This window comes from Felis catus, chromosome A1 (assembly GCF_018350175.1).
Source record: "Felis catus isolate Fca126 chromosome A1, F.catus_Fca126_mat1.0, whole genome shotgun sequence".
Classification (NCBI taxonomy): domain Eukaryota; kingdom Metazoa; phylum Chordata; class Mammalia; order Carnivora; family Felidae; genus Felis; species Felis catus.
In genome coordinates, this window is record NC_058368.1 from 3971526 (window position 1) to 5060000 (window position 1088475).

General features: G+C 45.6%; 7 protein-coding genes, 10 long non-coding RNA genes and 1 pseudogene across 72 annotated transcripts in view; 6 read left to right on the plus strand and 12 right to left on the minus strand.

Moving 5' to 3' along the window:
• Nucleotides 1-3810: 3810 nt before the first annotated feature.
• On the minus strand, nt 3811-89895 carry SACS (sacsin molecular chaperone). Of its 5 annotated transcripts, none has more exons than XM_045040956.1 (11): nt 89776-89895; nt 74746-75277; nt 45442-45592; nt 40738-40825; nt 39763-39848; nt 36139-36250; nt 31477-31623; nt 27373-28855; nt 26655-26746; nt 20791-20817; nt 3811-16723 (listed from the first exon to the last, which is right to left on the minus strand). In XM_045040956.1, the coding sequence occupies exons 2-11, from the start codon at nt 74763-74765 to the stop codon at nt 5166-5168; spliced, it is 13764 nt and encodes a 4587-aa protein (XP_044896891.1). In that variant the 5' UTR covers nt 74766-75277; nt 89776-89895; the 3' UTR covers nt 3811-5165. The 5 variants fall into 5 exon arrangements, with proteins under 5 accessions (XP_044896891.1, XP_044896921.1, XP_006927228.4 ...); XM_045040986.1 differs by lacking the exon at nt 89776-89895 and adding an exon at nt 89553-89649; XM_006927166.5 differs by lacking the exon at nt 20791-20817.
• Nucleotides 89896-183999: 94104 nt separating this feature from the next.
• Nucleotides 184000-203027, plus strand: LOC123381086. Its single transcript, XR_006587593.1, has 3 exons — nt 184000-184229; nt 195928-196059; nt 202507-203027. It is a non-coding gene; the product is annotated as an uncharacterized LOC123381086 (long non-coding RNA).
• Nucleotides 203028-222666: 19639 nt separating this feature from the next.
• Nucleotides 222667-316254, plus strand: TNFRSF19 (TNF receptor superfamily member 19). Of its 9 annotated transcripts, XM_019819168.3 has the most exons (11): nt 232674-232976; nt 243044-243136; nt 244955-245065; nt 259004-259182; nt 269735-269820; nt 304155-304319; nt 304766-304891; nt 308002-308104; nt 308679-309084; nt 311516-311563; nt 313324-316254. In XM_019819168.3, the coding sequence occupies exons 1-10, from the start codon at nt 232938-232940 to the stop codon at nt 311552-311554; spliced, it is 1347 nt and encodes a 448-aa protein (XP_019674727.2). In that variant the 5' UTR covers nt 232674-232937; the 3' UTR covers nt 311555-311563; nt 313324-316254. The 9 variants fall into 9 exon arrangements, with proteins under 9 accessions (XP_019674838.2, XP_019674800.2, XP_023105702.2 ...); XM_019819279.3 differs by lacking the exons at nt 232674-232976; nt 311516-311563 and adding an exon at nt 222667-223310; XM_019819241.3 differs by lacking the exons at nt 232674-232976; nt 311516-311563 and adding an exon at nt 222669-223343.
• On the minus strand, nt 315427-515985 carry MIPEP (mitochondrial intermediate peptidase). Of its 10 annotated transcripts, XM_045041638.1 has the most exons (20): nt 515698-515983; nt 512836-513009; nt 509557-509645; nt 506480-506566; nt 501123-501186; nt 496611-496793; nt 495395-495551; nt 490121-490169; nt 488454-488514; nt 485005-485057; nt 459368-459521; nt 457786-457863; nt 455643-455847; nt 453255-453364; nt 424931-425005; nt 421755-421874; nt 386870-386991; nt 383732-383805; nt 318975-319067; nt 315427-318441 (listed from the first exon to the last, which is right to left on the minus strand). In XM_045041638.1, exons 1-20 carry the CDS (start codon nt 515884-515886, stop codon nt 318347-318349), a joined length of 2232 nt encoding a protein of 743 aa, XP_044897573.1. In that variant the 5' UTR covers nt 515887-515983; the 3' UTR covers nt 315427-318346. The 10 variants fall into 10 exon arrangements, 8 of the variants coding, with proteins under 8 accessions (XP_044897573.1, XP_044897644.1, XP_044897725.1 ...); XM_003980259.6 differs by lacking the exons at nt 315427-318441; nt 318975-319067 and adding an exon at nt 357713-357974 and having other exon boundaries at nt 515698-515980; XM_045041709.1 differs by lacking the exons at nt 421755-421874; nt 424931-425005 and having other exon boundaries at nt 515698-515985.
• A 51-nt stretch (nt 515986-516036) lies between these two features.
• Nucleotides 516037-521926, plus strand: LOC111559532. Of its 4 annotated transcripts, none has more exons than XR_006588457.1 (4): nt 516037-516788; nt 516888-517141; nt 519838-520412; nt 521696-521926. It is a non-coding gene; the product is annotated as an uncharacterized LOC111559532 (long non-coding RNA). The 4 variants fall into 4 exon arrangements; XR_002740578.2 differs by lacking the exon at nt 521696-521926 and having other exon boundaries at nt 519838-520153; nt 520246-520622; XR_006588465.1 differs by lacking the exon at nt 521696-521926 and having other exon boundaries at nt 516916-517141; nt 519838-520622.
• Nucleotides 521927-522053: 127 nt separating this feature from the next.
• Nucleotides 522054-538579, minus strand: LOC101095540 (complement C1q and tumor necrosis factor-related protein 9A). The gene is made up of 4 exons (XM_011280638.3): nt 536577-538579; nt 528117-528303; nt 525064-525126; nt 522054-523095 (listed from the first exon to the last, which is right to left on the minus strand). The coding sequence occupies exons 2-4, from the start codon at nt 528280-528282 to the stop codon at nt 522326-522328; spliced, it is 999 nt and encodes a 332-aa protein (XP_011278940.2). The 5' UTR covers nt 528283-528303; nt 536577-538579; the 3' UTR covers nt 522054-522325.
• Nucleotides 538580-539279: 700 nt separating this feature from the next.
• On the minus strand, nt 539280-888552 carry SPATA13 (spermatogenesis associated 13). 14 transcript variants are annotated; one of them, XM_045041126.1, is made up of 15 exons: nt 888237-888550; nt 843035-843070; nt 622165-623907; nt 596823-597188; nt 595032-595176; nt 560196-560332; nt 558873-559052; nt 558090-558275; nt 555985-556164; nt 553608-553840; nt 550222-550351; nt 548111-548483; nt 545559-545633; nt 541730-543349; nt 540144-540277 (listed from the first exon to the last, which is right to left on the minus strand). In XM_045041126.1, the coding sequence occupies exons 1-14, from the start codon at nt 888246-888248 to the stop codon at nt 543174-543176; spliced, it is 3972 nt and encodes a 1323-aa protein (XP_044897061.1). In that variant the 5' UTR covers nt 888249-888550; the 3' UTR covers nt 540144-540277; nt 541730-543173. The 14 variants fall into 14 exon arrangements, with proteins under 14 accessions (XP_044897094.1, XP_044897061.1, XP_044897033.1 ...); XM_045041098.1 differs by having other exon boundaries at nt 540163-540277; nt 541693-543349; XM_045041159.1 differs by lacking the exon at nt 541730-543349 and having other exon boundaries at nt 539280-540277.
• On the plus strand, nt 563199-564715 carry LOC123381459. Its single transcript, XR_006588474.1, has 3 exons — nt 563199-563385; nt 563736-563815; nt 564243-564715. It is a non-coding gene; the product is annotated as an uncharacterized LOC123381459 (long non-coding RNA).
• Nucleotides 584021-590517, plus strand: LOC109494916. Of its 3 annotated transcripts, none has more exons than XR_006588426.1 (3): nt 584021-584386; nt 586910-588374; nt 589747-590517. It is a non-coding gene; the product is annotated as an uncharacterized LOC109494916 (long non-coding RNA). The 3 variants fall into 3 exon arrangements; XR_002740360.2 differs by having other exon boundaries at nt 584048-584386; nt 586910-587106; XR_002740359.2 differs by having other exon boundaries at nt 584047-584386; nt 586910-590517.
• Nucleotides 689906-718916, plus strand: LOC109494931. Of its 4 annotated transcripts, XR_002150101.3 has the most exons (6): nt 689906-690228; nt 708376-708530; nt 710732-710808; nt 711548-711595; nt 717981-718129; nt 718447-718916. It is a non-coding gene; the product is annotated as an uncharacterized LOC109494931 (long non-coding RNA). The 4 variants fall into 4 exon arrangements; XR_002150109.3 differs by lacking the exon at nt 710732-710808 and having other exon boundaries at nt 689921-690228; XR_006588402.1 differs by lacking the exon at nt 708376-708530 and having other exon boundaries at nt 689923-690228.
• Nucleotides 888553-935999: 47447 nt separating the features above from the next.
• On the minus strand, nt 936000-945676 carry LOC109494958. 3 transcript variants are annotated; one of them, XR_002150190.2, is made up of 6 exons: nt 944338-945676; nt 943914-944011; nt 942230-942342; nt 937810-937947; nt 937092-937261; nt 936000-936678 (listed from the first exon to the last, which is right to left on the minus strand). It is a non-coding gene; the product is annotated as an uncharacterized LOC109494958 (long non-coding RNA). The 3 variants fall into 3 exon arrangements; XR_002150148.2 differs by having other exon boundaries at nt 936000-937261; XR_006588507.1 differs by lacking the exon at nt 942230-942342 and having other exon boundaries at nt 936000-937261.
• A 6-nt stretch (nt 945677-945682) lies between these two features.
• On the minus strand, nt 945683-975538 carry LOC111559449. 2 transcript variants are annotated; one of them, XR_006588522.1, is made up of 5 exons: nt 974023-975538; nt 954266-954385; nt 952765-952938; nt 947235-947424; nt 945684-945814 (listed from the first exon to the last, which is right to left on the minus strand). It is a non-coding gene; the product is annotated as an uncharacterized LOC111559449 (long non-coding RNA). The 2 variants fall into 2 exon arrangements; XR_002740363.2 differs by having other exon boundaries at nt 945683-947424; nt 974023-975524.
• LOC123381472 lies at nt 960858-966808 on the minus strand. Its single transcript, XR_006588486.1, has 2 exons — nt 966054-966808; nt 960858-962111 (listed from the first exon to the last, which is right to left on the minus strand). It is a non-coding gene; the product is annotated as an uncharacterized LOC123381472 (long non-coding RNA).
• LOC109497857 lies at nt 970949-972869 on the minus strand (annotated as a pseudogene).
• A 14248-nt stretch (nt 975539-989786) lies between the features above and the next one.
• AMER2 (APC membrane recruitment protein 2) lies at nt 989787-1000479 on the minus strand. The gene is given in 3 exon segments (XM_045042655.1): nt 989787-997828; nt 997831-998342; nt 998721-1000479. Coding segments are annotated over 3 exon segments (1791 nt in total). The 5' UTR covers nt 999613-1000479; the 3' UTR covers nt 989787-997441.
• A 4193-nt stretch (nt 1000480-1004672) lies between these two features.
• On the minus strand, nt 1004673-1012930 carry LOC109495032. 5 transcript variants are annotated; one of them, XR_002740366.2, is made up of 4 exons: nt 1011194-1012928; nt 1009946-1010027; nt 1009670-1009866; nt 1004673-1008176 (listed from the first exon to the last, which is right to left on the minus strand). It is a non-coding gene; the product is annotated as an uncharacterized LOC109495032 (long non-coding RNA). The 5 variants fall into 5 exon arrangements; XR_002740367.2 differs by having other exon boundaries at nt 1009670-1010027; nt 1011400-1012930; XR_002740364.2 differs by having other exon boundaries at nt 1009670-1010027; nt 1011194-1012930.
• Nucleotides 1012931-1026793: 13863 nt separating this feature from the next.
• LOC109495042 lies at nt 1026794-1032416 on the minus strand. 2 transcript variants are annotated; one of them, XR_006588625.1, is made up of 3 exons: nt 1028416-1032416; nt 1027632-1027787; nt 1026794-1027023 (listed from the first exon to the last, which is right to left on the minus strand). It is a non-coding gene; the product is annotated as an uncharacterized LOC109495042 (long non-coding RNA). The 2 variants fall into 2 exon arrangements; XR_006588633.1 differs by having other exon boundaries at nt 1028400-1032416.
• A 3562-nt stretch (nt 1032417-1035978) lies between these two features.
• Nucleotides 1035979-1088475, minus strand: part of MTMR6 (myotubularin related protein 6) — a 72519-nt gene continuing 20022 nt past the window's right edge. The window contains exons 6-20 of one of the 6 annotated variants that reach the window (XR_006588669.1): nt 1086031-1086165; nt 1085263-1085376; nt 1083714-1083846; nt 1082640-1082749; nt 1082090-1082215; nt 1078691-1078740; nt 1078063-1078263; nt 1075753-1075884; nt 1075541-1075667; nt 1068819-1069853; nt 1067203-1067266; nt 1059609-1059786; nt 1043969-1044299; nt 1043255-1043375; nt 1035979-1038918 (exon numbers count right to left, since the gene is read on the minus strand). Coding sequence is in view for 2 of the 6 variants with exons in the window: in XM_006927171.5 (XP_006927233.1) it covers nt 1073073-1073333; nt 1075541-1075667; nt 1075753-1075884; nt 1078063-1078263; nt 1078691-1078740; nt 1082090-1082215; nt 1082640-1082749; nt 1083714-1083846; nt 1085263-1085376; nt 1086031-1086165 (1389 nt within the window). In the remaining 4 variants the exon portion in view is untranslated. Of the gene's footprint in view, nt 1038919-1042754; nt 1043376-1043968; nt 1044300-1059608; nt 1059787-1067202; nt 1067267-1068818; nt 1069854-1071107; nt 1073334-1075540; nt 1075668-1075752; nt 1075885-1078062; nt 1078264-1078690; nt 1078741-1082089; nt 1082216-1082639; nt 1082750-1083713; nt 1083847-1085262; nt 1085377-1086030; nt 1086166-1088475 lie in introns of those variants that run through there. The other 5 variants (XR_006588665.1, XR_006588683.1, XR_002740371.2 and 2 more) reach the window with 5 other exon arrangements.

Consider the following 1088475-nt stretch of genomic DNA (forward strand, 5'->3'; position numbering starts at 1 on the left):
AAACACCAGTTCAGATTCATTTTCTGCAGTCTCAAAACGGAAAGCAGAAAAGGGAACCCTGTTTCTAATATGTTAACAAGGTGTTCATCTAACAGTGTAGCCCACTTACAACAAATCCTGGATTTTCAAATTGCTATGTGCGTAAAAACTGGAAAGTACAGGGGCGCCTGGGTGGCTCAGTCGGTTAAGCGTCCGACTTCGGCTCAGGTCACGATCTCGCGGTCCGTGAGTTCGAGCCCCGCATCGGGCTCTGGGCTGATGGCTCAGAGCCTGGAGCCTGCTTCCGATTCTGTGTCTCCCTCTCTCTGACCCTCCCCCGTTCATGCTCTGTCTCTGTCTCAAAAATAAACGTTTTAAAAAAATGGAAAGTACAGAGTGAAAATTACGTGTGTCCTGGTTAAGAGCAAACTTGACTAGGGCCGCCTGGGTAGCTCAGTCGGTTGAGCATCCAACTGTTGATTTTGGCTTAGGTCACGATCCCAGAGTCATGGGATCCAGCCCGGAGTCAGGCTCCACACTGAGCTGGATTCTCCTTCTCTTTCTGCCCCTTTCCCCCATTTGCTCGCCGTCTCTAAAAAACAAAAGAAAACAAAACAAAAACAAAAAACACAATCTCCAGTTTCGTAGGGGATGGGTGTTTTTAGATTTTAAATTGGTATTTCACCTTTTTCCATTTAGTTAAGTCCTGATTTTTTTAAGTTAATGTCTGCTTTCTTGTGACAACATTCCTACTGTCACGGTAAATAGTGTTGCCTTTGTTTTGTTTTGTCATATGCTCTCCTGCTCCCTGTTTGTGCAAAACAAACGTCTTCAAGCTCGGTTGACGCAAGGTCAAGAAAAAGAATCAAGGAGAAAGTATGGGGGATAGAACCCTTTGAATAAAAGACATAAATTAGGTGTTTTTTCGCTCTTTTGCTATCTGGAATCATCATGAAAGAAATTGGTATGGGTGGCTGCATTCTCCAGAGTGGCAAGGAATTTATCCTTGCTTAGAATCAAAGCTTTTAGATAGGCAGTATTCTCAGATGTATTACATACACCTGTCTTTTTGAACACGTCAATGCAGTGTAATTTAAATTTTCATTAAAGGTGTAAGATCATGACGATGACCATCCCTAACGGACATACCTGATGAGTTATGTGCACGGATACTCCCGTATACCGAGTGGTTGTATGTAGACCGAGTGTTGATATGTGACCTCAAAAGTAGCCCCTCTTTTTCCATTTCCAAGCCAGCTGAGTGGACACGAGTCAGAGAGGTGAAGAGCAAAATGTTAGCTTTCATAGTAGAAACAATTTGATTTGCAGCAAGATGGACTGGCCTCCCTAAGCCTTGACAGCTGCGTATCCCAGGAAGCTCTCCCAAGCCGGGCGGGACGTGGGCCCCTGCCTTCGGTAGCTGGCCATGCCCAGGCCAGACGGAGGCACCTGTTCCGAAGGCAGCCACATGCCAGGTAAGAGGAAGGGGTGAGCTGCACGTGCACGGGTCCTTCCGGCCCATCCACCCACCAGGTTCGTCTCGGCTTTGGGGGTCGGCGAAAGAGCAGAAGCTGCTCCTTTCAAGGCAGAGCCAGCCCCTCACACTAAGGCCGTTAGGCGGTGGGAGCTTTAGGCTTTTGCCCCTTCCTTCCCCAGAACGCTCCCTACTCAGTGGTAGCAGTTTGCCCTACGTTAGGTTCCACTTCAGACTTCCTGTGGTTTCAAAACCAAACGCTTGTTATCAGGTAGAACAGGTGGCCCAAAGGGCGGCGCTAATTAAAATCCATTTTTTACCGTAGAGACAGTGCAACTTCGATTTTGTCCTCCTAGATCCCAGCTTTGCGGTCAGAGTATATGAGGGTATTTCCCGAGCTGCTTACCAACCATGAGAGAAAGAATATGCATTTTAAACACATAATATTTTTAAATAAAACCTCATGCTGGCTTTAGCATACGAGTAGACTGGGCTCTCAGTGCAGACAATTCTCACCGGTCTGTGCAAACCGACAGCCAGGATGGAACGCGGGCCTTCACGCCTCCAACACCTGCCCTAACGCCTGCGCACAATGCTGAGGGGCTGTTGAATGAGTGAATGAATGAATGGCACTGCTTTCAGCCATATCTGCTCAATGGAAAAAGCTTTGGAAGCCAAAGGGTGAGGACGGTCCACGGGCAGACTGTCTCGGCTTGAGCCCCGCCTGGGGGAGTTGGCCGCCTGTGGTGTCCCCCTGCCCTCTGGATTGCACGCTCGCCAGCCCCCACAATCACGGTCACTTCCCGGAAATAGAGGTCTTCACGTATGTGTATCCGTGCACCTTCTACTGGTCCTGGGTTCTCGGGTAGCACCCTGCTTAATGCATGACTAATTAAAACCTGTAATTGCTCTCCCAGCACTACAAATTTTAACCTTGAGATCTGCAGAACGTCTTTAGTAGGGAAGATGTCCATGGGCACTGACGGGAGAGAATCCCACACACCTGCTCATCAGACCCGTGAACCCCTCATTTGATTAAAACGATTTGTACATTTTTGCCAGCATCATCCTTGGGCTCTCGGCGTTCCCCCCACTCTCCCCGCTGCCTTTGAAACTATCTGGTTTGCAGGGGGTCACCCTGAGTTCCCCGTGGACGCTGTGAACATCTCAGCCTGCAGGGGGCGCTTCCCTCCCCCCCCCCACCCCCCCCCACCCCACCCCCCCCCCCCCCCCCCCCCCCCCCCCCCCCCCCCGGCAGCGAAGAACCAGCCTACTCCTTCCTGGACTGCAGCTGCTGCACACGCAGGCCCAGTTTCCATTTTCCAAAAGGAGGAAAAGCAAATAGGGGGAAAGCATAAAATAAGAAAATACAAAAATTAGTTCACGTCAAATATTCCCTAACCCTGAATTTCAAAGTCCAAAAAGCTCCAAAAATCCGAACACTTTGCAAATGCGTCTGCTGCAAACTACTGGTGGCAAGATCTGACCTAACTTAAGGTGAGGTTATTTATCACGTCTGCACGTTCAGCTTAGTGTGAGTGTCCATGGGTTTCCCGGCAGGAATTTAATGTGTTTAAGAGCGCTACCCAACCCTGATGGGAATGCTCATATTAACTTTCTAAAGTCTGATTTCTGAAATAGATTTGGATCCAAGGGTTTTATATAAGGGATTATGAACCTGTTTTTTTTTTTAAATAAGTATAGAAAAAGAACCCCAACTAACCTCAACTAGCATAATGGCCAGACAAGGTTTTCTGTGTAAATTTCAGTATCAAAAAACAGTAAAATATGTTCCAAGTGCTAAGTGTGAGTTTCAAAGGAGCAAGCTCTTCTCAAGACAGTTCCAGACAGCTAGCCATCCAGAATTTGCTAAACCCCAGAACAGTAAACTCTTAGCTCTGGTCTACCTAGCCTTGAAGACCTGTGCCTCAGGTATTAATGATGAACATTTTCTGTTAGGGCTCAAGTGTAAATTAGCCCCAGACATGCGGCCCTCTGCTGGGGCAAGGTCAATATCAATTCGGCCTCCACCTATGGAAGAACCGTTATTTACTGGGTCTACTTCCGAAGATACATATGTATATATGCATATACACCCATAATGTATACGTCAGCTAATCATATTCCCTAAAAAGGAAAAATGAAGTCTTAACAAAACCAGTGAGCACCTAATAAACTCAGTATATATCAAGTACTTTATATTCAATCATAAAAAAGAGCCTACTAAAATGCTAATATAAAATGTAATAAAAAATTCTATCCTAAATATTTCCAATAAACATACATATATGCACATATCAAAAACTTTATATAGGAAGGTACTAAGTTTGCTTTTCAGGAAATACCAGTTACAATAATTTCATATGTACATTTGCTTTATTAAAAGTATGGCACTTAATATAATAGCAGAAGTAATTACATAGCTTCACATCCAGAAGCAATACAATAGTGGAGGCACAAACATTCCTTATTACCAATAAAAGTAAAAAAGTTTTAATATGTTCCATAAGCCCTTAATTGCATAAAATATTATATTTAGCATCATTTACAGCCAGCACACTTACATAAACTAATAATTATCATTACCTCTCTTTTACATTCTGCCAAAGAAATATGCCGAAGTGAATACAATATAGGAGGACACTCAAGCATGAGAAAAATCAAATGTCAGTTCTGAATCATTCATGGGGAAAATGCAATAAACTGTCACAAGCTACTGGACATTGTCACAAGGATTTCACACTGATTTTTTAACGTCTTCAAAAGTAAAATCCAAGAAACTCCGCTAAGTGCCATGTGGAAAGAAAAGCTTTGTTTTAACTGCAGCACCTTTAGACAACAAAAGATTGCATCCTGTTCAGTCACGCTATATAAATTATGATATTTGTGGAAAATATGTACAAACAGAAAGCGAATGTTCTAACAGTTGACAAATGTCGTTTTGGTACGCAGTTCTTGGACGCGATATTAACATCTGGTGATGAGAACTGCCGCCGTTTTGAGTTTTCCAAACATCATCTTCATGAGATAAGGAGCCTGTAAACATAAGGTGTAAAAAACCACTTAAAAGAAAGATGTAAAGTGCACTCAGTGCACCCTAAGGAGTACTATGTGCATACTCTTAATCAAGTAATATTCAGGATTAAAATACTGTACCATTTTTTAAATGTACTATTTACGATGTAAAATTGCAACAAATTCATAATCAGATCCAGCTGATAATGATGCATCCAAAAGAGGATCTAATTAAAGAAACGATCAGCTCCAAAGACTTGATTCCCCTTATTTGTTGAAACCAGTGATATGTCCAGTGTTTCATAAGCTCCTTCAAAAATACCGCGTTAAAAACATAAAAGATACCTCCATCCTGATCACGGACACACACAGACTCGCACCGAACAAACCGCTAAGCTTTGGTTACATAAAGTGCAGTTCAGTAATGTGCCATCCTAGCCATTCAAACACATCTAGCAATTCTGCAGCTTACCACCTTCAAAATAATTTTCTTTTAATGTCGGCTAAGGTCCTCTGTTGATATGCATGTTAACAACAACTCCAAAGTTCTTCCCAAACAACCTGCAATGTGCTTTACCATTCTTAAATAACTAACTGGCAATGAAGCCTAAGGACGTACAGCATTCATACTTGTGCTACAACACAGTCAAGGTCTGGCTCTGCTTTTTTTTTTTTTTTTTCTTTTCCTTTAAATACCTCACACCTTCTGTTGTATAAAATTTTCAAGTTTTATGATGATACAGGCGGTACATTCCATCACCCTCATGGCAACCTCAGAAGTGAACCTGTCGTTTGGGATCTGCGGGAAAGGAAGCAGATCAGGGTATCTTGTTTTTAAACTGTCTACGCCATAGGCCTCCAGCGTGTGGACATCATTCGTCAGTCCTTCAAGCTGCTGACTGTACTCCTCTATTTTCTGTGCGAGTGCGGTGGGCTTTACATCTTTATCGGACTTCCCTCTCACAGCGTAGTCAGCGGCGATCAAAGCTAACTTGGTAGAGAGGTGACATTTGAAACACACCCATTCATTGGCGTTTTTATGAAGGTCATTCCTGGCAGCTGAAAAATTTGCTCTGGCCTGTCTTAACCATCTACGCGCTTCAACCGGATTGCCAACCGACTTGAAAGTGGGAGGGACAAAGAACCTCTGAGAGTAAGTCTGTCCAGCTGAAGGTGTGCTTTTTTCTTTATTTTGTTGTTGCCTTTCAGATTTATGGCTCGTTGCTTCTTGATTCCATGAAGTATAAAATCTTTGAAACGAGTACTTGTCTGACTGAAATCGGGATGCTGAGGTTGAAAATGTTCGCCTTGAGGTTCTGTCTGCATTTTGATCTAGAAAAGCCTGCTTCTCTAGCCTGTTGATTTCATTCTGCAAATGTTTAAAAACTTCATTAGCAATGTCATGATTCTCTGGATTTTTGTCAGGGTGCCATTTCAAATACAACCGCCTAATAATCTTTTTCCTTTCCGATTCTGGAAGCTTCCAAGCTTGCTCCACCACTGATGTCACTTCTCTTAAAATTTCTGGTAAAGAATTCACCTTGAGCTTTTTGGGGGACGGATGCTTCGAGGATGAGGTCTTTTGGCTCTCTCTGCCGGAGAAAAGAGGAGGAATGGTTCGTAGACCAGGGGCTAGGAACTCGGTAGGGCTGGTCGGTGTAGAAGGGGCACTGTCTCTGCTTTGAGAGCTTTCCTCGGGCCTTGAAAACTTATAGAGATCGAGAGAGCTAACTATTTTATATTCACTGTAACCAATATCAATCTGATAGATCTTTCCCAGAAAACTAGAATTATCAGCATCTTCTCTTTCAACTTCTTGTACGATAATTGCATACGTATACGTTGGCTGGTACGATCCATAGATATCACCACCTTCAGCATCAACAAGGTACCCAACGTATTCTCCCGGGTAAAAAACATTCATTGGATCCATAAGCAGAGTATAATGGATTTCAGCAGGTATTGGAGTGCCGGGCATCGGAAGTTCAAGTTTCGATGGTTCAGAAGAGTCGTATTTTACTCCTAAACTGTCAAGTTTCTCACTGATCCTGTAAATATCATTGCAACCTAGCATAGCAATTAAATACGAAGTGTCAGAGATCAGATTGTCCGTCGCAGACTTCAGCGTCATTGCCAATGCTAACAGGAAGTTAATGTCCTTGCTGTCTGAATGCTGTATGTATAGCAGAATGACCGCGTTGCCAAATCTCTTCAAAAAAGCAAAAGTTTCACTTCTGCTGTGGGGAATAGGGTTAAAACCTTTAACTCTCAGTGTGGTTTGAAGCTTTTCAAAACAAGACACTTTCAATCCTTCTCTTAGGGCTTTGCAAAGTCTTATGGCTTTTTCTTCATTGGCCAGGAAAGCATTATCATTTTCATGCTTCATAATTCTAATCAGTCCTGTGATGAACTGTTCCGAAGACAAGAGTAGCTGCAATCTTCCCTGAAGAGAACACAATGCTCCAAACTGACAAACTTTGGGAGTCTCCTCATCTAGCTGTTCTTCAAGTATACTGCTCAGTAAACGAGGTCTAAGTTTCTGAGGAAAGAGCATTATCAATTTAGTGTGAAAGCCATGGTCCTTCCCTAGGTAGCACTGGCTAAGGTCAACCAACATCTGCACGCCGATATTCCCCTGGATTCTACTTTTGTAATGTGGCGCGTCATCAAACACTAAGATGCTCGACTTCACCAGTCTGCCATCCTGGCTTGGAAGGTACAGCGCGAGGTCTCGGACGTTCTCGAGATCACTCCTCACCTTGACCGAATCATTTTGCAGACTCTTGAACAAGCCGGAAACTACTCTCTTAACCGTGCGCATTTCATTAGGATCTAACTGTTTTCCTTCAGAATTTTTGAATATGCGGCTCAACACTTCAACATATTGCTTGGTTGAAATAATATCTTCAGTACCTAGGTGTTTGAACAACTGGTGAAACGTGCCAAGTTCTAAAGGCAGCTTGTACAAGTAAGGTTTAAAATCGGATTCGTATTCTAGATTTATCACTACCTCCTCAGGCTTCAGGAGTTTCCAACCATCTTCCACCATTACAAAAGCAACACCCCGCAGCTGAAACCGAAACTCCCTTTTTTCTGCACTGAGAAATTCATATATGCTCCTTAAGACCTTTGCTCTAGTTTTTACCATCTCTTCATCCAATGTTGTTATGTTGCATATGTTTCTGCAGTTATTAATGACCTTATCAAGAGGAGGATCCAGGTTAACATTAAGCATACTTAAAACTTGTTCGAGCTGTTCCTGCGGACCAAGGTCACTACCTTCCTGTTCTCTGATGCTCAAGGGTGTGGCCTTCTCTGGAAGAATAGGGCAGGATGTCCATAAGAGCTGGAGCACATCACACTGCTTGAATTTGGGGTTTACTTGTGCTCCATTGAACTTTATGAGAGGAAGCGTTCCATTGACCTCTTGATATTGAGGATGAAACCTAATGAACTCTGCAGGGGCCCGCTCAGGACACAAGAACGGTATTAGAGAAAGTTCTTTCAGAAAATTGCCAGATAACAAATCCATTCGTTCTTGGAATATGTGATGGAGAAGGATATCAACTGTATTTTGCAGTGTTTCCTTAGACCAGTTTTCTGTATTAGCTCTCACGCTGATTTCCTTAGCAAACTGCAGCAACTGTTGCTGAGATAGGATGTACTTTAGTCCAATGTTTCTCAAGAATTCCACCCAGGAGGTCATAAACGTGGCTTGATTTTTGGGCTTTATAAGCTGTTCCAATTTTTTAAAGAAGTCCGTAGGAATAAACAATTTTTCGGGAAGCATAACTTCAAAAACTCGCACCGTTCTATCATAAAAATGTTTCGCTTGCTTTAGTCGACTGTTCGCATCGTGGATTATCAGTAAACTTTCCAGTTTTTCAAAAAGTTGTTCCTTGATCTCTGACAGTTCCTCAATACTTGACAGCCTATTCTTAAGATAGATCAGGTGCTCCAATTTTGCATCGTAAGAGAGATTTTCAATTTTGGGTAAGAGGTGCTTCAAATATACCTCAAGATCATCTACAGGTACACAGCCGAGCAACTCATAGAGTTCTTTTAGGTGTATTTTTTCTTCAAGAAATGCAGATGACGACGACTGTGTCCATTTTTCCACTTCAGCTGAAGGAATACTTTTTGTGAGTACATAGCATGTTCCGAATTTTGCGATGCTCATGTAGCGACCACTGATGGATTTGTAGCATGGAAGTGACTTCAAAATTTTTATGTCGTCTTGGGACATCAAGTGACTGAGATTGCAGTTGAAATACATCAGAAGTGCTTCAAAGTCATTTTCTACTAATTTTTCAGTTCTAAAGGTTGATGTTTGAACCATATAATGTACGGCCTTTAAAATGCTTGTGGGGCTCTCTATGTTTGCAGTGTGACGGGACAACAGAGGAACAAATGCACTGTCTTTGGAGCAGATTTTGTTCAAAGCAAGCTGGATACAGCCAGCTTTCATGAGCGCGTGAAAGACTTTATCGCTCTGGGCATTTGGAAAAACTGCAATGTGCATGAGACTCAGAGGAAGCAGAACATCACCTTCAGGGACTACAAGCTGGTTGGCTGAAACGGTGAACTTTGTTCCTGGAAGCAACGCCCAGTCTTTTAGGGTATCGACAACAATGTCAAATGTCGGTTGTGTTTCTTCTTGATCTTCTTTCACGTTTACAGCCTCGCTGATAAAATGCCACGCATTCTTAAGCCAAGACTCACTTGCAAAATTGTCCTTCCACTTGGTACAATTTTTGGTCTTATACTCACGAGGCAACACAGAGGATAACAAATCAGCAAAGCTGGAGATGTCAAACACTTTTGCAACCTTACAGTTCAATAAAATATTACTGTATTTCAAATATAACGTATTCATGAACAAGTCTTTGCGGGATGGAATCAACTCATGGTACGTTGTTAGAAACTTGGGTCGTTTTGCGTCAAAAGTCTGCAAAACACTGTCCAGTGTAATGAGAAGGGGCAGTCCCTCCACTTCAATCTCATTTTCTTCTGTGTCCTTGAAACAATAATCCACTAAAAGTTTCAAACTATGAAAAAGCTTTAGGTTGGTCTGCTGGAGACGACAAGGCAGCTTCCCAATGTGGCAATTAGTGTCAGGAGAAGAAAAGGTCATTAAAAAAGATCTAACATCAGCAGGGGTGACGTAACTAACAGGGATATCCGCATCTATAAGGCAGTGGTACAGATTGGCAGTTTCATCACAGTTATAAACCAAGTTGAAACCGATTTCTAAAAGGAGGTGTTTCAGTCTATAGACATTCTCTGCCACCGTCTTGCGGGTCGTGATGTTATAATCTGCATTCTTCAGGTGTTGCAATTCATCCTGCAGTAAGTTGTCAAAAAACGGTCTGGTTTTATTTGAAGTAGACATATTAATCCAAGTAATTATAACCGCAGAGTGTAAATCCGAGCCATCGATATTTGGAGCCCGTACAACAGGTAAAAGGCGTTTCATGTCTTCGTGAATGCAGCTGTAAAGTGCTTTCACTAGACAATATAAATCTGGTTGTAGGTCAAGCCTGTTAACTGGGAAAAACGATAAAAACTTCTTTAAAGTATCCTTCACCACATGAATCGGTGTGTTCTGCAAAACCGACAGTGTTGGGTCAGAACCAGGGAAATAGCGCTTTTTTAGCTGGATTAGCAATTCAACATATGCAGGAGCTATTAATGCTGTCATTAAACTGTTATTCCAGTCACTGCGAACACCAACTCCATTATCGTCCCGCCACAGATTTCTTCTGGCTGAATCTAGAGCAAAATGGCCGTTCACGTGGAACGGCAATCCCGTCTCTAAAGAGAGGGGCAAGAAACAGAAGGCCCTGTGGGGTTTTTTGTAGTTGTGAGTAATGCAGGCAGCTACTCCGCCACGTGGGAAGAGAGTAATATCTTGGTTCTTGTGAGCCGATATAACGCTCTTAGACACTTTTTCCATACTTGAAAAACCCGACCTATTACAAATTAGCCACGTAGTAAGATTTCCTTCGGAGTCTTCGGTATCCATAGTATAGGTTATCTGTTGGACTGGTATGTCTTTGAGCTGTCTCTTTTTCGTAACGCTATCGATTACAGATGCGTGAAACTGTTTCCTTTTCAGTCTGTCCCCGTCGGTGATTTTGCCCTTTACAGAATACAGCACATTCAGGGCTCCAGTACCTTTGTCTATTTCACAAATAGAAATCTTTTCCATGTGATTAAGAAACATTAAAAGTTCTGCCCCATCTGACCGCAATTTGTCCAAAAGGTTCTGGACCATTCTGTCTGATGACGGAACTGAAGAAATTTCCGAAACTTTTGCCATTTCTGCGTTACGAAGAGGAAATCTAAACATTGTGCAATTATCCAATTTAAAGTGGGTTCCCAAGTAAAGATCCAGGACATCTGAGAACTGTGTCCTAAAATCTGCATCCAAATCTCTAAACATGCGTCCAGGACTAACGGATGTGGCTCCTGGTGCGTATCTGGCATGAGGATCAAAGATACACAGGATGTCATTGCCAGAAATGAAAGAAGGGCAGTCGGTAATATGATACACAGAATTGAATCCTATTCCGTACTGCCCAGTTTTACAGGGATTTCCTTCTTTGGTGCCTTTTCCAAGGTTCTGAATTCCCCTGACGTCATCCTCCGTGAAAGGTTGGTTGTTGTACACACAGAGCGCTGGCCCTTGCAGGGGGGCCCACTTATCATCAAATATTCTGTCAACTGGATGCTGTCTAGGATCAAACACAAAACAGATTTCTGTGGCCTTTGCATCATCGGCATTCTGAAGAAGTTCTTTCAACATTTCCTTTTCTGAAGGATAGGCGTTAAGGATACTCTTGATTCTGCTGGTCAGCTTCTCTTTCTGCCCAAATTCCGTGCCAAGTGTCGTGAAACAGATGTTGGAGGCGTACCTCTCCAAGGCTTTGTGTCGCTTTGGGACGGCTCCTAGTTTCACGGCTACTTCCCTGGGTATATCAGCATGACAGTATTTCACGGTGGTGTCCTTAACTTTTATCCAGGGACAATCGTTGTAGCATAAAGATTTAGCAGGGAGAAGCTTAAGATTAGTATCTGGCAGTAATATTTTGCCATAATTTTTCTCACAAAATTCTTGTTTCTTTTCTCTAATGAGACTCCATATTCCTTCACTAATTATTCGCCGGCAAAGCTGAAAATTCTCTTCTGTTATTTGCTTTGTTCCTTTCTCCTGATCAATAGATTCCAAAACAAGGGCAAAGTCCTCAACAGTAAATGACTGCCGCACGCCCACACTTTCGAAAAGCTCACGGAAATTGTTTTTGTATTTGTTAGGCAGCTGATAAAGGTAGGGTGCTGCCTCGAAATTCAAGTGAAAAGACACTTTTTCTGAGTCAACATATGCATTCTCAACTAGAATGAAGCTAAAGGGCTTTAACTTTTCAACAATTGACATCTTAGTGACCTCATTTTGCATCATTGCATCATGAAGGTATTTGTAGCAAGCATTGGTGATGTTCTCCTGGTACAATGTGATCCCATCGTCAACTGACTTTGCAACTTCTTTCAGCTGGTTCACAACCAGATCAACCGTCGGCTTCCTCAGTAATCCCAAAAACTCCTTAACAGCCAGTGACACCGAACCACACCCCCTGAAGGAATGTGAGTTTTCATTTAGAATTGGTTGCAGGAGACAAACTATATCTTGGTGCTCAGCCGTGTAAAGATCAGTTGCTGCAAACATGGTTTCGGGCTTAAAACTGTTACCTTTCCAGTCCAAAGAAAATCCTGCCGGCTTTGTCAGAAATGGAAGGAAGGGGATTGTTTGATATTTTGCAGCAAAATCCTTTGCCCTAGGATCCCTGATTTTCAGCTTTTCATCAATGAGACTTAACAGGATGCTACTTCTCAGACAAGCAGCAGCGTGATCGCTTTTATTAATTTCAGCCACTGACTGTGCACGTTCTAGCATGTCGTCCCACAGAATGTCATCTTTGGCCATACCTAACTGAACCAGCTTAATCAGAATAATAGGATTAAGATAATCCTGAGTGGAGCCATAAGGAAAGCGTCCATCTTTAGTATCAAACAACTTGGCGACGCGTCCTTCAGGGTGGATTAGCCTTGATGGCAAAACCAGAGGATGCCCCTGCAAAGAGCAAGGGATACATGGGGTAACACGAAGAATTCCTGAGAACTCATCAATTTTCTCATTTAGAACAAAGTTCATTAAAGGATCTCTGAGCTCTGCTTCGATTTCTTGGATATTTGGGAAAAACACTTCAGAAAAAAACTGCTTCTCTGAAAAGGTATTTTCAAGCAGTATCTGTTTGCAGCCAGCTTCTTCAAATCCTGCTTTCACTGAAGAAGGAAGTTCAACAGCACAGAGGTTCTTTGACCCGGTCTTCTTGAGGTATTTCAAAAATATCTTGAAGGCTGCTGGGCCAACATCTTTTCTTTTAAGTATAGAGTCATCCAGAAATCTCACATTCTTCATGGAAACCCACGTAGATCCGTCAGAGAAGACTTTGGTCAGTTCTTTCCCTTTTCCATGAGCTATATCTTCATAAAATCCTTGGCAAATGACAGAAAAATCATCATGGACTAATTCAGGATCGGGCCACACCGAGTAGTAAGTATAATCCATTAGCTCCCCATTAGTAGCCAGGTCGCGTAGGACGCTGAGGGCCTCCAAGTAAGCCCGCACAATAACGTGCCTCATGAAGGTGGCGTTCCATCGCCCTTTCGTGTCTGTCTTCCAGATTTCTTTTCTGTTTGAAGTAACAGCAAAACACCCATTGATGTGAACCGGCAATCCTGTTTTTATTCGTAAGGGTAAATAGCAAAACACTTCTCCCACGTGTGGCTTCACAGCCCACTTCTGGTCCTGGATTTCGGACAGCAGAACCCCCACGGCCCCACAGGGAACCAGCCCTAGTCTTCGCCCACTTTCATTCAGGGAAAACTTTAGAGCCTCTCCTGTGTCCATGCAGGTGCATATCAGCCACGTGGTACACTCTACTGTTTTTTGAGGCAACTCATCTGACGGCTTTTTCGACTGGCCAGACTTAGCCATCTCGAAGAGAGCCGTTAGGTCATCCTCTGGACCTCTGAAAAGCGGTGACTGCAAATCAGCAATCCTCCTGAACACATGGTGAAATTCTTCAACTGTGACCTGAAGAATGCAAGACGACTTGGGGGCATCGGCAGGAAGCTTTTTATTACTGCTGCTGCAACTCTTCATGAGCCTAGAAGCTTCTTTTAAAACACTTAAGACAGGGGCACTCACTGCTTTGGAAGAGCAGGGGCTTTTCTTAATGATCACCGTATCTTGCGCCAAGCTGGGATTGCTCTCCTCGATTTTCAAGTACTTCAAATACATGGAGTTCACACTCTGAGTGAAAATGATAAGCCTGTGACCACAGAGACTAAATTCATCCACAAGAGAGTAAATATCTGCCGTATTGTAGCAGGTACTACTAACTTCACTCACTTTGGCTTCCTGTTGCGTTCTAAAGGACAGTCGGAAAAGAGTTCCATCGTAGCTGTAAGGGGCTTCTACGGTCAGAGGTAACCGACAGCCAAATACGTCTATAAACGGTTTGAACTGATTGGGAAATTTCCGAAGTCTTTTCTGCTGTTTACTCCAATTAATCTTGATCCCAGGATTAGATTTGTCTTTAATGTGCTTACTGATGTGGTTTATGTTCGGATCGAACATTATCATGAATTCTCGACTCATAATGATGGGAATGTCTGTGATATGGTACACGGAATTAAATCCCAGACCAAATTTTCCAACTTTGTCAACCTCTTCCCTCTTTAAAGATTCTCCTAACCTAGTTATGTTCACAAAATCTGAATCGGAGAATTGAGAATTATTGAAAGACCACAGAGCAGGTCCGTGGCAAGCCGCCATCCCCGGGTCTAGAAGATTCTCTCGAATGTCCATATTTCTTCGCATATCAATCATGAAACTGCACTCTGTTGCATTTGCGTCATCGGCATTTTGGAGCAGTTCTTTAAAAATGTCTGACACTGATGGGTATTCTTCCAGAATATTTTTAATTCTTACAGTAAGCGGTTCTCTCTGACCTGACTGCTCAAATCCCATGTTCTCAGGATTGATCAGTCTTGTGCTGAGGCATGGAACTTTCAACCATTCTGCAGTCTTCATGGGTATGTCCTCGTGTACCAGAATGATTGGCTCCACCGAATCTTCCAGTAGATCATTGAGGTCATCAACTTTGATGTCACAGTAACAGCATTCATGAATTGGCTTCATGACAAGTTTAGAAGGGTTTTTGCTGTGATGTATAGGAACTGGTGTGTTGGGACTGGCTGGAATCTGATTGCTATACAGCCACCTGATGATATTCAACATAAGATGGAGATTTTGCTTGCTTTCCTGATCGCTGAGATCTTGGTCACTTTTGAGATATACCTTCTGAATGACTACGGAAATATGATCCGACGTCAACTCCTCTATCGAACCACAGACCTTAAACAGTTGGTGGAATTTTGCCATGGTTTTAGGCACACCGTGCAAATAGGGCTGAAGATCAAGATCATGGAATGGTTTTATCACAGCCTGGGCGAGGGGACAAAATTTCTTGCCAGTCCAAACCCACGGAAATCTTAAGGCCCTGAAAGCATCCTTCCCTTCATTTAAATGATCATGCATGAAGCCGTAAATTTCCAGCAAAATATGTTGAAACTGATAGTAGTCCTCATCACTAAAGGTTTTCGAAGTATACCAATCAACAACAATTTTAAAGTGTTTTAAGACCGCACTGATGCTAGGTTCTGTGAAGATGCCCAAAGCTTTCTCCAAGTTCACATGGACGCTCTCAACAAGAGGAAGTGACGAGCCAACCAGGATTGCATGGGCTACATCACACATATCTGGTGGGGCACAAAGGTCGCAGACATCTCCCTTCCAGACTAACGAGCCTGGATAGTTTGGTGGCCTTTCCTTGCAAGCCGGGACCCATTTTATTTTCTTCAGGGTCATCTTTCCTTCAGATGACTGCAACAGCGTATGATTCTTGTTTAAAACAAGTAAGAGTGTTTTGGCTTTCTTTACAAGAACCTCCTGATTCGGACAAGAACTGACCTGTAAGGCTTCGATTTTTTTTGCCACTTGCACAACATCAGCTTCTTCGAGGCTGGCTTCGTTTTTTAAACCAATCTGTCTTAAAGAGTGCAGGATATCTGGTGAGGTAAAAGCTACGGGTGGGAAACAGGTTTCTTCTTCACTATAAAAGAGATCCTTTAGTACTTCTAGATCAGGATCAAAGAGTTCGCCGGCTGACACCATCCGATCCTGCGAAATCTGAATGAATTTTAACGGCCTTAACCAATCAAGCACATTCGGATTCTCGTTTTTAAGGGAGGACAGATTCTCAAGGGTCCATAACATAAGGCGTGTCAACTCATCATGTGAATAAAATTCATTTTCAATATCTTTTAAGATGAGCTTGAAGCAACTGGTGGTCTTTAACTTCTCTACCTTCAACATGTTTGCCAAGCGAATGGTAGCTTCGTCACTACTGTCTATGACTGAGAGAGAGAGTCGCAGATCTGGTGGAAGCTTGGCGGTATGGTGCAAGACCTTACAGCCTTTTAGTTTTGTATACGAGGAAATGCCCTGACCAGATAAGTGGTTAATCCGCTTGAATATTGGCAACTCCTGAATTATTCTTTTCTCTTTTTCACTGCTATCGGTTAAGGTAGCTAAAAACTTCCTCAGGGCATCTTTGTGCGTGGGAAGTAGCGAAGCTATCTGATTACACAATTTCTGCAGCGGCATCTTCTCCATGATCTGCAGCACAGCACTTGGTAACGGCGAGTGAATGTATTTTTTAACAAGTGGATGCTGTATGGAGGCATCTAATTTCTTAAGGACAATCCCTCCGAGTTTCTGTATGATATCTGCTAAAAATTCAGGAAGCTGTGCTTCGGATTCATCATCTAAAATGACTAACGATGGAGTCCTGAGTCTAATGAGCTCCACGCACGCCTGACCATCTTCTAGCGTAGTTCTGGGGATAAGTGGCATCTCATCAAAGAGTGTCAAATCCTCTGAAAAATGTATATAGAGATTCTTCCACACCATTTTAAGCCAAGAAACAGATGGGTGATTTTTGTCTTCATCAGACGGATACCACTGAACAACCAACTCTCGGCCAGGCCAGAATGTATTCATTACTTCTTTGATAAGACGTGCAAATCGTTCTGGATTTAGAAGCTGCAGCTGGGTACACGGTCTTCCTGTAAATCATACACAGAGATGTTATAAATACATACAACCCTACTCTAACTTGTCTAGCCTTCTAGTCTTACAGATTACGTAGTACTACGAAGCCATTTTTAGAAGGTTTAAGGACACTGTAAAAATGCGAACATTCAGCATTACTGGGCTAAAATAAGTTTTAAGTAACGACAGAGAATCTGCATATGCACTTGTATTTATGGGAGAAGTGATTCTCTTTGGAGAGTGCTTATTTTAAATCAATCCATAAAATGCATTTACATGCATTTTTAGAATGATCCTGTAAGTTTCTACAAATAGAATCAACACAGAAAATAACTTTCAGTGGTTATCTGTCCACCAAAAAAAGCATCAAAGATAATGTGGGAAAAGCTTAAACAGGTACCATTCTACTTAAGGCTACGTAATTTATAAGGAAACGCAATACAAATTTTCCTTTCTCCGTGTCTCCAGGAGCTGCGCAGGATGAAGGGAGGGCATGATAATGGGGTCCCAGATGCAAGTGACCAGCACTCTCTGAGGCTGAGGCCGTGAGGGGTCTTCCACAGTTTCCTTCCACGTACTAACTGGATGCCTAAGGTAGGGGTCACTCAATCTTGTGGGGCCCTGAATCCTCTCATCCGGAGAGAGGATGTGGATGAGGTTCTAGGTCCCAAGACTGCTCCGTTCACATGCCCGAGTACAGACCACATTCACAACTTTTCCCGGCAGCTTTTACCTCTCTACTTCTGACTGACTCCGGTGGGCTCTTTGGAGCCCTGGGATTTTGTGGAAATGCTTCGGGGAGAAACAAGTGGGGCAGCCAGGTGCTGCTGGGCAGGTGGGACTGTCCCCAGCCAAGCGGCTCTACTTCCAGGTGGCTTATAAATAAGACTCTAAGATTTTCGTCTCGGGGAAAAGACTGTTGCTGATTTTTTAACCACCGGTCCAGAAAATAACATTCGGGCTTGCCACGGCTTGTGTACTTAGTGCACAAGCATTTGCACCAAGTGCATTTAGTGCCTCAGAGTAGTTATAACACCAATGGGAAAAAATGTTTAAATAATACTGTGTACCTATAGGTCTGTGTCAGCAAATTAAATAAATAAATAAATAAATAAATAAATAAATAAATAAATACATGGCATTTCAAATTCAATCTTCTGGAAACCTAACAATTTTCTTCCAATGTACATACGATTTCTAGACTCTAAAAGGGTAATTTTGGGGGAAAAAAATGATAAAAAAAAAGGGCACACCTCAAGCCCCTTGAAACTCTGGTTTATCACTATTTTTTAACCGAGAAAGGACACCCTTACCTCACAGTCTTACACCTCAGGAAGATGACTTTACCTTCTACCAAGAAAAGGATCCCTCGTGTTACAAGGAGACATTTTAAAACGACTGCCACAGAAATTGAAGCCAGGGCACAGTTTTGCAACCTTTGGGAGATGTCAATACCCAAACGCTGAACACCCTCAGTTTCTACATTGTGTCATTTAGGGGAAGTCACGTAGCTACACTTAAGAAATCCTAAGAGCTCGTCAGCAATTTGGCCAGTATAGCCTCCTTGACCTATGTGCCCCATTAAAATAGACTTTGTATAATTAAGTTTTAACAACATTGTTCTTAAAAAAAATGTTTACTGAATTAATAGACTACCCAAGGCAAGGATATGATTTTGCAAGGATACAAAAAAGAGTTAGAAATTAAAATTGAGAACACTTTGAAACGAAACATTAAATATGCACCACACGGTTCTATGTTAATAGGGGCCACATGACGTGCATTTTGTAGATACTCCCATCTAGTATCCTTGCGCGCAACCGGCAACTTATAAACATATACCCACCTTCAGGAAAACAATCTAATATTAACATATAAGTAAAATGCCAATAAAGCACCCACACCACATATAACATGCAACTAACACACCAGTCATGCTCAACTGAAAAAACGTACGAGAAAATAAAGGAGAGAGAAAATGAAGTTAAGACACAATTCTAAGTGCTTCAGATGGATTCGATCTGAAGTTCCGATTTCTATTTAGTTTGTATTTAAGCTTTCCACCCTGAAGTATGAATGTTAACGCAGAAAAACATCTTCACGCCCCGGGTCAGAAAGCCGCTGAAAGGCTGAAGCGCCTCCAGCGGTATCAGCCAAGTAAGTCTTGTGCCATTTTGATAAACCACTTGGCTTTTCTCGCCTCGGCCTTTCAAATCATCAGCACTGTCAAAAGAGGTCAACTGTTCAGGACTCAAGGAGTCCCTGCAGACAGAAACGTTTCACCTAACCTGTCATCAGACAGGACTGTCTAACTCCGAAGTGACTCTTTTAAAGAGCGGTTTTTGCTTTACTGTCCATCTTTCCAAACTAGTAACATCAACCCGCTGAATCACTCTTTGAAGACTGCGCTGATTTGTGTTTATATTTGTTCACTTGTTCCCGTTCACTACTAACTTCGGGACACGTTTGTGACACGGACAAAAGGATACTATAGAGACTACTTCCACGTTTACTTTCCAAGAGACCCCAGTCCTGAGCGCTCTCCTTAACTGGGGGCTCACTACACTTGCGCCGACCGGTCGGGGGCGCAGCTGGCTGGCCACTCTGTGCATCGCGGCCGCGGGCACGGCGACAGCTTTCCGTGCTTCGCTTGCACAGAAGGCGGCAGCGGCAGCTCTGACGGCTGGTGGGTTCTAGCCACGCTCCGCTGCGAAGGGACACCCAAATCTCCCTGCAAACACACGTGCGAGTGCAAGTCCAATGCAACGGTAAGCTAGAGGGGGGTCACTCCTTCCGAGAAACAAAAAGGAAGGAGGCGAAGGAAGGACCAAGTCAAGAAGGGAAAGGGAAGCGCCACGTCTGCCCGCCATCACTCCATCTGGCACCGGGCACGTCTAAGTGGCAGCACCGCGGGTGCCACGGGGGTCCGGGGGGTCGCTACTCTAACACGGGCCACGCCAAGGTGGCTCAAAACTCGCACTGGTGACCAAATTTCTTCCCGGGAAGTCCACGCTGACACTCTGCGGCTGCCTTCCTGGAGTTGGTCTAGAAGAGGAGAGTGACCGACTGGAGAGGTCACTCGCCGGCATCACCCAGAGCGCCCCCACGGCAGGCGGAAGCCACACCGCCTACTCCTACCGCCGTCGCGCTTCCCTCTTTGATTACACCTCAAAACTACAGGCCCCGTGAAGGCTTCAAAATATCTAGTAATAGTAGCTGTGGATGACACGTCACTTACGAGCTAGAAACCAAATTTCGTATTTATGGGAATCGTCAATATAACCAATGACTTGGTTTCCCAATCAGTTTGAGCACGGGTATACGTTACTTCAAAGAACTGAGCCACTCCAAAAATAGTATTTACCATAAAAGCAATTTCCATAAAGCAAATCTTGCAACCTCTAATTTTCCAGGTGAAACGTGAACTGGGGGAAAATAATACCAGTTGGGTCAAAATATTTTTATTAAAAAAAAAAAAAAAAAAAGACGGTCCGTAAAATGACACACTAGGCTCCGTAAGAACAATCGGCCGACTGCTCCTAAGGAGCGCGGTGTCAGCCACTTTGCTTTCCTGGGGGGGGGGGGGGGGGGGGGGGGGGCGCGAGGAGGGGGTGCTCTCTGCCATTCCTTCCTGGCTGCGGCACAGGGCGCCAGGCTCCACCAGGGGCGCCGTAGGGCTCCTCCCCACGGTCCCTGGTCCCAGGACTGGCTCCCCTCTAGCCTTTTTAATCGCAGACATTTATGTGTATCATGTAAGAAAGGGGTGTTCACTCTCCTACTCCCCCACTAGAAACCACAGCTTAAAATACAAATTTCAGCAGAATTCTTTCATTTGAAACTAAGTGTTCTGTGAAATGGATGTTTTCAAGTCATTTAGGTATGGTTTTACTGTCGTATGTCCAACCCCCATCTATACACCTATATTGGTACAGTTTCCTCTCTCCTTTAATATTTATTGGCATCAGAAAAAAAAAAGTTAACATAATTTCTAGCTACTTAGGTAAATGAAAAAACAAGATTCAAAGAATCAAATGAACAAAAACATCAGGCTACAAATAAACACAACATTCAGTTATCATACCTGAATATCCCCAGAGTAGTTGTTGTGCTAGAATACAATTAAATCCGATCTTAGAAAATGCCAGAATTGTCACAATTTCACATGACGGCTACAGAAATTATTCTATATCTTAAGATAACACTGTCTATGGAATCTTACACAACATATGTAAAAGAAAAGCCATACACACAAGTCCAAATATAGCAGAATATACATTTAAGATTTAAAAATGTATTTCAATGCAAACTAAATCCAAACTACATAAAGGTGGCGAATCTTAGTTTAGAAAGAGAGCAAAGACAAGAGCGGTAGGAACTCTGTATGTATAAATTACATTTCAACCACATAAGTAAAGTCATTTGATAAGCTCCCAATGTGCTTTTGTACAGATGACCATCATGTGACATTCAGATATACTAGGTAAGAATTAAGAAAGGGAAGACATGTGATTTGTGGAGCAAATCACTCCATAAACTGGGGTGTCTCTACAAAGTAGGTGCACGAGTTTTGGAGTATCTCTATGAAGTAAATAGAATTCTGACTCCACGATAAAGTAAGGGAGGCTTTATCATACGTTTTCACCGTTTGCCTATGGTAACCATAAATAATTTCAAACTTCAAAGAGCTGCTCCATGGCCATCTAAGCCATGATCAAGTACAACTCCACAGCTCTGTAGATGTGTGCATATTTGGGTACCTTAGGCTACACTTGGCAGCTAACACAGAGACCACGCTCTTACCAACGGAAGTTAAGCTCTCCTAACCTGAATACCCTTCCAATTACATGAGACGCAATACTGACTGTTAGAGATGGAGAAAAAAACAAGACCTCGCGCCACGTCTCACAGTCTAATGGGGAAGGCGGGCCTTAGACATGATTATAAACGATTAAGCAGGTACGCGGGTATGGGTACGAGTGATACGAGGAGCTCCGTGCTCCATGGGGACACGCGGGCCATGAGACAGACGAACACGAGGGAGCCAGATGGGGGGGGCAGAGGAAACCAGGTGTGCACCTAAGGGAAGACAAGGACAGGCTGTCTGCCAAATATGAGAAACATCAAGGGAGACAATCAAGGAGACTATTACAAATAATCACAGTCGGGGCGCCTGGGTGGCGCAGTCGGTTAAGCGTCCGACTTCAGCCAGGTCACGATCTCGCGGTCCGGGAGTTCGAGCCCCGCGTCAGGCTCTGGGCTGATGGCTCGGAGCCTGGAGCCTGTTTCCGATTCTGTGTCTCCCTCTCTCTCTGCCCCTCCCCCGTTCATGCTCTGGCTCTCTCTGTCCCAAAAATAAATAAACGTTGAAAAAAAAATTTTTTTTAAATAATCACAGTGCCAGCCAACACTGATATAACCTTTCCATGTACCAGGAATCTTTAGAACACCCAGAAAATGGAACCACATAATGCAGGGCCTCATCAGAAACGTTAAGAATTTTGGCCTTTGTTCAAAGGCAAAAGGCAGAAGCCTTTGAAAGATTTTCAGATAAGAAGTGGGAAAAACTTCAGAAAGATCATCGTAGCCGTACTGTTGCTGTATTAACTAGAGAGGCAAGGCCGGACGTGGGGAGACTTTGAGGTCATGCCGTATTCCAGGTGAAACATAACGGTGGCCAGAAGGAGGGTGAGGTGGGGTTGGGAGGCGTCCTAAGACAGGGCCCTTCTGTCCAAAAGGCAGCTGTGAAAGTAGGAACCTAGAGCATCCTCACGGCACAAATCCTGCACCAAAATCTTTGGAATACTGCTGATCTATGTATCTGAGGTTGGCACCTGAAATTGCTTCTTCTGAAAAGTTCTGCATATATATATATACGTGTATACATATGGATATATTTGTGTGTGTATATGTATACACATATATGTATATGCATATACATACATACATACAGGACTGTCTCCACAATGAACTGTAAATCATTGCAAAGTAGTGTCAACGTGGACCAGGGGAATACACAGCCCCTCCAGACACAACGTCTGCAGTCTGTCCCCTGAACGTCTGAGAGGGAACACGGGGCCAGCTCTTCCGTGAGGTCCCCCACCCACCCCGACCTGCCACACCCTGCTTGCACCGACTCTGCTCTCAGTGTTTGACACATGACCCGTCACACTAACTGGCAGGGTTATTTGCACTGCTGTCCCCACTGGGTTGTGAGCTCCTTCCCTTCTACTCTTCTTTCTGTTGCTTCCGTTCAGCATGATGCCTGGTACCCAGGGGGAAATTCAGACAAATGGTTACTGGGAGTCTTTGGTCATGGAACGGAGCAAGGCAGGAGGCCATATGTAATAAGCAAGTATGAAAGTATTTTAAATAAATAGGATCCTGCTGCTAACCTAACAGGCTTTCCTGCCATTTGTCTGATTTAACTGCTTTTTTCCTCCTGATGTCCTCCAAAATCCATCTATCCGCTCTTCTAACTACTCTCTAAATTCTGACAGTCAAGCGTTTACTCGAGCAACGTAACACTCAAACGACTCCAATGAACACGACAATATACGGAGAGCAAGTGAGAGGACAGAAGATGCTCCTTTGAGGAGGAAGTACTAAACCACGGGCACGACCCCAGGGATTCCTCTGCCGCTTCATCTTCGCGCTCCTGCCTGCTGCAACACCATCCCCAGCCCCGCATACGGAAGCGTGAACGTGTCCAAGCAGGCTTGTCAAACGGGCACTGCGAGTAAGAAACAAAATAAGGGATCGTCCCTGCTCTCAGGGATTTTCTAGCCCAGCACGGCAAAGTTAGGACTGTGAGAAGGCCAGGGGGACTAAAGGGACCACGTCCTGAGCTCCCCGAGCAGAGGAGGGGCATCTACCCCCGCTGAGCAGGGCAGGGCACGCAAGGGGCGGCCTGTTGGAGACACGTGTGGGCTGAAGAGTAGGCGACGAACACAAGCCAGCGGGGCAGGTACAGGACAGGGAGGGTGTTCCAGGCAAAGGGAACGCGGTGCACAAAACCACAGACAAGACAAAACTTTCACTGGGGTAAAAGCAATTACCGAGCGGCCGCCGTGACGCGGCTCTACGTGCTACGCGGCGGTGGCAAGTGTCACAGGGCACAGGGCCCTGCGCTCGCCGAGCCTCTCAACCTACAAGTGCTTATGACGGCGAGAACAGAAGGGGGACACTGCGGGAACCAAGGCAGGAGATGGCGAGGTCCCCACCACAGAAAGCCCTGTCGCCCGCACGAACCACACCAGGTCGGCTCGGGAGGAAGCGGCGTCCACTGGGGATCCCGAGCAGGGGAGGGGTGCGTTCGGTGAAGAGCAAGCCCGGGAGCGAGGGGCTCTGTGAAAAGCCGCCTCGGCTACCACGGTGGCAGCACAGGAGGAGGAAGCCCGACGGACAGAACCGGGAAGCAGGGGCAACGGATCTGGGGGAGGAGGACTCGAGTCGTGAAAATGTTGATTTCGAGACACTTGCAGACCTCCGAGTCCAACGCGGCAACGGCGGCCGTTCCGCCGGTACTCACGACGTGCCCGGGACGGTGCTGAACCGTGTGCACCGCGGACACGTCACGCCGCGGTCACAGTCATGACTCCTGTGAGTGAACAGCACGGCAGAGCTCTTCTCGAACGAGCCCTGCCGCGGCACCGCAAACGGGACAAAGTCCAGGTAGTACGTTGTGACTGCCCACCTTCCCTGACCCACCCCGTGTTCGCCTGCCATTAACCTCGAAATAAAGCCATCTTGCATCGGGTATCGCTGAATCTTGAGGGCCTCAGCTACGCCCTCGTGGAAGGATGTAACTGTATTACCAAGTTACTGATCAGGAAACACAGGCTAAGTTGTTCAAAGTCACACAACGGAGGAGGCAGGAGTGAGCCCAGATCTGCGTGACTCCCAAGTCCTGACACATAACCGCTACGCCACACTGTCCCTCCTGGGACTGGGATGGTAACTGGAGATCAGCGGCTCTTACACACACCTGGCAGTGGGGGCCCGGGGCCACCTCACTCAAGGACAGCGAGGAGCAAAACAGAAGAGCGCAGAGGCGCCTGGGTGGCTCAGCTGGTTAACTGTCTGACTCTCGATCTCGGCTCAGGTCATGATCTTTCAGTTCGTGAGCTCGAGCCCCGCATCTGGCTCTGTGCTGATAGCTCAGAGTCCGCTTGCGCTCGCTCTCTCTCTCCCTCTCAAAATAAGTAAACTTGAACAAAAAAAGTTAGCGCTGAGAAGAGCTCCTGAGCTGGCCCAGATGCGGTGGATAAACTCAGGTACAGAATTCACAAAGAATTCTGGGAAGCAGGCATAAGAACAAGGACACAGAAAGAGAATGGTGTCATAAAAGCCAAGGAGTTCAAAGAGGGTGTGAGCAACAGCATCGAAGCTTCAGGGAGATGAGGGAAAAGTGACAAAAAGTCCACCGGATTTAACAAAAAAAAAGTCATTAATGGGTGACCTCGGCCCGGCAATTTTATCAGAATGCTAGCAGAAGCAAATGTTCATCTGCAGTGATAATGGATGATAAGGAGGTACAGACTTGATAAGCACGCCCCACTCGCTCTAGAAACTGGACCGGGACAGACTGCAAGAAAGGAAATCAAAGTCAGGCTTTGTTCTGTTTTCCTCAAGAAGGAAGAGACTGGAACACGTCCACAGCTAACAGTAAAGGGGCAGTCGCAGCAAAGAGTGAAAACACAAGCAGTAACTTAACGTTTAGCTCCGGATTCTAGACGTGATACAAGTAAAACTATCAACTAATGAGACAGATTTTACTTGAGCTATGAAATCAGAGAAGTACCCACAGCAGACAAAAAACCCTGATGTTTTAATTCTATGCCCAGAACTTCCAAAAACGGGCAACGGATGGTTACTGAGAGTCCAGTTCCTGGTTCACAGCTTTAGATCCTGATGGTAACAGCACTGCACACTCATGGAACTTGACTCCTGGAACTTGGACTCATCTTTAGTCTGCCACCCCCATCCCAATTCCCTTCCCTTGTATTTCAATAAATACGTGTATGATCGGTAGCAACTTGTCCTTTACTCATTATCCTCAAAAACACCATATACTGTAAAAGACACATCACAAAGAATATGCTTTATACCCTTAACCAATGGGACGAATCCAGAATTTTTCAGGCCAATATCCAACTTCGAAAAAGTTCAGGCAACAGTTCCCTAATGGAAAAGATGCTGGTGGAAGTTGAAAGGTGACATTAAACTGAGAACCATGGTGATTTTGCCCCCCAAGCCCTTCTGTCTTTTCCTAAAAAGAATTCTCAATATAAAGGACACCCATCCTTTGCCAAGACCTCAGGAGCCCCCTTTCCTGACCCTTCCATCTGTCTGCAGTCCCCAGAGCTGACAACACACAGCTGCACACAACTCGGGAGGGCAGGGCGGTATGGGTGACATAAGGCTGGCAGGTGCGAGACCTGAGCTCTGGGCACACGGGAGCTCCTGACCTTGAACCGAACCTCTCTCTCCTTCCTCTGTGCAATCCAACCGACCACAGCTGCGCCCACTACTACACAGGCTATGAGATAGGAGATGGGGGGGGGGGGCGGTGGGGCAGGGGAGGGGTCACGTGACAAAGGAACTGGGAAAGCATTAAAAAGTTGTGTAAGAAATTACCATAAAGGTACACCACCCGACCGTGACAGGAGAGGTTCTGAAATACGATACCTGCCACCTTTTGATTCTTTTAGATGTCAGAGTGTAGCACTGAAACACCTTAAAATATAACAATTACAACAGGCTGAACCATCTGAAATCATGACTTACAGATCTAGAGTGGGGAACTCCGGGCAATTTCATATTGGTACAACTTCATAGAGAACTTTTAAAAACTTTGTATTTTTAAAAATAGGTTTATGTAAAAAAAAAACTTTATATTTTTAAAAACAGGCTTATATATAAAAAAAGAAACTAAACAATTAATACCTCGGGTTTGGGCAGCTTCCTTTAAAGCAGCTATAAGATGAGGCTTCAGGCTATCCAAAATGAACCTTCCTTCAAGACCTGGGAAAAGGGACCTAAAACGTGAAAGGAACACAGCAGTGATAACCTTCTAACATAACAACTACAACATATTCATTTATTATGTCATTTCAAGGCAGTTAAATGTGCTAGCTTGCATAAATCACACTGCCCGCGGTGTGATCACACGGCAATACCTTTTGAGCAAATCTTAGCCAGGCTTCACTAACTTAAAATGTCGGCAGGCACCAAACCCAAGTCCAGAGGGGTCTAAACATCTCAGAATTCATTTTGTTTTCTGAAATGTCACACACACGCTCAGGTAGTTGACTTCATGTACTGTTCCCATTCAATCGAAATTGCCTCCAAACAATTCATCGCTAACTCCCCTTACTTCGTTATTCCTAGCACTTTAGGACCATGGCTTTCAGTGGCCCGCGCCTGCCACTCCGGAGAGCAGCAGCAGCTCGGGACACCCTCCGGCGGGCCCAGCCCCCAACGCTTTTGCACTTCAGCGGGTGCAAAGGGACCCTCCCGCGGGTGCAAAGGGACCCTCCGGCACGTTAACAAATGCTTCCGCCAGACGGCCCCTGACCGCCGCCTCCCCGCCCCCCACGCGGCCGACAGGTGGATTCCCACTAAAGGGGTCTGGGAGTCGAGGTGGGCAGGGGCGGGGCCGTACCTGGGATAGTCCTCTGAGGTAATGTAAATAACATCTTGATCTGATACAGATGACGAGAAGGGCACAAAGTTCCCGTTCTGCACGGGCAGCAGCTCCAGCCCCAGCAGCTCGCTGTAGGCCTGGTCGGAGAGCACGAACTCCAGGAGGTGGAGCTTCTCCCGGGCCCCGCCCGCGGGCGCGCTCTTCCGCAGCACCTGCCGCACCCACGCGGGCGTCACCTTGCGCACCGGCTTCGCGGGGGAGGCGGCCAGCTGCACGGCGGCCGCCAGGTTGGCCGGGACCTTGACGATGTGCTTCCCTGAGCTCTGGAGGTAGTTGAGCACGGCGGCGGTGCACTCCGCACTCTCGTCCAGCTCTGAGAAGTACGCCTGCTCCAGCCGGACCCACTGGTTGCTCGCGGAGTACAGGACCGCGTTCTGGAACAGCTCGTTGAACAGAGGCTCTAACACGGGCTGCCAGTGCACCTTGACCTTGCCGGCGTCGGGCCAAAGCCTGTAGATGAGGTCCGCCGACAGGGGGAAATCGGCGCTCCTCTCCGTCTCCAGGCGCTTGATGGAATCTAGGATGAGAGTCGCGTAGGCTTTGGGGACGACGTTCACGACCAGAAACTCGTTCCACAAGGCCGCCGGGTCTCTCCACTGGTCCAGCTCCCGCCACTTGATGCTTCGGCGATTGTCGGTCAGGCCAAAGAACCCGCTGATGTGAACGGGGAGGCCCGTTTTGCTCTCCTCACCCGGCGGTAAAGGAAGAAAACAGAAGGCTTTTCCTGAGAGATCAGCTGTGGCTCCTTCTTCGTCACCATCTCTCGATAAAGACATGGCTATTCCAATGATGGGGACAAACTTCAACTCGTCAGCCAAAGAATCAAGCTTCCCGCTGATCCCTCGCCCGCCCACACTGTTACACACCAGCCACGACGTTTTCTGGGCGTCCTTCCTATCCTCATCTTCTACAACTATATTTATATGATACGTGACACAGGTGATGCTGTTGCTTGGGACCTTCTTACAATAGTTGCTTATGGCAGTCTCCAGGATCTTTACAGAATTCGGCCGCTCGTGTCTCAGGGCCTGATTCTCGCTCGCAGTCACTCTGAACACCAGTTTCTCGGTTCCGTCGGCCTCTCGGACGTGTAAGGAGACGTCCTGCACGCTTTTCAGGAAGAGCAACACCGTGTCGGCGTCTGCCCTGAAAGAGTCGAACAGCTCGAGAACTTTCTGCTTATTGTACAGGTTACTGCTAAGCTGTGAAGGCTGGAGGCGAAGGGGGAAACGGAAAAATGTTCCCGGAAAATTGGCATTTACAAACGTTTCCTTGGTGCTTCCAAAAATGCCGATAAATGGCGCAAACTGGTCTGAAAGTTCACTCATTTCTTTGCTGTCGTCTTTGAGATTCCAACACTGGCCTGATTCGTGGGGACCAAAAAGCGTCTGATGAGGATCTAACATCCCAATCTGGTCACCACTAAAGATACAGGGAACATCTGTAAAGAAAAATTCGACACTCATGAACAACTCTGAAATTTGATAGACAATTATAATTACAATCAGACTGACTATCAAAGCATTACGTGTGGAAGAGCACAAACCATAAAGAGACTCTAATGCGGATTTGTCTAAAAACAAACTAAATTTAGCTTCAGAAATTTAATTTCTCTGAGCATGAAACATAATGGTTTCTCTTTTGATTCCGTAAGTATCAGGCAGGGAAACTTCTAATGATTACTGAGAAAATGTAAGATGTATCTTCAGACACCCGTTAAACGAGATATGCAACGACTACCTGGGTATTTATGCTCAGTCTCCGCAGCCGCATGAACCCAATTATGCAAAACGCAACTTCATCCCAGGCTCGCAATAAAAATTTCAACCGCAGATTCTCTGAAAAGCGGGGGAGAGAAAGCACAGCACAGCGACTGCCCGCCATGCTCCTCAGAGAGCAAAGGCCCCCGAGTGAGTCTGCAGTGAGCCCCGGGTTCGCCTCCACCCCCGGCCGCTCACACTGAGCGCATCTCAGAACCACGCAGAACCCAAGTGCGGTGCTGCAGGAGGCGCACTGCGGGCACAGCGTGGCTCATAAAACCGCTACCAGCTGCTTCGCCTGTTTCTCAACCAAAGACGGAATGACACTTAGACACTGGCAAAACGACTAGAATGTCAGATGCTCCGTACCTACAGAAATTCTTCACCACGGTGCCCCTGTAAGGACTCCGTGAGAGTGATTTCGACACGTTTTTCCGCACATGCTGACGTTAGCACCTAACCTTCAGGCAAGACACACCTTCAGTATCAACGGTCACCAACAGCAGGCTGAGCCGTCACCGACACTGACTCCTAAGCTCTCAGGTATTTTAAGTATGAAATGTGACGTCCCCCAACCCAGCCACTAAATCGATCAACAACGTGGTCGGATGGCACTCTTGTCTGTGCTCCCTTTACACCGTGTCCACACTCCCGTCACTTAAATTATGTCAGGGAGACTCCTGACAGTTATAAAGCATGATGCCGGACCTTTGCAAATCCTGTGTTTAGAGAATAACACTCCAGTTAACAATGTCCCACATAAACGTGCTCATTCTCAAACAGGGAACAAATCCACAGCATTTGCTGGCAGTCAGCCAGACTCTCTGACTAAACAATTCATTCCTGTACAACAGTCTCCACACTCATGCAATTCACGTCGGTGCCCCCATAAAATTTTAAAACTTCCATATGTCAGGGACCTACGGGGTACCACGCAAATGGCTGAACACGTGATCTTCGCATTCGTGTATAATGGTTATATAATGCTGTGATATATGATTTAGTGTATTATTTACTTACAATACTATATAATAATATAAATGCAATTTAAAAAACAGGCTTAGTAAAATTGGGCTATATAGTGAGTGTGACCCTATGTCCCCCCACCTGCCAAGGGTAGTCCCAATTCAGGCCAGCTGGCCAGCTGTTTGGGAACAATACCACCCTCTTGCACTCCGACCAGTGTCCCAATGTGAACAATGAATTATATGGTCACCCTAGCTATAGCTATAGCCCTGCCAGCTCCATCCTTCCTTCTCTTTCAAGTTCAAAACGCAAACAGAGTTTTGAAACTAAGGTGCCAATTACATTAAAAACAAAAACCTTTTACCACAAACTACAGTAAATACCGAGAGCTTTGACTCTGGAAACATAGTCATCCATTCTTAGAGATGTCTATACCACAAGTTCCAAGTATTTCCTGCTCTAACTATGAACCAGAACCCTCATATTCTTTCTAGATTCAACACATGATTTCAAAGTAATCTTTAAAATACTTCGGAGCTGGGGGCGCCTGAGTGGCTCAGTCGGTTAAGCGTCTGACTTCGGCTCGGGTCACGATCTTGCAGTTCTTGGGTTCGAGCTGGTTCGAACCGAGTTCTTGCGGTTCATCGGGCTCTGTGCTGACGGCTCGGAGCCAGGCTGCTTCAGATTCTGGGTCTCCCTCTCTCCCCACCCCTCCCCCACTCACACTCCATCTCTCTCAAAAATAAATATTTAAAAAAGTGCTTTAAAAAAATAAATAGAACAAATTAAAATACTCAGAAGTTTGAGAAGAGCAAAAATTTTATGAGGAAAATGTAGAGAAGCCAGAATCAAAGATCTTCACTTTGGCCGTCATCAATACTGCTGGGTATTACACTTTCGTCTTTAGTCGCTTGATATTTCAAAATGTGTACAAGAAAATCTATCAAAATCAGTTGGTCTCAGAGGTTCAGTGTGAAAATTCTGAGAGTAACAATTTGTGTGGGCATTTCAAGGGCTACATTTCAAACCTCACGTGAAGTGACTTAATAGATACTATCACACCGATCCCACTGGACTGTGAGGATATTAACTTTTGGCATCACATGGTGACGCTTCGGTGTGGCTACCGTGGCAACTTTAGAAAACCCAAGACACGCTGATAGTTCACTGGCATACTTCTCGCCGCTGCCAGAGAATTCGGGAGATGCCTCTGAAACCGGTTTCATCTGGAAACGATGCCTTTAAAACAGTATCATCTCCAAAGTGAACCAAATAAATTACAAAACATAGGTGAAAATACTTGGCACTGGTGTGACAGAAAAGGCGAATACTCTACCTGTTATATGGTAGACAGAATTAAACCCGATCCCGAATCTTCCCACCTTCAGAGGGTCGTCCTTCTTCCTGCTCCTTGCGATCTCCTGAATGCCATGCCAGTCCTCGGGGGTGAATACTGCATTGTTGTACACGTAGAGAGCCGGCCCTGCGGGGGAAATGCACGTGCAGGCGTTCAGAGAGAAGTAAGCCAGAGCGTTCGGCCCTCTTCCAGGAGCTTCCTCTACATAAAACCGCTTACTTGATGGCAAAAATGGAAAAAAGTGAAGGGAATGACTGGATTCTGCACCGTAATTCCAACGCTCACGGTAAAAACAAAAACATAAGCTAACAGCAAAAATTATTAGCAGAACAAAACATTATGGCTGGTCAAGAGCCCAAAAAGGAAAAATTAAGGGTGTTATGATACTTAGACATCCGAACCACAGGGCACACAAGGAAATTAATCAGAGTACACTATTACTGTGCAACATTCCTTCCTAAATAGCATGTTTAAATTTTTGTTTTGTAAATGCGATAGCCTGTACATGTACGGGAGGCCTTGCTATCTACGACAACCTTGTTCATATATTATTTCGTAAGGAGGAAAATAATCCTTCAGTCATGTTAATAATCACCTTGTTTGTTTTTGTTTCCATCAGCCTTTGGATTTTTCTATTCAAGGCATTACTTGTCTAACTACTGTAATCATTAATGTGACAAATTTTAAAATCAGCACCTCAGAATAATGCTACCCTGTCTCTAAAGTAGTTCCTTTAAAAAGTTCTCAAAATATTTGAATTTATAATCTGGATTTATAATTCAACATATTTTGGGGGCATCACTTTTTGAAACTTCTCTTCAGAATCTCTAACATTGTTTGAGTATGTTCAACTATAGTAATTCATCATATTTAAAAATAATTAACATTTTTCTTTTAAAAAGCTACTGAAGTAAACACCCACAGTAAAGTACAAAGACCTTACATGTGTGGCCTGGATGAACTCTGACAAAGTGAATAAGCCTGTGAAGCCTCCAACTAAATACAGAGAACATTCCAGCACCCCCCAGAAGCCTCTCCACGCGCACCTATAAATTCCAGCTCCCATACGGGGATGGTTGGCCATTGTTCGCGTTACAAAAACGGCCTGACGGCTGTGTGCAAACCAGTCCAAGAAGGGAGATGAGAGTTCCCAAGCTTGTCTGAGGAGGAGAAGCCCACGGCGGGTGAAGGGGACTCTGGGGCCAGGGGAGCTGGACGTCAGACCCGGATCCACCACTGCCAACTGAATCACTTCAGGCAAACTAAGGCCACTCAGGCTCAGTTTCCTCGTCAGTAAAATACGGATGAGAACAGCACCGCACTCGCAGATGAGATCATACAAATGAAGGCCCCGGCCCAACAACTACCACAGAGGAATCACCTACACAGTCAGATGTTGCTGCTGGCACGTACAAGCATCGGCGACTAACCAAATAACCGTTACAGGGATCTATAAAATCAGTACCGTACCACCCAAGAGCTAACGACAGCTGGTTTAGAATGGCATCCAGTGGGCAATGTCTGGTTCTGCCTCCCCCAAATCTCCGTGAAACATACCTCTGGAGACACAGAAACGGGGACCACAAAAACTGACCACACAGAACACGAGGACCGGGAGCGAGGCTCTTGCCAGAATCCAGAAAGAACCTGCGTAACTAGCAGGTCTACGGAGGGGAATTAGGAACCCAGCGGGAACACATCAGGTCACAGCGCCAGGAAGGAGGCACAGCGGGCCAGCCTGCAGGAAGACCCGCCTTCCTCCGTGCCAGCAGCCAGAAAATCCCTTGCTGCCCAGCTGCTCTTACAAGACATTTGTCAAGTTACCAAATAACAGATGCACGTTCTTACGAATCCAAGCGGAGTGCTTCACGGGAAAAGGAATTTCCTCCTCACATCCTCGATCTTCAGGGTTTACTGACACATCAGAACTGTTCCGATGCTATACATCCACAGGTGACAGACCCCCTGCACGTGGAACCGCCCTTACTCACTGGCTTCTGGAACATTCCTTCCACGAGGGCCAGTCGGTGTCTGAACGGGGTGGTGCGCAGAGGAGCGCCCCCACCCCACCCCGCACAGGCAGCAGAGAACTGGGTGAGTCAGCTAGACGCATCGGTCCTCACGGGCCTCCACACCCAGCAGGTATCACCCAGTTCTTTTTTCATGGTTTCGATCGAGGTGTTATCTGATCATACGCCTCCGGGACTCAGGAGGAAACTGTATGTATTCCACCTCTGTGTTCATCTTGAATCTCACCGAATCTCTGCCTCCATCGTGCAGATCAATTTTAAAATACCCCAATCTACCCTGATCAAAAGAACATCTCCTGGTTCTGAGAGTGAGATAACAAAACAATAAACCTCTTGAGAGAGAGAATTTTCTCTAACAAAAGTTGCAGTTATCTGGGAAGGAAAGGTTAGCAGCAGGCCTGCAATCTACTTTCTCCTTTTAAAAGGGAATATGGAGGTTGGGGGGGGGGGGGAGAGAGAGAGAGAGAGAGAGAGAGAGAGAGAGAGAGAGAGAGAACACAAGAACCCAGCCCAATCTCCTTGCAAACACGCTGACGACAGACCTCTGGGCAAACACACTCATGCTGTTTGCTAGCCGAGGAGTCTAGTGGAGGCTTCAGAACTTGATTATAAATAAACCTGGAATTTACAGATTTATGAAACACAACGTCCTGAAAAACTCACAAGCTACTGAACTACCGGAGAAAAACGTGTACGTGTTTTATGACCGTGTAGGTGCCGGCCTTCGCGCATCATTCCCAGGCCACCTCCGCTAACTCTAGGCCCAGGTGTGCCCTAACACAGCACGAACAGACCCAGCAGGAAGAGCGGGGAGTCCGACCCTTCTCCAGCCTTCCTTCACCATGTCTCTTAATTAACCACATCCTTGAAATCCTTACTGCTGGGACACTGGGTGAGATCTCCTCATTCTTATGCACCTGATTTGACAGACTGAGTCTTTTGTCATCTGGTTATATAAAAATATAAGAACAAGAATAAGGTGGACTGAAAAGTTCTCATTTGCAAAACTAAGTATCAATAAAGGGGAACAAAACTAAGATCCAAGATGACACCAGCTAAGACAATATTCACATCTGAACATAAAAGACAAGCTCAAATATGCAAGAACATGTAGGGCCCTCAACAAATATTTGTTAAATTAAGAGATCGGAGATCACTTCTACCTACTTTTATGTGGCCAAGTTTATTTTAAATCGGCTAATCTGATAATGCTTTCAAGAGCCCATCTACGTATACAGCTGACCCTTGAACAACACGGGTTCGAACTACACAGATTATACATGGATTTTTTTATAAGTTCTAAAAATGTATTTTACTTTTCTTATCATTTTCCTTACGTTTTCTTTCCTCTAGTTTACTGTAAGAATACAGTATAGAATATATATAGCATACAAAATATGTGCTAACCGACTGTTTATGTTACAGATAAGATGTTCTGGTCAACACTAGGCTATCAGTGGTTAAGTTTGGGGGGAGTCAGAAGTCATAGAGGGATTTTTGACCGCACGGGGTCAACAGCCCTAACCCCCATGTCCCCCCAGAGTCCACTGTACTTGATTCGGTTAAATAATTTTTATCTCAAATACTTTTTCAAATGAGGTAAAGTCAAGGCTGGAAGCAAAAATCCTAGATGCTGGGTCGGAGTTTGAAGCAAAATACTTCTAGGATCTCCTCACACTGTCCCCTTCGTGCCTCTAAGGTACACACATAATGACTAATACCAGTGTGACACCAGCCGTAAAACATTATCACACAGAGGAGCTCTCTTCACCCACAAAATCACCGGGAGGCAGGTTTTGTTCTTATTACCATTTACAGGAGAGCAGACTGAAGCGAAGCGGGGCCAGGCCGTCCGCTCGGTCACGGTGAGTGAGCAGGTGGATCGGAGCGGCCGCCAGGCGAACCGGTGCCCGGGGGAGATGTGCCAGGGGGTGGGCCCGTGCGGGACCAGGACCTGAACCAAAGACCCTCCCTCCGATCCACGCCCGGTATCTTCCAACCACGGCTACAGGATCAGGAATGCCAGAACCAGGACGCCTGACCCGGCAGCCGTCATCATGAAACCGGACGACGGCAGAGGGGCCTCCTGCCCCCATCACCGAGGGAGGAGCAGCCCGGTCCACACGGGCAGCCGCCAGGCATGGCAGGTCTCCTTGCGCCTCGTCACATGACACACACGTGCAACCTGCCTGTCCCAGGTCTGACCAGAGAACGATATATCAGCTCTAGTAAGTGTTAACTATATAACGTTTACGTAGTTAACAACAGTTTTGATCACCCTCCTAAATCCTAAAACATGTTTTCAAAAATAGAGGGCCTGCACCTCTTTAAAATATATTCAGGGATGTCAGAATCAATCCTTGTTATTTTCAATAACTTTCTACCATGTATAGTCATACACAGTCACACATGTCCTCCGTCTGACTTGTAAGTTGCACTCAAAGTTATGAACGTTCTCTTGAACACAGCACGTCCCAGAGCAGGACCGAGGTGTCTGGGGTCTATTGGTCACGGTTATCTTACTGTCTTACCTTTCGTTGTCCTTATTCCCTTGTCTCCTTCAAGCCCTCTTCCCACCCACATCAATCAATAACCGATTATCGATTCTTACCCTGATACTGTGCCATATCTTTTGACCAAAGAGTCTCCGTTCCATACTGAGTTTCATCGTATAAAAATTTAACTTCTGTGGCCCCTGCATCTTCTGCGTTCTGAATTAATTCCTAATCAAGAAAATACACCAAAAAATAATATTTAATAACACACAATCTATTGCCCATCTTTGAACTTCCCATACTATTTAAAAAGTAATTACATTTCAGTCACAGAAACCAACGACCGCATCACTACCTTTAAATCCGGTGGGGACATGACCGCAAGTAACTGTCACACGCATATGAGAGCACGGTTGAGAGCTCGTGAGTCCCTCTCCAATGACACACTTAACATGCAACCTTTCACTTGCCATCTCCTGTCCCCCAGTACAGATCCTGACACTGTTTACAACGCTGACTTACAATCTCTACAAGCCTTCATTCAAAAGAAATGACTCCACCTCTGAAAGGCGCACGGGTGGTTCTGGTTCTGGGACGGGCAGCTTGTTCTCAAGCAGCTACCAAAGACAGACCTTTATTTACCAGTCCCTTACCAAACCCACCTCTTCTGAGAAAAAATGTATTGGTTCATATGTACCGCTTAGTAGTCTGCATGCTTGAGAAGTTGCAATCTGACCCTGTCTTTCTCCTGCACTGAAGCTAAAAGCTTCTTCACAGTCAGGGCTGACTCATTCCTTTCCCATAAAGAAGGCAGCAATGTTATTTGTTTGGCGGATTTGTTTCTGCAACGCAGAAAGGAAAGAGGAAACTACAAGGCTTACACGCCCATCGGTAGTCCCCCCAAAATCCTTTTCCTCAACAGCCCCAATCACTCTGGCGTGCCCACCAAAAACGTCTTGGGCTCTGGTCCATCTGAAGGGAGCTCTGCCAGACTCTGAAATAGGAGTCCAACTCTTAAAGCCAACACCGGCATCATGCATCTAAAGTAAGGAAAAGGCAACAGATGACAACTCCTGGATGAGCTCTGACACAGACTAAACCAAATCAACTGGTTTCATTTTTGATGGATGGGTCTTTAAAACACAGTAATTCAGTCTGTAATATTCGCCCTGAAGGAGAGGAGGGAGCAGTCAAGGATGGACGAGAAGTGAAGAGAGCTTATACTGATCCCATGGCAATGCCAACAGCAAAGCCTTTATCACGTAGGGAAGAGATACGGTGCCCACGGGACACGACACCACCATGGCCGAGTGAGGGGACACAGCAGAAGTGGAGAGCTAATTCTGAGACCAGGGATGGCGTCAGGGTTCACCCAATGCACACCGAAAGGTGGGGGGATCTTAATCCCACCTGCTGTTCAACCCCAAACACGAACATTTGAACCATGCCCTTAGCTACCTCCTTATCGTCTACAAATTCCTCCTATTTACGCAAGTGTCTATTTCTAAAAAGATTTTCAAGACCTATCCCTACCCTATTCAATCTAAAAGAATCCCTAAAACATAGCAATCTTATTTACATTAGGAAATTATAATATAAAAGACAGAAATAAGAATTTTCGGTAGCAAAATACAACGTTCACCTACAAAACGAATAGCACTTTAGAAGCTGGATCTTGTTTCCATTTGGATATCTGTGAGTGATTTCTGTGTATTTTAGGGAGCAGAGAGGAGGAACACTGGAGATAAAACCTGTTAGGTCCCAGGCCCCAACTAACAGTCTCAAGTTGAACAAAAAATAGGATGGGATGCTTTTTGTCAGGGGATCCCTTCCAAACTAATTCTGAGAAGAGGCAATAAATGTGCCAATTTGCATATGATCTTGGGCAAGTCACTAAACTACGTCCAGACTTGTTCCAGCAAACATCACAGAGGACAGTGACCCGAGTGTAGGCAATTTCTATGATTCCTATTAATTAAATCTCTAAGTGCCGAATTCGACCACAATATCCAAAGAACAGAGATGATATGGAGCCGGCTCGCACACAAATGCACGCAGTAAGGAGAGCGAAGGACCGCGGGCTGCTTGCCAACTTTAAGGTGTACAAAGACCTCGCCCAAACCCCTGCCCTGTGTCCCCTCAGTCCCCAGTCACTTGCTTCTGAACTGACGAGCCCCTACTCCCATTACCGCCAACTAAATCTTCACTTAAAGTCGCTTAGCTTTGGGGCACGTGGGTGGCCCAGTGGGTTACATGTCCGACTCTTGGTTTCGGCTCAGGTCATGATCTCACAGTTCGTGAGTTTGAGCCCCACATCGGGCTCTGTGCTGACAGCACGGGGCCTGCCTGTGGTTCTCTCTCTCCCTCTCTCTCTCTGCCCCTCCCCTGCTCACTCACTCTCTCTCTCTCTAAAAATAAATAAACTTGAAAAAAATTTTAAATGGATTCTATTCACCTCTGTCTACCCCCTGACAACCCACACTTTTCCCATACTGTCCGAGCATCTTGAAATAAAATAGTTTCCAAGCTCACTTTCTGTGAACCACTGAAGGTTCTGTGAACCTTCTGTGAACCTATGCTGAAAGATGACCTTAATTTGCTCCAACATACCGTCATTAAAATCACCAACGATGGGAGCAATCTGCAACCAGCACCTTTCCAAGAACAACTACTTAAGTTCAATTAAATACACCTAATCCTTACTTTCTAGAAACTTACCACCCAAACTAAAACATATAATGAAGACCAGGATATGAAAGGCAATAAACATTAAAATAAATTAGGGGGGAGAAAAATGCATAATAGTTGATCTACTTTTACAGTTAATTGAGGAGGTTTCTTATGAAGCTTAAACACCAAATAATTTTTGCAGGTTCTTCTATTAGTGCTTTCTTTTATGGTTGTTTGGTTTTTTGGTTTTTGGTTTTCAGTGAGTGTATTCAAACTAAAAGAATACACTGTAAATAGAAATAAACAACTAAAACCATTTTGTAGCAACGTGGATGGAACTGGAGAGTGTGATGCTAAGTGAAATAAGTCCTACAGAGAAAGACAGATACCATATACTCTCACTCTTATATGGATCCTGAGAAACTTAACAGAAGACTATGGGGGAGGGGAAGGAAAAAAGAAAAAAAAAAGGTTAGAGAGGGAGGGAGCCAAACCATAAGAGACTCTTAAAAACCAAGAACAAACTGAGGGTTGATGGGGGGGGGGGGGGTGGGGGTGGGTGATGGGCATTGAAGAGGGCATCTTTCGGGATAAGCACTGGGTGTTATACGGAAACCAATCTGACAATCAATTTCATATTTAAAAAAAAGAAGAAGAAGTAAACCTCTTTCTAAACCCAGGGGTCAAATGTGCTCATGGCCCCTGAATGTGGGTTTGCATTATTTTGTCCATTCGGTCAACCAGTTGGTTTGCAGCGGCCCCACACGATGTTCCACAAAAGTTATAAAATTACATTATGTATTTACATAAGATTATTGAAAAAAGCGTTCCTAGAGCCACACTGTGCTTGACTACAGCACCCAGCAACCGAGCGGGCTCCTTTGCCTCTGAACCCTCGCGTCCTTACGACGGCCGCACTCACAGCCCGGCCGAGCCAGCAGGCGCGGAGGGAAGGAAGTGCAGCTGTTCAAATCTAGACAACGTGTTTCAAAAGTCAAACGCCACCGGGACTCCCAACTCTTTTTTTTTGCCAAAGTGAGTTCACACACGTATACAACACACGCCCTTACCTTAAGGATCTGTCCTCCTTCCGGATATCTTCTTAAAATGTCCTTGAGAAAATCAACAAGCGGTGGGGTTGTTTGACCAAACCGACCTAAAGCACAGAACGCACTTAAAAACTGATTTTAGAAGAAAAATCCCCCGGCTGTTGCCCACGTGCTGTTTGGTTCCAAGACCTAAGGAAACTTGGACAAGTTATGACTTCACATGTGCTGTTGCAGCTCTCGGCTCTGAACGTCTACCTGGCTAGACACAGTACGGAGCAGAGCGGACTCATTTATCAAATCTCCACCTTTTTAATGAAAGTACAAAATTCGGTTTTTAAAAAAGGCTCACAAACAGACCATATATCACAAAAGATTATTCATTCAAAGACGGAGAGCATGGGGCGGGCTGTCGCCAGGCTCCAAAGCAAGCGAAGTCGATGGCAGTCTTTTGTGGGTGCTCTTGCCACTAAGAAATAAGCCAGAGATAGTGGCGGCTACTAGGCCATGGTTGATATTCTCAAACCCAACTGACGTTCTGATTACGCGGAAATCGGCCCAGTCACTGTCCCAATAGCTGTCCAGTTCAAATACCCCTAGGCATTTCCTCACCGAGAGATGCTTAGAATTGACTGACCCGGTGACCTTCGGAGAGCTGACAGGGAAGTATAGAGAGGACGGGGAAAGGGAAGTAACTTCTCAGACGCACAGAAAAACACACAAACAAAACTGGGCGTAAAATAGCGAAATCATCACTACAAATTTATCTGCATCGTCGGGGTGCAGCACCCAGTGGGCCCAAGCCCCAGCAGGACTCTGCTTCGCAGGGTACTATACCCCGCACGTTCTCATAGAAAATTTGCTAGCTCCGCCCACCCTGGTTTTCCAGCCTGATACAGCCTCATCACATCCCGTGGAATACACCTTCGTTGCACTTTTAAAACATAACCGTTATGCAACTAAAAATGGCACAGGCTCCTGGTAAAATCAGTTCAATACCTCCCCCTTTTAAGCCTTTTGATTGAAGGTTTACAAAAAGATGACAGTTTCTGAAAGTCAGATCTCCAATCTTGATCCAGTCAGATAACTGAAAGAAAAGAAAAGACAAGAAAACAGTGTGTATGAAGAGCAACGTTGTTCACTCAACACTACCTCCATCATTTTTCTCACTTAAGAAATAATGCTTGTTGACCTTTCTTATTAGGAAATCAGTTACTGTGGAGAAGTGAACATTTCAAGGAACAGAAATTTAGTCAAAAAGTTTCCTTAAAACCTGACAGGGCTTTTCCTTAACTAATTACAAAACAGATAAAGATACATATCTGCTTTGAAACAACGTAAACTTTTAATGATAAATCGGGATCGTCAACATAAACAAAATCTTCCTTTTTACATTTCCAAAATGTACCGCTCAGAAGCCAAGGCCAGATCAACCTTCTCCCCAGCATTCCTCAAGTGCTAAGATGGGATGACCTCTCACAGGTCAACAGCCTGCAAAAAGTCACCCAAAAGCTCACCTGCAAGAATCTTCCTAACTTAACACTCCCCAACAGGGTGCGAATGACCTCACTCACCGTATTAAAAAGTCAGTGTTTCCAACTGTCTACCATCATCCCACACAGAGATCCTCCAAGGTTCCTAAAGCTCAACCCGTCAAAAGTGACCTCACTGGGTTTCCTTCCAAACCCTCCTCTGCTATCTTTTATTGTATATCTCTATTAATAGGGGCACCTTCTACCTCTGCACCTCGGAGGGACGCGGGGAGAAGCGCTCGCGCGCTCTCTCTCTCGCTCTCTCTCTCTCTCTCTCTCTCTTGCTCTCTCTCACTCTCTCTGCAAACCACATGGCCAATTAACCTTCCAGGTGCTACCAGGTCCATCCCCAATTTCCCTCAGACCTAACTTGCTCTTCTCCGTTTCCAAGTGCTCATGCTCAGATTCTCAGTATTTCTTGGATTTTTATGACAATCTCTCATCTGGCCTCCTTACTTTCTGTGTATCATCATTCTAGTCCCCATTTCTAAAACACAAATACATATCATTTACATGTATTACATATTATATAGTGTATATATAGTATTATATACTATTATAGTATAGTATATATAGTATTATATACATATAATATATACAATATATATAATACTATATGCATGGTATTATATATAATAATTATATATAATTTATATTATAGTATTATATATACGTACGTATATATATATATATATATATATATACACACACACACACACACTCCCACTGAATCTTAAAGCAAGCCTGTAAAAACTAAAAACCCCCTGCACAGGAAATATGAGTAAGAATAATCCTAGCAGTACTGTTGCTAACCACAATTATTTTAGAAACAACCCCAATTCTGTAACATATTGACAGAGCGGAACATCATCCAGCAATGAAAAAATGGGTTAACTAAGCTGCACATAACTCTGGGTGAATATTCATAACATAATACTGACTTTAAAAAGATAATTCCAAGTTACCACATATAGAATAATAAGCTTATAAAGTTCACAAAGAACTGAAAGTAAACAGTGTATCACTCAGGTTATAGACTTAGGTTACAGACCCACACATACACATATAGGGACATATATGTTCCTAGGTATACATATGTACACACATAAATATACACACTTATGATAAAACAACTGAAACAACTACAAAAAACGCAACAGAATAATAAATGCAAAGGGGTAAGGGAAAAGAGGCACACGGGCTGGGGCGGAGAGGAGCACACAGGTAAATACAAACTACCAACAGTGTTCTTCTCCAGTTGGATGATGTCATCAAAGTTGTTCGTTCCATAGTTAGTTAATTAACTACTTAATTACTAAGTGAGAGCCATGCATAAACCAAGGATTACTAGTCCAATTTAGCACAGCTGAGGTTTATCTGAAGGAAGAAAGGCAGGAAGGGAGGAAGGGAGGCAATTTTTAATGCAGGAAGAAGTTTGCAGGTCTTAAAGAGGCCTTGAAGAGGAAGAAGACAGGGTAGAATCGCGTTCGTAAACACAGATGTAACTGGCTATGTGAGTCTGACAGCGAATGCTTTTGGTGCAGTGTCATCAGTGACCTGTCTACAGGGAACTGATTCTCCCAAAGAGAAATCGAGCAGCACAGATAACTGACCTCAGCAGGGCTCTCAGCTTTCTCCTCCAGAGTCTGCCAAGATTAAGGAATTTGGCTTGGGCCTCTCTCCTTCCTAGACCCTACACCGCTCCAACCAAGCAAAGTAACATTGGTCCTACTCCTCTCCAGAGGCAATGAAATCTTAAAAGTTGCCCAGTTAAGTATATACAGACTTAGTATATAGACTAGTATACAGACTCCCTCAAAAACTTCAGAGATGATCATTTCCATGGACTATGAAACAACTCTTTCCAAATTACTAAGCAAACAATACGATATTAATTACAACCTGGATCTCCCGACCCTTCTTCCTTTGTTCAGTTGTCAAGGACACAAGGAGTTGTGAGACTCAAGACTCAAGAGTTGACAGAAAGGACATTTTTGATCAATTAAAAGACAGGAAAGTCAAATCATGCTTCACACCTCCTGGTTTGAGGCTCGACCACATTCGGTGCAGAGGAAACAGCTATAATGAGACAGTCTCTTCATGAGACCGGAGGCAAAGTGAAGAACTTAGAAATTCCACTTCCAGGCCAGGGAAGGCAAAAGAGGGACAAGGACAATGAAGGTGGCGGATGGCCCGGAAAGACTGAGGACTGAGAAAGTGCCTGATGCCAACTATGTCCCAAACGGACCCAAACCCGTGAGTGACAAGGAGTCCTCAACAGCCTTTGCTTCCTGCTTACCCTGACATATTTAGGATTCCATTATCTCTGGGTCTGACTCAAGGCTTGTGAACTTCCCTGGCGAGACCTTCTGCCTCTCTACATCTACCCCTCTACCCTGCGCACATGCACACACGCACATCCATTTGTACCAACTGCCGTAATCATATCTTTCCAAAGCCTCCTGTATATCCTTTCCTTCTAGTTTCACTGTGATAGTCGGTCACGATCTAGAACCTCACTAGCTCAGGACAGCACAAGCTTCCTAACCAGACCCCCCCTCACCCAGCCACTCAATCTGAAACTCTCTATGCACCACGGCCACATTCACTATCCCGTACCAATGCTTTGCACAGACACCTCCGAAAACACTTCTAGAGGCAAGACTGAGCCACGACTGAGCCTTAGGGTTTGACCACATGTAGGGGACAAGATGGCAAAGCAGACCCAGAGGAATAACCAAAGTGGGTACAGAACCAGGAGACTATAGACAGGAAAGCTAAGAGACAGAGATGGGCCCAGAGAAAGAGGTAAGAATGACAAATATTTATAGAAGAATAAGCTTCTTAAAAAGTTCATAATTTGCTCCTCAATTCTGTCCAAAGTCCTCTAACGAGTCACATGTCTACGTGCTACCAAATACGTAAGAAGGGCTGAGCTGTGGAGGAACATAAGAACAATTTAACTGTGAACCTGTGTCTAAATGGTCAAGAGACCATGGTGTGGACCCAGGTGCACAGACGGTCAAGATTACATTGAGGGATTTAAAAATACCAATGTTTGTACCGGATACAAATCCGATACTTGTAAGGTTATTCTGTGTGGCTCAGTATTCCTTGTATATCTGTTTAACATTTTTTTTGCCTCTTCTAAATCCTGGAAAGGCTCTTTTATCTTCTAAAAAGTGAAGGTATTTATTAGGATAAAAGAATGGGTTAATTTTCAGTAAAATGTTTCCATTTAACTCCTTTAAGGAAATTAAGTTTTTTCACAACTTAAAGAATATATAGATCACAATATGAAACATTCCCATCTTTCAAAGTTTTGATTGCAGCCATTCATTTGCACCCCAGAAATTTTAATGTGAAAGAATAGTTTCTATAATATAGTCTGAAGATCCTTTGCCTAAATTTCTGTGATTCAAAACTGGGGGGGGGGGGGTAGGGGGGTGTGTGAAGGTGAGGATTATTCCAGTTAAGTATACAACACAATTAGAAAAATGTGGGGGCACCTGGATGGCTCAGTCGGTTAAGCCGCGGACTTCAGTTCAAGTCATGATCTCACCGTTCATGATGAGTTCGAGCCCCTCGGGGGGCTCTGTGCTGACAGCTCAGAGCCTGGAGCCTTCTTTGGATTCTGTGTCTCCCTCTCTCTCTGCCCCTCCCCCACTCGTTCTCTCTCTCTCTCTCTCTCTCTCTCTCTCTCTCTCTCTCTCTCTCTCTCTCCCCCCCCTTCCAAAAATAAAAGATTAAAAAAAATTTTAACATAAAAAAAAAGAAAAATCTGACTAATGGTTAAGTCACTTCAAAACAAGTAAACCAGCACAAAAACCCTCTGGCTACAATGCCCGTCGAAAAAGTACCTTAATTTCAGGAAGTGAAGATTCAGACGAAACGGCGGGCAGGGGGCAGGGTGACACAACCGCTGAACCGGCAAATCAATTAAAATTGCCACTCACGAGGGGAAACCCCGTGCGCTTTTTGATCGTGTTACTCACAAAGCATCACGTCCCGGGTGATCGCTAAATCCACCTCTGCCCTCAACCACGCGAGAATGAAACCCGCCCAGTTTCCCTCTCAGCGAGCCCACTGACTTAGCAAGTGGATGCGCTACAACCCCGAGCACAGAGGCGGGCCCACCGTCCTACAGGGAGAGGGGACCGGCGCGCCGTACCTCCCTGTCGCCGAGCCACAGCCGCTGCTCCGACACCGGGAAGCCCGTCTCGGCCAAGATGCGCTCCTTGATGTCGCGCACGGTCCAGGACGCCCGGACGGCCACGGTCCTGCAGCCCACGCAGCCGGGGAGGACGGTCACCCGGAGCCACCTGTGCAAAAGGCAAAGGGACCTTCAGTGGGGGCCACGTGGGGGCCCTCCCGCGCGGGGTCTCGGGGGGCGGGGAGCCTCGCGGCCCTGGGCTCGGCCCGGCCCGGGCGGGGTTACCTGTCCCCCATCGCGAGCGTCCCGGCCGAGCGCGGGCCCGCGTCCGCCCCAGCGCGCCGCGCCCGCTCACGGCCGCCTCCGCCGCCCCGAGAGGCCCGGGGCGGGCACCGAGCGCGGGATCCTCATGGCGCAGGCGGGCGCCGCCCCGGCCCGGCTCAGCCGCAGCCCCGGGAGCGGCGGCACGAGCCGAGCTGGAAACGCGAGAGGAAGCGGCGGCCGCGGAGGCGGGGCGGGGCGGAGCGGGGCGGGGCGGGGCCGGCGGCGGCGGCGCGCTCCCGGCCGGCGGGGCCCCAGGAGGCGCCGCCCGCGGGCACGCGCCCGCCCGCCTGGACCGTTAGCCGCGTGGGCGCCCCGCCCTGCCCGCAGGCCCCGCCCCGCCGCGCGCAGGCCCCGCCCCGCCGCCCGCGTCCGCCGAGGCGCCAAGACCCGAGGACTTGAAACACTTAATAGACCGCGCGGAGCCCTCGCGGAGAAGGCGCGTGTGTTTTCCCCGGCGGGGTTCAACAGGCCCGGGAGAGGCGGAACTAGACGTTCCTGGGGGCCTACGCCTCCGTCGCCTTTAATGACTTTTCATCTCTGGCAGCGTCTCCAAATAAGACTTCTGGTGGCCTCGCAGGCACAAGCTACCGCCGTGGTGGCTGCAGAAAGAAGAGCCTTTCGCGGTTTCGTGATTGTTTTTAAGGCACAAAAGTAGGATCAGTGATTCAGTCGGCTGGAGGAAGGAGCAGAAAGAAAGGAATAGAAAGTAATAGATGACGATATACATGAACATATCCTATGCCGTGTTGAAATATAGGTAACTTATTTTGGCCATATTTTATGGTTGGTAGCCTGTTTTCCCATGACGCCTGCAAGCTCCTTGATATCAGAAACAGGCCTTAAGAGTCGATGGAGGGGCGCCTGGGTGGCTCAGTCGGCTAAGCGTCCAACGTCGGCTCAGGTCATGATCTCACAGCCTGTGGGTTCGAGCCCCGCAACGGGCTCTGTGCTGACAGCTCGGAGCCTGGAGCCTGCTTCCGATTCTGTGTCTCCCTCTCTCTCTCTTCCCTTCCCCCACTCACGCTCTGTCTCTCTCTGTGTCAAAATTAATAAACATTAAAAAAAAATTTTTTTTAAAGAGTTGATGGAATCACCCAAGAGTAACTAATGTTGCCTTGTAATTTGAAAGCGTGCTAGCTTGACGAAGCTTCAGAACGTACCATTATTTTCCTCTGGCTTATTTCTCAGAGGTAAGGATGAGACACATCAGGGGCCGGAGGGGGCAGGCAACATCTATTGCGACAACTCAAAGGCTATGTCCTGAGGAAGTAAACTTGTGTGCTCCTTGTTTAATACCAGGAATAGAATTAAATTTTAGTGTTGGCGCAAAAAAAAAAATGATATTAATGACTGTTTTTCAGTTATCACTTTTCCCCCTCTTGCACAAAAAAATATTACTCAGAACTGTTATCAGCAATAATAGAGTACCCATACAGAATATTCCATCCCTTCCTTCTAACCACATTTAAAAAGGAAAGGCTGGGGTGCCTGGTAGCTCAGCCCGTTAAGGCTGGGACTCTTGATATTGGCTCTGGTCATGATCTCACCATTGGTGGGGCAGAGCCCCGCATCAGGCTCTCTGTTGAGAGTGCACAGCCTGCTTGGGATTCTCTCTCTGCCTCTCATTCTCTCTCTCTCTCTCTCTCTCTCTCTCTCTCTCTCTCTCTCTCACACACACACACACACAAAATAAATAAACATTTGAAAAAGGAAAGTCTGTAAATCATGCAGCTCTTCCCCTACTTGGAACGAGTATGCACAGTCAATCAGAGAAGAGGCCAGAAAACCCTAATGGATGAATATTCGCTTTCTCAATCAGGCAACACTGTACATGCAAATGCATTAGAATATCACCAAGGAGAAAATCTCACTGAGCTGCTGAGCACGATCCCCCAGGGTAAATCCTCCACGCATAAGTCCTTTGATAACCCCCGGGTCTACCTGCTTTCCTTATGGTCTCTCCCAGGGAGACAGGCAAACGTGATGTGGTACAGAGTTAAAGCCTTGAGGAAGAGAAAGGCCCCTAATGGAGGGGATTTCACAAGAAGTGAAGCAGATCTGGCTGGGAAAGGGGGCTGACCGTAAGTATCTTCGAACATCTGGAGTTCGAAGTATATTCAGGATACACTCTAAAGCGTTAGTCTGCATGGGAAATATAAACCTGGAACTCAAACAAGATGTCAAAGCTAAGGATATAGATTTAGAAATCATTTGTTTAATCATTCAGATAATATTTGTTAAACCCCTCCTCTGTGCTAGATGGACACATTTCTAAATGACGAGAATAAACAATGAACAAAACAAAGTCAACATCTCATGCCTGCATTCTAGGGAAGGAAGCCGATTAATAAATAGACAAAGGATATATGAATGCCTCCTATGGTGGCAGCCAAGTAGGGGTAAGTACTATTTAAAGGCGGGGGGAGGGAGTTGGGGCAGGACAAGATAAGAGAGGAAAAGAGCTAAGATGGTCGTAGAACTTTCTAAATGACATATGAGAAGAGGCCTGAATGAAACACAGGAGAAGGAAGTTATCCAGAAGGAGGTTATATGAGAAGGAAGGGGGGCAGAGCAACACTTGTAGCCCATGCATCCATCGTCTCTGACCTGGATTTGGGGTCATCCCTTCCTACTTGTTGCCTCCCCTCTATTTCTCTCCTCTCCAACCCATGCCCCAACTGGCCACAAAACCAAAGTTGGAACTGACGTCTGTTCTGTTTGCTGATAGCTTCCCAGAACCTAAAAGAGGTCCTCACACACAATAGGTGTGCAGTAAATATGAAGAAAGGAAGGAAGTGTTGAGGGAGGGAGGGAGGGAGGGAGGGAGGGAGGGAGGGAAGGAAGGAAGGAAGGAAGGAAGGAAGGAAAAACAGAAGAAGGAAGAAAGGACAGAAGGAAGGAAGGAAGGAAGGAAGGGAAGAAGGAATTACATAAAGGAAATGAGGGGAGAAAGAAAGGGAGGAAAAGGAATAAATAAATATCTGGAAAATACAGAAAAGTAGATAAAAGCTCAAACATTATACGTAATTCTAACACCCCAATACAAACAACATTTTTATGGCCATTAATTTAAGGGCTTTTTATATGATTACAGTAATACTATGGGTACACAGTGTTTTTCCAATTTTTATCACTGTAATAATTGTATTGCTAATAATTGCCGAATTTTCCATTGAGAAGAAATATCTTAGGCTACTCAACCCTACTGATAAATACAAGGGCATTTTAATTTTTCAGAAGTGCACAGACCAATAAATATCTTTGTTCATGAACTTTCACCACTATTTAAGATAAGAAAGAAATTTGTAAAAATGATGCATTCCAGTAAATGTCTAGCTGAGCCCTAACTCATTCTGTAGGAGTATATTATAAAATTCAGAACAGCAAAAGCCAAAACCATAGTCTCTTCTTTTAGAATGAGTCCAGACACAATAAAAAAAGGGGGGTGGGGGGAGTCCTGGGACCATCCTTTCAGCCTATTTCAGTTGTAGAGACGAACAAATAAAATTATTTTATTGTACAAGCCAGATTCAGCAGGACAGAAGCAGAAAACAATGTTGTTCTCTCTCACGAGCCCTGTTTTAATTTGTCCTGGTACTTATTTCTTTCCCTTTCCCTGGATGACAGAGGACGGCAGGGCTTGGACCCTAGATTCCCCATCACTCCTGGCTGATAAAAATTCTCCAGTTCCTTCCAGTCCCTAAAATGACTCATCTTAGTAATTGAAAACCCTCTCCAGGGTAACAACCAAACCACCAGTCCAATCCAATGTAAAAAATTCTGAAATAATAACCGGGCTTTATTCCGTCTCACCAAGTCAACTGCAGTGTGGAAACGTAGCTCAAGGCTGAGCTAATTTCCCCTGAAACAACATTTTGTGGTTTTATGAAATGGAATGTGCCTGATAGCATGTCTTTGATCAGAGGGAAACAAGAAATGAGTCCCTTCTGGAGAATGTGCACCAGTTATGTAAAGACCGAAGAGTGACAAATCATTGTCCCTTTGTTTAATGAGTCAGCGTAAGGCTGTTTGGCTTGAAAATAAAAAGATGAGAATATTGTGGATATGTGAAGTCCTAGAAAAATGAGTAAAACCTTAAGCCAAACAGAAAAAGGAAAAAATCTCTCAGGGAGAAGAAATAGGACCTCTAAAATCATGGAGTCAAAAAAACAGCAATAAAGTGAGGCATCCCAAGTAGCTTCCTATGATGGAATCCGAGGGGAGGATTCACGCAAAGGCACAGAAATGTGATCCGAGAGCACCTGCAGGGATATCATGAAATCCTTACACTACATCTGCAGTTACATGAGGGGAACGGGAGCCACTTTCGGATTTGAATCAGGTTAGGTGATCTAATTTGCATTCTAGAAAGACTGAGGATGACTTGGAAGGAGGCAAACTTAAAATAGGAACAAAACCAAGAAAAAAATGCTATCCGTGAGATGAAAACCTTCAAGAACAGTATCAATCACGTGGATAAAGTGGATAAAGTGCCCGTAGGATTTGACAACGAGGAGGCCATTGTTGGTTGACCTCTATGCTCCAGAACCTGCAAGAATTTCCTGATGACTGTAGGATCAAGTTCAAGTTATCCTGCATGGATAAGGCCCATCACAACGGAGCCCTGGTCAACCTTCTCAAATTCCTCTGAGGCCATCCCACTATCTGTCTCCATGACCAGCTGATAGTAACACGTAAACGTTATGGAATACTTACTATGTGCCAAACACCTACTAAAATCCTTATGTGGCTTAGCTCATTGGATCTTCCCCCCAAACCCTACAAAGTACATAAACCCTTAATTTCCAGGCGAGGAAAATGGAACCACACGCCTTACTTGTAGCTGCACAGCTGTTAGTGGGTGAGCCAACTCCATGAGCCCGAGCCCTATTACTATTAAACTATAATATTCACAGAATACAATCACTTCACGTGGCCTCGCTGCCCCCTACCTGCACTGTCCTCACCTACTTGCAGTCCCCTTCCCATCACTTTCCATCTGATAAATCTCTAAGTCGTCCTCCAAGATTGACTACTTGTCCCAGTTTCCCCCGTCTCTTCCGGGGTCCTTCTTTCTGCATGATGTGTACACTGCGTATTCACTGTTGCTATTATGGCACATATCATGTTTTTTAGTAACTATGACTCATTTTTATTCATTGCAGTGGGAGCCCCATTGCACTCCTCTTGGTACCCCAAGGGCCTAGTACAGAATACTAGTCCGTGACTGTTGCTAAGATGTTTGAGATGAATGAACGGGCTGCATATAGGGAAATAGCAACTTCACTCCTAACACCAATCAGGCTTTGTTTTGTTTTGTTTTGGGGTCTGTTCAAAATGCTTTGGGCTGCAAGTAACTGATTCCGCGACTAGCAGTAGCTAAACTGATAATGGTTTGTTTTTCTCACGGGTCAGGAAGTCTAGAGGAATGCCATTGTTCACCAATCTCAAGACTAGCATTCCAGTGATGTTTTGGGACTTTCCTTCCTCGTCATAGAATGGCTCATCCAGTTCTAATACTTCCATATTCGATGTAGGAGGATGGGAGAAAGGGAGAAAGGGAAGAAAACAGTTTTACCTCTTTTATCAGAAAAACAAGAATGTTCCCACAGACTTCTGCTTCTCATTGGCCACCCCTAGCTGCAAGGAAGGCGGGCAAAACCAAGCCTCTACAATAGAAGGTTCTAGAAGGAGAATAGGGATTTGCAAGTGACTGTTGGGTCAGCCTACAACACTATCTACAACATTGCTCTAATATGCATGGCAAATGTATTTTTTCTAATGTTTATTTATCTTGAGAGAGACAGAGACAGAGAGCAAGCAAGGGAGGGGCAGAGAGAGAGGGAGACACAGAATCCAAAGCAGGTTCCAGGCTCTGAGCTGTCAGCACAGAGCCCCATGTGGGACTCGAGATCACAGACTGTGCAAGATCATGACCTGGGCTGAAATCCGACGCCCAACTGAGTCACCCAGATGTCCCGGCAAATTTATTTCCAAAGTGTCTACAGAAATATTGGAAAACGATGTAACGGGTAAGTTTTTCATAGCCTGATTAGTGACATACCAAGGCACATCTTTTGAAAGGATAGTAGGAGAAGTGTTTCATGCAACTAATCTTTCACTGCCTTGGGATGGGGATTTGGGTAAATCCTATGATTTTTCTGTTCACTTTTCTATAATGACAGTCCCTAAAGTCATTTTAAGTTACAAAACAGAATTTCAATTCTCTCATTGGGATAAGTTCCAGGCAAAATCATTAGATAAGATTTCAACCTTCTGTCTTCACTCAAAGGTCACCTTCCTCTTTCTGTTGCCATCACCACCCCACGCTAAGTAAGACCCATTGTCAGATGCCACCCACCTTCCAGGAGGTGACAGCTGTGGAGCCAGGAGAAGGCAGGAGGACGGGCTGTTCGTTGGCTGTGTGGATCTGAGCCCTACGGGTCTGGCAGGTGATTAAGCTCACCATTTCTCCCGTGGGGCTCTTGGGGAAGTCCTGTCACTGGGGACCCCAGCGGGAGTGGGGGGCGGGCAGTGCCTCTCTCCACTGAGTGATCACTCACGACTGCTTCCACAACCTTCTGAGTCCACACCACCTCCCACCCCTTGCTGTTCTGGCCCTACCTCAAGCAAACCACATTGAAGAGGCCCCGACCTGATGCTGTCCCACATAGTTCAGGTGTGTTCTATGGAAAATTCTCTCCTATCCCTTGCCCAGCAAGCTTGGGCAGTGCAGGCCAGAGACCACGATGGCCGCCTGCTGCCTCAGAGTGCTTGGTCCCCAGGCCTGAACTGGCCTTGAACCCAGTCCCAAGTTCTTCCTGTGGTTCACCAGGCTTGATGTAAAGGAGATAAACCCCTCTAATCCTGTCCACTTGGCAACATCTTTCTCCAAAGAAATCGGTAGCAAACTTCTCTTCCCTCCCTATACTCTCACTAAAGGGGATCACACAACAGGTCCTGAGGCTCTTTGTAATTGTATATGAGGGAACGTCTGTCCCCCAAACACTTTCCAAACTGAGGTAGGAAGCACTTACTTTTAAGCACTTTTTTTACCTTCAATACGCATCAGCCATCGGAATAATTCAAATCGCATTCACAGAGACCAACAGAAAAAAATACATGAATAGCATGTAAATCAAAAGAATATATACGCGAGACATGCATCATTATATATTCATCAATTCAAAATTCAAACACCACAGTATACCAGAACCATGGCAGTTAAACAAAACACCAGCTCCTATGAGGCTCCCATTCATAATGGGGAGGCAGAAAATAAATAAATACACAGATATATAATATGCAAAGCAGAAATAAGGCCTATGATGAAACATGGTGGGCAAGGGACGGAACATGGCATGGGCTGGGGTGCTGTCATCTGAGAACGGAACCGAATATGCAAAGTGAAAAAGCATAGAGAAGGAAGCCTTGGGATGAAGCTGGCGATTGAGAAAGCAACCCTTACCCAAAGGCAAAGTGTATGGTCTCTTCCCCATAAAAAACAAAATTTGCTATTCTAGTTCACTCTGTTTAACTCACCTCACCTTATTCCCATAACTCTGCTTCAAATATTTTAAATTAAGAAAGTACTCATCAGAATCCTAAGTATTTCACCCACTACAAATTTCCAAATGGAGTATCTCTTCTAAAGCCAATTAAACTATTAAAATGAGGTGTTCATCCAAATGATGAATATTTTGTTTCATATTGGTTTTCTCAAGCTTATTTATTAATTTTGAGCGAGAGAAAGACAGCATGCATGTGAGTAGGGGACAGGGAGAGAGATTGGGAATCCCAAGCTAACAGCACGGAGCCTGACACGGGGCTTGACTGCATGAACCATGAAATCATGACCTGAGCCCACATCAAGAGTTCAACCAACTGAGCCACCCAGGCGCCCTTATTTAATATTGGGTTTTTTTTTTCATGTTTATTTATCTTTGAGAGAGAGACAGAGAGACAGAGACAGAGACAGAGCGTGAATAGGGGAGGGGCAGAGAGAGAGGGAGAGACAGAGAATCCGAAGCAGGCTCCAGGCTCTGCGCTGTCAGCCCAGGGCCCAACACGGGGCTCGAACTCACAAACCACGAGATCATGACCTGAGCTGAAGTCTAAAGCTTAACCAACTGGGCCACCCAGGTGCCCCTGATATTGGTTTTATTTTTATTTTATTTTTTAAATCTTTTTTTAATGTTTATTTTTGAGAGAGAGAGAAAGACAGAGTGCAACTGTGGGAGGGTCAGAAAGGGGGGAGACACAGCATCCGAAGCAGGCTCCAGGTTCTGAGCCGTCAGCACAGAGCCCGACGGGGAGCTCGAACTCACGAACCCCAAGATCGTGACCTGAGCTAAAGTGGGACGCTCAACCGACTGAGCCACCCAGGCGCCCCTTAACATTGGTTTTAAATTCACTCAGTGAGACTTCAAGGCGAAGCACTTCGTCTTTGTCAATATTCGTACAAGCGGCCGGTGGGTGCACCACGTTGTGTGTGCAGTGGTGAGTGTGTATGTTTGGGCGGGTGGAAGACAGCCGCTCCTGCTGTTTAACACGCCGTGAGTCTCTGTGCAACTGAATCCTAATGCACAGTCATCACTGATGGAAGCAGGACTGTCCACTGTCTGTGCCCAGAGACACTGTGAGCAAGTGAAGGGAGGAAACTTACCTCCCCGCTCATCTCCCGCACGACCTAAGACGCCCAGTGCGGTTATGGCAGGATGTCCCAGCAATCAGGGGAAAGGTGGCAGGTGGCACCGAGACCCATGACATCCGGGCTAGACGGTGCGTTGATAACGCTGTTGCCTCCGCTGGCAGAAAGCCGCACGTCTGCAGGCTCCTGTCTAGACCCTTCTTCCCTCTGGAGCCTTCCTTCCTTCTTCTCTTCCTTACCCCTGTTGTTACCGACCCGGCTCGGTGTGATAAGCCCCTTCCAGCGCAGCCTTCTGTCCGATTTTGTCAGGCTGGCCCTTCAAGGTCATGGTAAGACCTTGGCCCAAGTCAGGCTCGTGGGCGTTCCCCCCGCTCTGCCTTTCTGCTTTCTTAGGGCACCCCCACCCTCCCCCCGCTACCGCCCCCGGCCCTCCCACCACCCGGCTGCTCTGGTAGCATCATCAGCCTCCTCCTCTTCCCGCTCCTACACCTTTCTAGAAACATCCACTCACGTACAAATTCTGTTTTGACAATTTTGCACTCAGCACGTGACTGCGCGGGAAATGACGACCCAAAGTCCGAATACAAACGTGACAGAGGACCGCAGGTGGCGGTCAGGGTCTTGGGGAAGGTGTAGCTGCCGAACACAGGGGCAAAGTCCAGACAAAATGGTGGGCTGAAGATGGAAATTCCTGTACCGATGGCTTCCCACGTCACTGAAAGGTAAAGTGAGGGTCCTCGGCGAGCAAGGCCTTAGTGGTCAAGCCCCCTGTCCCCGGGCTCGTCTCCTCCTCGCTCGTTGTCCCCCTAGCCCCTGCCTCCCCTCCCTCTTGCTCATTCCACCGCAGCCCTCGGCACCCTTCAGTCCTGAACACGGAGCCACACTCCCTGCCCCAGGGTCTTTGCACTTGCTGTCCCCCCGGTTCGGCGTGATCTTCGTGCAGATGTCATTTCTTACTCCCTCACCCCCTTTCTGTCTGCACTCAAACGTCCTCTTTCTCAGGATGCCTTCCCAAACACCCTGTACAAAATAGCAACACGCCCCATGCCCCGCCTTGAGTTGCCTGATCCCTCTCTACAGCACCCATGACCATCTGCTACATACCCAGTTGTTTATCTGTTCGGTATCTGTCTCAGCCCAATGTGTTGTCCACTCCGTGAGAGCAAAGCCATCGTCGGTTGAATTCACTGCTCTCTTCCCAGCATGAGAGGGGTTCAGCCACGCCACAGGCACTCGGGAAATATTGTTGAACATACAAATGGACAAACACTCACTCTACGGGCATCCTGGACCCCGGGCCGATGCCCGGGGTATCTCTTCCCCCACACCCCCCACCCTCATTCCGAGCTTGGCTTCCAGCCCCTGCCCCCAGGGCTCCGGCACTGCCAGGCTCACTGCAGCCACAGCTGGGGCGTGGCTCTGACCGTGTCCTGCCTCACGCGGTGGCTGTCCCCCGGCCGCACCCCTCTGGCCAGCAGCTCTCCACTGCGCCCCAGGGAGCCCGTGACCTGCTGTCCCACACTCACTCTGCAGGTGCCAGCTGACCCCAACTCACAGGTCACTTAGCAGGACAGGTTCTGCCACTTTGGCTTCCTTCCCAGGACGCGTAACCACCAGCGGATGGGGAGGACAAGGTCACCTTCACGTTTTACTCCCTTGATGGAGATTCTCGCGTCTGCGTGAGAACCCACAGCGGAAGCATTCAGGAAACCTGTGCCTGGGGTTTAAGGTGGAGAACGTACATCCTGATGACTCTCGCTGAGAGACGTTCCTAAGAGACGCATCTCTGTAGGAGAGACCGGTTTTGTCACACCAGACACTGCTGGCTCTTGCATTGTGCTCTCCCTAGGTCCTCCTAGGGAGCCCCAGAGTCCCTTCCCGTCTGCAGACACGTCCTGCGCCTGCCCCCGTGCCAGTCCCACTGGAAGGGAGGGAGTCCCAAAGCCCTGGGGCACGTTAACAACCCCCTGCAGTGGGTGTATCACTAAACGACACTCTTCGCTCCCCAATACCGCAACGTGTACTGTCGCAGCCTCAGCTAGGGCGAGCCCTCCACCACCAGTTTGCACCCTCCCCCCACTGCTCCCATCTTGTGCTGAAAAATCTGTCCACGCCCGGAACACAGCATCCTCAGCGAAATGAGCCGAGCACTCAGGACCACACGTTACAGGCTTCCGTTTGTATGAAACGTCCAGAGGCAGCAAACCCACAGACACAGCAGGTTGTCAGGAGCTGGGGAGGGGGGCGGTCAGGAGTCACGGCCAACGGGCTTCCCTGGGGGATGCTGAAAATGGTCTGGAATAGTGACACATCCTGGTGAGCATCCTAGAAGCCACTGAATTGGACCCTTTCAAGTGGTGAACCGTCCGGTAGGTGAATTTCAGCTTCCGAAGAAAACTAATACGAGCATTGCAGTTGATGGAAATACATCGCTGTACCACCACGTGTAGAATCCCTCTGGGCACAAAAACTCTTTAATGCGGCTACCTTGACCTTCCCGGTGGTTTATCGAACTGTCTTCTCGAGATGGTCTCCGTCGCTTTCCAGAACGGTCAGAACAGACGGCTCTGTCCCGAAGACACACATAAACAAGACACGATGCAAACTCCCTATCGGCTCATCCGAGTTCTCCTTCTCGCCCTCATCTCTCACTGGCTCCGGGTGACTTTCCCCACCTCCCACCTACCTTGCCACGCCACGCTCCAGCCTCCTCAAATGAACCCTCTGGGCCCTTCGTGTAGCCTCCTTCCCTCCTCAATGTCCACTCCACCTTCAGACCCAACCTTCTTCAGGGAGCCCGATGCTTCACAAGGCAGCACAGCCACGAGCCTGTCTTCTAGCTTCTCCATCACTCACGTCATTTGCGTCTCCTCCCCGAGCTCGCGAGGTCAGGGCACCGGGGTCCTGAGCTCCACTTTCAAAGCCTCATGCAGAGTAACCTCTCTAAGGGAAAAGGAGGTCTTCAGCCGGCACTGCAGGTGGCTCAGGCAGAATTTATCCAGCCCCACGTAAGACCCAACAAGCCAGACAAATGACAAAACTTCCCTTCTCTTTGTGCTAGTGTAGACACAATTGCTTGACTTCTATTTTTAGTTACATTGGACGTGCTCTGGGAAATGAGGTCATGCTTCTGAATTAACATTCCTGCCCGTTCTGCTTCCAACGAGGGTACTACGAATTCCCCAAAGTGCCGTCAGAACGATGAGAAAATCGGCTTGTCCAGACTCTCTTTCCCTGATGCTTTTGCATCCATATCGCTAATGGGAATAAGGGCTAGTTGCTGGGTTGCCAAAAATCCTAGGTGATTCACAACCAGCTTTGCCAAAGCAAAATTAACCAGTAGGGGCCTTATGTGTAGTCACGCGCACATATACCCATTGACTGATCCAAACGGACGTCGCATTAGAAAGGGAAAATAAAATAAAAGGACTCGGCCCCCTGGATGTCAGAGATGACACATCTTGGGCCACATTCGCCATTCTGAGGACGACTAGAACCACATGTGAATTCCTCTGAATTCTGAATTGCTCTTCCCTTCATGGCGACCTCTGGTTAAACATCCTCTCCTGGAACATTTTGTAGGAAGCGCGGAGGCAGCGTGAGCCGACGAGAGCAGTATGCACGTTAATATAAACGTGCTGCTTGTTCATAATTAGAAAGTTTGAATGGAGTCTCAGCCCCAGACACGGCAGCAGGAAATTCATGATACAAACCTATCCCCTTATAAAACTAAACAAGTTGAACACAGAAAAGGAAATGGTAAGGGCAACAAATACCACGGCTCATGTCTTCCTTTTTTCTGCCTCTCCCGCCTACGGTTCTTCTTCCGGTCAGTTGGCTTTCCTTCTTCTACTTGTCCTTTGTTTTCCCGCGTCGTTGTCCTTCACTTTCTGCCCTTCTCCATCCTCTGCCCCTTGTGTGGTAGTGAATTGAGGGTGAGCCTGCCCCACCCCCCTACCTCACACCTGCCAGCCGGGGGGATTGACACGGGTCTGAGCTCACTTTCCCACCTGCCCACTGGACTGATTGTCAGGTTACTGTCAGGTGAAATGGGGCACCTGGGAGGTGCTCATTTATTCATCTAAAAAGAAGCGTAGCATCCACGGTGCCCCGGGCACTGGTATCAGGCTAAAAGAGCACGTTCCTGCCTAGGGGGCTTGTCACCTCCCGGGAACAGCAATCAGGCAGAAATTGCAAGATGGCGGCCTCCACCCCCTTTTCTTTTTCTCACCCCCATTCTTTCCCTTCATGCTTCTCTCTTGCTTGGGCATCTGAATGGCCAAAATCAACATTGACGGGGCTTTCCTGGACCAGCACCATGGTTCATGAGCCAGTCAGGAAAGGGACTGCCCTCCTGGTGGATTTTATATCTGGAATGAAATCTGTTTCGTTTTGTTCTTTCTTCCCCCATTATCTTCGTGCCCACGCACACCGCAGAGTTCAGCTTCCAGGCAGATCTATCTAAGACACCGGTGGTGGCTTACGGCCCAGTTAGGGCACACTTCAGGTCCTCTACATCTTTCCTGCGCATGAACAAAGTCCCAGTTGAAAGTGGTCCTGGCATTCCCTTCCCCCGCATCCTCATTTGCCTGTGCGTGTTTGTAGAAATGATTTGTCTTTCCACCTCTTCAGACCTTCCTGAGGAAGGACAGTGCAGACAGAATAACTATCACCAGCACACTCCTACCACTCTCAGGGGCCAGGGAGCTGTCCTTTGATCACCGCTTGCTTCTTCACACAGGAGGGCAATGACAGGCTATTCCCATAGCTAACACCTCCTTCCCAAGTATATTTGTATTTTAACAGGGGATTCTTCATTTCTGCTGCTGGGTGGGAACTGGGTTCATATTGGGGGAAGTTTAGTTACCCGATTCCCCCTGAAGTCATATCTCGAGGATAGTTGTTCATTTTCAGTAGCAATGATGACGGTGAGAAACTCAAAACAAGGCCTAATAATAATCCCTGCCATTAATTAAGTACTTACCAGCCACCAAGTGCTTATTTAAATCTTCACTAAAACTCTATGAGGCATTTTTATTACTATTTTATTCCAAAGGATGATGAAAGATTCAAAAAGGTCATAACTGCCCAAGACCACACACAGGGCCAACATCTAACCCCACTCGAAGTGAACCCCAAACCTGGGTTTTTAATCACTGTCCACATCCCCATACGGGGTTGTGACTGACAGAACTAGAGATGTTTATCCTGGAGAAAAAAAAAAAAAAAATGACTCCCAGGGACGTCTTATGCTATCTAAATAGAGGAACGTTTTTCATGTATAAATATTTCTGTGGCTCCAGAGACAGACAAATTTGGGGTTCACTCTGATGAAACACATCCCAACAACTAGAACAATTCTCATTTTTATTCATTTACCACCAACTACCTGTCAAATCCACATCCACCCATCATATTCACTCCCCCCATGTACCTACAAAGAAGACATCATCCACACTTAGAAGTCAGAGAAGATAAATAATCTGCCTCAGGTTTCCTTGCAAATGCAAGTGTCAACATTGGGATTCAGGTCTCTGCTCAATTTCCCTTATTCTGTGCTGCTCTCCAGAATTGAGTGAGGAGAAAAGGCTTTGCTTGAGATTTTAAAAACCGTGCATGATCAGCATGCCCTGGAGACAGCAAGGTCCTAGGTTCTCTTCTTTAAAAAAAAAAAAAAAAAAAAAAGTTCATTTATTTTTGAGAGAGAGAGAAAGCACGGGGGAGGGGCAAAAAGAGAGGGAGACAGAGGATCCAAAGTGGAATCCATGCTGACAGCAGAGAGCCCAATGCCAGGCTCGAACTCACAGGCTGAGCTGTGAGATCATGACCTGAGCTCAAGTTGGACGTTCAACCAACTGAGCCACCCGGGGGCCCCTAGGTTCTCTTCTAAGAGCTGATCACGGTCTTGTATTTCAAACAGATGGCAATTTTACAGGCTGGCCAGATGTAGGCGCGTGTTAGCTCTCACACATACACACGGGGGAACAATTCTAAACATAAATTTACAAGCATGAATTACACAATGAAGATATAGACACTCGGCCAAAAAGGGGAGATTTTACAAATTAACTACGTCCTTTCAGTTAGTCATTTAAAACACACTCCGCTTGGGGCGCCTGGGTGGCGCAGTCGGTTAAGCGTCCGACTTCAGCCAGGTCACGATCTCGCGGTCCGTGGGTTTGAGCCCCGCGTCAGGCTCTGGGCTGATGGCTCGGAGCCTGGAGCCTGTTTCCGATTCTGTGTCTCCCTCTCTCTCTGCCCCTCCCCCGTTCATGCTCTGTCTCTCTCTGTCCCAAAAATAAATAAACGTTGAAAAAAAAAAAAATTTAAAACACACTCCGCTTTATTGAATGGTATCTCAAATAGAATCCCGAACGTAATTCGATTAAACTAACATCCTATAGTCATAAGTACGTGAGAAACAGTTTATTTATGAAACATAAATGGAAATCTTATTGATTTTTTTTTATTTTGACTAATTCCTGTTTATATTCACTAAAGATTTTGAAAAAAAAAAAAAAAAACACGTTCTTATGAATCCCATTCCTAAACATCTGGGCTCAGAGTGGTATGGCCAATGAGGAGTTCAAAGGGTGAATTATTTTATCTCTGTGCAAAGCCAATGCCATAACTTGGAAACCACACATCTGTGAATTTGTGAGAAGGAAGACTGTATTTTTTTTCCTTTGCTTTATAGTAAAAGAGGAGAGCCTGGACAGTCTTCCTCACCCAGAGGGTTTATAAATGGCCGCACACACATGCTGTCTTAGGGAACAATTATAGCGGCTGGCAGGAAGCCTCTACTGGAGGGGACACAAAGAAAATGCTAGTTAGAAATAGGTCAAGGGAGTTGTTTAAGGACAGTGACAGTGAATCCATTAAAAAACAAAACAACTGAATTTTACACGAGCGCTACAATCCAATAGAAGCTTCATCTATTAAAATTCTACATTTTGCTCATTTCCCAAACCATTTCAAATTTTCTCTTGATAGGATCTCGTTGGATGAATTAAATTGTCAGACGCTGGAAAAATGAAGATGTCTGCTTACTCACTGCTTATAAAAGTGAATATTTCTTAAGTACCAAGGACAAATTTTTAAATAAGAAAAGCATAGATAATATTCAAATGTACATTTTTTTCAGAAGCCACCCAAATCAGAACTTAAGTTCATCCAAAACAAACCAAATGATTGCGCACTATTTATATCCTCTTTATAAATATAATGGCTAAGTAACCGACATATAAAACTCATCAATTAGAAAACTATTTAAGGCAATTGAATATGGTTCAGAAAATGTATTTTTTTTTAATTTTTTAATGTTTATTTATTTTTGAGAGAAAGGGTAGACAGAGCGTGAGTGGGGGAGAGGCAGAGGGAGAGGGAGACACAGAATCTGAAGCAGGCTCCAGGCTCTGAGTTGTCAGCACAGAGCCCGACGTGGGGCTCGAACCCACGAACTGTGAGACCGTGACCTGAGCCGAAGTCGGACGCTCAACCCACGGAGCCACCCAGGCACCCCAGGAAACGTATTTTTAATCGCATTGGTAATTAAAATTTTATGTGTGTTTGTCTTTTAAGTCATTGGTCACCTTCTTGTTTTCTAAACATTTTCCTTTTTTTGAGTAAATAACCTGCAGATATCGTAAATATAAGACAAATATTCCAAAAAGGAAATATTGCGTATTCTCTGCAAACCCTTCACCTACGCGTCCAATCAGCTGCCACGTCTGAGTGCCCCATCACACTAGCTATCTTTGAATCCGTTCCTTCCTGGTGTCCATATTAGTTTGGGCTTTCCTCTCTCTTGCTCAGACCATGAGGTCAGGGCCCTAACTTTCCTCACTGCCCCAAATCCTTTCCCTTCAGTCAATCCTTCACAGTGCCATTGAGTTATTCTAGAATGGAGTATGACAAAGCCTCTCCCCTTCATAATGATGTTCAGTACTTCAAGTTACCCGCATGATCAAGGTCAAATGCTTCAAAGACAGGCTCACTTTCTAGCCTTGTCCCCTCCCCTCCTTCCTGAACATCCCCCCCCAACCCCGCCACCAAGAACGCTGCAGGCACGTTCACGTCTTTGTACTCGTTTTTGCACATTTCTCGCACATTCTGTTTCCTCCCGCAGCATCTGCCTCCTCCCTACCTCTTAAACTCAGTACCCATCCTTGGTGGCCCAGCTCAAACGCCCCTCCAGTTTTCCCTCTCGACCCAACACTGCCTAAGGAAAAACGGGAATGGGGCCATGACAGATAAGGCTGCCGGGCCCTTTCTTATTCTCTTATAATACTTATAATACCGTGTACTTACATGGCTGCATCCCACTCTGGAGACCGGGAACCTTTTAAGAACAGAAAGCTGGTGTCGGTATCCCTCATCCACCCCCCCCAGAGACTGGCACACAATCCAGCCAGTGCTTATGGAGTGAGCGAGGACCGACGAAGGTAAGCTGGGCAAATGCAAGATCTTTCTCTGAACGGCTGATGAAAAGCCAGAACCTTAGACTCGGGCCGTGCATCAGGGAAGAACTGATCTTATATTGAAGCTGTTAAATGGGTGAACAGGGGACGTTGGAAACACTCCTTCGCATTTTAGGAGACAGCTATAAAACACTTGAGAGATGGGAAGAACCTGATAATCACGACTACCCAGACCCTACCCGTCCATCGATGCCCAGCCAGCAGGGCAGAGGGCTTCCTCTAGCGGAGGCGATGAGAAGAAACCTCTGTCTTCTTGAACATCGTTAGCACTTAACTTTCACGTATGGGTGACTGAAGAAGGAATGGATTGTCTTTATTCATAAACTATGGAAACGTCTCTCGCTCACAACCTCTCCCGTGTCGTTCCATGTCCCACAACATTCACGGCTGAAAACGGGGAGCCCGAGTTTTCATATACTTGGTTGCTCATGACCATTCCCTAGAGGCACTTCCCCACCTCCATACAAAGCAAGAACTAGAAGAAACGTGGGTTGTTCTTATCTTTTTTTTTTCTTTTCTGTAATACTCCTCTTAACGGACAGATATTAATAGGTGGCACCAGAAAAAACTGGGAGCTGGTCTAACCTTTCATCGCAAACTCCAAAACAGTTTCTCACAGCCTGGGGAGAGGTACACTCCTTCACGACACAGAAGTTGGGGGAAAGCAGTGATTCAAAAAGAGAAAAGAAAAGCAACAGGGCCAAAGGGAAGTTGGGACTCAGCCTATGGAAGATCAGACGGTAAGGAGTTATTGGCATTTGTGCGGAGTCTAAAAAATGTTTGTGGTCAATGCTGTGAGCATTTACTGGTCACTTCCTGCACTAAGGGCTTCCTTCAGGAGCTAGAAGTCCTGGTACACATCAACTGATTGCTCTACTTGCCACATACACTTTAAAGTACACTCTATGCCCAATGTGGGCCTTGAACTCATGACCCCAAGATCAAGAGTCTCATGCTCTACCAACTGAGCCAGCCAGGCACCACTAAACATTTCTTTTTTGTCTTAATATATCGGTGGTACCAATCCATTTACACGTGAAAGTACCATCTGCCCACGTAGGATGATGATCTGAGATCTGGTGACGAAGCCGCTGGGGAGGATCTCTGGAGCAGAAGACCCTCGGTGGGCCATGAAGTTCAAGTACGTAATTCCTTACTAAGTCCTTGCAACTGAATTTGTTCCTAAAACCTAAACTTCCTCAAGCTTAAAAAGTCTTTTCAAGTGTGAGAATAATGAATTTTAAAACTTCCATTTTGTAATAGATGACTACCCACGAGAAAGATATTAAATTAAACAATGTTAGTTATTCCGCTTTAATGACCTTACGGTAGAAATCAGCCACCAACACTAGGCGTGGCTTCAACAGTCGACTGACTGGATGCAGGAGGTTCAGAAGACAGCTTAATTCATGGAGAATCCACTTTACCCATGACGGGCATGAACTAAAGAACCTTAACCCTTGGAGCAGACTTCGCTAAATAAGTTTAGGCAAACTGATAACATAACTCGGAAAGCGCTTACTTCCAAAAAGCAAACTAACAATTGCCTGTTTCAGAATTGGAAATAAGGGTTTGTAACAAGCTCTTACTGTGACATGACCTATGGATCCACAGAGTATGACGATAGGCACCGCTATGCAGCAAAATGTAGATAGGTTTGCCTTTTACAGTGACTGGTCAGTGGGCAGAGAGAAATGATCATTTGCCTCTGCACTTAATACGATGTCTGCAAAGCACGTGTTGTCCTTGAAAACCTGTCCTCTCCTATAACTCAACCGGAGTTTTAAGCTAAGCCTTCCCTCATTAGAAAAAAAAAAGGAAAACAAGACAGTAGACGTGTACAAGGGGTCTGGAACGCATCCTTCTCTTTGAAGAACACGTTTGCTTTGTTCTTCTGCATGCAGGTGGAAAGAAGGGATAAATTACAGTGTCTGAACTCTGTTCCTTGGATTCTGCATTTAGTCACCATTTCCTTGCAACATGGCAAGGGGCAGTTCCTTTAATTCTTTTGGGGAGAAGGGAGCAATTTACTTTTATGTCAGAATGTCATGGGGTGCCTGGGGGGCTCAGTCGGTTAAGGGTCTGACTCTTGATTTCAGCTCAGGTCATGATCTCACCGTTCATGAGTTCGAGCCTCACATCGTGCTCTGTGCCGACGGGGCAGAGCTTGCTTGGGAGTCTCTCTCTCTACCCTCTCTCTCTCGCCTCTACCCTACTTGCTCTCTCACCATAAATAAATGAACTTTAAACAAATTTTTTTAAATGTCAAGTTGTTTGGCCATGCCTACCTATGCCGGAGGTCCCAATAATACAGAACCACTTTTATACAGCTTTTCTGTTTTTCATATTTTAGAAGATCTTTCAAGGGATTTTTTTCCTATTCATTCTATGAGAGATTTTATATAGAACCTGTTACTTGGTCTAGAAGCCGCTGTAGGCTTCCGATTGTGTCTGGCTCTGAAAAGAATTAATGTTTCTGTCTGCACTGTTTTTCTTATGGCTGTGGCTTTCAATCATAATAAATTAGAAAAAGCAGAATAATTTATGTCAAGAATTCATATATAGAGCATTTTTCCTACTGTTTAATTAAAATTTAAGATATACAAAATAAATAAATAAATAAATAAATAAATAAATAAATAAATAAATAATAAAATAAAATTTAAGATATATATACATATATCTTCAATTTGACTCTAAGTTATCATTTCCAAATGACATTTTTGTCCCCTTAAGAGAGTCAGTAAATGAGATTATTTAAAACCCTAGTGTCTTGGGGTGCCTGGGTGGCTCAGTTGGTTAAGCGTCTGACTTCAGCTCAGGCCACGATCTCACAGTTCGTGGGTTCGAGCCCCACGGCCGGCTCTGTGCTGACAGCTCAGAGCCTGGAGCCTGCTTCGGATTCTGTGTCTCCTTCTCCCTCTGCCCCTCTCCCACTTGTCTCTCGCTCTCTCAAAAATAAATAAACATTAAAAAAAATCTTTTAAAAATAAAAAAATAAATAAAGCCCTAGTGTCTTATGCTGGGTAATAAATTAACTCTATATTCTTCTCAAGAAACATCTACCAGTTGATTTTTCAGCGAAGAGTGCCTTCTTAAGCAGTGTTTAAAGGGTGATGATTCCGGGGCACCTGGGTGGCTCAGTCGGTTGAGTGTCCGACTTCGGCTCAGGTCACGATCTCGCAGTCCGTGAGTTCGAGCCCTGCGTCGGGCTCTGTGCCGACACCTCGGAGCCTGGAGCCTGCTTCAGGTTCTGTGTCTCCCTCTCTCTCTGCCCTTCCCCCACTTGTGCTCTTGTGCTCTCTCTCTGCCTCTCAAAAATAAAATAAATGTAAAAAAAAATTAAAAAAAAAATAAAGGGTGACGATTCCAATGCCTACAAACGTTAAATAACGAACGTATTTCCATCTCTGTTAATGCCCCCCTCTCCTTCCCGATCCCTCTGGGGGATCGCAGGGAACTTCCTCTGGCACCACCCACAGAACTCCCTCCTTCCAAACGCACCTGCCTGGAGTGGAGAAGCCTTGAGGGCTCTTTCGGGGTGACCCCTGCAGTTTGAGAAGGGCCACTACACAGCCGCACCCGCCAGGGCCTTGCCGTGGGGACCGGCACAAAACAGAGGGCAGGACTGGCTCTAACGTGCCGAAGTAAAGAGAAAGAGGGGAAGGAACAAATTCAGCAGAACGTCAGTAAGTATTCAATCCGCGTAATGAGCGTGTGGGTGTTCATCGCAATGGTGTCTTCTACCTCTACGGATGCCTAAGAGCTTTCGGGATAATATATTTTGAAAGGGGGCACGGGGGTCCGAGGGCCAGGCACACGACTTCTGCCAATCACGGGTAAAGAGGGTGAAGGCCCAGGCTCCATTCCACCTACACCGAACGGCCTCTGCCTCTCACGTCCACTCTCCACTTGGCTCACCTGGTCGGGTGAGCCTCAGGGCACTTTCGCCGCAGGCTGAGTCCACCAACAGGAGGGTCAACGCGAGAGTGACGTCAGAGAACCCATTCCCCCAACACCCATCCCACATCCTCACCCCACGGCCTGACGGTGTCTTTCAACCAAAGGTCACCTCTCAAGGGACGTTGTTCCTTGTCCTTCAAGGTTCAGGCAACCGTTTCCGCCCTGGTTCCCCTGGCCTCGGGAGGTAACGGTGCCTCGGCTGTCAGGTTCCTCGGCATTTGCCCGTTCCTTTTCACCACTGCATGTAAACCCTTGGCTTATCCTAAGCTGACTGCGGGGACCCTGTCTGATAGAGCGCTCACCAGAGCGTGATTGCCTATTCTGTCCACGAAGGAGAAGGTGAATCCGACTTACTATTCTGAGAAGCAGCAGCGTGCCTGGCTGGCAGGGAGCCCCTGCAGACCATTCCTGAGTATGTCTGTCCCTCCTTCCCTCCCCAGATTCCTCCCCTTGCTCACTGGCGATGGATTTCTTTTTTTTTTTTTTTAATTTTTTTTTAACGTTTATTTATTTTTGGGACAGAGAGAGACAGAGCATGAACAGGGGAGGGGCAGAGAGAGAGGGAGACACAGAATCGGAAGCAGGCTCCAGGCTCTGAGCCATCAGCCCAGAGCCCGACGCGGGGATCGAACTCCCGGACCGCGAGATCGTGACCTGAGCTGAAGTCGGACGCTTAACCGCCGGAGCCACCCAGGCGCCCCTGGTGATGGATTTCTTACTGCTCTGAAGCTGATAGCTCCGGATCAGCCGCAGATCAGCCACTAGGCTGCAAGTACCCCACGGAAGGGCTTAGAGCCGCACACGCAGGCTGAGGTCGCCCTCCCCCGGGAGCCAGAAAAATGGAAACCGCAGGGAAACCACGCTGGCCGTTTCGTCACCACTCGGTGACGGCCGCCACCCGTCTCGTCCTCCGCGGCCTCCTGATGATGATGCTTTCCCTAAAGATACCGTGTGGTCTCCACCAGGATTCTGCCCCCCGCCCCCGCCTCTTTGCGTCTTGTGTTTTCCATTGGATGGCCAAAGACACTGGAGAAGCCCCTCCCCAGGCAGACCCTGGGGACACACGCGGACACACCGAGGGGATGATAGTGGCAAGAAGGAAAATCCCTGCAACCGACCTAGAGGGGTAAGACAGACCGGCTTCCGACGGTTCCTTGGGTCAGGAGGGCAGGAGGCAGCACAACTCCTGTGACAGCTGTGTGATGGCAGAAGCCGTCGCGGAGGGCTAGATGTCGTGCGACTTTCTGGATAACGGAGAGTTAGAAAGAAAACCCCGGGCCCAAGCGGGCTCACTTATGTTAAGAGCGTCACGTCAGCAAACCAAGACTTAATACCTAACCCAACTGCAGTCTCACCCGCCTCCGAAATGTAACCTTTAACCAGTCAACAGGAAATTTCCGCTCAGCGCTAGCAAATATGCTGATAGACCCCTTCCACTCTCCTTAGGAGGGTGACCTTGCCTACACCAATGCATTCTTCACTAATAACTTCGCTTTTTCCACTCCGTCTCTGCCTTCAAAAACCTTTCCTTTTCTAGACCTCCTTTCTATTTGCTACATGGGATGCTGCCTGATTCGTGAGTTTGATCTTTTAAATTACCCCGTTGAATTTTCGTTGCTTAACAGAAGTAATCGTAACAAGTGTTACCTTTTCTTGGGCATTCTGGGTCCGATGCTACGCTAAGTGTCTTACGCTCGTGACTTCTAACATTGTAGGCACTATGATCACCATACTAAGAAAAAGTAACGTACTCAAGGCCATGTAACTGTAAATATCAAAGCTGAGACTCAAACCAAATATGTCTGGCTCAAGAGTTAATACTCTTTCCATTACACAATTTGTTTTCTCTGAAAGGAGGTGGAAGGATATCTGTTCCGAGTTTGTTTTGTTTGGGTGCAGAGGTATCTAAGGAGAAGAGAAGAGAAGAGAGAGAGAGAGAGAGAGAGAGAGAGAGGATACGGAAGAGGCAGGACAGGCCCCATCCTCCTCTCTCTGCTCATACATAAGGGACTGGTTTTGAGCCTATGAGGACAGAAACTCAGGCACAGTGCTGATGAAAAGTTGAACTGGATTAAGTCCACACAGCACTGCTTTCTCCCTTAGAGAACAAAACCAGCCCAGGCTTGAGGAGAAGCCACTCCTCTCCCCTCACTGCCCTGTTCCCATGTTTCAGAGTCGTTTGGGGCTCAAGGTGTCCACAGGGGATAATGTCTTACAGAAGCACCTGCTGCAGAGACCTTGACAAGTCCCCTTGACCGAGAGGCTCAAGAGGAAAGAAAGGGAGCAAATTCATTTCTGAGCCCGTATAAGACGTCACCACCCTGAGGAGGCCCCGACACGGCCAGGGAAGAATTTACGCAGACAAGAGGAGCATGGGGGGGTTAAGGTCTGATCAGACAGGTGAAGGCTTGGAGCCATGGAGATATGGATGTAAATATTAACTGACCTTATTTATACTCGTGAACTACTGGAACCGAGGAGGTGTGGAATAGTGACTAAGCCACATGTTCTTTCTTTGGACTCCTAAAACCCTGGCTCTTTGTTGGGGTCACTGCCATTAGACCCATGGCTTCAAGCCTGCGTCTGCTCCCGCCCCCTCGTGAGAACGCCAAGGTCTGGCTTCTTTTCCTGGCCCTCCGCCGCCCACCTGCTCTTCCCTTTCTCGGCTTCGTTTCATACACTAGGTCTCAGCTTCCTTGTCTGTTCTCCTGAAGACTGGACTCCACTCTCCCATCTGAATTTTTCTTACTTCCTAGTGTGTTCCAGGGGGAAAAAAACAAAACATGCATTTGGTTTTTGTCTCCTTGGGCCTGGGACAGAGCTTGGAAATTTCCTGAGCCACAGGGCTCGTTTGGGTATGCTAATGAGATCACTTGTGGCAGAACTGTTACGTAGGTTCAAGAAGCAATCGTGTGATTCGCGGTTTAGAACTTTCAGCTGCCCACCCCCCCTCCCGACCTCCAGGGAGGGGAGAGGGGCTGCAAATTGACTTCGGCCATGGATGACTTGACCAATTTTGCCTACCAAGTCAAACTTCAGTAAAACCCCCCAAAACAACGAGGCTCAGGAATCTTCCAGGTGGGTGAACACACTAAGGTGACGGGAGGGCCCGGAAACTCTGCACACCCCTTCCCCCCAAGTCTTGTCCACTGCTTCTCTTCCACTTGGCTGTGACTGAGTCACTTGCGAGTGAAGTGCCGAGTTCTGAGTCGTTCTACTGAGACGCTGAACCTGAGGGAGGGCATCATGGGAATCCCTGAATTTGTAGTTGGGCAGCCTGGAGATCCCACTTGTGTCTGGCCCCTGAAGTGGGGGGCCAGACTTGTAGGGTCTGTGCTAACTCTTGGTAGTGTCAGTTGGAGAATTAGGAGACTGATTGCTTTGGGAAAAGATGGCGCAACATCCACCCAAAGTAGGTTGCTGTCGATACTCGTCTTGATTGTATTTAACGTGGTAAGGATATTCTCGCAGCCTTGGCGAGGACACTGACAAACACGTGCACGAACCACCACGGAGCCATCAGGCAAGAGCCTCCAACACCCTTCTGTCCCGCCGAGAGCCGTCATCATCTCTCGCCTGGATTGTTCCGGCAACCCATAAGGGGTCTCCCCACTTCTATACCTGGCCCTCTACGCAGCAGCTAGAGGGATCCTCTAAACACGTAAATCAGAGCACATCACTCCTTAAAACGCTGCAGTGGACTCCCAGTTCCTTCACAGTGACCTGGTGCCCAGCTCCTGTTCAACTGCATCATCAACTGGCCATCATTCACCTCACTCCATGCCTGTCACCTCCTTATTCTTGGAACATTCCAGGCAGCTCCCACCTAGAGGCTTTGCACGGGTTCCCCTATCTGGAACCTTCTTCCCCTAAATAGCTTGTGATTATTGCCTCCCCTCCTTCAAGTGTTTGCTCAGATTTCACCCTTCTCCGCGAGGTCTGTCCCGACCTTCCTATTTAAAATTGTGACACATCTTCTCATACAACCCCTTCAGACTCCCACCTCCTTGTCCCGGCCTAGCGTTCCTTTTGTTCCGTCATAGAAGATAGCATATAATGTAATCATGCATTGCATTTGTTGTTTCTTTTCCCTCTTTCCTTGCTAGAATGTAAGAGTCACAAAGTCCACATTTCCTTGCTAGAATGTAAGAGTCACAATTCTTCCCCTGATGTATTCCAAGTGCCCGGCACATGATAAATGCGCAATACACATTAGGCGAGTGGATGATTTTAAGAACAGAGGTCTGTCTGAAGGACCCTGATGGACAGTGCTGCCCTGTAATCCCCAGGTTAGATGTGGAAGTGGCTGCATTTGGTAGACCCTGGGAGACGCTGGGAGAGGCAGGTCTAGTCACGCTGGTCCGGAGCTTGCTTGAACCTGGGCTCTCTCCTTGACCAACCTTTAAAAAAGCTCCTCTGAGCCCTCTGTTCAATGAGGACTTGCCTTTGGGCTGTGACCTTGACTTGTCTAACCCAGTTTTAACAAGAATCCACTAAGTCAGTTTAGCAAAAATCTCCCTCCCCTTAAGATGTGATTTCCCTCAATATTTAACCAAATTCCTTAACCCCTACCCCTGATACCCGATCACCATGGCCTGCCTTCAGCAAGAATTCTGTCAAGTTGGTTTAGCAAGAATCCCCCTACACTGGATATCTTCTCTTATTAATTTTCCATACCCTGGTCCCCTCACTCTGCTCATTGGCTATAAGCCCCCCGTTGCCATTGCCGTATTTGGATTTGAGCCCAGTCTCTCTCCCCTGTTGCAACGGTCTTGACATCTCTTTCAACAGTCCTGAATAAAGTCTTCCTTACCATTTTAACAAGTGTCAGAATAAATTTTTCTTTAACCAACCCTATTAGTTTGAGCAAGTCACATAATTTCTGTGTCTCATCTGTCAGACCCATAAGAGAGGATCCCAGACATCGCCACTAGCCTGAATCAATACCAAAGATGCCAAGCTCATTAGCACATTGTAACTAGAATTGTTTCCTAGGCATCACTGGGGGCAATTTCCCCAAATGTGGCCCACCCTTCCGTATCCGGGAATCTGCTTTTACACTGTCACACGCTGAAGCTCCAGAAGCTTCCTGACGGCAATAGAGAGAGAACCAATCCCAAAGTGGCCTTCAACAAGTGAGATCAAGTCTCAACTTTTAGCTCAAATATTCATATGGCACATTCAACGATACATCTGCCTTAATTTTAGCATAACACTTGATATCGCTTATTAGATAGACAATGTAACTGACTTCTTTTCCCAAAACATTTACATAAATCTAGTACCTTAGGAAGGGCCTGACTTGTTGACACTGTGACCGCATGACCCCCACCACACACACACACACACACACACACACACACACACACAGGGTTCGTGATACAACCCCCCCCCAACCAGAGCTCAAGAAGCCCAGACTAGATCTTTTCAGCTTTAAAAATTATCTTGCCCCAGGAACAAGGAGACCAGGCAATCAAGTTTTATAGATTTATGGTCTTAATAAGACAGGTTTTAAATGCCTTAATAAAAGTGTGTACTTATAAAAATGACCTTAAGATAGATACGTTGACCCTCAACTCATGTACTCCACTCTACGTATTCATACATGTTGCTATATCCAGTCACTGACATTTTGGCTTTAAAAAAATTTTTTTTAATGTTTATTTTTGAGAGAGAGAGACAGAGTGTGAGTGGGGAAAGAGCAGAGAGAGAGAGAGACAGAGAGGGACACAGAATCCAAAGGAGGCTCCAGGCTCTGAGCTGTCAGCACAGAGCCCGATGTGGGGCTCGAACCCATGAACCAGGAGATCATGACCTGAGCTGAAGTCGGATGCTCAACTGACTGAGCCACCCAGGCACCCCCAACATTTTGGCTTTAAGTAAATAAGTAAATAAGCTTCAAGTAAATAAATACATCAGTTGTGAGGAAATTCTAAAACACCCAAAGCCTACATAATCTGCAAAGATATACCCGAAGTTAATATACTTTTTGCTAGCTATAAATAGAATTTATCAGCCAATGACTACAAAGACAATTGAACATGTTGTTTTCTCAACATCTGTCAGATGCTTTCAAATCAATCCTGACTGTTGAAAAGTTGGACTTCAGTATAACTGTACAGCATTAATGCTTTATTTTAAAATAAATTTATAAGGGAGCGTGGGGGGCTCAGACAGTTAAGTGTCCAACTTCAGCTCAGGTCACGATCTCCTGGTTTGTGAGTTCGAGCCCCACATCGGGCTCTGTGCTGACAGCTCAGAGCCTGGAGCCCGCCTTGGATTCTGCGTCTCCCTCTCTCTCTGCCCCTCTCCCATGCAAACTCTGTCTCTCTCTCTCTCTTTCAAAAATAAATACACATTAAAAAAATAAAATAAATTTACAAATGAAATTATTTTTAACCGATCAGTCAACTGGTAAGTTGAATGAATTCACCTTTAGTTTGAAAGGCAATGACTTTCATAACTAAGAAGACATTATACAGAAGCACTTTAAAAGGTAAAAAAAAAAAAAAGAGGGGCACTTGGGTGGTTCAGTCAATTAAGCACCCACTCTTGATTCCCACTCAGGTCATGATCACAGGGTGATAAGATCGAGCCCTGCATCAGGCTCTGCACTGAGCATGGAGACTGCTTAAGATTCTCTCTCTGGCCCTCCCCCACTGGCATACGTGTGCAGGCACGTGTGTGAGTGCACCTGCATACACGCGCGCTCTCTCTCTCTACTAAAAGAAAGGTAAAAAAAAAAAAAAAAGAAGAAATTCAGAACTACTGTGAGAAAACACGTACAGTGATACATAAGTATATTTCTCTCACGTCTAAGCAATTTAGTATCAGTAAGGGTCCGAAAATCCATCTTAGATGGCTTCTTATTATACTAAAAAATACAGAAAATAGTCAGATATTCCAATTGGGCAATAAAAATCAAAACCATGATGTAGTCTCAATTCGTGTGTACATTCACATATTTAGATAACAAGCAGTCGCAAAATTAATCCTGATTTGCTAGAAGGCAGGTACTATTGAAAAAGTTACACTTACCTCCACGGCCTAATGAATAAAACACTTAAGAATTTTTATTTTGGAAAAATTTGAAAGAGAAAAACAAATACTGGGCTTTTTCAACGGGAAGCCAAGTTTGAAAGCCAACTTGGAAAAGCCTTCCATCCACTGATATCATTAGGTTATAAGATGTGAAGCCGTACGTGGTCCCTGTGGCACGAAAATTTTATTTCTTGAACATAACTATTTGAATACAGCATTCAAAATCAATGAAAGAATGTTTTGCTATATGCTTAAGAAAAAAAGAATACATGGAAATTTAAGGGGTAATTATAAATATTATATTTTTGCATAAATCCTCAAGCCTGCAAAAGAAGCATATATTCTCATAAAATAGCAATTAAATTTCAGGAAAGGAGTGAACTTTGTTGTTATCATAGTTCCCAAAGTCAATGCAGACTGCGTTCCCTCTCTCTCTCTCTCTCTCTCTCTCTCTCTCTCTCTCTCTCCCCCACCCTTTCCTGGGTTATCTGATACAATTTCAGGTACTTCACAATTCTTTATTTAACATTTTCTGAATAATCATATGGCCAGTAAGAGGCACTAACATATACACTTGAAGAAGGAGAGAACGGGGTAGATCCAATCAACTGTCCCTTACAGCAGCCACACCAGAAGACAGAAAATCAAAAACCATCTGGACGAAGGTAAGGAATGGTTTTCAACCCTTGGCTTGAACTTTTACACAGGTAATTCCAGTTAGAACTAAAGTATCTATAGTTGATTCACTTTCATCTCTAGAAAGCTTTCACCTGTTTTTGCCTACCTATGTTTCACTTGGGAAAACCCAATAAACCTTGAAATATCAGTGCAAATTGTCGTAATTGAAAACATGAGCTCATTTACCTATTATCCTTGGCCTCCATTATCACTTCCGGAATATGTGTCGGTGAAAATCATGAAACTCTTTTCCTGTCTTCTAAGTCTTTCGTTTGTGGTTCCTTTGAATGTGTACTCCAAGCTCAGCTCTGCCTGGCCGGTAAAAAGCCCGTGTTCCCCTCAGTGTCCATTCATCATCTGACGCCCGGAAGCATGGCTGCGTTTTGTGGTGTTCCCTCACGTGTGACTCTCCAGACTGAAAGCTGAAAGTGGTTGCCTCGTTGGGTTATGCTCCTGATCGAGCAACCCACAGAAGTTCTTCAGGTAAAATAGTACTGGTTGGGCAATGGTTTTTGGCTATTCCCCACAGCACAAATGAGCTATTTTCATCTGAGAATCTTCTGTATTTTCTTCACGAAGGTGGTGAGGAAAAATGTCACAGAAGCTTTGGGGCTCGGTGTTCCTCCCCCTCATCTCAGCAGATGTGAAATGCTCACGGGCAAGAGCCTTTCTTCTTGCTCTGGTGATGATACCTGCGTTTCCACGTCACTTTTGGACCCTGAGAGAAAAATCAAGGAAGGTTAAAGGAAGGAGTAAGGAAAAGTACGCGGAGTAAATGCACTGAAAATGTAATTCTTCCTGGAAGACAGCCACGGTTCTTATTTCCAGCGACTTTCTAATTATAAACTGCTGGTTGCACTGTGGCCCTGCCAAACAGCATGGCATTTATCCCTCCCTCACAACCAACAGACGCACATGGCGGCCTCGGTAAATTTAAGAAAAAAAACCTACTTAATTTAGTTTCCTGTTCTCACTCCCTATGCATTTCTTCTCATTTCTCTATTTCTCTGGCTTCTTTCAAGTGAAATATGTGCTTCACATGATGTGCCTTTTGCCGGGCACAGTTCCATTAAATCCAAAGCTGAGACGTTACATATAACACAACTCACGTTTGAAAGTAAAACATCTACATCAGAAAGAGAAAAGAAAATGTGTCTTTCAGAAAGCCTTTCTTTCTAGTATAGTCTCAATAACCACTAGTACCTGCCAGCAGTCTAACATCTTAAGAAACAAACTAGAAAAAAAAAATGACTAACTTTGACAACGGTGATAAGCCAGAGGGACACATGAGACTGAATTTTCTACCCGTTCATACAACGCTCTTGAGTATAAATGCTTGATAATTTTAGACAGTACCACACTTCAACAGTTCTTTGGAGTAGATAGAAGAGAGGTAGCATTGCTAAGATGTTTAATATGTTAACGAAACTTGAATGCAGAAAGGTAAGTAACTGTGTTCAAGCTCACTCAACCAGGAACTGATAAACCAGAAACTGGAAAAACAGCTCCTGGACTCCTATTCTACTTTTTGTTAGCCGACAATATTTCATTGCGGACAAAAGTCATTTAGAGAGAGTAATCTAAGCTATGCTTATAATACTATAGATTCTTGACTTCATGAAAACCAAAGAACTCAAAACTCACTGTAAACTATTTCCCGAAAACACTTCCCCAATAACTTGTTATAATAAAAATATTACCAGGCATCATGAGTGAGATTAATTGAAACAAACCAAACCAAATCTTAATGACGCTTTCATATAAAAACGTGTATAATGAAATTTGAATGCCGTGTGTCAAGAATTAGAGAAACTTTGTATTTAAATTTTTAATTAAAGAATTAAAATTAAATTAAGAATTTATAGGGCGCCTGGGTGACTCAGTCGGTTGGGTGTCCGACTCTTAATTTCGGCTCAGGTCGTGATCTCAGTGTCGTGAGACTGAGCCCTGCATCGGACTCCGCGCTGAGCATGGAACCTGCATGGGATTCTCTCCCTCTCTCTCTCTGTCCCTCACCCCTGTGCATTCTCTCTCTCTCTCTTCCTCTTTCTCTCTCTCTCCGAAAAAGAAAAAAAAAGGAAATTACATAACAAGAAGATGAAACCCTTTTGTATGACAATGGATTTCAGTAATTACACTCTTCAATTTGAAATGTTCAGTTTAAGAGAAGTTATGTGTAATAAAGTGGAAGATTCGAATCAGTTTCTTTACCTGTAAAACAAGGAGCTGGAGTAAGTGTTGTAACTTCTTAACACCCGTGAAATTCTACGATTCGTTCTATGATTTAACTTATAACAATTCTGAGCATAGGAATTAATCCAGATATGTCCTCTGACTAAAAAAGATTTTGTCGGGGCGCCTGGGTGGCTCAGTCAGTTAAGCGTCTGACTTCAGCTCAGGTCACGATCTCGCGATCTCGCAGTCCGTGAGATCAAGCCCCGCGTCGGGCTCTGGGCTGATGGCTCGGAGCCTGGAGCCTGCTTCCGATTCTGTCTCCCCCTCTCTCTCTGCTCCTCCCCCATTCATTCTCGGTCTCAAAAATAAATAAACATTAAAAAAAATTTAAAAAAATAGGGGCGCCTGGGTGGCTCAGTCGGTTAGGCGTCCGACTTCAGCTCAGGTCACGATCTCGCGATCTCGCGGTCCGGGAGTTCAAGCCCCACGTCGGGCTCTGGGCTGATGGCTCGGAGCCTGGAGCCTACTTCCGATTCTGTGTCTCCCTCTCTCTCTGCTCCTCCCCCATTCATGCTCTGTCTCTCTCTCTGTCTCAAAAATAAGTAAACGTTAAAAAAAAATGTTTTTTTAATAAAAAAATTAAAAAAATAAAAAAAGATTTTGTCAATTAAAATGTCATGTTAAATATAAACATAAAATATAAATGTATTGTAGAACAGACACAGGTTTTATATAAATGTTTATGATAAAATATGAAATTCCAAGGGAAATCTGGAATCACTTATACTCAAACAGAGGCCTTCAGCCGCACGTTTTATGTGCTCATGGTGTTCTGCCTCTGTGGAGCATTAGAGAAAAACAGAAGTATTGATTTAAGTGTAACATTGCAAGTTCATGCTTATTAGCCTCACTGAAGGAGTTTCCAGCTCTAATTCCGGTTTGTCAATATCTTTTGAAAAACATACTCTGAGATCTGCAATTTTAATTAGCTTTATATCACCTGGCACGTTTTGCAAAATTGCAATACAACGTAGGAGAACCCTGTGGCAAATTATTAGAACGTTCCTCCAGAGGGACAATGATACGTTGATGACAAAAAAAAAAAAAAAAAAAACCCGATCTCTGAATAGTTTTTACTATACATCTCTGAGCCCCAATGAAAGTCCCATTATCAAGCACATCAAGCTATCAATATTAGCGAGATACAACAGCTTTGCCCAGTGTATCACCAAGGCCAAGGTACAGTCTTTCTGCTGACCCCTCCACGGTGCTGCCAGTCTAAAAATGTTGTCAAAGGGGACACCGACATGACATGTTCTTGATGAACCCATGCTGGGTCCCAGGGATAACCGTGCCCTTGTCTAACAGCCCCTTAATTCTCTTTCAATGCAATCGATTTTAATATGACTTCTATAATTAACATCTAGCCTACAAGTTAGAATTCTAACAACTATTGTTCCTTTTTGGACACTGGAACATTGGTACGTGTGCATCTCCCCAGGACTTGTCTTTTTTCTCCAATTGTTCAGAACTTACCCCCTGTGAAAAGGCACAGCATAGGCAATACGGTCAATGATACTGTAATAGTATTGTATGGTGACGGGGGGAGCTACTTTTTGGTGGACAGAGCAGAATGTATAAACTTGTTGAATCGCTATGCTCTACACCCAAAACTAATGTAACATCGTATGTCAACTACACTCAAATTTTAAATTTTTTTTAAAAAATTTAAAAAGAAATTACCCCCCGATGATATAACAATTGTATACGCATATTGATGAGAGAAGACAGCGTGTTACCTGGAAACACCAGTTGCCCGAACTGTAGTCACTGATGAGTCACCCTTATGGTTTTTTTTTCATATTTGAGGATCTGTGGCCTAATTGGGTACCATCCATTTGTCACTTACTTAAGAATTTTTAAAGTTACTCTGTACTTACATAAATGTATTATGAAAGGAAACTATTCACAACATACATGGAAACCCAGTCCTATGTGCCACAAATAGAGGGCAACTCTAAAGATAAATAAGATGAATACAAAACAAAAGGAGTCTTTCTAAATTCTGGTTGGTCTCTCTTCATTAAAAAGGGGGTTAGTAAATGGATGGGGACATTTAGAGCCTTTAATGATTTCATTTAGAAAGAAGAAAGACTGAAAAGTAAGTATCCACTTCAAGAACTTAGAAAAAGGTAATGGGACAAACCCAAAGGAAACAGAAAATAATGATGAGAGCAGAACTAATGAAGTGGAAAACAAAGACACAGAAGAAAATATCAGCAAAGACAAAAGTGAGTTTGTTTAAAAGACACACTGGCAAACTTGGGGCAAGTCTGATCAAGATAAAAGCAAAGTCATTCACACAAAGGTAGTGCTGGGAATGAAACATGAGATGCATCAGAGATTAAAAAGGTAAGAGATGATACAACCTTTCGGGTAATGAATTTTTAAATTTTGAAAATGGACAAATTCCTGGAAGAATATAAAGTACCAAAACGAATTCAAGAACTAAGTCAATCCAGGAAATAGACTCGATCACTGATATTTAAAATCTTTTCACAGAGAACACATGAGGCTGGACAGTTTCACTGGTGAGCCGTACCAAATGTTCGATAAACAGATTAACTCTAATATCTTACAGACTCTACCAGAGAACATGAAAACAGACAATATGTCCAAGTAATTTCATGAGGCTGATAATATCCCCAAATTAAATGATCTACACCAAACTGGGACAATTATGAAAAAGAAAAAGTAATGGCCAATCTCACTCATGCAAAAATTTGAAATACCTATTAGCAAGTTGAGTCCAGCAGTGTGTATGTGTAATAAGCATAATGCCTTATTATTAAGCTGATCAGAGAATAAAATTCAGTATCCATTAATAACCAAAAAAAAAAAAAGTAAAAGGAAAGAAAACAAAAAACTTTAGGTCAATGAGAAGTAGGTGAGCACTTCATTAAAGGGCAAACATACCCTCCTGTCTTAATTTCTATTCCCCATTTTACGGGAGGTGCCAGCCAGTGAAAGACAGAAAAGGGGGGAGAAGAATGAGAAACGAGGGTTGCAAGAGAGGAAGCAAAGCTGTCACTATTCACAGATGGAATATTTAAAAAAAGAAATTTAGGCAAATTACCAAAATTAATAGTAGAGCGAATCAAGATTACTGATAAGTTCAACTGCCTTCTACATACCAACAAGAGTTTGTGGATTTTTTTAAGGTGTTCTTTTAAACGATAGCCATTTATAATAGCCCGGGGGGCGGGGGGAAGCAGTTACCTTGGAAGAGTTATAACGAAAGAACTTGTATAAAACTTCTAGGAAGAAAATCTGTCAACTTGAACAAAAAAACATTAAAGAGGCCCTTTTAAAAATGGAGATAATGCATGTAATGCCATGTCAGCTCTCCTCAAATTGATCTTTTCATGCAGAGGAATTCCCACTAAAATCCCAGTAAGTTTTTAAAATAAAACTTGACAAGCTGATTCTCAGAGTTTTAGGGAAGAACAAAGGGACAAGAATTTTTTTAAAAAGACTCCTTCAGAAAGCTTTTCTAGATGTTGCATCTTAATGTAAAACTATTATAACTAAGTTGCTATGGCATTCACCCAGGAACAATCAGAATAAAAAGCTTAGCAACAGGGCCCTGCATTCATGGAAACTTGATACATGACAGAGGTGTTTGTAGAATTCGGTGGAGAAAGCGGACCATTCGGAAAATGTTACTGGGACAAGCGCTTAGCTACGTGGAAACAAAATGTATCTGTACCTCCCACTGTGCACAAATACCAACACAAACTCTCATGAGCGAGAAGATCAAACCTTAAGCTTTTTAGAAAGAAATAGAACACAATATCTTAAGGACTTCAGAGTAAAGAAGAATTCTCCAAAGAACAAATAGAAGCCACGGATCGTAAGACAGAAGATTGTTACAGTCAAACCATATTAAAACTAAGAACTTCTGTTCACCTAAGGTAAGCCACAAAAATCAGGAGAACGCATTTGCCACACAGATAATTGACAGTTTTGTGTCCAGAATAAAGAACTCTTGAAAATAAAAAAGAAACAGCCCCCCAAAAAGTATGCAAAATTCTCTAATTTATATATACTCTTTCGTATGCATAGTATTTTCATTTAAAAAATAATAAAAATGATGGGGCGCCTGGGGTGGCTCAGTCGGTTGGGCGTACGACTTCCGCTCATGTCATGATCTCGTGGTTCATGGGTTCGAGCCCCGCATCAGGCTCTGTGCTGACAGCTTGGACCCTGGAGCCTGCTTCGGATTCTGTGTCTCCTTCTCTCTGTCTCTGCCCCTCCCTGCTCGCTCTCTCTCTCTTTCTCAAAAGTAAACATTAATTTAAAATAAATAAATAAATAAATAAATAAATAAATAAATAAATAAATAAATAAAAATTAAACGTGTACTATAAATTGTGTCTTGTGCAGGGGACAATATTAAAAATAGGTTTATAACATGACGGAGGGCATTTAATGACATCTTTGCTTAAGACAGTCTTTAATATCTTCCATTTATTGCTAGAACAGCTGTTAATTAAGAATGAGGTTCTGATGGAAAAATAGAGTCTACGTAATAAGGTTTTTACAGGAAGAAGGAAGGAGAGGAAGAAAAGAAGAGGGAGGGGAGGCAAGGAGAGAAGGAACTTGCAAAAGGGGTCATATCCTCACTGAATAATCTCATTTTTTTTGATGCCTATTTGAGTCACATCACATCTCCTCATTTCCCCAACACCGACCATTCCCTCCGTGATCAGGGCATGTGGCCTCCACGTTGTGAAATGCTCTGTGAGAACCTGCTCCCCCAGCATTCCAAAGTTTTCCTCAGAGTTGCGAAGATCCATGTGGTGCCCATGAGCCCTTCTGAATTAATATGAAATTCTGCATGTGGCGTTTAAATGACAGCACCTTACCCGTGTAGTCCCATACAATCGCATCTGTGGTTTCACGCAATCCTCAAGCCTACTTGAGGAAAGAGGGAGACCAGCTGGTTTCCCCATTTTACAGGTTAAGGGACCAAAGCTCAAAACACGTTAAGGCATGTGCCCACGCCACAAGGGGATATAGAAGGGAACGAGGTGACACACGTCCCCAGGGCCAGTCTATGGCAGATGTTGTCCATGTGAGTTTATAAATATGAAAACGTTCGTTTGCGAAGGCGTTAATCTTCGCGAAATGTAGCTCTGCGGGGGCAGGGTTAGAAGGGGAGACACTGCACCTGCCATCACAGGGTCCCGTGGGCCACGAGGGCACCACAAAGGTCACACCGAGGAGGTGACAGAGCCCCAACACCAGCTCTAGCCCCTTCGTTCAAGAGCTTCTCCGATAAACCCAACTGCTTCCCATATAATGATATCGAAATGTCTGCAGCTCACCAACATTCACAAAGCACTTATTGTATATTCTTCTCTTTATTCTCATGATTATTTTGTCCTAATCCAAGATCAAAATATATAGGTGAAGGAAACATTAAAATGTCTTTTTTATTCCCAACTCATGATGGCACACACACACACACACACACACACACACACACACACCTTTACTCAATTCAACAAACATCTATTTCTTGGTGTGTGATAATTTCACATTGTAAAAAAAAAAATTTTTTTTAATGTGTATTTATTTTTGAGAGAAAGAGACAGAGCGTGAGCAGGGGAGGGGCAGAGAGAGAGGGAGACACAGAATCCGAAGCAGGTTCCGGGCTCTGAGCTGTCAGCACGGAGTTCGATGTGGCGCTCGAACTCACAAACCTCGAGATCATGACCTAAGCTGTAGTCCGGATGCTCAACCCACTGAGCCACCCAGGCGCCCCGATAATTTCACGTTTTAAATAAGCCTATATAGGAACACATCTCTGCTTGTGATTATGTATTTAGTTCTATTTCATGTTCATTATTTTAAACTCAGAAATGCTTTTTGTGCCTTACTGATGGTAACATTACGTGGGATTTTTATACTTCCGTGTTTAACGCTTCTCTTGCATATAAATCTTCACCTGATGATGCATCCATTTTTGAGTGCTCCATTTACTTCTACAGATCCTTAACAATGACATCACACGGAAGACAGAAGCCTTTTTTATGGCATCAGCCGTGAATGAACAGCAGTCCAATGCGATTTAAGACAGCTTTTCAGGACGACCAAATTAACCATGAAGTGTTAACTCTGGTGTTTTTTACTGCTTTCATGATGTTGTGTTAACGTAGCTCATTAGCATAGCCAAGAAAATCAGTATATCCTACGTTTTGTGTGCCGTTGAAATGTTATTGATAGTAAAATTATAATGCAGTACGGTAGGAGCGTCTTGCAAAGATAAAGTCTCTTTTTTTTTAATTTTTTTTATGTTTATTTACTTTTCAGAGAGAGACAGAGACAGAGTGTGAGCAGGGGAGGGGCAGAGAGAGAGGGAGACACAGAATCCGAAGCAGGCTCCGGGCTCCGAGCCGTCTGCACGGAGCCCGACGCGGGGCTCGAACCCACAGACCGCGAGATCATGACCTGAGCCGAAGTCAGAGGCTTAACTGACTGAGCCACCCAGACGCCCCAAGATAAAGTATCTTTAATTCGTTGAAGTGACTCCATAGATATTATCTTTTTGCAGTTTCATAACAGCCTGGTAATTCGGTAGAAAATTGTTAATTCTGTTTCACACGTAAGGAAATTGGTGCACAGAAAGTCAAGCGACATCCGACCCTGGGACTCAAACACGGGGTCTTCGACTTCTAGCTCTTACCTTATTCACCCAACACAACATCCGTACTCAAATATGATTTCCTTCTCTCCCATTGCTTCTCCCCCTAAAGGAAAGAAAGCCGCTTCCATCATATCAAGTCCGGGGTCGGGGGTTAGGAGCGCACGAGGAAGGCCGAGGCTGGAGAATCACGTCATCTCTCTGCGCCTCATCTGGCCTGCCCCTTCCCTGTGCAGGTTCATCAGAAAGACCACCCGGAACTATGTCTAAAAGTACTCAACAGACTGCAGATGACGTTTGCCAATCTTGGATGTCCCTCTTCATGTTCGTGTAATATTCTCCAACACATGCAGGGCCAGGAAACGCACGCATGATACCCTCTGCCGCCTGACTCAGGCCCTCGTCCCGGGCGTCGGGCCCGAACAGTTGGCTCTCTGAACTTGCTACTTGGGAACGGGGATTTGGACATCCATCCCGCCAGCTGTGGAATCCGTTCGTCTGGCTCTGAAAGCTGAGGCCGCTGCCCACGGCTGAGAGAGGCACGGCGTGCCGTTCAGTGACCTCTCCGCCTTCCCGGCAAAAATACCCTGTTCTGGCAATCAGGGTTTTCCCCACAGCGGGTGAATTTGGCACCACCTACGGTCTCCTTTAAGGAGGAGGAAAGATATATGCCAGTCCCGCTAACTCACGGAGGTGAAGCTCCCTTCGAGTTGCTCTGCACGAAGCAGAAACGGCCCAGAGACTCGGGGTGGAAATCATGGCCCCGGTGGAGACAAGTGGTGACGTCCCCTCGGCCCAAAGCCGTCCTTTGGTGGGTAGGCGGGGAGGAGCGAGGAAGACGAGGGGATTTCTAAGGTAGACTTCGCCAGAAAGCAAGAGGACAGAACAGACTTCCCAGGAGCTAGAACACAGACACCCAGCTGCCACCCGTGGGAATGAAAAGAAAGGTCTTTCCTGCAGGGAACGAGATAGAAATATCAACAGGGCCTACCCCTTGGACTTCATCCCCAGGATGATGTCCCTTCTCTTTGGCTTAGCGTGTCCGTTAAATACAGAACCACATGGGCTCGGAACTAGTAAAAGCCCTTCTTCATGGAGGGAGAGGAAGTGGCCTGTGGCCCCGAGGAAGCGAGGACATCTCGGGTGACCTCTCCCCCTTTCCACTGTTGGCCGTGCTGCCATATTCACAGGCATCGCGCTCTGCAGCTTTACTTATCAGAATAACGTTGGTTTCCCCAGAAACGGTCCTTCAACCCACCTACAGCAAACAACAGGGTCAGAGCTGCCCGTGGTGACTTCCTGAGAACGGCATCCACATTCATCTAAAACTGGGAACTAACAACCCACATTACTGTGTATTGCGTCTGACCAAAGCCACTGGTAGCAAAATCCTCCGGCATGCGATGAAAATTCACCCTTGAAAGTCCCTCACATCACGAGAACGGGGAGCCAGCCACAGACAGACTTTGGGCCCGCAGAAAGCCTCGATTGGCACTGCCCTCAGAATAATTGCCTGGCCCTCCTTAATGTCAGAACAAAACAGGAGTCAGCAGAAGACTTTAAAATGGCATCTTTGCAAAATGGAGAAATCAGATTCATTCGCCCTGTACGTGAATGGAGCAAACTTAAGATTTTAAGACGTAGCAACTCTTTTGAGTGTCGCTAATGACAGGACTGCATCGGCACGATCTGTTGCAGAAAAGGCCACGGTCACTAGTCATCATCTGACCTCAAACGCACATCCCTGTGATTGAAAGTGTCCGTAAATGCACTTTGTGGAGCACCAAAAGCAAAGTGAAAGTTGGGCGATAAGTAACTGGTTGGTTGTGTGCATGTGTGCGTAATTGAAGATGTCCGTGTACAATGCATAACAGAAAAGATACCGTATTTCAAATGGAATAAGAAAAAACTATGAGCTGCTCCCTCAGATTCCGAATCTCCTCTGTGTTACACAAATCTTCCTCCCCTACTTTGTTGAACACGCCTCAAGAGTGTTTTCTTCATCGTTGACTCTCTCACTCAGTGAGATCTGGGGCCATGGATACGTAAGGCATTCAACAGAGATTGAATAATTTAGTCGCTTTGGCCAATTTCCAGCTAATAAAAATACACGTACTTTTATAGCGTATCTTGGATCGAATTGAGGAGGCTCTGTTTTCAGTCTTGTCAACTAATGGAGCAGATTGTCTGAGGCAGGAGTCTGGGGAGGGCTGGAACTGGAACGGGACCTCCTCAGAGTCTTGGGTTTATCTTTGGATCAATGTTATCAAAGATAACGTTTCACCCCAAAATAAGAGACCATATAGATGAATTATATGGCATAGGAATTAGATCTCCATAAAGCTTTTAAAAAATAATGCATGAAAAATAGACTGTATGATTAAAATACATCTCACTTCATATTATCTGACTAATATCATCATCTGGGTTTTTTGCAGGGAGAAAGAATATTCATTCATTCCCTTAAAAAAACAAAGGGAGCTTGCCATGGAAATCCACACCAGAGGCTTTACTCACCTGTCATCTGACCTCTGAGGTGGTGATTGTTAGCCTATTATCAGTGCCACTTAAGGAGGAGGAAACTGAGGCACACCCGAGTAGCTCAGGTCATGATCTCATGGTCTGTGGGTTCGAGCCCCGCGTGGGGCTCTGTGCTGACAGCTCAGAGCCTGGAGCCTGCTTCGGACTCTGTGTCTCCCTCTCTCTCTGCCCCTCCCCCGCTCACACTCTGTCTCTCTCTCTCTCCCTCTCTCTCTCTCTCAAAAAATAAATAAACATTTAAAAAACAAAAAAAAAGGAAGGAGGAAACTGAGATTCCAAGAGGTGAAGTATCAGGTCTAGTATGATGCAGAGTCAGTTTGCAAAACCAAGTTTGACTCCAAATAAATATATTTAAAATCTTGGGTATTTTTTTTTCCATTCAGTAGCAAGGCCTCTGGGGAATACGAGGTGAATTGGACATAATACGGTTTTCAGGATCAGGATTTTCTTAGAATGGTCACTTATTACACATTTAATAAACAAAAGCATTAATAAACAAAACTAGTGAGACACTTGCATATTATGAGAAACTGATAAAGGTTGGATTTAATGTATGTTTTAAGCTTTAAAAACCTAACATTAATATCTTTATGCTCAAAGTAAATGACACTCTAATTTATCAGTTAAGGTTCTGTTTATCTAGGGTTCCTAGATTTAGCAAATAGAAATGTGCCTAGTTAAGTTTGAATTTCAAATAAACAACAAGCAATTTTTTAGTGTATGTTTACCTTAGGCCGTATTTCCTGTAACGGATCTGGTGACCCTATTAGTCATTTATTAATGCCCCTAAGAATTAATAATGACCCTAATCATTTCTTAATGATTAAATTGATCACTGCATTAAAAACAAGGAGAAAGAGCTAAGCCTTCACTGCTAGAAGTAAAGTCGTGCACAAATTCTAGATACCTGAAAAATGCAAATACATGCGGCTCTCTAGCACTTGGTACTCAGATGAAACGTAGGAGATCTATGAAGTGTAAGTGATCACCCACAACATTATTTGGGTCTTTGACTTATTTTAATGTGTTGTAGTTTCAGGACACATGAAAAGGAAAATGGGGATTACATTGCCCTCATTTTCTAATTTTCTAACCCGGAGCAGAATATTTAAATCAAATCTTTGGACACGACGTCACTGTAACCAGACCATCGATGCCCCCTTACAAAAGCGAGAACCGGTGTGCACTGGATTTCAGGCCACTGTAAGCTCTAAGTGCTGTGAGAGGGGACACGGGGGTACAGGGGCCAGAGCTCAGCGTTTGCAGGCTAAGGACTCACTGACGTCTAGCGAGAAAAGTCAACTTGGATACCACCTGGTCGACCTCCCCTTTTTACAAATGAGAAATCGTTGGGGCTCTCTTCTCCCTTGGTCTTACGTTTTATCATCGGCAAAACAGGCCGGCTCTTCCTCGAGGCTACTGTGTCGAGGACAACGGACAATGGAGGTGAAAGCACGTGACTTGATCAAGTAACTGTTATACACCAAGAGTACCCCAAAGACAGGGTGTATTAATTGTGCACCCAGGACTTGAAGGAAGCTTAAAGGGTATCTATGTCGTGCCTCTGATCGCAGAGGTGAAGTCAAATGACTTTCCGGTTAGTGCAAAGAGAAACCAAGGCCCCGGAGCTAGCACCACACCCCTCGATTCCCGCCCAGTACTTCCCAGTTCACCACCACAGTGGCTCCGTCCTAGGCTCTAACGTCAGACGCGATGCGCGATGCATAGAGTTTAAGGAAAGAAAAGGTGGCAAGGAGGAAGGAGAAAAGCCCATACGAACAGAAACTAAACCAGCGACAGGCTGGCAATACAAAAAGCAAACTGCTGCTCGGGTTGTCCAAGGTCAGAAGAGCAACGGGATCTGTTCTGGTTTCCAATTTGGCACTGTTCGCATCAGTCCCATCTAGCGGCCCCCACTTGGACAGTCAATATCATCATCACCTCTGCCATCGTCAAGGCTTTAACAGGAGCTGTACAAAGACACTTGGCCTTCCCTCCTCCAATGAACACTCTTGTGGCAGCGTGGAAACGTCACCATTACGCTTACAGGCAAGAGATCCTAAGCAAGTACCGGGTATGTTCCTTATATCTACTTAGAGCTGATTAAGATGCACTTGATCAAAAGATCATTTCAGAGTCCCTTCCTTTAAGGAAATGCTATGAGAAACCACGGTAGCCTGCTTCCCCACAGATCGGGGAATAGGAAGGTGGGTAGACCGAATGGGAAAAGTCAGAACTCCCGCTAAACAACAATACGGTGCACGTTCGGTGCTGATGCCCTCATGTGCATGACCTCATTCGAACCCGGGGACAGGTGTGTGAAAAACAACAGCCCACATCTCTAATATAGGAAGGTACTGAGACCCACAGAAGTTAAGTGAGTTTTCGGCGATCAGAGCTACAACGAAGCGTGGCTGAGATAAATACCTGAAGCTCCTGAGAACCAATCCAGCATAAACAACAATACACCAGATGCTTCCGATGGAAGGGAACCTTGGTCTTTCAAAGAGCGTGACTGGGCTTTTCCTCTTATCATGGGAAGCATAGAAAACACCGTCTTCATCATGGAAAGCATCTCAGAAACCAAGCAAGGCACGAGGGAAAGACGGGAACGTGGAACATGTGGCTTGGCGTGTTTGAAAGGGAGACTGAAGGAGCCTCGAACGCCAGAGACAAGAAGGGGGGAAATCGGCCAGCCAAACAGCCAGAGAAGGTACGGAAAGGATGAGTAAGACTTTGCGGCAGGGTTAGGGAAAGGAGGCTGGTTAGTCATAAGCAAAACCACCGGGGCACCATGGTCACATACTGACCTGGTGCGTACCTGGTTATCAATGGGCAGCTTGAAAAAAGACCAATATAGGAGATTTACTTCCCACGTGACAAAGGCAATGGGATTACGCGTCGATTACTTTTCTCTGCTTTGGAGGAGAAATAAGGCTTGCATGGAACTCGAGGGCGGTTCGTGCTGGGGAAACGCGTGGAACGAACCTGCTTTTGCCTTCCACTTACACAGAGCAGGATGAAACGAAAGCCCGGACCAGTGGCACGTTAGAAACCAATCCGGCGGTCTGTCCTGAGGTTATTAACCTTGTTTCAAGAGAAAGAACAAGACGGAGAGGTTTCCTCCTTGTTAAAACTGGGATACTCTTTCTAAGAATGTGACGATCACTCGCTGGAAGAAAATGGAATGACTTGGTAAAATGCTGCTCAGTAAAAGCAGGATTTTCAAATCCCGTTATGTAAGGTACGGATAATATGTGGAGTCACGCAAGGGCGTGCTGTTTAAAATGAGGACAGCCAGTGTAAATTCCACCAGAAGCCGCTCTGAGAATCCCACTTGGTATTCAACAGGGCTCTTGACCCCCACACCCCGTTTTACAGCAAAGGACCCATTGTGACCAAACACTGCAAGCCCAGGGTGGAAATTAAAATGACAAAGCCGGGTGGTCTGAGCACCGGGACCACCGTGGATGTCTCTAGTAACGCGGCCGGCTGGCGTCTCCCCCCCCCCCCAAACCCGCAGGCTGCCAGCCCCAACGGCACGTTTTAAAAAGAGCCCATTACTCACAGGTGCACGACCCACGAAAGAAGATTCTCTGCCTTCCACGGGAGGCAGTGTCTTAGGAGAGCGGTCAGTGCTGTCCGAAAACAACTGCAGTGACTGACCGACCTGGTTCCAGCCCAGCTCTCGGAGGACCCAAGAACCAATCACACCGTGGGCTCGCCGATTTCTACAAGCTTCTTCCCTTTCCCTTCCCGTTCCTTATCTAACCGGATCCTCAGCCACTTACCGGTGGCCGTCAGCGTCCATCTCAGCGCCTTTGTTTTCCTTTTGTCACATCAGCAGGCTCCAGCGTGACTGCCACCGCAGCCGCACTGGGTCCAGGGGACTGGATGCCGCAGTCAGCGGGGCCCCCCGCCCCCACCCAGCAGGCTTTTTTTTTCTTTTTAAAGAGATAGGACCATCATCAACCTTAGGCTTTAATAATGCTGCAGAACGCAGCGCGGGTGCTCACGCTGGTCGTGCGAAATAACAAGGGCAGTTTCTATTCTCACCAAATTGCCCAGATTAAGTTTCGGACGTAGGCACGGCTGACAAAAGCCCGCTCTGTTAAACGCGAGCCGAGTGGCCTTAGACAAGTCATTGGTGGGTCTCATTTAGCTCATGGAAAATGAGGACTTGCGACCAGGCGATAGTCTGGAAATGCTATCATTTACTAACATCAAATACAAAACAGCAGCCACATACTCGCATATAAAAGACAATAACACGCTACGTTGGCCTTGCAGGTTATGGCTTACAAAGCGCTTTTCTTATTTTATTTGGATTTGGCTGTGAAGTTCCAAGGGTTAAAAAAAAAAAAAAAAAAGAGCATTTACCCAAAATGCTTTGTAAATTAGGAAATGTTACCCAGCTATAAAATGGTCTAAGTTTTCACTGGTAATGTCAGTTTAGTAATAAAAATATGGTAAGAATAAATTTAAAAAGAGCTCTATCTTCTTGCTTCCTAGAACGGGGGTTGAAATACCGAGAGAGCCTGTTTTTGTAAATAGCTCTCCCCCGCGACCCTTGGGTGCACCATATTCCTCATTATAGCTTCCTCGTACAACCGCCTACATCAGTAGAAATCTAGAATAGAGGCTTACCTAGAACCCCTTGAGCTTTGAAAGTCTGGGTCGCTTGACGTCTGAGCAAAATACCTGACTCCACTCAGCAAACTCCAGACCTGAAAAGGCTAAACTCTTACCTCTCCTGCGAAGACCAACTGAGGCCCAAAACAGCATCCACTCCAGAAGCAGCGTCACTGTCTGCAGCAGGGGCCTCCGTAGGGCCGCCGCTGAAGATACCAAATCTAATTTCCTTTGTGTCCTAGACTCACAGATTCAGGTATAGAGCATGCCCAGGAAGTAGCAGGGCAATGTCTTATTCCAATAAAATCACTGTGTACCAACAAGGGAGAAATAGCGTCCTGACGGCCTTTTGTCTGACCCTCACCACAGCGCTTTGTGGGCCGCCAACAGTCTGGTCCTCAGGGGTATTACCCCCGTGGGGGTGAGCTTCTCCCCTCCAAGGGTGCCTCAGTTCCGGCAGCGCCATCTTGGATGCCATCAAATTAACTCAGGGCACATCTGTGGAGCACTGCCACATAGTTAGGTACAGGGGGCTGCGAGACGAATCTTCAAGTTTCTTGTTCACGTAATGTGGTCATCTACACACTCCCATCGCTGAGCTCCTGGAGCCCCGTGGGCGCCAAAGTTATAAATTATCAGTATTTGTAATTCCCGGTTCCTCCACCTTCCAAGGAAAATGGGTCCCTAAGGAGATCATTTTGTTTGGTTCAGTTGCCACGCTGCTGGGATGTAACAGAAACAAAGCGATAACGACTGTTACTGTTTTATGCTAATGAGAAAGACCGCGTGTGATTCTCTTAGAAAATAGGAGACACGGAGCCCATAATCCTACCATCTGAAGCAACCACTTTTTATCTTTTGGTATTTGATATATACACATTATATACATATTTTATACATATATATACATATATCTGGCTTTCCCGCTTAACATTGTATTGAAAACATTTTCCTCTTTCACTCTTTGAGGACATACTTTCTTTTTTTTTTTTAATTTTTTTTTTAACATTTTATTTATTTTTGAGACAGGGAGAGACAGAGCATGAACGGGGGAGGGTCAGAGAGAGAGGGAGACACAGACTGAAACAGGCTCCAGGCTCCGAGCCATCAGCACAGAGCCCGACGTGGGGCTCAAACTCACGGACCGTGAGATCATGACCTGAGCCGAAGTCGAACGCTTAACCGACTGAGCCACCCAGGCGCCCCAAGGACATACTTTCTAACGCCTGCGTGATAACACTTCTTACAGTTGTACCGTAGTGTATTCAACCGATTCCCTACTGTTGGTCTTTTAGGTTGATATGTGCTTCTCTCAGAAATGTTATGCCGTTTTGCCCACCTACTCAACACTGAATGAAAGTGCCCAGTGACACACTGGTTGTGCAGAAATGACCAAGTGACGCAGAGGTTGGAACTTCAGGACCCCCACATGCACCGCACCTGACATGCCTTTCACTGTCGCGAGGATGTGCCCGTGTGTGTGTGGGGGCGGGGGGGGTGGTTCCACATGCACTGTGAAGGTGGTCTCACATGAAGCACAGCCCTTGACCTCGCCCCAGTCCAGACACACTAGCGCACTCAGTAAACCATACGAGCCACTTAAAGTTGTGGTACGATTTATGGTCTTGAACACTGTGGTCAAAAGATTGAGGCTTTGTCCTAAACATGGTAAGGAGCCAAAGGTTTCTAGATAATCCGTGAATCACAAATCCCGCATGTTCTGGTCAAAGATTGACTGTTGACACACACGGTTTAGAGGTCAGCACATCTTTCCTCGCCTTAAGCTCACTCTGGCAAGCGGCATATGAAAACATCGTCTAGTACCTCCCTTGCCCAGAACCACGAAGACTTAGCCAGAGGGAGAAGTCTTTGCCACTTTTCTAGGGCTTTTAAAGAGCTGGCACCAAGTCTCTGGCCTCTTCTCCTGGACGACTCCCAGCCATGGCTCTCGCCATGGCCCACTCTTCCTTTCTAGCCACATCATGTGGCCTGGAGTCCACGGGGCCTTTGTGGCCCTCTTCCATAAAGCCGTATGGGTGTCAGATGTTCATCAGCTCAGAAACAGCCATTGTTCCACCTGAGAGATGTTAGCTCAACCCCGACATCTACTCCTAATTCTAGAACCTTAGCCTTAGTGTCTTTGTCACAGATTCTGTTAACTCGTGTCTGTATGATGCCAGTACTCTCTCAATCTCAGTAACTGCGTTTAGCAGCTCAGTAGGCCAACCATGGATTCGATCCCTATAAACCAGTACATGTCCACGCGAAAAGCATGTATGCTTTTTGACCTTCTGTTTCTCCTTCTGTGAAATGGCAATATTAACTCTCCAATATGGGGATACACAGTTCTTGGCAGGTAATAGGGATCCAAATTAAAGAAGCTATTAGTTAGTTTTTTTATCTTATTTTTTCTGCTTTAAGTCACTTTCTCAAATCGAGAAGTATAATTTTGGAACTGAGAGCCAGACACTTGCCCTTAAAAGATATCTATGTAACCTCAGCTCAAGACTTTTAGAAAATTCCCAGCTACATTTCTAATCCCAGCAGCAGTGTGATCCCATGACATGTTCTAAGAAGGACACACAGACTCTAAGTTATGAAAATATGGAGGGCATCAGATGACAGAAATATGACCTCATAAGCATCATGGCTCCCAAGTACAACCACGCGGCCATGGTAAAGGCACCCGCCATTTTGTAGATTTCTTAAAAATCCCCACAGCTTCTAGTCCAGGGTAGGCATGTAGTAGACGTGTGGCCAATGTTAGCTGAGCAGAGAACTTGGGGGCAGAGCCCGCTTCTTCCTTGGGCCAATTTTATTCTCATGTCTCACTATCAAATTTAGGGGACCAGAATATGTCATCCTAAAATACTCCACTTTGTCACAAGGATTATTTTGCACTGAAAACAACTGAGAAGCAGCAGACACAGAAAAAAACTCTTTATCCCTGTGTTAATCACCAGGGAGGAGCCCAGAGGAACGTACATATCTTGCTACAACCCCCCTTACCAGCCATTAGTTTTCCCACAATTTGCCACCCCTAAAAGCCTGAGTCCCTTCTCCTTTGTCTTGTCTCATCTCTACAAACTTACCGTTCTTTGCGAAGACCCTAGATGGAGCCCCAAGTTCTAACCACCCCTTTGAGTCACTGCTCAGCGTTGGGTTCCTCCAGTGTTACTGCACATCGCACACACTGTTAAACTTTGTGTGCTTTTCTCTTGTTCGCCTGTCTTGTGTCAGTTTAATTTCCCAGCCCCACTTGTAGAACACGGAAGGAGGGAGGAAAGGGGTGTCTACTTCCCTGCCTACAGTTACAGACTGGCGACTGGCTCCCTGAACTAGCTTCCAAGAAGTCAGTCCCCTAGAGCTTAGCCCTGACAACATTCCCTTCAGTTTTCTAGTCCTGTGATGTTCCAGGAAAACACAGGCGTCTTGAGGCGTGGCCACACAGACAGGTAGACCAAGACCACAGTGCACAGCTTCCTTACAAGTAGCTTTCTGTACACAGCCACGGTGGTGTTCCTTTGTCCCTTCTTCACCCCTCACAACATTGCAATGAAACCTTGCAGACTCCGTGCTTCTTAATTACAGCGTGCCCCGTTCTGCCACAGGATGCGGTGGAGGCAAAATCACAATCAATTTTTAAGGTCGATGATTAAAGTCATCCTGGTCACCTAAAAAAAAAAAAAAGAAAGAAACTGCACACCAATTTACAGGATCATCAACTCACTGGAAAAGGATACTATCATCAACAACCCACACCTCGCTGAGACCACAGAACAGAGTCTCAGCAAGCAGAAGTGGTCTCAGATGAGCCCCCCCTGCTCCCACATTTAAAAAAGAAAACTTCAGGGGCCCCTGGGTGGCTCAGGTGGTAGAGCACCCGACTTCGGCTCAGGTCACGATCTCAGGGTTTGTGGATTCGAGCCCCGCGTTAGGCTCCGTGCTGACAGCTCGGAGCCTGGAGCCTGTTTCAGATTCTGTGTCTCCCTCTCTCTCTGCCCCTCCCCCTGCTCATGATCTCTCTCTCTCTCTCTCTCTCTCTCTTTCTCTTAAAAATAAACATTAAAACTTTTTTTTAATTAAAAAAAAGAAAACTTCATTTAAATATGCAAAAATCAACCATCCTACCACTCAGAAAAAAACACTCTTGGTACTTTAGTGGGTGTAACTCATTCCACGTTATTTCCCGGGCATGTGTGTGCACCGCCACCGAGTTATTAAGGCACCGTGTGGCTTCCAGGTGCAAGGCCCTTTTCCACCTGCTGCTACAGTCAACAAATGGCGGAAAACCAAATAGGCAAGGGCCCTCCCATGGGGAGCTTGTACTGCAGTGGGGGGAGACCAAATAAAATAAACATGCATATGCCAAATGGTAAAAAAATAAATGAATAAATAAATAAATAAATAAATAGGAAATTAAGCACCATGAAAAGGTGTTGTACAGGCGCTATTTTAGACGGAGACGGAACTCAATCAAGTTATCTACCTCAGGGGCGCCTGTGCGGCTCAGTCAGTTAAGCTTCCAATTCTTGATTTCGGCTCAGGTCATGATCTCCAGTCGGGGGATTGAGCCCTGCATTGATCTCCACACTGACAGCGTGAAGCCTGCTTGGGATTCTCTCTCTCTCTCTCTCTCTCTCTCTCTCTCTCTCTCTCCATCTCTCTCTCTCTCTCTCTCTCTCAAAAATACAGAAACATTTATTTTTTTATATTAAATATAATTTATGGTCAAATTGGTTTCCATACAACACCCAGTGCTCATCCCAACAGGTGCCCTCCTCAACGCCCATCACCATAAGAGACTCTTAAACAAATTTAGTACTTAATTTAGTGCATGTAATACTTAAAATGTTAGTTTATTTTTAATTGCACAAGTCACATATAATTGGGTTTTTCTTGGACGTGATCGGAACCCCGTGGCTAGAACGAACTTTCTACTATAAAGCCCATCCTCTGTTTCTCGTCTCAGAATAAGTGACCACCGTCATACGTCTCCTTTCAGAGTAAATCGTCTCAATAATGCATATGTGCATGCAGACATACTGACAGCATGTTGCAGTGAATCTTCCAACGGACATAAATTCTACTTTCCTTTCTGCAACTTGCTTTTCTGACCTAACAATCTGCCAGTAGATATTCTTATGTTTCCATGCCAGTGCCCCATTCTTTCTTTCCCTTTAAGTAGGCTTCACTCCCATTGTGGAGCCCAACGTGGGGCTTAAACTCACAGCCTTGGGTTCATGACCTGAGCTGAGATCAAAAGTCAGACGCTCACCCGACCGAGCCACCCAGGGGCCCCAGCGCCCCATTCTTCCTAGCTATTGCGTGGTATTCCATGGTTAGGACACATCATATTGTATTTAACTCTTCCATTTTGATAGATACTAAGGTGACTTCCAACTTGCATCATCAAAAAATAAAACCGTAGGGGCGCCTGGGTGGCTCAGTCAGTTAAGCGTCCCACTCTTGGTTTCGGCTCAGGTCATGATCTCACGATCCAAGATCGAGCCCCAAGTCGGGCTCTGGAGTGACAGCTGGGAGCCTGCTTGGGATCCTCTCTCTCTTCTCTCTCCACCTCTCCCCCGCTCACACTCTCTTGTGCTCTCTCTTTCTCTCAAAATAAATAAACATTAAAAAAAGAAGAAAATGAAATCTGCCTGTTTATGTCCATGTGACTCAGGCAGGTAATATGGAGTGGAATGGCTGGATCATAGGATTTGAGTTTTAATACTATACTGCCTGATGACTCTATCCGTTTAAAGTGCTTGTGTTGGTTTAAAATTCCACCCGAGGTGTACCCTTTGCAAAATTAGAGCCACAATATACCTACTGTTTAAGACTGTATTTTCTCCCCTGTAACGAAATACCATGAACATCTTTCTATGTATTTAAGTGTCTTTTATTTTAAATTTTTTTAATGTTTATTTATTTTTGACAGAGAGGGAGAGAGACAGAGCATAAGCGGAGGAGGGGCAGAGAGAGAGGGAGACACTGAAGCCGAAGCGGGCTCCAGGCTCCGAGCCGTCAGCACAGAGCCCAACGCGGGGCTCGAACTCACAGACCGCGAGATCATGACCTGAGCCGAAGTCGGACGCTCAAGTGAGCCACCCAGGCGCCCCTCAAGTGTCTTTTTAAAAGACAATTTTTAGTGGAGGCACATTATTCTATCTCGGTTGTATTAAACTGCTTGTTTTAAATCAGTTTCCTTACTGTTGAATATTTCAGATATGTCCCACTGCAGCTATAATCTTTGTATGCATTTGGGATCGTTTCTTTATGGGACGTTCTTTGACGTTAACCCTGGACCAAAGACGACGCACACGTTTAAAGCATCTTACCCAGGAGTGGCCAAATTACCCTCCAGGAAGACTTCACCAGTCGACATTCTCACCAGCAGGCGGTCGGAGTTAACACATTTATGTTCAGATGCACATTCCAGGTGTTGCTCGGGATTTACAGGGCCTGAGGAAGTCCGGAAGGACTTTACGAAAGTGCTGACCTGCCCACGATGGACGGGCCCCGCTCCGCAATGTGGGGCAACGTGGCAGAATGGGCGAGCGCACGTGCCAACCGTGTCCAAGCCCCGGCTTCCCACTTCCCACCGTGGGCCCTGGAAACACAACCTGATGTCTTCATGCCTCAGCTTCCTCACACGTGAAACAGGAATGTTGACAACACCCCAGTGGGTGTTTGTGTGCAATAAACGAGTCCATGGATATAAAGCTGTTCGCACAGCACCTGGTTCGGCTCTCTCCTCGATACCCGCAGGAAGTCACCAGAGCTTTGCTGTTTTCCACGGTGTTCGATGTCAGCAGCGTTAACATCTGATATTCACTCGTCCAACGTGTTCATTGAGTCCCTCCTGTGAACCAGACACTGTGATAAGCAAGTATCTTTGACCATGTGACAAATCTATTTGAAATATGAGGAAGACTGTCCGCTGGAAGGAGCACTGTCTCTTGTGAGCGGTGCAATTCTATATGCACACGGTTTGCCTTTTTACCTTTGTTCTTGGGAAGTTGAGAGGGAATTATAATGCTCTGTTATGATAATACTGACCCCATTTGTCTCTTTATTTAGTATGTTAATGCTTTCTCATTCTGACACTTTTCTTTTCACTTTCCATTTTCCACAGTCATCGGCCTTGCTTTGAGTAGCTTTTATATAGATATATAACCATATACTTTTACTTAAACACCTGTACGTTCTGGGGCGCCTGGGTGGCTCAATCGGTTAAGCATCCGACTCCACATCAGGTCATGATCTCACAGCACGAGTTGGAGCCCCGCGTCGGGCTCTGTGCTGACAGCTCGGAGCCTGGAGCCTGCTTTGGAGTCTGTGTCTCCCTCTCTCTCTGCCCCTCGCCTGCTCACACCCTCTCTCAAAAATAAATAAAACATCACAAAAATAAAAACCATTCTAAGTTATGAGTATGGAAGCTTTTCATTTAAACAGATATAGAGGTTCCCCAAAAAAGGCCAAAGTGTAGCAAGGTACAAACTACAAAAAATACTAAATAAAAGGACTGATCTTTGTGATGTGTATCTATTTGGAACAGTTCAGAAAAGACAAAAAGCAAAAATGGGATGAGGGGCCTTGAAACTCCTGACCTTTGGTTTCCTGGGTACCTGAGCCAGGAAGGGCTAGAAACTGCCTTTAAGGAGAAATGGAAACTAACATTTATTTCACAATCTGCAGAGCTCCAGGCACCACGTCGGTTCCTCTCATGCTTGGTCTTCGCAAAATAGTCCTGCGGGGTAAGTATCATCCCCCCCTAGATGCAGAAGCTGGTGTCTAGAGTGATTCATTCCCAGATCTTGGTTAATTACCGCCCCCATTCTCAGTAAGGAGCAACACGCTGGCATCCCCAGGGTTGGGTGAGAAGGAAGACGAGGGTAGGGCTCTCTTCAGGAGCCCTAACGCTGAGTAATCGTCTTACTGGTCTAAAAGAAGGAGGATGTGTAGTACTTTTTAATAGGAAAAGGGAGAAACGTTGATATATCAGAATATAGTAATATGAGACATAAAAATGTACATGCCACGGTCCATCAAACCCACAGCTGGAAATTACCCCGATGAATTTAACAAAACAAGACTCTACAGGCATAAAGATAGTTTTGCAACATTGTCTGTATGCAATACAGCTTAAATGAACATAGAGTGAATTATGAAATAACAGTCATAAAAGCAAAATAAAGAGAACTAGGGCCAGCTATGTAATTTGCCAGTCCCACCACCAAATGAAAAACATTAGTCGGGGCACCTGGGTGGCTCAGTCGGTTAAACGTCCGGCTTTGGCTCAGGTCATGATCTCGCGGTTCGTGAGTTCGAGCCCCGCGTCGGGCTCTGTGCTGACGGCTCGGAGCCTGGAGCCTGCTTCGGATTCTGTGTCTCCCTCTCCCTCTGCCCCTCCCCCGCTCATGCTCTGTCTCTCTCTCTCTCTCTCTCTCTCTCTCTCTCTCTCTCAAAAATAAATAAAACATTAAAAAAAATTAGTCACCTAGTTCAAAACTATTAAGAATTTCAACATGTTGACAACTGGTCATTAAAGCAAGTACAGGGCCCTTCTGAGCACGGGATCCCGTGGTCCTTCATGAAGCTGACCTTGACAGAAACGTAGAAAATGTTTACAATGTGTCACACAGGAAACAATACGTGAAGCAAACGCGCCATGATTATAGTTAGATAGAACACATCTGCACGGGCAAAAAAAATCTGGGAATTAACGCCAAATAACCCAAACAGTTGTTAAAGGAGGTAAGGTCACGGGGAAAAACCTTCCGTAATATTTCCATCGTATGATTTGGGGGATAGAAATGTTTTAAATAAAGCAGCTAGGTTAGAAATTCTACATAAACAGAAAGTCTACGTAAAAAATCTATAGATACAGGATAATGAGTGATGAGGCCCACAGCCTCTGCAGGACCGTGTGCCTCCTCTGACAGATTTCCTGCCGTCCCCACTCAGGTCACTCCAGTGGGGCCTGAGGTCACGTGAAGAGACCGCCTGTGCCTGCCATTCCGCATATGACTGCCAGAATGGTCCAGAGCCGTCTTGGCTGGTCATCGGGAGCCTACCTGGCCCAGGTTCCTATCTGATGCTACCTGAAGGGCGGCACTCAGGGCCAGTGAGACAACAACCCAAAAAAAAAAATGGCGGAGAATGGTTAGGCGCAAAATATCACATCAACTAAGCTGGTTTATAAGATACAAACTCGATGCCTCCAGAAAACATCTCGGTCCTGGTCCTTACCTCCTCTGAGTCTGCCTTGTACCATCTGTGTCCAGACGTCTGTGGTCACCACCCAACGTTTGCCCTTTGGTGTCTGAGGTTGTACAACGCCCACCAGTAGAGAGCCTGGTGGTGCGTCCCCGGCCGGGCAACCCGTGACCGGGTGACCCGGGTGGGCAGACCCGTCGCCATATGCAGGATGTGGGTGGCTCCGGGAGCCTGTCAGGCCACTTACCCAGAACATTCCCCAAGCCCGAGCAGAGCCAGGAAGGCAACACAGACACACGGTGTGTCGGGAGGGTGGTGAAACCAGACCAAGTGGCGCACGAGGCGGTGGGGGCACGTATTTTTGCCGGGCGGCAAGGCTAGGACCCCGGGGGGTTCATCGGACAAGGTCTCCCGTACAGGGTGAGCGGGGTCAGCGTTTCAGGCCAGCCCGGCTGGAGCATTCTGCAGGCCGGCTTCCTCCCCGGATGTTGGCCTCTCTGTGCTCGAAGAAGAGCCTGAAAAGATAGGGACTGCCAACAGTTGCATCGTGGGAGCCTTCGGATTTTGCGGGCGATTTCGTTTCCACCACGAGACACTTCATAAGGTGAGCTCAACACGACCAAAAGCGTGCAGCCTCGTCCCAGCGGCTGACGGTGGGCGCACAGCTTCTGTTCCATCCCTTCCAGTCACGAGCCTGCCCAGTTTGTAAGAGCACGCAGAGCCAGAGCTCAGACCTTCCTCGGTGCAGACCACGTCCACCCAAAGCAGCCGCCATCTCTGTCCGCTGGCGGACGTTGTGTCGCCTCTCGGTGCACAGCCTCAAGCTCTCCGCTAATGATTGTGTACGGAATCCCCCCCCCATTCTTTTGCCCTGCAGTGAGCACCCCGTAGAAGCGAGGCATTCAAGCTCTCTTAGGCGGTCAAGATCTCCTGCCTCCCCGCTGCTGACACCCGTCCGGCTGACCCAACTGAGTCACCACCGGCTGCACGGCCATCACGGCTGACCGGCTCCTTTCAGGGCCTCTCTCTCCCATGGTCCTCTCTTCTGGTATGTGGGTGGCCCTCCCTGGCCACCCTGGCTGGCTATTCCTGGAAGCCACTTCCAGATTCCACGGCCACGTAGCAAACGCTTCCCGCTTCATCCGGAGTTGGGTCTGAGGTCACGTAAATCAGACGTTCCACCTTTCGTTGAGAAACCTGCTGGCAGAGAAACAGGATACCTTTCCACTGCGTGTGCTTGAGAAATCTTTAAATATCTTACCTTAGGCTTCTCCGGGCTCATTATTGTAGGATCGTAGGATCGAACACCTTCTAACTTTATGGATATGAAAATGAGGCACAGAGAGGTCAAGTGACTTCAAGGGTAACACAGTTAATAAGTGTTGAATAATAGGTCTCCAGAGAGCCCCAATCAGAACCTGTACCTTGTGATTCCCAATCCAGAACATTTTTCTTTTATTCCTCCCACCCCTGCCCCTGACACCATCAAGCACTGACATAGACAATGTTAGGCATCCACTGCAACCTCTATTGTCCAGATTTACCGAAACACACGAAACGATTTCTTTTGTTGTTGGTTTTACACTGAGCTGATCCTTCCGGTCATGAACGTTTCCAAAAGTGTTGCATTGGATTTTGCAAAACAGTTTCCATAATTTGTAAAAAATTTTTCCGTATCCTTGTTTATGAGTAGCTTCTAATGACTAGTTTGTAATTATGTTATATAGTGGTGCTTTGGACAAGGTAGAAAATCAAAGACGACAAATGATCTTTGAAACTCACTTGTGAGTAAATGGTCACTGATGACACAGAATAACAGTAGGGGACAGGCTCTGGGGGCTGCAAGATGTAAATAGTGGAAGGGGCACCGACAGCTTTCCTAGAGTTGGAACTGGGTGTTTTGTTTCCGCCTTGTTGCTTTTCACTTGTTCACTGTTGGTGGTTCAGTCGGGTAAGCATCCGACTTCGGCTCAGGTCATGATCTCAAGGCTCATGGGTTCGAGCCCCACGTCGGGCTCCGTGCTGACCGCTCAGACCCTGGACCCTGCTTCAGATTCTGTGTCTCCCTCTCTCCCTCTCAGCTCCTCCCTCACGCTCTGTCTCTCTCTCTCTCAAAAATAAATAAACATTAAAAAAAATTTTTTTAAGAAAAAAAAGAAGTAGACAGTAGGCTGTCTGCTGTAAGAAATTGATAAATTAGATCTCTTCTCCATTTTTCAGGGAAATGGTGTCCCTGCTGTGCGGGGAGGGGGGAAAGCAGGGAAGCTAATGGAAGAACCTAGTAATACCTGCAGACATCTCCTACTGCCGTATTGCAAAACCATAACGGTTAATGAAAGATCCACATCCTACACACACAGGCTCAGATCCCTCAAAAAACGAAGGTGTGAATGACTCAAAGGAGGAAAGAACCCCAGCTGTCAAGATGCTCCCTGAAGACAAAGGGGATCCAGAATGAGCAGCAAAGAAGGAAACTCTCAAATACGAGTTCTAGCCTCGGGAGCGTTTGCAGAAACGGGGACCATCACCCACCCATGTTTAGTATTAACATATGGGATGTTGGTGGTAATGGAACTTGCAATCAGATCCACAAGTTACAGATCATAACCTGAGTCTCAGAGAACTTACAAAAGAAAGCAGATCGGTCAGACATACAGGACCTGGGTCTGAGTGAGCATATGAGGGTTTGGTTTGTCTCCCTCTACAAAAGGTGTCGCTTTGGTCAGATGACCAATAGGAGCAGCATACAAGGAGAAAACGTTTCTTTTCACAGACTGTAAATATGGAAAGAAGGGAGCATGCGTCAGTTACCTATTGCTGTGTAACAAATTATCTCCAAACTTAGAGGCTCGGAATGACAAACCTTTATTATCTCATGGTTTCTGGAAGTCAGGAATCTAGGCGTGGTCTGGGTGGCTGTGGTTCAGGGTCTCTCGTGAGGTTCTAGTCAAGATGGGTACCGAAGCTGCCGTCTTCTAAGCCCTCCACGTGGGCTCTTTTCACATGTTGTGGGCTGGAGACCGCATTCCTGCCCACGTGGACCTCTCCATAAGGCAGTTTGGGGGTCCTTCCGTGCATGCGGCTGGCTTCTCCCAGAACAAGCAATCCAAGAAAGAGAATAAGGAAGAAGCCACAGTGCCTTTGGTGTCCTAACCATCATGATCATTCTGTGCGTTAGACACGAACCACCAAATACAGCCCACACTGAGTGCAGTGGCTTACCCCAGCCGTCCTTGGTTCCTGCCCGTTCTCCAAGTCTTCCCAGCAGTGCAACGAGCTACCAGTACCTTCCAATAATTTTCTTTTCTGACCGTTGGTCAGACTCAGCTGGTCTTGCCTGGCACCTGCTCTTGACAAATACAAATATATTGAAGTCCCAGCAACATGGTCTACTCAGAACCCGCAATGAAATGCCTCCACATACTTCCCGCTAGACCTTGTCTATGAATCTGTTTACTTGTATGTTGTACATAACCATCCGAATAACAGCTCTATAAGAACATCTCATCCATTTTATATCTTCTCATCTTTTAAAAAATAACTTTAGGGGCACTTGGGTGGCTCAGTCGGTTAAGCATCTGACTCTTGATATCGGCTCAGGTCACGATCGCGCAGTTTGTGACTTCAAGCCCCCTATCGGGCTCCAGGCTGACAGCATAGAGTGTGCTTGAAATTCTCTCTCTCTCCCTCTCTCTCTGCCCCTCCCCTGCTGACACACACACACACACACACACTCTAAATAAATAAATAAATAAATAAATAAATAAATAAATAAATCTTAAAGAAATTTAAAAAAAAAAAGAAAAATAACCCCGGGGGTGGGGCTCACTCTTGATTTCAGCTCAGGTCATGATCTTACGGTTCGTGGGATCAAGCCCCGCATCAGGTTCTGCGCTGACAGAGCAGAGCCTGCTTGGGATTCTCTCTCGTCCTCTCTCTCCACCCCTCCCCTGCTGACACACTCATACACACACACACACACACACACACATACATACACACGCACACACACACTTTAAATAAATAAATACATACATACATACACTTCAAAAAAGAAAAGAAAAATAACTTTATATTTTGAACTCATTTGTGAATTACAAGAAGCTGCAGAAAATGCTAGAGAGAGTTCCTATGTACACTTCGCCCACTTCCCCAGGGATAGCATCTGCATACGCGTGTGGCACATACTCAAAACCAAGTAATATGACATTTGTATCATTGGTATTGTACTACCAACTCAAATGCAAATATTTTTCTCCCTTTAATTTTTTTAATTGAAATATAGGTGACATAGTGCTACATTAGTCTCAGGTGTACAATATAGTGAGTCAACAATTCTACATATTTACTCAGTGTTCATCAGGATAACTGTACTCTTTTTTTTTTTTGAATGTTTTTATTTATTTCTGAGACAGAACAGGAGCAGGGGAGGGGCAGAGAGAGAGGGAGACACAGAATCCGAAGCAGGCTCCAGGCTCTGAGCCGTCAGCACAGAGCCCGACAAAGGGCTCGAACTCACAGAGTGTGAGAGCATGACCTGAGCTGCAGTCGGACGCTTAACCGACTGAGCCACCCAGGGGCCCCAGGATAACTGTACTCTTAATCTCTTTTACCTATTTCTCCATCCTCCCATCCACCTCCCCTCTTGTTTGTTCTCTGTATTTAAGTCTGTTTTTTGTCTCTTTTGTCTTTGTTTTTTTTTAATTGCACATATGAGTGAAACCCCATGGTATTTGTCTTTCTCTGACTTATTTCACGTATTTCACTTCTAGATCCATCCATGTCATTGCAAACAGCAAGATTTCATACTTTTTTTTTCTAAGCAATATTCCACTATATATATATATATATATATATATATATATATACCACACTAATCAGAGAAATGCAAATTGAGACCACAACAAGATATCACCTTACACCTGTCAGAAAGGCTAGAATCAAAAAGCCTAGAAATACCAAGTGCCGATGAGGTTGTGGGGAAAAGGGAACCCTTGGGCACTCTTGGTGGGAATCTAGAGCAGCTAGTGTAGAGAACGGTATGGAGGTTCCTCAAAAGTTTAAAAATGGAATTATCGTATGATTCAGTAATTCCACTACTGGGTATTTATCTACCTAAAGAAAACAAAAACACTGGGGCGCCTGGGTGGCCCAGTCGGTTGAGCGTCCGACTTTGGCTCAGGTCATGATCTCACAGTTTGTGAGTTCGAGCCCCGTATCGGGTTCTGTGCTAATGGCTCAGAGCCTGGAGCCTGCTTCAGATTCTGTGTCTCTTCTCTCTGCCCCTCCCCTACTTGTGCTCTGTCTGTCTCTCTCTCTCTCTCTCTCTCAAAAATAAACATTTAAAAATGTCTTTTAAAAAAAGAAAATGAAAACACTAATTCAGAAAGATATATGCATCCCTGTGTTTATTGCAGCATTATTCACAATAGCCAACATGTGAAAGCAGCCCAAGTGTCCATTTATAGATGAATGGATAAAGAAGGTACAGTCTGGTATCTTCAGGACCCAGGTAATAGTGCTTGGCACATGGTAAACACCCAACCAATTCTTGCTGAATGAACAAACGGGTGAATAAGTGAATCAATTATAGCAGTACTCAGTGAAATAAAGGGAACACTTTTAATCCCAGGCTGTGGGATGTGACCTCACATGGAGAAAGAGAAAGGGAAAGAAAGAAGAATGTGGGGGGGGGGGTCCTGGAATGTAAGGGAGTTGAGACAAGAAGTGAGATTTTTGAACAGCCTCCAAAGGGACTGATAAATTTTAAGGATGTTTTCCTATCAGATGCACTGTAGAAATCCTATTTAAAAAAGAAAAAACCTACACTAACATTCTACGTTACACTTTGAAGTCATATTTGACATTGAAGGCTCTAAAGTCATATTTGAATTTCATTTCAGCACATCAAGTGGAGATGATCCTGAAGGCACTGCAGATATATCTGGAATATGCTAACTTACTCAACACTATAACCTCGTTGGAGGAAGAAAAGATCGGTAACGTCCAACATACACTGATGTACTGGACTGTTATGGAGGGAAGTGGGGCACTACTGCACTGGAAGGGGAAGACTCCCCCAGTTCACCCTCATCAGTGGAGGCCTGTGAGGGTAGCAGCAGGATACAAGGGGACCCCCAAGAGACACCTAAAGACTGCAGATCATAATCAACCATCACCTTACATCGTTAGTGAAGTAAGCTGGGACCCATGGAAGAACAGAGAAGAGTTTGGAACTGGGAAGAACAGAATGAAGTTAAAATTAGGTTGATTAAGTCACCGATATTATATTCCATTCTTTTTTTTTTTAATGTTTATTTTTTAATTTTGAGAGAGAAAGAGAGCATGCGCACGCACGAGCCGGGGAGAGGGAGAGAGAGAATCCCAAGCAGGCTCCGCACCGTCACGAACTGTGAGATCATGACCCAAGCCAGAATCGAGAGTTGGATACTTAACTGACTGAGCCACACAGGCGCCACGAGAGTCCGTTATTTTTACAGCAGCAGACCCACTAGGAAATTATTCCAAACTGAAAACTGCATATAATGAGTTGAACGGTAGCTCCCCTCCCCCGAAAGACTGTATTCTCCAGAATCTGTGAATGTAAACTTATTTGGAAAAGGGGTCTTACAGATATAATTTAGGATCTTGAGATGAGATCACCCTGGATGATTTAGGTGGACACTACATCCAATGACAAGTGTCCTTACAAGAGACAGAAGAGGAGGTGACACGGACACAGAGGAAAAGGCCAGGGGAAGACAAAAGCGAAGATGGGAGAGATGATCTACAAGGACGGCACACCTAGGGCCACCAGCAGCTGGAAAGGGCAAGGAAGGTGTCCCCCAGAGCCTGCGGAGGGGTACGTCTCTGCCGACGCCCAGATACGGAACTTTTGGCCTTCACGCAGCCTCCACATAAATGTCACAAAGTCTGTGGTAATTTGTAACGGCTGCCCCAGGAAACAAATACGCTGCCTAAGGACACACAGTGTCAGGTTTGAAAATGTGGGCTAGTACAGCTTTCAAGACACGGAGTAATAGCGTCTGTATCAGTCAGGGTTCAACCAGTCCCGTAGGAGATAATGGGATTTGTTGGAACGAATGGCTTATGCAATTGCCGGGGCTGGCTGGGACGGTCTGAAATGTGGAGGGCAGGCTGGAGCCCTTGGCACAGGCTGACAACGCTGTCCTCAGGCTGACTTCCTTCTTCCTCTTAAAGCCTTTTCACTGGTTGATCGGCCCACCCAGGTTACCCAGGATAATACACTCTTGTTTCAGGTCAGCTGACTTTGGACCTTTATCACATCTACAAAGTACCCTGGGAGCATCACCTAGATTGGCGTTTGGCTGAGTAACTGGGGATGGCATCCTCCCCAAGTGGACACATTGACAAGACCACCACGACACCCCTGAGCTACTACTTTATGCACTGCCGTGCTGGAAGTCTGCACCCTCAAGTTGTTCCTGCACGTTCTGGCCCAGAAGTGACTGCTCCCACCAAAAGGTCTGGCCATAACCTCATCACTCGTTGTCCCCAAAGCGGAAGACCTAGAATCCAAGACAGAGCAAAAACTCAGTTAAGAATGGAGTTGGCCAAAAATGAACTACTGGAACCTCGGCAAAATAAAAAGCTTCTGCACAGCGAAGGGAACAATCTGCAAAACTAAAAGGCAGCCGACAGAATGGGAGAAGATATTTGCACACGACATATCAGATAAAGGGTTAGTACCCAAAATCTATAAAGAACTTACCAAACTCAACGCCCAAAAAACAAATAATCCAGTGAAGAAATGGGCAAAAGGCATGAATAGACACTTCTCCAAAGAAGACATCCAGATGGCCGACCGACACATGAAAAAATGCTCCACATCACTCATCATCAGGGAAATAGAAATCAACACTACAATGAGATACCACCTCACACCTGTCAGAATGGCTAACATTAACAACTCGGGCAACAACAGATGTTGGCGAGGATACGGAGAAAGAGGATCTCTTTTGCATTGTTGGTGGGAACGCAAGCTGGTGCAGCCACTCTGGAAAACAGTATGGAAGTTCCTCAAAAAACTAAAAATAGACTACCCTACAACCCAGCAATTGCCCTACTAGGCATTTATCCAAGGGATACAGGTGTGCCGTTTTGAAGGGGCACATGCACCCCAGTGTTTATAGCAGCACTAGCAACAATAGCCCAAGTATGGAAAGAGCCCAAATGTCCATCGAGGGATGAATGGATAAAGATGTGGCATATATATAGAGTGGAGTATTACTCGGCAATCAAAAAGAATAAAAGCTTGCCATTTGCAAGTATGTGCATGGAACTAGAGGGTATTATGCTAAGTGAAATTAGTCAGAGAAAGACAAAAATCATATGACTTCACTCCTATAAGGACTTTGAGAGACAAAACAGATGAATATGAGGGAAGGGAAACAAAAATAATATAAAAACAGGGAGGGGGACAAAACAGAAGAGACTCATAAATATGGAGAACAAACTGAGGGTTACGGGAGGTGTTGTGGGGGGGGGAGCTAAATGGGTAAGGGGCACTAAGGAATCTACTCCTGAAATCATTGTTGCACTATATGCTAACTAACGTGGATGTAAATTTTTTAAAAATAAAATTAATTAAAAAAAAGAAGAAGAATGGAGATGCTGTGGGGTGCCTGGGTGGCTCAGTCGGTTAAGTGTCCAACTTTGGCTCAGGTCATGATCTCGCGGTTCATGGGTTCGAGCCCGGCATCGGGCTCTGTGCTGACAACTCGGGGCCTGGAGCCTGCTTCAGACTCTGTGTCTCCCTCTCTCCCTACCCCTTGCCTGCTCATGCTCTCTTTCTCACCCTCTCAAGAATAAACAAAAAAATATTTTTTTTAATAGAAAAAGGAATGGAGTATGATGTATTAAGAAAAACCTGACAAAGCCGTGAATCGAAAAGTGAACGTAGAAACAAACCTCTGGTTCTTCTCACCCCCACCCCCGCTAGGGTGGGCTTTTCAACTAAAAAATGAAAAGATAGTTTCTCCTCTTTCACCTTTCCCTCACAGGGAAAAGAGTCTTGTATAACTGATACCATGGAACTATGGACAACATAACATTTTTATTTCCAGAGCTAACCGTAAAGAGTTGTTGCCCGGGAGGGTAGGGTCAGACAGAGGCAATTCCTGCCAGGGTTTTCTGTGTAGAATTTAGACAAGAGGTTGCAAGTTGGCAATAAGGCTGGTGACAGGAGCCAAGCCAGCAAGGAAGGCAGAGCGGCAGGCTGGAGACAGCCAGGCCCCGAATGGTGTCACTGAACAACCGAACCAATGCCAACCACAGCCTAGACCTCTGCTTATGTGGGAAAAACATTGAGATCTTAACCGGGAAGGCCGATATCTGTGTCTTTCCTTTTATTTGCAGAACAAGAAATGTGGCTGATCTGACAAAAACAACACTTAACGCAAAGTCTGCCCTGCCTGCCTCAGCAGGTTGGTATCTGAATTAAATGAGCTAATGTGTCTATAGACACAACAGTAAGATAAGGTGTTTTAATGCAGTGCCCAGCCCGTGACAGCTGCCCAAGAAATGTGTGTTGATTTGACACACAACTCCCATGAAGCCAATGGTTTGCTTGCGAGTTTTTGTTTGTCTTTGTTTTTTAAAATAAAAGCAGATGAAAAAAAAAAGGATTGGAAATCAAAATATTTCTATTTTTCGATCCAGGGAAACAATAGCACATTTTTTTTTCACAAAGAGGAGAGAATATTATTGTTTGTGAATTCGCAACTTTCATCTAAATGTCAATTTCCATGTCCTGACACATTTTGGAAGAGGGATTAAGCAAGTCGAGGAGGGGTTCCCAATGCCATGCTGGCCCACATAACTCAGGGAAGGCTGAAGTCCCTTTGATCAGCTCATTTGCTGCCTCCCTTTGTGTCAACCAGGAGGAAGCTACGGGTCCATGAGGATCCGTGGAAATGAGAAAAAATTATGTCAGGCGCCCAGTGAACCTTGGAAGGTCATCAATGACCATCTCTGTGCCTCAGGCCAGCCAAAATCTAAACCATCCATGGGGCATGAGGACTCGCCTGAGCTGTCAAGCCACCTGCTCCCCATTAATCAGGATGACATCTGGAGTCAAACGTACCCTCTTGAATTCTGGAAAGCATTCTGGTGCGTGATGACGGCATTTCTCCTTGGATCATGGAAGTGAAGTGTATTTAGTCAAGTTGCAATAGTAACAATGCCTTCATGTGAATCTTGGAGAGCTGCCCCCATTCTCTGTAAGGCCATTATACAGGGGGCAGGTGAAATAGGTGAAGGGGCTTACAAAGGGGATTGAACTTCCAGTTATAAAATAAATAAGTCACGAGCATGTAATGCACAGCACAGGGAATAGAGGTGTTTTTTTTTTTATTTTATTTTTAAGTAATCTCTATACCCAGCGTGGGGCTCAAACCTACAACCCTGTGATCAAGAGTCGCGTCCTCCACCGACTAAGCCAGACAGACGCCCCGCGAGAAGAGCGTTACTATTGTACTAACTTTGTGTGGCGAGATGATAACTAGACTTATTGTGGGAATCCTTTCATAGTATATGCAAATATTGAACCACTCTGATATACACCTGAAACGTATAGGAGCATGTCAATTATATTTCAGTTAAAAATTAAAACAAAATAAGACACTTCAAAATTCCTCCCCCCAAAACCTTTACTGGTTTGTGAAGAACTGTTTGCCGTAATCAGTGAAGTGAACCCTTTCACTTCACCACTTTTAAAAAGGTCCACCTTAACTGGAGAGAGTTATCACAGTGGCTAAGCCCAAAGACTGTCCCTCGACTGAATGTCTAACTTCATCATTTAGCTGTGTGGTCTTAATGCAAATTACTTACCCTCTCTGTCAAAAGGGATATATTAATCCTGTTTTTTATTTTGTATGTTTTAGGATACTTTGACGTCTCGGGGGCCTGGCTCGCCAGGGGCGTGACCACCCCTTCCTGGGTTAGCTAATTCCTACAGATAGCAAGCTGCTTCCCTCAGAGTACGACTTTCCTACGCAAACCAACTAATCCAGAGCCCATATTCCCCAACGCCTCCTTTATCACACTCTGTCACACCAAGCCAGTATTTCCCTGGCCCCACATCACCCAAGAGCTAGGTGCTGGACGACTAGAGACGCCCTCTATAGACAAAGCCGATCAAAATTATTCAAGGTATCCCATCCACATCTGCTCAAACTGGCCTACTCTGCCTTACCCATTCCTTCTCATCCCCATAAAAACCATTGTAAAGACTCTGGGCCTCCACACCTTCTTCCCGTTGACCCTGGGACTTCTCTTTGTGGGCCTCTGTGGTGTGGCGTGCCCCTCCTCTTGGAAACTGTGAGAAATAAAACTTTTTTCAATGGCATTGATCTGTGCTGTCGCTTGAACACCTCTATCAGTTAAGCCCTGGGCACAAATGAAACAGGGAATGTTGAAGGTTCCCACCTCTAGGGCCAGTATGAGCATTAAGCAACTGAAAGCCTGTAGAGCATCCAGAGCGATGCTGGTGCTTCGTATGCCTGTCATGGGTTAGCTGTTACTAACTGGGCCCACGCTGCTCCCTGGATGGAGTCTAGCACGACTCCTCACTACCCCTGCCCGGGTCCAGGCTCCTCTCCATCCCTGTCTTATGATTGCAGTCTCCCTGCCTCCAACATCATGTCTCGCTGCACTGTCCTCCTTACAATAACCTTCTTCCTCCTCTCTGATTCCCAGACTCCTAAAAGCCTGCTGTCTGGTAGACCAAGGCCAAGAGCGCACACTTCTTCCCGAGAGGGCCTGGGCTGGCCCAGGCACCCACCTCCTCCTCTGCCCAGCACACGCACCTGTCCCAAGGTGCCTTGAGGATTCAGTCACGCGCCTCTCCAAGATACCAACAGAGGCATTGAATAGACTACTCCCCACGGTACCATTTTGGACACAATCGCCACAAAAGCCGCCAATAATACGGATGCGTCTCCTGGGAGCCAGTGCTTGGCTCACTTTCATTGAGATTTTCCTTCTTAGTACAACTCTTGAACCCGGTACCATTTTACAAGTTAGACAACCATTGTACGGAGAATTTAAGTCATCTGCCAAAAGTCCTGACCGCTGGGGGGCCGAACCATATTTCCAACCCAGAGCTACCCGACCCTTAGCCGTGCCCCTATCACATTACTTACATGAGCCGCTTTTGATATTGTTGGGATACTGTTGACCATTATTGTTAGTCGTGTGGTTCTTATCGCTATTGCTGCTTCTAGATTACTGGCCAACATCACAGAGGTACGTTTTTTATCATTCCAGGTATCCTTCCCACCAACAAAGAATCAGACTTCTAGCATAAGCAACAATGGCCACCTCCATGTGGAATGCTAGCAAGTTAGAGTTTTCTTGTGAAGACTGGTTTCATAATTTACCTCACCTCTAGCGTGTACTGTTTATTGTAGAATCACTCATGCTTCAATACCATTTTTTTTTCCACTGAGAGAATAATTCTGGAAGTGAAACAGCAACGACTCTCCATGTATGAACCAGATGGAGGACTGTTAGCCAGTTCCCAAGGAAAAAAAAAAAAACCTTCCCATTCTGTCATAATATTTTCCAGTTAATTATCTAGTTCAATTATCAATCGATAAATATCAGTTATCCAGTTAATTGTGGAAATTGAATGGCCTGATTTACTAATTAAATTTTCTAGGCAAAAATATAAAACTCTATGGGTTTTCTAGGCGCGACTACTCATCTTGTGTAAGCGTAAAAATTATTTTATAACAAGACTAAGCTGATAAAAGCATTTTCACATGCGGCCAGGGTTGGATTCCGGCCTTTGTTGAAGCAATTTATTTTATTTAGAAAATTGTTCTTTCCATACGGGCATTCAGGACCTCCTCTGACTCAAGCCCAAGCACTGAAAGATGATGCCTGGAAAGGCAGCACGCCACAAATAAGCAGTTAAAATTCTAAGATAAGCTGTAAAGACTAATTACGGTTAGAAAGCTCGGCTCAGTCGGTCAAGCATCCACTCTTGATTTTGGCTCAGGTCACCGTCTCTCAGTCCAGAGATGGAGCCCCACGTGGGGCTCCACACTGAGTGTGGTGCTTACTTGGGATTCTCTCTCTCCTCTCTCTCTGCCCCACACCTGCTCGTGCTCTCTCTCTCAAAATAAATACGTAAATATTTAAAAAGAAAGCTCATAGATCTCTAACTGATAGAGCGATTTCTTTAATCCATTTTTCCAAGGGAATAAACCAGGTTCAGACATGATGTGTTGTAAAGCTCATGGCCAGATAATGCAGACAACACATTTTTTGTTTTAAGTTTATTTATTTTGAGAGAGAGATAGGGAGGGGCAGCGGGAAGGAGACAGAGGATCCCAAGCAGGCTCTGCACTGACAGTGGGGCTTGAACTCGTAGACCATGAGATCATGACCTGAGCTGAAATCAAGAGTCAGACGTTCAACTGACTGAGCCACCCAGGTGCCCCCAGCCAACATGCTGTTATAATGCTTAGCATGAACACTGCTTGAACGGCAAAATTCACCCAACGTTTCTTATGGCCTTCAATATGCCAAGTGCTGTATCAAGCCTTAGGGTGAGTGAGAGGAGAGACACATTGCTATGTTCAAAGGTTTACAGTCTAGTGGGGGAGCTGAGCATGTAAAAGTTTAAAATACAAGGTGATCATGATATATATGATGGAGGGACCATTGGGGTGCCTGCCGTGGGGCTATAGGCGGAGACCTAATTCAATGTGAGTGGCTGAGAACCATCACCAGGGCAATTCTTACCCATTGATGGGTCTACAGACCCTTTGGAGACAGGACGATGCATTTTCCTTCTCATGTGTATACAATCCCCACCCTGCACACTGTTTAACGTGCCTCTCCAGCCTCAACTCTGAGCACGCTCACTTGCTTACGTCCTGCCACGCTGACCTCTTCTCCTGCCCCAAACACCCTGCCCGGCCTCTCTTAGGCAAGTTCCCTCACACCTACCGTCTTCCTTCTATGCCCCTCTTACCCGATCTTTTTCTCACCTGCAGGTCTTTGCCAATGTCACTCCCACGTGATGTGTTGGGCCACACATCAACCCTCACAGGAACAAAGGGGTCTCTGGACATCCTTGGTCTGGGAAGCCATCGCTGGCTCAGCCAAGACCACATGGGTGCCCTCTCTCTGCTTCCTCAGCTGCTCAGTGACCCAGCCCTCTCTTTTCTGCCCCAGCCCAGGGGTGGATTCAGCGACCATGCCACCAGTGCCCAGGATAGATTCACTGTAGACATGCAACAAGTAGTAATAAAGGCAGCTTTTCAAAAATTTATATAAAAATTCCGTTTCCACTTAAACAATTATACAAACAGAATGGCATGTCCCTTGAACTCCCATAATTCTTTATCGAAAATGCACACTACCAGGGGTTCAGGTTTATTCACATCTGTAAACTAGAAGATGCTAAAACCCCCCAGTTTCCAAGCACAGGGTGACTCTCAGAGTATTCGAGGGGTTTAATGTCTCTAAAGAACTTTTGTGCAATGGGGCGACCGAGTGGCTCAGTCGGTTAAATGTCCGACTCTTGGTTTTGGCTCAGGTCACGATCTCGTGGTTTGTGAGCTTGAGCCCCATGTTGGGCTCCTCCTCTCTCTCTCTGCCCCTCCCTCTCTCTCTCTCAAAATAAAAAAAAAAAAACACTTTGTGCTATATTGGGTATAGCATATGTACAAGGCATTCAGATATTAACCAACCTTTTTATATGATGATAGTAATGATTATGAAGTGGGACAAAATGTACTTGTCAATTGTGAATCAGTACACAAAAGTGAGGGACCATGAGCATCAGGACTCTACCAGGCCTAGGACCCCTTGGATACCCCGTCGTGTCCGGTTAATCTCAGACTATCGTCCCTCCTTCTCTCCAGGCCTAGGACCCCTCGGATGCCGCCCTGTGCCCGGTTAATTTAAGACTGTTGTCCCTCCTTCTCCCCAGGCCAAGCCTAACCTAGCTGAACACCTTGCAGTGCCCAAGAAAAATCCCCCCAAGTGAAGAATGGCTCTAAGTTCAGCAACAAACAACGATTAAGACAAGCATCAAGGCCACTGTAAAGCTTGACATGCTCTCGCCTTTCCCAGCTTGGTGATTGCTTCTATTTGGGACTTCCCGGCCAGCCCACCACCACCACTGATGAGCTAGAAATGTGTGCTCCCAACATAAGGGGGGAAGGGCGGGGGGCACCGTGTTCATCATCCTCACCAAACACTAGAGCACAGAGAGGTGGTTCAGCCCCTGGGAGGAGCTTGCTTTATGGCCAACTGCCTGAGCTGACTCCAGACGCTGCCTCTTCCCAGCTGTGTGAACTTGAACATGTATGCTAGCATGGCTTCGATGCTTCTTCTGAAAGATTCGACAACAATAAAACTTCCTTTGTAAGATATTTTGTGAACCCTAAGGGGGCTAACAGTTTTCTGGATCAGAAAAGTGCCTAGTGTGCAGAAACCGCCCGATACATTTGCTGTCATTACCAGCACCATCATCGTTCAGCTGTTTTTCAGGAAACTAACTCAAACTAGTGTAGGCAAAAACTTGGGCCTCAGGAGTATAGAAACCAGAGCTGGAAATGCCACAAGGACTCCCTCTTCGTCTTTCGTCTCTGCCCCTCTCTTTGGCCGAGCTAATTCTCTTCGAGTGAGACACTCCCCACTTGGGCTCCTGGGTTTGCTCCGGCCAATCCCCATGGACAGGACATGGCATTGAGGACGATAGTAGCTCTCACTCAAACCTGAAATAAAGGAGCCTCTTGAAAAGGGACCCTCTTGCACCCAGATGAGTCCGTTACCACGCTCACTGCCGGCTTCTACAGAAGCATTTCTATAGGAGACAACCCCTTCCCCTTCTGGAACACTCTTCTTTCTCATTCATTCGCCCTCACATCTGTCTGTTACCCTCCTATCTATTTAAACAAATATTTAATCACATTTCTGCAAGGTGCCAGGTGCTGTGCTTCGAGGTGGAATCGGAGATGAAAAAGACATAGCCTCTCAAGACTCTAGATCTCCTTTTCTCCTTATAGACGACGACCTGGCCAGAACACATCCATTGGTTAATAAGAGAGAAACTGCTTCTGCCCAAAGATTGATGCCTGGCCATGCTCCCTCTGAAACAATGAAGACGGCAGCTGTTGCCCCACAGAGGCCACCTTGTCCATCAGACGGTGACTTCCGAAGGCCCGGGAGCAGCTGCCTCCACTCACGGGTGACATGTGACATAATTCAGGGAATCCTACAAACGACGACGGGGCAAGTGTTGGTGTAACCTCACCATGAATGAGTGTTTGGAATGTGCTGAAAACACGAAGCCCAGGTCTGTGACGTACAAACAGCTGCAGAGTCAGATGAGCCTGAGAGAAGCATGTGAGAGGTCAGACTGGAGAGCCAGAGTGAGGCCAACCCCTGGCCCCCCTTCTACAGCCTGCCCCGAGTTCATCCTGGGCCATTTCCTTCCCTCGCCTCAGCCTTCTCCCCTCTGTGTATCACTTTGGAACACTTCTGGAGGTCCCCTGCTCCGGACTGAATGTTTCTGTCCTGCAAAATCCGTACGTCGAAGCCCTAATCCCCTCCATGTGATGCTATTTGGGGGAGGATGATATTTGGTGGCTTTTGAGAGGTGATTAGGTCATGAGAGCTCCGCCCTCAGGAATTAGAGCCCTTACAAGAAGAAATGCGTCAGAAGTTTTCTCTCTCTCTCTCCACCAGGTAAGAGCACAGAACGAAGGCTGCCATCCCCAAACCGGGAGCTGACCTGGCATCCTGATCCCAGACTTCCAGCCTCCGTCACTGAGAAACACATTTCTGTTGTTGAAGCCTCCAGCGTGTGGCATGCGTTACAGCAGCCCACTCTAAGACATGTCCCTCTAGTGCCGAGGCTGAGGTGGGTGCTGGGGTAGAAGGAAAAGCAAGAATGGCCTCCTGCCCCAGACCAGCATGGATCGCCCCTCAGGAGAGGCACACAGCCTGAAAGATGGTGTGGAATTCAGAAGAGTGGCTTTTGCGCCTCAAAATATGACTCAACTGTGATGTTCATTTTTAAAATTAATGTTTCATTAAAGTTACAAATTTTAAAATTTAATTTTCCTTTAGTTTTTGTGGGTTTTTTTTTTTGCAAGTATTCTGTTCTTTTTTAAGTTTACTTATTTATTTTTGAGAAAGAGAGAGAGACAGAGAGGGAGAGAGAGAATCCCAAGCAGGCTCTGTGCTGTCAGTGTGGAGCCTGACATGGGGCTCGATCTCAAGGACCATGAGATCATGACCTGAGCCAAAATCAAGAGTCGGGCACTTACCCAATTTTCCTTTAGTTTTTAATCCAACTTCCAAATCTTACTATTCTACAGCCATGAGTGGCGTGACTCTAGCAAAGCGAACTCTGACATCTCATTGAGACCACCATAAATAGTTCAAACTTAATTATAAATGTGAAATGTTCACTTTTTTAAGTGCTACAATAAACAAAATCTTCTTATTTAAATAGCTCCTACAAATCTTATAAATGTAATGATTCCTAAGGTATCGTAACTGTCTATCATGTTAGTAAGACTTCAGTATAAAACAGCAAGTCAGAGTGAACCAGTCAATGGCAAATTTTTAATAGAATCACAAAGCTAATCCATTGCTTTGGGACACCAAGCTCTTTCAAACATTACAAATCCTTAAAATGTCAAACATACACAATTAATTTTCCAAAGGTCAACTACAAATACCACATGGTTGATGCATTTCACCTCCTTAAATATTTCTGTATGTCACACAACTTTCTCAGGATTAAGAGATGCTTATCCACTAAGAAGGCAATGGTTATCAACCCAACATTTTGGATGTGTTCTCCTCTGCTTGCTGAGGGTGCATAACAAAGGAGATGTGAGCTAAGCCTGAGCCCAGAGGATTCACAGGTCTATTTTCCTAAGATCTTGAGTACCAGGCTGAGCCATACAAAATGAACTCTACGCCTCAAAGAAAGGGTGTTCAGGAAGCCCACATTCTTGGATCTGCATTTGACGCATCCACTTACCTTTACTTTTAATCGCTCATGGAAGTCTACAACTGCCAATCAGGATGCTACGCTACCTAATTAGATTTTGTGTCCGATTTCCTAATTGGTTAAGGTTATATCTTTCACGTCTGGTAGAATAACAAACACTAAGAAAGCCTTGTGGAGAGAGAGGGGCCTGAGCTATGTTTAGAGAAACCTCCTCACGCCATTTTCTGGCGCCTCATGCCTGCTTGATGTCTGCTCACTGTCCAAGACCCCACCGTGGTGGCCCAGGGGGATGCTAGAAGCAGCCGTATACATCCCCTCCTAGTGCTGTGCTCAGCAATATCACATTGGTAGCTTTAAATCGGCCACAGTGAAAGTGTTTACTCCATGAAAATAGGCAGATGCTACTAACAAGAGCCTTCAGGAAGCTAGTTGTCACTTACCAACACCCAGTAGTCTCCCGCCTTATCTGTACCTTAGCCTTCATGGTTTCAGTCACCCGCCATCAAGCCTGGAGGCAGATGATCCTCCTGTGACGTATGGCCAGAAGGTCAACAGTAGCCTAACGTTACATCACGATGCCTGTCATCCATTGCACTTCATCTCATCAGGTAGGCATTTGATCATCTCACATCATCACAAGAAGGACGAGCATAGAGTGGTAAGATATTCTGAGACAGGGAGACCACATTCAGATAACTAATATTATAGTATATTGTTATAATTGTTCTATTTTATTACTAGTTGTTATCATTAATCTCTTACTGTGTCTAATTTATAAATTCAACTTTATCATAGGTATGTCCGTATAAGAAAAAATTCGTATATATAGGGCTCAGTACCATCCACAGTTTCAGGCACCTGCTGGCGGTCATGGAACATACCCCCTATGGATAAAGGGGGCTACTGTACTGTTGGTGGTACTCCAGTCAGGCTTGTGACCTCTGGTCAAGCTCTGTGTTCTAGGCCAATCACTTGATTATTCTCTTCTTCCAACCAAATTTGGTTTATGCCAAGTGGGAGTATTCCAAAGCTTTGTACTACTTTCTTTAATGGAAAAGACTAACCTAATGATGGATAAACTATCAGTAACAGGTGTTTACAGGCAAGCTGAGAGAGGACTCTTCCATAGCACAGTGAGAACATAATTATAATTTTTTAAGTGTCACCCTTGCTTTCCATGATACTTTCTCCAGTATCTTTTTGGTTTTATTGGTGATCATAATCTTTAAAAAAAAAAGTGTAAACGTATTACTGTCTTTAAAAAAAAAGGCCACTTAGGGGGTGCCTGGGTGGCTCAGTCGGTTAAGTGTCCCTCTGTTGGGTTTCGGCTCAGGTCATGATCTCATAGTTCGTGGGTTTGAGCCCCGCATTGGGTTCTGTGCTGACAGTGCAGAGTCTGCCTGGGATTCTCTCTCTCTGCCCCTCCCATGTGCTCTCTCTCTCTCGATCTCAAAATAAATAAATAAGAATTTAAAAATAAATATATAAATTTTAAAGAGGCCACTTACAAAATGAAGAAAAAGAAATCTCGGTAACATCACTTTCCAGAGACCCCTGCTATTTCATATTTTGGTTTTCCCCCTCTCTATTTTCTAGCTATCCATATTTTCACATAGTATTTAAATTCTAGACACAGTTATCATGCTTTTCACCAAGGACTTCTCCAGCCTCAGTGAACATACTTGACGCCAAAGCTACCTGACCTCTCTGGCCACCAGATTCAAGGGTAGCCTGTTCTTAGACTGAGTAAGGACCTCTGAGCTGGGATCTGACTCAAAAAGACAAGCTAGGCCAATCAGTCTAGGAGTTTGGAATTGGGAGACTGAGAACTGAAGCCAGTGAGTAATGAAGCTGAGATGAATGGATATGAAATATGGCAGAAGCTAAGAAGAACCTTTTGGGCTACATGCACACTGAAATCCTGAGACAACAAAAACCACGTTTAAGGAGAAGAGGTTGGCATGATAGAGAAATACAGAAAAGGCATGCAAGGACAGTGAGAAAATTCGGCAGCCCAAAAAAGGAGACTTACGCTCATTGATCTTCCAGATTCAATCTCCAAGAGACCTGTCTTTCTTCCTGAGCTTTGATTCTCATGAGACTTCTGAAACATACTTCAAGCCCCCTTTATCCAAGTTGGGTCAATGATACTGGCAACCAAAAGAGACCCGATGCCAACCATTTAAATTTGAATTGACAATTTTGTATTGACTATTCTAAAGTATTTCCCGGGTTATTACGTATGCTTTAAATACATAGTTTTAAATGGCTAATCGTATTTCATAGTACAGATACATGGGGTAAGAAAGCTGAAGGGCAAGGAAGTTGACCGTGATGCTATTAAAATTATCCCATAGGTACTAAGAAACCTGTGGTTGCCCAAATGATTTAGGAAAAGCTCCAAAAATTTTTAAGAATCTTTTTACCCACACCGAAGTGGTGTCAGCTCATAGATTGACATCAATATGTAGTACACCCCTGGGCCAGCTCTGAATAATCTGAGCTCCACGCTCTTCAAAATATTATAGTAGGTTTGGAAATTGGGAAAAAAGGTTAATCACCTTTCCTCACTCAAATTGTATCTACATGTACCTAGAAAAAGCTTCTGTAGCTCCTTTCTCAACATAATAGGATAGTTAGCCTTTCTAGCTCCAAACTCGTAACCTCACACTAATCGTCCCACAAAATTATACCCATACAATATTACCAAATACGGACAAGAGAGAACACCCACAGGTAAAACTTAAAAAAACAAACAAACAAACAGAGGCATCTATGAACATGAACTAGCCTTTCTTTGAGTGCTTTGCCTTATGTTTTTTTCAGGGAACGGATGATGCTCTGATGTAGCTAAACCACCGATGAGGTTAGGGACTTAAAGTTTTACTATTTATTTAGTATTATTTAGAAATGATCACGGGCCCGTGTAATTCAAAGGCTAGTTCTGGGAAAATGGGATATCAGGTGTGTAAAAGCATTTAATTACATTTTAAGCAATTTACAAATAAAATGATTTCCTTTTGCTAGAAGGTCAAGTAAGGGAAAAGGTCTAGTGACCAGAACAGGCTGAAATCTCACAGACTTGGATTCAAATTCTATTTACTTGACCCTGAGAAAGTTCCTCACTGCTCTGCACTTGGGTTTCCTCATCTGTATTGCAGTGTTACTGATATATTATGTATTTCATCAAAGTTAAATGTATCCTGTATGAATAATGCCTTCCTCACCAAGTTAATGAGAAGATTCAATAGGACTTGTGATGTGTCTGCAATAAATGTGGTCTAGTAGTGGTAAGAAAAAAAAGGTGGGGGGGAGCACTTTCCAAGTGGTCTTGCTCAGAGGTTTGATCATTCTTTCTACTACTCCCCTAGTTTCATTTGACCTTTATATTTTTTGGCCAGCACGGTGTTTAATAAGTAATTGCCACATTGAAAAAACATTGTCAACATTCAAAAGTTGGAAGGCTTCACTTACAGTCAGATTTCTGGCTTCTCTTGACAACTGGAAGATCTGTGAACACACTGACCCATATTCTCGAATGGCCGATGGTCAACAATGGGCGCAGGCTGGGAAGCAGAGGCTCCTCTTTAAATGGGTTATGTTGGCTTTAGCTCATCACAGTGCTGATCTGACCTACTTCTCCCTCACTTACATTTACTGCCCGGAACGGGTCTTGGAAATAAAGATAACGTTTCAAGCAGAGTGGCAGGCCGATGGATGTTTTTCTGGCATAACGCGGGCCTTCCTGAGGGGAGTGTTGACACCCTCTGATAACACAACGCGTTGCCCGGATGATAAAACTACAGCCCTTTCTAAAACTATTCACTCCAATGTCCTGAATCTCCAGGCCAGGCCACAGATTAGATCAGCATGCACACAGTGCTTTCTCTTAGACAGAATCACAGACTCCCTGGGATGAGAGGAACCTTCGTATAATCTGGCCGAGGATCCACGTACTGCTTGAAACCTCTCTTCAAACATCCTTGCCGGAGATTCCCAGGGATCTTCAAGCAGCTGAGATGGTATCATCACCTCCAAAGGTAGCTCTTGTGACTCCTGAGACCCTCTTCATAAGCTGGACAGAAATCTGATGTCCCTGATATCTCACCAAACGTGTACAGCGGTGCAACCTGCAGAGTTCAACCACAAATGAACTCTCTTCAATGAGAGTCCTCCGCAGGACTGCGTTATTATTTCTGTCGTTGCTTCTTTACAGATGGGGACGTGGAGGCTCAGAGAAGTTGCGTGGCTTAGCTCAAGTCACAGAACGATGACCAGTAGTGGCAAGAGGTGGTTTCCTGATTCAAATGTCGATACTCTTGACGTAGAACCATCAGTCTAAGTCGCTTTCCTACGAAATAATACTGCACCTCTAATTTCTCTTTTCCGTAATACACCTTCATATGTTTCAACGCAGGTAGGATGTCTCCCATGAGCAGCTCCTGCTTCTAGGTAAATAGCCCACTTCCCCTGAATCCAGACTCATGTGACAAAGTTTCTACACTCCTCACCATTCTCATTTCCCTTCCAAACACGATTGTGATGATTACATTGATAGGTCAACTTGACCGGGCTGAGGGATGCCCAGATAGCCAGAAACATGATTCCCGAGTGCGTGTGAAGGTGTTTCCAGAAGAGATTAGCATTCGAACTGGTAGTCTGAGTAAAAAAGATGTGGAAGAAGAGGTGGACGGGCCCACCTCGCCACCTCACCAAGGTCGAAGGGCATCATCCAATCTGTTGAGGGCCCCAAGGGAACACTGTAGGCAGAAGAGGGGTGAATTTGCCCTCTGCAGACATTTCTCTGGTCTTGCCCTCAGACATTAGTGTTCTTGGTTCTCAAGCCATTGGTCCAACACCTGGACTTACCCAATAGACCCCTTGCTCCTGAGGCCTTCAGACTCCGAATAAATTACACCACTGGCTTTCCTGATTCTCTGGCTTCCCAAATGCAGACAGTGGACTTTTCAGCCTCTGTATTGGATGATGATCCAATAAGCCAACTCATATAATAAATAAATGTACATGTCCATCCTACTGCTTCTATTTCCCTGGAGAAACCCGACCAATACAACAACCGATTGGTTTTGAAGTTCAGATGTGAACACACTACTCCAGAGGCGGCCAGACCATCACAAAGGAGAGTAGAGCTATCTTTTTCATCTTTCTGAGTATTACACACGTGGTAATTCAGCCGAAGTGTACCTCAGGGTTTGGACTCCCATATCAATACGTTAAGCTACATGTACAGTGATCATGGGTCGTGTTTCACCCAGGACAGTCCCTGATTCTGCTTATTGTCCTAAATTATCAAGACTGCCCCTTTTTACTCTCAACTGCCCCACTTTGGGTGATTAATTGTATGGTCGCCTTATCTACATGAAACATGGCGGCAACTACATCTTTCCTAGATGCCGTTTCCAGATGCCGTTGCTCAGGCCTGTCTTCCTGGGATAAAATTTGAACCCAAGTTACAATAAATTTATCCGTGATACGTTTCATCTCAATGGATTCAACCTATCTAGATTGCGCCAGAGGTCCCAATTCTTTAGCGTTCTTGGTGCCTTTTACCACGTAACTTTGCAGGGCCCTTACCTTATGGGCTTGCTGTCATTCTCAGACCCTCAGCTTGGCCATGCAGTTTGCTTTGGTCAATGGCATGTGAACCCGACATGAGAACAACGGCGTCTTGCAAAGCGTTCCTGTGACCAGGCTTGCATGCTTCTGCTTCTGACATCGCTGTGAAGTGACTGTGTCCCGGGTGGCTGCCGGTCCCAAGAGAATGAGAAACACGTGGAACACAGCTGCCCCAATCCAACGACCCCAGCCTTGAGCTGCGGCCAGCGGACATTGAGTGTTAGCTCAAGCCACTGAGTTCTGGTGGCTTTTCAATGCAGCTGTGCATCTACGGTCCAGGACCTGACTCTCACATGGTATATTTGCTTCTCCTCAGCTAGGGAGCTGTCACCTGAGAGTATGCACATCGTTCACGTCCTCACTCAGGTCACTTTTACATTGTTGAACAGGACACAACTTAGAATTCTGTAGCCCTCTAAAAACAACATTTCAGGGGTGCCGAGGCGGCTCAGTGGGTTAAGTGTCTGTCTTCGGCTCAAGTCATGATCTCACACGGTTCACGGGTTCGAGCCCCACATCTAGCTCCGCACTGACAGTGCGGAGCCTGCTTGGGATTCTTTCTCTCCCTGTCTCTTTCTGCCCCACCCCCAGCTGCGCTTTCTCTCACTCTCAAAATAAATAAATAAACTTTAAAAATAAATAAATAAATAAAAACAATGTTCCAGGTTCATATTGATAATTTAATCCATATCCTTTGGGCAGACCATTGATTTATTATACATACTAATAATAACTACCTTTTATTGAACATTTGCCATTTGTATGTCTTAAGCATTTTATATGTATTATCTCCTTTAATCCTCTCAATTCTGTTTTAGGACAAAGACACTGATGAACCCATACGTCAAGGAGCATTTCCAAAGTCGTACTGCTGGGAGTAAAGCCCAGATCCCCCTTCTCCCCCCAGCAGCACTCTCACTCACAGGTACCTCCTCCTATAGTCTCTTGGCTACTAACCCCCCACATTATGATCAGATTACAGGAGATCTTGGCAAACGGGGTTTGGGGGAGTTGGGAAATACATTTCTGAAATCTTAGTGGGAGATCACTCACCTAAAAGTAGTCATGGTGGGGGCGCCTGGGTGGCGCAGTCGGTTAAGCGTCCGACTTCAGCCAGGTCACGATCTCGCGGTCCGTGAGTTCGAGCCCCGCGTCGGGCTCTGGGCTGATGGCTCAGAGCCTGGAGCCTGTTTTCGAGTCTGTGTCTCCCTCTCTCTCTGCCCCTCCCCCGTTCATGCTCTCTCTCTGTCCCAAAAATAAATAAACGTTGAAAAAAAATTTAAAAAAATAAATAAATAAAAGTAGTCATGGTGAACTAAAATAAAAGAACACACTCTTTGGAGGTAGCCAGACAGATGCGGGCTGAGGTCTGAGCTCCCACCAACTGTCTAACCTGTGGGCCACCTATTTGATCACTCCGAGCCTTGGTTTTCTCACCAGGGAAATGAAGATAAAAATGCGAACTTCCCACGGCTGTTGAGAGTGCGTGAGGCCCCTAGCTTCAGAGATATTTGCACTCTTCCCCTTCTTAGGTGGAGAATGAGGTTGGTCTGCAACCTGCCACGTGGTCTGTGAGCAAGGTGGGTTCTGCACTCATGCCCACACTTGCTTGCTGGAGACCCTGTTTTGTGTTCACGACGCCCCCTCTTTCTCTCGCCACTGCTGAGTTTTACTCTGACTATTCAGCTCGTCACTTACTCCAAAAAGGACAATGCAATCCTCTTTTTGAGCTAGCTAAGTGACTAAAAAAACAAAATCTGGAGAAGTGAGAACCAAAAGAAAAATCAGCAAAAGTCATTTCAAGAATTCTAACTATGATAAGAGATGGAAAACTCACTCTCCAATTTTGGAAAGTCCTCCATCATTTGAACCTAAGTATAGAAACGAACTCATCATTTCGCATGCTGCACAGAACTCTGCCATGGTAGGTTCTGAGTAGCCGCATTCTGACCAGATATCAGTAGAGGCGAAGATCACCATCCCAGGTGTTAGTCCGGAAAATTCCAAAGCGGCTTACTGGCTGTGGAACCTCGGCTACTCAACCCATCTCTGCTCTAGTTTTCTCATCCATAAAATGGAAATCACAACAATGCCACATGTCCAGTGGCAGTGAGGATTCAAGTACCTGCAGAAACCTTAGCACGTAGTAAACTCTCGAAAAAATCAGTGGGGATTTACACTGCAAAGATTTTATTCAATTAAATGTGTCTCTGGAACACATTTTAAATTGCGTGCAAGCATTACTACAGCAATCCAAGGCAATGCTATAAGAAATGGGAGAATCTAGGAGCACCTGGGTGGCTCAGTCGGTTGAGCGTCCGACTTCAGCTCAGGTCATGATCTCACAGTCTGTGAGTCTGAGCCCCGCGTAGGGCTCTGTGCTGACAGCTCAGAACCTGGAGCCTGCTTCAAATTCTGTGCCTCCCCCCTCTCTGTCCCTCCCCTTCTCATGCTCTGTCTCCCTCTGTCTCAAAAATAAATAAAAACATTTTTAAAATTTTTAAAAAGAAAAGAAATGGAAGAATCTAGAAATGGAAGTCATCGAACCCCACCTATAACTATTCCTAGTAGACACCATAAAATGCTCTAAACTCCCTTTCCCTGTCCACCTCCTCTCTCTCCACTTTTCCTTCTCTCTCGCCACTGAAACAGGAGTCTAACCGGCTATTAAGGAAGGTCCCCATGGAGGTGACAAAGAATAGGACATTGACATAAATGTCAAATATCTCTCCCCAAACACTCATCAAATACAAAGTGCAAAAAGTCATGATAAAGTCATGGAGGAACTGGGCAGACACCCACTGGGCCATTTCATCAATATTAGCATCATTCAAGTGGATCAGGTGACCTCTAAGAGGAACACGGCATAACTTCTGATTCCTCCCAAGTCTGGTCGTGCGAAAACATCAGAGAGAACCAAGTCGGCGTCATCCTACACAGAAGACCTATACTTTTTTGTTATTACTCTCCAGATATAATCGACAGAGAACATCGTTTTAGCTTCAGGTACACAGCATAATGATTTGACATACGTATCTACCGCAACACGATTCCTACAATAAATTTATAATTATTGTACCACCGCAGTTACTCTTTCTTGTGGTGAGAACTTCCAGGATCTACTTCAGGTCTGTACTTTTTAACCCTCTCAAGGACCCTGTTATGAGCTGAATTGGGCTTCCCCCCTCCAAAAACATCGTATTGAAGTCCCAGCCCCCGGTACCACAAAATGTGACTGCGTTTGAAGACAGATCCTCATCCAATCTGACTGAACGTATAAAAGGAGATCAGGACACAAACTCCTACGGAGGAAAACAACACAAGAAGATGACCGCCTGAAAGCCAAGGGGAAACGCATCGGAAAAACCCACTCTGCCAACGCCTTGATTTCAGATTTCTGGCCTCCGGAACTGGGAGGAAGGAAGTTGTTGTTTCAGCCACCCAGGCCGTGGTACTTTGTTATGCTGGTGCTAGAGAGCTAATCCAGACAAGAGAGGGAAAAACTGAGCGTGTTCCAGAAGGAAACTAACCACATGTGACAACCAGGGGCCACACACGATCCTGATCCTGGACCAGAAAGGACAAAGAGAAATACACTGGTGAAAGAGAATGGCTCCTCTGCCCCAAGAGGATAAATGTCCTATGATTCCTCTTACATGAGGTTCCTAGAGTAGTCATACCTCTCAGAGACACTGAGGGCTACCAAATTATGCCACCCCCAAAATATGCCTCCCTGGCAATGGACCCTTTTGAGCTTAAAGTCCGTTGCGAACCGGCAGATGCAAGGAAAGGCTCTAAAACCAGGGGACCAATTTTCCTTTTGGGAAGCGAATGTGCGTCTATAAAGGACATTTCCATTTGTAAAAGGCATCCCCCTTCAGAGAGCAGGGAGGAGGACTATGAACAAATCTCATCAATGGACCAAGTAAGATCTGTACCACAGGCCGACCAAACACCCTTCTTTGCCACACTTCCTGGCTACCTTCCCATAACCCGCCTCCCCCACCAGGAAGCCCCAAACCCCTTTCCCTTTGCTTGGCCTACGAGGGGGTCAAAGCCCAAGCTCTCGCCATCGCTTTGGTTACACACTGCTAGGCGTTGCCCTGTGTCCATGCGTGATGCACATGCTAATAAACTTGTGTTTTTCTCCTGTTCATCTGTGTTTATAGGGCTCCGGCTGGAAAATGTAAGTGAAAGTGGACCTCAACCACCTCCATGTTGACCTCCAACTCTCTCATTGATTCTTTCCAGCTTGTTTCTTAACTCAGGCAACAGACCCTGTGGGCATGACCCCGTGACTGACCTCAAGCCAATGAGGACTTGACCTTCCCTGCCCACCTGCACGTACTCACTAACCTTTATCCCACATTTCCCTCACATAAACCTGGACATATTTTCGCGACTTTGGGACGCTGGCCGGCTGTCTTCCCCGTGTTGTCCTCCCTGGAATCAATCCCTTTCTGTGTCATCACCTCTCATCCCTCTGCCTTTGGATTCTGTCAGCGGTGAGCGGCCGAACCTGGTCTGTTTGGTCCCCCAGGGCCAGGGGCCCTTGCACCCTCGGGTCCCGGCTCTAGGAGGATAGGAGGGAAAAGGAAATTTCCCTCCTTACGAGACCACGTAGAATGTTGCCAGGAGCCGGAGGAAGAGGGCAAAGCAGAGTTGTTATTTAATGAGGACAGAGTTTCAGTTGTGCAAGACGAACAGTGCCCTGGAGGCTGCACACACAACCCTGTGAACATTCTTAGCAAGGCCAAATTTACAAAGAACGAAACCAGTAAATTTTCCTGTTATGTGTATCTTAGAGATTTAAAAGTCTCTAAAAGATCTCGTGACTATCACTTCTGTCTTTATATATCTGCCTTTTCTTCCTTAGCTAGAATAAATCTTATGGAGGCAGAAAACATGTCTTAAATGCACTGCATCTTTCAGAATCGAAAGCCAGGTCCCAGAAGCTGACCCGTACAGGTTTGCTTACGGGAATCCTGAGAGTGAATGTTTGAAACTATAGCTGCCTTGGAAAACCTGGCGTATGGGGTTTCCTTACTTATTCTTCTTAACATTCCCCAGCATCTATCACAGCGCCCCATACATAGTAAGGGCTCAATAAATGCTCATCGGTGACAATGATAAGGACCCAAAGGCTTCTCTGACTCTTTCTTGCACCCCTAGCGGCAGGTGTAGGGACACAGGGGGCTCTGGCTGAGTGGCCATTCTCACGGTCTAGGAATATGTCTGCCACATCATATCCTGCAGAAGTTATTTAGACTTTGACTAGAAGCCAGCTCTTCATGTGCGTTTTATTTTTCTTGTCCCCTTAATGACTTCAATAAACGCCTCATTTTTACTAACTTTGTAAATTCAGGGCTCCACGGGAGGCATCCAGAAATATGTCAGGACACCCGGAGGTGCCCAAGGGGACCTAAAATTCATGGAGTGCCAAAGGCTCTGCATTTGTTATTTCATTTCAAGCTCCCAGAAAACCTCATGATTCAACCAGGCTTCCAGCAGAGAAAATGGCGGCTCGCAGGGGTTAAGTAGCTTTGCCACCAAGTCCCACGGGGCGAAGAGCAGAACCCATGCTTTCTCCGGCACCCACAGGTCTCCAGTGGCCGGTCAGCGGGGCCACTCTTCCCATCACGTGGGTGAGACCATGGCTCTGGAGGCAGCCAAACCAGGAAATAGGGGGACTTGATGAAAAGGCCCTCCAGCAGGGTGGCTCATTCGGTTGAGTGGCCAACTTCGGCTCAGGTCATGATCTCACGGTTCGTGGGTTCGAGCCCCACGTCGAGCTCTGTGCTGACAGCTCGGAGCCTGGAGCCTGCTTCTGATTCTGTGTCTCCCCTTCCCCTGCTTTTTCTCTCTCTCTCTCAAAAATAAATAAAATAGGGGCACCTGGGTGGCTCAGTCGGTTAAGCGTCCGACTTCAGCTCAGGTCACGATCTCGAGGTCCGTGAGTTCGAGCCCCACGTCGGGCTCTGTGCTGACCGCTCAGAGCCTGGAGCCTGTTTCGGATTCTGTGTCTCCCTCTCTCTCTGACCCTCCCCCGTTCATGCTCTGTCTCTCTCTCTGTCTCAAAAATAAATAAACGTTAAAAAAAATTTTTTTTTAAATAAATAAAATAAAAAAATTTCAAAAAGGCCCTCCAGCAAACTGTTAGGTGTCCATGTGGGGAAGGCACAGGTGGGGGCGGGGGGAAGGGTCATGTGAGTACTGGCTTCACCAGGAAGAGAAAATGATTCTCAGAAGTGCGTCTGAGAGATTCTTGAGAAGTAACTGACATCACCTGTTACCCAGGCAACAGCGGGACTCCGTATTAGGTCTGGTATCTCCGGGCTGGTGGCTCCCAGGGCCTCTCAGTCGTACTTGGCAGTGAGTCTACCTGGCAGTGCAGCGCTTTCTGGAATGGTCAGTTGACTTGGGCCACGCTTGCCTGCCCCCGCTTCCCCAGAGCCCTGCCATCACACTGGGACCGCTTGATGGCCCCACTTTCAACCACAGGAGGGCGCAGTGGTATCATTAAAAAAAAAAATTCCCCACCTCAAAGCCGCCGCTCAAGACGTGGTTTTGCGAAAAGACCCACATTTGGGGTGGGGGGTTGGGGGGGCTCGGGGGCTGGGAGTTCATAAGAGATTGTTCTAACACAGACACAATCGTTGCCAACAGGAGTGTGTTCCAATGCCCTCATTGTGCAAATAAGAAAACTAATCCCAGGAGGCTCCAGTCCTTCCTTCGCCCACAGTGCAGATGGCCGGTGACCAGGGGTATCACTCCAGGTTTCCCCAGAGAGTCCAACCATGACCCGGCCGGGGTCCAGCGGTGGAGCAGGGGGCCGCTCATGACTCAGAAAGCACACAAGAAGGGGCACCCGGGTGGCTCCGTCAGTTAAATGTCCGACTTCAGCCAGGTCACGATCTCGCAGTCCGTGGGTTCGAGCTCCGCGTCGGCGTCTGTGCTGATGGCTCAGAGCCCAGAGCCTGCTTGGGATTCTGTGTCTCCCTCTCTCTCTGCCCCTCCCCTGCTCATGCTCTGTCTCTGTCTCAAAATAAATAAACGTTAAAAAAAATTAAAAAAAAAACAAAAACAAAACAGGATAGGCTCATGAGAGAGGACTGAGGGCAGCGGCCCTCTTAGACACAGAAACGTCAGGGAATAGCTACCAAGTCCCGTCCCAGATGGCGAGATCCGTCCTCGTGTTCCAGGGCCGAGTTTCTGAGTCTGTAGGTGGCAAGGACCCAGCCAGCTTCAAGCCCGAGCTCCTAGGGCAGCACCGTGCACTGAAAGAGCTCTGTATACCATTGGTGGCTAAAGCTGGAGGCTGCTGAAGCAAACCCACAGATGGACAGAGCCTCAGAACCAATGGCCTGGGCTAGCACGTGTCTAATACTCAGACACACGTCCCCACCTTTAAATTTCATTTTATTTACGACTCTGATCTATTTAGTCTTGATGATTCACACTTAAGTACTGTTGTCTGTGGAATTTCATTAAACACCTGTTCTCAGATAATAAGCTTGCATACCTGTCCAGAGTAATGTAGGAAATAAAGAGGACCAAGAACCAGAGGGGCGCCTAGGGGGGTCTCAGCTGGTTAAGCGTCCGACTTCAGCTCAGGTCATGATCTCGCAGTTCGTGAGCTCGAGCCCCGCGTCGGGCTCTGTGCCGACAGCTCGGAGGCTGGAGCCTGCCTGCTTTGGATTCTGTCTCCCTCTCTCTGCCCTTCCCCCACTCACGCTCTGTCTTTCTCTCTCTCTAATATAAATAAACATTAAAAAAATGAATTAAAAAAAAGGACCAAGAACCTGAGAGACCGAGGTACTGAGAATCTGTAAGAAATGTTTTCTGGTTAACAAATGTACTGCTAATCAGGCCTCGGGCATTTGTATCAATGTGGATGCTACACCCACAGTGAACCTCAGGAGAAGCGAGGTCTCTGCTTCTCGAGTTTTTAAAGAGATACAGTCTGTTTCTTCTAGAAGCATATAATCTAAAAACAAAGGTGATTTCGTTGGACAATAAAAGATGGTTATGCTTTATTGTTTATATAAACCCTGTCTTTCTCCAAAGTGGTTTTGATATTATTTACAACAAAAACATACGATAGGCTTAATAAAAGAACAGAGATGGGAACTAAGGACCGAAAGGAAAAAAATACAGTAAATACAATAATACGAACACGTAACGTAGTTTCTATAACTGAGTATAAAACGTGGCTCTGAGCTCCCTATGGGCTGAGGCAAAAGTAGAGACAAGAGAAATGTATAATATCAGTAGGCAGACGAAAGAATGTGGATTTTTAAAAACAGGTTTTTTCCCTAGAAACCAAATCTAAAAAGAACTGCCATACGCAAGGATTCATAGGGCTTTACGTGAGGATGTGACAGACAATACCCGCCCCCCAAGAGTTTTGACACAAGTTGAAGGGAATAAGAATTGCCATTAAAGCACCACTCAGTAAAGGCACTCCTCTCAGGGGCTGGGCTGCCACGAGCAAACTTATGAAGAAAAACTTAGAATTTCAGCAAACGGACGCAGGGAACGAAGGCCACCTACTCATTCAACCTACAGCGTGGCGCACGGAGCCTGGCTTAAATGTTGACGACGGCTCCTTCCGCAGAAATTCAAGTGGGGGTGTTCAAAACGGGAGTCTGCAAGGAGTCCACATCTCTGATTTGAAACTGTGAATGGGTTTCATCAGCCGTGTATCCGGCCCCTTCGCAGGCACCCTGGGCCCAGACACCAGGCTGTTTGAGCGTGTCCTCCGTCAGGCTCGGTGCACGAACGGAAGACGTCGACGCAGCACACGCGTATCACCTCTTTATTTCCCAATCTCATTGCTTGATTGAATTTTGAGCAGATGTGCCTTTCTCTCTTTTTTTTTTTTTAGGGTAGAAAGCAATGGAAAATGCTGTGGTTTTAAAATTAAGTGAGCACTTGAAAAACATTAGCTCTAGTTTGCTTCAGGTTTCTGTCCTCTACGAAGGCTTTCTTCCAGGCAGCAAAATGTCCAGTTGAAAACGGTGCAGCCACTGGCCACAAGCCTGCGGAAAGTCTCCACTAACTGAAAGAGAGAACTTCTTCACAGTTTGGTTGGTTGGTTGGTTGATTTGAGAGAGAGAGAATGAGCGGGGGAGAGGGGACAGAGGGAGAGAGAGAATCCCAAGCAGGCTCTCATGCTCAGCGCAGAGCCGCACACGGGGCTCGATCGCACAGCCCTGGGACCATGACCTGAGCCAACATCAAGAGTCAGACGCTCAACCAACCGAGCCACCCGAGTGCCCCATGAACTTCTGCCTCATCAAAAATGTAGCAACCAACAAAAGAAGCAATCCCTACTTTTTGCCTGATGTGGAATATTTCTTTTTGCGCAAACGTTTATGATGACTGTTGAGGGAAGGTGTATGTTCTGGAATTACCAACACGACCGTCGAGGGCAGTGTGGCTGCCAGCTTCATCCGCCTCCCTATTTCACGGAGTGCCCTCGACAAGCCAGTGGACAGAGACCGGGCAGCAGCAGAGATCTCATTTAACAGGTAAGATCTTGCGTTCAACTAACAGACCTGCTACAGTCCCCAATATCAGCTTGACAAACCCTTGTTAAATACCAGCCACGGCCGTGTTCTGGGCAGTGTGGGATGATTAACAAATGGTCGCTGCCCTTTGGGCAGTCATTGTTTTATAGGGAATTCTAGAAGCAGGGAGGAAGGAAGGTCTCAGGGGGGTAGGCTTTGAACTGAATCAGTCTTTAAAGATAAATTGGTCAACAGAATTAGAGAGCGGAAGAGAAAAGACCGTTTTGAAGGTGGACCTTTCAGAAAAAGCAAATAACTTGAGCAAAAGCATGGGCACAAAAAAGCCAGAGCATTTGGAGAATTTCAAAACATTTTGCATGACTGAGTATAAGGAGCACGAGAGGGTCTTTTGAGAAATACGGCTGGAGAGGTAATGAGGGGCCAGACCTTGTGTCACACAAAGGACCTCTTATGCCACACAAAGGAATTTGGATTTTTTTTTCCTCCTTAGGCATAAGGAAGCCATTGAAGGGTTTTAAACAGGCAGCAATGTAATCAGATTTAGTCTTTGGAAATAAGACCTCCTGATTAGTTAATGAGCTCGTATTTCTTTTCTTGTATGTTAACCATTGTTTTATTGCTTGGTCTTTAGACTCTATTATTGATTGAAATAACAAAATGATGGGAGTTAAGAGGCTGTGCCACTTAACCTTCCAAAGTCTGTTTCATCTGCTTTACCTTACTGGTTTGGTGTAAAATTAAAATAAGATAAAGGCAGAGAAACTAGCTTTGCAATGCTATTGCTTTGATTTGCCTGCTGGACTCCATGAGTTAGCTAAAACCAAGTAGCGTACAAATGAATCAATATTTATAATTGGGCCACTTGTGAACAAAATCAGGAAATATTTCATCTAGCATAAATTTTATAAACCACTGAGTTTTTCATTTTGCTTTGCATTTTTAAATATTGACAGCTACGTCCCAACTGAGAGATTCTGGTTTTGTTCATTAGGGCTATAGCCTGGGGTCGGGATTTTGAAAAGCTCTCTGGGTAATTTGAATATGCAGTTAGGTTTGAAAATCATCAGTCTAGTCTTTTGTGGTGTTACGAGTAGGTCTCTTAACTTTTCCAGTGATACATAATTCACATGCTATATAGACTGTACTAAAACACACAGAAAAAACAAAGGAAGCTATTGAATTCATTTTATGAAGCCAGAACAACCCTAATAACAAAAATTAAAACTTAAAAAATTTCATCCAAAGACATTAAGCTGTAAATTAGCCTGTTATGAATATAATAGAAATCATAAATAAAATATTTAAACTGTACATTAAAGGAATAGGCCAAGTAGGATTTATTTTAGGAGTTTAAGGATGGCTTAATATTAGGAAATTTGTAATTGTAATGGGTCATGATTTACATAATACTTATTGAGAAATATAAAGTAGCAGGTACTGTGTGAAGCAATGGATATGTAAGAGAAACTGTATCCCACAGACGTACACAGCAGTGTTAAAGATAAATAAATATTAAATTAATCGTATACACCAAAAGGCCAAATAAGAAAAATATTAATAAATACCGAGTGATATTGGATAAATTTAAATACCAAAATACTATTAGAGCTAGGAATAGAAAATACATTTTTATCATGATATCAGAATGAAATATATTTCCTTCTAGTAGCCAATATCTTATGAAAATCAGGAACAAAAAGTTGCCTGTTGATGTCATTATGATTTTCATTGTTCTAGAATTTCCGGCCAACAGAAAAATAAATAAGTCAAAAATAAGAAAGGATACTAAATCGCAATTATTTGAAGAAAACCTGATTTTCCACTTAGAAAAACAGAGGGAATCATCTGAAAATTATTAAAATTAATTTCTGAAGCTTAGTTTAAAAGCTGAATAAAAAAGGGGCACCTGGGTGGCTCAGTTGATTGAGAGTCTGACCTCGGCTCGGGTCCTGATCTCACAGGCAGTGAGTCTGAGCCCCACATTGGGCTCCGTGCTGACAGCTCGGAGCTTGGAGCCGGCTTTGGATTCTGTGTCTCCCTTGCTCTCGGCCCCTCCCCCACTCATACTCTGTCTCTGTCTCTCAAAAAATGAACATTAAAAAAAAATCTAAAAAGAAAAAGAAAATGCAAAGGCAAGTCTCAAGCTGAGAAAAATACTTGCAAACCATATATCCAATAAAAGACTGGATCTCGTATAAAGAGCTCCGTAACTCCATAGAGAACTTTATAATTCCATAGAAAAAAGGCAAATTCTCCAATTAAAATTGGGCAAAAAATGGAACAGATAATTCACCAAAACATATTCTGGATGAAAGATAAGCACACGAGAGCAGCTCAGAGAAATGCGAATTAAAACTATAATGAGGACTATACGCACACAGTAAAATGCCTGTAATCAAAAAGACTGACAGTCAAGTGTCGGTGAAGATATGGAGAAATGGATCTTCACACACAACTGGTGGGAACATAAAAACCATACAGTCACTTTATAAAACAGTTTGGCAGCTGCTCAGTAAGTTCAACACATGCACTCCTAAATATCTACTTAAGAGACAAGAAAACTTGGGCTCAGACATGTCCGTGTAAACATCCGTAGCAGCATCATTTCTAATAGCCGCAAGCTGGAAACGTTGCGGATGTCCATAACTGATAAACGGATAAACGATATATGGTATATCAATATAATGGGATAGAGTAGTAAAGAGAATGAATTGCTGATATGCACAGGAACACCGATGAACTTTAGAAACACTATGCTATGTGAAAGGAGCCCAACACAAAAGACTATATACTGTATGATTCCATTCACATGATATTTTTGGAAAGGCAAGGCTATAAGTGCAGAAGGCAAACCAATGCTCGCCTGCCACTGGGGCTGGGAGAAGGAAATGGCTCAAATAGGCACAAGCGAAGGGCTCCTGGGTGGCTCAACCGGTCAAGCATCTGACCCTTGATTTTGGCTCAGGTCATGATCTCACAGTTTGTGAGACTGAGCCCCACATCAGTGAAGAGACTGCTTGGGATTCTCTATCTCTCCCTCTCTCTTTGCCCCTCCCGTGCTACCTTCTCTCTTTCTCTCTCAAAATAAATAAATAAAGTTTAAAAAATAGTCACAAGAGAACTTTTTGGAGCAATGGAAGGTTTCTAGAACCGGACTGATGATTGCACACCTTTACAAATTTATAAAAGCTGTACACAACCATACAGTTACAATTGGTGAATTTCATCATGTGTATAGTATATCTCAATAAAGTTGCAATATGAAAAAAGACAAATAAGCAGAGGAAATAATGACAGCAAACATAATGGAAGAATTATTCACTTTAAATATGCTTATTTTTAAAATGCACAAAGTATCAACAAGGATAGCATTATAACTTTTTTAAATTATTACAAAATCTTCAAGCACACAGAAGAATATAGGGAATGATGAAACAAAAACTAGTATATTCATTAGTCAGTTTTGTCAGAAGATAATATTTTGCAATTTTTTGCTCTAAATATTTTTTTACCGAAAAGGACTGTAGAGAAAATAAACTCTCAAGCATTACTATTACAGCATTTCTGGGAAGAAATCTGATAATATCTGATACAATCTGTTAAAGCTAAAAATATACATACTATTTGACAAGCAATCCCACTCTTGGGAAAATATCTATTAGATAAAATCATCTGTACATAAGGACGTGTGTTCAAGGTTATTATTGCAAGGATGTGCAAAAGAAGAACCAAAGAGATTATTCATCAATAGAGGAATGATTGAATAAACTGTGGCCACGTCCATAAAATACATAAACTCAGACTTTTCCAGCTAACTTGGGGATTCTCAAACACTTGTATTTAATTAAAAAAAAAATCAAGATTCAGAGATAGGTGAATTAAAATCCAAATGTTACGGAGGTCCAGTATACGATGGCAACGTAGGAAGACTCTGAATTCACCTCCTCCACAGAACACGCCAAATTACACCTATGAATAGAACAATTCGTCCTGAAGAAGAACCGAGGCGTGACTGAACAGCTACTGAGCAGCCAAAGATAGAGGGAACCGCAAGAGAGACAGAGAGACACGGCAACAAAGGGAACCGACACTCCCAACGCTGTGAATGGCCGTCGGGACACATAGTCTTGAGGTACAGGGAACTTTGTCCTTGGGCACAGAAAAAAAAAGCCATAATTTAAAAGAACAGCTAGCATATGAAAGAGACAACACTAGAACTCTACCAAGGAGCACAGGAGCAGTGAGAAGGCTCTCCAGGTCTGGGGACGGGAGGACAGCACAGCTTACACTCCCCCCCCCCCCCCCACGTTAAAAGCCTAGACCAGAGCTGGTTCTGACACACACTTTGCATACAAGACACCATACACAAGACTATTCCTTTCAGTTTAGGAAAAGTAACCATTTTGCCTAATCCATAGAAGCAAATGCAGAAACTCAAGCACAATGGGGACACAGAGGAATATGCTCCAAAAGCAAAAATAAGAAAAAAAAAATAAAAAAAAAAACCCAACCCTAAATGAAACAGATAAACAATATGCTCGATAAAGAATTCAATGTAACGATTGTAGACACACTCACTGGGCTGGAGAAGAGGGTAGAAGAACTCAGTGAGACCTTAGATAAAGAGAAAATATTAAAAAGAACCAATCAGAGTTGAAGAACACAATAACTGAAATAAAAAACCCACTACAGGGAATCAACAGTTGATTAGAGAGTTCCTAAGAACATACCAGTGATCTGGAAGACAGGGTAATGGAAACCACATAAGCTGAATGGCAAAAAGAAAAAAGAATTTTTAGAAATGAGGATAGATTAAGAACTCTGTTGAACAACATCAAGTGAACAAATACTCACATTATAGGGGTCCCAGAAGAAGAGAATGAGAAAGTTGTAGGAAACATATTTGAAGAAATACCTGAAAACTTCCCTGATGTAGGGAAGGAAATAGACATCCAAGTCCAAGAAACACAGAAGGGCCCAAACAAGACGAACTCAAGAAAGTCCATGCCACAGAACATAATAATTAAAATGTCAAAGATCAAAGATAAAGAGAGAATCTTCAAAGCAGCAAGAGAGAAACAAAAGGTTACCTACAAAGAAAAACCTATAAAGCGATCAGCTGATTTTTCGGTAGAAACTTTGAAATTCAGAAGGGAATGGCATGATATGTTCAAAGTGCTGAAAGGAACAAATATATCACCAAGAATACTCTACCCGGCAAGATTATCACTCAGACTTAAAGGAGAAATAAAGTTAACCAGAAACACAAAAGATAAGGAAGTTTATCACTACTAAACTAGCCTTACAAGAAATGATAAAGGGATTTCTTTAAGTGGAAAAGAAATGGCCATAATTAGCCATAAGAAAAGTATTAATAAAAAGATGTAAGATATGACAACATATACCTAAAATGTAGAGAAGGGAGTAAAAAGGGAAGTGAAGGGAAAAAAGAAAAAAAATATATTTTTCTGTTTTTAGTTTAGTTTTGGGTTTTTGTTAGGATGTGTTTAAATAAAAATGACCATCAAATTAATACGGGCTGCTGTTTACTTAGGATGTTACATATGAACCTCATGGTCACCACAAACCCCAAACCCATGATAGATACACAGAAAATAAACAGAAAGAAAGAAAGAAAGAAAGAAAGAAAGAAAGAAAGAGGAAAAGAAAAGAAAGGGGGAAAAAAGAAACGCTAGACACACTCATTGATCACAAAGAAAGAGAGCAAGAGAAGAAAGGAACAAAGATGAACTATGAAAACAAGCAGAAAACAACTTTTTTAAATGGCAATAAGTACATACCTATCAATAATTACTTTAAATGTAAATGGCCTAAATGCTCCAATCAGAGGACAGAGAGTGGTGGAATGGATAGAAAAATAAGGTCCATCTATATGCTGCCTACAAGAGACTCACTTCAGACCTAAAGACACATACAGACTGAAAATGAAGGAGTGGAAAAATATCCATAATGCAAATGGAAGGGAAAAAATAGCTGGGGTGGCAAGACTTAATATCAAACAAAATAGAAAATAAGACAAAGACCATAACAAAAGAAAATGAAAGGCAACACATAATGAAAAGGGATAGATCCAACAAGAGGGTATGGCAGCTGTCAATATCTGCATACCCAAAATTGTAATGTTCGTGGACATAAAGAGAGAAATCGATGGTAATACGATAATAGTAGGGGGACTTTAACGCTCCACTTACATCAATGGATAGATCATCCAGGCAGAAAATCAATAAGGAAACAATGTCTGTGAATGACACCTTGGACCAGATGGACATAACAGATATCTAGAGAACATTCCATCCCCAAACCACAGAATACACATTTTTTCAAATGCGTATGGAACATTCCCCAGAATATATCACACTGAGGCCATAAAACAAGCCTTAATCCATTTAAGAAAATTGAAATTATACCATGCATCTTTCTCACCATAATTACATGAAACCAGAAATAAATCACAAGACAAAAAAACTGGAAAAACACAAACAGGTGGAGACTAAACAACATGATACTAAACAACCCATGGGTCAATGAAATAAAGAAGAAATCAAAAAATACATGGAGACAAATCAAAATGAAAACACGATGGTACAAAATCTCCAAGACACAATGAAAGCAAGTTCTAAGAAGGAAGTATATAGCAATGCAGGCTTACTTCAAGAAAATAGAAAAAAATCAAATAAACAATCTAAGACCTAAAAAAAAGAGAAAAAAAAAGGAGAAAATAACAAAACCCAAGGTGAGTAGAAAAAAGGAAATAATAAAGATTACAGCAGAAATTAATGACATAGAGACTAAAAAAATAATAGAAAAAAAATCAATGAAACCAAGAGCTGGTTCTTCGAAAAGATAAAATCAACAAACCCTTAGCCAGACTCAACAAGAAAAAAAAAGAAAAAGGACCCAAATAAATAAAATCAGGAACAAGAAAGAAATAACAACTGACACCCCAGAAATACAAAGGATTATAAGAGAATGCCATGAAAAATTATATGCCAACCACCTGGACAATCTAGAAAAAATGGACAAATTCTTAGAAACATACAATCTTCTGAAACTGAGCCAGGAAGAAATTGAAAATCTGAACAAACTGATTACAAGTAATGAAATTGAATTGGTAAGTCAAAACTACCAAAAAACCGAAGTCCAGGACCAGATGGATTCACGGGTGAATTCTACCATTTAAAGAAGAGTTAATACCCATTCTGCTCAAACTGTTCTAAAAAATAGAAGAGGTAGGAAAGCTTCCAAATCCATTCTGCAAGGCCAGCATTAACCTGACACCAAAACCACACAGACTCCACAAAGGAAGAAAACCCCAGGCCAGTATTCCTAATGATCATAGATCCAAAAATCCTCAAGAAAACATTACCAAACAGCGTATGACATTTAAGCAAACACTCACCATGGTCAGGTGGAATTGATGTCTGGGATGCAAAGCTGGTTCAATATTTGCAAATTAATTAATGTCACACACCACATCAACAAAGCAAAGGATAAAAGTCATCTGATCATCTCAATAGATGCATAAAAAGCTTTTGACAAGATTCAGCATCCATTCCAGACAAAAACTCTCAACAAAACATGTTAGAGGGAACATGCCCCAACATAATAAAAGCCACATATGAAAAACCCACAGCTGACCTCATACTCAATGGCAAAACACTGAGAACTTTCCTTCTAAGATGGGGAACCAGATAAGGATGTCCACTCTCACCACTTTTACGCAACATAGTCCTGAAAGTCCTGCCCGACATAATCACACGACAAAAAAGAAACAAGAGAAATCCATATTAGTAAAGAAGTCAAACTGTTTGCAGATGACATGATATTATACCTGGAAAATCCTAAAGGCTCCACCAAAAAACTACTGGAAATAATAAATGAATTCAGTAAAGTGACAGGATACAAAATCACAAGCCAGAAATGGGTAGTGTTTCTATACACTAACAATGAGTTGCAGAAAGAAAAATTAAAAAAAAAAAAAACAACACCATTTACAATTGTACCAAAAAGAATCAAATACCTAGGAATAAATTTAACTGAAGAGGTGAATGACCTATACTCTGAAAACTATAAAACATTGATGAAAGAAATTGAACAGGACACAAAAAAATGGAAAGATAGTTCATGCTCATGAAATGGAAGAATTATTATTGTCAAAATGTCCATATTACCCAGAGCAGTCTATAGTTTGAGTGCAATCCCTATCAACATACGAACAGCATTTTTCGCAAAACTGGGACAAATAAAACTAAAACTTATATGGAACCACAGAGGACCTCAGGTAGCCAAAGCCATCTTGAAAAATAAGAACAAAGCTAGAGGTATCACAATTCCAGATTTCAAGATATACTACAAAGCTGTAGTGATCAAAACAGTATGGGCGCGCCTGGGTGGCTGAGTCTGTTAAGCTTCCGATTCTAGATTTCGGCTCCCGTCGTGATCTCACGTCGTGAGATCGAGCCACATGTTGGGCTCTGTGCTGACATTGTGGAGCCTGGTGGGATTCTCTCTCTCTCCCTTTGCCTGCCTCTCTCTCTCTCTCTCTCTCCCTCCCTCCCTCCCTCTCTCAAAATAACTAAATCAACGTTCAAAAAAACAGTACGGTACCGGCGCAAAAAATATACACATAGATCAGTAGAGCAGAATAAAGACCCCAAAAATAAACCTACACTTATATGGTCAAGTAATCTATGACAAAAGAGGCAAGAATATACGATGGGGAAAAGGTAGTCTTTTCAGTCAATGGTTCTGGAAAACTGGACGGCTACATGTAAAAGAATGAAAGTGGACCACTATCTAACGCGATAAACAAAAATAAACCCAAAGTGAGAGGCACCTGGGTGGCTCAGTTGGTTCAGCCTCCGACTCTTGATTTTGGCTCAGGTCATAATCCCAGGGTCATGGGATTGAGCCCTGCATCAGGCTCCATGCTATGCTAAGATTCTCTCTGTCCCTCTGCCCCTCTCCCCAGCTTGTACTCTCTCTATCTCTCAAAAACAAACAAACAAACAAACAGACAGAAACAAACAAACAAAACAAAACAAACCCTGAAAATGGATTAAAGACCTAAACATGAGACCTGAAGCCATAAAATTCCTAGAAGAGAACACAGTTAGTAATTTCTCTGATAGTGGCCGTAACAACATACTTCTAGATTTGGAGAGGGAACAAAAGCAAAAATAAGTTACTGGACTGCATCGAAATAAAAAGCTTTTGCACAGCAAAGGAAACCATCAAGGAAACCAAAAGACCACCTACTGAATGGGAGAATATATTTGCAAATGATATATCTGATAAGTAGTTCATATCCAAAATATATAAAGAACTTACACAGCTCTACATCAAGACAAAACAAAAACAAAAAACAAAAACAAACAAACAAAAAAACAATTCAATTAAAAAAAAATGGGCAAAAGACTTGAATAGACATCTTTCCAAAGAAGATGTATAGAAGGCCAACAGACACATGAAAAGATGCTCAACATCACGCATCACCAGAGAAATGCAAATCAAAGCCACAATGAGATATCACCTCATGCCTGTTAGAATGGCTAAAATCAGAAGACAAGATAAAGGACTACTGGCAAGGGGATAGAGAAAAAGGAACTCTCGTGCTCCATGGGTGGAAATGTAGAGTGGTACAGCCACTTGGGAAACAATATGGATGTTCCTCAAAAAATTAAAAATAGAAATACCATATGATCCAATAATTCCCGGGTATTTGCCCAGGAAAAATGAAACACCAGCTCAAAAAGACACGTGTGCCTCTATATTTATTGCAGCATTATCTACAATAGCCAACACATAGAAGCAGCCTAAGTGCCCATCGGTAGATGAATAGATAAGGAAAATGTGGCGTGTGTGTGTGCGTGTGTGTGCGTATACCTACATATATGGACCTAGAGGGTACTATGCTAAGTAAAATGAGTCAGAATGAGAAAAACAAATATTATATGATTCCACCCATAAATCGAATCTTTAAAAATATAAATAAACAAAAAGCAGAATCAGGATTATAAATACAGAGAAGAAACTGATGGTTGCCACAGGGGAAGGAGCTGGGGGGGTTGGGCAAAATGGGTCAAGGAAAGAGGGAGATACAGGCCTCTAGTTATGGAATGAGTAAGTCACAGGACTAAAAAGCAGAGCATAAAGAACACAGTCAGTGGTATTGTAATAGCATTGCCATGGGACAGATGGTAACTATGCTTGTGGTGAACGTAGCATATCGTATAAACTTGTCAACTGCCCCCTCCCCCAAAAAAAAATTTTATAAAATAAGTAATGACCAAAACACTCTATAAATGTGCCTTCGTGCATGCATTTGTATTAAATCTAAGCATAAGCAATCAGTGGGAAAACGTTAAATTCCATTAGTCATAAAACAATAAAAATCTTAGTAATAATACAATATGCCATTTTCACCTATCACATTTTAAAACTTTTAAAATAGAAATAACTGATTCAGGAAATGCTTCTATGAAGCAAACATTCTCATGCATGGATTTTGGAAGAATAAATGTGTACAACCCTTTTGAAGTATGATTTGGAAATGTCGTTCTGAAAGCCTCAACGACACTATTATACTTTGAGGCAATAATTTCAATAATGGACTCGAGCCTTTAAAAATAAATCAGTAGGGAGGCGCCTGGGTGGCTCGGTTGGTTAAGCATCTGACTTTGGCTCAGGTCATGATCTCATGGTTCACGAGTTCGATCCCCACATAGGGCTCTGTGCTGACTGCTCAGAGCCTTGAACCTGCTTTGGATTCTGTGTCTCCTTCTTTCTGTGCCCCTCCCCTGCTTGCATTCTCTCTCTCTCTCTCTCTCTCTCTCTCTCTCTCTCTCTCTCTCTCAAAAATAAATAAATATTTTCTAAAAATTAAAAAAAATAAGTCAGTAGGGGCACCTGGGTGGCTCAGTCAGTTAAACATTTGACTCTTGATTTCAACTCAGGTCATGATCTCACAGTTCATGGGTTCGAGCCCACACAGTCAGTGTGGAGCCTGCTTGGGAATCTCTCTCCCCCCTTCTCTCTGCCCCTCCCCTACTGTGTGTGCTCTCTCTCTCTCTCAAAATAAATAAATAAACTCTAAAAAGTATATAAGTTGGGGCACCTGGGTGGCTCAGTCGGTTAAGCATCCGACTTCGGCTCAGGTCATGATCTTGCGGTTTGTGAGTTCAAGCCCCGCATCAGGCTGTGTGCTGACAGCTCAGAGCCTGGAGCCTGCTTTAGACTCTGTGTCTCCCTCTCTCTGCCCCTCCCCCACTTGTGCTCTATCTCTCTCTATCAAAAATAAATTAATGTAATGTAATGTAATGTAATTAATTAATTAATTAATTAATTTTAAAAGTATATAAGTCAATAGAGGCATCTGGGTGGCTGTTGGTTAAGTGTCTGGCTCACGATTTTGGCTGAGGTCATGATCTCTCGGTTGTGAGATCAAGCCCCACATCGTCAGGCTCCATGCTCACAGCGTGGAGCGTGTTTGGGATCTTCTCTCTCCCTCCGTCTCTGTCCCTCTTCTGATCTCTCTCCTCTCAAAATAAATAAATAAACTCAAAAAAACATTAAAAATAAGTCAATTAGTACACAACAATGCTCATTATAGAAGTAAGTATCACCCTTGAAACTACAAAAATATCTTATTAGAAGACTAGCTAAATATATTTAAAATTACAGTAATTATACAGCAATTACGTTATAAGTTAATATGTACTATAAACACAGTAACTTAAATGAATGACAATAAAGACTTCAGAATAACATTAAACACTGCTAATGTGATAATGTTAATTAGAAAGAAGAAATACAATTATAACGTGATATGAACTAGGCAAATACCTTTTTGAAGACAACAAGGAATACTCTAAAAAGATCACAGAGTCTGTTTCTGAGCTTTGAGTTTACAAGATCCACTGTAAGATGGAAATAATTGTAAACGGCCAATAATATTTCTCTGAATTGATAAACTTATTCCCCAGGGCTTTATATAATGGTGCCAACCTCTTCCACCAGTCACTTAATATCATCCTGTTTTATTTTCTTCATTCTACTTTTCCCTACTGAAAAATCTTATGTAAGTCACTCACTTATTTGCAGTCTCTCCTTATTAAATGAAAGCTCTGTGAAAACAAGAAGCTTTTAGTTTTCTTAACTCCCTCAACCTCAGCATCTAGGACAGCGCTTGTCCATAGAGCACTCAACACATATTTGTTGAAAGAATGATATATGTATAAAGACAACATTACAAATATCAGTCGTGGTTCTTTCAAATGTAGACGAGAACAATGATGAGTTAATCCAAGTAATTTACATCAAGGAAAACTTTTAATCTAAAATATTTATATATTTATTACATAGAACTGGTAAATTTCTTCTTCAATTATCTGGATAATATCTCAACTTGAGAGAAGTCGCACCGTGGTATTTTATATGGTATTTGTTAAAAGAATTTACACATGCGTCAAAGATTCAAACCTGAGGATAATCGAGTTCAAGATCATAGTGAACATATATCCACCTCCCATTCCTCCTGAAAGCCATAAAACGACAGCATAGACGCACGAAGAAGAACGTATTCACGCAACACGGAAAGCAAGGAAGAGGGGTATCGGTAGACCAGAAACTTCAACAAATTTCTGGAAGACAGAAAGCAGATGAACAGGAAACAAAGGAAGCTGGCGCCCAGAACTGTTGGAGACAGTGTCGGAGGGAGCCAGCCTCCCCTCTGGAGTCTTGGGCCTCAGAAATGGCAGATACAGTGAGCAGAAATGAAAAAGAGAGCAGAGAACCAGAGGAAATGATTGAATGTCTTCATAGACCTGTGCTAGTCTCCTCTCTTTCATACCCCATAACCCCTCCAGAGCATGTGGAAGGCCAACATCGTCCCTTCAAAGTACTAATAAAGGAAGTCTGCGTAAAAGAAACTGTACAAAACCCGGGAAGACGTAAACCTACTGTCGATACTTCATCACAGAGTATTCCTTCGGCATCAAAGAGCTAGGATGGACTCCAGTCCAAGTGCCCCATGCTGGGGCTTCTCAACCATCTGTGGTGAAGGACCCGTTCCTTTTCCTTCCTCCTGTTGTTTTTTAAAATACAATCGAAATAAATTACTAGCAAAATAAATATTTATAAATAAATAAAAATTTAAAGGCAAAGATGTACAAAGTACAAACACAAATGTTTCAAAATCCAAGAGACACAAGATTGCATTTCAACATAATCAGAATAAACTTCAGAAAAAAGTAGAATTACAAAAATGGTACACGCTTATTGAAAGCGAGAAAATAGGCAACTAAATAGAGAATTAATATTTAATAAGTTTTTGTCATTCTGGAGTCGTAACTAGAGTTATGAAAGAAATCGTGGTTAAAAAAAGGAAATTGTGATTGCCCATACAAAAAAATAGGGTCTGGGTCCAGCTTGTATGTCTAAAAGATAAATATAAAAAATGTATAAATTCATATAATTATTAAAAATATATATTCATATATGATATTTGTGTACACATTACCATGGTAATGTATATGTGTGCATAATATATATGCATGTGTATATTTTAATGATTATATTAATGAGAGATTAATATCAAAAAACTAAATATAAATGATGTTGATATGCTTACTGAATATGTATGCTGCATATCATACATAAGATTGAACCATAAAATTATATAATATACTTTGCTTCTTATAAAGAGGTATACTGCTATTTGTCTCTTTAGGTCTGTTAACATTTGCTTTATGTATTTAGGTGCTTTTATATTGGGTGTATAAATGTCTATAAATATATATTGTATAATATATTTTATATATAAAGGAGAAACAAACAGAAATACGATAATAGTTAGAAACTTTAATGCCCGACTCTCAAAAATGGACAGATCGTCCAGACAGAGAATCAATATGGGAACAGCGGACCTGAAAAGCACTACAGACCAAACGGACACAGACATATACAGAACTTTGTACCCAACAACAGCAGAATACACATTCTTCTAAAGCACACAGGCAACATTTTCTAGGACAGATCCTATGTTAGGCCACAAAACTAGTCTTAGCCAATTCAAGAAGGTTGAAATAATACCAAGTGTTTTCTCTGAGCACAATGATATGAAACAAAATCAATAAATAGCAGGAGAAGAATTGGAAAACACAGGAGTAGATGGAAATTAAACAGTGCTCTCCTAAACAACCAATGGATCAAAGAAGTAATTAAAGAGGAAACAAAAAAAAAATATCTTGACACAAATAAAACTGAAAATAAAAACAAACCATACCAAAATCTACAGGGTGCGGCAAAGGTTGTTCTAAGAGAGAAGTTCATAGCAATAAATGCCCACGTTAAAAGCCAAAAAAGATCTCAAATGAACAACCTAACCCCACACTTCAAGGAACTGAAAAAAGAAGAACAAATTGAGCATGAATTTAGAAGAAGGAAGGAAATAATAAAGACTAGAGTGGAAATAAATGAAATAGAAAGTAGGAAAATAATAGAAGAGATTAACAAAACTAAGAGTTGGTTCTTTGAAAAGTAAATAAAATGACAAGCTTTTAGCTAAACCAAGCAAGTAAAAAAAAAAAAAAAAAAAGAGAGGACCCAAATCAACAAAATTCTAAGTGAAAGAGGAGATATTACAACTGATACCACAGAAATACAAAGAATTAGAAGAAGTTACTGTGGACAACTATATACCAACAAACTGGACAACCTAGAAGAAATGAAAAAATTCTTAGAAACATATGACCTACCAGACTGAGTCAGGAAGAAATAGAAGTTAACAGACCAACTACTAGTAAGGAGATTGAATTAGTAACCAAAAATCTCCCAATAAAGGAAATCGTAGGAGACCAGATGGCATTACTGGTGGATTTTACCAAACATTCAAAGTAGAACTTATATCAAGCCTTCTCAAACTCTTCCAAAAAATCAAAGAGGAAGGAACACTGTGAAACTCGTTTTAGGAGGCCAGCGTTACCCTGATACCAAAGCCAGTAAAGAATGCTACCAGAAATGAAAATTACAGACCAGTATCCCTAATGAATATAGATGCAAAATTTCTCAATAAAATACTAGCAAACCAAATTCAGTAGCCCCTTAAACAAATTATTAACCATGATCAAATGGGATTTATATCTGAGATGCAAGGATGATTCAACATATGCAGATCAATCAATGTGGTATATTAATACAATAAAAGAAAAATATATGATCATTTTGATATCTGCAGGAAAAGCATTTCATAAAATTTACCATCCATTCATGATAAAAACTCTTAACAAATTAGTTATGAAGGAATATACCTCAACATAATAAAGGCCGTATACAGCCCGTAGCTAACAACATAAAGGCTGAAAGTTTTTCCTTTAAGATCAAAACAAAGACAAAGGTGCCCATTCTCACCACCCCCATTCACCATATTACTGAACGTCCTTGTCAGAGCAATAGGTAAGAAAAAGAAATAAAAGTCATGAGAATTGAAAAGGAAGAGGTAAAAGTATCTCTATTTCCAGATGACATGATTTCACATATAGAAAACCCTAAAGAGCCCACAATCTAATCAACAAATTCACTAAAACTGCAGGATACAAAATTACTATACAAAAATCAGTAGCATTTCTTTACATTAACAAATTATCTGAAAAAAATAAACTTATTTAAAATAACATCAAAAACAATAAAATGCTTGGGAATAAATGTAACAAAAGAAGTGAAAGAGCTTTATACCTAAAAGTACAAGATACTGATGAAAGGCATTAAAGGCGCTGAATAAGTGGAAAGAGATCCATGTTCATGGATTAGAAAAATTAGGTTGTTAAAATGTCTATGCTACTCAAAGCTATTCATAGATTCAACGTAATCCCTATCAAGATTCTGAGGGCATTTTTTACATAAGTAGAAAAAAATCCTGAAGTTTATATGGAATTACAAAAGACCCCAAATAGCCAAAGCAATCCTGAGAAAGAAGAACAAAGCAGGAGGCATCACACTTCCTGATTTCAAGCTATATTATAAAGCTATTGTAATCAAAACAGTACAGCAATTGCATAAAAACAGACACATGGACCATTAGAACAGAATCAACCCAGAGATAAACTCATAGATGGCTAAAATGAACAAATCAGGAAAACAACAGGTGCTGGTGAGGATGTGGAGAAAAGCGAACGCTCTTGCACTGTTGGTGGGAATGCAAACTGGTGCAGCCGCTCTGGAAAACAGTGTGGAGGTTCCTCAAAATATTAAAAATAGATCTACCCTATGACCCAGCAGTAGCACTGCTAGGAATTTACCCAAAGGATATCAGAGTGCTGATACATAGGGCACTTGTACCCCACTGTTTATAGCAGCACTTTCAACAATAGTCAGATTATGGAAAGAGCCTAAATGTCCCTCAACTGATGAATGGATAAAGAAAATGTGGTTTATATATACAATGGAATACTACTTGGCAATGAGAAAGAATGAAATCCTGCCATTTGCAGCAATGTAGATGGAACTGTAGGGTATTATGCTAAGTGAAATAAGCCAGGCAGAGAAAGACAGATACCATATGTTTTCACTCATATGTGGATCTTGAGAAATTTAACAGAAGACCATGGGGGAGGGGGGAAAAGTTACAGAGAGGGAGGGAGGCCGAACATAAGAGACTCTTAAGGACTGAAAACAAACTAAGGGTAGACGGGGAGTGAGGGAGAGGGGAAAGTGAGTGATAGGCAAGGAGGAGGACACTTGTTGGGATGAGCACTGGGTGTTGTATGGAAACCAATTTGACAATAAACTATATTGAAAAAAAAAGAAATAAACTCATAGATATACAGTTGTCACGATCCCTTGACAAGGGAGCCAAGAATATTCAATGGAGAAAAGACAGTCTCTTTAATACATAGGGCTATAATTTGGATATTCACATGTAAAAGAATGAAACTAGATCCCTATCATATAACTTAAATTCAGACTTAAATGTCTGAAACCATAAAACTCCTAAAAGAAAATAGGGGATAGATCTTTGATATTGGTCTTGGCATTTGGATTTGATACCAAAATCAAAGGCAATAAAAGCAAAAATAAGTATGTGGAACTGTGTCAAACTAAAAAGCTTCTGCACAACAAAGAAAGTGATCAACAAATGAAAAGGCAACCTAGAGAATGCAAAAAATATTTGCAAATCATGTATCTGACAAGGGGTTAATATCCAAAATGTATTAGGAATTCATACAATATAAAGAACTCCTACACAATAGCAAAAAATTAACCCAATTAAAAAATGGGCAAAGATCCACAGCTAATATCATTCTCAGTGTGGAAAAACTGAGAGCCTTTCCCCTACGGTTGGGAACAAGACAAGGACGCCCACTCTCACCATTACTATTTAACATAGTACTAGAAGTCTTAGCCTCAGCAATCAAAGAACAAAAAGAAATAAAGGGCATACAAATTGGCAAGGAAAAAGTCAAACTTTCATTATTTGCACATGGACATAATGTTCTATGGAATAGAATAGGAATTCTATTGAATTCTATTGAAAAGACTCCACAAAAAATTCATCACTAATACATGAATGCAGCAAAGTACAGGATATACAATAATCAACATGCAGAAATCTGTTGCATTTCTATACACCAATAAGAGGCAGCAGAAAAAGAAATCAAGTAATCCTATTTACAACTGCACCAAAAACAATAAGATACCTAGGAATAAACCTAACTAAGGAAGTAAAAGATCTATACTCTGAAAACTATAGAAGCCTTATAAAAGGAATGAAGAAGGAACAAAGAAATGGAAAAGCATCCCATGCTCATCGATTGGAAGAACAAACATTGTCAAAATGCCTACACTACTCAAAGCAGTCTACACATTCAATGCAATCCCTATCAAAACGCCCCCAGCATTCTTTGCAGAAATAGAACAAAAAATAATCCTAAAATTTGTATGGAACCAGAAAAGGCCCTAAATAGTCAATGCAATTCTGAAAAGAAAAACAAAGCTGGAGGCATCACGGTTCCAGATTTTAAGTTATATTACAAAGCTGTCGTCATCAAGACAGTATGGTACTGGCACAAAAAAACAGACATATAGATCAATGGGAAAGAATAGAAAACCCAGAAACGGACTCAAAACTAGGACCTGACTCTTTGTCAACTCATCTTCAACAAAGCAGGAAAGAATATTCGATGTAAAAAAAAGACGGTCTCTTCAACAAATGGTGTTGGACGGGGACATGCAGAAGAATGAAACTGGACCACTTTCTTACACGTGGATCAAAGACCTAAATGTGAGACAGGAAACCATAAAAATCCTAGGGGAGAACACAGGCAGCAACATCTTTGATCTTGGCCAGAGCAACTGCTTACTAGACACGTCACTGAAGGCAAGGGAAACATAAGCAAACTGAATTGGGACTCCATCAAGACAAAAAGCTTTTGCTTTCCAGTGAAGGAAGCCATCGACAAAACTTAAAGACATCCTATGGAATGGGAGAAGATATTCGCAAATGACATATCGGATAAAGGGTTAGTAATGAAAATCTATAAAGAACTCTCAAACTCCCCCACCCCGCCACAGAAAAACCAAACAACCCAGTCAAGAAATGGGCAGAAGACATGAATAGACACTTTCCAAAGAAGACATCCAGATGGCCGACAGACACATGAAAAGATGCTCAACATCACTCACCATCAGGGAAAAAACAAATCCAAACCACAATGAGATACTACCTCACACCTGTCAGAATAGCTAAAATTAACAACACAAGAAACAACAGGCATCGCAGAGGCTGTGGAGAAGGGGGAACCCTCTTGCACTGTTGGTAGGAATGCAAACTGATGAAGTCACTCTGGAGAACAGTATGGAGTTTCCTCAAGAAACTAAAAATAGAACTCTACCCTATGATCCAGCAATTGCACTATTAGGTATTTACCCAAAGAAGACAAAAATATAGATTTGAAGGGATACATGCACCCCTATGTTTATAGCAGCATTATCAACAATAACCACTTTGGGGAGAGCCCAAATGCCCATCAACTAATGAATGGATAAAGAAGATGTGGTGTATATATATACATGATGGCCATCAAAAAGAATGAAATCTTGCCACTTGCAACAAGGTGGATGGAGCTAGAAAGTACCATGCTAAGTGAAATAAGTCAATCAGAGAAAGACAAATACCATATGATTTCACTCATGTGGAATTTAAGAAACAAAATAGATAAGCACACAGGAAGGGGGGAAGGAGAAGAGAGGGAAACAAACCACAAGAGACTCTTAATGAGAGAGAACAAACTGAGAGCTGATGGGGGGAAGTGGGTGGGAGATGGGTATTAAAATGGACACTTGTTGTGATGAGCTCTGAGTATCGTATGTAAGTGATGACTCACTGAATCCTACTCCTGAAACCAATATTACACTGTATGTTCACTACAATTTAAATTTTTTAAAAAGTCCTACAAAAAGGAAGAAGAACTGGGGTGCCTGGGTGGCTCTGTTGGTTAAGCGTCCAACTCTTGGTTTGGCCCAGTTCATGATCTCACGGTTCGTGAGTTTGAGCTCCGCATCGGGCTCTGAGCTGATAATGTGCACCCTGCTTGGCATTTCTCTCTCCTTCTCTCTCTGCTCCTCCCCAGCTTGCTCTCTCTCCCTCTCTGTCAAAAAATAAATAAATAAATATTTTTAAAAAGGGAGAAGAAGTAATAATTATTTTTTAGAAAATGGACAAAGGATCTGAATAGACATTTTTCCAAAGAATATATGTGAATGGCCAACAGATATTCAAGACCACAATCCCCTCTACACCCCAGAAAAAATTTTCCTTAATGGTATTCCAATGCTGACTATAAGTTGGGGAGGAAATACAATCCTAAAGACAGAAAGCAGAAGCTGGGTTAGTATTTGATGAAAAATTAAAACTAACTATTGCTATAGAACTTCCATTATATTCATGATGTGGAAGATTGGGAAAGACACTTGTGCTTCTGTAGTTTGAAAAGTTTATAAACTCCAAACGGGTATATAACTATAAAATGATTTAAAGCAGACATCATACACTATGGAAAAACACGAAAAGCAGTTCCTTTAAAGTCAAGAAAAATGTAAGAATGGCCATGATCACCATTTGAATTCACCACTGTAACAGATATCCTAACTTGTTCAATTAGATAATGGACATAAGATACAAGGCATATTTTAATAATGTTATTTTTATAGATATTACAAATATAACTCTATAATTACAAGAACAACTACAAACAACTAAAACTTGTAAGAATTCAGCAAAGTTGCTTAGAGCACATAGTGATAAAAAGCTACCTTACTGTACAATCAGCTGCAAAATGTAACATTTTAAAAGCCCATTCACAAAGACAGAAAGCATCGCTTGTGATGAAATAGAAAAGAAATACAAGATGTATATAGAGAAATGTATAAAACTCTATTGTAGGACCTGAAAAATATCATTGGTGTATAGGTTCCTTATTTAAAAATTAAAAATAATAGGGGCACCTGGGTGGCTCAGTCGGTTGAGTGTCCGATTTCGGCTCAGGTCATGATTTCATGGTTCATGAGTTCGAGCCCCACGTCAGGCTCTGTGCTGACAGCTCAGAGCCTGGAGCCTGCTTCCGATTCTGTGTCTCCCTCTCTCTCTGCCTCTCCACCTCTTGTTCTCCCTCTCCCTCTCCCTCCCTCCCTCTCTCTCAAAAATAAACATTAAAAAATTATAAAAAACTAAAATTAAAAATAATAAAATATTTCTTCCCCAAAATAAAATTTACATGTGATGCCAATGAAATTTACAACATGTTTTTTCACTACACTTGCCTATTCCCGGAATTGAGACAGAAGGATAAAGAACACAGAGCCAACATTAGCCAAAGCAATTTGGAAGGAGGAATGGAAGGAATGGATTCATTCAGTTTGCAATCTATCAGGACTTATAAGTAGAACCATTAAATTATGGTGTACTACTTGTATGAGGATAATGAACAGAACAGTGAAATAAAAGAAAATCGGGAAATCCATCCATGCATTCATGAAGGCCCTATACGTAGCAGAGTTAAAATTTCAATTCAATGTGGAAACAATGGATCGATTATTCTACACACAATGTCAGGACAACTGGTTACCAGTATGGAAAAAATAAAATGTCAGTGAAATTTACTCCACATCTAATTTAATTTCTATACTATGCAAAATTCGTGAAAAGAGACTTTTAAAATACTAAAAGTGCATAGGAAAATATCTTTATTTCTTCAATAGCAGAGAATGAGAGTTTAAACAATGCAAAAACCAAAGGCATACACACATGCAATGAAACCAAAAGAAAAAATTGGTAATTTTATCACATCAAAATGAAAACATATTATCTTGGTAAGGAGCTCCTGAGACAGTCGCTTTCCCGAAGCTTGGGTCCTTCATGCAAATTCCTCCTTCCTTTTTTCTTAATTTTTTTTTAATGTTTATTTATTTTTGAGAGAGAGAGAGAATGAGGGGAGGAGAGGGGCAGAGAGAGAGGGAGACACAGAATCCCAAGCAGGCTCCAGGCTCCGAGCTGTCAGCACAGAGCCCAACTCAGGCCTCGAACTCACAAACTGTGAGATCATGACCTGAGCTGAAGTCGGGCGCTTAACTGACAGAACCAGCCAGGCACCCTTGCAAATTCCTCCTTCTAAAAAATATTTACTTTGTTTGGTCACTGCACTGTCCCTTGAAATTAAAGACTAAAACTATTAAGTACAAAAAAGGGTGATGAAAACTACTGACAATAAACCAACTGAGTTGAGGTATCCATTTGAAAACATGGGCCAAGGCCCCGAATAGACATTTTTCCAAAATTATATGAACAGCCAACAAGCACATGGAAAGGGGCTCCGCATCACTGATCATTAGGGGAATGCAAATCAAAGCTACGGCGAGATATCACTTCACACCTGTTAGAACAGTTACTACCAAAAGGACAAAAGAAAACAAATGTTGGGGAGGATGTTGAAGAAAGGGAACCCCATGGATGCACTGTTGGTGAGAATGTAAATTGGGGAGAATGTAAATCTCTCTCTGCCCCTCTCCCATTTGCAGTTTCTCTCTCACCATGGAGGTGATGGAGGTTCCTCGAAATTGAAAAATAGAATTACCATATGATCCAGAAATTCCACTTCTGGGTGTACATCCAAAAGAAAGGAAATCATTATCCCAAAGAGACAGCTGCACCTCCAAGATCACTGCGTTATTATTTATAACAGCCAAGTCATGGAAACAACCTAAACACACACACACACACACACACACACACACACACACACACACACAGGAATATTACTCAGCCATATCAAAGAAGGAAATTCTGCCATTGGAAACAACATGGATAGACTTTAGGGCATTATGCTGAGCGAAATAAGTCAGAGAAAGACAAATATCGTATGATCTCACTAATGTGTGGAATCTAAAAAAGAAAGAAAGACAAAAAACAAACGCAGATAAGAGGAGACCAGACTTGTGTTTACCACAGGCAGGGAGTGGTGGAGTAGGGTGCAGAAATTAGATGAAGGTGGTCAAAAATTTACAACTTCCAGTTCTAAGATGGTTAACACTGATGTATGATATATTAATAAGTTCTTTTTTTTTAAATAAGCTTTAAGCCCCACATGGGGCTTGAACTCACAACTCCAAGATCAAGAGCTGTGAGCTTTACCAACTGAGCCAGCCAGGCACTCCTTTTAACTTAAAAAACATTTGAATAAAACTCTACCCCCGACGTGGGGCTGGAACTCACAAGCCCGAGATCAAGGGTTGTCTTTTCCACTGACTGAGCCAGCCAGGCACCCCTAGCATAAGTTCTTAAGAGAACAGATCCGAAGAGTTCTCACCACAAAAGAGAAAAAAATAGTTTTTTCTTGTATCTGTACAAAATGAAGGGTGTTAACTAAATTTATCATAGTGATCATTTTATTTTATTTTTTTAATGTTTATTTTTGAGACAGAGAGAGACACAGCATGAGCAGGGAAGGGGCAGAGAGAGAAGGAGACACAGAATGTGAAGCAGGCTCCAGGCTCTGAGTTGTTAGCACAGAGCCCGACGCGGGGCTCGAATTCACGAACTGTGAGATCATAACCTGAGCCGAAGTCGGACGCTTAACCGACTCAGCCACCCAGGCACCCCCGTAGTGATCATTTTACAACACATTCAAGTCAAGTCATTTTGCTCTACACCTCAAACTTAGTGCCGTCTGTCGATTTTATCTTGATAAAACAGGGAAGGGAGGGTTAATCAAGAGAAGTTTGAAAAAATAAAATAAACGTGTTTGAAAAAAGAAATCCATAGTCTACTGATCTATATTCTATCGTAATCTCCTTAATGTGGGTAAAATATTTTCCTGCCAGTGCAGCAGTCATCAAAATACACTCCTATGTAAAATTTAAGTGCAAAACCACACTTGCTAACATTAAGCACGCCAGCTTGGGTTTCTCAGCAACGTGCTAAAATATCACAAAAGTGTGCGAGCAGTCTGAATGTTCATCCTGACCTCACTGCAATGAAAAAAAGGAGGATTTCATTTGGTTAGCATGATGGAGAGGCAGATAGATTCTAGGTTATAGCAAAGGTATATTATGCTTTTTCCAAGAAGGATAAAAATAATTTCAAACTCTAGGGGAAAACAAATGAAAAGGTATACAGGAATGGCCCAATGTAACAATCATACTATGATAAGCTTTTGAGCATTTAATGCAGGAACAGAAAGAGAATTTATGTGACTCTCATGGGCACGCTCTCCCGGAGCATCACCACCGCTCTGCCCTGGACACAATGGGAAGGAAACCTCACGCGGGCAGTCTACCCAGATTCGCACTGAGCAATATTTACAAATTCCTAACGGTTGCCCTTAGCTTTCTACTTTTGGAAGCAACCTATAAACATCAAAACTTTATAGTTCAAAAGATACAAGCTGAAATATCATCAGCCTTCACAGTAGTGAAATTAAGTCTTAACTGTCAGAAGTTGCCTGTGAACAAGGGTGAGGGAAATGAGAGAAGATCATGACGCGCTTTATATGGGGACAAGGGCATCAAATGACATTGACAAAAGTGGACAAGAAAAAAATTTAAAAGGGGTATATTGCTTAAAATGACAAAAATAGGGGCGCCTGGGTGGCACAGTCCGTTAAGCGTCCAACTTCAGCCAGGTCACGATCTCGCAGTCCGTGGGTTCGAGCCCCGCGTCAGGCTCTGGGCTGATGGCTCGGAGCCTGGAGCCTGTTTCCGATTCTGTGTCTCCCTCTCTCTCTGCCCCTCCCCCGTTCATGCTCTGTCTCTCTCTGTCCCAAAAATAAATTTAAAACGTTGAAAAAAAATTTTAAATGACAAAAATAACCAACATAAGACTTTTAAAAATAGTATATTATTGTCAAAAATTGGCAGACATGGGAGTGGGGGAAGGCAGTTCTATAAGTAAGGTAAATCTTTTGTATGAGAAAATTATTAAATATAGTCTTAAATTGATTGGTCACTTCCATTTCTATGAAATGTCCAGAAGAAGGACATGTACAGAGACAGAAAAATAAAATAGGAATTGCCTGGGGCTGGAACTGACCACGTGAAGTGACTGCACATGTCTAGGACGGATCTTTTGGGTGTGATAGAAATGTTCTAAAATTAGACTGTCATGATTCATGCAATCCTGTAAATTTACTAAAATTCATTTCGTTGTACATTCAAAATAAGTGAATTTGTATGTACATTATACATCAATAAAATTGTGTTTAAAAGAAGAATTGTGGGAATGCGAGCTGGTGCAGCCACTCTGGAAAACAGTATGGAGGTTCCTTAAATAACTGAAAATAGAACTACCCTACGGCCCAGCAATTGCACTACTAGGCATTTATCCACGGGATACAGGTGTGCTGTTTCGAAGGGACACAGGCACCCCCGTGTTTATAGCAGCACCATCAACAGTAGCCAAAGTATGGAAAGAGCCCCAATGTCCATCGATGGATGAATGGATAAAGAAGATGTGGTATATACATACAATGGAGTATTACTCGGCAATCAAAAAGAATGACATCTTGCCATTTGCAACTACATGGATGGAACTGGAGGGTATTATGCTAAGTGAAATTAGTCAGAGAAAGACAAAAATCATATGATTTCACTCCTATGAGGACTTTAAGAGACAAAACAGATGAACATAAGGGAAAGGAAACAAAAATAATATAAAAACAGGGAGGGGGACAACACAGAAGAGACTCTTAAATATGGAGAACAAACAGAGGGTTACGGGAGGGGTTGTGGGAGGGGGGATGGGCTAAGGAAGTAAGGGACGCTAAGGAATCTACTCCTGAAATCATTGTTGCACTGTATGCTAACTAATTTGGATGTCGATTTTAAAAAATAAAATTAAAAAAAATTTTTTTAATAAATAAATAAAAGAAGAATTGATAGGCGCCCCGGATGACTCAGTTGGTTAAGTGCCCGACTTCATCCCAGGTCATGCACCATCTCATAGCTTGTGAGTTTGAGCCCTGCATTGGGCTCTCTGCTGTCAGCACAGAGACCTCTTAGGAGCCTCTGTCCCCCTCTCTGTCTGCCCCTGTCCCATTCACAGTTTCTCTCTCTGTCTCTCTGTCTCTTTCTCAAAACTAAAAAAACACTGGGGCACCTGGGTGGTTCAGTCAGTTAAGCAGTGGGATTCTCTCTCTCTCTCTCTCTCTCTCTCTCTCTCTCTCTGCCCCTCCCCCATTTGTGCTCTCTCTCTCTCTCTCTCTCTCTCTCTGTCTCAAAAATAAACTTTAAAAATAAATAAACTTTTTTAAAAAAAGAATTGATAAAAAAAATTAATTGGTCAAAGCATAGACATGTAGACCTCTGTAAGTAACCAACAGGAGTGAAAACAGAAACGTTCTCAAGAATTATCTAGGAGCAGTGGGACAGGCTGACGAAGAGGGAGATGGGACTGTTCTTTTTTATTTATTTTTATTTTTGGGACAGAGAGAGACAGAGCACGAACGGGGGAGGGGCAGAGAGAGAGGGAGACACAGAATCGGAAACAGGCTCCAGGCTCCGAGCCATCAGCCCAGAGCCCGACGCGGGGCTCGAACTACTCACGGACCGCGAGATCGTGACCTGGCTGAAGTCGGACACTTAACCGACTGCGCCACCCAGGCGCCGAGACGGGACTGTTCTTTACCCGTTTTGCCTTTCTATACCGTTTCGATTTACCGAATACCTTATGAAAGTTTTTAACAAATAGATTCCCCGATGCAGAAAAAAATGTCCTGCTTGGAATCATTTACAATTTAAACGCGAGCAGTGATGTCATCTGGGCGGATGAGCAGAATTTATTTCTTCTCCTAATGACCCAGGCCAAGCGGCAGACTCTTGTACCAGCCGCCGCTCCCGACCCGAGGGGGCGCGGGCTCCACGGAGCGGAGTCCAAAGTGCACTTCGCTCCCGAAATAGAACAGGGTAAAAAGGAGACACAGCATCTGATCGTCCCGGGAACAGCATTTGCTAGAGCTGTGTGGGTGGTGGCCACGGATTAACGGTTGCAACGTAAGTACTTTTCGGGGAAGCGAGCACCCTGGGCAAACGAGACGGCGGAGTGAAGTCGCTAATGTCACCAGCCGTCTTCGTCTGTTGATGTGAGAACAGTGCCAAAGGAACCGGCTGTGAGCCTGGGTGTAAGCCTCGGGAGACAGCCCTCCTAACGTGAGCCGAAACCGACAGGGCGGCCCTCGAGAGACTGTTGACAGTGGAAACAGATACTAAGGACTTTTTGAGACAGGAAGTGATGGGGACGATCCTGAGGCCTTAAAGCTCCAAGCTGATGGCCTCGCGGTGGGTTCGGGGACCAACACACTCAGCGCCCAGCTCGCCACAAAGCGTGGGGGGGGGTAATTTCTGTATCATTTCATCGAGTAGCCAGAAACTTGAGACACGCGTTCCCCTGAAAACTAAGCGCTCCACGCCCAGTGGTAACAACAAGAAGCCGATCCCAGTGACTGCGTACAGCCAAGCAGAACGTGGCTTACACGGTGGCTCCAAACGTGAGACCAAGAAATGGGAATAGGCCTGCCTTTCTGCCAACTCCACCCGATCCAGTATTTCCCCGGTGAAAGTGAAACCAGACCTGCCAAGGGCCTGTCTCTTGCCCTGAACTGGCCTCAGGAGTTGGCACATTACCTGGATGGGCCCGTGGGGAGCCCTATAGGCACTGAGGATAAGGTTGGGCTGCCCCTGCCATCTGCACACCTCCGGGTCCCTGCTCCAGGGCGGAGCGAGCAAGAAACCTGAGGAGAGCAGTGGTGGTCAAGACGCACCTGTCAGACACAGTGAGGGTGGGAAGACAAGCATGATGTACAAGTCGGGGAGAATGCAGCACTCCCCGCCCCCCAAAGGTGGAAGCGATCTCCTAACTGTGATTCTGACACCCGTTGTGACTTGTGGGCCCTTTTTACCACACCACCAAGCAATCCATTCAATCCGGACACTCTCTACCTGGAGACGGCACCCGACGCCACAGGTTGAGGTTCAGTCCCACCGGACTGTCCCCTCCCCCACGTCAACTTCAGATGCCAAACAGTCCAGTTTACCGCTGGTGCTTCTGACCGACTGGCTATGGAATGGAGGGCCCGCCATCTTCTCCTTCGGTTTGACCAGTCTTGCTACAGCAACTCACAGAACTCGGAAACGTGTTGCTTACTAGATAACCAGCTCACTATAAAAGGAGGCAACTCAAGAAAAGCCCGACGGGAGAGATGACTAGGGCAAGGAACGCAGGAAGGGGCACCACCGCCCCCGAATCTCCATGTGCTGACCAGCCCTGAAGCCCTCCGAAGCCCATCCTTTTTTAGATTTTAGGTCTTTAGGAAGGCTACGTTACCGAGGCACGATTGATCAAATCATTGACCGTTGGCGACCAACTCAAGCTTCCCTCCCTCTCCTTTCCCCAGAGGTAGGGGGAGGGGCATAGGACTGAAAGTTCCAACCCCCCTTCTCAAGGTTGGTTTCCCTGGCAACCAAACTCCAGCCTTAGGTGCTTTCCAAAAGGCCACCTCATTCACAGAAATTTGGGTGCAGTTGACAGGAACGTCAAGACACCTTGCTCATGCTTATCACTTAGGAAATTCCAAGGGTTTTAAAAGTTCTGTGCCAGAAGGGTGCCTCGTGGCTCAGGGGGTTAAGCGGCCAACTTTGGCTCGAGTTATGATCTCGCGGTTCATGAGTTCAAGCCCCGTGTGGGCTCTGTGCTGACAGCTTGGAGCCTCCTTCAGATTCTGTGTCTCCCTCTCCCTCTGCCCCTCCTCTGCTCACACTCTGTCTTTCTCTCTCTCTCAAAAATAAATAAACATCTCAGGGCGCCTGGGTGGCTTAGTTGGTTAAGCGTCCAGCTTCAGCTTAGGTCATAAGCTCCCAGTTAGTGAGTTCGACCCCGCATCGGTCTCTGTGCTGACAGCTCAGAGCCTGGAACCTGCTTCACATTCTGTGTCTCCCTCTCTCTGTGCCCTCCCCTGCTCACGCTGTCTCTATGTCTCAAAAATAAATAAACATTAAAAAAAATTTAATAAATAAATAAACGTTTTTAAAAAATTCTTCTTAAAGTTCTATGTCAGAAACTGAATGAAGATCAAATAGTATATAATTATAAATTACAATATCGCAATAATCCTCTCAGCTCCTATTTATATCATGCAAAAACAAATCAAACCCAGCAAGTGTGCATATTGCTGTCCATAGTTGCTGATCAATCGTCACCCAGATGAGTCAGATATAAATCTGTTAGGTCCCACTTACTGTGGATGGCTAAAGAATGCTGCAGGAAAGAACTTCTTACCAATAACTGAGTCCCGATTCCTAAACACTTCTCGTTGTGTCCAAATACACGCTTTAAAAAAATGTTTATTTATTTGTGAGGGGAAGGGAGGGACAGAGACAAAGGAAGACAGAGAACCTGAACCAGGCTCCGAGCTGTCAGCACAAAGCCAGACGTGAGGCTCGAACCCATGAACCGTGAGATCATGACCTGAGCCGAAGCTGGATGCTCAACCGACTGAGCCACCCAGGCGTCCCAGATATTTGCTTTTTGTAAGTAGAAATATAAGCCAGATTCCTTTCATTTCCGATATCATCAGAAGTTTCTGACAGACGCCTCACGGCGATCAGATTCAAGCAGCCCTCCCCGTGGCATAACTGCAGATCACAGAACCCTTGAGCCTTCTTGGGGCGGACCAGTGGTCGAGTGGGCTCGTACTGGGCTCAGATACAGTCGGGGTTACCTCGCCGCTCTGGGATTTACTTGCTGTCCATAAACCTGGAAGGTTTCATCTTTTCCATCTACGTAACTTCCAGGGATGCCGTGAGCTTAAGGGTGCACACACGTGTAAAGGACATCGCATGGAGCTTGACGCCGATAATGGTGAATACTGTTACAATTACTCATGTTTTACAGTGGAGCGAACTGGGGCCCAGGGAGATGCAGTGGCTCGAAGTCACAAAGAGTCAGGTGGCAAAGCGGGGATCTGAAACAAGGCTCTCGGTGGTCAGGCCGCTGTACCTATCACATGAGCGAACGTAGGAAAATCCGGGTTATGAGAAAGCACTGGAAGAGCTCTCTCATTGCGACTTGATTTGCTTTCACACTGTCTAAGCCTTTCCCTTTATGTTATTCCAAGGAGGGGCTCGTATGTATGGGTATTCAAGTAGTCTTTAAGAATGATGACATTTGGGGGCTCCTGGGTGGCTCACTTCAGTATCCAACTCTTGGTTTTCAGCTCTCACAGTTTCGTGGGTTCGAGTTCCCCCTCGGGCTCCACGCCAGAAGTGTGAAACCTGCTTGAGATTCTCTCCCTCTCTGCTCCCTCCCCCTCCCCACCCCCACTGTCTCGTCTCTCTCAAAAGAAATAAACAAACTTAAAAAAAAAAAAAAACAAAGAGAATGGTGACATTTTGAACTTACTGCATATATACGAACCAGGCTTTTGAGAAAGCTGTATTTTGTGACGGGTGTGAAATAGAGACAGCATGTAGTGGAAATACACATACCAGAAAAACTTTTCCAAACAGGTGAAGTCATTGGTGAAGGAATAGATTCAAACCTTTATAAGCCTCCTGGGCATTCTAGTGGCTTCCTGAACAGTTTTTTTTTTTTTTTAATTTTTTTTTCAACGTTTATTTATTTTTGGGACAGAGAGAGACAGGGCATGAACAGGGGAGGAGCAGAGAGAGAGGGAGACACAGAATCAGAAATAGGCTCCAGGCTCTGAGCCATCAGCCCAGAGCCCAACGCGGGGCTCGAACTCACAGACCGCGAGATCGTGACCTGGCTGAAGTCGGACACTTAACCGACTGCGCCACCCAGGCACCCCATTCCTGAACAGTTTTTATGAAACTTGATAGTAATCATTAAATTTCTGAGCCATCCCACCAAAGTTACGGAGCTGTAAAACCACCCAAATTATGCACCTTGTAACGCTGGAGTAATGATGTAAGGAAATTTAAAAACAGAACGAGAGCCTTGTTTTCAGTTCGAGCGCTGGCCGATCTCAAGATTTACATAAATGCCGAAAGGAAAGAACGCTGTCCAACTGGGTATGAAAAGGACAAGGAATTCCTTTCCTCTTTCTGTCACCACAGCTGGGACACAAGTGCTGCTGTTCCCTGCTATTCTGGGAGGAGCCATGAGGAGGGAATCGGGGATGCGTCATGGATAAGTATGGTGGGCCAGTCCTGCCTGCGGCCCCAGCTTCAGCAGTTCCTAAGCGTCGGGACTTTGGGTCAGTGTCCTCATCGATAATATGGGGGAAATGATAATACCATCTAAGTTTGTTTTGCGGGACCTTCTGTTTGTTTTTGCTTTTGTTTTTTAAGTATAGTTGACCCACATTGTTACGTTAATTTCAGGTGTAGCATGTGGTGATTCAACATACTCGTACCTTATGCTGTGCTCCCCACAAGCACAGCTGCCATCTGTCACCATACGACCCTGTTATAACATCATCCCCCACGTTCCCTGAGCTGCGCCTTTCATCCCAGTGACTTATTTCGTCCATAACCGGAACCGTGTATCTCCCCCTCCTTACCCACTGTGCCCATCCCCCCTGCCCCTCCCCTCTGGCAACCATCCATTTATTCCCTGTACCCGGGGGCCTGTTTCTGCTTTTGCCAACCTCCTAACTTTGTGTGAGGATTACACGGGATGTGAGAAAACATTTGAAAACTGCCTCGTCCAGGGATGGCACACTGCCTGTTCACAATCGTCCAGCGGTACCGTCTTTTTTCAAAGCAGCGAAACGATACGCCTTTACGTTTGAAAAGATGTGGCCACCGTGAGGCGAATAAAGCAAATGGGAAAAAGTCGATGGGACCCCCAGGAACCCCAGCAGCGGGGGGGGTGGGGGGGGGGGCAAGGCTCTGTGCTCAAACCCTAGCTCTTCCCCGGGCGCCCGTGATGGATCAGCTTACAAGGGCTGGCCATCGAGTAGCAGCGAATTCCAGGTCCGTTATCTCCATGTCCTTTGAACTCGAATTTGGAACACAGTGCTATAAACTTTCTGAAACCACGCATGTCACATTAAAATGGTAATTGTCTTTTTGAAGCTACTTTTGAAAATGCTTATTTTCTTCCGGTGGGGGGTGGGGGGCAAGAAAACAACACCCCTTTTAATGTGGTTCCAGTGAAAGAGCAGAGCTTTGTTTGTTATGAAACCATCTGACTTAAAGAACAGGCTTCAATCATGATACACCATTTGGCCCAAAACAGTCTTTGTTTGCTTCTTTATTTATTTATTTACTTTTGGAATCCCATTTCTATTTAAAATTGTCCTCCAACCAGTTGGAAATGGAATTCTCAGAGAAAGCCAGTTGTGAACCAGAGGAGCCGGGAGCCTGATTTTCTTCTGGCTCTATTCATGAGCGCCGGGGGGCCCGCATTCTTTTCCCTTCTTTCCAGGGCCGGAGCTCTGTACACAGCGACTCCCTTGGCTTCCCGACAAGCCCCTGGAATGCAGGCATTCAGCATCTGCTGCTGTCACTGATAAACCCCCCCCCCCCCACCCTTCTGGCTCACCCCCACCTCTCCTCCAACTGCCTGGGTCACTTTTTATCCATATTTAACTTTCCACAGGGAGTTCTTTACCTACGCCGCCTCTCAAAATTGTTTCCTGAAGTCTCAAACTGCCTAGTCTGTGAGGAGAAAATGCAGAAGGGACTGTAAGAAAATACTATGACAAAAGGCATGGGAAATCTATCAACTCACTTTCTGCCCTATCGTCTATTTAACAACATTCATGCAGCGAGAAGGCACTTTGGACCCCAGGTTCTGCTCCCCGTGGCCGACCGTTGGGAAATCTGGTTGACGTGCAAACTGAGCATGACTAGCTCCTTCTGATTTTCTCTGGGGCATAAGGGGAAAGTACCTGGGATCATCATCTACTGCAAAGGCTTGTGGGCACATAAGGGGAGCGTGCCTGGTGAGGCAAGATGCAGAGCATTTTATGGGGCACAAAGTAATTACTTTGCTCTCAATGGCTTACACGGGGTACATTAATGAAATAATAAATAACAACAGAAACCAGCGTATTAAGGGTCAAATGTGTGTGTGTTGCTGTATACATATATAGATACATGTACACTATTGGGGCGCCTGGGTGGCGCAGTCAGTTAGGCGTCCGACTTCAGCTCAGGTCACGATCTCGCAGTCCGCAAGTTCGAGCCCCGTGTCGGGCTCTGGGCTGATGGCTCAGAGCCTGGAGCCTGTTTCCGATTCTGTGTCTCCCTCTCTCTCTGCCCCTCCCCCGTTCATGCTGTGTCTCTCTCTGTCTCAAAAATAAATAAAACGTTAAAAAAAATTTTTAAAAAAAAAGATATATGTACACTATGGATGATGGGTTTTGTTCAGTTTCACTTTGACATTGGTTACGTGAGCCCATCAGCACGCGTGTAGGTGTGCGTTGGAGATGATGCTAATGATACAGAACATCTTAAACACTGAATTAGGAAAATATAAGAATAAATGATCGGTGTTGCTTTCTTCTCATTCATTTATCTGCATTTGTCCAACCCAATCTGCTGACACATCTCTTCGTTTTAAGCCCCAGGTCAAGGTAATTGTTGAACTCCAAGATTTAGTTAAGCTCACCACAGACAATTCCAGAAGGTTTTAACTCCCTGACAATTCACCAAACCCAGCACCACCCAAATTCCCTGCTGGGACACATATCATCGGGCTACTCAGCCCCAAATACAGATGAAGGATATGGTTTTCTTTCCTTGCACCTTCACTCCTCTGTGCCCCAACAGAAAGTTACAGAAAGAGACTAAACATTCCTCTTCACCTTTATTTCAGTCCAATCATTTTATTCCTCCAAAAAGGAAAAGAATTGGAAGAATTATCACGACTTTCCCTGGCCCTATTTTGTTGCTGTTGCTGTTGACTTTCATTGAACATACATCTCCTGTCCTATTATTTCCTTTTCTTGACATAGCTAAGCAGCCAGACTGAAGAAGATATCCAATAAATCTCCTTTATTCCCTTTACTTTAAAAGTAAAAACTTGGAGATCTGTAAAAAGCCAACGGAAAATGGAGGAAGGAGACCGATCAAAGAAATGATGCAAGTATCTTTCTCAGAGCTAGGAGTCACTAGTTTCTGCATGGAAGGGGCCAACCAAGCAGTCGAGAATTAAAAAGCAAAATCGTATCAGAGCACATTATCAAACATTTTCAGAATCCCAGGACAAAGAGAAGCTACAGAGATGACAACAAGAAAACACCGTATTACTTCAGCCGTCTCAACAAAAGCAATGGAAGTCAGAAGGCGATGGCGAAATGCCTTGGAAACCCTAAAGGAAAATATTTTCATCCTAGAATTACATATCAAGCCCAACGACAAGTCAAGCAGGAGCCCGTAATAATCATATTTAAAAATATTTAACTTCTCAAAAACATTTTTTGTGTACCTTATAGCTTCTCACAAAAAACTTATTTCTTACCAGAAAATAAGTTCCACCAATAAAGAAGATCTGGAATAAGAGAAATAAGAGAAGAACACAGGAAGAGGCGAGCAATGGTTAAGAGAGACGCCAGGATGACAGCTGTGTACCAGGCGTGGAGGACAAGCAGTCTGGGTCAGAGGAAATAGGAAGGTTATAGAGGAGACCTGTCCAGAAAAGGGAAACTGATAGAATGCCTCCCGTATCTGGAAGAGGCAGTTGGGGAAGAATCTGGTTGAACTAACAAGAGGACAGAAAGCCCAGGGGAAAGAAAAGATCATTAGCGCTAGGAAAAATAGAACTCGGCATAGAAAGGAAAAAGTAACCATAATCCCCCACATAACTCGGCCTCAAATAACATTTGCATAGTCGTAATGATGTAAATACAAAATGTTGAGCTAATTGTTTCACAGCATAACTATTTGGAGTTTGGAGAGTCCGGAGACTAGGAACAAAACATGGCTAATAGGAGGAAGCGGAGTTAAATGATCATCTTTGATAGGAGGAAGATAACCTACAATACAAAGACAGAAAAGGAGCCATGCCATTTAGAGACACTGAAGGAAAGCAACATTTACCTAAAGACGTAGAAGTGGTTATCTCAGAAAACGAGGGGAGAAGGAAATGAAACCTATTGTTTTTCACAACCAGCTCATTGGCTTCAGCTATGGGCATGTATTATTTTGACGACAATTAAAGCTAAAACAAATATATACAAAAGTAATCCAACTAACAAAGGGGCTGGCACAGGAGATTTGCTTCTGATACCATAAAACCATGGAAACCTGGCATTTCCGTTGACGAAATAGTGATCCAAACTGCCTTCAATTAGGATAAAAAAAAAAAAAGACTTTAGACTTATATGTTTAAAGTGATTGTAGTCAGAACTCACTGGGATTTTCTGGAATTGTCTAGAATTATAAACTTCTGGAACTAATAAGAAATAAGAAAGAGTAGGGGCGCCTGGGTGACGCAGTCGGTTGGGCGTCCGACTTCAGCCAGGTCACGATCTCGTGGTCTGGGAGTTCGAACCCCGCGTCGGGCTCTGGGCTGATGGCTCAGAGCCTGGAGCCTGTTTCCGATTCTGTGTCTCCCTCTCTCTCTGCCCCTCCCCCGTTCATGCTCTATCTCTCTCTGTCCCAAAAATAAATAAACGTTGAAAAAAAAAAATTAAAAAAAAAAAAAAGAAATAAGAAAGAGTAGAAGTAAAACAATAGAGTGGCTCACATTCTGAAACAGAGCTGAGTTATTTTATGAAATACATATCATAATTTCAGGTTTATGGCTTCCACGTCTATACAAAGAGTTTTCTCATAAGACAAACCAGGCTATAGGTGACTTCTACCCAGGGCAACAATGAACTCTGCCTACATAATAATGGGTGATGTGGGAGGGAGTCACAGACTACAGGGAAGTTTCAGGAAGAACTCATCGGGGAAATGCAGTCACCTGATGGTTGAGAAGAAACTGTCAGTACGAAACTGGAATCCAAAATAAAAGATCCGATTTGAGTACCTTACTATGAGGCAGCAGAAACCCGAAACAAATGGCGTAAACAAAAGCTGACCTTACGTGGACTGACAGCGCATTCCGCTCCCATCCGTTTGGGTTTACTGAATGGTGCTTTGCCAGCAAAGCTGGGGAAAGGCATAAAAACAATTCCATCCCTTTTCAGGCAAGTAGTGTAATCAGAAAGAAAATATAATAAACCAATTCATGGCAATGGTGGGGGTGTATCCCGTAAAAATTCAAAGCCAACATATCCAAGCCAGGATTGACTTCTTCAATAAAATACTGCCGAGGTTCCCAAGACGGCACGTCTCCTTTTTTTCTCCCCAGAAGCATCCCAACCCAAAAAAACCTCTGGAAACAGTATCCTGGGCCAATTTCCTCACTCCGAAAACTCTACTGCAGATTGTCCTAAGATAACGTCATTAGAAATGCTAGACTAGATTCCTGGTGGATTTCATTATAAGTCTGATATAAAGTCATCTGCAATTCTAAAATAGAGCAATAAATCCTAATCTTGCCCCCCGAATAGCGGGGGGGAAAAGGGGGGGTGTGGTGGGACTGGATGTCTTTATTTATTTTTTTTTATTTTTTTTCCAACGTTTTTATTTATTTTTGGGACAGAGAGAGACAGAGCATGAACGGGGGAGGGGCAGAGAGAGGGAGACACAGAATCGGAAACAGGCTCCAGGCTCTGAGCCGTCAGCCCAGAGCCCGACGCGGGGCTCGAACTCACGGACCGCGAGATCGTGACCTGGCTGAAGTCGGACGCCTAACCGACTGCGCCACCCAGGCGCCCCTGGATGTCTTTAATAAAGCATGGACTTCTTAGTCTTTCACAAATCATAATGCGCGTGCTCCTTAATTAAAATAGGAAGTTTTTCTGTTCCTCTCACCCTACAAGCCATGGAAGCCTTTGCAGATAAAAGAGGTGATGCTAACCCCTTGTGTATCAGTCAGAATCCCAGCAAGAAACAGGGGTTCACGCAGAGGGCTCACTTCATACAATTTCAGCGCGAGGACTTTTCAGAGCTGTGGGTCTCACGAAGGGACCCATCAAAGATGCTGAAACACCCAGAGGTTAGCAACATTAGGGAGCCATCATGTCCCTGGCCTTGAAGTAACAAAGAGAGGAAGACGGTGACCAGAGGCCAGTAGCTACAATCTTTGAAGGGACAGTGATTACCTGCCTTGCGGGGCGACTCAAGACAGCAAGGGGGAAAAGATCCTCACCTCCCTGTCTTCCTGCTGTCCATCTGCTTGCCATGCATCAAAGCTACCTGGAAAAAAGCTAGAACATGAAATTTGAAGGGGCCAGTCTCCCAGGATTCAGGCAGAAGAGTAGAGATGGATGGGGGAGATAGGGGGAGGGAAGGAGAAAATGGGGAATGACCAGCACCCCTTGTGTCTGAACCAAAATGGTTGACTTAGTACCACACCTGAAATTCACTTTTCAGAAGCTCTAAAAGTATGTATATTTATGTGTGCATATATGTGTATATAAAACAAAGAGATATTAATAAATGTATGATACACATTAACAATCTCTGTATCTCTAAAGTGATCTCAGTTTGCATACAGTCATAAAGACACAAAATACCTTAGGTTATAAAATTTCAGATGTCATAGCATTTCCCTGCCCCCACCCCAAGATTCTCCTTCAGTCAGGAATAAGGGGCCCTGGTGTTTGTATTTTCAACAACTCAGTGATTGATTCATTGCACATACAATTCTGAGAACCATCCATTTCAATAGACTATTATCAGTCATTCACTTCTTTTTTTAAAAAATTTTTTTAATGTTTATTTATTTTTGAGAGAGAGAGAGAGACAGAGCATGGGCAGAGGAGGGGCAGAGAGAGAGGGAGACACAGAATCCAAAGCAGGTTCCAGGCTCTGAGCTGTCAGCACAGAGCCCGACGAGGGGCTCGAACTCAAGAGAACTGTGAGATCATGACCTAGGCCAAAGTCAGATGCTCAACCCAGCTGAGCCACCCAGGCACCCCAATCAGTCATTCACTTCTAAGGAAAAATTCATTTAAGCAGATTATTTTCCTCCTAATGACTAGGTTAGACCTTCACTAACTGCGAGGAGAAGAGCAAGAAATGGGGGGGGGGGAGTATTAAGAAAGGGAGAGAAGGTAAAGAGAGGAGTTCAAGTGAGCAAAGGTATTTTATGAAGGAAACAGAGAAAAAGAAGGGAGAAGCTTGGCGGGGGGGGTGGGGAATGGGTTCATAATAAGAAATGGGAATCAGAAATACGTATTTATATTAGAAGACTTATCTAGGATCAATTTAAAACCTTTAAAGATTCTAAGCACTGAAAAGATTATGACTTATCTGCTGAGAAGTTCTAAAGATGTTGACACCCTGGTGGCAATGAACATTCCCAGGGCCCTGACTTGGGTTTGTAAATACCATTCTGCAATAAAAGAAATAGGATTCCTTGGAGCTGATTCTAGGGCTGGGGCAGGGAATATGCAACATGTGCCTGGAACACCTTGTAGCATCAGAAGGTAAGAGAGAACTCAGAAGAACAAAGAATGGAAGTGTGTTAAAGGGACACAGGATCTAACCTGAAAGAGGTCCCAGTGGTCAAATCTGGAATAAGGAGAGCAACAGAATGACGTAGATTGGGATTATAACCCAAAGTATAAAATAAATACACATAATTATATAAGTAACACTGAATAAATAAATGAGGGAGAAGACACAAGGTTTTTGTACAGAAGAATTCCAAACAATACCAAGGAGGTGGAGTTTAATTGCCCTCCTCTGAGGATGGGCTGGGCTTAGTTACTTGCTTTCAAAGAATGAAGAACTGGAAAGAGAAAAATAATAACTTTGCAACGGAGACATCTGATAAACCCTACCTGAAGCAGGTGGGGAAGGGTAACGTCACCAGCAACGTCCCGTAGATATCACGTGCCCTCAGTATGACACATGAAAAAGACACCTGTGATATTCTTTCCAGAAATCCGTAATTCCAGTGCAATTATGAGAAGGACATCAGAAAGACCCAAATTACGGGACATCCTAGCAAATACCAGACTGGTACTCCTCATCACGTTCAAAGTTGTGAAAAATAAGGAAAGGCTGACAACTGTCACAGACCAGAGGAACCAAGGAGACATGACAACGAAAGCAATGTGGCCTTTGGGACGGGATCATGGAATAGGAAAAGTGAATTAATGAGAAAACATATTGAAATTGTAATAAAGTCTGGAGTTTAGTTAATAGTAATGTAACGATGTTAAATTTGAGTAATTTCAAAATTACAACACCTATAACAAATAAAAGATCACGTTTCTAGTAGGACTACTGATACTTTCTGTAATATGTAAAGCAAGGCATTTAAGACATTGGCTTGAGTCCTAACGTAATTAAGTTACGAACCATTTTTGGAAAACTAATATTGCACAAAACTATGTAAACCTTTCTGCTTCATTTTATGCACAGTAAACATCTGGATGTTTCCATTTACTTTACTGAATGAAAACCAGCTCATCCTCCAGGAAGCACAAAGTAACTACCATATGCACTCACTAGCCAAAAGTTGCATAAATGAAAGCTCATGTAAAATTTCTGAAACTTTCCTTGAACTAAAAATAAGCAAAATGAGTTATTGATGACTAGATCACTGATAAATTCACCCCAGGAGACATTCCAGAAGCTCTGGAGATAATCATCTGCTTCCACAATAAATGTCAGACTCTTGGCCCATGAGAAATTTCACTCTCTAAAGCGGTAACAGGTTTTGATTAATGCAAAAAAATTCTCTTTAAAGGTTCCAATAGGAAGCAAAATTTGGATAACTCAAGATACTCTGAGAAATTAGGTATTGTAATAGATAAGATGTTCATAAGATGTTCCATTTACAGGACCTTCATTCTTGATAAGTCCCAAGGTCCTTACACATAGCAGTGACACACTGTATACTTTTCTTTAGACACCTCCCTCTGGAGACAATTAACTGACTCAGAATCATTCTAGCTAGAGATCATTTATCCAGGGTTAACATTTGGTTATGTCTTTTTCTTCCTAGAATTATGAAATACTAATGATTCTCTGCAGCACCAGTTTCAAGAGAATACGCTAAGCCAGATACTTTCTGAATGTTTCTCATGGGTTGGCAAATGATTCTGGGGTATGGGAGAGACACTTCCCTGGGCATCAAGTCCCACATAGTGACCAAGAGCACTTTTTTCTTTATACAAGGCCTTCTGAAGTAGTAAAGGGCAGGGAGGAAAGGAGAGGGAGAGCACAATTATATAGAAACGTTCGCAGCCGATTCATCCTACTAGGCGACCTGGAGTGCAGAAGCAGATATTCCCCCAGGGGACTGTTAAGTGTTTTACCTATATAAATGACTGGTGCTATGGACAAGAAAAAGCTTCCGGGTGGCTGTTCTCTTTGCCATGCACCATGGCAGGAATTCTACCGTGTCACATGAATCTGTGCCTAGATATTTGGATGAGTTCAAAGCTTAACTTTGAGGAAAACCCAACCTCTGCCCACGGCTGCCCAACCTTCCTAGCCCACCTTGAGTTGGGATTGTCTCCTTTCATTCCAACCCTGGCCAGATTTCTCAACATTTGTAGAAGGAGGCCACTCTTCCTCGTTTGGTAGCCAAAACATACGGATTCTCTTAAAGACTCCATTGAAAGTCCCTAGAGAACAGGAACTGTGTCTTTTTATCCCCAAGTCTAGCACAGGCCTAGCCTGATGAACAATAAATATTCATTGGCTGATGAAATAAATACTATGTTATCACCCAAGCCCCTTGTGTAAAGTCTGATGCTCTCCACTCAGTACTGATCGCTAGGAAAAGGTTGTCTCTATTAAGGAATTTATGAACATCCAACATTAGAATTCTTTAACCCATTAAGCTTACGTTTCTGTCCTGGCTGCCCAGTCAGAACCAAATACAGAGGCCCTCCCTCATCCCTGCTGGGGAAACTTCCGAGCCCCCGGTGGATGCCTGAAACCACCGATAGAACCGTACCCTGTATTTACAGACAGTCCCCTTACTTATAGTGGTTTGACTTGGGATTTTTTGAGTTCACAATAGTGCCAAAGTGACATGCGTTGGGTATGAGCCATACTTGAATTTTGCATTTGGATCTTTTCCCGGGCTAGCGGTACGTGGGAGGGTCCTCTCCCGTGATGCTGCGGCTCCCAGCCAGGCACACCGTCCCCAGGCCCAACAACCGTTCCGCACCCAGACCTCCACGGTACCTGTCACTTTCAGGATGGCATTCGATCAGTTACGTGAGCTACTTAGCACGTGGTGAAAAAATAGGCTTTGTGTTCGATGATTTTGCCCAACCGTCAGCTAAAGTCAGTGTTGTGAGGTAAGATAGGCTCGGCTGTGACGTTTGGTAGGTTAGGTGTATTAAAGGCATTTTGACTTACAATATTTTCAACCTACCATGGGCTTATAGGGATTAACCATAATCAGCCTCTTCCATCTTCCATCATAAGCCGAGGAAGATCTGTACTATGTTTTTTTCCTATAAAAACATACCTATGGCTCAGTCGGTTAAGCACCCAACTTGAGGTTTCGACTCAGGTCATAATCTCACGGTGGTTCATGAGATCGAGCCCTGCATCAGGCTCCACACGGTCAGCAGGGAGTCTGCTTGGCATTCTCTCTCTCCCTCTCTCTGCCCCTTCCCCGCTCGTGCACACACAGACTCCTTCTCTTTCTCTCTCAAAATAAATAAATAAGCATTAAAAAAATACCTATGATAAAGTTCAGTTCATAAGTTAGACACCACATGAGATTAACAACAATAACTAATGACAAAATAGAACAACTCTAACGATACACGTAACAAAAGTTCCGTGAATGTGGTCGCTCTCGAAATATCTTATTGTATGGCTCTCACCCCTCTTGTGACGACGTGAGATGATAAAATGCCTCCGTGAGGAAATGAGGGAGGTGACCCAACGTTAGGCTACTACTGACCTTCTGATGATACAGGTAACTAAATACGGGTAACTGAAAACTGCAGATAATGGGGTCACAGTAACGAGACTAACCAGATATTTTCCTTTCTCATTTTGATTAAACTTACTGTTTAATTATATTCTATCCTAAGCTGCCTCAAATTTGAAAAGCGAGTCATCATTAAATAAATTAACCCATGGAGAGCTGATCCATGGTTCCAACAAGGTGTTCTGTTCTCCTCCAGGAGACACATGGAGACTTAGTTCCTTCCTCCCCTGTCCTGGGGGCAGGAGAGTTTTCCATTCTTCCCCTAGGGCAGTCAGGTTTTGTCTTTGCCTCTTCAGAAGCAGAAGTTCTTGCCTGCTTCCCCAGTAGAGACTTTGCTCTCCTCCCTTAACCATTAAGGCTTTTGCTTTGTAAGAGGAAAGGTGTGTGGGTGGCATTTGTGCGGGTCCCCAGAGGCAGCTGCTCACTTCTGTCACCCTGCCACTGACAGGGGCTCCCCCTGCCCAGTCTCCTGCATGAACAGCCCGTGAGTGAGCGCGTTCTCCCTTTAGGTCTGGGCCCCCAGTTATTCCAGACAGACACGCTCACCCCCGCTTGGGCTTTAGGAATCTGTCAAGATTGTAACCGATTCCTTCTTACTTGCTTGTAGGGTGGCCGCCTCCCTTTACGCACTGCCCAAGGTGCAGCAACTCACAGATCTGGCTGCTGGAAAGGGTGGTCCCTCTTTGAAATGCCATTCACTCAGTGGCCTTGTGACCTCAACTTTCTGACGGGCTTCTGAAAAGTTACCATGTTGTAGACGATCCAGCCTTTTGTCATCGGCAGGGTGGGAGCGATGCCTTTGGCGGTTTTCTACACGCTCCGTGGAAGCAGAACTCACCAGAAGTGGCATTTTCCACCACCATTGGGGTGTGTGCATCGACTGTTTGGCTAACTCCCTCTCAGCTGCAGGTTGACATTTCTATTCCTTGAGGCCAACGGCATCCACTGGGCCAGGGATCTGATCCTTTGCCGGGGCTCCCGTACCAATCAGACCCATGACTTGAGTTTTATTAGTTTCCTTAGTACCGTGCCCACAGCACCTGGGAAACCAGCCACCCTGATGTGAAGTCAGATTACACAACAGGGGCCGAGAATAGGTGCCTTGTACACAGCGATCGTTTATCATAGCAGGCTTCTATTGGGGCAGGATCTCATAAATTCTCATAACAGGATCTTTGGCTCACACAGTACAAAGAGAAATAGAGATGAAGTCTTCTAGTAATTAATATTTGGTAACTTGATCAACACAGTCCATCCGAATAATTTAAGCCTCCGTGATACTAGCTGTCTAAAGTTACAATGAACTCGGTTTATATGAATTAGCCCATGCAGAGTTATACTTTTTCTTAAGGTTTATCATTTCAGGAAAATCTGCAATGAAGTCCGTATGGAAAATGAAGGTTTAGTGCCTTCCTAAAAGTTATTTTTTCAAACTATAGAGGCCACTACAAATACATCTTCACTAATAATCAGCTTTCTTACTGTCTTTATGTTTCTGCGTTAACTTGTCCTTGTATGGTTACTGTTTCTGGCTGGTGTTATATCAGGCCTGGTAAAAGAAAGCAAAATGTCCATTTGAGTGATCATAAGACTACAGTGTCATTAACACCAACTTTCATGAAGTTGCCTAAAGATCGTACCCCCCAAAATTGTATTGTTTCAAGTTTTGAAGCAAGTAGTCTTAAGTCTAAATAATGGCAGATGACCGTTGGTTTCCCAATAAAAAGTTAACAATACAGTTACACTATTACGGGGGCCCATGCGCTCCAACGTTTTCTGAGGCAATTTTTTATAGTTTAAATTACAAATACCAGAAGTCAAAGGTTTATAATCAAAGCCTTACATTCTGGTTTCACGAATCCCAGACAGGGAGCCAAACAGGGAGCACATACCTTTTTAATTGAGTCTTCTAGCCAGAGCCCCCGGCAGAGCTGAGAGTGAGACTTCCAGTAACTGGGGGCAGGGGTAGCGTCTTCCGGTGGGATTCCCCAAGGGATCCTCCAAGGAGTGGGCCTGTGCCCAACCCAGAGGTGATAGATTATTCCCAAAGAGCAGCATGGGGGCGATCACGTCTGATAGAAAAAGCATTCCCTTTTGAATTTATGACGCTATGCTAGTTGAATAGAGCAAAAGCCTGTCTGACTTTCTTATGTACCCAACTTAGTAAGTTTTCTTTTGCAGTTAAGAATGACAGAGCAAGCCCGTGTTTCTAGAAGCCAAACCAGTCCAAACTTTTCTCCGGAGAAGAGACAAGGCACAATACTATATCTAAAATGAAAAGCTTGGCCAATCACTTGTTAGATCAGAAACACATGTAGAAGAAAAAAAAAAAGCCAGATACACAGGTATTTTATCTCAACCAAACGATATTTTAGACAAGGATATTAGCTTTCTTTAAGCATTTATAACAGATCACCCAATTTCACAATCTCATTTCTTAGGCTGTCTCTTATCAATTAGCTGAATGTTGATTTATTCTTTAATGATAAGAGTTATTTGGAATATAAACATTTTCAAAAAATTAAAATCCTCTTCTAGGCCTGTCCTCAATTTTTTCACTCATTTAAAAAAAAATTTTAAAGGTTTTATTTGATCGGAGACTTTCTAGCCGATGGAATAGAACATGTATTTTGCGAGAAAATATGCTCTTTGCAATCGCTTAAGTTCTAGGTCCGAAGCTATTGAGATTTTTCCATCACCTTGCTTTGTTCAGATTTGTATAAGCTGTTGCAAAATACCGCCGCCTTTCATATGAGTTCCTTTGTTTTAAAAGGCTACGTTTACTTACGACAGAATTGTAATTGATCTGAATTGTAATTGATCTAAGCAAGATCTAAAACTACAAGCCAAAGCATCGTTTCCAAAGGAGCCACTTGTGCTCTTAAACGTGGCCAGTTCACTCCACAATGGCATCTCTTCAATATCGTTTAGCCACATCTGTTTCACGGATTTATCTGGAAAACAAAAGGGTTATGAGAGCCTGCAAGGCATTGATGTGGCCACCAAACATGAATTCAATTCCTCTGTCTTTGAAATAGCCCTCCCAAGACACGTTCTATGCGTTTGATTCCATGTGGAACAGCTTAGGTAATTCAAGAGGACTTCAATATTAGATCAAAAGTGTATTTCCAGATGCCACTTTAAAATAACAAACAGAGCTCTGTAGCTTACATCCCAATAGAGGCAACATTTGGAACAACGCTTATCATCAACAGCACCAGCTTCTGCTGATTAAAAACGTGAATCTGTTCTTTTGAAAAGGCTACCAAAATATTTTGTACCAATCAAAACAGAGTTTAACGGAGTCTATTAAACGCCCACCGTCCCTTGTCCCTCTGTGAAGGCACCGTGCCTGTCCTGAGGAGAAGGAAACGCGTGACAGGAACAGGTAAGAATTTGTGTCCGGAAGAGTGACTTTCGTTAGAAAAAAATCAGAGACTAAATGGAAGTCAGTGAAAAGAGAGAATAAAGATTTCAGGTGTAGAGTTTCCTCGTCAGTATTTCTGCCTGGTTCTTTTTCTAGGCCCTTCTCTAGTTCACTCAGCCAACGTCACCCACCTCTCCTTGACGTTTCCAGGCACCTTCGTAAGTGATCCTCTGAGGACAGTGATATCATCGTACGAAGGAGATTTCTCTCCCAAAGTAGGCACTAGTTTCTTTGAGCATCTGTACCACACCTTCAGATTTGCGTGTCCCCTACTGTCTTCCAATTACAGATCTTCTACGTAGTCGCTGTTGACTGAATGTTGAGTTGAAGCAGAGGGGACGGAATGGAGGAAAGGGACACTAAAGAATAGAGATGGAAGAAGACGTTTCTTCAAAATCAAAAAAAGTTCACAAAAACGTTCTCCAAGAATGAAGAAATTCATTCCCATTATTCAGGGCCACTGACATAGGGAATGGAAGCACTATTCTTCTAAAGGAAAGTCTTTGCGTTCCATCACATGTCCTGATAAACCACTTCTCCATCTTATAAACTAAGGGTGCACGTGGAGCGGGGAGGAAGGGAACGCACCTGTTCTGAACACCAGGTGCAATCAGGGCTCCACTTATGGTCCTGCTCCCCAACCCAGGTTCCCAGCTGTAGAACATCAAGGAGCAGTGACGGAGATGAGCTGAATTTGACATCGTTATCAGTGAAGACTTCAGTCTGTCTTGCCTCCTATTAGCTTAGCTCAGAGTTTTCATCCATCCCTCCAGGAGAGGAAAGGAGAGGAGAGGGGAGAGGAGAGGAGGAGAGAAAGAGGGAAAGAGAGGCAAGAAAGAAAGACCAAATTCTTTCCAAAGTGGCAAAAACAGCACAATGAAAATGTCTCCATATATTCTTCAAAATCTCACCCAGAAAAGCCACTTCAAACACTCAAGGTAGAACATGATACTCTTGGATCATTCCCGAAGTGTGGCTCAATCACAAAAATCTAAATGGCTCCTTGGCAATAAAGAAACAAAAATATAAATAATGCTGCTTCAACGTTTCTAAATGATAGTAGCCTGGAAATGCTCCCCTCCCCCAAAAAGATTAGCCTGTGTGTTAGACAGGCGTATTGGAGGGACTGTCTCTCTTAATCACTGAAAATAATATTCCCTTTCTCACTAACTTAATCCAGAATAATCTTCTCACATTATTATGACACTTTTAGAAAGAAAACACCTGTGTGTATCACCTGGCACAATTTAAAACTTGTTAACAAGGTGGTGACAAGGAATTGGATGCCATTTAGCAGTGGTAGCTACATGTTTCCAATAAACAAAGTTGAGTTTGAGCTCCCCAACGGCTTGCTTGCCAACAGTTTAACTGCGTGCCTTTCCTTCAGTGAGAGGTAGGTCTTTGCCAGCAGGTGGTGCAAAAACCATATTGTAGAAAATATCCACAGAAGACAATAGGGTATCCCTAGCTGGGTATTCATGGTACCCATGGGCATTCCTTTTGGAAGAAGTGATGGTAGAGTTCCTGTTTTATCATCAATTGATATGCTATTGCCATAATGCGTCACCTCCTCCCAACCCGAGCCACCTTGCTGATTCTATACATTGGGGTGGACCTCACGCTGACCCATTTTAGCCATCATGACAAACGCCACTATTGGTTCGCGTTCGCCTCATTTGTTCTTCTTTCTCCAACTGCTTAAGGTTAACGCCAGACCCGCACAAGCTCATCAGCTGTCCCCAAGGGACACAAGTTATTTGTGATGTGACTCCAAGAGTGCCATACTCTTCTTCTCACTCCGCCCGGTAGGACTCACGATGAGGGACAGGGTCCTGAGATCTGATGGATCTTGTCTGCTAACTTGAGTGTCCCTTTCCCTGCCTCAGTCTCTGATTCCACTCGGCGATGAGATCCCATACAATCAAGACTGGTCCAAAGCAACCTATTATTACTAGTGAGTGACAGAAATACTGAATCACGGGATGCGTTATGGAGAATAAACAAAATCGGCCTAAAATGTAAAGCGCTTGGTAAGTTAAAATGAGCATAGAACTTTTTTTTTTTTTTTTTTCAACGTTTATTTATTTTTGGGACAGAGAGAGACAGAGCATGAACAGGGGAGGGGCAGAGAGAGAGGGAGACACAGAATCGGAAACAGGCTCCAGGCTCCGAGCCATCAGCCCAGAGCCCGACGCGGGGCTCGAACTCACGGACCGCGAGATCGTGACCTGGCTGAAGTCGGACGCTTAACCAACTGCGCCACCCAGGCGCCCCAAGCATAGAACTTTTGAAGAGTTTAAAATCTGATTCTTTCTTCTCTGACCTCCTCCAAATTCCTTAACCTTTCTGCACTTCAGTTTATTTCTTTACTTACTTATTTTTGCCACCTGAAAAGGGAAAACGTGAGGTAAGTCTAGAGAAAAAAGTCCAGAGAAAAAAGAATAAACTAGACCCAAATTTAATTCTTATTCCCTGTTCCAGGCACTGTGCTTTGGACTTTCACAAACATCAGTGAAACAGCTACGGAGGTATGGTTCTGGAATTCAGATCCAAGCCTTGGGTCTTCCAGTGTGTTTCTTTTCATATACGGATCCATAAATGCTAATTCAATCCCAGGTTACAGGCTCTAGTATTCAGACCCAAGTGATCCCACGGAGTGAAAGTGACGGCGGATGTATGGTTCTCCTTCTAAGGATGCCAGTGTTATAGGGACACTGATCAGAGGAAAATCCCCCTCCCAGACACACACACACACACACACACACACACACGGTTCACTTTATTATTTTTTTAAGTTTATTTTTATTTTTTCTGAGACCGAGAGAAAGACAGCAAGTGGGGGAGGGGCAGAGAGAAAGGGAGACAGAATCCCAAGCAGGCTCCACGATGTCAGCACAGAACCCGCTGCGGGGATCGAACTCACGAACCCTGAGATCATGACCTGAGCTAAAATCAAGAGCCCGACGCTCAACCAACTAAGCCACTCGGGCGCCCCTGCAGTTCACTTTAAAACGGACTCCAATCTTACACATGGTAGGATGATCCTAGAAAGCCTGGACATCCTGCCATGTGTCACGGAGAAGGCTTTCTGCCAGTGAATCTGTCTACTTCCTTTCAGCTCACCTCAGCGTAGGACCAAGTACTCCGACCCAAGTAGGAGAGTAGACAGTCTCCCTCATTCCCCACTCTTCCGTGATAGTCAGAGATATCCTTGGGTAACCTGGACAGGCCTTAAATGATCCCACCATTTGGATGGCCGCCTGGACCACTTCCAAGCTCTGCCCGTCAGCTTTCACTCCCCGCGAGCTCGCTTCTCCTATGTGCACCTGCATTCCACAGGGGCCCGCTGGGTCCCGCAACCCCGCTCAACCTGCCCTCCTCCACGTCTCTGTTCTCACCACCAAGCCCTTCCAGGAGCCACTCTGGGGACCTAACAGTCTCCTGCCCCCAACCTATAAGACTCTTGGGTTCTCAGACGAACCCTTACTTAGTTATGGTTGCGTTCAGTTGCATTTACCTGTCACAAAAAATTTAGGGCAGATCTGATTCATCCCCACCCTGCCACCAAATTATTTTCTCCAACCTAATTCTATCCAAACACAGAACTTTATATGCTCCATAAATGCAGGGTTTTTCTTTACCTGTAGTGAAAATCTAGGTTTTCTATATAATTCTTTACACTTGCATCAGATAGCATATTTCGTACTGATTCCCACTATCCACCGACTCTCATTATATTTGCAGACGCCTTACCTTAAGACACATTTTGTTCCTAATATGTTCTAATGTCACACATAAGAATGTAAATGTTTGGTACAGGTTTTATCCTTTTCATTGCTAATTCTACTTGGGCCTATTTTTTTCTACTCAACTTTTGCATCAAGTTTATCAAGTGAATGATCCGGATGACAGAAGAGCCCGTATGTCATTTTTCATATTACCCGTGTTATTCAGTACGTATTTACTAAACATCGACAAAAATGCAAGACACAAAGCCTAGCCCCAGGAAACAAAAAACAGTTGAAAAGTGATACGCTCAGCCCTGAAGGAGTCTATGGCCTCGAAAAGGGAAAAAATTAAGAGTGTACATACAGCTCCACTAGGAAGCAGAGTGAGGTAAGCCTGTCGCAGAGGCATAAACAAAGTGGTCGAGAAACACAGGGAGGGGGGATTTTTCTGGGAGAGTGCAGCCTCTGCTCTCTTTCGGAAAATGAACCAGGGAGGGGATGGGGCGAGCAGTCTGTGCCATTTGAGGATAATGGCATTCACACGGCCAAAACAAACAGAGGACACGTTCCAGGCAGGGGGACAGCATGCCCAAATCAGAGACGACCCGGCATGCTGGGGAGACGCGGTGAACTTTTTGCCAAAGCCCACCTCTGGCAACGGAGAACCGAGACAGATGACACCCGTAGGCACTGAATTGAAAAGGAGGGTGTGGGTTCAAGAGATATTTGAGCCAGGGGCACCTGAGTGATTCAGTGGGCAAGCGTCCGACTTCAGCTCAGGTCACCATCTCACAGTCTGTGAGTTCGAGCCCCGCGTCGGGCTCTGTGCTGACAGCTCGGAGCCTGGAGCCTGCTTCGGGTTCTGTGTCTCCCTCTCTCTCTGCCCCTCCCCGGCTCATGCTCTGTCTCTCTCTTTGTCTCAAAAATAAATAAACTTTAAAAAAGATTTAAAGAACAGCCTCCGGAATTTGGCATGTGGTTGGGTAGGAGATCACGAGTCCACAGAGTCCCTTCTAAGCAAAAGGCAAAGTTTTAAGTCTGCAGCCTTTATCAAATTGCACTGCATTTGTTTATACATATATCTTATTCCTTACTTACATTTTACTCCTAAAGGATCTTTTTTCCATTTTTGCACCTATGTTCAACCGTATTTGGTTGCATTGAGAAAGGGCTATAAATATCATCTTTAGAGCATTGCTAATTCAAGTCAGGGATCGAGAGGTGCCAAGGGAGAGAGGAGACAGAAGACCAAAGACAGATCTCCCCTCTAGGGAACACCTCCATTGAAAGGATAGGAGAATGTGGGAGACGTAGTTGAAGGAGGGCCCAGAAAGAGCGAGATGCCAGAGAGTGGAGGCCACTACATCTCACAAGCCATGAGGTCAGTGGTGCCTTGTGTTGACAAAAGGGAGGGATGAGAAACTCTCATAAATGCCTAAGGGGCCCCAGGATGCTGGGCATTGGCTGGGTGAGCTACAGCAGGGAAGCAGGGACCCCGGTCTCATCTTATGGGGAGCAGTCCTCAGCTCGAGGGAGTGTTGACTCGGCACATTCAAATCTTCCGAGGTTTGGGGGCGCCTGGGTGGGTCAGTCGGTTGAGCGTCCGACTTCAGCTCAGGTCACGATCTCGCAGTTGATAAGTTCGAGCCCTGCGTCGGGCTCTGGGCTGACGGCTCGGAGCCTGGAGCCTGGAGCCTGCTTCGGATTCTGTGTCTCCCTCTCTCCCTGCCCCTCCCCGCTCAAGCTCTGTCTCTGTCTCAAAAATAAATATAAAAAAAAAAAAAAAAAAAAAAAAAACGTTAAATCTTCCGAGGTTTTGACAAAATCCAGAATGCAGATAGACATGCAAATATTAAAGCTTAGCAACTAACTCGAGTTTAAAAACTAAACTACGATAGTCAACACTACGTGGACCAAACAAGTCCCACCTCACCTGGAGGCAGCCCGCGGAGGACATCCGGGCAAGGGCGATGACGGTGGGGAGAACAGGCACTGGAAGTGGTGTTCAGTGGTTAGTGATCGCTGAGACCAGACAGGACGCAGATCACGCTGCACGGGGTTAGCAGTGAGTTGAGAGTTGAGCAAGTGGAGGCACAACACGTGAAAAGCCGCACTCCCTTGCCGGCCTCTTGACGTCCTGAACTGCGCAGAACAGCCATCCTGGGAAAGCCTGGGACTCAGGCACCTGCTCAGAGCAGCTCAGGTGGTTCCTTTTTCTCATTTATAGACAGCTTGGCACAGAGGGAAAATAAAAGTTATTGTTTCTCTAAAATACCTGCAGGGGCCCGAGAGCTGAGGCTGGATTTAATCAGCGAAGGTCATGCCCATTAGCGTCCATTAATGTCATTGCTATCTGTGGTGCCTCTCGAAGCTCCGCCCGGTCCAGCAGATTCTTTCAAACCCTGAGGCGATTGTGTTTGGGCTGTTTCGGGCTGGGAAGCAAGATGAGAGCCCCAGGAGACTGAGGATACGATGCATCAGCTGGGTTCCTGCCATCACTTAGCAAACCCTCACAGCGAAAGGACTCCCAGTGAGGTGAGTCTTGCCTTTCAGAAGGCCTTTGCTTGTCAGCACACCTGGATGTTAGCTTTCCAGTGAGGACCGAATAACGAAGGCTAGTTGTTTATCTCTTCTAGAACTTGGTTGCCCCAACTATGAAATAGAAATAATGATCGCAAACCTCCCGATTCAGGAGGTTTCCTGTACTTATCATAGTGCAACATGCAACTGAATACGTGCGCGTGTGTGTGTGTGTGTGTGTGTGTGTGTGTGTGTGATTAATGGAGAAGTTCCATCACAAGTGAAAAAAGGTTTTTAAACTGAGGTTTTTTTCTTCTTTTGGTCCATTATCTCCGAATCACAAAATAGACACACACCCCATGAGCTATTTACAACCACATCCGTCATCTCGTTGGACACATTCATAATTGTTCCATTTCAAAGAGTGCTATTTAAAGGTTATGAAGTATCTCGTTGGAAAGCTCCAGTAAACATACCTTACTTCACTGAGCATTTCTGGAAAGTTACTTCGGAATTGTCCAAGATGATACAGAGCAGTTCTGGCTCACTCAAAAGAAACAAAGGGTAATTTAGTAGCTGTGAGTTGAAACCAAATAATGTTGCCAAAACAGCGTGGAGCCTCTTACTCAAGACCTTGCTTTAACCAATAGTGATAATTCTCATTTTCATGAAAGCTAAGTACAAGTTAGGGTTTCTGAAGTCCTCCCTAAACGCACAGTTGGCTCAGTTCATGTTTGATCTTCCCCATTGCTTTGATGTGTGGCTTTGTTTATTTTGTGATCATTTCGTTTAAAGGCACTCTGTGATTAGTTCACGGCTATGTCCATTCTTGAAATCCTTGGGATTTGAAAAAACTACCTGCCACAGTCAATCGCTAGGAGGATTCTGCCAAAAGAGAATAATGGGATTAAAACACCACACACATGCAGGGAATATCTAGGAATAGACAGGAGCCAATTTAAATATATACTAAAGAGAGCATAAATCATCGGACACCGTGCAGGTACAAGTTCATTCACACTCAAGGCTTGGGAGCCTCTTTCCTCCAGCTAGTGCTGCTGGCGGCAAAGAGCTGGTTTTTGGGTGGCCCCGGAGACATCCATCTCCTTTTGGACAATTCTACTTCAGGACAAAAGCGGGGCGAGAGAGGGCTTCGGGCAACAACACACTGTTTTAGCTTTCCACACATAAAGAAATATTCTTGCAGGCTTAAGAGGAAAGTGACCTGACATGCTTCCTCAGAGCAAAACCCTTCTGCCCTCGGGACACCATTTCCACCTCTACTGGCCCCAGTTTGTCTGTCTCAAAGCGAGGGGATGCCCTCGTGGTGACTGATGGTACCCCAGATAGGGGTGTTGCCGAAAAGGCACATGGGAAGCCGGTGACGTTTGCCCCTGAGACTGACTGTCCTCGGGAACTTTACACAGTTCTCATTTCGCCATGTTCCCGATTGAAATGCTGGCTATAGACCAAATACTTGTGTTCCCCCCAAAATGCATATGTTGAGATCCCACCCCCCCCCCGAAGGGATGGTATTAGGAGGTGGGGTCTTTGGAAGTCATTAGGTCACAAAGGTAGAGTCCTTGGGGCGCCTGGGTGGCTCAGTGAGTTAAGTGTCCGGCTTCGGCTCAGGTATTGAGCTCACTGTTCGTGGGTTCGAGTCCAGCATCAGGCTCTGTGCTGACAGCTCGGAGCCTGGAGCCTGCTTCGGATTCTGGGTCTCTCTCTCTCTCTCTCTGCCCCTCCCCTGCTCATACTCTGCCTCTCTCTGTCTCTCAAAAATAAATAAATGTTTTAAAAAATTTTAATATTGAACAACAGACATACATGACTGAGCACGCAAATATGTCTCTTTCATGACTAGACCCAGTGTCCGCAAATTTGGTATATTTTCCTGCTTCTTACTGATTTGCATGCCTAGGCTGAACAGAAATCCTCTCTAGCAAGCAGTGGGCTACATTTTGAAGCTGTGGTATGTCCCCGCCATCTCTCATCACTGTCTTTGTTCTGTAATGTCTTTGCCTCGGTTCAATGATTTTACAGTATCGCTGATGTGCTTCTTTACTGAGCCGCTTCTTGAAAAGCAAACTGCCCCGTGTATGCTCAGGAAAACAAAAAGTAGCCAATGGCGTGGCTGAGCCAGCATAAAGTTCTCCAGGGCTGATGGCTTCCATGAAGGTTTCTTGAGCTCCTGCTGGAGCAGCCGTACAGCTACTTAATTACGATGTTGTTTTTCTTGGTTGTCCCCCACAACAACCCTCTTCCTTCCATAACTCACGGTTTCCTTCGTCCAACAGTTTGGAACCATGATTTTCTATTTGTTCTCTTAATAGAACTGGCTCAGTTATATTATTTCATGAGCCTAACCTGATAGTTGAGGAAGTTAAAGAGCGGGATCGCCAATGATCCTTCCAACTCTGAAGATTAACGCCAGCAGGGAAGCGAAGGTACCACGTATGATTTGAAGTTGTTCATCTAGAGGGGAAAAAAGGCAAAGGGATTGCTTAAGAATGATTCGCAAGGTCTACGAAGCATGGCGTGCCCTTAGTGATGACGATTTAAGAGAGAAGAGGATGAGAAGGTCAAAATCGATGGCTCTCACAACCGAGGGTGCTTTTGCCCCCCCCAAAACACGTTTACGGTGTTTGGAGATATTTTTCACTACTTCAGCTGGAGCTTGGGAGCGGCTGCGACTCTCACGTAGTGGGTAGAGGCCAGGGGGATTGCTGAACATCCTACAATGCTGGGGACGGCCCCACTTCCAAAGCAAAGAAGGTCAGTAGTGTGAGACCCACACTCAAAGAGACTTAAATTAGGTGGAAGGAACAGCCATCCGACCACCACTTACTAGACTGAACCACACGATGGGGGGGGGGGGGTCCCAATCGTCTTTTGTTCTTTCTTTTTTTAAATATTAATAACATGCAGTGTCATATTAGTTTCACATGTACAACATATTGATTCAGCCATCCTGTACATCACTCCGTGCTCACCACGAGCAGTGTGGTCTCCATCTGTCACTAAACAACGTTATTACCACCTTATTGACTATAGTCCCTGTGCTGTACTGTTCACATCCGTGACTTATTTATTATTTTCTGGAAGTGTGTACCTCTTACTTCCCTTTAGCTGTTTTATCCATTTCCCACCCCACCCCCATCCCCCTCTCCTCCGGTAACTACCATTTCTTCTCCGTGTTTAAGAGTCTGTCTTGTCTCTTTTTTTCTTTGCTTGCTTGTTTGTTTTGCTTCTTAAATTCCACAGAGGAGCGAAATCACGTGGTATTTGTCTTTCTCTCCTGATTTAGTTCACTTGGTAGGGAAGATAGGGAAGCAACCCCACAGGGATGGAGCCTGTCCATCCATAGACGAAAGGATAGGAAGATGTGGCATATAAGACAACAGAATATTCCTGAGCCACGAAAAGGATGCCATCTCGCCATTTGCAACAACATGGATGGATGCAGAGGGTATAATGCTAAGTGAAATAAGTTAGACAGAGTCTTCCCCAGTCTTCTGACCTCGAGAACATGAAGAGAGATTTCACATTCTTCCGTCGCCAGTTGCTGACGCTGTAAAATCATTATAAACCAACGGAAGCATCTTGACGTCATGTACATGTTCATACATCAGTCCCTTCACATGTCACTCTTTGTCAAGATTTGGGGGGAAACTGACCTGTACGTGGTTTTCTGAAGACCCATCTCACTAGACATTCTGCTCTGGTTTTTTTTTTTTCCCTCTTCATTTTCTGAACTGATCTGACTGTGCATTAATGTTATTTTTACTCTGCTGTAAACTCTCAGAAGCGCTTTAGAGCATAACGTGTCATTTAGGTTAATAACCACAGTCGTCATTAGATGTGCAATGTGTTCTATGTGCCCACCATGCCTTAAATTATAGACTCCGTAATAACTAAATAACTAAACTATAAATAACTAAATTTAACTTGGAAATGTTTTCTGTTGAGTTTATATAACACGTTTTGACCTGCTCTGTCCACAGGAAGCCAGAAGAGAAAATGGTAAATAGATTTGAAGAAGCTTTTCAATTCGGTGCAAACAGTAATCCACATTCAGGGTTAAACCTTGAAATTCCAGAAAGATTTGAAGGTTTTATTATGTTAACTTCTTTTTTTTTTTTTTTTTTTTTAGTATCTACCTCACTCGCTTTGAAAGACAATTATCACAGTGAATGATTTTTTTAAGCCAAGATTTTGCCAATATACATAGCTTATTTCACTAAGTGTCAAATATTTGCTGCCTTTGGGGGATAATATCCTTAAAACTAAATCAGCAGTAAATCTGCCAGGATGCTGTCTTAGATGGAGAAGATTTCTTTGGTGGAACCTATGATCTAGGACACTGTGTGGTGTAGCATTTAAGATCCAGAACCAAAGTCAGACTGCTAAGGTTCAAATCCCCCCTCTGGGGGGATGGTGGGTGTGCAGCCACATTATCCATTTTCTCTGTCTCAGTTTCCTTGCACTTAAAATGAGAATAATAACAGTATCTCCCTCATAGGTATTTGTCAGAATTAAATGAGTTAAAACAGTGATTTTCTTTTTTCTTTTTAATGTATATTTATTTTGAGAGAGAGACGGCAGTGGAGGGGCAGAGAGAGACGGAGAGAGAGGATCCCAAGCAGGTTCCATGCTGCCAGTGCAGAGCCCGACCCAAGACTTGATCTCACAGACTGTGAGATCATGACCTGAGCCAAAACCAAGAGTCGGCCGCTTAACCGACTGAGCCATCTGGTGCCCGAAACCAGGGATTTTCAACGTGTGATCCACAAATCAGCAGCAACAGCATTATCTGGGGGCTTGTTAGATGTGCCAGTTTTCTGGCCCCACCCAGACCCACTAAATCAGAAGGCATCCAGGTTCGAGAAACCAAGAGTTCAAGAAACCAAGACAAACTGTAAAATGTCAAACAGTGCCTGATACATGATAAGTATTCAGTATATGCTAAATATTGTTATCAGCAAATCTGTGTAAGCTTTCCTAAGATACTTCACTAACTCCTTATTTATTTTAAAACATCTCTTAAAAACATCTATTTTTAAAACACCCTGGCTTTCGTATACTCTTGGCTTTTAGTCAAGCACAAAGTGATTCATTCCTCCCACATCCCTCTGGCTTTCTAGACTTCCTGATCACTCTGTGCCTGCCCTCGGAGACCGCCATCTTTCCTCTTTGAGTCCCATACGGGTCTTGTCGCTGTGGGATGAGTTCTTGTTGCTTTCTCCAGTCCCTATGATTATGTGAGAAAGGGAATGTACCCTGATGCCAGAAGGTGCACATACCTTTTAATAGTTTCCTTCAGGAAACAGACCACCCCCTTTGTAGTTTATCCCACGGCACAACTCCAGGGGGCATCATTCATACTATATTGTATAAAACCCTGCCCAAAGTGCCATCCCAAAGGACAATTTTAGGACAAATAAGGAGGAAAGATGATGCCCCAATGGCACTGACACGAATATTTTTGGTGAGGTCGGTCCTCTTGACATTCCTCCTCGAAGTGCTAACCTTGCTCATGCCGCCAAGCTGGAAAGACTCATTTGGGACACAGACACCAAAGCAAAGAGGCAATGTCATCGCTTAGTGAAGGACTTCTGATGAGAAAGCCTTGTGTGGGGGGCTCTGATACCAATGGGATTCCTACCCTCGCTAGGTTCACAAATCAATTTAACTGACAGAAAAGAGAAAAGCAAGCTTCCTTCCAAAGGGTATAGAATAGAGAGGGGGAGGACAGAAAATGGCTTTACAGTGGAGAAACCTCCCAAACACTACCTCAACCAGGTGACCTAGGTCAACGTCAACAGTCATAGACCACATTGATAGCACACACCCTTGATTATGTAGTCTTGTATTCTAGATCCAGCCTACGCTTCTAGCTTTACTTCTATTTAAACCTTATATGTTGGGCAACATGACTATAATTTTCTGAAGATCAGGTTTTCCTACATTGATTCTCCGCAGAGTCTCGTCTTCTTAATTCTTTGAGAAATTGACAGAAGGAAAGAGAGAAGAAGAAAGGGGGAGAAATAACCTTTTGGAAAAATAAATGGATTTTCCTAGTTTCTTAGAAGATACAGCAGATAGGGGTGCCTGGGTGGCTCGGTCAGTTGGGCATCGGACTTTTGATTTTGGCTCAGGTTATGATTTTGTGGTTTGTGAGTTCAAGCCCAGCATCAGACTCCATGCTGAGCGTGGAGCCTGCTAGGGATTCTCTCTCCCTCTCTCTGCCTCTCCCCTGCTCTCTCTCTCTCCTTCTTAAAAAAAAAAAAAAAAAGATTTATATATATATGATATATATATATATATATATTACCTATATATATATGTATATGTATGTATATATATGATACCTTATAATTTCTAAGTAAAATAATCATTAGGATATATTTTTGTTAATAAAGACAGAGAAATCATGTTCTTTCAGGCCATGGACATTTATGGACTTCATGTAGGATTCTCAGTAGTTGTGCCCTATATTTGGAACTTACCTACGAAAGGACATAGAAATAAGCTAAAATAGCAAGGTAATATTATGAAATCTATATTTTAATGACTTTGAAAATGAGCACAAAATACAAGCCACTCTAGAAGATGATTCGATTGACTCAAAACTTTTATAAATCTCAAAAGAAAAACCTTTATAGTCATTTTAAAAAGTCAAGTCAGTGGAGAAACAATAAAAAAACAACCATGACAGGGGCGCCTGGGTGGCGCAGTCGGTTAAGCGTCCGACTTCAGCCAGGTCACGATCTTGCGGTCCGGGAGTTCGAGCCCCACGTCGGGCTCTGGGCTGATGGCTCGGAGCCTGGAGCCTGTTTCCGATTCTGTGTCTCCCTCTCTCTCTGCCCCTCCCCCGTTCATGCTCTGTCTCTCTCTGTCCCAAAAATAAATAGATGTTGAAAAAATAAATAAAAAAAAAAAAACAACCATGACTAAACCAACAGGCCACCCTTAGACTGTTTTACAAACAAGTTTACTAAATTTTGGAAAAAATAGCCTTTTTAATGAACTATATTTGAAAAAGGAAGTGGAGAGCACATCATTTCATTTTGTGATGCTGCTATAATCCTAAAAATAATCAAATAACAGTGTCTCAGAAAGAAAAACTGCAAGCCTATCGTTGTTTAACACGGATGTAAAAATTCTGAATATTAACAGACTGAATTCAACAATGCAATGTTATATTTCTCTGTTGCTTAAAACTGTTGTCTTTTTAGATCAACTTTAAGGGAGTATAAGTTCTAGACAATAAAGTTTATGTATGTAATGTATATGTATATACTAAATATTATCGCTCCCTCTGTGGTTACCTTTTCATTTTTTACAATACTTGGAAGAACAGAAGTTTTAAATTTTTTTTTTAATTTTTTTTTCAACGTGTATTTATTTTTGGGACAGAGAGAGACAGAGCATGAACGGGGGAGGGGCAGAGAGAGAGGGAGACACAGAATCGGAAGCAGGCTCCAGGCTCCGAGCCATCAGCCCAGAGCCCGACGCGGGGCTCGAACTCACGGACCGCGAGATCGTGACCTGGCTGAAGTCGGACGCTTCACCGACTGCACCACCCAGGCGCCCCAAGGAAGAACAGAAGTTTTAAATATTGTTATTACTATTTTATTTTATTCTTGGTGTTTTGGTGTGCTAACAAATTTTTGCTGTCCCAAAGTCACAAAGGCTATTTCCTGTGTTTTCTTCTAGAAGTTTTACAGTTTTAAATTTCTGTTTAGACATATGATCTATTCTGAATTCATATTTTCAAGCAAGGGTCATTCAGAAGTGAAATCCATCTGTTTTCCATGTGCTGAAAAGACATCCTTTCTCCCATTGAATTGTCTTGGCATCTTTGTTGAAAATCAATTGACCATACATATGTGGGTCTATTTCCAGACAGTGTATCTGTGAATGTCAATGTGGGCTAAGATATGCCCAGGTGGCTGGTAAGCCATGATTTCTTGATGTGTCTGCAGAGGAGACTAGCAGCTGATTTGGTAGACAGAGGAATGAAGATTGCACTCACCAGTCCAGGCAGGCCTTGTCCCATCTGCTGAGGGACTGGATAGAACAGAAAGGTCAAGGAAGGGCAAATGTGTACTCTTTGCTTGAGCTGGACATCTATCTTCTCTTACCCTCTAACGTCTGTGCTCCTGATTCTCAGATTTTCACACTGACCAAGACTCACACCATCAAGCTTTGCCACACCTCTTCTCAGGCATCTGGACTCTGGCTGGTCTTTCCACTTTTAGCTACCTGGGTTCTCAGCCTTTGGATTCAGATGGCACCACACCATCAGCTTCCCTGGTTCTCTGGCCTGCAAATGGCAGATCATGGAACTTGTTGGCCTCCATGATCACGTCAACCAATTCCTGTAATAAATCTCATATGTAGACAGATATATATATCTGTACATATCCTATTGAGAACTCTGAATAATACAGTATTCTACCCCCCTGATTTCTACCTGTCTTAACATAATTCCACCCTGTCATGATTACTCGTTAGCAAAACTTGACATCAGGAAGGTAAGTTCTCCAACTTTATCTCTTAGTGTTCAAAATTGTTTTGACTATTCCAGGTTATTTGCATTTCTATATACTTTTAGAATCCGCTATTCAATTTCTACCCCAAAAGCCTGCTGGGATTTTGACTGAGCTTACATTAAATCTATAGATCAGTTTCAAGAGATCATCTTTTAAAAAACACTGAACCCTCTAGGAAGTTCTGACATATGCTACAACATAGATGAACATTGAGAATGTTATGCTGAGTAAAATAAGCTAGTCACAAAAAGACAAATACTATATGATTCCAATTATGGGAGGAATCTACTCAAATTTATAGAAACAGAAAGTAGAATGGCGGTTACCAGGAGCTGTTGAAGGAAGAGAATAAAGAATTATCATTTAATGTATATGGAGTTTTGTTTTTGCAAGATGAAAAATGTTCTGGAGATTGGTTGCATAACAATATGAATATACTCAGCACTACTGGACTGTATGCTTACAAGTGGATAAGATGGGGAGTTTTTTTAATGCATATTTTACTGCAATTAAAAATTTAAAAACACGTACTGAGTCTTCAATCTGTTAATACAATGTATCTCTTTATTTAGATAGTCTTTCATTTCTCTTGGTGAACGGATCTTACAAGATTTTGTTAAATTTATCATTAGGTAACTTTCTCTTTTTATGTCTTTGATGTCATTGTGAAAGGTATTGTTTAAAGACAGTTTTACTACTTCCCTTACCATTTATATACCTTCCTTTTCCTCTTCCTTCCTTTCTTCCTTACCTCTTTTCTCTCTTTTTTGGCAATGTTGAACTCAAGTGGAGAAAACAGACATCCTTGCCTTGTTCCTTAGAGAGAAAACGTTCAGGCTTTTTCCATTAAATGTGTTCTTAGCTCTGAGTTTTTCACAGATGATCCTTATCAGATTGAGGAAGTTTTCTTTTATTCCTTTTATTCCCAGTTTGCTTAGATTATTTCATATTAGTGGATGTTGAATTTTGTCAAACAGTTTTCCATGCATGTTAAGATTCTGGTGGTTATGTGTATTCTGTTAATATAGTGAAGTATTTTGGTTGATTTTTTTTTTTAAGGTTGAGCCAGTCTTACATTCCCAGGGCGAAGCCCACTTGAACATGATACATTAATCCTTTTTATATATTGATGGAGTTTGATTGGCTAAATTTTTTTAAAGTTTTTATTTAAATTCCAGTTAGTTCATATACAGTGATTGGCTAGAATTTTTATAAGGATTTTTTTAACTCTATGTTTACAATACATAGATAAATAATTTTCTTTCTTTCCTTCTTTCTTTCTTTCTTTCTTTCTTTCTTTCTTTCTTTCTTTCTTTCTTTTCTGGTAATGTCTTTCTGGATTTGGTATCTGGTTAATGTTCACATCAAAAAATAAGTTGAAAAGTGTTTTTCTTTTCCTCTGTATTTTCAAAGATTGATGGGAAGACTTGTGTAGAATTTGCCGATCGAAAACTACCTGGGTCTGAAATTTTCTTCCTCAAGAGATTCAGTAACACATTAAAATATTTAATAGCAAACTATTAATATTTTCCATTTCTTCTTGGATCACATTGACAATTTGTTTTTAAATTTACTACAAAAGGTCATTCATAATATCCTCTTATTTTTTTCGCATCTGTATGACCTGTAGTGATGATCCACTCTCATTCCTAACATTGGTAACTTGCCTGTTTTCTTAACCATTCGAGTATACTTCCCTTCACTCCATCTCATTGTTCGTGCTACTGCTGTCACGTGTTTTGCTTCTACACTTATTACAAGATCCAAAATAAAATGTTATTCCTACTTCTTTAATTTTTCTTGTCTGTTTATTTATAATTCCAGATAATTAACATACAGTGTTATATTGGTTATTACTTCTTCTTTAAGCTGTTGCATTCACTTACGTATTTACCATTTCTGGTGTTTTTCGCTCCTCTTTAAGATCCAACTTACTAGTATGATTTTACTTCAACCAGAGGAATTTCTTTTAACATTGCTTATAGTAGAGGCCTACTAGGAAAAAAAATCTTCCCAGAGTTTGTCTTCAATAAAAGTAAATATTTTGCCTTCATTTTTGAAGAGTATTTTCACTGGACATACACTTCTATGCTCTCACTTTTTTTTCAGAAATGTAAAGATACCATTGTTTTCTGGCTCTCACTGGTCCTAAGAAGTGTGGGACATTCTTAATTTGTTCTTGTGAATGTAATGTCTTCTTCCCCACTCTGGCTGCATTTAAGATTTTTTCCTGAATCATTGGTTTTTAGTAATTTGAGTGTGATATGCCTTGGTGTGTTTTTATTCATGCTTCTTCTGGTTGGTATTTATTGAACTTCTTGGATCTATTGACATACAGTTTTCACCAAATTTTGAAAAATATTAACTCATACTTCTTCAAAAATATTTTCTGCCCTCTTCTCATTCAAATGACATGTTGAACCATTTCATATTTTCCCAAATGCCACTAAAGCACTGTTCATTTTTGTTCAGCCTTTTTTTTCCTCTGTGTGTGCATCAATTTGGATAGTTTCCAATGCTATTTCTCCAATGTTACTGCCATTTTTCCTTCTGCAGTGTTTAATCTGCTGCTAATCCCACTCAGTGATTTTTCTTTTCAGGTATTAGAGTTTTCAACTCTACAAGGTTTCAACTCTGTAAGTTATACACACACACACACACACACACACACACACACACACATACACACATATGTATATGTATAATTTAATATCTTTTTAAGCTTATTTATTTATTTTGAGCGAGAGAGGTAGGGGCAGAGAGAGAGGGAGAGAGAGAATCCCAAGCAGGCTCCACACTGTCAGCACAGAGCCCTATGCAGGGCCCAATCCCATGACCCTGGAGATCACGACCTGAGCTGAGATCAAGAGTCAGATGCATAACTGACTGAGCCACCCAGGTGCCCCTAATATGTAGTATCTTAAATATATATAAGATTATGTAATTATATATTATAGATAATTATGTATAAATTATATATTATAAATACTTATATATGGTTATATATAATATATATAAAGAAATATATATGTATCTTCAATTTCCCTTCTGGTTATGTACGCGTCTTCCTTTAAATCCTGAACACAGTTGTGAGTTCTTCCAGGTCTAAAGCCAGGATGATAGTAAGTCTCACCCTATCTGTTCCCTTCCCTCAGGAATCGCAATCCCACACTCCCTGTACTGCAATGTGTTCAAGCACCTATTTCTTGATCTTGTCCACTTGTCTAATTGTTGGTGGCAGAAGGGTGAGCCCAGTGACCACAACTCCAACGCAAAGGAAGTGGAAGGTATTTATAAGCTTTTAACACACAATCTAACTTCATCTTTACCCCCCACCCCCCACCCCCACCTCCTTTTATTCGGTCTCCCTTACCAGAATGGCAGTTCTATCAGGTTGGGGACTTTGGTCTGTTTCCTTCCTGCCATATCTCCATTACCTAAAATATACCATAAATATTTGTTAAATTATTAAAGTAATTATTTATTATATCTGTAATCTTGTAATTCTTTAGCCAAGAAAGAGTGAGAGCATATTTGTTTCAGTAAATTCAAATTTCAACACGGCACAGTCAACTTTTATAATCATAAGTCCACATTTAAGGGTGTTTAGCCAGCACATGAAGAATTATCAATTAGCATAATGTGTGTGAAAAATGTGCTCTCGGGGCGCCTGGGTGGTTCAGTCAGTTGAGCATCTGACTCTTGATTTCAGCTCAGTTCATGATTTCACAGTCATGAAGTTGAGCCCTGCGTCAGGCTCTGTGCTGACACCACAGAGCCTGCTTGGGATTCTCTCTCTCTCTCTCTCTCTCTCTCTCTCCCTCTGCCCCTCCCCAGCTCACGCACACATGCACACATGCGCTCTCTCTCTTTCAAAAAAAATGCCCTCTCATTGATGGAATTAAACATATTTAGAATATGGGGATAGGCGAACATATTTCAGAGGCATTCCTCACCCTTATAGGACATAAGAATTCAATGAGTCTATCGTCTGAACCCACAGAGATGCTTTGAGGGCTTAATCTTTAAACAAAATACACTTGGAATCCAGCCACCGGTCCAAGCAAATATCTGTTTGCTTGACACAGATCATGGAATGTTGTCATGCATTGCATGCAAAGTGCTGCTCAGAGGACCCAAAGGTACAGAGGGCTGGAATTTCATCTAGAGTAGAGGACTGGGTGTACGAACAGTTTTATATCCACTTTTTAATCAATATTGGTTGAGTACATGTTAGTATGTGTACAGAATTTTGTCTAAGATACGGCTTCATTACACCTGGCGGAGAGATTGTGAGGCAGTAGTTAACCTGCTCCCACCTCAAACTTTTCAGAGGCTCCTGCTGCCTACCAGACAATAACTAAGAGTTATGCAGTCCCAAATTTACATAGGCTAGTTTGCGATTGACCGAGGTGGGTTTATTCTCAAGAAATTTAACTTCAGAGAAATCTGTTCATGTGATTCATCCTATTAGCAGACAAGATGAGGAAAATCTTATAATCGTGTTGGAAGATGTATCATAGTTCTGATATATAATTTCAAACAAATTCATAATTTAAAAAAAATAGCAAACAGGAAATGGAAGAGGCCCTTTCTTAAACTTCAAAAATGTTGTACCCAAATCTAACATTATTAGATGGGCCTATGGAATAAAATGAAAACCAAGGAAGAGTTTATTTTATGTATAACATATACGCAGTACTCTAGAGACAGCATTCTGGGTGGGGAAAGTATGAACTACTCAACAAATTGCACTCCTTTTACTACCTGGAAGGAATTTGACCTTGGTTGGTTTTTTTTTGTTTTTGTTTTTTGTTTTTCCTGTGGTAATCTAACAGTCCTAACAACCTTTGATAATATGTCTGAATTATTTTTTTTTTAATTTTTTTTTAACGTTTTTTATTTTTTTATTTTTGAGACAGAGAGAGACAGAGCATGAACGGGGGAGGGGCAGAGAGAGAGGGAGGCACAGAATCGGAAGCAGGCTCCAGGCTCTGAGCCATCAGCCCAGAGCCCGACGCGGGGCTCGAACTCACGGACCGCAAGATCGTGACCTGGCTGAAGTCGGACGCTTAACCGACTGAGCCACCCAGGCGCCCCTGTCTGAATTATTTTAAAAGAGAGTCAAAATGAGGGCATCTGGGTGGTTCCGTCGGTTGAGTGTCCAACTCCTGATTTTGGCTCAGGTCACGATCTCATGGTTGGTGGGTTCGAGCCCCATGTCAGGCTCTGTGCTGTCACTGCAGAGCCTGTGTGGGATTCTTTATCCCTCCCCTGCCCCTCCCCTGCTCACGCTCTCTCTTTCCCTTTCTGGTGCATGTGCTCTCTCTCAAAATAAATTAATTAATCTAAAAAAAGAAACTCAAAATGACTAACTACCTAATCTCTTACGAAAAGTATTTCAAATACAATCTTTTTGTGTGCAATGAGTTTTACTGCATATACTGGGACACTTAGCTATTCTCTGTGGGGGATACACTGCATCTATTTCACTCCAAACACAAAAATAAATTCCAAATGCATTTAAAAATCTAAGTGTGAAAAGCAAAACAGTGAAAAATAGGAGAAAAATTACAGAATATCTTTGCAACCTTGGAATAAAGAAATATTACTTAACCAAGACAAAAGAAAGCAAATACCTTATAATTCATCAAAAAGATATATAAATTTGGGGGCACCTGGGTCGCTCCGTCAGTTAAGTGTTTGACATCGGCTCAGGTCACGGTCTTGCGGTTCATGGGTTTGAGCCCCGTGTCAGGCTCTGTGCTGACAGCTTAGAGCCTGGATCCTGCTTCAGATTCTGTGTCTCCCTCTTTCTCTGCCCCTCCTCTGCTCATACTCCGTCTCTCTTTCTCAAAAACAAATAAACATGAAAAAATTTAAAGAAAAGATTTATCAATTTTATTATGTTAATATTATTCAACTTCAGCATAAAAAATATATCTGAGACAAAGATAAAAGGTGATCACTGCCTGTACAATCAGCCACGAATTAGTATCAAAATGTGCATGTGACATTCAGCAATTCAATAAGTAAAAGATAAACCAAGGTGGAAACCGGCAAAGTACATGAATGGGTAGTTCAAAAAAGAAAAAAATATAAATGGTCAATAAGCATTTCAAAAGATACCCAGACTCACTAGTAATCAGGAAATGGAGCTAAAAATAATAAAATATAATTTCATACTCACTAGCTGGCCAAAGTTTAAAACCAAGCACTGGGTGGGGTTAGCGGAGGAATGAGAACTGAGGGCTCACTGAGAATCAGAACAACCACTTTGGGAAACAACCTGATAGCAGCCGGCAAACCCCTAAATGCTGCATTTAAGGTATCCTTGTAAAAATCTCACATATACGTGTACACGTAGAGTCGTATACGAGTTCAGTGATGTCCTTTGCAGCATTTTGAAGTAGTGAAGACCTGGAAACAACCTAACTATGCATCACCAGGTCAATGAACAAACACGAACTGTTAACATCCATGTGACAAAGATGTTTGTCTCTTGCTTTTTCCCGATGCTCAGCACCTAGAACAGTGCCCGACTCTTAGTAGACGCTCAACAAGTTCTTGCTACATATACGAATAAATGAGTGTTCACACCATGTTATAGCATACAGCAGATAAAATAATCTACGTGCCTTGACACTGATGAGTCTCGAAGAAAAATGACCTGCCAGAGAATTCGTGGGGTATAAATCCATACATGTAAATTTTCAAACGCACACAATAATGTTATATTGGTGGATGGCGATGTAGGCACTTTCCACAAATTCAAAATCCATCTGGAATTCACCCAGTCCTGCCCGCATCCCTGCTAACTAGCCGGGCCAAGCCACCCCCAACCCCGCCCCGGATTATTATTGCTTCACTCCCCTAACTGGTCTCCCTCCTTGTGCTCGCGTCCTGCCTAGAATCGACGCTCCGCACGGTAGCCGGAATGAGGCTGCTAAACATTTGTCAGGTCAAGCCGCCCTTCTGCTCAAAACCCTCGAATGGCTCCTACCTCAAAAACTCCTTACGACGGACCGCAAGGCTGCACCTCACCCCAGCCCTCGGCCCTCTGAGTCTGTTCATTGCTCCAGAGCTGCCCCAACCTCACTCCTTGAACCTGGGTTCCCTTGGCCTGTCGTGCCTGTGGCCCTGATGTCTGTGTGCTTTATTCCTTTTCTTTCTCCAGATCTTCCTAAAATGTAATCCCGTCACTGAGTTGCTCCCTGGCGATCTTATCCCAAACTGAACACGCCCCTACCCCTCCTTGTTTTCTTTTCCTGGTTTATTTTTTTCCTTAGCACGCCTTCTCATCTAACATTCCACGTGTTTTACCTAGTTTTCGTTCATTGTCTGTCCCTACATTCTTTCAAATGTCAGCTGCAGAAGGGCAGGGACATTTGTGTGTTTCATTGCTTGCTACATCTCCAGGAACCAGAATATTGCGTGGTGCAGACTAGGCTTAGATTGAGACATAGGGGTCAGGATACAGACCTCTTTCAGAAGACTGAGTGGCTTTGGGGACTGAGAAATGTAGGTAGAATGTGGAGACAGTTCCAAATATATTGTATTGTTTTGTATTCTAATCAACAACAAAAAATGAAGCAGATATGGCAAATGTTAGCATCAAAATATATTGGATGCTATAGATAAGGAATATATGTTGTCTACTATTTTTCATACTCTTATTTAAATTGATGGATATCTGTATAATAAAGTACACCAATCTTAAGTGTACAGATAATCACTATTCTTTTTTCTTAATTTTTTTTAACGTTTATTTATTTTTGAGACAGAGAGAGACAGAGCATGAATGGCGGAGGGTCAGAGAAAGGGAGACACAGAATCTGAAACAGGCTCCAGGTTCTGAGCTGTCAGCACAGAGCCCGACGTGGGGCTTGAACTCACAAACTGTGAGATCATGACCTGAGCCGAAGTCAGACGCTTAACCGACTGAGCCACCCAGGCGCCCCGATAATCACTGTTCTGACTTCTATTATCAGTTACGTTTGCCTGTTTCTTGAAATTCGTATAAACAGATTTATACAATATATATACTCATGTGTCTGCCTTCTTTCACTCAACGTAACATCATTGAGATTTATCCACGTTTCGTATGTACCAGTAGATCACTTTTTAAAAGTTAAAGTAATAGTAATTACTATAGTATAGTAATAGTATTCCACTGCATGCATATACCGCAATGATTTCCCTCCACGGCACCCTCCCATGGCGGGCATTTGATTTTTTTCTCAGGGTTTGGCCATTATGCAGAAAGCACCTATAAATTTCTGGAACGTATTTGTTTACAAACGTATGCCCCCATTTCGCTTGCGTATATTCTAGAACTGGACCATCCAAATCTTGTATATGCCTGCATTCAGTAAAAATTGCCAAATAGTTTTCTAAAGTGGTTATACCATTAACACCAGCACCAGCAATGTCCTAACTGCAGTGGCCCCAATCCTGCCAACACTTATTACTGTCAGTCTTTTTAAATTGCAGCCATTCTGGTGGGTGTGTGGTGTATCTCAGTTCAGATTTTAATTTGCATTTTCCTGATGAGCAATGATGTTAAGCCCCTTTATTCACTTGTTGGCCATCCGGACATCCTCGTTTGCAAGGTGCTCCCTTTAAAATTTAGGTTTATTGTCTTTGCTTATCCTTTGTAAACCTTCACCTGTTCTGGACAAGTCTTCTGCAGATACATGTATCATGAATCTGGGGCTTGCTTTTATTTCCTTCCTGATGTTTTTTGATGAAGAAAAATGTCAAGTCTCGATGAGATCCAACTGCATGCTTTTGGATATTTAAAATATTGTGTAATTAAGGGGCGCCCGGGGGGCTCAGTCGGTTAAGCGGCCGACTTTGGCCTAGGTCATGATCTCGTGGTTGACCAGGTTGAGCCCCATGTCAGGCTCTGAGCTGACAGCTCTGAGCCTGGAGCCTGCTTTGGATTCTGTGTCTCCCTCTCTGCCCCTCCCCCACTCGCTCTCTCTCTCTCTCTCTCTCTCTCTCTCAAAAATAAATAAAAACATAAAAAAAAATTTAATATTGTGTAACTAAAAATGTTTAGTTAAGAAAAAAGAGAGAGAAAAGAAGGTCTTTCCCCTTCCCTTGCGGTTACACGGAACATAAATGGTTGGAAGATTTTTCCTTTTGCTTCTCTTTCCTTCTTCCTTCCCTTTCCACCTTTTCTTTCCTCTTTCCTCTTTCTTTCTTTCTTTCTTTCTTTCTTTCTTTCTTTCTTTCTTTCTTTCGTTGTTGTATATTGTATTAACTCATCTAACTCCAAGACCATCATGGGGGTTAATTTTTAAATAGGCACGAGCCCTACACCCTTCCGGTTCTCCACGGCTCTAACCTCCCACCCGCTGTGCCCCGTCCCTTGCGTGCCTTGCCCGCAGCGCCGCCCTGCGGCCGGAGCCAGCCTACCCTCCCCGTGGCCAGGGACTGGTGGCGCGCATGCGTGAGAGGGTGAGGGGCCTGGCCCTAGGCGGGGAAGGAAGGGAAGCCTTGCCAGCGCGCCGCCGGATAGCAGGTGCTGCTGGAGTAGAATCTGAGCCCCACGGAGCAGGCTGCAAAGGTTTGTGGGGCTCCTGCTTCATCGGGTTTCTGGAAAAGCCACCTGGCCAGGGCTGCCATAAACGTGCTGTGGATACAAGGCGCGCCCAGACACACTCACGTTCTGGGATAAATAGTTGAGATTCCACTTGAGACTAATTAAGTCGACTCTGCTTCATCAGCTTCAGGAAGAACGAAGGGAGTGAGACGAGCTTCTCCTGTTTGATCAGTGTGCTGAGAAGCCTGCCGCTCACCCAGAAGGAATAGGGAGGAAATGAGGGTTATGGTGCATGAACTTCATGGGCTTCGCGTTCGGCCGGATTTCCAATCTCGATGATCCCCTGCACGACACTGGAGAGCTAGAGATTGCAATCGTGTTTCATGCATGCGGGGGAAACGTCTCGCAAGATGAAAACAATACCTCCGACTACCTGGCACAGCCACCACTTGGTAGACTGGAAGCTACTGGAAGCATTTCAGTTTGGAATCTAAACCCTAACTTAGTCCACGCGGAGCCTTCATTTACACGCTTTCTTCCAACTCCCTATGTCTGCTCAGGATTATCTGGGTACACATCTGTCTCTGTCACCAGATATGAGCTTCCTTAAGGTCAGGGCTATGTTTTATGACCCTCCCCCCCCCCACCCCCCGTGTCTAACATAGTATTTTGCTTTTATAAAAAATAATAATAATAAATATTTTTTAACTGACTAAACTTCTGGCCGTCTAGACAAAATCTATTCCTAAACATTGTAGAAACAAAGAAAAACAAAGAAAGTTTTTACCACTTCTTTTTTTTTTAGATGTTGCACCTGCTTCTATTTGTTTGTTTATTTATTTATTTTCAAATGTTGATGCCAGGGGCGCCTGGGTAGCTCAGTCGGTTGAGCGTCGGACTTCAGGTCAGGTCATGATCTCAGGTTCTGTGCTGACAGCTGGGAGCCTGGAGCCTGCTTGGAAGTCTATGTCTCCCTCTCTTTCTGCCCCTCCCCCGCTCATGCTCTGTCTCTCTCTGTCTCAAAAATAAATATAAACATTTAAAAATTTTTATGTTGATGCCAGTATAGGCAACATACAGTATTGGATTAGTTGCAGGTGTACAATACAAGGATTCAACAATTCTATACATTACTCAGTGCTCATCGCGATAAGTGTATTCTTAATCCCCATCACCTATTTCACCCATCCCCCCACCTCCCTCTGGTAACCATCAGTTTGTTCTCTATAGTGAAGAGTCTATTTTTTGGTTTGTCTTTTTTTTTTTCTTCGTTGCTTCTTACCACTTTAAAACCAAGGACCGATTCCTTGTGGAAAATGTTCCAGAGATAGCATATGACGTTGCAGAGTAAATAGACTAGAAGGAAAAAAAAAAGAAAAATAGGTCCCTAACTTCAAAACTTTTTGAAGTGTGAATCTGCTGAAACTCCTATTGTAGATGCCACCATGGCATTGGTCCCTAAGCAGTTTCCAGCAGGAACATTTCTTTGGGAGTTTTTTGGCATCTCACTCACAAACTTCAACAGCTACCTCGAGTGGCAAGGTCTGCTTTGGAAAGCCAGCCACGAAGAATTCTGGAAAATCTGGCCTCCAACAGAAGGTTTCTATTTTACTTCTTGAGGTAACGCAAAGGGGCTGGTTTTAATCTACAAAACTCTGTTGTCTAGGTAAAAATTCCTTAGAAATCTCTGCATTCACTTACACACTTTTCCCTGTAATTAAGGTGCTGAGTTGTGTTACTGCTTATAATGCAAAAATACAAATTTCAAGGAATGTGAAGTTTGGTCTTGGAGAAGACAGTATCCTGTTAATAATCCCTTTATTAATTCACATTGGATTGAATAAGCACAATTCTGGATAACATGGAATCTGTCTTTTTTGGATGATGAAAAATGGAACTAGGTGGGATAGTGAAATTTTCACAGGAAACTGAAACATCACACACACAAAAAAATAGATTTGGAGAACAATGCTCACGAATTTATAGAGGAAAAAAAAGAGATAACATATTACAAAATAGGGCATAACTTAGAAAAGAGACTACGTACTCATCTACCCAATGAACGAGTAACAGAACCAAAGAGATAACAGATAATTCCCAACAAAAACTAGTCATTTAGTTATTCAACCACTCTTTCTTGGCCGTCTTCTGTGCCACACCCCATACGAGGTGCTAAATATGGCTTCCAATTTGTACAGGGCATTGATCCAGTCCCCAAAGGAGCCCTAAGAGCAGGACTGGCCCTAAGGCAAATGATGAAATCTACAATATAACATTTACCTGAGTTTTTCTTCTCTTCTTGTTGCACACTTCTCCCTGCCCCTTTCCCTTTCTGTGGTTAATTTTCTAATTCGAGGCCCCAGAATTAAAAACGTTCTAGGAGGGGCACCTGGGTGGCTCAGTCGGTTAAGCGTCCGACTTCAGATCAGGTCATGATCTCACAGTACATGGGTTCGAGCCCCGCGACAGGCTCTGTGCTGACTCAAAGCCTGGAGCCTGCTTCGGATTCTGTGTCTCCCTCTCCCTCTGCTCTTGCTCTGTCTCTGTCTGTCTCTCAAAAATAAATAAACATTAAAATGAATTTTTAAAAAAAGTTCTAGGAAATATATGTAGTCAGTGTGGTTACATCTTTGTGGAAATTGAGGTCAATGTATCCCCTCACAGTGGTATTCGTATTTTAAAGCTTATCTATTTCAATTGAAATGCTTGACCAATCAGGAGAAGGTGGACCCAAATTCATTAGCAGAAGAGGGTGATAAACAGCCCTGTTACCCCACGGGTAAAGCCACCCCACATTTTATTACTGTGAGAAACCAGAAGGGCTAGCCTGTTTAACTGTAAGCTTGAAATGACTTTAGTTATAGTCATAGAGAAAGTCTTGAGCCGGGCCAAATGCTGCAGAGATTTACATCACGGAACAGTAAAGGAATATTCTCTCTGCAATCTGCTTCTCCAAAGACTATAGTTGGACTGCTCGGAGCGATATTTGTTAACAGAAGTAAGTTGATACAGTGGAGAGGATCCCGAGCAAGGCACCAAAATGATCAAAGGAGTAACTTGTGCGTTAAGATCAAAAGACCTGGCGGTGTGTAGATTGGCCAAGTAACGGCGGAGAGGGGTACCTGGGTACTTGATAAGCGTCTACAAATATTTAAAAGGTGTTAACTTTTTAAAAGGTGCCTCCTTGCTAGAGGACGCAAGTCCTTATTTTGCGTGCTTGGAGGTGAAACAGCAAAGGTTAAACTAAAGAAAGAACAGCGTACCTAGAATAGCAGGAAATAGTCCCAAAAATAACAATAGAGGCTTTTGCAAAATGAGACCATGGGAAGCGTGAGATCCGCTACGTCCATAGCAGAAACTAAGCCTGAATAACTCCCTTTGGGAATCATTATATCTCACTGTACTTCTGGCCTCTGTTACCCATCATTTGATGGGCTCACTTACCTTCTCCTACCTGCTGCCAACGTCTTTCACATCCTTTCACGTCCACCAGTGACATTACATCTACTTTTTGGCAGAGTATGACTTATGCGGCAAAGTCATATTGACGTATACAAAGGGGAAAGCCTTTGAATAGTTGCCGTCACCGTATGTGTTCCCTACATAGCATCTCTGTTAATCAAACAATGCCCAGTTTAGGACGACAGAATTTTAAAAGCCAGAAACAAGCATCGGAGAGGCTGAGTGACTTCTCCAAAAGGCACAAGCCTGGTGACCAAACAGGGGCTAATCCCAGGTCTTTGCCACAACGGGACCTGATTCCCACCATATGGCAATACCTTTATCTTTAAAAAAAAAATGGGGGGGGGGGGCGCCTGGGTGGCTCAGTCGGTTAAGCGGCCGACTTCGGCTCAGGTCATGATTTCGCGGTCCATGAGTTCGAGCCCTGCGTCGGGCTCTGGGCTGACAGCTCAGAGCCTGGAGCCTGTTTCAGATTCTGTGTCTCCCTCTCTCTCTGACCCTCCCCCGTTCATGCTCTGTCTCTCTCTGTCTCAAAAATAAATAAACGTTAAAAAAAATTTTTTTTTAAATGCAACCCTCTCTGACTCCGTGTGACCATCTCAGTTTAGTGATTAGCAAATTCTAGGACATTTGTTCCTCTGCCAGACTTCCAAATTTTCACATTGTTATTCCAGCTTAGAATAGATGCGTTCCAAATCGCAAAATAGGTTCGTAAACAGCACAGCTTTTGTCCTAGCGGAAAAACGACGTTGGAGCCAGGCGTCCCTGAAGGTCAACCCACCTGTTGTCGGACACAGTGAGGTGCTTAGGCTGAGGCGCAAGGCCTTCTCCCTCACACACAAATGAGCAGTCCTGCTTGCTGCAACCTCTTCGCCTAGATCGAGCTTCACATGGGGCCCACCGAAGTCGGAGATGAGACCTTGCGCGGCCAAGAGCCATGAGAGCATTCTTGCCATAGTTCGTGACAACCCTACCGGATGAAAGTCGGGACTGTGTCGTTTCTTTTTACCTAAACCCTTCACCAGCCATAAGATGACTGTGGGGGGTGGGCTGCATCGTAAGGTAACGAGTGACGTGTTGCCGGCCTGATCTCACTCTTCATCGGCTGCCCGGTTGGTTCTCAGCTAGACTTGAGGGTGGTGGTATGAATGGGTACAACGTGGGTCCTGCCGTCAAAGGGCTCAGGGTCCAATGTGCACAGTGGGAGCGGAAACCACTTTGTAAGACTGAGAGAAATGCTACAACAGAGACAGTAGGGGTTGAAATGGGTCATTCAAGAGGGAGAGACAAGGGGTATCCATCCCCGGTGACGTTAGGAAAAGCTTCCCGAAAGAGCAGGCTATTCTGGTTGTCTACCACTCTTCCCGTTTTATTTCTCTCTGCATGTATGCAAATGTATACCATGCATATGGAGAATTTTTAATGGGTTTATAGCACAGATTGCTATGCAACTTGCTTTAAAAAAAAATCAACAAATAGCATAGATGTCTTTCCGTATATTTCACGTCATGTTTTCAAATAGCTAGAGAGTGTATTTCCACCATCTACTTAACCGTTGCTCTGTTTTGAACAATTGGGTTGTTTCTAATTCTCACTAATTCCTAAGGTACTCTAGATCACAGCCTCCCCCTCATTTTGGTCCCACAGAAGGTGGCTGTGTGCCCCCTGGGGGCAGGGGGGTGGACCGGGGAGGGCGTGCTTTAGTCCCTAGAGTTGGGGTCCTCTGCTGGCTGGCGTTCCCCTCTACCAGTGCACCCCAGCAAGATGACTGGTGCTTCTCAGAAGGCCCGTAGCTGAGGGGCTGCGCTCTTGCCAAAAATCAATACAACCTCCCATCTTTTTCAGATCAAACACACTCGCTTCCAAGAGCCCTGTAAGTAACACTTCCCCCGGAAGAATGAGTGAGCTAAATATCCTAAGGTTTTTCAGTTTGGTGGGCAGGATGGGAGGAAATTGAGTGAGGTGATGGCCAACAATCGCTCCTTTGTTCACCTAACTCCCTCTGTCGTTCCAGCCAAGACGGGCAATGTGCCTCTGTTTAGTTCTGGAGAGGGCGTTCCAGGTGCCCTGATTCCCTGGGCCTCATCCCTCAGTCCTCCTAGGTTCTGACATGAAAGCCCTCCACCCGCTGCCCCCACCCCTCGATCAGGAAAGTTGGCCCCCACTAGAGGGTAACGGAGGAGGCCTTCACCAAACTTCCGTGGAGCCTCTCTGTTAGGCTCCCATCTCTAGAGAGGTGGCCAAGCCCTTGTCCCACAGACAGAGGACGGACAGAAATGGGCAGCTCTTGATGTCTCTCCACCAGCGAAGCTGAAACTGATTAACCCCCTGAGGTACCTGAAGAAAACATAACTCATCACAAAACCATGTGAGGAGTTCGTGATCAAGCCTATTTCTCCTATTACCTTGACTCTGACCCTATTCCTTACAAAACAATGACCTTGGCCGAACTGTGTCAAAGTTGCATCAACCTCTCTCCTGGCCCGATTACTATTTCTAGTTCCTCCACATTAACCAAGAATGCCTCTGCGTGAGTCATTAGGGCAAACGGCACCACGAGCAATAATTTTTCTTCTCTGGTCTCCAAAAAGCGCAGGGGTGAAACTATCATTTCATCTGCCGCACAAATAATGTGGAGATGCCTACCCTTGTCGGTGGTCCTTGCGCACACGCATGGGTGCGTCCCCAGAACTAGACTAGATCAGTACAGCCGTGTTGCCAAATACAAATTTACAAACCTTCCATCAGGGTACAATCAATATCCCTTTCCCTCTGCATCGCCAGCTCTTCACAGGCGAAGGAGGAAATGCAAGGACGAGACAGAAGGAGGCAGGAAGGAGAGCAAAGGTAGGAGGAGCCCAGGAGGTGCCGTTGGACAAAACAGCTTTGAGAAGAAGACACAGGAAAGTGGAAGTTCCCACATATGAGAACTAAATTCATTCATCCACGCGCCCCCTCGTTTATTCATTCAATGAATGTTCTTTCAGACCCTGCTACGTGCCAGCTTTGGGGATTCGGTGTGCTGGGCATATGCTGGGCATTGGGTATGCATTGCCAAACAAAATAGGATTTATGCTCCTGGAACCCAAAGTTCAGACTTTTAAAGGAATTGTGTGGAAGCTCACGGAAGGTCAGATGACCCACTGTCTTAGGAGGAAGCTCTGTCTCCATCCTATAGGCAAGGGAAGTGACATGATGCTGGGGACTGAATGCTTGCGTCCACCCCGCCCCCCACTCATATGTTGAAAGCCTAATCCCCAATGTGATGGGATTTGGAGGTGGACTTTGGGGAGGTAATTAAGTCATGAGGGCGGAGCCCTCAAAGTGGGATTTGTGCCCTTATTAGGAGAGACAAAAGAAAGCTTGCTTCTGTCTCTGTCTCTCTGTGTCCCTTCCCCTACCCCGACCATGTGGGGGCAGAGCGAGAAGGCAGCTGGCTGCTGACACCCTGATCTCAGACTTCCAGGCTCCGGAACGGTGAGAAATAAATGTCTGTTGTTAAGCCATCCAGTCTATGGTACTTTGTTACGCAGCCTGGTTGACTAAGGCGCATAATCTCAAGGGAGATTTTGGACCATCCATATAGATCCAAATAGGCTCAAGGAAGCCCAGACTTCATGGCATGGTGAAGAGAAACACTTGTCTTTCTTCTCGTGGAAAAGGTGAGGAGCCAGCCCACTTATGAGGGGAAACTGAAGAATTTTTCCCTGTGTGTAAATTTAGGCTGCACCGTTGCAGAAAGAGACTATACCTTAAAAACAGTTGTCCTAAAAATATTAACATTGTAAGACATACAAACACTGAAAACCCTTTAGTACGTAAGCTAAGTATTCTGAAGGTGACTTGGGGGCTTGATATTGCTGTTGAAAACAAGGGTATTCTAACTCAGAGGAGATAGCCTTTCCTAATCATAACACGAACTCCAGAAATCCGGAAGAAAGAAAATATCAAATTGTTTCTTTGTGCATCGAGGTATGGTGTGCATACTGGGGAAGGGGGTAGAAAATGAAATTAGAAATGAGGGTAGGAGGGAAAATATGTAAAATAAAATGAAATGCAATTCAATAAAACACAATAGAGCAAAATAAAGTAATAAATGAGCAGAGTCTCAGATAATAGTACGCCACAAGCTAAAAATAATTGATTTGATTGATTGTGTTGTGTGCATACACGATATACGAACACAGACAAGTTTAAAACGCAAGTAAGCAGATTTGGCAACAATATTTATAACATATGAAATATATAAATTGTTATTTATAATATAAAAATCATTGTTTCAAATCAATCAGAACATGTTAAATAATAGACAAAGACAGCAAGTCACAATAGTGGAAACACAATGACCAATAAATTTGTGAAAAACTGCCCCTCTTCACTTCGACGCAAAGAAGGAATGAAAATTGAGGGGGGCACTTGTTGGGATGAGCACAGGGTGTTGTATGTAAGTGACGAATGACAGGAATCTACCCTCGAAGCCAAGAGCACACTGTATACTCTGTATGTTAGCTAACCTGACAATAAATTATATTTAAAAAAAACAGTGAGATATATTTTTCACCTAATTGGCCCCAGAAAGAAAAATGCTGATCAAATTCAATGTGAAGCAAAGCGAAAGTTGGAAAAAACAGTCCGTTTTCATATACTCCTGGCAATAATGTTAACTAGTATGACCTTTTTGAGAGTAATGTGGCATTACCATAAAACTATAAATGCATGTCACTTGACCTAACAATCTTCTAGAAATCTTTCCTACAGAAATATAAGCACATTCTGGCAAAAATATTACCTATGGTACATTTACATTAACAAAATAATTGGAAATACCCTACTAGCCACTAATAAACGAATATCACGCTAGCATTTTGGTATACTTAGGACAAAAGTAAGTTTTAAAATAATACAGCAGATGGGGAGCCTGGGTGGCTCAGTCGGTTGAGCATCCGACCCCCCATCTAGGTTCAGGTCACGGCCGCGTGATTTGCGAAATGCAGCCCACGCCAGGCTCTGCCCTGACAGCAGATTCTGTCTCTCTGCCTCTCCCCCACTCGTGCCCTCTCTCAAAATAAGTAAGTAAAACATTCCAACAATAAAACATGAAACAATACAGCGGAATGCAGCACGGTCGCCTTTGTGTGTGTGTGTGTGTGTGTGTGTGTATGTGTGTGCACAGTGCATGGTGTGTGTGTGTGCATGTGTGTGTGTGTGTGTGCACGTGCACAGGAGGCATGTGTGTTGCCCCCCGTGTGATGGATTTGGATTGGAAGTAAGGAGGGATCCTCTTCAGTGCACACATCTCTGTCTTTGAGCTCTCGTTACAGACTCCCGGACCCATGTTCTCGTCTCGGAGTCATGGTTCTCTTTTCACGCTAGACCTTCAGAGAGGACAGGGTGCAAAACCCATTCAAATTCCAACACAAGCGACCTTTTTCTTAGGAACCTCATCTGGGGACAGAGTCTTACTTTACAGCCTCTCCCCCGGTGTCAGAGACCTTCCCAATAAAGGGACCGATTGTCAGAGGCATCTGTTTCATAACGCTTTGCGCGCAGATACAATTGTGAGATAAAGCAGCAGAACGCATTTCCTGTATTAAATATCACACCGAGGCGGTACTTAGGGTAGCAACCAGAAGGTTAAATAAATAGGAGACGAGAATTGGCAGAAAACGGCACGTTCGCCACCTTCTCTAGTCGGTGTCCACCAGTAAGGAAAAGGGCAGCGGGGCTCGAGGCAGCAACTGGGAGTGGCCTCGAATCAAAAGGATATCTGTCTAGAAGTATGTTCAGTGAGCTGTTGGCCGGGGTCACTTCTGAGAGCAGGACGATACTTTTACTTCTTGCTTTAATTATCAAAAACTACACAGCTTTTCAAAAAAGAGAATAAATTAGAATTATGGGTGATAGGAGTGATTTTTTTCTTACTTTGTTTTTCTTTAATTATCCAAATTTCCATAATTAATACGTGTTGTTTTTGTAATCGGGGGAAAAAAATCCCAATGCTTGAAATTGAACATTTTTTCGGAGCCCGACACATAAGCCTCCTGTTGGGGATTCCTATGGCGCGAGAAGCCTAGATTAATTTACAGAGGCTATTAACACTTAGGTTGGCAGGACTCCCTACTTGTGAAAACAAAAACAGCGTTTTAGAGAGATATTTAATTAACAGAAAACAATAGTGAAATAGTGTGATCTTGTAACAGAACAGAGCTTAGAGTCATATGCTCTTGAGGTCGATTTTAGCCATGGGACCTGGGAAAGTGACATAGCTCTCCTGACCCTCCCTCTCGTAGCCTTCGAACTGTGAATCTAACAGGGTGCCAGGCGGAAGGGGGAGAGTTAACTGGGAGCTCTTGTCAATAACTCTGCAGAACGCATAGGAAAGCAAAGTGCCACCATGTTGCCAACCCGTTGGAGACCCCAAAGGAGCTGTCAGATCATCATGGAGACATTTGAGGGAGGGCTGGACACTTCACTGTCTCTGATGATAAAGGCTCTCCCGCCAGGTCCCATGTGCATGTGGCCCCAGAGTCCTTCACTTGTGGTCACTCTCCAGACTTTTTACCAGTTGGATTCCTCCACCTTTTACTGGCTGAAGTCCTCACCGTTCACCCATGTCATGCGCGTTCTTGCAAGACCACGCCCTTAATCTTAGCACAAGAATTCTTGTTCCTTCCCAGTACCTCAAGTTTTTGCCCCTCTCGGTAGAAGCCCACACCACACCAGGAGAGCAGAATCACAAAATGCTGCCCCCTCCCTCCTCCCTGACATACACAGATCACCCCTGCTGTGTTCCCAGTTATTCCTCCCTGCCTCCATGGAGAGTCTTGCCCTCCTCCATACGCTCAGCTTGGCACTTATGAAAGGCCAAACGTCCTTCTCTGTTTTGGGGGACTCTGCCCCTCTGAGACCGGAGGAATCACTCCTTGTCTCGCTGTACCTGTATATGAAAGTCCTACCAGTCATTGAACTTGGTACACACTTCACGTATTATTTTGAGAGAATCTTAATTATAATCTTAAACATTCATCTAAAGAATGGTGCGTCCTTGACCTTGACTTCTAACATGAACAGGAGTGAAGTATCCCCTTTAAAAACTATCATGAGGGGCGCCTGGGTGGCTCAGTCGGTTAAGGTCCGACTTCAGCCCAGGTCACGATCTCACGGTCCGTGAGTTCGAGCCCTGCGTCGGGCTCTGGGCTGATGGCTCAGAGGCTGGAGCCTGCTTCCGATTCTGTGTCTCCCTCTCTCTCTGCCCCTCCCCCATTCATGCTCTGTCTCTCTCTGTCTCAAAAATAAATAAACATTAAAAAAAATTTTTTTTAAATAAAAACTATCATGATACACTGAACTTTTTGTTTGTATAATACTGAAACGTCACAGCAGCAAGTTCTAAAACTCAAAGTTATCCACTTTCAGATTCTATAAAACAAGTTGCCTGCCAAAATGCAAAATATCTTTTGGCTTCAAGATGAGAAATGCTTTTAAAAAGAGGAATACAGAGTGCTTTCTCTCCTAAAGAGGAACAACTTTTTCTCACTTGTTACAGTCAGAAATAACATGTCTTTTTTTTTAGCAATGCTTAAAATAGTCAAGAGTTAACATGTGTTCCATACTTACTACGCGACGGTACTATTCTAATGTTGACAAGAACTAAGGAGCAGTGTTCTTATTATTCCCATTTTAGAGAGAGGGAATTTGAAGTTTAAAATGACTTGTTCATCCTCAGAAGTGTATGTCAAAGTATCGGACTTCAAACCAAGGGAACCTTGTGTGAGAGACCATCCACCTAAGTCATATGGTTCTAACTAGGACATTGAAAGGTGGTAAGTTGTCTAGAATAGTTTCCTTTTCCAAACTCTTTACATCTCTCACTTGCTTTCAATAGTCTATGAAATTAGAAAAAAAAACAATACTAAACTCTGAGACTCGTACAATCCGTACGTCTTGACTTTGAATCATGTTAGAAAAGTTCTAATGTAGTCATTTTTTACAAATTATAAATGGCAACTATGCCATGGTATATGCTTTATAAAAAGCTTTATATGCTTTATAAAATAGCAGATGAAGTAACTCATTCCCAACTCATTTTAGGAGGCCAGCACTGCCCTATACCCAAGCCATACACCAAACAAAGACATTCCAAGAAAAGAAAACTAAAAATCACTATGCATCATGAACACACAGGCCAAAAAACATCAACAAATCGAATCCAGCAATATATATAAAGAGCTCATATATCACAATCAAATCCCAAGAATGCGAGACTAACCTAACATGTAAAAATCAATCCACGTAATTCCCTATATAAACAAACTGAAAAAAAAAAACATATGATCACCTCAATAGATGCAGAAAAATCATATCCTACAAGTCACCATCCATTTATGATAAAAACTCTCAGAAAACTAGGGATAGAGAGGGCTTTCCCCAAATTGTTAAGCATATGAAAAAGCCCTATAGCTACTATTATACCTAATGGTGAAAACTGTGTGCTTTTTCTTTGAGAGCAGGGCAAAGGCAAGGATGTCTTCTCTTATTATTCTGATTTAACATCTAATGAAAGTCCTAGTTAGTGCAATAAGGCAAGAAAAAAGAAACAGAAGACACGCAGATTGGAGAAATAATAAAACAATCTCAACTTGTAGATAGCATTGTTTGTGTAGAACATCCCCAAAAGCTTTTTAAAAATCCTAGAACTGGTAAGTTATTCTAGCACGGTAACAGGATAAAAGGTCAGTATGCAAAAATCAATTGTATTTCTCTAGATTCGTAGTGAACAATTGAAATTCAAAATTAAGAAAACAACATAATATACAACAACACCAAACAATTAAATACATAGGTGTAAGTCTTGTAAAATATGTGAAGAATATTTATAGCAACAGATCTAAAACACTGATCAAAGAAAACCGAGAGAGAGAGAGAAAGAGAGAGAGAGGTCACATTCATAGATTGGAAGCTTTTGCAATGTCAATTGTAAGACCCACGCATTCAACACAATGTTAGTTAAAACCCCTGAGAGATTTCAACAAGCTTATGCTAAAATTTGTATGAAAATTCACAAGAACTGGAATAGTCAAAAAAATACTGGAAAAAAAAAAGTGGGAGGATTGACACCACCTGATTTCAAGACTTATTATAAAGCTACGGTAAATAAATGCAGTGCGATACTGACTAATAAAGACACGGGTCAACAGAAGGGAATAGAATGCAGAAATAGACTCACACAAAATATAGTCAACTGGGGTGTCTTTTGTTTTTTACAAAGGTACAAAGGCGGAGTGCCTGTCAGTCAGTTAAGCATTTGACTCTTGATCTACTCAGGTCATGATCTCGTGGTTTGTGAGTTCAAGCCCCGCATCGGGCTGTGTGCTCATGGCACCAAGACTGCTTGGGATCCTGTCTCCCCCCTTTTTTTTCCAATACAAGATTTTTATTTTTTTAATTTTTTAATTTTTATTTATTTTTTTTCCTTTTTTAAAAATTTATTTTTTAATTCACATCCAAGTTAGTTAGCACATGGTGCAACAATGATTTCAGAAGTAGATTCCTTGTGCCCCTTACCCATTTAGTTCATCCCCCATCCCACGACACCTCCAGTGACCCTCTGTTTGTTCTCGTATTTAAGAGTCTCTTATGTTTTGTACCCCCCCCATTTTTATATTATTTTTGCTTCCCTTCCCTTATGTCCATCTGTTTTGTCTCTTAAAGTCCTCATATGAGTGAAGTCATTTGATATTTGTCTTTCTCTGACTAATTTCGCTTAGCATAATACCCTCCAGTTCCATCCACATAGTTGCAAATGGCAAGATGTCATTCTTTTTGATTGCCGAGTAATACTCCATTGTCTATATATACCACATCTTCTTTATCCATTCATCCATCGACGGACATTTGGGCTCTTTCCATACTTTGGCTACTGTTGATAGTGCTGCTATAAACATGGGGGTGCACGTGTCCCTTCGAAACAGCACACCTGTATTCTTTGGATAAATGCCTACTAGGGCAATTGCTGGGTCATAGGGTAGTTCTATTTTTAATTTTTTGAGGCACCTCCATACTGTTTTCCAGAGTGGCTGCACCAGTTTGCATTCCCACCAGCAGGGCAAGAGAGAGCCTCTTTCTCCGCATCCTCGCCAACATCTGCTGTTGCCTAGTTGTTAATGTTAGCCATTCTGACAGGCGTGAGGTGGTATCTCCTTGTGGTTTTGATTTGTATTTCTCTGATGATGAGTGATGTGGAGCATCTTTTCATGTGTCTGTTAGCCATCTGGATGTCTTCTTCGGAAAAGTGTCTCTTCATGTCTTGCGTCATGCACTACTAGGTATTTATCCTAAAGATATAAAGATGCTTAATTCAAAGGGGCACGTGCTGAATGTTTACAGCAGAGCTATCGACAATAGCCAAAGGGCCCAAATGTCCATCTACTGATGAATGGATAAGGAAGATGTGATAGGTAGATAGATAGATAGATAGATAGATACATAGACAATGGAATACCGCTCGGTAATCAAAAAGAATGAAATCTTGCCATTTGCAACAGCGTGGATGGAACCAGAGTGTATTATGCTAAACGAAATTAGCCAGGCAAAGAAAGATAAATATCATATGATTTCACTCGTATGTGGAATTCAAGAAACAAAACAGATGCACATAGGGGAAGGGAAGGAAAAATAAGATAAAAACAGAGAGGGGGGGCAAACCATAAGAGACTGTTAAATACAGAGAGCAAACTGAGGGTTGATGGAGCAGAGGTGGGTGGGGGGACGGGCTAAATGGGGGATGGGCATTAAGGGGGGCACTTTCTGGGATGAGCACTGGGTGTTATATGTAAGTGACGAATGACCGGTTCTACTCCTGAAACCAGAACTACATCGTACGCTAACTAACTTGAATTTAAATAAATTTTTTGAGAATCCCAAAAAATAAAAACAAAAAAATATGCAAAAGATGTGAATAGGAACTTCACCAGAGAAGACGTACAGGTAGCATGTAAGCACATGAAAAGGCGTTCAATGTCATAGGTCACGAGGTAACTGCAAATTGAAATAATGAAATACCATGACACATTATGCTAAAATCCAAGAAAACTGACACCACTTGACAAGGATGCAGAGCAACAGAAACCCTTGCTCACTGCATGGAAGAATGCAAGATGGTGCAGTAACTTTGGAAGACAGGCAAGTTCTCTCAAGCTAACCGTAATCCCATCATATGATCCAGAAACCATGCTCCTAGGCATTTATTCACCCAGTTGAATTGAAAACCTACATCCACACAAACACCTGCACAAAGGTGTTCAGCAACGTTTTTCACAACTGCCCAAACTTGGAAGAGACCAAGTTTTATGTAGCCAATGTGTCAACGTATTTATGCGATATGTAAACAAACTATGGCACATCCATACAATGGAATGTTATTCGGCGATAAAAAGAGCTATTATGAAGCCATGAAAAGGCAGGGAGGAGCCTTCAATGCATATCCCCAAGTGAAAGAGGCAAATCTGAAAAGGCTACGCATTGTACGATTTCTATTATGTGACATCCTGGAAAAGGCAAAACCGTGGAGACATTAAACAGATCACTGGTGGCCAGGAGTTCAGGGCATTGGGGATGAACAGGTAGAGCACAGAGGATTTTTAGGGCGGTGAAGCTCTTCTGTACGATACTGTAATGGTAGATACATGACATTACGCATTTGTTAAAATCCATAGGCTGGTACCGCACAACGAATGCACTTCAGTGTAAACTGAGGATTTCAGTTCATGACAATGTATCAATACTGATTCATTAATTACAAGTGCGCCACACTAATGTAAGATGCAAATGATACGGGACAGTGTGTACAAAGCCTAGGGGTTCCGTGGGAAACCTCTGTATTAACTACTTGATGTTTCCGTCAACCTGCAGCTATGTCATAAAATGAGGTCTATCCGTGTGAGAAAAGTTAAGCACTGGCATCAGCAAATCGCAAATTCACACCATCATCAGGCCCCAATGGGCTCCGTTTGAATGGCTACAGTTATAAAGACTGATACTATCAAGTGTTATCAAGGATGTAGAGCAAATGGGAATCTCACACCTTGTGGACAAGAATGTAGAAAGATCTAACCACTTGGGGAAACAGTTGGGCAATTTCTTTTTCCTTTTTTTTAAGTTTATATTTTTTTTTGAAAGAGAGTGAGAGAGAAGGAGAGAGCTATGCCCTATAACCCAGAATTTCTCCTTCTAGGTGTTTACCTAAGAGAAATAAAAATTTATATCCACTCAAAGACTTGTCCACAAGGGTTCATTAGCAGCTTTATATATAACAGCCAAATTTTGTGCTTTAATTCCTGTCTTCAATTACTTTCAGCAGTGTTCTGCTTCACTCAATGGTACCCCTGAACTGACATTTTGGAGACGAAAGAAACTCTCTGCCCATAGGGGAGGAAGCAGTCCAGCCAGAGTAGGGGTGCCCACAGGAGCTGAGAGAGATTTCTAGGAAGTGGAGAGGAAGCTTTCTGGTGAGAACATAAGACTTTTGAAGTGTCGGGGGGGCTCTGTCTCAGTTCCTAGGACTGAGGTAATGTGGTACCTATTCTGGACTGGGCGGCTTAAACAACAGACATAGACCGTCACAGCTCTTGGAGGCAAGAGGTCTGAGATCGAGATGCTGACAGAGTTGGTCCTTCTGAAGGCTGCAGGAGAATCTCTTCTAGGCCTCTCTCCTTGGCTGATATGGTCGTCTTCTCCCTGGGTCTATTCACGTCATGTTCCATCTGTATGTCTCTGTGACCAAATTCCAGCCTTTATGAGGAAGCTGGTCATATTAGATTAGAGCCCACCCTAATGACCTCATTTTAGTTGATTACTCCTGTAAAGACCAGCGTCCATTCTGAGTTCCTGGGGGTTAGGGTTCCAACATACGAATTTGGGGGCTACAATTCAACCTCTAACAGGCTTGAAACATTTCTTTTTAAGGTCATGTAGAAGATAAACAGATAATGGAAGAGTGGTCCCTGGCCTCTAAAGGACTTGAGGACATCCGGGCTCACCTTGGACTCAGATTAACCAGACCCAGGACAGGGTGATGTTCTGCCCTGATCCTTCTGAAGATCGAGCCCAACTCAAATTTGAGTTTGCTCTCCAAATAAGTGTCAGTGCTTCACTATTATTCTTTAATCGTCACAGGGAACAAAAATGAAACTTAGCTTCTCTGTTGAGAGTTTTCTCTGCTTGATTCTCAATTTTTCTCCCTCTTGAAATTCTTGATAAAATACACTAACATTAAATTCACCATCTTAACCATTTTTAAGCGCACCCCTCAGTGGTACTAAATACATTTATATTTTTGTGTGACCATCACTGTCATCTCTGGATCTCTTTTGGTCTTGCAATACTGAATATCTGTCCCCATTGAACAAGAACTTCCAATGGCCCCCTCCCCTAAGCCCCTGGTAACCGATGTTTTTTGTTTTAATCTCCCCTTTCCCCCCACACCCCAACTTCTGGTAAGCACCACTCTACTCCCTGTTACTATGAGTTCAGTGGGGCTTTTTGTTTGTTTCTGGTTTAAGATTCCACGTATAAATGAGCTCCTGCAGTATCTGTCTTTCTCTGTATGGCTTATCCACTCCAGGTTCATCCACACCGTCAAAAATGTTAACTTTTCCTTCCTCTTTAAGTCTGAATAAGACCCCATTGTGCAGATATACCACATTTTCTTTATCCACTTATCTGTCACCAGACGTTTAGCTTATTCCTCTCTCTCGGCTGTAGTGAAAACTGCTTCAATGAACATGGGGACACGGAGCTCTTCCCTCTTCGATTTTATTTCCTTTGGATATACACTCCAGTGGGACTGCTTGATCAGCTTTACAGAAGCTGGTGGTCTCAACAACACCGAGGACGCAGATGCTGTCATCTTCTCGCAGTGTAGGAAAAAGAAGCTTTGTGTCTCGCCCACATCGTCCAAGCTGTCATGAAGTTACGGATTAAAAAGAAGTCAGACTCCAGTACCCTTGCCCCTCCCGCAGCATCGAGCTGCCCCCACACACGGAAAGCGTGTCCGTGAAACAAGTTCTAAAATCATTTCTCCCAATCTGCGTACCTACAACTATGTTAGCTGATGTATAACCCAGGATGTCGCGAAACAAAAAGTTGAGAAGAGACGGCGTTAAAAAAGAGGTCCAGGTAACTCCAAGAACTTTGAAACTTAGCGGGGGGGAAAAATCTGTTACCCGAAACTGTATCTCGCCATCGCAGGAGTGTATGTGATTCTCCTGTCAAAGCAGAGAAACCAAGAAGCATGTGTCAGCTGTTGGGAAGAAAATTAGCAGTGGGTGGTGACGGAGGGTCACGCGAGGCACCTGCTCCAGAATCCCAGGAAGCCCCCCCACCCCATCCTTTGATATGACAAGTGGAAGCTTCCTCCGTTTCAGGTGCAGTGAAACGTAGCAGGCAGCTAGCTCCTCAGCCGGGATCCGATCGCGGTCCCTGCACCACTCACAGCCAGGTGGCTGAAACGCCATTTGGGGAAGAGTGACAAAAGCCGCCCACGGGTGACGTGGCACTAGGAGTCATCGACAAAACGTTCTCACCTCGTGTTGTTGCAACAGGTAACGACGTAGAGCGGAGTGACGTATTTCTTATCACTGTGGCACCAGACTTAACGTCACCCGTCTAAGTTTCTTGGAGGGAAAGAGAAAAGCTTTGCTTTCAGGGTGCTGCTCACAAAGCACAATGGTCCAGGCCACATGTCCACAGTGCAGGGAGCTCCGTGGGGCCAAAGCACAGCACTAATGAGCCCCGGGTCAAGAGGTCCCTCCTCATTCCAGAAGGGCCTTCAGCCACACTCTGCTCCTGGCGACAGATGGGGCCCTAACCTCAATTTCCTTTCATCTCACGCGTGGGGGGCGAGGGGGACGGGTCTCGGCCACAGGAGGACCAATTCATCATAATGTTCAGTGACTCGGGGAATTAACCCTCCCATCGAAGACGTTACAGCATTGCTAGGCGTGTTTTGCACAGCAAATCTCCCTCGATGAGATTTGTGTGCATCAAGGATCATTTGCCTGGTTTTCGTGTGAGTCCCTGCTTTCAAACGCCTCCTGGAAGCTCCCGGTGAAACCGTAAGAGTCCTCGTTCAGTCCCTCACCTATTTCTGCCGGTGTTGAACTCGGGCAAGACCCTAGGATTACTTGCCGCTGCAACCAACCGTGCAGAGCACCAGGTGTTCTGACTCCCCGCGTCAGCTTCTAGGGAGGCCCTATTCCAGGGTGCAGGGGGATGGGATAGGGGTTTCATGCTAGTTGCAGGGGTGGGTGGCCTCCAAGAAGAAATGGGCACATGCCCACTCGGAACTATTTTGTCTTTTGAAATGTTTTCGTTGAATTCGCCTTAGCATCGCCAGAAATGTTACGTGGAGTCCAGGGATCCCAGGATTTTTTTTCCTGCCCTGCTTTTAAGAAGTCGTAAAGAATGACACCTGCACTTCAAACACCATTGGCGCTCTGGGCCTCTTTGAGCAATGATGTGTGCGGTAGAAAAGTTATAAAGGAAGTGTTGAAAAAGAAACGTGACTATTTAAATGTCATTTATACTGAGCTCAGTAGCTGTTCAAGCCAATGTTTTGCTATTAAATTTCGTTCGAGATTCACAGAACCCACTATAAAGTACACTTTCAGGAAAAATTAGATGAAACAAATTAGGGAGAGAAGTTACATAAAGAATGATTAGATTCTACTGTGTTCTCAGGTTTGCAAAAATGTTTTCACCTGACCTTCTAAAAGTTGGCAAATTTCCCTTAGAAAATAGAACATTTTCCTTCATTCCATGAAAGAGTGGTCTGTACCCCGGATTGTGATGAAGACAAAATTTCTGATGATCATCTGTTTTGATAAACACTAAAAATAAAATCATCTTGTTGTATCGAATCGGCCATTGTCAAGAACCGATTGTTAAGAGAACTCTAAATAATGTGCAACAGGTCTCATTTTAAATTACGGAGAATGAGACCAACGTGGTGATTTTTTGTGAGTTACAAGTGCAAACTATGCATTTAGGAGAAACAATCCCGAAGGCACAGATAGCTTTGGGGTTAGCACGGGGCAACGGCTTTCCTCTACCGAGTCCTTTTCTTTTGTGAATTTAAAAAATGCTCAACAGGTGTTACTGAATTACACCTATCTAAGAACTACAGGGGCGCCTGGGTGGCTCAGTCGGTTAAGCATCCGACTTCGGCTCAGGTCATGAACTCGCGGTCCGTGAGTTCGAGCCCCGTGGCGGGCTCTGTGCTGACAGCTCGGAGCCTGGAGCCTGTTTCAGATTTTGTGTCTCCCTCTCTGACCCTCCGCCGTTCATGTACTGTCTCCCCCTGTCTCAAAAATAAATAAACGTTAAAAAAATAAAATAAAAACTAAGAACTACATGTTGTTTTAAAATATAGTTTTCAGAATCCCCGATAAAGACCAAGAGTAAGTCTCTGCCCTCAGGCTTAAGGGAGAGAGTGGTACATATTTAGCCAGTGATTAATTGCTGGTTATCCGCGGAGTAATTACTTTAATTGAAACACCACCGTTTCGCTGGTGTTCAACCTCTACTAATTTAAGTTTCCAGGAAAAGACAGTTTGCTTTAAGTCTTTAAAGATGGGTCACGCTTCAGACGAAGACGACATTTTTAAAATGTTCCCCTCTCCTAGCAGCAGAGCCCCCTGGGTGTTGTCTGGAATGGTCTTAGAGTGCTATTTAACTACTCTGAATATCTGACACCCAGGCTTTGTGAAAAAATTGTGATTCTTATCAACGAAGAGGCAATTAAAGGCAGTCCTTTGGAACCCAGATGGATCAGGGATCTTATCACACTCCCGCAATCGCTGTCCTTCCCAACTAGGAAACAGATAACAGAAACTGTGCTGCGTGAGGCACACTAGCCTAACGTGATTGGAAATCAAGCAGACTCTGGCTTCTCCGGAGCTGTGCTCCCCCACAGGCTGAATTATAGCTCTCCTACCAGTCCCACGGCGCTGAATGATGTCATGGGATCTGCAGTTCAGCGAGATGAAAGGGATCAAGCAGAACCCGCTGGCAGTAGGCAAAGCCTCCAACACACAATCCACAACACGGCTTGGGAACCGAAAAGGCTACGGATCCAGCCACTCAGCTCAAGCTTAGGAGAGCCACGGGTATCGCCTGGTTGCAAAGGGGAAGGGGGAAGAAAAGAGAGAGAGAGAGAGGAAAACAACGTGATCCGTGTGAAACAAAAGAATTTGTGGACGAGGAGGGGAGGGCAACTACCTGCGGAAAGGGAACTTTCTTGATATCCATGCATATATATAAACTTAGCCCTGCCTTTGATGTTCTGCAACTGATCGCCGATCAGATTACGGCATTTCATCTCCCTGCTCGTCTGCCTTTGATCTGCATGGTTAATTTTATTTTCCTGGATTTGAAGTTTCGTCCGGGCTTGTGCTGACATACATTTTTGGGAAGGTAGCAGCACTTGGCACAGAAATGCTGCCACGGAGAAACTGAGTTGCCGAAAGGGTGAGTCCTGGAAAGAGTTCAGCACGTTTGCAGGTACAAATTTTATGTTTTGTCGTAGCTTTCACTTCACTTTTCCTGTGTGCTCTAAGGAAACGACGGCTTCAGTCAATTAAAAGCGGGCATTTCTCTGCTTGAATACCACATTGTGTTTCCTGGGTGTATCAGAGTAACTATGATTCTCCATGCCGTTTTTAGAGGTGATACAAAAGGGTTGGCAATGGGTCGTGCAAACTGCACTTGGAAATGAGTTGTTCAAACAGGAGAAAACAGAGCGCTAACTTTAGCATACAACCCGCCTTCGGAGCCTGAGATCTGTAAGCTGTAATTGCGTTGAGTGTTTACAGGTTACTTTATTTAGTAAACAGGCCGAAGAACTTTGCTAGACGCCCCAAGGCTTTCCTTATTTTCTTACCTAAAAGAGTATACTGCACCTTTGGCAAGACTGTTCCTTAGTTTATTTATTCTCTCACCTCCAAGACGTAAACCCATCAACTACATTTCCTTATGCAGTTTGCATCCTCAAGGGAATCACTGAAAAGGCATTCAAGTACGATTAAAGCCTTTTGGGTGTAAAAATGAAGGACTTTTAAACCAGAGAGGGTAAAGCTGTGCCAAGTTTTGTCTAAAAAACTCTCTAGTGATTTTCTGTAACCTTTGGAAATAGCACAAGCCTTGTTTACAGAAACGTTCCCGCCGTTGGTATTCCTAAATTAACATTTACTTTAAATTTATAGTGACAGCTGTTGCCAGTTAAAAGTTGCCAACTGTTTATGAAAACTATCTGAGTAATCAACAGTTGCCATGCTCCACACAGGTTTTAGTCAAATTCTCACTTTGGTTTATACTCCACTTGGCAAACCCAAAACATATCTTGCAGTGGGTGCCAAATTTGAAAGTTAACTGTTGTTTTTTGTCAGTTCACTGATCACACACACACACACACACACACGCACAACTCGCACACACACAGAGAACTCTTTACATGGAGAGGCAAGATTTTAATACAGTGCAAAAGAGTCTGTGTTCACATTAGTTCACTTTAGTGTTCTAGTCTTTATTTGGGTAAAATAATTATCATCACAATGGCATATTTTATGCTAGCTGAACCACAAAGAAATTATAAGTGATAAGATTAGTTGTCCTTTAGTTTGAAATTCTGATGAAACAGGAAAGGTCTAATGAGCCTCATTTCATATGTAATTAATTTTTCAGAGCCAATTAATTTAATTACTTTCTAAACTTTCCTCCAGATATTAGAAGGAGGGTAATTAGCACTGTTTGTTTAATTTTAAAACTGTGATAACTGTTAAGAGGATATTATTTAAAACCATACTAAGCTGACTATATTTTAGAGATGTGTCGGTAAGAATTTAATCTAAGAGATTTAACTGTTGTTTTTTAGTCACGACGCCAGGAGAGGCATTTAAATTTTTGTTCTGCTGACAGTGTAACAAAGCCAGTTCAAAATATCCTGGGGTATCAGTTTAGGTCGATTCTTTCAATTGTTTGCTGAAAAAAATCCTCTTTAAATTACAAAAGCAGTATTCATGTTCACATTCCAATAAAGAAAATTAAGCTTTTAAAGTAACCAGTGGAGAAGATGCCTGAAGAAATAACACGCCGAGGAACTTGATCATTTGGTTTACATTTGGGATTTATAAAATTTCTTAAATGATTGCTTATTCTGCTACTAGGTTCATTTTAACAGATACAAACACTCCTCAGCACTAAACAAAAGGGAGAATCAGCAATTATCTGATTAATTTCGGCTTTGTAGAAAACTAGCTTGGGCAAGTCAAGTCCTTGAAAATCCACTTCAGTGTCTGCATTAATTCAGTTAATTGTTTACTTCTTGGGTCCTGGTTGAGAAATGAAACAGATTGTATTTGATTTTAAAAGGAAGATGGCTATCGCTGAGCTGCAGGTATGGCATTTCTTAATTAATTGCCACATGATGATCTCAATCGTGACTTAAGTAGCCCTGATCCATAATACTTCCATGAACGACACCCTTGTATCGCATTTTTTTCAAAGCACTCTCCTATCTATCGCTTCAATGGCAGCGTTGTTACTGTAGAAGGACCAAGTCTTCAAAAGACTTTTCGGGTCCTGATTCGCTATGTGACCTTAAGAGAGTCACTTCACTACTTGTTTTTCTCCTGTGTTAAATGAGGGAGTTGACTATCTCGTTGTGAAATAAGCCGGTGGAATTTTTATAGCCATTTTGCAGAGGAGCAGACTGAGATTAGAGAAAAGTTAACTTGACTCTCCTAACCAAGGTCACATGGCTGGTTTTTCAAGTCCTAATCCAGTGTTCTCTCTATTTCACCACGCATCGTCTATTTTCTAACAACTGCACAACAAATTCAATGCACTATGTAGCTGAACAGAGAACAATGTTAGTCTGAAAGATAAAGAGTAAGATAGCCACTTCCTAATGGAGTATATATTTTTGTTTCCTCAATAGATGTCAGTTAGCTGGATTAGTCTGGTTATGTTCTACCTGTTCCTTTTGCTTCTGTATTTTTTTTTAACTTTTTTTTTTATTTATTTTTGAGACAGGGAGAGACAGAGCATGAACAGGGGAGGGTCAGAGAGAGGGAGACACAGAATCTGAAACAGGCTCCAGGGCTCCGAGCTGTCAGCACAGAGCCCGATGCAGGGCTCGAACTCAGGGACCGCGAGATCATGACCTGAGCCGAAGTCGGACGCTTAACCGACTGAGCCACCCAGGCGCCCCTGCTTCTGTATTTCTAAGCAGTCTGAACACATGCTGGACCATAACGTTTAAGATGATTTTTTTTTTTTTTTTTTGAGAGAGAGAGAGCGAGAGAGCGCACACTCAGGCAGGGGAGGGGCAGAGGGACAGGGAGAGAGAGCATCTTAAGAGAGAGAATCTCCATGCCCAGCAAAGAGCCTGACGCAGGGCTCAATCTCACCACCGTGAGATCACGACCTGAGCGAAATCAAGAGTCAGACATGTAACCTCCTAAGCCCCCCAGGTGCCCCTAAAATAATTTTTACCAAAAGTCGAAGTCTCAGCGCAATGTGCAATTCTATATATTTGTGTGAGTCTGCCTGTGTATGTGTGCATATACAAGTTGGGCATCATATAAGTAAATCTTTATGTGTTTTCCAGGAATTCATATTTTCCGAGAAGATGTCCCTGAAAAGTTTAATAGTGAATGAAATGTCGTTATTCATTGAGGGAGATTCCCTGTGGGATTTTTGTGAGATTTTACTTTGCAAATTTCATATGGCTTGTACATGATCTGTGTTCCATGCCACATTTGATTACATTAAGAATCCTTGAACAAGTTTTCTTTAACTCTTTCTGTTCCTTTTTTCCCTCGAGAAAGAAACATTTCTTGCGAATAAATTAAACTTATTGATTGACTATAAAGCTTGAACGTAGATACTGCTCTTAAGGCCAAATAGCCATCCCCAAGTCTTCTCATCCTCCTAAAGTTTTCATATAAAACTTTACAGATTATTATTCCATAACAGTCACTAATATTTCTTAATTCACTAATTATTAATTAATGCACTGATACATATTGAGGACTTGTGTGCCAGGCACTCTCACAGTGTTTTTTCAAACACTCTCTCATTTAAATTTATAATTGTCTCCTTCGTGGTACAGATGAGGAGAGTGAGTCTCAGAGAGACTCATAGACAACATGTGCGAGATCACAAGGATAATTAAGTGGCAGCACTTGAGCGTATCTGATTTCAGACCCTGGGTTCTTTTGTTCTAGGGCTAGACCGTTAATTGTTTCCATCACAAGAATTATATAGAGCCAACTTGATTTTGCCCAAAAAACAGGTTCTGTAGTTTACTTTCTTTTGATATATTTTATTTTATTTTATTTTTAAATGTTTTTATTTATTTTTGAGACAGAGAGAGACAGAGCGTGAGCAGGGGAGGGGAAGAGAGAGAGGGAGACACAGAATCTGAAGCAGGCTCCAGGCTCTGAGCTGTCAGCACAGAGCCCGACGCGGGGCTTGAACTCACAGACCATGAGATCACGACCTGAGCCGAAGTCGGATGCTCAACCGACTGAGCCACCCAGGCGCCCCTCTTTTGATATATTTTATAAGAGCTATTAGAAATTTTTGATAGAGCTTTCCATCAGTTAGCCTAGAATCCATAGCTATAAAGGATCTCAAGACATAAACCATTCTTCCTCTGCTTCACTAGACAGGACTCAGACATCTGCCACCTGCTTGGTCAGACTCTCTTCTCTGTGATGGCAGAGACAGTCCAAGTCGCCCTGGAGAAATTAATAATTTGGTGCCCCCTTGAGAGGATGATGCTTTATCATTTTGTCAGCCCAATTTAGAAAACGGGCCCTGAAAAGGAGGGCAGGGGAGGCTCCCTGGTGGCGGTGCTTCATTTCCCCTCTTCTGTCACTCGCCATTCAGTGTCGGCCCCTGAATTGTTCCTCAAACCCACCCACTGGCTGGAATCACCACTGAGAAGTTACCAAGTCTCCCATCCTTAGACTGACAGGTGGTTTCACAGCATCCAGGGTGAGTTCAGTTTGCTCTTTGATGAAAAAAGGGAGGGAGAGGTGAGATGGGCGGGTGGGGCTTTCCAGCAACTTTATCAAACCATTCCTTCCAGCATAAACCACCCTCTGCGAGAGGCGTGCTGATAAGTACAGCTTTCTGCATCCTGCTAAATGTCCCCATTCTTGGGCTGTTCCCAGCAAGCCCGGTCTTTCATTCAGCCACATGCGGAGGAGACTGCCATATTTATCAGGAAAGAGAGGAGGAGGGCCCAGGGCCATTTCTTTTCTCATTAAACACATGACAAGTCTAGCCAACGGGGGATGCCATAAATTCACAAAGATCACTGCAGCTGCTATTCACTCATAACAGCTTTGCTCTAAATAACCTCGTTGGCCTTTGCACGTATATTGGCTCATGTAGTGGTATGGTGAACATTATGTTAAGACTCAGGGGGCCTGGGTTCTGACTCCAGCTTTATTATGAACTTGGTGTGTGACCTTGAGCAAGTCACAGCATGTCTGGCCCCAACCCGGCACTCGTCATCCGGGATTGGCGGCAATGGGTGTTGCGAGTTACTTAAGTAGCTGCATCTTGGTTATTTTTTCCCTCATTTTCTTAACTATATTTGACAAACTTTATTCATCTTTGAGATCGTCACTCCCACTTGTTAACTCATTCAACAAATGTTAATGAGTACCTACTATGTGCCAGGCACTGTAAATTAAATTCCACTGGCAGACAAAATTCAGTACCTTCATGTGGCCTGCATCCTGTTGCCTTTTCCCAAGGACTAGTGATCTACACTAGAAATTACTAGGAAGTCAAACAATTTTCCTTGAACTTTGCTTTTAGTGAGCTGGCTGGTCACTAAAACTAATTTTTTTTTTAAAGTTTGTTACTTCACTAGTTTAAGGGGGGGGGGGGCGGGGCAGGGAATAGCTTCTTGTCTTCCAGCATCTGAATGAGTGTGGTAAAGTGGGCAGTATTTACTGAACTTAACCAGCCTCTTCTTTAAGGATAAGATGCGTGCAATAGCTAGAGTGCAGAATTCCAGTACTCTTTGCCCCCACTGTCCAATATCATTTCAATTATCATTTATTTACTGCTGCTAGGCTTTGGATGCCCTACAATAGATATCCTGCCATCGTAATAATGGCTGCCACTTAGTGAGCATTTACTCTGTGTCAGGCATGGAGCTGAGTGCTTTAAATGCCTTGTTTTATTGAGCAACCACCGATGAGACAAATTTTACAGATGAGAAAAAAAAAAAGGAAATTTAAGGAGGCTAAGTTCCTTTTCCCAGGATATGCAATAGTGGATGGCAAGTTGGCATCCAAGACCAGATAATCGGATGCCAAGGCCGATGCATGTCAAAAATAATGTCTCTCTCTATAGTGAACTAATAGGCTAACCGGGCAGATCAATCATACACACATGAAATGACGCAAGAACTAATGGGCTAAATAATGTCTTACTGTCTCCAAGTACAAAAGGAGGCCAGAGAACAAAAGAGCTTTTAGCTGAAGTCACAGAGGTAGTTCTCAAGTTGGCAGATTAAATTCCACGGAGAAAACATTTATTGAACATTTGCTTGGATGTTTGATATTATCAGAGATACAAGTTTGAACAAAATACACCCCTTCTCTGTAAGCATTTTTAACTCCTTAAGGCAGAAAGCTAAGTAAGTCCCACTTGGATGCAAGTGCTATCATTGTAGGAAGCCCACGAATCTTGGATAGACTCGTGAGAGCTGTGGCTTTCCAGCTGGTTCTGAGATACAAGTCAGGTGTAAGTGAGGAGTCAGAGCAGTAAAGGGGAATCGGTGAGTATTAAGAGGAAGAGAAGGGGAAGTTCGGGGCACATTTGAGGCAAGGCGAGCCGACCAGTTTGGCCAGAACAGAAAGTGTGTGGTCTAGAGGAGAGAAAGATAAGGCTGAAAATGTGGGCAGAGCCCCAAACACGGCAATCTTTGAATGCTAATTTAAGGAGCCGGAAAGCCGGTCTTAACAATGAGGAGCCTCTCGTAAACCTTTTAATTAGACACTGCCAGTGATGAAAGGCGGGAGGAAGCAGACCGCTCGCTGGACAGACCAGCGGAGAGAAAGGTTGACTGCGGCAATATCCCGGGGCAAGGTGGGGAGGGCCTGTACCTTGGTGGAGTTAGTGGGACAAAGGGTTTTCCCTTCCTCTTTTTAGAGGAAGAAAGGGTGACTGTGTGAGACCTCACAAAGGAAGAGGCAACAATTCAGCCTCACCAAGACGCTGAGTGCTCTAGGTGCCAGACCCGGGGACGTTAAGGAAGTAACACGTGCCCTCCAGGTGATTCAAGTCCAGGTAGGGAAAGGAGCGCAATCAAACAGGTGACTTCGGTATAACACGCACAGGAGTGCAGTCGTGTAGTTGCGCCAGGCGACGGCACAGATGGGCTGCGAGGCTCTCTTCCTATCTCCCGATAAATGCGGCAGACTGCTCTGCATGAAACTTCCCTGAGAAGCAGCACATGATGCTAGGCTAGGGCTGCCCGAGCCCGGGGACGTTTAGGAAGATGCAGAAAGCTGCACGTATCAGAACTCCTCTCACAGAGAGTGGTTTGTGCTGGAAGGAATGAATGGCTGCAAAGCCGAACCGTCCCCCCCCCCTTTTCATCAAAGAGCAAATTGACCTCACTGTGGATGGTGTGAAACCACTTCTCCATCTAAGGATGGAAGTCTTGCCGTGACGTTCAAATAAGATGGTGCATATCATTTGTAAGTTATTTACAAAGTTGATGTTGGGGTCTGTATTCAGACTGGGTTAGATTTGAAGTAGGTCATCTTGAGGTGTGACCCTTGGGAATGCTTTTGAATGTACTTTTCACAAGCACCTGGCCTAGCACTATGGTGTGCTCAAGGCCTCAAGATGTACTATCAGAAATTAACTAGAACAACTCATTCATTTATTCATCAACAAACATTTATCGAGGGGCTACTATGGGCTTTAAGGTATCGTAAAGAAACACAGGCTCTGGTTCCATCCAAAGAGTGGTGTCGTTGTGTCAGGAAAACAAAACCAACAGACAAGCGGTGGATGCCTCTTTTTACCAAAGTCATGAACACACAAAGTCATGTGTTTGAAGGAAATTTCCCCTTTTATTTACCCGCTGGCCAGATGAAACAATAGCTGCTTACATTTCTATGGCATTCTACTGCCGAAAAAGTATTTTTTAGGTACCTCATTCTTTTACTCCTTCCAACAAATTTGCAAACCGGGCACCGTTAGCTCCGTTTGATAAGTGCATAAACTCAAGTGCATAAGTTTCAACACCTTCCACAAAATACTTTGTTAAGGTGTGGAGCCAGCACTCTGTGCTCCCCCACATGGCCAGCGGCTTCCAGGTTATGGAGCGACCTTAACGGTTGGATTGGGCTAGTGCTGGCTTGGAGGAGGGGGACCCAAGCGTAGGTACAAGGATTCACCTCGTTAACTGATCCTTAGAGGTTTCTGGCCAAGGTGGGGGAGGGGGCGCCTTGGGTGAGTATCTGCTGGAAAAATGTATCAGTGAATGAATGAGACGATTATTGACGAGCCAGGTCATCATGATTTTGATCGACCAGAGCAAACGTGCCACATCGTTTTCTGAGGGGGGGGAGGGGTGTTTCCTGCTACGCAGAAGCAGGTGCTGGGTAGAATGCGACCAGGCAAGGGAAAGGTCCTGAGAAAATACGTCTAGAGTACAAACGGCGGCTCTCTCCCTTCGCCAAAGGCAGTTCCCCTCACACAGCCAAGCTTTTGCTGGTCTCGGGGCCCCGCTCTCCCCCCACCTCCCCCACCCCCGGCCCCTTAGCCTGCGGGACGCATTCGCCAGCTCCCGCAGCCTCAGGGGTCAAGCCTTCTGCGCCTCTGACCTCGGCTCGGCAGTGGGAGGGGAGCCGGGGTTGAGCACAGCTGGGGCGGCCCAGGGCCGGAGGCGGGGCGAGGGGACGGGAGGGGCCCTGGGTGGGCGGGGCCGGCCCTGGGTGGGCGGGGCCGGCCCTGGGTGGGCGGGGCCGGCCCTGGGTGGGCGGGGCCGGCCCTGGGTGGGCGGGGCCGGCCCTGGGTGGGCGGGGCCGGCCCTGGGTGGGCGGGGCCCGGGAGGCGGCTGCCGTTGCCGGGCTACCGGAGAGCGCGCAGCCCGCGGCGCAGGGAAGCGTCCGGCTCGCGCGCGAAGAGGACCCCCCCAGACCCGCCTGCGCGCCCGGTACCCTGCACCCGGCCCTTTCCGCGCGCCCCTTTGGCCGCAAGCCCGCCTGGACCTGCAGGGCGCGACGGGGAGCGGCGGCCGGCGAAGCCTCCCGGGTCACTGGGAAGGTAGGTGCCCGGCTCCGCCGGGGGCCGCGCGGAGGTCCCTCGCCCGCGCCCCCGCCCCCGCCCCGGGTGGGTCCCCGAGGCTCGGCAGCGGGGAGGAGGCGGCTGCCTGAGGCGAGGGTCGCCGGCGAGGGCTGCTCCCGCGCAGCAGAGGGGGGCGGGCGGACCGAGCCGGGCGAAGGTGACCCCCGGGCGGGGTGACAGCCAGGGGAGGAGGGAGGACGCTCTGCAGATGCCGGAGCTTTGGTCGCGGCCGCGAGGGGGACGCGGGAAAGCGAACGCCTCCGGGTCTCCGCCGGCGGTGGGAGCGGCGGGACTGGGTCCTAACATCCAGGGATCTTGGAAATGGGAAACGGCTTGTGAGGCAGACGTGTGCGCGCGTGTAGATGAACCTGCGGGAGGCTGAAGCCCGGCACGGAAAGGTGGCGCTGCAGCGTGTGCCCCGGGCACCTCGCAGCCGCGCGGCGCCCCTGCGTGGACGCGGCGCCCCTGCGTGGACGCGGCGCTGCTCGGGGGAAGCGGGCGCGGGCCTGGCCCGCCCGCCCCGCCGCCGTGGGGCGGGGCAGAGGGCACTCGCGGCCCTTACGAGTCCTCCGTAAACAAATTCCGTGGAAGCGGAATCTCGCAGACCTCGGACCATCTGTCAGGACGGTGATGGGCAGAGCAGGTCGTAGATGAGTGAGGAGGGTCAATGCTCGCGGCCCTCGTCTGGGTTGCGTCCCAGAGAAATTTACTGATCAACTCTCGGAGATGAAGTTTGGGAGGCTCGGCGTTCAGTGATCCGTTTTGATGGTAGCAAACTGTTCATCGGACGTGGGAGGAATCCATGTGAGTCTTTTTTTTTTTTTTTTTTTTTGCATTTTCACCAAAGGACTCGATCTGCAAACACGACCATAAGCCTCATGCCGTATTTCTTTAGCTGAAATAACTCAAAATATTTATGCAGGTGTAGTTTTCTACTCCATTGACGGTTTTCCTTTACTAGAAGACAGTTTCTTCACATAAACAGGAAACAGTTATTGTTAAACATGACTTATGCAAACGGAAGATTTTAATATGCTGTTATTTCATGATCCGGTACTGCTCTGCAAAAGGGAGGATTATGTTGCATTAGTTCAGGATTTGCTCAGTATGTTTTCTGTTGTGCAGTTTCACCTCGGGCATTTTCGCCAGTGCTGCTTTCGTGTAGTTTACAAATATTTTATTGCAAAGCGCTGCTTAGTCTCTGAGTTAAAGATTGGCAACTTGAAGGGGGTGAGAATGGAGTCCCACTGTGGAAGAAGAACGTGTTCCGCATTAATCATCATTCACAGAGATGTGGGTGCTTAAAAAGAATTTATCTTGAGTGATATTTATCGAGTTGTCCTGAAAATAATACAAAACCTAGAAATGCATTTCATTGCGAAAATAATACCTTGACATCAATGCATAGCTCTGTAAGTTCTTTATTTTTTGATCTCTGAAATGCCATAACATCTACCCTCTTACCAAGGCCACATGACTTTATTGACTTGAGAATTTTTGTTCCACAGTAAGTGCTGACTTTGAGATATTGTGTTAGTATTTTCTGGGACATTGATGGAAGTTACCATCCTTGACGAGAGTGTCTTTTGACTGGGAGTCTAGGCTGCATCTTGAATTTGAAGTTAAGGACATGTGAAGACGTTTATGCACTTGAAATTGCAGTCTTAAAGTACCTTTCCTATCCGGAAAATTGAGTAAGGAACACTCCTAATATAAGCTTTTGAAAAGAAAAAAGAAAAGTAAATGAAATGTCTTTACTTCAGGTAATCACTGGATTTCCTTTGTACCTACCTGCACACAACATATGAACGGAAAAATGGAGACATGTGAGGGTCACGTGTTGTCCTTGATATGTTAATTTAATTTACTGGTTACAGCTCTTAATACGTGAATCGAGGGCATGTTGGGAGTTTTCGAAACATGAGTGAAATATTCAGCTAACACCCACGAAGAGAATTTGATTCTCCTTTCTCGTGTATTTAAATCTCCAAGCTTAGCCCAATCCCCTGTGATCCCTTCCATCATCCAGAAATTACTAAAACACAAAAAAGCTGCAGGCACCGTGAACATATGAAGAAAGCAAGTCCTTTCAAATCTGCCGAGTCAATATTTAAAGTCAAGCATTTAAAATTCGGGGAAAGGCCAACATCCCCTATCTCTGTTGATGACAGGTTGAATAAGAATACCCACCTTGAATAAATGTACACTCCAAATAAATAGACAGCTGCTTATGTGATAAGAGCCGGGAGCGGTTCCACAGTGAAGTACATTTGTCTCATGGCAGCTGATTATTATGAAACGTTCATAGCCTTTTTAGAGTAACTTTCTAACTGAAGAAACAACAGTAAAGCAGTGTGAACACAGTTTCTTTTCGTGATTTACGTTGAGCAGTGAGTTCATTCATTGTATTTCATCCACCTAAAATGTTTACATTTAAAAGTAAGATGTTTAAACAGTATCGGGCTATCTTTCAGTCCACACATCACAGAATATGTGCCTTTCAAACTGAGGTTTTAAAACCTGGGCTTTACAAAGAGAACAGGCACCCATCAGCAATTAGATAAAACAAAGGAACTTGTGTATCTGGAGATTAAATATTACGGAGCCCCTCTTCAGTGGGCTTGGATGGGTTTAACACGAGGAGATCTAAAAGAATGGACGCCACTTATACTGGAAAAGAACCTTTGAATGTTTCAAAGAGAAGTTTTGGAACCGATCCAGACTTCTAAAATAAAAATTGAAACAGCTGTGTTTTAGAAATGGCTATGCGCAGTTCTCTGAAGATACGCCGTGTCGGCCTTTGAGGCCCCCACACTCCTTCATGCTACCGTTGTTCTATTTGCGTTTTGAGACAGAAAAACATTTATGAATTGCGGTGAGGTGGGGGGAGGTGCCCTAGTTACAGTATGCCACATTTCTCGAGAACCCTGACCGTGATTTTCCTAAGGCAAAGATGAGCGAGTCCACAACTCAGAGAAACCAAAAGAATTCATCTTCAAAAACCCTGTCCTGGGTTAAGTTCTTAAAAAAAAAAAAAGAAAAGAAAAAATTATTGTAGAAGCCTTGACAGTGAGTGGCCCCTAATGTTTTTGAACTTTGGGGGAATTGAAGGTATTGTGTTTGGCAACAGAACGTTGTAAAGCTTGTGGAGTTTTTAGTAGAAACTATTTCATGATCTGAAAAAGGGAAATCTTTCTCATTTCCCAGCCAACAACAATATGTATATCCTTATTACCGCATGCCTTTGTGAGGCTTCCTAGGCTACAAAGAGGCTGCCCACTGTATGATGTAGGAAGAATGATTTTCAGAACGTAAGGAAATGGAGGGCTAAGGTGGGAGGAGGCCAGAGGCCGGGGTCACTGTCCTGCTTGGAAATAGCCGTACCCTACATTGCTAACTAGTTTTTATTCTCTCAGCATCTGGGACTGACCTTATTTCTAAGCCATTTATGACTATGGTCCACCATTAAAAAGGCCGTATGCATAGCACTGGCTTTATTTCAAAGCTGATTTTTATAAATTGTAAGCCTGCCAGTTTACTTTAATGTTGATTTTTTAAAAAAATATTTCAGTTTATTGCATATTGGAAAAACGTATGAGTTGAATGTAGCCTTATTACATAATGGTAATACAGTTTTATGAGATGAAAACTGTTACCTATTGCGGGCACTGTATGTTGGATAATAAATCAAATAACCGTAAAAGGATAAAAAACTAAAATTAATTTATTCTGGAAAAAATATCCAGGTTATTCGAATTACTCTGAAATGCGTGCGTTCTGGTCATTTGTAAGACAAAAAATAAAGGTCATTCTCAGAGAGAGTTAATGGATTGTTAAAATTAGAAAAATAAATACCAGATTCTTCGTTAGTGATCTTTGTTAATATGATAGCACGATATTCAAGAAGTGGGGTCCTGAACTGAATCGTGTTCTACCAAAGCAATTTATATTTCAATCTCAAGTTACAGCTGCACATATTTTCAACACATATTGTTTTAGTCCTTATAACAATCATAAGAGCTAAAATGTTATAGCTAATTAGTGAATTTCTCCATTCATTCAATGTGTACTGGGCACATATTTTGGGTTAGAGTTCTACAGCGAAATCAGTTAATCTTGCCATTAAGTCCTCAAATCATAATTGGTGGTAAACTCAAGTGGGTTGGTTGGTGCTGAAGTGAAGGGAGGGTTCTCAGTGTGCATTAGGGAGTGGTGGAGACTGGGGCGCTAGGACGTATATGTTCTTCTGTGTAAGGGACAACTGATAGCTCAGCTCTCGCTCGTGCTGCCTTGATGTGGGACTCATGGTTGCTAGATTTTCTAGTTTTTCGAGAGAATTCTTTATTTTTGATATTGGAAACTTATTTTAAAAAATTAGGGGCGCCTGGATGGCTCAGTCAGTTAAGGGTCTGACTTTGGCTCGGGTCATGATCTCACAGCTGGTGGGCTTGAGCCCCGCGTTGGGCTCTGTGCTGACAGCTCGGAGCCTGGAGCCTGCTTGGGATTCCGTGTCTCTCTCTCTCTCTCTCTCTCTCTGCCCCTCCCCTGCTCACACTCTGTCTCTCTCTCTGTCTCTCAAAAAATAAACAAACATTAAAGAAACAAAATGAGAACCACCGTGACTGTAGAAAACAATGCTGCTGGCCAGATGCAGTAGCATCGGGCTGCAAAGAGAGTGGACCAACCGGGTAATTATGCTGCGGGGTGGAGAGGACCCCAGGGTGCAGGGGCGGTGCCGGGGAAGCACGAAGGAGAGGTGTCATCCCAGATTCAGGGAGAGCCCAGAAGAACTTTGACAGATTGTGGGCCAGGCGTGGCAGATAGAGTCACAGTACACGTAGGAAGGACCCAAGACAAAAGAGGGCTGGGCGGTCCCTGAGCCAACTGCAGGTGGAGACGGCTGCCGTGGTTTGGGATCCAGTGGTCTGCCCGGCCGATGGGAGGTGGCGCCCATAACTGCTCCTCTCTAGCGGGCTCCTGTGAACAGCTGCTGGGGGCCTGGTTTCTTGGCCTGAGGACACAGCAGCGTAGGTTTCCGTGATCTGCACAAGGAAGCAGAGGGCGTGTGCGTTGCCGCGCCCCTTGGATCTGCCCCCGTTAGCGGCTGGCCAGCTAGGACATATCGTGTGAGTTGCCCTCCGTTCGAATGAGCAGGCCGAGCAGCTTGACTTGATAAGCAGCCCCTTTCTGTGCCGCTGAGCACGACGTCTGCCAGCTCTGCCCCTGAGGCGCCTGCGCCTTTGTTCTGCTTGCCTGCGTCTCCCAGCGCTGCCGCTCTGTTGGGTGCTGTTGACGCAGCCGGTGGGGCAGAAGGGCCAGACTCCTCGAATACAGTAAACCAGGCGTCATTAGGCTTTTCCTCGTCGCTTAGCGATAGCCAGCTTCTCTGCACACGTTTTGCGAGAATGGTGGCTAGGTGGTTAGTAGGCGCTATCTGGTCTGGATCGTTTCGGCAAACTGTGAAAACCCATGATCCCGGTCACTTGTATGTCTCGTGGCTGATAAGTCATCTCCAAATAAGCAGAACACTGAAGTCGTTTTCTGTCTGGGCCAGACCCCGAATGCTCAGAAGCTAAAAGCCGTTTCAGTAAATACCTTTTTATTGCCTTATTTTTATTTTAAATATCATTCTTTGAACACTTGTTATTTCGTTACGTTTTCCTTCTTTTTATGAACGCCGAAGCATTTCACAAGGTATTTCGCTTTATTCCAGGAAGTGCAAAGTCACACTTATAACACCCTACCAGCTAAATTGTTTGTTTCCAAACAGCCCTTTGCCAGGCTAGACTAAAGGGTGCTTAGGAGATGTCCCCGCCCCTGCTAAGCTATGAGCTTCCTCAAAGTGCACCTTTGTACTGTCCTGCCCCAACTTGATACTGCCTCCTTTCAAGCACCTAATAACCGTTTAATCAAAGCGTGCTGAATAAATGAATACATCGTTACATGTGTTATTTGGTTATATAGTTTTGCTTTTGTTGATCAGTTTTGCTCAGGCACTCCTACTGTGCCAAATGACCATTGGGTGCCACGGCGTATGATGATCTAACCCTGAGTCGACCTGGCAGGGTGGCCGTGAGCCTCGCTTTGGAGTTACCAGGCGTGAACTCGATTCGGTTTTCACCTTTCTATCACGTGTCCTTGACCCCTGGTCTTCTCTCGTATCGGGTGGGAATAAATAACTACTTTACAGTGTGGGAGTAAGGGAAAAAATTATACTTTTCGTAAAGCCTTACCGCAACCCTCAACATATAAGTGCTTAGTGCAGACTTGGAATTGATTCTTAGTGTTTGAATGTTTTCTGCAGACCTGTGGGTCTAGAGATCTAAAGCATCACCAGCCACCGGACTGTGGCCATCTGAATAATGTCGCCTGCCTGTCTAACAGGTTACAGTCTTCAAGAACTGTCACACGCATTGGATCATATGGCCTCCAATAATAACGTCATCGACAACAGTAATCATCGCTAACACCGATGCAGCACTTACTAGAAACAGTTTGTATCAGTGCACTTTCCCCGGAAGTGCTTTTTAAGTGCTGTTAAACTCAGGAAGTTCAGGAGGTGTTGTCACTGTGCCCTATGTAGAGATGAGGAGACTGAGACTCAGATTAAGTAACTTGTCCAAGTTCACACGCTAATGAGTGACCTTGGCAGGAACAACTGCAGTAGTAATGACATCAGCCTCAGTCATCCGTTAAGCGTCTGTTCTGTTTTAGGTGCTGGGCTAAGCGCTTTATAAACATCATCTCAGGTAATCCCCACAACTCCCCTGCGAGATAGGTTCTGTCTTTGTGGCTGTGTAGTTTCAAAGTGACATCGCTAAGAAACGGGACTGAAAACCCACGCGTTCCGGTTGCCATTTTCCCTTGACAGTTTCCCCTAAGACCAGGGTGTTTTTACCCGTGTCGGGCTTACGTGCAGAAAACTGTTTGAACCTGGATTTTGGATCATCCCAACTGCTGTCAGAACAGTCGACCCAGTCGAAATTATTTCCCAGCCCCTTGGTATAAAAAAAAAACAAAAAACCAAGCTAAGAGAGAAGTCACAGAAAAGAGAAGTGACATATTCCAACAGCACATTTCAATCTCTAGCTCCTGGAAACCTGGAAAAAACAAAACTGCTCACATTTTTTGAAGTGAATTAGGATTTGTAGAGAGAAAAATCCTCCTTCAGTCCTGCCTTCTAGTCCAACGCACTTAATACCCCATAGATATTATGAGCTAGTAATAAGATATATCTGAGATGGAATGTTTATTCTCGTTCACCCCAGAATATGTGCAACCACCTGTCACCTGTTTTCCACAACACATTCATCGTTTTGTGCTTCTCCACGCATTTAATCCAGCAAACATTTGTGTGCCTGTGTGTGCCAGGCAGTATTCTAGGCAGCGGAAATACAGAGAGTAATGATGCGTGCTCCCTGTTTTCAAGGAACATACGACCTGGTGAGCGAAAATAAGCATAGCTGCTAGGCCGTACGATCGGTACGGTGCGTGCAGGCAAGAAAGGCCTCTAGGGCCGCAGGGAGCAGATCCTTCAGTGTGCTTGCTCGCGGACAGCATCTCAGCAGGGTGACAGTTGACCTGGTTCTCGGAGGGATTGAGGGAGGACGTCTGTCAAGACCAAAGTGACAGTCTGTGCAACAGGGCAAGACCACGGGCGTTCAGGAAGAACGTGGCTATTGGGCTGTGGCACAGCCAGAGGGGCATGAGAGCAGTGACCAGGCGGGCAGGCCAGCAGGTGAGACTGTAAGGGCCTAGGTCCAGGCTGAGGAGTTTCAAGGATGATTTGCAAATGTAAACCCACTCAAGCTATTCAGTTTAGCATATGTGTTGGGAGAGTAACACAAGTCAGCACATAGGCTATAGTTCCATTCAGTTTCTACCTTAAAAAAATCTGTCTTTCTGAGGCACAAATCATAGTACTGTATTTAATTTTGCTTTTTCCGTAAATAGTGTTTATGTGATTTTTATCTCGTCACTTCTTTTAATTTGTAGACTTTTCAAGCAGGACTCTGCAGTTTATCTCTTTGCCTGAAGAACATTATACGTGTATGTTTTTTATTTGCTTCATGAACAATGAAATACTTACACTACAAAGAAGTTTTAGGAAACAGGGGAAAACGTTCAGCCAGGATGCCACGATATGAAGGAACCTAAGCGTTGATGGTATCCTGGCTCCTTTCTTATTTTTTTAAACTTTTTTAAAGTTTATTTATTTATGAGAGAGAGAGAGCATGAGTGGGGGAGGGGCAGAGAGAGAGGGAGACACAGAATCCCAAGCAGCCTCCAGGCTCCGAGCTGTCAGCACAGAGCTCGATGCGGGGCTCGAAGTCACAAACCGTGAGATCATGACCTGAGCCGAAGTCGGACGCTCAACCGACCGAGCCACCTGGGCACCCCTGGTTCATTTATTTTTGTACGTAAAACAGGTGTACCTTCTGGATCGTATTGCCATGACTTCTCACTTGGTGTGCATGGTAGTGATCGCCGCGGCGGGAAGATGCTAAGTATTTGTGTTCCGCCCCCAGCAGTGGGTACGGTATCCCAGTATAGCGATCTGTCCAGACCAGTTGCCTGATTGTGCTGTACTCTGACTCTGTCAATCTCTTTTCTTCTCATGTTTTGTGTAAATGCACGGGTATTTATACCCTCTTTTCCATATTAGCTAAATCCGTACGGATTTTATGCTACTACTTTTAAAAATTAGCACATTTAAAAAAATCAGGACCATGTCGAAAAAGAGATAACCTGAAGCATACTTTTTAGGGAATGTGAGTTTATCTCACCCCAATCCCGTGTCTGCACAAGCAGGAAGCCGCATGGTTGGGTAATTGCTGGGTCACTCTGAGATATGCAAGGAGGAAAAAAGATGTGACCAAAAAGCTAGGAAAGCAAAAGCGAACAGACAAACAAAAACACCCCACAACACTTGGAATTCGCTCAGAATGGGTCATTCATTCAGCAAACGTGTAAATGATTCCTTATTGCCCCGATAATTGGACCTACTCGGGCGACTGGAGTGACCTTGTGGGTTGTTGCTGTCCCGGCTTGTTCAGGCTCACCCCTGGCTGGCTGCTTGGCCAGCAGTGACACGGCCACCCGCCCGGCCTCGCTCCACTTCCTTTGTTGTTGTCGTTACTGTCTTTCTTGAGGTCTTTGGCCCACAGTTCTGGTTCTCTGCCCTGGTTTGTTTGTTTCTTTTTTTTAATTAATGTTCATTTTTGAGAGAGAGAGAGAGACAGAGACAGAGTGCACGCATGGGAGGGGTAGAGCGAGAGGGAGACACAGAATCCGAAGCGGGCTCCAGGCTCCGAGCTGTCAGCACAGAGCCCGACGCGGGGCTCGAACCCACGAACCGCGAGATCATGACCTGAGCCGAAGTCGATGCTTCACCGAGTGAGCCGCCCAAGCGCCCCTGCTCTGATTTCTTTCTCAGTGGCCTGATTGTCTGCTCTGGGTGTCTGTTAGTTTTGGAAGATTCCACTTGGAAGGGAAACTGAAGCCTTGCCTCTCTACCTGATGGATGGAGCTGCCAGCTGAGTGTTCACTTCTTCTTTTTTTTTTTTTCAACTTTTTTTTTTTTTTTTTTTTTTTTTATTTCGGGACAGAGAGAGACAGAGCATGAACGGGGGAGGGGCAGAGAGAGGGAGACACAGAATCGGAAACAGGCTCCAGGCTCTGAGCCATCAGCCCAGAGCCCGACGCGGGGCTCGAACTCACGGAGCGCGAGATCGTGACCTGGCTGAAGTTGGACGCTTAACCGACTGTGCCACCCAGGTGCCCCACTTCTTCTTTTTTTTAAAAAGCATAAATCTCTTCTCTTGACGTTGTGTGGACCTATAAGAAAGGCAACCCTGTTTGTTGCTACATTTTAGGTCATTTCTCGCAAAGATGCAGAGGTTTGGTTTACCTTTTGTTGAAAGGTAAATGCCTCCAATTTCATCACTTGTGAATGATTTTTAGGTGTTTTAAAACAAATGCTTATTTTTCTGCCCGGAGATTACCTTCACTGTACTGGTTGGAGGAGGAACTCACGTGTGCCAGACAGTGGCCGTGTCGGCTTCTTAGTGGAGCTGAAGCCCCACCATCCAAGCGTCACGACTGTGTCGCCGGGGATAGTGACGCAGGGACACGGGAGCCAACCCACCTGGGTGTGCGCCCTGCCCTGCCTCTTACTAGCAGTGTGGCCTAGTGCAGTGGGATCCAGCCCTCTCTGAGCCTCAGCTTCCCCATCTCTAAAGCGGGGATAATGACGGTATCTCCCTTCTGGAGTACTTCGGAAGGTAAATGAGCTAATGCGCCGAAGACGGTACCTGGCGTAGAGTGGTTAGCACATATTTACTGTTGTTTTACCCCTATTATTCCCCTCTTGGCACTGACCAAACCCATCTCCATGGCGGTTTATGTAGTCGCTGTTTGAATATACCTCTCTGCTGGGTGGAGTAGTTTGGACACTATCGAGGCATGGGTAGAAAATAAAGGCATGTGTGGGGGCTCCCGGTTGGCTCAGTCAGTAGAGCACGCGGCTCTTGATCTTGGGGTTTTAAACGCGAACCCCACGTTGGATGTAAAGACTACTTCAAAAAATAAGATCTTTTTTTAAAAAAGAAGAAAATAAAGTCGTGGATAGCCCAGGAATTCGGAGCCAGAAAGAATTTTGGACCAATCTCAGAAGGACAAAGCTTTCATTCTCCCAACCGAAATTGTTAAAGGCTTACCTATTGTTTGTCTGTGTATCTTTTACAGAGCGATTTCCTTTAAAACATAAATAGTATTACCTAGTATATCTATTAACGGTAAACATTCTAGAGTAAATACAAGAACACGGTGACCAGTGTTATTCCGGTTAACTAGATCTTCTTGTCTTCTAGAAAACTCTTCAACAAAAGGGAGCCATGACTTTCAAAGCGCACCTGGGACAAGAGAGGGCATTCCGCACCGTTGTGGTTTTACTGGCCTATTTGGTAAGTCAGGTCTTTACTTTCATAAGAATGTGGGAAAGAATCGCTGTGAATCGTATGGAAACTGTTTTGTTTTTCCAGTGCCATCTTCTCAATTTTTCCTTCAAATTGTGTTTTATCAACGTCGCGTGTAATTAAGAAGCAAAGATTGCTGCCGAGTCTTGACATTTGTACTGATGGTTACAACTATTTTCTTCTTTTAAGTTTATTTATTTATTTTGAGACAGAGACAGCGTGAGTCGGGGAGGGGACAGAGAATCCCAAGCAGCCTCTGCATGCACTGTCAGCACGGAGGAACCCCAGGAGGGCCTCGAATTCACAGAACCGTGAGATCATGACCTGAGCCGAAACCAAGAGTCGGACACTTAACAGCCTGAGCTACCCAGGCGCCCCTAAAATTATTTTACTACATTTAGATGAAGCAATAAAGTCACAGCGTAACTTATAACCAATGACAATGGTGCTCCCTTGGGTTTATAGGCCGATGCCTCTACAATACACCCTAGACCCTGACGAGACCAGATTCTAATTGGAGTTCGTGACTTCCATGGTGTGTGTGTGAAGACACTAGAATTGACTTTCAAAAGAGCTGTTATTTTTATACGGTTACTTATATCCTTCTTGGTCCCAAAAAGGATTAAAGACAGTTGGAGAGTTTTAATGTTTGAAAACTTGACGCAAAGACCTATAAGATGTTCACAAGAATTGAAATTCATTAAATCTGGAGATAGGATCATCACCTGCAAATGTGAAAAGACTTATTTACCCTGAAGACGGTACCTGAAGTCTTCTTGAAAGACAAAGTAAGGGGAAATGGGTCACATTGGATTCTGAGGTTCAGGTACGGCAAGGAAAATTTCCTTTCTTTCAGCTGGGGCTGTTAAACGTTCAAATGACTGCTCTAGGAGGGAGGTCGTGGAATTTCTTTCGCAAAGCCATTGCAGTCTCTTTGTGGCGGAATGGAGTCTCATACCTCTCTTAAATAAAATCAGACTCCTTAAGATGGGTAGTCAAGGGGAGTTAAGGGAGGCGGGAAGATATTATTAGGCCTTTAGCCCCAGATCATTTCCTAGTGCTGAACTCTGCCTTGAATCCTCCCCTTCTGCCTGCTCAAGAGGTTCAGGCCTTGATTTTATTCAATTAGTTTGCAGGACATCATTGTAGACACTCTCGTGTCAAGGTGGAGGCAGTTTGTACTAAATAATGGCTCATTATTACAACCATCAAAAACAATTTCCGATACCCCTGTGTGTGACAGGCATTCTACAGAGCAACAGTCTGCTTGCCCAGTGCTTCTTACTTAGAAAAGGGAATAGGCCATTCATTTAAAAAAAAAAAAAAAAAAAAGACCTCATTCAGGGAATACAGAGGAGAATCAGGTTTATTGATTTATTTGTCCACTGACTTGTTCAGAAAGTGATTTTTCTTCCTAAAGTGAAAATTAAATCGGCCTCACTCAGCATTAACATTGACATTCAGTGCTTATATGAATAACACTGATAATGTTGCTGCTTTCTTGCAAAAAAAAAAAAAATGTGATGAACTTACTTTAAAATAACGTTTTTGGGAGGCACCTGGGTGACTCAGGTGTCCGACTTCAGCTCAGGTCATGGTCTCACGATCTGTAGGTTTGAGCCCTGCATCGGGCTCTGTGCCAACAGTTCAGAGCCTGGAGCCTGCTTCCGATTCTGTGTCTCCCTCTCTCTCCCCGTCTCCCGCTCACCCTCTGTCTCTCTCTCTCTCTCTCTCTCTCTCTCTCTCTCTCTCTCTCTCTCTCAAAAATAAAAAAATATAACGTTTGGGAAACTTTTCTTTTTTCAGGCATGTAGAGTGATTTGCGAAACAGGAGACTGTCGACAACAAGAATACAGGGATGGGTCTGGAAATTGCGTTCTCTGCAAGCAATGTGGGCCAGGCATGGAGCTGTCTAAGGTAGGTATCGGGTGCATGGAGAAGGGGTAGATCTGTGTTTTTAAAACACATTCTTTCTGGCTAGATTCTTTTAGTTAATTACTAGTGAAGATTTGACACCATGAGATAATTCTTGGATCATTAGGTTACTTTTTTTAATTTTTTGGGGGGGGGGGTGCGTCTGGTGGCTCAGTGGGTTAATCATCTGACTTCAGCTCAGGTTATGATCTCATGGCTCCTGAGATCAAGCCCCGCATTGGGCTCTGTGCTGATGGCTCAGAGCCTGGAGGCTGCTTCGGATTCTGTGTCTCCTCCTCTCTCTGCCCCTCCCTGGCTCACACTCTGTCTCTCTCTCTCTCAAAAATAAATAAACATTTACTTTTATTTTTAGTTTATTTATTTTGAGAAAGAGCTGATGAACAGGGGAGGGACAAAGAGAAAGAGGGAGAGAGAGAATCCCAAGGAGGCTCCGTGATGTCAGCACAGAGCCCGACTCGGGGCTCAGTCTCACAAATCGTGAGATCATGACCTGAGCCGAAATCCAGAGTCAGATGCTTACCTGACTGAGCCACCCAGGCGCCCGTCCCTAGGTTACTTTAGCCAAAGACTGCACAACTCTCTTTCCAATACCTTTGATTCATATGTCTTACTGAGATAAAGGAAGTAGGTTCCAATAATTAGAATTTAATACATGTTTTATGTAATTTGTGTTATCGTATTTCGTTGAAAGAATAGAATGATTAAGGTGTATTTGCATTAATTAAAAAGAATCGATGTTTACTAAAGATTTAAAAAGAAAGGAGTGATAAGAGAAAATGCTAGTGATACCTTCTCTTCCTGGACCTTCTTTTTCTTAAAATGAATATTCCCATTGCTGGTCCAAAAGTAGCACCTACAGTAACCACGTCCCATGGTAGCAGTTACTTTCCAAACCAGGGTTTTTCACATTCTTTTGACAACGTGCATGATTGTTAGTCTCCCCATGTTGGGTGTATGTTATTCCCAAGATCGTTTTAAATATATTCACCTTGACCACTGTGTGTTAAGAAGCATATTTCAGAATCGTGGATATTCTCACTGCCTTCCTCTTTTATGGGCATGTTTGGAGCTAAACATCCATTTGCTTTATTTTCTGACCTTTTGAAGATGTTACTAGTTGTGGACAATTGGTATCTCATTTTGTTCTAAATCCTCAGTCTTCCTCGCAGAAAAGGAACAAAAGGTTTTTCTTTTTACTTAGAGTGACGTTCCAAAGAGCAGTCCTTTTCCCCTACAGACTGCCCTCCTTTAGTGTGGAGTCTTGTCACGCATAGAGTTTTGACCAGTGATCTACAACCAGCAGGAAACAAAGTGTCATGCGTTCCCCAACTGATTCCCGGTGGATGGCTTTCCTCTGCTTGTTGTGTTAAGTGAGTGGTGCCTTTTAGTACCCAGGGGCTTTTACATTTGGATTGAAGCTGGCCGACCTTCGGATCCTGTGTTATGTTGACTGTAGCATTTCCACCGCTGGTATTTTTCAGTCCCTGTTGATTGTAGTAAGGTGCATTTTCAGGTGGGTTTTGTTGTGTTGGGCGGACAGGGGTTCTTTGGAGCCAACTGAAGGTCTGGGATCAGTGTGTAACGTAGTTTACAAATGCAGACAGTGCCCGAGAGGAAAATAGGTGATGAAGTTGCTACCCCTCAGAGGTTCCTCTTTTCCCAAATCTCTGGGCAAATCTGAGTGAAATGTCACAGATGCTGAGAGACGTATAAGACATTTTCGAGAGGCTGCTTCCTTTCCTTCATCCTTTGAATTTAGAAAATATAACCTCCAAGTAATTTCTGGGCAATCAGACCAGACGATGAAGGTTCTATGAGTTCTGAATTTTTTTTTTATTTAGTATTAAAAAAAAAACTTTTTAAATGTTTATTTATTTTGAGATAGAGAGAGTGTGTGCGAGCATGAATGGGGGAGGGGCAGAGAGAGAAGACAGAATCCGAAGCAGGCTCCAGGCTCTGAGCGGTCAGCACGGAGCCCGACGTGAGGCTTGAACTCATGAACCGTGAGATCATGACCCGAGCCGAAGTCGGACGCTTAACCGACTGAGCCACCCAGGCGCCCCTTTAGCATTTTTATCTAAGCTGTTTTATTAAAAATTTTTATTTAAAAACACCTAACTTTCTAATTGAAAAAATAGGATGAAGGTCCTATCAACTCTGATTTTTTTTTTTTTTAATAATCCATCTACTGAGATGATCTGGTGGTAGTTTTTCTATTTCGTAATTTTTCATGGATTTCCAGAGGAAATGTTTTTCTCTAGGTAGTAATTTCCCCCAAGTGTTGAAATAGGCGTTCAACCCTCTGACACTGGAATCAACCAAAGGGAAGCCATCTGAATAGTTCTGCCTTTATTACTTAGTGTATTTGTTAATATTTCTGTTTCACTATTTACTATCATTTTCTTCATTTAAAAAAGACCAGGACAAACTGAGTGAGAAAGAATAAAACTAAAGGCAATATGTCACTGAAAACTTAGGGTAAGACCCACGCGGGTGCGCAAATGTTACAAATGTATACGCCATGTCCCTGCACAGCCTGGGGTGTCCACCTTGAGGGTAGGAGTCTGGAGCTGACCTTGGCTTCCACCCCTGCTTAGCTTCTAGCAGGCAGAGTATACCTTTGCTAAAGGAGTGAGCAAGTCAGTCAACCTCAGATAGTTTTGGGGAGAAAAAGTGACACTTAAATCTTGTATTATAAAAGTTAGTGTGTGTGTGTGTGTGTGTGTGTGTGTGTGTGTGTGTGTGTGTTTTAAATTATGTATTTTGCCAAGTGTCTTATCTTGGTTTTAGCTTCTAGTAAATAAAGTTCCCAACTTAGCCTTGCTTATGGCCTAAGGGAGCAAAGGAGTCAAACACGTCATTGGAAGTATATATATTTGTTTCCTAGTTAACTAATCAAGACAAAGAGCTTGAGTTTTTAATAAGCAATCACCTTGGAGCCAGAAGTTTCTAAACTGTCCATTCATGATTTTACAGTTTCTTCTTTCTGGGCTGCCTTGATTAGGTCTTCTGTAATAACATACATCTTTCAGAGGAAATAAAATTAAGTTCTGAGTATATTAAAATCAGATAAATCACTTAAATTAGCAAATATATTCAACAGGTTAGTCATGATGTCCAAGTTTTACATTTCTGGCTAAGAGTAAGCTTTTTTTTAAAAAAATAGTGAAATATTTATAAATAATTGAATTGTTTTTTACTTCTTTCACGAAATGTAAGTTTGGATACCTGTTAATCTGTAATGAGATGACTAAGTTCAGTAGTCCTTAGCTTTTTAACTGAGGGTTAAAATTTTGGTTACCTGTGGTGCTTGAAATTTTGAATGCCCAATAAACAGTAAATATTTTAAAGTGAGTTATTAAAAAGTAGGAAAGCTGAATCAAATTACTGATAATCACAACTAAAGTTTTCTTTACATTAAGGGTAAAAAAAAAAAAGTGCATTTTCACCAGACAGGAAAGCTTTCAAATAACTATTATTCTAACATTATTAAGTTAATTGTTTTGCTGTAGTAAACATAACTTAAACTTGATGTCCATTTTCTAATATCATTTGTCTCTACCCAAAATACCAAAAGACTGGGTCATGAGGTTCTTCAAGTTATAAACGTGTTTATGTCTTAAACCTGAAGCCTGGAAATACTCTGGGTAAGCAGGTAGAGTTAATATTTCCATCTGTGGCTTTATTACTCCTAATGATTATTTTCTTTGGAATGCATTCAATTCTGGTTTGTTTTTTGTTTTCCTCAAGATGCCTGGGCTGACTTTCCCATTGTCAGGTCTCTGCCATTTAAAACATGTAGTTGGGGGGCGCCTGGGTGGCGCAGTCGGTTAAGCGTCCGACTTCAGGTCACGATCTCACGGTCCGTGAGTTCGAGCCCCGCGTCAGGCTCTGGGCTGATGGCTCAGAGCCTGGAGCCTGTTTCCGATTCTGTGTCTCCCTCTCTCTGCCCCTCCCCCGTTCATGCTCTGTCTCTCTCTGTCCCAAAAATAAATAAATGTTGAAAAAAAAAAATTTAAAACATGTAGTTGGGTTTGGGGGAAGTTACCGGAATAGCATTCCTGGAGACAGTATGCTTTTTGGTACACCTGTCATGTGTGGTCAGTGGTTCCTCTGACCTCTTTTCACTTCCTTTCAATTATTAGATAGTAAGAAGTCTGCACAGAAGCTCCAGGCTCAATAATAACTATCGTTGCTTGTTTAGATTGAGACCCTTCCCTTTGCTACCCACTTTTTTTTAAGTTTATATATTTTGAGGGGGGGATGGGGGGGGAGAGAGAGGGAGAGAGAGAGAGAGAGAGAGAGAGAGAGAGAGAGAGAGAGAATGAGAATCCCAAGCAGGCTCCATGCAGAGCCCAACGTGGGGCTGAAACTCACAAACCACGAGATCATGACCTGAACTGAAACCAGATGCCCCCAATTAGCCACTTTTTAAATGATTACCTAGTTTAACCTTTCACCCAGGATACTTTGGGTTATGTGCATGAAAAGGATTTCTTGTAACAAATATGCACTGCCTCTCAAATATGCTTTTAGTTGTTATTCTGCAATACATATCATGCAACCAATAGGTATTAGCTAGTGTTTATTATAATGAGCCAGGTTCTATGTGATATTTATATATTAACTACTGGAGTCCTTTTAACATATGTCTTAAATAGGGGGTATAACGCCTCCTGTCTTATAGATGAGGAAACAGACACAGAGATGGTTAGTGGATCAGTCCATTGTCACCGTCAGTAAGTGATGTGCTGGGAGAAGGCGGTGGGGCCACATGGGAGTGATGGTCTTTTTCTCATTTTGAATAATGCTCGAGTACGGTGCTACGGTCGAATTCGCTGCGATGACGGAATGGTCTGTGTCTCCACTGGCCAACACGGGGGTTACTAGCCGCTTGAAATGTATTCATGAACACCTGAAAGGTGGCTTGTGTCACCGGAAGCACTGGGTTTTACATTTTATTGCGTTGTAATTGATTCAATTTGAGTTTTGCCACACGCAGTTGTGGCTGTCGTATTAGACACTGCAGCTCTAGAGTGGTGAACGTTCCTCCCAAAATTCTGGTCCAGGACCGACTTCTAAAACAAAGGGATCTCCAAATCATGTTGACCTCATGCTTGTGCATTCCAGGAGCTGCCTTCCTGGTCAGCCTTCTTCCTCCCCTTCCTCGTCTGAGCAGCCCCGGGCCCGGCCACCGCTCTCCAAACACCCACCTGCTTCTGCTTCTGTTTGGTCCGGCCACATGGGCGTCCTGGGTACGGCTCTTCACACCGGGTGGTGCCCTCTGTGTCCCCCTCTTGTGCCTTCTGAGCTGTCTTCCGGCCTTAGCTCTTTTGGTTTCCAGTTCTTTCCCTGAAAGCCCCAAGCATCCTGGCTACTCAGTCATGCAGGCTCGCGGGTCGTCTTTCTGTGTCTTTGGAAAAGTGTAGCACAGGCCATGGAGCCGAGCGGGGTCGGCTTTGAGGACGCTCGCCCATGGAACCATAGTCGCTTCCTCTTCCGTGACGGGGCTTAGGTTTCAAAAGTGTATGAGGAAGAGAATTGATAATGCCTTCTTCCTACTTCTGAGGCAAAAAAATACAGACTGTTGTTTTCATAGCTCCATAAGCGGTACATGCTGGACGTTTGGAGCCACGAATGCGCACAGGAGAGCTACACGGCTGGCCTTGCGGCTCACGAAAATAAGCAGCTTGGCGATACGTGGGAGAGGATGACTTTTGTTTCCCCCGAGTGACCACATTGGCCTTTTACTTCTTACCGTCTAGAATCTGCGCGGCCACAGCCCCTCCTCCTCAGCGAGTATTATTGCCAACAATGTGCTTTTAACATGATCGCCTCCCAGCAGTAAACCAGGAAACTAGTTTTTGCATGAACCACTTGAAATAGTCTTCAAGCTTCTGGCACGGTTTTCAAAGGAAGCTTTTCTAACCAATTATTGGGAGGACTTTTGCTAATGTGAAAAAATGAATTCTCGTAAACAACAACACACTTGGCTCCCCACGGGTGCGTGCCCGGCTTCCGATTTTTGAAGACATCTACTTTTTGGAAAGCTGTTTTCGTCCCCATGAAGAAAGTCACACATGCACACAAAAAAAAATTAAAGTAATTTGCAAGCATGAAAAAGATTCATTTCTGCCATTTAATTACAGTGTTGCTCACTTTATTTCTGTTTAATTATACCTAATCGAGCCCAGCGGTGTTTGGCAGATATTAGCAAGCTCTAGCTTGTAATTTTTCTTTAAAAAACTCAGTTACAGATTTTCATAAACTGGAAGTTGGTGGAGGTGGGGGGGGGGGCGGGAACTGTCTTTGGTGTTGTTTTATTAAAGGAAATTAAAAAGCTGATTTCTAAATACCAGGCACATAAATCTAATTTGTCATATCCATTTGCATGCGCTAGACTTTCTCTACGAATAACTTCTTCTCGGTCCAGATTTGAGCTTTTAAAGTTCAAAGAACCAAAGTTAATAACTTACTGGCTTGCTTTCCAAGTGAATAGTGCTTTCGACCCGAGGCCCCCCGAATGTGCTTCCTGGCCAGTCGATGGTCTGTGAGCGTCTCCCCTCTGTCTGGGGAGCTGCTCCTGGAGCGTGTAGGTGGGATCCACTTGTGTTTTTGCTAAGTGCTGAATTTGCAGAGGGCGAAGAGAGAGAAGGGGATTTGAGGACTGTTTACTCTGAGTCGTTTTGCCACTGGAAAGCCACCAAATGTGGCTTAAAAATATTGGGCAGGGTGTCAGAGCTCCCGCTGCCGCCAGCTTGGGTGGAAATGGCCCAGCTGGACGCAGCCCTTCTCCTGCCTTGGAACCAAGATAAGGAAGCCGCTCACACACACACACACACATCCCACGCCGCCCACCTGCACCAGCCCACACGGTCTACGTGGCCTTACCACGTGGGACACTGCCGTGGCCTCTGTAGGCTAGCGCTGCCTACAATAAAGCAATAATGATACTACTAATGAAACAACAACAACTTAGGAAATGGTGCCTTCAACCATACTCGTTCATCCATTGTTTGGTCAGCAAACATTGCTGTGTTACTCACCGGCCTGGTATGCGTTGTTAAAGAAGAAGGTATTCCATGGCACTTTTTAAGGATGGCAAGGCAGGCTTTAGGGATGGAGGGGGACGGCCACAGTGGGATTTTACAGTGGAGGGGGGAGCCAGGGGGCTCCGTCCCCATGCAGCATGAGCTCACGGGAATGGATCGCCAAGGAGCAAGGGGCAGCGGGTAGAAGATCGCTGAGGGGAAGCAGCCGGGGGCAGGGGGGGCCTGGCCAACGCAAATGTAACAACTCTCTGCTGGAGATGATAAGCCAGGGTGACCGAGCTTCAAACGGAGGAGGAGGAACGTGAGCAGATGTTAAGGGTGGGTGGTTCTGGTGCAGCTGACGGAGCAGAGCATTTGCTAAGGCTGGATTTTGTAAGGAGGTACACAGATGGGCCCAGAGGAAGGTCAAGGATCCTGGCTGAAGTTTGGTCAGGCGAAGAAGCTTCATAAGTACCATGTACTCTGAGAGGCTCTGGGGAGAGAGTGGTGGAGGGAGGCGTCAGATACTGGGGATTGTTCTCTTACTGTAGAATTTGGGGAAATAGGTAGGACTCCTATAGCTGTGCTTTATTTATTTGTTTGTTTATTTATTTGCAATGTTTTTTTTTAATGGGTTATTCTTCACGTGTATATTTTCCCACCTCCAAGCTCATTAATAAAAAAGGTTCCCCAGGGACTCCGGGACATCGTAAGTATTTCTCCAAAGGTACCAAGTCGTAATTTCAAAACTAAAGACTCTAGGATTATGTTAAAGGCTAAACGCATTTCTACCACTGATATGAATGGCCAGACCGCGCACCATAAAAATAAAAGTCGTATCTCTAATGCGGACACCCAGGCTGATGACTAACGCCCCCACTCCCGTCCCGGTCCCCTCCCACGTATCCTCCCTCACCAAACACACATGTGGTCCTTCCAAGGAAATGGTGAGAGGGAGGGCTCTAGTTGTGACCTGGGAAGTTTCAGAGAACCACAGCAGGACAGAGGGGAAAGCCATAAAAACAGACTTCGCTCAGGAACTATCGCAATAGGGAAAGAGAGGCCTCAGTATGGAACTGGGCTCAATTCCAAATACAACATGAACAAGAGGGGATTTTAGCCAAGGGGCCAGGTGGGGGGCAGTGGACGGAAAATTCCTAAGAGGAAACATCAGGGGAAAGGGGATTGTGGCTAAAGCAGACCTAACGGGATTCTTGCTGAAGGCAGGCCAGGGTGGCCAGAGGGTGGAGGGGCAGGAAGCAATTTGACCAGGTGTGGAGGGTGAGCAGATAGGAGGGTAGGGGATTCTGGCTAACCAGGCACAGGAGCCTCAGACAACGGGCTCTTGAGCACAAGGCCCGAGGTTGGGGCCTAACTGGGAAGGCAGCTCCCAGGAGCCCGTGAAGGCTGCTCAGAAAGCTCAGCGGGGCCCCAGTCAGCACGGCCAGCTTACTCTCTTTTCTGAGGACTCTGTGTTTTCCCTCACCACAAACCCATTCCTACCATTTCTTTTCTCCCCAGCGGCAGTATACTAGCCTGCTGGGGAAAACCGCACGCCTAGGGGAGTTGCCCCCTTTCTACCCAAAAGTAATGGAGGGAAGGCCCAAAAGATGGCATGCTGTTGTCATCCGCGGCAGAGTTAGGCCACTGACCAGGGCCCGCGTACTTCAGCGGACGCCCACGGCTGCCCCCTCCGTCCTGGCACTTGGGGTGCAGGGTGAGTGGGCTCCAGCGGAATGGATTCAGCTGTAGCCGCACCATGGCGGGCTCTCCATAGGCAGACGCGGAGAGCTCTCCGAGACGCACCGAGGGGGGGAGACTGAAAAACTAGCTGCGGAAGAGCGTGTTAAAACACACGCACGCGGGGGCGCCTGGGTGGCTCGGTCGGTTAAGCGGCCGACTTCGGCTCAGGTCATGATCTCACGGTTCATGGGTTCGAGCCCCGCGTCGGGCTCTGTGCTGACAGCTCAGAGCCTGGAGCCTGTTTCGGATTCTGTGTCTCCCTGTCTCTGTGACCCTCCCCCGTTCATGCTGTATCTCTCTCTGTCTCAAAAATAAATAAACATTAAAAAAAAAAAATTAAAAAAACGCGCGCACGCGGAAGACATTGGGATGTTTCCGGGAGGTTCTCCCAAAAGCTGGTGGCAGTGTTTGCCTGTGTGGAGGGAACGGGACGTGAGACCAGGGATGGGAAGGAAGGTGCACTGTTTGATTTTTTTTTTTTAATACAAATCTTGTGTGCGGTGGAAGTTTTTCAGCATAAAAAGGGATGAAAAGACAGCAGAAACAGTCACTGGCCCTAGGGGAGTGGACACAGGGTTACAAAGGCACAGTCTCAGTGCTCTCTCAGCAGTGTTACTCTGGGTGGGAGGCTGGGGGGCCATTCTCTACGCCGGTTGGCCTTTTTCCTTTTTCTCTCGCTGGTTATTTATTGAACTTAATGGGAAAGGTTTCAAGGCATTTTAACCACCTACTTTTACTGAATGAAGTAAAAACATCAAAGTAGACATTTATATTGGGGGGTAATTTAATGTTTATATGCTGTTTACTTTATAGCCTGGATTTCAAATAATTGCAGGGTCTCTGTGTTTATGGTGCTTTAGAAATAAGACAATTAGCTCTAAAAGCGATTGCTGCCATGGACACCATGCTATCACTTAATTCCTGGGAAATATCTTCTCTGAATTTCTGGTTAATTCAAGATTTCTGGGTTTTTTGTTTTTTGGGTTTTTTTTAGTATAATTTATTGTCAAGTTAGCTAATGTACAGAGTATACAGTGTGCTCTTGGCTTTGGAAGTAGCTTCCCATGATTCATTGCTTCCATCCAACACCCAGTGCTCATCCCAACAAGTGCCCTCTTCAATGCCCGTCACCCATTTTCCCCGCCCCCCCATCAACCCTCACATTGTTCTCTGTATTTCAGTCTCTTATGGGTTTGCCTCCCTCTCTGTTTGAAACTGCTTTTCCCCTTCCCTTCCCCCATGGTCTTCTGTTAAGTTTCTCAAATTCCTCTCAAATACAGAACGATCGCTTCATAAGTTTCTTAGACCATCATGAAGTGCAAGCATGTTTTAAAAGTTTAAAAATAATATTAGGTCGGTGTTTTAATGTTGTCTTTCAAAAAATGACAAATACTTTAGAGAAAATATATTTTAAACTGAATTCCTTCAAATAATCAATCTCTGTATAAAGGTTCCTAGGAGACCATATGGTTCACTGTACCTGTTCAGTACATTTAGGTATTATTTTGTGATCAACCTCTCACCTAAATCTACTCCAAAATTACTATTGTTGCCAGTAAAACATGTAAAATCTAAGCAGAACTAGTAAATTAATATCCAGACAATGAAGGCAAAATCATGATGCATTAGGAGCCTGGCTTTGTTGTTTTTTTCTATATGTAATTTGGTCCAATATAGAATGGACTAGAAAGGAGCACCTGGCTGGCTCAGTCCCTGGGGCATGCGACTCTTGATGTTGGGTTCATCAGTTCAAGCCCCACACTGCGTAGAGATTACTTAAAAAATAAAATCTTGGGGTGCCTGGATGTCTCAGTAGGTTGAGCGGCCGACTTCGGCTCAGGTCACATTCTCGCGGTCTGTGAGTTCGAGCCCCGCGTTGGGCTCTGTGCCAACAGCTCAGAGCCTGGAGCCTGCTTGGGATTCCGCGTCTCCCTCTCTCTCTGCCCCTCCCCCATTCATGTTCTGTGTCTGTCTCAGAAATAAATAAGCATTAAAATTTTTTTTAAATAAAATCTTTAGAGTGGACCAAAAAAAAAGCTCCACAAAATCCTCATTCTATGAAGTATAACAACATGTAAATGACACACAATGGTATATGGCAGAAATACGGGGGTCAAAACCGTTCCCGTGTACCATTGTAAACTCTGGAATCCAGTCAGGACTCAAAAGTATTTGTTGTTTTTCAAAAGAGATGAGACCCGTCAAAACACCTACTTGTAGTTCTTTCAAGTTGGCGTCCACTTGGCTATCTGTCTAGTTCGTTTCTCAGGATGGAAGAGGAAGTGAACTGCTGGAGGCAGAGATACTGAGCAGGAGCAAGAATGATAGTTCACTGCCCGGCGGGGGAATTAAAACCGCAAACTGCCCACCCAGCGCACGCACTTGACCCAAGCAGGTGCGGCTAAATTGTATTCCACGTACCGTTGTTAAAAGACGGATAATTCCGTTTTAGACCTATTTTATTCAACGAAAATAATTTAGGTGGAAAGCGGTCTTTCTGGTAACCCGGCAAAACACTGGAGCCTGAAGGTCCCCAGTGGGGCTTTATCATACTTAAATCGGAACAGTTGGTTTGTTGGGCCGTAGAGAATCTAAAAGGGTATCATTTATCTGGTGAGCGCTCACCCTGTGCTCGATTTATAATTTACAGCTTGTCTATGTTTTTTTCCCTTTTATTCCTCAAAACAGCCCTGGAGGGCAGGCGAGTACTGACCCCCTCTCGCAGATGTAGCGACTGAGGGTCAGAGTTCCCCAAATAGCTTAGCTGATGAGTGGCAGCGTTGGCCTTCAAGCTCATGTGTCTTTGGCTCCATTGTCAGACACGCTTTTTCTTCCATATCAGCCTCGCTGGAAAAACGGCGTTTCACGTATTCCCAGCTGAGACACCTTCTTGTCTTTCTCATTTCTCTTTCCCTTTGTTTTGCCTCTTCTGCCCTCTTCCTTTTTCCTTTCTTTCTTTGTTGGGTTGTAACTTGTATATGAGACCCTTCCAGTCCCAGCCGCCTGGATCCAAGTGTGATTTTGAAACTTGGCTCTTGCGTGAACCTTTGACGTGGAGGTGCCGAACCTGTGGACAGCGAGGTCCCCACGCCCCTGCCCAAATGTCACACCTGCCACCCTTTGATCCCAGAAGATTGTGACAGGGCGGCTCCCATCTACACTGAAAGAGAGCCTTGGGATGCACTCGGCTCTCTCGGCAACTAACGTACTCGGCAAAAACCCACTTCTGCCCCCGTGCAGAAGCACAGCGCCCACGTACAAAGCACCAAAACCAGCAGGGACCTCCCTGCAAAGACCTAGTGTACCCCCCAAGAAATTCTTTTTGAATACGTATCTTTGTTGTTTTCCCGGTTGCCAGAGTCATAGATGCGTTTTGCCAAAGAGTAAATTATCAGAGAATTATGAAAATTCAAAACACCTCATAATTTCACTATCCCCCTCCCCCCGCCCAAAGATAATCTCTAGTGAATCCATTCTTCAAGTCAGATTGTTTTTTTCCTTCTGTCTGTGCCTTGGTTTAGGACACAAGGGATTAAGAAGGTTGTTGACCTTCTGCTTTCTTGGTCCCCTACCCTTTGTTGTGCATGTTCAGGGCTCACATGTGAAAGGCGAGCTGAGTAACTGAAATGAGGAAGGAACGTACTGCTCCTCTAAGACGTGAACGAGTTTATTAGCCAAAAATATTCTGAATATTTTATTCAGTAGCTTATTGAGTACAGGGACACTACCCTTTGTGTTCGTTTTGATTTCGTTTTTGACCGATAAATACCGCTTAGCTGACTGTGCATGTAACTACAGATCAAGGATTTTAGGCATGTAAGTTTTATAGGCAAATGGGCATTTTGAATGAGCGGGGATTTGCATTCTGCATCCAGAGTTTACAGGGGAGGGGGCCAAGAGATATTGGTGAGGCTCTTCTCTTCTGCTGCATTGAGCTGTGTTTGTGGGCTTGCTCGGTATGCTCTCCAGACGGAGAGAGAACGTACCCGACAGATCCCACAGTGTCGTGGTGTGGAATCTGATTCCGGAATTCAACTGGGTAGGTTCAAATCCTGCTTCTAACATTAGCTATGTCACCTGGGTTCAGGTACATACCTTCTGGGAAGCTCCCTACCCCCATTCATGAAATGGGAATAATGATGGTGGTTCCCTCATCGGGAAGAAGTACGAATTCATGAGATAATGTGCAGAGTAACCCAATCGATGTTATTGATTATTATTAACCAACTCAATGTCACTGAGTATAATAATTACACTAATTATTAATGCTTTTGTAAGAGACGGACACGTACTTCTCATTCTGTGTTATAACTTATTTTTAAAGCGACCGTGAACACGTGTCTACACCATTCTTCGTGTTGTTGCATCGTATTTGCATTACACGGCAGGCTATGATTTATTTGGTTCTGGACCTTGTGGAAATGAACCATGTGTGCTGCTCATCCTTGGACCTTTGGTGTCACACAGTTGAATCCAAACAAGAATTCCATATTCTTCTAAGAAATAGGAACCTTCCTACTATCACACAACCATAAACGGCTGAACATTTCAAGGTGCCCTCTTCTGGGTAGACCTTCCAGATCGTCAGCTTAGGAAATTTCTTACCTGGTTAGCCTCGGTTTGAAAATATCACTGTTGTTGTATGGAAACCAGTTTGACAATAAATTTCATAGTAAAAAATAAATAAATAAATGTATAAAAGTGGAAAAAAAAAAAACTATCACCGTTGCTATCAGAGTCCGTATTTCCTGCCCTGATAAGTGAGTAAGCGTCTGAGTTTTTCTCTGACTTCAGTTTCTGAACATGCACATGACTGGCTTAATTGGAGAAGAAGAAAGGGCTATAATTCTGCCATAAACTGGCCATAATGCAGCAGCGGGGGGTCCCGGAGGACCTTTCTTATGCAAATGCTCGTGGCTTCTTGAATAAAGTGGATGACTAAGAATACTTAATGCAGTAAGAGAGATGATTAGCAGCGGGAGACACATTTGAACTTGCCGGAAGAGCTGCCTTTGTGTCCAGGAAAACCCACTCCGTAGTTATTAGACCAGCTCTTCCTTTTATCCCCGCCGTCTTTTTCGTCTTTTCCGTCTTTTTCACGCTTGTGACGTCTGAATAGCGTTCTGGTACTTGTGAATCCCTGCAGGAATGTGGCTTTGGCTACGGGGAGGATGCCCGGTGCCTGACCTGCCGGCCGCACCGGTTCAAGGAGGACTGGGGCTTTCAGAAATGCAAGCCGTGCCTGGAGTGCGCGGTGGTGAACCGCTTCCAGAAGGCCAACTGCTCTGTCACCAGCGACGCCGTCTGCGGGGACTGCTTGCCAGGGTAGGTTGCACGATTTCTTTGCCTCGTAATTATTGGCTTAAGTTTTTTAAGGCTTTTTTTAATGTTTGTTTATTTTTGAGAGAGAGAGAGAGTGCAAGCACAAACAGGAGAGGTGCAGAGAGGAGGTGGGGGGGGAGGGGACAGAGGATCCCAAACGGGCTCTGAGCTGTCAGCACAGAGCCCGACGCAGGGCTCGAACTCACGAACCATGAGATCATGCCCTGAGCGGAAGTCAGACGCTTACCCCGACTGAGCCACCCAGGCCTCCCTGGATTATTTTTAAGCGGGCTTTTCCCTTGTTCCCTCCCAAGTGTGAACCCACACCGATGGGAAGCGGAACACATTTGTCGCATGGTCGTGACTCCATCCTTGCCCACTGTGCACTGTGGCAGGCGCTGGTTATAAACAAAGTGAATAAGCACACTAACAAAGGATTAGCGTCGCGAGACCCTAAAGCGTTCCCTATAAATCGATGAAAAAGAAAATGTGGACAAGTGGACAAACGAGCGGACGGGCAGTTCACAAAAGAGGAAACACGTGTGGCCTGTGATCAGATGGCGATGCTCATCCTCGTTCGTGATCAGAGAGATGCGAATCACAGGTGTTCGCTCATTTCCGCGGGTTTTTGTGAAGCGGCTTTGGGGGAAGCGAGGCGTTGCTGAGGTACAGAGGCCGAGCGCCCTACCCGCGTGAAGCTCGTGTCCTAATAAGGGATTTAGAAAGGGCCAAACAGTAAATAACACAGAAGTGAGTTCTGTTGTAGGAGAGGAACCTGGAGCGGGTGAGGCGAACCAGCCGTGCCCGGGGTGGGTGATCAGGGCAGGGGGCTGTGAGCAAGACTCAGAGCAGCTGTGTTGGGGAGGGGCACTGCTGCGGACACGGGATGCGGAGACAGGCCCTGTCGTGGACATGACCCTGGAGTTCGGGCCCCCGAGGAGTCTAGGCTCGAGGTCGCTGCAGAGGCGCGGCTCTCGCTGGACGTAGCGAGAGCACGCCACAGGTCACCGAAAGGCACCGTGGCTCTTGCTGAGGTCAGAGGGGAAGACAGACCTGTGGGCCTGAAGGGCAGAAACGGGGTAGGAAAGAGCCTTACGGGCTACGTGTGATGCTACGCGATGATTCAGCATCTGAACCGGTGCAAATTGTAATTGTGTAACACCGGAAACACGGGCAGTGGAAGGATAACCAGCTCGTGGCCTCCACCCAAATGAAAATCTTTTGTGCTCCAAAGGACATCATCAAGAAAACGAAAAGACAACCCGCAGAATTAGAGAAACTATTTGTAAATCATATAGGTGACTAGGGACTGTCTCATCTAGAATACGTAAAGAACTCTTACAACTCACTCATGAAAAGACCAATAACCCAATTAAAATATGGGTGAAGGATCTGAATAGACATTTCTCCAAAGAAGACATTCAGGCAGCCAGTAAGCACATGAAAAGATGCTCAGTGTCAGGGAAATGCAAATTAAAGCCACATACTTCAAGCCCACTAGAATGGCTGCGACCAAAAAGACAATGACAATGTTGGTGAGAAGAAACCGGAACGGTCATCCACACCCGTCCTTTCTCGATAGAGACAGAAATTCAATTAGTGGTTTCCTGGGGCTGGTGGCTGGGGAGCATGGGGAGGAGTGAGGGGTGACCACTCAAGGGTACAGGCTTTCTTTTTTTGGTGTGATGAAAATGTCTAACACCGGTCATTCCAATGGTTGCATGCCTCTGTGAGGACACTCAAGACCATTTAATTGTGTACTTCACGTGGGTGGATTATAAGCTATGTGAATCAGGTATCAGTAAATCTGCCATTAAAAAAAAAAGGAATGGTCTATAATCTCAGACGATGCTGATACCTATGAATATCATCAGCCGGAGTTCTGACCTTGTGCAAATCTGATTGAGGAACACAAACCCAACGTCTGACGCGTCTCCGTTGTTCCTCTTCTACGAGTCTGATAAAAGCACGTGGGTGCCCTTCATCTTTGGGGCAGGGAGAAGAGGTCCTGAGGAGATTCAGGGGGCAGCGGGAGTGCGGTAAAGCACAGGACCCAGGGTCTCGGTTTTTACAAAGAAGGAGCCCACAGGGATATGCCGTAGAGTCTGAGACAGGACGCACTCTCCCCAGGACCTCCCACCAGAAGTGCTTCCTCATGCTTAACCTCATTCGTTGTCACCTGAACCCGCTGGCTTAGCTTCTGTAATGTTTGCTCGTTTTTTAAGTAAATGCTTAGATGTGGGAAAGTCAGATACAAGGGAGTAGACATTTGAATGATGTTTCATAGTTTATTTATATGATTAGTTTAAAATTACATCCTTTCTAAGCCAGCATGAATGTATGAGGCAGGCAATAATTATATAGTGACTTTAACCCAGGCTTTCCAGAGTGTTTTAAAGTGCTCACCCAGGTTGACTCTATTTGTGTGAAGAAGGTAAACAGTTGGAACCCGTTTTATAGATAGGAAAACTGAGGCAGAAAGAAAATAAGCAAATGGCATATTGCTCTCAGAAAAATGATGCCGGGGCGCCTGGGTGGCTCAGTCGGTTGAGCGTCCGACTTTGGCTCAGGTCATGATCTCACTGTTCCCGGGTTTGAGCCCTGCATCGGGCTCTGGGCTGACAGCTCAGAGCCTGGAGCCTGCTTTGGATTCTGTGTCTCCCTCTCTCTCTGCCCCTCCCCCACTCACACTCTATCTCTTTCAAAAATAAACATTAAAAAAAAATGTTTTTAAGAAAAGGAATAAAAAGCAATAATTTTAAGAAAAAAAAAGAGTCCTCTGCTGTCCTAAGGCTCAGCCCCAGTAGGACAGCAGCTGCCTTTTCCCCACAAGCAGTAGGGCGTGGAAATAGTGTGTCCCCTGTGCCTCGGTGTGAGTGATTGGAGCCTCAGTGCCCTTGTTCCCAAATGTGTCCAACGACTTCAGGCCAGTTCCTTAATTTCTCTGACACCTGTTCTTCTCACCTGTACGTTGTCATCTGATAATACCGACCTGCAGCATCGCTGGAAGGATCGAGGATACACTGCATGTAAAGCGCCCAGCAGAGTGCCTGGCCCCTAGTAAGCAGTAAATACATATCTGACATCCTCACCAATTGGTGTTACTAGAAGCCAGTGAAAGCTTTATTTACCTGACTGCTTCTTTTTTGGTTTTTTTGTGAGGTGTTTTTAGAGTGTGGCCAGTGGGCCTGCAGCCACCTTCTCTGTCTCCCGTGTTCCCATCCCTTCTCTGCCAAGGGGACATGGGCCCCCGCCTGGAAGGATAACCCAGCCCCTACCAGTTCTTTGCTGCTTCTCGTGACGACGATAGCTGACGTTTATTGAGCATTTATGATGAGTTGAGCACTGTGTGCAGGTTAGCTTATTTAATCATCAAAACCACTCCGTAAACCAGGGATTAATATCAAACCCCCTTTACCAAGGGAAGATTGATCCTTGGAGGGGATAAATGACACGCCCAAGGTCACCCCGCTTGTCATGCTGCTGCTGAGCCCCTATGCCTAACCACATGTCTGGTGTCACAGGGAGCCCTCCCCTGGAGCCTCTGTGACTGAGGCTAACCATGCGGCCTGCCACAGCCCTTCTGTGCCCCAGCCCCAGTACACCCTGGTGCCCCGCCAGCCTCCTTGCTCCTGGAAGCTGCCTGAATTGCCTTGGTGGGCTCTCTCATCTTCACATGGGGCCCCCCTTGCCCATTCTCAGAGTATGGGCAGAGTATCCAGCGTGAGATCACTAAGCACCGCACTGTTCTTGGCCCTGACCCTGATGGTTCATCTCCTCGTAGGTATTTGTTCGCTTTCAAGGGGCCCTTGCTGTCAGTTGCTAAGGAACATAAACAGTAGGCTGTCCGTCGGTATGAAGCTGGGTGCCGGTGAGAGAATGGGAGAGAACAGAGTGGTCATCCAGTACGTAGAACATCCACTGCAGAACGTTTGACCGTGGCCTGACTGTAATACACAGGACATGGTGACTGCCTTCCGGGCTGTATTGAGCGAGCTCAGCATAAAACGAGAGCTGGACTGTGGTGTGTCTTTTTCCCTGCAGAAATGCTTTCATTGATTGAACAGTTGACGGTTTACAACCAGGTTTTCTTAAAATGGCCCTTTTCAAACATGGCGTTCGTCAGGCAAACTGGTGTTATTTGGATTGAGTTCAATTAAAAATTCTTTTCGAATTCAGTGTTGGAGAAAGTTTTGGGTCTAAAAGATGCATTTACTGTGATTAGGTAAAATCCAGCATGATTTCCTTTTTCTGTGTGCATTAGCCATGTGAACGCCCAGCGTAAAATTCGAAGTTCCCCTATGGATCCCAGTTTAGCCAAACACCTGTATATGTCCTGATCCCTTTTATTTCATTTTATTTTTCAAGTTTTTTATATGTTTTTAATTTATTTTTGAGACAGAGACAGAGCATGAGCAGGGGAGGGGCAGAGAGAGAGGGAGACACAGAATCCGAAGCAGGCTCCAGGCTCTGAGCCATCAGCCCAGAGCCCGACGCGGGGCTTGAACTCACGGACCGCGAGATCGTGACCTGAGCCGAAGTCGGACGCTCAACCGACTGAGCCACCCAGGCGCCCCTCATTTTATTTTTTAAAATTTGTGTCCTTTCTCACTTGGTCAGAAAGCAGAGTTACCAGTGTTTCTGTGTCCCCAAAACCATGGCAGTCTAAGCAAGAGAAGGTAAAATATTTTTTAAAGATTGATACGTTTCTTTATCCACTTAATACTTTCAGTTACATATTTTTTAAAGATTTTTATTTATTTTTTTTTAATTTTTTTTTCAACGTTTATTTATTTATTTGGGACAGAGAGAGACAGAGCATGAACGGGGGAGGGGCAGAGAGAGAGGGAGACACAGAATCGGAAACAGGCTCCAGGCTCTGAGCCATCAGCCCAGAGCCTGACGCGGGGCTCGAACTCCCGGACCGTGAGATCGTGACCTGGCTGAAGTCGGACGCTTAACCGACTGCGCCACCCAGGTGCCCCAAAGATTTTTATTTTTATTAAATGCTTATTTATTTTGAGAGACAGAGAGAGGAAGAGAGAGAATCCCAAGCAGGCTTCACGCTGTCAGCACAGAACCCACGTCGGGGCTCAGACTTACAAACCATGAGATCATGACCTCAGCCGAAATCAAGAGTCGGACGCTCAACTGACTGAGCCACCCAGGTGCCCCTTCAGTTACATAGGAAAACTCTAATTTCTATACCTTCATCTTCAAATTGGAGGATAATTTTGAGGCAACTTTTCTAACAATTAAAAGCACAATGTCTGTGATGGCGAGTACATAACTGGTAGTTTAGTAACTACTCGTTTTTAGAATTCTGAATTAATCGCACTTTGTACTAAACAGAAAAAAAGGAGAGTCGGTGGATGGTTTTAAACATTTTGTTACACTTTTTTTTAGTTGAAAAGTTAAATTAGAATTAAAAATTAAGTTTAAAAAATCTTAGATTCTGCCATTACGCCATTGGAATAAAGAAGCTGGCAGGGCAGATTCTGAATGCTTTGCTGTAATCTCCGTGCAGCTGCGGATAGGTGCTGTGGGTCACGTCCAAGCATCATCTGTCCGTGGGTGCAGCGGTTACATACGTGGGAGCCTCATGAATTGGTGTGTCCACTCCACCTCATTTCTAGTCAGCTTTTCAAGCTATTTCTGCTTAGTGTTTAATGGTCATTTAAACATGATGTGATTGGGGTGCCTGGGTGGCTCAGTCTGTTGAGCATCCAATTTTGGCTCATGTCACGATCTCACAGTTCATGAGTTCGAGCCCCACGTCGGGCTCTGTGCCGACAGCTCGGAGCCTGGAGCCTGCTTCGGATTCTGTCTCCCTCTCTCTCTGCCCCTCCCCTGCTCACGGTCTGTGTCTCTCCCTCTCAAAAATAAATAAACGTTAAAAAATTAAAAAAAAAAAACATGGTGTGATTTGCTCACCTTCTAGTTTCGTCTCCATAATGGCCCTCAAACTCATAACATATTTTCATCAGTATATTTTGGCAAATATATGTGGTTCATTTGTTAGGGAAAGCTCAGACCTCAAAAGCGTTTTGTCACGAGGAGAGGTCCTTGTTTTAAAAACATTTAATGGCATCTGCATTGGATTCTCCATGCTTTCCATTTCCTTAGTTTTTAAGAAGTTTTAAAATGTGTGTTTCAGTATCAAAATGCGATGCTGAAAATGTTGGGTGTAACATTTTTTTATTTCACTTTCTGTTCTGCTTATTTACAAAAATGAGTTTTCACATGTAAAACTATTTTAGACTGTGTCGATGTTTACTTGTAATTTGGCAGATTTTCTGGCCGAGAGGATAAATAATAGTAGTCTGCATATATTACAATGTTTAGTGAGAAATACATCTGTAATAATGACGTCTTACATTACGCTACGGTTTTTGCCTTACTTCACAAATTTTTATGCATTTTTGGTTGTGAAAAATAACATAAGGTTTATCGTCTTAACCATTTTTAAGTGTATAGGTTACTAGTGTTAAGTACATTTACGTTGTTTGGAACAGATCTCTAGAACATTTTCATCTTCCCAAACTGAAACTCTATACCCAGTAAACAACAACCTATCCCCCTTTCCTGCTCCCTTCGGCCCCTGGTAATCACTGTTTATATGAATTTGATTACATACCTAATCTGAGTGGAATCATGTAGTCTTTCTCCTTTTGTGACTGGTTTGTTTCACTTAACATAACGTCCTTAAGATTCATCCGTGTTCTAGGAGGGACTGGGACAGGATTTCCTTCCTTTCATGCTTTTTTTTTTTTTTTTTAAATTAGAGCAGGTCTGTTCTTTTTAAAAAAAATTTTTTTTAAGTTTATTCATTTGTTTTGAAAGAGATGGAGACAGCATGAGTGGGGGCAGGGCAGAGAGAGAGAGAGGGAGGGACAGAATCCCACACGTGCTGCCAGCACAGAGCCTGATGTGGGGCTGGAACTCACGAAACCGTGAGATCAGATCGTGACCTCAGCCGAAACCAAGAGCCAGATGCTTAACTGACTGAGCCGCCCAGGCACCCCCAGGATTTCCTTCCTTTTCAAGGCTGGATAATATTCCATTATATGGCTATGCCTCATTTTGTTTACCCCTCCATTTGCCCCGTGGATATTTGGACCTGCACCTTTTGGCTGTTGTGAATAGTGATGCTAGGAATAAGGGTGCAAATATCTCATCTACACCCTGCCTTCCGTTCTCTTGGAATCAACCCAGTAGTGGAATTGCTGGATCATATGGCCGTTGTGTTTTTCGTGTTTTGAGGAACCTCCTTCCCGATCTCCGTAGCACCATCTCACTTTCCCACCAACAGTGCACAGCGCTTCCAATTCCCCTCCGAAGCCTCCCCACACTCGATGGTTTCTGTGTTGCTTTGGTTTGCTTTTCAGTAGCCGTCCTGATGGGTGTGAAGTGATACTTCATTGTGGTTTTGAAGTGCATTTTCCTGATGAGGAGTGATGTTGGCTGTCGGCCGTCTTTTCATGTGCTTATTGGCCATTTGTATACCATCTCTGCAGAAATGTCTCTTCAAGTCCTTTGCCCATCTTTTAATCAGGTTATTTGATTTTTGTTGTTGAGTGAATATCCTAGACATCAACTCCTTACCAAATACAGGATTTGCAAAGATTTTCTCCCCTAGTGCAGGTTCATTTTTCACTCCGTTGATTGTCGATTGTATCCTTGTTTTTTTTTTAATCCTGTAAAAGAAGATTATTATTTTATTATCATTTAAAACTTTTTTTTTGATGTGACCTACTTGGTTTTAACCAGTTTATTGAGGTATAATTGACAATTAAAAAGCTGTACGTATTTAATGTATACAACTTGATGAGTTTGGGGATAAGTATACATTGATTGTGTCCTTTGATGCAGAAAATTTCACGCAGCCCAGGGTATCAGTTTTTGCTTTTGTTGCCTATTTCACATATGCCTTTTGATTGCATTTTGACGTCACATGCAAGAAATCATTGCCAAATTCAAAGTCATGAAGTTTTTCTCCTGTTTTCTTTTAGGAGTTTTATAGTTTTGGGTCTTATGTTTAGGTTTTTAATTCATTTTGAATTAGTTTTTGTATAGGGTGTTAGACAAGGTTCCAACTTTTGCATGTGGATATCCAGTTTTCCCAGCACCATTTGTTGAAGACCTGTCTCCGTTTAGGTGGCCTTGGTACTCTTGCTGAAGATCATTTGACCCTATATGTGAGAGTTTATTTCTGGGCTGTCTTGTTCCATTGGTCTACGTGTCTTGTCTTTGTACCAGTATTGATTATTGTAGCTGTAATTGGCTATTGTACTGTATTGTATGTGGTACGCTGTGTTGTGTATTGCACTCTATTGATTATTATAGCTTTGTAATATGTTTCAATATCAGGAAGTGTTACTCCTCCACCTTTGTTCTTTGACTATTGCTTTGTGCATCACAAAATAGATTTTTTAATTAAAACCAGGTGGGAAGTCACCATATTACAATATGGACATATTTTCATAGTCAAATGAAAATGGAAGGTTAGGCAAACACTGAATGTACCTTAGCATTTGAGGTAATTTACCTGCTTTTAAAGAAAAATTTTGCAGGGGCGCCTGGGTGGCTCAGTCGGTTGAGCGTCGGACTTCAGCTCAGGTCACGATCTCGCGGTCCATGAGTTCGAGCCCCGCGTCAGGCTCTGTGCTGACAGCTCAGAGCCTGGAGCCTATTTCAGATTCTATGTCTCCCTCTCTCCCTGACCCTCCCCCGTTCATGCTCTGTCTGTCTCTGTCTCAAAAATAAATAAATGTTAAAAAAAAATTTTTTTAAGAAAAATTTTGCTTCAACCATAAATCATACAGATTTGCTACTACAATATCCAATTTCATAAAATAATTTCATCTGTCTTGCTCTTTATAAACTTGATCTGTAAATTGATTCTCCAAATCACTATTTTGTCATAGAAAAAAATATATTTTGAAATACATTTACAAGTAATCACTGTTTTCTTAAAATTTTCAAATGTTTATTTGTTTTTTGAGAGAAAGAGACAGAGTGTGAGCGAGGGAGGGGCAGAGAGAGAGGGACACAGAATCCGAAGCCGGCTCCAGGCTCCGGGCTGTTGGCACAGAGCTGGACGCAGGGCTCGAACTCACGGAGTGTGAGATCATGACCCGAGCCGAAGTTGGCTGCTTAACCGACTGAGCCACCCAGGCGCCCCTAAATAATCACTGTTAATATTTGGCATATAATATGCTTCCACATTTTTTCAGTGCAAATACATGTATGTAAATTATTTTAGCTGCTTTGGTAAAAAAAAAAATCTAAAAGGATCTATACCAGAGTGTGTGTTCGTACAAAATAGAATTATGTTATTCGCCTTTCTTTTTTTCACCTACTGATATTTCATGAGTTAAAAAAAATATGTATACTAGATCTACGTCGTATTCCACTGCCTCGGGACTACCGTGGCTAGTCATATCGACTGTTATGTACTGAAAGCGTGCCTAACTGGGTTTTTTCTTTTATAAATAATAACACGATTGTATTGTTGTAAATACCGCGTCACCCACTTGGTTGTTTCTTTAGGAAAAATTTCAAAAAAATGAACCTCCTGGTTAAAGGATATATAAACTATTTTATTGGGTTCTGATGGCGTATCGCTAAACTGCCCTTCTACAAGTGGCCTTTATGATGCCACTGGCATCCAGACATGTGCTATTTTGTCTGTACTCACTAGTGTTCTGAGTAAAAATGGTACATTTTCACTGCAGTGTGCATTTACTTGATTAGTTTCACAGGGTCTAACATTTCAATGTTAAATTTTTTTAACATTTAATTGCATCATGCTTTTTAGTTTTCACTGAAAGTTTTAAATTATGAAATGTTCTTCTTTTTGGGAGTTAATGTTCTTTGCCTGTTTCTATTACAGACTGAAATTACAGACAATGCTATGATTAGGACTATTTTTCAGGGTTATTTTGCCCATTAACTATGTTGATGGTGCTTTATTTCTTTTTGCTCTTCAGCAGTATTTTGTGTGTGTGTGTGTGTGTGTGTGTGTGTGTGTGTGTGTGCGCGCGCGCGCGCGCGTTTGTGTATGTGTGTGTGGTAAAAGCTGTTATCTCTTCCATTCCAGCTCCTGGGTTTCTTGTCATGCCTACAAAAATAACCCCGTATGAAAGTTGCATAAGTATCTCCCTACATTTTTCCATTGCATTTATGGTTTGCTTGGCTCTTTAGGGGCTCTGAATTTCGGGTGTTTAAAAACTAGCACTTGATTTACGAGGGGTTTTGTCGTTTAAGTTACAATAGAATTGCAAAAGGCCACTGATTTCCTATTCCCTCACCAGCACGACCATCTCAATATAGAGGGGCTGAGTAGAATTTACAATGTCTAGTGGAATTGATATTTCTTAAATGTTCACCGCATCTAAGGATGTGTCTGTCTAAGATACTGCTATGTTTAAGCCTTTGAATTGCTTTTTTAAAAAAGTAGAACTGGTAATTTGTAAATTATCATGAATCTGTTAGCTGCAACTTGGAGCTTAGAAGGAAGAGCTAATGAGGATTATTTTTGTTTCTCTTCTAGATTTTATAGGAAGACAAAACTCGTCGGTTTTCAAGACATGGAGTGTGTACCTTGCGGGGACCCGCCACCCCCTTACGAGCCACACTGTGAGTGAACTCCAAAGGCTTTTAGAAACCTTTCTATGGTTAGCAAATGGAGCACAGTCTTTCTCTACGGTGGGGCTCATAATGCGCATTCTTTTGTCAAGCCTCCAGCAAGATATAAAGTCCTTTTGTTGTGCGCCCCAGTCAGCCAACTGTGTCCCTTGGTTTGACTCTCAGAGGGAAATACAGACACTTTGCTGCCTCTTGTTTCATTCTAACTCTTATCTTCATTCTGGATATGGAACTCGGGCAACTCCAATTAACTAGGTGATCCAAATCCTAATGCGTAAGGTCTTTGCCTTGGCCCCACGAATTCCTGTGTTTTCCCTTCTTAGTCCCCAGGCACTGTCATGTGGCCACTTCCCTGCCTTCCCAGAGACATTCCTGTCCATGATTCACCACCCTCATTAATATATCATTAAGTTAAATACTGGCTCCTTTCATTCACTCCTTCATTTTTCTCATTTCACAGATAAATAGAAAACCCATTGCATGGCAGAAATACAACTATGAATGAGAAATTTTTGCCTTTTCTTCTCTGTATTAACATGGATCTTTTTCTATCATATTTTCCCCTTTGATATAAAAAATATTTGTTAGCAGTTCTCAGTTTGCATTGATTTTGAATAGGAAGGAGAGTGGCTCCTGGCTTTTCTTAATCCCACATACAGATCTGGCCAGTGGAAACTCACAGGTGATGGGCCAGGAAAGAAATCAGCAGATGGGCTCCCCCCCCCCCCCCCCCCCCCCCCCGGGCGGGCGGGCTCAAGGCTTGTCTTTGCTGAGCAGGCCTCTAGGGGGTTGTGCTTCCGTGTCCAGGAGGGAGAGGGTGGGAGGTGTTGATCCTGTGTGTAGGTCGCTCATGCCTTTCTGGGGAGCATTGGTAATAGACATGTATATATTTGGGGTCTCTTTGATGTGTTCTTGCTTCTTCTGTGACAAAAGCACCCTCTGAACTAACTGAAAGTGACTGTATTACTGATAAGGCCACATAGTGCTTGTGTTTTCAAGAATGTCACGTAATTTGCAATCCATATTATTACGTCCTTTACCGAAATGCATTACTTTCTATTCTTTGTTTAATGTAGTAGAAAGGCAAAAAAAAAAGGGGGGGGGGATTCTGAGCTTTACAGAAATGCATATTGGCCCTGTTTTTATAATATACAAACATTGGCCAAATAATTCATTGCATTTAACAAATGCAGTTTTGACTGTTATGTTTCAGCCATAATAGGGAAACCGTTGTTTTCCTTAACTTTCCCGCTGCCCTATCACCAGCCTAAATTTATCGATGAGGACACCAGGTCCAGAAAGAAGAATAATTTTTCATGGTTGGCTGGGAAACAGTGGAGACACAATTCAGACCCTAATCTGTCTGTCTAATGTCAAACGTTGTGTCCTTACCACCACACTCTGCTGTCTCCCTAAGAAAAACAAACATGTAATCTACGACATGTTGACTTTTTGTGTGCTTTAATATTCATCATTTAAACCAAAACTCTAAAAACCTAATGTAGAGGAGATGCTTTATGCTACACAGCCCGTAAAAGGACATGTCCTCTTGCCAATTAAAACAGGGCGGCGACCTGGTCATGCCTGTGGGTCAGCTCAGCCATCATTTTGCCCAGAAGGCAAATTAAGATCATGTATTTCATCCCAAAGTACCATTAAAAGATTTAGTAAAGTAACTGCTATTGCCCAGTTTAGAGTTGGAAAGTACTTGGGTTATTTTTTCTCTTTAATTTACTCGGTTTAAATTTAATATGATCTGGTCATAAGTCTGAGGCATTGGAATTTTTTGCCTTTGGGAATCTGGCTAAGCTCGGACATCATAAATTAGACTTGCAACATAGTTTTCACATTTAACTTCTAATGTGTTGTAAAGTCCTGAGTAAGTTACAATTTGAAGAGAAAGTTAACTGGTTTAATGTATGTGTACAGATCTATTCCTCCATAAATGCCACTTTTTAGAAAGCAAGGAAAAACAAGTTATTTTTCTAAGTGGGAAATGCCGTGTGCAAGGTAATAGCCTTCCAAATCATGAAACAATGGTCTGGTGGTCTTGAGTGAGTGTTAATCCTTATCTCTGTAAAGGAAGGTTTGCTGCCTTTGGCACAGTTCTTGGGAATAATTCCAGGGCGCACACAACTAATCTCCTCAGAAGAGATCTTGAAGTTTTTTGGGGGGTTTCTGTAAGGTACCTTATGTTTTCGTTTTTTCTACTTTGGGTGTTTCAACTCATCCACAAAGAACTACTTCTCTGGTGATTTTTTTTTCCTGCTGAAGAGTTCCTGTTTTATTTAGAGTCAGCTGTAAGAAAGTGGCACCACTCAAGCCGCCTCAAATAATGGGGTTTGTTTTGAGTCTCTACGTGGTAGTGAGAGGCTGGAACTTCCCTGAACTTGGGGCCTGGGGCAGCGCTGGAGTGTGGGAGCTGTCGCCCCCCTGTGGCAGGAGGCTGTGAGTTCTGCCCTGGGTTCTGGTCAGCACCACCATGGTTTCTCAGCCAGTGGGGACTCTGTTTATGTCTCCTCATTTCCCTCCATGCTTCCAAGGGGCTGCTTCGGTCTGTACTTTCGGTCTGTACTTTCGGGTCTGTACTGATTGGCCAAGTGAAATACCATTGTCCTGTGAGACAGAGCCTTGTTCATTTAGCTGTTGAACAAATATCTGAGCGCCCAATGGGAGCCAGGCCCACGATGATGGACCAGTAGACCCCGATTCTTATTGGAGCTTATGGTATAGTGGGAGGAGTTGTCAACTGACTACCCCACATGCAACAGTATTCACATCCTACCCACATGGCTGCAAAAGTGTGACGGGCCGGTCCTGTGCCTGGAGGGATCTGTGGTGCTCTAAGAATGTATAGTGGATAGGGGCGCCTGGGTGGCGCAGTCGGTTAAGCGTCCGACTTCAGCCAGGTCACGATCTCGCGGTCCGTGAGTTCGAGCCCCGTGTCAGGCTCTGGGCTGATGGCTCAGAGCCTGGAGCCTGTTTCCCATTCTGTGTCTCCCTCTCTCTCTGCCCCTCCCCCGTTCATGCTCTGTCTCTCTCTGTCCCAAAAATAAATAAACGTTGAAAAAAAAAATTAAAAAAAAAAAAAAAAAGAATGTGTAGCGGATAATGATGTAGGAACATTAGGGACGACTTTACAGAGCTATGACTTTCAAGCTGTGATCTAAAGGGTCGGTTAGAGGAGGATGAGCCAGGGAAGTCAGAAGAAACCAGGAGAGTATGTAGAGTCCCGCAGCCATTGGATGCTGTGTGCGAGTCGAGTCGGTTGACACTGGAAATGACCCTGGAGGTCTGTGGTGACATCGACATCACCGTCTTAGTGAGTAATGGAGATGCAACCAGGTGATAATGAAACGAGGGGAGGAGTCGAGACAGTTCTGGACAACTGTGCAGAGGTTTGCCTGCGAAGGTGACACGGGAGTGTGCCGCCAGTGAAGGGTTCTGTTTAATTTTGTTCCTTAGGTGAGCAACACATTTGCTTGTTTGCAGGTTGAAGGGAAAGGTTGAGAGAGGTTGACTATTTTATATGAGAAAAGACTGGAATGAGCAGTCGCATAAGGGCTGCTGGAAGAGGACCCTGAAGCATAATGGTTGGGTTGGCCCTCTCTGGAAGGAGGGAGTGCTCCCTGCTCTAACGAGAGAAGAGGGGAGCGGGGGCAGTGACCATGGACTTCTGCCTTCGGTGGCAGGAGGTGGGGGGCGGGGGCTCATAGACTTGGCTTCTGTGTGTGTGAAGTAGGAGGCACTGTTTCCTGCCAAGTCAGGCAGGAGCCAGGGAACTCAGAGGCTGGAAAAGCACAGGTCTTTGAAGTTCTCATTACGGAGTGTGGGAGGGAAGTCGATCGGAGAAAACAGTGGCTTTCCCGGTGGCACCAAGAGTCCAGATGAAGTTCGCGGTCATAGCAGGGCATTGTTTGCTTCTCCCGTGACGTCTGTAGATGCTTCTGCTACAGGGGTGACTCAGGCCACCTCTGAAGGTGCCCCAGAACATACGTAAGTGGTGCCCTAAATGTGCAGCTTATAGCAAGCTACAAATAAGTCTTGAAAATACAGTCCATATTAGTAACACAAGAGTACTTTGAAATAAATGTTAAGTACATTTTCTTATATTGATGTAATACCTGAAGCATACCAAAGTAACGACTTAACAGAAACGCAAGACTGAAAACTTCCCACGTTTCTGTCAACCACGTTTTCTTTATTCATCCATCAGTGGACACTTAAGTTGTTTCCTGTCTTGGCTATCATAAATAATGCTGCAGCGAACATGGGGTGCAGATATCTTTTTGACTTGGTGTTTTCATTTTCTTCAGATAAATACCCAGAAGTGGAATTGCTCAGTCGTATGGTAGTCCTATTTTTAATTTTTTTTTTTTTTCGGAACCTCCATACTATTTTCTACAAACTGGCTGCACCAGTTTGCATTCCCACCAACAGTGCCAAGGGTTCCCCTTTCTCCACATCCTTGCCAACATTTGTTATTTTTTGTCTGATAGTAGCCATTCTAACAAGTGTGAGGTGATATCTCATTGTGATTTTGATGATGAGTGATGTTGAGTTCGTGTACCTGTTCATGAGTGATGATGAGTTCATGTACCTGTTGGCCATCTGTATGTCTTCTTTGGAAAAGGTCTATTTAGACCCCTTGCCCATCTTTTAATCAGATTTCCTTTTGCTATTGAGTTCTGTGAGTTCTTTATATATGTTGTATATTAACCCCTTGGGATATATGATGTTTCTATCTTCTCCCATTCAGTAGGTTGCTTGTTCACTTTGTCGATGGTTTCCTTTGGTGTGCAGAAATTTTTTAGTTTGATGTAGACCCACTCGTTTATTTCTGCTTTTGTTGCCGTTGCTTTCGGTGTCAGATCCCAAAAATCATCACCAAGAACTGATGTCAAGGAGTTTACTGCCTCTTTTCTTTTCTAGGAATTTTATGGATTCAGGTCTTACATTTAAGTTTTTCATCCATTTTGAGTTAATTTTTGTATATGGTGTTAGAAAGTGGTTCAGTTTCACTCTTCTGCATGTGGCTGTCCACTTTTCCCCAACACCATTTATTGAAGAGATTGTCCTTTCCTCATTGTATATTTATTGTATACAATTGTATACAATACATTGTATATTTCCTGTGTCATAAATTAATTGACCCCCTATCTGTGGATTTATTTCTGCGTTCTCTATTCTGTCCCATTGATCTGTTTTTATGCCAATACCATACTGTTTTGATTACTATAGCTTTGTGATATAGTTTGAAATTAGGAAGCATGTTACCTCCAGCTTTGTCCTTTTTTTCTCAAGATTGCTTTGGCTGTTCAGGTCTTTATGGTTCCGTACACATTTTAGGAAGGTTTGTTCCATTTCTGTGAAAAATGCCATTCAAATGTTGATAGGAGCTGCATTGAATCTGTGCATTGCTTTGAGTACTATGGGCATTTTAACATTAATTCTTCCAGTATGTGAGCACGGAATACCTCATGCAGATTTTCGATAGAACTAAATTAAATCAGATCCAGAAACATACCTGCCACAGAGTTAGCTCAGTAATGACCGTTTACCTGCCGGCCTGCTCTAAGTGATGACCGCACCTGCCGTACATCTCCCGCCGTCCCACCCCAGCCCACGTGTGCTCCTTGGAGCATATGGAGGTTGGGAGTTGTCCCACATGGGGAGGATCTCAGGGTGCAGCTGGCTTTGATTGTTGTCTTGCTGTCTTCCACCCCCACTGGCAGGGGAGCAACAAAGGATACCCAGAAAGGGGCTGCGGTGGATTTTGTGTTTGATGACTGGAATGGCTAGACTACCAGGCTGCGGCAACCCTACATAGGCTGGTCTCTTTCCTCTCCGTCCCCGCTGCCCAAGGCCCCGAACCACCTGCCTGACCAGCGTGAGCTAATTTCAGCTTCCCTCCCCTCAAGCTAATACTGATGGATGTGTGAAGGCAATTGATTAGTCCACTGGTCACCTCTTTGTCAGCTCACCAATAGCATTGATTTGTGACAAGGAGCACAGGGTTGATTGGTGACATCAGTGTAAATTGCAGATCAATAAAAGGCACCATTTACATAAAAGTCCCTGCTTGGGGCTTTGTTCCTCATTGCTTTTATCTTCACTTCCTAAAAATATGCACCCATTCAGGGCATTAAGGAGAAATGGCAGGCGGGGGGAACACACAAGAAATTTTAGAAGAACTACATCCTGCCCTGGGTCTGATAAGAAATGCAGATTTTGTATGATTTCTTTGAGCAATGTTTACTTAATTTGGAACAAACACTGTGGTTGGAACAAATGGTTTTGAAAAAATTCAAAGCGGTTTTTCATCCAGCGCAGCTTTATTTAAGTGTGTTTAACCTAGATGTTTGCTTTGTTCTTGGGGGCTTTGTAAAACAAGCACGTGATTCCAAAGAGATAAGTGACCAGATAAGTCTCTGTGTGGGGGAAAGAGAGAAAAGAGGGAGCTATGCTGACCTGCAACTATTTAGGAGTTTTACGTGGCTTACCCGTCTCTAAACACAGCAGGTCTCTGTACCAATACGTAATAAATGGCAGCCTTAAAAAATGATTATTTTTCAAAAGAAACTTAAGATACCTTCCAAATTAACAGAAAGGTAACATCGAAATAACCTTTTAAAAGAAATACTTGCTCCTTAAAGATAACTTTTAACGATTAGTAGAAAACAAGAAGGGAGAATACCATAAGCAAAGCATTTCCCGCATTAGCGCATGCATACAAAACAAAAGCCAGCATCTGGGTGGTTTTCTCTCATCCTTTTTTGATCTTTACCACTGATATTTGAAAATTCGATGTCATTATGGTGTTCATACTGCTTTGCCTTTTTCTACTTACGCTATAATTTTTTTTCATATACTATCTAAGCATTATTTTAATGACATTTTTTTAAACGTTTATTTATTATTAAGAGACAGAGAGAGACAGAGCGTGAGCAGGGGAGGGGCAGAGAGAGAGGGAGACACAGAATCCGAAGCAGGTTCCAGGCTCCGAGCTGTCGGCACAGAGCCCGGCGCGGGGCTTGAACCCACGAACCGTGAGATCACGACCCGAGCCGACGTCGGACGCTTAACCGACTGAGCCACCCAGGTGCCCCAGTTTTAGTGGCATTATTGATTAAAGTACCATTTGGGTATTTGGGCTACAGTTGGATTGTAAGGCTGCTGTGTTACGCGCATCGTTGCTGTTCACATCGCTGTGCAGGAAGCAGTCTTTCCCCACGATCGCACTGCGGATGGGTGCCCACAGCTTCTGGGTCCAAAGGTATTCATGTGCAACTATCGTGAGGTTCTTCTAAAGGTAGGGTGCCTGGGAAAAGCGTCTTTTAAAGAAACCAGAAACAAGTTTAAAAGGAAGTAAGTTGGGGCGCCTGGGTGGCGCAGTCGGTTAAGCCTCCGACTTCAGCCAGGTCACGATCTCGCGGTCCATGAGTTCGAGCCCCGCGTCGGGCTCTGGGCTGATGGCTCAGAGCCTGGAGCCTGTTTCCGATTCTGTGTCTCCCTCTCTCTCTGCCCCTCCCCCGTTCATGCTCTGTCTCTCTCTGTCCCAAAAATAAATAAACGTTGAAAAAAATAAATAAATAAATGAATGAATGAATGAATGAATGAATGAAAGTAAGTTGCAAGTGTTTTGGAATCCGTGCCAATACGATGCGTCTTCAGGCTTTCTCTGAAAGGGGAGGGGGCAGAGGAAGAGACCTTGGCGTTCGGTGAATCGCAAGCAGACTTCAGCTTTTTTTCTGGACGTTTTCGGCACATAAACTGCTGAGGTTAAAAGCCCAGTTCCTGGCATGCACGGTCTAAAATAGTAGCGGCTAAAGGTTGCTTGTGTGGAGACCCAAGAAACAGAAATCAGCCAGCGTCCCTGCAGAATCCCCGCACAGCAGAGCACCTTTCCAGCCCTTCCGTGGAATCCACCCATTGTTTTTTTTTTTGTCCTAAGCATTGCTGTGCCAAGTGAAGCAGCCCCAGGGGAGGGAGGAGGGGCGGGAAGGATCTAGCAGAGTCAGAGAAGGAGAAGGCAGCAGCAGAGGGGCAGCCTGCGGTCCAGCGGGGAGGAGTCCCAAACATGCACAAAGCAGCCACAGGAGCTCCGAACCAGCTGAGATGTTGTGCCATTTAGTGCAGCGCAAACAGACCTACGCGTCCCAGTGCCGGACCCCTGAGGGTCCTGCTAATACCACTCCTGCTAGCCGTAGCTCTCCCTCTTCTTCCTGGGCCCCGAAAAAGAGGTCGGGAGATGATCCACTTGTATTTGTTGAAATGTTTTTAAGAAAGCAGAAACCCACTGTAATGGTTTTAGACGGATTTCCTTAGAAAATGATGAATCCTTTGTGAAGCTCATTTGCTTACGGGGTGAACAACGGGCGTCTGCAAATAGGTTGAAAATGGGCTAGAGCAAACTTCTCCTTTTCCAGGGACGTTGGAAAAATAGCTGGAGAGTCTAAATGGGTTGGCCTCGTTAGAGGAAAAGTGTGCTATAAATGCTACCGCTTTGTATGATCAGGTAGCTATTTCAAATATTTGTCTTAGCCCTAGCCTCATGCAAGTTATAGAAATCAAGACTTCTTCAGGGGCGCCTGGGTGGCTCCGTCAGTTAAGCATCTGACTTTGGACTGCAGCTCAGGTCACAATCTCCTGGTTCATGAGATAGAGCCCCACGGTGCTGGGCTCTGAGCTGACAGCACGGAGCCTGCTTGGGACTTTCTCTCTCTCTGTCTCTCTCTCTCTGTCTCTCTCTCTCTGTCTCTCCCCCGCTCGCGGTCTCTCTGGGGAAGTGCCTGTTTGCCTGTGACATCTGGGAGGCAGGGGTGTCCTGAGCTGGAGATACAAAAGGAACCCACAGGCTTTGATCCCGGTGGCTGTTGATTATTACCCAGTCAGCTATAAGTCGGACTTCTCTGCCCTTTATCTGCAGTCTCTTTGAAACATTTAAAGTCAGTGAGCCGGTTTAAATATTTACTCATGAAGAAACAGGTTGTGGTTTGTTAAAGGCCATCACTAAATTAAATGAATGTTAGATTAAGTACAGTTTATTTAAAAAATATAAAATCCAACAGGCCTGTTTCATGAAGTTGTGGACTTTTGTAAATGGAACAGTGATTTGTGTGTGTGCCCATTAAATGCTTAGCATCTAAATAAACGTGGAGAAAACATTCCAGCAGTTTGTGCCACACCTGCAGTGGAGATCCTCAGCGTTTAAACTTAGAAAAGCTTCCCCTTCCTACAGGGGAAGGGATTATTTTCAGGATGTAGTATGGAAGGGCTCACCTTGTGCCAGGAGACCAGGGTTTGGTCCCCTGTGGGCTCACATTCCAGAAGGGACTGGAATATGTCACCTTCACCAACGGATGGAGATCCTTTTTTCTCTTTAAACAAGGGTGAATGCCTCTGGCCACTTCCTCCATCAGCTGGAAGGGGATTTAGTTTGAGGCACATCATTTTGAGGAGGGAAAAGAGAATCACCAGGAGGGTTGAAAATAGCAAAGCCTGAATTCTGAAGGGGACCAGACATTTCACCTGCCTTTCCCAGCCTGAGCTTGCACTACTTCTCGGTGCTTCTCCAGTGCCTTCCCTTCACAGCCAGGCATCAGGCACAGAGAAAAGGAGCCAGGATCCGATCCCAGGTCGGCCTGACGGCATAGACCTGCAAGCTGTATATTCGCCTCTCCAAGCGAACTCGGAAGGACCTCTCTCGTGCCTATAAGAGAGCTTAAAAATAGTCGTTAAATTAAGACACAATTGTGAAACTATAAATGAAATGTAATCGAGTCGCTCTACTGGAAGAAAAAGCGTAAAATCACTCCAATTTGGAAAAGGTGGTCGAAAGTAAAAATTGAAAGGCTGAAGTCCTGTGTCAAATAGGAATTAGGGTTTTTCAAGATAATATCCCACTTTGGGGGCTTAAAACATTACTTTGACTGCTTTTTAAAATTATCTTGATGATCTCAGAGAAATTGTTTTAAGTTTTCATGGAAGTCTTATCTATGTTATTAATCATGTAGCCATTTTCTTAAATATTCAAGAAATATCTTTCCTTGATACGTACACAGTTATAATTAAAGGGAGGACAGTGCCTCTTCTTTTTAACTGCTACAAAATAATTTTTTAACTTAATTGAAATGTAATTGGCCTGCAAGCAAATGCACATAATTCGGTGAGTTTTGACAGATGTATATGCCCGTGTAATCATCTCCCTAATAAAGATGTAAAACGTTGCACCCTTTCTCTCAGAAGGGAAGTGCTGTTAACTGACAACTTTGGTGGAGTAGCCTCAGAAGGGTTCTTTTTATCTTACTTACCAGCTGCCTTGAAGATACGGTTTGGGCATCTTTTTGTTCTCTTGCATTTTCAAAAATTTATGCACGTATATATTAGTGTTTTCTGACCATGTTTAACGTTTCTACCATGAGACCCAAGCGTTATGGCATGAAACGTTGCATTTTGTCTTTAAATGAGCAAAATCTATCAGACTTGAAAATGTCCTTGAAAATTAATCATTTTTGGAAAGCTTTCCAGTGGTCACAGGAGGCATGCTTTTCTTTAAAATGAAAAAAAAATCAATACTTTTTGGTGTTGGGCTCTTGAACTCAGGAAGCGTGTCGGGGAAGACTTTTTGAGTGCCTGATGTAGTATGGATACAGCGGAATCATCCTCAGGGCATCTCTGTGATGTCGCGAATGACCTGTAGATCAGTCTGCCCTCTCGTTCATTGGCAAATATGTTGAATGCCTTCCCTGAGCACTGACGTGGGTACCGGGGACCCCACAGTGAAAAACAGATGAAATTCTCAGTCCCCAAGCAGTTGGCATTCTAACGCTCCAGAGAAGGGGTATCATTTAAAATAAGGTGGCCAGGGAGAGGCCCGTGTAGAGTGATCCTAGGACAGAGCCCTGAAGGAGAGGAGGAGAGAGTGAGCTGGGGGCTGCGATTTGGGGCAAAGCCAGCAACCCACTTAGCAGAGGCTGGAGCCCAGTGAATGGGACGGATGGGCCTGGGGAGAGGGCGTGGGCCAAGTAGAGCTGGTAGGCCATTGTGGAGACCCCAGTGTCACCACAGGAATGACACGACCTGACTTGACTTAAAAAGCCCTTCTGGTTGTGGTTCAGACTAGACTTCAGGGGGGCAAGGGAAGAGAGGAGACTAGTGGCACACGGCATGTTCAGCCGATACAGCAGATAAACAGGCCTTCGCCCTTTTCTCAAGATTTAATTACTACTTCATTTAATTTAATAAATTTCAACGCGTTTCATTAATTTAATTATTAGTTGTATTAATACTATAATACTTGTTACATTTTGCCGGCTCCCTGTGATGCCACAGCATTTGGTTTCTTCCCGAAAGTCGGGGAGGTCACAAATTGGGAAGAGGTTCACTTCAGATGTCACATCAGTATCATTAGATTTTAGTTCATCATAACTGTCGTCTGCTATTTTAGGGCCTCGGCAAAGATCTGAACCGCAAAGCCGGGGGAGTTTGTCTCTGACGTCTAGAACTAATTAGGACCGAAAGGACACTCACGTAACCACCCGCTTTGATCATCCCAGGACCAGTACGGACCAGTATCCGCCTGATGCGTCTTACACGATAGCTCACGTAACCTTCCCTGGGAAGAGGACGTGATTTGGAGTCCTGGTCCTTGTACTAACTTTCAAACCAGACATTTAGATTTTCTGTGACCCAGGTTTCTTCGTGTACCAAACGAAGATGCTAATAATTTGAAGAGAGGAAATAAAGCATTGGTCGAATTCCTGAATCTCCTCCATGTTCCAAGTCCGCAGAAGAGCGGGCTCTTTCCGACTTCACCCAGGGTTTTGTTCGTCACCATAAGTTCTGTCGACTCTAAAATTATATATAAATTCGTAAGTAGCAGAATCAATTCTGCTGGACTAGGCGACCCCAAGAAGCACAGCCTAAATCCCGATTTCCTTTTCAGTGTAGACCCAGCCGTATCAAGCTGTGCATAAATGTACATGCCTTATTTTTCCGTAGTTGGAAGTGAATGGGCAGAAATCATTTTGAGTTTCATCATCTCAGGGTAATTTCACAGGAGATTACTTCTTTAAATGCTGCAGCGAGGTAAATAAAAATTATCCACTTTGCTAATAACAGAGAAGCTCACAATTACAGGAGGCAGCGTCCTTAGGTAAAAGCTTGCCTCTTTGACCCCGCCTTCTCCACTCTGAGGCAAAATGAACAAGGTCATGCTTTTACAAGCATATGGAGTCCAGGCACCGAAATGGACTCTGGCACCCAAAGGGTTAAGCGTGCTGTTTCGTAAGGCCCAGTTTCGGATCTTTGTTCCCGTTCCCAGATGGCAACCCCGTCTGTTGGTCCCAGTTGAAGCAAAACTGTCTTTGAGCCTCTGTATCCTTCGGCACAGATGTTTAAGGCCATAATGATGTGTTTCTTCTATGGTGTCCTCATTGTGTCCCGGTGTGGGAGTTTAAGCGCTCCATCGTTTCATCGGTCCGATAAACACAGCAAGACCTTACAGGATTGTGGGATAAGAAAAAGAAGAAAAACATCCTCAGAGGCGGGAAAAGTCGCTTCGCTTTACTGTGGGCGCGGAGAACTGCCATAGACCATCCGCTGCCATTCTGTGGCTTACGATGTTTCCGGCGTTAATTATGGTGTTTATCACGATGGAAGCACCAAAGAGTTACGCTTGTAGTCCACCGAGTGCCCAAGAGAAGGAGCAGGGAGCTCGCCGTGGGCGTGACAGGCTTTCCCGGAACAGCACGTGGCGGCGACGGTCTTTAGTTGACCCGGCGGTCTCCACTGCGGGCGGCCAGCGGCTGTCTGTCACCTCCCTGCCCGGCCAGCCACTCTCCTGTGAGAGCGGCCTTCTCCGCCTCTCTTCCGTCTCTGTTTCTTTTCCCTCAGAGACACGCGTGATCATTTCCGTCCTGTTTTCCCTGGCGGGACACAGACCTCTAGGCCCGGGGATCTGAAGCCAGATGACGAACGGCAGAAACCAAGCCTAGTGAAGTAATTCACCGAGTCTCAGCCACTGTGACATCAGCCTCCAGCGACAGGGCCGCTGCCTGGGATTTTCTCCCTTCCCGAACGCTTCTTCACGTCCTGGGTGAACTTTGCCATGCTCTCTGACCTCCAGCCCCGCAGGTCACAGGTCACGCTCTTCCTGCCTCCCCGGCCTTCACAGCTGCCTTGCTGTCTGTCGCCAGACTGAATCCCTCAGCCAGCAGCCCAGCCCCTCTCTCAGCAATGCCCCTGACCCCTTGGTCTGCTCGGCCCTGCGTCGCACCTGCTCTAGTCCTGTCACGGGCTGCCGAGCGCCCTTAGGTCCCAGGTCCCTTTACTTTCATTGCTGCATTTCTGATAGCGCGTTCCATGACGTGTGCGTCTTAAAGAGCAAAAACTCTTTATCTTGTGCATCTATGATTCTCTTTTGTCCTGTTGGAAAGAAATACAGCTGTTTGGTTAAAACGTCTTATAAATACAGTTAATTTTCCTTTTCTGGGTAGAAACATTCACAAATTGGACTAATAAGTAAAATCCAAAGCCGCATGTATTTATGTATTGTACTTTTTTTCATGTGTATTTATTTTCGAGACAGAGCGTGAATGGGGGAGGGGCAGAGAGAGAGGGAGACACAGAATGGGAAGCAGGCTCCAGGCTTCAAGCTGTCAGCACAGAGCCCGATGTGGGGCTCGAACTCACAGACCGAGAGATCATGCCTGAGCCGAAGTCGGACGCTTAACCGACTGAGCCCCCAGGCACCCCTAAAGCTACATTTAAAGAAATTTTTAAAAATCTTTGCCACTCACTGTCGGTAACAGAGTGAGCCGTGATGGAGTGAGCGCTCAGCCACATCCACATGCTGGGTCGATTTGTCCCCCTTCTTCCCCTGGTGTCTCCCTCCCCCCACACCCAGTGCTGGGGAGCAAACCATGAAGGATCGTGGGTCTGAGTCCACACTTCTGTCTTCACGGCTTAGGCAACTCCCCAGCCAATACTGTGTGGTCCAAACAAAACAGGCTCCTGCGTCCAGCCCGTGGTCCACACGCCTGGCAGGACGCAAACCACTTTGGAGGCTGTGGTGTGCAGTTGAGGAAGGGGTGACAAGTGAGAACCAAGGTGGTGGCTGTAGGGGGGACGAGGAGAAAGACCCAAGTATTCAGAAAGTCGATCTTTGAAAGCACCATACAGTGTTGGATGTGAAAGAGTATTCTAAAATCAATGTTTCCAGCAGTTTAAATATAAAGCACTTACCAGAGCGGTCAGCATGAACGATGGTACTGTGTGTTTCCGGCTTAGGAGCAAAACTAAACTACATTGGCACGATAACAACCCTTTGCACTTACGAAGTACCATCACCTCCCTTTGCGGCGTGAGTCGGCGTCTGCACCATCCCGTGCGTCGGCGTGGCGATGTCTGGAGCAGTGGAGAGGGTTCTGGGTGGTGCAGCCTGAGAGGAGAGAGGAGCTCAGCTGCCCCAAAGACTCTTAAAATGTCAGAGGCCGTGTATTTACTTGGAGGAGGTTTGCATGGAAAATAATGGTCTGCGTTGAATAGGGAACCAAGCCCGTGTCTATACGCACCAACCACAGACTTGGTGACTTCTGCCTTAGTTTTTTAAATCAGGTTTTGTAAACTCACAGGTTAGCAGTTCAGGTCAGCAAATGCCCTGAGCCGTGTTGATGAGAATTTGAAACGAGCAAATCCCTGCTTTGTTTCATACCGTCAGCTTATTGCCGAATAAATGCTGTTGCAGACTTCCTTGACTACTGCAATGCGGCCAACTTTGAGGGAGAGCTTGACTCTCCCGGTAAAAATAAAAAGGTAAATCAAGGCATAGAGCAAAGAGGCATAGGATACATAGGATACAGTTTTCCATTGGTCTCTGTATCTTTCTGCTTACGGCTGCTCTGCTGGGCCAGCGGCCTTCCGTTCGTCTTTGTCCTTCTTTCTCTTCCTTCCTTTCTCCCTTCTCTTTACTCCTCCCAAGAGTGAGTCCTTCTCTTCCCGTGCCGGCAGTCCTCCACGTCGAAGATGTTCACCTGAGTGTCACCAACCCACCCTCATGAACGAACAGAGTCAAACTGCCCTGCCCACGTAACTGGTCTTTTTTTCTGCCGTAATCTTGCCAATTAAATATTGGCAGTAGAACCAGACAAAGGAGGTGTCCGTGAATAGACATAGACTTCCTCTCTGCGTCTTCCTTTCACACATCATTTCTGTACCTCTCTCCTCCTTCCCTACCCCTTTTCTGCATGTGATTTAAATGTGTACCCTTGTTTCTCCTTAGCGCTTCTTCTGGTTCTGTGTGTCTGTCACTAGGAGGTAATCAGTCCTGCTCAAGGAGCGAGGGAAGAAAGAGGAATCATTATTTGAGTTCATTCTCTCCAAATACATATGCCAATAATAACTTACTATAAGCCTTTGGAAGAATTTGGACACCTTGTACCAAGATTGCCCTCACTCATGGTAAGGTCAGCCTGCCCCTCACCCCTGCAGAATTCTCAACAAGGTGTGTTTGAGGAAAAGTAAGTACAGGTCCTGGCCTTCGTCTTCTGTATCCCTCGAGTGAGAACATGAACCGTAGGGGTTGCCTTCAACTCTTGGCGGTTATGCCCGAGTTCTGGATCCTCAGAGGTATCACCGTAACTAATAGGTAATTAATCTTTCTTATTTGCTTATCGGAGTTTTTTTGTTTGTTTGTCGCTTTTTGAGAGAGGGAGAGAGAGAGAATCCCAGGCAAGTTCCACACCCAGTGTGGAGCCCCACGCGGGACTCAGTCTCATGACTGTGAGATCATGACTTGAGCCAAAATCGAGAGTCAGACCTTTAACCGACTGAGCCACCAAGGTGCCCCTTGGATGTTTCCTTTTTCTTTCTTTCTTTTTTTTTCCCCCCTAAAGGATTTTCTTAGTAATGGTTTTACCATTGTAGTCCCAATATTCCTTGAGGTTTAGGTATTTTGTTCATTGTTGCTTACTGTTATTGAACATTGCGTAATGTTACCAGTTGGATCATATTGGTGAGATTCTGAGATACTTCCATAAAAGCAGTGGGAGCTATGTCTTTTATAAGGAATGCATCTAAACTTCTGGGGGGATCTAGTTTGGTTTGTTTTATTGTTAATTTTCTTTCTGAACTTTCCAGTGCTTTAGGGGTGCCCATCTACTGTGTAGGTGGTTTCAACCTGCTTAAAAGACAATCCAAATCCTGACATCATAATAATTACAATATAATGTCCGATTCTGAACGGTCTTGGGGAAAAGCATGGCTCACACAGAAATTTTACTGTGCGTGAGGTACTCTACTAATAATCCCTTTAAATGCATTATTTCATTTAGTTCTCACAAAAAGTCCCGTGAGGTAGCTGTTGTTCTCCCCTGATTTTATCCATGAGGAAACTGAGGCAAAAAGTTGTCATTGCTGGTCGTGACGCTGCTGCTAAGTGGCCAGGTGGGGATTCGAAACCCAGACTGTTTACTACAGAGTTCTTCACAATTACAACGTGTAGTGTTTTACAGTAAGTTCTAAAAAAAAAAAAGCAAACACGTTTTTATTTTAAATTTATTTTTTTGAGAGAAAGCGTGGGGAGGGGAGAGGGGCAGAGAGAGAGGGAGAGAGAAAATCCCAAGCAGATTCTACACTGTCAGCGTAAAGCCAGGTGTGGGGCTCAAACTCATGAACCATGAGCTCATGACCTGAGCTGGAGCCAAGAGTTGGATGCTTCACCGAATGAGCCACCCAGGCGCCCCTTTACAGTAAGTTTTAAAACCAGGAAAAGACAAAAGGAACAAAGGATGAACACCTGTTGATATACAGGTATCACAGCGGACCAGTGGAGGCAGGTTTCTGGCTTAATCCTTTTGAAAGATTTAACCTGTGAGCCTTCAGAAGCAAAGTGCTTAAACTGGTCAACAAGCAATGCCTCCAGTTCTCGTAGTACCTTCCCACAGCAGAGCCCCCAGCAGAAACAGCAGATCAGGCCTTTAGAGTACGTGCGTTCGCTGTTTTAGCTCTCACTTAGTAAAATCAGTTTCATGTACACACAATGTGAATATGCTCTCCATAATATGAGCTGTTTACCAGTAGAATCTGCTCATTCAGTTTGTTATTAGGTAGATTAATCTATCTGGACAGTCATTGGTACCATTTTCTGCTTCATCAGTGGGTCTAATGGAAAACGACTGTTCTACCTAATTAAAATATGCTGCCACCTTGTCTTTAGCCCTTTGATTCATAATAGTGTTGTGTCAGTACCAAACTATTAACAATCAGTTGCCTTTGTTTTACTCTCTGAGAGATGATTTAAAACTACTGGCTTCAGTGAAGGTTTAAGAGCGGAGATAAGATCGCAAATAACTGATAACTGATAGACCTGTTATTTAAAGAACTTTATACTTTTCCAATCACACATCTGTTCTAGGAAATTGAGCACCATGTTTTGGCGAAAGCTTTCCAGAATGCAAGATAAAGTTTTGATGGTCATAACTAATGTTGTAATTGCAATATTTGCACCTCTCCTGTAATTCAGACGGTGGTATAGCCATATATTTTTAAGTGTCTTACAGTAAGGAGTAATGTGTGTTATGAATCTAAGGGAAATTACTGTTTAAATGTCTTCATATAAGGATATGAGAATACACAGAAGTGTGGAGTGCACTCCTTGGTGCTTTAAATTTAGGAACGAGTGCAGTTATATTTCCCCCTCCCTCCCCGCTCCCCCAAGAAGGGCATGTCGCATTTTCTTCATGGCTTCCTCCCAGCAAACATGGTAACAGGCTGACAATGGCAATAAAACCTTGATGGGCAGGCAGCCCAGAGGAAGAAGAAATTGATCAAGTCAGGGCCGCCCACTGGGGAGAGGGTTCAAAGAGTCTTAGTGGGAACTCTCAGGGTCACCTGCTCCACAACACTCTAAAGAACAGAATAACCTTCATCCCATAATGCTACAGCTGCAGACCTTGTCAGTGCCATTGCAATAGACTGGGTTTCATATACCTGGATCGTTGGCGTTCCAAGGACATCCTTTCACATTCCACTTTCTTTATAGGCAGTGGCCCTTAGATACAACTTGGCCAGGCGGGGAATCGACTGATAAAAGTTAACTTCTTAGGGTTGGGCTCTGTTTACAATATAGCCATGTTTGTGAATCATCTGCCCAAGTATTAAAAGCAAGCAAGCCTGGGGCCCCTTTGGGATTCTGCCTTGATTCACTTGCATTTAAATCACGGAAGAAATGGTAATTAGTGTGCTGGCTAGAAGGGAACTCACAAGGAGTGAAGCTCAGAAGTTCTTTATCAACAGACATTAGTTACAATGTGTCTCCACAAAGGAGAAGGGCTTGCAGAGCTGTAGTGGTTTGGATGTGCTCTCAGTTCAAAAAAGAAAATCCGTAAAAACATTTAGAGCACTAACTTGGAAACTTGGCACTCAGAACGTGTTTGAAACCTGCAGACGTGGTGAACTTTTGATTGTATACACACACACACACACACACACACACACACACACACACACACACACACACACACACCCAACTGTCTGTCCTAGATACAGGAGTTAGAAGATACTCTGGACAATGTTTACTCGTCTCAGATGCTGGTAAACAGAGATGTCAAGCTACAAATGTACATATTTGGGTGATGCTTCAAAGTCAAGTCAGAATGACTCCTTAGGAAAAAGATGCAGATCCCGGTCTGATCTTTCTAGCATTCATTTGAAAAATGGTAACTTTTTTAAAGTAAATAATCTTGCATAAGCAGTGGGATCTTGCTTAAGTCATGATTACTATTTATTATGAACTTCCACCGTGCTTTGCTTGTATAATTTTACTTGGTGACATCGTATTTTTAAATCACATTTTGGTTTCATCTTAATTCAAAAATTTATTCAACAGTAGCTCCAATGAGCAAGGTCACTAGCTTTTGAAAATCACAAACCTGCTTAGCTTCCTGCTGGAATGTTAAAATTTCCTTTCTATAATTAGTCCCTAAAATAAAATACCGTGACGTAGCCTGGTTATTTAAGAGTCGGAAGAATTCATCCCAGTAAGCTTTGGTTTACCACTTCCTTCTTGAAACACATTCTTTTCCAGGCTTCCTTAACACCGTTCCTGCTTAGTTTTCTGGTCTCAGAGGCTGGCTCCTCCTCTTCCATCAGATTTCCTAAATTCACAGCGTACCTGGGTTCTGTGCTAGGTCCTTATCTTTGACTACGTTACATATGGGGGCGGGGCGGGGGGGGGGAGGATTTTACCAGCCCTTTGGCTTCAGGTGTTATCCGCGCACTCGGGATTTTCACATTTGTGTCTCCGGTTCCTGTCTCTCCTCGGTCTTGTTCGTCCAGCCATCTGCCAACTCCACAGCCCCACACGGGTAGAGAATAGGTATCTCGAACGTGACAGTCAAAACAGAATTGTCTATTCCTTACCTTCCTGCCACCTCCCCCCCCACCATCCTTCCAAGTTTTCACTCTCCCCAAAAATTAGCAAATGGACTAGGATTTGCCCGTGTTCTTCAGACACCTAGGCATCATTCTGGGTTCCGTCCTGCCTTGCATCCAACTGCCATTCAGTGTATCCAGCTGCTCTCACAACAAGTCTTTCGCAAATACAGCCGGTCGACGACACCGCCCTGGCTATGAGCTCAACCCGAGCCGTGATCCTTGTCGTCTGGACCCCTCGTGGTCCCTCCCACCAGATGTCCTCTCTCCCTCTGCAGGCGGCCCTCTTTCTAAAGTATAAGTCAGAGCCCGTCACCGTCCACCCTGAAACCCTCTAGTCACTTCCTCCTATCCTTTTCTATGGTGATAGAACTCGCCATTTGGACATGTACAGTTCGGCGGCACTAACTACGTCCACAGTGTTGTGCTGCCCACCCCCCCCCCCATCTGCTTCCCTAACCCGTCAGTCCGGACAGAAACCCTGGCAACTAAGCGGTACCTCCCTGTTGGCCTCCCGTCTCCACCCCTCGTGAGGTCTGCTCTGCTTTCTGACTCTGTCAACTTGCCTGTGATGGGTGTTTCATACAAGAGGAATTGTATCAATATTTGGCCTCGTGTCTGGTTTATTTCACTTAGCATAATGTTTTCACGGTTTGTTCACGTGGTAGCATGTACCAAGTTTTCACTCCCTTTTTAAGGCTGGGTGACATTCCATTTTATGTATACACCACAGTTGTGTTACCCAATCATCAGTTGATAGGTGACGGGGTTGTTTCCGCCTTGTGGCCATTGCTGTGAACACTGGCGTGGAAGGATCTATTTGAGTCCCCGTTTTCTATTCTTTTGAGTATATACTTAGGAGTAGAAGTGCTGATTGTATGGTATTTCTGTTTGCCACATTGTAAACAGAATGGTAAACAGAACAGGTATTTCTGTTTGCCACATTGTATCCTCCAGTGGCCATATCACTGATGTTCCCACCAGCAATGTGCACGTCTTTACCAACACTTATTTTCTGTATCATCATCATCCTGGTAGGTGTGAGGGGGTATCTCATTGTGGTTTTTACTTGCATTTGCCTAATGATTAATGATGTTGAGTAGTTTTTTCTTGGGCCCTTTGGCCGTTCATATACCTTCTTCGGAGAAATGATGTTTAAGTACTTTGTCCATTTTGGATCGCTTGCCTTTTTGTAGGATTGGAGAAGTTCTTTATATATTCTGAACACTGAACACTTCCCAGATATGTGGCTTGCAAATATTTTCTCACACTTTGTGGCTTGTCATTCATGTCCTTGATGGTGTCCTTTGAAGCACAAAACTTTTTTAATTTGATAAAGCCCAACCTATCTTTTTTCTTTCATTGCCTGTGCGTTTGGTGTATATTTAAGGAATCATTGCCAAGCCCAAGGTCATGGACATTTTCCCTTACGTTTTCTTCTAAGAATTTATAGCTTTCAACTTTCAGATTTAGGTCTTGGATTCATTTTTTTCGTTGGTCTTTTAATACAATGAGATACATAAGAACTTCATCCTTTGGCACGTGGATATCCAGTTTTTCCAGCAACATTTGTTGGAGACACTGTTCTTTCCCGCATCAAATGGTCTCGGTACCCTTGTTAAAAATCAGTTGACTTGTATGGGCTTATTTCTGGACTCTTAACTCATTTCCCATTGGTCTGTATGTCTGTCCTTATGTCAGTGCCATACTTTTCTGAATACTACAGCATTTATAGTAAGTTTGGAATTGGGGAAGTGTGGATCCTTCAATTCCTTTTTTCAAGATTCTTTTGGCTACTTAGGGTTCCTTGAAGTTCTATATGAATTTTAGGAATTTTTTTCATTCCTGCAAAAAAAAAAAAAAGCCATTGGGATTTTGGTAGAGATTGCATTGAATCATGCTTATCACTATGTTACTTTCTAGTGAGTTTTTAAATTTAAATATGTACTTTTTTTTTTTTTAAAGTAATCTCTAGGCCCAGGGCACCTGTCAGTTAAGCGTCCGACTTCAGCTCAGGTCATGATCTTGCGGTTCGTGAATTCGAGCCCCATGTCAGGCTCTGTGCTGACAGCTCAGAGCCTGGAGCCTGCTTAGGATTGTGTGTCCCCTTCTCTCTGCCCCTCCCCCACTCATTCTCTCTCTCTCTCTTTCTCTCTCTCTCTCTCTCTCTCTTTCTCTCTCTCTCTCTCTCTTTCTCTCTCTCTCTCTCTCTCTCTCTCTCCTTCTCCCTCTCCCTCTCTCTCCCCCCCCCCCTCTCCCTCTCTCTCTCAAAAATAAAGTAAAACATTAAAAAATAATAATGACAAAATAAAATAAAGTAAGCTCTATGCCCAGTGTGGGGCTTGGACTAATGAATGGCCTTGAGATCAGAGTCACATGCTTTATTGACTGAACCAGCTAGGCACCTTGTGTGTGTCACTGTGAGCAGTATTGTCATTTGACCAATACTAAGTATTTCAATATATGAAGACGGGGTGCCTTTCCATTTATTTTGCTCTCCTGTAACTTCTTTCAACAGCGTTTTGCGATTTCCAGTGTACAAGTTTATACCTCCTTGGTGAAATTTATTCTTAAGTATTTTAATCTTTTTGATGATATTACAAATGGAATTATTTTCTTAATTTTGGGGATTGTCTCTTGCTAGTGTATAGAAATACAGCTGATTTTTATGCGTTGATTTGTCTCTAAAACTTGACTGAATTTGTTTATTAATTTGTTCTGTCTTTTTGTGGAATCTTCTGGGGTTTCTACGTAGAAGGCCAAGTCGTCTGTGAACAGAGGAAATTTTGCTTCTTCCTTTCCACTTAGGGTGTCTCTTGTTTCTTTTCCTTGCCTAGCTACTTTGGCAAGGACTTCTGGCACGAGGCTGAATAGAAGTGGTTAAAGCAAGCATTCTTGTCTTCTTCCTGTTTTGGGGGGAAAAGCATTCAGTTTTTTATCATTGAATATGATGTCAGCTATGGGTTTCTCACATATAACCTTTATTGTGTTGAGGAAGTTCCTTTGTCTTCCTAATTCATTCAGTATTTAAAAAAACTTCTTTCTTAAATGTTTCCTTACTTGTTTTTGAGAGAGAGTGCACATGCACAAGGGGAGGGGCAGAGAGAGAGGGAGGAGAGAGAGAATCCCAAGCAGGTTCCACACTGTCCACACAGAGCAGGACACGGAGCTCGATCCACAAACCATGAGATCATGACTTGAACTGAAATCAAGATTCAGACGCTCAACAGACTGAGCCACCCAGGGGCCCCCTTTTTCAGTACTCTTATCATGAAAGGATGTTGGATTTCATGCAGTGTTTTTTTAGCATCATTGAGATGATCAGTGTTGTTTTTCTTTTCTCCCTTTCATTTCGTTATTAAGTATTTCACTGACTGATGTTTATTAATCATCACTGACTTTCTGGGATAAATCCCACCTGGTCATGGTGTGTGATCCTTTAACATGCTGCTGAATTTGATTTGCTGTGATTTTGTCGAGGGTTTTTGTGTCTATAAAGGATCTTGATCTGTGGTTTTCTTTCTTTGTAGTGCCCTTATCTAGCTTTGCTATCAGGGTAATGCTGAACTCATAGAAAGTTTGGAAGTAGTCTCTCTTTTTCTTTTTGGAATGGTTTGAGAAGGTCTGATGTGAATTCTTCTTTATTTATTTTTATTTTTTATTTTTATTTATTTTTGTGTGTGTGAATTCTTCTTTAAATGCTTGGTAGAGGGGCACCTGGATGGCTCGGTTGGTTAAACTCTTGGTTTCCAGTCAGGTCATGATCTCAAGGTTGTGAGATCAAGCCCCACATCGGGCTCTGCACTGAGTACGAAGCCTGCTTGGGATTCTCTCTCTCCCTCTCCCTGTACCCCTTCCTCTCTCGTGCATGCAGTCTCTCGCTCTCAAAAGAAAAAAATCATAAATACATACAGGCATACTTGGTAGAATTCACCAGTGCAGCCATCCAGCCTTGGGCTTTTCTCTTTGGGGAGGTTTTTGATTTCTGAGTCCATTTCCTTCCTTCCAATAGGTCTCTTGCGATTTTCTGTTCCTTCTGTTTCGGCTTTGTTGGTTTGTACGTTTCTAAGAAGTGTCCTTTTCATCTGGTTTATTTAATGTGTTGCTGTACAGCTGTTCACGGGATTGTCTTAGACTCCTTTTCATTTCTGTAAAGTCCGTAGCTGTGTCCTCCCTTTCAATTCTGATTTTAATCACTTAAATCCTTTCCATTTTTTTTTTTTTTTGGTCCATCTGAAGTTTTTGTCAATTTTGTTGATCTTTTCAAAGAATCAACTGTTGGTCTTATTGATTCCTGTATTGTTTTCTATTCTCCGTTTCATTTATCTCTGCTCTGATCCTTAGTATTTCCTTCCACCTGCTTTTGATTTAATTTGCTCTTCTTTTTCTAATGTCTTAAAAGCTGAAAGTTAAGTTATTGACTTTAGATCTTCTTTTTCTTTTTTTTTAATTTTTTAAAATGTTTTTATTTGTTTTTGAGACAGAGAGAGAGGAGCAGGGGAGGAGCAGAGAGACAGACAGACAGACACACAGAATCCGAAGCAGGCTCCAGGCTCTGAGCTGTCAGCACAGAGCCTGACGTGGGGCTCGAACTCACAGACTGTGAGATCATGACCTGAGCCAAAGTCAGACGCTTAACCGACTGAGCCACCCAGGTGCCCCTAGATCTTTTTCAATGTGGACATTTACTGCTAGAAATTGTCCTCTAAACATCGCTTTTGCTGTATCCCTTAGGTTTTGTTATGTCGTGATTGTGGTTTTGTTCATCTCAAAGAATGTTTCTAATTTCCTTTGCAGATTCTTCCTCAACCTACTGGTTATTTAAGGGTCTATTTCTTCATATGTGTGAATTGTCCAGTTTTCCTTCTGTTAGTGATTTCTAGTTTCATTCCATTGTGATTAGAAAAGGGACTTTGTATGATTTCAACTTTTTAAAAAAATTTTTTTAATGTTTATTTTTGAGAGAGGGTGAGCAGAGGAGGGGCAGAGAGAGAGGGAGACACAGAATCCGAAGCAGGTTCCAGGCTCTGAGCTGTCAGCACAGAGCCCCATGTGGGGCTCGAACCCACGAACTGTGAGATCATGACCTGAGCTGAAGTCGGGCGCTTAACCGACTGAGCCACCCAGGCGCCCCACATGATTTCAACTTTTAAAATTTATTGAAACTAGTTTTGTGACCTCACAAATGTTCTGTCCTGGATAATACTCCATCTACACTCGAGAAGAGTATATATTCTGCTGTTGTTGACTATATCCTGTTATTCTTGGAATAGAATCCAAACTCCTCCCTACGTGAACTAACCCTGAGCAGTGTCTCTACTCTCCGTCATCGTCATCCTCCACTGTCCTCTTAGTTCTTGCTCAGGAAATACTTTTATTTCCTGAGTCATTCATCGACTTAATGCTTTGGTGTAATAATAACGTGTCTTTTGATAGCATGTAAAACAATGCATCTTTGTGAAAAGTTTTAAAATATATGGGAAAAGCTTATATGTGAATCTTCATGGCGGCATTATTCACAGTAGCCCAAAGGTGGAGACAACCCCAATGTCCGTTATCTGAAGAAAGGATAAGCAAAAGCTGTATGTCCATACCGTGGAATGTTACTCAAGTGTGAAAGGAATGGAGTTCTCATAATAATACAAAACGGTTGAACCTTGAAAACATGACGCTAAGTGAGAGAAGCCAGACACAAAAGGCCACGTAATATTGCATGATTCCATCCATATGAAATATCCAGAATAGGAAAATTCATCGAGACAGAAAGCAGATTAGCGCTTGCCAGGAAGTCGAGAGAAAGGGGAATGGGGATTGAGTACTCGGTGGGTATGGGGTTTCCTTCTGAGGCGATGAAAACGTTCTGGAATTAGTTGTGACAGTTGCCCAATGTTGCGAATATATTCGATGTCACTAGTGGTAAATGTTATGTATATTTTACCACAATAAAAAAAATCAGTCCAGTTTAAATATACATACATAGAAACACATAGAAAAAGCTCATTTTGGACTAATATTCCCATCAGTTACTGCAAAACAAACCACATAGTTCTAAAACCCAAGTCTAAAATGAAAAAAAATAAATAAAGGTGATGACGTCTCACTCTTCTACATTTATCCAGTGTCCGAATGCTTGGTATAAAGTGGATTAAAAAAATCCAACTGTTTTCGCTTAGCGGCCGACTCTTGTGGTATATCTGGAATTCATATGTTGAGTGTTAACAGCGATAATTTTGTTTAGCCAGTTTAGATTAACAATATAAAGCTTGCACTCCAAAACTGTGTCCTTGCCTCAGTTAACGTTGCAAAGAGCTCTTTGTTAATACATTTTTTTTTAATTAAGAACATTGCCAGAAACAGATTCACTGGGCTTTAATCTCGTTAAACCTTCATTTGGTGTGGGATTTTTATTGGTGATGACAGGACAGCACAGAAAGCAATGAACTGAACTGTTTCCTTGGAACTAGAATGACCTGTCTGTCATAGGGCAGAAAACCTGATGTGTTATTTGCATGTGCTAAACCCTCTGATGGAAACACAAGGTATTAGTGAAATCTCGAAAATGGAACTTAGAAAGCATAATTCGTTTACAACTTGCTCTTCCCTACTATACCTATTTGCTACTCATCTAATTATATCCTAAAGACCTTAAAAATAAAGTTTAAAAAATAATGCTTAAGGGGCGCCTGGGTGGTGCGGTCGGTTAAGCGTCCGACTTCAGCCAGGTCACGATCTCGCGGTCCGTGGGTTCGAGCCCCGCATCGGGCTCTGGGCTGATGGCTCAGAGCCTGGAGCCTGTTTCCGATTCTGTGTCTCCCTCTCTCTCTGCCCCTCCCCGTTCATGCTCTGTCTCTGTCCCAAAAATAAATAAAAAACGTTGAAAAAAAATTTTTAAAAAAAATAATAATGCTTAAAAAGGGCATAAGTTATTTTTCCCTGCAGTAAAATGCAACAATAGCCTCTTTAATCTTGGGGATAAGACAGTTTGAATTTTTTTTAATGTTTATTGAGAGAGAGAGAGAGAGAGAGAGAGAGAGAGAGAGAGAGAAAACGAACATGAGTGGGAGAGAGTCAGAGAGAGGGAGACACAGAATCGGAAGCAGGCTCCAGGCTCTGAGCTGTCAGCACAGAGCCTGACATGGGGCCTGAATTCACGAACCACAAGACCATGACCTGAGCCAAAGTCAGATGTTTAACTGAGCCCCGCCCAGGTGCCCCAAGACAGTTTGAATTTGTGAAGCTAGATTTGTGTTTTGGATTAGGTCAAGTTATATTGTATATGTTAGTTAGCCAATTAACTAGAATTTACTCGTCTGTACAAAATTTGAGCCAAGAATCTTTCACACTGTAATATATTTTTTGCTCTAAATGGTTGGGGAAAGCATAGCATAATTTACAACAACAACAAAAAAAAAGCGAGCGAGCATAAATTTGAGTGTCAGATAAACCAGGCTCAAATCTAGATCCAACCACCCAATATTTGTTTGAAGTAAAAAAGCATACATACATTTATAGCGATGTATAGCCTTCTTCATCAACAAACCCTCACTGCAGAGGATTATTATGACATTTCGAACGTGAGTAAGTAAGGGGCCCGGCCCGCTCTAGGCGTTTGCCTGCAGACACGATGTTTGGCCTGTAGTGTTGATAAGCCGGGTAACTGTCTCTAGAAAATAATCACGGGTTCCTGTCATCAACAGTTCTCTAGATGCGCGTGTCATTTTCTCCACGCTTCTGCATAGTGGGGGGGGGGGGGGGGGGGCAAAAAAGTGTAAGTTGAGTACGTTTGATTTGGTAAAATGTTGGGAGTGCCTAATTGTTCCCTTTATCCGGTTCAGCTTAGAATCAGTTTCCAAAGTCGGCACCAAGGCGGCTTTCGCTGGAAGCTGAGGTGGTTGGCCTCCCGAAGGTCCTTCCCTTTGCTCGCTTCTTTGGTAATTCACCACAAATTAGTCATCACTGTATATGTATGAGTGACTTCAGATTACACTTGGCGTGTAATAACTAAAATAAGACGCCTCTGTGACCGGTGCTTGGAGCGCTAATTAAAACTGCTTGGAGAAGGTGAAGCTGTCATCTCCTATTCATTCAGCGATCTTCCAGGTTTGTGTATCGCCAGCCCCGAGCAACCCTTGCGCTTCCACCTGTGGTCACAGTGACGTCACACCCCGTGTCGCCAGCTGCCCGCACCTGCACCGTCACCAGGGGTGGAAGGAGACCCAAAAATACCGCTGCCCGCGTAAGACAGACGTTCCTCTCCCACCTCTGCGGTCGTGCAGCCAGTTCTGGGTGGTGGCACAGGCCCGCCTCGCGGCTGTCATTCAGAGCCCCCAGCGCTTTGCCGGCCTTTGGATATCTCCTTCATCCGTAGGCTCAAGACTGGGCACGGTCCAGCCGTATCCAGCTTCCAGCCCACAGTGAAGGCGGTGTCTGGGGCGAGCTGCTCGTCCCTCCGTCAGAGGTGACAGATCTGTCCATCGCCCCCCTTCCCTGTTGGCTCTTAGACATGGCATCATCTGGCTGCAAAGGAGGCTGGGAAACGTGGCCTCTTGCTGGGCCCAACCCCAGGGTGTGTTTGGGGGTGCAGGATACGTTCTGTTACCTCCGCCAGAGGGGAGAAGGATGATCAATCAAACAAATACATCAAGTGTCAGATGGCAGTAAGTAGTGGGAAGGAAAAGCAAGCAGAGAAGGGGAGTAGGGAACACGGAGCGGGGAGGCACTGCAGTTTGAAAGGGCTCAGTGGGGAAGCCTCGCTAAGCAGGTGATGTTTGCAGAGGGGCAGCCGAAAGAGCAATCGGTGCGGCCCAGGACGAGCCTTGCGGACCGGCAGTGATGGGCGGGAAAGGTCTGTGGGGAGGGTGGGGTGTGGGAGGAAATGAGGGGGTTGGGGCTGTCGGAGGTTGTCAGAGGTCTTGCTCTGGACTCAGTTTTGAGCCCGAGATGCATCTCCGTCCGCGCAGAGATGTCCGGTAAGCTGTTGGATAGATGAATCTAGAGTTCAGGGAAGCCATGCAGACTGGACGCACAAATGCGGGAGAGGGAAAGACAGCATCCTGCTTCATCTTGTTCTTTAATGTCAAGGCCACGGTCCTTCGCGTAGGAAGAAACCGGCCAGGCCGCAGATAGGTCACGGGACTTTCGTGATAGCGAACGTGTCCGAGGGCGCGCAGAAGCTAGCACCGCACTCACCCGGCCCGAGAGACACTCTCAGTGAGCCCTCGGCCTCCCTGCTGGTGGATGCTGGTGCCTGTGTGACCAGCCACCGACTCTTCCCTGGGAGGAAGCCGAGATTCAGAGAGGGGGCGAGTCTTGTCCGTGGCCAGCCGGAGAGCCATGAGAGCCGGAATGGGGAGACCAGTTTCCCTGCTCCCAAGCCAGCCCTCCCTGAACAGGGCCCTTTGTCAGGAACGTACTCGGGGAAGAAGGATCTTCTGTTCAGCAGGTTTTAAACAGACCACTAGGAAGCTGGGGTGGTTAAGCAGGTAGGGACATCTGCACGGAAGAAGCACGGAAATGCACACGAGACCTCACGGAGCACACACACGAGCCTGATGCTTCCGACCCTTCCCGGGTTCAGTTCCCCTCCTCCCCGCCTCAGTGATGCCCAGGCGACGCCCTGCGTGCCCGCCTGCAAGACCCACACGAGGCCGAGGGGCCCTGAAATATTCTCTCGGGGGAAGACGCGTCCGTGCGGAACTGGCTTCACGCACACCTGGACGGTCTGCTGTTCAGAAAGGCCCCCGATCCCTCCGTGGCCCGGCTGGAGTCAACCTGCAGGCGAGAGCACATCCTTCACGTAGACACGAGCCACACTGTGCTTCGTCTTTCCCTGGGAGAATGTGTTTCTCAGAAGCTGCCTGCATCCACAGACCAGTGTGGTCCACCCGAAAGGGTCCCAAGGCCTGGCTCCAGTTCCTGAGCTGTCCCCGCTTTGCTGTAGCACCTTGGGCAAATTACCTGAAGTCTTGGTTTTCTCATCTAGGAGACACAGGTTGTCCGCGCACCTTCCCGGCTCTGCCCGGTTGTCAAGGGAGTGAAGTCACCGGGGGTGCATTAGCAGCGTCCAGAGTTCTCCAAGCACCCAGAGGTCTGAGAAGCACATTTCAGGGAAGTCGGCGGCCTGCACTTGAGCTCCCGATTTGCAGCTTCTGAGGAGTGTTCCTCTTCTGAGACTTTTCCACGAGTAGTCAGAGCCTGAGAACAGATCTCTCCAATATATGCGTCTCTGCAGCTACCTTCTGAGGGCAGAGTATCTCTGCGGTTTGGATGTTTTGCACCTTGGTCGCACTCCAAAGAGGGTAAACGTGGACTTCTCTAGAAACCCTTGCCAGACTTTCTTGGTGACCTCCGTTTTCTTCTATTCAGATTCTCTTTCAGTTGATTTACTGCTTTGTAGGATGTCTTATTCACGGTAGAGACTCAGCGCCTGTTAGTTGAGCTGCACGCCTACGGAAATGTAGATATGAAATTGCAGTTACCTAACAGTAGAGCAAAATTTCGGCTAAGAAAACAGTTCTGACTCTGAAGTAAATTGCCAGAAGGTAGTGCTAAGACGATAGTGGAATTTAATAGCTTAATTAGGGTAAGAGATGCCTTTGTATTCCAGAAGAGTTAAAACTTTCCAGAGACTGTGGACATTCCTGTTCCCAACTCTTCAGAATCCTAATAAGTCATGGGTGAAAGTCCTCACAGGCATTCAGTACGCTTGGTCAACTGTGGACGGGAATGTAGTCAAGGCACGCAGGTGGAAAGAATCTTTTCATCTCTGTATCATTGTGGCAATCACAGGTCAGCAAAGCGAAACTTTCAGTTGGTAGCAGATAAAGCCTTTCCTGAGAATTTCTCAGCAATATCTCAATTAACCGGGACTTAATGTAAGAGAAACCACTTTCTATAACTGGTACCAAACGCCCCCCTCTCTTTCTCCCCTCCCCCCCTTTTTTTTCTACTCAACCCGAAAAGAATGATAAGGAAACAGACTTTTACCAGAAACTTATGTGAATGAGTGTCTGGGGTTCTTCTTCTTCTTTTTTTTTTTTTTTAGTTTATTTATTTTGAGAGAGAGAGGGAGAGAGAATGCAAGTAGGGAAGGGGCAGACATGGAGGGAGAACGAGAATCCCAGGTGCGGAGCCCCACACGGGGCTCAAACTCACCAACGGTGAGATCATGACCTGAGCTGAACTCAAGAGTCAGACACTTAACTGACTGAGCCACCCAGGCGCCCCTGGGGTTGTTCTTAAATCAAACGCTGTGCGGCCCAGTCTCCCACAACGTCCACGTTTACGTCTGCTTTGCTATATGTGATGATGGAACTGAGAAGGATGAGCCCATGTCCTACAAAATGGCTTGTTTGCTGTAACTGTTGTCATAAACTTGGACATATAAACAAAAATCCAGAATGTGGTTTCCAGAGCCCTGCTTCCCATGGAGACCTCTCTGAGGGGGTGTTGGAGTTAGCAGGATACCTTTTCTTACATCGATGTCAAACACTGAGAGGCAAAACTACTGTATTTTTTTTGTTCATCTCCAGATGCTACTGCCGGGGAAATGTTAGCGAGGGGGCTTACTGAGTTATTATGGCAATTCGGTGTCACTGAAATTACAGTATTAATACCCTACTGTGGAAAGATATGTATTCATAGGACCTTTATGATTAGCTTGGGGAAAATAGATCCTGAGTCACCAACCACCAAACTCAAAATAAAATTCCCACCGGGGGCATTTTAGCGTGTTTATAAGTTGGAAACAGTTGCTGTCAGATGAAGGCAAATGAGGTGAGTAACATATTTTAAAGGAGGTTAAGCAAGAACTTACAGGTTCTGATAGGGACTCCACTGGAACCTGAAGTCTTAGTAGGGTTTTCCCGAATATCCAATACCGTATGAATCAATGCGCTTAACTCGGCAGTTACTACATAGTTAGGAACTTTGAGATCTTCAGCTCCAATCATGTGCCGTGTTTCATCCCGACAACAGCTCTTGCTAAAGCCCCGCGTCGTGTGGAGGTGCGTTATGTGATGAAGAGGCTAAGCGAGGGGACCTGATCCCGCTCTGAAGTCAAGCTCCTTTCGCACAAACGCGAGCGAGGTGGCAGTTTCCCACCACTTCACCGTTTGGGCCAAATCTCCCGGGTCCCTTCCCCTGCAGGCCACCTACCCTGTCCCTTGCGTAGGATACGAATTCTTGTTCGGTTATCGATTGGTCAGGGTGGTTTGTCCAGCGGTTCCTGTGTTCGTACACCCTCTTGTGCACCTGTCCACCCGCAGAGGCTGTTTCAGATTCAGATTCCATCTCTGTCGGGTCAGGGATGTACTTTGCTGTGGGATAAACTTCAGTACCTGCTATTTGGTTATTATAGGGTGTCTGTATGGCTGTAAGTGGTAAGTATTTGTAGGAATATTCAACATGTTTATGAGCAAACATCCTTTAAAATGTCTGATCGGACTATGATTCCTAATCATCCAAGCCCAAGCCATATAGCTTAGGTGCCTTCCACCGGGCAATAAGAAACTTTTATCAGGGTGGCCCCAGAGTCACTGAGCCTAGAAATACCAAGAGTCAGTGTTCTCAGATGATCACCCTGCTATCACGTTTTTATGATTCAACATTACAAACCTAGAAGTTTCTGTTTCTACCCTCAAGTGTCACACGGTGGAAAACAATCTTATGGGGGAAGGCAGATGTGTAACCAGGGACCAGAAGAAAGGTACCAGCTGGGGCGCCTGGGTGGCCCAGTCGGTTGAGCATCCAACTTTGGCTCAGGTCATGATCTCACTGTTCGTGAGCTCAAGCCCCGCATCGGGCTTGCTGCTACCAGGGAGGAGCCTGCTTCGGATCTTCTGTCCACCATCCTCCCTCTCTGCCCCTCCCCTGCTCACGCTTGCTCTCCCTCTCTCTCTCCCTCTCAAAAATAAACATTAAAAAAAAAAGAAAGAAAGACAGTTACCAGCTGATGAGTTGGCTTGCCTTTAGGGGCCATGCCGCACAAATACAGACGCCAATCCTTAACGTCTAGAGTGTTGATGTCCAGACAATAGCCATTAGCTGTAGGTGGCTATGGAGCACCCGAAATGTGCTTAGTGCAGACAGAGAAGGGCATATCAATGTGAAGGCAGCACACTGGGCTTTGACATTGTTGTACAAAATACACAGCGTAAAAGACGCCACTAATAGTTTTTATATCGAATACATGAATACATATATTTTAAGGTATGTTGGGTTAGGTAAAATAGATTAATTGTACCTTTTTTTTAGTTTATTTATTTATTTAATGAGAGACGAGAGAGAGCACAGGGAAGGGCAGAGAGAGAGGGAGAGAGAACATCGCAAGCAGGCTCCGTGCTGACAGTACGCTCCATTGCTGTGGGGCTTGATCTCACCGACTGTGAGATCATGACCTGAGCCGGAACCAAGAGTCGGACGCTCGACTGACTGAGCCACCCAGGCGCCCCTGTGTTTCTTTTTTTTTTTTTTAACAGGGCATCTAGACAACTTAAGCGAACATGAGGGGCACGTGTTACGTTTCCCTCAGGCAGCAGTGGTCTGGAGTAACCCTCAGCCTCAGGGGGACTCCAAGGAGCTGAGAGAATCCGAAGGGACAGAATGAGGGCCCACCTCACTCAGGGGTCAGGTGCCCAGAGGAGGAGAAAGCGTAATTGCCCCTCTGTGTAGGTTTCAGGCTCTCTCAGATTCTTGTCTGGTTAATTCAGTTACGAAGCGGCTGCACTACATGAGATGTTTGTTCATCCCTGTACCCTAAAACTGTGAGTGCTGATTATCATCATTAATAATGATAGCAGTCGAGAGCTAATGATTCTAGAGCACCGCGTACAGGACGTGTTCTACACGCCTTCCCTGATAACGCATTTTGTCCTCTCAGTAGGGGGGACGGTTACTAGCAACCCCTCCAGAGAGCAGAGGCGTGCATGAGACTCCGACAGATTGAGTAATTGGCTCAAGGTTGCTCATCCAGAGGTTAACCCAAGCAGTGAGATTCCAGAATCTCAGCCCTTAACCATGGCGCAGTCCCACCCTCTAAAGCAGAATCTCGGGGCGCCTGGGGGGCCCAGTCAGTTAAGCATCAAGTCTTGATTTCGGCTCAGGTCGAGATCTGGCGGTTTGTGAGATCGAGCCCATGTCGGGCTCTGCGCGACAACGCCAGGCCTCCTTGGGATTCTCTCTCTCTCCCTCTCTCTGTGTCCCTCCCCTCCTCACGTGCTCTCTCTCAAAATAAATAAACATACAAAATAAAATTAAAACAAAATCTCTTTATTGACACTTTCGTACCACATTACAGTGCTGCCCAACCATAGTATAATAACAGGAATTGTTTTTTTTTTCCTGCAAAATTTAGATGTTCAGTAATTTAACAACCAGGCATGAAAAATATTTACTGTCTCAGAAGTTGGGGGTTATTATTAGGTTGTGAACATTCTAGCTCCTTGTTTTTCCCTGAAGTTGCCCCAAAAAGCACGCCTTAATTCAGGCCGTTTGAAAATCTAGGTCGTCCAGTTCCAATTAAATAACAATCGTGACATACCTACTATGTGCCAAATTCTGCATCGACTGCTGGGAGGCACAGAAAGATGAAGAATTCCAGCTGCCCAACAGCTCTGGCCCAGCGGGCCCAGAGGCACATTCAGACAACACGATGCGTTGAAGGTTGTGTGTCCACAGTGCTGTGGGAAGGCTACCGGGAGGAGGTGAAGTTTTAAAGGAGTCTCCCGGGAGGTGGGAACGCTCGAGCCATCTGGAAATCCCTCCCCCTGTGTTCTGGGCTCTTCCTTACCTTGCACGGAGGCCGTTCTTAAAGGCAACCACCATGTCGGGTGGAAACGTCAGAGTCTCCTGGGTTGTCGAGAGCCTGCTGATCCCCTTCCTGTGGTTTCCAGGTACCAGCAAGGTCAACCTGGTGAAGATCCCGTCCACGGCCTCCAGCCCGCGGGACACAGCCCTGGCGGCCGTGATCTGCAGCGCCCTGGCCACCGTCCTGCTGGCCCTGCTCGTCCTCTGTGTCATCTATTGTAAGAGGCAGTTCATGGAGAAGAAACCCAGCTGTGAGTGTTGAGCTCTGTCTGTTCCTTAGCATCTGGGTGAGGTGTGTTTCTCGTCGTGGTCACTCGAGCCTCCCCGAGGGCCTTGACCAAGACAACGGTCGAGAGCTGTGAAAGGGACAGAGCACACGTGGAAACGGGCTCACAGCCACCCGGTCCCCCAGGGGCACCGCTGTAGAAGGACACTGGAAAGGCGGCCGTGTCCCGTGCCTCTCGGCAAAAACGGAAGTCGGTCTTCGTTCTGGCCACAGAAGTACTCTGTGGCGTGAGCTTTGACAAATTGCTTCGTATTTGTGTCTCCGTGTGAGGAGAAGTATTTTTAGATGGGAACGTAGCCACCTCTTTCTTCAGAAAGACAAGGGCCAGAATGGTGCATGTCTGCATATGGTGTTCGTGGGCTCCTTTACGGAGGAAATGGTCCCCACTGACCGAATTCTCGCCCCCTGTAGGGTCTCTGAGAGCACAGGACATTCAGTACAACGGTTCTGAACTGTCATGTTTTGACAGACCTCAGCTCAACGGATCTGCTCCCAGACCGTGTTGTAAGTGTCACCAGGACTCGGCCCAGACCTGCGGTAAGTGCAGCGGGGTCAGGGGCCGTCAGGGGAACCCCAGGGACGCCGACCCTGCAAAGAATTGTCCCCGTTTGTCCCACAGCTGAGGAGCTCTGCTTCGTTTTCTAATTACAGCTAGTCTTGTTAAGTTATTCTCTGTCTCCCGATGATTTTGGTGTTTTGAGCCTTTTACATATTAAAAAGAGAAGCAGCTCATTAAAATTCTAGTATTATTCAGCAACTTTGAAAAGCAAATTTGCCTTTATTGTTTTAGGTCAATAGAGTTAAAATAATGTCAACCTTCTGTTAATCCTTTTTTCAAAACGTTTATTTATTTTTGAGAGAGTGCAAGCCGGGGAGGGGCCGGGGGGGGGGCGAGGGGATCCTTGACAGGCTCTGCGCCGACAGGCTGTCAGCACAGAGCCCGAGGTGGGGCTGGAACTCACGAACCGCGAGATCATGACCTAAGCCGAAGCCGGACATTTAACTGACCAAGCCACCCAGGAGCCACTGACAGGGTCCTTTTGTAGAGTAGGAGTGTGTATCCTGTCTTGTCTGGTGGATTCAAGCCGAGCTTGGAGGTGTCCGTGAATGTCTCTCAGGATTTCTTAAAGAACAGCAGGGAGGGAGACGGACGGCAGGGTTTCCCGCAGACCTCGATGGCCTTGGAGCCACTCCTTAAGCTGAGCGTTTCCCACTTAGACCGGGTTAGGGTTAGGGTTAGGGTTACCTGATTTTAATCTGGCACAGGTCCGTAATCTTTCTTTGTGTCATGACATCATTCTTTTTGACGGACACAGGCCAGTGTTTGTCTGCTGTTTCCAGACGGCCGTATTCCCAAGTACCGCAGAGGCGATGCTGTGTCCTTCTCAGTGCCCCATATCAGGAGCCACAGCTTGTGCAGCCGCCCCATTCCCGGTCAGGTTCATTTGGGTCCCTTCGTTAAGGTGGCATCGGCCAGGTTTTCGCTGCTGTAAAATTATTGTTGTTCTCTGTGTAATTGACAGATACCTTCTGGGAGACTCTCTGACACCATGTAAATATCCCATCACCCTCCAAACTTTCACCCCGGAGTTTAGCATCCCCCGATGGTTCTTACCTGCATCAGTCATTACCATGATGCTGGTTTCATAATTCCATCATTCTCTCCACATTAGCTGGTTTCCTATGGTAAGAAAGAACTTCTCCTTCCCCATTTATTTATTTACACGAATTAGCATGGACTCCTGGACCCTCTTCCACGGCTGATGCTCCTTTGCTACCATTACTTATCTTGGCGCTCACAATTTCCTAGCCTAGGTCAGTGGAAGTCCCTTCAGGGTGGCTCATGTGTCATCTTGACACGTCCTGATTATTCTCTTGGCGCTTTCTTAATTTCTGGCACAAAGTAAGTTCCAGGCTTATCTCGCACTTTCACTGCTTGAGCCCTAGGAAACAGCCATTTCTAAAAGGAATGGCAGTGCCTTTTACTTGCAGATAATTTTGAAACGTCTCACGGTGAGCATGACACAGACCTGCTGAGCTGATTGGCAGTGGGTCCGGGCGAGTTCCCTGTGCTCAGAGGAGCGTATGCGCAGATAGAGGTCTAGGCAAAGGTGTGCAGGTATCTGTCCTACTGCGTGCTGGTTTGCAATTGCGTGTCAATACTTAACATTCGTTTTAAAAAAGGAAAACAGTAACTTCACAATATTTTTTCCTTTTTATAAAAGAGGTCACTTCTCATGAAAACTTTGGATACACGCAAAAACGTATAGATGTATATATGTAAACACATAATTTCTTCACATCTTTTTCTGTGTGCGTGTTTTTTATATGCTTTAGTATGTTTGTGGTTCTATAAAAATCAGAATTATATTTGTATGTAAATAGAAGTCTAGAAGGCTGTTCACCAAATGTTGACTGTTCATTTCCAGTTTATAGGATGGGGTAATCTCTATTTGTAAATTTCTTATCTAATCCCACTCTTCTTAGTTTTTTTTTTTTCCTGTGGGGCACCTGGGTAACTCATTCGGTTGAGCGTCCAACTCGATTTCGGCTCAGGTCGTGATCTCACGGTTCCTGAGTTTGAGCCCCACATCAGGCTCTATGCTGACAGCTCGGAGCCTGCTTCAGATTCCGTGTCTCCCTCTCTCTCTGCCCCTCCCCTGCTCAGGCTCTGTCAGTCTCTCAAAAATAAACATTAAAAAGGATTCTCTCTCTCTCTCTCCGCCCCCCCCCCCCCGACCAATCTCCCCTACTCATACTCTCTCTCTTCTGCCTAAAATAATTTTTTTCTTCAATAAACTCATATTATCTTTGTAACCAAAAATGTAAGCTGCCTCAGTGAACAAAATGGCTTGTAAAGCTGTGTACATACGTGTAGTTATTCCTTATGTTACATTCTCACCAGTAAAAAAATAATTGTGTGTGTGTGTGTGTGTGTGATGTGGATGTGTGTGGGGTGTGTGTGTAGATGTGTGATGTGTGTGGTGTGTGTGTGTGTCTGTGTCTGTGTGTGAGAGGGCTGGAACATCTCTGTGCCCCTGTCCTGTACCACCAGGCCACTCAACAGAAACGTGCTATTTCTTCCGTCACGCGAGTCTCATTTTCTCGTGGTAAAACGTATGTACCATAAAATGGCTGATTTTATCCTAGGGCCCAAGACCTGTATGTTCTACTGGGGCTAAACTGCAATGAAATAATATAAATATGGGTAATACAAGACGAATAAAATAAAATATATATAACATAAAATGTATCAGTCTAACATCAACTGTTCGGTTCGGTGGCATTAAGGACACTCCCACCGCTGTGCCACCCCCGCCACCACCCACCTCCAGAACCCCTTCCCCTTCCCAAACTGAAACTCTGTCCCCGTTAAACAACAGCGCCCCCCCCCCGGCCCCAGGCGCCCCCCATGCCACTTCCGGGCTCTCTGGCTTTGGCTGCCACTCCAGGTACTTCACAGAAGCGCTTGCTCATTTTTGTAAGGTAACAAAAGAGGGAGAGAATGAAACCTCGCATTTCCTTTCTCCAAAAAAGTCACCCAAGGGGGGAAAGGGCTGGGTTTTCCACAGCAACGTCGAACTGGTATTAAAGAGCAAGTTGCCAGCAGAACGCCTCGTGTCTCACGCCTCCGCTGACTTTCCCAGGGCCGGTTCACTTGATTCCGTCCCTGTGCTGTGACGAGGCCTGCAGCATCGACCGGGTGACTCTGGGCTGTAGAGTGCATTCCAAGACCACTCTTCAGGAGAGGTAACTCGGTATTTTTAATCCGCGTGATTCTATATCCCCTTGTGCAAATATGCGCTCTACTGATTTGCCAGTTTTCCCGCGAAACTATGAGAGATCATTGAAAGCAGGTTATTCGTGACATTCTGGACATCAGAGAGGGACAAATCTTTGGCAAGAGATAAGTAAGTCTCTCAAGGCTACTGATGCCCAGTGCAGTGTCCTTCACACGTTATGCTCCATTCGTTTCATTTTTTTCTCCTGTCCGTGATCTGTGACACTTCCGTCATCTGTAAGTAACGGTTAGCATGTCGTTTACCCATAGAATTTTAGAATAGCCATCAAGAAACTCAGTTAAGAGCAGGAAACCATATTTTAGACATCGGGTTAAGAATAACTATCTTGATTAGAAGTAGGTATGAAACTTCAGTGTTAAAGTAAGTTCATTGAAGCAAGTTTATGGCAAAGGAAACACTAGAATGCTGACGTCATAGGTTGCTGTTCCATCCAGAAAACTTAAAAGCAGAGGCAGCGTATTGCCCGGTAGTGGTGTTTTTTCCTCCCTATAGAGTTACAGACCTTTTGAATGTGTGTTCAGACACGCAGGTCCGGTGGGGGAGACCATGCCCACTTTCTTCGGGTCCCTTTCAAGGTCCATCTGTGGCGAGTTTTCAGATGCCTGGCCTCTGATGCAGAGCCCCGTCTGTGGTGACGACATCTCTTTTTGTGACTCTGATCCTGAACTCGCTGGAGAAGACGTTCATCCTCTCGGTCCGGAAAACCACTGCTCGTTCTCCTCGGATTCAGACAGTCGTCAGGATTCGGTTGGTGGAGCTGTTCCAATTCAAGCTCGTCCTGAAAACTTGACAGATGCCGCTGATTTCTCTAGACCTCACAGCTCACCGACGGAATCAGTGCTAACTCAGGCTACACTGCCTGCCAGGAGGCAGCTGCATCAGGAGAGCGGCGACATGATCGGCCTGACCGCTCAGACGTCCCTCCAGGTAAGGCAGCGGCTGGTCTCGGTAAGGACGTGGCATCGACTCGTGCCAGGCCCGAGGGATGGGATTCCTCTCACCGTAGAACGTGGGGGGACCCGATGAGAAGGTTTTCCCATCTTCCGGAACTTCTTGTTCTAGTCTGTTTGGAGAATGTGTTTTAAATTGAATTTCAGGAGTCTTTTCTTGGTTTAACTAACAGCTACCCTCTAAGGCCATACTGAGCAGCTGTGTTCTCTTACTCTTCATAAATCCAGCTACTTACACGGCACCCCCTAGCTCCATTCCTGGCTGAGAGAGAGGAGTCCGTCTCGGAACGTCTTGTAAACCACCCCTCACCTTTATTTTCCCTGTGATGCTTTACTCCCAATACTGAAATGCACTTCATTCACCGTGGGGTTGATGGGAACTTGGATCTCTCAGAGTTTCTCTCGTTCACTGTTGTGTTCGAGATTGCTCTGCTTCGATCGGTTTCGTTGGAAATTGCCGGTTGTGATCTGGGTCCAAATATTGCCTACGAACCTTCTAGAACCAAGGGTTTAAAATCAGGGTTGGGGGGAGGTGGTGACTGCAGGGAGATGGGCCTTTCAGGCCTGCTGCAAGGCTGGAGGCAGAGAAGCATCACGGATCCCCGGGCACCACCTCTGCTCTCCCCTTCGGCGAGGATGTCGCCTTTCCCCAGCGTGATTTGAGGTCTGCAAACATTTCCCTAATGTGAAAGCACATACACTGTTGGAATAGTCTTCCGGAAAAATGATGCCCGCCTTCAAAAAAAAAGGGCAGAATCACAGCACCAGCAAGGCTCCCAGGCCCCACAAGGCCCCGCCTGCACACGCAGCCTGTGGGAAAAATGCTCTGGCACGTGGGTGCACTCTCGACGCGTGCCTCTGTTTCCCACAAGGTGATGTGTCCTTGTCTAATTACGTTAGACACAGCCTGAAGTCAAAGGGTGAATTAGAGATGTGTTCAAGAACAGCATGTAGGTTATATGTTGATCTAAATCTGCAATACTTTTTTTCTTCTGAACTACCAAGAAAATTCTATAGAGAATTTACAGGGAATTCTACGCAGGAAACACTTGTTGGCTTTGGAGAAAAACAAGGTGGTTTCTCTCCAAATAAAGGAAATACAGAAGAGATAAGGGAAGAAAAAGCAAACCAATTAGGCATTTAAAATGTAAAATACATGCTCTGTAGCTGAGGAAGGTGTTTACTGACCTTGTTCTTTTGAGCTGTCCCATCATTTTTATGACTTCCGTGATAATAATAAGAAAAGACTTAAGAGTTAGCCAAGTTGCATAGGTCCCAAGAATGGACCCCATGGCTCAAAACCTTCGGGGCTGAGCACACCCAGCTGCCCGAAGGAGGCAACAGGTCCCGAGAGCAGGTGACAGAGGCAGAGAACAGCTTGGAGAAAGAGACCCCGCCCCTTTAGCAACTAACCCCAACTTCCCAGTCGGATGCCCTTTCCAAGTACTCTAAAATAAAAGTCTTGGGATTCTTAAAATATTAAAATGACAAGATGTCCAAGTTTCTTGTGTATCAGGTCAATTGGTTTTGATCATGAACTTGCTTGTGTTACCTTCACAAATGTCTGCTACCTTTCCCCACATATCTGTTGCCAGGGGCGAGATGGAGTAGCTGGAATTGCGCTCCCGGTGACTACCGCGGGTTTTCCAGAGCATTGCCAGCCAATAAAAGTACTGCTCAGTTTATTGTGTAGCTCACGCCCAATTTTGTGATGTAAATTCGAAGACTAAGGAGTGAAGCATCTTGATGCCGAGTGGTGTGAGAACCAAAGCATTCTCTACCTTTTTTCTGATTATATTGTTGGTGAGGTGGGGGGATGCTGGTAAGCATTATTATTACAGCTACGTGAATGTAAAATGGGTTAGTGTAGAAGATTGGTGTAGATAATGGCACTGACTTCTTTTCAAAGACCATTGTCAAGGTAATGGTGATCTACATAAAGATACTTTCAACCCAAATTATTATGAAAAGAAAGTTATAATTACGTATAAAATGAATGGGAAAATGTTACATTCCGTTCAGGTTGCACAACGTAATTTAGTGATGACAGGTTTTTATTAGCTTTCCAAGATGTGTCCCCTCACTGGATAATTTGGTAAATATAAGCGAGACATTCTGAACTCAAGAAAGGAATTGTTAAAACGTGAATCATTTCAGTTTTCTCCCTGTAACCAAAACCAACAACAATATTTTGAGCCCATTTAAGACATCACCTTTTCCAAGTTCTGGAAAGCACTTTATGTTTGGTTGCACTTACCGAACGTGTGATGCTTAGTGAGTGAACCTTAATCTTCAAAAGCAACCAGGAGGGAGACACAACTGCGCGTCTTTGGGAGATTAAGTCTCTTAGTTTCAAGGGTCGACAAAGAATGTAGCACAACTAGTTCTGTTTTTGTTCAACCCATTAGATTCCAGAAGGCAATTCGGATTTCCTCTTACCAGGCTGATTCTCCAAGGTAGGGACATACTTACTTCACATAAAGAATTTTCGTTCAGCAGCTCGGTATTATGAACCAGAGGACTTCCGGCTCCTTGAGTTTGTGTTTAGTCAGCTTGACTGAACACCTTGAGCCCGTGGGCCCATTCGTAATCCAGCAAAGCGCGGCATTCCTGTTTGGAAAACACGTAAGGACAGCTGTAGCCATTATAGCCTCCCCCCTTTTAGTGATTTATTTCTATATCTTTTCAATGGAACTTGAAATTCTTATCTAGGAATTCACTCATATTTTCAGCTTTTTAGCCTCAATTCTCCCCTTTGCTTCAGCTGTATTGAGATGTAATTGACACTTACCATTGTGGACGTTAAGACGTGCGACGTGACCATTGGATGCACGTCTATACCACAGAATGCACAGTGGCACTTTTGTCTTTGCTTGGTGTGAGGCTCGGATTGCTAAGGCATGATGCATTTGTTTCCAAAAACTGTACTTTTACACAGTAGCTTTCTTGTGGGTGGTTTAAGACCACCCAGAATCTGATGATGATAGTTACGGTGCAGGATAAAGTAAATAGGTGTGAGAACCTTCTTGAGTCTGAATGACTCAATTCTAATCAAATTTTCCCAAACACACCTCCCCAGAAGAGGAACAGACTAAGATATTTGGGACATCAGTTGCTAGGATACTTGGGAGCATGAGGCCAGGCTGCTTACCTACAGGAAAAGCTTTTTTGGGGGTGATGTTTTTAGCCATCATTGGAAATGTCAACATAAAATAATAGGAGGAGTGGTTAAAAAAAAAAAAAAAAGATATGACCTAGGATCTGGCTGCTCAATCTTTTAAACTTTTTTTTTTCCGTATTGGCAAAATGACTAACATTTGTCTCCCACAATAGTGTTAATGTGGTTCTTACTGTCATATTAACTGATAGATATATTTGATGAAACGATCTCATATTATTAAGAGTTCTTTCAGAAGTTTCTATATGTAGGTACTGTCCTTCAACTCAGGGGAAAAAATGTTCTCCTGTAAACGTACCTGATAGGTCACCAATGCCAAAATAGTGGTAAATAAGTGAATGAAAGGTTACAGCATAAAAGGAAGGTTTTATCCACTGCAGTAAAGTGCAGTTGGCCGATCCCTCCAGAAGTCAGGTCGCTGCCCTTCTGTGATAAGGGACAGATCTAAGGGTGCCACTTTGCTGAGGATATCTACCCTGGAAAGAGTGTGAGCCTTCCAGGAAGATCATTAGGAGTCCTTTCTAAACCATCTCTAAACTTTCTCCAGTGGTTTAGCAGAAGTTTTAAATGCAAAGAATAAGAATGTCACTATTCACTAATCATCTTTGTTCTTTTAAAGAAGGGACTAACAGATCCTAACATCTTTACCTACAAATGCTTTACAAGAACACAACACAGAAACAAACTTTAAATATTTGAATGGGGTTGGAAATCAGCCAATGAATCACATGTTAATACATGTTGTTGGCTGTGGGTCACGTGATCGCCTCTGCAGTGTTGTTTGGAAATGCTGAGGGGCTGTGAGTTGTTATAAAATCTTTACTGTATTCTCAGAATACGTGGATACCCGGATATTCAGACACCATGAATGAGCTGCTTGTCTATATGTTATTAAGTTCATTGTGTACTCCTAGTTAAAAGTCACGTACAATAATTTTGAATGATTCCAGTTTAGCAGCTTTCGTTCGTGAGGTTGTTTTTCAAGCTCTCCTTCTGTTGCTGTTTTGGGAAGCTTAAAGGACTTGCTTCTTTCTGCAGGAGAAGAATACGGATGGAACCCAGCAGGCACTTACTCCTCCGCTTGGGCTGATGGACTGAGCACTGTCTGGACCTTGCCTGGCTTCTGGGGGGAAAGAAAATAAATCTGAACCAAACTGATGGCGTTTTAAGCCTTTCAACCAGTTGCTTCTGAGCCAGACCAGCTGTAAGCTGAAACGTCAAGGAATAACAAGCAAAGACTCCAGGCACTCACGATACTTTGCATCTTTCCTGAACAAGAAGCTTCTATGCCACAAGCGAGACTTCAAAGACTGATGGGTTGAGTTTGCAGCCTACGAGATTATGAGCATGTAACAAGAAACAAGTGCATTCATGCGTATTTGCATGGCGAATGTGGTCTTACCAGACTGAAGACCCAGGGTGTAAGTTTTCGCTGACGTTTGCTCTCCAGAAATAATTTCATATAGCCGCTGATCCTGTTAAAAGTCAACGGCAGATTGGTTTCCTTAGTTTTTATGGAGAGTGGTTCCAAACTGAGCACGCGTATTTGAGGAAGCTCACGTTTCCGTCGTCTGATCAGGAGGTAAGAACGGACTTGCACGCCACCTGCCTACATCATGGGTCTGTTAGGTGAAGTGAACTGGCCCGACTAGGAATCAGAGGAGAGCAAGTCTTTGCTGGAGTCGACACGAGTAACCTCGGCCACTGGTCTCAGGAGCCCTGCTAGACCCAGTATCGAGAGGGCCCGGGCTGGGAACGTGGTCTTTTCACTGATTACCCGCCTTGCAAACCACTGAGCACATCTATCCTAGAGACTTGTGTGCACTGATTAACATACTTCTGCGGAAATCAGTCGATCGGAAGCATTTGTTACTTCTGTCCCTGTGACTGGGCTCAAAAGATCCAGAAGCTGTCCTTTACACAAAAGTGGTATTTGTAAAGATAATGTTCTTTTTTTTTTCCTTCCCATCCTCCTCACCCGCCAGTGTCCTGCCTCTGACAACCACCAGTCTGTTCTCTGCACCTGTGAGTTGGGTTGTGGTTTTGTGTGTGTTTCGCATCCTGTCTGACACGAAGGGCTTTAGACACTACAGGTCAGGTTCCCCTGCCGCCAAGATGGAACACCGTGCGGGTGGTCCCATGAGACCGCACTACCTAGTAGAACAAAAAGAAAAGGCACAATTTGTAGACGGCATCTAGGTGAACAGTTGGTGATTCCCCTTAGGCAGTCGGGCCAAGTACGACGGTGCGCCCTCTGACCGTGTACCTTTCGTCCCCACCGTGATCTCCTATCTCAGCCACTGAGGCTGCGTGTAAGTGCTTCATTCTGGCACCCCATCCCTCACCTGCTTGGTAGTTACCAGAACTCTCTCTACAGCCAAGATAGAAACGAACCCAGTTCAGTCACGAACCAGGGGAGGGCTCGTTTGCTGTTACTCTTCGTGCCCTGGGGAGGAATTACCAGAAGAGGATTGATTTGTTTCCAACTTGAACCTGCATGATCAGCTCTGGCCTTGGTCTTTTCACTGATTACCGTTGGCTGTGTCACACTGGCACTTAAGAGAGAAACAGAACATCATTGTGTTTGAGTGCACTAAAATTCTTCTGTTTCACAACTGCCCCAACCAAAGCGGTGTCTTTTACCTAACGCTTAAACTGCATTAAAAAAAAAAAAAATCTTAGGACATACTTATCTTCTCACTTCTTGAAACCGTGTTTCCACTCTTTGCAAGGTATTTAGGAAAATCTAATGACTCCTCTTCCTCGTGGCTGGGCTAGGTTATCCAGCTGCAGTTTTAGGTTCAAATGTGTGTGGATTCTCGTGACCTCGGTTCCTTTATCCAAAATAGGAAATTGGAGTCGTCTCAGGGTAACCCATAGCCTTCTGTGTCTGTTTAATACCCAGCCATAACTGATTGGCTTTTCCTCTTTTTTTTTTTTTTTTTTTTTTTTTTTTGTAGCATGAACCAATGGTTTTTCAACTTTGATTAACTCACCAGCTCTTATGAGAGTTGCTTCAGGACAGTCATGTACAATATTTAGGATTTGACCACAAGATGTCCGTGAAAATGCACACTGGAGTTTCCTTGAGTGGTTTCCCTGTAATTCACATATGTGTGCCATTGTTTGCAATCTGATCGTTTTGTTTTGACAGAGAGATGATCAAAGTAGGCCAGGGTTGTGCTCCTTCTGGTGACCTGAATATATTTTCCACATGTAGAAACCCTCCTCGACTTCAAAGACGTATAGTTGCTGGAGAGAAGGCTGGCTCGATGGGAATGAGACTGTGGCCCCCAAACCCTGAAACATGACTTTTGATCAGTAGGGAAATACTGAGGGTTAAACGTCAATTTCATCTGACGCTGCATTTGGGAAATCCTGGGTTATTTTATCAAGGTGAAGACACTTGACCACCAGTGACTACAGAAACATGCAATAATGCTAGATTCTTCTATACTTTGGGTAAACACTTGAGAGGAAAATCCCGTCTGTGTTTCCCACAGTCGGAATATCCCTCTAGCGCCCACATGGATTCCCCACGTGGGTGCTGGGAAATCATCATCGGGTAATGAGACTGGGAGTGAGAGTCGGTGTGACGTCTAATGGTGCAGAAACCCACCAACAAGAATGAGACGAGGATTTGGGGAACAACCATGTAAAGGCATGGGTTTTCTCATTTTGTGTATATGGAATGTATTTTTCCAGTATAGATTTTTGTACTCTAAAGTGTTCATGTTGCTATTATCTAGTTAAGCTCTACTGTCTGTGCTAGTAAAAAAAAAAAAAAAAAGAAGAAGAAAAGAAAAAAGAAGAGAGTCTGTCATTGCTTGAAGGTCGCCAGCTTGAATCAATTTAGATTTCATCATTACTATTTTGCATACTGGAATTTACAAATTTGTAAATTTTCATTTTCTTACACAAATAGTTTTGTAATACCTTTTTATATGTGAATAAAATTGTTATCTGGTATTCATTCATACTTACATGTCCAGTAAAAAAAAAAATGGTGATGGGAATACAAATTTGTTTTCCCCTCTTGCTCCCCGCGTGGGGGTCTCCCTAAGTTCTGATCCTTCCAGTGTAACACTCCCTCCCTGGCCCCTCAAATGTCATGAGGGAGATTTGAAATCCTTCCTGGTGACCCGGTTCTATTTCTCAGGCATGTCAGACTACTGAAGAATGCTCTGAGTTATTTGAGAAGCTTTGGCATCAAGATTTTATTACGATCTCTTCTTTTGCCTCCTTCATTTCCTGACATAAATAGGGGAAAAATAAAGGAGAAGTTTTATACTCATTCTTTCCAGAGGTCAGTAGACTGTTTTCCTGCAGAGGAGTGGACTAAACTCCCACAGAGCAACATCGGTCACTGTGAGAGTTTCGTCTTGCCTTCCCAGCTTCTGACCTTCCTTCCCTTCAGTAAAGCTTTGAAAGCTATTATTAGATTTTGAGAGAGGACTTTAAACTTCCTGGAAAAAATTAGGTTATTTGAAAGTGACGCCATATTCTCTCCGCTGGTTAGTCCGTGGTGTTAAACGACACTACAGATTCCCTGAGGGAAGGACATTAGCTGGTGTCCCTCTTTCATACCGCCACCCGCACACCAGCTCCTTGGCTCATGTAGACGTTTCCTGTATCCACGCGTACTGGTTGAGCTCGTGGGTGCCCTCAACTCTCTGAGAAAAGCAACTCAAAGCTTGTGAGGTTCTAACAGGAGGTCTGAAGGATCCCGTAGCCACACAAACAACTTATTTTCACTGTCATCACTATAATGAAGGTCTCCCTGCGGCTGGCCGGTTGTCGTTCTTTGTCCCATTTTAACTTGAGAAGGTATTGTCTGATTTTCTTAAAAAGGATTCGGCATAGGCAGCTTAAATTTATCATTCAGTCAGGTTGAAACTAAACGACACTGAGAATTCCCCAAACCTTCTAGAACACCTAAGAAACTTCAGTGTGACCTCGTAAGTGATTCTAGACATGTAATTATACAGAATGAAGTCAACAGCTCACCGTGATGGTGGTTATGTCACATTTCAGCCCGAGGAAGGTCCCAGGGCGTCTCCTGTAGGGATCAAGCAGATCAGGGTCAGGTCTGTCCATAAACCACCAGAGGCATTTGAATCCGTGTGATTTATGGCTGCTTTCACATTAGCCTCTCCGAAAGACTTGAATTCTCAAAACCACTTTCTCTGGGACCATGGGTGGTCTTATGAAGCGGGCTTCCATTGTTTGTCCATAAAGGCAGGATTTTGTCTTACCGTGATTTCCCACGGCCTTAACTATTTCTGCTTAAGACAGAGCTGTGTTCTGTCACTTTTGTTTGGTGTTGAACTGAGCCGGCAGGACTCCGCAGAGGGATTTTCCCCACCGGGGTTGGCTATTTACAGTCAACAGAAGATGTAGGGAACTGTCCACGGCAATCCTTGAACAGCAGGTTAGGGAGGGAGGCTGCCTCTCAGCCAGGCACACGTCACCCCCTGCGCGGATCAGGTACGATCGTTTCCCTTGAAGTTCCACACGCAGACGTAGCTCCTCTCAGAAGCCTCCATCCGAGAAAACCCTGCTTCCTAGGTCAGTCCGTCCTTCCTGCCTTCACCCGTCTGTCCATTCGTTCAGTATGCACGTGCATGAGCAGTAGCACAGAGTTGCAAACGCAGTGCCAGGGGTGACGCAAACAAGGGAGTGTGAGGGAGACAAACCTTCGAAGTATTTATAAAATAGGTCTTTGTTGTAAAGACGTAAGGGCACATTCTTCTGAGGCATGGGGAGGGGGGCAGTGGCGTCGGGGAAAGTCAGGACTGGCGCAGAAGCTGGGTGAGGACCGAGGCAGGCCAGCAGGGAGCCGGGATGGGTGGAAGGTGCTGGCACGTGGACAGGCCCAGCTTGTTCCGGGAGTGCAGAGAGGTGCAGGGCAGCGGGGGGAGCGAGGGGGGAGCTGCTGAGGCCCGAGTGGCAGCTTGACAAGTGTCTGGAGTTCTCTGCCCTGGGCTTTGAACTTGACCCCGTAGGGCATTTACTTGCCTTCAAACAGATGAGTGACACTGACGTGAAGACTCCGAAACATCTAGTCTTTCAGAAGCTTGGAGGTTGCCCAACCAGGGCGAGGTAGACCCCTTTCCAGACTCTGGATGGCCCCGGGCGTGGAGGGCACGTGGCCACCTGGAAGAAGGGGCGGGAAGTGGACAGTCGGCCCCTGGTTAGGAAACTCTGAGCCTGAGGTCTTTTCTCCCGCCATCGAGGTCGCCTTGGTCCTGTTCTGATTTCGAGGGGGGCGGTGCTGACCCCGGGATCTGTGTTCGGGACTTGGCTGCACCCCCTGCTGACATCTCAGAAAACGCGGCTGCTTCACTGTGTGTTCCCCATGTGGCCGACCGCCTCCCCCAGGGAACCCAGAAGGAGGCTGGCCTCTGGCTTGGGGGTGGCGGCAACGCTCGGCGGCCCGCCCCGGACGTGCCACCACGTCCGTGGCCGCAGCCCCTCTGCTCCCCGGCTCTGGGCATGCCTGCCACGACACAGGGCTGTGGCCGACTCGCCGTGGATGCTTCAGCCCCAAATCCACGCACAGGGACCAGCTCGAGATGGAGGCCAAGCGTCCAGTCGAGAGGAGCCGCGCGGAGGACCCCAGGGCCTCCCCGAGCCCTGTCCTCACCCTCGAAGTTCATCCACGTGCTCTCCAGGGACCCAGAACTAACCAGCCGCGGCTGCTGCGATAACACGATGAAAAGTGTGCATCTTTCTGTAGAAGGGAGGGTTCGTGCCAATGTCGCTAAGGCCCAGCCTCGGATCTCGAGAGAGAGAGAGAGAGAGAGAGAGAGAGAGCGGGATTTATGGTGTTTTTTTCAAACGCAAGATTTGGGAAGCAGGTGCCAATGTGGGGAGGGAAGATTAGAATTCATAACTGTGAAAGATTAAGTTTCTCCTCCTTCGATCATCGGTTTCGTCTTTCCTTCGCGCCCCTCACCACAAGACCCAACCTCTTGGTCTCCAGCCTTCCAGCAGATGCGGAGGCTGCCTCCCCCCCTTTGCCCGACAGTCCCTGGCTGGATGACAGAGCAGCGCACAGAACAAAACGAGGAGAGGCGGCCCAGGGCTGCACTCAAGTCCTGTCTGACTGGAGACTTCGCATTCCCGCGAGGAATCTCACATTTAATAAATCTGCCAGGGGAATACCTGAGCTTGGCCGTCAAATCTGATGACAAGGCGCCTTTGCAGACGCCCTTTCTTGAAATGAAGTGTCATGGGGAAGCCACGGAAGGCCAGGTTCCAAGTGACGCCTCTGTGGAGAATGTCTTCCTCTTTCAGCTTATAAACCGGTCAACTACCCACGACTGAAGATCCCAGGTCATTCTCTGGGCAGATCCCAATTAGACGCCGTGTCGGGGAGTGTGGTGGCTAATTTTACGCGTCGACTTGGCTGGATCCTGAGACCCAGATGTTTTGGTCCAACATCAGTCCAGATGTGGCCGGGAAGGTGTTTAGATGAGATTGGAACCAGTAGACTCTGAGTAAAACAGTTTACTCCCCATGCTGTGGTGGGCCTCATCCAATCAGGTAAGGTTTTAAGAGAATAAACTGAGGCTCCCTGAGGTGGGGGGAATGCTGCCTCCTCTCTGCCTTCAGACCTGGGTCCCCGCCTGCTGGCCTGCCCTGTGAATTTCACACTTGTCAGCCCCCACAGTCTCTTGAGCTAATTCCTTAAAACAAATCTTTTTACACACACACACACACTGACACTGGCACCCTATTGGTTCTGTTTCTCTGAAAAGCCCAGGTTAATGCAAGAACTAACCAATCACTCCATCCCCCCAACTAAATAGACACCGGTGACCAAACATAGCAAAGTGTTCTCTGTTGGGCAGACCGGTAGAATCTCAGGGGACTCAAGGCTTTCTGAAAAGTCAGAGGGGGGCGCCTGGGGGGCTCAGACGGTTGAGCATCCGACTTGGGCTCAGGTCATGATCTCGCAGTTCGTGGGTTCGAGCCCCGCGTCAGGCTCTGTGCTGACAGCTCGGAGTCTGGAGCCTGCTTCGGATTCTCTCTCTCTCTCTCTCTCTCGCTCCCAAAAATAAATAAATATTTTTTTAAAAAAAGCCACAGAACCCAGAAGTCATTGGTCTGTCAGACAGAAAATACAGAAAATACTGCGACTTCTCGACTTTGTCTTCAGACAGCTCCTCTGTGCTCCTCCTTCCCTTCCGTTCCACCAGTAGCACAGGCTGAGGTCCCCACCCCGCACTCTCCACTCCTCTCTACTCTGCCTCTCACCGCAGTGGACATCCCACATTGAGGGAAAGGCCTGGCCCCGGCTGGTTCAAATGCGATGACTACCTCTTAGTTCGGGGAGCGCAGGGGAAACAAAGGCCGCGGTCCCATTCTAGAAGAATGGCCAGATCGATTCTCTCTGAGGGGAGCCTTTGCATGAAAGCCCCCGGCTGGCCTGTATTATTAGACATGCAAAACGGTCTACAGTGTGTGATCTCAACTGGCCGAGAGCCACGGGGTCCTGTGAATTCGCCTGTCTCCTTGGCAGCCGGGCAGTGGGAAGTACTTGAATGCAAGAGGGTGACACACAGAAAGAGCCCGAGGTCCTCGGTGACTCAGAGACAGCGTCCGAGCAAGAGCCTCATCTTCTACGCTTCTCAAGTATCGTTTCGGTGACTCCGGTAGAAACTTGTTCCCCAAGACCCAAAGCAAAAAGTCCCTGCAGGCCAAACTTCTTCCAAAGAGCCGACCCCACCTATATAACCGTCTGAGTCCCTCCCGGGGGAGCTCTCTGTTTTCATTCTGAACACAGGCTCTGCATTGCTCTCGGACTTGGGGACTTGGGGTCCTAGGAATGGCATCTCCAGGACGTTTCTCTCACTGACTTAAAGGTGCAGCATGCCGTTTCTTAGGTCAACAAATTCAGTTGCTGATTTCCAACGCTTCTCGAAACAAATGATTGATTTTGTTAGTGGAGACCGTGAGGCTGAGTTTTAGAAAAATCATACAGGAAAAAGTACAGTGGAGAGGCATCTGGGTGGCTCAGTTGGCTAAGCGTCCGGCTTCGGCTCAGGTCATGATCTCACGGCTTGTGGGTTCGAGCCCCGTGCCGGGCTCTGCACTCATAGCTCAGAGCCTAGATTCTCTCTCTTCAGTTTCTCTCTCTCTGCCCCTCTCCTGTTCATACTTTGTCTTTCTCTCTGTCTCTCTCAAAATAAATAAACACAATAAAAAAATTTTTTTAAGTAGAGTGGAATCTGTCACACAAAACAAGCTCATAGCACATCCAAGGTATTCCTCGCTTTTTTGAGAGAGAGTGGGCCGTGGGTGCACATGAGCAGGGGAGGGGCAGAGAGAGAGAAAGAGACAGGAAATCTTAAGCAGACTCCCCACCCAGTGAGGAAACGGACTCAGGGCTTGATCTCAAGACTGAGATCATGACCTGAGCTGAACTCAAGAGTTGGACCTTTAGCCGACCAAGCCACCCAGGCATCCCCAAGGTATTTCTCATTTTTAAACATATTTATCTAGCTTGCTGTGCCCCTATATTCACAATCTATAGCTTGCTGGGTATCATTACTAGTTTTTCACCAAAATTCAATCCAACGAATAAAGAGTTACCACAATAAAGGATATGCCAACTTTGGAGACAGCTTCAAAAGATACATTTCAAAGAAGTCTTAAGTAACAGTAACATTATCAGAATAACAAGTTGCCCAACCAAGGGACCTCTTTGAAGTTAATGATACTTATCTGGATATTCAAGGCTTGTTTGTTTTTTTAAATCCTAATACTTGACAGCTAGACCTTGTACATTGGATGTTTCTGTCAGGGTGATGAATAAACTCAAAACCAGATTCCTCACTTGGAGATCCGCTGACGATAGTGTGTAACATTTGAAAACAACTCGTCTCTTACTGAGCACTTTGACACCAGTATTCCATTGGATTTTCACATCTTCCCGTGAGTACTGTCATTAGCTTCATCTTCCAGATGAACAAATGAAGATTCAAGGAGATAAATAACCAGGCTTCAAGTCAGGAAACAGTAGAAATTGGTAGAAAACACGTTTAAAAAAAAAAAAAGTTTTCAGCCAGCAAGTGGTAGGGCTGGGATTTGAACCCTGGACTTCTGACTCTGTAAGCCATGATCTTTCTGCCATACAATGCTTAACAAGCAACTTTCCACACTGAAGTGCAATGAGAAGAGATTCCACGTTTCATGAGCATGCTTGTGCAGAATGAAGGCATAAGATTGAAACAGCAGAGCCCAAGCGAGGCTCCTTGCTTTGCCTTATAGCCCTAACATAGAGCTGGAAGGAACCTTAGCAACTGTCTGGACTAGCGGTTCGGCATGGTGGTCTGTGGGTCCCCAGATCCAGAGCTCTGAGGAGGCCGCCCAGGGAGAGAGAGAGAGAGAGAGAGAGCGACACCTGGGCTGGGAAACTGGCGCTGCTCTGAACACAAGACGATTCACCTCTTCGGTGTGCACATGGAGATACACGGACCCAGAGAATCTCAACTTCATCCTTGGTCTCCTGGCTCCAAATTCACCGATCTTCCTCCTCATCCAGGCTGGACTCCACCCTAACTTCTCTCTTTTCGGGCAGGAGACCGAACTGGAGAACCACACCACCGCTGCCCATGGCTTGCTAACGACTATGCTATGATTACATCCCTCCTTCCCCAACCCTCCTGTGCCTCCCCAGCCTCACAATGCCAAGTCCTGACTCCTCAGCAGGACAGCCAAGGCTCTTCAGGACCTGGCCTCAGGTCACCAGCTCAGCTTCATGTCCCTCGGTCTCCTGTGCATCTCAGTCTCTCCCTCCACCCCACGCCCCAGGTCTCAGCTCTGGGCTCACTGAGGCGGCTGAGCTCCCAACACGCCGGGTCTGCTCTCGGACCTTCGCACGGCACTCCAGCAAGGTCGTGCCTCCCGGTCTCCTGGGGAGCTCAGACTTCAGTCTCAAACCATTAGCGCATCCCTGGTAATGTCCCTAAGCTCCTTGCACACTTTGAAATATTTCCCCCTAAGGATTCCGTTGTTCTGCCCTGATTTTAGCAACTGTTATATTACTTCATGATCGCTTGCGTGAATTATCTTTCTTCTCACTAGGCTGCCAGCAAGGAATTTTGTCTTTCCAGTTCTGCAGTTCTAGCCTAGAATAGTGTTTGGCACAAGATGGGTGTTTATGTACCCATTTACTATGATGCATATTTATTTTTAATTTTTGTCAATTTAAATAATTATTAATAAAATAATAAATATTATAATAAACATTACACCAATAGTTACGGATAGACAGTAATTGATGCATTACTTCTTAATTACAAAATTAACTGTAAATGTTAATTAAGTACAATTTTAATATCTTTTTCATAAATATGCATTTATTGTATATGGATTAAATAAATAAGTACATTTACTTCACAAATGAATGACTCTCAGATGCCTGAAAGCCCTACAGCCCTTAGAATAAATTACAAATGCTTTATCCTGGCCTTCAAGGCCCTTTCTGATCCAATCCTTGCCCACCCCTCAATCATCTCACGCTACTCTCCCACTGGCTCCCTTCTTTTCTACACCTGGGCATTTGCACAGTTCTTCCCTTGAATTTTGATGGCTGATTTAGACTTATCCGAGGACTCACCTCAGGTGCACTCCCCCGCAAGAACTTTTCCCTGATCACTCTCATCTAAAATGCATATACCCTCATTACACACACACACACACACACACACACACACACACCTAATTTACTTCCCTCTTGATGCTCAGCGTTTATTAATGTACAACATTCACTGATTTTTTTCATCATCTGCTTCCCAATATAATGATCAAGTCCCAAATAGGGAAGAACATTGTCTTTCTCATTCATCATTAAATCCCGAGTCTGGAGTATCATGGGCACATAGTAAATGCTTAAATGTTTGTTGAACAAATGATAAATGGGGTCAAGCATCTGTGTGTTTTATACAGTTGCTGGCTTCCTGCGACCTCCCCCTGACTTCTGACGTATTTACTCTGACCTTCGGTTCAGCATCAGACTAGACAACATGTCGCGGCTCATATTTGGGGACGAGGCAGTGACCTAACAGACTCATGGGGCTTTTTCCCCGGAAGAAGGGATAGATTTACAGAGGCAATACAATGTAGTGGTTAAAAGCCTGGGCTCTGAAGTCAGACTGAAAAGAATCCTACCCCCACACTCAACAGCTGTTGAGTGTCACCTGGTCCCCAAGCACCAGGTTCCTCCATTACCAAAAGGAGGCAATAATTGTCCCTACCTCACCGTAGAGTCATGAGAATTAACTACGAGCTTAATGCACAAAAGCCCAGAGTTAATATTCATCTATTATTATTATTATTATTATTATTATTATTATTATTATTTTCCAGGTCCCCCAAAGGCTACATAGTCCAAATGTCCAAGAACAGAGTCAGTGGCTTGATGCAAATTGACACAAAGACAAAAACAAAGAGACCAGATCCCAATCTGAGTTTCGCCACCCTGGGCACATCCCTTCTCTGGACCTCATTTGTCTCATTCTGTAAATAAATGGATCCGATTTCATAAGCTCCTTCAGGCCCTCGGGTTCTGCGATCTGAGATCTTGGCTTACGGAGACTCTAACGTGCCACGCGTGCACCGGGGTGGGGAGAGCTGTGACGTCACCCAGCTGTCCCTGCCATCTCCCCCCCCCCCCCGAGCTCACTTCCATACCCGTCATGTCCCCATGGGTGGCAAGTGTCCAGTTCAAGCCCCAGCATCCCCTCCTCCCTCCACGTCATCTCAGGAAAGTAGCAGGACCTGGCGTGACCACCCCCACGGCCTCCCGCTGCCACATTATTTCTGGCTGCTGTTGGAGCGGACACACCCCCCAGAAAAAGTTTGTAGACCACAGAATGCAGGAGCTGCCACGGGTCTCTGGGAGGTCATCTAACCCCTTTTTCCTCTCTCAAAAATATCTATCCATCCACAGATAAAGGGGCAAGCAAGATGTGGCAAATATATCCCGTGGAATATCGTTCAGTCACGTACAATACGGATGAAGCTGGAAGACCCCATGCTCAGTGAAATAAAGGATAAATATCGTATGGTTCCATCGATATGAAGTAGACCCAGACTGGGCAAATCCATAGAGACACAAGTAAAGTAGAGCGCAGAGTTTCTGCTGGAGAAGACGGGAGAGTTTCGGGTGTAGACGGTGCTGATGGGTATAGGACATCATGGATGTATTTAATGCCGCTAATTGTACACTCACGAATGGGTAAGATGGTCAGTTTTATTTGATAAATATTGTACCACAGCAATTTTTTTTAAGTATTTATTTATTTTGTGAGGGGGGGGAGAGAGAGAGAGAGAGAGAGAGAGAGAGTGAGAGAGGACAAGCTGCAGAGGGAAAGAGAAAGGGAGAGAGAGAGACAGGATTGCAAGCACAGTTTTTTTTAATTTTGCTAATTTTTTAACCCCTAAGGGTTTAGACACCTAAAGGGTTTATTTATTTTTGAGAGAGGGAGAGATACAGAGCATGAGCAGGGGAGGGGCAGAAAAGGGGGGGGGGCACAGAATCCTAAGCAGGCGCCGGGCTCTGAACTGTCAGCACAGAGCCCGAAACAGGGCTCGAACTCACAAACGGGGAGATCTTGACCTGAGCCGAAGTCAGATGCTTAATCAATTGAGCCACCCAGGCACCCCACGAGCACAATGTGTAAAACCTTAGTCTATTACCAATATCAGGACTCCCAGGGGCTCAGCCCAAACCGTCTGAGACTCCCAAAATGGGTCCCAAGAAGTTGGGACAAGCCTCCAGGTGATTCTAACAAAACAGGAGTCCGAGGACGACTCATCCAATCTGCTCAGTTTACAGCTGGGAAGACTGAGGCCTAAAGCCCACCCCCCTTCTAAAACCACATAGCTGGTAGGAGAGGAAGCACCCACTCACACAGCATGTTGTCCCCAAAGACGCTTGTCACAACATGAATGGCCTTGGGGACACTCTGCAGGAAGGAGCAGGAACAGTGGGAGGTGGAGTGGAGCCACGTTAGGCGTGGCAGTTAGACTTCAGCTCAGGCCACAATCTCACGGTTCATGGGTTCAAACCCCACATCGGGCTCTGTGCTGCCAGCTCAGAGCCTGGAACCTGCATCGGATTCTGTGTCTCCCTTTCTCTCTTCCCCTCTCTCACTCACACTCTCTCTCTTTCTCTCAAAAAACAAATAAACATTAAAAAGTTAAAAGAATAGAAAAGAAAATTAGGGGACTGGAAAGTAGATGTGGGAAATGGAAGAGACCTACGATAGAATGCATGAAAAATAAAATGAGAAAGCCTCCCATATAGCTAATTAGGAGTTCCAGAAAGAGCGAACACAGAGGGGAAGGGAAAGAAAATGTTCAGAGACCGTTTTCCAGAACCACCTGTTATATCTACAGTTCCAGCCTTAGACCCAGGCGAGCAGGTGCCCGGCCGTGGGTCCTGCACCTCAGGGAGCATCCGTGCTGTGAAGTGCCTTCCTTGAGGTTTTCTATGTTCCCCTCCAAAGGCAAGGTCTGAGCAGGGCTGGCAGTGTTCACACAGGTGCCCAGAGCCTGGAACAAGGCCATCCGTACCCTGTGAGGCACTCTCTGACTATCTGGTTTAGGGGGTCAACCAGATGTTCCAGTAGACCTCAGGTCTTGTCCCTGTGGATTGTCCTGGGGTCCCCAGGGCCAGATCCTAGAGCCATGGTGGCGGCCTCGTGAGTGGGATCCCTCCCATTTGTCAAAGCAGCGTATCTTTCTGAGGATCACACGTGACTCAGCTGCCAAAATGACGCTGACATACGATTTTGTTGACACAGATGGTTTCTAGGGACCCACAAAAGCTATCTGCTCCGGGCCCCACACATCTTATCATTTATCAGCAATGAAAATTGCTGTGAGTAAAACCGTGAGTGTGAGCCTACATACCGCAAAAGACAGAGAACATCTTTAAAGCCACCAGAGAGGAAAGACGGCTGGCCACAAAGGCATGGCAGCAGCCTGAGCCCGGAGCATAGAGGTCATGGGCTTTGGAAAGGTATTTTCAAAATGCTGAGGAAAACCCTCAATTCCGTATGCAGATTAAAATCCTGTTTAAATGCAAAGCTAAAATAATGACATCTTAAGACAAAACAGAGAATGTACCCAATAATGGAGCCTCACTGAGGAGCCAATATTTTTTATTCAAGAAGAAAAAGGGGTGCCTGGCTCAGTCAGTAGACCATGAGACTCTTGATCTCAGGATCGTGAGTTCAAGCCCCACATTGGGTATAGAGATTACTTTAAAAGGAGAAGAGAAGAGAAGAGAAGAGAAGAGAAGAGAAGAGAAGAGGAGAAAAGAGAAAAGGAAAGAAAAAGAAAAGAGAAAAGAAAAAAAAGGAAAGAAAAAGAAAGAAAAATGGTGGCCAAACAAAAAAATAATAAAAATAAATATCTGGACAAATCTGTTATAAGATAAAAATGATAACTATGGTTGAGAAGGGGGATTGAAAACAAAATGGGTGGTTTTTTTCCTCTTCATTTTGGGAAGTGTGTAAATGTATTAAAATATATAAAATTTTATACTTTATATGTCAATATTATTCTTGTCAATTATAACTCAGTAAAGCTTTTGAATAAAGAAAGAGAAGTAGAACTAAAATTCACAATGGTAATAACATGAAGGATGGGAGAAGGAATCAGGGTTAAAGCTGTTTGTTTTCAGAAGATCTCCATGTTTTTAGAAGGTTAAAGATATTCACACTAGACTCTAAGGCAAGTATGTATTTTTAAAATGCAAGTGTAACCCACTTAAAAAAAAAAAAGGAACAGATTACATAACTTCCAAACCACTAGTGGGAAAAAAAATTGGCATGAAGAAGACTGCAAAAATTTTTCTTTTGAAAAACCCAAGAGAAGGCAGGAAGGAGAGAAAAGAAAAAAGACGGTAAGTAGAAAGCACAAAATAACACGGTTAATATCTCAGCGACCACAATTAACATAAATTGTCTAAACTCGACGGTAAAATGCGTAGACTAGCAGACTGAATAAATAACAAAATCCAGCTATGGGTTTTTTCGTTAAAAGAAACATGCCTGTAATGAAAGAAGGAAGAATAAGCAGAAGGAAAAAATATCCAGGTACGTACTGCTCAAAGAAAGCTAGGATAAGCGATATCAATACAAGAACAAATGAACTTTAACGTGAAAATAAATGTATTAGAGTTACAAAAGAGGACCATTGTATAATCGGAAAAAAACAACAGGAAATATAGCAACATATAAACCTAATGGGATAGGCTCAAATATAGAAGTGGACAAATAAAATATGGACAAGATATATAATATGGACAGAATTACACAGTGAAATTATTTTTTAATAGTTTTTTGGGGGGGGGGCGCCTGGGTGGCTCAGTCGGTTAAGCGTCCAACCTCAGCTCAGGTCATGATCTCGCGGTTCGTGAGTTCAAGCCCCGCATCGGGATCTGTGCTGATGGCTCAGAGCCTGGAGCCAGCTTTGGATCCCGTGTCTCCCTCTCTCTCGGCCCCTCCCCCACTCATGCTCTGTCTCTGTCTCTCAAAAACAAAGAAACATTAAAAAATTTTTTTAAAAATAAAATAAAATTGTTTTGTTTTGTTTTTAATTTGAGAGGCAGAAAAAGAGAGAGAGTGCAGTGGAGGAGCAGTGAGACAGAATCTTAAGCAGGCTCCACCCTCAGCACAGAGCAGGACGCAGGACTCAATCTCATGACCCTGGGATCATGACCTGAGCTGAAGTCAAGAGTCAGATGCTTAACCGACTGAGCCACCCAGACGCCCCAACAGTGAAATTATTGAATCGACCTTTCCAGTGGGAGATTTCAACACATTTCCCACAATAAATTCAGTGATGGTCCCATCAAAATCCTGACAGTTTTTTAATTGAACTTCACTGTGCTGATTCTAAACTTTTTCTGGAAGAGCTAAGGGTCAAGAATAGCCAAACATTTCTGGAGACGAATAAAGCGAAGACACTGTAAAGAGAAGGGAATTATGCCAGTGCAGTGGTCACAGCAGAAACCAGAAAGAAGTGTAAACCAGACGTGAGAATATGACACAAGACAGGCAGCACTGAGGGTCACGGGGGGTGGGGGAGCGCCCAGGACCATCCGTTATCTGTAGGAGACTTTTAAATAAAGTCGGAGACCTAGCTGATGCCACGCACAAAAATAAATCCCGTGTAAATTAAAGATCTAAACGTTCAAAGCAAAACTCGAAACTTTTAGGTTAAAATCTATTATGGCCTCAGGTGGGGAAAGATTTCTTTAATGAGACATAAAAAAGAAAACCCACAAACCATAAGGGGGAAGATTGATAAATTTGACTGTAATAGACCCTTGAAAAACTCGGGGTTGGGGGCACCAGCCTCCCAGCCCTGAGCAGTCGAAAACCCACGTATAACTTTGACCACACCCCAAAACTTAGCCTACCATTGACCAGAGCCTTACTGATATATACTGTATTCTTAAAATAAAGTAACCTAGAGCAAAACAAAACCCCAAAAACCAAAAACGATGTTATGAAGAAAACCATAAGGGAGAGAAAGTACATCTACAGTCCTGTACCTCCTGCCCGCACGGAGGGTCCCCGTGAGGCTCGGTCACCGGTGTACGGGCGGGCTCCCTGCCTGGCCACCTCCTCGGAGGCTCCAGTGCACACACGGGCCTGCTCCCAGGGTCCTGTGCCCGGATGAGAAGACACCGCCATGTCTGAGAGGGGATCGCCCAGAGTGAGCCTAGGCCCGTGCGTTGACAAGCCTGCCTTGGCCTTTTCTGGGCCACACTGCGATTCTGGTGACGTCCCAGGGCCAGGGCCGGCTTCAAGGTTGTGCAACCCAGGAGTCATCCGGGACCCCGTGCTCAGAAGGCGCCCGTCCGGTTTCGTGCTCTGTTTGCAGTCACCCTCTTAAAACCGTCAGTCACTTTTTAACAAGGGCCCCCATGTCCCCATGTTGAATTGAGTTCCCCCACCCTGGACCTGAATTGCAGTGTCTTCATCACATGGCAAGGTGAGGGGCATGGCCGGACAACGGGAGGCAGAAGGGATACAGGTGAAGTGCAGGGGGTCCTGGGAGCAGCCGAAACATGGCTTCCCCCCCTGGCCTCTCCTTCCCCTGCGTCAACCCTGCCTGCAGCTCTCATTACAAGATCCCCGCCCGGCCTACTAGGACCCGCTGTCTGCAAGCCCCGTCCTGTGAGCTGAGTAACCCCCTGTTCAGGGTGCCAGGCAGTGGACACCTCTGCCTCTGTTTTCACGGGGTTAGAAGCGTCTCGAATCACTGTAACTTGAAGAGGAAAATGAAGAGGAAACCTTCAGAAACCCTGCTGTAACTGATCAGAGAAGACCAAACACCTTCCTAAGTACAGCAAAAGCATCTGACGATGGCTTTAAGCGAAGAACCGGGTGGCATCTGTCATGCCCTGGGGTCTGAGGTCCAGGTTCTCTTGAGAAAGCCCAACTGGTGACTTCCTTTCCCTGGTTGCGGATCTATGGTTATGTCCATTTGTGGAGAAGAGTCGGCTCGTCTTTACTTCCTGTGCTGTACAAAGGGGCTCCGACGATCTGTGCTGTGGGGAGCCGTGGTGGTTCTAGAAGGGAGGTATGGAAACTGGGGGAACCTCCAAAAAATAGCCAAGGGAACACTAGATTCTGAGCTCTTTCTCAGCCCTTGTGATGCCTTCGTTCATTCTTCCTCAAACTTTTTCTATGAAAAGGCTGGAAAAGTAGCACTTTAAAGAAAGTATAGAATTTTGACCAATCGACCCCATTCTATGAAAATCCACCCAATTCTATGAGCCTTGGTTGGGCAGGGGTGAGGTGTTCTGCCTCACCATCTCAGGCCTGTAGAGTCACTGAGAGCTGAAAAGAACCTTATATGTAACGAAGTCCTGACTATAAATATATCAATATGGGAAAAGTGTGACTCAGGGAAAACCACTGACTCGGGCTCATTTCTGTCATCACGTTATCATCCCCAGAAACCACCACCACGTTGCTCCCCCACTCAATCTCTTTCAAGCACTGCTTCTGCCAGTTGTCCCACCACGACCGATGCAGGCAGCAGGCCACTGGGCGTCACGGTTAAGAAGCGTCAGCAGCGTAGGACCCAGTTCACGCGGTCCCACAGCCGAGCCCCCTCCCGGAGTTACTGACTGCCAACATGATGGATTCTGAAGCCATCAGTTCGAGGTGGGGTGTGAGATCCGAGTTGAGCAGCACATGTAGGCCCTTTACGTGTAAACCATTTTCAAAGTGTGAGATGAGGTTCGTGGAGATCAAATGAGTTTCTAGGGTCAAGAACGCCTATTGCGAACCTGCTCGCTTGCAGGTTATAGCATGCTCCTACACCCACAGATAACGGAGAAAAATGGTTCACATAGAACAGAAGGAAAGAACATCACTGAGAACCACGTCCAAAGGACTGGAATCAAAGCCGGGAGATGTTGAGAGAGTTTAATGTACTAAGAATCCGCTTTTACAAGGGCCAGGCTGGAGCCCTTCTGGGTAGAACAATCCCCGTTTTATTTTCAAAGATCATGCAGGAGGAGACTCGTACCACCCCCGGCTCCTGCCCTTGAGAGCCCTTTCTTGGCCCTTCTCCACCCCATGCCTCACGATTAGCTACGCAAAGCGTTTTCTCGAATCTAGATGCAACCCCTTCTTCTAGCACTAACCCGCGGACGTCATGTAAAAGAGACGGAAAATAGAGCTGATCTCTGTCCTTAATAGAGTAATGCCTCCCCCACAAGAACCCTTAGGTCGTTGGGTCTAGCTCCCCGTGAAGAAGTCCCAGTTATCTTATGCTTTCATCACAGGTCGTATCTCTGGAGTCTTTCCATCAACTGCCATGATGGGCCCTGGTCGGCCAGAGGAGTCACTGAGTAAGTGACAGTCTGTGAGGCGGGAGGAGAAGGCTGAGCGCCGTCGGCTACGTGAGAAAGTTAATTCTCTTTGCCGTCGCGTCCCTGGCGAGAAGACCAGGGGAGGTGGTGGCCCATTAACTGAAACTAAATAAGCCTCCCACTCAAGGATGAGAATAGGATACCAGTAGCAAGAGGTGATAATTAAGGGCAGCAAATAAAAGGCGGTCCAATGTGGAAAAAATGCAAGCTCTTGCACTAAGGGGGACGGGAATCCCACACATAGTTATTAATGGCAAAGAGATAAAGTATTTGGAAAATACAAACACTGAAGGAGACCTCAGGGGAGTGAGAAAAGGCCAAGAAATTATATGTGAGCTGGTAACGTGATACGGCCGAAACAACCACGCAAAACACAAGTCATTCTGAGCCGCATAGTTGAGGTATGAAGTCATGGACCGAGGAAGGGAGAGACCGCTCCTTGAGCCCTCGGAGACCACATCCAGGGCCCTCAGACAGTAGAGAGATTTAGATGAGACGGAGGGGATTGGAAAGCGAGCAACCACAAAGGGCAACGAGTGGGAGGGGCTGGTTTCGGAGGGACAAACCCACAGCTTGTGCAAGGGGCCACTGCGAACAGTGAGGGCCAAGCACCGGGGCCATGGACGGCCCTGCTGAGGGCGGGAAGGCCAACTAACTGAGGCATGCAGGCTGCTGGGAGCCGGACAGCTGTGGAGACAGCCGTGGGGCAGCAGAAGGCCACGGACCGTTGGCCAAAGCGGTTCTTCTGAGCGTGCAGAGGCCAAGCGTATCACAAGCCATCAGAGCGTCCGCGTGGCCGCGTGGCACGGGTCCCCAAGAGCCTTGGGTGTGCTCAGGGGGAAAGGCCCTGGGCGTTTCCTACCAGCCTTTCCAGAGAACCAAAGGGTTTACACCGTCAAAGGGCAAACTTCTCAAGGACGAGCCTGCCTGTTCCACCTTCACTCGCCTAGACCCTGACTTCTGTGAGAGGCCGCATGATAGAGATCACCTCTCACTGGGTCGCCCTCCTGCCATGCCTGGCCTTTCTCTAACTTCTGGTGACCTATTTCCTGCCTGCGTTTTCACAAAAAGCCAAGGGAAGAGCGAAACGCAGAGGGGGACAGAAAGGACCAAAGCGTGTGGCAGAGAGGGCGGGGAGGCTCCTGGGGCGGCCGCGGGCCCGCGACGGCACAGGAAGCCGAGGGGGAGAGCCACGTGGGAGGGCAGCCCTGCCTTCCAGCGCCCACGGGTCAGCGGCCTGCCGGCCTGGGGGGCCCTGGCAGAAGAGCCAGCTCCCCAGCGGCCTCCAAGGGCACCGGACTGCAGGCTGCAGGCAGGTAACCGTGACCGGGGGCCTTTGTCAGCTGTATGACGCACACCAGTCTGTCACGCTTTCAGCAGACGTTTCCCGAGACTCACAGGCCCAGCGCTTGGCTAGACCCTTACAGGCAGAACGAACGGCGTGAACTTCAGCGGGACGAGGACACGGGGAACTGGAAGTTGAGTCGCCGCTCCCCGATGTCACATGGTTTCAAATCTGTAAGTGAGAGGGGCCCCCGCATGGCTCAGTCGGTGAAGTGTCCAACTCTTGATTCCAGCTCAGGTCATGATCTCACAGTTCGAGAGTTCGAGCCCGGCGTTGGGCTCTGTGCTGATAATGCAGAGCCTGCTTGGGATTCCCCCTCCCCCCTTCTCTCTGCCCCTCCCCACTCGCATGTGTGTATATATGTGTTCTGTCTCTCAAAATAAAAACACAAACTAAAAAAAATCTATAAATCAGAAGTCATTTCTCCTCTGATTTTCTAAAAGTCCCAGGGGCTTGTACCTCTCTGGTGGTGCCTTCAAAGGCCTTGGCCTTCCTGTCAGAACCCCTCTTCCAGCCCTTCTGCCACTGGGCTCGCTGTCTCTCTGTCTCACTCCGACATACTGAATTTTCCCAAGTGCTTTGAACCCATGATGGAAAAGACAATCACGCATACTTAGGAAGTACTAACTCTGTGCCGTCCAGGGTTCTAAGGCTTTACTCACATTAACATGTTTAATCCTCAGAATGACTGGGAGGTAGGTATTCTCTTTCATCCTTATTTCATGGACGAGGGCACTGGGGCACAGAGAAGTTAGGTAGCTTCCCAGAGGTCACACGGAGCAAATCAGCACCCGCGCTATTCGTGCCGTGGGACTCTCTCAAAAATAAAGATTAAGAAACACTTTTTTGAAAATGCAATACATCTTTTTCCATCGTATGTGAAACCATGCTCCCATCACATGACCTACGAAACTAAATTTAAAACGCTTTGGTGTTTTTCTATTGCGTAATTCAAGAGCTATCGCTTAAACACGAATGTACTTGTGGCTAAAAGACCAAACAAACAAAAAATGTCAGAGACTAATTATTTGGCTCAAGAAAATACATAACGCTGGGGCAGCTTGGGAGGAAAGAAATGAGTTCCACAAAAACTGGTTTTACCAAAAATCATAAAATTAGTGATCGAAATAAAAATAGTTTGCATTTGATGCTTATGGGGTGCTGCCCCTGAATGAAATGCTCCAGTGGCCGGCCAGCCTCTCGGGCTCTCGGTCTGGAAATTTACAGCTCCCTTTGAGGCCCCGGGAGAAGAGTGACCGGGTTCCTCCACTCAGGGGATCTCAGTAAATCTTTTAGGTGATGAGAGAGCCACTGATTTTTAAATTAATTTATAATGCCATCACCTGTGTTTCTTAATCTTTTTACAATGTTTATTATTGAGAGACAGAGAGAGTGAGAGGGGGAGGGGCAGAGAGAGGGAGACACAGAATCCGAAGCAGGTTCCAGGCTCTGAGCTGCCGGCACAGAGCCCGAAGCTGGGCTCGAACTCACGGACCGCGAGATCACGACCTGAGCCGGAGTCGGACGCCCGACCGACGGAGCCACCCAAGCACCCCAGTCACCTGTGTTTCTTAAAAGACTATATATCCCTTGGGGCACCCGGGTGGCTCAGTCAGTTAAGCGTGTGACTTCAGCTCAGATCACCATCTCACGGTTCATGGGTTCAAGCCCCACATGGGGCTCGCACTGAGCACTGACGGGAGCCTGCTTGGGATTCTCTGTCTCTCTGTCTCTCTGCTTGTCCGTTGCAAGTGCTCTCTCTCCCAAAAATAAATAAATAAACTTAAAGAAACACACACACCTCCCCTCCCCAGAAGCTCCATTTCTACAAGCGAGGGATCAAAGGGCAGGCCTGGGCCTCCCCAGGTCTTGCATAAAGGAGCAGGACGGCAGGTGGGGCCAGGTCTCTGTCGGCCCACAGGTCCTGGGGAGCAGGGTGTTGCTGTCCGAAGCCCTCCACCTGCCCCACGGGCCCTGTCCTGTCCTCATCCCTCTCATTTATCCCACTGGCTACGATTTGGGGTGAGGCTTGGACAAAGGAAGCCCCATCTGGCCCGAGGCCTCAGCCGTGTGCTTTCGCCCGGTTTCCGGAGTCTTTCGAAGCCTAGCATGCAATGGCGTGTCACTTTGGCTTACTTGGCCGCTGTAGTTTGGGTCGAGGCCTCTACGTCAGAGTCCCTGGAGCCCGGACAGGGCTCCGTATTCCTCTGGCCGTGACAGCCTAGAAACCACCAGAACCATTCGAGCTGAAGGACACCTAGGTCCCCAGTCACAACTGGACACTCCAGCACTGGACAGGGTCCCTCTCCCATCACCTGAATGCTCGCGATGGGGACGCGGAAGGGACATGGTGACTGGGGACCCAGACTCGAGCACCGCCCAGCACCCTCTCTCCCCCGCCCCAAACCAAGTGCTTCCGGGACCGACCCAGAGAACGCAGCCCTGCCCTCTGACAACCTTCTAAAACTTGGAGCCAAAGCACTTTCTAACGGGCCAGGAGTATCACGAGGCATCACGAAGATGAGTAAAGGGTTCTGAACACAGGAAGAGTGAGACAACGGACGTTCTCAAGGCCTGAGGAAGGACGGTTCTCACCAGGGGCCCAGGGCGGCTTCAGCCCGGACCCCGCGGAGTCTCCAGCTGGTGCGTCCGTGAGAAGCGGGCCCCAGGCCTCCGGTATAAGCAACGTGAGCTCCCTCGGGCCTCTCCTGTACCACTTTCCACACAGGCTCGGGCCTCATAAAAGTTATAAGCTACTTTCCCAGGGGTTGCTGGGAAATTCTCGAGGCCTCTTAAAACGCCGAGGTTGGGAGCCGGGACTCCAGAAGAGCGGGAGGTGTCTGCGGGAGTAATTGTCAAACCGGTGACCTCCAGGCAACGATGCTGGCCGTCCTGACCACCTGCCGGGTAGGGGGACAACCGAGGAGCGTCCCTCCTTTGACCGCAGCAGCCGAGATGTAAAGAGTTAAGAAGAAAAGGCTCAAAGGTCAGGAAATCTGACACTCGATGGCAACAGCGGGAGGAGTGGAGACGCTCTTCAGCACACACACACACACACACACACACACACACGCAGCCGGCACGGTGACCAGTTGCCCTGTGCCCAGCTCTCTGCTGAAGGCCTGATGCCTGCTGCCCGCGCAAGCGCTGGGGATACAGCGAGAGAGAAAACAGCGCTTTTGCACCGGAGGGCTCGTGTTGCAAGCGAGGGGGGCGGGCACCCGGGGAAAACCGGACTCCTCCGTGCCCGACGGGGCCGAGTCAGGGGAAGCGTCACGGGGGATCGAAGCCCCGCGTGGGGCCAGTCACGTGCCGGGAGGCGTGTGACAACCGGTCCCTCGCGATGAGGCCCCGGTCTGTGGCGCAGCTGACTCCCGGGGCGCGGACGCTCCCTCCGTGGCGGATCCCACGTTACCAAAGCGGGGCCACCGAAGGTGGGGCTGGGAAGAGGGGCACACAGTTGGCTCCCCGGACTTGGTCTGAGCCGGCTCAGGCTCCCCACTGGGAGGCTGCACAGGGCGCAGCCAAAGGGGATGAGCCCCAAAGCCGGACCGCCGGGCTCAGATCGCGGCTCTGAGGTTTACAGGCTCTGTGATCTTAGACTCCCTGTCCCTCGGTCTATCCCCCTGTTAAATGGGCACAACAAAAGTATCTCAGGATGGTGATGGGAATGAAGTGAGTTTTATTTATTTACTTAATTCTTTTTAAGTTTATTTACTTATTTTGAGAGAGAAAGAGTGTGAGCGGGGGAGGGGAGAAGAGAGAAGGAGAGAGAGGATCCCAAGCAGGCTCGGCACTGTCAGCACGGAGCCCGATGGTGGGGCTCGAACTCACGAACCTCGAGATCGTGACCTGAGCCGAAAGCAAGAGTCGGATGCTTCACCGACTGAGCCACCCAGGAGCTCCCTTATTTACTTATTCTAGAGAGACAGAGAGAGAGAATGAGCAGGGGAGAGGGGCGGAGGGAGAGAAAGAGAGTCTTAAGCAGGCTCCTCGGTGCAGAGCTCGACATGGGGCTTGATCCCATGGCCCTGGGATCATGACCTGAGCCGAAATCAAGAGTCAGGGGCCCAACCCAATGAGCCACCCGGGCATCCATGGGTTTATATATTTAAAGTGTTTAGAAAACATCTAGCACGCGGTAAGCGATAGGTAAATATTTTCCAAATAAAACCCAGAAGGAACAGGAGGACAGGGGTCCGAGTTCGAGGCGTGGTACCTTTCTGAGTCCCAGAGCCAATCACAAACAGGGGGTGTGTCCTAGGAACAGCAAGATGTCAGACAACAGTGTGAAGGAAACTTTCGGGTTTTGAAAACTGTACTGTTAGTCTTTAGCAGAGCTCCGTGCTTCGAGATAGACATCTACAGCCTTCAAAGGGTCAGGCTCCTTTCTACCACAGACCCTTTTCACACGCTGTTTCCTCTGTTCTTCTCGTGACAACTTCGGCTCTTTCACTGTCCTCTTAGAAGTCATTTTCCCGATGAGCCTGCCTGTGACCAACCCGATTTCAAATTGCATGCTTCCCCAGATCCCGCCTTCCCTTCCCTATTTTCCCATAGAAGTTGTTGCCCTTGAACCCATTGGCTGCTTATTTTCTGTCACGTCCTACCAGAACGTAAGAGCCACGAGCGTAGAAAGCGTGGACAGTTCTGTTCGCTGTTGCCTCCCTAGTGCCTAAAAAGTAGCAAAGCAGGGGCTTAATAAGTATTTGGGAAATGGACGGAGGGCCAAGTCTTGTTTGGGCTCAAGCTAACCTTTCAGGGTTATTAACTTCATAATATATTCATGCCAAACTGTGCCAAAGTCTCGGCTGTAAATTTTAGCAGTGTCAGTCTCAACCCAAGTGTCAAGGTAGCTCAGTGAGACTCATCAGTAGGCGTCCCCTCGTATGATGCACTCATTGCTTCGACTCGTGACCCTCCATCTGTGTCACACGTTCGAACATTTTTTCTCACAGACTTTTCTTCATGCCTCCCCCTCCCCGCTGGACCCGGACAGGAGGTACGGAGAACTGATATACCAGGCAGGCGCTGAGTAAATAGACTTTCTCTCCCTGTGAAGGTGGGCATCACAACCCCAGTGTTCTAGACAAGGAGCCTGAATCCAGTGAGGGTGGCACAGCTATTAAATGGCCGATCCAGGAATTTGCTCGGACGATCGAGCTTCTAAACCCGTGCTTTGGCTGATGCGTCATGTGGCCTCCGAGTGAGTTCTCGCTTTCTGGCTTATTGGCTACGCGTCCTTCTCTTCCACAATCACGCTGGGTTGATATACTCAGAGCCCAATGTAGATCTAGTCCCGGAGATGATGCATTTTAGGCACTGATATCAATTAACTGGGCAGATGTCATGCTCCTCTTTTCTCCCATTTTTCATAGAGCTCGTGGTCTTTCGGTCTTCATATTTTAAAAGTTTTCTATTTTTCGCGATCACTAGTTTATCTGTCCCCATCACTCACCCGAGTATAAGTGCGTGCAAGGCATTGTTCTAGGAAAGGAGGCAGGCGATAACGAGCGACACAGCCAAGTTCTTACGGCGCTTTCGTCGGAAGGTAAACAAAAATTTCCCTAACGTTCATTCAACAAATTTCGCTGAATGCTCTTGGTGGGTAAGACGCTGTTAGGTAGAGGAGCGACAGAGATATTCTCTTTATCCTCAGAAGAGTGAGTGCCCCACCCAGCAGGAGACGTATGTGCGAAGATTTTAACAGCTTATTGTAAAAAATTCTGCAGATGCCCCAAATCATCACGTTGATAACAAGTGTTAGGTCATTACTTACCACTTTGGTAATGTTTTTTCTGTAGCAGAGTTCTTGGGCAGTCAGAGACCCTGGCTTTGAGCTAACAGGAACACTTACACACACACGCACACGCACACACGTGAGCGTCCCAGATTAAATCAGCATTTCATTGAATCAAATGAACCATGTGCACATTACACGTGTGCGCGTATGCTTTCTGCTAACACTTTCTGAAGACATTTACAGTGTCCATAAAACACTGTGGCTGTTACCCTAAGATGTACGTGCGCCACGATGAACTCTTTCCGTAATAACCGTGGTTAATTCACAATCATCATAACTCATTCACGACTTCCAAGAAAGTCAGGCTCACACTCTCCACGGTACGTTTCAGGATGCTTTGGCAAGATTCGCCTAACCTAACACGACAGCCACACGTAAAAACCAGGACCTGAACGGAAAGCATACCTGACTGCTTAAAATGATGGAAAACTCTCACCCCGACATCTCTGTCCTGGGTGCGTTCGGGCATTAAGAGATCCCTATCTTTGCACTGGCGCCCCTCAAATGCAAGAGTTCCAGGAATCCCTAACACATGGCTGGGTGGTCCTTTTTTTTTTTTCAAGGTTTACGCAGGGACGGGCCACCCCCCTCCCTCGTCCTCCCACCAGGTCACCTAAGGGCTGCTGTCACCGCCACAGCCTTGCTTGGCTGTAAAGGGGCCCTGAACCACTCCTTCGAGAGACTTTTAACGGCAAGAGCCACCTCTTTTGTTCTTGACAAGCCAATAGGGTTTTTTTTTTCTAAGGGTTATCCAGAAACTAAGGTTAATTAAACATTGATAGAATTGCCATTGTGTCCATAACACATATGGAGGGGGAAAATTTCAGGACAGCAGCGTTTGGCAAGGAGATGGAATGATGCTTCGCAAATAACTCCTGGCCCGAAACTGTCCTACTATGTTCAGAGCTGGTGGAAATTTCCAGTCCAATTCTAGGTATGAGGCACTCGACTGCGCCACTGTCCCCCCGGGGATCTTGCCTTGCCCAGGACCTGTCACCCACCCCAGGACTTGGGCGTCCTGTCTGTCCGTGTCTATAACCTGGCTTCTCTGTCATCCAGTCCTCTCCAATCTGACTGGTGTGTCAGAAACCCAGTCAGGCTGGTGTCAGGACGGTTCAGCCCCTCCGTGGTGGCTCACGTCTAGTCTACAAACCTCAGCAACACTGGAAGCATCACTGCCTTCGGCTTCCAGAGGCCAACTCAGGCCCTCACCTTAAACCGGATCTCTCAGTCCTCTGGTCCACCCCTAAGTCAGGACTTACGACTCTCCCATCATCTGCAGGGGACAGGAAGGCACGTGCCTTGTCCTGAGCTCGGGGAAGGACCTGTCCTCCGGCTCCGACCAGTGGCCCCCATCCCCTGCCTTGGTTCGTTCTGATGTCTCATCCCGCAGGGAAAGCAACCACCTCTCCTTCAGTACCTTGATGCACATTCTCACACTTGATGAGTGTTAAATACACAACAGAATAGCAGCCACACATGTGTTTGTCCCACCACGAGAAAGAGTACGAGCACTTTGCACAGGAAGGTCTCCGAAAGGGCTAGCTCACAAGTGGCTTTATTTTTTAAATTTTTCAATGTTTACTTTTGAAGGGGAGAGAGAGAGAGGGTGAGAGCAAGCGAGGGAGCTTGACCGGGGGAGGGGCAGAGACAGAGGGAGACACGGAATCCGAAGCAGGCACCAGAGCCCGACTCGGGGCTCAAACCCACAAGCCTCGAGATCATGACCCGAGCCAACGTCAGCCATTTCACTGGCTGACCACCCAGGCGCCCCTCAAATGGCTTTATTTAAAATGAATGTACAAGGGAGCACCTGGGGGGCTCGGTCGGTTAAGCATCCGACTTCGGCTCGGGTCATGATCTCACGTTCCCTGAGTTTGAGCCCCGTGTCGGGCTCCATGCTGACATCTCAGAGCCTGGAGCCCGCTTCAGATTCTGTGTCTCCCTCTTTCTACACCTCCCCTGCTTGCACTCTGTCTCTCTCTCAAAAAAAATAACCAATGGGGCGCCTGGGTGGCGCAGTCGGTTAAGCGTCCGACTTCAGCCAGGTCATGATCTTGCGGTCCGTGAGTTCGAGCCCCGCGTCGGGCTCTGGGCTGACGGCTCAGAGCCTGGAGCCTGCTTCTGATTCTGTGTCTCCCTCTCTCTCTGCCCCTCCCCCATTCATGCTCTGTCTCTCTCTGTCCCAAAAAAATAAATAAAAAAACGTTGAAAAAAAAATTAAAAAAAAAATAACCATTAAAAAAAATTTTTTTAAATAAATAAAATGACTGTATAGGGGCACCTGGGTGGTTCCATCGGTTAAGCATCAGGCTCCTGATTTGGGCTCAGATTACGATCTCATGGGAATGAGCCCCACGAGGGGCTTGGTGCTGACAGTGCAGAGCCTGCTTGGGGTTTTCTCTCTCTCTCCCCTTCTGCCCCTCCTCTGCTTGTGCTCTCTCTCTGTCTCTCCAAATGAATGAACATTCAAGTAAAATAAAACGAACGTCTGAAAAGGTCTGCGAATGATCTAGTAGCAAGATACAAAAGTTCTTACACGATGCATAACGTGAAAGCGAGACAATAAAGAGGAATGCAAGCTTGTGGTCGTGATTTCATACTCTTTGCGCTATGGCGTCACAAATCCTTGTTAGGTAGGGCGCAAAACTAGGCGGTATCTTAACCCCGTCGCCCTCGGAAACGCACTGCCCATTTGTTGTGCCCCGTCCCTCCTCCCCAAGCGGAGACTCTGAGGAGCCGCCAAAGTGAGTTAGAGGCGCAAAAGGATGAATTCTACACGCTTCTACTTACAGGGGCGAGACTCACGCCAGGCGGATCCAGAGACAGCAGACCGGTGGCCTCCGGGGCCTGGGAGGGGCTGGGGTCAGTCAGCCAGGGGTCTTCGCTGGGCAAGAGGCAAAGTTCCGGGGGCGGGGGGTGGGGGCGGGAATGTCCTTAAAGCCACAGAACCTTACACCGAGAAATGTTGACAACGGTACATTTTCACGTTATGTATATTTTCCCGCAATTTGTCAAGTATGAGAAAATCGCGCTCAGAACTCAGAAGGGTTCTCTTCCAATGGACCAAGCCATTTATGTCATTGATTTTACTTCAGCTTAACAAGCAAGTGAGACTTGTTTGGATGAGGCGCATCCTCACCGGATGCAGAGCTAGGCGAGGGTGGCCAGGTGCGTGGTGTTGAACCAGGTGCGTGGTGTTGAACCCCACTGAGTCCCTGGAGTGTGATGTTCCCCAGGTATTGTCACCTGCGTCACAGGCCCAGGCACCACTGCTCCCCCTGATCCCCTGCACCCATCTCTACTCCCTACCCCCCTCCCGCCCCCACCCCTACCCACACCTCCACCCCACCCTTCCCTCTTACCCCCCGCACCCTGGCTTGCGTGGGCCTCTGAGCTGGCCCGTGACTTAGTGGGCGGCAGAGGGAGGCCTGAACCCCACACACCCCAGACAGCCCCCCACCCTGGGCGTCTGTTTGCAAATGTGTGGTTCACCTTTACCTTTCCTTTTTCTCCTATCCCCCAACATTCATCTTAAGGTAAGGAGTGTTGGGCCAACTTTATTCTTTAAAAAGGACTGACTACCTTAAGTGGAGAATATTTTATTTAATTTCATCCCCAATCTCTTTGAGGGAAAAAAGAAAGTTGGTATATTTTTATTATGGGGTTTATATTGGAATTATCTAAAGACCTGCTAACATAGCAAATGGTTATGGCTAATAAATTTGCTTTTGGAGTGCTGATTGTGTTCATGGGAAACGCCCAATATGGGGAAAATCTGTTTATATTCGAACGTTCACCATTTTGTATGCAAAGTCCTTTGAATTTTACCACGAAAAGCCTCCCCGCTTTTTAAATGAGTAAATAATTCAAATCGGAATGTTATCACCTTAGAAAGAAAGAGTTCTAAGTTCTACGAGGCAGCACCTTTGACACAATATTAACGTTCTTGGAAAGGACATCTTATAAGTAAAAATGTGGTTGTGACTGTGTCTGTGGAAATAAAAAAACCTGCTTGAAATCGATTAAGACGGGTTCAATTTAGGAGCTCGTGGACCCCGTGAGGCCCATGCACCAGAGTCCCTGCAAACTGGTCTCCTTTGATGGAGCACGTTCATCCGGGGATGCAGGTGAGACACGTTCGAAATCAGTCCTCTGAGCAAATATCTTCCGGGCAATCGCCATGAGTCAGGTTCTCTTCCAAATGCTGGGGATTCAACAGGGACTCCGAGAAGTCCACGCCATTAGAGACCTTCCAACTTAGAGGGGAAGAGACCACGGACACAAAGAAATGGCACGGTAATTTCATTCTGATAAATGAATGAAAAGGCGATGCTGTGAGTGAGACCATGTCAGAGCCCCCCACGGGCACAGGCGGAGAGGACCTCTCCAGGAGATGGCATTTGCGCTGATACCTTGGGGACAGAAGAGCTGACTCCTGGCAGAGGAAGCCGCAAGAGTGGCAACAGGTGGAGGGAGCTGGTTAACGAGGAGAAAGCAAGAAAGCGATTGTACCTGGGGGGCCGTGCTAGAAGGCACGCTGGAGGGGGTGTGGTTTATTCCTAGTTTAGAGGGTATGTCTGGGTCTGGGGGAAGGACAGGAGCACCCTGCCCCCAGGCACCCACATAACCAGCCCGGTGCCGGCCTGTCCCTGCCGCCCTATTCGGCTTTGCTCCTCCCAGGGGGCACCTCCCTTCTGCCGGGAACTGGCCTCATTCTGGTCTGCGTCTTCTCTCCTTGGAGGGGAGCCCGCACCTCACCTGTCTGTGCGTTTCCCATGGGGCTGCACACAGGGAACCCGTCCATTCCTGGTCCCCAGCAATGTTCGAAAGAAAGCAGCCCGCATCCATGCGGCCCAGGCCTTTGGCCGTGTCAGGGCTGGAGTGACTTCTGACCAGCTGAGGTTGACCTCAGCTTACTTTACCTTAAGACGAATACCAAGCAAAGAGCCCCGCTCTCTATGTGGGCCCCCGAAGGCCTGGCTCTTTAGTAGGTGATTTATTTACGGCTGTAGGGGACGGGGGTTTTAAACTCATGCTTGTGCCGGGTGGTGAATTTCATAAGCCAAACTTACTTACTATGCAAACCATTAAATGTGTAAGAAAATAAACATTTAGGGCTACTTGTGACAGAGATTCGTCATTTTGAGAGATGAAAACTTTGCTCCTGGCATTTATGAAGATCCTACCTGTGGCCAGGACATTTCTCTCCATTTTTCTGTTTCTATCTCTGTCTCTCACACACACCCCTGTTGTTGATGGAGAGAGCACTGACCAGAGGACATCAAATGACATGGAACAACTCAGTGAGTCCCTGTCCCAGAGACCAAGGCTGGTTAATTCTCTGGCTTTGCACCCTTTGCTTTCAGAGGGTGGCCCGACACCTTAGCTGCTTTGATCTGCCACCTGTCTTTGGTACTGGTCTTCCAAAGGGACAGTTGTATGCTGGTTTCCTATCTTGTTTTCCTAACTTCCGGAAAGAAACAGAAAGGATTCTAAAACTCTGAGCCAAGCAGCTCCCAGAAAGAGGTGTGCCCAGAATAACGGACAAAGTGCCCGAGGCTGGCTCTGGGCCTAGGCCTGCCTCTTGCCGCGGGGACGCCCATGGGCCACTGGCGGTGGAATCCAAGACCTCTTCTAGGGTGTCTGTCTGAGGACAAAGGTGAGTTGTAGGTGGGGAGTCAACGTCAAACAGAGGGCAGCAAGATGGCTGGGCACTCCCTTCCCTGGCTTGGCCTTTACTGGTGCGGGTGGGGATGAGGAAGAGTTCACTTGGCAAGAGTTCACACGGGTATGGGAGCACACCCTGAAAGATCTTGAGAACATCTCTGTCAGCTCCAGGTGTGAGGGATATAGGGCGTGGAGAGGCATGGAACAGGCTGATGGGCCGACCACCAGCTGCTAGAAACCCCGGTGGCTCAGGAGAGTTACCAGAATTCAGAATACCCAAATGCGGTATTCTGGTCAGAAGTCCTGGGCGTGCCCAAATCGTTGAGTCCATCACCCCTCTTACCTGCGGTTCAGCTGAGCCAGATGTATATACGGACGAGAGGCAGAAGGGGCGTTGCTATCCGATCGATTCACCTTCCACCCTCACCCCAGATGCTGTAAGATGATTCCAGAAGGATTACAATTCATTCATTGCCTACCATGGGCCAAGCAGCGTCCATGTGACTGTCATTCAGAAAGCAGGTGCTATTTCGTCCCATATTATGTTGAAAACACTTAGACTTCTCCTGCCCCAAGCCCCAGAACTATTAAGGAATTGTATTTTCCCAGAATCATCCTCTCGTGACTTCACTACGATGCCCCCAGGGTTGGAAAATACGATCTATGTACAGGATAGGTGTAAGGATCAATTTCAGGGGTCTGTGCCTCTGGAAACATTGTCCAGTCTATTCAAGAAGTTTCTCTCACTTTCCATCCCCTTGTCCACCAGGAAAATTCCTCTATTAAGATGGCTCAAAATTGAAATAGTATTGAAACTACAGATATGTTACCCAACAAATTCTCCAAGATCAACACAAAAGGACTAATCCAGAATGGGTACACGTTAAGGAAATATGCTCTCACATGCAGTTGACCCTTGAACTACGCAGAGGGTGAGGGGTGCTGACCCCTCCCCCTTGCAGTTGAAAGTCTATGAATAACTTAAAAAAATTTTTTTAATGTTTTTATTTATTTTTGAGAGCGAGAGAGAAGGGGAGATGGGCAGAAAGAGAGGGAGACAGGATCTGAAGCAGGCTCCAGGCTCTGAGCCATCAGCACAGAGCCCGATGCAGGGCTCGAACCCATGAACTGCGAGACTATGACCTGAGCTGAAGTCAGATGCTCAACCGACTGAGCCTCCCAGGCGCCCCAGTCCATGTATAACTTTGACTCCCCAAAGCTTAACTACTAATAGCCTACTGTTGACTGATAACATAGTCCATGAACACATATTTGATATGTGTATTGGATACCATATTATAATAAAGTGAGCCAGAAAAAAGAAAATGTCAAGAAAATCACAAGAAAGCAAAAATATATTTGCAGGCATATTTGTTGAAAACAGTGTGCATGTAAGTGGACCCACACGGGACAATGTGTACTGATACAAACTTTCTAGAAGGAAATGGGGCAAAATGCACCACGAGCTTCAATCACGCTGATACTGTTGGGCCTGGGAATTTCATTTCTAGAACTTTGAATGAAATCACCGTAAGTGGTCACAGATTAATTAGCAAGGTATTTAACTTCAGTGTTGTTTAGCAACAACCTAAATGCCCAATAAGGGTACTTGGTTCAATGAGCCAGGACCTTCTCTTGTCAGCAGGGAATGCGTCTTCGCAGTTATAGAGTCGTGGGCTTCCCAGAGAGTCCTACTGGTTGGTGAGTTACAGGTGCTGGGGGGTTGCGGGGGGCATCAGAGACCCCGTGCTTGGAGCCATCGTTTCCTTTCTTCCTCACTGTCCACCTGGGCCAACGCAGGAGCTGGGGACTTGGCCAGTTGTCTCCTTTAAACTCTCCCTGAGGTGGGTTCTTCCAGTGTATGAACAGAACGATAGAGTTGGCCAGCCCAGTGTGTCTCTTATGGTGAATTATGCCTCCCAATTTAGCTTTAATTAGGAATGGGGGAGGGGGGTGGTGAGATCTCCACAGCAGGTGGAGAACCAATCTCAATTGATTGGGGTGGGAAAGATGGGCGATGCTTACTGACTTCTTTCAAAGAGCCTCAAACACATTCATTACAACTATATAGCCATTAAACTGGTATAGAAAAATACGTAGGACTCAGATGGTTGTATTTTAAAGCAAAAAAAGCAGGTTACAAAACAATAGGTAATATGGTGCTGAGAAAACTGAGAGGACACCAACATCTTGTGGTGATTTTCTTCTTATTCTGTGTTCTCTAGTTTTTTTTGTTTTTGTTTGTTTTTTCACAAAGTGGTGTCGATTTAAAAAATAAGAATAAAATCCGGGGCCGCCTGAGCGGCTCAGTCGGTCAAGGGTCCGACTCGATTTTGGCTCAGGTCGTGATCTCACGATTTGTGAGATCAAGCCCCACATCAGGCTCTGCGCTGACAACCCAGAGCCTGCTTGGGATTCTCTCTCTCTGCCCCTCCCCCACTCGAGTGTCCACCCACACTTTTTCTCTCAAAGTAAATCAATTAAAAATATTTAAAACTAAAATTAAGAATAACATCTATATGTAACAATTTGCTCTGCGAATCATGATCTCTGAAGCCCTCCTCATGCCCCTCCAGGCTCCCTGGCATCACTGTGCCCCTCACCGTCCTCCCAGCCCTCATACACCCTGTACCAGGGCAGTTCTGGTACCTCACTGTGTATGATCATCGCTTATTTACGGATCTCTTTTCCACTCGATTTCGAGCTCCTTCGGCCAGGGAGCACGTCTTCTCCATCTCTGTGGCCACAGCAACCAGCAGGGCACTCGGCTCATAATGGACACTCAACAGATGTTTGACCAACGTATTGCTGAACGGAAGGATAAGTGACATTTTAATAGGGTTCCCGGTACCTCAAGGGCAGTGACGGGGGAAACAGTGAGCAGCTAGGTGTTCTTTCAAGACGGAAGAAACGGAGGTGGGTTGGATGAACTCGGGAAGGCCCTCTCTATCCTAGGATGCCAAGGTTAGGCAAGCGAGACCTCACTGCTCTATCGTGGAGCAGCCCCTGCCTTCAGCCTGCACCACCTCTCACACGATGGCGAGCACCTGCGCCCGGGAACTAGCGATCTTGCAGGTAAACTGGACAGATGCGTGTGGAATCTTGCACCTCCATTCTCCTCCTCTGCCAGGCTCTAGGGGGGCTCACCACTTTTGTCTCAAGGGTACAGAAGAGCAGCTACAGTTGGATAGCTGTCCATTCTGGTGGACTCTGGCTTCTGGCCATAGCTCTTAGCACCTCACTCTGCCCCACAAAGCACCATAATCCCTCCTCGGTGGTGGTTCTTCTATTGTTTTCATCTGTCCAGGATCCTCTTCTGCTGACAGTCGGCCTCCTGTGACCATTTCCCTCTGTGTAGCTGCCCTCCTTCTTGCTCAGACCATGCTTCCAATTGAGTGGCCCTCTTCTATGTCCCGGGTTGAGTAATGACCCAGACTTCATGTGATCCTCACATGACCCATGCATCAGAGCTCCCCTGTAGCTACAGTGCCTAGCTCAGGGCTGAGCATGTGACCAAGATGGGTCCAATCAGAATCAACCCAGGGACGTGCTAGGGCCATCGTGAAACAGGTGTCCTTTCCCCATTGGGGTTACTAAGCTGTAGCTGATTCTCGCTGCTGCCGTGTGGACGGGTGTGACCACCAGGGAGTGAAAACCACAGAACATAGCTCTTTGGGAAAGAATAGAATTTGGACATTGGTAACTTCTTTTTACTGGCGTTTTGGTCTTGGACAAATTTAAATTCTGTAAGCGTATCCTTGGTTAATAATAATTATGATGGGGCATCTGGGTGGCTCAGTCAGTTAAGTGTCCACTTCGGCTCAGGTCATGATCTTGCGATCTGTGAGTCCGAGCCCCGTTGTGACCAGATTTTCCCCAGTCCCCAGCACGGCATCTGTTTCACAGCGGGACACAGAGAATTGATGTCTGTTAAATGAGATGCCAGGCAGAAGGACTCATTGCAATAGCACAATGCTTTCTCTGAAAATAACTTCATGCAAATTTGATGGGACTGTCCGCGGTTTCTGTGGGCGCTGTGGAAATGTACTGTTTAGATCTTCCTCAAGAGAGCCTGCGCTGGGGATTACAGTTGACTGACAGCACCAGTGGCTAAGCCTTGGGGTCCAGCACAGCAGGGTTGGTGGGCTGGGCTTCCCCTGGGCAGGGGACTCCACTCAGTGACGGACCGTGGCGAGGGTACTGGTGCTGGACCGTTTCTGGCGCTATTTTTAACAGCCTAACTGAAGCGTGATTCATATGCCACAAAATTCACTTATTTAAAGCATATACTTCAATGGTTTTCAGTATCGTCACAGAGTGGTGCGACCATCACCACTAATTCTAGATCATTTCCATCATCCCCAAGTGAAACCCCACACCCGTGATCACTCCCCATTTCCTCCAGCTCCCACTTCCGAGGCGATCACTAATCTACTTTCTGCCTCTCTGTATTTGTCTACTCTGGAGATTTTATATAATTAGGATCATACAATTCTTGGTCTTTCGCTTAGCATCATGTTTTCAGGGTTCATCCACAGTGTAGTACGTAACGATGCTTTGTTTCTTTTTACTGCTGAGTAACATTCCACTCTGTGGCTATACCACTTTTGTTTCTCTGCGTATCACTTGATGAACTGTGGGTAGTTTCTACTTTTTGCGTATTATGAATAAAGTTTCTATGAACATTCATGTATGAATTTTGGGATTTATAAAGATTTTACATTTACATATGAATGTGTTATACAAATATATATTCAGACAAATATCCAATAGATCTAATATATTTAATATATTCCTATTTCATTTCACGGGTATATACCCGGGGGTAGAATTGCTGAGTCATATGACAACTGTATGCTTAACTTTTTGAGTCATTACCAAACTGTTTTCCAAAGAAGCTGCACCATTTTATATTCCCATCAGCAATGGGAGAGTTCCAGTGTCTCCACATCCCCCCAGGGCTTGTTACTGTCTTTTTGACTTGCATTTCCCCAATGGTTAATGACGGGAAGCATCTTTTCATGTGCTTCCTGGCTGTATGTGTATCTTCTTTGGAGAAATATCTGTTCAGCTCCTTTGCCCATTTTTTAATTGGGTTATGTTGCCCTTTTATTGTTGAGTCATAAAAGTTCCCTATATTCAAGTCCCCTATCAAAGATAGGATTTGCAAATATTTCCTCCCATTCTGTGGGTTGTCTTTTTGCTTTCTTGTTAGTGTAATTTGCAGCAAAATGGAAAAGTTTTACATTTTGGTGCAGTCCTATTTATCTGTTTTTTATTTTGTCTCTGGTACTTTTGGTGTCCTATCTAGGAGCCCATTACTCAGCCCAAGGTCATAAAAATGTACACCTATGTTTACAGTTTTAGCTCTTATACTCAAGCCTATAATTCATTTGTAGGTATATGGGGTGAAGTAGTAGAGGTCTAATTTCATTCTTTTGTATGTGAATATCTAGCTATTCCTGAACCATTTTTTGGAAAGAGTATTCCTTCCCCATTGGAAGGAAATCAGCATTCTTGTCAAAAGTCAATTGACCATAAATGTAAAGCTTTATCTCTGGACTCTCAATTTTATTCCAGTGGCCTGTATGTCTATCCTCATGCCAGTACCACACTGTCTGGATTACAGCAGCTTTGTGGTATGTGTTGAAATTGGGGAGTGTGAGTCCTCCGATTTTGTTCTTTTTCAAGATGGCCTGAGGTACTGTGTCGTTTACATTTCCATATGAATGCTGGATAGTTTCTGTGGGGGGCAGGACCCCTCTGGTGAGCAACTTTGACTTGCAGACTCCCCACTGGCCTGTCCAAAACCTTCTCAGAGTTCTGAGTTGCTTCCTCTTGCCTGATATTCCTTCCCCACCGCTCTCCTTTCACGGCTGTCTGACCTGCATCAGTGTCTAAGGGCTCTCCCTGCAAACTTTTCCTACCTCCTCTTTATCCTTCACATGCATTTCCCCCAATTAATCTCCTGTGCATCTAAGCCTGTCTCACCATCTGCTTCTCAAAGGACCTGAACTGACTCTGTTTCCCTGGCTTGGATTTTCTAAATCCCCTTTCAAACCTTTCTGATACACTTGGAGCTGTATCAATCCCCAAGCAGGACTTCCTTCTGAAGCATCCCTGCTAGGCGCTTATCAGCTTCTGTTCGAACATTTCCAGTAATGGAAGGGCCCCGTGTCATTGTTAGCAGCTCAACTTATTAGCAAGATATCCTTTATACTGAGTCAAAACTAGACGGCCTCTGTGGCTTTAGGTCACTGATAGTTTTGCCTTTCTGGGGACTGTAAAGGCTGTCCCTCCTCCCACATAGCAGTTTTTAAAAATGTCTGCAGTCAGCCAGCATGTCTTTCCTCCAGGCTCTGTCCAGTTCTTTTCCTCATGCCTCACTTACCATGACTAATAGGCCTTCCATTTGTCTCCCTTGGATGAGACCTGCTTTGTTAAAATCTGAAATAGGGTTCTCTAGGGAAATAGAACTAATAAAAATACACTGGGGGTCAGGAAGAGAGAGAGAGAGAAGGAGAAAGAGATTGATTGATCGTAAGGAATTGGTTCACATGATAATGGAGGTTGGCAAGTCCAGATCTGCAGGGTGGGTGGGCAGGCTGGAGACCCAGGAGAGCTGATGTTGCAGATGAAGTCCAAAGGTAGCCTGCAGCAGAATTCATCCTTGCTTGTAGAAGGGTAGTCTCTTGTTCTATTCAAGGCTTTGACTGATTGGGTGAGGACCACCCAGATTATTGATTAACCTAGACATTAATCTCATTGAAAAACATCCCCACAGAAACATCCAGAATGATGTTAGGCCACCTATCTGAGGGGGCCCGGCCAAGCTGACACATAAAATTAGCCATCACGATGTCTATCTGGAGAATGTGACGCAGAAGCCAGCCACAATGCTGCAAAGCCCTGTGATTGGTGACGGGGGTGTAATACATCATTTCACACTCTTCACACACCTCTGGGGACAATGTGGACTCATCCAACTCTACGTTCCTCAGAGGCATGTGATCGTGAGACCTGATGCCATCCCATCACCCTTGCCATTATCCTGACCAGGTTTCTTGACAGAATGACCTACACTCGTTGCTTCTGGTTTCATTTTTCATCTGGTTTCTCTCTCCGCTCACATTCTCTTAGTCCCCAGGTGTAAGAGGAGCTATGGCCCGTCCTGCCCCTGCCCCTCTGCGGCCCTGGACGCTATCACTATCCCCACTCTGGAAACCCTTCCCTGCCTTAGCCAACATGATCCACACTCTCCTCCCATTTTGTTCAGTTCAACAACTGGTAATGGCTGTGTGTCACCCACTGCTGGGTGCCGGGGACACAGAAACTGCTCAGACCTCCTTTCCCCTCAGTTCTCTTGACTCTCTCTTCAGGCTCCTCCCATTCACGGTATAGAAGAAAAAGCACAGTAATATATGGATTGCGCAGAACTCCATAAAACACGCAATATCCATTAGGTAAATACTGAGCTACTACAACGTGCAAGACGTCGTGAGGGACCCACCCCAAAACAACAAAAGATGTAGCCTTTCCCCTTGGGGAATTAACAATCTAGCAGCAGGGGTGATAAACATGTTCACAAACACATACATTATCAAGTAGGAAGCACAAGAGCTCTTTAAAAGATTTAATTACATGCCGTGAGTTAAGATCAAAAAAGGGAAACCAGGTCTCAGGCAAGTGGCCTCGGAGTTGCAACCTGATGTGCGTGTAGGATTTGGGCATGTGGAACACAAGGAAGGACGTTCCAGGCAGAAGCAGCTGCCTTGAGAAGGCACAGGTGAGGCGGAAGGCACACAGGGCCCGGGATGCCACCAGCTATCAGGTTGCCAGACAGTTTGCTTGGCATTTTTTTTCAAACGTTCAACATGGACTCCGTGCAAGGTTCTTTGGTAGCAACACGGTGTGGTAAGCAACACGCTTTAGAAGTGTCTTCTAGGGGCACCTGGGTGGCTCATTCAGTTGAGTGTCTGACTCTTGATTTCAGCTCAGGTCACGATCCCAGGGTCGTGGGACCGAGCCCCGAATTCTGTGCGGAGCGTGGAGCCTGCTTAGGATTTGTTCTCTTTCTCCCTCTGCCCCTCTCCCCCACTAGCACTCTCTAAAATATAAAATAAAAATCCCCTTAAAATCAGCATCTTGTATTTTGTGGGGGGAATGGATATAAAATAATCTGTCTAGGTTTCAGTCTCTCTGGTTCTTTTGGGGTGGCGGTCACCTCTTTGTTCTGGAATCCTTTGCTCATCTGTTTCACCGAGGCAGTCCTTCACTTCGGTCCCTTTTCTCATTTCGGTCCCTTTTCTCGTTCCTCCCTGTCACTTCCCTCAAGACCTCCCTGAAGACGTACTTGCTCTTACATTCTGGTCTAACCTGTAACCACACACTAGAAGTCCCTTCATTCTTCGGCACCTGTCGACTACACAGTTAGCAGTGTTGAGGGCAGAATTCAGATTTTAATCATCCTTGTTATTTAGAGCACCCATCACAGGGCTTACAAAGCTGTAACTGATTCGGTCCGAACAAATACCAACCGTGCTGAGAATTCCCACACGGATAGGCGTGAGAGAGACAAACATACTACATGTCACACTTCCTATCGTGCGTGTTTTTGTGTGTTCCGAGTGGTTCTCAGGACCTCGGCTACTGTATGTACCCGAGTGACTGCATAGTTGTGTCCCTCACCCCCAACAGGGTGCTAATGTTGCTCTTACGTAAGGAGACCAACTATGTTGTCATGATTAAATTCCCCTGGCCTTTGACCTCTCAGGAGCTCTAGGACTTGCTAAGTGTTCTAACCGTGATGTATCCCAATCTTCCCTAATGCAAGTCCTTGGCTTTCCCGGTCTGATGTTGTAACATTATATCATATTCTGCTGTGTCTTCTATCTGCCCATGGGCCCCTTGGCCTCCTCAATGGGTCATGTGACCATACAACACTGCATCCATGTCTATGTGTACACTTGAGAGCCTGCAGAAAACATGCATGTTCCCCTGAAGACGTGTATCAAGTGGGAAGGGTAGTGAAGTTGGCAAGGAACCCAAGAAGCTGGCTCTGGTCCTGCGTCTGCCAGTGACCGGCGCTGTGCCACCAGACAGGTCACCAAGCCTGCCTGCCTCAAAGGTGAGGAGCATCCCATGAGATAACTACAAGACAAAGTTTTCCATAAACTGAAAAAGGGCACATGAGTGTCGAGCACTGTCGTTGTTCAGTGTTTTATCTCAATCACTTTTACCAACCAGACTAGACCTTGGGTGTGAATACAACGTCTGTCTGCACAAATTGTTCCGCGAACGTCCCAGAGACGTTTTCTGAATTTGCTTCCAGCAGCCAAGCATTTCTTCAGAATTGGAAAAATTCTTTAAATTTGGCTCTCTCATGATTATTAAACTTTTTGTAAATGTTCAATGATTAAAATTAACATATCGCCTACTTTTTTTGAAGTTTGGGAATAGAAGAAGAAGAATGGAGAAAAATAAAAGGCCAATCTCCAAACACTAAAGATAACCACATTAACATTTTATTCATTTTCCTACAGTTCTTTTTCTACGTGATTTTTTTCGTGCTTATATATTCATAAGTGCTTCGAATTGGATTTTTGGAAGCTGGTGGTATATCATGGTTACAGGAGAGAATTTTTCCCCCGAGGAATTGCTGTGCGCTTATGGGTTTATTCCCATCATAAGGAAAAGCATTCATAATAAAATAATTTGCTTTTATGATTTATCCAGCTGTTATTTTGAAAGAGGCAGTGACCCCTCTGCATTCTTAGAAGCTCCATAGGGATTTCCTTTCCTTTGATGCTTGGCCTAAAGTATTTTTTCTTTTAGCAATTTTTAAAGAAAGGTACAAAGCTTAGATGTTTCCTGAGCCCTTATATATCTGAGAATGCTATTTTGCATCTCAGACTTTACCTCTCAAAACTTTTTTTCACTGTCCTTTGGCATTTAATGAAGATGAACAACTGCATTCTGGGATCACCGTAATTTTTTGTTCCTTTATGCGTAAGCCTGTTATTTCCAGCTGAATGTTTTTAGTAGTTACTTCCCAGCTTTGTGCAAAATGTCATCCATAGGTACTCCAAAAAAGGGGGTGAGGGTCCTATGATCAAATGTGTTTGGGAAATACTGGTTCCTATATGCAATGCTAGAGATGTTCTGTAATTGCAGGATTGCTAACTTTCCACACTTAGTTAGCATTTCCCAAATGTATTTCACAACAGGACCCTTCTGAGTTCACAAGTAACAGCTACTGGGAAGTGTTCTGCAAAGCCCAATTTGGGATACGCTGGCTTAGAATTTTAATTATATTCGTAATTAACCTCTCAAAGGACAGGCAGATTGCGTCTACGCAAGGGTCTCTTTTCACTGTTTTATTTGTTTTGGTCTGGAATGCAGGATTCTTTTCTTTTCTAATTAAAAAAACCTAAAATGCACTAAGGTATAATTTACTGTTTTAACCACTTCTAAGTGTACAGTTCAGTGGCATTAAGTACATTCACATTTACTGGGCAACCATCAAAATCCCCTTGTTAAACTGCACACTTATTTTTTCTTCCCATCTCAAAAGTTTCCTTAAATCCCCGGAATGGCATGTATCCACCAGAGCAACTCCAACGTGCTGGAGGCTGTTTTGAGCCGTGGGAATGCAGAAGAATTGATCTTTTGCTCTTGCCTTTGTTCCTCAGAATTCTGTCACCCAGAGGAGGTTGGCTCCCCTCTCGGCCACCTGGCCATCGGTCTCACCACATCTCTTTGAGCTGCACCCGGAGATGCTTCTCAAGGTTGACCTCGACAGTCTTGCTCTTTTCTGCTTGGATCACGTTTTAAATCACTGTACTCACGTCTCAGTTTCTCTGCCTTTTTTTTTTTTTAGCTTATCCTATTACCTTATTTTTGCTCAGCGTTTCTTTTATGGCTTCATTTAATAGTGTGTTTTCTCAAATCTCATTGAGAATACCAGAGAGGTTTCCTACAATGTGCCTTATTTACTTCCTTTAAAAAATAATTTTCAGGGGCGCCTGGGTGGCTCAGTCAGTTGGGCGTCCGACTTCGGCTCAGGTCATGATCTCACAGCTCGTGGGTTCGAGCCTCGCGTCGGGCTCTGGGCCGACAGCTCAGAGCCTGGAGCCTGCTTCGGATTCTGTGTTTCCCTCTCTCTCTGCTCCTGCCCTGCTTGCTCTCTCTCTCTCTCTCTCTCTCTCTCAAAAATATATAAACATTAAAAAAAGTTTAAAAAATAATTTTCCAAGTTATTACCTTCCAAGTAGTCTTTCCCTTTCCTTTTTCTTCTGTTTGTACAGAGGCTCCACACAGAGTCTCCTCCTCCCTCGCCTTCGGCGAGGAAAAGACCCAGAGGCTTCTCTCTGGGTTTCCCAGGGGCACCGTTTCTGACCGGCGGGTTGATGTGTCTTCAAGTCCATTCCCAGAACGGAGTTAGCATTTGTGTACTGCGAGTTTGTCCGGTAAGATCTTTCCTTTCCTTGGCTCAGAGACTGAATAAACGGGGTGGAGCTTGGACACAGTTGCATTCCTCCCTGGGCACCAGGATCGGGGCTCTTCCTGTGGCCATCACCCCGTCAAGCCTAGCCTGCCCTTCCCCAGTGTTGTCTGGGTATAGAGACGGCTCCCCTGGCAGGCTTGCCCTATTCCCTGCTTCCTGCCCAAGTATTCGCTGTGAGATGCAGTTTCCAAGTGTTCGCAGACGGAGAGATTCAAATGGGGAGGAGGTGGAAACGCGATAAATGGCAGCACCCTGGCCAATGTAAGCGCCCTGCCCTGGTGGTAGGCCAGCGGCTCTGCCTTCTGTCAGGTGCACACTTCGGGTTTCTCAGCGCGAGCAGGAGGTGGGGGCAGAAGGGAAGGTCTGTCAGCCTCGCGCCCAGGGGGATCCGGGACGCGTGGGCCACTGACATTTCTTCATCCGGTCTCATCTGTTTCCGAGCTTGTAGAAATCCCTCCAGATCCTACGAATAGGCTGGACATGTGTTCTAGCTGTGGGGATTTTAAATCTTGCCGTTTGCTTCATCTCTGGTCATTTAGTGAGAGGCAGAAGAGGGTGTTAGCGGATGCCATTTTAAGCTCAAGTCTATAATTAAATTCTCAACTTTGATGGTAGGAAAAACCCACTGAAGAATTTCTCTCCTATTAGTAACAGGCAGTGATACAATATGCAAGGATGCAAAGCAGATAGGTTCAGGATGAAGGCAGACGTGGCCTGAATCCCACTTTCCTTGTTTACCAGTTGCTGGGTCTTGGCACATTTGCTGGTTGATTGCCCTTCCCTTTGTACTTTCATAATCAAGCCCGAAAAGCATGAGTTCAAGTCCTCTCTGTCCTGAGCCCACCCGTGCAGTGCCCAAGCACTCAGACGAACCCAGTGCAGTCAACTACAAGTACTTTGGAAACCATAATTGCTCCACGTGCATTTTCAAGTGGCAATCATTCAAAAGAACTACACGTGTAACTCTTCTAAAGACTGTTGCAAACTAAAATAAGTTTGCTTTTAATTAAGTCTCTAATTGAACCAATTAGAGATCAATGCAAGGGGAAAAGTTCAACAGGAGACTGGTTGGATTAAGGAAATGCCCATACTTTGCATTTAACTACGCTAGGCTCTAGTTTTTATTAGCTCATTGAGTAGATTTCCATATGTTCAAAAATCTGCCAAACAGGCTAAAAGCCAGAATAATTAAAACAAATTATTTATTCCCAGTTCCATCCATTTAAGCTTTCTCAGAAGTTATTACAGAAGTGAATACTGAAAGCAGAAACGAGAGTTCACAGCTGTACCATTTACAGCAAAGTTCATCTCTACAATGGCCTTGATTTAAAAGATCCAAGGTGCTTCCGTCACTCAGAATCCATGAGGAAAGTTTCGAAGTCCGGATCCAAGTCAGAAACAAGGGCACTTACAAAGTCATCAATAGAAGGACATTTCTGAAGCATACCTGCAAACAAAGAAAAGATCAGCCAGCACACCCAGCTGCAGACAGTAAAGAGGAACAAAGACACTCTGCACTAGGGGAACATTCTGGCTTTTTGAAATGAGAGCTTGGCTCTATGACCTGTGTGAACATTACAAAAAGTCATGAGTAAAAAAAAAAATTCATGGTCAGTATGCGGGCCCTGAAGCTATTTATGATTTTAATATATTTTTACTATCTAATCAGCAGTTAGAATAGAGATTTAGGACCAAATAGGTTTCCCCAGAGTTAAAAAAAAATTTTTTTTAACATTATTTATTTTTGAGAGACAGAGAGCGGCAGAGCATGAGCAGGGGAGGGGGAGAGAGAGACACACACACACAGAATCCGAAGGAGGCTCCAGGCTCTGAGCTGTTTGTTAGCACAGAGCCCGATGCGGGGCCCAAAGTCACGAACCGCGAGACCATGATCTGAGCCGAAGTCGGACACTCAACCGACTGAGCCACCCAGGCGCCCCTCCCAAGAGTTTTTATATTGCAGATATTACTATATACTTAGAGTGATGTTAGAGGACTGAATTGTTAGTTATCTTTGAGTGCATTGGTTCAGAACTTAATACGTTTATTTGCTTATCAAGTTTTACTGTGAGGTTCTATACACTTTAAAATCAACCAAGTGTAACTCTTTTGTAGAAATCTCCTATCAGAGTCAAGTTATTGGCTTCCCTCCAGATTTTCCTATTTTGGAGAACTCCTAGATTTGCAACTTTCTAATTGTATAATGAGGAATCATCTAAAATATCTGGTACTCAGATTTCGTCATTTAACATTTGAGGTGGCTATAAATATAAAACAAGAAGATGTAATAGAAAACAAGGAGGCATCGTGTCTAGCATGTCTTAACAATTCGGTAAAAAGCTAAATTTATCACCACTCTTCACTCTCAAAGAAGCCAAGATTCAAGCAATCAACGTTGTTGTTTTGACCATTATTCTTGGCAGATAATTCTTGGCTAACTCAAGGGTTGAGCAGGGCTCTATACACTGGCCTTTAATTTGGGGGTGGATCCCATAAAACTCATTCCAAAACAGAGACATTAAAAGATTGACAGAGTCCTCTATTATCATCTCAGTCTTTAATGCAATTCAATTAAGATGTCTTGAGTATTTACTGTGTGTAAAGGATGAGGCCAGGTCACGAGCATTCAAAGACAAGCAGGCTAAGTCACAATATGACTAACTGTGAAAGCTAAAATTATGAAGCGTGTAGAAGAAAATACCTTTGTGACTTTGAGGTAGGCAAAGGTTTCTTAGACAAGAAAGTAACAATAACCACAGAAGAAAAAAAACGATATGCTAGATCTCATCAAAAACAACAACAACAAGAAACTTCTGTTTTTTAAAAAGAAACCATTAAGGAAATGAATAGGTAAATGACAGAATAGGGGAAAACACTCAACATATATATCATATATATCTCATAATGGATTGGTATCCAGAATATATAAAGGACTCCTTCAACTTATAGAAAGTATTTTTAAAAGGCACCTGGGTGGCTCAGTCAGTTGGGTGTCTATTGATTTCGGCTTAGGTCATGATCTCCTGGTTCATGATATGGGGCCCCATGTCAGACTCATGGTGACAGCAGGGAACCTGCTTAGGACTCTCTCTCTCTCCACTCTCTCTACCTCTCCCCTGACTCGTGGGCACTCTCTCTCTCAAAGAAATAAACATTTAGGGGTGGCTGGGTGGCTCCGTCGGTTAAAATTCCTCCAGATTCTCCTATTTTGGAGAACTCCTAAATAGAGCTTTGCCTCAGGCCATGATCTTGCAATTCATGGGTTTGAGCCCTACATCAGACTCTCTACTGTCAGTGCAAAGCCCACTTCGAATCCTCTGTCTCCCCCTTTCTTTGTCCCTCCCCTCCCATGCGCACACGCGCTCTCTCACAAATAAAAAATAAACATTAAATAAACAACCATTCTTAAAAAAAAATTTTAAAAGGGACAACAGGTTTGAGTAGACCTTTCACAAAAGAAGACAAGCAAATAAACACAACAGGCACTGAGAAGACACGTCATCATTGTCATCTGGGGAAAGAAAACTAAAGAACACAACCACCAGAATGGCTAAAATTCCAAAGACCAAACGTTGGCAAGGCTGTGGGCCAGCATGCATTGTCACATATCAGTGATGGAGGGGTGAAGTGGTACAACCACTTTAGAAAAAGATCTGGAAGTTTCTTCTAAGATTCGCACACATGTACCCCACGACCCAGCCATTTCCTCCCAGGTATTTACCCGAGGGAAATGAAGGCATGTCAACAAAAAAGGATTTTACAACCCCCAACTAGATTCCATCGATAGGACATGGATAAACAAACACGGTATATTTGGAAAGTGGAATACCACTCAGCAACAAGAACAACAACCCACTGATGAGTGAAACAACAACATGGCTGAATGTCAAAAGCCTTCCACGAAGGAGTGCACCCTGTTGGATTTTATTCACAGGAAGTTCAAAGGTGGGCCAAAGGAGTCTCTGGTGAAAAAACATCAGAAGAGCTGTTGCTTATGGGCGTGGAGAGGACAACTGACTGAGAAGGGACACAAGCCAGCTCTCTGGTGTGATGGTCACGTTCTATAGATGGGCAGTGATCGGCGTTATTAAGCGTATATATGCCTCAGAATTCATTAAACGGTACATTAAAGATGTATGCATTTCACTGTCTATAAATATTACCTAAAAAAGAGAAATAGTCATATAATAGTGTCTAGGGCAAAATGTACTGCTGTCTGACACTTGCTTTGAAAAATTATATATATTATATACACATGATGGCTTGAGGGGTGGATAGAGGAATGGATGGTTGGATGTGTGACAAAGACAATAAAATGTTCATTGTAGAATCTAAGTGGCAAGCGCGTGTTTACTGTTCTTTTCATTCAACTTTTCTGAATGTCTGAAAAGTTTCAACACAAAACGTTTGGGAAAAAGTCAACTGTGGGTGTTAACAGCATGCAAAGTGCAGTTGGTGGGAGAAGAGAGGGAGGAAGATGAATTCTGATGGAGAGATTCAGATGGCTTTGTGGAGGGATGGGATCTGAGTGGCAACTTGAAGGACAGGGAAGGGTCAGGGTCAAATTAGGCCCCTCTAGGTGGAGAGGACGATGTAGGAAGGCACGAAGGTGGGAAAAGGAAAAGAATGTATACTGACCACTAAGTGGTCTGCTGGGGTCTTGGAGGAAGGGTGGAGGCTCCGGGAGACATGTTTTATAAAGATTATAGGGCTTGGAACGACAGTGACCAGGATGAGAAGGTAACTGGGCCAGAATGTGAGAGGAAAGCCAACAGCTTGTCACATTTAGGTGCCGGGTTGGGGGGCGGGGGAACCATCAGGCCTCAGTCGGCCTTGAGAACAGAGAGTTTGGGGGCGGGTCCAGGACGGGACACATGGCCACGGTCATTCCCATCAGGGGGAGCGGCCGCGTGGGAAACTGCCCAAGGACTGGCTTGCGTGGCGGACATAAAAACAGTCGTGCCAAACACGTACTCGTAAGCCACGGACTAGACCTGCAGTAGTTAAGAAAATAAGAATGTTGTAATGTTTTCAACTGCAGATCAAAATATTCTCATCCTCATCCAAGTTCAATTCTACTATCTTCACCCAGGAAATATCTGAGAAATAAGGAGAAGCTACTGAGGGGGAAGTTCATTGCTTTGTCTTTATTTACAAAACTAAAGTTCAAAACATAGTTTTCCTTTCCCAGTCAAATAATCTCTACGGGTGAAAGAAGGCCTTTCCTCTGACCCAGCCGCGTCACTAAGGATGGAAATGGTTGAGTCTTTGATGGTTGCTAAAGTAGCCCATTTCACATTAGATCTTTAGATGTAGGTCATTGCTTAAGTAGAAGCAATCTGATTAATAAATCAGGTTTCGGGCACTTCCTACGCGCCAAGTTTCTTAATGCAGAGAACAGCTGTAGGGAAAACATCTAAACGTGGCTCTCAATCAAACGTGTTAACCGATTACACCCTTTTCTTCCCTTTAGTATGTGAAACATTCTATAATTAAATGACTGGTCATTTATAATTAAATGCCTGGGCCTGTCAGAAGGTAAAACCCAGTTATTCAGAGCCAACCTGTTCAGTTAAGCATAGCCTCCTGTCCCTTTGAAGTGGTTCACTTTAACTCGACAAACTGCCAATATAAATATGACCTTGCTCTGTCCTTCGCGGGACGCGGACCTAGCTAGCCCGTGTCCTTCTCCAGTCTCCCATCCTCCACCGTGCCTGCGTCTCAGGGAATGGCAATTCTAGCAACAGCAAAACAAAAACATACACGCTCATGGCATTTTTAAATAAAATCTGGTCAGAAGTGGTTTGGTCATTTTTGTATGTCATGTGACTGCTAGAGACGAAGGTCCCCAAAAGAGGAAATCAGGACTCACTGGGATAAAGAATAGTCCTGAGGCAAGAATCCTCTTGGCATATCGTGATGGTATCCTTGCTTTAATTAGATTTAAATGTTTGGCAAGTGTCGACATGAACTAGCTTCTACACAGAGAATTAAAAGAAAAATGCGACGTTTGCAGGCAGTTCCTTAAATAAGAAAAATTGAAATTAGCTTTCATATGTGTGTATGGTCCAGAAAGTTCCAGGAACTCTTTGATTTTTTAAAAAGCTGACAAAGACGTCCCCCTTGTCTTCAAGTCGTAATCTTAAAGGGTGATGATTAGACCCGCGGTCTCTTGGGAGCCCCTGGGAGCCAGGTTGGAGCTGTTCAGTCCCTGAGTGGAATTTCCAAACGTGTTTCACCGTGGAAGTTACCTAAACTGGGGGCGGTGGGGGGGGGGGGGGGGGGGAGGTGGGGAGAGGGACAGACGGATTTTGCCAAAAGAAGACTGAAACCTCACAACTAAAAAGAGGGAAGTGTTGACAGCCATGTGAGAAAGACAAAGTTGCATTAGGACAGACTCCGCACATATCAGTTCATAAAAAGGAAAAGAGGGAGTTGACGTTCATCTGTCCTAGAGGAAGAGACAATACGTAATGAGTAGCTGAAGAATGATGATTTAATTTATTTTTCTCCTCATTTTACCTGAGGGGCAAATGGGCTGATAAAAGTCGGTGCAAGCCAGGACATTTTCGTCTCGACCGCTCCGCTCCAACTAGCATGTTTCATAACCTTGCAATTATTCTGGGCCCGACTAAAATAAATTATGATATCAAAAGGATTCCAAGACTGACTCTTGAGGCAGTGGGGGTTTCCAAATTGTACTCTGTGCTATTCTTTCCAGTGCCTGTTGGCACAGAGCTGGGAATAAGTGAGGGTGAGGACAGCAGGCATGAGGACCTGACCCCACACACGGCTGGTCGAGAAGGGGTTCAGCAGAAAACAAAGCGCTGATAGCAGGTATCTGCCGATCATTTACTATGGGCCAGGCACCTCGCTAAGAGCATCAACTCATCGGAACCTTAAAGCACATCTGTGAGGAACCTACCTTGCTAATAAAGCAGAGCAAAGAGAGATCACACGATTCTTACTTTTTTGTTGTTGTTGTTGAACCCTGGAAGCCTGGTGCCAGAGCCCACGCTCTCGGAGCGTGGGGACGTACTGTCTCGTGCCCTGGGGTTTTGTAAAACAACACATTCTCAAAAGGTCCACATTTAAATACCGGCATCCCGGATACGACAGAACCCGTATGTGTGGGGACATTCTGGACGGGTGGGGGGAGTCTGATAGCTGCCTGATGCCACCGCGGCTACACGGACCCAACCTATTAACTGTCCCCTCGCTGCCTTGAAGACGGAGCCAAAATGTCCATTGTCTTTTGGGCAACTCGGTTTTGGCGCCACGGTTTACCCTTTGCAAACGGTCACAGCTACTTAACTATCCGTGGCGGTGGAGTGCAGAGGACCCTGGGAGCAGGCTCTACTGAAAAGGCCAGCACGGGGAACGTGGCTCTGCCCGGCCGTGACCGGGACCCGAAGCTCGGCCGTGCTCGGCCGCTGCTGCTGCAGTTCGAGGCATGACACCGGCAGAAGGAAGTGCCTAGGAGCTCTGCGCTTAAGGACGTCTTCTGGGTGGCCTCCAAGTATCTGTGGTAACTCCTTGCAAACAGAAGCCCTTACATGTTTAAGGGGCTCCCAGCTCTGCATATTTCTACGCTTTTACCGAGAACAAATTCTGTCAGTTCCAAGATGAGTTCAGTGCGTGTACGAAGCTGCCGGTTTACGCCCTGTTAGTTTGTAATGTATAATACATAATCTAACCAGGCTATTATTTAAGTATCAACATATTCTTGGCAGGAACTCTTTAACCTCTTGAGTGCCCATCTGGATGTCCAAGTAATACAATTATTTGAAAAAAATGACAGGGCAACTGGTTGGCATGTCGATTATGCCTCTAAGACAACCTGGCAAACAGGGAATCTTGTTATGGTCCCCTTTACTAAGTGCCCCGAGAACACGGAAAATGACTGGGGCACTTGAAACCACTGTATATATACATGGAGCTCCCAACACGGGGCTCGATCCCATGACCCTGGGATCATGCCCTGAGGCAAAATAAAGAGCCAGATGCTTAAATGACTGAGCCACCCAGGCACCCCTAGAATTATCCTGAACCTTGGAAGGGAAGAGTTAACGCCTCCTCTTTGGGTCTATTTCACATCTTGCTTAACACCAACCAAGGGTGCCCAAATAAAGCTGTGGCTGAGTATGACCAAAGTTTAGTGAATGCAAAGCAGGGTGACTGAAGTAACTATAAATAAAATCTTTGTAGGGGCGGCTGGGTGGCTCAGTTAGTTGGGCGTTCGACTTCAGCTCAGGTCATGATCTCGTGGTCCATGAGTTCGAGCCCCGCGTCAGGCTCTGTGCTGACAGCTCAGAGCATGGAGCCTGTTTCAGATTCTGTGTCTCCCTCTCTCTCTGCCTCTTCCCCACTCGTGCTCTGTCTCTCTCAGAAATAAACACTACAAAAAAAAAAAAATCTTTGTGAAGTTTTTTTTTCTTTCAGTCATTCACTTATTCACTCACTCACTGTGTATCTGAGTGCCTAAAGTCAACTGAAGGCAGGCAAAAAGATCACACAGTTATTAGGAAGGTATAGTATATACACTATGTATAAAAATGACTAAGAATCTGTTCTATAGGAATATAAAACGGCATAGTTCTCAGACAAACATCATGGGTATTACCTGGGAACCTGCTAGAAATACAAATGCTTGGTCTCAACCCCAGACCTACTGAATCGGGAACCGGGAGGGAACTTGGCAGGCAGTGATTCTGATGAAGTGTGAGTGCCGCAGCCCAGATGGACATGTGGAAGCTGAGGAAAGTGGAAAATGCGATCGGGTTTCTCTCCGTTGGCAACTCTAACTCGCACAGGACGGGGCAAGGGAGATGTATTCCTATTCTATTCAGCTAACCTAGAAAAAAACATTTGTTTCTCAAGTGACATAGGAAACAAAAGCAGGATTGGCTTGGGACACCGTTCAAAGTTATGATTGCCAGGCCTCGAGAGAGAGGACACAGCTGGCTGGACAGGCCCCTGAAAGGATCCAGTGGCCTTGGCATGAAAACAGTCTGAAAATCTGGGGGCGGAGGAGGCGGGAAGGAAGCCGAGGGGAGCCGTGGCGCAGTGGGAGGGGGCGCACCGGACTGGCCTGGCTGAGAGGGGTCCCAGACGGGAGGCGAGCTTCGGAGGCGGGAGGCGGGGTTTTTGTTTTAGGAAAGGAAGCAGAGCGTACTTTGATCCCTAGCAACTCCCTGGGAGACAGCGCTTGGTGTTTCTCGATGACCGATGACCGACTCTCTGGTGAGGACGGCTCAGAACACATCTCAGAGGCTTCCTTCACGTAGCGATTCTGACCGTTCGGAGCTTGAGAACTGCAATCAGCTCTGTCCTTGAGAACTGTCCTCCGTGGACAGGAGCCCAGAGGGCCCAGCAGGGGCGCCTTCTCCAGGGAAAAGACAGGGAGGTCCATACAGGAGCCCGTGGTTGGCAGGAATGTCGCGAATTCTGTGAAAATGGGGTCCTCCTAGGGTGACTCAGAGAAGGGGGGAAGACGGGGGAGCTGGATGTTGGTGAGGTCGACTCCCCATAGACTTGACAAGCTCCCTCCTTGAAGGGGTTCGGAAAGGACACCCCGGCCTGGATGTTCCACGCCCCACGGCAGGGAGCAGGCGTCCTATCCAAGACGGAAATTCTGTGCAAACATTTACAAAAAGTTAAATGCTCTGAATACCTGTGTGCTAGAGACACTAGGCACACGGATACGAGTGGGACACGATTTCTGTTCTTGACAAGTTCATTATCTGGGGAGAAAACCACGGAGATACGTAATAGCGAACGTAGAACAAAAGTGTATATAAGGTACAGACGGAGTCGGCGCAAAGGCGGGAGTGATTGAGTCACGAGCTCATCGTGGCGAAAGCCCCCTGGGACCATGTCGTTCCTTCTCCCGAGACACCGGACACTGCACCTTCTGAGCTCTGTTGTGACTTCCCCCTTTGATTCTGTGGCCACCTGCACAGTATTCCAAAAAAATTCTGCTTTGGTAAGCCAGAGTGGGTTCTATTTCTTCAAGAAGATTCCTACTTGATAAGAAGATCAGTTCACAAGTTATTAAAAGGAATTTAGGGACGCCTGGGGGACACTGATATTTTTGTTTGATTAAGGACCAACTTTCCAGACCCAGGGCTTGGACTAGAGGCAGGGTTTTTTGTTTGTTTGTTTGTTTTTTGGTTTTTTTTGCACATTTAAATAAGTCTGTCTTTCCTCAGATTCAGAAAGCCTGAGTGACACACAGCAAGCTTTATGTCGGATTTACTCTCTCCAAGTTCACTGGGGAGGAAAGGAGACTCTTCCTGGCCAAAGAGGAAAGACAAGCATCCCACTGTCTCACAGTCCTGGCCAGGTGTGCTGGGAGGCGTAAAGGGGGTCTAAGAAGCAGGTAGGATTGTCTCAGGAGTGTTCGGGTCCTCCTGAAGCGGGTTCTCTCCCTGTACAATCAAGGGAAAAAAATCGCCTTTACGTTTGTGGGTTTCAAAGGTGCAACGCAAGTTCGAGGATTGGCTGTTGTCCGAGGCTGGCCAGGAGAGATGAGGCCTGGGTGGTCCATATTCGGGGGCCAGGTGGAGGTAAGCCCGACACCTATCGGACTGGCCACGTGTTCAGAGCCCAAGATAGCCAGGGAAAAAGAACTCCTCAGTTCTTTGAAAATCAAAGCTAAAAGGCAATCATATTCTGACCTTTCAGACACTGGTATTTGGCTTAAATTATATCAGTCAAGTTTACAGTTAGGGCCTACAGGTACCATTTATTTAGGGGTCAGGCTGGTGGACCAAGACAAGCCGTAGGCCCCCAAAAGGGAATGTGCTGGGGAACCCCTCCTGGGAACACAGCCCACTCTGTAAAAACCAGCCAGGTAACTACCATGTGGTCTGATAAACAACCTCGTGGGCAATGTGCAGGTGCAGGTGAGGATTTTAGGCTGAATGGACCATTATCTGGCTTGGCATAGCGTTCCATAACTTAACATTTCAGTGTAATTCTCCTCTTCTGACTATACCAAGGTTCTCCTTTGCAGGGATGCCCAGGGGAGATAGAGAGGAAAGATAAATTCTTCCTTTTGTAAACAAAACTTCAGAAGCCTCTAAACAAGGTACTATATCCTGATGGTTAAAGCGAGGGTTTGGTGAGCGACCACCTGAATTAACCAACTGGGTAAGGACCTTAGACCAGTCCCTTAACTTTCCATACCTCGTTTCTGCTCAGAGCAATCGGAAGTAAAGGTAAAATGTTAGAGTGGAATATAATGTTTGAAAATCATAAACCTGACAGAATGTCACCTTCTTTGCTAGACTGTTGCAAGAATTAAATAACACAGTGCATTTCCGACAGAAAATGCTCCGAAATTGGTAACAATAACAACCAGATCCAAAGGTTTATAAAGACCTACTTCCCAGTTCAGTGAATTGAAGAATGAGGTAGGCTGCTTACTTATTTATTTGCACAAGGTGAATTCCAAAACATTGGTCTGTGATTAAGAATTTAGGATAAGCTCATCAAACTCACAGTCCCAAGCGAGTTACCCAACTTGGTGTACTTTTTTCTACTTTTTGCCGTATCTGCTTTTTAGGAGACAACTGTTTCTCAGCTAAATGAAGAAAACTAAAAAGAGGGAAACAAAAGATGCAACGAAAACCCTTATTAGGAGCTCTGAGGAAAGGTCTGTCAAGAAGAGATCACCGGGATGATGGGAAAGTTCTGGAAATGGACAGGGGTGATGGTTACAGGATTGGGAATATAGGACATTGTGAATGCCCACTGAAATGCATATTTAAAAATGGCTAAAATGGTAAATTTTATATTATATATCCTTTACCCTTATTTAAAAACAGTGAGGACGAGGGCCCAACGTACTAAGATAGAGCCTTTGACTCCCCCAGACGGTCAGGTGGCCCTGCCACCTCGGGGCTCTGCTGGCAAACACAACAACAACCAGGACGTGCCGACAGGCAGCTGAGCCCTCCAGATCTGAGAACGAGGGAAAAGGCCGGTCTGCGTCCGTTCTAAAAAACCCATCATAACAGTAAATGGCTGTCTTTCGTGAAATCATCACATGTGTCAAACGCAGCTCCGTCTGATGAGGAATTACAGTACAAAGGCTGGCCTGGCAGTTTGAAAAGCCTGAAGTGAATTTTATGAGATCAGAACTCTAATTCCAGATCTGGCTCTCCCAAGCCTAGGGCAACCGCACTGCTCACCTTGTGCACTTTGAAGTTTTTCTCTGCTACAAGGCTGTGGTTACCCACACCTTTCTCTAAAGGTGGATTCCCACTATCTCCGATCAGTTCCTGGGAAAATCAGAACATCAGCCAGAAAGTGAAATTCCTTTCTTCCTTTGAACTGAGAAAACCCGATGCCCCCCCACCCCCACCCCCAGCTCGGTTAATATCTGTCTCTGGTCAAACGGGAGGTTCTGTCTACGGGGCTGCTGACTGGACGGGTGCAGAGGGTCTGAGCTTCCTGCTGGACAGACGCCGATCCAGCCGGAGCCCCACATACACGGCGTGTTTACAAACTGGTTTCTTTTCACTTTATCGTCAGACGGAATAATTCCATTTGCAACCACGCTTCTGGGTCACAAAACATTTTGCCTTTTGAAGCTCCACGTCTTCCTTAAACAAACACACCCACATATTAAACGTACACACACCCTCTTCAAAAATCAGTGCGTTTACAAAAGGGAGGTCTTAGCCTTGAGAACGCAGGTGCTCTCTTCCCTTCCAGCTCTTTCTTCCAAAAAGCTCTCAGCTATTTCAGAGGCCATGTTGAGTAAACAGCCAAACAAGCCAGAGATTAGGGATTCTGTTTCCTTGGCTCCCATTCCAGGCTTGCCATTTACCTCTATTACTGCAACGATGTCATAATCCTGGAGCCACTAAATTCTAAGTCTGCTTCCAGGACATGCTTCCCTCCTTCATCCCTGTTACGCTGTGCAAGGAGACAGGGTTGCTGCCAACGAGTGTGTGGTGAAGTGCCAAAACCTGCTGGGCGTTCTCACTCGACAAATCTTATTTGGCTACGCGCAAGCCAGTTGATATCCCACCGACTCTGGTTAGCACACGTCACCTTTCGCCACTGTCCCTGGGGGGGGGGGGGGGATCTCACTCTGAGACCTCAACGGTACCTTCCTTGAGCATCAGTGTATTTGTGCCCAACATTACAAAAGAACGAACGGGAAAACTCAGTGGAAGAGGCACACAACCACTTCTCAAGCCAAAGCTTCCTGGTAGGACCTGAAAAATCAGTGGAAGAGACTACCGGTCCTTCCGAGACCCGTCCGGGCGCCCGAACCGGAGTCGCACCCCCACCAGGTGCTACGCTGTGACCTCGGGCAGTAAACTTGGGGAGCACCACAGGACTGCTCAGTGCGTGAAGCGGGGGCGGGGGGAGACACAGGACAGTGTGCTCAGCACAGCACCTGGCACGTCAAAATCTCCCCACCGATGTTTCTAGCAAGTAGTTACGGGTATAGTTACGGTTTTCGTTCTCATTCCTGTGGTTGCTGCCACTGCTACTCTCTCCAGTCCACTCAACTCCAACAGTGTAAAAGCAGGAGAAATTAGTCTGAACTGGTTAATGTCCAACATAAAGCACTACTTATCTTAGGAAAATCAGCATGTGAGGCTCCTGCAGCCTTTTAATGACATTCCTATCCTAACGTGAAAAAGCACGTGCATCAGAAGGAAGACCCAGGGGAATGGGGTGCTAGAATTCCAATTATTTTGAGGGTGTGATTTAAGACTTCAAGGATTTTTTTAAAGCTCTTTTAAAATGTTTTTTAAGGTTTATTTATTTTTCAGAGAGAGAGAGAGAGAGAGGGAATGAGAGGGGGAGGGGCAGAGAGAGAGGGAGACACAGAATCCAAAACAGCTCCAGGCTCCGAGCTGTCAGCACAGAGCCCGACGCGGGGCTCCAACTCACAAACTGTGAGATCATGACCTGAGCTGACGTCGGACGCTCAACCGACTGAGCCACTAGAATTCCAATTATTTTGAGGGTGTGATTTCAGATTTCAAGAATTTTTTAAAGCTCTGTTTTCTTAAACTGCTTGAAGGGAAAACATAAGTGGAGTTTAGCTGTCCTCCTGACCCTACAGCTTATTCAAACTGAACATACCTTTAGTTGTGTACGGAAAAAGACTGAAAGTGAGACATGTGTTACTTGACATTCCCTACCTTGTATGATGAGGTAGAAAAAGAACTCGATAATCTTATTCAAATATTTGCGATGTGAACTCTGGGATGAAAAGGGATCGATCATTCCATATTTAAGAAAACAAAAAAAACAAAAAAAACTTTAATGTCAACATAAACCAGTAAGTAAAAGAGAAAATTAGGTTTTGGCTTGATCGTTCCTTGATCTAAGTTTCGTCATTAGTAGTGTTCCATAATCATCAAAAGGAAAAAGTTTCTCTTAGAGATAGTTGAAAACACTCAAGTAAACACTGGAAGATATCTTGTAAAACGATCTTGCAGGAAACGAGCCAATTAAACCAAGAGACATCTTCCTGTCTCTGCGCTCGCTGGCAGCATTTCAAACAAGAGTTGGTTAGCAAATGCCAGTTTCAACTGCCCCCCTAAAACCTGCTCTAAATCTGTGCCACTGCTATCATTATTTACCTTTTATCGGTATTCTTGCTAGATGGAAACGCAGCAGTGCACCCCGATATCAGTCCCGCCTGAGGTTAACTGAGGGCTCCCAACTTGCTCAGCCCTTGATGCTTGAAGCCTCCGGGTGTCACGCTAAGAATCTAGATCAAGAGCTTTGGGGCAACGACATCTGCTTTGCTAGCCTGTCTTTAGCCCACTGCCAACAGCGCACATTTGTAACCGCATGTTAAGAACACCATCCATAATGACTATCTTTAAAGAAACCTTTATAACATTTCCATTAAGCAATCAAAAAGAGCTGAAAGAGTAGTATCTACATTCTTTTTAGAAGGTAGTGTGGTTGATAGCATCTAAAAGTGGAATTGCTGGTGTACTTCCTGGAAGGAGTCTACCACAAGTTATTTACTTGGGAACAAAAAGACGCTCACATCTCAAGTAAAGCCAACCTTCAGAGGCACTGTCTCAGACGGCGACACAAATGGCGGGGGGCTCCGTCACATTTACACTGCAAGGAGAGGTTACGTGAACGCGACTCGCCGAAAGTAAAAGGCCACAAAATGTGTATCAAGATCTATACCTTCAAGAGCACAGGGGTGGAGTGTTGTGAGCCGGCAACGGGCCCCTCAAAGGCTTTGAAGACCCAACGGCCTGGGTCAAATCCTGACAATGCCATTTAATAGCTTTGCAACACTGAGTTAGTTCCTCAGGGTCTAGGCTTTATGTCCCATATATGCGAAGTGCGGATAACACCGCATATCAAATTAATGTTATGTGGATTACAGACACTGTGTCCGCACCTAACACACTTTCGTTAATGTCACTGTCCCTTGTACTTCTGCAAAACAAATCACCTACCTGCGTGCTGACTATCTGAAACCATTGAGTAGGAACTTGGGATGCCCAGGGTTTAAGAAGAGGTGCTCTACACCCTGAACGCCAGTGAACACGCAGGGCCATGGTCTTTTGTCTAAAGGGATTCTCCACCCATCCCTTCTATCCAGTTGTCGGATTATCAATACTCACTCGCCCCGTAGGTAGAAGCAAGGAAGTGTATTGAAATGAAAAGTGCCACAGATATATATGTAAGTGAAACCATGGATTGCGAGTAACTTGTTCTGCGAGTGTTCTACCAGACAAGCAAACATTTCTAATAAATTTTAACTTGATACACGAGCGATGTCTTGCAATACAAGTAACATATGACTCCGAACAACACATGATCACAGCGGAGCCAATGGTTCCTCTCTCTCTCTCACTGTGGGATTGTGGGCGATCACCTCCCACGCTCGGATGTAGGTCTCAGGCGTCGGTGTTTGGCAGAAATCAGTGATTTTTCAGAACGTTGGAAGGTGCCCACAACTGGCACTAGTCTATTTTTTGTCACTTCAAAGCACCTATCAACAGTCCTTTGCTTTTCCAGACAAGAGACAGGTTAGGGATGCTTTGCTTCATTCTAGGTCAGGCTGCCTGCAGATATAGACCCTTTCCTTTGCTGCCTTATTGCCAGTTACGTTAAATACAGTCTCTGACAAGAGTTTATGAATACTGCACTGTGGTCAACATCTGTTGGGCATATACAATGGCCCCCATGCAGGAAAAGATTCCATTGGGCCAACAGATAGCGTTGATTCCATTAGTGATAGTGAAAGTCGTCCCACACAATAACCCTCCTGTCTCTTGTCTCCCTCGTACCAACCATGAAGGTTTTCAAACGTAAGTGCGGGTTAACTTACTTTTCTTTACATTTTGTATTTTCTTTATTATTTTGTATCATATTACAGTATTGTAATCGTCTTGTATTATATTACTGTATTCTAATCGTTACAATATTGTAATCAACATGAATATCTTTGGGTTGTGGAACGAATCATCTGACTTTCCATTATTTTTATGGACAAATTCACTTTGATATACAAGTGCTCTGGATTACAAACATGTTTCTGGAATGAATTATGCTCGCCAACCAAGGTTTTACTGTGTGTATGTGTATGTATGTACACACACACACACACACACACACACACACAAAGTATACACTGATAGGTTAAAAGTTAACATCCTGAAAAAAGTTAAAATTCTATTTAAAAGTTACCTCCCCAGAGGCTTTTCATCCTCTTTGCTAGCAAAAAATTATGTTGCTGAATTCAGTCATTGGAACACTGACAATAAAATAGGGGGGAAAAATCCAAGGATAGGAGATGCTTCTGGGTTAAGTTTTGCAGAAGAAAAGATCTGTCATTTCCTGGTAAAGGCTGACTTCTTTTTATCGGTGCAAAGAGATCGATATGTCATGTGGTTTCTATTACCCCACACTGTAAAAGTTATACAAAATGCTCATCAGTTTCTAGTATGATAGTATGCAGTTCTCTGCCTGATACGTTAACAAAACACTGTAACCCACAGGAATGACTTATTCCTGGTGCTCCAAAGTCAATTTATTTAGAAAGTAAAAAGAAAAAAAGAAAAAAAAACCCCGTCTTTCCATGAAGGCATTCCATTTACAACACCTACATATTTTCTCTTTTGTTTAACTTTCACTGGAACGCTGACCTTGTCTTTTTACACGCAAAGCGCATCCGAGTGGCTATTCCAAGGGTGGGTGCCTCTGATCGTTATAAAACGCTCCAGGAATAGACTCGGTATATTTTGCATGAGAGCATCTGGTGAAATCAGGCTGCGGATCCCCAGACGTGCTGCCCATTAATACGACAGGTGTGGAGAGAGCGGAGGGTCAGCATCGTGTCACATTTACTTACGTTTATACCTTCAGCCTACCCCCTCCCGGGCCACCTCACCTGGCTGGCCAGTCGGTGCCCGGTATGCAGGTAGCCGGCCAGCAGGAGGGTGGGGGGCAGGAGTGGCTGAAGCCCAGGAACCCTGCAGGCCCCCAGCCTTGTGTCCCAGGGCGGGCTGCACAGCCCCAGCGTGGGCGCCTGTCTACAACTCCGCCTCCCAGAGGGCGCCTTCCTGTAAATCTGACGGGATGCTCCAGGGTCTGCAGTTAGCTTACTGGTTTATTTCTGTGTCCCTCAAGTGCCTGCTTAGCAATATTCAGTAAATACTCACTGAGCTTGAGTGAATTAACATCATCAACAACGAACAACACTTTACTTCATTCTGTCAGATTGCTTACTGGTCACTACCCTAAGGATATTAAAATAATACATTTTCACGAAAGACTGTACAGGGACAGCTCCTCAGTCTTACGCTACGGAGGTTGGGTGGCTAAAAGCAAAGGGGCCTGGCTGCCAACACACACAAGGTGGCTGTCAGGAGGGAGAGACGTCGGAGGGAGGTGGTGGCGAAGGCCAAGGCCTCTGGGACCCCCTGTTCCCAGGGAGAGTTTTACTTCGAGTTGGCCCTACTTTAACGAAGCCCCAAGAGTTGACTCACCTCGTATAACAAAGCCCGCTACTTACTGCCGTAAATCAAGTTGCGGAATTTATCTCTGACCTCCCACGGCAGTGGAAACACATTCCACTTTAATGCCTGTTTCTTAAATCACTGCTAATTCACCAGACTGACTTGGTCTTGCATTATGGGAATTATAAAGCACAAGGTAGGATCTATGTTCTTCTAACCTTGTAGAACACCGGTTATGCGGTATAATAAATATACGTAGTGCATAGCGGAAAAGCTCTACGAAGAACACAGATATGACGAGGAGCCAAATGGATGGTGGTCTCTTAGGAGCCGCGGCTCCCTTCTCCCTCCCGACGAAGGCTCTTTGATCAAAAAAGGATTGAGGCCAGTGAAGCTAGGGTCCCGGTGTGGGTACGGCCGGTGGGGCAGGTGGAAGCCAGAAAGAGTGGCAGGACTGACAAAGCAAACCTGATATCCGGACAGCTGGGCAGACACGGTGACACGAGATCAGAGAGGGAGACGCTGAACAAGCAGGGGATGAAACTTTCACTGCCCGTCCTTCTCTTTTATGTTAGAAAAGGGCTTTCGCAAAAATATTTGGGCCCATAAATCCCTTAGAAATAGCTCTGTGATATAAAACTTCGCAGACAAGGCGAATAAAAACCTGTCCCCTTTCTAACAGTCCCCACTTTTTTATGGCACAAGAAATAGTTCACCTTTTCAGCATACTTCAAAATTTATGTATTTGCTCATTTAACGTATCCTTACCAAGTGCCTGTTGCAGGCACTGGAGACATGGCAGGTGCAAACATCAGTCCCTCTCCTCTGACGGGGCTTAGAGTTTATGCGAGAGCGCAGACGACAAACCGAGAAATGAAATAATACGTTACACGTTATGTCAGGAAGTAAATACGTGCTATGGAAAGAAAAAAAAAAAAAGAGACAACAAAGCACAGAAAGGAGGTACCGAGAGACAGGGAAGGCCTTCCTGACAGCAAGAGGGAAATAAAGATCTGTATTTTTAAACATCTGAGCAACCCATGCAAATTCATCTGGTTTACTTCAAACAGCATAGTTTTGCCTGGCATGCCGGTAGTTTTAAATCGTCTTACCTTCCGATATTTCATATATCTGAGGGCTTTCCTCACAAGCCACAAATGGAAAACACACTCTGGGGTGGGCACTCGTCGGCCACAGCGCACGTCTTGCGAGCACGTCCTGGCATTTCTTTACCCTGAGCCCCTACACGCCCAGGGGACACAGGCGTCAGCTAAGTCAGGCAGCACCTGGCACGTGTGAATCTCTCCCTTGAAAATCCCACTTAATTAGAAACAGAGAAAGCAAAGAGGCACGTTTACAACGACGACGACGACGACGACGACAACTCAGGAGTAGGCATCCAACGTGCCCGTACATCCGTTCATTCTCCCACAGCGTCCAGCCTGCCAGCTTTGTGCCAGGCACGGCCACGTTCAGGGATTAACCGGACGGCACGATTAGAACGGCAAGTGACAACCACAAATGGTTGTTAGTTCCACGAAACGATGCAAAATGCCTCCTCTTGCAAAGTCAGCGTGGATGCGTTTGCACCACAGGGGAAGGCAGTCAAGCGAGCGTCAGACAATGAGTGCCTCTGTAGCCTCCTGGCTTTTGTGTGTCAGCTCTACTTCGGCCGACAGACAGCGCTTACCGCTCCCGGCGGCCGTCGAGTTCGTATCGCACAAACAGCCAACGGGAAAGCCTCCCGCTAAGCGAGAGGGGCTTCTGGACACCGGGTCCCCGCGGTAACCCTGGAATTAAATCCCCTGGACTTGGGAGCTTCTAGCGCCGAATTCCACACGTGCGCTGAGCTGTTCCAGGGCAGCAGGGCTGCTTGTCGGGCCTGTGTTTCTCTCCTTACCTGTCTTTAAAGTTTATGGACGTGTTTTGGGAGAGACAGAGAGACAGCGCGAGTGGGACGGGGCGGAGAGAGAGGGAGAGAGGCAGAATCCCAAGCAGGCTCTGTGCTGTCAGTGCAGAGCCCGACGTGGGGCTCGAGCCCCCGAAACCGCGAGGTCACACCAGAGCCGATCGATTCCAAGAGCCGGACGCTTAACTGACTGGGCCCCCCAGGTGCCATCCCGTAGGCCTCCTGATGCCTTACACTGCAGTCAGCCACGGCTCCACCGCTCTCCTCAGGGGGTCCCCTGGGCTCTCGAGAGCACGGCCACCTCTCCTGCGGCCAAAGTTGGGAACTTGGGAGTCATCTCCGGCATCCCGCCCACTGACTCACTTCCACACAGAATCGACTCCACGGCCAGCAGCTCTTACTTCATAAATGGTCTTAAATCAGAAAACCTCTTCTCATCCCGACTGCCGACTCTCCCGGGCTGGTCGCCCTCGGCTCTCACCAGGATTACTGCCAGCAAGGGGCCTCTTCGAACCAGGCGGCCCCTCGTCAGCAGGCGGCGGATACCAGAAACCATAAACCTGATCTTGTCACTACCTGCCTTGCAAACACTGTCGGTGCTTTCTCCTGGTCCTCAGAGTAAATGCCAGAAGTCCTTCACAGCATCTACAATGCCCGCGTGATGCCCATTTCCCCTGACCGCACGCTGTGCCAAGCAGCCCCTCCTCCAACGGTCCCCATGGGATCCCCCCGCACCTCCCCCCCCAGGTGACAGTGGCAGGAGAGCAGAAAAATACGACAAATGGAGTTGGGGAGCAGGGAGGGGACACCCCGAGCAGCAGTGTCATTACCAGAAGGCTTACCAAAGAGGCTTGTTCGTGTACTGGTAATTTTAGGACAGTTTTACATTTACTGAAGAATTGTGAGGATAGAGAGTTCCCACACACCTGCCCCAGTCGGTCGCTGCGTGTCCTCCACTGTTAACGTCTTCCCTTGGTTGGGCACGGGCATCACAACTAGTTAACCGATATTCCTTCACGGCTGTTCACTAAAGTCGGCATTTACTCACACTCCCTTCGTTTCTACCTAATGTCCTCGTTCTGCCCCAAGGTCCCATCCAGGACACCACACCGCACGTAGCCCGTCACCCCTGCTTAGCTTCCCCTGCACACCTTGAAAGGCTCTTCAGTTCCCTGACCTTGACACTTTTGAGGTGGGCCGTTTGGGTATTTTGTACTCTGTCCCTCGGTTTGGGTGATGGGTTTGGGAAGGAAGCCCACAGAGGTGAAGAGCCTTTCTCGAACATCATCTCAAGGGCACATCCTATCAACATGGCTTCGCTGTCGATGCTGACCTTGAGCACCCGACCGGGGGAGTGTTTCTCAGCTTCTCCTCTAGAAAGTTCCTGTAATTTCTCCCACCCCTTTCCACACCGTATTCCCTTGGAAGGAAACCACCCTGCACATTCACACTTAACTTACGATCCGTTTCCTGGAGAGCGGAGCATCTGTCTGCATACATGGTTGAAATGCTTCTGCACGGGAGGTTTGTTTATTCTCCCTGTTTATTTATTCAATCATTTACATCACTGCGAACTCCAAGGCAGAAATTCTATACTTTCTGTTATATTCTAGTAACTGCCTTATTTACTCGGTTGCTCAAATTGTCACCACTTTGGCCACTGGGACCTCTTTTCAGTTCGCCTGCCTTTGACATACACACCCCTCCTTGGATGTGTTTCTGGGCACTTTCTTATTTCCTGGAGCTTCTGGCTCGTACTTTACACTCAGCCCTGGAACCAACCGTCTCTCCGAGGAGCCTTGCTGTGAGTTGGCGTGAAACCGAGATCTGAAAGCCGGCTGTGTGCACAGCTACTACGACCGAGACGGTTTTTAAAGAAAAGAGGAGTCATCACTACAGATGGTTTGCATGAATCTCCTCGGGGCACAGGGATGACCTTTTGGAACAGAGACCACAATTCTCTGGGTTTTTTTCTTGGACAAAAACGATATGTAGCAAGTTAGAATAGATGGCACAGGATAATTATGGCAAAAACGATTGTGCCTGGAAAACCATAAAGCTCGGCAGAAATGTAAGGTATTATGATTTTCATCAGCTTCAAGTGAGGCCCTGTGGGCTCCTAGACTTTGGTTCCAGGAGTCAGTTTGGCAACACATTTACCTAGTAGACTCATGTACCTAGTAATTCTTTCAGTCTTCTCTGATGTTTGGTCCTTTTAAAAACTCTGCCAGGTTAATACTTTGTGTCTCTACTGGCATGACGGCTTTTGACCACAGAGACATAAAAATGAAGCTAAGGGTTTCTCCTCTGGCAACAAGCACAGAAGTAAAGTGGTTGAGTGTTCGCAACAGCCTCCTGGAATGCGAAAGTCTTGGACTTTAACCTTTCCTTCCCCCCCCCCCCCCCCCGCAAAATTCTTGGTGCAAAGGTTGAAGGGTAGAGCACAGGGAGTGCTCTAACCAGAGGCAGAAACACGACACTTACTGGGCATCGAGCTCACTGGGCTGCGGCGGGGACCTTTTCTCTCGGAACCACCATGACTCAGAATGATTATAAACTAAGTTGATAGCTTTACCACAAAAGTCTAAAGGAGCTCCTACAAAAACAGATGAAGGGAAATCTTATTGCTGATGGCTGGATGGCAGGCAGGCCTCTCCGATGTCAAGGGGAACAGTTAGGACGTGAGGTTAGAAACAACAAACCGCAGACGCCTGGGGATCGTGCAGGCCTCAGGGCTCACTCCACTGACATCTCCCATGTTCTAAGGAGCAGCTCGATCTCAAGTCAGAATTTAGAGGTCAACCGAGGAAGACGCGGGAGTCGGGAGGAGAGGCGGCACAGAGAGAGAATGAACTCTTGACGGTTTCGTTATCTGTAAAAACGGGGACCATCTGACCTACGCTTTGGGGACTAAATCGGGCAGCGCGGCGGAAGGTATCGGCACGTAGCAGTTTCTGCAAATGTTAGTTGCTGCTGTTGTTGTCTTTCCTGATCATCGGAATGATAAATCTGAACCTAAAAACTTAACAGGGGCCATTCACCCAAGCTCATAGAGGACATAAAACACAGAAAGACGGCGTGCAGAGGAAGCTATGCGTGAGGACTCCCTCCGTCATCCACAAACTGCTGAAATCACGCAACTTCTATCCTGCGGGGCCGAATCATTCCACCCTCGTGTCTGGTGTGGTACGACATGATCGTGCTGCCCGGTGGGTACAAAACGGCGCTCCCTTGCTACGCACAAGCCTTCCTGCATGTTTGCGTTCTAGCAACCCGTACATTTTCTGGAACGGTTGTGATGGACACTGAACCCACGGCACCCTTAGAGGCATTCTAGTCTAGGCTTTGAAAAATAAGAAAATGAATGAAAATGTCACGTTATCATCGTTTCTTTCCGGCAAAACCTTGACGTGCTCTTATTACTCAGAAATGGGGTACTTAACATAAACCAAAGAAACACTGGCGGGTGGGCGTAGCGTATGGCAAGAAGGGGAGAAAAAACTCACCACCGGCAACTGAATACAAGGAGTCCAAGCTCAGCCCGGAATTCTTGGCAATTAAGAAAGTTGGTTTCCATCAGGGGTTGCCAAACGGCTGAGTGGCGGGGGGCAGGGGGGATGTTAAGTAAACGAATGCTGTGCTTATAACCTGTATCTTTGCATATGCCATGGGTGTGTTTAAAGGCAGGTAAGGACATACCGAGGGAGGGGAAGTGACTTTCTTCTGGAAGCCAGAGCCAGCAAGGGCACATCCTAGTACAGTAGGCTGTGGTACCATGTGACCTCTTTTCTTCCCCGAGGGGGGACATGCCGTTTTAACTACTATTTAACCACTACGTTGTTTTCAAATGGCGTTTGGAGTGTTGAGAGGAAACAACTATGGGCTCTGACTCTACCAAAGCCTCCTGTTGCCACGGTTGCACGACTTGGGATTTATTTCCCCGCGGGGCTCCCTCAGTCAGGGACTGATAGAGTCAGGGACTCTATCGGGCGACAGCCACTCCCTCGGGCTAGAGTCAGCACCGGGACAGGGCTGCGTGGCAGCACCCTTTAGCTGATGAATGGGGGGCGACCAGTGGGAGACAAGAAAGAGGAATGCTGTGTTCTCTGGGACTTCCTTCAGGCCGGGCTCTGGCCACAAGGAGGCTCATCCGTCAGTGGGCCCAGAAAAGGTCAAGGGATTCGGAGCCGATGACGACTCATTCTAAACACAGCTCACCTGTGTGGTTTTTATTATTCAAAGGTCAAAAGCATGACGTATTTGAGTTCTGTGACTAGGTATCATTCGGAGAGCATCAGTACGAGGCAGAGGTATTCTGACTCTAAGGAATGGCCTGAAGTTGATCCGCCATAGAAGTCTTAAAGTAAGGAGGTTAACAAAGTTGTCATCTGGCCAGGGAGGGACGTCATTTGAAGGGAGGTGTTCTCCTCATCTTTTGCTACTTAATATAACTCTTTACGTTGACCTAGTAAGTAGTTAAATAACATATTTGATAAACACCACTTCCAAACAGGAATAATGGCTCCCAGATCATCTAAGCTTTTATATCGCAACTCTTAACAATTTCACCAATCGCTACTCCTAGGGGTACCCTAGTGTTCGGCTATGAGCCGTCCCCTAAGACATTCTGTTTTGGGGTACAGGCTGGCTGCATACAAGAAAATGAGAAGCCACTGCTGGTCTTGTCTTACAAATCCAACCCTATAAAGCGACGACAGGCGTAACTTCTCCGCACGTCCCCCATTCATCTTTGACATGTAACAAACCATGTGAATTAATGAGATCAGACAGAACCACATTAAGACAAATATTGAGGTTTAAAAGCAGAACCAGTCTATTGTTAACTGGAATCCGAACACTTTCTCATCCCTGGTTTGAACCACAATCTTGTTTTTCTCTCCCAAGTGTGCGAATTCCAGTGTGGAAAATATTAGGTTTCTTAACACAACGACGTTTCATATAAAGAGCAGAATTTTCAGAGAGGTTGCTTACAACATTCCTGGAGGCAGGGTAGACCAACACACCAGCCAAAAGACAAACGCAGAAAAGGATTTACTCTTTTTCCCCCTTTGATGGAACCATACGGAAGCTCATACTTCTGCGCAGACACCATTTAGACCTTGGTCTCAAACAGGAGAAGCTGAGCACGGCTACTGGGAGAGCGCACAGAAGGGAGAATCTACGGGACAAAGCCATCCTGCAGCATCTCTTCTTGGACCACAGTGGGCTTTTCGTGCAGGACCACAAACCGCTGGCTACAAGCACACAATTTAACCTCTTGGTTGCTTACTATCACGAGCCAGGTAATCTGCCTTTCACGCGGGTCCGTAGGAGACCCTTACCCCAGTGTCGAGTTCCGCAAACACGTGAAACAGCACAGACTGCCGACGACCTCGGTCTCTGCAGCCAGAAGTCACAGGTCCAAATCCTGACTGTTCTACTCACTGCCTCTAACATGGACCGAGGACTGACCTGTTTCAGCCTCGGTAAAAAGGGAATAACCGTCATTCCCACCTCCTAGGGTTGCTAGAAGGTTGCATCAACCAACGCATGCAAACCATTTCAAACCATTCCCTGCGTGTGGCACAGTTCACGAGGGGCCAGTAAGGCTCAAGTGGGAACTGAGGCGCCATCAGCGTGCCCTCTGCACCGCAGGACGGCTCCGAGGGCAGTGCACTGATGGAAGAGCAAAGCGTGGCTGTGGCGGACTTTTGTCATCTCTGGTTGGGCGGGGCCCCATGACACTGCAGGCTTTGCAGGTGGGCAGATTTGTTTTCCAAACACGCGGTGGCATCGGGCGGATTGTGCCCACGAGAGCGCCCCCTCCCGGCAGAGCTGAAGGAGCGCGAGCCGCACAAGGACCCGATGTTCGTCTTCGCCTTTTCCGCTCCTGCCCTCCGCACAGGGCAACACAACACACAAGCACAGCGGTGCCCCGGGCAGAGTGAGCGCTCAGCAAGTACCCGCTGAACACACAGCTAAAGGGAAGGACCTGGGGCTCCGCGAACACCCGCAACAGGTGTTAGACCGAACAGATCTAGGCAAGGAAACCTTGACGTCAGACCCACTGCGACCGTATTTCTCCAATGCTGGATGGTATTTCCTAAAAGCAATTTTTTTTTTTAAATTTTTTTTTTCAACGTTTATTTATTTTTGGGACAGAGAGAGACAGAGCATGAACGGGGGAGGGGCAGAGAGAGAGGGAGACACAGAATCGGAAGCAGGCTCCAGGCTCTGAGCCATCAGCCCAGAGCCTGACGCGGGGCTCGAACTCACGGACCGTGAGATCGTGACCTGGCTGAAGTCGGACGCTCAACCGACTGCGCCACCTAGGCGCCCCTTCTAAAAGCAATTTTTATCAGCTGGTTAGGGAGATCAGCTGCAAATAGGATTGTCAATACATTGACATCCAATAACATTCGCATGTTCCTTAAAATATTTGTGAGAACATTTTATGAAAAACCATGATGGTCACTTCCATTTACAATTAAATTTTCAGTGCAAATACTTAAATGAAAAAACGAACCTCCCAAATTACATAAGACAACAAGCATCGTAGTACCTCAAAGAGGAGATTTACTTGGGTTCTAATTTTTCAATGGGTAAAAAAATGTCTTGGAATTTCTAGCAAAGGCATTGCTAAGCTTTCAGAGAAAGCTTACAGGACTTCTTTAAGCTAAAGAAATACCCTGGGACCTATCAAAACCATTTTTTTTTTTGATAATTTATGACAAATTTATGAATTTCCTACATTTTAAAAGTTAAAACCTGAAATTTTATCCTGGCATCTAAATACATCACAGTAACTAAAAATTAATTTGTTTGGGATACAATGAACTAGATACATGCTCAGAACAAAGGACACAGCTGACGCATCATCTCTAAAGGCAAAAAAAAATGTATGGAGGAAATATGAAACAGCTTTCACTATAGACGGTGCAAGAACATAACTCCAAGAGCTAATATTAAAACCTAACCCATAAAACGGGAGGGTGGTGAGGGGATGGGTGAAATCGATGAAGGGGACTGAGGTACCAACTGCCAGCGATCAAATAAATAAGTCACAGAGATGGAAAGCACAGCATAGGGAGTACAGTCAATAATGCTGTCATAACAGTGTTCGGTGACCCATGGCAGCGACAATATGCTGGTGACCCTGGCGTAACGTACAGACCTGCCCGATCACCGTGCTGTGCACCTGAAACTAATATAACGTTGTATGGCAACGTTAAATGATATTATAATTTAAAATATATATAACCCATAAAACCTTGAAAGAAAGAAGGTCGCACGGCAAAGTTCCCAATCCTCGTTTTGTTTTACCTTGCACCATGAGCATCGGTTCCTTGCCCCCGCCGTGTGCCAGCATCTCCCTGCGATAGCGCTCCCCTGCCGTCCTGGTGGGGGGAGAAGAAGAGACCGTTACAGGCACTGACACGGGCAGCCCGCCCAGCCCCCGGTCACCCGTGTCTTAGTTTCTTTCTCCAAATGAAGCCACGCTGACAGAAACGCCGCCACCACGAGATAGCTCAGCCCTCGATTTTCCTGCTTCTAAACATCGAATTCCAATTTTTGAATTACTCTAATAAAGTCAAACTAGGTGTGAAATATTTACTGTAAAAGGCGAAGTGTATTTTTAGCTTTGTTTCGCAGCAAGCAATCTCTCTTCAAAGAAAGGATTATTTCGTTTATGGATCATATACTAAGTGGAAGCTATCCTATTCTCCATCGTCTTTGGGATTATCTTAAAGTGAGGTTTTGGAATTATTTATGCTGAGATGAGACAGAGAGAGAAAAAATAAGACTGTGAAATAAAAGCGAAGGAGAAAGAGCTGGCAGGAGAGGGTTAATTACACCCGGAGACCTTGGCTTAGGGTAACAGCTAATGGAACAGGAAACTGACTCTTGAGTATACAGGTGGAAGGGGCGAAGTTCAGAACGGCCCGTCTGTATCTCCTGATGCTCTTTGTCTGCTGGATTCTGCAGGGAACACCGTCTGTGATGACACTCGCAGGCAGATCGTGGAGAACTTTTATAGACAGAAATTCTCCGACTTAATGGCACCCGGACACAAGGCTATTTAGAGCTACTTTTGTGTATTATGGAAAATGCAATTCCTTTAATGCCAGATGACTGACACCCATGATGACACAAGTTACATAAATCATGATGTTTTCATCGCACTATTTCTGGAGCATCTTTGCATACGGGCAATTTTGCAAACGTGGTTTCTAATCAGAATTTCTGATAGTGTCACAGTAGCCAACATAGGTTGATGTCAAACACGAAGTGGGTGCTAAGCCAAAGCGTGTCCTGAATTAGGAAACATGGACAGAAGGCTGGGCCCACCCAGGGAGGGGACAGGGTGGCTGAGAGGCCCTGCCTGACCTCTGGCCTGGGGGAGGGGTGTACCTCCTCCTGGCCCCTGGCTTTCTGGTGAGGCATCCAGTCTGGTGATTTTTTTCAGGAGTGGGATCAAAAGGGATCTTTTGACATAGGTAAGAAATTTTCTAGCCTTATGAGTATTTTTACTAGCTTTTACATGTCTATAAAAGTGTGGCAAACTACATGTCTAGGCAAGAATGCACACATAAACAAGATGTAAATGCAAGAAATATATGTACTTAATAGTATGTGGTCTTCTAGTAAAGTGCAGTTCCTTTAAACAAGGTAATATTTTGCCTGTTTATAGAAATCTCCAGTGAAGAATCGTAATTCCCCGAAATGATTTATTACAGTCAATTTTGGCTTTCGGTCTTTTGAAAATAACAAAATCTGAAAAGCAGACCGAATGTCTGCAGCACGCGAAGGGCAGGAGACAAAAGAACATGTGGCTACGAAGCTGCAAAACATTTCAACATTCTATGACATCAGACTCAAGTTCCCAAGACTTTGGAACTGAATGTGATGATTAGATGCTGAGAAAATCCCAACCTGCATCAAGATGCATGAAAAGCTGGAGTTGTGCGGGAGACGGGGAGGGGGAGGGGGCTGGGAATCAGCAGCCCTGTTTTATCATCTCACTCCATCTGAACGGCGAGGCCTCGGACAAACCACTCGCCCTCTCCGAGCCTCAGTTTCCTCTCGCAAGAAGTACGTGCTCTGCCAGGACAACCGTGAATGCAAACCAACGCGCCATACGGAAATTTCAGGGCGCTCCGAAAATCCAAGGTGCCATTCATCTTCAACCACATGAAAGCGGTGAAGACACCAGTCATCATCCACGGCTGCCTGACAGGTATTTGGAGATGCGTCTGTGTGGTGAGGAGACAAGATGTTTTAAACGAGTACGAGACCAGATCATCATTAGTGGTTTGCTTTCAAGGAAGCACCTTCCAAGGACTCTGAGACCAGAACTCAACTTCCCCAAGGTTGCGGTCGAGAAGCATCCTGTGGAGGCCCACTGGGGGCACGACAGGATACTCCTGTGCTTCTGATCCTGGGGATGCGGGGCTGCCCAGCCCAGATCCCGTTCTCCGTCCTCTTCCAGCCCGCCGCCACCTCGCAGGGCCTGTCTCCACGGCGGGGAAGGGGTTGGGCATCGTACGTCCCTACCTGAAATCCACCTACCCGGATTCCCTCACTGAATCACTACAGGCTCCCACGGTCACCAGCTAGCCTGAGGCCCGAGACTCAGCCCACAGTCATGTTCGGGAGCCTTCCGCTGAGTCAGCCGCGGATTCTCCCGTGTGAACCACTGCCCATCCTGATGGTGGAAATGGTGAGCAAGGCTACTGGAGAGGGCACCCAGGAGGCAGGCCGTGGGAAGCGATGTGGGGCAGGGGTTCTGCAGCTACTGATACTAAGGGGTGGTCAGCGGCCCCCATGAAGGGGAGCTGTGGAGGAGCCATCAGGGGAGCGGGTCCCCTTCTTCAGACTGCCACCGTCTTCCACGGGAAGAAAGCGTTCCAAAGTCGGGCAAAGGGGGAACCTTCCGGAGCAAAGTGGACCCTGGCATCGGGAGTCAACGCTTCCAATGGTGCTGCTCCCAAATGACTGAGAGTAGCGAGTCCTTCGTTGGGCAACAAAGAGGAAATCAGGTGTTCCGTGTGACTGACTCCTCAGAAGTTTGTGCTGAAAATAAGGAAGGCCGTCTCAAGTAACGGGAAGCACAGAGCAGTGGGGAACAGACAACAAGACAGGCTGGAACAGCCACGCAAACCCACAGGGGACGCACGGGAACACAGCAGTCTAGTCCCACTTTGGAGGCGCAAAGAGCCCTCACGCAGAGGTCCCTGCGGGCGTGACAGGAGGGTGCCACACCATCGCCGGTGTGTGACAGCCGTGAGTGCTGCAGGGTGAGGTGGAGGCTCGGGGCCCGGCCCGGTCTCGGGCAGCCGGTCGGAAGGGCCTGGCAGTGGCCTGCACTGCGGGGCAAGCGGCTGAGGTTCCCCGCCTGGCTTCAGACGCAGGGGCGTGGCAGATTACTGGTGTCGGGGAAGAATTCCTCCCCCTCGTTACCTGTTAAAAGGGTCTCGTCGAAAACACTCCTTCCAGACCATGGAAGCTACCGCCCTGGACATGAGGTAAGAGTAATACTTGGCACCGTAGCCCACGAGGTGGCTGAATCGAAGCTGCCAGGCCTGCCAACACGGAAACAGCACAGGAAATAATTACGTCTTTGTATCTCCAGGTATCACGCACCAGAACACAATGGGAGCACAGGAGGAAATCCGCAAATGTCTGGATTTAAATTTAACCCTCGAGGGCCACGTCGCTCACCATATTAACATTTTTCCATATTTTATACACTGTGACGGACTGAAGGGTGCCCCCCCCGCCCCAAAATTCGTATGTCGAAGCCCCCACCCCGATGCCGCAGAATGTGACTGTATTTGGAGATAGAGCCTTTCTTTTAAAAGGGTGGCTAAGCTAAAATGGGGCTAATGCAGGGGGACTAGAGTCCTTCTAAGAAGGGAGAGACACCAGGGTGGGCTCAGAGGAAAGACCACGTGAGGACACGGCCAGAAGGCGGTCGTCTGCAAGCCGAGGGGAGGAGCCTTGAGGAAAGCAAACCTGACACGCTGAACTGTTTTGTACAAGTTTGTCACTGCTGGGGCTCAGCTCTGTGACAGACGTGGAAAGCGGGCAGCCCGAGCTCAGCAGGAGAAGTGAGGATCGCGGAGGGGGCTGGGCTCTCACACCCGTCGTGGCCTGCGGATGCCTGGTCATCCACGCCAGAGGGAACCATGGGTCTGGCTCTGAGTGCCTCCGTGCTTTTTGAGGACAATCGTGTAGCTCTTATAAGAAAGGCCGTGTGAGTTTTCATGGAAGAGTGCTCTCCCACTGGAAAATTCTCTTCCTGCCAATACCGTTCTTTCTTGGGGCCTAAAAGCTAAAACACCTACCTCCTGATTGGTCAGTAGGAGGAAGGGTAACCAAGTGCCAACGCATAAACTTACCAGGCCATACTCACGGTGACATCACGACGACAAAAGCTAGAATTCTAAAAACTGTCCTCAAAAGACGGATTTTTGACTTAAACATGACATCCACTGTCTTCTAATGTATGCTTTAGTTGAACATTAAAACTTTTTGAGGAAAAAAAAAACTGCAGCCCACGTATTTTTTAAAGATGTAACCAAAAAACTAAGCCTTATTCATGACTGACAGATGGATATGTTATACTTTCATTCGTAATTTTTCAACAAAGGCATAATTGATATATTACAGAAGTTTTAGGTATACAACATAATGATTTGCTATTTGTATATATTGTGAAATGATCACCACAGTAAAGCCTAGAAGCCTGTTTTGTTTTTTTTTTTAAACTAAGACAGTCATTAACAAATCTTTTAATTCCCTGGAAAATAAAGTATAAACTGTAATCCTTACCACAAACCTATAAACTAGATAAGCAAATTCTACCTGATTGAGAACAAACATTGAGAACACAGACGGTTCCTTGATCACAGAGTGTGGCAAATTTTCAAACATCGTCTAAGTCTTGTAGCTACTCCACAGGGGCTTATGATGAGGTCCCAGTGCTAGTTATTCTCTGGGCGCATCCGACACTTTCAGACAAATAGTTTGCCTGGATTGGGCAAAGGAGCTGTTACAAAAGAGGGTGTGCTAACGTGACATTGTCAGCTATGCTTCGATGTTTTAGGAGCACTTAAAAAAAGGAAGAGCACAAATAAATGGAAAATGGCAAATGGGAAAAAAAAAGGAAGGTACGCTGAGGTGTTCCAACTAATTTTGAACGTGAGGTTATCATGGCAGAGAGAAACAACTACCCTCCGTATCCACTCTCCCCATTTTTCAAAATGGCTATGCTTGGAAGTAAAGTGAGCACCTTGTGAGTCACGTTCTTAAAGGAAACAGATGTGCCCCTTGCTCCTGAGGTCTGTCACGTCGGGCCATCTGTGAAGGTGAGCCCCCGGTGAGGGGGAGCTGCAAGCCGGGAGCGTGGTTTCGGACTCCACGTGGCCACCACCAGCACCGGGTGGGTGCATTCACCAGGCTGCTGTCTGGGGTCTGTTACAGTCACCGGACCTGGATCCTTCCTAACTTCACCATGACAACATGAAGGGCAGCTGGACTGAGGCCCAAAGGCTCAACTGTGGCCTCGCCCCAGCTGGGAGAAAGGGACTGCACACTGTCCAGTCAACAGGTACCCTCAGGGGGACGTGGGGGACATGGAAAACTCAGACAGGCTACCTTTCGCATCCCGTTTCTGTGCAAGGGGTATTGAAATTGAAGGCAAATTGTCAAGGACCATCTATGGGTCAAAATCCATTACGATAAACTTTGAGTGACTAAAGTTTGAGTCAAAGGGTTAGGTCTTTCAGAGTTCAATTATAACCCATACAGTTCTGGATACTCTGTCTTACTAAAAAAGGGGGAGGGTCTATGTCAATTTTTGTGGTATGCTGGCATCTTAATGGGCCACTGGTAATCTTTCTCACATGAAGCCGCTGGGATGCGATGATATCTCTCGTAACAGAGTACGGCCTGCTGTTTTAATCTGGCTCTTATGCGATGGATTATATAAGCCTTTCTCAAGGTGGAAGTCTCGAGATCAGAAGCACACAATTTAAGGTGCCCCGTCTGAAGCTTCTTCTCGGTGATCTGCCGTAACTAGTTCGGTAGTCTTTGTAATGCAGAGCCAAGTTTAATTTTGTTTAGATTCCAGCTGGATACGCTTTCGTGTTGCCTTGAATGCAGGCCTACTTCCATAAAGGCATCTGATTTGAGCCAAGGGATTTCTAAGTTCGTTCACGTTATCAGCTCATAACTGAGTCCTCACATAAACAGAGTAATAAAAATCAGACCTTTTGGAAGTGTAGAAAGAGACATCGGGATGCGTGCAATGCTCAGCTTCCTGAGCTGTCATGGTGTCTGCTGAACAGCAACATGCCCGCCGGGATGCAGATGCTCTGGCACAACGCACACCTCGTCGCGTCTTGTCCTTTAATTACAGGCTTGAGTCCGGTACTACACCCTTCTCATACCCAAACATTTCACACGCCAAAGAAATTGCACCCACCTGCCACCTTTCATCAGAGGCCTGCACGTTTATGGTAGACTAAGACCTAGGGTTCCACTGCTGTTTGACCACAAATAGTGAATTCCTGCTGATTCAACCTCATATTAAGACCTTATTATAATTTCACTCATTCATCAGGAAAAGGAAAAGGCAGCAGCATTTCATTTTAAGCTCAGGAGTTAACGCTATGACTCTCCCTTTGAAGTCGAACGTTTCATGTCCTAAGGGACAAGGTCAGATGGACAGAAGTTTCTACCCTTCCTTTGAAGTGTAATGTGCGGATCTGGTCTGAAAAAACAAGGGCACCAACCCCTTCGCTGCTTCTCTTTTATTCTGTGCAGACCTTCTTCTAACCCTGCCCCTGTCCCACGGCTTGGTTATGACAAATCTCTTGGTCAGACACGCCCAGGGATCCCACATAAAAGACAGGAACGTGGAGCAGGTGAAGAGTGAGTGTTCCAGGAACTCTGTGGAAACCGCCACTTGCTTTAGAACTCAGGGAAGCGGGGCCCTTTGAGGCTTCTCATTCGCTGTAGCTCCTTCCTAACAGCGCGACTTTCCTCCGTCCGAGTTAGAGACCGGACCGGGAGGCCAGGAACAGAAACGACAAAGCATCTGGTGACCTACTATCTATCTCAGTTTCGAACCCAGAAGAGGGGCTAGTGCAGAGTAAGCACTCATCAACTACACGTTAAATGTTCAATGATTGAACTAATCACCTCTTAAAAAAATTTTTTTTTAATATTTATTTTTGAGAGACAGAGTGTGAGCGGGGGAGGGGCAGAGAGCGAGGGAGACACAGAATCCGAAGCAGGCTCCAGGCTCCGAGCTGTCAGCACAGAGCCGACGTGGGGCTCGAACTCACAAACCTCGAGATCATGACCTGACTGGAAGTCGGACGCTTAGCCAACAGAGCCCCCTCCCCCCACCGGCACCCCTCATTTCTCTTAATTATACTCTCAGCACACCATTTCTTCATTTCTAGCTATATGTGTATAAACGTATTTAGCTAAAATTTATTTTAAAACAATCTTTATCGGTGACATTTGAAGTTGCATGAGCACAGGAGTGACACCCACGGCCTCCTTGATGTATGCTGTACGAACCGAGATTTCCTTCAGAGCAAAGACCACAGTGCTGTGTCTACATCTGGGCTCAGCACGGCATGGGGACCATGAAAGGAAATCAACAGCTGTCTGCTGGCTGGCTGGCTGGCTGAACGGATGGACAGATGGACAGATACTAAAGGCTTCGTTTAGGATGATGCTCAATGTTCCTGAAAAATTAGCCTTTGATTGCAAGGAGGAGGCGAGGAACAACATTTATATCACAAACAAGAGGATATCACAGAGCTAAAAGCAAATGTTGGATCTCATGCTATTAATAGTAGGGTTTTTTTAACTACATTTTTTTTTTTTTTTACTATTATCTGAAAAATGACATAAGATTTTTGAGGCTAATTTCGACACCAGATCTCTAGGTCTGGACTCTGTGTAGTGTTTTGTCTTCACGGACAGACCATTCTGACTTTTCACATGAGGCACAATCTTGCTGGTTTGTGGAGGAGCTCTTAGGGTATCAAATCTGTGCCATCCCAAAGTGTTTATTTGGCCGCCAAGGAAAGCAGAAGGACACATTTTCCCATCTGCCTTCTCATGTTTATATTCTCTCTTAATGTATGCATACATATACATTTTCCATGAATCAATGTACACTAGTTTTTCTAGTTTGATAAAAACTCCCCATGGACACTTTACCAGAACCTGAGAAATGACAGTGCCAAACTAGAATTCTCCATTTGAAATACAAAGGGATTTAAAATTTTTTTAGTCTTTCTTCATCTGAGAGAGAGAGACAGAGCGCGAGCAGGGAGGGGGCAGAGAAACAGGGATGCACGGCATCCAAAGCAGGCTCCAAGCTTAAGGTATCAGCACGGAGCCTGACGCGGGCTCAGACCCACGAACCGTGAGATCATGACCTGAGCCGAAGTCGGACGCTTAACCGACTGAGCCACCCAGGCGTCCCAAGCTGTTTTTTTTTTAATAAACAAAATAGATGAACCATTATCCAAATGTACCAAGAAAGAAAGTGAAAAGATAAAAATTAGTAATATTAGAAATGAAGGAAGACATTACAAATGATACCACAGAAATATAAAGGATCATAAGAGACAACGAATAATTACACACCAACAAATTGGATAACCTTGAAGAAATGAAACATAGATCAATGGAACAGAATAGACAGCCCAGAAATAAAACCACTTGGAGAAAAGTGGTATATCCCCACTTCTCGGGATATACCCAAAGGAAATGAAAACATCATCCTGAACAGATGTCTGTACTCCCACGTTAACTGCAGCATGAATCACAAGAGCCTAGGTATGGAAATGACCTAAGTGTCCATTAACGGATCAATAGATAAAGAAAATCTGGTATGTATATGGAATATCTGGCCTTCAAAATCAGGAAATATTTGTTCGTGACAACATGAACGAACCCAGAGGGCATTGTGCTGAGTGAAACAAGTCAGTCGAAGAAAGACATACAGGATGGTATCACTTACATGTGGACTATTAAAAAAAAAGAAAAAAGCCAAACTCACAGAAACAGAGAATAGAAAGTGGTTACTCAGGGATAGCAGACACAAGGGATTATACTTTGCATAATAAAAGAGTACAAACTTTTATTATAGGGTTGATAAGATCGGAGGATCGAATGCATAATACGATGACTATAGTCAAACTCGACTCTATAATTGAAATTTGCTGAGAGTAGATCTTAAATGTTCTCACCAAAAAAAAAAAAAAAAAAAAGACAAAGGTAAATATGTGAGGTGATGAATGTGTTAATTAACTCAGGGGAAAGGGATCCTCTCACAATGTATACGTGTATCACATTACCATTTATACTTTAAACGTCTTACAGTTTTGTTAATTATACCTCAATAAAGAGAGAAAAAAAGAGCCTACACATACTTTAAAGGAAAAAAAAAAGAAGGGATACTGCTTCTGTCTTCATTGTGGTTGTGAACAGTTCGAGAAAAGAAGTCGGTGTCTACACAGCGAGACAAAAACCATGAAAGCAAGCCCAGAAAACATGAGTGCTCCTTGTAGACAGTGGGGTTTTCTGCTCACGCGTAAAGAAGTGATGCAGAATGGACGGCAGCTTCTCAACGTGGGAGAAAATCCAAGGGCAGGTGCATCACCCACGGATTCCACATAGGAACTCAGAGGAGTGGACGCACACAGTCGGGCCGTGTGGGCAACCGCTTGACTCTCACTTCCCTCCTCCAAGGGACCGGCTGGTCTACAGGTTTAGAACCAACACGTCCAACCTACCTTCGAGCAGGCAGACAAGATCCCCAGCCTGGGACGTAAAGGTCAAACACGGGCTTGTCTACTTCTGGCATTAAACAGACAAGCAGAACCCTGGAATCTCTTCCTCAGAGCCCTTACCTGTTAGATTTCAGGCCAATCCCTCTTCCCTCCTCGCTCTGCTGCTTGGCCCACCAGAGAACACAACGGGGAACTCCCGCTCCTGCAAGTCTTTGCCTGGCTCTTCCGCTTGCCTCAGACACTTTCCCCAGAGATATGCGTTCGGCTCAAGGCCGCACTTCTCTTCGGTTTCTGTGCAAATGATCTTTCACTGCCCAGGGCTTTTCTGAGGTTGAAAAAGGGACATTTGTCACTCAGTGCTGATCGTGGGCACAATCAGGAGGCTGGCAACGAAGGCCACTCCTCAGCTGTACTGCTGCCCTCCTGCCCCTGGTAGCTCTGGGCCCTCATGGCCGGAGGGGCCCGCTCGCCCCCTGGGTCCCTGCTCATCCTAACGCCCAACATGGAGGTCTTTGCTTGACCTTCCACGACACGCCCTCGCACGTGGTCGGGGCCCGGTTCCCCCCTGCCTGACGCCTCAGCCTCACCCCGGTGCCTTCTGGGGCGGCGGATCTCCGTGAGGTTGGACCCAAGGGCTCGGCCACAGGGCCACTTTACCCCCGCGCCACAACCACACCTGGCCCTGTCCTCCTTCACTTCACTGGTCAGCACCTGGGAGGACTGCCACTGACACCAGGAACGGCGAAGGGGAGAATGGTTTATGGAGGTGAAAGGTGAAAACACACGTGTTTAATATTTTCAAAGTATCATCCCAGGTACAAATGAGGTTTTATTGTGCTTTTAAAGTCTTCATAGAGAAACCTGGAGAGGCTGTGTGTATTTCCCTCCCTGAATCCCCAGAGCCCTTGGGATCTGTGCTAGGAGCAAGGGTCCGCATCACTCCTTACAGACGCCCACATTCCTCTACTCCTCACCTAGGGCACAACACCCAACAGTTAAGCACACAGGCTGGAAAATCACCTATCTTTTCAAGGTTCACCGAACGCTCACGGCATGCCAGGGACTGCTATGAAGGGGAGCATTCGTGGACATGGCCCCCCCTGGCCACACAGCCTACTGGAGAGACAGACACTAAATAGTGTCATGGGAATGATTACAATGTGACAAGGGCCATGTGACTCCAGGCCAGGCACCGACCAGCCGTATGGTTATCGCCCGACGCTATGACCTCCCTAAAGCCGCATCTTGAGCACATGACCGTGATCACATCTGCCTCATGGGATTGCTGTGTGGGTTAGATGAGAGAAAGTAAGGAGAAAGTCTGGTGTTGGCCTTCATGGATGACTCCGTCTGTCAGTGACTAATACAGGCCTTCGCGAGCAGGGAGAACACCATGGACCTCTTTGCATCTCGTGCCTAGCACAGTGTCCTCGAAAAATATTCACAAAAAGACGAGAAAAAGAGTAGGGAAACTAGAATCAAGCTACTGTAATTTAGACACAATTAACATCAGTAAGTCTAAATTCTCTTTCTATAATTAACTAGTTTCAATAAACACCAAAGTCATAACAATGTCAACAAACAGGTAAGAAATCATTTACTGATTACACACACAACACTCTGAATTTCTGGAGTGATAAAACACAATTAAGATTGCCACCAAAAAAAAAAAAAAAAGACTGTCACTAGCCTTTATTAACTTCTCATAGGATTGAACCAATGGATATAGTTCACACTGAAGAATTCAGGACCCTTATGCAGGTAATGCGCCCCAAGACCTAATACTTCATCCCTGAAATCTGTGAAGTCTTCCGTCCGCACAATATCTTCATTTCACTGGCGTTTACCTATTAGCCCTTACCTAAGAACTTCAAGTGATATTTGCTCGGCTTCCTTGATTTGAGTACCTGTGGCTTTCCAAACATATCTTCTAATTCACATGGCGAAAGATCCCTACAGATCACATGAGAAAGGGCATCCTGTGAACTTTATGTTGCCTAAGATGCACACAGCTAGACACGTTCAATGAGGAAATGTGTCTTACTGAGGGCCATGCTCCCGGTAAGGTGAAAGTGAGTTAATACAGTTGGTGAACACCTGCACCTCCAGGAACACACGGTGGCCACCTCCCGCGCCCCCTGTGCAGATACCGTGAAGTCACCTCAGCAGTTCACGAAGTGACGGCATGTTCGGAAGTGTAGCCCAGGGCCTGGGATAGTAGGTCTATTGGCAGGGTCGTGTTACTACCTGTGTTTTGTTCAGAATAACTGACAGAAATAAAACGTGGCGGATCCGCTGAAATTGCGAGGGCTGCCTGCTTTCTGTCGACACGCCGTCAATCCTCTCTGATGATCTCGTCTCAGGAATTTCCAAAATTCCTGGCTAACAGCTTTTAGCAATTTCTTACAAAAAAGGAACTGCCAGAGTTATGGCTGAAACATATGGAAAACTTGGGTAATGACAAACAGTACATATCACTGTAGTTCAGAAAAAGGGTTCGATACAAAGAATCGGGTAACCGTTAATTAAAAGTTGTAGTCACTATAAAAAAGCAGCACCTAAGTATTATTATAACTTCGTATAAAAATAGCATGAACTAGCATTATCTTATAATGCTATAATAACAGGAGTTATGTACTGACTTTCCTCTTCTCACATCTCCCAAGGTTGAAAGTTCAAGGTGTAATCTTCAAAAGGGCCGGCCCGAAGTGACAGCTTAAGGCTGAAACGAACTGATGGCCTTCTATTTCCTTCTAAATCTACACGTTACTAAGTTAACCCTTACTCCATATAACAATAGCCAGAACACGTGTTGGAGGCAAGCTGGCCAGTTCAGTCTCCTCCTTCCCTGAAAGGACTAGAACCCATCTGGTGTGACCTTCGCAGCCCTTCCCTGCTCCAAGGCTGCATGATGCCAACACCCACTCTTCTCTTAAAAATTCAGGTAAAATTTGGGGCGCCTGGGTGGCTCAGTCGGTTGGGCGTCCGACTTCGGCTCGGGTCATGATCTCACACTCCATGAGTTCGAGCCCCGCGTCGGGCTCTGTGCTGACAGCTCGGAGCCTGGAGCCTGTTTCAGATTCTGTGTCTCCCTCTCTCCCCGCCCCTCCCCCGTTCATGCTGTCTCAAAAATAAATAAAAACATTAAAAAAAAATAAAAAACAAAAACAAACATATAGGTTAAAACATACAAATAAGTTGAGTGTCTGATTTATTTCTATCTACCCTCTAATTCAGATGCTAAAAGACTCCAGGGCTATTGCTTAGAAATACGTAAACTGGGTTAAAACTATTAAAAATATAAATATATTGGGGCACCCAAGTGGCTCAGTCGATTGAGCCTCTGACTTCAGCTCAGGTCATGATCTCACAGCCTGTGAGTTCGAGCCCCATGTCGGGCTGTGTGCTGACAGCTCGGAGCCTGGAGCCTGCTTCGGATTCTGTGTCTCCCTCTCTCTCTGACCCTCCCCTGTTCATGCTCTGTCTCTCTCTGTCTCAAAAATGAATAAACGTTAAAAAAAAAAAATTTTTTTTAATTCAGGTAAAATTCACACACCATAAAATTCATCCTTTTGAAGTGTACAGTCCAGTGATCTTGAGTATATTCAAAGCTGTGCAACTATCACCACTAACTCCAGAATATTTTTATCACCCCCAAGAGAAACCCCTTACCCATCAACAGTCACTCTGCATTTCTCTCCTCCCCCCGAGCCCCTGGCAACCACCAATCTACTTTTTTTTTTTAAGATTTTATTTTTAAGTAATCTCTACACCCAACAAGGGGCTCGAACTTACAACCCTGAGATCAAAAGCTACTCCACCAACTGAGCCAGCCATGCGCCCCACCAACCTACTTTCCGTACCTATGGACGAGGCTATTCTGGACACTTCATATATATGGAATCATACAATAGTGTTTGTGCTTGGCTTCTTCACGTGGCATAATGTTTTCAAGAGTTATTCATGTTGGGGAGCGCCTGGGTGGCTGTCGGTTGAGCCTCCGACTCTTGACTTTGGCTCACGTCATGATCTCACGGCTCATAAGGTCAAGCCCCGCGTCAGGCTCTGGAGCTGCTTGGGATTCTCTCTCTCTGTCTCTCTGCCCCTCACCTGCGCGTGTTCTCTGTCTCTCTCAAAATAAATAAAAATTTTTTTTTAAGTTATTCATGTTATAGCATGCGTCAGTGCTTAATTCCTTTTCATGGCCGCATATTTCATGGTATGGATATACAATTCTTGTTTATCCATTCACCCAAATGTCAACTAAAGGACACCTGGGTTGTTTCCACTTGTAGCTATCATGAATAATGCTGCTGTTAATATCTGCCTACCAATTTTTGTGTGGACGTGTTTCCAGTACTATTGAGTGTCTAACTAAGAGCAGCATTGCTCAGTTACATGGTAACTCTGTTTAACTCTTTCGGGAACGGCCAAACTGTTTCCCAAAGTGTCGTACCATTTTATATTCCCACCAGAAGTGTGCAAAGTCCCAATGTCTCTACATCCTTGGTAATACTTATCATTGCCTATCTCCTTTATTATATCCATCACAGTGTGAGTAGAGAGTATCTCACTGTGGTTTTGATTTGCATTTTCCTAAGGACCGATGATGTTGGGCATTTGTTGTCTCTTGTCTTTTGGTTGATAGCCACTCTGACAGGTGTGAGGTGATATCTCCCTGTGGTTTTGATTTGCGTTTCCCTGATAATTACTGATACCAAACAACTTTTCATGTACCTGTGGGCCATTTGTATGTCTTCTTTGAAAAAAGTCTATTCAGATCCTCTGCCCATCTTTTATTTATGAAAAAAAAATTTTTTTTAATGTTTATTTATTTTTGAGAGACAGAGAGAGAGACAGAGTGCGAGCTGGGAAGGGGCAGAGAGAGAGGGAGACAGAATCTGAAGTGGGCTCCAGGCTCTGAGCCTTCAGCACAGAGCCCGATGGAGGGCTCGAAGCCATGAACTGTGAGATCATGACCCGAGCCGAAGTCGGACACCCAACCGACTGAGCCACCCCGGCACCCCAAGATCCTCTGCCCATCTTTTAATAACATGGTCTTTCTATTGAGTCATAGGAGTTCTTTATATATTTTGGATATTAACCCCTTATCAGATATATGATTTACAAATATTTTCTCCCATTCTGTAGGTTACCTTTTCATTTTGTTGATGGTCTCCTCATGGTGCAGAAGCTTTTTAGATTAATGTATTCTCACTTACTCCTTTTTGCTTTTGTTGTTTGTGCTTTGGTGTCAAATAAAAAAATTGTTGCCAAGACCAGTGTCAAGGAGCTTTATCCTGTTTTCTTCTAGGAGTTTTATGATTTCAGTTCCAATATTTACATCTTTAATCCATTTCAGGTTAATTTCTGTGAGTGCTCTAAGAGGACGGTCCAATTTAACTCTTCTGCATGTGGTTATCCAGCCTTTCCAATATCACTTATTCTTTCCTCATTATTGACTCCCTTGTCAAATATTTGTTGACCATATATGTGGAGGTTTATTTCTGGGATCAATTCTGTTCCGTTGGTCTATGTGTTTGCTGTTATGCCTGTACCATACTGTTATGATTACTACAGCTTGTTTGTTTGTTTGTTTGTTTGTTTAGAGAAAGAGAAAGAGCGACTGTGAGCAGAGGGAGAGGCAGAGGGAGAGAGAGAAACTTGAACATCATCCATGCTCAGCACGAAGCCCGACATGGGGCTTGTTCTCACCGTGAGATCAAGACCTGAGCCAAAATCAAGAGCTGGACACTCAATCAACTGAGCCACACAGGTGCCCTGATTACTACATCTTTGTGGTATAGTTTGAAATCAAGACATGTGATGCCTCTGGCTTTGTTCTTTCTCAGGAAGAACTTTGACTATTTGGGCCATTGGAATTTTTACAGGAATTGCATTAAATCTGTACATGGCCTTGGGTATTTATAGACATTTTAATGATATTAATTCTTCTAATCCATTCATATGGTGTATCTTTTCCATTTTTTCTTTGTGCCTTCTTCAATTCCGTTCATCAAGGTTTTGTAGTTTTCAGTATATAAATCTTTCACCTCCTTGGTTAAACTTATTCCTAGGTATTTTATTCTTTTTGATGCAATTAGAAATGGGATTATTTTATTAATTTCTTTTAGTTCACTATTAGTATATAGAAATGTAATAGATTTTTGTATATTGATTTTGTATCCTGCAACTTTACTGAAGTCATTGATCAGTCTAACTTTTCGTAGTCTAAAGACCGGCGAGGACTTCTAGTATGTTGAATAAACGTGGTGGGAGTGGGGTATCTTATCTTGCTCCTGAGCTTAGAGAAAAAGCTTTCAGTTTTTCATCAAGTATGACATTAGCTGTGGGTTTGTCATACATGGCTTTTATTATGTTGAGCTGCATTCCCTCTATACTCCTCTATACTCAATTTATTGAGAGTTCTTACCATCAAAGGATATTGAATTTCGTGAAATGCTTTTTCTGCATCTGTTGAAATAATCACATGATTTTTATCCTTCCTCTTGTTAATGTGATTTGTTACACTACTTGATTTGGGGATGTCAAACCATGCTTGCATCCTGGAATAAATCCCATTTGACTATGGTGTTATGATCCTTTGAATGTACTGGTGAATTCAGTTTGCTGAATTATTATTATTATTAATGTTATTTTACTGAGGACTTTTGCATCAATGTTCATCAGGCATAATGGCGTGTAATCTTCTTTCCTTGTGGTGTCCTTGTCTGGCTCTGTTGTCAGAGTAATGCTGGCCTTAAAGAGTCTAGAGTTTGGAAGTGTTCCCTCCTCTTCTGTTTCTTTGAAGAGTGAGAAGGATTGATATTCTTTATTTTTAATTGAACTAAAGTTGACATACAATATCATATTAATCTCAGGTTTGCAATATAGGGATTCAATTACAGAATCCTCACCAAGTTACGTATAGTTATCATCTGTCACCATAAAAAATTATAACATTATTGCCTATATTCCCTGTGCTGTATTTTTCATCCCCTTGACTTACTTTATGACTGGAAGTTTGTATCATCTATTTCACTCATTCCTCCCGTCCCTCACCCTTCTGGCAACCACTGGCTTTGATCTCTGTATTTATGAGTCTGTTTCCTTTTGTTTGTTTGCTTGGTTGGTTGTTTTCCACAGGGGCTGTCCAACTTACGTTCCCACCAGAAATGCACGAGAGCTCCCTCTTCTCCACATCCTCACCAACACTTGTTACTGTTTTTTTGACACTAGCCATTCTGACTGGTAGGAGGTGGTATCTTCTTGTGGGTTCGATTTGCATTTCCCTGATGATGAGCGATAGTGAGCACCTTTTCATGTGTTTGTTGGCATTCGTATGTCTTCTTTGGAACAATGTCTACTCAGGTCCTCCTCTGCCCATTTTTCATTGGATTATTTGCTTTTTTGGTGTTGAGATATATATAAATTCTTTATATATTCTGGATATTAACCGCTTATCAGATACATCATTTGCGAATGTCTTCTCCCATTCAGCAGGTTGACTTCATTCTATTGATGGTCTCCTTTGCGGTGCAAAAACTTTCCAATTTGATGTGGTCCCGATTGTTTATTCTTGCATTTGTTTCCCTTGCTTGAGGAAACAAATCCAGACAAATATTGCTAAGGGTGATGTCCAAGAGCTTCGGGTGTATGTTTTCCTTTAGGAGTTTTAGGTCTTACATTTAGGCCTTCGATCCATTTTCAGTTCATTTGTGTGTATAAGAAAGTGGTCCAGGGGCGCCTGGGTGGCTCAGGCTTAAGCAGCCGACTCTTCATTTTAGCTCAGGTCATGATCTCTTGCTTTGTGAGATTGAGCCGCATGTAGGGTTCTGCACTGACAGCGCGAAGCCTACTTGGGATTCTCTCTCTCCTGCTCTCTCTGCCCCATGAACACTCTCTCTCTCTCTCTCTCTCTCTCAAAATAAATAAATAAACTTAAAAAAAAAGTGGTCCAGTTTTTCCAACACCATTTACTGAAGATTGTCTTTTTCCCATTGTGTATTCTTTTTTCATCATAGTTACATGGCCATATATTCTTTATGTTCTGATCCATTGATCTTTGTGTCTTTTTTCGGGACCAGTACCAACCGTTTGATCGCCACGGCTTTGTAGCTTGAAATCTGGAAGCTGATACCTCTAGCTCTGTTCTTCTTTCTCAAGACTGCTCTGGCCATCCAGGCTCTTTTGTGGTTTCATACAAATTAATAGGATTATTTGTTCCGGTTCTACCCCAGCCCATCTGTTGGCAGCGACAGGCCATGGTTACGGAAGGAGCACTGGTGGGCCGGGCCGGCCCCCAGCAAGGCTGGCTCAGAGCCCCGGCCACAGCTGCTGTGGGCACGCTGGCAAGAGGGGCCAGCCCCTGGTGCAGCCGGCTGAGAGGCCCGGCCGCAACGGCTGTGGCTGTGCCGGTGGGCAGGCTGGGGGGAGGGCTCCCCCTCCCCAGGGCAGAGGTCACTTTGGAGAGGCGCCAGTCCTGACTGAGGCGGTCCACCAGGTGTGGCAGGGTGGGAGGCGGGAGGGTCTGAGGTGGCTGCGGGGCCCTCAGGGTCCTCAGTGGTGCTTCCAGATCCACACTGGCTAGGCACCAAAGCCGGGGGCAGCGGTGGCCCGACCCGGTGGCGTGAACTCCAGGTCACAGGGAGCAGCCGCAGGTGCCAGTGTGGTCGCGAGGGCCGGACGCGGACACGTGTAGCAGCAGGCGGCAGGGCAGGCAGAAGGGTTGGGGCCGGCTCTGGGCTCACGGGCAGCTGTGGGGGCCCTGGCCGCTGGCATGCTGCCCCCGGCCGGCCGGTCTCTCCCCGGGCACGTGCACCGCAGTGGAGACTGGTCACGGGGGCCCGGGGCACGCAGCTGGCGGCCCTGCAGGGGCGGCGACCTGCAGGTGAGCACGATCGATCGCGAGGCCGGTGACAAAAGACAGGGCCCGGTCTAGGCCTGCGGTAGCTGCGGAGGCCTGGATGTCTCACCCCAGGCAGGTGCGCACAGCGGAGGCTGGCGACGGGTGCCGCACACAGCCGTGGAGGTCGGCGGCGAGGGTCGGGGCTGGCGTGCTGCCCTCACGTAGCCTCCGAGGCCCAGGCTGGTGGAGTTCTAGGGCTCCAGTCGGGGAGGGAAGGGAGCGGGGAGATTCGGGCGGCTGGTGTCCACAGACACGAACACCCGTGGGGCAAACGCTGGTGACATCTGCAGGGGGCCCACGTCTGGGCCCTGTCTTGGTGGCAGAATATGCTGGATCTGTCTGCAGGGAAGGTCACGGTTACCCACCATCGCTCCGACCGCCTGGCTGCTGTCGGTAGCCCGTTGTCCTTCCTCGGGCCTTGCTGTTTCTACACGCCTCGGTTTTGCCAGCGTAGGTGGGGCGCACCTGACGCGTGACCCTCGTGTGGTGCCCCTCGAGGCGGAGGAAGCGGGCCGTTCACACAGCTCTTGCTTCTCGAGTGTGGCTGGGGAGCTCCCCGCGGGCGCTGAGCGATGCCCGCAAAGCCAAGCCGTCTTCCTTCTCTTCGGAGGCGATTCTTCTCAGGGCCCTTTTGTTCCACTGCGTTGCCAAACATTCTTAAGTGGACTCCAAGCCTTTCCCAGGTCCGTTTGTGTTTGTGGGCAGCTATCTAATTGCTGAGATTTGTCTCTTACGCGGCCGGTCGGGCGAGGTCACTCCTGGAATTCTACAGCCTTGATAACTGCAGATTTTGTAGCAAGTTTGGAAACTGGGAAGGGTGAGCCCTCTGACTTTTCTCTTCTTTTTCAAGATCGTTTTGGCTCTTCTGGATCCTCTGCATTTCAGTATGATTTTTTTTTTTTTTTACCAGCTTTCAGTCTTGGCACCAAAAAAAAAAAAAAGAGGCAGTTGAGATTTCACGATTGTTTTGAATCTGTAGACCAATTTGGGGATTACTGCGTTCATGATGAGTCTTCCAGTCCATGAATGGGAGACGTCTTTCCATTTCTTTTGGGCTTCTTTAACTTCTTTCAATAATGTTTTACGGTTTACAGTACACAAATGTTGAACATTTTTGTTAAGTTCACTCCTGAGTTCTTTATTCTTTTCGATGCTATTACAAATGGAATTCTTTTCTTCATTTAATTTTGGACTGTCTGTTGCTAGAGTATAGAAATACAGTTGAGTTTCATTATTACTCTTCTATCCTGCAACCTTGTTGAACCTGTTTATTCGCTCGAATAGTTTTTTATGGATTCCTTGGGATTTTCTACATACAAGCTCATGTCATTTGCAACAGAAGTAATTTTATTTCCTCCTTTCCAGCCCGAATGCCTTTTATTCCTTCTTCTTGCCTAACTGCTCTGGCCAAAACCTCTAGTATAACATTCAATAGAAGTGGTGATGGCAGCCAGTACTGTCCTGTTCCTGTCTTAGGAGAAAGCTTTCAGACTTTCAGCACTGACTGTGAACTGTGGGTTTTTCCTAGATGCTTTTGTTCTGGTTGAGGATCAGCTCTGCCTCGTGATTCCTCATCTCCCGTTACCTTCGATATACCCTCAGGTCCTGAAAATTTGTATCTCAATAGATTTCTTGTATTTCTTCCCTTATGCAGATGTCTAACATCAATGCCTGGATTTAGACCTTTATCATCTTCTGCCTATTCTGTAAGACCTTTAAGGCAGGAGCTATGTGCACGTGTGTGTACATACACATATACATACACTGACAAAAAGAATCACATTTGTTAAACAAGATCAAGGTGCTATGAAAAAGCAGCAGCAGCTACTGGGAATAAAACCCTAATTGTGAAAAGCAAAAAACAAAGCTAACACTAAAATAACAGTAGTGAAAAAGGTAGCAAGGAAAAAAAACTGCAAAGTAATCTCCCAGAATGGAACACAGAGCAAACGCTGAATAGGAATAACTGAAGGAAGGAAGGAAGGAAGGGAGAAGCCGGACAGAGGGGCTTCAGTTTGATACTTCAAGTAACGGTCCCAAATGAAACAACTAAAATGCTGGGTAAAAGATATTAATGAAAAGATCTGTGAATGCACTGCTGAGGCAGGAGACAGTGAAATGTTATCGAAATGATCAAGGAGATCATTTTTACAAATAAAAATGCATGTTTTTCAGTATCTGGTAAAATCCACGATATGTTTTGTATTTGTTCGCATCTATTACTACCCCTGCCTTCAATGTTTCTGCCCTCCAACCCACGCTCGATACTGAAACCTTCACTCTCCCCTATAGCTGATCCCTGCCTGTGTCACTACTCTGCTTACAAACTTCAAACCTCCAGGGTCTCCCCTTTCCCTCCAGGATCATGTATAAGCCTCGGTGCAGACACACAGGACTCCTTAGTGTTTGATCCTAGTTTCATTTTCAACACCCAGCCCCCAGCCCCTGCTCCCATGCCTCCCATGCCTGTCGTCAGGCAACCCGAGACAAGCATATTCCCTCACCATCCTCTGTCCCCATCATGCTTCCCCTGTCCCCCTCTCCCTCCCCGCTACACTGCTTTAACCTGAGGTAGAACCTGACTTGGAGTGAACTAAGCAGAGATAAAATGCCATTTCTGACGCCAGGAGGCACGATTAAACACCTCTGTGTCTGTAACAGAGTTCTCACAGCATCACAATGCATCATTTTTCACACTAGCTTATTTATACATACCCTTCTTCCCCAAAGACGATGTCTGTCAAATGAATTAACCCCCGTGAGGAGAGATGATACTGTTGGGATTAAATAGGAGCTGTAGTTTTATTTCTCAGTAATTTAGTTGCAAAATCTCTCTTGCTAAGAAAGGTTTTATGGTTGATTTGGAAAAGGAGGGTAGAAGAGGCAAAAAAGGGGGGGGCAAGATAAATGAACGTGGTGTTTCTCAAACTGTGGGGCCCTTATCTACTAGTGGTTTGTGAAACCAACAGAGTAGGTTGTGACCAGTATTTAAAAAGTGAAAATGCAGAACAGAAAATACTGGACCACCATGCACATAGTTAGGATAACTTTTAGTCCGTGGTACTTTGCTTCACTTTTACACACACACACCCCTAAACGTACATACATATATTTGTATCATCATCATAATACAATGCATTCCTTCCTGTGGGCTTGGTCAAAATGCTTGAAAGTCAACACGTTAATGGTTCAAGGACGCAGGTAAGGAAACCAGCACTACTCTAAGCAGAGAGAGAAGCCAAGGATACGCCAGCAGATGAGAAAGCTTAAGATGGGTGCTTTCACAGCCTATGCTAGATTTTACCTGCAGGGAAGTAGTTTATGAAGAGATAAATCACCTCTGTGCCTCTCTGCACTTAGCACTTTGATGTGTTTTCTAACATTATGTGTAATCAGGACGCAGGCTCTCAAATGATGTGCCAGTCTCTACTGACTCTGCTTCTATCAGTCCTGTGTTCACGGAGCTCGTGAACTCTGCTTATCATCTACACAGAACAAAAGGAGTCGTAGGCTGTAGATTAAAATTATGAACTGCTTTTAGCTAACCACTCTGAGATGTCCCACCCTGAGAAAGAAAAGACAATAAGCTTCAGAGGTACTCATCACGAGCAAATACAGGATGTCGAAGTAATTCACGACACGGAATAAACAGCACGGTGTCAGTACTCGTTTCTTGGATCCAACCGTGTGCACTCTGGTTATGGGGGATACCGTCCCTGGGGAAGCTGGCTGGAGGGCACATGAGAACTATGTTTGCCACTCACGAATATGTGGAATGAATATTATGAAGTTTTAATTCAAAATAAGAGGTTATTAAACATAATTAGGATTAAAGTGCCCTGTGGATTCTTGGGATCGGTACCAGCAGACTAATCTGAGATAACTCCACCACGGTGACTGTGCTGATTCCTCACGATGGAGACAAACCCGCTCACGGCTGAATTCTCTTATTTAAAACGAGCCAGCTCAGCAGCGTCTAGCATTACTCTACTCATTTGCAATACTGTGCCTTTCTAAACTGTGGCCATCTATTATTCTCCAAAATCTTTTTGTATATTTCTTTGTTCACTTTAATTTAATCTCAACATAGGACTGGCTGAACATTTCGGAGAATATACTAAGTTTTAAGAGGGAAAACAGGTTGCAAAAAGTGGTTGTGAAACAAATGTAAACTACCGTTTGATTTATAGACCTCCACCGCTCCGTTTAAAGGACTTAGCAGTGGGGAAGGGTTGTTTAGACTGTACTTGGGCTTAAGTGGAAAAAAGTTATTGCTGAAATTGTATAAATCATCTCAAATATTGTTTGATTTTAGCTTTTAAGAGTCTGAGTTTTCCTAAGTGTGCCGAGAAAGTTTGGTTGAGGTTTCACTCTCCATAAATCAGCAAGTATTTCAAAGCCTCCCCGAGACACATAAAAATATACACGTGTAAAAAGAATGACTACACCGTCAGTAAGTTAAGGATCTGAAAATAACACATATTAAAGCGAGCCAACGAGCTGGGTCCTCGCTTCTGTCATTATTAAATACATAAAGAGGTGGAAAAGACACCAAGATAAGCTATTCTCACACGTCAATAACCACATATGGGCATGGAGAGCAGCTAGAAGGGCGCAAAGCCACCATAGCGCTACTCAAGCAGCCAGCCGCGCCTTACCTCGGGGGGCCTCCGGCTGTCTTTCGGGAATAGGGATCACCCTCAAAAGTCACTGACAAAAGAAGGTGGCCCACACACGAGATTCCCATCTATTTTTATCTGTTACCCATCCTACATGCAAGTGATGCGATTTTCTTCCTCAAATGCCATTTTTGATCATTTAAATCCCTCCTTTTGAATAAAAAAGCCAACGCAGGGAACGCGGTCGATGGTACTGTCGTAGTGTCATATGGTGACAGGAGCTACACTTGTGATGAGAACAGGGTCACGTACAAACGCGTCAAATCACTGTGTTGTCGTATACCCGAAACTAACGTAACATTCTGTGTCAACTACATCCAAATTTTAAAAAATGTCCCCTTTCAGTGATCACTTACTACACTCACAATACTAATAATGTTTAACATCTGTTTTGCATTTACTATGTGCCGGGCATTGGGCTAAGTGCTTTTGACAAATATTCTCTCACTCTTACGATAACCATAGTGGGTTCGATATCACCATCTTACAGATGAAGATCTGATGCTTAAGCCTGGCTCTAGGCCATCTGATCCTGAAGCCTCGCACCCACCTTATTCCTGCACCGTCTCCCAGGCAGAGTCAACCTGGCCCTCCACGGGGGAGACGCCTTCACTCAGACTCCTTCCCCTACACAGAACCTCAGCTGCGGACCTCCTACTTCCTCACGGAACCTTCTCACTCCCACCTTTGTAATCTGAAGATGTGACTATCCTGGAGTATTCTTTTCTCTGGCCCTCACACGCTCTGGGCCTCTTTCAAATCACAGGTGAAACCTAAAACATTCCGTTAAAACCATAAACCAAACAAGTATGCTCAACTTCCCTATTATTATTCAGCATTATTTTGAAAGTTCAGCACCAGTCAAGGACACACGGACGCATAAAAATTGGAAAGGGGTGGCAAAAATATTACTTACATGTGCTGTGGGATATGTATCTATATAAATATGTATCTATGTGTATATCTGTCTATGTCTATATAGATGTAGATAAATAGATAAACATATATAGAAACATATCTGGAAAATCCCTAAAACCTGGTAAATAAGTATTGAAAACAGTCAGTTGCTCATCAAGACTGTCAGCCACAAAAGTAAAAAACGAAAATAAATAACTTCTATGTACCAATGGAGACTAGCTGGAAAAAGGTGCTGGGGGATATATAATATCCATTCACAACAGAAAAAAAAATCTTAAAACAGGAATTCATGTAATAAGATACAGAAGGGACCTTCCAGTAAGAATGTTATAAATGTGCAACATGGTGACGGGAATAGGTAGATGACGTAAATAGAGGAACAAAGGCATCTCTATTAATAAACAACCAACAACAAACACCCAAACTTCCACAAATGATTATCCAGTCTGGGCAAGAACCCCTGAAATGGAAAGCCTAGAAACAAACCTTGTCATGCAGGAAAACTTCACATCTCACAGAGGGCATCTTTTCAAGTCAGTAGGGGAAAACGGGTTATTCAAAAACCAACTAGAGAAACGAAAGCCAGTTCCAATCTCATCCCTTAACACTGCCACAAACTTAAACAAAGACTGAAAGATGAAAAATAAAACCACAAGAGTATGAGAAGAAAATGTGGACAGAAAGTTGAATGCAGTTAGGCCAGAAAGCTCTCTTGAAGGCTGACAAAAAACTGAAAGAAAAGTCTAAAAGATTTAACTCAAAACAACATTTATTGCCATCAAGCTAAGTAACAAACATGAAACCTTCTAAGTGTTAAAAAAAAAATCATAAAAGAAGCTGAAAGATAAATAACAAAATGGGAGGACAAAATTATGACAAAAAGACTAAAAGGCTGACGCCCCTATGAAAACGAGTAACAAAAAGATGAACGTAAAGACGGGAAAATGACAAAAATAGACAAAATTCAATTCCTACTGGATGGTAAGACACCATAGGGGAAGCTGTTGGTTTCACCAGTAATAAAAGAATTGCAAGCAAAAATAAATTAAAGTATGTGTGGTCTATCAGATTGGCAAAAATTAAAATCAAATCCATAACTGGGGTCATCAAGGAAAAGCCATCTGGATTTTAACTTTGCGACGTGTACCAGAACATAAACTCTACACGTATCTTCTAGTTACGCAATTTCACCCTTAGGGATTTATTTTAAGGCTACAATAGTCAAATGGACAAGACATATGCATCCATAGTTAGCTGTAGTTCTTCTACTATATTGAAAACTGGGTTCAGAACCTTGAACAAGAGCTAGGGATAGGAGTTAGGGTTCTGGGGCACAGTCTCAGAGCAAGAGGGGAAAGGGTGAATACCAGACGGAGCCTGGGAAAACACAAGGGGCGGGCGCGGGGGGAGGCCTCAGTTTGGCACGTAGATAGGAGTCCAGCCTACTGTCTGCTCTGCACGTAGGATCAACACATTGTGCCTGGCACACAGCAAGAAAGGCCCTTGGAAGATGATGAACAAGAATGAGCCAAGTCTAAACTACGTTTTATCGAGGATTGAATTTAATCCTAGTAAAGACACCTGGGACTTGAAGGTGATCTGGGAAAGTAAGAGAATCACATTACAGACTTGGTTGCAAAGAAATCCATTCATTTTCATTTATTAACGTCCGTGTAACTTTTGTCCAGGTGAAGAACACACTTTCTCTCTCTTTTACGTTCTCTGCCATGGTACTTTCGCACAGTACCCTGCAGTGAAAAACTGCTCGGTGCTGTGAAGACGCTGGGCATCACCTCGAAAGTCATCTCTTTTAGAATGTACCTTTTCCGGGACAAGAGAGTCTGCATTCCCAACCTCCAAGATCTCTCGAAGAAGGGAGGGAAAGTATTCAGGCTCAGGTGTGGTGAATTTTATATCCAGAACTCAAGCCATGGGGAGAAGGAGCTTCTCTTCTGAACCTAATCCAGGCTCAGCCCTGCTCCTTCATCTCAGCTGGGCTCTGAGGAAAGGAAGGGCCATATGGTCACTGACATTTCAATGGCCTTTATGTCTTCAATGGCACAGAAAGAACTGAATGAATGCCTGTGTCACTGGAAGCCAACGGAAGCTATGTGTGTCTGTGTGTGTGCATGTCTGCCCTTCCAACTTTACAAGGAGTCTGTGCTCCTTAAAGAAAAATCGGAATGAAAAATACAAAAAGGAAATTGACACCTGTAATCCGTGACTGTGATAAACAGTTGTTAATGTGAAAGCTCCCTTCGGTTTCCAAAAGACAAAAATCACACTATCTATGATTTTATTACATGCTTTTCACTAACGTGATATTAAGAATTCTTTGTGAACGTTAACGGCTGTATATTATTTCATCGTGTGGCCTCTATGAGTCAGGATATACTAAGTGACGATGACAGTAACATGAATCCTACCGTCTCAGTGGCTTCCAACAGCAAAGATCTGTTCCTTGAGCAGACGACACATCTCTCTCGGGTGAGCGGACTCCTCTCACGTCAGCAGCACTTAGGCATCCAGGCTTTCTGAGTCTCCACCACCCGGAAGGTCATTGGTTGCTGGGCCAACAGGGAGGAAATGTGGACAAGTGTGCAGTGGCTCTTAACTGCTGCAGCCCAGCAATGAGCCCCATCACTTCTGCCCGATTTCTTTGGCCAGATCAAGTCACGTGGCCACAACTAACCGCACAGAGCAAAGATGTGCAATTCTACCGCATGTCAGAGATAGCGCAGTGCTAAGTGGGCAGGCCTAATGACAAGCACAGGGTACAACACGGTTTGCTTAACCTTTCCTCCAATGTTGGACTCCAATTTCTTGTAGATGTGCTAATTATCAGGTGTCCAGCTTTATTGGGTTTTCTATGTGTATCTTCAGAATAAATTCCTCAGTGCTACATTAATGGCTTTTGTAGACTTCCATGTTCTTGATCCCTCCTGCCAAACCCATTCCTCCTCCTAGAAACAAAAATAAAAATATCTACATCGGTGTATCGACACAATCACTAGTGTTGTCTTTTAATAGAATATGGAGTCATATGATAAGCGAACGTGTCATTTTGCTGTTATTTCCATTTGCATACTTTTGCGCGCCAGGAAAGTCAAACGATTTTTTGTAGCTCCATATGAACTATTTGCATTGTCTTCTTTTGTGACTGACTTCTATGCCTATTTTCCTTTGGGGGGAGTGTCGGGATTTTGTTGTTGTTGTTCTGCCCGTTTTTTATTTGTATTTCTATGCGCTCTTTATGCAGCAACAATATAAACCATTAAGTGTTGCAATTTTTGAAAACCAGTATGCTTGTCTGTGAATTTTATTCATATTTCCTGAGAGAAATTAAAATTTTTGTGGTCAAATCCATTCATCTGTATTTTCATTTGTAATTTCTTCCATCTCTTTTTAACCTACTATCCTTCTCTAAACGAAAGAGAAGATAAGAGGAGCTAAAAGGAGGCAGATAAGGGCTTGTTTTTTTCTATTTAAGTGTTGGCTCCATCTGGTATTTATTTCACGACAGTAAATATGCATAAAGTGACGCAACATGTACACTACTCTTGCTTGGAACATCTTGGGTAGATTACTTAATCTTCCCTCTTCTGTCCCTATAACACAACTCCAAAGTTTGGAAAGCCTCTTAGCTTCAGTACGAAAGTGAATGGGCATCCCGGCCCCGCCCCCACGCAGAGCCCCAGGAACAAATAAACAGAAACGCTGCCCGTCCATTTCCAAACTAATGTGAACCCGTGTCACATTTCCTACTCCCCGTTCGTCAACTCCCAGGTTCTTCAGTACGACTGGTTTCGAGCTTACCCCATCCAACTGCCATACATTCCAAATGAGACCACTGGTTTCCAGGACAGCGTGCTCTTACATTTCCCTCCTAACTCATTGGTTTCTCTCTCTCCTTCTTTGTTGGTCCTTCCTCATTTTCCAGCCCTTTAAATGATGGCCCAGGGCTCATCACTCCTCAGGGTGATCTCACCCAGTCCGTTGGCTTTGATATAATCTATGTGTGGATAACTGCAAATCCCTATCTCCAGCACAGACTGCTCCTCTGAACTTTGGACTTGTATATCCACCAGCCTACGTGACAACTTCTCTTGTTTGACCAGTGGCATCTCATACTTAGTACTCCTAAAACTGGTTTCCTGATTGCCCCAAGGACCTAGCCTTCCCACAGTCTCCTCTCCACGTTAAAGGCAACGCTTTCCTTTTGGCCACTTGGGCCAAAAGCCTCGCAATCACTCTTGATTCTTCTCCCTCTCTTATACTCCAAATTCTATCTGACCTCTACCTGAAACCTTCGGATGGCTTCCTACTCATCCACATCCGAGCCAAAATCCTTACACAAAGAGGACATTCAAGCGGCCCATAAACATACGAAGAAGTGCCCGGAGTTCTTAGTCATGAGAAAAGTACACATTAAAACCACAATGTGATATGGCTCCATCCTCCCAAAGTGGCTAAAAGTAAAAGGACTGACAATATCAAGTATTGGACAGGACGTGGAACAAACGGTGCATCCGAACATTGCCTGTTGGTGTGCAAACCCCGGAGAATTATTTTGAAAAACTGTTTGGCGAGAGCTGCAGTAAAGCTAAAGTATACCCCAAATTACTCCTAGCTATATACTCAACAGACATGAATGCTTGTGTCTATCAAAAGATATATACATGAATATTCGCAGGAACTTTATTCACAATAACCCCAGAAGGGAAATAACTCAAATGTCAGTCAATAGTGGAACACATTAGTACATTGTGGCATATTAAAAATGGAATACTTCGGGGCGCCTGGGTGGCTCAGTCGGTTAAGCAGCCGACTTCAGCTCAGGTCACGATCTCGCAGTCCGTGAGCTCGAGCCCCGCGTCGGGCTCTGTGCTGACGGCTCAGAGCCTGGAGCCTGTTTCGGATTCTGTGTCTCCCTCTCTCTGCCCCTCCCCCGTTCATGCTCTGTCTCTGTCTCAAAAATAAACGTTAAAAAAAAAATGGAATACTTCAAAGCACTGGAAAAGAACAGGTCACTAAACCACGCAACAAGATGCATGCATCTCACAGACACGATGCCGTATAGAAGACGCTACGCTCAAAAGAGTACCTAACACACGGTGGTACTTAGCTCAGGTTCGAAACAGGCAAAGCTGGTGGTTACCTTGTGGGGAAGGTATATTGAAGGAATATTGACTGGCAGGTTGCAGGGGCCTCCTAAAAGCAGGTGCTGAAAACGGTGTATATCTTGACCTGGGTAGCAATGAGACAGGTATACACCGATGTAAGATTTCCTGGAGCTGTGTACTAAGATTTGTGTATCTCATGTAAGTTCTGCCTCAATAAGACGGTAACAAAACAAAACACCTTCTACTAACATTTGTTGGGCACTACCATGCACAAGTGACCTGAAGGAATAATGAACGGATCAGAAATGGGCCCTGCTGCTATGTGAATGTCACTCCCCTTGGGAAGACAGAAAGTAATCAAATGACCTCGAGAAATCAGGAACTGGGATGATCCACACGCAGGGGAAGAACTGGGTTCTGTGAGGGTGTGCGACAGAGGAACCGGCGAGCTCTGGGGGAGTGACATTCCCAGCGGAGCAGAGTGAGAACACAGGAGAACGTGCTCCAGGCAGAGGGAAGTGAGTGCCAAGAACCTGGAGCCAAAGAAAGGAGGCTGCGTTCAGCTGGACAAGGCTGGGCTGACCAGGCCCCACGGGAACCCGTGGGCGGCAAAGGTCTTCGGCCTTTGGCTCAAGAGCAGTGGAAGGCACTGAGGGGTTTTAAGGGAAGGGGGGTTATAAGCGAATGTGCATTTAGAAAAGATCTCCCAGATAGCTGTGTGGATTTGAGAGAGGGAAAGTCGGTCAGGGGACACTCGTTAAGAGAACTGTAACTGCCCAGGCTAGCATCCACCCATCTGGGAGACAGGGCAGGAGACGCGGTGAGGAAGGTCGTCACCGAGACTGCGGATTCGATGTATCTTTATATCTCACAGAAGCGATTTCCACTCCAGGTCAGTATGTGAGAGACAACAGGAACACCAGGGACCCCTATGGACAGAGGCGGAGGGCCAGGGGGACGGGAGCACAGGAGGGACGTTACACATGGACCCTTTCACGTTTTTACATCTTACGGTTTTCAGGCATGTGCATATACTCCTACTCAAAATATAATTAAAACGTAAAGTTAATATCACTCAAGGGGAGCCTTCCTTACCTTACTAATGTTGCCCTTGGCTTCTCTGTTGGTCACAAGGCACAGAGGTAAAAAGACATTGTAGCAAGCCCCTCTGGGTACTGTCATTCCATGAATAATAGTGAGGTCCCCGCGTCCTGCTCACAGCTCATATTTGCCATGGATGAGAACATAATTTACTTAGAGAATCACCAGAGAAGCCACTTCCTGAAACGTAAACTGCCTAAAATCTAAAAGACACATGTGCATCATTTAAAATATACAGTTTACTTGCTATAGGAAAAACTCCTAATATTCTGGATTTTCATTTCATTATATCTAACGCATGTAAATTTGCAGGGGGTTAAAAAAAACAAAGAAAGTATAGCTCTATTTGTGAAAACTAAGACAAAAATGAAAGCCGGTGACTTGGCCCAAAGAGCTCTATTATAAAAACAACCCGGGTAGTCCTATAATTTCCCCGTGTTTTAAATCAGTGAAATCTAGAGTTGCAGCTGTCCCACAGACTGAAACCATATAAATTTTTAGAAAATGAGTCAATCATGAGATTAAAGTTTCAATTTATAACACTTCTGTGTTTTAGTTACAAAGTCGTAAATAAATCTAGCATGACAGAGAAGGTAAATATTTTCTCAGTTGTTTATGCAGCCAAAGAGGAAAGGAATTTAACATGCAATTAACTACTTAGGTTTTTTTTTTAGATACGCACCACATGGTCTTTGTATTCCAGATAAGCAAAAAATAAATATTGTTTTGTTTAATCTAACATTTGCTTAGCAACAACAAATATTCCAAACTAGTGTGATACCTGGCTAATACCTTCGCTTTCTGGAACTGTTTTTCCACTTGCAAAAGGGCTAGCGCGTAAGAAAAGGGAGGAAATAGAACTGCTTCCCCAGGAAGAAGAAGGAAAAAAAACTAAATAGGAGGAATGAAGATTTTTATTAAATAAATGAGGTTGAAGTCTCTGGAGAGAGAAAGATGGACTTTCAACCACTCAGGGCTCTACTTCTATTGTTTTCAGGTAGTATTTTTCTCCCCCCACATTAAAAAGAGAGACTTTTATGCCATTCTTTAAACCAACCTCTGAACAGGTGTGAGGTTAAGAACAGGTCGAAAGCAGACCTCAGATTTCTAAATAAAGCCTCCCATATGATCAGTTTCTCTTATCGGCCTTACTTTAAAAGTAACTGGAAAAAAATGTGACTGCCATTTTAATCGAGATGGTAGAAATCACTTATGAGCGCTATTATTTCTTACCGTCATGATTTACCAGTTTTTCTAAAAATTAAAGCTTTTAAAATAAAATCATGAACACTTGAGTCTATGTGAGGTCACTAAGCTGTAATATAATTTTAAATTAAAATTATGTAATCTCCTCTGGAAACTTCTGAAGTATACACTTAAAATTGGACTTTTTAAACATGATTTTTAATCTGAACGCACAAGTGTCAGCTATCCACAGGGATTTCTACACAAATATACCGACTCACTCACTTACTTATACTGAAGAAAGAAGCCCTTCGAGACTGCCTATCAAGTAAACAGGAAAGAGAATGAACTCTAATGGCAATAAATCAGTCTTCACACCCAAACCGTGTGTAGCAAGGCCATTTTCTCATTGTGTTTCTGCTTATTTTTCTTCTTTTTTAGACTTAAAAAAAAAAAAAAACTCCATACAGTAAAATAAACACGGTAAAAGTACTCTCAAAATCTCTCTGTACTCTCCCACTATGTTGATTTCATGTCCTTCCACATGGTTAAGAGGTCAGTTTGAAAGTTCGTCTGGGATGAGCCCGTTGTGCGAACAAGTGGGTTTACCACTGGTTGGTTGCACACCATCTCCCAACTGGTAAATTACAGGTTACTTTCCTTTGCACGTATTGTCATGACATCAGCAATGTCAGGGTAAGAATCCGCTCTAGAAATTGAGCAATTTCAGGAAGGGAAGCCGTCAAATTGCACATAAACTGTATGCTAAAAGTTCACTTATTAGCCTGTTTATTTGGGAATGCAGAACACACAGCCAAAATAGATGTTCTATAAAGCACGTTCTAAGCTACTACAGTCAACGTAACCCTAAAATAATAGAAAAGAGCAGAGCATTATACTGTTTTCATAGTAGCAGAAACGGAAAATAGTACGTTTAAAATTTTGGTTTTTGCTGGTACTTGAAAAAAAGCTGTTCGGGGTGGGGGGGGTGTCTGGGTGGCTCAGTCGGTTAAGCGAACGACTTCAGCTCAGGGCACTGTCCCACAGGTCGTGAGTTCCAGCCCCGCATCGGGCTCTGTGTCTCCCTCTCTCTCTGGCCCTCCTCCACTTGTGCTCTGTCTCTCTCTCTCTCTCTCTCTCTCTCTCTCTCTCTCAAAAATAAACAAACATTAGAAAAAAAAAAGCTGTTCCAATTAGAAGATCTTCTCCAACCACACTGGCTGATCCACTGTGTGCCCACTGCTTAAATATTCCCCTCAGTTGTCTTCTAAATTTCCCTTCATCTTACTCAGCAAATTCTCCCTGCTCAGTGCAGTCTGTGATCATAGCTTATAGTTCCATCTGTATCTGTATTTTAACTAAAAATTAATTTTAACTAAAACTAATTTTAACTAATTTTTTTTTTTTTATTTTAGAAAGAGAGAGTGCAAGCAGGGGAGGGGCAGAGAGAAACGGAGAATTTCAAGCAGGCTCTGTGTGCTGTCAGTGCAGAGCCCGACATGGGACTAGAACTCATGAAACTATGAGAAAATGACCTGAGCCCAAATCAAGAGTCGGATGCTTAACTGAGCCACCCAGGCACCCCCCTAAAATTTTTTTTTAGAGAGAGAGAGAGAGCATGAGCAGAGGAGAGGGGCAGAGGGAGGGGGAGGGAGACGGAGAGGGAGGGGGGGAGGGAGGGAGAGAGGCAAGAGGGGAGGGGGGAGAGAGACAGAGAGAGAGAGAGAGAGAGAGGGAGGGAGGGAGGGAGGGAGGGAGGGAGGGAATATCTTAGGCTCTACGGTCAGCATGGAGCCTGATACGGGACTCGATCCCTTGACCCTGGGATCATGACCTGAGCCAAAACCAAGAGTTGGATGCTCAACCGACTGAGCCACCCAGGCGTCCTTTCTTTTCACATTCTTTGTCGGTGTTTGTTCTAACAAGAATAATGAGCGGATATCAACATGTCATTCAATCCCAGTAAGTGCCTTCCTAGAATAAGTCTTGTATATTTTAGCTTTATTCAAGATAGCAAACTTTAAATTATGAATGGACAAGAAAGACAATCTCCTCAGATGTACTTATTGTGACATTTTCAGGTGCTCAGGACTTTCTTATTCTGTACTCATCACTGTTTTCAACATGAGGTGCTAAAGGACAAAGAAGGCCTCACTGGCGGCAAGTTATTCAGAGAATTCTTTTATTCCCAGGATAGCTGCGTGTGAGACACGGCTTCACCGACAAAGTCCACAAAGGTAGTTCAACCGAGCGAGATACAAACGAGTCGTTAACAAATCTTGGAAAACTGCGGTCTGTCAGCAGAGTCAGTTGTTCATGCTTTGAACTTGAAAAATACTCACAAGGACAGAACTGAACGGTCACAAGGCTAGAGATAGGTTTTGACCCAGACGCTCCCAGACATGACTGCCTCTCAACTGCTTCAGAGGGATGAGCGACAGTGTAAAAACATAAACTTGAAATCCTATAAAAATAAAAATGCAGCATCTTCCACTCTCTGAGTAAATAATGGAGGTGATACACAATCATCTAGGAACAGAATGTTCTGAGAAGAGATGGTCATTAATATCAAAACCAAACATCAGGCTCCGAATAGTACAAGGCTAGCCCGTTGGATACGCTGTAAAACAGCTCTCTGTTTACAACCAGCTTTTGGGCCCCTAGCAAACTACTGTTAGAATAGCAAGAAAATTACAAATCACATTTGTCTATACATTATATACAGCACTAGAGCTAGGTCGTAAGTATCAATAAATTGCTGACGTAGTAAGTCTGTTCACTTGAAAAATAAGCACCCGTTATTTATTGCGGGATATGGCTGGAGCTGCCCGTGTTCAATAATCGCGTATCAGAAGAGCAGAGTTTGCCAAAACATGATCTACACGGGGCTAATGTCTAGAAATGAACCAGGCAGAGTTCTGTGGTCATTAGTAAGCCTTCAAACAAAGCACGAGAGACTCAATGTTCATTAGCACATCACAGATCCTGAGAAGCCCGCTCAACATTATTTAAACAAGTATTCCTCAAACGTAGCTGATGGGACACTTTATTCTCAAGGTATTAATGCGCTTGGAGAGACACTAATACAGACACATACGTAATCACCGTCTAAAAGTTTAGACCACATTACATGCATATAATCTGTGCAGTTCTATCAACATTATGAATACTCTGTAGGTTGGTGTTCAAATTATATTCTCCTGTTCTCATGGTTTCATTGGAGGGAATAAAAGGATTCACTGCAGAGAAACATCCCTAGAGATAAGTTTGTAGGGAAACCATCCCTCTTCCAGCCTGCATGGCGGGATGCTCTCAAGTCCCCCTCCCGGGTCAATGCTCGTGACGAACTCACACTCATTCTCCACCCCCTGACCTCCGCGTCCAGCCGACCACTGCGCCTCATGGAGCCTGCCTTCTACACTGTTCTCACACCCATTTCAATCTTTCCACCTTCACAGCCACTTCCCTGGTTCGAGCTACCCACTCTACCCCAGCACCTGAATAATTTCCCAACTGTTCCCCCTAAATCCATTCTTTACCACATATGGCACAACCCAAATAACCTCTTAACGTAGAGAAATCTTTTCCACATACCAATTTTCTACTATTTCTATAAACTACTAAGATAAGGAGAATGACAAAACTATCAAGGTTATATGCACTATCAGTTTAAGAAACAAGACACTTCCAGGACGTGTATAATCCCATTCCTTGTTCCAGAGGTTAGCACCCTCTGAATTTTGTGTTTACTGTTCCTTCACTTTTCGTTAGAGTTTTACTGCTTATGTGTTTACCTGTGAGAAGTCCATTATCTGTGCCCCTCAGTTTCAGCTGCATGAATTCCAGACAATGAATATGGCACAAATTATTTATCCATTTTTTTCCACTGACAGTCACTTGGGTTCTTTCCCGAATCCCACCTCTTCCTTTTTTTCCACTTTTACAAACAGTGCTGTTATCAACCTTCCAGTTATTATTATTTTTTTATGTTTTGAGGTTTTTGTTTTTTTTAACGATTATTTATTTTTGAGAGAGAGACAGAGTGTGAGTGGGGGAAGGGCAGAGAGAGAGGGAGACACAGAATCCAAAGCAGGCTCCAGGCCCCGAGCTGTCAGCATAGAGCCCGACGCAGGGCTCGAACCCACGAGCCGTGAGATCATGACCTGAGCCGAAGTCAGATGCCCAACCGACTGAGCCACCCAGGCACCCTTAATGTTCCAAGTTTTTATTAAATTCTAGTTAGTTAACAGGAGAAGAATTTAGTGATTCATCACTTACATATAACACCCAGTGCTCATCTCAAGTGCCCTCCTTAATGTCCATCACCCATTTAGCCCCTCCTCCTCCCACCTCACCTCCAGCAACTCTCAGTTTGTTCTCTATAGTTAAGAGTATCTTTGGGGCGCCTGGGTGGCTCAGTCAGTTGAGTGTCTGACTCTTGGTGTCGGCTCAGATCATGACCTCATGGTTTGTCGGATTCTCTCTCTCTCCTTCTGTCCCTTTCCCCTGCTCATGTTCTCTCCCTGTCTAAAATAAAATTTAAAAACAAAACAAAACACAAACAAACAAACAAAATACAATTTACTCAAAGAGCCATAGCTACTGCCAATGAACAAGGGAGACAATCCCAGTGAAGAGATAAGTCTCTGTATTTTCTCAAAAGGAAGTAGGACAAGGATAGTGGGCTTAATAACATCATCCTTTCTTTTAAATTCAAACAATTTACTGATAGTTGATTCAGAATTTGTTTGCCACTGTGACTTCATCTTTGTATATTTCATTATTACGCAGAGGAATCTGGACGGTAGGGAAGTTTGGGTTCTCTTCTAAGGACCATACAACGTCACCATACAACTGGAGATAAAGAAAGGCAGAGGAAGCAGCTCAGCCAAGCTCAAGTTCTGCAGCTTTAGAAAGCTTCCCGCTTCCTCCTAATTTTTGCCTTCCTATGATTTAATCACTTACTGATCATGTTATAACTACATGGAGTTCACATCACATCCATCTGTAAACTAAGCAAAGAATAGGGTGCCTGGGTGGCTCAGTCGGTTAAGCATCTGACTCTTGGTTTCAGCTCAGGTCATGATCTCACGGTTCGTGAGTTCAAGACCAGTGTTGGGCTCCGAGCTGCTGACAGTGCAAAGCCTGCTTAGGACTCTCTCTCTCTCTCTCTCTCTCTCTCTCTCCCTCTCTCTCTCTCTCTCTCCCTCCCTCCCTCCCTCTCTCTCTCCCCCTCACCCCCACCGTCTCTGCCCCTCCCCTGCTTGTGCACACTCTGTTTCAAAATAAACAAACTATAAAAAATAAATAAAACTAAGCAAAGACTAAAAAATGAGCACAAAAAACACACGAGCACAACAGCACATGAATCAGGCAGTGTTCTGCAAACTGGAAAAAGCTATTAAATCTAGGCAATTGTTATGGTTTGTTCCACTGATGAATATTCTCATTGCCACAAATTTTCACTAACACAGACGATCCAGGGCTCAGTAATACACAGCATTAGAACAGTAAATTACACATAAAGTCAAAAACAGGTACGTAGTATGCCTAGCATTATATACTGGAGCAGACGATTAAGTGTCCAGACGACCAAAACTATTGATAACAAGTATTATGATGATAAAATACGCTATTATTTTACTTGTGTGGTAAATTCGCACTATTCCAATGTACGTTTGAGTGTCAGGACCTGAACATCCCCTGGACAATTACGGTTCACTGAAGAGCCTCTTAGCACGGGTGCTGGCACCCAATACTGTAACAACACGTGTTCAGCGTTGTACAGATCACAGAGTGCCTCCAAATGTGCTATCAGACTGGCTAAGCCAGACGATCCAAACCAGGCCCTCCCGGCAGCCACCGCCCCACCTAGTCAGGGCAGCCCGCCCGAGGACGAAATGAACCCCAAGAAGGACAAGCCTGAGAAATGGAAAGAAAGAGAAACTTCTCGAACGGTATTTTGTAAGCACTAACCAGATCCAACTTACCTGAAACCAGATATACCCTTGTATCTTTCAGTGATGAGATTCCATAAAGCCTCTTTTCTGCCTAAGCACTATGAGAGAGCAATCAGAGGTTCTCTTGCAAAGCAGCCAGCTGGAGTCTGGCACTGCGTTCTCAATAAATGGTTAACAACACCCCTGCCTTCTATGCTGACAGACCACACTAAATGAGAGAAGATACGCAAAACTTCTATCATAATCCCTGATGCAAACAGGGTACTCAGTAAATGTCAATTCCCTTTGCAGTGAAAATGATTAGGGGCTGATAATCACATTCATCTCGTATCGCTAACCATTGTTCTCATTGTAGGAAAATGACAAAAAAGAACTATAGACTAACTCCAATGACCTTTTTCACCGCTTACCTTCCCAGGCATCCAGAAACACATTGCTAGCAGGAAGAAAATAAGCATTATAAATGGATGGCTAGAGATATTAAATGAGCCAGGCAACTGCTAGCATTTGCCCCATACAAAACCTCGGCACAAATGTAGCGATTTCAGGTTCTGCAAGGGGTAAGGGACCACAACCTACTCCCTCTGACGGAGACACTTGCTGAACCATTCGACGGCACACGGCAGGATCAAGATGCGAGACTCACGGTATTTGGAACGTATGGTAAGCCATAAAATTTCTCCTGGGTTTCCCTGAGAATGTCTGTGGTCGATGCCGTCAGGGGGTGCTTCCCATGGTAGATCTGATCCAGGGCGGCATAAAAGACCTAAGAAAGATGAAAACGTCCACTTAGTTCTGGCAGTCCAGCCTTACATCTAAGACGCAATGGGTTAGACGCAAAGGTGTTAGAAGTGTATCAGAAGAAGAAGTACATGTAAGTTACGTATACGTAACGTTCACAAATATAAACGTATATGGCTTGAAATGTAATTTGAACCACAATTCAGACCATGCTAATGGTGAAAAGGAAAGCTGTCAGCCTTTTCGTGATGAGGGATATTAAAATTTTTTGAACTGTATCTATAAGGTACTCTTTACGTACAACGTAGTAAATTAAATTTGTGACCACAAAACTGGAAGTTGGCCCGTTGATATCTATAGATATACGCAAAGTATATAGTTGGAAATAGGAGAAAAATAATAAAGTTCCAACTTGTGACCCTCTGGATCTAATACATCCTGCGTGGTTTCTTCCTGGAATCCTGATATATCTTAAATGAGAGAAATGAAATGGTCCGAATCCACGTTTTGTGACGAGAAGGGACGGAACGTTAAACAGATGGGGCGAGGTGAAGGAAGAACGACTCTCTTGCGACGGGTGAGTAGGGACGTTACAAAGAATTCTGGCGCAGCTGTTGGGGAGTCTGGAGCCCGGGTCCAGCCAGCTCCCACACCTGGTGTCAGCAGATACCAAGAAAACAGCTGCTGTGCGCGGGCAGTTCTGGGCCACGAGGTGACCGGGAGAGAAGGCTCCCTCACCTCTGAGTGGAGGACACAGGCCATCGAAACACGACAGGAGAAGAAAGCGTTAGTTTGCACGTGAAATCGGCAGCTCACAAAGTTCCGAAAAACGAAACTGCACGTAGAAAACCTAACGTAAAGATAAAAGTGCTTTCTCCCCGGGACATCTGGCTCGAATACTAGTGTTTGCGTGGAGTTCACCTGAAGCAAGAAAGTAGAAAAGGCTTGATTTTAAAGGAAAGATTCTGACACGCAATTATGTTTCTGATATGTATCTTTCTGACTTGAAAACGGAATTTGCAGAGAATGTGCAGCTGTTGACTTAAAAGAACTGAGGATTAGTTTGGATAAAAGAAAAAATTTAAATGACCTCCAGCTTTTGGCTTCCTCTAGATATAGAATTATGGTTCCAAATTATAAGTCAAGCTTAAACCTCTCCTAGAAAAATATAGACATCTCCTAAATATAAATATTGCTTCACTCTAAGTGGTAATCTAAGCATATAGCTAACTACAGCTCTTTCAATTCCATATTCTATAATGAGTAATCATGCAGAGAGAAATCAGAGGAGCCTAAATTACTCACCCACGTCTTGTCCATATTCCAACAGAATAAATTATCAGGAATCGAAAGTTAAATTCTAACCTCCACTAAGGTGTGAGGGGTTTTTTTGGCCTCAATCTACAAACAAATCTGAACTCAGAAGGTTCACTCCTACAGCTATGCCTTCCATACGCAAGTATGAAATGACTTTTTTTTTTTAATTTTTTTTTTTTTTACATTTTATTTATTTTTGAGAGAGAGAGAGAGAGAGAGAGACAGAGCACAAGTGGGGGAGGGGCCAAGAGAGAGGGAGACACAAAATCTGAAGCAGGCTCCAGGCTCCAAGCTGTCAGCACAGAGCCCGATGCGGGGCTTGAACCCACGAACCGTGAGGTCATGACCTGAGCCGAAGTCAGTTGCTTAACTGACTGAGCCACCCAGGTGCCCCGAAATGACTTTTTTTAATGACAAAAGCAGAGCAAAATAAACGCAATGCGCGTGTGTCTCACCCTCACCTGCTGCTCACCAAACAATTTGAGAGTGATGAGTCTACCTGCCTACCCAGCGAGTCATGCTCTCCTGGGACCAAGAACCTCAGAGCCACAGAAAAAACAGGAGCCCATTTTTAAAACAATGCGCAACAGAAAAAAAAAAAAAGAAAAGAAAAGAAAGAAAATTACAATTTTCAGAACACTGTGTATGCCTCCCTAGACACCAGACCCAGTTCATTTCCTTTCCAGCCTCGTGTGTCTGCAGCGTGCAAGGGGACTGCTGTGGGACAGGAAAGCCTGCAGGGGCAGCTGTCTGGCAAGCACTTGCCTCCCTCTCTTTCTCTCTTCCTCTGCGTCTCTCGGTGGGGGGTACTCTCTTTGGAGGGTGGAAGGAGGGAAAGGTTGGTTTTCCTTTTGAAAGAAAACCCTTGGAACAATTACTCAGAAAGAAAGCCACAAGGGCAGAGCTTCCACTATAGATATCGGCAAATCAAAAGACTTGAAGTTCAGTAATGCAGAAATTTTCAAATAACTTGAAAATGTTTCGAATAACGCAGAAATCCTTTTAAAATTATACTGATAGGCATGGGCATTAAATAACGGAAGTTCAAGTGGAAGGCCATGGTTTTCTCGATAGCATGCATTTTCTTCGAATGTATATTTGAAAGTGCAACATAAACAGAGTTCGTAAAGGCTGAATTCTACAAAGCCATAAAGCAATTAAATGGTGCCCGCACTTTGAAATAGGTAGCTGGACCATTATAAAAGCGAACACTGCCTGACATGAAAGACGGGTGTTTGGGTTGTGTTTATAGAATTCTCCAGATCTGATGAAGAGCAAGAATGCGATAAACAATCTGAGCAATTAAAGTAACCTGAACATCTGGTATCGTGTAGACCTGACATCCAGATGGTTCATAAAATTTTTCTAGTCTCTATCTGGAAACCGAGAAGACTGCCTTTGAATATTATCTAAAACTAACAATCCTCACTGTTTAAACTTCACGTCAAAACCAAAAATTTTTAAAAAGACAGTGACTAAAAACGTAACTTGCAGGCTGAAATGTAGGAGTTAGAAGTCATGTGACTCCTCCGTGCTTGGACTTTCCCGGCTGAAACTGGGAAATAAACTTATTCAACGTCCATTTCCCAAGGACAGTGCGAGGCCTGAATGAGTCGGTTTTGGTCAAGTTCTTTGAACTCAGGTGAAAGATGTGTTAGAAGCATAATTATTATAATCAAGGTGGAGCGCTGGCAAGAATTTAAAGTTACATATTTATTTTGAATAACTGCTCTGGAAAACGTGAGAACAAAGGGACATACATACCTGAAGTTGCATATCGGCTGCAGCACCCACCTTTTTGGACTCACAAAGCCGAGACACCATATTTTTGGGCAGTGACTTGAAAGACAAAAGAACACATGTGTGAGTCAACTGCTTTCCAAGTCACCGCACTGGCTGCTTATCAGGCAAGAGAGTTAAAAATGACATCAGACGCAAAAATTCATAGAATTTAATCGCAGTGGCTGTCAAATCAAGGTCTGTACACGCAAAGACAGTGCCGTGGGCAAAGAGCCTGGTAGCGTCGACCTCTAAACGTCTATTGAAAGCCTTAGTAAAAGTTGACGCTTTTTCTGTACCGCTGTTACCAGTGGAAGCCTGTCCGAGTGCTCTGTTGGCTCTTAAGTGCATACAACAACGGATGACAGGAATAAAAGAGTGAAGTGTCAGAAAACAGACGGCAATTCTCGGGTGTCAGCCTGCACTGAAGCTGACTGGCTGTCCCAACAAATGACCATGACGGTGAATTGCACATTCTCTTTTATTTTCCAGCCTGAGAGAGGTGCAGAACTTGGAAGCTCAGTGTCATGGCCCTGTCTGCTTCGGGGCTTCCTGCCTGAGACCGATTAGGCCTCATCACACAGCAGCACATACTCACGTAGAAATAAAATAACAATCTGGTCGAGGAAGCACGTCGGTCAACTGGCTCTACTTGAAAGTCACTAATATTGACGTTTCCTGAAAAAGGTGACCACTCTGCGCAACTCTACTTATAATCTAAATGACGCGAGAAGCCTCCCTACAGAGAAACACATCAGGGAGGCACAAGGCGGGTTACCAGCACTCCAGCGGTGCACATGAACCCCCGAAGGAGGGCAGCGGGAGCGGTCTGCTGGCAGGGGCGCCGGGCACGGCGATTTAGGGGTGTGTATCTCCTCGGAGTGCCCGCCCCACAGCAGATGCTCAGTAAATCTTTCCGGAAGAAAGGAACGAACACGAGAACAATCATTTCAAAGGGCTCCTTGAGTGAAAGACTACACCAGGACGTGACGGAGGCTCAGACAACAAAGCCTGTTCTCTCCTCTTTCTGTTTGGCCGTAAGAAAGGCAAACAAGGCAAAAGAAAGAAAAGAAAAAAGGAAAGTTTAAGGCTGTCGAGTCCACACTCCAGTGCAGGTGAAAGGCCTGGGGCTTTCTCACACCAGGGGCGGCCATCCTGAGTGAAACAAAAATTTCCTCAGACGGGATTTTAAAAGGTCAAGACTCAGTTAAGTCATCTATGCCAAGAACTCGTACCAGAACGTTCAGGTTTCCCTAAACCCTTACTTTACGTGATACCTTCCGCTGACGGGACTCGCGCGACGCTTGGGTTTTTTATGACTCACAAAGCTTTAAGAGTTTTGTTTCCATTCTCGAAAAGTCTATGTGGCAGGATGGCATTTTCTCATTTACCCAAAAATGAAGGGTACTGTGGACGAGCACTGTATCAGGCATCGGGGACACAAAAGGGCCACCAGACAGGGCCCCGGCCCCGCAAGCTTCACAAGCTGGCATTACCCACGTAGGCACAATTTTTAGGAGTCACCGACTGGGGTCAGTGCTAAGATGGAAAAGCATGCAGGTCGGTAGGAGAAAACAGCGCAGACGGGCTAAGATGAGGAAGTCACGTACAAGTGCAATGTGCAAAACGAGCGGGCATGAACGAGACGAGGGATGGGCGGCCGGGAGCAAGGAGCATCCCAGGCAGAGAAGAGGAAGGCTGCCGGCAGGAGGTGAAAGAGCCGTGGGCAGGAAAAGGGGGTCCCACCGGGCTGGAGAGGCAGGCAGGAGCCAAGCGGGGACACTGGTCGCCACCCTCGGGAGTCCTCGGGGTAAGCCGCTGGGGAGTTTAAAGCAGAGGAGTCACGAGGTCAGGTTTGTGTTTCTGAAAGATCCCTTTGGCTGCAGAGGAGACACTGGATAGGAGGAAGGCGGAAGTGGATCAGGAAAAAACAGGAGGCTATAGTTAGTGCACCAGTGACGCACGTCAGCAACCTAAGCAACTGCCGGAATGACAGGGGCAGGGGCACCGCTCTAGACGGCTTGAGCTGAGTGGGAGGTGAGACCCAGAGACGGTGAATACATATGACCCAGCACTGTCTCCAGAAGTGTGCGGAGAGGAGCAGGGTGAGGGCAGTAGGGGCAGAGGGGAGGAAGCTCTTGTTTGAGGTTGGGAAATGCACAAGCAGGCTCAAGACAGGCTGAAGGTAATGAGGCCTAGAGGGACACAAACTGGAGAAGAGGCCATGGGAGCCTGAGGTCCTTGAAAAAGAAGGGGACGCTGCACAGACCACAGGCGAGAGGCCGCTCGGGTGTAGGGCTCCCCGGACGGGCGTCTCCTAGGCGACGAGGTGGATTCTGAGGCTTAAGGAAGTCAGAGAAAGTTGGGGAGAGTGGTCCACTGAATCATCAGCCCTGGGGGAGCTCTGGGATCCCAATGGGGCCTGGGATGCGGCAGCACCGGGGATGGGGGAGTGGACGGTGGATGAGAAGGAACATCCAGTCAGCAGTGGGAGACGCAGGGGTGGCAAGGCCCGTGGCGGGGTGCCCCCGCTGGAGGGGGTGTGGGGAAACGAGGAGCCGGGGGCCCCACAGCAGGCCAGGCAACTGTGAAAGGTTTACTCCTTCTGTTCTCTAGACAATGATATGGAAATGGCAAGTTCTGGATCCCAGACCCAAACCCAACATACCCCTTTCCGTTTGAAGTCTTGACAGGCCAACCCCTCGGGGACAAACCCCCATAGAAATGGCACACGTTAAAGAACAAATTTAATGAGGCTTAATTCTTTCCTTGTCGGGTTTACAATAAAACAAAAGATGCGAAGAAAGACACCATGTAAGAACAAGGACAGCTAAAAACAGTTCATCAAAACTTACGTAGTAAAAAGGAGACACGTGGGCTGCTGTAGTGATGCAAAAAGTCACCGCTTGAGGAAGTGAGTACCATTGCTGGTGAAGGTGACATGGGACCTGCGGGTCACTTTGTGCCGCTTCCCGTGAATCTGTGATTATTTCAAAATCAAGGGATAGCTCCAAACAAACCTACCAAAATTATGTCTTCAAGGCCCACTCTACATTCCGTAGTAAATTCAAGAACGTTTTACCAAAAATGTAAGTAGAAGTTACGTACGATGGGGGTAGACTGGTTCAAAGAAAAGAATCATAAATCCACCAAGTCGCAAATTAAATAGTATGTTTATAGCACGTGAGGTGTAAACAGGTAAACAGATTTTTTAAAAACCTAGTTTGGGGGACTAGAGATTCCCTCGTGAGGAGCACTGGGTACTGGACGGGAGTGCTGAATCACTGTTTCGTACACCTGAAACTCATACTACACTGTACCCTAACCAAGTGGAATTTGAATAGAAACTTAAAAATGAATAAAAATCTAGTGTGGCTCTTGATCAATGGATTTTGGCTCTTCGTCTATTGAAATTAATCAGCGCATTTCAGCGGCTGGAACGGACATAAGCTTGTCACCGCTGCTGTATCTCCCGCAGTTTTAGTTCAGACCTCCACATCAAAGTGAGTATCACAATAAAGCCAGTTAAATGAATTCTGGGGTTTCCCGGTGCATACAAAAGTTACATTTACACTATGCTGTAGCCTATTGAGTGGGCAATACCATTATGCCTAAACAAAACAAAACAAAATATATATACTTTAATTAAAAAATACTTCATTACTAAAATATGCTAACCGTCCTCTAAGCTTTCGGTGAGTTGTAATCACCGATCACAGCTCACTGTGACAAATTCACTAATAACGAAAGTTTGAAATACCGCAAGAATTACCAAAATGTGACACAGAAACACAAAGGGGGCAAACCCTGTTGGAAATGCGGCACCCGCACACCTGCTTGGTGCAAAGTTGCCACAAAACATCAATTTGTAAAAAATGTAACATTTGAAAAGCACAATAAAGGGAAGCACAAGAAAATGAAGCATGCCTATGTTTATGTTATTCTCTTAGAAAGTACTTCCTCTTTTTCTTACAAGAACAAAAATAGGACAAAACTTTAAATACCATACAAATTGATTTTCAAGTTATATGAGAATCTTTTTAATAAAAATATTTAGAAGTTAAATCTTAAATTTCAAATTAGAAAAATGTTTCCTGGGGGCGCGTGGGTGGCTCAGTCGGTTGAGCATCTGACTTTGGCTCAGGTCATAATCTCAGGGTTCCTGAGTTCGAGCCCCGCGTCAGGCTCTGTGCTGATGCCTCGGAGCCTGGAGCCTGCTACCGATTCTGTGTCTCCTTCTCCCTCTGCCCCAGAGTCATGATAATCAACGATGAAATCAACCAAATTTTGCTGTCCTTCTGGAAGTGGTTGTATCTACCGAGTAGCACAGATATTTCAACGGTCTCCTAATGTGAAGACACTCACATTTGATACACTGAAGAAACAATACGAATGCATCCAAGCTTCAGGTAATGAGCAATGATATATAAATAAAAATGCATTTAAGATACCCGAACCTCAAACAGTACTGCAATTAGTTTTCATTACATTAAATTAAAAATTTATAAAAGCCCATAGCATCAGAAATAACTGTTTCACCGTATCATCAACTGCATTTTTTCTTTAATTTTTAAGTTTATTTATTTTGAGATGACATTGACAGCGCAAGTGGGGGAGGGACAGAGAAAGAGAGGGAGAGAGAGAGAGAATCTCGGGCAGGCTCTGCGCTGTCAGCACAGAGCCCGACGCGGGGCCCGAACCCACGAACCATGAGTTCACAACCTGAGCGGAAACCAAGGGTCAGACAGACACTCAACCAACTGAGCCACCTGGGCGCCCCTCATCCCTTGCATTTTTTAGCAGATTCTACTTCAATCTTTGTAATTTCCAAGGTAGGAAGTACGTTCATGGACCACTAAGCCTCCGATCCCAACGATGACATGTTATTCCCAGTTCTCCTTGGGATCTGGACGCTGCCATCTGCATTCAAGATTGAAAGGAATCCTACTAGCATACGAAGAATGCTATAAATCAAGAATAAAGTTCAGATCGACTAATTCGGGTAAGCAATGATGTTATGAGACACCTGGGTGGCTCAGGTGGCTGAGCACCCAATTTCGGCTCCGGTCATGATCTCATGGTCTGTGGGGTCCAAGCCCCACATCAGGCTCTGCACTCACAGCTCAGAGCCTGGAGCCCGCTTCGGATTCTGTGTCTCGTTCTCTCTCTCTCTGCCCCTCCCTGCTTGTGCTCTCTAAAAAATAAACAAACATTAAGAAAAAAAATTTTTTTTTAAAGAATGATGTAAGAAATGGCACAACGGGACGGCTGTCTTGGGTCTTTCAGGCTATTTCTGGCATCTTTTTTTTTTTTTTTTTTTTTTTTTTTTACATTCAAGTTAGTTACACAGTGCAGTCTTAGCTTCAGGAGTAGAGCCCAGTGATTCATCTCTTACCTATGACACCCAGTGCCCATCACCCATTTAGCCTCTCCCCTCACCCTTCCCCCATCCAGCAACCCTCAGTTTGTTCTCTGTATTGAAGAGTCTCTTATGATTTGTGTCCCTCTTTTTTCCTTCCCTTCCCCTTCGTTTATCTGTTGAGTTTCTCAAATTCCACATATAAGTGACATCATGCGATATCTGTCTTTCTCGGACTGATTTATTCTGCTAAGCATAATACCCTCTAGTTCCATCCACGTTGTTGCAAACGGGAAGATTTCATTCTTTTTCACTGCCAAGTAGTATTCCATTGTATATATACACCACATCTTCTTAATCCATTCGTCAGTTGATGGACATTTGGGCTCTTTCCATAATTTGGCTATTGTTGATAGTGCTGCTGTAAACACTGGGGTGCATGTGTCCCTTCGAATCAGCATTTTTATGACCTTTGGATAAACTCCCAGCAGTGCAATTGCTGGGTCGTAGGGCAGTTCCATCTTTAATTTTTTGAAGAACCCCCATACTGTTTTCCAGAGTGGTATTTCCAGCATCCTTAACTTCTGCCTGCTAAAATGGCTACTTCACATCATCCCATATCCAGAAATACCATTCCTTCCAGGAACCTTCTTCTTAGACTCGTTAGAGGAGAGCTGAGAGCGTGGTCTGCCTTAAACCAACACCTGCCTCTGAACTCCCATTATTATGATTCACTGGAGCGTAAAGGAAAGAGAACAGGTTTCGGAGCCAGATTAAACCAAGTGTGAATCCTAACTGCACCATTTACCAGCACAGCGGCAGAATGTTGGAGGATGTACTGAACTTCTCTAAGACACGCTTTCCTCACTGGCAAGATGTTAATATTTTGGCGGAATTAGACGAGGACTGAACATAATGTAACTTAAAAACATATTATGTTAGACTAGATGCTGAGTAAGTGGTAGGGGGTAGGTAGTATTATTCCCTATTACACTAGCCCTGGGTAATACAATCATCATGGATTTCGACAAATTTTATTTATGTGTTACTGTTTTGTCTACATATCCTGTAAACACGGTCTGTTTTAGAGTCGTAAATTCTTCGGAGACAGGAATTTTGGCTGAACGGTCCTCTTCCCGTGGCACCCAGTGATCAAGTGTACTTGATCACTCTCATAAGGAAATGTTCTCTCATAGTTTCCTATCTATATTTCTCTTCAGTTGTGAACTAGTCCGAACACGTGTGATGAAACACACGTGCCTCCTCAAATTGCCCAGCTTGAGAAGAGGATACTTTCTCCACCGTGGTGATTATTTTAAGGTTTTTAGGACCCTGAAGTCCACCAACATGTCATCAGCCTATCTTCCAGATTTCAACGTCTGCCGCAAAACGTGGTCATCAACGCTCATTCGGAAAATCACTTTAGGTAGAATTGGTTATCAGACACTGAGTTCTTCATCTGTAGGGTTCAGCTCTCACTTAGAAAACACTGCTACTAATCAGAAAATGTTCCCTTTTCTGATGACATTTTAACCAGACGTATCTCATGCTATGGATCTTGATAGTTCAAACTTCCATAGTTTCTGGTGAGGAGTCTGCTGTAATTTCTATCTGTTGATGTCTTTTTTTTTTTTTTTTCCCCCTTTGGCTGCCTTCAGAGTTCTCTTTATTTTTGACTATGGAGTCTCTAAGTGTGTTCTCTTTGTTACCCGTCCCGCTTGGGGTTCTCAAAGCGTCCTGGATCTCTGGCTTTGGTTTTCATTATTTTGGGCAAATCCTCAGCTGTTATCCCTTCAAACAGTTCTTCTGCCTTATTAGCTCTCTCTTCTCCTTTGTGGAGCTCCATTTGCCCGAAAGTTCTTGGATGCTCTGTTCTGTCCCTGTCCCTACTCCTTCCTCCCCCTTGTATTTCAGCTTGGGTAATTTCTACTGGCCTCCCGTTAAGTTCACGGAGCTCACATTCTTCCCTCGGCTGTGTCAAGTGTACGGATGAGCCCCTCAAAGGAATTCTTCTCATACGACCTCATGGCTTTACTTCCTGCATTTCCATCTGGGCGGGTCGCACACTCACCACCTCCTGTTTCATCTGTTCATACAGGTTGCCCACCTTTTCCTTCAACAGACTGATTGAAATCCCTGTCTTCTGATAGTTCCTTTAAAGCTGTGCTAGTTCTTAGTTATTCTCAAGTCTCTGAGTCTGATTCTGTTGCTTTCTTGATCTTTGCCCAAGGAGGCAGGGTTCTGTGCTGTTTCTGCACAGACGCCAGTCACCTCCTGTAGGCCTGCAACACTGAGGGTGGCCCCAGGTGGTCTCCCACCCCGCACCCACAGGTTCTCAGCACACCTGGTGACGGCCGATGGAAAAGAGCCTACAGGGGGGTGCGAACTCCCTCTATATTGGGGCCCTCAGCTCTTCCGGACTGACAGGCCAGCCCACACTTGGCCCCCAACAACCTGTGAAGATGTTCTCTGGTTTTTCCTTACCCCTCTGCAAGGCAGCCTGGCCTTCCGCCATGCTTCGCCACAGGTGAGCCAGTCTGCATCTCTGGGATTCAGGCCACCTCACGGGCCTGTGACCTCAACTCTCGTAAGAGCTCAAGAAAAGTTAGGGTTTTATCTTTTGCCTGTGGTCAGCTTGGAAGCGGTGCCCTGTGTGTACCTTCGACATGCCCAACCGTTCAGACTTTCATCACTAATACCACTTAGGCTTTTAGCTCCCAAAGGAAAAAGAAAGGCAGTAGAGCTTTGTCAAGGGTGAACTACTCTCCACTAAGTCAGGCACAGACACCGTTAAAGATTATTATGAAGAAACTTGCAATGCAGGCATCTACGAGTATCAGTTAGTAGGTTTTAGCCGAAAGACAGTTCACTCAACAAATATTTATTCATTGCCCATCATGTGACAGGCAAAGTTGATATATCAGTGAATAAGATTGATAAAAATCTCAGTTCTCAAGGAATTTATATTCTAGGAGGCGCTGGTAGTATTATTTTTACATTTTTTTTAATGTTTTTTTAATTTATTTTTTAGAGAGAGAGCATGAGCAGGGGAGGGGCAGAGGGGGGGGGGGGGGAACAGAATCCGAAGCAGGCTCCAGGCTCTGAGCTGTCAGCACAGAGCCCAATGCGGAGCTCGAACCCATGAACCGTGAGATCATGACCTGAGCCGAAGTCGGATGCCCAACCCACTGAGCCACCCAGGTGCCCCGTTAGTATTTTTTTTTTTAGTATTATTTTTAAATTACCAATGAGGGGATGGTACCTAGAATGGCACCTTATACTAAGAATTTATTGAGTGAATGGATGCTTTTAATATATATTGAGTGATCATTATATATATTGGTGCTTTTAGTATATACCGAGATCATGTATTTGTGTATTTTACCATTTCATTTCCTTTGGAAGTCTATGAATGTGAATCACATGCAGTATCTAACCCTCATTGACTATCTAAGGTAAGCAAACTCACAAAGGAACTTAAAGTATATAAACACCGCATCCGTAAACAGCATGGGAATCCACGCAGTTTGACCCTTTTGGTCAACCTAAAGGAGATGGTGCTTTAAATCTCTGTCATTTTATTCTTTAAGCCACAGGATTTAAATTTATTTTCAGTTCACTTAGGTATCTCTCCTCATTCAACACCGTAATTCAGGTATAATGCCGCTTGGCGGTAAAACTAACCCTTTGCAAAATTTTATTAACACTCCAACAAGTTCCTCCCAAAAAAGGATGAGCAGTGATAATAAAAATTTCAGTGAATATTAATTAGCATTTAATTAACAGGTGATGAAGTTAAGATGGGGAAGGAAAGACAGGAAGATAAAATGAGGTCAGCATGGAGGTTAGGCCTGCGATCCCACAGTTTTAGATAGAAAAACGATGAATCTCTGTGTGGCGTATATTTTGTCTGAGGTACACAGTGAACTTTCCACTGAAGAGAGAACAGACGAAAAAACAGACAAATGAAGCTTTTCATTCAAAGTGTCCCACAGACAGCACCATGCACATCTCTTCCTGAAGGGAATTATAGATGTGTCCTTAAAAACGAGTCAAATAGGGGCGCCTGGGAGGCTCAGTCGGTTGAGCGTCCGACTTCGGCTCAGGTCACGATCTCACGGTTTGTGAGTTCGAGCCCCACGTCGGGCTCTGGGCTGACAGCTCGGGGCCTGGAGCCTGCTTCGGATTCTGTGTCTCCCTTTCTCTCTCTGCCCCTCCCCAGCTTGCACTCTGTCTCTCCCTCTCTCAAAAATAAATAAACATTAAAAAATTTTTTAAAAAATGAGTTAAATAACCAAACAAGTGAGAGACTCTTCCTACAGTCGTCATTTCGTATCTAGGGAATCCAACCACGTGTGAAGTTCCTCGACCTTCGCTGGGCACTGGCCGAGTCCCAGGCCCGTGTTCACTGAGGGGAGGCCCTGCTTTGTGGCAAAAGACACAGTGATCAAAGCAGGTCAGATTGGTCCATGAGATTCCCCCCAAATACATTTCTTTCCTGCAGATTCCCAATTCAAATCGGCATATTAAAAGTGATGAGCAGTCCTCGCTTCTGAGGATAGAAATCTTAATTAATTTCTACACTCATTTCCCCAAATTATTTGAGCACAGAACACGTTTCCACTCCCTAATACATCTTTACAGAAGCAAGAGATTTAATATACCGGACACCAGTTGGGAAATAGTTTGCTACGGAAATTAAACGCAAACCGTATGTAAAAGAAAAGTTATTACAAATAAAGCTTCTTTAAAAATGCACAAACGCAGCTGTTATCGTTCTCATTAGTCTTGACACTTCCCGCTGATCCTAACTTTATACACAGTTCCTTCAGAAAGCTTCTTTTCAGTTCTTTGAATCCCGTCTCGGCACTCTCCTCTCCAGAGGCCAGCAGGCCCCCCGGGTTTTCTGGACACGGGTCTCCAGCAGCCCCCGGCTGCTTCCTCGGCCCCACCCATTGAGTGCCTTGGTCCGAGCGGTGGTTTCGCACTCACGCAAGCTGATGGAGCTCACGAGCGCGAATGCACTAATGTGCCAGGAAACAAATGGGCCGAGCTCCAGAGGGACACTTCTCTCTAGCGTCCTCCCCGCATTAGCACATCCCGAAGCCCCTCTGCCTTCTCGGCTGCTAACCACCTGCCGTTCTCCGCCACGCCGCAGACGGAAGACAGGCCAGCCTCGCATAAGAGTCCACACTGGAAATGCCAAACAATCCCGGGCCCGAACCCCACGCTGCTCCCCTGCAAAATTCTTTTCCTACGGCAAGAAGAGGCAAATTTCTACTTTGCTCCTTTCCAGGCATGTCCTGCTCTCGGTACTGTTTTCACGGAGCCATTTTCATTAAACACAACAGTACATCTAGTCGTACCCTTGACAAAGCTTAGCCGTCTGCAGCCTTTCGAGCGATCTTAGGGTAGAGCTGTTCAGACACGGTGTTCTAAAGCCACCGGTACCTCGACAAGGGCAGACTGTTTTGAACAAGGTTACAAAACACCAGTGCGGATTGATTTCAAAATGACATTCACTGGATGAACGTTATAGGTCAGATAATTTAAGCCCTAGCCTGGGTTTCTTTTACAGACACACCTGCAGGGGTTTTGTCTCGTATCGAGGATTGCCAGGTCTGAAGCAGCCCTGGCTTGACGCTGGCTGATTTCCGCGCGTACAGAGCAGAGCTCCGCCCAGGGAAGCGGACAAAGCCGTGAAGGCGAGTCAGGTTTGGGAGGGAGACCGACCCACTGGGCTCATCTTCGTCGAGCATCCCGCTGTGCATGAGGGACCCTACTAAGCAGCTGGGGACCCTTCCGGCTCCCGCTACCAGGAACAGGAAAAGGGATGTATGCGGACACCAACAATGCAAGGGGAAACGCCCCAAGAACCTCAGAAGAGGTACAGACAGAACAAGGGAGGAATGAATTGAGAAGACGGTCATTACTAAAAGTGTCCAAGAGGGGGCGCCTGGGTGGCTCAGTCAGTTAAGCATCTGACTTCAGCTCAGGTCCTGGTCTCATGGTCTGCGGTCCATGGGTTCGAGCCCCATGTCAGGCTCTGTGCTGACAGCTCAGAGCCTGGAGCCTGCTTCAGATGCTGTGTCTCCCTCTCTCTGCTCCTCCCCGCTACTCTCTCCCTCTCAAAATAATAAATAAACATTAAAAATTTTTTAAAGTGTCCAAGAAGCAATTACTCTAATTATTATTCTAATTATGCCTCCTATACTATTAGTGTGGTGGTATTTCTATTTCAAAGATTCACCCTCGCTCTAAAATACACAAAGACACTGTGGGTATTTATCCCCGCTGGTAAAGAGGAAAACGGTAGAAATGTTTCTACAACTGGAGACTAAGATGCCAATAATTAGCTACGGTGACCTAATGCATCTGAATAATTCATTATGAGTTTTTCCACAACTATCTTTGATCTTTATTTAAAAATAAGAATCCTTGTGTTATTTCTGAAGAAATAAGATCTGGCTTGGCAGGACTACAACAAAGACAAAGCAGTCGCTCTCCTAACAAATGCCAAGCCCCCTGTAAAGTACAAAACTGTGGCCCAAGTCTCAGAGCCTGGGAGGCTACACTGCCTCACCCCAGGGTTCAGCTATGTATAGAGTTCCTATTTCTCGACGTTAGTTCATTCACTCATCCTTTATCCGATTGATGCATCCGGTGGTTTAAATTTAAATTTCTGGAGCCCCAACCAGACTCTCAGGCACAGCCACCACGGTGTGAAAGTTCCCTTGAAAGCACCCTAGGGACCAGAGGGCCCATCCTTCTCTGTGCACCCAAAGCACACGGCTAGCCTAGAGCCTGATCCCACACGCATCTGTTCTTTTTAATTTTTTGTTAGTGCCAGAACAGAACTATGGCCAGGAAGAGAAGACCGTAAAATTGATCCTTCCTTCTGTCAAGAAGGTGAAGTCTAGTCTCCTGCTTATAATTAAAATTTGAATAATAAGAACAATAATTACCCAGCTCCGTGAAGCCCAAAGCAAGTAAAGACCAGCAGTCTCAGCATGAACCGGGAGCTTCTCGGAAATACAAATTCTTGGGCGTTCCACACCCACTGAATCAGAATCTACATTTCAACCGGATCTGCAGGTGATTTTATGCATGGTAAAGTCTGAGATGTTCTGACTTCAAAAAACATCATCACAATTAGCTGCGCGACAAAGGTGGGTAGAATTCAATCCTCCTGGTTTTACAAGCGGAACTGTCTACAGGGAGGTAGCACCACGAGAAAGAGGACACCTCTGAGGCCGGGCACCTTGCATTCGCCATCGCAATTAGTAAGAAGACTCAACGCGGTAGGAGTTATTCGGTCCACCTGAGCACAGGATTAACTAACTGGATGAAATTCAAGTCACGGCACCAAACGCATCTGTCTTGCTGAGCGCGGTCATCGCAACGGTGACCACGCACGCAGCGCGTGGCCCTGACCGTCCCAGGTTAGGCCGTCTGTTTGGGTGTGATTACGAAGGGCGCCCCTCTTCCCTCCCAGCGGTGGCTTGGCTCGGACAACAGGTTACATCATTGTCCCGGTAACAACTGAGTTCCTTGAGAGCTTCAAACACCATCAATTGTGCAGTGAGCCTTACCTACACCGCCTCCCCAGAGGAAGGAAGGCGCTTACTGTGTTCTCGGGATAGACACGAGCCGCACTGACGGCTGACCATACGCGGAACAAAACTGTTAAAATAACAATAGCTTTTCTGTTATATTAAGAAAGCACAGGGGCACCTGGGTGGCTCAGTCGGTTCAGCCTCTGACCCTTGATTTCGGCTCAGGTCATGATCCCACAGTTTGTGGGTTTGAGGCCCGCATCGGGCTCCGCACGGTCAGCGCTTAGGGTTCCCTCTCTCCCTCCCTCCCTCTCTCTCTCTCTCTCTCTCTCTCTCTCAGCCCCTCCCCCACTGGCTCATGTGTGCTCTCCCTCTTCCTGAAAAATAAATAAATAAACTTTGAAAAAAAAAGCACAACATTTTTGGAAGGTTTCAGACTATCATCAAAAAATGCAAATGTCTTAGGAACTTGGCATTACTCGAATTCTCCGGATGCTTCTCCATGAGCTCAACTTGTAAGCATGTAACCTCATCAATTTGCCAGACATTTTCTATCACTTCACAATCTCGCCAGTCCAATTTAAATAACATCTTGCTAAAAGTTTTGGCATCAAATTCTTCCGGGGCCACATCACCATGATAAAATATCTTGTTTTATTTATGACCACTTAGAAAATTTATTACGGTAAAGGCTGCATAAATATTAAAAGTTCGGACATCCTCTGGTACAAATCCTTGTTATGGTAATAATTCAACTCTTCCCGAAGCAAAGAACTCTGGCCATTGATATCCTTTGGGAACATGCTGGATCTAATGACATAAACTTGCTGAGACATGGTCATCCGGAGCAAGAAAAGCCTTCGGAGGCAGAAAGCCAAGCATCAAAGCGGCTTGCGTTCTACAGCTTGATCCCATACCAAGCGCTAAATCTCTGCGCGTGTCTGTGGTGGGAAAACAACTAGATTGGGCACGCAGCGACTAGTCTGTTTTGCTATTAACCCGTAATCCAGATGGCATATAATCGATATAACGAAAAAGCTGCCTCGTCCCAAAGAGACAAAATCTCAGATCTAAATCCACAGGAAGTAACATTGCTATCAACTTACATGAGTTTTAGTGTTGTTTTCTGACAAATTGAGATGTAATGAGAAGAAAGAACCTTTAGAAATGCTTACATGTTATCACGGACTCGCTGATGGTTCAGAGAAAAGCAGAAGTATTGTAACATTTTAATGTGTGACAGAGGTCTCAATTCCACTTTTTTCTTTAAACAATTCCGATAATATTGGTCTGCATACATTACTAAATTTGACAGAATAGAGTTCTTGAGGTAAGTATGGAGGCATAGTTTTTAACTTCTAAATTTTTAGTTTTTATTTTATATAAAAGAGCAGAAGTCTCAGACAAGTTCAGCAACTGACCAGAGGTCAACTGTGTGGGGGGGGCACGGGGGGGGGGAGTGGGGGGCAGGCAGGGTCAGACCCGCCTCTGCCTCCCAGTTCCACGTTCCTGTCTAGACATAATTGAAAGGCATTAACGCTGAAAATAAGAAAAGTTTCAAAACAACTGAAACCTGCCAAAACTAATCTAGTTCCAGTTGCACTATAATTTTTACCTTCAATCCTTGTTCGTATCTCCCGAGAGGGAAAGACAGAAGAAGATTTATGACAAGCCTATCTGTCTCCTTGGAAATAGATCTTAAGCAATTTTGGCTTTGGGCTGACTTTCACAAAGTAAGGGAACAGAGTAACCTTACGGTGACGCAGCACAGAACGGTTCCAAAACGAAAGCACTGGATTTCTACGTTCTAGAAATAACACCTACAATGGAAACGGGTCTCTTATTTTCCGAGACAGATTGTGTAAGAAGTAGAAACCATTTTCTACCACAGCAAAACCGGGGAAAGAAAACACCCACATTGTAATACAGATTTTAGCAACTCTGACCGAACTTTGAGGAAGTTCTGATGTGAACCTAACAGACCTACTAATAGATGACAAATGGAAACTAAGAGACCAACCCCGATGTTACTATTGTGTGACCTCTGGCAAGTGACTTAACCTAAGTCAGTTTCCATAAAGTGGGGAGAGCCACGTGCCCACTTCATACATTGCTAGATAGGATTAAATAGGATAGAACTTAATAGTAAATGCTCATTCCCATTACTTACTGTCTGATAAATATTTTGTGACAAAGATGACTCAAGCAACAAGCGTTTTAGTGGTTAATGGGCAAAACTGTATAAAAATTGTGGTTTCTCTCAAAAATCAAAAGACTATACATTTTTTACTTTTAAGTAATCTCTACACCCAGCGCCCAAGGTGGGGCTCAAACACACAACCCCAAGATGTGGGGCCGCATGCTCCACTGACTACTAAGCCAGCCAGGTGCCCCTCATATGACTATATTTAATGCTTAGTGACATAGCTGGGTTGAAAAATGATCAGAATAGACTTTAAGATGAAGCATTATGAAAATTAAGAAGACAACACATGAGGAAGAAAGAAGGAGCTCCTCAGAAAAATATACCAATTCTGTATGTTTATGCATCTAATAAAATATGCTCTAAGGGCGCCTGGGTGGCTCAGTCGGTCAAGCGTCCGACTTCAGCTCAGGTCATCATGTCAGGGCTCGTGAGTTCGAGCCCTGCATCGGGCTCTGTGCTGACAGCTCGTAGCCTGGAGCCTGCTTTGGATTCTGTGTCTCCCTGTTTCTCTGTCCCTCCCCCACTCTCGCTCTCTCTCTCTCAAAAATAAATAAACATTAAAAAATTTTTTTAAATATATGCTCAAAGTACATAGAGTAAAAAGAAACAGAAAAATTTCCAAGGCAGTGAAAATACTGGGTATGAGGCCATAATGACACATACCTGTTATTATACACTTGTCCAAACTCACAGGATGTACACAACCAAGGGTGAACCATACCGTAAACTGTGGACTTGGGGTGATTACCATGTGTCCGTGTAGGTCCCTCAACTGTAACAAACGTACCACTCTGTTGGGTGATGCTGATGACGGGGGAAGCTGTATACCTGTGTGGGGCGTGGAGTATATGGGAAGCCTCTGTACTGTCCCCTCAAGGTTGCTGGAAACCTAAATTGCCTTAAATAAATCAAGTCCTAATTTGAAAAAATAGGTAAAAGTAAGGTGAAAAGGTGATCTACACATCATCCTGGAAGATCTCCACCTCTCAATCTTTGTTAGTTCAAAAAAACTAGTTACATGTAAAAAATCTAAACAACACAATTGAAAGACTGACTTAACACACTTATATGAAAGCCCAGACCCAATAATTAGAAAATATACAACGTGCTCAAGCACACACAAAACATTTCCAAAAAACCGATGATCCACTAAGATGTAAACTACCAACAACGGCAAACAATCAAAACTGGTTAGACTAACTAGTTACAGATTGGTGAACAACAACAACAAAACAAAACAAAACAAAAAAATCATAACTCCTCTGCAAAGGTTTAAAAATTTTAAACTTTACTTCGAACAACTTGTTGCTCGAAGAGGAAATTACAATGGAAATCAGCAACATTGGAAATATTTTGTATTGAAAGCATGGCATGCAGCTAGAACACCGTATCCGCACAATTTATAATTATAGCCCTGGGAGCCTGGGTGGCTCAGCTGGTTAAGTGTCCAATTCTTGATTTCGACTCACGTCATGATCTCACAGGTTCATGGGACTGAGCTCACATGGGGCTCTGCAGCTGACAGCCAGAGCCTGCGTCGGATCTACCTCTCCTCTTTGCCCCTTCCCCCAGCTTGCGTATGTTGCACGCACTCTCTCTCAAAATAAATAAATAAACTTAAAATAAAATAAAATTATGGCGTCGAAATTTAAACAGGTATGTTAGATGTACTGAAATTTAATTAGGTCAGTGTGTACCTTGATTGAGAGATATAAACAAAGAAGGAGGAAGGAGAGAATAATAAAACAGAAACTAATGTTAAAACAAACAAAATAAAAAGTATAAACAGAGTGTGCATTAGTTCTTTGAAAACAGTAAAAAGACCAACTTCTGCCAAAATTAATAGAGAAAAAAACAAGAGAACAATATGAGGAATGAAAAGGATATAACTTAACTACACATTGAGCAGGGTTTGAAAGATGAAAGAATGCCATAAATAACTTTATCCCAATAAACTTGAAAACTTGGATTAAATGGGTGAATTTCCAGAAAATTACAACTTAGCAAAGCTTACTTAAGAAGAAAAGAAGGCCCAAAGACTCTTAGGACTATTAAGGAATCAGTCATTTAAAATATCTTCCCACAGAGAAAATAATAGACCCCGAGTGGCTTTATAGATGAATTCTGACAAAGTTTCAAGAAACAGATTATTACAATTTTATAAAAGCACTTCTAAGGAACAGGAAAAAAAAAAAAGGAGCATTTGGAAACTCATTTCATGAAATGGTATATTCTTATTACCAGCCCACAGCAAAGAGCAAGGGGACAAAGCAAAATCACAAGTCAGTCTCTCATAAGTACAGATGCAAAAATCCTCTGTATTAAAAACATCAGCGGGGCACCTGGGTGGTTCAGTCGGTTGGGCATCCAACTTCAACTCAGGTCGTGATCTCACAGTTCATGAGTTCGAGCCCCATGTCGGGCTCTGTGCTGACAGCTCAGAGCCTGGAGCCTGCTTTGGATTGTGTGTCTCCCTCTTCCTCTGTTCCTCTCTCACTCACACTCTCTCGCTCTCTCTCTCAAAAAAGGAATAAACGTTAAAAAAAAATTAAAAAACATTAGCAAACTGAAGCCAGCACTGTGTTAAAAACAGTAAGACAAAGCCTATCTAATCCTGCCATACAAAAATGGCTTAACACTCACTATATGAATGGCTCAAAGAAAAAGTACAGCCCGATTACCTGAAAAGATGGAACGTGCACACGTGTGCACGCACACACACACATCTGATAACATGCAATACCTATTGATAATTTTTAAAAAGTAACTAGAAATAGGAAGGAATCTCCTTTTCCTGCTATCTCCACCAAATCTACAGCAAACATCTTTCTTTATGCTAAAACACTGAAAACATTTCCTTTAGAAATCAGGACAAAGGCAAACCATGCCCATATCACAGCTTCTATTCAACATTGTACTGGAGGTTCTAGTAAGTCAAACAGGGCAAGAAAGAGAAATAAAAAGATGTAGGAGTTGAAAAGGGAAAGTAAAATTACCATTTTTGCAGAATTAACTGGTTGAAAAAGTAACAAAGTCTACACGTAAGTTATCTGAATTAAAAAGAAAGTTTGCCAAAGTGTCTGGAAATATGATCTATATATAAAAGAAGGATAAATAACACCTTTAAGTACCAGCAACAATTAGACAATATAATTTTTAAAAATATACTATTTATAATAGTATCAAAAAGGTCGGGCATAGGGGCGCCTGGGTGGCGCAGTCGGTTAAGCATCTGACTTCAGCCAGGTCACGATCTTGCGGTCTGTGAGTTCGAGCCCCGTGTCGGGCTCTGGGCTGATGGCTCAGAGCCTGGAGCCTGTTTCCGATTCTGTGCCTCCCTCTCTCTCTGCCCCTCCCCCGTTCATGCTCTGTCTCTCTCTGTCCCAAAAATAAATAAAAAACGTCGAAAAAAAAATTAAAAAAAAAAAAAAAAAAAAAAAAAAAAAAAAAGGTCGGGCACCTAAGACTAAGCATAACAAAAGTTGAGCCTTAGGGAAAAAATTTAAACTTTATTAAAAGCGGCGTCTGAGTGGCTCAGTCGTTGAGCGTCCCACTTTGCCTCAGGTCATGATCTCGTGGTTTGGGAGTTCGAGGCCCACGTCGGGCTCCCTGCTGTCAGCATATAGTCTGCTTCAGATCCTCTGTCCCTCCCTCTCTGCCCCACCCCCACCCCGCCGCTTGCCTTGCACAGGCTCTCGTTCTCTCTCTCTCTCAAAAATAAACATTTAACAAAGACTTAACAAATGGAAGAATATATCACATTCATGCATCTGAATGTCAATATGGAGAGATATCAGTTCTCCCCAAATTGATCTTCAGATTTAATATAATGTCAACCAAATTCTTCTCATGTTTTTTTTTTTTTTAAAATAGGCAAGTTAATTCGAAATCTATATGAAAGAACACAAAAGCCCAAAACCAGACAAGAAATCTTTTAAGAATAAAGAAAGCCTTAATAAAGTTTACTACAATAAAGGCAGCATGGGTACTGGTTATCAGGGCAGACGATGTAAACAATGGAATAAAAGAAAAATCCCGTAAACAGATTACTGCATATAACGGGTATGTGCTTTATGACGGGTCCCTGGATAAAGAATAAATGGTGCTGGGATGATGGTTACTATAGGGAAGAAAGGATGTCAAACTCTACCTTATACTAAACCAAGGAGAACTTCCAACTTGATTATAGAGACCTAAAAATAAAGAAAAAACATTAAACATTTCTTCTGTTTTCAGAAGAAAACAATATTGTATGGCTTTTAAGGAAACAAACATTTCTCAAATAAGATCTAAAAAGCACGAACTGGGGCGCCTGAGTGGCTCAGTCAGTTGAGCATCCAACTATTGATTTTGGCTCAGGTCACGATCTCTTGGTTCGTGGGTTTGAGTCCCTGCATCGGGCTCGGCACTGACAGCGCAGAACCTACCTGTGATTCTCTGTCTCCCTTTCTTTCTGCCTCTCTCTCTCTCTCTCTCTCTCTCTCTCAAAAATAAATAAACTCAAAAAAAATTTTTTAATTAAAAAATAAAAAGCACTAAGTATACAGGAAAAGATTGCTAAATTCAACAACATTAAAATGAAGGAATTAAATCCTTCCTTTAATACCATAAAGAAAGTGAACAGACAAGCCATAAACTGAGGGAAGGCATATGCCTAACACAGGGTTATTCTAACATATCAAGAAAGGGGAGAAATCAGTAAGAAAAAAGTAAACCACCATAAAGAAAAACGCTCGTAAGACAAACAGACACATGACAGAAAACAAAAGCGAGCAATAAAAACATACGGGGTGTGGAGCACCTGGGTAGCTCAGTTGGCTAAGCACCCGACTTCGGCCTAGGTCATGATCTCTGTTTCTGTGTTTGAGCCCTGTTTCAGGCTCTGTGCTGACGGCTCAGAGCCTGAAGCCTGCTTCAGATTCTGTGATTCCCTCTCTCTGCCCCTGTCTGCCCCCCTCTCAAAAATAAATAAAAATTAAAAAAAAAAAACAACACACAGGGTGCTTGGGTGGCTCAGTTGGTTAAGCGTCCGACTTTGGCTCAGGTCATGATCTCAAGGTTCATGGGTTCGAGCCCCATATCAGGCTCTGTGCCGACAGCTTAGAGCCTGGAGCCTGCTTCGGATTCTCTCTGCCCCTCCCCCACTCATGCTCTGTCTCTACCAAAACTAAGCATTAAAAAAACACACACACACAAAAAGATGTTCAACCTTAAAAAGTAGCCAGGGAACGTTGCTGCCAATCAAGGCCACAACACAGCATTCCATTTCTTAACTACAAAACTGGCAAAATTCAGACTCTGACAATATCAAATGTTGATGAGGATGTGGTGTGAGGGGAACCGTCGCTGAGAGGAGGGAGAATAAGCAGAAATATTTTGAAAAGCAATCTGGCATTATCGCGTAAACTTAAAAATACGCATCCCCTCCCAAACCCAGCAATTCCGGTCCTGCACACGAATATAAAACGCAGAATTGTGTGGACTAGCACGAACCCGGAAGGAGCCGTGTGTCCACCGACAGGAGAAGAGCTTCGTGAATTACGGGACGTCACCACGGACCGAAAGCGAAGACACTACAGCTATGTGCACACCTGACGAGTTCAGGCACACAGCTGGCAAAAGCTGGTCACAGATTATAAACAGTAGAATACCACTTCTGTACCGCTCAAAAACAAAACGAAATAGCACATGGCTTACAAACAAATAACTTGGGTGGCAAAAACTATTTCTAAGCAAAAATTAGTGAGAATTCAGGACTCCGAGAGGAGCCTACGGTAATGTTTTGCTTTTTAAGTTGGATGGTGGGTTCACAGCTGCGCCTTCTAGAAATGTTATTCTGCAACATTAAATATTAAATGAAAAGTGTATTACTTTCAGAGGCACTGCCTTTCTGATCAGTCATGAGAAGAATCTACTGAATTGAAATCAGCTGCAGCATAATCCCCATCCACTGTTACCAGTAACATCGTTTTTTGTTGTTTTTTTTTTTGCCAGAGTGATGTCGAACGAATACACTTTCTACCTTTACGGGGCATCCTTCAGATATTCTACAACAGACTGCAGTTTATTTTTTCTAGTCTTACACCATGTCTAACATGAGGCGGTTTCCAATTTTATACTAATGTTGCAGGCCACTCCTCAGAATGCTTTCTTGCTCATCAATGTCACCTGCAGAACATAGCGTCCCACGCTGAACAAAATACTCGAATACGCTGAAATACACTGGGGCCTGCCACCTGCTCCACGCAACAGGCAGACGGGAAATTGTGGGAAAAGTGGGAGCAAGGCAAGTGTGTGTGGGAGAGGAAGAAGGGGTCAGGGATTACTGGTTGGAAACTGGGACAAAAGGGGAAAGAGGCAGATACTGCTGAAGGGAAATAGGGTGGTGTGATGTTGTGATATAAAATATATATTTGGTCTTCATCCCTGCCTGCATAATAAAAAAAATGAGAAAAACTCCGCATACTCTAAATAATCTGACGGGGCACCCGGGTGGCGCAGCCGGTTAAGCATCCGACTTCAGCCAGGTCACGATCTCGCGGTCCGTGAGTTCGAGCCCCGCGTCAGGCTCTGGGCTGATGGCTCGGAGCCTGGAGCCTGTTTCCGATTCTGTGTCTCCCTCTCTCTGCCCCTCCCCCGTTCATTCTCTGTCCCAAAAATAAATAAACGCTGAAAAAAAAAAATTAAAAAAAAAAAAAATAAATAAATAAATAATCTGAGAGTCAGGGACAGCCTAACCTCCTCATAGGGATATACAGGGACGAGGGTCAAGGGTCAGGCTTTTAGACGATATTATGGAAGTGCTTAACATTTTCAACTTTGGTGTAGGGGCTAAGACTATCTTATTTCCTTGAATCTAAGAGTACGCTAATTGTTAAAAAAGAAAAAAAATATATACCTGTGAGTTTATAATAGCTGGGAAGGGGGCACAGTTACATCATTAAACAGATAGCAAGAGATCTGTTTCAGAATTATTAAAATAAGAAAAAAAAAAAAAAAACCGCTGCATCATCTACTAAAATTAACCCAAAATGAATCAATGATCTAAACCTAAGACTTAGGGGCACCTGGGTGGCTCGGTCGGTTGAGCGTCCGACTTCAGCTCGGGTCATGATCTCATAGTCCGTGAGTTCGAGCCCCGCATTGGGCTCTGTGCTGACAGCTCACAGCCTGGAGCCTGTTTCAGATTCTGTGTCTCCCTCTCTCTGCCCCTTCCCCGCTCATGCTCTGTCTCTCTGTCTCTCAGAAATGAATAAACATTAAAAAAAAATTGTTTAAAAAAATAAATAAATAAGCATAAGACTTAAAACTATAAAACTCTTAGAAAAAAACATAGGGAAAAAGCTTCATAACATCAAATTTGGCAATGATTTCTTAGATCTGACACCAAAAGCACTGCCAACAAAAGAAAAAATAGATTAACTGGACTATATCAAAATTAAAAACTGTGTATCAAAGGACATAATCAATAGACTGAAAAGGCAAACCACACAATGGGAGAAAATACTTGCAAATCATATGTCTGATAAGGGATTAATATTAAGAATACATAAAGAACTCCTATAACACCACAACGAAAAAAACAGACAAGCCAATTAAAATATGAACAAAGGACTTGAACTGATATTTCTTTGAAGATATACAAATGGTCAAAAAGCACATTAAAAAATGTTCAACATCAATATGGAGTTTCCTCAAAAAATTAAAAATAGAACTAACCTATGACCCAGCAATTGCTCTACTAGGTATTCATCCAAAGGATACAGGAGTGATGATTCAAAGGGGCACGTGCACCCCAATGTTTACAGCAGTGCTTTCAACAATAGCCAAAGTATGGAAAGAGCCCAAATGTCCATTGACTGATGAATGGATAAAGAAGATGTGGTGTTTATAGACAGATAGATACATACATACAGATATACATATAATGGAATATTACCCGCCAATCAAAAAGAATGAAATCTTGCCATCTGCAAAAATATGGATGGAATTAGAGTGTATTATGCTAAGCAAAATAAGTCAGAGAAAGACAAGTATATGATTTCACTCATATACTTGAGTATATCATTCAGAAAACAGATGAACATAAGGGAAGGGAAGCAAAAATAATATAAAAACAGGGTGGGGGACAAACCATAAAAGCCTCTTAAATACAGAGAAGACACCGAGGGTTCCTGGAGGGGTGTTGGTGGGCAGATGGGCTAACAGGGTGATGGGCATTTAGCAGGGCACTTGTTGGGGTGAGCACTGGGTGTTATAGGTAAGTGATGAATCACTAAATTCTATTCCTGAAATCATTATTACACTGTATGTTAACTAACTTGGATTTCAATTTTAAAAAAATGTTCAACATCATTAATCATTAGGCAAATGAAAATCAAAACCACAGTGAGACACCACCTCACACCCAGGAGGATGGCTACTATCAAAAAATCAGAAAAGAACAAGTGTTGGCAAGGATGCGGAGAAAAGTGGAACTTTACGCTCAACAGTCTGCAAGGTAGGAAGGTAAGATGATGCAGCCACTGTGGAGAACTGAATGGCGGTTCCTCATGAAATTTAAAATGGAATTTCTTTTTTTTTTTTTTTTAAAGATTTTTTTTTTTCAACGTTTATTTATTTTTGGGACACAGAGAGACAGAGCATGAACGGGGGAGGGGCAGAGAGAGAGGGAGACACAGAATCGGAAACAGGCTCCAGGCTCTGAGCCATCAGCCCAGAGCCTGACGCAGGGCTCGAACTCCCGGACCGCGAGATCGTGACCTGGCTGAAGTCGGACGCTTAACCGACTGCGCCACCCAGGCGCCCCTAAAATGGAATTTCTATACAATCCAGCAATCCCACTTCTGTGTATATATGCGAAGGAACTGAAAACAGAGACTCAGGCAGGAATTTGTAGACCCAGAGCAGCATTATTCACAATAGTCGAAAGGTGGAAGCAACCCAAATATCCATCAGCGGACGAAGGGACAGACGAAATGTGGTATACACATACAACGGAATATTATTCAGCCTTTAAACAGAAGGCGACTCTGACATTGGCTACATGATGCGCCTTAAAAACGTTGTGCTAACTTACAACAGGGTGAATACTGCAGGATTCCACTAATATGAGGTACTTGGAGTAGTCAAATTCATTGACACGCATCCAAGGGCAGAGGGAAGAGAGAGAACGAGAGGGAGAGAATCTCAAACAGGCTCCCTGCCCAGCACGGAGCCCAACGTGAGACTCGATTCCACGACGCTGGAATCACAACCTGAGCCAAGATCAAGAGTTGGACGCTTCACCAACTGAGCCACCCGGGCGCCCCAAGATGGTAACTTTTATGCTGTTCTTACTACAACGAAAAATAAACCGCATCTTACAATGTTTAACGGAGGACGAGGATCATGCCTCCAGAAGCGCGGGGCCACCTGCAGATAATTTTCCACTTACTGGGAACGACTGGAAAGGGGGCAGGCTCAAGGCGGGAACCAGTAAGCACCGAGGAGAGCGACAGTACCCTTCAATTCCTTGGACGGCACGGGTCCCAAACGCCGCCTGAGCCAGAACGAGGTCTGTGGGGAAACTCCATCAGACAGATGATTCACGTCCACTTTACCACGGCTAAAAACCCGGGAGTTTTTCCCACGAACTGCCACCGAGCCTGTACTCCTTCTCTACGTGTGCTATCAATTCGAAGACCTATCGACAAGAAATTCCGCGTCAGCTTTGAGGTTGTAGCTTGTCAAGGCAGTTCTGAATCTCAAATGATCACCTCTGGCCCTGCTTACCTCTGACAGCCGTATGGCCCCTGCAAATCTAATACGCATGCTTCTCATTCCTCAACCGCAAGGAATTCATTGGCCACGCCATGCTCTGGTTCAGATAAAATACTCGCAGGTGTTAATAAGTCACTGAGATATTATCCTTACTCTGCGAGTTCTCTCGGATACACCCCACGGTGTTCCAAGGAAAAACAATCCTTTCCGAACATGTAGCAGAATAAGAAATGGAGCATAAAGATGCAACCCTGTCATTCTTCTTATGGGCTTTAATGCCATTTATTTGCAAAGCCTTGGGCTTTAGGGAATTAACTCCTTGTCCTTAAGGCTAGAAGTGCCCTTAAAATGAAATCATCTAGCCACTTGGTATCTTAATTAGTGGCAAGAAGAGGCAAGCCCTTTGTGAAAGTCAAGGCATCCTCCCGTTTCTTGCCTTCTGGCACTCCTTCTGTTCTCTATACGACTTGCAAAATTATTCTAAATTCTTTCGAGACTGCGTCTGCAAGTCCCCTTAGCTCAACGCACAGGTCTGCTTGTGTCTGAAACTTGAATTAATTCAAAGCAACTTACTGCTTCTTTCCTGTTTCGAAGTGTAGTTTTGGACTCAATATTGTTTTCTTGCAACTCTCTTGTTCAAAAGGGCTCTTACAGAAGAACGCCATATTTAAATCAGAATTGTCCTGTTTGGGGACATGACACTATCCTCCAAGCAGTGGCTCTTTGCTCTCCCGATTGTCCTGTAAACAGGTAATAGTTTAAAAACCAACTTCATAATTGTGGTGAATTTTAGCCCGAGATTTACTTTTTGCTCTAAGTATCGCTCTGAGAGGCTCCTGGCGCTCTCTTGCGCTAACCCTTACGTCGGGGTTCGGATCCCCTGAGCCATCTAGGCTCAGCTCCCTTCCTGGCGATGCTGCTTCATCACATACCTCCTGCTTTTCCCTCACGGGTCACGCCTACCCTCCCTATACGTTAAGGGCCAGCTCTATGCCAATTACCCCCACACCCCGCAGGGTCTACTTGATTCTGTATTTCAGAGTTGTGTCGCTCACGGCCCCATGGACGCAGCCAAAAAAGAGCTGTCTTCCTTCCTCATATTTGGACCTCTTCCAGAATTCTCTGTTCATGGAGCCTCCGTCTTTGATTTCCCTCTCTCACCCCTGTTGTCCAACTGGCTTCAAATCCTTCCAGTTAAGTCTCCAATAGCTCCTGGAGTCTGCTTCTCCGAGCCCCCCAGGGCCAGGACCTTCGTTCTGGCTCTATCACTTGACTACATGTTTTCGGGGCTGAGCAAGGACACAAGTTCGAAGATGGAACCCAGGGAAGCTGTCTGCCAAAGGCTAATGAGGAAATGGGTTGGGGCAGAGCTGCCCGAGAGCCAGGAGGACTAGACTCAACTCCTGAGAGGAAGTGTGGCAGCAAAGCCCAGTGTAAACACCGCCAGTTAGGGGCGCCTGGGTGGCTCAGTCGGTTGAGCGTCCGACTTCAGCTTGGGTCATGATCTCACGGTCCGTGAGTTCGAGCCCCGCGTCGGGCTCTGTGCTGACAGCTCAGAGCCCGGGGCCTGTTTCAGATTCTGTGTCTCCCTCTCTCTCTGCCCCTCCCCCATTCATGCTCTGTCTCTCTCTGTCTCAAAAATAAATAAATGTTAAAAAAAAATTAAAACAAAAACAAAAACACCACCAGTTAAAACTACTCAAGTCACAAACGGTGGTCTAGCAAATGAGCTGGGATCAAAATGTGTGTCGGGAAGAGGAATGCAGAAACTGGGAGCGAATTCTAGAAACAAAAACTTTCCAGTCTCTTTTTCTCACTCCCCTTCCTCCTCCTCCCGTACTTACCACTGCCAGCACCTTGCCACGGTCTCAAACTTTTCCGAGACTCTACAGGCTTTTCCTTCTGGCTGGAATAACCTCGTCTTTAGTTTTGCCTTAGTTCCCCTGGGATTTGAAGGCCTCGAGGGCTAGAATGTTGTCTCACTCACTCCCGGCTGTTTCTCAGATGCTGAGGACAGTTCCTGGTACTTGATAAAAACTCAATAACTACTTCTGACTGAAGGACCTGTGAGCGTCCTTAGCGTTCTCGACAAATACATTAAACGAGATGGAAAAGGGCTGCCGAAAGCTGACGGGCAAACTGCCCCTTTTATGTATTTTTTCAAACCTGGCTCCTCCGGGACTCCCTGCATGAAGCCTCTCCCAGCGTCCCCAGCCAAGGTCCGGGGGCTCTCCCTCATGGGCCCCCGCTGGGCGTGTGGCTCTGCCCCAATATGCCTTGTGCCCTACCTCCCTACAAGATGGCCAGGGGCACAAGTTCCGAAGGAGGGATTTAGTCAGGTCTTCCCGGTCATTCCCAAACCCCAAAATGTGGAAATGTGGACCCGCAGACCCGTGCTCCCCTTCTGTGGCTTATGCGTTTCCACGTTACTGGCTGGGTCTAACTTCTCTGAAGGTTAATGGAAAGACAGCTAATCGATCGCCAATATCTCAATTCTGTCATCTTAATAACCGAGACAGATTATGATGAAGGCCCGGTCAGACTGGTTATCCAGAAACTCCTCCGTTATTCTGCAGCTGACAATAACGGTGAGATGAAATCAAGTTCAAAAACCAGAAATGACCAAATCACGTTAGAAAAAGAGTCACAAATAAAGGTGGGTTTGGAGCCTTTTCTCATTCCATTCATTCCTTCTAGTGCTTCTCAGGTGCTAGGCAAGATTCTAAGTGCCAAGGATCCAAAGATGACTGTAATTTGACACCTGCACTCAGGGAGGCACAGTCTCAGGGAGAAATCAGTGACTGACGGGGTATTTATATTCAAAGTTCTCAGAGAAGGAAAAGAAGATATTTTGCAAAGTACGTGTGGACAGTTCACCGCACAACATCGACAGTTAACGCTTACGGCTAACTCATTACAGAGATCTCTCATGGTCCTCCTACTTCACCGATTTTCTTAATCTTTAAACTCATGCATCGAATCCAACTATTGAAATCGAAACCTTTTCAGACCTACGGTGCAGGGCACGATGGGAAAAATGGGCAACGCGGTTCGGTTTTGACAAAACAAAGGAACAAACAGAGGCATAAAGGAAAGACGAAAGGAAGAGCGACGGCTTTTCTGAAGCGAGACAGGTTGGAAGGCCTGTTGTACAGTAATCTTGTTTCCTCCTCCGGAAACTTTCCTCAAGGGATGGTTGTGAAGGCAAGATAGGCTCTCACTTAGCCGATAAGAGAGAGCTTGTCAACACTGTGGTCCTAGTGGCTGGCAAAAATAAAAAAATAAAACGAAGACTAAAAATAAAGCGGAAGGACTCTGGTACTGAGAGGGTGACAGTCCTGAGAGGTCCACGCGATGCAGGTCAGGAAAGCCGCCTCCCCCCTCCCCACCCCCCCAAGGACACGACGTAGCACTGTGCTCCCCTACCTGCCCCGTCTGATAATGTCTGGCAAACTGGCTAACCACTCGGTGGTCATTTGCAAAGTACTCCATCAGAATAGAAGGAACTTCAGCGAAGTCAGTGGGGCACCTGGTCCCTAAAATAGGGGGGAAAGAAAAAAAAAAGTTGGCATGAATCAAATCAACATATTTATCTTTCTTTTTATGTACTCTTTTAAAACTTTTATGTGTACTTCTGATGAAGGTATGATAAGATTTAATTCATTAAATCAATATTTTACTTCTATAAAATTATTGTACATATTTGCAGAAAAGTTTATTATAATCCCATATATTTTCCTATATATCAAAAGTAAAACAAAATATTTGCACAGCTGGATAAAACACCTTGTAAAGCCATGGCTCACACCCTCTACAAACAAATCTGTCTTCAGTTCTGCTTGGCGATACAAGAGACACAAATTAAAACATTCTTACAATTAATGTACCATTTGTATTTAATTTGCTGAATTCCACCACCAAATGCTTTTATCCTTCACTTATTTGTTTGTTAGCTGGTTCTATTCCCTATGCTGTAATTTTCATCTCCATGATTTATTTATTTTCTAAAATTTTTTTTCATGTTTATTTTTGACAGAGAGAGAGAGAGAGAGAGAGAGAGAGAGACACAGAGCATGAGCGGGGGAGGGGCAGAGAGAGAGGGAGACACAGAATCCGAAGCAGGCTCCAGGCCCCGAGCTGTCAGCATAGAGCCCGACGCCGGGCTCGAACTCATGGACTGCGAGATCACGACCTGAGCCGAAGTCGGATGCTCAACCGACTGAGCCACCCAGGCGCCCCAATGATTTATTTATTTTCTAACTGGAAGCTAATACCTCTAATCGTTTCTCCTATCTCGCCCATCCCCCCACGCCTTCCCCTCTGGCAACCACCAGTTTGTTCTCTATGTTGAAAAGTCTATTTGTTTTGGGGCGCCTGCGTGGCTCAGTCGGTTGAGCGTCCGACTTCGGCTCAGGTCATGATCTCACGATTTGTGGGTTCGAGCCCCGCATCGGGCTCTGTGCTGACAGCCCGGAGCCCGGAGCCTGGAGCCTACTTCGTTTTCTGTGTCTCCTTCTCTCTCTGCCCCTCCCCTGTTCACGATTTGTCTCTGTTTCTCAAAAACAAATAAAGGTAAACAAATTGAAAAAGAAAAGTCTATTTGTTTTTTAGATTCCACATATAAGTGAAATCATCTGGTATCTGTCTTTCTGTGTCTGACTTATTTCACTTAGCACAACACTCTCTAGTTCCAACCATGTCGTTGCAAATGGCGAGTTCTCCTTTATGTCTCAGTAATACTTCATTGTACACGTATGTATATATATATACCACTTTATCTATATGCTTCATTTGTTTTAGAAGTATTTTTTTAAACCACTGTTTGCTCCTTGTAACAAAGTCAATCCTCAGTGAGAAAAGCAATGTTTTAAACTTAAAATTACTTAAAGCAACAAATCCCGTAAGAACTTTGTGGTGACATTTTATGATGCCGTCCAGCTCATCTACAGTCTTTTCAAATATCCTCTCCTTCCCCCAAATACTGTATTTACAAAGTTAGTTAATAAACACTGAATGACAGCAATTCGGTAGGTGACCTATAGCTGACCATATAGGATAGTGAGCTTCTTAGAGATGAGACAACAGAGAGGAAAGTCTACACAGCATATCATCAAATATGGCCACGTTACCAGCATGAAAGGCTGTCATTTTATATAGGGGGAAAGCACAGGAAAAATGAAAAGTACCTTATCATACTTTTTAAACAGGCTATAATGTGTTTTCTAACTGATTTTGGAGACAAAGAGGCAACATTCTTCCACTTACTCACTAACTCAGTGCTAGGTACTGAAGACACATGTATTTATTCACACAGCCAAAAACTTAAATTCCAGGGGCGCCTGGATGGCTCCGTCAGTTGAGGGTCCAACTCTTGATTTCAGCTCAGGTCGTGATCCCAGGGTTGTGGGATCGAGCCCCAAGTCAGGCTCCGTGCTGAGCGTGAGCCTGCTTAAGAGTCTCTCTCACTCCCTCCTTCTGCCCTCTCCCCGACCACCCATACTCTCTCTCAAAAAAAAAGAGTGTCCAAAAACTTCAATTCCATATAGAACATGATAAAACGAAAAAGGTGCAAACTCAGAAGACACTGGCATAATCCTCGGTCAGAACTGTTAGCAAGGGAGGAGAAAAATGTACGATGATCAGGTTGTGTAACAGCTGGAAGGGCCAGGTGAGGCAGCCTGCAGTAAATGACCAGCGGACAACATTAAACGACCGGATTTTGTGAATGAGGAGCCTTTTTCCCCCCGTTCTAAATAAACGACATGCTTTTTTAAAGGATCGTTGTTGAACAGAAGGCCCCCCTTCGTGGCTCACCAGTGACGTGTTGGTAACGAGTTCGTCCCAGCATAGAATGCATGGCATGTCCCATTTCATGGAAAAGATTTTCCATCATTCCAGGAGTTAATAAAGTTGGTAAATTCCTTGAGGGATGGGGAAGATTCAGCATAAGAACTACGACTGGGAGCTGGTAGTCTCCGTCTTCCTTTAATCTGCCTCCACGGATTGTAAAGTGGCAGTCCTTAATGAGACAGAAAACATAATTAGACGAGACAGTATTAGGTGATCTGAATACAAAATCACACCAAGGTGTGTGAGTTCCAATTTTAACTTCATTCTGTTCTCTTTAGTTACAGACACTTTTCCGAACGCTTATTTTGCTAAAATTTTAAGTTTTCTCAAACACCAGTAATACCTTGAGCTTGTGTTGATTACTTCTTTCATTCGCTCCAAACAGATCTATCGAGGCGACGCTATACCAGATGTGGGAAACACAGTCATCAGAGAGCTTAGATCCACACCCTCAACTGTCCACGGGCAGGTGGGAAGGGACGGACATTGAGCTACTGCTTGGGGTGGGTGGTGCCATTAATGTTTACTGAGCTCCTTCCACGCGCGTCAGGCGGTGAACTAGGAGACACTTCTCACACCTGTTGTCTGTGTCACTCAGAAGCGATGAACTCTAAACTGTCACAGAGCAAGGAATTTGGAGTAACTTCCTCTAACGGGCTGAGAGTCACAGGCACTGTATCACTTATTCTTCGCAATAACCCCATGAGGCAGGCATCTCATTTTTCAGAGGAGGAAAAGGAAAGCGGAGTCACGTGCCCAAGGACACACAGCCAGGACTGCTGGGATCTGAATCTGTGTCACCTAGACTCTGGCCCCACCTTTGACACCCACATCAGATTTGCCTCCGTGAGCTTCTCTCCCCCCTGTCAAATCCCAGAGCAGCCCCCCCCCATTTCATATGCGCATAGCTATTCAAATGCACTAGAAAGTGTGAACCGCTATTCAAATATAGGGCACCACGATCTCTGTTACAACTTAGAACCTCAAATCTTGACATTTCCCATCAAATTACCCGAAACTGCTGAGGCTAATTAACCGGCAAACCTGGAATGCGGCGAAAGGAAATGAACCTCGCGTTTTCTTTACAAGGCGTGAACTGGTGGCTGATAAGGTTTCCATGTGGGCATATCTTCTATAATTCTAAACTAAGACCCTTGTCAAGTATGAAAAGTAGAAAAGAGCTAAGGCTCTAGTCAGGATGTCTGGGTTCAGGGGTGCCTGGGTCGCTCAGTCAGTTAAGCATCCGACTTTGGCTCAGGTCATGATCTCACAGTTTGTGAGTCTGAGCCCCTCGTCGGGCTCTGTGCTGATAGCTCAGAGCCTGGAGCCTGCCTCGGATTCTGTGCCTCCCCCCTCTGTCTACTCCTCCCCCACCCATGCTCTGAGACTCTCTCTCAAAAATAAAATAAACATTAAAAAAAAAAAGAAAGAAAAGAATATCTAGGTTCAAATCCTAGCACTTCTAGTTGTGTAGCTCTGAGCAAGTAACTTAACCTCTCTGGCCTGTTTCCTCAAAATGTCAGAGCTTAGTTCAAAAGGTTGAGATGAACATTCAAAGACACCATGGCTGGGATACAGAAGGGCTCATAAAATATCCGCTATCATTACCACTGTCGTTATAACCGTAACCCAGATAAAAATGGCAGACACAGGCGTATGTAATTATTTCCATAACCTTTATTACCTTTAAATTCCTCCCTAATTTCAAATTTATATACTCAGTAGCAGGGCGCCTGGGTGGCTCAGTCGGTTAAGCGTCCGACTTCAGCTCAGGTCACAATCTCATGGTCCGTGAGTTCGAGCCCCGCGTCGGGCTCTGTGCTGACAGCTCAGAGCCTGGAGCCTGTTTCAGATTCTGTGTCTCCCTCTCTCTCTGCCCTTCCCCCGTTCATGCTCTGTCTCTGTCTCAAAAATAAATAAAAATATTAAAAAAAAATTTTTTATATACTCAGTAGCTACTGTTAATGTCTTCTAAATGCTAGGGAAGTACAACACTGAAATGTGTTCTAAATGTTAGGGAAGGAGAAAGGTGAGATGTAGAGCGCACAGTGACACAAAAGAACTGTCAGTCCCTTCCAGAGAAATGAGTTTATAAAAAAAGCATCACCTGATGTGGCTTGCCCGCTCGCTGAAAAAAATCACAGTAAATGTACCCCAACAATCCTTCGGATTCATGAACCACAGCCTGGAAAAAAAGTACATTTAGGGGTGAATCAGAAACTAACAGTGGAAAAACATCCCTGATAAGAATCCATATATAAAACCCCCATCGCTGTGACCACGTCCACTCGGTTACATCGCACATCCCGCATCATCTCAAACTAGATTCCGTTTTCTCCTCCTCTCTCAGAGGATTTTGATCTGGGGATTCTGTCAGGAGAGGACACCTCCTTGTTCGAGCCCTTCATCCAGACCGCCAGCGCCCTACGCCACGGCCACCAAACCCCGCTCTTCAGACTGTCCACAACCTCCCCATACACTTGGGGGTAAGCTCTGGCTGGACAGCGTTAGACCTCCATCTCACGACGCGCATTTATGCCCCCAAATGTTAACCCCTGAATCCAGACACGACAAAAGCTGGCTCCTGGCTTCAGCTGAAGACCAGTCATGTCATTTATGCCCCTCCCTCCAACTGGGCCTATAAAAGACGCACGGCCTGTGGAGAACTCGACAGATGGCCTCCAGCTCGCCTCGTCCGCCTTGTCACAACTTGAGGGTTCTGCCACGGGGAACCTCAGCTTTACGCCTCCCAACCTTCTCCTTGCATTTTGTCCTTTCACTCCTGTTACCAGTTTTTCTTTTACTCTATCTCCGCACTTGACCGGCCTCCGCCACTCTGTGAAGGACGCACTCCACAAACAGGTAGTTCGGGGCGGTGATGAAGCGTGCTCCTACCCGACCCTTTCGCTTCCGTCACCGCGCCTATCTCCCGGAAGGCAGCCGGGAGCCCCTGAGGTGGCGTCCTTCTCTCCACATACAGGGAAGGGAGCAAGTGTGGGACGCACATGGGCAGGAAGTCAAACGGCCTAACAACACAGAGCCTTTCTGACAGACAGATAAGTCAATACTGCCTCGTAATCTTAAAAAGAGGAAAAAATAAACATACTCACGTCTCAAATACAGTGGGCCCTACCTGGAGAGGGGTGGACGCCAGGCTCGAAATTATTATCAAAGAAGTCAAACCAGAGCACGGGAGAAAAATCAATATATTATGCAAATTATATATATATATATATATATATATATATATATATATATATATATATATATATATATATATAATTGCTCCCACAAGATGGGAAGGGGGTTGGGGAAAAAAGTACAAGTGACAGAGGCCGTGGATTCTGGAATTAACCGAAAGCGACACCGAGCAGTGCAGGAACGTGGAAAGTAATGACAAATGTCCCTTGAACCAGAATCTGTCAACATAAGAAGGCTCAACGTTCCAACAAGTCCCTACGCTTCGCAGCTCTGTGTCTATCGATCCGAGGCAACAACCGATTTTAGAGAAAACTGGTGCTCTGTGCAGTGTCCCAAGTCAGAAGTGGTGATCTGGATTTTCTGGTGAAACGGAAATAAGGGGAGACAGGCTCCGCGAGGGCACGGCTCACTTGAACGAGAAACTGCCAGAAGCTCCCTACCAGGCCCGAGAGACACGCGGGGCGACCCCACACGATCCGCACGCTTACCAGTTTGCGGACGCCCTCGCACCACACCTCTCCTTTCGCGGGCTGCTCGGCATACAACGTGATCCCTAACAGTCTGCCAAACAAAGTGTTGAGGCCTTCCATGCACGCTCCAAGGGAGAAAAATGGACAATACAAACTGGGCTCGATGTTGTACCTGAAAGAAAGAAAAGAGGTTCAATGGTATTTTTGTTTACTGCAGTTTCTTAGGGTAAATCCAGGGAACTCTCCATGTAAAACCTAGGATCATGGCAGCTAGAAAAACGGGATTGAAAACAGAAAGGTAGATACACACACACACACACACACACACACACACACACACACACACACACACACATATTTTTTAATTTGAGAGAGAAAGGGTGCAAGCAGGGGACAGGAGTGGGGGGCAGAGAGAGAGAGAGAGAGAGAATGAATCCCACACAGGCTCACGCTCGGCATGGAGCCCAACGCGGGACCTGATCCCATGACTCTGGGATCATGACCTGAACCGAAATCAAGAGTTGGACACTCAACCAACCGAGCCACCAAGGCTCCCTCAGAAAGGTATATTTCTATATCTTTTGAGGGATTTTCAGAAGGAAGGCAGTCTAGTTATTCTTAGTAGTAAAAGTAGTAAGTAGTAATTCTTAGCATTAAGAATAATTTTAGGAGTGCCCGGGGGGCTCAGTCGGTTAAGCTTCCGACTTCGGCTCAGGTCATGATCTCGCACTCCGTGGGTCCGAGCCCCACATCGGGCTCTGTGCCGACAGCTCGGAGCCTGGAGCCTGCTTTGGATTCTGTGTCTCCCTCTCTCTCTGCCCCTCCCCCGCTCACACTCGTCTCTCTCTCTCTCAAAAATAAACTTTAAAAAAAAAGTAATTTTAGTAATGGGCAATTAAGGTAGACACACCATTCTGCAATCTTCATCCTTTTCAGGTTATTTACTTTCACTGACTTAACTAAGCAATCTATCTCAATTACCCACATTATACACATTCCTTTATGTACACCTACAGACAAATCTGACCAGTCTGAGCTATAATGGTAAAGTTCCCGTTACAAAATATGGCATATTCTAAAAGTTTGTGACTTATATCGAATAAATAGCAAACAAACCCAAGACCTGAGGCATACTGAATGAATTTAAATTTCACCGCTAGTAGAATATTTGTTAGTGGAAAAAAACCTCTGTAACATATATAATCAGATCTTAACTGTTTTACTATTATACACCTTAAACGAAGCACAATATACTGGCAAGCATAGTTATTATTCTTCACTCGAAAATGACTTTTTATGTCCTCTTCCAACATAAAGCAAAGCACACCAGGATACGTGATGCAAATGTCCATTTCTGAGTCATTCAGCCAGGCCAAACTTGACGACCACAGCTAGAAAGAATGGTCCAGAACAAGAAGAGGTGCTTGTCCTGTGTCCCCTCCGTGGAGTTAACAAAATGTGTACTTATGGTGACAGAAGGTAGCTGGAGTTGTGATGAGCATAGCATAACTTGTCAAATCACTATGCTGTGCCCCGAAACTACCCGAGCTCTTGCGTGTCAACTGCACTTCAATAAAAAATAATTAAAATAAAAACATTAAAATAAAATAAAAACATTACATGGAAAACAGACGCAAACTTACGCTTACTACTAAATGGGGGCTTGGATTTAGTGAGCAAGTGTAAATTATACCACAGGAGAGATTTGGGCTTCAGAAATCCACAAATATACAACATAGTTCCTGATCGATTTTTCATAAAAATAAACTCTCGCTGGTGAAAGGTACGTCGACAGCCTAGTGCCCTCGCTCACTGATTCACACGCTTGTGCAGGCTGCCGAGACAGCTGCCGGATGCTGGAGGTAAGGAATGGGGGGCGGGGGGGTGCCTGTAAGGAGCTCACTGTGAAGGAGGCAGACAGGTGGAGGGACCACCCTGGTCTTCCCGGCCTGGAGCAGCACAGAGTAGGTGCCAGAGGTACTGCGGGAGGGCTGAGTGAACGACCCGGACAGCGGAACAGCAAGAGGGGTGATGACTTCACTTGGGGAGGGCAGCATAGAGACAGGAAGGGGTCGCAGAAAGGAATTCAGAAACTGGAGTCTGCTGGCTGGGGTGCGGATGGGGAATAAGGGCAGGGTCGAGTAATAAAGAAATTCCAGGGAGAAGCCACAGTATGAAGTCACGAAACAACCTGGTAACTTCTACACCAGGTGGCTAATCAGGAGCGAGTTCAGGATGCTGGGGATAAACGGGAAGAGAGAGGGAGGCACACGTGGGCAGGGTCCAGAGAACTGAGGGCCTCACGCGTAAACCTGAGCGGTTGGGATCTTACGTTGTACGCACAGGGTCCCTCCACCTTTTATCACGTACCCCAATCGCTAAAAGAAGTTCTGAGTATTCAACCTTGATATATGTATATTTGTAAATCACATGCGCGTGCTGTGGTTCTACTACATTCCAAGACAAAAAAAGATCCATTCTTACAAGCTGAAATAAAGAAAAATAAATCTAAACAGAATTTCTAGTGCTGTATGTCCATACTCTCAGTGAACTGTTTACAGGTTGGGAAACGGGAGACTGCCTCTGCAGGCAACAGAGAGGCAATGCGATGCTTTCTGGAACACTGCAAGGTGGACACCGTGGCGGGAGGAATGCAGGAGCGGTAGAGAGAAAAGACGGTAAAACTAGGGTCCGAATATAAGCAAAAGCGGCGGGGCAAGGATGAAGAGGCAGTTTTCAATTTGTTTTTGCTGGGCTATGAAAATGTTCGGGGCTGTGTGAGCGAGAAAGGAAGGTCTAGAATGACACACAGGGTGCTGGCGTGAGGAGATGCATGGATGGGATGGCAGGGTCACGAATCAGAGCACCAGGCACAAAGAAAGAAAGAAGGGAGCGTGGGTAGGTTTGTGGGAGAAGAAAGGAGGGCGGGGTGCAGTCGGGGGAGAAGGATGATGGATTCGCGGAGAGCAAATTCAATTCTGGAGACACTGACTGGGAAGTGCCCATAAGATGTCAGATGCTCAGGATGTTGAAACTGGGACTTGCTCGGGTGTCAGAGCTGTGGGAGAAGACCCGTCACTGGGGAAGGGGCCCAGCAGCGGATCTTCCAGATGAAGAGACGCAAAGGAAGACAGAGAAGAAAAGTCAGAGCTGCCAGGGCACTGAAAGAAGGGACATCATGGAAACAGGGGAGAAAATGTGTAGTAAAAGCAGGAAATAACGGAGGTTTCCGGTGTCCGGTCCGGCAGTTAAGGAGCCCGGAAGGCATCGCTCCATCGAAAGACAAGAAAAATGCTCAACCAACTAAACATCAACAGCTCTTCTTGTGTCCAGCAGAGAATTGAGGTCACAGAACAAACTGCCGCCCCCCAAATTATAAAGGTGCTTGTCTGCTACAGAGAATCACAGTTCAGAGAACTCTCCAGTATATATAGACTAGCACCAAGGAGGAAAATTTAAACTACAATTGACAAATTGCTGGAGGCTCAGTGTGGACAAATCGGAGAATTCAAAACTCTAGGGAGGCTCAGTTTAAGGGAGGATCCCCACACTTTTATGAGTTTTTACCTCTGGGGGCCCTACCAGGTTCTCACAAGATGGAGAAAAATTCTCCCAATGCTTCCAGCAGGGGGGAATAAAAAATTGGCATTTTGAAACACACCAGGGCACTGTGTTATTCTTAATAAGGCTGGCCTCAAAAGAAACGATCTTACCAGAGCCTAACTTACCTAGAAGAAAAGAGATATCCAACCCAATCCCCCTGTCTCATGAAAGCAGAAAAGGGGAACTGAACAGCACTTGTGAAAGTCAGAGCCCAGGGGCACAGGCTCCATAACAGACTGAGACCCGATCACAGGACTACAGAAGGCATCCGCTCCCCCACACCCTCACCACCAGGGCAAGTGGGGATCCTGCAAAATAACAGGAGAATACAACTGAAAAACTGCACATCTCACACCTTATTAAGTAGAAGTCTCCAGGGAAACCCAAACACAACATGGGAGACAGAAAAGGAAACAAAGAAAAGAAAACGTTTGGCCTCTGCTACCGCAGCCACTATAAAAGCAAACAAAGCCTAACTAACTCGTAGACAGTGAGTAAATCATACCCAACTTTCTGCAAACAATTTCAAGTCACGATCAAAGACGAAGGCTACAGCCTGAAGAAACAGAACAAACGTTCAGGTACATTGGAAACATCAGAATAACCAGATTGAGAATTCAGAACGGCGATGATTGACATGCCAAGGGGTCGAGGGAAATACACAAGATTCACGGGTCGTGTAAACAGCCAGAGGGAAGCCCTAAAAAAGAATCAAGAGGAGGGGCGCCTGGGTGGCTCAGTCGGTTGGGCGGCCGACTTCGGCTCAGGTCACGATCTCGCGGTCCGTGAGTTCGAGCCCCGCGTCGGGCTCTGTGCTGACTGCTCAGAGCCTGGAGCCCGTTTCGGATTCTGTGTCTCCCTCTCTCTCTCTGACCCTCCCCTGTTCATACTCCGTCTCTCTCTGTCTCAAAAATAAATAAACGTTAAAAAAATTAAAAAAAAAAAAAGAATCAAGAGGAGACGCTAGAGACACATAACGACGTAACACAGAAGAAGGCAGCTTCTGTCCTGCTCGTCGGGAGACTGGGCATGGCCGAGGAAGCCATCCGTGAGCTTGGAGAAAGGTCAATAAAAACCTCCAAGGGTATGACACAAAGAGAAAAAGGATGAAGAAGACGAGAAGACCCAAAGAGTTGTGGGACAGTTACAAAAGAGGTAATGTACGTGTAATAGGAACTAGAGAAGAGCCCGCTTTCAAGCCTTAGAAGGGAGCGGAGCCAGGATAAGGGCAGGCCTACGTTTGCTGCGCTAATGAGGCAGGGCCCTTCCTGCCATTCCACAGGTTGTCGGCTTTTCCTGCTCTGGCCCACGGGACCGTGAAGAACCCATGGCTGTGTGTGGGCTGCCGCGACGGGTGTCTGGCTCCTTTCATCTGGTTCTGCCCTCGCTGTCCACACAGCGCTCCCCTCTCTGTGATTCTGTCCTCTGGACTGAAGGGCCTTGGCCTCCATGGCCTCCCGGCTCTAATTAGGGGCTCTGCCAGGGAGACCAGCACGACCCTTGCCGACCCCGCGGCTCGTCTACAATTTGGAAGTTCCTCCAAAAAGGGAGCTGGGGCCCCTGCAGGGGTCACCTGTTTGTCTTCCCTCTTTCAGGGAACGCGGGCTGACATCCGAGCGTCGCTGCCTCATACTTTTGATCAGACTGTGTTTAGTCGTGCAGGCAGGAGGTAAATTTGGCTCCTGTTACTCAAGGTAGGGCAGAAGTCTCCTTGTATTTGAGGGCGCCTGGGTGGCTCAGGGGGTTGAACGTCTGACTCTCGATCTTGGCTCACAGTTCGTGAGATCGAGCCCCGTGTCAGGCTCCAAGCTGTCGGCGCGGATTCTCTCTCTCTCTCCTCTCTGCCCCTCCCCCTACTCGTGCTCTCGCTCTCTCAAAACAAATACTTTTTAACAAAAAAGAAAAAAAAGAAGTCTCCTTACATTTGAATTTTAGGACAGTTGATGTTCAAAAGGGAACACGAAACGTATACCTTCTCAGGGGGTGAGAAAAGGGAAGTAATCAGGAACGCCAAGGCTATTGCTATGCCCATCCAGTGGAGGGACTCCACAGCCGTCCCGGGCAGTACTGTGGGGAACCGGAACACAGAACTAAGATCGTCTAAAGAACAGAAGTGACCTTAGGACCCAGAGGAACCGGCTGGGTCTGGGAAAACACACAAACTGGAGGAGCGGGGCTCCAGAAAATGCTTCTGAGCAGCACGGGCAAACCAGAAGAACACGAGACGTAGAAGCAAAGGGAAGTGGGGGACGGCACCGCCATAAACTCCCTGCTCTGCCCGCCGCGCCTCTGGGGGCCCCGCCTCGACGTGACTTTGGATAGAACGGGAGTGCCTTTTTCTAGAACGTGTGAGAGTTTTACCACGTGTGGTGGGGTGTATTTTTAAAGTTCGGGCGGTGAGGAAAAGAATTTCTGTATCTAGAAAGAGGAGAGGGTACTAAGAGCACCAGGTTGGAACCAGAAGGCCTGAGTCTGAAGCGTCACCCTATGCCGCTTGCCAAGTGACCCTAAGTGGATTACTTCCTTTACACTGTCTCAGTTTGGTCACCTGTGAAGACGGATCGGACCACACCGACTTCACGTGGCGTGGAGGTTTCAGACGAGGTAACCCACGAAGCGAAGAGACCAAACATTCAGTAAGTGTCACCAAGCTGATGAGGAGGGAGAACGGAGGAGGCACCCACCCGCGCCCTGTCTGCTGATCACAGAGACCCTCTTCCGTACAGGAGACACTTGGCCACGCTGCAGCTGCGGCGACCACGCACGCACCCTGCCGTGGCGGCCACACGCGCCGGGCCTCGGCCTGGCCAACCTCAGCACTCCGAGAGCCCTGGTGGCAAACGCTTCCAAACTCGGCCCCGAGATTTCTCAGTTACGTGAGTCACCAATCCGTCTTCTGTGTCCGTTAGCTTGAACTGGGTTTCCATCAGCAGTAACTGAGAGGCTCCTAATGTAGTAGCCACCGTCTGAACTTAATGGCTTTGGAAAAGAGCTCTTATAGGCCATACAGCCCAGATGTTCACATCGGGCGGAGCGTCCCAAGGGCTGTGGCTAACTGGAAGGTTATTTGAGGGCTGGCACCACTAGCTCAAAACGTCACTTGTCTGGCTGAACAAAAGAAATATGAAAATGGAACTTAGTTTTATGGAAAATAAAGGAGTCGCTTATGTGTGATGATACTGAATCAATCTAGACTGACCTTAAAGAAAAAAATCAAAAGGTCAAGTGCGAACCACAGACAGAACACGAATAAACAGAAATAAAAATTAACCACACAGCACTCTAAACTAGAAAATCTGATTTAAAAACATAATTCATGGGGCGCCGGGTGGCTCAGTCGGTTGGGTGTCTGACTTCAGTTCAGGTCATGATCTCAGGGTTTGTGACTTCGAGCCCCGCGTCGGGCTCTGTGCCGACAGCTCGGAGCCTGGAGCCTGCTTCGGATCCTGTATCTCCCTCTCTCTCTGCCCCTCTGCTGCTCATGCTCTCTCCGTCTCTCCCCAAAATAAACAAACATTGAAAAAAAATTTTTTTAACATAATTCACGTTTTGATTGCCTGAAAATAAAAATAAATACAAAAACAAAATTAAAAAAAAAAAAAAAGAGAGAGGATTCTGGGACGATGCCAAGCAGGAAGCACCAGCGATCGGTCTTCCCACCTAGACCACAAGTGCACTCGTAGAATGTGTCTGATGTAGCTATTTTGGAGCTCTGGAGTCTGTGGAAGGCATTCAGCTCCCAGGGGAAGGCCCGCAGTGCAAACTGGTCACTTTGAGCTCCCAGCACGGCAGCGCCTACCTACTCCCCATCCACAGCCACAGGGCGGACAGCTGCACACCTGCTCCTGGAGCAGCTTGTACACACGGCTCGTGGGGTTAGGGTGGGCAAAAAGGACTCTGTCCCCCAAACGGCGGGGATCTGTGCTCTGAGGGCTGATTGCTGCCTCTGATCCCAGAGGTGCGGACAGGCAGACAGCCACTGTCGTACCTCCCCCCTGCCCTACTGTTGCAAGCCTCCCCCTCCAGCTCAGGTGACTTCCAGGAGATATAAAGGACTCACACTTTTTTTCCTCTTTCATTTTTCACTTTTCCCCTCCTCAGAACCAGATATCAAAGAGTGGGACATTCAGAAGCAACTGCACGTATGAGGAAAATTGGAAAGTATCTGCACATGTCCCCAGAAAGGCTCAAAACAGACCTGAGAAAACATTAAGTTTACACCTCAGGCTGATCCCCAGCAGAGAAACGGACTACAACAAGCGAAGCCACAAAAACAATATACTAAAATTATAATTAAAAAGCCAGCAAACACTAGAGAAGTTTTCAACAACAAAAAAGTATCACAAGGCATACAAAGAAATAGGAAAGTGTGGCCTATGCAGAGGAAAGAAATAATTCAAATTCATCGTCTCTGAAAAAGACTGAATGGCAGATATACTAGACAAAGACTTTAAAGCAGCTGTCTTAAAGATGCTCAAAAGCTAAAGAAAGATGTGAAGAAAGTCAAGAAAACAGTGTGTGAACAAAATTAAAATATCAATAAAGAGACAGGAAAACCTAAAGTGAAACCAAAAAGAAATTCTAAAGCTGAAAGGCACAATAACTGAACTGAAGAATTCACTGAAGGGAAGCAACGGCAGATTTGAGCAGGCAGAAGAAAGAAACAGTGACATGAAGACAGGAGAATGAAAATTATAGAGGCTGATGAACAGAAAGAAAAAGGAGTGAAGTAGAGAGAGCCTAGAGACCAATGGAAAACCATAAAAAGGACCAGCATACAAATCATGGGAGTCCCAGCAGGAGAAGATAGAAAAGGGCAGAGAAAACATTTGAAGAAATAATGGCCGATAAGTTCCCAAATCTTAAGAAAGACAGGAATATAAATATCCAAGAAGCTCGAAAAACTCCAAGAAAAATGAATTCAGACACCCGAGCCAAAACAAATAATAATCAGACTTTCAAAAGCCAAAGATGAAGGATGAATCTTAAAAGCAGCAACAAAAGCAAATCATCACATACAAGGTATATTCAATAAGATTTTCCGCATATTTCTCATCAGACACTTTGGGAGGCCAGCCGATATATTCAAAGTGCTAAAATAAAAATACTCAATCAAGAGTCCTATATCTGGCAAAACTATCTTTTAAAAGTGAGGGAGAAATCAAGACATTCCCAGATAAACAAAAGCTGAGGAAGTTCAAGACTACTAGACCTGCCCAGCAAAAAAATGATCAAGGTGAAATTTAAGGACACTAGACAGTAACTGAAACCATATGAAGACATAAAGATCTCAATTAAGGTAAATGCATGAGAAGTTACAAAAGCTAGTATTATTGTAACAATGGTTTGTAACCGTATTTTCTGTTTTCTACAGGACCTAAGAGACCAACCGATACATTTAAATTTTAAAAAAATCATTAATGTAAAATCTAATATTACTGTAACTTTGGTTTGTAACTCTAAATCTTTGAGTTTCTACATAAATGAGGAGACTAATGCAGTTGAAAGAATTGTTGGTTTATGTTGTTGGGCACACATGTGTAAAGATGTAATTCTGTGACATCAACCACTGAAGGGAGTAGGGACAGAGCTGTGCAGGACACTTTTCATATGTTATTGAAGTTAAACTGCTGTAAGTTAAAATTAAAATGTTATAATTTTAGGATGGTAAATATAATCCTCATGGCAACCATAAGGAAAATAACTATAGAATATACACAAAAGAAAATTACAAAGGAATATAGACATTTCATTATAAAAAAAAAATCAACTGAACACAAAAAAAGACAGAAATGAGGAAAATGAAGAAATAAAAGTCTATAAGCGACAGAGAAAACAAATAGCACAATGACAGAAATAAGTCCTTTCTGATCAGTACTTGAAATGTAAATTGATTAAACTCTCCAATCAGAAGACAGAGATTGGCAGAATGGATAAAAACACATGATCCAACTAAATGCTGTCTATAAGAGACTCACTTGAGATTCAAAGACGAATGGGTTGAAAGTAAAAGGACAGAAACACATAGTCCATGGAAATAGTAACCAAAAGGGAACAGAAGTGGTTATGCTAATATGAGACTAAATAGACTTTAGATCCAAAGATATTAGAAGAGAAGGAAGGCACAATGCGTCAAAGGTTCAACAGAGCAAGAAGATACAACAATTAAAAACATGTACACAATGACAGGCCATCAAAATATATGAAGCAGAAATGGAGAGAGCTGCAGGGAGAAACAGACAGTTCTACAATAACAGAGACTTCAAAACCCCACTTACAATAATGGATACAACAAGACAGAAGACAAATAAGGAAACAGAAGACTTAACACCATAAACCAACTAGATCTAATAGTTATATACAGAACACTCCATCCAATAACAGCAGCACATGGGACATTTTTACAGGATGCACCATATGTTAAGCCACAAATTAAATCACAATAGATTTTAAAAGACAGATATCATACAGAGCATCTTCTCAGGTCACAACGAGATGACGTGAGAAAACATGAAAAATTAAAACAATCACAAACTCTGGAAATTAAACAACAAACTTTTAAACAACCAATGGAGAAAGAAGAAATAGCAAAGGAAATTAGAAAATACCTAGAGATAAATGAAAATAAAAACACAACATACCAAAACTTTTGTGAGACGTCAAAAGTGGTGCTAAGGGGGAGATTTATAGCTATAAATGCTTACATTTAAAAGAGAGAGAGATCTCAAATCAGCAACATAAATTTACAACTTAAGGAATTAGAAAAAAGAAAAACTAATCCCAAAGCTAGCAGAAGGAAAGAAATAAAGATTAGAGATAAATGAAATAGAGAACAGAAAAACAGAAAAAAAAAAAAAATCAATGAAACCAAAAGCTGTTCTTTGAAAAGATCAACGAAATTGATAGCCTTTAGCTAGGTGGACTAAGGAAAAAAGAGAGAAGACTCAAATTACTAAAATCAGATACGAAAGTGGGGGCATTCCTGCCAATTCTACAGAAATAAAATTATGAGAGCACTATGGACAATTATACACCGAAAAAACTGGATATTCCTAGAAACACAAAAGTTACCAGACTAAATCATGAAGAAATCAATAAACTGAACAGACCTATAAACAGTAAGGAGATTGAATCAGAAATCACAAATCTTTTAATAAAGAACCCTGGACCAGATGGTTTCACTAATGAGTTTTCAAGAACTAACACCAGGGGCACCTGGGTGGCTCAGTTGGTTAAGCATCTAGCTTCAGCTCAGGTCATGATCTTGTAGTTGTGAGTTTGAGCCCCACGTTGGGCTCTGTGCTGACAGCTCAGAGCCTCGAGTCTGCTTCAGATCCTGTGTCTCCCTGTCTCTTCGTACCCCTCCCCCTCTCATGCTCTCTCAAAAACGAATAAACATTAAAATTTTTTTTAAATAAATAATAAAGAACTAACAATCCTCTAAACTTTTTCCAAAAATTAAAAAAGGAGTACTACCTAACATTCTATGTTAGAGAGCATTACCCTGATACTAAAGCCAAAGACATTATAAGAAAATTATAGGCCAATATACTTGAGGATCATCAATGCAAAAATCCTCAACAAAATATAGCAAACCAGATTCAACAGTAAACTAAAAGGACCATACACCACAACCCAGTGGGATTAATCCTGGAATGCAAGGATAGTTCAACATATGAAAATCAATTGATGTAATATGCCACATTAATAAAATGGAGGGAAAAAACCTGTGTGATCATCCCAATTGATGCAGAAATTGATGATGACAAAATTCAACACCCTTTCATGATAAAAACACTAAACATATTAGGAATATAAGAAAACTACCTCCATGTAATAAAAGCCAAATATAAAAAACCCACAGCAAACATCATACTCAATGGCAAAAACCTGAAAGCTTTTCCTCTAAAATCAGGAACAAGACAAGGTTGCCTGCTTTCACCACTTCTATTCAATGCAGTACTGGAAATTCTAGACAGAGTAATTAGGCAAGAAAAAAAAAAATAGAAGCCATCTAAATTGGAAAGGAAGAAGTAAACTTATCTTTTTGCAGATGATACCATCCTATATGTAGGAACTAACTAGTAGTATTATTTACAAGAAGTAATAAATTCAGCAAAGTTGAAAACAAAGTCAACACAAAAAGAATCAGCTACATTTCTATACATGATGAACAATGTGAGGAGGAAATTATAAAACAACTCCATTTACAATAGCATCAAAAAGAATAAAATATTTAGGAATTAATCAAGGAAATGAAAGACTTGTACAATGAAAACTACAAAATACTGCTGAAAAAAATTAAGGAAGACATAAATAAATGGAAATACATCCCATGTTCATGGATTATAAGACTTAATACTGTGAAAGTGTCAGTATTACCCAAGGCAATCTACAGATTCAGTGGGATCCCTATCAACATCCCAATGGCTTTTTTTGTGGAAATTGAAAATCTCATCCTAAAATTCACATGAAATCCAAGAGATTCCCAAACAGCCAAAACAATCTTGAACTAGAACAGAACTAGAGAACTCACACTTCCTGGTTTTAAACCTACTATAAAAGTAACACAATGGACACAATGTAGCACTGGCCTAATGGCAAACATACACCCTTGCATATACAGTCAAATGATTTTCAACAAGGGGGCCAAGACCATTTGGTCTTTTCAACAAACCATGATGGGAAAACAGGATATCCACATACAAAAGAAGGAAGGTGGACTGTTACCTAACACCATATACAAAAATTAACTCAAAATGGATCAAGGACCCAAATGTAAGACCTAAAACAAAACTCTCAGGAGAAAACATAAGATAAAAGCCTCGTGATGCTGGATTTGGCAATGGTTTCTTTTTTTTTTTTAATCTTTATTTATTTTTGAGAGAGAGACAGAGCGTGAGCAGGGGAGGGGCAGAGAGAGAGGGAGACACAGAATCCGAAGCAGGCTCCAGGCTCTGAGCAAGCTGTCAGCACAGAGCCCAATGTGGGGCTCAAACCCATGAACCGTGAGATCATGACCTGAGCCGAAGTCAGACACTCAAATGACTGAGCCACCCAGGCACCCCTGGCAATGGTTTCTTAGATACGAAACTAAAGTCAAAGGCAACAAAGGAAAAAATAGACAAACTGGGCTTCACCAAAATGTTAACAATCTCTACATCAAGAGACACTATCCACAGAGGAAAAAGGCAACCCACAGAATGTGAGAAAATATTTGCCAATATTTGCGAATAAAGGATTAATATCCAGAATATAGAGAACTAAAACTCAACCCAATTCAAAAATGGGCAAAGGACTTGAACTGAAATTTCTCCAAAGACATACAAATGATTCATAAGCACATGAAAAGACACTTAACATCAACATCTGCCTCAACATTTGCAACAAATGCTAATCAAAACTGCAGTGAGAAACTACCTCACACTCATTAAAACAGTCACTATGCAAAAAACAAAAAACAAAAACAAAACCAAACAAAAACCAGAAAACAGTGATGTTGGTGAGGATGAGTTAAAACTGCAACACTTGCACACAGTTGGTGAGAATGTAAAATGGCACAGCCACTGTGGAAAACAGCATGGCTCCTCAAAAAATTAAAAATAAAATTACCATATGATCCAACAATTTCATCTCTTGACATGCAACCAAAAGGAATTGAAAGCAGGGTCTCTAAGAGATATTTGTACATGCGTGTTCACAATATTACTCATAAAAACTAAAACATGGAAGCAATCCAAGTGTCTGTCTACCACTGAGATAAGTCAAATGCGATGTACACACACACACACACACACACACACACACACACACACGAATATTACTTGGCCTGAAAAAAGAAAAGGATTCTGCAACGTGCTATAACATGGGATTAACCTGGAGAACTGAAATAAGCCAGTCACAAAAAGACAAACGTTGTCTGATTCCACTTGTATAAGGTACTTAGGGTCATCAAAATCATAGAGACAGAAAGGAGGATGGCCGTTGCCAGGGGCTGGGGGAAGAGGAGAATGCGGAATCAGTGTTTAATAGGCACAGGGTTCCCGAGGTACCACAGGAAAAGAGTGAGGGGATGGATGGTGTTGTGCAACGGTGTGAATGTGCTTAATACCTCTGAACTGTACACGTAAATATGGCCACGACAGTGAGTTTTCTATTACGTGCGTTTTAACTTCATAAAAAAAGGGGAAAGGGAAAAAAGTAAATAAAAGAGAATAAAAGAATCTACACCTGAAAATTAAACCTTGTTAGCTTATAATAAACATGTACATTATCCGATTAGGTTTGTAGAAAAGAAACACAGCAAAGCTAACAACAACACAGGCTGTCAATAACCTGAAAATACTTCCTGACTTACCCATAAGTGGTATTCAGGTAAAATTCAGGAAGACAATTTAGCTTGGAGAGAAAAATCTCAGTATAGATTATGTTTATATAATACTCTACAGACAACTCCACTTCTGTATAAATTATTATGAATGCTAAAAAGCGAATGGTTTTAATCCGAAATGAGTCAGAAAAAAATGTATTACAAAGTCATAGAAACTCCCTGTTTAAAAAGAAAAATCTCAAATAATCTCCCCTGGCTCACTGTGCCCACCATCCAGGGGGCATAGTAACCATCTCTTGTGTATCCTGATTTTATTTGTGTAGACATGTTTACACGCGTACGAGAGTACACACGTATACAGGACAACAGGTATACATACAAACACGAAGCACATACGTATATAATGCAAATAGACTCATACCATTCATGCTATTCTGCAATGGACTTGTTTAACAAAAACAGGATGTGAGACACTGTCCCTTTCGGTACACAAGGTTCCGTCTGGGTCTCTCTCGGGGGCCATCCATGACAAGCGTCTGCCGGGCCTCCTCTGGGCCGCCACCTGCTCTGATGTGCGCGGATGGGGAGGCAAGGCCAATGCTGCACCTTTTAAAGGGAGCGTCCTTTCCCTGACGTTGTTTGGAATGGCTCACACATGCTGATGATACAAGAAGCCAGACTGAACCCTGTTTTAATCGATTTTGACCTCCCCACGGGAAACACACCCACGTGACCCTCCCTGCACTGCTCTGCCTCTGCTTCTCCCGAGCGAGTCGGCCTGCTGTTGGTTCATCTCTGCTACGGATGGTCCTTCGGCGAACAGCCTTGTCACATCGGGCAGGCCTACCTGCGGGACCCATCACAGAAGTGACCTTGTTGCGAAGAGCATGAGATGCTGGAAAAAGGTTCTTGAGGAATTTAATTTATTTCAGTTTGAGATTTTAAGTCTTTACACGGGATTCCAAATCATCCTCCAAAACACAGTCTGTATTAATTTACATTCCTATCAATTGTGTATAAGAATGGGCAGTGTCCTCCCTCTTGCTAATGTAACTGTTGGGTTCATTTTAATACTTTCTTTCTTTGGCTCCGTGGGCAGCATCTTCTTTTTCTTTCTGGTCACTTGGTGTTAACAATCTGTGTTTCCTCCTCTGGTGGTTATCTCTCTCACTTTTAAAAACACTTAAGCATCGGGCGCCTGAGTGGCTCAGTCGGTTAAGCATCTGGCTTCGGCTCAGGTCAAGACCTCCCGCTTGGTGGGTTCAAGCCCCGCGTCGGGCTCTGTGCTGACGGCTCGGAGCCCGGAGCCTGCTTCGGCTTCTGTGTCTCCCTCTCTCTCTGCCCCTCCCCCGCTCACGCTCTGTGTCTCAAAAATAAAAAATGTTAAAAAAAATTTTTTTTGTAAACACGTAAGCATTTATTTGTGCATTCATCAGCTGGAAATAATACCTACTATCACCCATGATTCCTGCTATCACATCATCCCATTTCCTATTTCACCCTCCCGATCTGTTCTCTTACTGTATATAGATGTAGGTGTAGCTATATTGATGGTCTTTTTGTTAATTGTACCAGGTGCCAGAAAGGGGGGGTGGAGCTAAAGGCCTTTATTTTGCACCACGTACTGGGTGTCTCTAAGAATGCATGCAGTGTGGGAGGAGCCACGGTTAGCAGCCCGGAGGAGGAGAGAAATAAGCAAAGCTGTGCTGTAGGAACACTATTCTGGCAGGAATAAACAGGATGGAGTCTAGAATACAAAGACTGATTATGAGAGATCAGAGGAGATTCAATACGGCGAGTAAGTCCATTTCCCCCTCGATGTAATCTACAAAACCAAAACTTATCCCTAAGTCACAACGATGATGATAATGATGGTGATGATGATGGTGATGGTGATGATGATGATGATGATGATGGTGATGATGATGATGATGATGGTGGTGATAGCAACTGTCACTGTGTCACTGGGCTAATAAGCCCATCAGAGTATATGTACCTCATTTAAGAGCAAAAACAATCCTGCAGGCAATATGATTACCCCCACGTGACATGATTTACATGAACCCTTACGGGAAGGGAAGTCATCTCCCCAAAGTTCCATGCAGTAAGGAGAAGGGCTGAGGGTTTCTTTCTAACAGGATGACAATGCTATGGGAGTCGAGAGAAAACGGTTCTGCTTGGTACCTTGGTACCGAAGTCCTTTCCCCAAGGACTTGTTACAAGTTCAAGTAGTAAAGGGAGACTGCGCGTTCATTCTTAGCCACAGCTCCCAAACCGCCGTGACAGGAAAGGAGCTCCCGATCACAGCCGGGGTGTCGGAGCCCTGAGTGCACTCCTAAAGCTGCCGATTTAGAGAAGAGAAGAAAAGGGGAAAATGAGAGGGTGATGACAAAGGTAAGAGGGAGTCGGGGGCATGTACTGAAGAGAGAATTTTAGGAAACAGGAAACGGTCAGCAATGTCGCAAACTGCAGAGGCTGTGGGGTTTTGAGGGCTAAAGTGAGTTACTGAACTGTATGACTGGCCGGAGGCCAGGCCCTCGGGAAGACCAGCCAGACGGATTATCAGGCCTAGACCCAGACTCTGGCCATTAGAAGAGGAAGCATCCAGTGTGGACCACTGCCGGGGGAGGTCTGGCAAGAAAAAACAAGGGCTACAGTCTCTCCAAGGGTCAGGGGAGGGGAGCAAATATTTGTTGTTGTTTTTTATTTTTTTTTAACGTTTATTTCTTTTTGAGAGAGAGAGATAAGAGACAGAGTGCAAGCAGGGGAAGGACAGAGAGAGAGAGGGAGACACAGAATCCGAAGCAGGCTCCAGACCCTGAGCTGTCAGCACAGAGCCTGGTGCGGGGCTCGAACTCACGGACCGCTAGATCGTGACCTGAGCCGAAGTCGGGCGCATCACCGACTGAGCCAGCCAGGCGCCCTGGAAGTATTTGTATTTTAAGATGGGGATATCTTAGCACCTCAGCAAGCACAGGGAAAGAAGTTAAGAGAAAGAAAGAGATTGATGATATACAAAAAGTTAGGGTAAGCGATCCCTTTTTCTTCTTTTTATATATGACAACATGTGATTACTATCATATCAATCCCTGAGATGCTTTACAATTTGCAGAGCACTTTCGCATCAAGAGTCTCCCACACTCCTTACATAATTCTGTGAGCCAGGCAGAGCGAGAATTACCGCTTCGTTTTACTTGAGGAAACGGAGGCCCAGAGAGGCCTGTCACGGCACCAGGAGGTCTAGGAGAGAGAGCCCTGAAGTTGCAATCCTGGCTGTCTCTCTCCCTGGTGCTGTGCTTCGAGCAAGGAACTTGGCTTCTGGAGGGGTCTCGATTTGCTAACGAGGGAAACGGAGACGACGCTTCCCGGCTCCCCTGATGGCCAGACCAGGCCTGTGAAGACACTGGCACGGTGCCCACCGCACGGACTACAGCAGCACTGGCGGGAAGGTGGAGGCGGTGCGGCGAGCACTCACGAGCCACCTACTACGTGCCTGATAACTCCTCGAGGTGGGAAGAGCCTGGCACCGTCGGTTCACAGAGCAGGATCCCCAGGTGAGAAGGGGAGTAAGAGCGGTGCTCAAAGGGCCGGGAACAAAGACAGGCCGTGGCTGATTCTGCCCGCCACGGGGGACAGGATGCCACCGTGAGGGTCAGGGAGAAGTTCCAAAAGGAGGTGGCCTCTGGGGCAGGGGTCAAAGGACGAGCTCCCCGGTGAGGGCGAAGGGCATTCCTGGAGAAGGCGGAGCACCAGCCAAGGCTCACGGGTACCGAGGGCCCACGAGCAGAGGCTGCCCACGGCCGACCCGGCCACCTGCCACAGCCGGAGGTCCCGCCACCTGCGTGCTGCCCCCCGCCCTCCGTGACTCCCGCAAGCGAGGGGCGATTCCTGCCCGAAGAGCAGCCACGATGGGAAAAGGTCCAGCGAGGCGGGGAGAGACTCGAAAGGCCCAAAGGGACGTCCAGCGGCCACGAGCCGGGCCTGATGCACCGGCCCTACGACACACCGGTCCCGGGGCAGCAGGCTGACCCCACGGGCCCCTGCCTTTTCTGCTCTCGGCTGGCACCTGCCACACGGCGTGAAATGACACCTAGGCCACTGAACCCCTCGAGGACGTGGGGCCAGAGGCCGGCCAAGCCACGGCCTGCGGCCACGGCACCGGGGCGGCCACTTTGCTTCCGAACACCTGTTCAGGGCACCGCCGGGCACAACTTTCCTATCCGCACAGACACTACGTGTCAGAAACGCCTCCTCCACCATCTAGAGACCGCAAAACGGCAGAGAGGTACTGCGGGGACAGGGAAAACCTATGGCCTCTCAGAGCCACAGCCTCGCTGTGACAAGGCGTGAAACAGGTGTGCTCTGGGGACTTATTTAGTGTGTTATTGCCATCTGTGTCGCCTGTCACTCACTTAGTCATTGCCATCCCTCTCGTCACCTCAAACTCTCTTACGGCTTCACAGGAGAGTTTTACTACTATTTGCTGTCAAGAGGGTCCCACCGGTTTGAATCCGGACACGAGACCTGTCTGCAATCCGTGTACGCTTCTTCCCCAGCCGGAAATCAATCGGAGGAGAATCACTGTTAAGCCACCGTGGCGGCCAAATGAAGCGGAAGACATGCTCTGCTAGTCGTTCTGCTGAGAAATAGGAGGCCCAGGGGTTTACACGTTCTCGATTTGCAGAGAATTAGAACATATTATAATCAGCAGGGTACTGGTATAAAATGAATCTTTCTGATTGGGAGCCCTAGGATTTAGCCATATCTCAAAATCCCCATCAGGAACACTAATTATCACTGAAATAAGTATAGACGTATTAGAGACTTTCAACTGAAGAATTCTTTGTTGTTATTTGAGGGCTTTTTAAAAAAAAAATGTATTTACTTTTGACAGAGAGAGACAGAACATGAGTAGGGGTGGGCGGAGAGAGGGAGACACAGAATCTGAAGCAGGCTCCAGGCTCTGAGCTGTCAGCACTGAGCCGATGAGGGGCTCAAACTCATGAACAGTGAGATCACAACCTGAGCCAAAGTCGGATGCTCAACCAACTGAGCCACCCAGGCGCCCCTGAGGGCTTTTTTTTTTTTTTTTTTTAAAAGAAAAGATCAATGTATCACTGTGCTTAGGAAGTACAATCTATGAGTCAGATTTATATTTCAACCTGTGATGCACCTGGGATTACAGAAAGAACTTGGATGTTATTTCTAAACACATCTTGGCATTGAATGTCGTGAAAACACAGAAACACAATTAAGTGCAGCCAACGGATCCTGGTTGAAACTGCAGGTAAACAAACACAGGCTTCAGTCTTCCCCGGTGCTACTCAGGAGGTTGAGCGAATGTCAGAGAAGCTTTGCACCGCATTGCAAACACTTAGACTCACCACAGCAGGAACGAGACAGCCGGCCGGAGGGCGCGAGTGGGCGAGGGAGAACGCACAGAGGGTAAGAGCAGGGTATGTGACGATGCCATCGGGGCAACTACTGACTTCAGCAAGAGAAAATGAAATAGGGTGTTTCTGGCATCAGGAATGACTGCCTAAGCATGATTTTAATGTGATAGTTGGATGGTGTTTTAAAATGTTTAGTCCTGAGAGCCATAGGGGAGAGCTACCGTTCCATCCGGTTAAACCAAGGTGAGGTAGTAAAAGGTGTCCGACGCCGAAACCCGTTTACCCTTCAGGCAATTCGAACGTACTGAAAATAAAGAACAGAGAATAAAAACGCTCTGTTTTATAAAGAACCGGCCATTGCCAGTTGTTTCTATCTCGCCTTCCGAGGCTACAGCCAAGAAAACTTCTCCAGCCAAACTTCCTGGTAATTGGAGAACAAGGTTCCTTAATGGTACAGACGGGCTGCTTAGTTCACCGGAGATTGTAGTTAACATAAATCAAAACTGAAGTTCACAAATACAGTACAATCCCATCATCACCCCAGAGAAGTGGGAAAGTAAATGGGCGGGCCTGGCGTCCGGGAGAGAGGATGTCCACGTGACACTGCTGTGACTGACTCTGGTGACAGAACCGCCACCTCAGAGGCCGGAGCCACATCTTAGGACAGCCGTGGGACCTCTCTCACGCAGCTTATTTGTTACATTTATACGTAGAATTAGTCATCCCTGAACTGCAACGGTAAGACGAGACAGAACACCCAAAAATGACGGGGGTCCCGTCACATCCATTTCGGAGGAAGCAGCAAAATGACGCTACAAGAAAGCGATCGCGTAGACCCAGAAGTCTGGGACATCTGTCAGACAAGCAACCTGGTGTCTGCCACAAGGTAATAATACGAAAGAGATGGGGGGGCTGGGCTGGGGCAAGGCGTGTGCTCACCTGCCACAGAGTTAGAGATTCGGGGGACAGAAAAAACCAATAGAACGTGTAGGTCTTGGGTGGACCCTGGTTCCAACAAGCTGCCTGGGAGAAAACGGACCCAATACTATCAAGGAAACATGAATACAGACTGAGTATCAGGTGGTGCCAGTGAACTGCTGTGAACCTTCCTGGGCAATGATGGTGCTGGAGTGATGTACGAAAATATCCATATTCTTTAGAGGTACACAAGAAACACGCTGAAGTGAAATGACATGAGGTCAAAGGTTTAGTAACAAGGAAGAAAGGACGGGAGGGAGGAAGGGAGGGAGGGAGAGAAAGAGAGAAAGAAACAGAAAGAAAAAAGATAAGTGAAGCAAATATGGCACAGTTTGGATAGTTACTAAATTTGGGAGATGAAAACATGGGGTTACCTACGTTACTCTTTTTATGTTTTTTTTAATTTCATTTTTGAGAGAGAGAGAGAGAGAGAAAGAGAGAGGGAGGGAGGGAGGGGCTGAGAGAGACACACACAGAATCCGAAGCAGACTCCAGGCTCCGAGCCAGCAGCACAGAGCCTGATGCAGGGCTCGAACTCACTGACTGTGAGATCATGACCCGAGCTGAAGTCGGACGCCCAACCGACTGAGCCACTCAGGTGCCCCCACCTATGTTATTCTTTATACTTGTGTTTATTTTGAAAGTTTTCATAATAAATGTTACTGGTTTTCAACACTGACAGCACCAAGTTCACTGCACATACACTAGCCAATAAACTATACAATTTCACACATCAAACAAATCTTTATTATCTTGAAATACCACAGAGTCATCTGTCTGTGAAAGTTCAGGGTTTCCTGAAGAGTTTAAAACAGAAAACATTCCTATTTCATTATGTGAATGAATCCTCTCGAACTTTTGAGAATACCCCTTAGCAAAGAATAGACAATACTGAATTCCACTTCCCAATAATATCTACAAAATATCACCAAAATTAATGAAGTAATACTCACTGAAACTCACTGTTGGCAGAAGAGAAAGTTGACCAGCATTGAAAACACACATCAAACACTGCCAGGACACTTGAAACAACTTTAAAATGATTACCTCTAGGGGACAGGGGCAAGGGGGAGTGCTGTGAGCAGGGACGGGTATGACACCAAAATTTCTCAGTGAGTACTTTTTAAAGTTGTGGTGACTTTTCAAACCATACAAATGTACAGCCTGTTCAAAAATCCCATGTAAATTTTAAATAAAATAACTGTATATGTACTTCTCATAATTTAAAGAGTGACTTTTCAGGGCGCCTGGATGGCTCAGTGGGTTGTGCGTCTGACTTGGGTTCAGGTCATGATCTCGCGGTTCACGGGTTCGAGACTCGTGTCGGGCTCTGTGCTGACAGCTCGGAGCCTGGAGCCTGCTTCGGATTCTGTGTCTCCCTCTCTCTCTGCTCCTTTCCCGCTTACCCTCTGTCTCTCTCTGCCTCAAAAATAAATAAATGTTTTAAAAAGTTTTGTAAAGAATGACTTTTCCTGTGCCATGCAGACTCCAACACTAAAACTTGAAAAAGAAAATTAAGATTTTTCTGTGCTCTTTAAGATTTCCATCGGTCACTCATGCCTCTATTTCCCAGGACCAACCCTGGGTGGTTTGAAGACACGTTAATTTCTCACCTCACTTGTAATAGGTTCTTTCTTTAGGCGAACATTTAAGAAACTTGAAAGGAATCTGAACATAAAAGCAAAAAAAGAAAGGTCCCAGGGGTTAACTTGAAGAAAAACTCAAACCAAGGAAAGCCTTCTATTTTTTGTTTCGTGTCAAACCACACATTTATTTAAGTCTTTACTTGAAAGCAGAGGAATTTAACAAGGATTTAGCAGTCCTCACGTCATTCCGTCCTTTCAACCTCCAATCCAAACCGTTCTGTTTTCGCTTTCTTTTCTCATCCATTACCTGTGCCTCTCAGCCTACTCTTGTCAATCAAGATTACTGAAATCTCAAGCCAAAACTCAATCATTTGCCTTTTAAGCTACTGAAAATCGATGTTTAAACCCCCCGATTCTTACGATCCCATCTGAAGCATTTCGGCATCCCTTTTCTTGCTTCTTTGAACGGAGTTTAGAGCCCAACACATGACCTAGTATGGACACTTGAAGTAAATTCAGTAAAGCCCCTGGTGGAGACCAGGTAGGTTATACTGTGTTCCTGGAAGAGCTGGCGATTTCTTAACTCTAAGAACCAATAAGCCCGGTGGAAACTTCTGCCAACAAACGAGCACTATGAAGACCTCCCAGATGGTAACCCGCTTCCAACAAATCTGGTAGATGAAAAAAGCCATTCACGAATATACGATATGATATTCTCTTTACAACTGGATTGCTTTTAATAAGGATTTCCGAGTATTGCTTTGGACACAGTCTTCAACAGTGGCTATTCGCCAATAATGCATTTGTCGAGAGTCCAGAGTGTTTATTTCACACGTAACCACAAATGGAAAAAATAAGACAGACTTTGTTCTTAAGAGCGTTAAGGTATGGTTGACAAGACGTGTTGAACACGGGGGACCAAAGGAACACGTCGTTAAAGGTCAAGGGTGCCGCGTGGAGGCTGGGAAGCATGGTGGTGACGGGAAGCACAGAGGCTGTGGCAGACCCGGAGGTGTCGTGGACCCTTGGCGAAATTTCACAAGTGAGACAGCAAAGGAAGGCAAAGGGAACACTATTAGCTGCCAGACACGGGCTCTGTCTGAGACACAAAGGGATCTAAGTGCGAGACGCAGGGTTTCGTCCGGCTGAGGAAAACTGTGAAGGAAGAGGATGGTGGGAAAGACCAGAAGGGCAGGCCATACCCAGCAAATAACCGTGGGTGTGCACGTATTCGTTGTTAAAGAAAAGCGGGCTGTGCCCGGACGGATCCTAGAGGCCATGAATGACGGCTGCAATTCTATTTTGAAGGCAGTAGCCTTCAAGAGGCTGTGGCCTTCAAGAGGAAAGCGACCCGAGGTGAGCTGCCCTGCCCGCCAGACACAGGGTTTCCTCCTCCTTGGACAGAGTGATGCTCTGGGAAGCAGGGGCGAGGTGCGCTTCCCTGTCCCTGTGTCCCTTCTCTATCCTTAAAAGCTTGTCTGATGAGCATTCTACAACTAATTCGACATATTCATTACACTTGAGACGAGTGTTTTCTTAGAGGAGACTTCGGAGGGAAGGGACCACTCCTTCGAAAGATTTTAAAGAACACGTAAAAAGCATCTCTTAGAGCAGATCATCCTCTAGAAGAGTGTCCCCAGAAGGCCAATTCCATATAATCATGTTATTTTAGTACTCATAATAGCAACATTATCTCATTTCATCCTGACCTACAAAGTAGGGACTGTCATAACCCCCATTTTATAGATACCCTTGCTGAGAGGCTTAGAGAGGACGAGGAACTTTCTTTCCAAAGCTCATGGATACCTCATTAGCGGTGGAGCCAGGACTCACACAGGCCCCCCAGACGTCAGGGGACATACTCCAGACCACACCGCCATGCTGCCTGGGGTGTTGCCACTCAACAATTGCCCCGTGTGGACGGTAACCCCCGTCTCTGTGGCCAGTCCAGAGGACAGAGAACTCCCAATCTATCTGCGGGCTCAGAGATCCCTAAGGACTGACTCCAGAGTCAGTCAGCAACACAAAGACTTCGCAATATTGTACTTTCGGTAAAAACGGAGAAGAGCAAGTCACCACCTTTTATTCAGTATCTTTTATTTAAGATTACTATCAAACTTCTCAGGGATCTCCTACTCCTAATTAATGCTTATACTTTATAATTGACGATGTCTTTCCAAGTCTTCAAATATTCACAAGTAATTTCCACAGAACCACCACCTGGGCATCCTACACTTATAGAGTAAAGCTAAATAACAAATAAAAATCACAGAGTGAAACTCGGGAAGAAACAAACACATCTAATTTACATCACTTTCCACGAACAAAAAATTTTAACAACCTTATATAGATGTGGAAAGCATTAATAAAAAAAAAAAAATTAGTGTTCCCTTACAAATAACCAAACCAAATCTCTCTTTGAAAAAGTTTTAGAAGAGAAATGATACGTTTTCTGTAACGATAAGGAGCAAGGTCTGAAGTTCCAGAGCCATAAAACGCACCTGTGAAATGACTACATTAAGCTATAACATATTCTGGGCACTCACTGTGTATCATAATCAAATGATGACAGATTTTGAATGACAGCTTATGTGCTTCCACAGAGAAGGAGGCCTGTGCTGAGTCTGAAATATATGTATAAAAAACAGTAGCTGACGAAGTATTAGGAGACAATCTGCTTTGTAAGTAAGACTTGAATAATGCAGAGGAACAGAAAGACTTCAGAGCTGAATACCAATCAAACTTAAGTATATTATGATCATGATGTATGCCAACATGCTTTAATGGAGAAAAAGGCACAAAACTTATTTTCGTCCACTACCTAAATCAATCTTAACTCTCGTGGTTAAAGCTGAGCAGCTCAAGAAGCAGCTGTAAGAGAAAAATGTTAAAAATCTGTTGAAGGGTAGGATTTGGGGGTTTTCAAAAATTACTAATGCACACATAAAGTTGCTTGGGACACAAACATTTCTAAACGTGCTCACTTTGTTTTTTGGGTTTTCTCGTTTTGTTTTGTTTTTAGATGTCTTCACTTTGAACAGCCCTCCATATTTCTTGGGTTTACATGCAAATATAAAAATGACAGAAATAGGGTGTATTTAGGGGGGAAAACAAACATACCCACCAGTTTGCCATTATATAATCAAAGAGGAGACTACGGAACTGGAGGAGGACTTAAATCAAGTTAACTGTCCTAAATCTTAATTTCCCATGTATCCTTCCAGATGTGCCAATAATATGTTGACAATATGTTCAAATAAAAATGAGGAAACCTAAGAAAACCGTATGTCACCATCCCCAGTACCACTCTATTCCTTCCTTAGTTCAACATATATTTGCCGAGCACCCATCCCGGGCCAGAAACGAGCGACAACCAAACTTCCAGCCCCCGAAACACTCCATCTACTAAGAAAACCTGGAAGCTACTCCCAGGAAGAAGCCAGATTCTAGATACCACACAGAGATATTCAAAAGTTTTAAACCAGGAAGTGACCCGAGCCATACAAGTATAGGCTTTGGAGGAAGGGTAGACAATACTAAGGCTGAGAGCGCAGGTGTTAAACCAGACGAAGAATGTGCGGGCAAATGTTGGCAAAGGCCAGGGCAGGGCGCGGACTTGAGCGTATACGGGCTTTTAAGGCGGGCAACTGAGTGAGGAGATTACTCACATTGCACGATTACTGTACAAAGTGCTCAATAAACAGTTTCTTTCTTCCTTCTCATTTATAAGGACTTGTCAAAACAAAACAAAACAAAACAACTTACCTCTCTGCACGAATCACACCGCTGTAGTAGGGGGGATCCCAAGGCATTAATTCCTACAATGGAAAAATCCATTGCTATGAAAATTATTGACTACTTCGCAATTTTTACCAAGAATTTAGCCAGCTTATAAGATGTAAACCATTATATCAGGTAAGTTTTTTAAAGACCCTAAAAATGCCCACCTCTTTATTTTGACTTCCCTATAATCAATAAGTACAAAGGCATAAAAAAAACAATGTCCCAGAATTTGGGGGGGAAAGTAAATAATGTACAATGTCAACTTATAAAAGTCAACATTAATAGATTAAATTAGCCATGTTGAAATTTTTCCCAACATGTAACCCACGTATTTATCCATAAAACATACTGCAAGTAAGATTAGGGCTCTAAAGGTAAGATTAGAGTTCTTTCTAAATCTAAGCAGGAAGCTTAGGGTGGATCCCCAAAAAGAAAGCAACAATTTCAAGTGTAACGAAGGGAGAATTAACTCTAATCGTGGCAAAGAAAATATGTCATAAAGAAGCATTGTCCTAATAGTTGGTTTTGACAACTGGTACAGAATACTGACGGGGAAAAAAGCCTGAATCTGTGGAAGATCATCCTCCCCACAAACTGTCCAGGTGACAGGAGTGACTAACGGCCCAGGCTGTGAAGTCAGATTGCCTTGGCTCAAGTGTTCAATCCACATTACTGCACAATGTTGGAAGAGTCATTTCTTAAATGTTTATTTATTTTTGAGAGAGAGAGAGAGACAGCGCGCAAGCAGGGGAGGGGCAGAGAGAGAGAGGGAGACGCAGAATCCGAAGCAGGCTCCAGGCTCCGAGCTGTCAGCCCAGAGCCCGACGCGGGGCCCGAACCCACGAACCGCGAGATCATGACCTGAGCCGAAGTCGGACGCTCAACCGACTGAGCCACCCAAGGTGCCCCTGGAAGAGTTATTTCTGCTCGCCAATGCTTTCCCATCTCCCTTCTACATGACCTGATTGCACCGCCCTGAACCCTGAGCCCGCCTCCTGCGACTCTTGCCCTCCCTCACTGCACTGGTCTCCTCCCCGTTTTCCAAGCACAACGGGCAGCTGCTCTCTCTGCTGAGAAGGCTCTGCCCTACGTGACGTGTGCGGGGCACTGCCTCGTTTCTCCCAAGGCTCTGCTCAAGTGTCTTCTTACACGAGAAGTCTTCCCGGAGTCAGCTAAGCATCTGACTCCTGATTTCAGCTAAGGTCATGATCCTGTGATTCGTGATTTCAAGCTCTGCGCTGACGGTGTGGAACCTACTTGAGATTCCCCCCACCCTCTCTCTTCCCACACTCCTCACTGTCTCTCTCTTGAAAGTAAATAAACATTAAAAAAAGGAATAGGAGGGGCGTCTGGGTGGCTCAGTCAGTGCTGACAGCTCAGAGCCTGGAGCCTGTTTCAGATTCATTCTCTCTCTCTCTCTCTCTCTCTCTCTCTCTCTCTCTCTGCTTCTCCCTGGCTCTCACTGTCTCTCTCTCTCAAAAATAAACATTCAAAAAAATTAAAAAAAAAAAAGGAATAGGAAGGTGAATCTGAGAATTACAGAAAACCACAGAAAAATCTTAAACAAGAGAGTGACGAAGTCAGATCTGCTTTTTGGCAAAACCCCTCTAATGGCAAGTCATTCATTCATTCGTTCATTCATTCATATTTCAAATAAGTGTTGAGTACCTACCCTATGTCTCACACTTAGCACATTGCTAAGCAGTCCAAATCAGGAGCCAGAACCAAAGGCTAGAAAAGTAGTTCAGCAACTACAACTATGGTCTGGGTGAGAAGTAAGAATGACCTCAACCAGAACTGTGGCCATGGGCGTGGAGAGGAGAGAACAGAGTTCTCTGGAAGGTAGAATCCACAGGATTTGGTAAATGATTATATGTGGGCAGAGAGGGGAAAAAGATAAATAACTGGAAGGGCTTGTTGGAACAGGACTGTAGGGCTAGAGATACAGCACGTCTCATGTGGGACTGGAGAGTTTGTATTTCTAACAAGTTCCAGATGCTGCTGCTGCTTCTGGTCCAGGGAACACACTTTGAGAACTACTGGCCTGGAGCAAATCCAGGTTCTGGCGTGGTACCGTTCACGACGAGATCAGGCATTTCACAAATATCTAGAGAATCACCTGCATACCAAATGTCTAGAGAGGATAGTTTCATATTAGCTTATAATAAAGGAGCTTCTGACGACGTATTTTATCTTTTCTATTTCTATATTCACCAAAATAAATTCTGGCCTATACCTAGCTTCCTAAGTGGATGTACCTACTAAGCCAAAGTTGCAGATGACTGACCCTAGTTACTTTGCTAGACAGCTCCTACCATAAATTAACAAACCGACATGCTACTCTTGAAACTGGTGAATTTGGTAGCATTAATCTATTTCTTAGTGGCTGTATCTGAGAAACTGGAAGATAGTTTCTAAATCTGCAAGGCTCATTTCCCCTAGATGTTCTCTAGGACTTTGGCTCTAGCGGCCAGCACCAAAATCAAGAACTGCCAACGACAGGACCTATAAGAGAATAAGGCAGACAACCAGTAACCCAGTAAACGCCCTTGAACCAAATGAGAGCGAGGGTCCTAACACCTGGAATCCCATCACTTTTGGGGGCACACCATCACTTGGGCATCCTTCTGGACATAAAGACACTTAAGTCTGTACTATAAGATCATGCAATCGTTTAATCTTATGACTGAAAACACCACCTAAGTGTTTTAAGATGGGGTATCCTTTGAAGTCCGCATCGATCTATTTAATTGAGCGCCAGAAGTTAGCAAATAAAAAAGTAAACTGTAATGTTAACACTGATGGTTAAATTGCCACCTGCCAGATCAGTCCTCCACTGAGCTTCCTTAAAGGCTGCTTCAAACGGAGAAGCCCACTTTCCATAGAATAGAAGCAGCCTTCACACGAGTATATATGAACATACATAGCTAATATACGTTTATAGGTGTGCGTACACGCATGAGTGTGTGTGTGTGTGTGTCTTCTATCAACTAACCAACAAAAATACTGGATTGCCGAGAAATGTCAGATTCAGACGTATGGATCAAGTATTTCAATACTTTATTCACCAAACCCAAGAATCAGAACCAAGTCCAGGGATAACAAACAAGACTATATGTACCTTCAGCATATAACAAGAAAGTTCTAGAGTCAAAAGATAAGGACCCCAGCTGATAGACTGTTTACATTATAATAAAAATATTCCGCGGTGCCTGGGTTGATCAGTCAGTTAAGCGTCCGACTGGACCTTAGGTCACGATCTCACGGTTCGTGAGTTTGAGCCCCGCATCAGGCTCCGTGCTGACAGCTCGAAGCCTGGAGCCTGCTTCGGATTCTGTGTCTCCCTCTCTGCCCCTTCCCCGCTCATGCTCTGTCTCTCTCTCTCTCTCAAAAAATAAACATTAAAAAAAATATGTAAAAGTGTCACTTACAGAATTTTGAGGATTTAGTTTCATTTTCATCCCTCGTATCATCTCAAAGTCTCTTATAGTTCTGTAAAACAAGTGTATTGGGACAAAATTTTAATAATTACATTAATAATTTTGTTTATGTACCTTTCCGATATTCATGATAAAATCAGAAGTAATTTGTAGTGCAAATGTAAGCCAGTATCAATCCACATTTTACCTGTGTTAAAAGGGATGTCAATATATCATTAGTAAGTTACTGCCATTTCTACCTTAAAAACATCCTAGCAGACAGATAAAGGTTTTGATAGTATTAAAGCCTGGGAAAATGAGCAATGTTACACAAACATGCAAAGTATTCACCAGAAAACTTAAAATAACTGCTTTTTGCTACACATTAAGAAGGTAAGAGACTAACAAATAACTTTCTACAAGAAAAAACATGAACAGAGATTATATTTAAGATTTCCATTCATATTTTTTCCCCAAAGAAAACTCTAGCTGGGCAATAATCAAATATGTGCTTAAAATTATAGAATATGAAGTTTCTGTTAGAATTAACACCTATATATATCCATAAAACTCTGAAGATATGTTTGCTCAAAATACAATCTATAGCTACAGAGAAGGGAAGAAAGAACACTAACACTTTCCTAATAAAGCAGAGTATATTCTCAACTAACCGCATAATTAATACTTCCTTTTCATTCTATCAAAGCCACAGTGATTCACTAGATTAAAAGAAAATTTTAGAATTTAAAATATAATCCAAGTTAGAGAGGACTGGGTGCTCAGGAGTGAATTTATAATAATAGAAAATGGAAATCTGAGATAAATTCAACGTGCTGGTGGTCAAAAGGCAAAGGAAATTCCAGGCAGCAGAATAAGGCAGCCGTGACACGCCTCCTTCTGGAACCGTCGGTCTCTGAAGGCTGCCGGAGTGTGGCCTCTCAACAAAGCACGAGAGAAGCACCGGCAAAGGACAAGTGGCACGATCAAGAATGGAAGGCAGGGCCACAACAAAGGAACTCAGATGGGGAGGCAGATCATTCTTAAGATCAAAAACACAGCTCAATCTACCACATCCATGAGCCATGTACATTTAGGCCAAAAGAAGAGAAACACGACTTTATGAGCTTGTAATATTGGTGGCAGGAGTCGAAAATATCTAGTTCCAAAAAGGTTTGGGAAACATTTTTTAATTACACATCAATGATGGGTTCCTAAGACAATGAACTGGTTAATCAGAGGGGACAGCCGAAGTTTTCACGACTGTCACCTTGGGAAGACAGCTATGTGCTTTCAAAGTATTCCTCATTGTTAATCCAATCTTCCGACTCGGCCATAGATCTGACTCGATATTCCCACACTTACATTCTTAATAGGTCACCTTCAAATTTTTTCTAAATTTATATAAAGGCGCCCGGGTGGCTCAGTCAGTTAAGCGTCCGACTTTGGCGCAGGTCACGATCTCACAGTTCATGGGTTCGAGCCCCACATCAGGCTCTCTGCCGACAGCTCAGAGCCTGGAGCCTGCTTCAGATTCTGTCTGTGTCTCTCTCTCTCTGCCCCTCTCCTGCGTACGCCCTGTCTCTCTCTGTCTCTCAAAAATGAATGAAATGAATTTTAAAAAAATGAAAAAGAAGAAAAACCTACATGATACACATCTGAAGAGTAGTACAAAAACTAACCTTTCAGAAAGTTTTTCTGATAGCTTCTCAAGGAACTGCATGACCGTCTCTAAAATGAAATCCAAAAGAAAATGTCTTTAATTACATAAAATATAATGAACGTACCTGTTAAAATTAGAATGTAATAGTCATAATCTATACACTGTAATGCCCTTAAAGAGATCATTTTCAAATGCCCTCAAAGAGATATGTCGGGGTTGCTAACATATCCTAGGCATAAGTATTTCCAAATGATGATGATCAGTTTATCAGAAAACAAATTTAACGAACATAGTAGTAATCCAAACCCTTCGATTATACCCCAGAGGAAGGAGTGAAGGGGGAGGTTAAAAAAAAGAATCCAAATTTTCAATGTGTTTCTATCTACTCATATGTGTAAGAGAAAAAATACTTTTCTTAGACCTGCTTAATTTTGCCCGAGTTTCAAAAAAAATAGCCAGACTCTGATTTGTTCATAAAAGCCAGTGTAATTTTGAAGCGTGAGTCACTGAAAATTAGATTTTAGAAATCAATGTTTTTCCGGAGAGCTATATTTCTTTTTTATATATAGCTGCAGAATAATCTATTCAGGATCAACACCAAAAGAAAATAAACAAAATTAGAACCTTAGAAATTTAAGCTCCGCTAGGATTTTTTTTTTAATCACTTAAAGACTTCAGCCATAGTCATTATATACTACAAACTCATAAAGGCAATATGGTACAACTGTCATTATTTCCCATGACGGGGAATTTTTCGTGTGTACTTTTGAATTTGCCACTTTCCGCCACTGATTTATGTGTAGAGTTCTCACATGCGTTTTAGAGTTTGCCACAAACACTGTTTTTATATTTTCCAGATGATCTTGTATATGGTTTTAAGTTTCTCGCCGTCTCCAATTTATCTCCTTTCTGAGTAAAATAAAAGCCTGAGAAAAGAACGGAGGTTAACCTAAACCAAGAAGCTCTGGGTTTCTTGCCACTATCGATATTTAACGGCCTTGGAAACAGTAATCTTGGAAACACTGCCCCATGTGCCATATTAAATGGTATTAGGCCTTTTAGGAAAAAAACATTATTTCATTAAAAATGAAAGCTTATTTTAGGATATCATACCAGCTGCCATAGAGAAGTATGTTCAAGTAAGTCTGTGCGTGCTTTTATTCCTAAGTGAGATTTTTACTCACTTTCACCCATTTTTGTTTTTCTAGCTATCTTACATGTGAAAGATCTACCTCAATCTACCTGGAAAACTGTCATATTGAAAAGAATGAGGGGCACCCGGGGGGCTCGGATAAGCATCTGACTTCAGCTCAGGTCATGATCTCACGGTTCATGGGTTCGAGCCCGGTGTCAGGCTCTGTGCTGACAGACAGCTCAGGGCCTGCAGCCTGCTTTGGATTCTATGTCTCCCTCTCTCTCTGCCCCTCCCCCACTCATGCTCTGTCTCTCTCTGTCTCAAAAATAAATAAACATTAAGAAATAAAAACAATAAAAACAATAAAAATAGAATAAAATAAAATAGAATAAAATAAAATAAAATAAAATAAAATAAAATAAAATAAAATAAAATAAAATAAAATAAAATAAAATAAAATAAAAAAATGAGTTTGAAAGCCCCTGAAAACAAATAAATGCCTCACTGGAAAATTATTTCCTAATTCACCTGCCATATGAGTGCCCACCTTAACCTTGGTTTATATCCCTTCCCACCTCCTTCTCTCTGCTGAAAGTTCACCATTTCTTCACCACCGATTTCCAGTTTCACCTCCCTCATAAAACCCTCAACAACTACATAGCATCTGACAAACTTCCCGAACTCCTAAAATCCTCTAGCATTGTTCTGTCTATACTTACCACTCGTTTGGCACTGAAAAGACACTGACCTGCATTACTGTTTATATTTAGATCACTGAGCTCCCCACCTAAATTTTAAATTCCTTAAGGACACAAACTCATATCCTCTGTGGCTCTGTGCACAACAGCCCAACTCTAACATACGACCATGCTAACCACCTGGCGAGCAGTGGATTTGCTCGTAATGATACCTGGCATTAGCAGCTGCAAGTCCGGTGGGTTGGAGAATCCACACTGCTCACCCCAGCAGTCAATCCTCGACCTTCTTTAGATTTCACATGTCCTCAGCATTTGAGTCAGCTGATCACTGTCCTCCCCTTAAGTCACTTCCTGGCGTGGCCTCCAGGACCACCCACTCTGTTCACTTTCCTCCTCTTTCACTGATGCTCCTTCTTGGCGGCCATGACTGGCTTTTCCTCATATCCCTGACGTCTTAAACTTGGGAGAGCCCAGAGCTCAGTCCCTGGACTTCCATTCTTCTTCAAATGCACTCACTCCCCTGGACACCTCAGACAAACTCATGCCCTAAAATACAGACCCTAATTTATCTCTCTGGCTCAGAGCCCTCTCCTCAACTCCTGCCTACTCAACATCACCATGTGAACACCAATTGGCACCTCAACTTAACTTGAACCAAACGAAGCCTCCAGGCCCCTCCCTCTTAGTTGACAGCAACTCACTATGTCTTTTCAGTTGATCAGCTTAAAAATCTTGGTTCCCCTTCAAAATGCTGTGTCTCTAGAATCTGACACCTCCTATGACTCCACTGCCACCACTTTGGTCAAGCCGCCATCTTTCTCATCACGATTACTGCAAAACCCCTTCTGACAGGCCTCTCCTCCACCCTTACCTCTCTGCAGCCTATCTCGGTGTCAGCAGGACATGACCTGCCATCAAAATGTAAGACAGATCACCCTACTTCTCTGCTCAAACCCCCAAATGACTTCCCATCTCACTCGAGGAAAAGCCCTGAACACAGCTCCCCCTTGCGTCTGCCTCCACCTCTTCCCGCTCCCCTCGCTCACTCCACTCGCCACTTTGCCCTTTTTGCTTCTCAGATGTGTCCAGCTACCTAGGGTCCTCTGCCCTTGCCGTGCCTCCTTCTGGAACTTTCTTCCCCTAAGAGCCACAGGCTTATTCCTGCACCTCCTTCAAGTCTATGCTCATTTGTCCCGCCCCCAGCCCCGTCAACTCTGTTTAAAATCCACACCCGTTCACATTCCTTAACCCCTTCCCCATCCAGTTTTCTCTACAGCTTGTATTAACTAATAAAATACTGTGTTCTTTACCTATTTAGGTCGGTCTTATCTCCCTTACAGAAATATAAACCGCTCCAGAGCAGGAATTTCCACCTGTGTTACACACTGATTTATTTCTAGGGCCTACAATAATATCTGACACATCGTGGGCACTCGGTAAATACTTGTCAAATCAATGGCTGATGACAGAGAACGAAGATGATGCCTTTTATACATCTGTTTGGTCTCAAACAGCCTACAAAGACCATACACTTAGGGCATGGGTTTAGGGTTCAGCCCTGACGCTTTTTGGCACAAGAACTAACCCTGGGTTCCTATCCTATAAAGTGGATACGAACATCTACCTCACAGGGCTGTGGAGGCACTGAATAATGGCCCAGAGTAAGCATCATACTATTATCACAGCGGACCCTTGAACAACACGGGTTTGAACTGTGTGGGTGCACTTACACATGGATATTTTTCAACAGATACAGTATAGTACTATAAACGTACTTTCTCTTACTAACATTTTTCCTCCAGTTTACTTTATTATAATACAGTACATAGGGGCGCCTGGGTGGCGCAGTCGGTTAAGCGTCCGACTTCAGCCAGGTCACGATCTCGCGGTCCATGAGTTCGAGCCCCACGTCGGGCTCTGGGCTGATGGCTCACAGCCTGGAGCCTGTTTCCGATTCTGTGTCTCCCTCTCTCTCTGCCCCTCCCCCGTTCATGCTCTGTCTCTCTCTGTCCCAAAAATAAATAAACGTTGAAAAAAAAAATACAGTACATAATACATATCACGTACCAAATACGGATGACAAACCGTTTGTCATTGGTAAGGCTTCCAGTTGACAGTGGGCTGTCAGTAGTTAAGTTTTGGGGAGTCAAAAGTTACATGTGGATTTTCAACTATGTGGGGGGGGTGTCAGCACCCCTGCACTGTTCAAGGGTCAACCGTACATAAAATAATAATAAGAAAACATCCTAACAATCTGGTGACCACAATGACCACAGAAAAACATACAAATTGTCCTACGATCTATTTAGGAGCTAAATGGGGTGTAACAAATTGTTCAGAGACAAGGGCGTCTAAGGGAAGTGAAAAGTGAAAAGGCTTTGTGAAAGACGTGGGTTTGGGGCTGAACACTGAAAACCGTATAGGATTTGAACAGACAGACTGGGATGGGGGAGCTGTTCCCCATGCAGGGACCGACATGAGCAAAGGGGGGAGTGAGATGTGCCTACGGCTTCGCAGAGAGCCTCGAAGGGTCAAGGGAGACGGCTGCTTGCAAAAGAAATGGCCATTTTTAAGAACACTTTGGAGAAGACAGGAACATACTAGAGAGAGAAGGGATACGCACGGAAGGAATAAAGACAGAACAGAATCAACGATGTGATCTTCCGCCCACACAGAGTTCATTCCCAGAGTTCCCTCTCAACCCATGAAGGGCACGTCCATCCAGATGCTCAACCGGAAACCGAGGGTAGCCGGCACACCGTGTCCTCCTCCCTCTCAACCCACCACCAAGTCTTGGAGGTTCCAGCTCCGACAGGTATCTTGAACTGAACAGTTCCAGCATCACAACTACCCTGCTCCTGACCCTGTGTGGAACTATCACGGCAATTTAATATGCCTTTGAACACCTACTATATACGCTTATATTTGTACTACCGTGTAACGTTTCCTTTATATACCATAAATCATAAAGAGCTCAGCAGAGCACGAGGCAAGACTTTCACAAACCCCAGGATGCTTCTTCCCACCTTCCCATCCAGCACTCTTCTCTCTGAAAAGGAGGTTCATATACCCACATGCTTTTATAGTCCTAGCCTATATTCAACCTTGTCTTCAGCAGACACATTGATCTTTCCCCTCCGCTCATCCTAATCCTAACCGACGTGGTTGGGTTGAACACAGAAACCGGCTGACTTAAAATGAACAGAATTTAAATTAGCATCAATGAAAATTTAAGTATGACTTCACTCTCGACGTGCACAAGAAATAAACTACCTCGGTTGGAGAGAATATATTTCCAATTACTGGCTCTATTTAAAGATCAGGTCTATCTAAACAGGCAGAAAATCTCAATAAGTGGGGCTCTGAGGACATTAAAAGAGAATGCTAATTTAGAGCCACGTAAAATAGAAGCTGAGTTTTGCGAAAATCCTGTTTTAAAAAGCTGGGTAAACAAGCTTACCTGGACTTTGGGCTATTGTTCCTTGGAGGGCTCTGTGGGAGTACGTGGAGTACCCCACTAACTTTGCCAGCAGGTCTCTGTTGCTGAGCAATTCCTCCAAACATCTCAACTGACCAGCATTGGGATAAAGAAAAATTTTATAAGCGGCTTCTCGCACCTACATTTAAAATGTAAACGGTAGAAGGCATAATAAGTACCATGACACGGAGGCCCACGCAATAAAAATATAGGCTAACTCTGACCCCCTCTGTTCTACAGGTGATCACTACTTTAAAATGAAAGTAAGGGATGGGCCACCTGGGTGGCTCAGTCAGTTAAGCGTCCGACTTCGGCTCAGGTCATGATCCCATGGCTCGTGAGTTCAAGCCCTGAGTCGGGCTCTGTGCTGACAGCTCGGAGCCTGGAGCCTGTTTCAGATTCTGTGTCTCCCTCTCTCTCTCTCTGCCCCTCCCCAACTTGTACTCACATGAGCTCTCTCTCTCTCTCTCTCTCTCGCTCAAAAATAAACATTAAAAAAAATAATAAATAAGGGTTTACACAGAGTGAATAAAGCTTTTAGATTCAGAAACTAGCATGGGGTATAAACACATACTTGACTGGAGTTCTCGGTCATGGGTTCTGGAGGGACATACCCAACCATACCCAATTTTACCCAACACACGTGCTATAAAGCACCTTTAACCAGGTAAAGACTACAGGCAGTAAGAATCTGGGTAGTCTAGAATGTAATTGTTATATATTTCTTTATCGTACTTTAAAAATGAGGAGTTCTTGGGGTCCCTGGGTGGCTCAGTCGGTTGAGCGTCTGACTTCGGCTCAGGTCATGATCTCACAGCTCGTGAGTTCGAGCCCCACGTCGGGCTCTGTACTGACAGCTCAGAGCCTGGAGCCTGCTTCTGCTTCTGTGTCTCCCTCTCTCTCTGCCCCCAACCCACTTATATTCTGTCTCTGTCTCTCTCAAAAATAAACAAACATTTAGGAAAAAAAATTTTTTTAATAAAAACAAATTTAAATGAGGAGTTCTTTATGAGATGAATAATTAAACCATTTTCATATTCATAGCATTTACAGAATTAATAATCCCACAGTCCAATTTTAGGGCTTAGTAACACTCAGGCATTTTTAAAGGTATAATTACATTATCACTGAATTTTGGGTTCAAACGGTAGCAAACACAGATGAGACCTAGACTATAAAGCGAGGGGAATACACATACCAAGTCATCTGGAGATTCTGCATGTAGACCATCAACTATCACGTGATTTCCAGCGACTACAAAGTTTTGACGAATGTGTTCTGGCAAGAGATGCTTCTCAATCTTGTTGGGAAAGTTAGTTCCCATGAGAAATGTATTACTCAAATCCAAGATTTTAACATTCAGGTCCACTGCTCTCTTACGCTACATGCGGAGGGAGTAAAAGTTATTTAAAGGCATTTAAAGTATTTCACAACTGACTTAACAGACCATCTATTAAGACAGTAAAGCAACATATTGAATAAGACACTAAATATATTAAATGAAATGAATATTGAGTATATTCCTTGTGCCATAAATATATAATATACTACGAATTATGTGAATTCTATTTTTGATATGTATTTAATATCTTAACAAAATGATTATCCTATGGTTTTTATAGTGTTTCTATGCTTAATATTTACATATGTTCTAGAGCTCTGATATGCCTAGGTTATATAATCTTTGAAATTAACAACATTGAGAGGTACACAATCCTTCCCTATCCCCCCCAAAAACCTCTTAGTTAAGCGAATCAGAGAATAGCAGGTAGTTGAATCTAATCAATATGATACTTATAAGTGTTTGTGGGCTAAAAAGAGTATTTGAAGGACACATTTGAAAACATCCTCGATCCTAAAAGATTAGACAGAAAGGTCAAAGGGAAGGAAAGGATTACTGTAAGTCTTCACAAGAGCGTAATGAGCATGCAGAAGGGGACACACGTTAGCAGTTCTGCCTCTGCACACACTTGATTAGCTAGAGAAGGCCAGCAGGGGGGGGGGGGGGGGGGGGGCAGAGCCAGACGGAGCCTGCAGGGCCGACTGTATCTTCCGGCTCCATGCCTGGCACCCGTCAGCCCGCCGAGCCCCTGGCCATGATGTTAGATGGTGCTGGCACACCTATGTGGGGTTTTTTCTTGCATTCACGCCTTGAGGATATACAATCCCCTAAGAAAGCATGTATTAGCCGAGGGGTGACACGGATGTTTTGAATGAAACCTAACTACAGTGCACATAATCAGCCAGCTCTACTGGAGGACGAGGATGAATTTGCAGTTATTGTTACTAGGAAACTAGACGGGCATCTGGACCTGTGAAAGGCTTCGGGTGAAATCAGATGCACGTCTTTCTGGGAAGGGGGTCAGTAGCTGTCAGCACATTCTGAACTGTACTATGACCCCAAAACATGGTTAAGCAGCACTAATTTTTTTTTAAAGGTATTTAAGAGGGGCGCCTGGGTGGCTCAATTGGTTGGGCTTCCAACTTCGGCTCAGGTCGTGATCTCGCGGCTTGTGAGTTCGAGCTCTGCGTCGGGCTCTGTGCTGACAGCTCAGGGCCTGGAGCCTGCTTCGGATTCTGTGTCTCCCTCTTTCTCTCTACCCCTCTCCCACTCATGCTCTGTCTCTCTCTTCTCAAAAATAAATAAAAACATTTAAAAAAAATTTTTTTAAAAAGGTATTTTAGATGGTGATGTACACTTGATAAGATGCTGGGGAAAAAATTAAGTATATGTTAATAACCAAAAATTCTACAATACAGAAAATTCAAACTTCGTGGGAAAACTGAGTTTTCAGATACTTCAAGGTCTTTATTAGTCCAGATTTCCTGTTGCCTATTTTGTTTCTACTATGACCATTTATCACCACCTAATGGTAATCATTGGAATAACCCAAAAAGGCAAAAGATGGGGAATAGCACTACAGTTCCAAAATGTTCCACAAAACCTTGACTATGAAAAAATAAAGTGATGAGATTATTTCAAAGAATTTACCACCTGTTAAAGTCCCCCTGGAATTAAAAACTGGGTTTCCTTCCTGCCCTCACCAATTTTCTAGGCATAGCATTTCATCATTCTGGGATAAAGATGCAGTATTCACGCTTCTAAGAATTCTATGAGATTGTTGTGCTAAGTTATCAAATGATTGCTAAAAAATATATACATCCATTAATTTTAAGCTTTTCAATTATATTCATGCGAGACCTTTACAATAAAATAAGAAATAACGTGGGAAAAATACAGAAAAAAATATACAGGCCTTTATAATCTGTACATTAGGTTGGTGGGTTTCTTTCAAGATCTCTCTTTTAAAAAGGGTAACGTGTCTCCTCTTACCTGTCTTAGTGGTGCACCTTTGAGAACAGACAGAAATTATAAGAGAGGAATTCAGAAGGTTTACTTGACTTGCATGTTTAATGCTCATGAGTTCCCAGGGAGTTATGTGCCGCGCGGGGGGCAGCTACCCTTGTAAGAACACTCAAGACGTAAAAGCAGCAAGTTCAATGCCGGCAAAACCGACCTTGACCTGACACCCAACGCTTCTGGGTAAAGTTTCAAAAACATGGTTCCTGAAGATTACATAAGATAATAAGACTGTTCACCTACTTTCTCTACCAGGAACGACAGTATTCTCCACTATCTTCCTTCTGAATGCCAGACCTGATTAGTATTAGCTAGTATTATTATGATTCCCATACGGTCATTCAATATTTGCTGAGGCCAAAACTGGAAAAAAACATGACCCGTGTTCTTGGTCCTTGAGAAGCCTGTAATTTAGACAAGTAACGCACAGGAACCGCTTCGAGAAAAGGCAGGAAGAGGTACATGCCATGTGCATGAAATACATAAAATGGGAGTTCCGATGAATACAAACTTTCACCTGGGGAACTGGTAAGAGCTTCGCAGACATGGTGGTCTGAGGATGAAGCCTGGGCGGGGGCTTGCGGCAGGCGGGCCGGGTGAGCAGACGGCAGGGGGAGGATGGGGACCACGCACGAAAGTGGTCCAACGGTGTCACGAGTTACGGGGGAGCACAGGGAAGGCTGGGAGAGCACTGCCACGGACACTCTTCGTTACGTATTAGCTGCCATTGATACTTTTTCAATAGGCAATGGAGAGTGACTGAAAGGTTCTGGGCAGGACGGTAAGGATCACACCAAGACTTTAAGGAAATCACTTCAGCATTCACAGACAGGTCAGACTGACCAGCAGACAACCCGAGCCGGGTTGGCGAGCAGCCTCTGGAGTCCGAGCCTCCTGCAGCTACTGGCCCTGTGACCCTGGGTAGATCACAGAAACTCGAGGTGCCCCCGTCCCTCATCTACAAAACGGGAGCGACAGCAAGCGCCTCAGAGAGGCTATAAAGATGTGATGAAATACACATGCTTCAAACAGCAAATGCTTAATTATCAATTGCTTAACCATCAACTATAATGAGTGTCAGCAAGACCAGGACCTTTAGGACAGCCCAGTGTGGCGATAAGGTTCAAGGTGAGCTGTCGGGGGGGCGGGGACAGATGCAGAAGCTCTGCAGAACGATCCGAGGATTCTGTCACGAATTACGGCATGAAAGTACTGGGAACAAAAAAATGCAAACTAACCCCCAATTTTTATTTGAGTGACTCAGAGAACAGCGGACTCATTATACCGAGAAGTGGTAATAAAATCTGGCTTGAAGAGAGGCCGATTTTAAGCAACATGAATTTACAGTAGTGCCTGTCAGCCTCTGAAGACTGCTGGGAGGCATGTGTGGGCTCAGGGTTCGGTCAGGAGTCTCGTGCTGAGCCCTTAAAGCCAAATAAACACATCCACGTGTTTACAAGCAGCCCCAGCATTATTCAAACCCAGCACCAATCAAAATGATGTTACCTATTGTAGATGACACATACCCTCAAGACTGTGACCTGTACTTTCTAGAATACTCTGATGAACTAACCTCTATTAACAGGTAAGTGGATTTGTGTTCTATTTATTAGGAGAAACATACCTACAAAAAAAAAAAAAAAAAAGCATAACCATAATAGACTGCAGGCAACTAGGGAGATAACTGTGGAGCGGGCGGATTTTCAGGGGTGGTCAACTCGCCCCCATTCTCCCAGCCCTCATACTGAAATGAGGCATTCAAGTTTCGTAGGATACTGCGTTCTAGAAAGAGAAGTGGCCAGGGCTAGAAAATCTGGATACTAAGGATGAGAACTTGAGCAGATCACTTTGTCCTATTTCCGGATCTGTGAAAGGAGGGGTGTTAACAATGCATAAGGTCGCTCCTGTCCCAGGGTAGACACTGTAGACCCCCTGCTTCCTGTTTCCGGAACAAAACCATGTGGATCTGTCAAAGACGTGTGTAATGTGAACACGCGCACTCCTGTCACGTTCTTAACAATGTTCCCTGTGCGTCCACTTCCAACCTCGACCTTCACAACTCTCAGCCTTCCTGCTCACGTACCTCTTTCCCGATATTGCCCATCTAAATGCACATCTAAAACACCCCCAGTGTCTCAAGCAAGGTCTTAATTCCGAATCGTCACGGGTGGCAGACTTGCAGAGTCTGAGCACTACATTCAGACCCAACTAATCGAAGTATCTTGCGACACAAACAGCCTAAGAGTTTTTATGACAAACGAATTTAAGCAACACACAAGGGCGACAGCAACAAAGAAACCAACTGGACGTTAGCAAAACAAGAGGAAAAACCAGAGGGGAAATATTCACCTTCTCTTTGTCTAGGTGGATTCCGCTGATTTCAAAATCAAACATAAACAGTTCAGCCACTCGCCTATAAACAAAACGAACCCAGGTTACAATGTGTAACAATAATTATTCACATAATCACTTTCTTGGTAAATAAATTGGACTTTTCAACCATACTCTGAAAAAGTCAGATGTATCAACACACACACACACACACACACACACACACACACACACACACACACACGTGCACTTTCTTTAAAACCAGGAGCTTAACATCTTAGAAGTCAGTCCAAACATCTAGCTGACGGACTGGGCTTTTAAGCTCTCCGATGGGTGATTTAGTATCATATACGTCATGCTAACTGTACGATGTCTTAAACTGACAATTTTAACTGACAAAGGAATGACAATTTCTCCAATGAGGCCAATTTACCTGCCGTGGGTTTTTTTGTTTGTTTGTTTTTTCTGGAAAAGATGGCCATCTTTTTGACTGTCCACCGTCTTTCCTTCAAAAAAACACTTGCTGCATACTTTACACAACCCACCAAATAAGTACTTGCGGGCTGTACACATGCTAAGTGCAAGTAGGTAAAACTCTATAATCCAGCATGTATATTTAACGGAACTACAGAGTATGATAGACTGCTTGTGGGTAAAGACGTGTGTGTTCCGCAAGGCACAGGTCCCAGAAGGAAACCGATACTTTTTGAATGAATGAACACATCTTTAACTTGTTGTTAAAGATACAACAAGTGTCCTAACAAGGATACAAATGAAGAATTTGGGAACTTCAAAGCGAGACCATCAGAAACATCCTTCCACAGGTCAGCACTATGTGAACCATCACCCTTCATTCCTGCATCGCTGTTAAAAGGCAGGTTCCTTAGTTATCTGCTCCCATCCACCTAGCGCTATATCTGCTAAGACTTGTGATGGAAGGTTCCCTCACCATTTCCAGAATTCATACTAGCATGCACCGTAGAAAGCAACATCTTTTTTCTTCACATTTTTTTTTAATATAATTTATCATCAAGTTGGCTATCATACAGCGCATACAGCGTGCTTTTGGTTTTGGGGTGGATTCCCATGATTCATCGCTTACATACAACACCCAGTGAGAGCAAGGTTTTTAATAATCATCAAATGCATCTGCAGACTTAAAAACATGCCCTAATTTTCCCCACCTTACCTTGATGTAACAATTTCATCAGGACACTAAAAAGAACAGGAAACAATGGAGCAGAAAGTATCCTGAACAACATCTAAAGGAAGGGGTACCTTTTCATTAATTTTCTCCTGTAATATTTTATGCTTAGAAGTCCATCTCTCCCTTTTTAGTTCTAAGCTAACTTGATGTTGTTTACTTTCCCGTTAGATACCAAAGGAACCCAAATACTGAATTCATACATGTACTAATTGAGAGAAAATTTGGCGAGCTATGGAAACAGAACGAGTACACGCAGCTCTTCAAATCTACTTCAGTGGAAAACAGGATCCCTGATGTCCGGGAGATAAGGATCTAATACCACTTGTAAGTAAATCTGACCGGTAGATACGTTATCAGGGGATCAGGAAACAAGAGCGTATCTGAAAGCACTTCTGCCAGTATTACTAACCTGTAAGTAACAAATAACTGCACGTCACTTCTTTATTAGCATGGGAAAATTACTCCTTAAGTGGTAACTATTTATTTGGGTGGTGACGGGGAGGAGGACTAGAAGTGAGGCAATCACCCGAATTAACCCCTTCTTCCCTACACCACCAGCCTAGGCCAGGCTGCTGTAACCCTTGCCAGCCCTCCGGCCCTCCAGGAAGACCTCTGTCAAGGTCAGCAGTCCTTAGTGTGATTAAACCGGCATCCCATGAATCACCCTATCCTCCGCTGCGAGGCCTCTGCAGGCTGCCCCCCACTACCAACCAAATCAGGTTCCTCTGCTGTAGGCTCCGGAGGCATTTGTGATTTCCACTCAACAACCTTAATCCAAAAAAAAAAAAAAAAAAAATCGTTGGGAGAACACAGAATCTTTGCAAAAGGTTATGTTGGAGCCACGCGAGGGAGTCATGGATGCTTAAATATAATAAGCAGAGAGAACGAAACACAGCGGCAACCAGTGTTTTAAAAAGTCAATACATGTATTACAGAGCGTGAAAAATAGTTACGATTAGCTTTACGTGTAGAAGCCTGTTCCTTATTCATAGACTACAAACCTATGAACGCCACCATGATAATTACTTATTTATTTCAACTCCATCCAAACCCCAATAATTAAAACCATGAAACAGAGTACACTTGGACAATTTTTCAAAGGCCTTGCGCACGAGGTTTTCAGTTTTTCTTCCAACTGGTAGCAGCCACTTGAACATTAAATTCTTTGATGCTGTGCCGGAAGCGGGGTTTCTTGGCTGATGGGACGTGTTTTCTTTTCTCTTTAATGCTGCTGCACGCTTGGAACCAATTTCAAGTGTAACACCTCTTTCTGTCAATAGTAATTTTTTTAACTATTTTTTTTCGGGAATTAAGTTATCCAAATATTTGATCTACTCTCCTGGCTTTCCCTGACTCTTTAGAAAGGGTCTACTTATCTTCCTGATTATTGCCCACTATACTCTGAATGGACAGAATTAACGTTCTTCTAAAAATTCTGAAAATTCAACAGACCACGTTAATAATTTAGTCACTCACCTTCTTTCTTAAATAATGTTAAGGACTTCACTCGAGCCCCTAAAATATCCCCATTATCTCTATCTCACGGTGATCTCCCTTCCTGAACAGTCAACCTGAAAAACATTCCACTTTATCTTTTCTAGCAAAGGTATTTTCTGTTTGTTTTTATAAGACAAAAAAAGCAAAAAAAAAGAAAACGGGGGTTGATAAATAGGGATGGAAATTTATTGTATAATGTAAGTTTATTACATTATATAATGTAGGTTTATTGTATAACAGCTTTACTGTAGAAATGTAGGAAAAAATTAAAATCGCTAATCTCAGCAAAGACAACCACTATTAAAGTTCTTCTATTTCCCTCCAATCTACTTATGTTTTTAAGACGACGTGAAACTAACTACGATAAGGTTAGAGAAATTAGCACATAGTAGGTACTGGAAAAATGTTTGCTGAGTTTCCGAACGGACATAAAGGGCGCCGAATTCCTCACACTGGAACATCGCTCGCCCTGGCTATTGGGCTGGGTGAGCCAGTGGGGGACACCCAACAGGATGTCGGTCCCGAAATGCACAGGCAGAGGCAGTATCTTTGGTCTCAGGAAGACACTGTCTCAGTGGCAACGAACGTGTGGCTAACACCAACAAGAGAAGACCTTCCCTTGGCTTCTATCCAATTTACTCTCGGTTTATTATACTCCTTGTTTTGAGTAAGTGGGAGCCAACTAACACGGACGTTTGTATCCTGCTTTTTCTTGTGAAATTGTACCACACACACTGAACATTTCTTTAAATGCCATCAAAACCATGGCTTTTAACGTTCGTAACATTTGGTCCCACGAACTAAAAATATTTTCATTCTATGATAAAATTCCTTGCCACATAAATCTCTTTATCCTTTTCTTTATGATACATTCCAAGAAATTGAGCAAAAAGGGATCCTCCGTAACTATTTATCAACTGACACCTAACTAGAGGGGACCCATTATCCCAAACCATTAAAACACTATTCTTAACTCTGTTTCTATTCTGTTAAGTGACGGGCTCTCTGTTCTATCTTTCTTTAAGGATGGAAGGGTCTCATTCTTTGAATGGCTACTGTGTGCAAGACACTGGCAAAACATTTTACTTTCATTATTTCATTTAAACTTCATATGGGGCGCCTGGGTGGCTCAGTCGGTTGAGCGTCCGACTTCGGCTCAGGTCACAATCTCACAGTTTTTGAGTTCGAGCCCCGCGTCAGGCTCTGTGCTGACAGCTCAGAGCCTGGAGCCTGTTTCGGATACCGTGTCCCCCCCCCCCCCTCTGCCCCTCCCCCCCAACATGCTCGGTCGCTCTCTCTCAAAAATAAAGCATTAAAAAATTTAAAAGTAGAAACATAAAAAATAACATAAAAATCCCGTTGGCATTTTTAGGAACATCTAGAAATGCGGTATGCATCCTGTCAGAACAAGTCCTTTGTACCTAAAATGGTCCGCTGTTCCACTACAATTTTTATACATTAAATACAGAAAAGTCCATCTTTAGCAAAATCAGATAACGAATAACCTGTGGTCGCTACTCAGTCAACACCAGCTGAGTATAAATGCAGCACAGTGAGCAGGCATTCAGCCTCTCCTTGTTTTGCTAATGAAGACAGTATCAGGCTCAAGGCTAAAATCAGAGTGAAGACAAACTAGTCTGATGATAACCACCAGCTTTCCCAGTATCCTCAGCATGAGAATTGACGAAGTGAAATAAGGTCAAACAAGCATCTGCATACTAGGAATTCGGGGGAAATTAATGCCCCAAAGACAGCCTCATTGTGCAATTCGTATGGCACGGTACTCATACATCAGATATATAACAAAACCCCATTATCGACGGATCCCTGCAGAGCAGGGCTTCGTGGGGGCTCAGAAGCCCTGTGTGGAGACAGAAAGAAGGAAGCAGGAGGAGAGAGAATCGGAGAGTGAAAAGAAGTAAACAACACAAACAGGTAAGAAAACGTATACCCTCTGAGCCACGAGATGAGTAATATATAGATGGCTTAATGACAAAGTTATAAAATTATTAATACGGACATGAATGTGCGCAAAGAAACATGGCATCCAAGATCCTGTATCAAATATTTTGGGGGGCTGACCTAGAAATGTAGCTTTTTCAGTTCGGAATAATGAAGGTCATCTAAGGAACCAAAGGAAATCATTTCAAGGATCTTGACATCCCACCAGTCCATAAAATCAACTGGTTTCTATCTTCCGGTGGTATCCATGATGGAACTTCACGCGTGAAGCTAAGTGTAATTCCCAACTGTTTAGAGGAACTCATTCCTTTGGTAAGCACCTACTACAGGCCAGGAACCGCTCTAGGAGCCGGGATTCAGCTCTGAACAAAACAGACCAGGTCCCTGCCCTCCCGGAGCTCCCCATCTAGGGTGGCGGAGAGATGTAAACAAATGAGCCAACAGAAATGCTAGAAAAGGCCAGGACTAAGAAGAGAACAGGAGCAGGGTAAGAGGACAGGGCGTGACCTGGTACAGAGGAGGAGGAGTGAAGGCCTAAAGAAAGTGCAGGAGTCGTGCAGACTCCAGGAAGAAATGTTCCAGACGGAGGGGGCTGCAGACGGAGGGGGGCTCCGGAGTGCGGAGACGCGGTGGGGGTGGGGATGGGGGTGGGGGAGCCACCCGCTGGCCTCTGTGGTCACAACCATAAGGAACGCAAAGCAGTCAGTACCTGGTTTCTGGATCAAGGGAATCCACAAGTTTTTTGTCAGCTAGCAATTTTTGCAGACTTCGATATAATTCCACATTTGTGTTCAACCTAGAAAAATTACAGATGGAAAAAAAAACCAATTGAACGACTTTCTCATACCTTGTTTTTGGCGTTACATTAAGAGAACTGTGTGACATCCTAGCATGCACGCGCCCAGAGACCAGCGTTCTGGGGGTTGGTTTTGTCTCCTCATTTGGAAGAGAGAGAGCGTCACCGCAGTTAGAACAGAAACGGGGAGTCCGTCAGGCGGGGATGTCAGGGTACTGAGGGTTCCGAAAGGTAAGAGGATGCATCTGAAGCCACAACCAGCAGCTGGAAGCAGAAGAGCAGTCGGGAGGGAGGGGACGGGAGGAACGTAGCTGGCGATCTGAGCCCGCTGCCATTGAGAACTCATTCCGTTAGCAATAGGCCAATGGCCACTTCTCTTTTGGTCTTTTTAGTGAGAAAGTAGCGAGGATGGGAGGAAGGATGGGCACAAAGATTTTGCGGTTCCCGAGTGAAGAGCCTAGAACCCGGGTAACCTTTGCCCTCCCGGGCCAGAGTGGCAGGCCCACACCCCTGGGAGAGTTCAAGGACACGGGCTTCAGGGACACGCCCTCGAGCTGCAACACCAAGCCCACCGCTACTCTGTGACCTCGGGCAAGTTATTTGAATCCCCCCAGCTTGTCCGGCTTCAGGTCACCCTAAGGGTTAAATGACATGCTACGTGTAGAGCACACACTCCCCACCCTAGTGGACAAACACTAGCCTTGCCAGCCTGCCCTTGCCCCCCACCCCCACCCCCACCCCCAACAGCAGTTTTGCCCTCAGCCCGGGTCGACATCCCACAGTCAGGTCCTCAGTCCTTCTTTCCCGGACGCCAAAAAGTCCTGGCACTCTCGGGGCTAAACAGTGAACTGGTTTGGGATACGATCTGCTCCCTGCCTGGTAGGTCCTCTGGGAAGGACAAGGCGGTAAGAACCATGAGCCAGTCCATACTCAGGCACCCGAGGTCCCCAGTCAGTGCGTAATCAAACACCTGCAGCTTTGTAGAAATTGAAGGGTTTCTGTTGCTGTGGTTCTCACCGGCCACCGCAGAGACTGAGGGGACTGAGGCACTCACCGCCACTGGGAGGATGCTCGCCCAGAAGGGCAGGCATACCACGGCTCCTGCACCCGGGCATCACTCCCAGGAAACCGGGAGAAAACCGACGTGGGCGCCTATCTCCTCCAGGCCTGCTCACCCTACGGGCCACCGCGTGTCACAAGGACAGGTTTAGAGGCAGCCGCAGTGTCCTCCCTTCAGAGGTTTGAGCCAACGTCCCACGTGACGTTTTGTGTCCTAAGATCCTGAGATAAGGTCTCTAGCCTACAGCTGGCATCAACTCTAAACAAACACACCTCATCTCAGGCTTTTATTTCCGCTACTGGAAATAGATTCCTCCAGGATCAATGGAAGCAGTTAAGATAGGACTCGGTTAAGGGCGCCTGGGTGGCCCAGTCGGTTACTCGTGACTCTTGATTTGGGCTCAGGTCGTGACCTCACGTTGGTGAGTGTGAGTCCCACATTGGGGGGATTCACTTTCTCGCGCGCTCTCTCTCCCGCAAAATAAATATATGCTGAAAATATATGTTGAAAATACATGTTGAAAAACAAAAAAAAATGTTGAAAATATATGTTGAAATACATATATATATTATATATATGTATATGTTGAAATACATGTTGAAAAACAAAAAAAAAGATACAGCTCAGCTAGACCAAAGGAGAAAAGCAGCCCTGGTGCTGAGAATGGAGAGCAGGGCGGGGAATGGAGTGAAGGCTGCGAGTTCTGCCTCCTGACCCTCCCTTCAGGCCCTCGGCAGGCCTCGGGCGGTGGCCAGAGTGTGGCACCGAAGGAAAGACTGGCGCACGTCTCCAGGATGAAGGGAGGACCTTGCCCGGATGCTCAGGACAACACCCGGCTCTCGGTCATGGCTCCCGTGTGGTCCCCCCGCAAAACTCGGAACCCACATCCATGAGACCGGAAGCGCATCTAGACTCAGGCCCGATGCAGCGTTCAATCAAGGTGGCTCAGGCGGGCACCCGGGCAGCTGTGACTCGTTTCTTGGGACTTTTCCCTGGACGAGGCGTGCTCCCTCCCACGGAGCCCCCTGGTGCCGCCCCCGCCGCGTGCCGGGTGTCTGGGGTCGGCAGGGACCGGCTTCGTCTCTTTCAACTTGCCACGGTGAGCAGCAGTGGCGACAGGAGATCACAGGCACTGTCCCCAGCAGAGCAGGTGACGCTCCGCGGGGCCCGAGCAGCAGGTCCCCATCCAAGCTGGGTGGCCACCGCGTCCACGCCGGGCCGGGCGAGCCGCGGCGCTCTCTCGCGGGGGACGCTGTGCGGCGGCGGCGGCGGCGGCGGCGGCGCGTCGGGCGCCGAAGAGCTTTCGGTACCGCGCGGCGCCCCTGGGGGTGGTTTTCGCCAGCGCTGCCGAGCCCTCGTGAGAGGCGCAAGGCCTTTCGAGGCCCTTCGGGGTCACCCGAGCCCGCTGCGTCACAGCCCCGGCCCGCCTCGGCCCTCCAGGGTCACCCGAGCCCGCTGCGTCACAGCCCCGGCCCGCCTCGGCCCTCCGGGCTGGCTTTCTGACCGCCCTGGACCCTCCCTGACCCCGAGCCGGGGGCCCGCAGGGCGGCCGGCGTCGAGACTCGGAGAGGCTCTGACTTAACGTGGCGACGACGGTCACCAGGGCGGCGGAGCTTCGCTCGGTACCTCACGCGACCGCGGTGTGAGCCCGCCTTCCGCGCAGCAAACGCGACGCAAAGCACGTGACCGCCTCGCTGACGGGGAAGCCAAGCGACCGAACGAACCGGGGGAACGGACAGACAGACACGGGGCCCCGCCGGGGCACGCCCCTGCCCCCGCCCCCCGCCCCCACCACCCAGGGCAGCGCAGGCCGTCCCCTACCCTGCGGGCGGGGGGCAAGCCCCGCGGACAAACGTCCGAAAGCGCAAATCCACAAAGCCGCGTCGCCCCGAGACCGCAACGGAGGCAGGGAGGGGGGGACAGAACATACTTTTCCACCGCGGTGCCGATGCTTGTACAGGCTTCCTCCGCCGCCTCTCGGAACGCGGGCTCGGGGTGGGCGATTTTCACAAAATCGGCCTAACGAGGAAGAAAGACAAAACCGAGAGGGGGTGTGATGGAAGGCTCTCCTCCGAGATCAGGGGGCAGAAGGGAAACCCTCCGCCGTCGAGTCAGCCCCTTGGCTCCGACCTCCGCGTTGCCATTGCTGAGCTGTTCCTACACCAGTCGGGCGACGCGGCCTCCTTCTCAACGTGTTGGGAGTCCCCGGGATCCAGTGGGGATCGTTCCGGAGAAAATACGTTCACTGGCCTCGTTTTAGGAAAGCCGTTCTCCTTCAAACGTAAACGCCAAGTCAATTCTCCCTAATTCTATACTTCAAAAGAAGCAGAATCTTATTTCAAATACTCTACAACTTTCTGGCTAAGATCGTTTACAGTGCGCTTCCCACATGTTAACCTGGCTGCAGAGAACAGCTCTTACAGGCTTCTCTTTTTTTTGTTGTTTTAATTGACACACAGCACAGTTTCAAGGCTGATTTAACTACATTCTAGCCTTTGTGCAGAAAACAAAGGCACATTCTCTCTTTACAGGCCTTTTAATAAAAATGGATTCCTACTCTTCGCTCCCATGACTCACAATCACCAGGGCCTGCAGCAGCTGCTACGCTGACCTCAGCATTTAACTGAGCTACACTTCTTTCTACTTTTTTAATGAAATCATGTAAGGTTAGACTTTAGTTTTCATGTTAATTGCAGTATACTTCAAAAGAAAAAAGCAAGGGAACTACAAAATATCACGGATGTTCCTCGTTCTCTGAGAAAAGAACATGTATGACTATAATACGAAATAAAATCACCACAAGGTCAAAGTTCCTAATTTTATTATTAGATTTCAATGTAAAAACATTTAAATCCATAGTTTTATACATCTGATGTAACAATGAGATAACATTAGTACCTGAGAAATTAGCTATGTAGAATTTACAATTTGTACAAATTACTAATCTACACGTTGCAGAATTTACAATCAATATTAATTTCAAGATACTGGCATACATTTTAAAATTCATCTGTAGTACTGATGAGGAAAACAATACTGTTACATAGGAAATGTATTAAAAAAAGAAAAAGAAAGTGAATGTCCATTTGGTGGTAAATCATAGTTTATAAAATCCTTGCCCTATTATGGTATTGATCCTACTACTGGCAGATAAAACCTTAAAACTTCAAAAGGAAGAAGGGTCAAGGCACCTGGGTGGCTCGGTCTGTTAAGCGTCCAACTTGCTTTCAGCTCAGGTTATGATCTCACGGTTCATTAAGTTTGAGCCCCACATCAGGCTCTGGGCTGACACCACGGGAGCCTGCTTGGGATTCCCTCTCTCTCCCTCTCTCTACCCTTTCTTCATGCTTTCTCTCTCAAAAATAAACATTTAAAAAAGAAAAGGCAGAAGGTTCTTTGACTTTTTTACTCAAAGATTTCCACATACAAGTCATATTTAAAACTTTTTAAATGCCATACTACTATACCTCATAATCATAAAAAACTTTAAAAATAGGACAAGCTATGGGGCAGAGAGTTAAGATCTCTCAGCGAGGAGCAAAAGCAAAACTGGGGGGGAAAAAAAAATCCTAGACCACCACTTAATTAAAATGCAGGCTAAGACAACAAATAAACCACCAACGAAGACATAAAGCCAGTACTTGATGGCACATAAGTGAAATTCCCTGACAACGACGTCCCTTTGCAGATTCCATCGGCACAATTACATGGAGGAGGTGTGAGGGGTCCTCGGGCAGTGAGTGCCTCTCCCTTCTCCTCCTCCACCCAAAGCATTTGCAGGGCAAACCGAGACCCTATAAAACCGGGAAGTGACTTCCAAACATGCAAAAAACAAGGATGGGGAGGTGTTACGCTGGGTGAAAGAGGTCATTTTCAAAGGGCAAGTGATTCCACTTATCTGACATTTTAAAAGAGGCCAACTGCAGGAGGGAGAACAGGTGGGTAGTTGCCAGAGGTAAGAGGGGAGGCCTGGGCAGGACTACACAGGGGCCTTTGGGGGGTGATGAGATGGTTATGTACCCGAACTGTGGCGGTGGCTACGTGAATACGTGAGTTAAAATTCACAGAACTACACCAGCCCCAGAAAGAAGCCAAGTTTGCCAAATGATAATTTTAAAAATAAATCCTTTTTAAAAAGCTAAGTGGCACTCCAACCTCTCCAGGTAAGGGAGACCTATTCATCTGACCTAAGCAGCCAGCCGGCCAGTAGGAGGTTCAGAGCAGCGGGTCAAGGGCGTGAGTTCTACAGCCAGAACGCCTGGACTCTGAGCCCAGCCCCACCCCCTACTGGAGAGTGACCTTGGGCACATCACTTAACCTGTTACTGCCTTTCTTTCCTCAACTGAAAATGCTAACAAGGTTAGTTCAGTTAATCCAGGTAAACCTCTCACCAGGGCCTGGTGCCTCATAAGATCTAAAAAAAAAAAAAAGCCGACATCGGAACATCAGCTCCCTGAGGCCAGAGACCGTGAGCGTCATGAGCCGCATTCCCAGTGCCTAGAACAGAGCCTGGCACGTGGTGGGGGCTCGACACGGAACGAATGTGAAGGGAAGGCAATATATAGTCTAATACAAAGTAGACAGGCTCAGGAGGGTTCAGTTTTGGATCACGTGAGCCACTCTAACGACGTGACTACTGAAGACGTGGCTCTTTAGGGCAGATACACGTGTGCCTTCTATCTCAGCAACGGGCTTCTCAGCGAAGAGAGGGAGGTATATGTCTGTTTCAGCTTCAAAATGTGAAAAAAAGAAAGCCACTAATACAATCAGTTTCGTATCCAAATCTTAGTTTTCACCGGAAAAGACATTTCTGAAAAGGTTGACAAAAACGGGCTTTTCATAGGATTAATTTTACTGTCATGTGCAGGTAAATGTCCTCTTAAAATTCTCGTAGAAGTTTTTATGAGGAATCTTTGCCATACGAGTAATCATTGTTTGATTATACATCACGTGCTATTTTCGTAACTACACGTATTAAGGTACAAGTTCTACATGTCACCCTGTCCTCTACATTTTTCCCTTCCTAAAGACTTTCTCCCACGAGAACAAGTCAGCTCTCAGGTGGTTCAGATGCTGTCAGCATACGTGCTGCCAAAGCGAGGACCAGATGCTTTTAACTTTATAGTCTAGCATTAAACCTAAGAAACTTAGCTTAAACGTTACCAGCTTGACACCCAGGTAGTTTCGAGGCTCACACCAAGCGTCTTACCAAGTCGGCCACCCTGCACAAGGAATCAGAGAGCTCGTCGAAAATGAGCACAGTCTGGGGCCCAGGTGCCACGGAACACACGCGCTCCACAAGCAAGTCTGCCTTCCTCAAGGCATTTTCTTGGGCGACCCGAAATCCTTCTGGGGCGCTGAGCTCAGGAACTCCAAAAAGACCCTGCAATCCAGAGAAGAGTTCCCATTTGTCACTAAAAAACACGATTTTTCGGTGTTAAGTGTAAGTCCTTTTCTCGGAGAGGAAATCTCGGTTTTCACTGGTGTATCACATAATGCCATGTTCACATTTCCCACGTCATTCCATAGATTAAACGACACCTGTTTTAAGAATGTGAATGTTTTTTCATTTTTAATTATTTCACACAAAACAAAAACAGAACGATACAGGTTCAACACCCAGCTCAGCCACTACTGCAGACCCTACCTCATAAAGTAGTTACAAGGATTAAATGAGATGATACGTGTTTTTAAAGCATTTCAACACTGCCTGGCACGCAGAAAGCCATTTAATAGATATTAGCTGTAATCACCATTAGCCATATGACCCCGGTTGGCCTAGTTCTCTCTCCTCCTGGGTCTAAGTTTCTCATTAAGCACGATGGGGATGACAGTACATATCTGACAGCATGGATACAGGTATACTATATTAGAAAGTATATGTAAAGTCTTCTGGGGACGCTGCTGGCCATTGGGTCCAGTCCAGTACCTAGAACCAGGTATTCCACAACTCAAGACAGAGAGGATGAGTTGAGCACATAGACACTTCAGGAAGATTTAATAAGCATGTTAAAACCGACTCATTGGCTGAAAGCAGCAAATTTTATACTTTCCGAAAGCATTTCAGCATCTTGATGAGGACAAAGATCACTCATCCAATGGGAACGACCGTCCTTTTCTACCAGTTCAAACACACTCGTTCCAGCACCCAGGAAGGCAGGATAGAAAACACAAAGCATTTACGATGCACTTACTGCACGCCAAGAGGAGATTTCTGGACCTAATACAGGTTCCCTCATTTAAATCACATAATCCTAGTGCAGGAACCATCATTCTTCTTTCACACATAAGAAACACACTTTAAGAAGCCAAAAAAAAAAAAAAAAAAGTTTGAGGTCATTAATTGTGGGAAAGACAGAACTTGAGCCCGCTTCGTACATCTCCAAAGCCCACACTTCTTCCATACTTCCGTACTGCAATTTATCTGTTTGAAAGTCTCTCCTGAGAAGGCAAGATCCTAGAGGGAGGAACCGCTTTCATCATTTGAACCAGCTGCCCAGCATAGTGCCTACCACATGGGCAAACTCGTGGACGAGACAAATTAACGGACCGGCGCTTAGCTCTGTAGTTGAACTTTGCAGATGACTAATAGGTTGATTTTGGAAAACAGCAAGAGGTAAAATTTTCAGGACCGGTAAGGCCTACCTTTTCTGCAAGAAGGGATGCGTGAAATTAACCTCTCTCCAAACCGATTAAATAATGAAAAAAATAAAAGACAGTTGCGGGCAGAGCAGAATCAGGACCAAAACCAAATCAGATTCTCTACACTGATTTAATTTGATTCAAGTACAGACTATTTTTCATTTCCCAGCACACCTCTCCACACTGCTGTTGGGAATTCTAAACCTCAGACTACTAGTTATGGGAATGATAAAAAAAAAAAAAAAACTACATTAACCTTTGTGGTTTTGTGTTGTTCTCTTGTTTAATCAAAAACCAATTCAGGTACCTGAAAATCCAACGTCAGTATCTAAACTCGTGATCTTCCAAAAAAAAAAAAAAAAAAAGCTAAAATTAGTTCTATTTCATCCACCCAAACCAAACTTACTTTTTTCATCTTTCTACTCAATACCTATACGTGGTTGTTCTCCTCTCACCAAGTATGTTAAGACCTTATTCTGGTATTTACCCCTATGGAAGTTGGCCAATTTCATACAAAAATATTTTTAAAACAGTCAAAGCTAATGGCAGAGATCAAATAAGAAAACACTCAAATCAGTAAGCTCACTGTTAACGGTATCCTAGGCTCTTATAACAAAGGCAGTGGTACAGATAATGAAGAAATTTAAAAGGCAAACATAAAAGTAACAACCTGAGGAGGGTAAAATCCACAAATGTAAAGTACAACAGGAATAGAAGGGTAAATCCCTTTCAAGCGTGCCTTCCTTTCACCTTTAACTCAGGCACTCGGTAAATATAGACTGCCTACGTAACGCCAGACACCTGCTGCGTGTGTGGACGTAGCAATAAACAGGAACCAGAGAATTCAGTCAGTGACTTCCCGGGGGAAGAAATCAACGTGATCAACGCCATCGCATTATAGGAAATTAGACGGTTCTCAACAGTTTTTGTGTTTTATAACAAGAAGAGCCCAAAGCTTTGGAAAAAATTTAAACCGGCATTTCGAGCATCGCCGGCATTAGTAATTACACGGAAACTCGACGCCGCCCATGAGCTGCAGGGCCAGGCGCCAAGGCACCAGGGTTGGGTTGGGGCAAAAGCGCACTTCGGCTGGGGTTGGTCCCAGTGTGAGGCGAGGGCGGGACCCGGCAGGCGGGATTCACCGCCACCGCCAAAATGAACTATTTTAAGTGCACGTGGAGCGAGGGCTCACACGAGGCAGGTCCCAGGACCCACATTCTGGGGGGCAGGACCCCTAAGGGCCGCCCCGCGCCCCTTACACCAGCCCCTCAAAGAGGAGGTGACGGGCAAGGTCACCGAGAGCGCACACGACACCCTACTGTACAAAGCGGGTTCGCTGCCCGGCTCCTCCCAGACCCAAAAGACCCGGCCCGGATCCCTGCTGGGCCACGCGGGGGGGACGAGGGGAGCCCCCTCCCGCGCCGCTCACCCGGCGCTCGCCGAACAGGTCCAGGCGGCGGCCCTGGGGCTTGACATTGAAGGCGGCGCCCACCGGGAACCAGCTGGTGCTGACCCCTCGGGCGCGGATCCTGGCTCCGAGGCCCCTCGAGCCCGCTCGCCCGGGCCATAGAGGCGCTGCCCGGCTTCCGAGCCCGCCCAGCCTCCCGGCGCACAGCATCTGGAGCCCAGAGCAGCCCCTTCCCCCGCCGCGAGACCCCGCCCCTGCACCGCAGCTCCCGCCGGGAGCACGCGCACCGCGTTTCCAAGGCAGCGGGCCACGCCGCACCACGTGACGCCAGCGCTTCCGGGTCGGGGCTCGAGGCCCTCAGAACGTGAGCACGTCGGAGTCCCGCGAGCAAGAGCGTCGCTCCGCCGCCTTCACGGCGGACGCCGCGGTCTTGCGCCCCCGTGCGTCTGGAGTAAAGAACGGCCCAGGTTTACGCTTCCCTCCCACGTGACTCGAGCGAGGCGGGCAAAGTCTCGCCGCAGGGTGAATTCTTCCAGGAGGGGCAGCGAACGCTCGGCGACCGCCGCCTGAGTGCCTTCCCCGACGTGACGGCACCGGTGACGCTCGTCGACTCTGTCGGCCTCCACCCTAAACGATGGTCGAAATTAAATCTACGGTATGACTGCCCCGCATGGTTGTGTGCAACCGAGTAAATTTACTGCCAGTGAGTCTCCACTCAGAGTTTGGCTGGTAAAATTGTTACGATAACTAATCTACAGTGTACATTTGCAGAGGGAGGATTTCGCCGCACTTCACTCAGCCATAGGGGAATGAGAAGATTTGGGGGCAGGAGGCAGAAAGGAAACTGCGACTTGGGGCTTAGGATGGGGAGTGTGGGAAAGGGCTGGGGGCCCTGGACAGCCTTGGCCTCCCCTAAATGAACGGAAATCACACGACAGGCGGAGTCGGGCCGGGTTCTTGTCCAGGGCGGGAAGCTTACCCTTGCTAAACTTCAACGCCCTCGTCTGCAGAAAGGGAATCGTGCCAGGTGCCTGCCTCCTGTACCTTCCAGAAGTGCGTGCAGATTACGTGAACGAGTTCACAGCGAGGTGTCTTTCTTTCGAGAGGCTTCTGTAGGTGGAGGGAGAAAAATGCCACGGTTGGGGAAGGGACCGAGGGGAGGGGAGGCTGCCAACGGCACCCTCACATTTTGCCTGGCTTCCTCCCTGCAGACACCTGCCGGTCCCTGGTCTATTTCAGGGTGGAGCCGGGCTGCAGAGTGGCGGACGCACGTGGGACGGGCCCCTTGACAACTGACGCTTCTGCAGAAGTGAAGCCGGGGGTGCGGGTGTGAGAAGAGGCCCACCTAGGAAAGCGAGCAAGAGGGGAGGGCTGGCTACCGCCGCCTCCCACCAGCGCCTCGAAATACGAAACACACGGCCTCAATTTTATGCAGGAACTGGATGCCGACTGATTGGTTAAATCGGTGAGCGCGCAGGGCATCGAGGGCGGTGGCGAGCTAGAAGGAGGATTCCTGTGACTTGTGCAGAGGAACAAGAGCCCGAGTGGACCTTTTGGTTCCGGGGCAACCCACAGGCACATTTTTCTGAAACCGCTTTATTTGAAGTCGTTCCAGAGCTTTATCTCCCCTGAATGTTTGGGCTTGGAGTAAAACTGTTCACTTGAGCATTGCCTGTTGGGTTTGATCAGTCCTAAGAGCCTTGTGGAAGGGCCCAGAAAGCCAGAAGGTGAAGCCAGGAGTGAGTGGTACGTGCGTCCTATAGATCGCTTCTAATCCCCCTTCCTCCCTTCTCCTGGGGGGTAAAAAAAAAAAAAAAAAATTAGTTTCAAATGGAGTTTGTTTTCAGTTTAGCCAGGCAGGGAGAAAAGGCCCAGTTAATCGTGGCACATAACAATTAAAATTTAGCTAAGACAAGCAGTGTAGCGAACCTATACGATTCTTTACAACTTAACTATAAACTGTATTTCATTATGCATGTACGGTAAGTTGTGATTTCATTTTCTCCTGGCTTTTAATCAAAGACTTCAAATGATTTAAAATCCCCAAATTCCTAACTCTGTGTCCATATCTCATTTTTGGCAACCGGTGGCTCACAGGGCAGCCTACCCCATGTGGCCGACCTAACGGCCATATAGCAGACCCTTACAAAGATGTCAGATGTGTCGTGTAAAAAAGAAAATTCATCAGTATATTACCAATATATTTGACAAAAAAAATAAATTTATATATATATAATATATATAATATATATAATATATATATATTATATATATTATATATATTATATATATTATATATATTATATATATTATATATATTATATATATATTTGACAAATATATATATTATATATATATTTGACAAATATATATATATATATTTGACAAAAATGCTTTTTCATCTTTTTCTTAAAAAGGTGCTTCAAGGGGCGCCTGGGTGGCGCAGTCGGTTAAGCGTCCGACTTCAGCCAGGTCACGATCTCGCGGTCCGTGAGTTCGAGCCCCGCGTCGGGCTCTGGGCTGATGGCTCGGAGCCTGGAGCCTGTTTCCGATTCTGTGTCTCCCTCTCTCTCTGCCCCTCCCCCGTTCATGCTCTGTCTCTCTCTGTCCCAAAAATAAATAAAAACATTGAAAAAAATTTAAAAAAAAAAATAAAAAAAAAAAAAGGTGCTTCAAACCTGAGAGCCTTCCTTTAGCCCAGAATGATTTTCCTACAAGGATCCCTAACCATCGTAATGCAACATTTAAGCCTAAGAGTGTCCTGGGGTGGGGGTGGGGGGTGGGGGGTGGGGGTGGTGACAGCTTGTCCCAAATTAACCAGGTGTCTTGTGTCTCAGAGAGCCTGGCATCATTAGACTGTTCAGACCTGCAGCCCAGATTCACAGCCAGCCAATGAAAAATAATCACAAATGGCGCATTACATGCGCCCCACCCCTGCCAGTCCAGCTTTATCTTTTGAAATCCTTTAAACTATGTTTTACATCCCATCTTCCATATTTCATCAAAAAAAAAAAAGAAGAAGAATTTTATAAAAGCTTGTATCCCATGTGTGGTCATAAATGTATTTTTTTCTTTATGTCTATCTCAGCGTATAAAGTTGGGTTCCTGAATAAGTCAGCACAGGTCGCCTCCCGATTCAGCCCTAACAAAACCAGACTTTGGGGAGAAACCGCTTAGATTACTACAATTGAAAAAAGCCAGAGAGGGGATCCTGGGCTCGGTCAGTTGAGTGTCCGATTTCAGCTCAGGTCATGATCTGACGGTTCGTGAGTTTGAGCCCCACATCGGGCTCACGGCTGTCAGCCCAGAGCTCGCTTGGGATCCCCTGTCCTCCCCTCTCTCTGCCCCTCCCCTGCTTGCTCTCTCTCTCTCTCTCTCAAAAATAAACATTAAAAAAAGCCAAAGAATAAGGACACTCTGGCTCAATAAATAAAGTGATCAGTCCCGCGGTAGCTGAGGGGAAGGAGGACAGCAAGGTGGGTACAGGGGCCACAGTGCAAAACTGAAGGAGACACTCACAGTCGGGGTCAAGTGCATGCAGTGGCAGCACCTGAAGGTGAGCCCCTCCTTCGATTCTGCACCCAGGGCCCCTCACTTGCTTCACCCCGGTCCTGGCTCTGCTCTAGAAGAAGTAAGTTAAGGAAGGCCAATCAAATACCTGTAAACAGAAGTTATTTCTGTACATTTCCCAGATTTTCCATAAGCACCGAGCAGTTTTTCAATTCTTCATTTTTACAGACTGCTGCCTGCTTGTAATGATCATTTAGAAAAAAGCCCCACTTTCCCCAGGGAATGAAGACGTCGTCCCAAGTGTGTTGACTTGGAGCATGGATAGAATGGCCCTAAGTCCCAATTTCTAGTGGCCCATCCTGTCAGATAAACTGGTCCCAGGCTGCTTTTCCTCATGGAAAAGTATTCGAGGGGCGCCTGGGTGGCTCAAGTCAGTCAAGCGTCCGACTTTGGCTCAGGTCATGATCTCAGGGTTCGTGAGTTGGAGCCCCGTGCCGGGCTCTCTGCTGTCAGCGTGGACTGTGCTTCAGATCCTCTGTCTCCCTGTCTCTGCCCCTCCCCTGCTCGCACTTTCTCTCTCAAAATAAACAAGTAAACTTAAAAAAAAAAAAAAGTATATTGAGTTAACTGAAGGCTATGTAATACTTGCAGAACATTAGAGGCTTTGGAACGTGTAAAGTGATTTCAGTCAACCACTGCTGTACCATGGGAGACTGGAGCACAGAAGAGCTGAATGACGTACCCACTGCAGGTTCCTTGGTCAAGGCTGGAACGACAGCCCGTACATCTCGATTCTTCGTCTTGGGCTTTTTCCGCTATAATCACGCTGCCCCCCTCCTTAGGTCATAGACTCCTCAACGTTCTTTTAGACACAAGCCGTGGTAACAATGGCACTAACAACAAAAGACCTGCGTCAGACTGGTTGAAACCGAGAATCCGGTGGCTCACGCAACAACCTAGTCCAGAGGTATCTCTGCCTTCAGGGACAGCTGGCTTTAGGGGTCTTAACAATGTCATCAGAACTGGCTCATCTCCAGCCCTGTTTGGCTTTGTTTTCAGGCTCTACAGATGAGCTAAATGGCTGCCAAGTAAAGTCCTGACGTCACCTGAAGATCTTGCCCTTCCCCCCCCCTCCCCCACAACAGGCCTTCCAAAGTTGCAGATTGCATGCCATTGGGTCTGATGGGATCGGGCACCATTTTGGAAATAGTCACCGTGGCCAGAAGGTACTATTCTTACTAAATAGGCCTCAATCCCATGTCTACCCAGAGTGTAGAGTCTACACCCTTTGAAAGACTTGTCTGAGGGTACACATCAGGACCAGACAAGAGGGAGGCAGAGGGTGCCCATCTGAACAAGAATAGCCACTGTGGCCTAAAACGTTAAGTTTCTCCTTACCTCGTTCTCTCAGTAAATTCACCTGCATCCTCTGCTTTCCACCGTAGCTGTTTCATGTCTCTGTCCAGGAACCTTTTCCTTTTGCATAGCTCCTTTAAAGTTTTTATAAGGTAATGGGGCGCCTGGGTGGCTTCGTTGGTTAAGCATCCAATTTCGGCTCGGGTCATGATCTCACAGTTCGTGAGTTCGAGCCACACATCGGGCTCTGTGCTGACAGCTCCGAGCCTGGAGCCTGCTTCGGATTCTGTGTTTCCCTCTCTCTCTGCCCCTCCCCCACTCATGCTCTGTGTCTCTCAAAAATAAATGTTAAAACAATTTTATGAGGTAAATAGTGAAAAAAATCAAAAGGAATTCACCCTGCTGCGTTTTGAACTTGTTTGAGACCTGTGATCTCTTTTTTCCTCCCTTTTGGAATGGGACTGTCTATCCTGTGCCTTTCCCACCATTGTATTTTGGAAGCAAATGATGTGTCTGGTTTCACAGGTTCACAGAGGCAGAGGGATTTTGCCCCAGGATGATCCACGCATTAGCTCTTACTTATAACTGACTTAAAGGAGTAAGATGATGCGATCGGGGACTCTGAGCTGGCGATTTTTAGATGAGATTTAGAGTTAGCATGGATGCTGACACTGTTAAGACTTTGGGGGATGTTGGGATGGGGTGAGTGTATTTGGCATTGGGGAAGGTCAGGGACTTTGGAGGACCAGAGCAGCCTATAATACGTTGGATCGTGTCTCCCAAACAGATACGCTGAAGTCCTAACCCTTGGTATCTGTGAACGTGACCTTACTTGGAAACAGGGTCTCTGTGGGTGTACTCAGGTTAAGAGGAGGTCATATTAGATTAGGGTGGCCCCTAATCCAAATGACTGGTGCCCTTATCAGAAAAGGGAGGTTTGCGCACAGGCAGACATAGAGGAAGGCCGGCCAGGTGAGGATGGGGGCAGAGCTTGGAGGCTTCCGCAAGTCGGGGAAAGTCTGGGTCTGCCAGAAGCTGAAAGGAGCCAGGTAGAACCTTCCTCAGGGGCTTCAGGGATACTGGCTCTGCTGATACCTTGATTTAGACTCCTAGCCTCCAGCATCGTGAGACAGTTACTTTCTGTGGTTTTCAGCTCCCCCGTTTGTGGTGCGTTCTGACAATAATCCCAGGAAACCAGTACAAATTCGAGCCTGGCAACTGGTTTCGTAAACAACTATTTGTTGACCTAAATGGCGATTAAAACCCAAGCTACCAAATGAGCAAAGCGTTCCACAGCTTTCTGGAATGACCCGTCACCAGCTTACGCCTTGTGTTAGCTACGATATGGAATGAGCGCTTGGACGCTTCCCGGTGTCCCCAGAAATTCAGATGAGGGGTGAGTCCTGATGCGGCTCCTTCAAGAACTAACTAGCGTTATCAGAACACTGGTCCCATGAGAAACACGCGTGCAAAGGATTCTCCGGATAAGGGGAACGATGAAAACTCATAAATGAATTATAATAGATGATGCAGGCATCTTTTGAAGATTTTATTCTTAAGTAATCTCTACACCCAACACGGGGCTTGAACTCACAACCCCGAGATCGAGAGCTGCAAGGACCCCCCCCCCCAGCTGAGCCAGCCGGGCGCCCCGACACCAGCACTTGGGTGCCGCTCTGTGATGATTACAGTAACGAGGGTGCTTCGTAGAGCAGAATCATCGGACAGCATTTTCACGAAGCCGTCTCCGATGGGTGGTGAGCAGAGTCTAACCGCCTCCCCGTCACTGGCTGAACAGAAGGAAGCCCGTGAAAGTTGTGTCATCGTCCTCATCCGCAAACAAGCCGTTAAACCTCTCCCCTCCTGCCACCTGCATCCACACCTCGTCCCCCAGCTTCAGGGGCAGCACGATGCCGCCGGACGCCTGGTCCTCCGAGCTCATGTAGCCGTCCTTGGTGTGCAGGATTTTTACCCCATTTTTGACCAAAGCTACCTGAACGTTCCTGGAGAAGACAGTGATGTGGTAGGTGAAATAATAGACCCCGGCAACGTGGCAAGTGAATTTCCCCGTGGCTACATCGTAGTGATTGAATTCGTTGTACAGGATCTTATCAAATTTAATGGGCGCATCTGAAGCCGGAAACTTGCTCAGTACCGTGAGGCCCACCGTGAAAGCGCTTTTGGGCCAGACGGGAGTCTCGCCGATTTTCCCTTTTTCGCCTCGGTCCCCTTTCCAGCCTCTCATCCCCCGGACTCCCGGCTCCCCCTGGGGCCCGAGGGGCCCAGCGTCTCCCTTGGGGCCAGGCTTTCCGACGGGGCCCATGGGGCCAGGTAGACCAGTTGGCCCCGAAGGCCCAGTGTGGCCCTGTAGCCCCTGAGGACCAGTGGGCCCCACGTCACCTTTCTCCCCCTTTGGCCCTCGAGGGCCAGTCTCCCCCTGGAGGCCTTTCTCTCCCATGGGACCAACAAATCCCTTGGGCCCGTGTTTTCCTGGGGGTCCCTGGGAGCCTTGATCGCCTTTGATGCCTTTGGCTTCGACTTTTCCGTCTGCTCCTAGGCGGAGAAAGAGAGAATAAAGGAAAAGATGACTTGCGACACGTCACCTTGCAAAGCCAGCTTTGGCTTTTCTCGAGCACACGGAGGATACACAGCAGTGCAAGTACAGTAGATGCTCCAGGTCCGAACGTTACTTTACTCCTAAAGCGCGTGCGTGGCATCCACACCCGCTCACACGCGCGTGCGTGCACACAAAACCCCTTCGTGCTCCTGTCCGCTACGGTGGCGTCGGGGTCCACGTTAGAAGTTCCAGCTCCTTACCCACCACAGAGTCGACTCTGGCCACTACACACGGCCGACCCTTGGGCACAGGTCTTCGGAAAGGCAGACGAACTCAAGCTGCCTCCAGTGACCCGCCACTCAGCTCTCGTTCTGTGACATCTTCTAAAAAAACCCCTCACGGGACTGAACAGGCCCCTCAGGGCCCCCCGGCTCCTCCAGCCCGACTGGAGAGCCGTGGTGAGGAGCACGGGTTCTGGAGCCAAATGCCAAGACTCCTTCCTGCCTCCTCCACGCAGGCACAGCGGGACAAGCCAGTCAGCCACCTACACCTCTGATGCCTCATCCGTAAAACTGAGACAATAATACCACCTCATTTATAGGCTGTTGTATCGAGTCGATATGTGGAAATCGGGGCACCTGGGTGGCTCAGTCGGTGAAGCGTTAGACTCCCGGTTTTGGCTCAGGCGATGATCTCACGGCTCAGGAGTTCGAGCCCCGCACTGGGCTGTGTGCTGACAGTGCGGGGGCCTGCTTGGATTCTTGCTCTCTCCCTCTCTCTTTGCCCCTCGTGCACGCATGCTCTCTCCCTCTCTTTCTCTCAAAATAAATAAACTTAAAGATACGTGAAAAGATGGGGCGCCTCGGTGGCTCAGTCGGTTGAGCGTCTGACTTCGGCTCAGGTCACGATCTCACAGTCCGTGAGTTCGAGCCCGGCGTCAGGCTCTGTGCTGACAGCTCAGAGCCTGGAGCCTGCTTTGGATTCTGTCTCCCTCTCTCTCTGCCCCTCCCCACCTCATGCTCTGTCTCTCTCTGTCTCAGAAATAAACATTAAAAAAAATTTTATTTTAAATAAATAATAAAAAAAAGATACGTGAAAAGCACTCAGAGCAACCTGGCACAAAATGTTTGCCCTTGAGACCATTCTCTCTCCCCCCATCAGTCACAACTGGCAGAGCCCTCCTCACCCTCCCAGGCCCAATTCCAGCGCCACCTTCTCATGCACTGTTGCCAGAAGCCCGGAGTCAAACTTTAGCGTCATTCCCCAGCGTCCACCCACTAAAACAGGCTTCAGCAAACTACGGCCCGTGAGCCAAATCCAGCCTCACGCCTGTTTTTATCCGGCCCACAGGCGACGAATGGTTTGCATTTTTAAGTGGTCACAAATAAAATTCTGCCCTAGAAATAATGCTTAAAAATTATATAAAATCCAGCTTTTAGTTTTCATGGAGTTTCACCGGAACACAGCCCCACTTACGTCGCATCTATGGCTGCTTTTCTTTTTTTTTTTTTAAATTTTTTTTTCAACGTTTTTTATTTATTTTTGGGACAGAGAGAGACAGAGCATGAACGGGGGAGGGGCAGAGAGAGAGGGAGACACAGAATCGGAAACAGGCTCCAGGCTCCGAGCCATCAGCCCAGAGCCTGACGCGGGGCTCGAACTCACAGACCGCAAGATCGTGACCTGGCTGAAGTCGGACGCTTAACCGACTGCGCCACCCAGGCGCCCCTATGGCTGCTTTTCACTACGGTTGTGACCATATGGCCCGGGAAGCTGAAATTATTCACTATCTGACCCTTGACAGAAAAAGAATCACGAACTTCTAGAGATCAAGGGCTGTGCTGTCCTTATTGTTGGATCATCCTCAGAGGCTACAACGGCTACTTGTCCTTGGTGAGCGCCAAATGCCTAAGTCACTGACGGCTCAGAATTAGAGGGTGGTGAAACGGAACACGATTTCTGACCTCGTTCTCCTTTCTCTCCATTCATTCCATCTTTCCCTGGACCACCAGGATGTCCTGGTTCTCCTAGGTGGAAGAGAAGGAAATAGACAAGGGTTAGAATTCTAATTCCGCGTTTCCTGAACATCGGTCTCAATCAGGGGTATAGACTGAAGAGTCCTGGGAGTGTGCCCCCACCCCCACCATGCACACACTGTCTTTTGCAGAAGTGCCGGTGGAGAGAGGCAGATGTGAGTTGTGTAAAAGAAATGAATTATGAAATGAATTGAGTGGACGTCCCAAGCACCCAGCTCCAGGAAGACAAGACAGGAAGGTAATATGTGCACAGATGATCACAATTACGTTTTTCCCTCGTGAATTGAACTCGGGTAGCGACTGACTGTTGGAGGCACTGGGTGCCTCACTTCCGCTCTTTTTCTATCTTGTGTAGAGTGGGGTGGAAGGTTCACTAGCCTCCTGTGAAACACAGATGACTGTGGTTACCTGGCGCTATGGGGGACGGAAGAAAGGATTCTGGAAGGATCTCTCCAGCACCTTAGAGTGGTGGTAGATGTCACCCATTAAGGTGGCATGGCCGGCCCCACTGGGAACATCAGGGGGGTGAGGTTTTGCCGACCACACATGAATTTTGAGCTCAGAACAGGCAATCCTTAGCTCCAACTTCCCATGTTGTAAGTCAACATCTCTGGAATCAAAGGCAGTTCTTGCTGTAAGGAAGGACAGTAGGAGCAAAAGTTGAAGGAATCATGAAGACACGAGTGTATCCCGTGTATGTGTATACACACACACAGCACACACACTGTGGTCCCAGTGGGAGGGGAAAGTAGAGGAATGGAGTTCATCAAGGTTGAGGTTTGGCCATTTACTTGCACTGGGCTGTTGACTACCCAGAAATGAGACTGGTCTAATGCCAAAAGTGACATGGGCTCTACTAGAGATGTCACCCATCGGAGACCCCGCAGAGCCCGTCTGCAGGGCAGTGGCAAGAGAGATGGTGGGTGGCCCTCTGCTTCATCCAGCCCACCCAACAGATCCCCTGGATTAGCAAATGCCGTGAGCACAGAAACACCTAAAAACACCAAGACTTTCATTCGGCTCTACAGCTGACTCCCCATACGAAGTAATTTGTTCCAATATTCATTTCTCCAAAACTTAACAAAGGCTTTTTAAAAACCCATATTCCAGGGGGGCCCGGGTGGCTCAGTCGGTTAAGCGACTGACTCTTGATTTCAGCTCAGGTCACGATCGTGAGATCGAGCCACCCACCCATGCCAGCATGGAGCCTGCTTGTATTCTCTCGCCCTCTCTCTCTGCCCCTCCCCCCACCCTCTAAAATACAATAATCGTTTAAAAAATCCATATTCCAACAGCATTTGCTGGCAGAGCACCTTTTAGTTCATCCTGAAGTTACTTTCTGTGTATCATTTCAACCGTTTTTAAAATAGCCAGAGGAATATCTAATCTTCTGGTAGGATTCTGAAATAGCAAGAGGGAGGAAAAATGACCGTGGTTTGTGCTCAGGTTCCCCACAGAGTCCTGAAATGTCTAATTTAATTGGGGTGTTTCTATCAATGACTGATATCTCATGGTACAGTTTATAATTGGGATGAGACTCATTCTAATGAATGTAAATGTATATCCCTATGTCCCAAGTCTTAAAAATCTCTAGGTTTTTGTCAGACATCTTGTCAGATGTCTGACTAGTTCATCATTGTTTTCTCCCACTCACACGCACTGGAAAAGGTCACGCTAAGAAGAGAAATGACAGCGCTATTTTTGTGTGATTCGTGAACGTCTGCCTCATCAAGTCAACCTTCAATCTTCGATTTCTTTGCAGAAGTATTTCGGGCGCCCACCCGTTCGTGAGAGTTCAACAGTACAATTTGAAAGTCCCTCGGGCTGGGCACACGTAACCACAATACGCCACAGTACACGGACGGATGATGAACGTGTGAGGGCTCTCGCTCCTCCCACAGCACATGCTTCCGGCTTCACGTGACCTGTCCAAAGAGACCACGCGAAGCCACCCAAGTCAATTCATATAGGAAATACTTTCAAAGCTCAATTTTTTTCATCAAAATTTACCTTTTATTTTTTTAATTTTGTTTAATGTTTTATATTTGAGAAAGAGAGAGAGAGAGACTGAGCGTGAGCAGGGGAAGGGCAGAGAGAGAGGGAGACACAGAATCCAAAGCAGGCTCCAGGCTCTGAGCTGTCAACACAGAGCCCGACGCGGGGCTTGAACCCACAAACCGTGAGATCATGACCTGAGCCGAAGTCGGACGCTCAACCGACTGAGCCACCCAGACGCCCTCTAAATTTATCTTTTAGAATGTCAATCGGAGTTTTGATGTTTTCCCCCTGTACCCAGATAGACCAATCCGCTTACGGTTCAGGTATGTGACCCTACGGTCAGACCCAGGCTCAAGAACCAAGCCTGTCAGTTGGTGTCATGGAATCCACTCACGTAGCCTGGCTTTTGCAGATCTCCTTCCCAGAGGCTGCATCCTGACCCCAGATCCCCAGACCCTGGGGCAGGTCCCAACACCTGAGTCCCGCCGTGTGGCTTCAGTGACCATCTACTTTGGTATTCTCTGTCACGCCACGTCACCTGCCTCACCGTGTGGCAAGGCCCTAGCTCTCCCGTGCAGCGCAGCCAGGCGCTCCCTGCTAAATATTTAGCGATCAGATTTCTCTATATGCTCCAAGTGCCAAAGACCCACCATACCTGCCATCTGAGGCAGAAAGATCTACACCATGTGCTTCTGAAGACGGCCTGTAGTATCAGAGGTGACGGCCCAAAAGCAGTTGTCCCCACTAGATGAGAACGTCCGGTGGAGGGGGGAGCCGTGTTGGTCTTGTCCTGCCACAGTACCCCAGAATCTGGCCTGGAGCGGGCTCTCGGTCACTGCTTTCTGAGCAAGGGGTGCATGAATGAAGGAGGGGGAGCGGGCAGGTGATGACTACACTGGTGATGAATGAATGAATGAATGAATGAATAAGAGGAACGGACGGGTACATGGAAGGGTAGCTGGAGGCCACCAAGTGGTGAGTACCTGCCTCTCCCTTGTCGCCCTTTGCTCCGTCTCGTCCATCTCTCCCGGGCAAACCATTGTGACCGGGATTCCCAGGGACGCCAGGGTGCCCCTGCCTGCACGTGTCCTGTGCGTTCACGTTTCCCATGCAGATCCCGCCGGCGAGCAGAAGCAACCAGGTCCTCATGTTTCAGATGATGGAGCTGAGCTGAGAGAGGGAAACACAGACCAGAAGGAAAGGCCTTTGTTTCTGGGGCCACAGACACAGCCTCTGCTCCTTGCCGTGGGGCACGGGCCCACTCCCGATCGACCTTGGACAGGATGGCCAAGACCGGTAAGGGCAGAAGCCGCTAGCGGACGAAGCTTCTCACAATCAGAAGGCCATCGTTCTTGAAAGGAACCCACGTGACTGGGACCACTCTGAATGGCAAATGGTCAAGGGGAAAGCCGAGTTCCAAGTCAAATACTCGCATTTACCACTCCGCTCCACTTGGGGCAAACCGCTTTTTGGAGCCAGAGAAGGGAATGATACTCGCTTCTCGGCGCTGCTGTAACAACCAAGGTTGACTACAAAGTGCATGAAAAGCACATGTTCAACAGTAAAGCAAACACAGAATTAGCATTTGATCCGGCAACCCCAGTTCGGGGTGGACACACACAAGAACTCGAAGCAGAGACTCCGACATACTTGGACACGCGTGTTCACACCAGCTTTAGTCACAGGAGCCCGAAGGTGGGAACAACCCACACGGCCGCCGACATGTGAATGAACAAGATGTGTTTACACACACGACGGGATGCTCCTCAGCCTTGAAAAGGAGGGACGTTCTGACGCATATACTACAACACGGATGAACCTTAAAGACATTGTGCGACGTGAAATAAGCCGGACGGGACCAATACTCTCCGATTCCACTCGTATGAGGGCCCTAGAGTAGTCGAATTCACAGGGACACAAAGCAGAACAGTGGGAGCCAACGGCTGGGGGAAGGGGAGGGGGAGCTAACGGAGTTTCAGGTTGGGAAGATGGAAAAGCTCTGAAAGCGGACCGTGGAGACAGTCGAACAACGTGAACGTACTTCAAGCCGCCGAACTGGACGCTTAAAAGCGGGTAAAGTGGTAAGTTTTATGCAATGTTTATTTTACAATAAAAAACAAATAGAATGAAAAACAGTAAAGCATTCCACGCTGTCCTACTGTGATGAGACATATGCTTTGAGTTAGATTTTTGACTCTACAGGAAACCACCGTGAAGGGCACGCACACACACACACACACACACACACACACACACCAAGGAACAGGCAGTTTGCGAAGTACACCTTCAGGCCCCACTGCGAGTTTTTGATTTGCTTTCCAACCCCATCAGGAGCGAAGGCCACGCCGGGTGGTGAGGTTTGCGATGAGATCTAAAGGAGCAGAGCAGCTAATCAGGCCAAGTGTTCTAGGCAGAGAGAACACACAGGCAAGACCCTACGGCAGTGTGCACACAGGATTCATGGGACGCTCTTGACTACACAGATCTCCCCGGGAAGGGGGCACCACACCGATGACTCTCTTTCACGGCACCGTAGTACAGGGCTACTCTTACTTACGTCACCGTATGACTGAAGTCTGACTGCATTTTTCTCCTTACTGTACTCCTAGTGCTCAGTATTAAGCCTGCAGCACTGTGTTGAATAAATATGCATTGAATGAAATGCGTGTGCCATGGCAGACACTTTAGGACATAAAAATAATAATAACCTGAGAATCGTGTCACACAGAGGACGGGTTAAGACGGCAGCGGAGTAGCCTGAGCTCGCTTCATCCCTCGAACATTCGAACACAGCTAGATGAATATCAAATCATTTGAACACACGAGAAGCCGATCCGAACTGAGAGGGCCGGGCTGCACAGCTAGAGCTAGAAAAGCAACCCCAGTGTGGACGGTGGGAGCCACAGAGAGTTGACCTCGGGGGAGAAAAGACTGTGTGCTGTGGAGGGGAGGGAGCCCTGATCACGTAGAGAGGAGTGAGAGAGAGAGAGAGAGAGAGAGAGAGAGAGAGAGAGAGAGAGAGAGTGAAGGTGCACCTAAGGGATCTCAGAGGAATAAACTTTCCCCAAAACCACTGGGAAAAGAAGAGGGGCTAACCACCACAAGCTTTTATGAGCCGCAGAGCGCAAAGTCTGAAGTTACCGAGGTCAGCGCCATCACCAGCTTTGCGCCCGGTGGGCCTGGCGGTGCTCCAGTGGGGAAGGAGTGTGGAGTGTGGCGGCCCGAAGCGGGCAGCGTGGTCTGAGGATCTCTTGGGTTGCACAAGGAGAGACAGTTCCCTGGCTTGAAGTGCATTTGGGAGAGGTGGACTGGCCTCTCCTGGGACAGAAAGACCCCGTGGGCACCAGCCTGCCGCTCTATTCACTGGCATAAGAACAGAGATGCCAGCTGAGGGCGGCAAACCTTGGGTGCCGGGTTTTGGCTGTGCTTTAACACCAACTCCAAAAAATTGCTAGAACTAATACATGAGTTCGGCAACGTCACAGGATATAAGATCAATGTCGAGAAATCTGGTGCATTTCTATACACCAATAAAGAAGCAGAGGAAAAGAAACCGAGGCATCGATTGCGTTTATAATTGCACCAAAACTCATAAGAGACCTAGGAATAAACCTAACCAAAGATGTAAAATATCTGTATGCTGAAAACTATAGAAAACTTATGAAGGAAATTGAAGAAGATGTAAAGAAATGGAAAAACATTCTGTGCTCATGGATTGGAAGAAAAAACATTGTTAAAATGTCAATGCTACCCAAAGCAATCTACACGTTCAATGCAATCCCTATCGAAATACCACCAGCATTTTTCACAGAGCTAGAACACATAATCCTAAAATCTGTATGGAACCACAAAAGACCCCGAATTGCCAAAGCAATCCTGAAAAAGAACACCAAAGCCAGAGGCATCACAACTCCAGACTTCAAACCATATTACAAAGCTGTAGTGATCAAGCCAGTCTGGTACTGGCATGAAAACAGACATAGATCAATGGGACAGAATAAAAAGCCCAGAAATGGACTCACAACGATATGGCCAACTAATCTTTGGCAAAGCAGGAAAGAATATCCAATGGAAAAAAGACAGTCTTTTCAACAGATGGTGCTGGGAAAACGGGACAGCGACACGCAGAAGAATGAAACCGTACCACTTTCCTACACCACACACAAAATAAATTCACAGTGTACACAAGACCTAAATGTGAGACAAGAAACCATCAAAATCCTAGAGGAGAACACAGGCAGCAACCTCTATGACCTCAGCCACAGCAACTTCTTACTAGACGTGTCGCCAGAGGCAAGGGAAACAAAAGCAAACATGAACTATTGGGACTTTATCAAGACAAAAAGCTTCTGCACAGTGAAGGAAACAATCAGCAAAACTAAAAGACAGCCTACGAAATGGGAGAAGATATCTGCAAGTGACATATCAGATAAAGGGTTGGTATCCAAAAATCTATAAAGAAATCACCAAACTCAACACCCAAAAAACAAATAATCTCGTGAAGAAATGGGCAGAAGACACGAACAGACATTTTTCCAAGGAAGATATTCAGATGGTAACAGACACATGAAAAGATGCTCAACATCGCTCATCGTCACATGAATACAAATCAAAATCCTGATGAGACGTCACCTCACACCTGTCAGAATGGCTAAAATTAACAACACAGGAAACAACAAATGTTGGCAAGGATGTGGAGAAGGGGTGTAACCCTCTTACACCATTGGTGGGAATACAAACTGGTGCAGCCACGCTGGAAAACAGTATGGAGTTTCCTGAAAAAGTTACAAATAGAACTACCCTACGATCCAGCAACTGGACTACTAGGTATTTACCCGAAGGATAAAAAAATACAGATTCAAGGGGGCACACGCACCCGGATGTTTATAGCAGCACTATCAACAATAGTCAAATTAATGGAAAGAACCCAAGTGTCCCTCAACTGATGAACAGGTAAAGAAGATGTGGTATAAGGGCACCTGGGTGGCTCAGTCGGTTAAGTGTCTGACTTCAGCTCAGACCATGATCGCATGGTTTGTGGGTTCAATCCCCAGGTTGGGCTCAGTGCTGACGGCTCAGAGCCTGGAGCCCGCTTAGGATTCTGTGTCTCCCTCTCTCTCTGCTCATGTTCTGTGTCTTTCTCTCAAAAGTAAACATGAACAATTTTTTTAATTAAAAAAGATGTGAGAGATACACACACACACACACACACACACACACAATGGAATATTACTCAGCCATCAAAAAATGAAATCTTGCTGTTTGCAATGACATGGATGGAGCTAGAAGATATTATGCTAAGCCAAATAAGTCAGAGAAAGATAAATACCATATGGTTTCACTCATTGGAATTAGGAAACAAAACAGATGAACATATAGGAAGGGGGAGAAAAAAAAGAGAGGGAAGCAAACCGTAAGAGACACTTAATGATAGAGAACAAACTGAGCGTTGCTGGAGGGAGGAAGGAGGGAGATAGGCTAGGTGGGCGATGGGTATTGGGGGCACTTGTGAAGATGAGCACTGGGTGTTGTATGTAAGTGTTGAATCACCACTATGACACCATACGTTAACTAACATAATTTAAATTAAAATTTGGAGAAGAAAATAATAACATGAGGCTAGTGAAGCAGGTCAGAACCCAGACCCTTATACAGCACTGAAGGCGACGTCCATCCGCACAACCTTTCAGATAAAGAGAAAAGACGTTCATATCTTAACCTTAGTGATCTTGTGCCGAAAATTCTTAATAATCCAACATTTGTTTGCCAAACATATTAGCCATGACATTATCTGTCATAGTGCAAAAGTGTGTACTGCATAATGTGCTTCCATCCGTGCTGCTTGGGTATAATATTATGTAGCCCCTGAAATAATTATGTAGGTCATGTAGAAATAAAATATGTGAAAGATATATGTTGTGTTTAAAAAAAATTTTTTTTTATTTTTCAGAGAGAGAGAGAGAGAGAGAGAGTGTGCGAGCATGAGCAGGGGAGGGGCAGAGAGGGAGGGAGACACAGAGTCTGAAGCTGGCTCCAGGCTCTGAGCTGTCGGCACAGAGCCCAACGCAGGGCTCGAACTCACAAAATGCGAGATTGTGACCTGAGCTGAAGTTGGATACTTAACCGACTGAGCCACCCAGGCACCCTGATGTTGAATTTTTAAAAAGTAGAATAAAATGGCATGTACATTATGAATTACAGAGGTACCTATGTAATTCTATATGCATATCGACAAAAACTAGGACCAAATATATCCAAATGAATATGGCTGCTTTAGAATAGCAGGGTTATGAGGGTTTTTTCCTTTTAAAAAAAATGCTTTTTTACAGTGTCTATTAAAATATTTCTAGATAGATAAACGTTAAAAAAAAATTAAAAAAAAAAAGGGGGGCGCCTGGGTGGCTCAGTAGGTTAAGCGTCCGACTTCGGCTCAGGTCACGATCTCGCAGTCTGTGAGTTCGAGCCCTGCGTCGGGCTCTGTGCTGACAGCTCAGAGCTTGGAGCCTGTTTCCGATTCTGTGTCTCCCTCTCTCTGACCCTCCCCCATTCATGCTCTCTCTCTGTCTCAAAGATAGATAAACGTTAAAAAAAATTTAAAAAATATATTTCTAGATAAATATTAAAACCAGCTAGACTTGTCTAGGATTATATCGCCATCTCATGGAAACTTCTAAATATCACAGCGTCCAGTTTGATGGCAAAGTATTTTTAGACAAGAAAATACAGATGTTTCCTTTTGAAGTCACAAACTTACACCATTTCAGGAAATTGAATTGTTTTCTTGGAGCCAAATTCCATAAATAATCTACACCATCCTCTTTTGTTTAACTCAGAAGTGACTGGTCATAGTTGAATTGAAATGGCACAGACCAACCTCTGCTAAAGGGTCTATATTTTTCCTTTTAAATTTTTTCAAAATGTATTACAATTATTTCAATAATAAAAAGATCTCAAGATCATAAAGGCATCAAATTGGGGTAAACTCCATTTTGTCCTCCAGCTAGGGAAGAGCTAACATCTATCCTTCCGTAATTTTTTTTTAATGTTTATTTATTTTCGAGAGAGACAGAGCATGAGTGAGGGAGGGGCAGAGAGGGGGGAGACACAGAACCCGAAGCAGGCTCCAGGCTCTGAGCTGTCAGCACAGAGCCCGACGCGGGGCTCGAACTCACAAGCCATGAGATCATGACCTGAGCCGAAGTCGGACGCTTAACCGACTGGGCCCCCCAGGCCCCCCTGTCATTTATTTCTCTGGTTTTGAGCACTTGCTTAGACCTCAAGCCTAGCACACAGACAACCTTCAACAGATGACTGTGAATAACCAAATATGCTCTGCTCCCAAATAAGCAGGGAAATAAGCTATGGCACTATCTTTAATACGAAAATTGAGAAGAGGGACGTGAGGGTTTGCACAAGGACTACAGTAGACGTTATATGAATACGTCATTAGTAAAAATAAGAAGGTGCGTTTGTGCTTCTTACAAAGCCATAAATTGGATCCTCAGTTTCGTTAGTTCAGCCCACAATTGATGCACTCAATTTAATTGCACTGTGTGTCGTGGAATTGATGCACCTTTTAATTCCTCTACGTGTTTCTCCAGAATGCACGAGAGCTAGGAGCGCTTCTCTCCCGCCCTTCCCTCCCCCTTCCCCCTCCCTGCTCTCACCTGGATCACTGCCACCCCCACCCCATCTCCACACTGCAGCTAGACTAGGGAGCACTTATTAGGCGCCACCCTAGGTTACAAGGACAGCCACTGCATCTTTCCGCTTGCTTATTTTCAGTACGTCACCAACAATTATTTGTTGAATGATTTAAAAAGAGAGAGAAAAAAAGAACTTTCGAAAGAAATATCCTGGCTCCAAATGTGTGCGACGCAGCCTTTGGGGACGTGGCTGGGTATTAAATCTAATCCGTGTCGATGCCTTCGGTGGAGATCACTAGTTTCTCCAACCCCCCCCCCTTGCTCCTCGTAATAGAAATTTGAGGCGGCATGTGGCTGCCCGCAGTGGACATTTCCCAGCCTCCCTTGCAGAGGCCCGGAAAATACGAGGAAACTGGATTCTGGCCGGTGGGAATGAACAAGAGGGATCTGTGCAAGGACCACAGGCTTCACGGGGGAGGAGGGCTGCTCCACCCTCCCCGGGCCCCTTGCCCCTCCCTGCGGCTGGGGTGTGCGTGGGTGGGTAGGGGGGGTGGTGAGACGTCTTGGGACTCCTTGAAGGAGAGCCACCCTTCGGGGATAGAAAATCTCTGGTCCCTGACGGCCACGCAGACCAGACCCGCCCCGCCGGCCCGTCTCTGACACGAGAGAGAAGTACATCACAAGCCTGCTGGAGCCACTGTTATTTGGGGTCTCCCTCCCTACTGCTAAGCCCACGTCTTGACTAACGCGAGGCACCTGCTGCCACAGGGGTGAGCATTCATCCCAGCGAGGAAGGTCGGTGGCCATGTGTCGTGGGCCCAATCGTCAGAGTTGCTGAGCACTCGCTGGATACGCAGCCCTCCAGGCGATAGATTAAACAAGCGGCCACGGTCCTGCCTGAGCCGGATCCATGTGAATCACAGGGAACAGACGCGACCCTCCCACCGAACGCCCAACCCTCGGGGCCCGAGGACCCTGGGATTCTGCTGTGATCCCCTAGACCTGACACACTGCCCCGGGGGTGGGCGGTGGGCAGAGGGACACAGACCGCAAAGGACTTTGGAGCTACGGTTTTTTAGACCCCCCGCAACAGGTCCTGACTGGGTTTCTGGGTTGTTTCTCCTTTGCCTGACCTACACGGTGCCTTCACTACTGAGCTCCTGGTTAAGGTCACTCGGTTTAATAAAAGACCTGCCAGAATCGAGCTGAGCGGCGCACAGTGGGTCTCCCAGCCTCCGAGCTTCTGCTCTGCTTCTTGCGTGTAACACGCGAGAGAAGAAACCACCCCGAACACCCCTCCCCGACTTGACACTTCACGAACCTAAAAATCAAAAGATTGTCGCTCATCGAGTACCTTTTCTTCCACATGCCCCGCACATTGTATTTCTTCTTTAACGTATGTTGAGGGGCTTGTTTTCAAGCTACGCCGTGTAAGTGATGAAGTACGGCCGTCCCTATAAACACGCACACGCTCAAATTTGTGCCAAATAATCTACGAGCTCCTCTAGAAAGCTCTCGGGGTGGGGGTCTACCCTTACGCCTTCTCCTGTAGCTTCATCCCTCCTCCCGGCCAGTTTGCAGGGTTCTGGAAGAACCTCAAGATCTGCTTTTGTCTCCTGTTCACCTCTTCCGCAAATGAATTCTGAAACCAGCGTGCTCCTTTCCCACCCAAAACTCGGCAGACAGCTGCCTGCCGCGCCAATAACTAAGCACGATCGTCACACACGGATTAAGAGCTGCTTTAGGACTCCCATGCCTTAAATCAAAACCAAAGCAGCGGTTTCCTAACGCACTTACCTGAACCCCGGGGCCACGGGCTGCATGCAGGTGCTGCACAAACCAGGAATCTAGGGCTCACTAAATAAAATCACGCCTTCCTGCCACATAATTCCCTAGTGGATGTATCTGCAAAACAGCAGGAAGGGGAGGGAACCGAGTAAGGCACAAGATGTTTTGGAAGAGCTTCAAAACTTGCAGCCAGACTGGAGTCAGGTAGCGTCTTCTAGCACTATCTGTTCAGAAGACTCGGCTCTTTACCCCCCTGTCCTTTTTAACCAAGGGAGAGAAAGCGAGGTACACTTCCGAGTCTGGAAGAAGGAATCCCCACGGCCGGTGTCTTTCCGTAAAGTGACGTTTGTGCCTTTGCTTCGGCCGCCTCCCCGCCGACCTCGGGCCAATTGCGGGCCAACAGGATGACAGATTGCTGGGATTCCAGATCCCTGGAAGGGACTTCATTTAACGAGATCCCTCAAACTTCTGCGTGGGTCCTGTGATGGTAGACACCGTGTGTACCTTGGTATTTAACGCGCGTTCTCTTCACACACACACCACCTGCCACTGGAAGAGGCACGGTGCGACTGTTTTTTGGACGCCACGTAACCATTAACGTTTCGTTTTGCCCCCATCAGAGTTCATTAACACGGATCTCTAACTGAAAAATAGCCTCAGGAGGACAAACGTACACAACGCTGTTTTTCAGAGGCTGTTGAGAACCAACTCGGACAACCTAGCTGGACTGCAGAGGCCACACAGAGAAGGGGGGATGCGGGCTGGGCAAGTCCCATCGGACAGAAGGAACACCCTCCCCACTCGCCAGGCGTCCGTTCCTCGTCTGTACCGCGGGGAAAGCAACACCAGCCTCACAGGGCAGGGCGGGATTTCGTTTGGCGACAGAAGCTGATCTGCTTTCTCTTCCGTCGTCCCGTAGCCTGAACTCCTGACCCGTAAACGCACCCAGACACCTCCGGTCACTTCTTAGTGGGAGGGGGGCAGCCCGAGCGTTGACCCCGGGGACAACTCCTCCCTCCTGCTGTGGCTGCCCCTCCCCCACCGGTGTCACCCTTGTCTTCCCCTTCTCCATCCCTGTCTCCTCCCCTGTCCTCTTCCTCTGCCTGTTCATGCTCCGGGGGTGACCCAGGGCCGATCCCCTCCTTGGGCTGTCCGCTCTCGGCTTCCTTCCCGCCCGCACCTCCCGCTCTCACCTCTCTCTGGAGCCGCAGCGTCCAGCGGGTAGACCAGAAAGTCACACGGGCCCCCCGCCAACCCGGCCTCTCTTCTCCGCATCCGACGGTGGCACCGGCGCCCGGCCATCGCCCCGGGGCAGAACCCCGAAACCGCATCTCGTCTCCACAGCTGCGTGACAGGCTCACGGCTGAGCATCCTTCACCTGTGTCCGGCCTCGCCCTCTTCTCCAGCGTCGCCGCTGCGGGACACGGTCTCCCAGGTCACCCCTGGCCTGGTGCGAAATCCACCCTTTTCCCCGACCCCGGGATGAGCTGAGCAAATCCCACACGAGCCGAAATCCCACACAATTTCCTCGCCTTCCATTCTTCGGCCACGAAACGAAATCCCAGGACCTCACGCCGGTGGGCAGGTCCTTTGGGAGCCGGCTTCGACCCCTTCGGTTTCTCACGCGGCCCGTCAGTTGGATTCAAGCCACACACCCAGGCTCTCCGGGGCTGGGGGGGGCCCTCCGGGATGCTGCCTGGGCCTTGCCTCCCGGGCCCCCTTCCCGCCCGGCCACTCGCCAGAGGGAAGGACTCCGTTACCCGAAGGCCGCGACTTGAACACCCCCCCGTCGCTGCACACTTCACTTCACCGTGAGCTTTCATCACAACTCCATGTGCCTGTCTCCCCGCTTCGACCAGACGCGCCCTGGGAGGATTACCCAGTTCAGCTGGCCTCCCCGCTGCACAAGGCATGCTGTGCTCCACCGAGGTCGGCTACCCCTCAGCCCTTCTAGCAAAGCCCCCACCGCCCTCTTTTTACCAGTTCCTACAAATGGCACCGGCTGGGTCCCTGGGAGCCTCCCCGGGGAGGCCTTTCAGATTCCCAGTGTTCCCCCTCCCCCGCCCCCTGCCCCTAAGCTACCCCCTCTTCCAGGGCAGCCCAAGGGAAGGGAGAGAGCAGTTTGGGAAGGAGGTGGAGGTTAGGAGTAAACAGTGGGGACGGGCTGCCTGGCAACCCTCTCGGGGATACTTTTCACTGCAAACAATGGGCTATTTACTTCACTTCTCTGAGCGTTAATTAGAGAAGGAAATTCAGGCGAGTTCCCCGCCCCCAGAGGGTAGGCAGCGGATCTCCCGGTGAAGCGGCTCGATCTCCACCCGGAACGAAAGGCGAAAGGTGTGTAAAGGCCTGTGCGGCTCATCTACCGTCCATCCAAGAGCTGCTCCTACAGAGAAGGCCTTTTCACTCTGGGTGTGGCTTTACCAGGCTTATTCCAACACGTGCGGACTTTCTTCAGTGGAGCGGCTCCTCCCTGTTCCCCTGGGGACCCCTCCTCTCACACTTGTCTAGTGGTTTAAGCCTGATCATTCAGGGACGAATTTTTACTGACAGGAAGTCTCTCACTGTCCAGTCAGGAAATGAGCTGTAGATCCAGAAACCCTCCTAGCACTCACTTTCTTTTAAAAAAATACATTTAAACACCACACACACACACACACACACACACACACAGAGTCTTATTTTACTACTCAAATGCATTACTGGAACCAGTTTGGCAAATTAACTTTAATATACAGATACAAAACAACAAATATAGATTCACAGCATTTACAAGAAATCATTCAAATAACATTGTAAATAATATCTTTTTTTTTCTTTTTACAAAAACTTCATTCAACAGAAATACATATCAAGTTATAGCAGTCTGGTACAACACAGTTGAGCTGTCAACAGCTAATTCATCAGTTTCGAAGCTGTCACTTGGCTTAACAACATTGTCTTGATGTTGAAGAGTTAAAAATCAAGGAAAAGGTTACTAAAAGTTTGCAAAACGGGTAAACACAACTGATGCTAGTATTTACAAAAGAGACCAATTATTAAATTACAGAATCGGTTAAAGGATTTTCTAAATATAAAGGTTGATGCCTATGACAGAACTAAGACAATAAAGTTAAGCGTGTTGTAGCTAAGTATATTTGCATCAAATATTTAAGCTTCTGGGTTTCTCTTTTCAAGATCAGACAGTTGGCTGCTTATTCTATTCAAAACCATTTGAACTCTACTTCCGCTGCGCGCATCCTGAGAGAACAGCACCAGCCGAGTGGAATTCTGACAAGGACATCTGTAGGGTGAGCTCATTACAGGGACACCTGCTTTTGAGCGGTTTGACCTCGCCGATCTGTGTCCAGCATCCCTGGCCTGTCAGCCATCGAAGGGACATTTACCCACACTTGCCACCGCTGGCCTGTGAGGGACACACGTGTTTCTGCTCTCTTCCATAAAACGACCGTACGGCACGCTTCTTCCTGACTCCAGGTACTCGGGCTGCTCTATTCGGGTAAATAAGTGGACTTATCTGTGTTGAGAAAGACCAGCAATTGGGGCACGTAGAGACTTATTTCCAACTTACGGATGCTGGATTGTGGCTTTTACAAGAAGATTTCCACCGTGAAACAAAGTCTGAATTAAATGCACTTTTGTGTCTAGACGACAGCAACGTAGGATCGAGGGGATTTTCTGAACAGGCTTGGAGTTGGTCTTTGTCTGGACTAGGTATAAAAAGGCACAACAATATTCAGAAACAGCATGGAGCCCGGGGGTGAAATGTTTTCAACAACAACCTCAGATCTACCGGGGAAAAGAGGAGATCTACTGAAAATCACACTATGAAGAAGGGACCCCGCGAAAGCTCTAGCACATTGCTGTCATCCTTTTTCTTATCTGTGGGCCAAAGATACAGAATGGTATTTCCCTAGGATTTTACAAATGTCCCATTTTATGATGGTTTACGATTTACTGCAAGGTTGTTGTGCGTTTTTGGTAGGATTAAAACTGAGAAGGCTGCTTTTGACTCATGGTCATTTGAGTGGTCTTCCAAAAGAGTTGGCAAATTCTGAAATATAAATAGGAGAATAAGTGAAATCTGTCAAAGTGTTGTGCCATCTTTGTGATTATGTGTGAGTGTGTGTGTTGGGGGGAGCTGGGGGGGCATCCAGAGTATGCAAGGGGGGGGGGTTAAAATGAGACAAACAGGGAAAAGCAAGACTCCCAAACATACAGAATCCACACAGGAGGCTCTTGGCTTCCTTCTCTTTTTCTTCCCAAGAGGAACACGTGACTTAAATTAAGGAGGAAAGTTTGGCAAAAACCTACGATTAGAATACTTGAGCCACGTATTCTTTATAGAACTCAGGCGTTTGGTAAGAAAAAAAAAAGAACTCAAGCTAGACAGATTTGAAGACGTCAAAGGCATTCTACCTTAAAAAAAAAAAAAGTCTCAGTTTTCAAAATCGCCTAAGATTTCAGGCAGTATCCACTCAGGGTGGAGATTTGATCGTGTGACTCTCCACACTGTCCCCAGTTCACGGGGCAGCCTCGTAAAGGCCCTGGGGTCCGAGCTTCCTTCTTCTGCTAGAGAATCCACGGAGGGACAGGTGGCACGCAGAAGCTGGGGCCGGGCGGGAAATCAACCCTGGTCACAGAATTTAAGCCCCTCCTCACTGCGCATTAATATCAGTAAATGGGAGCCCTGAAGTGGTTCTTCGGTTGAATTCAATCCTCATCGAAAATGTGACATAAGCAAATGTTTCTCTTTTCTTCCCTAAAGCAATTTTCTTAGATTAAAAAAAAAAAAAAAAAACAACTGTCCAAAACTGTCGTATAGACTAACGACTCCGTTTGGCACAGAGACTCCTACGGCTATTACTAAGGGGCCCACAAAAAGCACGTTAAGTGTGGTTTTCGAAATCTATCATTGCATTTTGTTAGTAGAAGGATCGGTTACATAAACGCAACTAAAAGGGGGCGTCCTCCTCAGACCCGGAACAGCGCAGGCACGCACTCGCCCGGCCGCAGCGCCACCGCGCCTCCCGAGCAGCCCCCTCTGGGACGCCGCCGTCCTCCCGGGACCCGGGGCGTTAAGGGCCCCGGAAGCAGCCCCGGGCGGCCGGCCACAGGGCAGTACCGGCTCGCGGCGACACGACACGCAGGCGGGCGAGCACCTCGAGGCGGCGGAGCGAGTTGGGACGGGCCCGACTTCCAGATGGTGCTCCGAGGCCCGCTCCACGTCCAGGCTCTTGTCTTCTCGACGCGTGACGTCACCGCCTCTGGGGCCGGCCCTGGGTGGAGGGGAGGTGGGGGAGAAAGGAGGGGACAGAAGCCACGGGCGTCTCCCGCGCTGCCCCGTCCGGCGCCCCGGGTGCGTTTCAACGGCGTCGCCCTTGCGAAGCCCGTCTTCTGGAGACGCGCGTCCGAGTTCTTTCCATCCGGGTTTACAACGCGGGCGAAGACAAGGAGATTGCGACCGACAGGCATCGGCCCACGTGGCCCCCGGGACAGAGGACGGCCGTGTCTGGGGCGACGTGTACTTTTCATTCATTCTTACCGAACGGATCTCCGGAACCCTCCGGACAGCACAGTAAGGCCGGGGCTGGCCCCGCTGTGTGTGGAGTTTATGCAGGAGAAGTCGGCTTCAGCTTCGGGTCCTGAGGGGGGCTGCTGGGAACCGCGTGCTTTCTCGGCGGACCGTTCGGGGCGCCGTCACTGGATTGGTGGGGACGCCACAACAACTGGCGGGAAAACCTTGGATGTTCTAAGAACGCCTTGCAACGGCTGCAGGTGCGTTATTTAATTTATCGTAAAATTAAAGCAGGTGGGGTTTCATATCGCAAACAGGTGCGTCCGATTAGTCTGTTAGGTCACAGCGTGTGAGTGCGTGTGACTTCCGCCGCGCTCTTGCAGGAGGGTGCCCGCCGGGGGGGGGGGGGGGGGGGAGAGGGGGGGTGACACCAGCCCGCGGCGGGAGGCGGCACTCTCTCCCGTAAGCAGCGGCAGCTTCGGGAGGCTTCAGTGACCCCGACTGCACTCCGCCTGAGGGATTCACGGCGCTCGCCCCACCAGCCTGTGGGGGGCGCATCTGGCAAGAGGCAGCCTGCGCTATTTGGCAACAATGCAGAGGACACCAGGGGACACGATGGCCACGTGCGCTGTGGCGGGAAGTCCCCTAACACTGTGGAAGAGAGGCAGAGCTTACCGGTGTTGGCGAGACACCTTCGCACCAACCCCGTCGCTACCGTCCCCCTGGAACCCACGTGCAACGGTGACGGTGCCATCCGGTCCGTCCTCGGGAAGGGCAGCACCGTGCGTGCCCGTCACGGCGATGCCCGCTGGGGTCACCGCTCGGCTTCCCTGAGGCCGTCGCTGGTTCCCACGGCCCGGCCGGCTCGGCACGGATCACGGAGGGGTCTCGTGGACACCGGGGCCGCGCCTCACGACCTTCGCCTCCCTCCCAGAGGGGAGCCGGGCCTCTGAGCGCTGAGGTGCGTCTGCGCCCTTCTGTTCCCCACGGATCCCCCGAAACAGGTTCTCAGCTCTGGGGTCAGCACGCGAGAAACAAAACTGGTTCTCCTCTTGGCGGACGCCTCAGCAGAAGCGCGGCCTTCGTTTTCACTTCTTGAAAGGGGTGAGTCTGTTGAACGTGTGCCAGAGGAGCGAGGGCTTCCTCTTGGGTTCCGCCAGGGCGAACACCTGCTGCTGGGGGACGCTGGTGGGCACGGTCACGTGGCGCTGGTGAAGGGGGTGCAAGCTCTGGTGCGGCAGGGCCACCGGGCACGCGCTGTAGCCTAACCCGAGGGGGGAGGGGGACGGAACAGGGACCCAGCGTCACTCGTCGGCCGAAAAGGAAAAACAGCACCAACACTCGAATTCTCAGCTGATTCTTAATCCACACGCACCCGGAGGGCATCTAAGAGCCATCACGACGCTGCTTATGTGCAGACACTGCGTGTGCAGCCACGGATTAGGTGGCGTCACAAAAACCCTCCGGGGAGGGGACCTGAAACCCAGAGAGGTTGTGACCATCACCTGCGCTCACGCAGCGGGAGTGGCAGGATCAAGGCTGCTGGCGACCAGAAGCAGTGAAATGCTCCGAGAGCCTGCGGCCCAGCCTGCCCTGGCCCGAATCCTACTCTGCCGCTTACTGGCTGTGATTATTCAGGATAATTATTTGGGAAATTATTTGATTTCTCTGCACCCCCACTCCCTAAATCTGTAGTGGGGATAACAGCACCTCCTGGTTGCTATGACAGCTAAGTGAGCTAATATAAGGAATGTGCTTAGAACAGGGACCCCGAACTGAATTGCTAAATCGAAAGCGTCTTATTGGGATAGGGGTTTTCAATCTGCGCAGAGGTAATGAAAAAGGCTTATTAAAATTAGCTACGAAGCCTGTTTCCGATTCTGTGTCTCTCTCTCTCTCGGCCCCTCCCCTGTTCATGCTCTGTCTCTCTCTGTCCCAAAAATAAATAAAAAACGTTGAAAAAAAAAATTTAAAAAAAAAAAAAAGGGGGGGCGCCTGGGTGGCGCAGTTGGTTAAGCGTCCGACTTCAGCCAGGTCACGATCTTGCGGTCCGTGAGTTCGAGCCCTGCGTCGGGCTCTGGGCTGATGGCTCAGAGCCTGGAGCCTGTTTCCGATTCTGTGTGTGTCTCTCTCTCTCTCTCTCTCTCTCTCTCGGCCCCTCCCCCGTTCATGCTCTGTCTCTCTGTCCCAAACATAAATAAAAAACGTTGAAAAAAAAATTTTAAAAATAAAATTAGCTACGAGATCACAAGCTAACTGTGAAAGTCAGCGTGGCAGGAGGAAATAGCGTGGGTTCCCGAAGGAGCCAGGACTCAGGGCAGAAGGCATCCTTGCCCTGGTCTGGACTGGCAGGAGGCTCTCCTGGCCTTCCCACATAAGAGGTGCCTTCCTTTCGGGGTGCCCAGGTGCCCAGGAGGCTCTCTCGGCCTTCCCACATAAGAGGTGCCTTCCTTTCGGGGTGCCCGGGTGCCCAGCTGCTGAGCCAGCGCTCCTGAAAGACAGCAGCTAACAGATTCTAACAGGTGATATTTACTAGTCACCTGCCACTCAAGTGAAGAGGCTCACAAACAATAGGTGTTTCTGCCTTCAAGGTATTTGTAAGTCAGTGGAAGGTGGGGGGGGGGTGGGCACGGTGTCTGCATTTGAGGGGAGGGAGCAGCCGGGCAATGGCAAGGTTAAGTGCTGTTTTGGTAATGAAATCTTCCAGTCCCCTGGCCCGTCCTGGGCTCAACTGGGTCTTGTTTTCCCATTTTCAGTTACAAACATACTGAATGGGACACAATTTATAGGACACGTCGTTCTTAGAAAAGTTGACCCGAATAAAAGTTTCTAAGAACATGACAAATATTTTTGGAATAAAAATCCTTATTATTTCATTCCTGTTGGACGAGATCATGTGTATCACACGCACTGTAAAAATAAATCTTTGTCTGCACATCGGGACCCCCGGGCGTGACCTGAGCACTGCTAATTTCACAGCGCGTGCAGGGCAGGGGGGCCCTGCTCGAAACAGGCTGGCGTGCCTTCCTAACTCATCTCTTCACATCCTGCACTTTTAGGCCCGTTTTTCTTCTCTAAACTCGAATGCAGCCTGCACTGACGAGCAGTTTGGGGCCGGAGACTGCCTCCGGCCGTGCCCAGACCACGCAGGAGCTGTTGGCTTGCCTCAGACTGGCGAACTGGCCGGGCCTGGGGAAGAATGCCGGCACCTCCTCAGGACGGAGGTCTAGAAGCTCTTGGTACCGATTCAGAACACATCTTACAGGCTCACATTCAAATGTAGGCAAATACTGAAACACACTCACACTCAAAAGCAAATGCAGATTGACAGACCCGTACCATCACCTGTACGCCTCCCCCTCACTGAAGGCTGGTCGTCAGCGGGCTAACCACCGCGGCGCTCGCCTTGATCTGAGTTCCGATACCGATTCCCACGAAGGAGATGGGGAGACGAAGCGTCCTTCAAAACTTACCCTTTGACTTCCCGTGTCCTGCCTTTTGAGCATTTAGCATGGCGAGTTTCTTTTGATTTTCTGAAATTTCCATTCCTGGATTTAGAAAGACATGATACACATTCAAAACAAGTGAAACCACTGCAGAGTAAAACCAGAACCATAACCTGGAGCAAAAAACCTCATTCCCTGAGGAACCAAGGGACACTGAAAAGCTTACAAATGGAGAAGTAGCAAGGACTGTCCCCAGGACGGACACTCGGATAACCTGCTCCCTACAAGGACACGTTAAAGGGTGACATGGGGTGCTGTTAATAACGACACACAGACCACTTGTGCAGACCCAGACGCATGTCCACGTAGGGTCACCCAAATCACAACCATACAGGGTGAGGCCCTAGGAGGAGAGGGCAAATCGAAGGAGTCCCAGGGTCGACTCGCCCACCTGCTGTGAAAGCCGAGTGAGCGATTCCACCTTGAACATCTGCGTAATGGGAACTGGATTTTGTACCCCAACTGTCGAGAGCACGTGCCTTGAACTTCCCCTGTAAAGTTCGCTGTCTGCACAGAGTGGGTGAGGTGGGGGGAACAGCAGGCCCCTGCACGCAGGACGTGGAGAGAGAGCAAAGGCCAGGGACGGAGGAGGGCCAAGTCTGTCAGGCTGGCTCCTAGGCCGGCAAGAAAGCTTCTTCCAGGAGGCAGGCTCTACACCCAGCAGAAGGAAATCAGGGCTCAGCCTCTGCCGTCACACTCAGCTCCCGGCTGCTCCCTGGGCCGTGGCTCCCTGACCGAGCTGACGTCTGACAGGTCCTGACCCCTCCCTCGGGTGCCACACACTGGCTTCTGCTGCTCCTGGACCCGCACGGGCCTTCTGCCCCACTCCGGCCCTCCATGCCCAGCCTGCCTTATGGCGGACCTCCCCGATCTCTCCACACATGAGGTGACAGGCACTGGACTAACATAACATGCCTGGCGAGGACCCGGGGCCACCCTCGTTCATTCCACATTCACCCAGTCCAGAGACTCCCAGAGTGCCCCATCCATTCATTCATTCGTTCACTCATTCATTCACGTCTTCTGAGGACCAGCCACAAGGGAAGCAGTGTACTAGAGAAAGGTATAAAATCAAGGCTCGTCTTTCTTTCTGTCAAGGGACGGAGTTGAGACGTGCTTAGGATGCCCCCTGCAATATTGGTTCTATCTGAGGGGAAACTGCAATATCCCAACTTACAAATGATGTCAGGGCCTACACTAGATGACCTTACATGGCGGGTAAAATTGGGATCTTTGCAAATATTTGAGGAGTTCTCAGCATGACAGAGTGAGGAGTCTCACTCCAGTGAGACCCCAGGCAAAAGTGGCACCGATATATGGCAGCTGCTGGGAAGCAGCTTTCCTCCTGGTAGGAGGGGGACGTCCACTTAGCGGAAGGGGTCCCCTATGAGCGACGAGTGCTACAGGTGTCACTAGGGGTTGAGGTCCAGTGTTTCAGAGGAGATTCCTGCTTGATGGTGAGTGAGCCAGACTGACTCCTAAACCCCTTCCTGCCCTAACGTAGGATCCCACACACCCTCCTGTGGGTGAGATTCAGATCCGTGGCGAAGCCTAGGATCGGTACAACACGGATCCGTAGAACACGGACAGGGCGGGGGTAGGCCCAGGTTTCCACTCTAGCTTTCGTCGCGGCAGTGGGTGGCTTTTCTGTCCTGCACTACGTAACCTTTACGGTCTGGGCTTACGTGGGCTGCAGAGATGAATATCCTCATTCCACCTCACCTTTAAGGCCCCCGGTCCCTGTGGCATCCTGACATCTGTCCGACAGTTGGTGCTCAAAACCCTAATGTGCTCGGAAGGCCCTGCACCTTGGGCTTACAGACCGGGCCTGACAGTTTCCGGCTTTTAGGGCTAATCAGTACCTGGAGGCGAGCAGACCCTGGGACGGTAAGGGCGACAGGAGGAAGCAGTGCCTGAACCGTAGGACAGGGTGCACGGTCCTCAGCTTCATGCACGAGAGAGATGGGGAAACAGGTGGGCCAAGGTCTTGGGTCTGAATGGACTAGGGCAGCAAGGTAAATTTAAAGTGCTTTAAAGGTACACCTGAAGAGGCGGCCTCGAGGATCATCCGGTATTTCTCATGGCCTGGATGACAGTCACCAGAGTGTGGCCCAGTCTCGGGGTGACACCGAGCTGGCTTTAAATGCTAAGCGGTCAGGCTAGAAGAGTGGGCAAGTGCCTTGAGCCTCAGTTTCCTCGCCTATAGTAATGGGTATAGCAACAGTATCCACATCTTGGGATTAAACGGCACAACCTCCGTACGTGTGTTAATCGACTACGTTAGCCGTAAGGCCCTGCGGTCAGCAGCAGGCTATCAGTCGTCAAGAGTTAACACGCGGGCTTCTGACTGTGCGTGGGGTCGACCGTATTCGGGATTTGCAGATCCCGCTTCTTTTCTGCAAGGGGGCTACTTGACCCCGGGGGGGGGGGGGGGCGGGGGGGCGGGGAAGACCTGACCGCTGGGCGGGGGGGGGAGGGGGGGGACGCGGCTGGGGCGGGAGGGCAGAGGCGCCGCTCACCCATCTCGCGGTCCTCCCGCACGCGCCTCCTCTCGTCGCCGCAGGCCTGCAGCCACCTCGCCTTGTCTTCCTGCTTCTTGGCACAGAACAGGTGAACCTCGTCGGTGGTTTTGCTGACGAGCTTGAAGGCGTTCTTCACGCTGAGGTTCCAGTCCTTGTCCCGCCCGTCCGCCAGGTCCACGAGCCGCACCTCGTCCATGTCCGTGCGGCCTCGGTAGTAGAGCACGTCCCTGCGCAGCAGGTCCTTCTTGCACGACACCAGCTGGTGGTCAAACAGGAAGAACGTCCGCTGCTGGCTCTTGCCGTGCCTGCTGACCTGGGTCAGCTCCCCGGAGTGGATCAGTTCCGAGCTCCGCTCGAGGATATCCAGCCCCTGGAGGGAGGAAAACACAGTTCACGGTCTCCCCATCCCCATTCCTTCACGCGTCACGGAGACAGGAAGAGCTCCTGACACGGTCTGTTCTCGGACCTTCCAGTCACAGGAGACCCGTCCGCGGGTCGGCGGGGCTCAAGAGGCCACGTGAATCTCGGGCTGTTCGTCTCCCTGTGTGTGAAATTTCCTTTCTTTACCTCCTACTCAGCGGGAAATGTTACGGCGTCTCTGTGTTGTGAGGTGTATTCCCGGTGGCAAATGTGCTGGGTCACTAGACTCCACCCCGCCTGAAATGGCTGCTCCTGGGAGAAGAAGGGCACCACAGAGGCTTCCTACGGGTGGGAACTCTGCGCTACCGACCCTGGGGCTCGGGCCTTCCCGTCTGGTATACACAGCGGCTCCCAGAATAAAAACTAGCTTCGGACCTTGGAAACAAAAGGCCACGTGGCAAACTGCCAACCAGAGATCGGTGAACTTCTGACAAGAAATTATCCCCTCAATGCCACAGTCCAAGAACACAAGGAAAAATACACCTTTACAGTATTAGGTTGGGTCTAACCCAATGTACCTTTATGGTATTGGGTACGACACCGGCCTTTGGTCTCTAAGATTTTTATTCTCCTTCAGTCCCGGTCACACACAACATTTTGTGGAGGCAGAAAATCTTGACTCCAAAACAGTTCTACTTACTTGCCTACAGCAATTCTGTGCCCCAGATTCTGCACTTACAAAGTAAGAGAGTTAAACACAGTGATGTCTGGGGGCCCATCCAAGCTCCACAAGTCTCTACGACCCCTGAAATAGAAGTATCTCTTTCCAACGTTCATGGCCATCACCTACCTTAGTTAAAAACCTAACTTCTCCATCCAAACTTTCTTAATCCTTCGGGACAGTGTGTTCTGACCAATCAATTTGATGTAGGACGAATCTCACTTGGTCTAAACACAATCGGAACAGCACCAGCTGATCGTTCTTAATGACCGCCATAGGGTCTAGCGGTCACCAGCACGCGCTCTGAAGCCAGGCTGCCTGACTACATTGGAATCCGGGTCTGCCACTCTCCGGCTGTGTGGCCTTGAGCCAGCTCCCTACCCCTGCGTGTTTCCGTTCCCTATCAGTTCAGTGGAGGCCACAGCAGTCCCTACCTCATAGGGTCACTGAGAGGATGAAATGAGTTCACATATAAAAACGGCTTAGAGCAGTGCCAGACGCTGCTGTGGTTGTTGTGTTTATAAATAAATACGCACGCTAGACCATTCTTCCAGGGTGTGCCAAGGACTGCGTTTACCACCGTCTTAGACGATCCTCACAACAGCCCTGTGAGGCAGGTAGTGTTTTCAACCCCACCTTATGGATGAAAATATTGATCTTGCCCAGATCAAGACCAGTTCGGACGCACGCAGTGTGAGTCCGGAGTCCGTACTCCTACCACGCTATATTGTGTATTTTAAGGGTTCTCCGTTTGCTTTCATGGAGCGTACTTCCTAGCAGGAGAGACAGCGTAAACAATAAATGAATTACAGACACTCTTCAGAGTTGACTTCTTGGTGCAGGTGAGGCGTCAAGTAGCTGACTGTTAAGGTCAAGCACGTGCCTCAAAATACAGACACCATTAAAGCCAAGAATATGAAGAGTCAATCACAGGATGCTCAAGTATGGCATCAAACTAGACCAGAGTGAGGGAGGGGGTGCACAGTGCTGGGCGGCGTAGCAGGTGCGGGAAGGGGTTCGCACTTACCTCCCAGCCCACGATGGACACCTGCCACCGTGCTATCTTGTCTATGCTTTCCAGCCTGCGCTTGCGCTCATTGATCAAACAGGCTACGTTCTTCATGGCTTCGTAGGCTGCCTTTATATTGTTGTAATCACTGTAAAGCAGGAGGTTCATGTTAGCCACATAACCTGAAACCTGCAAAGGCAGACTGACAAAGTCATGCCCCCCAACCCTGATTTGTATACCAACAGTCTAGACGACGTGGCATCTAAATAACGGCCATTGTTCCCTTTTTCTTTTTCCTCTATGAATAGACTACAGTCTCCATAGGTTAAGGGAGCTGACCGAATGCAATCCAGAATTCTTTGGGATAAGAATGTTTTCATTCATTTCCCAGAAATCGCAATGAATGAAAGTGAATGCCACAAGAAGTAAGTTTTAGTCACAGTGACAATAGATTATTTTCATCAGTAAAGAAAGGACAGTCTTTATTATTGCTTTGGTTCTCTTACAGCCAGTTTTGCTATATAAAGTACTTTAACAATCAGTAACCATTCTCGAGACTAATTATCCGCTCTGAGCCTCATCTGTGATGATATTCAGGAAAGGACACAAAGGGGACATGAGCCACAGAAGTGGGACGTGGTGTCATGTAAGCGCTAACACCGTATTCACCTCACTGAACGACCTTCATTTCTGGTGCTTCCGTATCCTGCAGTCAGATCAAACTAAATATTCCCTGGAACAGGCTCCTGTTCCCCAGGTTTCTAAAACCGGAGGTACTGGAAAAATAAATTACAGCTATACTCTACACACAGACTCGGGCAGGGCACGTCTAGTGTTGGGAAGTTTTACATTCCAGTTTGCTCGGCATTAATAATTTGGGGACATGGAAACCAATCATCCAGCTAATGAGCTGAATTCTTCACTTTCTGGCACGTTCCTGTGTCTCATGGGATAGACGGAGCCTTTGGATCTCAGTTGCACCGAATTCAGATCCTCCTGCACAGTCAGGACAAGAAAGCCTTGGAAGCAGACTCTTGTTTATTTAGCAAACACAATGAAACTCCACTCCTGGGAAGTCCCTGGGCACTCCCCCGCAAGGCAGACCTCGCTGTCTCTAAACAGGCCCGTTCACACTCAGAGGTGGGGCCCGACGGAAGACCCGGACAGATACAAGGGGGCTGCCAAGATAGTGGGAGCCACCACTCACCCCAGGCCTCAGGCAGCGAAGAAGAGTGCACAGAACTATTGTGCATTTTTTCCTACAAGATTTTCTGTCAATCCTAGGAGAGAGGCAGAACGCAATGGTTTTGGTTTTTTTTTGTTTTGTTTTGTTTTATTGAATGAAGACAGGGAAATGGGCCTTCTGTCATTTCCTTTAAAAGGATTTGGGGGCGCCTGGGTGGCGCAGTCGGTTAAGCGTCCGACTTCAGCCAGGTCACGATCTCGCGGTCCGTGAATTCGAGCCCGGCGTCGGGCTCTGGGCTGATGGCTCGGAGCCTGGAGCCTGTTTCAGATTCTGTGTCTCCCTCTCTCTCTGCCCCTCCCCTGTTCATGCTCTGTCTCTCTCTGTCCCAAAAATAAATAAACGTTAAAAAAAAAAAAATTTAAAAGGATTTGGGGGGGGGGGAGGGTAGTAGCCAAAATACACAAATGCCTCACAGTGAGAAAGGCCCCTAGAAGAGAAAAACCAACTGTTGAAGGATGATGTACAGACTTCCGGACATACACTTCCCACCTGAGAACGTGCCAATCTGCTTGCCCATGTCTGTCAAGATGTCTCTTTTTACTCTTATCTATTTTCTCTGGTTCCTCAGCACGGTGTGTTTTCATTCTTGAACATTTTCTTTAAATGTGTGGCTCTCTTAACTTTGCTATTTTGCTTCCACTCAAGTTTTCTGATTTTCCCATCAGAAATAGAAATAGAAACAGAAATAGAAATAGAAATAGAAATAGATATAGCTCTCTTCTCTCTTTCAATGAACGCCTTTCTCTTATTCCTTTAATCTTAATTCTTTAACATCCATGTCTATAGGGTCTATTGTTTGGCAACCCAGCTCTTTTTCTCTTTCCACCTTCCACTCTAATTGTAAAAAGATTCCTTCTGCAAGCCCCATGTCTCCACAGGAGTCCGGCAACAGACAGGACAAAAGATGGCTCCATCCTGCACACCCTGCAGGGCCAGGCACTGCCGGGGAGAATGTGATTGCTCTCCGGGCAGCCGTTAGCTGTGAAAAGCCAGCACTGTGTGGTTTGGCAAGGCAGATTTCCTCTGGGTACAATCCTGTCCCCCTCTCTGCATCCTAGAACCTTTCCAGATCATCCTTTCAAGGGCTACAGGTAGGTACACTGAAAGCTTTGTACCAGTGACACGGATGTCAGGAATGAGGTTTGAGTCTTACCTAAAATAGCAAGCTTTATCCCAAAACCTTGGTATCCAGCTGGCATTCCGGTTGTGGCCTGGTGAAAACACAGCAATAACCCAACCGGTGCCACTTAAAGGCACCACGCACAGCTGGGTCCTGCACATCTTGGGGAGTGGCACAGAACGGCATGCCCATTCCAACACCCAGTGGGTGAGATCTCACAAATAATCACAGCACGGTTATGCGTTATTCTGTACATGCAGGAAAACAGTGAGTTGCTGTTAAGTAGCAAGTTAATAGCTCCCCCAGAAGAACTTAGGGACAAACTTAGGGACAAGGAAATGGAGCATTCGGGTGACCATGATGAGAAGTCCCGTGCTCCAAAGCGCAAGGTGTACGGGGTGGAACGGATCATGGAGACGGAGTGAGCACCCAGGCTGGGCAAGAAAGGGCTTAGAGCCAGACGGGACCTCGGGGGGATGCTTCTCCAACCTGACCCTACACACTACCCTGTCCCCTCGAGATTCCCCACTCTTTCAGGGTTTAAACTCTGGCAGTCCTCACCCTTCCGTAAAGTAACTTCTCCTTGCAGCACATGATAGCGCTCTGGGGGTGAGTTGCTATAGGACGGGAAGCAGACTGTTTCCGAAACTGAAGTTACGCCGGTGTATGTCTTTATTTAAAATAAACTACTGAGTAGCTACAAAAGAGCATTTGTAGGATATACGTGAGTTATAAGGACCAACAGACAACACAAACCCCCGTGTGCTCATGACACGGTTTAAGAATTATTCTTAATAATGATGTTGAGCATCTCTAGGAACAGATATTCTGGAGCCTCTTCGATGACCCTAGTTCAGACTTCAGAGTAATCTTGAACGTTCGAAGCGACATGACAGCTTCTTCCCCAACACTCAGCGAGAGCGTCAAGAGGACGCGTGAGCCAGCCCGTCACCGCCACTCCGCGAAGCCCCGGGTGCCCCCCTGGGGCCGGGGTGTGCAGGCCCCGGTGCACGTCCCCCAGAGGCACCTGCCCCTCACCTGTGCTCCTGCGTGGTGTACTTGAGCAGCTCGGCCAGCTGCAGAGGGTACTTGCAGATCTTCTGCACCGGCGTCAGCAGGAACCCGTCGATGGCGATGTCGATCATCTGCTGCAGCAGGCGGCAGGCTTCGAAGAAGTGTCGGTAGCGGCCCTGCTTCATCAGGCGGGACAGCTCCGCGCAGGCGCCCGGGTGGTTGTTACAGTACTCGGAGTAGATGGCAAAGCCCTCTTGCTGGAAAGGGGAAGCACAGCCGCGTCAGGCTATGGGCTGGCGATGAGCGCGGCCCCGTCCGAGGGGGCGTCCCGGAGAGCACCCCGATTCTGCCCTGTTCTCATGCAGCAAGCCCGCGTCTTCTCTGCAGGCAGGGGCCGCTTACAGAGCAGGGGCCCGAGGGTGGGGGGGGCTGCTCTAGGACTCGGTGCCCTGGCCCCACTCGAAGCCCCCCTCGTCGAACCCTGACGGGGTGTCTCACGGTGGCCCGGGGCTTCCGCAGGGGAGCAGCACCCACTGCCACCGTCATCTCCGCCCCAGCTCTGCTCCAAGGAAAAGGCAGGCGCTGTTCCCAAGTCCCGTCTGTCTCCCCCTCGTCCTCTTTACTTTCACTGACACACAGGCTTGTGACCGTGACCACAAGGGGGGGATTCAAAGCCACCACCCGCTCCCCCCACAGCACGTCCTCCCCCTAACGCCCCACCGCCTGGTCCCCACACACGTGAGCCCCCCGGCTCCCTTCCTTTCTCCCGGACTTCTCCCTTGGAGGCTGCTTGCCACCAAGGTCTCAGGACGCCGGCGCTTCTCTCCCGGATCCCAGAGCGGCACCCTGTCAGTCCCCTATCCGTGCTCGAGGGCTTGCCCCTGCTTCCACATTCCCAGGGCCTCCGCACCCCACCTCCGAACAGCCCCCCGCCGCAGCCACTGCGGCCAGGCTGCCCGCTCGCGGTCCTCCGCCCTGCCCACGGCTGTGTGGTGTCCCACCCCGCAGTTCCTACTTGTCTGTGCCCAGCACGACACGCCTCAACTCCCGTGTCCCAGAAGTCTAGAAGGTTTTCCCCACCCACCTGTTAATTCTTGGAGACTCAGCGCCCTGCAGGCAGTTCTGACGCCCCAAGACCAGTTCCGTCAGCTGGTTCTCAGAAATCCCCACGCCCACGTCTGTCCTTCCACACGCCCACTGCAGTCACCCCTCCCCAGCACCACCTCGCCCCTTGCGTGGCTTCTCCCGTTCTCCCCGCAAGGCCGCGCCCAGAGGCTTCGCCTTCATCAGGCCCTGCCCCCTGCAGCCTGACCTTCACCGACCTCTGAAGCTTCTCTCTTGGAACCTTCTGCTCTGGCCAAACAGGCCTTTCACCAAGTCCCAAACAGACCCAGTGCACTCGTGGGGCGGATGCTCCCCACTGCGTGGCCACCACGGCATTATCTTCAACCACTTAAAATCAACCTACCCGAGGACCAGCTTCCGTTCTGCTGCCTCTGTATAGCCACTGGGGTCAGTACCCAGCAAGCGCTACCTGAGGAGCTGGCTTTGTCACTGCTATTATTGTTACCATAATTGTGTCCGTTTGGGCTGGGAATAAAGTCTCCTTCCTCTGAAATCTGTTAGTATTGATCAGGGGCACTGAATCCTCAGTTATTAAGCTCACGCCATCATCACAAGACTGTTCTGAGGTACTTACAGCGTTCCACGCAGGGGTCTGAGAACTGCACACCTCGGTCTGAACCTACACCTGCTCCTTACTAACGTGTGACCTTGAGGGGCGCCTGGGTGGCTCAGTCGGTCGAGCGTCCGACTTCCGCTCAGGTCGTGATCTCGTGGTTTGTGAGTTCAAGCCCCGCGTTGCGCTCTGTGCTGACCGCTCGGAGCCGCTTCGGATTCTGTGTCTCCCTCTCTCTCTGCCCTCTCCCCTGCTCATGCTTTCTCTCTCTTTCAAAAATAAACAAACATCAAAAAAAAAAAAAACGTGTGACCTTGGGTCACTTGCTCTCTGGGCTAGTTTCTGCATCTGGAAAATGGGCAAAATAATCAATCCTACCACGTCATAGCAGTACAGAAGCTAACACAAGAAAACCCTGAAAAGAGTGATTAACATATAATAGTTACTATGAGAGGGACTATGAGAAATTACTCCAAATACAACCCCCTAACTCCAAACTGCATAAAAGTGGGAAGATTCTAAAATCTTGAGGTATGTAGGTAAAGATTAACCATATAAACCAAGCAACTTAATTTACAACTGACATCTCCATTCCATAGGCAATTAATCCAGCAAACAAAGCAAGAAACAAAACAGAACAAAAAAGGACTCCTTTCTAGATTGGAGAAACATTTCAAAATTATTTGACCGGATGTGATTAATAAGACGTAACAGGTGACATACATGTTGCAGAAAGCAGGATCCTATTTCACTTAAATGAGGTTCCTCTTTATTGTACTGTTTCTCAAGGTCTTTCAGGAACTTTCTTTGGAATTTGTAAATATCTTCAATGTTTCCAAAAATGGTGGCTAGTTGCGCAACAGTGAACATTCCCGTGTGTTTGCGACACTGTCGGATATAGCCCTGCGAAACAGAGAAGTAAACTTTTAAAAATTAATTTGGAGATTCACAGAAATTATTTGAATAATACAGTGTTTTGGGCCCAAAGCCATTATCTTGGAGTAGATTTTAATTAGAGAAAATTATTTTACCCTATGGGTCCCTGATGGGGTAATCACACTTCCGCGACTGCAGTGTGCTATGAATATTTTTAAAAGAAAAGAGAACAACAGGCGCATGTGGTTGGATTTAGGAGGCAAGAAACTATATAAAGTTTTCAGATTATACTCATAAAGCAAAGTTGCAGGGTTTCAAACATGAGGGCTCAAACATTGGGACTGTCATACTTTTTCTAAACTCTTACGATAATCATTCTCCCATCCCTAATTTCATTTCACAGCTGAGAAGACCTGTCAAATACAGAATGCCACAGCTTGGTGAACGGCTCATGCAGCCGGCTCACTGTCATGGCAAAGAGCCAAGGACATCTTACCCAAGGATTCCACCATTTCCTACTTTCTATGTAGAGCACAGATCTGCAGATCTTTAATCCGAGGCCTGCCCCGATTACAGCCCTACTCATTCTCTACGTACAACACCCTAGTTGTACCATGGCTTGGGTAGAAGTTAGTGTGGAAGGAAGGAAAGGCCATAAATGTGTGTAATAATTATCCCCAAATCAGCATCATGTAATAACACAGCCTAAGCGGACTACATGATAAAATACATACTGCTGCCCACTTGGTCTGAACTTTAACACAAAGACAATGTAAAGGTTCAAGATACAGGCTGTAGGGCAGACCCATCTGATTTAAATCCTAACCCCACCACTTTACTTTCTCTGTGCCTCAGTTTCCTCATCTGTAATAGGAGGCGTAGTAGGACCTGCCCGGTGAGTGTTTGTAGGAATTCATCCAGGTCAAAGGAAGGCACAAAGTCAAAGCTCGACAATTATTAAGACATGACTTATTTTCCTAAAATGGCACTTTAAAAAAACTCCCGTAACTTCTAGGGAACAGATGGTTAAAGCTAAACATCGCTCAGTCTTTCTCTGGCCAGCTAATCCAATCACTGGGCACTTGTCTCCCTTGTGTTTGTCTTTAGTGCTAAATGTTCACAGCTGAACTGAGAGTGCAGCACTCAGCATTCAGGGCCAGGCCAGCGGGAACGAGATGGGGCCAACACCAGTGGAGCGTAATGGTCATACAAAATCCACAAAAACACAGAGGATCGTGGGAGACACAGAATTTATCACACAGTAGTTACCATGACACTGCAGAATATGGCTTTGAAAATCACTAGATAAAACCAATTTTTTTTTTTTTTTTGGTCTGCATCTGACTGACTGAGAACCTAATCTGTGAGACAGCGATTAGATGTAGCGGGATTGTAAATAGTGACGCACATTTGCGGAATCGTGTGGGTTTCACCCGACGGGTGTTGCCTCCTCTGAAAGTCATTCACTCTGGGGGCGCCTGGGTGGCTCAGTCGGTTGAGCGTCCTACTCTGATTTCAGCCCAGGTCCCGATCCCAGGGTTGTGAGATCGAGCCCCGCGTCGGGCTCCGTGCTGAGCACAGAGCCTGCTTAAGAGATTCTCTGTGCCCCTCTCCCTGCTTGCTCTCTCTCTCTCTCTCTCTCTCTCTCAAATAAATAAGTAAATAGATAGATAAATAAATAAAATTAAAAGGCAGAAAATCATTCGCTCTGAATAACCTCAGGATGTCAGTCCTGAGAGTGTAGGAAAGAAAGCTGACTACAGCAGGGGGCCACTGATGCTCAACAAGGCAGACAAGTATTTAATGAGGGTGCAGTCCGTGCAGGGGCCGCACGGACAGACGGGAGGAAAAGTGAGGGCTACAGAGAAGTGTGTCTGACTGGGGACAGAAGAAAACCACACGGGCATATCCCACAGACAAGCTGGGGGAGGCCGCGGGGTCCGGGGTCTTACCTCACAGATGTCCTTGAGGTGCTTGATGTACACCCGCTCAGTGTTCATGATCTCCTGGATGACATTGGTCCTCATCTGGTGCTTGCTCTCCAAGTGTCTGTGGTGGTTCTTGCCGGCATCCTCCTCCTGCTCCTCACCCTGGGTGCTGCTGGAATTCTCCGACAGCTCTTCCTGATTGACACGCAACTGCGGGCCACACACAGGTGACAGGTGACTCGGGGGGAGGCGGCGCCAGAAGCAGGCAGAAGGTCCCCCCCACCCCAGGTTTCCACTTCTCCACAGCTGGTTAGGAAGGCAGCCTGGTCCTAGGCTACGTCTTCATGTACTTGGCAGGGCCACGGCTGGGCCGGAGGCTCAAACCATGGCAGCAATGCCACAGTTAGTTGACCATGGTTGAAATTTTTCCTTCAACCCATCTAATTTCTGAAAGGTTTCATTAAAATGATTACAAAGAGGGGCGCCTGGGTGGCTCAGTCAGTTAAGTGTCCGACTGCAGCTCAGATCATGATCTTCGTGGTCCGTGAGTTCGGGCCCCACACCGGGCTCTGTGCTGACAGCTCGGAGCCTGGAGCCTGCTTCGGATTCTGTCTCCCTCTCTCTCTGCCCCTCCCCCACTCACGCTCGCTCACTCACTCTCAAAAATAAACAAACATTTAAAAAATTAAAAAATAAGTAAAATAACGTCACGACAAAAAACTGAGCCTGTAGAGAGCGGGCTTGAGCTGGACGCAGCTCTGCCGCCCCCCACAGGCAGCTGTGGGAAGGGGAAAGCGCCACACTTACTCTGACAAAGCTTGCGGGGAACCAGGCTTCCTTGTCTTCACTCCGGCCCCACCACCAGTCCTTGTTAGAGGCTTCCAGAACCTGGATGACATCTCCTGCCTTGAAGCCCAGTTCCTGGTCGTCCATGGTCACGTGGTCCCATAGGGCCTCTGCGCAGACCACACTGCCATCGCTGATCAGCTGCAATGGGGACACGTGCTTAGCGCAAACTGCGGCGGACAGATGAGGGGACACAGACATCTTCCGCTGCTTCTCTGTACATACTGCTGACTCCAGGTCAGTCCTTAGTGCTTGAGTGTTGTACAGAATGAGTTTCCTTATCAGGGAAAATCAGGTGGGTGTCTCTCATATGTTCCTAAAGGAAACCCCGTATCTATTTTTTTTTTCCCAAGGAAGTATTAAAACGGCTCACTTACCTGTACATCAGTTATCTAACAAATATGAATTACGGAATTTTCAGCCCCCAAGCAATTATCTGTTTCTGAGCAAACTAGATAACACAGAACCAAGCCTCCAATGGTTACGTATATACATTATAGTAAGACACTCACAGGTTCACCTAGAGATTACTCTCCATACTTCATTCATGGTCTGAATAAACTTTAATCTAACTTGATAGTCTACTACAATTAAAGAGGACACAGCGTGGTCTCCAGATATTTAACAGCTAATTTAAAAAGCCAGGAACAGACACAGCTCATCTGTTAGTCGGCCATAGGGGCAGGTGGCTGTGGGTCCTCTCAGCTCCCAGGGACACTGTCATCTTCTACAGCAACAACCGGTATTACTAATGGAGACGCTAACTCATTGAGAAGTGACATTCCATGCACTCTGGTCAACAACTCCCAAAGCCAGGGGTGTCTTCTAGAAAGAGTTCCATAAAAGGAGCTGCAGATGCCCAGTGGTGGAAAGAACACCAAATGTGTAGTAAGAAATACGTGGCTAATTTCAGGTCTGCCATTTGCTAGCAAGCGTTGCGGCCTCTTAGTCTCTGAGTGTGTATTAAAATACGGGTAGTAATTATAACATCTACCTCTGCGATCGGCTGTGAGATCTTTCTGGGATAACGTAAGGAAGAGCATTTCCGAACAGCACTATCCAAACACTGATGACTGCCGCCCTTATGACTTAGAGCAACATGAGAGCTCTGGTTATCTAGAAAACTTAGTCACATACGTTGTCTTTGAAAATGCCACGATATCAGAGTTCTAGGTCTGGGAATAGGTTTAGCGAGAAAGAATCAAGAGGGCCAAGTCTGAAGTGACCGTATACCCTGAGAGTCGGGTCTCCAAGACCCGCCATTGTTGTGTGCGATTCCAGTACCTCGTTGATGGCCAGCTGTTCCCCGCCCGGCTGGAGGTATCTGGGGTTGGCCTGACAGATGTCTTCATAGCTGTAATCCTCCTCGCTGCCGTTGTCATCCACTAAGGCAGAGGACTCGGTACCTCCATCTGAAGAGACTGAGAAAGAAATGGCACGGTTTACGGTTTAAAAAACACGGCGAAGGCAAACTAAATGACCTCTGAGAACAGTACTCCCAAGGGGAAGTAATCATTTGCGTCTTCCCCAGAAAGAGAAATCATGAGAAGATGTGTATAGATCTATTAATCCCCAAGTAGACGCCGTGCTAAGTAAGAGCTGAGGTCGAGGGTTACGGGAAGTGGGGATGAGAACGGCTCAGAGGGCACCGCCAACACTCGCACACGGCATTACTTTGCGGGTAAGGATGGTGAGTGAACTGTGTGTCATCTGGCTGGCAACTTGTGCTCCAAAGGAGACATAAAAAATATCAATAAAGTGTTCTGCCTCCGTCTTTCACCTGCAAGGCAGTGGTGCTACTAAAATCAAAAGGTGTTGATGGTGTCCTAAGTGGAGACCCGCAGTCGTTCTCTCCAAGTGCCTACAATGTGAAAGGGCTCGAACTCATAACATCGGAGTGCGGAATTAGGTACCGCACCTTTGCCAAAAAAGAGAGAAAGACCTTTTAAGGAGGGTATAGCGCTTGGGACCGCCCACCTTGGCATTCAGACCACCCCCCCCCCCACTCCCCCGCAGTGAGGTAGTCTCCTGGTGGCTAATTAATCTGTCATCCAGCAGAGGGAATCGTAGAGAGAGAACGTTCGTTGTGAAGAGAAGGGGAAAGACCTTGCGCCAGCAGCAGCCGCTCTTCAAGGTGGCTCTTGACCAGAGCAAAACGTGGCTGGATCTGAAGCACGTGGTACACGGACACCAGTCCCTCCGACAGAAGAGACTGGAAAAGTCAGGGAGGGGGAGCTTCGAGTGCTACGGTAGGCAGGGGGTGGCTCCTTCAGGATTCTGAGAAAGGAAGGGACAGGGGTCGAAGGGAGGCCCCGACACCACAGGCAGAGAACAGGTGTCCGAGTCCTACGGTCCGGTCCGAATCGCAGCCCAGCCCCTCCACGGGCACGGGAGCCGGCAACTTACTCCTTGAGCTTCACCTCCCCCAGCTGTGCAAAGCGTTTTCTTTCTTTCTGGAGAATGAGGTGAGGGGATGCGTGTCAAGTGCCCAGCGTCCTTGATTCCCGGTCGGGCCTCACCAGGGAGGGTTTCGCCCTGACGGCGGCGCACGAGGCGGGAGCCGGGCCGGAGGAGGACGCTTGGCGACACTGGCGGAGGGAGGGGCCGGGAAATCCGCGGGGAGACGGTGGGGCTGGAGACAGCGGGGCGGAGCAGCCGCACCAGGGAACGGCGCGGGAAGGGCCACGAAGGGTGTGGTCTGCGGAGGCTGAGCCGACGACGACACTACGGAGCCACAGAGAGGATGAAGTCCGCGATGATCTGGCGGATCCCCCGTTGCCGGCGGAAGGACCAAGAAGGCAGAGTCCGAGAAGCCAGCGTGGTGCGAAGGGCGAAGGCCGGTTCGGGACGGCGGTGGGAGCGCGCCGTCTGCTCTGGCCTCGCCCAGGGACTCGCGAGTCTGGATTTCCGGTAACTACCCTCCGGGGGCAGGTCTTCTCTCTAAGCAACTGTTGGTCTGTCTGTTTTTTAACGAGATAGCTCCTGTTCCGTGCTTTGTGCCAAGTCTGCCGACTGGCGTCGCCTCCCACCGCCCGCGGCATTTCCGGGGCTCCACAGACCACCCGGCCGAGGCCACGGCCCGAGCGCGGCACACCAGGCCCCACGCTTCCCTCCCGCCACCTCGGCCACGCTGTCGCGGTGAACGACTTTTTGGCGGAAACACACCTGGGGAACAGAGCCTCGAATTCTTACCCTAAACCAAAATAACTATGGAGAACGACTGGCAACGACGGGCACCGAGCCACACTGCGGAAGTTGGCCCCGGGGCACACCTCGCGCGCTGGGGTCTGAAGCTCTCCTCTCAGGGCACACGCGGGCCCGCGATCACGACGACGGATTCAGGCCAAGCGAAGGAAACTGGGGAGGCTCAGGGAGCGCGGGCGCAGATGGGGGCACGACGGAGGGCGAGCGGCCCCTCCTCCCTCGACGCCCACCCCCTGGCCCGGGTGCGGGACGCCGCGCCTCTCCACGACGCCCGACAGGCCGGGTCTCCACGGGGGCCGTGCTTTACGGCTGCCTTCTCACGGCCTGGGGTGCCCCCTCGGAACGCGGCAGCCCCCACGGCCCAGCTGCAGTCACCCCTTCTTCGAGCCCCGCTCGGCTTACTTTTACGGCAGCGGGTGCCTGGTGACTCGCGGCCACGGGGCGGCCTCTCCCTGTCCAGCCAGGACAGCGGGCGGGACGTGGCCTCCCCACGCCCGGGGCAGCGCACCGGGTGGCAGGGCGGGAGCTCCGAACGAGAGGGCGACTCTGCGGGCGACTCTGCGGCGAGTTGGCGCTCTGAGGCCGGGGGCGCCGCGCGCCGACCACCCTCTCCCACTCCGCTCCCCTCCCTGTCCTCATGCTCAGCCCCGGTTCGGGCGAAGCGGCGGCCTGTATCCGAGAGGGGGACGTGCAAGTGAGCGGCCTCGAGGGCGAACGGGTGTAGGGGCGGAGCGTCCCTGGACCCGCCCACCAAGTCCAGAAGCCCGGCGGACCCCTAGCTGGCCGCCCGGCTGACCCAGGTGAGGGGCGTGCGGGGCGTGCGGGGCGGCGGCCGGCGGCCCTGCGAGCGTGCGTCCGTCCCAGCGGGTGGCCACGCCACACAGCAGGACCTTCTGTCCCCGGCGCTTCTCTCTGGAGTGCAATGCTGGTGGTGCCGGGGGTGAGGGTGGGGATCTGGATGCCGCGTGGTGACTTCTGCATCCCAGGCGGTGGTCAAAGGGCTTGCAGGCAGAGGACCTGGGGTCACTGGGTCTAGGGCACTTTCCCGGTGTGTGTATTTGGGGGGGGTGGGTGGAGGGAGAAAGTCTTAAGGAAGCAAACATAAACTTTATGCACACGCGTGAGTCTTTCTCATTAGACTACAGAAAACCACACTAAAGCTCCAAGCCGTCTCTACCCGGAGTCCTGGGAGCAGCCGCCAGACCATGACGCCCAACAACTACCTTCGGCAACGGCTGAAATGCTCCCATGCCCCTGGTAAGGAAGGAAGGTACGTGCGAGCCCTCGGTCTTCAAGGGGGCCAAAGCGGCAGGAGCTGCAGACTTCAGCGAACACTGACCCGCCACAGCCTGGCACCAATGGCATTTCTCCCGGTCACATTTCGGCCGTGGCTCCTGAGCCAAAAGGAGTGAGATACAGTAAAATAAAGGTGCCTGGGCCTCCTGCCCACGGCAAAGCCCTGAAAACGACACTCTTGCCCTCAAAGACCCACTGAAGAATGTTTACCGGGGAGAATTCTTACCGTCTGATCTGGCTATTGCCATAAAAATCAGTAAGAGGGGAAAAAAGCAACAACAAAGGCCAATCAATGGTGGTTATGTACAAATGCACAATTTACAGGAGTCTAGTGGGAAAGGGATCCCGTCGAAAGAATGCTGAACTTCCCCAAGAGGTAGCGGAATAAAGTGGTCTGGACACAGGTAAGGACCTTCATCCACTGAATGATCTCTGGGTTGCCATCGCAAACACTCAGAACACCATCCTGACTGAGGGGCACCATGAGAAAGATTTCAACAGTGACAGTGTCACCAGCATGGGTTGGTGTTTACTAATCACTGTGGAAACAAGATGGTGCTAGGCACTGGGGTCAGCTGACTCAGACTTCCAGGGGTAAGTGGGGTATGCCAGGAGGCCTGTGGCAGGAGGGAAAGCCTGAGGGGTGTGGAGCGAAAATATCTGGGCGAATGAAGGTCCTAGCTTTACTAACCGTCGAGCTCAATGACCTTTGAGCCACTCGTTTACCCTCTTCCAACCTCAGTTTTCTCATCCGTACAATGGGAGTAAGTTTTTACATGTCATGTCTCCAGAGGCGTTCTTGCTCTTCTGCCTCACACATCCCCTGTCCAGCTCCTCAGCAAACCGCGACTCTCGCTTCGGAAAGCATCCAGAACCTGCTCAGTTCCCACTGCTCTCCCGCGAGCTCACTCCAGCAGCCCCTCGCCACGTGCTAGGATTCTCACCAAAGAAGCCACAACATCCTGTCACTCCACTGCTCCAAGCCGTCGGGGGAAAGCCCAAGTCCCCGAAGATGGCCTCCTACCCCAAACGCACTCTGCGCCTCCCAGCCCTGTCACCGGCTGTGGCTCTGCTGGCTGCCCGCTTCGTAGCCAGGGTCTCCCTCCTCGGGGTTTGCTGTTCCCTGCACCTGGCATCCTCACGCAAGCACTCAGGCAAGTCCTTCCCTGACCGGCGCACTCAAAACCTCCACTCTCTCCAGCCCCGATCTGCTTTCCCGATTCATTTTTCTGCACAGCATTTCTCACCATCTAACACACTTTGTCTGCTGTCTGTGTCTCCAACTAAAACATAAGCTATGTGAAGGCAGTGATTTTGTCTGCTTTGTTCTGAACTGTATTTCTAGTATCTGGACCACTGCCTGGCACACACAGGCACTCACTAAGTATTCGCTGGATGGACGGACGGACAGACGGACGGATGGATGGATGGAAATACACCAACATACAGTCTAAGAGCAGGCCTTTGGGTCAGACAGACTTGGCTTCAAGTAACAGTGCTGCGTAAAAATGATTTGGTTTCTTTTTTAATAGTTTCGAGTCCTTGGTAAAGTTTCTTTCTCGTTTTTTTCACCCACCCAAACGGTCGGAGAAAGACCGTAATACCCATCTCACAGGGTCGTTTGTCAATCCTCAACAAGTTGCTGTTATTACCTTGCTGTGAGCCTCAAGCGAAATGGTGATGTAGGAAAGCCTTCTGTAAACTGAAAAGTAACACAGAAGTACCAGGTTCTTCGCCTCGGCCTAAGTGAGGCCAGGCACGGGGTTATTGCTTGGCGGGACTCAGCTCATACAATCCTCATGGCGATGCTGTGTGGCAGGTACTAATCTCCCCAACTTCCAGACAAGCGAACTCAAGTGCCAATACGACATGGCGCGTGCAGTGGGGACCAAGCCAACGTCATCAGCTCCCACTCACTGGTGTTACCACCCCTGCCAGGACTACCTCTGTTATCAGTGACGAGACAAAAATACTGGACAGATAGTAAAAATGGCTTCCCACCCCATGGCAAGGTTCACCCAGCCCCTGCTCCTCGTGACTACCTTTTCTTCCCACTCCTGATCCCAGTCCCCACCTGGGTCTGCAATGATCTGATTTTGTTTTATCCTTTTCCTTTCCTGACCCGCAAGTCCCTTCTAAGTCGATTGACTCCTGTTTCTGTCCTATAATTTACGCACATCTTATGGAGTTGGATTTTTCAATGCCTGCTGTCCAGATGGGAGGGATTTTAGTCCTACAGTTCGATGCTGTATCTGTGCACACGTACCGTATTTACATGTGTATTTCCCTTTGGAGACCCTAACTTCCTTTAGGGAAGGGACAGAGTCTATTTTTGAATCCCTAGCACCTAGCATAATACCTGGCAGAGAAAAGGCACTCAAAAATTGTTTAACTGAACTGCAATTTGCTGACAAGTAAACTAAGGTTCCAAGAACTTTTAACTATTTAACTGGGCTACCCGGAGTCGGGTCCGAAGCAGGGTACACACGCTGGGCTTCCTGATTTCCATCCCCACCAGCCATCCTGTGTATCACTTCCAAGAACAACTTCTTTTTTTGTTGGTACCTTTTTTTCCTTCCTTCCTTCCTTCCTTCCTTCTTCTTTCTCTCTCTTTCTGTCTTTAATGTTTTATTTATTTATTTATTTAAAATTTTTTTTTTCAACGTTTATTTATTTTTGGGACAGAGAGAGACAGAGCATGAACGGGGGAGGGGCAGAGAGAGAGGGAGGGAGACACAGAATCGGAAACAGGCTCCAGGCTCTGAGCCATCAGCCCAGAGCCCGACGCGGGGCTCGAACTCACGGACCGCGAGATCGTGACCTGGCTGAAGTCGGACGCCCAACCGACTGTGCCACCCAGGCGCCCCTGTTTTATTTATTTTTTGAGAGACAGAGCATGACCACAGGAGGAGCAGACAGAGAGGGAGGCACAGAATCCACGGGAGGCTCCAGGCTCTGAGCTGTCTGCACAGAGCCCGATGGGGGGCTCGAACTCACAAACTGTGAGATCATGACCCGAGCCGAAGTAGGATGCTTAACCGACTGAGCCACCCAGGCGCCCCTCTTTCTTTAAGTATAGTCGACACACGATGTTACTTAAGTGCGAGGTGTGCAACAGCCATTCGACAACACCGTGCTGTGCTCGCACGTGTAGCTACCATCTGCTCCCACACAGCACTATCACAGCATCAGATATTCCTTATGCTGTACCTTTTATTCCCATGACTCACCCAAGGTAAACTCTGGAAGCACTGGTTTCATCACGTTCACTAGAAACCACACAGGACTTAACAACTGCATCCTGACAAAACTCTCCCGTGATCTGGCCCCACTCTGCATAAGCCACCTCGTCTCTCACTGTGCACCAAAGCCCACGGCCACCTCGCCGGGCGGGCCTGTGCACAGACAGGTCTGCGCCACCGCCCAAGTGGACCGCAGGTTTCTTCACGCTGCGGGAGCACCGCCTCACCAAGTGAACGTGGTCTCATTTAACTTACCGCCTTCAAAATCTTCAACTACAGATGAAGGTTAGTCATCATGGCTGTCTATTTAGGGGAATTTTGCACGATGTGGAGCTGCTATAAATTCTCAACATGTACCTCAGCACCATTAGGAGAGATAAATATGTTCTAGTAATAAGAGTACATTCAGTGTCTTCCTTTCTCCCTTTCTATTGTGGTAAGAAACCACGTACCATTAAATTAGCCATCTTGGCCATTTTTAAGGGTATAGTTCAATATTATTAAGTGTATTCACATTGTTGTAAACAGATCTCCAGAACTTTTTCGTCTTGCAAAACCGCAACCTTATACCCACTAATAACGGATTCTCCCCCCTTCCTTGGCAGCCACCTTCCCACTTTCTGTTTCTTTGATTTGGACTACTTTAGATACTTCACTGTAAGTGGAGTCATACACTATTGGCCCTTTTGTAACTTGCTTAATTTCACTTAGCACAATGTCCACAGGGTTCATCCGTGTAGCGGAACGTATCAGAACTTCCTTCCTTTTAAAGGTGGAACAATATTCCATTGTACACATACACTGTGTTTTCTACACCCGTGCACCTACTGAGGGACACCTGGGTTGCTCCCAGCTCTTGGCTCTTGTAAGTAAGGCTGCAGTGAGCGTGGGTATGCAAATGTCTCTTTGAGATACTGCTTTGACTTCTTTTGGATATATGCCCAGAAGTGGGATTGCTGGGTTAGGCGGTAATTCCATTTTAACCTTTTTCGGAACTTCCATCCTGTTTTCCACAGTGGCTGTACCACTGTATGTTCTCAACAACAGTGCACGGGGTTCCAGTTTCCCCACATCCTTGCCAAATGTATCTCTTCTGTTGAATATATAGGTGTGGAAAAGCCATTTTTTTGAAAACAATCTTGTAAGCACACAGCAAAGACTGTTGAGAATGAAAATCGCTTTTAAAACCCCAAAGCCCACGGGGCGCCTGGGTGGCTCCGTCGCTTCAGTGTCTGGCTCTGGGTTTCCGCTCAGGTATGATCTCACGGTTCGTGGGTTCGAGCCCTGTGTTGGGTTCTGCGCTGACAGCAAGGAGCCTGCTTGGGATTCTCTGTCTCTCTCTCTCTCTCTCTCTCTCTGTCTCTCTCTCTCTCTCTCTCTGCCCCGCCCTGCTCAGGTTCTCTCTCCTTCTCAAAATAAATAAACATTTAAAAAATCATTTAAAACCCCAAAGCCCTAGATATAACACGAGAGCAGAGACGGGTGTTCTCATTCCATAGCACTTCTTACAGGTGTGGTCAAACCGAAGGAGAACGTCCTTTATCACCTAAAAGCTCTGCATACAGAGTTTTGGCACACACCTCCGGCCAGGGCCAATTCTGAAACAGCCACACGCCTCTTTCCGTAGAGTAAATATATGTAAATATTCTAAACCTGCATAAAGTGATTTTTTAACGTTCTTGTTGAATCGTCAGCATCCTTCTGGAAAGGCTGCTGTCGTCTGGGGTCACCGAGGCCAGTGGTGACATGGGCCCCTTCCTTCCCGTGGCCCCGCTTATACAGTCAGATCTTCGGATTCAGCTCTGAATTCTCTCCCCTCCAAACGCCCGCTTACTTCCTGAAGGAACTGGTCACCTCTCCAGGCGGCAGCAGCTGCCTGAGGAAAAATCCCCGGGCCACATTTGCAGCCTGGCCAGAGGCAGCTTCGGGAACAACCGGACAGAGCCACATGGTCATAGAGCACAGACTATTTTTAAGTCAGCAGGACCGTCGCAAATACAATTAGAGACGATACAATTAGGGATGACATAAGATTTTTTTGAAAAAAGGACAACAATAAACAGCTTCCACATTCCTCAGGAAAACATTCCTCTGTCTGAACTCAGACTTTACGCTGGTGAAGGGACGAAGCCTGGCCACCGACTCCAAAGGTGAATTTGTTATGACGGGAAATATCAAACATCACCAACAATGGAAAACTTTACTTTGTAACATGTACCAAAGGATAAGGATTTCCCACAGGAGTCTGATTTACACACACAGAAAACAGGCCTGTGTCCTGGTAGGAGCCTTTGTCGGGACCCGCGACATGTCTGCTCCCGCTTGACTTACTTTCACATGTTTAAGGGCTTTTGAGCAGAGTGATGAATTGCAAATTGGTCTGGGAGTCCAAAGACCTTGGTTCGGGTCCAGCAAGACCACACAGAAAAAGGCCCTGAGCTCTCTGAGTCTTCGCTTTCTCTTCTGCAACTGAGAAAAATGGCACCCCTCTTGTGTCTCACGGGTTCGTGGGGAGGGCAGATGGCGGGGAGCAGGTGAAGGGTTTTGTCAAATAAAAGGAAGGGAAGAACGAACACAGCGGGCTTCACAGTGAGGCGCGTGGCATGGAGTCATTCGCACGTTAGCTGTCGTCACGATGTCCTGACTCCCAACACGGAGTACCTACCGGGCGTCCCTCTTCCTGCCCGTGCGGCTGCTCCGTGAGGATTTCCCCTCACCAAACCGGACTGACTGCAGGGAAATTCCTGCACTTAGAATCATCTGTTACAAACATATATTTTAGCAAACCTCCTGCTGGTCACTCAGACTTCCTCAGGTTTGAGATAAGCCAGTCTCACTTCCCATGTTAGAAACGGAAACGGCCAACACAAGGGAGGCAGCCAGGCAGGCAGTTTGCGCTCAGCGCGGGACTGTGAGCAGCTCTTCCAAAGCCACTGCTGTTTGGGCCAAAAGCCTGAGCACCCGGAGTGACTCTCGAGCCACAGAGATGCACACAGAGGAAATGACCTAGGCCCCGGGGGCCCTGGCCCTTCAACGCCAAAACATGGCACACCACTTCCAGGGCCATTCGTCTTCAGTGGCCCCCACACACCCAGCGTGGATGGCACCCAATCACGTGGGGAATGTGTATTAGAATAAAGATTCCTGTCCTCCGCTGGACCACGGAACCAAGTTCTCAAGGAGAGTGGAGCTGTTTGCCGAGAATCCATTTCGAAAAGCACACTGAGTGATTCTGACGTCTGGCTAAATGTGGGACCCACGGGAATCAAGGCCAGACTTACTTAAACCCGCACGCAGAGATCTGCTCTAGGACATATGTGTTCTGTTGCCTATCCACACAGCAAGACACGATTTGGAGGGCAACGGGCTCGGATCTCACTGGTTGTGAAAACCTCTGCTTTGGCTACTTTGTACCCCTGAATGTTCCCTGTATTGACAAAAAAGGACAAAATCCCTTTGTCCATGCTGACCTCTCCACCTGGAACAGCATTCCCACCCAAAGAGCCGATCGAATTTGGACTCATCCTTTGAGGCTGCTCGGCTCCCACTTCTTGGTGATGGGTTCCAAGACTTTTTTCCTATTATCCCCTGACCCCCGCAGTAAGTCTCTGCCTGTGATACTCCAGAAGCACGGTAGCTCACCTCCTAAAATATTCATCACGTTTACACAGTTTTATTTTAGCTGTTTAGCTACAATACTCTAGTTTGCTGTTCATGTGTCTATCCCTGCCCAACCCCTATCCCAGGGAACTTTCTTTAGGGAAAAGAAACATGCATACTAGTCAGTGTCACTTGACTGGACGAAAGCCTTGAAATATCTTTCATATCTAGAATTTAGAATGTTATTGTCATGAAAGTCACTTTTGTGCCTAATCTAGACTTGGAACCCATTTTCCATAAATAGTATTTTTGAGCCTTTTAAACATATCAACAGGAAGATCAAACAGGATCCCAGAAACGGACATGCTGGCCTTCACTGCAAACCTTTTATAACGTCTATGGGTCTTTCGAAAATAATTCTCCCAGCATACAGCTCTCTGTGTGGATTCAACTTGGGACCACTGCTGACTTCTGCTGCCCAGGACGGTGACGGGAATAAGTTACACCACAACGGAGCTTCATTTACACCAAACCCCCGACAGTGGATTTTGTTTCTACCAACGGTTGTGTGAATTTTGCTTCAAACTACCTGTGAATCCTCTTGCCGCTTCTCAATCTAAAGTCAAAACTTGCCCTAGAGTTGTGTCACATATGCCCTATCTCATTAAGAAAAAAGTCCGCCTGTGCTCATCCGTAAAGTGGGTATTTAGAGCCCTCAGATACGAGGGTCTGGGCCAAGACGACGCCCCCGACGTCTCCCCTCCACTCTCTCCTGAGAACACAGTGGCTGGAGAGTCCTCAGCTTCCGCCTGTTCTGGAAGCTCGCCCTCTGTCCTGTCTCCAATTCAGATGTGGGATTCAGGCTCCGCGTTTCTCACCGTCTCGCCGCGACCCCTCAGCTTTTACTTCTGGCTTGTCCCCGGGAGTCCTCTTAGCAAGCTGCCGCTTCTCCTGGGGTTTCTGGTTCTGACCAGGGCTCCCCACGCTGCCACCTGTGGATCCGTCCTGGGCTCCTCTCCCCCACTTGGCTACCTACCCCCTCAACAGCTCTCTGGGCTAGGTCTCACCACCCCTGCCAGCTCCTGACGGCTGCTTCCTGGCTGGCTGCACAAATCCTGAGCAGGAACCTGCCTGGTTTCACCACATCCTTGGAATGAACTCTTAGCGTGTACCAGGCACTGCGCTAAACACTTACTATGAATCATCTCAGTCGAGCCTGGTAAGCATCTTGGAATTATTACTGTTCATTTATAGAGCAGGAAATGGTGGCTCAAAGAGGTTAAATAACTGCTCCCAAATGGTGGGGCTGGAATTCAAACCCAGGTCTATCTGGCTCTAAAACAATCTTGCTACACACCTGCCACAGTCCTGGCCTCACTTAGCTCACGTGGACAGGACCACGACCTGGTGGCCCATCCTCCCCGGCACCCACCTTCCCCCTGCCTGTCCCCGGCAGGAGCTTCCTCCAGAGAGGAGAGTCATCAGGCTGTCCCTCAGGGTCCCCCCGCCCCTCCCCTGGCCCCTGCCCAATCAGGGTGCTCAAATAAAATAGAACCCACAATTTAGCAAACTCCATACTTTATCTTATGCTGGCATATCATTTAAAGTTGACTAAATACTGTGTTTGCTATCATTTCCTGCACACACACACACACACACACACACACACACACGCGCGCGCGCGCATAGTATTCTGAGTATATGAAGAAGTCTTTGGAACACTGAACCAGTAAACATTCAGAGCAGGAAAAGAGACAATTTCTACAGAACTGGCCTTCCCAGTTAGAGAGAGTTCTTCCTTTTCTTTGCAGTCAGGCTCGTCAAAGGAACAGAGCCACCTGTGGAGGTAGGGCAGGAGCGAGGGAGCCCCAAAGGAGCATAGGCGGGGGGCAGGGTGCAGAGCCTTGCACAGAAGATTCTGCCCCGCTGCCTCTCTTCAGCTACATCGAGAGCATTCCACCCAAAGCGAGAGGCTGGGTCAGGCCTTCCCTTGGCCTTTGCATGAGTGTGGGAAGAAGGGCTGGGAATCTTGCCCGGGGAGTGGAGGAATGCTGGGAGGAGGAGCAGGGGACAGCAGGGGCTCCCATCACTGACCGCCCGGCCGCCTCTGCTCTCCCACGCGATGGCTTGGCTGGCTTGGCTGGAACAAACACACAGATGCACCCACTGGTGCTCAGGACGAGGGGGGGCGGCCAGCTCCCCTCTGGTCTCTACTCCAGCCTCCGCTGGGCCATGTCAAGCATGGGACCGTGGTGCCCGGCTGCTCAAGCTGACAAGCACAGCCAACTGGTAGGCAGGTCTGTGCTCTGAATGCAGTGATCAGTGGGCAGCTTTTTGGTGAAATGGAGTACACGGTTGGTCTTGTTTTTTTTTTAATCTCCAGACATAGAAGCCATAACCACATCCATGTCTGCTCTGAGCCAACACAGAAAACCCATCACAACGAGACGAAGCACAAACTCCAATGGTCTTGCCCCAGCGAGGCCCGAGGCTGCCTTCGAGCTGTCAACCACAATTCTTCCATTCCATGCTGAGTTACTGGCATTGATTTCAGGCAAAAACAGAGGCAAGACTTTCAAAAGCATCCTATTGTATCCACATTGTAGCAGATGGCTAAAATTCTTGGTTTTTTCTTACTCCTTTTAAAGACTACAATCTGTAACTTTCTAGTGTGAGAGTACCACAGTTCCTTCACATTTAAGTAGGAACTGCTTTAGTTGACAACATTCACAAAAATACCAAAAAGAGGGAGAACAGTGCAGTCACAGAACATGGGGCATTATCACTTTTGAAAACAGTAAACAGTCTTTCTCAGAAATCAGTTCGTAGCCTTACACGCCCCAAGTTAGCAAGGAACGTTTTTACAGACAGCCCAACAATAAGCTCCCAATTTCACGTAATACGAGCAAAAACCAGAACGATAAAAGCCGGAGCCATAACTCATACAGGACGCTTGCTTCTTTTTGTCTATTTCACACTAACTGCTATGCCATAAACAAAGCCACTTTCTTTGATTTACTACATCCACAATTAAGAGTGCCCTCAGACGCTGCACTAGGACGAATGAGCTTTCACAGACACACTCACACCGACAAGCAGCAGCAGAGAGAAAGCACTGTAACTTGGACAGAAACAGACTGCAATCAGCAACATTGGCACGATATAATAATTCATTCTGTGCACACATACCCATGTGAAGGCTTTCCAGACTCCAGAATCTTGCTATTTCCCCTCTAGCTACCATCCTTCTCTTTGAAAAACAGCCACATTCAGAGCGGGACTGGGGTGTGACTGAGCATCACGGAGAATCACACAGGCTCTTGGCTACGGAAACCGCAGAAATCGCTTATTCACTGCTTTGACGCTGTGCACACTCCCGGCTGGAGCCTGCCTAGAAGCGGACAGCTCGCTCACTGCTCAGGGCTGCTAAGGTCAGCGGCACCAGGCGGCCCGCGGACGTCAGGGAGGAAGTTCTAAACTCAAGCAAAGCCTCCACATACCAAACCCACACACACACTCACAAGCCTAGCAGGTGTGGTCAAGGGCCGTCAATGAAGGTAGGAGAAGTGTGTTTGCTGCTTTTAATCACAATCCCAAAGCCCAAGTTGGACTTTCAGAGAGCTTTTATTTTTTTTTTTAATTTTTTTTAACGTTTATTTATTTTTGAGACAGAGAGAGACAGAGCATGAATGGGGGAGGGGCAGAGAGAGGGAGACACAGAATCAGAAACAGGCTCCAGGCTCTGAGCTGTCAGCACAGAGCCCGACACGGGGCTCGAACTCATGGACCGTGAGATCATGACCTGAGCAGAAGTCGGCCGCTTAACCGACTGAGCCACCCAGGCGCCCCTCAGAGAGCTTTTAAAAAGGTATCCATTTCACAGGGAAAAAAGCAGGGAGGTTGCTAAGTTAAAAAATGTAGTTAGCATTTTATAACAAAAATTTGAGTCATGATGTTAACTGTAATTGATGAAATCACATTAAATGAAGAATTTTGCTCAAAAAATATATAGGTAAATATGTGTACACCCTACTATGTGAGAGTAATATGTACATCTTTCACTACATAAAATGTATGTCCTAAATAATGAAGAGAACTGCTTTTCTTGAAGCATCTCTCTAGATGACATACAGCTCATTTATTTCCCCGTACTCTTCACCATTTTCCAAGTTATGTACAATGAGCAAGTCTTTCTTTTATTGTGAAACAATGATCGTCAACAAACAGTACATACACTTCCTTCAATTTCTTCATGACAGGAAGACATGCTTTTTTAACTTGATGAACAATGAGATATAATATATGCAAAATAGTGATCACATGGTCATCCCTCAATAAAAGGTGGTTAAAAAAAATAACAGTGCTTGTTAGTAAATGCATGTTTTACACTGATGGGGGTCAGAGCAGCTGGGTTTAAAATCTGCTCTACCAAACTACATGAGGAAAAGTTTCTAAGTCTCTAAAGAGTTCAGTTTCTGGTCTGTAGAATGGGTATGACTGGGGCGCCAATAATCCCCTTAGGGTTACCGAGAACATCTTATAGAGTGCTGAGAACATTGCTGGCACTGCACTAGGAATTAGCAAATGTCACCAGTCATGCTGCCACAACTCCAAAAGCCCGAGGTCCACCAAAAGGTGCCAGTCCCCACAGAATCCACAGCATGAACTCACCAGGCAAATAATGTGATTAGTTACATTATCCATGTTGACTATGTGCCATATTGTAGACTGTTCTTAAGTATTTGTGGCTATTTATACTGACTCAATGCATCCCACCCTTAAATCCAGCTAAAGAAAATTTTCTGGGGAACTCACAGCTTCAATAATCCACAACAAAGGTGAAATGCATGCAAACACACACACACACACACACACACACACACACACACACACTCATAACACCAGATTGGCTTCAAATCTTCCCATTGCAAATATTTTTAGAAAATGATTTATGAGTGGGGTGCCTGGATGGCTCAATAGGTTGAGTGTCCCACTCTTGATTTTGGCTGAGGTCATGATCTCATGGTTTGTGGGTTTGAGCCCCATGTCTGTCAGCGTGGAGCCTCCTTGGGAATCTCTGTCTCCCTCTTGCTCTCTGCCCTTCCCCCACTCATACTCTATCTCTCTCAAAATAAACATTTTAAAAAAATGATTTGAGAGAGTCAAATTTTTTAAAGGATTAATAAAGTAGCTCATGCAAAAGGGGCCTCTCCATTCTTTAAAAAGAAGGCACTAAATTAAATTACGAACTCAAGAGACTCTTTGCAATTGTTTTCCAGAACAGACCCTCTCTATAAGTAAATTTCCTATATGCCACAAGGAATACTAGTTGCATAGTATGGTTCACGAAAAAAAAAAGGTCTACCTCTCGGAAATGTACGAGGATACCTTAGGAGCCACAGGCTCCCAGAAGTCCAAATAATGACATCGGTGTTACTTTAACATAGACTTTCCTCATCTTATTTGGTCACAAAATTCTCTTTTTATAGTAACACATATTATTAACCCTCCCAAAAAATGTGCCAGGGCCTGGCTACTCGCATGTGGTCCATGGACCCATAGCACTGGCACGACCTGGCAGCTGGTTAGAAGGGAAGACTCTTGGGCCCCAGCCCTATCTGTGGAATCAGAATCTGCATTTTAACAAGGTCGGGGCCATTCCAATTAACATTCAGGTTTGAGAAGTGTCGTTTCGGGCAATTCAAGAAACTCTTTCCTCTGCGGCAACATCTTGAATGCTACTGTGCTTTTTAAAAAATCTATTCAGAAACTAATGACGCCCATGGAATGAATGGGTAGATGTGGTTTTAGTTAGAACAAAGAGGCAAAATGCTGAATAAGGAGATAGCGAGCGGTGAAAAGTTGGAATTAATTCTGATGGGTATCCCTTCTAACAAAGTTTAAATTCCAGCAGGAGGCAAATAAAATCCGGAGTGTTTTTGTTTCCTTAAATTTGGGGTTCATTTGTCTCGTTGGTTGGTTAAAATTACAAGCTGTCAAAAAGAAAAAGATCTCTTGGCTGTGTTTCTTTGGTATTGTCCTAAGGGACTGTGTGCCCACTGTCACTTTTCACTGTACAGAGGACAGCTCTTATATCCCAAGGACTCTTTCCAAATCCAGAAATGGGGTCAAGGCACTACACTAAGATCCCTGGGAGTTTTCAGACCTTAAATTAAAGGCATTTATACTAAGTAAACTTACTTTACCGCACATTCGAAACAAAATAAAGACAAAAAGAAGGGAAAAAGTAAACAAAAACTGTATTTAAATGAGGCATCTCATCAAAGGACACTGACCCAACAACCCTTCTAAGATATTTTTGGAAGAAGAAATACACAGGTTTGACTTTTAGCCTAACATTTTTTTTTTTAGTGATTAAAGCCTATATTTACAAGATCAATAAGAATACTGCAACAAAGACCTTAAATATAGTTGAAAAAAATCTTAAACTCCACCCCTGTCCCAACACACCCATTAATCTATTCTCTTTGGATATGATTCCACTACATCACGTGATCAGGACTGAGACGTTACCAACATTGATTACTGGCAACCCTCAAAGAATTAAGCAAGGGATCAGTCCCACAAGGCAGTAGAGAAATTTAAATTATATATTAATATCAAATATTTAGAAATCAATGAAGATAAAACAAAAGTTGAAAACAGAAGGAATGTTCTGATGATTTTTGTTGTATGGATGTAGAAATAAAGGTGATTTTTGGCAAAGCGGTCTTAAGACCCATAGATATTCACACACACATACATACGTGAAAAGGAAATGCCATAAAACTGTCGGGGTAAATTAGTAGCGAGACCTCAAACTCACACCAGTGGTCTCCTCTTTGCTTCTCCAGGACTCTTTTCCAAGATTGACTCGATGGCTGTTAAGGTTCCATTTAGCTCTGAATTTCTGGTGTCTTTTTATTTTCAGTACTAGATGGTACAGATTTTCTTATGTGGCCACCTTCTGACTTGTACAGAAAGATGACCAGCATTGGTTTCGACTCAGAGGTTCCCAGCCGTTGCTTCACCAAGGCAGCTGCCGTCCTGCAGGTGCAGAGGTATTCTGAAACTAGGGACATCCCAGCAACTTTATGTCCCCCCAAGGTTTAGATACGGCCCTATTACCAAGAGCTACAGGACAGGCACAAAATAGTAGGAGGCCCCAGAGGACAGAGTAACACTACCCTTCGGCACGACAACACTGTCAATTTTAGAAATGGGCTCAAGGATGGCTGCCACATCAGCCAAGAACCAAGAAAGTTCCTACGTCTGGCTGGACCGAGCTACGGTCCAAACTCCCGTATGAGCAACGACTTCCCAGAATCAAGAGTAATGCAGCATGCATTCTATGTACACACTCACTCGCTCTCCTCCACTGCTGATATGGGGCTGCAGTTCCTAACGCTGGAAGGCGGGATTCCTTTACAGGAAATAATTTGCCCACTTGCTATCAGTTATCGAAACCAATGCTCCCTTGTCCACTAGCATATATAACCGAGTATCCAGAGTGATCCCTTTATTCTGAATGGATTAAAAACAAGAAATATTAATTTACAGAAGTTATGCTATTTTCCAGAGAAATATAAAAAAATATGACATCCAGCATAACATACAACATTTTCTAGAACATACTGATGTACAGCTCCAAACAGTTTCAGTATGCTGTTTGCTCATGTACGGCTAAGGCAGGCTCAATTTAGATCTCATCGAAACATCATTCAGCAGCCAGACTCCTCACCACAGAAGGGGAGGACCCAGTCACACAGAGCACACAGGAAATGCAGCCTGAGTTACAAGAACATGCTGGGTGAGAACCATTCAGTGCACACTTGAAAATACAGAGGAAGAAAACGTGCCTCTCTTTGTGTCTTCAAAGCTAATGCTTTTTAATCTGGGGTAATGTAGACTTGAACACACAAGATGATGGAAAATTTGTTCTCAGTGGCTTAAATAAACCCTCCCATTTGCCTCTACTCCATGCCCCAACCTCTCCAAAAAAGACGCTGTTCCCAGCGTAAATGTTTATTACAACATTTGGACTCACTGAGAAACAAATAAAATATTGCCCTTTCTTTTTTTCTTTTCTTAAGTTTATTTATTTGAGAAAGAGAGAGAGAACCCACGCACGTGAGAGTGAGCAGGGGAGAGGCAGAAAGAGAGAGAGATAATCCCAAGCAGGCTCTGCACTCTCACACGGGCTCGATCTCACAAGCCAAGAGATCATGACCTCAGCCGAAATCAAGAGTCAGATGCTTAACTAACCGAGCCATCCAGATGTCCCTAACAAATTGCCCTTTAAGAGTAAAGGTAACGTCTTAATTTTAAGACCTCTGCTTCTCCCGTCTTCTGGAAGCAGCACGTGGATTTTTCATCCTTCAGGACCTAGCACACATTTCAGGTCTTTTCTGTATTTACGTGTTTGTCTTCACATCCTTAAGACTGAGCATGTTTCAAACATTATAAGAGCAAAATAGATACTAGAGGAATTTCACTTTCTTCTTTTGTTTCAATAAAAGGCAATTATTAGGGCATGGTCTTAGTTAAGTGCCAACACACAGGTATAATGTGCAGATAAAAAAATCATTTTTTTTGTTTTGTTTTGTGATGGAAGAGCACAGCACCAGGAGACAGGCAGTAGAATGGCAGGAATCTGGGCTTTCAAGACAACCTGATCTGGTCTGAGTGCCAGCTACCCTGCTTACAACTGAAATCCTGCTTAGCTGACTGAGGGAAAAAGTCCTGAATGGTTTTAAGCCTTGGATTCGTCTGGAAGAACAGGAACACGAACAGAGTACGGACACGGTGTGGTTGTCGGCTAGATGTTTAGATTTCTTGGCTCTCCTTCCGTGACTTTTAATATTCTTTCTTTTACTTTTAAAATCCAATTTCTGAAACCTGTATTAGACACATGCTATTTTGAGACATTTTACTTTTTCTTCATTCTAGAGACATTTAAACAAATCTAAGTTTTAGAACTGAGAATGTTTTTTTAACTGTTAAGATCATAACCATTTCAAGGGTTTGCTGGAAAAATGCTAAACACTTGATGTTTCGGAGACAGAGACTAGAACGCTATGTTCCTTTAAAAAAAGTCTTGCTTGTGGGCAATGATAAGGCATGAAGTGCCAGCTCAGACAACTGCCACTGGAGCGAACGGCATCTCTAAAAACACGCAGGCGCTACGGTTCAAGGCACCGCTGTCCGTGTTTGTCCTACTTGTTCCTGTATACGGAATAATTTCTAAATTCCTCTGACTGCGGAATCCACACTGTCTCACAGCATGGTCCGAAGAGAGTGATTTCAATGCGCTCAGTGTTAGCAGGCAGGAAAACATTTTTACTGTTAAGTACGTGCCTACAGACAAGTGAGCTGAGTCATCTGGTTTCGCAAATAAATACAAGCAGAGCCTAGTGTCCCCTGGTAGTAGAGTACAAAAGCAGGACGGGGAAGGGAAAAGAGGCCTGGACCAGACTCAGGACATCCGCACCTGACTACCAAACTCGACATCACCAATACTCCAGCCTGCCCTCCCAAGAACTGTTCAAATTACTCTCAATAGGTGCTAAGCAAGCAAGATCTGATGCTGTATTTTCTCTCTGATTCATTAATGAAAGAAAACTTCTGAAAAGCAGATGCATAAAGAGATAATCCAAACAATAAGAGATCAGACAAAAAAGGGTAATGGTGTGGTTATGATAATTTCAAGGCATCACACGCATCTTAACGCCGGCTATTTTCTTTTTTGCTTCTGCTTTAACGAAAAGCTCAGTGGAGTCTCTGAGTGATACTTTGGGACATCTTCAGATAATGCGTGAAATCTTGGGTCAAGAGAATCAACAGAAAAAAACTCAGCAGAGTTTTCTCTTTTGCTAATAACCGGAGTGTATGCCTTTGAAATTTGCTTAACCCACATTTGGATCATAATTAAACAGAATACGGTTCCGTAAAGACTCCCAGTACTCTAGGGCTTTACTCTTGGACGAAGTGAGCTGTCTAAGGTTAAACTGCTGCCTAGTGCAGGTAAGTAAGTGACTCAGAAGTCTGGCTCTACACATGGCCCGACAGTCCTCACTGCCATTGTCCTGTGTAAGGTCCTCTATTCCTTTGCATGAATGCTAGCTAAGATTTGCTGCATGTCTACTGTGCGCGGAGTCACTCTCACACATCTGTGGGGCACAGAACATTAATATTTCCTTTTACAAACGAGGACATTAAGACTTTGAGGTTAAGGTCACATAGCTAGTCAACAGAGGACTGGGCTTCAAATCTGTTTTTGGACCTAAAGATCTATGAATGAGAAAATGAACTTTCATAACAATTATTGGAATAACAAATTAGAAGTAGGATCAACAACAACAAACTAAGGCAAAGGAAAAAAATATATTTTCTTGTTTTGACCAAGTAAAAGAATAGATCAAAGGGTTTTAGTAAGTTTACTAACTTCATCACAGACTTTTCTAAAAAATTGCTTATTTTCTTACAACTTATTTAATTAAAAAAATCAAGAGTTAAAATGGCATAAACCCTTATGCTTAAATTTCCTCTACCTCCTTAACGTTGGGATATTACCCTCATAACCCTAAGTCAAGGAATGGAACTCGTGGTGCATATTTAATATTATTATTTCTTTCAGAAACATTTAGTAAAAATAAACACGGACACATCTGTATCAATGAGCTTTCAGATGCTGCAATGTAAAGCCAAAATAATCTTTTAATAAGGTAGCAAGACAAAAGTTCTTTTCATTAGCCCCGGCATTTAGGAGAAATGAGAAAGACAACAGATAAAATGCCTCTGCGCTACAACTTAAAGTCTTGATGTCCCCCACAGCCTTGCAGGCACCCTCTCGCAGCATTCTGGCTCTGCCCTCCTGGTGAACTCAAGCTGCCTTTTTCAATCAAGGTCAACTCGGTCCTCCTTACCGCTAATCCAAGGGGTATTTTTCAGGGTATGCAACTTCACTCTGGATACATGTGACAGCGTTAACCACTCTGTCCCTGACGCCAGTCTTCCTCTGACATCTGGGACACCACTGACCTGTCCGGCCATTCCTTTCCTATCTTCTTTGTGGATTTTTTTTCCTTTACTGGTCCCCAAATGTTGCTGATCGTCTCCTCATTTTTCACACGCCCATCTCGGATGATAACATTGCCTCCCACAGCTTGAAGAACAGCCATTCATTTACTGCCGACTTCCGCGTCTTTACTTCCCTCCTGGCTCCCCCTCCTCAGTATCAGACCTTCACGATGAAGGGCATGGTGAGGACATCACTTAGCTGTCCCACCTGTGCCTCCAACTCAACGTGTCCGGGACGGAACCCGGCCCCCCACGCATGTGCCCTTCTCCTATACTCCCCATCACCCTATACTCCTCAGCACCCAAAACATCCAACTGGCCTGACCTCCAGGTTTTCATTTCTCCAGGACTACGTTCATGTTCTGAGATCAGGGCTCAGGCCGCTTGACCTAGCAACACACTCCCCCGGTCTCCAGAGAGGACACAGTCTAGCCAGCCCCTGCCTCCAAAATGCCAATCTGATCACCTCACTCCACTTAAAACCCCAGTGGCTCCTACTTGCCCTTGGGCTAGTCTAATCCCCTCACCTGGAGGCCCTAATGGGCAGGTCCTTACCTCTGATCTCTAGTCTAGACTCCTCTCTCAACACTTCAATCCTTCCCTCACCTTTTGCCATAGCTGGGACACCTACTGAAGAGGTCCCCCCTCGCGAACGGTCGGACTGCACGAAAGCCCTAAGTCAAAAACACTACACATGCACTCATGCCATGAACTTGACTTAAAACACCTAAAAGTGCAATTGAATTCATCTTTGTTATCACAAAGGACCAGAGGTCTTGGTGTGTGATCATCTGACCGGAACTCCGCATTCTTTCTTGCATAAGTCACAACGGAATGTGTCGACTGTGATTTCCAGTTTTGGTTTCTTCAAAGTACAGTAATAACCAGAGATGCCCGTGAAGACTTTTGAGTACAGATGTCTTGATTTTTCGTGTTTTACAGCTATCAATTCTCATCTAATTCGGACAGGAAATAACTTTTTGGCAATTCACCTTTATTGAATCTCTACAAAGTATTCAATTTAGCTTTCATACGTGTGAGACTCTTCAGTCTTACATTTCATTTGTTTATATACCTAAGTTAGATCTAGAATTAAAATAATAAACACAGCTGCCTTAAGTGGGTTTGGAGGCATGCCCTTGACTCCTGGTAGGGAAATAACTCAAACAGTAGGCAGGAGCAGCCTAACAAAGCAAGCCCTCGGGGTCCTGCAGGCATCAGTCTGAATCTGAAGAACACCTGGAGTCTGAGAAGCCTGTGGATGGGGTGAGAAAGTTACTGTTGGGCAACCCCAACCTCAGTTTCTCAAATGTGCTCTCCCTTCTCTGGCTTCCACCCTTCGCAAACGCTGTTCCCTCTGCCTGGAATATACCTTCCCCGACAACAAACCTAATCTAACTCCCATTCACCCTTCACACGTTGTTACCTGCAGGGCTCCCAGAACCCGGGCAAGTCCTAGAAGCCCCTGCCTAACTATCAGTTTTCTCTTTTAGAGACTAGCTAGCTAATTGCTGGAACAGAAAAAGAAACATTCTGAGTATGACCCCCACCCCACCAGGACTGCGGCTGCGCACATGAGTCCTAAAGTGCCCCACAGTTACCTCAGCTTCATTACGTTAAAATCCCTGCTCCGGCAGGGGCATAAGCTTCCTTAGCATAACATACAACGCACGTACCGGCACGTTTTCTGAGTGCACACGTGCACCTTTAGGCCTGTCCCTTTATGCTGAGGCCGCCCCCTTTCAATATTCGTCCCCAAGCCCAACAGAAGGAGCCTGCTTACCCCTGTTTGGGGAGTCGTGGCTTTGGAAGTGATCCTGTGTTCTCAACAAAGTTACCTCGTGAGGCAACTCCACCTGGTGTATTCGGTCTCTTACTCCCCAAGGAGCCGACCCGCTGGTTCAGTAACAACATCTCAACGTTGGTATCATTTCCTCCAGGAAGTCCCGGGCTCCCCACATCTGATATGCATGCTCTCTCTTCACACTTGGCTCCCTGATCCTTGCAGCGGCTTGACAAGTCCCCACGCCCTACTGGAGGTTCCGTGAGAACGGTCTCTGGCTTCCTCCGGACCACCCAGCCCCCGGCAGGGTGCTTCACTCATAACAGGGCGTACATACGGATACACAGATGGAGACACGTATCTCACATCATTACACACGCTTGCTAAATGTATACAAAGGAGGTATCTCCTAAACCAAGGGCCTATTAACAGCTCAGCTCTGAAAGCAGAGCACCCTGGGCACTTCCTGAAATAGCACCGTGCGATCATGTCTCAACGGCACGCCCTGTATCACTTCTAATACTAGTGTCAACGTCAGAATAAGGCTGAATAAACTTGCTTTTACAACTCAAACTAGTTCAATGGGGAAAACAAATACACCTAAGGAAATCTTTTCCGTTTCTGAGTAAATACATTTCAGCACAAAACCAAACTGAAGAAACAGGTGTCGAAGACAGGAAAAGAACGTCACCCCTAACCCCCAACTGGGCATTAAAGACAGCAGACAACGTCTCAGCGCACTTTTCCTTTCCTTTGGACAAACCGACCTTAACCGTGTAGGTAACACGCGCCGGATGACACCGAACAAGGCGGGGGGCCGTCCCGGGGCCGCCGTTGCAGGGCCGGCGCTGCGGGGGCGGGACGCGGGGCGGGCAACGCACGGGGGCCACGCGGGTGGGGGCGCCTCTCCAGCCCCCAGGCCCCCGGGGTGGCCCCGCCCGGTGCTGGCGCAGCTGCACGCCGGCCTCGGCTTAAGGAGAGTCCCCACCAGGCTTCCCAAGAGGCGGCCGACCCCATCGTCTCTGCCTGGGCCTTTCGCATTACCGTTGATTCAGCAAGGAGAACTCCCGGTGTCGCCGCGGGGTTCCCCGAGGCAATCGTCTACCCGGCACCCCAAGCCTCCCGGGACTACTCGCGGAGGACCAGCACCCACCTCTGCAAGAAGTCACAGAGGGGAATGAACCAAGCTTGAAGGCACTGGGCAGAAGCCAGTGCCTATGGACAGTTAGCGCATGTTCGACCAACTGGCCAATGGGGGCCCCCCAAAGATAGTAAGTGAGCTCTCTTCACCTCCTGACCCGGCAGATGGTCCTGCCGAGTGTTTCCACACGGATACGCACAGTGCAAGCGATGTTAAGTGTAGGGGAAGCCGGAGGCCATGCGGGGGTAGGCACACCACTGCCATTACACTTTTCTCTAAAATAGTCCTCAAGTTATGCTGCAGCAAAATGAAAAATACAATAGGTTGAACTTCTTATCGCGAAATAATTTATTTGGGAAATTTCTACGCTGCCTTATTTCTCACACTTGGCTTTGTATTCTAGTGGTAGGCCGTGGTAAGACCAACGATCAGTTTGCCGTCCGTGGTATCTTTTACCTGCTTTTCTTATTGGCGCTAGAACCAGGAGTTTTTTTTTTTTTTTTTTTTTTAATTTTTTTTTTCAACGTTTATTTATTTTTGGGACAGAGAGAGACAGAGCATGAACGGGGGAGGGGCAGAGAGAGAGGGAGACACAGAATCGGCAACAGGCTCCAGGCTCCAAGCCATCAGCCCAGAGCCTGACGCGGGGCTCGAACTCACGGACCGCGAGATCCTGACCTGGCTGAAGTCGGACGCTTAACCGACTGCGCCACCCAGGCGCCCCACTAGAACCAGGAGTTTTTAAACACTCAGAGCAGGTTTTCAAAATACAGTTGACTCGAACAACATGGGTTTTGAGATGTGTGGGTCCACATATATGCAGATTTTTTTTTCAATAAATTTAGTGCAATACTGTAAATGTATTAGTCTCTTTCTAATTTTTGAAGTTTTAAAAGTCAGCAGGCTTGTCTTATGATTTTCTTAACATTTTCTTTAGCTTACTTTATTATAAGAATACAGTATATAATATATATAACATACAAAATATGTGTTAATCAACTGCATATGTTACCAGTAAGGCTTCTGAGCAACAGGAGGCTGTTAGTAGTTAAGTTCTGGAGGAACCAAAAGTTACACCCTGATTTTGGATTACATAGGGTGGGGATGGAGCAGGTCCCTAACCCCCATATTATTCAAGGGCCAACTATATTCCCTCCACCAATCATGAGCTAGCTCTAATGTGCTCACAGACAGGTTGGCCAGTGTACAATTTGGGTCGTTCCGTCCTTTGTAGACCAAGATGTTTTTTATATCCAAGTGTTGGCGAAAATGTGGAGAAAAAAGAACCCTCATGCACTGTTGGTGAGAATACAAACTGGTGCAGCCACTGTGGAAAGCAGTATGGAGGGCCCCCCCTCCCCCACCCCGCCAAATTAAAAATAGACCTACCATATGATCCAGTAATCACACTACTGGTTATTTATACAAAGAATATGAAAACACTAATTTGAAAGGATGTACGTACCCCTATGTTTACCGAAGCATTATTTACAACAGTCAAATTATAGAAGCAGACCAAGTGTCTATTGACGGATACACACACACACACACACACACGCACGCACGCACAACACGAAATATTACTTAGCCATCAAAAAGGATGAAATCTTACCATTTATGACAATATGGATGGAGCTAGAGAGTATAATGCTAAGTAAAATAAGTCAGAGAAAGAAAAATGCCACATGATTTCACTCATATATGGAATTTAAGAAACAAAACAAAGGGGGGGGGGGAGAGGAAACAGACTCTTTACTATAGAGAACTGATGGTTACCAGAGGGGAAGGAGGGGGGAGAAGGGGTAAAATAGGTGAAGGGGATTAAGAGTACTCTTACCATGTTAAGAACTGAGTAATTCATAAAAACGCTGAATCACTATATTCTACACCTGAAACTAATCTAACATTGTATATTAACTACGCTGGGAATTTAAACATATATATATTCTTTACATATGTCTTGCCTTTAAGGACTGGACTTTTTGGTTGGTTTCCTAAGGAAAGGTTGTAGATGGGGCTTCTGATTTAGAGTTTTGCAATGCCACTGTTAGCAACTATTACATCATTTTGCTGAAGACTGAGTGATTCTGGCCTAGGTCATTACAGGGCTACAATGGCTTAATCTGATTCTCTTTCCTAGCTTGCAAAAAATGACTATATTCATAGGAAAGTACGATGTAAAATTTTTTAAAAATCAAACCAAGCAATAATTTGAGTAATTTAGAAATATTTGTAAAAGCCATAAAAAGCCTAATATAGTCAGGGCACCTGGCTGCCTCAGTCGGTACAGCATATGCATTTGAGCCCATTGTGTGGTGTAGAGTGTACTTTAAAAAAAAAAAAAAAAAAAAAAAAGTCTAATCAAATCAACTTGTCAGTGTATCTCCTCAGAAAACCATTTTCTTAGTTTTTATATTTAATCATTACTGTACCTAATCTTGTTTCTCTGTTGTGTGGCATTATTACATAATAATATAGTATTTATTGGTTAATGAGAAGCCTTTTAAAAATATAACAAACAGATATTTTTTAAAATGGCATCCCCAGATCTCCGGATCTTCAATGTCATGTTTTAGCTCCTTGCTTGTGACCCATAAAGATTCCACAGAAATTTAATAGCTGAAGAAACTGAATGTTTTCCTTTCTGGTTAAGATCATCGCTTGCCGTATGTCACACGAGCAAGCTAACCTAAACTCAATGTGTGAAATGAGAAGAAAGAGAAGGATGAGCAGACACGAGCAGGAAGAATTTTGAAAAGTGATCGAATTTGGCTTCTGATCAATACAGATCAGTTGGGGGAAGACGTGTGGCAGAAACCCAAAGCAAATTTGGGAAAATCAGGAGCACAGGTAGGTTGTGACATAATAAATTGCCTTGGATGTAAGACAGTAGCTTCATAAAAGAAAGCAAAAGGCAGCAAAGATAATCGCCTACGAGAAAGTTACCACCGCAGAGGCATGCTTGGGGAGACCCGGGGAGAAAGAAGGGCCACAGACACCATCAGCAGCAAAGCGGTAAGGTTGTATCGGCTGGCAGCTCCCCCTTCGCGAACTTTATAAAAGCACTGACAAGTGCTTTCTGATTCCTGATTCGATTCTATGATTTCAATACGTCACCCATCTGATCATTACTGAGGACTGTTCCATGTGACCTTCCTTCACAGACTATAAGGGGCTAGTAAGGAGGTAAGACCGTACTTTACGGTGCCAGGAAGTGCCCAGAAGGGAGAGAGAGCTCACCTCCACCTGAAGGAGTAGGTCTTTATTTCTTAACAAAAATTAATTCGCTAATACCCAAATATCTACATTTTGAGAAAAATTTAGTTGCGGCCATTTCTTGATTTGCAGATTTGGGGAGCAAATCCAGGGAAGAGGAAGCATACTTTCATTATTTTTTTAAACGTGTATGACACATTTCAAACAAACGCAAGAGCAGAGAAATTAAACGATGAACCCACAATTGTCAGTTTTTTCCCAACTTTTCTCAGCAACTTTTCGGAGCGTTTTAAAGCAAACCTCACATATGCTGTTTCGTGCAAAAACTATTTGACTATGTACCCATAACAAACAAGGGCTTCAAAATAACTGCACTATCGTTATCCCTACTAACAAAACGAACAACAATTCCTTCACTGAATTCTCAGTCCATGTGAAAATCTCCCCGCCTGTCTCCTAACGATCTTTTTATACTGGTTTGCCGGTATCAGGATCCAAACAAGGTGTTCGCGCTGCGTTTACTGAACGTGAATTTAGATTCAACCCAGTCTATCCATTTGGGTGACGTCTACCAGAGATCATGCGTTCAACACACGGGCTCATGGACCTGGCTGTCGTCCCAGCACTTAGAAGGGCCACAGACCTGGACCCAGCACTGGCCCACTCTTAAGGCAGTGGAGGGGCCAGCATCTGGCACAGAGGAAGAAAGAAGTACAGAGGCCAGAAAGGCAGAGATGCGGTACCTGGTCTATCACGGACTCACCACCCCCCGGGCCGGGTCTCCCAAACCAGGTGATGGGAGTGGCAGCCACTTTTCTAAGCACTGTACTGCTCATCTGCCTAGGTGAGGGAAGTCGGCGAGAGAGGCCTCTGTTGCACGGAAACCCGGGACCCCCATGGAGGTAGGACAGCTGTCACAGGAAAAGAGGACACGGCTCCTAAACGGGGCAGCACGTCCAGTTTACTCACCGGAATAGCTGGCCCACGCAATTTCTGGCTGTCCCCAACCTATTACAGGGTCTGCAGGAACAAAAGTGGTAACTCCACTACAGTACTACCTGATTTGTATAGCAGGGCATTTCCAAATCTGGTGACAGGAACCTGACTTGAACCACCATGGCAGAGAATCAAGGACCCTTACACGGCTCCCAGATTGGGTGGTTTCCAAACTCGGGGCCTCTTTATGAAGCAGAAGCCAGGTAACTTGGGGGTCAGTATCCCACAGTTAACAACTCTTCCTTCCAGCCTTCCCAAAAGGGATCTTCCAACATTCACCCTCCACCCAGGAAGGGAAACCCCCAGTAGTAAAATCAAGGCGAGAACTCTTCCTAATCCTTTCTGAGTGGGAGGAGAAAGGGCCTCAGCAGGGACTTAGCTTGTGTGGATACATGGTTAGGACAATGGCTTGGCTGAATAGCTTGGAGGAATTTGGGAAGAACAGAGTAGGTAATGGACTGGTTTCGGGAAGGAGTATAATTAAATATGTCAGAATGCATGAGAAATCGTCTGTCCCATATGAATGTCCAGTCGCATCCCATGTGAATCCTACTGCAAAAGAGGCTGTTTAATAATTGTGTGAACATTATGTCCCATTCTATAAACGCCAATCTCTGTTTCTAGTCATCTTGATGCTTACTCAGTGGGTTCGGGGTAAAAAAAAAAAAAAGAAAAAAAAAAAAGGCCATGGTGGCAGAAATGGATGCCAAGCCTGGGCTAAACCACAGGGTGTCCCTCTCAACAAAGTTAATGACATGGTTCCTTGAAGGAACCAGACAGCTCCTTGTGGAAAGCTGATTACAATGGACCCTTTCATAATAGAGGGGTGGATGATCTGTCCTTAGTGGCAAAGAGATTTATTCTAGATTTGGATTTGTTTTCCTTACCTGTCAGACCTCTGCTAGAATCGCACTGAAGGCCTCACACAACGTCGTGGCACCTCACATGACCATGCCTCTACCCGAGGGCCCCAGTGAGGGAAGCACGGTGATAGGCCAGTGTCCACGAGTGTCGCGAGCTTTATTCTTGTTTACCATTGTCCACAAGCATGGAATCACGGCCTAATGAAAATGATGTTATGGAGACAGCTTGGGGACACATCTTGAAATTGCGATGCTGCCTTGGATAGGGTCTGTATAGCACTGAATCGGTGACTGGTACGGTGCTGTGCACCCATGGCCAGAGTACATGGGTCCAGAAACAAAGGGCAAGCACAGGGACTGCTTCTCATGATTACTGAATAACACATTTGCAAAATATTTTCTTCCTGTTCAACAGCTTCGCCTGTCAAAACTGAATTTATTCCCCCAAGAGAGAAGTCCTTCCACCAGAACTCGCAGGCCTGGCCCCACTGGATCTGAACCAAGGCCGGCCATTTTTGCCGCCCTGTGCACTGGGGAAAATGAGCACCCAAGACAGACATGGACGTCTTTTGTGGTCACTGCCACCGCTGTTTCCCAACTGGACTTATGCAACAGTGTCCAAACCAGTCTCCCCTCCTCTGCCTTTTCTCCCCCACACTGTCCTTCCTCTCTAAAGCTTAAATCAGTGCCTTTCACTCCCCGGCTGGCAATGGCTTCCGGTTTCACTTCGAATAATGCCAAGTCCTACCCAAGACCTGCAGTGCCCTTTCTGTCCGGCCGCAGCCTCCCCACCAGACTGCAACGCCCTCTTCTGCCCTTGTGTCTTGAACTCCGGTCACGCTGGCCCTCTCGCGGAACCTCAGACACATCAAGTTCCAGTCTAACGTTGGGCCCCTGATGTTCCTTCCACTGGGACTTCTCCTCCCTCAGATCTTTGGCTCTCACTCACCTTTAAAGCCTCCACTCCAGTGTCACCTCCTCAGGGACACTAGGTCACCCTCTGCTGTGCCCGTTGCCACACTCTCTACCGTATCACCCACGTTCTTCTCTCGGGAGCCATCATTACGGCCTGAGATCATGCTCTTTACTGACTTACTGGATTGGTTTCAATACTGGAATGTGAAGTTTGTGATGCTTTATCCTCTGCTGTATTTCCAAATGGTAAAACCAGTGCCTGGAAGGCTCAGGTTGGTGCTCCACACGTTTTTTTTTCTTTATAGATGGGCTGCTTTTTTGACTAAGGGAGGCAAATAAGTAAGACTACTGCGACTCTAAGCGAGCAGAACCACTAAGAGCCCCACACGACGGAGTGAAGGTCTGGGCCACCTCAGCTGGCAAAGAACACTACCAGGGAAGGTACTGGGCAGGGGCCAGGGGAGCATGCAACAGCAATGAGATGAGCAAAGTCAAAACCAGCGGGTATGACCTTGCAACCAGAAGCAGGAGGGATTTCCTTTTGTGGTACCATGTTTATATACATAATATTTGTTTTCTATTTCCTTTCCTCCCCGCCCCCACCTCTTTCCATTATGATTATGGTATGCTGCTTAAATTTACCTCTGGGTTTACGGAATGGAAAAGGCATTGCGGAACTGCAGAAGAAATGGATAGGACTCGGGGAGGGGGGCCTAGACTTGGACATGTTTGCAGTAACTGACAAGCTTTTGAGTTGTCTCCCTCTAGGGAAAGACTCAGCGGGGGTTGAATTATGCATCATGTTAGAATGACATTTTTTTAGACATGCCTACCCTCCACGCATCTTCAGTTTTCTTTATAATACTGCCTGCCATATTACAGAGTCATTTGTTAACTCATTATCCCCTCACCAGAGTGTAAGTGATTTAAGGGCTTTTGCTCACTCCTGTCATCTGGCACATGGGAAGCACTCAACAGCTACTGAATATATGAATGAATGAATGAATGAATGAATGAATGAATGAATGAAGAACCTGTTCAGGATCTATTTCTATTTGGTTTTTTTTTTAATGTTTGTTTATTTATTTTGAGAGAGAGAGAATCCCACACAAGTGACATGGGGATCCATCTCATGAACAGTGAGATCATGAGCTGGGCTGAAATCAAGAGTCAGATGCTTCCCCGACTGAGCAACCCAGACACCCCTATTTCTAACACTACTTGGACTTCCTCTAAGGGAATGACCTCCCTTCCATTGTGTTCAGCTTCGGTGACAGGGACCCAGGTACCTGCCTCCTAATATGGAAGGCGAAGGGTCTCTGGAGGCACCCAGACCTTGTGCTTGTCCCAGCGGCACCAGGTGGCAGACACATCACCTAAGCTTCAAGAATCGATTTCTCGGGGCACCTGGGTGGCTCAGTCGGTCAAGCGTCCAACTTTAGCTCAGGTCATGATCTCGCGGTTCATGGTTTTGAATCCCACGTCAGGCTATGTGCTGATAGCTCAGAGCCTGGAGCCTGCTTTGGATTCTGTGTCTCCCTCTCTCTCTGCCCCTCCCCTACTCGTGCTCTGTCCCTCAAAAATAAATAATAACCATTAAAAAACTTTTTAAAAAAGAAAGAAAGAAAAAATAATTGATTTCTCTATCCTCGGACTTTGACTCTTGAGTGAGTGACTGAAGGACAGGAGGAATGGTTCTTCACTCATTCCCAGGGGTGGCATCATACCTTCCTACTACACGCCTTTCTTGGCTTCTTGCATGTAGTTCTTACTTCCCAGGAACAACCCTGACTGCCATCCATTTCCCAGACTGGTCCTCTAGCCATTTTCAACTCTGGGAACACCTAACATCCTTCCAATAAATTCTCTTTCTGCTGAAGCAGGTCAGTCAGTTTCTGTTGCTTCTCAACAAAAATCAAAACAAAACACTGTTACAGAAAGCACAGAAATAAGCTGGTTGTATGTACAGGGTTGCATCGGGTTGTACAGGGTTGGAGGAGACCTCACCTACCTTCCTTCCAACTGAACCACACTGCTTTTATTTTTGCAGAGTCTTGTTAAATCTTTGACCACGTGTGTACATGTTGCAAACTGTTGCAATCACGGTCTACGTTCTAGGTTGGATTATGTACCCTGTACGGGTACCAAAATCCTAACCCCCAGTAGTGTCAAAGTAACCTTATTTGGAAATAAGGTCTTAGTAGACGATCATGTCAGGAGGAGATTATTAGGGTGGGCCCTAATTCAATGGCATGGAGAAAGCCATAGTGGCATAAAGACTGAAACAAAGGCAATACATCTACATGCCAAGGCACAAGGTACCCAAGACAAGAAGCTAGGATGGGCCGGCAGAGATTCCCGGGCCCTGCCCTCGGAAGGAAGCAGCGTGCCAACGCTTTCATCTGACTTTCACCTCTAGTACTGAGACAAAAGATTTCTGCTATTGAAGGCACCCAGTTCGGGGTACTTTGTTACAGCAGCCTTAGCAAACTGATATAACATACATGATTTTATTTGCTATTTTTTTCTCACTTTAAAATTGCGGTTGTCGCTTCTCACGTTGTTTGTTTTCCTGCTTACGATGTGAAGTGTGTTGAGGTCGTGGCCTAAGCAGCACCCCGACCCACGATCCCAGCGTAACGGGACATTCCCGTGGCTTCCACTTCAGGGCCATCACGGTGCTGTAAACGCTGTGTGCATGTAGCTTTCTCTCTCCTTTTGGAAAACTTTCCCAAAACACATCACCAGATGTGGATGACCGGATCAGAGGGAACGAACATGAGGCCTGGGGCTGAGCGGCTTTGCAGAAGGAGGACAATGGATGCACTCTGTCTCCAAGGGCACACAAGGGAATGCGTTTTGAATTCTGAATGGGAAGAATGCTGACACAAGGAAAAGGAAAAGAAGGGAATTCGAGGCAAAGGGGGCACCGTGAGTAGCGCGAAGGGAGTGTGAAAGCCCAGAGCGGATGCAGGCACGCTGGATGGCAAAGGCTGGCAGGAGAAGGGACAGAAACAGATGGAAGGAGAGACGCGGGTTTACAAAAGCCAACTCGCTTGTTTAAGGAACCGGGACTTGATTCCAACGGTGGGAAAGAGCCGAAAGCGAACAGTGACTCTGACTAGAGAGTGTAGGAGAGCCGGGCCTGAGGAGGTGACGGGGTGGCCGTGAAGGCTGAAGAGGCGACGGGGTGGCCGTGAGGGGAAGGGTTAAGGAGCCTGAGGAGCAAGGTGACCCTGAGAACCAGCGGACAGGACCTGGTGACTCCACAAGGAGGGGAGCAAAGACTCCCAGGTGTCCAGACCACGGAGCTGAGAGGTTGACCCAGGCACGAGATGTTCACCAATCTCCTCAGCCTCCACCTGCAAGCCCCCCTGGGCCCCTCCCGGTATACGTGACACGAGTTCGCAACCGTGGCAACACAATCAGGGGCAGGAGCACTTCCTCACCATTCACCGACCCTCTGACCTCTCACCACCCGGCGTGGCCCTCCTGGGACGCGGTCCTCGACAACTTCCGTGTCGGACTCCATCAGCGAACTTCCCGTCTCATTTCTGGTCGCTAGCCATCGTCCCCTTCGACCTGTCCTTAGAAACGACTCCCTCGCCCAGGGAGTTCACGCCTCCCTGGTCTCCCTCCCTTCGCCCACCCACCCGTGTTTCCTCTCCTCGTCTCCCTGGGATTTCAGTTCTTCAGGTGACGCCCTCAGCCTTCTCCAAGTCCATTCGAACCCGTCCTCTTCGTACGGCCTCGGGGGGGTGCCGCCGCGTGGAGGGCTGGGCTGCGGAGGGGCGGTGGCCCCGCCCGGCTTCCCACCACCCGGCTCCCGCTCTCCTGCCCTCCACACGACACTCACTCCCAACGGTGAGACAGGAAGCCCTGCCGCTGGGGCCGTCATCCTGGGTGTCTGCTGCGCTTGTTTAAGGGGTCAGCACAGTTCAGCGGTCTTTAAAAAGGAACCTCTCGGCATTGCAAGTTCTATCTGTAGATTCAAATCCCAACCCCGCCCCTTCCTGGTGAGCGACTCAGGGCGGTTTACCCGAGGAGACGCGGGCTTTTTTATCTGGAAAACGAGGACAGTAAGAGCAGCTGGCGAGGCAGGTAATTGCGCAGATCAATGAGCCGCTACAGCAGAGCACACGGCCAGGCTGCCCCCCCCGCCCCGGGTGAGTCTCCGCTGAACGTGAGCTCTAGTCACGCTGGTCCAGGGCACGGCAGGCCACGCCACCATGAGACCGGCTGGCCGCACGGACACGAGTGTCAGTGTGGGGGAGGATTTCCTTTCTTAAGAACGTACACATCATTCATTCCGAGGACACGTGGGACCAGTTCAAGTCGCCAAGTACTGACTGGGTAAGTACTGAGAGCATATTAAAACTACTACATTAGGTGGGCTTTTCTCTGCTGTTCAGAGGGGCGTCAGTGGATCTCAGACACCCAGAAAGAGCTTCGGAAGGGTTGCGACAAACGCCCGGGACCCCGTGCTTAGCTCTCCACCCGCAGGCGCTCGGCCACACAGACGCGACAGGAGCAAACCTGTAGCACGGGGTCGCCTGATGGCACGGCACGCCCGGCCTGGATGGCTGACGACACCCCCGGGCCCGCGTGGGTGGCTGGAGACGAGCCCTCCTCACTCCCAGGCGCACGCCACCCCGGCCCAGAGGGACAGCGGAGAGGGGCGCCATCCGGCGGGCACCCCGGAGTCCCGGGGAGCGGTCCAACCGAGGACGCCGCCCCGGTTTCTGAGAGGGGGGCCCCCGAACAGGGCGGGCCCGGGAGACTCACCGTTGGACGCTCGCATCTGCCGCCGGCGCCCCACGCGGTCCAGTCCGATGGGGGTGCTCTGGGAGAAGGTGAAGGGCCGGAACCGGGCCGAAACCGCCTTGTAGGGCAGCACCTGGTGAGCTGGCACGGGAGGCCTGGCCGCCGGCTGCAAAAGGAAAGCAGAGGGCTGTGAGGAGGTGCCAGGAAGTGGCACCTTTCGCAGGCTCTTCACACACACGGCTGTGAGCAGCTCGGCGGCGTCACCTGGGAGCCGCTCACAGAGGGGAGGGGAAGCGCCTTCTCCAAGTCGCGTCACGAGCCTCAGGCCGCACCGCGGGGTTCGGCTGCCACGACTTACCCCAAGATTTTCAAAACCCGGTATCGACTCACGCGCTGCCTCTCACGCCAGCGACACACCGAGGGGTGACACTCAGGAAGAGCAAAGCGTCCAAGAGGACAAGCAGATTTAGGAAGGGGTGGCCTCTGGCGCAGAGGCGGGGTCACAAGGAAGACGTCTTCCCGGCAGAGCCGCCAGGGGCGGCCGGTGCCCAAGACCAAGTCCGGACGACACGCTCGGACTGGCGAGCCCGTCAGGCGCTGCCACCACAGGCGCCGGGTCTCAGTGGGACCCGAGTCTTCCTCACCTGAGCTGTCGTGACAGTTGAGCTTTGTTTAAAAGAGAGCTGGTTCTCCCCAAATCGACCCGGTCTCTCTAGAAGGGCCTGTGTCCCCTGCTGACCTTCCACAGGCACCATCCCCATAACTAAATCGGAGGCCCAGTCGGTTTAGGCCTTCCTGAGGTCCTCTTAGCACTTTCCCACCCAACTCCCTAAATGAGCCTACAGCGCGTAAAATTATCTCACCGCGCTCCTCGTGATGCTCCAAAGTGAGATAATCTCTAGGCGCTTTCGATTTTCCCCACACCGCGTTTCGAGCTGAGAGAGATTATAGTTTGCTTTGGTTCAGAATTACTTCCTAGCGCGGGGCACGTCTTCCCACAAGAAGTTCACGGTATTCTTCCACTTCATTTTTTTACCTTAAGAATTCAATTCAGTTTAACGCAATTAAACAAGAGGTATTTGAGCGCTTGCTAGAAACAAGGCGTTGGGACGGGCTTTATAGGGAGAAGTTCAACAGAAAATCCAATACCAACACAGGCTTTCCCTTTCAAGAGAATTTCGAGTTTTTTACAGTATCAGCTAGCAAGCTCAAAAAGTGAAACCGGGCACACACTCATATACCGTTCTGGGAATCCGTGACCACGTCTCAGCAAATACCACTTGCCGAACGTTATCCTGAACAGGGCCTTTATTTAAATGTCTTGTAGCCGCAAAGTGCTCTTTGGGTAACTGATAAATACTTCTAATCTATTGGTAAAGAGCACAAAATTGGTGGAAAAAAGTATTTCCTTAGCTCCTAAAAAACCGACTCCTTATCTTCTTCTCATCCTTACATTTTAACACTGGAGGGCACTTCCCCTTCAACAACTTCTTCCATGAAGCTCACTAAATGTGCAATGCTACCTTTCCCCTTATTAAAGTCTCGAGTCATTTAGAACCAACAGCAAACCGGTTTCGCATATTGTTGGAGACTCCAGGAGAGACAGGAGATTAGTAAAAGCCATCCACATGCCAGATTGTTAGTTTAATTCACGCGTGTTTCCAAAGTCAGGAGGAAAGGCTGGGAGTCTAGCCTCCGTGAGCAGAGAGGAGAAAGAAAAGCAGCGGCCTGGTTGGTTAGTCTGCAGCAGAGAACAAAGGCCAGGAAGCTGGAGGCCTCCGCTAGCTTTGGCAGAAGCACACCAGATCTTACTTGGGTCAGAAGACTCTCTATTTCCTCTGTCTGGCTGTTCCCATAGAAGCTGACCCCGCCTATCACAGAGATGGGGCGTCTTCTCCGGCCGCCTTTGGGACAGCCCACGGCAGGGTTCTGGTCTGCAGGGTCCATGGAGGCCGTGTTTGGCTGCTGGTCCCCGTCCACAGTGTCCTCTTTCTGGGGGTCCACAGCAACGGAGTCTTCAGGAATAGAGAGACTTCGGTTGGCCAACTGGCCATAGTCGGAGAGCGGTCGGGGCCTTGACCTTCTCCCAGAACCCCACTTCCTCCTGGTGATCCTCTGAGCCTCTGTCCTCTCTTCATCCCGTGATGAGCCCCGCCTCCAGGATTCCTCAGCCACAACCTTTTCAAATGCGAACAAGTTAGGTGAGCACCAATGTCCAGGAAGGTATCGGAAAAGAACAAGCTATGCGCTCCCTCCCATCCTCTTTAGCCTTGCCTCAAGGCTTTCTTGATCTATTTGTTTATTTTAAGAAGTTATTTGTGTAACAGAAAGACGTAACTGAGACCTGCCTTAAAATAAGCACGACTTTCACCTTTCACTGCAGGCTGAATTAAGAGCGTAATTTAAATAGTGATGTATGGTGACCAATGAGCTACTGCAAAAGATATTAAGAAACTAAGTACCACTGTGAGTTACTAGAAAGAACTTTCAACTGTGGTGTCACCCAAAATACACATACCAATGGCACGGGGAAATGCAGGAGCCCAGAAGGAGAAAGGAACGCGGAACACGTTAGGTGCTACTCTAAGGTATTTTCCTGCAATAATCTTTAAAAACGGAAGGTGCTTTAATAAGATTAAGTCTGGGCTGTTAAGGCCTGACATTCAGTAAGTTAAGTCTGATGGACCCGGGATTCAAAGAGCCAGATCAGGCTACTAACTAGCTGTGTGATCTGGGACAAACAAGGAATGACTAACCTTTCAGGACTAGACAATCCCACAGCTGGAGAGTCTGTGGTCCTAAATTAGCCACTACTTTCAAATTGTTCCAATACCTTTTTCAGAGGCAACGCAATGTACCAGAAGAGGAACTATGAGCTTGGAAATGGGCAGCCTTCTGTGTGAGTCAGGCGGGGCCACTAGCTACCTTTGTGACCTCAGGCCAGTTACTTAAGGTCTGGGGATTTGGTTCGGCAACGGTTCCCTGGGGAACAATGGGTCCTTGTGTGGGGGAAATGCTGTGACAGCCCTTATCAGCCACAGTTAATTATTGCTGTTAAAAAAGCAGTGTGTGGAGTAACCATCCCCAGGCTGAGCCCTGCCAGGGGATAACCTCTGTCTCAGCAGACCCCCCAAAGCCGGGTCAGAGGAGAGTTGCTGCACAGCCCATGGGAGGGAGGGTGCAGCCGACTCTGGTCACACGCCTGTGAGCCTAGACACCTTCAGTTCTCCTACCCCTGGTCATTATTTTAAAAAGATATAAACAATACAGACAGACAAGGGCACGTGGCAGAGATGTCACTCAAGGGCAGGCAGAACAGGCCTCCCTGGCCTAGAGACCTCCAGCAGAACTGTCCCGGCGCAGCCCGGCCCTGCCCTGAGGACCAGCCCAGCCCAGGAGGTCAGCTGCTGGCCAATCAGTGGCAACTAAGACCTTAAATATAGCCGTTCCCTGAGATCATACACAGTTGACTTCTGGGCGACACAGGGGTTACAAGTAACGACCCCCACCCCAGCACCACCACCTACCGTGCAGTCAAAAATCGGCTTGTAACTTTCGGCTTCCCTAAAACTTAACTACTAATAGCCCACTGTTGGCTGGAAGTCTTACTGATAACAGCTGATTAACACATATTTGGTATGTGTATTATATACTATGTTTCTATAATAATGTAACCTAAAGAAAAAGATACTAAGAAAATCATAAAATATTTATGGTATTATACTGTATTCATAAAAAAGAAAAAAAAAGGCACACATAAGTGGTCCTGCACAGTTCAAACCTGTGTTGCTCAAGGGGCCGCTGTACTATGAAAAATCTGATAGGGCGCCTGGGTGGCTCAGTCGTTAAGCATCTGACTCTTGGTTTCCGCCCACGTCATGATCTCACAGTTTGGTTCCGGAGTTCAAGCCCTGCATCGGGCTCTGCGCTGACAGCGCGGAGCCTGCTTGGGATCCTCTGTCTCCCTCTCTCTGCTCCTCTCCCCCAACATAAATAAATGTCACAAAAAATTTAAAGAAAAATCTGATGAAAAGCAAAGAGAGCAGAAAGAGATTTATGGACACTCTACTCCACCAACATCATTTTTCAGATCAGGAAAACCAAAACCCAGGGAAGTTGAGTGACTTGCCCAGGGCCACACGGCCAATGAGCAGCAACAGAGACACTGAAATGTGGGCCTCATAATTTGTGTAATAATTTGCAGAATTGTGCAAATTTGCATAAGTGTGCATAATTGTGCAACATTTTCCCACTGTACCAAGTTACCTCTGCTCAAAAGCTAATGAGTACTAGCAATCACTGCTTACCTTGCTACCTGCTGATTCTGACTCCCTGAACTTCATGTTTAAATCAAGTCACCGCAGAGGGGTCCAGAGAGCGCCACTGTGGCATGAAAACTGTTCTGAGCTGAAGGTATTTAAGCATAGGCTTCCCCCCACCTCCCTGAACTCTCTTATCTCCCTGGAAGCAGAGGTCCCAAAAGAACTCAGCAGTCGGGGCACGTGGGTGGCTCAGTGAGTTAAGCGTCCGACTTCAGCTCAGGTCATGAATTCGTAGTTCATGGGGTTGGAGCCCCGCATCAGGCTCTGGGCTGACAGCCCGGAGTCTGGAGCCCGCTTCCGAGTCTGTGTCTCCCTCTCTCTCTGCCCCTCCCCAGCTCATGCTCTGTCTCTCTCCCTCAAAAAATAAATAAACATTAAAAAAAAAAAAAAAAAGAAAGAACTCAGTAGTCATAAATCCATTGCCTTGGGATAGGATTTTCTTTCTTCTAACCAGGGAAGATGTGACTCTTATCAGCTGAGAGGAAAAGTCTCAGCAGACGTTGCCACAAAGCTATCAGACCTCCCGTTTGCTCTCCCACAGGCCCCTTTATCTTTCCTAAATCACTGGGTTTCCCATAAGTGCCCTCTCCAGCTCCCCTGCCCCTCATAAGAGGAGATATATACCTCCACCTCTAACCACTTCCTGGAGTCACTTTTTCCTGTGAACTCCCACTGGTTCACATGAAGAAAAACCCGTCTTTTCTCTTGCTGCTGTCTTTTGTCAGCCAGTTTAATTCCACGCTCCCCACGTAGTAAGCCTAAGGGGGTGGGGGGGGGCGGGTCTTTCCTCTCTGACACTACACCAAGGGAAAATATGAGAAATCATGAAAAGGTTAGTTTCATTTTTTTCACTGCATATGAAAAACAGGATTCTTATGGAGAGTTTAACTACATTATTAAACCAAATGGCACCATTTAAGCACACAAGAATTAAAAGGTTCAGAAACAAGGTGTTAGAAAGGTCCAGAAGCAAAACAAAATTACAGGCAATGAGTAGTCTGACTGGTAACAAATCTACGTGTGGTTTTTTGGTTTGTTTGTTTTGGGGGGATTTTTTTTGTTGGGTTTGGTTTTTTTGTTGTTTTTTTTTTTTGCACTTATGCAACATGTGACATGCCTCACCGAAGCTTTGCTAATGCAGACAGGAAAACAAGAGGTTGTCTTAGTGGTTCAGGTAAGAAATCCTCTGAGACCAAAACACACTCCAGGAAGTGAGGAGGCTGGATAAAAGCAGGTATGCTCAAAGCAGGAAACGACAGAGCAGGAGACGTGCCAGGGACGGTCCCTTTAACACGTCCTGCCTCAAGTGTCAGCTACTGCTCCCACTGGGGTGGGGGTGGGGAGTGGGGGGTGGGAGGCGGGGGCACAGGATATACATAAGAACAGTGATTCTACTAGAACTATTTCTGCAGTCCCACTGAAGAGATAAAAGGAGAAACCAGCCTTTCTACGTGGCATTGCAAAAATTAGTTAACAGGACAACATATACAATTGAAATGTCCCCTTTACTCCTAGCGAGAGGGAGAGACAGTGATCTTTAGCCAGAAGAGACCTGCATCCCTTGTAAAAACAAATTTGAGCTTTGATGCATGTTTTAAAACTGAATCTCCTTTTGGCAAAGTCTGTGTACTTCCGAAATACACCGAGGTGCATTCCAGGGAACACGGTTTGACTGTGATCACAGGATCATACCTGCAACTACAAACCCCCCGCCACCGCCACCACCGCCAACATTCCCCGACAAGTTACAACCTACCCCAGACTCCGCCACAGCTGGTGGTGGCCTACAGACACACTGAAGGAACAAGCAGTTGACCATATCCGTGCTGTCTCAGATTCTTTCTGGCCTTTAAGACGTGACAGTGAGGGTGCTGAGCGGCCATGCCAGAGGTATGCCCACCTCGGCTTCTCACAGTCCAGCAGCCCAGCAGCCGGAGCTTCAGATCAATCCAGGGCTCCAAGCTTCATTGGCCAATTCACACCCAAGTCATAAGCCTTTGTAAACAAACTCTGCAGTGGAGTGGCTGACCTTTTAACTCTTGCTTCTCTGGACAGTTGTAAAGTACTTTCCCTACTCAGGAGCCCTGCATTTTTTTCTTCCCACACAAGGTTCCCTCCTTTGCTTCCCAAAAGTAAAAAGCCAACGTAGATCTTAATACCTCCAGTGAGATACTTCAAAACATTTTTTGAAACCACAGTGAGAGTAAATTATTAACACAGGAAAAAGACTGGCACAAAAAACCCTGATGTCACATATATATCCATTTAGAAGCTTGGTCTAAAGGAAGTATATAGGATTAAATAGCAAAAGTTGTGGGTTGAATTCTGCCCTCCCCTCTCATAACAGGTATGTTGAAGCCCCAACCCCCAGTACCTGTGAATATGATCTCTTTTTTAAAAAAATTTTTAAGGGGGCGCCTGGGTGGCTCAGTTAAGCGTCTGACTTCGGCTCAGGTCACGATCTCACGGTCCGTGAGTTCGAGCCCCGCATCGGGCTCTGTGCTGATGGCTCACAGCCTGGACCCTGCTTCGGATTCTGTGTCTCCCTCTCTCTCTGCCCCTCCCCTGCTCATGCTCTGTGTCTCTCTGTCTCAAAAATAAATAAAACATTAAAAAGAATTTTTAAGTTTATTTATTTTGAGAGAGAGTGCAAGCGGGAGCGAGGCAGAGAGAGAAGGAGAAAGAAAATCCCAAGCAGGCTCCGCGCTGTCAGCACAGAGCCCGATGTGGGGCTCGATCCCATAAAACGTGAGATGATGACCTGAGCCGAAATCAAGGGTGGGACACTCAACCAACTGAGCCACGCAGTCTTCGGAGATGCGATCGACTCAAAATGAAGTACTGGGTTAGGCGAGCGCTAAGCCAACGGCTGCTGTCCTTAGAAAAGAGGGAAATTTAGACACAAAGCAAAAAGGAAAGAAAGTCCTAGGAGGACAGAAGCCGAGATCAGAGTGGTGCATCTATAAGCCAAGAAACTCCAAGCACTGCCAGCAAACACCTGAGCTGGAAGAGGCCAGAACGGAACCCAGACCTCTGGCCTGTCTGACAATGAGAATAAAAGCCTACTGTTTTGAGCCATCTAGTTGCTGGAAATTTGTTACAGTCGCCTTAGGAAACTAATACGGCAAACTGATTCAGAAGAAAATACTACAAGCAGGGAAATTTAGATGCTTTGAGAAGATGGAAAAAAAACTAAAGCAGAGCTTTTACACTGGACGAGCCAAAAGTGTTCTCAAGACGCAGACTAGTACAATCAGCAAGCCTCCCACGTTTTCACAGGTTCTCAGTGCCCCGAACACCACGGGGAATTCAGGTACAGCCACGGAGCTGGAGGTGGGACGAGAACACATCTCGACAGCTCGTGCTGCAAGCCAGTATCGACAGATGTGGCTCTTGACCACCAAGATGTGCCAGAACTACACCCGGCACGTGTTCCCTTACTTAATCCCCACCGCCACACCGCGAGGTGGAACTACTCGTGACATCCTACCGATTCAGACGTTGGAGCGATGACGTGCTCTGGTTCACAGAGCCAAGGGAGAGCGGCCCCGTTTTACAACCCAGTCTGTCTGACTTCAAAACCTCCGTCCGTTCCACTCTGTATCTCTGCGTCCCTGGCATATGCTTGTACGGAAGGAAAACAGAACTTGGTAGGTCTTCCTACCCTCAGCTGTAGGGCTTCTTGGAATGCAGGGGTGGGGGCTGGGGGGAATGACAGGAAGGGAAGCTCTGTAAGTGCCCCTGCCATCTGGGGAAAGCTGGAGACCCCTTCCCCAATGACATGCATAAAATAAAAATATAAAGTAAGCTCATTACTTTGAAATATAATTATCAAAATATTAAAAGGATTGATATAATAGTATAGACAAAACACAGGGATTAAGAGTACTGGCAATAGGGGTGCCTGGGTGGCTCAGTGGTTTGAGCGTCCAACTCCGGATTTCAGCTCACGTCATGATCTCACGGGTTTGTGGGACCAAGCCCCGTATCGGGCTCTGCACTGACAGCACGGAGCCTGCTTGGGAATCTCCCTTTTTCCACACCTCCCCCACATGCACTCTCTCTCTTTCTCTAACCCTCTCTCTGTGCACCTTCCCTGCTTTCACTCACTCTCTCTCAAAAAATAAGTTGATAAACTTAAGAAAGAAAGAGTCTTAGCAATAGGTCTAATAACTGCCACCCTTTGGAAATACTGTTGAATAAGCGAAGAGATTTTAAGACATCAGCGATGTGAAAAAGATCTGTGGTTTCTAGGAGTGACAAAATCACAGGTGTTGATAAAATCGCTCCGGTTTGATGCCTACGTTCATAATTTAAGGAAATGCTACACTTCACCTACAGGGGAGTGAAATTAAAGCCCCTACTCCCAAATTTCTGCTGACAGAGCCCTGGGATGAACCGAGGTTCAAAACTCTCCGTTTACATAGTCTCACTTAAGACTAGTCTATAGCACCAGCTCTGGGCTCCAACTCCACAGAAGTATAACTTTGGGCCTTATATATTACAAGTTTAAAAAGTGTTCTCTCAGGGGTGCCTGGGCGGCTCAGTCCATTGAGCAACCGACTCCTGATTTCAGCTCAGGTCATGATCTCACAATCATGAGATGGCTCCTTGCGCTGGGTGTGGATCCTGCTTGGGATTCATTCTCATTCTCTCTCTCTTTCTCTCTCTGCCCCTCCCCCACTCACATGTGTGTGCGCATGTATGCACACGATCTCTTTCATAAATAAATAAATAAATGGCATCTCACCATTTAAAGCTATATGTCACTAATTTCCCTTAAATGATGTCACTTAATTTCCCTTAATGTATCATAATAAAAAGGATTTTCCGTAGGCTTTTTTTTTCCTTTTTTTTTTTAGTGTGGGTATTTTATTTGGATTATAGAGTGCTTGGAATGGGATGGGTTATAAGTATATGTCCTACGATTCTAAGTGAGGGCGGGAACTCATAGGATCCCAGATCAGCTACTACTTTTTAAGGAGCTCAAAGTAAGAACAAGAAAATCTTTACACATTTAGAAAGAAGTCTGAGCACTAATGACATTCTTCTCTTTTTGTTAAAACACTAAAAAGACAATGTTTTAGTTACTTAGAAATCGTAAATTTGTATTTCTAATCTACCTAAAATTGTATTTTCAGGTTAGTAAAGAAGGCATTGTTATACCCATTTTGGAGACGAGAACCCAGTTCACAGAGAAGGCACCAGATTTAATGAAAGACAGGGAATGTGAGAGATCAGGCACTTCGTTCAATTTCATCTTTGCAAGGCCAGCACTAGACATGACGTGCCCCCCGTTTATAGATATAAGTAAGGAAAACGCAGTACGGTTTATTGCAAAAACTCTCAGCAGCAACTTGCACAAACACCGGACCTCAGTAACATTGCTCCATAAAAAGCCTCGGTGTGCTTATCACTTTTACATCTCTCCACTTCCGGATGCTGCTTCCCCTCGCACTTCCTCTCTGGGCTGCTGGTAGGTCCTCATCAGTGTGTGCACATGCCCGTTTCCCCAGACTCTTCCTCTCTGCTGCTTCCTCCCGTTTCCCGTATCACATCTCACCTTTACTCTCGTTCACAGCTCCACTCCCTTCTCTCTCCTCGTTGCCCACACTTTTCCCTTAAACTGATCACATACGGAACGCAAACACTGTGGTTTTGTTTGACTTCCTGAATCATGTTTGGTTTCTTCTCCTGAATTTTTAGAACGAGTGGGTGGAATAATCTTTCTTTCTCCAAAGCTTCCTTTTCTTTTACAGACCTTGCTGGTGGTGGCGGTGTGTGTGGGGGGGGGGGGGGGGGGCAGGGGCTGTACTAGCATTAAGGGGATGGCGGGGACCGTACCAGCCTTACAGGGATGGTGGGGACTGTTTTAACATTACGGAGGTGGCAGGGACTGGACCAGCATTGTAGGGGTGCACGTTAAAAATGGCCCTTCCACCACCTGGGTGTTCTAATTCTGTCTCCCTAACTTTCTAGGGTGCACACGTCTTTTCCTACCACACTTAGGCTAGTTCAGGAATAAACAGTAAGGTTGAGGGACTTCTACGGTGGGCCGAGCAAGGAGAGGAAAGAGGCAGCCTCTGACTTGGTGTGAAATAAGTAACTGGCCAAACACTCATCACTCACCTAACGACCACCTTAAAAATCATGCATGGTCAGGCTGGCTCCGCTCCACCTTTCAAAGTTTCCTCTAGTTCAGGGACCATGCCGGGAAGGGACAGACGCCATCATAAACTTGTCCCTTCCCTTCTTAGACCCCAGATTTGGACTTCGCCTGGAGGTGGACGGGGCCTGGGCAAGAAACAGAAGGAAAGTGGGAACGTATTTACTGGGTTTGTCCTTCTGTGGCTCAGGGGCACAAATACATGTTAATGCTGGGTGACATTCTTACTAACAAGCTGCATCTTTAAGACACAAGGTTCCAAGCTGTAGGAAGACAGTGGTTGTTGGAATTCTGACAGCAAATGAAACACAAATGATTAACCAAAAACTGTTCTGATTGTTAGCAAATGAGATTACACACACATAGAGAATTTTGACACACCTCTTAAAAACTAAAGAAAAAGAGAGAAGAAAAGAAACAAATGCAATCTGGAAAACTGTGGCCTTGTCCCTTGGGTTCAGGGGATAGATAGGCCATTTGCTAAGAAAAATATTATACAGTATTAAAAACATTTAAAAATATGTTAATGCTTCTTAACGCCTTGAAGTAAAAGGGGCGTGCAGTGGACTTCAACTGTCCTTGCCTGGTGAAACTGATGATAAAAATGCTAAAACAGAGCTGGTGAATCTACAACTTGTTTTATAGGCAGAATCGCTCATTCACTAGAAATGCAAATATTGAGGTTCATGAGGGAACACAATTTAATACGCTTAGCCCGATTCTGTACGCGTTAAGAAGGCACTTAAGGGGGCGCCTGGGTGGCGCAGTCGGTTAAGCATCCAACTTCAGCCAGGTCACGATCTCGCGGTCCGGGAGTTCGAGCCCCGCGTCGGGCTCTGGGCTGATGGCTCGGAGCCTGGAACCTGTTTCCGATTCTGTGTCTCCCTCTCTCTCTGCCCCTCCCCCGTTCATGCTCTGTCTCTCTCTGTCCCAAAAAAATAAATAAACGTTGAAAAAAAAAATTAAAAAAAAAAAAAAAGAAGGCACTTAAGTATGAACATTTTATTTATTTATTTTTATTTTTAAAATTTTTTATTTATTTTTGAGACAGAGAGAGACAGAGCATGAACGGGGGAGGGTCAGAGATAGAGGGAGACACAGAATCGGAAGCAGGCTCCAGGCTCTGAGCTGCCAGCCCAGAGCCCGACGTGGGGCTCGAACTCATGGACTGCGAGATCGTGACCTGAGCTGAAGTCGGACGCCCAACCAACTGAGCCAGCCAGGCGCCCCAAGTATGAACATTTTAGACACCACTGACGACTTAGAATACCAGACTGAGAAAGCAGTGTAGCTGAGGTCATCCTCATTTTATGCAAAATCAAGAAATGAAGTCTGCGTGACTGTGGTGAGCCCCATCCTGACTGTGCCCCATGCCCCTGACATCGTGGGAGGGCGGTCACCACTGACCCTGTGTGAGCACAGGGCTGATGAGGAATTTCCTCCCCAGGCCTGTGTAATAATCACCTAAGGCAATTCCATTTTCTGGGCTTATCTAAAAACTCAGGCCATACTACTAAGTCAACAGTGGCAAGACGGTGGTGAGTTTGACACCCAAGCAGAGAAAATAATAGAACTGTAAGCTGTACTTTATGCCTGGACTCATTAAGAGTGAAGACACATTTTTCAGAGAGAGAGACAGAGTGTGAGCAGGGGAGGGGCAGAGAGAGAGAGGGAGACACAGGATCCAAAGCAGGCTCCAGGCTCCGAGCTGTCGGCACCGAGCCCGACGCGGGGCTCGAACTCACGAACCACAAGATCATGACCTGAGCTGAAGTCGGACGCTTAACCAACTGAGCCACCCAGGCACCCCAAGAGTGAAGACATATTCTAAAACCATCATATTATAAAATTAACATATACAATGATCCCATCTTAACATCTTGAAATGTATCTCTGAAATGCATGCTGAGGAATACAGAGGTCTACTCAAACTTTCTTTTTTTAAACTTATAAAAAGCATGATTTTATAAAAACTAACTTACTTTCCTCTTTTCCAAGTACTTACTGAGCACAACTAAATATTCCAAAATCATGAACCATGTTTTAGATTTGAATATATTAGAAATCCACTGTTTTTCTAAACCCTTTTGAACATTATAGATTTCTTTCCTAATCTGTTTTGACTTTTCTTGTACAGAGAAGGTAAAAGGACCCAGGACAAGAGGGTAAAGAAAAATGGGCAGCAGATGACGAGGTCCCGGCTGATTCTCTAGTGGAAGAAGATGGAGAGAAATGTCTGTTCACAGCATTGCTGGCATGTCCAGCCATGAATGACAGCAAACAAACATTCAAATCAATGGCCCCACGTGACTTCAGAATCACGAAAACTAAGGGTTTCTAGATTAAAATGCAGAATAGCAACTTCACAAACCATGAGTAATTAAAAATGCTTCATGCATGTATAAAGGGGTGAATGGCTGAGTTGATGGATAACTGAGCGAATTAATGGACAGTTCTGGGTGGCAAAGAAGCTGTTCCCTCCCTACATTCAGGTGTGATTTTGTAAAAATGAGCCTGATTTAAGTTATTGCTTAGTTATTATCACTAAGTATTTCGAAACCCATAACCATGTTTTAGACCAGGAAACAACCATCCGTTCCTGTCTCCTTCATAGCTATTTGAATTGTGCCACCCTGAAAACAAACCGACTACATTTTTCCTCCCCTTCTTGTCAACAACCCAGTTTTGAAGGCGCCCTACTTAGTTTCAGATGTGAACTACAAGGTAATGGGATCTTTTCCAAAAGTAAGTGTCCCCTGCTGGCAACAGAATGTAAAAAGAAAGATTTGGGACTTTGAAGAAAATCTCTCTTCTGCATTTCAGTTTAAGCTCGCAGCATTACTGTGCTGGAAGGAGAAAGAGAGAAGGCGAACAGGAGGCAATGAACGAAGAGCACACAGTGACGGCGAGTTGGACGAAAGAACCCAGAAGAGGCAGAGGAAGTAATGGCATCACATGGATTCTCTCTTCCAGCAACACTCACTGATGGCGGATTGCGTCACTTGCCTTGAAACTTGCAAGGGTCCAGGGGCACCTGGGTGGCTCAGTCGGTTGAGCATCCGACTCTTGATTCAGGCTCTGGTCATGATCTTACCGTTTCATTAGTTCGAGCCCCGCATCAGGCCCGGCTTGCGCTCTCTCTGTGTCTCTCAAAATAAATAAACTTTAAAAACAAATAAATGAGTAAGCTTGCAAGGGTCCAGCCAATGAACCTAATCAAGAAAACACTGACCCTAAATTGGATGTGTTGTTCACCAGGAATGCTTCTGCTGTGAGTGCCTGGCCTGTCTGTACAGGGACAGTCGCAAAGGTAAGGCGAGACCTACAGACAGCACCAGCGGCATTTCTCTTTATTTCTACTGAGGGATCTGAGAACGTGTCCTGGTGCAAACAAAACATCTTGAAAATGTTTAATTCAAAACTTGGCAGTGGGAGGGGCGCCTGGGTGGCGCAGTCGGTTAAGCGTCCGACTTCAGCCAGGTCACGATCTCGCGGTCCGTGAGTTCAAGCCCCGCGTCAGGCTCTGGGCTGATGGCTCAGAGCCTGGAGCCTGTTTCCGATTCTGTGTCTCCCTGTCTCTCTGCCCCTCCCCCATTCATGCTCTGTCTCTCTCTGTCCCAAAAATAAATTAAAATGTTGGAAAAAAAAAATTAAAAAAAAAAAAAACTTGGCAGTGGGAGAATTATAGATGAATAATTTATAACACAAAAAGAGTAAAAATATAACACCAAGTATACAACAGAAGTTTGTTATAAGCAAATGTGTAAAAATGTATATTACACATTGGAGAACGGGGCTGGAACACCTGACCTCAGTCACAAACTGTATTTAAGGCTCCAGGCCTCCTGTCTCCCCACCTGTGGGGCTGACCTACAAGAAATGGCGGTACACAGACCTAGGGTCGCACCACTGTCCACTGTCCAAGGTGGCGTGCTTCAACCCTGTGTCAAGTCAACTACCAAAAGAAGCTGCCGGAAGCTAAGTTGAGCTGCTGAGCCCATCCTCAGTAGCCAAAAAAACCTCACCTAGAAGAAAACGAAGAGGAAAGGCTCTGACTTGGGCAAGACTAACTGTGGCAGGAACTGGCCCACGCTCAGTGGGAAGAACGCCAATCATGGAGTCAAAAAAGAAAATGGAATGGAAATGTATCAAATATACCAGTGTTGGAAACAGGGCCTTTACGAATCCCATCTCATTTAATTAAAACAACCTACGCAGTAGATACTTACAGGCTTCTGTTTTACAAATAAGAGACATGATGAGATTCCACCAAAGATCTGGAAACTAGCAAATGGCTAGAATTTAATTCTATGTGCCAGCTGCCAAGCAGATGGTGTTTTTTGGGCTTTCCTCCCCATTCTGAGACCTGGTTCTAGGCCCAGCTGCCACTCAGCGGCTGTGTGACTCTGGCAGAAGGGTCTTACAACCTTTCTAAGCCTCAGTTTACCCATCTCTTAAGGCAAATACAAAAATGCTGGCCTACTTCGCAGGGTGGCTATGAAAACCAAATGCAACAATGTTATGTGACTTTTATTAGCTTAAAAACTGTTATATAAATGCAAGAGGTTACTACTGATACTTGTATTTCTAATCTATTTTTTTACTGATACTTTTGTTTTTAAGAGACAATTACATTTTTTTTCATGTTTTTGTTTTGTTTTTTCAGAGACAGAGAGAGAGAGAGAGAGAGAGAGAGAGAGAGAGAGAGGAGAGGCAGAGAGAGAAGGAGACACAGAATCCAAAGCAGGCTCCAGGGTCCAAGCTGTCAGCACAGAGCCCGACTCAGGGCTCACACTCACAAACCATGAGATCATGATGTGGGCCAAAGTTGGACACTTAACTTGACTGGGCCAGCCAGGTGCCCCAAGAGACAGTTACATTTTTAGACTTCCAAGTGAGTTGGTAAAATTCCGGTTTCCAGCACTGGGTGGAGCAACTGCTCAACATATTTTTTTTTTTAGATTCTTAAAATTGTTTTTTTGCGGGGGCGCCTGGGTGGCTCAGTTGGTTAAGCGTCTGACTTCAGCTCAGATCACGATCTCGCGGTCCGTGAGTTCGAGCCTCGCGTCGGGCTCTGGGCTGATGGCTCAGAGCCTGGAGCCTGCTTCCGATTCTGTGTCTCCCTCTCTCTCTGCCCCTCCCCCGTTCATGCTCTGTTTCTCTCTGTCTCAAAAATAAAGAAACATTAAAAAAAAATTGTTTTTTGGGGCGCCTGGGTGGCGCAGTCGGTTAAGCGTCCGACTTCAGCCAGGTCACGATCTCGCGGTCCGTGAGTTTGAGCCCCGCGTCAGGCTCTGGGCTGATGGCTCAGAGCCTGGAGCCTGTTTCCGATTCTGTGTCTCCCTCTCTCTCTGCCCCTCCCCCGTTCATGCTCTGTCTCTCTCTGTCCCAAAAATAAATAAACGTTGAAAAAAAAATTTTTTTTTAATTGTTTTTTTTTTTTTTTTTAAGTAATCTCTACACCCAACGTGGGGCTCAAACTCACAACCTTAAGATCAAGAGTTGCATGCCCCATCGACGGAGCCAGCCGGGAGCACCTTCTCAACACGCATCAGAGCAAATTCTTTATACCACCATTTCTTGATTAAAAAGTTTTAATTTCACTCTTTTGCCAAAAGGAAATGTTTGTATTCTGTATGAATTCATATCCATTTGGTAATATAAATTCACATCCAACTGATTAATACAGTTCAATGAGAGAAATAGGATTGTAGGCTACCTTTTAACTTTTTCAGGAACAACTCTTACCTAAGCAAGAGTTAACTGGGGTACATCTGCGAAGAGAAAAGCCCAAACCTAAAATACAGAACACTTAAAACCTAGAGGAGCCTACAAACTTAATACCTACAGCCTCAGCCTGGACAGCAGATCTCAAACTTCAGTGGGGCAAAAATAATTCCCCCGGGTAGCATGTTAAAAGTCCTGATTACCGGATCTGGACTCCAGTGATTCGAATTAAGTAGCTCCAGGTGGCCTCAAGGATCTGTACTGTTAGCTTGTATCTTCATTCCAAACTTTGAGAAACTCCAGTTAGACAATCAGAAGTAATTTGCAAAGTTTAACTGGTCTGTGTTGAAGTATCTGACCAAAAGCACCAATCTTAACGATAACAAAGATTGTGATTATGATAAAGCCAGCTTTATTGAGTTTAATGTGTTCCAGGCATTGTGGTATCTCCTAAGCACTATTTCATTTAATCCTGGTAAGTACTATTAACTCCATTTTTAAGGAAACTGAGGCTTATGTAGGTCAAGGATACAGCTGGTTAGTAGGGAAACCAGGATTTGAACTTAGCCTGACTACAAAGCCCACCGATTTTTTATCCCAGAGTTCCTCCACCACTCAAAAATGTTGGCATTGGTGGCTGGCAACCGCATCAGTGCTGGTTTCCTAGGAATTTACCATCTGTGAGTGTTCTTCCCTCTGCAACTTATCCGAGCGTCCCCACCCCCTCCCCAGCTTTACTGCCATTATTCTAAATGAAGGCAACGTTCCCAATGGTCATTTGTTCCTGGACTGTGAGTGGTGGGAGAAACACAGGTAACATTTAGTTTATATAGCAACACGTGGCAATTTGCCGTTAGGCGTTTCTGCCAATTAAATCTATGGTAGTCCTTCCAGTTGCCATGGCAACTGTGTGTCACATGAACGTGTGGAAAAGTGATTCCCAACCTTGGATGCTCTTTGATCTTAATTATTACAGGGAAGTTAAGATGAGGAAAATGAACCAGGAGAAAAAGATATACTGGCATCGTAATCATCAAGCTAAAATTTCCCCCCCAAAATACTGACACTCTTTTTCTGTATTTTATAGCTTTATTAAGGTCTTATTATGCATTAGTTATGCACAAATTAAAACGAGGCACCAAATAAAAGTAAATATTAAAACCTTAACAGATACACTATAATACCGTTTCATATCATTTAAGTATTTCATTTGTTTAGGAAGTTTAACAGGAATAGCATTAATATGGTACAATTATGAATATGATACATTACTATAACTAATACCTGACTACATATGGTTATTATGGTAATTCTATAAAAACTAGACTCCTGCTCAGTATATATAGGGATGTAATTCTGTCTCCTTCTTCCTCCTTCGTTTTTTCATTTTTAAAGCAATCTTTTTTTAAGCTAAGTTCTAAACCCAATATGGGGCACAAAGAGTTGCATGCTCTACCGAATGAACCAGCCAGGTGCCCATTTACCCCCTTGTTTCTAATGGGAAAATCCTACTTGATGACATTGCACCAAACAAAAACTGTTCTAGAAACAAGCCACTTTAAAGTTCAAGAATGACATGATTATGTGTATAGACTGTTCTTTAGATTCTCCATTTTTAGAAATAATTTTAGAAGTGGCTTCTTAAATATATAAAGTTCAGTAGCCTGTCAAACACTGACCACCCATTCAGAAATACTTTGAAACCTTCACTGCAAAAGAGATACCCCTGTTTATGTAATGATGAACATAAATCTGTTTTAGAGCAAGTGGAAACTTCTTTTTAAAAAGACAGAAAATGATGACTTAATTGTTAAAAGGCTACCTTCACATTTAGGCTCATGACCTGTATTTTATGATTTCATAATATTTCTGCAAGAGCTCTTTTTCTCTTTCCTTCTTCTGCAAAAAGGAAAATAAACCAACACAAAACACCTTAGGAGAAACTACACACAAACTAGCACAAGGATGACTAACAGAAAGCACACCAATTCCCTTTACGACATCCCACAGGGTGATGCTGAACAAATACCCACCCCAGGGTTGCCCACTTAGGGAATACGGTATAGCAGGTGTCCTCATAACGAAATGTTAACTTCACTAGAAAAATATTTTTAAAAGCACAAATAGGGGCCGCCTGGGTGGCTCGGTCCGTTGAGCATCCAACTCTTGATTTCAGCTCAGGTCATGATCCCAGGGTTATGGTACCGAGCCCGGCATTGGACTCCACATTGAGCGTGGAGCCTGCTTAAGATTCTCTCTGTCCCTCTGTCCTTCTCCCCCAGCTTGTGTCCTCTTCTCTCCCTCTCTCTCTAAAAAAAAATAAAATAAAATAAAAAAATAAAAAAATAAAAATAAAAATAAATAAGCACAAAAAATATCATATTTTCAAATGATCTTTCCAATTTTAATTGCAATTTCCGTGATTCAAGTTCTAGAGCATCTATGTCAGAGAAAACTGAGAACCCAGTGGAGTATGGAAACTTACATTCTCTGTAACATGAAAACTGTGGACCGTTCAACAAATTGTTGAAGGTGGGATATGAATGGAGGTGGGATAACTCAATGTCCACATGACAAAAAAAAATGAACCTAGGCCTTTACCTCACATTGTACACAAAAATTAACTAAAAATGGACCATTTGCCATTTAAGAAACAAAACAAATGAACAAAAGGAAAAAGAGAGAGAGAGGGGCAGACCAAGAAACAGATTCTCAACTAAAGAGAACAAATGGTTACCAGAGGGGAAGTGGGTACGGGGATGGGGGAAATAGGGGGTTAAGAACACTGAGAAATGTACAGAATTGCTGAATCACTTTATTGTGCACCTGGAACTAATATAACACTGTATGTTAACTATACTGGAATTATAATCAAAAACGAAAGAAAAAAAAACACAGAGCATAGATGTAAATGTAAAAGCTAAAACCGTAGCACTTCCAGAAGACAGGAGAAAATCTTTGTGATTTCCGTCAATATAGACATTTTTGCTCTTCAAAGGACATAATCAAGAAAATAAGAGGCAGGGGTGCCTGCGTGGCTCAGTCGGTTAAGCGTCCGACTTCGGCTCAGGTCATGATCTCATGGTTCATGGGTTCAATCCCCACATCGGGCTCTGTGCTGACAGCTCAGAGCCTGGAGCCTGCTTCAGATTCTGTGTCTCCCTCTCTCTCTGCCCCTCCCCTGCTCATGCTCTGTTTCTCTCTCTCTCTCTCTCAAAATAAATATTTTAAAAACTTAAAAAAAAACAAAAAGAAAAGAAAAGACAACCCAGGGATGGTGAGAAAACATTTGCAAGTCATGTACCTGGTAAAAAACTGTATCCAGAATATATAAAGAAATCTTACTGCTCAATGAAACCAAAAATGCAGTGAACTTACGAGCAAAAGATCTGAAAAGACACTTCACCAAATAAGATAAATGAATGGCTAATAAAGAAGATGCTTGTCATTACGGATGCATTAGTCACTAGGGAAACACTAACTAAAATCAAAGTCAGATGTCACTACATACCCACATAAAGGGCTAGAATCCAAACTACTGATGATACCAAGTACTGGCAAGGACGTAGAGAAACTGGAACCTGACACATTGCCGGTGGAAATCTACAACAGGACAACTGTTTTAGAAAACAACGTGGCAGTTCCTGAAATGGTTAAACACAGAAGCACCGAACAACCCAGAAACTCACCTCCTACCTATCTACCCAAGAGGATGAAAAAATATGTCCATACAAGTTGTGCATAAGTATTCATAGCAGCCCCAAAGTGGCAAGAACTCTAACGTCTAACAACTGGTGAGCGGATGAACAAAGTGTGGGATTATCCACACAACCGATTATCAGTCAGCCTTAGAAGAGAAATGAAGTGCTGATGTGTGCTGCAACATGAATGAGCTTTGAAAGCAATATACTGGGTGAAGGTAGCCAAGTCTCCTTCAGGGGTGATGGAAATGTTCTAAAACTACAGTGGTGATGCGATGCATGACTCCAACAAATTTACGACAAACCACCGAACTGCTCACTTAAAAAAATATCGAGACAGAGTACAGATCAGTAGTTGCCTAGGTCTTTACTGGGAGCAGGAAATGACAGCAGAGGGCATGGGGGACCTTTCTGGGGGAATGGAAGGGTTCTACAATTTGACTGTGGCAGGGCCTGCACAACTCTATCAATTTCCTAAAAATCATTAAGCTGTATACTCACAATTGGGGAGTTTCACGTTATGTAAATTATACCTCAATAAAACTCCTAAAAAGCCTTGGGCAGACTTTCTAGGGTCATTACATTCACTTCTATATGTGCGACCTCATCTTTCTGATTCTAGGGATGGTTCTGTGACATAGCTGTGGATAACTCCTAATCTCCAGAAGAATTGTTTAAATCTCTCAACTAGCTGTGTGAGTAACCCAGTCATGCCTGAGAAATTTGCAAAGAGTCAAAATGATGTGAGGTATCTGTATCTCTGAATAAGTCACATGAAAAACAGACCTTTGCCGCTATCATTATGCGTTAAGTACCCATCATCATCATCATCATCATCATCATCATCATCAAACCCCACAATTTGTAATGCACATTGCAACCAGGCCTGACGTTAGCCCCTGCTCACCTACTGGATTATTCCAGTACTGTAAGTCGGAAGGAAGTTTTACTTTAGTGACACTGTACCTTGTGGTGCCACAAAATACCCTCCTTTTTCTGAGGCAGGAACAAAAACGCAAGTAGTGCTTCTGGGGTGGGGGCCACCCCAGTGGGTGGTGGGCAAGCTAAAACCCCACGTGGTAACAACGCGTATACTACAAAATCTCCCAGTCAGGCGTTCAATCGCTTTAACTGTAGAAGATCAGATTGTATGATGGCTTCCAACAATTTTGAAGCTACAAATCCCTGAGGAAGAAAATGATAAAATCCTAAAACACTGGAGTGTTTGAGTAAACGGAGGCTTAGAAAAGGAAAGGGATTTTCCACCAGGAACCAGAATGTTTGTGGAAGGGCTAGGATAATAACCTAAATTCAGCTCTGGGTTTTGTTTTCATGGCTTGACTACTGATTCCAACACAAAAGCATCCTCTGAATCACTCATCACCTTTGACTTCGCTCTTCCCCAAAACATTCAACTGCTGGTTAAAAATACAAACTGTGAGGGGTGCCTGGGTGGCTCAGTCGGTTAAGCGTCCGACTTCGGCTCAGGTCATGATCTTGTGGTTTGTGGGTTCAAGCCCCGCGTCGGGCTCTTTGCTGGCAGCTCAGAGCCTGGAGCCTGCTTCGGATTCTGTGTCTCCCTCTCTCTCTGCCCCTCCCCCACTCGTGCTCACTCTCTCTCTGTCTCTTTCTCTCTGTCAAAAATAAATAAAACGCTAAAAAAGATATCTTTTAATAAATAAACTGTGAGATCATTTTGAGATGCAAACCCTCCTCTCCCTTACCATGGTTTTAGCACAGATCTCATCTCCTCTGGACTAGACTACCGAGGACTGTTCTGTCCCAGGACTGCCCCCATACCAATCCTCTCTACGGAGCTCGTCCCCTTCTGTGGTTCCTGGTAAACACCTCTGTGGCTTTCTACTGCTTGCAGGGTAAAGTCCAAACTCCAAGCAAGGGCTTTCCTAACTTCGTAAGACCTATTTTTACAATCTTATCTCCCACTTCTCCACCCAACCAACCACCCTGTACAAAAGTTAACCAACCACCCTGTACAAAGAGAACGTGCAGTTCCCTTAGCACCACAGATTATCATCTTTGGGGACACTTACTATATGCAAAGCTCAGTGTGGAGTTCTCTACCTGCATCACCTCATTTTATCTTCACAACAACCCCATGTGACAGGCAGGTACCCTCGCCACCCCCAGTTTACAGGGGAGGAAAAGAAGGCTTAGATAACTCCTCTGGCTGACTTTCTCCCTATGTCTATAGTACCTGTCCCTCCCGCACGCTCTTCCACTTGGCCTAAAAACCCTGCAGCCCCTCAAGTGCTGCCCCCTGCATCTTTTTTCAAGACCCCACTCAACTGTCTTCCTCCAGTTATACAACTCTTTATCCAGAGTTAAAAATTCTATCTTTGGTGCTTTCATGGTACTTTGTATGTTCCTCACTGGAAACGTCACACTACATCATAATATCTGTATCCATTCCAATAATATCTGTATCTATTCCAGTCTATCAATTAGAATATGAATCTATCAGAACAAGAATAGCTATTCTCTTTAACTCTTTCTTTTCTCTATGTTTGGCATACAAAGCAGGTAGGTAAATACTGAATGACAAGGTACATTAGTCTTTATAATGCGTTGTTTCATTCACTCCTCTTCCTTCCTTATATATTCTATTTCCATCTGCACATTTTTAGAGCCTTATTACCTCTGAGCTCTCTTTGGCAATAAATTCCTGCTAGCTTTCTCCCTGGTCACTTTTCTTTCCAATTCTCTTCTTTACCGATGGTGGATTAACTTCCTCAAAACACAGTTCTGCTCGGCTCTTCTCTATTCAAAAATATCCTTGACTCTGTGGTGCTTACCAAGGAATGTATAGATTCTTTTTTTTTTTTAATTTTTTTTTCAACATTTTTTGTTTATTTTTGGGACAGAGAGAGACAGAGCATGAACGGGGGAGGGGCAGAGAGAGAGGGAGACACAGAATCGAAAACAGGCTCCAGGCTCCGAGCCCTCAGCCCAGAGCCTGACGCAGGGCTCGAACTCATGGACCGCGAGATCATGACCTGGCTGAAGTCGGACGCTTAACCGACTGCGCCTCCCAGGCGCCCCGAATGTATAGATTCTTTACCCTAAATTCAAAAGTGTCCATGACCCAGGCTTAATGATTTCACTTTAACTTGATCCTTCTCCTACACTAAACAGAATTATGTTCCTTCCTGTTCTCTCAAATCACATAAAAGCCCTACCCATCTGACCACTGAAACTATATGTATAGACACTGCACTTTCTTCAAATGAGATTCAGTCACCCTTATTCAGCATTCCTTGATTTGGTACATGCGTAAAAACTACAACTCTTCTGAAATCCCACAGCAAATGGTTTTTGCCTCTTTCATGGGATTTAATCTACACAGTTCCAATATGATTTACATACATCTTAGCTCATTTATAATGTCCTCGACATCCTTACAGAGCTATATCTGAGCATCTTACGCCTGGTGGGTGCTCAGCAAGTTCGCTTTGTGCAATACTGAATGAACGCGTAAATGTTAGGTCATCCTGCAACCTAACTAAACTAAACTAAACCTAACCACACTCTCATGCTTTAAAAAAAAAATTAATGTGCAATCAAACTAACTGACTGAACATCTTCACAGTCCTCCCTAAGACTATAACACAGTGGCATGTCAAAAACCATTTCTGGAAAAATCTGACCTTAACTGGCCCATGTCTCAAGAAGTCAGGTCAATCTAGGATGGAAACACCATCTAAGTGGATAGTGATCATCACACAGTGACAGCCAGTGTTCAACACTGGGCCAAGTGCTTGCTAGACCTAATGCCCCTGGTTCCTACAAACATACAAGGCAGATGGAGCTGTCCCACATTCTACGCTGGGGAGACTGAGGCCAAGGGAAAGCTCAGCAGTTTGCTCCACTGGTGGCTCTCTTTGGAACAGCAGAGCCGGGATTCACACCAAATTAAAAACATCTACTAAAAGACTAAAGCTCCCTATTGAGGAGTTACAACAGACTTTCATCATCTAAAAGAGCTTCATCTATGGCATATTTCAACACTACCACACACCTCTGAATCTATACTGCATGACTAAGGACAGGGTCCCTTTCCTATTCGCTATTTCAGGCGATGGAATTATCCTGTGACTTGGTAGGAAAACCAGCGAAAACATTCTAAATTCCTGTGCCTGTACATTTATCAGGGAACAGGTAGCACTGTTCACAAGCATCCATGCTAAACTGCATTTCCGGACCAAGTAACAATTCTAGGGCATCCTTCCCAAGTTATTCTTACAAGGAAATTTACCACTAGGTGGCAGAAGTATAAAGTTAACGCGGTGATTTCTCTACAGTGAGTAGCGGGACGTGTTCCCACCCTTTTCACAGTAACAAAATCCTGTGAAACTGCTAATGGTTTTCCAAAGATGATTTTGTCACCTTGAGAGTGGCATTTTATACGTAAATGGTTCTACATTAAACTATTCTCCCTTATTGAAAACTGCATTATAATATTTATTTTAAATATAATATACAGATTTCAACCTTTAAAAAAATTTTTTTAACGTTTATTTATTGTTGAGAGAAAGAGAGAGAAAGATACAGCATGAACGGGGGAGGGACAGAGAGAGAGGGAGACACAGAATCTGAAACAGGCTCCAGGCTCTAAGCTGTCAGCACAGAGCCCTGGCGGGGGGAGGGGGGGGGGGCGCTCAAACCCACAAATTGCAAGATCATGACCCGAGTCGAAGTCGGTCACTTAACCTACTGAGCCACCCAGGCGCCCCTCGACCTCTATGACATTCAACACTAACCACAGCTTCAACTAGCTCTAAGCACGTAAGTAGAACCATACTATCACTGAATTAACCCACTGTATGCTAAACTACATTGAAACTGAAATTTAATTTTGTGTAATGTTATACAAGATGGCCAACAAGTACTTTTAAATTACAATGGTTGAGGGGCGCCTGGGTGGCTCAGTCAGTTGGGTGTCCGACTTCAGCTCAGGTCATGATCTCGTGGTCTGTGAGATCAAGCCCCGCATCAGGCTCTGTGCTGACAGCTCAGAGCCTGGAGCCTGCTTTGGATTCTGTGTCTCCCTCTCCCTCTGCCCCTACCCTTGCTTGTGCTCTCTCTCCCAAAAATAAACATTAAAACATACATACACACACACACGAGGAAGCTTAAGTTTGAGAAAATAAATCCAACTTAAAAAGTGATAAACATCTGGGGCACCTGGGTGGCTCAGTCGGTTAAGATGTGACTTTGGCTCAGGTCACAATCTCACAGTCTGTGGGTTCGAGCCCCATGTCAGGCTCTGTGCTGACTCAGAGTCGGGAGCCCACTTCAGATTCTGTGTCTCCCTCTCTCTCTGCCCTTCCCCCACTTGTGCTCTGTCTCCCTCTGTCTCTCTCTCTCTCCCTCTCTCTCTCTCTCAAAAATAAATAAATATTAAAAAAAGTTTTTTAACGTGATAAACATCTGAAGACAAATTTATAGAATTATCTATCCACACATGTGCACTTTTGATAACTTGTGCCCTGCTTTGTATCTTTGGTACAATTTCTTTGTGGGTAGAAATTAAATTATATACATTATTAACTGTGTATAATTAAATTATATTTAGCAAATATACGGGTAAACTATATAATGATCAAAATAATTCTGAAAACAATATGCATATGTTCACTTAATATGCACTCAGGAAGAAAATATTTTAATAATGATTTTCACTAATTTCATTAAGTAGAAAATAAAATCCCCACCTTTCACATAAAGAATTCTCTAGAACTATGCAAATCTTCTATTTTGGAGCAGGGGATGAGAGTTTGGGCTCCTCCAGGAGCGATGACGGGGGCTCTAAACCATCTGTGGGACAGGTCAGATGTGTGGTGGAAGGAATTACACTTCGTCTTATCCATCAAAGGAGTCAAGGAAGCCCAGCCCGCTTCAGGCTTTGGCCAATGACGTACAGCAGAGCTAGCAGAACTGGAGTTCCTTCCCAAGGCTGGCAACTAGTCTGGTGTCCTTGCAACTGTTCCACAAGGCTTCTTTGGAAATATGCAAATGAGCAAATGGCCGTCAATATCTAAGACCTCTAAAGACACACTGGCCCTGAGGTCTCCATACAAACTCACATCTACAAAGCCTCACTCCTCTGGCTGCCTCGGGGATGCTTCAGGCTAATTGAGATCTCCCCAAAGCGACCTGCGATAGGCTTTCTACTTCTGAAGACTCTGAAAAGCCAAAGTGAAAACATACGGTCCAGAGGCTATCCTGGCTCCCAAGTTTGCAAAAGCTGCTGTGTAATCCCTCATCTACAGACATTAAGACAAAACTGAGGTCCTCTCCAAGGATCAGTGGGAAGGAACAGTTGCCAGGGGATTATTTTTCATGGCAAGCACCAATTTATACCTATAAAACAGTCTAGAAATATACTTGGAGAATAATTTGCCGCATACACACATGGATGCATTTCCTCATCCTTTAGCTCTGTACTGTACCGAATGCATTTATAAATGAGTGAAAATTACAGAGTCAGGCAAAGTTGTCTGGATACCTGACAGGCTATGAAAAGAACACTACTCCTGTCGCCTTGACAGTTATTAGTTGATTCAATTCATGAGATGCTTACGTTCTCTAAAAATAAGTCAAGTAACCATCATAAGAATTTCTTTGAACCATCATCACTCGGAGGTTGACAGGTATCAAACTGCACGTTTCTAATTCATTCCTAGGAAATAAAAGAGACTTCGAACGGGGTCTTAACGTGAAGAATCTCATTTACATGTACTCTGTTGGGAAGGATACAGAGACAATTTAAAACACAAAGAGAAGAGAGCTATGGGAATACAAAATGTTGCAAAAATCAAATTTCTGAGAGCCCCTACTAGCTGCATAGAGTGGAAGAGGTCTCTATCAACTACCCCCCACCTCCGCCCCCCAGAATCTAGGATGGGGTTGGTGCTCAATGGAATCTGCTTTTGAATGAACGGTGTGGTGCCCTCTCAAGGAATTGCACTGGGTGGTAATTTATTACAAGAGAGGCGGAGATGACTGTGAACTTGGTAAACAGCAACCTGGCAGGAATTTGATGGCAGTGCAATTAGCACGCGGCCGCCTGCTTCTAAGGCAGGTGAAGGCAAGAGGGTGAATGCCAGCGGAAAACACCCCAGCGCACCGGCAACCCCCGGGAGACATGAAGGGTGACGCTGTGACAGGTACCCCGTGTGCAGCCGGTCACCTCCAAGGGGCCCCCGCCCGGCCCTTACCTCCTCCCTCCTTTCTTCGGGACCCGACACCAGGTGGGGGCTCAGCTGAGGGTGGCTGCCGACGCTGCTGTCGTCACTGCCCTTGTCACACGTGGCTTGCGCCGAATCCTGGGAGGACGCGGGCCCCTCGGCCCTCTCTTCACTGTCCACTGAACTCAGGGACAGCGCGCTGAGACTGCTGGGACACGTGGCGTTTCCTGCACCCGGGCTCTGAGGGCTGGGGGGCTTGGGCGTGGTTGGCCTTTGGGGGGTGAGCGGCTGCTCCGGCTCGAAGGTAAACCGGCTGCCAGCTTGGCGTCCGCCCGGGTCCTCGGCAGCCGGACTCGCCGAGGCGCTGCCGGCGCCAGGACCCGCGCTCGCCGCCGCCCAGGAGCCTGCGGCTTCGAGGGGACACGCGGCCGCGGCCGCGTCCCCCGGGGGGCTCCCCGCCCCCGCCGGGCCACAGCCCGGGGCGGCGTGCGCGCCTGCGCCTGCGCACCTCCTCCACTCGCGCTCGGCGGTGGTGGACACGCGGCGGGAGTAGGCGTCGTGCAGCCTGCTGTGCACCTGCAGCCTCTGGCTTGCCTCGCCCGGCGGGGGCGCCCCGCTCCGGGGGCTCTCTCTCCGCCAGGCCGCGTCCGCGGCGCTGCTCACAAACCTCAGGACTCTGTCGAAGTCCCTGGCCCGCAGCGGGCTCTTCCAGCGTTTCGTCCTCCTCTCGGCCCCGGCCCCACCGAACTTCTCCGAGTCGGCGGACGAACTGCTCAGCGTCCTCCGGGGCGCGGGCTTTTCGGGCGCCCCCTTGAGGTCCATGAGATTCGAGGTGGACTTCCGTTTGAAGGAGCTCTTCTTCAGAAAGTTCAAGTTGTCGGTGCTCTTGCTTTTCCGGTAGACGATGCTGTTGTTCTCAGAGTCTTTCACTAGAATCTCACACAGCGCGGGCTCCTGGGAGACGGGGGCCAGGGGCCCGACGTGGTTCTGGGACCCCTGATGCTTCTCGCCATCCAGGAAGCTGATGCGGCCCAGGCCGTAGGCGCGGCGGATGCTGCGGGACCGGTGGGTGCTCCTCTGGAAGGCGTCGTCGGCCTCCTCGGGGTCGGAGCAGTCCGACGCGGCCCCGGGAGCCGCCTTGGCGGCGGGGTCGCTCGCCGGCCCCGAGGAGGGGCACCTGCCGGTGTGCGTTCCGGCGGCAGCACCGTTCGGGATGGGTTTCCCCAGGTCGCGTTCCGGGGCGTCTTCCTTTGCCGCATCTGACCCCTCTCGGTTCTGAATTCCCTGGAGGACGGAGGACTTCAGTTTTTTAAAAGACCCCATTTTCCGGAAGGAGGCAAGGGCGTTCCAGGTGGAGGAATTTCCCATCAGGACCATGGAGCGGGGCCTTTCCGGGTTGGCGCTGGCCCTCTTCCTGCTCACGGAGAAGAGGCGGATGAGCCTGGCGGGGCTGAGTCTGGCCTCCGCGGCGCCTTCCGCATCCCCGCAGGGGTTGCTGCCGCAGCCTCCATTCTGACACGCTGGGTAGGTCACCATTTTGGGGTCTTTGGAATCAGAGACGGAACAGGGGATCGCGGCGAGTCGGCCGTGGCCGTTACGGGCTGTTGTCATGTTCTCGGGGCGGCGAGCCCGTGGCCACAGGGCAGCGGGGTTCAAACCCACATGCACATCTGTGTCCACAGGCCCCAGGCGCAGACCTTCATCTCCGAGGCTGCTGCCGGCCGGGCTTTCGCACCTGCTGTGCACATCAGGCTCCTCAGTTGTGGTCACGGCCTGGAGCGGAAAACAAAGCCGGGATTTAGTCATTTTCCTCCCACGGAAGAACCTCTATGAACAGCGGCTTCTCATTTTGGCTAATAATTGCCGGGATAAAAGAAGCATGCCTCATGACAGGGTTGATCAGATCAAAACTGTCTTAAATCAGGGGTCCCCGGCTGGCTCCGTTGGTCAAGTGTCCAACTCTGGCTCAGGTCATGATCTCAGGATTGAGGAGTTCGAGTCCCGCATCGGCTCCCTGCTGGCAGCGTGGAGCCAGCTTGGGATTCTCTCTCCCTCTCTCTCTGCCCCTCCCCCACCTCTCAAAATAAAACGTTCTAAAAATTTTTTTAAAAACTTTTAAATTAAGTTAAAGTTTTACCTTTCCTAATTGATTTCACAATGAATTAAAAGGAAGAATGCAAACATACATTCCTTAAAAAAAAAAAAAAAAAGATAATTATGGGTTGTGCATTCAATGCAAAGGTAAATCCTTGAATCCATTGAAACTTGTTTAAAACTTTTGAAAAACTGCTGGAATGCCAAGGCCAAGGCGTTATTCCACACTGGGCCTTGTCTTTATTTGAAATGGAAGAAATTCTTATTAAATAAAAAAACCCACCAACAACTATTTCAAAACGTGTCACAGTAAAATACCAACCTATGTTAAATTTCACGCAGCTGATAGGCAGACTGGCTGCAAGAACCGGCAGCAAAGACCAAGATGCTGTCAGCTGCCCACTTGTCTACAAAAATACCCAAAGTGCTACAGAGACACACAAGCCGAAGGGACAAGCTGAGGCTGCGTGTATGAGGTCGGGCTTTGTAAAGGGAACAGCATTAGTGAAGGGCCTCCGTCAACAGGATTCGTACTGGCTGGGGGATGGAGGGAGATAAGGATATTACTTAAATATTAGAAAGTCAGACACAAAACTTCAAATTAAACCAACGCTGCACTTTCTTTCCCCATGCCCTTAATTAAGGCCACCACACACCTGCAGTCCATGCTGTCTCCCCCAATGAACGTGTTGCTGTCCTTCCTCTCTGCCCATTAGGCCACGGCCTGCTCAGCCTTGGTGGGCCAGCTTAAATGTCACAGCCACCCCCTTCTCAATTAGTGATTAGCCAGTGAAGACGTGTAGGAAAGATAGCGACGTTCACCACAAAAGACCACCACTCGCTAAGCGTTTACTACGTGTCAGGCCCCTGTGCTAAGTGCTTTTGAAACGAACTGCCACTGGGCACTCCTACTAACCTGTAAGACCAACAGAGTGATTTCCATTTTACAGATAACCAAATACACACTTGGGCAGGGGGTGCTGGGGGTTCCTGCAGCTGCCTCTTCCGAAGCCTATGCTCCTCTCCGCTACTTTAATGAAGAAAGAGAGGGGCAGTGCTGGGATAGGAACCCATATCTTGGTGTCTGACACCAAGTTCAGTGCCTCGTGACGTAACCCCAACTCAAGTCAAATCCCCGAAGTCCTTATGCCAGTCGAGGCCACTCTTCCGAAGGCAATATTAAAGGCAGAAGAAGAAAAGGAGCAGACATTTGCATAAAAACCTGAAGGTTAAGTCCCAGTTTAGCTTAGTCCTCTCAAGTGCAGAAAAAAATGTGACCTCATGCAAAGAGGTCTCATCTGATTCTACTCTGTAAATTCTCTCATGGGCTCATTTTTATTTGCCCTTACATGGAGCTCCCTGAGGGATTCCCAGGGAGATTCCCAGTTCAAGGGCTGATTCCATCTGGGACCAGGGAGGCTACATAGGCTTATGTAGCCCGGAGCCTTTCTGATGTCCATTTACTCAATTCCATTACTCAGAAGCCTAATGGGACTACCACATGCCTCTGCAGTTTAATGTTCTAATGGAGAAATTAGGGATCCTGAAGAGCTGTGGGCTGCATTTGAATGAGCCATTCAAGAAGCAGAAACTTGAATCATCCTGGCGTTGAGGCTGGATGTGAAATCTACAAACAATTGCAAAATGAGTCTCCCGCTGAGTATCCCATCCACCCTCACCCATTCTGAGAGGGACAGGGGACTGTGGTTGTTTCGGCTTCTCACAATCTCGAAACGAAGCAGACAGTTTATGCAAACATCGAGTCCAGTCACAGGCACCGACTGATGGCATATTACACAACACTAATGGCCTTGTTGCGACTTGCACTGGATGCAGAGGAGCAGACATGCTCCTTCTCTTGTAACCTGGCTGGACGGAGACAACCTGAGGGCATTGTGAGACCTTTTATAACGAAGGATGAAAATGTGTCAGGCTGCCCCTGGAGTCTCCAGGGGTGCAGGCAGTGCTCGATTTTAATGTTGCGTCGGTTTGGGAATGTTCTAGGACAGGAATGGGGGCAGGCCCAGGTTTTAAGCTCAGTGCTGTCACATGAATCTTGAGTACCGTCATCTGAGTAATCTGTGCTTCAGTGCCATCTATCCAAGAGCAGGTGCCAACATTTATGTCTACAGTAGATCAACCAGCCAATTAATTCATGAACCTCTGCTGGGTACAAGGATATGTGTAGGCCCCATGATAAACTCAAAACAGTGACAAGGTGATAACCGGTTCTAGGTGGGAACTTGGCATGAGCAAAAGGAAGATCCAAGAACCCAAATTCTGACTGAGAGGAAATAAACTCGGGTGACCAGTTGGCCCAGTTGGCCCAGGGATAAGGTGTTTTCCAGGACATGGGACTCTCGGGGCTGAAACCGGAGAAGTTCTTGGCAGACTGGGATGTCTGGTCACCCTATTGTTCTATTAAGTAGAACAATATAATTGGAAGGATGGCTCAGTGTCATGAAGTAGTAGAAATTAAGGCGAAAACAGGTTTAGAAAAAAAACCACATCCCTTTAAGTCTAACACTTTGAGACTGTCTACAGGGGTCATCATCTTTGGGAATCCCTTCCTGATGCTCCTAAAATTAATGCCCCCTTACTCCGTGGGTTATGGGCATTTCACCAAATTGCTTTACCAAGACATATTTCTAATGATAGGTTTTGATGGCTGCCTTCAGAACAAGACTTCTATGAACTCTTTGAGAATAAGAACGGTGTGCCACATGTAAATTATTTAAGTTTATCTTGACGTAATATTGTTATTATCCTGCCTTGTCAATGTCTATGCCAACGTAACAATTCGCCATATCCCCACAGATCTTTCCAATGTGAAGATGTTTAAATTTTTACAACACGAAAAAGTCTAAGTATTTACTTAAACCTTAAGTTACAGATCTAGTAAAATATACACAATGCCGAGTTTCTGATTGGGGCAACATGCTTTTTAAAAGACCAGTGACTTACTATTTCGTTCATGCAGCTGAACAATGTGATTGTTGTGTGCTGCCTGGAATGAAACTGAAAATCACGGAAAAAGGCTTTTCCTGGAATTTCCGAGAAACATACCAAGTAGCATTATTTAGAACTAATACTTTGACCTCTATTAACTAACAAGGGTTGTGATTCAATCACTGGTTTTGTAGTGAGTCTTGCAAATTGTGGGAGCTCTGCCAGAGAGATTTATGAACAGAATACAAGAAGAATTTTAGATGGGAATATTGTGAAATCCATTGTCTACAAGCTGGATTCTGGGGTGTATGAACTTTAGAATAGAACATTTCCTTTCACTCGTAATGAGAATTCTCTGAAAACAACTATGACCAATAATTTTTAAATGTGAATTTAGAATACTGGAATTCGAAACCCAGAACTATATACCAGGTTGAATGTACGTACAATTTGTAAGGTGTTCATGTAAATTACAGAAAACGTGCCACTGGAGGAAAATATATTGAAATCTGAAAGTCTAAATCTTTCGATCACAGCGCAGTAGAAGATTGCCTTTGGGAACATCTAACACCTAGCTGTAAAGATTAGGACCCTGGGACCCAGTGGTTCTGAGACACATACTCCTCGTCAGGCCACTACGGGTGGAAAGCACAGTGGAGCGGGAATCAGAGGGACCGGGTTCGGGCCCAGCACTGCCTCATGGTGGCCACGCCCGGGCCCAGCACTGCCCATACCTGGGGGCGATCCTACAGCACTTCCTTTCCCTCCAGATCTTCCTTGGTCACCAAGTTTAGAGATTCTAGTCCAGTCTCAACAATCCACGCTCAGTGTGGCTGCCGCAGCCTTATTTCCAGCCTTTTTAGGCCAGTGCCTTCCACTTGGACACCTGCATTAGCCTCCTGAAAAATCTCCTGCCTTCCTTCGCATCTGACTCACCTCCAAGCTGGCCGGCGTCCTTCCCAAACCAAAACACTGCAAACGGAGTCCTGCCACTTCATCTAGTATCCCCAGCTGCCACCTCTGAACCTTGAGAAGATGTCAGATCTCAGCCGAGCACACGATCCCTTTCACTCTAGCCATGCCGAATTATTTACAGTGAGGCTTTCTCACGCTGCTGTGCTTTGGGTATTTTCCTTGTTTGCTCTGATTTTCTCCAGCCATTTCTGTCTCATTGTATTACACGGAAGCACAATTCCCAGGCTCCTCTGACAAAGGGCTTCTGGCCAAGTTGGCCAAGGGTGGGGATGATGTGCGTGGGAGGAAGGTAGACACCAGGGTATTTCTCTCTGCACGGGCTACAGCAGGGGCATTTCCAGCAGCCGCTGGTCTCCTCTTTTGCTCCAACTTCTGCTGGCCAGCTCCTCCCTCCTAGGTCCCAGCTCCCACCAGGGGGCACCAGTGCCCGGCTCAAGTAGAACCACCTCCCCCCTGATGCCCCCAGCCTCTGGGTCAGTAGCATTTTCCTGCCATTATTGTTCACCTGAGTTCCTTTCTCCTCTTTTGTTTCTCGGCTGTGTAAGAATAATCCTATTTTAGATTCTCTTTGTGTGAAACACCTAGAGATGTTTCTCTTTTCCTGATTAATATGTGCTCTGCCTAATTAACTTTCATTAATTCAAATCGACCTTTCCCTCGAGAAACGCTCTTCTTCCTGTCCAATTCAGATGCCATTTCTCTGTGGTTTAAAAAAAAAATTTTTTTTTAACATTTACTTATTACTGAGAGGGAGACAGAGCATGAGCATGGGAGGGGCAGAGAGAGAGGGAGACACAGAATCCGAAGCAGGCTCCAGGCTCTGAGCTGTCAGCACAGAACTGGACGTGGGGCTGGAACTCACAAACCGCTGGATCATGACCTCAGTCGAAGTCGGAGACTTAACTGACTGAGCCACCCCGGCGCCCCTCTGTGGTCTGTTTTATACATTGGCCCTTCTCAGCATTTACCATACTGCTCTGTAATTCTGGTTTCTCAGTCTCCCTTCTCTGCTAAACCCTAAAAAAGGTTGAAAAGTCAGAAACGAGGTCTTATTCAACTCTGTGTTCTCAGCATTCAGTGGGTTATTGAATACCTTAGGTGTGTTAACATAACATGCGGGGCCGGGTAGCTCTTAGCCATGAGGGCTGTCCTCTGCACTGCAGAATGTTAGCAGCCTCCCCGGCCACTGCCTTAAAATGATGCCATTAGGAAAAAGAACTATGAGAAAGTTCTGAACACCATAGAAGTGCTATTAACTAGCTTCAGAATGGTGTCTCTGAAACTATTGGAATTTACCAGTTTCAATCACAACACAGAGTGTTCTGCATACTGTGAGGGTACTGATAAGCCAATTTTTAAAATACTAATACTGTTAGCAGCTAGTTTCCTGTGGTAGAAAGCTCAACTTAATGTTTATCTTCCATTATCTTAATAGTTACATCTAACTTTGTGGATGTTTTTTATACATTCAGTGAAAAGGAACATTTAATACACTGTCTACAGTAAATACTGACATGTTAATAGTTACCCAACTGATCACTTTTTAACTATAAATACAGGTACTTCATTTCAGTAGGTAATCAAATTTATCCAAAGTTTACTCATTTGAACGCTCACATTACACAAAATATGTATCTGAGTTAGTAGGACAATTAAGAATCTTATAAACATTTCATAACACACTTAAAGTGTTTTCTAATGTTGGGGCTCCTGGGTGGCCCAGTCGGTCATCTGACTTCAGCTCAGGTCATGATTTCATGGTTTGTGAGTTCGAGCCCTGCCTCGGGCTCTAGGCTCAGAGCCTGGAGCCTGCTTTGGATTCTGTGTCTCCTTCTCTCTCTGCCCCTCCACTGCTTGTGCTCTGTCTCTTTCTCTCTCAAAAATAAACATTAAAAAAAAAAATCAGATGCTTTGGGGCACGTGGGTGGCTCAGTCGGTTGAGCCTCCGACTTTGGCTCAGGTCATGATCTCATAGTTCGTGAGTTCGAGCCCCATGTCGGGCTCTGTGCTGACAGCTCAGAGCCTGGAGCCTGCTTCGGATTCTGTGTCTCCCTCTCTCTCTGCTCTTCCCCTGCTCACACGCTGTCTCTCTCTCAAAAATAAATAAAGATTTTAAAAAATTAAAAAAAATGTTTTCTAATACTAATGTTGAAATGTATATATTGATAACATATACTTCCATCTATCTGTCTCAATACTAATCAGCAAAATTTGAATTAAAAAATGTTCAAAGAGGGTCCAAAGGAACTGTGATTATTAGGAAAGTGACTTTCTTCTGTAAAATTATACTTTAAGTATAAAAGATTTATTCCATAAAGTATGTCTTGGAAATATGTGATATAACCCATACTCTAACACTTTCCCTACTCTTAGTTCAATGAAATTATTTTAATTTATTAAATGTAAAACAAAAGTGAGTTGGCATATATATTAAGCTGGTACAGGCCTTTATAAATCTCTTTATCCAGGGAATTAAAGTTAAATGCATGCATACTTGGGTAGAGAATAAGATGCTCTATTTCACACCATATATTATCATATTAGCCTAAATCAGGTCTAGCTATACTGTAATCTGAGTACCCGAATCATGAACTTCTATCATGTCAACCAAGATGGCTATGAAAAAAGACACAGGTATGTAGCGAAGACCTAATGATAAATATTAATTTCTAAATATTTGACAACGATAAATGCTTTACTTTATTGCCATTACGTGGAACTGTATTTCCAGTAAGTTACAGCTTAGGGATTGCTAAAAAGAAAGCCCCCTGGTAGTAAGTCTTTCTCAGATGCTGAACTTGCCCATTTTATTCTCCGTCTTTCTCTTCCTGCCAGGTCTCTTCCTTCTATTATTCACTCCACTATCTTTCCCAGAACCTCGCTGAAACCAAGCCTCTGAGCAGAAGCTGGAAATTCTAGCACCCTGCATTATACGAACAGGCTCTACTCTAACGGTACAATAGGCAATGTGTTTCCCTACAGACTCTGCCCCCCAAACCATACTTAACTAATAATAGTTAATGGTTAACCATAAGTTACAACATTTCCATAGCAAAATATATCTAAGACTCAACTGTGGGTTCTAGTTCCAGGGAGGAATCTGCCTCCCACCCCCAAACCCTCACAGTCCTTAATATAAGATACTCTCCCTCTCTTCAACCTCTCACGTCCCCTCGGACATCTCAACCCCCGTGTGTACACGTCTGTCAAAGGAAGAATGTCCCTCACCCGTGGATCTGGTATCCTTAGAGTCTCTTCTGTTGACGAATTGGGGGAGGATGCCTCAAAAAAGCCAGAGCTCTGGCTTCGTTTAAATATCCAATCACTTAAGTGTTTAAAAATGGGAAGTGTACTCGAAAAGGGAACTCTGGATGAGACTGAACCGCTGTGTCTATGGGAAAGGTGTCAATTCCATACAAGCCGTGTGATTGTCTTGGCTTGTCTTTATCTGGGTTACTAGGCTAAACCACATTCCTGTGGGTGAGACGGGGTTTCCCAGTGGGGATAGGTGCTTGCTCTGTCAGTCCCGTGGGGCGGAAGGGGTGGAGAAAATGAGGATTTGCCAAGGCGGGCCTGAGACCAAAGAGAGGAAAACCTTCCTTTGATCTCTGAAACTGGGGGTCAGGCAGGGATAGCAAGACACGCTAGAGTGGGTCTGGATGTGGGGGACAGCTGACGCAAGCTTCCCTTCACTCCAGCACCCAGCAGGGTCCCAGCCTCCGAGCCTCTCCTTCCCCTCCCTCCGCTCCCACGTTAAACCTCAGAGCTGAAAGGCCCCGGAACACTTCAGGAGAGTCACTGCCAAATTAAAGGTCTGAAGATGGCTTGTCTTGACTCCCTGTACTTCGTCCCCTGTCTGCCATCGGCAGTAACCACCAGAGTTCATGGTTAGGACTACCTAATGCGTGTAGCCAATGCCAAAACTGATGTCACCACGGAAACTGTATCTCCCTTGCACTTCCTGTTCAGAGCAGAGAAAGTTTTCCAGATGGATGGCCCTCATCTTGAAGGCACTTTGAAGGTCACTGGAGCAAAAACAATGTTTCTACTTGCTAGAGGCGGGTTTGCAGAATCTGGGGCCACGCGTCATCAGACTCACAGTCCAAAACACCGGGTGCGGGCTGGCTGCCGAGACCCCTTCCAAGGATCAATGCAGCGTGTAAATAGTGTTTGGTAAGATACACTCAATAACTGTTTATGAGAGGGCATATTTGTGGGGCGCCTGGGGGGCTCAGTCGGTTCAGCATCCGGCTTCGGCTCAGGTCATGATCTCGCGTTCGTGGGCTCGAGGCACACGTGGGGCTCTGTGCTGACAGCTCGGAGCCTGGAGCCAGCTTCGGATGCTGCGTCTCCCTCCCTCTCCGCCCCTCCCCGACTTGCACGCACACGCCCATGCGCTCTCTCTCAAAAATAAACATTCAAAAAAAAAATTTAAGGAGTGTATATTTGCATTGTATTTTCCCTGAATTTTTTTTTTTCTGCTCAAGGTTTTTGTTGTTGTGTTTTGCGTAAAATGAGTCTCTAAGCATAGAACCACAGTTTATAACACCGCACGTGGGGGAAATCAGATCAACTTTCAACTCTGTTTCTTTTTTTTTTTTTAATTTTTTTTTTTAACGTGTGTTTATTTTTGAGACAGAGAGAGACAGAGCATGAACGGGGGAGGGTCAGAGAGAGAGGGAGACACAGAATCTGAGACAGGCTCCAGGCTCTGAGCTGTCAGCACAGAGCCCGACGCGGGGCTCGAACTCACAGACCGCGAGATCATGACCTGAGCCGAAGTTGGCCGCTCAACCGACTGAGCCACCCAGGTGCCCCTCAACTCTGTTTCTACCCAGCAGCCAAACAAGTTTTAACTTGGGGGTCGTCACAGAAGCCCATTGTGCCATCACTGAGGACAGAGGTCCAGAAAACACTTTTTCCCTGCTCTGTTCAGCCAGGTAGCCCATAGTCTCCTATTGTTTTCCATATTGACGCAGTTGCTAAAATGCCTTATATTGTCTAATTTAAATTGTCTTCTAATTGAACTGGCATTTGGATATTGTCCCTGTAAGCCCTTCACGCCTCCTGGCGGACATCCTCCTCCGGGAGACATGCTGGGCAGCAACGTGGATGACGCCACCGAGGAACAAAGCCAGTGGTTGGCGGACGACTGTTCCTGAACACAGGCCCCCTACGTCACACCTCTGCCCGCGGGACGGCACAGCCCAGGCCGGGCAGGAGCTGGTCTGTGGCCACTCTGTTCGAGGAGGAGGCTATTCTGGGGAGTCCATCCTTGGGAGACATCCTTCATACCGCCAGGGCATGAAGAAGTGATGCTGGGGACTTCAGCCATTGTTCTGAACGTAAAGAAAACTTCTTGCTGCTGCTGACAAAACCATATTCTCACACTCTCCCGTGGCTTGGAAATGCAAACCGGCCTCAACTGCAAGGAAAACCTCACAGAGGGACAGAGGAGCAGAACCCTGGCAAGGAAGGTTCGTGGTGGTAAACAACAAAAACCAAAAAAAAACCAAAAAACACAGCATGTTTCTCAGGCTTTCACTGTTGGTGCCAATTTCTCTGCAAATATTTGTCCTCCAAAAAGGGGCTCACGGGCAACTCAGAGGGCTCCCCAGTGGCTTCTTTGGAGTTTGCCATTCTTTCTACACACCAAGATTTGTGGCCAGAAGCTTCCGTGGGATCGCATAACCTGCTGCCTCATCACTTGGTTTCCTTGTTCAGGGCACGGTTCTGGGTGCTCGCTGAGATACATCCTGTGGATACAGCCTGTCACGGCGGCTGTCCTTACCATCGACCCTTCCCACTAATGCACTACGTACAAGGAGGCAGTGAAAACCATGCTTTATCCCTTAGAATCTCCACCCCTCCGCACACCCGCCCCGGGAGCATTTTCCTTTCCTTCCATTTTCACTTCTGACTTTCTTTCCAGTCAGGTCTGTTGTGTCAACCTGTGGGGCCTCACAGCCCGTCAAAACCCACCCAAGCCTCCAACACTGGGCCTGTGGGGAGACGTGGCCGTCACTGTGGGCGTGCCATTCTTCCTCAGCTTCACTCGCCCGACGTGACGTTCTGGCTCTCGCCAGCCAGAGGCTTCTGGGGGCCTAACGTGACAGGAGCACGTACCAGACTCGGGAATCTCCGGCACCACATCCTGCTGCCACGGTTTCTCCGACACAGGGCTTGATAATGTTCTAAATACATCAGATGCAGGGCATGGGTGGCTCAGTCGGGTAAGCATCTGAGTCTTGATCTTGGCTCAGCTCATGCTCTCACGGTTCGTGGGATTGAGCCCCATGTCGGGCTCCATGATGACAGCACGGAGCCTGCATGGGATTCTCTCTCTCCCTCTCTCTCTGCCCCTCTCCCCCTTTCTCAAAGTAAAATAACTTCAAAATACGTGCATCAGAGGCTTGGCAGAGCCTAAAATGGAATACTATGTTCTGTCTTTTGTGGAAAGTTTAAAACCAGTTTATGTGCTAAAACCAAAATAAAACAAAAAAAACTAAAGAACAAGAAAGACTTAAGTATCTCAAACCTCAAAAAGGCAAAGTGGAGTAGCGTCAAGGTAAGTATCTGGAACCTCAAAAAGGCAAAGTGGAGTAGCGTACAAGGTGAAACCCGGTTACTCTCCTGAGTCCAGGCAGTTGGGAAAGGAAACAGATTTGCCTTCTGGGAGCACCTGGAAGGAGCCAGGGCTGAGCAGACAAGACCCAGAGAGTGTCCCTCTCAGTAGGTCCACACCTCAAACAGTCACAGCTGAAGGCAGGTTAGGTGAGAAGGGGCACTGCGCGAGGCTCGGAATTCCTGGGCGCGGGTTCTTTGCCCTTTCGCTCGCTTTGGGAACCCGGGCCATCTGCCGCCCATCCCGACCTCAGGTTTCCCAATGTGATGCTAACATTTCATTGAGAGTATTTCACAGGGTTGTTATGAGAAGCAAATTCACTGTGGGCAGAACATTCTCGTGGAAATATTAACCGTGCTTACAGCACGACGCCTTTCTTTTGCAAAGCACACGTTGTAATGTTATAGGTTAGTACAAAAAACGTGACTAGGAAATGAAATTCCAGCTCAAAACTTCTAGATCAAAAAGAAGTGAAATACTCTGATGTAAATTCAATGGACTTAAGCCTGTTATGCGCACATCTGGACTTAGGCAAAAGAGAGCTCACGCGGTCCACGCGGGTGCAGAAAAGGTGCCCACGTGCGTAGGTCAGTGCTTGGGGACTCACAAATGGAAGCACGTCCCGCTCCCTACAGCCATCCTGCCAATGCAAAGGTCAGTGTCAGACGGGCGTGTAAGGACCAGCCATGGAGTACCTAAACGAGGGTAATTCGCGGATCTGGAGCCAAATATATATTAAATTCCATCATTTCCTCGTGACGTCAGCTCTAACGTTTCTTCACACACGTGCACGATCTATACCTTAGGACTCTTCCTTACCCTGACGTGGAGGCATGAATAACAGAAGTCTCCAAATGTTGACAAGTAGTATTCTAAACGTCAAGTTAGAAGTCAGCCGTTCAGAATTTAAAACACATTTTCCTCTAAGGTTTGTCTATTATCTGCCCGATCCCCTTAATTTGTAATGTAAACTGTTTCCAATAGTAATGGGACTGCTATATTAATAACTGAAATTATGAGTACATTCAACTTCATTAATGGGAGCAATTAATAAAAAGGATGAGCCTGATTTCTTCGGCTTAGGGTCATATGGTAGGAGTGGAAAAAGCATAAAGAAGAGCTTTGCACCCTCCTTCCTAAACAAGAAAGACCCCGGTGATATTTGGAAGGAGGAGCGTTTGTCTTCGGAATTCTCTGACCTTCCTCTCTTTACACCCATCCTCTGTGAGCCGCTCCCACCCCCCACCCTTGACATGTTCCGTTAGGTAAGAGGTTCCTTCTGCCTCTTGGCCACCTTCCTCTGATTTCTCAGTCCAGAAATGTCCTCGATGCTACGGAGACGGGGCAAAGCCAGGCAGGCCGGCGCGCGGAGATAAAACCTGCCGCCGAGTCCTCGGCCGTAACTCACTAGTGCGCTAAGGTCGGGCCTGCCCTGGAGTCGGCAACCCTACCCTAGCCTGCCAGCCACATCTCGTACTCGTGGCATCTCGACATCCCAAGCCTGTCCCGTTTGGCTGCTGTTTCCCCGGTGGCGGTGATGTCAGAGCTCGGGGCTCCGCAGCGGTCCAGCCGGGCGGTGACCTCTAAGGAAGAAGGTCTGCGAGTCTAAGCGTGCCTGGCCACAAAACAAAGCCTGCCCTTTCATTCTGTCAGGATCTGCCAAGGTAGCTGTGCAAGTGCGTGCTTCAGTGTGGCCAACAGAACTGTATTCGATTTCATTTCAAAACAACCGTGCTTCGCGTCTCCCCCGCCAAAAAAAACACCTGCCAGAAGTCTGCTGGTTTGTGTCTTCTCTAATTATAATTTCAGAACTGTAACGATACAGCAATCGACTTTAGACGCCCAATAGGTCTCACCTGGACCAACTGTTCTGACGCAAGAGTTGGGGGGCGGGGGTGGCGCGTGGCAAGTCAGGGACCACGTAAGTGGCACGGGGCCACGTGCAGGTAAGAACACCAGCAAAGTCTGTCATCCCTGGAGCGAGTGTAAATTAGAGAGAAACACGGATGGCCTCACTGGAAATGAAGTTCCTGTGGTCTGTTTCAAAACTTTGTCTTTTAACGAGAAAGAACCTCTTGTGAGGCATCCATCATTCATTCATTCATTCAGTAAGTGCTTCCTTGGTTCGTCCCGGCTGGCTGGTGTTGGGGGAGACACAGGGGTAGAGGCACACACGGCCTCGGCCATCGCGGACCGTTCTCCGGCCGAGGACAGAGGCACAGCTGAAGCTTGGCCAACCCGCCTTTAAACTGCGCCGGGCCACTCACGCGCGGGCTTTTCTCGAACAATACAACAGCATAAATGTATTTTCTTTTTCTCACGATTCGCTTGATAACGTTTCCTTTTCTCTAGCTTACTTCCTTGTAAGAATACGGGACATGATACATACAACATACCAAACACGTGTTGGTCAACCGTGTAGTTGGCAGTCAGGCCTCTGGTCAAGAGCAGGCTGGTAGTGGGCCGCCTAGGCGACTCAGTCGGCTAAGCATCCGGCTGCAGCCAGGTCACGATCTCACGGTTCGTGGGTTTGAGCCCCGTGTCGGGCTGTCTGCTATCAGCACAGAGTCCGCTTCAGATCCTCTATCCGCCCCTCCCTGCTCCTTCCCCGCTCACCCTCTCAACAATAAATACAAAAATTTTTTTTAAAGAGTAGCCTATTAGTAGTTAAGTTTACGGAAATCCAAAGTTATATGCAGATTTTTGAATGTGTTAGGGGTTTGTGGCCCCTAAACCCCATGTTATTCAAGGGTCGACTGTATAATTAAATAAGCAGTTGTGGGGTGCCTGGGTGGGTCAGTCAGCTGGGCGTCCAACTCTTGGTTTCGGCTCAGGTCACGATCCCTTGGTTTCATGAGTTTGAGCCGGGTATCAGGCTCTGCACTGACAGCGCGGAGCCTGCTCGGGAGTCTCTCTCCTTCTCTCTCTGCCCCTCCCCCATTCACGCTGTCTCTGTCTCTCTCAAAATAAATAAACTTAAAAGAAAAATAAGCAATTATAAAAAACTCTGCATTGTTATGGCACCTGAACTGGCCTCCTTCAGGAAGTGACACGACACTAGGACCAGACACATGATTGAAGGGGAAGGGTACCGACCTGGCTGGAGGACGGTGGGCAAAGAGAGGCTAGGGCCTTGTCAGCCAGGCTGAGGTTTCAGGCTTTATTCTGAGCGTCAGGGGAACCGTCAGCAGCAGGCGACCTCCAAGGACCTGGAGGCAGCAAGACTAGAGGCCGAGGAGGCAATTACGAGGCCGACAGAGCCGCCAGCGTGGGACAACCGTGGCCTCGGCTCACGATGGGGGCTGTGAGACGGGGACGGTGCCGGAGACGGAACGCTATGGCCTGGTGACTGGCTGGGTGTGTGCCGTGAGGGGGAGGGAGTCGGGTGTGACTCCAGGTGACAAGCCGGGACAAACGGTCATACCGTTTACTGAACCACTGAAGCCTGGAGAGGAGCAGATGGGGAGGGAAGACGAGGACTTTCCGATCAAGAGACGCTGCCTTCGCTTCACGCTAGTGGACACGCTCAGGCGGCCGCTGCAGATTACCCTGAGCCCGGAGTGGGCAGCAGGTCTGGGCTCGAGGCGCAGACCCCAGGTTAGCCTGTCACTTTGGAGGCGGAGCCCCACAAGAGGGGGCCGGAGAGGCACCCCTAAGTGACAGCTAGAGACGAGTGGTCTGGAAGAGGGAAGTGAAAAGGAAATAGCAAACAGGGTGGATGGGGCATGCGGTCCAGAGAGTCGAGTCTTTCCTTCCCGTTACACAGGTCAGCGCCTGGAGCTCCAAGAACACGGGGGCCGGTGGTATCGCCTCGTGACAAAGGTCCTCACTTGCTTTTTACCCATTAGCCTTTGGCAAGAACTATCTTCTCACCTTCAATTTGCTCACCGCGCAATTAAAACGCTCATCTTTTGATCACAAAAAATTGCGTGGAGTTACAAGTCTCATCTCTCGGTCCCCTTGAGACCATCCGACTGTCTGCCTGTCCAACTGAAAGCGTAACTGGGGCCTAACAGAGAAACAGGAACGGGTCCTCCAACGTGCTTACTGGTGATACGACTGTGATTACTATGCATTTTCAGGTTGAACTCCTAAAATCCGCTTGATCCAAAGCATAGCTCTTGTTCCCCTAAGTTGGCAATTAGCGCCATGGCTCACTGAATCCCTGAGATGAGGGATCCGCACACAGGAACTGGGGGTTTACCGATACTGCGCGAGGCCCGAGAAACCACGTTCTACATGGGCCTGCTCTGCGGAATTACAATGCTGCCCAGGAAACAACACAAACATAATTAGAGGGTCCTGTTTGCTAGGAATTTTGTGAACGTTAGTTAAAAAAGAAAAAATCAGAACAACCTATAGCCAACCTTCAACAGCGGAGTGACCGTTCGTCTCTTGAGACGTCCGTGTGACTTCAAATTGCACCAAGCATAATGATTTCGGAAGAAGTTGAAGCTTTTCTTAACTTTCTTCTTTCTCTCTACACTTAAAAACATCCTTTTTCAGGCAGCTAATTAAAACTATTTAGGTACGTGGAATTGTTAGGTATTTCTTGTGGTCTGGGGGTTCTATAAAAGACTCACTTAAGACACGGGGATCAGGGCCTGAGAAAGTTTGGGGACCCTCTGAACCACAGAGTTAAACCTATTTGCAGCTAAAGATCAATCTGGAAAGCGCTCCACCCCCACCAGGCCTTTCATGACCTAATCACTGAGAGCAGCCAGTGTGAACCACCATCCGGATAGGAAGGCAAAACGGCTAAGAACTCGGGCTCTACTGATATTCCCCGTCCGGAATTCTAGCAGCACTGGGAGATTGTGAAATTATGCTATTCAACTTCAGTCCTCCTCAGGCACATTCTCTTTTATTCCACAGAACAGTCTGGAGTCGAAACCACCACGCATCTAACCAACAGGAATACGGAGGATGTGTTATTCATCCTGATCGGCCACCGAACCTATCACAAGCCATCACTGGAATCGAGTTGCTTCCTCCCCAGAACCCCTCGCTATTCTGAGAGGCCGCGGGGTCCTCGATTCTAAACACACTCAGCAACTCTGAGCCTCACTTGACATTAACTGCCTTCCTCCGGCTTGCTGACAAAGAAATTCCAGTCTCAAGATTATTGGCAGACCGTAAGCACAAGGCTCGCCCCAACCCAGCTGAAAGCTTTCAACAGCTCCCCATCAGGCAGTGCCGCTCAAACTCTGCCTCTAAACTACCCCTGATAATGACAATCAATGAGAAAGTCTACACGCCAGGCGTTCTCAATGCTCATGACCACCTTGTACTATCCCACCCATGGCGCAGATGCAAATCGGACTTTGGGCCGTTAGATCACACAGGAGCGAGCGACGGAGCCAGCATCGGTATCAAGTAATCTGGTCACACCGCGTGAGCCCTTAACCCACTGCAAGCGCCTCTCAGCTAGTTCGCACCTTGGGGGAGGCTGTGGAAGCAAGTTACTGAAAGCAGAAAACATAAAGCTTTGTGGCTTGTCTTTACAAGTCATGTAAATTTTGCATCCTTTTTAGGAGACATGTTTTTACTTAAAATTTTTTAATGTTTATTTAATTTTGAGAGAGAGGGAGAGAAACAGCATGAGCGAAGGAGGGGCAGAAGAGAGGGAGACACAGAATCCGAAGTGGGCTCCAGGCTCCGAGCCGTCAGCACAGAGTCCGACGCGGGGCTCGAACTCACAAACTATGACATCATGACCTGAGCCGAAGTCGGACGCTCTAACTGAGCCACCCAGGTGCCCCAGGAGGTATGTTTTTATGTTAAAAAACCAATGCTTTCTAGCTTATACCCATTAAGGATGGCTTTTATCCAAAATACAGAACATAGCAAGTGTTGGCAAGGATGTGGAAAAATTCGAACCGCTGTGCACTTGCTGGTTGGGAATGTAAAAGGGAACAGCTGCTATGGAAAACAGGACGGAGGTTCCTCAAAAAGTTAAACACAGGATTCCCATAGGATCCAGGAACTCCACACCTAGGGATACACCCGAAAGAACTGAACGCAAAGTCTCGAAGAGACTGTTTGCACACCTGTGTTCGTGGCATCATTATTCACAGTAGCCAAAAGGTGAAGCAACCCAGAGACCATCGACGCATGAACAGATCCACAAAGTGTGGGCTCTACACAACGGAATTATCATCAGCCTTAAAAGGAGAGGTGGTTCTGCACTGTGCTGCAACACGGATGAACCTTGAGGACATTATGCCCAGTGAAAAGGGCCAGTCAGAAAAGGTCAAATACTGTATGATTCCAATTACACTGAGGTACTCACAGCAGCCAAGTTCATCGAGACAGAAAACAGAATGGTGGTTACCAGGGATTTTGCGGGGGTGGAGGAGGAACGGGGAGTTTGTGTTTACAGGACAGAGAGTCTAAATTTGGGACGATGGAAAGGTTCTGGGGAAAAAAAAATGCTCTGGCTTTAAAAAAAAAAAAAAAGGCAAGGAGCAAGAAGCCAATTTCAAATTTACCGCTGAGCGCATTAAAATTTTCCACAATATATTTGATTTAGGAAAATTCATAATTATCCTATACAGTTTCCAATCTCCCTGAGCACAAAGCTTCCTCAGACGTCTAGTGGGGATAACAGTCCCAGATACCTCGCAGGGTTGGGGCAAGGATTAAATAATAGTATTCACGCAGCAGGGTCTCGCACACAACAGGTGCTCGGGGGGCAGCTCCTGGTTAAAATTCCATGCAAGGCCCTCGGTGACCCAGCTCCCGCCACCGTCAGCTGTGAGAGTCAGTTCAGGAAGTGACACTTCCCCAATGGCTTCCTGAAAGCGACAGGTCCCGCGGCGGACTGCATCTAACACACACCATGACATAAAGTTAGGTTTGCGTGTGACTCACGCACCCCACCGGACACTCAAGCCCCCTGAAGACGGGGCCTGTCTTAGTCACCCCCAGCCACAGCGTGTACAGGGTTTGGGACCTAATAACCGCTCGATAAATATTTGATGAGACATTCAGGGTCTCCTTGTAAACATTCGGTCTGGACGCCTACAAGGTAAACTTATCCACCTATGAGAGAGACTACCAAATTCTTCCCGTGATTTACCTGTACGTTATAATATCAAAAAAGAGGCTTTCCAGCTTCTTGTCCACACATCTACCAAGAAAAAGAGAAGTCAGTCTGAAAATTGATGGGCCCGTTAAATTGAAGCCAGAGAAGTTAATCCCAGTTCTTGCCTTCAGGAATCAGCCATGAAATGAAGTTTCTATGTTACTGGAGTCCTACCCTCCCAATACACACGTGTGACTGTCTATCTTCATGTAACATCCAGAGACTCGAATACCACGTCTAATCCTCAGAAGCGATGTTTACGGAAACATGTGAAGGGCCACAGGAGTCTGATCCCGTGTCTTGATCCGACATCTGACTAGGCAGTTACTGAAACAGCCTTTATGAAATGAAGGCTTCTTTGTGCGAACTTCAGAGGAAAGATGGAAAAAGGTGAAATGCTGTAGTATCGGCAGTTTTTCCTCTTAAATTTTTTTTTAATGTTTATCTATTTTTGAGAGAGAGAGATAGAGCGTGAGTGGGGGTGGGTCAAAGAGAGAGGGAGACACAGAATCCGAAGCAGGCTCCAGGCTCCGAGCTGTCAGCACAGAGCCCCACGCGGGACTTGAACCCACGAACTGTGAGATCATGACCTGAGCCGAAGTCGGACGCTTAACCCACTGAGCCGCCCAGGTGCCCCTCTTCCTTTTCTCTTAAGTGATTACCCAGGCACCGATTTGTGTCCTCCATGGAATGGTCCTTGGGGGGGGGGGAAGGGCATGGTGTGTGGAAAAGTGGCAACTCCAAATATCTGTTCCTCTGAAACCCTGACATAACAAAATCACAGCATGATTCTAAGAGCTATTTATTACTTCGTAAGTTAGGGTTTGCTATTCCCTTATCAACCCCCACCACACTGGACAAACACGTGGAATGCTTCAGCTTGAGACCATTCTTTAGTTCGCAAAATAAATGGCCTCACAACGTTATTCTGGCCTCTCGTGAGTGCTGTGCTACCTTTGCTGATATTTTTTTTAATCCCCCAAAGTAGGAAATGTAAAAAGAGAAGAACAAAAGAAAAAAGAAACCCTGCCTAATGAGAGACCTGTCACCGTCTTCTGCCTACGTCTTCTGAAGAAGAATATTGGACCTATTATCTATTATTTTCCAAGATGCTTCCTCCTACTCCCTTCAAGTATTAAACCTTGATTTCTAATTTCTCCCCCAATTGCACACACACAAAAAGTCACAGGCGTTCCAACACTGTTCCTGAAAGAACAGGTAAAGATAAAAATTAGGAACTTTGGCCTTTGACCAAGGCCAGTACTGGGTCCCAGGGACTGCACTGGCAGGATGCCCCGCCCAGCTCTGGTGCAGATGAGAAAGCGCTCAAGCAGACATTTGTCCCCAGGCTCGTCTCAAGAATGTGCTGTTCTCTGTGGGACCAAGTGCCCTTTATGGTCATGGGCAAAATATTTACAGCCGCCTAGTTAGTGCGGCCGTACAGCTTTAGAGTCAAAAGAGGGCTTGGGGGCCCGGTCACAAGGGAGATCAAACTCTTCTGGACAATGAGATTATTAATGTCCTTCTGAAATGAATCCTAGGAGAGTTCAAAAACAAACTCAACCACCACAGAACAAAATGATCCTTACGTGTTATCTTCTAAAAGCAAGAGTAAACGGCAACGTATGGGAGACGGGAGTCACGTATTACAAGGCCATTTATTTTAACTGTATAAAAATAAACATTGCTACAGGATGGGTAAACCTCGGAAGCTACGTAAAACCTCAAAGGGCTCAGGAGAAGACGACGGGCACGAAGCCCACGTACTCTTTGGTTCTGGGGACACGCTGAGATGCCCAGAGAGCAAACCCATAGGGACGAAGAGCAGATTAGCGGCTGCCAGGGGCCAGGGGAAGAAGCAAGTACTGCCCCGAAATGGCCCTGAGGTTTCTTTTTGGGATGCTAGAAGCGTTTCAAAATTAGATTGTTGTGATGGCTGCATGGCTCTTTGAGTTTACTAAAAATTACTGAAGCTTCCAAATTAAAATGAGCCAATTAAAAATGGCAATTGGGGGGACTCTTGATTTCGGCTCAGGTCGCGATCTCACGGTCCGTGGGTTCGAGCCCCGCGTCGGGCTCTGTGCCGACAGCTCGGAGCCTGGAACCTGCTTTGGAGCCTGTGTCTCCCTCTCTCTCTGCCCCTCCCCCGCTCACACTCGGTCCCTCTCTGCCTCTCAAAAACATTAAAAAAATTTTTTTAATAGTAATCAAGCTGTTAAACGTAAAAAGTAAAAAGCATTAACCATAATTGCTTTGTGATTGATTAGTCTAATAAACATTTGAGGAGGATTTAGACAACAGGTCACATAACTCACGGTAAAGTGTGTATTTACTCTAAGTATTCAGGTCATGAATTTCCGTCGAAAGAGCCCCAATTTATTTCCCAAATCCCCACCTCAGAAAAGTCTGTAATACGCCTCATGATTTTTCCATCCTTATCAACAACGAGCTCCCAAAAGTCTTCCTTCTTGATGGTTTTTCTGTCACTTTTTAAAAAAATTTTTTTTTAATGTTTATTATTTAATTTTGAGAGAGACAGACAGACAGCCACAGAGCGTGAGTGGGGAAGAGTTAGAGAGAGAAGGAGACACGGAATCCGAAGCAGGCTCCAGGCTCCGAGCCGTCAGCACAGAGCCCGATGGAGGGCTCGAACCCACGAACCGTGACATCGTGACCTGAGCTGAAGTCAGACGCTTAACCGACCGAGCCCCCCAGGCGCCCCTCTGTCACTCTTTTTAAGGGACTTTAAAACAGACATCTTGATTTCTTAGTACCTGCCTATTTGGACTCGAGTTTTTCTCGAGGGCACGACCCTAAATTACAGAGGAGAGAAAACCTCGTTCCTGTGACTCGTAACCCTCAGAGCCACGCAGAGAAGCCTTGCACAACAGGGCAATCAGGAGCTCCCTGAAGGAATTATCTTTGGGACGTACCGTGGGTGTGATCCAGAAGGTAGAGGGGTTCCCCATCTAGAAGCCACGCTGTCGGGGCTGGTGAGTTCTCTGTGCCCAGCCCCCCGGGTCAGATTCAGGATATGAAGACACGGTTTACCTCGGTGGGAGGAACTGGCCGGTGTGAGCTACCGACAGAGCACCGGGGCCAGGACAGGTGCTGTGCGGCGAGGGCTGCCCCCGAAAAGGGATCTCTGCTGTCCCTAGAGTTTCAAGTCGACGTCGCTGTCCAGCCGGCTAAGCAGATGATGTTCCTGCACGCTTTGCCTGCCGTCCGTCCTTCCTTAATGGCTCCCCAGGCAAGACTGGCCATACCTTCCAAAACGAGTCACATAAACGGAGCAGCAGGTGCCCTGGGTGCCACCACCAGCTTCTACGGAAAATTCCTCCTTTCTCGCAGCCTGACTGCAGCCCCCCGGTGGCGCCTTCACCTCCGGCTACACTTTTGGCTGCTCGTTTTGCTTTACACTTTTGAATTAACGACTTAATTAAAACAAGACTTGAAGCTCCTATCTCTGTCCAGTCCTTCTCACTTGGAAGACTCTTCCTCACCTCACGGCCACCCTTTCTCTTTCTTCCTCGCGCGTGTCTTCCCCTCAGGGAACTGTTTATGTCTGACCTTAAAACGTCACCCACATTAATCTTCCTGTTCCTGGTAGTCAGCTTTCTTCACAGATGGAATTTTTGACTGTTAGGAATGATAAAGACTTTTGTTCGGTGTCTCATTTTACAAAAGAGGACCTGAGAGATCAAAACTAAATAGCTAAGATATTTATAGGAGCTTAATTCACGGGTGCCCAACCTTGGAAGCAGTCAAGGTGTCCTTCCAGAGGTGAACGGATGAAAACACGTGCTGCAACCAGACAATGGAACATCACTACAGACAATGGTTTTTATGTCTATGAAAAGGAGTGCGTGAACTATTTAGCCATGAAAAATCTCAAAAGCATAATGCTAAGCGAAAGAAGCCAACCTGGAAAGGCTATGTTCTATACGATCACAACCATATGACATTCTGGAAAAGGCAAAACTACGGAAGCAGTAAAAATACCAGTGGGTACCAGGGGCTAAGGGGAAAGGACGTAGGAATAGAAGGAGCACAGGCAATGTTTAGAACAGTGAGACTATTATGCGTAACACTATAATGGTGGCTACACGTCATTACACATTAGTCAAAACCCACAGCCTGCACAACACCAAGGTGAACCGTCACATAAACTATGGACTTGAGTTAATACTAAGATTTTAATACCATTGGCTCATTGTTTCAAATGTGCCACACTGATGTAAGACGTTCATAACAGGAAGCTGTGTGCAGGGGATACGAGTATTTGGAAACGCTGTACTTCCCAATTAATTCTTCTGTGAACTTAAAACATAAAGATCTAAAAAATAAAATGTATTCATTCAAAACATAAATAAAGAGCTGCTGACTGAGTGGGACAGTCAGGCCAGTGACACAGGGCTTCTACTACTTGAGAGCTTTGTACACAGCACAGAGGGTCCTTGTTCACCTAGAGAGGTGCCCAGAAACCACCCTTATGTTAATAATTCTGCTAACCTACGGTAAAGGGAGAACCACTACTATTAACAGCATCAAAATTCAAAAATACATCCCTCCAATCAAAACCCAAACTCTGTATGTGCATAACCTTGACCGGTTGGTTTTCAAAACCACATGAAACAACAACAGCTTGGGGATGGCCTGCGATACTCCTGGGGGTCTGGGGACAGGGAACGGGGAGGGGAGACATGCCTTGCCAATGTCAGGAGCCTCAATTCCAAAGCAAGATTAAAGTTTGATTATTACATGGAGTTGAGTGTTTTCACTGAAGAAATAAGTACTCTGTTTGTTTGGCTTTTTTTCCCTACTTGAAGTGAGATTTTTATGACTCAAAAGGAACTAGATGAGTCACGGGAACTGCCTGAGTCTTCATGGAGGGCATGGCAAGAACTAATCACAGAGCCAATTTAAAGGGACTACAGGAAGCAAAAAAATAAAGTTACCTCATGGCCACGTCTCATGTGTTATGCTTATTCGACTCGATGGCTAGATGAAAACATATTGTTTGGGAATATATTTATACGTGGAGAATCAACTTAAAAAGTTAACAAGTGGTAATCCCCAAATTCAGAATAATGGTTACCCCCTTGGTAGGGGTTGGAAGCGTTTGAGGACAAGGAGGGAATATTTACAGATGGTGGTGGTATTTTATATTTCAGGTTGGGCAATTCATGTGTGTTATTTGTCAATCTTTGAATTTACACATGTTACAAATATCCTTTGTATAAGTTAAATATTTAATAAAAGTTTTTTAAGAGATACACAAGGGTTAAAAGGATGGGTCCGAAAATACTAATACAGGGGCACCTGGGTGGCTCAGTCAACTGAGCGTCCGACTTTGGCTCAGGTCATGATCTCACGGTTCGTGAGTTCAAGCCCCACGTCAGGCTCTGTGCTGACAACTCAGAGCCTGGAGCCTGCTTCGGATTCTGTGTCTCCCTCCCTCTCTCTCAGAAAATAAACAACATTAAAAAAAAAAAAAAAAAAAAAAAGAAAATACTGATACAAAGAACAGATGATATAATAGAGCTAAGTAGGTGTGCCAATCGCTTGGCATCAGACAGGCCTATGTTCAAATTCCCAACATACCACTCAGCAGCCATATGACCCTGAACAAGTTACATAAGTATTCTGAGCTTCAGTTCCTGGATCCACAAAAAGAAGGAATAATAGTGTCCTTCAAGTTGTAGCTGGGTTAAATAGGGTACTGCCTGTTGAAGAGGAGTCTGACAAAGTGGATAAAAAGAGCTCCTATTTGTTGGTCATTGACCACATGCCAAGAGCCCTGGAAAGTACCTTACAGGCACGATCACAGCGAATCATCTCAAGGTCATATAGTAATAAGCAACAAGATAGGATTTGAACCTGTAGGGAGTCTGATTCCAGAGCTAGGCTGCTAACCACCATGTGACTCTCTCTGATGAAAGTCATGTATCATTATTAATGGTGCTGTTTATGTCATGCAACTATGGGAAATTCCAATACCCCTGGTCTACACAAATGGTAGATGTTTTGATCTGAGCAGTCTTTCCATCCCTCCCCTAAACCCATACACCGGCCTGTTAATTTGGGGTAATCTATCCAGTTCTAAGCACCACATCTTAAGCAAACAAACTGCAGATCGGTTTGGACGGTGGTCTGCCACCCACATCATTCCAGAACAGTAGAAGAATTCTGGGATCCTAAGCTTTAAAAAGACAACTATTGGGGCGCCTGGGTGGCGCAGTCGGTTAAGCGTCTGACTTCAGCCAGGTCACGATCTCGCGGTCCGGGAGTTCGAGCCCCGCGTCAGGCTCTGGGCTGATGGCTCAGAGCCTGGAGCCTGCTTCCGATTCTGTGTCTCCCTCTCTCTCTCTGCCCCTTCCCCGTTCATGCTCTGTCTCTCTCTGTCCCAAAAATAAATAAACGTTGAAAAAATAAAAAAAAAAAATTAAAAAAAAAATAATAAAAATAAAAAGACAACTATTAGGGAAGATATCACAGTGATTCTCTTATGCAAGGAGTAGAGATTCGAATGTACACTCTTGGGTAGAATCAGTGCACAGAATGAGGTTGCGTTCATTGTGGGACAGAGAATTCACGAACAGTCAAGGAAACAGAACCTGCCATCTCGTAAGGTTCATGCTTCCCACAAAGGAGGGCTCAGTAGCTGAAGCCACAGACCACAAATGCTGTGCGTACTGGATTCATAAACTCTAAGGTTTCCTCCACCTTTATGCTTTTCTGATCCTGAAATATATAGTATCTATCCTAAAAATGCAATCCTTACATAAACAGTGGAAAAACCCTGAAGGAAGGGGCACCAGCCATCTTGGATGCCCACTGGTTATCCCTTGGGAACTTGCCTTTGCTGGGACTCTTCTAACTTTGCTGAGCCAGCTTCCATGTCCTAAAGATCACACGTGGGACAGGCGCACACAATACCTGGGCTTTTAAAACAAGGACAAAGAGGAGAGATTATAACACAACAGTCACCTGTTTACCTGCACAAGCCTACGTCCAGTTGTCCAGTTTTAAATTCCAAACAACGGTTACTTAGGAAACTGATGAAGGCTGCCGCAAGAATGACACAGTGGTACCCCTACAGTAATCCCAAGCCCAACTTAATAACTCAGTCGGAGCCCCCTGTGGGTTTTGTTGCCTGAGTCTAAAGGATTTAGTGGCAAAGCTTGTCGGAGACCTCTAGGCTTTTTTTTTCTTGTTTCTGGAACCTACGGCAAAGCAATTTGTATCTGACATAGGCTGGGGGCTTTCTTACAAAGTGACTTTCTGTGAGTCTATCTGGGGGTGGGGAAGGGAAGCTGTGAGGACCTGACATTTTAATAAGTCAGTTTAGAAACAAAATGAGGTAACAAGAGAGGAAAAATGGGAAGGTAAGTTGTTGGAAGAGCTCTGCTTTAAAGAAACCAAACGTGTTACGATAGGACTTGAGCTCAGGACAAAAATCTGCCTCCAGAAGGCCCCATGCTCATTGAGAGACACAGGGAACGCGATGGAATTTGGGCGATATTAATGGTCCTCTCCAATGCTTATACACATTTTTAAAAATTGTCTAGGGGCGCCTGGGTGGCTCAGTTGGTTGAGCGCCCACCTCTTGATTTTGGCTCAGGTCATGATCTCACACTAGTGAGATCAAGCCCTACGTCAGGCTCCATGCTGGGTGTAGAGCCTGCTTGGGATTCTCTTTCTCTCTCCCTCTCTGGACGCACATGCATACGCTCTGTCTCTAAAAAACAACAACAACAGAAAAAACAAAAAGTAAACAAAAACCAAAAAGACACACACAAAAAAACAATTACCCAGAAATGAAAATAAAGTGAAGGACGCCCACCTTTCAGTACCCACCCAGAGCAGGTCTAACGAGCCCACCCAAGGTTACTCCATTCTCTAGGAGAATACACCTTATTCTGATTTGCTGTTTGCTACTGACTAGGTAAGTTACAGGTTAAACGTGTAGATTCGTTTTGTCCAGGAGCGATAAAAATAATTTCTGCCCTGCAGAGAACATACTGCAAAGGTTACTGCCCTGTAGGACTTGCACGAACGAGTTTTGCCTCTAGCTTAGCAAACATTTCAACAGGGCTTTCCTGGCAGAGTTGATAAATCTCTGCTCCTCTTGAAAACTGCTTGATACATTTAATCTATATTTAACCGCCAATGTGCCATTTACTCTTTCCCTCTTTATAACTTCTATTTTGTCTATGTCACAATTTTTGTCACAACTATTGGACGTTTAACTACTTTATCATACGCACGTTAGTTAACGTAGCCGTCAGTTATGGGGGGTTCGGAGAATAGAATGGAAGACTTGTTTCCCTCTAAACACGAGTTGTTCCTAAAGACCGGAAAATTAACTAAAACTTAAAAAAAAAAAAAGTGTGATCACAAAATAAAGATTTCCAAATAATTTAGTCCTACTGTCCAACATATTTGATCGCTACTCACCCATACCTGGCAGCTGGTTGCTCATTTCAAACTCCTTCGCAAATCAGTTCTCTTCTTCTAGTCAATCCAACATGCTAGTCTAAGTTAGAAATCATGCCTGTTGTTGTCTCTTGAAATATACTCCCCTCTACTAATCTGCCGGTTTCTTCAGGAAGCAAACAATATTTAATGAACATTAAGTACCAGACATTGTAATAGGCAGTTCACGTGTATAACAAAGAAGAAACCAGAATTGTTTCTAAAATGAACTGCAATCTTGACTTTCTAAACACATCCTAACCCACCTAAGTGCTTATAATCTTTTTTACCTCTATTCTTGTCCTATAAGTTGTTAGTATAGATGTTATATTACATGGTCCTACTTAGTTTCTATGGCGCTTAAACAGGTTTTCTTTGCTCTACTCCTTCTCCAGATGCTATATCAAATGCCCAGACATGTAAAAAGATCTAGAATGGTCTAATTACTCTGGTCTCTGCCCTCCAATGTAATTCCAATTACCTTCATTTCACATACAGGGACACGGAGTCCTAGAGATTTATAGGGAGGTCCAAAGCCTCACAGTAGAAGGCCTAAGGTGAACCCTGACAGAGTAACAGAATCTGACCTCTTCTCTATCACACTCCACTGCCTCTCAAAACTGAGCTAGTTCTAGAAATTTCCCACATGAATTTAACCATGCATGATCCCTTGGGGGAAGCAGAGTGATGCTTAGAAAGAGTAAGTCGCTTGACCAAAGTCATAAAGCAAGTTTAAGCACTGGGACAAAAACTCAGGTCCTTCCGGCTGTAAACTGTCATCTTCAACTCTTTATTCATACATATTTAAACACCCTGCCCCCAAATCTCTTTCCACAGCATCCTTGTCTCTTTTTCCTTTTATGTTGCCTTGTACTTGATTTCTGGTATCACATCTTGATGCTGTTTGCTCAAGTACCCTGCAGGATCTTAAAGAGAACGGATAACATCTTTTATGTTTATGTCCCTAGTGCGGGGACCAATCGACACTTATTAAACGTACGGATATCACGAAAAGGACGGTAAAAAATCTGTTCTATGTAAGTTGGACGTTTTTTTTAGTGCGCTGGAGGAAGGTGCAGCTATTTTCATTTGATGTTATGTAATTTAAGACTTCATTCTGTGTTATGACAAAGTTAGTTATCGATTATGTAAATATTATGAAACAGAATATAAATTCATGTAAAGGTTAAAGATCGTAGTGTAACGCTCCAAAGTCAAGTTCGCTTGCAACAGCCCTCTTTAGGTGAAGCCTTCGAACCCTTTGGGGGATGCCTTCATTCTCGCTGTCGTCACAAGGACCTCACTGAAGACACCAGAGGAGCACTGATGGTGACACGCCTCACCACATTTGAAGACCATAGGAAACTCTTAGGAAATTCACCCCAGACCTCCTGACATGTCCCGAAAACTCTGCATGAAGTGCTGCCACTTGTGCTGAACTTCATGACACCAAACCCTTTACTCAAACACAAACAAAGGCACGAAAATTAAGTTTCAGTTTTCCCTATACGGCGGCCATCGAAATCATATGGAACGGGCTTAGTTTTCAGTTATTTTCACAAATGAACACCTCAAATTTACAAATTATCATAGTACCCGAGAATATATCCTCAGTCCTGTGGGGAGCACTTTTCATTAATCCAAAACCTCACTTCAGTTAACACACTCAGCCTTTCCCCCCCTTACACCTTTCTAGCCAACTCGTTAACAGGTGTCGATATGAACCTACATTAACCAGCGGAACTTCTTCCCACGTTCTCCTCACCCGCCTGTCCCCAGGGAAGTGAAACTGGGTTTTAGGAGAGTGAAACCAACAAATCAATTACTTGGGAGACAGAGAAAGAGAAACCAAAATTCTAGAAAATCCACCTGATAGCTCATCAGGGCCTGAATGATTAAGAGTTGGCAGTATCACAGTAATACTGTTGTTCCAGACCACAAGTGTGCACAAGGGTGTGAAGAAATCAGAACCCCCTTCCGTGGCTGGTGGGGATGTAAATGGTGCAGCTACTTCAGACAACAGTTTGGGAGCTGCGCAAAATATTAAATTTAGGGTTATCCGATGCCCCAGCGATTTCACGCCTAGGTGTATTCCCAAGAGACTAGACAACCTAAGTCCACACAAAACCTTGTACGTGAATGTTTATAACAACATTAGACCTAACAGTTAACATGTGGAAGCAAACTAAATATCCATCAACTGATGCAGGAAGCAACCAAATAGAACGCATCCAGAGATGTGAATACTATGTGGCCATATAAAGTACCGACACAGGCCACACGGGGATGAGCCTTGAAAATACCGTCCTAAGTGAAAGAAGCCAGTCACAACAGGCCACGTATTGTAGGATGCCACATATATGAAATGTCAAGAACAGGCAAATCCACGTCTAGCAGACTGGGGGCTGGGAGAGGCTAGAAGCGGGAGAAAGGGGGAAATGGTTTTAAAAAGCTATATGGTCCGCTTCTTATGAATTCAGTCGTAATTCACCCTTACAAGATGTATCGTTTTACCTCCTGTTCCAATAAACATTCTGCAGCTGTTCTCCAGATAAGAAAACCATTGTGAGCTCCTTGCACAGATGAGATCCCTGATTTATGTCTTGCAGGTGAAGCCAAGATTCCACACACCTTTGAGCAGATAGTCTACAAGTGACTCAGCCACAGTATAAACAATAGTGTTAGAAGAGGAAATCCTTGTTCCTTCCGACCTAACAGAGTAGACCAAATCAGTTCGTGGTAAAACGCTGACTATGTGGTTGAAGGACCATCGTTCTAACACTGTTACAAGTTTAGATGTAAAACAATCATCCTTTAAAAGGTCACTTGAGGGGGAGAGGTTGGATGAAGAGTCAGTAAGTCCATTTCCATGGTCCGTGAATGACTCAAACGTCCGCAGGAATCAACTGTAGCAAGTCTCTAGAGCACTGGTCCCACCTCCCCACCTACACTTCTCATCTTTCATAGGCTTGCTCTACCAGTGGTTCTCCAATGTCCCAACCACGTGTACCCCCTCCTGCAGAGCACCTGGGAGCTCTCCCCTCCGGTTCCTTCTCTGCTCTTGCAGGCCGTGGGAAAAAGAAAAGTGCCAAGGTGATCTCAGCTGCATGGACTTGACTATTCTTCTCTCCCTTCCTTTTTTCTTCTTTCCTTCTTTCCTTCTTTCTTTCCTTCCTTCCTTCCTTCCTTCCTTCCTTCCTTCCTTCCTCTTTCTTTTTCTTTTTTTGAAAAACCGTATGTTTTAGGGCACCTGGGTGGTTCAGTCAGTTGAACCACCGACTTTGGCTCAGGTCACGATCTCGCGGTTCAGGAGCTTGAGCCCCACATCGGGCTCACTGCTGTCAGCCCGCTTCCTATCCTCTGTCCCCCACCCCTCGCTCTCTGCCCCTCCCCCATTCATGCTCTCTCTCAAAAATTAAAACAATAAACCTTAGAGGAAAAAAAAACCCCACGGTTGTGAATGGTGCGAAGTTCGGGGCACCCGTAAGCACGATGACGTCACTGCCTGGGTTGGCACCCATCTGGCGCCATCCGCATCTCGGACCCCGCCTTGTACACCCGCAGTGTCACCGTCTTAGAATCTCCGGCCCACGAGGCCCGGCGGTGCGGCCGGCGACGCTGCTGGAGCTCGCGAAACCGGAAGGCGGCGACGATCAATGAGGCCCCGTCACGGACTCTGCTAGGGAACCTGGAGCCCGGACGGGAAGACGGGCCTGGAGCTCGAACAGCCGACAGCGTCCGTGTCCCCTGCCGCCTCCTCTCCAATCTCTGCTCCCCGTGCTTGCATAGCCCTCCTAGGCCCGCCTCGATGCCTTCCGATTCTCCCATTGCTTGTCCTCCGGGTCCGACCCGGAAACGGTGAGGGATGAGACCACCTTGACCTTCTTCATCGCTGGGGCTGCATCACCGAGCACGTCCGTGGGCGTGGACAGCCACGTTCTGCATCAGGTTGCTGCCTCCCTCCGCTCCTGGAACCTCTCTCCTGCTCTCCCCACCCTCCGCTCCGGGAGCCCCTTCCCCCGGGGGTCACCTCTCGCGTGGAGATGCAGCCAACCTCAGCAGCCGCCCGGTGCCAGCAAAACCACCTGCCACCTTCTGTTGGCACGACCTCGGGTCGCCCGGGGTCCCACACCCGCCGCCCAGAGCGGGGGGCTGCTCCGTCTCCCTGTCTCCAGCCCCACTAGCCTTTCCTCCCGACGCGTTTCCTCCTGCCTGCTTCCTCCCAGGTCTCCCACTCGGAGCTTTACCGCCTCTCACCAACGTGGACCTCTCGTCCACCTGCCACGTCTCTGCTCTCCAATCCCTTCAGGGCCCAGGTGCCAGACGAAGCTTCCTGAAGTGCATCCCCACTCACAGGCCACCTCCCGCTGGACAACTTCCGATGGCTCCCTGGCTTAAATCGTAATCTCCTCCGTCTAGCCTTTGGGGCTCCCGTCGTTCCTACCCACTCTGACCTCCACCTAGTTTCAAAAACCCTAAGGAGCTCCTATGACGTGGCAAGACACGGTCGGTGGTGTTTTGAGAACAGCAGAAGAGTAAGAACTGCTCCGATCTCGTGCTACTCCCATGTAAATAAAGATGCCCTTGGCCTCGGTTCCCCCGGACCACGTGGCAGTTTCTGCGGCTGCCTTGTGTTCCTTGACTCTGTCTACACCGTTCTGCCCACGCAGAAGGTCTCCTTTGCCACGTTAACCTCTCAAAATCCTGCAAGGTCTTCAAAACGTGCCTCACGGGACACCTTCTTCCACAACCTTAATCCTCCCTTGGCTTCGCCACCACCTAACTCCAATCACACCCTGGGGGACAAGCGCAGACGAGCTCGGTCCCTCGGAGCCCGTGGCAGGTGTGCCATTGCTAGGGGACTCGGTCCTGGGACAGGAGGGGAGCCGTGCATCCACACCCAAGTGCCCGCCACACCGAACACGCACTAACGCCAGAGCTTCGGGTCTTGCCTCAGAAGACACAGGTGTTGACGAGCACGTGGGGTGAGTGGGGACAAGGTCAGAGGTAGGGCCAGAGCTGAGAAGGAAGAGGGGGCTGGAAACCAACATCCTGGAAAACACGTGCGGTTAGCGCAGGAAGGAGACCTACAGGACAGAAGCAGAGCGAGGAGAACAGGGCAGCGGAGTCAGCAAGCAGAGCTTCGAGAAGGAGGGTCGGGGTGGCCGAGAATCAAGAGGTACCGCGCAAAGGCCATGGACTTGAAGATGATGAGATCACTGGTTAAGCCGGAAAGTGCTTTCATTACTCGGGGAGAGTACATCAAGCGCAAAGGCTCTAGAAACAAACTCACGGTGAAGAAGAGGGGCAGGCATGTCCCGTGCCCTTGCCAAGCCACCGGAAGAGGAGGGTGGAGGGATACGGGGCGAGGACCGTTGACGGAGCCGGCTGGGAGCCAGAGCCAGCCAGGGCTGCTCAGAAAAGCAGTCACCCGCCAGCTGAGAGCTCTGACTGCTTCACCCGAGTCCAGGAGGGACTCACGCACCACTGAGGCAGGGATGATCCTGCAGCGGAAAGAGAGGTCTGCTTTTGTCTCTTACTGTCCCCTGTCTTTGGACAGTGGAGGAATTAACGGGCTCTGGGAGCCTGGAGGTGCGTGCCCAGTGACAGTACAGGTGACAGCGCTGGGAAAAGAGGAGGCTCCTGCCGGGGTGTCATAGCACAGAACTCGGTGTTTGCCGGAGCAGCCTCCTACAGGAAAGGGAGGAACAAAAGGCTCCTTGTGGATTCTGCTTCGTTTGTGGAAACCCGCACCTACACATCGGACCCCCGCGAAGGCTCTTTCCACTCAACAGCATGTGAAGTATGACTCTGCAGAAATGAAATCGCTTGCTTGATAAATTTGCCAGAGAGAACTTCCTCAGGACACACAAAAGCCATATGCCCCACTATTTCCTGTCCTAGCTCTTGGTAATGCTTTCTTTTCCTCCCAGTTCCCACTGGTTCTGGTGCCCGTCTCGGACACGCTGCTTTGTGGAGGACTCCTCTCCAAAACCTGTATTTTCCATGCGGCGGATTAACGTGCCCGCTGCGTCGCTCACCTTTCCATCCACCTTCTGCAACTTCAGGCTGAGAAATCCTGGAAGGTGACATCTCTCCGGCTGTTGGGGCTGGCACCGTGGCATGACTTACAACCTGATGACAACCTAAAATCATTTCTGCTGGAATCTTCTATCAGAGTGCACTGCTGAAGTTCTATTTGTGTTTTCTGAGACTTTGGGGGAGCCCGTCATTGGTTTGGCAGAGTTGTTGTTGTTACCCCTCCCGCACCTGCTTCTGTTTGAAGACTGTTCCCAGCTCCGGCAACCATATGACATGGAGCTTGGTATAACCTTGTCATACCTTGAATTTCTATCATTAATCACACTATTAATTTCTGATTGCTGGTGTGGCATCTAATTTCCCTGTGGTTACTCCCCCACTTTCTAATTTTCCACTCTTAGCTTGTAGTTAATTCTATGTTACGAGAGCAGATGGATAGAGGAAGAGGACTTCCTCTCCATGCCCACAGGTAAATTTTTTTCAATGTTCATTTAATTTTGAGAGAGAGAAAGCGCGTGCATGCACGCAGGGAGAGAGGGAGACACAGAATCCAAAGCGGGCTCCAGGCTCCGAGCTGCCAGCACAGAGTCCGACGCAGGGCTCCAACTCACGAGCTGCGAGATCATGACCTGAGCTGAAGTCAGACGCTTTAACTGACTGAGCCACCCAGGTGCCCCGCCCACCGGTGAGTTTTAACATCCACATTTCCCCATGTGGTGGTAGTGATGGTTAATTTTATGTGTCAACTTGGCTGAGCCATGGTGGCCAATTGTTTGGTCAAGCACTAGTCTAGACGTTGCTGTGAGGTATTTTTTAGATGTAATTAACAGTTGAATCAGTAGACTTTGCATAAAGCAGATTACCCTCCATGAGGCAGGTGGGCCTTATCCAATCAGTAGATGGCCTTAAAAGACCAAGGTCCCTACAAAGGAAGGAATCTGGCTTCACAATTGCCTTGATTCAAGACCACAACGTCAACTCCTGCTGGAATCCCCATGCTGCTGAGCTAACCTACAGATTTTGGACCCACCAGGGCCCACAACTGCATGAACTGATTCCTTAAAACCAATCATTCATTCATTCTTCCATTCATTTTCTCTCTACACATACATACATACACACATACATACGTACAATTGGTTGTGTTTCTCTAAAGAGCCTTGATAAATCCAGGTTATTAGATACTTTGAATAAAATTCATCCTACGATCTTTTAAATACCATGCCTATTAAGTTAAAACCAATGATCTGCTTAAGGTTTCTGAAATGAGACCATGTTAAAAGACTTGATATACAGAACTACCAATAATCATGATGCCAAGAAGTATAGAAGTCTGCTAATGGATTTTAAATTATAGGAGCAATTATTTCTAGAGGTAATAACAAAGTCGTAACTTCATTTCAAGTCTCAGTCTCTTAATCCTCTATACTGGTTTATTTCTTACTGAATGGATCTCCAGGTAGCTTCAGAAAAAGTATAGCCTTGAATTAGGAAAATCTAAATTACAGGCCCCTAAAAATCACGCTCATGGCAGAATGTCGCCAATAAATAAAATCCCTCGTGAAAGAAAATCTTTGCTAAAGCAATAGAATTTTACTGAGTGCCTACCACATGCATTGGGAACTATTGTAATAGAAACGAACATCCACTCAGTGCCGCAAACACATGTCACAGTGAGGTACACTGGTCGCCATTATTAGGAAAGGCTTATATTGAGTTACATAAAGAGGGTAAATGCGCACATTGGTAGTAAGTACAATTATAGAATAGGTCTCCTGGAGAATCAAAACATAATGCTACATGAATGCACTTCTCCGAAGACTGATTCCCACTGTCTGCCCTTAAAGGCATTCGCGATTCCATGAGGTAACAACTAACGTTATCTTCTCCAATCCTGTAATAGCAAAGCACTGGCCACTTTCTGTGGATTCCTCGACTTGACCTTAAACTCAGAACCCTAACCAAACAATGGATTCTCCTTTAACTCTGATCTTCGTGAAGATAACTAAAGAATATTTCATTTTAAAAACAACAGACTGGGCCCACTGCACCTTTCCAAGTCTGCAAAAGGACACTAAACAGGTCACACCACAGAAGATACGATTTTGTTTTAGGCCCCGGTGCTCCGCAGAAGAGCTCAGACGGTGACATTATCAGCGCTTTGAACTTTGTCCCTACACAGAAGGCAAAAACCCACCAGTATGACTTGAAAGTCCGTGCTGTTGCCTGGCATTAAGTTAATATATAACAACAATCACACATCAGAGAGAAAAACAACTCGGCAAGTTAAATATACACTCTAGGAAAACCAAAAGCGGCAACAAGAAGAAAGTGACAACCTGTGCAATCCGGTTGGCCCTATTTGTAGGCCTTTTTTCTGCACTTTCCCATATATGTGAGGACTTCTGCTTGTGACCAGGCGGTTCTGACTGCGGACAGCGGGGCTCACCTCTGATCCACCCCACAGGCGGGTTCTGTTGAACTCAGTGGTGGTGATTTCAAGAGAAAAGCTCTCCGGCCACCCAGGTTCAGGTGGAACCGAAGATTCCTCCCGGAGAGAACGTTCTGCGTGGAATTTCAACATCCAGGTGACCTGAACGCTAATTTCTCAAAACGAGTCATTCTCTGAGCCCTGCCACCAGACAGCTACTCAAAATCAGCCATTCAAACATCTGTGTCAGCGCATATCACAAATACAGAAATCCACAGAGCTCCAGCCACTCGTCATTTAACACTCAATTGTTAAATTGAGTGTTACTTCTCACCACAATCCTGAAAAAAAAAAAAAAAAACGCTTCTGGGTGACTTTTAGCAAGTTATCTTATCTCACTCAGCTTCAGGCTTATTTGCACGCTGGGAGGAATGATGCCTGCCTGGTGCGCTGTGTACAAGGTGAACCAATACACAAAAGCCTAGGTAGCACCGTTTCATGAGAAGCTTGCGTGATTTAAAACAGACACACACACACACACACACACACAGAGCAAAATCAGGACTAGAATGAACTCTCCAAAATTCTGACCCCAGCATACAAAGGAACACAGGTCACCCCTCTCCCTCTCTCGGCCCAGGTGTGCTGACAGGTAAGGCCACTCTTACTAGCCAGTGGGGAACATTATCAGGTAATGAGAGCCTTGCCTTGCAGCTCTTTGACAACTTTCCACGCAGAAAGAGTTCCAACGTCTGGATCTTATGCTCTTTCGTGTCCTAAGTTTAAGGAGTGATGAACCCTGGTCAAGTGTTTCTAATTCTACCATCAATCTGGTTTTGTTCTGATGGCAGGTTTCCATATCCTGAAGGAACTTTATATCCATTATCTTTGACCAATTGATGCTCAGTTTATGTGATTTTATATCTGAAACATTCAGCCCTCTGCTCAAACAACCTCCACAGGCAAATGAAAAAAAAAACTAGACGAAAAAATTTAGACTCCGTAAGACAGTACCTGAGAGAGCACTAGAAATAATAGTAATAACTCCAAAAAAGGCTTTATTACCCTTACAGCTTTAAAGTCATGCATGTGCGTAGCAATCTTTCTCTATCTTTTCCGGTGAGTTATCAACAGTAAGGAATACACGGGAGTATGTCTTTCTTCAGAAGCTTCACACGCTCCGATCCCAAACGTGGCAATAAAAATAACAGTTCCTGCTGTGTGCCTCTAATCCTCTTTAAGTACCAACCCCACCACAGACAACAATACCATGATGGTCACTGCGGTAATTCTTTTGGGTTTCACTGGGTTTGGTTGAATGGACTAGGCTTTGTTTAACGGGCCTGATTAATGAAGTAGAACAACACAGAGAGTTTTCTAATGCTGATAAAATCTGCACAGCTTAATGTTTAACTCTATTAGAAACACAAAAAATCACCAGACATGAAGGTATAAAAATAAATTCAGAGAGAGAGCTACAGTGGGATAAATACGTAACTACAAGGTCACAGCATCACAGCCCTGCTCATCTCATCTTAAAAAAAATTTTTTTTAATGTTCATTTATTTTTGAGAGAGAGAAACACAGCGTGAGTGGAGGAGGGGCAGAGAAAGGAAGACAGAATCCCAAGCAGGCTCCGGGCTCTGAGCCGTCAGCACAGAGCCCAATGCGGGGCTCGAACTCACCAACTGCGAGATCATGATCTAAGCGGAAGTCGGATGCTCAACCGACTGAGCCACCCAGGCGCCCCACTAATCTCATCCTTAAAGTACAGGTGGTGGAAAGGACCCTTCTCAGCTCAGACTCTCTGCCTATCTAGAAATAGATTTGCATCTCACCTAACCAGGCCCCCTTCCCAATGTAAGATTCTTGTTACCAAAAAAAAAAAAAAAAAAAACCCAAAAACCCCTAAGAGGAATTTTCCACAGGGGTGTTAATAATTTCAACAAAACTGTCCATCCAAACATTTGCTAAGTGCCAGACATCATACAAGATGTGGATGATGATAAATATGAAGAATACAATTACTTAGCATTCGGCACTTAACCAAATGCCAGGTCCTGTGCTGAGAGTTTCTCACTGAGTATCTCTCTGAATCCTCAAAGGGCCCTAAGAAGCAGGTACTCATTCCTGTGTGACCAGGGAGGAAGTGGGAGACTAACATGGCTGGTGAGTGCCTGAACTTGAATCCCTGTTGTCTGACTCAGGAGCCTGTGCTTTTAGGCACTTCCGCAAGCACTTCAGTCAAGGAAAAGTTACAGTCTTTAGCAACAGCTTCCAAAGACATTCCAAAGAAATAACGGAAAAAAAGAACACTCTTTTGTCAAAGTATTTAGTACGGAAAAAATTTAGCCAATCAGCTATTAAGCAAAATTTAAGGCTTTTAACCAAATCATCTATTGTTTTAAATAAATATCAGAACATTAATACCAGATAAATATGAAATACAAATATTAAACTATGGCTCAAACCAGATTCATTCTTTAAAACGAGCTTAAGCCAGTAGTTATAATAGTCATTATGTCCTGAGTGCCTACCAGCCCAAAGTATTGAGCTAACTAATTAATATTTTACTGTAACCCTCACACCAGTTTCCATATTACGTATGAGAGCACAGACTGAAACCCAGGAGTGCTGCCCCCCAAGTTCTCTTTTAACCACACTTAGGTCTGTGTTTGAAATAACGTACATAGTCCTACGAAACTATGTATACCAAAAAAAATAATAAAATAAAACGTGTATACCAATACGAAGAACACACACACAGAGACACTCATAAATACTAGGAAACCTTGAAAAAGATTATTTTCCAGAGCCTTTACCACCCTCAAAAAGCTCACAATCAGGGGCGCCTGGGTGGCGCAGTCGGTTGAGTGTCTGACTTCAGCCAGGTCACGATCTCGCGGTCCGTGAGCTCGAGCCCCGCGTCGGGCTCTGGGCTGACGGCTCGGAGCCTGGAGCCTGCTTCCGATTCTGTGTCTCCCTCTCTCTCTGCCCCTCCCCCGTTCGTGCTCTGGCTCTCTCTGTCCCAGAAATAAATAAACGTTGAAAAAAAATTTTTTTAAGTTACTAACCTTTAAAAAAAAAAACTTTAAATAAATAAATAAATAAATAAATAAATAAATAAATAAATCCTGAACAAAATACTAACAAACCAAATCCAGCAACATATAAAAATGATTATAAACCATGACCAAGTAGAATTTCTCCCAGAAATTCAAGGTTGGTTTAGCATTCAAAAATCAGTTAATGTACTACACCATATCAACAGAGGACAAAAAACACATTTTAAAAAAATGTTTTAATGTTTATTTTTGAGAGAGAGAGAAAGAGCACGAGTGTGAGAGGGCGGCGGGGGGGGGGGGACACCGAATTCATAACAGTCCAGGCTCTGAGCTGTCAGCACAGGGCCCAACAACACAGGCTCCAACTCACGAACCATGACTTCATAACCTGAGCCCAAGTTGGACGCTTCACCAACTGAGCCACCTGGGCGCCCCAAAAAACACATGATTATCTCAACCGAAAAAAGACATTTGAAAAATTAAACTTCCCTTCACGATAAAAGCACTCAGCAAACGAGAAGAGAACTTCCCCAACTTGACAAAGCACATCGCCTGGAAACCCACAAGCTAATCACCATACTTCATGGTGAAAGGCTGGATGCCTTCCCCGCAAGACCAGGAACCAGGCAGGATGCCTGCTGTCACCACTTGAACTCAACACTGTACTGGAGGTTCTAGCCAGGGCAATCAGACGAGAAAGTAAAATAAAAGACATCTAGATTGGCAAGGAAAAAGTAAAACTAACTCTATTTGCAAAAATAACCCAAAAAACCAAAAAACAAAAAACCATGATCTTATATGTACAAAGTCCTAACAATAACACTAAAAAACTATGGGACTAATAAACATTTCAGGAAGGCTGTAGGATAAAAGATAAATATTTTAAAAAGTTAATTGCATTCCTATACATTTGCAATGAATAATCCAAAATGGAAATAAAGAAAGCAATTCTATTTGCAGTAGCATCAAAAAGAATAAAATACTTAGGGATTAATTTACCAAAAAAAGTGTAAAGCTTATCCTCTGAAAACTACAAAATGTTATTAAAGGAAATTAAAGATCTCAATTAGTGGATTTATGGATTGGAAACTTAATATTGTTAAAAGAGCAACGTTCTCCATTATTAATCTATAGATTTAATGCAATTCCTGTCAAAACTAGGCTGAGTGCTTGAATAAATTGGCAAGCAGATCCTACAATTCGTATTAAAATCAAGGGACACAGAATAGCCAACACAATCTTGAAAAAGAACAAAGTTAGTCAGCTTACACTTTATAGTTTCAAAACTTACTATAAAGCTATGCTAATCAATGTAGTGTAGTCCTGGCATAAGGACAGACCCATACATCAGTGGAACGGAGATTCCAGAAATAAACTTTCACATTTATGGTCAATTCATTTTCAACAAAGGTGCCGAGACCATTGACTGGGGAAGGAATTGTCTTTTCGATACATGCAAAAACACGCAACTGGATCCTTCTTTCATACATATACAAACTTAAGTAAAAATGAAGCATAGGTCTAAATTTAATAGCTAAAGCTATAAAACTCTTAAGATGAAGATATACGAATATATTTCATAACCTTGAATTAAGCAGTCTTTTTTTTTCCAGTTTATTCATCTAGTTTTGAGAGAGAGAAAGAGAGAGAGAGAGAGAGAGAGGGAGGGAGCACGTGAGCAGAGGAGGGGCAGAAAATCCCGTGTCAACAAGGAGCCCAACACAGGACTCAATCCCACAAACTGTGAGACCATGACCTGAGCTTGACCGTGATCAAGAGTCGGACGCTTAACCCACTGAGCCACCCAGGCGCCCCTGACAATCACTTTTTTAGATATAACACTCAAAGCACAAACAAGAGAAAAAAATAGGTAAGTTGGATTTCATCAAAGTTAAAAACTTTGATGCAAAAGACACTACTAAATAAATGAAACCACAACCTACAGATTGGGAGGAGGTATTTGCAAATCACGTATCTGATAAAAGTCTAGTATTCAGAATATGAAAAAACTCTTACAACAACAAAACAGCACACAACCCAATTAAAAAAATGGGCAAAGAGCCTGAATATATATTTTTCCAAAGTTATACAAATAGCCAACAACCATACGAAAAGGTGTTTAACATCATTATACATCAGGAAAATGCAAATCAAAACCAAATGAGGAAGAGGATTCTGGGAATATGGTGGAATAGGAAGCAGCAGAAATCTGTCTCCCCACAAGCGCGCGGGTGGAATGTGACTGATGTAGCCATTTTGGAATTCTGGATACCACTGAAAGCATGCAACTTCCAGGGGAAGACCTGGATGGTAAATTGCCATGGTGAATTTTGGTCAGTTTCAGCGGTTAGCACGACAGCAGCTATCCGTCCCTACTCCCAGCCACGTAGCAGGCAAGCGTGTTTGGATTCCTTCAGCAGCTTGCAGGAGTCAGGATGGGCAAAAAGGACTCTGTCCTCCAAATATCAGGGATCTGTGCTCTGATTGCCGGTTGCCGTTTCTGATCAAGAGGTGCAAAGAGGCAGGCGGCCATTGTGACCGCACCTCACCCACACTGCTGCAAGCCCTTCCCCCTCTGCCGGAAGTGATTTTCAGGAGGTTTAAAAGAACCCGTCCGCATTCCGTTCTCCCCTAGCTTCTTTTTTCCTTTTGGGGAGCCAGACATTAAACACTAAGACATTCAAAAACACCTGCGTATACAGGGAAAATTAGAAAATAACCATGTGTGCCCACAGAAAGGCTCAGAAAAGACCTAAGAAGTTGTTAAGTTTACGCCTCGGGCCTGTCCTCGGCACGATAAGCAAAACAATAACCAAAGAAAAGCCAACTCTGAGGAAGGGACAGGATCTGATTTCCAGAGTTACCACATTATTCCATGCAAATGTCCAATGTTCATTAAAAAAAACGAACAACAACAACAACAACAAAAACCCAAGGCATACAAAGAAGCAGTAAAGTATGGCCCATTCAAAGGAAAAAAAATAAACCAACAGAAAACGTCCCCTAAAAAGACCTGATGGCAGGTCTATCAGACAAAGACTTTAAAGTAACTGTCTTAAGGATGCTCCAAGTAAAGGGAAGATACGGAAAAAGTAAAGAAAATAATGTGAACAAAATGGAAATATCACTAAGGAGAGACAAAACAAAAAAGACACCAAAAAGAAATTCGGCAGCTGAAAATTAAAAGAACTGAAATGAAAAATTCACTAGAGGGATTTAAAGGCAGAGATATGAGCAAGCAGAAGAAGAAACAGCAAACTTGAAGACAGGACAAGGGAAATTATAGTCTGAGGAAGAGAAAGTGAAAAGACTGAGGAAAAGCAACCAGAACCTGAGAGACTTATGGGACACCATCAAATGGACCAACATATGCCTCATGGGAGTCTCAGAAGAAGAGAAAGATAAAGGGGAAAGAATACTGGGAGAAAAAATGGCTCAAAAGTTCCCTAATTGGATGAATATAAATATCCATGGAGAATAGCAAACTCCAAGTAAGATGAACTCAAAGACTGACACTGAGACACATTATAATCAAAAAGCAAGAGAGAAGCAAATCGTCATACAGAATGGACCCTTAACAAAATCATCAGCAGATTTCTCCACAGAAGCTCTGCAGGCCAGAGGACAATGACCAATATATATCAGTGTGCTAAAAGAAACCTGTCAACCAAGAATCCCATATCCAGCAAACTGGCCCTTCAAAAGTATGGGAGAAAATAAGACATTTCCAGGTGAACATAAGCCGAGGGAGTTCGTGATCCCTACCCCTGCCCCGCAAGAAATGCTCAAGGGATCCCAGCAAGATGAAATGGGACACCAGGCAGTGATTCAAAACCACATGGAGAAATGCAGATCTCAATAAAGGTAAATACATGGGTAATTACGGAAGAGAGTATTACTACCTATATAACTTTGGTTTGTAACTCCAAATCTTGTCTGTATATAATTTAAGAGGCTAATGCATTTAAAAAAATAATTAGTTTATATTTTGGGGTTCGCAGTATATAATGATGTAATTTTTTTTTTTTAATGTTTATTTATTTTTGAGACAGAGAGAGACAGAGCATGAATGGGGGAGGGGCAGAGAGAGGGAAACACAGAATCGGAAGCAGGCTCCAGGCTCTGAGCCATCAGCCCAGAGCCCGACGCGGGGCTCGAACTCACGGACCGCGAGATCGTGACCTGGCTGAAGTCGGCGGCTTAACCGACTGCGCCACCCAGGCGCCCCTATGATGTAATTTTGTAGTAACGACCAAAAGGGGTGAGGACAGACCTATAAAGGAGCAGAGATTTTATGTTATTAAGATGGTATAAATTCAAACTAGAGGGTTGCCTGAGTGTCTCAGTCGGTTAAGCATTTGACTTCAGCTCATGATCTCATGGCTCATGAGTCTGAGCCCCATGTTGGGCTCTGTGCTAACAGCTCAGAGCCTGGAGCCTGCTTCGGATTCTGTGTCTCCCATTCTCTCTGCCCCTCCCCCATTCATGTGCGCGCACGCGCGCGCTCTCTCTCTCTCTCTCTCAAAAATAAATAAAAACATGGGGCGCCTGGGTGGCGCAGTCGGTTAAGCGTCCGACTTCAGCCAGGTCACGATCTCGCGGTCCGGGAGTTCGAGCCCCGCGTCGGGCTCTGGGCTGATGGCTCAGAGCCTGGAGCCTGTTTCCGATTCTGTGTCTCCCTCTCTCTCTCTGCCCCTCCCCCGTTCATGCTCTGTCTCTCTCTGTCTCAAAAATAAATAAACATTAAAAAAAATTTTTTTTTAAAAATAAATAAATAAATAAAAACATTTTTTAAAATTTTAAATTCAAATTAGAGTGTTATCACTTCATGATGTTAAATGTAATCCCTATGGTAACCACACACACACACAAAATAGCTACAGAATATACACAAAAGGAAATGTGAAAAGCATTTAAACATTTCACTACAAAAATTCAACTATATTCAAAAGAAGACAATAATCAAGGAAGTGAGGGACAAAAAAATGCTATAAGGCATATAGAAAACAAACAGCTCAATGCTTAGGTCCTTACTTAGTAATTATTTTAAACGTAAATGTGCTAAATTCTCCAATCCAAAGACTGAGATCAGGGGTGCCTGGATGACTCAGTGAGTTAAGCCTCTGACTTTGGCTCAGGTCATGACCTCATGGTTCATGGGTTTGAACCCCGCATCAGGCTCTCTGCTGTCAGCACAGGGCCCACTTTGGTTCCTCTGTCCCCCTCTCTCTCTGCTCCTCTCCCACTCACGCTGTCTCACACACTCTCTCTCTCAAAAATAAAACATTAAAGAAAAAAGACTGAGATTGGCACAAAAGATAAAAACACATAATCAAGTAACTATATGCTATCTACAAGAGACTCACTTTATATCCAAAGACACAGACTGAAAGTGAAAGAATGGGAAAAGATATTCCATGCAAATAGTAACTAAGAGAACAGGGTTGGTTATACTAACGTCAGACATAATAGACTTGAAATATATGAATGTCACGGGCACCTGGGTGGCTCAGTTGGCTAAGCATTCAACTCAATTTCAGCTCAGGTCATGATCTCACAGTTTGTGAGTTCGAGCCCTACATCAGGGTCCACACTGACAATGTGAAGCCTGCCTGAGATTCTCTCTCTCTCTCTCTCTCTCTCTCTCTCTCTCTCTCTCTCTCTGCCCAACCCCCACTCAGGAACTTGCTCTCACACATACACACTCTCTCTCTTAAATTTACTCAAAACATATAAATATGTGAAGGTTACAAGAAACAAAGGACATCATATATTAATAAAACATTCAATACAGCAAGAAGATACAACAATTATAAACATTTACACACTTAATGACAGACCATCAAAACGTATGAAGGAAGCAAACATAAACTACTGAGACTTCATCAAAGCAAAACACTTCTGCCCAGCAAAGAAAACTATCAAAACTAAAAGACAACTTACTGAATGGGAGAAGATATTTGCAAATGATATATCTGATAGAGTTAGTATCCAAAATATATAAAGAACTTATACAACTCAACACCAAAAGCACAAATGATCCAATAAAAAAAAAAATGGGCAGAAGACAGGAACAGACATTTCTCCAAAGAAGACAGGCAGGTGGCCATCAGACACATAAAAACATGCTCAATATCACTCATCAGCAGAGAAATGACATCAACAGCACAGTGACATAACACCTCACACCTGTCAGAATGGCTAAAATCTAAAACTCAAGACACAGTAAGTGTTGGCAAGGAAGTGGAGAAAAATGAACCCTTGTGCACTGTTGGTGGGAATGCAAACTGGTGCAGCCGCTGTGCAGAACAGTATGGAGGTTCCTGAAAAAATTAAAAATAGAATTACCACATGATCCAGCAATTCCACTACTGGATATATACCCAAAGAATACGAAAATACTAACACAAAAGGTATGTGGACCCCCAGGTTTACTGCAGCACTATTTACAACAGCCAAATGATGGAAGCAGCCCAAGTGTCCGTAGATAGATGAATGGATAAAGAAGAAGTGGTATATATATATATATATATATATATATATACACATATATACACACACACACACACACACACACACACACACACACACACACACAATGAAATATTATTCAGCAGGAAAAAAAAAAAAGAATGAAACCCTGCCATTTACAACAGCACAGATAGATCTAGAGAGTATAATGCTAAGAGAACTAAGTCAGAGGAAGACAAATTCCATATGATTTCACTCATGGGTAATTTAAGAGACAAAACAAACAAAGAAAAAAGGAAGAGACAAACCAAAAAACCGACTCTTACCTATAGAGAACGAATTGATGATTACCAGAGGGGAGGTGCAGGGGGAGGGGGGTGAAATACGTGATGGGGCTTAAGAGCACACTTATCACGATGAGCACTGAGTAATAGACAGAGTTGTTGAATCATTATATTGTACGCCTGAAACTAATATCACACTGTATGTTAATCACTCTGGACTGAAAAAAGTAATTTTGGTAATTTGAAATCACAAAACAAACATATACATATATAGACACACACACACACATACACCCATATACACATATAATATACATATGAAAGAGAAACTGCCAGAATTGGAGAGAGAGACACAGTTTCACAATAATAGTCGAAGACTTCAATACCCCACTCACTGCAATGCGCAGAACAACCAGAAACGAGGAAACAGAATTTAAACACCACAGTAAACCAACTAGATATGACAGACATAAAACACTTCCTCCAACAACAGCAGACACATTCTTCTCAAGGGCACACGGGACATTTTCCAGGACAGACTGAATGGTAGGTCATAAATTAAGTCTCAACGGATTTAAAAAGATAGCTTTCGTACAAAATATCTTCTCTGAACACAACCAGACGAAGTTAGAAATTATTCAGCAATTCCACTCATACACCCGAAAGAACTGAAAGCAAGGTTTCAAAGGGACATTTGTACACCCACGCTCGTAGCGGCATTATTCACAGTAGTCAAAGGTGGACGTAACCCAAATGTCCATCGATGGAAAAATGCACGAAGAAAATGTGGCAGGGGCACCTGGGTGGCTCAGTTAAGCTTCCGACTTCGGCTCCGGTCGTGATCTCGCAGTTGGTGGTTCGAGCCCCGCGTCGGGTTCCGTGCTGACAGCTCAGAGCCTGGAGCCTGCTTGGGATTCTGGGTCTCCTCCTCTCTCTGCCCCTCCCCTGCTCATTCTCTCTCTCTGTCTCTCTCTCTCCCCTTCTCAAAAATGAATAAACATTTAAAAAATTAAAAAAGAAAATGTGGCCTATACATACCATGGCATAGTAGTCTTAAAAAGGAAGGAAATTTCAGGGGTGCCTGGGTGGCTCAGTCGGTTAAGCACCCAACCTCAGCTCAGGTCATGATGTCATGGTTATTGAGTTCGAGCCCCGCGTCGGGCTCTGTGCTGACAGCCTGGAGCCTGTTTCAGATTCTGTGTCTTCCTCTCTCTCTGCCCCTCCCCTGTTCATGCTCTGTCTCTCTCTGTCTCAAAAATAAATAAACGTTAAAAATTTTTCAAACAAATAAAATAAATAAAAATAAAACGGCTAAGATGGAACATTTTGATATGTGAACTTCATCACAACTTTTAACAATACACACAGGTGCTGGTGAGGAAGGGGAGAGGCTGGAATCCTCCTACGTTGCTGGGAAGAAATGATGCCGCCTCCGGGCAAGGGTCTGATGGTTCCTCAAGAGGTCCATGGGGTTGCCACACATCCAAGCAACGTCAGGTGCAGGTGTACACGCACAGGAAAGAAAAACCTAGGTCCACGCAGACACATGGACACAGATGTTCAGAGCAGCGCCACCCACGAGAGCCAAGACGTATAGACCCCAATCGGGCATAAGCTAGTGAGTAAACGCAACGTGGTCTATACGTGAGATGGAATCTCGTTCGCCACCGAAGAGAAACGAATCAGCTACACGCGAACACGCACAAACCCTGAGATGCGATGCAGGGTGAAAAAAGCTAACACAAAAGGCCACATAGTGTAGGATTCCTTTTATGTGAAGTGTCTAGAAAAGGCAAATCTGTAGTGACAGAGTTTACAGGAGTCACTGCCCAGTCCTGGGAGTCTGGGGGGAAATGGGGTACAGCCCTCCTTTCTGGGGTGATGACAAGATTCTGAAATGGACCGTCTGCAATATTCGGACATGTGACTCTGTGACTATATTGAAAACAAGTGAATGTTAAACTTTGAATGAACTGCGCGGGATGCCAATCATATTTCAATAAAACTGTTTTACATGACTTCACTCACCCGAGGACGTTAAGAGACAAAGCAGAAGAACATAAGTGAAACAAAAATAATATCAAAACAGGAAGGGGGACAAAAGAGAAGAGACTCTTAAATATGGACAACAAACAGAGGGTGGCTGGAGGGGTTGCGCGGGGCGGGGGGGGGGGGGGCTGGGCTAAATGGGGAAGGGGCGCTAAGGAATCTACTCCTGAAATCATTGTGGCACTAGATGCTAACTAATTTGGATGTAAATTTAAAAAAAAATTGTATAAAATAAAATAAAATAAAATAAAAATTAAACTTTTTTAAAAGGAGGCTAGTTGCTCTGCTGTGGTGTCAGTTCATTCTTCATCTGGACAAAAGGTAGTAACACAGGAAAGGTACAGTCATCTCAGCTCAGCCATCAGGCAGAACGCATCTGCTTGGGTCAGAAGTGAAACTTCCGGGTCCTCAATATGCGCATATTATTTATATGGATGATAATGCCTCCCTAGCAATGCCTGGCACACAGTAAGCTCATTTATTATGGCACTTGTTATTAGCAGTACTTTTAATAATTGTGTGATAGTAACATCATAATCGTATAGGAAAAACAGCTCTTACTATAAGAAGGCACATGTATGTTCCTCACAAGTATCAAAGTGATCTCTAGTTCAGGGCGCCTGGGTGGCTCAGTCGCTTAAGCGCTGGACTTTGGCTCAGGTCATGATCTCACAGTTCGTGGGTTCGAGCCCTGCATCGGGCTCTGTGCGGCCAGCTCAGAGCTTGGAGCCTGCTTCAGATTCTGTCTCTTTCTCTCTCTGCCCCTCCCCTGCTCGCGCTCTGTCTCTCTCTCAAAAATAAACACAAAAAACATTTTTAAAAAAAGATCTCTAGGGGCGCCCAGGTGGCTCACTCTGTTGAGTGTCCTACTTCGGCTCAGGTCGTGATCTCGAAGTCCGTGAGTTCGAGCCCCACGTCGGGCCCTGTGCCGACAGCTCGGAGCCTGGAGCCTGTTTCCGATTCTCTGTCTCCCTCTCTCTCTGCCCCTCCCCCGCTCATGCTCTGTCTCTCTCACTCTCAAAAACGAATAAATGTTAAAAAAAAAAAAAATTAAAAAAAAAAAAAGATCTCTATTCGTGGCGCCCATAAAGCAGTTCAATAATTCAATAAACATGATTGTTCACTGCTGTTAATTCAATTTTTTAAGAGCATGTTCGGGTGGCAAAGCACTGGCTTTGGGTTGAATTTTATAGTGCCCTTACCCTGTTTGGCCTACACAGGGAATTTTTTAAAATGTGAATTCATTTGCAATATTTAAGAAGAGAGAGATTTCACTCAAAAATGCAGATTTCTAGATTCTCTCGGGAACAGGCGGGTTTGCTAACAATGGGCCGTGTTCCTTTCCGGACCCTATCATTTGGACCTAGGAGGTCTCCCTCCAAACTGCATAGCTCCTCTGCTACCTGCCTGGCCCAAAGAGCACAAGCATTTGCAACATCTGGGCTGTCGCAAACTGGAGACTTGGAGATAAATCAGCCATAGCTGTCAATCTTCCGGAGCTCACAGACTAGCATGTTACGATGAAAACAGCCATAATAAATATCTGGGGTCACTTAATATCAGCCAGATCCATTTTACAGAAAAGGAAACAATTTTATAGAAAGGGACACAAGCCTCAAAGAAGTGACATGATTTACCTAAGGGAAACCGTATCAGCCAGACTAATACGTCCAAATTATTATGAAAGTATCTGAACCCTTATGTAAATATCTCTAAGCATTTAACGTAACAGTTAAAAGTAATGGTGAATCGGGGAAGTTATGTTCATGACCACCATGCTTTGATTAACTAAGAAATAACAAACAAGTTAAACGGACAAATAACCCGTTCAACTTCTTTTTACACAAGGAGGAAAGGAGGCACGTTAATAAAATGATACAAAATGAAGCATGAGTGGGGCGCCTGGGTGGCTCAGTCTGTTAAAGCGTCCGACTTCGGCTCGGGTCATGATCTTGCAGTTTGTGAGTTCGAGCCCCGCATCGGGCTCTGTGCCGACAGCTCAGAGCCTGGAGCCTGCTTCAGATTCTGTCTCTCTCTCTCTCTCTCTCTGTTCCTCCCCCACTCACACTCTGCCTCTCTCTCCTTCAAAAATGAATAAACATTAAAAAACGTTAAAAAAAAAAACAAAAAAAATGAAGCACGAGCTTGTTATGTTACCAATTAATAGCTTATCAACCAAACACCTATCATTTATTCTGATATATGGAGCTTCTTTAGAAAATTACCAGACTCTATTTTCACAGAAAACACAGTAATTAGAGAGCCCCAAGGTGAGAGAGGGAAGACTGAGGATCATTTCTAGGAATCACGCCAGGTTCCTGTGTGCTTAATCTGTCCTTGGACTGACCTGGCCCCATTAATCAAAGCAACTGGTTTTCTGGGAAAATAACATGTTTTCGTGATCGGGAAAACAGATATTAAAGGGAAACTATGATGTCATGGGGGGAAAAAAAGGCAAAGACTATGAATAAATTTAGCTGTATTTTCTCATTTTCTGTGGTGTTCCATGAAAAGTAAGAGACCAAGGTCTTTGTTGCCTTCTGTAATTGTACCTGGTTAAACAGGTTGAACGAATAGGTGTTTACAAAATGACATGAAGTCACTTCAGTACTGACACCGATACTAGATGTTTGCATTTAAGTTCAACACGACTTACACAGATATTCTTCATAAATTTGAGTTACTAAAAATAAAAAAACGATGTAAATAAATTTTTCCATTATACATGGAAGCTTCTATTTTTTTTTAAGTTTATTCATTTATTTGGCGGGGGAGGGGGGGGACAAGGAGGGGCAGAGAGAGGAAGAGAGAGTGAATCCCATGCAGGCTCCGCACGGTCAACTCAGAGCCTGACGTGGGGCTCGAGCCCACAAACCTGGAGATCATGACCAGAGCCGAAGTCAAGAGTTGGAGGCTCAACCAACTGAGCCACCCTGGGGCCCCTGGAAGCTTCTATTTCTTAAGAAATAAAACACAAAGATAAATACGAAGTTCAAGAAATTTATATCTGGCCTCTATCTTTACATCAGGCTTAAGAGAAAAGTACACCAGGGGCTCAGCAAACCCTGCCCCCTTGAACCCACCTCAGTGCCTGGCACACAGGTAACATGCAAGAAATACCAGGTTTTCAATTAAAGTGACTATGTAACCATGTACTAAAACATACTTTTCCTGCAAAGCATTTTTAATATTATTTTTCAAGTTTAGGTTGTAGCATGTGAAACCAAAATAATCAAGGCTGAATTTACTCTTACATTCCCTAGAAATCAGTCTTAGCCATTGGGATTTCTGGGTTTTCCTTCTGTGGGAGAATAAAGGATACTTAAGTCCATGCTTCTCTAATTTATTTTTATATCCTCAGGGACTAGCACCATCTCCGGAATAGAGGAATTACTCAGAAAATGTCTTAGAATAAATTAGTAATCTAGCTTTTTATAGCAATGATCCTTTCTCTGCTCTGGATCTAATGAAAGTAGTGATTAAGTAAGCACTCTAAACAATAAGTTAGTTAACTCATAAATACTCCTCAACAAGAAGCAATCCAAGCAAACTTGAAATAAACCCTTTTCTTTCAGTCCTGGGTGACAGCTTTAGCTGCCTTACCTCTGATTTTCAGATCAAGCTTGGTTTTCGTTAAGACTTTCTAATTCTAAACAATGGTTGGATGAAATGGCCCTCTGGTAACTTACATTTGCAACAGCGAAGAGAAACCCTCCTCTCTCCTTGAATGGTAGTCAGGGTTACCTTAAATTGGCAGTATAGACTCGGTCTCCTTATTTTTGCCCGACCACATGACTTCAAATCCTCTGCTGTCTAGTTCTCATTCCCCTTCCGTTACCAGGGAAAAAAAGAAAGAAGGAAAGAAAACAGAAACAAAAAACAACCACTACCAATGCCACCACAACACTTCATTTCAGGAGTAACAGCATCAAATCAACAGGATGAGACATTTAGAGTGTCCTCCACCTACAACAGCAGAGTATATATTCTGTCCAAGACTACCTGGAACGTATATGAAGACGGACAATATTCTGGGCAGTAAAGCAATCCTCAAAACAACTGTAAAAACTAGAATCATATAGAATGTAGCCTCCAAACAAAACGGAATGAAGTACGAATCACTAACAGAAAGATGCCAGGAACATCTCCAACCATTTGTAAAGTAAACAATATGCAGGTAAATAATCCACAGGTCAAGGAGGAAGTCAAAGGGAAATTTTAAAAAATACATTTAACTGAATGAAAATGAAAATGAAACATATCATTGTAGGACACACCTAAAGCAGTGCTCTAAGGGAAATCTATAGCATGAAATGAACACATTAAAAAAAGAAGAAACTTCTAAAGTCAGTAATGTAAACTCCCATCTCAAGTTAAGCCCAATAAAAGCAGAAGAAAGAAAATAATGAAGGTAAGACAGGTAAAAAGAAATTGAAAACAGAAAAACGGAGAAAATCAATTAGACCAAGAGCTGGTTCTTTTTAGAATATTACTAAAATTTACAAATCTCTAACAAGACTGACAAAACAAAAAAAAGATGGTGACACAATATACCAACATTAGTAATGAAACAAGATATGACTATAGACCCACCCCCAGACATCAAAAGGACAATAATGGAATATTATAAACAACTCTGTACCCATAAATTTGGCAATTTAGACAAAATGGACCATTTGTTCAAAAAATACAAACCAAAATTCACACAATATGAGATAAGTAACTTCAATAGCCCTTACCCATAAAGGAAACTGAATTTGCAATTTCAAAATTACCAAAAAAGAAATCTCCAGGCTCAGACAGTCTCACTGACTCTACCAAATGTTTAAGAAAGAATTAACCCCAATTCTACACAATTTCTTCCAGGAAATAGAAGAGGAGGAAACACTTCTCTACTCTACAGGAAATAGAAGAGGAGGAAATACTGTTTCATGAAGTTATTATTACCCTGAAACCAACACCAGATAAAGATAGTACCCCTCCCCACAAAAAAAAAAAACACAACTACAGACCAATATCCCTCATGAATACGGACACAAGAATGATTAAAAAAATAGAACTCAGCAATATATAAAAATAATTATGCACATAAACAAGCGGGGCTTATATGCATTTGGGTTTATTCCAGGAATCCAGGAGTTTTTCAATATTTGCAAATTAAGCAACATACTTCACCATATCAGCGAGCTAAAAAAAAAAAATCACATGATTACATCAACTGATACAGAAAAAGCATATGGTAAAATTCAACACCCATTATGATTTAAAAAATCCCAAAACACAGGAATAGAGGGAAACTTCTTCAAGTTGATAAAGAGCATCAAACAGAAACCTACAGCTAACGGTGAAAGACAGAATGCCTTTCTCCTGGGATCAGAAACAAGAGGCTAGGGCTCTGACCACTCTTGTTCAGCACAACGCGAGAAGTTCTACCCGGCGCAGTAAGGAAAGAAAAGGAAATAAATGGCATGTACGTAGACTGGAAAAGCAGATATTAAACCATCTGTGTTTGCAGATGACACAACGGTCTTCATAGACATATTCCCAACGGTTCCTTGGGATCCCAAGGAATCTACCAAAAAGTTCCTAGAACTAATGGATGAGCTCTGTAAGGTTGCAGGATACCATACACCAGAGGCTGCAGGATAAATACACCAACACACCAAACCTATATACTAGCAATGAACACATGGACATCGAAAGAAAAAATACAGTACCATTATGGACCTTAAAGGTATTAGGCTAGGTGAAATAAGTCAGAGAAAGGCAAACACCATATGATTTGCCTCACACGTGAAGTCTAACAACAACAAAATGAACAAACAAAACAAAAACAAACACATAGAAACGCAGAACAGTTTGGTGGTTACCACAAGGAAAGGGGGTTGGGGGGGCGCAAAATGGGTGAAGGAGGTCAAATGTATGGTGATGGATGGTACTAGACTTTTCGCAGCGATCACTTGGTAGTGCATACAGATGTCCAACTATAATGTCGTACACTTGAAACTTACGGAATATTATACACTAATTTTATCTCAATAAAAAACACGATACTATTTACAATCACTCAAAAAGCGAAGTACTTAGGTATAAATCTAAATCACGAATAGGAATTACACGCTGAAGACTACATATGATGATGAAATTAATGGAAAGACACACTGTGATTACTGATTGAAAGACTCAACACTAAAGATGCTGATTCTCCCAAAATTGCAGCAAGATTTTTTGTAGATATGAGATTATTCTAAAATTTATATAGAAAGGAAAAGGAGCTAGGATAGCTAAGACAATTTTGAAAAAGAATACAGCGAGAGGAATCAGACCATCCAATTTCGAAACTCATAGCTATATGAATCAAGACTGATACCAGCTGAGGTATAGACAATAGCTCAGTGGGACGGAAAAGAGAACTCAGAGAAGGACCTACACAAATATGCCCAGTGATTTTTGATAAAGGTGCAAAGCAACTGAATGGAAGAGAGGGAGTCTTTTCAACAAAAAAGTGCTAGACCAATTAGACATCCACAGACAGGGGGAAAGAAACAGAAAAGGAACAAACAAAAAAACACCAAAATCATGACGTAAATCCATACCCTACACAAAAACTCAAAAGAAGCATAAACTTAAATTTAAAATGTAAAACCATAAAACTAAAAAAAAAAAAGAAGACGAAGAAGAAGAAGAAGAAAATCTTTAGGATCTAGGGCCAGGCAAAGAGTTGTTATTCTTAGGCTTGACAGGAAAAGCATGACCCGTAAAAGGGAAAACAAATCAAGAAATTAGACCTCATCAAAATAAAAACTTTTGTTCTGCAAAGGACCTGGTCAAAAGCTAACAGGGCAAACAAGTCAGAGAACATATTTGCAAGCCACGTGTCTAAAGAAGGACTGGTATCGGGGCGCCTGGGTGGCGCAGTCGGTTAAGCGTCCGACTTCAGCCAGGTCATGATCTCGCAGTCCGTGAGTTCGAGCCCTGCGTCAGGCTCTAGGCTGATGGCTCAGAGCCTGGAGCCTGCTTCCGATTCTGTGTCTCCCTCTCTCTCTGCCCCTCCCCTGTTCATGCTCTGTCTCTCTCTGTCCCAAAAATAAATAAACATTGAAAAAAAAATTAAAAAAAAAAAAAAAAAAAGAAGGACTGGTATCTTCAGAGAATTATGCTGAGTGAGAAAAGCAAACCCAAACATACTATGTCCCAATTTTATAACATTTTTTAAAGGACAGAATTATATGGGGGATAAATTAGTGGTTGCTGGGGGTAATGGAAGGAGTGGGGACACGAGGGAAGTGGGTGTGGCCATAGAAGGGCTTGAGGGATCCTTGTGGCGTAAGGAATGTCTCTAGCTTGACTGTACCAATGTCAATATCCTAGCTGTGATGTTGTACGATGATATGTAAATATCACTGCACTACACCATGCATGTGAACCTACAATTATCTCAGGATGGAAAGTGCAATTTAAAAAGTTAATAAACAAGAATTTAAAACTTCACGAACACAATTACACGTTGCCTTAGCTCTCAAATCCCCACTCTTCTTCAGCAAACTCCTGCCTCTTCTGTGTCGATGTTCACTTTGAGGAACCTTACTCCAGCTAATGACAATCATCTATGCGCCTCTGTCTTCCACACAACAGATCACCAGGATTTCGGTCTGCCTTTTTCTTGAATATTCCCAAGTGGATGTTCAGCAGGCGAGTCTAGGACCAATACCACAGGTGTGTGCGAATTCCGGGACAGACTACCCGGTCATGCACCGCCAAGCAGGTGTGGTGGCCACTTGCCTGTTAGGCCATCGGTAATGACCAGCCTTCTCTACATCACTTCCTTTGAAACCATTCACCTAACCCTTGTAACATTTCCACTCTTACCTGCATCACGCTGTGGAAGAAGTAAGAGGCACCGAGGTCACAGGACCACACATCAGACACCTCAGTGAGAGGGCCTTCCCGGCACCGATCCTTCTTGCTCTGTCCTCCGCGTGGACGCGGCAGATGCCGTCAGATGGCCCTGAGGGTCCTGACATGGGGGTCGGTAACTACTTCACCATCTTCCTTCCACCTCTCGCCAAACGGCAGCACTGAATGCACGAGGCGGCCAACAGGCAAGGTTTCCCAAGTGCCTTTGCACTCAGGTAGCACAAGAGTCTCCTTTTTGGGAATCTGGAACCGTCCAGATCTCCTAGTGAGCAGTTAGCGAGTGGGTGGTCCCAACACAAATCTGAATTTCTCGCTCCTCTGAGGAGATAGCTACAGGATTCTCCCAATGAGGAAACAGCTTCCCAACTAAAAATTCATGCGAAGTGTGTTCCACAGCTAATTCTTTCTGAATCCAGCAGGGATGAGGTTAGACAAGGAAGAGAAAGATTCATAGCCAGGCACGTGTAATAACTGGTCACTGCATGATCCAGCTCTGTTTTCTTTTTTTAAAGTTTATTTATTTTGAGAGAGAGAGCATGTGCATGCATCCCCGCCGCCTCCACGCGGAGGAGGTGCAGAGGGAGGGAGAGAGAGAATCCCAAGCAGGCGCTACGCTTAGTGGGGAGCCTGACGACATGAGGGGACATCTACAGCCCCACGCTTACCTGACTGAGCCCCCCAGGCACCCTGGTCCAGGTCTCTTTAAACAATCGCATAAAAAAACACCCTTCTGTTTGGAGAAAACAGTAATAAAGACACACGCTTTCAAGAGTCTTGTGGGTTTTTTAAATCTTCTCTCACTACCGACTAAAGGGCTCACCGGTTCTTTCCAGGTGACCTGGAAGTACACACAGAAGGTGGCTGTCCCAGTTCAGTCTGACAAGGGGCCGGGAACCGTCCTGCTGAACCAGGTCCCCTTTCACAAGGATCTTTATCCCGGACTGATCTGCACAGATACCCTCTATCTTCGTCTCAGAGGAAAAGTGTTCCAAGTGACACAAAGTGTTCTTAAAAATCCGCAGCCCGCACTGTGTAGAGGGTAAGACCTGGCCTCTACAGAGACAACTTTCCAGGAAAGCCTAGAAAACAGTACCGTCCTGACAGTAGGCCACTTCTGTCTTCCCTTACAGATTCTTCATCCCAGCAGGAAAGAAAAACTAAGAGATTGCTGGTATCTGCCCATAAAAACGAAAAAAGGGTATTAAACTCCTATAGCACGGAAACCACAATCATCTCCTTGAACAATTCCCATTCAGTAGTCCAGCATGCACCGAAATTTAATAAACCGCCCTGCCTTAGAATAATTGTCACATGGGGTTTGATTTAATTAATCTCAGCAGGCTTGGAAACAGCCCCCAGGAAGTCAATGGGATAAACTCCCTTCAGACGTGCTAGAATGAAAATGTGAATTAGCTAAGCTACCAAGTCAATATTTTAGGTAGTGGTGGGGATTTTAGTTACATGCTTTGACCTACCCACCTGACTGTAAGCGCTGACCTTGTAAAGCTAGATCGTTCTTGCTTCTGGGTACCCCTTGACGGTTCTGGGTCAGCACCCATTCAGGGTGAGCACCATGGATGAGGGGTCAGATTAGAAATAAAGATTAGGAGAGGTGTCTGGGCAGCTCAGTCCGTTGAGCGTCCAAGTCTTGATCTGGGCTCAGGTCATGATCTCACAGTTCGCAGGTTTGAGCCCCACGTTGGGCTCTGTGCTAAGCCTGCTTGGGATTCTCTCTCCGCCTCTCTCTCAAAATACATAAACTTAAAAACAAATAAAGATTAGGAAGAGCAGAAAGAGTTCTTGCTTCCTCCTATGAGATTCTGCTATGTTAGAAGGAAGGCAGACAGCATTCTCTGAGCCCTGGGTATTTTTCCTCCTTTCGAGTGGAGTCAAGAGAAGCATGGATGATGGTTCCTCGCGGAAACCCAGAGAGCGGAAGCAAGCACGCATACCCTCTCACTCCTCCTGAGCCCCACTGCCCTGGAAGAAGATTCTAGCTCAGAAAGGAAAGCCTGGAGGAAGGTGACCTTCATCATTCTCCTCCCATCCAAGAGTGAGGTCTACTGAGAAAAGGAGAGACTGGCAGGGGGAGGGAGGGGTGAGCCCCGCCCATGCTACAATTAACACTTGACAGACGCTGTGAGCCTGCACTTGGCCCCAGTGCCTCACCCTGGCCTCCGCTGCCACCTGCATTTATGAATGAATGGTCCCTATGTCTCAAGGAGCAGGACACCGTCATTATCGGTGAGCCACGCAGAAGCACAAGACGCTCTGCCCGGCGCACGGCATTTCCAAAGCCGGGTCTGGAGCCGGTGTCGGCCTCCACCCGGCTCAACGTTGGACAGGGCTGTTTATACCCACGCCGGGGGGGTAAGGACAGCAGGTGACAGTATGAAGCTAACCCAGTCAGCCTGATTCCCCAAGCTGCAAGTTTATAAATCACTCCTCACCCACACCTTGCCATGACTTGTGACTTGTCATGAAAAAAAACTAAATGAAGCTGCCACTCTTCCTTGTTCAGAATGCCACTGTTTCATTTGCTTAGTGAGGCCGGCCGTCGAAGACTGGAACTTGACGGTAATTAGAAGCTCGCTCCGGGTCACACTGGTACGAGAGAGCACAGCACTGTGGTTCCATCACACACAGCGCTCTACGCGCACACAAACACACACGAACGTAACGCACTTGCACACCACACATGGCGATCAGGGACCGATGGAGCGGGCACATACGGTCAAGCAGCCAATCCTTTTCTAGGAAGCAGAGGACACGGCAGTTCTGGAAAAGCGGCCTAGGGACACACAGAGAGAGACGCTCTGATGCCAGAGCTGAACGGGATTTGGTGAAGCGAGTAGGCTTCGGTAAGATGAGCCAAGCAATCCCTGGGGAGTTTAGGTTTGTGTTAGAAAAGTCAAAGGTAGCAAAAGCAGAGAAAACAGGTCTCGCAGATTTTAAGAACATACCATGTTGAAGAACATTCTGCGTACCCTTCCTGGTGTTTCTTGGATCGTTAGCCTCAAACGTCTGAAACCTAAATGTACTTCTCACCGTCCTCATTTTAAACTACATAATTCTGTTGAATATAACTAAAGCCGCAGATATTAATATATCCCCGCCTTCTTTGCTGTTTTCGATGAGGGTTCGGGGGATGTTATTTCAGAAGGATCCATGGAACATTTAAGCAAGGGCAAGTCTTTTGAAGGCCTGTATTTCTAAAGCCTATTCAGCCCGCGGGTAACTGGAGTGATAATGGGAAGACCACACAATGGAGCCTAGTCTTTACCATAATACTGAGCTGCTTGTGTGCTCGCTATACAAAAGTTTCCCCAGTGGTAGATTTTCACTCGGTAATCGGGCAGCAGAACAAATATAGCGAATCAATTATTTCCATTTGAAACACACACTTAAATGTCCCGGGGCCGACCTAACAGTAAACACCAATTACTTGCATATCCTGCTCAGAAAACAAACCCAAACACATAATCTAACTTTTCCACAGAAAGAGAACAAATATCTACACTCGAGATTAGGAATTCACCTACTTCTCCTTTCCTTATTTAGTTTGGCCATCCTCCTAGGACTGACTCTGGACTAAAAGATACTACAAACCCACAGAGTTCAAGCCGCATCGCAGATTTCATTCGGAGAGTACTACCTGTGGACCACTCACTCAAGCCTCCTGGTCCCCGGCAAACTACATTTAAAAAAAAAATTTTTTTTAATGTTTATTTTATTTTTGAGAGAGACAGAGGCAGAATATGAGTGGGTTAGGGGCAGAGAGAGAGAGAGACACAGAATCCGAAGCAGGCTCCAGGCTCCGAGCTGTCAGCACAGAGCCTGATGCGGGGCTCGAACTTATGAACTGCAAGATGATGACCTGAGCCGAAGCCAGACGCTTAACTGACTGAGCCACCCAGGCACCCTGCCGGTGAACTACATTTTAATAACTTGTCAGGATATATTAGAATAATTATTGCATGGGGTTTGGTTTAATTAATCTCAGCAGGGTTCAAGGAAGGCCCATGAAGTCAACATGAAACATGTCCTTCAGATGTTCTATTATTGAAAGTTGAGGAACTATGTCACCAAAAAAGACAGTGACAGGGAAGGCTGCAGATATAAATCAAAACCCAAATACTTTACACGTGCTGATAGAGATGTTTGTCCCACCACGGTAGGAAAAGAAGGGATAGACAGACTTGCTAGGTTGGGGGGTGTGGTGCAAAGCAGATGTTCATCAATAGCTGTAGAATTACTAAAACAACCAATGAAGGTTGAATGATCATGCATGACGAGACAGAGAATGCAAAAGACTCTACATCCTTTCAAGCGATGGTTAGAAATACATAATTTATAACATAATGGCATTTAGATCCTACAAAACAGATCGGCTACCAAAAAGAGACCAAGTCTGGAGATTTATTCCAGGTCTGAAAACTGGCATTTAGGTACAAATGATATATTAGAGTGGATACAGAATACACTGGATTCAGATCCCAACCCAGCGGCTTGCCACCTGCATTAACCTCGGGAAGGCATTACCCTGTGTGTTTCAGCTGCCGTATCTGTAACACGTAGACAGTAATGGTACCCAACTCTCAAGTCATTCCCGTCCATGTTGCAAAGCATTGCTACTTCATGACCGTAGAGTCTGGATAGATTCCAAAAACTCACGTTTTTCCAGACAGAGATGGGAAAACGGTGCCAGGTGCTGGGAAGGCTGGGGTGGGGAGGGCATGCTGTGTTTACAGTGCGACCCTTATATCCTTACAAAGAGGGGGCTTAGAGAATCAGATGTGGAGATCCACAGCATTGGGCTATGGCGCCTCTCAACTCTGAGAACAAAAGACAGGACGGCCAGGAGATCTCCCAACCAATATGCATTCAACAATCAACGAGTGTTCGTCATCAAACAGCTGAAACAACTCCTCCTGCCATAGAACCATCAGTGCCCGTGCCAGCAGATGTATACCAAGCACTTACCACACGCCAGGCCCTCTGCTAAGCAAGAATGGACTCATTTTACCCTCACAACAGCCAATCACAGTGGTTCCCACACTCCGCTGTGCGTGGGAAGCTTCTAAGAATTCCCATACCTAGGTCACACCCCAAACCAATCATGATATTTGGGAGTGGGAGTAGGCATCAGCTTTTTTCAAAGACCCCTGGGTAATTCCAACGTGCAGCAAAGTTTGAAATGCCTACCTAAGGGCTGGCCTACCTATTGCCTACATTTTTCAGATAAGGCAACTGAGGCACAGGCAGGTGTTACAGAAATAATACGAATTACTGGCATGCAACGCAATGACGCAGGGGGGCCGAAGAAATTGTGAGGATGTACATACACTGGGCGAAGAAATGCAGGACATGAGGGCAGCTGTCGACCTGACAAAAATCCTACGCAATCCAACCAGGCAGACACAGAGCTACCTTTTTTTGAAACAGTTATCACGGAACCATGAAGGCTGACTGTTTAGGACCGTCTAGAAAGCACGTGTTCTAGAATAATCGTTCTCAAACCCTGGCCTTCTGAAACTCTCAGCACGTCTGACTGAGAGCCCTAGAATTTGCTCTTCTAACAGATCCCCGAGTGAGGGAGAACCCCTGTTCTAGACACACCGTAACAGTCATAAATGAGACGCTGGGAGCCACAACTAAGCAGAAGTGTTTGAGAGTTCCTAGGGGCACCGAGCTGCAGTCTGTTTCCCCGCCTCTGCTTATTCAATCTGGCCGAGTCTGTCTTTATGCCTCCCTCTGCCAGCTCCTTCCCTAAGCTGTTCACCCCATTCAGCCCAGGCTGTAGTTAACTCTTAAAACAGAGGCTTCCTCCAGGAAGCCTTCCTGGATCCTAGACCTCTCATGTGCTCCCCAAAAACCCTGCCCCTAAACTGATCGCTACACCTGCTATACGTTTCAAGACTTTCCTTTCACACATCTACCCTCTCCCGCTGGACAGGAAGGTGAGCCTCCTCGAGGACAGGAGCTGTTTCCGAGGACTCTTTCCACCTGCGGCATCCAGCACGAGGCCCGGCACATAAAAGGTGCCAAGTGTGCGCCTGCGGGCCCGCCGTCCCGCCAGGAAGGCTGGAAACGGAGCAAAGCTGTGAAGTAGAAGCTGGTTTTCTCTAGCTACAGACGGTCCCAATGTATACACTGGATGTGTTTCAAAGTCCACGTGTAAGTTGTCTTTAGGACTCAGGGCTCATTCACTTCTGCAGCATATGCGGTGGTTAAGCACTAGAGCCTGACCTCAGAAATCTGTTTAACGTGACCGAACTGTAAGTTTAACACTCAAGTACAAGACTGCTCACTGTTTAGATTATATAGAATGATAATCTCTATGAAAGACTGTGATCAAAGTTCCGGGACCAGGAGCACATCTCATTCCTGGCCTCCTGCCCCTCTGTTTTAAGACAATAAAATCTTGGACTCCCTCCCCTTGCACCTGTCCTATGGGATAAGGAAAGTTCCCAGTTTCCCACTTGCCTCCCTCCTCCAACAGTTTCCAGTCTGATCATTTCAGCCCTATATTCTCCTCTTCTCCAAGGACAGCTTGCCAACCTTAGAAGCAAACTCCGTCATGATGGGATGATAACGGGGGCTGGGGGGAAAGGCTGGCTGCCCCCTTCTTCCAGATTAGCCATGCAGAGTCCTCTCGGGACTCCCCAGTCTGGCTGATTCCAGACAGCGAGGACAGGAGGCAGGGGAACGTTCCAGTCCAGAGCTGGCAGGCGAGCGTGGAAGATATTTTCAGTCAGGCACATGGTCCCTGAAATTACAAGGCTGAGTTCTCATTTCTTCCACAATGACACAGAGTGGTCCTACTGCAGGGGAACGGTGGAGGCTGTATCTGACCAAGAAATCAGGTCCTTTGAGGTCCTGATTAGATGAGGTAACAGTCCTACGTCTGGGCCATTTGAACATGAAGACCACAGGATGGGGCATCGCCTGTGTCCACAACTCTGGACATCCGACCACGGCAAACTGCCACCGCCCTGTATTAGAAATATACACGATTGTCTTTTCATTCCGGACACTGCCACAGCTCCCCGGTGCCCTCTCAGGCGGTGAGAAAGCACCGCGTGCTTCACCCGATGTGAAGCAGAGAAGTTCCAGAAGGCCCTGGAACTTCTGTGAGCCCCGGCCCCCCACCCTCGTGCCGCACCTGCACTCCGCAAGCAGGAACCATCACTTTGTAGAAGCCTCTGCGAAACAGTGCTGCCTGAGGGAGTCACAAGCCACAGGGCAGACAGACAAAAGGAAGCGGACGCCCGGATTTCCTGGGCCAGGCAGCCCTGTGCTCCGGTCTCACTCTGGTCACTTACTATGGGGCTCTGGCCATGACAACGTCCCTGACCTCCATCCTCTCAACTGTGAAAGGGGACCAGGAAAACCTCACTTGCTGTTCAGCTGTGACGATCCTCACCTGAACCACAGAACGCAGACAACAATTTGAGTGACCATGCCCTCGATTCTCCCAAGGAGGGACCTAACCACCCTTCTCATTCTAGAAGCTTCAGAGGGAAGTTAATCACATACAACGTATACCTTAGGGCATTAGGGTTTAATTCTGTCAAGAGGGATGGATACAGAATGAGCTGAGTTGAGCATTATGGGTAAAGAATACCCTCCAGGTTTCCTGAGGGTTCCTGGGGGAAGGGATTAAAGGGACAGGAAGGACCCGAGAATCAGGAGGGCATGGGTGTAAGTCCCGGTCCAAGAGAAGGGGGGGTGGGCTTGTCAGAGGCAATACAAAAACAGAAACTAACCCGACAGGCTCTCCCCCTTCGCTTCTGTTTCATTTGAGATGCAGGATGGAGGAAATCATGTGAGCACTTTGTGCCTAATGCATTTCTCTCTGCAAATGGAAAATACAATTAAACATTACAGTTACTGATCTTTAAACTGCCGTGTATAATATGACTCGCCTCTAGGAAGCAGTGTACGTTTGGTGTTCGCTCTTGGTGTTTTGAAAATAACAAAATTACTTCTTTCTAAGACATCTGAATTGATAACTTCCGTTGATTTTATGATCCCACGTATGCCATCACGTATCTCAAAAGCAAACATTTTTAAGGGTTTAGCTTTCAGACAAAACACACACACACACACACACACACACACACAGAGAGAGAGAGAAAACCCCTGACAATTTCCATTCTAAATGAATCTTTCCAAAGCCTCTTAGCTCAGGAAAGGAAGAGGAAAGACGGTTCATTGTTTTCAGCAGCAAGCAGAGAGGTCAACCCACCAAGCCGCAGGGCCGGGCATGGAGAGCCTTGGACCCAAAGTCAACTGATCTGGGATCTAAAGCCAGTTCTACCGTCTTGCTGCTTTCCCTTGGACGCGTCACTTTCTCTCTGGGTCCCAGTTTCCTCACCTGTGGAATGTCAGACCCCTTCCTGCCATCAGAGGATAAAACTTTACCTACCACTCTGCTTCAGTATCACCAAAAAAATATTTGCCTCCAGCTTTCAGGAAGGTGAAGACCGACAAGACAGTATTTGAACAAGGCTTTAAGGTTATATAATGAACTAGAAATAAACAAGACTCCTAAAATCACAGGGTTATCAGGGACTCTAGAGGCCTGGCCAGCTAGCTGAAAGTGGAATTGAACTCTCAATGCACAGGAGACAGTTGGCAATGGTCTTTTCTTTCTCCTCGAGTTCCTGTAGCTAAGGGGGCCAGCGTGTTCTCTTAAGGAAGCAGGCTGAAAGTGAGCTTGAAGTGACAGTCAGCCTGGTCAGTGTCCCCAGTCTTGCTGAAGGGCATTAGGCATCAGGTTTTCCCCATATACTGTTCTACAGGTAGAGACAGTTTGCCCTCAACTGTTATCAATTGCAGACTAAATAAAGCATCCAAATGATGACCTGGTTTCCAAAGCCAAATTCCAGCCCACGTCTGAGTTCAAAAGTTCCTACCGCACGGAAGCTCAGCGCCTGGTGAGGAGGGGTCCACCACCACGTAGCCATGAGAACCTGGGCCTGTTCCTTCTCTCAGCCTCTCTGGTCTCATCTATAAAATGGGGACAGTAATAATATCTATGTTCCAAGGAGGAGAGGAGGATGTGTGAGTTATTATTGCATGTAAATCCCTCAAAAGGGTGCCTGGCCCATGTTAAGTGTTTTGGTAAGTGCTACCTAACATTCGTATTGATATCAATGGTAACATAATTCCAGAACTACGTATATGATACTAGAGCAGACAGGAAGATCCTGAAATCCAGAGCACTCCTGGGGAGATACAGCTGTCCCCTACCTCCACCTCCTGACCCCTTCAGGGGTCTGAAATAAAGAAGTCTGCAAGGTAACGGACGACTGATTGGAAAAGAGGAAAAGGAACCTACGGATGGTGATGGCATAGAAGAATCACAACCAAAGACAGTGAAACGAGGGATGCTGTGAGGGCAACAGCAGGCTGTGCTGGCAAAAAGCACCTGTCAAGGAGAAAGAAGTAGGTAAAAAGCAAGAAAGCACCATGTGGGAGAAACTCACGATACAGAATCAGGATGCCCACGCCTGCGTCGCACAAATGAAAAAGTGGATAATCAAACTGGGTGGACAGATGATGGCAAATGTGGGGGCCCAAGGAGGTAGATGAAAATTACAATATGTATAAGAAACAGTCACATAAAACTCTAAAGGATGTGGGGGCAGAGAACAAGGTTCAGCAGCGGGAGGAGTGCATAATTAACAGACACCAAGAGAACAATGGAGTGAGGAGGTTTGCAAATTGGGGGACGTGAAGAAAAAAGGTGCATTTGTTAAGAAAGGTGGAAATACAAAACGGGAGTGAGATTTCCGTGCCTGTTGGCAAAGGAGAGCAAAGAACTGGGACTCTTGGAGGGGGGTTATGGGGAAGAAAACAGGCAACACAGAAAACGAGGTGGGGTGCAGAGAAAACGGGAGGGGGGGAGGGGTTGATTTTGATTTTGGATAGCCCTGGTCATAAATGCTAAGTAAATTCAAATTACTGTTCTAACATTATCATCCAACGCTGGGAAGCAACTAACCCGGAGAGTTCTTGTTTGCTTTGGTTTGGTTTGCTTTTTCGCACTTGGAGGGAGGGGAGATTTGCTCAGGCTCTGTAACTTTGCACAGTCAGATGGGTGGCCCGCCAGCACAGGTCACCTGAGTTCCCCCTGACGCGGGCAGCAGTGGCGGCTCCTACCTTCCCGGGGCTGGTATGCAAATTCCCTCACCACGTCAACCACGAACGGAACCAAACCGACGCCAGCAACTCCCTCCGATCCACAGACGACAGACGCCGGGTCCCACCGCTCTTTCCCCTGAAATGAGCCCCAGCTGGGACCCAGGGAGAAACTCGCTTCCAAAACCAAGTTCTCCGACCGCATCCCTTCCAGGGCCGCCGGCCGCAGCAGCCCCGGGCGGGCGCTCGCCGCACCGGTCACGCTGCGGGAGGGAGCCGAGCCGGGGAGGGAACACCGGCCGCACCAGGCTCCCCGAACCTTTGTCCGCGCGCCCCGCGCAACCTCGCAGGCCAGGCCCAGCGAGTCGGGAGCGCGAGGTAAAGTTTCAGGGTAATCCCCGAAAGGGTCGTGCAGGAGCCGGCCTCTTCCACGAGCACCGCCGGCACGCGCTTCCCCCGGGCCACGCCGCTGGCGAGCCCGGGGAGCGCCGAGCAACCGCCGCAGGGCACCAACAGGTGGGCAGCGCGGGCGGCCCGACGAGCGGCCAGGAGGACTGAGCGGGGCGTCCGCGGACTACCAAAGCCATCGCCTGGGGCTAATTCCTCTCCCGGGGCTCCCAGCTAACAGCCCTGGACGCCGGCCCCGCGCCCACCCCGCAGAGCCGCACGCCCGGGTGCAGCCTCACCTCGCGTGGGCCCCGCTCGGCGGAGCCTCCAAAGCCAGCGGATCCAACACGTCCCTGCGAACACGGGGCCGGTCCCGGTCCCGCCGAGCTCCGAGCACGCCGGGCTCCCCGGGAGCCTCTGCACCCGTGCGCTGACTCCGGGCTGGCGGCGGGCGGGGCTGCCCCGGGAGAAAGCGCGCTGCTGAATCCCGCCGGCGCCGCAGCCTCCAGGCTCCCCGGGCCACGCCCCCAGCCCGCCCGGCCACGCCCCCAGCCCAGCTCTCCCTCGACGCCCGCGGACGGGCCGTCCCTCCAACCCAAGCCACGCCCCCGACCGGCCCTGACCACGCCCCCAGCGCGGGTCTCTGTCCACTCAGGCCACGCCCCCGACCGGGATCTCCCTCCGCCACCCTCTCAGGCCACGCCCCCCGCCCAGCGACCCCCCGCTAAGGTTGCCGTTGCCTACGGCCCGGCTGCTGCCACCATCCTCCCGGCCATTCCCAACCCCCCAACAGCATCCCCCATCCCCCATCAGGATCACCCCCCACCCCTGCTTCGGCCCTCCTACACTTCTCCCCCACCCCAGCTTTTCTTCCTCTCAGCTACACCCCCAGCCCGGCTCCTTTCCTACCACCCCCAGCGACGCCCCCATATCACTACCCCAGCCCCCCCAGCCTCGCCCAGGGCGGGAGGAGCCGCCGCGTCGCCGGGGCAACCGCCGCCCCCCGCCTCCCGTCCACTCGCCCCACCTCTGCCTGGGCGTGGAGCGAAGGCACCGTGGCTGCGCGCATTTCCGAGCTAGGGAAACACTAGGTGAGGATTTTTAAACCTACCCTTTTCCCCAGGAACTACGACAAGTCTTATGTGTGCCGTTCAGTGAACCCACTCAAAGCACGACCACCTTTTTCTGTGTGGCTCACGGGCTAATCATTAATTCGCATGAAAACCACAGAGGCGAAGCAAACCCTCCTGTGCTAGGATGAGGACCCCAAATAGTCTGTGAATGTTTACATGCAACTGATGAAACTTATAAAGTAAACATACCCTTTCGAAAGCTGCCAGGTTTTAGGTGATTCATTTGAATGGTTACTATGCGCCAGCACTACTGTAAACATGGATTACTTCTGTCATCAAGGAACAATAACAACTATTTTTAAACTAAGGAACATAAAATGGGGGCACCCGGGTGGCTCAGTCCGACTTCGGCTCAGGTCATGATCTCAGAGCTCCTGAGTTCGAGCCCCGCCTAGGGCTCTGTGCTGATGGCTCGGAGCCTGGAGCCTGCTTCGGATTCTGTGTCTCCCTCTCTCTCTGCCCCTAACCCGCTCACATTCTGTCTCTGTCTCTCTCAAGGATAAATAAACATTAATTTAAAAAAAAAAACATAAAATGATGAAATTACCGAATGAAGAGTCAAAATTAACTTTATACTCTTTTAAATAGTGAAAAAAATTGTAATATCAAATGGTGGATACATGTCATATACATTTGTCAAAACCCACACCAAGAGTGAACTCAAATGTAAACTCGTTCCTCATAATGTATAAATATTGACTCATCAGTTGTAAGAGATGTACCACACTGATGTAAGATGTCAATGGTAGGAGAAGTTGGGGGGGGAGTATATGAGAACTTTCCACTCAAACTGTTCTAAAAAAGTCTATTAATTAAAGCACACACACCAAAATATTAATGGCAATTAACTCTGAGTGGTGGAAATGTGGACAAATTTTAAATTTTTTGTTTGAAACTTTATTGAAATCCCCAAATTTTCAGCAATGAGCACATATTTTTAAGGCAGAAAAAATATTACATAAATAAACTGTGGAAAATTTTAGAGACAGCATGAGAGGCTAATATCAAATATTCCACTTATTTCTATTTTGCATAACTTTAAAAAATCTGCCTGAAGCCCTTACGAGTGTTAAAAATTACATCTATTTTAGTATTAAAAAAAAAAAAAGAATCTCAAGGGTGAACTTTTTTTAATGATCTCTTTAGAATTAGCACAAACCTGGGGAGAACATTTTTATTTTTCTTTATAAAAAATCTGGGTCTCAAACAATCACTTCTGCCTGCTTGGAAATCACTATTAATATTTACACGCAACACTTTTTCTAGTGGAGAAAAACATTATACTCAAAACCACGTTCTTGGGGGAAATAGAAATAGTCCCTGGCCCCCGGATACTTGGATCTCTGCAGAGTTCGAGGTATCTGCTGTCCTGATACCTGGGATCATAGGCAAGCCTTTTGCCTGAGTTTGTTTCCTTCTCAGGGAAAAGGGAAGAAAGCTCACTCTCTGGATTGGTTGGAAAATACCCAACTTTAGCCTATAGAAGAATCCTGGTATCTTAGCACATACAGGTGCTTGATATTTATGAGTTCCTGTCCTTTAAAAAATACATTTTTTAGGGGCGCCTGGGTGGCTCAGTCGGTTAAGCGTCCGACTTCGGCTCAGGTCATGATCTCACAGTCTGTGGGTTCGAGCCCCGCATCAGGCTCTGTGCTGACAGCTCAGAGCCTGGAGCCTGCTTCTGATTCTGTGTCTCCCTCTCTCTCTGCCCCTCCCCTGCTCATGCTCTGTCTCTCTCTGTCGCAAAAATAAATAAAAACATTAAAAAAAATTTTTTTTAAAAAAATAAAAAAAAATACATTTTTTAGTGTTTTAATGAGAGTCTTGAGCTCCTGATGTAAAAGATACTAACCTATTGGAGCAAGGCAGGATGTTTCAAGAGAAACCTCAGCCATGTGACATGGAGTGGGGATTGGGCCCTTGACCATCACTAGCTAGAAGCATTAAGTGGATAAATCACCAAACTTCTCTGCATCTCATTTTTCTAATTGGTTAAACGAGAGATTTGGACCAGCGATCTCTCAGCTTCCTTCAGCTTCCATCACTGCATGGGGAATGTCAGTGTGGCTTCTGAGTAAAAAGGTTTAAATCTCCTCCAGTGACCTTTCTCTCGGCCTGCAGGACCAGCCATCACTCACCACCCTGCAAACAAAGCTGACATCTGCCTTCTACCCTCCCCACAAAAGACGGAGTCCCAAGGTTTCTTTGAATTGTTTTCCTCTCTGTGATCTCCTTGGACCAGACTAGCCGCTTAAATTCTAACAGTAGCCAATCCATAGCTTTGACCAAAGATTCATGGTAACATCACTGGTGCTTTCTGCAGGATAATGTCCAGGGACAGAAAGTACCATTTTCCACCAAGTTTAAGGTGCACTTTTTCCCCCCACATAATTACATCTCCAAAAGTATAATGTGTGTTTCTGTTAATATTTATTGAGCGCTTAATATGCTGTGTCGTTTACATTCAACATCTCCTTAAAGCCTCAAAGCAGCCCCCAAGGTGCTATTATCATTCTTGTTTTATAGATGGGAAAACAAAGTTCAGAGAAGGGGAATGCATTGCTTATGGTAGGTCCCCCAGCCAGTAAAAAATGATGGGGCCAGGTTCGATTTCATGGTGCTGCTTTTAAACTCTGTGAAGGCGGCTGTATTGAGGCTTCGTCCAGGGTTCTGAAGAAGAATTACTGTCTTCGGTCCCCTGACAGTCCCCACTCCTCAGGGGGTTTTCAGGAGAGAGGATAAGGGAGGAAAGTGTTCCAGACTGAATGTTTATCCCCTGTCCATCTCCCCCACACCTCCCCCTGTAGTCTCATATGTTGGAGCCCCCATTCCCAGTAAGATGGGTTGAGGAGGTAGGACCTTTGGCAGGAGAGAGGGTTTAGATGAAGTTATGAAGGAGGGGCCCCATGATGGGATTAGGGCCTTAATAAGAAGAGAATTCTGGGTCTTACCTTCTCCTTCTGCCTCTCCCTTGGGAGGACACAGCAAGAAGGTGGCCAGCTGCAAGCCAGGAAGTGGGGGCTCAGCAGACACCAAATCTGGTGGCTTATCTTGGACCTCCCAGCCTCCAGAAATGTAAAACATACATTCCTGTTGTTTAAGCCGCCCAGCGTGGTCTTTTGTCATGGCGGCCAAGCTGACTAATACAGAAAGGAAACTCCTTTCTCCTTGTTTTAGATACTTCTTCTTTAAGGATCTTCCAAAAAGTAACCCTTCTGGCCTCGGGCCCCACCCTCTACTGCCCGAGAAGTGGGAGAAATCCATTGGTCCACCTAATTTACTAATAATTTATTAAAAGCACAGGATTCACTCTTTTCGAACCTCTCCACCCAGACTACTCCAGAGCCAGAATGTCACCTGGACAGGATACCTGTTGGTTGTCATCTGACTTCAAGGCGGCAGGGGCAGGAGGGGGGGGGGGGGGTGGGTGCAGGAAGAACATGCAGATAATATTAGTAAGAACTCTTCGCACAGACCCAAAGTCACAGTCTCTACCAGACTTTATCAGGAACATCACTGACATTTTTGTCCTCATCTGTCAGTCTCCTGCATCTTGTTTCTTAATTGGTTGTGAAGGCAGAAAGGGAAGGAAAGAGGGCTCGGCTGGCCCACAGTTGTCCCTGGGGTGGAAGATAAAGCCTGAAAGAGCATTGGCCTCTTGTACCCCAGCGCTGCAGCTTTGAGAAAATTGTCGAACCTCTCTGTGACCTTCTCCTTCTCTGTGACACACTCTGGTAAAGATCAAGTGTGATAATATATGTAAAGTCCTAGCTTACTTTCTGGCACATGGTAAAATGCAAATAAAATGGTGGCTGTCATCATTGGTCAGAATGGATAAGAAAGATTTGCTGTCGTTAATTTTACAGTTTATCAGAGCAGACGTCTCTCTAACTTAAGCTTTCTAGGATGACAGAATAATCTTTGGTAGGGGCGCCTGGGTGGCTTAGTTAAGCGTCTGACTTTGGCTCGGGTCATGATCTCGTGGTTCGTGAGTTCGAGCCCCACGTCGGGCTCTGTGCTGACAGCTCAGAGCCTGGAACCTGCTATGGATTCTGTGTCTCCCTCTCTCTCTGCCCCTTCTCCACTCATGCTCTGTCTCTCCCTCTTTCTCTCTCTCTCTCTCTCTCAAAAATAAATAAACCTTGGGGCGCCTGGGTGGCACAGTCGGTTAAGCGTCCGACTTCAGCCAGGTCACGATCTCGCGGTCCGTGAGTTCGAGCCCCGCGTCGGGCTCTGGGCTGATGGCTCAGAGCCTGGAGCCTGTTTCCGATTCTGTGTCTCCCTCTCTCTCTGCCCCTCCCCCGTTCATGCTCTGTCTCTCTCTGTCCCAAAAATAAATAAACGTTGAAAAAAAAAATTAAAAAAAAAATAAAAATAAATAAATAAACCTTAATAAAAAATTAAAGAAAAAAAGAATGATGTTTGGTATTTGTCACATTATTTGGGCACCTAAGTACCTATTTGGGGGAGGGTAAGGAGTGCCCAACTGATTCGGACAGAGAAAGAAAGGCGTTTTCCCTATTCTTTGCCCAGGGGGCGGCTCCAGCATCGGTCTAGGGTGCCCTCCCTGTGTGCTCAGCCAAAAGGATGCTGGAGGAAATCCGAAGGATCTGGAGAAAATATGATGGGCCAGGTGGCCATAAGGGAGAGAGGAGAATGGGCAGTAAAACCATGTCCCCAGCTTCCTTACTGGCCAACCAGAATCTGCACAGAGCCATTAGCGTGAGGGGTGAGTGGCCGTCTGCAACAGCCCGACTCCCACGTGGTTCTGAAAGCTCTTCAAGACCCCTCTGCCCCTCTCCCAACCAACCGTGAATCTGGGTTTCCGGGGTGTATGTCGACTCGACTGAGGAGGACAGTTTCCAAGAGCAGCTTCCACAAACGCAGCCTCTCTCTCCGCCTCAGTCAAGCAACTCCTGAAATCCCGCCTTATTACATTGCCATGATTGAGCCCCTCCTCTGTCAATGTTTGCTTCATCGCTCTGGCCCCTTCATTGTGTCACAGCGCGCCCTTGATCCTCCACGCCATGCGACCTCTACCTTGGTGATGGGGCCCTGGCTGCGGAGGCAGGCAGCTGCCATTGCGCCCCCTTTCACCTTTCACTAGCTGGGCGGCCTTGGGGAAGCTCTCCTGAACCTCAGTTTCTTCATCCGTAATGTAGAAATAATAACGCGTGCCCTGTCGTGGTAGGGATCACATGAGACAGATCTCTGCAAAGACTTTAGAACCGCCAGACCTACAGAGAGTGTGTAATATGAACAGCTGCTAAGAGCACACACACAGGCAAACCCAGACCTGCCTGGTGACCTCCAGAGTCTTGCTCAAGGCTCACCTCAAGTTCACGTCTTTGAAGTCTTCCCTGACTTCCCTAGGTGGGGTTTGTTACTTTCCATTCTGTGGGACCCTAAGACCTTAGACACACTTCTGTTTTAGTGCTAACCAAAGACATTATGAGCGCCCTGAGGCAGTGTGTGTGTGTGTGTGTGTGTGTGTGTGTGTGTGTGTGTGTATTTATATATATAATTTTTTAATTAATAGTCTTTTTTAGAGCAGGTTTTGGTGTATAGAAAAATTAAACAGAAAGTTCAGAGAGTCCCCACATACCTCCTTATTCTTGCTGGGAACAGTTTCTCTCCTTGTTAATAAACATGTGGTATCAGTGTGCTACGTTTCTTACAACTGATGAGCCCATATTGACACATTGTTATTAACTGAAGTCCATAGTTAATGGCAGGGTTCACTCTTCCAATTCAACACTTCTGTGGGTTTTAATAAGGCAGAATGTCATGTCTGTACCACCACAGTTTCACCCAGAATAGTTTCACAGCCCTAAACATCCCCTGTGTTCCACGTGTTCATTCCTCCCTTCTAACTGCTCTCTCCATCTCCACAGTTTCGCCCCTTCTAAAATGTCATATAGTTGGAGTCATACAGTATTTAGCCTTGGCGAACATTAATTACCCTAAGACTTCAGACACAAATGTGTTTCAGCACTGATCAAAGACATTATGGCCTCCTTAAGGGCAGACATTTTTTTCTTTTACTTTATTTATTTCCTTTGGGATCTCCCACATTACTAGGTACATAGTAACTACTTGGTCTTCAACAGTATAATAATAATAATAATAATAATAATAATAATAATACACTTTAGATGTTAGTATATGCTTTAAAGCATATTAGAAACATAAAGAATGAATTTTTTTTTAAAAAACCAGTTTCTAAATTCAGGGTTCTGACAGTCTAGGCAGGCATCCAATTCTTTTTGGCTCATTTTTATAAGTCCTATTAAAACAATAATTCTTTTCAACTCCAAAATTCTAAGCAAACTCCTAATAACCACCATAGCCCACAACTATAATTTTGAGATGAATCATGTGACCAGTTTTGAATTTCAGCTCTGACCAAACACTTCCAGCTTAAAACCCAAGTTAATTCTTTTTTCTTCCCCCCACCAACTTCAAAAGTAAAGGAGAACAAATGAGAGAGAACAAGATGATTCACTGTTCACTTAGAAGTAGACTTTGAATAATGAGGAGCAAGTTAAGGAGACAGTTATAGTAAATGTTAACAGAGGGCTACTTTTCAGACCAGAATATTAACTGAGGAATATTCACAGTAAGTCTCTAGATCTGGGTAGCGAGGGAAAATGAATAAATGAATGTGCCAGGGAAAGGAACTATGATAAGAGAATCATACTCCTAGAGTTTAAGAAAACGGCAGTAAAGGCATCCACCGACCAAAGTCAATTAGACTCCAGGGTTCCGGCACCTGCTTGGACTTACTGTATTGCTGGAGACATACAAACTGCCCCCTGAACACTTTGCAGAATTAAACTGGAAATGTTTACAAGTAATAAAATGGAAATGTCTCACCATCACTGTGAGAGCCGCCGGTCCCTGCATCGGAGTAGACTTCGATCTCTACCTACGTCTTTTCGTTCAGTATTCAGGGTGAGAGCACAGGTTTGGTAGAAGACAACTGAATTTGGACCCCACCCCTGCCACTTAGTAACTAAGTGACTTAGAGCAAGTTACTTTATATCTCTTAGCCTTAAATATTTAAAAAATTGAGGTATAACTTAGATATGGTACAGTACATAAATCTTACATGTATAGCTGGGTGTGTGTGTGTGTGTGTGTGTGTGTGTTGGACAGACCCCAAGATGACCCACCATGATGCCTGCCTCTTGATGTTTCTGTCTTTATGTAAGTCACTCTACCGCTACAAACAGAATCTGTGATTTCCACCCAACCAATGGAATATGGCACGAGTGATAGGATATTTTATTATATAAAGACCCCATTCTAACAGACACTCATTGTTGGCTTGGTGAAGCAAAGTGGCCCCGTTGGAGAGGCCCATGTGGCAAGGAACTGTGAGCAACCTCTAGGACCTGGGTGGGGGCAGGCATTCTCCAGCCGATCACCACACAAAAGCTGGGGCTGTCCGTCATACTGTTGCACGGAAGTAAGTTCTGCCAACAACTTGAACGAGCTTGGGAGCAAGTTCTTCCCCACTCAAGCTTCTAGATCACAACACAGCCCAGCCACACCTTGATTGCAACTCAGAGCCAAGGACCCATCTGAGCTGTGCCCAGACTTTTGATCCATGGAAACTGAGAGGAAATACCTATGTGTTGTTTTAACCCACTTAAGTTGGTGGTGATTTGTTTTCATATCACAGAAAACGATTGCAGTATCAGTGTAACCACAAGGCTGATCAAAAGATAGTAAATCTCTAGCACCTCATGTGCCCTCCCCGTTAGCAATGCCCACTACCCCAAGGACAGAGATGATTCTAACCACCATCACCATAAGTTATTTCTGTTTTTGAACATCATATAAATGGGATCATGCAGTATGTATTCTTTTGTGTCTGATTTCTTTTCTTAACACTGTGCCTGTGAGCTTCATCCATGGTCCATGTAACAGTAGTTCATTCTTTTCTATTGCTGTGTAGTATCCCACTGTTTGAACATACGAAGTCCTGTTCATGGTGAACAATTAGGTTGTTGCTATTGTTGGTTAGTACGCTTCCAGGAACATTGTTGAATGTGCCTATACTAGAAAAAAAAAAAAATTATACCCAGGAGTGGAATTGCTAGGTCACAGAGTTTGCATATGTTTACCTTGTTTCATACTGCCAAATATTTTTAAAGGTTTATGTATTTATTTTCTTTAATGTTTTTATTTTATTTTTGAGAGAGAGAGAGACAGAGCACCAGTGGGGGAGGTGCAGAGAGAGAGAGGGAGACACAGAATGGGAAGCAGGCTCCAGGCTCCGAGCTGTCAGCACAGAGCCCGACATGGGGCTCGAACTCACAGACAGTGAGATCATGACCTGAGCTGAAGTCGGACACTCAACCGACCGGGCCACCCAGGCACCCCTACATATTTATTTATTTATTGAAAAAAAATTTTTGACATTTATTTATTTTTGAGAGAGACAGAGACAGAGTGTGAGCGGGGGAGGGGCAGAGAGAGAGACAGAGACAGAGACAGAGACAATCTGCAGCAGCCTCCAGGCTCTGAACTGTCAGCACAGAGCCTGATGCGGGGCTCGAACCCACGAGCTGCAAGATGATGATCTGAGCTGAAGTCGGACACCCAACCGACGGAGCCACCCAGGTGCCCCAGGTTTATTTACTTTTGAGAGAGCGTGAACAGGGGAGGGACTGGGGGGGGGGGGGGGAGAGTATCCAAGATTGGCTCCATGCTGGCAGCAGTGAGCTCAATGTGGGGGTGAGATCGTGACCTGAGCTGAAGCGGGACGCTCAACTGACCGAACCACCCAGGTGCCCCCAAACATTTTTTCAAAGTGGTTGTCTCAGTTTACATTCCCGCGAGTGACAGAACAGACTTCTGGGTGCTCCGCCGCCCTCATTAATACTTGGTATCGTGTTAGCCTCAGAAGAATAGTGATAACAAGAGGATCCACCACCTAGCGCTGTGAACATCAAGTGAGAACATATGCAAATGTCCTCATAAAATTGAACTTGCTCGATTAATAGCAGACATTTACTTCCTTATTGGCTTCCAGATCACACAGGTAGAAGTGGCTGGGCCGGGATTCACACCCCAAGGGAGAAATTCCAAACGCCACCCTCTTTCCACCACACCTTCTTCCACTAGGCCACTTCCCAGACACTTTCAGTGGGCATCAATCCCCACAAACAGTTCAAAACGATCTCTTTTTCTTAGACGCCATTCTCCTCCACAGATCCTCAGGAAGTATGTGTTCTTTCTACGTGACATAAAACACGAATAGAATTGCAGGCCCACAATGTGGAGGGTGTCTGCGGTTTCTTTTACAGAAAATGCCCACACTCTTTATTGCCATTTTCCGTGGCGCGTTCCCACCACCAAATACCTTCTGTTGAAAGTGGTCTTGGCTGCCTTTGGGGATTGCTTCGTCTAAAGAGCTTACTTTACGGTTGGCCCTAAATTGTCAGCTTCTTCGCTTTCCTGCCCCACACTAACAGACTACTTGCTCTATTATTTCCTCCTTGCCTACACGACAAGAACAAGTTGCATCCATAAATGAAGGCAATGAAGTGGAAGGTGAGGATCGTGCGGGTGGCAGCGAGGGAGAAGCTGGTGAGGCGGGCCATGCAGCCCAAAGACAGGACAGTAGGTGGACGGTGTGGCTCCCACATCAGAGGCTCCAGGACCACACAAGAGCCTGTCTGGAAATCCACACGGCTGGTCTAGCATCCAGGCTCATTTGCCAAAGGGCTGACGTGTTTGTAACGCCCTGAAATGTTTCTTCTAATGTTGATTTCATGTTTGTGGAGGAAAAACTGCAGATGGAATAAAATCAGATTGAGGACAATGTCTAGGGAGGATGCCCCAGTCTCAACTCGGAGAACATGATTAGACATGAGAACAGATGTAATACAGATTTTTCTTCTCACACACATATTCAGGATGGTCCTTTGATTTGCACATCGCCCTTATCACATTCAACTACACCGTGTGTGGAAATTCGGAAAAGTTAGCAATGAAAAGAGTATTACAATTTAAGGTGCAAAAGTGAGAAGGAACGCAGAGAACCGACACTAGGCCCCGAACCCGGGGGAAGAGACAAAACTGTTTCAAGACCTGTAACTTTCTCCAGGACAGGGGCAGGGAGAGGCTCGGAGGCAGCGGAGTCCTAACCGCGTCCTCCGCAGAGTCCCGCAGCGTCACCTGCGCCTTTGGATGGCAGGCTCTGCTCTCCGCCTGTGCTGGCTGTTTCAGACAGGTTCACCAACCTTTCAAAACTAGGTCTTCCCCGAGAGCTGAATCATGACTCTCCAGAACACACCCTTCTCTTCTCTCTGCTGCCCTCACGCCGGGCCACGTATAGCAACTGAGTTAGTCACGCATTGCATATGTAATGCTTAGTACTATTAAAAACTATAAGGGTAGAAAAAACAGTGACGTCTGGTAATGTCCATTTAATACTTACTACGTGCCAGGTTCTGTTTTAAGCATTTTACATGTTTTTACTCCTTTGATTCTCGGCATAAACCCTATGGGGTGGGAACTGCTGATGTTCCCACTTTACAGATGAGGAAACCAAGGCCTCAACAGGGAGGTTGGAGACTTACCCAGGAAGACACATAGCTGGAATGTGAAATCAGACAGTTGACCTCCAGACCCCACCTTCTTACAACAATGTGCCTCAGTAATGGACATTAACTTCTAGGAAGTTAAACAGAACAAAACACCACAGAATCAGAGACTAAATATGAAAAAACCATCAAAGGAAATTAGATGTTCAGCAGACTACCAGAACACAAAGGTTTGGTGCTCACTAAGGAAGCACCTACTAAACAAACAATAAGTAGAGGGGCACCTAGGTGGCTCAGTCGGTTAAGTGTCGACTCTTGATTTCAGCCCAGGTCATAATCTCCTAGTTGTGGGATCGAGCCTGCCTCAGGCTCAGTGCTGGCAACATGGAGCCTGCTTGGGATTCTCTTTCTCCCTCTCTTTCTGCCCCTCCCCTGCTAGTGTCCATGCACGCGGGCTCTCTCTCTCTCTAAAAAAAAAATAAATAAATAAACAAACAACTAGAAACGTACATGGGAATAAGTAAAGGCGTATTAGGAATGGTAAGATAAATAATAAACAGACACGTGATGTCATTTATTAAAATTATGGAATAATCCGGGATTCACTGTATATGCATGCACAATTTGAAACATTTTTTATGCAAAGGAAAAGATAAAACAAGCTTTGTTTATACATAACATGATCTCTTATTTAGAGAATCTGGTGTATTCTACAAAACTAAAGACTACTAGAACGAATCAGTAAGTTTAGGAAGGTTGAGTACCCTGGATCAATATACAATTAACAGTTTCATTTCCATACACTATCAACAAATCAGATTAAAATTAAAATTTAAAACATCTATATGATTTCTTTTTTTTTTTTAATTCCAGGGTAGTTAACACACAGTGTTATATTAGTTTCAGGGGTACAATACACTGATTCAACAATTCTATACATTACTCAGGGCTCATCATCATAAGTGTGCTCTTATCATGTATTTCCCATGAATACATGCCCATCACGTATTTCACCCCCCTCCCCCCGCACCTCCCCTCTGGCAACCATTAGTTTGTTCTCTATAGTTAAAAGTCTGTTTTTTGGTTTCTCTTTTTTTCCCCCTTGTTCATTTGTTTTGCTTCGTAAATTCCACATGCATGAAATCAAGTGATATTTGTCTTTCTCTAACTTGTTTTGCTCAGCACTCTGCTCTAGATCCATCCATGTTGTTGCAAATGGCAAAATTTCATTCTTTTTTATGGCTAAGTAATATTCCTCTTATATACATCACATCTTCTTTATCCATTCATCTATCAATGGGCACTTGGGCTGCTTCCAAAATTTGGCTATTGTAAATAATGCTGCAATAAGCATAGGGGTGTATATATCCTTCCAAATTAATGTTTTTGTATTCCATGGGTAAATATCCAGTAGTGTGATTACTGGATCATATGGGAATTCTATTTTCAATTTTTTGAGGAACCTCGTAGTGTTTTCCACAGTGGCTGCACCAGTTTGCATTCCCACCAACAATGCACAAGCATTCCTTTTCCTCCACATCCTCACAAATACTTGTTTCTTATGTTTTTTTTATTTTAGCCATTCTGACAGGTGTGAGGTGATATCTCATTGTGGTTTCGATTTGCATTTCTCTGATGATGAGTCATAATGAGTGTCTTTTCATGTATCTGTTGGCCATCTGTCTGTCTTCTTTGGAGAAATGTCTGTTCCTGTTCTCTCCCCATTTCTTTCTTTTTTCTTTCTTTCTTTCTTTCTTTCTTTCTTTCTTTCTTTCTTTCTTTCTTTCTTTCTTTCTTTCTTTCTTTCTTTCTTTCTTTCTTTCTTTTTTATTAAGGGAGCCTGCTTTATTGTTTCATAAACTGATGTGTGACAAAATTCTTTGGTCATTAATTTATTCAGCAATTGTTAAGTGAGCATTTACTCTGTAGTAAGTACTGAAATCTACTCTCTAATTTGATTATGATTTTTCCCACATAAATTTATTTTATTTTTTGTGTGTTTTACTTATTTTTTTGTTTTATTTTTTATTTTTTAAAATTTACATCCAACTTAGCATATAGCACAACAATTTCAGGAGTAGATTCCTTAGTGCCCCTTACCCATTTAGCCCACCCCCCACACACACAACCCCTCCAGTAACCCTCAGTTTGTTCTCCAGATTTATGAGTCTCTTCTGTTTTGTCCCCCTCCCTGTTTTTATATTATTTTTGTTTCCCTTGCATTATGTTCATCTGTTTTGTCTCTTAAAGTGCTCATATGAGTGAAGTCATATGATTTTTGTCTTTCTCTGACTAATTTCACTTAGCATAATACCCTCCAGTTCCATCCACGTAGTTGCAAATGGCAAGATTTCGTTCTTCTTGATTGCCGAGTAAAACTCCATTGTGTGTGTGTGTGTGTGTGTGTATATATATATATATATATATATATATATATATACCACATTTTCTTTATCCATTCATCCATCAATGGACATCTGGGCTCTTTCCATACTCTGGCTATTGTTGATAGTGCTGCTATAAACATGGGGGTGCAAGTGTCCCTTCGAAACAGCACACCTGTATCCCTTGAATAAATGCCTAGTAGTGCAATCGCTGGGTCGTAGGGTAGTTCAATTTTTGAGGAACCTCCATACTGTTTTCCACAGTGGCTGCACCAGCTTGCATTCCCATCCCCATTTCTAATTGCATTGTTTGGGTTTTTTCTGGTGTTGAAATGTATGAGTTCTTTATATATTTTGGATACTAATACTTTATTAGATATGTCATCTTCTGTCGTTCAGTAGGTTATCTTTTACTTTTGTTGATAGTTTCCTTTGTTGTGCAGAAGCTTTTTATTTTGATGTAGTCCCAATAATTTATTTTTGACTTTGTTTCCCTTCCCTCAGGAGACATATTTAAAAAGATGTCATTATGGCTGATATCAGAGAAATTACTGCCTGTGTTCTCTTCTAGGATTTTTATGGTTTCAGTTCTCCCATTTAGATCCTTAATCCATTTTGAGTTTATTCTTGTGTGTTTCTTACAAAAAGTCATCCGGTTTCATTCTTTTGCATGTAGCGGTCCAGTTTTCCCAACACCATTTATTGTTGAAGAGACTGTCTTTTCCCATTCCATATTCTTGCCTCCCTTGTGGAAGATTAATTGACCACATAATAGTGAGTTTATTTCTGGGCATTTTATGCTGCTCCATTGATTTATGTGTTTATTTTTGTGCCAGTACCATTCTATTTTGATTACTACATTTTGTAATATAACTTGAAATCCCTCCGACTTTTCTTTTTCAAAATTGTTTTGGCTATTCAGGGTCTTTTGTGGTTCCATACAAATTTTAGGATTGTTTGTTCTAGTTCTGTGACAAATGCTATTTGTATTTTGATAGGGATTGCATTAAATGTATACATTGCTTCGGGTAGTATGGACATTTTTTTACAATATCCATTCTCCCCATCCATGAGCATGGAATATCTTTCCATTTGTTCATGTCATCTTGAATTTCTTTCACCCGCATTTTATAGTTTTCAGAATACAGGTCTTTCATCTCCTTGGTTAAGTTTATTCCTGGGTATTTTATTCTTTTTTGGTGCAATTGTAAATGGGATTGTTTTAATTTCTCTTTCTGCTGCTTAAAATTATTAGTGTATAGAAATGAAGTGGATTTCTGTACAGTGATTGTTGTATCCTGCAACCTTACTAAATTCATTTATCAGTTCTAGTATTTTCTTGGTGGAGTCTAGAGTTTTCTATATATAGTATCATGTTACCACCTGCAAACAGTGAAGGTTTTACTTCTTCCTTGCCAGCTTGAATGCCTTTTGTTCATTTTCCTTTTCTGATTGCTGTGGCTGGGACTTCTAGTATGATATTAAATAAAAGTAGTGACAGTGGGCATCCTTGTCTTCTTCCTTACCTTAAGGGAAAAGCTCTCGGTTTTTCACCACTGAGTATGATGTTAGCTGTAGATTTTTCATATATGGCCTTTATTATGTTGAGAAATGTTCCCTCTAAACCTACTTTGTTGAAGGTTTTTTTACCATGCATGGATGTTGTACTTTGTCAAATACTTTTTTCTAAATCTATTGAAAAGGTCATCTATTTTTTATCCTTTCTCTTACTGATGTGATGTATCATGTTGAGTTATTTGCAAATACTGAACCATCCTTGCATAAATCCCACTTGATCATGGTGAATGATTTTTTTAATGTATTGTTAGATTTGGTTTGGTAATATTAGGTTGACGATTTATGCATCTATGTTCATCAGAGATACTGGCCTGTAGTTTTCTTTTTTTGTAGTGTCTTTATCTGGTTTCGGTATCAGGATAATGCAGGCCTCATAGAATAAATTTGGAAACTTACCATCCTCTTCTTTTTCTTGGAATAGTTTGAGAAGAATAGGTATTAACTCCTCTTTAAATGGGAGAATTCAACCATCTGCTCCTAGAGTTTTGTTTGTCAGGAATTTTTTTTTATTATTACTGAGTCAATTTCTTTGCTGGTAATTGGTTTGTTTCTCCATCCCCTCACTTTCAACCCGCATGTGTCTTTAAGTCTGAAATGAGTCTCTGGTATGCAGCATGTAGATGGGTCTTGGGTTTTTTTATCCATTTCCATCACCCTATGTGTTTTCATTGGAGAGTTTAGTCCATTTCCATTCAATGTAATTATCGATAGGTATGTATTGGTTGCTATAGTTACTTGTTTTATGGTGGTTTTTGTAGTTCTTCTCTATTCTTTTCTTTCTTTGAGCTCTTCTCACAATAGGTTGGCTTTCCTTAATGATATATTTTGACCCTTTCTCTTTATTTTTTGCAGATCTATTACTGGTTTTTGATTTGTTGTTATCATTAGGTTTATGTGTAATACTTTCTGCTTATAGTAGTCTATATTAAGTTGATAGTGGCTTATGTTTGAACCCGTTCTTTATTCCTCTCCCCACCATGATTTAGGTATATGGTATCATACTGCATGTCCTTTTATCTTGTGAGTCTCTTGATTGATTTCTACAGATACGTATATTTTTACAGGTTTTGTGCTTCTTACTTTTCTTACTCTTACTTAGGTCTTTCCTTTCCACTCAAAGAGTCCCCTTTAACATTTCTTGTAGGGCTGGTTTCATCAATTCTTTTTGTTTGTTTGTTTGTCTGAGAAGCTCTTTATTTCTCTTTCAATTCTGAATAGTACCCTTGCTGGATAGAGTATTCTTGGCTGCAGATTTTTTCCTTTCATCATTTTGAATATATCATGCTACTCCCTCTGTCCTGCAAAGTTTCGCTGAAAAAATCAGCTAACAGCCTTATGGGGTTTCCCTTGTATGTAACTGTTTTCTTTCTCTTGCTGCTTTTAAAATTATCACTACTTTTCGCCATTTTAATTACTATGTGTCTTGGTATGGACCTCCGTGGGTTAATTTTGTTGGGGGATCTCTGTGCCTCCTAGATAGACCTAAATTTCTGTTTCCTTCCCCAGATTCAGGAAATTTTCAGCCATTATTTCTTCAAATGAAGTTTTGCCCCCTGTTCTCTCTCTTCTCCTTTTGGGATCCCTATAATGGGAATGTAATTATGCTTGATGGTGTTGCTGAGTTCCCTAAGTCTATTCTCATTTTGCATAATGTTTTTCTCTCTCAGCTGCTCAGCTTGATTACTTTCCACTACTCTGTCCACCAGATTGCTGATTTGTTCTTCTGCTTCCTCTAGTCTGCTATTTATTCCATCAGGTGTATTTTCAATTTCATTTAATGTGTTTTTTTGTCTACTTATTAAGGGTCTCCCTGATGTTCTCCACTCTTTTCTCAAGTCCAGTGAGTATCTTTCTGATCATTACTTTAAATTCTCCATCAGGCATATTACTTATCTCTGTTTTGCTTAGGTCTCTTGCTATGATTTTGTCCCATTCTTTTATTTGGGACATATCCCTCTGTCTCCTCATTTTGTCTAACTCTCTGTGTCTGTCTCTGTGCGTTAGGAAAGTCAGCTACATCTTCTGCTCTGGAAAGTAATGGCCTTATGAAGAAGAGGTCCTGTAGTGCCCTGCATGCAGTATCCCCCGTTTACCAGAACCTGGCACTTCAGCGATGTCTCCTATGCATGTTGCTTCTGTGCACTCTGGTACTGTGGCTGCTTTTTCCTTTAGTCCAGCATCTGAAGTGGCTTTCTTTCCCTATTCTGGACAGTGTTTGGTCCCTGTGGTGTAGTGGACCAGTCTGGGGTCATTTTGAGCTTGAGTTAAGTCAAACCAGGCATTTGTCAGAGATGCAGTAGCACCAAACTGTAGGGCGCTTTCCCTCTGTTGGTGGGTGGGTCTGGTAATCAGACCTGCCCCTAGCCCACTGCTGGGCCTCCCTCTGACTCTGGTGTCTGGTAATCTCCTCTCCCTGAGGCAGGAGTCACTTTGGAGTGGTCCTGGCCCGTATCAGGGCTGCTTGCAAACTGCCAGGCTTGTGGCCCTGGTTTCGATGGGCTCCAGCCAAGAGCATATTGGAGGCAGCAGATTCACAACATGTGCAGGGGCAGGACAAGCAGTTTTAGCAGGACAGGGACTGAGGCCAGGCTGGCTGGAGGGAGCAAATCCATGAAGTACAGTGTTGGTTTCAGCAGGTGACTATAGTGTGTTTTGCTGGACGGTTGGGGAGGGAAATGGTGCCTGCCAGCTTTTTTTGCTCCTGGAGAAGTCCCCGAGCTACTCTGAGATTAGTAAATAACTCTTCCTCCTGTGAGCTGTAGGTGTTTTTCTAACTGCTGCTTCTATGCTGTATCTCTGGGGGCTGTTTCTTGTGCAGTCTCTGTAATGGTGGGAACTCAGTTTCCTCTTGCCCTCCCAGGTCTCCCAGAGCCTGGCCCTGTGAGTTTTAAAATTCCGGGTTTTAAGTTCCATTCGTTCTAAGAACTCACAAAATTTGGCCCGTCTGGTTTTCAAAGCCAAATGCTAAGGGGATTCGTCTTCCCTCTGCAGGCTGCCCAGTGTGAGCGTCTATTTCTTTTCCCTCTCTGTGCTCACTGCTCCGTCCCTCCTATGGATGGTCCCACAAGTCTGTTTTGTGCCCACTGTGTCTCTGCCCTTCCTACCCTCTTTGATGTGACCTTTTAGTTATGGAGCCTTTAGTTATGGAGCCTGTTCCGCCAGGCTTCAGGTCCTTTCTGGGTTATTTACATCTGTGTGTGTGTCTAGTTTATATGTGAGTTCACCGTCTTCCTTTTCCACCAGCCTCCCACAACTCAAAATGTTTTTTATGAAACCCCGGCAGAGACAGAACTTTCAGGTATACAAATGAATATTTACATTCTCTCCAAATATATTGGTTGTGAATGATTAAGTGTTCTTGTTATTCCTGCCATTATTATTGTCTGCTGCCTGATCACTTCACGCCAGGCACTGTGTTGTGTATGTCATCATTAAAACCACACTAGGTAAACTTTACTATTATCTTCATTTTATGAATGGGGAAACTAAGGCACAGAGAGGACCCCCCCCACCCCCACCCCCCAGGTCCTCAGCTGCATGCGTTTGGCAGAGCGAGGGTTCAAGTCAAGGTGTTTCACTTTCAGAGCCCCAGCATACCCAGTATGGACACCCTGCAGCTCCCCTCTGCTGAAGGACCCCTCACCACATCCACAGCATAGACACTGCCTACCGCAGCAGGAGGCACCCAGAATCTGGGGGCCATGACCTGGCTTCCGTTTCCAGAATTTTGGGACTTGAGGTGAGTCTCTTAACCTGTGTGAACTGCAATGTCAACGTCTGTGAAACAGTGAGAATTCTCTCTCTTCCCAGGATTACTGACAGAATAGATTAAAATATGTGAAAGCCCAGACAAGAGCTTGTCAGTTCTTTAGTGTGTACATGGGAGTGGGGAGGGGGTGAGGTCAAGATGGTTAATTTCATGTGTCAATTTGGCTGGGCACATGGTGTCCAGCTGTTTGGTTAGACACCAGTCTCCATATGGCCTTGATGGTCTTTTTAAGATTAAATCAGGAGACTTTGAATAAAGCGGATTATTCTCCATAATGTGGGTGGGCCTCATCCAATCAAAAGTATTAAGAGCAAAGATTGAAGTTTCTGGAGGAAGAAGGAATTGGGTCTCAAGACTGCAACATAGAAGCCTTGCCTTAGTTCCCAGCCTGCCAGCCTGCCCCACACACTTTGGACCAGCCAGTCCCCATTACCACATGAGTGGTTCCTTCTCTCTGTCTCTGTCTGCCTGTCTCTATTTCTATTTCTGTATCTATATCTTATTCTGTTTCTCTGGAGAATCCCAATGAATACAGGGGTGGAAGGCAAGTCTGGAAAGTCTTCAAAAAGGAAATCCTGCCCAAACCGAGTCCCACAGAAGAGTAAAAATGTACCAGTCAGAGACACCGGATAGGATGTGAATGCTCCGGATGCTAAATGAAGACAGCTAAAATGTAACCAAGGCAATAATCTGCTCTCTAGCTGACGGGCAGGAAGTGAGTTCTGTAGCATACCAACCAAGGGATGTGCGGGAGCCAGGGGGTGTGCCTGGGGCTGGAGAGGGGAGGGACTGTGGGCTGTTCAGGGAGGCTGAAGCTGTGTGGTAAGAGAGGAGGAGATGGAAAGCCTTGTAGAGCTGAGGCAGCTCAGCAAAGGAAGGGCCTGGAACTTCTCAAAGCCTATGCTTCTATTCACTGGCCATTTTCTGACATGACCTTCTGACCATTCGTCTAACCTGAAATCTCAGCCTTACCTGGGGCCATACTCCTCTTCGGGAGTGCTCCCCATGCCTGTGACCTACTTCTGGCGGTCCCTCTGCCTGGAAAGCCAGCTCTGCAGTTCTCCACACGGCAATTTAAAGCTAGTCTTTCTTCATGGCTCAGTTCACACGCTACATCCCACCCTTCCACATACTTAATTCCTACAGGACTAAGTATCCCCTCATCTCTCTCCCACGGTTATTTTATTTTTTGGTTTTTAAAGTTTTTATTTATTTAGTTTGAGAGAGAGAGGGAGAGAGCACACGTGCAAGTGCATGTGCATGAGTGGGGGAGAGAGAGGAGAGGGAGAATCCCAAGCAGGCTCCACGACCAGCAAGGAGCGACCTGGGACTTGATCCCATGATCGTAAGATGGCAAAACCAAGTGTCGGAGGCTTAACCAACTGAGCCACCCAGGCGCCCCTCCATAGTTCTTTTAGGATTATGTGTTTATCTTCATCTTCAGCCTGCAAGCTTCTTCAGTTCCTGGTGCCTAGTATCATGGTCTGTATTCAGTAGGTATTCAGTAAGCATTCATTGAATTAAAGATTGCCTTGGATTGGGGAGATCTTGAAGCAACAATATCCATCTTCACATGGCTGATAAATGGCTGAATTGAGATTCAAATCCAAGTTTTTAGCTTTATTTCAGGAGGCTTCCTTATACCACAGCTGACAGACATACCAGCAGTGTGGGGCACCCACGGGACTATCCCCGATCCCTGTGTAGTGACAGCGGTAGAACATTCACAACCATCTGAGACAAACAGGGACCATCTATTTCAAGTGCAACAGTAGCCACATTTAGACCCCAAACTTTCACTGACTGAGAAAGAAGGTCCAGGAGCAGAAGACAGGCAAAATGTCAGAATGTTTCTCAAACTCCTCCCACAACCCAGAGCGAGAAAAGTACTTTACATTATAATCCAGTAAACACCTTCAGGAACACAGACACCCGGAGAAGACATTTACAAACAATGCTGACCCTTAGCTCGAGCAACCACTCTGATATTCTTTATTGTGTCTGCTGTTGTCTTCTTGGGTTCTGGTAGACTCGCTAAGGGGTGACTCCTCTAGTCAGATACACTCTAGCAATCCGATCCGATCCGATCCGATCTGTAATGTGAAAACCACAACAGGGCAAGGATGTGACAGCCCGTCCCTCTGGTGCTTTTCTTCCTTCTCCCTTTTCAGCCCACTCTCTTCCTCCTCGGTGCAGAGACGGTCGGTTTCGGCTAGCGGTCCTCTTCGTCTGCCTTCCTAACAATTAGGTATTGTTCCCCTTTCTCTGGCAAGTTCTACTTGTAACTTTAAGTTACAGGACATAGTATTTATATGATAACACTGACATTATATGTTCTATGTCATATAATTAAAAAACCAAAAAGGAGGCTCTTTTTCTCTTCTGTTTTAATATTTCCATAAAGCCCAAGAACTCAATTTTGGTGATTTTTCAGGCCTAACTGTGCAGAGGACTGGACTGATAGTCTTGGGCCCTCGGGATTGTGAGCTTTAACCGAAATCCTGGACTCCTTTGTGGGTCTCTGAGCCCCTTACTTCCTGAGTCACAAATGATTTTACCAAGTGGTCAAATACGGCATTCAAGCGTTCATCCTCCTTCGTCTTTGTAGACGGAGTTTACATTCCCGCAAGACTAGTCAGCACCACTGAATCACACAGTCCTCTGCGGTGCACCGAGAGCCTTTCTTTATGTTAGAGACACTCCTGGAAACCATGAATACTAAACCAGCAGCTCTACCCAAACTGACAGCAACTGCTGTGACCCTCCTTCCTGCCATCCACCCCTCCCTGGCCTCCACGAACTTTCCAGATCTCTCCGTATGCACACTCACGTTAGAACAGAGCATCACGTTCTGGTTTTTTACTTATCTAATTTGTTCGGTCGGTCAAGCCCTCGTACGAAGTAGACAGGTGTGGGCACAGGAGAAGGGCTGAGCCAACCGCCTACAGAGCTCAACTCTGCAACCGCGTTCCCTCTCTGGTTTGCAGCCTCTGCTGGGTCCTGTGACAGATGATGGCGTTTTGAACCCCTGTGAGGTAAGGACCAGCTGCTTGGATTCGGTGGCTCATGTCAGCGACTCCTCCAGGAGCCCTGGCGGCCGGCGTTACGGAGGAGAAAGACGGGCTTGGTTACATTTCTAAGGTTGCCAGGTAGTTAATAAGCGGCATAGCACACAGCTGCACCCCAGCTTACTTCCTTTCGCCTCTATAAGCCTTTCGGCTCTGGCGTGACACAGACGTGCATTTCTGAACGAACGCCTCCCTTGCTCTCTTCAACTGTGCACAAAAGATGGCAGGGTTCGAAGGAGAAGCAGGGCTGAGGCAGACCACTCAGACCCTTGCAACTTTCTCACCAGAGCCCTAAGGAAATAGTAACGACCCTAGTAAAAGGACTGATACAGTGAAAACGGCAAGGTAGGTTCCTAGTAAAGAAAACAGAGGACTTCATCTTTACACACGGGGGAGAATGAAAACATATCTTACCCCCAGGTTCATAGCAGCGTCATTCACAGTAGCCAAGAGGTGGAGGCAACCCAAGTGTCCCCTGTGATATATTCATACAATGGAGTATCCTTCAGCCTTAAAATGTAAGAACATGCTGACACGGGCTACGACACGGAGGGGCGTTGAGGACATCTTGCTAAGTGAAATAGATGGTCACAGAAGGCCAAATACTGTACTATTCCCACTTACATGAGCTACAGTAGTCAAAATCATTTTTTTTATTATTAAAAAAAATTTTTTATGTTTATTTATTTTTGAGAGAGAGAGAGACAGAGTGCGAGCGGGGGGGGGGGGGGGGCGGAGAGAGAGGGAGACACAGAATCCGAAGCAGACTCCAGGCTCTGAGCTGCCAGCAAAGAGCCCGATGTGGGGCTTGAACCCACAAACCACAAGATCGTGACCTGAACCGAAGTCAGACGCTCAACCGATTGAGCCCCCCAGGCACCCCCTACAGTAGTCAAAACCATAGAGACACAAAGGAGAATGGTATTTTCCAGGGACTGGACACAGGAGCAAAGGGGAATTATTGTCTAATGAATATGGGGTTTTGGTTTTGCAGGATGAAAGGGTTCTGGTGAGGTGGGTGGGGGTGAGGGCTGGACAACAATGTGAATGTACTTGAAGCCACTGAACTGGTCGCTTGAAAATGATCAAGATGGTAAACTTTATCTTCCCGGTATTTTAGTCCGATTTAAAGAAATGGGTAGCTCCACGGAAGGGGCAGAAGGGTCGACACCGATGAGTTACGGGGACAAGGGCAAAAGGCACACAGATTGAAAGAACCGAGCACAGAAGTCGACGGAGGCTGTGGAGCAGGCATGTGCCCCTCGCGGGGCTGCTGCTCTCGGAGGCACCAGACCCTAGCCTTCTGGAATCTCCATGAACTGGGACAACTTCTGCGTCATATTAACATTCTTTCCCTGTTTGCCGGTCGCACTGAGCTACACCACTTTACAGAAACACAGCATCTTCCAGAGCAGACCATACTACGCCGTCATGACCAAGTTGCGCAATCAAGCCATGGTTCCACCTCCGTCGGGCCGCCTCGGGCTCAGTCTAAATTACTAGAAATGCCACACATCAAGGCATCGACCCCCATGCCCATTAAGCAGACTAGTCTTCCTGAAGCACACTTTTTACTCTACATGGGAAAACATTACACTCTTCGTGGTAAAAACATCACCTTACACATCAGGAACGACCAACACCCAAAATGTGTGGTATTACAGCCTCTAGAAAATAACACACTCACCCAGAGGCCTCTAGGGAAAAGAGTCTATTAAGAGCGATCAAGAACCACCAAAGTTTCCCTCCCTTTATTTCCATGTGGAACACATAGTTTTTCTAGGAAGAAAGCATTTTATGTCTGAACAAGGTCTCTTAAAGGAGGAACTAGCACAGGGGCACCTGGGTGGCTCAGTCGGTTGAGCATCCGACTTCAGCTCAGGTCATGATCTCCTGGTTCGTGAGTTCGAGCCCTGCGACGGGCTCTGTGCTGACGGCTCGGAGCCTGGAGCCTGCTTCGGATTCTGTGTCTCCCTCTCTCTCTGCCCCTCCCCTGCTCGTGCTGGGTCTCTGTCTCTCAAAAATAAATAAATGTAAAAAGAAATAATAATAAAAAAGGGAGGAAATAGCACAGTCAAAATTAGGGGGAATGTTAAACAAATACCAGCCCATTGGTGGGATGGCTACGCTACGGTGTTGTAGAGGGCACGGGGACCGTTAGCACATTGCCAACCACAGTGGAAAAGGCTCTAGATACAAGGGGATATGCTAACTGAATGTATAACATAACCATGGCATTTTAAAAATGCCCAGGGGCATTTAAAGAAAATTATCAGCAACTGAAAGAAAATTCTTGGCAATTTAAAAAATTTCTGTACTTTCTATAATGACATCTAAGAGAACATTTTTTATAGCCTACATTCCTCTATGTCCACTCACACCAGTTTACGTGTTATTTCTTCTCTTATTAAGGCTATAGAGCTAAAACTACGGACTACTTGGTTACGTATCTCCTTAGCAATTTTAGTTATCAGTGCTCATCTTTAAAAGCGACACTAACGAGCACAGGGATGCGTGGTTGGCATGAAGACGAGGGGCGTTGGTGGAATCGGATGATTCACCGTGTCGGGTTTAAAGGACCTGATGCTTCTGCCCACAATAGGAACGGCCTTGCTGCTGGGGCTGGAATGCTCATACTTAATTGGCTGGAATCCCTAGCCGTCATTTCTGAATTAGGACAGGCTTTGTCAGTGGGATCCGGGTAACTGAAGTCTGCTGCCTGAGGTTCCCCTATCCTGAACCTCGTGTGGCTAGTTACTGCCTAAAATACCATTAACCCACATGCTGCTCTCCTGCCCAATCTGCCAAGACTCCCAGATCCACTCTTCCCCCTTCGCCTCCAAGGCTCTCCAGAAAGCGACCCCTCGCCACCCGTCCAGTCTCCTTCCTCCCATCCGCAATATCCTCTTCCTCAGCTCCGCCAGGACCACGTAGTGTTCTCTCTCTTCCGTGAGGCCTTGGCCAATGCCGTCCCACGAGGATTTTCCCTTCTTAGTCCCGCTCACACCTTCCTGGCCAGCGCCACCAAGTTGACATCTAGTGGCTCTCTAGTTTTTGTTCACGCACGTTTTTCTCCACCTGTGAGTGGAGCATCTTCCAGAAATATGGGTTGAGTCATCTTAGATACATTAAGTATCTACTCTCACTGCGTTATGCATTTTCCTTTTTGTATTCTTGACTACGTCACATAACAGGCAAAGCCACATTCTATTGGTCTTTAAAAGCACACAGTACTCTGGGGTTCCCGGGGTGACTCAGTCAGTTAGGCGTCCGACTTCAGCTCAGCTCATGATCTCAGTTTGTGAGTTTGAGTCCCACGTCAGGCTCTGTGCTGACAGCTCAGAGCCTGGAGCCTGCTTCAGATTCTGTGTCTCCTTCTCTCTCTGCCCCTCCCCTACTTGTGGTCTGTCTCTGTCTCTCAAAAGTAAATGTTAAAAAAAAGAAAAAATTAAAGCACACAGTACTTTAACACCCTTTTCTTCAGCATGCACTGGCTTTCTTTTCACTTTTACTAGGCAACTCCTCCCCAGAGTGTAACAAATCCCATCGAGGCTATTAATACCTTTCTTCTCCGACGTGTAAATTAAGGATTATAGGAAGTATCTATCTCCCAGTCTTTCTCTGTTCCTAGCACAAATCTAGCTATACAAATGCTGTTTTTCAGGCTGGCCTCTACCCTCTGACTCTTCTTCCTGGGCCCTGGCATTGCTTTCTCTACATCTCTTAACATTTCACTGGGCTTATGTCCTCTGTGTACTCAAATTAACCAAGAACACCGTAAGAGGAATGCTATAGTCAGCTTCTTGGGACTGCATTAGTCTTTGCCTCTGAAGGGACATGCTTTAAACATTGTCCAAAGACTGCAAAGTCCGTGTTGGGCTGGAATCCTCAAGCTATTTTACAATGCCATGGCTGTTACAGAGACAGCCCTACCTAATACCATTAAGAGAAGAAAAGAAATCTGATCACCACCTATTGTCCAGTTAGTCGGGATTTTGTGGCCATTCTAACAGATCAAATTCCTCCAAAGCAGTAGGATTTATACATTTTAATCAAGTAACCTGTCCATGCCTTTCTACACTCTCTCTTCACGAGCATCACCAATACCCAAACTGGAGTCATGTCAGCATTGCCGCGAGCTGAGAAGAAGGTGACTGGTACAGGTCTCCTTTGACTTGCCTGGTTTTGAATAGTGGCCCATTGTGGCGAATGGCTGCACGCTTAACGCTGCCTATGTTTACACTGCCCCTTTCCTCTCCACTTTCTGCCACCTCATCCCAACCCAAAGGACACCCATCTCCTCATCTCCTGTGAGGTCACAGCTCTGTTAAAATGTCAGTCTAAAAGTGGGCAGGAATGAAGGCTCTCAGGAGAGGGGTCAGCACCTTAAGTCTGAAAGCGAGCTCCGGCCAGGAACTGGGAGACAAGGGCAGGGAGGCCAAGAGCCAGAAATGAGCTTGTCATCCATGGTCCAAACACTGCCACCAAAGGAGCCTGGAAGCACGGTCTCTGTGCCTACACCCAGGGCCAGCCTGGGAACGGGGAACAGGATCTCAGCGGCAGCTGCAGCCGACCGGCGAGCCACATGCAGGTGCCAATGAGGGGCAGGATCACAGCCACCTGCAGGGACCGGGGGACCTCCACCAGCGACTCAGCCATGCCGGAACGAAGCCTTCCTGGGCTGGCCCGGCACAGCTGGTGCCGTAAAGCAGCCGAACAGGATGGTCATCCTGCTGTGCCCAACCCTTGTCAAACAAGATGCCTTCCATGCAGCACCCGGCAGCGTACCTGGGGCTCGGTGCTGAGTCACATGGTTCACGTTCTGTGCCCTTGTCCTTTTGGCTTAGGAGGTAGAGCTTACAGGCATTCTTTATTTGTCCATCTCGATGCGGGAAGAGGTTGGAGGAAGGTGGGTATCTGCTCTCTTCACCTTGGTATGATGTTCCCACAGGATGGGAAACACGTGGCAAAATGGATCACGGAATCAGACCGATGTGGGTTCAGATCCTAACTCGCCCACAGACAGTCATATGACCAGAAGCAGGAGGCTCAATGTCTCTGGGAACCGAGTTTCTACTCTGCAAAGTAAGGATAATAATGGCCTCACAAGGCTAGGATTAGGGTTTCCTGGGATAGAGCACTCACGGCTCACGGATGACACAAGTCTGAGATTCAGTGAGAAGCTGCCTCCCCACCCCCACCCATCGTGTGCTAAGAGCCTTTTCTGGCCGAGCCTGGACCAGACATGACCTTATCTAATTTCAGGGCCACCACACGAAATAGGTATGATTGGGATGCCTGGTGGCTCAGTCGGTTGAGCGTCCAACTCTTGATCTCAGGTTCATGAGATTGAGCCCCACATCAGGCTCTGTGCAGAGCCTGCTTGGGTTCTCTCTCCCTCTCTCTCTGCCCCTCCCCGCCTCAATAAATTAATAAACGTTAAAAAAAAAAAGAAATATGTATGATTATTCCCATCTTACGGGTGAGGAAATCAGATAAACAACTTACTTCAAGAGATCTGGCCAGAGAACAAAGCATTGAAGCTCCATGTTTCCAACCCCCATTTTAAGCCCTTCCTCCACTTTTGGGGGCCATTTCAGAACTTCTGGGACTATCCCACTGCGAGATGTGGCATCAAGTTGCCAGAACATTTCTAAAAAGAGTAACCCCCCCGTGTTGGGTGTTCTATGCTTTCATCTGGCGGGGTGTTTTGAGCAAAGTGTGGGTGCCACTGGGACATCCCCACACTCAGGCAACACATCTCTCTTTATAATTGGCCTCACTGCTCAAAAGCCTGGGAAGAAAGACCACAACTTGGAAAACAACAGCTTTTTAAGTTTAGAAAACACGTTTTTTGTTTTTTTTTCTGCCTTGGGTCATTCGTCTTTTAAAAATAGAACCCAGCACCAACTGATTCATAAGTGTAAGAGTATATTAATGATAGCACTGCCGGGTGCTGAGGATTGTTACCTACACAACACTTCCGTTCTGATGCCCTCCCCTCTTCTCCTCATTCCATCTACCACGTATTTGTTTTTTTGTCTTATTTTGCTTTTTAAATACTAGAGAACATGTGGAGAGGAAAAAGAGCAAGCAAGAAGGGGAAGGCAGAAAAGGCACCATAGTATCCTTCCCAGATCTTTAGACACTTGCAACTGCCTTAAACATGAAGGACTTTCTAGACATTCTACTGCAGGTCCCAGTGACTCTCTACCTGGAGGTGTTCTCGGGTTTGGCATGGGCCAGAATTCCAGAAAAAAAGTGCCCTGGGAGCAGCCCTCGTGCGATGACAGCTAGGGGCTGCAGATTAAACGCCTCAGTCTTCTTCCCTCTCTTGCTGCCCTGCCACCAGATAAGTGACCTAGACTCAAATCGTGATCTCAGCGGCTTCTGGATGAGCCCAACCTAAGAAGCAGTTTGTAATCAGTCGAAGCCTGGGAACGGACTGCCAGCTGTCTCAGCAGCAAAAGGCCCCTGGTTGACGATGAATCTACTAACAGGGTAAAGAGAAAGCATGTCTGCTCCATCTTCTCCCCAATGTCCCCAGAGGCAGGGAAACGCACGGTCTTCGAAGGGGATCTTTCCATAGATCATGATTCCAAACTAAGTCGTTAAGGGATATATATGCCAAATCCCTAAGAAATACAGAGGGGGGGGGGGAATATATATATATATATATATACACACACACACACACACACACACACACACACACACATACATATACATGTATATATATACATTTAGGGAGTAATTATCTTTTAAGGAGCAAATTCCCACACTCACACAAAACGTGAATGTGAATTTTTTTTTTACAGATACTGAGAAGGGCGCAGTACCTTCTGTGGCATTTCTGCCCAAAATGCATACCCTCCGCCTAACGTGAGGAAACATCAGAGAAATCCAAATTGAGGGGATAACTGGCTGGTGCCCTTTGAAAGTGTCAAGGTCATGAAAGACACAGAAAGACTGAAGAAGGGGAATGGTTTGGAGCAAACACTTTAGTTTGACAACTGAATGTAATGCGGGGTGTTGGATTGGATCCTCGACCAGAAAGAGGACATGAGTGGGAAAAATGGTAAATTCTGAATAAAGCCTGCAGGTTAGTAAAAACAGTGTTGAATCAATGTCAGTATCCCGGTTTGGGTCATCGTGCTGTGGCTGTGTTAGACGTTAACATTAGGGAAGCTGTTGAAGGATACACAGGAACTCTGTACTATTTTTACCACATCTTTGTCAGTGTAAAATTATTTTAACATAAAGGTTAAAAAAAGCATCCCCTACAAATGATTAACACTGTCAAAATTGCTCTAAGCCCAGGACTGTGAATCATAACTGGAAAAAACTTGGATTTTTTTTGGTAAAAAGCGAAAAAAAAAAGGGGGGGGGATTGGGAAACACTGCCTGGTCTACCTTTTATAATCACACACAAGCTGGAACATCCAGAGTAGAATTTCTAAGTCATAGCTCACTCTTGCAAACAGTGTTTTTAAGGGGTTGTTTCTACCAAGTTCATCTGAGATTCTTGAGCCACGTGGGTAAATAGCTACGTGAAGACCTAACACCCCATGTGCCAGCGCAAGTTAGAGGGCAGTTCTGAAGACAAGGAAAATACCAGACTTCCCCAAACTGGTGGTTAGTTGGGTCTGACAGAACACATTATTGTCCCGACACAGGAATTAGAAAAAAAAAAAAAAAAAATCGACGGTGTTCACTTTTTTCTTCTCCAACTGAGGCTCCACAGTTGGTGAGATAAAACTTTTATAGGCTGCCCTGTTTGTAACCTGCTTAATGAACATCCATTAAATACCACCTGTATACAAGGCACTAAGGCTGCAAAAATAAAAAGAACTCAAACCATTTCCTCATGAAGTATTCATTTTTTTTTTTAAGCAATCTCTATACCCAACATGGGGCTCAAACTCACAACCCCAAGATCGAGAGTCACAGGCTCTACCGACTGAGCCGGCCAGGCACCTCTGAAGTATTCATGTTCCAACAGAGGCTACCTTCATTACGTTATATTAACTCTTTAATAGCTTATCAGTAAAACACTTAGAAAATTAGCCCGGATTTTGTGGGCCCACTGCCTCATTATATCATCATTTTGGGCTTTTTCACTTCAGTGAGCTGCAGAGATCCACAAACAATACCTAGCTTAATTTTAGTCCTGAATGTTTAATAAACCGCAGATAGTCGTTTCACAAGGACCTACACACAAACAGAAATACAAATAAAACCAAACTTTTCAACAAGCACATCTGACCTCAGCAGAGAGAGGCTGACTCTGGATCTTTCTACATCTGACCCTATTTGTATTGGGTTCCGGAATCTCTCACCCCAGGTCCCACCAACTCTCTTGTTTAGAAAGCGCTTTGAAGATGAAAATTCTATAGTTGAATCACTAGTTTCACTTCCAACATCAATGAGTCCTTTATATTTGGAAAATATCCTCTCTTCCTGTGGAAAGAACAAAGTGTGGATTGATTATCTGAGCATCTCAGCATCTGACAGAGTTCTAGACCTTCCCCAAATCCAACACAGTATTCAAGGATAACAATGCTTTAAATATGAACTAACTTTAACCTAAACTACCAGGCTTGTGTTTAGTAACCATAAAGCTGGAGAGCCGTTTACCCGTTTACCCCTACAAACATAGACGTGAAAACAGAAGCAAATGGATTTGACTTATTATGGCCTTTGCAATCATAGGTTATTAGTCTCAGATTAGAATTAAAAGCCCTAGGGGCACCCGGGTGGCTCGGTCGGTTAAGTGTCTGACTTCATCTCAGGTTATGATCTCACAGTTTCTGAGTTCGAGCCCTTTATCAGGCTCGACGTTACCGACTTCGGAACAAGAATAGATGATGTCAATTCAGCAAATGATTCCAAGTCACACAGCTAAGCAGCCCAGAACCAGGAAGCCACCCAAGTGCTTGACTCTATGTAGCTATGTGCTTTCTACTTTACTAGACTGGCAGAGTTGATGTTTATAATTCCAGTGGTTAGTAAGCACTGAAATCTTGAGACCTACTTTATATGTTTTTCAAATTCAAATAGTTTAAAATTTCAAACACATAACTTTCTCCGTTACCTTGATGTAACAGATGGTAATAAACCTACACAGATTGTCCTCAGATTCTGTCACTCACCTGCCAGTTTTCTGCTCTTTCCCCATCAGAAGAGCCTTCCGCTCATATTTTCTTTTCCAGTATTGTTGTGAGCTGAAAGGTACCACCCCTCAAAAGAAAATAGGTTTAAGTCCTAATAATGCCTTAGACCTTATTTAAAAATAGGGTCCTTACACTATTATGCTGAGTGAAATAAGTCAGTCACAGAAAGACAAATAACACGCGATTTCACTCGTGTGGAATTTGAGAATCTCAACAGATGAACACAGGGGAAGGGAAGCAAAAAGAGGATGAAAACAGAGAAGGAGGCAAACCATAAGACACTCTTAAATAAGAACAAACTGAGGGCTGCTGGAGGGGTGGTGGGTGGGGGGAGGGGCTGAATGGATGACAGGCATGGAGGAGGGCACTTTTTGGCATGAGCACTGGGTGTCATATGTAAGAGATGAGTCACTGGGTTCGCCTGCTGAAGCCAAGACTACACTGTATGTTAACTAACTTGAATTTAAATTAAAAAAAAAATAGAAAAGAAAATAGGGTCGTTACAAATGTAGTAAAATTAAGATGAGGTCATACTGGATTAGGGTGGGTCCTAACATGGCCGGTGTCCTTCTAAGAAGAGAGGGATTTGTACAGACACCAGGGAGAAGGCTGTGTCAAGATGGAAGCAGGGGTGGGAGCGATGTGTCTACAAGTCAAGGGGCAGCCAAGATTGCTAGCAACAAGCAGAAGCTGGAAGAGGCAGGTTAGGAAAGTCCACCAGGGCCCTCACAGACAGCGTGGCTCTGCCGATACCTTAATTCAGCCTTGCAGCCTCTGGAACTGGGAGAGAACAAATTGATGTTGCGTTCAGGCACCCAGTTCATGGCAATTTATTATGACACCCCTAGGAAAGTAATCCAAGCATGTTATTAAATAAGATGCTGAAAGCCATTAACACCCCACTAGATAGAGAATATAAAAAGATATTTTAGGACCAAAACAAACAACTGGTAAGCAACCATTGAAAAAAACATATTCAATGTATTGAAGCAAATGCCCATTAAAAGACCAGTGTGGTAGCTCTTTTATTCAAGTAGCAAAATTCAGCCTAATGTCAATAGTCAATGCCGGTCCAGTTGTGGGGAAATTAACAAGCTACAACCGTCTTAGAGGAAGTGTAGAATTGGTACAACCCTCCCGAGAAACAGTTTCAGGGGTACTGTCACTAGCACCTCTGGGCATCTGATGATCATGTCCCAAAGGAAGAGCGTAAAATTTCAAGAACACACAGTAACAAGAGGTAGTTGGACACATCACCAAGTGTCAGACTTCATAAAATAGAATAGTTCAGCTGCCTGCCTCCAAGCCCTTTCTGGGTCTGACGACCCACTCTGTGATGAGGCACATAAGATGCTCAAATGAAAGTCTGAGAGTACAGGCACTTCTTGGTAGTGCGTAATATGGCCTCTTGAGAATATTATTCTCACTTACTATCCCTTCCTGATAACACTTAAGCTGAATTTTGGGGCACCTGGGTGGCGCAGTCGGTTGAACATCCGACTTCGGCTCAGGTCACGATCTCGTGGTTCGTGGGTTCGAGCCCCGCGTCTGGCTCTGTGCTGACAGCTCGGAGCCTGGAGCCTGCTTCAGATTCTGGGTCTCCCTCTCTCTCTGCCCCTCCCCTGCTCATGCTCTGTCTCTCTCTCTCAAAAATAAATAAACATTCCGAAAAAAAAAAAAATTACTTAAGCTGAATTTAAGGAGGCCTTATTCCAAAATCCCACTCGAGTCTTAAAACTGGTAATACAGATCTCATTCTACAAGCCTTCAGAGTAAAAGCTATTTCCTCTGTTACAGATGTAATTTCTCACAGAAGTCCTCCCCACTTTACTGAAGAGGAAACTGAGGCACCAAAACATTTTGCAGATTGAAGGGGGCCCCTGGGCTCCCTCACTGGTGGCAAAGCCGGGACTAGAACCCATGCCTTGTCATTTCAGTCTGTAGTGGTCTTGTGCTCCACCGTGACACGAGGGAAGCCTTTGCCATGACCTTTTCAAGGTTCAAAGAGACTTAGAAGCTAAGTTACTCGAGGAAACTGAAGCCCACGGAGGCTACATAACTTTGCCAGGTTCACACGCCAATGCCAAGGTGTTCCATCTTACATCTGTGCTGGGTGACCGTATCTCTCAAAGGTAACGGAACGTACTTCATCCAATTTCCATCAGCTCACATGGCACCTAAATCCATCCAGCGTTTCTGGACCTGCCGGGTGCCAGCCTGGCGCTGGAGGCTACTAAGCCCAGGGGGCCCAGAGGTCAACAACACTGGGGGACACTGTGGTCCCCAAAGCCGAGCCCGTCCATTTCGCTTTGGGAGGTCTAGAATTAGAATTTATCTAATGAATTTTCTGAATATTCTAGTTATTTCTGCCCATGATGATCATTTAAAAGTAAGGAATATTTGTGGCCTGGCGGTGAAAGACCATTTGGAACCTCAGACAAATAATTTCCTGTTAATAATCTGCTTAGGAAAACTTCTCTCCCACACACGGGCCCAGCTGAGCTTAACGCTCCCTGAACAGCTTCTGAGGCCCACTGCTGTTTAAAGGCAACCAAGAACTTCTTAATTTGGCTCAGGAAAGTGAACACATTGTTTTCCGGAGATCCAAAGATTGATCTAAAAAGAAGTATCCCTGTCCCCACTGTCTTTCAGATTGTGCTAGGTTTGCAAACTTTTGTGAGAGAAAGAGGCTTGTCTCCGTCAGGCAAATGAATCATGCCAGAGGCTCCTAAGCTTGCCAGTGTTTACCCTCAGTAAATACCATTAGCATTTCATTCTGTTCCCCTTTATCCTGCAGTAATTCTCAGGATCAAGCAAAAATCTCCCAGGTGGGGAAAATGAGTTCTAACTTTACTGGGAAGGTGGGAAGTGAAGCATCTTGAGTGATGGTCTTTTGTAAAAGGAACTAACTCCTAACTTAGGAGATGATTTTAACCTTGGACAAATACGATTTCATAGCACACACAGAATTTCAACCTCCAGTAAAAATACATATTTGTCTAAGTTTGATGTGCTGCTTCCTGGCCGATTGTTGCAAATCTGAGGGAAAGAAAGGAGAGAAAGGAAAGGAGCTGGGGTTGGTTTTCATTTGGGGGTTGGTTTTTTTTTTGTTATTTTTTGGGGTGTTTTTTTTGGTAGTAGTTTGCTAAGGCTGCCATAACAAAGCACCACAAACGGAGTGGCTAAAATTTTGAGCAGAATTTTGTTTTCTCACCGTCTGGAGGCCACAAGTCTAAGATCAGGGTGTTGGCAGGGTCCCTTCTGTGGGCCACGAGTGGAGCATCTGTGCCCGGCCTCTGTCCTCGGCTCAGAGATGGCCATCTTCTCCGTGTGTCTGTGTGCATCATCTTCCCTCTATATGTGTCTCTTTGTCCGGATTTTCCCTTTCTATAAGGACACCAGTCATACTGGACCTAGGCCCACCCTACTGACCTCATCTAAACTAACTATATCTGCAAGGACCCTATTTCCAAATAAGGTCACATTTTGAGGTACTGGAGGTTTTAGAGGACACAATTCAATCCAGAACAATGAGTGAAGCAATCCTGAGGCTCATAAACCCAGTGAACCGAGGCTTTGTATTTTATAGGCCCAGGAGGCAAGGCTGGTGCTGCAAATGGCTAGGACGGTGAGTTTCAACTAGGAAACTGCAGGTTTTCCCTCCAGGCTCTCGGAGAAACAAGGGAGGTCTGAGGGCAACACTGCTGGGCTCAGAAGGGCCAAGTCTTGTCCTTGTGGGCCACAAGCTGGCAGGTGACTTGGTGACATAATTTACATTTCCCACAGAACATCATCTTTTGCCAAGAGTTCCGCAGTCGTCTGTATCATCTCAGTGAAACCTTACCAGGACCCCGTACGTCAGAGAGCAGCCCCCTCTCGTGGATGAGAAAGTTGAGACCCAGAGAGGTGGAGTGACCAGCTCAGGTCTTAGTTGAACAAGTACCAGGGCCAAGACTATGACCCACAGCTTCAGACACCCAAGGCCACGTCCAGGGTTTACTTCTCCAGATCAAAGACCCAAGTTTCCCACAGATGGCAAAGGTCGCTTTCAGCTCTAAATAGAATGTCACATCTAACCTCTCATGAATCTCGGGTGAAATTTTGAGCTACTTTGCTGCCCCTTCTTATTCTATCTGCAATGGCTGAAAAGTTTGGACTCAGTAGCTGTCTTGCTGAAGAACAATGTCTCTTGGGGAGGGAAGATCCTTCAAAGAATGTTCCCGACCCCACTGAAATTCATGCATATGAGCAAGTGTGCTTGCTTTTCTGGGAAAAGGTCTTTAGTGTTTCATCATCATCTTCTAGAGGTCAGTGGTCCTTAAACCAGTAAGAACCTCGGTCTACCACAGTGACACATCCAGGGTCTCCACTGGTGTTCCCTGCTCTTCTCCCCCTAGCAACTGTCTTGTCTCCTCTCTCCTGGAAGCACGTCCCAAGGGGATCCCTTTACAGATCTACGCCTGCCTAAACTGCCACTCTGGCAATTGGTTCAACCTCCAATTAGCAGGTGTTTCCCCACCCGCCCCTTTGATAAACCACAGGCAGAAGTTAGTCCCAGGGCTTATCTGTCCCTGAGCTGCACACCAGATCCCCCGGGATCCCAGGGCAAGACTACTCACTGGGAAGACGGCTGGCACTTGGGTATTCACGACTTGGACAGGCCCCTGAGACCAACATAACAACTCCAGCAGGTACTGTCTACCTGCTCACTCCTTGGAAAAAGGCCCAGACATCCTAAGGTGTGTGGGGGGAATTCAGGGGGCCTGAAGCCACAACCAATCACACGGCTTCCGAAGTTCCCTTCCCTTAGTATGCCAGGCAGGGTCTCACCCAGGCACCACTCTACCTCTGTCTTCACTTTGGACCATTTGATACCTGCCCCTACCCACTCTCGACTTTCTGCCAGCAACCACAAATCCCACATGGCCCTGGAAAGTCTGTGCAGTCAGCCTTACACCAGGATCTGGAGCCAACTGTCTCCCGGACCAGGAAAACTAAGAAGCTCTAGTGAAACTCCCAGGCGATGTGCTGTCTGTCTGGTCCAACACTGGGTTGCATCCTCTTCTGGAAGCCACATCCGCACCAGATGTAGTTCCAGTGCTTATGTCCCTGGCTTCATAACTTGTCCTGTTCCCTTGCCCCTTCGGGCCAAAACTCTGCTTTCTTTTGCCATCTTCCTTTGTGTGGCCCTGAACTATTGCCTGCCCTCGGCCCCGGTTCTGTGGGTGGGGCCAGTGCCCCAGTCCCCACCATCTGCTACAGTCTCCGGAGCTCTCTGCTCAGCCTCTCCACCTGCCCACCTGTTAGGGAACCCTAGGACACCTTTTGGTCCACCCAGCACCTGTTGCTTATCCCTGGCTTAGCCCCTGCTTATCCCATGACCTGCTTTTCTTCCCTGACCATCAGGTGTATCTAGCACCTGCCCCCCCTCAGTAGGAGGTTCCATTTCTGACTCTGTCAGTCTTCCCGGTGCCCACTGAAATGAGCCCTTCTGAAGCTGCGGGTGCTGGTGTTGAAATTTACATACAATGTTGCAGACATACAGAAATGTAACTTTGTTCCCTAAAATTGATCTCAAACGTCCTGAGAGCACAATCTCCACTGAGGGAAAAAAAAAGTGTAGCACAGTTATTGTGGCTGTAATTGGCTCTACCACATTGACTCGGTCTCTCTGGGGTGAATCCTCAGTGTTTCAAGTTTCTCTTTCCCATTCCCTGTGCACCATCTGGGCACAGGGCAGGTTTCGGGGGGCAGGAGGGGAGAGTGGCTGACCTCTGTGTTACCACCTGGTCCACACAGGCCTCACAGTCTCATCCCCTTGGTCTCTGGGCACCCATGTCTCTTGGCTACACCTGCTGCTGGACCACCCATCCACTGGGATGTGCGGGAGTCCATCAAGGATGCTGGCTTCCCCCCCCTCCCCTCAGCGGTAACACCCACGTGTGCTGTGTCCTCTTGGCGAACACCAAGTCTTTCATGGGCCCACCAGCTCTCTTTGCTTATCTACACACCGTGATGTAGCAACTTCTGGATCCCCCACCCCCACCTCCATTTACAAGCCATGGGAACCTAGATTGGCAAGAGGGAAGCCATCACCTACCATCTCTGCCCTAAGACAGCCACACAAATGAGAACCGGGACCAGAGCCCTCTCTGCGTTTTAGATCCCCTTCCAACCTCCTTGGAGCTTCTAAATATCTGCTCCTCACACTGAGGGTGAAATAGTCACCCTAACAGTGCTTGGGCAGATGGACAACACACACAGACCCTGCGATGGGGCCTCTGGAGCTGAAAGCATTCTCAGATTCAGACGGGCAGCCAGACAGTGAACCTCAGGGAACTTGGCCGGGCTAGCAGGGCACCTACCACCGGACTGGGGATCAGAGGCAAGGTTTCTGACTCCAGCGTTTGACGAATTAGCAAACGAGAGACCCAGGCACAGGGATTGTTTGAGAAAACTGGGGTCTAGTGGAAATCCTACACCTCGAGATGAAGACAGAGACCTGCTCCTAGAACTGAGGCCCAAGAATAGGGCCAGAAGAGGGGCGCCTGGGGGGCTCGGTCAGTTGAGCGTCCCACTTTAGCTCAGGTCATGATCTCAGGGTTCGTGAGTTCAAGCCCCGCGTCGGGCTCTGCGCTGACAGCTCCGAGCCTGGAGCATGCTCCCCATTCTGTGTCTCCCTCTCTTTCTGCCCCCGCCCCCCACTCACGCTGTCTTTCTCTCTCTCAAAAATGAACAAACATTAAAAAAAAAAAAAAAAAAAAAAAAAAGAATAGGGCCAGAAGAACACAGAGCACGATGTGGGTCCATCCGTGATTTTTCTCTAGCTCTCAGCATCAAAACCAAGCTACCATATGTCCAACCATAAGCTTTTTTTTTTTCCGTGTACTAGTTTCCCGTTCATCTAACACAGTTTTGCAAGCTCTGAATCCACATGCAAATGCTAACTCCATTGTTTACCTTCCGTCTTCTCCCCCCTTCTCTGCTGTCTCTAGGAACCAGTTACCCTTTGCCAGATCGCAGTGCTAGGACATCGTTTCCTTTACGTCCCTCTTCCTGCTCAAGAACCTGCGGGGGTTCGGTCGTCAGTCCGCACCCCTCGGCCTGCGAGGGGAGGAGGCTTTTAGCAACTTCTTCCGCTGCCTCCCGCCTCCCTGCCTTCCCTTCCCTTCCCTTCCCTTCCCTTCCCTTCCCTTCCCTTCCCTTCCCTTCCCTTCCCTTCCCTTCCCGGAACTTCCCGCCCCGCAGCTTCAGTTCCCTCCGGCGCGTCCTAGGTTTGTCCTGCTTTCGACAATGGCAAGTACCGACTTCCGCCTCGCTTTCAGATGAAACAATTATCAGGGCCTGCTTTGTGAGGCTGGCACACAGTCACGACAGAGGGAATGAAAATGAAAGAATCTGGCCCCGACTTCTAAGAAGTTTCCCTTTATGGGAATCCCTTGAAGTCGCCTTTCCTAGACTTCGAATTCCAAGTACCGCATCTTCCTAATGTTTTCCCCTAAGCCCGTTCCCGTCACATTAACCCCTTTTCGTGCCTTAGTAGGAAAGGGATTAATAATACTTTATACATAACACTATGCTTCTGAAATGTGTTCAACTAACTTTTGGACTTTAAAACGGCCCGTGGGGGTGTCAGGACGGCGATTTCTCCCCCCCAGTTCCGCATTCGGGTACACGACCGACCGAGGTCGCACACTCAACAGAAAGGTCCGGAAGCAGGGCTGGGACTCGGGCTCTGGGTCCCTTCTGTCCAGCCCCGCGCACGTCAGGACTGCGTTCGGCCAGCCCTGCGGACCCGAAGCCTGCGTACGGTGGCCGAGCCCCACAGCGGCCCATTCCTCTCCCGTTACATCCAGGGCCGACATGGCAGCTCCATGCCGTCCGCGGGTTCCAGGCTCTCTGTGTGTTTCTGCTCAGTCACACTTCGCACGTTGTCTTCCTCCTTGCGGTGGCAAAATGACTGCCACCGCCGAGGGACTAGCTCCGTGTTCCACGAAGGAGGGCAGGCGGCGAAAGGCAACATGGCGGCTATCAGTTACTTATCCTTTCCGAAGCGTTCCTGGAAGCCCCGCCCAGTGACCCCTCTCGCACCTCATTGGCTGAAGCGTGTCAGCTGGTCAAGCCTAACCGCGAGGGCGTCTGGGAGGCTGGAGGTACTAGGCTGGGCACGTTGGCACCCAGCCGCAAACCTGAGCTGTCGTGAACGGGGGACGGTCGGCCGTGTTTGCTGCGACGGCTTTCCTCCCTCCTCCACCTTCGCTTATTGTGGGTGGCCGCATCGTCGCCCGGCCTCCTCATCTCCTTGTCCTCTCTCACCCCGGTTCCCCACCCCCAAAAGTGTTACAATATCCCGGGAGAGCCAGGTTCTCCGACTGTTGCCCGTTTCTCAGCAAAACTATTTCAAGGAAGTGTTAGAGGGCCGACACTCCACGAAAGTAATTAATACGACTCCGTGAAAGTTGTATCCACCCTGGATTTTGTTACAGTTCCCGTTTCAAGTATGTGGTCCTCCGTAAACCAAAATACACGTTCTCACGAACAATTGGAACGGCCTGTAAAAAGCCCAACCTTTGCGCCTCCAGACTTTACCCCCTGGGTACCCGGAAGTAGCGCAAAAGGCCTTTGTCGGACATGCCTTGATCTTGGGGTCTTTCTGGGAGACGGGGATGCCGAGGTGGATGAGACAAGACCCCATGGCTTCCAAGTGCTCTCTGTCTGGGTGGGGAGACAGTCCGGTGTCCTGGTCGGGTAAGTTGGGATGGTTCTGTGGATTGAGTCCATGCCTCATGGGGCCCAGAGAGGAGGGACACTGGTGTGTGCACGAAGGAACAAGCACGAGGACTATTTGATGGGACACGGGCAAGGTTTGCCCAGAGCATGGTATGAATGCTCCTCTTTTTTGCTGTAAACAAATGCACGAAAACTTAAAAGCTCAAGCAAACGTTGGTTTTTTTCAAAGCGGCCACTAAGTGGACGTTCCTAACGCAGCCTTTGTTCCAAGCGTTCCTTTCCAAATGCAGAATGTTCCAAGTGCAGTTCCTTTCCTGGATTACTTCCAAGTGTATAGGAAAATCTTTTGAATTTGCTCACTGAAAAATCCTTGTCCTTGGGGGCACCCGGGCGGGTCAGTCGATTAAGCATCTGACTTTTGATTTCAGCTCAGGTCATGATCCCAGGGTCATGGGATTGAGCCCCTCATCAGGCTCTCCACGGGGCATGAAGCCTGCTTAAGAGTCTCCCTCTCTCCCTCTGCCCCTCCCTCACTCACACACGCATTGGCTCGCTCTCTTTCTAAGAAAAAAAAAAAAAAATCATTGTCCTTTAGGATTTCTTTGTGAGCATACAGGGACGTCTATGAAGATAAACAGGTGAATCAGGATGAAGCAGGATTGCTGCAGAGCTCCCCACAACTTTCTTTCCAGCAAGTTCACCTGCTGAGAGTCCCAGCCCCTTAATTACATAAGTGAAGCCTATAGAGAAAAAAGTAAAGAATTTTAAATTTTTTTTTCAACGTTTTTATTTATTTTGGGACAGAGAGAGACAGAGCATGAACGGGGGAGGGGCAGAGAGAGAGGGAGACACAGAATCGGAAACAGGCTCCAGGCTCTGAGCCATCAGCCCAGAGCCTGATGCGGGGCTCGAACCCCCGGACCGCGAGATCATGACCTGGCTGAAGTCGGACGCTTAACTGACTGCGCCACCCAGGTGCCCCGAAAAAAGTAAAGAATTTTAAAAGCCGTCAACATTTGAACAGACCTTTATTTATGTCCAGGACAACAGTGTGTTTACAGATTCTGTTGGTTTCTGTCCCCTCAGTTATGCGATAAGTGGTCACTTCTTCACATGTGGTCGGTTTTATCCTGAAAAACAGTTAAACCCTCAGCGTGCTATCAGCACAAAGAACTATCTACTTATCTGCTTAGGGAACGAGGATTTGGGACGATTAATCCTACAAAGCTGGCCACCTTTAAGCGTCTCGTCTTGTCTGAGAAACACCTTGCTCTCGTGACACTCCAAGAGGAGTTGAAATGTAGCCAATAAATCAGAAAAGTTACTCTTCCTTCCATGTGCTTCTAGAATTCTCAGCTTTGCTTTTGCCTTATTTCTGACCTTTTCTCATTTTCTCTCTTCTCTGTTCATGCTTTCTCTCCTCCCGGCTGGACCCTGGGACAGTGGCTCGACTCATGTTTGCTAAGCAGTCTCCTTTTCAATCCAGTTATAGGTCGGTGTCCATATTGGCTCATACTGAGTACTGGCAGGATTCTTCCTTCTGACCGCGAAGGTCTGGGCTCTGTTCACTTAGTCACCAGAACCATTAGCCTCTTTGTGCAAAGCCACTCTCTATTGCATCAGCCGGTGGCTCTCCGGTGTGGACTCCTGGGCACTTACGGGCACTTATTTCCCTGGCACGATTCGCTCACACAAGCCGCTGGGCACACATAGAGCTCGGTGCAAACATGCCTCCAGCAATGACAGGCCCTAAAACTGGGGATGAGGTCAGCCTGAGGGTTCACTGCCAGCACTGGGCAGAAAGAAAACATCCTGAAGGAAAGGGTGGGGTGGGGCAGCCTCCGGGCCACCTCACCCACCTCTTTGAACTTTCCCCAAATGCTGGGGAGCGGGAGGTGATTTTCTGGTTCAGGAAAAGACAACAGATCATCAGGAAGCAGCACAAGGCTAGGACTCTAGGGCCCTCTCGGGTCCTGACCTTTTGGCCAGATTCACGGGATTTTTAATCCACCACTTTGGTCCCAGAGCCATTGATGGGCTTTGGTCCCCAGGACGGGGGAATGATCGGTATCACTCCCCAGACAGGAGCTGGGTACGACTGGCTCAATTCTTAGGAGGAAGCATGCCTGACAAAAATTTGCCCTAAGTCCTGAATGATAAATAAATGATACATAAATTGGGCACACTGAGTATATAGGCAGAAATAGCCAGAAATCCTTGCAGGGATCAGAAGCTACTGGCTCTTCCTTCTGCCCCAGACACAGAGCACCATCCATCTCATCCAACGTCAGCGTCAGCAGGTACCATCAGGGGAATCAGACAGGTGACTGTTTAGCAGAACAAACCAACACTTTCTAATTAAAGTTTCTAATTAGGCCTCCACCGAGTGTCTGGTCTTTAGTGCTAGCTCTGAGGGCTGCAAAGAACCTTGGGCTCTTCTGACAGCCTTAACATCTCTCCAGACAGGCCCCAATTTGTGTGTGTGTGTGTGTGTGTGTGTGTGTGTGTGTGTGTGTGTGTGTGTGTGTGTATTTTAACTTTAAATCCTGCAACACAAAAGTTAACTTTAAAAGGATAGACCGTGGGAATTTAAGGATTAAAGTCAGGCTGGATTCTTGCTCCCTCCCTCCCACGCAGGACAGATTTCCCACTAAATTCTTTGATCACTGGATGTTCTTCTGACCCTCAATATTTTAGCGTGGGCTGTGCAAAGTGGACATTGCCACCAAAGTTCAGACGGTCTCTCTTTTCAGTGGATACCACCAGGACTTTGGATGTAAGGCCTGCCTTGCAGAAGTCACCTTTTAAAGTAACATAAATGGTCATTAGAGGGTCTCAGTAGATTGATGGCCGGAGCCTCAGGGTGACACAAAGGAGGGTTGCTCCCCTGGTGTTGAGTTAGCCCAGCATCTGCTGTGGTCACATTAGATCGTTGGTCTCCTGAAACTTTAGTGTAATCATTTATTTATCATCCTAAATAAAGAACATAATTTAATTTTGAATGGCAGAAAAAATAAAAAGGTTTTTAGATCACTTGTTTTCTTACCGGGTTTAAAGATCCATGTGTAGTAAAAATGTCATTGTATTGGAAAGGTAAGCACAAAATTCATCATTCCAGAAATAAGATACACTAAAGGCTGACCTTTACTTCATATTTTTAGTGGAAAGTAAGCACTTTCTTATCAGGTAGGACATTTTGATGCTAAAATCCTCCTTGAGTATATTTTTTGCTTCTCTCACTCCAAGGAATCCTGTTGCCAACAAACAAGGCTGTATGTCCATATCAATGGGGAGCTTTAAAAATGCAGATTCCTGGGCCTGGGACCAGCTAGGTTGTAAAACTGTAATTTAGGACAAGGAAGGACAGGCTAATTGCTAGTAAGCTACATGAGGCCTGGGCAGCATCCAACGGACCCTCCTGCTTGCTCTGACCTGCTACTCAGTTACCTCTCAGCTTTGTCCCGCTCTTCAAACAGCTAACCAGAAGCGAGAAAAATCTGACCGAGCACTGGGCTTAGAATAAATTTAAGTTGGTGCTTTAAAAGGTTTTGAAATCTTTACAGAGCAGGTTAGGTAAGTTCCCAACAGAACCGGCAGAGGCAGAGGTCAGAGCAGGCCCCGGATGTCATTTCCTCTCCAGGGCTTGACAAGTGCACATATGCCCCACAGAGCATGGGAAGATGCCTGATTGGCCATCGAGGAGTCCAGGTTATGGGCAAGGGTACCGGTCTGGACTGCTGGAATGGACCCCTACCGTGTTGCCTGTTGGAGGGCGCTTTATTCTTCTGACACCGCAGGACCCTAGGGTTTACAACTGATATGTTAGAGGTTCCTTCCATCCAGAGTCTCCCCCTCCAACTTCAAAGGGACTCGCAGACACCAGAGACAGTGTGCGGCAGGGGTTGGCCCTCTGATTACAAAGCAATTTACAGTCATTTATCTGTGAGTGCTGTTAGTTAATTACACTGTCATTTTGCCAACAGAGGAAGAAGTGCTTGGATGCAAACAACTCAGAGCGAAAAGTAAGGAATGAATAAAGCCGTAACAGACGATGCTTTTTTTCCCATCTGTGATGTGCAGTTTAAATGTATATCATCATACTTTAACGTTACATTCAACGCAAATGTTATGCTTGCTCACAAGTCAATATTTTATGCCCTTTCCGGGACCTCATTACTGTTCAGCAAACACTGGCACATCCTATATGCGCGGGGATGGACTAACGCTTTGTGGGAAAACAGGTTTAGAGGGATCTAAACTGAACTTGAAGTGACTTGTCACAATGTTCATTTCTTGAACGCTTCCTGTGCTGGATATCTTCTGTTTCCTTCCTAGGGTTACCCTTCTCCAGCCTGCTGTGTCCCCAGTGGCTGCCTTTGTGCCCTCAGGCTTCTGGTTGGGTTTGCTCGATGGGGAGCACAGCCCAGCCTGAAAGGAGGGAGGGAGGAAGGGAGGGAAGAAGGGAGGGAGGAAGGGAGGGAGGGATGAGGTCAGGCTGGAGGCACTGTGGGCTGGCTGTCCTTGACTAAAGGTCATGGCACCTACAAGGCAGCTGTCTCTGCCTCCGGGTTTCTGGCAATGACCTCTCAGGTTCCTCCTCTAACCTGGAGGTGGTGTCCCTACACCTTTGTAAATAATTCCTTTATGAAACATTCTTCAAGTGTCCCCCCTTCCTGCCATGACTGACTGGCATTTCTGCTGCCACTTTTGGTGTTATTTAATTAAATCTTCAAACAACACGATGAGGTGAACATTAGTAACTTTACAGACCCTGGATCCGAGTCTCAGGTGAGTTGGGGATTTCCCCAAGGCCACAGGTAAGATCATGGAAGTGCTGGCATTCCAACCCATTTCTGTTTGGCTTCATAACCTCTGGTCCTCCTATTACAATCGAGAGAGAGAGACAGAGAGAGAAAGAGAGAGGGAGGGAGGGGGAGGGAGAGAGAAGCTTCATGGTACAGATTAGCAAAGAGCTGCCAAGTTAATAATGAAAGTAATGTGCCTATTTTTGCCCTCTTTCCCCTGTTCCTGTCTAGGGAAACTCCAGAAGGAACACTGACTGTCACCAGCTTTAGAAAATGACTCAAGTCCAGCATTTACTGAGGAGTCATCTGTTAGCTACTCCAGCTGGTTAGAGCATGGCGGTAATGAGACCAAGATCTGACCTCAGGTCCCTCTGTTTCTAGTTAATTGGATGCCGTGACAAAGTGTTCCAGAGGCCCCGGGCCACATCCACCTCCAGATGCCTCTCCCAGACTCACATCACAGCAGAGAAGGCTCCAGACAGCCCTGCCTCCACCCCTCAAGGCCGCCTCTGCAGCGCAATAGGGCTGAGAAGGGAACAGAATTGCAGCAGGATCTTACAACAGACCTGGAGGTGGGGGGAGGAAGCCTCCAGTCATGCTAGGCTGGGTCAGCGGGGAGGGTGCAAGACTCCCACCTGCCTCCCCTGCTCTATCCCCATCCCTCCAGGAACCACACCGGGGGGGGGGGGGGGGGGGGGGGCTGAAGGCGAACCAGACACTTGCTCCCAGCTGCAGGGACAGTCGTCTCTGGGAAAAGGGAGGATCTGAAATCCACATTCCAGAGTGGGCTCCCTTTCACCTCTTTTCATCCTTTATTGACTTGCCAACTAATTGACCAGATGTTTATGGAGCATCTATTATTTTCGAGAAGAGTGCTGGGCTTCCTGTGTCCTTTTCTCCTGCCTTCTGGCACCTTTCCCTTGGGTTGCCCAAGGCACTTCTGCCTTCTTCCTTGTTCCTCACCTCCAAGATGACCTCTCTCCTCCTTCCTACTCCCAGCAAGAGAAACTTCCATCCCTTGAATCATGAAGATCCTAGCCACGTATGAAGAAGAAATTCCCTGGTTATTAATTCAGCTGGGAGGACTGACAACTCTCCCCAACCCTCCCTGGGTCCTTAAACCTACTGGATCTCTAACTGGTAACTATTACAGAGTGTGGAGGAAAGCCAGCTGCTCCAGGGACCGCTCCATGGGCTCCCCACAAGGGGTCATTTGCATTTTCTATCTGTGCTGAAGGAGAAACTCAAAGTACACCCCCTCTCCCCCTTTCCTAACCTGATCACTCACCAGCTTCTGTTAAAGAGGCAAACACTCTTCCTCTCACCCGTGTCTCCCCTCTGCCCCTTCCCCGCACCCTCAGGCTCCAAACGTCCCTTCCAATTTTCTTTTCCCAGTGCAATTAGGAGACTCTCGTTAGGAACGAGAGGATGCTTCAGGGGTCCTCTCCCCCCACTTCTGTTAGAAGCAGCAGCTCCCTCATGGGGAGCCCACAGACTGCATTCTTGAAGAATGCAGAAGAGGTGGGTTCTGACCATCACACGCCGGCCCCAGAGTCAGTGTGGCCCCCTCTACGTGCTGCGCAGGCTTAAGTTATGGGGGGGCAGGAAATGGGAGCCTTACAGCGGACACTGGGAGGGAAGAGGGGGGAGGAGACAATGGAGCCGCCTGGGGGCAGAGGAGAGAGATCCCGCTTCGCCACTGCCTTCTCTACCACCTCTCCCTTTGCCTCTACCCTTTATTCCCCTGTGAATTTCATCCCTTTTCGGATGACCCCAATGAGGGACTTGCTCTTACAAATTTGGCTCGGATGAGAAAGGAAAAAAAAAACAAAGCTGACAACATTCTAGTAACATCTGGTCCCACTGCAGACATTTGGACAAGTCTGTACAGAACATTAGAAATTAGCAAAATGGACCAACCAGTGATTACATAAAGATGCATATAAAGAAGGCAAAAATTGGAGTACAGCCCTCTTGTTTGTTTCAGGGGACAAAAGTAGGATCTATACAATATAAAACATGCAACTGAAACGGGCAAAGTTTAGCCAGATGGCTCATTTAGCTTTTCAGGAGGTTGAGTGCCCGACACTCAGACTTGTTTGCTGACCTTTGAATAAATCCACTCCCAGGATTACCATTTTCACCAACGTCTATAAAAGAGCACAGCCTTCTGAGCGGATACCTTTGAGAAGATGGGATATTCTGCTGCACTGGAAAAGCAAGGCCAACATCCCCCACCCACCGCACCTCTTTGTTATTTCAGAACTAAATAGGGGCTGCGGGTCTAGACTGGGTCTACCCTCAGAGGGCTCTCCACAGCCTCCCTCCTGGTCATCTGTAACAGGGAAAAAAAGGGGTCGGTCATGGTTCTTCTAAGCTTCTAGATAGAGAATGAGATTGTGCCATAGTGTAGATAAAATACCCAAAACAAATAAAACAAAAACTTAACCTCCCCCGCCAATTTCTTAAAAACCAAAGACCAGTTTATCATTGACTATTTCCTAAGAACTGAGATAACTGCTTTCTTTGGTGAATTTACGTGTGATGTGATGCTTAGAAGACTCTGCCTCAACCGGGTGTGCTTGGCAAAGGAGGCGGGTCGTAGTCGGTTATAATCTGGACGAATGCCAGGGCTCCGTGCTGGCACAATGGTGTGGACCCACCCGCCCGCCCAGAGCCCCGGCAGGCCGCCGGGGGAAGTAGCTCAGCCGGACAGGCGTTCGAGCCTTCCTTTCCCATAACCAGTTTGCCCCGGTGATCTCAAAAACCTGAAACAGGACATTTGTTGAGGAATTAACAATGGCCATCCCTGGGTGGGGGACTCTTAAGTGACTAATCTTCTGTTTTAAACACTCCCCAGGGGGCTCTCACTGCTTTCGTGATTTTTTAAAAATAAAAAACAAAATAAATTTAAAAAGCAGAGCAGTGGGGGACAACTCCCACTTCCTCTTCTTCATTTGTTATCTTGCAGTTTTCTGCCCTGGGAAGGTTCCCACAGTCAGTGTCATTTCCTTCACGGCCGTGCAGTACCTAATTCCCATCCATAAGTGGAACTCAGTGAACTCTCCTCTCAGTCCACGTTTGGTCCTGTCTCTCCTGTTCATTTGTTCATTCGTTCATTCATTCAGAGAGTGCAAGTGGGGGAGGAGCAGAGAGAGAGAGAAAGACAGCATCCCAAGAGAATCCCAACCAGGCTCTGCATTGCCAGCACGGAGCCCGACATGGGGCTCAAACCCAAGAAACCATGAGATCAGGACCTGAGCCAAAACCAAGAATCAGATGCTTACCCGACTGCGCCCCCAAGGACTCCCCACCCCCCACCCCCTGCCCGCCCCGTCTCTCCTATTAACCTCCAAGTGCCTGATGGGCAAGGATTCCAAAACACTGGGCAGTCCCTTCAGCTCCTAAACACACATACAATTTTTCTTTCTGGCTGATACTTTGACTTTGCCTTTAAGCATTTATAGTAATAATGGCAACAAGCACTTACGGAGTATTTATGCCAGAATCTGTCTAAGCACTTCACAAGCATTAACACTTAATTCTCATGAAACCCTAGGAACTGGGTACTACCAGCATCCTCACTTTACAGGTGGGAAAACCGAGGCAGAGGACGATATAGTAACCAATGAGTGGCAGAGCCAGAGTCTGAATCCAACCTGACTGTGCTCTGCTTGTAGAAAACGCACATAAACTTCATTTACTTTCCTTGAGGCTCCCATCGCTGCTGTGCATGGTAGGGACAAAGGCAAGGGAAGACCACTTACACCATAAATCTTCCTAGCGTCTAACAACAGGACCAAAGGGAGTAACCTAGGCGACTCACCCAGAGAGTCTCACTTGCAAAGGCAAAAAGCCTTTTGCATTCTGCAACATTTCCTTGCAGTCACACGCCAGCTTCCTGACAATCATTAACTAGGCAATTAAACAGTGGAAGCAGAATCCTGACTTTTACAAAGGAGGAACAGACAGAATCCCAGGAGTTTGCGGGCTGGGAGGAACAGACGGAGGCTGGCATCTAGGATTGCCTTAGTGCCAGATACAGATCACAGCAGGGTGGGATCTGATCAGTTTCCCACTAAAGACAGCTGGAATAAACAAATCAACAGAACAAGGACCATTTGGTGATTGTTTCTCCTTGCTGTTTGGGGGAGGGAGGGGGAGGGGAGTAAGTGAGAGACTACAAGCTGTTTGAAGAGAACTTCGGCATTTGATTCTCACTGTAACGCTAATGGCCACCCTGTCTAAAACACCACGGTATTTCCCAGCAGGACATCTTCTCAAACCGTTCTTCTGGTGACACAGAGAGGGCATTTATCTGCCCGGCAAGCCTCTCCAGTTGTCTTGTTCTTCTAAGGTCGCCATCCCCAGCTTTGACCAGTTGGTTGCTGGTTCAGCTCTCAGGAGGACTGTTTATAATGAAGACAGGAGATAAGACCCCGCACAGCGACAAGTTCAGACTTTGGGCCGATTTAGAAGGCACAGACCGGGGAAACCTTGCAAAGGGGTTCTGTTTTTCTGAGTGACTCATCGGCCGCTTTTGAGGACCTTTTTTCTCGTGACAGCTGCTCACACCAAGCAAAGGTTATCATGATGTTCACCTCAGTTGGAGCAAAAGGAGTCTTTACAAGAGGTTCTGATAAATGCCCCACGTCTGATTTCCTAGACGTCTGGGTCCATGGGAAAATGTCTACCAACTGCAAAGAAAAAAAAAGTAGTATTTGCAAAGGCAAGTTTGGTCAATATTTTTTTTTCTCTCTCAATATCGGGTTCAAAGTTTTTCTGTTGAATTTGTGTAGAATTTTCTCCTTTTAAAATAGTTCTGGGTTTATCCTTGGCAAGGATTGGGTAAGAACTTGAAAATGATCACACACAAAAAAAGAGAACGTTGTCCAAGGATCTTAGTGTTTCAGTTCAACCCCCAAAACATCTTTCCTGGCCCCACTACATACTGGCCATGTGACTGTGGGTTAGTTAGCCTCTCCAAGGCTCCATAGTTCTCTGTGTAAAATGCGGACATAGGTTGGTATCTCCCCGATAGAGATGTGAGAATTAGAGGAGAATCTTCATAATGTTCTCAACACGGGGACTAGCACACAGTAAGTCCCAAATAAGTTCTTTGTACTCTTGCTCCTGTCAGCTATTGAGAGGTAAGTATGTGCTGGGCACTGGGGGCGGGGGTGAGGGGTGGCGGGGGGTGGTGGCCAGAGATGGTTCTTCCTCTCAAGAGACAGGCAGATGCACTGCTTCTCAAGGTCTGTTCCTCGAGGCGGCTGCAGCATCGACAGAGACTTGCTGAAAATGCAAATCCCCACCCCAGACCCACTGACTTTGAACCCCTGGGGGCCGGGCCCAGCAATCTGCCACTTACAAGTCCCCAGGTGACCCTGGTGCCCGCTGAAGGCTGAGAGGCAGGGCAGAACCAATGGGACACATCTGATGCATCTTTGGTGATGATTCTAAATTTCAGGGAATTTAGTCTGCTGTCCCCACTGCCATGATCGCTACTATGAGAGGTACTGGAGAGACCCAACTAATATTTGAAATCAAGCTGGTTGCTCCAGGGAACTCTCCTAATGAGGAAAACACCCAAGTGTCTTTTAAAAATGTATTTGTTGATGTTGACCACGTCAAAAGTGCAGACCAAGAGAACCTTTCGTGATCCTTTCCTTTCCGTGGCCCCGCATGGCACAATTCCTTATCTTCTCTGCTGATGGACTGTCTCTGGAAACTTCTCAGTCGGTCTCCAGGACCCAGTCTGGGCTGGGTTCAAAAGCAAACCAAGAAAGTTTGACTGATCTTGAGCTGCTTCCCCAAAAGCAAAAATGGGAGAAATGGTGTGAACCTGAGAAATAAAAATGCGACTGATGGAGAGGTGTTCTTGAAGGGATGTCACAGCAAGTCCAGAGCCTGCTGAACCAGGAGGGGCACTGGAGGGAGGCCCCGGCCCCCAGTGTGCGCTGTTCTTTCTTTTCTGTTCACTAAATGGTCTCCCGAGGTAAAAGCGCTCTCTTCTTTTACTTGAGGTAAAGCACTGACTTCCTACATGCGCGCGCGCATGCGCGCACACACACACACACTCTGAATTGCCTTCCATATCCTCAAGTATTGGTTTCTAGTCAATTCCAACACTCAGGGAGCAACGAGGAAAATCCACAAGCAGATATGACAGACCAGCAGAGAGAGGAACAACAATCGTCCTTTTGTAGTCTTTCAAGAAACTGACTAGCAAGCAGTTCAAAAGCTATTCCAGGCCCAAAGCTATTTCTGGAGAGCCATGGTAAGTCCTACAGCACATCTGAATCCAGAAACCTAACCAAAGCCTACATTTGCTGCATACGAACCGTGCACTTCTCAAGGAAGCACTACGAGAAGTTGTTATTCTTCCACATTCAGACTTGTAGAAAACATTTTCATGACTCAAGCAACCTGCATGCAAGTCAAACCCATAAACGCAGAGAGTGCTTTGCAAACTTAACAACACGTTCTCCATCCTTGAGCTGGTGTTTATACAACTCGCTTTATTTTCTGGTTTTATTGAAAAAGATAACAGAGCCATTTTACAGAAGTAACTTATTAGACACCCATCCAAAAAAAAAAGAGAGAGAGTTGACGTCACCATTAACAATGGTTTGAACCAAAATAACTTGCCTAAGATATTAAATAACTGAGGGAAAATGTTTTCGTGTATGCACACATCGGCTTGCAGAACTAACACTTCAGATGGCTGTTGTCCAGATGACCTCCGCAGTAGCGTTCCGGGAACACGTCAGGGAAGAGAAGCAGGAAGGACCTCAGTGACAGCATCTGTCCTGCTTCCTGGGGGATGCTGTCCTGGGCACCCAGACCTCCAGGAAGTCAGACTTCCTCGTCCATATGTCATCACAGTAGGTAGCCCATCCTGTTAAGTGGCGTCTCTCAGAATGAACTCTACAAGAGCAGAAGTCTAGAAAGCATCCAAGAATACAGCGACAGAGCAACCCAACCAGGAACAGCATAAGAGAGTAAATGCATGGGTGAGAAGCTTCAGCAAGAGCAGAGAAGATGAAACACCGCAGCCAGACACTGAAGAACTTGGGGAGAGAGACTGAGCCCCCAGCCCAATGAGACAGGAAACAGGGAGAGACTGTGGATCAAGAGTGAGAAAACAGAGGGGCGCCTGGGTGGCTCAGTTGGTTAAGCGTCTGACTGCAGCTCAGGTCATGATCTCACGATCAAGTACTCAAGCCCCGCGTCGGGTTCTGTGCTGACAGCTCACAGCCTGGAGCCTGCTTCGAATTCTGTGTCTCTGTCTCTCTCTGCCCCTCCCCTGCTGATGCTCTGTCTCTCTCTGTCTCTCTCTGTCTCTCTCTCACCCTCAAAAATGAGTAAAACATTAAAAAAAAAAAGAGTGGGAAAACAGAGTGTAGGACTGAGGTTATAATAAAGCCACAGTGATTAAAACAGTATGGGAACAAAAATAGAGACAATCAGACCAACGGGATAAATAAGGAAACCAAAATGGACCCTTGTTTATGTGATAAACTAGGACATGGCAAGGTGCAGTGTTAGATACTGGTAGGGCAACAGACCACATGTTGGATCTGTAATGAGCTGTGTGTGTTTAACTGATCAGAACATTTAGTTCATTTATTCAACACACACTGGCTGTCTTTTATTTTTGGTGCCTGGCACTACACCGGGCGTGGAGATTGCAAAGGTGGATAAGGCACCAGAGGAGAGGCCGGCCTGTCCTCACTGGTGTCCCGCCATGGAGGTGGCCACAGGTCTATAGGAAAGCACAGTGGGAGGGAATGCAGAAAGGTAGGCGTGCTGCTGTCTTAAATGAGAGCGTCCTGGAGGCCAAGGAGAGAAGTATAACCCACCATATGAACTGCTGCTTCCAAGGAATGTTAGAGAAGACCCAAGAACTACCACTTACCAAGCCTTCAAGGACCAGAAATAATTCGAAACGATCTAGAGAATGGAAAAAGTGACAATGCTCCTTGACTAACTGGATATAAATGTCGTAAAACCTTAACAATTTCAAACAAGGACAGCATAAATGATAAAATCATGAGTCAGTCTGGATTAGGAACATGGAGGCAAAATAGCTGAAATAAGATATTAGCAAATAAATCTCAAAAATGTATTTTGAAAGCTATCATTATTGTGATAATGTTGTATGGTGACAGATGGGAACTATGTTTGTGGTGAAGGTGGCTTAACGCATAAGCTCGTAGAACCATGATGCTGTGCATGCGAAATTAACATAACTGTGTGTCAACAGTGGTTTGGTAAAAAAAAAAATAATGATAATAATAACAATCTATGACCAAGTAGGAGTTGTAATAATAGCTGCAAATTATAAAATGTAAATGCAATTCACCTCATTAAAAGATAAAGGTCAGGGGCGCCTGGGTGGCTCAGTCGGTTGAGCATCCGACTTGGGCTCAGGTCATGATCTCGTAGTTTGTGAGCTCAAGCCCTGCATCGGGCTCTGTGCTGACAGCTTGGAGCCTGGAATCTGCTTTGGATTCTGTGTCTCCCTCTCTCTCTCTGCCACTCCCCACTCATGCTACGTATCTCTCTCCTTCAGATATAAATAAACATGAAAAACATTAAAAAAAAAAAAGATAAAGGGGAAAAAACGTTTCGTTCATTAAATGCAGCCCAAGTTTTGGAACATTGATTTCACCATAAAAACTATTAGCAAACTAGGAACACAAACACTGTTTAATATATATACATATATATTAAATATTTATATACATATATATTAAATATTAATATATATTGTTAATATATATTAATATATTTTTTAAAGATAAAATATTAGGGAATGCCTGGGTGACTCAGCTGGTTGAGCATCCAACTCTTGATTTGGGCTCAGGTCATGATCTCACAGATCATGAGATCGAGCCCTGCCTCAGGGTCCATGCTGGGTATGGAACCTGCCTGGGATTTTCTCTCTCTCCCTCTGCTCCTCCCGTGCTCACTCTTGCCCTCTTTCTCCCTCAAAAATTAAATTAAATTAAATTAAATTAAATTAAATTAAATTAAATTAAATGATAAAATTCTAGGAATTTTCCCTTTAAAGAAAATAGAGAACAAAGATACCTTATTGCCACTTGTTTTCAAAATTATACAAGTGATCTAGCCAGCAGAATAAGACAAGAAGAGGAAAAGAGAGACAATAAAAGTTGAAAAGGAAGAGAAAGCTGCCATTACAGAAAATGATCGTCTAAACCAAAAATACCAATAAAACAGTGAGATTTACAATATTCCTGGATAGCAAGACTTGATATCACACAGAGGGCAATTTTCTCCCAAATAACCTAAAATTCAGCACAATTTCAATCCAAAGGCCAACAGGACATTTTGAGGAAGTTTCTAGGCTCTGAAAATGTACGTAGAAAGTAAAGGACAGAAGACAATTTTGAAAAACCGGTGAGTATGACTTGGCTTATTTGAAATGAAGGCTTAGAATAAAGCCACGGTAATAAAACAGCATGGAATCCACACAGAGACAACTAGAGTGATGGAATACATAGACAATCCAAACGGACCCATGCTTATTAAATTAGTACCTGGCAAGGTGGCAGTAGGACTTTGTAGAAATGATGGACCATCCAATAGCCAATGCTGAGACACTTAGCTGTCATACGGGGCAAACGGTATCCCTATTTCATACCATAAATAAAAACGATTTTAGCCAAATGACACGACTAAATGTTCAAAACTGAAACTTCTGGATTTTGAATAAGACAAAGAAAGAAAGCACAAACAATAAAGGAAAAAAATGATAAATTTGAGCACATAAATAATAAAGCGGCAATAAAGTCCCCAGGTAAGGACGGATTCCTGGGGTCAAGATCCATGTTGGAGAGAGAAAATAATGAGTACCTGTATTAAGATACTAGCAATCAAGGTGGAAAGGATAAAAGATATTATAGTTGATTTTGTTAGAATTAGAAATGTTTTTTTCCCTTGTCTCTTTTCCTATTTTTAATAATAAATAAGGAGTCGAGAATGTGTTGGGGCACCTCAGTGGCTCAGTTGGTTAATCGTCCTAATCTTGATCTCGGCTCAGGTCATGATCTCTGGGTTTGTGAGACCGAGCCTCATGTCAGGCTCTTCACTGACAGCATGGAGCCAGCTTGGGATTCTCTCCCTCCCTCTCTCTCTGCCCCCCACCCCACTCGTGCACACACTCTCTCTCAAAATAAATAAATAAACTAAAAAAAAAAAAAAGAATAGGCTACAATCACAGATAATACAAACGTATTCCAGTCTTTAGCAGAGGTCCAAAAGTCTTGGTGTTAACCTTACTCGATTCTTCATACCCTTATCTGAAGTTGCTTATTGACTGAAAAGATCTGCCTTCCTTTGTGTAATCTGCTTTATGGGCTATAAATTATCACTGATTTATCATACATTAAATATTTATTCCTCAAATAGCGTTTAAGCTCTTCACCAGCAAGGACATCTTTATTTCATTTCTATGTCCTCAGGATCTAGCAAAGTGCTTGGCACAGGGTAGGAGCTCAGTAAAGCCTTGATAAGTGAATAATAAACAGTCATTTATCCCCAAGCCCTACTTCTCCCCCACCACCCTCTAGGTCTAAGCAAAGTTTAGGCCCAGATCAGGGGGTACCAAATCCTCAGGGCTGATGCATTTCAAGAGAAGCAATTAGTCTCTACAGAAGCTCAGGAAAGTCAAGGAGTGTGGAGCTGACCCACAGACTTATTTCAATATTAAGTGAATTTGGATCTAGTTCCATCAATCCTGGTCCTAACATGCAGTTCACTCCTCGGGTTTGGTCTCACTTTTCCCTTATTCCTATAGATACCATGGGATAAAGGGGAATGAAGTCTGATCTAGAACCAGCTTCCTCCTTTCCTTTCCCTCTCCTTGATCAATCTCTCCAGCCTGGCCCAACTGAGAAGGTTCTGGGAGAGGTAGGCTTAGCCAGCAGAAGAACATGGCTGTGTTGATTCTACATGCTCCCTACCTTTGACTATTCCCTACTTCCGCTGTGGGAACCCAGTACAGGCCAAGAAACCAGTGCCATTGTTCTCCTATAGCTGGAATGACAGAGTTGACAATAAAGTCAGCAAACGAATAAAATAAGAAGGCATCTTTGCCTATCAAATTAGCAAGTTTAAAAGTACAATAACATCCAGAGTTGGAAGAAAATTAAAACTAGCATCAAACGGGAGTGATATTTGATCCACATTTTCTGTAAAGCAATTCGGCAAGGTGTAGCAAAAGCCTTATAAATGTGCAACCCTTGGACTCGGTGATTTCACTTCCAGACGTGCATTTCCAAGGAAATGGCCAGTGATGTTCACAAATGATTCTAACAAAGACATTCACTGCAGATTAAATTACTGGAATGAAATTTACAAACAACATGAATGCCCAGTGATGGGGTGCTGATTAAGTAAATTACAGTCTATCCATATAATGGAATACTATGCAGACATTTAAAAACACAATAACGATGTAGGAAGTACTTCGAAACACGTGGGGAAGTGGGGGGGAAAGAGGCTCTAAAAGGGCAAGGATAGTGTGAGCTCTCGTTTTGTAAGTTTCCATAGCTCCCAGCTCCGATCCAATATGGCTGACTGAGGACAGTACCTCAAGTACGCGAACAAAAGTGGGGGCTCTCATCGGCGGAAGAGGGATTTTAAACATTTCCGGAAGGCAAAGCAAATGCAAGCGTGTTGCTGGTTAAAACTGAGTGGAGTCCACTGCAGCCCAGAATACTCACAGGAGGGAGCGAGGGAGTGGAGGAGGAGCCATCCTTTCTGGCAAAAGCCCAGGGCAGCTCTGGGCCTGGGGCCAATAGACTTACAGAGTGAGGACAAGGAAAGGTGCTGAAAACCAGGAACAGACCGGAAATCGGCCTGCAGAGCCACAGCATGTCTCCCCCAGCCCTGAGTGCTACTGGAAAGTAGCCAGTATTTACTCCCCGGCTCCAACAGGAGGGTTCTTCTAAAGAAAAATTAGTGAACCATCGAGGGAGACTTCCTGCCCTAAGGGTGCGTGTCTGCACAAACCCACCAGAAAGCGAGTCCCTAGATTCACCAGGCCTGACCCCAAAGGCAGGCTCCCTGTTGAGGGCTGTGCCTAACAGAGAGGCAGCGCCCCACACCCCAAGCATCTAGAATGATTAACTGAGGCCTTCAGGCTACATCTTACTGAAGGGTCAAGTCCAATGTCGAAGGAACAAGAAATAGAGGCTTCGGTCAGGGGACAAAGGTGTGAAGGTAACCAATGGAAGGACTGAACACAGAAATGGTTAAAATTGTGAGAAGAGCTAAGGAGAATGCAAATGAATGTCTTTCATACCAAAACTCAAAATATATCACTTGAATCGATATATTAATGGATCAGGAAATGAACAACAGCAAGCAGCATCTTGTGTAGAGTTATGAGGGTTATCCCCGAAAGTGCTAACACAGAAATGATTACAAGAGTTTCCTCTTCTCTACTCATGGATATATCTATTTTTTTTTTTACCATGGACATATGCAGCTTCAATAAAATTTTTTAAATAAATGGAAGAAAGCGTATATAGAGATTATCACTGTGCTTTTGTATTTCTCATGTGAAATTCAGAGACTGGTTAATCTAAAAATGTCAGAGTCCACATCGAGGTACCTTGGGTGAGAGGGTGATTTCTCTCTATGAATTTCCATAAAGACAGCATTGACACCACTTGTTTTTAGTATTTTCCGAGAAAGCCGGCTTATTTAAATCAAAGGCTAGGGGCCCCTGGGTGGCTCAGCCAGTTAAGCATCCGACTTCGGCTCAGGTCATGATCTCACAGTTTGTGAGTTCGAGCCCCGCGTCGGGCTCTGTGCTGACGGCTCGGAGCCTGGAGCCTGCTTCGGATTCTGTGTCTCCCTTTCTCTGCCCCTCTTCCGCTCACACCCTGTCTCTCTCTCAAAAATAAATAAAAAATTTAAAAAAATGAAAAGCTAGTGCATTCACCTTTGCTTTGTTTCCTTCCTAGGGCCTTAGGTTAGTTGGCTAGTTTTTTTCACTTTGGTAAACCACTTTCTTGGGACTACACAGTCACGGTTTTGACGGTGAACGTTCCTCTCTCTGCCTACAGATTTCACCGTCGCTACGCATATAGGACATTTTCACCGGCATTACCCAGGTAAGTGGGACTGAACAGAGAGCCAGGGCCTTACAATGTTTCGTTGTGAAAGGGACACTTCAAAGGAGCATCTGAGCGCCAGGTCACTTTGTAATCTCATATTTCATTCTCCTCCCTTGCTTAATATATCTGCTTTAATTTCTAGTATTTCCTTCCCCTGATATAGCTGTAAAAGCTTCGCTTATTCTCCCCACCACTCTGGCCAAGTGTAAATTTCCCTCCTTCCCCCCTTTTTTTCTGCTTTTATCTTCCCTTCGTGTTTGTGCCTAATCTGAAGGTTCCCAGAAATATAGTTTTCAGAGAGGAAGTGCAACTAAAATCCTATCAGTCAATTCCTCAAGTGTTCAGGAGGGTCCACGGACATTAGCACGTGGTTACCTTTTGAATTCATGGTCCGCTCCACCTGGCATCTGTAATGAATTTAGGAACAAGATTTTGCTTTTGTTGTCTCTTTCTCGACAAGATTACCTATCGTCCCCATTTCTTTTAGCAGGTTTTGGGTTTGATACCTGCAATGTGGTAGTTCTGTAAGGTGGACATGGCCCTTGCCTTGAACTTGTTTTCTAAGTCTGCTCTGGAGTGACAGCCAACTCTGTGGGCCCCAGCACCAGGGGACTCCATGTTGGAAACAAACAATTATTGAATTGTTGGTACTCAGACCCGGTGAAACACAATGCGGGTGTTGTTCTGTGAATGCCACTGGCCGACCGGCTGCGAAATGATCCCCGAACAGGGCTAGTCTGCCGTACGAGTGCTCGACTGAAGTGAGAGAAAGCACAGGAAACCAAAAAAGTCTGTCACGATTCCCACCAAACTTCAATGGTGCGACAGTCCACGTTTTCATATACAAAGAAAAGTTGAGTGTCAGGAAAAAATAACGCTTGGTTTCTAGCAGATGAAAGACACAAGGCAGGAAAGATTTCTATTAGTTGGTATTGACCACAGCCTGGGTGGCTTAAACAACAGAAATCTATTTTCTCACAGTTCTGGAGGCTAGAAGTTCACGATCAAGGGGTCAGCAGGGTTGGTTTCTCCTGAGGTCTCTGTCCTTGGGCCACCTTCTCTTTATGCCTGAAGATCACGTGCCTTCCTTCCATGTGTGCCTGTGTCCTAATCTCCTCTTATAAGGACACCAGCCATATTGGATTAGGGCCCATCCTAATGACCTCACCTTAATTTAATTACCTCTTTACAGACTTTATTCCAAATACGGTCACATTCTGAGGTACCGGGGATTAGGACTTCAACATATGAATTGGGGGGGGGGGGCCCTAATCCAGCCTGTAACAGAGAGCTTTCACGTTCTTTCCATTTCTACCTTTCCATTTCTATTCTCCTAAAACACATTCTCTATCGGCTTATTTTCAGCTCTTATTTCATATGTCACCTGTTGCTTTTTCCATTCCTCAACATATAGAGTTTCTACCACGTTCCTTTACCCGGTGCTTGGGGCTGGAGATCCTGCCACTGGGAAAAACCTGACATGTAAAAAAAATTGTAACAGGCCAATAAATACCATCATGGAGGTTTAAATGACATCTTGTGGGGGCGCCTGGGTGGCGCAGTCGGTTAAGCCTCTGACTCTTGATTTTGGCTCAGGTCATGATCTCACGGTTTGTGAGTTCAAGGCCCGCATCCAGCTGAGGGTGCAGCGCCTGCTTGGGATTCTGTCTCTCCTTCTCTCTGCCCCTCCCCTGCTTGTACGTTCGGTCCCGCGTTCTCTCTCAAAATAAATAAATATTTTTAAAAATTAAAAAAAATAAATAAATGACATCTTGTGGGCGTTCAGACCAGTGGTTTCCACCTGGGGGCAAGCAAGTTTGAGCAGAGAAGAAGACAATTAAGAAGCTCTTAAAATAATGAATACGAGTTCATCGGGAAGAAAAAATGAAGAGAGGACCAGAGAGTACAGAGTATAGAGCATGGGAAGTATGGCACAATCTCGGGTCGTGAGCTGGGGGGTTGAGGATAGGGGGTAAAAAGAAATGAAGCCGGAGAGCCAGGCTAAGAAATGAGGACTTCAGGCAAAGAAAACCAACTAATATTTTAAAACATTAATTAATAAATTAATATTAAAATACAGGTTTCTGAACACCCATGTGCAAAGGACTGTTTTTATGTTACCTAGACATATGCTCAACTGATGTTGCCCTGCCAGCTGGACTTTGAGCTCATCAACGACAGGACCTTTACCTAAGACTTTGTCTGTATTCCATATGCCCCTATCGTCATCACTATGAGTGAATGAATGAGTGAAACAAAAAAAGGAATCCTTTTCCTTCTCAGAAACCATTGTCTCTATGCCCAGTATCTGTCCGTAAAGATCAAGATACTTGCATATGTATGCATCCATGAAACACTTTCCCTTGCCTGTATATTTGAGGAAGAGTTTTGTAAGGACAGGTAGATTTATGCCTGCTTTAAGAATTTTCATCGAAACCGATTTAAAAATCGGGTAGACTAAATCACGTCTTCATCGTACAGACGGAGGGAATGAGGATCTCTTGAAATTAACAGCAAGTGAAATCAACTGCTCATATTTGCCTCACGTGGAACACTCTCCCTACAAAGGTTCCATTCGGTCTTCACACCACACAACAAAACAAAGCCATCCACCCTCCAGGGGCCTTACCCTCCTGGAATTTTCTCAGCATTTACAGGGACCGTGGACACTCTCTAACAGTTTCACATAAGTAATTCCCTTTAGAAAATCATTAAAAGTACATGTGTATCCCCCCCTTGTCACCCACAGGGCCTGGCATACAGAAAATAATGATGGAAAACACAGTGTATATGGTGTCAAATATTTTATGTATAATTGACTCTTTTGATTCTTACAATAATCTGTGAGGTATGTACCATTATTATCTTTTTTTTAAAGATATAAAAACTGAGGGGCACCTGGGTGGCTCAGCTGGTTAAGCATCTGGCTCTCGATCTCAGCTCAGGTCGTGATCTCACGGGTTTGTGAGTTCGAGCCCCACATCAGGCTACGTACTGCCAGTGCAGAGCCGGCTTGGGATGCTCTCTCTCCCTCTCTCTTTGTCCCTCCTCTGCTCATGCTCTCTCTCTCTCTCTTTCCCAGAATAAATAAACCTTAAAAAAAAAAAAGGTGTAAAAACTAAGGCACAAAAACGTCAAGGAACTTGCCCCGAGAGCTATGATGCGTAAGGGGCAGGTGGAATTTGAGCGGGGTCTGTCTGCGGAGTCTGAGTCTTGGTTACTGTTATACTAGTCAAGAAGCTCTCATAAAATTGGTTTATTAATCAATACGTCATCTGAGCTCCTGGATTATTGATTGGACGGATTCCTCACTCAACTTATTCGGCTGCTGGGTAAGAAGGCAGCAAAGTGCAGGCCTCGTAAGACAGTGCCTGCCAATGCATTCCACTGCCTTGCGCCCCAGGGCTCTGTCTCTCCGGCCCAGCTGGACAAGGTCAATAGACCTGTGTGTGTCGCTTGGGGAGGGAAGGGAAGAGACAATGTCCTGCTTTCTTCTCCTTACGCAGCAGCAGGCACATCGCCAAAAAGCTTTGGTTTTTATAAACATGGCTCAAAGAGAATATAAATTGAGCATGGTGGTTATGATCATGTTTTAATTTTTTTCTAAAACTGTGAAGGATCAATATAGTTCATAATAATAGCTGCCATTAAATGAAACCCTAAGGCAGGCACTGGGCCAAGTGCTATGTTGCATGGTCTCATTTTTTTTATATGTTTATTTATTTATTTGGGAAGAGAGAGAGCGCGCACGTGTGCGGCGCATGGGGGAGGGGGAGAGAGAGAGGGAGAGTCACAAGCAGGGTCCTGCTCAGCACGGAGCCCCCACATGGGGCTTGATCCCACTACCAGGAGATCACGACCCGAGCCAATATCAAGAGTCAGATGCTCAACTCACTGAACCACCCAGGTGCCCCTGCGTGTTCTCAGTCTCCCAGGCAACCCTAAGCAGTAGGAACTCATCTCCCACTTAGCCAGGAAAGCAAGACTCAGAGGTCAAGGCCGACCAGCTGCACACGGCAGAGTTCTCCTCTTCCCCATCCCCCTCTTCCTCTTCCCTCCCATTCCCTTTCTGTCCCCTCCTCTCCCACCCTCTCACTTCAGCCCATTTATCCGGTTTTCTCTCTTTCCTTATAAATTGAAGTATAAGTGACACAGAGTAAAGACATTTTTTTTCCATTCTTAATTTCTTCCTAAAATAAAAATTGTCTTTTAAATCTCTGTTTCTTAGAGCTGGACAATAAACTGTTCACCGTGAAATAAAAAGATGGCAGCCTTAAAATATTCCAGCAAAAATAAATTAAAAATGTTAAATGAGAGTACAGATAAAACAAAACCAAACAAAAAAGGGACACACTTTTATAGTTCATCTCTGTGCCCAGATCTAGATGGGGACACTTCCAGCACCTGAAGGAGTCCAGCTCTTTGTGTGTACATTTACTGTCTATGGAAAGGCCATTAAAGTCTTGGCGACATTCACATCAAAGCAAGGGCTTCTCGGGGTAAAGATTCTTCTGGAGCATTATTAGATTTTATCAGCAACGCTTTCTGTGACCGAGATGCAACTGAAATCAGAAAAGTGGTTGACCCAGCCAGGTGGTATTTAATTTGGACCTCAGCAGCTAATTTAAATTTAAATTCAATTCACCAAAAGTGATTTGCATGAAATCCTTCATAGGAGAACATGGGTTCATAAAGGAAGTTGCCAGTGAAGGCCCACTCAATCTGTGCTTGATGGGACCTGTGACACAAGACAGGAGCCCTTTCTCCAGTCCCTGCCTATGTCTATGTGTAGAGGTGACCTAGGGAGGTCACATGGATGGTGACAGTCGCATGGTCACTACTATCCGTGGTGCGCTTTATGTGCTGTAACCACAAAGGCATACCCAAAACCTGGGGCGATCTTTGCAGTCTTTTTAATGTCCTAAAGCTTCCTGAAAGTGCTGGGTAGAATATTAGATCTGCTTAAAACTGTATGGATGCCCTTTTTGTGGGGGTGGGGTGGGGATTGAACGTTTAAATTCCATCCGAGTCGTTAAATTAATCAAATTTGATTCTATCAACTCTTGTACTCTCGAATAAAGGGTTTTTTTAGGTGATTGGCTGGGACGTAGGTAAGGAAGGTGGCATGTTGATGTTGCAGAATAAAAATGTCAGTGGCAAGCGGTGGACATGCTGATGCAGAATTTAGCTGAGAGGGAGTTTCGTTTCCAGTGTGTGTTTTTTTAATATAGCAGGATTACTTAAGGTCACTAAGATTAGAAAGGCTGCAAGAAACAGACCGAGTCATCACTGAAAAGTGCTGAAAACAGCCCTACTGAGAGTAACTCCTACTCACTTAATGATCAGAAGTGACAAAACAGACATGCCAAAGAAGGGTATAACCTTTGTTATTTTTTCTCTACAAAAAGAATGAAATGGCACTTCTGGATGTTACAACTATGAACAAGGATGAAAATTCTCCATAACGGAATAGATATGCTTAAGTGTGGGCTCTTCTACGGGGAGATCTTGTCTCATTCCTCCTCTTATCCTTCCTCCCTTCCCCCTACACACAACACTCAAATCTCACCGGAGAACAGATGAACCCATTTCTCTGAGATGGTCACTACAGAGTGTCTCTGCAGAATACATGATCTCATATATAGAAAGCCCTAAAGACTCCACCAAAAGACTGTTAGAACTGATACACAAATTCCGTAAAGCAGCAGGGTACAAAATCAACATATATAAATTGTGTTTTTATATACTAACAACAAACTGTCTAAAAATAAAGAAAATAATCCCCATTCACAACAGCATCGAAAACAATAAAACACACAGGAATCCATTTAACCAAAGAGGTGAAAGACGTGTGGCCTGAAAACTGTAAAACGTTGATAAAAGAAATTGACGAAGACACAAATGAATGGAAAGATACCCCATGTTTGTGGATCATTAGAATTAATATTGTTAAAACGTCCACAGTACCCAAGCCAATTCAACGCAATCCCTATCAAATTCTGACATATTTTACAGAAACAGAAAAAACAATCCTAAAATTAGTGTGGAGCCACACACGATGCATCCTGATTTCCAACAAATTTATGATAATCAAAACAGAATGGTACTGGCATAAAAACACACCAGTAGAACAGAATCAAGAGCCCAGAAATAAACCCATGCATATACAGTCAATGTTCGACAAGGGAGCCAAGAATACTCCATGGGGAAGAGGTAATCTTCGACAAATACTGTTGGGAACACTGGATATCCATGGGCAAAAAAGAATGAAACTGGACCCCTATCGTATCTCACTCACAGCAACTAAATTGTAATTGGTGAAAGACTCAACTGTAAGAGCTGAGCCATAAAATTCCTAGAAGAAAACAGAGGGAAAAAGCACCTTGACATTGGTCTTCACGAGGATTTTCCAGATGGAACAGCTGTAGTGCAAGCAACAGAAGCAAAAATCCACAGGCGGTACTGGATCAAACTCAAAGGCCTCTGCACAGTGTAAGGAATAGTCAACAAGACCGAGAGGCCACCTATGGGATGGGGAAAATATTTGCAAACCCTGTATCTGATAAGGGGTTAATATCCAAATCATACAATAGAAAAAACCACAAATAATCTGATAACAAAATGAGCAAGGGGCAACAATAGACATTTTCCCAAAGATATATGCATGGCCAACAGTTTCATGAAAAGGGGCCCAACAGCCCTTTTTGAAACCACAAGGAGATACTATCTCACACCTATTTGGATGGCTATTACAAAAAAACATGAGAGATTACAAATGCTGGTGAGGATGTGGAGAAAACGAAACCCTTGTGCGCTGTAAATGACAGCGTGAACTGGTGTAGCCACTATGGAAAACAGTACGGACATCCTTCAAAAAATGAGAAATAGAGGGGCGCCTGGGTGGCGCAGTCGGTTAAGCGTCCGACTTCAGCCAGGTCACGATCTCGCAGTCCGTGAGTTCGAGCCCCGTGTCGGGCTCTGGGCTGATGGCTCGGAGCCTGGAGCCTGTTTCCGATTCTGTGTCTCCCTCTCTCTCTGCCCCTACCCCGTTCATGCTCTGTCTCTCTCTGTCCCAAAAATAAATAAACGTTGAAAAAAAAAATTAAAAAAAAAATGAGAAATAGAACCACCGTATGACCTTCTAATACCACTTGGGTATATCTCCGAAGGAAAAGAAGTCACTGTTTCAGAGAGAGATCTGCAGAGGTTCACAGCGGCATTATTTACAATAGCCAAGGCAGAGAAATAACCTGTGTCCATTAACAGATAAGCAGATAAACGGACACAGAAACTGTGAGATTACTCATTTTTTTTTTGATCGTGGCCATACTAACAGGTGTGAGGTGATCCCTCACTGTGGTTTTGCTTTGCACTTCCCTGATGATTAGTGATGATGAACCAAAGAAAAAGAAGCCACAGAAAGAAGAAAAACCTGCCATTTGTGACAACATAGATGGACCTTGAGGACATCACGTGAAGTGAAAGAAGTCAGACAAAGACAAATACTGTATGCTCTCACTTACAGGTGGATAAAAACAACTCATGGAAACAGAGAACAGATTGGTGGTTGCCAGTGGCAGGGAAGGGGGTGGGGGAATGGATAAAAATGTCAGAGTACAAACTCCTAGTTATAAGCTGAATAAGGTCTCAAGATCGAAAGTACAGCATGGTGACCGTAGGCAATAATTCTGTATGGTATACTTGAAGATTACTATGACAGCAGATTTTAAAAGTTCTCAGCACACAAAAATGGTAACTATATGGTGAGGAATATGTCAACTAACCTTACTGCAGTAATTGTTTTGCAATACATACCTATATCAAGCCACCACATTGTGCATCGTAAACTTGCACAAAATTGTTTGTCAATTATATCTCAGTAAAGCTGGGGGTGGGGAGGAAATTTCTGTGCAGCAACGGAAACAATATATAGAGAGAAAAAGGGTTAATGTCCAGAATATTTATGGGACTTCTACAACTCAACGCTAAAAACCAAATAGCCCAACTAAAATATGGGCAGAGGACTTGAATAGATCTTTCTCTAAAGAAGACCAACGAATGGCCAACAAACATACAAAAAGATGTTCAACATCACTAATCATCAGGGAAATGCAAATCAAAACCACAGTGAGATAGCACCTCACACCTGTTAGTATGGCCACTATAGAAAAAAATAATAATAAAACTCTGAAAATAACAAGTGCTAGGAAGTTGTGAAGAACCCGGAACCCTTGTACGCTCCCGGTGGGAATGCAAAATGGCACAGCCACCATGGAAAGCAGGGATTCCTCAACATACTCAAAATAGAATGGCCATATGATGTAGAATTCCCATCTCTGGGTATATATCTGAAGAGCCAAACAGGATCTCCACTCAAGTGTGCACTGTGGCATTATCCACAACAGCCAAGAGGTGGAAGCAGCCTGAATGCCCATCAACAGATGACCGGATCGATAAAATGTGTGCACACATACAACGGAATACGGGCCAGCCGTAAAAAAAAAAAAAAAAAAAAAAAAAAAAAAAACCGCAGGAAATCCTGTTTATGCTACAACATGGATATTATCTTGGGGACATTATACTAAATGGAATAAGTTAGTTGCAAAAAGACAAATAGAGTATGAGTCCACTTCACTGAGTTATCTAAAGTAGTCAGTTACAGAAACAAAATGGATGGAATGTGGTTACCAGAAGCTAAGGGTACAATGAAGGGAAATGAGGGTCGTTCAATGGATACAGTGTTTCAGTTTTACGAGACCAGAAAAGTCCGAGGGGCGCCCGGGTGGCTCAGTCAGTTAAGCGACCGACTTCGGCTCAGGTCCTGATCTCATGGTTCGTAGGTTCCAGCTCCACATCGGCCTCTGTGCTGACAGCTTGAGCCTGGAGCCTGCTTCGGATTCTGCGTCACCCTCTCTCTCTGCCCCTCTCCCAGGTGCACCCTGTCTCTCTCTGGCTCTCAAAAATAAATAATTGTTAAAAAATTTTTTTTCAACGTTTATTTATTTTTGGGACAGAGAGAGACAGAGCATGAACGGGGGAGGGGCAGAGAGAGAGGGAGACGCAGAATCGGAAACAGGCTCCAGGCTCCGAGCCATCAGCCCAGAGCCTGACGCGGGGCTCGAACTCACGGGCCGCGAGATCGTGACCTGGCTGAAGTCGGACGCTCAACCGACTGCGCCACCCAGGCGCCCCAAAAAAATTTTTTTTAAAGCAAGACAAAAAATTCTAGAGATCTGTTGCAAGGCACTGTGGATATAGCTAGCACTACTGTGCTGTGCACTTGAAAATGGTTAAGATGGTAAATTTCATATTGCATGTCAAATAGATTACCTGAACACATAGCAGTATTAAACAAGATTAAACAAATAAACAAAAACCCAAGTTTAGCAAACCCCGGGTTAGCATTAAAACATGAAAAAATCAAGTATAGCAATGGTCACAGTACTCTCAAATTGAGAATAAACTACCTATCCAAGTGTACAGAATGTTCCAGGCACATCTGTATCAAGAAATGATATGTGTAAGGAAGACCCCAATTCCTTCCCTACGCTCTACTACTATCATACATATGTCTTCCCTTTGGCCACCAGATGCCAGGGCTTTTTCCTCCACACTGACCAATTCTCCAACACCAGCGGGGTGTCTAATGATTCGCTTCTATCCCGAAGACTATCTATCTGGAGTTAGCACAGACCCTACAGATTAAGGGCTCTGTGCTAAGACTGAGTACCACAAGACTGCCCACCCCCACCCTGACTTCAAATGCCATGGCCAGGCCAGGCTGTCACCTGCACTTCTGACCAGCTATGTAGAAATGAGAGGTTCCTACAGCTTCTTTCTCAGGTTTGATAATCTGCCAGAATGACTCACAGAACTCAGGAAAGGTTCATTTACGGCACAACCAGTTGGTTTATAAAAAAAAAAACGAAACAAAAAAGAACTCAGAAAGAGCCAAATGGAAGAGTGGGGAAGGAGCGGAGTTTCCAAGGCTTCTCTGGGTGTGCCACCCTCCAGCACCCCCACCAGCTTGGATGTTCTCCAACCCCCATGCTCTCAGAGATTTTTTTTACGGAGGCTTTATTATTCAGGCATGGTTGATACAATCAACAGCCATTGGTGATGAGCTCAATCTCTATTCCTTCTCTCCTCCCAGTTGTGGGGCTGAAAGTTCCAACCGTCTCATCACAGGGTTGATTCCCCTGGCTACCAGCCTCTATCTCAAGGTGAGGTGGTTGAGGAGACCAGTCTCCAGTCATATCTCATTAGCATGCAAAAAGACAGTTAACCTTTGGGAGATTTCAAGGGTTTTAGGAGCTGTGTAATGGGAAAGGAGGGTGGGTCGAGACTAAACACATATTTATCATGTCAGAGTATTAAACTCAAGAGCATTTTTGAAAATTATATTTGAGTGTGTGTGTGTGTGTGTGTGTGTGTGTGTGTGTGTGTGTGTGTGGAGAGAGACAGAGGAGGGGAGAAAAGGGGAATAGGTGACAAAAGGAAAAAAAGCAGAGTGGAGTCAAGACTGGAAGGAAAGCAATGGTAAGCATCAATAAGCAAAATCGTGTTGGATATTAATCGTGGGTCTTGACATTTTTCAAGACTTTATAATAGGGAAGTAATTTGACAGCCAAAAAACCCAAGGCGTTTTAAATTAAGAATTACACCGGATTAAACCTTCAGGGAATAGAAGGAAGCACTGGGAGGGGAAGTCCCTGTCACTGTCGGGCACCGGCCCATGGGCACAGCAACTGCACAGTGTGGGCACAGGAGCTCAGGACCCCAACCTGAGGGAGAGGAGCCAAAGGGGCCAAGGCCACCGAAAGGACTGGAGGTGCCGAAAGTTACACTTAACCTGTCACACAGTTTCACCTGGATCCCCATATGTATGTGAATTTCCCTTTAAGAGTATTCAGCAAGTTTTTACTGCACATGCCTTCTCATGATGGTCACATTTCCCATTAATGATGCTGTACTACTGTCGGTCACATAACTAGCCGTCTTCTCCTTCTCAACGCTGTAAAATCCAATGAAAATTGATGTCAAAAGAATGCATGAATGCATCACTGAAATTACTATCAAAACACTTGCTCAGAGAGGGAGGGAGGCTGGGATGAAAGCGTGTGGTAGACGTGAATCTTAACAACGAAGCTGGAAATTTTGGGCAGCCCGGTAAAGAGGACCTCAGGTGAAAAGAAAATCTGCCCTAATCTTGATACAGGTTTTTTTTTTTTTTTTTTGAACAGAAACTGAACTGGGGGACTAGAAAAATCAAAGATCTGGCCCCAACCTTGCTCCACATTAGTTCTGCGACTTTTGGCAAATAGTTTCGTCCCAGTTCTCAAAAGTGAGTATTAAGGAGGGTTGACTGGGATCAGTCATCTTAATGCGTCTTCAGCAGAACATTCTATCATTACGAGACGGAGAAATGTACAAAGTGACATGCTCCCTTGGAAATAGTCGGGAGAGAGGGTTGAGAACAAGGTCTCGGCGAGCACATTTCAAGACGCGTGAGCTATACAGAAGTAAATTAGTCTGAAAACTAAATGCACAAGCTGACAGCAGGAGAAAATGGAAAGTAATTTTTTTTTTCTCCTTTCTAGAGCTTCTTGGTACCTTGGAGCGAACATAGCGTAATCTTCTTAACTGTTAATGCAGTGGGGAATACGGGTGTCACTTAGTGAAGAGGTTCAGTAAGGAAATTTAAAGATCATAAATCATAAGGAATTATCTTGTCAGAGGCATAGTGCTCCGATCAGACACTCCTAGCTTCCTTTTTTAAAAGAAAACTTTTAAATTCTAAAATAAAACAGTGATAGAGAAAAGCATTACAAAATATGGCTTTATGAAGTGTTATAAGGTGAACATTTGTGGTCAACACCCAGCTCAACAAACAGAACTTTGCTGGCCTGCTGACCACACCAGAAACCCCTCACTGGGTCCTGTGCCCGTCACCCTCGGTTACCCTGATCTTTACAGGAATCATTTATTTGCATTTCTTTGTGACTTTTTCTTCCACGTGTCCACTCACAGACACGATACTTTCATCTTGACAATTAAAAAATTTTTGAATCTGCAGGTTACTCCCCACCCCATTCTTTTCTTCTAATTTATTTGTTAAAAAACTCGAGTCACTTGAGGGGCGCCTGGGTGGTTCCGTCGGTTAAGCACGTGACTTTGGGTCAGGTCATGATCTCGCAGTTCGTGGGTTCAAGCCCCGCATGGGGTTCTGTGCCGACAGCTCAGAGTCTGGAGCCTGCTTGGGATTCTGTGTCCCCTCTCTCTCTGCCCCTCCCCTGCTCACGCTCTGTCTCTCTGTCTCTCAAAAATAATAAACGTTAAAAAAAAAAAAAAACTTGGGTCATTTGACCTACAGAAATCCCCCGAATCTGGATTTTTCTGATTGCATATTCATGATGCTGGCAGCATATTACTCCATACTTTTTTTTTAACTTAAAATGTTATTTAACGTAACGCAACTTAATTGAGTGTGGGAGACAAACGCACAGCAGGCCACATAATGTATATCCAAGAGGCAGCCTTGAAAATGCCACGCGGTAGAAAAGGTAAGGAAGGTGACAATACAGCACGTTTAATCGAATACAGCATGTTTAATCAAAAGGCTTTTATGACATTTCATTCTAAACCATATGTGACTCGTCATCTCTGGAGGCTCTGGCAAAGATTTAGTTCTTTCCATCGCCAGTCATTTAAAGCAGACACGGGTTTGCTTAGAATGAAGCTGATTCTAAGAGCACACCAAAACTGAACACAAGGAGTAAGACTAAAGTCAGCAATCTAGAGTGATCAAAGAGTGAGCTACGAAGCAGGTGCCCTGGACAGAAGACTGACTGTCCCAAGTGGTTACTAACAGAGATGAAAGTCGCCATCCTTGCAAAAGCAAGCCGTTTAGTGTCCGAACGGTAGAGTAGAGCCTATTTTCATTCCTTGGACTCTGCTGCGTAACAAAGAACAACTAGCAGACTTAAATGTAGAATTTAACAGGCAGCCTGCAACCACTTAAAAACACTTGCCTAGGGGCACCTGGGTGGCTCCACTGGCTGGGCAACCGACTTCGGGTCACGATCTCACTGTTTGTGAGTTCAAGCCCCACATCGGGGTCCCTCGCTGTCAGCACACAGCCCACTTGGGATCCTGTCTCCCTATCTCTCTGCCCCTGCCCCCACTTGTGCGCTCTGTCTCTCTCTCTTTTTCTCTCAAAAATAAGTAAACATTTAAATAAATATACATTAAAAAATAAAAAAGTAGTATTGCCTATAATAGTGTGAATATAGGGTCACAATATTTATTTGGGATAAACCTCTTATGTACGTCATTTTAATAAACATTATTCATTCTTTTGAAATAGAAAGTATTTTAACTGAATAACTGGTTACAGGTAATTTCTGTTAAGACACTATATACATCATTTCTAGTATGTTAAAAAATTAATTTTTTAATGTTTTTTCTCCCAAGAGAGTGTGAGTGTGGGAGGGACAGAGAGGGGGGGCGGACAGAGGATCCGAAGCGGACCCCAAACTAAAAACACGCCTGATGTGGGACTGCAACTCAGGACCTGCGAGAACATGACCCGAGCCCGAGTCCCACCCTCGACCGACTGCGCCACCGAGGCGCCCCTCTAGTATGTTGAAATTACTTTAACCTCCTGGTTTAATTGTTTTAAACTCCTGGTCTCTCAGGAGGCTGTGATGTCTGCTTCCCACTCTGACGCTAGCCGAGGTTGACGCTGAATGTCTACAGCGCTGTCTAACAAAACTTACAATGAAGGAAATGTTCACAGTGATCCACTGTCCACAACGGAAGCCAGGAGCACCTGTGGCTGTTGAACACTTGAAACGTGGCTAGTGTGACCGAGGAGCTAAAATTCTAATTTTACTTAATTTTACTTAATTAAAATTTAGATTTAAATAGCCACAGGTGGTTAGTAACTACCCTATTGGACTGCACAGGATACTGAAATTTCACTGGAATTTGTACAACGGTGGTTGGCTTATCTTCATTTATTATACGAAGTGGTACAGTGTGATCTCTAGATCAAAGCAAGATAAATGCTTGTTTTTCTCCACTCTTCACAGATTTTTCAGGATAATGAATTGGTTCCCCATTCTCCTCTATCGGTGACCATTTAGTTTTTTTTTTAAAGTATCATTGTGAGCTCATGGATTTATATATGAGTTTCAACCAACTGCAATTAACATTCATTGTAAAATTCAAATTGTCCCATCTTTGTTCAGTGGGAACGTCCTCAAGCTGGCTCCAGAGTCCTTTTGACGTTGCCCTGGTAATCTGGGACAGCTTCGGGGCCACCCGAAATGAGAAGCTGTTCAGGGTCATCTTTTTACATTTCTTAACTCACACCTGGAGCAACCGTTCTTCCCAGAAGCTCCCATTTCTTTAAGAAGGAAAAGATATTTCAAGACCTCAGTGTGGATCCTAAGAATACTCTGTAACGGGCTTGGCCATTATTTCTAGGCCACATCAGTGAACAGAATTAGGAACTGTTTTATCTTTAAAAGATGAGGTATCAGGGCGCCTGGGTGGCTCAGTTGGTTAAGCGTCTGACTTCACCTCAGGTCACGATCTCATGGTTCGTGGGTTCGAGCCCCGCATCGGGCTCTGTGCTGACAGCTCGGAGCCTGGAGCCTGCTTCGGATTCTGTGTCTCCCTCTCTCTCTGCCACTCCCCTGCTCATGCTCTGCCTCTCTCTCTGTCTCAAAAATAAATAAAACATTAAAAAAAATTTTTTTTTAAAGATGAGGTATCTCATGAGTTTGTATGAGTATTTCCAATTCAAATTTAGGACCACATGGTTTTTGTTTTGTTTTTCAAACGAATACTCATAGTCTCATAGATTTATGGCCAGTTAATTTTCAACAACAATGACAAGTCTATCTAATCAGGAAAGAATAGTCTTTTCAACAGATGGTGCTGGGAAAACTGGATTAACCACATGCAAAGGAATGAAGTTGGATACCTATCTCATACTATCTACAAAAATTATCTCAAATCATAGACCTAAACATACAAGCCTAAGCTATAAAACTCCTAGAAGAAAACGTAGGTGTAAATCTTTGTAACCTTGGATTAATTAGGCAATGGTTTCTTAGATATGGCACCTAAAGTACAATCAACAAAAGACAAACATAGATAAATTGGACTTCATCAAAATTAAAAACTCTTGTGCTTCAAGTAACACATCAAGAAAGTAAAAACAGAGCCCATGGAATGGGAGAAAATACTTGCAAATTATATGTATTGGATAAGGGACTAGTAATCAGAATACACAAAGAAGATCTACAACTCAATCATAAAAAGACAAATAACCCAGTTAAAAAATCGGCAAAGTTTTTGAATAGGTATTTGTCCAAAGAAGATATACAAATGGCTGATAAGCCTGTGAAAAGTCACTCAGTGGCATTACTCACTAGGGAACTGCAAATCAAGACCACAGCCAGATGTCACTTCACACCTGCTAGCATGACTATAATCAAAATGATGACAGAGCAAGTGTCTGCAAGGATGCTAAGAAGTTGGAATCCTCATACACTGCCAGTAGGAATGGAAAAGGGTACAAATGACTTGGGAAACAGTTTGCCAGCTCCTCAAAAAGTTACACAGGGAGTTTTTTTTTTTTTTAATTTTTTTTTCAACGTTTTTTTTTTTTTATTTATTTTTGGGACAGAGAGAGACAGAGCATGAACGGGGGAGGGGCAGAGAGAGAGGGAGACACAGAATCGGAAACAGGCTCCAGGCTCCGAGCCATCAGCCCAGAGCCTGACGCGGGGCTCGAACTCACGGACCGAGAGATCGTGACCTGGCTGAAGTCGGACGCTTAACCGACTGCGCCACCCAGGCGCCCCATAAAATTACACAGGGAGTTAACATACCATCCAGCAATTCCACTCTTAGGTATATACCCAATAGAACTGAAAATATATGCCTACCGAAAACTTGTAAACAAATGTTCATAGCATCATTACTAATAATTGCCCCAAAGGAGAAATAACCCAGATATCCACTAACAGATGCATGGATAAGCACAGTGTGATATACAATACAATAATATTATTTGGCCATAAAAAGGAATAAAGTGATATGGGTGAACCCTGAAAATATTATTCTAAGTGAAAGACACTAGTCACTAAAGGCCACATGTTGTAGGAGTCCATCTATATAAAATGCCCAGGATAGGCAAATCCAGAGAGACAAAACATATTAATGATTGCCAGGGCCTGGGCTGAGAAGGAGTGCAGAGTTACCGATGACAGGTTTGGGTTTCCATTAGGGTGATGAAATGTCATGGGGTCGGACCTTGTGAATCTGCTAACACCACTGAATTGTACACTTAAAAAAGGGTAGGATGCGAAGTAACCCAAACAGCTTCTCAGGCATAGTTATCACGTTATATTTCTTCTGGAATAAAGAGCTCTGGCTTGAGCCCTGATATCGAGGCTCTTGTCTCGAGAGCATGGTTGATAAAGAGGGTCTGGAGACATACAGTGTTGTGGGTCTGGTACCACCAGACAAGACCCATTTCAAAGATAGGAATGAGAACTTCGACACTGAACTGATCAAAAGCACTTCTCTAGGAAGGGAAGACTCATTTGGGAATGAGAACATATGGGAACATAACCGGGAATGTTAACCTTGGGAGCCAAATTTTTATGTAGAGAAAGGAGGATATGTTCCCAGTCCATTGTTTTGAGCTATGTATCCCCAGAGGAGAAGAGTTTGTGGATTCATCCAATACCCAGGATAATTTTGTTGATTATCTAAGGTGGGCTTAAAATTTTGTTTAGGGCGCCTGGGTGGCGCAGTCGGTTAAGCGACCGACTTCAGCCAGGTCACGATCTCACAGTCCGTGAGTTCGAGCCCCGCGTCAGGCTCTGGGCTGATGGCTCGGAGCCTGGAGCCTGTTTCCGATTCTGTGTCTCCCTCTCTCTCTGCCCCTCCCCCGTTCATGCTCTGTCTCTCTCTGTCCCAAAAATAAATAAAAAAAAAAAAATTTGTTTAATGATTAATTGCGATGAAATACACATAACGTTTACCATCTTAAACACGTTTAAGCATACAGCTCTCAGTTGTGATATGTACATTCACATTGTCGTGCAAGCAATCTCCAGAACTCCTTTCATCTTGCAAAAATGAAACTCACTAAGCAACAATTCCCCACTCCCCCTCACCCCAGGCCTTGGCAACCGCCATTCGACCTTCTGTCTCTAGGAGTTTGATTGCTGTAGCTACTTTATACGTAAGTGGAATCACGCAGTATTTCTTCCTTTGTGACTGGCTTAGTTCTCGTTTCTTCCTATTGTAGCACGTGACAGGACTTCTTTCTCCTTTGGGCTGAAGAATATTCCGCTGTATGTTTGGCCCATTCATCCACTGACGGACACTTAGCTTGCTTCCATATTTTAGCTATGGTGAATAATGCTACTATTAACATGAGTGTATAGATATTTTTTCAAGACCCCGCTTTCAAATTCTTTTGGGTAAATACCCAGAAGTAGAATCGCTGGATCATATGGTAATCCTGTTTTTAATTTTTTGAGGAACCTCCATACTGTTTTCCATAGCAACCGCGCCATGTTACTTTCCCACCGGCAGTGCACAAGGGCTCCAATTTCTCCACATCTTCGCTGACCCTTGTCATTTTCCGTTTTTTGGTAATTCGAACGTGTATGGGGTGGTAAGGTGGCTGCATGATGAGGTTGAAAAGGCTCTCCCAGGGGCGCCTGGGTGGCGCAGTCAGTTAAGCGTCTGACTTCAGCCAGGTCACGATCTCGCGGTCCGTGAGTTCGAGCCCCGCGTCGGGCTCTGGGCTGATGGCTCGGAGCCTGGAGCCTGTTTCCGATTCTGTGTCTCCCTCTCTCTCTGCCCCTCCCCCGTTCATGCTCTGTCTCTCTCTGTCCCAAAAATAAATAAACGTTGAAAAAAAAAAATTTGAAAAGGCTCTCCCAAATGCGAGCCTTACTTACTTCTTCTGGATGTTCGAAGCATACTGAAAAAGCAGGGACCGTAGTAGCAAACATCTGTGCGCCCTCCTTGTAACTTTGTCACATCACATGACTTTGCCGTATCCTATTCTACCCTTCCCCACCCCCACCCCCACCCCCGTTTTGAGATATCGCGTGCTGGGAGAGTTGTCAAGTTACCCAGTTCTCTCCAAAAATGTTCATGTGCTTTTCACGACTATTTGAGCAAGCAGAACTACGCAGGCAGAATCATTAAATGTACCCAAACCTGCATTTTCTGTGCTAACTTCAGGTTCCCACTACTAGACGCCACGCACTCGCAAAGTCCTCATGATCACACAACCTAGAAATACACAGACGTTTCTATGGCTGAAGTCACAGAACACAATAGATACAATGCAATAGTGTTTGTAATAGTGTTTGTGTTATTCTCCGAAATCCTATGTCCTAGGTCTGTTCCAGAATGTCCCTGGAACCTAGGAGTCTGGCCTACGCTGACCTCCACTATTCGATTGGCACCTCTGAAGAGTGAATCTGTACCACTATAGCAACATCCGGGATGCGGAGAGGCCATCTGAGTGCGACTGGGGCCATATGTCTCCCCTAAGGCCTGCGTATATACCTCATCAAGAGTGGGGCCCCCAAATGCTGGGAATGTCAGACAGACACGCACATTCCAGAGGGCAGCATCCCTGGGCCCAGGAGAGCGTGGTGTGGAAGAGGTCTAATACCTCCAGAGGATGTCAGATTCTCTCAGGGACCCCAGGTGTATGAGTGAGCGATTGGCTAAGAGAAGAAAACAACACAGCTCCTCATATTTCATCTTTCAAGAAAATAGCTACAACTACTTATTTTTTATATTTCTATTAAAATCTCGGGGCGCCTGGGTGGCTCAGTCGGTTAAGCGTCCAACTTCGGCTCAGGTCACGATCTCACGGTCTGTGAGTTCGAGCCCCGCGTCGGGCTCTGTGCTGACTGCTCAGAGCCTGGAGCCTGTTTCCGATTCTGTGTCTCCCTCTCTCTCTGACCCTCCCCCGTTCATGCTCTGTCTCTCTCTGTCTCAAAAATAAATAAACATTAAAAAAAAATTTTAAATCTCAATGCAGACAAGAAATCTTCCCTTTTTTTTTTTTTTTTGGCATTTTACTTAAAGCCAATGTTTCTTCAGCCTTCACTGACTGACAAAAAATGCTTTTGCGATATCAATGATTATGCATTCTGGCCCATTTCTTACAACCATTAGAAACATTTACTGAGAAGCCATATGCTTGAATTCAGAGTTGTTAATAATATCTTTAAGTTTTACATCTAGAACTATAAAATGCCAAAGTGCACCTGAGGGTATCACGGATGTGAGTGTGTCTGGGGGTGGGGAATGGAAGACTGTAAGGGGTAGAGGGGAGAACTACTTGTGTCAAAAATCCCCCTCAAAAAAAAAGTAAGCACACATTTTTATTAAGGTCCCAATAAATTCATATTGTCAAGTACATCTTTCTTTGTCACACATATAAATCAATATTATACAAGCTTCACTGGTTGCCACTTAAACTCACTCGAACTGTGATTCTCAAGTCAGGTTTGTCCTGAGAGGTTCACGCGTTGTGATTCACGGGGGCCTGAGTGTGCCTCACAGGCCTGTTCTCAGATGGCTGTTAGGTGTATGAAGTAGGTTCTCTTTACTCCACTGCAATTTTCCCCAGTGCGAAATTTGGTAGGAACTGCAAAGCTACCCTTGAATATAGGAGTTAAATTTCTCTACGAAAGTTTGCCCAAAGGTTGACTCTAGATTCTAGAGTCACCTAGGGTGGGAAGTGTGCTTGAAAAAGACAGATACCTGGCTCCCATTCCACATTCAGCGATCAGAAGCTGGGCGGTTGGAGCCCAGGAAGGTCTCTTTTGATCCTATGCCGGTGGATGTTTGAGATCGAGTGACCCGTGCTCTACTCTTCACTCAACATGGCTGCCATGAGGGGAAAGATGGCGCAGTTTAGATGCAGTGACTCAGCTCAGCTCCTGTGTGGGTAATTGAGAGACGCGGGGACCCGTACTTAGTCACTTGTCCTTTTAATATTAGCATAGACAGAAATGTTCCCAGCTCTAGCTCTGGGTGATTCTAGAACTGCCCTTAACTTTTGCCACGCGGCAAGCACAGCATGAATAGCAAGGTTGGTTTTTTTGAGTTTGAGAAGACAAATGAAGACGAAGAAAGTGCGAAAAAATTATGGAGAAGTGCACATCTTTACAGAGAAGACCAACCAAGTTAGGAAGATACTTTAGAAGAGCCTAAGTGAGAGCTGCATAAAGAAAAAACCCAGGTTATGATAGTTAAGAAAGGAGAGACGTACTTAGTATTTAGTTTGTGCTAGAAGCTGGCTTTATTTTTTTTATTTTTATTTTTAAAGTTTATATATTTATTTTGAGAGAGAGAGAGAGAGAGAGAGAGAGAGAGAGAGAGAGAGAGAGAGAGAAGGGGAGAGAGAATCCCAAGCAGGTTCTGCACTGTCAGTGCCTGATGTGGGGCTCAAACTCACACAAGCCGTGAGATCATGACCTGAGCCAAAAATCAAGATGCTTACCCGACTGAGCCACCCAGTCTCCCTAAGCTAGTTTTATTTTTAACTCTTGGGTTAACTGGAATATTAAAGTGCTTATAAGCAGAAAATAGGACTTCTTCGCGGTTGCCAAACTTTAGACTGTATAAAATTCCGACTTAAAATTCAAATCCCGAGTCCTAGAGTTCCCTAAAGTTTATGAGGGCAGGAAAAGACCCAGGAAGCTGTGTTTTTAACAAGCATCCTGGCTGATTCATACAGTTCTGTGAGAAAGTGTTCGAAGTATGATTAGCACAGCCTGGCTTTTTCCTTATGTATTTGTCCTTCATTTTAATGTTAGAATCTTGATTCTCTGCTCTGAAAGCAGCCAGGCTTTTCTTAAAATTGTAACATTACAAAACATTCAAAGTGCTTAAAACAAACCTGCTTAGCAGTTTTCTCAAAGCCAAAGATTTCACTTCTTGTGCGTGGTTCTGTCTTTTCCCACAACTGCTCCGTTTAGCAGCAAAGAGACAAGTCAGTGAGACGTCAGAGGAGCGTCTGGGCCAGACCTTCTGGCTGTTCTTTGGGATATATCTGAAATGTGCCTGAACTTTGCATTTTTGTCGGAGCCACTTAGTAGACCGTTGTATCCCAGGGTCCGTCTCAACTTTCAGGTGGTCATTTACCTCCAGAAAATCTGGATCACTAACTACGGGGTCTCTTCTAGAAGCTGGCAAATTGCTGAAGAGTATTGGCATTCCTAACGGCACAGAACAGTGAGATGCTGGTGAGTGGAAAGTGAATTTCCTCATTTCCTGACTTTTTATTCAATTCAGGAAGAATGACCAGCTTGAGTGAACCCAAAGATGATTATTTTCACCCTTTATATAATAGATTTGAAAAAAATCAGGCTCAGTCACAAAGAGAAACAGCAGATTCCATTGGTGTTTCTCAGTGAGGCTGACCTTTTAACCCCATGAAATATAGGGCTTTTTTTGTTGGTTTTGGGTTTTTAGGGTCTGGTGGGAAGATGGATGGATTGTTTATTGCTTTGGAGAGTAATGCAAGTAAAATGTGACCTTGCTAAAAAAAATGTGGTCACTTACTGTTTTAGCAGGATGCTCTAGAAAAAGAAGATAAATTACCTGAATCTGCAATTGTGCTCTCAGAGTCTATCTGAAAGGAAATGGTCATCTTTATTGTTAGTGAGCCGATACCACACGCTTAAAAATTCAACTTAATGTCAGCACTCCAAGCTTACTCAAGCAGTCTTTTCGTTCTTTTTTTAATTTAATTTTTTTTTTAATATTTATTAATTTTTGAAAGAGAGACAGGGCGTGAGCAGGGGAGGGGCAGAGAGAGAGGGAGACACAGAATCCGAGGCAGGCTCCAGGTGCTGAGCTGTCAGCACAGAGCCCGATGTGGGGCTCGAACCCACAAACCGGGAGATCATGACCTGAGCCGAAGTCAGATGCTCAACCGACTGAGCCACCCAGGCGCCCCTGAAGCAATCATTTTGTTCTTACTAGCTTTTTCAGTAAGCCCACATAGGAGAGTTTATGGAGTATAAAAACTCCACATAAAAACACCTCAATATGGTTACTAAAAATGGCTGCTTCTTTATAAACTACAACTAAAACATGTAGACCCATTAGGCTTCCAAACATGTGGCATTTCGAAGGGGAATAACTAGTATATTAATAGAACAATACGTATTCAGGAGTCAGAGGTCAACAGAGAACATTCTCTGGTGTAGAGTTTTTCTACATTTTGCTCTATTAGCCTATTTCTAACAGATTCTATGGTTGGGCTCTGTAATTAATTACCTTTGAATAATCTTAATACTTAAATTATTCTTGGGGATGCCTGGGTGGCTCAGTCAGTTAGGCGTCCAACTCTTGGTTTCGGCTCAGGTCATGATCTCATGGTGCGTAGGTTCAAGCCCCACGTTGGGCTGTGCACCAGCAGTGTTGAGCCTTCTGGGGATTCTCCGTCTCTTCCTCTCTCTTTCTGCCCCTTCCCCACTTGTGTGCTCTCTCTCTCTCTCTCTCTCTCTCAAAAATAAATAAACATTTTTTAAAAATAAAAATAAAAAATAAATTACTCTCATAAATTCTATCACTCTTAATAGCTTCCCGTTGTACTTCATTATCACGACTGTTTTCAAAACTCTGTTTCTTACTGACACCTATTTGGAAATGTAAACCATTATCTTTTCTTATTATTCAGGTAATACCAATTATAACCGTTTAGTGACTATACGCAGCAGCAAGGAAGTAATAAAAGCCTACTAGGGGTGTGAAAAATAAGTGCAATAAATATCTAATGCTTTTGTCTTTAATGCTATCGTTTCATTTTGTTTTGAATGCTATTATTTATTTATTTAAGTAAGCTCTACACCCAACGTGGGGCTTTTGAACTCATGACCCTGGGGTCAAGAGTCACCTGCTCTACCAACTGAGCCAGGCAGGCACCCAAGTATCTAATGCTTTTAACTGATCCCAGAAGCACTAAGCATCCCCTTCCTAAAATTGCTGTCCTCAGAGAACTGTCAGGATGCCTGAAAATATCATATGGCTATGATTCCTTCTGGGAGTGAAGGTACGATCTCTAAAAAGCCCCTTAAAAAGGTCAGTATTGGATGGGGCTCCTCGGTGGCTCAGTCGGTTGAGCGTCCGACTTCGGCCCAGGTCATGATTTTGCAGTCCGTGAGTTCAAGCCCCGCATCGGGCTCTGTGCTGACAGCTCAGGGTCTGGAGCCTACTTCAGACTCTGTGTCTCCCTCTCTCTCTGTCCCTCCCCTGCTCCCGCTCTGTCCTTCTCTCTCAAAAATAAATAAACATTAAAAAAAAAAAAAAGAAGAGATTGAAAAGAGTAAGGGGGGGGGGGGGCGCCTGGGTGGCTCAGTCGGTTAAGCCTCTGACTTCAGCTCAAGTCATGATCTCACCGTTTGTGGGTTTGAGCCCCATGTTGGGCTCTGTGCTGACAGCTCGGAGCCTGGAATCTGCTTTGGATTCTGTGTCTCCCTCTCTCTCTGCCCCTCCCCTGCTTGTGCTTGCTCATTTGCTCTCTCTCTCAAAAATAAAGAATAAAAGAAATAGAAAGAAAGAAAGAAAGAAAGAAAGAAAGAAAGAAAGAAAGAAAGAAAGAAAGAAAGAAAGAAAGAAAGAAAGAAAGAAAGAGGTCAGTATTGGAGAAGCACTTCCAGAATGGTGGAGTAAGGCCTTCCAAAAACCTCCACAAAGAAAATGAGAAATTGGCAAAATTTGTGAAAAACAAGTTTTTCAGAACTCTATAAACTAATCAAAGCATTGCAACGGTTCGTGCAGTATTTCCTCAAGGACTATGACTGAGTCTCAGTAAGAACAGTGAGCTTTGTGACATTTCAACCTGCCCCGTTCCTGTTCACTGCTCTTCCCAGCGCCACAGTAGCCTTGGAAAACAACAGGTTTATACATTGATACATGTGAAAAACAGCAACCTAGCAGCCACAAGAAGGGGCAGAATGAGTCTGAAGCCCCCCTGAAGCCCCCCTCAAGACAACTGGCATTTTCCAGGCTGTCTGGAATCTCTCTGAAAACCGGCACTCTCAAGACCTGTCTCTATTCGACCTGATTTAGAGTAAGTTCTGTGCAAAGAGCTGTATCCCTAGGGCATCTGTAAACACAGTCAGGGGCAACTGTTTGCCATTACAGCCGCGTGTGGTAGCGATACCAGTTAAGACTAACAAGATGCCGAACAAAAAACGTAAAAGGAGATGCTGGGGAATGAGATGTCTTCGGGGGCCTTTGTAAAGCTGTGACCTATTACTGAGAATCCAGAAGGCCACATGCACGTGCAGGGTGGTGGGTACGTCTAGGCAAGAGCTCAGAAGGCTTAATCGCTCACCTCTGGCTGACACTGAGGCCGCATACGAGCAGGGAGAGAAAGCGAAGGCAGAGATGGAAACGGAGTACGGCAGGTGTGGCCCAACACACACAGAGGGCCTTACGAAAGCCTGGGGGACTTATTATTTCACCGCGTTTGAGGACATATCTCTCCAACCATTTGGCAACCGCTAGCTAACCGAGCAGAGACTTCCGTAGGTGCAAGTGACAAAGAATGCATAGTTTGTGGAATTAATTCGGGAAAGTCACTAAACAAGCACATAGCAAGAACAGCAACAATAACGAATCCCAAGGAGAAGAAAATCTGGATACTTCGTATTTATTTATTTATTTTTCTGGATACTTAATTTTTTTTTTTTAATTTTTTTTTCAACGTTTATTTATTTTTCGGACAGAGAGAGACAGAGCATGAACAGGGGAGGGGCAGAGAGAGAGGGAGACACAGAATCAGAAACAGCCTCCAGGCTCTGAGCCATCAGCCCAGAGCCCGACGCGGGGCTCGAACTCACGGACCGCGAGATCGTGACCTGGCTGAAGTCGGACGCTTAACCGACTGCGCCACCCAGGCGCCCAGGATACTTAATATTTAAAACATCTAGTTTCCATAAAAAAATTTGTGAGACAATTATATATTATTATTATTATTATTATTATTATTCCATGCACCGGAAAAAAGTAACTAATATAGAACCATCCTAAAGGAAGTCCAGATGTTGGATTTACTAAACAAGGACCTTAAATCATCTTTTAAAAATATGTTCAAATCACTAAAGGAAACCATACCTAAAGAATTAAAACAAAGTGGGGTGCCTGGGTGGCTCAGGTCATTAAATGTCTGACTCTTGACTTCAGCTCAGGTCATGATATCACATTTGTGAGACTGAGCCCCACGTCAGGCTCAGGACGGGCACAAAGTGCAGAGCCTGCTTGAGATTCTCTCTCTCTCTCTCTCTCTCTCTCTCTCTCTCTGCCCTTCCCCCACTCATGTTCTCTCTCTCTCTCTCTCTCTCTCTCTCTCTCTCTCTCTCTCCCTCAAATAAATAAACTTAAAAATGTTTAAAAGAAAGTAAGAAAATGATGTCTCATCAGGTACAGAATATCAATAATGAGACAGAAACTATTAAAAAGAACCAAATATAAATTTGGGTTGAAAAGTGTATACTGAAACGAAAAATTCACTACAGGGGCTCCATAGCAGATTTGAACTGGCAGAAGAAAGAGGGAATTTGGATACCGGCCAATCAATTGGGATTATCCAGCCTGGTGAACAGAAAGAGAACAGCATGAAGAGAAATAAACAAAGCTTTAGAAACCTGTGTGACACCATTAGGGGTAGCAACATACACACCATGGTAGTCCCAGAAGGAAGGCAGAGTCAGTGAAAGGGCCAGGAAGAATATTTGAAGAAATAATGGCCAAAAACTTCCCAAACTTTTGAAAACACTATTTTACATATACATGCTCAATGAACTCTCAGTAGGATAAACTCAAAGATATCTATATCTATGTATATGTATATGTATATGTATCTCTATCTCTATCTCTATCTCTATCTCTATCTCTCGACAAATCAGTGGATGACATATTCAGACTGTTGAAAGAAAAAGATTACCAATCAAGAACTTTACAGCCACTGCCACTATCTTTGAAAACAAAAACAAAAAGAAAAAACAAAGACAAACTGAAGATAATCAGAGATAAACAAAAAAAAATGAAAGAACTCATCGCTAGCATACCTACCCTACCAGAAAAACTAAACGCAGTCACTCAGATTAAACTGAGAGGAAAGTAGAGAGTAACTTAGTTCCATCAGAGAAATAAAGGGCCCTGGTAAAAGATAACTATGGAGGTAAATGTGAAAGGTACTATGAATATATTTTTGCTCGTAACTATTTTATTTTGCTATCTGATTTAAAAGACAACTGCATAAGGCAAGAATTATAAAACTGTGTTGATGAGTTCAGAATGTCTAAAGATGTAAGTTGTATGACATTAATGAAGGAGGGAGGTGAACAGAGCTAAAATGGAGCAAAGTTTTTGTATACTGTTATAATTAAGGCCATATTAATTCGTCAGATTTTGTTAAGATGTTAATTATAATTACTAGGGAAAATACTATGAAAATAACTTTTTAAAAAATACAGTAAAATCAGGGCGCCTAGGTGGCTCAGTCGGTTAAGCGTCCGACTTCAGCTCAGGTCACGATCTCGCGGTCCGCGAGTTCGAGCCCCGCGTCGGGCTCTGGGCTGATGGCTCAGAGCCTGGAGCCTGCTTCTGATTCTGTGTCTCCCTCTCTCTCTGGCCCTCCCCCGTTCATGCTGTGTCTCCGTCTGTCTCAAAAATAAATAAACGTTAAACAAAAATTTTTTTTAAATAAAAGTACAGTAAAATAAATAATAAGGGAACTTAAGTGGTATTAGAGAATATCTATTTGACACACACACAAAAGGCAGTAATGAAGAAACAGAAGAATAAATAAGACATAAGACACATAGAAAAGAAATACCAAAGTGGCAGGTGTAAATCCTACCTAAGTAGTGATTACATTAACTATAAATGCACTTCAATCAAAAGGTAGAGATTGGCAATATGGATTTCCAAAAAAGAAAACACATGACTCAACTACCATGAAAACACATGATGCATAATGCCATCTCCAAGAGACACGTTTTAGATTCAAAGATCCAAAATAAATTGAAAATTGAAGGACGGAAAGAGATACCCTATGCAAAGAGTATCCAAAAGAGAGCTGGCGGAGGTAAAGTAATATTAGACGAGATAATCTTGAAGATAAAAATTGTTACTAGAGATTAAAAATTGTAAAGGGTCGCACCATCAGAGAACATAATAATTATAAATATATGCACCTAATGATAAACCCTTAAATTACATGAAGGGAAAACTCAGAGAAGTGAAGGGAGAAGTAGACAATTAAACTCTAACAGTTGGAAACTTCATTATCCTGTTATGAATAATGGATAGAATAACTAGACAGAAGATCCACAAGGAAATAGAAGATTTAAATGACGTTATAAGCCAATCAGACCTAACAGACACCCATAAAACACTCAACAGTTGCAGGATGTACATTTTCTCAATGTCCATGAAATATTCTTCAGGAGAGACCATATGCCAGGCCACAAAACAATCAAAAAGTTAAAAAGGAGTACAATCATACAAAATGACTGACTACAGTGAAATGAAATTAGAAATCAGTAACAAAAAAAAATTGGGGAAATTTACAAAGATGTGGAAATTTTAATAATACATTCCTGAATAACCAATGATCAAAGAAGAAACCACAAGAAAAAATAGAAAGCACTTTGAGATAAACCAAATGAAGACAAAAAAGATTAAAAAGACTAAAAACGATGCAAGACCATATAGGGACATAGAAATATATACAACTGGGTGGGGATCTGATTGATGTCATAAGAATTAGAGTGGCCAGGTTTAGGAAAAAAATAAAGGATATCAAGTTAAATTTGAGATAAAAAAACAAATACTCTTGGGGGCCCCAGGTGGTTCAGTTGGTTAAGCGTCCAACTCTTGATTTCGGCTCAGGTCATGATCTCATGGTAGTGAGAGCCCTGTGTCGAACTCTGTCCTGGGCACTGGGTGTGGAGCCTGCTTGACATTCTCTCGCTCTCCGTCTTCCCAACTTGAGCTCTGTTGCTCTCAACACACACACACACACACACACACACACACACACACACACACACACACACTTTTTAAAGTATTAAGCAGGTCTCAAATATTGCATCGGCCCTAATTACACTAAAAATTATTTGGATCTCTGATGATTTGTGGTTATTCATGAAAGGTACATTCATGTGATACAAATTAGACAAGACTAAAATGATCACCCTAGCCATAAGGGCTTTTATAATGATGGTTATTTTGTGGGAAGCCCACCAGACTTTGAACCTGGAGACCTGTCTTTGAGTATGAACTCTTTGACTTACTAAACATATGACAATAAGAAACTCCTTTGCCTCTCTAGCCCTTCATGTCCATAGCAATGAAAATGGAAATACCTCCACGCTTTTCTTATCACACCAAGCTGCTGTGAGAATCAAGTCTACGTAAAATATGCGGACATTGGGGTGCCTGGGTGGCGCAGTCGGTTAAGCGTCCGACTTCAGCCAGGTCACGATCTCACGGTCCGTGAGTTCGAGCCCCGCGTCAGGCTCTGGGCTGATGGCTCAGAGCCTGGAGCTTGTTTCCGATTCTGTGTCTCCCTCTCTCTCTGCCCCTCCCCCGTTCATGCTCTGTCTCTCTCTGTCCCAAAAATAAATAAATGTTGAAAAAAAATTAAAAAAAATAAAAATCAATTAAAAAAAAAATATGCGGACATCCTATGCAAATGTGAAAACCATCTAAGCAAATAGGAATGATTGTTACTACCCATTTAATGAGCTGTTACTGTAAAAACAGCAAATGGTTTTGGGGAAGTCAGTGTCATTTAATAGATATTGAGCCAGGATATCCAAAAGTAACAAGAAATATAAAGTGAGAAAAACGTGATAGGTGTTAGAACCCCCTTAGATGTGTACTTTAGTTATCTTTCCTTGTGAGGTGTTTACAAGTTAGTTAAAAGGTTGTGCCCCCTTTTGGGATGAGCACTGGGTGTTGTATGGAAACCAATTTGACAATAAATTTCATATATTGAAAAAAATACAAATACAAATAAAAATAAAATAAAAGGTTGTGCCCCTTTGGGGCTCCTGGGTGGCTCAGTTGGTTAAGCGTCCGACTTCAGCTCAGGTCATGATCTCGTGGTTCATGAGTTCAAGACCTGAGTCAGGCTCTGTGCTGACAGCTCAGAGCCTGGAACCTGCTGTGGATTCTGTGTCTCCTTCTCTCTCTGCCCCTCCCCTACTCTCACTCTGTCTCTCTCTCTCTCTCCCAAAAATAAATAAACATTAAAAAAAAACAAGGTGGTGTCCCTTTGACTCATGGTCGGCCTCACCCATAAAAAGGATCAGCTGTCTTGAGACGGCTTCCAAAATGATCCATATTTCCCACTCTCATCAGTATTTGTTTAGGTTTCTATTTGCCAAAAACCCAGCAAGTGGTCCATGACCACATCTTGTCTTAGGATATGTACTCTTCATCCTTTTTCACTCATCTTTGTAGACATCGAGGAACTCAGAGCAACTGCTACTATTTTGCCTGTTGCCACCTTCCTCATATGCTCCTTGGCCGGCACAGCAAGAACCCCGGGGAGAACTGCAGAGAGACGGGGGCGGGGGGGTGGGGGGACCCGGAAACACAGCACTAAGTGAGAAGCAGACCACACAGGCCATTCCATCTCTCGAACAGATCATCCGGAAGTAAGAGATGTAAAGCTTTGATTTTTCGTTCCATTTTGGAAAGGAAAAACTTGATACTAAAAAAGAAGATGTATTATATTATTTTAGAAATACAACTTAGTGCAGGCAAAAATTCACAGAGATACAATGTAGAGTGGTGGTTTCCAGAGGCTGGGGCTGGGGTGGGGGAAAGTGCAGGTTGTTTAATGGGGACAGAGTTTCAGTCTCCTAAGATGAAGAGTTCTGGAGACTGGTTGCACAACCATGTGAATATGCTTAACACTCCTGAACACTTCAATGGTTACGATGGTACAGCTTAGGTCAATATGCCACAATTAAAAAATAAACTTAAAAAAACTCAACAATAAGAAAATGAACTTGATTAAAACATGGGGAAAATGGCTGCCCAAACCCCTTACCAAAGCCGAGTACAGATGGCAAATCAGCATATGAAGAGACGCTCAACATCACGTGTCATTGAGGAAGTGCACATTAAAACAACAAGATATCACTACGCACCTATGGGAAGGGCCCACATCTAAGACACTGACAACACGAAATGCTGGGTGAGGGTGGGGAGTAACAGGAACTCTCATCCATCGCTGGTGGGAACGAACAATGGGGCAGCCACTTTGGAAGACAGTTCAGCAGTTTCTTACAAAACTAAACATATGATCCAGCCAGTGCAATCCTCGGTATTTACCCAAAGGAGCTGAAAACATGTGCACACAAAAACCTACCCATGGAAATTTATAGCGGCTTTAGTCATAATGGTCGAAGCTTGGAGGCCACCAAGATGTCCCTCACTAGGTGATGGATAAACTGTGGTCCCTCCAGACAATGGAAGATTATTCGGTGCCAAAAAGGAATGAGCCATCAGGCCATGAAAAGACATGCAGGAACCCCAACTGCTTACCAATAAGTGAAAGAAGCCAATCGGAAAAGGCTACATACTGTATGGGTCCAACTATGTGATGTTCTAGAAAAGGCAAAACTATGGAGACGGTAAAACGATCTGTGGTTGCCAAGGGTTAGGGGGAGAGAGGGATGAATAGGCAGGTCACAGAGGAATCTTAGGGCAGTGAAACTACGAATGGCCCTCAAGCAACACGAGGTTCAACTGGGCGGGGGGCCCATCTATATGTGAATTTTTCCCAGGAAGTACGGTACAGTAAAGTAAATGCATTTCCTCCTTCTTATGATTTTCTTAAAAACATTTTCTTTTCTGTAGCTTACTTTATTGTCGGAATACAGCATATAACACAGATAATGGACAAAATATGGGTTAATTGACTATGTTATTGGTAAGACTTCTCGTCAACGGTAGGTTATTAGTAGTTAAGTTTTCGTGGAGTCAAGAGTTGTATGCTGATCTTCCACTGCACAGGGGGTTGGCACCCCTAACCCCCACCTTGTTCAAGTATCAACTGTACTCTTAGGACACCACGATGATCGATACATGTCACACGTTTTCCCAAACCCATCGAATATACACCACGAACAGTGAGCCCTAATGCAAACCATGGACCCTGGATGATTATAATGTGTACACGTGTACCAGTCTGATGGGGGACGTTGGTAATGGGGGAGGCTACGCATGTGTGGGGGCAGGGGAGTATGTGGGAAATCTCTTTACTTCCCGTTCAATTTTTCTGTGGACCGAGGACTGCTCTAAAAATTAAAGCCTATTAAAAAAATAAGTAAGTGCAGTTGCTATCTGCTAAGAAGGTACTAAAATTTTGTCTTCCGGGCTGTTGATCAGGCAATCGGTATTTGTTACCGAATGTATCAGACAGAAGAGGAAACAGTAAACGCACAAACCTGCACGCTCGGTTTCATATACATTTTTATCCCCAGGGGAAGAAGAACGAGACCGGAGCTCCATGCTGCAGCACAGAGTATAAACAGAGTTCTGAATCCCAAGTCAGCTGGCTTTAGGCTCTTATCCCAATTTAGACACTTAGTAGTTACGTGGCCTTGGGTACATTCAGGAGGCTCTGAGCCTCAGGTCTGTAAAGTGAAAACAAAACCTACCTGAAAAATTGTTTGGGGGCCTAGTGTCACCCCAAGCAGCACTTAGCACACGCTAATTCTCGGTCTCCTGGGACCATGGCTCGGCATAAGCCTTCAGGTGACAATCTGCCCTCGCCCAGACAGTTAAAATCGCAAAACCAGAAACGTGTGATCCCAGGTCGCTTCATTCACAAATTAGAGGGTCAAACCCAGCTCTGGGGACATTAGAGAGTTACTACTAAATGCGGTTCAGTAAAGGGGACCCAGGCGGCCTCCCGGAGAGCCAGGCTCAGTGACAGGTCCAGCGAGGGGATCAAAGCGGTTTCCAGGGTGACCTAGAGCAGCGTGTGGGGGAGGGTGGAAGGTGACGGGCAGGGGTATTTCAACCAGGCCTCGCCTCACTCGAGAGTGCCTCACTGTGCCCTGCCTGCTGCGCATGGACGTTCGCTTAAAATATTTAGCATTCAGTCGGAATGTCTAAAACGCAAAAGATTTTCACCTGAACAGGAGCCGGGAACCTTTAGAATCTCATTAAGATGCCAACAAATTGACCTACTCTCAGTCCCCGGATGTTGTCCGCGGCTAAGGGTCATGGTCACGTTGCTCCCGGTGTCCCTGACCGAGGGACAACCAGAGCGTGTGGTTCGTCGAGTGTGCGTCCAAGTCCTGTCCCTTGGGGTGGGGCGGGGGCGCAATGAGCTGGTCACCACTTGGCTGTGACTGAGACACGTGGCAGAGGTGCTGGGGGCAGGACAACGGCCACTGAGCCAGCCGCTCTGGTGCAGGATGCGTGCCAGGACTGCGAGGACCCCAGGCCCCTCCCAGCCGCACCCCTTCACTCCAGATCCGGGCTGACACGTGTGGGAGCCGGGGGTATTGTCAGGTTTTGTCTGTGATCCTTGGAGCATCGGCATCATGCTCGGAGGGAAGTCTTCCTGGGCCTTTGGAGATTTGAGAGCACATCCCTCAACTGTGTTCATAGGAGTGGGCCTGTTGCAGCAACTATGGCTCTTTCTCTGTGTTTGCTCTCCGCCTTCATTGAAAATGAAAGCAAATGAAAAAACGGATTAAGCCACAGGGAAATGGAACTCACTTGCCGGCCCAGAGTAGAGACGCGACTGGATCAGGCAGTGGACTTTGCTTTCTTCACCCCACCCCCCACCCCAGGCCACTACTCCCCTCACTTTTCTCCCTCCCGTGAAGGGCTCATCTGCCGTTTCACCGGCTTCGGCTGCTGCCACTATCCAAAGACTTGCAAAAAAACAGGTCCTACCCACTCTCCCGTCCGGAATTCGCTTGTGCGTCTCCGGCTTCCTGAAGCTTCCGTTTGGTGCCTACCATGAGAAGGTCTCCGGGAGGACTCAGAATTCCGCCTTCTTTCCTCTATGTCGTTCTTTCTCTGAACTGTTTCTTCCATGATTCATCCCAGCTGGTCCTCAACCTCGAACCCACCCTTGTCACCTCCACCCTCCCCTGCCTCCTTCCCTGAACTTCTTCCGGCCAGTCACCAAGTCCTACTGACCGTGCCATGCAGTGACCTCCTGAATCCACCCTTTGCTATCATATAGTGAACCCGGGACACTTTCAAGCATTTGCCAAGTAATGGCCTGTGCTGCTGTGATTTATATTCACGTGCACTGTCGTGCGTATTTTTAGCTTCGTCCATGGCCGTGGTTCCGCACGCACACACATAGCACACGTCTCTGAAAACTCTGTAATCTCCTAAGCGATAAGAGCATTGGGAGAATTTTTGTTTCCGGATCTGGTCTTTTGTCCCAAGCTCCTGAAAGAACTCCTGAGCAAGGAGGTGAAAGGAGTGTCTTGTGTTCATAACGAGCCCTTCCGATCCGCGTTCCTGTTAATCAGGCGGTTCTTGGAAAGCCTCTAGATAACCACCCAGCCCTTCGCCCATACCTTGTCCCGGGCGTCTCTGCCATCTGGCTCTTTCTGAGTTGTATCCTTTTATCACAAACTGGTACTCTAGTGAGCAAGCTATTTTCCTGAGTTCTGAAAACTGTTGTAGCAAATTAATGCACTGAGACGGGGGCGGGGGGTCGTAGGAACTTCTGATACACGGGTAACCCGGACTTGAGAGTGACATCTGGGGGGGGGAGGGGCAGTCTCGTGGCATCTGAACCCTCGACCTGTGGGAGCTGATGCTGTCCAGGTGGATAACGTCAGAACTGGGTTAAATTACAGGACGCTCATCTGGTGTCACACAATTGCTTGGTGTGGGAAACTGCCCCCAACATCTGGTACCAGACGTGAAGTACTGAGGGGAGCCTGGGTGGCTCAGTCGGCTGAGCGTCTCACTCTTGATTTCGGCTCAGGTCGTGATCTCATGGTCCCTGGATTTGAGCCCCGTATCAGGCTCTGTGCTGACAGGGTGGGGCCTGCTTGGGACTCTCTCCCTCTCTCCTACTCGCACGCGCACACTCTCTCTCTCTCTCTCTCTCCCCCTCAAAGGAAATCAATAAAAAACTTTAAAAAAGAAAGGGGAGTGAAGCATTGAGCGTCGAGGAGGAGTCTGGTTTTTCCCTTCCCTAACCCCGATTCTGCGTCTTCCTCCTCTAATTCAGCTGCTAAACAGCAACCAGACGACTCCTTCCAAACTTGACACAGAGGACTCCCTTGTTATAAAACGTCAGTGACTTCCCCTTGCGTGAGTTGCCGGATAAAAGTACGGGGTGCCCAGTTCAGTCTGAATTTCAAAGAAACAACAAATACGATTTTTGAATGTGACTATATCCCATGGGATATTTAGGACATAATTACACCAAAAGTTGTTATTTACCTGAAATTCAAATACAACCGGGCATCGTATTTTATTTGCCAAATCTGACAACCCTCCCATTTGCCTACAAGACAGAAACCAAACCGTGCATGTGGCATTTAAGGCCTTCCACCATTTGAACTTTCCCCGTGGCTCTTCCCCCTTATAGTCAGACTTGTCCACTCCCCACTTGGCAATAATATTTCTCCAGCCCAGGGCTTCCCCCTCCTTCTCTTTGCTTGTTTAAATCTGACCCTCTTTTTTTGTTTTTTTAAAAATTTTTTAAAGTTTATTTATTTTGAGAGAGCGAGTGGGGGAGGGGCAGAGAGAGAGGGAGAGAGAGAGAGAATGCCAAGCAGGCCCTGCGCTGAATGTGCATCTCGATGTGTGGCTCGAACCCACAAACCATGAGATCACGACCTGAGCGGAAACCAAGAGTCCAATGCTTAACTGACTGAGCCACCCAGCTGCCCCAAATGTGACCCTCTTTTTAAGTCCCTTTCTTCCGTGAAACCTTCCCTGGGTTCTGAGAACTGGCACTCTGAGCCTGTAGACTTCATTGACTACGTAGCTCTGATCTGGTTAAGATGCCTTGGAATATTGGATCGCCTGGGTGGCTCAGTCGGCTAAGCGTCTGACTCTCGGATTCTGCTCAGGTCATGATCTCGTGGTTCATGGATTCAAGCCCCATATCAGGCTCTGCCCTGACAGTGCAGAGCCTGCTTGGGATTCTCTCTCTCTCTCTCTCTCTCTCTCTGCCCCTCCCTCAGTTGGGCTGTCTCTTTATCTTTCAAAATAAATGAATAAACTTAAAAAAAAGAAAAGATGCTTTGGCATATCGACAGTGCCCTGGGACTCGGTAACACCAGAGCTAGCCAACGCAATGGGCATTTCGCTCGTCGCCTGGGCAGAAGCAAGAAGGCTCCGACCCCACAGACAGGCCAGCTCCAGCCGTGCCAAGCAGCTCACTGGTAACTGCCTGGCACAGACCTGCAGGGTGTAGGAGGAAAGCTCTCCCTGCAAAGAAAGCTGGTCCACGCAGAAGTGAAGGAATGGCCAGGTAGGGGCAAATTCAACATCTAGCAAAGGCACCTTGCTACGGACGCGGGAACCTCCCTCTCGGATCTAGGGTCCCTCGGGCTTCCTGTTTGGGACCAAACACCCCCAATTCCTCCAGCCCACATAACAGGGCTTCCCGCACCCAGCACTCTTTCCTTGGACATTCTCAAGTCAATGTTGCTCGTTGAAAAGCAGACCCAGGGGTGCCTGGGTGGCGCAGTCGGTTAAGCGTCCGACTTCAGCCAGGTCACGGTCTCGCGGTCCAGGAGTTCGAGCCCCGCGTCGGGCTCTGGGCTGATGGCTCAGAGCCTGGAGCCTGTTTCTGATTCTGTGTCTCCCTCTCTCTCTGCCCCTCCCCCGTTCATGCTCTGTCTCTCTCTGTCCCAAAAATAAATAAACGTTGAAAAAAAAAATATAAAAAAAAAAAGAAAAAAGAAAAGCAGACCCAGAGCCGGATCGCACACTCTGCACTTGAGGCTCCATGACCAACGGTAACAAGAAAAAACACAACAGTCTCCCGTCGACCCCTTGCTTCTGAGCAGACACATGATGTTGAGCTAGGTGTTTATCACCCCTGTCGCTCTCAGGTTTTACGCCTCGTTCCCAAGTCGGCAATACGGCCAAATCCTCTTCTCACACGCTATGATCGAGCTAGGCTTCCTCTGACCTACACGTGAACTTTCGGATGAATTGCTCAGTGCACTGGAACCACTTGTTCCCCGGCCCACGACCGCACACCGTTAGAAGGAAACAGCGAGGACGCCGATGTCCTTCCCTGGGCATTGTACCAATCTTCAAGTAGCAATGCGAGCAACTTCTCCGCCTCTCGTGGGCTCAGCTCCTCCTCCCTCCCCTGTTCCTCTATAAAGAAGCTGAACTGAACGCTCACACCCTTTCCCCACCTAGCAAACGCCGCCTCATGCTGTACCCGGAGCCCCGGGGTGCCCGATTTCCCTACTTACACCCACATCTTACCAATGAATTTAAATCACTCCACTCCTTTCTGCACTCACCCAGGATGTTGCTAAGTTACGGGAGATAATTAGGAACAGGTTTGAGAGCTCATTATAATTCCAGTCACGGTGCTCTCTCTCTCTCTCTCTCTCTCTCTCTCTCTCTCTCTGCCCCCCCCCCCCTTTTGAAGGAGCAGGAGGCATGGGAGGAAAATGCTCGTTAAGCCCACATCAAGAAAAACCTTCATTTTTAGAGCGGGTAGCACCGGGCTCTTGCAAACTGCACAAATGAGTCCTCGTGGCGGAAATCCATGAAACCCTTAATCGGACCCCCGCCTGCTTCAAGGAAAATGTCAGGAAAGCACCTGGCCTCTAGTTGGGGATTGTTTGCGCCCGCTGACGATGGATGGGGCCGCCAGGCAATGAGCAGTTAAAACTTTATAGATTCTCAAGTAGCAGGTGGAATCAGTCTAATCGCCATCTGGCCGAACGTGGTGTTTCAGACCAGTAAGTGCCACCTCCATGTCTGAAAAGTGACTCCCTTTGATTCCCCAAGCGACCCTTGCAGGAGAGGTCCGAAGAGAGCGGAGTTTTATTTATTTATTTTTAAATTTTTTTTAAATGTTTGTTTATTTTTGAGACAGGGAGAGACAGCATGAACAGGGGAGGGGCAGAGAGAGGGGGAGACACAGAATCCGAAACAGGCTCCAGGCTCTGAGCCCTCAGCCCAGAGCCCGACGTGGGGCTCGAACCCACGGACCGTGAGATCGTGACCTGAGCCGAAGTCGGACGCTGAACCGACTGAGCCGCCCAGGCGCCCCGAGAGCGGAGTTTTAACCCACCGTGATTCATGTTACAAAATGAGTTCGCCTGGAAATATTGTTCCGTGTGCCAATGGCGGGGGAGGACAGGTCAGAAATTTGGGGAACCTTCAAAACTCCAACCACCTGCAAGCAGAGAGATATCACCGTTCTGTCTCCGAGGCTGGAGTCCCTGGTCACTCCCCGATGACCTAGCGCCCTCTGGCCCAAGCCAGCCCCATCCTCCTTTGACCCCGCCGGCTTGTTCGCAATCTGTGGTCCTCGTTTTCTCACGCTCCCTGAGAAGGCAGAGCTGAAGCTGACACGGGGGCAAGGCACCGTCTGTTAGATGGCAGGAGCCAAAACCCCCTGCATTTGCCACCGGGCACCTGTCTCTATTCCATTTTCCTGGGAGACCTCCATTTGCGGGTGGAGAACCGACGTGGCCCCCAAATTATTCTCTGATGCTTTTCTCTCCTTAGGTTGTAAGCACCTGGAGGCCGGAGAGTGCCTCACTCCTCTCTGCACCCAGAAAAGCTTTTTATTAAACAAATGAGTTTTCCTTACATGGAAGCTTTCTAGTCTGCCTTAGAAAGCACGGGCTCTTCCCGGGGCACCTGGGGGGCTCAGTCAGTCAGGCGTCCAACTTCAGCCCAGGTCACGATCTCACGGTTTGCGGGTTCGAGCCCCGCATCGAGCTCTGTGCTCACAGCTCAGAGCCTGGAGCCTGCTTCAGAATCTGTGTCCCCCTCTCTATCTGCCCCTCTGCCCATCGTGGTCTGTCTGTCTCTCTTTCTCAAAAATAAATAAATAGTAAAAAAAAATTTTTTTTTAATGCTTGGGCTATTCCAACCATTAACCGTTTAGACGTATGCCTGAAGCACGGAGAAAAAACTGTGCAAAAATACTCTTCTAATACATTAAGAGGTCTCCAGAAGAGAGAGCCCTTCCATACTGACACTACTCAGCCGTTTTCGTTTTTGTTGTCATCGTACTGATGTGGGAATAGTGTGAGGATCTTGTTTTTATTTCAGCTCTGGTCACAGACAAGAATTTCTGTGGCTCTCTGAGCACTGCACTCTGATGGGGAAAACACTGCACAGGGCCACACCCCCAACCCCAGGTGAGCTCCCGACCCATGTCGCCCTCCCCCGTCGCAGCTAGTTACGTGATTTTAATCCAACGAACCAAGCACGTTTGCGGGCACGTATTTTTCAAGGCATACCAGTGACTGACCTCGGCTCAAACCCTGCCTCCGTCCCAGGAGAGCTGTGTGCCCCTGGGTGAGGAACTTCCTTTCCTCAACCTCGGGACCCTCAGCTGTCAACAAGATACTGACTGACACCTCGCAAAGACGTAAGCGTTTCGCACTCTGCACATGAGGCAATGGGCATGGCACTCGGCAGGTGGCAGATATTTAATAAACGGCAGCGGACCTTATCATCGTTATTCTTCTGGGTACCAAGCTGGTAAGATGAGGAGAGTGAGTGGCCATGGGAGTGGACATGGTGCAGCCATCTGAGGGAACGTGGCAGTCAAACTGTGAAAGCAGGTGAGGACATGACCTATGACCTGTACGTCCCGCTTTTAGGAGATTCCCGGGGAGCACAGCACCGGGAACAGGTGCGGGTGGCGGACGGCAGTATTCTCGGAAAGTGGGGGGCAGCCTGGGGCCAACCCGTGTGCAGATGGATAAGAAACACAGCGGCTACCCCTGATAGGAGACTGTGAAGCAGACAGAGGCATAAGCCAGAGGTACCGTCAGAAACATCCATTGGTTTTTACGTATTTGTTTCAGAAAGGTTTCTATTTTAAGTGACCTCTACACCCAACATGGGGCTCAAACACACAACCCCGAGGTCAACAGTAGCACGCTCCCGTGACTGAGCCAGCCAGGCGCCCCCACCCCCCGGTGTTTAAAACACAGTCTGCCATTGGTTAAGCATTAGGAAACGTGCGTCCTAAAGCACAATACCATTCTGTAAATTTAAAAAACTTAACATTCGAGGGCATCAAGTGGCTCAGTCGGTTGAGCGCCCGACTTCGGCTCAGGTCATGACCTTGCGGCTCGTGAGTTCGAGCCCCGCGTCGGGCTCTGTGCCGACAGCTCGGAGCCTGGAGCCTGCTTCGGATTCTGCGTTTCCCTCTCTCTCTGTCCCTCCCCTGCTCGCTCTCTCTTCTTCTCTCAGAAATAAATAAACACTAAAAAAACAAAATAAAGTGCTTATATTCACATAACCACGCTCTGTACTGTTCAGAGATCTGTACAGATCCAGGGACACATGCCAAACATACCACAGCAGGCGCTTGTAGGCCCGGGGGAGAAGGGTTAATGAGAGTGGGGCGTGGGGATGAAGTGGGGAAAAAAAAGAATAAAATAAAACGAGAGGGGCACCTGGTGGCTCAGCCAGTTGGGCAACCAACTCTTGATTTTGCCTCCGGTCATGATCTCACGGTTCCTGGGTTCGAGCCCTGCATCAGGCTCCATGCTGACAGTGTGGATTCTGCTTGGATTCTCTCTCTGTCTGTGCCCCTCCCCTGCTTGCACTCTCTCTGTCTCTTTGAAAATAAACTAAAAGAAAAAAACAAAACAAAACGCGAACAACAACAAAACACACACAGAAAAAAACGAAAGAAGGCCTTTCCAGACTATCGGTGAATTTAAATGCTGAACACATCCCTTGGCTTTATGTTAAAAAAAAAAAAAAAAAAGCATGTTGGTCTCTACTGTGTGACTTGGCTGGCTTTACTTGAAACGAAATGACAAGGACAAAATGGAGTCCTGGGGGACTCCTGTTTATATCCACAGTACTTAGCACAGCACCTAGAAGGTAACGGGCAGAAAACAAATGCTTGAATGAATGGACAAAACAACACATACTTACACTCACTTAGAACTCTGCCTCCTTAATGTCCGGAGGCTGACAGAACCCTTGGACTCTACAGAACCCGAAGGAAGGTGACTCTGCTCTGTTACGGGCTACGGCACACAGGATGCCAAGCAGTAGGACCGATTCTCCGTGACATCCGGGTGGAGGGTCGAATCCCAGACCTACCTGCAGATTCCAGGGGACGTTGCCTTCTGAACTGCCGTATGGCAAGCCAAGGCCAACGATCCCAGGGTCTGACAGGGCTCAAATTGCCAACTGCAAATGCGCACGATGACTCCGATCTTCCCTCCCTACCCCATTCTGTATTTATGGGGGGGAGAACGTGCCTTTTGAGCGTTTTATTCATCTTGAAGCGATGAGGCACGTGATGGTGCTAAGTGACCGGGATCAAGCAGCCTGTCCAATTCCTGGGTTTAATTTCTGACAGTCCTTGGTACCTAATTCATCTCTTCACAGCCCATTCATTCCATAGCAGGAGACCTGCCCGTTTGCTGCGTTGTCCCCAGTCGTCTGTTTACAGCAGTAACACTTCTGGGAAATGTTTTAAGAATCTTACTCCGGGCATCTCTATTCTGACAGGCAGAGAGCTGAAGGAGAAAACTGCCACAGGCGAAGACGAACGTTGGGGTTAGAAGGGTTCGAGGTCTAGACTGGCCTGTGTTAGGGAAGGAACCCAAGAAGCCAGATTTTTCAGAATCCTCAGTGTTCTCCTTCGGTTTTAACGTGAAATTGCTTCTCATTTCTGGTGTCATTTCTTTTCTGAGACGTTGGTGTTTACGAGTCAAGCAAGAAACACGGTCAGACCTTAATCTGAAAGTCGTAGCATCTTTAGACAGGCGCCGGCCAGGGCTCCAGACTGACTTTGTGACTTGGTGAAGGAATACGCCCAAGAATCACCATCACCACCTGACAGTCAGAAGTAGGAACTAGGAACGTATTGGGTACCCCACCTGGTAGGAAGGGCCTTCCCCTCAAGCCCTCAGGACTTGCCCACGATCAGAATCATTAGACATCCGCACATTTTTGTTCAGGTCAGGATTCCCAGCTAAACCTTCTACAAAGACTCCCTGGGAGCAATGAGCAACCAGGTCAGCGAAGAAAGTTCAACCAGAGTCTTTAAGGTGGAAAAGTCCAGATCGGAACCCTCTACTCTTCTCCTTCTCTGGCTTCTCTCCAATTCGTTCTGCATCATGAAGCCAGAGCGATCTTTTCCAAGAGTATCTTGCCATCCCCGCCCCAACCTTAACTGTGTTTAAACAGTACCTCAGTATAAAGGGAAAACCCCACTGTGGCTTCCAAGGCCTCGGATGGTCTGGCCCCTATTTATATCTCCAGACTCACTTATTGTCGTACAATTTCTGCTGTGGCCACACTGGCCTTCTACACATTGTGCTCCCTTATACTGCAGGGCCTTTGCACATGCTCTGCTCACTGACGGGGATATTCTCTCTCTCTCATCTTCTACTGCCTCCTACTCATTCTTCAGTTCTCAAGGCAATATCACTTCCTCCAAGAACCCCTCCCTGAGTCTCTGGTTAGACCCGACGCGATGATAGGCTTAGAGCACTCTACGCCCACCTCTTGCCAGCTGTAATGTTAGATTCATCGGGTGATGCTTTGACGGGTTTTCCTACTAAATCGTAAATACCGAGAGGAGAGGACAAGAGGCCATGTCCCCTTTGCAAACTGTTGTGTTCACGGTATCCAGGCAGTACTTTCTTCAATAATCGCCTAAATGGGTAAAGGGATGGATGAAGCAACCAGGGCTGAAACCCACTCACACAGTTGGGACCACAGACACGGGGCAGAGGCGGGAAGGCTGTGCGTACAGACCACAGGACTACGGAGTAAGCAACATGACCTCAGATCGGGGCAACAAGTCTTTCCTGAGCGTGCCTGCTGGGACATGGAGACGTGGACAGGCAGGGACAGCGAGTGGCAGCGGCTGTGACCCCTGGGGCCCCTGCCTGCTGGACACTGGGCTGGGCTTCACGTGGGGCCGCTAGAGGCTGAGGGTGCAGGTCCGAAGTCATGCTGGGGTACAGTCTTGGCTCCCTCCCTTACTAAAGAGGTTCTGTAGGCAAAGCACTCGAGTGCTGGGGGCACCCCTTTCCTCGTTTGTAAGATGGGACAAGAAGAGCATTTGCTTCAGACCGTTATTGTGCGGCTTAAATGAACCAACACACACAGGGCCCTTCCGGTAGTATTTGGCGCACGGTAAACACTGCGGGGATCACAGGGGTTATCACCATCCTCATTTCAAGCAGAAGGAAACTGGCACTCAGAAAGGTTGGATTAATTTGTTGAGAGCCTCACAGCAAGGAAATGGCTAAGTTAGAACTCAGCTGGGGTGAGTCTGTCCTCAGGGTCTTTCCTCTCTTGACCCTGTTTGGATTAGGGGCGAGGTAGCACCGAGCCTCTAGGCCGAAGGTCTTTGGTGCCTGCAAATAAGCTAGACCAGGTCAGCTGTGGGGACAGAGCAGGCAACAAGCAGAGGAACAGGGGGGACAGGCAGCCACAGGTGCCCAGACAGAGTCGAAGTTTCCGGGACTGGAGGAGAGCAAGGACCAAATGATGGGACCAGGAAGCTCCATCAAAATTCACAGTGGCTGGGACCAGTTTGCAAAGTCGGCGTGGGATGAACGAGATAGTGGGTGATGCTAGGCCGGGCCGTGGAAGTCCATGAATCAAGATTGGAATTATTCCCAAAGCTTGGGATGTCACTAGGCCTGCAGGAGGGAGGAATGAGGGACCAGCCGTGGGGACAGAGTTGTGGGGCCAGCCAGGCATCACAGCAGTGGCGGGGCCTCTTCCTGAGGCTTCAAGCCAGGGGCGTGGGGCGTGGGGGTTCAGACCACAGCAGGAGGCGTGTGAGCCTGATGCCCCACACTGAAACCGGAAACGCATTTTCCCATAGATGCATAGTTATGCATGGTGTTGGGGTCGACAGGGGTCTGCTAAGGATAGCAGCATTTGAAGCACGACAGTGTAGTGCTCCCTGGATCTCCCAGTACAAACCCAATTTCAAAACTCTGTCCTGTTCTTTTGTTGTGGTGAGAACATACGTACTTGCCAAATCATGGATCTCAATTTGGGGGTCAGAAAATATGGCCCCTATAACTATACTTCAGCTCTATTGTGAATTAAACCAGCTCTTGTGGACTGGATCTGGGACTCTAATTCCTATTTCTATTTCCTGTGGGAAAATCCAGCCCAAGTTCCAAAGAACTTTTGGAACGGAACCCACTCATAGGTTGGGCACTGCCTACCCAGTGGAAAAATCCATTTGCTTATTATTAAGTTCAACGATAATGACATCGTGCTCCTCCCCGACGTTATTCCACATTCTCTTCATCCACAAGAGATGGTATTTTAACAAAAACCAGAAATACTGAAAACTGTGGCTTGACAAAGAACCCAGGGTCCCTTCAACAACATGTGAATTAAAGGGAGAGAGTTTGCCATTTTCTGACTGAAAGCTAGCTGTTCTTGAAAACACAGCAAGGTTAATGGGGGTTATCCTCTGTAGGGATGTGTCAGCCCACCAGGCCACTTAATGCACGAGGACCAGAGGAATCTTGCCTGCACTTTGGGAGGACCTCACTTGAACTCTGCTTTCTCAGCCTGCCTTCTTTTCTGGGGGGGAAAGCAACTTCCTTTGGATTAAGCATGACACGCTGGACTTTTTCGTTTCCTGTGAACGAAATCCTTCCCTCTCTCTCCGTCTCCCCTTCCATCTCACCGTATTAACCAGGGCCTTAGTTCCTGCATCTACCAAAGCATGGATGACCGGAGCCACAAGAACCTACACGGCCTTGAGTTTGAATGTCCCAGATTCTGCTGGTATGTTGACAGTCATTTTTCCCCATTAACAAAGAGCTCTGTTTCATTTTTTTTGCACAAGTGATATCAAAACAAGAACACAGAAACAAAACCACCACCACAACCATCCGTAAATCTTACCATCCCTTGGAACATCTATTTCCTCAGTCCGTGCCCAATGGCAGGCCTGCTGACCCACTTAGTTTCTCAACTGTCACTCAGTGATGGAGTCACCAGACACAAGGCACACGAAGATGAGTCAGGTTGATCCCATAAGGAAGTCAACCTGCAAAGTTTATAATCAGTATGGACACTATTTCATTCAACTTTAATGAGGAAGATTGAATAGATTACTTCCCAATGGAACATACTTCTTGTCCATGAAGTAGGCAAGTGGATAGCAGTTGTATTCTGTGTCAGTTCCTGAAGGACACTCAAAAGAATATTTCAATTCTAGAAGGGATATAAAACAGATTTCTTTTTTTTTTTTTTAACGTTTATTTCTTTTGGGGAGAGGGCAAGTGGTGTAGGGGCAGAGGAAGGGGGGCAGAGGATCCAAAGTGGGCTCTGTGCTGATAGGCTGTCAGTGGTGAGCCCAATGGGGGCTCAAACTCACAAACCGAGAGATCATGACCTGAGCCGAAGTCGGATGCCACCTGAGCCACCCCAGCTCCCGGACATAAAACAGATTTCAGCTAAATATCTCCCAACTGGATTCCCGGCCCTGAGTTACAAAAGTAAAATCTTCATTTCTAATATGATGGGACCCGACCTTTCCACCTTCCTGTATTAGTTGACATACCAGACTTTAGTCACAGCATAGACCACATAAAGAGCAGGTCTACAATGGCTAATACCCATAAAATGCTATGTTTCTGGTTTTTGTTTTTGCTTTTTTTTTACTTGAGGATTTCTGAGAACCTTCCAGTCAACAATGTACATCAATGGTGTTTATTACATTTATCTTAAGTTTACTCTGAGGGAGAAAGAGAGAGAGCGCACAAGCAAACACAAGAGCACAAGCAGGGGAGGGGCAGACAGAGAGGGAGAGACAAAGAATCCTAAGCAGGCTCCGAGCGGTCAGCACAGAGCCCGGCTTGGGGCTCGAACTCACGAACTGTGAGATCGTAACCTGAGCCAAAGTCAATCACTCAACCGACTGAGCCACCCAGGCGCCCCAATGGTGTTTATTATCTTAATGAAATCCAAAGTAAACTCTTTATTTTACAGGTGGAAAAACATATTTATAGGAGAGAGAGAAAAAGATTGTCAGCTTAGTATGGGCAGCACATTCCAAAGATATTGATGGGAACAGAAGGCCTTACGGAAAACTGAACATTTTCTGCCACGTGATTTCTTTGTTTTAGGTATTTTTTTTTTCTCTTCTAGACTATTTTTGTTCCTAATTCTGCTATAGAAAATTTTCCTTCTATGGGCATTTCTCTTCCACAGGGAGAAAAATATCAATGAAGGGAGAGAAAGAAAAGAGGCAGATGATTCTTAGAACTTTGCTTTCCATCCAGAAGGGTCTCTGAGACATAGATGACCCTGTGACTATCCTCAGAGTGACAAGGGCTTCCTGTCCAGGTATCTTTTGCTCTCTTGATTTGGAGGGCAAGATGAAAAACTTTCACTCACTTTAACTTCAGCTGAAATTACAGACAATCTTCAAGTTTCTTGGAACTAAATACTTAACCTTCACTAAGCTGGATAAGCAACTTTGTCATAACTTTTCCAATTCCATAAAGTAGAAACAATGCCAGCATTATAGCTAATCTAATCAGCAAGCACAGCTAGAAGGTATCAGAATAGCGTGTGGTCCTTAGAAATAAGAGAACATTTTAGCAATTCTGCTTAACTCTTGAGTTTATTTGAACCCTCGGCTCCATGGAGAGAATTTCCCTATATCGACCTCTGCTTTATTTTGAATTTTATTAATGTAAGATTCGAAATTGGCCGGGCTTATTCCTTTACCCATTCATTTGCTGTTTCAGCCAACAACTATTGGTCGAGCACCTACAATTTGCTACTCGGGATATAACAGGGTAAAGTCAACTCAGGCCTGTGTTTTCACGGAGCTTACACTTTAGTGGGAGACTGGCAGTGAACAAAAAGTTAATGAATATTAAGATGTTAGAGAGTAATAAGGGCTTTGTACTGATTTGAAACAGGCACCATCATCAACTAAACTCGGTAGTCAAAAAAGATCTTTCCGGGGCATCCCAGAAGTATCCAACTTCGGCTCAGGCCATGATCTCATGGTTCATGAGTTCGAGCCCCGCGTCAGGCTCACTGCGGTCACCGAGGCAGCACAGTGGAACACCTACACTCGAGAGCTAGACTCAGGCATCCTGAACACCAGTTCTACCGCCAGGATTCGAGCATCCAGGAGCAAGTTCCCTAACTCTTATGAAGGTTTTGTAACCCTTTGTTTCCTTGTTGGTAAAATATGGATAATGATGGTTTCCCACTCACGGAGATGTTGCAAAGCTTAAAGGGATTCATGTATGTTAGAATAATGCCCAATACATAATAAGTGTGATAATAAGGGATGGTCACTATTATTAGTATCAAAAGTGCTAAGTATATACAATTACGTTCATACCTGCATTATTCCCAATAGCTAAAATGTGTAAGCAGACCAGATGTTTACTGATGGAAAAATAGATACACAAAATATGGTCTATACATACAATGGAATGTCACTCAACCTTAAAAAGGAAGGACATTCTGACACAAGCTACCACATGGATGAACCATGAGGACATTATGCTATATGAAGCAATCCAGTCACAAAAAGACAAATACTGTATGATTTCACCTAAGATGGGGCCATGAGATTCATAAATCTGGAAATTCTACAAAATAGGAAAGGTGAAAAGTCCAGGGCAGCCATAATCTTCATAAATGTCCACTACAGTCCACCCCTAGCCTTCCAGGATCAACACACACTCTTCCCCCACAGTGAAACTTAACAACCATACATGGCCTAGAAAACGGACCAAAAAGCTCCCATCATTGTCTTGGATGGAAACACCTGATGTCATCAAAATAGCAATGATCCTTAAATCAATCTGCAAACTTAAGGAGATAAGAACCAATGGGGGTCAATGTTGGGCAGGTTCAGTTGGCAAAGCTAAAGTGAAGGTCCAATCTAGAATCCAGGAGATGGTCTGGCTTGGACACATGAAGGGAGGAATCATTTGTGCATTCGGCTTAGCGTTGGACACGATGGCCAAGGATGAAAGCTTGGGCAACACTTAATGGAGGTGGGAAAAGAAAAGCAGCCAACAGAAGATGCTGAGGAGGCGATCAGGAGAACAGCCAGGAGGGATGAGATGCTAACAGAGCCGCTAGGAGCAACCCAGGCACAGGGGGGTGCAGAGACTGGGAAAAAGAAGAATCTCTAGTCTTCAGACTAGCTTCCCAAACCATGAGTGCAAGCCAGAACTCGGTGGAATGAGTGGTGCGTGAGTAGGAGGCACCGAGGGGAGGCAACCAAGGCCACACAACCCTGTTATGAAGTTCGACTCCAAAGGGAAGGGGAGGGATGTGGCAGAAACCCTTACATAACGGAATGGCTATGTTCAGCCCCCACATGAGCACACACTGTGGAGATCAACCGTCTAGGGCTCAGCGTGAACATTAATCATCTGCGGGCGCAGTTCGTACACATGCTTGGTTTTTCATTTATGTCTCTGCAAAGGCCCCATTAGTTTATTCAGGCACAAAGATTCTAGAGACTTTCCATTTAGAATAGTTCTGCAAATGGCCACTTAAATAGAGACAATGGCTTTGGCAGTGATTTGGGGGCTTTAAAAAATAAATTTGCACCAGTAACTCTAGATGTTTTTATTTCGTTTTTCTAGGGTGAGTTACAAGCCATTTCTAAGAAAACATTTATCCTGTGACAGAGAATAACTTTTTTCCTCCCGTACTTGTGTGTTCGATTTTGTAGTTTCGCCGGTTCGCTCTTACTTAATACCCTTGGTTGGATATGTACCCTTCTCTATTTTCTATAAAAACTGGGCAAAGGACATATGGATTCAATTATTAATATAGCAAGCACATGTCACATAGTGATGCCAACAGAACCAGCAATGGCATGCGGTCACCAGCTGCAGAGCCTGATTTCTTTAAGTCCCCCAGCTACCAGAGCACCCAGGGACAGCGGCCATAAAGTGCACGTGGAGAGAAGCCCTTTACTCAAACACTCTTTAAAGTCTCGCAACGTTAAAACTTTTGCCAGCATAAAAACAGAGCTGGCGGGCTTCCAGAAAGACAGCGAAGTAGGTGACAATGCCAACAGCCTCCTCCGCACTGAATGCTATGACATATGGAACAACACGAAGTTTTAGCAGCGAAATGCCGGCGGCGAACATTCAGTCCGACTCGACCCAGGGCAGGGTAGGCGTGTTTCAATTCGCAGCGCAGGGGCGCCTGGGTGGCTCAGTCAGAGCACCCCACTTTCGATTTGGGCTCAGGTCAGGATCCCAGGGTTGTGAGGTCAAGCCCCGTGTCGGGCTCCATGCTGAGTGTGGAGTTGGCTTGGCTCCCCCTCCGCCCCTCTCCCCTGCCCGCATGCTCGCTCTCTCTCTCTCTCTCAACTAAAATTTAAACATTTAAAATGAGTTAATGAATGAATGAATTCGCACTGCAAACTTGACAAGACCAAGGTCCAGATCACAGAGCGCTGAATCAATCCAAAGGCACGTCTCTGAAGGCCTGTGTTCCCCGGTTCCGCCTCAGAGAAACAAGGGTAAGGTACTTAATTCCCTCGCCTCTGCCTCCTCATCTGTAAATTATGGGTAATCAGACCCACTTCCCAGGTTTCTCATGAGGACTGAATATGTCAACGCAGACAGAGGCTCACTTATGTGCCTTGCACCAACAATGGTAATGGCATCATTATTTTTTCTTAATTTTTATTTTTGAGAGAGAGAGAGAAAGAGAGAGAGAGAGAGAGAGGGAGAGGGAGATGGCACACACGGGGAGGGGCCGAGATGGGGGACAGGACAGAGGATCTGAAGCGGGCCCTGTGGTGACAGCAGCCAGTCTGATGCGGGCGGGGCTCGAACTCACAAACCGCTAGATCATGACCGGAGCCAAAGTGGGACGCTCAACCGACTGAGCCGCCCAGGCGCCCCGGCAGTGGCATCATTATTATTCCATGTTAGTTACATCCACTGAGGTTCACTGACACAGGCTGAGCTCCAACTTGCTTCTGTGCCAGTTCTGACAATATCTGGCTTCCTGCCCTCTTGCTGCTCTCCATTCCAACGCGTCTAGAATCAGTTCTGGGCTCCTCTGAGTCTCCTGGGATGTAGACTTGCCTTCTATACAGGAATGACACTGCCATGTTCGATCAGTTTATAACTGAGCTAAGGCATTCGTTTTCTGAGCACCTCGTTTCCCTGATTAACCTCAAGCCTTTCCCTGAGCCACAAGTGTACCGGTCAGGCCCCTCGGAGAAACAGGACCAACAGGCTGTATAGATAGATATAAAGGTAAAGAAAATGTGTACAGGAAAGGGCACATGTGACTACAGAGGCTGGCAAGTCCTAAGGTCTGCAGGGTGAGTCGGCAAGCTGGGGACCCAGGAGAGCCGACAGGTTAGTTCCAGTCCAAGTCCAAAGGTCTGAGAACCAGGAGAGGTAATGATGTAGTTCTAGTTGAAGGCTGGTGAGTTTGAGACCCAGGAAGAGCCAATGTTTCAGTGTGAGTTCAAAGACAGAAAAAAAAAGCTGGTGTCCCAATTCAAAGGCTGTTATGCAGGAGGAATTCTCTTACTCTGGGGAATGTCTGTCTTTTTATTCTGCTCAGGCCTTCACCTGGTTAGTTGAGGCCCACCCACCTGAGGAAAGACAATCTGCCTTGCTCTGTTTACCAACTGAAATATTCATCTCTTTCAGAAAAACTTTCACAGACACGCCCAGAATAACGTATGAGCAAATATCTAAGCACCCTGTGGCCCAAATGGACATATAAAACTTACCATCACAATAAGTATATAGTCCCATAGCTCAGACTGAAACTAACCAGTAAGATTCCACTGGCTAAAGGTGGACACACAACAAACCTCTAGTGAAGCAGACCAGATAAGTCATACGCTATGGAGGGGCGCCTGGGTGGCTCAGTCCGTTAAGCATCTGACTTCAGCTCAGGTCATGATCTCATGGTCTGTGAGTTTGAGCCCCACGTTGGGCTCTGTGCTGACAGCTCAGAGCCAAGAGCCTCCTTCAGATTCTGTGTCTCCCTCTCTTTCTGACCCTACCCCACTCACTCTATCTCTCTCTGTCTCTCACAAATGAATAAATGTTAAAAAAAAATTTTTTTTAAAGAAGTCATATACTGTGGACTTCTAGGAAAGAATATCCTCTCTTCTCTTCCTTTCAATGGGATACCTAGAGCTGGTGTAGGAGTTCACCGTCCTCAGGGAAGTCAATGTAAGGAGCACAGAGCAGACCAGGAGACTCCCAGAGGAATGCTGTGGCTCTGATTAAGCCACATATAAAGTCTGATTATGTCGGGACATTTGCATTACCCAAGCAGATATATCCTCTATCGTGTGACCCAATTTGGTTGGATTTCCTGGAATTTGCAAGATGAAGTCTAAATGGTCTATTTACTCCAACACTAGGACCATTCTTGTCATCGCTCTGGCCCCCACTTCTGAGCTCTGTCCCTACATAAGCAGTCAGTATCTGGGACACTGTCCAAGCTAGATTAAAATATACTGGATCTGGAAAGTCTCCCTCAAACATCACCTCTGCCTAACAGAATGACCCCTCTACCCTTCTCCCCAAAATCTCAAGCAGATATGAATGTTGTCCCAGAGCAACCCCATTTGGAACATTTCTTTGACCCCTGAGACTGAACTGTGGGTCACCTTTTGGGGGGAGGCAGTCCCTCCACCCCACCCATACCCAACATTCTCCCTTTCACAACAGCCAGTGCCATCTGGTCATGGATCATGATCAAATGTCGGAAAGAATTACTGCATTAGTAATATGACAAGAAAAACAAAATAAATGATTAAATAGAGAACATAGTTGTTGCTGGCAAGTATATTTGTTGAAGCAAAAACAGTATTTGATCAAATCAGCAGCTTTTTCTATCCCCAAATTCTTTCCCTGAAAAAAGAAACAAGTGGTTGCCTTCCCTGACGCTAATTTCAAAAGAAAAATTAGGCTTAACCTCCCATACTAGTGAATTTTTAATTTTATATTTATTACAGATGTCACCTGTGAATTTATTTACGTAACCTTCCCCAATCTACTCATATTTTTTGACCTACACAAAGATTCAGGCTTAATATTGGGTAGGTGTTTCTTTGTATCTTTTTTATTGAGCCACCTAGTTTTGACGCCCTTGAAGTTTGATGAATAAAGCCTTATTCACCCTAATCATAACCCCTCTCAACTTACAGACAGTATTTATCACTCAAAAATAATAAGCATGAAGCAAGAGTGAGAGATCCAGGATCGGTGGGATTTCCAAGTGTTTGCTGCCTGGATTCTGGTGTTTACTCATGAATGTCATAATGGAGTTATATTCTGACCAGAGATGAGAAAAGCATTAAGACTTAAGAGGTTTGGTCCGGGAAGGACAGCAGTGTCTGGGTGGGGCGAGGGGGAGAGTGGGGAGAAAGAAGTACAACCAATCCCATCTGCTTCCAATGTAGCCCTGGAAGGCTGGCATGGGAGAGACCCACTGAGCACCAGGTTTGGGAGGTCAATGGGGGCCACTTTACCTAGGATCTTGAAAATGGCAACCCCAGGCCTCTTCCTGGTTGGGTGTGTTCCTCCCCAGGCCACGGTTCCATGGCTGCTGACCAGGTCTGGCCTGAGTTTCTGACTCTGGCTGCTGCGGAGGTAGGGTACAACCCTTCTTCCTGACCCTAGGGTACAGACGATGTGGGGGGAGGAGGCACCCCTACTTGAGTGGGCTTCAGGGAAGCTGTGTTCTTGACTGACAGCCAGGGTTCCGTTCAGGCAAGGAGGCAGAGGAACATGTAGTGATGAGGTAGGGGAGCGTGTTTTCCCGCAAGGAGATTTCCAGAGGGTAGGGCAGAAATGTTTGAGCTGTAGTCGGCTGAGGCCCTTGGCGCAGGGGAGGGGAAGCCCAGACCAGCTTGGGGTTAAAAGGAGGGGCTGGCGTTTGGCCCGAGGGCCTCATAACGTGGGCATGGGTCAAGAATTACAATAACTCGCTCACCCATCCGATGTATTTATTCAGCGTGCTCTCTGTGCCAGATGGTGGCTTGGCAATGACAATATAGACGTGAACGCCACACAGTCCCTGCCGTGTGGAGCGCACCTTCAAGTGGCCTCGACACAGGGCTGTGGGGACGTGCTGTGAGAAGAATCGGGCAGGTGAGGGAATTGAGAGGGGCAGGGGCCGCTCTCTTAGGTCAGGTGGTCAGGAGAGGCCGGTGTGAAGGATGGCACCGGGCAGACAGCTGAAGGGGGCAGGGGGTGCCAGGATGAGGAGGCTTCCTGCAGAGGCCATGACAGCCACGTGGCGTGTGGCGGGAGGCCTCCAGGACAGAGGGGCCAGAGGACCGCGGGAGGGGAGGGAAGGGGGAGGCGGTGGGAAGGCAGGGCCCCTCTGCCCACCGCAGCCCCGCACCCCTACACTTACTGTCCAGGTGAAGGTCAGCCCGTTAGAGGGAGAATTCCATCACGATTGCCTGTTCCAAGTGTCCCCTCCCTGATCAACCCCTCCCTCGCCCTGCCCTGCCCTTCAGCCTTCTCGCAGAAGATGGCAATCTCGCCCAGACCCACAACCACCGGGGTAGCGGTCAGGACCCAGAACTTTGGGGCCACAAGAAGTGGGCGTGGGGCTAGAAGTCCTGACAGCTGTTCCTAGAAGAACATCAGCACGAAGCAATCACTTGCCGAGAGTCACAAGAAACCGTCTGAGATGTAACCAGACCGGTTAGCGTCTGCACAGAAACGAGCGTGCTGTCCTTCCCGGCATTCCCGTTGGTTATGTGTCTCTTCACTGATGTCTCTACTGCTTATAACATCTCCCGACCTCCTGCTCAAGGCCGCAACGGCGGTGCAAAGTAGGCTTCTGAGTCAAAGCCACCCAAGTTAAATCTTGGTTCTAAAGCATAACCAGCTGAGCTGTGTGCCTTCGGGTGAGTCACTTCATCTCTCTGAACCTCAAGCTCCTCCAATTATAAAAGAGCCATAAAACGTCACAAAACCGATGAGAAGATTAAATGAGACGACGGAGAGGAACGTACCTGTGCTCCGCATGTAACAGAGTCTCAGAAACAGTTTCTTTCTTCCTCCTTTGGGAATTAACCCTCAGAGAGCGAAGCGTGAGTTTAAGTCACTTAGCAGCGCTAAATCCTTATCTTCTGAAGGTGAATTCTACCTTTGGAAAGGGCCAAAAGCTATGAGGATCCAAGTGTGATGAAGAAGGCCAGCAATCAAGCGGACAAGGCCGCTGTGTACAGCCGCTGTGTTCGTGGAGAGAATGGTCTTCTGTACGGATCAAAGACAGACTTCTCTTGACGGCCATGTTCCGAGCGAGCGCGGTGCTGGGGGGTGTGGCTACAACAGCAAACAGATCGGAGTCCTTGTCCTGAAGAGCTCCCGGGTCTCTATGGGCTGCAGTGGCATCGCTAGTGGAGGTCTCGAAAATAATGTACAAGGGGTTGGAGATATCCTAGGCACTTTGTTTAAAAGGAAGCTTTGCTGCCTCATACCTTAACCAAAAACACCTTTAAAGCCTCTACATAAATCATTAGAGAAGGAACAACTCGACCCTTTCCCCGAATAATTAGCTATTTTTCACTGATCTGGCTTCGTTTCATCAAACGAAAATAAGGAACAAATAAGTTATTTGAGTTTCACAATTGGGTAGGCATTTTCCAGGCCTGGGGTTTCAAAGCAAGAAAGTTACTCGATAATTTTCTTTTCTAGAGTCTCTACTCAGGTCATTAATTATCACTTTAAACAACACGTAGCCCTTATGACACGGAGGCAGATCTGCAGCTTGTGAACTGGTTTTTCATACCGTATACAACAAAAGCCACCTAGGTGGGAAGTTCAACGCCCCTCTCTTGTGCCTTGTTTTCCTCAACCGCGACATGGAGACGTTAGAATTGCCTACCCATTACACTGTGGGGAGGGTTAAATGGGCTCCTACGATTTAAAAGGTTTCAATGGTGCCAGGAGCCCAGTGAGTTTGCTATTGCTGGCGTTATCTGATATTCAAACGATAATAGCAAGTGGTGGGCTATAGACCGTTTTCTACACTTGGATTCCTGCCTTCCCCTTAAGATGAAACGATATCATCCAAAGCGAGCTTTCTGGGTTTTGTTTCGTGGCCGGCAAAAACCCAACTTATGTGGCATCACGATTATGCAAAGAGAAACAAATATAAAGATTCAACCCTCTGATGTGGCATGGGGTGTGGAGGCCACTGAGTGTGGCGAAACGGGAGTGCGTCCACAGGAGGCACTCACATTGCTATGTGGGTAGCAGCTCGCCAAGTTTGAATCTGACCTTGAACATTCCTTCCTGCATTCTACGGCCCTCGGCCACAGCACCCACAGAATGAAGATACGGCAAGGTGGGGTTTGGCAGTCACCCCAGGGGCTGGGATCACAGGAAGACAGAGGAAGGCGATCTGGGGCAGCAAACCTCAGTCTGACTTCCTCTCAGTCCTCTCGGACCCCCAAGGCTGGGGATGCGGGGCGGGCTGTGAACCTTCTCTCCCACCCCAACTGCAGCCTCGGTTCAGGGTCACTGCACAGGGAGAAGGGAAAAGAAAGCGGTGACACGTGTGGCATGGAGAATCCAAAAGGCTGCGACTGTCCAGCTCTGGGACTCTGCGTCTCTAGTGCCCCGAGGGGTGGAGGTTGGGGAGAAGGTGGTGGGGATGGGGTCGACCGCGAGAACGAAGAAGTAGAGTTTGTGGCTCACTATGGCCATTCCTGGCCCCGAAGCACAGTCAGACAGACCTGTGACCCGAGCGGGTTGGACATCGTGTCACAAACGCAGAGCAGCTTGCTCATTCACGTCTTCACTCCTCTCCCGAAGCAAAGCCCCCAGGGCACCCAGAACCTGGGACCGGGCTTCCGGGTAGGCACAGGGCAGAGACGAGGCTGCTGAAATTCACACGCTAGCCTTTCCGTTCCCTGGCGTCACAAACACGGACGCGTGTTCTCCTCTTGTGCGCTGGACACTGGGCTGGGCGCTGAGGGCACAGCAACGAGCCCTGGGAGAGCACCTCGGCATCCACGGAGCGGAAATTCTGGAGGGAGACACCGCATCGAGCTGCAGGTTGAGGCTGCCATTTCGGCTGAAGAGTGCGGTGCCACGGGAGTGCGGAGGAGGGTTCCAGTCGCCCCGCGTCTTGTACGGAGAACGGAGAACGGATCTAGGGTTATGTTTATTCTGCCACTACTCTGCAAGTCCAAACACGAGTCTACCGGGTCACCAGATGCTTAAGCTTTGCCTGCCTGCCCCGCTCCGGAACTCCCAAAGCATCTCTCCACGGATCCTAGACACGGAATCGGAAGCAGGCTCCAGGCACAGAGCCCGACGCGGGGCTCGAACCCGTGAGGTCATGACCTGAGCCGAAGTCGGACGCTCAACCCACTGAGCCCCCCAGGCGCCCCTAGTCCTTCATCACTCCTAGGTTTCACTTGCTCTGTTTACTCGTTTGGTTAAAAAGTGACTGATTTCCTCTATTCGGCTGCTTCGGCATCCATGAAATGTTGAGGAGCTCTCCTTATCCCATCATCCCCTGCAAAGACTCGCTAAGGTGCCCGAGGGCGCTTCTCTCTGGCAACCACTGCTGGTTCCTCACACCAGTGCAACCTGTTGTAAATATGCTCCCTAAATTGTCCAAACCACAGATGTTAGTGTGTGATATCTTTGTGTCTCCCTTCATTCCAAGCATCAAAATAACCCCACTTTCCATAATAAGATATGATGCTGCCAAGGTCATTCCTCTCACACCTCGCAGTCGCTGTGTTCTGGATCCGTAGGTGCGGACAGACGAACCTCCTCCGCCAACTGAAATGAATTTCCACACAAGCCTACTTGGCTCAGTGTTAGAACATCCAAGAATATGTAGAGTTGGAAAGTAATTTTGAGACGGCTGACTTTCTTACTTGACCGAAGAGAAATCCGAGGCCCCACGAGGTTGAGTGACTTAGCCAGAGCCGCCTGGCTAGTAAGGGTTAGTGGCACCTGAGGACAGGTGTGGGGGCCCTTGTTCTCAGGCATCCTTCCTACCACTACCACTGGCTCCCCGCTGCTCAGCACGGCGCCTGAGATATCACGCCATAAAGACACTTTAGACGGACAAACGGTGATGGCCGAAGGTGCAATTAGAACCCGTTAGTTCTAATTAGTTCATTAGTGCATTAGTTCATTTATTCCCCACAACAACCCAGCGAGGTGGGTACTATGAATGCCCTTGATATACCGAGGCACGCAGAAGTTAAGGAATCTGCCCAACGGGGGCGCGTGGGAGCTCAGTCAGTTAAGCGTCTGACTTTGGTGCAGGTCACGGTTTTGATTTGAGTCCCGCGTCGGGCTCTCTGCCGTCAGCACCGAGTCTGTTTTGGACCCTCTGTGTACCCCCTCTCTCTACCCCTCCCCCGCTGGCTCTTGCTTTCTCTCCAAATTGCCTACCATAATAGAAAAGGTCAGAGCCAGGTTTTGAACCCAGGCCCTCGGACTGAGTCTGTGGTCTTGAAGACGATGCTGTACCAACAATGAAGGGAAGGCTCCATCACAACACGTGTAACCCTGAAGGAGGAGGAGAGGGCTGGCGGGGGGAGAGTTTAAGAACCACGAAACCGAAATTGACTATCATACAAATGTACAGAATTATCACGAATACATATGCTTCATACTATATACACGTAAACCACAGTCTGATACCCTTTCAGGCTGCTAGACACTGTGGGGTTGCTGATCTGAACCTCAAAGACTATGTAAAGTAAGACAGGGCACAATATTTGCTTTCTCGCCATATAGATTTTGAATTACAGCAACTGGTGTTATGTTGTTCATAAAAGAAGATTGAATAATAAATGTAAAATGGTAATCATAATAACCGCCTTCTTAAAGAAACCTAGCTAAACCCACTTTTTTTTTTTTAATGCCAGAGAACAGGAGTGCCTGGGTGGCTCCGTTGGGTAGGTGTCTGACTCTTGATTTCAGCTCAGGTCGGGATCTCACGGTTTGTGAGTTCAAGGCCCATGTTGGGCTCTGCACTCACAGTGTGGAGCCTGCTTGGGATTCTCTCTCCCCCCTCCTCTTTGCCCCTCCCCTGCTCTCTCTCCCTGTCTCTCTCAAAACACATTTAAAAAATAAATAAAATAAAAAAATAAATGCCCGAGAACATATTCCCGCCAGAAGTTGATGCCATTATTGGGTGATTTATCAGTACTCAGATCCTCACATTATCGTGCAGTTTCCCCCAACACTAAATTGGAACATGACGTCTGGGTGTGCTGATCTTCCTAATGCCATACGATCGACATTTCCACTTGGTGGTTACTTCTTAGAACGCCCCCTCCTTAAAAACGTACTCGAGGGGCGCCTGGGTGGCGCAGTCGGTTAAGCGTCCGGCTTCAGCCGGGTCACGATCTCGCAGTCCGTGAGTTCGAGCCCCGCGTCAGGCTCTGGGCTGATGGCTCGGAGCCTGGAGCCTGTTTCCGATTCTGTGTCTCCCTCTCTCTCTGCCCCTCCCCCGTTAATGCTCTGTCTCTCTCTGTCCCAAAAATAAATAAACGTTGGAAAAAAAAAAAAACGTACTCGAACGGAGCTCATTTTGCCAAACTGGACATTGGCCTATCCAAGATGACGCAAAGAGATTTGAAGTTCTCTTGAAACTCCCCTGAATGACTTCTCTCCTTTCCTGGCTAAATGAACCAGTGGTCTACCCCACGGGGGCTGCTGTGACCAGCTGTGGTGGGGACCACGGATTTTCCCACACTGGAAATGGCGTAGGAGGGACCTGCTGTGTTGTCCTTGAAGTCATTATTCTTTGTGGGCGTCTTCACATCCTCCTCCACGTCCACCCACCTTCCGCTTCCCCTTTGCAAGGTTGCCCACAAGCACAGGGCACCGATTATCCAGAGTGACCCAGCACAGGCAAAGCTACGCAGGAGCCTCAGGCAGGTGCTGGCCACGGAGGGTAAGCCTGTGACTGCTCTGCCATTTTCAAAGATGTCTACACCTCGAGCATATAAATAATCCAGAATAAGTCTTCCTCTGTTGATTCATTTATGTTTGGAAAATCCTTGTAAATTCCTATTCCATGGCACACACAGTAATCCATTCCTGGCAGTGTTTCAGTTTCCAGTCAGGATTCAAACAGACATCGGGAAAACTCGGGGACTGTTCTGGTGTCTCTTAAAATCCTCATCTGAGTGTCAGTGGCTGAGTCACCAGCCCCTAAATCTTACAAACATGAAACCAAAGCATCGCGGCGCTCCCATCAGCAGGATTCAGGAGCTCCGAGGGACACCCCGGGTCTCTCAGAAACATCGACATCTAGTGGCCGTAGACAGAAGTGCCATCCTGAACTCACCACCCCCACTCCAGACAGGTCTAGAAGGGTGCTCAGGTTGCAAGCTAGTTCACCCTCCTAATTTCCAGGTAAGAAAGTTGAAGCCTGGGGTTAGAACGGCTCACCCATTTCACACCTCTGATCGGTGGTGTTAGTACTTAGTTCCCACAGGTCATTGCTACCTGAATATTAATATGCAGGAAGGAACTCGGGGCAAATCACCCATGCAACGGTGAGTGGGTAAGAGGAGTTTCAGTGGTTTATGGTTCACTAGGTATCTGCATCTAAATGCGGTGATTTTCCAAATGCTATCATTCATCCTTTATCAATCACGGCACTGCTTTATGAAAGGGAAAAAGAATTTAAAATTCACATCCCAGTCTAAATGAAAACCAGGTCAAAGCAAGCTCAGAGGAAGTACATCAGGCAGCACTCTGGTTCTGAAACTCTACGCAAACTTAACTCACACAAGCCATTTTCTGCAGTTCATAAAATGCGAGCAAACAAAATACCCTTGCTTCTTGGACACTGGATACTTTATATCTAAAATTTTTAAAAATCACAGAGGTAAATAACTTTGCGCAGTAGGTACAGATAGGTCCTATAAACCTAAAACGGGATGCCAAAGGAGACTTCTTTTCATAGACTAACAAACAGCAGGGGAGAGAGAAAATTCGAGAGTTAGGAATCAGAGCTGTTACGCAAGGTAGAGGGGAAAAAAGAAAAAAACGAAGTCAAGGTTCTTAGTCCCAAAATATCCCTGCAGGAAGCTCAGGGGAACGATTTTCCATGGAAAACAGGAGACACGTGTCATCAATGACAGGCTGGGCAGGGCGGTGAGCAATACAGGAACCTATGGCGGAAGGAGGGCAAAGCTTACGGAACAGACACTGGCCGGCCCTCCCGAAGGAAGGCTGTGGGCTCCAAGGCCAGGACCCTGAAGGTTTATACTCTTCGTATAAAATGTGTCTTTTATGGAGAAATTCCATCACATGCTACTGTGTCCAAGGAGCTCCTCAGAGCAAAATCCTTTTACGCTTCCCGTCTCCCCTTGTCATCAGGCCAGCGGACACAGAAACCGGTCTTCATCTGGAGAGTCGGGCAGAGATGCTGTCTGTAGTTGGAGGCTCCCAGTAATCTGCCTGGAACATTTATTTATTTCTCCTCTAACAGATTAAAAATAAAAGTAGGGGCGCCTGGGTGAATCAGTCGGTTGAGCGTCTGACTCCAGCTCAGGTCATGATCTCATGGTTCGTGGGTTCGAGCCCTGTGTTGGGCTTTGCACTGACAATGCAGAGCCTGCTTGGGATTTTCTCTCTCCCTCTCTCTCTGTCCCTCCCCCACTTTTTTCTTCCTCTCTTTCTCAAAAATAAACGTTAAAAAAATTTTTTTAATAAAAGTAACAACAAAACCAAGACCCAAGACAACTATGTGTGTGTGTGTGTGTGTGTGTGTGTGTATTATGTATATTATATATCAAGTCTGTATGCCCGAATGTAAACAAACCCGAATGAACCTGGTCCGTTCTGAATTTAAATTTAAGATCAATTCTTCATGACGATCAAGAAACAAACACTTTATGATCAAACTATGCCACTGAGACCCCCAGATCCTTTACAGCCAGGCTTTCCCCTCCCGTTCTTCCATGTGTAATTGCATGAGGAACAGAGACCCGAGGGGCCCTGAGGACCCAGAATGAGAGACTCCTGTGAAAACGCCAAGCCATACTTACTCCCCAGCAACGAGGAAGGTTTTCGTTCCTCCACGAGAAACGACACAACTGATGATGAGCAGGGATGGCATGAAAAAGCTGGAGACAGGCGATCTGGACACGGCAGAAGACCCACACGGGCGGCCGCTGCGGGGGTGGAGGGGAAGTGACCCATGCAGGTGACTGCTGCAGGGGTGGACTAACTGGGGGGTGAGGGGCAGCGAGGGCACCTGTGCACAGAAGGTCAAGGGAATTCCTGGGGCCCCGTGCCTCTGCTGCCTTGTCTGTCCACTGCAGCACTCCCTCCGTGCCCTTCCTTCTGGTCCTAGCCTACCCAACTATGGGCAGGCTCTTTCCCCCATGATCTTTTTTATTATTCTTCTTCTTATTATTTTAAGTTTATTTATTTTGAGAGAGACAGAGAGAAAGAGCACAAGTAGGGGAGGGGCAGAGAGAGGGGGGAGGACAGAGGATCGGAAGCAGGTTCCATGTGGACAGCAGAGAGCCCTATGTGGGGCTCGAACTCACAAACCCCAAGATCACGACCCGAGCCGACACGGCCCGCTTCTCTTAGGATTCACCTCAGAATGTTCCCTCTATGGAGTCTCTTCCTCGCTTCCCTTGTCCCAGAAGCACCTCCAAAAGGGACCATTCCCTCCCTTGGGCTCCACTGGACCCAACCAATGGACACACAGCATTTATTCATCCGCTTCCCTCTACCGACCATCCCACTGGGGCTAACCTCCCCCCACCTTCCATGTTGCATACGTGTGTGCCCCCGATGCCTCCCCCAGAATCCCATGCCCGGCATCCTCCAAGAGCCCCTGGGCAGGAGGGGAGGGGCCTGCGAGCCTGAGGCACCACGCGGTCAGTTGCACCTGACGGAGCTGGACGGAACCCGCACAGGAAGGTCACCAGGGTATGGCTGGAATGTGACAGGCCTGGAAACCCTGAGGGAGTCCGTATGGGGTGTCTCGTGTGGTCCGTGGGGTGGGGGAGGGGGGTCGTGACAGGTGTCAGCGAGGCCACTGGACAGAGCTAGGGCGGGGGTAGGGGACTGGGCAGGAACAGGAGGACAGAAAATATCAGGCTTCTGAGGAAGCTCTACCTCCAGCCCCAGGCGTAATGTCGTTCACCTAAAATGTCAAGACAAAGACGGGCGACTCAGATGACCACAGGCACAATCCGTCCACAGGGATTGGAAATCACTTGCTGCCGTTCACACCCTCATGGCAGATCACAAGGACCCTGCAACAAGGCACGTGCTGTGTGGAGAGACAGGACGGCGAGCTGAGGTCTTCGAGAATCTAAGGAAGTTAGCACCGGGAGGGCTCACTTAGAGGTCACATACTCTATCCCTTCCACGTATGTTCAGGGCACCCAGAGAAGAGAAGAGGAGAGGAGAGGAGGGGAGGGGAGGGGAGGGGAGGGGAGGGGAGGGGAGGGGAGGGGAGGAGACGGGACGGGACGGGAAGGGAAGAGAAGAGGCCTCCCACAGCTTCCCACCTAACCAACGGCAGATCCGGGTCTAGAACACAGCTTAACTCACAGCACACATGCCCGTAAGAACGTGACGGACAAAACCCTCAAGTAACACAACTTAGATGTTTTAGGACAACAGTATAAATGGGGGGGACTTCCCAGGACATCACAGCAGCACCAGTTCAGGCTTCCCCTTTGATTTCGTTTCTGAGTGTTGTGCAAACTAACACAGACGTGGGCAATACACGTGTCCGTCCATGTGTCCGTAGAACCCCGCTGTGCAGCCCGGTACTTTACAGACGGTGGTCGTCAACATCTCGAGGAGTCCTAACTTTGAAGCAGGAGGACAGAGGCGAGTTTCACGTAACATTAGAAAAACACGTCACCGTCTCAGCCAGTCTTCTGGCAGAGACACAGCACGAAAAACGATTTCACCTCGTGTGGACTATTGCCCGAGGCTGAGACCCAGCCCGGGGGCCCTTCTGTGACCGGGAGCTGCTCTGGCTGGACGCCACCACCGGCTCCCCTTCCCCCTTGGCTGGCTGTCGCCAGACTTGGGGACAGTGGCCCCTGAGCGACGGTATATGGTCTGAGCCAGCCTCAGATCCTGGGAAAAATAAGGCACATCAACTATTCTGTGTGTGTTTTGTTCTATGTATGTGTGTTGTTTGTTTGTTTGTTTGTTTGAACATTCTTTTCTTGGAACAAGGATGTTTGGTTTCCTGGGAGGACCAGTCAAGCAGGTTAATTTGGCTCTGGGAAACTGACCGGTCAGCGTTATCAGATTTCATGGAGCTAGGAGTACAGGGAAGATTGAAATCTTCTCCTACCCGCTAAGATCAACTTTCTACCTGTTTTCTAGTATCTTCTATACACAAGTAACGTTATAACAATTTCTCACAAACCCATGGTTAATATCAGTCTATGACGTATACAGGGGGCTCAAAGAATCTGAAACCGTCCGCAAATGAAAATAATCAGACTTGTCTTTTCTTGGCTTGCAGAGGGCTGTGGTGGCCCCACGGTAAAGGTACTTTAGGCGTTTTCTTCAGAGTATTTAACACGTGGCACAAAGGCCTCCTTGGACTTTGGCTCTCCCTGCGACATCAGTTTTGAGTCTTTGGTATACAGAAGTTAGCACCATACCAGATATGTGGAGGAAATCTATACTGCCTAAATCGCACTGTGACAATAGGACATTTTTAATACCTACTATGACCATTTACGCTGCCTTAGGAATTATTATTATCACTGGTGCTATTATTATGTTATAGTGAAGGAAACTAAGTAACCAGAGAAGTGATAGGTTTGTTTTTAGCCCCTCATCTGGTCCAGGTTAGAATTCAGACATTTCTGACCCCTAATACTGAATTCACATAGCCAAAGATTTAATAGTCCTTGGGTCTACACATTACCCTCAACTTATTATTATTATTATTATTATTATTATTATTATTATCATCATCTTGATTTCCTTTTGCTAGGTCCCTTGGGGATTTTTGGGTTATTTTTTCTTCCAGTTTCTTAAGATGAATTCTAACCTGTATGTAAAAAATTCCTTCTCTAGGGGTACCTGGGTGGCTCGGCTGGTTGAGCGTCTGACGTCGGCTCAGGTCATGATCTCATGGCTCACGAGTTCAAGCCCCGCATCGGGCTCACTGCTGTCAGCTCAGAGCGCGCTTCAGATCTTCTGTCCCCCTGTCTCTGTGCCCCTGCCCGGCTTGTGCTCTCTCTCTCTCAAAAACAAATAAACCTTTAAAAAAATAAAAGATGGGGCGCCTGGGTGGCGCAGTCGGTTAGGCGTCCGACTTCAGCCAGGTCACGATCTCGCGGTCCGTGAGTTCGAGCCCCGTGTCGGGCTCTGGGCTGATGGCTCGGAGCCTGGAGCCTGTTTCCGATTCTGTGTCTCCCTCTCTCTCTGCCCCTCCCCCGTTCATGCTCTGTTTCTCTCTGTCCCAAAAATAAATAAACGTTGAAAAAAAAATTTTTTTTTTTAAAAATAAAAGTTAAAAAATTCCTTCTCTAGAGAAAAGGTATTAAAGACTATTTCCTCTAAATACAACAATTCCTGGACCCCACAGGCTTGGCATAAGGTCTCCTTTTTTTTTTTTTTTAAGTTTAAGTAGTCTCTACACCCAATATGGGGCTCAAACTCACAACCCTGAGATCGAGAGCTGCATGTTCGTCCGACTGAACCAACCAGGCGCCCCTAAGACCTCCTGGTTTTAAACTTGCTAGATAACTTGAAATTGATGCTAAAATCTCTACTTTCTTGAATCACTTGAAATGCCCTTCATCATCAAGTACCAAACTGAATTTTGTAAGTGTTAAAGGACCAAGAGGAAGGAAAAACTATGTGTTCTCTACTTGTAGGATGCGAATTTCGTCATGGACAGGAGATTAAGAATGCATACAGATCCTACTTCTCCCTGGTTATTTCAAGTGTACTTGATCTGCTGAACTGTGAAATAAAAATATTTAAAATCAGAGGCCCCTGGGTGGCTCAGTCTGTTAAGCGTCCGGCTTTGGTTCAGGTCATAATCTCACGGTTGGTGAGTTTGAGCCCCAGGAAGAGCTCTTTGCTGTCAGGGGGAGCCCCGCTTTAGATCCCCTTTCCCCCTCGCTCTGCCCCTCCCCTGCTCGCTCTCTCGCTCAAAAACAAATAAGCATTTAAAAAAATAGTTAAAAGCATTCATTATATTTGTACTTATCAAGTCGTTTATAGCTCTAATGGCTTTTGCTTTATGTTTCGATCCACGTTACTTCTCATATCAGTATCTTATCTCAAAAATAGAAGGTATTGTTAACAAGGCAACGGAAGCATGAGTCACCTGGGAACTACAAAGGCAGAGCAGAATGAGCTATTACTACGCTGCCCATGTAGTGGGAGCACCAAAATGAAACAGACGGACAATGCCAAGTGTTGATCAGGATGAAGAGGAACTGGCAGGGGATATACATCAGCACCACCACTCTGGACATCTGATGGGACTCCTTGAAGCTGGTCAGTGTTCACAGCCTCCAACCGGAAGGGCATCCCCAGGTACACATCCCACAGAGGTATCTGCAAACCTCACTACTGTAAGACTATGCTCAGGGCAGCTTCATCCGTAACGCCCTCAAACTGGAGGCCCCAAATTCCATCAACAGTAAAATTACTAAGTAAATTCTGGCATCACGTCATAGACGTCTACTATACAGCCACAAAAGTAAACAAACGATACAGCTTCACGCAGGTCATGGAGGAACCTCGCCAACGTTGTGCTGAATGAAAGAAGCCGGACAGAGAAGAGTCAACACTAGAGAACTCCATTTGTATCAAGCTCCAAAATAATCAACACGCACCTACAGTATCGGAAGTAGAGACAGCGGAGGAATACCATCTTCGGGAAGAGCAGTGATAAGAGGGGACGGGAGGAGGGTATCTGGGGGCTGTTTCTTAATCTAAGTGCTAGTACGTGAGTGTGTCTGCTTTGTGAAAATCCCAGCAGCTGCCTGTACCCTTAAGTGCCTGTGAAGCTCTCTGTGGGATACACAAACATTTTTTGAAGGAATCTAATACAGGGCTCTACACAGGATTTATTATGAAAGCGTCACACTTTGCCTTTTTTTACAGGGTAAAATTCAAATTTCAAGGAGAAGCACTGTAGGAATTTCTTCTCGTGAGTCACTTTGCCAAATCGTCAGCACTGCCCGACAAGGTGGGTATTATGATATGTTCTCATTTTGCAGATTAGCAAAGGGAGGCTCTGAGAAGGATCAGTTTGTCCCCAGCACCACACACCTGCTAAGTGGCTGATCTGCTAAGATCCTCCGGGCTGTCGGATCCAGAGGGCAGCCCCCTGAAACTCACGGCCTGGAGCCAGCACAGATCACGGAGCCCTGGGTGCAGATTTCTTTTCCTTCCTTCAAGATATTTCATATGGATTGCTTGGAGATAATTCAAACTGAAATTAAACTTTAGCATTCCTCCATCTAACCTCTCGGCCTCCCTTGCACATTGGTTTTCTTTCAGTACCCTTTGTCACTTGCCGCGGTAGTGTTCATAGTGTCGTTTTGGACACTAAATGTCTTCCACTGCAAGATCTGTTCTTAAAGTATTTGTCCTGATTTAAAAAAATGTATTATATGACCCACCCAATTCCATTTAATAGTATTGCAAGTTTATTCAGGGCATTCGATGTTTTTTACTTTATAGCAAATTAAACTCAGACCAAAAAGTGTTTATTCAAAACGTATACACACACCCTGCCTATTTCCAAGAAGCTTTGGCTCATAATAAAAGGTGCATAGAAAATAAAGCTGAAATACACAACTTACAACCTCAAAAAAGGGGAAGAAGCTAATTTAGGATAATACAAAGGCCATCACTGAACATTGAAATCAAATCACTGAACTCTAAGCGTTCTGGAAAACAAGTACCTAAATCTCCTAATCTGATCGATAGAAAGAAAGAAATCAGTTATACAAAGAAGACAATGTTCCAGGTGCAGATGTCCAAGAGGCATGCCTAGGAAACTTACACAAAAGGTTTGATAATGAGTGATACAAATCATATGTAGAAATAAAGTGACATTAAGAAGTGTCATTTTAGGGGCCGCCTGGGTGGCGCAGTCGGTTAAGCGTCCGACTTCAGCCAGGTCACGATCTCGCGGTCCGTGAGTTCGAGCCCCGCGTCGGGCTCTGGGCTGATGGCTCAGAGCCTGGAGCCTATTTCCGATTCTGTGTCTCCCTCTCTCTCTGCCCCTCCCCTGTTCATGCTCTGTCTCTCTCTGTCCCAAAAATAAATAAAAACGTTGAAAAAAAATTAAAAAAAAAAAAAAAAGAAGTGTCATTTTAGGGGCACCTGGCTAGCTCAGTCAGTGGAGCGTGAGGCTCTTAATCGCAGGGCTGTGAGTTTGAGTCCTGCATTGGGTGCACAGATTACTTAAAAATAAAATATATGTTTAAGTTTATTTATTTATTTTGACAGAGAGAGAGAGAGAGGAGAGTGTGAGCGGGCAAGGGGCAGAAAGAGAGATAGGGAGGGAGAATCCCAAACAGGGTCTGCCGTGCTGTCAGAACCAGGAGGCCAAGGCAGGGCTCGAACTCACGAACCGTGAGATCATGCCCTGAGCCAAAATCCAGAGTTGGACGCTTAACTGACTGAGCCACCCGGATGCCTCCAAAATAAAATCTTTTTTTAAAAAGAGTGTCATTTGAGGAGGGAAATTTTTACAAACAAAACAGCCTTGGATTTTATTTCTTGAGAACAAGTTCCAAGAAAAACAAAAAAAAACAAAAGAAAACAGAAAGAAAGAGAGATTCTGGGTTTTTTTTTTTTTAACTTTTATTTATTTTAGAGAGAGAGGCAGAGTGCCAGTGGGGGAGGGGCAGAGAGAGGGAGACACAGAATCCGAAGCGGGCTCCAGGCTCCGAGCTGTTGGCACAGACCCCAACGTGGGGCTCGAACCCATGAACCGTGAGATCATGACCTGAGCCGAAGTCGGACGCTTAACCGACTGAGCCACCCAGGCGCCCCGAGATTTTGGCTTGTAAAAGGCAGCAGAGACCCGCTAGGCTGGCCAGGCGGTGCCTCTGGGACAGCGGGTCAGCCCAGGATCCCCCAACAGTCACAAGGCCAGGCCTGCCCTCCACTGTCAGTGCCTTAGTTTTGCTACAAGACAAAACATAGAAATAGCAATACTCACCCTGCCTACCTCACACCAAAGCACTCTGTGCGACGTAAAATGTTCTACCAGCGTAAACCTATATTCGCCATCAAGATGGAGGGAAAAACAACCACGTTTTCAAGGTTGAGAAATTTGTCATTCTCATAACCTTTGTCTTGAGGGTGATTTCATCTGTTCCACTTACTGTCCTTTCCATTTTTGTCAGGAAGGGCATTTATTAGAAGATCTCAATGTGTGATGAATCAGCACAGAATTACAAAAATGTGACCTTTCGCTACGAGTTGTTCTTGCCCAGTGTTCTGTCCTTTCCCTCTGGCAGAAGTCTATAAACAAAAAAATTCCCCCACTTAAAGTTACAAGAGACATAATTCGCAGAGGGCTTTATCCTGCAGGGAAGCGTGCTCTTTTTCTCCAAGCTAACAGCCATGGATTCCAGTCTGGAAATTGCCAGTGAACCCGACGCTCTTGTGCGCACACATGTGTAGTGTGAACTCAGGTAAACCTGTGTTCATGTAGATGGATGTATTTTTGTAGCCACTGCACAACCAAGGCATCCCAGAATCTGGGAGCTGGAATGTTCTTTTCTCCCTGAGTAGAGAAGTGATGGCCCAAATCTCTCAAACTTCAAGGGCCCCTCCTCCTGAAATGGGAGAAGTTGTCGTAGTGTTTGATTTCTTAAAAAAAAAAAAAAAAAACATTTGACAGCTGCTAAGATAGTGGATCTTAAAAGTTCTGATCACAAGAAAAAAATTGTAATTAGGTGTTAACGATAAGTTAATTCAACTGGTAGTCATTATTTCATAAGTTACCAAGTCATTATGTGGTCTGCCTGAAACATGCCAAATGTTCTACGTCAATTACATCTCGGTAAAACTGGAAGGGGGGAAAGGGTAAGGCGTCATCACGTAAGCACCCGCTCTCTTGCGCCCCACACGTGTCATTGCCAAAGCAAATGTCCATGGTGAGGCAGCTCAGGTCGAGCAGAGGAATACCATGCCACTGGGCAAAAGGGCACGTGGAAAAAGTTCAGCTAGGCTCTTGGCATCTATCTACGAACGTAAAGCTGAAGAAGAGAAAGGACCTTGCCAACCCCAAGAATAGGTACAGGGGATCTAATGAGTTTGTTTGTTCCATTCAGCTGAACCATGACTGGCATGATTAACCCAGGCACACAACGCAAAAGGTCTTCACTACGAACTCACCCGAGTTGAAGACATATTTATGTGTATCTTTTAATACCACATTTGCATCGCCCTGCCCAACCGTCAAACTGTTGTTAAAGCTTTGAACTTGTGATCTAAACAAACAGTAGATGGGGCGCCTGGGTGGCTCAGTTCGGACAGCCTGCGACTCTTGACCTTGGGGTCATGAGTTCAAGCCCTACATTGGCTGTAGAGATTACTTAAATAAAAACTTGAAACAATATTTTTTTTTATAAATGTTTATTTTTGAGCAAGAGAGAGAGAGAGAGCATGAGCAGGGGAGGGGCAGAGAAAGAGGGAGACACAGAATCGGAAGCAGGCTCCAGGCTCACAGCACAGAGCCCGACACAGGGCTCAAACCATGAGATCACGACCTGAGCAGGAGTGGGACACTTAACCCACTGAGCCACCTAGGCGCCCCTAACGTATTTTTTAAAAATAAACAAACAGTAGACCTCTGAAGAACTATTATTTTGCTGTACATTCCCAGACTCTAAGTGGGGTTCTCCGAGCGCTTGGGTCAGAAGCGATGGGGAAGGCTTGGTAAAATGCAGATTCCTGGGCTCCACCGCTGGCTCATGGGGCAGCCGCTCTGGGGTTGACGCTGGAGAAGTCCCACGTCGCTGAAGCTGCCCGGATTATATCCAGGCACAAGACATCTTGAGAAGGTTCATCCTAGAGTGAATGCAGGAAGGCTGACCCCACGGCCAGCACACAAACGACGACTCACGAGCCGCTTTTGTGAAAGAAGTTCGAGCAGGTGTGCGGATGTGCCCTCGCACCTCGCATCTACATGACTCGCGGGGAGAGTGGCCAGTGGTCTCATGTGGCAGCCTCGCGTGCTCCGAAAACCGCGGTGCTAGAAACATGCGGCATTTAAGAATATGCGGCCCCGCGCTTACTCATTACCCCGCCCCCCCACGTGTGCTTTTCAGTTTTAGGTTATTTTCCGCTTCTTCTTCCGTTCAGTTAGAGTGTAACATTCCCACGGAGACCAGCGTTGCCGCTCCACGACCCTCAGGGTGAGTGACTGCGTCCCTACAACTAAGGAGTAACAAGAGAAGTCACAGAACTACCTTCTCTCCCACCGTCTACACAAGCCACCTACAGCCTCGGCTCAGGCAGCCAACGTCCCTGAGGGAAGATTTGCACCATTACCAAGGATGGGCCACAGACCTCAAAACCGGAGACACAGGCTGGCTCCGCCGTGTCCCGCACCTGACCCCAGAGCAAGGAATTACCCTACATTTCTAATAAAATGAAGAGGTGAAGGCTGTGTATCAACGTGTTAACGTTGACCTTGACGACCCACTCCGATTCCAGCTAGGCTTTGCAGCACTGCCGTTGGTTGCCAAGTCCCCTCTGCCCTGTTCTCAGCGGACGGCAGCCTTCCTTTACCTACTTCCCTCTGTCCCTCCTTCCTTTTAGGCACAGGGTGTGTGTGACCACCTCTCGGATGCATGAGACCAAGCCGGCATCCCGGATCACCATCTATGCTAATGCCTGCCCTCCCCCAGGCCCCCCTGCACTTAGCAGTTTTCTACTGTCTGATGGGCATTTCCCCCCAAGTCTGGATGCGTGCAAATATGAGTCGGGTGCAAAAGAGTAAAAAGAAAGAGTTTTCTTAACACCACCATGATCCCCTAACCCAACTCCAGGCTTGTTTGTGTTTCTATTCTCTTTAAAGCTTCAACCTATGAGCTATTTGACAAAAATGATACTGACTTTTTTGTCTGGTTTCACAGAACATATAACATCTTTTGTACCAGAGCTATTTACATGTGAGATTCTGATTCTGAGACATTTAACTTTTTTTTTTTTAATTTTTTTTTTCAACGTTTATTTATTTTTGGGACAGAGAGAGACAGAGCATGAACGGGGGAGGGGCAGAGAGAGAGGGAGACACAGAATCGAAAACAGGCTCCAGCCTCTGAGCCATCAGCCCAGAGCCTGACGCGGGGCTCGAACTCATGGACCGCGAGATCGTGACCTGGTTGAAGTCGGACGCTTAACCGACTGCGCCACCCAGGCGCCCCTGAGACATTTAACTTTGACATAAGCATCACGGACTATGCTAATCTGAACCTGGTCAAAAATTTCCAGTTAGGCAAATGAGTGTTGTTGTTTTTTTTTTTTTTTTACTTTTTTTAATGTTTATTTATTCTTGAGAGACAGAGAGAGACAGAGCACAAGCAAGGGAGGGGTGGAGAGAGAGGGAGACACAGAATCCGGAAGCAGGCTCCAGGCTCTGAGCTGTCAGCACAGAACCTGATGCAGGGCTGGAACCCAGGAACCTCAAGATCATGACCTGAGCCGAAGTCAGACGTGTAACCGACTGAACCACCCAGGCGCCCCAGCAAATGAGGTTTTTGGGTTTTTTTTTTTTTAATTAAGTCATTAATTTATTTTTTTTAATTTACATCCAAGTTAGTTAGCATACAGTGCAACAATGATTTCAGGAGTAGATTCCTTAGTGCCCCTTACCCCCTTAGCCCATCCCCCCTCCCACAACCCCTCCAGCAACCCTCTGTCGGTTCTCCATATTTAAGAGTCTCTTCTGTTTTGTCCCCTCCCTGTTTTTATATTATTTTTGCTTCCCTTCCCTTATGCTTATCTGTTCTGTGTCTTAAAGTCCTCATATGAGTGAAGTCATATGATATCTGTCTTTCTCTGACTAATTTCACTTAACATAATACCCTCTAGTTTCATCCATGTAGTTGTAAACGGCAAGATGTCATTCTTTTTGATTGCTGAGTAATACTCCATTGTGTGTGTGTGTGTGTGTGTGTGTGTGTGTGTGTGTGTGTGTGTGTGTATACCACATCTTCTTTACCCATTCATCCATCGATGGACATTTGGGCTCTTTTCATACTTTGGCTATCGTCGATAGTGCTGCTATAAACATTGGGGTGCATGTGCCCCTTCGAAAAAGTATACCTGTATCCCTCGGATAAATACCCAGTAGTGCAATTGCTGGGTCATAGGGTGTTTCTCTTTTTAATTTTTTGAGGACCTTCCATACTGTTTTCCAGAGTGGCTGCACCAGTTTGCATTCCCACCAGCAGCGCAAGAGAGAGCCTCTTTCTCCACATCCTCGCCAACATCTGCTGTTGCCTGAGTTGTTAGTCATTCTGACTGGTGTGAGGTGATATCTCATCGTGGTTTTGACTTGAATTTGCCTGATGATGAGTGATGTTGAGCATTTTTTTCATGTGTCTGTTAGCCATCTGGATGTCTTCTTTGGAGAAGTGTCTATTCCTGTCTTTTGCCCATTTCTTCACTGGATTATTTGGTTTTTGAGTGTTGAGTTTGATAAGTTCTTTATAGATTTTGGATACTAACCCTTTATCTGATATGTCACTTGCAAATATCTTCTCCCATTCCATCAGTTGCCTTTTAGTTTTTCTGACTGTTTCCTTTGCTGTGCAGAAGCTTTTTATCTTGATGAGGTCCCAATAGTTCAATTTTGCTTTTGTTTCCCTTGTCTCCGGAGACGTGTTGAGGAAGAAGTTTCTGTGGCCGAGGTCAAAGAGGTTTTTACCTGCTTTCTCCTCTAGGATTTTGTTGGCTTCCTGTCTTATGTTTAGGTCTTTCATCCATTTTGAGTTTATTTTGTGTCTGGTGTAAGAAAGTGGTCCAGGTTCATTCTTCTGCCCGTCGCTGTCCAGTTTTCCCAGCACCACTTGCTGAAGAGACTGTCTTTATTCCATTGGATATTCTTTCCTGCTTTGTCAAAGATTAGTTGGCCATACGTTTGTGGGTCCATTTCTGGGTTCTCTATTCTGTTCCACTGATCTGAGTGTCTGCTTTTGTGCCAATACCATACTGTCTTGATGATTACAGCTTTGTAATACAGCTTGAAGTCCAAGATTGTGATGCTTCCAGGTTTGGTTTTCTTTTCAAGATCGCTTTGGCTATTCAGGGTCTTTTCTAGTTCCATGCAAATTTGAGGATTGTTTGTTCTAGCTCTGTGAAGCATGCTGGTGTTATTTTGATAGGGGTTGCACTGAATATGTAGATTGCTTTGGGTAGTATCGACATTTTAACAATGTTCGTTCTTCCTATCCGGGAGCATGGAATCTTTTTCCATCTTTTTGTGTCTTCTTCAATTTCTTTCATAAGCTTTCTATAGTTTTCAGTGTATAGATTTTTCACCTCTTTGGTTAGGTTTATTCCTAGATATTTTATGGATTTTGGTGCAGTTGTAAATGGGATCGATTCCTTGATTTCCCTTTCTGTTGCTTCATTGTTGGTGTAGAGGAATGCAACCAATTTCTGTGCATTGATTTTATATCCTGCGACTTTGCTGAATCCATGGATCAGTTCTAGCAGTTTTTTGGTGGAATCTTTAGGGTTTTCCATATAGAGTATCATGTCATCTGCAAAGAGTGAAAGTTTGACCTCCTCCTGGACGATTTGGATGCTTTTTATTTCTTTGTGTTGTCTGACCGCAGAGGCTAAGACTTCCAATACTATGTTGAATAAGAGTGGCCAGAGTGGACATCCCTGTCTTGTTCCTGACCTTAGGGGGAAAGCTCTCAGTTTTTCCCCACTGAAGTGTGGGGAAGTATTAATGTTGGTTCTTTCATAGATGGCTTTTATGATCTTGAGGTATGATCCTTCTAGCCCTACTTTCTTGAGGGTTTTTATCAAGAAAAGATGCTATATTTTGTCAAATGCTTTCTCTGCATCTATTGAGAGGATCATGTGGTTCTTGTCCTTTCTTTTATTGATGTGATGATGCATCACATTAATTGTTTTGCAGATATTGAACTGGCCCTGCATCCCAGGTATAAATCCCACTTGGTCGTGGTGAATAATTTTTTAATAGTGTTGGATCTAGTTGGCTAATATCTTGTTGAGGATTTTTGCATCCATGTTCATCAGGGAAATCAGTCTATAGTTCTCCTTTTTAGTTGGATCTCTGCTTTTGGAATCGAGGTATTGCTGGCTTCATAGAATGAGTCTGGAAGTTTTCCTTCCATTTTTATTTTTTGGAACAGCTTCAAAAGAATAGGTGTTAACTCTTCTTTACATGTTTGGTAGAATTCCCCTGGAAAGCCATCTGGCCCTGGACTCTTGTGTTTGGGGAGATTTTTTATTACTAATTTGATTTCTTCACTGGTTATGGGTCTGTTCAAATTTTCTATTCCTGTTTCAGTTTTGGTAGTGTATATGTTTCTAGGAATGTGTTTATTTTTTCCAGATTGCCCATTTTATTGGTGTATAATTACTCATAATATTCTCTTATTATTGTTTGTATTTCTGCTGTGTTGGTTGTGACCTCTCCTCTTTCATTCTTGATTTTATTTATTCGGGTCTTTTTTTTTTTTTTTTTTTTTTTTTTTGATCAAACTGGCTAGGAGTTTATCAATTTTGTTAATTCTTTCAAAGAACCAGTTCCTAGTTTCATTGATCTGTTGTACTGGGTTTTGTTTGTTTGTTTGTTTGTTTTGTTTTGTTTTGCTTTTGGTTTCAATAGCATTGATTTCTGCTCTAATCTTTATTATTCCCTGTCTTCTGCTGGTTTGGGGTGTTATTTGCTGTTCTTTTTCCAGCTCTTTAAAGTGTAAGGTTAGATTGTGTATCTGAAACCTTTCTTCCTTCTTTAGGAAGGCCTGGATTGCTATATACTTCCCTTTAATGACTGCCTTTGCTACGTCCCAGAGGTTTTGGGCTGTGGTGTTATCATTTTCATTGGATTCAATGTACTTTTTAATTTCCTCTTTAACTTCTTGGTTAGCCCATTCATTCTTTAGTAGGATGTTCTTTAGTCTCCAAGTATTTGTTGTCCTTCTGTGGTTGATTTTGAGTTTCATAGCGTTGTGGTCTGAAAATATGCACGGTATGATCTCAATCTTTTTGTACTTGCTGAGGGCTGATTTGTGTCCCAGTATGTGATCTGTTCTAGAGAATGTTCCATGTGCAAATGAGGGGGTTTTTTTTAATGAGGGTTTAATTTATTTTGAGAGAGAGATAGTGAGCAGGGGAGGGGCAGAGGGGGAGAGAGAGAGAGAGAGAGAGAGAGAGAGAGAGAGAGAATCCAAAGTAGGCTCCACATTGTCAGCACAGAGCCTGATGGAGGGCTTGAACTCACGAACCATGAGATCATGACCTAAGCTGAAACCAAGAGTCAGACACTTAACTGACTGAGACACATGGCAGCCCTAATTAGGCAAATGAGCCTTAAAAGAATATTTTAGGGGCTCCTGGATGGCTCAATTGGTTGAGCATCTGACTCTTCATTTCGGCTCAGGTCATGATCCCAGGGTCATAGCATTGAGCCTTGCATCGGACTCTGTGCTGAGCCTGGAGCCTGCTTGGGATTCTCTCTCTCTCCCTCTGCTCTGCTCCCTTTCTCACTCTCTCTCTCTCTCTCTCCCTAAAATTAAAACCAATTTTTTGAAAGATTATTTTTATCAGAAAGAAAGGGGGGGAAGAGAGAGAGAGGAAGGAAGGAAAGGAAGAAACCAAAAAGCAAAAAAAACTTTATATCCAAAATTCAGGTTGAAAACCCTCGATTTTAAAACTCCAAGTAACATACATAACACCGAAACTACCAGGTGATTCTACAAAGAGAAGATGTCACTTTTATTACAAGAAAACAAACTTTCCAACATTTCCTGGGGTTTTGAGCACACTGTCGGTTGAATCAAGCCAAGTGGCAGACGTGGACTATTTCAGCTTCATCCAAGCCCCACCCCACAGCGTTGCCATAGATAAAAGCATAGCTTGGTATTTATATTTTGTTCTATTTGCTGTTTCATAATAAAATTGCTTTCGCCGCTCACGTCTGAATGCGGCTTCAACTGTACGACGTGCCAGCATGGGCCCGAGCCCCCTGCTCTCTGCTCGCTCCCACCATGAGGCTGGGGTCCCCCGGTGGACCACAACTACAGTATTTTACTTCACATTGTGATCTGATCTGATCAGATCAGCGAAACTTGCCGCAAAAGTTATTGTATTGGCCAAGCACGGTCTCTGAGCTCAGAAAACCGGGAAGAGCTTTATAAAAGGAAATACAATAAACAGTTAGCGAGGGCCAGAGAGAAGAGATTCAAACTATTAAAGGGTTTCAAACTGAAGTGCCTTGAAGCCCTTGCCCCCCCTTTCAGTTGGAAAAATTTGCAGCCATAATGGAGAAATCCTACTTGGAATTTCTGCTCATTAAAACTGAGTTTACACACTTGGTCTTTGTTTCGCCATCCCTGGGGCCCCATGGCTACAAGTGTCCTGGTCCCCCGGTGTCAGTGTGCCATAGCCATCTCCCTCTCCAATCCATTTTACCTTAGAACTCACAAGTAGAGTCCGGCCTGGCTTCTCCTCTCGGGGGTTCTATCAGTTTCCGCCCCATTCTCTAATTACCATTTGGTAAAAAAACAAACACACAAAACTATTTGTTGAAAAGAATATGGACAGACAGCCTCCGATAGACTTTGTTTCAAATCTTGGCTCAGTCACTTCCCACCTGCAAGGCCTTGAAATGTCACTGCTCAAAGGTCTGTGGTGCTTTAAGTAAGACGTGTGCCTTGTTCTCGTCTGACACACGGTGAGCACCCAGTAAAGATTAGTTCCTTCCTCTCTGCTGGGCCCAGAGTCCCAGCTCACACCGTCCATCCAGCTTAGCTGGAGTAGTGGGCCCTTGCCATTTCGTTTGGCCACCCGGCATCTCGACCCCGTCTGTGTTTGGGGAATTTCTGCTGACTGGGTTTTGGTGGCAATTTCGGGGAGTTGCTACTGAGGGTGCTAATCTAATGAAAGGTGCTGGTGGGTGGCTGCACATCGTCTGGTCTTCAGTCTTCCTTGCTTCTAGGGCAGTGGCATGCAGCCTGGGCTCCATGATCACAAAGGCTCTCACCGTACGATGACACAGGATGGCAACACAAAAGAGACGGGTCAGGGTTCCGCCTCTCCTGGGCGAGGACGGCACCACAGGAGGCTGGAAGGGGGCCCTCTTGGGGCAAATGTGGCATCGATGCTGACAGCATTAGCAGTCGCCAGAAACCCACGTTCTGGTAGAAAAGACACAAGACCAGAGCCAGTCACAGAATTCCAGCACTCCCAATCCACGTGCGATCGGGAGCACGCATGGCGACTTACTAAAGACAAAAAAAATAAATAAATGCGTATCACTCATCGATCCCTCTCGCTGATAGAGCAGCAAAAGGCCAAGGACTAAGAACCAAAGCAAAACCCTGATTGCCTTTGCGATCCAACGCTCCCTACTGAGAGTAAAAAAGTGCCCTTTTATGAAACCTGATAATAGAAAGGAATCTACATAAGTCTAAGCATTTGACAGGATTTTAGATTCTGACTTGCAAGTTGAACCGTTTAAACCTCTTCGGTGTTTTCAGATCAGCGAGCTTACAAGAAGCTGTGAATCAGCTTCCACTATTTGTGCTCTCTTAGGAATGACGCTATCGAGTTTCCGCCTACAATTTCTGTTCCCACCAGGCTCTCCTCCCGCCGGGCAAGGCTGTGATGGGGAGGCTGACAGAGCCAGTTGGGTAAATGAGCTGGTAGAGAAATGACTAGCAGCTGCAGCCACAGCCGGGTGCAAATGCACAACTTCACACGGAACAATCAAGAGATTGTTTTCAGAACTCGGCTGACATCATACACCGGGAGCCTTTTATTCATCATCTGCACGGAACAGAGACAGAAAGGGGCACTAATTACAGAGAGGCTGCTCAGGGAGCAATCCGGATTTTATAGCAGGAGCCTGCCCTCTCCTTGTTTGTGATGGTGTGAACAATAACCTTGTTTCTCGTCTCTGATAAAGGGTGCATGAGAACTGGAATGGTGATGACAATATCACTCCTATTTCCTTACCTATGTCACCGGGCTGCCCGTCTGGACCATCACCTGGGATGCGCTCGCTCCTTGGGATTCGTATGCTCATTTTTAAGCCAAGATTAGAATTACACACTAGTGGTGAAACGGAGAGTTTTGAAAGGCGTGCCTAATTATTCAGTGTTGTGCCTTCTGGCGCTAACTGGGATTTCCTAGGTCCCAGTGAGCCCTGGATTAGATCGAGGTTGGCAAACTCTGGCCCACGGGCCGAAAGTAGCCACTGCCGCATTTTGTAAACAGAGTTGTACTCAGACCCAGCCACGCCCACGTTTGGCTACCTCCGTGACTATCTTCCATGGCTGTGTTCATGCAACGGGAGTTGAGCTGAGAAGTTGCAACAGAGACCATCTGACCTGCAAAGCCTAAAATGTTTACTCTTTACCCTCGACTGAAAAAGCTTGCTGACCCCTGAGATAGATGCTTGTCTCGTTTCTCAGCCCTACAGAGGTGATGTGCTAACTACTGCGGTCATATGAACTGTTTCCTCAGTTCTAACCACATGTTTGCCTGGGACAAGGCAGAATCAAGAGGGCAAATCAGAGGTTCTCTTCCAAACATGGACTTCCTTGGAATTTCAAATGTGACCAAATGATTGGAATTCTTTTTTTTTTTTAATTTTTAACATTTTTAAATTTATTTTTGAGAGACAGAGCATGAGCGGGGAAGGGGCAGAAAGACAGGGAGACACGGAGTCCGAAGGAGGCTCCGGGCTCTGAGCTGTCCACACAGAGCCCAATGTAGGGCTCAAACCCACAAGCCGTGAGATCATGACCTGAGCTGAAGTCAGACGCTTCACCAACTGAGCCACCCAGATGCCCCGATGATTGGAATTCTAATGTAAACACACAACAGAGAGAACTAAAATAAAAGCCCACTGGCCTAATCCAGGAAGGATTTGCTTTTATAGTTGAGGGTCTGAAGGATGAGACTGTGTGACCTTTCCTGACCACATAATAGATCTTTGGTTTAAAATCCCCTAAAAAACCAAGGTGCCTGGGGCGCCTGGGTGGCGCAGTCGGTTAAGCGTCTGACTTCAGCCAGGTTATGATCTCGCGGTCCGTGAGTTCGAGCCCTGCGTCAGGCTCTGGGCTGATGGCTCAGAGCCTGGAGCCTGCTTCTGATTCTGTGTCTCCCTCTCTCTCTCTGCCCCTCCCCCGTTCATGCTCTGTCTCTCTCTGTCCCAAAAATAAATAAATGTTGAAAAAAAAAAAACCAAGGTGCCTGGCTGGCTCAGTCAGTAGAGCATGTGACTCTTGATCTCAGGGTTGTGAGTTCAAGCCACACATTGAGGGTAGAGTGTACTCAAAAAAAAAAAAAAAAAAAAGAAAAGAAAATCCTCTAATGAACCAGTTAGAATATACCTGTTGAGAATCTAGCTTAGTTGTTATTAACCCTTTTGAAGGGTGGGGGCAGGGGGTTAATACTTCTGAAAAAATGACATATACACAGACATCCACAATTTCATTTATAATTTCTGTGGGTTCTTGGGCTCCCAAGAAGATGATCCATGAGCCCCAGATTAAGAAACTGTGATCATTTTTTTTTTTTTGCTAGTTGTGGGAAAACAAATTTTACAAAGCACTAGTCAAAAGAACCTGTTTTCAATTAACTTAATTAGCAATTAGCAAGTACATACTTGGCAATTAATTTAAAATTAGCAGCATCTACTAAATGCCCAATAAGTGGGTACATACAGTAACACTGACGTTGAAAGAAGAAAGAGATGATTGTTGTTTAATAAGGTGAGAGAAGGCTTCAGGAAGAAATGTGATTTACCTAAGCTCTGAAAGAATATCGAAGTGTGAGATGTGCACAAGGGAGCAGGAGGGGCTGGCCCAAAACTGTCTTCAAGGTTCAGAGAATTCTCAGTCTTGGGTTTCTTCCCTGTTGGCCCCAGGCAGAGGAGCATCTAAAACGTCCCTAAAGGAACCTCCAGATTCTGAGGCTTCAGAAGAAATCGCTACACTTTGTCTATTAGCGCCATTGTGACTTGCATTCGGGACAACACTGGATCCCGGCCAAAGTGGGTTTCGTGGGTGCTGGGCCTAACGCTCTCTTTTGCCTTCTCAAAACGTGTCATAATTTAACAAATAGGCAGTGGTATTTTCATTTTGAACTGAGCCCCCCAAATTTTGCAGCCAGTCCTGATCCCGGGGGAAGAATGGATCCAACAGTAATATGATCAAACATGGGTAAGAAGGCAGTGAACCGTGTGGCTTCGTCCCCCAAGCTGGGACACCAGTCTAAAGGGTGAGGGAGCTCCAGTTCTTATGTGCCATACGGAGGGCTTGTCACCAGTTCTTATGGGTCAATTTAAACTCCTTCGAATGATCAGATGAAGCTAATTATAATCCTCTAACTTCGCTCATAGCAAGGGATGCCCCATCTTTCACTTGGGCAATTAAAACCTGCTTTCCTACATTTTAGGTTTTCTATCACTTTTTTTTAAAGAAGAAAACCAATCCATAAATGCTATGACTAAATGAGGGGAGAAAGATTGTAAGATTTATTTTTTTAAATATTTATTTTGGGGGGAGGGCATAAGCAGTGTAGCAGCAGAGAGAGGGGGACAGAGGATCCGAAGCAGGCTCTGCACTGACAGGACAGAGCCCGACGTGGCGCTCGAACTCTCGAATGGGAGATCATGACCTGAGCCGAAGTCACACACTCAACTGAGTGAGCCATCCAGGTGCCCCAAGATTTATTTTCAATTTCATTATTTATGTCTTTTATTTTAAAGCTCACTCTGTATTCTCATTTCTCCAAGTTGCTGTAACAATTCAGGTTGGTCTCTTTTACCTAGCCTGAGTCTTTGGTTCAGGAGGCTCCAATCCTCTGACCTGCAGTGAAGGACCAGCCTTTCCCCCTCTTTAAGCTTTACGATGTTCCTTGCACAGTTAATTCAAAGCCATTTCCCTCAGGACTTTGGTTGCCATTAGAGATTTTGCTTTTCTTCTGAGAATGGAGAACTCCACGTTTGAACAGAGTGAAAGAAAGCTTGCTACTTACTGCTGGAACAGCCAAGGTTCCAACTTGGTTTAGAGAACTCAGTACTGGGGCACCTGGCTGGCTGCTGGTAGAGCGTGTGACTCTTGATCTTGGGGCCATTGAGTTTGAGCCCATGTATGGCTTTTTACTTAAAAAAAGAATGCAGAACTTAGTATTTATCCGACAGATGACCACAGCAATTCCATTACTTTGAGAACAAATTTGAACTCTTCCTCGGGGCATAAATGCAAAATGGAAAACAAATGAGGTAGAAGGAAAATGACATTAATGGACCACATGCTTCAATGACGCTTCATTCAGGAGAGCCAACCATTTTCTATAAAAAGAATAATATCTGAACGTGATGATTAAGAAACCAGAGTTTGGCTAAGCTAAACACAGACAGGACGTTCTATAGTCAAATTCAGGGTGCTTTTTTTTTTTTTTTTTTCAACGTTTATTTATTTTTGGGAGAGAGACAGAGCATGAACGGGGGAGGGGCAGAGAGAGAGGGAGACACAGAATCGGAAGCAGGCTCCAGGCTCCGAGCCATCAGCCCAGAGCCCGACGCGGGGCTCGAACTCATGGACCGCGAGATCGTGACCTGGCTGAAGTCGGACGCTTCACCGACTGCGCCACCCAGGCGCCCCCAGGGTGCTTTGATGGGAATGATCAGCCACGTAATTTAAGTCTTTTGTGACTAGACAGAAGAGGGAAGTTTGTGTGGTCCTACAAGATCAAGAAGGGAGATGCCTTTAATCAGTGGTATTCAAGTGGGGTCTCTAGGTCCTAGAGGAGTCGCAGAGATCAAAATTATTTCTGTAATAAAATATGAAGGTGTCATTTGATTTCTACCGTGTTGACATTTGTACCAATGCTGCTAAAGCAACGGTAGGTAGAGATACAGGGTCCTGGGCCTGAGTCAAGGCCCTCAACTATACTGGGGGCCCCATTAAATCTGTCACGGCCCTATGCTTGTAGTTACAAAAAACGAACAAACAAACATGTCCGTTTCACTGAAGAATGCCCATGATGAGGTAGTAAAACTTTAAATCTCAACCTTTTTAATAGTCTTAAAAAAGGAAACTTTTAATGTCAACCCTTGGAACAATCCACATAACAAAATGGAAAGTACCCATAGAGCACTCCTGTTGCACATGGAAGTACAGTAAATGTCTCGAGAAGTCCTTAAGCAATAGTTCGAGTTGCAAGCCTTTGGTTGCCACGGTGCACTATCTGTACCTGAAAGAATGACTGACGGACTGTGGTCGCTCAGACTCGAGTTTGTTGGACACGTTTTCAAAAATCCTGTCACTGAAAGGAAAACAACAGAAGGTATCTGTTGCCAATAGTAAGATTCAGGTTTCGAGCAGAAATGAGGTTATTGAAAACCTGTCAGTCACCATGGACTTGACAGCTTTCCAATATCCCAAGAATTTTCTGACAAGATTGGTGTTGATATGAACAGGAATGCTTTTTTGATACGTATAGCAACATTTGGAAGACCTGCAGAATTCAGACAACCAATATTTTTCAAGAGATCAATGCATGCCGTGACCAAACTATGCATGGGTAAAGCACCCACTGAGAGTGCGAACGAGAACAATAGAGTTTAACGTAACAGCATGAATCTGAAACTACACTGTGACTCACCTTTAAGAAATGACGCTGGTTGAGAAACTCAAACCCACCATTATTTTTTTTTTAATTTTTTTTTTTTTTACATTTATTTTTGAGAAACAGAGTGAGACAAAGCGTGAACAGGGGAGGGGCAGAGAGAGTAGGAGACACGGAATCTGAAGCAGGCTCCAGGCTCTGAGCAAGCGGTCAGCACAGAGCCCGATGTGGGGCTCGAACCCACGAACTGTGAGATCATGACCTGAGCCGAAGTCGGACGCTCCACCGACCGAGCCACCCAGGCGCCCCAAACCCACCATTATTTGAAAGGGCTGTTGAAATACTTCCTCTTCCACAGAAATATCTGAGTGAGGCCGGATTTCCTTATACACTTCGACTAAGAAAACAGATTGGGACAGATTCAAATGAAATGCCAAAGCAGAGAGAGGACTCCTGTCTTCTATTAAGCTAGACATTAAGGAGATTTGCAAAACTCCCAAACAGCACCACTCGTCTTACTCTTTTTTTCGGTTTGCTTTGGAAAACACTTACTTTCGTAAGAAAGTGTTATTTACGTGATGGGGTTATTACTGTGTTTTTACATAAATCAGTAAGTATTTTTACAATTTCTCAATCTTATTTTTTAATATCAGTAATTTAGCCCGTTGTAAACAAAAGCTCTCGAGGCTCGTCAGCTTTTCTAACTAGGCTCCCAATGTGGGGCTTGAACTCATGACCTTGATATCAAGAGTCACGCGCTTCACCAACTGAGCCGGCCCGGCGTCCCAGGCTCTTCAATGTTTAAGAGCCTCAAGGGGTCCTGAGACCAACAAGTTTGAGAACCCTTGCCTCATATGAACTAAATACAATTGGAGGACACACAACCAACAGTGAGTGCTACAGACTCTAAAGGAAGCCTCCAGCATGAGATGACTGAATCCAACCAATTTCATGGCGAATTTGGCCTCTCGCCATTATATTTGATCCAGAACAGAAAGGATATTAACCTTTTATTTTTTTTTCTCATTAAATTCCGCCGCTTGGCAGTAACCATGTTAAGACGAGCAGATTAGTAGATTATGTAAGGAAGGGTCCCCTGGGTTTGGATTTAGATTGTTATACTACTTGATTTTCCCACTCTTGAGTTCCCCTCTTGCCCAAGACCATAAATGCAACAATTTCCCAGCATCATTCCAGGAGTCTAAACAGTCTTTGGAACAGCTGCAGAATGTTGATGGTCTCAGGATTCCTTAAAGGAATCTTTAAGGAATTTTTCTGTGGGTGGGGGAAGCCACCGCCCATGACTCTTCATTAAATGTTGAAAGCTCGCCCGCCCGCAACAATGAAAGAAACCGTGGATTCCTCAGAATCTCAGTGCAGATAAACTGTCCCCTCTTCCATAAATGAGGACTTGCTCCAGACAACTCTCTATCGCCTTCTTCCTTTCTGTTTAGTGAAAAGCCTATGCTTGATAAATGGGAAAAGCAAACGGTGGCTTCCGTGACTGCATTCACTTGAACACATTCCGCCTGGCACTGACTTCCTTCCTAAGGCTCACAGCTGGTCAAACTGTAGGGCCTACCTGCCACGGGAGGGACAGAAATGCAGCCAGGGCCAAGGCGATTGTCTCCAGGGACACGCTGAGCAGTATCCCAAACATAGATTCACTTTACTGGGGATGAGGCCAGAGGGTACACACAGCACCCACAGCTCCTCAGCACTGCACTGGGTCCCGCTGCAGGAAGGGACGGGGACCCAGAGCATAACGGGCCCCATGAAACTGAAGCCGGAAACATCTGGCCGGTTGGTGGCCGGTTTCTCCTTAGTTCCTTCTTCTGTGTCAGGGTTCATTACAATTGTCAATTTACCATTCTGAGTTGAAACCAGTAAGTTAGCAGAACATTTTGGGATGGGGAAGATCCCAGAAAGATTTCTACATGCAGATCAAATGAGCATACTCACGAATGGTAATGAGTTTATACCTCTGACACTGGGAGGATCTGGACATCAGTATTGAAAGGGAAACCTCAGGCACCCTTCCGGCCCCATCAAATCACAAAGCTGCTTCTTATATACCTCTCAATTTGACTGTTTTTGACTTTCATTTTTATCAGATTTTTGAAGTTCTGTTTTCTTTTTAATTTTTTAAACAATATTTATTTTTACAGAGAGAAAGAGAGAGAGAGACAGAGAGACAGAGCATGAGTGGGGGAGGGGCAGAGAGAGAGGGAGACACAGAATCGGAAGCAGGCTCCAGGCTCCGAGCTGTCAGCACAGAGCCCGACCTGGGGCTTGAACTCACAGACCGCGAGATCATGACCTGGCTGAAGTCGGACGCTTAACCGACTACACCACCCAGGCGCCCCAAGTTTTTAAAAAAATGTTTATTTATTTTTGAGAGAGTGCGGGCAGGGGAGGCGTGGGGGGGGGGGGCACAGAGGATCCAAAGAGGGCTCTGTTGACAGCAGCCAATGGTGGGGCTTGAACCTATGAATCACGAGATCATGACCCAAACCGAAGTCAGACGCTCAACCAACTGAGCCACCCAGGTGCCCCTTGAAGTTCTATTTTCTGAGAAGTTTTGTAAAATTTGGTGGCTTCACACACTCTATGGATGTTAGGTGAGTGGTCTCAGTCGGGTCCTGTAGACCCAGGGTAATTTCATCAGTCATCTAACACGAGAGGCCTCGCTACAGGTCCCTAATAGTTAAATACCTTTAAAAAGTTAAACTGATATTTATCTAGATAAAATGTGTATCTCTTCTTTCTCCCCATTAAGTCGATTGTATTAAGGTAACCTTTCCAATCTGCCCCAAACTGAATCAAACAAATAAATGAGTCAAACAACACTCTCCAGCCAAGACTATATCAAAGGCCCCAGTATTTCCAGTTTTAGTGACTCAGGAAACAAAGACTAAGTCTCAGACCTACTGACTCAACTAAATTGAATTATAAGGATGAAAACCAGACTCTGAACTATGGCAACCGTCTAGGCAAGGCCGTCCTGAGCCGTGAAGGCATTTAGGTTCACTCCTTTTTAAAAGCGTGGTTACATTTTGGAGCAAACGTCACTCTCAGTGTAAAGTTAATTTCAAGTTCTTCTGCTCAGGAACTAGATTTTCCCATGTTCCCAAATCGGTAATGTCTTCTTTGCAACCCAAAGCCTCCATACTCTCTGTTACTACAGAAAAGAAATAAGCAGACAGCCTTTCCACACAGTCAGCCGCCCCAGTGAACAAACACAAAGGAAACTCAAGATATTTGTAATCACTCCCTGTGAAATCTCTAGCAGAAGCATAGGTGGGTTGATTCCAACGGCATTCACTTCCTGCTCTTGCCATATGAGTAAATGTCAGGAAACAACAGTGCCTTGAGTACTCAGCCCACAGAGGACAACTGTGGGTGAAGAATTACCCAAAGATGGAGAAGAGGGACCCAGAGAAGCAACTTGCCTAAAGAGGTAACTTGTAAATACACTACCGAGGACACCTTGGAGACCTAGATCTCTAACGAGGTATCTGAAGTCCACTTCCTCAGGTCTGGAATGAACCGAAGAACATTGCATGCAGCTATAAAAAAGAGAATTCTCCAGTGTTGATTGAGCATTATTTAAGGGAGAGAGAAGATATGGGGCACCTGGCTGGCTCAGTTGGTACAGTTGTGAGTTTGAGCCCCATGCTGGGTGTAGAGACTACTTAAAGATAAAATCTTTAAAAACAGAAAGGGAGAAGGAGAAGGATATGAGATTATAAGATCCTCAAGGGTAGGTTATTATCACTGATCTTTGCATCCACAGTGCCTGGCATGGTAACCAATATGTGGTACTCAGTACACGCTCACTGATCTGTTTTATGGTAGAAATCTTGGCTATTAGAAACATTTTACCAGACATCCTTGATAAGCCTGAGGCCATTTAATTTTCTTAGGTCATCTAATTTTCCGTTTCCTAATTCAAAGTTTGCCAAGCACACCGCTGGTCACAGATGTGTTTTCCCCACTGTCCTGCTATCCGGAACATCCCTGGAGAGTGGGTACAAGTATTCTGGTCGCTGAAAAGGACTTTCTCCCACTATAAATTGATAAATTGGAATCCTGGCCTATGAAATGTGAGCATGGGTCAGTATACTAGAGTCTGACTCGCTCCAGGTAAACTGATAATAACCGAGTTACCAAACCGGTAAAGCTCAGGACAAGACTTCCGCCTGCGCTAAGCCCTAAAGAGAGGGCCACAGATGCGAGGTCCTGCCTACGCTGTAGGCCACCAGTCCTGACACCAGTATGAAGCCTACCCACCACCGGCAGCAGTCTAATAGTGGCATAAATAAATGAGATGCAGCTACGTAAATAAATAAAGATAAGCTTTAACACGTTTGCTGCTTTGAATGGTAAAAGGTAATGAGAAATGGAAGAGAATGGAGCAAACTAGGTGAACATACAGGTTTCGGAGGTTAGGAAAGCTAGGATTGCATTTGGTGGTTACTTTGTGAATTTAAGCAAATTATTTAACCTTCCTCAATCTCTCAATTTTCTTTGTGAAACTGAGACAATAATCATATCCATTGCATTAGGTTGGGAGGAATGAGAGAATCTACAAAAAGATTTAAAATTTTCCATTGCTAGCAAAATGGCGGACTAGAGAAAATCCTCCCACTACAGAATGCTTAAGGATGCTGAGTTCAAAATTATTTTTTTTTTAATCTTTAAAAATGTATGGACTAGGTCTCAAGAGAGTAAAACCTTCCTCTGAAATCAGGAATGAAGCTGTAGGATCAATCCAAGGAAATGAGAAATTATCGGACATTCAGCTAGCCTGGAGGCACCTTCCGGTCCCAGATGGTCCAAGCTTTCATCTTAATGGAAACATGGGTGGGCAAGGGATTAGGGGGAAGGAGAACCAAAGACCACTACAGAAAGACAAGGCACATAAAAGGCTATGCCTTTAGAGAAATGTTAAATAAGGGAAAAACATGAACACCCCACCCAGGCAGCAGACAAGGAAAGTCATCTGTCTCAGTCTTGACTTTTAGTGGAAGAAGAAAAAGTCTTCCCGAGTCAGGTTGTCAGATTTAGAAATAAAAATACAGAGTGCCAGGGTTTTCTAGAGCAGGGAAACTATTCTACACTTGTCCAAATCAATAGAATGTACACCACCAACAAACCCTAATGTAAACTATGGACTTTGGGTGTTAAATCTGTGTCAATGTTGGTTCATTGATTGTAATAAACATACCATTCTGGTGGGAGATGTTGATGGAAGGGAGGCTGTGTGGGTGTGGGGAGGAGGGGTATGTGAGAACCTAGAACTAAATGCTCAGTTTTGCTGTGAACCCAAAGCTACTCTAAAAAATAAAATCTATTTATTTTATATAAATAACATGCTTATACTAAAAATGTATTCACTGTCGATTTGAAATTCAAATTTAACAAGGCACCCCGTATTTTTTATGGCAACACTGCCCTTCATAATCCATGGCTATCAGCCAGACCTAATATGGATTTGGGTCATGAATTCACATTACCTGTCTAAAAACTGTAAACTAAAATATTTTTATTAAATAGATCAAAATTTGTATTGTCCCTAGGTGCCTGGTAAAAGCAAACAAAAAACTTCTTCCTATAAAAAAATGCATCTTTACCCCAGGCCTCAAAATATTCCCGCAGTAGGGGTGCCTGGGTGGCTTAGTCAGTTAAGTGCGATTCTGGCTCAAGTCGCGATCTCGTTGATCTCACTGTGCTGATGGCATGCAGCCTGCTTGGGATTCTCTCTCTCCATCTCTCTCTGCCCCTCCCCTGCTCTCTCTCTTTCTCTCTCTCGAAATAAATCAATAAACATTAAAAAAAATTCCCACAAATAGATTTCAAACAAATGTAACATTACAATAGAAAAATACAAGGAAACAAAAGGACCACAGAAAAAAATACATGGACCAGACTCACCAGGACATTAGATATTGGACTAATCAGATATAGAAAATAAACCATTTAAATAAATAAATCAGAAATTGAAACCATAAGCGAGAAGAATTTTTATATGACCAGAAACATTAAAAAACTAACCTCTAAAATAGATAAATATAATTATTGAAATGAAAAACTCAAAGAAACCATTAAAAAGCAGATTATACATGACTGAATAAAAAATCAATGATCTAGAAGCCAGAATCCAGCACCAAGAAAAAGAAAGAAAAATATGAAGGGAAAGTAGAATACGAAAGCTTGAGTAAGAACTAAAAAACATTCAATGAAATTCCAAAAGGAGAGGAAACTAGAATTTTCCAAAACCGATAGTAGTTTTAAGGACTGATAAACCCTCAGAATTAAGAAGCGTAAAGAATACCAAGAAAGATCACTTTATTATTCATCAGTGGATGAATCGATACAGAATATGTGGTTTATACATACACGATGGAATACTACTCAGCCATAAAAAAAAAACCACAAAATTTTGCCATTTGCAACAACATGGATGGATCTAGAAGGCAGAATGCTAAGTGAAACAATTCAGTCAGAGAAAGACAACTACCATCTGATCTCACTCATGTGGAATTTAAGAAACAAAACAAACACAAAAGAGACAAATGTAAAAACAGACTCAAATATAAAGAACAAAATGATGGTTATCAGAGGTGAGGTGAATGGGGAGATGAGTGAAATAGGTGAAGGGGATTAAGAAGACGCTTATCCCGGTAAGTGCAGAGTAATGTACAGAATTGTTGAATTGCTATGTTGTACATTATGTGCATAGTAATACAACACTGTATGTCAATTATGCTAGAATTAGAAAAAATAAGAAATGAATAAAATTTTTAAAAAACCAAAATTCAGAATACTGACTACCTTTTGAGAGAAAACAGTGTGCACAATCGTGGACTAACGTGCAGGGAACTCCAGATATTTATAATGTTCTATTTCTTTTCTTCTTTAATGTTTATTTTTGAGAGACAGAGCATGAGTGAGGGAGGGGCAGAGAGAGAGGGAGACACAGAATCAAAAGCAGGCTCCAGGTTCCACACTGTCAGCGCAGAGCCCGACGTGGGGCTCGAACTCGCAAGCCATGAGATGATGGCCTGAGCCCAAGTTGGATGCTTAACCACTGAGTCCCCCAGGCGCCCCTATAATGTTCTATTTCTTAAGATGTATGGGGGGGGGTCCAGAGGTTCACTTTATTATTATGCATCCTAATACACATGCACATCAATATTCCTTTTCATTACCAAATATTTATAAAAACATGAAAAATGTTTAAAAAGACCTTATTGTGTAGTGCACATAGTCAGCATTCAGTATCTAATGATAACACAACAGCTGCTGTGCAGTCACCAGAAGATCTCTAGTGGCATGGGCCTCAGGGGCACTGGGTTGCTAATACTTTCCAGCTAGGACCCCCTATTCATGTATGTGGCTGGTCTTGTCATGGCGACAACTCAGGAGAATGAAGTGGTCCTTCTTCTTTACCAGCAGCCTGATTCATCTTTACCCCTTCATCCTCCTCATCCATCCACCCATCCACCCATCCATCCATCCATCCATCCATCCATCCATCCATCCATCCAATAAATATTTAAGTACCTCCCAAGGTCTGGGAACCTCCAGACTTCAGCTTTCATCCAAAGTCCTACAGTTTGAAGAATCTTAGGGCAACAATCGGTTAGCAAGTTATAGATACATGACTGGAGTCTAGTCCAAGGTGTATCTGATCCCTCTCCCTTGACCACCCTTCTACCAGTGTGTTTTGAAATGGATTGTTGTGATTCATAAACTTGCATAATACATGATTCACAAGCTTCTCCCACACATTCGTGATTTTCATCCCCTCAATTCTGGTAACTGAAGCTCCCAGCTCACATGCACCGACGTGAAATGCCTTCATGACAAGTAACCAGGAGATTTTATCGTGAACTGACTGCGATATTAGAGAGGATCTGTGTGTAGGTTTCCTACTGCTGCTGTGCCTAACTATCACAAACTTGAAATAAGATTTGTCACCTACAGCTCTGTAGGTGGAACACCCAACAGGGGTCTTACCGGGCTAAAATGAAGGGCTCAACAGGGCTGTGTTCTTTCCTGGAGAATCTTTTTCATTGCCTTTCGCAGCCCCTGGATGTAGCCCATGTTCCTGGGCCGCTGGCCCCTCCTCCGCCTTCAAAACCAGCAATGTCAGATCCAGTCCGCACGCAGAACTCCCCACACCCGCTCTTCTGCTTCCCCTCTCCCCACTTTTAAGGACCCTTGTGATTTCACTGGATCCACCGGATAATCCAGGATCATTCTCTAGTCTAGGCATCAGCCGATGAGCACCCCTAATGCCTCTTTGCCATATAAAGGAATATGTTTAGGTTCCGGGGATTAGGACGTGGACATCTTTGCAGGTAGGGGTGGAACTACTCCACCGATCATACTATGAGACATCACTCATTATTCCCGAATTTTCTCTCTAAATTAGATGATCAAAAAGTAAGCCATCGGGATCATGGTATCTCTACCTTCCAGAGAAATGATTTACTTAAGCCATGCCTTAATGTCTACCTTTAGAGAAGATCCAAGTGTGACTGAACAACCTCTGTGTTTTTCAGAAACGATTGAAGTTACTGTTCAGCACGTTATTCAATGTTCTTTTAATGTAAGAGCCTACCTTATAATTTTTTGCTAGAGTTTAATACCAGGAAAACGTCTGATTCAGCGGATGGATTCGCCAAATGAAAACAACGTGGACCACAGTCTTGTCTACCTTGCGCTGGTGGCCAGAAAATTTCAGAATGAAATTCACCCCACTTCCTGTAGTTTCTGTTTTGTTTTAGCTCTAAAAAAATTTTCTCATTTTGGGTTTTTAAAGTTACTGCAAGTACTCTAAACAGTAGTCACTTCAGGGACGCCTGGGTGGCTCAGTCAGTTGAGCGTCTGCCTCTTGATTTCGGCTCAGGTCACAATCCCAGGGTCATGGGATTGAGCCCCCACGTTGGGCTCCACACGAAGCATGGAGCCTGCTTAAGATTCTCTCTCTCTCCCTCTACCCCTCTCCCCCACTCATGTTCCCTCTCTAAAATTTAAAAAAAAAAATCTTCTAAAAAAAAGAAGTAGTCATTTCTGTCTTAATAAATATAATGAAGGGGCGCCTGGGTGGCTCAGTCGGTTAAGCGTCCGACTTCAGCTCAGGTCACGATCTCGCGGTCGGTGAGTTCGAGCCCCGCGTCAGGCTCTGTGCTGACAGCTCAGAGCCTGGAGTCTGCTTCGGATTCTGTGTCTCCCTCTCTCTCTCTGCCCCTCCCCCGTTCATGCTGTGTCTCTCTCTGTCTCAAAAATAAACGTTAAAAAAATTTAAAAAATAAATAAATAAATATAATGAAAACATCTATTAACCTTTTTTAAAAAAAGAGATTACTTTCACCTACTTTTGAAAAACTTACAAATGCTTTAGCAGGTTCAGAATACTGTAATTAAGAAATATTAAGATTTTCTAAGAATTTATGCCTAATATGTACTCAAAAGATATTTGGTGAATAACACCTAATAACCAGTGAGCACTATAGCATTTTATTAAATCTAGCTCCACGGACCTAAACGCTGCTAGGATATTCTATGGTTTCAAGGCCCCAAACCACCACAGTTAATAGGGGAAAGCATAGATAGCCGGGGATATGCCTCCCACTCTCACTTCTAGAAGTGCCAGCTACAGGTTCCTTTGGCCACACTTTCACATGCAGAGCAATTAGGTACAAATAAGCCTCCCAGCATTTATGTGGGACCACAGTGCAGCCTGACCTGCCTTTTCTGCTTGGTATTCCTTTAATCACCTTTACGCAACCTGTGCCTCCAGCAAATGGGACCCTTCGGGGTTCCCCAAAATTCCTTAACTTACGCTGTGCTCTGTACTTAGCATATTGCCCCATCTTCTCACACTCTGGGAGTCCTCCCATGTGCATCCTTTTTAAAAATAATAATTTCCTAAGTTTATTTATTTACTATCGAGAGAGAGGGCAAGCTGGGGAGGGCAGGGAGAGAGAGGGAGACACAGAATCTGTAGCATGCTCCAGGCTCTGAGCCGTCAGCACAGAGACCGTGAGATCATGACCTGAGCAGAAGTCAGATGCTCAACCCACTGGGCCACCCGGGCGCCCCTCCCCCATGTGCATCCTTAAAGGCCACCTTCTCCATCCTGCCTCCTGCCATGCAGGCTCTCTCTTGTGAAACCCCACGGTACTTTGTTTCTTATGGTTCTTACATTTTATGTTCTACTTTGTAATGCAACTGTACGTGCACAGACACACACACATGCTTACGAACCATTTGCATTACTTATCTTTATAATCCCTTTTAGAAGAAAGTGCCTTGTAAATGACATGCGCTCAAAAGTATCCATTGAATTTAACTGCATATAAATTCCCACATATAATTTAATTATATGCATAACTTTTGTGCTAATAGGAATAAAAACCATGCTACCACTTATTACACTGCATTACATTTTGCGGACCAGTTTATCTGGATAGTTCGCCCAAAGGTTTGTTGAAATTCGAATATATTTAATTTAAGATTCAACAGCTCCCTCTCGTGGCCTCTGTGGGCAACTGAGCTTGCTGGACTCCAGAGTTAAAACAATTTCATTTTATTTTTGGTACTTAAATTTGAAGTGGTTCTCAATAATTTCAGTTTTAATGTTAAAAACTGATTGCCACTGAATGGTAAATTTCATCTGGCATAAAAGTGTCATTTTTATGCCAAGAATAAATATAGGCAGTTCTTGGTCAATGGTTTCCATCTCAAATGACTATAAACCTGTTGTTAAAAATATGAATATAGGGGTGCCTGGGTGGTTCAGTCGGTTAAGCAGCCAACTTCGGTCAGGTCATGATCTCGCGGTCTGTGAGTTCAAGCCCCGCGTCGGGCTCTGTGCTGATAGCTCAGAGCCTGGAGCCTGTTTCAGATTCTGTGTCTCCCTCTCTCTGACCCTCCCCCATTCATGCTCTGTCTCTCTCTGTCTCAAAAGTAAATAAGCGTTAAAAAAAATATATGAATATATTTTAATTCAAATGTTAATAAATATTTGATTAAGGTTACAAAGCAAGTTTTCAGAAGGTCACGTATACTTCACCAGTACATGAGAATGACTATATCTTGGAACTCAGTGACAATACACAACACTCTATTTTTGCTTTTTCCAAATTCTGGAACAGTATCAGTTACAAATAACTTAAAAGCTCAAGCATTTTAACTATACAATCAAATGTTCAAGTTGAAATGGAACAACATAAAACAAGGAACCAAGTAAAACTGCAAAACGTTACACCCCAAAGTATAGCTCTTAATGAGGCCCAAATCTCTTAAGACACCATGCCCATGGCCTGGGGGTTTCGGCCGTGAAGGGGAAAGCTAAGGAGGTCAAGGTCTGGCTGTTGGTGGGTCTCCACACTCCGTGGCGGGCTTCCCAAGGAAGCAGCCCAAGCCAGAGCATCACACAGTGAGAGGCTAAGCTCCAATAAAGCTAACTGTCTGAATTCTGGAAGAGCACAAAATGCTGCAGCTGGCCAGAGGCTCTCCAAAGTACTCCAGGGAGAAAGTGATGGGGATCCCAACCTCCCCCGTCTTCACTGGCTCCAGAGAGGACGAGAAGAAACAGAAGCGCAACACTGAAATCTACAGCTATCATTGCTCATGTGACCTCCTTTGAGAAAATAAAACATCTATTTAATAGAAGCTTTTCTTGTATCCAGAATGTATCTTTCCCTTTGGAGTCCCACTGTTGCCTAGGATTCCAAGAATTATTTACAAGCATTATAATTTTTGTGAATACTTTGATAGTTTCCCCTCTGGAGTTGTGTTTTTATATAAAATCTGACTTCAGAGAAGCATTTTCATTAGTGATATTTGTTCTAATTGGGAAGGATGCACAAGAGGAAAAAAATAGAGAATACACACACACACACACACACACACACACACACAGTAAGTTACATAATCATTTAGTGTGTGACATAAAAAAATGTTTTAAAATACACAAAAATTATTGCTGGATATTTTTTTTCATCCTAAGTTTACCAAAAAGCAAAACAGAACAAAAAACATATAGAAATTGGAACTAATTCTACTGCTATTAAATTGGTAGTTATTCTATAGTATGTTATAAAAATGCATAGTGTTTTTTCGCTTTCATTGATAAAAATCATATAACCTTGGGGCTCCTTCTTCTTTAGAAACACATTCACTTTCCCTGAGTATCACCCAAATTATAATAATATGCCCACTGAAATCCACCCAGTCAGAGATGTTTCACTACTCTCCTTCATACTAAATATTAAAAACAGGCTCAGTAAATTTTTAAGAGTTTCTCATAATTTCTTTTCACCAAATGATTGTGAAGATACAAAGGAATATGATAATCCACTTACACAACATACAAAAATTTGGAACCCAAATGCCATCATGTAATTTGTCCACAAACAAATACAAATAGTTAAAAATTGAAAAAAAATGCATCAAAGAAGCAAAATATTTTTCACTTCAGGTCAACGGTAAATGGCAAATGAATGGCGACATCAGGTAAGGTTGATGGTACACGAAATCAGCGAACTTCAACAAAGCCATCCAATCACCTAGCTAAGAACCTGCACCTTCTTGTCATCAATGGCTTCTAATGAATAGACACCTCTGAGTTTCTGACATGTAATGTAATCTCAGATTGGATTTTCTAAATTTCTCATTGCTAACTCAGTCAAAGCTTCCCATATGCCATTACCCACTTTAGTTGGAGAATAAGGAATACAAAGATATTTCATTTAATACTTAAATGGACTTCCTTAGACTCTTTACTTGTCTGTCTTTAGCCCCAATGTGGAAATCATGTCTATAAATAATGCTGAGACAAACATGATCTTTTGCAACACTTCTATCTGTCCATCAGAAAAGATACTTTGGCCTCACAACCATGAAGTGATTATTAATATAACTTAATTTATAAGAAGACATAAATACGTCATATACACGTATATACATACTAAAATGTGTTAAACCCTAAAGTTATATCCATCCAATAAAAAGCAAAAGGCCCCAGAACACTCCCAGGTTTTTATCACAACAAAATATCTTAAGAATGTAACAGCCTCATGTTTGATTTTCCATTGGGGCGAGGTGACTAATTCGCATTTGCTTACAAAATAAAATCATCCCCAAGTTCGCCCACCAGTGGATTGGCCAAAACAGCAGAATAGTTGGTGGCAGTACTGAACATTAATAAAGTTCGTTTATGACCCAGAATTATAGTAAGAGGAGGCCTTAACTTCAAAAAGGAAGACGTCACCCAAAGGGCCTGATGGGCGGTATATGTTGAAAGTCAAGAAAAAGGTGAAGCTGTCAGTCTGAGACTCCAGAAGAAACAGAAGAGACAGTGGGGTGGGGGAGGGGATGGGGGTCTGGAGGCCATTCTTACCAGGTTTGGAGCACTGGCGACTCTTAAGGACAAGTCCTGGAAAGGAAGGAAAAGATGTGCTGTTAGTGCGCAGATGTGTGAGAGATCATTGGAAGTTAAATTAGAATGTCAGTTCTCTATTTGATCTGAAAAAATATATATTGAGAAAAAATAAATTCTGTGCGCGCACACACACACGCGCACGTAAATGCACGCGTATACATTTACACGCCCTTAATAGCAGATTTTAAGCGCACTGAGAAAATGATGCATTCTACCTAACGTATCTGGATTGCACCGCAACCCCACGGTTCTGGCTGTGTTATTCCGTAACGATGAGCCCTGGGTTTCAAATCCACTGATCTCTGGTTAAGTGCACAGGCTCTGAAGCCAGACTGCATAGGGTCAAATCCCAGACCGCGGTTTCTTGCTGCGTGACCCGGGGCAGTGATTTCATTTCTCTGCCAGGCTAACGGCAGAGAATGGAGTGAGGACTAAGTGAATTAATATCCACAAAGGGCTTGGAGCACTGCCTGGCACATTGTAAGCACATGCAAATGCATGTTGCCATCTTGGGGATTTGCTCTCTGTGGCGAAAAACTGGGCAGCTTCTCGGGAATCCTTGCTCCTTTGCAGACATTTATTAGCTCCCTCCATTGGCCCCCCACTTGGTCCCCCACGTGTAGAGAACTTCTGCTCCCCAGTCCCTACAGCCTCATCCCATCCTTCCGGAGCCCATCACCAGCCCTTGCCTTCCAGAAGCACCCTTCGTGGAAGCTGCCTGCCCCTTCCTAGTTAGGATCATGCTAATTTATGCTCATCATACCATCTGGATGGGCAGCTACCTATTCACTCTTTTATTCACCAACCCAACACGTGTTTATTGAATGCTGGCAGTGGGCCTGGGTGGGAACGACGGAGGCCCGCTGTCTCTGCACCCATGTGATTTATCGTGTCTTTAATCCCATGGGGGGGGGCGGTGGGGGGCAGGCCAGGGGGGAACAGAACTGTCACCCTATTGCTGGAACTGTGTGGCATACCACACATCCTGGAGTGCCCTGTGGGGCTTCTCTCTAAACAAGGACACAATAAATCTTCTGGGAGAGAAAACGCTAGAGACACAATAGCTCATGAGGGTAACGGCAAGGGAGGAGGGGATCGGATGCAGGGTGCTCAGGCTCTGGGGCTCTGTGCGGGTCCCTGGGGCACAGAGCCCGCCTGGGTAGAGTCAGTAATGTCAAATGCAGCTCAATGACCTTGCTGGGTTGTGGGCACAGAGAGGCAATTTTAAGCCAATGTTATGGATGTAGTTTGTATCACTTTCCCACCCAGCTGCTGAGGAAGGATGCTCCAAGTCCTTTCAGCGAGACCTCAAGGAAGTTGGAAGTCAGCGAAATAACATTAGTGCAACGGCCAGGGTGCTGTCAGAAATGGGAAGAATTCCCCTTTGGATGCCGCTGAGGGTATAACTCTGCTGGGAAATGGCCATCCCGGCTACAGGCAGGGCAGCCGCGGCCCATCAGAGTGACCACGTCATAGGAGGAGAGCCACCGTGTGACAGAACGGTCACGCTGGTCTCAGCCTGCCTGCCCAACCAGGAGGAATGGCCCAGAAGCAGAGCAGAAGGACAAAGCCACACACCAAGACCAAGGGCTGACGGACCGTAAGAACATCTGAGGAAAAGGCGCAGAGCGTCCCGAAACCTGCCAGGGGACGGAGGGGCTTGGATGGGGGTTCCTGCCATTTTACTGTGGGGCTCGGAACCCGGACGCTTGTCACCGTGGCTACCACCCCCCGACACACACTGCCCGTGCCGTCCACATCACGGTAGGGCTGGGGTGCAGGTCACCGCAGAAAACAGAGCAACATTCACTTCGTGTCCACACGGGAAGCGTGAGGCCAGCACTCAGGGGGGTTCGGGAACACGAAACTTGCTTCGGGGTTATGGTGAAGTCTCACTAAGTGAAGAAAGTATCCAGGTCATTGTTTAGAAATGACAGGCCTTGGGGGCGCCTGGGTGGCTCAGTCAGTTAAGCGTCCAGCTTCGGCTCAGGTCATGATCTCACGGTCCACGAGTTCAAGCCACACAGAGGGCTCTGTGCTGACAGCTCAGAGCCTGGAGCCTGCTTCAGATTCTCTCTCTCTCTCTCTCTCTCTCTCTCTCTCTCTCTCTCTCTGCCCCTCTCTGCTCATGCTCTTTCTCTCAAAAATAAAATAAACATTAAAAAAATATATATTTAAAAAAAAAAGGAAATGACAGGCCTTGCTCTGTTGAGAAATTACTGCTCTTACCATAAAAATCTAGAAGGTGCCACAAAAGCAACCAGAAAGGGAGGATGGCATGAGGCTGACACAGTGTGTGTGGATTACAATGTCAGCAATTACGCAATTCCTTTCCTCCGTCCCACGCTAAACCAAGCAATCTTTTTTCTCTTTACTGTTTGTTTATTTTTGAGAGAGACAGAGACAGAGCGCGAGAGGGGGAGGGGCAGAGAGAGAGAGAGGGAGACACCGGATCCGAAGCGGGTTCCAGGCTCCGAGCTGTCAGCACAGAGATGCGGGGCTCGAAGTCCCAAAGGCCAGATCATGAGGACGCGTCACCACCACGGGAGCCACCCGGGCGCCCCCAGAAATCTCTCCTTTCAAAGGAGCCCAGTAAGTAACAACGACCAACAAGACGTGCCCGACTTTGTTACAAACTAAGACACGGAGGAAACAGGTGAATCGACTGTTTAACACGGTTTGACTATAAAATAACTGAGAAGACATGGCAGCCAAAAGAACATCTGAGAGAAAATTTTTTTTTATACTTTACATGATTGTATTTTTAAACTGTATTTTTTTAGTAAAAATTGTCAAGTAGCCTCAAAAACGGAGCTGAAAATACCTCTACGAATCTATCGCCTAGATTCAACAGCCATCACTTCACTCCGCTCATGCCATGAATTTTCATTTTGCTGGGTTTTTAAACAGCAAATCCCAGTCTTCCTGGTACTTCACCCCTCGATCATTCAATATCCTCTTTAAAAGGGGACATTTGGGGCGCCTGGGTGGCGCAGTCGGTTAAGCGTCCGACTTCAGCCAGGTCACGATCTCGCGGTCCGTGAGTTCGAGCCCCGCGTCGGGCTCTGGGCTGATGGCTCAGAGCCTGGAGCCTGTTTCCGATTCTGCGTCTCCCTCTCTCTCTGCCCCTCCCCCGTTCATGCTCTGTCTCTCTCTGTCCCAAAAATAAATAAACGTTGAAAAAAAATTTTTTAAAGGGGACATTTTCTTACATAAGCATAACGCTTTCATCACACTAAACAAAATTATCATTCCGTAGTTAAGTCAGCCCTCTAGTTCCATGGTCGTTTTGCTATAACCCCTGAGTTTACAAATAGGTGTTTTTCCAGAAGTTTGGCTCTAAGTCAGTTTCGATTTCAGAAAATGTTTCCCACAAGAGCATCTTTAACCCATATATCACCTGAAATAGAACAATTGTCCAGCTAAAAATGGTAGGAAGCCGTGCTTACTGTGTAAAAATTCTATTTCTATGGAATAACCTGGCATAAACATCTTCATATACATTGTCTTTGTCCGTGTTTAAAATTATTTCTATCCTAAGTGAAATTCAAGAATTAGGATCATCCTAAGAATCCTGTTTCATGCTGCCAAACTTCTTTCCAGAAAGTGCTATAGACAAGTGCTTCTCACACCTTAATGTGCATTGGAATCACCTGGGTATCTTGTTAAAATGTAAATTCTCCTTCTGGACATCTGGGTAGGGGCTCCGCGGTGACATCATGCTATCTGCTCATGGTTTGAATGGTATCCCCCGCCCTCAAATCCATACATTGAAGTCCTCAGTACCTCAGAATGTGACTTTATTTGGAAAGAGGGTTGATACGGATATAATTAGCTTAAAAAAATCTTTTAATGTTTATTTATTTATTTTTGAGAGACAGAGAGAGAGAGAGAGACAGAGAGTGAGTGGGGGAGGGGCAGAGAGAGAGAGGGAGACGCAGAGTCCCAAGCAGGCTCCAGGCTCCGAGCTGTCAGCACGGAGCCGGACACAGGGTTTGAACTCACAGACCGTAAGACCCGAGCCGAAGTCGGCGCTTAGCCAACTGAGCCACCCAGACACCCCCAGATATAATTAGTTTAGACGAGGTCATCAGGGTGGGCCTTCACCCACTCTGACCAATGTCCTCATTAAAAGGGGGATCTGGACACAGACACGCACACACGGAAAATGCCACGTGAAGCCTGGAGCCATGACGCCGGAAGCCAGGAGAGAGAAGCCTGGAACAGATCTTCCCCTGGAGGCTTCAGAGGGAGCACAGCCCTCCCGACACCTCAGTTCGGACTCCCAGCCTCCAGAACTGTGAAACGCTCAGTGTCTGTTGGTTAAGCCCTCAGTCTGGGGTCCTTTTTTCAATAGCCCTAGCAAAGTAATGCACAACCCTTTGCACAGCCCGGGTTAGGAGGATTCCTACTTGGACACACCCCGGCCCTGTGTTCGGGGTTAGGATAAGGACTCCAAGCTTAGACTCTGCAGTCAGACGGGCCTGTGTTCCATAACCTGTCCTGGGTAACCTCGTAAATTACCGAATCAGGCTGAGCTTTGATTTCGTCACTTGTGACACGGCCATGCAGACCTGTCTTGTTAGGGTTTTGCAAGAGTTACATTACAAACACATGCAATATTCCAACTCTGCTGACCTTCAAGAGAGTACTTTTTAGGGCAAAAAAAAAAAAAAAGTGGAGAAAAGCTCAGAAAAATTTGTAGGCAATCAGGGAACAGGTGGGTGGTAAGGAATGGAAGCACAGGTGTGGATTACTCTTTCAAAGCTTTTTCTCTTTTCTTTTTTGAAAAAGAGAAGTTAAAGAGATATGGGACTTTGAAGGACTCACAAGGTCAAGGAAAATGTAATTTTTAGGATGAGCAGGACTTAATATCTTTTTTTATTATTTTTAAGGAAGTTTTTAAATGTTCGTTTATTTTTTTTTTAATTTTTTTTCAACGTTTATTTATTTTTGGGACAGAGAGAGACAGAGCATGAACGGGCAAGGGGCAGAGAGAGAGGGAGACACAGAATCGGAAACAGGCTCCAGGCTCTGAGCCATCAGCCCAGAGCCCGACGCGGGGCTCGAACTCACGGACCGCGAGATCGTGACCTGGCTGAAGTCGGACGCTTAACCGACTGCGCCACCCAGGCGCCCCAGTGTTCGTTTATTTTTTGAGAGAGAGAGAGAGAGAGAGAGATCATGAGTGGGGGAGAGGCACAGAAGGAGACACAGAATCCGAAGCAGGCTCCAGGCTCCGGGCTCCGAGCTGTCAGCACAGAGCCCGACGCGGGACTCGAACTCATGAACCACAAGATCATGACCTGAGCTGAAGGTGAATGCTTAACCGACTGAGCCACCCAGGCGCCCCTAGATATCTTTTTTTTTTTTTAATATTTTTGTGTTTTTTTTAAGTTTATTTATTTTGAGAGCGCGAGCGAGCGTGTGAGCGGGGGAGGGGCAGAGAGAGAGAGGGAGGAAGAAAATCCCAAGTAGGCTCCGCATGTCAGTGCAGACTGAGACATGGACTCGAACTCATGAACCGTGAGATCGTGACCTGAGCCAAAATCGAGAGTAGGACACTTAACCGACTGAGCCCCTCGGGCGCCCCCTTGATTGTAGACATCTTGTCCTCATCCTCGCCACAGGCAGAACCCAGGGCACTGTCCCCAAACCCTGCCCCAGGTGCTGGGGAAGGGGCAGGGGGCGGTGTGGCTGCCTGGGTCCTCCACAGCCTGGAGCTGAGAGGCCGAGAGGCAGCTGGAGGCGCAACTTGAGCAACGGTCGGCGTGAAGGGGTCAGAGGGGGAAGGCCGGGCAGAAGGAAGGGGATGCTACGAAACCCAGGGAACTCAAGCAAAAGCGAGGGTCCCACTCGAGGAGTGGGCAGCGGGGCGCTGAGGGGAGAGCACGGGGTAGGTGCAGCGTGCACGGGGAGGGAGTACTAAGCGCTCTGAGTGCTGCTCGGAAAACCCAGGCTCAGGCCACCGAGCGGGTGGATCGGGGGGAAGTTCCTCCGGGTGTGCCGACGTTTCCCACGTGACCTTGTGCCATCCTCCCACGCTGGCTCTGGGCTCAGACACGTGGGCGGTGCCCGGTGGGGCATTCACAAACGGGACACAGCAAAGGCTTGGGAAGCCCCATTTGGACCTGCTCGCGGTTCCCCTCTGCCACCACACGAAGAACATGTCCGGGCGAGCCTGCCGCGTGACGAGAGACCCCCGGCTGCGTAGCCCCATCACCCCAGCTGGGTGCCAGCTAGGTGAGGGGGCCCCGTCAAGCCCAGGTGCATCCCCAATCTGTAAACCCACGAACTACACAAAGGCTCGGTGTCGTGAGCCACTAGGCTTCGGAGTGGCTCATTACGTGGCGTAACGACGGGAACAGACGATGGGTACGGTGCCCGCGGTTGCTCAGCAGCCACGGCCATGACTCCTCTGGAAGACGAGGGCCCCTACCACACACCCCAGTTGTGGGGCCAGTAATGAGAGACAGGTGGGGCACAGACGCCAGGAGCTCATCCTGGCAGAGGAAGAGGGACCACGGGAGCCACTGAAATTGGAGGGTCATGACCTCGATCATCCCGGCCAACTTGAAGGGTCCTAACGTGAAGTCCAAGTGGGCAGCCTGTCAGTCAGTATTTCCCATAAGGGTGTCTCTCTGGCCGCTCAGACCCAGTAGGTAAAATCTTTGTGCCCATCCTGGTTACACCGGAAGGCGCCCTCAAGCTATTAGGTGGCCAGCGGCTTGGCCAGATCCTGACCGGCAGGGGGCATCCGAGGCCGACAGAGCAAGCTTGGGCAAGACGGATGAGAGTTTTGTCCACAAGCTGCCCTGCACCCCCCTCCCCAACCCCCCGGAGTCTAAAAGCGTTTTGGTCTGAAAGTGCAGCACAGTTGCCCGCTCTGGGGTGGTTCACAGAATCCCTGTGTCCGTGACGGAGGGTCTGGCTGAGATGCAGGGTGGAGGCAGCAAGACCCCCGGGCAGGTCTGAAATCTACACTGACCTGGCATCATCGACCACTTACCCGCTTGGCTTCTTGGCAGTGGTTTTCCAGTGACCGAGTCCCTCGCGTCCCTGCTGGGCCCCACGGTCAGAGGCAGGGGCCACAGGCAACCCCTGCAGGACACCCAACGCCTCTACCCTCTCAGTGAGTCCGGCACCGAGTTTGCTTTATAGATACAACGGTAGGCAAGACTAGGTCCTGGCCCTGAGTCTCACAGTCCGAGCGGTAGGAGGAGGTGGACAGGACGGCCGCCGTGACAAGTGTATGAAGAAAAGGCAGAGAAGCCCGGGGATGTGACCCGGTCTGTGAGTTCTGGGTCTGTTAGTTCAAGAGAACGTCAGGGCTTCACAAGCCCTGGCCAGTTCATCCCTCGTGACCTCTCCGGGGCCTTCCAGACCTGCTTTTGCCGGAAGGGTCTGCAGGCGGCATCAGTGGCCGCCTCTTGCCTCTAAGATCAGGACCACCACGTGCCCGGATGCACAGGTCTTGGCCAGAGGAGGAGGCCATGGTCTCAGTACGTCCTCTGCCAGGCGCAACGTCAGAGCCTGGGATTCCGCTCCCCCAGTAAAGTTAGAGCCCGGTGTTTTCAGCCACACGTGGAGAAGAAAACAAGCCAGGGTCAGTCCCTTGTTGGCCAGTCTAAGGGTCCTGGTGCCACTGGGTGTGTTGCCCAGCCTGAGCACCGAGAGCAGTGGTAGGGTTCCAGAACTCTCCTGTGGCTCAGGGTTCCATCCTCATCAGCAGCGACACTCTCAGGCTCTGACGGCCTGGTCACCGTGGTCCCCAGGGGTGGGGCTGGAAGGCCAAGTTGCCTCCCAGGACTGTACTGGGGCCCAGACCAACTGTGGAGTGTGGTGACTAAGCAGAATAGTCAAGGTGGCATTGCCTCGGGGATGGGGAAAAGGAAAATTCCTAGAACCAGGCACTCAGGAGTCACGCCCACTTCTGGGTGCTGATTGAAGTGGGGGGCAGAAACCCCAAAGTGTGGGCCCAGCCTCCAGCCTCAGGCGAAAGCTGGCCTCACCCGCCTGCGGAGCACGGCCTTGCAGGGAGGGAGCATAGCTGATGGGTCAGGTCCAAGGGAAGAAGCCAGAGTCAACGTGTCACGGCGGCCAGCCAGCTGGAGGGTCCAGACACATCACAGCAGGATGGAAACAGGGAAAAAGGCAAGAAGAGGTCAAGGTGGAGACTGCCTCCCAGGCTCAGGGAATTTCCACGGGAAAAGCCAGGGTGCTGTCCCTTGAGAAGGCAGGCAGGTGCAGGGCACAACATCCAGGCACCTGGCAGAGACGTCGGCCACGGTGAGGAAGAGCGGGTCTGATTCAGGCCGGAAGTAGAATAGGCAGAGGCAAAGGACAGGGACCAGGGGCAGTGGGGAAGAAGGTGGCCCCGCTGGGCCTGCGAGGGCATGGAGAAGAAAGAGATCGGCAGGGAGCTCTTGCCTCCTTGTTGGTAGTGTCGTGATACACAGCACTGCATCGGAACCAGAAGCAGAGTCTGGGGGGTGGAGCAAGCTGACTCAGACGGTCCTCCCCCACCTCCTCCTCAGGCAGGGCCTGGAAGGGTCCAGGGACCTGCAGCAAAGACAAAGCCCCGGGCGCGTTCCCGCTCTGCGTGCTCACTTGGGTGCACGTCCTAGCTGCCTGTTATGGTCCCTGTGCTCCCAGGCGTCATATGACCACTGCGTTCTGTTTCTTGAGTAGCCTCCACCCCCTTGGGCCCATCACAGTATTTCTGCCACCTCGTGCCTCCTCAGCCAACTGGGTTCCTGGAGCCTCTAAGTCACTCTATCCGTTGGAGGCAGAAGTCTTCTTCACAGACAGGCTGATAAAACTAGTTCTCTGGGAAGGGAGCACCGAGGGAAGGGGAGGAGGAAGGAACACAAGGAAGAGGTAGAGAAGGAGCATGAGGAAGGAATGGGGAGGGAGCACCCAGAGAGGGAGAGGGGAGGGGGCATGAGGAAGAGGTGAGGAGGAAGCTCTGGGTGGGGGGGAAGGGGAGGGGGCAGCCAGGGAAGGGGCGGGGAGGGGGAAGGATGGGGAAGGGGTGGGGAGAGAGCACAGGGCCAAACTTTCTCGCATTCAGTGGACTGGGAAACTGAAAACGAAAGAAGCCGGGAGCACTGGTCTCTCCTTGAACCTACCCATCTTAACCTTGATTTAAGAGTCGGGAACACACAGCCTGTACCGCAGCTCCCCGAGTGTGACCCCACCTGTAATCGCAGCAAACCCTACTTGGCAGCACAGGCCCCCCCAGCAGCCCTTGTGCTGCCACCATTCTCCCCAGGACCTTCCCAGTTAAGCTTCATGGCCTAACGTACAAGTAAAATGTGCACCTTCTGGGGTGGCTTGTGCACAGACAATAACGACAATAAATGAGGTTTATTAAGTCTTACTGTGCGTCAAGCGCATATGAAGTTTCATTCGATCCTCATGATGACACTTGGGGTAACAGTACACTACTCCTACTTGAAAATGGAGACAGGGGCGCCGGGGGGGCTCAGTCGGTTGAGCGTCTGACTTCAGCTCAGGTCATGATCTCGCGGTCCGTGAGTTCAAGCCCCGCGGCGGCCTCTGTGCTGACAACTCAGAGCCTGGAGCCTGTTTCAGATTCTGTGTCTCCCTCTCTCTCTGCCCCAACCCACTCGCGCTCTGTCTCTGTCTCTCTCAAAAATAAATAAACAATAAAAAAAATTTTTTTTAATAAAAGATAACGGAGACAAACACGAGCCTCCGTAACTTCCCCAGATCGCACAGCTAGTCATTGGAGGAGCAGGGTTTCGAACCCACGGCCCCAGGTACTGACCACAGATATGATGCCACATGCAGAGTGGGCTCCGTCCCAGCAGGCCAGCCCCACCTGCCCCTGGGCAGACCTGAGAGGGTCGCCTGGCGGGTCCTAACCCTTCCCAGAGGCTCCTCAACAGAATTCAGCTCAGCACTGCACAGGTACTGTGCTCAGAGCTTCGGGGGACACTTGGGTGGCCGGGCACCGGCCCTGAGATGCTTTCCAGTCGGGCCAGCTGCCGCCAGAAGGACTGGAAGGTAGGGAGTGAGCCTCTTAGGGGGCACGGCTGGGGGCCAGGGCAGGACGGGTTCTCTGGGCCGAGGGGAGCCCGGAAGGCTCTGTGAAGGGGCTGGCATTTCCACGGGATCTGCGAGGCAGGGTGGGCTGGGGACAAGTAAGGGTACAGAAGGACGGGGCCAGGGACGCAAGGAGAGGCTGGTCCAAAATGATGGAACAGTAAGAGCGGCGGTGACCCTGCGCATCATCCTTTTAACAGGCCACTTTACGTGTGTCGCAGGCGAGCGCATCCTTTCCCGGCCACCATCCACATGGCTTCCCTCTGCGCTGTCGCTGGGAGCCTGTAACTCATGATGAGTAAGTGGCGGGGCTGGGGGCACGTGTCTGGTGCTGTCCTGCCCCGACCTGTCTCAAGCCCACTGTCTGAGCTGCAGGCCTTCCTGACACTCAGTACTGCAGCTCTAACCTGGGATCGTGACTGTCCGTCACCACGGATTATTGTCACGATTCAATACTGGTGCACGTTGAGTGCTCAGATTGGCGCCACGCATAGTAAGTGCTCAATAAAGCAGGGCTGCCCTGAGTACTAGAAGTAGGAGTAGCAGTTGTTACTACACAGAACTGCCTGGCCCAGCTCTGCCAGTCCTTCTGCACATCGTGCCCCAACTCCCCTCCGTGGCTGGGCTCCACTCTGGCCTTCCTTCTGAAGGTTCCTTCGTGTATCACAGAACTCGCAACGAGAACACCATGGGAACGATTTTCTCATGTATCTGTCTAAAACTGTTGCTCACTAATACTATTTACAGATTTTTTTTTCGATCGCATTCTCAATGCACGGAAGGCTGTTGTGGTGCAATGCTCAAGGATGCTGTGCCGGCCTGTGTATTTACCTGCTAATGAATTAGTAGATCTCCTAGACTCGGGGTGACGGCCCATAGATACCCTCGGAGTAAGAAAATTTTTATACAAGGCAAAAACTCCTAATGGATGCTAATATTTAAACTTACCCTCTATGAATACTATGTCCATTATTAACCTCTCACTTAATCGTAAAATCGTGGATGGTTACAAGATGGTTGTATTTTCTCTGTGGTTTGCCCCAAATACCAAAGGAACGTGGCAGGAACCTACAGTTGCTTCCAGCTCAACAGGTCTGAAGACCTTCTATCCAGAAGTGTGAGTCACAAGCGTGGCAATTGTGGAGTGGAACAGGTGATGATTATGCAAGAAATGCTGTACTGTATTTCAGAAGGTCAATTCTGAAGGGCAAGGGAGTGAAAGTCTTTATTAAGGAGGGGAAAAAATGTCAGTTATGCTGCTGTGTGCACAGAAAGGAATCTACTCCTCCATTGACAAAAATGCCTCGGCTGCTTTCTTGCGCCTCATCTTAGGGTTTGTTGACAAATCTAAAAGAATGTGATGGGCATTCCTTGGGAAATGCCCTTATATTTTTAAGTTTATTTACTTATTTTGAGAGAATGAAAGCATGAGCAGTGGGGACGAGCAGAGAGAGAATCCCAAGCAGGCTCCCTGCTCTCAGCCCTGCCAAGGGCTCAAACTCCTGAACCATGAGATCATGACCTAAGCGGAAATCAAGAGTCAAATGCTCAACCAACTGGGCCACCCGGGTGCCCCTGAGAAACGCCCTTTTAAATTTTGTGTGTCCTCAGACCCTTTTACATGACATTTATCATGTCTTCTTCATAGCGATTATTTGAAAGACAGTTTCATGAACTACAATCTTTCCCATTTTCCCTTGTCCCTACACCAAGAGGGATCAAAACACATGCATTTATTCCTTCACCAGACAAGAAAGCACCGTTTCACCCATGAGACCATATTCCCCAAACATCCATAAAAATATTATTTTATATCTGCATATACAGTTGACCCTTGATCAACATAGGTTTGAACCACAGGGGTCCACTTACGTGCAGAGTTTTTCAATAAATGTATCGGAAAATTTTTTGCAGATCTGCGACAATCTGAAAAGACTCACAGACAAACCATTCAGTCTAGAAATATTGAAAATTAAGAAAAGGTCAGGTAGGTCACGAATGCATAAAGTACATGTAGATAGTCTATTTTATCATTTACTGCCATTAAATATGCATGAATCTATCACAAAGTTAAAATTTATCAAAACGTGCGCACACGCAGACTGCACGTGGTCCCGTTCCCAGTCAAGAAAAATATAAACAAATGCAAAGATGCAATATTAGATCATAACTGCATACAATTAACTACAGTGCATACTGTAGCCCCCTGCTGGAATTGCAGTGAGCTCAAAGTAGCTACTTAAAACCCCTGTGATGCTAATCATTTTCCAGTGAGCAGTTCACGTCTCCAGTAAATCGTATTTTGCAATAAAAAGTGATCTCTGGCAGTTCTCGCTATTAGTAGTTAAATTTGGGGGGCGTCAACATTTATACACAGATTTTAAAGCATGTGTGGGGTTGGCACCCCTAACCCCCATGCTGTTCAAGGGTTAACTGTACTTTATCTTTCACACTTAAATCTGAACTCCCGCCCCTGGACCTCCCCTGCTAAGCCCCCAGGTAGCACCCTATTTGTGAGTTAATTCCATGATCTAAGAGACGAGGCAATTCTCCAATCCATCCAAGGTGGTCTTTGATTACTGCCACTAAACACACACAAACAGTATCTTTTAAGAACAGGGTTTCATATATCCACCCAGATTTATTCAACTTTATCAAAATGTAAACATTTAAAACAATGTTAAAATATGAGCACTACACACAGGTTGTCAAAGAACAGGATTTCTCTACAATTAAATGCAACGTCATCTAGCATTTAACTCCTCCCCTATCGAGGCAGAAAAAAGCAGAGTTGTCTTTTGTTTGTTTGTTTGTTTTGAAAGAGGGTGGGGTAGGGGGGTGGAGAAAGAATGAGCAGGGGAGGGGCAGAGGGAGAGAAAAAGCAGAGCTGTTTTAAAATCAGGACCCTCAGGGGCGCCTGGGTGGTGCAGTCGGTTAAGCTTCTGACTTCAGCCAGGTCACGATCTCACGGTCCGTGAGTTTGAGCCCCGCGTCAGGCTCTGGGCTGATGGCTCAGAGCCTGGAGCCTGTTTCCGATTCTGTGTCTCCCTCTCTCTCTGTCCCTCCCCCGTTCATGCTCTGTCTCTCTCTGTCCCAAAAATAAATAAAAAACGTTGAAAAAAAAATTTTTTTTTAAATCAGGACCCTCAAGGGGCGCCTGGGTGCGGTCGGTTAAGCGTCCGACTTCAACCAGGTCACGATCTCGCGGTCCGTGAGTTCGAGCCCCGCGTCAGGCTCTGGGCTGACGGCTTGGAGCCTGGAGCCTGTTTCCGATTCTGTGTCTCCCTCTCTCTCTGCCCCTCCCCCGTTCATGCTCTGTCTCTCTCTGTCCCAAAAATAAATAAAAAACGTTGAAAAAAAAATTTTTTTTTAAATAAAATAAAATCAGGACCCTCAATATATTATTTACTTTGAGAAACTCTTAGACCTACTGAAGTGGAAAGCAAGTTGGCAAAGATAATTTATATGTTAGTAAAAGGTACTAATATAAAAGGGAATGCGGTGCACTTTCAAATGCCTATCGATTCCTTCCTTTGATTTATTCTCACCTAGGTGATAATAATAATAGAGAAGCAAAGTCAGGAGAAGAGCTAGGCTTTTGCTGGGAATCTGATGGTGGGAAGGGATTTACAGTCTGATTTGGAGGACTCGAGGCGGGAACATTTTGTTTTCTGTGTGCTCATTTTCGTTTTACCGTTGGCTTTAGCTCACTGTCGAAGCTCTGGTAATTTACGTTGGATAATGTGACTGAACATCACTTGGGATGATAAATCGTACGGAAAGTGAATTTTCAGCCTGTGTAAGGGAATAATCTTAGAACAGAATTAACTGATGCAGTGTTGTGACCCATTCCAGAGTCTTCCCGGGGAATGTCTGTCTACATGGCCTACAACCAGTTCCAGGAAGATGCCTGAAGAAACATAGTCATGATGGGGAAAGTCCCTTCTTCACTGACTGTTCCTCTTCTTTCCCCAAAGGGGAGAATGGATGGCCAATGAGTTAAGAAAACCAAAACCTGGAGAACTAGATAGGCTGAAAGTAAATGATCCGTAGCACAGGCTTCCATATCGTGAATCTCAAATACACAAATATCAATACAGCCTAGATAAAATCAGGAAGAAGTAAGCATATGTGCCGCATTAAAAACTTTGAGCACTGATATAAATGGTATCCATTCAAAATGCACATAGAGCCTGTCAGTATCAGGAGTCATGATTTCGTTCCCAATTATGTAGTTGACAGCACAGGGATATTTTATGTTTCTTATTTCATTTTTATAATAGTTGTTCCTTCTTTTTGTAATTTACAAATAGTGGTTCGTGATACTTTTGGGATTTTAAAAAACAATCCTTTATCGGGGTGCCTGGCTGGCTCAGTTGGTAGAGCACACAACTCTTGATCTCAGGGTCATGATTCCAAGCCCCAAGCTTGGCACAGCGCGTACTTAAAAAAAAAACAACAAAAACAAAAACAGAAAAAGTAAAAAGCAGCAATCCTTTACCAAAGACGGAGAAGCCATGCCCTGGAGGGGACAATGCCATAGCGCACCTGGGAGGAACCTAGGTCCTTGAATGACCTTAAGAGGTAGACCAGTGGCTCAGTCGGTTAAGCGTCCGACTTCGGCTCAGGTCATGATCTCACGGTTCGTGAGTTTGAGCCCCACGTCGGGCTCTGTGCTGACAGCTCAGAGCCTGGAGCCTGCTTCACATTCTGTGTCTCCCTCTCTCTCTCTGCCCCTTCCCTGCTCATGCTGTGTCTCTCTCTGTCTGAAAAATAAATAAACATTAAAAAAAAAATTTTTTTTTTAAAAAAAGAGGTAGACCAGAATTCCAGACTGCTCACCAGGAACTGTGAAAGGGAACCAGAGTAAATTTCTATATTTAAAAAAAACAACAGTAATACAGATTGTGTGTATACGTATATATGTATGTATATATGCAGTAAATGTACAAAACACTTTCTGGAGAGAATGGCCAGAGAGGAGAGTGTAAATGGAAGGGGTTTCTACTCTATCCATTCTTTTTATGGGTACTGTGTACACAGATTTGTACTGTGGTTTTTTTTTTTAATTTTTTTTTTCAACGTTTATTTATTTTTGGGACAGAGAGAGACAGAGCATGAACGGGCGAGGGGCAGAGAGAGAGGGAGACACAGAATCGGAAACAGGCTCCAGGCTCTGAGCCATCAGCCCAGAGCCCGACGCGGGGCTCGAACTCACGGACCGTGAGATCGTGACCTGGCTGAAGTCGGACACTTAACCGACTGCGCCACCCAGGCGCCCCTGTACTGTGTTTTTATTCATATATTTTAAGATGTCTCTAACATTGCATTATATTTGTAAGTTAAAAATAGAACCAAAAATAAGCTATCTTAAGATATCATTAATATAGTGAATAAAGGCTGATGTACAGTGGAAAATAAATTGTTTTGCAAATATTTTCCATTTGTAAAAAACAAACCCCACAGACGTTCTATGTCCTTATTATTAATAATTTATTTTTTGCTTTAATCCAAAGCTTTTTGAAATGCATTATATGCAATTAAATCTGTGTTAGGGTACTACCAATACAGCACATAAAGAAAGAGCTGATTATATAATGAAGATTCTAATCTTAACTCTATTATTTTTCTTAATTCTAGGTTTTCTCAAAAGCTACTTGTTATCATCAAAGTCCCTTCACGTCTCTCAAGACGACATTACTCGATATTTAGCACCGCAGCCTATTAACGCAGGTTTTTCAAAAGACACACACAACACTGTCTTTTCTGTGTGTGTCCCATTCATCGTTTGAGCTGTCAATCTTTTTTAAAGTCTAATTTACCAAACCTTCTCCTGTAAACTTGCCATTATCTCAGGGCCCAGTAATGAAATTGTCACCGGTGTCCGAGAAGCGATGCTTAGTTTGAGATGTCTATTACTGAAACACAAAACTGAATTCATCCAACCTTTTCCCTGAGTTATTTGATACAGGTATTCCCCCTCCTTATCTACATATGTACACCTACACACACACACACACACACACACACACACACACACACACACACGGGGTGGGGGGCGGGGAGGGGCAATGGTATAAACAGAATGATGTAGAACCAGACAAACAGGATTTTGAGTTTCTGCAAATGCTGCACTTCTTAAGACTGAGTGATTGGCCTCAGGGAGCCAGACCTACCCACACACCGGGGCCTGAGTGCACAGGGGAATCAACAGAAGAAATGAAGAGATATTCTCCGTTCACCCCTCCCCTTCCCTCCCCCATGGTCTTAAGTTTCTCAAGATCCACGTATGAGTGAAAACATATGATATCTGTCTTGTTCTGACTTATTTCACTCAACATAATACCCTCCAGTTCCATCCACATTGCTGCAAATGGCTAGATTTCATTCTTTCTCATTGCCAAGTAGTATTCCACTGTATATATAAACCACATCTTCTTTATCCATTCACCAGTTGATGGACATTTAGGCTCTTTCCATAATGTGGCTATTGGTGAGAGTGCTGCTATAAACATTGGGGCACATGCTCCCTTATGAATCAGCCCTCCTGTATCCCCTGGGTAAATTCCCAGCAGCACTATTGCTGGGTCATAGGGTAGGTCTATTTTTAATTTTTTGAAGAACCTCCACACTGTTTTCCAGAGCAGCTGCCCCAGTTTGCATTCCCACCGACAGTGCAAGAGGGTTCCCGTTTCTCCACATCCTCACCAGCATCTGTTGTTTCCTGAGTTGTTCATTTTAGCCACTCTGACTGACGTGATCACCCGTCTTTGACAAAACTTCTCTTCCTTTGAGTTCTGGGATGCCATGCTCTATTAGTTTTCCTCCCTGACAACGCCCCTCCCTCGCCGTTGCAGTTTCCCCTCCCCTACCTGGACATTACCTAATTGTGGTTCTTCAAGGCTTGGTCCTTGACCCTCTTCTGTTCTCACTTGACACTCTCTCCCTAGGTGAGTTCGCCCATGCTCACAGCTGCATTACTGTCTGCTGCAGGTTGAGCTGCGTCCCCCACAAAAATGTGGAGTTCTAACCCCCAGCACCTGTGAATGTGGCCTTACTTGGAAACAGAATCTTTCAGATGACGAAGGTAAAATGATGTCACTAGGCTGGGCCTTAATCCAGTACATCTGTCTGAAAAGGGGAAATTGGACAGAGAGATAGACACATACAAGAAGGGTGCCTGGGTGGCAAAGTCGGTTAAGCGTCTGACTGTCGATTTCGACTCATGGTTCGCGAGATCATGACATTGAGCCCCGTGTGGGCCTCTGCACTGAGAGCACGGAGTCTGCTTGGGATTCTCTCTCCCTCGCTCTCTGCCCCTCCCCCAACTTGCTCACTCTCCTCTCTCTCTCAAAATAGATAAACATTGAAAAAGAAAAGGGAGATGGTATGAAGACACAAGCAGAAGACGGCCGCTGACAAGCGAAGGAGACAGGCCTGGAACAGACCTCTCCCTCACATCCCCCAGGAGAACAGCCCTCGCCGACACCTGGACCTCAGACTACCAGGCTCCGGGACAGTGAGATCGTGAGTTTCTGTTGTTTCCTAAGCCACTCCGTCTTCGTGCTCGGTTACAGCGGCCACAGGAAGCTGACACACCATCTGTTCCCACAGTTCTCTCTCCGATCTACACCTTTCTCACAAGCTGGGTCCGCTCTCTTCACTGGCTGCTTACTGACACCTTTGGGGGGGATGTCCAAAAGACACTGCAAATCTAACATCTCCAAAACAGAACTCTGTTCGTTTACACCCTGTGCCACCAAATTTGACAAAACAAAATTTAAAAAGACAGCAAGAAACCCAAGGTGCCCTATCTCAGTAGGTCTCGCCCCCGTGAAAGGCGGGGGTAATTCTCAAAACCTCTGACCCCGTTCCCCACCGCCTCACTTCCAACCAGGTCCGGGTGCTTGGAAATCCCTCTCGGGCATGCACGATACCCGATCTGTCCTGACCCCTCCGTGGCAAAAGAAGTCACCATTTCCTGGCTGGAAGAGAGGGCTCAAGATCACGCGGAGAAAACCACTCAGGGATCACTCTGCTTTGAGCCTGTCTCTCTCATCTCATCCGGCTTCACTGTCCGTTGGCACCACTGTCCAAGGCCTTTGATTTCCTTAAACACAGCCAGATCTTTCTCCCGCCCAGGGATGTGTCTTACACTCGCCTAGAATCCTCCTCCAGGGCCCCTCCCCCGCTGCCGTCCCATGGCTCCACGTGGCAGGTCCTCTGTATGATTTACCTCCCAGCTTAAATGGCCCGTTCCAGAAAGGTGCCCCCGGCCTGTGCTATCTGGAGTCGCTTCTCCTCAAGCCTCTCTCCATCTCAGCCCCATTTATTTCCTTCACAGATCTGATCACGTTGGCGGACTTCACACTTGGCTTGTGCTCCGTCTCCCCGCAAGAATTTGTTTCGAGAAGGCAGGGGTCATCGTCACACGCACGGGGTCTAGGGCTGTGCACACACACTCAAAGACGGCCTGGCAGTGCAGCCTCGTCGCCCACATGGTCCCTCGTTGGGTTCCACACACCCAGCACGCTCTCCTCCAGTGCAAGCCTCCTGTTTTCCATCCATATTTGTCCAGCTCAACTCCTACTCATACCTCAGATGCCCCAACACCGGCCACTTCCTCAGGGAAGGCTTCTCAACTCCCAGACAAGGTCAGACTCCCTGTTGTACCTTCCGGCACGTTGTCCTCCTCCTCCATGGCACTACCAGGGCTGAAATTTTCTATTAGATCAGTGTCGAACTCTCCCATAAGACCATATGCCCATCGAGGCAAGAATCACAACCAGTTTTGGTCACCATTGTATTCTAGTATTCAGCACAACACTGGCACATAAGTGATTTAAAAAATTATTTGTTTGGGGCACCCAGGCGGCTCAGTCGGTTGAGCGTCCAACTTCAGCTCGGGTCATGATCTCGCAGTCTGTGGGTTCAAGCCCCGTGTCAGGCTCTGTGCTGACAGCTCGGGGCCTGGAGCCTGCTTCGGATTCTGTGTCTCCCTTTCTCTCTGCCCCTCCCCCGCTCATGCTGTCTCTCCTTCTCTCTCAAAAATAAATAAACATTAAAAAAAATTTTTTTAATTATTTGCTTGATAAACAAGAGAAGCAACTTACCCAGAGTTACATAGCTTATTAGAGACCAACCCGGGACTAGAACCCATATTTCCTAACTCACTGTCTTGTGGGTGTATGTATGCAAAATACACCGTATGTTAAAAATGTGTAAAATACATACGCAAAATTTAAAGAAAAAAGATAGGCTGCTTATGTCTGCTCAGGCTCAACAATAAAATATCTCTGTGACCCTAGAAGTTTCTTGTATGCCTCTCCCCAGTAACATCCCCTTAGTATTCCCAGGGGTGAATGCCACCCAAAATATCATTAACTGTGCTCTTGCTTTCGTTATAAAGATGTGTCTCAAAATAATATGTAAATTAAAAATATATTAACATATAAATGTATATTAACATATAAGTTATATTAGCATATAATTTATATACACATATAAATTATAAATAATATATTTAACAGAGCCCGTATACATCCTTCTGTGCATTTCATTTCCGAGATTCTTTCATGTTAATGTGTGTAGTTGGAGGTTATTTTCACTGTTGCAAACTTACTCCATTTCATGACTATACCACAATTTCTCTATTCTCTTGACTGTTTACTGACTTTCAGGGTGAGTCCGACTTGTGACCGTTATGAGCAACCCCCACGCTGTCGTGAACATCCCTGCACTTAGCTCGCGGGCGCGCTGGTCCCTCTGGAATCGGTACCTAGGGCACCACTGCCTGTGGCAGGCGCGTGTCCACCTGTGCTGGCGTGCCAGCCAGCAGATCTGTGGACACTTCGGATCCTCTCAGCCTCACCCGTCTCCAGGACCACACACTGTGCCCTGCCCGTCCCTGCAGCAACCAACTTGGCGAGCTTTGCTCAGCTACCGGCAGAGACAACTTTGTGCAGTTTCTGCCTCCACTGCTAGCGTCTAACTTCCTCCCGGCCTCAGACTCAGACGAAGCACCGTGATGCTGGCCGTGGACTCTCCCTTTCCAGCTGTTGGCTGGGCCAGATGCAACCTGAAAGTACAGGGGAGTCGGCTCCCACCGGGGAAGCTGGGATCCATGGAGGGCTGGAGGAGGGAACCAGCAGGGCAGTTCACTGCCCTACCCATTCTAGAACAACTCAGAGGCCATTCAGATGCAACTGCCTTCACTTCCCCTTCCTCCTCCTTCCTTTCTGCTCCTGGGACCGTGCTCCCCAGTACCATGTGAGGAGGGCTTTGCCCCAGGCTCTCTTTCCTACAGAATCTAGACTAAGGCTCTACACACTGCGAAGTCCTTTCTCACTGTCGTTGTACCTTTTTCTTACTGCCGCCAGCAGTTAATGAAAGTTCAGTGTTCTGCTTCGTCTTCAACACTCGGTATTACCCAGCTTTCAAACTGTCTGCCAATCTGGGGAATGCGAAATGCCATCTTCCTGCGGGTTTAGTTTGCATTTTGGTACTTACCCATAAGGCCACGCGTATTTTTTTATGTTTATAGACTGCTTGTTGTTGAATATATTCCACTCTCTTTCGGGCTTGGCAAATGAACCACTTAGTATTGTTACAGGCCAACTATTCAGCCTACGAAACTTCACAACAAGAGAGTGGCTTTGGATTCATTTTCCCTAAATATCTAAGCAGAAGAAAGTCTGATATGAAAAATTAAAAGATTTCTGATTCTGGAAAAAAAATGGAGTATTAAGAACCAGATTTACCGTCTCACCTAAAACAACAAAAATCAAAAAACTTGAATATATAAAACAACAGTTTTCAAACATTAGAAATCAGGCAACATGTGAGAGTGATCCCAGAGAGATAAGAAATGAATTAGGTGAACCCTTTGGGGCACCTGGCTAGCTCAGCATTCTACTCTTGATCTTGGGGTAAGTTCAAGCCCCATGCTGGGCATAGAGCTCACTTAAAAAAAAAATCAGCTGAGGGGCACCTGGGTGGCTCAGTCAGTTGAGCTTCTGACTCTTGGCTTTGGCTCAGGTCATAATCTCACGGTTTCATGAGTTCGAGCCCCACCACGGGCTCTGTGCTGTCAGCAAGGAGCCTGCTTGGGATCCTCTCTCTCTCCCTCTCTCTCTGTCCCTCACCCACTCACGCTATCTCTGTCTCTCTCAACATAAATAAGTAAATTAAAAAAAAAAAAAAAATCAGGTGAGCCTTTGATTGCCCCAATGCGTGACTGGAGAGAGCTTCTAAGCCATGAGACAAGGAGGAAGGATCCAGACTCAGTCTGGAGATCTCCCTGAATTAGGAAGGAGTTGTGCTTCGGGAAGAACACGGTCTGCATACTTAAAACCACAAAATGCTAAAAAAAATTTTGTTAAATAAAACTAGAAAATGCTGCTGAGACAAAATGAGATTCAATATTGTTAGCATACCAGAGCTCCCCAAATTGATCTAAATATTCTAAACAATTCCAATCAAAATCCTGACAGTCTTTTTTTTTTTTTTTTTAGAAATTGAGAAGCTAAATTACGTGGAAATACAAAGTAACCAGAATAGCCAAAACAACCTTGAAAGAAAAAGATGGAGGGACTGCAGTACCTAAAAAATTGAGAGAGTACAGACTGACACATACCCGGCCAACTGATTTTTTTTTATTATTTGTCAATATTTATGCCTTTTTGAGAAAGAGACAGAGCATGAGTAGAGGAGGGGCAGAGAGAGAGACAGAATCCAAAGCAGGCTCCAGGCCCTAAGCTGTCAGCACAGAGCCTGACGCGGGGCTCGAACTCAAGGACCTCAAGATCATGATCTGAGCCAAAGTTGGATTCTTAACCAACTGAGCCACCCAGCCACCACGGTCAACCGATTTTGACAAAAAATGCAGACAATTCAATAATATATCTATATTGATATCTATATCGATATCGATAGTTATAGATATAGATGTAGATATCTCCCTTTCAACAAATGGTGCTGAAACAAATAGAAATACATATGTTAAAAAAAAACCTGGATTCATATCTCACCTCATATATAAAAATTAATTCAAATTGGATCATAGGCCTAAATGTAAAATCTAGATAGATAAAACTTCCGTAAGAACACATAGGAGAAATCATTGTGATCTCGAGTAGGCAAAGGTTTCATCACACAACACTGAAAAGCACAAGCCAGAAAAGAAAAAAGTTGATAAACGGGGCTTCGTGAAAATTAAGAACTTCCGCTCTTTGAAAGACACTGTGGAGCTACAGGCTGGGAGATGACGTTTGCAAATCAGGTATCTGAGGAAGGACTTTTCCCCCAGAATATCTGAAGAAATCTCAAAGGCAGTAATTTGAAAACAATCCGATTTTTTTTTTAACGGGCAAAAGATTTGGAAAGACATTTCACAAAAGATAAATAGATGATAAGTTAGCATGTGAAAAAAAAGCTGAGGGGCGCCTGGCTGGCTCAGTCGGTAGAGCACCCAACTCTTGATCTCAGGGTTGTGGGTTTGAGCCCCATGCTGGGTGCAGAAAGTAGTTAAAAAAATAAATAAAATTTTAAAAATGCTCAGCACCATTAGTCATGAAGGAAATGCAAATGGAAACCTCTCTAGATAGCAGGATGCACCAATTACAATGCTGGAATTTACAAACTCATCATACCTAGCATTGTTGAGAAGGTACAGTAACTGCAACTCTCATTCACTGCTGGTGGGAATGTAAAATGGTGCAATGACTTTAGAAAAGTTTGTCAGTTAGGGGCACCTGAGCGGCTCAGTCGGCTGAGCATCTGACTTCGGCTCAGGTCACGGCTCAGGTCATGATCTCGCAGTTTGTGGGTTCGAGCCCCACGTCAGGCTCTGTGCTGACAGCTCGGAGCCTGGAGCCTGCTTCGGATTCTCTGTCTCCCTTTCTCTCTGCCCCTCCCCTGCTCACTCTCGGTCTTTCCCTCTCTCTCAAAAATACACAAACATTAAAAAAAATTTTAGAAAAAGAAAAGTTTGTCAGTTTCTTAAAAATTTAAATATATCTTCTAGATGGGCCAGTCATTCCATTAGCAAGTATTCCACAGGACAGAAGAAAGCATCTGTCCACGCAAAGACTTGTATATGATGCTTATAGCAGCTTTACTGGTAATAACCAAAAACTAAAAACAACACAAATAAACAACACAAATAAACAACACAAAACAACTAAAAACAACCCTCATAGGTGACTAGATAAACAACAGAATACTATGAAGCAACATTTGATCTTCTAAAGGGGAAATTATTTTGGGGTCCCTGCTTGGCTCAGTCAGTGGAGCATGTGACTCTTGATCTCAGGGGTGTGGGTTCGAGCCCCACATTGGGTGTAGAGATTACATAAAAAAACAAAATCTTTAAAAAGGTGTGTGGGGGGAGCGCCTGGGTGGCTCGGTCGGTTAAGCAGCCGACTTCAGCTCAGGTCACGATTTCATGGTCTGTGAGTTCGAGCCCCGCGTCGGGCTCTGGGCTGATGGCTCAGAGCCTGGAGCCTGCTTCCAATTCTGTGTCTCCCTCTCTCTCTGACCCTCCCCCGTTCATGCTCTGTCTCTCTCTGTCTCAAAAATAAATAAACGTTAAAAAAAAATTTTTTTTTAAATAAAAAAAAAATAAAAAGGTGTGTGGGGGAGTGCCTAGGTGGGTCAGTCCAACCTCAGCTCAGGTCATGATCTCACAGTTCGTGAGTGTGAGCCCCACATCGGGCTCTCTGCTGTCAGCATAAAGCCTGCTTCAGATCCTCTGTCTCCCTCTTTCTCTGCCCCTCCCCCCATCAAAAATAAATAAACACTTACAAAAATAAATAAAATTTAAAAGAGGGAATCACTTTATAAACAATAAATCTGACTCTGATACACACACACACAAAATACTACTAAACAATAAAAGGCACGACCAAGTGATATACTCAACATGGATGAATCTCAAAATAATGTTGACTGAAAGGAGGAGTCAGACAAAACAAAGAGCTCATGCTGTTTAATCCCTTATATATATAATTATAAAAAACAGAGACTAATCTATAGTGACAGGAAGCAGACCAATGTTTGTCTGGGAATGGGGGTATGGAGGTGGGATAGATTACCAAGGGGCACGAGGATACTTTCGGCAGTAATGGATACGGTCATTATTTTTATTGTGGCCATGTCATGGGTGTGCACATAAGTCAAAACTTAGCAGACTGTACACTTTATATGTGTGCGACTCATGTCGTATGTCCATTATACCTCAATGTTAAAAAAAAAAAAAAAGCAGAGGTAAACAAAAATGGCGACAATCTCCATTCACAATATTTCCAGCTTACACTTAATGGATGTTTAAATAGACAAAAAAGAATTATTTCTAAGAGGTCAGATTTTTCTCTTAATCACAAATGGTCTTTATTTATTTTATTTTATTTTATTTTATTTTATTTTATTTTATTTTATTTTAATGTTTATTTGCTTGTGACACAGAGAGAGACAGAGCATGAAGGGGGGAGGGTCAGAGAGAGGGAGACACAGAATCCGAAACAGGCTCCAGGCTCTGAGTTATGAGCACAGAGCCCGACGCGGGGCTCGAACTCACGGACCACGAGATCGCGACCTGAGCCGAAGTCGGACGCTTAACCGACTGAGCCACCCAGGCGCCCCACAAATGGTCTTTACAAGAGTAATTAGAAACCCGGAATTAATATAACTTACTCCATTATTTACTGTCCTTAAAAGAAACAGCAAGGACTCCAGGCTGCATTTTCCCACCCATAACATGGGAATAAGGACACCTACCTACGGGGTTATCTGGATGGGCCCAATGTAACCACAAGGATCTGTATAAGGGAAAGACAGGGGCAGGACAGCCACAGGAGACATGACTATAGAAGCAGAGGTTGGAGTGACGTGATCACTCCCTGTGGAGGAAGGGGTCATGAGCCAGAGCATGCAGACTGCCTCCAGAGTGTGGAAGAGGCAAGGATATGGATTCTCACCTAGGGCCTCCAGAAGGAAAGCAATTCTGCTGACACCTCGATTTTAGCTTGGTGAAATCTCCCCCCAGAACTGTAAGATAATAAATCTGTGTTGTTTTAAGCCATTAAGTATGTGTTTTGTTACAGCAGCTAGAAGAAACTAATACATAACCTATCCATAAGCCTTCATTTCCTCAAAGACCACCATCAAGGGTCTGTTCCCTTCTAGAATGAAGATCTCAACTCCCATGCATCTCACAGGTACCACATCAACCTGTTCAGGTATCCTTGTAGCTCTGCACTTAACCTGCTCTCCAAACACTGCACATCCGTCTTTATTTTTTTATTTTTTTTTTTATTTTTTTTTTCAACGTTTATTTATTTTTGGGACAGAGAGAGACAGGGCATGAACGGGGGAGGGGCAGAGAGAGAGGGAGACACAGAATCCGAAACAGGCTCCAGGCTCCGAGCCATCAGCCCAGAGCCCGACGCGGGGCTCGAACTCCCGGACCGCGAGATCGTGACCTGGCTAAAGTCGGACACTTAACCGACTGCGCCACCCAGGCGCCCCTGCACATCCCTCTTTAAAAATGATGCTCGGATATGGACAGAACACATGTTATACAGTACATCCCAATCAGTACTGGGAATAATGGATCACCAATTCCCATCCAATTCAAGTCAGCCTCACTCTTCAGGAATTCTCATTGCCCGAGGGATGAACACGTCCATTCCTTCCCTCTTAGGAAGGCTGCCAATTTGAATTTGTGTCCTCTGTACCTTCCTATATTCTTTTCAAAGACTTAACTCCTTTGTTCTCGGCTGCAAATTCACACACTAATTAAGACCACCTTCTTCATTTCCCAGCCTTTCACCATTATGTTGCTTTTTCAGCAGAGTTTGGTATGAAGAACCAGGACCATCTAGATCTCAGAATGTAGTTATTATAAATACGGTATCAGATAAAGACGGACATAGCGTCACATACTTATTACAAAAGGAAGACCCCCGGTCAACCTCAGGACTGCATTTGTTTTGGGCTGAAACTGTCATCTTCTTTTAAGGCCACTTGCCAAAGCTGAGTGATTTCTGTGGCTCTGCATCTGGGCATGATTCATTTCGAGTTATCAGTATAATCAATGTTCTAAAAATAAGATAGAAATAATAACAAGTCTAAAACCCAAGACCCAGTGGTGTTGATATTGATGCTAAACTGAGTTAAACAGAATTCATCAAAGGACAACACTGAACCCTCCTTGGATCTGATCAAAGCAAACTGGAAAAGCAAAATCATCTTTGACTTCTTTGTGTTCAAAGATCATATCTTTCTTTGTCTTTCTAGGGATCAGAAGATCGGTCATGCACGATAAACCATTTCAACACATGATTTTTTTGTAGTTTTCCAAAACCAATTCACTAAACTAATTCACCTGCATAGTAACGATTAAAGCAAATACTTTGTAGATTAAAGCAGTAATACTTTGTAACCTTCTCCCCATGCAAATTTAACTTTTAGTCTGCCTTACAGGCCTAACATGTAGGCCTTGGTTACAAGCTATTTTCTCCAGACACGGGGAGAAGCTATAGGAGAAAATCTATTGCCTATTGCCTAATACAAGTCTACTTTTCTGTCTCCAAAAATTAGTACTATTTTCCTCCTTCACACTCAGAGACACCAGTTTTGCAAAGCCAATCGATCAACCGATAACAAACAAAAATATCAATTTTGTAAAAGTCACTCTACATTCACTTCTTCCGTCATTATGCACCGAAGAAAAGGAAATGCCAACATTTTCCACCTGAAGCCATGAAAGACAGGCTCCCAATTACCTGTGGGTGGGACCTTCCCACCACTTAAAAAGAGTCACAGAAGTCACTGCTAAAAGATGCCTTCAGAATAACACCGGCCAATCTTACATGTAAATCTCCTAGACCACATCTCTGTTTTTATTCTGATAGAATCACCCCCTAGCCTTCACGGAGTCTACTCTCTGGAGCCATGACAGGATCTGCCAAGGTCCTCCACTATACGTAGCTCTTAGAGAGTTAATGTCCATTCATTATGAATGGACAGTAAGATACGCTTCAAATTCTTTTTTATATTAAATATAATTTACTGTCAAATTGGTTTCCATACAACACCCAGTGCCCATCCCAACAGGTGCTCTCCTCAATGCCCATCACCCACTTTCATGTTTCAAATTCTAACAACAAATTCTTAACAATGACATAAGCCCATACAGGACCTTTAAAAATATATTTTTTAACATTTATTCATTTTTGAGAGACAGAGTGAGCAGGGGAGAGGCAGAGAGAGAGGGAGACACAGAATCGGAAGCAGGCTCCAGGCCCTGAGCTGTCAGCACAGAGCCCGACGCGGGGCTCAAACTCACGGACCGCGAGATCCTGACCTGAGCCGAAGTCGGACGCTCAGCCAGCTGAGCCACCCAGGCGCCCCTAGGACCTTTCAAATTATAGTTTTGCCAAAAGTTCGGTCAAAGGTGATTTTGTGAATCAGTATTATGGTATGAAGCCCCTAATACCTTTCATAGTAGTGAAATTAGAGAATGTTCCTGTTAGAAAAACTTTCCCAGTTGGAATTTAGAATGCCAGGAATACATCTCCTTTATCCCTAAACTGCAGCAGCCTGCCCCAAATCTGTAAGAATGGGCTCTGACACCAAAACTTAGCAATCACTTCGCAATTGAGAAGAAGGATGTTTCATTGCAACTGCTTGTTACTTGTCCAAAAAAACAAAACAAAAACAGATTGAAGAAGCGTGTGACACACGGCTCCCCGACTTCAGAGAAGCATCACTCACCTTCCAAATGGACAGTGCCTTGAGCACAGTACGTGGATTTCATTTCCTAAATCTGTTGTTCAAATGTTCAACGCTACTGACTGCTGTGAGTGGCAGGATGGGGGGGGGGGGGGGGTGTAATCTCTGGGGAAGCACCCAGAGGCCCCATCAGGAAGTAATCCCAGCTGGTTCCTCTCCACCTTGCCAGAAGATGGGTTTTTCTAGGTAAATTCCTTCTTTATCTTAGCATTTGTGGGTTTGAACCTATGGCTCAAGAACGCAATCCCGGTGGTGTGTGGGGCAGGGTGGAGGTGGGCACGATAAAGGCACATCTACCAGCTCCCTGGCTGAGAACGTCACGTGCAGGATCTGGGCACCAAGCACTCGGCATCCATGAAACAAGGTCAGCCTTCTTGAGATGAGGCATTACCTCTTATTTGCAGATAGGCCTTCTTGCTATAAACTCTGACAAGGGAAATGTGTTTAATTCTATGCATAACACAGTGTGGGACATCACAGCATTTTAACACCATTTACACCAGCCCCAGACTAGTTAGTAGTGGATCAACTAAAACCATTAATAAAAATGTAGTAGTCCAGGGGCGTCTGGGTGGCTCAGTCGGTTGAGCGTCCAACTTCGGCTCAGGTCATGATCTCACACTTTGTGGGTTCGAGCCCCGTGTCGTGCCGACAGCTCAGAGCCTGGAGCTGCTTCGGATTCTGTGTCTCCTTCTCTCTCTGCCCCTCCCCTGCTTGCACTCTGTCTCTCTCTCTCCCAAAAATAAATAAATATGTTTTTAAATGCGGTACTCCATATAAAACCACTGCCTTCACCTACAAATGTCACCGACCCTGGGATGCTCTGTCCTTCCACGGAGGCACTAAGGTGTGTGTGAGTCTGCAGGTGCGAAGCGTGGGGCTTAGGATTCTGAGCTGCCACGGTGGGCCACATGTGGGGGGTGTATGCTCACAACCTTCCATAGAGCTGGCTCATTTCGTCCTCTGCACAGCAACTCAGGTCATTGACTTTTTAAAACTCCATCTTTTCCAGTGCCTCCCGCTCTTCTCTGAAGGCACAGGTGACTTCACCACATGTGGTCAGCAGATGACGTGGGTAAAAAGTGAGACATCCTACCAAGAAATATAACGAGACAAAGAGTCGCTTTGGGAAGTACTTTTCAAAAATGAACACAGACAGGTTCAGAACAGGGAAACCCAGAGTCACTTTAAATACACAGCAGCCTTCCAGACCTGCAGAACTCGAGTTCACCTAAATGAAGACATTGATGACTACAGTCGATAAAGAACCAAAGAGAGGGGTATTGCTCAGGAATGGAAGCCTGGAGAGAATGCAAACTAGAAGAAGGAGTGTCTCTGCACGTGGGGGCGGGGGGGTAAGTTTCTTTATTTTGAGAGAGAGGGAGGGAGCAAGGGAGGGAGAGGGAGAGGGAGAGGGAGAGGGAGAGGGAGAGGGAGAGGGAGAGGGAGAGGGAGAGGGAGAGGGAGAGGGAGAGGGAGAGGGAGAGGGAGGGAGAGAGAGAGAGAGACAATGCCGGGGAGGGGCAGAGAGAGACAGGGAGAGAGAGCATCCCAAGCAGGTTCCACGCTGTCCATGCAGAGCCTGATGCGGGGCTCGATCCCAGGAACCAAGAGATCATGACCCGAGCCAGGACGAAGAGTCAGACGCTTAACTGACTGAGCCACCCAGGCACCCCGAGACATTTTTCATGTGTTAACTCAGTTTTCTCAACAATTCTAGAAGGTAGGTTCTGTCACTAATCATCTCAGTTCTGAAGATGAGCAACCCGAGGCACAGATGGACTAAAGGAAGCTACGTGACGAGGTGACAAAGCCAAGATGCCAGAACTCCTACCCGCTGCACCATCCAGCCTCCTAGCCCCTTGCTCCTGTCTACACAGTCACGAGGCGATCTTCCAAGCACGGAACCGGGTTCCAGTCCTCACTTCGGTCGGCTGTCGGGTGGGACTGTGGGCTGCCTTCGAGTCCAGTCCTCTTGGTGACTGTCCCTCAGATGGCAGTCGGCCCTCCAGAACTCTGGGGTCTTCCTCAGCCCCGCGCTTAGCTAATGGGAGGCCACACCTGCAACTGGGAGTCACCTTCCTGGTGTTGACTAGTCATGTTTCTGACACACCTACAATGCTCAAATTTGTCCCGGTTCTCGGCCCCAACCACGGGGGGACCTTTAGAAATGCCTGGGGAGCTTTTAGAAAAATACCAATTATATCAGAATCTCTGACCGAGGGACCCACGGACTGGTATTGTTTTTAAAGCTCCCTACGTGGTTCAACAGGGAGCCAGACCGAGAACAACGCTAAGTCTCAGATAACTTTGCCCAGGGGCGTATCAGGGGCCTGAGCAGCTGTACTCATCAGGGTTCTCCACAGAAGCAGAAACAATAGATTTTAGATAGACAGATACATAGATAGGTCAATTGATCGATCTCTGGATCCATATCTATCTATCCAGAGAAAAACTGTGTATTATAAGGAACTGGCCCGCTTGATCATGGAGGCTGATGAGTTTCCGAGATCTGCCAGGTGAGTCAACACACTGGGAAGCTGACGGTGTAAGTCCCAGTCGGAGTTCAAAGGGGAGAGAAGACCGATGTCCCAGCTCAAAAACAAGCCGAGAGGGCAAAGTTCCCCGTGCTCCAAGTTTTCGTCTATCCGAGCCTTCGGTGGATGAAACGAGGCCCACCGCGTGGAAAGACCATCCGTTATGCTCTGCCCACCAGCTCCGATGTTCATTTCTTCCAGAAGCGCCCCCACAGCGCACCCAGGATACTTTCACCAAGTATCTGGGCACCCTGTGGCCTAGGCAAGTTGACACATGACGTTGACCATCACACCCTGTCTCAGAGTGTTCTTCTTGTGCAAGGTCTGTCCTGTACCCACTAGGTGTCTGCACACTGAACCCCAAGTGGTTATGTTGTCATTTCACCCTGTAGGGCATCGGCTGTCAAGATAAATGGTTTCCACACCTTTCCAATTACACATCCCTATAAGGAATTTTTTTTTACATTCTGTATGTCCCTAAACACATTTTTAATTCATTTGTAAATTACATTATTTCTACTGGACGTAGATACACATATATTCTGATATACATACATATACACGTACCTACGTATACACATGTATGTGCATGTATGTTGATGTATATGCGTGTGTGTATACACACATCCTGATGCCTCTGTCCACCCCAAAAGGAGTGCCACCCACCACTTTGGAGATTACAGGTATAGACACTACATTTGTCTCTTTGGTGACAGTGTTTTGTACTATTCATTCTCTCTCTCTTTTATGTTTATTTATTTATTTGAGAGAGAGAGAAAGGCAGGGAGAGAGAGAGAGAGAGAGAGAGGGAGAATCCCAAGGAGGCTCCACACCGTCAGTGCAGAGCCCAACTCGGGGCTCAAACTCATGAACCATGAGATCATGACCTCAGTCACTTAACCGACCAAGCCACCCAGGTGCCCCTGAACACCTCAGCTTTTTGTGGGGCCAGTGGCAACAGTGCCTGGAACATACTGGCAGAAACGGTAACGACCAGCAGCCCCAGCGTGGGGCACGCTTATGCAGCACCATGAACGAGTGGCTGACACTATTACTTAGCTTCTGCCATGTGCTAGAAGCACTTTTCACACACGTAGCCGAGACTTCTAGCAGTCATCTCACATGGACACACGAGACGTGTTCCCCAGCACTCTGCAGCCCGAGGGTCTAGCCAATGAAGTGTGAGCTACCGAGGTTTGTGTGCCGTGAAACCATCTTGTGAGGGGCTGTCATAATCTGCTCACAGGCCGCTTTTTCTTTTTCTTTTTCTTCAGTTTATTTATTTCGAGAGAGAGACAGGGAAGGGCAGAGAGAGCAAGAGTGAGAATACCAAGTAGGCTCCATGCTGTCAGCACAGAGCCCAATGCAGGGTTGGATCCCGTGAACCGTGAGATCACGACCTGAGCTGAAATCGAGAGTTGGATGCTTAACCCACTGGGCCACCCAGGAGCCCCGACTTTTTATTTTTCTTAAAGAACTTCCCCCGAATGGTGTTCTTTCCGGACCTCACCATACCTGCAGCCACCCCTACCAACACCCTTCCCTGGCCTGTGGGTGGGGCATCAAGGCCTCAGGGTCCCTGGAAATCACCTGTTGAAGGTGCCGGAAGCTCCAGGAGCCCAGATCCCTGCAGACTTTGTAGAAAGGAGCCGCCCACCGCTGACCGGTAACATTTGCCTTTGGCTGTTAACAAAGCAATAAGCTTTTCCTGTGTCAAGACACTGAAATATTGTGGGGGGGGGGGAGGGCACCTGGATGGCTCAGTCGGTTAAGTGTCTGACTTCAGCTCAGCTCATGATCTCACAGTTCGTGGGTTCGAGCCCCACGTCAGGCTCTGTGCTACCCTAACTAAGTGGGGGGAGCAGAGCTGACTCACACCCGGGCCGTGGCTCCTGGACACTGGTGGGGGCCGTGGATCGCCTGGGGTCAGAAGCACATAGGGGAGCGCCAGCTCCCTGCTTAATACCAAGTACCCAGACCCGGGAACGTCAGGGAGGGAGCGCTCTGAGCCTCAGTCATCTGTCCACAAGGGGCCTGATTATTTTACCGACTTTGTATCTTGCTGTGAACGCTTATAACTCAAATAACCCGTGTAAAACACTCAGCAGAGCGGTTGGCTTCTGAATGTAAGCCGCTATGGTTACAATAACCCTGTGGTCCTCATGATGCTTTCCTCCTCCTGTTTGGGCTAACTTTATATATTTATATATTTCACTACACTAAAATCTTCGTTCTGGGGGCGCCTGGGTGGCTCAGTCGGTTAAGTGGCCGACTTCGGCTCAGGTCATGATCTCGCGGTCAATGAGTTCAAGCCCCACGTCGGGCTCTGTACTGACAGCTCAGAGCCTGGAGCCTGCTTCAGATTCTGTGTCTCCCTCTCTCTGACCCTCCCCCGTTCATGCTCTGTCTCTCTCTGTCTCAAAAATAAATAAACGTTAAAAAAAAATTAAAAAAAATAAAATCTTCGTTCTGAATGAGGACTCACTCTCTTCATGTAAGAGCTTTCTTCTCAGAATCAAACAAAAACAACACTCCTCCCACCCCCACCACTGAGTGCAAAGTCTCCCTAATCTGATCTTCTATAAACCGAGGTCACAGTAGCTTGAATATTCAGTTCTCTAGGTATTATGGAACGAGAAGAATATTTACCTCTTAAACAACTGTTCTCAAAGAATGCTGCCTTCACTCCCAGAGGCAACAGGAATCACGTCGTTGTAACCCTCGCTCTTTTTCCTCGTTGGCCTTGCCATGAAAACTAGTCCGATCGGCTTATAGAGGGAGAGAATAAAGTAACAGCACCAACACAGCGGGCCACTGGGAGGCTGGGACTCCCTAACTTCGCAGGTGAATCCCCCACGGAGGAGAAGTTTCTTACTGACAGTCAATTTCCAAGCAGAAAAGGTGAGCAGGAGGGAAGTCATTTGAGAGTGTCTTAAGCTCAGGACTGGCTTGCTTATTTTAGACAGAGTCCACTGATGTATGACCTTTCCTATTTTTTACTGTTCCGCACGCTGGTCAGACCCAAAGTCCCAAATCAATGACTCTGTTTTGCAAACACAGGCTTCCTTGTCCGGAATCAGCCCCAAACCACACTTACGTGTCAAAGAGAGGATGTGACTGTATTAAAAAGATGGGACTTTTGCCCTCTAACTAACAATTTGTATGATGGTGTACTCAAAAGCAATCCCCTCCTCAGCTGACCACCACTGGGATCTCTGCCCCAAGCCTGTCGGCCGCAACCGCCCCATACAGCTCGCTCCCTGTCTGGGACCCTGCCCAGAGTATTGGCAGGTGGCCTTTGCTTCCCTGCTACCCAGTTTCGACCTTGAGCGAACCTCATCCTCGGTGTTGTGCTCATGACACCAGCAGGACATTAAGCAGACAAAAGCGCAGCTAACCTCACCCTCTTTTCTTGCCACACGGATGTCAGAATTTGCCGGGAAGCCATTCAGCGTTTCACTACGTAACATTATCACAACCCACTCACACATAGCAGCACCCCGTGCCCAGAAGACACTCTCCTTCCGCTCTCCAGGCATCTTCCCACAACCACTCATCCGCGGATTTGACGGGCAATGCCTGTGTTTAGTTGTTGAGGCCAAGGTGGGAAACAAGGGAGGCCTGGTCCTGCTCCTTGGGCACTTACGGCCTGGTGGGGAGTACCTGTTTGTACAAGGAACAGGCCCTTATAGTACAGGGGGATCATGTCAGATGAGGGACATTCAGGGACCCAGGAGAAGCCACTGACTCAGACTGAAAGAGTGTCAGGCAAGACTTGCCGGATGGGAGAAGCGTGAGTAGAAGTTTTCCAGGTGAAGGAGGTAGAGGGAATGGAACAGGGGAGAACATTCCAGAAAAGTCAATGTGCACCGAGTTTGAGGAACCCAAAGATTGCGAAGGGAAGTGGGAAGTGTGGAAAAGGGGGTGTGGCGAAGGAGGGAACTGAGAGGTAAGTGGGACAGGCCAGGGCGCTGGCCTCGGAGGCCCGCGTTAAGGTTTGAGTTTTATCCTAAGGGCAACAGGGGACCATCAAAGGGCTTTAAACAGAGATGTGCCGCTCTGATTTGCATTTCGTAAACCTAACCCTTGGCTCCAGATCGGAGAACTACAGAACAGGGACGAGTCTGCAGGCAAAGGATCAGCCACAGGTTGCTGCAGCAACCCAGAAGAGCTCAGATGCTGAGGTCTGGACAAGGCAGCGGACACAGAGTCACAGGGTGGTGGACACATGGGAGGGATGTCGGTGATAAGCTGGCTGCATATGAAGGCGAGTGACCATCTGTCTTAGAAAATCCAGCCAGGAAATACAGGAACTTTGTGGATCAAGAGAGGAGTCCAGAGCGGGCTATGTTGAGTCAGAGGTATCCAATATGGACTGAGCTACATCGGGTTCGCAAAATGAAATTTAACAACTTGCTATCTTAGGTCGTTGTTTTTTTCAATACATACCAAGTTGTTTATACACCCACCTTTCAAAAGAGGAGTAAATCCTAAACAACATTGAAACACATCGTAGGGGCACCTGGGTGGCTCGGTCGGTTAAGCATCTGACTCTCGATTTCGACTCAGGTCACGATCTCACGGTGTGTGAGTTCGAGCTCGGTATCAGGCTCTGCGCTGACAGGGCGAAGCCTGCTTGGAATCCTTTCTTCCTCTCTCTCTCTCTCTCTCTCTGCCCCTACCCCATTCATGCTCTCTCTCACTCTCTCTCTCAAAATAAATAAATAAACTTAAAAAAATTTTAAACACATTGTGAGAAGTATTTATAATGTTCTCACAGAGATATACTTTCTTCTGAATATGACCACTTCAATAAAGCCTCCTACAACATCAGATGGTCTCTCCCCTTAATAATATTTATTGTCACGGAGCCAGTATTTGGTCACTGGTGTTGAAAAGCAGGTTTCGCTCTTCTTAGACAAAGCTCCTGTTTCATAGCACAGCTCCAAACGTCTCCCACAAGCTACATTAAGCATGCCAAACAAAAGCAAATTTTTCAACAACAGCCAATATAAAGCGGAGGGAAGAAAAAAACTCAATAGCCTAATTGAGAAAGGAACAAAGGAAATGGAGATAGTCCCAGTAAAAAAATAAACAAACACGATGGCCCTAAAGCTCGGGATTCACTCGAGACAAGAGAAATGCAAATTGCAACTATTCTGAGACGTGATTTTCCACCATAAGGTGAACAAAAATGAAGGAGTTTGGTAGTGCTCTGTGTTGGTACAGAGGTAGGGAACAGTCTCTAAAGAGTATGTAAATTGGTATAATTTCCATAGAGGGCAATTGAGTAATGGCCCCCAATTTAATAAGCCTATAACATTATTTTGGTCCATACATACAATTGTTCAACCATTAAAAGGCAATGAAATTCTGATACACACGACACGGATGAACCTCTGGCACGTTATGCCGAGTGAAATAAGCTGGACGCAAAAGAATAAATACGCAGGATTCTATTGTATGAGGTAGCTAGAAGAGTCAAAGCTAGACGAGTCCAATTCATAGAGACAAGAAATAGAACGGTGGTTACCGGGGACTTGGGGGGAATGAGCAGTTGTTCAACGAGGACAGAGTTTCAGCTGGGGACAACAAAAAAGTTCTGGAGACGGATGGTCGTGACACTTACACGCCAGTGTGAATGGACTTAATGCCACTGAACTGCACACTTTCAAACAGTAAGTTTCGTGGGTCGCCTGGGTGGCTCAGTTGGTTGAGCGGCAGCCACCTGATGCGGCTCGTGAGATCCAGCCTCATGTCAGGGTCCTGGCTGAGAGTAGAGCGGGCTTGGGATTCTCTCTCTCTCCTTTTCTCTCTCTCTCCCTCCCCCACTCATGCTATCTCTCTCAAAATAAATGAACTTTTTTTTTTAAATTGTAAATTGCAGGGGCACCTGGGTGGCTCAGTCAGTTGAGCGACCGACTTTGGCTCAGGTCATAATCACACAGTTTGTGAGTTCGAGCCCCACATCGGGCTCTATGCTGACAGCTCAGAGCCTGGAGCCTGCTTCAGATTCTGTGTCTCCCTCTCTCTCTGCCCCTCCCCCACTCAAGCTCTGTCTCTCTCTCAAAAATAAATAAACATTAAAAAAAAATTTTTTTTAAGTAAATTTCGGGGCACCTGGGTGTCTCAGTTGGTTAAGCTTCAGACTCTTGATTTCAGCTCAGGTCATGATCTCACAGTTTGTGAGATAGAGCCCCACGTCGAGGTCTGCACTGAGTGTGGAGCCTGCTTAAGATTCTCTCTCTCCCCCTCTGCCCCTCTCCCCCACTCTCTCTCTAAAAAAAAAAAAAAAAAATATATATATATATATATATATATATATATATATATATATATACACACACACACACAGTTTTTACAAGAAAGTCTTATCACTGGTCAACATTCTTTGAAAATTCTTTCATTTTTCTTACATTTAACAGAAAGAGTGTTTAGTCAGTTTCTAAAGGAATTTTCCCTTCTTTTTCTTTTCTCTCTCTCTTTAAAAAAAAAAAACAAAAAACAGGTTCTCCCTGCTAGGGGCATTTTAATTTTTAGTATTACCCTCAATACCTTAGTGTATGGCTTAGAGTGTGGCTTTGAAGACTGGCCAATTTGAAATTAAATTTTTTACATCTGTTATTTATTGTGGGGGGGGGAAGCTATTTATACTTTGGATCATCAAAATACCAAGCCTTTCAAATCCAGGGCGTTTCCCTCCTAATTGGTCAACATTTAATTGCATAACCAAATTCTTACTGGCCAAATCATGTCCTTTGGGGGGGGGGGGTAAGTGCCCAAGTTGGTTAAAGGCAAACATTGTTGGGCAAATGATTTGTTTGAGCAGATTGCCAGAGCTGACGGTGATTAACATAGTTAACTTTGAAAATGTGTATGCTTTTATCCAGAGAATATATTCCCACAATCAGAGGAATTGTTGATTTTCACATTATTCCAACTTTCTTTCCTCCCACTAAAAATGTGGGTACCTTATAAGTCGTGTGGCTCCTAGCTTCCAAATCACATATTTAAGAGCTAGACAGGAAAAAACACTTTCTTTTTTTTTCCCCCTGAGGTTCGATTAGTTCATTTAAAATATAAATCTAAAATACCAACATGTAGGGGCGCCTGGGTGGCTCAATCGGTTGAGCGCCCGACTTCGGCTCAGGTCATGATCTCACCATCTGTGAGTTCGAGCCCCACGTCGGGCTCTGTGCTGACAGCTCAGAGCCTGGAGCCTGCTTCCGATTCTGTATTCTCCCTCTCTCTCTCTGCCCTTCCCCTGCTCATGCTCTGTCTCTCTCTGTCTCGAAAATAAAAACATTAAATAAATTAATTATTAAATAAAATACCAACACTTAAAACTTTTCAAATTTCATGTTATGTTTTCTATTTTACACTACTCATAAATGTGTAAATACTTACACGTATTTACACAAGTACAGGTTCTACCCTCAATGATCGTTGCACTTCACTTTGTATGGCTGCAGTTCACTGCACGGGGAGATCCTTCTATGTTCTCAATCAAAGGAAATTAATTACAAGAATCTGGGTTGAGGATGCATCCTGAGATGTCCTACTGGAGACGTACTCTAATGACAACCAAAATAGCCCACGACCTTGACATTTGTATAGCAAGCACTATGACTGCTGTTTGCCCTCAGGGCTTCTCAAAGCTGAGGTCTCCAGCCAAGACAGAAGCCAGGGGCATCTGAAGACAATTACATATTTACAAAGCCATGAACTGAAAGAATCCCTTAAGAAAAGCTGCTAACCTCTAAAGTTTTTGCTGTAAAGACTTTCCCAACGTTGTGTTTGAAAACAGATTGGTAACATTATCATCGACCAGTAGAGTCCCATAGGGTCACTGGAAAACTCATATATAGAAGGCAAACGGACTGATCATTGGCAAGCATGTGGTATTCTTCGAGAAGGCACATTCCATCTGAGGCTGTCTTTTAGAAAGAGCAGAAGAATTCCAGAACAGTAAGGAGCCTTAGATATTATCTAATCAAGTCCCTCCTCCCGCAGGTAACAAATGGTAACCTCTGGAAATCTGGCTCGCTGAACGTTCTTTAACTGGTATTAGACACAAGACTTACATGCACATCTCCCAACCCTCCAGTAATGCTCTTTGCCCTAACACCTTGGCCGTCCAAGTAAAATTCTCGTCGCACCAATCTTTATGCCACAAACACTTTGTGCAATAACAATACATTTCACTTGTTTGGAATTTGGCACACAGTTTCCTTAGCAATAGATACACAATGAAGACATCCCCGAGCCAGCCCCAAATACCGAATGTATGCACACGAAGCAGTGGGATGCGTGAAAACCAAACAAAACCACCTGCAAATCTAACACCCTAGAACTGAAATTACTGTGCCACCTTGAAATGCGAGGAGCAGTGATGGCATCTACTCTCCCTGCTGGGGACTCCTCCAATTCCAAATTCCTGCCCATCATCAGGAAGGGAGGAGCTGGCTTCCGGTGGGTGAGGAGTGCGGAGCCTGGGGCTTCTGGAGGATAACCCCAGGGGGCACTTCCGGATCTGGAGCTGGCTTCCCAGTCGCCATGTTTATTTTCTTCCCAGTCTTCAGATGACGGCCAGTTGCTGCTGCCCCACATTCTGTCTCGGGTTCTGGACCAGTGTTTTTCTCCTCTCTGCCCTGCTGTTGCTTTCAACACAGTCTCATAGTCATATGTTGCCTACATATCCTTCTGTCCTTAAAATGCATACTCAGGCAGTCTTTTTATGGCTTCCCAAGGGTTTAGGACTCCTAGCAATGAGGAAAGAGATCGGAAATGGTTCTCTTTTCTGCTCCTTCAACCCAGCCCCTTCTTTCACTTCCTTCAAATGGCGAAGAGTTTCCTCCAGGAGTATGAAGGCTTAAAATCCTACGACCAGATTCACCCTGGTTTAAACACATTCAAAAATAGGATTTCTTGAGCATCCTTACTGGATTGAAGCAAGACTCCGAAAAGCAGGAAAGGGCCTGGACTCAGAGGGTGGGGGAGGCGAGAACTTGAAGGAGATAGGCATCTGCAAAGCCGCGAAGAGGAAGAAAGATCTAGTTCTCCGGCCACTGAGCCCCACCTGAAGCAGTCGCTCCCGGGGCTGCTGTATGTCCAGGAGAGCCCCAGGCACAGTCTTCAATCGTGCTTTCGCATTTTCACGTCTGTGGACCCAGAACTCGGGTGTCGGCTACTTGAGGAGAAAGATGACCTATCTTCTCATGCCCTCTCAGCACTGAGGACACAAGTGATTGATGCATATTTGTTGACTGCCTGGGAACTTCCAAGTCACTTCAAGGTCATAATTTTCTTCAGTAACGCAGGGGAATGAAACGTACTTCCCTGTACCAACATCCGGGGAAGTCGTGAGCAGCCATGGACAGTAGTGTTTCCTCACTCTTTACACATGCGTGTTTGGCTCTTTTGTCCTCACTCGAGGCAGCGCCTCGGGGGCAACCTTTTCACGAAAAGGTGTTCCAAAAGCAGCTGTGGAGCAGGCCAAGTCACCTCCCGGACCTGTGTCGGCTGACTGGCACAACTGACCAGTTAGACCAATGTCTGGCTCGAGTCAGAGGAGAGAGAGGTTTTGCCCTTCAAAGCTGACTTTTCAAATTCCAGGTACTGGCATCGATCCCTTCACTAATTAAGTATGCACTGCTCTGGGAAACAGGCACTCTTTTGGGGGCTGGGTAACAATCGCTACTCCACACAAGAACCTGTTTCTGAAACCGCCCATCAAGGAAAGCTACTGGATCACACCCAAAGAGTATGTTTCGAAAACTTCTGGTATTTCTTGCAAAAACTCCATTGAGTGTATTGGATGCGTATTCTTCAGTAGGGATATTTCAGAAGACGGTCCAGGGTCTCCTACTTAGACATGACTAGGATGGTCCCCAAAGGGGAACAACTCAGGGAGATGCCATGAAGGCACAAATACCAGCCCCACGATTCTAGATGGTGAGGGGTAGCTCTTGTGGGACCAACAGAAACAGATTCCTAAAACAGTGGACAGAGCCTCAGTTCAACTTACAAAAAAGGGCCAAGAAGTGACCCTATTAAAATTCTTTTAGGGGCGCCTGGGTGGCTCAGTCGGTTAAGCGTCCAACTCCAGCTCAGGTCATGCTCTCATGGTTCGTGGTTCATGGGTTTGAGCCCCGCGGCGGGCTCTGTGCTGACAGCTCAGAGCCTGGAGCCTGCTTCAGAGTCTGTGTCTCCCTCTCTCTCCGCCCCTTGTGCTCTCTCTTTCTCTCTCTCTCAAAAATAAATAAACATTAAAAAAAAACTCTTTTAGCAACTCACAAAATAGTACATGAAGAAAAGTAGACAGGTATGTTTCACTTTTCCTGAAGGCAGAACATGAAGTAATGAAGGAAGTCAAGGAAACACAAGTACTTTGAGATTCTGATGATTGGTGAGATACAGAAACTCTTACAGAGGCAGAAGCCTCTGGAATTTTCTTTGGCCAGCCTGAAACACAGCACTGGCTCCCACCTTTGCAAAGCAGTTTCTGTGCTTTGGGCAAGGCACTGGCCGCAAGCCTTGCAGGCTTCCCACTCCTCCCTGCTATTCTATGACCACAGCGTTTTAATAATTTGAGTCTTTGCAACACATTCCAATTATAACCTTGTTAGCCGCTCAGTGCCTCAGGGAAAACTTTCCAATTCTTCTGGCTACCTTCCAGAGTCTGAAGTACAATGCTGAACATATCTTGCTGGAAATAAGCGTGGAAAATGCCATTGGGAGAGAAGGTCGACCTAGCTTATCTCCATAGCTGTGAGGGTTGTGAAATCTATACTTCGCGGTCCTTTCAGTATGGTGAGTCCATTCTTATGGGATTCAGCATGCCGTAAAGGCAGTGCATAGGACTCAAATCACACGCGCTCCACAGCTCAAAAAAGGCAGAGAGATCAGACCTAGCTGGCAACAGGATCATCATCAGTTTCGTCTGCCCTTGTCAAAACCTGACAAGGCTTGAGGCTGGCCCTCCAGAGGTGAGAGTGAAAATCAGGTAAGAAGCAAGCTAAATATAGAAGAATTCACTTCTGAGTCTCTCGTTGTTACTTTATACATCCAGTGGAGTATGCTGATGTAGAAATATTTGCCGCAACTTGCTCCAACATTTATTTGTGCCAGGAGAGAATACTGCCAGGAATAGAGTACCTGAAAGAGGTCTTGTCTTCAGAGTTGTAGACCAAGTTCGCTCTTCAGAACTAATAGGTTGAAGTTCTAGCCCTCCAGGGCCTCAGAATGTGACTGTACATGGAGACACAGTCTTCAAAAGGCAGTTCAAGGTAAGAGGCAGTTAAGGTAAAATGAGGTCATATGGGTGGGCCCTCGTCCAAAATGACAGGTGTCAGAAGAAGAGATTAGGACACAGACATGCACACACACAGAGGAAGACCGTGTGAGGATACAGCAAAAAGACGGTCACATGTAAGCTAAGAAGACTGGTACCAGAAAAAAACAACCCCGTGGACACCACCGACCTTGGACTTACAGCCTCCACAGCTGCGAGACAATAAACATCTGTTGTTTCAATCAGCCAGTCTGTGGTCCTTTGTGATAACAAGCCTGGCTAATAACACGTGGCTCTCCTAACCACCAATTCTGCACACCGGTTCCTTCTTTCATTGACTTCATTTCACTTTCTTTTGGTCCACTGAGCCCCTCTCCGTGTCTCCTTTTCTTCTGCCCTGCCTCTGTCTGTATTTGTCTTTTTTTTTTTTTGAAATTCATTTATATATTTTGAGAGAGAGAGAGAGCATGAGCAGGGGAGGGGCAGAGAGGGGGGGAGAGAGAGAGAATCACAAGCAGGCTCCGCACCATCAACAGAGTCCGATGTGGGGCTCGAACCCGTGAACCACGAGATCATGACCTGAGCTGAAACCAAGCGTAGGACGCTTAACCGACGGAGCCCCCCAGGTGCCCCTGTATTTGTCTTTTAAAGGAGGGTCTCTCCCCTTCTTCCCAGACAGACGTGGAGCTTTGGAAGGCGAGAGGGAGAGAAGGCATCTTGTACTCTGAGAGGCTCAGGCCCCGAGGGCTCAGAGGTGCATCTGGTGGGCGAGGGTGTAGTGCAAAATCAGCCTCTCTGGCTGACTCTGACCAAGTCTCAACTTCTCTGAGTTTCTACGTTTCCATATATTAAAAAAATTAGTGATGGGAATTACTGCATGGTGGCTGTGAATTTCAGTTAAGATAAAACATTGGAAAATATATACCAATCACTGTAGCTCAGTTTTTCTATTTGTAGAATACGTACTACCTAGAAGTTAGTATCATATAATATGGTATCATTTTAAAAAATCAACAAATATTTAGAACTTCTGTGACTCTAAATATTATATATTTTAAAGGATTACTTCTACTCTATATTTCATCGGCCTAATAAAGTTTACTTTGGTTCCCTTGCTACTTAATACTGAGAAAGCATGTTGTACTTGGTATTAAAAGATGAGTTCTAAGGACAGAAAAGACCTGGTTCTTGCCTTCACGGATCCTGTAAACCTATTTAGAAAAGTAATTTGTACAGTAAAAAACACTTATAAAATCAGTTCACAGTGGTTCTCGGGGCTCTGATCAGGTCAAATCAAGTACATACCTGAACTTTCTCAGACAACATCCCAGAGAGCCTTTGCCACCTATCGCCTACTAAACGGCCTGCCAGCAGAAGTTAACAAATCTGATGTAAAAGATTTCAAATTAAGAAAGGTAATAAAAACCTGAATGCTAAGTAGTGCATTTTGTTTGAAAAAAATTTAATTCCATACTCATTTGTAAAGTAGAACACCTTAATACACAAGTATCTCTAATATTCTTTTTTTTTTTTCCTAAGTTTATTTACTCTGAGACAGAGAGAGAGAGTGAGAGAGAGCCAGGGAGAGGCAGAGAGAAAGGGAGACAGAATCCCAAGCAGGCTCGGCACGAGGCTCGAACCCACGAACCATGAGATCATGACCCGGGCCAAACCAAGAGTCAGACACTTAACCAACGGAGCCACCCAGGTGCCCCAAGTATCTCTAATATTCTTAAAACTAGATTCAAATAATCAAATTCTTAGGTTTTCATTAGCTCCTCAGGAACCCCTGGAAAAAGATGATTGACATTAGCAACACTCCAGTGGGAAAAATGTATATTCTTCAGAAATGTAACTGTTATTTAACTTTAGGAATATCTGACTGTGGGAGCGCCGGGGTGGCTAAGTCGGTTAAGCGTCGGACTCCTGATTCCAGCCGAGGCCATGATACCAGGGTCGTGCCCCGCATGGGGCTCCACACTCACTATGGAGATTCTCTCTCTCTCCCTCTGCCCTTCTCTCCAGCTCATGCTTTCTCAAAAAAAAAAAAAAAAAAAAAAACAACAACAACAAGGGGCGCCTGGGTGGCGCAGTCGGTTAAGCGTCCTACTTCAGCCAGGTCACGATCTCGCGGTCCTTGAGTTCGAGCCCCGCGTCAGGCTCTGGGCTGATGGCTCAGAGCCTGGAGCCTGTTTCCGATTCTGTGTCTCCCTCTCTCTCTGCTCCTCCCCTGTTCATGCTCTGTCTCTCTCTGTCCCAAAAATAAATAAAAAATGTTGAAAAAAAAATTTAAATTGGGGACAGAGAAAGAAATAAACCAGCGTGTGAAACACAGCTTAAGAACTGTTAACGGGTCAGTGTCTTCGGCAAACAATTAAAATCTGAGAAACACACTAAAAACACCAAAAGTTACCCTTAGCTATGATAGGATAAATGGGCAAAGGGGTGAGGGAGTAAAAAATATTACTGTAACTGCCAATCACGACTCTAGAAAAGATCATTCAAATTCCTTTCCAATATTTTTTTTTCTGTATGTATGGCTACAACAAATAATCTTTGAGATAATGAGCCAAAATTCTCTGGCACATTTATATGTAAGAAAATACCCAGTGAACTATTCTCTCCCCTGCTTTGTGAAATTCGTCTTTGTAAAACATTTTAAGACACAACTGTCTGAATATCTCACACTGTGCCTGCTATCTACTGCATATGCTTTCACTTTGCAAAGATTTTTGGTTAATATGTTGGAAGGGTGAAGGTCAATTCATTTTCACGGGTCCAAACCAGGTTCTGTATTTTTTTTTTTAATGATGATAATGAAGGAATATTGAACAGCAGACGCTATTCGGAAAACGAGGAAAGAGAATACTTTTTATGGCTACTGATTTGTTAAGGTGTATCTTGTAACTTTTTCACGTCTACCATCAGTCCACAATCCAGTATTTTCGAAAGCGGAGTATTATGGCATGAAGCAGGTGATAGGGCCTAGAGGCCTGATTCCCTTGCCCACGGGCGAGTGGTGGCCAATAGATACACTCGCCTTGAGGACCCGGTGAGACAAGCGTTGGCTCCTCTCGGAGAGATGCTCGCGAACATTCTGCGTCCCCCCCCCCCCCCCAGCGCCCCTCCGTCGCCCGGCAACTCAGGCACGCCGCGGCTCGGCCCCGCCCCCGCTGCCAAGGCAACGCGGCCGCGCCGGCGCGCGGGCTTTGTGCCCCGGGCGCCCCGGCGCAGCAACGCGCGCTTGCCCCCTGCACCTGCTTGCTGGGTCGCGGCAACTTTTCAAACCTTAACCTCTTCAACCGCTCTGCCGGGTCCCTCACCCGGAGCCGCCGACCCCCGCCCTCTCTCACCTTTGTTTCCGAAAAACTGTTCCACGGGCACAGGATTCCAGCCACCTGCTGCGTGGCGGTGCCTCCTCCAAACGTGAGGGAGAGGTGACAACCGGCAAGGAAACCCCACTTACCTTCCTCAGCATTCCTCCGCGTCGGCAGGGGGGGTGGGTGTCCCTGGAGGGATCCGACCGAGCCGCGCCGAGCTCAAAGTGTGACGGGAGTGTCGGAGACGCGGCAGGCGAACTTGGTCCCGGGCGAGCGCCGCCCCCCGGGCCCCCGCGCGCTCCTCATTTGCACCACAAAGGGCGGGGACCTTCTGGCCCCGCGGTCCGGAGACGGCTAATCCCGCCGGCGGTTGCCCTCCCGGCCGGGGTTCAGACGGGCTCCGAGGGGCTGCTCAGATGCCCCAGCGCCCCGGCGAGGACCAAGTCCCCCAGTCCCCTCCCCGGGCGGCGGGTCGGACTCCCCAGGCCGGCGGCCGTGCTATTGTGCGCGGGGCCCCGGAGGCCGGGCGCGGGGCGGGGGCGGCCCAGGTTGAATTTCCCAAGAGCCGGGCTCTCCTCGCGCGCGCGCCCTCCCCACCGCCCCTCGCTGTTGCATATTCATGAGAGGGCGGGGTCGCCCTCCTCCTCGGGCTCCTCCGGGCTGAAGGCGGCGGGAAGAGTTGATGCGAAAGGAAACGCCGAGAGGAGAAGAGCGTGGGGAAAAAGTGGCAACGTAAACAAACGGAGGATTCCTGTTTCACCAGTCGCCTGCGTTATACACACACACTCACACACACACACCATTTCCCAAAGCCTGAGCTGAGCAAAGAAAATTTCAAGAAGGTCCTGTCTAAAAGTCTTGGTCCTAATGATAGTATTAGAACAATTGGGATGTGTGTGTGTGTGCGCGCGCGCGCCCGCGCCAAGGATTTTTAACGATGATTTTAACTGTGTGCTTCTCAGAGAGAGCCATTGAAAATGTATACATGCAGACCTCACTAATTGCATTGATTCTATTGAATTGCATCATAATTGATCGTCTGTTTTTTAACAGAGCCCTCCACCATTCCCTCAAACCCAGCTTTTCTGATTTATAAAGTCAATTTGCTAATGGGAACCCATTTTCAGGAAATAAAAATAGGGGAGGAAAAATGAGGCCTGAGGACCCTCCCTTAGGGATCGGGGGCGGTCTGAGAAGCTGCAAAAACCATTGGCACTGAGCTGTTACCCCCCCCACACCCCCCACCTAACAAGCAGCCCTCCAGAAGGGTTTCTCTTTCCTTCCTGAAATATCCACCATGAGAATCATCACTAAAGCACATCCTGGAATTCAGAACCAGTCTACCACTTGAGGTACAGGTGGCTGCAAAGGTGATCTGAACAGACCCAAAGGTTCTTCTGGCCCCAAACAGATGCTTTCACCACCAGATTTGCCCTCCGTGTTAAAGTGCTACAGAAAAATCCCCGTTAAGATACAAACTTGTTAGCAGGAAGAGGCGACCTGTAAGCATTACCCCTCAGCAATGGCAGGTGGTTAGACTTAGGGACTTCAGAAATCCACTCATCCCACAAATCCTCACTGGTGCCTATCTACTGGTGGATGGTGAGTGCTGGGGAGACGACCGACAAAGAAACAGCCCAGGCCCCTGCCCTGGGAGCCTAACTTTGACTACAGAACAGACTATAAACAAACGAATAAAAGTCAGGCAGTTATTCTTGCTGTAGAGAAAAATAAAGCCGTTTAGAAAGGCAGGTGTTGGAATCTCAGAGAGTATGGAAGTGCCGTGAATTCTCTGCTGGAACCAGCTGACACTACGTCCAGTTTTTCTGAAGGGCTTTTAGGTCTAATCCGGTATATGGGTCTGAGGGTGCCTTTCTGGGTCTGTTGCCTCATCAAGCAAACAAAGAGTAGTCCTTGTTTTCAGCAGTGTTTAGAGAGGAAGCTGTACTGCTTTCGTGCACACAGAGGTTCGGAGGGTCCGACAGTGTTGACGGATCGTCAGCCAGCAGATACTGATGTGAGACTGGGCTCCAAATGCATTAATCAGTTGGGCAAGAGTTCCATCTCTGATTCTGGTTTCTCCGGTTGTCAATATGGGGAGTAGTACCCACCTCAGGGGTCGCTGAGGACATTAAATGAGACAATGTATAAACATCAGAGGGCTAGCTAGCTGTTCCAGTAACTTCTCACTGAAGCCACTGGCCTTTAGGAGAATAGCCCTGGGGCATAGCCTTTGAAAGCTGAGGTTGCTTGATTGTAGGATTAATTTTCCTTTCCAATTCTTGCCACTCATTGGTAATTGATTCTTTCCCTACAAAAAGAAGTCGGCCGTGAGCCGGGGAAGCCTAATTTACTGAGGCACCCCGCTAGCCCTCTACCCACATGATCTCTTTGTCATAGCTACCACTAACCATTGTACAGATTCAAAAGAGGATCCAAGAGGTCAGTCTCCTCGCCAGCAGCACACAGCACCTTACGTGGCGGAGGGAGGATTGCAGTCCTTCACCCTCAAAGCCCCGATGTTGCCCACGGCCGTGGCCTCCTTCAGGGCACGTGCTACTCTAGGCAGCAACAAACCACTGTGAAGCCAAAGGAAGAGGTTCTCGTCATTGGCCATTCTTTCATAATAGAATAGCTGTACCGTTGGTGGAATGCACCTGGTGTAGCCATTCTGGAAAACAGTATGGAGGCCCCTCGAAGTTAAAAGCAGAACTGCCCTGGGACGCCTGGGTGGCTCAGTCAGGGAAGTGTCTGACTCTTGGGTTGGCTCAAGTCCGCGGTCTCACAGTTTGTGAGTTCCAGCTGTGCTGACAGCATGGAACCCGCTTGGGATTCTCTCTCCCCCTCTCTCTGTTCCCCCCCTCAAAATAAATGAGTAAACTTAAAACAAATATTAGAACTGCCCTATGATCCAGCAATTGCATTACTAGGTATTTACCTCCAAGAATACAAAAACACTAATTCAAAGGGATACCCTCACCCCGGTGTTTATAGCAACATTATCTACAATAGCCAAATTATGGAAACAGCCCAAGTGTCTATTGAATGATGAATGGATAAAGAAGAGGTGATACACACACACACACACACACACACACACACAAAGTGGAATATTATTGGCAATAAAAAAGAAGAAAATCTTGCTACTTGCAAAGACATGCATGGAGCTGGAGAATATTATGCTAAGCGAAATAAGCCAGAGAAAGACAAATACCACACGATTACGCTCATATGTGGTGACTAGAGGGCAAGTGGAGGAGGGTGGGGAAAATAGGGATGGGGATTAAGGAATGCACTTGTAGAGAGCACCGGGTGTTATATGAAAGTGTTGAATCATTCCATTGAACACCTGAAACTAATATTACAGTGTATGTTCCCTAACTGGAATTCAAATAAAAACTTGAAACAAATAATAGCAATAGTATGTGGTTATTTTCTTGTACAAAAATAAAAGGGAGATACGACTTCTAGCTCCTGGGGCCAGACAAATGTATCTCCGGGGTTATAGCAGTGAATTAGAGAGAAGAGCTGTACCCAAGCTGCCTGTCCCCCCTCCCCCCACCCCCAACCCTGACAGGTGCCATGGAGAGCCTGGATCGCCCTCTGGACATCAGGGGGTAGAACAGGGGACACCCTACCCTCGGTCCTCCCTGGCAAACTGCTCCCCAGAGGAGCCTGGGCAGTCTTTCCGTGGGGTGTCCGTTGAAGGCTGCTTCCCACAAAGCAACTCCACTCATCACCCACTTCCCAAACGTAATAATGTGGAAGACACCCAGATGGCTTTACACCAGACATTGTCAGAGTCCGATGCCTAGAAATAGGTCTTTTGAATAGACCCAGAAGAAGAAACCATGGGAACCTTCCAAGGTTCCAAAGCAGTTTTTAGAGCAATCCCTCCATATGGGGTGAGACTTTAAAATGCGTGACAATAGCTGGGCATTAGATGCATCCGAGAAACAGGAGAAATGAAATTGTAGGTCGATGAAAAGGAAAGAGTTTGGGGGATAAAGTTGCCCAAAGGAAGGGTTCTATTTAAATTAATGTGTGCAGATCTAAGAATAAGCTTCTTGAATGTTCCATTTAGACTGAGAGAGAATTTAACTTGCTTCCTTCTCTTCTAGGTTCAAAGCTGCATCTGTGGTTCACTTCTCTAAGCATTCATACTTAGTTTTGTGGGGCGATGTTATTTAAAGTAATATTTTCTGCTATATGTGTTGGAATCCATTTTCACTTTAAACTTTTGGAAACTCTAATGTTAGTTGTCAACATGGCCTGAATAAATCTGTTTATTGTTTTATTAAAATCACGCTTTGGTCCGGAAAGAATTTTAGGTGGCATAGATAAATACATCCAATCCAAGAGAACAAGAAAGAGAATTAAAAACAGGCAGATGAGGAAAACATAACTCAAGGGAAATGAGAACAGAAAAGATGAACAGGCATTCATATATTTATATCTATGTAAATGCATACATTTATATCTGTTTTCATCAAAACTCTTTTAGCACTAACTCTGAAAGCAATGTAAGCAAACCGTGCAAAAATGAATCTTTAGCCTATTTAAAATAAGTAAAAAATCATGATGTATTTCATGCAAACTGTATTATATTTGGGGGAAGAATGGAACTGTGATAAGGCAAGAGATCTAGAAGCTTCCAGAGGGCAAACCATTACAATTATTTCTTTACATTGTACATATTTGTAAAATGTTGTACAATTTATAAAATTTAAAAATTTTTTAAATGCGTATTTATTTTTGAGAGGGAAAGAGTACAAACGGGAGGGGCAGAGAGAGAGGGAGACACAGAATCCGAAGCAGGCTCCAGTCTCTGAGCGGTCAGCACAGAGCCCGATGTGGGGATTGAACCCACGAACCGCGAGATCATGACCTGAGCAGAAGTCGGACACTTAAACGAGGGAGCCACCCAGGCGCCCCTGTGCACTTTTGGAACATTTACTACATTTTGTTTCATGATGATAAGAGAAAAATGTAATATATCTATACTGTGTGAGCGGTGCGTGTATGTGTAACTGTTTTTCCGCTAGCACTAAAGTCACTTCCGAGAGCAAATAAAATCACTTTAGAGACTCAAGGATGCACAAGTAAAGTGTCTCCATTTCCTCTGGTTCTAGTCTACTAGGTAAGTCCTGTGAGCACTAAGTACTTGTTAACTAACTTTCCGATTGGCCTTTCTTCTTCTTTTATTCCTGTGAATGACTTTAATGTTTTCTGGGTGGATGTTTCCCCCATCTCTGTTGCGGGCCTACTGTGAGAGCTCACTGAGAGGAACATTCCTGGCGTTAGCCATGAATTTGTCTGTGAAAGCATTTAGATAGCGCTTCTGGATCGGAGATTGACCTTCGCACAGAGAATTAGGAAAAAAGCCTGAAGGGGGAGAAGAAGAGGCAGGAGCAGGGGAGGCCCCGCGGGGATGAATGGCAGCCCAGGAAAGATGAATGGGCCTCCAGGAAAGATAACGGGTAATAATTCAGCCACACCTGGGGGTGCTGACTAGCTGTCAAGTAAGCAGTTCACAAATGATGGCCGGACACTAATGATACCCCCTACCAGCAGGCACTAGATGCAATGAAATATTTGCTCACTTGTCTGGAGATCTTGCATCTTGTGATGGACACGCTCCTCTGTTAGATATGATCATTTGTAAAATTTAGTTAATGGTTACTCTTGTTAATTCTTTTCTCAGCTTCTGTGATCGTATATGGCTAATTCGTTAGGATAAGGATTTCTTCTGCATTTGAAATACTCAGAAATGCATCGTGTGCCCTTCCTGGATTCCCAATACACAAATAACGTCAGGCTAATTATGGAGGGAGTTCTTTATTCTAAGCTGCATACAGACACAAATACAGGCTTTAGAATCTCTCCGAATTTCCAAAGGTAATACTACTCCTATGAATTGCTCTAGTGTGTTATTGGGACTTGAATTAAATGAAAGGAAATCAAGGGGGGTGGTTAATAAAGACTCACTCATGTCTACTGTCCTAAATTCTTCTAGGCGTCGAACAAGAATTTTATCTTGGGATCCTAATTAAAGTCACTTTTCATCATTTTCATTGTGTACCCCCGAGAAATAGGCTCATAAATAAAACTGACAAGACCTGACAGTGTTATTAACCACCCATGTCAAACTTGATCATCATAGCACAGAATCCCCGCATGATAGGCTGCTACGTACAACCACCTCCCGGCCCTCGGTCTGCCAGGTGGATACAGAGGAAGGAGAAACCAGATGAATAGAAGTTTCTTTGCAAAATGCAGCCCTTTGCTGGTCAGATTTTCCCCAAGAGCATTAATTGTGACCAACCGTGACCAGGGTGCTGTTGCTATCGAAGCAGTCGTTAACAAATCGTGCTTCCTCACTTTGACTTTGGTTCCTTCCCTGAACTTGACAACTGTTTACTGGGTGATTCTCTTTGAAGAAAGATACCAGGCACACGGGGATTTTTCCTCACGGCCATTGTCCATTAGGACATGAAAATATAATGAGAAGATAACATACATGTGTAAATCTACTTCCTGTGAATTAAATTGTCGTTTGAGTGTGACTTTAAGAGACCAATGCGAAGCATTCTGTGAAAAATTCCTTTATGAAGCAAAGATTCCAATTGTGTGACAAATAACAGTCAATTTGTAAACTGGAATTTGGGTATAAAGACCCACATTTGTAAGATTGAGAGGTTGCAGCTTTCTTTGTGAAAGTTTCTCTAGGTACTAGGTGGTGAGGAGGCCCTTGGAGACAGTGTGGGACCTGTACAAGGACACTGGATGGGGGTGGGGTGGGGAGAAGGCCACAGAGTGGAACATGGGACCCCAAAGAGCGTGAGACCCCATGGCACCAGTTTAGAAGGGTCCTCCGATCTAAGGCAGAGGGGTTTAGATTCAATGACCATTGTCACCCTCGAGGAGCCGGGGCGGGGGGGTCAGGGCAGAGGGGAGACTCAGATTCAAGGAACCCGGGAGAAAGGAGTCGGGCTCAGGGACACAGATGCGGAGGAAACAGAGAGGCGGCTGAGCCACAGCTCTCTGCTGGCCGCTCCGCGCCACACGCTGTCTGGATTCCACTCGTTCTCCAAGTACCGCAGAGGCAGGCAGGTGCCTCACTAAACACGCAGAGGAACCAGGGCCTCTGAGAGCAGCCTTTCCGGAGAAGCATCTTTACATCACTGGAAACAGCCTCCAATCGACCCGGGACTGTTTGCCCTGGAACCATGAGGGAAGGTGACCAGGCTCTTACTGCACAACTTGGGGTTACCTGGCGCTGTCACCTGTGTTCGGCTCTCTCCACACGCGCGTCTTTGCGACACAATTTGATCTCTTCCTTTCCTAGCTTCCTTCAAATAATCCACGTGGAACCCTCAGCCATGAGCTCATCTAAACCCTTTCTGGACCGCTTCTATTTTTAGCCTGCGCGCATTCTCGCAATAATGAGTTGTATCTTCTTCGCTATCATTGTAAAATGTGCAATCCCTCCCCCCCCCTTGTCTTGAGAGGGCATTAGCGCGTCATCCTCATTCAGCCCTCTGCTTACTGCCCTTCATTCATTCATTCATTCATTCATTTGCTCGATAAGCATTGATCCAGCGCACACCACGGGCGGGATTCTGCGCCACGCACGGGAGGAACAAAGCAACGTGCTTCCAGCTCTCGAGGAACTCAGCACTGGGGAGACAGACTGGGAAATCCGACACTGCAGCTGGAAAGCGAGCAGGAGCGTCTGAGCAAGGTGTCACAGACGCAGCGAAGAGAAGTGCCTTCCCAACTAGTACGCAATGCTTCACGACTCTGCCTGCCACTTCCACCCTAGATGTGTTAGATCTCGATGGTCTGGTACTTCTTTTTTTGTTTTTCAGTGTAAATAATCTGTATCTTTTCATCCAGCCCCTTATGAAGGCTTCTTTAGACTCGACTTTTTAAATGTACGACGGGTCATATCCGTCTTGCCATTTGACTTGAAATGGAAGCATCTTTCAAGTGCGGACACAACGCTAGAAAAAGTTAAGAGGTGGTGCCCTCCGGCTATTTCGCTCTTAGGTATCAACCTAACAGACAATTTTGCCACATGCACTGTAGATCTGATCTTGGTTTCTTTGGAAATCCTCTTGAATTGTAACTGTTGAGAACCTAGCACTCCAGAAAAGTTCTTTTCTTCCCAAGAACTGATTGTGTGTGTGTGTGTGTGTGTGTGTCTGTGTGTGCCTGCACGTGTATTTCTGTCTGTCTTCTTGGTGTGCCGAGGCTGAAGTTGGCTAGATTCTTTCACAAATACTAAATAAACCCCCTGCCCAGAATGCATAACTTAAGAATGGCGTCTGCGACAGCTAACGTTCTTAAGAGGATATGTGTTTTCTTGTAAGAGAGTTGAGTGGATGTAAAAGATACCGGTGACGGTCCCGCGAGAAAAATCCCAGGGTCACCTGGGACACCAAGCAGTATAGTGTCGGCGACTGGCTGACTTCGACTTTTCCACTCCGACTCTGACGTTTGTGATTTCATTTCATGGACACTGAAAGCTCTCTGGCTGCCCTGACAGGAGAAAGCTCCCGAAAGCATTCGATGGAGTGCTGTTACAATCCCTTTGAGTCCCTTGCTCCAAGGCGTCGAGAGCCACAGACCATCTTCCCGCTGCACCTGTGGACGCGCCACAGACCTCCTTTTGAAAACTAAGAAATCACACCTTAGGAATCTTCTCCCACGTCTTTGTCTTTCAGGAGCACAGAAGGCTCCATCTTTAGTCAAGACGTGTTTATGGCCTGAACAAAGACAAAGCAGCGAAAATATAAAATTAGACACATTGATTCATGCCATTTAACTAGCTATCTTCATGCTTTCGGTCCATTTACCTACACTGACATGTTCACATTTATCTTTCCCATCCCACTTAAGATCACTGGACGTATTATACGTTTATCTTTTTGTGCATTGCCCCTCCTCTTCCCCACCAGAAAGACCAGTGTCTTTTGTCTATTTTGTTCTGTTATACTTTGGCTCCTGGAATACTTGATAACTGCTCAAAAAATATTTAGTGACTGAATTCTGAATTTCAAAATGTAGGGCTTGCTCCTCAATCCTCGTGAACGTATAAGGAGAAAGAAACTCGGTGTCTATGACGATTCCCCATGAATTCAGAGGACGCTCAGAAACAAAGATGATGAGTAGTTAGTGGACATACACTTTTGTTGTCTAGCTATAGTCCCTCCTTAAGGAAACCTACCAACAATGCAGACATCCTCAGAACATAGGATCCACTGAGGAGTCTCTATATCTGGGTACGGGACTGAAAATCCGTATGGCTTAATGCCAGATCCTGATCCCTGCGTTAAGTCATCTAAGATGACATCTCTTAAAAGGAAGCTGCATCTGATAACATCTCTTAAAAGGAAGCTGCATCTGATAATGGATTCGGGAGCAATAAATGTCATAGACCGAAGACAAGGGTGTTAAACGGAGCAAATCTCAACAGCTTGGAAGGTTGTGAGTCGCAGATCAAATTCTGTCAGACTTGACAGTGTTCTGGCATGAGTGGGCACGCAGCTGTAGACCTACCGCCAGGGCCCCACCTCCCTGCGGCCCTGAGGTCCCCTGAGCTCCAGCAGCCGGAGGAGGAAGGGCACAGCCTCACTGTTCTCAGCACCCCAGCCCAAACACAGGGCAACGAGGCTGAGGGAGGAGAGAGGCCGAGGTGAGGCTGGAAAGGAGTCGCTGTCTGCTATTTTGTGCTAAGAGCGGCCCCCCATGCAGACGGCCTCAAAGCCCCACCTGAGTCCCAACGTGGGGGAGGAAATGGACTCAGATGAAGAAGGCCCCGAGTCCAGCTGGTGGGCCAAAGTGCACCCCAGGCATGCCTTCCTCGCCCCCCAACCGAAACCGCCATCGGCCTGGCCCTGCCCCTCTTCCGCAGCAGCGAGCCCCCTCCCTGTCGGGTTCTCGGCCAAGAGGAGGAAGAGGTGACCTTGACCTCCTGCTCTTGGGAGATCTTCACCCTGAGGAAGGCTTCAGTGAGGCTAAGTGGGCCATGGTGTGACTAAAACCCCAGCCAGCCCATCAGAATTGTCTATGAATACACAGCTTAGGGTCTCACTCTGAACCTCCAGCGTGCTGAGCTCACTGCCTCACTCTGTTCGTGGGGGACCGCAAACCCTGTGTCAAGAAAACCCTTTAGCCCTCCTGACCCACTGGCTTGGCTGAGCTTAGGACCCCTGCCCTCCCAGCCCGGGGCGTCCTGCTCAGTCGAGCATCTCCAGCACGGCTCCCGCACAGCACTAATTTCACTGTTGAATGACCTGTCCGTGCACCTCTCCACCTCCCTGCTCCCCCTGCTCCCCCGACTGAACTACTTACTAGAGGGCAGGAGTCACCCAGGGGTCACAGATCTGAAATGCAAAGGCACCTAGTACACCGCATTGGATGATTGCGGAAAGAGAGAAAGAGATGTGTGTGTCTAAGTGTTAAGAAAATTCAGAGAAACCCCTTCCACCGAAGTTTCTCAGGGTGGATGCATTTGCACTATGCCTTGGAAGATGAGACTGGCTGTGGGCAGGTGGAAACTGGGGAGAGGGAGGGGGCTCTGAGAGCAGAGAGTGTAACAAGAAAGCCTGTATAGGGTAGCACCCCTTGGCTCCTGCCTCCTGCCCGCTGAGGTGGTCTCGAGCAAGTTACTTAGCCCCTGTGTGTGTTAGTTTCCTCCTCTGTGAGAGGAGAATGATGTTGGATCTGTTTCACCATGTTCTGAGGATCAAATGAGCGAACATTTGTTTAGGCTTAGAACAAAGCTTGGCATACGGTAAGCATTTATGTAAATATCAGCCATTAGCAATACTATTATCATCATGAGTCCAAATAAGAAATGTGGCAGGAACTCAGAGACAGGAGAATGGAAACAGTCTGGAACAGACCTGGCTGAGGCTGTCGCTGCTGCTTTATTTTTTCCTTTCCTTTCCTTTCCTTTCCTTTCCTTTCCTTTCCTTTCCTTTCTTTCTCTCTTTCTTTCTTTCTTTCTTTCTTGATAGCCTAACATTCTAGATTTTTCTGCGTGTCACTTTCAAAGAGAGTATTCCAATGTTTCCAATCCATCCCAAGATTTCGTTGAGAACAAGAGGGTCATTGTGTCCTCATGAAGAAGTCATTGGATCTTCTTATTTACGTTTCTAAAATAATCTGTATTTTGACACCAGGCAAGGTTCCTCCCAATTTCATCCTTGATTGGAAAAAAGGCAGAGAACAGATCAATTATATAACACACACACACACACACACACACACACACACATACGTTAGGGCAATAAAAGAAGGCAAATCATATTTCTCTGAAGATCATGGTTACATGAGATGTATAAACTGGCTAAACTAAATTGTTGCAAATCCCGTTTGTCTGTAATTTTTTTTCTTTAAATGTCCGGGTTGAGGTAAACCCCATTTGCATTTACATGATCATAAAAAATCACGAGAAAAATATACAATGCCGATCGACGTAAATATACAAGATAACAATAATAGACAATAGTGTATCTATGTTTTCCTTAATACCTTCAGCTAAGCCCACATCAGTCTAATTGCTTTGTTTTTTTTTTTTGTCACTCATTTGTCAATGTCTGGCCCCTTTCTTCAGTTGTTTTCTTTTAGAAAATAAAAGCCAGTTACATAACAGTGTTGGTTGCACCCCAGAGACCATAATGATGAACCCAGAGGCCAGCAAAATGAGAGGAAACGCCAGTGCTGTGGGCCGACCCCCAGCTCGAGGCTTAAGTTGTGCTCAGTTCTGGACCTGACTTTGTCTAAGTCTGAGACTTGAAACTGGATCTACTGTGATCTTGTTTTCCAAGTCTCCTAAGAGCTCCCAGAGCCAGGCAGCTGATCCAGGCACCTGCCCCAAATGCCCGGGTTCCCCTCCCGCCCTCAGGCTGCCTGGGCAGGGGGCTGTCAGTCTCTACCCTTCGTGGACGTGGACGGAGATGCCGTCCATTCTCCCCTCGCCCACTCTGTGTGACACTGCAGAAGGGGGGTTGCTTAGGTCAGCAAAAGGGTGGGCTTTGAAGTCCAGCCGGCACTTACCAGTTTGAGACTTGAGGCCATTCCTTTGGCCTTTGAGCCTTAGTTTCTCTTTCTGAAAATAGATCCATATGGTAAGTATCTTATGAATGTCTTCACTCAAGTGAGGAAGTAAACTGGAAAAGAGGAAAGAAGTGAGACCCCAGACAGGGGATCCAAGGAGAAGAGCAGCAAAGGGGCCCTCCAGGGAGGGCTGGTGCAAGATGACGAGGCATCCCTGGGTGCAGAGGGCAGTCCAGCCTGGGGCAGTGGCCAGCCTCAAAGGTGGAGCCTAGGGCCCTTGGCTCGGTGCCTGCCTCCGGGCCTACTTTCATTTATTTATTTATTCATAAATGTTTATTATTTTTCAGAGAGAGAGAGACAGACAGAGCGTGAGCGGGGAACGAACAGAGAGAGAGGGAGACAGGATCCGAAGCAGGTTCCAGGCTACGAGCTGTCAAGACAGAGCCCAACATGGGGCTCGAACCCATGGTGCTGAGATCATGACCTGGGCCGAGGTCGGTAGCCACCCAGGTGCCCCTGTGCCTACTTTCAATGAGTGAACTACTGGAAGATGAACCCCTGCCAAACAAGGGACTACAGCAAGACAGAAGGAGACATGAGATCTAGAGAGCAGCAAATGCACAGGGAAGGGCAGAAAAAGTCAGACGTCAGCAATAGCAGCCTGGCCATCATCACCCCAAAAGATGGATGGAGACCCTGAGGAAGGTCATGGCCGAGGAACCCTGGAACTCCCTGGTCTTGGGAGAGGCTATTGGAGAATATGAGGAAAATCAGTAATCCATTGATAAGCCAGGGAATTATTGACTTGCAGAAAACAAAAAGGAAGGAAGGAAATGATCAGAGCACACTAAATATTTAACCGTGAGTAATAGTTGCAAATGCAAGGGCACCTGGGGGGCTCAAGGTGGTTGAACACCTGACTCCTGATTTCAGCTCAGGTCATGGTCCAGGATTGGGCCATCTAGCCCCACGTCAGGCTCTGCACTGAGCCTGGCGTCTGCTTAGGATTCTCTCTCTCTCTTTCTCTCTCTCTGCCCACTTCCCCCACTTGCTCTCTCTCTAAAATAAAATAAAATAAAATAAAGTAAAATAAAATAGGGGCATCTGGGTGCCTTAATCAGTTAAGCATCCAACCTCAGCTCCGGTCATGATCTCACGGTTTGCGAGTTCAAGCCCCACATCGGGCTCTGTGCTGACAGTTCAGAGCCTGGAACCTCCTTCGGATTCTGTGTCTCCCTCTCTCTCTTTGCCTCTTCCCCCATTTGTGGGCTCTCTCTCTCTCTCAAAATAAATGAATTAATGAATTAAAAATAAAATAAAATAAATTTTTAAAATAGTTACATAAGCAGATAAAGGTGAACAGTGAACACAGATTTAATTTAAAATTATAATTATTTTGAGGGGTGCCGGGCTGGCTCAGTCGGTAGAGTATGTGACCCTTGATTTCAATGTTATAAGTTCGAGCCCCTGTTGGGTGTAGAGTTTACTTAAAAATAAAATCTTAAAAAATAAAAAATAAATAAAAATAAAATTATAACTATTTTGAACAAAAGGAGAAGAAAAAGCAGAGAACATGATGGTGGATCAGAAGTACAGAAAGTCAGTAAGTCATGTTGAAACTGATTTTAAAAACCAATATACATACACTCTTTAGAACTGTGGTCATGTTTAAGTTGTCAGAACAAACATCTCAAAGAGTTAAAACTGGTTGAAAAGAAAAAGGTGAACAGTGAGCACAGATTTAATGGGGAAAAGTGAAAGCAGGGAATGGTTTAATTTTCTTCTGGGCCTTCCACGTTTGAATTTTTAACCTATGTGTGTACATTACCCTGATAAAAATAAAAGCTAATTTAAAATCCTCACTTAAGGGGGGCGCCTCGGTGGCTCAGTCGGTTAAGCGTCCGACTGCAGCTCAGGTCACAGTCTCACAGTTTGTAGGTTCGAGCCCCATGTCGAGACCACGTGGGGCTCTGTGCAGACCCCTCAGAGCCTGGAGCTGCTTCGGATTCTGTGTCTCCCCCTCTCTCTGCCCCTCCCCTGCTCATGCTCTGCCTCTCTTTGTTTCTCAAAGATAAATAAATGTTTAAAAAAATTTAAATCCCCACTTTACCAGATTGTTACACGGGTTACTGACGATATTTACAAAGTGCTTAGCACAGGGACTGGCACAGAAGGACAGGCTCTCATGGGGACAGTGGTCATTACTGTTGCTGGTAACAGCTCATGAGTTGGTCCAAGTAAATATGCAACTGGTTACTTACCACGTGCCAGTGCACTACTCTGAGTTGGTACGTGTATGCGAAGGACATTTGCAGAGTGCTTTTATTTCTGTTACAAAATGTTTGTGTTTGAATGCTAATGTTTTTTATTGAGGTAAAGTTTGCAAAGTCGGGTTTTATAATTATATTCCTTGGTAGGATTTAGATCACTCTTTTTCTTTTTAATTTTTTTTAATGTTTATTTATTTTAGAGAGAGACAGGGCACAAGCGGAGGAGGGGCAGAGAGAGAGGGAGACACAGAATCCAAAGCAGGCTCCAGGTTCCGAGAGCTGTCACCATGGCGACCCATGTGGGACTCAAACCCAGGAACCTGAGCCGAAGTCGGCTGCCTAACTGAGCCGCCCAGGCACCCCACCTTCTTTTTTTTTTTTTTTTTTTTTTTGCGAGAAAGAGAGAGAGTGAAAGAAATGTGTGCGGGGGAGGGGCAGAGAGAGCATCTTAAGCAGGCTCCACATCCGGCTCGGAGCCCAACATGAGGCTCGATCTCACGAGTACGAGATCATAACCCGAGGTGAAACAGAGTTGGACACTTAATTGACTGAGCCACCCAGACAACCCTTAGATCACTCTTTTTTTTTTTTTTTTAATTTTTTTTTCAATGTTTTTATTTATTTTTGGGACAGAGAGAGACAGAGCATGAACGGGGGAGGGGCAGAGAGAGAGGGAGACACAGAATCGGAAACAGGCTCCAGGCTCCGAGCCATCAGCCCAGAGCCTGACGCGGGGCTCGAACTCACGGACCGCGAGATCGCGACCTGGCTGAAGTCGGACGCTTAACCGACTGCGCCACCCAGGCGCCCCTAGATCACTCTTGAGTAGGGAGTTTTACCATCGGATCTTTGTTGTTAGTGAATGAACTTTAATCTTGTAACCTCTTAGAGTTGTAAGCAAACTTTTTGAGAACGTGTGTCAAAAGTAAAGAATCTATACTTTCCGTGAGATTTTACGAGGTTATGAGACCTAAGAGGGCCCATAAAATGTCTCTGGAGAATACAATATGTTGATACGACTTTTAATAAGTTTTGACTGCTGCAGTACAAAACCTTTTTTGAACCCAAACTTTACATTTCAAAAGAGACTAAAAAATAATTCCATTTGAGGCTTGATAGACCTAATAATTCCCTGACACTAGTTTTTCTGGTGTCACATCAACCGAGGGAAGTTAATAAAGAGAAGTGTTCTTCAAACCAAGCATCATAAGCGACCAAGACAGGGGCTTTGGCTACCTGTGAAGAAAACAAAGGTACGAAAAGTAAGTAGGTTAGTTTGCCCATGAGCATACACGTGTAAAGGGGGGAGTCGAGAGGGGAAAGAAATTAAGAAAGAGAGAAATTGAGAAAGAAAGAGTTTAAAATGTGGAAATTTCCTTAAACCTAATTCTACCTCTTTTAAAAAAAATTTTTTTTAACATTTTTATTTATTGTTGACAGAGCATGAGAGGGGGAGGGGCAGAGAGAGAGGGAGACACAGAATCCGAAGCGGGCTCCCGGCTCTGAGCTATGAGCCCAGAGCCTGATGTGAGGCTCTAACTCACCATCCGTGAGATCATGACCCGAGCCGAAGCCGGATGCTTCACCGGCTGAGCCACCCAGGCGCCCCTAATTCTACCTCTGTTGTCTCTGAATTAATCTACTCTTTCTTGGACAGATAAATGTTCACTTACTTTTAAAAAATCTTCTGGGGTGCCTGGGTGACTTAGTCGGTTGAGTGTCCGACTCTACATTTCGGCTGGGGTGGTGATCCCCGGGTTGTGGGATCAACCCCCGTGTCAGGCTCTGTGCTGGGTGTGGAGCCTGCCTGAGACTCTCTCGCTCCCTCTGCCCCTCTCCCCAGCTCGGGCGCTCTCTCTAAAATAAAGATACATAAATCTTTTATCTGCCTTCAAATCCTCACGTGATCTCTTCTACAAGTGAGCATCAGAATCCTCACAAAAAGGTGCTTGACCTCTTTCACACCCCAAACCTGGTGGCGCAAAGTCTGCAGGAGCCGTCACTCAGCGAGCAGGTCATGAGCGGTCTGCCCGGCCTGGGGCTGGCCGCTCCAAATAGATGTGGTTTCTGTCTTCTCGGAGCTCGCAACCTGTCGGAAAAGTTAGTCACACAAACAGCTGTGAGACCACACTGGCCGGAAGTGCTGAGCGGGAGGGGACATGGTGTGTGGAGAAACCCGGCGGGTGCTTTGAGGCAGAGCAGGGACTCAGGAAAGGCTTCCCTGGGTGAGTGGGGCCCCAGCAAAGAACCACAGGATGCTGCAAGGAGGAGGCAGGAGTGCTCATGACAGGATGTGCGGCTTCTGCCAAGTCTCGAAGGAACTGGGGGCCTTAACTGTGTCACACTGGGGAGGTGGCTATGATGAGGCCAGACTGCAAAGCAAGAGACCAGGAAGAGTTTCACTGGTGATTAGACCCCAGGTTCCCCGTGTTCTGGGCACGCCAGGCAGGGTCACTCAGGGGGAAGCACAGGCAGGTGGGGAAAGCCAACTGTGGCTGGGGGGGGGGGGGTTTCTTGTGGTTTCCGTGGGAAGGAGCGGGCAAGGCGGGATAAGCGGGTTGAGGATTGGTTTGCTGTGTCTGCGAGTAGAGCCCTCATGAAATTCGTGGTCACTGCGCCGATTAAAACACGAGGTTGGGGGCTTTCTAAAGTCTCCAGATGGTTGGGGGTGGGTCAGGGCTTACCTGGGGGACCAGCTAGCGGCCATTACTGTACACGTTACAACATTGAATTACAGAAATGACGAGTGTGGTTTTATTGTCGAGGGCGAGGTGACCCAGGGGAGGTGGGCAGGCTCGGAGCACCAAGCAGACAATGTTACAGTTACCTTCTTAGCCACGAACACTTTGAAGATGACTGGGGAGGTGGGGGGAGGTATTCTGAAGGAACAGGCCCGCGCAGTGTGGAGACGGGTCATGGAAATTGAGTGATCGCTGAGGCCTTTAAAATAGTTCGGGAGAAATGAGCCACTGACAGCACAGAGCCTACTTGGGAATCTCTGTCTCTGCCCCTACCCCCTCGTGTGCACACGTTCTCTCTCTCTCTCTCTCTCTCTCAAAGTGAATAAATACACTTAAAAAAACCCAAAACACTCTGGGGGTTAAATTAAGTTGGCCAAATTCACATGACTGGTTGAAACTGGTTTACCTCCAAGCTTACACATTCTTCACGACTTTTCCCTGTGTGAGTCAAGACAACATTCATGAAGCAAAAAATTCTCCCTGAAGACAAGCTTGCTCTGATGAAAGCATTTCCTAGTAAATAGAAATTCCCTGATAAAGCCTGAAGAGAACTGAGCTAACACAGGGATCATTCTTTTGTTAATTAAGGCATAGTGCCTACACTAAGCCACACAAATCTTACATGTGGTTTGATAAGCTTTGACAAACGTGCACACCTATGTAACTGCCACCTTAATAAACGTGTAGAGCATTTCTCTGACTTTAAAAAGTTCCCTCCCCACCCAGAAGTGGCCACTATTTTGTTTCCTAGCCCCATAGATTAGTCAGCCTGTTTTCCATTGTGCGGGCCTTATTTTGCTGAGCATCATGTTTCTGGGTTTCATCTACGATGTGTACTAGGAATTTGCTCCACTTTACTGCTGAGTTGTAATCATCCGTAAATGGATGCTTAATGGATTTTAGCAGGCTTTTGCATATCCTTATTAATGGCTTCTCAACTGAAGGAACCTCATATGTTAAATTTCTCATGTTTGCTGGGATCCTGTTCCTTTTATACAACACAGACCGTAGAATTAAGATATAAATTTCTCTTCTTCCTCCTGGTCACTCATCAATATACTGACAATATCCCTAGGCCAGAATTGCGGGCACTAATTGATGGGTTCAGCTCCCCATTGTTGATAATTAAGGCCATCTGCTTCGAACTGGGATCTGCAGGGAGACTAAATCTCCATCACAAGGTAAAGCTTCTATAAGCTTCGCTGATGTTAACAGATTGTGAGAGTGGGAAGTAAGCGTTTCTGTGGGTGAATTGCAAATGAAGGCAGCTATACGATGAGGAAAGCTGAAACATTTTGCCCTAAAAAAATTAAGAATGTGTTTTTTGGAAATAAATATATATGCCGTTATTTAAAAGGGCATTATGACCCCTGAAAATGATGCCACCCACACAAACACTGACCACCACACACGTGCTAAATAAAGATAGGGTCTAAGAAGATTGTGTGATCAGAAAGAGGGCACAAAATCTCCAGAATATCACCAGGAATAAAAGATCAATATATCATAGTCATCTTATATCTATATATTAATAGCAAATGATTGAAAACGACACTTATGAAGCAAATATTGTCATCTTAGAGCAACCACTAAAAACTAATGAAATTAGCTTAAAGGCAATAAATGAACTGCACAGTCTGCTAAAAAAAAAAACAACAAACCACTTAATACACAAAAAGCAGGGTAAAAAAATCAGGAGTAGAGTAATTTAAAAAAGTGCGAGAGAGATGTGACAAATAGCAAAATGGCAGACTTAAAATAATTCATATCAAGAATTAAATGTAAGTGGATTAAACTCTCCAATCAAAAGACAGAGATTGGCAGATGGGAATATAAAAACAAAACTAACCTATATGCGGTCTACAAAAGATGCTCTTTAAATGCAAATATGCAAATGAGTTTAAAGTAAAAGAACAGAAAAAGACATAGCATGGAAACAGTCAGCATGAGAAAGCCCAAGTAGCTATACTGTAGGAAGGACTTTTACTCGAGACAAAGAATTTCAAAATGATACCAAGATCAAAAAGCAGGAATATAGAACATTTACAAATGTGTATGAACCTGATACCAGAGTTCCAAAACACTAAACATTGACGAAAAGGAAAGAAGAAATAGACAAATCCATGATTTTTGCTGGAGATGAAACCATACTCTTCCGGTTAAGGACAGAACGTGTAGACAGAAAAGCAGTATAGTGAAAATGTGACCAACATTGATAGAGTAAGCAGGCAGAAAATCAGTAATGATAGATAGAGCCTAAACCACATCATCGGCCAATGACCTAATTGGCATTCACAGAACACTTGCCACATGGAAATACATTCTTTTCAAGTGCATATGGAATACTCACCAATATAGAATATCTTGAGCCATAAAAACAAATCTCAATAAATATAAATATAATGGGATTGCTTAGAGTATCTTCTCAGACCACAACAGAATTTGCCAGAAGCCAGTAACAAAAACTCCCTGGAAAATCCTCAAATATTTGGAAATTAAACATGATTCTAAATAATCCCTGAGGAAAAGAAGACATCGGAATTAGAAAATATTTTGAGTTGAACAAAAATGTAAGCACACAGTGAAAATGCTTACAGGAAACTTTATAGCATTAAAAAGCTTATATTAGAGAAGAAGAAATGAATAAATCCAGTGATACAAACTTTTTTCTTAAGGAAATAATAAAAGAGCAAATTCAACTCAAAGCAGGTAAAGAAATAATAGAGGTAACAGTAGAAATCAATGAAACAGAAAATAGACAAACTAAAGAGAAAACCAATGAAATTGGAATCTGGTTCCTAGCAAATCTCAATGGAACATAAACTTTTAGGTAAACTGGTCAATTACAAATGTACAAATTGCCAATGAAATGAAAAAAATGACAGAGGATTCTCACTATAGTTCTACACTCACTAAAGATTGGACAATAAAGGAATGTTATGAACATGCCAAAAAATTCAGTGCCAGGGGCACCTGGATGGCTCAGTCAGTTAAGCCTCTGACTCTTGATTTCGCCTCAGGTCATGATCCCAGGGTAGTGGGATCAATCCCCAACTCAGTCTCCGTGTTAAGCTTAGATTCTCTCTCTCCCTCTTTCTCTGTCCCTCCCATATTTGTGCTGTCTCAAAAAAAAAAAAAAAAATCAATGCCATATGAAATATACAAATGCCTAAAAAGACACAAATTACAAAAACAGACTTGGAAAACAGGAGACATAACAAATAAAATGTTTAAATTTCCATCTGCTTTCATGGTAATTCTATCAAACATTTAAGGAATAACTGATACCCATCTCTCACAAATTACAGCAGAAAAAAGAGGAGGAAATACTTTACTGCATTAGTCTTTAATACCTAACAAAGACATAACAAGAAAAAAAAACTATATACCAATATCCATCGTGGACATAAATGTAAAAACCCTTAAGGAAATATTAGGAAAGAAACTGAACCCAGCAATATATTAAAAGCATCATGAATCATAAACAAATAGGGTTTGTCCAAGAAATGTAGTATTGGGGGAACCTGGGTGGCTCAGTCAGTTAAGCGTCCTACTTTGGCTCAGGTCACGATCTCGCGGTTTGTGAGTTCGAGCCCTGCATCAGGCTCCGTGCTGACAACTCAGAGCCTGGAGCCTGCTTGGGATTCTGTCTCCCTCTTTCTCCCTCTCTCTCTGCCTCTCCCCTGATCACGCTGTGTCTCTCTCTGTCTCAAAAATAAATAAACATTAAAAAAAATTAAAAAAAAAAAGAAATGTAGTATTGGTTTAATATATGAGAATCAATTCATGTAATTCATCATATTAATAGAATAAAGGACAAAAACTATATGATCATCTCAACAGATGCAGAGAAAGTATTTGACAAAGTTCAACACCCATTCCTTTTTCATTTAATTTAATTTTTATTTTTTACATATTTTTATTTATTTTGAGAGGGAGAGAGAGAGCAAAGGAGGGGCAGAGAGAGAGAGGGAGAGAGAGAATCCCAAGCAGGCTCCACACTGTCAGCGCACAGCCCAACGCAGGGCTCAAACTCATGAACTACGAGATCATGACCTGAGACTTACCCAACTGAGGCACCCAGGCGCCCCTCAACACCCATTCCTGATAAAAACTCTCGGCAACCTCAGGGTAGAGTGAGATATCTTCAACCTTGAAAAAGAGCATCAGTGAAAAACTTAGCATGAGCATCATACCGAATGTTGAAAAAGTAAATGCTTTTATCCTAGAACATGAACAAGACAAAGATATATACCCTTGCAACTTGTATTTAGCATTATTATTCAGCTGGAGGTCCTAACCAGGTGAATAAGCAAGAAAACATATAATAGAGCATAGAGTTTTTAAAGAAGTAAAACCAAATTTACAGTCAACATGATCACGTATGTAAAAACTTCCAAGGTGGGGGTGTATGGTTGCCTTACTTGGTTGAGCATTTGACTCTTGATTTTGGCTCAGGTCGGGATACCAGGGTTGGGGATCAAGCCCTGAGGGGGACACTGCACTGAGCACAGAGTCTACTTAAGATTCTCTCTCTCTCTCTCTACCTCTCTTCCCCCTCCACTTCTCTAAAATAAAAAAAATTAAAAAAAAAATCCTGAGAGGGGTGCCTGGGTGGTGTAGTCGGTTAAGCGTCCGACTCCAGCCAGGTCACGATCTCGCGGTCCATGAGTTCGAGCCCCGCGTCAGGCTCTGGGCTGATGGCTCAGAGCCTGGAGCCTGTTTCTGATTCTGTGTCTCCCTCTCTCTCTGCCCCTCCCTCGTTCATGTTCTGTCTCTCTCTGTCCCAAAAATAAATAAACGTTGAAAAAAAAATTTTTTTTTAAAAATAAAAAAAATAAAAAAAAAATCCTGAGGAAATATACAAAATCTACTAGAAATAATAAATGAATTTAGTAAGACCTCAAGACAAAAGATCAATATGCAATAATCATTTTATTTCTATGCATTAACAGCAAACAATTAAAAATGACATTTAAAAAACCAATACATTTACAACAGCGTAAAAAAAAATCTTTAGAAATAAATTTAATGAAAGTTGTAGAAGATTTTTACAACGTTGAGAGAAATTAGAGAAGACCTAAATAAATGGAGAGATATGCCATGTTTAAGAATTAGAAGATTCAATATTAAGATATCAATTCTTCCCGAATCAATAGATTCGATGTAATCTTTCTTTCTTTCTTTTTTGAGCGCGACACCCATCGTGGGGCTTGAACTCACAACCCTGAGGTTAAGAGTCCCATGTTCTACCAACTAAGCCAGCCAGCTGCCCCAGATTCAATGCAATCTTAATCAAAAGCACAGCAGGCATTTTCTTTTAGAAACTGACAAGTGGATTCTAAAATTGACATGGAAATGCAAAGGGCCAAAAATAGTCAAACAATTTTAAAAAGAAGAAAAAAGTTGGAAGACTTAAACCACCTGGTGTCAAAACTACCGCGATCCAGAGTGTAATATAGGCCCACCAATCAGTGGAGCAGAGTCAAGTCCAAGAATAGATCCAAACATATGTAGTCAATTGGTTTTTAACTCAGGTGTCCAAATAATTAAATGATGGAAAGGATAGTCTTTTCAACAAATGGCTTTGGAACTGTGCCGTACTGTCCATATTGGGGGGAAAAAAGTCTTGACTCTTTTACCATATGCCAAAATTAAGTCAACAAGGATCATAGACCTAAGTTTAAAAGCTTAAGTCTTTTTTTTTTAATTTTTTTTAATCTTTATTTATTTTTGAGAGAGACACAGAGTGTGAGCAGGGGAAGAACAGAGAGAGAGGGAGACACAGAATCTGAAACAGGCTCCAGGCTCCAAGCTATCAGCACAGAGCCTGACACGGGGCTCGAACTCGCAAACAGTGAGATCATGACCTGAGCTGAAGTCGGCCGCTCAACCAACTGAGGCACCCAGGCGCCCCTAAAAGCTTGAGTCTTAAAACCTTTAGGCAGAAAACATGGGAGAAAATATTTGTGATATAAAATCAGGCAATAATTTATTAAGACATAAAGGCATGAAACAAAAGAAAATATTGATAAATTGGATTTCATAAAAATGAACATCTTTTCCCCTTCAAAAGACTCTCTTCAGAAAATGGGGAAAAATTTTGCAAAGCATCCAACGAAGGGCTTGTGTCCTGAACATAGAACTATTATAACTTACCAATAAGGAGACACACAGTTCAGTCAAAAAATGGACAGAAGATTGAAACAGACACTTCATAAAAGAATATATATAAAAGGCCAATAAGGAACGAAAAGATGTTCAATGTCACTGGTTAGCAAAGAAATGCAAATTAAAACAACAAAGAGATACTGCTATATACTTCCTAGATTGGCTAAAATTTAAAAAGCCTGACAATATGAGGTATCTGCATGGGGATGAAGCTATTGGAATTTTCAAATATTGCTAGTGGTTATACTATAACAATACTATACTATACTATACTATACTATACTATACTATACTATATCCCCTTGAAAAACAAGTTGGTGCTTTCTTAAAAGGTTAAACACACACTCAATATTCATCCCAGCAATTCCACTCCTAGCTATATAACCAAGAATGAATACATATATCTACACACAAAGATACTGTAGACAAATGTTCATAACAACATTATGCTCCATTGCCCCAAACTGGAAACGATCAATATATTCATTAAGTAGTAAATCGGTGAACAAGTTGTTGTATATCCGGACAATGCAACACTGCTTGGTAAGACCATGGAATGAACTACTGATACATGCAAAAAAACATGGATGAAACTCAAAAATATGCAAAGTGAAGCAAACCAGACACAAAAGCCAACAAATTATTCCATTTGTATGAAATTCTAGAGAAGACAAAATCATAGGGACAAAAAGCAGATCAGTGGTTGCCTTGGGCCAGAGCTGGAAGAAGAGATTGACTGTTGAGAGAACGTGAAATTCTTCTGATTTTGGTGGGGTTTGCATAATTGTATACATTTCCCAAACTCATAGAACCATACTCTTAAACTCTGTGAATTTTATTGAATGACAATGTATCTGAAAAGTTGCCAAAAAAAAAAAAAAACCTATATGCAAAAAATCAGTATCTTTTCTTTCTTTCTTTTTTTAATCAGCCAGTAGAAGACCCAGTGGAAGAAAGGACAATATGTTGGATATCCTGTCTTGCTCTCTAGATTCATTCTCCACCTGACTCCACCCTGTTCTCCACCCAGATAGGCTTAATTATATTGCCTGTTGACTATATCAATGGGCTCTCTTATCCTTTTGCCTCTGGTTGGGTTTGGCCAATGGAAAGCTCCAGCAGGAGATCTGAAGGAAAGGATTAGGGGAGGTAACATTTTTTTTTTTTAATGGTTATTTATTTATTTTGAGAAGGGTGGGAGGGGCAGAGAGACAGGGAGAGAGAGAATCCCAAGCAGTCTCCACACTGTCAGCACAGAGCCGGACGCAGGGCTCGATCTCACGATCTCACAAATAAAGTGAGGTCGTGACCTGAGCCAAAATCAAGAGTTGGATGCTTAACACACTCAGTCACCCAGGTGCTCCGAGATAGCGTGCTTATTTCTTCCTCTACCACTGTCCTCTCTGCTGGAACCACAGTGGACCAGTGGTGCCCCTGGAGCAAGAGTAACTCCTATCTTCAATAAGGCTGTGTATGTGGGTTACAGCAACTCCTTGCCCTCTACCATCCATGCCCAGGTGTGAAGATGACGAAGGACCTTACAACTGCTGTTACTTTCCCGAAGGTACTACTCTGTGCTCTTTGTTCTTCTATACCTTGTTCACATATTTGCAAATACAACTCTTCTCTTATCTCCCCAAGCCATCCAACTGAAATGGGACCATTTGTTTTCTTAAGAGAACCCTTACTGATACAGAGTTCGCTCACAGCAGCACCAAAAAAATAATAATCCCACTGGAATTCACACACTAGAAATTGTAGGAGTCCCGTAAAAACACTTCAAAATCAACAGCAACAAAAGACTTTGACAAATGGAAAGATCTCTGTGTACTGGAACAAAAAGACTCAACACTGTAAAGATGTCAATTCTTCCATAGTTAATTTATTATTTTTTTTAAGATTTTTATTTTTTATCTCTACACCCAACGTGGGGCTCAACTTTACAACCCCAAGAAGAGTCACATGCTCTACTGACTGAGTCAGTGAGGTGCCCTATTCCATAGTTAACTTACAAATCAAATGCCAACAGGTATTCTTACTGTTTTGTTGCTACTACTGTTATTGTTTCATTTTTTAATTGAACGTACCAGTTTTAATATTTATGTTGAAAAATAAACAAATAAGGATAGCTAGGAAAACTCTGAAAAAGAAAAGCAAATGTTAAAACATAAAATTATCATTAATGTCTTTTTTTTTAATTTTTTTTTCAACGTTTATTTATTTTTGGGACAGAGAGAGACAGAGCATGAACGGGAGAGGGGCAGAGAGAGAGGGAGACACAGAATCGGAAACAGGCGCCAGGCTCTGAGCCATCAGCCCAGAGCCTGACGCGGGGCTCGAACTCACGGACCGTGAGATCGTGACCTGGCTGAAGTCGGACGCTTAACCGACTGCGCCACCCAGGCGCCCCAATCATTAATGTCTTAAAAACCTGTGGTACTGGCATGTGAATAGGAGACACCAATGTCATTGAACAAAAAGCCCAGAAAATATACACGAATACTTATGAGACATTACAATAAAACTTGCATCTGGCTCGCTTGGTTGGTGCACCATGCACCTTTTGATCTCAAGGTGGCGAGTTCAAGCCCCACATTGGGTGTACAGCCTAGTGTAAAAAAAAAAAATGCATCTAGGGGCACCTGGGTGGCTCAGTCGGTTAAGCGTCCGACTTCGGCTCAGGTCACGATCTCACAGTCCATGAGCTCGAGCCCCGCATCGGGCTCTGTGCTGACAGCTCAGAGTCTGGAGCCGGCTTCAGATTCTGTGTCTCCCTCTCTCTCTGCCCCTCCCCTACTGGCACTCTGTCTCTCTCTCAGAAATAAACATTAAAAAAAATTTTTTTTAATTGCATCTCAAATCAGTGGGGAAAAGGACTATTTAATAAATGGTTTGGAGACAACAGGGAGCATTCTGGGGAAAAAAATACTGTTGAATCCATGCAGTTCAACATACACGAGGATAAATTCCCAATGAATCAAAGATTTAAGTGTAAATGTGGAGTTGGAAAATATTAAAGGTAATTATTATGAGAGCATTTGTTATAATTATGGAGTGGTAAAAGACTTTCTAATTATAATTTAAAACCCAGAAGTAATAAAAAATTTTTAAATCTTGTATTACCAAACACCACTGGAAGTAATAATGTTGAAAGGTAAAGTGGGAATCAAACAACATACTCCTAGAGATCTATCAGAAAAAAAAAAAAAAAGACCAAAAAAAAAAAAAAGAAGAAGAAGAAGAAGAAAAGTACAGAAAAGAAAGGCCAACAATTCAATAGAAAAATGACCCGAACAATTAACAGAAAAAGAAATGCAAAAGACTTTTAAACAGAGAAAAGATACTCGCAGTGCCTGGGTGGCTCAGTCAGTTAAGGGTCCGACTTTGGCTCAGGTTATGATCTCACGGTTCATGGGTTTGAGCCCCGCGTCGGCTCTGTGCTGACAGATCGGAGCCTGGAGCCTGTTTCAGATTCTGTGTCTCCCTCTCTCTCTGCCCCTCCCCCACTTGTGCTCTGTCTCTCTCTCTCTCTCTCTCTCTCTCTCTCTCTCTCTCTTTCTCTCTCTCAAAAATAAAAATATATAAACAAAAAAAAAAAAACAGAGAAAAGATAACTCAACTTTTCTCATAATAAGAGAACTGCAAATTGCAACAACACTGAGAAATCGCTGTCCACTTATCAGGTAGGAAAGCTCAAAACCATGGTACAGTATTCCTGGTGAGGCTGTGGCCAACCGGGTTCTACCACGCACACCGCTCTTAGGAGTACAAATTGGTACCAGCTCTCTGCAGGGCTCTTGGTGCTATTAGAATTCCAAATGTATTCACTCTTTGATCTAGCTATCTTCTTCCTGTATATTTACCCTGTAGATATATTTGCACAAGTGAGAAATTATGTCCACGTAAACTTTCCACTTCAGTATTGTTTTTAATAGCAAAACCCCCAAACAAACTATCTGACAATGGAGAACCGGCTGAATACATTATGATGTATGCATACAACGGAGTACTTTGCCGCCTAAACCAACATGGAAAATGTGCTCTGTGTGCTCATTGGCATGAAGTTAATTGGAAATGCTAATTGAAAAAAGCAAGGTTCTGAAGGATTGTAGGGCGTAAACAAGAAAGGAAAGTAAGAATATATATATCTGAAGTTGCTTGTATATAAACACAACGCTCTGAAAGGATGCAAGAAACTAGTCACGGTGGTTACCTGAGGGACAAAGGTGAGGGGTGGTGACAGCTGGGTGGATAAGCGACAGAGGTGGGAAGGAGGCTGGTCATGATATACTTTTATATTTGCAAAGGTGTTGAGCCCTGTAACTATATCCCCTATCCACAATTTTCAAAATGTAAAGACATATTATTCTTAAAAGCGAAACCCCAGACTGACAGATATTAGTATGTTACTTCAGCAATACTCCTTAACTTAACAATGGGTTCATCACGTTCACTGTCCCCCATGTGGTACAATGAATGTTTTCTGTCCTCATGTAGCAAAAACAGACAAGAGCAGGTGTTGTAGCCTTTGCTTCCCAGCTTGGTTAATGAGATGTGATTAGATACATTTATTCTTGGGCTCCTAACCCCTCACAGGACTCTGACCCACGAGAATTGCCCTAGGTATGATTCTCTCTCTGCTCATTGGCTTTGAGTCTCTACATACACTGATTTCATAGCCTCAGAAGTGTGCATTTCTGTACTTCCTTATTCGGACAAGTACAAAGGTGTGATTTTGTACTTCTGTAATTTGGACAAGTTAATATACACGGTAGCAACATTGGCAACCCCACCGAACAACTCAACACCATTGACAGTAATAATACGCCATTAGTTAATCTTGACAGCCTGTGTTTGATGCTTTTCATTTTTCTTCTTCTTCCTCTTCTCCTTCTCATACTCCTTCTCCTTCTTCTCCTCCTCCTCCTTCTTCCTCTTCTTTTTCTTCTTCTTTTTACAGAAGAACCGACTTCACTCTGCCTTATTTGTGCATAAGACAACCTTAAATTTTATCTGCAAAAGCATCTAAGACTAGATGGTTCTCTACAGATCATTGGCTGTCTAGCAGATGAGCATTCAAACCTGTAATTGGTGAAAATCATGAAATGAAAGAAAAGCTCCAAAATAGGGAAGAGAGAAAAGGGTAGGATTTAGGCAAGTGAATTTATTTTCCCTCTTATTTTGGAAACCATGGTGACCCAAGAGATTTGGTTAAACCACATAATATGCCAACCAACATAAATCAGAACCATCTTGGAAGAAATATATCCTTTTGACCTATTCAGTTCCTTTTCCTACCAGGCAAAATTTTCCCACAGAAATCAATCTGTTTGCCAGTCACAATCAAGATTTTCTATAAACCATAATACAATGGACAGATTGGCTGTCCAGTGGAAATGACCTTTTAATGCATGGTCTAGCCTTGTTTCTTTTTTTTTTAATTTTTTTTTTTATGTTTATTTATTTCTGAAACAGAGAGAGACAGAGCATGAGAGGGGGAGGGGCAGAGAGAGAGGAAGACCCAGAATCGGAAGCAGGCTCCAGGCTCTGAGCTGTCAGCACAGAGCCTGACGCGGGGCTCGAACTCACAAACTGTGAGATCGTGACCTGAGCCGAAGTCAGTCACTCAACCCACTGAGCCACCCAGGCACCCCAGTCTAGCCTTGTTTCAAATGCCTTAGTGTCACTGGGCATGGGGTTACAATCCTCAGAACTTCTGGGAAAATTTGAAAGTGAAGTTATAAATTAAATCATGGGTCTCCAGCCCAGAATTTTGGTGATTTCATCCCAGTTCAACTCCACCCAAGTGGATAGCCTATGAGCAGCATTTTTAGGAAATAAAAGCTAGTCTATATTCACATTTTTGTGATCTGCTTTCCTATCCATTTACACACTAAAATGGTTTTATTGTGCTGCCTTCTTTGAAAGAAAAGAGCATTTTGCATTCGTTAATGAGGCAGAAAATTCACCACACATTTGTAAATAATCACACCCTTCCTGGGCTTGCTTTTTTTCAGGACTGCATTCTTAACATGATGACTGTGTTCCTGAAAAGCTGTATATTGATTTAATTTTTCAACCTCTGATGAATCTTGTGTTAGTGAAGACGAGGATTTGAAGATCTGTTCTGAATTCTTTGTAATATGAACAGACCTTCCCAATTGATCTTCCTTGTAGGGCTGGACCTTTTTAGAAGGGTTTTCTTAAACAGAATGATTTCAGATTGTCAATTACTTAGATATGTAACGCCATTAGGTCCCAAGATTAAGGCTGTGTACCTTTGAGTATAAACTTCAGACTTAACGTGAATTTCCAGCTGACCTCAAGAGAATATAAAGATATATTATTAACATTATGTATTGATTATATATTTCACATAGTTATTTTATAGTTATATATTTATATAATATATAAAAACAGATATCACTATGTACATTATATAATAATAAAATAGCTATTATAAATTCAGCAACACTTTAAAAATTATAACATAATTAATTTTAAATTCTATGTTTAAAAAAATTTTTTTTCATTTTTTTTTGAGATACAGAGAGAGAGAGAGACAGACCATGAGCAGAAACAGAAAAAAATTTGTTTTTTTAAAGATAACTAATCAAAGATACAAATACATGTAATTTAAAAACTTTAATTGAATAGGTGGCTATGTCTGCTCCTGATCACAATATTCACTTTCAACCATTTGCTTTTTAAATTTTTTTTTTCAACGTTTATTTATTTTGGGACAGAGAGAGACAGAGCATGAACGGGGGAGGGGCAGAGAGAGAGGGAGACACAGAATCGGAAACAGGCTCCAGGCTCTGAGCCATCAGCCCAGAGCCCGATGCGGGGCTCGAACTCACGGACCGCGAGATCGTGACCTGGCTGAAGTCGGACGCTTAACCGACTGCGCCACCCAGGCGCCCCAACCATTTGCTTTTTAAAAACCACTTAATTGAGGTATGATGGCTAGGCAAAAAGCTGCATATATTTAATGTATACAATGTGATGAGTTTAGGGCTAACGATATACCCCTAAAACTATCCACAATGGAGGCCATAATCTATTCATCACCTCCAAAAGTTTCCTTCTGCTTCTTTATTTTATTTTATTTTATTTTTTCCTTTTGTGGTAAAGGCTACTTAACATAAAATCTACTCCTTACCAAATATTTAAGAATATAGGATGGTATTGTTAACTACAGGCTCCCTGTTGTACAAAAAATCTCCAGTTTATTCATCTCGCATAACTGAAACTTTGTACCCTTTCACCAACACCTCCCCATTTCCTCCTCCCCCCAGCCCCTGGCAAACTCCACTCTACTTTCTGGTTTCGTGAGTTTGGCAATTTTGGATTCCTCATAAACGTGGGATCACGCAGTCTTTGTCCTTTCCTGCTCGGTTTATTTCACTTAGCATTCCTCCAGGTCCAGCCATGTTGTCTCAAGTAGCAGGATTTCCTGATTTTTTAAGGTGCAATAATACCCAATTCTATGTATATGCCATATTTTCTTTATCCATTCATCCTTCAAAGGACGTTTAGTTTGTTTCCGTCTCTTGGATATTATAAATAACGTTGCGATGAATACAAGAGTACAGATATCTCTTTGAGATCCTGACTTCAATTTCTTTGGATATATACACATTAGTCGGATTGATGGATCAAATAGTAACTTTATTTGTAATTTTGTTGAGGAACCTCCCTACTGTCTTCCACAGTGGCTGCACCAATTTGCATTCCCACCAACAGTGCACAAGGGTTCCCTTTTCTTCTCATTGTCGCCAACACTTGTTTTGTTTTGTGTGAGAATAGCCATTCTAACAGTTGTGAGGTGACATCTTATGGTTTTGATTTGCATTTCCCTGATAATTAGAGCATCTTTTCATATACATGTTGGCCATGTATGTCTTTTTTGGTGAAATGTCTATTCCGGTCTTTTACCCATTTTTTAAATAGGGTTATTTGGTTTTTTGCATTGATTCGTAGGAGTTCTTTGTATATGTTGGCTATTAACTTTTTATCGGATATTTAGCCGTTTGTTTTCAGTGTTCTAGTAGTTGGTTTTCATTAATCATAATCATACAGTTATTTCTTGGTTTATGAATCTTGCAGTGTAACTATTGACTTTTTTGCTATGATAGATGAGCATATTATTTATCTATCTATCTATCTATCCCCTCCTCACCTATTCCTCCCCTTTCTTCCAGTTATAAGTATCACTATTTTTCCTTCTTTAACTGGTAATAGAAGTTAATATAAACATTCATATTATATTGTCATTATACTCAGTAATGTTACATCTGGTGAAATGTATAAAAGGATAGCCCACTTAAGCCTTTTCCTTTGAGATTAGCAGAGGCCATGACATTGCACCACAGAGAGAGAAGTATGATCATATGACTTAGCAATATGCTATATAGACAGAGTCACTATATATATAATGGGTGTGCATATACATACAAACATTTGCACATAGTGTATATGTATGTAACCAAAATAGCATAAATGCTATTTATTGATTTTAACTTTCGGATTCAATTTAGAGGTAAATTACGGAGAACCTCATCATGGTTGTATAAATTCTGTATATATGGTATAATTATACCTAAATGATTTTTAAAGCCCATAAAACCAGAATGTTTATATTTGAAAAAATATAACAAAAGATTTGAATTTTATTATTTATTCACTGACAGATAATGTTTGATGTATATATTGTATCTATAACAGCACTGCAACCCTCAGATGTCACTGGTTTCCGAGTTGTTAAATACCAGTTTACTGATGGGCTTGTTAGCAGTACCTCAAGAATTTAAGTATTTTCTTCTGTCTTTTTAAAAGGGCTTATGTCTGACATCCTTATTAGATTATAAGCATCTTAAATTCAGGAAGTGGGTTTCGTATAGCAGGTAATTAAGAAATGCTTATTGGTAGGCCAATATCATACTTCCTGAGGAATTTTATATACTTAACGTTCAAGCGATTAAATTCCAATAACATTTCTCAGAATAGCTGAGGGAACACTGTGTACAGAGATATTCTAGGTGATGTGGGAGGTATAGAAAGAAAGAACTTCCAGTCCACAGTCCTGAGGTTCACCCTGTATGGCTGGAGAGGCAGCCAGGGAAACAAATCATGTCTTGTATCATAATAGAGGCATGAGCCAAGTATGTGGGAGAAGGACAATGAATTCCAACAATGAGATCTTGGAGGACTTTGTGAACGAGATGGCATTTAAGCTGAGCTTTTAAAGATGAGTAGGATTTTGATAGACAGTCAGGAAGAGAATAGGTGTTACAAAGTCCAGGGAATTCAAGCAAAGGCAGATGGCTGCTCACCAGCTTTTACAATCCCTTTCCTTCCATGGAAGGCAGTTGTCCCTGGAAAGTGGCTACCCTTCCAAAGTCTGTATTTCCCAGTTCCTTGTTGCATCTAGATATGGCAGGTCACTGGGGGCACCGCTGCCGGGTGGCTCAGCTGGTTAAGTGCCCCACTCTAGATTTCAGCTCGGGTCATGATCTCACAGTTCACGGGATCGAGCCCCGAGCTGAGCTCTGTGCTGACAGTGCAAAGCCCGCTTGGGATTCTCTGTCTCCCTCTCTCTCTGCCCCTCCCTCTCTTGCTCACATATGCACTTGCTTGCTCTCTCTCAAAATAAATGAATAAACTTAAAAAAATGGATATGGCATGTCATTAGTTCTCACCCAGAGAGTGTTAGTGGAAGGGATATGTGTCATTTGAAGCAAGGCTTAAGAAACAGGTGTATTTTCCATCCTCCCTTTCTCCATCTCCTGGAGAAAAAGGAACCAGAGATGGATGAATCCTGGGCCCCCAAGTCACCCCAGGAACAAAGCTGCTGACCAACTAGAAACACTTGCCTTGAACTGTCCCAATGAACAAATTATACACCAGACCTCTACATTTGGACATTTCCACATAGTAGGTCGGTCTAAAGGCGGATGGAGTCATATTCCCTGGAATAAAGCTGGAGCTGAATCTTGCACCCAGGACCCGGAGGGAGAAGAAAGCATGAAGTGAGATAAACGGGCTGCGGTCCCATCATTACAACACACAACATTTGTGACACAAAGGGGGGGGACACATCAAGAGACCCTTAAGACAGTAAGTTTCTAATCAACTGAAATGTTGAAAGAAAAAAAATATACTTATCTCCTTCGCTACACATTTCCCTAAAAGGATAATATCCACTGGGGTAGGGGAGGCAAAACAGCCATGGCCTAGAGGTTGAGAGCAAGAGGAGAAAAATGTGCCCCTAAAAGGATGAGCCTCCACCCAAGGCCCGGTCTGCAGCTGAGAACCCTTAGTTCTCAGTTTCCCTGGGGCAATCAATGGCTGCCCTTAACACTGAGAAAGGCTGGATAATTAAATGCTGCGTAAAACTCTCCTCATTTCTAAGAGCTCACTGGGAAACCCCTACCCAGAGTGTCACTCCTAATAGACAGTACTAACAGTGTAAGTAACAGCCACTGGGGCTTTCTGGGCAATTCGATTGATGGGCGATGGGAAGTAATTGGACTCCCTCAAGGAGACCAAAGTCCATGTAGGTGACAGGCCCACCTTCTGGAAGATTGGCCCGAAATTCAATCAGAAAATAAATGTCAACTCTGATCATATCACTGGACGTAAGTTGACACCGGCCAGTTAACATTTAACCATTGGCCTTTAGGATAAGTCGAGAAGAAGATTTAAATAAATAGTGACTATTCCACTCTCAAATCAAATATCTGTTAAGACTTGTACATACAACTGCACACAAATCTACATAATTACCCACGATCCTGAAGCCTACACCAATAATGTATGTTGACACAAAGCACCCAGGGCTGTACGAGAATCCAGACACAATTGGGATCTACCACCTGGGTTTGAGAGCCACTAGAGTAAAGAGATAGCGTTTATTGTAATGATTTATGGAGAGCCACATTGGTAAGCACTTTGGAAAGAAGAGTAACCGACTATCTGTCCCATCCCTCGGCTTTTACTTCCCTTCTGAGGAAAACGGTGAACCATACTAGCCAACAGTCAGCCTAGAGGAGACAGGCACGGAGAAATAAACCAGGATCTACTTTGCCAAGGGCACGTTTCTGCCCAAACCACGACTCGCCATGAGATGGAGTATTTTCATGAATCGCTGGCTTTACCTTTTTAAAAATACCTGTCATTTTAAGGAAAAGGCTGCAAAGATTTTGAGACTAGCATTCTCTAATAAAGGACAAGGAACTGTGTGTATCCGGATGAGGTTTGTGTATCTGTTGAGTGATGAGCTTTCGTGGTAGCTAGAAATCTGGGGCCTGGATCAAGGGCAATTGTGGCTTCCTAAGCCTAAATAGGCAGAGCATGTTTACATTAACGCATTTAGACCACAGTGAAATGAGGTACTTTAACAGCATCGATACGGGCATCGTGGGCTTTGTACGTCAGACTGCTCTCAACAGTATTCGAGGAAGGGACACAACTGTGCCGTTAAGGGGCGGGAAGTCAGTGGGCAGGGAAACCATGAAGCAGCCTCGAGGGGGATTTATGAGACAGAGAAGACAAGTACCAAGATTGGGCACGGCACATACTTTGAAATATGCTTTGATGTTTCTAACACAATGCCAGGACACGCATGTGAACTAGAACCAGGAGTCTGACTGCAATCATCAGGTGGATGGATCTAAGCAAGCAGCTGGGGAGAGAAACATCAATTGCCCAAGGATATGTCTATCGCGGCATTTTAAAAGGAGCTATTTTCTCCTGATGCATTTTATAAAATAGTTCATGTCACAAACTTCAGAAATCAGCAGGCCACCAGATGTCCACCCAGCCCGCCAGAGTGACACTGGCCCAGCTGATATTTATGGATTTGCGGTCAAGAGAACAGAGGCCTACCTATGTCTGAGTACTAAAAGTTATAAATCAACTTAAGAAACAAAGAAAATGTATCTATTACCTTAAAATACAGCTTCATAACAGAGGAATAGGAAAATAAGTGTCTCAGAGCTATGATGTATATATGAGTCAAGTCCGAAAATCACTATTTAGGTTTTTAGCATTAAGACATTAACACAGGAGTGCCTGATGGGCTCAGAAGGAAGAACATGGGATTCTTGATCTCAGGGTTGTGAGTTCGAGCCCCAACTTGAGTGTAGAGATTACTTTACAAAAAGACATTAACATAATTTCTATTGCTTGGCAATAATAATCTAAGGGATCCAAAATAAAATTTAACGGTATTAAAAGTGTGAAAACTTTCAATATATTATTAAAGTGTAGAGTAAATGAAAAAAATAAAGTATTAGTTTTTTTTGAGAGAGAGAGGGAGAGAGGGAGAGACTGTGAATGGGGGAGGGGCAGAGAGAGAGGGAGAGAGAGAACCCCAAGCAGGCTGCGGGCTAAGCGGGGGCAGGGTGGATGGGGGGGAGAGGGTGTGCCGGCTGGGAAGGTAAATCTGTCTGCCACGGTCGCTGGCTCCTTCCTGCGTGCGTCTGGGCAACTCGCGAGCACATTCAGAGCTGCTGCCGAGAGAAGGAGGGCAGTGGGTAAGCCGCGCTGCCGGAAGATGATGGTTCATTACCCAAAACTGACTGCAGTGTGCTGAGAGGGAACCTTCGACGCGTTAGTGAATTTGCCTTTTATCAGAACGCTTCATCTCCCTTCTCCCACCGCCCCCGATTCTCCCCGGGATCTGGAGCCATACCCATCCCCAAAGTCAGCCACGGCACCCCCCAAACCTTCGTGGCATTAAGATGTAAGACACGGATTCTCTGGGGCCTGAACACCACCGGCCACGAGAGCAGATATGTCGGCTTATGGTCGCGCTGTGTCCGTGCCGAGCGCCCCGACTCAGAAGCGCCCGTGTGTTCCTTAACGCATTCATCTGTGGGCAAGCGTCGCACCCAGGCCAGCCCAATCCCCGTCAAGTCTACGCAGGCACCGTCTACACCAGCACTATGGCAGAGAACTAGAATACAAGCCGCATGTTTCCTTTTAAGTTTTCTAGAAGCCGTGGTGAAAACTAAAAAGAGGTAAAATGAATTTCAGCAGTTTGTTTTCTTTAAGCCAAAACATCCACATATCATTATTTTAACACGTAATCAATATAAAGACTATTAACGAGGTATTTTACATTCTTAAAAAAAAGAAAATCAAACTACGATTTTGTAATCGGGTGGTAATTTCACGCTTACCTCACATCTCAATTCAGACCGGCCACCTTTCCAGCACTCAGTCGTCACATGTGGCTGCTGTGACATGTTAGCACAGGCCCGGACATCCACTCCCCGAACCCATTTTCTGGAATGAATGTGAACACCTTACAGCAGATAATAATGGCTACCGTTTATTAAGCATTTATTTTACCAGACACCATAACAAGCGTGCTGTGCTAATTTTCTCATTTTGTTCACCCTCAGGTAATATTTCTTGGCCTATTTTAGAGCTCAGAAAACAGGCCCGACAGTAGTAGTTACTGGAGCAAGGAAAGAAGAGATCTCAAACCCAAGAATCCTCACTCCAGAGCCGTGGATGCCATGCCTTTGGGACGCCCTCAGAGCTCTCTGCTGTGCTCAGATTCCCCACACACACTTCACAAAAAAAGGGAATCCGGAGACAAGAAGTTTATTTTCATGGCTTTGCCCTCTACTGACTCATTTTCATGAGCTCCATTGTGGATTTCCCCTCGTTGGCTCTCCCACCAAAGACAAATGTCCCTCCACCCCTCTGCCCCTCCCACCCCCCAGTGCAAGAGCCAGCTGAAATTCTGCATGAGGATTAATTTATTCCTAGTGAAGGCAGCCAGGCATGTTGAGAAATTACATCCTGTTCTGATGCATGAATAATGAACTTGGAATAAGGACACAGTTACTTGTTAGTCTTGTCGTAACCAGACAATTTGGATAGGCAGCAGAAGTTTCATCAGATCTATGGATCATGCCAATGTAAAAAAAAAAAAAAACAAAATGGGCAAACTTTGCAGGTTAGATCATTGTTCTAATAGCACCCACCAATGTGGACTCTTTTGATAGATTGTGCAGATCGATAAGGTACACAAAAAAGAAAGATTTCAACTCTCCTGCTCACCTGGAGACTAGAAGACACAGGGAATGCAGATATCTATTAATAGCATCGAATAAAAAAAGCCCAGGGCCGCCTGGGTGGCTCAGTCGGTTAAGCGGCCAACTTCGGCTCAGGTCACGATCTAGCGGTCTGTGAGTTCGAGCCCCGCGTCAGGCTCTGGGCTGATGGCTCAGAGCCTGGAGCCTGCTTCCGACTCTGTGTCTCCCTCTCTCTCTGTCCCTCCCCCGTTCATGCTCTGTCTCTCTCTGTCTCAAAAATAAATAAACGTTAAAAAAAATTTTTTTAAAAATCCATGGGGTCAGGTTTCTTTCGTGTAAAGAAAGCATTTACGGATTAATGATTTTTTCTGCTGTGATTAAAAATAAAGAATTATGATTTTGAAAAGAGCCCTCTATCTCTTAGAGGTACATGCTGAAGTCGTTACAAATGAAAGTATATGATGTCTGGGTTTGCTTTAGAATAATCTAAGTGAGGGGGCCACGTATATCTGAGACAAGACTGACAACGCGTTGACAATGGTTGAAGCTGGTACATGGGGTATATTATATTCTTCTCTGTATTTTGTATATGTTTAAAATTTTCCATGATAAAAAAGTTTTTTTTTAATTTTTTAATGTTTTTTCATTTTTGTGAGAGAGAGAGACAGAGCGTGAATGAGGGAGGGGCAGAGAGAGAGGGAGACGCAGGATCCAAAGCAGGCTCCAGGCTCTGAGCTGTCAGCACAGAGCCCAATTCAGGGCTCATACCCACGAACCACGAGATCACGACCTGAGCCAAAGTCGGTGTGGTGTGTAACCGACTGAGCCACCCAGGCGCCCTCATGATAAAAAAGTTTCAACAAACCGATCGAAGAAGAAAAGATATCCTCAAAAACAGCCCTTCCCTGGTTTGCCATTTCTACCCCTTGGTTTTCTACCTGTTTGTGTGATCGTTGTCACTTTAGGACAGGATTCCTCGGCCTCGCCACTTTCGGGCCTGGACAATTGCTGTGGGGCCTGTCCTGCTCGAGCTGGGAGGTTAGCAGCAGCCCTGCCCCCTCTCCACCAGATGCCAGTAGCTCGAGAGAGAGCGAGCATCTCCCACCCCTCCCCCCAGTCCTGCGACAACCAAGACCAAAACAGCTCCAGACATTGCCAAAAGTCCCCGGGGGGAGCGGGAACGTGCAAGCCCACCCCAGATGTGCACCATCGCGTTAGACTGTGAACAATTTGAGGAGCGTTTTCGACTTCGGGTTCCTGGTGACTCCTGCAAAACTGGTACATAGTATCTGATAAACGCTCCAGCGATTCGCCTGGAGACCGTACCGGGAGCTGTGGGTAAAGCAAAGTAAAAAAGAAAATAAACATACAGAAGGCAGCACTGGGTGATGGTCAAGTGGTGACAAGGGCATATAAGCTATTCTTGAGAATAGGGCTTTTACAAAGATCTTTCTAGGGGCGCCTGGGTGGCTCAGCAACCGACTTCGGCTCAGGTCATGATCTCCCGGTTTGGGGGTTCGAGCCCTGCGCCGGGCTCTGTGCTGACAGCTCAGAGCCTGGAACCTGCTTCCCAATCTGTGTCTCCCCCTCTCTCTGCCCCTCCCCTGCTCATGCTCTGTCTCTCAACAATAAATAAATGTTAAAAAAAAAATTAAAAAAAAATCTTTCTAACTGATCTGGTTTATTATTATAAATAAGTAGAACTTATTAACTGAATTTATAAGCTACAATTTTTAAATTATGTTGTGTACAAGAAGTTGATTTTATATCTTATATGAAATTTTTATATTTTCTATAAAATGTGTGCATGACTGGTATTTGACTTCACTATTATTGCTCTCAGTTATTCAAATTTGAATTAAGTCAATTCTGCTTGGTCTGTGATATATTCAAATATCATAATAGTCACTTCTTCAGCGATCTCAATTATTTAAAACAGAATTGAATACCAGAGTGTTATAAGAACAAGGCCTCAAGCAGTCCATATAAGTAATACAAAGACCCTGAATTCATTTCTCCAGGAACAATGGATATACCCTCACTCAGAACTGAGTTACTCTTACTTTGCATATAGTTCTAACAAGGTTGGTGAGCTATTTCTTTCTCATTAAAAACCAAGTTAAGGCAGGGAGCGCGGCAGAGAATGCCAGAAACGAACACACTAGAAGAAGCAAGAAGTAATACTTGGTAGTCAGATAGCAAGAAACAGGTAAAAAGCAACATAAACACTCGACAGAAACAACACCAGCAGCAACAATAAAAACCAAACCTAGGGGCGCCTGGGTGGCTCAGTCAGTTGAGCGTCCGGCTTCGGCTCAGGTCACGATCTCACTGTCCGTGATTTCAAGCCCCGCGTCGGGCTCTGTGCTGACGACTCAGAACCTGGAGCCTGTTTCCGATTCTGTGTCTCCCTCTCTCTCTGCCCCTCCCCCGTTCATGCTCTGTCTCTCCCTGTCTCAAAAATAAATAAAACGTTAAAATAAATAAATAAATAAGTAAATAAATAAATAAATACCAAACCTAGTGTGTGATGTAGTTATTAAATGCACTTCATATCCTTTAAATATTCTAACTAACGGTCATTAATTCATTAACCAGAACAGAGAATAAAAGGCACATAGCAAATATTTGTGGAATAAATGTCCGTGACAATATGTCTCCGCCATTAGGAAAAAATGTAGTTGTGTTCATTATATTATGATTATAGGGGCATAAAAGCCAGCAAAACAATTTAAAAATATTCTCACTGCACCCAAAAAAAGGATTAGAGAAACGTTTTGTTCTTAGGGTGATAATAAACCTTATTTATATGGAAACCTCCTTTTTCTAGGACTGTTGTTAACACGAAAGATTATTGGGGCTTATTCTAGAAATAAGAAGTTGGTTTAACATTTGAAAATCAGTGTAATTCATTATATTAACAGAAATAAATGAGAAAAGTCATATATCCATATATGCTAAAAAAGCATTTCATAAAATTTGAGACCCAGTCATAAAAAACACTCAGGAGGGTCTCCTGGGTGGTTCAGTTGGTTAAGTATCTGACTCTTGGTTTCAACTCAGGTCATGATCTCATGGTCGTTGTGAGATTAAGCCTCTCGTCAGGGCTCCACGCTTGAAGCTGAGCTGCTTAAGATATTCTCTCTCTCTGTCTCTCTGTCTCTCTCTCTCAGAACCTAGTTGGCTCAGTCAGTTAAGCCTCCGACTTCAGCTCAAGTCACGATCTCACAGTTTGTGAGTTCAAGCCCTGCGTCAGGCTCTGTGCCGACAGCTCAGAGCCTAGAGCCTGCTTCAGCTGCTGCGTCTCCCTCTCTCTCCCCCTCCCCTGCTTGTGCTCTCTGTCTCTCTTTTTCTGAAAAATAAATAAAAAAACATTTTTTAAAAAAATTAAAAGATTCTCGCTCCCTCTCTATCCCTCTGTCCTCCTCTCCCTCTTCCTCTGCCCCTCCCCCATTGGTGTGTGCGCACGCTCTCTCTCTCTCTCTCCCTCCCCCCTCGCCCCCAAAACACTCAGGAAACTAGAAATAAAATATATTTAACAAAAAACCTAGGATATCACACTTAATGATGAAATATTAAATGCTTTCCTTATCAATTAAACAAGAAAAAGATATCCATTTTTATTCACATTGGTACCCCACATTGGGTGTAGAGATTACTTGAAAATAAAATACTAAAACAAAAAAAAATGCCCAATACTAATAAGTCACTTTTCTTAATAAAAATCAGGAAATTGGCCTCAAAAGAATTCCACCTCCTGTTCCACCTGTTAGGATTATAGGAACATTCATTTCGGGGAGGATAGACCAAATATATTTCGTGGAATCTCAGGATACTTAAGGATCTAGAAAGAGTGACATTTGAACTACACCCAGGGAATTGTAAACATTTTTAAATGCTTCAAGGTATTTTTATATCTCTTTCTAAACAATATTCTAAAAACATAAGCTTTTCTTTAAAGATTTTATTTTTAAGTAATTCCACACACAAAGTGGGGCTCAAACTCACAACCCTGAGATCAAGAGTCACATGCTCCACTGGCTGAGCCAGCCGGGTGCCCCAAAAGATAAGCTTTTAAAGCAGAATATCATATATAATCTATCCACGACCAAAGAGTTCTACAGCCAGGCTAGAGGTCACAGTCACTTAAATTGCATTTGATATATTTAGAACTAGCTATAAAATTATTTGTTCAATAAGCATGCTGAACACTTACCATGTTCAAGGAACAACAACAGACACTGTGAGCGTAAGAGGTTTTGTAAGCCTTTGTCTTCTACTCCAATGTCTTATAATCTATTTGGGGTGATGGAACACACAGGTAGACAGTGATAACAGTAATGAAAATAATAACTAGCTGGCATTTATCTAGCACTTCTTATATGAGGGACATTTTCTATGTTATTTCACTTAACCTAGTCCCCAGACAACTCTAAGAGGTGGGTGCTCTTGTTTAACAGACGTAGAAACAAAACTCAAGGAGACCCCACTGCACCCCTAAAGTCACTCTGCCAGAGAAACCAGGACGGGAGGTGTTCTGTGTATTGCAAAAGCCCGACCTTTCAACCAGCAAGTAGGCCGTGGTGAAAAAAGAGCCAGGAGTCTGGCATCAGTTGGAAATGATTGGATTTTAGGGGAAAACGTGATCAGGTGGCCCAATAAAGAAAGGCTTTGGGTTGGAAACCCAGCAATGTTGAACGTATTCTCAGCAGGCAGAAATAAGTACACGGAGAAAGAATATCAACAATGCATGAAGGCAGAAAATTCCAAGGCTGGTTCAGGAGATAGAGTATCAGCAAATCACGGATTCATGCTTAGAGGGTGGGACGGGGTCAGGTTAGGGGGTAGCAGAAGTTAAAGCACGAGTTTGGAAATGATCACGTAGGTGCTAATGAATTGAAGCTTTTCCGTGGGTATATATGAAGCAAGACTCCTTTACAGTCATAATCCAATATGCAAAATGGATTAAAGATGGGGAGAAACTGGTTAGCTGCTGGTCCTTAGTCCTAGCTGCATATTAGAAACACCTAAGCAGTTTTTTTTTTTTTTCTTTTTTAATGCCAATACTGGGGCCTCAGCCAGGTCCAGAATCTCTGAGGTTGGGACCAGACATAGAATGTTTTTAAAGCTCTTCTAGGTGATTCCAATGTGGTATCAGAGCTGAGAATCACTGAGATTATTGCAGTCATGCAGTGTATGTTTTTGAGCTAGGGTGATAGCAGGAGAAATGATCGAATGCCACAGACATGATGGAGGCAGAGGAGGAAATAATATTTGGGGAGAAATTATTTTTTAATTCAACTTATTTAAACTAAAACAAAAACAGGGGCGCCTGGGTGGCTCAGTCGGTTGAGCATCTGACTTCGGCTCAGGTCATGATCTCACGGTTTGTGGGTTCGAATCCCACATTGGGCTCTGTGCTGACAGCTCGGAGCCTGGAGCCTGCTTCGGATTCTGCGTCTCCCTCTCTCTCTGCCCCTCCCCTGCTTGCGGTCTGTCTCTCTCTCAAAAATAAATAAGCAGTAAGAAAACTTTTAAAAAATAAAAGCAAAAACAAAAACAGTTCACCCATTTCTCTCACCCTCAGTCCCCTGCCTCTGGTAACAACTAATCTGTTCTCTGTATCTATGGGTTTGGTTTGATTGATTGACTGACTGATTGATTGATTATTCCACATATAAGAGAGATCATACGGCATTTGTTTTTTTCTTCCTGACTTATTTCACTTAACATAATGTCCTCAGGTCCATTCATGTTGCCTGTCGTGAATAGCAGTATTTCCTTCTTTTTTATGGCTGAGTAATTTTCCACTGTATATATGCACCACATTTTCTTTATGTATTCATCTATTGTTGGACCCTTAGGTTGTTTGCATATCTTGTCTATCGTAAATAATGCTGTAGTGAACCTGAGGGTGCAGATATCTTTTCGAGTTAGTGTTTTGTTGTATCCGGATTAACTCCCAGAAGTGGAATTGCTGGATCGTATGGTAGTTCTAGTTTTAATCTTTTGAAGAACCTCCATACTCTTTTCCATAGTGGCTGTACCAGTCTCCATCCCCACCAACAGTGCCCAAGGGCTCCCTTTTCTCCACAGCCTTGCCAACCCTTGTTATGTTTTGCTTTTTTGACAATAACCATTCTAACAGTTATGATGGGATCTCATTATGGTTTTGATTTGCAGTTTCCTGATAATTAGTGATGTTGAGCATCTCCCTATGTACCTGTCGGCCACACGTATGTCTTCTTTGGAAGGATATCTATTTTTTCCCATTCCTTAGGTTGCCTTTTCATTTTGTTGATGGCTTCCTTGGCTATGCACTTCATTATGATTTTGATTACATTTCCTTCATCATCGGTGATGTTGAACATCTTTTCATGTGCTTATTGGCCATTTGCACACCTTCTTTGGAAAAATGTCTATTCAAATCTTCATTTTGACTTGTGTCTTTTATGTAACAAGTCCCTTTTAAGATACGATTTGTGTATATTTTCTCCCATTCTATGGGTTACCTTTTTCCCCCTTCTTTTTTGGTGGCATCCTTTGAAGTACAAAAGTTTTTTCTTTTGATGAAGTTCAATTTTTCTATTTTTTTTGTTTTTGTTTTTGTTTTTGTTGCTTGTGCTCCTGGTGTCATGGCTAAGAAACCATGACCTAATTCAAGTTAATGAAGCTTACTCTGGAGTTTTCTTTCTTACATTTAGGACGATGATACATTTTGAGTTAAGTTTGCATGTGGAGTGAGTAGAAGTCAAACTATTTTATTTTAATGCAAATATTCAGTTGTCCTGACACCATTTGTTGAAAAGACTGTTCTTTCCCTGTTAAATGGTCTTGGCACTATTTTCAAGAATTAATTGACCGTAAATGGAAGGGTGTATCTCTGGGCTCTGAATTTAATTCCATTAACCTCTATGTCTATCTTATGTCAGTCTCATACTATCTTGATACTGGAACTTTAAAGTAAGTTTTGAAATTGGGAGGTGTGAGTTCTCCAACTTTATTCTTTTTCAAGATCGTTTTGGCTATTCTGAGTTCCTTGCATTTCCATATGAATGTTAGCACCAGTGTGTTAATTTCTGGCCACAAAAAAAAAAAAAAAAAAAGGTAGCTGGGATTTTGATAAAACTGTTAAATGTTAAATCTATGGATCCATTTGTGGTATATTGCCATTTTGACAATACGAAGCCATTTGATCTATTAACATGGGATGTCTTCCCTCTTACTTAGTCTTCTTCAAATTTTTTCGACAATGTATCATCATTTTTTTTAGGGCACAAGTCTCACACTATTTTGTAAAGTGATCTTATATATTTTATTCTTGTCTTATGCGACTGTAATGGAATTGGGCTTTATTAATGTTTATATTTTTATTTTGAGAGAGAGAGAGAGAGAGAGCACGCGCGCACAAGCAGGGAAGGGGCAGGGGAAATCCCAAGCAGGCTCTGCACTGTCAGCACAAAGCCTGACATGGGGCTCGATCTCATGAACTGTGAGATCACGACCTGAGCTGAAATCAAGAGTCAGATGCTTGAGCCACCCAGATGCCCCTGAAATTGTTTTCTTAATTTTATTTGCAGATTTTTAACTGCTAGTAAACTGAAATACAACTGATTTTTGTGTATTCATTTTGCAACCCATACAGGTATATACACTTGTTGAGTCATTGAATCTTACGTGTAAGATACAATGCATTTTCCTGCATAAAGCTTACCTCAGTAAAAAAATTTTAAGGTTTTAAAGAAAATAAACAGGACTGGTTATTTTTAGCATGAGATTGTTCTACTAACTGGAAATACTGAAGGTTTATATAATTGGACTGATTAAGGAGGGCTCATCCAATGGAGAGAAGGAGGTTGTGGTATTCTATAGAGCACAGCTAATGGCTGTTAATGGAAAAATAAAGTCATTCCATATTGATACTTCAGAGAGTTAAGACAACTCCGTAAATCAGTAACTATGGTGATAGAAGAAAGCGTAGGCTGTGACTCGCATTACCCTGGTACGTTCCTTGTCAGAGCAATCTCGCAAACAAAAAAGGCTTTTGTTTTCTCTGGTCATAATTGATGAGCACCCAAGTCCCAGAATCTCCGGGCCCCATGTTCTCTCCTGTCTTTTTGCATCTTGAGGCACCTTGAGAATGAATAGAACATCTCCACTGTCTCTTTAACCACATCATGAACACTGAGACTCAGCTGTATGGTAATCACCGAGAGAAGTTTCAGCCATCAATCAAGAAATAAGGCTCTTTTGGTGCAGATCTTGTGAAAATATAACACCTATTAGCAAGTGTGCTTAACTACTGGGGCCGGCAGATCCGTCTTGTGTAGTAGTAAATTTTATTTCTTCTCGAGAGTTCGTGCCCTGAGAAACCCTAGCGAACGCTTGGTACCTATGCCATGTTGCCCATGTTTCTAGAGTTTACAAGGAAAACTTCAAGACCAAAACCTCCTGGAGACATTGATCTTATATTTGAAATTAGAGGAATGAGGACCACAGGGGGTAAAATAGGCCTCAGGGGCCACATGTGTTTTGAATATTTCATTGTAGATATTTCAGGATAATTCATCTTCAAGGTTCTTAGGCCTCATCAGACTTAGGTCTTACACCAAGGTCTAAGAAAATACTGTGTGAAACTAGCCAACGTTCATTGAAGACTATCTGTTTCTCTTCAGTCTTCTAATGTGAGCTGCTGTCATGTAAATAATCTAGATATTCCTGAGATGATTACAAATAATCACCCTTCAAGTACACTCTATAAAAAATGGTATTAACATTTGTTGAGTGACTGTGTTCCATGCATTGTTCTGGTGCTTTTAAACCTGGTCCCAAGTTTAATGAAATTTGACAATAATGCAAACAAATTTAGTTTACCCGCCAGACTTATTCAATAAATTTGTGTTCATTAAGAAGACAAGTGAAACATCACTGATATATACATATTCCAATATTTTCTTTCTTAACATTGTTTTCAGCCTCCCTCACACTACCACGAAGACATCAAAACCCTACTATCGCAGTTCTGTCCTTCTGATTTTCCCACTGAAGGACAAGAGAAGAAAATTCCGTATCTGTCATCTAAAATCTATTAGTAACTACTTTGGCTAAGCCTCGAAACTAAGATGCCGCGGATCGATTACACAGGAATGAGCTGACATTTGCTTCCTGCCAGGAGGCAATCCAGACAGATACAGAGAATTGGTTTTCTGAATGTAGTTACAGAGAGCACAATATTTACCTTTGTAAGGATCTGAGACTTAGGGAGCTAGTACGAAAAGCTGTATGTTGAAAATAAGGACTTAGGTTTTGGGGAATCACGGAAGGCCCACTATGTTTCTTCCATACTATCCTTTTGGCCAGCTTATTTGAATATGCCGAAACAAAAAGAACGTTCTCTCTTACTTCTGGCCGAGTTGCACAGAAGGAAGGGGAGGAGCTAAATCCTCAACCCTCTCCCAGAACCTCCAGAAGAGGAAATATTGAAATGTGAAAGCTGAAAGAGCCCTTAGAAGCCACACCAGCCACAGCCCTTATTTTATAGACAAAGAAATGGAGGCAAAGGTTGAATGCGACTTTTTTTAAAGCTTTTAGACCCTTTATCGTCCCTTCTGCCTGTGTGCCACTTACAGAATACATCGAGAAGTTTCGCTGGTGGGACTGGGATTCAGGTCCTCTGCGATAGAGTTGAAACAATTGTAAAAATGATTTTTCTTAGATGTATGATAACAAAATATCACAGAGTGCACACAGGACTGTGGACAGCAAGAGTCAGCATATTCCGTTTTCAGAGAACGACTATCTGTCTCCACCATGGCCCTCTAAGGAATTTCAGGTACATTCAGATGAACTGTCTTTCATCCCAAAGGCAATTTCCACCACTCGGGGCAATCTACTAAGGTAAGGTGCCCTGTGCCTCACGGTTAGCTCTGGGATTTGCCAGCTACAAACAGCTAGCCATAGGCTGGCTTGCTTTTAAGAATAACACTTGGCTTGGGGCACTTGGGTGGCTCAGTCAGTTAAGCGTCCAACTCTTGGTTTTGGCTCAGGTAATGATCTCACGGTTCGTGGGTTCAAGCCCTGTGGCAGTCTCTGTGCTGAGGGTGTGGAGTCTGCTTGGGATTCTATCTGCCTCCTTCTCTGTCTCTCTCTGCCCCTCTCCCCCCTCAAATAAATAAACTTAAAAAAAATACCGCTTGGCCCAAGGACAGACCTCTAAGGCAACATCCATCTACAGTCTTAGTATAAAATGAAATTACACTTTGAAGAACTTTTCCTACGACGTGAATTGTGATCTATTTCTATATACCAGAGATTCATGGCAGATATATAACTCTTAAATAAGAAAAATATGCTAAGCTATAAATATATACGCTTACAAAGTACATGCATATACAGACACTTATTTTGGAAGCTCTGCATTTCTTTTGGAATAATAATTAGGTTTATACTTCAGCCTGCTTATTTTAACAAAAAGAGCATATGCCTTTCTAGGAATATACTTAACTCTTAACCTGTCACTAAAGCAACTAAGTTCAATCTTCTGTTGTCCAGAAAAAAGACCAGTTTACTTTCTGAGACACCCAAAATACTGCACGTCCCTTTTACCAAAAGTCTGTATTACATAGGAGAATTCCAAAATTTCAGTTTTTCAGATCTTATAGCAAAAGCAAGTGTCCAAGCAAAAGATAGTGCTCCTGGTTGAAGCAATGAATTTCAACAGTATTCACCACGTTTATTTTCTGCAAATTGGGACACAAACACACAGCCCTCGGATTAGAGGTTGCAGGGAAAGTGGACTTTATCTCTCTTATTTTACGAGTGAATAAGATTGAATGAATGACTCATCCTGTTATGACTGTAGCACATTTAGTGAATATTTTCACTGGTAATGAGTCATAACACAGGTTCCAACACGAGGAGTGTGGCTGCTCACGCACGATGTGCATGTTCTGGAGTCTGAGACTCTGTGGCGCTACTGTCTTAGTGCTGCCATCTACTGGAGACTCCTGTCTCTGCAATGTTGACCAGATGGTTTTAAAACTCAGATGGCCTCCGAATAATTAACCTCACTTCTCGAAAAAGCCGGTGTTGCTACTTTGGTTGTTCCCGGTGTGTTTGCAGCGGAGAAAGCCTGGCTTTCCGATATATGAAAGGAAAATCACGAGGAATCAATCGTGGAGTGTTAGGCATCATTCCTGCTGTCTTGCACAATAGCTAATGGAAAGAGCCTCTCCTGATGTAAACACGCTATCCTGGCTTCTCCTTCCCTTCGGCCGTTTTACTCTGAAACAGGATCAGAGTCCATGAAATCCTGCCTCAGCCCTCCCACCTGCCTCTGCTTCTCTCTCTGCGTCTAGCCTCTGAAGCCACCACTGTCCCCTTTCCTCGACTCCCGGATGCTGCCTGCCAGCCTGGCCCCAGTGAGTGGGCAGGTGCAGGTTCGGAGAGCGGCTCTCGGGATGTCAGCTTGCCTGATGAGGTTCTGTGGTCAAGGTCATGGGCACGCTCACCATCGGTGGTACTTCCCTCCCCCCTCCGTACAGGTTCCAGGCCATTTCAGGGGAGCTCACTGGGGAGGGCACACTGTGGTCTGCTCCAGTGGCCGGCTCTGACCGCGTCCTCCCGTTCGGCCTGTCGTAACTCAGTGGCAACGTGGGAGACGTCCTCAGAGGCCCCGCTCGCAGTCACCAGCTCACCTTGTAAAGCCTCAGCTGTCACCAACCGCGGATCCTCCACCAAATGTAAATACTGGGTAAACATCCCATCATAGGAGGCTGCTCAAGAAAGGACTTGCCGTGGAAATAAGGAGAGGAAGTGCTTGTCGGTCAATCCAGGCACCGTCCTCAAGGTTCAGAAACTCAGTGACCTGCGTTCCAAGGAGAGACGTGTGTGGGATTGGTGGTTTATTTTTTATCCTCACTGCACCTCCTCATACAGCCTCATCTCACCCTTTCTCTATCCCTCAACTACAGAAACACACACACAAATGCAAACACAAACACACAAATGCACATGCCAACACACACAGACACAGAAACACACGCAAATATACATATACATAACACATACAAACACACCAAATGCGCACATACAAACACACAAATGCACACACGCACGCGCACGCACACACACACAGACACTCCTCTCTCTCCTCTGCCTTGAAGCCAAATGCAGGAGTCCTTGAATGACACACAAAAGAAGTTTTTAACGGGGAACTGCAATCTTTGAAGAAGGGAGAAACCTAATAATACAAATTATTTGTGGAAGTTTAATAAGCTGGATCAGCCAGAACGGAGACTGGACCAAGTAAATGTCTGCATCTTCCTTCTAGCCAGCATTCAGTTAACTGTGCCAGCTACTCAACTGGGTGCTGGGGATGATTCAGACATTGCTCCCGCCTCTCCAGCGACTCACGTGTCACGAAGGCTTGCAGACTCTGGATTCTTTCTCACATCCTTTCTCCCAGCAAACATTGACTGGCTCACGCTGTTAATTGCCAAATGTGAACTAATTCTGAATGCACGAGCCTGAATTCTCCAGGCGATTTTGTTTCTAGAAAGGAAAATACAGATGCGAAAAGACAAAGGAAAGAAGGCTTTACAGTGCACAAACACGAAACAGAGAAAGGATGGAATAAAAATGATCTATACTCACAAACCCAGATGACGAGGAGATGGGCAGGGGGCCCGTAATGGAAATAGAGAAGTCAGCAGGGCTAGTGTGAGGGGCAAGGTGACATGTGCACTTTGAGACGGAATGATGTGAAGTGACAGGGAGACATGAGTGTCATTGATTGGCAGACCTTCAGATGCGAGGGGCGGGGCTTGGGTCAAGAGTGGATGGTCAGACTAGAGATGGTATTTGGGAACAATCTGTAGGAAGGGGAATTAAATTGGCGGGGCGTGAGATAAAAGAGGCACCATGATTTAATTAAGTAGAAAAGGTCATTTCCTCCAAACACCGTTGGTCCTCATCGAATAAGCCATGGGAAGGCTGTCCTGAGGCAAAACTCTGGGCCAAATCCTTCCTTCTGAGCAACGAAGGGGGAGAAGAGGGGCACGGTGTGAAAAGGCAGGGAGTGGGAGTTCTGGCCTTAACTGGGGTGTCACTACAGCTTCACACAGCTCGGGAGGGGCATGCTCTCCTGAGTGCCTCCATAGCCTGACGCGGTTTTGCTGCCTTGTGTTGGGGCGGCCCCCACGGAGCCTCAGTCCCGGGTCCTGAGGTGTTCAAGGCTCCGAAATCACTGAAAACACAGCATCAATGTGATGAGGGAGCGTAAAGCAAGCTGAGGGCAAAGCACAGCTCGCCACCCCTCACTCCCACCCGAGTGGGATGTAGGTGACATTCCTCGGCACTCCCGGCTGCCCAAGGGCAAAGGAAAGGGCAAAATCAACGGTTAACTGACAGAGATTCCAGACATGCGGGACGCGGGTCTCCATCAGTTAACAAATGTCTCAGTAAAACTACAAGAAAAAGGCAATCTTATCAATAGCCTAATCTTCAGAAACCTAGAGACTCACTTTCCTGGAGCCCCAACATCACCCTCTCCTCCGGAGTGCTGTAGGGAACAAGGACAAGAAGGAAATGGCGGGTAAAATTAAATTTCTTTATAACCTACAGCCCATCGACAAATACTTGAGGCAAAAAGAGTCTAACATTTCTCCAGGAACCCCCTACCGCCTTAATAGTAATGCCTGACTGGTGGGAAAACAACCTTAGCCTGACAATAGCAAGGATCCTTTAGCATATGGAAGTCCTTCTGCCTCAACCTCCCCTAACTGCACAGTGTATAACCGGTCACTCTTCACAACCCCGGTGCAGCTCTTTCTGCCCACGGGTCCTGCCTCCACGCTTTAATAAAATCGCCTTATTGCACCAAAGACGTCTCAAGCATTCTTTCTTGGCTGTCGGCTCTGGACCCCCACTGCTCCAAAACTCCATCAAATGGACAAAGAACTCAACCACACAAGACACGAGGTGCACACTAGCTGAAATCAAAAGAGCCTTTTGCCGTGCTCGTATTGCCAAATCAGGACTTTGGCGGATGAAGTTCATTTCCGTGCCCGTTGTCTTGCCGATGCCCCAACTGACAGCCCCAGCTGCCTTCTGGAAAACCCGGCACCTCCATTCACACATGACACCGTTTCTCTCCTTTTCCTGAAGAGTCCGCAGCTCTCTGCTCCTGCTCCGCTCTTCTCCATCGCCGCAGGCTGACCTTCGTGCCCTTGTTACTGGCTCAGGCTTCGCAGTGTCTGGATCTCAATCCAGTGCAATCGGAGCGAGCCGAACGTCTGAGCCAGCTCAGCATGGGGGCTGTGACACCGGGCCTGCGTTCTATCGCCATCTCCATCAGCAAAACCCGTCATCGTCTCCATCGCCGCCTGCGTTCTCTGTCATAGAGGAGCTGTCAGCCCGCGGCCCCGCTTTGCCTCCACCTCCCCACGCACCGTGGAGCGGGTTTCTGGGAGCTGCTCGTTCTCCTTGATCAGCGTAGCTGCACGAAGCTCACCCCACTTCCTGCCATCTCCAAAGCAAGGCTGTGCACGGCCCCCCGCACCCCAGGGGGCATTTGTCCTTAAACCACCTGATGACGCTTCTTGGTCTCAATTACTTCTCAGGCAAGTTTTCCATTCTTGATTAAATGCGCCAGAGGAACTCCCCCAAACCCAAAACAAGTTTTAGGTCTGGGTTAATCCCTTTCAGGAAAGACTCTGTTCCTATAAATGCTGATGATCTCATTTCAGCAACATTTATTAGGTGCAACTTGTATGCCAAACTAAGAAGGCCACAGGATAATGGGAATGTCTAGATATATATTTAGAAATCACAAAATAGATATTTTGCTATCCAAGTTATTCAGGGACACATTACTATAGCAGAAAGAGGCCCAAATTAGGGATTATTGGGGATTCTGATCCCCATTCTGCCAATCAAGGCTATGGGAACTTTCCATGCCTCTGCTTCTTCATCTGAAAATACAGGGGTTGGACCTGATTTCTTGCTAATGTTCCTTTACGTTTTACCATGCTGGGATTTTTCTTTTAATTGTTACCTTCTTATGTGATGTGGTTTAGCAATTAGGAACTCCCAAGCTCCTATTTGACATCGGTGTTTGAGCTGTTAATAATGGAAACACTGATTCCCCTCAGATCAGCTTTGCAGATAATCTTGTGTTTTATGGAGATGTCAAAGAAGGAAGCGCTTTGCCAGAACGTCTGCAGAAAGCTTCGTCTTTCTGCAAGGTCATGATGTTCTAGGTGCTCCTGTGGCCTCTTATTTCACTCGGTAAGAATCTTATTTTTATTTATTAGCCAAAGGTGATGTGGTAAATTCCACAGTGGCTTATCCTCACTTCTGAGTTAGCATTTTTTTTTTTTTTTTTCAAATCTGTGCATCTTGTTTCCCGGGCAAATTCTCTAGGTAGAGTTTGAAAAAGCACTTTTAAGAAGAATACAAAGCAGGGGTGCCTCAGTGGCTCAGTTGGTTGAGCATCCAATTCTTGGTTTCGGCCCAGGTTATAATCTCACTGTTTGTGAGCTCAAGCCCCTAATCAGGCTCTGCCCTGGTAGCAGGGCCTGCTTGGGACTCTCTCTCTTCCTCTCTCTGCCCCTCCCTGCTCTGTCTCTCTCAAAATAAATAAATAAATGCACTAAAGAAAAAAAGGAAGTTTAAAAGGCAGTCCTCCAAGTGAATCCCAGACCCAGGGAAGGGGGTGTCTGCACTGACTCCCACAGTTCAGGGTCCCCAGCACTGCAGTGGGGGTGAGCCTGGCTCAAGAGCAGCAACTGGCCTGCGGGTGGGTCTGTGCCATGATGAGCCGCAACTTCTAGACCAGGTGTTGCCAACAGCTTGGGCGCATGCTTCCCCAGCAGCAGTTCAGCTTCCCAGGAAGGGTTCTCTGTTTCCCGGGCCAAACTCTGACACCCGAGAGCTTGCTCCAGACGGGCTCAGGCCTCAATCATCCTCTCCCTCTATTTCCCACGCGTTCCCCTATTTGGGGCAGGTTCTCCTGTCAGAACCACCCCCCCTCCCTGTGCAATGGAGACATTCATCCACCCCCAGGACCTTCTGAAGGCACCTCCTTCTCTAGGTCAAGAAATAAAATCCACAGGCTTGACTTTGTGAGAAATAAACCCACTGCCCCAATCAAAGGAGGGACACAGAGACTCAGAGCACAGTGAAGCAAGGCTTTAATCAACGTTCTTGCAAGACCGGGTGTCTGATGAACAGACCCGCTCGGGCACTTGCAGCAGACAATGTATCTCCTAGTATGCAAGTCCCTCCCCCTAGTATGCTCAGCCTCATTGGCTGAGCACTACAGAGGCAAATCCCTCCCCTGATTCCTCATTGGCTGAGCACTACACAGGCAAATCCCTCCCCTGATTCCTCATTGGCTGAGCACTACAGGGGTTACAGCCTTACCCGGAAGTCACCTGTGCCCATGTAAGGCAAAAAGTAGTCTGATTGGAACAAATGTACATTCCTTGAGGTGTGGCAGACACTTCAGTTCTTTGGCGCATGCTCATTGCAAAGCCCGCGAAAACTAAGCCCTCGAAATGAAGGGGCAGGGATTAGAACCAGGAAGTGAAGTGTCTAAGCGTTTGGGACTCTGGTTGATGCATAGGTTGTAAGGTTGTAATAGGTTGTAAATCTATTGTAAATAGGTTAACTAGACAGCACAGCTTTTATTTGGTATTTGAAAATGAATCCTCTCACTTCTCACAATTCCCACCTTTCACAAATAATTTCTAAATACTTGGGAGTTTTGGCACCAATAATTCAACGCATGAGTAGGATTTGAAAAACCCATCAGCAAAACGCAACAAAGTACCTCGCAGGTCCTGTGGAAGGCTGTATCGTACTTCACCGATTCCTTTCTCTCTCTTCTTGTATTCATTATTTACTCAGCAGACATTTACCTGAGGCCTTCCTGGGTCTAAGGCACTGAGGTTTCAAAGACAGAGAAGAGTTGGTTATGGTGGGAGGGACAGACATAAATACAGTAGACCACAACTGTTACTGGGCAGAAGTTGCAGCCATGGTCCCTGGGGACTGGATCCAGGTCTCCCCCCTGGCTCCCATTCTGTAATTCTGAAGGAGTTGTGGTTCTGCTTTACAGGGGAGAGAGCAGAGGCTCAAAAGGGTCACTCAATTCCTGCCTTCCAGGCAGAAGTGGTAATGATGTGGAAATGTTAGGGTTTGCAGCCTACTCTTGAGATGCCTTCCGTGCAAAAAGGTAGTTTTATTAAAGCATGGGGACAGGACCCTTGGGCAGAAAGTGCTGCACTGGGATTGTGAGGGGTGACTGATTACATACTTGGGAACTGGGGGAAGTGAAGACGCGAAGTTTCCAAACGGACTTTCATATGCTAAAGACTCACAGTATCCTGGAGGCCTAGCTATTGTCAGGCTAAGGTTGTTTTTCCCTCCAGCAAAGCATTGACTTTAAGACATTGGGAGTTCCCGGGGGAAGGTCCTACTCTGCCCGCCTCGAGTATTTGTCAGTGGGCTGTGGGTTATAAGGAAAGTTAATTCTATCTCTATTTCTTTTTGCCTCTGTTCCCACATCAGTAACATTAGCTTTGTCCTTTGGGCCACATCTAACACTGACGTCTCCTCTCTGAGATGCGGAAGTCTGCCCTGATCGTGGCATGCTGCTGTTAAAAAGAAATCCACAGGCTTTTCTTTTTCGAAAATGGGTGTTACTGAGACCAAGCTCCCAAACTAGGGCTTACCAGCTCAGCTGATGCAGTTTTTACCTCCCGCAGAGATGCGCTTTTAACCCCTCCGTCGGGAATTGTTTAGTCGAGGCTGGTGAGCCTGGTTCTGGGGCCTTCCCCATCCCCTGAAGGAAGGTGAGGTGACTGACTTGGTAAAACCCCCACCTTTCCCCCTAAGGGAAAGGGGCTTGGCCTGGAACAATCCCTTTCTTTTGCTAATCACGTTCTTGCCACACCCTCCTTCTAAAAACCCTCCAGATTTTACAATTCCTCTGAGTTCCCCTCTCCTTGCCAGGTGGGATGCTGCCTGATTCTCGAATTCATTAATAAAGACAATTAGATCTTTAAAACGTCCTCAGTTGGGTTTTTGTTCGTTATTTAACACTGCTGAAGACCACAAGCCTGCTGGATCCCTTCCCCCCGTCGAAGGGTCAGAGAAGACAGAGGAACGCCGTGTATGGGGGCTGGAACTCAGGGTCCCATGGCTCCTGCACCCTGCGCCAGTAACACCCCTTGGGCAATGGGTTGCTCAGAGAATCTGCCCCTTTCTTACATTATTCAAAAAGTAAAACCAAGGGAAACCCCTGAAGCTCTTCTAATAAATTCACCCAGACTTTCATTCCGTGAACACTCATTCATTGGACACGGGCCTTGGGAATACAGAGATTGATAAACTTGTCCACCATCAGCTGGAAGCCAACACAGACCACCTCTCAGTGCAGCGAGGAGACTGAGGAAGCTTGGCCAGCCCACACTCTTGTTCTGAGCCCAAAGGCAAGAGCCTGCTCCACTCACCAAGTCCTTCCAGGGCACCTGTGGGGGGGACCAGAGTCCTCCAGCGGCACTCCACTCTGCCATGCCCTATGTCTCTCCAAGCCTTGGTCCCAGCATTCCTGGCAGATGAAGGAGACAGTCCCTTGAACTCGGCATCGTCACCATCAAGCTAACACTCGGAGGACGTGATTGGAAGGGGGCTGGCGAGAGGGAGGCCCCCGGAGGTCCCGGCCATCTGAACGCGTCACAACACCCGGTGCAAACCAAGAATATCATCTCGGGGAAGATCAAGAAGACGAGCAGGAGGGGGAAGGGGACGTGTGCTCCCTGGGTCCTAGGGCTCCTCTTCTCCATTCCATGAGCTGAAGACATGGAGGTGACGGCTGGGAGAGGGCGGGCAAGACAATGAAGGGGCAGCGAGAGCAGCAGGGCCAGAGAGCCTTACCTGGATGGTTCCACACCGTGATGGGGGGCTGCCGAGCTCTCTGCCTTCCTGGAGTTCGAGCGATGCCTGTTTCATCTTCATGGAAGGGACTCTGATCGAAACACAGGTGTTGGGGTGCCCGGGTGGCTCAGTCGGTTGAGCGTCCGACTTCGGCTCAGGTCGTGATCTTGCAGTTTGGGAGTTGGAGCCCCGCACTGGGATCCTGCTTCGGATCCTGTGTCTCCCTCTCTCTCTGTCCCTCCCCCACTCGTGCTCTGTGTCTCTCTCAAAAATAAATACACATTTAAAAATTAAAACAAAACAAAATCCCACGGGGGTTGAAGGATGAATAGGAGCTCATCAGAAGAGAAATAACAGGAAAGGCATTCCAGATACTGGAACAGCACATACAGAGGCATGAGCTGGTTCATAGCGTATAGAATGGTGAGAAGTTAGATATAAAAGAGCATAAGATATGGGATGGGGACAGGAGGAAGGCGATATGGAAGGGTCTAAGTTTTCAGTGAGAAGCCAGAATTTATTTTTAGGAAAATCAATGTTCAAATGAACCCAAGAGGAGAGATTCTGGAGGCAGCCAATTGAGTTCATGGCTTCTGACCTGCTGAGAGGTGGTCTGGTAATGACACAGGATAAGAAGTCCGGTCAGTTTGGGGAACAAATCTGAGATACACTTGACACAGCTCGGAACAAGTTGAATAAGGAAGGTGAAGGGCGAAGGAGATGAGGGGTGTTTTTAGGAAGAAGGAAATGAGCTCCATTTTTAACATGTTCGATTTGAAACACCTAACGATGTCCCTCAGGAAGAGGAAATACGGGAATGTGACTGCAGCTCAATTTAGAATAAAAATAAAGCTTGAGGTATTGATTTTGGAGTTGCCGGGGTATACGGTGACAGTCGTAACTGTTTGAAGTAGGTCAGACGGCTCAGAAGGAGCATATAAAGTAAGGAGAGAAAAGGACACTTTCCCAGGTAATAAATGAGAAGAGAGAGGTCAGTAAGGGGATGACAGTCCCCAGGTTGAGGAAGAGAATCAAGAAAAAAGGGGCCATGGAACTCTCAACCCAGCAGATAATAACACAGGGCGGGAGAGCTGTGCAGCCTTAGAGGGGGACCGCAGGGCTCCAGGGCCAGCTCCTCAAGGCATGGGAGGGCAGGCTGCAGGGTGCAGGGTGCAGGCACAGACACACACACACACACACACACCCCCAAACAGACACACACATAGACAGACACACAGCATCCAGCCACACGGCAAGGCCTCCCTGGACACTCCGAGGGGAGAGGTTCTATCCCACCCAGCCCAGTTTATCACAGCAGCAGATTGTGGCCCTTCACGACCTAAAACCAAAATACTCTGCACGGAGCTGGTGCCCCACACGTTGGAAAGGTTGGAAGACACCTACCAGGCCGGTGTTGACAACAGGGAGGCGGACGGCAGGGGTCTTCATTCCCCTGGGTAGCACAGCTTTCCTTTCCCTACATGCAAATCTTCATTTTATCCACTCTGCAAGGCCCGTTCTTAAAATCTTTCTCTGATCCCTCCAGCTTGATGGGATCTTTCCCCCCAAATCCCCAATCCCCTCAAATATTTATTGTCCTAATTTTCCTCTGACTCTCAGTGCTTGCTGATCAGGCTCTATCCCCCTCTATTATTACTAATACTTTATGTACTACTGTAATCCTCCAACTAGAATATATGCCCCTCCCACATTATATCTGCCACGTGCACACGTATAAACTCAGTCGTGTGTCTAAATCGATGACTTTCCCGGGCATTTGGACATTCAGGAGCCTCTAGAAGTTTCCAGACTGAAGAGGGGGCCGGCGGCCTTTGAGAATCAGGTCACTCACACCCAGCGTATTTCTGAAGCCTCTTCCCTCTCAGGGGGGCTTCAGGCCAAGAGTGACAGAAGCCCAGAGCAGTATGAGGATATCCGGGGCTCGGAAACTAGAATAGAGCACTTGCCTCGATTATGAGGGCATGACTGACTCAGCCATTCGCCATTCTTCACGGATTACGATCTTATTAGTACTCAAACGTCCTGAGTGTGGCAGCAAAATTGGGAGACCACGTCACTTTTTAGTTTGATTCCCAGTAAAAGAAGGCACAGACAGAAAGGGAAGAGGGGGGACCGGCCATGAAGACCGTTCTCAGACCACCACACACGCCACACTCTACGACAGTGGTCCAAACCGTGGTTGTCATCTTGGCCTGAATCCTCACACTTGTATATATATAAGTTATATATATATTTTTTACAAGGGTTCCTGCTGTGTGTGTTCTGCACACAGGAAGGGGGCTCGGTGCTGCCACAATTCTGCTGCCTTGGTAACAGCTCACAGTGTAGGGGCACAAGTCTTGCCCAGCTAAATTCCTTGTTTAACTATCTCCGTTAAAGCAGATACACGTTTAGGGTTCTTGCAAATAGCCCAGGGAGGCAAACTTGTGTTTCCTCTTAGCTCTGCAAAATTTTCAGTGGAAAGGATCAGAAATTCAATTAAATACAGGTAATTCAATTCAGACAGAGAGAATCAGGCTGATGGCACATCAGGACACTACCTTTATTATAGACAAAGCCACTCCTGGAGAATGTGGCTTCTGTCTGTGGGAGAGTGGGCTTCCTTACGCCTGACCCCCAATGGGGCAGCTGGCCCACCGGGTCCACGCCCCGGGCGGACGCTGGTAAACTTGCGGCACAAGGAACCGTGTGGAATGTGTTCTCCCACCAAGGAGCCGGGGCGTCGAGGGGAGGAGGAGAGGACTGGGCTGCGCCTTCCCACGCCCCCCATCAGGACACAAGGGCTGTTGAAGCTTGGACGAAGGTACCCTCCTGCACGTGGAGACTGAGAACATGGAATGTGCAGGTTTGCTAAATGAGACAAGAGTTTCACCTACCGGCATACAGCTTCCCTTCTGTGTTCCACCAGCCCCTTTTGCTTTGGGGTAAAAGATGCACGGAGGGTCAGGTTCTAAGACACCAAATGACCAAGACTGCAGGGCTGCTCTGAACGAACAGTGGGTTGCTTTTAAGAGATACGCAGCTTGTACTCATATGCCTTCCCCGAAATCGTCTGCATCCTGCTCCCTAAAAAGAAAGACAGGATTTGAGTGGTGGTGAGCATCCCAGAAACGCCAGCATGGGATGGGTGACGATGGGCCCCGGGACTTAGTGAGAGACAGAGGGGCTGAGAGGGAAAGCCGCTGGACCAGAGCAGCTGGGTTCTGACGCTGGCTGCGTGTGTGCATGTGTGTGCGTGTGTACGTGTGAAGTCCCTTAACCTCTGGAGCCACTGCTTCTCAAACTTGAGGGCACTTGTCACCTGGAGAACTTGTTAAAAATGCCAAGTGCTGAGTTCTACCACAGCGATTCTGACAAAGATCAGGGACCCAATTTTTAACCAAGTGCTCCCCGCGTGAGTCTGACGCGGGTGACCCGTGGACCAGCGTTGCAGAAGCTGCATTTGGCCTCGCGTGGGGTAGCTCAGGGTGACGCCTTCCTGTGTCCCTGCCAGGGCCTCAGTGGGGATGAAGAGACACCACTGACGTAAGCCCATGTAGTCAATTTAAAGTCCTGTACAACTGCAGCATCATTCTGTGAATAAAGCCTCTGTTGTTCCCCAGAAAACCTTTTGTGGCCCCCACTAACATGGTCTAGATTCTTCCCTAGGCATACAGAGTATGTGGCCACAGAGTCTTTTGTGATTTCTAAGTCGCACTCTGTATTCTAATGTCTGTTACCTTCTTGATGTGTTTTTCTCCCTCTGTTTTCCCCAAAGTCTTCGCATGTTGGGTCTCACGTGCTATTTGTCAGCCACATCTCGAGTCACTTGCGTTTCTCTACAGCAGATTCTTTTTGAGCTCCCGCTCTGTCAGCCTCCTGGAGAAACCCGTCACTCAGAGACGGAGCGGGCAGTAGAGAGGTTTGCAATGGATTCGGGCCACCCCAGCCCTACGGAGTCCCCACTGGGACGTCTCCCGGGCCAGAGGACTTGTCCTACCTCGGTCGGTGGTGCTTTTGCTCCTGGCCCCCAGGGCCTCTGCACTCACTGCCCTTGAACTGTCTCTGGCCCTGGGTTGAGCTGACACGGTCCAGGGCCAGCCTCTCAACACGGGGCATGGGGTCACACCTTCAGTCTTTGCCGGTCCCCAGAGGAACGGGCTGGCAGGCAGAACATACCGGACCTCAATTCTGCGCTTCCCAAACTCCTCAACGGAAGACACACACATTGTCCGTGTTTAAGAGAATTCTCATCTCTTCCTCTTGTTCTGCCGTGAATCTACTATATTGCCTCCTCCCACGTGTCAGCCAGCTAACAGACTGAAATAAATGTTTGCCGAATGGACAAATCGGTGAATAAATGAACGGAACTGACAGGAGAGAGCCACTGATGTGATATCTAATCCCCGAGCTGTGTGGGGTCAGGGTGGGGATAGAGGCCACCATAAAAGTCCCCCGAGAGTGGCCTCGATCCTAGTGCAAAAGTAAATGCCACCGGGGGCTAATTACATCTGAGCCTTGGAGACTGTGTAACATTACCACGCTTTAAGTTATTGTCATTTTCCCATTTTAAAAATACATATTCACAGATTCCTTTTTCTGTTAATAACACCCTTTTCTGTTACTTTGTGGCTGGGATGTATTCAAGCCAACTTAACAGAGAAACCTGGCAGTTCCATTTTCCTGCGTTTGGGGGACGTTTGAGCCAAAAGAATTGTGACATCCTCATAAATACATAAGATATCTGTGGCTCGGGCGTCTTGGAACAGAAGTGTGGTGTGGGAGGTGGCCAAATTGCTCATGCAAGGTGGAAAGGCACTCACATCCTCCTCACGTTTGTCGAGGATTGACTCTGCACGGGGGATCTAACAGAGCGAGGGTGGTAGAAGTTCCAGCGAACAAGACGTCCTCGCCTTCATGAGATCATTGTCTCGAAAGAAAGGCAGACGGATCCACAGGCACATAGAATACCCTGTAACACCAGGTTCTGTTTTGTTGTGTTTAATCCGGGGGGAAAAAATGATTCTCCTCCCAGTGTCGTGAGACTCGAGGATGATTTTGAAAACTCTATTCATACTCGACACCTACTAGAACACTCCCACGGGAGGAGGTTCGTTCCTGAGTCACAGAAAACACGAAGAGGCAGATGGAACTAATAACAAAAGCTGGAAGATTCTATGGGTGCAGGGTCCGTCTTCCACAGCTGCCATGCAAGACAGCTGTGACATGGGAAGGCAGGGTATCTTCATATGGGCCAGACCTCAGGGCTAAAGGAGACTTCAAGTTTAAAAAGCAAGATTTGATATAAAGTTGGTTTGGAAGACGCTGTTGAAGCAACATACTGTTTAGCTCCGTCACTTCTCAAAGTGTTGCCTGGGGTGCCTGGATGGCTCAGTCGGTTAAGCGTCCAACTCTTGATTTCAGCTCAGGTCATGATCTCACGGTCATGGGATGGAGCCCTGAGTTGGGCTTTGTGCTGATACTGCAGAGCCTGCTTGGGATTCTCTTTCTCTCTCTGCTCCTCTCTCTCTCTCTCTCTCTCTCTCTCAAAAATAAATAAACTAAAAAAAAAAAAGGATGTGCAGAATCTCAGGTCCTATTCTAGATGCACAGAATAAGAATATGCATTTTTTTAATGTTTATTTATTTTTGAGAGAAAGAGAGAGAGAGAGAGACAGAGCACGAATTGAGGAGGGGCAGAGAGAGAGGGAGACACAGAATCCGAAGCAGGCTCCAGGCCCTGAGCTGTCAGCACAGAGCCCAATGCGGGGCTCGAACCCACAAACTGCGAGATCCTGACCCGAGCAGAAGTCGGAAGCTTAACCCACTGAGCTACCCAGGCGCCCCAGAATGTACATTTGTAGCAACATCTCCAGGTGATTCACGTGCTCGTAACAGCTTCTGCAGTGCTGGTCTAGATCCGAAAAGATAGAGCCCAAGATAGATTTGGAAAGTCTAGGTCTGGAAAGAAGCTATAATCTAGGACACAGCTGGAAAGAAGATAGAGGGTAGAGACAAGGGCTGGAGGAGACAGAACATGTAAAGATTGCTATAAAGGACAGTCTGGAGGGTGAAGCCATCTCTTGTCTAGGAAACCTCTTCACTGCATTTTCTGAGACCCTGACAGTCTGAAATCATCTGCCTTAACTGTAATAATAGCTATAACACTTATTAGTACCAGACACACTTCCAGGCAGTTTACGTGCAGCAACTAACTTCATCCCCACAACCCACAGAGTGGTGACTAATATTCTCCCATTGCACAGGTGAGAAAACTGAGGCATTGAGAGGAAGTGCCTCTCCCAAGCCCATACATCTAGCAAGCCCCAGAAATAGGCTTTATTATTTTTTTAAGTTTATTTCTTTACTTTGAGAGAGAGAGAGAGAGGGAGGGAGAGGGAGAGAGAGGTTGTGCTTGAATGTATGCGCAAGCAGGGGAGAGCAGAGAGAGGGGGGCGGGGGGGAGAGAGAGAGAGAGAGAGAGAGAGAAAGAGAGAGAGAGAGAATCCCAAGCAGGCTCTGCACTGCCTTCATGGAGCCCGAGGGGGGGTTCAACTCACCAACTGCAAGATCATGACCTGGGCCGAAATCAGGAGTGGGAGGCTTAACCACTGAGCTGCCCGGGAGCCCCAGAACCAGGCTGTAAACCCAGGCGGTGCCACCCCTGCCTCTGTAGCTTTTTATGGCCTTGCTCTTATGCCTCGTAGGATCTTAAGCTGCTTCTATCAGCTTCTTGTTCTTACTGTTTCCCTTGGAGGGTTTTGTCTGTTTGTTTAAGATAACCATCCTGGGGTGCCCGGGTGTCTCAGTCGGTTTAGGACCAACCCTCGATATGACTCAGGTCATGATCTCACCCTTGTGAGATACAGCTCAGCCTCGGGCTCTGTGCTGACAGTGCAGAGCCTGCTGGGGACTCTCCCTTTCTCTCTGCCCCTCCCCTGCATGCATGTACTCTCTCTCTCTCTCTCTCTAAATAAATACATAAACTTTTTGAAAAAGAAAAAAAGGAGGCGCCTGGGTGGCTAAGTCAGTTAAGTGTCCGACTTCGGTTCAGATCATGATCTGAGGGTTTGTGAGTTCGAGCCCCAGGTCGGGCTCTGTGCTGACAGCTTGGAGCCTGAAGCCTGCTTCGGATTCTGTGTCTCCCTCTCTCTCTCTCTGCTCCTCCCCCATTCACACTCTGTCTCTCAAAAATAAATACAGGTAAAAAAATAAAAATAAATTTTTAAAGCTCACTACCTAGAGATAAACTTTGCTAACATTCATTAATGGTTTTTTTGGGGGGGAAGGGGGGTTGCCTGGGTGGCTCAGTCGGTTGAGCATCCAACTTCGGCTCAGGTTATGATCTCACGGTTCATGGGTTCAAGCCCCGCGTCAGGTTCTGTGCTGACAGCTCGGAGCCTGGAGCCTGGAGCCTGCTTCAGATTCTGTGTCTCCTTCTCTCTCTGCCCCTCCCCCACTTGGGCTCTGTCTCTGTCTCTCTCAAAAATAAATAAAATGTAAAAAAAAAAAGAAAGAAAGAAAGAAAGAAAGAAAGAAAGAAAGAAAAGAAAAGAAAAGAAAAAAAGGATCACATCCTAACTCTGCTGTTCCAAGGAGGAATAAGGGGAAGACGCTGGTGCGTCCCGGGCCATTTCATCCTCCGGCTTCGTGCCCTCCCACCTGTCACTGTCATGTACAAATTGGCAGGCTCCAGGCTGAATTCAGTGTGTTTTGCTTCACCATAAGTGTTTTAAAACTCAGACATTTTCATACAAAAATCTGCATATTCACACTGCTCGCTCCAGATGGCCGCGGTACCCACGGCTCCCTGGCCTGCTTCATTTGTACACACTCAGTCTCCCCTTTTGTCCCCGCCTCCAAATGTGAGCGCCGTGAGAATGTGTGTCTCCATCAGGCATCTGGGTTGTTCCTTGAGCCTAGTGCCACGCATCGGGATGGAGGAGCTGTCGTTGATGCTTCTCGGCCTGGGCACCTTGGGCAGGAGCCAAATGGAGAGGAGAGGGGAGCAGGGCTCCAGAGGAATGGCCGAGGAGGGGAGAGCAGAGGAATCAACGCGGGGAATCCTAGACTTCGCAGGGGAGGCTTTTGCGAAATGACTGCAGATCAGGGTGATTCAAACACAGATCCTTACTTAGGAGCAAGCTGTTGGGAAAGCCCTGTCGCCTTTGAGTCAAAGCCCATGCGGTCGTCTGTGGAAACGTGCCATGTTCTATCAAGGAGCTGATTTCTTAATAAGTGAATTCATCTTCTCCCGTAACATGCTCCCCTTCATTCACCATCTGTCCCTTCGAACGTGCGTTGGTGGATCCCTTCCAAGAGGTTCGCAGGTTTAGAAGCGGGATGAATGCGCGAGAAAACGCTTCACTGCCAGGAGGGCTGTTCTGTTCCCCACCCTCACCAGTGTGCCAGCGAACGTGTCCTTACCTGTCCTGTGCTGCTCAGAAGCATGAGTATTCATGACACGTGGGTGCAATACCACGGTCGACGTTTTAAGGGAATATGGCCGTGCTCTGTCTGCGTTACCAGGGAAGCCGATTGCACCGTGACTCGCCGTTGGCCGGACCAAAGCCTCCGTATTTCCCACCTGTCAGTTGGGTTCTGGAATACAGTTGCAATAAGACAAGATTTAACAAGATTGGTGACTCAGTTCACTGAGTTTTTGCCTAAGTTCAAAAAACAAATCCCCACGTTAACACAAGTGATTATTTCGGTCCGCTGGAGGGAATTCTGTAAGTATATTAAATATGCCTACACCTTGCTTTTTCTACTGGGAAAATATCCAAAGGGAAAAAGTCAGAGTCAGGGTATCATTTCTGGAAGGAAGAAAACCGAACCTCCTGTATTTGGACACTTAGACTTTAACTGGGCCTTAAACTTGAAATCCTATCATTTCTCTTGGTCTCAGATTCTCCTTCTCTGTCTGCCTTTTGCGGTTCCCTCTCTCTTAAGCATATCTTTGAACTGTGTATTTGGTACCATTTATGCCACTTAGTTGCATCCTTTTAAAAAAAATTTTTTTGTAACGTTTATTCATTTTTGAGAAAGAGAAACAGAGCGCAAGGGGGGGGGGGCGGGGAGAGAGAGGAGGAGACACAGAATCCGAAGAAGCAGGCTCCAGGCTCCGAGCTGTCGGCGCAGAGCCCGACGCGGGGCTCGAACCCACCAACCGTGAGATCATGACCTGAGCTGAAGTCGGACACTTAACCGACTGAGCCCCCCAGGCGCCCCAAATCTTCATCTTCATACGCTCACTTGCACAGCACCTCCTGAGTATCTAAAAAGCTTTCGGACAGATGCTTAATCTCATGCGATCGTCTCAGAACCCTGTGAACCAGGAGCTACTATTTCCATTTCATGGGGAACCTGAGATGCAGCAAGAGAAAGAAACTTATATGGGACAAATGGCCAGTGGCAGAGCTGAGATTTAAAACTGAGCCCTCTTGGGGCACCTGGGTGACTCAGTTGGTTAAGCATCCGACTTCATCTGACTTCAGCCCAGGTCATGATCTCACAGTTCATGGGTTCGAGCCCCATGTCAGGCTCTGTGCTGACAGCTCAGAGCCTGGAGCCGGCTTCGGATTCTGTGTCTCCCTCTCTGTCTGCTCCTCCCCCACTTGCACTCTGTCTCTCAAAAATGAATACATGTTAAAAAAATTAAAAAAAAAAAAAGCATCCAACTTCAACTCAGGTCGTGATCTCACGGTTTGTGAGTTCAAGCCCCATATCGGGCTCTGTACTGACAACTCGGAGCCTGCTTGGGATTCCATCTCTCTCTCCCTCTCTCTCTGCCCCTTCCCCACTCTCACACACTCTCTCTTTCTCTCCAAATAAGCTTTAAAAAATAACATAAAAAATAAAACTAAAAATGAGATTTCCTGTGTGCTTTCTTGCATGTTAGAGTGTTTCAATGGATATAAGGACTTACCGATATATAAATATCAAGAGATCTACACGCAGACTTCCTGGAGGTGAATCCTGGCCCTGCCATTTACCATCCAGGGAGCTTTGGACCCGTTACACAGCCTCTTTGTGCCTCCCTCTTCATCTGTAAAATGGAAGTAATAATGTCTACATCATAGAATCACCATAAGGATAAAATAAGCTAACACACGGAAAGCACGTATGAAAGTGTGGACAGGACCCCGCACTCGCCTGTCACCGACCTAACACTGCTGGTGAAGGTTCAGCATAAAAGGCAGTATCCGCACCAGAATCGTATGATCGGGTGTCCATAGCTGAATGACCAGGAAGGAAGAAAACTCAGCAGGTTTTTTGGATATCAGTTTTCCTTAGCTCTCGTCAAAATGCCGTCCAGGCTAGAATTAGCAGAGGCCTGGGATTCAAATCTTTGAAAAGCTGGTGAGGGTGTCCTGTGAACTGCTCGTTTAAACAGCACATATAGTAGATGGAAAGAGGGTCCATTACTGCAGGCTCTTATCTCTTGCAAGGTTAAGAAGCTGTCTCTTCTAGAATCATCATTAGTCAGTGAAATAAAGGGTGACAATAGCTTACATTTCCACTTCAATCTTCTCACACACACACAAAAAAAAAAACCACAAAAAACCAGTTTAATCTGATAAGGCAAAATGCTAACATCTTCCAAAGCTCCCATTACACAATTCAAAGAGAGTTTAGGAGTTTTCTTTATTTCTCTTAAATTATTCATAACATAAATCTTTGAAATATTTAAACTCCTTTCTCCAGTAGTCAAAGGAGAATGCTGATGGAAAGCTCTCTGTGCATGCCCAAAAGGGACAGATCGATGCTTGCCGATGGGGGAGGGGGCAGGGGGAGTGGCACCGCAGCCTGGAGCGGGAATGGCCTCCCCATAGAACCTTCAAAGGCTTTCATTCTGCACGCTCTTGCTTTCTGGGACTGGGAATGCCTTCCTTTTGAGATCCAGGTTTTACCAAATGGGATTTACTTTTTCTAACGTTGTTCTCAAGGAAGAGCCTTTAACAAAACACAAGCAAAACGTGCGAAGAAGTGGGACCGTCCTCCTACAGCAAATGAAAAGTCGCTCATTAGCAAAACACCGGGGTGCTACCATCCAGACGCCAGTGCAGCTGGCACCAATTCTGAGAGGAGAATGATTCATTACCATGGTTACTGATGCCCGAAATATTACCTTCTGCAATCAGCACACACAAAGATCCTTTAAAGAGAGTGTAAAAATTAGAGCACTGTAAACAATTAGTGAAAATTGCCAGCGGGCACGGAGGCTGAACTTACACAATGCTGCTTTCAGGGCCGAAAACCAGAGGGGACCACGGCGGCACCAGCAAATCTTGCTCAAGGCAAAAAAAGACACTCCTGTTCAGGGAGCCAGCTGCAGGCCTCGCCCACAAACATTTCTGTACAAATCTGTTATCAGTCACCAGGACGGGTTAGGAACAGACCTATCTAGTTGGTAATATTTGTACGATCAGATTCTAGTTCATTAGACACATAATTTCATTTTTTCAAAATTTTTTTCACGTTTATTCACTTTTGAGAGACAGAGCACGAGCAGGGGAGGGGCAGAGAGAGAGGGAGACACAGAATCCGAAGCAGGCTCCCGGCTCTGAGCTGTCAGCCCAGAGCCCGACGTGGGGCTCGAACCCACAAACCACGAGATCATGACCTGAGTGGAAGTCAGAGGCTCAGCCGACTGAGCCACTCAGGCGCCCCTAAACACATAGCTTTTTAAAGCTTTTTTTAAAAAAAAATTAATAAACCTTATTTAAAATTTTTTTTAATTTTTTAAGTGTTTATTTTTGAGACAGAGTCAATTTTTGAGAGACAGCGCCCCAATAAACCTCATTTTTAACACCAGTTTTAAGTTCCCAACAAAATTGAGCAGAAAGCACAGAGATTTCCTCCCCCCACATTTGTACAGCTATCAACATCCCCTGCCAGAGTGCTACATGTGTTGTAATTGATGCACCTATAAAAACTGATGAACTTACACTCACACATCATTATCACCCAAAGTCCATGGTTCACATTAGTGTTCACTCTCGGTGTTGCACGTTCTACGGTTTGGGGCAAATGTATAATGACACGTATGCACCATGATAGCACCCTGTGAGTATTTTCACTTCCCTAAAATCATGTGTGCTCTGCCTGTTCATCCCTCCCCACCCCCACTCTCCCACCCCTGGCAATCACTGATCTTTTCACTGTCTCCACAGTTTTGTCTCTTTCAGCATCTCATATAGTTGTAATCATACAGCATGTAGCCTTTTCGGATCGGCTTCTTTCACTTAGTGATAGGCACTTAAGTTTCCTCCGTGTCTTTTCATGGCTCGATAGTCCATTCACCTCCTGAAGGACGTTTTAGTGGCTTCCGAGTTTTGGCAACTCTGCATAAGGCTGCCATAACAACCGTGCGCAAGGTTTTTGTGTGGACAGAAGTTTTTGACTCCTTTAGGTAAAAACCAAGGAGTGTGACTACTGGATCGTACGGTAAGAGTATGTTTAGTTTTGTAAGAAACTTCCAAAGTGGCTGCACCATCTGTACTCCCATCAGCAATGAGTGAGAGGCCCTCAAGGTCGGTGTTTGCAAAGCATCTTGGAAAATGCTCTGTGTCCTAACATTAATATTACAGTCCAGTGCTGTTGCTTCTTAGTAATAAGATAGGGATGCGAAAGTGGGAGGAAAGGAAGCGTGGTTGTTAAATGGCAGAAGTTTGCCTTTCAAACTGCAGTGGACTCTCTTCCAAGTCTTTAAATAGGAAACTAGATTAACTTCCATAAAAAAAGCTTTCACTGAGTGGATGAGTCATTCCCGTACATATCTTCTTCTATTTAAAGAATGTCAACACCTTGAGGCAATCTGTGCTTTCCCAAAATCTGGTCCAAACTCAGCAAATCCCAAAGCCCCACCCTGCTCTGCTGAAAATGGCGGCAGTAAAAACTCGGTCATTCAAATCTCTGATTTACTGAAATGTACCTTCCACCGTGTAATTTCTTCACAAAGAGGTGGCTAAATCAATTGGTAGTATAAACAAGATAATAACCTATAAGGAGCAGGCACTTTTGCATTTTGCAATGTAATTTGCAAAGTCAGTTAAAACGTTGATGTTTGGGGCACCTGGGTGGTTCAGTTGGTTGGGCGTCTGACTTCAGCTCAGGTCATGATCCCACAATCCATGAATTCGAGCCCCGTGTCGGGCTCTGTGCTGACAGCTCCGAGCCTGGAGCCTGCTTCTGATTCTGTGTCTCCCTCTCTCTCTGTCCCTCCCCCCTCTTGTGCTCTCTCTCGAAGTAAACATTAAAAAAATTAAAATAAAAAACATTGATGTTTATCATCTATTCTTTAAAGAACAGTGATTCATCAGTGCTTTATTAGTCACCAGTATGGTCTCAAGTGGATGAGATTTGATAAATACATGCATATATGCATTCTGTATATACATATACAGAAATACAGATAGAGATATAATGTGATTGCCACATGAGCAAGGTTTTTTGTTTTTTGCTTTTTTTTTTTTTGTTTATATTGTCCATTGTTTTATCCCATATTGTCCATTGTTTTATCCCAAGCACCTGGAAAAGTTGTAGCACATAGAAGACCATATACAAATGTTTATACGTATTTGTATATGGTCTTCTATTATCTACATTGCCTTCAAATACACACGCATGTTGGCATACATGAATGAATGAATGTGAAGGCTCTCTCTCCTCTTTTGAATTCAAAGAGTTGTTGACAGATTTTTGTGAGTTTTCTTTTTCTGAGTGCATGAGCTCTGTAAGGCTCCATGAAGGCTGGAACAGGGTCTCATAGTTCTGTGTATTTTTAGTCTCATCAGATTCTTGCTCTCAGCTTCGCCAATTTCTTTCTGGTCCACTGGGTCCTGGCCTGGCCCTGTGGGCTCCTTCTGCCTCACCCCGGATCTTGTGTCTCCAAACCCAGTTGGAAAGGGCCCTGGTTTCTTCTTTGCTTCTCTTCGATGTGCTTCTTTTAACCTCCAAAGAGTAACTAAAGGTGATATAACTAGCTTTTCCACAGTGCCAGTGGTTGATGTGCAATTATATGCAACTAACAGCTGACAGGGAACAAGGTCAGCTGTTAGGAAATATCCGTTGTACGCCAAGGCATGGTCAATGAAAGCAAACTGGCCAAAAGGCTGGGAACTGGCGAAATCGATGGGCTTATCCTTATGTAGCTCCCCAAACCGATTTCACCTGAGGGGACTGATCTAGCTGTCCCTACCCCTGATTTTTTTCTCTTTAGAAGAATTACGTAGGTACCTGAGATTCACGGGGCATGAGTTCAGTCGTGTGTCTGCCGGGACTTCAGGGCAGAGGCGTTAAGGACAGGTGTAAGAATTACAAGAAACTTCACCGATACAGGCTGATGGGGGCCTGCCCCGTTTCCCACAAAGTGAGGCTGGGGCTTGGCAGGTGTGGAGCTCCTGTAGGGACCCTCGTGTCGGTGCCTCAGTATCCAGGACACCTCTGCCTAGGGAAGAAATCGAAGAACAAAGGAAATTTCCAGTCCTACTCTTCTTCCTCAGCATGATGGCGTAGACAAGGGCGCCGGCTTGCAGCCCATCCCAGATGGATTAACATCTCTGCTCGCTACTTACCACTGCATCATTTCAGGAAAGTTGCGTAACCTCTGAGCTTGAGTTCCTGTAACTGTTAAATGACAAAAGTAATCGCCTGCCTCATAAGGTTGTGACAAGGATCGGCTGCCAGTGAGTATAGTGCGTGGGGTCCACCGGAAGCCCCTGGTGATTCTGTCTCAACTATTCTCCTGATGTGTTCTAACATGCTCTCCTATAAGATGTTACCGTCGTAACAGCGACTGGATGGACCGGCCCCGCGTGGGCTGCCTCCGTTCACTCCTCTTACCCACCCTGAGCGGTCTAGACCTTAGCACTCTGACCCGTCTCCGGTGGCTGACCCGACTCCACGATGCAATAATGTGAAACATACATATTTCATTAGAGATTTTATGAGGATTCAGTGCAGACGTCTCAGCACCCAACGCACAGCAGAAACAGTAGAATTTCCCCATTAAACACCCCAGTTCTTTCTTCGAAAGCTTCCCTGGACTGTAATCAACCTCACCTCTTCTCTTGAAACACAGATTCTAAAGACTTTGTCTGATGCCGGGAGCGAGCCAACCCCACCCTCGGCTTTATGCCCCACATCTCCCAACACGGGGCTGCGGTCGGCAAATCCCTGCCTGGCCCAGCGGCTGGTGTGGTTCCGGAGCCCCACAACTGTGGCCTAGTCACGTCTCTCTCCTCCTCTCTCCTGTCCTCCGGGAAGGAAGAAACACAAGGCAAACCTAGTGTGAGAAATGACATTCATTCGCAGTGTTTCTGGGGCTGCTCAAGTTTGCATGGCCAAGGGGTTCAGGGCTGCCCACGTCGGCCCCTGATTCTAAAGCCTTAACTTTCCGCTCTCTATGTTTCCCTTGGGCTTCGAGCAGACAACTGGTTTTTCTGTCCCATCCTGCTCTGGTGCATTTTAAGGAGAATATTGGAGATGTCCAAATCGACTCCCTCCATCAGTCATGACGTGAAGTGAACCAGAGTTCGAGGCCCTTGACTTCCTAAGAGTAATTGAACAAAAGGGATAGTTTCTCGGCAGACCAGACCCTCTCTCCCTTTCAGCCTCCTCCCCGGCGGGACTGGATGACACCTGATACCCTTCTGTGTGGTGGTAGGAGGTACGCTGTAAGCTTTACCATCCTTACTGCTCAGAGTTTGAATCTTGAGTTCCCCAACTTGCCACGGGGCACGTTAACTTAACCTCTGTGAGTCTCAGTCTCCCTACCTGTAGAACATGGATAGGATTACCTTCCTCAGAGGTTTATGGGTAAGATCCAATGCCTGGAACAGCACACATTCCCCACAGAGTGGCTATTGGTTCCTGATCTGGGCAGAGCTGGATTTGGGGATCCTGTGCCCATCCGACTGGCTTTGCGATGAGGGTCAGGTGGAGAGGTCGGCATGCCTTCCCCAGAGGCTGGCTCCGCCAGCACTGGGGCACATTCCTTTCTGCCTGGCTGGACATGGGATTTCATCCTTCACACCCTTTGCTTTCCTCAGATAAGGAAGAACGGGCCAGTGGTTCTCAACTAGGGCAACCGTATTAAGTCCCGCACCCCTCACCCTCTGGAGGCATTTTTGGCTGTCTCAGCTGGGAGGGGGTGGGGTTACCCCCTGCACCTGGTGGCGGGTGAGACCAGGGATGACGCTAAGTATCACACAACGAACAACAGGACAGCCCCCACAACAAGGAATTAGCCAACCCAAAATGTTGATCGCGCCGAGGTGGAAAACCCTGGAAACAGACCCCGTGTCCAGAATGTATGCGCTCACAGATAAAATGCCATTCTTTATGGGGGGGGGGGGGAGCTGTTGGAGGCAACTACGTACAAAGTATGCTCGTGGACAAATTCTCTGAAAAGAAAAACAAGAATTACCACCGGGAGGGGATGATATTGTTAGGAGCCAAGCTCCTAGGCCCTATGGAATGAGAGTTGGCGCAAAGAACCACACGGCACTCCGACGTCGGCAGAGAGTCTTTACTGGTGCACCAGGGCTCCCCAGTGTTGGAAAGCGGGAGAGCCCCGATAAACGGGGTCACAGGTCTTTTATGCTATTTTGAGTCTTATTTGCATACAGGCTGGTGGTAGGCTCTCTGCTCGGTGATGGTTAGGGTTGTGGGTAGTTTCGTCCCGGGGAAGCTTGGGAAATGAAGTTTCTTTTGGCTGATGCAACTTGGAGCCCGGGCTGCGAAGCGGCTAGGGACCTTTCGGTTAGGGTTGGGCGCGTAAGCAAGATTACAGAAGCGAGAGGAAAGCGGTTATCTATGTAGCAGCCTGTACAGCTCCCCCGGTGTCCAGATGTCTAACCGCAGAAATCCTGTTTGTTAACTATTGGGAGTACAGGCTCTGCGAGTGAGGCGTTTACAAAGTTGAAGGTAGGGTGGGGGTGTTTTAGTAAGCTAGACCAGGGGTCTCTCATTCCCCCATTTTCTTTTGGCATCGAATGAAACCTTTCATTCAATTGTATCTGGCCTTTCTGCATCAAATTGTCTTAGTTGGTGGTACTGTTGGGTTAGAACCAAGGCCTGGATGACAGAGAGTCTTTCTCTTATGAACTGTACCAAGTGGTTAAGGATGCGGGGTCCGAACATCAGTATTAATAGTAGGAGTATTAAGGGGCCCATGAGGGAGGAGACTAAAGTGGTAAACCAGGGGGATTTGTTATACTACCCCTCAAACCAGCCTTGCTGAGATTCGAACAGCTTTTGCCTTTGTTTGAGTCTCTCCCTCAGCTTGGCCATGCTATCCCTTATTATCCCTGTGTGATCAGCATAGAAGCAGCACTCTTCTTTGAGGGCAGCACATAACCCGCCTTCTTGTAAGATCAACAGGTCAAGTCAAGGTGTAAACCTGATGTGGGTTTCCCTCTTTGACAATTTTAGCTCCAATTCCCGCCCCCAAGCTTGTGAGGACCCACAGAAAGACCATTCCCGCTGGGGGTTTCATTTTGGGTTCGTGCAGGGACAGGGTGGATTAGCAGTCAGACACGGGAGAGTCTTATCTTAAGAGGGTTCTCCGAACGGTGGAGCTTCCAGGTTTTGGGAGTTTCTGGTCCAGGGGTTTTTGGGGCTGCTTTGGCGTGCGATGCGTGAATCCAGGCGGCAATCCCGTCAACCTTTATGGCGGTGGGCGTGGTCAGCAGGACGATGTAAGGTCCCTTCCAACGAGGCTCCAATCCTTGAGAGCGGTGCCGCCGGACGTACACGGAGTCTCCTACCTGAAATGGGTGGCTAGTTTGTGGATGTCCTGGCCGATACAGTTCGGCCAGGGGTGTCCAGATTTGGGCCTGCACCGCTTGCAGCCCTTTTAGTCGGGCTTGTAAATCAGTCTTAGGATCGGAGGGGGAGAAGGAATTGAGCAAGGTTGACAAAGGGGGGGGTCCCCCATAAAGGATTTCATATGGGGTGAGCCCGAAACGGTTGGGTGTATTTCTGGCTCTTAACAAGGCCAGAGATAGGAGGCGTCTCCAATCTTTTAAGCCAGTCTCTAAGGTCAATTTAGTAAGGGTCTCTTTTATTGTTCTATTCATTCTTTTTACCTGTCCTGAGCTCTGGGGCCTATATGCACAGTGTAATTTCCAATTAATCCCCAGTGTCCTGGCGAGCCCCTGACTTACCTGGGAAACGAAGGCCGGCCCGTTATCTGACCCGATTACCTTGGGAAGTCCAAATCTGGGGAAGATTTCTTCTAAAATCTTCTTGGCTACCACGTGTGCCGTTTCTTGTCGGGTGGGGTAGGCTTCTACCCATCCTGAAAAGGTGTCTACAAACACTAATAGGTACTTATACCCCGCATGGTGAGGCTTTACTTCAGTAAAGTCTATTTCCCAATAGACTCCTGGGCGGTTACCACGAGTCCGTTTTCCTTCCGGCACTCGGGTAGCCCCAGCGTTTACCTGTTGACAGACCTTACAGGCGGAGGTTACCTGTTCTATGAGGGTGCCTGCCTTAGGGATTAAGAAGTCAGTTTTTTTAATCAGTAACTTCAGCTTCTGATTACTTAAATGTGTCCAGGCGTGCATTTGTTGGATCATTGCCAGGGCTTCCTTTCGGGGAAGGACTATCTTTCCTTCTTTTTCCCAGTCTTTAGTGTCCTGATTCAGTATAGCCCCTATGGCCTTTGCCTCTTCCTGGTCTTCTGGGGTGTAAGCATATTTGTTGGTCGTAAGATTGGTTTCTTCAAGTTTTGTGGTCAAAGTCAACGTTTCTGCCACAGCGACTTGCCTGGCTACTTGGTCTGCCTGTCTATTTCCTGTTGCAATTGGGTCTTGTCCTTTCTGATGCCCGGGGCAATGAATTATGGCTACTTTTCGGGGAAGAAAAAGGGCCTTTAATAATGCAATGATTTCAGCTTTGTTTTTAATTTCTTTTCCTTCTGAGGTTAGTAGGCCCCTTCTTTCATAAATACTCCCATGTGTATGAGCCGTTGCAAAGGCATATCGGCTATCTGTGTATATGTTAGCCTTTTTCCCTTCGGATAATTCTAGGGCCTTGGTGAGCGCTATCAGCTCGGCCTTTTGTGCAGACGTGCCAGGAGGTAGTGATTGTGCCCATATGATGTGGTGGCCATCTACTACCGCCGCTCCCGCCCTCCGGGTACCTGAGTCGATGTAACTGCTCCCGTCCGTATACCAAGAGTGATCCGCATCTGGGAGCTCTTGATCTTTAAGATCTTCCCGTGTCCCATGGGTCTCAGCCAGTACTTGCCGGCAATCGTGTGCGCTCTGTTGGTCTTCCGGTGCCGGTAGCAACGTGGCAGGGTTCAAGGTAACCGGAGGTCCAAATTGGATGCGGTCTGTGTCCAGTAGGAGGGCCTGGTAGTGAGTTAGGCGTGCGTTGGTTATCCATCGGTCCGGTGGCTGCCGCACTACGGCCTCTAAAGCATGCGGGGTGATAACAGTTAGTGGCTGTCCAAGGGTTAATTTGGCAGAGTCCTTGACCAGCATAGCAGTGGCTGCCATGATACGAAGACATGGGGGCCACCCCGCTGCCACAGGGTCCAACTTTTTGGACAGGTATGCTACTGGTCTCTTCCAGGGCCCTAGTTTTTGGGTTAGAACTCCTTTGGCAATTCCTTGTTTCTCGTCTATGAAGAGGGTAAAGGGCTTGGAGGTGTCTGGCAACCCGAGAGCCGGGGCGGAAAGGAGGGCCTCTTTTAGGGCCTCAAAGGCTGACTGATGTTTTTCCTGCCAGGTGAAGGGTGCACTCTCTTTCGTGAGGGCATAGAGGGGGGCGGCTAGCTCAGCGAACCCAGGTATCCATAAGCGACAGAACCCAGCAGTTCCCAGGAATTCACGTACCTCTCTGGGGTTCTGGGGCGGCGGAATGCGAGCCACAGTTTCTATTCGCCCAGGGGTGAGCCATCTTTTCCCCTCACTCAGTATGTACCCCAGGTAGGTTACCTTGGTTTGGCAAATCTGGGCCTTCTTGGCGGATGCCCGTTATCCTTTTTCTCCTAATTCCCGGAGCAGATGTCTGGTACCTAGTATGCAGGCTTCTTTTGTGGGGGCGGCCAGAAGAAGGTCATCCACATATTGGAGTAGAGTTACTTCTGGATGTTGAGTCCGGAAGTCAGTTAGGTCCCTGTGAAGAGCCTCATCAAAGAGAGTGGGGGAGTTTTTAAACCCTTGGGGTAAGCGGGTCCAGGTTAATTGGCCTGAGATTCCTCTTTTAGGGTCCCTCCATTCGAAAGCAAACAGTTCCTGGCTCTGGGGGGCCAAGGGTAAGCAAAAGAATGCATCTTTTAGGTCCAGTACTGTGTACCAGGTACGGTCTGGGCTCAGGGTGCTGAGCAAGTTATAGGGATTGGGGACCGTAGGATGGATATCCATAGTCCTTTTGTTGACCTCCCTTAAGTCTTGGACAGGCCTGTAGTCCCGAGTACCAGGTTTTTTCACTGGTAAGAGAGGGGTATTCCAAGGTGAGCGGCAAGGTCGCAGGACCCCAAGCTCTAGAAATCTGGTAATGTGTGGCTGAATGCCCATATGAGCCTCCTTGCTCATGGGATACTGCCTGATAGATACAGGCATTGCCGTGGGCTTTAGGTCAATTATGATTGGGGCCTGGCATTTGGCTCGACCAAGCCCTCCCGTTTCGGCCCAGGCCTGGGGAAAGTCCTGCAGCCAGGCTTCGAGGAGGTTAGTGGTGACCGGGGTTTCAAAAAGTCTGTGTTCGTCTTGTAAGGACACAGTTAAGACTTGGATAGGCTGGCCATCCCGGTTTAGCACTTGGGCCCCCGCTTTGGAGAAGTGGATCTGAACTCCAAGCTTGGTTAGGAGGTCTCGTCCTAAAAGGGGGTATGGGCATTCGGGTACTACCAGAAAAGAGTGTGTCACTGTCCCTTGCCCTAAATCAACCGTACGGTAGTTAGTCCATTTGTGAATTTTTCTTCCTGTCGCTCCTTGAACCCAAGAGGTACGAGAGGACAGAGGCCCGTTTGCCTTGGTTAGGACCGAGTGCTGAGCTCCTGTGTCCACCAGGAAGGTGGTGGGATGCCCCCCTACAGATAAAGTTAGCCGGGGCTCGGGGGGGGGCTCCAGAGCCCTGACGTCCCTACTCGCTCTCTTCGCCCAAGGTGAGTACGGGGGTAGATTTCTTTGAGTCTCTAGGGCGCTTAGGGCAGTCTTTGATCCAGTGCCCGCGCTCTTTGCAATAGGCACATTGGTCTTTTTCTATTTTGGGCCGCCTCTTCGTTTCCCCTGACTTTCCTGTTCTATTTTCTGTCACTACAGCTGCCAGGATTTTTGTTAGATGTTTATCTCTCTTTCGATCTCTTCGTTCCTCCCGTGCTTCCTGCTCTTTTGCTAGCCTAGCCTCCTTTTCTTCTGGAGTTTCCCTCTTGTTATATACCTTTTCTGCCTCCCTAACTAGTTCCTGCAACCCATAGGTTTGAATCCCATCTAGCCGTTGGAGCTTTCCTTTTATATCAGATGCTGCCTGATCTATGAACGACATGGCCACGGTAGCCTTATGTTCTGGAGCCTCGGGGTTAAATGGAGTATACATCCGAAACCCCTCTAGAAGCCGTTCCATAAAGGCTGCGGGGCTTTCCTCTTTTCCTTGAATTATGGTCCTTACCTTGGCCAAATTGGTGGGCTGTTTCCCTGCCCCCTTGAGACCCGCCAACAGAGCCTGGCGATAGATTCGGAGACTCTCCCTACCTGGAGCCGTTTCATAGTCCCAGTCCGGGCGGGTGAGGGGAAACCCCTCATCTATTTCGTTGGGGAGCTGGGTTGGAAAGCCTCCAGGAGAACTTGTTGCCTTTCCTCTGTAGTCAAAAGGACCTGTAGGAGCTGCTGGCAGTCGTCCCAGGTGGGCTGGTGTGTGAGGAGGATAGATTCTATCAGTGAGGTTAGGGCCTGGGGTTCTTGGGAAAAGGAAGGGTTATGAGTTTTCCAGTTGTAAAGATCAGATGCAGAAAATGGCCAATACTGGATAGTCCGGTTGACAGTCCGGAGAGGAAACAGGGAAGATTGCCAAGTGGGAGGGCCGTTCGGGTCGTCTGATCGCCGGAGACGGAGGCGGGGGAAGAAATTGGGGAGGGGGAGGAGGAACTGGAGGCAGGAGGGGAAGTAGGGGCCACCGGGGTCAAGGCGGGGGCCAGGGGCGGATTATAGGGTGGAGGCAGTAAGAGGGGGTTGTGGGGCGGTGAAGTCTCTTCGGGGGCGTGGGGCGGCGAAGACAAAGCGTCTAGGAGGAGGGGGTCCCTTTGGGACTCATCGGGAAAAACCGGTTTGGGCGGATCTGGAGTTTGGGTTGAGGCTCGGTTTTTGGAGGTTTTCAGGGGAAGGAGGGTAGACTGAGATAGGGGGCAGGAAGGGAGGAAGTGTTTCATCCATGCCGGAGGATTCCGAATGAGATCCTCCCAAGTGAGGATATAGGCTACTTGATCTGGATGACCTTGTGGTCCGGGATCCATTACCTTCGTCTTAACCTGTAATATAACAAAGAGGTCAAAAGTCCCGTCCCGGGGCCACCCTACAGATAGGGTGGGCCACTCCGATGAACAAAAAGTTCGCCATCGACCTTTTCGAACCTCAACGGATAGATTGCGAGCTCTTGCCTGGACGTCCGAGAAATGAGTCAGAGTCAAAGATAGAGGAGTAGTCAGTGTCTGTCCCATGGCTGTGTCGTCCTGTCCACGCGTCCACACACGCACACTTACACACACACACACGAATATGACTACAATGTCGATACAGACCAGACAACACAGACTAGACAACAACCAAGGAGCCGCGGCCAGGTATTCAGATTCAGATGGCAGGGGAGGCCTGCCTTCGGATTTGGGGCGTCTGACGAACTTGTCAGTTCTCCTCTACAAGCACCACCGAGGCGTCCCTCGGGGCCGGGGTGTGAAGGTTCAGGACACGTCTGTCCTCCTTCAACACTCCTACTGAGGTGGCCGGCCGGCCTCAGAATTCACAGTTCAGAGACAAAACATAGAACACAATACCTGTGTGTAGACAAAGGCACAGAAGTCTGTCTTCAGTCAGTCCGTCAGTGGCCCGGGCCGGAGAGTCATCTACCGACGGGGCCGGGGTTCTCCTGCCTTCCCTCGCTTCCCGGCCAACGCACCAAATGTTAGGAGCCAAGCTCCTAGGCCCTATGGAATGAGAGTTGGCGCAAAGAACCACACGGCACTCCGACGTCGGCAGAGAGTCTTTACTGGTGCACCAGGGCTCCCCAGTGTTGGAAAGCGGGAGAGCCCCGATAAACGGGGTCACAGGTCTTTTATGCTATTTTGAGTCTTATTTGCATACAGGCTGGTGGTAGGCTCTCTGCTCGGTGATGGTTAGGGTTGTGGGTAGTTTCGTCCCGGGGAAGCTTGGGAAATGAAGTTTCTTTTGGCTGATGCAACTTGGAGCCCGGGCTGCGAAGCGGCTAGGGACCTTTCGGTTAGGGTTGGGCGCGTAAGCAAGATTACAGAAGCGAGAGGAAAGCGGTTATCTATGTAGCAGCCTGTACAGCTCCCCCGGTGTCCAGATGTCTAACCGCAGAAATCCTGTTTGTTAACTATTGGGAGTACAGGCTCTGCGAGTGAGGCGTTTACAAAGTTGAAGGTAGGGTGGGGGTGTTTTAGTAAGCTAGACCAGGGGTCTCTCAATATCAGATGATCTCAGATGGTTCTCTTGCGTTTTAAATCTTCCTATCGTGTGGTTTGGGCCATAAGTAAAGGAAAGAAAAACGAATCGTCCCAGAGGGTGGCACAGGATTCGGCTACTAATTTAAACAAGATGACCAGCACTTGGAAATTCACTGACCCTCAGACTCTCTCCACTCACCCAGTGGGCCAATTTGTCCCCACCCAACTCACTTTGCAAATGCACGAGATAGAATCACACCAAGAGAAATCAACATTTAGAGGGGCAAGAAAATCCATCCATGCGAAAATAATGTCAGTAGGGTTTTTAATATTCATTTAAGTTGTACTTCATTGTTCACTAAACCAGAAAATGACAGCAATCGCCGTGACTGGTTAGGTCACTTGGGCCAAAAAAATTTCGGGTTGCCTGGCTTTTCCTTTTCAAATTTTTCTTTTTTCCTTTTTTCTTCCCAGAAACTGTTCTTAACTGCCAAGTCATTAAAAACTGCCGAACCAATCTGTGCATAAAACACAACCGAAGCAGAACAGGTCAGAGGGAAAAAAAGGATGCACTGAAAACACCTTCTACATTATACGACGGATGGTTTCCATAATAACAAAAGAAAAAAGAAAATCGGACATTTATAATGAAATGAAGTGGCTGAACATCAGAAGACAGTCTTAAACTGAGGTGGAAAAAGACTCCAACACATAAGACAAAAGGCCAATCAGGGCAAGACGTATAAAAGTCCTATTCACTGACGGCCAAAGAACGGCTTAGCTCCCAACATACTATTAAAGAACCACTCACACCCCACACTTCTCCTTAGCTGAGCGTGGGAGACACAATAACTGCTCTTAGTCACTGTCAGCACAGGGGGGGTAATTTGCATGTGATTTCCATACAATCTTTTTGCAGGCAGATTATGGCATTCACAAGTCTGAACTTTTCATTTTATTTTTTTTCAAAGAGAAGGATCCATTGACCGGCAGTATGGACAGCTGTTGTTATTTCTGCCCCTAACTGCTGGATGTTTGCAAGCTCCCAAATGGTCCTTTTGATTTATGTTTTAACACTCTGATCAATGCAAGGAAACGTGAAAACCTAACCTTTAATCTTTGAGATGGTTGAGATGGAATGAGCTTAGCTCTCCACGAGAAAATGCCAAAGTTACGAAATTATAAACTACATTATTTATGGAAGAGGAGTATGTCTTGACAAAAATTAGCTTTAAGGCAGAATTCTGTAATGGGTACAGATTATTTGATCTGCCCATTCTATCCTGTCTAGTCTTGCTGTCTTGCTGTCATAATCTGTTTATTTATTCATTGATTCATTTATGCCACACTCCACAAATGCTTTCAGGAAGTGCACGCGTGCACACACACACACACACACACACACACACACACAGAATACTTGAGGTGATAAAGCTGAGGAAAAAGAATGAAGCCAGGGAGAGATTAGAATATAGAATATACACCATGAAGTGTTGTGAGTTCCTATGGTGGGTAACAAATTTGGTGCCAGGCTTCTTAGTAACCAAAGCAAAAAGCACATTCCCATTATTACAATGTTCACAGAAAAAAGAATGGTTCAGTTGTTCAGTGTTTCTCAACTATGAAACCTAAGAGAAAATTCTCTATTGTGCCTTGTGATGGCAGTTTCTTGAGGGATTTGTTAAGTAATCTAACAGTCGTGTTTTCTGTTTCATTACTTTCTGCACTTACCTGTATTGTTTTCAAATAGGTAATAGAACACAATTTTGAAAAATCACTGCCCGGGGCGCCTGGGTGGCTCAGTCAGTTAAGTGTCTGACTTCAGCTCAGGTCACGATCTCGCAGTGTGTGAGTTCGAGCCCCACATCGGGCTCTGTGCTGATGGCTCAGAGCCTGGAGCCTGCTTCCGATTCTGTGTCTCTCTCTCTCTCTGCCCCTCCCCCGTTCATGCTCTGTCTCTCTCTGTCTCAAAAAATAAATAAACATTAAAAAAAAAAAGAATTTGACAATAAATTTCATATATTGAAAAAAAAAAAAGAAAAAGAAAAATCACTGCCCTAGAGCAACTCACATATGCGCACAAGGAAGCATGCGTGGGGGCACTGGTCATAGCACTGCCGGACAGAAACAAAATAAATGTTCATCATTAAAAGAATGGATAAAGTTTGGGGCACCTAGGTGGCTCAGTTGGTTGAGCATCCAACTGTGGCCCGGGTCATGATCTCATGGTTCATGGGTTCAAACCCCACATCGGGCTCTGTGCTAGGCTCTGTGCTGACAGCTCGGAGCCTGGAGCCTGCTTTGGATTCTGTGTCTCCCTCTCTCTGCCTTTCCCCTCTTGCACTATGTTTGTCTCTCTCTCTCAATAATAAACATTTAAAAAAACTTTTTTAAGTTATTTCTGTGGGGCGCCTGGGTGGCTCAGTCAGTTAAACGTCTGACTTTGGCTCAGGTCATGATCTCACAGTTTGTGACTTAGAGCCCTGAGTTGGGCTCCCTGCTGTCAGCACAGAGCCCGCTTCAGATCCTCTGTCTCCCTTTCTCACTGCTCGTCTCCCCTCTTGCTCTCTTTCTCTCTGTCTCAAAAATAAACATTTTTTAAAGAGTTATTTTGGGGGCACCTAGGTAGCTCAGTTGGTTAAGCATCTGACTTTGGCTCAGATCATGATCTCACAGTTCCTGGCTTCCATCCCCGTTGGGCTCTGTGCTGACAGCTCAGAGCCTGGAGCCTGTTTCAGATTCTGTGCATCCCTCTCTCTCTCTGCCCCTCCCCTGCTTGTGCTCTCTTACTCTCTCTCAAACATAAATAAACATTAAAAAAAAATTTTTTTTTAAAGAATGGATAAATTTTGATATAGCCATACATGGGAATACAGTATAACCATTGAAATAAATAGATGAATTAGATCGACATTACTAACATGGATAAATATCAAAAACATTGAATTTAAAAAGCAAGTTAGAAGGTGATATGTATAGTGTGATTTAATTAATACAGGAGTTTAAATCTCCTTGAATAATACTATATGGTGTCTACAGAAACCTATAATTAACGAAAACACATAAACATGGGTAACAATGATGCAGAACAACTTCAGGATAGTGATTCCTTCCGGGATGGTCATGACACTTTGAACTCTACACGGGCATGCAGGGTAGCTGGGAGCTTCCACTCTATCTGTAAGACTTTTCATTTTTTTGGTAGATAGAAATAATTTTATTTTGTATTGAGGCACAGCAGGCATACAATCCGTATTACTTCCTCGAGTGTGCGATACATTAGTTATTCACATTATAAAATTAAGGACAGAAAGCCTTGTATGCAGGGGATATTAAAAATGTGTGTCTAATTTTGAATCTGTCTCTGATAGCACCCACGACCAGCTTTATAAATCTGAATGCATACGACACGAGACACATTTGGACAAAGTATTCATATGGGTCCACTCCAGATGCTAATTCACTCTACAGATAACTCACTCTTCACCTTGGTCATTGGCACTCCAGGGTCTGAGGCACCTGTGGATCTGAAAGACACTTCCGGAAGTACATTTATTACACTGGCCTTGTAAAGATTTCTGTTTCTTCTATTCTCCTTTAGAGCGAGGAGACCTTTTCTCTTTACAAGCAAGAAGACCTTCAAGCTTGTCTTTTGTTGGAAGAGTCTGAGCATAACAAGCTTCTTCTATGGCGAATCCTGTTACTAAATCAATCTCCATCCCTTGATTAATTGCTAATTTTGCCATTTTTATTGCAACAGGTCCCTGAGGTAAAAACTTTCCTGCCAGGTCCAAGGCCTTGCGTGGGCTGGGCAGCATTCCTGTCCTGGTTCTGTTCTAGAACGTGGCTGATCAAGCCCACTGCTTTGGCTTCTTGGCCATCGAGCACATGCGCAGAGAAGATGAAGTCTTTGATGAGGACCATCCCGATACCGCCTGGCAGTGGCTGTGACCCCCTGCCTCTGTTTCATTCATCACTGCTCTCATTTTGGAGACAAAAGGACCAACTTCACTGGGATTCACTTGGGCTCTCTTCTTAAGGTCAGCACCAGCACAGAATACTCCTGGGACTTCACTCCTGACTATTACCGTCCGCGCTTTTGAATCAGATTTGAAAGCATCCACAGCTTTTGAGAGCATTTTTATCAGCTTTTACTGCATGGGTTTTTGGCATCAGCTCTGTTTATTCCAAGCACCGCAGTTCCTCGGTTCTCCTCTTCCAGGTACCGAACAGGCTGCTGGTCCTCTGTCCTCACCTCAGAGCGGTACCCCTCCATGGTGCCGACCCCCTGGCTGATGGCAGGCACCCAGCCCCACCCTAGATGCCTGGCCCACCCACGGGCCGTCAAGGAACCAGGAAGTGCCGCCCCCAACCTGTGGGGCCAATGCAGGTGCCCAAGGTCCCAGGTGCCCCCGAGGCCTTGTCTAAGACTTTCTTTACACAATGATATGAAACAGATATGGCAAACCAACGAACAGTCTAATTTTTCTTGTGGGCACTTGGGTGTCTATCATCGTCTTCTCTGAACTTCTCTGTGTATTGAAATCTTTAATATTTAAACATAAAAATTTTAAATCATGAAAGGAAAGTTTGGGGACAGAGCTTGAAGGATCTAGAATGCCATGCCTAGGGTTCTGAACTTTATTCTTTAGGCATTAAGAATGTTTGTGCAAACTTAATTAAAAAAAAAAAAGTGAGCAGAGGACAGACTGGTCAGAGCTGTGCTCTAGAAAGATTACTCAACCAGGCACATAAAACTTCACTCTCTTGGGGAGCCTGGGTGGCTCAGTCGGTTAAGCGTCGGACTTCGGCTCAGGTCACCACCTCGCGGTCCGGGAGTTCCGAGCCCCGCGTTGGGCTCTGGGCTGATGGCTCAGAGCCTGGAGCCTGCTTCCGATTCCGTGTCTCCCTCTCTCTCTGCCCCTCCCCGTTCATGCTCTGTCTCTCTCTGTCTCAAAAATAAATAAAAACGTTAAAAAAAAATTTAAAAAACAAAACAAAACAACTTCACTCTCTTGTTCTTCCCATGATACGTACTTAAGTCCATCCGTATCCTCTGATGTCTTCCCTGCCTAGTCTCGAAGTTGTCCCGCCACCAGGCCCAGTGTTTCTTGTCCCAGCTGCAGCTGTGTGGTGTGGAAGATTTTGGTATTGTAAGGAGTGAATGGGAAAAATTGAGACCGAGGGCGGGGATGAGTTCGGGAATCAAGAAACATCGCTCCTATTAAGAACACCCTAAGGGGAGCGACATAAAATTAAAACTCAAAGCAGATTCTGTGCAAATCCCATGCCAATTCCCTGGTGGCCCAGCTTTTTCAAGTCCTGGCTTAGCTACATGTGATTAAGGGGAGCACATCAAATCCAAAAAGGCACACATGTCACAGACCCTCACTCATTCCTCATTGGGGACCATTCCAAAGTATGTCATTACATTTTTCCCAGGAGTAAATTTGCCTGCGCAGGAGGCTGTGGGTCACGTCAGCTGCTCGACTGGGGACTGCCTATGTCAGAAACGAGTGCCTTCATGGGTAAGTCGGAGGAATTTCCCACTCTGCACCCTGGCTATAACTCTGCTGTGGGTGTATCCCTCCCTTCCTTCCTTCCTTCCTTCCTTCCTTCCTTCCTTCCTTCTCTTTCTTTCTTTCCTTCCCTCCTTCCCTTTTTTCTTTCTTTCCTCCTTTCATTCCTTCCTTTCTTTCAGTTTATTTATTTTTGAGAGAGACAAGAGGAGCAGGGGAGGGACAGAGAGAGACAGGTAGGGACACAGAATCCAAAGCAGGCTCCAGGCTCTGAGCTGTCAGCACAGAGCCCGACGTGGGTGTGGAACCCGTGACCAACGAGATCATGACCTCAGCCGAAATCAAGAGTGGGAGGCTTAACCCACTGAGCCACCCAGGTGCCCCTGCGCGTGTATTTCTATCAACATTTCCTTATCCTCCAGGGCGGGCCAGGAGGTGCTTCTTAACAACAACAACAACAACAACAACAACAACAACAAAAGTTTCATAACGGTGCTGACGGACTCAACCAGTATTTGTGCTAACCTTGGGGCCCTCCTCACAATCCTTTTATTCGTATTTTGCTGTCTCCTCTCCTCGGTGCCGGCGGGGCTGTTTCAGACGGCCAGTCATCCGAAGTTCCTCCCTGGCTCGGGCAGCAGAAGGCTCCCCTTTCCACCTGACGAAGAACATAACGAGCCCTCCTCGTCCTAAACCAATGCCTGGGGTTGGCACTACACGTCCTTCCCTCCGCCTTCAGGGAAATTGGGTTAGAACCCGTCCCCGCACCGTCCGCAGGGCGGGCTCTTCGGCGCGCTGAAATCCCCCTGCTGCAGTGATTGGATCAGAGGCGATCACATGTCCTGGGGCCAGCCAATCAGAGTACTCCAAATCTGGGCCTTGGTGATTGGTTGGAGGATGAGTTTAAGGCCCAAATTGGTCTGGTCCAGCTCCTTGTCAGTGCGTGGGCACGCCCTCCTCCGGGAGGAAAACGACTCCTTTTTCCCTTGTCAGGGACTGGGCAGTGGTGTCCGAGAATTGGAGCCAACATTAGCAGAGGGGGGGAAAGAAACCAAGTTCTGCTGGCATTGTTTGAACTCCTAGGTGCCGCTCAGGCCTTGGACTTTTCACTACATGAACCAGGAGTTCCTTTTTCGTCCCAGGCAGTTTGAGCAAGGTTTTCTGTCACCTGCTGTTGGCCACGCGTGACAGCTCCAGTGTCCTTTCACACGCCCCAAAGCGGCCTCTGCAGTTCACCACACAGACCCTGTCACCGTCCTTCTCGCCATCAGCAGGTGGCCTGCCCCTCCTCCGCAGAGAAAGGGAAACCATCCTGCACAAAGTCCACACTTCTCTCTGAGTTCTCGTGCATCTTGACCACCATCTTTGTTGAACTGTCCTCGGAGGAGTACTTCCTCCTGTGCAGAGTGAGCTGGGCCCCCTCTGCTCCGGATCCTGTCCCTGCTGCCCTCCTCTGGGACTTAGCCTTATCAAGTACTCCTTCTTCCTTTTATCTTCAATCTCTCCTGCCCCAGTGGCTCTTTCTCTTGTGTCTATGAACTAAAAAAGAAAGAAAAGAAAAGAAGGAAATTAAAAGAACTTTCCTTCTTCCTGAAAATCAGCCTATCATCCTTTTTCCTTCCTTTACTTCACAACGTGTTCGCTTCAAAAAATACTCGCTACTCCCTGTACTTTCTTACCGTTCATTCACTTCTCAATTCACTGCTGCAATTAGAATTCTGCCCCTCTACTTCCCTGAACCTGCCAAGTGCAGTGGCCTAATTGCAACATTTCACTCCTCTGTAACAGTTGATTCTGCGGCTGTGTCCTCTTCTAAATGGCCCGTTGAGCACTTCCCTCATAGATTTTACTGCTTTTTTTCAGGGCTTCTTCCTCCATTTCCTATCGCTTAAGCCAACAAACGTGTTGCCTTTTCTGGATTACAAAACCTGTTGAAAAATTGACGAGGCCTATTGTTTGTTTCCCTAGAAGCATGTACTTTGCAGGGTATTGATCAAGGTTGTTAGCAACAAACTGAAAAATATACTCCAGCTGGTGGAATCAAAAGGGCTTGCCTGGGGCGCCTGGGTGGCGCAGTCGGTTAAGCGTCCAATTTCAGCCAGGTCACGATCTCGCGGTCTGTGAGTTCGAGCCCCGCGTCAGGCTCTGGGCTGATGGCTCAGAGCCTGGAGCCTGTTTCCGATTCTGTGTCTCCCTCTCTCTCTGCCCCTCCCCCGTTCATGCTCTGTCTCTCTCTGTCCCAAAAATAAATAAACGTTGAAAAAAAAAATTAAAAAAAAAAAAAAAAAGGGCTTGCCTAAGAGCACAGACAGTTCACATAAAGGTCGGGAGTGCGAAACTTCCAGGAACCCCGCACACGCAACGGAACTGCTCTGCCTCTGCCCAGTGAGAAGGCTCCTGAATCAAAGCCACCGCCACGCTGCTGGCACCAAGCAGCTCTAGCGGGAACTGTGCCGGCAACGCGGTGCCCCGCACCCTGTGCCTCTCTCCGCATGCAACTCTGTGCGGATCAAGTCCCTCATGAGGGCAAGTGTCCTCAGACGACCCGGTTTCCAATCAGGGTCTCTCCCAAGCTCATCTTTCTGGCAGAGCCTCAGTCTCCTACAGAATCCTGGCTTCAAAGGAGGTGAGAGATGTGGCTTCCACCTTTCCTGCTCGGGGCACTGTAGAAAGAGGCTAAGCAGACAGCGTTGGGCTAATCAATCAGCTGTATCACCATGTATGCGTAAACGCAAACTTCAAACACTGAAGAAACACATTTTAAATGTTGATGTTCCTGAGTGCTTTAGTCATGATTTCTTTCTTTCTTTCTTTCTTTCTTTCTTTCTTTCTTTCTTTCTTTCTTTCTTTCTTCTTTCTTTCTTTCTTTCTTTCCTTTTTTTTTTTTTTTTTTTTTGGTTACAAGTGTCAGATCACAATCGAAATTGCCTTTGTTATTATTTTTTTAATCTTTATTTTTGAGAGAGAGAGACAGAGTGCGAGTGGGGGGAGGAACAGAGAGAGAGGGAGACACAAAATCCGAAGCAGTCTCCAGGCTCCGAGCTGTCGGCACAGAGCCCGACGCGGGGCTTGAACTCATCAACCGTGAGATCGTGACCTTAGCTGAAGTTGGATGCTTAACCAACTGAGCCACCCAGGCGCCCCTGAAATTGCCTTTCATAGGAGAAGGAATTTATTGGCTCAGACAAGAAGTGCAAGAACAGAGCTAGCTTTGTCAGAACATGTCCACTCAGGGTCTCTGTTATTGTCTTAGCTCTGTTCCCCACTGCTTCTCTCTCAGGCAAGATGCTCCTGCAGTGACTAGCTGGCCAACAGCAATTCCCTGTTCATATCCTACTTGTACAGCAACCCCAGCAGACAGAGAGCCTCCTTTCCCAAGTAGTTTTAGCAGAAGACCCAGAGTGACGTCTCCTTGGACTCGTGAGTCAGATGCTCCTCTTTGAATCAACCATCGTGACCAGGTTCGCAGCACTCTGACGCACCACGTTTGAGTGATGTGTCCCATCTTAGGTCCAGAATGTGGGGCCATCCCTATATGAACACGTCGAACTGAGGGGTGGGAATGGAGCTGCTTTCCAGAGGAAATAGTGTGTTGTTACCCAGAGGAGGGAGAATGGATCCTGGAAAGGCGAATTGAAGAGCTGTCCCTTCCACCAGAATTCTGCATCCCGCCTTCTGTTCCAGATTCCCTCGGGATAATCTCAACTACTTCTGTGGTTTCAACTACTGTCTGATTTAGGACGCTCTTGTCTGGAATAAACCTTACTTTGATTTTTTTTCATCCAGTGAAATAGAAAATTCAACAACAGACATAGTGCATTTGAGGGGCACCTGGGTGACTCAGTTGTTAAGCATCTGACTTATCAGGTCTTGATCTCACGGTTCGTGAGTTTGAGCCCTGCTTTGGGTGAGCCCTGCTTCTCTCTCTCTCTCTCCTTCTCTCTCCCCCCATCCGTCTGCCTCTTGTGGGATTCTCTCTCTCTCTCTCTCTCTCTCTCTGCCCCTCACGCACTTGTGCCCTCTCTCTCAAAACAAAACAAAACAAAAACAGTGCATTTGAAAGGAATTTTTTTAGAGGGATTTTTTAGGAGGAAGGGCACAGTCTTTTTTCCCCCTATTTAAAAACATGTTAAACGACATTCTGAAATGACTCACAGTGCTTCTGGTCCTCTACTAAAAATGGAACTGTTCGCTGTCAGATAATCCAGTTTATTTTGCCCAAATGGTGGACACAGACATTTTTGTCCACAAGGGGAATATTATTTTTTAATTTTTTTAAGTTTGTTCATTTTTTTGAGGGAGGGAGGGGCAGAGAGAGAGGGAGAGAGAATCCCAAGTGGGCTCCAGACTTGAACTCATGAACCATGAGATCACGACCTGAGCTGAAATCAAAAGTCGGTCACTTAACCAACTGAGCCACCCAGGGGCCCCCACAAAGCGAATATTTTTTAAAATATATTTATTCTTCTTCTTCAGGAACAGGCCTCTTGATCCTTGGGATCTTCAATTGAGATATTTAATTATTCATTTATCTCATCTAAGGAAGGTTCAATGGTCATATCTAATCTCAGTTGTCTTAATTCCCAACAAGCATGATTTTGAGCAATTCTGTCAGGGTTGTATTTTCTCTTCCCTTAGAGTAGCTTATCTTCTGGGAAGGAGGCACACAGATCTGAGTAGGTGACTACCTTAACACCAATTTCTTTAAACGTGTTCCAGGGATAGATGAAAAAATGCATTATGACCTGGTGTTATCTGTCGGTATCCAAAGCAGGATCTCCACCCAGATCCAGGTTCTTTATTTCGTTTTAATGTTTTAATTTATTTTTGAGAGAGAGAGTGTGTGAGCAGGGGAGGGGCAGGAGAGAGGGAGACAGAGGATCCGAAGCAGGCTCCACGCTGATAGCAGCAAACTTGATGCAGGAATTGAACTCACAAACCGTGAGATCATGACCTGAGCCGAAGTCGGATGCTCAACCGACTGAGCCACCCAGGTGCCCCTCCAATTTCCTATCTTTAAAGAGCATTTTTATCTCAAGGTCCTGAAAACATCACAACTCAACACACCTCGAATGAACTCATCTTTAACGTTTGCTTTTTGTTCAATATTCCCTATTTCAAGTAATTACTAGCTATCTTTCAACAAATTAGAAATTTCTGAATTGTCTGTCATCTCTCTCTGCTTTCATATCCAATGGGTCATCAAGTATTGCTAGTTCCTCCTGAATCTGTCTTGAACCTGTATCTTTCCATCCTCCTCTGCACGAGCCTGAATGTTTTTAAGATTTTTTTAAACATTTATTTATTTTTTAGAGACAGAGAGAGACAGAGCATGAGCAGGGGAGGGGGAGAGAGAGGGAGACACAGAATCCAAAGCAGGCTCCAGGCTCCGAGGCATCAGCACAGAGCCTGACGTGGGGCTCGAACTCACAAACCGCGAGATCATGACCTGAGCCAAAGTCGGACACTTAACCCACTGAGCCACCCAGGCGCCCCTGCACAAGCCTTAATTAAGAACGCCCTTTTCAGGAATTGCGGGCGACTTACTTGGACATATAGCAAAAGCCTGAAATGCTCTTCTGCATTCCATCTATCACTGGAAAGGAGAACCAGACAAGGAGCTGACTTCATTCAGCTCTGGCTTTAAACCTGCCCCCTCCCTTACCACGTCATCTCGCTCACCAGGGGGAAATCACTTTTCCTCTTCGGACCTCAGTTTCCTCATTTGTGAAAGGAAGGGGTTAGACTACATAACCTCCAAGCCCTTCCAGCTCAACAGTTCTGGAATTCTAGTCCCGACAACCCTGTCCCTACCCCATTTATCTCACGGGGTTAGTGGGCAAATTAAAATGACTGTACTTTCAGTGCCTGTTGGAGGGAACACTGATGAATTCACACTAATTAATCCCATGCCTAGGGATTTAAAACCTAAGAAGTCAGGGGCTTCCAGGAGAGTCACACGCATTCAGCCCAGGGAGCAGAGCTACTGGACCCCTGTCCCGTCACTGGGGTGGGCTGGGGGACAGCTTCCATGCAGGCCTGGAGAGGTGGCTGCAATCACACAGGCAAGACCTTCAGAGAAGGTCATGGGCCCGAGTCATTATTAGCAGGATCGCCTGAGCAGTCTATGAAAGACTCCCCCCAACGCCCCCTTTCACTCCTTTGTTGTTTTCTCTCAATTACTTAGGCAGCAAGGGTGGGGAAATTGTTTTAATAGCTGGCACCAGATTTCTATCAGGGAGACACCTGCTTAGGAAAACCCCTGAACCGGCCTATGGGGGGATAGTGGGAGAGCGTGTTCATCTAGGAGACGGGGAGAGAAGAGGAAAATGGGAGCTGGCAGGGGATAGAAAAAGAAACCCAAATGGCCAATGAATATGGAAACAGCTGCCAGGTCTCCCAGCTAGTGGCTGCCTGGTGAGGAGCACAAAAACCCTGTTCGCCTCCAGGTGGGATAGACTTTGCAGTGAAGTATATTCTCCCTGCGGAACCAGGAGGAAGGAGCTTCCCCCAAACTACATCCTTGCTTAACTGGATCTCCCACCATTTGAAGGATGTTATTTAAACCCAGAGGACCAGGTAACCCCAGCGATCACTTACCTTACGTTAGTAACATAACACAACTGTACTTATTACCTTCTGAGTTTTTTAAATTAAAAATGTAGACGGGAGCCTGGGTGGCTCGGTCGGACAAGCATCCGACTTCGGCTCAGGTCTTGATCTCGCAGTCCGTGAGTTCAAGCCCCGTGAGCTCAAGCTGACGGCTCAGAGCCTGGAGCCTGCTTCGGATTCTGTGTCTCCCTCTCTCTGCCCCTCCCCTGCTCATGCTCTGTCTCTGTCTCTGTCTCTCTCAAAAACAAACATTACACATTTCTTAAACTTTAAATTAAAAATGTATTAATCTTGTATTAAGCCTGTGTTTGCTACTACCTATCACACCAGAATCCACTGAGATTTATTATGTCAGTGCTCTTGTTGTGATTATCCAGCAGCTCTTGGGAAAGGAAACAATATACATAGATTTATCCTGATGTCAAGTAGGGAGGATAGTCGAAATTACTGGTCATGGTCCTGAGTTTCCGTAAAATACCAGTAAATCTCACACGAGTCTGGGGACTTCATGACCGTGTGAAGGGCAGGGGCCCCCAAGCTTTTCCTATCACAGCCTTCATAGAAAACAATGATATTTATGCAGCACTGGGGGGCTAACCCGAGGGGAGCCAGGGACAACCCACTATATGGGGCTTGGTGAAAACATTACTTTTTGTTCATATCACATCACACAGCTACGTCAAGAAAAATGAGATAGGAAGTATCAGAGAAGATATTTAAGACTGCCTTTCTGTAAGACTCTTCTGTTAAAGGACTTCACTGAGAGATCAGAGCTCCCTCCCCGTGCACATGGCTTTCCTCTCAAGGTTTTAAGCCTTAGAGGGTCCCACCCTCCTTTTCTAACCCTTGATCGCCTCCATCCAGGAGGAAACATGTTCATCCAAATGGGTGATAAAAAATTGAAAACCGTTTTTGCAAACCTTTCAAACATTTATAACAGTTGGAATTAAGTTGAAAGGGTCTACCAGCTCCGAAGTTTTTGTGATCAGGGCACATGGACCTCAGACCCACCGGGACTTGGACCCGCCGACGGCCCCTCAAGTGGCAGCTGTCCCTGGCGGATCTCACGTACGCGAGCAGTCCCTCGGAGGACACTGGGTCCGCTGAAAGTGCCCTTGGCCAGAAGCCTGCTAACTCGGGGGACAGAGATCGGGGCCCCGCCGAGCCCTGCCTGGCCTCACGCCGGGCTGCCCCTCGGCTGCGGAGCCCTGCTTCTTGCCCTTTTCCAACACAGACTCCCCCCACCCCTGCCCTCCACCCTTCGTCCATGGAGTGGGCAGCAGCGGCAGAGACGGGGTTCCAGGCGCTGGATCCCCCTGCTTGCATTCTCCAGCCCTGCAGGGAGTCCCAGGCTTTTCATCCGTTCGTGAATACCTCGGGATGATGTTAGGCTCTCTACCCCCTGCCCGAGCCACTCTGTGGATCCCCCAACCTGGGTATGGCCAGCCACTCTGGGCCCTACCGGAGATCAGCGCCACCAAGCATACCTCTGAGAATATCCAGTTAAAGCCACAAGCAGGGAGTGGAAAAGTAACTCTGAAGGTTCAGAGAAATAGCCTCATAAAATAACAGAAACGAGGGTAGCTGGTAGATCCATTGGGCGTGTGTGTAAGTTGTGAGACTTTAACTCATAACTCGTATCAATTTATAGCTACTATAACAAAAAGTATTTTTTTTTTAATTTTTTTTTCAACGTTTATTTATTTTGGGGACAGAGAAAGACAGAGCATGAACGGGGGAGGGGCAGAGAGAGAGGGAGACACAGAATCGGAAACAGGCTCCAGGCTCTGAGCCATCAGCCCAGAGCCTGACGCGGGGCTCGAACTCACGGACCGCGAGATCGTGACCTGAGCCGAAGTCGGCCGCTTAACCGACTGAGCCACCCAGGCGCCCCACAAAAAGTATTTTTTAAAAAAATTTTTAATGTTTATTTATTTTTGAGAGACGGAGACAGATCACGAGTGGGGTGGGAGTGGGGGGCAGAGAGAGGAGACACAGAATCCGAAGCAGGCTCCAGACTCTGAGCTGTCAGCACAGAGCCCAACGGGGCTGGAACCCACAAACCATGAGATCATGACCTGAGCCGAAGTTGGTCACTTCACCGAGTGAGCCACCCAGGTGCACCCAAAAAATAACTCTTGAAAAAATGTTTATTTTTGAGAGAGACAGAGACAGAGAGAAAGACAGAGAGAGCAAGAGGGGCGAGGGGCAGAGAGAGGGAGACCCAGAATCCGAAGCAGGCTCCAGGCTCCAAGCTGTCAGTAGAGAGCCCGATATGGGGCTCGAAACCACGAACCATGAGATCATGACGTGGGCTGAAGTTGGACGCTTAACCGACTGAACCACCCAGGCACCCCCAAAAACAACTTTTTAAAAGTGTTATTTGGGCCTGATAAAAATTAAGCCACCCCCCCCCCCTTGCATCCCTGCAATACTGCAGTCTAATTCTGATGCTAGTCACTTGGAGTCAGCAGAGATTCCACAGGTGAAGGGCATGGTCCCCAACTGTCCTCATTTCAGATGCCTGCTGCAAGTGTGGTCACCTGCACTTCTGACCAATTGGCTACCAGTTTGGGGGGTTCCCAAGACCCCCTCAGGTTGGATAATTCATTAGAATGACTCCCAGAACCCAGGAAAGTACTGTACTTACAATTAGAGTTATTAAAAAAGGATACAAATCAGGACCAGCCAAGTGAAGAGTCACATAGGGCAAGATCTGGAGGGTCCTAGCACAGATCTCTGTGTCCTGCCTCATGGAATTGGGGTTGTCATCCCTTCCAGAACAATGATGTGTTTACCATCAGGAAGCTACCCTGAGAAGCCTCCATGTCCAGAGATTTTATTGGGGTTTCATTACATAGGCACGACTGATTAAATCATTGGTTTCAAAGTTGAACTCAGTAAATCTCCAGTCTCCTTCCCCTCCCTGGAAGTGGCGGGGGTGGTGGGGGGGGGGGAGGGAGGGTGTCAGGCTGATGTCACAAGGTTTGGGGCCCAGGCTTCTAATCACATGGTTGGTCTCTCTGGCATAACAGGTCCCATCCTGAGTCACTTCCTTAGCATAAGCTTAGGTGTGGATAAGGGGCCCACCGCGAATAACAAAGACACTCCTATCATCCAGGAAATTCCAAAGATTTCGAGGTTATCTTTCAGGAAGCAAGAACATACATCAGACAAACCCTATTATAACCCCTAACAACACTGGTTTATGGACACAAGACTCTCAGGATAAGCCTCCCGGACAAATCAGGTATTATATGGATTTTCCACTAAAGGAGGACAAACGAATTGTTGGAGATATAATTCTGAGCTACATGTCAATATGAGAGAAAGTTATTAGGAGAACAAAGAACAAAGGTGGCAGGAAGAAGGAAGGAGTAAGACCAAAATGTACAGTCCTAAGAGAAAGGATTAAAAAGACGCAAGTCCTTGGGGGTGGGGAAACTCTAGACCATCAGAAAAAAATGGAGCCCAAGTAGGGTTTCGCCTCTTTATTATTTTTTTAAGTAGACTTGGTGCCCAGTGCAGAGCCCAATGTGGGGCCTGAATCCACGACCCTGAAATCAAGACCTGAGCTGAGATCAAAAGTCAGTTGCTTGACCGACTGAGCCACCCAGGCACCCAGGGTCTCACCTTTTATTCCTATTTAAGGCTGAGAGATGTCGCTGTCAGAAGACCAATATTCTCTTGAACACAGTGTGGGATTTGGACTTTGATGGGGCTCCCACTTAGAAGAAATCTCCCTCACACCCACCAGGCAGGCACAAATTGATGGGTATGGTCATGCATCAGACCTGGTGCATATGTGCCAGGCTAAGAAAACAAGATGTGACAAGAATCTTCTGCAACGCAGTCCCATGGGCAAAAGAAAGATTTAGAAGCTTGTTAAGAAAAACACATTGCCATCTGGAAGTAAGTGCAAGACATAGATCTAGGAGACATTGGTGTCTTCTGGGAAACACTGAGGTGCTAGCAGAGAAAGATCTTTTTAGATTATCCCCGTCTTCTCGCCTGCCCCCTTGGAGGGTCGGGTAAATGAAGGAAGGGCCAAAGATGTCAAATGTACAGGCCTTCGTTTTCCTCAAAATGGGAGCCTTGAAAAATAACCCTGTGTGCATGTGAGGGGTTTTTTCATGTGCATTTCATGAAAAGTGTATAATTCTGTACAAAAAGGAATATGCAATTTTCCTAAACACTGAGACCTTGCTTGGGTCTGTTTGATACATTCTTCACCAAATATTAGTATCTGTAGACTCAACATTTGGATAACTGCCTTTTTTCACACAAACCTTCACTGATAAGTGAAGAATATTATTCTTAACACTTTTAATATATACATCAATATTTGATCCATTCTAGGATGCATATTTTCACACAATTTTCCATCTCTAAAGCTGGGTACATCTTTGAATCAGTGGTGTCTTACAATTATAATTGCCAGCATTGTTTTTTCCTTTATGATACATAAGAGAATGTACATCTGTAGAACCTTAGATTCGATGAAATATGGACAATTGCTTAAAATGTTACTAGACAAAACGTTGAAAGTTTAAAGAACCCCCATTGTCCTGAGTAGCTTGAATCCTTTAAGAACATGACAGGAATTAAGTGTCCAAATTCTAGAATTGTTAAAGAACTTTAAAAAGTGCCTTCAGGCATGGGAATCTACGGCTTTCAGATATCATATGCTTCTTCTTTAATCTTTTAATGTGACAAGTTATAGTAATAGACTTTTTAAAAATGTTGAACCATATTTCCATTCCTGGAGTAAACCCAACTTGATATGATGAGTGTTGGTTTTACAGACTACCAGATTCAGTTTTCTTTTTCTAAGTTTCATTAAAGAGAAAGAAAGCACACACACAGAAAAGTGGGGGAGAGGGGCAGAGAGAGACAGAGAGACAGAGAGACAGAGAAAGACAGAGAGAGAATCTTAAGCAGACTCCACACTCAGCGTGGAGCCCAACAGGGGGCTCTATCCCACCACCCTGGGATCATGCCTGAGCTGAAATCAAGAGTCGGATATTCAACCAATTGGGCCACCCAGGCACCCCTGGATGCAGTTTTCTGATCTAATATGGAAATGTTGAATTCCATGATAGAGATACATTTTTAATTTTCCTCAACGAATGGTTCTTCCTTCTCTTAAAGAGATTGTGTTAGGGACACCTGGGTGGCTCAGTCAGTTGAACGTCCGACTCTTGTTTCAGCTCAGGTCACGACCCCAGGGTTGTGGGATTGAGCCCCACGTCAGACTCCATGCTGAGCACTGAGCGTGGAGCTTGCTAAAGATTCTCTCTCTCTCTCTGCCCCCTTCCCCGCTCACGCACACCCTCTCTACATAAATAAATAAATAAATAAATAAATAAATAAATAAATAAATAACTTTTTTAAAAAAGAGAGAGAGGGGCGCCTGGGTGGCTCAGTCAGTTAAGCGTCTGACTTGGGCTCAGGTCATGATCTCGAGGTTTGTGAGTTCAAGCCCCGGGTCGGGCCCTATGCTGACAGCTCGGAGCCTGAAGCCTGCTTTGGATTCTGTGTCTCCCTCTCTCTCTGCCCCTTCCCTGCTCATGCTCTGTCTCTCTCACTCTCAAAAGTGGATAAATGTTTAAAAAAATAATCAAATCAAATCAAATCAAATCAAATCAAATAAATAGAGAGAGATCGTGTCAGATTGAAGTTACCTGATCATTAGATGTTTGGTAGGACATTTTTACTGTTTTGTCTGGAGGGGGCGGGAGAGTTTTCACTGCCGATTCCCTTGTCTAACAGTTTTAGGACTTTTCATGTTATCTATTTCTTCCCAAGCCACTTTCGGCAATTTATATATTTTTTGGAATTTGTATGTATTGTCTAAATGTTGAAGTTATTGCCATAGCTTCATAGCACTTTTTCTCTTTTTATCGATGCCACAACTGAAATTATGCCCATCTTCCCATTCTGAATCTTTCTCTTTTTTCCTGATAAATACTATAAATGTTTTACAAAAAAAAAATCAATTTTTGTATTTGTTGGTCCACTTTAGAGTATCTTTGTTTCCAGTCTCGTTACTTTCTGCTAAGTTATATTACTTCTTACTTAGACTTTCTATGGGTTTATTCTGTTATTCTTTTTCCAGCTTCTTACATTAGATTAAAATGGATCCTTAACTCATTAATTCTCAGCCTTTTATCTTTTCTAATGTAAGCATGTTGGGCTGTAAAATTCCTTCTAAGTAATCTTTGGCTGTATTTCACGTTTTAATATATAATGTCTTCATGATTGTGCACTCCTAATTGTTTTCTAGTATCCATTGTCATTTATTCTTTGATCCACAAGGTATTGAAAGGCACATTTAAAATTTGTCCCAAATGTATGGAGTGGTTTTAGTTATCTTATCTCTGCTAATTTCTAGCATGCTTATAGTAAAAGAACATATTCTGCATGTAACCGATTTTTTTTTTTTTTTTTTGGAGAAGCTTTAAGACTTACTTCATTGCTTAGGATGTAGCCAATTTTAATAAATGTTTTATTTGTATTTGAAAAGAATGTGGATTTTCCAATTGTTTGTTCCAGGATTACATGTGTCCAAAAGTCTTTCTCAAATCTTTATCCTTACTGATTTTGTGCCTGCTTGATCTTCCAATTACCAAAAAGTTCTACAAAACACCTCATCCACTCTGATTGTGGATTCAACTGCCTATTGTATGGTCCCCAGTCCATTCTTAGGCCCTGGAACCGAAAGTTGAAAGTTCTAGGCCTCCAGGAATCAGTAGTAACATCCAGGGATTTCTGGCCTCCCTCCTTTGATAGCTCAATATGCATATAGAGAAATAAAAATAAACATTGGCATTTTTTAAGTGTTCTGTACAAGAAAATTTTAAAACTCTAAATTTCTGTATTGCCAGAAACATGTAAGATCTCTAAGCCTCACTTTTTCATTGAAAAATGGAAATAATAGTATCTGAGGTTGAGATTCCCCAGGAAATGACACCAAGACAGAGATTTGTACTCAGGGAGTTTGTCGGGAAGCTTTAAGTGGCCTTAGCAGAGAGTGTTATGTCTCACTCGTGTATACCCACCAAGCTGAGCACGGACCTAACACAGCAAGTAGTCGATGGCTGTTAACTAAACCAAATGACATGAATCTATTTTCTGATACATATAATGGATATAACTTTTGCATCAGAGGGAAGCTGCAGTTAGACTGTGGCATCAGACGTGGGACCACTGGAGGACCTGGCCAAGAGTTGTCCTTGAGCCTCCCAACAGAACCAGAATCCCCTAGTAAGTTCCTATGCCGCCTGGGCAACAAAGCCAACGCGGAGGCAGCTTCCGGCACCGAGAACAACCATCAAGGACTCTCAGTTATTTCTAAAAGGCCACTTTTATACAGGGTATAGGGAATCTAGAAATCTCAGGAGCTAAGAAGGAAATTAAGCTCTCAAATCTTAGACCTAGAAGCCAGAAAAGCATAAAATCTTAAATGATCTAAAATGAGAACCCCCTCCCACCTGGGGGATAACTAGGAAAACGGAATGTGTCTGTAGCTTTGGGTCCTGGTCTTTGCCCAGAGTTCTATCCTTTCTCGGGAATATCCCTTTCCCCATGTGACTGCTGGCTCACGAGCACCTGCCATGTCCTGGAGGGTGCAGGAGTCTGTGAGCATAAAGCCTGGCGGGATAGAAAAATTCAAGGGCCGTTTTCCATTGCTTTGTTCTCTTTATGACATTGACCTCTTCCTTCTGAGACACAGGTTTTCACTCCCCTTTGGTTCAGTTGCTTCTTCGGGATTCTAAACCTTCAGGTTAAAGTTCTCCACGCGGTGAAAACAGCATGAAAGGCTGAAATCGTGTATGCTCTTAGAACTCTCCTGTGAAGGCCCGCATTGGAGACTGACATCTATCAGTGAGTCTAGTGTGGCCAACTACTCCCTCTGCGTCAGAACAGATGGGTTTCTCTGAGCTTGGCTGCTCTGTCACATGAAAATGGCGCTATCATTAAATCCCAGAATCCCACATCCCACTCAGGGCAGAGCAATATCCACTCTATGAGAAGTATTCAGCAAGTGAGGCTGATTCAGTACAGGGGCCTTGCACGTCCGGGGCTTGAAATGGTAGAGGCAATTGCTCTCTGACTTAAATTATTTTCTCTCGAGCCCAGAGGGTTACATTTTTTTTTTTCCGTGTTAAACACATCAATGATTTCTCTCCGCTAAGCGGGTGTGTACTCAACCACCCAGCCACCTGCCTTCAATCATGGTTGCTCTCTCTCTCTCTTCTAGCCCCTTGTTTGGTATCTGGGGAGGGGCGGGGGGAAGCGCCTTTCTGATTTCAGCACCATCGTGTCTGTTCACTGCTGTTTTAGATGCCAACACTCCAACCAGCTCAGCTACTGTCCTTGATTTCTTCCACAAAGACTAGGCTTTCCCCCTTAGTCTCTCCTAATTATATGTAGGCTTTTGATTCCAGAATAACCTGTCCCAGAAGATCACGCTTCAGACCACCTCTACTCCCTTCTGTTTGCTTGTTTGTATATAAGCATCCTGCACCACTCCATACCTCATTCCCAATCCAAGAAATCCATATTTATCTCTATGCACATAAAAGCAAGTTCTCTGTTCAACTCCAGCTCATGAAATTTTAATTTTTATAAATGCTTTTTTTAATGTTTATTTATTTTTGAAAGAGAGAGAGAGAGAAAGCACAAGCAGGGGAGGGGCAGAGAGAGAGAACGAGACACAGAATCCGAAGCGGGCTCCAGGCTCCGAGCTGTCAGCGCAGAGCCCGACGTGGAGCTGGAACGCACGAACCGTGAGATCATGACCTGAGCCGAAGTCGGACGCTTAACCGACTGAGCCACCCAGGCGCCCCTGAAAGAATCCTTTTTTATTTCTTTTACTAATAATAACTCTTTGCCCCACGATCCTTCCTATAAAAACCCTCTATTTTGTACAACTGCTCAGAGCGTCTCTCTACTTGCTGGGAGGGAGTGCTGCCTAATTCACGAATTGCTTAATGAAGCCAATTCGATCTTCAAATTCACTCCGTTGAATTTTGTTTTTTAACATCCCCCCCCCCTCCAAAAAACAGAACAAAATAAAAACCAGAAAACGACTCTTTAAAAGACTCCAGTCGTGGCGCCTGGGTGGCTCAGTCGGTTAAGCGTCTGACTTCAGCTCAGGTCATGATCTCGCTGTTTGTGAGTTCAAGCCCAGCGTCAGGCTCTGCTCTGACAGCTCGGAGCCTGGAGCCCGCTTCCGATTCTGTGTCTCCCTCTCTCTCTGCCCCTCCCCTGCTCATGCTCTGTCTCTGTCTCAAAAATAAATAAAAACATTTTAAAAAAAGTTAAAAAAAAAAAAAAAAGACCCCAGTTGGTTGGTCCTAACAGTCACAGCAGATTAGCCGGCCTCATGTGTGCTTATGAGAAATGGAGATTTTCTGAGCAAAAGGCTCAGAGATCAGATCCACATCAGAATAACAAGGCTTTCGAAAGGCAAACAACAGTTTTTCACTTGTTCACAAAGTGTGAAAAGAAATACGGGCCCACTGTTGGTTTTTTTCCACCAATTTCACGCACACGCACACACACACACACATCACACTGCCATCACCATCATTCGAATCAGTTCTAAAAACTGAAAAGGGTGGAAATAAGATTGATCCCGAAAAAATAACCTACAGAATTCACTTTAAATGTAAAGGAGCAACAAAATTTATTGGCTGAATTGAACACAACAGTTAAAATGGCAGTGTTGTATTTTCATTTTAAGATGTTTGAATGAAACAAGAAAAGTGCTATTAGTTCAAGCTTCTTACATTCATTAAAAGAGTGGCTATCAAAAACAGCAACATGCACAATGATACATATGCACAAAATGGAATTATATCAACAAATATACAAAATACCCAAAATAAAATATTTACAGGCTTAAAAATATAAACATTGGTTCATTTATCCCATTAAATCATTGGAGGAAGGAGAAAAGATCCTATTGCTATCTGGAATCCTCTTGTAAAACAAGTTTTAAAAACATAGAGTAGTTCTAGAAGACAATTTTTGATGTTTTGGGGGGGACTTAACATTCTATTATAAAAATAATATCTATAAACCTACTAACCATTTTCCTCCTGTGCACAAAAATAATACAGCCAAAAGCTTGTCCTCAAAGACATGCCTGACTTTCAGGAAAACTAATTATAGAGATGGAATTTCTCATTTGGGTCTTCTTTGTCATTATTTTCAAAGAACCTGCAATTCCCTATGGTACACTGAGATATTTCATATAAATAACTTGGTCAAAACCTGAAGTTAGCAATGAGCCCGGCAGAGAGCTGGAGTCAAGTAAAAATGACAAAAATTTACTTTGCCTATAGCGTCAAAACCATTTTCCCTGACGTTCTTGATAGAACGGCCACTCTCGGATCCTTCGCATTCAGTTAACTTCATCCTAGAAGCAGTAACAATGTCATCTATTACTTTGTTAGCATTTCTCTTCCTTTCTTTAGAAATAACTGTGCAGTGGGGGATAAATGGTTGCAGTGTAGATATCTGAGAAGGCTTACTAATTCCTTTAGGCTGCCCAGGGCCATCTCATGACATGTCACAAGGATTTGCTGTGTGTCTGCTCTACGCCCCTATGCGGTTTGACCAGGTATTTTTAGTATCTCTGCTTTAGCTTATTAGATGATCCAGGTAGGTATCTGAGAAAGTTTAACATGTCTCTGATAGCCAGTCACCTAGGCTGTATTTTATTAAAAATATTATCTTCCCACACAAAGCAGAAAGTTACTCTACCAATTACTGAGTGGTTACCAAAAAGGACCCCAGTTTACGATTCAATAGAATGACCACCTGTCACCGAACTCTTCATTACATCTTATTAATACGAGGTCCAAAATCCATTTTAAAAGCATCTCGCCAAGCATAGGCAGGTCATCGATTAGTAAAATAACCTTGTGACCATGTTACAATTTCAAATGGATTGTCCCTAAATACAGGAGTATTAACAGAAGCGGAGTGGAAGAAAACTCAGCTTGCAACCCGCTGGGTTCACTACTGAAATTGTTTTTGGTTTTGTTACTGACAAAACAGACAGCAGATTACAAAATCTGTAGGCAGACCTGCTTGTGTGTAACTTGAGAATAACTGGGGAATATAGTCCACAATTTTGACTGGCCCAGGTGAGGAAAAAACCCGCTAGACTCTGAGATCTTTTAGACTTGCATGTATAAAAGCCATCAAAGAATTAAAAACCAAAAAACCAAAAAACCAAAAAACCAAAACAAGTTCACTTTTAACTCAAAGAGTCAGAATAGTCATCGGTTGAATGGTATCCACAATTATAAAAATCTGGTTTGGCTCTCACAGTTCAGAACTTTGATCAGTTTCTTACTTAAAACGACTTATACAAAAATGGAATCATACGGCTAAAAAAGAAGATGTGTAATTAAAGCAGGAGCTATAGAGTTAGGTTTCTCATTCAAATCCTGTCCATTACGTATGAAATGGGCGACTCTGGACAAGGTGTCCCACCTTTGCGCGCATTATTTCCTTCCTCTGCAGGACGGAGCTAATACCCACCCTGCACGGTTCTTGCGGACTGTGGCGATAACGACGCACAGAGGATCGTCCCGGCACAGAGTCGACACATGGTATATGTTAGTTGTTTTACTTCAATATACAACCCTCAAATTCACGGTGGCTGACTTTCTAGGTCTTCAGTAAATATTAGTTGAATGAATTAGTGAATCAGAAAATAGGCGCCAGAATTCAATGGCCACAGACAGAAGGGAGGATGCGCTACTTTTGAAAGAGCCAGGGGCTTGTCTCTGAAGTCCAGAACTGTATCGAGGCGAGGGATCGCTCAGCTAGTTCCTACTTAAACAAACCACACGGAATCACCCAGAGCAAGCCTGGGCTGGGTTGATGATAGAAAACCACGTGCAACGTGCCTGGAATGACTGAAATCCTACAGGGAAGAAGTATTGCCATGACAACAGAAGAGATTTCTGTCTATATTTTTGATATTGAACCGGAGAAAGAGAGGATACCGTAAAAAAAAAAAAAAAAAAAAAAAAAAAGCAGAGCGTTTGCCTTAACTGCACAACAGTGCCCCGTCTCTCTGCCAGTGATGGGAGCACCATCGTGTCAGACACAAAACCAATTTTCAACTTTATGGCTTGGGTTGGCTTTTTTTTCTATTGGAAGTGAGCCGGTCATGCCATGAAGTCGTTTTTAGCTCTTGTGTCACCCTAAGTTAGTGAAGACTTTATATTCCTGTCCCAGACACTAGGGGAAAAGAGAGAAAGGGAAAGAAGGGAAGGGGGAGGGGTAAAGATGGAACGGGATGGAAACAAACAAAAAGCAGGAATGAAAGATGGCACACGAGGGGAGTAACATTGCCCAGCCCTCAATAAAAGAAAGATGTTTTTAGGGACTGTGAAGAAAGTCCCATCACGGTACGGCTACGTGTGAACTCCAAACTGAAGGGGGTTCTATGAAGTATCAGATACAGTATATGCCCCACGAATACAGGTTGCTTTGAATTTAAGTACTTATCGGTCATAAAATGCGCCCAGTTTCAGTTCCGGAGGCTTCGTGGCCATTTTAATCTGTCCTTTTTCAGTTTGAGAAGGGACTCCTTTCCGTAATCATGAAACTATCATTCTGAATCGCTCCTTGAAAGCATTCTCTGCAGTGAAAGAAAAACATTCCTTATAAGTGGACTATTCTTGCAAGAAGCTGACTCCTTTATATCACCAGCACAGTGCAAAGGCTTTGAGAAGCAATTTATGCCAGCCATCAGAAGACGCTCAGAGCCAGACGCTGACCGCCCTTGAGGGGGGACCACACTTACCCCCTGACCATGTTACAGACACGTCTTTCTATGAAGCAAACGCTTGCCTCTTGCTTTTCCCACACAGATCTGTATGTCACCAGTCGGCCATGCTAGCGTGTGGTCCCAAGCTGTCATGCATATTTGTGCGTGGGGAATCAAAAATTCCTAAGGCCGAGTTTCCACGAATAAGAACTATGTTGTTCATCCCTTGGGCTGCCTGGAGAGGACGGAGGGAAACGGGTAGGGCCGAGGTATTTGGGTTCCTCCTGTTACTTCATTCGGGTACTTTAAACCAGCCATTGCCACTGGTGAGCAGAGGCAACTGTGATGCTTTCTCCTTATGTTTAAGAGTATAAAATTCTTTAATTAGTTTCTTAAGAATGATTAGTTGCTTAAGAATGAGCACAAAGTAGATGCAAATATATTGGAACACGCCTCAGTAGAAACGGAGCACAGGGGACCAACGCCAGATTGTCATCATTCGGGGGAGAAATCTGGAATGACTACCCTCAGGAAATGTGTTCCACTACGCAAGTGTCAAAACACTCCACGCTCGCGAGAAGTGTCCCCTTACTGCCATCTGAGGGCACCAAGTAAACATGGTGGGTACGGAGAGAGCGGGGAGAAAGCTGCTTTAATTAATCTCTGCGTACAAAGTGAATGGTAAAAAGTCTCTGAAGACTAATCTGACAAAGATGTAAGGAATGAAAACTCGGAAAGATCCGTATAAGAAACCTTGATATCTAACACAGCCTTTTTACCTTGGTAACCGTGTAAGCAAAGGGTACTTTGAATATTATTCATTGAAGTGCAAATACTTCAAAACTTACTTCTGAGATGAATGAAGAAACCCTTAAAACTCAGTAAAACGTCACATTCATCAACGTGAAACGTTTTGTATTTACATAGGCAGATAATCTGTGGAAAACGTATCTAAAGGAAGCCCTTAATGTCCTATATGTCATTGTTGTTACTAGGTGAAATAATAAAAATCTATTTCCTCTTGCAATTATCGAAAATGCTATAGTAAAATTTCTCCCGGTCAGTGCTAATGGAAGAATAAAAGCATCCAACTGCCATTAGAACTGATGCCAGAGTAGTTCAAGTAACATTGTGTGATGTAGACATTACAGTCAGGCTGTCTTTGTGCAGAGCCATTAAACTCACTGATAAATGCAGGGCCAACAATTGATTTGACTTTCTCCTCTCTAATTTGTTCAGCTCTCTGACTAAACAGACTTAATCAACCAAGCATCTCAGAATCATACACAACATAGCAAAGGTATCATCAGCCCACATTTAATCCTTCCCATTAAAAAAAAAATCAGCAAATATGGCCAATTTAGGAAACGCATAATAATAACTGGAATATAAATCTATTAAAATGCTAAAAAAAAAAAAAAAAAGCCAACTCTTCAATCTCCAGGAACATGAATGAAAGTAGCCCTTGGCACAAAAAAAGCAACTATGATTCCTTGCCTATAGGTGGACAAGGTTACGATCCAGGCTTCCTGCATTGGTCCTGATTTCCCATCAACCTACTGAGGCCATTTAATTAATTGCCTGCATCCTTCATTTTGACTGGCGTGGGTGGAATTCTTAAAGATATAGAGGTTTTGGTGTTTTTTTAATGGAAAACATACGGGAAAAAAAGAAAAAAAAGAGAAAATGTTTTACATCTTGCATAACTGGTTAATTGCCAGGCAAGAGGAAATGAAGGTAAACTTTGCTGACACTTTCCTTTACTTATAAAAGAAGACACAGCATCGTGGTGGAATTGGAGAAAGGAGTCCCAGAACTGTGAAAGCAAAAATAGTTTGTCCCAGTGCTTATAAAAAAGAGATTTATCAATAGATTGCCTTTACTGTTACAATATTCTCATCAGTACTTCAGGTACACTTAACTTTCCTGTACAGTTGAACAAATGAGCAAACAGAACTTTTGTCATGGATTCACACAGAGGAGACTACAACCCTCACAAGCAAATGCACGAGAAGAAAATCAAGATCCTTTGTTTTACGGCTAGGAATGAAATTTATGTTCTTTACATTCGCTGGGGGGGGGGGAATGAATGCAGCTGGAGTCTAACTAGCACTATCGGGGTGAAATCAAATTTAAATCCCTTTCTCAAGACAGAATGTGTAAAATATTTCCAAGCGTGCAGTAGATGCCTTTGTGTGTTAGTTTGTGCACAGTTGAGTGCATCAGCACGTGTGCGTGCGAGTGGCTTTATGAATTCCTGGTGGTGGGTTCAGAGTGCTTAAGGCTATGTCTGATTATAGGACCTCATCTATAGAAGGAAATTAAATATTAAAACAGTACTTTGAAATGACATTAAGGATCTGACACAATGCAATAAAAGCCAGTAATCTGACTAATAATGAAATTCAACAAATCTCTACCACCTCTTCCAATTGAATCACTGCAAATTTAAAATGGGAACAATCTGCCTTATGCTACTGGCTCAAACTTGTTTTCCTTTGATGTCTGTTTATTTCGTTCCTTTCGTACTGTTGAAATAGGTTTCCATATACTTAGCTTGCCTCTTTCTTTCCTTTATGAAACAGAACACAAGCTTTAAAAACATGTACCATCAGTTCATTACTTAGGCAATCTCTCTGGAAGATGGGAGCTATATAGCTCATATAGTGTATGAATGTTATGCCGTTCACATGCATGTAGTTTTGCTTGAGAATATCTAGTCGTCCTGACACCATGAATCAACTCTTAGTAGGAGCTCTGGTCTTTTGATTACACACACTGAAGAGCATTTCACAGAGGATATTACATAATCATTAGAGGCTAATAGCGTTCTAGGAGCTGCTTCAGTTAATCACTCAAAGTATCCAGGCATATGGTAACCTGTTCTGAAATAAATGTTTCATCTAAAATAACAGGAAACATACATATAAGGAAGCCACTTTTCAAAAAAAAAATCTTGGCATAGAATGTTTATGATACATATGCTTGCCAGTGTCATATTCTGAACATACCTGTCCCAATCACAAGTCCATAAAGCAAAAGTCAACTAACAGGAAAAACTGTGTTTTTCTCTTGTTTTTTCTTTATATATTCCTCATTTGGGACTCCCTATATTGTAGAATGGTGGAATCCAAAATTTTTATAACCAAGGTAAAAATCTCTGATAAATAGTCTCTTACCCAAGACAAAACAGAACCATTCCTCTGGGAGGTCAACACAATAGACTTTTCTTTTTTTCTTTCTTTCTTTCTTTTTTTTTGTTTTTTTTTTTTTTGTTTTTTTTACCCCTGCATTGAGAGCCAGAGAACCCATATAAAACAAAAACAGAATTGCTTGAGGTTACAGTACATAAAAGAACATCAATAGTTCAGGGATAGTTATCATAACTAGTTATAAAACCAGATTTTAAATTCGAGGTTACTGATAGATTATAAAATGTTAACAGCTGGATAAACTGTAAAATATGCATTATGTACACATGAAAAGGTTACAGTTTATAAATGCTAAAATACTGTGTCTCTTGGCATTTTAGTGAAATCTTTCCCTGATCCTAATTTCTTCACTGGGTGGGAAAGAAAAAGGAGAAAGAAAGAAAGAAAGAAAGAAAGAAAGAAAGAAAGAAAGAAAGAAAGAAAGAAAGAAAGAAATCCTGCTCTGTTGAGCTTTTTACTTCTCCCCAAACAAATGATCTAAACCAAGCAAACCAAAGTGCTCCTTTATGGTCCTGGTGGTAAATAGTGACCTATTTGCATACCCAACAACTGAAAGTAGGCAAATTTTCTGCCAATCACTGATCCCCTCTGCTCATCAGGTGAAGACCAGACTCTTTCAGCTTTGGGAGTGTTTCCCACACAGTGGTACGGCAAAGGGTCTTTTTTTCTTTTCTCTTTCTTTTCTCTTTCTTTCTTTCTTTCTTTCTTTCTTTCTTTCTTTCTTTCTTTCTTTCTTTCTTTCTTTCCTTCTTTCTTTCTTTCCTTCTTTCTTTCTTTCTATCTCTCCCTCTCTCCCTCTCTCTCTTTTTTTTCCTGGAAAGAAAAAGGAAAAGAAGGAAGGAAGGAAGGAAAGTGTCTTGGGAGAGGAAGGGCTCCTCTGGGGTTGGCAGTGGTTCCTCCAGGCCCTCTTTGCACCCTGCCTGGCACGGCCGAGTATCACGGCATGACGCTTACTTAGGTTTGTTTGGTTAAGTCCTGTTTTCTGCAAAGGCAAGTAAAGGTGACTTCCAAGTGTTGAGCGCATCAAAGCAAAAAAAGGAAAAGCAAAGATTTTTTGTTTTTAAAGGTAAAAAAATTAAAAGTGCTTGAAAATAATTCTCAGGAAACTTATCTTGAGAGGAGAATCCCATGTGTAGCACCCCCTCCACGCTGTATCCTGCTGCCCCTGCTGGCCGCACAGGGACCTCCTGGGTCTAGGCTCTGGAGCAGGGACGGTCCTAAGAGCCTCCGTTTAGGGGGAAGCAAAACTTATTTCAGTGGTTCCCAGGGAAAGTTGTATTCCTTGACGTGTGGTCCATGCACGTCGGCCTCGGAGACCTCACAACTTTTTGGCAGTGTCGTGGCACGCCGCTGCCCGGATGGTGGTCCCAGCCAAGCCCCTGTTGCTGACCCTGCGGACCAGCACTTTGGAAACCGGGATTTTTGTTCTGGGCATCTCACTCCTGACCGGTTGCTGGTGCGCTACGGGATGGCTGGACGGGAGGTTCGCGAGGTGCTTGATGCTGATGGGGATTTTAGAGTCCTTCAGCAGGCTGCCTGGTGTGCGCAGCGGGCAGGTGATGGTGACCGGGGACACGGGCTTTAGCCGGGACAAGCAGGCCGTCTCCTCGCTGGCGGGGACGACGGCCGGGCCCGCATCCGGATCGGAGTAGAGGTCGTAGAGCGCGTCCCCGCTGTAGCTATCCCGGGGATGGCCGCCTTCCTGCCGCCGCCGCCGCCGCCGCCGCCGCCGGCGCTGTCCTCCTCCGGGCCCGGAGTGGTGGAATCCCAGTAGCCCTCGTCGCTGTTGGGGACGCCCTCCTGCTGCTCCTTCTCCGGGGGTTTGGGCTCCTCCTTGGGATGGAGCTCCATGGGAACCCGGTTGAGCCTCCGGTGCTTGCCTAACGGCACGTCCTTGGCCCCTTCTGCGCACCTGGCGTCTTTGGGGGTCTCCGGCCCCACCTGGGCGTCCAGGGCCGCCGCCGCCGCCGCCGCCGCCGCCGTGGCCGCTGCCTCCTGGGGCCCTCGTCCCTGGTCCTCGGTCTGCGACAGCATGTCCCAGAACTCCTGGAGATAGGTGTCGTCCAGCTCGTCCGGGCTCGCCATCTCCTCCCCGCCGCCCTGGTAGGCCACCACGCCGGGGTTCTTTTTAGACAGGACTGGCTTGCCAGGCCCGGGGGCATGCTTGTCGCAGCTGGGACCCGCCTCGTCCTCCGGGTCTGCAATAATATCTCCGCAGCCTGTAAGAGAGTCAAAGCTTTTCAGTGAAGTCACGTCAGAAAACATCAAACAAATACGATCGGCCGCCGGGTCTGAGGGCGGATCGACAGAGGAAGGGTCGGGGGCGGCCGCCGCCCGGCCGCCGCACTCCGCGTCGAGCAGGGGGACGGGCGGTGCCGGAGCGTCACCTGTCCTGCAGGCATCCTCGGCCGTGTGCGCCTCCTCCCCCGCGCCCGGCTCCGGGGGTGCCCGGGGCTCCTCGGCGCGCCGGTGCCCCGCGGCGTCCTCTCCCCGGGCGCCCTCGGCCCGAGGCGCGGCGGGGCCGGGGGCCCGTCGGCGGTCCGGCGCGGGGGCGCGAGCGGCGGGGGCCGGCCCCGGCTGCCCCCCTCCGGGCTCACCTGCTGCTGGCTCTGGCGGCGCGTCCCCGCGCGGCTGCTCCGGCTGGCGCGCGGGCGCGGGCGCGGGCGCGGGCGTCTCCTCCTTGACGCACTCCAGGCTGGCGGTGAGCGAGCCCGGCAGGACCAGGCCGCCCGGCGCCCCCGCGCGCTCGCCCTTGGCCTCCGCCTTGGCCCGCTTGTCCTTCCTGGGCCAGCGCATGCTGCTGAAGAGCCCCTTGAGCCCCCTCTTTTGTTTGCCGCCGGCCCTGCTCGCGTCCGCGGGCTCGCCCCGGCCGCTGTCCGGCCGCCCGTTCTTCCTCAGCAGGGAGAAGAAGCTGTGCGACTTGGCCACGGCGCTGGGGGCCGCGGAGCCCCCGCCGGGGCCCGCCGCCCTGGGGGCGCCCCCCGCCGCCGCCGCCGCCGCCGCCGCCGCCGCCGCCGCGCCCGGCCGACCCCCGCCGCCCCCGCCGCCGCCGCGCGGCTCCTCCTTCTTGCCGCTCTCCAGCACCAGCACCTCGGCCAGGCCGTCGTGGGTCCGGCTCCTCGCCATCCCCGTCGGACCCGAGCCTTTCGCGTCCCCTTTGTTTTTGACCCCGAAAATGCTGGGCATCGCGCCGCCCGATTTCCTCTTCCTGAACAACTTGAACGCGGCCTTGTTGATCCTGCCCGACGGCTGCTCGGCGGCCGGCGTCTCGGCGGCACAGTCGCAGTGCGAGTCCATGTCTGCCGCGAGGGTCCCGGCCGCGGCCGCCGCCTTCCTCCTGCAGCCCCCCGCGGACGCGCGGTCGCCGCCGCCGCCGCCGCCGCCGCCGCCGCCGCCGCCGCGCCCGCTCGTCGCCATGGAAACCGAGCGGGCTAAGCCGCTTTCGTCAGCCGTGCGCTCGCGCCAGGCCCCTGTCATCGGGTTCTGCATCAACCTGAGCCGCTCGAGCCGCCGCCGCCGCCGCCGCCGCGAGAGACGCACACATCAAAGACCCTCTCCCCTCCCGCCAGGGGCTTACATAACTCCCCAGCCCGCTTCGGATCCGGCGCGGCGCGTGTGTGCGGCGGGGGCAGGCGACGGGGCCCCGAGCCGGCTGCGCACCCGGGAGGCGTCATGGTGGCGCTCGGATCGCGGCCAATGTTGCCCGCCGCCCTCGCGGTCGTCCTCTAGAGATGCTCCTTCCGCAAGCCCGGTCGCGGATCACGGAACGCCCCCGACACGGACAAAGAAACGCGAAAATTCGACCCAGCAAAATGGTTCCTCCTCTCCGCGCCTGTCCCGGGCCTCATGAGTCTCTCTCTTTGTGTGTGCGTGCGTGTGTGTGTGTGTGTGTGTGTGTGTGTGTGTGTGTGTGTGTGTGTCTTGCCCCCAGCCTGTCGTGTCTGGCCCTACCGTTTGGGCCCCAGGCAGCAGCAGGCAGGCAGCGCGTCTGTTCGCCTCTGCGGCTCGCCCGCCGCTCAGCTCAGCACAAATCTGCAGGTGGAGGTGGAATCCTCGCTATTGCGGTTCTGATTCTGGCCGCAAAAACGCCAGCCCTCCGTCGAACACCAAGTAGCAACGCTCCTCAAGGAAAGTGCAACAGTTCTGCAGGGTGGACGTGGACTGGTCCTTAGGGACAGCCATAGATTTTTATCTCAGACCCCAGCTCCTGGGGCTCGGGCCACGGGAGCCACTGCCTGGCCCGCATTGGGCCACGGCGGATGAGTGCAGAGTGGGACACCCTATTTGAGAATCTCAGGTCCACAGGTGGTCCTCGGAGGCCAGGGCCTGCCGCCTTCTTTTTCATTCCGCAGGACACGAGCTTTACTCCTGTACCCCCCACCCCGTCCCCTTCAACACCCCCAGGCCTTCCTGCAGCCCTCTCCCCCTTCCGGACGGGGAAGAGCCTGGCAGCATCCCTGAGGGCCCAAGAGTCTCTGCGGCTGCTCCAACCCACATGATCTGGGGAGAGGAAAACCTTGCCCCAGAGAACCGCCCAATCTGGGGACCTTTTCTTCAATCTGACTTGGAAGGTGACTGCTAATATTGTAACCTTCCCACCTAATTCCGTGATCCTGGCTGGGGGGTTATTAGCAATAAAAAAAGAAATGTGGAGAAGCATGTACACACACACACATAACATATACATTTAATATTATTTAAGAACGTGATAAATATGTAACAATACTTATATACCATTTATTTTATTCATAAATATTATTTAGGAATATGCAATGTTTACATCAATGTGAATAGCCATGTTTCCCCTAATCATCTCGAGATTCATTTTTGTTGTTTTTTGTTGTTGTTGCTGTTAGACAGGAGGGGTGGGGGGAGGGGAGCCCTCACACTCGCTGAGCAGGGGAGGGACACAGGGAGAAGGAGAGAGAGAGAGAATCCCCAGCAAGGCTCCACACTCAGCGCGGAGGCCAGCTTGGGGCTCTGTCCCACAACCCCGGGATCACGACCTGAGCCGAAATCAAGAGTCCGACTGAGCCACCCAGGTGCCCCTCGAGCATCCTTTTTTATGAGCTTTGCATTTTACCCCGAAACTCCATTCTCTATGGGTTGGAGCCGCAGTTTTACTACTGACGTGTTGGCCATTGCAGCTCCTGTAGCACGGAACACAGTTGGTTTGAATTTAGGCCTTGGGGTTGTTCGTTGCACCCTTGCCCTTTTCTACTGATTTCGATCAAGAACACTGTTTCGTAAAATTTAAAGAGCAGGGAGTTTGGATTCAGGAGAGGTTTTCATTCTCGCGTTTGAATCCAACCGGGTCTCTGCAATTCTTGGCACCCGTCTCTCCTGGACAGGGTGTAACATTAAGACCCAGGTCTTTTGCCAGTTCTAACTGCCCACTTGCCATGAGGAATCAGGTTTCACATCACCGCAGGGAGGGAAGAGCTATGAAGTCTGTAAAGCGAAACGCAAGTGTTATTTCTCCACCAGCCTTTGGAAGGCGGTTGAAAACCTTTCTCAGTTCTTTTATACGCATCCTGAAATTGCTCTGACTGATGGGTTACGACGACGTAACTGTCCGTCCACAAGCGTTCATGGCAGGAATCTGGGAAAAGTGAAGCACTCTCTACAAACTCTCCCCTGCTCTCTCCCCAAGCCTGGCGCTGGGAGAAAGTGGACTGCTTATCTACTGCAGAGCTCTGATCTCCCAGGACTCCAATCTGAGTTTCATTAGCATGACAATCCTTGGGTCCCCCTGGAAAAACGTGGCCAGGACTCTGGGATGAATATCATTCCCTTGGAGACACAGAGACTCCAACAAAAACAAAGGGACAAAGCAGTCTTCAGTCCTTGGCCCAGAGGCAGAAGAAGGCAACACACTCAGAACCATCCCAAGGCCTCCAGCAAAGGGAGCTTTAGAAGTCAAGATGTGAATGGGGGTCTTCAAATGTCCTCTAACCTAAGGTCCTGGTTACAGGGACTGTCAAAAAGGAGAGCGTGGCCAGCCTGCAAGGACCTTACCAGAAGAACCAGACACTCGGGGAGAGCACCCCTTCCCGGGACCCAAGAGCCAGCAAGGGAGGTGGATGGTTAAGAGTTCCAGGCAGCCTGCTGGGTGGCAGGTTTAAGCCAAAGGTCATGGTTATGAACCATGGCAGGGGTTGACGCCACCTTAAATCGCTCTTCACAGTCAAGAGGGGGGGAGCAAAACCTGCATCTGCACAAACTGGTGACTTTAGTCCCTGAAAGACAGATCGTGACAGTGAAGATAAGTTTACCAGAAGCATCCCTGTAGGGGGTTATGTCTTCCTCTTTCATTCCTTCTCCCCAACTCCACCATTGTCCCCACCCCCACGCTGCCACTTGAAAGAGCAAACAGAAAATTCAAGTAGAAAGAAGCTGAGGAGAAATGTTTCAGAAAAAAAGCTGTTCCGGGGGCGCCTGGGTGGCTCAGTCGGCTAAGCGTCCGACTCCGGCTCGGGTCATGACCCCGTGGCTCGGGATGGAGCCCCGCGCTGGGCTCTGTGCTGATGGCTCAGAGCCTGCTTGGGATTCTCCGTCTCCCTCGCTCTCTGCCCCTCCCCCGCTCGTGCTGTCTCTGTCTCAGGATGAATAAATAAACTTTAAAAAACATTTTAGAGGGTGACTCTGTGGCTTAGTCAGTTAAGCTTCTGACACGAGCTCAGGTCATGATCTCATGGTCCATGAGTTTAGAGCCCCTGTATGGGGCTCTGTGCTGACCGCTCAGATCGTGGATCCTGCTTCCGATTCTGTGTCTCCCCCTCTCTCTGCCCCTCCTCCACTTGCGCTCTGTCTCTCTCTTTCTCAAAAATAAATAAACATTTAAAAATTGTTTTCATTAAAAAAAAGAAGAAGAAAGGAAAAAAGCTATTCCAGAATGATAGGATAGTTCACAAACGTAAACAGCAAGCTGCCTTTGCTGGAGACATGTGCGTGCTTTTCTGTTTTGGCACAAGGGAGTGTTTGTTATTCAGTCACGGCTTTTCTCTCTGGGTAGAGAGCGTCTTTGGAGGAAGACAATCAAAACAAGAGACAAGATAAGAGAAACACAGGAGAAATCATTTGAAAGAGTACCATCATGATCATCATCAAATTCCTCTTCAGGGTGTCTTCTGACCAGCCTGGCTCCAGCCATTGTCCTAAACTCATTGGGTGGAATTTTCTGAGGGGCATCACCCAGAACATTCTGCGGAAAAGGCCATGGTGCAGCCGCCGCCGTGGACCTCCCCTTGTCACAGCATTCCCAATAAGGAGGCCACTGGCTTTACCTTACATTTGCCTAAGGTCTTTAAAGCAATAATGCTTAATCAATGTCATTTGGAAATGATGCTTGAACTGCAACCAACACTTCCTGTCTCCAGACCACTCAGCCTGCTCTGGACCCAGCCCAGTTGGCAACACTGGCTTCCCCTTCCTGTCCATCTCTGCCCCCAACCCCACCCCACCATAACTGTCCTCTAAGGCGAGCTGAGTGAAGACCCTCAAATATCTTTTTAAGAGGACCATCCAGAAGAGCCCCAGCTTTGCCAACTTTGACCCTCATCCAGCAGTTAACTGTCCGTGTAACCACAGCCTGTCCGCGCCCTCCAAGGGATGCCATGGGCAACCACAAGCTGAGAGAGACCACAGGTGAAGCGCCCAGTGGCCAGGGGAGAACTATGTGAATGCCCCTTGGCAGGGAGCTTGGCCCAGGGGCCCATGCTACTGGCATTTTTCTGTGCCCTCTTCCGTGGAACACAAGGCTCTAGGTGATGGCTGGCAGAGAAGGACTAGAGAGCTCTAAGCACAGCGAGCCTGAGCTGGACCGGGGTTCTTATGTACTCTTGTGCATATTTTGATTGCTGATCTGGCCTGAGCACCAGCTTTCAGTGTGGGGTAATAGCTGCTCTGGGTCTATGCTTACTCAGAGGAGAAATTCATTTCTAATTAGTAACATGCAATGTGAAAAGCCCAGTCCAACTCGTAATTTTCCACATTAACCCTGGAACACAGCTGAGGCTGCTGAGGGGCAAGGGCTTATCTCAAGAGAACACAGAATCCCATGTTGGCTCTGGAATGACCGGAAAGCTCAGGGGGTAAGGTGTCTGGGTTCCACAGGTCACCACTCAGGTGTCACCCTGGCCCTGTGGGTTTGTACCCGGATCATAGAGCAAGGGGGTGTGAAGAAAAGACCAGATAAAAGCAAAATGAGCACCCATCTGTAATGTTGGTGGGTCTCAGGGGCACGGGCCGTGCGGAAGCTGGTATTTGGGTCATTCCTATGCCTCTCTCATAGCTTCTGCTTCTCACTGGCAATCATTGGCATCCCTTGGCTTCTGGACACATCATTCCAAACCACCTCCATTTTATTCTTTTTAAAAAATGTTTATTTTTTTAATTTTTTAAAAATGTTTATTTGAGAGAGAGAGAGAGAGGGAGCAGGGGAGGGGCAGAGGGAGAGGGAGACACAGAATCCGAAGCAGGCTCCAGGCTCCGAGCTGTCAGCACCGAGCCCGACGCAGGGCTCGAACTCACGGACCGTGAGATCATGACCTGAGCCGAAGTCGGACGCTTAACCGACCGAGCCACCCACGTGCCCTGAAACCACCTCCATTTTCACGTGATGTTCTCCCCCAAGTGTCTGTGTCTCCTCTCTTCTTATAAGGACACCAGTCACACTGGAGTAAGGACCCCTCTCCAGCATCACCCCGTCATGTTATATCTCAGTCACAATTGCAAAGATCCTATTTCCACATAAGGTCACATTCACAGGTACCGGGGTTAGGACCTCCGCACATCTTTGGAGCCACCATTCAACCCACAATAAGCACCACTGCCAGCAAGGGTGCCAGCATGCACCTCACTATTACCCTTCAGCCCGGTCACCAGTGCCCTCGGCAAAGACAGTATGGTGGCTGGACTCTCTTCGACGGGTCCAAACTGGGTATGGGTCGCTCCAGCAAGTGTAGGCCCTTGGTAGATTTCAAGGTCACGGATGGCGCTCCTGGGGTCGCCAGCAATGAGGGGACGGTACCACTGGCAGCCGGAACAAACAGGAAAGAAAATGGCATGGTCCAAGAAGAGTAGATGTTGGCGCACGAGACGTGAGACCGCTGGCGTCTCTTGGCATCATCCGGGAGGTTAAGAGGGCTGCCCGAGTTCCCATGCGGTGGATGGGATAGACTAAGAGAAACACCGTGGCCACTGTTGTTCTCCAATTCCTGCGCATAAGCCAGGGTGGCCCGAGAAACCTGTTACCCCGTCACCGCGACTCAGCTCCTCCCCACAGTTCCCTTTTCTCCTGGGTCACTGTTTGGCCAGAGCCCCTCTTAGAAAATATTCTGTCTCAGATTGCAGAGTGGGGTGGGAGGCCCTCAAGCTGTCAGCACCAAGGTGGGCACGAGGAAGCCAAAACCAGGCAGAATGAGGCCAGACAACAGGGGCCCGTGTGGACGGGATGCCAGGGTGTGGGGCACGGGTGAATGCACATCAGGGAGCGGCCAGACTCAGCAGTGGGGATCGTCTGATCCTCGCGAGGGTGGAAACCACAGCCAGACTCCAAGAGGAGGCCCACAGGTGTTAATGGAGGACGCAAGGCACAGGAATTCAAAAGCGAGAGCCCAGAGGGGCTGCAAGAAATGAATTAAAGCCCAAGCACCCGGCCCCTTGGGGGTAACTTTCGCTCGTCTTTAAGGAAATTCTACTGTGTGTCTGCTTTCTGACGCAAAGCAGCCTCACGCACAGGCTTGGCACGACTCTTTCCGCAGGTCCACAGTGAGCATGAAGCAGCCCGTGCAGCTAAGGTAGGCCCCCCTGTCCAGGTTCCTCCTTCCCACCTGGTTTGCAGCCACATGAGCGAGGTGCTCTCTGCCAGGGCATCTCCTCATTGCCACCACGATGCCTTCGGGATCACCGGCTCCCTTTCTCGGCTGTTTCAACTTCAGTCCCACAAACACCAAGCTCCCCTGCTTTCCCGGGCCACTCTGGTTCTGCCCCTGCCCCACATCATAACACCTGTTCCCCTGTCCCTGCCGTGATGGCGCAGGGGACATACATAAGGGCTCCAGACAGACAGCAGCAGGGTCCTTTCTGGTCTCGGCTCCCAAGCCCCCCCGCGACACGGGGAGGCGTGTGTCACACCCACTCCTTTGTGGCAGGGCCCCCTTCTTAAAGACCCTGCCATTCCTTCTCTCCAACTTCTTTTCTCCCACTCCCCAAAGCTTGGGGGTCTTAAGTAGTCTGGGCCAGCAAAATACACACGTGTTCTCTTAAGTTAATCGCTTAGGTTGGGACCTTGGCCCTTCCAGTTTAAATGACCCTGCCTCGTGCAAGTAAAAACCTTATACTGGAAGATACTGCCATGGGCTTCAAAACTTCATTTTGCACTTCAAAAAGCGTCTTCACTTGTTTTCGTTTTCTGGTTTCTGCATCTCTGACGACCTATTCTCGTCCAATTTCCCAGCCCTGTCCCATCCCAAACCTCCTACACACAACGCACAAACACTTGCTCTCTAGCGTAGTCTATATTCTGGCAAGTCTGAGCAAATTCCCGGAACGTATCGTTGCCCATCGGCTTGGGACACACTGCAGCTATCACTCGGGGCACGGGAGCCCCACTTTCGCAGCTGATGTACCCCATGCGTTCCCCACGAAGTGGCCGGGACCCCGGTTTCTCTGTGTCTCTAGGAGGTGTAGCAGATTCCCACGATAGGCATTTTCTGCACTGCCTCAATCATCATGGTGGCCCAGGGCCCGCTTCCCATAAGTTGACTCGGACCTAGAGGGGCAGAAGATGCTGTTGACAGGGAGGAGGACTTCCCCCTGTGACAAGCAGAGCCCCCAGCCAGGGGCGCTGAGGCAGGTGAGGAGCTCTGTCATCTCAATCAGAGGCTGATGACTCACTTCCGGGGCCACGACCTCCCCATTGTGAGTTACACGGGGTGTGTGTGTGTGGGGGGGGGGTTACTTCTTGGAATTCTAAGCGTTACTTAGGATGGTCTTAGCTTCTGTACCGGGTCCCCCCAAATAATGACTCAACCCAACAAGTGTATGTCTTGCTCGGGTACCAGTTCGAAGTAGGTATTCAAGCCAATGGGGCAGGGGTCTCTTGCGCATGCTCAGTCAGGGTCTCGAGCCTCACATCTCCCCTGGGGTCTTGTGGCCGTCTGCTTCTAGCCAGTGGGAGGCAAAGAGACCCCGGGAGAAGCTTAGACTCAGGCACCGTGCCTATCCCTTCCTCTCGCGTTCAGAGGGTTCCGACCACATCTCGCTGCAAGAAAGGGTGGGAAATCTGGTCTCCCCACATTGTTATTACTATGGAAGGAGAGATTAGAGCGGCCAGCCAGCAGAAACTGCTGCCTACGGGCCCACTCTGCGGCCACGCTGGGGCAAGGAAGCCTTCCCCATCTCGCAGTGGGTTCACTTTCCTTCATGCTCCCTCCTCCTACAAGACGGCACATTCGGTCTCCTGACCCTCCCCTCCAACCCCATTCCAACCTCTATCGCCCACTCCCAGCTCCCTTCGTTTCCTTTAGCCTTCTTCTGTGGAGAGAACATTTTCTGGCTAAAGCAATTACATTTAGGGGCGCCCGGGGGGCTCAGTCGGTTAAGCGTCCGACTTCGGCTCAGGTCATGATCTCACCGTCCGTGAGTTTGAACCTCGCGTCAGGCTCTCTGTTGTCAGCGCAGAGCCCACTTTGCATCCTCTGTCTCCTTCTCTTTCTGCCCCTCCTCCCCTCAAAAGTAAACATTACATTTTTTTTTTTTAAAGCAAATACAATTAGCAAATGTTTGAAACGGACTTAAGTTAGTGCTGACTGTGGTTATTGCCACCTCTAGACTGCCTCCATTAGCATTTGTTGAGTGTCTACTGTGTGCTGGGGACTGTCATGAATAATCTATGACACTGCCCTCGAGAGCAACCAGGAGACTCCCCAGTGTGAGCCTTAGTTCAATGTGAAACTCTCCAGCCAACTGGCCTCACAGTACCTTTGTTTCCTCCCAGGTGCTAGGCCAGTATGATCAGCCCTCCACAGCTTAAGTGTTCTTTTTTCTTCCTTTGGAAAAAAAAAAAAAAATCTATGTTTTCCTCCATGATGGGTTAATCCCCAAATAGCCAGGCTTACTTCAGTCCCAGATCCTAACCGCCTACTGGGTTTTCTGCGTGGGCTTCAGTTTCAGTCCCTGATCCGGCTTCACGCAGCTTTCATTTATGTTTCATTTCCATCCACCACAACAAGGTTACTTTTTTCAAAAGAGAGAAATCTCAGCAGATGTATTCATTCTGAAATGTTTCCTGGGCACACACCAGTGAGCTCATTAGCCCAGGCTAACCATGAGGTTTACCCTCCCCCCTCCCTGCCTCTTTTCTTCTTCGTCGTCGTGGTCTTTTTTTTTTTTTTTTTAATTTTGCAGCAGAGAGCAAGATCATATGGTCCCCTAGCAGCTCCTTCCTGTATGTGCAGGGAGCAGGGACTGAAATCACCCTCAAGAAGGAGGGCTGTGCTCTCTAAACATGCATACTTCTGAGTATCTGCTTTTGTTTAGCGAAGACTGAAGCTCAAATGGGAAATTTCTAGGTCAGCTGTACTTTGCTCTAATAAAGGGAAAGTCTAGCCAAAAAGAACAGCAAAACTCCGGCCTCAGCTTTTTGGAGTGTCTTGTCTGATTACCCAATTATTATATTACAGCTCAGATTAGGAAGGGATTAGCCCCCGAGGTCGGACAGATGGAGAACACTATTAAAATACCCCATGTGGGGTTTCAGAGTGGGTAGCAAAGTGGCCACCTGTCCCTGTTTCTTGGGTCAGTCTGTCCTCATTTAGAGTCCCAAGATCGCTGTCTTTGATGCCAGTGTGGAGAGGCTGAATAGCACAGGAAGCAAGCTGCCCCCCCCCCCAACTTCTGCCCCTCCTCTTTCTCTTTCCTTATCTTGTGCCCTGCCCTAGAATGCCCTGGCAAGAAATGGTCAGCTGAATTGCAAGTGACTTTGGGGTTGTCATCTCTTAGGGCCCTTGGGAACAGGTCTGGGCCATTGTATTAGTTGATAACAGCCAGGAAGTTTTCCATCCCAGACCCCCTTTTCCTTTGTTAACTTCTGAATAGGCACCTCCTCGTTTCTCGAGCTTTTGTAATTCAGGGGCCACATTGGGCTGTTTCTTGAGCAGTGAAGGAAGGTCTGTCCTGTGTCTTTGTGCCTTTTCACCCCTGTGTTTGGGGAGATCGGGATGGTCTCTGTACCACCTTGCCGGGCAAGGAAGCCTAGTGGCTTGGGCTTCGGGTCCCAGGCTTGAATTCGCAGGCAGAAAGGTGCTCTAAGCGGTTCATTTAATAATTAATAAGCCACTTAGCTCTTCTGCTTCAAGTCTTTTATCTTACAGGAATGGCGATGCTGACCTCAGAAGAATGTGTTCAGAAACATTAATGGCTGATGAGAAAGCATTATGCCAAGTAAAATATGTTGGTAATCTCGACACTGTAATGATCTAGCCAGATGAGTACATCTTCCTAATGAATATATCTAGCTCAGGTCAATTCAGGAAAAGCATACCGAACACATAGAGCGGCTCCTTCCTCAAAGACTTGGCCCCAGCACGACAGAACATAGAATCTTAAAGTTGACAGGGTCATCGATACCCAAAGTCTACAGACAGCCACCATTCATGATCGGAATTCTCCAGGAAAGTGGGTTTCACCACATCCAGAAGCAGCTTACCCCACGTTTGGACAATTCCATCACAGAGTTTTCTTGAAAAAAAATAGAGTTGAATTACTTTATGTCTTCACAGCTTCTCCCCCTTAGTCCTGCTACTACTCCAGTACTGACCAGCTCAGACAGGCCGGGTATTATTCCACAGGATTCTCACGCCTTATTTCATCCCCTCAATAATCACAGGGGGTTGGCTCTCCTGGTTAAGCAGAAAAGGAAACCGGGACAAAGAAGTAAAATGATTCGCTCAGATCTAATGGCTGGTAAACAGTGTGGCACCATAGTCTGCCATTTTTTTTTTTTAATGTTTTTCATCGATTTTTTGAGAGAGAGCACAAGCAGGGGAGGGGCCGAGAGAGGGGGACAGAGGATCCAAAGCAGGCTCTGCGCAGACAGGATGACAGCAGTGAGCCCGATGCGGGGCTCCAACTCGGGAACTGCGAGATCACGGCCTGGGCCAAGGCCGGACGCTCAATGGACTGAGCCACTCAGGCGCCCCCATCGACTACCTTCCTTATCACTCTTTCGGTCATCCGCTCTGAGACGTAGCGGCTTCAAACGACGACCATTTATTTGGTCAGAATTTTGCGGCTCAGATGCTTTGTCAGGGCTTGCGGTGCGATGGCGGCTAGCACTGGACCCCAAAAGCGAGCATTTCAATCAGCAAAGCTGAAAACTGCCTAACTGTTCAGGTCCAGCTGGAGAAGTTACATGCCACCACCTCCACCAAATTCTATTGGTCAAAATAAGTCCCAGGGAAGCCCAGACTCAAGGGGAGGATGACTAAACTCGATGTCTTTGTTAAAGAGTGGCAAGATCATAGCGTGAAAAAACATGTGAGATGGGAGAGAGCATGGTGACCATCCGAGGAAACACCATCTACCAAACCCACCACTTATTTCTTCTAGAAAATAAGTTCACCTGTACTTCCCAATGACGCCTCTTCTGGAAACTGCCTTTCGAGTGTTCTCTGAGACTTAGGTTTTTCAGGTGAGCCGTTGGTTCTTGAACTGCCCCTTATCATCCTAGCCTTCTCCCGCCATGTACCCCACAATGTAATGGCACATCCCAGGGTATGCCCAGGCGGGTGCAGAGCAGAATGACCATGGCCTCGTGTCTGCCAGACGTGGATGTTGAATCAAGTGGGAATTTTTGACTGCCACACGGCATCGCGTACAAATTCTGGCCCCTGAAATTTGTAGCCCCTCACTCCATACCTATGCAGTTCTTTCGAGGGACCCAAGCTAAGTTCCATTTTGCAGAATCTGGCCTCGCACTCTGATTCGTCGGGCCTTTCTAGATCCCGATTTGGGGTTCCGCTGTCTTCACGCTCCTTCCCAAACCTACGTTTGGCTCATGACTTACCTCTTCCTTCCACACCGGCTTCAAGCCACTGACAAGACTCCGGGCCCATTCAGGCACAAGAAGAGAGTGCTGAGGAACACCTCTTAAAAGACAACCCCTCTGCGCATTGACATCTAGCCATCGATCTGCAGCTCTGCAAGCCGGTGGGCGGATTTATTCAGGCAGCTGTGGATTCACCACCTCGTCCTGCTTGTCACCCGACCCACCTTTTTACACTTTGTCTCGGGAGGGTCGGAAGAACCACTGCCAGCACTTGAACCAGGTCCTGGAGACTCCCTCCTCTTTGCATTTCTCTGGTGTGCCACAACCGTAACACTGGCAGCCAGAGAAACTAGGTCAGCCCGAGTTTTCTCACCGAGCCCCTGCTGACTCCTGGCGATCACAGCCTCCCCTTCGCAAATCATCCTGTTTACGCTCCATGCTGGACTCTCTCCCACCTCCTCTGCCTCCTGCCTGTTTCTGAACAGCAGCGCACTGTTCACCCATTTGCAGCCTTCCCTGTCCTCTCCAGAATTCCCCAGGGAGCATCTCAGTGGTGCAGTCACCAAACTAAATCGCAGCTCCCCCTAGAACCTGATCCTCTTAGGAATCTGGGTCAGGAGACGTAAAGCTGCCCACTGTTTTCAAGAAATGTGGGCTTCTCTGCTCCCCGGCAATGTTGATGGCACAGCACAGCAAGTGCAAGAAAGGCAGAGGGGACCTTCAGACTGCTTACGGTATAGTTCAAGGGGAGGCATGTCTGCTAATAACAATCATATAAAATTAACTACAGTCACTGCGTTTAGGGGGTGGAAGTGAGCCATTACAAGGTGCATAAGACACACGATTTCTACGTGGGCAGAAAAAAAAGGTTCCGGGAGGCAGTGGCGTGTGGAATAATTCCTAAATAGCAGGTAAGTTCTGGCGAGAGCACAGAGACGGGCCTCTCGCACGGCTGCCTGTTTGCAGACATTCTTGAAAGCAACCAGGTGGCGATGTAACAGATTCCTTTAAAATGCTCGCACCATTCGAGCTGTAGTGCTTTCAGTGTCCGAGGAATTAATCCAAACACGACGTTATTCAAAGTGTCATTTAAATGATGGTGTCCTGTAACGGAACACCGGGCCACCATCAAAAGACTGTTTGTGAACGTGAACCCGATATCAGCTCCGGGCCCTAGGAGGCCCTCCCCTTGTCTCTCAGATAGCTGATTAACACACCTCGATTCTCCTCTCCACCCTTTGTGACAGCGCGATTCTTTCCCACTAATTGTGCAGACTGCCAAGAGCTTCCTTCCTTCCGAGCGCTTCTTTCCTGTCCAGGGCCGCCCCATTCAGCTTCCACTCCCCACAGGCATGATGTGATTTGGGTGATGTCCCCTCGTTGAGAAGACCCGTCAAGGGGGCTCGGACTATGCAGCCCGGCTCCCTCTCGCCCTCACGCACTCCCTCCCTCAACTCCCTGCACCAATTGACAAAGTATGCCCCCTGCTCCCCCCCAGAGCTTTTTTCTCAATAATGGCCAATGTTTCCCCAAAAGGAATTCTTCTATCAGTTGCCAAGAATATGCATTTCCCTCTCACATAATTGTACGAAGAATTTTTTATGACGTGAGAAAATGCTTAAGATAACATGAGCTCAGCAGGAAAAAAGCAAGACGCAATCGTAAAATTAGACCCAGTATAATCTCGACTGGGTAACACAATGGGCCTCAAAGAGCAAATTTAGCCCAACAGTAGCCGTGGCCGTCTCTGGCGATGGTGGGCTGAGATTTTTGTTCTCCTAAATACACGCTGCTGCATTTGCCAAGTGTTGAAAGATAATGAAGATACTTGGGGCCCAAGTGCTGGGGAAAGTAATGTCACCTTTTGGAAAAACTGAAGTCGAGAAGTGAGGAAAAGCCAGCGCGGGGCAGGGAGGGCGGGCTACCAACCCTCGCGCTCCTGAATGATGCCCAGCCCTCCTTGCCTGTGCTGCTGACCGCCAGCCTCAGAGCGAAAGCTTGACTAGTTATCTGACTTCCCGTCGTGTTGCCAGACCGGCTCCGTGACACTTGGAGCCTCTGCACGATTTCTGGGAGGCGGGGGCAGCGGCGGGGTCGGACTGAGGGGCGCACCTGCTGGTCTGTCTGGGCGCGCGCGGCCCGGTCCCTCCCCGCGGGCTGGCGAGGCCGGTGCGGTGCGCGGTGTAGCCACGGAGGCAGTGAGGGGCAGCAACGTGTGCTAACGGACCGAGGTCTCAGCCCTTGCGGTCAGCGACGGTCCCTCCTAAGTTAAACATTAAACATTGCAGGGGGACCTGGGGGGCTCAGTCAGTTAAGCATCCGACTTCAGCTCAGGTCATGATCTCACGGCTTGTGAGTTCGAGCCCCGTGTGGGGCCCCGTGCTGCCAGCCCGGAGCCTGGAGCCTGCTTCCGATTCTGTGTCTCCCTCGCTCTCTGCCCCTCCCCCGCTCATGTGCACTCGCTCTCTCTCTCTCTCTCTCTCTCCTTCAAAATAAATAAACATTAAAATAAATTAAAACAAAAACATTAACCATTGCAAAGCTGGATGTGACATCTATGATGACCACTCCTACGTTTAATCACTACTATTTAGTCAGTAATTTACTGGGCCCAGGAAAGGAAAATAAGACAAAAGGCCTGTCCTCGAGCTGCTTGTAAAATCTAGAACGGGAGATTCTGCACATGACCAGATGGGACAAGAGCCTTGAACAGTACAGCACACAGGAATTCAGATCCTCTGACGGGGGGAAACGACCACTGCCTGGGGCAATCCAGGAGTGCGTCCACGCAGCAGGCCCAGAGGTGTTCAACCATGAAGGATGACGGTCCTGGTGAGCACGCACGGGAGGAAGGCTTTCTAGGCAAAGTGCTAGTGAAAGGGACAGGAATACCATGGGGACAGGAAAGAATCAAGCATATCCAAGAGTCATGAGTGGTGGGGCACCTGGGTGGCTCAGTGGGTTAAGCACCCGACTCTTGGTTTCAGCTGGGGTCATGATCTTGTGGTTCATGAGTTCGAACCCCATGTCCTGCTCTGGTGCTGATGCTACGGAGCCTGCTTGGGATTCTCTCTCTTTCTCCCTCTCTCTCTGCTTCTCCCTTGCTCTCTCTCTCTCTCTCTCTCTCTCTCTCTCAAAATGGATTAAAAAAAAAGTCACAAGTGGTGGTTGAGCTGGAGGGTAAGATCCACACAAAGGAGTCATTACTGGAAGAAAAAACTGGAAGGTAGATGAAGATCAGTTGAAGGAAGCTATAGATGCAAGTGAAAGAATTTACTCAATGGGCTGAGGGTTTTCGAGCAGGAGAGTATAGGAGCTTAAGAAAGTTTGCTGTCTGCTGCAGGTAGTTGAAGGAGGCAAAGCCGGGACTTAGGGATCAGTCCCGGGACTGGCTCTAGATGGTTAAGGAAAGTAGGTTCGAGAAACCTTCTGGGTGTGGAGCCATGATTGTTATTATCTGGTTGAATGTGATGAACAGAGGAAAAGAACAGAAGGTAAAGCGTGCTGAGTTTTCACGACCAGGAGGGTCGGAAGCTGCCATTTGTTTCCGTCTCACTGAATTTCTGGTGCACCCGGCACCCGAGGGTGGCGGTGCCTCCCAGGTGCAGCTAAGGCTCAGGGACGACAGGCCTGGAATCCCTCCCTGAGCCTTCTTCTTGGAGATAAGAGTCAAAGTAAGGGGGCGCATGAAATTGCCGAGAAAGGATACTACAGAAGCAGAGAGGAGGGAAGGAAAAAGCCCATAGTTAAGGAGTTACAAGAAGAGGGGTTATCAAGATAGTTGGCCGGTATCTTTGCTCAACTGACCTCTGACTTGCTTGGAACTTTATGCCACCTTGACACACAGCTATCTTGACAATGTTCCGAATGACCTTCTGGCTTGCTTGTCTGGGTATTCTTCTCTACTTCATTGGACGCTCTGGTGCCCAAGGAATATGATTTGCTGTGGCTGAGAAAGATCCTTGACAAAATTTCTGCTGTAGCATTTGGTCCATGAGCTTGTCAGTCCTCAAGTTTGTTTAAGTCAGTTGATAGCTCGGCATTTTTAGGCTTCCAGAACTCTGTGAATAGTATTTAGGTCTTCCAGACTATCTCCAAGTCATTCAAAGATATTCAAACCCTAGACTGGTATACCTTTTAGTATTCTTTGGTTTGTGATGGTGCTTTTCCTTTCGTGAATACTAACTTCTAGGGATTGTATCATGCTGTATTTATGTATATTGAGATAAATAAAAAGGTGCCCACCTGGCAAACAATCCAATCATGTACGCACTGTGTACAAAACCCACTTACTACAGGCCTCAGCCGTCGCTTCCTGAGTTCAGATCTTTCTTCGCTTGTGATGGGGTTACCTCCCAATAAACCCATCATAGATTGAAAATATCACAAGTTGGAAATGCATTTAAGGCACCTAACCCACCGAGTGTCAGAGATTAGCCTAGCCTACCGTAAAGGTGCTCAGGACACTGACATTAGCCTCCAGTGGGGCAAGGTCATCTAACACGAAGCCTGTTGCATAATAAAGTGTTGAATACCTCGTGTAATGTGTTGAATACTGTACCAAAAGTGACAAATAGCACGGTCGTGTGGGTTCAGAACGGTTGTCCGTGTATTGGTGGCTTACTCGCGTGCTGGCTGCCAGTCCTGGCGAGGGGCCGCGACTGCTGTCCGGCATCAGGAGAGAGGATCTTTACTGCATATCCGTCGCCCAGGAAAGGACTGAAGTTCAAAATTCAAAGTTCGGTTTCCACCAAATGCGTATGGCTCTCACGCCACCGTAAAGTCAAAAATCGTTAACCCGAACCATCGTAAGCGGGGAGCATCTGGGGAGGGTGCGTTAGACCCCGAGAGGAGAAACCCCATCCTAGATGACGAGTCTGTGAACGGTTCAGACTGCAAGGCAGGGCCAGCTTCTGGGCGTGTCCCGCCGCACAGGGCCCGTGCTGGGCTAATGCCCTGCTGCTGCGTCTTGAAATCGTTAACACTTTTTGAACAGGGAGCCCTGCGTTTTCATCGTGCACCGGGTCCCGCAGATTATGCAGCCGCAGAGCTAAACACATGTGTCAGTAATAATGGAAAAGGTCAGAGGGGTCTCTGCTGGAAGCAACGTTTGAAATGGCTCTTTAGGTCAAAGCAATGCTGGCTGCAAGGACGTGGCCCCGTGGGCTTCCCGCAGTCATTCACTGAGGTCAGCTTGGGGAGGGCCAGGGGCTCGCCAGACCTCGCTGGGGCCTCTACCTTTGAGCCCGGCGCCTGGCAACAGCTGCTCGCCCCGAGTGGGTGAAGAATTTAGCTGCAAAAATCTAATTTGGGACTCCCTAATTAAGCTAATGAAGTCAGATCATTTTAATCTCTTCTTGGTCTAGCCCTATGTCTAATCCCCGAGTAAATAGATAATTGTGACTCTGTGACATATGTGCCCTATTTTGCGATCGATGAGCCGAGCGACATCTTTCTGTGACTTTTTTTCTTCAAGATTTTAGGCAAGGAACTGGTTTTCCTCTGCCAGATTGGGGCAAAACTAGCCAGACTGATGCCTTTAAAATGAGTCAATCGTACAACTTTTACTATGAATAAGCTGTGCCCAAATTGCCCCTTCGTCCCGAAAGATCCTAGATGATCCTCAAATTTCTCTTGTGTAATTAATAATAAATAATTACCATGTACAGATGTCTCCTGAGATGGGCTGAGGTTGATAAAATGGAGACCAAGCCGGCTCTCTCCTTTGGCCTCATAGTCGATAAACTAGGAAAATTCGCTAGTTCACCTTCAAAACAGTATCACATTGTCTTCCTGGGACACATACATCCTCGTAACATTGGGAAAGCCTCTAAAACCCAGAGACTGAAGGCACCGTTCTGTGTAGTCCCTCCGTCTTCCTGCCAATCCAGACTGTTGTTACTGAACTATTTCCCCTGTCTTTTCAAATAACTGAGAGACAGTCATTCTTCCCCTTTGGAGTTTATTGATTCATTCACCGAGTCTCTTCCATATTAATATTAATATCAGACGATTTTCAAGTATCACCCATTCCTCCCTTCAGAGGGTTTTGTGTTTCACCCATGCAATTTGATTTCTAAGCATTATTAGAAAATACAGGCACCATTTACAAACAGTCCAATTGGTTAGCAATACCACCACTAACGATAAGGGGTAATGTTCACTGGGAGCTTGCTCAGCACATCAGGCCCTATGCTGAGCGCTTTGTTTAGATTATCACTTAATTTCTCGCCATCACAAGAGGTAGCGACTCCCGCCGTTGGAAGTGAGGAAAGCGAGCACAGACTGGTCTGTCCTCACCCAAGGTGCCCAGCCGGCCCGTCGGGGGGCATCTGAATCAGGCGGTTCCAGGGCTCCAGGAGCCCCTCAGGTTCTCTTGCGAAGGAAAGATCTCTGTCCTGTGGCCTCCGACTTCCCTCCAGCTCAGCTAAGTGTACAGGCAGGGTTGCCACTGGAAAACACTGCTGAGACAGTGTGACGGTCAGCACACGGCATCTCAAATCGTGGTGGAGCCCTGATTTGCCGTATGCAAGGCCGGAGGCGCCATTCACGGGATACAAAGGTCAGGAGAACACAGACCCGCCTCAGAGAACGTACGGAAGTCTTCCAAATCTCCTCGCAGAGACAGCAACCAGCCATCCCGGGTTGCCTGAGGCTGAAAAATGTGTGACTTTCCACTTTAAAAGGAAGATCTTAGCCACACCAGGATGAGTTGGTCACCCCACTAGTGGGAAAGTGGTATCCTGTGTATTTTGAGAAGGAAAATCCATGCAGCCCCATTTGTGGACCCTATCTAGACAATCTTGTGGTTTCTGTTTGCCTTTCTGTGTGCACCGTAGGGCCGCAGAGGCTGAATGAGCCCCGTAGGCAAGCAGTGTGCTCAAGACCCACACCTTGAATACTGTGAGTCCCTGAGGACCCCAGAGTGAATATAGCTGGGCTCAAGGAAAGACAAGCTCAGAGGAAGACCTTCCAGAAGCCCCGTGGGTGGGAGTAAGGAGAGAACGTGGATCAGAGCTGCCTGCCTGAATGGGAGTGCTCTGAGAGGAGAATTGCCCCGGGAGCACCATTTGCCCCTTCTTTCTGGACTCACCTCTACCAGCCTATAATTCTCCCCGGTGACCCTCGACTCTTTCAACAGCAGGCAGGAGGGACCAGAGCCACTCCAGTAACCCGCCCCCCCCATTCTCCTACTGGTGACCCCAGCAGCATTGTTGTTAGAGTCTTGGCCTGTCCCCCCACACTCGGCTGTCTCACGTTGGGGCATCTGGACAAAGTCCAATAGGGCGACATACTGGATACTGGAGGGAGTGCATTTTCTCTCAAGACTGAGGCTGCCATCTCTCTCCAGAGAAGCCTTTGAACACTTAGGTGGGAACCAATATGGTGGAGGGTTTTCGTGAAGGCTTGCAAAGCCTGAGCAACTTTTCTAGTTTCTGAACAGAGAAACACAAAACGGCTCTTTTCTTTTCTTTCCTTTTTGCTCTTTGTTGCTGAATAGCTCCTTGTTCACAATCCTTTGGGCATGCGTTCAGTTCCTATGACAATGTCTATGGCGGAGCCAAACTGTGAAATCAGACCCATTGTCAACCACAGATGTGCTGCCAGAGCCTGGGTGGGGTCGCCCGCTGAACCAAAATGGCATCAGCTGAGCGCGCAACAGTGGTGAGCTCTGTGCTATTTACCACGGCATCACAACGGTCCAGATGGGGCGCTTTTCACCCAAGGTTTGAAAATCCTCAGTAGAGAAGATTCTAGGCAGAGAAGAGGAGAACGCAACTGAATTTGCGTCGCTGAACTTAGTCTGATTTCGGAGAGAGATGGTACTTCACTGCCATCGGGTCATTTGCTGAGCCAAGAACAAGAACTTACGGCGGGACAGGTGACACATGGCGGGGTCCTCTGGGAGACAACAGATGCACGAGTCGGATTAACGCTTAAGCTGATTTAAGATTCATATGAGCTCGGTTGAAGTGTGTCACTAGACTAATGTGTTTTTACTTCTATTTTAATTCTGAGGTTGAAATGGGAGCAGTTGAAAACAAGCATGAAATTAATTTCCCTATAATCTCTCAGTAGGAATATGACATCAATATCATTGCTTGCATCGAAGGGGCATTTGGCTCAATAAAAATGGAGTGTCAGGCACTACATTAATCCTGTAGAAGGGTGAATCTCCAAGTAAAATAATTGTCCCACTTAATTTTTATTCCCTAGTCATCTGTGGCCACGGCTGGGCTGCAAATTTCATGAGAGGAGGGGCCAAGTCCGTCTGTATCTCTTACGCTTCACACAGTGCCCTGAACGTATGTCGTAGGCACTCAATAAATATTTATCAAATGAATGAACGTACTGTAAATGACGCGGGATCTCCACCCTTAAATTGTGGTAAAGGAAACAAAGACAATGTGGTCATAAAGGCTTTGGAGGGTTTGGAGTGGGTGGGCTGGGAAGTCCCTTCCAACTGTGGGAGCATCTCTCCTGTAGAAAGAGGGGCTCTGGAGGCAGCTCTAGAAGATAAAGCAGGGCCAGGCTGGAGGGGGAAAGGGAACTCTTGGTGGGTCTTCCCCATGACTGACAATCTGAATCTGTCTTCTTCCAGGATGCTGGCCCAGCAGTGCCCAGCCTGCCCTCTGTCGGGCCCCCTGTCGTCCAGGTGCGGTGTGGCTCTGCCTCAGGGCGGGCATCTGGGGCAAGGATGTAGGAAGGAGAATAGCCATCATGAGTCTGCCTGAAATGTGTCCTTTGCTGGGGACACATTTGCTGGTCCCAGCAGCAGAAGCCAGCACCCTTCCCACCACCCATGGACAGGCAAACGCCTCCAAACTTGGAACTCAAATCCTAAAGTGTTTGAAGTTTATTTATTTATTTAGAGTGTGTGTGTGTGTGTGTGTGTGTGTGTGTGTGTGTGAGAGAGAGAGAGAGAGAGAGAGAGAGAGCAGAGGAGGGGCAGAGAGAGAGGGAGAGCGAGAGACAGAACCCCAAGCATGGAGCCCAATGTGGGGCTTGAACCCACAAAGTGTGAGATCATGACCTAAGCTGAAACCAAGAGTCAGGGATTTAACTGATTGAGCCGCCCAGGTGCCTCGGAAACCAAATCTTTGTGCCACAGTTTGCTGCTATGGTACCCCAGGGAAATGCCAACCTGCTGTTCATTGGTTCTACACTTTCCTTCTGACCAATTACCATTTCCCAATATTCATCCTTCATCTCAAATTCTCTTCCTCTTCTCTTCCCACCTACAGTCCTCCCCTCTCTCCTCTGGCCTCCCTCTCTTCCTTTGTTTCCTTCTCTGCCTCTCCTTCCTCTTCATAGCACTGAAAATTCCTTCAGATTCTAGTTAACAAAAGAAAAAGACTGGGGTGCCTGGCTGGCTCAGTCAGTGGAGCGTGCGACTCTTGATCTCAGAGTGTGAGTTCAAGTCCCATTAGGTGTAGAGATTGCTTAAAAATAAAATCCTTAAAAAAAACAAAAGACCCCTAAGGCAATGTATACCAAAGCAAAAAAGAAAAAAAAAAAATCCAAAAGTGTAAAGTTAAACCCATAAAAGTGGGGCACCTGGCTGGCTCAGTTTGTAGAGCATTGACTCTTGGTCTTGGGGTCATGAGTTCAAGCCCCACGTTGGGTGCAGAGATTACTTAAATAAATAAGTAATTTTTTAACTAAAAAAAATTTTTTTAAACCTTAAAAGTATTTAAAAAAATCATAAGTGACCTTAATTAAAAACGTACCAATACCCATTCATGATAAAAACTCTCAGAAAACTAGGAATAAAGGAGAACTTCCTCAACTTGATAAAGAACATCCACACAATATTTGCAGCTAATATCACACTTAACGGCGAGAAACTAGAAGCTTTCGTGCTAAGATTAGGAACAAAGCGAGTATGTCCCTTCTCACTCCCTCTTTCCAACATTGCACTGGAAGTCCTACTTAATACAGTACGATGAGGTACAGAAATAAAAAATCTATCAACCAGGAAGAGAGAATAAAATTGCCTTTGTTCCTAGATGACATGGCCATCTGTGTAAAAAAATCTGAAGGAATCAAACAAAACCTCTTGGAACTAATAAGCAGTTATAGAAAGGCTGCAGCAAACAAGGTTAATACATAAAAGGTCAACACTTTTCTATATATCAGCAGCGGACAAGTGGGATTTTTAAATAAGGGTGCCTAGCTGGCTCAGTAGGTACAGCATTGTGACTCTTGATCTTGCGGTCATGAAGCATCTAGCCCCATATTGGGCCTAGAATTTACTTTAAAAAATGAAATAAAAAAAACCCAATGCCAGTTATGGTAGCACGCCCCCAAATGAGGTCAAAAACAATACCTAAAAATGAGGTATATACCTAACAAAATATGTAGAAGATCTCTACGAGGAAAGATACAAAACTCTGATGAAAGAATCAAAGAACTAAATTAATGGAGAGATAGCCCATGTGCATGGATAGGAGGATCCAATATTATCAAGATGTCATTTCTCTTCAACTTGATCTGTAGATTCAATGCAATCCCAATAAGAATCCTAGCTAGTCATTTGAAGATATTGGCAAGCTGGTTCAAATGTTTATATGGAGACGCAGAAGACCCAGAAAAGTCAACACAATATAAAGGAGAAGAACAAAGTCAGAGGGCTGACGATCCTTGACTTTGAGACTTAGGGTAAAGCTACAGTAATCAAGACAGTGTGGACCTGTTAAAAACAAAACAAAACAAAACAAAACAAAACAAAACAAAACAAAACAAAACAAAACAAATAGATCAATAGAACAGAATAGAGAGCCCAGAAATAGACCCACATAGAGTCAGCTGATTTTTAACAAAGGAACAAAGGCAACACAATGAAGCAAAGATAGTTTTTTCAATAAATCGTACTGGAACTGGACATCCACAGGCAAAAATATGAGCCCAGACACAAATCTTACACCCTTCACAAAAAGTAACCCAAAATGGACCATAGATCTACATGTAAAATGCAAAACTATTAAACTCTTAGAAAGTTTAACTAATGTTGGGTATGGCAATGATTTTTTAGATCCAACACCAAAGACACCATCCAGGAAAGAAGTGAATGATAAGCCGGACTGCACTAAAATTAAAAACTTCTGCTCTGCAAAAGGAAATGTCAAGAGAAAGAGAACGCAGGCTACAGGCTGGGAGAAAATACTTGCAAAAGACACAGCGGATAAAGAATTGTAAAAAACACACAAAGAATTTGTATAACTCGACAACAAGGAAAGGAACAACTCATTTTAAAAAAACAGGCAAAAGTGATAAGATACCTCACCAAAGAAGACGTGCAAATGGCAGATAAACACATGAAAAGATGCTTCACATCGTCTGTTGTGAGGGAACTGCAAATTAAACAAGAGTGAGATGTCCCTACACGACTACTAAAAATGGCCCAAATCCAACATGGGCATCCCCCAATGCTGGTCACAACAGGAACGCTCGCTTACTGCCGATGGGAATGCAAAATGGCGCCGCCACTTGGGAAGACAGCTGGGAAGGTTCTTACAAAACCCAACATACTCCTACCAAGTGACCCAGCGATCACTCTCCTTGCTATTTACCCAGATGAACTGAAAACTCACATCCACCCAAAGACCTGCCCGAACGTGGAACTGCCCAAACTTGGAAGTAACTAAGACATCCTTCAGGGAGTGAATAAACAGTGGTACATCCGGACAGTGGGATATTATCCAGCAATAAAAAGAAATGAGTCATCAAGCCGTGAAAAAACATGGAGGAAATGTAAATGCATATGACTAAGAGAAAGAAGGCAGTCAGAAAAGGGTATATACTGCCTTGATGTCAACTATCTGACATTCTGGAAAAGGTGAGAGTATGGAGACAGTAAACAGATCAAGTGGTTGTCAGGGGTCAGTAGGAAGGAAGAGATGTATAGGGACAGCACAAAGGATTTTTAAGGCAGTGACACTACTCTGTATGATGCTCTAATGGTGGATACATGTCATTATACATTTGTCAAAACCGATAAGAAGGTGTAACACCAAGAGTGAACACTAACGTAAATGACAGTCTTCGGACGATAACTATGGGCCAATGCAAGCTCGTTAATAATAACAAATACACCATTCTGGTGCAAGATTTTGTTAGTGGGAGATGTTATTGGGCAGGTGGGGGCAGGAGGTATGTGGGAAATCTCTGTATTTTCACTTTTTTGCCTCAAACCTAAAAGTACTCTGAAAAAATAGCCGATCAAAAATATATAATGAGGAAAGGAAGCTATTAAGATGTGACTAGGTGAAAATGAATAATTTCTGACAGTAAATATTACCATACATAAATGAAATGAAGATTATCTCTTAAGATAAAACTGGAACACCTTCCACATTTAAAAATGAAAACATTTAGGGGCGCCTGGGTGGCTCGGTCGGTTAAGCGTCCGACTTCAGCTCAGGCCATGATCTCATGGTTCACGAGTTCGAGCCCTGCGTCGGGCTCTGTGCTGACAGCTCAGAGCCTGGAGCCTGCTTTGGAGTCTGTGTCTCCCTCTCTCTGACCCTCCCCCGTTCATGCTCTGTCGCTCTCTGTCTCAAAAATAAATAAACGTTAAAAAAATTAAAAAAAAAAATGAAAACATTTAAAGACAAAACATGCTCAAATGATAACATTATCACATTTATTTGTCACCGTTCCAAATGAAGGACCCCCACGTCCGCAACATTTGCTCTAACACTGACGGCCTTTCCCCAAACCACTGCCATCCACTGGATGTTGCAGCCTAAGGACGCCGATCCCGCCTACCTACGTTCTGCTCTCTGTCCTGAATGAAGCGTTTCCCGGCGCTCCCAGAGCCAGAGCGCCTGCTGGTTTCCCCATCTTTGCCGAAAGGTCTTTTACAAAGTACTTCCTTTGGCTCCGGTGTTAGCCAGCCTCGGGGCGTTTTTGTATTTCGGATTGCAGAGACAGGTGTAGCTTTTCACTGCAGGCAGCTAATCACTTCCCTCCGCTTCCTACCTACTTTCATCGTTCTGGATTTAACTTCTTTTTTTTTTTTTTTTTCCTTGTAATTTTCTTTCTTTCTTTGGAGAGACAGAGAGAAAGAAAGCAGGGGAGGGGCAGAGAAGCCCGGGGTCTCCTGGGAATGCCCATTGCTGATGGGGTTTCACAATAACCAGACTTGGGTGTACCTTCTTCCTCAGTTCTTTACCCTTGGGCTCCTGATTCCCCAGGTCATCCCCCCTGGGGCATGCAATTCCACCAGAACATCTTTGTTTTCTTTCACTATCTTATCAAAGCTCCCTGCTACTCCCCTTCACGCTACTCCCCTTCACGCTACTCCCCTTCACGGGCCGTGGGGTCCTGGGGGCTGCCACACAGGTGTCACCGGAGTAATTTCTCCCGCGTGACAACTGTCTTCTTTTAGCAGCTCTGAAAGCTACAACTTCAGGGGTGTTCTTCCAAGCCACAGATCCGAGCATTTATGGTCCAAGGTCTCCCGGCCAGTGACGGCCAAGCTGAGATTCATCCCCTCCAGCATCCCAGAGCTTCCATGCCGCCAAATCAGTTCCTGCTCCAGTGATGAGACCCTGTCTTATACTCTTTGCATATGTCCAAGCAGATCATGAGTGAATCATTTCCTTCCACCCGATCTTTACTCTCCCTTTCTTGGGAGGGCAGAATGTTTCCCTGAATCAATTTCTTTAATCTGGCCTCTGGCCATGTTTTTCTGCTCTGAGCGCCTTGCAAGTGATCTGCTGCTGCAGAAACAAATCACCCCAAAGCACAGGGGCTTCAGACAACCCTCTTTGTCGTGATTCTGTGGTTCTGCGGTCTGACGGGGGGGGGGGGGGGGGTTCTTCTCCCAGCAGGTGGTTCACACTTCCGCATCCACGTGGGTGTGGGCTGGCCTGGGAGGCCTGAGAAGGTCCCTCGCACACGGCAGGGCTGGGGCCCAGAGTCCGCCGGAGGGCTTCGGTTCACACGCTCCCCGCGAGCCCTCTTTCTGTGTACATGTTGTCAAGCTCCAGGGCCGCCCCACGTGGCCTCTCTCCAGCAGGCCGGCTCGGACGTCCTCCCAGCACGGTGGCCGGGTTCCAAGAACACAGAGATGAGGCCCTCAGTCTTCCCAGGGACAGGGCCACGGAGACCCTGTAGCCGCACTCCATCGGCCAAGTGAGTTTCAAGGCCGGCACAGACTCACGGGCCGGGGCAGTTGCCTTCCGCCTCTAGGTGACGGTGGCATCCAAGAGGCCGTGGCCCTCTTTAATCGGCCAGCGGGTCACGGTCCTGGCCTCAAACTCGCTACCCAGCAGGAAGGACGCACAAACGATGGCCTCTCCAGCCCTGTGCGTGTCCTCATCAGACCCCCCATCCGGCGGCACTGGTGTTCAAGCCTGCCCTGCAGCTGTCAGGACCCCTGAGGGAGGTTCCCTGAACAGGACTTTGCAGATCCCGGCACTTCAGTTACACGCGAACTGCTCACCTACTCCCTCTGCCGGGGAGGCTAGCTCTGCCTTCTTCTTCAGGTGAATGACCGTTCCCCCTGTCACAAGCACCGGGTGCGTCTCCAGCTCAACGTGCCTTCAGGCTAGAGAGCCACTGACTCGCATTTATTACAGGGGTTCTAGCCGACAGTACAGTGAACCTCTTCTAGGGAGGTGCTGCTCCCTGCCTTCCTCATTCTAGGTAAGGCCTTGTGATGGTTAATTTGATATGTCAACTTGCCCGGGCCACGGTACCTCAACAGTCGGTCAAACACCTGTCTGGATGTTTCTGTGAAGACATATTTTAGATGAGATTAACATTTAAGTCAGTAGGCTTTGATTAAAGTAGATTACCTTCCATGACATGGTGGGCCTTGTCTAATCAGCTGAAGGAGTCAAAAGACTGAGGCTCCCTGAAGAAGCGGGAATTCTGCCTCCAGTCTGCCTTCAGATTCAAGCTGCTGCTGTAACTCTTCCATGGGTCTTCAGCCTGCCCTGCAAGAACCATCTCACCTCACGGTGCCCTTGGGTGCTTTTGGGGACTGGCAGGTATTCAAAGCTGACTTTTGTTTGGGGCGGGGCTCTCTCACCCACAGGCACCTTAATATGGGCAATGCCCCCTCAGGCTGGCCATTTGGTACCGCCCCCAGCCCCACAGGTTCCGGATTTCCAGCCACACAATCCCCATCCACAAATACACAGACTCTCTGTTACTACTGCCCCCAATGTCGTTGCCTGTGGCTTTCTCAGATGAAGTCCTTTTAAAGATGGCTCCAGTCTGGCTCTCTCTTCTATGTAGACCACATCTCATTCTAGCCCAATGCCCCAGGAACAAGATAGATGGTATTCCTTGACTTTGGGGTCCCTTCATTTGTTTCCCTCCCAAATTCTCCCAAGAGAGACAAGTAGGTACATTTGACTGAGGTGGTAATCTGGGATGTGGTGGGACAACAGTGGATGCTGATGTTTCTTGGCTAAGGATAACCAAAAGGGGAACCTGTTCCATTTTTTCTTATCATCCTTCCTCTCTGCCATGTATGCAACAGGTTTCTCCAGACTAGATCCACCACTGTGGGCCTCTCCCAGAAGGCCCAAAGGTGTGTCAGGGCCTGATATGCCTGTCAAGGACCTTTTGGCAACAAGTAGCAGAATATCTGACTAAGAGTAGCTTGAGCAATAAGGATTTATTATTACGTATAAGTATAGAGGTAGAAAGTTCCATGTTGATCCAGTGGCTTGATGATATCAGGGCTCTAGGTCAACTTCTCTGCATTCTCTTGATTTTTTTTTTTTTTTATCCTCTTGGTCACAAGATGGCTGCTACAGTTCCAAATATCACATCATCCACCATAATACAAAGCCAGGAAGGAGAGGACAAATTCCGTTCACGTACCTCTGTTTGCGTCAGAAGGGAAAATGTTACCCAAAATTCTCCAGCAGGCTTTCCTTTACATCTCACTGGTCAGGGCAGGGTCACACACACCCCTCTCCCCCCGGCCCCCAGATCCCTGCTGCCCAAACCCAATCACTAACAAAGGGAATAGGTTAGTCTGAGACTCCTCATGATTCATCCTCTGGAGCTGGTTCCAACTTCCTTCAGGCAGCCAATCCCAGAACAAAACTGGGATTTCGTTCACCGGGGAAAGAAATGACGGAGTGTCACCAGACCAGCACGCTGTCCTCACAGGCTCCAAAGATAAATGCCACCTCCTTCTACTTCATGACTCTGCCCAGGGCAAGTCATGAGACAGCATGTATCAGTCCTTGTCAGGGACAAAACAGTCACGCGCGTGAGTGGATTCTGCCGTTTAAATAGGCTTGTTTCTGCATCCGATGCCCCTCTGAGGTCCCCGAACGGGCTGAATCAGAGAGCAGGAGACACCACAGGGCCCACGCAGGTCCCCAGGCTGCAGGGTCCCCGCCGCTCCCCTGGGCCTCACTGCCAGCGGGCCCTCCCTCTGACTTCCCTGGTCGGCCGGAGGGGGGCGCTGCTGAGGACTCACCGGCTGCGAGGTCGAAACAGAAACGCAGATGTCCTTTAGGGGATGCCCGGGAGGCAGTGAAAATCAGCCAGAAGCGAGGCGAGGGCTTCTGACAGCGCTCGGCCGACGCCGCCCCCGCCCCCCACTGGGGAGACGGTGCGTCTCTCTGGGTGGAAGCTAGAAGGGGGAGAAAGGAGGTGGAGCGCAGGGGTTGGGGGTGGGGTGGAGTGGGGTGGGGGAGCAGGGAAGGGGAGAGGAATGGGCCCTCCCCGTCTGGATTGGCAGGGCAACTCTTGGAGATTTTACTTCCAGTTCTGTTTTCTACTGCTTTCTGGTTTCTGTCCAACACTTCAGCAGGTCAGGGTGTGGCTTGTTGTAATTCGTTTGCGTATCTGGCAGGCCCTGGGTTTGGGGCTTCATTTAATTTCCACCACCGACCGAGCCTCCCCTTGGGGAGTTTGAATGGGAAACACAAAGAGGGAGCTAGCAGAGAATAAAGGCAGAGCAGCGCAGGACTGAAGGCAGGCTTCGGAGGCCAGCGGGGCAGGGGCCCGGGGTTTGCAGGGAGGAAGCAGTGGCCAAAAGAATCAGGAGAGAAAGAAGTCGCTCTGTGATCAAGATGAGCTTGCTAATGTCAGGAACGGAGGTGCCCAGGCCGGGACGGAGCTCAGCCGCTTTCGGGTGCCTGGGGGACCAGGCCATCCTGTCGGGAGAGCCGCTTTGCCGTGCAGAATGAGGAAGCCGGCCTCCTACCCTGTCCTCCGGGGTCCCCTGCCAGGTGGCACGTACCTCTCTATTTCCTCACCTATCCCTCCTGACACACAGTGACCAGATGAGTCCCTTTCGAGAGCACTGAAAGGTCTCGTTAAGATCACTGGTTGGCCCTTGACTGTTCTTTATCCTTCGAAGTATTGCTTCTCGATTTTGACCCCAAATCAGTAAGAACATTTTTCTGACGCTGAGCTGTGTTCCAGTTCTCCGCTCGTGATGCCGTTGTCGGGAGGGCTCGGGGACGGATGGTGTGCGCCTGCGTGCCAAACTATGGATTCATTCATCGGTTCACCCGTTCACGCAACACGTATGTAATCTGCACCGGCTGCCAGGTTATGAGGTTTCTGGGATGAGCAGCGTGGCATTAACGTGTCACCGTTCGACCCGGAATATTTTACGCCTCAGAAAACAGCATAGAAAAGCTGAAACCAGAAGCAAGAGAGGTATAGAGGAAGAAAGATTAGAAGGACGTTCGATGGCTTCCGGGGAGGAGAAAGGACCCCAAGGCCATCTGCTTCCTGGTGGGGATGGGAGAGAAATTCAGGGATCCCCTGGATGTGTTTGGGTCCTCCCTGGGCAGACGACAGCGCCCATCCTCAATGCCACCAGGTCGTCCCCAGACCGGTGGCCAGGCCTCAGGACAACCCGAAACTCTGCCGCCAGAAACGCTAGTGTAGAGCCACCCCTTGGCCCTGGGGCTTCCTGCACGTGCAGGCCAACCCCAAATCAGGCTCTGTGTGCTCCTGACGGGGGGTGTGGAAGGCCCCGGGGCAGCTGGGACAAGGCCTGCATTCTGGACAGTGCTGGCTGTGTGTTTGGCTTTCAAAACTGAAAAGTAATAAAGGTATTTGAGGCCAAGTACGACTATAACGGCGTCGTAAAGGATTTATCCAAAAGAGCCACCTAGATGGGAGAGCTTTTGCGTGCCGGGGTTTCAGATGCATTCCGAGGGAAGGAAATGTGACTTCTAGAAAGGTGCCAGGGTTTTTTAGCATGAGGGATTGTGCCAAAGCATTTGCTGGTTATACTTTGAATAATCAAGAAGGGTCTGCTGCCACTAATTGGCTGATTCAAGGCCAAAGTCAAAGACTTGAATGCTGGGTTCAAGGGCACATCACTTAAATTGTATTTTTAGGAAGTGGCGTCATTCAGAGTCCAATTGATTCATGTGTTCTATCAGAATCCTTCCAACCTGACATGAGAAATATGCTCTAAGCACACCTTCAAAAGGAGGAATGATTTTCCTCCTTTTTGCCCTACTTTTTGGACATTATACTCCAAGAATTATTATGTGCTCCTATTTGCTATTTTTATATCACCACTGCCTGGACTGTGACACCCTGCATGGGACCCACCCAAATACAGTGGTAACTGTCATCGTCTGTGAAACGTCTATCCCACACCTCCCTCAGCAGCTCGTGCTTAGGACAATGAGGAGGGACTGTGCCCCGCTTGAACGCCCTCACCGAGAAACATGGATCCAAGATAGAAAATCCCCAGCGGGAAACAAAGCCTTGACTTCAGACTCACAAACCTTAAATGATCTTATTAATCTGAATAAAACAAAATAGGGCACAAGAATAAAGCACCGAGCTATAAAGACTCCATGATGTTTTTTGACACTCCACAATAACAAAATTCTCCTCATCACTCTGGAGGAGCTAACCCGGCCTTCCAGAATGTATTATGCCCATGGAGGGCGGGTGTCTCCTGAGGGGAAATTGGCCTAGCTCTGTTTTCCCTTATATTTTGTATGCTGACACCCAGATACTTCTTTTTGTCAGGCAGAAACAGCCATGGGTCTGCGGGGACAGAAATCACCACTGGTTTCCCCGGAAAGTCTATTTGGTACTCGCCCCCGCCCCCACATCCCAAATGGGAGAGAAGAGGCGGCCAGTTATCTGAATGACAAATGGGGAGAAAATACCCAACAGCCCGCAAAACAACTCTCGCTTCAAAAAGAGGTCTTGCATCTCACCCAGTTGGAACTGTCCTTTGTCACCACCCGCAGGACGGACTCAGTAAGTTTTGTTGAATGGATAACTCAGCGTTCGTGTTCGTCGCGGAGGATTGTCCTGGCCCAGCTAGCTGCACCCAGGCCCCTGTAAGTGACATCACCTGTACAGGGGGCGCGGAGGTCCTACCGGACGGGCTGGAGAACGAGTGACAGAAACGGCACACAGCCATACTAGCGGCTCCTTTCTGTCCTCAGTGGTGAGATTCTGGGAATAAAGCCCCTCTCCCGCTTACAACCTTCTGGTCATTTCCCAGTTTTCTGAGGACGGTCAAGTCTGAAATCCTTAACAGGGTCCATAGATCCCTGAAGACATGGCCCTTGGCTCTCTGTCGTACCCCGACTCCTGCCACTGTCCCGTTGTCCCCTAGGCTTCAGCTGCCTGGCCTCACTCTCCCCACATCCCAGCTCCTCCCACCCCGCCCCACTTCCGGCTCCGCGTGAGTTTGGGGCTCAGTTCACAGCTTACCAACCCTGAGAACCATCTCGAAGAAGGTCCCCTGCTGAACAGTCACGTACCCTGCACTTTCACAGCACGTCCCTCCATTGGAAACATGTGCCCATGGGGATAGCGGTCCTCTCCTTTTAAACCGTAAGCTTTGTGGGGCACCTGGGCGGCTCAGACCGACTTGGGCCCAAGTCATGATCTCACGGTTTGTGAGTTCGAGCCCCACGTCGGGCTCTGGGCTGACAGCTCGGAGCCTGGGGCCTGCTTCTGATTCTTTGTCTCCCCCTCTCTCTACCCCTCCCCTGCTCACGCTCCATGTCTCTCTGTCTCTCGATAATAAATAAACATTAAAAAAATTTTTTTAGACCTCCAGGAACAAATTGATGGCTTCGGTAGCTGACTCGTTTCATTATGTCCCGTGCTCTACCAAGAAATAGCCACTCCGGGAATTTTTCTCATAATACTATTGGTTTTACCCTCTTAATTACTTTTTAATATCAGTCTATGTCATTAAGGATGGATGTTCGCAAAGGCTCTCCGTCAGAAAAGCGCCCTGGTGCTTAAGCCCCTTAAATAAGCCATTTCTTTAATAAATAATTTCCACCCACCGAGCATAATGGTGTAGATCCTCTGACAAGAGAATAAACAAATAAAAAAGAGCCTGCTTTTTGCCAGGTTTACACTGAGAGGCTACCCCCCTCCCCCCATGGGACTGGCAGGGGCGTGTCCCAAATCTCCTAGTTCTGTGTAGGGACGTATGTGGCTATAAAACCAGGGGCGACTGCCGTCCTCCTGGGCCTCACCCCGTGCCGGGCACCCTGAGAGGCGGGACTGACCAGGGAAACCACCACATGTCCACCGCTCTGCTGAGGGACAAGAGACCTCAGGGAGGGACCTGCCCCCCCTGCGCCCCGGCTTTCTCCTTCCTAAAGCCAGGGTTATATTACCACCTCTCTCAGGGGGCTGTAGGGATCCAGCAGCAAATTCACGTCAAATGCTTAGCCCACGGGAAAGTTCTCGACGTGAGTTGACTCGCATTGTTTCACAGCCTGTTGCATCACATCTTCACAGCAAACTCAGGACGGCTGTGTGTGGGCGCTGATTTATCACATCCCCACTGCACAAAAGAGGAAGCTGAGGTTTGGGGGCAGGGGTACAAATCAACTTCCGGGAGGTCAGCCCGACCCCGTCAGATTGTCGGGGCGACCCTGGGACGCTCACACAGATTGATCGGTCCTCCAAGCCCCCGCCTCCATCCCGGCTGTGACCTGGGAGGTGGAGGGGAGGTGAAATACCAGAGCCAGCGGCCCCCCAGCCCCCCTTGCCGCTCGGGAAATAGCACAGCAGGGATCGGGGCTCAGCACCGGCTTTAAACTGGGAGACTGGTCTTTCTGGGCTTCCGGTTCTTTGACTCAGATGAGAAGAACACTCCTGCTGAGCATAATCTATAGGCTTCTGGTGATGAGCCCCAGTACCCACGTGGCAGCCCCAGGACATTGATCCACTCTCCTTCCTCATTTGCAACATGGGAGTGAGCGCACCCCCTCCCTGGAGGAGCTCTGTAACCCTAACACCTCACCCCTGGCGGTGGGGAGCGCACTTCTGGTCCCCCCCACCCCCCGTCCGTGGCGCTGTACATGGCTTGGCCGTGTGCCCCCAGCGCAGGAGGGAGAACTAGGACCTACCCAGGGGTCTTTTCCAATTCTGTCTCAGACTTCATCCCTTTCCATGCACAACACTGGTGCTGACGGAGCAGAGTAGAAACCAACTTTTCCTCTCCAGGGGTGGCTGTCTATACAACAGCCCCGGGGCCGTGCGTCGGGTCGGCTGGCCTATTGCACGTCCCGCGTGAGACCTACACGCCTAACCCTGATCTCATGAGCGCAACTTCAGAGAGGAAATACGGGCCTGATGAAATACTTCTGGAATATGGATTCCGCAAGCTTTGATATAAAATAATATTTGTGAAATGTTCTAGGCTTTGGGTGAAAAGTGAAACATGAGGGTCATAAATATATCATCTAACTCGTTAGGCCAGCCACGGTGCTCGTGTCACATGAAGTAGGTCTATGGCTCTGGGCTCCATTCATCACATTATTCGGCGATTATCTCGAAGCCGAATAATTTATCTCGAAGCCGAATAAAGTAGAGAGTCCTTTTCGTGGGAGTGATGATTAAAGATGAAATTTATAATGAGGACGCGTGGAAGTCCATCTATACTGCTGATACTTAAGGATGTGCCGGGCGTGTGGAACTTAGGATATGGCTTTTGGGTCCCCCCCCCCGCCCACCGTGGCCCAGGATGTAAACTGTACTGGGATGCGTGGCCCGTGTAGCCCTCCCCGCAGTCACGCAGAGAGAACTGGCCTCTGCAACTTCTCCATTCCTGAACTGCTCTTCCTCAGGAGGCCCGTGCCCTGCAGGGAAGCAAAGGCGAGGATCTCAATTTCCCGGGACTCGGTAAATTCAGCCGGAGGTAATCAGGCAATCACTTAAGCTTTTGCTCTATGCTCAGTCTCTTAAGAAACATTCTGCGTCTATTTCCCCCTCCTCCTGCTCTCCTCCAAGATGGTGACGGAGAGGTAGGGATGGCTCATGACAGTGTGTGGTGCTAGGGGAATCTCACCTCCCCTGGAACTTTCCGGGGGCCCTCTGGCCGCGAACACAAGAGGGGCTAATGGGGCCAATTCCAGATTTGCAGTGGATCCCAGGACCTGTCTGGATTGGGAAGTGTTGGCGGGGGTGTGCCAACACCCTCTACAGGGGTCCTTGTTGCTGCCCCTGGTACTAAGTAGGCTTCCACCTGTCAGGGGGCTCTCATCAGAGACGAGGGCATAGCTGCGCCCCGCGCACTCTCACAGGGCCATGGCCTCGTGCCACGACCAGAAGGGATCACGCTGGGACCAGTGACGATTGCAAAGATACCTTCGCAGAAAATGCATCTGTTCCTCAGCAACGGCAGTGGGAAGACTGACGTCGTTATAGGCAATGTATCCTACGGCAGATGGCTTCTCAAGGACAGCGGTGCAAATGAGGACGAGCGAAGGGTCCTGGGCCACAGTGTCGGCCCCTCTCGCTCACAGAGGGAGGCGAGCAATCAATTTAGTGTTAAAATGACCTGAGGAAGTGAGGATCCCAGACATGAGCTCTGCCATGAAGCCTTCCTCGGCACCCGATGAGCGGGCAGAACGAGGGCTCACCACCCCCCCCCCCCGCACCTCCTACAGCGCGGGGCTTGTGGTTCCAACACCATCACTCGTGTCCATCACTCATGGTCACCATGGCCATGGCACAGTCTTTCCCCACGCGATCACCCCACGTTTCCTCCCCCTGATCCTTCTTCAGAACGTGGAAAGGGGCTGAAGTTCTCGTTGTCTTTTGAGCCAAGTCTCCTCCGGGGGCCAGAGGGAAGGAGGCCAGCTCCTCCAGTCAGTCCCGAGTCAGGAGCCAGCAGGGTTCAGGGGAAGCTCACACCGCCCCCTCCCAGGCTCGCCAGCCCCCCTCCCTCCTGCCCTCCGGTCTCATTGCCGCACAAGACACGAACGCCCTCCTTGACCGAACTTTGGCCAGGCTCCACAGCCCTCTTTTCGGCCAGGCTTCATCTTTGGCCCCTGTTGTTGGTCTATGGAGTCCAGTGTTACTGAAGATTCTAAGTCACTTTATTGAGAGGCCCCCACCCTTGATATCCAAGCAAACTCCTCTTCCCCGCCCACCCCCTCAACTTCGGTACCGAACCAAGTTCCTCCTAGTAATTTTCCATCCACGGTCTCATCCTGCCAGTTGGTTATAAATCCCCATGGTTCCTACTGTATTCCCAGTTGCATCCGGTCTCTCTCCCCTACCGCAGCCCAGTCCTTCTGCGACTGTTTTGAATAAACTCTTTGTGCCAGTTTCATGTGTGTCAGAATAATTTCCCTTTAACAGTTCCGAGACGGCCCCCAAACTTACTCTCTGGAAATTACTGTTTGATTTTGCTCACGGTGCAGGGAAGGCGTGGTTGAGCCACCCGTCTCCGGTCCTCGAGCGTCAGGTGGGGAGAGATAGAGTTGAGGCCACCTTCCAAGCCAACGTCGTCACTCCCACGTCTGGTCCCTCCAGGTCTCCAGCCCCTCCCTCTCCACCTGGCATCTCATCGCTGAGGGCCCCTCCCTGTGATATTGGGTCTCTGGGCGCCACGATTTCTTACGACCCAACAGAGGGACATTCTACAAAATACCCGACCAGTGCCCCTCAAAACCACCGAGGTCATGAAAAGCAAGGAAAGGCTGAGAAATTGTCACAGACCAAAGGCGGTTAGGAACACACGGCACTTGCGTGGAATACAGTAACCTACATAGGATCTTGGAACAGAAAAAGAACATTAGGAGGAAACTAATAAAATCTGAGTAAAGTATACAGTTAAGTAGTGACATACTAATGCTAGACCCTCAGTTGTGACAGATAGTAATGTAAGAAGTTAACAACAGGGGACACTGGGTACAGGGTCTGGAAGTCTCTGTGCCATAGACCTAACACTATTCTAAAATCAAGCATTTTTTAGGGGTGCCTGTGTGGCTCAGTTGGTTAAGTGTTCGACTTTGGCAGGTCACGATCTCACAGGTCTTGAGTTCGAGCCCCGCGTCCGGCTCTGTGCTGACAGCTCGGAGCCTGGAACCTGCTTCAGATTCTGTGTCTCCCTCTCTCTCTGCCCCTTCCCCACTCACGCTCTGTCTCTCTCAAAAACAAACATTAAAAAAAAAGTTCAAAAAAAATTTTTTTTATGTTTATTCATTTTTGAAAGACAGAGAGAGACAGAGCACAAGCGGGGGTGGGGCGGAGAGAGAGGGGGACACAGAACCCGAAGCAGGCTCCAGGCTCCGAGCTGTCGGCACAGAGCCCGACACAGGGCTCGAACTCTCGAACCGCGAGATCGTGACCTAAACCGGAGTCGGACGCTCAACCGAATGAGCCACCCTGGCGCCCCCCCAAAAAAGCTTTTTAAACCAAACGTTTTTAAAACAATTAGATGAACCTAAGCTACAGCAATATAATGGCTTACCATTTATATAAGACTAAGGAATGGGGAAAAGAAAAAAACGTCTAAGCTTAACGACACCTGGATCCTGGACCTCCAAGAGTAGTGAAGGTGACACAAATAGAATCAGAAGCTGATAACGACTTTACCAAATGCTAATTACCTCACATTTGAGACTTAGGATTTTGAAATTTTCAGTGACAGTACACGGAGTAATTAATTATACAAGATTAACTAGACCATGATTCAATTTAAATTTTGAGTTGCAGATTCTGTTCCTTTTCCTGCTGGGTAATCCCAGTCGAATACGTCTCTGAACTGTGAATGGCATTTGCAACGACACCGAAGGAATTTGAATCAGACTGTTCTCCTCCAGTAAGATGAGTTCTTTCCGGAAAGGATGGCCAAGGAAGTCGTGCCTCTTGGCTACCTGATGAAACTCACCAGCAGCAGCAACTGATCTTAGGTTATGGGAGTGGAAAAGGCGATTTAGAGTTTTGGAGCTTTCACTCCATAAGTGCTGGTGGGGATGATACCGGTGATGCTGGTGGGAGCAGACGCATTTTCCCACAGCGGCTCCCCAGAGGAGATAGTAGTCCAACGCCCACTTGGCCATGGCAACGGGGTTGTTGACTTCCAGTCACGCTGCCATTTGAGTGGCAGCTCAGTGGGGAACCAAGCTCAGCACAATGAAGGTCCTGCTCTTCAGAGCCTACTCAGTCATAAACATAGCTCTTTTCCCAGGCCTTCTGAAGAGAGGAGAGGCCAGGCCCAGGGTGCTGTGAAAAATGCCCCTTCTTTCCGCCATCCCACTGTTTCATTTCCTATCGCTGTCTTTTTTCGATGAGCAAAGCATTCATATACTAAAAGTGGTGATATCATGGTTTTGACAGTGTATTTGATTTTGCATTCCCCGTGGTGAGGACAAAGGTTCTTTTTATCACATTCTAGCGCAGCGCACAAGAGGGAGGCCGGCAGGGAAAAGGCGACATGTGCAGTGAGGGGGTTAGTTTTTATTCCGAGTACACTGGGAAGTCATCGGAAGGTGCAGCCATTCCAGGACAACGTGTGCTGGCGAACTTAAGAGACTTGCCTGGAAGTGGGGGAAAGTTTATTGGCTCTGTCTTCTCCCTCATAAATTTTAATGACATGTTAGAAAATTGGGGTCAAGAGAAACAATTTCCCAACGTCTTGATTTCCTGAAGGGTTTACCCTACAAGCAGCTATTTTCATGGGGTCCCACTGTAAGACAGAATCAAGGCTTAATTCAGGAAAAGGATCTTGGCATTCTGGGCCACCATGCAGCAATTTCTCATTCAATCAGTTATTAAGTGCTGATTCAATACTAGCAGTGCACTAAGCACTGTGCTAAACATCAGGAATAATGATGATCAAGGCCCAGCCCCTGCCCCTAAGACGCCCGCAGCTTAGTGTTGGAGACAGGAAGAGTGGGTATGGTTGGGAAAGACTCATTGCAATTTCGGCTGGCTTTTAAATGTTTTTCAAACTCACCCCAAGTGAAAACAGCTACAGAAGGATACCCCAATTGTCTCTGGTTTTGAGATCCTGCAGCTTTTCATGTGTTGAAGTCTCCTTCAATCGTCTTTAAAGTCTGTATGATTTAGGAACAAGTTCTTTGGCTGACGCTAGTGAATTTACCAAAGTCAACACCTATCCACTCAGCTGCTTGAGGAAAGTTGGGACACTGACAAAGTTTAATGTGGTGACTTCCTGTGCATCTTTCTATATCATTTACACTGTCTTTAAAATCCCAAACTCACTCATTCTCTCTCCCCATTCAGTCTTCTCAGGAAAGAATCTAAGACTTACCCACATTGAGATTTAAGGAAATGTTGAAGCTCAAAGTATGTTTCAATAGGGGCAAAGTTTTGTTGTTGTTGTTTTTTTCTTTTTAGTTTTGGCCTAAGATCCACTAAATTCCATGGTCAGTTAATACATGCTGAATAAAGGAATAAATGAATACACAAGCAAACAAAAAATAAAATAAAATAAAGTAAAATAAAATAAAACAAAACAAAACAAAACAAAACAAAACAAAACAAAACAAAACAATAAGACGTATTAGAAAGAGTGTAAGGAGGGATGCCTGGGTGGCTCAGTCAGTTAAATGTACGACTTCAGCTCAGGTCATGATCTCACAGTTTATGGGTTCAGGTCCCACATTGGGCTCTGTGCTGACAGCTCAGAGCCTGGAGCCTGCTTCAGATTCTGTCTCTCTCTGCCCCTCCCCAGTTCATGCTCTGTCTCTCAAAAATGAATAAGTGTAAAAAAATGTTAAAAAAAAAAAAGAAAAAGAAAAAGAAAGAGTATAAGGGGAGGCAGAGTTAGGCAAATAGAACAATAGCATCCCATGACTCCCAGTAAGGTTGTTAAGCAATTAGCTAACAAAAAACAAAGAAAAGAGATTACAACAGCTAAAAATCAGAAACAAAGATCATCCACCACAGGAGAAGACAGTTTGCAACCTGATCCAAACACATATATTCACACCATGCTGTCCTTCATTCATTTTGCCAGACTGGGAAAACCTTCCCGTGGCCTGAAGTCAGCCCACAGGTTAGCTGGTGTTTGGAGCCACTGGGCTGAAAGATGACCCTCCTGACAGGAATGTTGTCTCTTTTTTTCTTAATTTTTTAAATGTTTATTTATGTTTGATAGAGAGAGAGAGACAACGAGGGGAGGGACAGAGAGAGAGCGAGACACAGAATCCAAAGCAGGCTCCGGGCTCCCAGCTGTCGGCACAGAGCCTGACTCAGAGCTCGAACCCACGAGCTATGAGATCCCGACCTAGCTGCTTAACCGACTGAGCCAGGAGCACCAGAAACTCTCTCTTTTTTTTAACTGGTAGGGATACACAGCATGATGTGGAGGCAACAGAATTTTGCACCAAATGTGTACGTTGCTCTTTTCTTGGAAGCTGAAGCCTCTTTTTTGTCATCTCTGCCACAGTAAAAGTAAGGACCTTTAAACTCATAGTCTCCTGACGCCTTTGCTCAGAAAGAGGTTCCACCCTGTTTGTTCCAGGCGATTCCATTGCCTCCTAAAATTGATCATATCCAGAGATGAATTAACTCTTGATTTTTTTTTTCCAAAAAGGAACACTTAAAAGTCTTAAATTATTCAACTTGCACCAACGGATATTGACTCCTTGACACTGTGTTGTGTATTTGTGCCCCACCCCCCTCACCTCTACTTCATCTAAGTGCCTGTTAACTTTAAGATTTAAGTAGAGCTGTTTCTTCAGCTTCCAAACTTCTCTGTGGGATGGCATTATGTGGTCGACTTCCCAGAGTGAGGAAGAAAACCAATACCACCATCAATGGGGGGATAATATCTTCTCAGTGAAGACGGCTCTGTCTACTTTGGAATGATGGCAAACTCTTTGTTTCAGACCAGGTAAAAACAATTTGCTGGTACAGAAGCAAGCTATCAGTTTTTATATATTTATCTTGCATTTAGTCACTTTGCTGCTTCTTTATCAAATGAAATGGTTCTTGAGTTGGTTATCTGGTGCTTTCTTAGATAGACAACAATATTGGTTGCAATTTTTTCCTCCTTTTAAATAATTATAATAGATCTTATTTATCTTTGATATCTAATTGTATTGCCCAGAACTTCCAGGCAATGGTGAGTAATAATTAAGGCAGACATCCTTGGGGTTCCTCCACAGTTTTAATGGAAATACTTCTAGAGTTTCATATTTAATGTTGTTTAATGGAGTTACATATTCTATCCCAAATGTGAGCCTTAATCTCCCTAGTGTTTTAAAGATTTTTCTTATCTCAGGCAAGAAGAGCCTTAAATTTCACAAATATCTCTTCCACATCTAACAAGATAAACTATTTCCTTTGTGAGTTATTGATTTGGTTTATTAATATATTTTAATGTAATTATTCTTATATTTCTGTAATAAATCCTACACAATCATAATAAATTATTCTTTAAATCTGCTATCAAATTTAATTTACTAGTATTTTATGTAGGATTTCACATCTATGCTAAAAGGTGAGTCTGGCCTACAATTTGGGGGGAAAATTAATTTCTTTTTTCTTCTTTTTTAGGTTTAGGTTTATTTATTTTTGAAAGAGAGAGAGAGAGAGAGAGAGAGAGTGTGCGCACACACGTGGGCAGGGGAAGGGCAGAGAGAGAGGGAGACAGAGAATTCCAGGCAGGCCCTGTACTGTCGGCACAGAGCCAGAGGCAGGGCTCGAACCCTTGATCCAAGAGATCATGACCTGAGTGGAAACCAAGAGTCGGACACTTAACTGAGCCGCCCAGGTGCCCCAGGGGAAAATACATTTTTAAAAATTTTTTTAAACTTATTTTGTATTATTGGTCTATTCAAGTTTTCCATTTTGTCCAGTTAAAGACTTTCCTATCTATTAACATTTACTGTTTTTAAATAATCTTTTAAAACTCCTCTACGCTTATTCATTTCTTCCTTCATTCAACAAATAGCAATTGAATTTGCCTTTATAGGTTCAATTCATAATAAGGTGTCTGCCACAGAGACTCCACATTTTAGGGATTTAATCACTATGCCTGGCACTGATTTAACAGCTGGTGACACAGCTGCGAACGTGCCTCGAGAAGTCCTTTCCGATAAGAGCTTACTTCCTAGTGGGGGAAACCATAGATGAAGTAAACAGATCGACTGCAGTGACAAAAAGATGGTAAGACAAGACCATGTGATGGAGATGAGGAAGCATGCCCGTCTGGAGCATGGTGGCCAAAGAAGCCGAGATTTCATGAGAAGCAGGCTTCCAAAGGCCAAGGGGCCAGCATTGCCAAGCCTCCGAAGTTAGAAGAAAGCAGAATGAAGAACAAAAAGAAGGACGGGAAGAAAAAGCAGATAGGTAATGATCAAGGAGGCCGAGAGGCAGGCACAGGTGAGATCACTCAATATGGGAAGATACTGGAGGGTTTTGTGCGTGGTTGGACATGATCCAACATACGTTTTAAGCAGATCTATTTGGCCGTTATACAAAGTGTTGGGGCAGAGAACAAGAGTGGCAGCTGGGAGACCACTTGGGGGTTCAGTGGCTGCATAGGCAGAAGTGAAGGTGTCGCCCTATCCCTTTTCTCAGAATATTCGAGTTGTCTTTTTCTCCCTTGGGTAGCTATGCTGGGAGTTTGCCTACTTGATTGTTCTTGTCTAAGAAACAACTCTTGCGTTTCTTGACTTACTCTTCTAATGTTCTCTTGTTAATAATTCATCAATGGTGTTTTGACCTCCAGGATTTTTTTCTACTTTTCTCTTTACTATTTGCCCTCTTGCTCTTTTCTGATTCTTAGCTCATTTGTTTGTTGCTTCCTTTAAAGTCAAAAACATTTAGAGATTTCAGTGTATCCCATAAATCTGATAGGAAGCAAAATCTTCGTTTCACCAGACATTACCTTTTGGGGTACTGATGGCATCATATCAATGACCCAAATGTCACTAGGTCAAGGTTCCATGTGGATAATTGTCATTCTTTCAAGGAATTATCATATGAAACACAACTTGCCTACTCTATATTATTGTTTTTTATTTTTTTAGTGCTTATTTATTTTTGAGAAAGAGACAGAGTGTGGGCCGGGGAGGGGCAGAGAGAGAGGGAGACACAGAATTGGAAGCAGGCTGCAGGCTCCGAGCTGTCAGCACAGAGCCCAATGCAGGGCTCAAATTCACGAACCGTGAGATCATGACCTGAGCCGGAGTCGGACGCTTAACCGACTGAGCCACCCAGGCGTCCCTTGCCTACTCTATGTTAAATGCAAATCCCAGATACTTTCCCACCCCCCTTTGCGTTAGGACATGGACACTAGACTCTAAGTTAGAAGCCAGTGACAGGAAGAACCAGTGGCTGTGCAGAGCCCTGTTGAAATGAAACAGCAAGAGCTGCACACAGTGACAGAGGAACGTATAGAAGTTGACAGCAGAAAAAGTTCCACAAACATGTTCAATATTCCTAGAAAACCACATAAGGGGAGCAATGAGAGCTGGCCACTGGAGGTGCCAACAGGGAGATCATGGGGGAACTAGAAGCTAAGGCCACTCCTTCTGATGGAGTCTCTGTTTTCTCAGTGGGTGGAGAGGGTAGGCAAGCCATCACCTGCCTTGTGAGGAAGGAGGCACAAGGGAATGTTGGAGGGTTGAGGACAGGTGACATGTGGGCCCACACTGAAAGGGAGACCATCAGCTACTGTGATTGGTAACTTTTTGAGACTTGTTGAGCATTTGAAACTGCCTTGACATTTCAAATTTCTGTAGCAGTAAATCCCCATAGCAAGTGTGTGCTTTTGTTTCAGAGGATGTAAGAATAAAAGCCAGATGGGGCGCCCGGGTGGCTCAGTTGGTTAAGCATCCAACTTCAGCTCAGGTCATGATCTCACGGTTCGTGAGTTTGAGCCCCATGTTGGGCTCTGTGCTGACAGCTCGGAGCCTGGAGCCTGCTTCAGATTCTCTGTCTCCCTCTCTCTGCCCCTCCCCCTGCTCATGCTCTGTCTCTGTCTCTCTCTCTCTTAAAAATAAAGATTTTAAAAATTATTTTAAAAAAAAGAATAAAAGCTAGATAAACTACATCCCACTCTAAAGCTGGTACTCAGAGAGAACCCCAGGTAGCTGGAAAGGTTCATCAGATGCCCAGGGTCTGCAGAGAGGGGCAAGGGTCGCTCAGATAGATAGACTGAGCAGGCTGAGGAGTGGGTCACCTAGCAGGGACCATACTCCCTACATTCCTAAGCAAAACAGAACCACCCTCCTAGATATGGCCTCATCTTGCGTGAGGAAATTGGACTTAATATGTTTGGAAATTATTTGAATTTCACTAATGCGGACCTCCAATTTTTTTTTTCTCCCATCTATCCCTATAATTGCAGAAACTAGTGAAGGTATTTTACATATTCACTTTTGCTTTTATTGAATAAAACATGTCCTTTCCATCCAGAGCACACATTTTTAGTGTTTCCCCATCAGGGACCTCTTCTTTTCTCTATGGTTCAAACGCTTATCTTCGAATGTACTCCTATTCTATGGATGAGTTGGAAAGAAGTCAAATACATAAATATTTGACATGACTAAAAGCATGCCTTCCCTGTCAGAACAACTATACTTTACCACCAAAAGTGAATCCCAGAATTTAAAGTCCTTCCCTGCATGCCTCGGACAATCGCTTCTCACCTTGTTGTTTGGCTTTCAGATGACTGACTGTCACTCCGGAAAGAGGGAGGCATTCTCGTCTTGCACATTCCCTACAATGTCAAATCTCTATGACAGATACCTAGGTATAAATTAGATCTAAAAAATGAATGCCAGAGACTAGAACCCTAGATGAAGGGGTTTCACCACATTACTATTTATGAAAGGTCATTTGACCCTCGTTCTCCTTTCAAACCTTGCTCCTTCTTGACTTCCCGTGCGTACTTGTCCATTCGACGAGTCCCACGGCGTCCACCAGACACGGAGCCCCGGAGTGACGTCACACACACCAACACCCCTGTCCTCATGGGGCACATCTGTTCAAGGGAGCCAACGGAGAGTTTAAGAGGCCTATGCTCCTCTTAAAGTGGAGTGCAAGTGGCTCCAAAGGGTGGGCAAAAACAGGGGCACACGGGAGCCAATGTCCACTCCCACCCACTCTCACCCCTGTTCTCAGGCAGCCCCTGCCCTGGGGCCTTCCCACCTGATGGCCGACTCCTCATCCCCTGCCCGTCTTTGTTCCCACAGCACCTCCTAGGCGAGGCCCACCGTTTTCACCCCACGCGACCCACGGCCTTCCCTCCTCCTGACCCCTGGGTTTCTTCGCGGCAACTACCAGCTGCTAGCACACAACATAAATTACTCTCGACGGTCATAGTTCATTGACTGCCTCCTTGCTCCCTGGCAGCAACTTCTGAGTCTCCTCCAGTATCTCCTGCCCTACCCATACCTGACACGTCCCCTTGGGTGTCCTACTCCGTTCTTTTCAACGACGATTCGGTGCCTGGGGTATGTTAGATACGTGGGCATGGAGGAGACGAAGATGGAACCGGCCTCGGTCTCTGTCCTCGAGGAGCTCATCACGTCCTTGGGGCAGACGTGTGAACGCTTTCACTACACGCGGATTTACCTGAACTCCTGGGAGATCACAGGTGAACCACTCAGGCCTGGTTGGGGGTTGCAGGAAGTCTTCCTGCTGGATCACGGGTCCGAGGATTCGAACTGGATCACGGAGCGAGGACGAGGGTTACCCTGGCAGAGCCAATATGCTCCCCCAATTCCAAGCACGTCTCAGTTCCCCAGCACGCACTGTCCTCGGGTGGCTGCATTTTCCAACGACCGCCCAGCACACTGGGAGCAAAACCAAGCACCTAACCGAGGCGTGAACATGCCTGTCTGTCCTCCTCTACCTCCTGCACCGCTCTCAAATGTGATCAAGGGACTCGGTCGGGAGTCCTTTCCTGAGGAAGACAGTATTTAAACAGAAAGCTATGAAAATAGAACTTTTAACGAACAAATGCTGTCTTAGGAAAAAACAAACAAATGAACAAAACAGTGACAGGAAGTAATACGGTGGGATACAGGAAATAGGGGTACTTCCGGGGCATTCTCAGCCACACCCTTCCCTTTCCTCTCAAAGTCTGGGGAAAGAGTTGCATTTAACTGATATTAGACACTTAAATAAACATACGTGTATTGAACCCTCTCCTTCTTGTATGCTCATGATTCACAAAACTGCCAGGTACAGACGTCTTTCCTGAGCTCCAGACTCTTTTTTTTTTTTTTTTTTTTTTTAGTGTTTTATTTTTTGAGAGAGAGCAATTGAAGCGGGGGAGGGGCAGAGAGATTGGGGGACAGAGGATCCGAAGCAGGCTCCATACTGATAGCAGTGAGCCCGATGTGGGGCTTGAACTCACAAACCATGAGATCATGGCCTGAGCTGAAGTCAGACACTCAACTGACTGAGCCACCCAGGTGCCCCGGAGCTCCTGACTCTTAAATCCAACTTCCTACTAACAATCTCTGCCTGTGTTTCCCAGAGTGCCTTACATCCTTCACATGAAAAGCAGAACCCGTATTCTTCCCCATATACACCTGCTCTTCACAACTTTATTTCTCAACTTGGTCAATGACACTACCATCCTTATCAGCGATCCGAGAGGCGTCCGAAATCCCTCCTTCTCCACTCCGCACATTGAATTGGCCACCAAGACCTTTCCATTTTCACTCCCGCCACTCTGTCTACTCCTTCCCCTGTGTAACATCTTGGCAATTAATTTTTTGCTTTGGTCTTTCATCATCTTCTCCTGAACTCCTGTAAGAGCTTCTTCTTTGACACTTTCTGTCCCAGACCGGGTGTCCCCCTTTCTCCCCCAAGCAGAGCTTGATTAGAACCCGTGAGTAGGTTCTGTTGACGTTGGAAGTACTCAAGGCAATAGGCATGAGGGAGCTGGGAGAACGGTGGAAGAAAAGCCCATATAAAGATGAGTGACCAAGATCACCTCTGTGGGTAGCTGGGGCTTGATCCCATTCTCAGGCACATGTAGATTTCATCTTGGTATTATTCGTGAAGAGACAGGAGAAGCATTTACCCACGGGTTTCCATTCCTCACCATGAGGGTGTCAAATCTCCTGTACTTACGAGGCAAGGTGAAGGGGTGTGGGGCCAGGCACCCGAAATATCTGCCACCTACTCAGTTGAACCCACCTTTGTTTAAAATGTCTTTCTAGAATATAAATCTGATTATGTAACCCCCCTTGCCCAACTTATAATCCTCCAGTTCAGTGAGCTTGCAACATAGCACCCATACCCATTAGAACAGAGTATACAGCATGCGCGATCTGGGCACTGCAGCCTTCCTGACCTCCCCTCACACCTACCCATTCCCCCCAATGCCCTGGCCATACCAGAGGCTGGACTAGTCACGATTCTTCTCTTTCCTCCATGTTTGCTCACTCTTCTCATCTTAAATGTTCTTCTCCACCTGGTGAATTCTTACTCATCATCTAAAACTCAACCCAACTACCATTTCTCCTCTAGCACCTTCCTGACGCCTACCGTGTACTCCCAGCTTGGCCCCCAAAGAAAGACCTAAAGCTCCCCCTCCTTTGCTCCTATAACAAATAATTCCAAGGCGATGTTACAGGGGGAGTAATGTACATGCTCTGTAATTCCGCCTACCCTCTTGTATTATCTGCCCCGGTCTCGTGAGACCCTTGAGGGCAAGGAACTACTATATCTCCTTCAATTTTGTATGTTCAGTGCCTGGAACAGCGTCGGACCCATAGGGCATTCACTAAATATTTCTTGAATAACAACACGGATTCGTCACTTATAATGGATCAGCCACTTTGCTAACTGTGTAATGCATGTGTCACTGAAATGCATGCAGGAATCGAAAGCTGGCCCAGATAAAGTACACCTGAGACCCTGCCATCACGTGCTCATGGAAGGATGACATGAAGAGATACAAAGCAGCTAAAGGTTCCATCTCTCAACTGCCTCCAAGCACTGCACACACACAGCAGCTTTCTCTCTTTTCTTCTTGCATCTGGCCCTTTACACCATGGGAGAGCAACTGCTGTAAATATTACTGGTCCAGAGGCCCCAGAAACTTGAAAATGGACCCTAAGCCAGAGGCTTCGGACACAGCACGGGGACAGGGCAACTGGAGACAACGGCGATGCAGAATACGAAACTGGATGAAAACCTTCAGTGGCAACAACGGGGGGAAACAGGGCCAAACCCGAGATCTTCGCAAAGAGGACAGCACTTTGTAGCAGCTGCACGGGAAGGAGGAGCATTAAACATTCATTAATATTGCCCATTTTCAGAAACCATTTGGACAAGAGCCACCTGGCCTGACTCCTGGCCCCAGCCCCGCCTGCTAGGAGGCTGGCTTCCGAGCACAGGGGCCTTCTAAGTGGCGTTCTGCCGAGGGGCACAGGGCTCCAAGCAGCGTCGGCTACATCCCCGCTAGGATGCGATGTTCTTACTCTCTGGTAGCAACACACAAATTTAAAAATCCTAACTCGCTTCCAAGCTCTAGAAGATACTAAAATATTTAGATTCAATACTTGCCTGGACTTATGAGGAAGGGAAGAGAGAGTTTATCAGAGGAGAGCGAGCGATCTTAGCAAACTGGAAAAATAACAGGCTATCTGAAAATTAAAGGCATCATTCTTGGTATGTATCAATATTTTAACACGGTTCCCTTTAGTTAAAAAAAAAAAACCCTTAAAAATTCTGGGCCTGTAAAATAAATAAATTATTTCTGGGCCTGGGTATTCATCTCTGCAGCCAATCTGTAAAGGCCTCTTGCACAATTGCTGGGTGCCTGGAGACGTGCTCACGGGTTTTGGATAAGACGAGGAAAACACTCTTGCCATCAAAAGTCCAGGACTGAAACCCCCATGAGACATTTTCCCCCTTCCGTGTACATTCCATAGGCTATGCTCATTTGGGTTTTCTAAGTCGGTGACCTTTAGTGTATTTTAACTCTTTTCATAGAAAAGTTATATAGATAAGACATATTTTTCTCCCAATTATGAGTGTGGTCTGTAGTCATGCTCTCTACTCACTCACCCCCCATTCAGCCATAAAGCTGGCTGAAGTCTGATTTCTGCCCCTACAGTCTGATAGTGAAACTGTTCTTGCCAAACCACAAGGACATAGACCATTTCTACTCTTTACATGAAATGACCTTTATGGCATTTGACACGGTAGATAAAGTTCTCAGACCCTTCCTCCCTGGAGACTATCGGTCTCTCTGGTTTTCCATGTTCTCTTTGTCTTGCTATTTTTTCTTTAGCTTTTCTTCTTTTCCTTACTTCTCAAGGTCTCAAGCTCTGATCTCTTATCTTATTCTAGGACCTCTGATAAATTTTATGCACACCCGTATCTTAATCCTCCGCTAGAAACTGGGGGCTTCCAGGCTTCCCTTTTATAACTGAGGTCTCTCCTCTGAATACCAGTCCTATATTCCCATATTCATAAAATGTCTTCACTTGGATGTCCCATAGATCTCTTCAGTGCAATATAACTAAACCCAAGAGCATCTTTCCCCCACCTTACTCTCCCCTTCTCTTCCCCACCTAGGTGAATGGCAGTCCCATCTTTAACACAGTTACCCTAATGGGAAATCTGGAAGCCATCACTGACTGGTGCCTGTGCATACTCTCAGGCCCTCAGCAATGTATCATTGGTCAGCAAGCTGGTCTATTCTAGCTCTCTCCCTATTCAGCTCCCCCCTATCCTTCATCAAAATCTTTTTTTTTTTTAAGAGATGGGGAGAGAGCACAAGTAGTAGAGAGAGAGACAGAGAGAATCTTAAGCAGATTCCACACCCAGCACAGAGCCGGACGCAGGGCTCTATCTCACAACCCTGAGATCATGACCTGAGCCGAAATCAAGTCTGACGGTTAACCGACTGAGCCACCCAGGTGCCCTTCCTTCATCCATGTCTTACTTCAGGCTTCCATAACTTCTCTCTTGGGTTATCTCAGCAGCCTCCTTTTGACCCCCACCGGTCCAGAGCAATCCTTCCAAAATACAAATCTCACCTTATGTCCCTCTTGTTTAAAATCAAAACTTCAAACTGTCTTCTCATCTTCTTTGAATTAATACCCAACATCAACTCTTACTACTTTCTAGTCATACTTTTCATTATGATCATATTCTGAACTATTCAGAGCTCCCCATAAAACCCATGTTCTCCCATTTTTCTGTGCTTTTGTTCTAAATGGATAACATTCCCCTCTTCTTTACCTGGCCAAAACCTACACATCCATCCTAAACCTCCTCATTCATGCAAACAGTTCAAAACAAAGCCTTTGATGGCCCCTCCCCAAGCAGAAGCAGGATTTCTCTATGCTATGATAGCAACAACTCACAGCAGCAGCAAAAATAATAAAACAACAACTAATATTTACTTAGGGCTAAACAGTCGCAGTGGTTCTTAATTCCAAATGTGTATAAGAATCATCTGGGAATGTTAAAACGCTATGCAAACGTTGAAATGGTATCCAATGGTCTCCAAAGCCCATTCCAATATTCAGATGCATCAGATTTGGGACTGAGATCAGGAACCCACATGTTTAACAAAATATTCAAACTGATTCTGATGCAGTTGATCTAGGAACCATATTTTGAAAAACACTGAACATCTAACCGGCTTCCTGCCAATCGACTCAACACATTGCCACCAAATTACTATTCATAAAATACCTCTTATAATTTTAAAACATCAAATAGTTGGCACCAAAGACAACTGTGAGCTTCACACATATCTGTCAATTATCTTAAGCCCACTGAAGTGGGATTATCTATAAAGAAACAGCAAGTTATGGAGATTAACCTGATCAAATTCACAGATAGGAATGACAGGATTCAAGTTTTGGCCTTGTTCCAGGATACCGCATCTTGAATCATTCACTGTCATATAAAAACGATAACCAAAAGTCTCAATGAGTCCCCATGACAGTCAACTGAATGAGATCCTTGGCCTGGATTTAAAGGCCCTTAAGGGTCCTGCCCCTTGTGATGGTTAATTTTATGTGCCGACTTGACTGGGCTTATCTGGGCAGATAGCAGATAAAACATTTCTGAGTATGCCTGTGAGGGTATTTCCAGAAAAAATTAGCATCTCAGTTGGTGGGCCTAGTAAAGTAAGAGTTCTTCCCCTTTGTGGGTGGGTATCACCCGGTCCACTGAAGGCTCAAATAGAACAAAAAGGCAGAGGAAGGGTGAATTTACTCTTCCTTCCTGACCTGAGACACATGCCTTCTCCTGCTTCAGCTATCACACTGAGTCTGGAACTTACACCATCAGCCTCCCTCTCCCCTTTCTCATGTCTTTGGACTCAGAACAAAGTATGGCACCAGCTTTCCTGGTTCAACACCAATAAGACAGCAAACTGTGGGACTTTTTGGCCTCCATTACTTCATGAGCCAATTCCTAAAATAAATTCATGTATATATATGTATGTATGTAAATATATATATATTTATATGTAATTTATATATATTTATTAATTTCTATATATATAATTTATGTATTTATATATTTATATATATTTATATATACATTTTTCATATATGTATGTATGTAAATTTATATATATATGTATATATATATATGTATGTATGTATATGTATATATATACACCCATACCCACACCCACAAACACATAGGCATACCTCAGGGATATTACAGGTTCAGTTCCAGACCATTACAATAAAGTGAGTATCACAATGCAAGTCAAATGAATTTTTTGGCTTCTTAGTGCATATAAAAGTTTTATTTAGGGGAGGAGCCAAGATGGCAGAACAGCATGAAGTTTTTTGTGTCTCGCGTCCAAGACATACAGCCAGAGCAACACTAAACCATCCTGCACACCTAGAAAACTGATCTGAGGATTAACACAACAATCTGCACAACCTGAGCCACAGAATTCAGCAGATATGTGGCGGGGAGAGGTGAACTGGGGGAGAGAGAAGCTGCAGAGGGCAGAGAGCCACTTTTGCCGGTGGAGAGAAGATGGAGATGGGGGGGAGGAGAATATGGGAAAAGCACCCCCTCCAAAAGCAGCTGGAGAGAAAGTGGAAAAGTGGAAACAGCTGCAGGGACTGAACTAAAAAAGGGAGAAAGGAGAAAGGAGAGGGTTTAAATTCCATTAAGACTATAAACAAGGGAAGCACAGAGTCTGCAACTCCGCAGCTTGATACCTGGCGGTGCTCTAGTGGGAAGGGCGAATGCCCAGGAGCAGAGTGGAGTCCGGGGGTCTTCAGGCCACACGGGGAGATGTGGTTCCCCTGCTGGAAGGACACCTGGTAGAGACTGTGTGGGCCCCCCAAAGGCAAGGCCCCAGTGGACCCAGGAGAACAACCACATTCACTGGTGCTGGAACAAGGTCGTTAAGGGTGAAGCCCGGTGCCACATGTGTGTTGTGATTTTCCCTAATCCCTGAAACTCTGCTGCTACACTATTGTGCGAACTTTTTCTGGGGCAGGCTGGCACCCGGCCACAGTCTCTGGGCATCAGCAGCAGCACAGTCTTGCGAACGTTCCTGGGGGCAGCCAGCACCTGGCCATTGCTTGGTGAGACCCTCCCACAGAGGGGCGGGGCAGGTCAAAGCCACAGTCCCTCAGAAGTAAGGGTCTGGGGAAAAACAGCCACATCAGAAACATAACTCAGGAGGGAGGTTCTGCCTGGGGCGTGGTCACAGACTGTGTAAAAGCAGGGAGTGGACAGAAGCCGAAGACAGAGAATGGATGTGTGATTGCTGGCCAGGGAGAACAGAGTTCCAATACTAGAGAATGGGTAGCTGGGTGACGCCATTTTCACCGCTCCCACGCATGCACATACGCACCTACAAGCGCCACAACAATCCACCCCAGTAGGCTAGCAGCGCCATCTAGTGGAGAACGGAGACATTACACTAAGCCTGCCCAACTGGGCCAACCTCGCTCTTCAAGAGCACAAGTCTCACCGCCTGCTTAGTTTATGGACTATAAAGCACTTCACAGTTTGACTTCTAAGGGAAAACAAAGTAATTTTAGTCATATTTCAATCAAACCCTGCTGTTGCTTTAACTACTAAGTTTGTGTAATACTGCAAATCCTTTGCTGTCCCTTCAACAAGCTTCACAGCATCTTCAGCAGGAGCAGAGTCCATCTCGAGAAACCACGTACTCTGCTCAGCGGTGAGAAGCAGTCTTCACCCCATCACATTCTATCACGAGACACAGCAATGCCATCCACCTTCAGGCCCCACTTCTAGTTCTGGTTCTCTCGCTGTTTCCACCACATCTGCCGTGATTGCCTCCACTGATACCCCGAGCCCCCAGAGTCATCCCCAAGGGTGGGAATCAACTTCTGCCAAACTCTTACAAAGGATATTTTGACCTCTTCCCGTTGTTCTTAATGGTTTTCCATTTCAAGAGGGATTTAATTTACTTTGCCCAGGTCCATCAGAGGAATCACCGTCTATGGCAGCTAGAGCCTTATGAAATGTATTTGTTAAAAAAATAAGACTGAAAGTCAGAATGACTCCATGATCCACAGGCTGTGGAATGGATGCTGTGTCAGCAAGCTGAAAACAACATTCATCTCCTTGTGCGTCTTCAGAGCTCTTGCGTGACCAGATGCATTGTCAATGAGCAGTATAGTATTTGTAAAGGAATCTTTTATTTTTTCTGAGCAGGGTCTCAACAGTGGGCTTCAAATATTCTTCAGTAAACCTTACTATAAGCAGATGTGCTGTCATCCAGGCCTTGTTGTTCCACTTACAGATCACAGGCAAAATAGATGGAGCATAATTCTGAAGGGCCCTAGGGTTTGGGGAAAGGTAACTGAGTTTGGCTTCAATTCACAGTCACTGGCCACGTTAGCCCCTAATGAGACAGTCAGCCTATCGTTTGAAGTTTTCAATCCAGGCATTGGCGTCTCCTGTCCAGCTCTGAAAGTCCTCGATGGCATCTGTTTCATCTTGTTGAAAACCTGTTGTGTAGTGTAGCCGCCTTCACTGCTATCTTAGCTTAGCTCTTCTGGATGACGTGCTGCTTCATCTTACAACCTGATGTCATGGAGCTCGCTTCTTTGCTTAAACTTCAGGAACCCGCCTCTGCCGTCTTCGTACTTTTCTTCTTGGCTTCCTCACCTCCCCCAGCCCTCACAGAATTGAAGAGAGGTAGGGCCTTGCTCTGGATTAGGCTTTGGCTTAAGGGAACGCTGTGGCTCGTTTGATCACTGAAACTTTCTCTGTATCAGCAATACAGTTGTTTCACTTTCTTATGATTCATGTGTTCACCGGAGGAGTACTTTTTTAATTTCTTTCAAGAATGTTTCCTTCGCATTCATAACTTAGCTAACGTTTGGCACAAGAGGCCTCGTTTTCGGCCTGCCGTGGCTTTCGACTTGTCTTCCTCATTAAGCTTTGTCATTTCTAGCTTCTGATGAAAGTGAGAAACGTGTGACTCTTCCTTTCACTTGAACAACCCAGAGGCCCCTGTAGGGTTATTCACTGGCCTAATTTCAATATTGTTGTGTCTCAGGGAACAGGGAGGCCCAAAGAGAGGGATAGAGATAGAGGAAGGGCCAGTCAATGGAGCAGTCAGAATACACACAACATTTAGGTTTAAGTTTGCCATCTTATACCAGCATGGTTCGTGGGACCCTCCACCCCAAACAAACTACAATAACAACGTTGACATTCACTGACCACAGATCACCATAACAAATATAATGAAAAAGTTTAAAACATTGCAAGAATTACCAAAAAATGTGACCCAGAGACACGAAGTGAGCAAATGTTGTTGGTGCCAATAGACTTGCTCTCCATGGGGTTGCCACCAACCTTCAGTGTGTGAAAAAACACAGTATTTGCAAAGCAGTAAGGCAACGTGCACTAGAACGAGGTATGCCTGTATGTCCTGACGGTCTGTGTCTCTGGAGAACCCTAACACACACAGACTTTGGCTCTAGAGAAACAGAATTTTAGGGATGAGTTTTCTGAATTGGCTCTTGGGTTTCTGGAATTGGCTATTAGGCTTAAAAATGTTAATGAGGGGCACCTGGGTGGCTCAGTCAGTAAGGGTCCGACTTTGGCTCAGGTCCTGATCTCACAGTTCGTGAGTTTGGCCCCGCATTGGGCTCTGAGCCTGGAGCCTGATATGGGTTCGGTGTCTCCCTCTCTCTCTCTCTGCCCCACCCCAGCTCATACTCTGTCTCTGTCTCCCTCAAAAATAAGTAAGCATTTAAAACAATTTTTAAATGCTAATGAATCTATTTCCAGCAGTTAAGACAGCATGGATAGTTCATGGTGTGAACTGTCTATAGAAAGATGCAAAATATCTGAATTGGATACTTCTGAATAGCCCCTTACAAGAAGCAAGGCAGTAAATGACTCTGTATTTGATACCTTGGAAACTTTTTGGAAAACTAAGGCATACAACAACATTGGTCAGTTGATCTTAGAACTCTAAGAAGACTTAGTAAGCCCTGTCCTTTATATTGCAGGCGAGGAGAGCGAGACTCTATGGGGAAGAGTCTTGCCTGGGGGGACCACCTAGGAGCTAGGCCTGGGTCCTGCTTCTCCTGGCCCTTGGGTCAGGGATCCTTCCACACAAAAGACTGTCTCCTTTCATTCATCAAGAAAACAAAAACACCTTGCTTTTAGTAAGAAGGAGTTTTATGGAGTGATGAAGATATTCTAAAACCGGATTGAGGTAAGGGTTGCGCGAGTCTATAAATGTATTAAAAATCATTGGATTGCCTGCTTAAGAAGGTTGAATTTTCGAGTATTTAAATTATACCTCAATAAAACGGTTAAACAATGAAACCTTGCCCTTAGGGTATGGAGTTTGGTCAGAAGCAGGCTCTATCTAGCACACAACAGACAGCAGTAAACTGAAGATATTGCCTATTCTGTTTCCTCCTCCTCCGGCTGAGGTCCCTGTTCCTCCTTTAGTATCAGCCTCCCTACTTGCTGCCCCTAAAAGCTAAGCTTCCCAAGGGCAGGGACTTTTTATACCTTGTCCCCTTCTAGATCCCCACCTCCTAGAATAATCCTAGAGTAATCTCTGGTACATGGTAGGCCTGTCAAATATTTGCCGCATGGATGAATGAATGAAAAACAGGCAGACCTTCATTTTCTTACTGTGTTCTCTACTGCGTAGAATCTGGCTTCTTTCTCCAGGGAGGGGTTGACAACTAGCCCAAAGTCCACAGATACTTGGGGGTATGGGGGCAGAGCTGGGGTCAGCCAGGCTCCAGAGGCTGTGTTCTTAATCGCTGCTCTGTACTGCCTTCCATAAGCACTGAATAAATGTTAGCTGCTGTTATCACCAAATCTGCAAACAGCTAGTTTCCCTACATCCCAAGAGATAGCCAAATTGGCTCATATCATTTCCTCATTGAAGAGGACATGTGCATTTCTTTCTCTAAAGAATAAGAAGGGTTTTGGAACCGCAGAAGGAGTGTGAATTTTGGAATCAGGAAAGTAAAGTATGAGTCCAAGTTGCTAGCTGCCAGAGTAGACACGTCACCTAACTGCTCCAAGTTGGTGCCTTCACAAAATGAGGAAAATGCCACCATCCGTGCAGGGTTACTGAGAGACTTTCATGAAACGATGTCTGTGATGTACCCAGCACCCTACCTGGCATCCACTAGACACTCAGCTCATGCCAAATGCCCGAAAGACAAAGAATGGGGGAAAGCACTTGAAGTGGGAAAAGCATCAAAGGAAGGGACAGTGAGAAGGTAGCACGAGTGAGACTAAGAACAACAGAGGGAAGAACTCCACAGGTTTACGTAAACGCAAAACACACACACACAAACTCTGAGGACAAGAAAGGCACGTTAAATACTATGTTTTGGGGATGACTGGGTGGCTCAGTCAGTTAAGCGTCTGACTTCGGCTCATGTCATGACCTCACGGTTCATGGGTTCGAGCCCCGCGTCGGGCTCTGTCCTCACAGCTCGGAGCCTGGAGCTGCTTCAGATTCTGTGTTTCCCTCTCTCTCTGCCCCTCCTTGGCTGGTACCCCCGTCTCTCTCTCTCTCAAAAATAAACATTTAAAAAATACACAAAAAAATAAATGGATGTTTTGGGGAGTGGAATACAAGTGAGGTGAAAGGGAAAAAGATCAAGACAGGGACTTGTATGAGCTCATGCTGCTGCCGTATCCCTGGAATCCGGACACCCACGGTCCTGCAGACTGCACTCTCGTGTGTACACATCTCCCTCATACTCACACATGGGCACGAGAGCGAAGAAAGGCCAACTTCTCTGCCCACTCAACTTTTGTTCCCAATCTCCCTGATGTTTTGTTCCCCTATCTACCAACTGCTCAAAAAATCTACCTCCTGCTGGATCCACTGAGCCTAAAATCTTCAACCAATTCCCTTAGGACCTCACCTGCCACAACTACTTAGCCACCAGTCCTACTTTGCCCTCCGCAAATGCCAAGACCGCTTGCCAAGGGCCTGTTTCTTGACAATTAGTCCAATGTCGGCTATTTCTAAAGAATACGCCATTAGATAAGTTAAAGACTTCAGGATTTATACCTTCCTACGGGAACTATCTTGTATAAGAGCATACAGTTGGATCTGTTAAGAACAGAGAGCAGAAAAGCTAACAATTTCATCTGTCAAGCTCTGCAAAATTAAACTGACAAACAGATCTGGGCAAGCAAGATCCCACTGTTTAGATTTTTGCTGCCCAATACGGTAGGCACATGTGGCTACTGAGCATGTAAAGTGTGGCAAGTTCAAGCTGGTATGTGCCTAAATGTAAAATATATCAAATTTAGAAGACTTAATACAAAAATATGTTAAATATCCATCCATAACTTTTATATCAATCACTTGTTAAAATGCTAATATCTCAGATGCATTGGGTTAAATAAAATGTATCATTAAAATTAATTTCTTCTTTTTCTTTGTACTTTTTTAAATGTGTTTCCTAGAAAAATTTTAAATTACATGTAGGGCTTGCATTATATTTCTATAGCAGAGTATTAATCTGGACTTGCCTCACAACTCTTTCCCATGCTCTATTTCACCAAGGAGCACTCCCTGATAATAACATCTGATGATCCAGTAACCTGAATAGGAGCTTCTCACTCAACCAATTTCACACTCACGTGTGCTCTTCAACTTGTCTCCCACTTCATTTCCTTTACAATATTCTGTGTTTGTTTCAGATGGCTACGTGACTAGAATTTCTCATATATTTTATGTGATCCTTTTACTCATGTTTATTATTTTAATTTTCATATTTTTGGTAACCATATCAAAACACAAATTTGAGATGAGTTGGAAGGATGATGGCTCCGTTAATGCAGCTGAGATATGCTTTTGTCTCTTTTTCCTTGCTGAAGTGTCAGCTTTTCATGGTGGTCACTCTTCCTGTAGTTTACCAACCTATACCATGCCAACACGAGAGAACAAAATACTAGCAAACTGAGTTCAACAGCACGTTAAAAAGATTATAGACCATGATCAAGTGGGATTTATTCTTGGAATGCAAAGGTGGTTCAACATACAAAAATCAGAAAGAAGAGGAAAAAAGTGATTATCTCAATTGATGCAGAAAATTCATTTGACAAAATTCTATGTCCTTTCATAATAAAAACACTCAGCAAACTAGGAATAGAAGAAAATTTCTTCAATATGGTAAAGGCCACCTATGAAAAACTCATAGCTAACACCATACTCGATGGTGAAAGACTGAAAGCTTTTCCCCTAAGATCAAGAACAATACAAAAATTCCTGTTTTGGGGGTGTCTGGGTGGCTCTGACTCTTAACTGTGGCTAGGGTCATGATCTTAGGGGTGTGGGATTGAGCCCTGTGCCAGGCTCTGCTCTGGGCATGGAACCTGCTGAAGATTCTCTCTCTCCCTCTGCCCCTTTCCTCTGTGCACTGTTTCTCTATCTCTAAAGTAAAAGAAAAAAGTTTAATAACAAAATAAAAATAATTTTAAAAAATGCCTGTTTTCACCATTTCCATTCAACTTACTACTGAAGGTCCTAGCTGGAGCAAGTAGGCAAGAAAAAGAAACAAAAGGCATCCAAATTGAAAAAAAAAGAAGTAAAATTATCTGTTCACAGATGACATGATCTTACATGTGTAAAACCCTAAAGTCTCCCCCTCACACATAAAACTGTTAGAGCTAATAAATGAATGTAGCAACGTTACAGGAGACAAAATCAACAGACAAAAATGAGTGGGGGTTTTATATACTAGCAATGAACAATCTAAAAAGGAAATTAAGGAAACAATTCCAGTTATAATAGCATCAAAAAGAACAAAATACTTAGGAATAAACTTAATAAGGAGGTACACTGAAAACTATAAAATGTTGGTGAAAGAAATTAAAGGAAATTCAAATAAATGGAAAGACATCCTGTGTTCATGAATCAGAATCTTAATAGAGATAAGATGTCAACATTATCCAAAGCAATTTAGAGGTTCAATAAAATGCCCATCAAAAATTCCACAGCGTTCTTGCAGAAATAGAAAAGCACATCCATAAATTCACATGAATCTTAGGGGATCCTAATAACCAAAGAAACTTGAGAAAAGAACCAAATTAGAGGCCTCATGCTGATTTCAAAACTTACTTCAATACTGCAATAATCAAAACAGTGTGGTAATGGCATAAAGACAAATATGTAGATCACCGGGATAAAATATAGAGCCCAGAAACAAAGAAATGAACCCTCACATATACGGTCACTAGATTTTCAATAAGAGTGCCAAGACTGTTCAATGGGGAAAGGGCAGTTGTTTTCAACAAACAATGCTGGGAAAACTGGGTATCCACATGTAGAAAAATGAAGTCGGACCCTTACCTTACCATATATGAAATTCACTCAAAATGGATCAAAATGAAAAATACTATGCTAAATGAAATATACCAGACACAACAGGACATAAACTGCGTAATTATACTTACAAAAGGTAACTAGAATAGTCAAATTTATAGAGACGGAAAGTAGAAGAATGGCTACCAAGGGCATTGGGGAGTTATTGTTTAATGGATACCGAGTTTCTGTTTGGGATGATGAAAGAGTTCTGCAAATGGATGAGGGTGATGATTTCACAACATTGTAAATGTACTTAGTGCCACTGAATTGTACAATTAAAAATAATTGAAATGGTAAATTTGATGTTATGTCTATTTTACCACAATAATGACACAAAAAGAAGACATGGGTCGGGGGGCGTCTGGTCGCTCAGTTGGTTAAGCGTCTGACTCTTGATTTAGGCTCAGGTCATGATCTCACAGTTTGTGAGAGTGATCCCTGAGTCAGGCTCTGCGCTGACAGCACAGAGTCTGCTTGGGATTGTCTCTCTTCCTTTCTCTCTGCCCCTCCCCCGCTCACACACTCTCTCTCAAAATAAACAAACAGAATAGAAAGACCCTAGGAAGAAGAGATGGGGGCTCCTGGGTCCCCACTGGATAATCATAGCTAACTCTGTTAGTCTGAGGTCTACAGAGAACCAGAAGCAAAAGGATACACACAGAGAAAGAGATTTATTACGAGAAACCAGCTCACATGATTACATGGGCTGAGAAGTTCCGTGATCTACCACCTGCAAACTGGAGACCCAAGGAAAGCCAGAAATATAATTCAGTCCAAGTCTGAAGGCGTGAGACTCAGGGGACCCAATAGTGTGAACTCCAGTCCTAGGGCTAGAGAAGACCAGTGTCTCAGCTGGATCATTCAGGCAGAACAAGGAGGTAAGTTCTTTCTCCTTGTTTCATTCTCTTCATACCTTCAATGGATTGGAAGATGCCCACCCACATTGCTTTACTGAGTCCACCAATTCGAATGCTACCTCCTCCAGAAACACGCTCAGAACACTCAGAATAACGTTCAGCTGAGTATCTGGGTATCCATGACCCAGTCAAGTTGACACACAAAATTAATCACCACAAGCCCACCCCTTGTCACCTTGGGCCCATACATATCTTGTTACACCATACTTCTCTCCAAATAAAGAAAATAACCAGATCCTAATTCTGCCTAACATGACACAACTCTTCTGCACACAACTGAAAAATGACTAGCCCCTTCCCCACAAGAGGAAATAAAACCCTTGAGTGATGTTTACTCGTCTCCTTGACGTCCTGTAACTTAAATACTACGATATGACATTAACAACACTTAGATACTATGATATAGTGAATACATGATACGCTATATAATGAGGGAACAAGACAGGAAAGAAAACAAGGATATTTGCTTCATGTATATACTCACACAAATGTATTCATCAATATAAGAAGGAAATAGTCCTCAATCTGTAACTGGTCACATGGTCATTTCTGGCATTCGTAAGTACCTCTTCCCACTGCCCATTCTGTAGTCCTTTTGCTTTCAGCCAGCACCTCAGCTGGTCGTGGTTCTTCACCTGCTGGAGTGACCCAAACCTATATTCCTTAAAAAAAACATTTGTTTTTAAGTTTATTTATTTACTTAGAGAGAGAGAGAGAGAGAGAGAGAAAGAGAGAGAGAGAGAGAGAGAGAGAGAGAGAGAGAGAGAGAGAGAGATTGGAAGGGGCAGAGAGAGGGAGAGGGACAGAATCGCAAGCAGGCTCTACACTGTCAGCATGGAGCCTGATGCAGAGCTTGAACTCACGAACTGTGAGATCATGACCTGAGCTGAAATCTAGAGTCAGACACTTAACTGACTGAGCTGCCCAGGTACCTCCCGTGACTTCTCCAAACCTATATTCCTGAAGGGTCTGCATCATTAGTAACTGACTGGATAGGGTTCTTGTCGTTTTCCACTGACCTTAATCACAGGCCGTGGTAATATTAAAAGAAGCCCACAAGGATCTGCTGTACTCTAGACACACTCTTCCTCACCTCCGCTGGGTAACAGCCGTCCACTTTCCTCTTGGTAGTCGGGACCAATCGCCCAGCCAACATGGTAACTCCCTTCTTTGCCTGTTGATTCAGAGGCATGAGGAGCCCAACACAGGCAGGTGGCAGTCTTAACGTCCAGCTCATGAAATCATTGGTGTGTTTCCTGGTGGAGGCATTCCTCCCTCTCAAACTAAGACTACGTAGGCCAGCAGAGCATGACATCATGGGAAGAGAAAGCAAAAGCTTTGCTAGCGGGTCACTAGGAGTAATAGTGAATAATTCTATTACTCCTAGAGGAGTAATAGTGAGCAATTCCTGGAATCATGACTCCCGGCTATGGGAGAAAAGGCAACATATATTGGACACTGATCCAGAGCATGCACAGCCTTCCGGAGAACCTTGTCCCAGCCCCGCAAGCTATTGCCACCGAGCTGGCACTACAACTGAATCTTCAAAGGGCCGTTCCATTGTCCTATCAGGCCAGCTGTTTAGACAACGCAGCAAGGCCAATGAATTCCATGAGCATAAACTTTTCTGCTTGTACAGACCAAGCAAGAATTTAGTAGGTCTCCTATCCATTTCACTTCTGGAAACACCATTATCAACTAGCCAATGCCACGGGTCTTTATGAGTCGACCACTCTAACTGCCGTTTTGACTCTGCTGTCCGTTACAGTAACCACACCTACCTTGCCTTTGGCCTCGAGTGCAACCACGTGACCCCCGCCACCCCTAGATCCAGTTAGTCCCGTTAGAACTTCCACGTATTCATTGGTGTAGCTGTAAAGGTCAACGGGGAGGACAAATTAAGTCCCTCCTGGCACACGCTTGCAGCATAACCGAGAGAATTTTGTACGTTTCAATTTAAATGTGACTGGGGGAATAAAGATCTGAGACCAGCAGAACTGGCTCTCCACCCAAAGTGGACAGTCAGGTGGAAAATGAATGTGAGAGAGTGCAATGTGACAGTTAACATCAGCTATAGTTCATTCCCATAGAGAGAGAATCCCTCTCTACATGAAGAAATAGTGACACCATATCTGAAACTATAGAGTCAAAAGGAAGGAGCTTAGGATGTATGTTGTGGTCATCTTAGGAAGACGTTACTTCCAGGGGAAAGAAGGTATCTTGAAAGGTGGAGGTATTGGGAAAGAAGAAGACAGCTAAAGATAAGCCTTTTACCAAGACAATATAAATAAATCTAAAGGAGACAACAAAGGCACATTTATTAAAGAAACTGTACTTCACTACAGCAACAGAAGAGGAAGTTCTTAAACTAGCAATACATGCTAATTCTTGCATTCTTCTTCATAGGATCACCTGCTACAACTGTTCCAAGAAAATCCTACACAAACGCTTATGAATAGCAAACAAAAACAAGCATCCATGGGAAGTTATTATAAGAAGAAAGCAAAAACGAGAATTAAAACTTTTCAGTAGATGAAATCCCAAAGATAAATGCTACAAGTGGAGGCGAATTGTAGCAATACGACAACATGCATTAAAATATAATTAAAAGAAATGCTGATATGACAAACAACCACTAATCGTAAATTCAAAAACTCAGAATAGAAATGAACAAAAAGATGTGAAACAAGAATTAACAAACTTAAAAGAGAAACTGAAGCAGGGCACCTGGGTGGCTCAGTCAGTTAAGCATCTGACTTCAGCTCAGGTCATGATCTCATGGTTTGTGAGTTCGAGTCCCCCGTTGGGCTCTGTGCTGACAGCTCGGAGCCTGGAGCCTGATTCAGATTCTGTGTCTCCCTCTCTGCCTGTCCCCTGCTCGTGCTCTGTCTCTCTCTTGCAAGAATAAATAAAACATTAAAACAAAAAAGGAAAGATACTGAAGCAAAAGAAAACAAATCCAGAAACAAAGATTAAATTTTAAGTTTCCAAAAGGAGAATATGAACAACTAAGTGCACAATAAACAGCATAGAGGAAAGAAATAAAAGATGTAAAAAATTAAACAGAAATGAACAAAAAATGGTAAAAAGAGAAGCTGATACAGAAAACTAAAAAGATCTAATACTTATGAAATTTAAGCCCCTGAAGAAGAATAAAACAATAAAACTAATATATATTTTTTAAAGTTTATTCACTTCTTTTGAGAAAGAGAGGGAGAGAAAGAGAGAGTGTGTGTGTGAGCAGAGGAGAGGCAGAGAGAGAGAGGGAGAAAGAGAATCACAAGCAGGGTCTCTGCTGTCAGTGCAGAGCCCGACGCAGGACTTGAACCCACAAAGCATGAGACCATGACCCGAGAGCCATGATCAAGAGCCAGATGCCCAACCAACTGAGCCCTAAAACTCAGGCACCCCTAAAACCAGTATTTAAAAAATGATTCTAGAAAACTTTGCTGAAATAGAAGACCTGAATCTGTATGTTCAGCTGGGCCCCAGTGTACCTGGAAAAACTGACTAGAGGAGGTAACTAACTGCAAGATACTAGTTTATAAAATGACTTGACTTTATTTTTTTTAATTTGTTTTAATGTTTATTTATTCTTGACAGACAGAGAGAGAGCATGACGGGTGGAGGGGCAGAGAGAGAGGAAGACACAGAATGTGAAGCAGGCTCCAGGCTGCGAGCTGTCAGCACAGAGCCCGATGTGGGGCTCGAATTCACAGACCGCGAGATCATGACCTGAGCCAAAGTCGGATGCTTAACCAACTGAGCCACCCAGGCACCTCAAAATGACTTGACTTAAAAAAAAACAAAAAAAACCCCACAGGGGCACCTGGGTGGCTCAGTAGGTTGGGCGTCCCACTCCAGCTCAGGTCATGATCTCATGGATTGTGAGTTCAAGCCCCGCATCGGGCTCTGTGCTGACAGCTCAGAGCCTAAGGCCTGCTTCAGATTCTGTGTGTCTCCCTCTCTCTCTGCCCCTCCCTTACTTGTGCTCTGTCTTTCAAAAATAAATAATTAAAAAAAATTAACCCCCCCCACACACATGCACACAACAAAATCCACTGGGCTTCCAGGGAAAGGACCAAGCCACTTAAAAGGAAAAATATGGCTGGCATCAGACTTCTCAACAATAAATAAACAACATTTCTAAGAAACCCCAGGAAAGAAAGTATACACAAAGGATTTTATATCCAGCCATACTACTCTTAAAGAATAAAATTTATATGAGAATGCAAGCTGGTGCAGCCACTCCGGAAAACAGTATGGAGGTTTCTCAAAAAACTAAAAGTAGAACTACCCTAGGACCCAGCAATTGCACTACTAGGCATTTATCCACGGGATACAGGTGTGCTGTTTCGAAGGGACACGTGCACCCCCATGTTTATAGCAGCACTATCAACAATAGCCAAAGTATGGAAAGAGCCCAAATGTCCACCAATGGATGAATGGATAAAGAAGATGCGGTATATCTATATACAATGGAGTATTACTCGGCAATCAAAAAGAATGACATCTTGCCATTTTCAACTACGTGGATGGAACTGGAGGGTATTATGCTAAGTGAAATTAGTCAGTCAGAGAAAGACAAAAATCATATGACTTCACTCCTATGAGGACTTTAGGAGACAAAACAGACGAACATAAGGGAAGGGAAACAAAAATAATATAAAACAGGGAGGGGGACAAAACAGAAGAGACTCATAAATATGGAGAACAAACTGAGGGTTATGGGAAGGGTTGTGGGAGGGGGGATGGGCTAAATGGGTAAGGGGCACTAAGGAATCTACTCCTGAAATCATTGTTGCACTATATGCTAATTTGGATGTAAATTTTAAAAAATTAAAAGAAAAAAAATAGAATGAAAAAAAAGAATAAAATTTATAGAAACTATTTAATACATGCAAGAACTAAAGATTGTACTTGCAAGCTCTTCTAAAGAATCTTCAAGGGGATAAGCTCCACTGGGGAAACTTTGGCAAAAGACTGGTGTTGAGCATTGGAGACATTTAGTGAAAACTTGTAGAGTAGCAAAAAACGAGATGAGGGTGGAAGGATAGTTTGATAGTTATATGCTCTGACAAAGTGGAAATAACACAGAAGGGAGACAGAAAAGGAAGAATAGAATAAGCTCATTGACACATAAGTACCACATGGGAGCCAAGGATTACTACATACAGTGGACAATCCAAAGAGCAGAAACCTAAGTAAGGTAAAAAATGAGCTAGGTGCTTCATATAAAGTATCACTAAAGAGGCGACCACTCGAACCTAAGTCCAAATATGTAATTACTAAAAGAAAGGCTTAAAAATATTTTTAAATGAAAAAGACCACATAGTAAACAGATAAAGTAAACATAGAAAGTTGAAGTAAATGTACACACAATAAAGTTACAAATTATGGCAAAGTTAACACCAAAGATGAGTCCATGTTAATATAAATAAATGAAATAAACTGAACATTTATTTGATAATAAAAAAGATCATTTACATAGGCTCAAAGGACTTTCCACAAAATACTAATGTTATTAATTTTAAAGACAAAAAGAGTGACTTGACTTTGAAGAAACCTGGAACATACCACTTTAAGGGTTCATAATTAACACCACCAGCAGCAGAATAAACTGATTTCACCTGATAGTACAAAATAACTGGCCTGTATTCATCATGAAATTCAAGAAAACACTGAGAAACTTTCCTGATTGAAGAAGCTGAAGAGACTGGAGAATCAAATTCAACATGTGGATTCAACAACTGGATTGTCTTTTTATTTTATTTTTATTTTTTTAATCATTCTTTAAAAATGTTTATTTATTTATTTTTGAGAGAGCTAGAGACAGAGCACAAGCAGGGGGAGGGGCAGAGAGAGACAGGGAGACGAGAATTTGAAGCAGGCTCCAGGCTCCGAGCCATCAGCACAGAACTGGCATGGGGCTCGAACCATCAACCAAAAGATCATGACCTGAGCTGAAGTCAGACTCTCAACGAACTGAGCCACCCAGGTGCCCCTGGATTGTCTTTTTAAATAAAGGTAATTTGGGGGACAGTTGGAAAATTTAAATGGGGTCTGAGAATTATAGAGTGGTTATGTTAATTTTCTGGTTTTGATGGCTGCATTACGGTTATATGGAAATGCCTTAGTTTGTGGGGAAAATACACTTAAAGTGTCTAAAGGAGTAGGGGCAACATGTCGGCATCTTACTTTCAAAGGGGTTCAGGAAAAATGTTTCTTCTGTACTTTCAACTTTTCTGAATACTTGAGATGGCCTCAAAATGAATAATAAAAATAATAGTAAAGAAAACTCTGAGAAAGAAAAGTGCCAAGGCACAGTTCTACCATATAGCTTTGATAAATACAGTTGTACAATTTTGGTACATGAACAGACACACCAGTGCTAAGGAAGAGAATCCAAAAGTACATAAACATGATGTCTCAAATCACTGATAAGAAGATGAATTTACTAACAAATGACTAAAATAACCAGGTAACCATTTGGGAAAAGATAAATTTGAATCCATATTTCTTTTTATATCCAGAACAAACTCCAAATGAACCAGAGAGTCAAATGAAGAACAAACAAACAAAAAAACCCAGCTATAAATACTAAAAGAACATGGGTGAATTATTTTATAGCCTAGGATTAGAAAGTCTAACTGTAACTCAAAACAAGAAGCAATATAAGATTAATAGAATTCTATCTCCAAAATCTAAAACTCTTTTGCATGGCAAAAAGCAAGAAGCAAATGACAAACAAGGAGAATATATTTGCACATTACATCGTAGAGAAAAAGTCAGTCTCCCTAAAGTACAAAAAACTCTTAAGAAAAAACAGAACTTGTTCAGAAAAAAATGGGCAAAAGACATGAACAGGCAATTCACAGAAAGTCCAAATGACCTTAAATATATGAAAAAGAAAAAAATATATTGATGCCTTATCCATCAACCTACAGCATCTTTACCATACCTTAGCTAGCTAGCTAGCACCACCCCCCCACCCCCCCCCAGCCCTGCCACACACACACTTTGAACTACTTGGTAAAATGGTATGTCTGAAATCTGTTTTGATATATGCCAACAACAAAAAATGGCAGAGTATCAATCAAATGTGATTAGCAAACTGCCATTAATAATCGACTCTAGATATATACACAAAGGCTCATTACACTACTCTTATTTTTGAACTTTTGAACATCTGCATAATAAAAAGTTTTAAAAAATAGGAATGAGTTGAATTCACTAGTTTAATAAAATCTATACCATGAAGTACTATGTAGCCATGAACAAGGACTGAGCAAGCTCCATCTGTAATGATCTGAAGTAATCCTCAAGATTCAGTGATATAAAAAAATGCAAGATACAGAATAATATATAAAGTAAGCATCTTTTGTTTAAGAAAAAAGCAAATAAATATGCATCATATATGTATGCACATTTAATTGCAAAAAAATATTGAAAGGGTAATAAAAACGAATAAAAGTGGCTGCCTGTGGTGGGGGAGATGGAAGAGTAGTGGGAAAAAAACAGGGCAGAAGGGAAAGGAATAAAAGCAAGACTTCTGCATATACCTTTTTATAGAAATTGGAATTTTGAATTATGTTTTACCTCTTTAAAAATCCACTAAACCAAAAAGAAAATTAGCAAATCCTAAATTTGAAAACAAAATATCTTAGTTATATTTCAAATTAGTACAGTTGTTCCTTTTTTTATTGCACTTTATAGATAACCACATTTTTTTTTTAAATTTTTACAAATTGAAGGTTTGTGGCAACCCTACATCGAATGAGTCTATCGACACCATTTTTCCAACAGCATCTGTTCACTTCCTATCTCTGTGTTGCGTTTTGGTAGTTCTTTCAATGTTTCAAACTTTCCATTATTATTATATTTCTTATGGTGAGCTGTGATCAGTGATTATGACTCACTGGAAACTCAGATGATGGTCAGCATTATTGAGCAATAAAGTGTTATTAAGGTATATACCTTATTTTTATAGGCGTAATTCTGCATACTTAATAGACTATGGTATGGTGTAAGAATAACTTTCATATGCATCGGGAAACCAAAAAATTCATTTGACTCACTTTATTGTGATATTTACTCTGTTGTAGTGGTCTGGAATCAAATCCCAGTATCTCTCAGGTGTGCCTGTAATGTGAACAGAGAAATTATTTCAAGTGACTTTTGAATATAATTCTCTTTATGTCCTTGGTAGGATACATACAAGGATAAAGAGAACTGCAAAGAAATCTTAACTTTTATTCCGTATTTCTATCATTAGTAGTAACACTAATTGCAATTGTGAAACTATATTTTGTATACTGTAGTATATTGTAGAATAAAACAAAAAATGTCAAGAGATGCCTGGGTGGCTCAGCTGGTTAAGCGTCCGACTCTTGATCTCAGCTCTGGTCTTGATCTCAGGGTCGTGATTTCAAGCTTTGCTTCGGACTCTGCAGGATATGGAGCCTACTTTTAAAAAAAGGTCAATATACACATGCTATTAGAAACCAGGATTTTTAGTATAAGGAAAAAAGAAATAGACCAAAGAAAGCCCTGTGGTAATAATAATTTGAATTAATATTGTCTAAACTTATTATTTTTTAAAGTTATTTAGTTAGTTAGTTAGTTAGTTAATTTATTTATTTTGAGAGAGAGAGAGAGTACAATAGTGAGAGAATCCCAAACAGGCTCTGCAGTGGCAGCACAGAGCCCAACATGGGATTCAAACCATGAGATCATGACCTGAGCTGAAGTAAGAGACGCTTAACTGACTGAGCCACCCGGCACCCCTAAATTTATTATTTTTAGAAATACATTTTTCTAGTTCTGTCCACTAAAAGGGCCTGGAAGCAGTGACGCTCCAGGAGCAATGAGCACATGTGATGTCCAGAGTTTGGTTTTAAATATTATTCCCCACTAACAGGAACAAAGGTTCCTTGGAGACATGGCCAATTCCAAAACTGGAGCCAGGAAAGCACAAGATGGGCCTGGGACATCTACTCCTGTCACAATCCAAAAATGTGCTCAAAACTACTTGATCCATGAACGGACAGGAAAGGAACTTGAAGGAGCTCTTCTGCACAGACAGTGTGCAAAAAGAGCCTTTACTGCAACTGATTATAAAAATACACATCCCTACAGAAAAAGAGAGAAAACTAATTTTTGGAGGTATTACAACTCCTTACTCTGAAAATTAGTGATTAAAGGGAAAGAATTAAGCATTTATCAGGCCCTTTTCCAGAAGAATTTTCCCATCTGATGAGTGAAAGCACTTCTTTAAAGAATACCATCAAATAAACGTAAAAGTGAAAAGACAATTTAGAAAATCAGCATTTTGGAACACCCAATGAAATAACTGATTCAGGCAAATATTATCAAATGGACAAGTTGTTAGGGAAAGGGATATTCATTTTGATGTCAAAATACCACCTGGCAGATGGGGCGCCTGGGTGGCTCAGTCGGTCGTGTCCGACTTCAGCTCAGGTCATGCTCTCGCGGTTCGTGAGCTCAAGCCCCGCATCAGACTCTGTGCTGACAGCTTGGAGCCTGGGGCCTGCTTCGGATTCTGTGTCTCCCTCTGTCTGCCCCTCCCCCACTCATGTTCAGTCTCTCAAAAATGAATAAACATTAAAAAAAAAATCACCTAGCAGAGAATTGGCTAAGTGCGAAGCCGGGGTGGGGGGGGGGGCAAATGTACCTTTAGAAGGAGAGATCAACCAAGTGATCGAATTTATCATCAAAACAGTGGAACAGGCTGATTATTATATCCTCCTGAGTAAGGAGGTTCAGGAGGTCGTAAGATACCCTACAGTTGGTCTGGTTCAAGATGTCAGTGCAAAGGGTGAGGGGACTGTTCAACGTCAGAGCCTAGAGAGGTACAAGCAAATGCAATGCATGAAACAACTGTAGATAGGAGTGCAAAAGTAAGTAAAAGGCCCTGAGGAGACCATGAGGGGCTGGAATCTAGATGAAATCAGAGGCTTATTAACTTCTTAGGTGTGCTAATGGTTTCCTCATTCAGGATGAACTAGGTTATGCTACAGTAACAGAGCCCAAACTCTCGGTGACCTAAAATAAAGGTTTCTTTCTCACCCATCTTGTGCAGCAATGTTTCTTAAGTACGATGCGTCCCAAATTACTGCTCTTCATGGGAAAGTAATTCTGCGTTTCTTTTAAGAACAGGAGAGACGCTTACTGATCGGGGTAGGCGATTCAGAATGTGATTCTCCTACCATTCTGCAACAGAAGCTCCACAAATATTGTTAAGTGCAAATGCTTCTGAAGGTTGCTTTTGGTTACACATTCCACTCTTTGACAAGAGTTGCTGTGCAAAGGGGTATTTTACTTGCTTGGAAATAATTAGATTAGCACTAATACCACTTAGAAAAATGGCAGAAATTAGTGTTTTATTTTCTGATAAGTACAATAGTATATATCCTTTTCTTGAGATAGTCAGTCATCTTAGTTTACAGGCTTTTTCTAGATACAGCCTTCTAAAAAGCGTATAGTTCTGTACTTGTAAAAACAGGTTCTACGTTTTAACCCACCAAAACATGTTAATGCGAGTTGTACTACTGCACGGAAAAGCCAACAGAATAGCCAAAACACGGCCAATGAAATCGACATCACCGATAAAAGCCTGCAACTTCTCCTTATATAGTTTTGTAAACGATCAGAATTTCATCCAACTTAGAATGCCAACTGAATGAATTTTCAGTACTCTAAAGCGGACCTGGAAAAAAAAAAAAAAGAGGTCAAAAAAGGCTATTCAAACGGCCGAAACGCAGAACACCGACAACGGTGAACACTGGTGAGGATGTGGAACAACAGAAGTCTCATCCACCGCTGGTAGGAATGCCACCGGCCCCCCCACTTTGGGAGACGTTTTGGCCCTTTCTTACAAAATTAATCATGCTCCTCCCACACAACCCAGTAATTACACTCCTTGGCATTTAGTCAAAGGCGTTGAAAACTTCTGTCCACACAAAAACCCGCACAACAGATGTTTACAGGCAACTTTATTAAAAACTGCCGTAACTTGGAAGCCACCCAGGTGCCCTACAATAGGTGAATGAATCAATCGTGGTATATCCAGACACGGAATATTATTCGGTGAGTGAGCGATCAAGACATGAAAAAACCGAGAGGAACCTGAAGTGCATTTATTAAGTGGAAGAAGCCAATCTGAAGGCTGCATACCGTATGATACCTACTATGCGACGCTATGGAAGTGGTAAAGCTATAGAGATGGGAAAAAGATCAGTGGTTGCCAGGGGTGGGTGGGTAGGGAGAGATGGATAGGCAGAGCACGGAGGATTTGGGGGGCAGTGAAGATACTCTGTATGATACTATAAAGGTCATCATACATTTGCTCAAAGCCCACGGAATATAGGACACCGAGACTAAATAAACCCTAAGGTAAACCGTGGACTTTGAGTGATAATGACGTATCAGTTTAGGTTTATCAGTTGTAACAAATGTGCCACTCTGGTGGGGTACGTGAGAAATTTCCGGACCTTCCTCTCAATTTTGCTGTGAACCTAAACTTCTCTTTAAAAAATAGTCTTTCAAAAAGGAGGCGGGGGGTTCCTGATACTACCCACCCTGCCCTGCTACTCCACTAAATAAAGAGAATAAAAAAAAAAAAAAAAAAGACTTCCTTCCATCTTTTTTAGTCAGGATTCCCTGAGCTACTCTGGCTTAGCTAACCTGTACAAAACACCCCCATATAAACTCCTTCCTGCAAGTCACTTTCCTCCTCACATTTACCTCCAGATCTGCCTTTGGCAAGACATTTTACCAAATGTATACTCTTACTGGACACTGCCTTCCACCAAAATTAAGTGACTCAACGACATTTGCTGAGCCTTTTAGCCCACTGTGCCTATTTTAAATATTTTGGTAATTATCTTTATGTAAGTTATTATTTATCAACATCAACCTTTGGGAAAATGAACTGAGGAAAGAAAGAACCACCACGACTTGATGCCATTTGTTTTTTGTGGTTTTTTTTACAGAAGAAAAACATTCAAAGTAAAATATGAACATTTAATTACCTTTAAATAACGTATGTAATAATTTACATGCTATACATTCCCAAACACACTGAACATAAATTCAATTTTATAAGACACATACACAATCTGCTTTTTGCCAACACATACGCTGTAGGTCACTTCAGATGTTAACTGATTTCTCAGTCCATGTGTGAGCACATAAATACACATATATATGCCTGAAGTTGAAGATAAACCAAAAACGCGTGAATATGAGAAGTCTGCCATGGAAGATTCTAAAACCACAATCAGTTAACTGGAACCAAGCAACAAGGCACAAAAGCTTCCCTTTGTGGTCACAAAGATTAAGGTTCCTGTCCCAGTGCTTAATTAAGTACGGAAATAGGCTTGGCTAAATCACAAACTATATTTTATAGTGCATTTCTGTCACTGTTTAAAAAGGAGTATTTTTCTTCTTACATAACGCATTACACAAAAGCATTGGAAAAATAAACAGGATTAGGTTAAGTTCCCATACAATAAAGCTTTTTTTCCCATGTGAAAAAGATACTTGTTTATGCTCAAAACTAACAAAATAGATATAAGCATAGTAAAGAGAAGCATTAGGGATCTTACGCAGGTTTCCTACCCTCCCTGAATCACATCTCTTGCCAGCTGTGTACTTAAACCTTCAGTTTTAAAGCCAGCTGAGTGAAGACCGTCAAATGCATGTGATTTTTTTTTCATTTAAAGATATGTTACTAGCACACAGAAACAGTTAACATAACAAGGCAAACAGAAACCTCCTAGCATTTAAGCTGTTTTGCTAAACATTAACTTTGTACTAGGCTATCCTTAATTTTCCTTTTCTTCCCCTATGTTAACGGATAAGATAAAAATGTTCCACATAGAAATGGCTGCTTTAAAATTCATGCAACCAAGCAAAATCTAAACTACCTGTACTAACTTCCCTTTTTTAATCCCAAAATTTTAAGGAAACTGAAAGTTTGTTTTAGGAAGAGCAACTCATTGAAAGATAAAACCGTACATATCTATATACTCTTCACTGTCTCTAAGAACAGTTTTAGAGCCTTAGCTTGTTAAAGTTACACAGTTAAAAAAGGAATAAAGCCAACCACAGAGCATCAAAAGAATGCAGTAGTCCGTACATAAAAGACAGTCAAATATGTTTACACATATTCAAGAAATCAGTAATCTAAGTTGTAAGTAATGTCATCAAGTGTAGCACTGCACAAACTGGAATCAGAATTAAACCTTCAGTTTCATTAATCTTGAGTATGGAAGTGGGACCAGCCAACCATGAACTTAACAGTGGACTTGTACATCTGTTTATACAGGAGTATCGTAGCATGCAACCCCTGCAGTAATGAGAGTGCAATTCTTTACAGATAAAACAAGGCTGACCAAAAGAAAAAAAACAAAAAAACCTTGCTCTCGGCTATAAAACCTAAGAGTAAAGAATAAGTTGAGATTTTTAAGGCTTTCTCAGAAGTATTTTTCATGGCACTTCAACATTAAACATCACTAATAGGCAAAATATGTAAATACTCATGGTTACGTAATTATAAGTCCATGCCATGTCAATTATTAAGTAAGGGAGAACTTGGTCAATTAAATTAGAGTTAAGGAAAGTTATTCATGTTTGGCTGTAATTAACATACAAATCATACAGAAGTGTCAGTTCACTAGTATACAGTACAAGTTGTGTTCTGAGTAGATCTGCCCATTCCACTCGTTTCTTAAAGAAGTGAAAGTCATTCCTTGCCGGAAATGCAATTAAATGGACTTATTTCTCTCACAACAGCAGTTATTACCCTTTCTTCAACTACTCGACTCCAAAATCATTATCAGACAAATTCCTTTTGGTCATGCGCAAAGACCATTCTCACAATCCATTCTTGCACTACAGTCAGTCCAGAAAATACTCTATGCATCTAACAAGTCATTCTTGCCACACCATACTCTAAGCTGACCACACCGGGTTCCGATTTGGAAAACTCCTCAGCGTATTCACTGTAACGATTATCTGCTGGGTTGCTGCCCTCTATAGTTCGAAGAGCATGATTCACAGGTAACAGAGTTTGCTCCTTGAAACACAAGGAAGTTTTGAGGGTAGGTGATTCAGGATGAACTGAATGTATCAATTCCTTGGTGAGAATTCCATCTGTTGGCTTATTTTTACATTGTTTAATTTTCTAGAACAAATCCAAATTTGAAAAAAATTACTAATTGCACATACTACACGTTCAGTATAGGTTAGATGAAAGAAGAAACCAAGCTTTTGCAAATGTTCTCTTTATGAACAATACAAAGTTAAACCTCAAAAAATTAATAAAATCTACTGCAGAAGAGTAAGACATCATTGAGAATCCTGACTGTTTATACAACTTTTATAGTGAAAAATGGTTATTACACTTGACTGCAAAAGATCCTAAGCCTTCATATTTGAAAAGGATATACGTTACCTAGAAAGTATAAAAAAAAAGTAAACATTTTATAATGAAACACATGTGTTTCACCCTGAATCACACCTGAATCACAACTGTAAAATAAACACACACTTACTTACATAAAGGTTTTATTGCCTAAAGAACTTTCTTACATGGTTTCCCTATAATGGTTAGGTAAGCACAACCAGCTTTAGAACACAAGATTAAAAAACAAAACAAACAAACAAAAAAAAAGAAACAGAACACAAGATTTTAGAAGTATTCTTTGGCAAAGTATCATGCTCTCCAAATCCGTGGACCGCTCTCCAGCCAATCTGCTTGTGTCACCTACGTCTTGGGCTTGCCTCACTTTTTACACATCCTCCTACTGCTTCCTCAAGTGGTTATTAGTTACCTCCCATTCTGACAGATGACTAAGGAACAGTCCTGCCTGACTGGCAGACACGACAGTCTGAGTTACAACTGTCTATGATTTTTAAAGTAGATACTCGCTGATCCTTTTTGCTTCTATATGATGACTGACAGAAAGATGACACGAAAGTCTTAGAGTGGAGAGGGCTTTCTTAAACAAGACACAAAAGAAGGCATAAAACATAAAGACTCATCAATTTGTACACAAAACATATCATAAATAAAATGGAAAAGACAAAAATGGACTAAATGATGCCACTTGTGATAGATAGATAGATAGATAGATAGATAGATAGATAGATATGAAACAAAGAATTAGCGTCTGGTATATAAAGAACCCTTACGGATCAATAAGGAAAAGGCAAATATGCCAACAGAAAAATGAGTGGAGGTTGGAACAGGCCATTCACAGAAAAGGGAAAACCAAATGGCCGGCATATATATGAAAAGTCATTCAACTTCATTTGTGATCATGGAAATCCAAAACTGAAAACAAATGAAGTGTTCTGCAGTAGCTGAATGGAGAGACTGATATATGCATATAAGAGAATATTATACAGTAGTTAATAATAAAATGAATTAAAGCTACATGTATCAACATGGATAAATTTCAAAACAATGTCGAGTAAAATGAAGCATGACGATATAACAACCTTTATATACTTTTAAAACGTGCAGCTCCTCAAGCCTCAAGCCTGTTGCCTGTTGCTTTTATACCTTATTAGAAAATATATTCTTTTGTATTTTTTAATAAATATTAAAAATAATATTTTAAACCATATAAAACAGTCTTATAAATTCTGGATAAAAAGACAGACAGAAGTATAAAAATATGCACAGGAATAATTAACGCTAAATTCCGCCCAAATCATGTGGGGATGGGCTGAGCAGAAGTATACAGGATCTTCAAATATATCCTATTTCATTTCTTAAAAAAAAAAAAAAAAAAAAGTGCTGAGGTATGATAAATATTAAAATCTCTAAAAGCGTGAAAGATACCCCAATATTTATTGCGTTCATATCTCTACTTTTCTGATGACCCCTGAACAACACAGGGGTTGAAGGAACCAAACCTCCCAGCAATCAAAAACCCACATGTAACTTCTGACTCCCCCAAAACATAACTACTAATAGCCTACCATTGACTGGAATCCTTATCAATAGCATAAACAGTCAACTGATACATATTTTGTATGTTACAATGTATTGTATACTATATTCTCACAATAAAGTAAGCTAGAGAAAAGAAAATGTTATTTACAAAGGCATAAGGAAGAGAAAGTATACTTACAGTACTGTGCTGTATTTGTAACAAAAAAAAATCCACTTATAAGTGGACCTGTGTATTTCAAACCCATGTTGTTCAAGGGTCATCGGATATTGTACATCAGCTGTACAATATTAGTATTTCAACATTAAAATTCAGGGAAAGCAACTCAAACTTAAGAGGTTTCTACATACCAATTTACACTTCCAACATAAGGAAATAAACTAACTTAATATTCCAAATGTATTATATTAAGACACTTCAGAATACTTACCGATTCTAAGTCTTTAATATCTTTCTCTAACTGCTTATTTTGCTCATTCATATTCGTAATTATATTAAACACAGACTGTCTAGGATGCAATGTTCGGTCAAATTGGTGGTACATGTTTCTCCAAAACCTTTAGGACAAAACCAAAAAACAACAGCTCAATAAATTGTGTTTGAAAAAAAACAAGTATAAATACCTCAATGATGCCAACTTACTTAAAATTGAAAGATACTGTATTTGGCTCCAAAACTGTAAATTTTGGAGATTTAGAAGTGTAGAGAGGATTTAAGTACTTCTTCTGGTCATCCAGGAGAAAAGGCCACAGGGAGTAAGTCTTCTCCTTTAACCTTGGGGTAATGAGAAAAACAAAGAGCTTTCTCACAGATGCTAATCATCATTTTTTATAGATCAGGCAATTCCTTCCCAAGTAGATTTCAGTTTTAATTTTTCCTTCTATTCACAGTCTAACCTCACCTTGTCTCTGCATTCTGTATTCTCCCTTTTCACTCATAATCACGAAATAAAACCATGTCTCTTTGAACATAACACAGGTCTACCATTTCTCTCACAACCATACACGTTAAGAGATTCCTTTCAACTCCCACAACTTCGTAAATGTGGTCTCTGTGACACCTATCTCAAATCACCATACACATGTATACAGAGTAAGATACTTGTATCACTCTTTGCCTCATTCTTTTAACCCTCCATAGGGGCCATAGTGCAAGTAATTGCAGAGCAGGGACAAATTTAAGTGGGAATGAGTACAATAAAAGGGAATTGGGAAAAATCAAGTCATTATTCAACAGTAAAAACACACCAATTATATTGCAATTTTAAGAATATGTTAGGTGAAGTAAGTGGATAAAGAGTAGAATGGTTTAGATAGTACATTTACGAAATGAACATAAAATAGATAGGAGTATAGGGAAAAGGGGAGAGTTTGCTCATTTTTCTATGATCCCTAAGATGGGTAAGTTCTTAGAGAAAGACTAATAGGAAATACATGCTTTTACTACCATCTTCCTTTTTGACAGGATGTTTGGCACTAACTGAAGACAGTTTTCCTAAAATAGCTCTGTATTCAGCATCATCTGCTCCAAATTATGATAAACTGTGAATTACCATAGCATGGAGCTAAAGTCTTAATGGTCTTTGATTTGTTCATCTCTGTCATACTTGATTTCAGTTGCAATTCCTTTCACACATCTTTAGAATCTTCCACGTGCTCTCAGTTCTGCTTTTGAGTTGGTTGAGAGTGAGAGTGTGTGGCTGTCTTCAAATTACTATCAGACTTAGCTTCTCTAGTTCTTGGATACGCAAGAATCTATACCTGCTCTTTATTGGCTTGTAAGAAACCTAAACGCAGAAACTCAACCTAAAAAAAATGTAAGAACTTCTCACGGCCTTATCCCACATCTCCTTTGCATCAAAATCTAGCCAGAAATCTCTACTCCCAAAGACTGGTTAGGAAAGAACAGATAGGAGACTCAATTCAGGGACAGACACACTATAGCTAACATATTTTCCCCAAACAATTGTCTGCTTAGAAATGTGAGAACTGTGGCACCAGGTGGCTCGTCAGCTGAGTGTCCAACTCTTAATTTTGGCTCAGGTCATGATCTCACGGTTCGTGGGACAGAGTCCATGTTGGGCTCTGTGATGACAGCAGGGAGCCTGCTTGGGATTCTCTCTCTCTCTTTATCTCTCTCTCTCTCTCTCTGCCCCTCCCCTGTGAGCAACTTCGTGTTCTCTCTTTTTCTCTCTCTAAATAAACTTTCAAAAGAATTTTTTAAAAATAATTATTTTTTAATGTTTATTTTTGAGAAAGAGCGTGAGTGAGAGAGGGGCAGAGAAAGGGAGACACAGAATCCGAAGCAGGCTCCAGGCTCGGAGCTGTCAGCACAGAGCCCGATGTGGGGCTCGAACTCACAAACCATGAGATCATGACCTGAGCTGAAGTCAGATGCTTAACCAACTGAGCCATCCAGGTGCACCACCCCCCCCCCCGCCCCCCAAATAAAATTATTAAAGAAAAAGAAATGCAAGAAATATAAAGCCTCATCTTACCTTAAAACCAACAGTTGTAAAATTCTTTACCAAACCTTAAAGCTTAGTGATCATTACTTTGTAGGAAACGAAATAGTGTAAGGCTTTTCTGTTCTAAATATATATTCAGACTAGAAAGGAACATGAAGGGGGTTTCCAGGGTGTTGGCAATACTTCTTGTTCTAGGTGCTGGTTACATGGATGGATGAGTTTTAGATGTGCTGAGCTTCGCACTTAAGCTATATGTACTTTTCCATGTGTATGCCACATTTCAAAACAAATTTTTTAAATGTGTTTTTACTATTAACCTGAGGATGCGAAGGATCTTCAGAAAGTACTTAGCTTCAGAAATACAGACAATAAAATTCAGTTCTATTACAAACTGTCAAGGTATTTTATTATGTTCAACCATGATCTATGTTAGACCTCAGCTAAGTAGGAAAAAAAACCAGTCCATTTGAAGCAAACCATCTTACTTGAGTTCTTCTCTTTCCTTCTGACAATTTCCAAGGAAGTTTCCAAATTGGCATGAATGAATATGTTCATGGATCTGAAGGAGAAACGCTTCATTGAATTCAAAGGCTTGTGGAAACTGTTCGGTCAAATGCCACACACATTCCAAGAACTGAGTAAACACCGGTGAGACTTCCTTTGGGTCACCATCCAAATGGCCACACCTAACCCCCCAGAAAGTACAAGCTTTTGAAAATGCCTCTGAGAGAAGACAAGTGTTCAGGTATTATTAAATTTAAACACACACACAAACACACGAACCAAAAACTTTGTGATACTGGCATTAAAAAAGTATAATTTTTTTTTATTAAAGCAATTTAAGCCTGAGTTTTTCAACCACAACTTTAAAGGGTATGTTATCTTCTAAGTACCACAATCCAGACAGAAGGAAGGTAATGAATTGCCATAAAAATTAACAAAGGTATGAGAATTGAAAGAAGTAACAGAAAAAAATTCAATCAGTTTTCATACAAAAAACAGCACTCTCACCTGCCTCTGGACATGTGAGCTCATGAAGAACAGAAATATTCTGGCACTCTAAAATAGCTTTATTAATTTTACAAAATATATAAGCGTAAAAGTATGACTCACCTCTCTGAAAACTTATGTCCAAATGAGATCCAATCCTTTTCTATTAAAACCTTAATAAGAAAAAGTAAAATGCAATTTACAACTACTTTCAATTTCTTTTGTTTAAATGGATTAAAAACTATTATTTTAATAACAGCATTTACCCTTTCAACTTATGGTTGCAAACAGAACAAAACAATTTTTTTTAAGTTTTTTAATGTTTATTTATTCTGGAGACAGAGAGACAGAGCGTGAGCAGGGAAGGGGCAGAGAAAGAGGGAGACACAGAATCTGAAACAGGCTCCAGGCTCTGAGCTCTCAGCACAGAACCCGATGCGGGGCTTGAATCCATGAACCGCGAGATCATGACCTGAGCCGAAGTGAGACGTTCAACCAACTGAGCCACCCAGGCGCCCCCAAATTTTTGTTTAGTTATAGGCAAAATATAGAAAGAACCTGGATTAGGGGTTGGTTTAACAAAGAGTAAAAATGATGCATAAAAGAAACGGTAGTCCTGTGACTTAATCATTTCAGTTGTATTTATTACATTTTAAATGAAAAGTACATGCTATAAAGCACTAGTACATTTACACTTTTATGTGTAATATCTGCATAGTAAAAAAACTAAGAAAATATAAATCAAAATAGTAACAGTGGTTAACTGTGGGTGGTAGACTGGGATATATGTTTTAAACCTTTTGGCTTACTTGTACATTACTTATATGGTGCTTACCAAAAAAAAAAAAAAAAAAAAAAAAAAAAAATATATATATATATATATATATATATATATATATATACACACATACATACACACACACACACAGAGAGAGGGAGATAGGGAGAGACAGAGAGAGAGAGAGCAATGAAAAGTTTATATTCAAATTCAAATGTTGATATCAACCTCTTGAATGAACTGTCTTTATCTGTTTTCTCTGTCACAACTCTACTGAAGAGACAGGCTTCTGATTTTTTTCAGTCTAATTTATGCAACGTATCTTCTTCGTATACCACGTAATTTCATTATATAATCACCAAGTACATTTTCAGTATTAAAACTGCCACATCCAGCTTCTCTGATTTTGTTTTAAATCTCTCCAGAAGGCCATGTAATGTGATGGGGAAAGATGCAGTTTCTGGAGCCATGTTGCATGGGTTCAAATCCTAGCTTTGCCACTTCCACACTTGTGTGACCTCAGGCAAACGGTCTTCAGGCTGGAGCCCCAAATTTTACTGCAGGCCCTCTGCCTTTCCTCTCCACACCCACATCTAAAACCTCACTCAGTACCTTTCTCACGAAACTTAGTCATCTGTTTCTCTCAGTAGAGAGAGCAAGAGAGCAGCACCATCCATCCTGGCAACTGAGTCCAGATCTGGAAAATCATCCTGGAAGGGGCCTCCTCTCTTCTACTGCACATTTAACCCAGGAACAGTTCTTATGACTCTACTTTCTCAATATTCCTGGAGGTTGAACCCTCCCCTCTTGTATCTGTGTGGGACTGCCCTACTCCTGGCTGTCTTTTCTCTTCTGAGTTATCTTGCCAGTTTCTACACTGGTCTCCTGCCCTCCATCATCCACTCCCCTCCACCTGGAAGACACCAAGCCATCTTTTTACAAAGAAGATCTAAGCAAGTTACCGTTCCCTCTATTTAAAGTCCGTTAATGGCTCTCACTACCCAAAGAAGGTGAAGGTCAAATTTCAGTCTTCTCTTCCTGAGGCTTTCATCTCACTATATTCTTCTGCACCCAAGTAGCCCACTCTGACAGCCTGAGCCCCAGTCATCACACATACCTGCAGTCAGCTAACGGATCTATGCTTTGGTTCTCATTGCTCCTTTTGTCTGGGAAGCTCTCACTCTGTCCCAGGGCATTTATCACATGACTTCATTTGAATGTCTAGCAAACAATTAAAGCCAAACGTGGCACAGAAAATATTCCTCACCTTACACTCTCAAGGTAAGCTGCACATAATTTTATCAGGAGCACTTCCATTCGGCCTATCCCAGATTCGGCATGTTAGTGCCACCAAATAATGGTGCTGAAAGGGATCTGGTGATGGTGAACTTCCCTCTGTCTTAAAGATGGCACTACATTTAATAATTCTAACTAATGACAACTTTCTACCTTCGCTTCATTTACTTTACTTGCCATGAGTTAAGATGCAAATTTTGAAAATCTAATCACGTTAAAAGACAAAAAACAGGAGCCAGGGCTTTAGCTTCACAAAGCAGAAAATCTAGGGGCGCCTGGGGGGCTCAGTCGGTTAAGCATCCAACTTCAGCTCAGGTCATGAGCTCGTGGTTTGTGGGTTCGAGCCCCGCATCAGGCTCTGTGCTGACGGCTCGGAGCCTGGAGCCTGCTTTGGATTCTGTGTCTCCCTCTCTCTGCCTCTCCCCTGCTTGTGCTCTGTCTCTCCCACTCTCTCAAAAATAAGTAAACGTAAAAAAATAAAAATAAAAAAAAAATAACAAAGAAAATCTATTCAACTAGAAATTTAATCTTCAGATATAAAACATGCTTCCTAATGTGTAATTACAATGAACAAATAAAGGAGTTTTAAACAGAAAGTTTCCTCTAGAATATAATTTTTTTTTAATGTTTTCATTATTTATTTTTGAGACAGAGAGAGAGGAAGAGAGAGTGCAAGCAGGGGAGGGGCAGAGAAAAAGGGAGACACTGAATCTGAAGCAGGCTTCAGGCTCTGAGCTGTCACGATAGAGCCCAACGTGGGGCTCAAACCCACGAACTGCGAGATCTTGACCTGAGCCGAAGTCGGATGCTCAACCGACTGAGCCACCCAGGCACACCTAAAAAATAATTTTTAAGTACTCTTATTTGTGCTTTGCTTTACTATATCACTCATATTAGTTAGATAAAAATGAGGGAGAAAATACTGAATATTTCTACTATAACATTTTAGGAAACAACTATTAAATTTAAAAGTTGTTGGGTCACCGGGTGGCTCAGTCGGTTGAGTGTCTGACTTCAGCTCAGGTCATGATCTTGTGGTTCCTGAGTTCAAGCTCTGCATTGGGCTTGCTGCTGTCAGCCTATCAGCACAGAGCCTGCATCAAATCCTTTGTTCCCCCCCTTCTCAAGCTTGCTCCCTCTCTCCAAATTAAAATTAATTAATTAATTTGAAACTCGTTTTCAAAGAGGTGGCACAAATTGAAATCAGTCTGATTCAAGGTTTTTGCAACTCAGCACGATATATATTTTAAGCCAGAAAATTCTTTGCCGCAGGTGCTGTCCTATGTGGTCTAGAGCATGAGCAGCATCCGGGCCTCTACCAGCTAAATGTTAGTTAAATCCTTTTCTTTGTAACAATCAAAGCTGTCTCCTAACACGGCCAAATGTCTCCTGGGAGGACAAAATCGCTCCTATTTGAGAATCACTGGTCCAGCCAAATCACTCCTTACCATGAATCCTTTGATTGTCCTGTAGTAGGAATCCAGTAAGAGAGAGCCAAGGGAACAGACCTGGGACGTCCGATCCCAACCATCAGAACAATGTACCAACACACTTGCACTTTCAACCGTTATTGCCTGGAAAGAAAGATCACATACTTAGATTACAGCAGAATACGTTTTGGTTACATCAATTAAGTTCTATTTAAAAACGACACTAGCAAGTATTGCATTACACAGAAGAGCAAGGATGGCAATGGTAATGTCACGGCATAATTTCCAAAAAGAAAAAAAAAAAGGCAAAACACAATAAAAACACAAAGCATACCAACAAAAACCAAAACCAAAACCACTGTTTCAAAGTATTTGGGGATTTCTTTTTAAGTCCCTACATGAAGTGCCACGTGATCTTTTAAAGCTCAAATGAAAGGAAGCCTCATGAAGGAGGTAACACGTAATAAAACTTATCTGACTGGAAAAGATACCAGGTCCCGACAGAATAAATGTATTCCTTCCCAACCAGTATAAACCCCCAAACCAAATATGAGAAAAGAAGAGTTACTTTGGCTAAGAAGATTGCTGCATCCATAACAGCTTTGATATGGCGAAGCCATCCTGAGCTCTCCAAACCAGAGTAGAAATCACTGACAGAAAGCCCTTTGGTACCATTAACTAGAAAAGAAGGGAAAAATTTTCAATTAGAATGAGGCTACAGTCTCCACTTTTCCTCCTCAAGCTCTCTCTGAGTTAAATGAAAAAAAGAAGAGGACAAAATAAAAAGGACGCTATAAATGAAAAGATGCTAGGAGAAGCTCAATAATGGATTGTGGGGGTATGTTTTTCTGTCATTCTTCATGCTTAAGTAAAGCTCCAATCTCTTTTAAAAAAAAAACTTAAGTACAAAGTGTTTAATTAAAAAGTCTGATTTTTTTTCATTAAAGAATTTTAAGTTTATTTTTGAGAGTGAGCGAGCGAGCGAGCACGAGTCAGGGAGGGGCAGGGAAAGAGGGAGAGAGAGGATCCCAAACAGGCTATCTACGCACTGCCAGTGCAGACCAGTGCAGGGCTTGAACTCACGAACCATGAGATCATGACCTGGAGTCGAAATCCAGAGTTGGACATTTTACCAACTGAGCCATCCCAGCGCCCCTGATATTTTAATTTTTAAAATTCCACACCATGACTGGAAAGACACCTTAGTACTTAAATAGAGCATTACTATCATCAATTAATCAATCTAACAATAGCAATTTCTGTAACACCATTAGAACTTTGCTGTCCAACACAGGAGCCACTATCTACCTGAATATGGCTATTGACACATGTTTAGTCCAAACTGAGATGCACTGTAAGAGTGTAAAATACACACTAGTCAATTTCTAAGACTTTAAAAAAAAAAAAAAACCACCTAAAATGTGTCATTACTAATTTTTATACTGATTACACGTTAACACAATGTTTTTTAATATATTAGGTTAAATAAGTACGTTGTTAAAATTAATTTCAACTTTTTTTTTTTTTACTTTTTGGAATGTATAGGAAATTTTTAAATTACCTTAATTTTAAATTTTATAATTGGACTAGCATTATATTTCTATTAGACAAAGTTGCCTCCAAGGCAAGCAATAAGTCATACCTTCCAATAACTTCTGAAGGCTGGACCGCATGACATGAATATTTTCAATTCCAACAAACTGAAATCTAATATTAGAATAGTTGTCTTCATTTTCATAACCTTTTCCAGCTGCTCTGTTGGCCATTGCATTCAGCTAAAATTTAAAATTTTAGAAATTTAGAGATAAATCGCTTTTATCTTTTTAGTTCACCAAAACATCACGAAAGCACTAAATGAACCGTATTTTACCAGAGAGTTTAAAGAACACTTTAAAACTGAATATGCTACCATTTTTTAATGAATAAAAGTGTCACATATGTTATTAACAGTAAAGAGGGCCACTAACAACACGATTGCTATGTAATGGAAAGTTCAGACAAGAAGTTCCCCACAAATAATTTATGAAACTAATTCACTTATGTTTGTAGTCAGTTTTCCATACGTTTGCAGTATTTCAAAATTTAGAAGAAGAAAGAAATATCTCTTATCTGAATCCTAAATGATTCAGAGATGAGCAGAGCTGGGAAGTTTTTCTGTTGCAGAATGAATGAGACGCACTTCAGAGCAAGCCTGTGGAGCCCCTGACCATCGGAGAGCCACAGGGACCCTGAAGAATCAGATCTGAAATACACGTCAGGTTATCTGAGGTCCTCCACATTAGAGATTACTGGAGGCCCACATGGCACATACCATGGCATGTAATCCACTAGCCTGATATATCTCCAAGAATTGGGCCAAAATAAGGAGAAAACAGACTGCCAGTAGGCCCCATGTCTTTGGTCACTAGATCAAATGTAGAAGTCCATTTAAGATTTGGCATGTTTTAATTCTTCCAGACTAGGATTTCATATTACACATTATTACTGTTTACTAAGTATTCTTATCAACTTGGATGAAACAAAACCTAAATTGAAAGAAAAAGTAGCTTTTCATTCAGTGGATGGGGGCCCAGTTTGGTAACAAGAACAGTTCAATTCTAGCTGCTGGCTCACTGGCTATTCCGCACCTAAGGTGAAAGTTAGATAGTAAAACGCTTCCACATTATTACTACTTAAATTTGAGTTCATCAGATGAGAGTCAGAGATTAAAATGCTTCCACATTACTACTCAAGTTTAACTAGTATAACAAAACAAAGAGAGAGGCCTGTTTTCTGTGTAGAAGTCAATTATACAAATGAGAGGTATAAGGTCCTGAGAAACAGATTGCCCTCAGGCCTCATATTCAGAAAGTCTTGTGTTACAACAATCGTTTATATCTAATATCATCTAAAAGTAGTTCTGACCTATGAACCCACCTAGATGAAACAAGGAAGTAAAATAAAATTTGTCTTACGATATCACCAACATTCTAGACTTCTAAGAACGTCTTTTCTTGTTAACAAGATAAAAGATTATCAAATTATCAATTTCTAATTTTTAATATTTCTTAATTTACTCAAATTAATCTTCAAATTAATCTTCTGTTTCTTCCATTATCTTTTGTGAGAACGCACAATGATGAGAATAACTTCTAGAACAACTACCGTTCCTTTCAACAAAACTGCCTAAAATAGTGTTCTATATCGCTCACTCGCTTTTTCTCATCGCTTTCTCTTATTTTCTCATCATTCCAGATTTTTGAAGAAATCCTCACTATAATTCTGCCAATGTCCTTTTGTGTAGCCCACCAGCTCTGCATGCGATGCTATAATAAAAATTAAAAGTGATGTTAGCTATTACCATTGAGGATTTTAATTACTTTAGTTTCAGGGTCCAATATGCATTAGTTGTTTAACTGTGTTTATAAAAAGAAAAAGGGATTCTGACATTTGGCCCAATGATAAAAATTTAACCTAACATTATAGACGCCTAACAGAACAACTGTTTCCTGTTTACTATTTATAATTCTCTAGTTCAATGTTTCTTAAGTTGAACTCACTTTTTTCCTTATTTTCTTGAATATTTCAATTAAGCCCCATTATTTTAACAAAAAGTATTTTGACAATTAAAAATTCTACCAAAAAAATTTAGTAAGATTTTCTAATTTTTCACAACACACATACTATTTAATATTTCTTCACAATAACATAAGACTCACACATCATCAAGAGCTCTCAATATAAAGTTCAGCTTTTCTAAATTTACGTATAAATCAGAAGACATAAGAAATCACACATCTGGGAAACAAGTCTCCTAACCTGGCATCCTTTTAAAGGCTGCTTTCCTCAGTATCATTAGCCTCAGTTAATTTAAAACTAGGATTCAGATAGGTCGATTATGGGCAATTAGATCAAATCTCACTAATTAAAGTAACAAAGATAATGAAACAAACAGACTGTACTGTATTCAAGACACGTACTTTGGGCCTGGTATCCATTACATACATATAGCGATTGACTGGGTTGGCTTTACTAATGGCTTGAAGCAAATGTTCATCCTCCAGGCACCTGGCACTGAATCCTGATAGTGGCTGACTACATCGACAAATGGCAGCCTAATTTTAAAAGGACAGAAAACAGATTATTCAGAGATGTCTAAAACATGTCTAAAAAATGCTTAAAAGAAAAACAAAAGTTAAAATCAAACATGTAATCTTTTTAAAAGATGGCAAGACAATTAGAAGATGTTAACTCTAAAATACTATTAGAATTAAACGCTTTTTTAATATCTTGGTGTTATGTAAATTTTCCCAATATTTTCTTTTAGTAAGAAACTGAAATGCTTCCTTGCCTAGTTTGATGAAAAATTCCTAAATTCTAAGAAGCAACATTTGGTCAATTCTCTATCATGTAACCTACTAAGATACTTGCATTCTATGCTCTAGATTATACAATACTTTGAACTCAAGTTCAAGTAGGAGATTAGTCAATAAAGGTAGAACAAAATTTTTAAAAATAGCAACATTTGAGCTTTTACTTTCCCAAAGCTTTTAGATCTCTACTGAGAAATCAGATCTTAATATAAAATGAGACATAAAGTAAGAAAAATGAGTTTCAGTTTAAATTTGAGTTAAAACACAGTCAATCTAGGAGGGCAAACATATCTGTAAGAAGTAGTGAATGTTGGATTAGACATTTTAAAGTCTTAAAGAAAGATTGAAAGATTTAGACCCATATACTTTTTCTCCAATCTCATCCATACCAACTCCAACTTAACCCGACCCAACATTCCAACCATAGTATTTAACATTAGGGAAAAAGAGTAACATAAATTCACACATTCACATATTTTAAATTCATACACAAAACCACGAGAATCTAATAAAATAGAAGAAAATGAGGACTGCTTTACAACATTCTTTTCAGACATACTTTCTGATTTGTTAAATTGGGCACTGAATATCTATTTTCAGCCAAGCTTTCCAATAAATACTGTATACAAATGTGGGTGTGTCAAATAGAGGCCATACCCAGTCATAACTCCCTATGACTTTGTTATGAAGAGTAGATTGAGAATTTCTGTTTAAAGTTTTACCTCTGGCTCCCTTCTAAAATTGAACTAAAATTCTAATAAAGACATCTAAAATGTATAAAATCAAAAAATCAAAGAGAATGGAAAAGAGAAAAGTACAGTAGAAATATTAATAAAATTTCAGTAAATGAAAGCAAATTGATAAGTAATAACCAATTTACTGGAACAAAGAGAGCTGCCAAGTTGTTATAAGTCCACAAGAACCAAGTATTCTGAGCAGCAAAATTTACCTCTGATTTACCTCTGAAAGCCTGACCCAGAGTATAACTGAAAATAGAACTGGCTGAATGTCTGTATGGGGACTAGTTAAGGCTCCCACATCTTCCCTCGCCCTGAAGACAAAGTTTATCCTATGAAAAGGATTAACCTGGAGACTCTGGACAATAGGCACAGCTGTGGGTGTAACCCTCAAAAAACAGGAGGATGGGGCGGTTGCGGGGGGGGGGGGCGGGGGGCACCTGGGTGGCTCAGTCGGTTGAGCATCTGACTTCAGCTCAGGACCTGATCTCATAGCTCATGAGTTCAAGCCCCACGTCGGGCTCTGTGCAGACGCCTCAGAGCCTGGAGCCAGCTTAGGATTCTGTGTCTCCCTCTCTCTCTGCCCCTCCCCTGCTCACACTCTGTCTCTCTCTCTCAAAAATAAGCAAACATTAAAAAATAATTACAAAAAAACCCCAGAAAGAATCCAAAGATAGAGATCACACATGCACACAAACTTCTGAACAGCTTTGTAGTACCCCACTTTTAAATATGAGACGGCAGCTAAGAATCAGGTATTTTGAAAGGCCTGAAAAACAAACAAAAAAATAAACAGAAAAAAGGAACTCTGAGCAACAGACAACTAATGTGGGAAGCAAAAGAATTCTTTTTAAAAAATCTTTAATATCTTCAGGGAACCCAGTCATCATGGCCAAGAAAAGTGTCTAAAAAGTTCAGAAAATACAAAAGAGTTCTTAGATTTAAATATAGTATAGCAAAAATAAAGAAGGGGACTAGAAACGAAGTTGAGGAAATGTAAAAAATAGAGATGGAAAATAGGAGAGAAAAATGAAGAAAAACGGAAGTTTACAGAAGCCCATTAGCCCATTTGCCAACACACACACACACACACACACACACACACACACACACACACACACACACAAAGGAAAGTAAAAGAAGACAGGAAGTTACCAAAGAAATGGAGAAGTAATTTCCCCAAAGCGAGCTCCCAAAGAGAATTTCTAAAAACACGCCAAAGCACCTCAGTGTGAAATTTCAGAACACTAGGGGGAAAAGCAGATTCTAAAAGCTTCCCGAGGAGAAACAATCAGGTCACAAAGGACTGGGAGTC

Coding starts and splice junctions, on each gene's coding strand:
- LOC101095540 (XM_011280638.3), bottom strand. CDS start 528,282: ATGAGGACCTGGTTGCTTCTGCTCGCCGGCGGGATCTGCATGGGAAAC. Junction 525,127..528,116: donor GGGCGACAAGGGAGAGGCAG/GTACTCACCACT, acceptor TCTTCCACCTAG/GAGAACCAGGACATCCTGGT. Junction 523,096..525,063: donor TGGAGAGAAAGGAGAACGAG/GTCAGAAATCGT, acceptor TTCTCCGCCTAG/GAGCAGACGGAAAAGTCGAA.
- SACS (XM_045040956.1), bottom strand. CDS start 74,765: ATGGAGGCCAAGGATAATAG. Junction 31,624..36,138: donor AGATATGGCACAGTATCAGG/GTAAGAATCGAT, acceptor TTTCCCCCGCAG/GGCCGGCTCTCTACGTGTAC. Junction 16,724..20,790: donor ACTACTCTGGGGATATTCAG/GTATGATAACTG, acceptor TATGATTTACAG/GAAGACCGTGTACCCAGCTG.
- MIPEP (XM_045041638.1), bottom strand. CDS start 515,886: ATGCTGTGCGCCGGGAGGCTGGGCGGGCTCGGAAGCCGGGCAGCGCCT. Junction 495,552..496,610: donor CAGAATCTCCAGATGACTTG/GTATGTGTATTC, acceptor TTTTAAATGTAG/GTGCGAGAAGCCGCTTATAA. Junction 490,170..495,394: donor AACAATAGCCCAAAGTCCAG/GTAAGCTTGTTT, acceptor ATTTCATTTTAG/AGACGGTCATGCAGTTCCTT.
- SPATA13 (XM_045041126.1), bottom strand. Junction 560,333..595,031: donor GCAGATGCGAGCGTCCAACG/GTGAGTCTCCCG, acceptor TTTCTTTCTCAG/TCTCTTCAGATGGAGGTACC. Junction 556,165..558,089: donor ACCTCAAGGACATCTGTGAG/GTAAGACCCCGG, acceptor TCTGTTTCGCAG/GGCTATATCCGACAGTGTCG.
- TNFRSF19 (XM_011280485.4), top strand. CDS start 232,938: ATGGTAGCAAACTGTTCATCGGACGTGGGAGGAATCCAT. Junction 243,137..244,954: donor TGGTTTTACTGGCCTATTTG/GTAAGTCAGGTC, acceptor TTCTTTTTTCAG/GCATGTAGAGTGATTTGCGA. Junction 308,105..308,678: donor AAGACCACTCTTCAGGAGAG/GTAACTCGGTAT, acceptor ATGTGTGTTCAG/ACACGCAGGTCCGGTGGGGG.